At 44.2% G+C, this 1,153,433-nt stretch overlaps 1 protein-coding gene across 9 annotated transcripts; it reads right to left on the reverse strand.

Moving 5' to 3' along the window:
• Nucleotides 1-282,760: 282,760 nt before the first annotated feature.
• EYA4 (EYA transcriptional coactivator and phosphatase 4) lies at nucleotides 282,761-862,010 on the reverse strand. 9 transcript variants are annotated; one of them, XM_075339868.1, is made up of 20 exons: nucleotides 861,403-862,010; nucleotides 746,229-746,323; nucleotides 582,338-582,387; nucleotides 525,349-525,467; nucleotides 521,287-521,355; nucleotides 499,079-499,156; nucleotides 441,246-441,312; nucleotides 428,952-429,094; nucleotides 428,721-428,864; nucleotides 427,094-427,173; nucleotides 424,691-424,871; nucleotides 398,105-398,241; nucleotides 382,475-382,558; nucleotides 350,396-350,485; nucleotides 313,644-313,702; nucleotides 303,296-303,456; nucleotides 302,382-302,496; nucleotides 292,883-293,004; nucleotides 288,308-288,408; nucleotides 282,761-283,702 (listed from the first exon to the last, which is right to left on the reverse strand). In XM_075339868.1, exons 2-20 carry the CDS (start codon nucleotides 746,259-746,261, stop codon nucleotides 283,622-283,624), a joined length of 1,914 nt encoding a protein of 637 aa, XP_075195983.1. In that variant the 5' UTR covers nucleotides 746,262-746,323; nucleotides 861,403-862,010; the 3' UTR covers nucleotides 282,761-283,621. The 9 variants fall into 9 exon arrangements, with proteins under 9 accessions (XP_075195983.1, XP_075195984.1, XP_075195981.1 ...); XM_075339869.1 differs by having other exon boundaries at nucleotides 424,709-424,871; nucleotides 499,079-499,171; XM_075339866.1 differs by having other exon boundaries at nucleotides 499,079-499,171.
• Nucleotides 862,011-1,153,433: the final 291,423 nt, after the last annotated feature.

The following is a 1,153,433-nucleotide window of genomic DNA, read 5'->3' on the forward strand; positions in this document are numbered from 1 at the left end:
AGGATGAAACTTCAACCTTAAAAGAGACATCCAAGACAACCACAGAAGGGTATACAGTACAAAGTATTGACTTAGGGGGTGAATATAAATGCACATATCAATTCTCAGATTCATATTTTTTAAATATTTAGAAATACATGTATCTCCTTTACACCTCACAAATACTTGCCACTAAGATGTTGGTATATCACATAATATCTCAATAAAATATATGTATTGAGAAAGGTTCCGTGAACTGAAACATTACCAGCTACACTATGGGCCAATAAAGGGGGTTTATTTGCTAAAATTTAAGTTCTGAATTCCTTTATTTATATATATATATATATATATATATATATATATATATATATATATATATATATATATATATATATATATATATATATACTGTATATATACTGTATAATATATGTATATACACAGCAGGTGAAAAAAGTATTGATCACATCACCAATTCTCTAAGTAGATACAGTATGTTTTTAAGGATTCAGTCATTTAAAATGTGCAAGAGCAATGCGAGAAAAAAAATCACATTGCACTCACACCAATGTTAAACAATAGTGCAGAACAAATCTGTTAGCTTTTTCCTCTGCAAACTTCTGCATGCGTGGCAAATCGTAGAATGCTGCGTGTGGCTCGGTACCTCAGCAATACAAGTCAATGGGTGTGAGTAAAACAATGTGATACACGGACCACACATGGACAGTAGATAGATAGTTAGAGATAGATAGATGTGCAGCACATATATAATGTACCATCACCCTCCAGATTGTAAGTTTGCACCCTTTAGTGCCTTTTATGTGGCACTAAAGGGTGTTTAATAGGGATGAGCGAACATATTCGCCACTATTCGGTATCTGACGGATAACAGGCTATTAGCACCACTCAGTATCCAGTGAATAAAACAGTATCCGCTTCGGTACTTTCATTTTCATTTCTGACTTCCTGGCACCTGTTTTTCGGCCAATGAACACATCTGATGTTGCTTGCCCTCACAGTAACTCCGCAGCCATCTTTGTTGTGTTGTTACAGTGACTGGCTTGGCCCCACAGCGTCATAGGGGCTATATAAGGCAGCCGCCATTTTGTGAACATGCAGTCGATAGGAGCTGGGGGTGTAGATAGACTGTAGTGTGTGAGGGAGAGCGTTCGTAGATCCAACTAATAAAGGGTAGGTGCGTACGTTGCTTTCTTGCGTGACAAATAAAAAGCAGGGATTTGTTACTCCTTGTGCGTTTCAAAAAGCACCCAAAACACTGTGTTTTGGATGCATTTTGAATGTATTTTGGATGCATTTTTGACAGTGTTGTCCCACTTGGCTCTGCTACATCCCCATAGAACATGGCTGGCTACGAGACAGAGCCGCGCCACCAGAATGAACTCAGATGAACTTCACCCGACTTCATTGTCATCGCGCGGCTCTGTCTGTGTGCAGCAACCTGATTTGCGATCACAGGTGAAGGACTCACCGGTGACCGCAGATCCCGAGTGACTAAAGTGAGCCGCGTGATCAGCGGTGCTGTCACTCAGGTTACCAGCGACCAGCTGGAGACTCCACCTGAGAGCGGTGGCTGCGGGTAACCTGAGTAACGTAATCGCTGATAGCGCGACTCACCTCAGTTGCTTTGTGGAGCTCACAGTGAGCGGCGGTGTTCTACGGCCGCTCCTGTCAGCTTCATGTAGCAAAGCTGGATGCATCGTGGGACCTCGTGTGGATTACGCCGGACCTGGAGGGGTATTTGGGGATTTTAATAAAGTGGTGAAAGAGGGTTTTTTTTTCTTTTATTCCAAATAAAGGATTTTTTGGGTGTATGTGTTTATTTACTTTCACTTACAGGTTAATTAAGGGTGGTGTCTCATAGACGCCTGCCATGATTAACCTAGGACTTAGTGGCAGCTATGGGCTGCCATTAAACTCTTTATTACCCCAATTGCCACCGCAGCAGGGTTTCATTCGGGATGAGCCGGGTAGAGTCCCGGGACTGTCGCATCTAATGGATGCGGCAATTCCGGGACGGCTGCTGGCTAATATTTTTAGGATGGGGGGCTCCCCTTAACGTGGAGCTCCCCATCCTGAGAATACCAGCCTTCAGCCGTGTGGCTTTACCTTGGCTGGTATTAAAAGTATTTTTTTTTAGGTCGCGGCTTGATTTTACATTTTATTAAAGCGATTAGGCACTACAAACTGTTTCTTATCAATTTCCCCTCTTCTACTTTGGTTTGAGAGCTGTTCTGGCGACTACGTAAAAGCCGCCAAGACACCAGAAATGCAGTCACGCACCTTCTACAGGCTGTGCCCATACTGTTTCTGCCTTTTCCCATCCATTTCAGCCTTTTCCTCAGTCACCACAGCTCGCCGTTAGGTCCAATGTGAAATTATTCGGGTTTCCCGGGTTTTCAGCACCGCACCAATAACCAAAATGGATTGAAGATAGGATTAATGTTACTTTACGTTCATGCATAGGTCAACGTGTTTCAGGAGTCTCAGCTCCCTTCATCAGGACGAACAGGCAAAAGAACATCAAATCCTGAAAACCCACCTCTATTACTTTCTGCTATCTGCAGACCAAAGCTGGCAGCTTTACTTTGGCTAGCAATCCAAAACAGAGGTCAACCCACACTGTTATTTTAAATTATTTATTTAAAATTGAATAAATAATTTAAAGCAAAAAAAATGTGGGGTTCTTCCCAAATTGGATCTCTAGCCAAGGTAAATATTCGCAGCAGTTCTCACGCAAAGAATCACAAGAGCCCACAACATCACTGCACATCACAGCTGTGGGCTCTCGCGATACTTTGCGTGAGAACGGCTGAGGGCTGAGGGAAGCTCAGTGACAAAGTCAGTGACTAGTTCAGAAGAGTTCATTGCTGCCAGCAATGAACTGAGCTAACCTCATGATGTCACAGCTTGTCACGCCCGCATGGTTCTGCTGTGTGAGCCACTGTGGTGACCTGGGCTGACCTTATGAGGTCATCTCAGTGCTTCTCACAGCAGTGTGTGAAGCCAGATGTGTCGCCCACCTGTAGCAGTCACCTCAGGGACCCCACTCTACCCTTGGTGATGCCACAGGGGCTCCACTGGGTTACTTCTGGCAACAGGTATGTCGGTTTTATCTATATAGGAGTCGTGACGCCACTCATGGTTTGCGATCAGGGTTATGGGTGACTGCCACTGCAGGTTTAACAAGTGTCTGGGGCTGATGGAGTATGCAGTCTGATGGCCTCCTGTGAGTGAGGATGGCCCCAGGGGCTCGGGTGTGTAGAACAACAGGTTCCAGAATAACTCAGTCTCAGTCCAAAAAGTCTTTCAACTTGTTTCTACTCACTTTTTCTGTTTTTGTGAGGTGACCCAGGCGATGCTGAGACAAACCAGATGGAACCAGGATCTCCTTCAGGCCGATCTGAGGGTAGCCATTAACTCACCTTCCTAGCACTTCTTTGTTCGGATAACCCTCGACTTGGAGCACCGTGGGGTCTATCTAGGGAAGTCGCTACTGCCTTTTCTCCCCTGTTTGGTCCGTTTGCCGGCAGCGTGGACCAGGTGAGATGGCTTCTGGCTCTGTCTCCTTATGGGTCCCCCTGTTGCTGCTGAGGCTCGGACTCTGTGTGGTTGGTGAGGTACTTGTAGTACCCTCACCGGCAGGTTTAGCAGATCATTAAATGGACGTCTACTCTGGGGACCTGTTCCCCGTGTGTGCCTAGTCACCAGCAGTCCCCGTACTCGACTGCCTCTCTTAAGGTGTCTTTCTGACTGACATGCTGGTAACCGTTCTCCCCCGCAAACGGCTACTTCATGTGCAGGGTCTGACTAGCGTGTTCGCGCGACTGCATTCCTTGGCAACCACACACTCTATCAGACTGGCTCGCTCCTCCTCTTTTCTGACAGCCTCTGCAACCTTAGCTTCCAGCCCCTCCTCTACACCCCTTGACAGGAATTGAAGGCTAGTCTCTTTCAGGGGCTACCGAAGGGTCCCATCTAATGGTTTGGGAGACCTGGTTGCTATGTGTCTGTGCGTACACACCTCACTCTGGCCTTTGGAGTCACGTTGAATCACTGTCCCCGAATGGGTGCAGTACTCAGTGGTGCCTGACCAGGTCAGGGGCGCCACATTCCCACTTGGTTATCATCAGCATGTCCTCTAGCTGCAAAGACAAGAAAGTTTAAATACAACTTTTCCCACAGAGGGGAGACATTTACATTTAAAACATACCAAGTACCATTCCACCACCACCCACCACTCACAAGTCCTGGTCCCACCTAGAAACTTCCAGGAGGCAGGTCACCCGTCCCTTTGGTGACCAGATCTGGGCCATGTGTATCCCAGACCTTTCCTCCAATCTTCCTCTACTGAGGAGGGTGGTGTAGAGTAGGCCCCATAAACAGGCGTACCAGCTTCCGTGTGTTGGAGAGCAAGTCCCATAAACAGGCGTGCTCCCTGCCGTTGGACAGCAGGCCCCATAAACAGGCGTGCTCCCTGGTGGTGCAGAGCCAGGCCCCATAAACAGGCATGCTCTGAGGTTGGTACCACTGAGGTAATTTTTTACACTGTGAGAGTTTGTGGCTATAGCCAGTTCAAAGCCTGTGGTCCATTTTTAAAGTGCACGTAACCAGGTGCTAAATAAACAAATACTCAACAGTTTGCGCAAAAGTCCTTGTGGGCACATTTTCCTTAAACGTTGCTTAACTTTAAAACAGGTTAAACATTACTTTTCATAAAGACATTTTTAAACTGACTTCCTTCTTAACTGTACTTTCTCTATACCGTATTGGAAACTGACCTAGGTTGCTGCGGGTTGACCTACGTGGTAGAACGCTGTCACCTCTCTGAGGTTGTGCCCTCCCATCCGGTGTATGTGTCTCAATGTGAATGATGGGTGTACTGGGTGCTGATATCTGTGTACTGTCTTCTGATTCAGCTTCACCTGGCTCTTCTAGGTTCTGAACAGGTTCATCTTGTCCTCTAACTTCTTCTCTGGGTTGAGGGAAGGTGATCACTGGAATTACAACGGCTCCAATGTGTTGAGGCCAACTTGCAGGATAATCTCGAAGCACAGTATGGATCATCTTCTCTCTTGGTTCTTCAACTGGTGAAGAGTTGGGAACTTCCTCAGGGGTTCTTAGCTGTTCAGGGCATCTCTTAAGGTGGTCTCTGGAAACCACAGCTATCATCTTTTCTCCATCTTTGCTGATGAGGCAGGTCTTCACATTGCTAAGTGTTGACGGTAACACGGTGTAGGGTTCTGCTTCCCAGTGGTTGTCGAATTTGTGATTTCTTTGCTTTCGCTTGAGAACCACTTCTCCAGGTGTCAAAGGAGCAGCAGGTGCATTCTGATTGTAGGCTTTTTCTTGTCTATCCCGCTACTGGGTCAAACTTCGCTCCACACACTCTTGCACTCTCTTGTACTGGGCCTGGCGGGTGGAATCCCAATCAGCACCTTGTAGAGGGTCTTCGGGGGTCTCAATTCCCATTTCCAGATCCATTGGCAGTCTTCCAGGTCTGGCCCTCATCAGATATGCCGGTGTGCAGTTCGTGGAATTCATGGGGACGTTGTTATACATGTCCACCAGGTCATGCAGCTTCTCTGGCCGCTGGCACCTTTCTTCTAGTGGTAGAGTTTTCAGGAGGTCGAGAACAATGTGATTCATCTTCTCGCACATACCATTGGCCTGAGGATGGTAAGGTGTGGTACGGATCTTCTTGCAGCCATAAAGGTTACAAAACTCCTTAAATACCTCAGCTTCAAAGGCTGGGCCTTGGTCAATGAGCACTTGGTCTGGGTAGCCATGCGGTCTACAGAAATGGGCTTGGAAAGCTCTGGGTGCAGTCTGGCCTGTCAAGTCTTTGACTGGTACTACCACCAGGAACCTGGAGTAATGATCAACCATGGTGAGGGCATAGGTGTAGCCTTGTCTGCTTGGCGCCAACTTTATATGGTCCAGGGCCACACTAATATCAAGGCTTGTTTGGTTTGGATTGTCTGGAGCAGTGCTCTCTGACTGTGATGGTCTTTTCTTCTGAGATTGCAGGTCTCTACACCACTTCTCCAGGGCATCACTCATGCCCACCCAGTAGAATCTTTATTTAAGGAGTGCCTCCAGTTTCTTCCAACCAAAGTGCCCTCCGCCATTGTGATAGGCTTCCAGCACCATCTGAGCATCCTTCTGTGGCGCAATCACCTGCTACACCTTCTCATGCATCTTTGGGTCAATGATGCTCCTGTAGAGTTTGTCTTGGTGGATAAATAATCGACCCCTCTCTCTCCACAAGTGCTGTGCCTCAGGCGGGGCTTCTGAGTCTAGGGTGGCACCAGGTTGAGTGATCAGCTTCTTCACAAAGTCAACTGCTGGATCATTCTCCTGGGTCTCCTTCCAGTTGTAGTGGGGTAGCGGATTTAAGGTCGCTTTTTGATGGCTGGTCTGTGACTGCTGGCATTGGTTGGCTCCATGGTGTTGGAACGCTGGCAGTTTGATCTCTTCAAGGTCATCTACATCTTCACCCTCGTTGGCTAAGTGGGGCATCCTTGACAGAGCTACCGTATTGCCATTCTTGCGACCGGCTCGAAACTTGACAGTAAAATCATAATTTGCTAGTTGGGCTACTCAACGTTGCTCCATGGCACCCAGTTTAGCAGTATCCAAGTGGCTTAGGGGGTTGTTGTCCATGAAGACGGTGAATTTGGTGGCTGCCAGGTAGTGCTTGAATCGCTCTGTGATAGCCCAGACCATGGCCAGAAACTCTAGCTTGAATGAGGAATAGTTTTCTGGATTTCTTTCAGTAGGCTGGAGTTTCCTGCTGGCGTAAGCGATCACATGTTTCTTGCCCTTCTGCACCTGTGAAAGCACTGCTCCCAGCCCCACATTACTGGCATTGGTGTACAGCACAAAGGGTAGACTGTAATCTGGGTAGGCTAGAATCTCTTCACCCGTCATGGCCCCATTCATTTGTCTGAAGGAGTGTTCTTCTGCTTCTCCCCAGTTGAACGGTGGGCCGGAGGCCTTTCTCTTCTTTGCTTGGCCTACCAGAAGGTCTTGCAAAGGCGCCGCCATCTTCGTATAGCCCTTGATGAACCTCCTGTAGTAGCCCACCAGGCCAAGGAACTGCCATACCTCCTGGCCGGTGGTGGGTGTGGGCCATTTCTGGATCACTGTGACCTTCTCTGGGTCTGGTGCTACTCCTTCCGCACTGACCACATGACCTAGGTATTGGACCTTCGGCTTAAGTAAATGGCACTTTGATGGTTTCAGTTTTGTTCCATAGCGGGATAGTGCTTCAAAGACTTCAGCCAGGTGTTTCAAGTGGTCCTCATAGGTCTTGGAGTACACGATTACATCATCCAGGTAGAGTAAGACGGTCTAAAAATTGAGGTGTCCCAAGCAGCACTCCATCAGCCTCTGGAAGGTCCCGGGGGCGTTGCAAAGTCCAAATGGCATGCTGTTGAACTCACAGAGGCCCATGGGGGTGGTGAAGGCCGTCTTCTACCGATCTTCTTCTGCTACAGATACTTGCCAGTAGCCACTAGTGAGATCTAGGGTAGAAAAGTAGTTAGAAGCTTTTAAGGCAGCGAGGGATTCTTCTATCCATGGCAAAAGGAAGGCATCCTTGTGTGTTATCTGATTTATCCATCTATAGTCTACACACATCCTCATTATGCCATCCTTCTTTTTCACCAGGACCAGGGGAGCTGCCCAAGGGCTGCAACTATCCCTAATGACTCCTGCCTCTTTCAAGTTTTTCAGCATGTCTTTGGCGCTGTGGTAATGGGCCGGTGGAATAGGCCTATGTCTTTCTTTGATGGGAGGATGACTGCCTGTGGGTATGTGATGTTGCACCCCTTTGATCCTACCAAAGTCTAGTGGGTTCTTACTAAAAACCTGCTCGAATTCCTGCACGACCCGGTGAACCCTTTGTTTCTGGTAGGTGGGGGTAGAGTCAGTCCCCACATTGAGTTTTTGGCACCAGTCCTCTAACTGTTTTTGGGAGGTCTCGTTCTCTTTTGAGTCAGCTTGCGTCAGGGGACCTATAGGTTGTATAGTGTTGTTTGGGCAAGTAAACAGCTTTGCAATGGTAGCGTGTCTTGGTAGTCTAGCTTCTACCTCCCCATAGTTCAGCACTCGTACAGGTACCCTTTCCTAGTGTACGTCAACTACCCCTCTGGCTGTCAGGATTGTGGGCCAGTGTTCTGAATGAGTGAGTTCTACTACAGCCTGGTAATCCCGTCCTCTGAGACCTACCGCTGCTCTACACCACATCATCATCTCACTTTGTGGGGGTATGACAATGGGGTTAGCATCTATCACCTGTACATTACCAATTTCACCGCCAATCTAGTTTACCTGTTGCTTCCTCAGGATGACATGGATCTCTTTTTGCAGGGCTCTCCATTGTCCACCCTCAACACCCTCAGCAATCTGGTGAAGCAAAAACAACACTTTCCCTCGGCAATTCTCAATGACATTAGCGCCTAAAATCATTTGAGGATTCATCTCCCTTGCATCATTATCTACAACAATCAGTCCTTGTCTCTTCATTTCCTGCCTTCCCACCTTTATGGTTACCTCTTTGACCCAAATCTGGTCTATAGGTTGTCCATTAGCTGCGTTGATGGTAAGGTCAGGGTCCGGTCATCGGAGATCTTCGTCCTACCGAAACCTGCGATAAAGGACATACGGGAGTGTCGCTACCTGGGAGCCAGTGTCCAATAATGCTAAGGTTGGGATCCCGTCCAGGGTGATGGACAGGACCGGTCGTCCATCCACATACTGATCACGGCAGTCAGCTGGGCCAGGTGTTCCTATTCCTGGGGACTGGCCTTTGGCCCCAGGTTTGATCCGTTTAAAGGACAGGCCCTTGCATAGTGGCCTGCTTCCTGGCAACGGCGGCAGATGGGTTGTCCAGACGAGTCATAGCGATCACTGCTCCTCCCTCGGGATGAGGGATCTCTTCTCCCTCGCATCCAAGGGACGTCCTCTGGGCTGTCAGCTAGCTGGGTCCTATGAGGGGTTTTGGATTCTGGTGGAAGTTGCATTGCTTTCAAGATCCGGGCGACGTCCTTGCTGAGCTGTTGCACCTGGGAGGATAGGGTATCTGTGACTCTGACCGAGGTGAAGGGTCCTTTTGCAGCTACCAGGGCCTGCGAGAAGGATTCTGCTCTGACAGTCGGGGTGCTGGTAGACCAGGCTGGTTGTATGGGGTTCGTGTCAATATGGGATTCAAGTGCTTTCACTGCCCTGTCTTTCAGAATGGCAAAGTCCACATCACTGTGTTCCAGGGACCACAGCCTCATCTGTTTTCTATCCTCAGAGGAGTGCAGGCCCTGCAAGAACTGTTTCCCTCCTGATCACCGACAGGGTCCAAGAGTTTAAGAGCCCGCAGTGCAGCTTGCAGTCTGAGGGCATAGTCTCTTATGCTGTCATGGGGTTTCTGGCGGCAGTTATGGAAACCCAGTCTCAGCTCTGCCTCTGTGCAGTTTTCAAAGGCAGCTGTCAATTTGGCAAAAATGGTTTCTACACAGCCCCAGTCGTCACTGGTCCAGGCCTCAGCCTCTAATTCTGCTGCTCCAGTCAGTTGCCCCAGAACCACTGCGGCCCTCTGCTTGCCGGTCATTGAGTACATGTCCAGCAAGGTGCTGATTTTCTTTTTAAATCCGGTCAGGGTGTCTCCCTTCCCAGCATATTGGGGCAGCCAGGTCGCCCCTGGGACGTACGGTAAGGAGATCGGCATAATCGGGGAGATTTCGGCCGGTGCAGCTGCGACCGCCGCACCGGAGCTAGGCACTGCTGCGCTCACCGCACTGGGGCAAGGCGTTGCTTGGGCTGCGTCGCCCTGGCCGGGGGCATTAGTACTCACGGCATCCATCTTCTCTCCGAGTTCCGCTTCTGGTCACCTCTTCCTCTCTCGGGGTCAGAGAGCTCCAGTGATTCTGGGACAGCCACACCTCTTTATGGGCGGTTACTTTTTCTTCTGCGCAGGCTGCAGCTTCTAAAATTGCGCGCTTTTAACAGCAACAAAATGGCGGTGGTTCAAATTTTCGAATCGGACCGTTGAGGCGCACTGTCACCTGTCTAAACAGGTCTAGTCCTTGATCTAGTTCGTGATGCCAGATGTGTCGCCCACCTGTAGAAGTCGCCTCAGGGACCCCACTCCTCCCTCGGGGACGCCACAGGGGCTCCACTGGGTTACTTCTGGCAACAGGTATGTCGGTTTTATCTATATAGGAGTCATGACGCCACTCACGGTTTGCGATTAGGGTTATGGGTGACCGCCACTGCAGGTTTAACAAGCGTCTGGGGCTGATGGAGTATGCAGTCTGATGGTGTGGCCTCCCGTGAGTGAGGATGGCCCCAGGGGTTTGGGTGTGTAGAACAACAGGTTCGAGAATAACTCAGTCTCAGTCCACAAAGTCTTTAAACTTGTTTTTACTCCCTTTTGCTGTTTTCGTGAGGTGACCCGGGCGATGCTGAGGCAAACCAGATGGAACCAGGAACTCCTTCAGGCCAATCTGAGGGTAGCCATTAACTCACCTTCCTAGCACTTCTTTGTTCGGATAACCCTCGACTTGGAGCACCGTGGGGTCTATCTAGGGAAGTCGCTACTGCCTTTTCTCCCCTGTTTGGTCCGTTTGCCGGCAGCGTGGACCAGGTGAGATGGCTTCTGGCTCTGTCTCCTTATGGGTCCCCCTGTTGCTGCTGAGGCTCGGACTCTGTGCGGTTGGTGAGGTACTTGTAGTACCCTCACCGGCAGGTTTAGCAGATCATTAAATGGACGTCTACTCTGGGGACCTGTTCCCCGTGTGTGCCTAGTCACCAACAGTCCCCATACTTGACTGCCTCTCTTAAGGTGTCTTTCTGACTGACCTGCTGGTAACCGTTCTCCCCCGCTAATGGCTACTTCACGTACAGGGTCTGACTAGCGTGTTCGCGCGACTGCATTCCTTGGCAACCACACACTCATCAGACTGGCTCGCTCCTCCTCTTTTCTGACAGCCTCTGCAACCTTAGCTTTCAGCCCCTCCCCTACACCCCTTGACAGGTATTGAAGGCTAGTCTCTTCCAGAGGCTACCTAAGGGTCCTATCTAATGGTGTGTGAGACCTGGTTGTGTATGTGTATGTGTATATGGGTATGTGTCTGTGCGTACACACCAGATTCTGGCCTTTGGAGTCACCTGGAAGCACTGTCCCAGAATGGGTGCAGTACTCAGTAGTGCCTAACCAGGTCAGGGGCGCCACATTGCAGTGACTGCTCTCCCAGCCAATGGGGAACATTCTGTTCTTCATTAACTGGGACAGTGAGCATGAGATTGTTGTGAGACCCCCTAATTGGTTTACACCAAACCTAGATTAGAGATTTGCTAAGGAAATAAATTGGTGATTGAAGGTGTCTCTTGTCTTTATTTCTTAACTAATTTTCTCTCTTTATGTCTTTCAGGTTTGCCTTTGGGGAACGTTATGGGATGTCGCTATGGATTACGTTTGACATTTTTTAAATTGTAATAAATTGATGAATGCGGGCTGTAGTCAGGGGTTGTTTGTTCAAATAAAATTTGTTTTTCTTTTTTCATCTACTGTATTAATAATAGGGATATCTGACATCCACCCATTACTAATACCAGGGCTTGATTCCTGCTGGAAATTCACAGCTGACATTAAAACCATATATTACTCCATTTGACCACTCCACCAGGGCATCAGATAGAGATGAGTCAAAGCGCCAGGATTGGCGCATGTAATAAATGAGCCACTTCAGAGGCAGCTGCGACCTGCTATTTTTAGGCTTGGAAGGGTCCAATAATGAGAATACCAGATGACAGCTCTCCGCTTTACCTTGGCTGGTGATCTTACTTGGCGGACCCATGTTTTTTGTTTTAAAATGTTCATTCAATTTTAAATACATAATTTAAAGCAACAGCATGGGGTGACCTCTGTTTTGGTTTACCAGAAGCCTACAGGCTGCAGCTGTCTGCTTTACTTTAGCTGGTTACCACAAATAAGCCTAAACACTCTTTAGTGTCACATGAAAGACATGAAAAGGTGCCAGCTTACAATCTGGAAGGGGGTGGGACATTATATATGTGTTGCACATCAATCTATCTATCACTCTATCATCTTTCTATCTCCTCCATTAATTTGTCTAGCTTTGACAGTATGTAAAACTCCATGTTAAAAACGTATGTCACACGGATATCACACAGATGTCATACAGTCATCACACGGATGACACATGGATGACACATGGTCAACGCACAGAGACTAGGTGAGGGGGAAATATGCACTTGCATAGCAATCACATGACATACGGAAAGACACTCGCATGTAACTCGCATCTCACTCCAAGACACTTCAGGAGCAACAATGGAGCTATATTTTACACACAGATGTGACTGAACCCTAAAGGTGCTATTGACATGAATTTCTCACCAGATATCGGTAACAAACCATCTAATTCATACAGGCAACAAAATTAAAGTATAGCTGTCCATATATTTAGTGATGTGTAATAATGAGAGCTGACACAGGGAAAAAGGATTGAACACAGGAACAAAGGTGTACAACGGCATGGAATATCATGACACAAGCTGAAATTTATCAGTAATAAGAAAGTTATCTTGCCATTTACAGGTGCATCTCAATAAATTAGAATATCATCAAAAAGTTAATTTATTTCAGTAATTCAATACAAAAAGGGAAACGCATATATTATATAGAGTCGTTACACACGGAGTGATCTATTTCATGTGTTTATTTCTGTTAATATTGATGATTATGGCTCACAGCCAATGAAAACCCAAAAGTCATTATCTCAGAAAATTAGAATATTATATAAGTCTAACTGTAAAAATTATTTAAAACTCAGAAATGTTTGCCTACTGAAAAGTATGTACAGTAAATACACTCAAGACGTGGTTGGAGCCCCTTTTGAATGAATTACTGCATCAATGCGTGGTATGACATGGAGGCGATCAGCCTGTGGCACTGCTGAGGTGTTATGGGAGCCCAGGTTACTTTGATAACAGACTTCAGCTCATCTGCATTGTTGGGTCTGGTGTCTCTTATCTTCCTCTTGACAATATCCGATAGATTCTCTATGGGGTTTAGGTCAGGCAAATTTGCTGGCCGATCAAGCACAGTAATACTATGATTATTAAACCAGATATTGGTACTTTGGGCAGTGTGGACAGGTGCCAATTTCTGATGGAAAATGAAATTTCCATCTCCAAAAAGCTTGTCTGCAGAGGGAAGCATGAAGTGCTCTAAAATTTCCTGGTAGACGGCTGCGCTGACTTTGGTATTGATAAAACACAGTGGACCTACACCAGCAGATGACATGGGTCCCCAAACCATCACAGATTGTGGAAACTTCACACTAGACGTCAAGAAGCTTGGATTGGGGCCTCTCCACTCTCCCTCAAGACTCAGGGACTTTGATTTCAAAACAAAATGCAACATTTACTTTCATCTTGAAACAACACCTTGGACCATTGAGCAACAGTCCAGTTATTTTTCTCCTTGGCACAGGTAAGACACATCTGGCGTTGTCTATTGGTCATGAGAGACTTGACACAAGGAATGCGACAGTTGTAGCCCATGTCCAGGATACGTCTGTGTGTGGTGGCTCTTGAAGCTATGACTCCAGCAACAGTCCACTCCTTGTGAATCTCCCCCAAATTTTTGAATGGCCTTTTCTTAACCATCCTATCAAGGCTGTGGTTATCTCAGTTGCTTGTCCGCCTTTTTCTACCACACAATTTCCTTCCACTCAACTTTTCATTAATATGCTTGATATATCATTCTGCGAATTGCCAGCTTCTTTAGCAATGACCTTTTGTGGCTTACCTTCCTTGTGGAGTGTGTCAATGACTGCATTCTGGACATCTGTCAAGGCAGCAGTCTCCCCCATAATTGTGTAGCCTACTGAACCAGGCAAAGAGACCATTTTAAAATGCTTAGGAAGCCTTGCAGGTGTTTTGTGGTAATTATTCTCATTTTATGAGATAATGACTTTTAGGTGTCATTGGCTGTAAGCCATAATCATCAACATTAAGGGAAATAAGCACATGAAATAGATCTCTCTGTGTGTAATGACGCTATATAATATATGTGTTTCCCTTTTTGTACTAAATTACAAAAATAAATTAACTTTTTGATGATATTCTAATTTATTGAGATGCACTTGTATGTGAAAAATAATATCAACTGGTTTAACTTATGGCCTATAAAAAGGTGTCTCATTTCCAAGGTGCCACACAAGAAACCTCTTATGATGGATTAAACCAGTAAGCTGTCTCAAGACCTTTGCGACCTTATTGTTGCAAAACATACTGATAACATTAGATACAGAATAATTTCTAAACTAATGAAGATTCCAGTGAGCACTGGCTATAATGCGGAAATGGAAGGAAAATAATTTCACCAAAAGCCAGCCACGACCAGGTGCTTCAAAAGTTCAGACAAATACCAACAAAAAAATCCAGATTTTTATATTCTTATGCATTATTATGCTAACGCCATACAATTCATATTTAAACAAGAGACTAGGAGTAATTTCACATTTAAAATTTTTTTTTATTTATTTTTTTATTATTATGATTAAGTACAAAAAAGGTGAAAAAGTTTTTTTACCAAGCATATACAGAACACGTTAAAAAATGCAGTGTTACAAGATGTTGACACACAAAGATGTGTAGGACGATAGCGCTTGATTAGAAGTATTGGATAATTTTCAATAATGAATAATATATATTATAATTTCATAAGACTCCTTCAAATACAAAAGGTAGAAATTTTAGCCATGAATATACATATCGTTTGTACTATGCTAGATTGTGAATGGGTATCCTGTTAACAGCCTTAGATTGATACATGGATGTACATTTACCACAATGTGTGGGTAATGCTTAAATAGCGTATGCTATCTTATATAGGGATAACCAACTAGCTGAAAAAACGCGATTGCAGCCTGAATGGCCACGTTATGTGGATTACTAAATGGTTGAATAGAAGTTTTTCAATCAACATAAATTGTAACCTCCACAGCTACAGCCGCAGTTTGATCAGTGCAGAGTATCATGCAAAAAAACATCACCGTTCTGCAAACGACCAGAGATTTTTCTTTTAACCTCTGCCACAATCTTAACGCCTTGCACCAAATGACAGTGACTCAGAATAATCAGTCATTTAATTATGTATAAATTTGCATTTGTCGCACTTTGTAGATAGTGTTTTAAATAGCATGTATTTTCCCTATAGAGATAGCTAATTGGCTGATAACAGCGATTGTAGCTTTGAACAGCCAAACTCTGTGGTTTGCAAAATGATTAGAGGTGAGTATGGATCGCCACAGATTATGACCTCCAAAGCTACCACCACATTTACATTGATACAATATGTCATGCAATGAAAATCATCTCCATTCTGCGAGTAGCAGGGAAGTCAATCTGCTATAATCTCATAACCATGTGATCAGCACACTCCTCCACTACTATTACTGCCACTGCAGGCTATTTTAGAGACACAGTGTGCTCAGTGTTTTAAATAGCATGTATTTTCCCTATAGAAATAGCTAATTGGCTGATAACAGCGATTGTAGCTTTGAACAGCCAAACTCCGTGGATTGCGAAAAAATGGTTAGAGGTGAGTTCCAGTCACCACAGATTGTGACCTCCAAAGCTACCACCGCATTTACATCAATACAATATGTCATGCAATGGAAATCATCTCCATTCTGCGAGTAGCAGGGAAGTCAGTGACTCGCCCACCCCAGGGCTAGGGGACACCCGGTGCCGGGCCGGACTAGTCCGGTGGTAGTCAGTGGTGGCTGGGCCCGGCTCCGCGGCCCTGGTGGGTGTCAGTTGAATATGTGGCTGATGAGTTGAAGTTAATGTTCGTGACGCCACCTGTGGTATGCGGCTATTAAGCCGCCGCTGCTATGGGAGAACTCCGGGGTGATGTTATGGCAGCTATGATGTTACGGCTCCCCACAGGTGGAGCGATGCCCCGGGATACAGTTGGTGCCCGTGAAAGTCTATGGTGTTGTGTGGCTAACACGGTGCAGGGCCGACAGGCGAGGAAAGAACCAGGCACAAACAACAGTCTCTTTACCTTCTCCTCTTTTACTCTGGGAACAGTCCAGTCCTGGGAGACCGTTACAGATGGTGATGGGGATCTGGTCGGCCTGGAAGTACTTGGGATGATCTTTCTGGCCAGCTGAGTATGAGGCCTACTCCTGTACTTTGCTTTGTGATGATAGGACCCTGCTTCTCTGAATCCAGCAATGGCCCTCTTTGCTGCTGGGACCGATGGCACGTCCCTTCTTTCTGTAGGTGGCTGCGCAGACCCTCTCTCTGGTGCTTCTCCGCTGGAGTCCACACCGGGCCCTGATGCTGCAGCTGTACCTTGGATGTTTCTGGGCCAGGGGCTTGCAGCTCTCCTGCCCTTCGGACTCGGCTACCAGGGGCGGATTTTATACCCTGGCAACCACAGACTCCGATGTCTGAGTCTCTCTGCTGCCTCTCAGCTATTCCTGCTTCTCTGGGCCAAGCTGCTCCAGCTCTAGGCCCCAGATTCACAGGACAGCTCACTCTGCGTCTGTTCACTTCCACTACTCCCTACAGACTGGCTGCACTTCCTCCCTCTGGTCAGGTAGAGGAAGGCTCCCTGGAATCCCAGGTTCAGAGCTCCCCCTGCTGGCCGGAGGGAGAACTGTGTTGGGTGTTAAACCTGCTGGCCAATGGATCTCCCAATTACCTCCAGGCTCAGCATTAACCCTTTGGGAGGGCAATGCTGCTGTGGCGACCAGGTCCTAGGGCGCCACACTCCCCCTTAGTTAAATTCAGTACTCCCGGACTGTGGAAACAAAACATAACATGTCATACATTTCATCCCAATATGGGAGGCACATTATTTTTAACGTTACAACTTCAGACAGTACTATAAGAGTCCAGTGTGGCTCCCTGCGGGTGTCCATTACACCGCTCCATGGGGGACCCGCCGCGATCAAACCCCCAACGTAGGCTCTGGGCGTGCGTCAGAGCATTGATGACCCCACTCTATGCACGCCGGACGGGTTTTTCTTCAGGGGTGTTGAGCACACTGGTGCTAACTATAAACAATTTAGGTGTTGGCCACCCATAGTCCAGTGGCCCAATTGTCCATTTTCGCAATCACAAAAAAAAAACATTTTGTACACGACATTACAGACTTTTCACATAACTATTTACATTCTAATAAATACTCTTTCTTTATATAGTTGATTCCCTATACCTTAGAGGGGGTTGTCCCCGAGTGCTGCGTTGAGACCTGCGTAGCTCTGGTGTTTGTCCCTGACTACTTAGTGTGTCTCCTATCTCAGCACTACCGGTAGGCCTAACCCCAATAGGTATGCATGATGATTGCCTATGTGGTCTAGGAGTCGCCAAGGGTATGACAGGTTCACCACTGACAGGGGGTTGATCCTCCTGTTCCACTGCTGGCGTGTCACCGTGTGTCGGGGCGGACGGTTCTTTGGGTGGATCCGGAACCTGTTCTGTTTCTGGCTCGACCAACTGTGGGAACGTCAGGACCGGTACCACTACGGCACCATTTATGCGGGTCCAAGTCTTGGGGAATTTGCCGAGGATCGTTTGTATCATCTCTTCCCCTTCTTCTCGAACTTCCTCCACTTCCCTTTGAACTTTGCACCGCTCAGGGCACGTCTTCAGGCGGTCTCTGGATATTGCTTGACAAGTCTTGCCTTCGTCCTTGCTTATGAGGCACACCTTACTGTTGTCAAAGTTGGAGGGGATAATGGTGTAGGGCTCGTTCTCCCACTGATCATCCAATTTATGCGTCCTCCGCTTCTTCTTGAGGACTTGTTCTCCAGGTGCTAAGGGAGTTGCTGGGGCCGTTTGATTGTACTGCTGCTCTTGTCTTGTTCTGGCTTGAGACAGGCTCCTCTCTACGCATTCCTGGACCTTACGGTACTGCTGCTGCCGTTCTGTATCCCAATCCTCTATTTCTTGAACCGCCTCAGGCGACACAGTCCCCATCTCAAAGTCTACAGGCAACCTGCCAGGTCTGGCTCGCATCAGGTAAGCGGGGCTGCAGTTGGTCGAATTTACTGGGATATGGTTGTACAGGTCGACCAGATCTGGCAGCTTCTCTGGCCATTGGTTCCTTTCTTCCAGAGGTAGAGTCTTCAGCATATCAATAACCACATGGTTCATTTTCTCGCACAGTCCATTGGTTTGGGGGTGGTACGGTGTTGTTCTGATTTTCTTACAACCGTACATGTTACAAAACTCTTGGAACACCTCCGCCTCGAACGCAGGGCCTTGATCGGTCAGTACCCTTTCCGGATAACCGTGAGGCCGGCAAAAGGATGCCTGGAACGCTTTAGCTGCTGTTCTGGCTGTCTGGTCCTTCACAGGCACTACTACCAGGAAACGAGAGTAATGGTCCACAATTGTGAGGGCGTACACATAGCCTGACCGGCTTGGTGTTAACTTCACGTGGTCCAGGGCCACCAACTCCAGGGGCTGCTTCGTAACAATTGGCTGTAGGGGAGACCTTTGGCTGGCATCATCCTTCCGCCTCAGGTTACACGGGCCACAGTCTCGGCACCACTTCTCGATCACCTTTCTCATGTGCACCCAATAGAACCGATCACGGAGTAGGGCCTCCAACGTCTTCCACCCAAAGTGGCCTGCGTTATCATGATAAGCTGCTAGGACCATTGGAGCATCCCTCTGCGGAACCACGATCTGCCAGACAAGTTCATTTGTTCGCCAGTTGACGTGTCTCTTGCAGAGCTTGCCTTGGTAGGTGAACAGTCGTCCCCTCTCTTTCCACAACTGCTGGGCTTCTTCTGGAGCATCTGGACCAAGATGAGTCTCAGCTTGTGCTAGCTTTTCTTTGACCAATCGCACCGCCGGGTCACCGTTCTGTGTCTCTTCCCAATTATGGTGGAGTAATGGGTTAACCGGGACCTCGTGTTGGCTCGAGCGCTTCACTCCCACAGCATGCTCACACTGGGAAACGCCCTGATGATGGAAAGCCGGTAACTCTATCTCTTCGAGTTCATCCAGGTCTTCTCCAGATTCGGGTAAGTGAGGCATTCTGGACAGCGCATCAGCATTGTTATTCTTCTTGCCAGCCCGGTACTTGATGGTAAAGTCAAAGTTAGACAGCCGGGCCATCCATCGCTGTTCCAACGCCCCTAACTTGGCTGTTGCCAGGTGTGTCAACGGATTGTTGTCCGTGAAGATGGTGAACTTGGCCGACGCCAGATAGTGTTTGAAGCGTTCAGTCACTGCCCAAACAATAGCGAGGAACTCCAGCTTGAAGGAACTGTAATTTTCTGGATTCCTTTCTGTGGGCCGAAGCTTCCTACTGGCGTACGCTATCACCTTCTCCCTGCCTCCCTGCACCTGGGACAAAACGGCTCCCAGGCCCACGTTGCTGGCGTCTGTATACAGTACAAACGGCTGGCTGTAGTCAGGGTAGGCCAGAACTTCTTCTCCCGTGAGAGCCCCTTTCAGCTGGACAAAGGAGGTTTCTAGTTGGCTGCTCCATTCAAATGGAGGGCTCTGCTTCTTAGCCTGCTTTGGCTGGCCCACCAGGAGATCTTGAAGGGGCGCTGCTATCTTGGTGAAACCATCAATGAACCTTCGGTAGTAGCCCACCAGCCCAAGGAACTGCCGCACCTCCTTTACCGTGGTGGGTCTTGGCCAGTCCTTGATTACGGTGACTTTCTCCGGATCAGGTGCCACACCTTCTGCGCTGACCACATGACCCAGGTACTGTACCTTTGGCTTCAAGAGGTGACATTTGGACGGCTTGATCTTCAGGCCATATTTTGACAAAGACTCGAACACTTCTGCTAAGTGCTTCAGGTGGTCTTCATAAGTCTTGGAGTAGACTATGACGTCATCCAGGTACAACAGCACGGTTTCGAAGTTGTGGTGGCCCAAGCAGCACTCCATCAACCGTTGGAATGTCCCTGGGGCGTTGCAGAGCCCGAATGGCATGCAGTTGAACTCGCAGAGGCCCATCGGCGTCGTGAATGCAGTCTTCTCCTTGTCCGCCTCTGCCACGGGAACCTGCCAATACCCACTGGTGAGATCCAAGGTGGAGAAATAGTTAGCTGACTTTAAGGCTGTTAGTGACTCCTCTATTCTGGGTAGGGGATAAGCATCTTTATGTGTAATGCGGTTAATTTGCCTGTAATCTACACACATTCTCATTGTACCATCCTTTTTCTTTACGAGCACTAGTGGAGCTGCCCAGGGGCTACAACTATCTCTGATAACCCCAGCCTCCTTCATTTCCCGTAACATTTCTTTGGCACGCTGATACTGTGCGGGGGGTACAGGGCGGTATCTCTCTTTAACGGGAGGATGATCACCCGTGGGGATTTGATGTTTAACCCCTTTCACCTGCCCAAAATCTAGGGGGTGTTTGCTGAAGACCCGCTCGTACTCCTGTACCACCCGGTAAACCCCATTCTTTTGGTGTGAGGGGGTGGAGTCGGTGCCCACATGTAAGTTTTGGCACCAGTCTTCCAGCTGCCCCTTGGAGCCCTTGTCTTCCGCCTGGTCGGACGGGATCAAGGGTTCCACTGCTTTGATGGTGTTGTTGCTGACAGTGTACAGTTTTGCTACAGTGGCGTACCGGGGCAATTTGGCTTCCTCCTCCCCACAATTCAGGACACGGATGGGCACTCTCCCCTTGCGGACGTCTGCTACCCCTCTGGCTATCAGGACTCCAGGCCTACTGTCTGAATACACCGGTTCTACCAAGGCATGGTAATCCTGACCCTTGAGGCCTATTGCTGCCCGACACCATATCAACATTTCACTTCTTGGGGGTATTGCAATGGGTAGGGGGTCACTTACCCTCACACTGCCAATTTCTCCTCCGGCCAGCTCCACCTGCTGCCTCCTCATCAGGGCTCTGATCTCCCTCTGTAGGGCACGCTGCTGCCCGGAGCTGGCAGTTTCAGACGCCTGCTGCAACAAAATTATCACTTCGGCAATACAATTTTCTATCACATTTGTACCAATGGTTACCAGCGGGTCAGATTCTTTGCGATTAATATCTACAATTATCATCCCCTGACATGGCAATTCCACCCGCCCCACTTTAATGGTTACTTCTTTATACCCAATTTGAGGTAAGGGCTGACCATTACTGGCCACAATTGTTAAATCATCATCTGGGCCATGGTCAATGTCTGAATCAGCCCAATATCTTTTGTACAGTTTATAGGGGATGGTCGTTACCTGGGACCCAGTATCCAGGAGGGCATTCAAAGGGATCCCATCCAGCACAATAGGAAGGACCGGTCGTCCTCCCACATACTTGCTGCGGCTGGGGGTTGAGCCGGGCTTCCTTACACCTGGGGGTCGGCTCCTGGCCCCAGGCTCGGCCCATTTAAAGGACAGTATCGTGCAATGTGGCCCGCCTGGCTGCAGCGGCGGCAGATCGGTTGTCCCGTTGAATCATACCGGTCTGTGTCTCTGCCTCGGGTCGGCGGAACCCTCCTCTGTCGCATCCATGGGACGTCATCTGGGCTGGAGGCCAACTCGATTTTTGCAGGCGATGGGGTCACTTGTAGGGACTGCACGATCTTGGCAAGGGCAGCTACAGTCTTGGTCAGCTCCTGGAACTGCTGTCTGAGCTCTGCAGTGGGATCCTTATCCAGGGACTGCGCCTCAGCCCCTGCAGTGGCTCGTGTTGCAGGCACCACCCCTGGGTACGTGATAGCAAGAGGCCGGAGGGGCACTGGGTCATTCGGTGTAGATTCTCTCAGTACCCGGATGGCCTGGTCCTTAAACTTTGCAAAGTCCAGAGCAGGGTTCTGCAGGACCATGATACGCAGCTGGGTCCTGTGGGCATCTGACAGGAGCCCCTCTATGAACTGCTCAGTTAGGAGTTTGTGTTCTTCACGTACACTCTCTGGGTCCACTTGTTTAACCGCTTTCAGGGCCTCCTGCAGGTTTAAGGCATAGTCCCTTATGCTGTCTGTGGGCCGCTGCTTGCACCCAAAGAATCTCATCTTTATCTCTGCTGCGGTGCGGGTGTCAAAAGTACTCTTTAGCTTGGCCAGTATCTGGGTTACTGTCCCTTTATCTGTATCAGGCCAGGACTTCACTTCACGCTGGGCTGCGCCGGCTAGCTGTCCCATTAATATGCCCACCTTCTGGCTCTCAGTCAGCGGATACACCCGGAATAAGCTGTGCAGGCTTTCTCTGAAGTCGCTCAAGGTATGGGACTCCCCGGAATACTGCGGCAGCCATTCTGCGCCCGGTATGTACGGCATGGTGATCGGCATTACCGGCGCTACAGCGGGGGATGGGGCGACGGCGACAGGGATCGCTTCGGCGGGCGCTGCGGCGTCTCGGGCTATGGCAGCCACCTGCCCTCCCTCTGCGTCGGACATCTTCCTCCCCCTTAGTGAACCTTACCAGGCTCCGTTCACTTTTCAAATTTCCTTCCGGGTCGCGCGGGGTTAACAGCGCTCTGCTCTGATGGCGCGCTCCCTTCGCGCTCTTTGTCAGGCACGCCCCCCTTCTTCCTGCGCTCAGTGAGGATAATGGCGGCGGCAGTTTTCAAACAGTGAAACACGCAGTAATACAGTCTTTAAAGCGCAATTATTCAGGCGCACAGTACCCGGTGGAACCGGGCACGAAATCCTGTTCGTGACGCCAAAAGTTGACTCGCCCACCCCAGGGCTAGGGGACACCCGGTGCCGGGCCGGACTAGTCCGGTGGTAGTCAGTGGTGGCTGGGCCCGGCTCCGCGGCCCTGGTGGGTGTCAGTTGAATATGTGGCTGATGAGTTGAAGTTAATGTTCGTGACGCCACCTGTGGTATGCGGCTATTAAGCCGCCGCTGCTATGGGAGAACTCCGGGGTGATGTTATGGCAGCTATGATGTTACGGCTCCCCACAGGTGGAGCGATGCCCCGGGATACAGTTGGTGCCCGTGAAAGTCTATGGTGTTGTGTGGCTAACACGGTGCAGGGCCGACAGGCGAGGAAAGAACCAGGCACAAACAACAGTCTCTTTACCTTCTCCTCTTTTACTCTGGGAACAGTCCAGTCCTGGGAGACCGTTACAGATGGTGATGGGGATCCGGTCGGCCTGGAAGTACTTGGGATGATCTTTCTGGCCAGCTGAGTATGAGGCCTACTCCTGTACTTTGCTTTGTGATGATAGGACCCTGCTTCTCTGAATCCAGCAATGGCCCTCTTTGCTGCTGGGACCGATGGCACGTCCCTTCTTTCTGTAGGTGGCTGCGCAGACCCTCTCTCTGGTGCTTCTCCGCTGGAGTCCACACCGGGCCCTGATGCTGCAGCTGTACCTTGGATGTTTCTGGGCCAGGGGCTTGCAGCTCTCCTGCCCTTCGGACTCGGCTACCAGGGGCGGATTTTATACCCTGGCAACCACAGACTCCGATGTCTGAGTCTCTCTGCTGCCTCTCAGCTATTCCTGCTTCTCTGGGCCAAGCTGCTCCAGCTCTAGGCCCCAGATTCACAGGACAGCTCACTCTGCGTCTGTTCACTTCCACTACTCCCTACAGACTGGCTGCACTTCCTCCCTCTGGTCAGGTAGAGGAAGGCTCCCTGGAATCCCAGGTTCAGAGCTCCCCCTGCTGGCCGGAGGGAGAACTGTGTTGGGTGTTAAACCTGCTGGCCAATGGATCTCCCAATTACCTCCAGGCTCAGCATTAACCCTTTGGGAGGGCAATGCTGCTGTGGCGACCAGGTCCTAGGGCGCCACATCAGTCTACTATAACCTCATAGCCATGCGATCAGCACACTGTGATCACTACCATTACTGCCTCTGCAGGCTATTAGTTACAATTTAGAGACACAGTGCACTCATGCCAGTGAATGGCTATAGCAGTGGTTCAAAATAATCAATTAAAGTCATATGGTTGTGCTAGAAACATGGAAACCCATAATTGCATGGTAAATAGTGATATGAATTACCAGATTGAGAAGGAGTCATTCAAGGGCAAATCGTCCTATACCCCTATGTACATTTCACAGTTATAGCTTCCTCAGGGGGCTGTTGGTAATCGGTCTCCCCTCACCCTTTATACTATGTGCTATTGATGGGTGTCACCTGCAATCAATTATCGGCGCGTGCGCACTGGTGTTCACAAACACCGGCCAGGAAGAGCCGCTCGTCTGCGGTACTGGCTGCACGCAGTGGCCGTGTGAGCCAGTGCATGTGTCCATACCTTTAGATAGCAGCGCGACCTAGCCGGAGGGCGAAGAACAGCGGGCACGCGCTCCAGATTACAGGATAAACAATTACATGACATTTTCTCACATTATACCATACCATGATCTTACAATGTACTTATTAAACAAATAATAATACAAAGATATAGCATTAAAGCGCTAAACCATGCGCTAATATATATAAGCCATGTAGCGCAGACATCATCATGCAAGGTGGTTCCATCATGCCATACAAATCCAAGTAGACATCCATCTCATTAGCTTGTATCCCCAAGTACAATAAGGTGATCGATATAGTTGAAGCGGATTGTGCTGTAAACAATACATAAATTAAAAACCGATTAAAAACAGTGCAGGAAGGCAGTGGAGAAACCTATAATAAATTCTCTATAACTATATATAAGAATATTTTTGCAGAACTCAATTTGACATTTTTATCAAATAAATAATGGGGCTGCTGCGCAAGAAACCAATTAAAATCAAATAGTGGTGGGGGCTGCAGGGCTATCACATACTCAGACAACAAGGGTCAGGGCCTAGTTATCTATCACAAGAAGCAAGCAAAGGAATTGGTCTCATTTAATCCCCTGGGTGCTTTTGTTTCCAATAGGGTAATCCATTTGCATTCCTGTTGTAATAGTTTTTGGTTTATATTGCCGCCTCTAATCCCTATCGACACTTGTTCAATCCCCCTAACTATAAAAGTGCTAGGGTCACTATCATGTTTTAATTTGAAGTGTCGCGGGATTGTTTTTAATTCCTCCATATTTGCAATTGATTTTGCGGCGACAATGTCACGTATATGTTCCCTTGTCCTGACTCTTAGCTGCCGTGATGTGAGCCCTATATAAATAAGCCCACAACCGCACGTCGCATAATATATCACCTGAACTGTGGAACAGCTAATGTACTGACGAATTTCAAATTCTTTGTCACCACCAGACGACACGAAGGTTTTGGTTCGACAAATATTGGTACATGCCTTACAACCACCACAGGGATAACATCCCCGAATTGGTGGTCCTGTACCAAAAGGAGCACTAGTAGTCGCCACATAGTGGCTTCTAACCAGTATGTCCTTGAGATTTTTACTTCGCTTATAGGTCATCTGGGGGTAATCTAATATATATTCTTTCAAAATAGGTTCGGTTTGGAGGACTGACCAATGATGTTGCAAGACTCTCTTTACCTCATCACATTGTGAGTTGTATGTCGTGATGAACCTGACCTTATCACTATTTTTGCTGTCTCTGGCGGGGGGCTTCAATAGAGCTTCACGTGAAAGTTTTTTTGCTCTATTGTATCCTTTTTTAATTGATCTATTACTGTACCCTCGTGACTTTAATCTCTCTTTTAATTTGTCAGCTTGCTCTTCAAATTTCTGCGTGGTGGAGCAGATCCGCCTCGTTCTCATAAATTGTCCAACTGGGATGGATTTGATGGTTGCATAATGATGGCTAGACCCTGCGTGCAACAGGGAGTTTACTGCAGTGGGCTTCCTGAACAAATCAGTCTGCAACTGTAGGCTACTGTCAATTTCGATCTTAATGTCCAGGAAGTCCACCACCTCCCTGCTGCACACATAGGTCAGCTTGATGTTATAATCATTCACATTGAGTTGGTCCATGAACTGCCTAAGCCCATCCCCATCGCCTTGCCAAATAAACAATCTAGCATAGTACAAACGATATGTATATTCATGGCTAAAATTTCTACCTTTTGTATTTGAAGGAGTCTTATGAAATTATAATATATATTATTCATTATTGAAAATTATCCAATACTTCTAATCAAGCGCTATCGTCCTACACATCTTTGTGTGTCAACATCTTGTAACACTGCATTTTTTAACGTGTTCTGTATATGTTTGGTAAAAAAAACTTTTTCACCTTTTTTGTACTTAATCATAATAATAAAAAAATAAATAAAAAAAATTTTTAAATGTGAAATTACTCCTAGTCTCTTGTTTAAATATAAAAAGTTCAGACAAAGCAGTGAAAAGAGTTATCAGAAGAGTTGTCCAAGAGCCGAGGAACACTTTGTGGAAAGCTACAGAAAGACTTTCAATCAGCAGGTACAATTGTTTCAAAGAAAACTATAAAAAACACACTTAACCTCCACGGCCTTTATGTATATTCACCACACAAGACTCCTTTTCTGATAATAATAATCAGACATGTAGTTAGACGCTCAGATCCCCAGAAACTGATATTGTTGCTTCCACCAACCTCCGATCACACCTAATGTTTCAAACAACTCAATTTCTGGGGATCTGAGTGTCAAACTACATGTCTGATTATTTTATCATTGCCAATATGTATCTCAATGCCTAATTTTGATACCTTTTGACTTTGTATGTTTGTCTATGGGTGAATTTTAGCAAAATTTAATAAAAAGTTATTTTAATAATTTTGGGGTATATTTGAATAGAAAATTACGTGTTTTACAGACCACACCACTGTGTGTTCTGTGTGACATCATTGTTGCCAGAAAAAATGGACTTGTCTCTGTGTGGAATACATGCACAAGCATGTACGACACATGGATACACATCAAAGAGAAATCACTGATGTCTGCGAAGACCCATTCAATTTAATGGGTCTGTGTATGTCCGTGATTCCGGTATATATATATATATATATATATATATATATATATATATATATATATGTCCATGATTCTGGTACATATGAAAACTGCAACTTATGTGCCAGAATTACTGATGTGTAAAGGAGGCCTGATAGAGGAAAACTATAATTGAAAGCCTGACACCTGTTCTGTGTTTTCCAGATGTTCCTGGTTTTGGCAGACAAATACTGATGAAATAGTGATTAAAAATACTGATATGTGAATGAAGCCTTAAACACTTTCAATATTTAGGCTTTGTTTGGTAATATTAGATTACTGTTGACACTTCTATTTAGTTATGCAATTATATTGTGTGGCAAATGTTATTTTTAGACTATTTTTTAGCCTTTAAAGTAAATTCCCCACTTTAGCTTTCGAAGTTGCTCAGGACCCTATTTTTTTCTTTTATAAAACGTATTACACAATTTAGCAGTCGCAATAAGGCTCAAATTTTACATTTTTAAATAAATTAAATAAATATAGTGTTGAAGAGAGCCATAAGATGAAATACTTAATTAACCTTTTGACAAGGGATTGTAGGAAATATGTCGATTTGCCTTACATAATTCAAGTTTCAGATCATACACATGATATAGATATAAAGATGGCTGCCATCTCCTGTTCTCCACACCTTGCCTGGAATACAAGGAATGTCCAGATGTAAGAAGACCACCATATAAGGAAAAGACCCACTGGCCAAGCTAGAGGACCAACCCACAGATCAGATGACATCATGGATTCCTCCACTGAAGTCAGACCCACCCATCAAGAGCAACAAGAATCTCCCCATTGGCTAGCCCATGAACTGTCCCACTAAATGGGCATATCCAAACTTGTCTACGCTCCTAGCCTATATCAGATGACGCAGGCTCTGTACTGTTCTGTTTAATGCCATCTTTACTGTGATCAAGAAGAGATTTCACATCCGACTGTGTCTGGCTTGAGTTCTTTACGCATGCACTTGATCCACACCAATTAGGCCAAGCAGTAGGCAACTAGTGATCTCTGGTTAAGAGTTCACCCTAATATTAATGGTGCCCAATATGGGCCAATAGACGGAGACACCTAAAATCCTGATGAACTAGCAATTGGAATGGCATGACGTGCTGGACACCCCAGGAAATTGATCACCTCCTAACGAGAGGACGGTAAGTCTGCTAATTTTTCATAATGTGTAGTATTCCCGTTGTCTCGGGGGGGGCACTGATTGCCTGACTGTGTCCGGTTTGTTGGGGTATCTGTTGACGGGCAGACGGGTCTCACGGCTATTGGCCATATTAATCTCGGAAGAACCGTCACATTCAGCTGCCTGCTGCCTGTTGTGTATTTGTGAAGAGGGGAGATTGACTGGTAGTTAAGAGAGCATGTGGGTTTGTGAGTGGTGTCTGGAAAATGTGTAAAGTATATGGTTTGTGGTTGCCTGTGATATGGTTTGTGGTTTTGTTGTAGTGCCCAGCTCAGACATACTGATTGCAGAGCCTTTTGTAGTGCACAGCTCAGACTAAGTTCAGAGCCTTTTGTATTGCCAAGCTCAGACTGAGTGCAGAGCCTTTTTGTAGTGCCCAGCTCAGACATACTGAGTACAGAGCTTTTTTGTAGTGCCAAGCTCAGACTGAGTGCAGAGTCTTTTTGTAGTGGCCAGCTCAAGCATACTGAGTGCAGAGCCTTTTTGTAGTGCCTAGCTCAGACATACTGAGTGCAGAGCCTTTTTGTAGTGCCCAGCTGAGACATACTGAGTGCAGAGCCATATGTAAGTGCCCAGCTTAGCTAGACTGAGTGCCGAGATTTGCTTTATACATAAATCTAACCTTTTTAAAGTGTTTTCCTGGAGTAAATCGGCTGGTATAGACACCTTGTAGCCATGGGTGATACTAGAGCTGTTTTTGTAAATTCAGGGACCACGAGGGAGAGCAAGGACTGGTTTGGAAGTGTATGCTGCAAACCCTAGGTTTTCTTTAGTGTTTCAGTTGTGAGTCATCTCCCCCATATTTTTGTTTGTCTGATGTTCTTATCTTGGTCTGCATAGAGAAAGATTTTTTGTTTGGTGTTGTTTATCTTGAGAGAAAGATGGAGAAATTGATGAAGTTGTGTCTAGTTGTGGTCGGAAAAATCCGGATGAGAGTGTACTTTGTTGGGATGTGGGAACTCTAAGCCGCAATCCTGTGATAAACCATGTGCTATTCCTGGTGGCAGCCAATTTAGGTCAGATTTTAAAATGGTGGATGAAGCACATGGTGGCCGAGACATGAATGGTTTAAACAAAGAAAATGAAGTGAGTCGGGGGATGTGTGAAGAAGATCATCTGCTCTGTAAATGTCTGAACAATAGACTGGAGGGACTACTATATACTTAGACAGAAAAATAAGTTTTTTTATCTATAATTAGACTAAGATCGTGGATATGTGTGTGTGCGTGTGTGTGTGTGTGTGTGTGTATTATATATATATATATATATATATATATATATATATATATATATATATATATATATATATATATATATATGAAAATAGGAGAGAGAGAGTTGGAGCAGATGTGAGGCCAGTTTTACTTTTTCCCTGCCACATGCCAAAATGGTGGATGAAGCACATGGTGCCGAGCCAATGGTTGAGATATAGGCAGAGTTTTCCCTCCCCCCCATGCTGCTACAATCCCAATAAAGAGGAAATCACGTGCTGTGGGGGCGAATTTCTATAGGCATCAGTGAAGCTGACAAAACTACACCCACTGAATAACACATGAAGTATTGGAAAAAAGTTTAAAATACTAAAATATTGAATATTGAATAAATCGGTAGTTGTGCGGGAGGTGGTGTGGAAAATACATCCAGTGTGCATAATGGATTGAGAAGAAGTAGGCAATTGGATGAAAATGAGTATTTGCAGTGTGAGATTTAGGGATCAATACAGTCATATGAAAAAGTTTGGGCACCCTTATTAATGTTAACCTTTTTTCTTTATAACAATTTGGGTTTTTGCAACAGCTATTTCAGTTTCATATATCTAATAACTGATGGACTGAGTAATATTTCTGGATTGAAATGAGGTTTATTGTAGCAACAGAAAATGGGCAATCCGCATTTAAACAAAATTTGACCGGTGCAAAAGTATGGGCACCTCAACATAAAAGTGACATTAATATTTTGTAGATCCTCCTTTTGCAAAAACAACAGCCTCTAGTCGCTTCCTGTAGCTTTTAATGAGTTCCTGGATCCTGGATGAAGGTATATTTGATTATTCCTGTTTACAAAACAATTCCAGTTCAGTTAAGTTTGATGGTCGCCGAGCATGGACAGCACGCTTCAAATCATCCCACAGATGTTCAATGATATTCAGGTCTGGGGACTGGGATGGCCATTTCAGAACATTGTAATTGTTCCTCTGCATGAATGCCTGAGTAGATTTGGAGCGGTGTTTTGGATCATTGTCTTGCTGAAATATCCATGCCCTGTGTAACTTCAACTTCATTACTGATTCTTGCACATTATTGTCAAGAATCTGCTGATACTGAGTTGAATCCATGCAACCCTCAACTGTAACAAGATTCCCAGTGCCGGCATTGGCAACACAGCCCCAAAGCATGATGGAACCTCCACCAAATTTTACTGTGGGTAGCAAGTTCTTTTCTTGGAATGTCGTGTTTTTTTTGCCTCCATGCATAATGCCTTTTTGTATGACCAAACAACTCAATCTTTGTTTCATCAGTCCACAGGACCTTCTTCCAAAATGTAACTGGCTTGTCCAAATGTGCTTTTGCATACCTCAGGCGACTCTGTTTGTGGCGTGCTTGCAGAAACGGCTTCTTTCGCATCACTCTCCCATACAGCTTCTCCTTGTGCAACGTGCGCTGTATTGTTAACCGATGCACATTGACACCATCTGCAGCAAGATGAAGCTGCAGGTCTTTGGAGGTGGTCTATGGATTGTCCTTGATTGTTCTCACCATTCTTCTTCTCTGCCTTTCTGATATTTTTCTTGGCCTGCCACTTCTGGGCTTAACAAGAACTGTACCTGTGTTCTTCCATTTCCTTACTATGTTCCTCACAGTGGAAACTGACAGTTTAAATCTCTGAGACAACTTTTTGTATCCCTCCCCTGAACAGCTATATTGAATAATCTTTGTTTTCAGATCATTTGAGAGTTGTTTTGAGGAGCCCATGATGCGATTCAAATAGGAGAACAACTTGCAAGTGGCCACCTTAAATACCTTTTCTGATGATTGGATACACCTGCCTATGAAGTTCAAAGCTCAGTGAGATTACAAAACCAATTTAGTGCTTTAGTAAGTCAGTAAAAAGTAGTTAGGAGTGTTCAAATCAAGAAATTGATAAGAATGCCCATACTTTGGCACCGGTAAAATTTTGTTTAAATGCGAATTGCACATTTTCTGTTAGTACAATAAACCTCATTTCAATCCAGAAATATTACTCAGTCCATCAGTTATTAGATATATGGAACTGAAATTGCTGTTGCAAAAACCCAAATTGTCATAAAGAAAAAAGGTTAAAACATTAATAGGGGTGCCCAAACTTTTTCATATGACTGTATGTTAAAGTCCATTACAATATTGAAAATTGTAGATTAAAAAAGCATTAAGATAAAAATTCTTAAATAACGTACCTTTGTAGTAAAGGTCATAATAAATAAGGGAATAATACATATTCCAGTTATAAATGGGGTGAATAGATGAGAGTTGCATGTTTTAAAAAATATATCCAAGGGAAGAGATGGACCCCAATTTGTGTCTTGCAGAAAGAACAAACAAACAAACAAAAAAAACCCTGTTTCCTTGGGGAGGAGGAAAATATAGGTCTTCCACTTGAGTTTCAGGTTACAAAGGGGGTTAGTCCTATCTATTGTTTTGTCATCAAAACGCCAAAAGAGCAAAGAGGGGAAAAAAAAGGGTTTCCAAATTTAATTAATTGTAAATTATAGTGGAAAAAGTAATTGAAAATAGTTTATTATACTAATTTAATCAGAAATGAATAAATTAAATTGTGGACATGTTTAGATTTATTAGTAGATACTGAAGCATTTTCTATTGCAAATCAGCATATTATGGTGCTTTTGTTTGGAACATTAATTTTTATTTCATATCTGTTCCCACATGGCCAGTTTATTTGTTCTAGATTCTTTTATCCCTTCAAGTTATAGTACAGTATCACAGAGATGCTGATAATGTCCTCAATTTTGCAAATATGAACGCCTCTATATCCAGAGGTTGTGTTACGTTGTTACTATTATTATTATTGTTGTTATTATTGATGATAATGATGGTAATAATAATAATACTAGTAATAATAATAATAATAATCTTTATTAATAATTAATTTATTAATAATTACAATAATTTGGTTTAAGGTATGTGGATGATTTATGGAATTCTGTGTTTGATATTTAATGTATTGAATCGTCTGCTTTCTTTTTATAGAAAGAAAGATTGTAATGCAGATTTATGTGGTTCAAGCAAAGGTTGAAAAGTCATTGAAATGTTTTTTCATTATAAGATTATACATAACATAATATTTATGGTGTTCCTGGTTAGGTACAATCTACACAATGTGACTGTTATGCCTAAATGCAGAACTCCGGGGCCACACACTTTTTTAATCTAATTATGTTTTGGATAATAGATTTAGAAAAGGGGGAAAGATGATGTGGAAAGTCACACCTATTTTTAAGGTTTTAAATTGTTCATCAATTGAGTTTTTCTATTAAGTTGTCTTTATATTTTTATCTGCAATGGAGGATACAGCAGATATATACAGTATCTCATGATTGCTTTGATGTAACAAGAATTGTCAGGTTTTGAACATTTCTCAGATGAGCCCATTGTTAATGCAGATTTTGAGTTTTTCCGTAGATGGATCCAGATACCAAGATGCTGGTTGATTCTGCACTGGTTATGCTGAGGTTATGCAACATGAGGTAATAAAAATCGAACCACTCGCTCCTCTCCCATCGGAATAGGAGAACAAGATGAAGATTTGCGATTGCTTTGGTTCGTAGAGCAGAGGGGAGTAAGATAGTCAAATGTGGATATAGGCAGCAGATCTTTTCTAGTGGGAGGTGATAAACCTGTAAAGACCAAAGAGTGGGTGTGAGCCGAAGTGGAGGCTCTCCTGTTAGCAAAGGAGCCGGTGACTAATGGAGCTGGAGGAGATGCTCGCACAGGTGCAGACAACAAAGAAGCAGTGAATGGGCCTAGAGTTGAGAGTCCTTTACCAATGCAGACCAGTACCATACCCTTGAAAAAGACTACGAAACGCGTTGGGGTGCGGTGGCTGTTGGTCTGACTAGGCTTCACCATGGGTAAGTAACTATGCTCCTCTTAATAATCGGCATGTTTATCTCCACTTGGATTGTAATACTAAGTCTCACATGCCGGGACTGAGTCTTTATCTTTATTTCCCATGGTGATGGCTCAGACCTGAACAGCCTTTGCTCTGAACCTTTCTTCTATCTGCCTGTCTATACTTATAACTTATAACTTTGGATTACTGCTCAAGTCTTTTTAAAATCTGTTTTTTATACTTAATAAAGTTTATATTGCTATACTTGAACTGTCCCTGTTTGAATTGATTTCTTTTCAAACTTATGATATTGGTCATTTACTCCCTCCTAGTTCTCTCAGTGTTCTAATGGGCCTAGAGTTGAGAGTCCTTTACCAATGCAGACCAGTACCATACCTCGGTGGCACCTGTCACGTCCATGGCAATTGTCACTCCTCGTGTTGCTAAATCCATACAGAAACAAGTGATTCAGCAAGGAACGGAGTGTGTGATGCAGGGAGCCAGCTGACTGAAGAAGGTCTGTGGATAAAGGGCAGTAAGCTTTTTCTGCCATGAGTTCTCTTCTCATTGATGGCTCAGGTAACACGTGTGACAAAAGTGTTGGGCTGGATAAGATATGGGAAGCACCACTGCTTCAGTGCCCAGGTGGCCAGACACATCCAGTCTTTTAAGATGTGTGCTTAATACAAGGTAGAAAAACTGTAAATACCTCGTAAAAACACTCTCCTCATCTGCTCTACTGCTCCGGTGATTGCAGATTAGTCATATACATCTACCATGAGTAGGTTTATATGAGTTTTGTGCGTGTTGTGTGAATTTCTTTTCAGGCTTGCTATGAAACATGTCCAGTATGGAAAACGTTACTGCAGGAAAACTCATTATGCTGGGGGTATGTAAAAATGGAGTTCCTAAAAGTGATAAAAGTGCATATTCTATAGCAGAGGACATTATAGAGATCTTACAGTATCTGGGGATTAGCAGCTATTTTGAACAGGCTAGGAAACTGGCTACACTAAGGGTCCTCACCTGATGAACCCCTGTCTGCCATTGTGAAGAGGGGAGAAACGCGTTGGGTTTCTTTCAAACTAAGTGTCTGACAAATATACATTTATATTAGCCTGAGTATCAATTGGACAGTGGAGGGTCTGTGATTGGACGATATCTTCTCATGACTTTACCTGGCCTTATTATTATATTGATACAGTGGGTACATGTTATACATGTGAGATATTTAATTTCTTTTAGGGTTTGGTCCTTGAATTTGCTGTGTCATATTGACTTAAGCTACCAAACAGGTATTTAAAATACAGAGTTTGAATATTTAATCTTTGAGAATGAATTTGCTATATATAATTGCATATTGACACCTCTTTATCCCCTGTATCTCACGGTTTCTATATTCCCTCACTGACATTAGCAGCACGTATTAGCTTAGCAGTGTAGGGATAGGGAGAGTGAGCCATCGGTGAGTGGGGGCACCAATTCGCCTTATAGGGTGCCGACCTCCGCTGCGAGGTAGGGAGAGTTTAGGGCTATTGCCCCAATCCCTGCCCCCTCCTTTATTGGAATATTTAATTGTGTCTATACTCACATGGGTTTATGTTTTTTGGAATTTTAATGATTATAACATAAAAATGTAACTATCCACAAGATCATGGTGGACGCTGGCAAATCATGTAAAAATGTTTGTTTTCCTTTTCTTAATAATTAGATCTTTATATAAGATACTTTTTGGTTTAGCACCTAGAACGTGATTATATTTCTCATAGATACTTCAGATACAGTGTGATATCCTGACCAGTGATGTACGAGACTTATACAACTGCCTATATAGTGTGTTAAACATGTGTATCCTCAATTCCAGATCCTAAATCAGTGTCAGGACCATGTGGTTTCAAGCCAGGAGACTGGGTGATCCTAAAAAGACAAGTCAGAATGAGCCATGAGTCAGAATCAGATGGACCGATCCAGCTTTTCCCAACCACAGCAACTTCCATGAAGCTTGAGGGAAAACCCATTTGGAGACAACAGCAGAATGAGGGTCAAAACACCATTACCAACAGCATTGTACCAGCAAAATGAGGGTCAAAACACACATAGTGCTGGAATATCTCACATTGAACCCTATGGAGAATTTTTAGATTGGGGATAATACATCAGAGATAACTATGATAAGGGAACAATGGGTACAGGAACATTACACAAATAAGGGCTCATGGTGTGAAAAATATCATCTGACCTGAACCAACCAATTAGTTTAAGGGTTCAAGTGACTTTTTAAGGATAACATACACCTGTAGGTAACTGGTATAGTCTTATTTGTTGGTATTTGAAGCCGTAAAAGTGCTACTCTGTGTTACTGAAGGTAATCGGATCCATGTGTAAAGGCCCAGTCACACACAACGACTTACCAGCGATCCCGAAAACGATGCGACCTGATAGGGATCGCAGGTAAGTCGCTGGGAGGTCACAGGTGAGATGTCACACAGTCAGATCTTACCACTGATGTAGAAACAATACAGGTCGCAGTAGCGACCTGTATAACGATCTCAGCAGTCACTGTGACCCTGTCACACAGTGTCAAACACAGCGATGTGTCCTGCCCAGCAGGACATCGCCTTTGAAGAAAATGGCCTGGACCATTCTGCAATGACTAGACATCTCACAGCAGGGGCCTGATCGCTGGTAGGTGTCACACATAACAAGATCGCTAACGGGATCGCTACTGCGTCACGGAAACCATGACTCAGCTGCGATCTCGCAAGCGATCTCGTTATGTGTGACTGTACCTTAATACCTTAAGGGAAATCTTGTTAAAGGCCTCCTGGTGATAGATTATGGACCTGAGACAAGAAGAGATCCATTAGAGTTGTGATACAATCAGGTAGAAAAGTCTCGGAGACGCGGACAGCACTCAGATGTTGACTGACAATCAGTCTTTCAGAATCAGTAATGCTAAAAGCTGCAGTATAACAGTAAGAAGCTTATTTTTACAATTGCCTTACTCTTTCTAATCGATTAATCTCAAAATCTGGATGAGTTCTTCAGCATTAAATAGTCTGTTCTACGGACTGGGACATTACCTATGCCTCTGTGAACTGTGTGTGCAGGATGTGATCAACTCTCTAATCAACAGTCTGTACCAGTGGGGGCTAAGGCTTAGTATTGCTTGTATAGCAAAATGAAAAAAGTTGCAGTTAAAGCATTAGAGGTGATCTGATGTGTTAGAGGACCACGGTAGGGTCAGAAGGATAATAAAGTATTTAGGGGGGGACTGTTGAGGAGAGCCATAATATGAAATACTTAATTAACCTCTTGACAAGGGATTGTGGGAAATATGTCGATTTGCCTTACATAATTGAGGTTTCAGATCATACACATGACACAGATATAAAGATGGCTGCCATTTCCTGTTCTCCACACCTTGCCTGGATTACAAGGAATGTCCAGATGTAAGAAGACCACCATATAAGGAAAAGACCCACTGGCCAAGCTAGAGGACCAACCCACAGATCAGATGACACCATGGATTCCTCCACTGAAGTCAGACCCACCCATCAACAGCAACACGCATCTCCCCATTGGCTAGCCCATGAACTGTCCAACTAAATGGGCATATCCAAACTTGTGTACGCCAGTAGACTATATCAGAGGACGCATGCTCTGTACTGTTCTGTTCGGTGTCATCTTTACTGTGATCAAGAAGAGATTTCCCATCCGACTGTGTCTGGCGTGAATTCTTTACGCATGCACTTGGTCCACACCAATTAGGCCAGGCAGTAGGCAGCTAGTGATCTTTGGTTAAGAGTTCACCCTAACAATAGTAACCAATTTTATCCTATTGAAATATTCACACCAATGCAAGAGATATTTTGGTTTCTCTGTGACCAAAATAAAATTGCAACGTTTAAAAAGACTTTATTTTCTACAATTGATGAATCACAAGAAAGGAAAAAAGGAAAAACAACTGTCCACATACATTGCATATTTATCTTGTACAGGTTGTAAAAAAAAAATAATAAAAAAAAAATATATATATATATATATATATATATATATATATATATATATATATATATATATATATATATATATTCCTAAACAGCTGTACACCAAGCAGCTGTTAGCTATCTTCATAGAAGTCAACTTCCAGGTCTTGCATACTTATTGCTCCCCACATCTGGTTAGTTCCTTTGCTGTGAATGAATTTTGCCAGTATCGTTGTTAAACATCATCGTCATCACTTAGACATGAGACGAATCTGCAAACACATTCAGGCTTTTATGGTTCCTACAAGTTGCCCACAAAGGGTTTGTTCATTCTGTTTGCTTTTTCCTCTCTGTAATAGTTCAATTCAAGTATCAACAAGATAAGCTTTTAAAAGCAGAATATTCCCAGCTGTTCATCCTTGCACCAGCAGGTCTATGTCAGTGGACAGCAAATGAAAATCAGTGCACCCTCTGCAACAGCCATGTCAGTGCGAGAGCATGTGGTCCCTGTACACAGTAGCAATCAGTCCAGTAGACAGCAATTAGCACCATGTGATTCAAGATGAAGGGCCATATACATAACCTTAATAAAAATGTCAGGGGGAGTAGTGTAACTCCATACGGATTCATTATAGAATTAAGGTAAGTGTGAAATGCCCCAAGTGCTTACATGTCTAGACTATTAACAGGAAAGAACTTTTGTTTTAAGATGCACCATCTATAACAGTTTATCCACCAAATTTACTAAATGTCTTTAAAAACTGTTTTTAAATAAGTTTACTATCCATATACAGTATTGTGAAAATGGTAAGGAGTTGTTAAAAAAGCTGCAAAGTAAGAATGCTTTAAAAAAATGCATGTGTTCATTTTTTTTAATTTACAAAGATGTTTGGAACCAATTCCATACCAAGTTCCTTAAAAAACCATGTGTAAGTGAATTAATGTACATGTTTTGGAGGCAAACAGTGGTCAACACCAAATATTGATTTGATTTAGAAATATTTGGTGTTGATTACTGTTTGCCTTCAAAATGTAACCATGAAATCACTTGCAATTAGTTTTTCAAGGAACTTGGTATGGAAGGTGTTCTAAACATCTTTGAGAACTAACCACAGATCTTCTGTACATACATTATACAATTGTGGAAAGCCTTCATGTTTCTTCATGTAGTTACAGACAGACTCTATGATGTTCAGATTAAAGCTTTTTAGAGGCCAAATCATCCCTTCATGGACTGTTTGCTCTTCTTTACTCTGAATATAGTTCTTAAAGACATTGCCTGTATATTTTCAGTTCTCTTGCACAATAAATTTGGAGTCAATCAATTGGCTCCCTGATGTTAATGCACGATGATTAAAAATGAGCAAGAACTACCATACTTAGGTACTCAGTACCAATAATGAGCAGTTGGATGCTCGGACAGACTCAACTCGTGTAACGAATATAATGGATCTCAATGGTTAACTCAAGCATTTTTCCAGAAGATCTTCTGGAAAAATGCTCTAGTTTCACATTGACTTCCATTATACTCGGTACTCGAGGCAAGTCCGTCTGAGCGTCCGACCTTCTCGTCTCGAGTACCAAGCACCCTAGCATGGTAGTGCTTGCTTATCACTAATAAATATCTGCCTGCATTTATCCGCAATAATAACACCATTGCCATTTTTCTGCACCACAATCCCATATTTTTTATTTAAACAGCGGAGGTTACATGTGCGGAGAGGGCTGGTGGGGAGAGGGAGTGTGCGCTGTAGCAGACGACGGCCGTTTCGCACCTGTCCGGTGCTTCAGCTGAAGCACCGGACAGGTGCGAAACGGCCGTCGTCTGCTACAGCGCACACTCCCTCTCCCCACCAGCCCTCTCCGCACATGTAACCTCCGCTGTTTAAATAAACAGTTTTTCTGCACAGCAATTTAACCGGTGAGTGCTATACTTTTTCTACTTTGCATTGCAAGATTTGTTATCTATTGATATAAGCACCCCGGTGTTTGCTTCCAGCCTCTGAATACAGGACTTTCTTTGTAATGGACAAATAGGCTTGTTGAATACTGAGTAGTGCCCTGGAATTCCTCCCTTTTTCTGAATCCCATATTTTTGTTAGTCATAGTTGAGTCACTTGAACTTGTTTCCGTTTTGAAGGTATATCTTTTTGGTTGCAATTCTTTTATGAAGACCACTTCTGGACAGAATTTTCAGTGCTATTAGATAGAGGTGTTGGATCTTTGATGTTTCTTCAAAAGAACTTGAACGGCACATCTTGAAACCTTAGTCTTCTTTGAAAACGTTTCCCTGGAGTTACTATCCTGATGCACTATAACTGTAATGCGTCTTTCTATGCTCAGTCTTGACATGATGTATGACCTATTACATAAAACAATATTCATACAAAAAGCACATTTTGTCTGCTGCACATGGAGATCACATGAAGTCACTCAGTCCAAACATGTCAGAGAAATTCAAAAGTGTATATTAAAGAGGTCTTCCAGTACCATAACTGATTATTTTTTTCAGAAATCTTGCTATTGTGTGCCTCTTAAACCATCCATTATTTTATTTTAGCAATATTACCTTTTATCATGTTTTAGCAGCAAATCCTTTTTGCTGGATACAGCTCTGAAGGGGGTTCATCGACAACTTCCTCTCATCTGACTTACTTTGTTCTATTACTACAAGATCCATCATGCATTGCAGTGCCCTGTGAGCTGTCAACTATCACACCCTCTGAAAACTCCACCCAAAGTCCTCCCTCTCCTTGCTCCCTGCATTTCAAACTGCTGCATATTAGTACCTCCTAACATGTCTGTTGCAAAAATGCACATGTTGCACGGTCTCTTTTACTCATCCATGTGATATCCATGTGACATTCATGGGAAACTTACTGAAAAAAAGTCATGCCATTGAAATAAAATGTTTCTGTATGTGTTAAAGATGTGCTAGATATATGGATATATGAATAGATCGATAGATAGATTGATAGATAGATTGATAGATAGACAGTTATCAAAAATAGAGAGGACCCCACGCGTTTTTTATAAAAAAAATTTTAAATGATTAATAAAGCGACTTGGGGTTCTCCCTATTTGTTACAACCAGCCAAGATAAAGCTGTTGCTGAGGGTTGTATTATCAGGATGGGAAAACTCATTGTAATTTGGTTCATCTCAGCCAAAAATAGCAGCACTCAGCTGCCTCAGAAGTGGCGTATCCTTTAGATGCACCAACTCTGACACTTTGTCCTGGTCTTCCAGACTGAACTGGTGTTCTGGCAATTGGGTTAATACTTTTGGGGTTAATTTTAGCTGTGAATTGTCAGATGGCATCAGGTTCAGGGGTTATTAAAGAAGAGACATCTATCAGAAACTCCTTTTGCTAACCCAGTCAATGTATATAAAAAAATAAATATTTTATTCTAAAAAAACAGCCTCCTTCCCAACTCAAGCCCTTCTTCACCAATTTATTAAAATAAAGCCATGAAGTTCCAACATAGTCTAATGAATTTGAACTAAATCACAAAAGCGAACCTGAAAGACATAAAAAGAGAGAATTAAAGAAATAGAGACTGGACACAGTCCCTTGTTTACCAATTCATTCTCAAAATAACTCCCTTGCAGCTCCGACATGGTCCACATGGAGTTACCATAATGTTCCCCAAGTCAGTCGCCCACTATATGGAGCTTCATTATGAGAAGGAAGCCCCATAAGCTATAATAGCAGCCACTACCAGGTCTCACACTTCGTTCCACAAGAGCCACCAAGTGTACTGAGCAGTGGTATCCTAAGTTTACTGCGTTGATGTCAAAGGGTTACCGCTAGAGCTGCTCGGACTCGCAAAAAAACGAGACCCGGAATCCAGTGTTCATACAAGTCAATGGGGACCAGAATCCGGAAATTAAAAATGTTGATGGAAGGAATGGGGGGTAGGCGTGCGCGAGGTATACTCACCTAGGCTGTGTCATGGCGGCAAACTCCTTCCGGATCAAGCTATTCCCTTCCGGAGCCGACAAATCAATATTCACTGTTTTGCCCACCCCCCGCCACATGTAATTGGTTGCAGTTAGATGTGCCCCCACCCTGAGTGGCAGCATGTCAGCTGACTGCAACCAATCACAGGTGCCAGGATGGCCGGTGGGCGGGGAAAGCAGTGCAAGTGTCTGCGGGTTAGTATGGTGAGCGTGCAAGTAGACAAAAACACATGCAGACAAATGCTTTCAGAAGAGTGAGCGGCTGTGCCGGTAATACGATGTTAGACTCGCTTGAGTCTGGCATGACATCACCCGGCATGGCCTGCCGCTCTCTGAACATGAGCGTTCATCTGTGACTCCTTGCAAGTGTGACTCTGGCCTTAGAGGAACTGCATGCGGCTATTTTCTTTTTATTTAAATAAATAATTTTTAAAAAAAACGACGTGCGGTCTCCCCTAATTTTGATCCCCAGCCAAGATAAAGCAAGCTGGGGGCTGGTATTCTCAGCCCGCAGCCGCTCGCTATTGCCGCATCCATTAGATGTGGCAATCCCAGTGCTTTACCAGCTCTTCCCGGTGCCCTGATATGGTGGAAATCGGGGTAATAGCAGGAATTAATAACAGTGCACAGCTGCTACTTAACCCTAGGTTTGTGATGGCACAGGCATCTATGAGATACCTGTATCACTAACCTGTAAATGACAGTAAATAAACACAGGCAGAGATAAAAATCCTTTATTTGGAATAAAATATAAGCACAGCCTCCTTCACCACTTTATTAACCCCCCAAAACACCCCTCTATCTCTGGCGAAATCCACACGAGGTCCCACGCCACATCCAGCTCTGCTACATGTCCCAGCTAGCAGCCATAGAGAGCGACTGCCAGCTGTGAGTGTAGCGATGAGCGATGACTGCAGGTAGACGCTGTCACAGGCTGGGGATGCGTCTGCTTGCAACCAATCACAGCGCGGATCCGGACTTTTACAGTCTGGGTACGCTTAGCCCTAGTTACTGCAGTTTACATCAACCGGATAACATAGAAGGTAACGTGAGAGCTGGCTGCTGTGAACTTTGCAAGAGTCTGTTTTTAAAAAGGGTGAGATACAGTGGACTGATATTCATTATATATAGTAGAAATCATCAATCTAATCATCAGATAGGACTACGTGTGAGGGCAAATCGCATGAACATGTGAACAAGAAAGGAGAAAAGGCGATCATAGAAGCCCAGACACACAATAAGATATAATTCATTTTTTATTTTTTATTAGTATAAACAATCTTTAGTGCAGGCAGTGGTAAGGACCAACATAATATGCATGATATTCTTATATGCTCTAGACAAGGTAATGTCACAAATATATTACATTTCATAAACATCATATATATCTGTAATTTAGTATCCATAATTCCAATTACTCTCACTCATAAAAATATATATCGAGGAAAATAGATTATCCACCATACAATATGTGAGCTAAATTGATGTAAATAAGGCCACATGGCTGATAACAATCCTATCAAAGCGGATCTTAGCTAGTTAGATAAATACCGCCAATGTATATATAGAGGTCAAGCAACAATTGTTATATATCAGAAATAATTATATATACCTCTTAAAGTGGTCAGTCCTAATAGTTGTATAGCACCACCGGCTCAAATAAGCCCAACCCTATCACAGTCAGGACTGAATATACCACAAGTTTTTATATATATCACCTCCAATATACACAGTGGTGGTAATCATCACCCACAAAATTACGTAGATTGCAAACTGAATCAGGCTTGCAATCACATATATTGCGGTATAGATACCATCTATCTGTACCTACTAGCTATCACCATTAGATGTCACTGCAGCCATAAAACATATATATATATATATATATGTATCACATTACACTGATCACCTGAGATCATCATCAAGCTGTTAAATTAACCAGGTGGCTAGCCATGTCTCAACATACCCACACCAGAGACAGGCAACAAACAGTGTAACCAGACATAAGGAGCATTAGAAAAGAGACATTACCAGTCAGGAGCATAGACGTCCGACACGTGTTTCGATAGACTCTTCGTCAGGGGGCGTGTCTAAGTTGCCAAACAGGGAGGTTTAAATAGTGCCCACCTCCAATCACCAAAAGGAACCAATTATGACGCACAGGATGCCCCGGTGACTCACCGGCTCCCAGCCAGCGGCCACGTCACGGATCAACCCGCCCAGGCATATATGCCTCAAGCAGAGGAGAGCCGTACAGATACAGCACACTGGGTGAGAGCCGGAACACCTCGGCATCCGTGCGTGCAGGAACCAGGCAAGGATCAAATCCCTATTATATCGGGCAAACATGCAATTATGTTTTTAATAATAAATATAAAGGACAATTGTCCCAATCAACAGTGAAAACATACAAACATATACACATATAGAATAGTCGATTCCATTACAATTAACAAATAGAGCATATTATCAGTGTGAGTGGTCACAAATGTTTAAAGAAACAGACAATAATCATATGCCAGTTTAAACTCACATATTATACCCAAACAATCATTATTGTAGCGATATTATAGTAGACATCATTAATATATTCTTAGCAAGTCGATGAAATTTAAAAATGTGGGGTCTCCCATCATATATATATCCCGATCGGCAGCTGTATAGAAATTCAAAAAATGACTGAAACCTTAGACATCCACATTCTCCAAACAACAAATGATAGGTATTAGACATAAATATATCCATTTCCGTGGCCATCCACACCAATCACTAGTATTTGTCTTCATGGATCAACTATTAGCCTTAAAAACATAAATAGAAAAAGGGCAATTAGACAAAAATTAATTACACCATAAAAACAAATCCAGCATATAAGGCAATTATTTAGATATCTGGTTACACTCTACCCGGTCTACTCAAACCCTAATCCTAAATTACACTACAGGAACGAGGCGAAACTGATGTTCTCTTTGAGGCCAGATGGACACACAGTACCAAGTGTATACATCCATCTGGCCTCAAGCTGGGCAAGGCGCCTGCTGACTTCACCACCTCGTATGCCCAGATATATCTGGTCAATGCCCCTAACCCTAAACAACTTACTATTGCAATCATGATGGTTACGAAAGTGCTTCGGGATTGTTTTAAGACTTGCCACATCAGTCGCATCACGAGCTGCGTCAATACCCAACACATGCTCGCGGACACGTACCTTCAACTGACGTGTAGTAAGACCAATGTAGATCTTTGGGCACGGACAAGTGGCATAGTATATTACTGCTTTAGAATTACATGTAATTCTTTTTTTGATCTGATATGTACACGTGTTCTTAACGTCAGTGAAGGTACTCTCGCGGCACATGTTGGGGCAAGCTACACAATCCCCACATGGAAATGATCCCACTCTTTGATTAGTCTTAGAGGTATTTAAAAAAGTCCTATCAGTCACATTACCCTCATAGTGACTATGGATAAGATGGTCACGTAGGTTCCTAGACCTACGCATGGTAATAGAGAGGTGTGCCGGGACAATTTTCTTTAGGGTTGCATCGGCCTGTAAGATGGGCCAGGCCCTTTCAAGGCATTCCCGTATCGAGGGGATCTGGGAGTTATAGTTCGTAATAAAACGAACCTGGTCAACAGGTGCAGGTTTAGGAGAGGGATACAGAAGTGAACCCCTTGAAGAATATTTAGCTCTATGATAGGCTTTCTTAATGATTCTTCTGCTGTATCCCCTCTCTCTAAACCTCCCCATTAGAGCCGAGGCCTGTTTCTCAAAGTCCTTATCGGAAGAACATATTCTCCGTAATCGGAGGAATTGTCCGATTGGTGCAGACTTAATCATGTATCGTGGATGCGATGATGACGCATGAAGGAGCATGTTTGTTGATTGCAATAGTAAGTTGTTTAGGGTTAGGGGCATTGACCAGATAGATCTGGGCATACGAGGTGGTGAAGTCAGCAGGCGCCTTGCCCAGCTTGAGGCCAGATGAATATATACACTTGGTACTGTGTGTCCATCTGGCCTCAATGAGAACATCAGTTTCGCCTCGTTCCTGTAGTGTAATTTAGGATTAGGGTTTGAGTAGACCGGGTAGAGTGTAACCAGATATCTAAATAATTGCCTTATATGCTGGATTTGTTTTTATGGTGTAATTAATTTTTGTCTAATTGCCCTTTTTCTATTTATGTTTTTAAGGCTAATAGTTGATCCATGAAGACAAATACTAGTGATTGGTGTGGATGGCCACGGAAATGGATATATTTATGTCTAATACCTATCATTTGTTGTTTGGAGAATGTGGATGTCTAAGGTTTCAGTCATTTTTTGAATTTCTATACAGCTGCCGATCGGGATATATATATGATGGGAGACCCCACATTTTTAAATTTCATCGACTTGCTAAGAATATATTAATGATGTCTACTATAATATCGCTACAATAATGATTGTTTGGGTATAATATGTGAGTTTAAACTGGCATATGATTATTGTCTGTTTCTTTAAACATTTGTGACCACTCACACTGATAATATGCTCTATTTGTTAATTGTAATGGAATCGACTATTCTATATGTGTATATGTTTGTATGTTTTCACTGTTGATTGGGACAATTGTCCTTTATATTTATTATTAAAAACATAATTGTATGTTTGCCCGATATAATAGGGATTTGATCCTTGCCTGGTTCCTGCACGCACGGATGCCGAGGTGTTCCGGCTCTCACCCAGTGTGCTGTATCTGTACGGCTCTCCTCTGCTTGAGGCATATATGCCTGGGCGGGTTGATCCGTGACGCGGCCGCTGGCTGGGAGCCGGTGAGTCACCGGGGCATCCTGTGCGTCATAATTGGTTCCTTTTGGTGATTGGAGGTGGGCACTATTTAAACCTCCCTGTTTGGCAACTTAGACACGCCCCCTGACGAAGAGTCTATCGAAACACGTGTCGGACGTCTATGCTCCTGACTGGTAATGTCTCTTTTCTAATGCTCCTTATGTCTGGTTACACTGTTTGTTGCCTGTCTCTGGTGTGGGTATGTTGAGACATGGCTAGCCACCTGGTTAATTTAACAGCTTGATGATGATCTCAGGTGATCAGTGTAATGTGATACACATATATATATATATATGTTTTATGGCTGCAGTGACATCTAATGGTGATAGCTAGTAGGTACAGATAGATGGTATCTATACCGCAATATATGTGATTGCAAGCCTGATTCAGTTTGCAATCTACGTAATTTTGTGGGTGATGATTACCACCACTGTGTATATTGGAGGTGATATATATAAAAACTTGTGGTATATTCAGTCCTGACTGTGATAGGGTTGGGCTTATTTGAGCCGGTGGTGCTATACAACTATTAGGACTGACCACTTTAAGAGGTATATATAATTATTTCTGATATATAACAATTGTTGCTTGACCTCTATATATACATTGGCGGTATTTATCTAACTAGCTAAGATCCGCTTTGATAGGATTGTTATCAGCCATGTGGCCTTATTTACATCAATTTAGCTCACATATTGTATGGTGGATAATCTATTTTCCTCGATATATATTTTTATGAGTGAGAGTAATTGGAATTATGGATACTAAATTACAGATATATATGATGTTTATGAAATGTAATATATTTGTGACATTACCTTGTCTAGAGCATATATGAATATCATGCATATTATGTTGGTCCTTACCACTGCCTGCACTAAAGATTGTTTATACTAATAAAAAATAAAAAATGAATTATATCTTATTGTGTGTCTGGGCTTCTATCATCGCCTTTTCTCCTTTCTTGTTCAAGAGTCTGTTTTTGCAAAATATGGATTTTTTTAAGCCATAAATGATCATTAAAAAGTTAAAAAAATATCCCTTACACTCCCCTCAGCGTTCACCTCTCCAGTCCCTCTATTTTTCACTATCACCAGTTCAGTCCCCATCATATCTAATCTCTGATTTAAGATTGGATATATTATGGTGAGGAGCAAAGGGAACAGAAGAGTGAAGGTGAAAAGAGCATAATGATGTTTTAATTTTTTTATATTTCGGATTTCCTATGCTCTGTGTTCTGGAGAGACCGCAATGGATATCAAAGGGGCATTCAATCTCTCAGGAAAATCCGTACGAACAGGCAAATTCGAATTTTGTCTGATCTGTTCATCGCTAATTAACATCATTGTGCCATTTTAATAAACTCAAACATAAAGTTTATAGTAGACAAGCATAGAATTTATAGACTCTGATATTGTTTTGCCAAGAGTAGTGGAAATCTTTGAGATATGAGAAAAGATACGGAGTTCTCCAGGCATAAAATATTGATGATCTATCATTAAGTCATCAACATCAGATCAGTGGAAACCCAATACCTGGAAACCACACCAACAAGTTGAAACTAGCTTAGGAGGCAGATAGACATAAACTAGTGATGAGCGAATGTATTCGTCCCTATTAGTTATTCTCAGAATAGTATGGTATTCGGGCTATTTGTTATATTGCAAGAAATGGCGTATTTGCCTCTCTTTTTTCGGATTTCCAGCCCAGCCATTCTGGCGCCTGATTTTCAGCTATTAAACATGTTGGGCATCATAACCAATTACAGTAGTGCCGCAGCAATCTTGGTTGTGGCATTACTGTGATTGGCTGGCCACTCAGCGTCATAGGGTCTATAAAAGACCTTTCGGCACCATATTGCACACATTGTGTCCGGAACAGAGATGAGCGAGCCTCTAGAGGCTCGAGTTCGGTTCGGTTCGTCGAACGGAGGCCGCGGTCGAGTTTGGTTCGACGAACCGTTCAACGAACCTCTCAAGCCCCATTGAAAGCAATGGCAAGCAAACACAAACACGTAAAAAAACACATTATAAATGTACACATACAGTTAATAAACATTGCCATAATACTTACAGGTCCCCGCGACGCGTCCTATACTCTGTCTCCCGCCGCTTCTCCTCCTGGTAACCAGCACTGATGATAGGACCTTCTGTGACGTCGAAAAAAGCATGTGACCAGTCACGTATCAATTATCTCATTGGCTACAGACTGGTCACATGGCTAGACGTCATTGCTAGGTACTGTCAGTGCATCTCTCCGGTATGCGGTGCTCATTTGTGCATCCTCGTGTACCGGCGAGATGCTCTGGCACATGGTCGGCTCTCCGTTCTGCTTCCCCATTCCGTTATTCACCGGCTGCCACACCCGGTCAATAACGGAGATCACCATTGCTATAGCATCGCGCCTGTCAGCGGTGATGTCACCGCTTACAGCACGCGGCTGCTGCTCACTCACTGAGTGATATAGACTGCACGGGAAGCAGCAGCGTCTTCCTCTCATGCAGTGCTGTCTGATGTAGCAGAGCTGCATGGGTTGAAGGAGAAAGAAGACCATGGATCGTGGAGGGATGCGAGGGAGTAATGAACATGGAGTCTTCAAGTGTGTCTGTGTATTTATTTCTATTAAAGTATTTTTTCTCTGTGTGTTGTCTTTTTTTTTTTAACCCTTTATTAGAGATTCTTAATGGCCGGGTCAAACTTGCCTCACATTAAGAATCTCTGACTTCATACTAGCTAGGAAAACAAAGCTAGTATTAACTCTAGCGCTTCTATGAAAGAGCCATTTTCTGGGGCGGCTGTGGACTGCAATTCGCAGCAGAGGGGCCCAGAAAGCTCGGGCTAACCTGTGCTGAAGATTCCAATCCCCAGCTGCATAGTTGAACCTGGCTGGACACAAAAAATGGAGCGAAGCTCATGCCGATTCTTTTTTTAATTATTTCCTGAAATTCATGAAATAATTAAAAAAAGGGCTTCCCTATATTTTTGTTCCCAGACGGGTACAAATAGGCAGCTGGGGGTTGGGGGCAGCCGTACCTGCCTGCTGTACCTGGCTAGCATACAAAAATATGGCAAAGCCCTCGTCATTTTTTTGGTGGGCAAAAAACTCCTGCATACAGTCCTGGATGGAGTATGCTGAGCCTTATAGTACTGCAGCTGCTGTCTGCTCGCCTGCATACACTAGTGAATGGAGCATGCTGAGCCTTGTCGTTCTGCAGCTGCTGTCTGCTCTCCTCTATATAGACAGACAGCAGCTGCAGAACTACAAGGCTCAGCATACTCCATCCAAAACTGTATGCAGGAGTTTTTTGCCCCCCCCAAAAAATTACGTGGGCTTCGCCATGTTTTTGTATGCTAGCCAGGTACAGCAGGCAGCTACGGGCTGCCCCCAACCCCCAGCTACCTATTTGTACCAGGCTGGGAACCAAAAATATAGGGCAGCCCTTTTTTTTTTTAATTATTTCATGAATTTCATGAAATAATTAAAAAGAAAATGACGTGGGCTTCGCCCAATTTTTGTGTCCAGCCAGGTACAACTAGGCAGCTGGGGATTGGATTCCGCGGCTCAGGGTGCCCAAGCTTTCTGGGCACCCTTGCTGCGAATTGCAGTCCGCAGCCGCCCCAGAAAATTTTCATAGAAGCGCCATCTTCTGGCGCTGTATAAAACTCCTCCAGCTGCCCTGGTGACGGGTGGCTCGCTGGGTAATAATGGAGTTAGGGCTAGCTGTATATTATCAACTGGCCCTAAGCCCGAAATTCATGGTGTCATGCCAATATTAGACATGGCCACCATGAATTTCTAGTACAGATAAAAAAAACACAACACACAGAAATATTTTTATTAGAAATAAAACACAACACAATTAGTGACTCCATCTTTATTGAAATAAAGAACCCCCCTCCGCAGTAATCCTGGGTCAAGAGTCCCGCGCCGTCCAATCCGGATCCAATATCATCTGATCGGTTTGATGGAAGGCAATGCGATCAGATGATGTGTCAGGTTCAAGGGCCTGAATCACATGACACAGCAGCTGATTGTATGGACGGCTATTATACAATCAGCTGATGCATCAGTGTAAAAAAAACCCCCAAAAACTACACACTTCCGTGCAGACTCCTGTCCGACAGCATCAGCTGATAGTTTAGCCAGCCGTACGGTAAAAAGCCGGCCACACTGCTCGACTTATAGTGTCAGCTGATGAAATCAGGTGACCGCATCAGCTGATCCTCGTCAGGTCTGAGAAAGAAAGAGAGAGAAAGAAGAGAGAGAAAAGATAGAGAGGAGAGAGAGAGAAGAGAGAGAGGAGAAAGAAGAGAGAGGGAGAAAGAGAGAGAGAAGATGGAGAGAGAAAGAGAGAAGAGAGAGGAGAAAAGAGAGAGAGGAGACAAGAGAGAGAAGAGAGAGAGAAGAGAGAGAAGAGAGCGAAGAGGAGAGAAGAGAAAGAGAAGAGAGAGAGGAGAGAGAAGAGAAAGCGAGAGAGAGAGCGAGAGGGAAAAAGCGTAAAAGAGAGACTGAGAAAAAGTGAGAGAGAGGAGAGAGAGAGAGAAAGAGAGAGAGGAGAGGGAGAGAGAGAGAGAAAAAAAGAGAGACAGAGGGAGAGAGAGAGAGAGAGAGGAGAGAGAGGAGAGAGCAATGCAGCCTCATTTCGTGAACTGCTCCGATTTTAGAGGTGTGTGCCGTGGCTCACAGCTGATATCCGGCTCCTCCCCTCAGTGCATAATTAAATTATAATTATAAATACATAATAATTATAATTTAAAATTTAAAATAAATAAATTAAATTCTTTACCAGGATCGGGACTAGAACTCGTGAAGTTATACTTCTTAGGTGATCGCTCTATCCACTAAGCTACTGCCTCTAATGATAAAGATAGGCAGATATGGTAATCTTGAAGTCTGCATTGCTGAAGTCTCTGCTAACCGTGCGATTTACTTCATTGATACGTGGAGCTGATACAGAGCACTCGTGTTCTGTAGCAGAGCTGACAGTGTCGTGTGGATTACATCGGACCTGGAGGGTTCTGTGGGGATTTTAATAAAATGGTGAAACAGGGTGTTTTTTTGTCTTTTATTCCAAATAAAAGATTTTTTGCTGTGTGTGTTTCTTTACTTTCACTTTCAGTTTACTCATGGATGGTATCTCTGGGAGACGCCTGGCATGATTAAACTCATTATTACCCCGATTGCCACCGCACCAGGGCAATTCGGGATGAACTGAATCTAATGGATGCGGCAATTCCGGGCGGCTGCTGGGTGATATTGTTAGGATGGTGGGCTCGCCATAATGTGGCGCTCCCCATCCTGACAATAACAGCCTCCAGCCGTGTGGCTTTATCCTGGCTGGTATCAAATATGGGGGGAACCGCATTTTTTTTATTATTATTATTTATTTATTAATTTTACTGCATGATATAGACCCGCCCGCCGGTAGCTGTGATTGGTTGCAGTGAGACAGCTGTCACTCATCGTATGGGCATGTCTGACTGCAACCAATCATGGGCGCCGGTGTGCGGGGAAAGCACAGAATACCTGATTGAATAATGAAGTGGCAGCCATTTTCTAAAAAGGAAAAGACGCCGCATATTTCTGACAGGCGTGCAGCGAGACGCCCGTGATCGGTGAGTAGGAAAGAGAGAGGGATTGTGGTTGGGACGCAGGACGCATGCAGATAGCAACGTGTGCATATAGCCTTACTGTGAAAAGCCCCGTTTTTGTTGATCGAACTATTCTCGAACCTAACTCAAACTGTCAAGCTTTTAGCAAAAAGCTTGAGCTCGAACACCCCCCAAAATCACTCGAACATGAAATTGGCGAATTTCAAACATCGCTCAACTCTAGTCCGGAACCAGCATTGTATCAGCATAGGAATAGAGCAAGCAGCTGCTAGGAAGAGTGAGGTGTTGCGCCCCGGTACCAGCAGCCGGGCTGCTCGAATCCGGATCTGCAGTATGGCTCGAGGGATTCTAACGGACCCCGGGGTCGTGCGGACACTTAAAAAAAAAAAGGGGACGTATTTGTATGGGATTTGCCGTAAACTGTCTGTGACACCACCCACGGTGTCTGGTGAAACGTGGCACCACCGCTGCTATTGTGGGGCACCCGGGGGATGATGGGATGGCAGCTGGTTGTTAGCCCTTCCATGGGTAGGGATGGATGACCCAGGGCCCAGTGTCTCTTATGCTGAGGATGGTGACTGCAGGGGCCGGCGCGCCTAGTCAGACCGGGGGATGTTAGTTTACTCACGATCAATTTAATCACACAAGTCCAATGATAAGCCAAGGTGCTGGTGGCCGGCCGCCACGGTCGGGTGTATCTGGTCCCACACCCGAGCTGGTGGTCTGTGTCACTTTCCTTAGCACTCTGTGTTTGGTGTCATGGACTTCCCGGTGTGAAACACGGGAGTCCACTCCCGGTCCTTTTTTTGGGAGCCTTGCCCGCTGACGCTGACCCTTGGGATCTACCGGGCCCTGGCGGATGCCCTATCCCCTGCGGTGGGTGGTTGTCTGCTTTAGGGACTTCGGTTGGGACAGGACCTATAATCCTGCCCTCAATTGGTTAATTAGCTAGGCCTTTGGTTCCGGTCCTGGCTTCAGGGTCCAAGTACCCCCTCTGTGCATGGTTTCCGGGTCGGTTCTCCGGTGTCGATACCGGCGGGCTCCAACCCTGCCCCGGTCCACTTTGGATCTGCGGCAGCCGTCTTCCCATCTCCTGATAGACACGGACCACCGTCTGCCACCTAGCCAGCACGCCGGGGCTCCAACCCCGACGCATTTTCTTTCTGTCTCAGAGTTCACTTTCTCCTCCTCAACTACTCCACTCCACTCAAACTACAACTTAGACTACTGCTTTTCCCGCCCCGGGTTCTCCAGACCCCTAGGTGGGCATTCTCCATCCGCCTGGTCCCGCCCATTAGTGTGCCTTTCCTACCCTGGGGGGGTGGGTAGGGTTTCTGGTCGGCTGTGTGTAACCCTGTGTGGGATGGTGTTATGCGGGGGCCTATACTGTGTGACTACCTGGTTTCGCCAGGGCGTCACAGTAGTCCTCTTAATAGCACAGAAAGTGTAGGTCAGTTGCATACAAAGGGACAGATTTCCGAGAACGGACAGTGTTTAAAGGAGTGTGTGTCACTACCTCCATAGTACCGTCCAGAAACTAGAATACAATAGCTCTTTTAAGCATTAATAGCACTGAACTAAGTCACAGGAGGGACGGAAAGGTTGTGGATTAGGTAGGGAATCGGGACCTGTTTCCACAATATGTAGGTGTTCACAGCCTGACTTGTGCTGTTCGTCCACATCAGGTACATTAATATGTTGTAAACAAAAATTGCATGGCTAGTCTATATATACACTGGGGGAAAGATCAGAACAATTTCCCACAGGAAAAGTGCCAACTTCAAGAGACATTATAGACAAGGAGGACAAAGAAGAAAAATGGCACAGAGTATTGCAAAAAAGGTTATACATTTTATTAGAAATATCATTAAAAATATTAATCTCACAAAAGTCACAATATTTGCGATGTAAAATGAGCAAGGATGAAATCACAGGGTCACGGATGGATGAAAACTCACAAATATAGTATTGAACACAATTGTAGTAATACAACCCTAACCGCCACAGGAGAAGAGCCCTGAAATAAAGATGGCACTAGTATTCCACAAATGTTAAAAAATTAGATGGGTTTGCATTTGAACCACTATGTGGTAATCGAAATGGTAAAAAATCCCCTGTAAGTAGATAGGAAAAAGGGTTCCAAAATGGGGAATCCTATGTAGTCGTGTAGAGGTGATAACGGAAAACCCTCTACGGGTGCACCACTGGTAGTCCACCAAACGAAAAGAAATATGGATGGGAATCCAAAAAACATTTTGGATTCCCATCCATATTTAACATTTTTAACATTTTTAACATTTGTGGAATACTAGTGCCATCTTTATTTCAGGGCTCTTCTCCTGTGGTGGTTAGGGTCGTATCACTACAATTGTGTTCAATACTATATTTGTGAGTTTTCATCCATCCATGACCCTGTGATTTCATCCTTGCTCATTTTACATTGCAAATATTGTGACTTTTGTGAGATTAATATTTTTAATGATATTTCTAATAAAATTTATAACCTTTTTTGCAATACTCTGTGCCATTTTTCTTCTTTGTCCTCCTTGTCTATAACATTAATATGTTGCATGTGGTTTTTGCAAATAATTACAAAGCAGTACTCTAGCAACCAGTGCTGCCTGATACAGTAAAGCACCATTTTTGTTTTGACATTATTGTAACACCTGCCTTGATCCACAGACTCAGACGGGCTGTAATGGACAGGCTAGAGGGAAGCAACTCACCAAGCAGGACCCCCAGAACCCTGAAACCCTTTATCCCCTATACAGGGATTTGGAATTACACTGGGCCCTGGAGATCACTACCTGTGGAAGGCTAAAAAACCCCAAAAAAGCTACCTGTGGAAGGCTGCAGTCTGAGAGAGTAGTCGTCAGGCAGGGTCAAACCAGGAATTGTGGAACAGGAACAGAATCGGCAGGCAATTACGTATTCAGAAACAAGCAGAGGTCAAAACCGGATCGGGCAGTGAGGTACAAAAACAGCAGGCAGGTGGGTAGTCAGGAAACAACCGGTAATCAGCACACGAAATCACAGAACAGGATAAAACAGGAGCCAGAATTTTCAGAACTATCTCTGGCATCGACTCCTCTCCCATCATCAGCACTATCCACGGCAGGAACACGGCGTCACCTGTCGATCGGAGTAGAAGTCGATGGAGCGGACTCCGGTGGTGACGTAACAATTATTTAGAGGTTCACAGCCTGACTTGTGGTGTCCGTCCACATCATACACATTGAAACATTGCTAGTGGCGTTTGCAAATAATTACAAAGCAGTACTTTAGCATTTACTGGAGCCTGATACAGTAAAGCACTGTTCCTGTTTACACAATATTTAGGGGTTCACAGCCTGACTTGTGCCATCCGTCCACATCAGCCACATTAATACATTGCTAGTGGCTTTTGCAAATAGTTACAAAGCAGTACTCTAGCATTTACTGCTGCCTGATACAGGAAAGCACCGTTCCTGTTTCCACAATATTAAGGGGTTCACAGCCTGACTTTTACCATCTGTCCACATCAGCCACATTGATATGTTGCTAGTGGCTTTTGCAAATAGTTACAAAGCAGTACTCTATCATTCAGTGCTGCCTGATACGATAAAGCACCATTCCTGTTTCCACAATATTAAGGGATTCACAGCCTCACTTGTGCCGCCCGTCTACATCAGCCACATTAATACGTTGCTAGTGGATTGGCACATAGTTACAAAGCAGTACTCTAGCATTTACTGATACAGTAAAGCACTGTTCCTGTTTCCACAATATTTAGTGGTTCACAGCCTGACTTGTGTCATCCGTCCACATCAACCACATCAATATGTTGCTAGTGGCTTTTGCAAATAGTTACAAAGCAGTACTCTATCATTTTATGCTCCCTGACACAGTAAAGCACCGTTCCTGTGTCCACAATATTTAGAGGTTCACAGCCTGACTTGTGCCGTCAGTCGACATCAGCCACATTGATACGTTGCCATTGACCTTTGCAAATACAAAGCAGGACTCTATCATTTTGAGATTCCTGTTACAAAGTACTCACTTGTACTTTCTCCATAAAATTTTAGAGGTCAAAGCTTGCTTGGCTTGGGCTATCAACATCTGCAAAAATGTCAGCAAAACCCAAAATGACAAAAAAAGGCAGTTGTTAGAGGACAGAGATGTGGACGTAGGCATGGTTTTGTCAGTGGGTGGTGACAAGGCGCTGAGTCTGTGTCAGGTCAGAAGAAGCTTGATGCATCCAATATGTTCCTTACCAAATTTCCCGGTCTGGAATGTAAACATGTGTGGAAGCCAGAAGAGCAGGAGCAGATTCTGTCTTGGATGACAGACAAGGTCTCTTCGCATTTGTCAAGCAGAAACCAATCTTACATGACCACACAGTCTACTGTGGATACACAGAAGGCAGGCCCATTCAGTGCTCAACCTGGTCCTCCTTTCTCCACCCTTCATGAGTCACAGGAGACATGTGACCCCAAGCTTGGCCACTCTGAGGATCTGTTTTTTTCTAATCCTTTGGTTGGCTCTAGCCTCTCACCGTATAGCATTGAAGAGGGATGTGAGGATGTGGCATGCATTGATGCGCAAGTAAGTTAGGACCTATGGCCGGAAGAAAGCCACTTTTAGGAACATGATTTACTGTCCCCAGAGGTGGAGGCTGATAACGATGGGACACAGTTGCCATCAGGTTAGCCTACAATCTCAAGTGGGAAGGAGGATGAGATGTAAGATGAGCTGGTCGATGATGAGTCCACTAATCTGACCTGGACCGTTGACATGCATAGCCAGCACAGCAACACAAAGAAAAATGGATATGTAGCACCAACACAGGCACCAAGGGGTACTGGTTTGCCCAGAATAAAAACTGGGTCAACTGTTCCCAACAGCACCCCCACTGGCCCAAGTCAGGGCAAGGGGGCATTCTGCCGCAGTCTGGAATTTTTTTCTTAAAGTTCTTAGAGAAAAACATTGTAATCTGTTGCATGTGCCATACCAAGTTGAGCAGAGGCCAGGGCAAAGGCAACCTGAGCCCCACCAGTATGCGGAACCACATCGCAGCCAGGCACCTCAGTAGGTAGGCAGAACACCAGTGTACCAAATTTGTGTCTGTGGGTCATACCACTGCCATGTCGCCTGTGCTACATCCGAACCAACCAAGAAGGGGCTAGGCACCACCTATATTAGTAAAACAAAACCATGTGCCATCTACCAAATATACATGACTCTCAAACCAACAATGTACATATAAGGCACCAGGCTTTAATAATGGTCAAAAAAATGTCCAAGGAGAACCTTGATTGTGCAAATACATATCTAGATTTTATTTATAGCAAAGTGGCAAGTGACACATACATAGTTAAAATCACTTAAAATCAGACAAACAATACACTTCAATCATGATTAATAAATACAGATATACACTATGGAATACCACATGAAAATCTCAGTATAAATAGATAATGTAGGTCTCCTCATTGAGTGAATAATAAATGTGTATCCCATACAGTGCCTACAAGTAGTATTCAACCCCCTGCAGATTTAGCAGGTTTGATAAGATGCAAATAAGTTAGAGCCTGCAAACTTCAAACAAGAGCAGGATTTATTAACAGATGCATAAATCTTACAAACCAACAAGTTATGTTGCTCAGTTAAATTTTAATAAATTTTCAACATAAAAGTGTGGGTCAATTATTATTCAACCCCTAGGTTTAATATTTTGTGGAATATTTTGTTTGAAATTAAAGCTAATAATCGTCTTTTATAAGACCTGATCAGGCCAGCACAGGTCTCTGGAGTTATCTTGGCCCACTCCTCCATGCAGATCTTCTCCAAGTTATCTAGGTTCTTTGGGTGTCTCAAGTGGACTTTAATCTTGAGCTTCTTCCACAAGTTTTCAATTGGGTTAAGGTCAGGAGACTGACTAGGCCACTGCAACACCTTGATTTTTTCCCTCTTGAACCAGGCCTTGGTTTTCTTGGCTGTGTGCTTTGGGTCGTTGTCTTGTTGGAAGATGAAATGACGACCCATCTTAAGATCCTTGATGGAGTAGCGGAGGTTCTCGGCCAAAATCTCCAGGTAGGCCATGCTATCCATCTTCCCATAGATGCGGACCAGATAGCCAGGCCCCTTGGCTGAGAAACAGCCCCACAGCATGATGCTGCCATCACCATGCTTGACTGTAGGGATGGTATTCTTGGGGTCGTATGCAGTGCCATCCAGTCTCCAAACGTCACGTGTGTGGTTGGCATCAAAGATCTCGATCTTGGTCTCATCAGACCAGAGAACCTTGAACCAGTCTGTCTCAGAGTCCTCCAAGTGATCATGAGCAAACTGTAGACGAGCCTTGACATGACGCTTTGAAAGTAAAGGTACCTTACGGGCTCGTCTGGAACGGAGACCATTGCGGTGGAGTACGTTACTTATGGTATTGACTGAAACCAATGTCCCCACTGCCATGAGATCTTCCCGGAGCTCCTTCCTTGTTGTCCTTGGGTTAGCCTTGACTCTTCGGACAAGCCTGGCCTTGGCACGGGTGGAAACTTTCAAAGGCTGTCCAGGCCGTGGAAGGCTAACAGTAGTTCAATAAGCCTTCCACTTCTGGATGATACTGCCAACAGTGGATACAGGTAGGCCCAACTCCTTAGAAATGGTTTTGTACCCCTTGCCAGCCTTGTGACCCTCCACGATCCTGTCTCTGATGGCCTTGGAATGCTCCTTTGTCTTTCCCATGTTGACCAAGTATGAGTGCTCTTTCTTATGCCTTCCTTCTTCCTTTTGTAGATATCCTGACCCTTGGTCCACATCTTGTACAGGACTACCGTCTGTGAATTATGAAATTTTGATTCTCCTCCGGCAAGACGTCTATTCTACTCTAAATGGAAAAGCCGGGGAACATCTTGGACTTCCCTCTTTCTTTTGTGGACTTCCTGGCATTTGGTCGCTATTCCACATAAGACTATCGACTGCGGGGCACAAAGTTTAGATTTTCGTCTTTGTCAGACGTTTATCTCATGACATATGGAACATCTGGGGAATTTCTTTGTCTCATTGTTGCCTTCTGCGGACTTTCTGGGCTTCATTTCATATTCCATATAAGACCACCGAGTGTGGATTATGTAATCTGTTTTTCTATTGCGCAAGATGATCCATTCACTCTATACGGAGTACCTGTGGAACTTCTTTGACTCTTAGTGTATATTGGATATTGTAAAATGCCCCTAATTTAATCATATTTCATTTTCAGCTTATGTTTATTTTTATTTTCATTATTTTTTATTTTTTATTTTTTATTTTTATTTTTATTTTTCACTTATTATTATTTTTTATTTATTTTTTATTATTCTTCATTTTTTATTTATATAATTTTTTTTCTTTTTCTTTTATTCTTCATTTATTTATTTTTCTTTATACTTATTTGTATTTATTTTTCCTCATTTATTTATATATTTATCTTTTTTTTTTTTTTATTTTCTTTACCTTACTTTACCTCTTGCACTGAAGTCTGGTTGTCCCTCCGATATATATTTATACTTCTGGTCTCATTACCACACTTATTGCGGGTGCTGTGGTCTCTTGAAATCACATACAGGATTCCCTTTGAGTACTGCTGCTTCTCCGGTTACTCGGGAGATTACGCATGCGCAGTTCCCTGTCGATGATGCGCACCGATCTTTGACTTTCCGCGCATGCGCGGAATTTCCAAGATGGCGGCGCGCATCTTCATGCATTACAGCCGCTGTAATACGCGCTCCCATATGGCCATGATCGGGATTCTCTGCCAGCCTCCACACAGGTGATCTTTATGTACTTTAAATGAATTGGCTTATATACCTTCTTTGTTGTGGGCTACGATGTACACACTTGCCCTGAGGAAGCCGCTGTGCGGCGATACGCGTGGGTTCCCCACGGTATTTTCTGACCCCTGTGTACCACCTTTGGCTTTCCTACTTGCACATGGTATAATTCCTTGCCATTATTTGGCTGCCATATTCCATATAGTTCCTGCCTGTGGATGTATAATTGCTTGCCATTACGTGTTCTAGGAGGTATTATTGGTCCTCTGATATATATATTGGTACTGTTTGTTGCCTATACAACATATCTCTCTCAGGATATGACTGTTTATTATGGCCGTTTGGCACTGCTACTATATGTTTATATATATTTCTTATAGCAGGTTTTTCTGATTGTGAACAAGCCAGTTGGCATCTTGCAATTATGTGAGATATTTCATCAGCCTTTCTACACTTTTGCATAATTCATATTTTATATGTATGACGTCTTTATTATTGCATATTATTGCTCATGCTGTGTATATGACGGTGGTCACAAGGGGTATCAGGCCGTGTTATTTGGTGTGTCACATTTTTTAAGTGTTTTTATTCTTGCTGTCACAATAAAGATTTGCCTTTTATATATATACTATTGTAGGTGTGCTCCCTGTCATATGTAGCTCTTTTCTCCACACATTGTTCAGTCTTTTTCGCTACATGGGTGAGCACCTAACTATTGGTTATTATTAAGGTGGTTCACCTGCCCTGTTTATTCCCCTTGACCAAGTATGAGTGTTGTTCACAAGTTTGGGGAGGGTCTTAATTAGTCAGAAAAGGCTGGAAAAAGAGATAATTAATCCAAACATGTGAAGCTCATTGTTCTTTGTGCCTGAAATACTTCTTAATACTTTAGGGGAACCAAACAGAATTCTTGTGGTTTGAGGGGTTGAATAATAAATGACCCTCTGAATAAACTTTTCACAATTTAAAAAAAGAAAAAAAAAAAGAAATAACATTCTTTTTTGCTGCAGTGCATTTCACACTTCCAGGCTGATCTACAGTCCAAATGTCACAAAGGAAGAGCCCGGACTGCTGACCCGAAGGGGCTTAAGGGAGGGCTACATGACTAGGAGGGATGCCAGGCCATAGGGTTAATAAGGGGTTAATGGAGAAAGTCAGTTTGGGCGCGAAATTTGGGGGTGGTGCTAAGGGGCAGTTAGGATCAGGGGTCAGTTTGATTGGTCAGGGGGTGGTGGCTATAGGGGGTAGTATATAGGGCAGGTCAGAGGGGGGGTGAGTCATTCCTACCTGGACGGTGACTGGAATCGTTGTGGCTGGATCCCGAAGATGGAGGATTTCATGGCACAGATGAAGAGGATGGCGGAGCAGCGTGGACAGCGTTGGATGGACGAGCAGCTCCAGCGATGGTCCGGCGTCGGCGAGGAAGATGGGACCCCCCTGCCTCCGAAGCGGCAGCGAAGAACTCGGCCCCCGGAGCGCCTCAGCCCGGAGATGACGCCGAGGAGCCGGCAGCGGAGACGGAGCCCAAGTGGATGTGCGGCGGTGGATCCGGGAGCCGGAACGTCGCGAGGCCCCGGCCGGAAGTCGGGCCGCGGGCGCCAAGGCAACGGGGCGGTGAGCGACACGGCCGGCCTCCCCTCCTCTTCCGGTTCGCGGCGCACGGCAGTGACGCGCGCGTCGCGGCCGCGTGACCCGGCGCGGTCACCTGACCCGGCGCGGTCACCTGACCCGTCGCGGTCACCTGACCCGGCGCGGTCACGTGGTCCGCTGCGCTCACGTGACCCGGCGTCCCCTGGTGCTCCGGCGGCCTCGCCTGACCGAGCGCGCTCACCTGACCCGCCGCGGTCACGTGGGGCGGCGCGGTCGCGTGGGGCAGCGCGGTCATGTGGGGCGGCGCTGTCACCTGACCGGGCGCTGTCACCTGACCGGTCGCGGTCATGTGACTCCGCGTACTCACCCGTCCCGGCGCGTCCCCGCGATCCGGCAGGCTCGCCTGACCCGGTGCGGTCACCTGACCCGCCGCGGTCACGTGGGCCGGCGCGGTCGCGTGGGTCGGCGGGGTCGCGTGGGCCAGCGGGGTCGTATGAGCCAGCGGGGTCACGGGGGCCAGCTGGGTTGCGCGGGCCAGCGGGATCGCGGGGCGCAGATGAGGCCACAGTGGCGGCGGCAGCAAGGTCCAGGAGCAGAGCGGGGCCCCTGCAGGAGCATGGGGTCCCAGTGTCGGCGGGGGAGTCCGTGCGGAGACGGCCCGGATCAGCGGGGCCCGGCCTGGGATCGCAGCGGAGGGACAACGATGGGACGGCGTCGGGATCAGCCGGAGCACGCGGGGATGCCGGACGGCATGCCCCAGGCGGTGTATATGTGGCGGAGCCAGCGTCTGGATCGTCGCGGAGGATGGATGGTGCTGCGGGCGGACGGGGCCTAAGGTCGAGTCTGCCGGACGGCGGGCTCCCTGGGCCTGGGTCCAGTGAGGACGATGAGGCCACCCTGGAGGAGGACGGCGCGGAGGACGGCACCGGGGACCAGATCGTGGAGGTCGGCGAGGCGGCTGGAGTGCGACGCGGAGGACATGTGACGGCTGTTTCGGGATCTTCTCGGAGTCAGCCTGGTAAGACCACGGTTTCTTCTATTTCTCGTGCATCTGGTTTGGCTATGGATGGTGTGTCTGGTGATATGGATGGCGTGCAGGGCGTGAATGTGGTTGGTGGTACGGGTGGTTTACTTGGTGGCCCGAGTGGTGGGCGGGTCGTGAATGTGGTGACGGGTGACGGCAGTGTGGCATCCGAGTTGTTGAGGTTGGTTAGGGGTTTGTTTGCCCCTGTGGGGGGCCCTAGCTTGGTGTGGCAGGGAGCGACGGGGCAGGAGGTTGCGACTCCTGCGGTTGGAGGGGTTGCTAGTGGCAATGCGGTTGGTGAGCCGGTGGTGGCGGCTCCCGCGGCCCCAGCTGCGGCTCCCGCTGCCCCAGCTGCGGCTCCCGCTGCCGCAGCTGCGGCTGCAGTGGACATTGTTCGATTGGATGACAAGGCGAGAGGGGAAGTGTATGTTTGCTTTGATGGCCCGTTGGGGGCGCATCTGAAGCAGGAGACCAGGGAAAAAATATGGAAGGATGAATATGTTGAAATATTCTCATTGCTTCCGTTGGAAAAGTTTAATCTGGATCGGGTTAAACCGGATGAGAGCAAAAAGGACGAGGAAGAACGGCGGCGTTATCGCCTTATTCCCCGCACTTTTCAGAACTGGTTGCAGGCCTTTGTGATACTGGCCGGTGTGGTGGGGGAAAAGGCTCCGGATAACTGTACGGCGCTTTTTTGTTATCTGGATTCTATCTGTGAGGCGTATAGGACCTATGGGGGGACTGCTTGGCTACGGTATGACGAGCAGTTTCGCCAGAGGAAGGCGGTCAGACCCAGTTTACGGTGGGACCACAAAGAAATTAGTCTATGGATGCGGCTGATGGCTGCGCCGAAGTCGGCATCACAGTCCTTTCCAGGGGGCACCGGCGGGGGATCATTTGGCACCTCGTCGGGGCCCAAAAAGGGCGTTTGCTGGCAGTTTAATGAGAAGGAATGCCGGTTTGGGTCTTCCTGCCGATTCAAGCACGAGTGTTCGGGCTGTGGTGGCGCCCACAGTCACCTTAAGTGCTTCCGGAAGGGAAAAGGAAAGGCCGCTGAGTCTTCGTCAAAAAGGGAGGACCCCGGTGAGGGTAGATCGGATGGCGCCGTTTCTAAGTAGATACCCGGATCGGGGGTCGGCGGAATTGTTGAGTGACGGTTTTAGTTTTGGTTTCAAGATACCGTCAGTGGTTAAGACGGGAGAGATTCGTTTAAAAAATTTACAGTCGACTCGCCTACATGGTGAGATTGTTGCGGATAAGTTACGGAAGGAGGTGGAGCTAGGACGGATGGCGGGGCCTTTTGATGCCCCTCCATTGCCGGACTTGGTTGTGTCCCCGTTGGGGTTGGTCCCGAAAAAGGAACCTAACAAGTTTCGGCTCATCCACCATTTGTCCTATCCTACTGGCCGGTCGGTGAACGATGGTATTGATCCTGAGCTGGTTTCGGTTTCGTATGTCCGTTTTGATAAGGCTGTGGAATGGTTAAGGAAGTTGGGTTGTGGTTCGCTTTTGGCGAAAACGGATATAGAAGCGGCCTTCCGCCTGTTGCCGGTGCACCCGGACAGTTTTCACCTGTTGGGGTGTTGGTGGGAGGACAAGTTTTATGTAGATTGTTGTTTGCCTATGGGCTGTTCAATTTCATGTTCTTATTTTGAGAAGTTTAGTTGTTTCTTGGAATGGGTAATTAAGGAGGAGGCGGGTCTAGATTCAGTGTTGCATTACTTGGACGACTTTTTGTGCATGGGGCCTGCGGGATCCTCGCAGTGTTCCCTTTTGCTTCGGACAGTGGAGCAGGTTGCTCGCCGGTTTGGCGTTCCGTTGGCGCCGGAGAAGACGGAGGGTCCGGTTACGGTTTTGAAATTCCTGGGTATCGAGCTGGATACGGTTGCCATGGAGTGCCGCTTGCCGGAGGACAAGCTGGTGGATTTGAGGCGTTGCGTTCAAGGGGCCATTGAGGCCAAGAAGATTCGTTTACGGGACTTGCAGTCCCTGTTGGGGAAGTTGAATTTTGCGTGTAGAATATTGCCGATGGGGAGAGTTTTTTCCCGTCGCTTGGCTCAAGCCACCACCGGTGTGTTGCACCCTTTGCATTTTGTGCGTTTGAAGGTGGAGCATAAGGCGGACCTGAGAGTGTGGTCCCGTTTTTTGCAGCTGTATAATGGACGGTCATTGTGGCTTCGTGAGGTGGTGTCAAATGAGGAGTTGGTGCTGTATACGGACGTGGCGGGATCCAGTGGTTTTGGCGCATATTTTGGGGGGAGATGGTGTGTCGGCAGGTGGCCTGATTCGTGGCGGGTTTGCGGTCTGACTAGGAATTTGGCCCTGTTGGAACTTTTCCCTATTGTCGTGGCCTTAGAGGTTTGGGGACAGGATTTGAAAGACAGGAAGGTGCGTTTCATGTGTGACAACCTGGGGGTTGTTCAGTGTGTTAACAAGTTGACAGCTGATTCCCCCCCGGTGGTGGATCTCTTGCGTCATTTGGTGCTGAAATGTCTGGAGTTGAACTTGTGGGTCTGCGCTGTACATGTGCCGGGGGTGCTGAATTCTGTGGCTGATGCTTTATCTCGCTTCCAGTGGGACCGCTTTCGAATGCTGGTGCCGGACGCGGAGCAGCAGGAGACCGTATGGCCCATCTGGTTGTGGGACCTGGTTTGCAGCCGGCCTGGGAATTGATCCGACACTCGGTGGCACCCAGTACGTGGCGCAGCTATAATTCAGCGTGGGACCGTTGGCTCGAGTTGGTTGATGAGGTGGGAGGTCATGTATCTGAAGGTGACAGAGTTTATTTAGTTTTGTTCATGTTGGGCAGGGCTAAGGAAGAAGGCCTTTCGTGGTCGGCCGTGGCGGGCAGGTTAGCGGGCATTTCCTTCTTTTTCAAGTTATTGGGCTGGAAGGATGTTACGAAGGATTTCTGGGTGCGCCAGGTGATGAAGGGTTACCGGAGGGCGGGGGCGCGCCGAGACCTTCGGCGCCCGGTATCTTTTGAGCTGCTGGGCAAGCTGTTGTCGGTGTTGCCTCGGGTGTGCTGTTCGGAGTATGAATGCCAGTTGTTCGGGACCGCTTTTGTTTTGGCCTTCTTTGGGGCGTTTAGAATTAGTGAACTGGTGAGCAGAAACACGAGGAGTCACGGAGGTTTGTTGCTGGAGGACGTGGAATGCGGTATGGATGTGGTGCGGTGTTGCTTGAGACGGTCAAAGACGGACCAGCTGGGTAAAGGTCGGATGGTGGAACTATGGGGTGTACCTGGTTTAGCGGAGTGCCCTGTCAGATGGCTGTCGGCGTTTTTAGAAGTGAGGGGAGCTCGCCCGGGGTCCCTTTTGTCCCACCAGGACGGGTCAGCCTTGTCGAGTTACCAATTTGTCTGCATCTTTCGGAGGTGCCTGCAGTGTTGCGGTCTCAACGAGGCTGAGTTCGCGTCGCATTCCTTTCGGATTGGGGCTGCGACTCAGGCGGCTCGTTGGGGTCTGGGCGCGCAGGCTCTCCGTAAGATTGGACGATGGGACTCGGCCAGGTTTAGATCTTACGTCCGGCCGAACTTGTTGTGAGCTATTGGTGGGGAAGGGGGGGGGGTCGGGGGCGGTATTTGTTTGGTAATCATTACCCATTTTCTTCCTCGTGCCCCCCCCCACCCCACCCCCTCTGTGTTGTCACCTTTTGTTTTGTAGGTTTACCGTTGTTGGTGTGGGTGCTCGGCCACTCATACGTGTATTGGGGGGCGTTTCGTGCGGGAATACGACCGGACGGCCGCCAGTTGGGGGTTCCCAGAGAAAAGGCTACTGTGCGATGGATCGGGGTCAGGGGCATGCTGTGGAGTGAGGTGTTGCCTACCTGGCGCCACCATTCGCAGCTGGACAGAGCACCGGACGTGGTAGTACTACACGCGGGTGGGAATGACCTGGGTCTCCGGGCTTCCAGGGACCTGATACAAGACATAAAATGTGACTGCCTGCGGCTCCTGTCTTCCCACCCGGGTCTAGTAATTGTCTGGTCGGATATGGTTGCGCGGCTGACATGGCGGCACGCCAGGTCGGTGGAGGCAGTAAACAGGGCGCGAAGTAAAGTGAATCGGGAGATTGGGCGGTTCATTTCCCGGGTTGGGGGTGTCTCTGTTCGGCACCCGGAGTTGGAAGCGGCGTCCGCCGACTTGTTGCGCCGGGACGGGGTCCATTTAAATTCGGTGGGAAATGATATTTGGGCCTTAGGGCTGATGGAGGGGCTTGAGAAGGCTTTGTTGGTGTGGGAGGACTCGCGCGCACAAGGGGTCATGCGAGCTCGCGGTGGCGGAAAGGAGGGGGGTGTCTGAAGGTGGGGGTTTGCACAGAGGAGAGGACGGAACCCAGTGCCGGAGCGGGTTACCTCTAGCGGTGCAATTGTTTGGTAAACGGGTCCTTGCTGGGTTGAGTCTCAGCGGGACATAGTGGGGGCAACATCTGGCTTGGGCTCTCGAGTCGGTGTGTTGCGGCTGAGGGTCAGGAGACGGGCTGATGTTGCAAAGAACATTTTGGTTAACCTTCAGGTACCCCCCCTTCCTTTTTCGGGTTCTTCAATGAAGAGTTGTATTGTTACATGGCTGATGTTTATGTTATGAATAAATGGGGCTGCTGTGGCCTTTATATTCCAACGTCACACAGTGTTTGTGTTTATTTTAGATAAGAACCCTAAGGGGTAGGGGGTTGTTGGGGAAGGTCAAAGGCCTTCAGTCAGACATTCCGGAGTCAAGGAAGAGCCCGGACTGCTGACCCGAAGGGGCTTAAGGGAGGGCTACATGACTAGGAGGGATGCTAGGCCATAGGGTTAATAAGGGGTTAATGGAGAAAGTCAGTTTGGGCGCGAAATTTGGGGGTGGTGCTAAGGGGCAGTTAGGATCAGGGGTCAGTTTGATTGGTCAGGGGGTGGTGGCTATAGGGGGTAGTATATAGGGCAGGTCAGAGGGGGGGTGGGTCATTCCTACCTGGACGGTGACTGGAATCGTTCCCGCCCGCCCGCCCTAATTGTGGATTCGACATCGATGAAGAAAAGAAGGAAGATCGTATTTGTCGCAGCGGCGGAAAGGAGGGGGGTGTCTGAAGGTGGGGGTTTGCACAGAGGAGAGGACGGAACCCAGTGCCGGAGCGGGTTACCTCTAGCGGTGCAATTGTTTGGTAAACGGGTCCTTGCTGGGTTGAGTCTCAGCGGGACATAGTGGGGGCAAGATCTGGCTTGGGCTCTCGAGTCGGTGTGTTGCGGCTGAGGGTCAGGAGACGGGCTGATGTTGCAAAGAACATTTTGGTTAACCTTCAGGTACCCCCCCCTTCCTTTTTCGGGTTCTTCAATGAAGAGTTGTATTGTTACATGGCTGATGTTTATGTTATGAATAAATGGGGCTGCTGTGGCCTTTATATTCCAACGTCACAGTGTTTGTGTTTATTTTAGATAAGAACCCTAAGGGGTAGGGGGTTGTTGGGGAAGGTCAAAGGCCTTCAGTCAGACATTCCGGAGTCATGCCAAGTTAATTCCGAATGTGTAAACCTGCTAAATCTGCAGGGGGTTGAATACTACTTGTAGGCACTGTATATAGTGTAGTTCAAATAACATAGGGCCCTGTAACCATGGCTATACTACATAGAAATTAAATATCCGTATATGCCTGAGCCTATGAGTGGTTAAAAAAAAAAAAAAAGAATAATTGGCTATCTACCTGAGGACGGAGCTACAAAAGAATAGTTACCAGAGGCCTAATGACAGGATCACGGATGGGGGTGTGAGAACCCAATGAGTTGCACCAGTCATGCTGGCTTCATCAGGAGAATGCCTGTGCTACGTCCTTCACAATCTGCTGTCCAGGAAGAAGGCATTCATGCATCCTGCCCATAAGGTGCAGTTGCACAGACAAAGCAAACATCAACCACATCCACTTCCCTGTCCCAGGGAAGCGTCCAGTTGTCTTTACCTGAGATCTTGGAAAGGAAGCGTAAGTACCCAGCCAGGCACAAAACCTAAACTTGCACATTACCAAATTGCTAGCTATGGAGATTTTGTTGTTTAGGCTTGTGGGAACACAGTGTTTCCATAATCCCTGAGCTGTGGCTCCCCCTCTTGATACAGTGTTCCCAGCTGCCACTATTTTGCCTGTGTTGCTAACCCCGTGTTACACAAGCACGTGTTAAACAATCTCAACCGTGCTCTGACCAACGCCATAACTGGGAAGGTCCACCTAACAGCTGACAGGTGGACAAGTTGTTGTGGGCATGGATGATACATATCTGTCACGGCAAACTGGGTGAATCTGGTGGAGGCTGGGACAAACTCGCAAACTATAACATCACACATCCTACCCATGCCAAGAATAGCAGGCCAAACTTCCACCAGCGTTTCTGCCTCATCATTGTCACATCCTGTCTCCCCTTCTCCTCCTCCTGCTCTTCATCCACTGCTGAATTACCCTCCCAAGCTTGGAGCTGTGCAGCAGTGCATCGGCAAATGGGCAGCACGCTCTACTGAAGCTGATCTGTTTAGATTACAAACCACACACTGCAGCAGAGCTGTGGCAAGGTATAAAAGAGCAGACCGATCAGTGGCTCTCCCTGCTGCACCTCTAACCTGGCCTGGTCGTTTGCGACAATGGGCATAACCTGGTGTAGCTTTAAAAGTCATCATGCTGGTACACGTGTCATGCATGGGTCATGTGCTGAACCTAGTTGTTCAGAAATTTATGAAAACATACTCTGACTTTCCCTACCTACTTGAGAAGGTGCGCCACATTATTACCCATTTCCGCTATTCCGCTATTGCTTTTGCTGGTCTTACAGCTCTGCAAAAGCGCTTCAATTTGCCAAGTCACTGACTCAAGTGCGAACTGCCCACACAGTGGAATTCTACACTCTTAATGTTGGCAAGGATTAATGAGCAGCAGAGGGCAGTAGCTGAATACCAGCTTCAACATGCCTGTCAGACTGAGAGTCATCCATCACACAGAACAACTATTGTATGGGTGTGGATCGCTTACATTTGTGAGGTTCTTGAGAACTTTGAGTACTACACCAAGCTCGTGAGCGATGATCAGGTTATTATCAGCTTAACCATCCCGCTGCTGTGTCTGTTGAAACAATTACTGCATAATCTCAAAGAGGAAGCTTTTAGTGCCCAGTATGTAACTAAGGAGCCAGATTTCCTAATGGGTGATACTACCGAGCCCAGCCAATATTCTGAGGCAACATTGGGTGATGATGAGGATGATGAGGAGGAAGAAGACTTGTTTTTCTGTGCTACCCAAGGGACTCCCAATGCTACACAGTGGACTCACAATCCCAGCTTCATGTCTAACCAGCATGGATGGCCTGGAGAGGAGGAGGTGGAGGAGTAGGAGGAGACAAATCAATGTGAGGGACATAGAACTTTTGCCTGTTTACAGCTTGGCCCACATGGCACAGTTCATGTGTAAGTCTCTGTGGCAAGACCCTTGCGTGATAAGCATTTTATCCAACAACCTATACTGGTTGGCTACCTTTCTGGACCCACGGTACAAGGAGACATTTCCTTTTCTCCTTTTGAAGTCACCAAAGGGTTGAACAATGGAATCCTTAAGAGGGTCATTTTAGATCAGTCGATGAAAACATCACCCTCAGACAATGCTGGTGACAGAGTTACCGGCTCTTAAACACCAAGGATTAATGGGGAGGGACACCAACTCTAAGTCCAACAGAGGTTGGGGGAAAATGTGCGCAAACTGGGCCATTTTCAATAAACCAGGACATCAGAAAGGTCTATCTGTGCCTGTAGCAATGCCAAGGAGAGTGAAGTTGCACAACATGGTCAAGGAGTACTTAAGTGACCATACCTGCATCGTTTCTGACACTTTAGCTCCCTTTAATTATTGGATTATTGGGTGTCCAAGCTGAACACTTGGCCCGTCCCCTCCTTATACGCCTTGCAAGGCTGGCCTGCCAGGCTGCTAATGTCCTGTCAGAGTGTGTTTTCAATTCTGCTAGGGCAATTATCACTGATAGGTGCTCACACCTCGCCACAGAAAATGCAGACAGACTTACTCTGATTAAAATCAACACGAACTGGATTTTTCCACAGTTTGCAATCCCTCTGATAAGAGCAAGCCAAGCTAAATTCCCTCAAAATGTTCATTTTGGCTACTGCTGTTAACGTGTACCCCTTCACATTTAAAGACGTTTATGTCCTGCGTCAACCATGACTCAGCCCATAGGGCTAATTTTTGTAAACACTATGGACATTGTGAAGTGGTGGACAAACCAGGACAGTACTCCTACTCCAACCTAACTACTATTTCTTATTTTGGGCCCTTGTGATGGTGACTCCTTGTGTCAACCATGACTCAGCACATAGGGATAATTTTGTAAACACTATGCACATTGTGCAGTAGACAAATCAGGACAGTGCTCCTACTTCAGCATTACTACTATTTGTCATTGGAAGACCTTGTAATGGTGACTCCCTGGTTCAACCATGACTCAGGCCATAGGGCTAATTTTTTTTAAACAATGCACATCCGTATGACAACCGCATCCGTTCTGTTCTGTATACGGTCCGTTTTAAATCCGTTTACCTTTCGTTTTACAATCCTTGTATTACATCCTGATATTAACACATTTTACCCCATAATTGGTGGTCTTGTATTTTTTTTATGTAGCTACATAGTGGGCCCCAGGACTGATTTTCTCTGGTGGGACCAAGGTACTCCAGTCCAATGCTGGATCTGTTTTAGAGTTATTACCACATATAGTGACCCTGGTTGGAATTGTAAAATTTGGCCTTGTCAGAAAAGTGAAAACAGGCTTTGGCAGTAAAGGGTTAAATACAATACATGGCCTCTGTGTTCACTTTTACCATCAGTGTGTCATCAGTGGTTTTCATGGTTGGAGAAATAAATTACAAAGCTTATCCAATACTTTTTACTGTTAAACACATACAGCAAAATTTTGCTCCCTGCCCCCACTGCTACTTCTTTTTGGAGTGGTGCAGGGACACATTGAGTGCCCGCCTGCTGGCAACATAAGTGATTTGCAGCCTATGACTGAGATAACAAACTTCTCAGTAAGATTAAGTGAGCTTTGTCATCTCAGTCACTGCCTATGCAGAGTGTAATGCGGGGTTCACACATAGCGACGCAGCAATCACGACGGGTGACCTGACCTTATCAGGATCACTGCTGCGTCGTTACATGGTCGCTGGTGAGCTGTCAAACAGGCAGATCTCACCAGCGACCAGTGACCAGCCCCCAGCCAGCAGCGACGGGTGGAAGCGGTGCTGCGCTTGGTAACTAAGGTAAATATCGGGTAACCAAGGGCTTGGTTACCCGATATTTACATTGGTTACCAGCGCACACCGCTTAGCGCTGGCTCCCTGCACACCAGAGTACACATCGGGTTAATAAGCAAAGCCTTGCTTATTTACCCGATGTGTACTCTGGCGTGCAGGGAGCAGGGAGCTTGCAGCACAGGCAGTGTGAGAGCGGCGGACGCTGGTAACAAAGGCAAATATCGGGTAACCAAGGAAAGGGCTTCCCTTGGTTACCCGATGTTTACCTTGGTTACAGCTTACCGCAGGCTGCCAGAAGCTGGCTCCCTGCTCCCTGCTCGCTTCAGTTCGTCGCTCTATCGCTGTCACACACAGCGATGTGTGCTTCACAGTGGGAGCGCAATGAGCAAAAAATGAAGCAGGACATTCAGCAACGAGCGGCGACCTCACAGCAGGGGCCAGCTCGCTGCTGGATGGCACACACAGCGACAGCGACGGGACGTCGCTGCTACGTCACAGAAAATGGTGACATAGCAGCGACGTCGTTGTCGCCGTCGCTGTGTGTGACAGCACCTTAACAGCCAATGACAAACTCATATCAACTGCAGCACTTTGCATTGTCAACACCTGAAATGAGAAATGATGCATGGTTCCCTCCCAAAGCATCTCTTTTCACTTGTAATTATAAATGAGGAGACACAGCTCTACTAAGATAAATGAGCGAAATTTAGAATCCTCCTTCTTAAAAAGATAAAACTGACTGTATAATAAACATTTCATTTTTACATACTTTTTATACTCTAAGTAGGGTTAGGGTTAAGACTAGGTGTAAAGTTATGGATACCACAAGAAAGTTCCAAAAACCCATAGGAATCTATGTTTGACACCTTATGACTCCATGCATAAATTAAGAACAGGAGAACTTTGAGCGCCAGTATCAAACAAAATACATTTTTATTGAGATATCTAGATATACAAAAATGTTGTTAAATTATTATGATTATCCTCAAAATATCATCCTAGTCAGCATAAATGCTTGCCTGAGTGATCCTCAGAAAAAGATATACCGTATATGTATATATATTTTTATATATATATATATATATATATATATATATATATCTATATATATATATATATATATATATATATATATCTATATATATATACATATATATATATATATCTTATTTTTTTATGTTTTTTTAATTACCCCACTGTGTGCTCAGTCTGGACAGCTACAACACCTGTATTTGAAAAATTCCCCATTATACTGTATTATATTATATGAAGCGATTCTAAACTTTTCCATCACTCAGATATGAACATGATAACTTCTGCCTATACTGTATATACAACAATTTGACAAAGAGTAGTCAGTATCCTATGTCTCCATCAAATGAGAAACTTGTATAATAGTACAAGATTCAGATATTAATATTTAAATAGCTTAGTCTACTTAGATTATTCCCACAGTGACTTATCCCATCATAAATTAAATTTTGTGGAAAGAGATCAGCTTTTATATAACAGCCACTAGATGGTGATATGTTCAAATTTACAGTATACATTCAAAGTAAGTACATATATCATTGGCATATCTGTCCTTCCTTCCACACATCACTGCTTTTATTTTTATCAGTTTATATGTTAAATTCAATCACATAGAATTATAATGCAGTAGGAGGTTAATATTTACCCATGGCAAGTAAGGATCACTCAAACAGCTCCCCAACGCGCATTTCGCAGCTCGCTTTCTCAAGGGGCCTTGAGAAGTTTTATCTGCCCAATTTCTAGAGTAAGGTATTCTTCTCTGATGAGTCTAATTTTCAGCTTTGCCCAACATCTGGACATCTAATGTTTAGACAGAGACAAACCCATGGTGAAATTTGGTGGAGAATCGGGGATAATCTTGGGATGCATCAGCAAGGCTGGAATTGGGCAGATTAAACTTTGCGAAGGATGTATGGATAAAGCTGCATACAAGGTTATCCTGGAAAAAGAGTTGCTTCCTTCTGCTCAGGCAATGTTCTCCAACTCTGAGGACTGTTTTTTCCAGTAGGACAATGTGCCATGCCACACAGCTAGGTCAATCAATGTGTGCAATGTGTGCAATGTGTGAATGAAGGACCACCACATCAAAACCCTGTCATGGTCAGCCCAATCTTCAGACCTGAACCCCATTAAAAACCTCTGGAATGTAATCAAGAGGAAGATGGATAGTCACAAACCATGAAACAAAGAAGAACTGCTTACATTTTTGCACCAGGAGTGGCATAAGGTTACCCAAAAGCAGTGTGAGACTGGTGTAAAGCATGAAAGCTGTGATTAAAAATCATGGTTATTCCACAAAATATTGATTTTCTTAACTCTTCCTGAGTTTAAACATTATTAGTATTGTTGTTTCTAAATGATTATGAACTGTTTTTCTTTGCATTATCCGAGGTCTGAAAGCAATGCATTTTTTTGTTATTTTGACCATTTCTCATTTTCAAGAAATAAATACAAAATGTATTGCTTGGAAATTCGGAGACATGTTGTCAGTAGTTTATAGAATAAAAGAACAATTTACATTTTACTCAAAAATATACCTATAAAGAGAAAAATCAGAAAAACCTTTAATTCTGCAGTGGTCTCATAATTTTTGCCAGAGCTGTATGCATATTCTATATACATATAGTACAGACAAAAAGTTTGAACACACCTAATTCAAAGAGTTTTCTTTATTTTCTTGACTCTGAAAATTGTAGATTCAGAGGCATCAAAACTATGAATTAACACATGTGGAATTAAATACTTAACAAAAAAGTGTGAAACAACTGAAAATATGTCTTATATTCTAGGTTCTTTAAAGTAGCCACCTTTTGCTTTGATTACTGCTTTGCACACTTTTGGCATTCTCTTGATGAGCTTCAAAAGGTAGTCACCGGACATGGTCTTTCAACAGTCTTGAAGGAGTTCCTAGAGATGCTTAGCACTTGTTGGCCCTTTTGCCTTCACTCTGCAGTCCAGCTTACCCCAAACCATCTCGATTGGGTTCCGGTCTAGTGACTGTGGAGGCCAGGTCATCTGGCGTAGCACCCCATCACTCTCCTTCTTAGTCAAATAGCCCTTACACAGCCTGGAGGTGTTTTGGGGGTCATTGTCCTGTTGTAAAATAAATGATGGTCCAACTAAATGGAAACCGGATGGAATAGCACACCGCTGCAAGATGCTGTGGTAGCCATGCTGGTTCAGTATGCCTTCAATCTTGAATAAATCCCCAACAGAGTCACCAGGAAAGCACCCCCACACCATCACACCTCCTCCTCCATGCTTCACGGTGGGAACCAGGCATGTAGAGTCCATCCGTTCACCTTTTCTGCGTCGCACAAAGACACAGTGGTTGGATCCTAAGATCTCAAATTTGGACTCATCAAACCAAAGCACAGATTTCCACTGGTCTAATGTCCATTCCTTGGGTTTTTTAGCCCAAACAAGTCTCTTCTGCTTTTTGCCTGTCCTGAGCAGTGGTTTCCTAGCAGCTATTTTACCATGAAGGCCTGCTGCACAAAGTCTGCTCTTAACAGTTGTTCTAGAGATGTGTCTGCTGCTGTAACTCTGTGTGGCATTGACCTGGTCTCTAATATGAGCTGCTGTTAACCTGCGATTTCTGAGGCTGGTGACTCAGATAAACTTATCCTCTGCAGCAGAGATGACTCTTGGTCTTCCTTTCCTGGGCGGTCCTCATGTGAGCCAGTTTCTTTGTAGAATTTGATGGTTTTTGCCACTGCACTTGGGGACACTTTCAAAGTTTTCCCAATTTTTCGGACTGACTGACCTTCATTTCTTAAGGTAATGTTGGCCACTCGTTTTTCTTTACTTAGCTGCTTTTTTCTTGCCATAATACAAATTCTAACAGTCTATTCAGTAGCACTAGTCTGTGTATCCACCAGACTTCTGCACAACACAACTGATGGTCCCAACCCCATTTATAAGGCAAGAAATCCCACTTATTAAACCTGACAGGACACACCTATGAAGTGAAAACCATTTCCGGTGACTACCTCTTGAAGCTCATCAAGAGAATGCCAAGAGTGTGCAAAGCAGTAATCAAAGCAAAAGGTGGCTACTTTGAAGAACCTAGAATATAAGACATATTTTCAATTGTTTCAGGCTTTTTTGTTAAGTATTTCATTCCTCATAGTTTTGATGCCTTCAATGTGAATGTACAATTTTCAGAGTCATGAAAATAAAGAAAACTCTTTGAATGAGAAGGTGTGTCCAAAATTTTGGTCTGTACTGTGTGTGTGTGTGTATATATATATATATGTATATATATATATATATATATATATATATATATATATATATATATATATATATATATATATATATATATATATATATATATATATATATATATATATATATATATAAAATGTGCAATAGGTGTAAAGTAACATCTTTTTCTGTGGATCACTCAGACAAGCATTTTTGCTGACTGGGATCATATTTTGCGGATAATCATATTATTTTAACAACATTTTTGTGTGTCTAGAAATGTAAACAACAATGCATTTGTAATGTTAGGCATGTTGTTATGGGTAGGGTAATAATATAGTTACATACATATACAAATATGTAATACAAAGGTAAACATTTTTAGCAATATATACGGTACCTTTATTTTTAAACATGTATATAAAATGGTCAAAGGTTAAGGGAACGTCAAATACTTGCCTTACCCCAGGCGTTAACAAGACATACTATCACACTGTATTTACCCCGGATTCATATAAAATGCACACGGATCAAAACACAAAATACATAGTTCAGTATCAACACAGTTCCCACAGTTCTCGCTGCTTCCATTTACAGACTGGAGCACTTCAGGTGAAATACAATTACATTGTAAAATAAGGCTTTCGTATTACAGAGAAGTTAATTTAGGTTGTTACCACCATGTTTATACAAGCGCTCTGTTTAGAGTAAAATACAACCGCTATGAAGCAAATACAGGGGTTGTCTTATCTGTGTCTAAAGTGCACAATTTTTCCTGCAAGTCTTCAACCAAGACATTTTTAGGATCTTATTTATTTTACAGATATAACAGGCTGGGAACCAGAAAAAAATAGGTAGAAAAGACCAATAAAAATGAGATTTGTTGAAGAATTCATCTTAATGGCAGTTGTAAATGATCCCGTTAAAAACAAGCTTTGCTTTTGATTGACTGGAACAGTGCCATGACCGTAATCACATCCATTTGGCACAGAGTTTTTAACTAAGATACGTCTTTTGTCCATTACATTCTCAGCCAAAGCACAAAGTGGATTATTGTACTGCATTTGTTTCCAATTAAGCTCATGTTATCTCTATAATAAGAGGTGCTTGGGACAATTAGCCTCCTCTTTTTACTCCTCCGCTATAAAACATGATGCCTACAGAGACAAATATTTCACTTCCTTGGGATTTGTTCACCCTGGGGAAAGATTATCTGGATTGAGCATCTGTAATATCCAATTATTCCTTGGATACAACTGCATTTACTTTGAGTGGTTATTTGACTAGCTGGGGCTTACCAGAATATACCTTACTAGAAATATTAAAAATATATATCCTTATTGAAATCATATTAAAAACCATCTAGAGAAATATATCTAGAAAAGACACAACTGACAAACATATATATATATATATATTTATATATATATATATATATATATATATATATATATATAGATATAGATATATATATATATATATATATATATACCGTATATCTCAAGTGCTCAAAAATAACTAGGTATCAGAAGAGAGCCCATAAATAAAGGCACACATGTATGGGGCCAGCTACCGGTTTCCTGAGGAGGGTAATTGTCCTACCTATCAATGGAGGTTTAGCACCCTAAATTAACAATGTGATGCAAACCATTCCACGGTGGCTGTCCCTTATAACTGACCCTGTTTTCTCTAGTCTATCACGCAATGGAAAAGACTAGTCTACAAAGCACTAGACAGGATCCAGTATATAGAGCACCATATGATCCTATTAAGGAAAAATAAATAATATAATACTTTATAAATGTTATAAAACCCCTCTTTCGTCAACGCGTTTCCACCCACCTAGTTGTTTTTGTTTATCAAGAGACTGGAGTGGGGCATAATCGCCTGTAGAAAAATTAATAATTAACAACCCTTTCCAATTGGTATTAAATCCACCTTGGATCCATGTATCACCATTCCCCTCTGATCATATAGATGGCATTTACCTGCAAAATACCATCCCTCTTCATGGAATAGCTTGGACATCTTACACAGCACTACTGAATCACATGACCAGAAGGGGTGAGTGGAACACAAATGCATTTCATTGACAGGAGGTGTTACAGAGCGTCATAGCTCACTGTCTATTGGATAGATCGCACCGCATCCATCGATGACAGGACGCCCTCATCCACTTTGTCAAAGCAGTTATACAGTGGAAAGCATATGCGGTCCACAACCCAGAAGCTTGGTGTATTCAATGCACAAGACAGAAGTCAGAGTGGTTAGACAGTAGAGCGCAAATGCGTTCCACAGCTTGTATGTGGGATGCGTTCCACAAGCTATGTAGGAGACATAATGGAGTACAGTAATACCCACAGTTCCGTAAACCTGAGCTCTGTCATAAATCAATGCAGAAATAATATACCAATAAAAATCAATAAAAAAGTGATGGCATACATAGTTATGGGTACATTGACAAGAGACACACCATTGAGTAGTTGGTTGGGGATGAAACATGGATAGGGAAATGGGGGGTTTGGAGGGGTATAATATTAGTTTATGTATATCACAGTGATGGAAATTAAATCTTCACATTCAAAAGGGCTGATGCTTACTGGTTTTATTAAATTCTAGTGGGAACATAAGTTAGTGTATAGATAAATAGAGCAAACGTCAAAAATATAAAACAGGAGAGGGAATTATTTGTTATAATTAAGGGGAATGACAGGGTGGAAAAAGAGGACAGTACAATTACTATAAAAACAACCAAAGGTGAGCAGTTCACTCAATAAATCATCCCAAATAGGTTAGATTGTCTGCCCATCTTGACAAAGGCTTAATGAAGACCAGGGTATCCTCCCACCAACCTAGGAGCAAGTTGGCATATGATGGAGCACAGGGGCTCCCCATCGCCGTGCCCCAGAGCTGATGGTAATATTTCTTGTCAAAGAGTAAGAAATTATGGGTTAATATATACTCCATCAACTGGATCACAAATTGATAGTGTTTCTCAATGCCACAGCATTGCTGTATATAAAAGAAATCACAGTCTCCTATGAACCCTGGCCATGGGCTGGTTTTCATAGGAGTACTGTGATTACAGACACAGAAGTTGTCAGCTGACCCCTGAATGTCCGGACAACTTATCGGGCATGTCAATGAGTGGTCAGAACAGCTCGACCTTCCTGCTGGCAAGTGTTAAATGCAAGAGATTGACAGCGGCATTTAACAGGTTAATAGCAGCTGGCAAAGTATCACTCCACCTGTCTCTTTTAGAAGTAGATGAAGGCTGAATGATTTAGCCTTCATTGACAGGGAAAGATGGGGATTCGTGATGCATGCCTACATCAAAGGCAAGGACTTGAATCATGACATGCATAGCAAGTCAATAGCCGTATAGGAGTTAATAAAAATACATTTTTTATTTCATAATTACCTGCATGAGTCTCTGTTTTACCCTAAGACTTTATTATGCCTTGGGTTATGTTTGATAAATATTTGCAGCAAAGTGTCATGTACCTATTGTGATATAGAGGATCTGGTTATATTTTTTTATAACGTAACCCTGCTTTACTCTTCTCCAAAACTTTATCTCTGACTTTTCTGGTGTGTTCTGTGGTTTTCTTGATGTTGTTTGACCCCTAATTTTCTCAAATCTTTAAGGTGTTCACAGAACAGCTGTAGTTATACTGAGAAAAACACACATGTGGACTTGATTTATTAATTAGGTAACTTTTATAAGCAAATGGTGATTCCAGATTTTATTTAGGGGGATCAGACTACAGGGGGCTGAATACAAATGTATCTTACAATTTCATATTTACATTTATGACAAAACAATCACTGATCTCAGGGAGACCAGACAGAGAAAACACTGCCGGCAGCCAGGGAAGGCGCTCAACACAGTGAAATCCTAGGTGCATTGCCCCCTGGGAAGTATGCAAATCAAAAAGATCCGTGGAGCCACTCCTTGGCTAGATCCTTCCCGGAGGGATCTCTGGCTATTTTTCGTGTCGAGATTCCTAACAGAGCCTCCACGGACCTTTTTGATTTGCATATTTACATTTGTGAAATATTTAGAAAACCATGTATCTATACCATTTTTCTTCACAAATACTTGCTACTTTGTGTTGGTATATCACATAAATCCTTAAAAAATACATTTACATTTGTAAGTGCAACTTGAAAAAAATATGAAAAAGTCCATGAATACTTTTTAAAGACACTGTACATCTTAGACTGTGCGAAATACCTGAAGGACACTTGAAAAGTAATTTGCATTTACAATATAAGTTTAAAAACATAATAAACATTATAGTAAACACAATACATATTTAGCCTCAGCAGATGCCTACTGCATGGGATGGCACCGGATATAGCTTTGATCCTGGCACTTTCACCATACAGATGCCACTGTCATTAGTGACTGTAGAAAGTGAAAAGTTGTACAAATAGTGTGATCACCCTGAAGTATAATCATGGGGTACAGTCATTTTGTCAGCACAGAATGATTGATAAATCAAGTACACATGCTTAGAGCCTCATTGTGGGGTGAATCATAATTATAAGTGCACCTTCCCACCTGCTTGTTTTCCCTCTATCTCTGCTCTCACCACCTTCCCTCTTTGATTGACAGCTCTAGTTAATTGAAAGTAGGAGATAGAGGGTAAAATAGTAGGTAAAGATATATAAATTATTTTTATTAAACATAACAAAGCTATTTTCAGAAACACAGTTTTGTAAGATCATTAAAATAGATTTCAGGCAGTATTATACACTCACAGAATCTTATCACACTAAATGCACATAAAAAACCCCGTCCTTCATGAACTCCATGATATTTATGCATTTTATACTCTTCCTGCATCTTGTATGATAAGGAATGTGGCCTTGTTGAAAAAATTAGGGACGGTTTGCTGGAAAACAGTGCATGGTTTACTATGCAACACCATGAGCAAAAAATGTACCAACATTTTGGCACCAATTCTATCATAAAGTAAGCCATCTAATAGATAGTGTAAACTGAGAGCTCTGATGTCCTCTCACTTTTCAAATTCACTCCAAAATGGCTGCTGCAGTCTCCATTTCTGTTTTTATACAGACTATGATAGTATCTCCAATTGGCTGTGCTATACCATGTGATAGCTGCAGGGTATTACGGGGATGGATGTCAACCAAGCAGTGCTCAAGTTTCGCCGAAAGGTGTGTTGGTGTGGGCGTCACATGCTACTAGCTCCTCTTACTTGCAGGTATCTCTCAGCACAATACTATGTGATCTATGATTCCTATCTATCACTTTGTGTACATTGCTTACTCTGTATATCTATCATGATCTATGTTGTATTTTATACTACAGTATAATTGTTTCTTCCTCATTAATTATCCAACACTGATCATATTATACAGTAGGTTCCTATACATCTATTCTAACTGTGACTTTATGTAACATGCAGCAAATTTATAGGAGCACATTACATTTTTCATTGTACTAATACCTATGTGTTGAATATTCTTTGTACCTATATTGCTATATATTTTCTTACTATTACAACATTCATTGTGAGTCCTTTACAACCCATTAGCATGATATGCCATTTTTTTCTTTGCTGTAAGCATACCATATGCTCTTTTTTAGTCTACTTTTTTCAATAAAATATATATATTTACCTAAGGAAATAATTATTTGATCAAGAAGGCACATGTGCAGGCCCATCTGAAGTTTGCCAATGAACATCTGGATGATTCTGAGAGTGATTTGGAAAAGGTGCTGTGGTCAGATGAGACAAAAATTGAGCTCTTAGGCATTAAGTCAACTTGCCATGTTTGGAGGAAGAGAAATGCTGCCTATGACCCAAAGAACACCATCCCCACTGTCAAGAATGGAGGTGGAAACATTATGTTTTGGGGGTGTTTCTCTGCTAAGGGCACAGGACTATTTCACCGCATCAATGGGACAATGGATGTACCATATACCATACCATACCATGTACCGTAAAATCCTGAGTGACAACCTCCTTCCCTCCGCCAGGACATTACAAATGGGTCATGGCTGGGTCCTCCAGAATGGCAATGACCCAAAACATACAGCCAAGGCAACAAATGAGTGGCTCAAAAAAAGCACATTAAGGTCATGGAGTGGCCTAGCCAGTCTCCATACCTTAATCCCATAGAAAGCTTATGGAGTGAGCTGAAGCTCCAAGTTGCCAAGCGTCAGCCTCAAAATCTTAATGTTTTAGAGATGATCTGTAAGAGGATGGACCAAAATTCCTCCTGACATGTGAGTAAACCTCATCATCAACTACAAAAAAAACCTGACTGCTGTGCTTGCCAACAAGGGTTTTGCTGCCAAGCATTAAGTCTTGTCTGCCAGAGGAATGAAATACTTATTTCTCTCTGCAAAATGCAAATAAATTTATATAATTTATGTAATGTGATTTTCTGGATTTTATTTTTATTTTGGATATCTTATCTATCACTGTTAAAATTAACCTACCCATAAAATTATAGGCTGTTCATGTCTTTGTCAGTGGGCAAACTTATAAAATCAACAAGGGATCAAATAATTATTTCCTTTGCTGTATCCTTCACTGTACATCTTCACATGACTCTATGTTGGTGTTTTCAGTGATGCTCAAAATTTTCTGTTCTGTGTAACATAGTGGTAGATGTTTTTCTCAATTCACGCAAAGCAAACCTCAAATTGTCCAAATTTGCCAGGTCTGTTAAAATTCTAAAAATGAAACACATTTGATTTGCATCAAATTGATTCACTAAACTGTATTCTGAACGTCAGCAGACTTTGGGCACTTTACAGTATACATCTAAGGCCGGTTTCAGAGGTACAAGTCACACGCATGTTTGGCGCCCCTGAGGCTTCAGTCGCCACAGAGTATTGCACCCAACATTGGGTGTAATGCTAAACCCGGTTCCTGAGGAGGTCAGTGCTGGTTTCACCACTTACACACTCAAATACACACCAGGTTGCCCTGTTCCCACTGGGAACTGGGCTAGGGTCGGGTAATAAAGGGGTTGCCGAAAGAGTGTCATTTACAGGATGCCTTCAACAGTGGCCCCAGTCCCACTAGCTTAGGACCTGGGAGGGTGGAGGTGCAGCCAGTAGGGGGAGTCAGGAGCCAACACAACATTAAGAGGGATCTCCAGTAGGAGAGCAACGGAGCAGACGTGCCTCACAAGTGGTCCAGTGGGAAGGAGGAGAAAGTTCACACTGTTGCCGTGGGGAGAGTGAACTTGCTCTCCTCAGAACTGATGCCACACAGGGCGGCAGGACCCTAGGGAAGATCATACTTCACGTTGGTTTTCCAGAATCTGCCTGCACGGGAAAAGTTTCAAACTTCCCCGACCACACAGCACCCAACATAACAGTGCCATATAGGATCCGGGGCCTCGCTTCAATCCAGACCCCACATCGGAACTGCGGCACCTGCAGATAGGGACAAGAGTACTTCTCATGAAACCCAGGGTCCCCTCATAGCCTCAAGCAAGGGGATCCACAGACAGGCATTACAAGGAAAAACCCACCAAAAACCAAACCGGACTGATCTCTAAAGGGATTCGGGTTTGACAGAGCCCATCATAGCAAGTGACCAGTATTACCCAGGTGAACGGCATCATACAAAAGTGAGTAAACAACCTAAAACCACAGCTATAGACTCTGACTCTTTATTACTCACACTGCCGCTCCCCACCACCATTGCTACTCCCATCATCATCCTCCCGAGGGCCCGCTCTACCTGTGGAGAGTGATACCATCCCTGGCTGCTACCAACATCTGCCTCGGAGGACAGCGACAGCAGCAGCGGCCCATTCCCTTGCTGCATACCACAGGTGGCATCATGACAAACAAACACCTCACAACTACCCCCACATCTCTTCCCAGCCATCTTCTGTATGCCTCGGGGCAACGGAGGTGGGCTAGGCCGCCCTTGACGATGACAGTCGACGACCCGGCAACAAGTAGGTTTAAATGCACCTGCGCCGTGGGGCGCTACACATGATTATGGTCATACATGTGTCATACATGTGTCATACATGTGTCACACGTGTGTCGCACGTATGTCACACGTGTGACATCCCTGTTTGCATACATGTCACACGTACCGAAGAAAACACGTGTCTTTTACATAAAAAATATTTTCAATATTCACCTGTATCCAGCGCTGTATTCTTTGTCTCTGCTGCCTTCCGCTTCTGACCCCCGATCATTATTTTCATTGATTTTTCACCCCACTGAGGATCTGAAGCTGAAGCATCGTGGGGACAACGCTAGTGACAGCGCCGCGAAGGACAGCATCGCGGGGACAGGTGAGTATTCACAAAGTAAGCAGTGTATGTGCATTGAAGTCCAGGATGTCATTGGAGTTCCCAATGAACTCTGATGACATCCTGATGACACCCCCGCAACACCCGCGCTAAAGCAGGTACCAGGACGGTGACTTCACGGTTCATTAGAGTTCATTGGGAACTCTAATGATTACGCAATGCTGTCCCTGCGATGATCCGGCTTCCAGGTCCGCACCACACACATACACACACACACACACATACACACACACTCTGCTGGATACTCACCTGTCCCCAGCGATGCGGTTCCCGGCACTGAAGTCCCCAGCGCTTCTTCGGTTTCCACCTCCTCAGTGCAGTGAATATTCAGTGAGTATAATGAGCGGGGGTCAGAAGCGGGAGGCAGCAGAGCCGGAAACAGCACCACTGGATACAGGTAAATATAGAAAATCTTTTTATTTAAAAGACCCGTGTTTTCACTGGTATGTGTCACACTGATGTCACACGGATTACATCAGTGTGCGATCCGTGTGACACCTGTGCTGCCAGAGAGAAAACTGACATGTCTGCGTGTGTGCGTGCGGGGCCATGAGGGGGTCACACGGTCACACGGTCCATGTGAAAACACGGCCATGTGAATAACAGAATAGAATAACATGGGTATGTGTGGCATCCGTGTTAAAAACGGATGTCACACGTACCTGAAACACGGACATCTGAAACGAGCCTAAGATAGGCTACAAATGTGGCGTGAACCAATCCTGAACTTATTTATACTCCTTGTGTTCGTTTTTGCTATATTTATATGCTTCATTTCCAGTTATTAGATTTTTTTTCTCAGATTCCCAGAAATCTAATTCTGAAATATGTTTCTCTTGGAGTCTAAGAAATATTTTGAATTAAAATGTTGTAAATTAGGATTTTGTTGAAATATTCTGTAATCAGTTCTATGTTATTTTCTTCTATGTTATTTTTGTTTTCTTGGTGCATAGAGTTTTCTTATTGTACAAAAGTGATTTCAAATAAATTATATGCACTGGTAAGACATCAAAGACTGTCTGTAGAATCTTAATTTCTTCAAGTTCAGTCTCCCTGAACTCCAGAAAGAGTTCAGTTCATCCTCACTAACTTATCATCTCTAACCCTGGTGTTCTACCAACCAAAACAGTCAGATATGAGTAATGGCCATTATCTATGATAGATTGTAAGATGTCTTATAAAATGTTAGGGCAGGCAATAATTACATGTTACAGGAGCAGCGCTGGCTATATTTAAAGCCTCAAAGCCTGTTTAGAAGACATTACACTGTATTGAATTATTCAATATGTTACAGACTGTGACTTGTCGGCTAAAGCTAAGTTCCCACAATGTGTGTTTTTGGTGCGTTTTTGATACTGCAGTTTTCATTTCTTCACCAATTAGCTAAATTATGTCACTTTCATTTTTTTCCCCATTGCATTTTTAGTGTGCTTTTTATACATGCCTTTTTATTGCATTTTTTTCAACTGCAGTTTTTGTTACTTTTTGTAGGCCATTTTTTTCTGTACCAATTAGATACATTTTTCATTGCATCTTTGACTGCATTTTTGCACATATTTTTATTGCATTTTTCAGCTATGGTTTTTTACCTCTTTTGGAATGTCATGTTTTAAATTATAGTAAAAAAATTGTGGATATAAAAAGTTAACAACCTATTTTGAGGTCGATTTTATCCTGTTGCTCTTGTGAAAATTAAACAATAGAGACTAAGAGAACATTTTTGTGGTAAAAACTCATTTTTTTTATTTTCACAGAGCAACATTATAAAACTCACAGAAGTACCTAGGGTTCCAAAGTGCTCAGCACACATCTATATAGTTTCCTTGGGGGTTCTAGTTTCCAAATTAGAGTCACTTGTTTGAGGTTTCCACTGTTTAGGCTCCTCAGGGGGTCTCCAAATATGACATGGCATCCGCTAATGATTTCAGCTAATTTTGTTTTTAAAAATTCAAATGGCGCTCCTTCCCTTCTGAGCCCGGCTGTATGCCCAAACAATTAATTTCCACAAGATATTAGGTATCAGCGTACTGCAGAGAAATTGCACAATAAATTTTATGGTGTGTTTTGTCCTGATAATATTGTGAAAAAAAAAGTTACTGGTTGAAGTAACAGTTTTGTGGTAAAAAGAAAATATATATATTTTCATGGCTCAAGATAATCAACTTCTGTTTGGTGTGCCCCTTTGGGGGTTCAAGGGGCTCATTAAACACCTAGATAAATTCTGTGAGGAGTAAAGTTTCCAAAATGAGGGTCACTTGTGGGGAGCTCCATTGTTTAGGCACCTTAGGGGGTCTCTAAACCTGACATGGCATCCCCTAATGAGTCCAGCTAATTTTGCTTTTTAAAATACTAGCGGTTTGATTTTTTTTTCTAGTTATGCCATTCTCTGATCAGGTGAATTTACTTTATATTTTGATAGATCGGACATTTCTCAAATCAACAATACCATATATGTGTATTTTTTATTTCTTTCCAATTGTTTTAATACTACTGTAGCATACACTCCTCTTCCCCTGGGACAATTGCAAGAGTTATATTTCTCGGTCATTTTGCCACTCATCCAATGGAAAAAACTGAGCTCCCGATTTGAAATATGATTTTTTTCTTTGTAAAGTAGAAAATTTTGATATATTTACAGCACATGGGTTATATAAAAATGTTTTGTCCTGTTACAAAATGGAAGAATCTGTATTTACTTTATGTCCTGTACAACATAAAAGATTTATCTGTGTCTAAAGTAACAGCCCTAAGTAAGATTTAAGCTTATGCCTTCATTACAACGTCTTGCTCATACTTCTACCTGTTTAACAATGTACCAAACTCATTAGGGCAGATTTATGAAATTGTCTTAAAGGGACTCTGTCAGCAGGTTTTTGTTATAAAAGTGCTTGGCTAATTAAAAGAATGAATATTCACCTTCCTCTCCTGTAATCCGACCCACAGCTCTGAGTCCTGCACTGTACCTACACTCTGCCTGCTGCATTACTGGCACTGTCAGCCCGAGAAGTGCATCGCAATCATCAGTGACTCTCCTGAGCTGATTATAACAGCTGCATAGACATACACGCTGTCACTCTCAGCTGGCGAGAGTCGCTGATATTTGTGATCTGATCCCGATCTGATAGTGACAGGGTGTATGTCTATACGGCTGTTGCATTCAGCTCAGGAGAGTTGCTGATGATTGCAATGTGATTCTCGGGCTGGCAGTACTGGTAATACAGCAGAAATGCAGGTGCAGTGTAGGACTTAGAGTGGTGTGCGAGATTACGTGAGAAAGGGGAGAATATTCATTCTCTTATTTAACTAGAGCTTAGAACAACGCAAGAGGACAATAAAATGTATGTATCTTGAAATAGGACTGCACATATCCTATTTCAAGATACTGTTAGTTTGAATCCGCAACTAGGGCTTATTTTTGGACTACTCCAAAAAGGCTGAAAAATCCTGCTAGGGCTTATTTTTTGGGTAGAGCTCATTTTCGAGGAAACTTTGTACTATGCCACTCTCAGATTAAACTGCAAAACAGTTGACAGATTTAATTTAAAGAGAATACTGTTTTTGTTGCCTATAGCAACTAATCATAGCATAGCTTTAATTTTTCAAAAGCTAAATATCAAATAAAAGCTGTATTGTAATTGCTGTTTTTTTGTAGTGAAAACAGTCTTTCTTTTTGATAGTTTCATGAATCTCCTCTATAGTTTTGTTCTACATCTTAAAGGGAACCTGTCGCCAGTTTTTTTGCCCTATCAGCTGCGGTCACCACCACTGGGCTCTTATATACAGCATTCTAACATGCTGTATATAAGAGCCCAGGCCACTGGGTATAACATAAAAAACATTTTAGAATACTTACTTAGAAGGTTGCTCTGGTGCACAATGGTCGAAGGGGTGGCGCCGTTGTCTGGGACCGGCACCTCCCCTTTCTGCCATCTTGCTCTTCCTTATTCTGAAGCCGCTGTGCATGATGCGTCCTATGTCATGCACACGCACCGGCATTGAGGTCCTGTGCAGGCGCACTTTGTTCCACCCCTCCGACCGTTGTGCACCGGAGCGACCTTCTAGGTGTGTATTCTAAAGTGTTTTTTATGTTATACCCAGTGGCCTGGGCTCTCATATACAGCATGTTAGACTGCTGTATATAAGAGCCCACTGGTAGTGGCCGCAGCTTATAGGGCAAAAAACTGGTGACAGGTTCCCTTTAAATATCTTTAAAAATAGTAACTGAAATTTAGACTAGTGACCCCATTTATGTCAATGCAGGCTCTGTACGACTGTGCCATGCCATGAAAGAAGGAGATCGGGTGTGTACAATAAAAAGGATAAGCCCCAGGGATGTTTTTGCCCAGTTCAAGTCAAATAGCCCAGTAGTTCTTGCCCGCCTCCAGCCGGCAGTATCAGCAGTCCCGACCCTGACATCCTTGTTACCAGATGTACTCACCTGACCAAGTAGCAGTAGGTCTAAGACCTTGACCTCTAAAGCCCTGACAGTTGCTCCAGAAACTGCGGGCTCTGCAGCCATGATTTAAGTGGCTCAAGGAGCAACTTCATCCACAGTAATATGAGTGGCCAACCGCCAGGAGACATGGGTGTGAACACGGCCATGATCGTTCAGTGTGTGTAGTTGGATCCATCATGCTTTCCCCCTGTTGTGGTCATTGTAAGAAGGCAGTCAGTTCAGGACTGTTCTGTATCCTGAATAGGGGGAAGTGAGTCAGGAGTTACATTGAAAATATTATTTCAAAGGCAAAATACCAGGAGTTAAAATAAGTTGAGGGCAAGCGAGCTGAATACCGGAGGTCCAGAGATGATTGTTTTATCACCAGTAGATAATCACTGTCCAAGCTTCAGCTCATGTACTTGCTAGACCAACTACACCCCTTTCTCTGATGAGCAGCTTACTGTCAATAGACGATTTACACAGAAAGCAGTGTTGTGGACAAAGTTACCTATCTGAGATCTGCTATATCTAAAAATACTGTTATTATGTCAGAACCATTCTACCCAGTAATCTAAGTGATACATCATTGGATTGAAGGTCTCTTTTCCTACCTTATGCTGCTTCTCAGATGAGGTAACAAAAACCTGCTGACAGATTTCCTTTAAAACTATAATACAATGATTATCCATCATTTCCTTTAACTCTATATTATGCACATAACTGTTTGAAAATATGTCTGATCATTTAACTACTTGAGTGCCTTGATCAATAGTGACTGCAGAAGACAGGTAGTTGTACAGAAGCTGCAAGATTTTGCTTTAGTGTATCGTCATGGGAGCTAGGGGCCTACAAAAGGACCTTGGGCTTGCCAAGGCTATTTCTCTATTAGTCCATGCATTTTACTTTATTATTGACAGGTAACAATTCTGTCTGTGTCTGCCTCCAGATCCTCACTCCTGCTCCACCTTCCCTTCTCCAAATAACTTTATGAGCAGCAACTGCCATTTCTTAACTCAGTAATGGGAAAGACTATATTTACTGAAGACTGATTTCACCTGTAAATTGGGAATATTGAGAAAGAAAGATGATTCACTGATAAGATATATTACAAAGCTTTATGAGGAAAAAAACCAATTATTGATTACTCTTTAAGCAACAAACAAATTGAATTGTATAAAGATTAAACAAAAGTTTAGTTTAAATTTAGTTAGAAAAACAATAGTTTAGCAAAAGCATAAAAAAACTTTATAAAATGCAGTTTTATTTTGGAAAAAGGGTTAAAAAGTGTGCATGGATCATTTTGTAAATTGAACATAATCTAATGCTCTAATTAAAAAAATAGCAATAGTGGATCTACTTTACATGTACATCAAAATACTTCTACTACAACAATATTTTTGTCCTACTAAAACCGAGTCGCCATATTGTATCATTGATAGAAAATGTAAACAGTTTTGGCTTTTAGAATGCAGCAGAGTAATATCTATTTATTTCCTTTGATAACATTGTGCAACAACAGAAAAGCAAATAAAACCTAAACATGTTTAGTATTTCTATAACTGTGAACTATAGAATAAAGGTAACATGTCCCCTATACTGCACAGTATAACAAGTAAATGCTGCTTGCTGCCCATTCCAAAAAAGATTTTGAAAATACTAAATACAGTGCTGATGAAAAATTCAATTGATAAAGCAAAAACAAATCTTCACACAGCTATGTAAATGGAAAAATAAAAATGTTATGGATCTCTTAATGCGTCAATGGAAAAAGAAAATCATGCAACCTATTACAACAGATGAGTGAACCCATGGAAGTTGGGTTTGGCAAGTTCAGCCAGACTTTAGATAAAGTTTGGTTACAAGTGTACAGGATCATAACTAGTAACAGCCCAGGAATATATCATCAGAACCCCCATCACTATATAAATACAGCACCACAATCACCAATAGCACATGAATACAGCACTACAACTACCATCAGTATTTGAACACAAGATAAAACTTAGTACAGCCATCAATTGCAGTGTGTGGTCAGCCCAATATACAACTGTATCACATTAATGCACAAATACTAGTATGTCCTTAACAATAGTAAGAAGATTCTGAGAGTTATTCTTATCAGACGTAATCAGACTGCAAACCACACAGGAATGACAGAATTGATAAGACATAATTAGTATCACAAATAAATGTTTAACTCTAGGTACGCTATTAGTGACATTTTCTCTTATTGACGTAGTCCTTTTCTTTTCTTTTCCATCTTGTTCAGCCACAACTTGTCTGTTACAGCCACTCCATTTTTTTGTAGTATCCTGACAAGGTTCCAATAAATATAACAGAGTGATTATAATACTACTGAATAAAAATATCTGTCCTATAATACGTAGTATAAGACGTAGTGTTAGTTACACCTGTGTCTAGAAGCCTCTGGTAGCTTCTGTAAGTCCTTGTAGAACTATATAAACCAGCCAGAGCAAGCAAGGTGCTGAGCGTGCGAGGTTCTGAAGCAAAGTGTGCAGGGTTTGAAGATAAGTGTGGCATAGTTTAAACACAATTACATAGTTTAACACAAGAACATAGTTTGAATTTATCCTTATACGTTTCCCATTTTTTTTTTTTTCTTGTTTTTCTACTTTAACGTTTATCCCCATTTAATAGGTGCTCCATGGACAATGCTACCAGATGAGTATCTTGTCAGATGTATGCATGCCTTGAGCAGCCGTTCGAGGGTGAATATGTCTGCACTTGATGCAAGCATGTTGAGTATTTGGAAGCCAAGGTAACTGATCTAAATAAGCAGCTTGCAACACTCAGGGGCATTGCAAACCTGGAGAGGAGTTTAGAGCTCACTGAGCTTTCTCTGGCTGGGGCCAGTGATATGGAGGAGGGTGGAGGTGGAGAAGATCAGGACCCAGAGGTAGGTAGTTGGGTAACAGTTAGAAGAAGAGGTAGGGGGAAAAGTGTCAGGGAGCCTAGTCCTGACCTGGCACAACCTAGTAAATATGCCTGTTTGGCTGATATTAAGAATCAAGGGCCAGGACTAGGGTCACTACAGCAGGACATTGCTCCTAGCAACCAGGAAAACAACTGCTGTAGGAAGGAGGGAAATAGGAGTGCAGCAAAGCCCAGACAGATGTTAGTGGTAAGGGACTCTATAATTAGGTGAACAGATAAGGTCATCTGTCGCCGAGACCGTGAATGCCGAACAGTGTGTTGTCTGCCAGGTGCTTGGGTTCGGCATATTGCGGATCGGATAGACAGATTGCTGGGTGGGGATGGGGAAAACCCAGCGGTCATGGTGCACATTGGTACTAATGACAAATTTAGAGGCAGGTGGAAGGTCCTTAAAAATTATTACAGGGAACTAGGAGAGAAGCTGAAGTCCAGGACCTCCAAGGTGGTGTTTTCAGAAATACTACCGGTGCCACGAGCGTCACTAGAAAGACAGCGGGAGCTTAGGGAGATAAATACGTGGCTTAGAAATTGGTGCAGGAAGGAAGGGTTCGGGTTCATGGAGAACTGGGCTGACTTCTCAGTCGGCTACAGGCTCTACGGTAGGGACGGGCTGCACCTCAATGGGGAAGGTGCAGCTGTGCTGGGGGAGAAAATGGTCAGACGGATGGAGGAGCTTTTAAACTAGGATCTTGGGGGAGGAAGGGTAGTGGAGCAAAAAAGGGGATAGATAGAGCAGATAGAGACAGTGAGATGGTAGGGGTCAATGAAGGATTAGGGGGGGATGGGACATGCAAGGAATGTAGAGAGGCTAGGAGTAATAAAGGTGTTAATAGGATTAAATGTCTACTGGCAAATGCAAGAAGTCTTGCAAACAAAATTAATGAATTGGAGACTCTTATGTCAACCATGGATTATGATGTGGTGGGCATTACGGAAACCTGGCTGGATGAAAGCCATGACTGGGTGACAAACATACAGGGCTATAGTACATTTCGGAGGGACAGGAAAGACAAAAAAGGTGGTGGGGTGTGTATATTTATCAAATCTAACCTAAAACCTGTGTTGAATGATGACGTTGGGGGGAACTGCAACAATGTAGAGTCAGTATGGGTAAATGTACATGGGGAGGGGAATAATGGAAAAATGCTAATTGGAGTTTGCTATAAGCCTCCTAACATACCTGAACAAATAGAGGGTGAAATGCTGGAACAAATTGAAAAGGCAGCTAATAATAATAATCAGGTTCTTGTTATGGGGGATTTCAAAAATCCAGACATACAGTGGGACATAGAATCTTCTGGTTGTGCTAAAAGCTGTAAATTCTTATCTACCATTCAAGACCATTTCCTCTCTCAGATGGTAGATGAACAGACGAGGGGAGATAATTTGCTAGATCTGGTCCTGTCAAAAAGACCGGATACAATTTCAGATCTACAGGTCCGGGAGCACTTGGGCACCAGCGATCATAATATGGTAAGCTTCAACGTAATATTCAATAGAACATTTCAAAGGGGAAATGCTAAAACCTGGAATTTTAGGAAAGCTGATTTCAACAAATTAAGGGAAGAGCTTAAATGTGTAGATTGGGACAAAGTCATGGTAACTGGGGATACTGAACATAAATGGGGAAAGTTTAAGGATATACTGCTAGAGTCCTGTAAAAAACCTATACCCTCTGGTAATAAAATGTCCCTGAATAAAAAGAAAGCACTATGAATAAATAAAACTGTACAAAGTATAATAAAACAAAAACAAAGGGCGTTTAAAATCTTAAAGGCTGAGAATACAGAAATAGCATTTCAAAAGTATAACGATATCAATAGGAAATGTAAAAAAAAGAAATCAAACAAGCAAAACTAGCTACTGAAACAAAAATCACCAATGACATTAAAATAAATCCCAAAATCTTTTATAAATACATTAATGCCAAAAGGAAAACAAAGGATAGTATTGGCCCCTTAAAATATAATAACAAGTTAGTTATAGAGGACAAACAAAAGACTGAGATATTAAATAGGCATTTCTCATCTGTGTTCACCAAGGAACTGACTGTACTAGGCATCATTCAACAAGTGAAAAATCAAAGTTCACCACCCAATATAATTAATTTAACACAAGAAGAAGTACGCCTACGTCTGAGTAAATTAAACATTGACAAATCCCCAGGGCCAGATGGCATTCATCCACGAATATTGAAAGAATTGAGCTCTGTAATTGACAGACCGCTGTATCTCATCTTTTTAGACTCACTTGTAACAGGGTTGGTGCCTCAGGATTGGAGGATTGCTGATGTGGTACCGATATTTAAGAAAGGTAAGAGGGTAGATCCAGGCAACTACTGTCCAGTAAGCCTGACATCATAAGTTTTTGAGGGCATTTTAAGGAATGACATGCAAAAATAATATAATAACTGACAGACAGCATGGATTTATGAAAGATAAATCGTGTCTAACCAACCTGTTGGGGTTCTATGAGGGGGTAAGTGCAAACCTAGATATTGGTAATGCAGCTGATGTGATTTATTTGGACTTTGCAAAGGCATTTGATACTGTACCACATAATAGCCTTATAATAAAGCTCCAGAAGCAAGGACTAGGGAAAACTATATGCAACTGGGTAAGAAATTGGCTAAAAGATAGGAAACAAAGAGTTGTCATAAATGGAACATTCTCTAAATGGGCCATAGTCAGCAGTGGGGTGCCGCAGGGATCTGTGCTAGGACCAATTCTTTTTAATCTCTTTATTAATGACCTTGTGGATGGGATTGATAGTAAAGTGTCAGTCTTTGCTGATGACACCAAACTATGTAGGATATTAAAAACTGACCTTGATAGTACAATATTACAAAAAGATCTGGATAAGATGTCAGAATGGGCAGATACTTGGCAAATGAGATTTAATGTTGATAAATGTAAAGTAATGCACCTAGGACGGAGTAATCGTATAACTGCGTATACATTAAATGGAAGTAAACTCGGGACTACAGAACAGGAGAAGGACTTGGGTATTCTCATTACAAATAAGCTGAGCAGCAGCACTCAATGTCAAGCAGCAGCTGCAAAAGCAAACAAGATTCTAGGGTGTATAAAAAGAGAGATCAGATCCCGTGATCCCAACGTATTGTTACCCCTCTATAAATCACTTGTAAGGCCACATCTGGAATATGGGAACCAGTTTTGGGCTCCACATTTTAAAAAGGACATTCAAAAGTTAGTCAGTTCAAAGGCAGGCAACTAGACTACTACAAGGAATGGAAGGCCTCCCATATGATGACAGGTTGAAAAAGTTAGATATGTTTAGCCTAGAAAAAAGACGTCTCAGAGGAGATCTCATTTATATGTATAAATACATGTGTGGTCAATATAAAGGACTGGCACATGACTTATTTCTTCCGAAGACAATACTAAGGACCAGAGGGCATTCACTGGGAGTGAAAGAAAAGCGATTCCGACAGCTAAATAGGAAAGGGTTCTTTACAGTTAGAGCAGTCAGACTGTGGAATGCCCTACCACAAGAGGTAGTAATGGCAGATACTATAACAGCTTTCAAAAAAGGGCTGGATGATTTCCTCAGTACACAAAACATTGTTGGTTATAAATGACTTTGTGACAAAATGTAGAACTGGTGGAGGAAGGTTGAACTAGATGGACCTAGGTCTTTTTTTCAACCTTAGTAACTATGTAACTATGTATAATATGCCCCTGAATAATTGCTGCTCACTGTGCTCCCTGCACAAAATATGACCCTTACACTATCCCTCTTATGTTTTATGGCCACCATACTATTGTTTTTATACTCTTCACCCTGGTCCCTCACACTGTGTGCCCCTATAGTGCCCAATAACTGCACTGTGCCCTCTTCTCACACTTCACTCCTCTGCATTCTATCCCCTCTATAGTGTGGCCTTACACTGTTACTCCATGCTACTCTTTCTGCACTCTTTCCATACTATCCAGTATGTATACAATGCCCCTCACATTTATCTCCACTGTATTGTCCTCTCACACTATTCCCCTCAATACTGTTCCCTCACACTTTTTTCCTCATATTGTCACCTCACACTTGCCCCCAATCTGCTGTCCTTTCATACATTTCTCTCACCTCACTGTCATCCTATAGTATACTGCCCTCTAATGCCACTTAGTCTCTATGCTGTGGCCTCTCACAGTTTCCTCCCCTCATGCTATTTACTAAAAGACTTCTCATCCATACTGTCCTCTTATTATTATGTTGTAAGCTTCATTTTGATACAGTATCTATCTAGTAAACTTGGTTTTGTTCCCATATCTAGTAAGCTTATCTATGTATTAAGCTTGGTTCTGATCCCATATCTTTATAGTCATATTAGTTCTGTTCCCATTTCTATATACATTAAAGAGCAAATAGGTAACAATGTTTTGAACGCTTGGCTTTCAAGCTACATATCTCACCATCCAATACAGCTTTGAATGTCAGACTACCGACTACCTTCATTTTATAGATAATCATCTTAGCTATCTCATAGATAAATATGACTTGCAACTATTTAGCATATGATTAGTTATGCAGATTCTTGACATTTGATTATATTGTTACTGTTTTGCTCCTGACAGTGGAAACATCTTTTCCTTCCTGTATACTACAAATTACAACCTGTTCTCACATTCACTTATAGCTCGATATGTTATTAGGTTGAATCCCAAGCAAAATGTTCCTGGTTTAAATCGAGGTCCAGCCATAAAGATTTCTCAAGAAAATCAGCATCATCCAGTTCATCGATAGCAATCTTTCAGCCAAGGAAATTGCCAAACTGCATCATGTGCCATGACAGTTAGAAAAGTACAAAATGAAGTCCATCCATCCATTCAATAACCAAGAGGTGGACGTCCAGGCAAAATATCAAAGTCAACAAGTCAGCTCATCACATGGTCTATGAGATCTAGCTCAACAAACAAAGTGCAGGTGGCATGTATGTTTCGTATTAGTGAGATCAGAGATGTCCATGCAAGCACTGTGGAATGTTAGCCTGAAAAAAGGTGAAGAAGCCTCGACTTCAATATCATCATAAGAAATGGGGGCTCGAGTTTGCAAGGAAGTATTAAAACGGACAGTAGAAGATTGCAAATGAGTGATTTAAAGCAATGCGATGAAAGTCAATAGACTAGGCTCTGATGGGTACAAATGGTTCTGAAAGAAATGAAGGAAAAAAGGGCTAATGGATCAAGAAATTGAAGGAAGTTTAGTGGAGGAAACCTCATGATGTGAGGTTGTTTCACAGCCAAAGCCATTGGATACTTGACTAAGATCAATGGTGGTCTCAAAGCTGAGCTATATGTGAGTATCACTTCATACAATTGAGTACTATGGCTATGAAAAGGATGACATAGTGTTCACCAACACTGGGAACATGTAGAAAAGATATGAGATCAAATTTTGGTGAAGATGTGCTTGAATCTGATCGAGAGCAAGCCCAGAATTATTCAGACAGTGTTGAATGCCAAAGGTGAATTTACAAAATACTAAAGAAATACAAATTTAAATTTAGATTTTTAGGACCAAAACATTAACAAAAAAATTACATGATAAAAATCTCAATAATTGTGCATATACTAAATAGTTGCAAGTCAAATTTATGAATGAGGTAGCCATGATTGTCTATAAAATGAAGGTAGTCGCACGCTATGTAGGGAATGGTAAGAAGTAGAGCCTGAAAGTCAAACGTTCAAAACATTGTTACCCTTTTGCTTGACAGTGTAGTAAGATTGTTTATTTTCCCATATCTATATAGTATTAGTTCTCTTGTGAAAATGATTCTCTTGGCTTATCACAGCAGAGGCATTACTATTAGAGGATCTCTTGTCAATGAACATTCATCACATCCAGACCAAAAATTAAGTAAAAAACACAATGCAAGACCTACTATTTTGTAGAGTTTGTAGCATGAAGATGATGTTTGATGTACTAAATTTTGCTATAGCGGACTATTAGATTTTTTTTATCTCCGACAGACAACTAAGCATCAGCTTATTATAGCCTATATTAATCGAACTACGCTTCATCACTTACAAGTAATGCAAAAATATAATAATAGAATTTCTTGGTCCTTCTCAATGATCATGCTGTTACTAACAGCTCAACAATGTATCTAAGATTGCACATGCATTTATCATCCTTATATGAAAGCAACATCAGCCAATGTTATTTTTAATGCCCTGTTACTTCATTTTGAACTTGACACATCATATAATAGTGGATGCAGAGCAGAGAAAAGTATTTTTGGTTATTTTTTTTTTATCATTTTGCCTCTCTGTTGCGGAGCATTAGCAATCACATTATTTGGCACCTAATGAGTTAACTTTTGTTTAGTCCAAGTAGGTGTTATCAGATAGCAACTTAAAGCTGACAGTTGAGAGCGGCGGACGCTGGTAACGAAGGTAAATATCGGGTAACCAAGGAAAGGGCTTCTTGGTTACCCGATATTTACATTGGTTACCAGCCTCCGCAGAAGCCGGCTCCTGCTCTCTGCACATTTAGTTGTTGCTCTGTCGCTGTCACACACAGCGATGTGTGCTTCACAGCAGGAGAGGAACAACTAAAAAATGGCCCAGGACATTCAGCAACAACCAACGACCTCACAGCAGGGGCCAGGTTGTTGCTGGATGTCACACACAGCGACATCACTAGCAAGTTGTGCCTCAGCAGCAATGTTGCTAGCGATGTTGCTTAGAGTGACAGTACCTTTATACATGGAGAGGTAGTACAAAAGTGTCCAATAACACCCGCTTTGGCTTAACTAAAGTTAACTCAGTAGGTCCCAAATACTTTGACTGCTAATATTTCTGCAACAAAGAGGTTAAATAAAATAAAAAAAAAAAACCATGGTGCTCTGTAACCACTATTACATTGTGTGTCAAGCTCAACATGAAAAATTTGGTGAAAGATCCTCTTTAAAGCAGTAACCAAATTAATGATGGCCTGCACAACTCTAGGGCCAGTTCTGTGTAATTGCCTCTCTCATTAAAACTTGCCAGCCAAGCCCTGCCCATTATCCCATCAAATAAAACACAGTAATCAATAATATCAAGTAGAGAAAACCAGAGTGCTAAAGGGGGCTTTACACGCTACGATATCGTTAATGTTTTGTCGTCAGGGTCAAGTTGTTAGTGACGCACATCCGGCGTCATTAACGATATCGCAGCGTGTGACACTGACCTGCGACCTTAAGCGGCCTCAAAAATGGTGAAAATCGTTCACCATGGAGAGGTCGTCCCAAACTCAAAAATCGGTAAGGGTTGTTTATCCAGGTGGTTCATCGCTCATACAGCAGCACACATCGCTATGTGTGACACCGCAGGAGCGAGGAACGTCTCCTTACCTGCCGCCGGCCATAATGAGGAAGGAGGAGGTGGGCGGGATGTTACGTCCTGCTCATCTCCGCCCCTCCGCTTTGATTGGCCGGCCGCCTAGTGACGTTGCGGTGACGTCGCTGTGATGCCGACCGTCCCTCCCCCTTTAAGGAGGGATTGTTCGGCAGTCACAGCGACGCCGCCGACCAGGTAAGTATGTGTGACGCTGCCGTAGCGATAATGTTCGCTACGGCAGCGATCACAAACAATCGCATGCGCGACGGGGGCGGGTACTTACACGCTCGCTATCGCTACAAATTGCTAGCGATATCGCTACTGTGTAAAGCCCCCTTTACAGTTCTTCAACTGCTTTCAATTCTTGTCTTTTATCTCTCACTTTGCTCACAAGCCTCTTAGTTTACAAAGCCCGGTGTTTTAAATCTGTTTTTATTTTCTAAATGTACCGTAGATATTTTTCTTTTACTTGTCTGTTTGCACATGGTTTGTGATCTAGTCTATGATACTAATTAGAGGACTAATGTAATTTCCATTTGCCCTAGATCCTCTAAGAATAGATTCAGACATTTATGCCTGGAATAATATTACCAGCTTCTTTTCTAAAAACATAATGTTTAGTTATGTTGTGTTACTTAAAAAATATTAAAGGAATCAAATCATGAAGTCACAGTTGTTTACAGTGATAAACAGTAACTGGAAAGTATCTGAACTTCACATTACATAACACATTGCATTTTAACTGCTGGTTTTTAAATGATAGGACTTTACATAGTTACATAGCTACATAGGCTGAAAAAATGCCTAGGTCCATCTAGTTCAACCTTCCTCCACAAATTATACATTTTAGTCATAAAATCATTTATAACCAACAATGTTATGTCTACTAAGGAATTCATCCATCCCTTTTTCAAAAGCTGTTATAGTATCTGCCATTACTACCTCTTTTGGTAGGGCATTCCATTGTCTGACTGCTCTAACTGTAAAGAACCCTTTCCTATTTAAAGGGAACCAGTCACCAGGTTTTTCCCTTAAGAGCTGCAGTCACCACCAGTGAGCTCTTATATACAGCATTCCAGATTACTGTAAATTAGAGTCCAGGCCACTCTGTATATTATAAAAATCACCTTTATAATTGTCACCTAGGGGATCGTCTGGTCCGATGGGTGCAGCTGCTCTTTGTCCAGCGCCTCCTCCATCGTGTGGGATTGCCATCTGCTTTCCCAGCTCCGTGTGCATGACACAGAGAGTCCTCCATTGTACTCCTGTGCATGCACACTTTGATCTGCCTGGCTGAGGGCAGATTAAAGTACTGTAATGCGCAGGCATGAGAAAAGGTCAATAACCTTCCGCGCACGCACACTACAGTACTGTAAACTGCCCTCATCCAGGCATATCAAAGTGCGCATGCGCAGAAGCACAATGGAGGCCTTTCTGTGAATGACGCAGGATGCGTCATGCACACGGGGCTGGGCAAGAGAATGGCAATCCCACAAGATGGAGGAAGCACCAGAGTGAGAGCAGTGACACCTATTGGATCAGATCATCCCCTAAGTGAGTACTAGAAAGATGTTTTTCACATTCTACAGAGCGTGCTGGGCTCTTATATAATAATAATTATAATAATTTTATTCATTTATATAGCGCTATTAATTACACAGCGCTTTACATACATTGGCATACAGCTTTATGGAATGCTGTATATAAGAGTTTGCTGGTGGTGGCCACAGGATCCCTTTAACAGCTGCAATCGCCTTTCTTCCACTCGCAGTGAGTGCCCCCTGGTCCTTAGTATTGTCTTTGGAAGGAATAAGTCATGTGCCAGTCCTTTATATTGACCACGCATGTATTTATACATAAAAACATATCTCCTAAAGCTAAACAAATCTAACTTTTCCAACCTGTCATCATATGGGAGGCCTTCCATTCCTTGTAGTAGTCTAGTTACCCGCTTTTGAAATGACTCTAACTTCTAAGGGTCCTTTCTACAGGCTTCAGTACAAATTGTGCATGTTTCTAATAACAAAATAATTTAGAAAACTTAGATTGAATGTTTTGAAGATTTAAGTGTGTGTATTTCAGTTTTATTCCCCTCGGCTCGACATTAAAACAATATTATGATCTGACATTTGTCTAATATCTGAGAGTGATATAGAGCATTGTTATTAAGTACTTGTTCAGTGATGTATTTCTTTACCCCATAGGGCTGAGTAAATTAAAAGAGCTATCTTGTTGATACATTTAATATCCTCCTCCGGGATTTCATTTTTAAACTTTTGCTGTTTAGAAAAAAAAGAGTTAACCTTGTAATTTCACGGATTAGCCAACACAGGGTTACTAATGAGAAACGTTAGCTTAGTGATAAAGTTTTTTTCCAAGAATATTTTGATAGGCCCATAACCTTTGGCTGACACCCAATAAGGCTATTAGTTTAACCATGGGATGAACAAGCAAATGTGAAAGAGTCAGCAGTTTGATGTCTGAAACTTATACGTAACCTCTTTGTGAAGAAGATTCCAAACACTGAGAATGGGAGGGAGGAACAAATACGTTTACGACGGGCTAAATTCATTATCGTCCAATGGTTCACAATGGTATTTTAGTGACCTCCAGTTTCCCTAATCCTTTCAGCATAACATACACTCTAGTTACTATGCATCCCATTTAAATGTCATGCTGCCCTCTGTTCTATAAACATGTATCATCCATCACTAAATATTTAGATCTAAATTGTTGGAGTTCAGTTCTGTGCCAGGGAAAGGGGGATTAATTCCTTCAAGGATTTTGCATGATGGATTCCTTCACTGGGGTAAACATCCGAGAAGAGCTCACACTGCAGCCATAAAATATATAAATAAAGTTTAAAGTTTAATTTAGTCAACATTATTTAAAGTAGTTGTCATATTTTATGGTGAACTCTTTGAGTTTATTTTGCATGCCTCGTAATAAACACTCTTCTCCTTCCAGATATGAGGTTAAAGTTAAAGACTGCATGGATGAAAATGGACAAAGACTCTTCTGGGCTCTGAGCTCTAAGGGAAACACTATCTTGTCTTTTTTTTATCATCCTTTATTTTTTTAATGAGCCTAGATATAAGGCAGACACAGGAAAGGGAAGACAATGAGAAACTTCGAAATTACTTCATACCATTGCAGTGTTTTTCTTAATCCAATGAATAAGTCAGACTTTTTTTCCCCTCTGAATCATTATATTTGAATCATAATTTATATTTCTACATTTATATAATATAAGGAGGAATGAAGGTAATGAACGGGTTTTAAAGAACAAATGCTAGCGTAGAGGTTTAGTTTGTAAGGTTTAGTTGAGACCCTGAGATCAGGCCGAGCCTTCTGATCCGAGTACAGTCCGTATTTCACAAATGTGTGAAATCGGCCTAATAATAATAACGGTTGGTCTTTTAGGCAAGACATGGGGAAGAAATCTTTATCACAGGTGCAATGATAAGCAAGCAAATAGGGTTGTTACCTTTGTTCTGTGTAATTGGATAACATTGGCAGTACTATCCTTTGATGGAGAGATCCTCTAAAGGTACCGTCACACTAAGCAACATCGCTAGCAACATCGCTGCTGAGGCACAACTTGCTAGCGATGTTGCTGTGTGTGACATCCAGCAACAACCTGGCCCCTGCTGTGAGGTCGTTGGTTGTTGCTGAATGTCCTGGGCCATTTTTTAGTTGTTGCTCTCCCGCTGTGAAGCACACATCGCTGTGTGTGACAGAGACAAAGCAACAACTAAATGTGCAGGCAGCAGGAGCCGGCTTCTGCGGATGCTGGTAACCACGGTAAACATCGGGTAACCAAGATGCCCTTACCTTGGTTACCCAATGTTTACCTTCGTTACAAGCGTCCGCCGCTCTCAGCTGTCAGTGCCGGCTCCTGCTCCTTGCACACATAGCCAGACTACACATTGGGTAATTAACCCGATGTGTACTGTGGCTAGGAATGCAGGGAGCAGGAGCCAGCACTGACAGCTGAGAGCGGCGGACGCTGGTAACGAAGGTAAATTTCGGGTAACCAAGGGAAGGGCTTCTTGGTTACCAGCTGTTTACCATGGTTACCAGCATCCGCAGAAGCCGGCTCCTGCTGCCTGCACACGTAGCAGAGTACACAATGGGTAATTAACCCGATGTGTACTGTGGCTAGGTGTGCAGCGAGCCAGTGCTAAGCGGTGTGCGCTGGTAACCAAGGTAAATATCGGGTTGGTTACCCGATATTTACCTTAGTTACCAAGCGCAGCATGCTTCCACGTGTAGCGACGCTCCAGCTATCCCTGCCAGGTCAGGTTGCTGGTGGGATCGCTGGAGCGTCGCTTAGTGTGACATCTCACCAGCGACCTCCTAGCAACTTACCAGCTATCCCTATCAGGTTGTATCGTTGTTGGGATTGTTGGCAAGTTCTTTAGTGTGACTGGGCCTTACCTATACAGGAGGCTAAAGACGTTTGACCATCAAACAAATGTGAGGGAAAGAGAGATAGATGGTCCTAGGTCTTTTTTCAAACTATCTATTAATTGGTTGAGGAAGGTTAAACTACATGGACCTAGGTCTTTTTTCAACTTTGTGGAGGAACATTAAACTAGATGGACCTAGGTCTTTTTTAAACCTATGTAACTATTAATTGGTGGAGGAACATTGAACTGGAATTACCTAGGTCTTTTTTCAACATATGTAACTATGTAAGACATGGTGTACAGCCCACTTTGAAAATTGTCAGAAAATCTTTTTAAATTAGTCACTTTTATTGATACAGTTAAATTCATATGTATTAAAAAAGTGCATTGGGTCTTTCATAAACTACAACAATATTTTCTGTATTATGTTAAGAGTCTAGCATCTAAGTCCATTGTCTTTTTTATTTTTATTCTTTTACACCCAAATAATCTATTTAATTCAAAAGATAAAACCATCATTTATTTCTTCGGAATGTTTTTCAGGTTCTCTATTAAACACATCAACATTATTGCAGTGTCTTACCGCTCATGGAAGAGTAGACCCACTACAGGACCTAATAATAAATAAAAAAAATTCAAAAGAAATTGTTTGAATTTGGACTGAAGTATTCTACCTGCATATTTCACTTTACTGCATTACTATAGGACCTAAACGCGCCTAGCTTTGACTGAGTTTTTTAAGCAGTCTATACAGGTAAGAAACATTTTCCAACTTTCTGAAAATAAAGCCTGGTTTAGTATGAAAGCCATTGTAATGTTGCTATCAATGTCCTATTATAACTATGGAAAACATGGGAATCGTTTCTATAAACATTAATAGTTTCCCACATCTTTGTTTAGAGAATAGTCTGAGCATTTCTAAACTCTAAAATCTCATTCATTCCAGAAAGAATGGTCTCACACATGACTTCATAAATCATTGCCCCTGCATTTCTATGTTGTAGCACTTTGGGCCTATGGAATTCACAGGTGACTATTTTCTATGTAAATATGAGTCTTGTAAGGAATGAAGAGTATAAACCTGAAGTGGAGAACACCACTATAGGCACATAAAACATGCAAAGCTTTCACAGGCTATCAGTGTAATCCTTTAGTATTGGACCTAATGCTTAAATGCTTTTTTTCCCTCTAAATATTGCGTGTCTGGGCTAAAGTTTGAAAATACTAACCATTTGTAATATTCTTCCCTTACCATCTATAAATAGCTACTACAGATACTATGAGAGTTCTCAGGCAGGTATTTAAAGGCCGCTTTACACGCTAAGACATCGCTAGCGATGTCGCTAGCAATCGCAACCGCCCCCGTCGTGCGTGCGTCACGGGCAAATCGCTGCCTGTGGCGAACAAAATCGCTAGTACGTGTCACACTAACTTACTTTCCTAACGACGTCGCTGTGGCCGGAGAACAAACTCTTTTTTAAAGGGGAGGTTCATGCGGCATCACAGTGACGTCACACAGCGGGCCACCAATAGAAGCGGAGGGACGGAGAGCAGCCGCATTAACGTCACTCCCACCTCATTGCCGGAGGATGCAGGAACGCTGTTGTTAGTCATTCCCAGGGTGTCACACGTAGTGATGTGTGCTGCCTCAGGAACAACGAACAACCTGTGTCCAGAATGAGGAACGATATTTGGAAAATGAACGACGTGTGTTGTGAATGTCAGTTATGCTGTTGCTGCTGTGGGGCTCCCTCTTGTGGCCAAAAATGGTTTGACAGAGACAAGGTGTTCTTGAGCAATGGGCGTTTCCATTGCTAACTCTCTGCCTATTTAAGCCTTGGTTTCCTGGCTGTCTGGGCTGGTTATCATTTGTTCTGTGCTTTACCAGCCTTTTAATCTTGCTCCAGACCACTTCTATCCCAGATAGGTGCTTGGTTCTTTCTTATGTTGTTTTTGTTCTTTTGTTCTTATCTGGGTTGTCAATTATTGTGGTTATTGTCAGTTTATTTTCATGTAGGAATCTTCCCTCTCTGTTGCTTTGCTGGGAAGCTCCCTGCAGCTATGTTTGGAGTATTGCTCCTATAAGTCGATGTGTTTGTTGCTTCTTGATTTTATAATTGTTCCTGTTTTCTGTTCATTGGTTTGACAAGAGCACCTGATATAGGACGGAGTGCAGATCGTGCGATTTGTGGACCTTTTTGTACTATCAGGTATTTGGGTTTTTGTAGGGTTTTTCTCTGGCCACCATCAGCCCCTTTCCTATCCTTTCCTATTTTGTTAGTGGGGCCTCACCTTTGCTAATCCTATCCTCCATCTGTGTATTGTATTTCCCTATATCAAGGTAGTCTTTGAATGTGGGGGGCTTGCTATACCTTTGGAGGTCTATTTCTGAGGCAGAGAGTTATTCAATCTTCCTTCCTTTAGGATAGTTAGTTCTCCATCTGGGTTCGCGGTGCATAGGATGATAGTTCACCCCTCAGCTACTTCTAGTGTTGATGGTTAGTAAGGGGATGGCAGCCAGATTAGTTGCCAATGCTCTTGTCCCCTTTTTTGCCAATGATACATTGTGATCTTCCATGGTTCCGGATCATAACAGATGTGTCAACAATCAACGATTTGGTGAGTATTTGGGATCGTTAGCGGTGGCTCGTAAGTGTCACGCGCAACGACGTCGCTAACGATGCCGGATGTGTGTCATGAATTTCGTGACCCCAGCGATATCTCATTAGCGATGTCATTGCGTGTAACGGGGCCTTAAGACTCCAATATGGATGATTGATCTCTGAGTTAAGATCTCTGCAAAAAGGTCTAGAAAAGGTGTGTAAAAATCCTCACAGATCGATTCCTGATTAGTTTTCAGAAATATAAGGTTTATCATACTTGTAGTAGTAGATAATCTGATCAAATTCAGTGTGTCAATGCTACCTGCGATGATGACTACCCTCTCTAACTTTACACTGCAAGGTTGACAAGACCAATGACCAACTTGTCCAATTTCTGCCACTGGTCCAGTATACTGACCCAGAGGTTTATGGGGTCAGGACTCAGGATATCTGAGAAAAGCCGTAGTTTAAGCACAACTGAACTCAGTTATTCAGGTGGTTTGCTTTTCTTTGCTAATAAAAATGGCACAACAGCTGATAAAAGTAGTCCATAATGTTAACGGAACTATATTACCTACTGCTGTCAATGCAAATTCTGCTTCTACTGGCAGAGGCAGTAGAGCATTAACTTGTGGACAGACAAGCTGCGTACAAATTTATGCTTGCAGTACACCAATTTTGCCAACTGCTACCATTTGGAAGGAGGAAAAAATAACCCCATTTTGCTTTGCAAGGTGCCAGCAATAAGCTGTGGACACCTTTGAAATGTGCGCACGCTTCCTTTTAAAGGGACAGGAAGTGAGCTTGAACCCCTTTGGCTTGAGGATCACACTACATGTGAGCGGTTAAGTAGGGGCACAGAGGACCACACAAAATGTGGATGACTATGCGGGAGAGCAGAGGACCATACATAACAAGGATGGCCATACAGGAGCATAAATGACCATGAGACACGTGGGTGGAGTAAGCAGAATACCACATAGCATGAGGATGGTCATGTAGGAGAAATCGTTGCTGAGGAGAAGAGAGTGCATGGATACTGGTGCTAGGACATCATAGCACCGGCGTACTTAGTAACAGGGAAGCCGACACTACACCTCCATCCGTTTCTTTCCTCACTAGCTCTAGACTTCCCTGACTCTTCAAGAATTAGCTGTCTCTTTCCCTATCAACTTATCCCTCCTATTGTGGATTAGTCCAAACACTTAACTATTACTTACCTTGTGATCTGGTAACTTCCTATAGAACATTATACATTGTACACTACATATCACATTACCAGCGCTTCATATCACAGGTTACATTACACATTGCACAAGAAGACATTGCAATACATGACATTACATTATAATCCTCATGACAAAATATTTACAAAAGGCGCAAGATATTCTTCACATTACAATACACTACACGATTGGTGCAGGAACGCAATAACAACAGTCCACCTCTCTTAGAGATTTTTTTTTGCAAGGGTCTAAAAGCATAGTTATTCAATTATCAGGACATTGCTGTTTAGTTTGCATTTTCTACTCAAGCTGGTAATGTTGCTTCATGTGCTACTAGAGACCTGTAGTTACTTGTTGATTTGTGCCCGAATGGCAATGGCTTAATTATTACCTGCAGAGCTAGCACACTGCAATCAAAACAAGCAAAGCTTGCAACATTTCTTCACTATTATGACCAGAGCTCTCTGTAGGTTTGGCAGCTATAGAGTCATCTGCTACCAAACAGGGTATGTTCGCACCTAACCATTTTTTGCGGCATCAAAAACACTGCGTTTCTGGCAGCTAAAAACGCACATAAATGCATCTGCAGCAAAAACACATAAAAAACGCATGTGTTTTTACCGCGTTTTGGTGCGTTTTTGGCTGCATTTTGCGGCGTTTTTGTTCACTGCGTTTTTATGCGTTTGTTTCATCAGTGAACAATGCATTAAAGATTGGTGAAGAAAAAAAAAAAGATCTGACGACAATTCTTTCTACAATCTGTTCTCCACTAGTGTATGCAGGAGAGCAGACAGCAGCTGCAGAACTACAAGGTTCAGCATCCTCAATCCAGGACTGTATGCAGGAGTTTTTTGCCCAAAAATGTAGACCGTAAAAAAAATGACGTGGGTTCGCCATATTTTTGTATGCTAGCCAGGTACATCAGACAGGTACTGCTGCCCCCAACCCACAGCTGGCTATTTGTACCTGGCTGGGAACTAAAAATATAGGGAAGCCCTTTTTTTAATTATTTCATGAATTTCATGAAATCATAAAAAAAAAAAAAAATGAAGTGGGCTTCGCCCAATTTTTGTGTCCAGCCAGGTACAACTAGGCAGTTAGGGATTGGAATCCTCAGCGCGGGGTGCCCAAGCTTTCTGGGCATCCCCACTGCGAATTGCAGTCCACAGCCACCCCAGAAAATAGCACTTTCATAGAAGCGCCATCATCTGGCGCTATATCAAACTCTTCCAGTGGCCCTGGTGCTCGCTGGGCAATTATTGGTTAGGGATAGCTGCATATTATCAGCTGGCCCTAAGCCCGAAATTCATGGTGTCTCGCCAATATTAGACATGGCCACCATGAATTTCTAGTAAAGATAAAAAAAATCACAACACACTGAAAAATATTTTTATTAGAAATAAAACACAACACAATTAGTGACTCCATCTTTATTGAACGAAATAACCCCCCTCCGCCATAGTCCTGGGTCAGGGTCTTCCGATTTCCAATCTGGATCCAATATCATCTGATCGGTTTGCTGGCAGGCAAAGCAATCAGATCTATCAGGTTCAAGGACCTGAATCACATGACACATCAGCTGATTGTTTAAAAGCCGTTTATACAATCAGCTGATTCATCAGTAGAAAAAAAAAATACACACTACTGTGCAGATTCCCGTCTGATCACTCCAGGACCCGCCGGTAATCAGCTGATGCGATCACCTGACAGTATGAGCTGATCGCTTAAACTGGCTGGTCGGTAAAAAGCCGGCCTCACCACTGGACTTAAACTGTCAGCTGGTGCCATCAGGTGACCACATCAGCTAATCACTGGCAGGTCCTGGGGCGATCGAACGTGTCCCGGGAGAGGAGCTAGGAGCGGACATGGCGTAGGACGGGAGGTGGAACCACGGGTGGCGGTACCGGGGGGATTCACTCTTCTGTGTTTACCAACACAAGGAACATTGGTTGAGTACAATCCTCTTCCTGTACACGTGACTGTACTACCCACCCCTTGCGTTTATAGCTGCGTTTTTAGTCATAGAAACACAGCTATATTTGCAATTTGAGTTTTTCATTGCGTTTTTGAACATCTCATTGAACTCAATGGGTGAAAAACGCAGTGAAAAAATGCAGGAATAATTGACATGCTGCGTTTTTGTGGGCACCACATAAATTCAGCTAAAAAAAACGCTGTGTGCAGTCAGCAAAAATGAAGACTCATAGACCTTGGTGGTGAAGCAAAGTCATGCAGTTTTCTGAACAAAAACGCACCCAAAAAAAGAGCAAAAATGCCGTAAAAAAAGCGTAGTGCTCACATACCCTTAGGGTATGTTCGCACGTTGCTTTCTGCTGTGACAAATATTCTGCAGCTTTTTGTCTCTGCATGTGCATTTCAAAACGCAGCCGAAAAGGTGCATTTTGAAAGTATTTTGCATGCAGAATTCATGCTGAATTCTTGCATTGTGGACGCTTTCTCTCCCATAGGCCTAAATGACACTTCCGCATAAAAAACGTACATGTCTCACGGGTCAGTGTTCCGTTTTTTTATGGGCGTTTCTCCGGTACGTGTGACATCTGTGTGATGGTGTATGCTTGCCGTGTGTGCGTGTGGGATGTCCGTGTATGCATACGTGTCATGTCCGTGTCGTGTCCGTATGTGCTGATCTGTGTGTGTTGTAGAATGTCGTTGCTACATACCCGCTGACAGCCGACACAGACAGAGACGAGCGATGAGAATGAACTCGGGTGAACCTCACCTGACTTCATTGTCATACCACGGCTTTGTCTGTGTGTGGCATCCTGATTAGTGGACATTCGTGATGGAATCACCGGTGTCTGCTAATCCCCTGAGTAACTGAAGTTAGCGGCGACATTTGCGCTGCCGTCACTCAGGCTACCCGCGGCTAGCTGGAGTCACCCACCCGACACCACAATTCACCTGTGACTTCTTCGCTGATCGCTCAACTCACTTCACTCACTTGGGCGACTCGCTGTCACCGGTGGAGGATCCAGTGGTGGCCGCGAGTAAACTGACTAACGTCATCGGTGATCGCTTCAGTTGCTGCTTGGAGGTGATAGAGAGCGGTCATTGTCTGTGGCCGCTTCTGTCACCATCATGTAGCAGAGCTGAGAGCGTCGTGGGACAGCCATGGATTACGGCGGACCTGGATGGGTATTTTGGTTTTATTAAATTGGTGAACGAGGGTGTTTGTTTGTTTTAATTATTCTAAATAAAGGACTGTTTGAATGTGTGTGTTTATTTAATTTCAATCACAGGTTAAACATGGCAGTTATCTTGGGGAGACGGCTGCCATGATTAACCGAGGACTTAGTGGCTGCTATGGGCTGCTGCCATTAACTCCTTATTACCCCAATTGTCATCGCACCAGGGCAATTTGGGAAGAGGCTTTTCCGGGCGGCTGCTGGCTGATATTGTTAGGGTCGTGGGCTCCTCATAACATGGGGCTCCCCATCCTGAGAATACCAGCCGTCAGCCGTGTGACTTTACCATGGCTGGTATCAAAAATGGGGGGGACCGCACGCCTTTTTTTTAATTATTTATTTATTTTACTGCACATTATAGACAAGTTCATCGGATGCTGTGATTGGTTGCAGTGAGACAGCTGTCACTCAGCGTGGGGGCGTGTCTGAATGCAACCAATCATAGGCGCCGGTGGGCAGGGGAAGCAGGGAATAGTAGATTGAATAATGAGCGGCTGGCATTTTCAAAATAAATAAAGCCGCCGTAGCTTTTGCACAGCTGTTCATCACCGCGCTGGTGATCGGGGATCAGTAAGTATTGGACAGGGGGAGATACAGACCGACCGACAAAGGGATATTGACTGACAAACACAGAAAATAAGGTAAATTGACTGACAACTAAATTAATAATAGATTGACCAACATCGCTAATTAAAAAAACGCACACAGACGGTACGTGTAGCACACGGACATGCTACGTGTGCCGTCCGTGCAGGCATGGACCCATTGACTTTAGCGCGTCCGTGCCTGCGTGATGCCGGTGAAAAATGGACATGTCGACCGTGTGGGAAAACGCACACACGTACAAACGACACGGACACACGTTCCGTGTGTTTTTACGTGTGTGTGCCTGCTACCATAGGGTAGCATTGGTCTACGTGTGTCCGTGCCGCCGGTACTTGCAAAAACGTACCAAACACATACCGGCGGCACGGATGTGTGTCAGAGGCCATAGACAGAGTGGAAAAAGCATCCACAATGCACAAAAGAAGTGACATGCTGCTTTTTTGAACGCATTGATTTTGTAAAAAATTTGGCATCCAAAACACTGCGTTTAAAAAAGCAACGTGTGCATTAATTTTGCTAAATTCTCATAGACTTTGCTGGGGATACAAAACGAATGCATTTACGCTGCTGAAAAAACCTGCTGCGTAAACGCATGAAAAAAACGCAACGTGCATGTGACGGGGGTGTACAACAGAGCAAAGGATGGACGAGGCCGAGGGACGATCCAACAGGTTTATTAACAGGAATGCAAGAACAGCACACGATAAGTCCACGTAAAACAGATTCGGGGGCCCTTCCCGACAATCCTCGGACCGGATTACAAAGCAATTGTCCTTACAGTAGTCCAAAGAGTTCCACACAATCCCACGGGCCGCCACACAGGCCTAGCTCCGTCCGTGTCCACAGCCACACAGGCTGGAGCTCCTGCTCCCTTCAAGTTTCAGCTCACTCTGACTGAATCTCCCAGGTAAGCAGAGTTTACACTAGTTGGACTCTAGGCCCACCTCCCCCTACTCCCAGGGATGGAAGTGCCTCAAGAGGATATAACCTTGCATTTTAGGGGGTGATTACCTACAACAATAGAAATGTACACAGAAGTAGTTCAAATAAGACAATGAACCCAGCTTGAAATAGGAATCTGTACAGCATATACAGTGAGAGGGTAAATTACATCTTCACAATCCCTCCCCCTCCCAACTTGTGTACGTACTAGGGACCTCTACAGGTCACTGGTTAAGTACACACAGGCAGAGCGTTGCTTACATGTGGCTTCATGCAGCCACGAATTGGCATCGTAGCTCTCCCACATCATTGCCCAGGAGAACAGCTGCAGGCAGACCACCCATCACCCCAACCACACATCGCCTGACCCCAAAACCAAAGCTCAGATCCACAGTGGCTGTGGGAATAGTCCTCCATTGTCCACCAGCCAGTTCAATGACAATCCCAGGTCCTCTATGGATTGCCTCAGGCCGAACCACTCGGGGATCAGCCAGTGTGAGGAAAGCACCCGAGTCACAAAATCCAACAAGTCTCTGTCCATCCAGCACAACCTCCTGCAAGTGCTTACCTCGATGAGCAGAAGTCGTCATAACTGCAGGTCGCACCCCGTAAACTCCTGGTGGTGCAACATGGGCTGAGTCACTAGGCCAGTCCTCACATAGCGGTGCCACATCTTCCTCCATGGCGCTGGGCTGTAAATAATTAACAATCCGATTGGGCGCAGGATCAGTCCTCATTTGAACAGCTGGGCAGGAGACTTGCCGATGCCCTGGCTGTCCACATTGATAGCATCTGAGCTGGGTCTCCCTCCATCCAAGGCGTCCTCTTGGGTAAGGGGTAGGGGAACTTGGAGGCCGGCTCCCACCTGAAGGTGCTGTAGGGGTTTGAGGATGATTCCTCCATGGCCTGGCTGGGCATGAGGCCTGCAAATGCCCGGGATGCCTACAAACATAACACCTGCGCTCTGTTACTTCCTCTCCCCGGCGTATTCCAGAAAGTGCAGTAGAAGCAACTGGAGGCACATTAACACGGGTATCAACATGTGGTGGCTTAGAGGAACGGGGAACAATGGGGACAGAATAACTGGGGGCATCCGGTGTTGTGGAGCTGTTAGGCGTCTCTCCATCCTCCAACAGAACCCTCCACTGAGGCTTGATGGTGAGCACCTCATCAGCTAGAGCAGCAGCTTCCTCCACTGTCGCTGGTTTTCTCTCACGCACCCATTCCCGGATCTCAGCGGGGCACTTGAAGTAAAACTGCTCTTTTAGGAGGACCTGGAGGACGGTCTCCAAGGTTAAGGCCTCCTCTGCCTCCAACCAACGATGCCACAGATGTTTGAGTTTGTGGGCATACATCTTGAAGGACACTTCCTCATCACATGCTAGAGTACGGAACTGAGTCCTGTAAGTGTCTGGCGTTACAGCATAATGTTCTAGAATAGTCTGTTTAATATCTGCATACTCACAGTTCCACCGATGGTCCATAGCTCTATAGGCTGCAGCAGCTCCACCCTCTAAGAGCCCAACCAGATGCCGGACGCGCTCCCTTTCTGGGACTTCCATTAATCGACACTGATGCTCAAAGTCCTGGAAGAAGCCCTCAATGTCACCAGCAGCCTCATTAAACTGCTTGAAGTCTTTGCGGGACACTCTGGGAAGTTCCCTCATGATGGGTGCTGGGGTTACAGTCTGTCTGGAACCTCTCGCGGCTTCCACAGCGAGCTGCTTATCCAGCAATGCCATCTCCTCCATCCTGCGCTCCTTCTCTTCAGCTCCACGCATGGCCTCCCTCTTATCTTCTATGGTGGCCTCATCTCCAAGCAGTGCCATCTTTTCCTTGTACCACACAACCCATTGACTTTTTTGGGTATTCACCTCCGGCTCCCGTCTTTGCTCCCCTTGCTGTGGAAATTGTTCCTCGGTGCCATCTTGCAGGCAAGCGTGTTCCAATGCCTCAATTAGTTGCTCCTTAGAGAGTCCTTTGTAGCCGACACCTAATTCACGGGCCTTTGTTTGTAGACTCGCCACAGTCCAGTTCCTGTATCCTGAGGTTCTGGTTTCAGACGTCGATTGGCTGTTGTCCTCCATTTCTTCTGCTCTGATCCCGCCGCTGCCAACCAGTTTGTGACGGGGGTGTACAACAGAGCAAAGGATGGACGAGGCCGAGGGACGATCCAACAGGTTTATTAACAGGAATGCAAGAACAGCACACGATAAGTCCACGTAAAACAGATTCGGGGGCCCTTCCCGACAATCCTCGGACCGGATTACAAAGCAATTGTCCTTACAGTAGTCCAAAGAGTTCCACACAATCCCACGGGCCGCCACACAGGCCTAGCTCCGTCCGTGTCCACAGCCACACAGGCTGGAGCTCCTGCTCCCTTCAAGTTTCAGCTCACTCTGACTGAATCTCTCAGGTAAGCAGAGTTTACACTAGTTGGACTCTAGGCCCACCTCCCCCTACTCCCAGGGATGGAAGTGCCTCAAGAGGATATAACCTTGCATTTTAGGGGGTGATTACCTACAACAATAGAAATGTACACAGAAGTAGTTCAAATAAGACAATGAACCCAGCTTGAAATAGGAATCTGTACAGCATATACAGTGAGAGGGTAAATTACATCTTCACAGTGCACGCATAGCCTTAGGCGGGCTTTGCACGTTGCGACATCGCAAGCCGATGCTGCGATGTCGCACGTGATAGACCCCACCCTCGTCGCAGGTACGATATCTTGTGATAGCTGGCGTAGTGAACATTATCTCTGCGCCAGCTTCACATGCACTTACCTGCCCTGCGACCGTCGCTCTGGCCGGCGACCCGCCTCCTTCCTAAGGGGGCGGGTTGTGCGGCGTCATAGCGACGTCACACGGCAGGCGGCCAATAGCGGCGGAGGGACGGAGATGAGCAGGATGTAAACATCCCGCCCACCTTCTTCCTTCCGCATAGCCCCCGGCAGCAGGTAAGCTGATGTTCCTCGCTCCTGCGGAATTATACACAGCGATGTGTGCAGCCGCAGGAGCGAGGAACTACATCGTACTTATCGCTGCAGCATAATTATGAAATAGTCGAAGCCTGCAACGATGATACGATAACGACGCTTTTGCGCTCGTTAATCGTATCATCTAGCATTTACACACTACGATCTCGAAAGTGACGCCAGAAGTGCGTCACTTTCGATTTGACCCCACCGATATCGCATGTGCGATGTTGCAACGTGAAAAGACACCCTTAGGGTGCGTCGGACTGGGGTGTCTGGGGCCCACCAGAGAAATTGACCCCAGGGGCTCACCCTACAGCGATATACACATACCCGTTAGCCATTTTTCCCGTTATAGTGGAGCATCGATGTGAAGCACAGGTGGCTCTTGCACATCTCCTGTGCACACACAATAACTGATGTACTGTTACAGTAGTTTGCAGTAAGGGGGATTTTTGGTGAAAACAAGTGATTATGCAACCACAGGTTAGTCAGGTGATCACTTATTGAATGAATGGATCAGGGGACGAGTCGGACATCAGCTACAGTGTAATGGGGATAAAAGTTGCACGATCGGGGCAGGTCCCAGCAATCGTCCCTTCCCCACAGAGGAATAAGTTATCACTTATCCTTAGGCCACGTTCATTGACTCGTTCAGTATTTGGTCAGTTTGTTACATCAGTATTTCTAAGTCAAGACTAGGAGTGGGTTAAAATGCAGAGGTCGTTCTATTAGACTTTTCCTCTGATTTTACCACTCCTGATTTTGGCTACAAATACTGAGGTAAAATACTGACCAAATACTCAACATGGGCACATGACCTTAGAATAGGCGATTACTTAGCATATTTGTGCAGTGTAATAGTCACAGGACAAGGAGGGGTTAAACATTCAAGTATTCAATCTCTACTGGAAATAATCTTCCCTTTATTGATAGAGAGAAAGAGTGACCTCCAGACACAACACAATGCACTATACCAAGACCAATAATACCACATACAAGGGAGAAATACTGCCACACCGTGACCAGACCACATATTACCACAACATAGTAACCGAATACAACCACATACAAGAAAGAAATACCGCCACACCATAATCAGAGCACATAATGACTGAATACTACCACATACAAGGGAGAAATACAGCAACACTATGACCAGACCACATAAATGACCAAATAATACCACATATAACAGAGAAATACCACCACACTGTCGCCAGACCACATATTAGCACCACACAGTCCTGAGTAATACTACAATAATGATCATGAATAAAAACCACAATACTAGTAACACTAATATTACCATCAGTGCCATTATACACAAGAGGACATTAATTAGTGACATTACACACAGGAACTGTGTAAACAGTGTATAGTGTGTGTACATGTAGTACCAGTGACGTCTCTAGCTGACATTATTCATCTTCGCTTATCCTCTTCATACGGCACTGACCGCCATCACTTCTTCCTGCCATGACACAACTCTGCAGAAAATAACACACTGTCGCCTATAACTGATCACTCACAGAGTACATTCCTCACTTTCCCCCCCAATTTCTACACCATGGGTGGCACAGCACTGGGTTAGTGGCACACAGTACTGGGGGCATACACGGCAGCAGGAGGCTCACATCAGCAGGAGGTAGGAGGCTCACAGCAGCAGGAGGCTCACACCAGTGGGAGGCAGGAGTCTCACAGCAGCAGGAGGCAGGAGTCTCACAGCAGCGGGAGGCTGGAGGCTCACAGCAGCGGGAGGCAGGAGGCTCACAGCAGCAGGAGGCTCACAGCAGCAGGAGACAGGAGGCTCACAGCAGCGGGAGGCAGGAAGCTAACAGCAGCGGGAGGCAGGAGGCTCACTCCAGGGGGAGGCAGGAGGGTCACTGCAGGGGGAGGCTCACAGCAGGGGGAGGCTCTCTCCAGGGGGAGGCTCTCAGCAGCGGGAGGCTCACAGCAAGGGGGAGGCTAACAGCAAGGAGGAGGTAGGAGGTTCACTGCAGATGGAGGCTCACAGCAAGGGGGGCTCACAGCAAGGGGGAGGCTCACAGCAAGCTGGAGGCAGACGGCTCATAGCAAGGGGAGGCTGATAGTAAGGGGAGGCTCACAGCAAGGGGAGGCAGGAGGCTCACAGCAAGGTGGAGGCTCACAGCAAGGGGGATGCTCAAAGCAAGGGGGAGGTTCACTGCAGGGGGAGGCAGAAGGCTCACTGCAGGGGGAGGATCACTGAAAGGGGGAGGCTCACAGCAAGGGGGAGGCTCACAGCAGGGGGAGGCTCACAGCAGGGGGAGGCAGGAGGCTCACTGCAGGGGGAGGCTCACAGCAGGGGGAAGCTCATAGAGAGAGGCTCACAGCAAGGGAGAGGCTCACAGCAAGGGAGAGGCTCACAGGAAGGGGGCGGCAGGAGGCTCACTGCAGGGGGAGGCTCACAGTAGGGGAGGCTCACAGCAAGGGGGAGGCAGGAGGCTCACTGCATGGGGATGCTCAAAAGAGGGGGAGGCTCACAGCAAGGGGGAGGCTCACAGCAAGAGGAAGGCAGAAGTGCTTACCTGGTGCCTGCGCGTCCTCCTCTTTTTCCGTGCGGCCCCAATGATGACAGATGTTAGTGCAATGCTGAGGAACTCTTCTGCCTCAGTCAAGCCACCGCACTGTTCAAATGTATGCGCGCCTAACAAACGAGTGTACATTTGAATATGAGAGGCTCAGTCTGTATCTCCGGCATGCACTTAATTTTGTTCAGGCCTGAGGACTTCCGCACTGTAAGGACCTGTAGTGAGTCACATGACTGTGATGACTCACCACAGGTCCTGCTACAACCACGGAAACTGCAGAGATCGCACAGATTATTCTGTGCGATCACTGCAGTTTATGGTGTAAAAGCTGGGGGCCCATCAGACCATGGAGGGGGACCAATCTGCCCTCTAAACACCCCTGCCCAGCCCACGGTACCCCGCCCCATATAAAGCATGGGGGCCCACTGGGGACGGGAGGGGGCCCAGGGGCCCACCGGAGGAGTCTCCAGTGCTCCGCTGGGCCAGTATGACGCTGACCTTAGGCTATGTTCACACACTGCATCTTTTACTGTGTTTTTGGTCCATTTTTGAGGTCACAAAAATGCACCTAAATGCATGCATTTCTTTCTCCTTGCAAAGTCTATGAGATTTCTATTTTGCTGTCTACAAAGTGCATCTTTTCTGGCTGCTTCTTGGCTGCGTTTTTGAAGATGCTGCATGTCAATTCTTTTTGCGTTTTTCCAGTGTTTTTGAACCCTTCCAGTCAATAAATATTACTTAAAAAATGCATTGGGTAAAATGCGGCAAAAAAACATGCGTTTTTGCCACGGTTGCGTTTTTTGGGGCCCAAAATGCTGCATCTTTGTGGTTAGAAAAGATACAGTGTGTGAACATAGCCTTAAACAGATCTACCTCTGAAAGGTTTTGATCTTCTAGTCATATGTTGGCTCCAATCTTTTTTTCACAGATACCACCACCTTGTTCCTTTCATCACATTATCCTCTCCTTCTCACCATGACATAGTTACCAGGTTCTGTGCACCACACAAACTTCATCACAACCATCATCTTCATCATCCATATAAGATTTCTCAATCTGTGAAATGTTATTGGCTCCTTGCTGCACCTCATGACTGTCGTGACAGCCTGTGTCCCTAACATTACTACCATGGCTGCTCATGACCATCACCACCACGGTTGACAACGACATTACCATCACAGCTGCCATTTGCACCACCAAAATGACCATGCATTTCAGTCAAGTCTTTTGATCTTCTGCTACATCACTGTAAAAATGCTGACTCAACTCATCAACAGGATCACTATCTTGAGAAATAGCTTCCTCGAGTTCATTCTTGTAATAAAAAAGGCCACTCATTAGAGTTCAGTGAAAACAGACATAATCGCAGGAATAGAAAGGTTGCTCACTGAATATTTAATGTAGATTGGAATGAAGCTCAGGGAAGCTGCAGAGCCGGCTCCCATGGATCAATTGTACTGGCACCTATTAGAATCCTGTACAATTAAAGCCCTGGCCTGGTAACATCAGCAGTGTTATCTGGTCAGCTGATCACACTGGTGACGTCAGTCCTCAGCACCACGAAGGTGTGCACAGAACTGATGGCAAGTGCTCTAATGGAGCTAAAGACACCGAAGATTGATTGTAATTAGGGGATGGAGAATGGGGGGAGGTGGTGTGTATGTGAAGTAAATGTTGGCCATTTGATATCCTAGAATGATGAGCAGGGGGGTGATAAGTGCAGACACAGTATGGGGACCAAATGGAGGGGGAGTATGGGAGCCATAATTTAAATTGCAAGACACAGTATGGAGAGCATAAGGGTGCGGACACTATATGGCATGTGAGAGAGGATGAGTGTGGACACAGTATGAGGAGTGAGGGGGGATGGGTGCGGACACAGTACAAGGCGTGATTGGCGGATGGGTACTGATGAGGTTTTTGATGCTGTGTTTCTGTACTGGGGGCTCTAGCTCTAGTGATGTTTTTCTGTACCTCTGGTGGCTCTCAGTTGATGTATTCCTGTGCTGTTATAAGTCCTGATATTGTACAAATGTATTAGCTCAGAACTTGTAGGATTATATTATACAGGGCTATGTTAATAAAGTATTCTGACATCTACCAATTTAAGGGTTACTATTTTTTTTTAATGTTAGGGGCATTAAAGGGGTTATCCCAAGTTTGTGATGAGTCTGCAGTCACTTTAACTGTCACTCTATGTGTCTGCAGACTTCTGAGTTCTCCCAGGGCGCACACTGCACACTGTCTGTCAGTATTCTTTGATGCTGGTGGTGAGAGTGGGAGGTCACAAAACCACAAGTATTCTATTTACATACATACAGTTACGTGCCAACTAAACATGTGTGTCCTTGATCAATGAAAATTAATTGTGTGAAGCTGGACACACCTAGTCAGAATGTAGCCAGAATTATACAAATCTCATACCTGTGCTCATATGACCATTCACTCTCACCACTGACACTACAGAATCCTAAAAGTGTGCAGTGCACGTGCTGTGAGAATTCAGAAGCCTGCAGTCACCTAAAATGACTGCAGATGTTCATCTCAAACCTGAACAAGTCATTTAATATATAAAGCTGAGTGTATGTATGTGTGTGTGTGTGTGTGTGTGTGTGTGTGTGTGTGTGTGTGTGTGTGTGTGTCCGCTAAAGGAATCCGCACCGTCGCATTTAAAATCATGAAATTTTGCACAGACACCCCATGTGACTCAGGGAACATCATAGACTACGTTTTGACTGGAAAAATTTAACTCCACACTTTACAGTTAGTTACTCTCCAAAAAACCTACCTCCATTAAAGTCAATGGAGCTGGGAGCTACAGTCCATTTATAGCAGGTGTGATTGGTTGCTATAGGAGCAAAATAAATTGTTAGTATAAGAAGCTTATGTGTGAAGTAATAGGATGTCGGTGGGGAGACGGATAGAGAGAGACAGAGACAGACAAACAGAGAGAGACAGAGAGAAGGAGACAGGGAAAGAGACAGAGAGAGAGACAGACAGTAAAAGAGGCAGAAAGAGGAAGACAGACACAGGCAGACACACAGAAAGACAGGGAAAGAGACAGGCAGACAGCAAAAGAGATAAACAGAGACAGACAGGGAAAGAGACAGACAGACAGAGAAAGAGACAGGGAAAGAGACAGACAAGGAAAAAGACGGAAAGAGACAGAGTCAAGGAAAAAGACAAGGAAAGAGACAGAAAGAAACAGAGACAGGGAATAAGACAGAGAGAGGGAAAGAGACAGAGACAGACGGGGAAAGAGACAGATGGGGAAAGAGACAGACAAGGAAAGAGACAGGCGAGGAAAGAGACAGACAGGGAAAGAGACAGACAGGAGACATACACACAGACAGACAGAGAGACAGACAGAGAGACAGACATAGACAGACACACAGAGACAGACACACAGACAGACAGAGACAGACACACAGACACAGACCGACAAGACAGACAGACACAGACAAACGGAGACTGGGAGACAGATAGATAGACAGTTACTATCCCGAGCAATGCCTGGGTAGTACAGCTAGTTTAATTATAAAATTAAGCCCTGTAGCATGACCAATCCTAACAGCGTGTAATATACTCACTTTCAGGATTCAGCTCTGCTCGCTGGTTCCAGCAGTCATCATATGGCCACTCCACTCATATGCGATTTTCATACTTATGGTCATCTGACACTTAACTTTTATTCATGTCACTCGGTTTTTCCCTGAACATTGAGAGAATTAGGAAGAGTAGCTCGTCATCATATGACTCTAAGTATGAAAATCGCATATGAATGATTGGTCATATGATGACTACTCAGACCCTTTTGGGGGAGGGAGTGGAGTGCAGAAGTGGAGTTTTTCCAGATTGGACAATGAGACTGTAGAAGGTTTAAGCGGTGGAGGAGGAGCTGGGGTGGAGCCTGAATGAAGTCTCAAGGGGGCCCGAAAATGTTGCCAGTATGGGGCCATGAAATTCCTGGTGGCAGCCCTGGGCAACATCATATCCATATAGCCCACAATGGCCTCTGCTTCCTACTCAGTCAAATGTTTACTAGAGGCAATTGTGGCCTGTGTCTGATGTAATAGTGTTGCTGCTGTTGCTATTTGTGTCTCCCATATGTTTACTTGTAGATGATGTGACATGAATTTTTTTCTTTTACATTACCAAGTTCATTGCCAGATCCACTCTTCAACCAGAGAAGGAAGACAATAGTAAATAAATTATTACAGACACTTCTTGTTTGTTTGTTTTTTAAAACATCTTTTTTATTCAAATTTTTAAACATAACAAAAAAAGAAAAATTAGACAGTCAGTTCCATGGTCAAATAGTAAACATCAGCATACACGAGATTGATTTGTTCGTCAATGAAACTGTAAACCTTGTAAAGGAAGAAAAAATAAAAGGTAGTATCACAAACAAAGAATAAGAATGTGAGTGTGAGCCCTTCCACAATTATGTTCTTGCTATGGTGTCGACTACCATCTCCATTTGGTACATGCTAAGTGTCTAATGATGGTCCCAAAACCCCCAACGTCCCTCCCAGGTCTTCCAGACAATACCATTCTGTATGGCGGAAAGGGCTAATTATTTTCAGGATTTCCTGAGGACTATAATGAAAACCAATGAATTTTTTCCACAGCGGAAAAACTTTTCCTGCTGACTTTTCTTTACTCCTTTCCGCTTCTATCAGTTCCAGTCCCAATAGATGTTTAATCTGAGATATTATTGCTCCCATTGATGGAGTGTTTGGTTTAAGCCACTCACTAAACAAAGCCCGTAGAGCCACCACTACAAATGTGTGGATGTTTCTAGGAATCTTTACTTTGTCTACCATACTCTGAGATTCTGAGATTCAGATTCGGGGGGGCGTAATTGGTGGAGGAGCAGAGTCTGTGGTGTTTGTGGAAGTTTCGTTCCCCAACATGCTTGAATCTGGTGCCTTACTTGCTTCCAATATGTTGTTACTTCTGTGCACTCCCACACCCCATGCCACAGATTCGTAAAGGGCACACCACACTTAGGACACGCTGTAATCCGGCCAGGGCAGCTATGGGAAGGCGGCATGTTAAAGCCATACAGCGCTGTGTGCATGAGCTTGAAATACGTCTCCCTCCATCTCTCACACAAGATGGATTTTCTCACCCGTTCCCACCCTTGTAATATTGTCTTCGCTACCTCCTCATCTCCTGTCCACCTCTCCCATGTCCTGAACATTTTGCTCTGTTTTAAGTTAACAAATTTGTGCCTCATGGTGCTGTACATTGAGGTGATACTCGCCATTTGGGTGCGCGGGCCTATACTGTCATCTAAGGCATGAGAGACAGATTCCCTCTCCAACTTTCTGAGTCTGGACTGACAAAAAGAATGAAGCTGCAGGACCTGTATGAAATGTTTCCCATGTATCTTGAATTTGTCCATAATTTCTTGTGGAGACATCCACCGTTTTTCCTCCCGGCACATAATGGACCCTGCTGCCTGGAACTGGTCACAGCTCTGATCAATGACCCTCTTAATTTCAGCTCCCTGGGGGAACTCGGGGTGACCAAATATTGGCATATGTTTGGAAACCAGAAAGGGAAGCTGAAAGGCCTTCCTCACTATCTTCCAACATACTATGGTGTCCCTTAGTAAAAAGAAGGATCTCACTATCTGTGGCAGTTTAGCTTGTCTAGTGTGGATAAGAGCGGTCAGATCCTAAGGGGCGGCTAACTGTCGTTCTAGATGGGTGTTTGAGTAGCAACTAGTGTCGTGTAACCAGTCCACTACATGTCTAAATAAAGAGGCGATATTATAAGCACGTATATTTGGAAAATTAACCCCGCCTTGACTTCTCAGTAGCATCAGTTTTTCTAGTGCTATGCTGGGTCTTTTACCTGTCCAAATAAAATGTGTAAAGGCCTTCTTCAGTATATTTATGTCTAAATGTTTTAAAATCAAGGGCAGGGTTTGCAAGGGGTATAGGAGCCTGGCAAAGCTAACCATTTTAACCAAGTGACATCTACCTAAAAGAGATATTGGTAAGTGATGCCACCGTTGTAGTTCCCCCAATATTTTACCAATAAGGGCGGTGTAGTTAAGGGAATAGAGTTGATCTGGTCTCCTCCCTATCTTTATCCCCAAATACGTTATGTATGACTTTGAGATACGTAGGTCCAGACCTACCTTGACCCATTGCTCCTGAGGTATTTTGACTCCTAATTCTAGAAGTTCACTTTTATTGATGTTAATCCTGTACCCTGAATATTCACTGAATTTCTGAATAAAGTCAAAGATCCTCCTCAGCTGCTCTAGTGGTCTTGACAAAAAAAGTATGACGTCATCCACAATCTTAACTTTATCTTTGCTTACTCTGATTCCGTAAAATAGATCTGACTCCTCCATAAATCTAGCAAAGGGTTCCATGGCCAGGTTGAACAGCAATGGTGACATTGGACATCCCTGTCTGGTCCCCTTGTGCAAGTGAAAAGAATCAGAGAGGAATCCTGGTGTGTGTACTCTAGCTGTAGGACTATTGTAGACCCCATTCAAAAATGTTCTAAATTTGCCTTTTAAATTGAATGAGACCAACGTCGCCCCCAGCCACTCCCAACTAACTTAATCAAATGCTTTCTCTGCATCAAGAGTTAGGAGGGCTGGTCTGTCTCCTAAATGCGGCTGTCGTCCTACCTCATCCAGCACTGTCAAGACTTTTCTTATGTTTTTAACTGCAGCTCTTCCCTTAACAAATCCCACCTGAGCTGGCTTCACCAGTTGGGGAAGCACCATTGCTAAGCGGTCAGCCATTATTTTGGATATAATCTTTTGGTCTAAGTCAATAAGTGAAATAGGTCTATAGGAACCAGCCTCCAAGGGGTCTTTGCCATGCTTTGGAATTACTTTGATATACGTCTCCTTGGATCTATCTGGAATATCTCCTGTTGTCAAAATGTTATTGTAGTAAGTAGTCAATACCGGGGAAACCTGTTCCTTGAGTGCTTTGTAAAATTCCCCACTATACCCATCAGGACCGGGTGCCTTTCCATTTTGAAGATGATTTATAGTTTGTTTCACCTCTTCTTCAGTTATGTCTGCATTAATTACATCCTGCTGCTCCTGCGTGAGTTTAATATAAAAAAGCTGTGGAAATAAAAGCGCAGATAGGGTATTACCCCAATATATGTGGGGTGAGGAGGGGGGAGTAAAACTCACCAGATGCAGTTGTGCAAGTCACAACTCCTTTAATCGCGTGTATAACTTTGATCCAGGCTGCAGCCACCCGATGGCAGATAACAGAGAAAAGTAGAGAGGGGTGATAATGCCGCGCCAAATGATCACTTGTAAGATGTCAGATTAACGTGTCTTTATTATTGGCATAGGTCTACGCGTTTCAGGAGCTCTGCTCCCTTCCTCAGGACCGTCAAGCACCAAAGAAACATCAAATCACTTGATGTTTCTTTGGTGCTTGACGGTCCTGAGGAAGGGAGCAGTGCTCCTGAAACGCGTAGACCTATGCCAATAATAAAGACACGTTAATCTGACATTTTACAAGTGATCATTTGGCAAGGCATTATTACCCCTCTCTACTTTTCTCTGTTACCTGCGTGAGTTTAGGGAGAGATAAGCTTTGGAGAAAGGGTCTACCCTCTGTCGTATTTGTGTGTGAGAGTTTGTATAGATCTTAATAAAAGTTTTGTAGAGTTGAATTTATTTTTTTGGGATCAGAGGTTACCTTTCCTTGTGCATCTTTTATTCTGACTATGGGTGATACTTGTAAACGTCCCTTTGCCAATTTCACCAGAAGCTTACCCGCTTTGTTGCCATATCTAAGCAATTCGACCTCTTGCCTAGATCTATACACCTGTTCCCTCCTGTCTATCCACGTCTCAAACTCTTGTTTGGTCAGTTTCCAATGTTCTCTGTTTTGAGTTGAGGCGTTCTGCAGGAACTCTGTGTAGGCATGTCTGAGTTTTGCACTCGATTTAGAATACCCCTCCTTCACTCTTTTCTTAAGGGAAGAGACATACATTAAAATTCTGCCTCTCAGCACCGTCTTTGCCATGTTCCAAAACAGAGCAGTTTCATCTACGTGTTCTCTGTTGTCAGATACAAACTCATCCCACCAGCAGTGCAATTTGTCATTAAATCTCTCGTCCTTTGTCAGGAAGGCTGGAAACCTCCATATAAAATCTGTTCCCCTGACCACCCTGTCCGTCAGTTCCATACCCACTGGGGCATGATCTGATATAACCAAATCAAAAATTTCGACCGACTTCAACCTGTTTAATAGACTCTCAGAGGTCAGGAGGTAGTCAATTCTCGACCAGGACTGGTGGACATGGGAAAAGTGAGTAAATTCTCTAGCATCAGGATGCAGCTAGCGCCAGACATCCCTCAGCCCAGTCTGATTAAGTAGAGAGGTGAGTGCGTTCTCCTCTCTCTGGGGGGTCCTACCCTGACTCCTTCTATCTTCCTCTATCCTATGTACTGTATTAAAGTCACCTCCAGTAATTATCAAGGGAGAATTATCCAGGACAATTTTTCTCTCTATATCTTCAAAAAAGGATTTGTTTGAACTGTTAGGGCCATAAATGTTATATATAGAATAGGTCTCTCCTCCATGGTCTATAATGACCCGTACCCATCTTCCCTGGTCGTCACACTCCTGAGACAATAATTTAAAAACGAAGTTGCGGTGGAATAAAATCACTACCCCTGCATGTCTACCCTGTGCTGCCAATCCCACTACTGTCCCCACCCAGAATCTATTAAGACTGAAAAAATCGTCTTCCCTTAAGTGAGTCTCCTGAAGTAGGACAATGTCTGGGGAGAATCGTTTAAGGTGCCTCAGTATCTTAGACCTTTTGTTCGGAGATCGTAGACCCTTTACATTCCAGGAAATAACAATCATAGGAGACCCTGTAAAGGTGGTTTCACACACAGCGACAACGACAACGACGTCGCTGCTACGTCACCATTTTCTGTGACGTTGCAGCGACGTCCCGTCGCTGTCGCTGTGTGTGACATCCAGCAACGAGCTGGCCCCTGCTGTGAGGTCACCGCTCGTTGCTGAATGTCCAGCTTCATTTTTTGGTCGTCGCTCTCCCGCTGTGACGCACAGATTGCTGTGTGTGACAGCGAGAGAGCGACGAAATGAAGCGAGCAGGGAGCAGGAGCTGGCATCTGGCAGCTGCGGTAAGCTGTAACCAAGGTAAACATCGGGTAACCAAGGTGGTTACCCGATATTTACCTTCGTTACCAGCCTCCGCCGCTCTCACGCTGCCAGCGCCGGCTCCTGCTCTCTGCACATGTAGCTGCAGTACACATCGTGTAATTAACCCGATGTGTACTGTAGCTAGGAGAGCAAGGAGCCAGCGCTAAGCAGTGTGCGCGGCTCCCTGCTCTCTGCACTGTGACATGTAGCTGCAGTACACATCGGGTTAATTAACCCGATGTGTACTGTAGCTAGGAGAGCAAGGAACCAGCGCTCAGTGTGCGCGGCTCCCTGCTCTCTGCACATGTTGCAGCACAGCGACGCGTGTCGTTATGATCGCTGCTTCGGCTGCTGTGTTTGACAGCTAAGCAGCGATCATAACAGCGACTTACAAGGTCGCTGCTACGTCACAGAAAATGGTGACGTAACAGCGACGTCGTTGTCGCTGTCGTTTAGTGTGACCCCAGCTTTAGTTTTGGTTACTACCTGTTATCAGATACTGGTGGAAGGGTTAAACAGCATGCGGAGTCTGTGACTCCTGAAAGAAGAAGGGTGTTAAAAAAAAGAACAAGAAATACACAACAAGGAAAAATATCCTAGGGCAACAATAACTCTAATTTCGAAATGCACTGTGGTGTGTTCCGAACTGCGCACATCACCAGAAGTGCTATGGACTTCACTTTTTCTGAGATTGGGAAAGTGGTTGATTACACAAGCATATTAGAGAAACTCAACCTGCACCACATGAAATGTAGAGAATATCAATCAGGATGACATCCGTATCCCCCAACTATCCCCTCACAATTTGTCTAAACAGACCACTCCACCCCCTCCCCCACCAAACCACAGGACACATCCCCAGATGGAGATAGAGATGATTTGATGATTTGAGATGATTTGATTTGAACAAGCGTCCTCTGGCATGGCAGGCCCCACATGACATGACATAACCCATTCCTGGCCCCTCCCCCACCAACCCCCACGTCCTCTCCTCCCAAAAAAAAAAGTTCATTCATTCATTGTCTTGGTATCATCTCACAAACAGCTCGGATAAGAGTCCAGACCGTTTTAAGGGAAAATGGGTAAGGGTATATACTACATCACCAGTCACAAGTTATCACTGGGTTGCTTCACCTATTACGACCTGTTGACCTCTGGGATTTCGGTGACATTGTTCGGTTGTCACCCTCTCGGTTTCCACTTCTCTCTGCAGTTTTTGCCATTTGCAGTATTTTTTCAATGTCTCTTTCGGCGTCCCTTGCCGAGTTGTAGACAATGTTGACACCTTCTTTTTGGAAACTCCTCAGTAATGCTGGGAACTGAAGTGTGAAGCTTTTCCTAGCTTGATGCAGAGACACACATATTTTGCTGAAAGCTCTTCTTCGCTTGGCCACAGCTGCAGAATAATCCTCGAACAGAAGAAGTTTCATTCCTCTTATGATCAATGGTTGGGTTCTCTTTCTATAGGCCCTTATTATGGTCAAACTTGTCGTTGTAGTCCAAAAATGTCATGATCACTTGGCGTGGTCTTGTCTGATCACCAGATTTTTGGGCATGGGAGCGCAAGTCTGGGCCCACCCTGTGTGCCCTTTCGACTCTACAGCCTCTATTAATTCCCAGAGCCGCCGTGAGATCTCTTTCACATAAGCGTTGAAGTTCGGCTACGGGAACCGCTTCAGATAGCCCCACCATTCTCAGGTTGCTCTGCCTGGACCTATTCTCGAGGTCTTCAACCTTGTCCGCTAGGCGTTTCGTTTCTGCGACTGTTTCCTCTAACTGTGAGGACAGTTGCTTGCTATCTTCTTCCAGGGACGATACTCTCTGTTCCAACTCCTCTATCTGTCCTTTATGTTTGTTTAATTCCCCATGAATGTTTTTAACCCTTTTTGGAGATTCTTAATGGCTGGGTCAAACTTGCCTGACATTAAGAATCTCTGACTTAATACTAGCTAGTAAAACAAAGCTAGTATTAACTCATAATTACCCAGCAAGCCACCCGGCTCCAGGGCTGTTGGAAGAGTTGGATACAGCGCCAGATGATGGAGCTTCTATGAAAGCGCCATTTTCTGGGGCGGCTGCGGACTTCAATTCGCAGCAGAGGGGCCCAGAAAGCTCGGGCTAACCTGTGCTGCGGATTCCAATCCCCAGCTGCCTAGTTGTACCTGGCTGGACACAAAAATGGGGCGAAGCCCACGTCATTTGTTTTTTAATTATTTCATGAAATTTGTGAAATAATTAAAAAAAACGGGCTTCCTTATATTTTTTGTTCCCAGCCGGGTACAAATAGGTAGCTGGGGGTTGGGGGCAGCCGTACCTGCCTGCTGCACCTGGCTAGCATACAAAAATATGGAGAAGCTCAAGTCACTTTTTTGATGAGCAAAAAACTCCTGCATACAGTCCTGGATGGAGTATGCTGAGCCTTGTAGTTCTGCAGCTGGGTAGAGTCCGGAACTGTCGCATCTAATAGATGCAGCTATTCTGGCTGGCTGCTGGGTGATATTGTTAGGCTGGAGGGCTCCCCATACCGTGGCGCTCCCCATCCTGACAATACCAGCCTCCAGCCGTGCGGCTTTACCCTGGCTGGTATCAAATATGGGGAAACCGCATTTTTTTTTTTTATTATTTATTTATTTATTTTACTGCATGCTATAGACCCGCCTGCCGGCGGCTGTGATTGGTTGCAGTGAGACAGCTGTCACTCAGCTTGGGGACGTGTCTGACTGCAACCAATCATAGGCGCGGTGGGCGGGGAAAGCATGGAATAACTAATTGACTAATGAAGTGGCAGCCATTTTCTAAAATGAAAAAGACACCGCAGATTTGTGACAGACGTGGAGCGATGCGCCCGTGATCGGTGAGTAGGAAAGGGAGACGGATTGTGCTGGGGACGCAGGACGCATGCAGATAGCAACATGTGCACATAGCCTTACTGTGAAAATCCACGTTTATGTTGATCGAACCGTTCTCCAGTTTGATCTCGAGCACCCCCCAAAATCACTCGAACATGAAATTGGCGAAGCTCGAACCTCGAACATCGCTCAACTCTACTTGTGATGTTATGTCAGAAGTTACTGGCACAAAATGGCACATTGGGAGCGGATATGTGCCGAAAAGCATGATAACGCCGAAGGATGAGTATAAAACTGGGGGTAGGGTCTTAAATTTAAAGTGCCTTTCCATCATTAAAAAAAGAAAAAAGCTGGTGCGTTAGCTGCTAAAAAAATGCTAGCTTTCTGTTAGTTCTGTTAAAAATGTTGTTCTTTATTAACCTCTTCACGATTGGCTGATTTTGCGCTTTACATTTTTTTTTTCGCCATTCTTCTTCCAAAATTTTTCTGTAAATATAGCCATGTGAGAGCTTGTTTTTTGTGGAATGAGTTGTACTTATAAATTAAACTATTAGTTTTACCATATAGTGTACTGAAAAACAGCAAAAAAACCTTCCAAATGCGGAAAAATTGTTAAATAAATGTGATTGCATGATTGCTTTTGAGATATTTTATTCACTGTGTTCACTATATGGTAAAACTGATGTGTCGGTGTGATGCCTCAGTTTGGTGTGAGTTTGTCGACTCCAAACATGTATAAGTTTACTTTTATCTACAGTGCTGGCCAAAAGTATTGACACCCCTGCAATTCTGTCAGATAATACTCAGTTTCTTCTTGAAAATTATTGCAATCACAAATTCTTTGGTAATATTATCTTCATTTAATTTGTCTTCAATGGAAAAAAAAAATTGTCATAAAGCCAAATTGGATATAATTCCACACCAAGCATAAAAAGGGGGTGGACAAAAGTATTGGCACTGTTTGAAAAATCATGTGATGCTTCTCTAATTTGTGTAGTTAACAGCACCTGTAACTTACCCGTCGCACCTAACAAGTCTTGGCAATAACTAAATCACACTTGCAGCCAGTTGACATGGATTAAAGTTGACTCAACCTCTGTCCTGTGTCCTTGTGTGTACCACATTGAGCATGGAGAAAAGAAAGAAGACCAAAGAACTGTTTGAGGACTTGAGAATCCAAATTGTCAGGAAGCATGAGCAATGTCAAGGCTACAAGTCCATCCCTAAGACCTGAAAGTTCCTGTGTCTACAGTGCGCAGCGTCATCAAGAAGTTTGAAGCCCATGGCACTGTAGCTAACCTCCCTAGATGTGGAAGGAAAAGAAAAATTGATGAGAGATTTCAATGCAAGATTGTGCAGATGGTGGATAAAGAACCTCGACTAATGGCCGCTTTTCACGCTGTGATATCGTTACCGATAGCGTGCGTACCTGCTTCCATCGATTGTGCAACACGGGCAAATTGCTGCCCATGGCGCACAACATCGTTAGTCCCCATCACACGAACTTTCCTGCCTAGCGACGTCACTGTGACCGGCGAACTGCCTCCTTTCTAAGGGGTCAGTTCGTTCGGCGTCACAGCGACGTCAATAAGTGGCCGCCCAATAGAAGTGGAGGGGCAGAGATGAGCGGGACGAACATCCCGCCCACCTCCTTCCTTCATCATTGCAGGCGGGATGCATGTAAGGAGAGGTTCCTCGTTCCTTTGGTGTCACACATAACCATGTGTGCTGCCGCAGGAACGACGAACAACATCGTTACTGCTGCAACAACGATAATCGAGATTAGGTGGGATGTCAACGATTAGCGATTTTGAACGCTTTGATTCAAAATCGTTAATAGGTGTCAGACGCAACGACATCGCTAACGCGGCCGGATGTGCGTCACAAAATCCGTGACCCCAACGAGATCGCTTTAGCAATGTCGTAGCGTGTAAAGCGGCCTTAACATCCAAACAAGTTCAAGCTGCCCTGCAGTCCGAGGGTACAACAGTGTTAACCTGTACTATCCGTCGGCATCTGAATGAAAAGGGACTACATGGTAGGATACCCAGGAAGACCCCACTTCTTACCCCGAGACATGAAAAAGCCAGGCTGGAGTTTGCCAAAACTTACCTGAGAAAGCCTAAAACGTTTTGGAAGAATGTTCTCTGGTCAGATGAGACAAAAGTAGAGCTTTTGGGGAAAAGCCATCAACATAGAGTTTACAGGAATTAAAAAGAGGCATTCAAAGACAAGAACACGGTCCCTACAGTCAAACATGGCGGAGATTCCCTGATGTTTTGGGGTTGCTTTGCTGCCTCTGGAACTGGACTGCTTGACCGTATGCATGGAATTATGAAGTCTGAAGACTACCAACAAATTTTGCTGCATAATGCAGGGCCCAGTGTGAGAAAGCTGGGTCTTCCTCAGAGGTCATGGGTCTACCAGCAGGACAATGATCCAAAACACACTTCAAAAAGCACTAGAAAATGGTTTGATAGAAAGCACTGGAGACTACTAAAGTGGCCAGCAATGAGTCCAGACCTGAATCCCATAGAACACCCATGGAGAGATCTCAAAATGGCAGTTTGGAGAAGGCACCCTTCAAATCTCAGGGACCTGGAGCAGTTTGCCAAAGAAGAATGGTCTAAAATTCCAGCAGAGCATTGTAAGAAACTCATTGATGGTTACCGGAAGCGGTTGTTCGGAGTTATTTTGGCTAAAGGTTGTGCAACCAAGTATTAGGCTAAGGCGGGCTTTGCACACTACGACATCGCAGGTGCGATGTCGGTGGGGTCAAATTGAAAATGACGCACTTCCGGCATCGCATGCGACATCGTAGTGTGTAAAGCCTAGATGATACGATTAACGAGCGCAAAAGTGTCGTAATCGTATCATCGGTGCAGCATCGGCGTAATCCATGATTACGCTGATGCGACAGTCCGATGTTGTTCCTCGTTCCTGCGGCAGCACACACCGCTGTGTGTGAAGCCGCAGGAGCGAGGAACATCTCCTACCGGCGTCACCGCGGCTTCCGTAGGATATGCGGAAGGAAGGAGATGGGCGGGATGTTTACATCCCACTCATCTCCGCCCCTCCGCTCCGATTGGCCGCCTGGCGTGTGACGTCGCTATGACGCCGCACGACCCGCCCCCTTAACAAGGAGGCGGGTCGCCGGCCAGAGCGACGGTCGCAGGACAGGTGAGTCCATGTGAAGCTGCCGTAGCAATAATGTTCGCTACGGCAGCTATCACAAGGAAATCGCTGCTGCGACGGGGGCAGGTACTATGGCGCTCGGCATCACAGCATCGGCCTGCGATGCCGCAGCGTGCAAAGTACCCCTAAGGGTGCCAATACATTTGTCTGGCCCATTTTTGGAGTTTTCTGTGAAATGAACAATGATTTGATTTTTGTTTCATTCTCTTTTGTGTTTTTTCATTGCAAGCAAAATAAATGAAGATAATAATACCAAAGAATTTGTGATTGCAATCATTTTCAAGAAGAAACTGTGTATTATCTGACAGAATTGCAGGGGTGCCAATACTTTTGGCCAGCACTGTAATGGGTTAAAAAAAAATCAAAAGTTTGTCCAAAAAAGTGGCGCACGTTTTGTGCCATTTTCCGCAACCCATAGCGTTCTCATTTTTCGAGATCTGTGGCTCAGTGATGGCTTATTTTTTGAGTCTTGAGCTGACGTTTTTAATGGTACCATATTTGCACAGATGCTACGTTTTGATCGCCTGTCATTGAATTTTGCGCCAAATTTGCCACAACCAAAAACGTAATTTTGGCGTTTGGAATTTTTTTGCCACTACTCCGTTTACCGATTAGATTAATTGGTTTTATATTTTGATAGATCGGGCATTTCTGAACGCAGTGATACCAAATGTGTGTTTATTTTTTATTTTTTTAACCCTTTAGTTTTCTATGGGGCGAAGAGGGGGTGATTTGAACTTTTAGGGTTTGTTTTTTTTTTTTAAATTTTCTAACCTTTTTTAACTTTTTTTTTAATTTTACTAGTCACCCTAGGGGACTAGAAGGATCAGCAGTCTGATTGCTCTTAAATATCTGGTGATCATAGCTACACAGTTGTTAACACCAGATATGCCCATCTCCCGTCTCACCCAGCTCTCGACCGTGTGAAACAGAAAGTGAGTCATCTGAGCTACAGGACTCATCACATGACCCATGACAACCATCGGACCCACGTGTTCACGTCACGTGACGTTTGGTGTTGGGCAATGAGTAAACTTTAACTTTAACGTTTAAAGTTTGTCCAAAAGGTGACAAACAACTCACAACACAAAACAAACACATGGGAAAGTGACAAGGACATATACTCATGCGAAAACAAAAGAGCTGGACAAGGAAAAAGAGGAGGAGACACAGATATAGGCATGGCACACCCTTCTAAAATCATGTAAAACACCACAAGGTGACTCCAAGCGGAGTTCTCCCTTTTTTCCAAAAATTGGGCCACACACACACCCACCCCTTCAGTGGCAGCACTTGTGCCCTAGTTGTACACTTGACAGCTAGATTTGCATCAAGCACATTCAAAAATACGCCATACTTAACCGTCACCAGGATGACACCGGGGTAGGTAGCAAAGTCTTTCCTGATCCCAGCGCTGTGCATCTTGGATCATTTTTAAAAACAATGTAAGCAAGGGTTACTCCAAGCGGAGTCTCCCTTTTTTCCAAAAATTGGGCCCCACACACACCCACCCCTTCAGTGGCAGCACTTGTTCCCCAGTTGTACACTTCACAGCTAGATTTGCATCAAGCACATTCAAAAATACGCCATACTTAACCACTCCCAGGATGACCCTGGGGTAGGTAGATAAAGTCTTTGCTGAACCATGACTTGTTCATCTTGGCTCCTTTTAAAAAACACAGCAAGCAAGGGTTACTCCAAGCGGAGTCTCCTTTTTTTCCAAAAATTGGGCTCCACACACACCCACCCATTCAGTGGCAGCACTTGTGCCCCAGTTGTACACTTCACAGGTAGATTTGCATCAAGCACATTCAAAAATACACCATACTTAACCATCCCCAGGAGGACACCGGGGTAGGTAGCTAAGTCTTTCCTGATCCCAGCTCTGTTTATGTTGGCTCCTTTTAAAAAACAAAGCAAGCAAGGGTTACTCCAAGCGGAGTCTCCTTTTTTTTTCCAAAAATTGGGCCCCACACACACCCACCCCATCAATGGCAGCACTTATGCCCCAGTCGTACACTTCACAGGTAGATTTGCATCAAGTACATTAAAAAATACGCCATACTTAACCGTCCCCAGGATGACACCGGGGTAAGTAGCTAAGTCTTTCCTGATCCCAGCTCTGTTCATCTTGGCTACTTTTAAAAAACACAGCAAGGGTTACTCCAAGAAGAGTCTCACTTTTTTCCAAAAATTGGGCCACACAGACACCCCATTAGTGGCAGCACTTGTGCCCTAGTTGTACACTTCACAGGTAGATTTGCATCAAGCACATTCAAAAATACACCATACTTAACCGTCCCCAGGAGGACACCCGGGTAGGTAGCTAAGTCTTTCCTGATCCCAGCTCTGTTCATCTTGGCTCCTTTTAAAAAACACAGCAACGGTTACTCCAAGAAGAGTCTCCGTTTTTTCCAAAACTTGGGCCCCACACACACCCACCCATTCAGTGGCAGCACTTGTGCCCCAGTTGTACACTTCACAGCTAGATTTGCATCAAGCACATTCAAAAATACGCCATACTTAACCGTTCCCAGGATGACCAAGGGGTAGGTAGATAAAGTCTTTGCTGAACCATGACTTGTTCATCTTGGCTCCTTTTAAAAAACACAGCAAGCAAGGGTTACTCCAAGCGGAGTCTCCCTTTTTTTCCAAAAATTGGGCCACACAGACACCCCATCAGTGGCAGCACTTGTGCCCTAGTTGCAAACAGGATGTTTTGATTTGCATCAAGCACATTCCAAAATTAACAAGCATTTACTCTCCCCAGGATGACACAGGGGTAGTAAATTCCTTGTGGATCCATGACTTGTTCATTTTGACATTCACATTGTCACTGGACAGACGTGTGTGCTTATCTGTCAGCACACACCCAGCAGCACTGAAGACACGTTCAGAGACAACGCTGGCAGCTGGACACGACAAAATCTCCAAGGCGTAAGTTGAGAACTCTGGCCATTTTTCAAGATTTGAAGCCCAAAATGAGCAAGGCTCCATTTGCAAAGACATGGCATCGATGTTCATTTGGAGATACTCCTGTATCATCCTCTCCAGCCGTTGACTATGTGTCAGACTTGTTGTCTCTGGTGGCCTTGCAAAGGAGGGTCTAAAAAAATTATGAAAAGATTCCATAAAATTGCTGTTACCAGCACCAGATACGGTGCTACTGGTACGGGTAGACTGTTGAAGATGACGAGACCGTCCCATGTTTGTCAAGTTACACCTGGGAGATTCAGTCCCTGCACCTGCACGGTTGTTTGGTGGAAAAGCCGAGCTAAGATCGAGTAACAGCTTCTGCTGATACTCCTGCATACGTGCGTCCCTTTCTATGGCTGGAATTATGTCACAAAATTTGGACTTGTACCGGGGATCTAATAGTGTGGCAAGCCAGTAGTCATCATCACTTCTAATTTTGACAATACGAGGGTCATGTTGGAGGTAGTGCAGCAAGAAGGCGCTCATGTGTCTTGCGCAGCCATGCGGACCAAGTCCACGCTGTGTTTGTGGCATAGAGGTGCTAACCGTTCTTTCTTCCTCTGACATCTCCCCCCAACCTCTTTCAAATGAAATTTGACCAAGGTCTCCCTCATCCGCTGAGTCTTCCATGTCCATGGACAGTTCGTCCTCCATTTCTTCATGTTCTCCTGCACCTTCCTCAACATTTCGCCTGCTACCATGCGCCCTTGTTGATCCCTGTCCCCCATGGTCCCATGCCTGCCGCGTTGGTGATGATGAACGTCTGGACCTTGGTGATGTTGTTGTGTCTTGCGCATATGAATCCTCCTGTAGTTCCTCCCCTTCCTGTTGTCCCACCCCCTGACTCCAAATAGTGTTTAACGTGTGCTCCAGCATGTAAATGACTGGAATTGTCATGCTGATAATGGCATTGTCAGCGCTAAACATATTCGTCGCCATGTTGAAACTGTGCAGAAGGGTGCATAGGTCCTTGATCTGAGACCACTCCATCAGGGTGATTTGCCCCACCTCTGCATCTCGTTGGCCCAGGCTATACGTCATGACGTATTGCACCAGGGCTCGGCGGTGCTGCCACAGTCGCTGTAACATGTGGAGAGTCAAATTCCAGCGTGTCGGCACATCGCATTTCAGGCGATGAACCGGCAGGCCGAAAGACTTCTGGAGCGATGCAAGTCGCTCAGCTGCGGCGGTTGAACAGCGGAAGTGAGCAGACAGTTTTCGTGCCCTTTTCAGAAGGCCATCTAGGCCGGGATAGTGTGTTAAAAATTGCTGGACAACAAGGTTCAACACGTGAGCCATACGAGGGACGTGTGTCACCTTGCCCAGGCGAAGGGCCGCACCCAGGTTTGCAGCATTTTCGCACACGGCCTTACCAGGCTGCAGGTTGAGTGGAGACAACCATTTATTAAACTCAGTCTCCAGAACTGCCCACAACTCAGCCGCTGTGTGACTCCTATTTCCAAGACATGTCAAGCTAAAGACCGCCTGATGCCGTTGCGCTCTGCTGCGAGCATAGTAATGAGAATTGCGTGATTCCTTCTGCGCAGTGAGAACGCTGGTGGCCTGACCAGGCAGGCTTGAGGCGGAGGTGGAGGACCCAGATGAGGTGGAGGAGGCAGAAGCAGTGGCGGAACTTGGACAGACAGAGGATTGACACACAAGTCGTGGGGACGGCAAGACTTGTGCAGCAGACCCTTCACCATCTATCACCATAGTTACTCAGTGCCCAGTCAGCGACATGTAACGTCCCTGTCCATGCTTACTGGTCCAAGTATCGGTGGTGAAATGCACCCGTTGACACACAGAGTTTCTCAAGGAAGCGGTGATGTTGTGTGCGACATGCTGGTGTAGCGCGGGCACACCTTTCTTAGAGAAGTAGTGGCGACTGGGCATCTGGTACTGGGGCACAGCGACAGACATAAGGTCTCTAAAATCCTGTGTGTCCACCAGGCAGAAAGTAAAAGTTAAAGTTTACATTCAGCATTCATTACATTCAGCATTCAGCATTTCGGTAGCCAAGAGCTTACAGAGGAATAAAGTCAACCTCTTAGCTTTGTCATGGGTCACAGGAAATGGCCTTTTATTTGTCCACATCTGAGGGACAGAGATCTGGCTGCTGTGTGCAGACTGTGTTGAGTAGGGTGTCCCTGGAAAAATGCAGCTTTGTGAGGAAAGTGCAGGCGTAAACATGATGTTGCCTTCATCCAACATTGGTGCTATCGATGTCTGAGAGAGCTGTACACATGTACTTGTTTCCCCTTCCAAACCAACTGAGGACCTACCAAGCAAACTGCCTGTTGCGGTTACAGTGGTGGAAGTTGTGCGTGGAAAACCAGGTGTGACAGCTGTCCCCACAGTCCTAGAAGATGAAGAGCGCGCGGATGCACTGGAAGGGGCAGGCGGTGGATGGTTCGCTCCGCTAGGCCGCATTGCAGCACGGTGAGCTTCCCACTGGGACATATGATATTTATTCATGTGACGATTCATGGAAGAAGTTGTCAAACTGCTGAGGTTTTGCCCTCTACTAACAGAATCACGACAAATTTTACAGATCACATAATTTGGCCGATCTTTTGCTATGTCAAAAAAGGACCAGGCTAGGCAAGGCTTAGAGGGCATGCGACCTGCTGAGCCCCCCCGACTAGTGCTCAGAGGCAGAGTGGTGGCTGAGGATGCAGTTGTAGACGTGCTACCAGTGCTCCGACTCTGTCCAGGAAGGCGCAAGGTAACTTCGTCGTCGATTGCATCCTCCTCCACCACCTCTGTTGACCTCCTCGAGTGCCTGACTGTGGGTTGACAGTCTGTACTCACTGTAGCTTGGGAGAACACTTCTGATTCCCAGGCTATAGTGTGACTGAACAGCTCTGCAGACTCAGCCATCTCAGTTCCACCATACTGTGCAGGGCGGATGGAGACTTCAGAGCTGGGAGAATGCAAGTGTGATTGGGCTGACAACTCAGAGGACTGGTGTTTTTTGGATGCGATAGTTGAGGTGGCGGAAAGGGCACTTGTTGTACCACTTGAGATCCATTCAAGCATTTTCCTTTTTTGGCCATCATCTACCTTTGTTCCAGTTGTTCGTGTCTGTAAAAAAGGGAGCACATCGGATTGTCCACGGTAAGTAGTAGACATCTTACTTTTGCTGGAAGATGGTCTATCTTCAGCAGATGTTAATGGAGCTTTGCCACCTTCCCCACGGACAAACCCTATTTTTCCTTTTCCAACACGCATCTTCCCCTTTCCACCAGCATCTGTCATTTTGCCACTCATTTTGATTACGACAAGATTGTGCACTTCAAATGTGGTAGTAAAAATTGAGAGGTGGTGTAGATTTCAGCGGTGGTCTAGCTTTATTAACAGCAAAATAAACAACAATAATTATCTCTGACAATGCAACTACGGCCCTTAAACTGGCAGCATAGTTTGCTAGTATAATGGATTAGTAACAATGAGTTTGAGGTACAGGCAGATCGCAGATTGTACATGTCAGATTAGCTGACATGTGTGCGGATCATTCCCCAGCTGCCTGCGGCAGCCGGGTGGGATTAATGCTATGACCGCTGGGACATAGGTTTACTGCCTGCGGTCGTTAAGTGGTTAATTTTCATGCACCTTGAAAAACATCACAAGTGCATGCATTTTGTATGATCCACATCATTCGGTTCTTAGTTGGATATGTACGTGATGCAGTGGTAGTGGGATATGTGAGGGATGCAGTGGTAGTGGGATATGTGAGGGATGCAGTGGTAGTGGGATATGTGAGGGATGCAGTGGTACTCTGATCTGTGAGGGATGCAGTGGTACTGGGATATCTGAGGGATGAAGGGGTAGTGGGATATGTGAGGGATGCAGTGATAGTGGGATATGTGAGGGATGCAGTGGTATTGGGATATGTGAGGGATGCAGTGATAGTGGGATATGTGAGGGATGCAGTGGTAGTGGGATATGTGAGGGATGCAGTGGTAGGGGGATATGTGAGGGATGCAGTGGTAGTGGGATATGTGAGGGATGCAGTGGTAGGGGGATATGTGAGGGATGCAGTGGTAGTGGGATATGTGAGGGATGCAGTGGTACTGGGATATTTGAGAGATACAGTGGTACTGGGATATGTGAGGGATGCAGTGGTACTGGGATATGTGAGGGATGCAGTGGTAGTGGGATATGTGAGCGATGCAGTGGTAGTGGGATATGTGAGGGATGCAGGAAGAGGAAGGGAACCAATGCAGCCATATAATAGAATCCAACAACAAATTTCCCAGGTCAATGATGTCAGCACCAGCATAGTTTACTTGTCAGCGAGACACTGGAGCAGCATTGTAGTCAGGAACCGTATGTAACAAACATTATCCATATGAAGTAACAAGGCAGATGCAAATTATCATACAACATCTCACTTAAAATTTCATGTTCGCTACTTGGTTTAGCAAACACTCCAGCAACCACAAACAATGCAGCATATGCAGCAGATGGATTTTCTATTTAGAGCTATATAGTTTATCTCAACCGCTGTCATTGTTACTAGAGAATAGTAAATAAATATCCATGGAAATGTAAACTTCAAAAGGTACTTTCTGGCAAAATCATCCATTATTTCATCCAGATCTTATGAGAAAAGTAAGATTTGAGCAGTTTTGTTTTTATTGTAAAAGGGGATGCTGGCAGCTTCCACAGTAGTAAAAAACGTTGACTGGTCAGTAAGATTTCTGGCCAGATATCACATGCAATAACTCATGTCACTTCAACTAAATGGTCCAGAAAATTTAAGTAAACATCATAAATGTCTTTTGTTGAACTGAGTTCAGATATTTTGTTTAACTCTTGATGATTAGATGGTAAATCTGGGATCCTCTTGTCTGCATCAATGGTCTATGTTGACATTCTGACCCGTCTACTCAGGAGGAAGAGCAATGTCAACCATGGTATATGTTATGAAAACATCAGATTTATCCAGGGAAGGGTCCCACGATAGAATACCAGTGGTTACATATATAACTTTATAGCAAGCAGGCAAACATTTTATTTCTCATGCATGCTATTAATTTAGGCAGCTTTTTGTGACAGTTGCATATTCATAGTATATGTATTTTTTGTTGTTGTTGAATTAACATCAATACAGTTATATGTATTGTCAATTACATTATCAGTATACAGTTAGGTCCAGAAATATTTGGACAGTGACACAAGTTTTGTTATTTTAGCTGTTTACAAAAACATGTTCAGAAATACAATTATATATATAATATGGGCTGAAAGTGCACACTCCCAGCTGCAATATGAGAGTTTTCACATCCAAATCGGAGAAAGGGTTTAGGAATCATAGCTCTGTAATGCATAGCCTCCTCTTTTTCAAGGGACCAAAAGTAATTGGACAAGGGACTCTAAGGGCTGCAATTAACTCTGAAGGCGTCTCCCTCGTTAACCTGTAATCAATGAAGTAGTTAAAAGGTCTGGGGTTGATTACAGGTGTGTGGTTTTGCATTTGGAAGCTGTTGCTGTGACCAGACAACATGCGGTCTAAGGAACTCTCAATTGAGGTGAAGCAGAACATCCTGAGGCTGAAAAAAAAGAAAAAATCCATCAGAGAGATAGCAGACATGCTTGGAGTAGCAAAATCAACAGTCGGGTACATTCTGAGAAAAAAGGAATTGACTGGTGAGCTTGGGAACTCAAAAAGGCCTGGGCGTCCACGGATGACAACAGTGGTGGATGATCGCCGCATACTTTCTTTGGTGAAGAAGAACCCGTTCACAACATCAACTGAAGTCCAGAACACTCTCAGTGAAGTAGGTGTATCTGTCTCTAAGTCAACAGTAAAGAGAAGACTCCATGAAAGTAAATACAAAGGGTTCACATCTAGATGCAAACCATTCATCAATTCCAAAAATAGACAGGCCAGAGTAACATTTGCTGAAAAACACCTCATGAAGCCAGCTCAGTTCTGGAAAAGTATTCTATGGACAGATGAGACCAAGATCAACCTGTACCAGAATGATGGGAAGAAAAAAGTTTGGAGAAGAAAGGGAACGGCACATGATCCAAGGCACACCACATCCTCTGTAAAACATGGTGGAGGCAACGTGATGGCATGGGCATGCATGGCTTTCAATGGCACTGGGTCACTTGTGTTTATTGATGACATAACAGCAGACAAGAGTAGCCGGATGAATTCTGAAGTGTACCGGGATATACTTTCAGCCCAGATTCAGCCAAATGCCGCAAAGTTGATCGGACGGCGCTTCATAGTACAGATGGACAATGACCCCAAGCATACAGCCAAAGCTACCCAGGAGTTCATGAGTGCAAAAAAGTGGAACATTCTGCAATGGCCAAGTCAATCACCAGATCTTAACCCAATTGAGCATGCATTTCACTTGCTCAAATCCAGACGTAAGACGGAAAGACCCACAAACAAGCAAGACCTGAAGGCTGCGGCTGTAAAGGCCTGGCAAAGCATTAAGAAGGAGGAAACCCAGCGTTTGGTGATGTCCATGGGTTCCAGACTTAAGGCAGTGATTGCCTCCAAAGGATTCGCAACAAAATATTGAAAATAAAAATATTTTGTTTGGGTTTGGTTTATTTGTCCAATTACTTTTGACCTCCTAAAATGTGGAGTGTTTGTAAAGAAATGTGTACAATTCCTACAATTTCTATCAGATATTTTTGTTCAAACCTTCAAATTAAACGTTACAATCTGCACTTGAATTCTGTTGTAGAGGTTTCATTTCAAATCCAATGTGGTGGCATGCAGAGCCCAACTCGCGAAAATTGTGTCACTGTCCAAATATTTCTGGACCTAACTGTATTTTTGGAGTGTGGAGGAATACTCAAAAAAAAACACTGGGAGAACCATGGATTTGTATCAGCAAGGAGGCTTGGACTGGCCCACAGGAGAACAGGAGAATCCTCTGGTGGGCCCCTCTGCAGTAATATCTCGCTTACCCCTCAACATAATCAGTAGTTGGCACAATACACTTGTTTCACTATGTAGAGATAAATGAACCATCTCATTCATTTTACAAACTACAGGCTGGGCGGGCCATAAGTATGGATACTCCCTCATAAAAAAGAGTAAAGTTGGTTGAATTCAAAATGGCGGCTTTGCAGATGGCCGCCAACGGCGTCACCCGGCCTCAAATGTTTTGCCCCTCTGATGTACTAATATGCGAAAAACGGTAAGGTGATATCAGCAACCACTTCCAATTTATCAGGGTGTATCCATACTTACGGCCAACCCAGGGTGTATCCATACTTATGGCCCACCCAGGGTGTATCCATACTTATGGCCCACCCAGGGTGTATCCATACTTATTGCCCACCCTGTACATAGTATATTATTATATAGAAGTATAGGTAAATTTTTAAATTTGTGAATGCAATATTTGCATGTAATTAATCAGTGGGTTCCAAGAGTCAATGTTACTGGTGGGCCCCTACCACCCTAGTCTGACACGCTCAGCATGTAAAAGGGTGCAAATGTGGCACTCCTGATCCGGTCAGGCACCACTGAGTACTGCACCCATGCTGGGACAGTACTTCCAGGTAATCCTAAGGGCCAGAATGAGGTGTGTACGCACAGACACATAGCAACCAGTTCTCTCACACCATTAGATGGGACCCTTGGGCAGTCTCCAGAGGGGTCTGGCCTTCAAATCTTGTCAAGGGGTGAAGCAAAGGTGCTGGGAGCTAGAAAGTGCAGAGGTTGTCAGGATAGGGAGGAGAGCCAGTCTGGTAGTGGTAAGCGGCGGTCGCGCGGCTCATACGCGCGCTCCCACTAGTCAGACCCTGCACGGGGTAGTAGCCATTAGCGGGGAAGAATGGTCACCTGGTAGTAGAGTACGGAGTTCCTGGTGACTAGGCACGTACGGGGTACAGGTCCCTAGAGCAGACTCCAGTTTAACGACCTGCTAAACCTGCCAGTGAGGGGAACTACAGGTACCTCATCAACCTTACAGAGCCCGAGCCTCAGCAGAAACACAGGGACCTATAAGGGGACAGAGCCTGAAGCCATCCCACTTGGTCCACGCTGCCGGCAAACGGGCCGAACACAGGTGAGAAAAGGCAGTTAGCGACTCCCAGGATAGACCCCCATGGTACTTCACGTCAGGGGGTTATCCGAACACAGAGTGCTAGGAAGGCGAGCTAAGAAGTTACCCTCAGACTGGCCCTGAAGGAACCCTGTTCTTACCTGGTTAATCACAGCAATGCCCGGGTCAGCTCACAACAACATCTGAGTGAGTAAAAACCAGTTGAAAGTATTTTGGGCTCAGCCTGTGTTATTCCGGGGCCCACTACCCTGCTCACCCAAGCCCCTGGGGCCTGCCTCACTCACAGGAGGCTACATACCCTGTCTGCAGACCCTATCCGCCCCAGACGCTTGTAAAAACTGCAGCGGCGGTCATCCACATCCCTGACCGCAAACCGTGAGTGGCGTCACAACACATAAAATAAAAACTGACATTACCTGTTTGCCAAACCGAACAAGTCCTGTGGCGTCCCTGAACAGGATCATCACCCCTGGGGCGTCACATCTCTTTTTGGCATCACAAACAGGATCATCACCCCTGGTGCGTCACACAAACACTATATGATATACTTGGTAATTCTGGTGTTTCTCCTGTAAGATTTTATGTAAAGGTAACAAAATTGGGTCATGCTTCATTAGATGCCAACAAGACTACACAGTGCACTATAAAGCTAAGACACAAAACTTTTTATTAGACAATCCTTCTGTGATCTCCTGCCTGTTTTTGCTGTTAAGACTATAAAAAAATGTGTTGGTCCATGTAAATCACTTCAGAGGAAATATAGTATTGTATTTAGGTAATTCAAATACCTTTTTCTTAGTTACTCCCTTGTCTAGCTCATAAAAGTAGGTCAGGAGGAAAGAATCCCCCTATATGTGCTGATAAGCCCTGCCCAGCAATGGGCAGTCCTAGAGGTACTGTGGGAGTGACAAAGGGCCATAGTTGTGGGTAGAGGCGAGCCTCTGCTTCCATGCAGCATCTCTCTTTCGTGCTGTACTCCTGCCACCTCCACAGTGCAACAAGGAACACCACAACCTCACTTCTTTCGGGTTAAGTCAAAGAAAGAGTCCAAAATAACGGTTAACATCTCTTTACTGAAGAAAACACATTATTTCTGTGGAACACATCCACTGTGGGCACATAGCTTTAATGTTACAAGTGTGCCGCCCCCGTGCCAGCAGCCGCCGCTGCTCGGATCCGGACCTCCTATGAGGGTGGCTCAAGGGTCTCCGGACCCGGGGGTCTCGCGGACACACCGAATAAATGGGGGAATGTAGATGTACGGGCTAGGCCGTATTAAGTTCGTGACGCCACCCACCAAGTGTGGTGAGTTGGGACATGACCGCTGCTGTTATGGGGCACCTAGGGGAGATGTAGTGGCAGCTAGATGTTAACCTCTCCGTGGGTAGGGATGGTTGCCCCGGGACCCAGTGTCTTCGTGCAGGGTGTAGCGATGGCAAGGGGATGTTTGATTACTCACAGTCAATGAATCACACGAGTCTCTGGTAAATCAAAGTGCTGGTGGCCGGCGCCGCAGCCGGTTGCATTCGGATCCCCCACCCGAGCTGGTGGTCTCTATCCTTTTCCTCTGCACTGACTTTGTGTAAGGTGAACTTCCTAGTCTGGAACTCAGGAGTCCACTCCCGGCTGGATGTGGCCTGAGGACCCATGCCCGCAGACGCTGGCCCGTGGGATCTATGGCCCTGGTGGTGACCTCCTATCACTATCGGTGGGCTGTTGTCTTCTATGAGGGACTTTGGGTGGGACAGAACCTCTAGTCCTGGCCTCAATCGGTTAATTAACCAGGCCGCTTGTTTCAGGTCCTGGCTTCAGTGTCCGAGTACCCCCCTTTGTGCTCCGGTTTCCGGGTCGGTTCCCCGTGTCGGTACCGGCAAGCTACAACCCTGTTCCGGTCCACCTTGGTTCTGCCGAGCCGTCTTCCCGTCTCCTGCTGACTGAAACCACCCTCTGCCACCTAGCCAAAGGCACCAGGGCTTCTACCCTGGCACCGTTCAACTTGAACCTCCTCTGCTGGAGCTACACCTAGCTCCAGCCCACACTCCTCTCAACTTGAACTCCAAACTTAATCTGACTTAGATTGCTTGTTTTCCCGCCCTGGGCTGTCTAAACCCCTAGGTGGGTGTGCCCAACCACCTGGTCCCACCCACTGGTGTGTCTATCTTTCCCTAAGGGGGGGTGACTAGGGTATCAGGTCGCCTGTGTGTGTGTATCTGTGACTACCTGGTTTTGCCAGGGTGTCACATTCCCCCTTAGTTTAATACAGACCGTCCGCGGGCTGTCCGACCATCAACATTTATTGAACAGGAACTGAAAAAGATGAAAATGGGTAAAACACAATACAAGTATACTAACATATTTACATTAAGCATATTTGGTTTCTTCCCTTACGGGAGGCACTTTTCATAAACGTTGCACATTTAAAACCGGGACGGGACGGACTGGGTCCTTCTCACCTCACCCACCCAAAACAACCTAGCCCTTATGCCACCTCTAAAACACAGGTTGGTACCCCTTGCCCAAGTCCAGGGTAGGTCCGGATGTTGCCCAAACGGGCCGGGTAAAAAGTTCCTTACCCGGCAGTCCTTTTTCAAGGGCCCCATGTCCAGGGGACCCCTGACCCGGAGGCTATTCACCGGTTTTGCTGGTGACAGGGCCTCGGCCGACTCTACCGCAGGCCCGTCTTCCAATCAGCCTCTCCAGAGACTGCGGCAGGTGAGAAGGTTGGTCAAGGATTATTTACAAAACCCAAAAGGTTACGGGTTGGCCTGCAAGATCACGGCCCCTGTCTTTCATTAAAACCTTTTTAACAACCTTCAACGGTTAACAGTCCCAAAGGGGACTTTGCAGGGGAGGTAGCCGGGAACCACTACCTAACATTCTAATCTGGTGAATATCTCGGTCCATCGGCATTCATTCATACACATATTTACTAGTGATGAGCGAGCATGCTTGTAACTACTCGGTACTCGCACGAGTATCGCTGTACTCGGGCTGCTCGGCGGGGACCGAGTAATCTCGCGATACTCGTGCTGTACTCGTGGTCTTCATTTCTTCATGTTGGCGCTCTTTTGAGAGCCAGCCCTCATGCAGGGATTGGCTGGCAGACCACTGCAATGCCACAGCCCTGTTAGTTGTGGAATTGCAGTGATTGGCCGGCCTGCACAGCGTGACCGAGCCTTTATACCGGCCGGCGCGCTGTGCTCTGCTCACAGCTATCCAGACAGTCAGTGCAGGGAGAGTGTCGCTGATTCAGGGAAAGCTTTGCGGCCCTTTATAGCTTTTTCAGTTGCAGGGCTGCAAACAGTGTGACCAAAAGTCCTTCTCAGGACTATTCTAGTTGTATACAGGCAGGCAGGGTATAGCCAGGTCGGAGTACAGTAGCAGAGTCCTTCTCAGGACTATTGTTGCTATATACAGGCAGGGTATAGCCAGGTCTGAATACAGGCTAGTGACCAGAAGAGTCCTTGTCAGGACTATTGTAGCAGTATACAGGCAGGCAGGCAGGCAGGCAGGGTATATAGCCATTCCTAGTGGTGACCGTATACCAGCCTTCATCATATCTGGGGCTGGTGTACACAGTCTAAAACAGTCCAGATAGTGTCAGACTTCTCAGTAATTGTCGCTCCTAAAAACCAGTTAGGTTCTTATTGCGTCCGTGCTTGCATTTAAAAACAGCACGTGTGTGTCTGTCGGTGGCAGCGTACAGGTGCGCGTTTTGCACAAACTATTATATAACGCACAAGTCTAGTGTATAATACACGTCAGTCAGCAGTGTCTGATAGTGTCAGACTTCTCAGTAATTGTCGCTCCTAAAAACCAGTTAGGTTCTTATTGCGTCCGTGCTTGCATTTAAAAACAGCACGTGTGTGGCAGTCGGTGGCAGCGTACAGGTGTGCGTTTTGCACAAACTATTATATAACGCACAAGTCTAGTGTATAATACATGTCAGTCAGCAGTGTCTGATAGTGTCAGACTTCTCAGTAATTGTCGCTCCTAAAAACCAGTTAGGTTCTTATTGCGTCCGTGCTTGCATTTAAAAACAGCACGTGTGTGTCTGTCGGTGGCAGCGTACAGGTGCGCGTTTTGCACAAACTATTATATAACGCACAAGTCTAGTGTATAATACACGTCAGTCAGCAGTGTCTGATAGTGTCAGACTTCTCAGTAATTGTCACTCCTAAAAACCAGTTAGGTTCTTATTGCGTCCGTGCTTGCATTTAAAAACAGCACGTGTGTGGCAGTCGGTGGTAGCGTACAGGTGCGCGTTTTGCACAAACTATTATATAACGCACAAGTCTAGTGTATAATACACATCAGTCAGCAGTGTCTGATAGTGTCAGACTTCTCAGTAATTGTCGCTCCTAAAAACCAGTTAGGTTCTTATTGCGTCCGTGCTTGCATTTAAAAACAGCACGTGTGTGGCAGTCGGTGGCAGCGTACAGGTGCGCGTTTTGCACAAACTATTATATAACGCACAAGTCTAGTGAATAATACACGTCAGTCAGCAGTGTCTGATAGTGTCAGACTTCTCAGTAATTGTCGCTCCTAAAAACCAGTTAGGTTCTTATTGCGTCCGTGCTTGCATTTAAAAACAGCACGTGTGTGGCAGTCGGTGGCAGCGTACAGGTGCGCGTTTTGCACAAACTATTATATAACGCACAAGTCTAGTGTATAATACACGTCAGTCAGCAGTGTCTGATAGTGTCAGACTTCTCAGTAATTGTCGCTCCTAAAAACCAGTTAGGTTCTTATTGCGTCCGTGCTTGCATTTAAAAACAGCACGTGTGTGGCAGTCGGTGGCAGCGTACAGGTGCGCGTTTTGCACAAACTATTATATAACGCACAAGTCTAGTGTATAATACACGTCAGTCAGCAGTGTCTGATAGTGTCAGACTTCTCAGTAATTGTCGCTCCTAAAAACCAGTTAGGTTCTTATTGCGTCCGTGCTTGCATTTAAAAACAGCACGTGTGTGTCTGTCGGTGGCAGCGTACAGGTGCGCGTTTTGCACAAACTATTATATAACGCACAAGTCTAGTGTATAATACACGTCAGTCAGCAGTGTCTGATAGTGTCAGACTTCTCAGTAATTGTCGCTCCTAAAAACCAGTTAGGTTCTTATTGCGTCCGTGCTTGCATTTAAAAACAGCACGTGTGTGGCAGTCGGTGGCAGCGTACAGGTGCGCGTTTTGCACAAACTATTATATAACGCACAAGTCTAGTGTATAATACACATCAGTCAGCAGTGTCTGATAGTGTCAGACTTCTCAGTAATTGTCGCTCCTAAAAACCAGTTAGGTTCTTATTGCGTCCGTGCTTGCATTTAAAAACAGCACGTGTGTGTCTGTCGGTGGCAGCGTACAGGTGCGCGTTTTGCACAAACTATTATATAACGCACAAGTCTAGTGTATAATACACGTCAGTCAGCAGTGTCTGATAGTGTCAGACTTCTCAGTAATTGTCGCTCCTAAAAACCAGTTAGGTTCTTATTGCGTCCGTGCTTGCATTTAAAAACAGCACGTGTGTGTCTGTCGGTGGCAGCGTACAGGTGCGCGTTTTGCACAAACTATTATATAACGCACAAGTCTAGTGTATAATACACGTCAGTCAGCAGTGTCTGATAGTGTCAGACTTCTCAGTAATTGTCGCTCCTAAAAACCAGTTAGGTTCTTATTGCGTCCGTGCTTGCATTTAAAAACAGCACGTGTGTGGCAGTCGGTGGCAGCGTCAGGCTCCATATTGTCCCTGGATAGAGACGTGCATGATGGCCTGTAAACATGAAGTGCCCATTGTAAGGAAGTGGGTCTATTGTAGTATAGCCCTTAGGCAGGGCAGCCAAAAATTTGGAGGCTCCACATTGTCCCTGGATAGAGATGTGCATGAGGGCCTCAAAACATTGTTCCCATTGCAAAGGAGCGGGTCTCCTGTCGTTGTAATGCCCATTCAGAAAGAATGGGCGAAAAAATTTACCACTGGGGGTATACCTGAAAAAACGGCTTAACTATTGTAACGGTCACCATGATGGCGCATGAGGAGAAGGAGGAGCAGTCCAGCGATTAGCCAAAGTCCAGAAGTGTGTTACCATGGGTGAGTGGAGGTACATGGCAAATTCCCGTTACAAACTTTAAATTCCGCTGTCATTTGCTGTTGGTGTGTGTGGTGAAGTCTGGCCAAATCCAACCCTTGTTCATCTTGATCAGAGTCAGCCTGTCAGCATTTACAGTTGACAGGCGGGTGCGTTTATCTGTAATGATTCCACCTGCGGCACTAAAAACACGCTCTGACAAAACGCTAGCGGCAGGGCAGGCCAGGACTTCCAAGGCGTAGAGAGCCAATTCATGCCACGTGTCCAGCTTGGATACACATTAATTGTAAGGCACAGAGGAATGTCGGAGTACAGTTGTTTGATCTGCAAGGTACTCCTTGAGCATCTGGCCAAACTTAGGATTTCTTGTGGCACTACCCCTCACCTCAGGGGCTGTGGTATGTGAGGGGCTGAGAAAACTGTCCCACATCTTAAAGACTGTTCCCCTACCTCTGGCGGATTGGACTTGTGCCCCTCTCGGCTGTACGCCTTGGTTGTCCACTGATTCCTGACCTATGCCGCTAGCGTTTTGTGAGGGGAATGCTTTGCCTACTTCCGTGACTATGGCCTTCTGGAACTGCTGCATTTTGCCTGACCTCTCCGCCTCGGGAATAAGAGACATAAAGTTCTCCTTTTAGCGTGGGTCTAACAGTGTTACCAACCAGTAATGATTGTCGGCCAAGATGTTCTTAACGCGAGGGTCACGAGACAGGCAGCTTACCATAAAGTCAGCCATGTGTGCCAGACTCTTAACAGCCATCACTTCAGTATCCTGACCAACACGATGACTGAACATGCTGTCCTCCTCCTCCTCCTCATCATCTACCCTGTCCTCTGGCCAGCCACGCTGAACCGAGGATATGACTGCATGTCATATCCTCAATTTGGCCAGAGAGTTGCTCCATGTCTTCATCCTCCTCCTCGTCATAGTCCTCCACTGCACGTTGTGATGAGATGAGGCTGGGCTGTGTGTTATCATCACCCACACCCACTACTGTTTCTTGCTCAAACTCATCGCGCTCCGCCTGCAATGCATCATGGTTGTTTTTTGAGCAGAGACCATTTTAGAAGGCAGAGAAGCGGTATGGTGATGCTAATAATGTCGTCATCACCGCTCACCATCTTGGTGGAGTCCTCAAAGTTTTGGCGGATGGTGCATAGGTCGGACATCCATCTCCACTCCTCAGGTGTTATGTGTGGAGTTTGACCCATTTCCCGACGGCTTAGGTGATGCAGGTACTCAACAACTGCCCTCTTCTGCTCACATATCCTGACCAACTTGTGCAGAGTTGAATTCCAACGCGTGGGGACATCACACACCAGTCTGTGTGCCGGAAGATGCAAACGGCGTCTTAAGCCGGCAAGGCCGGCTGAAGCAGTAGGTGACTTTCGAAAATGTGCAGACAGGCGGCAAACTTTTACCAGCAGATCAGACAGCTCTGAGTATGACTTTAGAAACCGCTGAACCACGAGGTTGAGCACATGGGCCACGCATGGAACATGTGTCAGCTGGCCTCGCCTCAAAGCCGCCACCAGGTTCCGGCCATTGTCACACACGACCTTTCCTGGCTTTAGGTTCAGAGTTGTGAGCCAGTGATCTGCCTGCTGTTTCAGAGCTGTCCACACCTCTTCTGCATTGTGGGGTTTGTCACCTATGCAGATTAGCTTCAGCACTGCCTGTTGCCGCTTCGCCGAGGCAGTGCTGCAGTGCTTCTGTGTCGCCCTGGACAAGCCAGGGGCCACAGAGCACAACACTTAAACACCCCACACTCCCTGCAGGCATATCATAGTCAAAACACAAAATCCTTGTTGCCTTCCCCAGGGGCTGTTGTCCACACCAGGGTGTGGAGCCAGGCGGTTGGTCTCCACCCACCGAGGAGGAGGGAAAACACAGGCAGTGAGAGTTAAGCTAAGGAAGTGGAAGGAGGAAAGTAGTAGAGAGGAGAAAAGTGACAGCAAAGAGCCTGAAGTTGGTCCGGGTGTGTGGCCCGGACAGGACAGCAAGGTTGGCAGGATGTGGTGACCGTCTGCAGTGGAGGCCGATTGGAGTCTGCCGTAAGGACCGTGGACGGGTGGTGACCCGGCCGTACCGGACCGGTATACAAAGAGAAGCCAGCACCATTGGCAGAGGACTTTCGGATCCCGGCAAGGCTTGGTGTCGCCGTGAATTTGCCAAATCCGTTAGTGAAGGGGACCTCAGGGTTTCCAAACAGCCAAGTCCAGATAGAAGGCAACCGTACAACCGTGAAGGGGAGACACCGCCACCGCCAAGGGCAACCGTCTCCCAGGGCCAGCGCCTGTGGGCAAAAGGGGCTCCTCCGGCCCATATCCAGGTCGGGGAGCGGGTTACCGTTGGGAAACCATCACTACCAACACTTAACTTAGGTGCAGGGAGAGACAGTCATCACTAACCTGCAGGGAGGAACAACCGCAGCCGTCCGAGTGACCCGTCCATCCAGCCACTTGTTTTACCGTGAACTGTGTCATCATTATTGGGCTGAGTGAGTACCTCCGTGCCGTGCGGCACAGCGCTGCCCCTGCGACCCTGCACCTCATCAGGCCCCGCAACCCGCCTGTCATCCATCTCTACCCCATCACCAGGCCCCGGGACAACCAACCCCCCTACCCACGGAGGGGAGAAATAACAACAAAGCTGCTCCCTGTCACAGGCTCCCGGGATCCCCGTCCAGAGCAGCGGTGGTGTCCACACAATCACCACAACCGTGGGTGGCGTCACGGACAATATCCCCAAAACCCAAACCACCCATTTTCACTCACGGGCGAGTAGCGCCGCTCGAGTCCCCGGGATCCCGCCATCGCTCGAGCCAACGAGCAGCAGCAGCCGTAGAGCAGCGTCAGCCGGACCCGAGCAGTGGGAGAGCGCACTGTCCCCTCCTCCACCCGCGACACTTCCAGCTTGGGACTGGTGTGGAGGGTAAAGTGGATCAGGATGCGCAGGAGGAGGAGGAGGCTGAGGAGCATGACATTCCGGAGCTGTAGAGTGTGTGTGAAACCCTGACTGAGGTAGGGCCTGCAAAACTTGGTGTGTGAAGGACGTGTTCCGTCCCTCGCTCAGACTGGGTCCCAGCTTGCACAATATTAACCCAGTGTGATGTCAACGAGATGTAGCGGCCTTGCCCACATGCACTTGTCCACGTGTCTGTGGTTAGGTGGACTTTGGCTGAAACAGCGTTGTTCAGGGCACGTGTGATGTTTTGTGACACGTGGTTATGCAATGCGGGGACGGCACACCGGGAGAAATAGTGGCGGCTGTGGACCGAGTAACGTGGGACAGCTGCCACCATCAGGTCGCGGAATGCTTCTGTCTCAACCAGCCTAAAAGGCAACATTTCCAGCGCAAGCAGTCGCGAAATGTTAGCATTTAGAACTGTGGCATGTGGGGTGTTGGCAGTGTATTTGCGCCTGCGTTCAAAGGTTTGCTGAATGGATAACTGAACGCTGCGCTGGGACAAGGACGTGCTTGATGATGGTGTTCTTTCTGCGTAGGCAACTGCAGGTGCAGGAGTGGAGGAGGCTTGTTTGCAGGCAGCATGGACAGGGGATTGGCTCGCATGCACAACCAGCGAAGACGTAGCAGTGACATCAGCAAGCACTGCTCCTCGACTCTGTTGTACTTCCCACAAAGTCGGGTGCTTGGCTGACATGTGCCTGATCATGCTGGTGGTGGTCAGGCTGCTAGTTTTGGTACCCCTGCTGATGCTGGCATGGCAGGTGTTGCAAATGGCCTTTTTAGAATCATCTGGAGCCAACTTAAAAAACTGCCAGTGTCAGAGTTCCGGGTTTTCCAGTTTTCTTTTGAAAGAGCTTGCCCTTTGTTAACATGGAGTTTTCTGTTCTGTTGCCCTACTTCCTGTCCATCTGTTTAAAAGCCGCCCCTAAAGCTTAGTCCAGTGCCTGAGTATACTGCTTCCTGTGTGCTCCTGCCCTGCTGCTTTTGGTTCCTGATTGTTATTCGGATCCTCTTGGAAAACAACCGACACCGACTCTGGACTTCATCTGGTATCATCTAGCTGTGCCCGGACTCCGTTTGCCGTCTTTGGTCGGCACTTCTGCCCGGTTCCTTCCGTTTAATACCACTCTGGACTCACATCACGTACATACATTTTTGGACTTACCTATTGCCCTTTTGTGTCCCGGCTGCTGCGCATTTAGGGCTTCTGGGGTGATTGCCAGACAGTTCCTGTATAGGGGTTCGCTCTTGGTGGTCTCCCTGGGGGAGTCCGGTGCGCGGTCCCGGGAATTCCCTTTCGCTCCGTCCCTGGAAGGTATTTCCTGTATTTATGTTCTACTGTGTTTTTGTTCCGTTTATGTACATATTTGCTGGTTGCATATTATAAACGTCTTGCACCAAGAACTCGTCTCTGGTTGTCATTGCCCTAACGCAATCGAAATCCTCAATACATACAATAGTATTACAGCCAGACTCGGGAAGACCTAACATTTGTACAGGCACCTTGTGTCGTGTTGTTCCGGGGAACAGTTGCCTGACGTCTGCCTGGGGCCACCACTCTGCTTCTTACTGCCTGTTGGGATGCTACGCCTCCCTCCCCCTGTGCACTGCTGTCCTCGCTCTGCATATCCTCCTGCCAGGTTGGGTCAGTTACTGGATCATCCACCACGTCGTCTTCCTCTTCCGCACCCTGCTCCTCCTCCTGACTTCCTGACAATTGTGTCTCATCATCGTCCACCCCTTGTTGAGACACGTTGCCAACTTCGTGAGAACGTGGCTGCTCAAATATTTGGGCATCTGTTCATACAATCTCGTCATGGCCCATTTCAACAGGAGCTGGCGAGAGGCCAGAATTTGTGAATGGAAACATGAACGAACAGCTCTTCCGAGTGTCCAAGTGTGGGATCAGTAATGTTCGTGGACGTGTACTCGGCCTGGTGGTAGGAAGGAGGATCAGGTTCTGAAATGTGCGGTGCAGTATCACGGCTACTGACACTTGACCGTGTGGAAGACAGAGTGTTTGTGGTGGTGCCAATCTGACTGGAAGCATTATCCGCTATCCAACTAACAACCTGTTGACACTGGTCTTGGTTCAAGAGCGGTGTACTGCTGCGGTCCCCAAGAATTTGGGACAGGACGTGCGAGCGACTAGATGTGGCCCTTTGTTGTGGCGAAATTAGAGCTTGCACACAACCTCGGTCTCTGCCTGCACCACCATCACGTTCACTTCCTTGTTCGTTGACAACGCCCTTGCGCATTTTGCAATGCTGTGCTGATGTGTATTCACTAGACTTGTGCGTTATATCCAAGTTTTTGCAAAACTCACACAAATGCAGCGGAAAGCTGCCACCAACAGGCACACACGTGCGGTTTTTAAATGCAAGCACGGAGGCACTAAGAACCTAACAGGTCTCTATCCAGGGACAACGTGGAGCCTCCCAATTTTTGGCTGCCCTGCCTAAGGGCTATAATACAATAGACCCACTTCCTTCCAATGGGCACTTCAGGTTTACAGGCCCTCATGCACGTCTCTATTCAGGGACAACGTGGAGCCTCCCAATTTTTGGCTGCCCTGCCTAAGGGCTATACTACAATAGACCCACTTCCTTACAATGGGCACTTCAGGTTTACAGGCCATCATGCATGTCTCTATCCAGGGACAATGTGGAGCCTCCCAATTTTTGGCTGCCCTGCCTAAGGGCTATACTATAATACACCCACTTCCTGACAATGGGCACTTCAGGTCTACAGGCCCTCATGCACGTCTCTATCCAGGGACAACGTGGAGCCTCCCAATTTTTGGCTGCCCTGCCTAAGGGCTATACTACAATAGACCCACTTCCTTACAATGGGCACTTCAGGTTTACAGGCCCTCATGCACGTCTCTATCCAGGGACAACGTGGAGCCTCCCAATTTTTGGCTGCCCTGCCTAAGGGCTATACTACAATAGACCCACTTCCTTCCAATGGGCACTTCAGGTTTACAGGCCCTCATGCACGTCTCTATCCAGGGACAACGTGGAGCCTCCCAATTTTTGGCTGCCCTGCCTAAGGGCTATACTACAATAGACCCACTTCCTTCCAATGGGCACTTCAGGTTTACAGGCCCTCATGCACGTCTCTATCCAGGGACAACGTGGAGCCTCCCAATTTTTGGCTGCCCTGCCTAAGGGCTATACTACAATAGACCCACTTCCTTACAATGGGCACTTCAGGTTTACAGGCCATCATGCACGTCTGTATGCAGGGGCATTGGTGAACCCCACAATTTTGGACTGCCCTGGCAAAGGAAAATACTACAAAGACTCACTTCCTCAAAATGGGCACATTAGACTCAAGAGGCCTTCATGTACGTCTCTTCTCAGGGACATCGGAGTGCCACACAATGTTTTCACGTAAAATCTTTCATGTATTAATCTCAAAAAGTAACATACACCAGCTCTATCTCACTATTGGGTATGTGCCCTTAACATTTCCGCCATGAAAAATCATTTTGGGGTCATTTTGGAAGGTTTTCTGGTGAGTCCGTAAAAATGGCGTAAAACGTGGACAAAATTGTTCACAGCTGTGACTTTTCAGTGATAAATGCTTCAAGGGGTCTTCCCCATGCTGTTGCCATGTCATTTGAGCACTCTTCTGAGACTTTTGTGACATTTTTAGGGTTTCTCCATGCTGCCGGGGGGTCATTTCACAAAAATACTCGGGTCTCCCATAGGATAACATTGGGCTCGTTGCTCGGGCCGAGTACACGAGTATCTTGGGAGGCTCGGCCCGAGCTTCGAGCACCCGAGCTTTTTAGTACTCGCTCATCACTAATATTTACACAACGAACAGGCACCACTCACTAGATTGCGGTCTCCTTGTACCTGAGCGGTGGCTGACCCAAGTTAGGGCGTGTGGACCTTCTGAGCACTCTAGGTTCGCATGGAGCTGGTGGGGGAGAGAAAAGTACAGACCCCTCTTCCCCAACGTCAGGTATGGCTGGCATAGACCTACGGGGGCGGGGTGTAGGTGTGTCCCTGGGTGCTGGTGTTGGTTGCTGATAGGCTCTTCTGGCTCTCTATCTTCCACGGGTTGTGGGAACATGATAACGGGAACAATCACCTATCCATTCTGCATAGGCCAATCAGCCAGAAAATCACCCATTACAGTGTGGATCACCTCTATCTTCTGCTCCACTTTCGGCGCAGGAGGGGAAACCTCTTCCACCATCTTCAGGGGTTCTGGGCACTTCTTCAGGTGATCCCTGGAAACAGTGGCCGTAGTCTTCCCCTGATCACGACTGACAAGGTATGTTTTCTGGTCTCTCCATCCAGTGGGTTGGATAATGTAAGGAGTCCTGTCCCACTGGTCATCTAGCTTGTGCGTCTTTCTCTCCCTCTTCAGGACCACATCTCCAGGTCCAAAGGGGGCAGCCTGGGCTCGTCTGTTAAAGCGCTGCTCTTGCCTCTCTCTGCTCTGGTGCAGGTTCCTTTCTACATATTCCTGGATCTGCCGGTACTGCTTCTGACGTTTAATGTCCCAATCGGCAGCGGGGGAGATGGTTTCAGGTACCTCGATGTCCAAATCTAGATCCACCGGCAATTTCCCAGACCGGGCCCTCATCAGGTACGCAGGCATGCATTTAGTGGAGCTGCAGGGGACATTCTTGTACATGTCCACCAGGTCGGGTAGCTTCTCGGGCCACAAGTTCCTCTCTTCCAGAGGTAGGGTTTTGAGGAGGTTGAGAACCAAGTGATTCATTTTCTCGCACATCCCATTAGTCTGGGCATGGTAGGCCGTGGTCCGAATCTTCTTGCACCCGTAAAAGTTGCAGAACTCTTGAAAAACCTCTGCCTAGAAGGCCGGGCCCCGATCTGTAAGCATTTCTCCGGGTAACCATGTGGCCAGCAGAAGTATGCCTTGAAGGCCCTTGCTGCAGCCCGTTAAATCTTTGACGGGAACCACCACCATGAACCTGGAATAATGGTCTAGGATGGTCAAAGCGTACGTATAGCCGCTCCAACTAGGCGTGGGCTTGACATGGTCCAAGGCGACCAGCTCCAACGGCTGGCGGGTAACAATTGGCTGTAGCGGGGCCTTTTGGCTGGTTTCGTCCCGTCTTCTCAGCGCACAGGGACCACACTCTTGGCACCAGGCCTCTACGGACTCTCTCATCCTGCTCCAGTAGAAGCGCTCCCTCAGCAGCATCTCCAACTTCTTCCAGCCGAGGTGTCCAGCCCCGTCGTGATAAGCTTTCAGAACCATGGGTACGTATGCCTGCGGCACCACAAACTGGCAGATCTTCTCGTGCGTCTTCAGGTCGATTAGTCCCCGGTACAGCTTGCCTTGTTGCAAATATAGGCGATCCCTTTCTTTCCATAGCCGCTGTGCTTCCAAAGGATCAGCAGGCTCCAACCTGGAATCTTGATCTTCCTGCCACCCATGGCGAGGTAGTGGGTCAACGTTTACCTGCTGCTGACCAACATAGGGTCTTCTGTCCCTTGGCTGATGGAACGCGGGTAGCTCTATTTCTTCCAGCCCATCTTCATCCAACCCTCCATCAGGTAGGTGTGGCTTCCGGGACAACGCATCCACATTGGTGTTCTTGAGGCCGGCCCTATACTTGATAGTGAAGTCATAGTTGGCTAGCCAGGCTATCCAGCATTGTTCCAGGCCCCCAACTTTCCTGTGTCCAGGTAGGTCAGAGGTTGTTGTCCATATAGGCTGTGAACTTCGCCGATGCCGGGTAATGCTTAAACCTCTCGGTTATTGCCCAGACAAGTGCCAAGAACTCCAACTTGAAGGAGCTGTGATTTTCAGGATTCCTTTCCGTCGGCCGAAGCTTGCGGCCGGCATAAGCGATTACTCTTTCCTTGCATCTGGGACAGGACAGCACCCAGACCCACATTGATGGCGTCGGTATAGAGGATGACCGGGAGGAAATAGTCGGGGTAGGCCAGAATTTCTTCTCCGGTTAAGGCCGACTTCAAGCCGACTGCTGGAAAGAGTCCTTGTGCTTCTCACCACAGGCAAATGGGGGCCCGGGAGTTCTGCCATTCATAGGTTGTCCCACGAGGAGGTCTTGCATGGGGGTTGCCATCTTGGTGTAACCCTTGATGGAGCGGCGGTAGTAGCCCACCAGGCCCAGGAACTGCCTCACCTCTTTAACTGTGCTAAGCTGCAGCCAACTCTGGATGGCGGTAATCTTCTCGGGGTCCGGGGCCACACCATCGGCACTCACCACGTGCCCGAGATACTGCACTCTGGACTTCAGCAGATAGCACTTAGAGGGCTTCAATTTCATCCCGTATTTGGAGAGGGCTTCAAACACCTCCGCAAGGTGTTCTAAATGGGCCTCATACATCTTGGAGTAGTCGATAATGTCATTCAGGTACAGCAGAACTGTCTTGAAGTTGCGGTGTCCTGGGGCGTTACACAACCCAAGAAGCATGCTATTGAACTCACAGAGACCCATCGGGGTAGCGAATGCAGTCTTCTTCCGCAACCGACACTTGCCAGTAGCCACTAGGTAGATCAAGAGTAGAGAAATAATCAGCAGTCTTTAGCGCAGCCAACGATTCTTTGATGCGAGGAAGGGGGTATGCATTTTATGTGTTATCTGGTTAATCTTCCGGTAATCCACACACATTCTCATAGGTGCCGTCCTTCTTCTTCACCAGGACTAACGGAGCTGCCCAGGGACTACACCTATCACAGATGACTGTTATACCTGGTGGCTCCCCTGTTGCAAGGAATGATGTGGTCTCCAAACCTTGCCTGCCATGAGCCATCCTGCTCAGCAGCACTGAAGGTCTGGGACATTATGCAATATGCAGTGGATGCCTGCTCAGAGAAACAGCAGGAGTGTTGCACCTTGTGGTTCTCCTGTTGCAAGGAATGAAGCGGTCTCCCTTTCCTTGCCTGCCATGAGCCCTCCTGCTCAGCAGCACCAAAGCTCTGGGAGACTACACAATGTGCAGAGTTTAACTGCTCGGGGAAGGAGCAAGACTTCCGTTATCCTTGCACATTGTGAAACCGAGGATCCCGCTTCTATGTCCCAGAGGCAGGAAGATGAGCATGTGCACTACGTGGCATGTTCTGATTCGCCCACTGACGTCACACAGCTTGATGATGAGGCGGCTGGTGATGTGGTGAACCCTGACTGGCCGGTCTGGGACATCGTGGACCCTGATTGGGCCAAAGCTGTCATCTCCACCTCGCGCCCACCCTTGGGTGGAGCTGCGCCTCCTTAAAAGCTCCTCCTGCCAACATGGCGGCGTGCGACCGTCCTCTATTGATGGATGACTGGCAGCATGCTGCTACGCCGCTGTACAGGCATTTTTGTCTGCTTGTGGGCTTTGCCCTTCCTGCTCCGGCAGTACCTTGTTTGCAGGCCGTGTTCCTGCCCTTGCTGCCTCGGCAGTTCCTTGTTTGCAGGCCGTGTTCCTGCCCTAGGTGAGCTCCTCAGTACTCCTTTGGACTCACCTGGTTCTTGAAGCACACGTGCGTGGGCACCGCTGTGCTACCCTCGTGCCACATTTACGTGACTTTCCTCTGGGCACACGTGCGTGGGCACTGCTGTGCTTACTCGTGCAACAAGTACACCGAGCTGTGAGCCCCGTGCCATACAACCCTCATGGGTTAGGGCGGGCCAGTGTACGCAGGTCGTCTGTGACGTAGCAGACGATCGTCAGCAGCAACCCCCTCACTCTTCAATAATCATAGCAGCGGTCCCCTACACCGCACAGTGGACTTTGACCGGCGGAGGCTGTCTCTATACCATCTTGGCACCCTTCCCCGGGTCCCCATCGTAACATTACGGTGGCGCCAAAGGTCTGGCTATGGCTGAAGTGCAGCAGCAGTTGCTGCTTTATGTGCAGCAGTTGGAGTCACGGTTGGCAGCAGTGGAGCAGTCCTCCTCTGATAAGGCTGCTCTGGCGACAGTCGCCACCCAGGCAGCTACTCAGGCTGTGGTATTGGGCGGAAGGTCACCTCGCTTTGTGCTTCCAGAGCGCTTTAACGGGCAAAGCTCCGAGTGCCGTGGTTTTATAAATCAGGTCACCACCTACTTGGAGCTGTCCGCGACTCATTATGCTACTGAGAAGGCGAAGGTAGCCTTCGTCCAGTCCCTGCTCACAGGGAGAGCGCTGAAGTGGTCCACGCCGTTGTGGGAGCATGGAGATCGGGTGGTGAATAACCTTGCAGCTTATCTTGGGGCCATGAGAATGGTGTTCCTTGGGCCTCAAGTCACCCACGACTCCGCTCTGCGACTCCTATGACTTCGGCAAGGGTCCATTTAGGTCGGGAACTTTGCGGTGCACTTCAGGACACTCGCCGCAGAGCTGGACTGGCCGGATAAGGTCCTTGTCCCTGTGTTCTGGGAGGGCCTGGCATGGTTCGTCAAAGACGCACTGGCCACGCGTGAGGTGCCTGTCACCTTAGAGTCCTTGATTCAAGTTGCTTCTCACATCGATATTCACCAGGCGGAGCGGAGGCTTGAGGTGTCTTCGGCACCCACGTCTACCCGGCCTAAAAAGCGTCTGGCCCCTATCTTCCACCGGACAGGTCTCCCAGCCAGCTCTGTAGACGACTCCGTGGAGTCAATGGAGGTGTCCAAAGCGGCCTCCTCTACCACAGGTCCTCGGTCTTCTGTCATCTGCTTTTCCTGTGGGCAGAGGGGACACATAGCTACCCAATGTCCTAAACCATCTGGAAAAGACAGCGTCTACTTTCCATCAGAGGGGGGACTCTCGACGCTGCCTCTACCTCTAGGTTGACCATTAGCGCCCAGTTGCAGTTCGGCACTACTGTCTTCTCTGCCCTGGCTTGCTTGGACTCTGGCGCTGATGGCAATTTCATTTCGACCTCCCTGGCAACTCAGTACTCAGTTCCCTTGGTTCTGTTGCCTAAGCCAATCAGGATCCGGGTAGTTAACGGGTCCCTACTTGTCGATCCCATTACCCAGATCACCATCAGGACACCAAGAGCAGGTGTCCTTCCTGGTGCTTCCAGAGAGGACGGATTAGATCCTACTGGGACTCCCCTGGTTGAGACAGCATGCTCCTATACTCAACTGGGCAACAGGGGAGATCTCGTCCTGGGCAGGGTCTTGTAAGGAGCACCTCGTGACTACCGGACCACCCACTACCATTAGGTCGGTTGGGTCCTCGGGGGAAAGAGGGGGGTTGGATTTACCGGCACCTTATGAGGCCTACAGGGACGTCTTCTCCAAGAGAACCGCAGATACTCTTCGCCCCCACCGGCCATACGACTGCCGAATAGACCTGAAGCCAGGCTCCGAGCCCCCTAGGGGTAGAGTGTATCCACTCTCTGCTCCAGAGACGGAGGCTATGTCCAAATATATCCAGGACAGCCTGGCAAAAGGGTTCATTCGCAAGTCTATCACCGGCCGGTGCGGGGTTCTTTTTCGTGCAGAAAAAGGAAGGGGATCTGCGCCCATGTATCGACTACAGGGGATTAAATGCAATTACAATTAAGAATAAATACCCGTTGCCCCTCATTACGGAGTTGTTTGATCGATTCCGCAGGGCAAAGGTCTTCACGAAGCTGGACCTACGCGGGGCATACAATCTAGTGCGAGTCCGAGAGGGTGATGAGTGGAAGACCGCCTTCAACACCAGGGACGGTCACTATGAGTATCTCATAATGCCCTTCGGACTCTGCAATGCCCCCGCCCTGTTCCAAGACTTCGTGAATGACATTTTTCGGGATTTGTATTTTTCTGTGGTTGCATACCTGGATGACATCCTCATTTTCTCCCCTGATGTTGCCACCCATCGGAGGGATGTCATCCATGTACTCAAGAGGCTTCGCAACCATTCTTTATACGCTAAGCTGAAGAAATGTGTTTTTGAATGTGAATCCTTGCCATTCCTGAGATATATCGTGTCCAGTCAGGGGTTAGCAATGGATCCGGGGAAGTTGGAGACAGTGATGAACCGGTCCTGAGCCCCGCTCGCTGAAGGCGATCCAGCGATTCTCGGGGTTCATTAACTATTATTGCCAGTTCATTCCCAACTTTTCGACAGTGGCAGCACCCATTATTGCCCTTACCTGCAAGGGCGCTAATCCCAAAGCGTGGAGACGGGAGACGGTAGAGGCTTTTCACAATCTCAAAACCCACTTCTCCAGAGCTCCCATCCTTCATCGTCCAGACGTCTCCAAACCCTTTCTCCCTTTCTACTGGAGGTAGACACCTCTTTGGTCGGTGCAGGTGCAGTCCTGTACCAGAAAAGCGAACGAGGAAGGAAGCATCCATGCTTCTTTTTCTCAAAGACCTTCTCTCCGGCTGAGAGGAACTACTCCATAGGGGATAGGGAGTTACTGGCAATGAAATTAGCATTTCAGGAGTGGCGGCATCTCCTGGAGGGTGCAAAGCATCCATTTGAGGTATTTTCCGACCATAAAAACCTCACATACCTCCAGACAGCACAACGCCTGAACCCAAGGCAGGCTCGTTGGTCTCTGTTCTTCTCCCAGTTCCGCTTTATTATCCGCCACGTGGCCGGTGAGAAGAATGTATGGGCCGATGCCTAGTCACGTTGTATGGTCCTGCTGGAGGAAGAAGAGGAGAAGCCTCGTCTTATATTACCTCCGGACAGCTTGAGGATAGTCACCCTCACTTCTCTGGACCAGGTGCCACCTGGCAAGACCCTCGTTCCCCCTGAGCTACGGAACGAGATGCTATCCTGAGCCCATGCCTCCAAGGTCGTGGGTCACTTTGGGGTCAAAAGGACCAGACACCTAGTGGCCAGGCATTATTGGTGGCCAAGATTAGCCCAGGACATACAGGAGTATGTGGGAGCCTGTATGTCGTGTGCACGGAATAAGCTGTCCCAGCAGAGGCCTGCCGGTCTTCTTCACCCACTGCCGGTGCCGGATCGTCCCTGGGAAGTGGTGGGCATGGATTTCCTGGGAGATCTGCCCAAGTCAGCAGGGCACAGGGTCGTGGGGGTCATCACGAATCACTTTTCTAAAATGGTCCACTTGGTGCTTCTCCCACGACTCCCGTCGTCACGTGCCCTCGCCACCTTGTTCATTCGGCATGTATTTAGGCTGCATGGCATGCCTGACAAGGTGGTGAGCGACTGGGGTCCCCAGTTTGCATCTCGCTTCTGGAGAGAACTCTGTAAGCTCTTGCAGATAGAGCTTAACATCTCCTCCGCATACCATCCTGAGACCAATGGACTGGTGGAGAGGACCAATCAGACCCTGGTAACTTACCTCCACCACTTCATCTCCGCGCACCACGACAACTGGGCTAACCTCCTTCCTTGGGCCGAATTTGCCATCAATAATGCGGTCCACGAGTCCTCTGGCCAGACCCCGTTCCTGCTTAACAACGGACAACATTCCAGAATCTCGGTCCCGATGCCCATTACGTCACCCTATCCTAGAGTGGAGGGTTGGGCGACCGAGGCCCGGGAGATCTGGGATAACACCCAGGAGGCCCTTAAGAGGGCTAAAGACCGGATGGTGATGACGGCTGATGAGCACTGCCGCCCTGCACCTTCTTTCACCCCTGGAGATCTAGTGTGGCTGTCCTCTAAGAATATCAACCTACGGGTACAGGCAGCCAAGTTCGCCCCTAGGTACCTGGGGTCGTTTAAAGTCTTGGAGCAGGTAAACCCAGTGGCATACCGACTCCAGCTCCCTCCACGCTGGTCTATAGCCAATACCTTTCATGTGTCCCTTCTGAAACCCGTACGACTTAATAAATTCTCGGGGTCTCTGCCGGCCCAATCCAGCTCCTCGTCCAACTACCCTGAGGTAGTGAAGCCTGTGGAGACAAAAGTCATACGGGGCAGTAGGTACTACCTCGTGGAGTGGTGGTGGCCCGGAGCATAGATCCTGGGAATTGGAGGATCATATCCACACCCCGGGTTTGGTAGCAGCCTTTGAGCACAGGCAGAAGGGGGGCCCTAGACAGGGGGGGTGTAATGTTACACCTCGTGGCTCCCCTGTTGCAAGGATTGATGTAGTCTCCCATTCCTTGCCTGCCATGAGTCCTCCTGCTCAGCAGCTCCGAAGGTCTGGGAGATTGCGCAATATGCAGGGGATGCCTGCTCAGAGAGGCAGCAGGAGTGTTGCACCTTGTGGTTCTCCTGTTGCAAGGAATGAAGTTGTCTCCCATTCCTTGCCTGCCACGAGCCCTCCTGCTCAATAGCACCAAAGCTCTGGGAGACTACACAATGTGCGGAGCTTAACTGCTCAGGGAAGCAGCAAGACGTCCGTTATCCTTGCTCATTGTGAAACCAAGGATCCCGCTTCTATGTCCCAGAGGCAGGAAGATGAGCATGTGCACTACGTGGCATGTTCTGATTCGCCCACTGATGTCACACGGCTTGATGATGAGGTGGCTGGTGATGTGGTGAACCCTGACTGGCCGGGCTGGGACGTCGTGGACCCTGATAGGCTGTCATCTCCGCCTTGCGCCCGCCCTTGGGTGGAGCTGCGCCTCCTTAAAAGCTCCTCCTGCCAATATGGCGGCGTGCGATCGTCCTCTATTGTTGGATGACTGGCAGCGTGCTGCTACGCCGCTGTACAGGCATTTTTGTCTACTTGTGGACTTTGCCCTTGCTGCTCCGGCAGTACCTTGTTTGTAGGCCGTGTTCCTGCCTTTGCTGCCTCGGCAGTTCCTTGTTTGCAGGCCGTGTTCCTGCCCTAGGTGAGCTCATCGGTACTCCTTTGGACTCACCTGGTTCTTGAAGCACACATGCGTGGGCACCGCTGTGCTACCCTCGTGCCACATTTCCGTGACTTTCCTCTGGGCACACGTGCGCGGGCGCCGCTGTGCTTCCTCGTGCAACAAGTACACCGAGCTATGAGCCCCGTGCCATACAACCCTTATGGGTTAGGGCGGGTCAGTGTACGCAGATCGTCTGTGACGTAGCAGACGATCGTCAGCAGTAACCCGCTCACTCTTCAATAACCATAGTAGCGGTCCCCTACACCGCACAGTGGACCTTGACCGGCGGAAGCTGTCTCTATACCATCTTGACATGCTTCCCCGGGTCCCCCTCGTAACAGATGACCCCTGCCTCCTTCATGTTCCTCAACATGTCCTTAGTGCACTAATAATGTGCAGGTGGAATCGGCCTATACCTCTCTTTGATAGGTGGATGTGTGCCAGTGGGAATATGGTGTTGAACCCCCTTGATTCTCCCAAAATCTAACGGGTGTTTACTAAATACTTGCTCATACTCTTGCACTACCCGGTACAACCCCTCTTTATGACGTGTAGGGGTGGATTCGGTGCCTACATGTAGCTCCTGGCACCACTCTTTTAACTGCTCGGGTGGAGTATCACTGCCTGGCTGTGATGCGGTGGTAGTGGATGTTGCTACGTGGATGGCGTCTGCATCTACAGTGAATAATTTAGCAATGGTGGTGTAACGGGGCAGCCTCACCTCTTCCTCCCCGCAGTTCATCACTCTCACGGGCAACCGTCCTTTCTTGACATCAATCACCCCTCTGGCTGCCATTACTGTGGGCCAATGCTCAGACAACAGAGGCTCCACCACTGCCGGGTAATCCTGTCCACGGGGACCCACTGCTACCCTACACAAAATCATCATTTCACTCCGCGGGGGCACCACTAGAGGCACTACATCCATAACTCGTACGCCACCAATCTCTCCACCTGACAGATTCACCTTTTGCTGCTGCAGGAGGGCCAGGATCTCGCTTTGCAGAGCCTTCTGTTGGCCTCCTCCTGCTGTGACAGACAGTTGTTGCAATAGGTACAGCACTTCACCGATGCAATTTTCAATCACATTGGTCCCTAGGACCATTTTTTGGGTTACGGTCACTGGGGTCATTCTGTACCACAATCAGCCCTTGATGTTTCAGCTCCACTCGCCCCACCTTCAAGGACACCTCCTTAAACCCCACCTGGGTCATAGGGAGTCCATTAGCTGCAATGATGATCAAACTGGCATCCGGGGGGGTCAGCTCGCTATCAGACCAATAATGTTTATACAGTATATAGGGTATAGTCGTTACCTGCGAACCGGTGTCAAGAAGGGCGTAGGTCGGGATACCGTCCACAGCAAGAGAGATGATGAGGCGACCACCAACGTATCGATCACGCCAATCAGCTGGGCCTGGAGGATCTATTCCTGAGGATTGGCCCTTGGCCTCGGGGGTGACTCGTTTAAAGGACACCGGCGGCAGTAGTGACCAGTCTTGTTGCACTTGTAGCAGATGGGTGCTCCATACCAGCTGTCGTTGTTCCACCTCTGCTGCATCCACGGGATGTCCTCCCGGCTGTCGGCGAGCTGTAACTTCTCCGCTGGCTTAGTTTTCGATGGCAGTTGTAAAGCGGCGAGAATCCTAGCGACGTCATCACTCAGGAGCTGGACTTGCGATGACAGGTCCTTCGGAGTCCCGGCCGCTGCTGCGGGAGCCAGCAGGGCCAACAAGGGGGCGGCTACCGAAATGGGAGCGGTGTCAGCCGGCCAGGTCAGCGGGTCGGGGGCACTAGCATCGACCAGCTGTAGTGCTTTAATGGCCCGGTCTTTCAGAACCGCAAAGCTCAAGTCCGAGTGTTCTAGAGACCACAGCCGTAGTTGCTTACGGTCTTCAGCGGGCCCCAGCCCCTGCAGGAACTGTTCCACCAGCATTTTGTTGCTCTCAGCCTCATTAATAGGGTCCACCTGCTTTAGTGTGAGTAGGGCCGTCTGCAGTCTCAAGGCATAGTCTCGGATACTGTCCTGTGGGCGCTGACGGCAGTTATAAAAATGCATCCGCAGCTCCGCTTCAGTGCGGGTTTCAAAAGCAACCTGTAGTTTGTAAAAAATGGCGGTTACTGAGACCTGGTTGTCGTCTGCCCAAGTCTCCACCTCCTGCTCAGCGGCGGCGGTCAGCTGCCAGAGTACCACAGATGCACGCTGCTTGCCAGTCATGGCATACAAATTGAGAAAAGTACATATTTTCTTCTTGAACATCTGCAGGGCATCAGGTTTCCCATCATACTGGGGTAGCCAGGCAGCACCAGGCACATAGGGCAAGGAGATCGGCATTACCTGGGTGACCGCCGGAGCCACAGCTCCCCGCGCTTCTGCGACCGGAGCGGGAGCCGACGCATTTCCGTCATCTGCCACATCTGCCATCGGGGTTAGGCGCAGACATCTTCCAGCTTCTCCCCCTTGGTCTTTTACCGGCACTCTCTTTTGCGGCTTGCTAGTTTCGTTTTACGACCTCGGGGTTCACCTTCCGGCCGTGTTCCCATGGAGCGGGGCCTCGGCTTTCGCCCCCTTTTCTTGGGGAAGAAGACGCTGGGCTGCAGTTTTTGCGCCCAAAAATGGCGGCAAAAATGGTGATTTCTGAAACGTTTTCAACGGATCACCGCTGACTGTCCAATTCAAGGTGTACTTCCACCAGGTAAGTGGATGGGTAAGTAGCCTGTTCGTGACGCCAAGTTTTCGGGTGTGCCGCCCCCATGCCAGCAGACGCCGCTGCTCGGATCCAGACTTCATAAGGGGGTGGTTCGAGGGTCTCCGGACCCGGGGGTCTCGCGGACATGCCGAAAAAATGGGGGGACGAAGATGTACGGGCTAGGCCGTATTAAGTTCTTGACGCCACGCACGGTGTGTGGTGAGTTGGGACACCACCGCTGCTGTTATGGAGCACCCAGGGAAGATGTAGTGGCAGCTAGATGTTAACCCCTCGGTGGGTAGGGATGGTTGCCCCGGGACCCAGTGTCTTTGTGCAGGGTGTAGCGATGGCAAGGGGATGTTTGATTACTCACAGTCAATGAATCACACGAGTGTCTAGTAAACCAAGGTGCTGGTGGCCGGCGCCGCAGCCGGTTGCATTCGGATCCACCATCCGGGCTGGTGGTCTCTATCCTTTTCCTCTTCACTGACTTTGTGTAAGGTGGACTTCCTAGTGTGGAACTCAGAAGTCCGCTCCCGACTGTATGTGGCCTGAGGAGCCGCAGACGCTGGCCCGTGGGATCTATGGGCCCTGGCGGTGACCTCCTATCCCTATCGGTGGGTTGTTGTCTTCTGTGAGGGACTTTGGGTAAGACAGAACCTCTAGTCCTGGCCTTAATCGGTTAATTAACTAGGCCTCTTGTTTCCGGTCCTAGCTTCAGTGTCCGAGTACCCCCCTTTGTGCTCCGGCTTCTGGGTCGGTTCCCCGTGTCGGTACCGGCGGGCTACAACCCTGTCCCGGTCCACCTCTGTTCTGCCGAGCCGTCTTCCCGTCTCCTGCTGATGGAGACCACCGTCTGCCACCTAGTCAAAGGCACGAGAACTCCTGCCTTGGCACCGTCAACTTGAACCTCCTCTGCTGGAGCTACACCTAGCTCCAGCCCACACTCCTCTCAACTTGAACTCCAAACTTAATCTGACTTAGATTGCTTGTTTTCCCGCCCTGGGCAGTCTAAACCCTTAGGTGGGCGTGCTCAACCGCCTGGTCCCGCCCACTGGCGTGTCTATCTTTCCCTAAGGGGGGGTGACTAGGGTTTCAGGTCGGCTGTGTGTTTCCTTAGTGAGGGAAGGGTGTGCAGGGGTCTATCTGTGACTACCTGATTTTGCCAGGGCATCACACAGGCATGTTGCGATTTGGTTTATTTAAACTTTTTCCTGCAGACTACACCCTCTTGTAAATCTTCTCCAGCTACTAAAGGATGATGTCTCCTTCCGGGCAACACCACAGTGGCATCAAGTAAATTCATAGAGTTCTTCATGGATGTAACCACGCCCCATATCACAGGGATGTGATACACCACCGGACAGAGTTCCTTCGCCACTGTCTCTGTGCCTACCCGCTCGCCCAGGTCTATGTTACCTCAGGCCTAGACGGGTCCTATTGGAGTCAGTTGCTTCACAAAGGTCCCACTAGAGCCAAGTACCACAACTTTAGAGTCAATCCGTGCCTTCACTGCACCTGGCTACTGAAAAGCTTCTTTTCCCACTTGCTCCAGACCTCATGAGGTGACCCTCAGGGTTTGGCCAAATTACTCTTGGCTTCTTTAACTATACCTCCCTCAGATACAGCTCCTTCACTCTCCACAACAGTGTCTCTATTTGACTACTTCCAACTGTCAAATGTCTGTTGCTGGGCAGATTTAACCTTTAACTCCTTCAGCCCTGTTCTCCATCCCAACCTCAAGCTAAGGGACCAAGGAGCAATGACACCTAATGGTGGCTGAAAACAATGCACCTGAGAGCCCCCACACATAAACAACATTTCTCATGCAAAAATACCCAAAATAACCATGACGTCTTCAGGGGGGTTGCAGGGCACCGGTTACCCTCCTACAGAGGTACAATTATTAAGATATGTAATGAACCTCTCAATTTGGGTGATATAAAATATAGATTATGAAGAGGGGACTCTGAAAAAACTGAACAGTTCAGCTTTATAATCTAACCAATAATTTGGGATACTGCATTTGTTAACATTTTGAGAAAATCCTTGAACAGATGGACTTGATCATTTTAACTATCATTGCAACTTTTTCCAGGCATTGCATAATCAAAATGTATAAGTTGCAAGCTAGTATGAGCAATTTAAGCTTTAGTGGAAAATTCAGATCCCAGGATCAATTGTCCCACAAGATAATTGGCAAGGACATAATTACAGCTATAATTAAAAAAAAGAGATGCCAGAAAAAAATATGCAATCTAGTACATTTATGAGATCTCCTAATAATGTAGATTCTGTAGTGTTCTTGTGTAATTGTGCGGAAAACTGAGAAAAGAAATATTAGGATGTGAACAACGCACATCAGTTATACAGTTAGGTCCATACATATTTGGACACTGACACAAATTTTGTTGTTGTTTTTTTTACCCTTTTACTGAAACATATTCAAATTTTAGTTATATAATGGACATGAACATAAAGTCTTGACTTGTAGCTTTCATTTGAGGGTATCCACATTAAAATTTGATGAAGGGTTTAGGCATTTCGGCTTCTTTCCATGTGCCACCCTAGTTTCAAAGGGCACAAAAGTAATTGGACAATTGTCTCTCAGGCTGTTTCATGGGCAGGTGTAGGCAATTCCTTTATTATTTAATTCTCAATTAAGTACATAGAAGGCCTGGAATTGATGTGAGGCGTAGTTCTTACATTTTGAAGTTTTTGCTGAAATGTAAACATACGGTCAAAGGAGCTCTCCATGCAGATGAAACAAGCCATCCTTCATCTGCAAAAGCAGAAAAAAAACCTGAGAAATTATTACAATATTAGGAGTGGCTAAATTCACAGTTTGGTACATCCTGAGAAAGAAAGAAAGCACTGGTGACCTCAACAATGCAAAAAGATTTGGATGCCCATGAAAGATTACAGTGGTGGATGATCGCAGAATAATTACGATGGTTAATGAAACCGCTTTACAACATTGAAACAAGGGAACAACACTCTCAAGGATGTAGGCGAATCAATATCCAAATCTACCATAACGAGTAGACTGCATGAAAGAAAATACAGAGTGTTCACTGCATAGTGTAACCCACTTATAAGCCTCAAGAATAAGAAGGCTAGAATGGACTTTGCTAAAAAAAATTGTCTTAAAAACTAGCACAGTTCTGGGAGAACATTCGTTGGACAGATAAAACGAAGATCAACATCTACTAGAATGATGAAAAGAAAAAAGTATGGATAAGGTATGGTACAGCTCATGATTCAAAGCATACCAATCATCTGTAAAACATGGTGGAGACAGTGTGATGGCTTGGGTATGTATGGCTGCCTGTGGCACTGAGTCCCTAGTAATTATTGATGATGTGACACAAGACAGAAGCAGCCAGGTGAATTCTGGGGTTTTTAGAGACATACTGTCTGCTCAAATACAGCTAAATACAGCCAAACTGGTCGCCACTTTATAATACAAATAGACAATGACCCAAAACAGAAGGCCAAGGCAATCCAGGAGTTTATTAAAGCAAAGTAGTGAAAAATTCTTCAATGTCCAAGTCAGTCACCTGATCTCAACCCAGTGGAGCATGAATTTCACTTGTTAAAGACTAAACATCAGACAGAAAGGCCCACAAGCAAACAGCAACTGAAAACCGCTGCAGTAAAGGCTTGGCAGAGCATTAAAAAGGAGGAAACACAGCGTCTGGTGATGTCCATAAGATGTCAAGACTTCAGGCAGTCATTGCCAACAAAGGATTTTCAACCAAGTATTAGAAATTAATATTTTATTTCCAAATATTTTATTCATCCAATTACTTTTGGCCCCTGAATTGAAGGGATTGAGTTTAAAAAATGCTTTAGTTCCTCACATCTTTATACAATCATTTTGGTTAACACACTGAATTAAACCTGAAAGTCTGAACTTCAACTTCCTCTGCATTGTTCTGTTCAAAATCCATTGTTGTAATGTACAGAACAAAAATGTGAAAAATGTTGTCTCTGTCCAAATGTATATGGGCCTAACTGTAGCTTCAAATGATGATTTACCTGCTCAATGTAACTCCAGTTGGAATATAGTCATCATGAGTACTGTAAAGTAATGCAAGAGACGGTAGAGTTTGGATTTCTTCACACAAGAGCTGGTCATGGTATTCAAATTAATAAGTCCCTCAAATTAAATGGTTATCCATCCTAACCATAGAAATAGTTACATGCAATTTTCAATTGGTTGGCTTTAAGTCTATTGTTAATATAATATAGGACACTTAGCTTGGCTCAGACAGGCGTAACGTAAGACATCATAATGCTTGTGCCAAGCCTATGACATTTGTGGCCATAGGGTAAACAGTGGAACTTTACTCTCCACAATTCACTTTTTGACAGCTCTCTGCTCCAACATAATATTCTGTAACGATTCCCTGGTCCAGGGCCATTGCTTTGACAGCATTCTGCCAATATCTTCAACGTTATTATAATGCTGTGTAATGGGCAATGTGAATAGTGATGTGTTAGTGATGTTGTATTGTTTTATACTGACAGTAGGGCAAGAAGCAGTTAATGTTGGGACTAGCCCAGAGTGGGATGGGCTAGTCCAAAGGGACAGTGGTGATTTCCTGTAGGAACATCAGATAGAGCCCAGTGTGTCAGAAAGATAGGCCTAAGGTCTAGTTATTCGAAAAGTCCACATGACGTGGTTGTCCCTTGAGCGAGAGAAGACCAAGACAGTGATAGCGAGATCCTGAGTGGAGAGACAGAGATAGAGGGAACAGGTTCTGGAGCAGGGAGGAAGGCCTGACTGAAGAACAGAGTGGCTGATAGGAGACATTCAAAGAGAGGAAGCCTAGCAGAAGTTTACAACTCTCAAAGGAAACAAATGAAATGAAAAATGAAAAATGAATGCCCCAGGCATGAGTTCCCTTAGGATCAGAAAGCTTGAAGCTGAGTTCGGCTATATTGGCAAAACATTCACTTTAAAAAGAGAATAAGATGCGCAACTGCGGAAAGAGGAAATTACTTTCATGGGCTGTACTGTTGTACTAGCTGGATGGTTGGGAAGGAAGTGAAGTTATTGCAGGGGTGGAGCAAGTGTACTTGAAGATGTTAAGACGCTATGTGTGGAGATTCTCTGTATTCACTATTTGCTGTATATAGTTACCATCCAGTGGTTGTGCAGTTAAATTACATTTTTAAAGTCCTGGCCAGCCAAAGTCAATGTACTGCCTCCGTGGTATACGTCCAAACACCCAGCCAGGACACTTTCTTTCATGTAATTTGCCTGGGTGCTAGAAGATAAGATCTTGCCCACAGCTACCGCCCTCGCCATACTACAAGACATTGCCATAAACCTTGAGCGGTCCTTCTGGATCTAGGTCAGTTGGTAGACATCATAAGCAAGGCTGAGAAAATTGTATGAAAATGTATACGTGAATTAATCTTCATTCCTTCTCCAAATCCATGCAAGTCGTACGCCTGGGACATCAGCTTTACAAAGGATTATTTTGCTGCTCAAATAGCCAAATGCATATGTGACGCCCTGGACTAGCCAGGTAGTCACAAACATACCAACACACACACCCCCACCCTAGGCAGATACACCAGCCAAACACAAAACCCTTGTTGCCTCCCTCCAGAGTCTGATGTCCACACCAGGTGGGGCGGAGCCAGGCGGTTGGCCCCACCCACCGAGGAGTTCACAGGCCTGGAGGCTGGAAAAGTGACAGTTTAGTTTTGGAGGAGGAAGTGAGAGGAGTGAACACTTGGGTGTCTGGGTTGGAGCCCAGACACAAACAGCAAGGTTGGCAGACGGTGGTGGCCGTCTGCAGGAGTTAGTGGAACTCCGCTGAGCCGTAAGGACCGGGGTCGGGCGACGGCCCACCGGTACCGGACCGGGGAATGGAGTGAAGATAAGCACACAGGCAGAGCCATCAGACCCCGACCAGGCTTGGAGCCGCCGTCAATAGTCAAATCCGAATGTGACAGGAACCCCAGGGGTTTCCTAACTACCAAGTCCCGATTGAAGGCAACCGTCCACCCAGAAAGGATATACAGCCACCGCCACAGGCTAAATATCCAAGGGCCAGCGCCAGCGGGCAAAACGGGCTCCTACGGCACCTATACGCCGGGGAGCGGACTACCGGTGGGCAACCACAGGAGTCAAGAACTTAATAAAAGGTGCAGGGAAAGGCAGCCACCATCAGCCGTCCAGGGAGAGCACAACAATAACACTGAAGCCGGCTGCTGGACCCGTCCATCCAGCCGTTTGGTTTACCAGAGACTCTGTCATTGTCTATCTGAGTGAGTACACCAGAGCCATCTGGCACCGCGCTGCCCCTGCACCCTGCATCCCAGCCATCCGGCCTCCCCGTTACTACCGCTGGGCCCCGGGATCACCAACCCCCCCTACCCACGGAGGGGACAACATCTCAGCGGCACCCTACCATCTCTCCCGGGATCGCCGTTATCAGCAGCGGATGTGCCATCATCACCACGTCCCGTGGGTGGCGTCACGAACAATCTCCCTAAACAAACTACCCCTTTTCACTAATGGGTGAGGAGCGCTGCTCGAGTCCCCGGGTCCGGTCCACCGTTCGAGCCACCGAGCAGCAGCAGCAGAAACCCCGGACCAGAGCGTGGTTAGCGCGTCCCCTCTGCCCGTGACAACTTGGCATCATGAACAGGATCGAGCCGATCTACTTACCAGTAGAAGTGCGCCTTGTGGTCCCCGCCGGCGGCGTCTAGACGAAAAATTGAAAGCGCCGCCATCTTTGGTGCGAAAATCTCCCGCTCGAGCGTCAGGATGTTCATTCCGTACAGCAGGCCCACGCCCGGAACAGATGCGTGGGTGGAAGCTCGGGTGGCACAGTTAAGCCGCAGGCTGCAGACCCGGCTCCAGCTCCTGGTGCAAGAATGGGAGGCTGGAATGGTGGAAGTGGTGATGACCGTGCAGGCCCGTGAGGCGAAAGCAGAGTCGGAGGAGCGGGTGAGTGACCGGTCGCTGCGGCCGAGCGGCCCGGTCTGCCATCGCTCAGCCCGCTGTATTCCCCGCTGCCCGTATTGGTCGGGACCAACCCACCGGTCGGCCCGCTGCCCCCGAACCCGGCAACAGATGACATCGCTCCCCCCCGTGAAGATCCACCTGCAGGCACTGCCCGCGGATGACAGCTTGCCCGGCCAGCACCGACCCCGCTCCCCTGGAGGGTGCCCGCTCCCCAAAGGGAGCCATCCAGCCCGGAAGCAGCCGCACCCGAAAAGGCCCCGGCAGCCCGCCCGGCCAGTACAGAGGTGGAAGATAGCCCGCCTCAAGCTCGGAAAGTGACGCTGACCGCTCCCAAGCTCCAGGCCTCGGCTGAGGCTGCGGAGGGTTGCCGCTGCAAAGCAGCAAAACAGGCCACAACACAGCGGTGCCCCCCTACCCAGAAGGTGTCGGTCATGGCCCGCATCGAGGGGTACCTGTTGGGCCCAACCCCCACGCTAGAGGAGCCGCCATGTTGGGAGCGGCAGCCAAACCTGATGGGACAAGAGACAGAGGCCCGGGAGAAAGAGAAGGCTGCTATCCTGGCCCGCACTGTCAAGGCAAAGGACACTCTCCGGAAAGCCTCGCCCGAAGCGCGAGGCCCGATCTTTGAAGGTCAAGTCTGGCAGTTCTACCCCCGGCGTGGATGGGGGTTTATTCATGAGCCCCTCCTGGGGGTCGAGGCATTCTTCTCCCGTCGAGACGTGCACAGCCAGCTGCCCCAGGGCTATCCGGAGCGTGACCTCTGTGCGGGTAAGTTGGTCACCTATACCTGCCACCTGGGAGAGAGGGGCTGTTTCGCCCTGGATGTCCAGAGAAGGGTGAGCCATGATGACCTCGAGCAGCCCCAGTCACCTCCTCTGCCGTACAGTCTCAAGGCGGATCCGGAGGAAGTAAGAGGCGACGGTGACTTCCAGTAAAGGCAGCGGTCCTCCGTTGCAACCAAGTTGTCCCTGTTGGGACCCTCAGCAGTTTGAATGAATGAAAAATAATCCAATCGACGTTTCACCTGATTATCTACTGTGATTATCCCGGCCGTTGCCGGCAAGTTGTCCCCGAAGGGACTCTGTGTTCACCACCCACATAAGGAATTGCTCATGGACATGGCCGAAAACTGGCAGGCCACCCACGAACTTGTGGGCCTGCAAATAGTGTTGTGGGCTGGTTTCCGTCCGTGCCGCCTCCGGAGAGGCAGATTGGAGGAAGGGCCCGAAGCAGAGCAGGCTGGGGCCCTGCCACCACCAGGACCGGTGGCCATCCGCCGGGGGTCAGGGGTCCCCCTGGACGTGAGGTCCCCTGAAGTGACAGTCGGGTGCGAGACACAGTACCCGTTCCCGCTCGGGTAACCTGGATCAGGACTGGGGTAAAGGGGTGCTGCCCGTTTCTTAGGGGCAGCATCAAAGATCAGGTTATTTGGGTGGGGGAGCGGATGACCACGAACCCGTCCGTTTGAATAAAGTTGATCAATATTTGAAACGTTAAAGCAATGCACCTCCCGTGAGGGAAGACCTGAATATACATATGTTTTAAATGTTATTATTTTCCAGTTGAGAAAAATAAAACTGGTGATGGACGGGCAGCCCGCGGACGGTCTGCATTTTACCAAGGGGGACTAGCCAAGTAGTCACAAACATACCAACACACACACCCCACCCTAGGCAGATACACCAGCCAAGCACAAAACCCTTGTTGGCTCCCTCCAGAGTCTGATGTCCACACCAGGTGGGGTGGAGCCAGGCGGTTGGCCCCACCCACCGAGGAGTTCACAGGCCTGGAGGCGGGAAAAGTGACAGTTTAGTTTTGGAGGAGGAAGTGAGAGGAGTGAACACTTGGGTGTCTGGGTTGGAGCCCAGACACTAACAGCAAGTTTGGCAGACGGTGGTGGCCGTCTGCAGGAGTTAGTGGAACTCCGCTGAGCCATAAGGACCGGGGTCGGGCGACGGCCCACCGGTACCGGACAGGGGAACGGAGTGAAGCTAAGCACACAGGCAGGGCCATCGGACCCCGACCAGGCTTGGAGCCGCCGTCAGTAGTCAAATCCGAATGTGACAGGAACCCCAGGGGTTTCCTAACAACCAAGTCCCGATTGAAGGCAACCGTCCAGCCAGAGAGGATATACAGCCCCCGCCACAGCCTTTAGATCCAAGGGCCAGCGCCAGCGGGCAAAACGGGCTCCTACGGCACCTATACGCCGGGGAGCGGACTACCAGTGGGCAACCACAGGAGTCAAGAACTTACTAAAAGGTGCAGGGAAAGACAGCCACCATCAGCCGTCCGGGGAGAGCCCAACAACAACACTGCAGCTGGCTGCGGGACCTGTCCATCCAGCCGTTTGGTTTACCAGAGACTCTGTCATTGTCTATCTGAGTGAGTACACAGAGCCATCTGGCACCGCGCTGCCCCTGCACCCTGCACCCCAGCCATCCGGCCTCCCCGTTACTACCACCGGGCCCCGGGATCACCAACCCCCTGTCATGCTCCCCGGGTCCACTGCCTTGCTTCCCGGCTCCCCTGCCTCGCTCCCCGGCTCATCTGCCACGCTCCCCGGCTTCCCTGCCTCGCTTCCCGGCTCCTCTATCAGGCGTCCCCCGCTCCAGCCCCCATCACCTGCGCTCCCCAGGCGGCTCGGTCCCCGCTCCCGGCGCCCGTCGGCAGCTCTGCTCCAGGCCGGCTCCCCTGCCTCCTGTTCACCGCTCCCTGCCCTGTCTTCTGGCACCCGGGCCTCGCGCATGCGCATTAGGGTGCGCGCGCGGTCATTGACCCTTTCTTAAAGGGCCAGTGTCCTCCAACTGGATATTGAAGGATCAGGTACTGGGTATATAGGGGGATCCTTTCCAAGTGGGCGGGGCCTGTTCTTCGTGTTTTCTAAGCTAGGAGTCAGGTCTCCTTGTGTCTGTGATATACTCACCTATCTCTCTCGTAGAGCCACTCCTGCCTCGCCAACCGGTCCTGACGATACCCGAACCCCGAACGGTGACGGCCTGCCATCCCGTCAGCTCCTGCCATCTCCGATCCCTGTGGTGACCCGTCTTCTCGCTCCATTGGTTCCGGACTCTGCCTGACGACATCTCGGCCTCCGAACCTGAGCTCCGTCACCCGGACTACCATCAGAGACCCCGTGGTCCCAGGGACTTCTTTACTCCACTCCTCTAAACGGACTGTCCTGCTTGTGCTCCGGCTACCGGGCACCTTGCCCTCGGTGAGGTGTTCAGCCCAGTGGATCCACCTCCTGGGTCTGCCCGTCCACCTGGCCCTAACACCCCCCCTACCCACGGAGGGGACAACATCTCAGCTGCACCCTACCATCTCTCCCGGGATCCCCGTTATCAGCAGCGGTGGTGCCATCATCACCACGTCCCGTGGGTGGCGTCACGAACAATCTCCCTAAACAAACTACCCCTTTTCACTCACTTCACTCACGGGTGAGGAGCGCTGCTCGAGTCCCCGGGTCCGGTCCACCGCTCGAGCCACCGAGCAGCAGCAGCAGAAGCCCCGGACCCGAGCGTGGCGAGTGCGTCCCCTCCACCCGCGACACATATATTTTTTTATTTATAAGACTGATAAAGGTTACATAACAAATTTATATTACTTGAAAAAATGAAGAAAATATATCATGCCTCATAGTAATATTATTGACCCAGCCTACAGATTAAAGGGGTTACTCAGGATTAGCATGCGATTCCTCACATTAAACATAGCTCACAGGATTCTCTGGTGCCGGTGGCAGGATTGACCAGTCATGTGAATGCAAGTTTGCAAAATGTATACTCCCTGCCACATTCCGACTAGACATGCACAGCCTTCCTTGTATTGATCGAAGCTGTGCATTGCCACATGAGTGCTCGCTCCCAGTAGTGGCACTGGAGAATCCTGACATTGTATGCTGTGCAACTCCTTTAACTAACTTTATGTACACAATTATCCATTAAATCATATTGTCGATATTGGTAAGGTTGTATTGTAAATCAAATTTTCAAGTTGTCCATTGAGTATAAACATTGGCAAGAAATATACACTGTCATTATAACAACCCAAAACAAACACTTTATATACTGCTTCCAACTAAAATCACTTGTTGGTGGTCCATCAGTAGAGACTTTTTCTGATGTCACTTACCCATGAGAAACATCTGGAAATCCGTGTTCACATGGGGAAGCCTAATCACAGGAGCAAGTTTATTTAAACATATTGCGTTGTAATTCTTAGGAAATCACTGCTTCTCCATATGTTATAACTAGTGCTGAAAATAAACTAAATTGTCTGGAGTTAAGGGATGGGAGCTGTGCAAAGCTTTTGTTAATTTGACAAGACAATTTTCCACATTAGAAAGTAAAATGTTTATGTTTGTTTCTTGTAACAAATTTTTCTGTGCTACGCTTTCACATATCGTAATTGCCAACAAGCTCTCAAAATCATCAGTCAATTGCAAAACACCGACTCTGCCTTAGGTTATGTCATACAAATAGACAAATGTACTAAGCTACAAACAAACAACTGGAACAAAATGACTTGCCAGAATTCAGTCTATTGAGGACTGATGGAGAAATTGGTTTCCTTACAGCTATGTATTTAGGTAGCGAAACTACATGTCAACAATTGCATATACTACTGAAGATGGTATATCCACTGCCACCGTGTATATAAGTGACTGCAAAGTCTTAGTAAACGAGGGCTTAAATTAAAATATAACAGTTTGTGGAAGAATTTGCTGGCCCATTCTAAGCCACTAAATATGCTCCTCAAAGTTATTAGGTTCCATATTTGGTGGCAGTCAACATTTTCGAAACCCATGATTGTTTATTCTACAAAAAATCAAACAATGGTCCCAATTAGAGTTGAGTGAGTACTAACTATTTGTACTTGCTATACTCATGAGTACTGTCTAATACTCGCGTATTTGTTCCCAATAGCGTGTGCAATGCAAGTAAATGGGGAAAAACTTGCAAAATAACGAGTAACCCGAATGTCATACTATTCGAATGAGTAGCAAATAGTGCAGCATTCGGGTTACTATTTACCTTGCTTTCCCCATTGACTTGCATTGCACACGCTATTCAGAACGAATACAGGAGTATTAGACAGTACTCTTTATGAGTATAGTAAGTACGAATAGTTAGGTACTTACTCAACTCTAGCGTGAAGAACTATGGTCATGATGAAGTCTTGTAGTCAGATGCTCCTTATTCATTAAGAGATATTTGCCTCTTAATGATGATGGCATATCTGACAAGTGGCATGCATCTCCATCCCCTTCACCAACAATTTTTCTCCAGTTATGAACTGGAGTAAATTCTTTGTCATAGGCTAGACCACAGGCAGTCATGAATTAGACAATATGTGGTGTCATGCCCCTATTCTGTCCCAGAAAAATGGCAAATATCTCTAAAATTGTGCACAATCTTGAGTTGCTCAAAAATGTTCATACTTATCAAATTGCTTGAATCAAGTTTTCTGGTAAAAATAATTTGATAACTTAGTGTCATCACCTTCAGAAATAAGTAGATATGTATCAACTGTGAATCATTAGAAAATGAAAAAACATGAATTCCAACGATTTAAACGTAATAATGGATGGTTTTATTGAGTACTCAACAAAAAATGTTCACACACAATGTAGATATGCTATGTGTTTCAGATCAATTACGATCCTTCTTCATGACATGATGATGTGCAAATAGATTCAAAGCGAATGGAATTCATATCAAATTTTTAGACATGGGCGAACTCAGCGAATTCAGCCAACATGAAATTTTCTTTTGGCAAATCATCTTAAATTGTTACAGCTGTTTTAATCTCAGGCAGATCTGTCTGGAACAGCTCAAACACATATAAGAAAGACATGGATTTCTCTGGAATAAGACATCAGATCACAAGATAACAATGTATAATTTTAATCAGCTTCCTGTGACCTACATGCTCATATAAACGGCTTCGGAGGGTTTACCCTAGTAACAGATTCCCTTTAAAACCGTATTTTTATTCCTCTATGAACCTCTGCATTTGGTTTTTGCTTCATTATCCTGGTTTAGGACTCCTCTCGTTCAAATCAAATCTAGGCTTCTTACACTTAGATGGACATTTTGCTATAAAATAAGGTCAAAGCTTGAATATTGGACCGTATTTTGGGCTCCACATTTTAAATAGGGTATTTGGAAATTAGAGTCTGTTCCAAGATGGGCAATTAGATTGTTACTAGGATGGAAGGCTTCTCTTATGATGAGAAGTTGGAAAGGTTGGGCTTGTCTAGTTTAAAAAAAAGATGCCTCACAGAAGACTTCATTTATATATCTAAATACTTATCACTATTACTCCTTTGTCATCATTACAAAGGAGTGGCTCATTGTGTACTCCTTTCAAAGACTTTATAGAGGAAACCACTATGTGTGAAGGAAAAAAAGAAGGATTTTTGTGTACTCACTGTAAAATCTCTTTCTCTGAGTCTTCATTGGGGGACACAGGACCATGGGTGTATGCTGCTGTGACTAGGAGGCTGACACTAAGTGAACATAAAAAGAGTTAGCTCCTCCCTGGCAGTGTACACCCCGAGCCGGAGGCGGATCTATGCCAGTTTTGTGCAAAAGCAGTAGTAGGAGAGACCTGAACAACCATAACTAAACAATGTAATACACGAGAAAAATGTGTGATGAAAAAAACACCGTGCCTTATGGCACGTATATATATATAATAGCCGGATGGAAACAAAGGTGACCCGCAAACAACATCGGGAAACATCCGGTAAATGAAGACCTCACAATCCAAACAGGGTGGGTGCTGTGTCCCCCAATGAAGACTCAGAGAAAGAGATTTTACGGTGAGTACACAAAAATCCTTCTTTCTCTATCGCTTTCATTGGGGGACACAGGACCATGGGACGTCCAAAAGCAGTCCCTGGGTGGGTACATAAGCCGTCCTACAGAACCAAAACAAACAACAAATTCTGTGGGAAAGCTCTGTACAAATGTTTACTACCTTTTTAGAGGTGTGCGACAACCGTCTGCAACACCTTTCTCCCAAGGCAGGCATCTGCTGATGCCTGAGTGTGGACCTTGTAAAACCTGGTGAAGGTATGAAGACTGGACCACGTTGCGGCTTTGCAGACTTGCTCGGCTGAAGCCTGGTGTCTGATTGCCCAAGACGCCCCAAGTGCCCCGGTGGAATGGGCTCTTACTCCTCTCGGAGGGGACTTGTCCCTGATTCGGTAGCACTCCGAAATGGCTGACCTGATCCATCTGGCAATGGTAGCCTTGGATGCCGGCATGCCCTTCTTGGGACCAGAAGGCAGGACGAACAGGTTGTCTGATTTGCGGAAAGGCGCAGTTCTCGAGATGTAAATCCTGAGCGCTCGTACTAAGTCCAGAGTGTGCAGTGACCTTTCCAAGGAGTGAGTGGGTGCCGGACAAAAAGATGGAAGCACGATATCCTCATTCAGGTGAAAAGGAGACACCACCTTCGGCAGGAACTCCGGAGACGGACGCAGGACAACCTTGTCCTGGTGAAACACAAGAAAAGGTGAACGGCACGAAAGAGCTGCCAGTTCAGATGTTCTCCTGATTGAAGTGACCGCCACCAAAAAGATCACTTTCCAGGATAAGTGTGAGACTGAAGATTCTTTGAGTGGTTCAAATGGAGCCAGTTGGAGGGATCCTAAAACCAGATTGAGATCCCATGGTTCTAGCGGAGCCCGATAGGGCGGATTCAGATGAGCGACACCTTGGATGAACGTCTTGACCTGCGGACGTGATGCTAGATTTCTTTGGAAAAGAACAGACAAAGCCGAAACCTGCCCCTTGATGGTTGCCAGCGAGAGACCCGCTTGCACCCCTGCCTGAAGGAATGCTAGAAGCGTCGGTAGTGACAGAACTAGCGGGGAGAGATTTCCGTTGACCTCGCACCACTGAAAAAAGGCCTTCCAGGTGCGGTAGTAGATTTTCGAAGATGAAGGCTTTCAAGCCCTAATCATAGTCTGAATCACTCCTGGAGCAAATCCTGACTGGGCTAACAGCCAGGATTCAAGAGCCATGCCGTCAAATTGAGAACCCCTGAATTCTGATGGAAGAGTGGACCTTGAGACAGCAAGTCCGGCCGATCCGGAAGCCGCCATGGGGTGTCTGCGACGAGCTGCGCGAGTTCTTCGAACCATGCTCGCCTGGGCCATTCTGGGGCGATGAGAATCACCGGAATGCCCTCTGCCTTGATTTTCTTGAGGACTCTTGGGATCAGTGGCAGAGGCGGAAAGATGAACGGTAGTCTGAAGTGATTCCACGGAAGAATGAGGGCGTCGACTCCTAGCGCCTGCTTGTCGTGGGAGCGATATATGAACTGTGGGACTTGATTGTTGAACCGCGAGGCCATCAGGTCCACATCCGGAGTCCCCCATCTGTGGCAGATCTGTCCGAAAACATCTCTGTTGAGAGACCATTCGCCCGATGCCAGACCCTGTCTGCTGAGATAGTCGGCCACCCAATTTTCCACGCCGGGGATATGTACCGCGGAGATCCTGGAGTTGTGCGACTCTGTCCACTGTATGATCTTCTTCACCTCTCTCATTGCCATGACGCTCCTCGTGCCGACCTGGTGATTGATGTATGCCACCGCCGTGGCATTGTCCGACTGTATTCTGATTGGAGACCCCTGTATAAGGCGCTGAAAAGCTTGCAGGGCTCGAAGTACCGCTCTGATCTCCAAAACGTTGATCGGGAGTCGGCTTTCCCGGGAGGACCACTGTCCGTGAGCCGTGTGATGATGGAACACCGCTCCCCAGCCCAGAAGGCTGGCATCGGTGGTGACTGTCTGCCAGTATACCGGTACGAATGACATTCCTTTGGAGAGATTTAAGCTGTTGGTCCACCAGAGCAGAGAGCGGCGGACTTCCGGGGACAAATTTATCTTGCGATCCAGGGTGAATAGCGACTTGTCCCAATTGTGCAGCAGAGATAGCTGAAGGGGGCGAAGATGAAAGCGGGCGAACGGGACCGCCTCTATTGCTGCCACCATCCGACCTAGGGCCCTCATACCGAATCGTATGGACACCGCTCTGGAGCGGTGGAGGGTATGGACATCCCTCTGGAGGGAGGCAACCTTTTCCTGTGGAAGGGGCACACGTCCTTGGATGGTATCGAACTCCATGCCGAGGAATGTGATCCGGCGGGCCGGGGTCAGAGAGGACTTCTTCCGATTGATGATCCAACCGAGCCGGGACAGAGTATCGATGGTAATCTGGACACTTAGACGGCAGTCGTTGAAAGAGGACCCCTTGATCAGCAAGTCGTCCAGGTATGGAATCACCATAACTCCTCTGGAGTGCAGGATCGACATGGCAGCAGCCATGACTTTCATGAATACTCGGGGCGCAGACGCAAGACCGAAAGGTAGGGCAGTGAACTGATAATGATCGTCTGCCACGGCAAAGCGCAGGAATTTCTGGTGTTGATGTGCAATCGGGATGTGCACATATGCATCCTGTATGTCCAGAGAAGCGAGGAATTCGCCGACCTCCATGGAGGCAATGACCGATCGGAGGGACTCCATGCGAAATTTTCTGGGTCTGACGTACCTGTTGAGGACCTTGAGGTCGAGAAAGGGACGCACACTGCCGTCCTTTTTGGGGACAACGAAGAGGTTTGAGTAGACTCCCCTGAACCGTTCAGAGTCTGGGACCGGCACCACGACCCCTGAGCGGCGAAGAGTTTCGATAGCATGAAGAAAAGGGCGAGCTCGTGCATCTGACTCGGGAGGATGGGAAAGGAAAAACCGACTTGGGGCATTGACGAGAACTCTATCTTGTATCCCGAGACTAGAATTTCTCTGACCCAAGCGTCTGTGATCAAGGGTAGCCAGACGTGTTGGAAAAGAGACAGGCGCCCCCCCACCTGGTCCGCTCTGACGCGCGAAGACCACGAGTCATTTGGAGGAGTATCGCTGAGATCTAGATGCTGGTTTGGCTGGCTGGCGTGATCTAGGACGCCAGGACGGATTTGTTTTGAAGGACGGGTTCTTCCTGTTTCTCTGTGGGGATCTGTTCCTCCTAGGCTGTGTAGTGGAACTGAAGCTACGAAAAGGACGAAAACCTGAGGTCGGCTGGTGGCGCGGAATACGTCTTGGCCTCAGCTGGGGAAGGGAAGTGCTCTTTCCTCCCGTAGCCTCGGTGATGATCTGATCGAGCCTGTCCCCAAACAGTCGGCCTCCTGCAAATGGGAGGGCGGTAAGAGATTTCTTTGAAGCTGCGTCTGCATTCCAGGCTCTGAGCCAGACCGCCCGGCGGATTGCCACCGTGTTGCTGGCCGCTTGTGCTGCGCAGTTGGCAGACGCCAGAGATGCGTTAATGATATACTCACCCGCTAGGACAATCTGCGCCACCATGTTGACGAGCTCGGGATCGTCATCCTGTGAGCGAAGGCCTCTGCGGAGGGTGTCGGCCCATGTCACCATGGCCTTCGCTACCCAGACGTCGGTGAAAGCCGGCGACAGGACAGCGCCTGCTGCCTTGAAAGCCGAACGGGCGAATCTCTCAATGTTTCGGTCCGTGGCGTCACGGAGCGATGTCCCCTGTGGCAGAGATAGAACCGTATGCGAGGACAAGTGGGAGACCGGGGGGTCGACCACCGGTGAGCCTGCCCATTCTTTCCTAAGATCCTCGGGGAAGGGATAGTGTAAGTCAATCGACTTACCGTTGTTGAACGTCTTGTCCGGTTGCTGTCTGTGCTTGCGTAGGATCTCAGCGAATTCTGGATGATCGCAGAAAGACCTGTGGACACGCTTAACACGTTTGAAAGATACCTGTGAGCTCTGGGAGGTGGCAGAGTCCGGCTGGAGCTTCAGCATCTTATTCACTGCGTCGACCAGGCTGTCCACCATACGCCTGACATCAGCTGCCTGGTCCGAGTCCAGCAGTGAGGCTGCATCCGACTCTTCTCCGGAGAGATCGGATGGTCCCGGAGATGAGTGGCGCTCGGGCCTTGGAGGGGAGAGAGACCTCTGGGAGGAATTGGAAGACGAGACCGTGCGGGTTCGCTTCTGCGCTCCAGCAGCCAGGTCAGGGTCAGCACAACTGTCGTCCTGCGGCGGATGGACCTGTGTGGCATGGCTGAGCGTAGGGAGCGACTGCAAAGCTTGCGCGATGGTCAGGGACGCTCTTGACAGAGAATCCACCGACTGGGAGAGAGAAGTCAGCCACTCCGGGGGAGGGAGCGCATTGGGGCCCGATGCGTCCTGTACTGCTGCAGTAGCGGCGTGGACGGGGGCTGCGGATCGGGAGTGCAAGCTGCGCAGAGGGAGGTAGCCTGGCCTTGGGAGAATTTTTCGTTGCAGGACGAGCACGCAAAATGCATTATGAAGGGGGCCTGTTTGGATCGGGACGACTTAGAGTTAGGCATGGCTGCTCAGGGCTCCTACTAGAGACACTAGGGAGGAGACAGGAGAAAATTGGAAGAAAAAAAAAGTACAAAGTGTCGCTGGTCCTAATGAGGAGCAGCACTCACCCTGGCCTGTGTCCTTCCCGGGTCAGCAGGGGCCTCAGAGTAGCTGGGGTAGCCGCAGAGAAAAAATGCTGTTGCTCACCGGCCTGCCTGTGCTGAGGTGAGCCGTTGGTAAGAATAAAACGCGGGCTTTTGCCTCTTTTTTTTTTTTTTTTTACTGCTGGAGGGGGCGTGTGGCCGATGAGGTGGCTGTCTCTGGGCAGAATATGCAAAGGGCGGGCCAGAGGGGGCGCGCGCGCGCGCGCAAACGGGGGGCGGAGTGCTCCGGCCCGAGTTAGGCCCAAAGCCGGGGACTAAATTAATGAGCCGCGGCAACCGGGAGCGCAGCGCTGGGCGTGGTACAGCTCTCACCTGCGTCCACGCGCGTCGCTCGGATCCATATGTCCCCTCCATGATTGCTGCGGCCCCTGGTAAGTGTTGAGGCATCCGGGGGGCCGTGATGGAGACTGCGCAGCGCTCCTGCGCTGCAGTGCCAGAACCTCAGCCTGGGCCCAGGGTATCAGGTGAACGCTGGGGGAGGCCTGGTGACAGAGGTCCCCTTGATGTGAGCGCTCCTGCGCTGTCACAGTCTGACATCCTCAGGGATTCCTCTTCACCTCCACCAGAAACACCCCCTGGGACAGTACCATGGGGGTCGACGGGGAGTGTGTGCCCTTAAAACAAATAATAATCTCTGTCCCCAATCAGCCCCTGGGGTGGTACCATGGGGCCGGAGGGGGATAGGGCCTGGCGTCTCGAGCCCTCAGGCAACCCTGGGGCGAGAGTTCTCTCTGAAGCAGGATCTTTAACCCTGCATAAGAGACAAAAAATGTAGAACGATGAGAATGCTGAGCGGCGCTGTATAGCCGGAAAAAAACGGAAAAAAACGCAATAGCCTAGGCTGAGGTTGGCCCACAGAGATATGGGCCCACTTCAGCCTCCTATGACACTAAGCAAAAAACTGGCATAGATCCGCCTCCGGCTCGGGGTGTACACTGCCAGGGAGGAGCTAACTTTTTATGTTCACTTAGTGTCAGCCTCCTAGTCACAGCAGCATACACCCATGGTCCTGTGTCCCCCAATGAAAGCGATAGAGAAATTAATTCTGCCATCTAAATAGAAAAGAGTTTTTTTACAGTTAGTAGTTAGTGCCCTACTGCAAAAGGTAATAGCAGTTTCTCTAAAAGCATCTAAAAAAGTATGAACTTGCAATGCGGTGCTGGACTCATGCACCCCACCCTTGTAGACCTCAATAGATTTAGAGAATAATGTTCATGTGTTTATGCACATGTGGCCATACGGTGGCTGGCTTTAGGTACTGCTCGTTGGCAAGGTATTGGAAGTTGCCTAGCGATAGGAGAAGCAAGGACACTGGAAGGAGTCAAAACATTCATTAGACGGACAGAGACAGAGCTTTAATAGGAGTTGTTTAAAGTTTGTTTTTTTTTTTTCCCTTTTTTTAGTTTAACGTAAAGGACAGAGAGAACTTCTAGTGTGTAAGCCAGCTAAATAACTAAGGTTTGGAGAGTGGGTGTTTGTAGCAAGGCCCAAAACCAGTAACATGAACTGTAACATAAGTAGAATAGCGGAGTACCCTATCCCACCCTAGTTAATACTAAACCTTAACCCGGTTAGCCTGGGTCACGACTATGTCCAGCTGTACTAGTCCTATAGTGGAGGGCTGGCACTGAGTTGGCTGAACAGATCGGCAGTGAGAAGCAAGTGAGTAAACTTTGTCCAACTGCAGTGCGGGTTGTAAAAACCGTTAATAGGAAAAGTTCCCTAAAGGCTGTACGCAACCATGGCTGGATGGTACTCTATGACTTTACTGAGTGGAACCATGGTGTCAGAAAGTGAAGGAAAGGACAGTGTAACAGCAGTGGTAGTGCCAAGAGCTCAGGAGCAGTTTGCAGTAAAAGTGTGCTCTGAAGTAAAGTGTCTCATTCCTACAATGTTCAAGTGTTCTGCCCACAGTAATGATGTGACTGAAGTAATTTGTGTAATTGTTAGTAACAGACTGTTGAACATGAAAACTAAATCTGTGTCCATTATTTCCCGGCTGGAGTCTCCTGGATCGTAAAAAGACTTAGGTGGAGGTATGGCTTCCACATACAAAGTCCACAAACCCCACCAGAAGCCCCACCAACCACTCCTTTCCCCTTGTTCTTTGAAGAGGACTGGGGCATGGGCCAACAAGACAGAAGGGCCAATTCACAGCAGAAGGTTTGAATCTGGCCTCTTCCCCCTCCTCCTTTACAGATTTTGGCCAAAATATAAATCAATACATCATAATATTTTTCTGCACGTTTTCTATGTGTTTTACAATTTGCAACCAGTTTCATCAATGGAGACCTTGTAAACTGGGAGCCTGCACCTTTATGGTGCACTGATAGAGTGCCGAGCAGCCCGCCTAATCGAATAGTAGGGGTGTATAATAGGCTGTTGGCTAGGCACTGTGCTTCACATGTGTGTGATTTGCACCTTAGTGTAAGCTTCATCTATGTGCAATTGTAATACTGGGCAATCCACATTTCCATGAAATAAGAGGTTGAGAGTAGTCATGGGTGGACCCAGACTGTAAAAGTCTGGATCCGGGCAGTCACAAAAGTATCTGGGTGACGGAACCAGGCTTGGAGTTCTCAGGGAACTCCAGCTATTTATTGAGGTCCAGAAACTCTGGAAATAAAAAAAGGAAAAATAAAAGTAAAGCAAGGGCATTATACTTACAAAATCTCTGGCATGGCTGTAACTGCTTCCAGGTAGCTCTCTCTTCTTCCGGGACCACTCATTTACCTTCATTCATATTCACTGCTTCCCCCATCTACCGGCAGTCCTGGCGTCTGTAATTGGTTGCAGTCAGATGCGCCCCCAGGCTGTGTGACAGCGCCTGCTGCAACCTATCAGAGACCCTGTCTGCACTTCACTATCGTGTTATAAAAATAAATAAATAAATTGTCATAGGGTCTCCCCATATTCTGATACTCAGCACAGATAAAGCATATGGCTACAGGCTGCAGCACCCAGCTGTGCACTTATCTTGGCTGTGTAGAAACACAAGAGGGACTGCATGTGGCTTTTTTTAATTATTTTAATGAATTATTAAAAAAAAGTGTGCTGTTCCCCCTAATTTCGATTCCCAGCCATGATAAAGCCCGACAACTGGGGGCTGGTGTTCTCAGGCTATTGAGACCCATACTTATTGAGCACCCCCAGCCTAAAAATAGCAGCCTGCAGTGACCCAGGATTGTCACATTCGTTAGACATGACAATCCTGCAACATTGCCTGGCTCTTCCTGATTGCCCTGGTGTGGTGGAAATCGGGATATTAAGGTGTTATTAACAGCCCACAGCTGTCACAGCTGTGAAAAGAAATAAACCCAAATGGTGAAAAAATCCATTATTTGAAATAAAATACAGAAAAACCCCACCCTCTTTCATCAATTTATTAACCCCCAAAGCACCCAGGTCTGACATAATCCACACGAGGTCCCAAAACTATTCCAGCTCTGCTACATCTATATGACAAAAATATCAAAAAGTTAAAAAGTTTAAAAAGCTGCACCCCTCAAAGTGCTCAAAACCACATTCAAGATGTTTACTAAACCTTCAGGTGCTTCACAGGAATTAAAGTAATGTGAAAGGGAAAAATGAAAATATTGCTTGAGCCCCAAATTAATATATTCACAAAGGAAACAGAAGAAAAGGGACCATGAAATTTGTTGTGCAAATTCTCCTGAGTATGCCAATATTCCATATGTGGTAGAAAACTACTTTTTGTTGCACTGCAGGGCTTAGAAGGGAAGGAACACCATTTGACTTTTGCAGTGCAAACTTGACTGGACTAGATAGCAGATACCATGTCGCATTTTTAGAGCCCTTGATATGCCAAAACAGTGCAAACTTCCCACAAATGACCACATTCTGGAAATTAGCTCCTCAAGGAATTTATCTAAATGTGTGATGAGCACCTTGAAACACCAAGTGCTTCACAGATTTTTATAAAATTGAGTAGTGGAAATGAAAAAGGATATTTTTGCCACAAAATTGTTGCTTTAGCCCAATATTTTTGATTTCTACAAAGCTAAAAGGATAAGATTAACCATACAAGTTGTTTTGCAATTTGTCGTGAGCACAGGAAAATCCCATATGTGGTACAAAACTTCTGTTCGTGCACACGGTAGTGCTCAGAAAGAAAGGAGCACTATTTGACTTATGGAGTACAAAATTAGCTGGAATAGATAGTGGATACCATATCACATTTGACGAGTCCCTGATCTGCTTAAACTGTGGAAACCACTTTAAAAATGGCCCATGCTTTAATGAATTAATCTAGCAGTATATTGAGCACCTTGACCCTTAGGTACTTTACAAAATTTTCTAATGTTTAACTGTGAAAATTAAAGAAATAATTTTCTCAGAAAAATATAGATTTAGCCCCCAATTTTTCATTTTTACACAGCTAACTGGAGAAAATGGACCACACAATTTGTTGTACAATTTTTCCTGAATACAATGATTCCCCATATGTGGGGGAAACCTGCTGTTCAGGCACATGGCATTGCTCAATAGGGATGGCCTTTTGAATTTTGGAGTGCCATTTTGGCTGCAATAGATTGTAGATGCTGTGTCACATATGAAGAGCCCTTGACATGCCAGAATAACAGAAACCCCTATAAGTGACCCTATTTTGGAAACTATACTTCTGGTAGAATTAATTTATGGGAGCAGTAAGCATTTTTAACCCTCATTCACAAAATTGTATAACATTGGGAGGAATAATTGCAAAAATTATTATAGCTTCCAAAATAACATTACTTTGGCCCCAAGATTTTAATTTTCAAAAGGAGTAATAAAAGAAAACAAATTGTACAATTAATTGTGCAATATCTTCTAGGTACGTCAATATCCTATATGTGTTTGAAAACTACTTTTGGGCAACAGTACAAAGCTCAGAAGGGAAAGCGCTCCATATTGCAGTGCAGATTTTGCTGGAATAGTTTTGAGTGTGCCATGTCAAATTGGTAGAGCCCCTGAGGTACTAGAGCAGCAGAGCCCCATATAAGTAATGCCCTTTTACAAACTACACCTCTGAATGCTCTGAATATATTAATCTAGGGGTGCAGTGAGCAAATAAACATCATAGGTGTGTCACAAAATTTAATACAATTTTGGCAGTGAAGAAAAATTACATTTCTTTCACTAAAATGTTATTTTAGCGCCATGTTTTTAATTTTTAAAATTGCTAGTAACAAAAAACAGACCAGTTCTTGTGCAATTCCTGATGAGTACACCAGGACCCAATTTGTGTTATTAATCTACTTTTTAGGCACAATGCAAAGCTCAGAAGGAAAAGAGTGCCATATTATAGTTAAGATTTTGCTGTTATTGTTTGCAGGTGCCATGTCATATTGGCAACTCCCCTGAGGTGCCAGAACAGCAGAACCCCCCATAAGTGATCTTATTTTACAAAGTTCACCTCTCAATGAATTGATCTACAGTCCCTGACAGAAATTCTGTCGCTTATCCATGTTATGTAAATAAAAGCTTATAACCTGACTTTAAATTCATCCATTGGTTTTATAAATTACTCTTTTGAAAGCTGAAACTCTCCCAAATTTGGTTTAGGTTATGAAAATAAAGTTGCTGCAAAGCTGAAACAATGATCATTTAATGAACACAGAAAGGTCAGATTTTGGCAAGACAAAATTTTTGTCGCCCACAGAATGTATTGTGAAATTCAAACAAGTAATTAACTTGTAATACAAAGATATGTTGCATAACATTGGAGAATGAAGTTGTGGTGCTATTTGAACCATATTTAATATTTTGTGTGACTTCCATGAGCTTGAAGGACTGCATCCATGCGGTTCAACAATGATTCATACAATTTATTAAGGAAGTCATCAGGAATAGCAAATAATTCAGTCTTACATGCCTCCCAGAGTTCATCCAGATTCTTTGGTTTTGTCTTCCAAGCATCCTCTTTCATCCTATCCCAAACATGCTCAATGATGTTCATGTCTGGTGACTAGGCTGGCCAGTTCTTGAGCACTTTGATCTTCTCTGGCAGGAGGAACTTTGTTGTAGAGATGGATGTATGAGATGGAGCACCATCCTGCTGTAGAATTTGACCCCTTTTATGATTGGGAATGTAAGAGGTAGCTAATACTTCTTGATTTTTTAGGCAATTGATATTGCCTTCCACCTTGCAAATGTTTTGCACACCCCCATACTGAATGTAACCCCAGACCATGATCTTTCCACCACCAAACTTAACTGTTTTCTGGATCCATACAGGCTCCAGTAGGTCTCCTGCAGTATTTGCAGCGGCTGTGGTGTAATTCTACTTAAGATTCATCAGAGAAATCCACCTTCTGCCACTTTTCCAGCATCCATCTGTTTAGGAGGCTGTGGGACTTGGAAAATACCACATGGTTTTTATTGCCTTTTATTTAGTGCTGGCTTCTGGGCATTGATTTAACCATGGAGGCCATTTCGAGACAGAGTCCTACAAACTGTTCTAGATGACTTGAGGTGACCAGGCCTTTTGGAGCTCTGCTGCAGTGGAAGAGAGGCTGGCTTTGGGTTTTCTAACCAACAAACTTTTCTTCTGAGCAGTTGTCTTGCGGGGTCTTCTGGACCTGGGCTTTTCAAAAACATCTACAGTCTCTTAAAATCTTTTTTTAGTTCTTTTCCTTGAAGTTGAGACACATTAAAGGTATCAGCGCCAGCCACCTCTGTAGTGGATCTGTTCTCCAGCCTCCTGATAATCAAGACTTTGGTCGCAGGGTGGATTTTTGGCATGTTGTCAGAGGTCAAGTTGCAGTTCAACTGAAGGTCTGTGGTGCTGTGTTTCTTTTTATACACACCCACTAATTAACCGATCATTTAGTGAGCACAGGTGAGGATGTAAACTAGGATTGGGTGCATTATGTGACAAGGTGACAAAACGTTTGTCTTGCCAAAATCTGACCTTTCTGTGTTCATTAAATGATCAATATTTCAGCTTTGCAGAAACTTTATTTTCATAACCTAAACCAAATTTGGGAGGGTTTCAGCTTTCAAAAGAGTAATTTATAAAAAACAATGGATGAATTTAAAGTCAGGTTATATGCTTTTATTTACATAACATGGATAAGCGACAGAACTTCTGTCAGGGACTGTAGGGTTTCAGTGAGTATATTGACATCACAGGTGCTTCACTAAAAAGTAAATATAATTACATTTTTACCACCAAAATTTAGTTTTAGCCCCAGATTTTACATTTCACAAGAGGGAATCTGATAAAAATGCCTGAAAGTTTCTTAGACAATTTCTGTTGAATGTGGCAATGCCTTATGTGTGGTTTTATAATACTATTTGGCCACAAGGCAGGCTTTGGGAGGGAAATAATGCTATTTGACTAATGGAAAACAGTTTTGTAAGAATAGTTTGTAGACTACATTTGCCGCTTTCCTCAAATTAACCCTATTTTAGAAATTACACCCCTCTGGAGATTCATCTACGGATTAAGTGGCTATTTTGACTCCATGGATGATTTCCAGAAATGAGCACAAGTAATTAAGTGGTCTCTACTCACAAGTGTATTGAGAAACATATTGATGCTAACTGCATTTTATGCACATTGTAGGGCTCAAAATTGAGGTGGGAGAAAGAATTGCATTCTTCCAGAGTCTTTGTACTTCCAGTACCATGTAAACCCGCTGTATTTCCATTAACAGATGAAAGAGTGGGGACTTGCTTTATTTTTGTGGAATGAGTTGAAGCTTTTCCTGGGAACATTTTCAATCACATCTATCCTGTGCTCTACACTGAGCACTTTCATGGGGGTTAACAATACATCTAAGTCCCCGAATGATGTTTTTCAGGTGAAACCCATGATGGATCTATTCACTATAATAATGCAGCAGTGTTACTTTAAACCCTGACCTCTGTTTGGCGGTGTCCATCTTTTCAGTGCACAAAACTGGACGACCATGCTTATGGGAATGTTTAAAAAAAATGGACACCACCAGATCATAGACCAAAGAGAGTCCAAAATTACTCCCTCTGGCTCATTATAGTGGATGTTACAAGGGGGGTTTTGTCTAAATCCCATATTGCAAAGATTTACACTTAAAACACAATGTAAGTGCTCAGTGTAGAGCATAGGATGAATGCTCACCATACATTTCTTTGGAGGAACAAAGCACAAATCAACAGCAGGTCAAGAAATGTTTTTTTTTATTTCTTACACCATTCAATTTGCGGTATAAGTGATTAGACGGCTTTATCCTTCTTGATGGTGCAATTTCACCTATACCAGATTTATATCAGGTTGTTATGTTTGGCAATTATCACATACAAAAATAACACTTTAAAAAGTTTTTGAATTGCTAGATTTTGGGAGCTATAATTTTTCTATACTGCTGCTGACAGAGTCATGTGAAGGCTTGTTTTTGTGAGAAGAGTTGAAATTGAATTATTTTTGGGCACATAACATTTTTTGATTGCTTTCTGCTCTGATTTTTGGGAGGCAGAATAAACAAAAAACAGCAGTTCAGGATTTATTTTTTAAGCCTTTCACCCTACAGTAGTAGTGATAAAGTAGATTTCTTCTGCTGCTCAGTACGATTGCAGTAATGCCACATTTATATAATTGTTTTATGTTTTGACACTTTTACACAATAAAATCAGTGAGAGAAGTGAAACCAATGAAAAGGATTAAATGGAGAAACCAAAGCACTGTTCTAAGAATAGTCAAGTGGAGTTTTAAATGTCATGTAACATGATGTCTAATCACTCACCTTTTGGTGGTATATACAAAGCCTGCATGAATCTCTGCAATGAGTCGATATATATTTAACATTTATACTTCAATACATTTTTTTATTCAATAATTTGTTCATTGTGTTTTACATTTTTATCATCACTATTGTACCACCTGAATCTCAAGTGGAAGTGCCCCTCTGGGATATTTTCTACCTACCACAGTAAAAGGAATTTTATAAAAAAAAATTTTTTTGCATCACTCTATTCTGAAAGTTAAAGCTTTTTTTATTTTGCTACTGACTGCACTGTGTGGGGGCTTTGTTTTGTAGAACTTTAAGGATTTATTGATTAGGTGGACTTTTGTGATCTGTAAATTCATCTTTTCATGGGGTATCCCAGGATAATTTGTGAGGTATGTTTCACCATACGCTACCTGCAGTATTTCTGCCCCAAACGATATTTTAGCGAAATACATGTGGAGCGCGGCAAAGCCTAACAGTGGATCCCCAGCTCTTCAGTACGGTCGAGCGGCGTGGGGATGCGCATGCGCGGCGGTCGTGACATGGCATTGCCATGGTCTCCGTGACTGACGGCTCCATGCCATGACCGGAACAAGCGCTGGGTCATTTCCTTCCTATCCACGTTGTATGGCGGCGTCCGCGCCAAAAAAACACGTGTTTTTCTTTGCGCTATTACTTCCTGAGCAACTAGGGATATAAAAAGATCTCTAAACATCATAGCGGTACACCTCCCGAAGAAGCAGTTAGTGAAACGCATCGAGGCGTGGTGGTTGCGGGCACGCTGATACTCCATCTGTCAGGTCTGTATACTTGTATTCTGGTTCTGCCTTCTATGTGATTTCATGGTCTGGATCCATATATGAGTATGTTTGTCCACCAGTGGAGTGGATGGGCTTGTTTTGAGGCTGGATACTGCTACTGTGGTGCCGTTTGGGTAATGCACTTTTGATTCATTACAGTGGCGGTGCCCTTCCTCACAGGCTCATCTTGACTCATACTTAAGTGGCAGAATTCGTCACAAAAAGGAATTCTATAAACTTTAGTTAAAGTGACGAACCTCTGACTTACTAGTTAATAGCATGGATTTCTCCTGAATGCATTCACATTGGTTAAGTATAGGTTTTGCTATACTTTGGCATTTTGTAACTGTACCGTGTGTGGGAATTTCAGGGATACTCTGTTTGGTTGTATGAGGCCCTTTTGCGGTGATCCTTAGACCATGTGGTTAGCAATACAATTGTGTATGGTTATTTCGTTTGACATCTGACCTATACCGATGGTCTCATTGTGTTCGCACCTACCCCTCCCTTGTTAGGAGGGACTCATTTTTGTTTTTCACTGTCCTACTGTGCTAAAGGTAAAATTGTCATTTTTTAAAAATTGTATTAATAAAAATTCTTGTTTTATGACGTTGTGGCATTCTAGTAATTTCTTAAAGAAGTTACTTAGTGGTTTTCTATGGATATGATGCCGTCTAATGGATGTTAAGATTAGAGATGAGCGAACCGGTCGCGGTTCGGCTCGAGGGCGGCTCGCCGAACGGAGCTCCCGTTCGAGCTCGGTTCGTCGAACGTTCGACGAACCGAACTCGAACCAATAGGCTATAATGGGAGGCAATCACAAACACATAAAAATGCATTATAAATGTACACATACAGTAAATAAACATTGCCATAACACTTACCGGTCCCCGCGATCCCTCCTGCACTCTGTCTCCTGCCGCTATTCCATCCGATGATCGTTGAATCCTCCCGGTGACCGGCACTGCCAGCAGAGAAGCAGGACCTATCGTGACGTCAAAATAGCCATGTGACCAGTCACGTGGCTATTATCTCATTGGCTACAGACTGGTCACATGACTATGACGCGTCATGTAGGACCTGCGAGTGCATCTCTCCGGTACACGGTGCACATTTGTGTATCGCCGTGTACCGGCGATATGCTCTAGCACACGGTCGACTCCCCATTCCGTTAGGGACCGGCTGACACAGCCGGTCATTAACGGAGATCACCGTTGCCATAGCAACGCAGTTAGCGGTGACGTCACCGCTAACCGCGGCTCCGGGAGCACCGTTGCTATGGTAACGCGTCTGTCAGCGTTACCGCTGTTACCGCTAGCAGCACTGATAACTCACGGAGTGAAGGCTGCATGCTGCTTCCCGATTGTAGTGAGGATTGTAGTGAGGATGAGGTGCCCCAGCCCATCAAGTGATGGGCTGGGGCACCTCATCCTCACTACAATCCTCACTACAATCCTGAAGTGCAGTTTCTTCAAATTCATTTAAAGGCACTTGGAACGCTGAAATTGCTGCTTATAATTTAAGCCTCTATTAAAAACCTCTTATCAGCGCTGGTCTATTGGGGATTTATTGGGCTGACAGGGGGTAATAAAGATGGAGTCTCTAATGTGTCTGTGTATTTATTTCTATTAAAGTATTTTTTCTTTGTGTGGTGTCTTTTTTTTAACCCTTTATTGGAGATTCTTAATGGCCGGGTCAAACGTGCCTGACATTAAGAATCTCTGGCTTAATACTGGCTAGTAAAACAAAGCCAGTATTAACTCATGATTACCCAACAAGCCACCCGGCTCCAGGGCTGTTGGAAGAGTTGGATACAGCGCCAGATGATGGCGCTTCTATCAGAGCGCCATTTTCTGGGACGGCTGCGGACTGAAATTCGCAGCAGAGGCCAGAAATCTCGGGCTAACCTGTGCTGCGGATTCCAATCCCCAGCTGCCTAGTTGTACCTGGCTGGACACAAAAATGGGGCGAAGCCCACGTCATTTGTTTTTTAATTATTTCATGAAATAAGTGAAATAATTAAAAAAACGGGCTTCCCTATATTTTTGGTTCCCAGCCGGGTACAAATAGGCAACTGGGGGTTGGAGGCAGCCCGTGGCTGCCTGCTGTACCTGGCTAGCATACAAAAATATGGCGAAGCCCACGTATTTTTTTTGGTGGGCAAAAAACTTCTGCATACAGTCCTGGATGGAGTATGCTGAGCCTTGTAGTTCTGCAGCTGCTGTCTGCTCTTCTCCATACAGATACACAGCAGCTGCAGAACTACAAGGCTCAGCATACTCCATCCAGGACTGTATGCAGAAGTATTTTGCCCCCTGAAAAAAATGTGGGCTTCGCCATATTTTTGTATGCTAGCCAGGTACAGCAGGCAGGTACGGCTGCCCCCAACCCCCAGTTGCCTATTTGTACCCGGCTGGGAACCAAAAATAAAGGGAAGCCCTTTTTTTATTATTTCATGAATTTCATGACATAATTAGAAAACAAATGACGTAGGCTTCGCCCCATTTTTGTGTCCAGCCAGGTACAACTAGGCAGCTGGGGATTGGAATCCGCAGCACAGGTTGGCCTGAGCTTTCTGGGCCCCACTGCTGCGAATTGCAGTCTGCAGCCGCCTCAGAAAATGACATTTTCATAAAAGCGCCATCTTCTGGCGCTGTATCCAACTCTTCCAGCACCTGCCTGCTATACCTGGCTAGCATACAAAAATATGGCGAAGCTCACGTCCTTTTATTGTAGTTTTTTGGCAAAAAAAATAAAAATGCTTCCCTGGATTTTCCATTGCCAGAGAAGGTAACACCAAGCAGTGGGGGTTAGCAGCCAGTAGCTGCTTGGATTACCCTTAGCTAGTAATACAAAAAATGCAGCGGGAGCCCATATATATTTTTTTTTAATTATTTATTTAAATAACTAAAAACAAAATGGGCTTCCCTGTATTTTGATTGCTGGACATCACAGTGCTGTAAAAATAAATCTTTAAAAAAAATGACGTAGCGCTCCGCGGTATTTTTGATTCTCAGCGCAGATAAAGCAGACAGCTATGGGTTGCCACCCCCATCTGCCTGCCGTTACCTTGGTTGGCAATCAAAATACAGGGAAGCCCATTAATTTTTTCTATTTAAAAAATAGTTAAAAAAAAAAATGACGTTGGGTCCCCCCATTTTTGATAGCCAGCTAGGGTAAATCAGATGGCTGTAGCCTGAAAACCACAGCTGGCAGCTTTACCAAGGTTGAGGATCCAATGTGGAGGTCCCCCCAGGCTCTTTTTTTATAATTATTTTATAAATATTAATAATTACACAAAAAAAGTAGGGTCCCCCCCAAATTGGATCACCAGCCAAGGTAAAGCGGACATCTGTGGTCTGGTATTCTCAGGGTGGGAAGGTCCATAGTTATTGGGCCTTCACAGCCTAAAAATAGCAGGCCGCAGGCACCCCAGACGTGGCGCATCCACTAGATGCGCCAATCCTGGCGCTTCACCCCAGCTCATCCCGTGCCCTGGTGCAGTGGCAAACGGGGTAATAAATCGGGTTCATACTAGCTGTAAAGTCACCTGAGATCAAGCCCAGCAGTTTGTGATGTCATGGCGTCTATTAGATACCCAACATCATAAACTGTCAGTACTAACAAAAAAAAAAAATCGACAAAGAAATTTATTTGAAAAAACAGTCCCCAAAACATTTCCTCTTTCACCAATTTATTGTAAGACAAAAAATAAAGGGGTCCCACGACGACTCTGGACCGTCTAGAATATGGGGGGGAGACACTCAGGGAACGTATCCCCCATTTTCTAGGAGTGCGGACCCTTCATGTGAGGAGTGTGGGTGCAATGAATCTGCACTCACTCTCCTCGGGTCCACAGCAGCAGAGTCCATGTCGTAATGGTTGCTACCAAAGCTGCAATGCCCTGCTTATGAGGTAAGGGCATGCCTAATCAGGAGAACTACTGTAGAGGAAGCTCTGCTCACTGGTATATAGGTGCTCAGAGGTAATAATAGATAAAATTAGTGAGTAACCTCGGCACTCTAAATCTCCCAGACTAAGTCAGTAAGTCACAACGGATACTAATGCCAAGAAAGAAAAAGAATATACCCACAGAGGGATCACCAAAAACAATTGTAAAGATAGAAAATCTTTATTACAAATAGGAAGACATATGGAACTCCATACTGGGAGTGAACACACAATGAACAATTAAAAACATTTAAAACATACACAAATCCCCTAAGCCAAAGCACATATGGGATAAATACTAGATAGATAAATATTGTACCACACCCTTAACAACCAACAATCTTATGGCTTGCTATATCATATACATAATGATGTTAGTCATGAAAAAATGATATACCTTATATCAGCAACACAATAATCAAGGTTGACAGCACTTATAGGCACAAAAAAAACAAAAAAAAACAAAAAAAAAAACTTCATGGACATGTGAAGGAATTGTATAGCATCTATAATACAAAGGCAATTCCTATGGATCTTTCAGACCATAGGGACATATAGACAGGAACCCTGAATAAGGCTTGGCTGTATTCGATAAGATGTGTAAGCGAGGTTCAGCATACCACTCCTGCACCGAAAATGAAAGTAATAGAGCAAATATGATATATTTGACTAGTACAAAATGCTAAAATAGGACAGAACCCCGCTTAAACAATCATTCCTAAAGGCTAATGCATCTAGTTGGAGCATACACACAGCACATAAGGCATAAGGTAACTAGCACATGCAGAAAATGCACAATGAATACATGCTGTTTGCTGTGTGGGCCGATCAAAAAAAAAAAAATTTGCCAAACAGCCTCTTCAGCCGCCCAGGTATAATAAGGTCCCAACTCACTGTCCTAGTTTACCACAGAGCAAAAGCCAGGTTGCAAGGAAGGGTGGGATGCTTTGGCAAAGTTACCCCACGCGTATCGCCCCCAAACAGGAGGCTTCCTCAGGGGAAGAAAAATAGGGGGCCCTTCCGCCCCCTCTTTTTGTAACCAACGGATAGTAATGCAAAATCATTTTTTATTGGTCCGCATTAAGAAAAAAAAATTTTTCATAAGCATATATGTTTTTGTCCAAAACAAGTTACAAATGACGTTTCGGCCTGAGCCTTCGTCAGATTGGACTTATCTGCATGTAATCCTGAAAAATGACAATAATCAGTATCACATAAGAGTGAGAGAACAATAGCATAAACTCGAACAATGTAGAGGTACAATTGGGATGCAGCAAAAAAATTGCAACACAGCAAGAAATGAAACACATGATACAAATGTCATAATACAGTACAAGGACAATATAGTAATGACAAATATGGGGTCAGAGTAGGCTTAGACAGCTCTGGTACGAAAGAGATGTCAATCATAAAGTAACATGTGCAGCAGGTGTAGAGCTACACTATGCATGGCAGAGCTAATGGGTAGACCGACCATAGAAAAAGAACGGAGAAAAAGTGGAGAAGAAGTGGAGAAAAAGTGGAGAAAAAGTGGAGAAAAAATGGAGAAAAAGTGGAGAAAAAGTGGAGAAAAAGTGGAGAACAAGTGGAGAAAAACTGGAGAAAAAGTGGAGAAAAAATGGAGAAAAAGTGGAGAAAAAGTGGAGAAAAAATGGAGAAAAAGTGGAGAAAAAGTGGAGAAAAAGTGGAGAACAAGTGGAGAACAACTGGAGAAAAAGTGGAGAAAAAAATGGAGAAAAAGTGGAGAAAAAGTGGAGAAAATGTGGAGAAAAAGTGGAGAAAAAAATGGAGAAAAAGTGGAGAAGAAGTGGAGAAGTGGAGAAAAAGTGGAGAAAAAGTGGAGAAAAAGTGGAGAAAAAGTGGAGAAAAAAATGGAGAAAAAGTGGAGAAAAAGTGGAGAAAAAGTGGAGAAAAAATGGAGGAAAAGTGGAGAAGAAGTGGAGAAGAAGTGGAGAAGAAGTGGAGAAAAAATGGAGAAAAAGTGGAGAAAAAGTGGAGAAAAAGTGGAGAAAAAATGGAGAAAAATTGGAGAAAAAGTGGAGAAAAAGTGGAGAAAAAGTGGAGAAAAAATGGAGAAAAAGTGGAGAAGAAGTGGAGAAGAAGTGGAGAAGAAGTGGAGAACAAGTGGAGAAAAAGTGGAGAAAAAATGGAGAAAATGTGGAGAAAAAGTGGAGAACAAGTGGAGAAAAACTGGAGAAAAAGTGGAGAAAAAAATGGAGAAAAAGTGGAGAAAAAGTGGAGAAAAAGTGGAGAAAAAATGGAGAAAAAGTGGAGAAGAAGTGGAGAAGAAGTGGAGAAGTGGAGAAGAAGTGGAGAAGAAGTGGAGAAAAAGTGGAGAAAAAGTGGAGAAAAAGTGGAGAAAAAATGGAGAAAAAGTGGAGAAAAAGTGGAGAAAAAATGGAGAAAAAGTGGAGAAAAAGTGGAGAAAAAGTGGAGAACAAGTGGAGAACAAGTGGAGAAAAACTGGAGAAGAAGTGGAGAAGAAGTGGAGAAGTGTTTGTTCATGCCAGATGGGAGATAAATAATTTTTTACCGGCGCTGTCATTTACTGTAACGTGATCATCGGTGTACGGTGTATACCTGTGATCACGTGAGCGGGGACCGGAAAAACCGTCCTGAATCATGATCTCCAGAGTCTCAGCAAGCCCTGAAACCCTGGAGATTTTCTGACGCCGGGGGGCGTTATTCACTTATTTCTGCCTGCTGTTTATAAACGGCAGATCAGAATAAGGCTACATTAACACGACCAATCCATTTTTGCGGTCTGCAAAAAACAGTCCGTTTTTTTTCACGGGTGCATCCGTGTGGCATCCGTTTCCGTTCCGTAGACGGTCCGTATGTCATCTGTTTGTCATCCGTGTGCCTTCCGTTTTTTTTTGTGTACTGCAAAAAAACTGAAGGAGGGTAAATGCATAAATTTACCCAGGATCCATAGCTTCATCCTACATGAGGCGGTCACATGTTCACTCCAGTGCCATTTTCTACTGCTTTTCACAGCGTAGAGCGCTCTGGTGATTTTCTTGTGCTTGTGCACTTCATATCAGTCTTTTCTGTCATTATAATGGCAGAAAGACACATAATGTCCCACTCTCCTGCATTTTGTAATTTTGCACCCTTTGGTGCCTTTCATGTGGCACTAAGGGGTGCTTAGCTTTGTATTTAGCCAAAAAAATGAAAAAAAAAAAAAATTAAGTAGGGTTCCCCCTAGTTTTGTAGCCAGCTAGGGTAAAGCAGACGGCTGCAGCCTGCAGACCACAGCTGGCAACCTCACCTTGGCTGGTAATCCAAAACTGAGGGCACCCCACGCTGTTATTTTAAATTAAATAAATAATTAAAAAAAAAAACACGTAGGGGTCCCCCCAAAATTGGATCACCAGCCAAGGTAAAGCAGACAGCTGGGGTCTGATATTCTCAGACTAGGGAGGTCCATGGTTATTGGACTCTCCCCAGCCTAAAAATAGCAGGCCGCAGCCGCCCCAGAAGTGGCGCATCTGTGACGCCCTTGGTTTTCAGCAGCAAGATGGCGGCAACTGAATTTTTTTTTTTTTATTCACTTTGGGCTCAACAGTTTTGGAGAAGGCGCACGTCACCCAGGTTAGTGGGTCCAGTCCAATCCTGTTCGTGACGCCAAAAATCAATGTGTGACGCCCTAGCAGCAGTCGGACTGCTCGGCAGACACTTTGATGAAAAACAAAAAGGTTTTTTACGGGGGAGAATATTTGTGACGCCACCTGCGGTGTGCGGTAATAAGGAATACCGCCGCTGCTGTATGGGAGTGCCGGGGCTGATGGTGTTGGGGCAGCCTGGTGGTGATTCCCTCCGCAGGTAGGGGCCCCGGGACTCAGGGTAGGGAATAGGTAGGAACAGCCTATATTGATATAGGGCCGGCAGGGCGCTGGGGAGCCAGGGTACTCACTCAGGTGTGATGACGCATTCAGTGGACACAGACTCTGAGGTAAACAAAGTCTCTTGGTACTGCTGCACTCGGTGACTGCACGTGCGGTGGTCCCTTTCAGTGATTCTGTGGTGGACTGGAGCCTTCCTCCATACACTGTATACTGTGTGTGTCCCTGGCCCCGTTGGCTTGAAACCTTCGGGTCCCGTCCCTCTTTTTAATTGGGACCTGCTCTTAGCAGCTGGCACGTGGGATTTTCTGTGACTGCTCTGTGTGGAAAGTCCTATCCCTCCGCTGTGCTGACGCCGCTAATCTCTGAGCCGTCAAGTACAGGCCACTTTCTGCGACCCAGCCAGGCTCTCCTCAGGGAGCTCTTAATCCCCAGGTCCTCTCTCTTTTTCAGTTACTACCAACTGTCTAACTGACTCCTCCCACCAGCCTGTCTGACTCATAGGTGGGCGGTTCCTTTCCCAGCTGGAACCACGCCCCTGGTGTGCCTGACAAGTGTAGTGTTTGGGTGACTAGGATTTGTGCTGTTAGTACAGAATCACTGTTGCGGACCCCGGAACCAAGGAGGGTGGGCCCTGCACCAAGGATAGAGAATAGTGCAGTTCCCTGTGACACCCTGGACTAGTCCAGGGGCGTCACACATCCATTAGATGCGCCAATCCTGGTGCTTCGCTCCAGCTCATCCCGCGCCCTGGTGCGGTGGCAAACGGGGTAATATATGGGGTTAATACCAGATGTGTAATGTCACCTGGCATCAAGCCCTGGGGTTGGTAAAGTCAGGCGTCTATCAGATACCCGACATTATCAACCCAGTCAGTAATAAAAAAAAATAGACGACAAACACATTTTTATTTGAAAAAACACTCCCCAAAACATACCCTCTTTAACCAATTTATTAGAAAGAAAAACAAATCCAGGTCTGGTGTAATCTAAGGGGTTGCCATGACGATCCACACTGTCCCAGTCAATGAAGAGCAGAATGTTCCCCATTGGCTGGGAGAGCAATGCAGTGACCTGAGCTAACATCAATGGGTCAGCCCAGGTCACTGCAGGGCATGACAAGTGCTGCTGTCAGCAAGGTACATTACCTGCGCTGATCTCCATCACTGCTGACAGCACCTGTCACTGAGTTCAATGACCGCCGCCTTCACAGCCAAGCATCGCGAGAGGCCCGTGACGTCACCGCTAGTGAGTCTCGGGTCGGAAGCGAGAGAAGGTGATGTGACAAGCGGCGGCCATGGAGGACAGTGACAGCGCTGAGGTCGGGATGGCGGGACTTCACCACCGCAGGTAAGCCGAGCGGGACCATGTGTGCAGAGTGCAGTGTGTGTGTGTGTGTGTGTGTGTGTGTGTGTACATGCCGCGGGCAGGAGGGGGCGGAGCGAGCTGAGCGGGGAAGTGTGGGCTTCCTGCACGTAACTAGGATAAACATTGGGTTACTAACCAAAGCGCTTTGCTTGGATACCCGATGTTTATCTTGGTTACCAGCTTGTGGCAGGCTGCCAGCGATGGCTCCTGCACACTGTAGCTGTAAAAAGCCCTGCTTTTTGCTACTAGAACCGTTCTCGAACGTATCTAGAACTATCGAGCTTTTGCAAAAAGCTCGAGTTCTAGTTCGATCTAGAACACCCCCAAAAATCACTCGAGCCTCGAACTGCAGAACCTCGAACCGCGAACCGCGCTCAACTCTAGTTAAGAATTGGTATATGTGGTTTGTTAGCTTTTTTATTTTGTTACTGACTGCACTGTGTGGGGGCTTTGTTTAGAAGAACAAGTTCAGCAATACCATTATTATCTACATTTGAATTTTTGATCGCATTTTATTCCACCTTTTTCGGCAACATGATGAAAAAGCATTGTTTTTTGGCACTTTTTTATTTTTTTACGGTACTCACTGAAGAGGTTATATAGTTTGACTGTTTTATAGATCGGGTCATACTGGTTGCGGTGATACCAAATATGATTACTTTGGGGTTTTTTTCTATTTATTGGCATAACATTTTTTCTTTTTTTGTTCTTTATTTCATGATTTTTAAAAAATATTTTTACAATCTTTTTATACACACCCACTAATTAACCAATCATTTAGTGAGCACAGGTGAGGATATAAATTAGGATTGGGTGCATTATATGACAAGGCGACAAATCTTTTGTCTTGCCAAAGTCTGACCTTTCTGTGTTCATTAAATGATTAATATTTCAGCTTTGCAGCAAATTTATTTTCATAACCTAAACCAAATTTGAGAGGGTTTCAGCTTTCAAAAGAGTAATTTATGAAACTAATGGATGAATTTAAAGTCAGGTTATAAGCTTTTATTTATATTTACATAACATGGATAAGAGGTAGAACTTTTGTCAGGGACTGTATCCTTGGAGTCTTCATTCCTTTCCTTATAGGTATTAAACCTTTGGTGTGCTCCTCAAGTGTGAGAGGCATTAATTTAACAACTGCCTCCTCTGCTGATCTTCCTATGACGGGCATTTTCTGGAGATATGTCCTTTTCCTCCACAAGTCCAACATTCAACTGCACACCACGGAGATTGTTGATGTGACTGATATTGCTGATGTTTAGAGGACGGATACTTGTTATCCATTGTTTCTTTATATCAAATTGTAGCTTTTGCCTTAGCTAGTTTAGCGGACACTTTTCTGACATCATGCAGTTTTCCTTTAATTTCTTGCTGCAACTCACAAACCTGACCTGGCTCTACATTGCATAATTCAGAAGGGGCCACTGCACGGCTCCAAATCACATCGGCCAACACTGCCACTTCTCGCTCCCGAACCCTGGCTTCAGCTCCAATTTTCTAAGAGACTTATGTTGGGGTTGTACTGTAAGCATTCATTTAAAGCCTGTCTCAGATATGACTCCCTTAGACCAGCGATCAATTGTCATCACAATACTTCATCCAACAGCCTTAGCCCTTGGTAATCTTTTTCAGTTTTCTGATATGGTCCTCTAATTTCCTGCAAGGCATTCATGATCAGTCCATGGTCTCTCCTTCTTCTTGTACCCGACGGAGTAACCGAATGTGCAGATTACCCAGATAAGTGGTATTGGCATGCATATCTACTAAAATTCTAATGACTTTGTCCACTATATCACTGTCCTGCGGTTGCTTGAACATAACTGTCTGTTGAATCTTTCCTTCTATGATCAGTAGTATTATTTCTGCCTGTAAGGCAGGGGTTGTGGAATGCATGCATAGCATGCTTTTCAGTCATTCTACACAATCCAACAACAGAAAATTATCCCCTGTAAATTTTGGCAGATCGTTTAACATGGTATGCTTCACTTTGTGGCCTCAGTCACTGTCTGATCCACCATTTATGTGCTAACATGTAAACTCGGGCCAGATAGGCAGCATGCAAAGAAGGCAACTCAGAGTGTCTTCACAAGGTTTTGTATTTATTGTACAATAACAGGGTAAATAGTAAAGGATGGGTGAGTGGAAATCAAGTAATAGTTCATGCAATCACTGTACAATTATAATAAACAAATTCCCTATATGCCATCTAAATCCCAATCCTTTCATCAGGGGAAAAACATCAGCGTTGTCCGACTTGTAGTCACAGGCAGGAAAAATGTAGTAGACTGAAGTTCTAGGTAAATCTTATTTTACTAATGACTTGTTAACTCTGCCCCAGGTATGCCACAAATCTTTATTTAACCAGTAGACTATGATAAATAGTTAGTTTCATCGTACTATATGACAGCGTGAAGCGATGGCCTGTTTCACTCAGAAGTTGTCTTGGGGAAGTTGTCCATCTCTCTGTCGTCGGTCCATGATATTCTACCTTCAGTGTTTGATCGCATTGTCTGTTCTTCTCCTGATGGTGATGTTTGCTGTTTAGTCTTCAGGTGCCTTGATGATGGAATAGGATGTTCAGTTTTTGGGTTACTAAACTATGGAATGGGGTATTGTCATGATTCTGATTCTCCTGGCTTCCAGACCCCCAGCTTATATCCTGACCTCTGCTTTGCCTTCTCCTTTTGTACAGATGAGAATTCCCAGCTCCTGACCTTTGTCTTGCTTGACTATTCCTTCACTAGTGTATCTACCAACATCTAGTGTTCTAACATGTGCGAGGTACTGAAGCAAAGTGCGGGGATTGAAGATAAGTGTGGCATAGTTTAAACACAATCTCATAGTGGTGATAACTGTAATTGTTTAATTTCATTAGGGAATTGTACGTCTGTGTTTGTCTGTGAAAAAGCAAAAAAAGAAAAAAAAGTTTGTCTTGTGATTTAATCAGTAGTATTAGCCACACCTGTTTCTAGAAGCTTCTGGCAGCTTCCGGTAGTCCTTGTAGAACTATATAAACCAGCCAGAGCAAGCGAGGTGCTGAGCGTGCGAGGTACTGAAGCAAAGTGCGGGGATTGAAGATAAGTGTGGCATAGTTTAAACACAATCTCATAGTTTGACACAAGAACATATTTTGACTTTATCCTTATACATTTCCCATTGTTTTATTTATATTATTTTTTTTTCTCTTTGTTTTTCTACTTTACTGTTTATCCCCATTTATTAGGTGCTCCATGGACAATGCTACCAGGTGTGTATCTTGTCAGATGTATGCATGCCTTGAGCAGCCGTTCGAGGGTGAATATGTCTGCACTCGATGCAAGCATATTGCGTATTTGGAAGCCAAGGTAACTGATTTAAATAAGCAGCTTGCAACACTCAGGGGCATTACAAACCTGGAGAGGAGTTTAGAGCTCACTGAGATTTCTCTGGCTGGGCCAGTGATATGGAGGAGGGTGGAGGTGGAGCAGATCAGGACCCAGAGGTAGGTAGCTGGGTAACAGTTAGAAGAACAGGTAGGGGGAAAAGTGTCAGGGAGCCTAGTCCTAACCTGGCACAACCTAGTAAATATGCCTGTTTGGCTGATATTAGGAATGAAGTGCCAGGACTAGGGTCACTACAGCAGGACGTTGCCCCTAGCAACCAGGAAAACAACTGCTGTAGGAATGAGGGAAATAGGAGTGCAGCAAAGCCCAGACAGATGTTGGTGGAAGGGGACTCTATAATTAGGCGGACAGACAGGGTTATCTGTCGCCGAGACCGTGAATGCGGAACAGTGTGTTGTCTGCCGGGTGCTCGGGTTCGGCATATTGCGAATCAGATAGACAGATTGCTGGGTGGGGATGGGGAAAACCCAGAGGTCATGGTGCACATTGGTACTAATGACAAAGTTAGAGGCAGGTGGAAGGTCCTTAAAAGTGATTACAAGGAACTAGGAGAGAAGCTGAAGTCCAGGACCTCCAAGGTGGTGTTTTCAGAAATACTACTGGTGCCACAAGCGTCACTAGAAAGACAGCGGGAGCTTAGGGAGATAAATACCTGGCTTAGAAATTGGTGCAGGAAGGAAGGGTTCGGGTTCATGGAGAACTGGGCCAACTTCTCAGTCGGCTACAGGCTCTACAGTAGGGACGGGCTGCACCTCAATGGGGAGGGTGCAGCTGTGCTGGGGGAGAAAATGGTCAGACGGATGGAGTAGCTTTTAAACTAGGATCTGGGGGGAGGGAGGGTAGTGGAGCAAAAAAGGGGATAGATAAAGCAGATAGAGACAGTGAGATGGTTGGGGTCAATGAAGGATTATGGAGGGATGGGACATGCAAGGAACGTAGGGAGGCTAGGAGAAATAAAGGTGTTAATAGTATTAAATGTCTACTGGCAAATGCAAGAAGTCTCGCAAACAAAATTAATGTATTGGAGACTCTTATGTCATCCATGGATTATGATGTGGTGGAAATTACGGAAACCTGGCTGGATGAAAGCCATGACTGGGTGACAAACATACAGGGTTATACTACATTAAGGAAGGACAGGAAAGACAAAAAAGGTGGTGGGGTGTGTATATTTATCAAATCTAACCTAAAACCTGTGTTCAATGATGACATTGGGGGGAACTGCAACAATGTAGAGTAAGTATGAGTAAATGTACATTGGGAGGGGAATAATGGAAAAATGCTAATTGGAGTATTGCTATAAGCCTCCTAACATACCTGAACAAATAGAGGGTGAAATGCGAGATCAAATTGAAAAGGCAGCTAATAATAATAATCGGGTTCTTATTATGGGGGATTTTAACTATCCAGACATACAGTAGGACATAGAATCTTCTGGTTCTGCTAAAAGCTGTAAGTTCTTATCTACTATTCAAGACAATTTCCTCTCTCAGATGATAGATGAACCGACAAGTGGAGATAATCTGCTAGATCTGGTTCTGTCAAATAGATCGGATACAATTTCAGATCTACAGATCCGGGAGCACTTGGGCACCAGCGATCATAATATGGTAAGCTTCAACGTAATATTCAATAGAATATTTCATAGGGGAAATGCTAAAACCTGGAATTTTAGGAAAGCTGATTTCAACAGATTAAGGGAAGAGCTTAAAGGTGTAGATTGGGACAAAGTCATGATAACTGGGGACACCGAACATAAATGGGGTAAGTTTAAGAATGTACTACTAGAGTCCTGTAAAAAACTTATACCCTCTGGTAATAAAGTGTCCAGGAACAAAAAGAAACCACTATGGATAAATAAGACTGTATAAAGTATAATAAAACAAAAACAAAGGGCGTTTAAAATCTTAAAGGCTGAGAATACAGAAATAGCATTTCAAAAGTATAAAGATATCAATAGGAAATGTAAAAAAAAGAAATCAAACAAGCAAAACTAGCTACTGAAACAAAAATCGCCAATGACATTAATATAAATCCCAAAATCTTTTATAAATACATTAATGCCAAAAGGAAAACAAAGGATAGTATCGACCCCTTAAAATATAATAACATGTTAGTTATAGAGAACAAACAAAAGACTGAGATATTAAATAGGCATTTCTCATCTGTGTTCACAAAGGAACTGACTGTACCAGGGATCATTCAACAAGTGAACAATCAAAGTTCACCACCCGATATAATTAATTTAACACAAGATGAAGTACGCCTACGTCTGAGTAAATTAAACATTGACAAATCCCCAGGGCCAGATGGCATTCATCCACGAATATTGAGGGAATTGAGCTCCGTAATTGACAGACCGCTGTATCTCATCTTTTTAGACTCGCTTGTAACAGGGTTGGTGCCTCAGGATTGGAGGATTGCTGTTGAGGTACCGATATTCAAGAAAGGTAAGAGGGTAGATCCAGGGAACTACCGTCCAGTAAGTCTGACATCAGTAGTATGCAAAGTTTTTGAGGCATTTTAAGGGATGACATGCAAAAATATATTGCAGAAAATAATATAATAACTGACAGACAGCATGGATTCATGAAAGATAAGTCGTGTCTAACCAATCTGTTGGGGTTCTATGAGGGGGTAAGTGCAAACCTGGATATTGGTAATGCAGCTGATGTGATTTATTTGGACTTTGCAAAGGCATTTGATACTGTACCACATAATAGTCTTATACTAAAGCTCCAGAAGCAAGGACTAGGGGAAACTATATGCAACTGGGTAAGGAATTGGCTAAAAGATAGGAAACAAAGAGTAGTCATAAATGGTACATTCTCTAAATGGGCTATAGTCAGCAGTGGGGTACCGCAGGGATCTGTGCTAGGACCGATTCTTTTTAATCTCTTAATTAATGACCTTGTGGATGGGATTGATAGTAAAGTGTCAGTCTTTGCAGATGACACCAATCTATGTAGGATATTAAAAACTTACCTTAATAGTACAATATTACAAAAAGATCTAGATAAGATGTCAAAATGGGCAGATACTTGGCAAATGAGATTTAATGTTGATAAATGTAAAGTAAAGCACCTAGGACAGAGTAATCCTATAACTGCGTATACATTAAATGGAAGTAAACTCGGGACTACAGAACAGGAGAAGGACTTGGGTATTCTCATTACAAATAAGCTGAGCAGCAGCACTCAATGTCAAGCAGCAGCTGCAAAAGCAAACAAGATTCTAGGGTGTATAAAAAGAGAGATTAGATCCCGTGATCCCAACGTATTGTTACCTCTCTATAAATCACTTGTAAGGCCACATCTGGAATATGGGATCCAGTTTTGGGCTCCACATTTTAAAAAGGACATTCAGAAGTTAGAGTCAGTTCAAAGGCAGGCAACTAGACTACTACAAGGAATGGAAGGCCTCCCATATGATGACAGGTGGAAAAAGTTAGATATGTTTAGCTTAGAAAAAAGACGTCTCAGAGGAGATCTCATTTATATGTATAAATACATGTGTGGTCAATATAAAGGACTGGCACATGACTTATTTCTTCCGAAGACAATGGACCAGGGGGGCACTCACTGCGAGTGGAAGAAAAGTGATTCCGACAGCTAAATAGGAAAGGGTTCTTTACAGTTAGAGCAGTCAGACTGTGGAATGCCCTACCACAAGAGTTAGTAATGGCAGATACTATAACAGCTTTTAAAAAAGGGCTGGATGATTTCCTCAGTACACACAACATTGTTGGTTATAAATGACTTAGTGACCAAATGTAGAACTGGTGGAGGAAGGTTGAACTAGATGGACCTAGAGCTTTTTTCAACCTAAGTAACTATGTAACTATGCAACATCTCACTTCTCCTCCACTAGTGTATCTAGCACCACCTAATTCCACTCTCTCTGATACCAGAAGATATCCATATTCTGTGTTCTGTGATATTTGAAAGCTTACATCACTCTCTACCAGTGAACCAGAGCCAAGTGGAACCATATAGTTTGGAGTGTGTTTCATCAAAGGAAGGATTAGCAGGGAATGCCAAGTCAGCTGACAACTGTAGCACATTTGCAAAGTATAAAAGGCAGAAACAGCAACTGGAAGGGGAAGTTGGCACCAATACTACCTGGGGAAATGATGCACACAGCACAAAGCGGGCCCTTGTAGTTTGCAATGGAAGTATCTGGAAGGGTGCTGAGACAAAAGAACCCTAAGTTACACAGCCATCCAAGGAACCTAAAGACTAAATACCTATGATGCTCTAACACTAGGTGATATTAAGATTTTTTTATGGTACAAACAGGGCATGGGGAGACTCAAAGTGTGAGTAAAGGCAGTACCATTTTAAGTGGACACTATTTCTATGTAAAGTCATTTCTATTTCTATGTGAAGCCATTGGAGAAGCCGCTGTAATTATGTGGGGGCATTTTGAATTTGTGAAGAGGCATAATGAGCACACTGTTACTGTGCATGCTGGCATTTTATTACTTTATGGAGGTACAATGTACAGTATTACTTTGTGGTGATACAGTCAGGAGCAGAAGGAAGGTATTATTATGTAGAGGAGCAGAGGGTTATTATTTCTGTAGCTTCATTACTTTAAGTTGCATAGACAACAAGGGGTCACGTTTACTATATAGAGGCACAAATTAGACATGATTACTATGTGTAAGCACAATGATGGTATTGTACTGTAGGGATGTTGAGGTACAGTGGGGACATAATTAATATGTGGATAGCAGCACTGTAACAATGTTAAGCTTTAGAGGATGCACTATTATTGTGTGGATGGCACTATCTTAGTGTGGAGACACAATGAGGCACTATTATTATGTTGAGCCACAGAAGAAGCATTATTAATGTGGATAGATGGAGAACGGGGCATTATTACTGTATAGAGGCACACAGAGATAGTATTCCTGTGTAAAGGCCACTTTACACGCAACAACATCGCTAACGAGATGTCGATGGGGTCAAGGAATTTGTGACGCACATCCGGCCTCGTTAGCGACGTCGTTGCGTGTGAAACGCAGGAACGACCATTAACGATCAAAAATACTCACCATATCGTTGATCGTTGACACGTTGTTCTAATCTCAAATATCATTGCTGCTGCAGGTACGATGTTGTTCGTCGTTCCTGCGGCAGCACACATCACTATGTGTGACACCGCAGGAACGAGGACCATCTCCGTCCCTGCGGCCGCTCGCAATGAGGAAGGAAGGAGGTGGGCGTGATGTTACGGCCGCTCATCTCCGCCCCTCCTCTTCAATTGGGCGGCCGCTTAGTGACGCCGCATGGACCGCCCCCTTAGAAAGGAGGCGGTTTGCCGGCAACAGCGACGTTGGTAGGCAGGTAAGTACATGTGATGGCTGTTAGCGATGTTGTGCGCCACAGGCAGCGATTTGCCCGTGACGCACAAACGACGGGGGCGGGTGTCGCTGTGTGTAAAGTGCCCTTTAGGCATAGAAAAGTGGGACAATGTTATTGTCTAAGCCACTAGGGATTGTTGTAGCATGGAAGTTTGTGTATAGTTGTGGGAAAACTCAGGATGCTGGAAAAGCAATAAGCCAAAGGTGTTTGTGTGTTACAGTCTGCAGAGAAAAGTCATGGATTGAATGGAAGAAATTTTTTATGATCTGGACCAAAGAAAGAAGAAAAGCGAAAGCGATTGATTATAATTAGAGTGGATGTCACCGGAGAGTAAATGGTACTGGCACTGTACTGTACTCAATTATAAGAGCCAGTGTAAAATTAGGACCTTAGTACAGTTGTCTTTAGGGTGCTTTAGACGCTGTGACATCGCTAACGATATATCGTCGGGGTCAGGTCGTTAGTGACGCACATCCAGCGCCGTTAGCGACATCACCGCATGTGACACCAATGAGCGATGATCAACGAGCGCAAAAACGTGAAAAATCGTTGCTCATTGACACGTCGTTCATTTCCTTAATACCGTTGCTGCTGCAGGTACGATATTGTTCGTCGCTCCTGCAGCAGCACACATCGCTATGTGTGACACCGTAGGAACGACAAACATCTCCTTACCTGCGTCCACTGGCAATGAGGAAAGAAGCAGGTGGGCGGATTGTTCCGGCCGCTCATCTCCGCCCCTCCTCTGCTATTGGATGGCTGCGTGTGACGTTGCTGTGATGCTGCACGAATCACCCCCTTAGAAAGGAGGCGGTTCGCCAGCAAGAGCGACATCGCAGGGAAGGTAAGTCCGTGTGACAGGTGTTAGCATTGTTGTGCGCCACGGGCAGCGATTTGCCCGTGACGCACAACCGACGGGCGCGGTTACACTCGCTAGCGATATCGGTACCAATATCGCAGCATGTAAAGTACCCTTTTGTTAATGATCAGTATTATGGTGCAATTTGCTCACTATGGTTGGTAATATATGGTCATGGTTCGACAGTATTAATATTTCTTTACATAGTGGTATTATTGATAAAATTCAACGCAATTTACATGGTTTTGTTCTGTAATAGTATGGTGATAACATACTGCTCAAGCTAGAAATTGCAACACATTATAAGTAGTGATGAGCAAGCTCAAAAGTGATTGAAAGCTCGGCACTCAAATTGAGTAAATCAGAAAGCTTGGGTGCTCGACTTGAGTACTGAGCACAATAGTAGTCAATGGGAGACTTGAGCATATTTTTTTGCCACCACAATCCCCGCAGTAGCAGACATTACCCGGCAGCCTCTGTTATGTCTTCTGCTCCTACATCAATCTCCTTCATCCAGTGTGCAGCGAGCATTGTCCGTAACTTCCATTCTATGTGCACTGTCCAAATGTTCCTCCAGCCTAACTAACTGTGCTGTTAGTTCAGCTTGAGTCCCCATTCCCCTATTTTCTGTAGCAGGGATTCTCTATCAGTGATTTCTGTATCAGTGACACTAACAGCACAATTACTTTAGCTGGGGAGTAACATTTAAACTGCTCTCACGGAACGGAAGTTGCTAGACAATGCCGAATGCACCCACATGATGGAGAATGCAGAAGGTTGGGAAAACTGAACAGGTTTTGCAAGGCGTTATCTGCTTACCTCACCACTCCTTACCTAGGACTATAGTAGGGATTTTTTGGCCTTCAGGTATTCCTGCTTGGCAACAGGTGCGGAGCCTGTATAGGGTCTGGCTAGGAGTGCCAGTTAAAGGTAGGATGTGTCCATCTACCCTCTTACTAGTGCCAGAGTCCATCATTTTTATCATGTTCCTAGTGTTTCCCCTTGTTTGTGGTGTAGTTGTGGGGTATTTTTTGTTGTACGTCAGACATCAGTACGACTGATCGCACCCGCCACTTTAATTGCGTGACGTTATAATCAACCCTTCATTTCTCCTGTGTCACCATGGGTCAGGCTGCAGTGCTCGCACAACAGATGTGGACCATCTCCCAGGAGATTTCGGACAGGCGCTGTCAGATGGGAGGGATATGTTTACCACCTTCAGGAAAGCCTCTATGTAGTACTTCAGGCTCCTATCTCGTTCTTCGGGGAATGAGGAACAGCGAGTAGGGATTGTTGTCTCTTTGTTGCAGGGAGATCCCCAGTCCTGTGCCTTCTCTCTGTCGACTGACTCTCTGTCATTGCGGTCAGTGGACGAGTTTTTTGTGGCTTTGGCCCTTGAATATGATGACTAGAGTTGAGCGCGGTTCTATGTTCGTGGTTCTCCAGTTCGCGGCTCGAGTGATTTTGGGGGCTGTTCTAGATCGAACTAGAACTCGAGCTTCTTTGCAAAAGCTCGATAGTTCTAGATACGTTCGAGAACGGTTCTAGCAGCAAAAAAAACAGCTAATTCCTAGCTGGCTTTCCGCTGTAATAGTGTAAGTCACTCTGTGACTCACACTATTATGAAATTTCAGTGTATAGTGTGCGGGAACAGCGCCTTCAGATCACTGCTGTATGGATAATGGCATTTTCCTCCAGCACGCCATTATCTGCCTTCTGCGTCCTTGGTGTCAGACATCACTGGCGCAGCTCCGTCCTGAGTCATATCGCCGATACTGCTGTATGCGCTCCATACACAGCGCTGGGCAGCTTAGGGAGAGCACTTTCTATCAGTCCTTTTAAGGGCTCGTACTGGCAGGGTCAGAGCCATAGGTGACAGGTCCTGAAAACAGAGTTTAACAGCTACACAAGATGACAGCGTCTGTGTAGCTAAGGTCAGGGATTTCCTCGCTGCATTTCCCCATTAGGAGGAAATAGAAAGGTAGGCTTCCATTCCTCTACCCAGAGCCCCACAACCCTGGCACTGTACCCTCCTGTCCTCTGCACACACCAACTCATTATAACTAAGCCATTATACTAGCAAACACTGAGTGTACCTAGTGTCATCCTAAATGTGGCTATTGGACTTCTGTATAGTCCCAGTAGTGCACAGATATTTGCAGCACCTCTGCCTGCATTGCACACTCAAACTCATTATAACTAAGCCATTATACTAGCAAACACTGAGTGTACCTAGTGGCATCCTAAACGTGGCTATTGGACTTCTGTATAGTCCCAGTAGTGCACAGTTATTTGCAGCACCTCTGCCCGCATTGCACACTCAAACTCATTACAACTAAGCCATTATACTAGCAAATAAGGAATAACGTTTGGAACACCATTCTAAGTCTGAACTGGGTGCAAAAACCTAAAAAGCATCACTATGGGGAGATAAGGTATGCACACCAGTGACGATGTAAGGGGAATACATGAAATAGCAGAAACTGCTGTGTGAATACTGACTTGAAAAATCCAATAGCTATATGTAAGAGTGAAAATGTAAAAAAATGGAATCTGCATTACTGCCATGAACATATGACTCAAGAGAAATTTAGCTACTGAATTGATCAATGCAATAGAGCCCCAACACTACGCCAAAGTATTTCTCTACGTTGGGGTCCCTAGCTTGTGTGTGTCCTCTCATGCAGTTAAAAAACTTACCGTGTATGGGAAGCTGAGACCCAGGCTATTTATGCGTATGATATGGATTGGCAATAGGTGTGGTTGGGGAGGGTTCACAAACGAAAAACTACTAACAAATAAGGAATAACGTTTGGAACACCATTCTAAGTCTGAACTGGGTGCAAAAACCTAAAAAACATCACTATGGGGAGATAAGGTATGCACACCAGTGACTATGTAAGGGGAATGCATGAAATAGCAGAAACTGCTGTGTGAATACTGACTTGAAAAATCCAATAGCTATATGCAAGAGTGAATATGTGAAAAATGGAATCTGCATTACTGCCATGAACATATGAATCAAGAGAAATTTAGCTACTGAATTGATCAATGCAATAGAGCCCCAACACTACGCCAAAGTATTTCTCTACGTTGGGGTCCCTAGCTTGTGTGTGTCCTCTCTTCAGACTTAGAATGGTGTTCCAAACGTTATTCCTTATTTGTTAGTAGTTTTTCGTTTGTGAACCCTCCCCAACCACACCTATTGCCAATCCATATCATACGCATAAATAGCCTGGGTCTCAGCTTCCCATACACGGTAAGTTTTTTAACTGCATGAGAGGACACACACAAGCTAGGGACCCCAACGTAGAGAAATACTTTGGCGTAGTGTTGGGGCTCTATTGCATTGATCAATTCAGTAGCTAAATTTCTCTTGATTCATATGTTCATGGCAGTAATGCAGATTCCATTTTTTCACATTTTCACTCTTACATATAGCTATTGGATTTTTCAAGTCAGTATTCACACAGCAGTTTCTGCTATTTCATGTATTCCCCTTACATAGTCACTGGTGTGCATACCTTATCTCCCCATAATTATACTAGCAAACACTGAGTGTACCTAGTGGCATCCTAAATGTGGCTATTGGACTTCTGTATAGTCCCAGTAGTGCACAGATATTTGCAGCACCTCTGCCTGCATTGCACACTCCAACTCATTATAACTAAGCCATTATACTAGCAAACACTGAGTGAACCTAGTGGCATCCTAAACGTGGCTATTGGACTTCTGTATAGTCCCAGTAGTGCAAAGATATTTGCAGCACGTCTGCCTGCATTGCACACTCCAACTCAATATAACTAAGCCATTATACTAGCAAACACTGAGTGTACCTAGTGTCATCCTAAACGTGGCTATTGGACTTCTGTATTGTCCCACTAGTGCAAAGATATTTGCAGCACGTCTGCCTGCATTGCACACTCCAACTCATTATAACTAACCCATTATATTAGCAAACACTGAGTGAACCTAGTGGCATCCTAAACGTGGCTATTGGACTTCTGTATAGTCCCAGTAGTGCAAAGATATTTGCAGCACGTCTGCCTGCATTGCACACTCCAACTCATTATAACTAAGCCATTATACTAGCAAACACTGAGTGTACCTAGTGTCATCCTAAACGTGGCTATTGGACTTCTGTATTGTCCCACTAGTGCAAAGATATTTGCAGCACGTCTGCCTGCATTGCACACTCCAACTCATTATAACTAAGCCATTATACTAGCAAACACTGAGAGAACCTAGTGGCATCCTAAACGTGGCTATTGGACTTCTGTATTGTCCCACTAGTGCAAAGATATTTGCAGCACGTCTGCCTGCATTGCACACTCAAACTCATTGTTACTAAGCCATTATACTAGCAAACACTGAGTGAACCTAGTGGCATCCTAAACGTGGCTATTGGACTTCTGTATAGTCCCAGTAGTGCACAAATATTTGCAGCACGTCTGCCTGCATTGCACACTCAAACTGATAGTTACTAAGCAATTATACTAGCAAACACTGAGTGAACTTAGTGGCATCCTTAACGTGGCTGTTGGACTTCTGTATTGTCCCACTAGTGCAAAGATATTTGCAGCACGTCTGCCTGCATTGCACACTCAAACTCATTATAACTAAGCCATTATACTAGCAACCACTGAGTGTACCTAGTGTCATCCTAAACGTGGCTATTGGACTTCTGTATTGTCCCACTAGTGCAAAGATATTTGCAGCACGTCTGCCTGCATTGCACACTCAAACTCATTATAACTAAGCCATTATACTAGCAAACACTGAGTGTACCTAGTGGCATCCTCAACTTGGCTATTGGACTTCTGTATAGTCCCAGTAGTGCACAGATATTTGCAGCACGTCTGCCTGCATTGCACACTCAAACTGATAGTTACTAAGCCATTATACTAGCAATTGATGCTGCCAGTTTAAGGGCCGTAGTTGCATTGTCAGGGATATTTATTCTTTATTATTCTGCTGTTAATAAAGCTAGACCACCGCTGCAATCTACACCACCTCTCAATTTTTACTACCACATTTTAAGTGCACAATCTTGTTGCAATCAACATGAGTGGCAAAATGACAGATGCTGGTGCAAAGGGGAAGAGGCGTGCTGGAAAAGGAAAAAAAGGGTTTGTCCGTGGGGAAGGTGGCAAAGCTCCATTATCATCTGCTGAAGATAGACCATCTACCATCAAAAGTAAGATGTCTACTACTTACCGTGGACAATCCGATGTGCTCCCTTTTTTACGGACACGAACAACAGGAACTAAGGTAGATGATGGCCAAAAAAGGAAAATGCTTGAATGGATCTCAAGTGGTCCAACAAGTGTCCTCTCAGCCACTTCAAGTACCGCATCCAAAAAACACCAGTCCTCTGAGTTGTCATCCCAATCAAACTTGCTTTCTCCCAGCTCTGAAGTCTCCATCAGCTTTGCACAGTATGGTGGAACTGAGATGGCTGAGTCTGCAGAGCTGTTCAGTCACACTATAGCCTGGGAATCAGAGGTCTGCTCCCAAGCTACAGTGAGTACAGACCAGGAAATGGTCTGCAGTGATGCCCAGAACCTTTGTGACTCAGATTCAGGCTGTGAGGACCAAGTTTCTGAGCATAATGTTGATCCTTTGTCACAAATTGTGACACCTGTGGTTATAGACAATGAGGAACATACTGATGAAGATGAGACGCAGATACCCGATTGCGATGACAACTTAAATATTCGGTCAGGGCAAGAAGAGGCTTGGTCTGAGGGGGAGGGGAGTGCAAACACAACAATTGATGATGAAGTTTTAGATCCCACCTACTGTCAACCCCCAGTCAGGCACTCGAGGAGGTCAACAGAGGCGGTGGAGGAGGATGCAACCGACGACGAAGTTACCTTGCGCCTTCCTGGACAGAGTCGGAGCACTAGTAGCACGTCTACAACTGCATCCTCAGCCACCACTCTGCCTCTGAGCACTAGTCGGGGGGGCTCAGCAGGTCGCATGCCCTCTAAGCCTTGCCTAGCCTGGTCCTTTTTTGACATAGAAAAAGATCGCCCAAATTATGTGATGTGTAAAATTTGTCGTGATTCTGTTAGTAGAGGTCAAAACCTCAGCAGTTTGACAACTTCTTCCATTAATCGTCACATGAATAAATATCATAGGTCCCGGTGGGAAGCTCACTGTGCTGCAATGCGGCCTAGCGGAGCGAACCATCCATGGCCTGCCCCTTCCAGTGCATCCGCGCGCTCTTCATCTTCTAGGACTGTGGGGACAGCTGTCACACCTGGTTTTCCACGCACAACTTCCACCACTGTAACCGCAACAGGCACTTTGCTTGGTAGGTCGTCAGTTGGTTTGGAAGGGGAAACAAGTAAGTGTGTACAGCTCTCTCAGATATCGATAGCACCAACGTTGGATGAAGGCAACATCATGTCACCGCCTGCACTTTCCTCACAAACCTGCATTTTTCCAGGGACACCCTACTCAACACCGTCTACACACAGCAGCCAGATCTCTGTTCCTCAGATGTGGTCAAATAAAAGGCCATTTCCAGCGACCCATGACAAAGCTAAGAGGTTGACTCTATCCCTCTGTAAGCTCTTGGCTACCGAAATGCTGCCTTTCCGCCTAGTGGACACACAGGATTTTAGAGACCTTATGTCTGTCGCTGTGCCCCAGTACCAGATGCCTAGTCGCCACTACTTCTCTAAGAAAGGTGTGCCCGCGCTACACCAGCAAGTTGCACACAACATCACCGCTTCCTTGAGAAACTCTGTGTGTGAACGGGTGCATTTCACCACCGATACTTGGACCAGTAAGCATGGACAGGGACATTACATGTCGCTGACTGGGCACTGGGTAACTATGGTGATAGATGGTGAAGGGTCTGCTGCACAAGTCTTGCCGTCCCCACGACTTGTGTGTCAATCCTCTGTCTGTCCAAGTTCCGCCACTGCTTCTGCCTCCTCCACCTCATCTGGGTCCTCCACCTCCGCCCCAAGCCTGCCTGGTCAGGCCACCAGCGTTCTCACTGCGCAGAAGGAATAACGCACTCCTCATTACTATGCTGGCAGCAGAGCGCAACGGCATCAGGCGGTCTTTAGCTTGACATGTCTTGGGAATAGGAGTCACACAGCTGAGGAGTTGTGGTCAGCTCTGCGGTCAGAGTTTAATAAATGGTTGTCTCCACTCAACCTACAGCCTGGTAAGGCCGTGTGCGACAATGCTGCAAACCTGGGTGCGGCCCTTCGCCTGGGCAAGGTGACACACGTGCCTTGTATGGCTCACGTGTTGAACCTTGTCGTCCAGCAATTCTTAACACACTATCCCGGCCTAGATGGCCTTCTGACCAGGGCACGAAAACTGTCTGCTCACTTCCGCCGTTCAACCGCCGCAGCTGAGCGACTTGCATCTCTCCAGAAGTCTTTCGGCCTGCCGGTTCATCGCCTGAAATGCGATGTGGCGACACGCTGGAATTTGACTCTCCACATGTTACAGCGACTGTGGCAGCACCGCCGAGCCCTGATGCAATACGTCATGACGTATAGCCTGGGCCAACAAGATGCAGAGGTGGGGCAGATCACCCTGATGGAGTGGTCTCAGATCAAGGACCTATGCACCCTTCTGCACAGTTTCGACATGGCGACGAATATGTTTAGCGCTGACAATGCCATTATCAGCATGACAATTCCAGTCATTTACATGCTGGAGCACACGCTAAACACTATTCGGATTCAGGGGGTGGGACAACAGGAAGGGGAGGAACTACAGGAGGATTCATATGCGCAAGGGACAACAACATCACCAAGGTCCAGACGTTCATCATCACCAACGCAGCAGGCATGGGACCATGGGGGACAGGGATCAACAAGGGCGCATAGTAGCAGGCGAAATGTTGAGGAAGGTGCAGGAGAACATGAAGAAATGGAGGACGAACTGTCCATGGACATGGAAGACTCAGCAGATGAGGGAGACCTTGGTCAAATTTCAGTTGAAAGAGATTGGGGGGAGATGTCAGAGGAAGAAAGATCGGGTAGCACCTCTATGCCACAAACACAGCGTGGACTTGGTCCGCATGGCTGCGCAAGACACATGAGTGCCTTCTTGTTGCACTACCTCCAACATGACCCTCTTATTGTCAAAATTAGAAGTGATGATGACTACTGGATTGCCACACTATTAGATCCCCGGTACAAGTCCAAATTTTGTGACATAATTCCAGCCATAGAAAGGGACGCACGTATGCAGGAGTATCAGCAGAAGCTGTTACTCGATCTTAGCTCGGCTTTTCCACCAAACAACCGTGCAGGTGCAGGGAGTGATTCTCCCAGTTGTAACTTGACAAACATGGGACGGTCTCGTCATCTTCAACAGTCTACCCGTACCGGTAGGACTGTATCTGGTGCTGGTAACAGCAATTTTATGGAATCTTTTCATAATTTTTTTAGACCCTCCTTTGCAAGGCCACCAGAGACAACAAGTCTGACACATAGTCAACGGCTGGAGAGGATGATACAGGAGTATCTCCAAATGAACATCGATGCCATGACTTTGCAAATGGAGCCTTGCTCCTTTTGGGCTTCAAATCTAGAAAAATGGCCAGAGCTCTCCAGTTACGCCTTGGAGATTTTGTCGTGTCCAGCTGCCAGCGTTGTCTCTGAACGTGTCTTCAGTGCTGCTGGGTGTGTGCTGACAGATAAGCGCACGCGTCTGTCCAGTGACAATGTGGACAGACTAACGTTCATCAAAATGAACAAGTCATGGATCCACCAGGAATTTACTACCTCTGTGTCATCCTGGGGAGAGTAAATGCTTGTGAATTTGGAATGTGCTTGATGCAAATCAAAACATCCTGTTTGCAACTAGGGCACAAGTGCTGCCACTGATAAGGTGTCTGTGTGGCCCAATTTTTGGAAAAAAGGGAGACTCCGCTTGGAGTAACCCTTGCTTGCTGTGTTTTTTTTTAAAATGATCCAAGATGAACAGAGCTGGGATCAGGAAAGACTTTGCTACCTACCCTGGTGTCATCCTGGGGACGGTTAAGTATGGCATATTTTTGAATGTGCTTGATGCAAATCTAGCTGTTAAGTGTACAACTAGGGCACAAGTGCTGCCACTGAATGGGTGGGTGTGTGTGGGGCACAATTTTTGGAAAAAAAGGGAGACTCCGCTTGGAGTAACCCTTGCTTGCTATGTTTTTTAAAAATGATCCAAGATGAACAGAGCTGGGATCAGGAAAGACTTTGCTACCTACCCCGGTGTCATCCTGGGGACGGTTAGGAATAGCGTATTTTTGAATGTGCTTGATGCAAATCAAAACATCCTGTTTGCAACTAGGGCACAAGTGCTGCCACTGATAAGGTGTCTGTGTGGCCCAATTTTTTGAAAAAAGGGAGACTCCGCTTGGAGTAACCCTTGCTTGCTGTGTTTTTTAAAAATGATCCAAGATGAACAGAGCTGGGATAAGGAAAGACTTTGCTACCTACCCCGGTGTCATCCTGGGGACGGTTAAGTATGGCGTATTTTTGAATGTGCTTGATGCAAATCTAGCTGTGAAGTGTACAACTAGGGCACAAGTGCTGCCACTGATGGGGTGTCAGTGTGGCCCAATTTTTGGAAAAAAGGGAGACTCCGCTTGGAGTAACCCTTACTTACATTGTTTTTAAAAATGATCCAAGATGAACAGAGCTGGAATAAGGAAAGACTTTGCTACCTACCCCGGTGTCATCCTGGGGACGGTTAAGTATGGCGTATTTTTGAATGTGCTTGATGCAAATCTAGCTGTGAAGTGTAGAACTAGGGCACAAGTGCTGCCACTGAATGGGTGGGTGTGTGTGGGGCACAATTTTTGGAAAAAAAGGGAGACTCCGCTTGGAGTAACCCTTGCTTGCTGTGTTTTTTAAAAATGATCCAAGATGAACAGAGCTGGGATCAGGAAAGACTTTGCTACCTACCCCGGTGTCATCCTGGGGACGGTTAAGTATGGCGTATTTTTGAATGTGCTTGATGCAAATCTAGCTGTGAAGTGTACAACTAGGGCACAAGTGCTGCCACTGAATGGGTGGGTGTGTGTTGGGCACAATTTTTGGAAAAAAAGGGAGACTCCGCTTGGAGTAACCCTTGCTTGCTGTGTTTTTTAAAAATGATCCAAGATGAACAGAGCTGGGATCAGGAAAGACTTTGCTACCTACCCAGGAGTCATCCTGGGGACGGTTAAGTATGGCGTATTTTTGAATGTGCTTGATGCAAATCTAGTTGTGAAGTGTACAACTGGGGCACAAGTTCTGCCACTGAAGGGGTATCTGTGTGGCCCAATTTTTGGAAAAAAGGGAGACTCCGCTTGGAGTCACCTTGCGGTGTTTTACATGATTTTAGAAGGGCATGCCATGCCTATATCTGTGTCTCTTCATTTTTTTCCTCGTAACGCTGTTTTGTTTTCACATGAGAATTTGTCCTTGTCACTTTCCCATGTGTTTGTGTTGTGAGTTGTTTGTCACCTTTTGGACACCTTTTAGGGTGTTTTCTAGGTGTTTTTATGTGTTTGTGATTGCCTGCCATTGTTTCCTATGCAGTTCGAGTTCGGTTCGTCGAACGTTCGACAAACTGAACTCGAACGGGAGCTCCGTTCGGCGAACCGACCTCGAGCCGAACCGCGACCGGTTCGCTCATCTCTAATGATGACCCTCATGGCGTCATGCTCGCGAAGTCTAAACTCCGAAAATTCCAGTAAGATTTGAGGCAAGTGGAGGAGTGTTGTTCAAAGTTCCGGAGGTGGGCCATTGACACCCAGTAGAATGACCCTGTGCTTAGAAGTAACTTCTGTCAGGGATTGCCAGGTAGGTTTAGGGATTCTCTGGTACAATATGCTGCCTCAGAGTTGCTGGAGACCAACATGGCCCTTGATGTCAGAGTGGATGGACGCCTCAGGGAGAAACCCTCTAAGACCCTGTCCCCTGTCTTTCTCCCCAGGGATGAATTCTCACCGGTACAAGCCAACTAACCGATGCAGTTGGGGGGAGCCTCACCTCAGACGGGATTGCTTGCGGTTCATCATGGGTCTGGCTGCTGCTTCTTCTCTGGGGAGAAGGGTCATTACATTGGGGTCTGTTTTGTTTAATCCAAGCTAAGTCCATCTAATAATATGCCACGTCCCCCTGGTCAGTTGGAGGGAAACAACCAGGCTGTGTACATTTCCAATATTTATATGTCCCAGTTCACCATAACAGCAGAAGTGGTTATTGGTGGAAAAACTGAGATGATTTCTGCTGGTGGACAGCGGGGCCGGTACAAATTTAGTGGATTGTTGCTTTGCCCAGACTCGGGGTCGGACTTGTAGTACACTGACAAGATACATTCCCATCCAAGCTATTGACTCAGCCCCTCTCTGCCAGGGAGAGTTCACCCATACTGTGTCCAATATCAACCCGTGAGTGGGCTCTGTGCATAGTGAACGTCTGTCATTGAATGTCTTGGAAGGTTTTCCCACTCCCATCATCTTGAGACTTAACTGGTTGAAAAGGCATATCCTGCTGTGTGACTGGCAGACTGGGGAAGTAGTCAATTGGGGCAGTTTCTGTGAATCCAAGTGCCTGTGTACTACCATTCTGAGTTACTTATTAAAAGCCTGCCACCTTGTTGGATGGAGTGACTCCTCTGTGGCTGGTTCGGTCAGGAGTTTTCCCTCTATTACCAGGTGTGTTTACAGTAATAAACATTCAGGGGCAAACCTGAGTAATAATCACTATGTGTGAGTGTCCACAAAAACACTAGGTGGAATTGTTTGTCTGGGTCTCTAGGCTCAAGGTTTATTGGTCCCTTTAGAGTTACTGATATCCTTAACCCTATGGCCAAACGGTTGGAGCTACCCCAGCACATAACACCCATAACATAATCCACAGGTCTTTGCTCCGGAAATGTGTGGTGCCTCCTATTGGAGACCAGAGGGGTCTGTTCACATTTGAGGTGAACGATATTACCAGTCTTGAGAGTCCTGAGGCCTCACATTAACAGGGGGTACTGTCACGGTTGTCTCCATGTTTTTGGAGACTAGTGACAGCTTTTTGACTGGAGCTCCTCATCTCTATATGGGACTCTGCATTTAAATGTTGTTTTTTTTTTTCATTTTGGCTCTGAAGTAGTTAATGTCAGTTTTTCTGCTAGCAGCTGTCCTGCAGTTAAGGTCAACTGCTACTGCTCTGTAGCCACACCCCCTGTTTAAATAGCTAGGTTTTCCATCAAGACTTGCTGCTTATACAAAGCCATTTGTAAGTTGGCCCGCTTGGTGAAGCAGCTTCTGACGATTCATCCTGAAGTTGGATCTTCTCCATTTCTGGTTGTATTTCCCTGTTTGTCTCACCTACCCTCTTGGTGTATTAGTGCAGCAGTGGGCCTAGTGAGACAAAGCTAGGACTATAGAAGGCATTTTTAGGGCTTCAGATATTTCTGCGTGGTAACAGGTGCAGAGCCTGTATAGGGTCTGGCTAGGAGTGGAGGGTACTGTGCCAGGTAAAGGCAGGAGCTTTCCATGTACCCTCTCACTAGTGCCAGGGCCCACCATTAAAATTGTGTTCCTGGTGTTTCCCCTTGTTTGTAGTGTAGTTGTGGGATGTTTTTTTGTTGTGCATCAGACATTAGTGGGTCTGAATGATCCAACCATGTTAATTGCGTGACATAATCTCATTCATCCCTAATTCTAAGTAGAAATGGGCAGAACTGGCAAATATTTTGGTTCAGCGGGTTCAACTGGATTTTTTTAAAAAATCCGGTTTGGGACCGGACTGGAATCTGAACATCTGCCCAGATGTCAATCCCCATATAAGTCTACGGGAACATGAACATTGTGCTTTAAAATGGTGGTAGAATGGGCAAGGGGGGATAGAGCAGGACCAGTTACCAAGTTTTATTTCATACGAGAGGCTGCTGATAAGTCTTTGGCTTTGTGATCTTTCTATGGTAATGAATGTTACATCACATGAAAGCTTTATGTGTCTAATATATGTTTTCAAAATTTTGTATTTGTTGCTTATGGCAACAGTGTTCTACGCATGTGGGAAAACAAAATGGAGGAGTTTAATGTTAACAGCAACTGAGAGCAGAGGAGTGATAAAAGTCTTGTTTCTGCAAGGAAAGTCCGCAAAGGATATTCATGGTGATATGTCGCAGACATTGGGGGATCAATGCCCTTCATATTCCACAGTTAAGAACCGGGTGCCAAATTTAAAGCACCAATGATGAGGAACATCCAGGACGACCGAGATTGACTGTTGTTTTGGAGATTGTCGATGTTGTGCACAACCTCATACTGGAGAATCAATCATTTCAGCTAAAGCAATAGCAGACATCATGGAGATTTCCCGTGAATGTGTTTGTGTCATTATCCATGAATATTTGGACATGAGGAAGCTATCTGCAAAATGGGTCCCCAATTGTTTGACAACAGATCAGAGAAGCATGTGAGTGAAAACTTCCCAGGTCCATTTGTCAATGTTTCCGGATGGATAAGAACTTCCTGGATCGACTGGTCACTATGGATGAGACCTGGATTTATATGTATGACCCTGAAACCAAGGAGCAGTCAAAAGAATGGAGGCTGAGTGGTTCTCCTCATCCAAAGAAGTTCAGGGTGCAAAAATCCACCACTAAGGTGATGGCATCTGTGTTCTGGGATAAGGAGGGTGTGATGCTAGTGGAATACCTTCAAAAGGGTTCCACCATAAATGCAATGTATTACATTGAACTTTTGGACCAATTGAAGGCAGCTCTAAAGGCCAAAATGCACAGCAAGCTGTCCAAAGGAATCTTGTTTTTGCAAGATAACGCCTCTGTTCACGCTGCACAAGTGACCACGACAAAACTGGCAGAGCTGGGCTTCCAGCTGGTTGACCACCCACTTTATTCACCAGATATAGCTCCCTCTGACTATCATCTGTTTCCAAACCTGAAGAAACACCTCAAGGGTACCAAATTTAACACCATTTCTAATGCCATTACTGCTGCGGATGGCTGGTTTGAGGCACAACCGAAATCCTTCTTTTTGCTAGGCCTATAGAACTTGGAATATCGATGTAAGAAGTGTGTTGACATCAGTGGAGAGTATGTGGAATAAATGTAAAGTTTCATCATCCTATCTCGTTTCTTTCTGGGTAAAGCCAAAGACTTATCAGCAGCCCCTTGTATAAGGCTTTTTTTGGTGTTTGTATTTATTACACACATCTTAGCACACACACACACACACACACACATCTTGGACACACACACATCTTGGCATGCTATTAATGAGGTGATTAATACTTATAGTGCCCTTGGGCATGCCACTAATTAGGATCCAATGCTTACAACTCCTTTTACGATTGCCGGCCAATGATGCCTTAGTGAAGTGCACAACACTCGTTTCACAACATTTTCAAGTTAGATGCAGCATGTGTTTTTTTTAGGTTGCTTTTCCTCAGCTTCAGCTCTGCAGTTTTGCAATGTAGTATATTAATATTATTGTCAGAAAAACATGATCTCCTGAATATATTGTGAATGTTGGCAGGAATTATACTAATCTATATACAAAGGAATAATCCAAATACTAGAAAATTTCAGATATGTTCCTGTGAATGCTTAGTAAAGATTAACTATGGGCAGGGCAATTGCACCCCCTACTGTTTGTATAGTACAGCAGTCTAAGTTCTAAAAATGCTACAAGTGCTGTCTGTTATCCACTGAAAACCACTGATTGTATTCTGTAAACATCTTAAACCACATGAAAAAATAAAAGACTTGTGCTTCGTAAAGTTAACAAGGTTTGTATTATAAAATACCTTGCTTTTAAATCTTCTCAATGTAAATCATTGTAAATACCACTGATCACGATTGCACAGACCATAGTCAGCTCACCTCACAAGACTCAGAAATAATCTATGCTTAAGGTATAGCAAAAAAGAAAATATAAAAAAAAATCCCAAAATGTATTTGTCATGTTCAAAAACCACACAAAGTATGGTAGACAAACACAGATGCATCAGATCGTACGTGTTTTGAACGCTGGTTGTGCTCTTAGTCATAGATAAAAGAAAAATGTGAGACTGTTCTTTAAATACACTTGAGAAGACCAAGACATACACATGGAATCAAAGAAAACAATTAAATGTGCAGATTATGGAAATGCTAAATTCACAATCACAGGTTAATAGAAAAAACATAAAAGAAAAATATAAATAAAGCCGGAACAGGTCTAATCTGCTAAGGGGTATATGCAATTCCAAACTTTCATCCTCTACTAATGTTCATCCTCCTATAATCAATGTGTAACTTTTAGTACACCTTATAATTGCCAATTTTCTAATATAAAAAAAAATAATTGCCAAATATGTTCCTATCCTATTTCAACATTTTGAATAATGGTTATAGTTGTGTTGCAGAGGTAAATTGATTGGAAACTTGATTTCTCCCAGCCGATTTACTGTACATACTTGTGTATAGGCCGACTTTTTCAGCCAAACGTTTTTATACTGAAAAGCCCCCCTAAGCTTATACTTGAGTGAGGGTCACACTTTTTTCCCCCCCAAACTGCGGGGAAAATAGGGATGTGTCTTATAATCTTGATAAAGCTTACCGGGTCGGCGAGGTGGAGTGGGATTACAGAACGTAGGGTCTACGATACTGTGGCTTGTGGGTGTTGCGGCGGTGTCACGGCTAAGGAGGTTGGCGATACTGCGGGCACAGGGGTGTCATGGTTGACTATTGAGCCTGCTGGCGAGCAGTGAGCCCCATTGAGCCTGCTGGTGGGCTGCGCGCTCCATTGAGCCAGCTGGTAGTTGATGTAATAGACTTCAAGAAAATGGCTGTGGAAGCAGCGCGTGCGCAGATTGAGATCTGGCAGATCCGAGATATCAACCTGCACACACTTTCCTTCCACGACTATTTTCTTGAAGTCTATTGCTTCAACTGCCAGCTGGCTCAATGGAGCTCGCAGCCCGTCTGCAGGCTCAATGGCGCCCACCGCGATATCCATGAGTCCGCAGTATTGCCGACCCTCTTGAGCCAAAAAGTATTGCCGACCTTCCGTCCTGTGACCCTCCTAAGCCGTGGATACCCCCATCTTCCGAATACATCGCTGACCCAGCCTCTCGAACCTCTCTACTGCCACTGCCATGCTGCAATGTTGAGCTAAAGTAAAATATATCTTTGTACCATGTTAGCCAGTAGAGATAAAAAATTGTTTAAAAGAACTGAAGTCCCCATTGGTTGATACCTTTTAATGGCTAACTGAAAAGATGGTAATAATAGCTAATATTGCCATCTTTTCAGTTAGCCAACCACAGAGGACTTCAGTTCTTTTAAACAATTTTTGAGCTAAAGTAAGACACATTAGGATTATAAGACGGACCCCTATTTTAACACTAAAATGTATTTTTTCCAATTTTCCTTCTCTAAATTTGGGGTGCATCTTATAATCCTAGGCTTATACTTCAGCCAATAAGTTTTCCCAGGTTTTTGTGGTAAATTAAGGTGCCTCGACTTATATTCAGGTTGGCTTATCACGAGTATTTGCGGTAGTAATAAAACACTTCTGTAACATGGTTATCTATAAAAGGATTTCATAAATGCTATGGTAACAAATGTAGGGTCTATCCATTTGCACAAAAAAGTACAATTGATAGAGAACTCAAATAGGATGAATTTTTTTATGAATTGTGATAGCACTCACATTATCTACTGTATTGAATGTGTTTCATGCCATATTAAATACATTGGCTGCACTAGCAGGAAAATAAAAAAAGATTTCAGAACAAATTTACAACATCAATAATAATAATGTGACATATTCAGGTGTCAATAAACAGTTTATTGAGGCTCATAATTGGAGGATCGATGATGTGATGTTCTTTGGTATAGAGAATATCCTTCCACCTAAATGTGGTGGCAATTTACAGAAAAAACTTTATATGTGGGAGACTTTCTGGATCTTAAGAATCAATATGAAGCAGCCTTATGGAATGAACAGTACAAATGACACCATGTTTATATATTGAAATGCTGATATATTTAATATTGTATATATGCAATTTAGCAGAGTCTATATTTAACAGTTATTATGCGATTTTTCACCTTATCACCATTACCACTATTCTATTGGTATATACCTTTTCATTTGAACTTATATATGTTGCTACTCTGCTCTACATTTCTACCTCAACATGGAATCTAGACATGCTAAGCTTGATCAGTTGTTTGGCAACACTATTAGAACCTCCACTATGAATGAGTATCTCCAGAGTCTTGAGATCCATCTGGAAACATTTCCTTTCAAGAGCTCCATCTATTTCCAGCCTATGTAGAGAAATAGATGATTTCCCGTGGCCTCAGGATTAAGAAAACCCCCACTTTTATCTTCACAGAGGAATTTTTGAATGAGTGGAACAATATTTTAACGACATGATGGTGACCTGATGGGGCTAATAGTGGAGGAGGAAGAGACTCAGTTGGAGTCACTTAAAAAAGTATTGTCTGATATCAATAAGTTATTGGAACCCTTTATGATAATGTCTGATTATGAAAAACTAAATCAAAGACTACAGAATAAAATTACCAAGTTGGAGGACTTGACTTGATCAATGACCAATAAAAAAGAAAGTTTTCAAGAGACTCCAATAATAAAAATTTAACCCAATTCATACTTGGAGAAAAGAGAGATTGAATATTGTTAGGGCCAGATGGACGGGCAGACCCGGGAGGTGGATCCACTGGGCCGAACTCCCCGATGAGGGAAAGGAGTCCGGTAGCCGGAGCACTTTAGGTAGCAGGACAGTCCGTGCACTGGAACACAATGGAGAAGTCCCTGGGACCACGAGGTCACTGATGGTGGTCCGGGTGACGGAGCTCAGGTTCGGAAGCCGTGATGATGTCAGGCGGGGTACGGAACCGTTGAAGCGAGATGACGGGTCACCGCAGGAAACCGAGATGGTACGGACTGTCAGGATGGCAGATGGGCAGCGTTCGGGGTTCGAGATACAGCAGGACCGGATGGCGATGCAGGATCGGCTCTAGAAGACAGAGAGGTAAGTATCTCACAGAACACAAGGAGACCTGACTCCTAGCTTGGGAAAACACGAAGAACAGGCCCCGCTCCCTTGGACATTAACCCCCTTTATACCCTGTACCTGTGTGCATCATTTCCTGTCAGTGGACACTAGCCCTTTAAGAAAGGGTCAGTGACCGCGCGCGCGCCCTAATGCGCATGCGCGCGGCCCGGGTGCCAGAAGCCAGGGCAGGAAGCTGAGAGGAGGACGCAGCAGAGCCGGCCAGGGACTGGGAAGCCGACGGGCGCCGGGAGCGGGGACCAGGAGGCCTGGGAAGCGCGGGGAGCGTGGCAGGTGAGCCGGGGAGCGGAGCAGAGGACCCGGGGAGCGTGACAAATATGCCTAGATCTAACTTGAAACATAATTATGATTTTGGTCCTGGTAAATTATAGCAGAAAAAATTGAACGTAATAAAAGCTAGGATTTAGTTCAATCTACCTACTAGATTGCCTCTATGTATCTCCAGAAGTGTACTTAAAGCGTAACTGTCATTTTAATTTTTATTTAATAATGTAGAGCAAGTGATTTTAAGAAACTTTCAATAGGATTGAGATCAGGGTTTTGTGATGGCCACTCCAAAACATTGACTTTGCTATCCGTAGGCCACTTTGTAACCAGTTTGGCAGTATGCTTTGGGTCATTTGGAAGACCCATTTTTGCACAAGCTTTAAGTTCCTGGCAGATATCTTGAGATCTTGCTTCAGTATTGCCACATAATCATCTTTCCTCGTAATGCCATCTAATTTGTGAAGTGCACCAGTCCCTCCTGCAGCAAAACAACCCCACAACATGATGCTGCTACCTCTAAGTTTCACAGTTGGGACCGAGTTATTAGGCTCAAAGCTTCTCTCATTTTCCGCCAAATGTAGCGATGGTCATTATGGCCAAAAATTTCAATTTTAGTTTTGTCAGATCACAGGACATATCTCCAAAAATTAAGGGCTTTATTTCTGTGTGCGTTTGCAGAGTGGCCTTTTCAGCCCATATTGATACAGTACTCGTTTCACTCTGGATAATGACAAAATCTTACCAGTTTCCGCCAGCATCTTCACAAGTTCTTTTGCTTTTGTTCTTGGGTTGATATTAGAGTTGAGCTCGGTTCGCGGTTCGTGGTTCTCCAGTTCACGGCTCGAGTGATTTTGGGGGCTGTTCTAGATCGAACTAGAACTCGAGATTTTTGCTAAAGCTCGATAGTTCTAGATACGTTCGAGAACGGTTCTAGCAGCAAAAAAAACAGCTAATTCCTAGCTGACTTTCCGCTGTAATAGTGTGAGTCACTCTGTGACTCACACTATTATGACATTTCAGTGTATAGTGTGCGGGAACAGCGCATTCAGATCACTGCTGTATGTATAATGGCGATCGCCATTTTTTTTTTTTCCTTGTCTTCCTTCCCTAAGCGCGCGCGTGTAGTGGGGGGCCAGCATGTCAGCCAATCCCAGACACACACACAGCTATGTGGACTTTTACCCAGAGAAGCAACCGCATGTGTGATAGGATGTCCATGTCACATGTCCCTGCATTATAAAACCGGACATTTTCCTCCAGCACGCCATTATCTGCCTTCTGCGTCCTTGGTGTGAGACATCACTGGCGCAGCTCCTATCGCCGATACTGCTGTGTACGCTCCATACACAGCACTGTACAGCATAGGGATAGCACTTTCTATCAGGCCTTTTAAGGGCTCATACCGGCAGGGTCAGAGCCACAGGTGACAGGTCCGTTAAAACAGAGTTTAACAGCTACACAAGATGACAGCGTCTGTGTAGCTAAGGTCAGGGATCTCCTCGCTGCATTTCCCCATTAGGAGGGAAAGAAAGGCAGGCTTCCTTTCCTCTACCCAGAGACCCACAACCCTGGCACTGTACCCTCCTGCCCTTTGCACACTCAAACTCATTGTTACTAAGCCATTATACTAGCAAACAATGAGCGAACTTAGTGGCATCCTAAACGTGGCTGTTGGACTTCTGTATTGCCCCAGTAGTGCAAAGATATTTGCAGCACGTCTGCCTGCATTGCACACTCAAACTCATTGTTACTAAGCCATTATACTAGCAAACACTGAGCGAACTTAGTGGCATCCTAAATGTGGCTGTTGGACTGCTGTATTGCCCCAGTAGTGCAAAGATATTTGTAGCACGTCTGCCTGCATTGCACACTAAAACTCATTGTTACTAAGCCATTATACTAGCAAACACTGAGTGAACTTAGTGGCATCCTAAACGTGGCTATTGGACTTCTGTATAGTCCCACTAGTGCAAAGATATTTGCAGCACGTCTGCCTGCATTGCACACTCCAACTCATTGTTACTAAGCCATTATACTAGCAAACACTGAGCGAACTTAGTGGCATCCTAAACGTGGCTGTTGGACTGCTGTATTGCCCCAGTAGTGCAAAGATATTTGCAGCACGTCTGCCTACATTGCACACTAAAACTCATTGTTACTAAGCCATTATACTAGCAAACACTGAGTGAACTTAGTGGCATCCTAAACGTGGCTATTGGACTTCTGTATAGTCCACTAGTGCAAAGATATTTGCAGCACGTCTGCCTGCATTGCACACTCCAACTCATTGTTACTAAGCCATTATACTAGCAAACACTGAGCAAACTTAGTGGCATCCTAAACGTGGCTGTTGGACTGCTGTATTGCCCCAGTAGTGCAAAGATATTTGCAGCACGTCTGCCTGCATTGCACACTAAAACTCATTGTTACTAAGCCATTATACTAGCAAACACTGAGTGAACTTAGTGGCATCCTAAACGTAGCTATTGGACTTCTGTATAGTCCGACTAGTGCAAAGATATTTGCAGCACGTCTGCCTGCATTGCGCACTCCAACTCATTGTTACTAAGCCATTATACTAGCAAACACTGAGTGAACTTAGTGGCATCCTAAACGTGGCTATTGGACTTCTGTATAGTCCCACTAGTGCAAAGATATTTGCAGCACGTCTGCCTGCATTGCACACTCCAACTCATTGTTACTAAGCCATTATACTAGCAAACACTGAGTGAACTTAGTGGCATCCTAAACGTGGCTATTGGACTTCTGTTTTGCCTCAGTAGTGCAAAGATATTTGCAGCACGTCTGCTGACATTGAACACTAAAACTTATTGTTACTAAGCCATTATACTAGCAAACACTGAGTGAACTTAGTGGCATCCTAAACGTGGCTATTGGACTTCTGTATAGTCCCACTAGTGCAAAGATATTTGCAGCACCTGTGCCTGCATTGCACACTCAAACTCATTGTTACTAAGCCATTATACTAGCAAACACTGAGTGAACTTAGTGGCATCCTAAACGTGGCTATTGGACTTCTGTATAGTCCCACTAGTGCAAAGATATTTGCAGCACGTCTGCCTGCATTGCACACTCCAACTCATTGTTACTAAGCCATTATACTAGCAAACACTGAGCGAACTTAGTGGCATCCTAAACGTGGCTGTTGGACTGCTGTATTGCCCCAGTAGTGCAAAGATATTTGCAGCACGTCTGCCTACATTGCACACTAAAACTCATTGTTACTAAGCCATTATACTAGCAAACACTGAGTGAACTTAGTGGCATCCTAAACGTGGCTGTTGAACTGCTGTATTGCCCCAGTAGTGCAAAGATATTTGCAGCACCTCTGCCTGCATTGCACACTAAAACTCATTGTTACTAAGCCATTACACTAGCAAACACTGAGTGAACTTAGTGGCATCCTAAACGTGGCTATTGGACTTCTGTATAGTCCCACTAGTGCAAAGATATTTGCAGCACGTCTGCCTGCATTGCACACTCCAACTCATTGTTACTAAGCCATTATACTAGCAAACACTGAGCGAACTTAGTGGCATCCTAAACGTGGCTGTTGGACTGCTGTATTGCCCCAGTAGTGCAAAGATATTTGCAGCACGTCTGCCTACATTGCACACTAAAACTCATTGTTACTAAGCCATTATACTAGCAAACACTGAGTGAACTTAGTGGCATCCTAAACGTGGCTATTGGACTTCTGTATAGTCCCACTAGTGCAAAGATATTTGCAGCACGTCTGCCTGCATTGCACACTCCAACTCATTGTTACTAAGCCATTATACTAGCAAACACTGAGCAAACTTAGTGGCATCCTAAACGTGGCTGTTGGACTGCTGTATTGCCCCAGTAGTGCAAAGATATTTGCAGCACGTCTGCCTGCATTGCACACTAAAACTCATTGTTACTAAGCCATTATACTAGCAAACACTGAGTGAACTTAGTGGCATCCTAAACGTAGCTATTGGATTTCTGTATAGTCCGACTAGTGCAAAGATATTTGCAGCACGTCTGCCTGCAATGCACACTCCAACTCATTGTTACTAAGCCATTATACTAGCAAACACTGAGTGAACTTAGTGGCATCCTAAACGTGGCTATTGGACGTCTGTATAGTCCCACTAGTGCAAAGATATTTGCAGCACGTCTGCCTGCATTGCACACTCCAACTCATTGTTACTAAGCCATTATACTAGCAAACACTGAGTGAACTTAGTGGCATCCTAAACGTGGCTGTTAGACTGCTGTATTGCCCCAGTAGTGCAAAGATATTTGCAGCACGTCTGCCTACATTGCACACTAAAACTCATTGTTACTAAGCCATTATTCTAGCAAACACTGAGTGAACTTAGTGGCATCCTAAACGTGGCTGTTGGACTGCTGTATTGCCCCAGTAGTGCAAAGATATTTGCAGCACGTCTGCCTGCATTGCACACTCCAACTCATTGTTACTAAGCCATTATACTAGCAAACACTGAGCAAACTTAGTGGCATCCTAAACGTGGCTATTGGACTTCTGTATAGTCCTACTAGTGCAACGATATTTGCAGCACGTCTGCCTGCTTTGCTCACTCCAACTCATTGTTACTAATCCATTATACTAGCAAACACTGAGCAAACTTAGTGGCATCCTAAACGTGGCTGTTGGACTGCTGTATTGCCACAGTAGTGCAAAGATATATGCAGCACGTCTGCCTGCATTGCACACTAAAACTCATTGTTACTAAGCCATTACACTAGCAAACACTGAGTGAACTTAGTGGCATCCTAAACGTGGCTATTGGACTTCTGTATAGTCCCACTAGTGCAAAGATATTTGCAGCACGTCTGCCTGCATTGCACACTCCAACTCATTGTTGCTAAGCCATTATACTAGCAAACACTGAGTGAACTTAGTGGCATCCTAAACGTGGCTATTGGACTTCTGTATTGCCCCAGTAGTGCAAAGATATTTGCAGCACATCTGCCTACATTGCACACTAAAACTCATTGTTACTAAACCATTATACTAGCAAACACTGAGTGAACTTAGTGGCATCCTAAACGTGGCTATTGGACTTCTGTATAGTCCCACTAGTGCAAAGATATTTGCAGCACGTTTGCCTGCGTTGCACACTCCAACTCATTGTTACTAAGCCATTATACTAGGAAACACTGAGTGAACTTAGTGGCATCCTAAACGTGGCTATTGGACTTCTGTATAGTCCCACTATTGCAAAGATATTTGCAGCACCTCTGCCTGCATTGCACACTCAAACTCATTGTTACTAAGCCATTATACTAGCAAACACTGAGTGAACTTAGTGGCATCCTAAACGTGGCTATTGGACTTCTGTATAGTCCTACTAGTGCAACGATATTTGCAGCACGTCTGCCTGCTTTGCTCACTCCAACTCATTGTTACTAATCCATTATACTAGCAAACACTGAGCAAACTTAGTGGCATCCTAAACGTGGCTGTTGGACTGCTGTATTGCCACAGTAGTGCAAAGATATATGCAGCACGTCTGCCTGCATGGCACACTAAAACTCATTGTTACTAAGCCATTACACTAGCAAACACTGAGTGAACTTAGTGGCATCCTAAACGTGGCTATTGGACTTCTGTATAGTCCCACTAGTGCAAAGATATTTGCAGCACGTCTGCCTGCATTGCACACTCCAACTCATTGTTGCTAAGCCATTATACTAGCAAACACTGAGTGAACTTAGTGGCATCCTAAACGTGGCTATTGGACTTCTGTATTGCCCCAGTAGTGCAAAGATATTTGCAGCACATCTGCCTACATTGCACACTAAAACTCATTGTTACTAAACCATTATACTAGCAAACACTGAGTGAACTTAGTGGCATCCTAAACGTGGCTATTGGACTTCTGTATAGTCCCACTAGTGCAAAGATATTTGCAGCACGTTTGCCTGCGTTGCACACTCCAACTCATTGTTACTAAGCCATTATACTAGGAAACACTGAGTGAACTTAGTGGCATCCTAAACGTGGCTATTGGACTTCTGTATAGTCCCACTATTGCAAAGATATTTGCAGCACCTCTGCCTGCATTGCACACTCAAACTCATTGTTACTAAGCCATTATACTAGCAAACACTGAGTGAACTTAGTGGCATCCTAAACGTGGCTGTTGGACTGCTGTATTGCCCCAGTAGTGCAAAGATATTTGCAGCATGTCTGCCTACATTGCACACTAAAACTCATTGTTACTAAGCCATTATACTAGCAAACACTGAGTGAACTTAGTGGCATCCTAAACGTGGTTGTTGGACTTCTGCATAGTCCCACTAGTGCATAGATATTTGCAGCACGTCTGCCTGCATTGCACACTCCAACTCATTGTTACTATGCCATTATACTAGCAAACACTGAGTGAACTTAGTGGCATCCTAAACATGGCTATTGGACTGCTGTATAGTCCCTCTAGTGCAAAGATATTTGCAGCACGTCTGCCTGCATTGCACACTCCAACTCATTGTTACTAAGCCATTATACTAGCAAACACTGAGTGAACTTAGTGGCATCCTAAACGTGGCTATTGGACTTCTGTATAGTCCCACTAGTGCAAAGATATTTGCAGCACGTCTGCCTGCATTGCACACTCCAACTCATTGTTACTAAGCCATTATACTAGCAAACACTGAGTGAACTTAGTGGCATCCTAAACGTGGCTATTGGACTTCTGTATGGTCCCACTAGTGCAAAGATATTTGCAGCACGTCTGCCTGCATTGCACACTCCAACTCATTGTTGCTAAGCCATTATACTAGCAAACACTGAGTGAACTTAGTGGCATCATAAACGTGGCTGTTGGACTGCTGTATTGCCCCAGTAGTGCAAAGATATTTGCAGCACATCTGCCTACATTGCACACTAAAACTCATTGTTACTAAGCCATTATACTAGCAAACACTGAGTGAACTTAGTGGCATCCTAAACGTGGCTATTGGACTTCTGTATAGTCCCACTAGTGCAAAGATATTTGCAGCACGTCTGCCTGTGTTGCACACTCCAACTCATTGTTACTAAGCCATTATACTAGCAAACACTGAGTGAACTTAGTGGCATCCTAAACGTGGCTATTGGACTTCTGTATAGTCCCACTATTGCAAAGATATTTGCAGCACCTCTGCCTGCATTGCACACTCAAACTCATTGTTACTAAGCCATTATACTAGCAAACACTGAGTGAACTTAGTGGCATCCTAAACGTGGCTGTTGGACTGCTGTATTGCCCCAGTAGTGCAAAGATATTTGCAGCACGTCTGCCTACATTGCACACTAAAACTCATTGTTACTAAGCCATTATACTAGCAAACACTGAGTGAACTTAGTGGCATCCTAAACGTGGTTATTGGACTTCTGCATAGTCCCACTAGTGCAAAGATATTTGCAGCACGTCTGCCTGCATTGCACACTCCAACTCATTGTTACTAAGCCATTATACTAGCAAACACTGAGTGAACTTAGTGGCATCTTAAACATGGCTATTGGACTTCTGTATAGTCCCACTAGTGCAAAGATATTTGCAGCACCTCTGCCTGCATTGCACAATCAAACTCATTGATACTAAGCCATTATACTAGCAAACACTGAGTGAACTTAGTGGCATCCTAAACGTGGCTATTGGACTTCTGTATAGTCCCACTAGTGCAAAGATATTTGCAGCACGTCTGCCTGCATTGCACACTCCAACTCATTGTTACTAAGCCATTATACTAGCAAACACTGAGTGAACTTAGTGGCATCCTAAACGTGGCTGTTGGAATGCTGTATTGCCCCAGTAGTGCAAAGATATTTGCAGCACGTCTGCCTACATTGCACACTCAAACTCATTGTTACTAAGCCATTATACTAGCAAACACTGAGTGAACTTAGTGGCATCCTAAACGTGGTTATTGGACTTCTGCATAGTCCCACTAGTGCAAAGATATTTGCAGCACGTCTGCCTGCATTGCACACTCCAACTCATTGTTACTAAGCCATTATACTAGCAAACACTGAGTGAACTTAGTGGCATCTTAAACGTGGCTATTGGACTTCTGTATAGTCCCACTAGTGCAAAGATATTTGCAGCACCTCTGCCTGCATTGCACACTCAAACTCATTGATACTAAGCCATTATACTAGCAAACACTGAGTGAACTTAGTGGCATCCTAAACGTGGCTATTGGACTTCTGTATAGTCCCACTAGTGCAAAGATATTTGCAGCACGTCTGCCTGCATTGCACACTCCAACTCATTGTTACTAAGCCATTATACTAGCAAACACTGAGTGAACTTAGTGGCATCCTAAACGTGGCTGTTGGAATGCTGTATTGCCCCAGTAGTGCAAAGATATTTGCAGCACGTCTGCCTACATTGCACACTCAAACTCATTGTTACTAAGCCATTACACTAGCAAACACCGAGTGAACTTAGTGGCATCCTAAACATGGCTATTGGACTTCTGTATAGTCCCTCTAGTGCAAAGATACTTGCAGCACGTCTGCCTGCATTGCACACTCCAACTCATTGTTACTAAGCCATTTTACTAGGAAACACTGAGTGAACTTAGTGGCATCCTAAACGTGGCTATTGGACTTCTGTATAGTCCCACTATTGCAAAGATATTTGCAGCACCTCTGCCCTCATTGCACACTCAAACTCATTGTTACTAAGCCATTATACTAGCAAACACTGAGTGAACTTAGTGGCATCCTAAACGTGGCTGTTGGACTGCTGTATTGCCCCAGTAGTGCAAAGATATTTGCAGCATGTCTGCCTACATTGCACACTAAAACTCATTGTTACTAAGCCATTATACTAGCAAACACTGAGTGAACTTAGTGGCATCCTAAACGTGGTTGTTGGACTTCTGCATAGTCCCACTAGTGCATAGATATTTGCAGCACGTCTGCCTGCATTGCACACTCCAACTCATTGTTACTATGCCATTATACTAGCAAACACTGAGTGAACTTAGTGGCATCCTAAACATGGCTATTGGACTGCTGTATAGTCCCTCTAGTGCAAAGATATTTGCAGCACGTCTGCCTGCATTGCACACTCCAACTCATTGTTACTAAGCCATTATACTAGCAAACACTGAGTGAACTTAGTGGCATCCTAAACGTGGCTATTGGACTTCTGTATAGTCCCACTAGTGCAAAGATATTTGCAGCACGTCTGCCTGCATTGCACACTCCAACTCATTGTTACTAAGCCATTATACTAGCAAACACTGAGTGAACTTAGTGGCATCCTAAACGTGGCTATTGGACTTCTGTATGGTCCCACTAGTGCAAAGATATTTGCAGCACGTCTGCCTGCATTGCACACTCCAACTCATTGTTGCTAAGCCATTATACTAGCAAACACTGAGTGAACTTAGTGGCATCATAAACGTGGCTGTTGGACTGCTGTATTGCCCCAGTAGTGCAAAGATATTTGCAGCACATCTGCCTACATTGCACACTAAAACTCATTGTTACTAAGCCATTATACTAGCAAACACTGAGTGAACTTAGTGGCATCCTAAACGTGGCTATTGGACTTCTGTATAGTCCCACTAGTGCAAAGATATTTGCAGCACGTCTGCCTGTGTTGCACACTCCAACTCATTGTTACTAAGCCATTATACTAGCAAACACTGAGTGAACTTAGTGGCATCCTAAACGTGGCTATTGGACTTCTGTATAGTCCCACTATTGCAAAGATATTTGCAGCACCTCTGCCTGCATTGCACACTCAAACTCATTGTTACTAAGCCATTATACTAGCAAACACTGAGTGAACTTAGTGGCATCCTAAACGTGGCTGTTGGACTGCTGTATTGCCCCAGTAGTGCAAAGATATTTGCAGCACGTCTGCCTACATTGCACACTAAAACTCATTGTTACTAAGCCATTATACTAGCAAACACTGAGTGAACTTAGTGGCATCCTAAACGTGGTTATTGGACTTCTGCATAGTCCCACTAGTGCAAAGATATTTGCAGCACGTCTGCCTGCATTGCACACTCCAACTCATTGTTACTAAGCCATTATACTAGCAAACACTGAGTGAACTTAGTGGCATCTTAAACGTGGCTATTGGACTTCTGTATAGTCCCACTAGTGCAAAGATATTTGCAGCACCTCTGCCTGCATTGCACAATCAAACTCATTGATACTAAGCCATTATACTAGCAAACACTGAGTGAACTTAGTGGCATCCTAAACGTGGCTATTGGACTTCTGTATAGTCCCACTAGTGCAAAGATATTTGCAGCACGTCTGCCTGCATTGCACACTCCAACTCATTGTTACTAAGCCATTATACTAGCAAACACTGAGTGAACTTAGTGGCATCCTAAACGTGGCTGTTGGAATGCTGTATTGCCCCAGTAGTGCAAAGATATTTGCAGCACGTCTGCCTACATTGCACACTCAAACTCATTGTTACTAAGCCATTATACTAGCAAACACTGAGTGAACTTAGTGGCATCCTAAACGTGGTTATTGGACTTCTGCATAGTCCCACTAGTGCAAAGATATTTGCAGCACGTCTGCCTGCATTGCACACTCCAACTCATTGTTACTAAGCCATTATACTAGCAAACACTGAGTGAACTTAGTGGCATCTTAAACGTGGCTATTGGACTTCTGTATAGTCCCACAAGTGCAAAGATATTTGCAGCACCTCTGCCTGCATTGCACACTCAAACTCATTGATACTAAGCCATTATACTAGCAAACACTGAGTGAACTTAGTGGCATCCTAAACGTGGCTATTGGACTTCTGTATAGTCCCACTAGTGCAAAGATATTTGCAGCACGTCTGCCTGCATTGCACACTCCAACTCATTGTTACTAAGCCATTATACTAGCAAACACTGAGTGAACTTAGTGGCATCCTAAACGTGGCTGTTGGAATGCTGTATTGCCCCAGTAGTGCAAAGATATTTGCAGCACGTCTGCCTACATTGCACACTCAAACTCATTGTTACTAAGCCATTACACTAGCAAACACCGAGTGAACTTAGTGGCATCCTAAACATGGCTATTGGACTTCTGTATAGTCCCTCTAGTGCAAAGATACTTGCAGCACGTCTGCCTGCATTGCACACTCCAACTCATTGTTACTAAGCCATTATACTAGCAAACACTGAGTGAACTTAGTGGCATCCTAAACGTGGCTATTGGACTTCTGTATAGTCCCACTAGTGCAAAGATATTTGCAGCACGTCTGCCTGCATTGCACACTCCAACTCATTGTTACTAAGCCATTATACTAGCAAACACTGAGTGAACTTAGTGGCATCCTAAACGTGGCTATTGGACTTCTGTATAGTCCCACTAGTGCAAAGATATTTGCAGCATGTCTGCCTGCATTGCACACTCCAACTCATTGTTACTAAGCCATTATACTAGCAAACACTGAGTGAACTTAGTGGCATCCTAAACGTGGCTATTGGACTTCTGTATTGCCCCAGTAGTGCAAAGATATTTGCAGCACATCTGCCTACATTGCACACTAAAACTCATTGTTACTAAACCATTATACTAGCAAACACTGAGTGAACTTAGTGGCATCCTAAACGTGGCTATTGGACTTCTGTATAGTCCCACTAGTGCAAAGATATTTGCAGCACGTCTGCCTGCGTTGCACACTCCAACTCATTGTTACTAAGCCATTATACTAGGAAACACTGAGTGAACTTAGTGGCATCCTAAACGTGGCTATTGGACTTCTGTATAGTCCCACTATTGCAAAGATATTTGCAGCACCTCTGCCTGCATTGCACACTCAAACTCATTGTTACTAAGCCATTGTACTAGCAAACACTGAGTGAACTTAGTGGCATCCTAAACGTGGCTGTTGGACTGCTGTATTGCCCCAGTAGTGCAAAGATATTTGCAGCATGTCTGCCTACATTGCACACTAAAACTCATTGTTACTAAGCCATTATACTAGCAAACACTGAGTGAACTTAGTGGCATCCTAAACGTGGTTGTTGGACTTCTGCATAGTCCCACAAGTGCAAAGATATTTGCAGCACGTCTGCCTGCATTGCACACTCCAACTCATTGTTACTATGCCATTATACTAGCAAACACTGAGTGAACTTAGTGGCATCCTAAACATGGCTATTGGACTTCTGTATAGTCCCTCTAGTGCAAAGATATTTGCAGCACGTCTGCCTGCATTGCACACTCCAACTCATTGTTACTAAGCCATTATACTAGCAAACACTGAGTGAACTTAGTGGCATCCTAAACGTGGCTATTGGACTTCTGTATAGTCCCACTAGTGCAAAGATATTTGCAGCACGTCTGCCTGCATTGCACACTCCAACTCATTGTTACTAAGCCATTATACTAGCAAACACTGAGTGAACTTAGTGGCATCCTAAACGTGGCTATTGGACTTCTGTATGGTCCCACTAGTGCAAAGATATTTGCAGCACGTCTGCCTGCATTGCACACTCCAACTCATTGTTGCTAAGCCATTATACTAGCAAACACTGAGTGAACTTAGTGGCATCATAAACGTGGCTGTTGGACTGCTGTATTGCCCCAGTAGTGCAAAGATATTTGCAGCACATCTGCCTACATTGCACACTAAAACTCATTGTTACTAAGCCATTATACTAGCAAACACTGAGTGAACTTAGTGGCATCCTAAACGTGGCTATTGGACTTCTGTATAGTCCCACTAGTGCAAAGATATTTGCAGCACGTCTGCCTGTGTTGCACACTCCAACTCATTGTTACTAAGCCATTATACTAGCAAACACTGAGTGAACTTAGTGGCATCCTAAACGTGGCTATTGGACTTCTGTATAGTCCCACTATTGCAAAGATATTTGCAGCACCTCTGCCTGCATTGCACACTCAAACTGATTGTTACTAAGCCATTATACTAGCAAACACTGAGTGAACTTAGTGGCATCCTAAACGTGGCTGTTGGACTGCTGTATTGCCCCAGTAGTGCAAAGATATTTGCAGCACGTCTGCCTACATTGCACACTAAAACTCATTGTTACTAAGCCATTATACTAGCAAACACTGAGTGAACTTAGTGGCATCCTAAACGTGGTTATTGGACTTCTGCATAGTCCCACTAGTGCAAAGATATTTGCAGCACGTCTGCCTGCATTGCACACTCCAACTCATTGTTACTAAGCCATTATACTTGCAAACACTGAGTGAACTTAGTGGCATCTTAAACGTGGCTATTGGACTTCTGTATAGTCCCACTAGTGCAAAGATATTTGCAGCACGTCTGCCTGCATTGCACACTCCAACTCATTGTTACTAAGCCATTATACTAGCAAACACTGAGTGAACTTAGTGGCATCCTAAACGTGGCTGTTGGAATGCTGTATTGCCCCAGTAGTGCAAAGATATTTGCAGCACGTCTGCCTACATTGCACACTCAAACTCATTGTTACTAAGCCATTACACTAGCAAACACTGAGTGAACTTAGTGGCATCCTAAACATGGCTATTGGACTTCTGTATAGTCCCTCTAGTGCAAAGATATTTGCAGCACGTCTGCCTACATTGCACACTCAAACTCATTGTTACTAAGCCATTACACTAGCAAACACCGAGTGAACTTAGTGGCATCCTAAACATGGCTATTGGACTTCTGTATAGTCCCTCTAGTGCAAAGATATTTGCAGCACGTCTGCCTGCATTGCACACTCCAACTCATTGTTACTAAGCCATTATACTAGCAAACACTGAGTGAACTTAGTGGCATCCTAAACGTGGCTATTGGACTTCTGTATAGTCCCACTAGTGCAAAGATATTTGCAGCACGTCTGCCTGCATTGCACACTCCAACTCATTGTTACTAAGCCATTATACTAGCAAACACTGAGTGAACTTAGTGGCATCCTAAACGTGGCTATTGGACTTCTGTATAGTCCCACTAGTGCAAAGATATTTGTAGCACGTCTGCCTGCATTGCACACTCCAACTCATTGTTACTAAGCCATTATACTAGCAAACACTGAGTGAACTTAGTGGCATCCTAAACGTGGCTGTTGGACTGCTGTATTGCCCCAGTAGTGCAAAGATATTTGCAGCACGTCTGCCTACATTGCACACTAAAACTCATTGTTACTAAGCCATTACACTAGCAAACACCGAGTGAACTTAGTGGCATCCTAAACATGGCTGTTGGACTGCTGTATTGCCCCAGTAGTGCAAAGATATTTGCAGCACATCTGCCTACATTGCACACTAAAACTCATTGTTACTAAGCCATTATACTAGCAAACACTGAGTGAACTTAGTGGCATCCTAAACGTGGCTATTGGACTTCTGTATAGTCCCACTAGTGCAAAGATATTTGCAGCACGTCTGCCTGTGTTGCACACTCCAACTCATTGTTACTAAGCCATTATACTAGCAAACACTGAGTGAACTTAGTGGCATCCTAAACGTGGCTATTGGACTTCTGTATAGTCCCACTATTGCAAAGATATTTGCAGCACCTCTGCCTGCATTGCACACTCAAACTGATTGTTACTAAGCCATTATACTAGCAAACACTGAGTGAACTTAGTGGCATCCTAAACGTGGCTGTTGGACTGCTGTATTGCCCCAGTAGTGCAAAGATATTTGCAGCACGTCTGCCTACATTGCACACTAAAACTCATTGTTACTAAGCCATTATACTAGCAAACACTGAGTGAACTTAGTGGCATCCTAAACGTGGTTATTGGACTTCTGCATAGTCCCACTAGTGCAAAGATATTTGCAGCACGTCTGCCTGCATTGCACACTCCAACTCATTGTTACTAAGCCATTATACTTGCAAACACTGAGTGAACTTAGTGGCATCTTAAACGTGGCTATTGGACTTCTGTATAGTCCCACTAGTGCAAAGATATTTGCAGCACGTCTGCCTGCATTGCACACTCCAACTCATTGTTACTAAGCCATTATACTAGCAAACACTGAGTGAACTTAGTGGCATCCTAAACGTGGCTGTTGGAATGCTGTATTGCCCCAGTAGTGCAAAGATATTTGCAGCACGTCTGCCTACATTGCACACTCAAACTCATTGTTACTAAGCCATTACACTAGCAAACACCGAGTGAACTTAGTGGCATCCTAAACATGGCTATTGGACTTCTGTATAGTCCCTCTAGTGCAAAGATATTTGCAGCACGTCTGCCTACATTGCACACTCAAACTCATTGTTACTAAGCCATTACACTAGCAAACACCGAGTGAACTTAGTGGCATCCTAAACATGGCTATTGGACTTCTGTATAGTCCCTCTAGTGCAAAGATATTTGCAGCACGTCTGCCTGCATTGCACACTCCAACTCATTGTTACTAAGCCATTATACTAGCAAACACTGAGTGAACTTAGTGGCATCCTAAACGTGGCTATTGGACTTCTGTATAGTCCCACTAGTGCAAAGATATTTGCAGCACGTCTGCCTGCATTGCACACTCCAACTCATTGTTACTAAGCCATTATACTAGCAAACACTGAGTGAACTTAGTGGCATCCTAAACGTGGCTATTGGACTTCTGTATAGTCCCACTAGTGCAAAGATATTTGTAGCACGTCTGCCTGCATTGCACACTCCAACTCATTGTTACTAAGCCATTATACTAGCAAACACTGAGTGAACTTAGTGGCATCCTAAACGTGGCTGTTGGACTGCTGTATTGCCCCAGTAGTGCAAAGATATTTGCAGCACGTCTGCCTACATTGCACACTAAAACTCATTGTTACTAAGCCATTACACTAGCAAACACCGAGTGAACTTAGTGGCATCCTAAACATGGCTGTTGGACTGCTGTATTGCCCCAGTAGTGCAAAGATATTTGCAGCACGTCTGCCTGCATTGCACACTCCAACTCATTGTTACTAAGCCATTATACTAGCAAACACTGAGTGAACTTAGTGGCATCCTAAACGTGGCTGTTGGACTGCTGTATTGCCCCAGTAGTGCAAAGATATTTGCAGCACGTCTGCCTACATTGCACACTAAAACTCATTGTTACTAAGCCATTACACTAGCAAACACCGAGTGAACTTAGTGGCATCCTAAACATGGCTATTGGACTTCTGTATAGTCCCTCTAGTGCAAAGATATTTGCAGCACGTCTGCCTGCATTGCACACTCCAACTCATTGTTACTAAGCCATTATACTAGCAAATACTGAGTGAACTTAGTGGTATCCTAAACGTGGCTATTGGACTTCTGTATTGCCCCAGTAGTGCAAAGATATTTGCAGCACGTCTGCCTGCATTGCACACTAAAACTCATTGTTACTAAGCCATTATACTAGCAAACACTGAGTGAACTTAGTGGCATCCTAAACGTGGCTATTGGACTTCTGTATGGTCCCACTAGTGCAAAGATATTTGCAGCACGTCTGCCTGCATTGCACACTCCAACTCATTGTTGCTAAGCCATTATACTAGCAAACACTGAGTGAACTTAGTGGCATCATAAACGTGGCTGTTGGACTGCTGTATTGCCCCAGTAGTGCAAAGATATTTGCAGCACATCTGCCTACATTGCACACTAAAACTCATTGTTACTAAGCCATTATACTAGCAAACACTGAGTGAACTTAGTGGCATCCTAAACGTGGCTATTGGACTTCTGTATAGTCCCACTAGTGCAAAGATATTTGCAGCACGTCTGCCTGTGTTGCACACTCCAACTCATTGTTACTAAGCCATTATACTAGCAAACACTGAGTGAACTTAGTGGCATCCTAAACGTGGCTATTGGACTTCTGTATAGTCCCACTATTGCAAAGATATTTGCAGCACCTCTGCCTGCATTGCACACTCAAACTGATTGTTACTAAGCCATTATACTAGCAAACACTGAGTGAACTTAGTGGCATCCTAAACGTGGCTGTTGGACTGCTGTATTGCCCCAGTAGTGCAAAGATATTTGCAGCACGTCTGCCTACATTGCACACTAAAACTCATTGTTACTAAGCCATTATACTAGCAAACACTGAGTGAACTTAGTGGCATCCTAAACGTGGTTATTGGACTTCTGCATAGTCCCACTAGTGCAAAGATATTTGCAGCACGTCTGCCTGCATTGCACACTCCAACTCATTGTTACTAAGCCATTATACTTGCAAACACTGAGTGAACTTAGTGGCATCTTAAACGTGGCTATTGGACTTCTGTATAGTCCCACTAGTGCAAAGATATTTGCAGCACGTCTGCCTGCATTGCACACTCCAACTCATTGTTACTAAGCCATTATACTAGCAAACACTGAGTGAACTTAGTGGCATCCTAAACGTGGCTGTTGGAATGCTGTATTGCCCCAGTAGTGCAAAGATATTTGCAGCACGTCTGCCTACATTGCACACTCAAACTCATTGTTACTAAGCCATTACACTAGCAAACACCGAGTGAACTTAGTGGCATCCTAAACATGGCTATTGGACTTCTGTATAGTCCCTCTAGTGCAAAGATATTTGCAGCACGTCTGCCTACATTGCACACTCAAACTCATTGTTACTAAGCCATTACACTAGCAAACACCGAGTGAACTTAGTGGCATCCTAAACATGGCTATTGGACTTCTGTATAGTCCCTCTAGTGCAAAGATATTTGCAGCACGTCTGCCTGCATTGCACACTCCAACTCATTGTTACTAAGCCATTATACTAGCAAACACTGAGTGAACTTAGTGGCATCCTAAACGTGGCTATTGGACTTCTGTATAGTCCCACTAGTGCAAAGATATTTGCAGCACGTCTGCCTGCATTGCACACTCCAACTCATTGTTACTAAGCCATTATACTAGCAAACACTGAGTGAACTTAGTGGCATCCTAAACGTGGCTATTGGACTTCTGTATAGTCCCACTAGTGCAAAGATATTTGCAGCACGTCTGCCTGCATTGCACACTCCAACTCATTGTTACTAAGCCATTATACTAGCAAACACTGAGTGAACTTAGTGGCATCCTAAACGTGGCTATTGGACTTCTGTATAGTCCCACTAGTGCAAAGATATTTGTAGCACGTCTGCCTGCATTGCACACTCCAACTCATTGTTACTAAGCCATTATACTAGCAAACACTGAGTGAACTTAGTGGCATCCTAAACGTGGCTGTTGGACTGCTGTATTGCCCCAGTAGTGCAAAGATATTTGCAGCACGTCTGCCTACATTGCACACTAAAACTCATTGTTACTAAGCCATTACACTAGCAAACACCGAGTGAACTTAGTGGCATCCTAAACATGGCTGTTGGACTGCTGTATTGCCCCAGTAGTGCAAAGATATTTGCAGCACGTCTGCCTGCATTGCACACTCCAACTCATTGTTACTAAGCCATTATACTAGCAAACACTGAGTGAACTTAGTGGCATCCTAAACGTGGCTGTTGGACTGCTGTATTGCCCCAGTAGTGCAAAGATATTTGCAGCACGTCTGCCTACATTGCACACTAAAACTCATTGTTACTAAGCCATTACACTAGCAAACACCGAGTGAACTTAGTGGCATCCTAAACATGGCTATTGGACTTCTGTATAGTCCCTCTAGTGCAAAGATATTTGCAGCACGTCTGCCTGCATTGCACACTCCAACTCATTGTTACTAAGCCATTATACTAGCAAATACTGAGTGAACTTAGTGGTATCCTAAACGTGGCTATTGGACTTCTGTATTGCCCCAGTAGTGCAAAGATATTTGCAGCACGTCTGCCTGCATTGCACACTAAAACTCATTGTTACTAAGCCATTATACTAGCAATTTATGCTGCCAGTTTAAGGGCCGTAGTTGCATTGTTAGGGATAATTATTCTTTATTATTCCGCTGTTAATAAAGCTAGACCACCGCTGCAATCTACACCACCTCTCAATTTTTACTACGACATTTTAAGTGCACAATCTTGTCGCAATCAACATGCGTGGCAAAATGACAGATGCTGGTGGAAAGGGGAAGAGGCGTGTTGGAAAAGGAAAAAAAAGGGTTTGTCCGTGGGGAAGGTGGCAAAGCTCCATTAACATCTGCTGAAGATAGACCATCTACCAGCAAAAGTAAAATGTCTACTACTTACCATGGACAATCCAATGTGCTCCCTTTTTTACCGACACGAACAAATGGAACAAAGGTAGATGATGGCTAAAAAAGGAAAATGCTTGAATGGATCTCAAGTGGTCCAACAAGTGCCCTCTCAGCCACCTCAACTACCGCATCCAAAAAACACAAGTCCTCTGAGTTGTCATCCAAATCAAACTTGCTTTCTCCCAGCTCTGAAGTCTCCATCAGCCCTGCACAGTATGGTGGAACTGAGATGGCTGAGTCTGCAGAGCTGTTCAGTCACACTATAGCCTGGGAATCAGAGGTCTGCTCCCAAGCTACAGTGAGTACAGACCATGAAATGGTCTGCATTGATGCCCAGAACCTTTGTGACTCTGATTCAGGCCGTAAGGACCAAGTTTCTGAACATAATGTTGACCCTTTGTCACAAACTGTAACACCTGTGGTTATAGACAATGAGGAACATACTGATGACGATGAGACTCAGATACCAGATTGTGATGATAACTTAAATATTCGGTCAGGGCAAGAAGAGGCTCAGTCTTAGGGTGAGGGTAGTGCAAACACAACAATTGATGAGGAAGTTCTAGATCCCACCTACTTTCAACCCACAGTCAGGCACTCGAGGAGGTCAACAGAGGCGGTGGAGGAGGATGCAACCGACGACGAAGTTACCTTGCGCCTTCCTGGACAGAGTCGGAGCACTGGTAGCACGTCTACAACTGCATCATCAGCCACCACTCTGCCTCTGAGCACTAGTCGGGGGGGGCTCAGCAGGTCACATGCCCTCTAAGCCTTGCCTAGCCTGGTCCTTTTTTGACATAGAAAAAGATCGCCCAAATTATGTGATGTGTAAAATTTGTCGTGATTCTGTTAGTAGAGGTCAAAACCTCAGCAGTTTGACAACTTCTTCCATGAATCGTCACATGAATAAATATCATAGGTCCCGGTGGGAAGCTCACTGTGCTGCAATGCGGCCTAGCGGAGCGAACCATCCACGGCCTGCCCCTTCCAGTGCATCCGCGTGCTCTTCATCTTCTAGGACTGTGGGGACAGCTGTCACACCTGGTTTTCCACGCACAACTTCCACCACAGTAACCGCAACAGACAGTTTGCTTGGTAGGTCGTCAGTTGGTTTGGAAGGGGAAACAAGTGCGTGTGTACAGCTCTCTCAGACATCGATAGCACCAACGTTGGATGAAGGCAACATCATGTCTCCAACTGCACTTTCCTCACAAACCTGCATTTTTCCAGGAACACCCTTCTCAACACCGTTTACACACAGCAGCCAGATCTCTGTCCCTCAGATGTGGACAAATAAAAGGCCATTTCCTGCTACCCATGACAAAGCTAAGAGGTTGACTTTATCCCTCTGTAAGCTCTTGGCTACCAAAATGCTGCCTTTCCGCCTGGTGGACACACAGGATTTTAGAGACCTTATGTCTGTCGCTGTGCCCCAGTACCAGATGCCCAGTCGCCACTACTTCTCTAAGAAAGGTGTGCGCGCGCTACACCAGCATGTCGCACACAACATCACCGCTTCCTTGAGAAACTCTGTGAACGGGTGCATTTTACCACCGATACTTGGACCAGTAAGCATGGACAGGGACGTTACATGTCGCTGACTGGGCACTGGGTAACTATGGTGATAGATGGTGAAGGGTCTGCTGCACAAGTCTTGCCGTCCCCACGACTTGTGTGTCAATCCTCTGTCTGTCCAAGTTCCGCCACTGCTTCTGCCTCCTCCACCTCATCTGTGTCCTCCACCTCCGCCCCAAGCCTGCCTGGTCAGGCCACCAGTGTTCTCACTGCGCAGAAGGAATAATGCACCCCTCATTACTATGCTGGCAGCAGAGCGCAATGTCATCAGGCGGTCTTTAGCTTGACATGTATTGGGAATAAGAGTCACACAGTTGAGGAGTTGTGGTCAGCTCTGCGGTCCGAGTTTAATAAATGGTTGTCTCCACTCAACCTGCAGCCTGGTAAAGCCGTGTGCGACAATGCTGCAAACCTGGGTGCGGCCCTTCGCCTGGGCAAGGTGACACACGTACCTTGTATGGCTCACGTGTTGAACCTTGTTGTCCAGCAATTTTTAACACACTATCCCGGCCTAGATGGCCTTCTGACCAGGGCACGAAAACTGTCTGCTGACTTCCGCCATTCAAGCGCCGCAGCTGAGCGACTTGCATCGCTCCAGAAGTCTTTCGGCCTGCCGGTTCATCGCCTGAAATGCGATATGGCGACACGCTGGAATTCGACTCTCCACATGTTACAGCAACTGTGGCAGCACCGCCGAGCCCTGGTGCAATATGTCATGACATATAGCCTGGGCCAACGAGATGTAGAGGTGGGGCAGATCACCCTGATGGAGTGGTCTCAGATCAAGGACCTATGCACCCTTCTGCACAGTTTCAACATGGCGACGAATATGTTTAGCGCTGACAATGCCATTATCAGCATTACGATTCCAGTCATTTACATGCTGGAGCACACGCTAAACACTATTCGGAGTCAGGGGGTGGGACAACAGGAAAGGGAGGAACTAGAGGAGGATTCATATGCGCAAGACATAACAACATCTCCAAGGTCCAGACGTTCATCATCACCAACGCGGCAGGCATGGGACCATGGGGGACAGGGATCAACAAGGGCGCATGGTAGCAGGCGAAATGTTGAGGAAGGTGCAGGAGAACATGAAGAAATGGAGGACGAACTGTCCATGGACATGGAAGACTCAGCGGATGAGGGAGACCTTGGTCAAATTTCAGTTGAAAGAGGTTGGGGGGAGATGTCAGAGGAAGAAAGAACGGTTAGCACCTCTATGCCACAAACACAGCGTGGACTTGGTCCGCATGGCTGCGCAAGACACATGAGTGCTTTCTTGCTGCACTACCTCCAACTTGACCCTCGTATTGTCAAAATTAGAAGTGATGATGACTACTGGCTTGCCACACTATTAGATCCCCGGTACAAGTCCAAATTTTGTGACATAATTCCAGCCATAGAAAGGGACGCACGTATGCAGGAGTATCAGCAGAAGCTGTTACTCGATCTTAGCTCGGCTTTTCCACCAAACAACCGTGCAGGTGCAGGGAGTGAATCTCCCAGTTGTAACTTGCCAAACATGGGACGGTCTTGTCATCTTCAACAGTCTACCCATACCTGTAGGACTGTATCTGGTGCTGGTAACAGCAATTTTATGGACTCTTTTCATAATTTTTTTAGACCCTCCTTTGCAAGGCCAACAGAGACAACAAGTCTAACACATAGTCAACGGCTGGAGAGGATGATACAGGAGTATCTCCAAATGAACATCGATGCCATGACTTTGCAAATGGAGCCTTGCTCATTTTGGGCTTCAAATCTTGAAAAATGGCCAGAGCTCTCCACTTACGCCTTGGAGATTTTGTCGTGTCCAGCTGCCAGCGTTGTCTCTGAACGTGTCTTCAGTGCTGCTGGGTGTGTGCTGACAGATAAGCGCACGCGTCTGTCCAGTGACAATGTGGACAGACTAACGTTCATCAAAATGAACAAGTCATGGATCCACAAGGAATTTACTACCCCTGTGTCATCCTGGGGAGCGTAAATGCTTGTGGATTTGGAATGTGCTTGATGCAAATCAAAACATCCTGTTTGCAACTAGGGCACAAGTGCTGCCACTGATGGGGTGTCTGTGTGGCCCAATTTGTTGAAAAAAGGGAGACTCCACTTGGAGTAACCCTTGCTTGCTGTGTTTTTTAAAAGGAGCCAAGATGAACAAGTCATGGTTCAGCAAAGACTTTGCTACCTACCCCGGTGTCATCCTGGGGACGGTTAAGAATGGTGTATTTTTGAATGTGCTTGATGCAAATCTAGCTGTGAAGTGTACAACTAGGGCACAAGTGCTGCAACTGAATGGGTGGGTGTGTGTGGGGCACAATTTTTGTAAAAAAGGGAGACTCCGCTTGGAGTAACCCTTGCTTACATTGTTTTTTAAAAGCAGCCAAGATGAACAAGTCATGGTTCAGCAAAGACTTTGCTACCTACCCCGGTGTCATCCTGGGGACGGTTAAGAATGGCGTATTTTTGAATGTGCTTGATGCAAATCTAGTTGTGAAGTGTACAACTAGGGCACAACTGCTGCCACTGAATGGGTGGGTGTGTGTGGGGCCCAATTTTTGGAAAAAAGGGAGACTCCGGTTGGAGTCACCTTGCGGTGTTTTACATGATTTTAGAAGGGCGTGCCATGCCTATATCTGTGTCTCGTCCTCTTTTTCCTCGTTACGCTCTTTTGTTTTCGCATGAGAATTTGTTCTTGTCACTTTCCCATGTGTTTGTGTTGTGTTGTGAGTTGTTTGTCACCTTTTGGACACCTTTGAGGGTGTTTTCTAGGTGTTTTTATGTGTTTGTGAATGCCTGCCATTGTTTCCTATGCGGTTCGAGTTCGGTTCGTCGAACGTGCGACGAACCGAACTCGAACGGGACCTCCGTTCGGCGAACCGAACTCGAGCCGAACCACGACCGGTTCGCTCATCTCTAGTTGATATGCACATGTCTGACCAAAGCACGTTCGTCTCTGGTACAGAGAACCCATCTCCTTACGGAGCGTATTATTGCTGGACATTTCCATCTTGTGGGTACATCCATATAATTATTTGTACAAATAAATGAGGCACCTTTAGGTATCTGAAAATTGCGCCCAAGAATGAACCAGACTTGTGGAAGTCCACAATTCTCTTCCTGAGATCTTGGCTGATTTCTTTTAACTTTCCCATGATGCTACAAAAAGAAGCAGTGTGTTTCAGGTGTGCATTAAAATACATCCAGAGGTGTGTCTCTAGTTAACTCAGATGTTCAGAAGTTTCCAAAGACATATCACCATCATACGGGCTGTCCCATATTATTTAAAGTTATAGTACTCTTAGTGTATGTAAATCTTTGACTTTTCCGAAAGTAATAAAAATGCATTAAAACATTCTCTCCCTCATTATTCTGGCCTTTGGCAAATATAAATGAATTTGGTTCCTAATTGACCTAAAATGGGGAAGGTTTATTCTGATATCATGTCAGATGAGAAAACCATGTCGTATATGTGTTTTTTTAGATAGTGTATGTAAACTTCTGGTTTTAATTGTATATTATAAGTACTGATGAGTGAATACTAAATATTTGAATACCTAGGACTATTCCAGTATTTGTCACAAATAACAACCCTAATGCCAGTTAATGTGGAGCCCGAGCATTTTTCTGGCAAATCTTCAAGAAAAATGGCTTTTACACACTTAATATTCAAAGAAAACCACAGCCACACCATGATTTACCAGATGCAAATATAGATAATAAACATTATAATATGTATAAGATCCTGGATGGGGACTGAGGATAAGTCGCAATTAATTACCAAATAAAGAGAACAGTACGACCGAAATCCAAAGTGCAAAAGTGAGATCTTTATTAATAGGGGTAGGTGCGGGGCGGCACAATACAAGTGAGGCCACAGACAACGAACACTGACCATGTGTAAACAATATATCACAAATAATTAATGCATCCATATAAAGATCACATAACTCCAATCCCTTGTACATATGGGAGACCCTTGATTACATACTTCAATTTTGGAAAATTACAATTATCACCAGGGTGGACTATAACATCACAGAGGAGGGGAAGTTTACCCTTATATCCCTCAGGGTACTCATTTGAATCCACAGTATCCCAGATATATGTATTTATTGATAAAGTCACACTGTGTGCATAGCATGTACTGGTATCAATCTGGAGCTGACACAATGGGTATCAAAACTATGCTGAAGGGATATGTAGAGAGATGTCACCAATTTAATTATATCACCAAAAGGAGGAAAAATTTCCCCACATCTCCCAAACGTCAGAATATCCACCTGATACCAGTATATTAATGTTTCACAAGGGAATCCCAAAATGTACAAAGAAATGGTATGATCATTACTGTGTGCACAGTCTGAATAAATATCACTTTGTAACAGCCACAGTGGGCCTCATTAACAGACTGTGATCATGACTAACACAGGTTGTATATGGACATATCACACCAATTAAAAAGGTCTACACCACTATGTACGCTGAAAAAGAGGACATTTCCATGTATCTTAATGGTGTGGGTCCCCACTATTATGACTAGGGTACCTATATGTAAGGGGAACCACACACCGGTCGTGGTGCATATATGGTATAGCACTGTACCTGAAGATTGGTGGTCAGTGGGTGTTGTCCGCCCCCTGCTCGGATCCGGATCCAAGGTGGCTTGAGGGGTCTCGGGACCCGGGGGTCGTGCGGCCACTCAATGAAAGGGGGACTATGTACAGGGGGATTAGAGGCTTGTGCCACCACCCACAGTGCATGGTAAGATGGAGTACCACCACTGCTATTAGTGGGGGAGCCCGGTGGCGGTAGTATGGCAGCAAGGTGTTTAACCCCTCCATGGGTAGAGGGTTTGTGCCCCAGTGATGGTGGTTAAGGGGAGTCGTGGGCTGTATGCCTGGGAGACAGGGAGCAGAGAAACTTACAGTGGTTGTCGTGGTGCTGGATGAGGCTGTGCTGATTTGTGAGGTCAATGAACACACAGGCTGTGATTCAACCAAACGTCCTGCAGTACCGCTGCCGCTGAGGGGGAGCATGTCCAGGTGACCGTTCCCAGTGATGTTACTAGTGTACTTTGGTCTAGTCCGACCCTCCGGGAGCCTCCATTTCCACAGCCCCTTAGTCTCTGAGGCTGCTCTCTCATGCTGTCTGGGAGTTCCAACTCCCCAGCCTGCTCTCCTCCTGAGAGCTGCTTGAGAGCCCACTGCTCTCCTTGCTCCCCTTCTGACGACTCTGCAGTCCACTTCCCACCCAGTCTGCTTGACTCTAAGGGTGGGCGGCCCCTTCTCTGGACCTATCCACTTGTGTGTCTGTGACTGAGATTTGCATGCTGGTCCTAGCACATCACTGGGTGGCACCTGGAACCAAGGCAGAGATGGATGCTGCATGGAAAGGAAAATTGTGCAACACCCTATGACAACCTGATAGGCCAGGGTGTCACACATGACTTGGGGCGGCAGGCGTGGGTGAGGTACTCGTCTTCCCCTGCCCCAGCATGCTACAGAAACATAGGGATTCTGGGGGTTCTGGGGGTGTGTGTAGTGTTGATGTGGTTGAGGTGACCTCCGTGTTCAGCACCTCCATATTCAGCTCCCTTGGACCCCAAGATGAGGAAAACACAGCAGCTTGAGAAAATTTTATTTTACTCACAGCCACGTTTATAAATATATATATATATATATATATATATATATATATATATAGCGATTGGCATGTATTGATCTCATTATTTACTTGGAAGCAATACAGAGGCTCTCTTCCAACAGTTATGCACACTGACATAGTTCTGGCAAAGAAGATTATAGTTGGACAGTATGGAAACAGGAGTGATTCCATATTGTAAGTGACAGGAGAAATGGAGCTCTTGCTACTTACTCCTTACTAGATGTACCAAAGGTCTGGCAGACTCCACCTTCTCTTCAAGGCTGTCCTCAGCATCCAGTACACTATTGCTGCATTACAGCTAGTTTAGTCCCTAAGTATACTCTACTGGCCTGCTTCAGAGAAACTGCTGCCACTGTGGAATCCTGAATGTCTCCTGCTCCCTAGTTCTTCTCACACACACCCACTGTTGTTATCCTTAGTTATGGTGTCCTTCACTTCTACACTGCTCACTCACTGCACCATGACTCAACTTGAACTAGGACCTCCCTACTCTGGTCTCAAACACTCTTCCCCACCAAGGACCAACCCTACAGTTAACCCTGATATACCTGACTAAAAGGAACTGCAGTCTACAGGTAAATTGAACATGTGAAAACCACTAGCAAACACAACAGGTATAAAACATTACAATATTATGATTGCTATCTTCAAGGGGAGTACATCAGTCTATCTACCTCCTTACATGCTTTGGAAAGCTGAAAACTAAGCTTTAATAAATAAGACCCAGTGAAATGAAAAATTATACATTAACTACATAGATTACTGCAGCTTATTGCAATTCCTTTTATATCTGGTAGAATTGTTAATACTTTGAATTTACACAGCTCAAAAAAATGTAATGGGGCCTTGAAGAGTATAAAAGAGTGATTTTATTAATTATAAGTTAGCATCAAAACAATGTATAAGTGCTCCTAATGTTCACCAAAAGGGGATGACATCCCTTTTGTCACGTGATAGTATTTTGAACACGCCCCTATCATGTGACAAAAGGGACGTCATCCCTGGAAGCAGCCCATACAGTCTAGCACTACCCTGAGCACAGTGTGTCTGACCGCTGGTGAGGTTTGCACGCTCACGAGATTATGGGCGGGTACTTGCTGATAACAATCACAGCCCCGCCCATAATCACTTGCCTGCGCACACGTCACCAGCGGTCACACTGCTCAGTCCCGTGAGACTGGCACTGGGCATGCGTGGGGATGGCTGGAGCAGTGGGCGGTGCATCAGCTATGGAAAGGAGCGATGGGGGCTGCATACAGGACCAGGGGGCAGAATAACGGACGGCAGAAAGCCCGCCCCCGTGTCACATTTACACTATCTGAATACAAAAAGGTACCACTTTATAAAGTCTTTATTTTGGTCTCACATGAGGCAAATAATAACAGGGACCTTTCTAGAATGCAGCCCAGGAGCTGCAGAGGGGGAATCTTTTAGGTTTTGGGCAAAATTTCTGCTGACAGGTTCCCTTTAAAGCTGCTGTTAGACCTTACACTGATGCAGTGGGTCATGGACTCCACTTGATGCAGAACAATGTCTGTCCTGAGAAGATGCAAGTTTCTAGACAGTTCATTGATGACAAAGGTATTGAACTCATTGACTAGTCCTCATGATTTCCAAGCCTGAGGCAAATTGAGAACCATTAAGACATTATTTATCAGTGAATTGAACGCAGTATACAGGCACAAGATGCCATACACATTATTGAGTGACAATATAAATGGTCAAAATAGAAATCATGTAACTAGATCTGCCTTTAATTTTAAATGATTTTCAGGATGCTTTAAAACCCACCCCATAATTGGTTAGTGATTTTGGTTTTCATTTGACAATTGATACATTATTTGCATTTTGTTGTGCTCCCATGAGAACCCCAATTGCTATGGCTTCTAGGCTCTTAAATTGACTGCTATTCACTATCCTTGGGACTTCTTACAATTGGTGAAAAATCAGTGTCCCTGGTGCACACAGCAGTTTAAGAGGTTAAAAAACACACCTAAGTGAAAAATTAGCAAAACCTAAAGCTGTAATTCACATCACAAACATTGAGTTGTCACCAAAAGACACATATATCAGACAGACTTGCCAAAAAGGATAGAAAAGTCATCTGTTTTTGCTTGCAATATATACATAAAATGCCACAGATTTTGAAATGTGTAGAGCCAAAGAGACAAAAGGAATAACACAGCTGTATTAGGCTTACGTAGACGCCAAACTCTAAGTTAGTCTTCCAATCCAATGGTGTCCTACCAGTGTGCTGACTGTTCCTTCTCAAACCCATTATATAGGGTACCTACCATTATTCTTATTCTATATCAACTTGAGCTTAGCAAGTCTGCAGTACCTGTACGAGTACAGTCTATCACAATAGTAAGTCTAGGTAGTTTCCTGCCAATCTGCAGTGCCATACAATTTCCTGATAGGCAAAATGAGCAAACACTGTAGTGAGCTATAGGTGATATTGCAGGTAAGGACAACAAAGTATCTTTAAATGCATCTATAATTCAAGTGAGCAAGCTTGTGAGGGTTTTGTCCAAAGTATGGTCTGTCTTAAGTGTTTCACTTAAGATTAAATGTGGAAAAACATAGGCTTAGAAGAAATTTTATTATGATGTAGAAATACATAAATGGACAGTATAGAGATTTTTCTAATGATTTTTTTTACACCTTGACCTGCAACAATAGCAAGGAGGCATTGTCTACATCTAGAGGAAAGAAGGTTTAATCATAACCACCAATGCCGATTCATTACTGTAAGAGCAGGGAGACTAGGGAATGCTGTGCCTCCTGATGTAATGGTTGATTTATGAACATAGCTCATGGGGGGACTGGATGTCTTTCTTAAAAAGTAGAATCATACGGATTGTGTTACTAAATTCAGTGATGGGACATTTAGTCAGTGAACTATTCTGATTGTGATATTTGGAGTTGGGAAGGAGTTTTACCTTTATTAAAGGAAAATTAACTTTTGACTCATGGGGCTTTTGCCTTCCTGTCAACATGATATGATATAGGTTAAATTAGACATCTTCTTTAAAGTCTGTGAAACTTTGAAAATTTAATTTCCAGATGTTTTCCTTACCCTCTGTATAGTACTTGTCCACTATTATTATTACTTGTCTACTATTTGAAAGTCTTCCACTCTGGTATACTAACCTTTGCTTGGTTGTCACCTTTTGATCTTACCACATACTGCATGTTTTGCACGCAGGGACCGCTGCTGCTTCCAAGGGGCCGCTCGGATCCAGGTTCACTGTTACGACTCGAGTGGTGACCGGACCCGGGCTCGCACGGCCGGCCGTCCTCACAACTGTCGAAAAGGGGATGTTTACAGGGAGGTTTGATGTGTCTGTGATGCCTCCCGTGGGTTGCGGTGAAGGATGGTGGCACCGCCACTGCCTGGTGATGGGGTGCCGGGGGCTGATGGAGTGGGGCAGCAAGGTGGGATCCCCTCCACGGGTAGAGGCACGTGTAGTCCCGGGGCCCTGTGTCGGTACACAGGAGTAATGGCTGCTGGAGGTGACGCACCGGGTTGGACCGGGGTCAATGGTGTACTCACAGTTCAGTAATCACAAACAAGTCCAGTGGTAAACCAAGTTGCTAGTGACCGGCTGCCATTGGAGGGTGTACTCGGGTCCCACACCCGGGTGTAGTGAAAAGGTGTCTCTTCCTCCTGCACTCTGTGTTTCTGTCTTCTCTGGGACAACTCCGTTTGGAACGGGGAAGTCCACTTCTGGTACTCTTTATGTTGGGAGCTGTGGCCCGTGAAATCTGACCTGTTGGATTTCTGTAAGTTTTGACGGACACCCTATCCCCCTGTGTTGGGCTTCCGTTTCGCTCTCTGGGCTTCTGGAGAATAAAGCCTGAAACCTCTCCCTCTACTGGTTAATTAACAAGGGGCATGCAACCTTCCTCATCCTAGGGTCCAGGCTACAACCCTGCCCCGGTCCACTTTACGTCTCCCGCAACCGGATCTCCGTCACTTGTGGCCCTGTTCATCGTCTGCCACCTAGCCGGGTAGTCCAAGGGCTCCTACCCCTGACTACCCTTCACTTCAGCTCCAACATCTACTGTCCACTTTAACTGTCAAATCTCTTCAAACCCAAGTCCCAACTGAAAACTAACATGTTCCCGCCCCTGACACCTTAGGACCACTAAGTGGGCGTTCTCATCCACCTAATCCTGCCCACTAGTGTGTCCTTATTATCACGAGGGGGTGGCTAGGTTTTAATGGCTGTGTGTTGTACCTGAATGTGGGTTTTGGTGGTATCAAGGAGGGTGGACTACTTCTGTGACTACCTGGCTATGTCCCGAGTTCCTGTGGGTGTCTAGAATGTCCGGGTAAAAGTCCCTTACCCGCCAATCCACCCCAAGAGTTCCATGGTCCGTAACCCTTGGCCTGGAGGTTAGCCACCATTTTTTTAGTGACTGGGCCTTGGCCAACTCTACCACAGGCCATCCCTCCAACCAACCTCTCCAGAGGCATCGCAGTCCTGGTGGTGGGGTAACAAGAAGGTAGATGGGGGTTATTTACAAGCCCCAAGAAAGTTTTCTGGGTGGCTTCGCCAGTCCTGAAGCCATGGTCCATTTTTAACTTTACACGGGGGAAAACATTAACTGCCTAAGGGTAGCCGGTATCCGCTACCTACTCCTTAAGCGGGCTTTACACGAGACGACTGATTGTACGATGCATCGTCGGGGTCACGGTTTTCGTGACGCACATCCGTCATCATACACGACGTAGTCTCGTGTAACACCTCCTTGCGACGCAGTACCGCTCACAAATCGTGAGTCGTGTACTCGTCACTAGGTTTCATAAAATTATTTAATTAAAATGGCGGCAGTTGTTCATTGTTTCCATGGCATCACACATTGCTCCGTGTGACACCACGGGAACGATGACCAGCAGCTTTACCTGCCTCCCGCAGCACCCGACGGCTTAATGGAAGGAAGGAAGTGGGCGGGATGTTTACATCAGGCTCATCTCCGCCCCTCCACTTTTATTGGCCGGCTGCCGTGTGACGTCGCTGTGACGCCGAACGTCCCTCCCACTCCCGGAAGTGGACGTTCGTCACCCACAGCGAGGTCGTCCGGAAGGTAAGTGCATGTGATGGGGGTTAAACGAGTTTGTGCGCCACGGGCAACTAATTGCCCGTGACGCAAAAATGACAGGGGCGGGTACGATCGATCGTGCTATCGCACAATCGGTCATCTCGTGTAAAGCAGGCTTTGTTCTATCAACGAGGTGAGGGTGAGGGTGGAGGCCGGTACTATCTTTCCCACTACCAGGGTATACTGGTCACCTTCCCAGACGTACCTGTTCCACCCCCCGCACCGGTAACAACATATATTTATTACTTCTGGCCCCGCACTTCTGTTGGGGTGCCCCTTCTTCCGGTGGGTTCGGGCAGCCACATCCGCCTTTTATCTCTCCCGAGTGGCAATTTCTTTGCTGTATTGCTGCCGTTGCTGCTCCCAGCATGGGGCACAGTAACCAGACTCTCTGGGCTGCCCTCGGCACCGGTGACGACCGGCCTCTCACATTGCCGTGGGCTCCAACGATCGGTGGCACTGCTCCTCCTCTCTGCAGGTACATTCCGGCCGCTCCACAGCCGGGATGGGATATTTGGGAGCGGCTGGTGCCGCATCTGGTGTAGACTTCCGGTCGGGTGTCGCCTCCATTGCGGCCGGGTGAACAGCCTGAGCCAACGTCATCACTGTTGCGGCCGGGCAGACTGCCAGAGTCGGAGAAGACGTCCTCGGGGTTGTGGCCTGGTTCCGCTTCCGCCGCTTGGGGTAGCGGGTCGATCGGGGCACTTACCGCGGACACGGGTAATGAGGGAGACTGTTACGGTTGCTGTGGCTCTGGAGACTATGTCCGGATTTCTTGCTACTGCACATGTGCAAGCGCTGGAGACTAAAGGCTACTTTACACACTGCGATATCGGTCCCGATATCGCTAGTGTGGGTACCCGACCCCATCTGTTGCGCGACACGGGCATATCGCTGCTCGTGCCGCACAACATCGCCCAGAGCCGTCACACATACTCACCTGTCCGGCGACGTCGCTGTGACCGGCGAACCGCCTCCTTTCTAAGGGGGCGGTCCGTGCGGCGTCACAGCGACGTCACTGAAACGTCACTGAACCGCCGCCCAATAGCAGCGGAGGGGCGGAGATGAGCGGGACGTAACATCCCGCCCACCTCCTTCCTTCCGCATAGTGGCCGGGAGGCAGGTAGGGAGAGCTTCCTCGCTCCTGCGGCGTCACACGCAGCGATGTGTGCTGCCGCAGGAACGAGGAACAACCTCGTTACTGCTGCAGTAACGATAATTGAGAATGGACCCCCGTGTCGCCGATTAGCGATTTTGCACGGTTTTGCAACGATGCAAAATCGCTTATCGGTGTCACACGCAACGGCATCGCTAATGCGGCCGGATGTGCGTCACAAAATCCCTGACCCCAACGACTCCGCATTAGCGATGTCGCAGCGTGTAAAGCCCGCTTAAGTCCTATCTTGGAGCCATTGCACATGTGCGGGTGACATCATCGCTGACACGAGGTCACATGTCTCTGACACCTTCTAAGCTGATTGGCCACTGGTCATGTGCTTGTGACACGTGGTCACATGTCTCTGACACCTTCTATGCCGATTGGTCGCTGGTCATGTGCTTGTGACGCTTTACTCGGTGATAGGCCAGCGTGACGTCATTGCTGTCATTCTGGCAGCGGATTGACTCTGGTGTCCTCCATCTTGGATGAGGCACAGAGTCTATATAAGACCCTGACACATGCCGCCCGGCGCTCAGTCCTCTTGGTTCATGCATGAGGGTAGACGCCCTCTGCACGTCCCTCTAGGCATCTCTCTGTCTATGTTAGGTGAGCGCTACTGGCAGGGTAGCGTTCTTATACCTTACAGCTTCGGCTGCAGTCTGTATCCTTACGTCTTAGTGGAGCGGACATAGGCAGGTGCCTGAGGCACATGGTCCGGCTGGGCCTTGTGATTCTACTCGTAGGTGGACGTTGCCGCTAGGGTAACGTTCCTTATACTGCGTCTGGCAGTTGTTCGTATCCTCGCACACTAGGGGAGCGAACAGAGGTAGGAGCTTTGTGCGGCTTATGCTGCTGTCCGTCTCTTTTGCACCACTAGAAGAGCGGACCTAGGCAGGTGCCATATCTAGTGGTTCGTGTCCTCGTACACTAGTGGAGCGAACGCAGGTAGGAGCTTTGTGCGGCTTACGCTGCTGTCCGTCTCCTGGCACCACTAGAGGAATGGACCTAGGTAGGTCAACTTCACGCCTTTTCCAGGGAAGAAGATGAAGGTGGTGTTGTTTTTGGCACCAAAGATGGCGGGCAAGATGGCGACGGTTCAAAATTTTGTAACAGTTCATGGTCTACAGTTCGCAAGAAGTCGCACGTGATCCAAATCTACAGATGGGGTAGGAATCGTGTTCGTGACTCCAGGTTCAGGTTGTTGCAGGTGGGAGCCGCTGCTGCTTCCAAGGGGCCACTCGGCTCCAGGTTCGCTGCTACGGCTCAAGTGGTGACCAGACCCGGGCTCGCACGGCCGTCCGTCCTCACAACCATTGGAAAGGGGATATTTACAGGGAGGTTTGATGTGTCTGTGACGCCACCCGTGGGTTGCGGTGAAGGATGGTGGCCCCGCCACTGCCTGGTGTTAGGGTGCCCGGGGCTGATGGACCAGGGCTGCAAGGTGGGTTCCCTCCACGGGTAGGTGGAGATGTAGTCCCGGGGCCCTGTGTCGGTACACGGGAGTAATGGCTGCTGGAAGTAGTGCGCCGGGTTGGTCCGGGGTCAATGGTGTACTCACAGTTCAGTAATCACACACAAGTGCAGTGGTAACCAAGTTGCCAGTGACCGGCTGCCGTTGGAGGGTGTATTTGGGTCCAACACCCAGGTGTAGTGAACAGGTGTCCCTTCTTCCTGCACTCTGTGTTTCTGTCTTCTCTGGGACAACTCCGTATGGAACGGGGAAGTCTACTCCCGGTTCTCTTTATGTTGGGAGCTGTTCCCCGCGAAATCTTACCCGTGGGATTTCTGTTCGTTTTGACGGACACCCTATCCCCCGTGTTGGGCTTCCATTTCGCTCTCTGGGCTTCTGGAGAACAAAGCCTGAAACCTCATCCTCTGTTGGTTAATTAACAAGGGGCATGCAACCGTCCTCATCCTGGGGTCCAGGCACCCCGTCTGTGCATGGCCTCCAGACCGGATTCCCGCTGTCGGCACCGGTGGGCTACAACCCTGCCCCGGTCCACTTTATGTCTCCCGCGACCGGATCTCCATCGCCTGTGGCCCTGTTCACCATCTGCTACCTAGCTGGGTAGTCCAAGGGCTCCTACTACACTTCACTTCAGCTCCAACTTCTACTGTCCACTTCAACTGTCAACTCTCTTCAAACTCAACTCCCAACTCAAGACTAACGTGTTCCTGCCCCTGACACCTCAGGACCCCTAGGTGGGCGTTCTCATCTGCCTGATCCCGCCCACTGGTGTGTCCTTATTATCACGAGGGGGTGGCTAGGCTTTAATGACTGTGTGTTGTACCTGAGTGTGGGTTTTGGTGGTATCAAGAAGGGTGGACTACTTCTTTGACTACCTGGATTCGCCAGGGCGTCACACATGTCTTTACCTGTGACTGTTTTTAGAGCCACCACTAATGCAATGGTTTCAACTGCCCATCATCTGATTCAACAATTTTAAAACTTTTTCTACCTTCTCAATAACTCTACAATTCAAATTTTTGTATCAATTCAATAGATTGGACTGTACTAAGCAATTTTGTTGACTGCATACTTTATAATAACTCATGCCCAAAAGGACCTCAAGCCTTTATAAGTCAGAAATGTCACTGATAATGTCAATCATGTATTATAATAATAATAATAATTATCAATGTAATTTTCAAAGTAAGAAGTGGAACAGGACCTTATATGACAGGAGTTTATAGGAACTGAAGAAGAGGAAAGAGCCTGGTGAATGTTTGTAACACAGAGTATGTGTGTAATATGCATTCTGTGTAAACATGTAGTATGCATGAAACATTCAATAATATGCAGCATGGAGTTTGTGTGTAGTATCCACACATATAAAATACCCGGCACTGCAGATGAGTGTTCATAACTGTAAAGATTTTTGTAATCATCCAACACTAATTCATTGATGATGATGATTGGATGGATCATTGCAACAAAATTCATTGTTCTCAGTAACACATCAGCCTGTGCAAACAGTATTTGCTGCCAACAACATAAAATCTTGGAATTCAATTTTTTGAAATAATTACTGAGCTCTGGATTGGTGCATGGTATACATCTTTCAATATACTGCATTACTTGTATGCAATTCATATGGTATATTGAAATTGATAGGACGCATTAAACACTAAAAATTAAAAATAAAACTTGATCCTTAATATAGATTTGATTTTCAATAAAATCTCTTTCTCTCTAGGGTTTGTAACCTACATATATGTTGATATATAGAGTGATTTGTTGGATTATTATATATTGAATCTATATTATCCATTAAGGGGACTTTGTCCATATTTTTTAACATGTATGTGATTATATATACTTTTTTTGTTCTATGTTGTTTTATGTCACTTTCTATATGTTTCACCCATATGAATTTACCATTGTATACTCCTATTTTGCCGGATCTCTTGCAATTACTATGTGAGGAGTTGCCTTGAGTAAACCTACACATGTGATTATAACTAGTGGAGGAGGGATCCGATAAAAGGGAGCTGGTTACACTTAAAGTCAGAACATGACTAAGACCTGAAGCGTCGAAACGCGTTGTTCTGCAATTTTCTGACATGCATATGGTACCTGCTGGATTTTTACTTTTTGTCATTTAATAAAAAAGGATTTTATACTTCATCCTTGGCGCTGGAAACCTTTTCCTTTATCTTTCAATAATTTTTCTGTTCTATAATGTTTTGATTCTAACCTGCAATTCTCACAGAGAACAGAAGAGGGCAATATATATTCCTATACTTCTATTAAGGATGTACAGGAAAAGAACGTTAATTTATGGAAGTAACTAAATCTATCTTAGTTTTATTATTATTATTATTATTATTATTATTATTATTATTATTATTATTATTAACCTCATAACGACGGCCGTACGACTTAAAGCGGCGGCAAAACAGGGTACTTATTCTGTTCCGCCGCTTTAAAGCGGCGGCCCGAAAAAACCCTGTAGCGCCCCCCAGCGACCGAAAATCTCGGGGGTTTCAGCTACCGGGGGTAGCTGAGACCCCCCAGATTATGAATCGGGGTGTTTTTTTTGGACCCCGACCATGTGATCGCCGGTATACACCGTATACCGACGAACACATGAAAAAAAAAGAAATGGCCGGTAAAACTGATTTCTTTTTCATCTGACATGATCAAACATGTCAGATGAGAAAGAAATCTAACCCCCTAGTGCCCCCAAAGCCCCCGGTACCGGAGAGTCCCCCCACCCCCACCCCTACCCTCACCGGACATCCAAAATGGCGCCGAAGCGCACAGAAAACTGCCGCCGGCGCCGGCTCTGCAGTCATTTCCCTCCGATCTGAAATGATCAAACATTTCAGATCGGAGGGAAATGTCCTCCCCCTGACCCCTCCTCCGGTCCACCGGAGCCCTCTGGTCACCGGAGCCCCCTCCGGTTCTCCAGAGCCACCACCCCCCTCCCCCCTCCGGAGCGTGGAAGATGGCGGCGCACAGCGCGCGGCCGCCTTCATTCTGCTCTTTCTGCCGCATGTGACACGTCACATGCGGCAGAAAGGTGTCCCCAGGTCCCACTAGGTCACCCCCCGTCACCCCCCCCCACCCCCAAGCCCCCGGTTATACGTTACCTGTCTGCCGCTCCGGGCCCGCGATCGCCGCCTCCTTCTTCAATGCTGGCGGCGCATGCGCAGACAGCGGCTGTCAGCTGGATCCCTGCAAGCAGGGATCCTGCTGACGTCGCTGATGCACAGGCTCCACTGTGGACCGGGGGAGGGTGAGTGCAGTGATCTGCAGCCACACTCCTCACATGGAGAGGCTGCTGTTCCAGAAAATGGGGGGTACGTTCTGTGAGCGTGCCCCTCATATTCTGGAATGAGGTTACTGCAGGTCACTCTGCCCTAGGTTGGACCGGGGCAGTGTGAGTGCAGTATTCTCAGATTACTGCACCCACACTGCTCATGGAGAGCTTGCTCTTCCAGAAAATGGGGGATACGTTCCCTGAACGTGCCCCCCATATTCTAGAAGATCCAGAGTCGCCGAGGGACCTCCAAAATGGATTACAGCGACCGGAATTTCTTTATTTTCAATAAATTGGTAAAAGAGGAATGTTTCGGGGAGTGTTTTTTCAAATAAATTTTTTTTTGTCTTTTTTTTTTCTATTACTGACTGGGTTAGTGATGTCGGGTATCTGTTCAGATGCCGTGACATCACTAACCCCAGGGCTTGATGCCAGGTGACATTACAGCTGGTATCAACCCCATATATTACCCCGTCTGCCACCGCACCAGGGCGCGGGATGAGCTGGGGCGAAGCGCCAGGATTGGCGCATCTAATGGATGCGCCACTTCTGGGGCGGCTGCGGCCTGCTATTTTTAGGCTGGGAAGAGTCCAATAACCATGGCTCTTCCCACCCTGAGAATACCAGACCCCAGCTGTCCGCTTCACCTTGGCTGGTGATCTAATTTGGGGGGGACCCCACGTTTTTTTTTTTTAAAAAACGCCTGGGGAGCCCTCCAAATTGATCACCAGCCAAGGTGAAGCTGTCAGCTGTGGTTTGCAGGCTACAGCTGTCTGCTTTACCCTAGCTGGCTATCAAAAATAGGGGGGACCCCACGTCGTTTATTTTAATTATTAATTTTTTGGGGGGCTAAATACAAGGCTAGGCACCCTTTAGTGCCACATGAAAGGCACTAAAGGGCGCCAGCTTAGAATATGCAGGGGAATGGGACGTTATATTTGTTTGACATCTATCCATTCATCCATTGTAGCATTTTACGCTGTGTGCCCACAATCAGGGTTTGCAGCGTTTTGGGCGCAGAGTGTTTTCCCTGCGTCCATATCGCTGCGTTGTGCAGTAGAAGCACAGTGGAAGGATTTTTAGAAATCCCATGCCCACTGTGCTTCTTTTCTCCGCAGCATAAACCGACCTGTGGCGCAGCTTCCCGAGCCTCAGCATGTCAATTTATGCTGCGGAGAGGAGTGTTCTCTGCAGGTAGCATAGAGCTCCACAGCGGCCTGAACCCAAATCGTGGGCTTGGGCAGCTGCGTTCTCCCGTGGACAACACTCACATCTCTGCAGGAGGCTGACACTGTGTACTAGACGCCGTGTCGCTGGATCATGGCCACATAGCCTAACAGTGAGACATTTGTTGCTACAGCAACATTTTTGTGAAGTACCTGTGGATTCAAAATGCTTACTATACTCCTGAATAAAATCCAGTTTCCAAAATGGGGTCACTTGTGGGGGTTTTCTGATGTATAGGTATCCAAGGGGCCCTGCTAATGTGACATGGTGCGCGCAATTTATTTCAACTTTTCCAGAATTCAAATGGTGCTCCCTCCATTCCAAGCCCTCCCATTTATCCAAACAGAGGTTTTTGGCCACATGTGGGGTATCCCTGTGCTCATAAGACATTGGATAACAACCTGTGGGGTCCACGGTTTGTTGTTGTCTCTTGAAAAAGTGAGAAATTTGATGCTAAAGCAACAGTTTTGTGAAAAAAATGAAAATTTTCAATATGGCAACCTAAGCTTATCAAATTCTGTGAAGTACTCGTGGATTCAAACTGCTCACTATACACCTTGATAAAAGCCTTGAGGTGTCTTGTTTCCAGAATGGAGTCACTTTTGGGGGACCGCCACTGTTTAGGCACCTCAGGGGCTCTCCAAATGCAACCTGGCGTCCGCTATTGATTCCAGCCAATTTTGCAGTCAAATGGCACTCCTTCCCTTCCGAGCCCTGCCATGCGCCCAAACAGTTGATTTCCACCACATATAAGATATCACCAAACTCAGGAGAAATTGCATAATAAATGTTATGCTGAATTTTTTCCTTTTACTCTTGTAAAAAAAAAAGCTACCTGGTTGAAATAACAATTTTGTGGTAAAATTTTATTTTTTTTTTTTCATGGCTCAACGTTATAAAATTCTGTGAAGCACCTGAGGGTTCAGGGTACTCACCAAACATCTAGATAAATTCCTTGAGGGGCCTAGTTTCCAAAATGGGGCCACTTGTGCGGGGTTTCTGCTGTTTAGGTACCTTAGGGGACCTCCAAATGCGACATGGTGCCCGCAATCTTTTTCAGCCAAATTTCCTTTCTAAAATTCAAATATTGCTCCTTTCGTTCCAAGCCCTCCCATTTGTCCAAACAAAGGTTTCAGACCACATGTGAGGTATCACCGCGCTCATAAAAAAGTGGTTAACAAACCTTGAGGTCAAATTTTTGGAATTACCTCTTGAAAAAGTGAGAAAATTGATGCTAAAGCAACATTTTTGAGAAAATTATTAAAATTTTCAATATGACAACGTAACGTTAACAAAATCTGTGAAGTACCTGTGGATCTAAAATGCTCACTATACCCCTAGATAGAAGCCTTGAGGGGTCTAGTTTCCAAAATGGTGTCACTTGTGAGGGATTTCTTCTGTTTAGGTACCTTAGCGGACCTGTAAATGCAACATGGTGCCCGCAATCTATTTCAGCCAAATTTGCTTTCCAAAATTCAAATATTGCTCCTTCTGTTCCGAGCCCTCCCATTTGTCCAAACAGAGGTTTCTGACCACATGTGGGGTATCAGCGCGCTCATAAGAAAGTGGGTAACAAGTTTTGAGGTCCATTTTGTTGTGTTATTTCTTCTAAAAGTGAATAAATTTGGGTTAGAGCAACATTTTTAGGTAAAATTTAATTTTTGCTTTTTTTCATTCCACATTGCTTTTGTTCATGTGAAGCACCTGAAGGGTTAATAAACTTCTTGAATGTGGTTTTGAGTACTTTGGGGGGTGCAGTTTTTAGAATGGTGTCACTTTTGGGTATTTTCTGTCATCTAGGCCTATTGAAGTCACTTCAAATGTGATGTGGTCCCTAAAAAACTGGTTTTGTAAATTTTGATGTAAAAATGAGAAATTGCTGATAAACTTTGAACCCCTCTAACTTCCTAACAAAAAAAAATTTTGTTTCCAAAATTGTGCTGATGTAAAGTAGACATGTGGGAAATGTTATTTATTAACTATTTTGTGTCACAGAAATCTCTGGTTTAACGGTATAAAAATTCAAAAGTTGAAAATTGCTAAATTTTCAAAATTTTTGCCAATATTCAATTTTTTTCATAAATAAACACAAAAAATATTGTCCTAAATTTGGTACTAACATGAAGTCCAATATGTGACGAAAAAACAATCTCAGAATCACCGGGATCCGTTGAAGCGTTCCAGAGTTATAACCTCATGAAGTGACACTGGTCAGAATTGCAAAATTTGGTCTGGTCATTAAGGTGAAAATTAGCTCCGTCACTAAAGGGTTAATAATAATAATTGTGTATAACTGCAAATGAATTTATATAACTTTAAATTTGTCTTTCTATCAGTGAAATCATAGAACTAATTTGATTTTTACCCATTTTGTCTAGGTTTATTGTTTTAAAACTACATTAATATATAGCTTGACTTTTTTTTGTAAAGATAAAACTATATGAAGAGGAAAATGTTAAATTAGCATTTTCTGAAAAAAAAAATAATAAAATGAAAATTGCCTACAGTCCCAATTCCAATAAAGTTGAGACTCCATGGAAAATGTAAAAAAAAACAAAAAAAAACAAGAATACAATGATTCAGAAATGAATTGTAGAATATTTTTTTAATAACTGAATGGACTGAGATAAAATGGAAAAATAAATGTTTGATGGTGAGTGAATCAAATTTTTTTTTTTAGGAAAGTTCCACATATACTGTCTTGCAGGTTCAAGAGGAGATAGACCAAGCTAAATGGTCTATCACACAGAGTTCAGAAGAAGACATCTCTGATGGTATGGGGTTCAATTGCTTATGGCAATAGCAGCTTATTCATCTTCAAAGGTAGTATTAATACTGAGCATTATATACAGATTTTAAAACATATCCTCCTATTCTGAGCATGGCTTTGCAGAAGAGTTCAGGTGATGAACTGGTTTCCTGCAGTTCAGACATTTACACAATAGAAAATATGTGGTGCATTATGAAAGGAAAAATCCAGCTAAGGCCCGTTTCACATGTCAGTGAAAAACACTGACGTTCTTCACTGACGTGTAAAACACGCACATGTCCCTCCGTGTTCCGTGATTCACGGCACACGTGGGTTGTCCATGTGCAATCCGTGATCCCGTGATTGCATATGGACATTACTCACCTGTCTTCACTGCTGCTGTCCATGGTGCTGAAGTCCTCGGGTCTGCAGCGTCCACCCACCGCTCTCAGCACCTACTTCCTGGTCATCAGTTCCTGCTTTTATGAATATTCATGAGCCAGGCAGGAGCTGCCGAAAGCAGAGGCCGCACAGCGAATCGCAGGCAAGGTAAGTTGACAATTTTTAATGTTTAATATGTCCGTGATTTTCTTATACGTGTTTCACTGATCACACACGGATCACACCATAGTGTGGTCTGTGGGTCATCAGTGATGCCAGACAAAAACTGACATGTCTCCGTGCAGAATCACGGCCACGCGTGCACGCTGCACGGAGACACATTCAGTGAAAAATCACTGATTTGTGAGCAGACCCATTGATTAGAATGGGTCTGCGTATGTCAGTGATTCTGGTACGTATAAAAAAAAAGCACAAACGTACCAGAATCACTGACGTGTGAAAGGGGCCTAAGAACGAGGACTGTTGAGCTGCAAGAAGCCTACATCAGACAACAATTCAACAGTTTTCCTCTTCCAAAAGTCTGGCAATTGGTCTCTTCACATCTCTGACATTTAATGACTTGTTAAAAGAAGAGGGGACTCTACACAAAGGTAGACATGGACATGTCCCAACTTTTTAAGATGTGTTGCTGCCATCAATTTCTAAGTGAATTTATTGTTTTCAAATTAAATGGAAAAATATCTAACTTTCAACTTCTAATGTTCCATCTTCTGTTGTAAATAAAATATGGCTCTAAGGCCGGCTTTGCACTTTACGACATCGCAGGTGCGATGTCGGTGGGGGTCAAATCGAAAGTGACGCACATCCGGCGTCACTTGCGATGTCGTAGTGTGTAAAACCTTTTTGATACGATGAACGAGCACAAAAGCGTCATTATCGTATCATCGGTGTAGTCTCCGACATTTCCATAATGCCAGTGCAGCAACAGGTACGATGTTGTTCCTCGTTCCTGCGGCAGCACACATCGCTGTGTGTAAAGCCGCAGGAGCGAGGAACATCACCTTACCTGCGTCCCGGTTGCTATGAGAAGGAAGGAGGTTGGCGGGATGTTTACATCCTGCTCATCTTCGCCCCTCCGTTGCTATTGGCCGCCTGCCATGTGACATCGCTGTGACGCCGCACAACCCGCCCCCTTAGAAAGGAGGCGGTTCGCCGGCCAGAGCGACGTCGCAGGACAGGTGAGTGCATGTGAAGCTGGCGTAGCGATAATGTTTGCTACACCAGCAATCACAAGATATTGCAGCTGCGACGGGGGCGGGGACTATCGCGCTCTACATCGCAGCATCGGCTTGCGATGTCGCAGCGTGCAAAGTATCCCTAAGGCCTGTGACACACATCCGTGCCGCCGGCACGTGTTTGTCATTTTTTACACGTACCAGCGGCACGGAGACACGTTAAGCAATGCTACCCTATTGTAGTAGGCGCACACACGTAAAACCACACGGAACGTGTGTCCGTGTGCATTTGTACGTGTGTGCGTTTTTCAAAGCGCTGACATGTCAGTGTTTTCTCCCGCAGCACGGGTGTCACACGGCCCGCACCCGTACCACACGGGTGTAGTGTGGATGCGGTCCCGTGTGACACGCGCCGGAGAAAACACACGTGTCAGTGAAAGAAAAAAAAACATTTACTCACCTTCTCCTGCCCTCCTGTCTCTGCCGCTGCTGCCTCTTGCTGCCGACCGCCGCTCATTATTCTCATTGAATATTCACTTCACTGCCTGACAGCAGCAGCAGCGGGGAGACGGGAGGGCTGGAGACCGAGGATCAGCACCACGGACAGCAGCGCGGACAGCAGGAAGGACCAGGTGAGTATGTTAATTACCGGTTCTACGTGTGCTATCGCGGATAGCACACGTAGAACACACATGTCCCGCACGTACCAGAGACACGTACTTACCTGCACGCAGGGGAAATACGCGTCTCTCGGCACGTGCGTGAATTTCACGTGAGTGTGGCAGAGGCCTAAGAGATAGCCAATCTTACATTCTTTTTTTCTTTACATGTTACACAGCATCTCAACTTTTTTGGAATTGTGGTTGTAGAGTAGAGGTGACATTTCCAAAATCATTGGGCAAATGACCATGGATCGGATGTTTCTAGGGGTCAGTCACCAAACTGCTTTCCCTCCATACTCTGCCACTCTAAGGATATGTGCATGGCCACCAATTGTCAAGATAATTACACAATTGACCAACGAATAATAGATGAGGCCGCACCTGTTTCCTCTCTAGGCTGATTATTGGGGAGCTTACAGTGGGGGTATAGTATATATACAATTGATTCCAACTCATGGAATATACATGTATATATACCTATATACAATAGGGAAAATAAATATTTTATACACTGCCGAGTGTGCAAGTTTTCCTACCTACAAAAAATAGAGAGGTTAGTAATTTTTATCGTAGGTTGACTTCAACTGTGTTAGACAGAATCACCCCAAAAAATCCAGAAAATCACAATGTATGATTTTCAAATAATTCATTTGCATTTTATTCGATACAATAGAAAAACAAAATTTGTTTGTAATTACAGAAATCAGATGTTTCCTGTAGTTCTTGACCAAGTTTGCACGCACTACAGCAGGGATTTTGGTGCACTCCTCCATACGATCTTCTCCAGATCTTTCAGGCTTCGGAGCCATCACTAGGCAAAATTGATTTTCAGCTCCCTCCAAAGATTTTCTATTGGGTTCAGGCCTGGAGACAGGCTAGGCCATTGCAGGACCTTGAAATGCTTCTTATGGAGTCACTCCTTAGTTGCCCTGGCTGTGTGTTTTGGGTCATTGTCATGCTGTATCACTCAGCCATGACCTATCTTCAGTGCTCTTACTAAGAGAATGAGGTTGTAGGACATGTCCCCATCCATCTTCTCTTAAATACGGTGCAGTTGTCCTGTCCTCTTTATACAATAGCATCCCCAAAGTAGGATGTTTCCAACAAATGCTTCACGGTTAGGATGGTTTTCTTGGGGTTGTACTCATCCTTCTTGCTCCAAACATGGTGAGTGAAGTTGATACCAAAAAGTTCTATTTTGGTCTCATCTGACCATATGATCTTCTCCCGTGTCTACTCTGTATCATCCAGATGGTCATTGGTGAACATCAAAAGGGCCTGGACATGTGCTGATGTAAGCAGTGGGATCTTGCGTGTCCTGCAAGACTTTAATCCATGAAGGCTTATTAATAGTAATCTTTGAGATTGAGAGGTCCCAGATTTCTTTAGGTCATTGACCATGTAGTTCTGGGCTGATGCCTGACTTTTCTCAAAATAATCCTTACCCTACGAGGTGGATCTTACATGGCAATCCAAACTGAGTAATATTGACATCTTGTGTTTCTTCCCTTTTCTAATAATTGCAGCAACAGTTGTTGCCTTCTCACCAAGCTACTTGCCTATTGTTCTGTAGTGCATCCTAGCCTTGTGCAGGTCTACAATTTTGTACCTGGTGTCCTTAGACAGCTCTTTGGTCTTGGCCATAGTAGAAAAGTTGGAGTGCGATTGATTGAGAGTGTGGACAAATGTCTTTTATACAGGTAGGGAGATCAAACAGGTGCAATAAATACAGGTAACGAGTGCAGAGTAGGAGGGCTTCTTAAAGAAAAAATAAGAGACCTGTGAGAGCCAGAATTCTTGCTGGTTAGTAGGTGATCAAATACTTATTTCATGCAATAAAATGCAAATTAATAATTTCAAAATCATGCAATGTGATTTTCTGGAATTTTGGGAGGATTCTGTCTTTCATAGTTGAAGTGTACATACGATAAAAATTATAGACCTTTCCATTCTTTATAAGTGGGAAAGCTTGTAAAATCAGCAGTGTATCAAATACAGATTTTCCCCACTGTATATATACACACCATTATGGTCCCTGGCAGCCTTACAAAAATAAAATAAACTACTAGCTGCCACCACCAATCGTTTATACGGGACAATTGGACACCTGTTACAGGTAGCATATTGCTTCGCATATGTGGTTTATAGAGTATAAGTAACAAAGCTATTAATTGTTATATTTTTAAACAAAAAGTAGTTAGTGTTTGCAAAAAATATACAAAAGATGTTACAAAAGGGGGCCAAAACAATACAGTATACAAATACATAAAATAAATAAACCTGTTCATGGAAGTGGCTCAGAACTATGGATGGAAAAACTCCAATGAAATGTGTAACAATCCTACACAGCAATGTACCTTCCTGGCATTGAAAAAGGATCAAAATTTGGCATTTGCTTTTATTAACACAATGGTCATGAAATATAGCTTCAGTCTATGAAAATTATGAGATCTCCCAACTTTCATGATATCTTTTCCTCTGGAGGTCCTAGGCAGAAGATATCTTGGTTATATTTCTTATCTCGATTTTACCTTTCTGTAGATATGAAATTTTATAAATTCTCTATGACAATGCACATGGCATTTGTTTCAGGCTCCAAAATCCACCTGACAAAGTGCTAACTAAATTCTCAAAAGAATGAACATTAAAATTGACTTGCTGTTCATGTTTTCCGTCTTTTGAGCATCTTTAAACTGCTTCATGTTCTTTAAGAAACCATGAAGTACAAATAACTGAGCTTACATGTTTTCAAGCATTTTCTGCTCTGGAGAAACCTTATACTTTGCAATACAAGTCAATGTAAAATTTCAAAAGATAACCAAAGGATGTGCTGATATCTGAAGTTTTAAATGTAGAAAAACAGATAACACAGTGAGCTGCTATGTGAAATAGTCATGGCTACACCACAAAGTTTGTATATTATTCTACATTAGACAGCAGCAGGATTTGATCTGCAAACTGAACAAAGGAAAAGGCCAAGATAGAAACTTGCCACCCTAGCAAATTGGCAAGGGCCAAAGAGAGCATTTACATAAAATCATCTTGCACCTTCATTTAATACAGTTTGTTCAGGAGAAAGAAGTTATTTTCCCTGTGATAACCATCTTTGTGGAGGATGGAGCATAAAGTTTTATTCCCGATTGTGACAATTTCCACGCAAGAAGTGTCTGAATATAAAAAAAAAAATTGCCACATCAGATACAGCCAGAGACAACTGATTAGGCTGCAAGAGTGTGTAAGTTATGAAATCAGAGCTACTGGAGGGCACTTCTACCAAGACACATGTAACTGGGGAAAGGGTCCTTGACCAGCACTCCGGATTAGTGCTGCATTGACTGTGAAGGAGACAAAAAGATTGTGCATGTGTAAAGGAATTGCTGCTGAGGTGTTTGCCAGCAGACTGTTGCAAGTATGAGCAAAGTATCACCAGCATTACCTTATTGGTGTATTTCATGTACCCCAATTGCCTATTTCTATTCCAGCCTGTTACCTCTTAAAGAGAGAATTTGTAATAATCAACCTGGTTTCCTGTCTTTAAAATCTACTTAAACTGTTGTTGGTTTTCATGTGCATTGTGTTAGCTATCACTAACTTTGTCCATTGAAGACCAATGTATCCATACTAAGTAAAGGTATACATCAATTCACACCACTTACAAGGGAAGCTCAATGTAGTTGGATCCATATAGCTCCAATTAGGTTCAACACTTGCATTATATATAAAACCATCTGCAGTTAGCTCCCCCTAGTAATTATAATTATAAACATCTTTGAAAGAATGCTGTGGATGTTTAAGTCATACACCCAAGACAATCCTTTTCTTGACCGATACATGCCCTCAAATAGTGTATGATCATTAACATTTCTTATTCCCAAAACAAATTCCCATCTTCATATGAGATGGCAGTGAATACATTTATCATGTGAGTGCTGCTAAAGGTGATATAAACTTGCAGATGAAAGCACATAAAAACATTTAGAGAAGGGTTTAATACTTCCCTTCTTGACACTTCATGAAACAAAATTTACTGTTCTGTAATGATCTATGATATAAATTATCTGTCTGTGCACTTGGATTCACTTGGAGGATTATCAAAGCTTTTGGATTGTTGTCCTTTTGTTGAAGTTGAATGAGTACTATTATATATTATATGACCAATGCTTTACCAGTTCAAGGCCAGGGGATTTCCTTTGTTAATTTCTAGACATGCTGAGCTTTTTTTGGACCTACAGGTTTGTAAAATATATATATATTTTTTTATTTTAATAATTTTAATGATTTTCTTGTTTTTTTTTTTTTCTTCCAAAATACAATAGAGCTAATTTTATATTTAATTTTATATATTTGTTTTTTCTGATTTTACTGAAAGTTGTTTCATGAACACAACTCTTTGCTTATGGAAGCAAGCGGCTTTTACCATGACAGCCATTAAACTGAATGACATAGTGGTTAGATGAACAATGTCTGACAACACCATAGCCATTCCAACAATGAGGTTCTAATAGGACAAATGCACAGGGGTTGTGTTACAAATCCGCGCCACCGTAACCGCATGCAGCCTGCTGTGGTTCTTGCTACGCCCCAAGCTCACTGTCTAGCAGCCCCAGTGGCAACAGCTTCCCTAACATTTCCCATTCACAAAATGGTGATGATGATGCAACATGTCCGTGATTTATATGCACACAGACATATGTATGTGCCGTGATTGGCTGCAGCAATATTTACAAATGAAGTTAAGAAAAACAAGAGCCACGTGCCTCCGGCTTCTCTCGGTCCAGAGTCCCCGCCTCCTCCACTAATTTTACACATCCCCACATCAAACAGCACCGCAATCCTATACAAAAGCAGAAAATGCTATTTGAAAAGCATTTTTGGAAATGCAGCCAGCCTTTGGGGGCAGAAAACGAAAAAAAACAAACATTACCAACTTTTGGGGAAAGTTTGCTGAGCCTGAACAAACAGGCTAAGGCTTGTACTGAATTTAAAATTGGCGAACCTTTATCAAACAGGTTCACTCATCCCTAGTTTTGCTGAGTGTAAGTAGTAAAAGAGGGGATTATTTTCCACTGCACATAACACATTATAGCCAGTCTTTCATAAGAAAGATGTTCAAATTCTAAAATATATATTTATATAATGGAGTTTAGCTTACAGTTTTTATTTTTTTTCTTCACTATTTTTAGCAAATAAAACTCATTGTGGCGATACAAGGGTAATTGAGTGCTGTCTTCTGCTGGCCTGGCTGTCTTTAGAAAGACTGCACAGACCACGCCTCATCCCACTGAACACCCGTCCTCCTTTCCTGTGGGCAAAACACTACACAGACTACACAGCTTAAAGATATGACACTGCAGTAAGACTTCATTTGGCTCCCAACAGTCAATAGCATATAGTACATTCCCAGCAAGAGCACAAGATGGTACAAGTGAAGGTCTTACCCTTCCGCTGGCCCACCAGGGATTTTCATGATTTTGGGGCACAAAGGCCAACTATCTCAGCCAGCAGCAAGCTGCTTTTGGTGGGCACCAACTGACAGGTGATAGCAGCAAGCTTAGGAAGCTAACCAATGACATCAACAAATGTAGCCTGGTGACCGGAAAAATGACGTTAAAGATGCAGTGTGTGAACATAGCCTAAGTATACTATATGAACTCAGTTGATTTTTTATATGCTCATGTGAACTTGGCCTAACAATTATTACTAATGGGGAAAATCTACACAGTACCTCGTAATCCATCCATACCAGATTTTTTTGGATAGTGGATAGGTCACTTGAAATTTTTGTTCCGATAGATAAAGAATGAAGACACAAAAAATTCATGGTATCTACTCTTTTCCCAAGTTTGCTTGAAATTGTTGGTGTCTCCATGTTGCACTTAAGCTTTAACTATTAAACTATTTAGGGTAAAAGGTGATATTCAGCACGTCCTTCCAGCAAAGTAAAACCACTTTTATTCAATCCATTAAAAACTAAACAGTGGAGACAAATTTAAAACTGATGCGTTTCAAGTGCTTTATGCACTCCTTAATCATAGTGTATGATTCAGAGCGCATGCCGCACTTGAAACTCATTAGTATTAAATTTGCCTCCTCTTTGTAGTTTTTAATGTATTAAATACAAGCTGAGTTTTAGTTTACCGGTTGGAAGTGCTGAATATCACCATTCCCTCTTCATGATTGCTGTACTCCACCAGCTGTTTCATGTGCCTACCTGTCTGCATCATCTCTGGCAGTTCTTGATCTATAAGTAGGTGAGCTCTATTTTTCCTTTTTTTTGCATAAAAAACTATTTAATATCACAAATAGAAATAAAAAGAGGCATTCATATTAGTATTTTTTATTTATTCCTGCAACAAATACCAACTGCCGTCTGCAGCTTTTTTTTCGGTTTCAAAGATCAATTTGGTCATGAATGAAGAAATCATCCCAAATGAAGATTTCATATAACTACCTTTCTCTTAACCAAAATTACATTGTAACACTCAAACACTGTCTTGTCTTTAAGGCACAACACATCATTATCCACATTCTGATTGCCAAACCTATAAAAGAGACAGCATGTTAATTTTTTTTTAGATCTCACCACCCACTGCCCAACCATACCCCCCAACACCCACCCCCCTCAAAAAAAAAAAGAAAAATAGAAACGTTACATCCACTTTCAAAATCAGCTGCTAATAAAATCACAGTAAATTATTATTTGTTTTGTCAATAATTTACACAAAATTACAGGTCTAGACATGATTGTCATCATAAAGATGGAGTGCATTCTATATTCAGATTTTCCGGGTTAGGTAGGTTTATGTCTGATTCACACCTCAGTGCTGAGAATGAGATCCCATTATGAGGAATGTTGAACACCACCTCTTCGGTCGGAAAACACGTGCCTATGTTTATCAAGAGTTCTGCACATCTGCTCTTCACCGCGGCCTTCCATTGACCGATACTGTTAACTGTCCAATGTTAACACAAGTGTCACTCTGCAGCACTCAGCGTCTTCATTTTCCTTCATCTAGCAGTCTGAATTCTTTGTCATCATTGTTGATTTTCCTTTGTTTAAGACAGTCCATGTGTGTAAAAAGCCTGAGGCATTAAACCACACATAAAAATTCAGTGTGTACTTAAAATATATTTATATATATTTATGTACATATTATAAAAGGCCGTCCAAGATGCAAATAGTTACAAATATTCTAGTTCCAGTGCTTGGTGAAGAGCCAGAAGATCTGAATGACTTGATATTCTCCAAAAAGGCATATTGTTCTGAAAGGACAAGAGAGAAAGGTTTAAAATTAAAGATAACATAAAACAAATGATACTATAAATATAAAACACTGTTCTAAGACATAAAATACTAAAGAAACAAAGATTATTTTAAGAACCTTCTAAACCAGTCAAATGACATCAACATTTCCCTGTTGCAATAATAATATATTGTGGTACATAATTAAAGCATTAGCATAGTGACAGAACCCTTATAGATATCTAAGGCACCATATTGAGTATGTGTACAACAGGTTGAATAGACAATTTTTAGAATAGACAACTCAGGGACTCATTAATCATTAAAGGATTTACATAAAAATTCCAGGGTAAAAACATTGATAAGTCACAAAGTTTTGGCATAAATCGTAGTTGAGCTAAAAATGTTGCCATTCTCACGGCAGTTTTGCCCAGCTGTGACAAAGTAGGTAGGGATGCGGTGGAAATGGAGAATGTGACCACAGCTCATCAAATTTATGTTGAGGGGAAGCATATGCTACACCATAAATCTGATTCCAGCGGGGACTAGAGTAAGATTTATAGGGAGCCATACACTGAGGCGCACGCCACTCATCAGCCATTCCTGATCATTAAGAGGTACAGGATCCTTGCACTCCAGGCAATAGAATCACCAATTTTGATGATGAGTTAGATCTAAGATTTCACCAAATATTTTCTTATATTCTAATCCTGCAATATTCAAAGGTTTCTGAATCTATTATGAATATTTTTGTATTTCATTGGTTTGACGTCATAATATGGTGTACATACAATTCTAAGCAATTATACTCCAGGACAAATTTAGCAATCTGACCCAATTCTTAGACTAGAAAGTCATAAAATACACCAGATTTATGACAGTGGTTCATACTGTTCAAACCACAGTTTGTGTCAAAAATTTGCTCCAAGGTTCTTTGCACCTTTTTTCACGAATGTTAAGCTATACCCTATTTTTCAAAGCTCATTATCAGTGAGACAAACTGCCTTATTTTACATGGTGCAGAAATTGTCGAACACATAATAAATATGGTGCATATTATGAAAGACTAATTTTAGCTTATAATTCTAGCACTATAAGCTTGATAAATATTTTCTTATATCACCATCTGAGACCAAATATATACACAATAAAAAACTGAGGGTTTCCCCCATAAAAAAAAATCATGTTGTGTTCTATCTTGGAAGACGCTGGTCATACATAATATTAGATGATAAAAATCTTAAAACTAGGGTAGGAATGGGTGCGTATTCTTCTATAGTTTAGAGCAATGCATGGGTTGTATAAAACAAACTGTTGCGCTTCCTCTACTGGTGAATAAAATAAGCTAGAATTTATGGAAACTATCTGGAAAGATTCTATAGTGAATCATATCTATATCTTAGGAAAAAAACACAATATATTTTGTTTGAAAATTTCAATATTTCTTATATTTTTATACAGATTGTAATACAAAAAAAAAGATTTTTAAAAAAAAACTTAACAGATAAACACGCTTTAAGCAGTGTATCTTTTTGTAATGACGCATTCCTTTTAAGATGTATTACATTAATTTCATAACTACAAAGCCATAAAAAATGTAGATCTGACTATATATATGATAATGCATCTGGTTGATTTTCCAGTAAAATGCATGGCAAAGTTGTTGATAATACCACATAGTAAATATTTCCAAAAAATTTAAATTTACATTTCAAAAATATCTGAATTTATATTTCCCACTAATCTGCAGAAAAAAAATCCAAGGCTGAAACTTGGTTTTGTACTGTAAACATGCCAAAAGATCCTCAAGTGGATTAGCTCCATTGGCGCTGAATCGGGCTGTGTCACAGCTTTCTCTCTCAAAATCCGTGGCAATTTTTTATTCCCTTCACTATTGGTGAAGTTTATTCATGGCTACAATAAGCTCCAACAGAATGTTAAAGCGTGTGAATATTTCTAAAAAAAAATTATCATGATATTTTGCATTTTAACTTTTTCCAATTTTGCAAATTCCAATTTGTCTGAACTCAACCTGATTGTCTGAACTTAACCTGATTTATCACTGAAAGTCAGAGTTAATTAAAAAATATATCTATATTTTGCCCTTTTCTATCTATTTCTTGATGCAACTAATCAATTATCAATACCAGCAAGATTCCATTTTTTTAAGATAGGAGTCAACTGGTTAATGGTTCATAAATATCCTTAAGTACCATCTGATTTGTCATTTTTGCGTTTTTCCTAATTCCCTTCAGACTTTCATAAGCCAATGCTTTTTTCCTTTCTATCGATATAGGCATATGAAGGACTTTTTTTTTTCTTTTTTTACACAAAAAGATATAGTTTTAAAAGACATCATCCAACTTAACATTTAATGTACTAGAAAACAGAAAAAAATCCAATTGTGGTGAAAAAACAAATGCAATTCTGCCAGGATTTTTTGTGTTTTGTTTTTATGGCATTAAATCCATAGTAAAAATGACTGAATGATAATTTTCCAGATCATTATGAATATATCAATGCCAAATTTGCAAAGATGTTTTTTCATTTATGTGGAAAGAAAATTAGAAGTTTACAAACAAAAGATAAAAATTAGTTTGTGTCGAAATTTTTATTTTTCCTTTGATGAAGCTTTTTAAGGCTAGTTTTTTGCATGGCAAGCTGTTGGTTTATCAATGTCAGTTTGACATACACACAATGTTTTGATCAATTTTATTGCATTTTCAAGGGTGGAATGTAAAAAAAAAAATCAAAACATAGTCATGTGGTTTGGATTATTTTTCTCATTACAGTATTTGTCGATCAAGTTAATTAATTTTATATTTTAATAGATCAAATGTTTATAGGCATGGCAATGCTAAATATTTAATTCTTTGAGAGTTGTTTAGTTTTAATCGGGGGAAAAATGGGAAGGGGAATGATTCAAATGTTTAAGAAAAAAAAAAAAAAACATTATGTAGTCCTCTTAGAGGACTTGAACTTGTAAGCGTTCATTCACTTATCCAAGATACTGCAACACCGCAGTCATGTTAATCTATAATGCACAAACTGGAAAGGACGTTCCTAGGATTACTAACAGATCATTGATGGAGACCTTCAACAGGCCTCTAGATGTTATGGAAGCTCATGGGCACACTGGAATTGCGTTTGAGTGGGGGCATTAGGAACTTGTACGCATGAACACAAGCATGTGCTTCATTTGACCCCTTAAAGACTGGGCAACTTTATGTTTTTTCACTTTTTCATTGAAATTCTGAATTTTTTTTTTGGCTTTTTATTTACAGCGTTCATCTTAGCATAGAACTGACTTGGCACTATGAGTCTCAGGGTCAGTACAACAGTACAGTAGATTCAAAATATGTCTATTTTCTTTTTTATTTAAGTGGGGAAAAGAAATCAGAAATGTTCCTGGTTCTTCGTGCCGGTCATATGATTGGCACAGCAGAATGAGATCTCTGCGTGCCTGATCACAGTGGAAGCAGGGACACCGGGGAGAAACGCTGGAGGGGGTAAGTGAAGCTTTTTTATTTTAGAATGAGTAGCAGCATGGGGGCCATATCTAACAAAGGGAGGGGCATATGCCAGCACAGGGTGGCGCAGGGACAAATAATATGCACCGCTTCCCCAGCCCGTCACTGCGGTGCGATTTCAGCACCACAGGAGATAGACAGCGGCTGTGCATATTATATGAGCGGGAGCAGGAGATCAAAGGCTGCAGCCCGCAGCGTTCACCTGCCCCCAGCAGCGCCCCCACCTCCCCTGGACCCTGCAGTGTATATATATTTGGGGGAACAAAAGTGCGTCTTATAAAGCGAAAAATACGGTAATTTAATTTATATTTTGATAGATTGCATTTTTACGATCACAGTGATTCCAAATGTGTGTGTTTTATTATTGTATTACTTCTTAACTTTTTAATGTGGTAAAAGGAGGTGATTTGAACTTTTATATTTTTCATCTTTTTTTCTACTTTGCACTGTCTCTTTGGGGGCTCGAACCTGCAATAGTCTGATCACTTGTTCTATATACAGCATTGCCACAGTATTTCTGCATATAGAAGAAATCACAGTCTCCTATGAACACCAGACACAGCCTAGCCTTTATTATAGTACTAAGATGAAAGACACAAGGGCCATCATATGACTCACACCTGTCATGACAATTCATCAGTATCCCGCAATCCTATCGTGGAAGCACCGATGAGGGGTCAGAACAGCGCTCTCCCTGCTGGCACACGTTAAATGCCACGATCAGATATTGCCAGTGGCATTTAACAAGTTAACAGCCTCGGGAAGAGCGCTGCTCCACCCGCAGCTGTTAGAGGTAGATGGGTGATTAATTTAGCTAAGATGTGCAAATAAAGATGCGGGCCCACATGAAAAGCAGGCAGATGAACCGTGACGGACATAGTACGTGATGGGTCATTAAGGGGTTGATAGCACCATCCTGCAAAACACTATAAAATAATGCATACTTACCTTCTGAACACCAATAGTTATAAGGACAAATCAGATAGTAAATGTCTTAAAGATAAAGAAGCTAAAAATGTAAATTAGCCTATACTATACATGAAAAAAGCACAGATGTGAACACACATTTTCAGGACACTCAGGAACATATTTTACCTTTTTTGCTGCCTGTTCTTCTTCTACACCATCCCCAATTACAACATATACTACTTTTCTGCCAAACCTTTGTATTATGCGTTCAAAGCAACTTTCCTTCCCTGAAAGATAAATAAGAGCAAGTTTCAGTTACCTGATTAGCAGCATGCGCCTCATCTTGGGAATCCCCCACCACAACATAAGTTACATGAGAGCCAAATCTGGACACTATACGCTGAAAACATCTTTCTTTTCCTGAAAAACAATGAAAGGCTTACTTCCTCGTCTAACTGCCCTGTGATCATGTGAAGATTGGTATCTAGTGTACAGGATTCTTAATTGAAGTTTTTGGATCAGAAGTTCAAACATATATTAGATGGAGTATTCCAATTATGTATTCACCTTCTATTGCTTTTTTAAAAAATGGTTAGAACTGGAAGCAAAAAATAGATTTCTAATTGTACTTGATGTTATGTAAACCATTGATAAATAAAGCAATATAGGAATTAAAATTATCACAAAAATGACATATACAAATATATAGTGATAGCCTCTTAAAATTGTTCCAGAATACAAAGTATTTTTCCTAGAAAATTATTCAAATTACACATTTTGCTATACATATGTAAGTAACAGGTGTGGGCAATTTGGAAATCATACCTTAAACGAGATAAAAAGGTTAACTCAATATTTGATTGTGTGTCTGTGTGCACCCCACTAAGAGTAGAGAACAGAAAGAGAAGAAAATTGTCTGAGGACTTGAGAAAAACAAAAAAAACCCAAACATCTCCAGAGATCTTGATGTTCCTTTGTCCACATTGTGCAACATAAATCAAGTAGTTTACAACCTATGGCCCTGTATCTAATCTTCTCTAGATGAGACTGAGAACCCAAAAATCACTGGATATGCAAATGATGAAAATATGGAGCCTAAATTTTTAAATCTACATTTTTTCAGTACCAAGTAAACTGAGATAGGCACACCACACAGAGATAGACATATTTACATGTGTTATTTTGCTATCATTGCACTTAGTATTGGTTGCCTGAGGAATATTCTTTCACAATATTTGCACTTGGGCACAAAAATCATGAAGATCCACTCCTGGCATCTCCTTTTGCATGGCCTGATCAACAACATAACAGATTTGCATGATGGGAAACAAGGCCAGAGACGCAACAGGTAGTTGTACATGTTGCTGACAGGAGCACCAACAACATGCAGCCTTGTGTTGCAATGTTAAAAATGGCTCTTGCGACACTTTGGAGAAATGGTCATACCAGTAATTCTACCAAATCAATGTAGATTCGAGTTGTTATTGTACCTGGGAAAAGAGGTTCAGCTACTGGACATTATGTCACCCTATGCAATAATCCCAGGAGTTGAATTAATGTGACTTTCCCTCTTGAGGAGAGGTATTCATTGAATTGCCCATATGGTCTTCAGGCCCATCTTAAGCTATCATTATGTTCAAGACAATTGCGGGACTCCTGACTAAATAGGATAAACCTCCATTCCAGCCTACATTGATTTCTTTTCTCTGCACTATAATAACCTTTCAGAGCGAATATGTCTATTTTTGATAACCAGCGCAGGTAAAAATGACAACTGTAGACTACAGCCTTCAGCTCCCAGCTATACCTTGACTGATTATCAAAGATAGAGGGGATCCTATTCTGTTTAATTGATTTAAATAAATAATTTTGATAAAATAGTGTGGAACCAAAGTAAAGCAGACATCTGGGGGTGGTACTATCAGGCTGGGAAGGCCTATGGCTATTTAGCCCTTCCCAGCTTAAAAAAGTCAGCTTGCAGCCACCCCAGAAGTGGCACATCCTTTAGATATGCCAATTTGGTACTTTAGCCGCATCTTTCTAATTATCCTGGTGCGGTGGCAATAGGGGTAATATTTTAAGGTGTTAATGTCAGCTATGAATTGGCAGTTGACATCAAGCCCAGGGGTTATTAATGGATAGGCATATATCTGCCACCCCCATTACTAACCCGGTAAATGTACAGTTAAAGAAATAACACAGGAAAAAAAAAGTTATTTGAATAAGCACTCTCCCACGTGCCTTCATTCAACATTACATTGAATAAAAATAACCCTCAATGTTCTGGTGTAATCCAGTTGGGGAATAAAGATTTCACCATACTCCTAAGATGCCTATCAATTACTATGGAACTTCATTTTGAGAACAAGGCTGCATAGGCCACTGTCAGTCAGCGACTGAGTTACTGATGTCACTGCTGGTGAGAAATTCCAGGCTGCCATTGACCAGCACTGACCCATGCAGCCTCGTTCGGAAAACGTTTTCAGAACACAGCTTGATAGGAATCAATGGGTATCTTTTTTCAAATAAACTATTTTCCCTGTGTGTGGATTTTTTAATGCTATAATTACTGGGCTAGTAATGGGGTTGTTTGATAGATGCCTCTCCATTACTAACCCTTGGGCTTGCTACCAGCTGTCAATTCACAGCTAATGCTAACTCCAAAAGTATTACCCAGATTGCAACTGCACCAGGGCAATCGGGAAGAGATGGGGTGACTTGGTGGGATCCTATGTCTTTTTTGTTTGTTGTTATTTTTTTAGTAATTCTCTATTGACATTAGTTTGCTGGGCAACTGCCCCCATTTTGTTTTCTTTTAAATCCCCCTAGCCATTAGTATGACCATTTCACAGTAAAGAACTTCTGGTCCCCATTGACTTATATTGGATTTAGGGTCTGGGTTCAAGTCCAGATTACGAAACAATCTTTTAACTACAGCCTGGCGGAACCCGGCGAACCTGAACATTAACAGGGCTGACTGGCTCGACTCTAGTATAACAGAAGTCACTTATTAACAGTCCAACTCAGCCAGCCATAAACAGAGCATTTCCAGGTGAATGTGGGCTGTTTTTTTTTTCTTGTGCACACATCATCCGGACACTTTGTTTTTACCCCCAAGTGAGAGCCAGTCAGAGACTGTAAGCAGCTATTACTGGGGTGCTGGCTACCATCATTCACTGAAGGAAGACTGCTCTTTCTGTTGGATCATTCACAAGTGACACATTGAATACCTACGATACTCTGCCAAGTACCGATCACCCCGATCGAGCCAATTGAGAAACATCGCACATGAGTCTGGCACACGAGTGCTACAAAATCACATTGCCGACAAATCTGATAAAATATAGATACTAACTCAAAAGTGTCAGAGAAAGTGCTTTGATATGTTATTATGAAGCCCACTCAGGTGCAAGCAATCAGATGATTGCAGCTTCTAGTCTCCTAAAGTGACTAGTAAAAACAATAAAGAGTGACATTTTTCAAAAAAATAAATAAATAAAAAAATCTCTCCCTTTTTGCCCCATTGAAGATAAAATAATAATAAAAATACACATATTTGATATTGCTGCATTCAGAAATGCCCCAGCTATTAGAATATAAAATAAATTATTCGTATTGGTAAAGGCCGTAATGAACACCAGAATTCAGTTTTTTTGGGTTGCAGCAACATTGCAATGAAATGCAATATGAGGCAATCAAAATATCACTTCTACACCAAAAATGGTATAATTAAAAACATCAGCTCATGACACAAAAAAATATACCCTCACAAAGCCTCAGATCCCAAGAAATAAGGATGTTACGGTTCTCGGAAAATGGCTACAAAAGCGCAATTTTGTTTTTTATTTTTAAGAATTTTTTTCACCACTTATATAAGAAAAAACTACACATATTTTGTATCTATTAATGCATACTGAGATGGAGACTCATATTCCCACTTTAGTTTTACCATATAGTTGAGCTGGTAAATAATAAAAAAAAACAAAAACATTGTGCAATTGCACTTTTTGACAATTTCTGGAATTTTCCCTCCTTTCTTTCAATATAATATGGGGCATACTGAATGAGATTATTCAAAAATAGAACTCGTCCCGCAAGAGTAGCTCTTCGAATAAAGGGAGGACAAAACGAAAATGAAAAATGCAAAATTGCTGAATGGTGAATGGGGTTAAAGAGATTCAGAGACTAATGAGTAGAGTCTTGTGATATCTCTAATGAGCTCATCATTAACTTCATTATAACATCTTTAGGAATTGTATAGGGTCAGTAAGCTTAAAGGGAACCTGCCACCGCATTTGACCTATCTAAACTATTAAAATGAGCATACAGGATATAGAATGCTGAAAAAAGACATACCTGTCTGCCTCATATCAGAATCCTTTTTGTGGATAAATCATCTTTTATCACTTCATGTAAATGAGCTCTTCCAGGCTATGGGGCTGATGCTGCCCGGAGGAGAACTCTACTTTCAGAGATTATTTGCAAGAATTCAAATTCAAATTTTGTTCTGTTTTACTTACTTGTCTCACACTGGTAATACCCCTTCTATATAAAATAATCTCTGGAGGTGGAGTTATCTTCCAGGCAGCATTGAAAAATATGTGAATAAAATTGCAATGCCAGAATATATAAAAAAGGATTTTATAAAAGGAGCTTTGCTAGTAATATGCTTCTCTTTGAAATAGTGTGCATATTATCTATTATTTTTGAAAGCCCCATTCTCTGCAGCATTTTTAATGTAAAATAAATAGAAACTCTTACCTATTTTGGTTGCACTATAGATGTTTTCAATTGGAAATACTCCTCCTAGACTATACAGCAAGACTTTGGAAAGTGCTGGAATAAGTTGCGTTGTTGTCACCAAGACATTTACACTATTACTTCTGTGCAGAAAGAAAACAGGAAAAATACAACAAATAAAAACAATTATTGAACAGTCGAACAGTCTGTCTACAGGTTCATTATTGGACACATCATTCATATATCAACAGCATAATAAAAGGTCAGAATCACAGAAAGCTACCAACTAACATGGAAAAATAAGGTTTTTATCAATTTTACCACAAAAGGGGAATCATATAAAAAAATATATAAAAAAAACAATTGCTGGTTTTTGTTAGTTCTGCTTTTGAAATAGTTTAAAGGGAACCTGTCACCAGTTTTTTGACTATTAAACCAAAAGTGTCACCTTCTGCAGCTCCTGTGCTGTATTCTATGAAGGTGCACCTCGTTGCTGACCACCCCTTGCAGACCCCAAAAAGAACTTTATAAAATCCCACCATGTTGTATGCCAATGAGCTGTGTTGGCCAGATGGGCGGGCTCTATTTCGGCTTCTGTCTCTCCTTGTCACCTTGTTCGCTGTCCTATTGTCATGATTGACAAAGATAGTGCCGCCGTCATCATTCCACTCTGCTGTTCATGTCTCGTGCAGACGCAGTTCTCTCTGCATCTATCGTGAAGCTTAAAAACAGTTTACCTCACGCGCGCCGATGATGTATCTGTGCAGCCACGAGATCATGGTCGGCGCTGTGCATGGCAGCAGCGTCATCCTCGTACCCGACCATGATCTCGTGCCTGCGCAGATACATCACCGGCACGCGAGGTAAACTGTTTTTATGCTCCGCGATAGGAGCAGAGAGAACTGCGTCTGCGTGAGACTTGGACAGCAGTGTGGGATGATGATGGCGGTGCTATCCTTGACAATCATGACAGGAGGACGGCGAACAAGGCGACAAGGAGGGACAGGAGCCGAAATAGAGCCCACCCATCTGGCCAACACAGCTCATTAGCATACAACACGTTGGAATTTTATAAAGTTCTTTCTGGGGTTTTCCCAGTGAGGATCAGCACCTTCATAGAATACAGCATAGGAGCTGCAGAAGGTGACACTTTTAATAGTTTAATAGTCAAAAAACTGGTGACAGGTTCCCTTTAATAACAATTGATCAAAAAAATTATGCTTCAAAATGTTACAAAAAAAAAATCTTCATCTTTCCTGCAAAAATAAGCTCAAACAGCTCTGTTCACCAAGAAATAAATAAATTATAGCTTTTAAAACCCCTATTTTTTATAAGAAAAGCATTTTCATTGTGTGATAGTAGCAAAACATAAAACCCAATATAAATCTGGTATTCCAAACATACTGACCCGAAGAATAAGGCCGTCTTATCACTTATACTGCACAAAATATAGCAGCTATAATAAGCAGCTATAAGTCCCCTTACTAGCAGCTAGCTAGACTGGCTTGCAAAGTCTCCATAAGGAGAATAGTGTTCCCCCGTGGTCCCCCCACATAGCTTCTCATGAGCCAGACCAGACACCCCATACTTTGCACTGACGAGGGGCAAGCACCCCGAAACACCGTGTCTGCATATTGGGATTCTGGTCTGGCATAAAAAATCCTAAGTCATATGCAAAGGATTGTTAGAAATCCACTTCTGACTTTTAGGATCGCTACTTCCAATAGGTGGCACTGCACTAGAGTTTGTCTCCATTCCTGGAGAGACAATTAGCATAAAGAGAAAAATGAAAACTATTTTTGTACTCCTGTTTATTAGTTAATTTTGCCTCCCAAAAATCAGAACTCAATCAGAGTGTGTGTAGGGAGGTGAGCAGACCTTGAGAGCTGTGTTCATACTGAAGAAACTCAACCTTTTTCCTGAGTAGGTGGATCGCTGCCGTTGTATCGACTCTTAAGAACTATTTGTTTCCTTTATGCCAGACAGGCTGTGTTCGTTTTTTTTTTTGTTTGTTTTTTTTAGAATTAAAGAAGCAATGGCAGTCAGTTTTAGCAGTTTTAGTAGGTGCACAGATAGGGTCCCAACCCTTCAATATGCAAAAAAAAAAGAATCTGGCATTCAAAATTTGCAGGTGCAAACAGAATTTTTTTTATTCCAAAAAGTGTAACAACAGTATTGACGTGTCAGTCAACTGTAGCCCTTTTTTAAAATAACACACTCATGATGCTTTGGACATAGTATGCGAGGGGTTACACAGATACTGCACTATGCAGAATTGCGATACAATCGCGTGAGGATCAGTGAAGTATCTGTTGTTACACACACTTTTTTGGAATAAACAAAAAAAATTGTTTGCACCTGCAAATTTTGCCAGTCTTTCTTTTGTAGTTTGGTTTTTTTTTGTCATGGTTTATGAAGCCTTAATAAATCAGGGGAAAATGTAAACAAAAAACATTCCTGTGCCTGCGTCGCTAAGCAGTCTATGAGCCTATCTACCGCTATGAGGTTTTTTTTGTGTCCTTCTACATGTTTTTTTTTGCATTTTTGACGCTGCGTTTTTTGTGTTGTTGGTGTGTCATGTTTTAAACAATTCTGCTTTGTTTTCGATACTTTTTGGGTTTTTTCTTTAACAAAACTTTATTGACACACATGTGTGCAGATTATATACATTTTGATGTGTTTCTACAGTGGAAATGCATGTGTGTTTTTTACCTGCAGATTTTTCAGATTTAAGGCAAGTCTATTGGGGAAATTCACACATAAAACGCAGTATACCCTCAAGAGAAATTGATATGTTGTGGATTTTAAACATGCACGACGGGTCGGTTTACTCTGAGTAAAGTGAAAGCACAGTGGGCACGAGATTTATATAAATCCAATCTACTTTGCTGGAACTGTAAGATACTGTGTTTTTGATACAGTATATTCACAGGAACCGGTAAGTTGGAGAAACCAAACAGAAATATTAATCCCAGAAAAGAAATTTACTCCTAATATACATAGTATATTAAAGTACAAAGTTAAAAGATAAACAAATGAAAAAACCCTCCAAGTAACAAAAAAAGGAAGAGAATGCCCACTATCCATAAAAGAGAGGGGTAAGGTGAAGAAACCAGCTGGTTGGAAGTGAACCAGTAGGTGATATATCTGGATAAGGATAATTATATCACAATACTGGTTAACTTATGCTTATGTCTTAATATCCAAGGTAAACACAAGTTTCCACCACCAGATATTCACCCTCAAAGCCATTCAAACAAGTTTATATTACAATAATAGGACATGGGCACTGTTGTCCTAGGTCTGTCAGTCGGTCAGTTCCGGCTATGATATATAGTCATCAATCCAATTGAGTCCAATATCTGAATTATACATCCCAAAGAAATAGAGAGCGAGAACTATCCTTTAGGCCCCCTTCACACGTCCGTGAAAAACACGCACGTGTGTTACGGGCCGTTTTTCGGGTCCGTGTCCCGTTTTTGTGTCCGTTTTTATGGTCCGTGTGGCACCTGTGTGAATTGCGTATGCTAGCCGTGTTTGTGTGCAGAACGTCCGTGTGTGCGTGTGGAATTAACGTGTATGTGTACGTGGAATGTCCGTGTGGAATGTCCGTGTGTGTGATGCACAATGTCGTTTATAAATGTCGGCTGACAGCAGACAGAGTTGCGCGATGAGAATGAACTCGGGTGAACTTCACCCGACTTCATCCTCATACCGCGGCTCTGTCTGTGTCGAGTACTGATTAGCGGTCACCTGTGAAAGATTCACCGGTGACCGCTAATCCCCCGAGTGACTGAAGTTTCCCCCCCTCTCTCATACTCACCGTTCCTCGATCTCCGGCGCAGCGCTGCACGGCATTCACACGGCTGCGGCGGCTTTTACTATTTTGAAAAAGCCGGCCGCTCATTAAACAATCTCCTATTCCCTGCTTTCCCCGCCCACCGGTGCCTATGATTGGTTGCAGTGAAACACGCCCCCACGCTGAGTGACAGGTGTCACACTGCACCCAATCACAGCAGCCGGTGGGCGTGTCTATACTGTGCAGTAAAATAAATAAATAAATAATTAAAAAAAAACGGCATGCGGTCCCCCCCAATTTTAATGCCAGCCAGATAAAGCCATACGGCTGAAGGCTGGTATTCTCAGGATGGGGAGCTCCACGTTATGGGGAGCCCCCCACCCTAACAATATCAGTCAGCAGCCGCCCAGAATTGCCGCATACATTATATGCGACAGTTCTGGGACTGTACCCGGCTCTTCCCGATTTGCCCTGGTGCTTTGGCAAATCGGGGTAATAAGGAGTTATTGGCAGCCCATAGCTGCCAATAAGTCCTAGATTAATCATGTCAGGCGTCTATGAGACACCCTCCATGATTAATCTGTAAATTACAGTAAATAAACACACACACACCCGAAAAAATCCTTTATTAGAAATAAAAACACACACATATACCCTGGTTCACCACTTTAATCAGCCCCGAAAAAGCCCTCCATGTCCGGGGCGTACTCCAGGATGGTCCAGCGTCGCATCCAGCGCTGCTGCATGGAGGTGACAGGAGCTGCAGAAGACACCGCCGCTCCGGTCACCTCCACACAGCAACTGAAGACAGCTGCGCGATCAGCTGAGTTGTCACTGAGGTTACCCGCTGTCACTGGATCCAGTGACAGCGGGTAACCTCAGTGACAGCTCAGCTGATCACACGGCTGTCTTCATTAGCTGCGTGGAGGTGACCGGAGCGGCGGTGTCTGCTGCAGCTCCTGTCACCTCCATGCAGCAGCGCTGGATGCGACGCTGGACCATCCTGGAGTTCGCCGGACATGGAGGGCTTTTTCGGGGCTGATTAAAGTGGTGAACCAGGGTATATGCGTGTGTTTTTATTTCTAATAAAGGATTTTTTCTGGTGTGTGTGTGTTTATTTACTGTAATTTACAGATTAATCATGGAGGGTGTCTCATAGACGCCTGACATGATTAATCTAGGACTTATTGGCAGCTATGGGCTGCCAATAACTCCTTATTACCCCGATTTGCCAAAGCACCAGGGCAAATCGGGAAGAGCCGGGTACAGCCCCAGAACTGTCGCATATAATGTATGCGGCAATTCTGGGCGGCTGCTGACTGATATTGTTAGGGTGGGGGGCTCCCCATAACGTGGAGCTCCCCATCCTGAGAATACCAGCCTTCAGCCGTATGGCTTTATCTGGCTGGCATTAAAATTGGGGGGGACCGCACGCCGTTTTTTTTTAATTATTTATTTATTTATTTTACTGCACAGTATAGACACGCCCACCGGCTGCTGTGATTGGGTGCAGTGTGACACCTGTCACTCAGCGTGGGGGCGTGTCTCAGTGCAACCAATCATAGGCGCCGGTGGGCGGGGAAAGCAGGGAATAGGAGATTGTTTAATGAGCGGCCGGCTTTTTCAAAATAGTAAAAGCCGCCGCAGCCGTGTGAATGCCGTGCAGCGCTGCGCCGGAGATCGGGGAACGGTGAGTATGAGAGAGGGGGGGAAACTGACCGACAGACTGTGAGAGAGGGACAGACAGACAGAGAGACCGACAGAGAGACAGAGAGACTGACCGACGGACTCAGGGAGATTGACCGACATACACAGAAATAGAAAGAATAGCCGACATCACTAGAAATAAAAACACCAAACGGACACGGACTATAGGTAGATGCATACGTGTTTACTAACGTGTGTGCACATACCCATAGACTTTCATTGTGTCCACGTGTGCGTGCTCCGTGCAGATAACGGACATGCATCCGTGCAAAACGCAAACACATACGGATCACGGACACGCACACACGGACATAATGAAATAACGGACGTGTGACCACAATCATAGATTAACATTGGTGCACGTTTGGCCGTGTCTCCGGTATATACGGAAACGGACCAAACACGCACGTGTATCACGGATGTGTGAAGGGGGCCTTATGGATAGTGGACGTTGTCTTCCTTTTTTTGTTACTTGGAGGTTTTTTTTCATATGTTTATCTTTTAACTTTGTACTTTAATAAACTATGTATTTTAGGAGTAAATTTCTTTTCTGTGATTAATTTTTGTGTTTTTGATACAGCGTAAAATACCCACCGCCCAAAATTCACTGTGGTCAAATTTCCTAAATGTGACTTGCTTAACTCAGCATAAAATATTGTTCTGCCTGAAAAACTTTACCAGGTCCTGAGAGCAAGCAACCCAGAGTTCTACAGGAATTAATAAATATAGAGACCAATGCCTAATATTGAAGGATTACATAATCCTTGTACATTGCTATTGTTGGATCCTGAAGAAGGAACACGCTAACTCTGAAACGTATAGAACTATAACAATAAACCTGGGTTTATGAGGGATTGGACCTCACAGACAAATCTTTTAAGCTTTTAAGAGGAGATAAGTTCAAAAATGGACTGGGGTAAAGCCATGGATTTTGTTTGTAAGTTTACCCACTGACAAATACATGAACACTCTATAATTTTAAGGGTACGTTACTTTAGACAGTGAGAGATAGAATATCCAAAACAAAATCCAGAAAATCACATTGTATTAATTATATAAATTTATTTGCATTTTGCAGAGAGAAATAAGTATTTGATCCCCTACCAACCATTAAGAGTTCTGGCTCATACAGACCAGTTAGACTCTCCTAATCAACTCATTACTTTTATTAAAGCCAGCTGTCTTAAATTGTCACCTGTATAAAAGACTCCAGTCCACAGACTCAATTAATCAGTCAGACTCTAACCTCTACAACATGGGCAAGACCAAAGAGCCTTCTAAGGGTATGTGCCCACAATCAGGACTCGCTGCGTTCAAAACGCAGTGAGTCCTAACCAGGGGGGCCACGTGTCTCCTCCCTACAGAGGACGCAGGCAATTCTGCAGCAAACAATTGACATGCTGCGGTCTGGAAAGCCGCTCCGCAGGTCCGTGTTTGTTGCGGAAAAAACAAGCATAGTGGGCACGGGATTTATAGAAATCCCGTTCACTATGCTTGTCCTGTAGAACACAGCAGTTTGGATGCAGCTGAAGCATGCTACGTCCAAACCGCTGCAAATAGTGATCGTGGGCATGCACCCTAAGGATGTCAGGAACAAGATCATACACCTGCACGCTGATCTTTATTGCTGCAATTGTACAACATATAGAATATATGCCTAGAATATTTCTTTATATGTATGTGTTTTGGGGTTTTCACTTCCTGTCTTTAGTGATGAGCTGAGAGCTCTGACATGCTCTCACTATCCTAAATCACTTGTCTGTGACTGATATAATTTTGTATATTGTGAAATATGGTAACAGGCATTTTCTGGGAGATTTGGGTAAATGGATTCTCAAATTGTTGAATTTGATGGCACCTGCGAATTTCATAAAATTCTAAATGAATTTAATTTGCATTTAATTAATTTGCTGATCTTTATTATTTACATATTGTACGTACTGAATGACCTCCCTTCAATATCCCTAATTAGCTATGAAATAAATAAAAATATATAAATCTGGAACTATACTATAATACTTCCAAGATCTAAATTATTATTACACCCATATTTCTGAGCAGTATAATTCTGTGTTGTTAAATATCTAAACTAATTATGCACAACTTCATTTTTCAGCACTAAAATTGCAACAACAAGAAGGAATAGTTGTGGAATTATGAAAATCGTAGAATCAATAGATATATTAATGATTTTCAAATGATGAAAAAAAGAAACATTTTCAAAATATTTTGATTTATTTAGTATTGAGTATTATTGCTATGATATCACACAGAAACTTACATGTACAGAACAATGAGGAAGAAGATTATGTAGCAACACTGAAGGAACATCTCAAGACATCAGCCAAGAACTTAAAGCTTGGGCGGAAATGGGTCTTCCAAAATGAACAATGACCCGAAGCATACTGCCAAACTGGTTACAAAGTGGCTTAAGTCAATGTTTTGGAGTGGCCTTCATAAAGCCCTGATCTAAATCCTGTTGGAAATTTATGGGCAAAGCTGAAAGGGCAGGTGCGAGCAAGTTGACCTACAAACACGGCTTAGCCTTTGTCAGGAGGAATTGGCCCAAATTCCTACCAACTATTGTGAGAAGCTTGTGGAAAGATAGCCAAGACATTTGACCCAAGTCATATAGTTTAAGACCCCTTTCAGATGTCCGTGTTTAAACAGGTACAAGCCACACTCATCGGTATGGTGTTATGTGGGTCATACGTGTGACATCCGTGTTTGCATACATGTGACATCAGTGTGAGACGTATCGGAGAAAACATGCGTCTTTGAATTAAAATGATATTCTACGCTCACCTGTTTCCAGCGCTGCTTTCTTCGGTGCTGTCTTCTGCTTCCAGGTCCACTCATTATGCTCATGCATATTCACTGCACTGCAGACCTGGTAGCAACAGCATCACCGAGGACAGCATCGCTGGAGACAGGTGAATAACGAGTAAGCAGTGTGTGTGCAGTGACGTCCAGGAGATCATTAAAGTATCTAATGAATTTGAATGACCTCCTGATGACACCCCGTGTTACCGCGGGTGTCACGACAGTGACTTCACAGGTTCAGAGTTCATTGGGAACTCCAATTGGAGTTGAAGAGATTTGCCTGAAAACCACATATGCAACATGATAAGGAGGCCTTCATGAGGGAACATAACAATGGTCCTACTTGAGGGTTTAGGGTGTAAATTGGCATTTTGTATAGTAAAATGGCCCCTGTAGTCATTATTCCAGATACACTAATAACTCAGCACTACATTGAAGAGGTTGTAGAAACAGTGGTATGGTCATTTCTTTGAATTGTCCCATAAGGTATATTTCAACATGACAATGCCAAGTCACATGTTGTGCATGCTACTGTGAACAGTCTATATGGTCTAAACCCATTACAATGTCTTACATCATCTCTGGAAAACATTGGTCGGCAATTGTAAAGGGTGCTGCCAGCAGTAGATATTGATTATTTGTAATCAACGTGGCAGTACATCCCTCAGAAAATCTGTTGAGAAAAAATTCTTAATAGCAAGTCAAGGAATGTTAGTATATGTATTTCTGCATGTGACATTTATGCTTGATATTGAATTGAGATGTTTTGAAAATTTTGTTTCATTTTCTCAACATATTATTACTATGTCTATCGATTCTGTGATTTTCATAATCCCATGATTTTTCCTGCTTGAAGTTGCATTTTTAATGTAGAGAAGTGTATGAACCTGACCAGGAACAAACTCCCTCAGTCAGTTCTTCTAAATATTGTAGTCATTGTGTGTATGAAGTGAGCAGTGTACAGTGTGGAATAGCTGTTAAGGTCCACCGGTGACACCTTCTCAGGCCACATTTGGACACAAAGATTATGCGCAGCAGCGGAGTGGAAACACTGCCTACTATTGTATACTTTCACCACATTTGTATCTGCTTTAAATTAGTTTGGCAAAGAAATGAATTACAAAAACAAGTCTAAAGTGACATTGTAACTGTGCATTTAGTGATGAAATATAAGCATACATTTCGACTTACCTTGTGCTAATGAGTGATAGTGATTTAAGTGCATTTGAGAGCCAGGAGTCTGTCAGGACTTCAAGATCTGCTCGCAATTGAAGCCAGGCTTCTCTCTTAGCTGGGCCAAAAAGTCCTTCAGCACAAACAGGCAGGAAATCATAGATTAAATATTGCTTTCATGGAAATGTGAAATGTTTTCTTCCATTAAATAGTCCCCAATTTTTTACAAAATGATATAAAGCCTCTCGTTATAGGAAGGTTACTGATTTATTAGATGTAAAAGTCCATGACTGAATGATACCTTTGTGCAATGGAAACCTGCAGTCAAGGCCATCAGTTGTATGATCAAGAGGAAAACTCTCAATGCAATATTCATTTCATTATTTTAGGAGTTTTGTTCTTAGTAGGATCTGATCAATAATAGAGAGCCTATGTGTCTTTTTTTTATAAAATATATAATAATGTATAGGTCTAGAATTTACCTTCAACACTGTAGCTCTAACCTCGACACATTTTAACATTGTGAGATCATATAACATCATTCTTTACCCAGATTGACACAGGCCAAAATGTCCTTCAAGACCCAGAATGTACCCAGATTTTCCTGGAACTGACATATTCCCTGCTACAACAATATTTTCAGTATCTAAACTGTTAAAAGTCACAATTTTGCATGGACAATCCTAGATTGGTCCACGCCCAAAATTGGGCATTTTGGGAAAATTTCCTTAGGACAGGGCTTAAATTTATGGAATTTTGCATTACAGACGTTAGCAAATATGGCAATGTATGTCTATAGTAGTAGAGTTGTTAAATTGTCTAAGAGGTGAAATATTATAAATTACTAAGTAACAGTAATATATAAGCTTCCACATAAATACTTGCTGATAAAAACAGCTTTGTTGGTATCCTAATAGTAAAATGGAAACTACCTCCTACATTGTTCTTGTAAGTATTGTACAGCTCTTTTACTCGTCTGTATCGGAAAGCCAATTTTCTCATCCAATCCACGCCACCTCTCACGCCAGTTGGCAAGCAGAGCGTTGTACTACTTGCTGCTGCCCGGAAGCCATCAGTGGCAAAACTGTAAGAACTGGAAATGAAAAGGTAATTTAAAATATGTAAAAAGTTAAAAGTAACATTTAGCAAGGAGTTCGAGCACTACAGAGGTATTAATAATTTATTATAGTGATTTAACAGAATGCAGCAGTAGTTTTTAATACTTATATGATGTTATCGTCTAAAAGGAATGAGCGATAGAAACTAGCAGAATGATATCGGCTACTTTTTAAATGCCTGTATTAAGTGGCGGTTAAAGGGAACCCGTCATTTGGAAAAATGCTATTATCCTGCAGATATAGGGTTAAAATGATGGTTAATAGCATTCTAAACCTGCCCAGTGCCTGCATGTTAAACTTTGCTGCTGGGAGGAAATTAACTTTAATCCTCCCGGCAGCATTCCAGTTTCAGTCACGGAGGGCAGTGCCATCCCGTGTTTAATGACTGCTTTATGTATGGAGGAAAGAAGCTGTAACTGTGCCCCTACACTGACTGACAGCTTCCTCTAATGCAGAGCGGCTGTCAGTCAGTGCGAGGGGCATGGCTACAGCTGCTGCTCTCCATGGACAGAGCAATGAATGAACCCACAATGCCGCTGCCCCCTTGACTCAAAAACCAGAATGCTGCAAGGAGGATTAATGTTCATTTCATCTATATAATGTGCAGGCACTGGGAAGGGTTTAATTAGGGATGATCGAATACCTCAAATATTCAGCTTCGCGAATATCCGACGAATAGGTTGCCGCTATGCGAATATTATATGCGCAATGTAAGTCTATGGGAAGCCCGAATAGTTCCGAATAGTTATTATTTGGGTTTCCCATAGACTTACATTGCGCATCGAATATTTGCGAATAGTCGAATGGCGGCAACGTATTCGGCAAATATTCGCGAAGCCGAATATTTGAGGTATTTAATCATCCCTAGTTATAATACTATTAACCTGCAAATTAATGCTATATCTTCAAGTTAACAGCATTTTTCCACATGACACGTTCCCTTTAAGAGGTTGTAATGTACAGTTTGAAAAGCAGCAGAGTGACAAGTGGCCGTCTTCAATAAAATAAAAACATAAGAAAGGCCCTAAAAGTAAGCGTGTAAAAATAGAAATTAGAGAAAAAGATAGAACACGGTCATTTTTTATGTTTCAGTAAAGAAGCATCAAAAACTTGGAATAGACAAAGACGTAAGATTAGAACATGACTAGACATGAGCAAATAAATTTGATTGGTATTGAATTCAACTGGAATTTTACAAAAATCTGCAGTTGCAAAAATAAGGATCTATTGTATTTCACTTACATGCAGATTCTGCAAAAAAGCAGTAGTTGGAACACATTTTTCTGATCTATAGAAGCCATCAAAATGTAAAATGTCCCTCCAGTCCTCACAGTCACCCCTAGAGTCCTCATCACATCTTCAGATTGCTTCGACTTGCATTGAATTCCCCAGGCCTCTCAGGCTGGGACGAGACTTCCAGGCTTGATTAGATCCAGGAGGATTCTGTGCATGTGTCATGACCCAATAACTTTTGATGCACATTTGTGTAGAACCTTCTCGTGCTTCATAAGACCTGCATGTTTGTGACTGTGATGCCCCTGATCTTATCAGGGTTTCACAGGGAACTGCACTCCTTTTCCTTATGGTGCAGAACTCACCCTCCTTGGTTCTGGGATCCTAACAATTGGTATTGTTTCCATCAGCATTCAAATCCTAGCCACACCTCACACCACACCCTGTCAGACACACTAGTGGGTGGATTAACTGGAAAAGGGTCACACGCCTAGGGGTCAGGCAGACTGGTGGTAGGGACATAGTCAGTTGAGTAGTAGCCTTCAGAAAGTGAGGAGCTGGAGGGAGTTGTAGCTCCCTGGGAGACATTGGCTAGGTTGCAGACGGTGACCCGGTCGCAGGGTAATGGAGAAGGGTGCCCAGACTTAGTTTTGGAGAACGGTCGGCACCGGAAAATCTAGTAACTGGATTGGTACCGAGTACGGCAGGGTAATGGACCCTAGATCAGGGAGTAGCTTCACGCAACCTGATAATTAACCTGTGAAAGATAAGCTCTTTATGAACTTTCCCCAAGAGCTCAGAGATCGACGGCACCAACACAACGAGTGGGATAGGGCTTTCCAGCTTATGCGGCCCACTGAAATCCCAAGTGTCAGCCATTGAGACCACAGCTCCTCTATTTAACTATAGGGAGAGGGACCCTGACAGCTTTAGGCCAAGGGGTCACTCAGAAACGTCTAAACACAGTGCATGGAGGCAGGTCCAGAACCATCAGCAATATCAACGGGGACGGATTCCCGGATGAGCTCCCCCGAGTGGCAGCGGCACCCAGAGACTTAGTTTACTCCTGTGTCAGAGGCTGCTTAATGGTCGCACCAACGTCCATATGGCCTGAGTGAGTACGCTGCTCTCCACTGAGTCTGCCTGCCTGGCCTGCACCATGCTTCCCTACACCTTCCACCATCCTCAGTCTCAGGGCCTCCCTACCCATGGAGGGGACATCATCTGGCTGCCCCCACTCCATCTCCCCCGGACACTCCCATCGGCAGTGACAGTACTCCCTTACCACGAACCACGGGTGGCGTCACAAGCACAAATCCCATGTAAATAGTCCCCTTTTATTTTCGAATGGCCGCAAGCCCCCGGGTCCAGAGACCCTCGAGCCACAGCAACCCTGGATCCGAGCAGTCTGATTGCTGCAGGGGCGGTACATGACCAGCATAAGAAGCCCTGGGAATTCAAACTGAATAGTGGTAGCAATCTGATGATGTGTCAAGGACTGGCAGGTGATAATGAAGAGTGGAAAGAAAAAATTAAATTTGTGGAGAGTAACTTCTCCAGGAATCAAATTGCCTGGGAAAATCCATGTGAAAGAGCAAATTCAAATTCTACCTGATGCGCTAATCTCTAAACATGGAAAATAGGTTTGTGAAAACCTTGAGAGTTAATGAGTTAACTGAAGTTTCAGGCATAGCTAGAGAAGTTGACTAGTTAATTGTGATTTTTCAAATGTATTGGGGACATTTAATACCATTATGAAAGAGAAATTTTCGTTTTTTGCGCTTTACTTTTTTTCCTCCTCTTTTTCCAACAGCCATAACTTTTTTATTTTTCAGTCAATATACCATATGAGGGCTTGTTTGTTGTGTGACAAGTTGTGCTTTTGAATGACACCATTCATTCAACCACATAGTGTACTAGAAAATGGGCAAGAAATTGAAAAAGAAAGTACATTTAAATTGCAAAAAAGTATATTTCTACAATTGTTTATTTTTTTATTCCTGTTTTCTTTAAGAAAGAAATAAGAGAATTTAGAGTGCACAGATACCCAATATGAATATATTTTTTTTATTTTTAAGTGGTGAAAAAAAAATCCTAAATTTGTAAAAAAAAAAAAAAAAGTAAGTAAAAATTCCTTGTGTCGCCATTTTACGAGAGCCATAACATTTTTATTTTTCACAGTAAGGGCTGTGTGAGGGCTTATTTTGTTTTACGTCCTGAGCAGTCATTTTTACTGATACCATTTTGGGGTAGATTTGAGGTTTTGATTACCTCTAATTGCAATATTGTGGCAGCCAAAAAAATGAAATTTTGGATAGATTTTTTTTTTCACAGTACACTATTTACCTATCAAATTAATTTAATTTATATTTTGGTAGATCAGACTTATGAACACAGGAATATCAAATACGTATTTTGTTTCTTTAAATGTGGCAAAAGGGGGGTAATTTGAATTTTTGTGTTTTATTTTTTTCATAATTTTAAAAACTTTTGTTTTTTCACTTTTTAACTGTATTAGTCACCTTAGAGGACTTGAAGCTGCGATTGCTGGTGCTATACATAGCAGTGCATCAGCACTGCTACAGGGAAAAATAAGTAATTGATACACTGACAATTTTGTAAGTTTTCCCACCTACAAAGAATGGAGAGGTCTGTAATTTGTATCATAGGTACACTTCAACTGTGACAGAAAGAATAAAAAAAAATCCAGAAAATCATGTAGTACTATTTTTAAATAATTAATTTGCATTTTATTGCATGAAATAAGTATTTGATCACTTACTAAGCAACAAGAAGTCTGGCTCTCACAGACTTGTTATTTTTTCTTTAACCCCTTAACGACCCATGACGTACTGGGTACGTCATGGATCGTGTGCCGGTAAGCCCCGCCCCCTGCCGCCGGCAGGTGGCGGCGATCCGCGCACATATCAGCTGTTATCAACAGCTGACATGTGTGCCTGCTAGCCGCGGGTGGAATCGCTTCCACCCGCGGCCATTAACCCCTTACATTTCGCTGCCAAAATCTGGCAGCGATATGTATATGGGCGCCGCCATGACAGTCACTTACCCCGCTCCCACCGGAAGTCACGTAACATGATCACGTGACTTTCGATGGTTGCCATGGTAGCACAGGGTCATGTAATGACGCCTGTAGCTAACATGACTCACTTCCTCTCAATGCCGGAATACAGCCGGCATTGAAAGTAAAGCAGCAAATCTGCAGTTCTCAGCCCTGTAGCTGAGATCTGCAGATAGTGCAGAGCGATCGGATTGCTGATCGCTATAGCCCCCTAGGGGGACTAGTAAAATTAAAAAAAAAAGTAAAAAAAAAAAGTTTTAGAAAATTAAAAAAAAATAAAAAAAACCTAAAAGTTCAAATCACCCCCCTTTCACCCAATTGAAAATTAAAGGGTTAAAAAAAATAAAAAATATACACATATTTAGTATCGCCGTGTTCAGAAATGCCCGATCTATCAAAATATAAAATCAATGAATCTGATCAGTAAACGGCGTAGCGGTAAAAAAAATTCCAAACGCCAAAATTACATTTTTTGGTCGCCGCAAATTTTGCGCAAAATACAATAACAGGCGATCAAAACGTAGCATCTACGCAAAAACGGTACCGTTAAAAACGTCAGGTCGAGACGCAAAAAATAAGCCATCAATGAGCCTCAGATCTTGAAAAATGAGAACGCTACAGGTTTTGGAAAATGGCGCAAAACGTGCGCCACTTTTTTTGGACAAGCTTGTGAATTTTTTTAACCCCTTAGATACAAGTAACCCTATACATGTTTGGTGTTTACAAACTTGCACTGACCTAAGGCATCACATAGATACCTCAGTTTTACCATATAGTGAACACAGTGAATAAAATATCCCAAAAACTATTGTACGATCACCCTTTTTTTGCAATTTTTCCGCACTTGGAATTTTTTGCCGTTTTCCAGTACACTATATGGTAAAACTTATGGTTTCATTTAAAAGTACAACTCGTCCCGCAAAAAACAAGCCCTCATATGGCAAGATTGATGGAAAAATAAAAAAGTTACACCTCTCGGAAGAAGAGGAGCAAAAAACAAAAGCCCAAAAATGGAAAGTGCCTGGGGGCTGAAGGGGTTAAGCAGCCCTCCAATCTGCACTCATTACCTGTATTAATTGAACCTGTTTGAACTCGTTACCTGTATAAAAGACACCTGTCCACACACTCAATCACTCACACTCCAACCTCTCCATCATAAACAAGACTAAATTGCTGTCTAAGGACACCAGGGACAAAATTGTAGACCTGCACAAGGCTGGGAAAGGCTACAAGACAATAAGCAAGCAATAAGCTAAGTGAGAAGGCAACAACTGTTGGAACAACAATTATTAGAAAATGGAAGAAATAAGACAACTGTTAATCTTACTCGGTCTAGGGCTTCATGCAAAAGCTCGTCTCGTGGGAAAAGGATAATTCTGAGAAAGGTCAGGAATAAGCCCAGAACTACATGGCAGGACCTGGTCAATAACCTGAAGAGATCTGGGACCACCGTTTTAAAGATTACTGTTCTTAACATATTACACTGTCATAGATTAAAATCCTGCAGGGTACGCAAGGCCCCCTGCTAATGCCAGTGCATGTCTAGGTCTGTTTGAAGTTCACCAATGACTATCTTGATGATCCAGAGAAGGCATTAGGGAAGGTCATGTGGTCAGATGAAACCAAAATAATACTTTTTGGTATCAACTCCACTCACTGTTTTTGAAGGAAGAAGACGGATGACTACAACCCCAAGAACATCATCCCAACCATGAAGCATCATACTTTTGTGGTACTTTTCTGCAAAAGGGACAGCTTGCGTGCACAGTAGTAAAAGGAAAATGGATGGGGTCATTTATTGCAAGATTTTGTCTAACAACGTCCATCCCTCAGTAACAGCATTGAAGCAGGGGCATGGCTGGGTCTCCCAGCATGACAATGACCCAAAACACCCAACCAGGGCAACCAAGAAGTGAGTCCATAAGAAACATTTCAGGCTCATGGAGTGGCCTAGCCAGTCTCCAGACCTGAACATGATAGAAACTCCAATGTTGCCCAGTGGCAGCCCCAAAACCTGAAAGATCTGGAGAAAATCTTTATGGAAGAGTGAGTCAATATCCCTGCTGCAGTGTGTGCAAACTTAGTCAAGAACTAGAGGAACTGTCTGACCTCTGTATTTGCAAATAAAGGTTTCTGTACCAAACATTAAGTTCTGTTTTTCTATTGTATCAAATACTTATTTCATGCAATAAAATGAAAATTAATTATTTAAAAATCATAAAATGTAAACATTATAGACTTCTCAATTCATTGTAGGTTGGAAAACTTGCAAATTTGGTAGTGTATTAAATACTTAATTTGCCCATTGTATGTATAGCAGAAATCACAATCTCCTATGAAAGCCACCACGGACTGTCATGACAACATATTAGCTCCCCGCAATCACATTGTGGGCACAACAATATCCATGTGGAATGATGTACCACCTTTTCAGCGCATGTTAAATGCTGCTGTCAGAAATTGAGAGCAGCACTTAACAGGCTAACAGCTATGGGAGGAGTGGAGCTCTGGCTTCGGGTGTTAAAGCCATATGATGGAATATAAAGCAGTCATGTGCAGGAAAGATATAGGCTTGGCATGTGAGCCAGCATCAAAGGCAGGAACACCACATGCTCTGCACATGTGCGTCAACTTGTGAAGGGGTTAATTGTATAATTTACCAATATATAATTATTATATCCTGCATGCTGCTGTTCTCAAAATGTCTGTCAATGGAAGGTCATCTGATCAGAACTGTCCATCAGCCTCCTCTGAAAAAAAAAGACAAACTGCATACAGGAAAGTATTTTGTGCAATTGGAGAAGGTTGATGGACATCTCTGGTTTACTCATAAGCGCATCCATTATCAGGCATTTTGAGAACTGTAGAGCTGTGCAATCTTTGCTGAAAACTGTGTAAACCAGTGTTGGAGAACAACCCATAATACTTAGATATTAGGAAATGACTCAAAATCATGTCCCCAATGTGACAACTCAGCGTTTGGCCAATTATGTGGGGGGGGTGAACTATTCTTAAAAAGACCAGATGTATGGGTCCTATTGTTTGTTAAATCAATATAACCATTGTGTCTTCCCAGATTAATGGAAGCACTATTGTCTGTAGATATTTATTCCCTCAGCCGTTCGGACTATATAGTTCAGAGAAAAATTATGCAGTCAAATTGAATTTGTGACCAATGAGAGGACAGTTATCTCCACGTATTCTGTAAGAGAACAAAATGGTATAAAAGGGCCTTACTTCTGTCACCAGGGTTAGACGCTACATAAACCTACTGAACTTGAGAAGGATCCTATATGCACTTAGCTGAGGAACTCCAGTTCCAGCTGTAAAAATACAGAACTGCTCCACTTCGGATATTCTACAGGATTTCAGCTTGGGATCCATGGCTCCAACTGAAGAATCCCAGAACTGCTTCACTGCTCAACACTGAGCCCACAAATTTTCTTGGAGAACTCAGGTTGCAACTACTCAATAGCCTGGCTACACATTTCGCTGTGCTCGGTCATCTTTCCAAGCTTGCCACCATCTCTTGTCAGTGAATTCCCGCCAAAAGCAGGGTGTTACTGGATTGGGATAGTTGGCCCTGTAAAATGTCATGAAGACTTTATTCCCTGGTGGGCAAGTGGAAGGATGAGACTGTTACTTGTACTATCTTGTGTTCTTGCTGGGAATGTACTATATGTTTTTGCATGTTGGTCAACCAATAAAGTCTTTTCAATGTGTGGTTCACGATTCACTTCCCTTGTGTTGTCTGCAGCATCGGACTGGCTACCGGAGGAATCTCCAGTAATGCCAGGCCTGGATTCAGTTACCTGCGTTGCAGTCCGGAGCTCTCACCTGCAGCCTGGACTGATCTCAGAGTTTGCAGGACTGAGCCACGAGCACCGAGTGATTGATTCCCTGGTGATTGCTGTTCAGTTCATGACAGCTGCGGACATGCCGGGCTGATCTCCGGAGTACAGGTGAGAGCACCGGAGATCACCCTAGCCTGTCTGCAGCTGTCATGAACTCAATCGCAATCGCCGGGGAATCAATCACTCGGTGCTCACGGTTCAGTCTAGGCTGCAGTCTGGAGCTCAGGGGAGAACTCCGAAGTGCAATGCAGGTACCTGAATCCAGGCCTCGCATTACTGGAGATTCCTCCAATAGCCAGTCCGACGCTGGTTGTCTGAGTAGTGTTTTGTCCACGGGAAGGAGTGCAAATGTTCAATGGGTTGAGCACTGGTCCATGCAGTCTTTCTGAAGACAGGCAAGCCAGCAGACGAGACCACTCACTCACCCTTGTATCTCCACACCCAACACATATGTAAAAATGAAGAGAAGATGGACAAACCCTTGAATGAAAAGAACTCTGAGAAGATAGTGTGAAGATCTGATAAAATAGGATTGTTATATTTTATTATTTTATTATAAACAAAGTGTGGAAAACTTTATAGCAAATATATTACTTTATAGCAAATAACTGTCCTGGCACATGTTTATTATTAGCATAGTAAAAAAAGAAAAGTAAACAGTTAAAACTATTTCTCTAGAAGGTTAGGAACCTATGATCACACAAACATTTTCACAGCTCAAGTCCCTAAGGTTTTCACTTGGGAGGGCCAAGGGGAATCAGAGACTTGAATCGTTCATTCACTACAGCAAAATTGCATGTAAATTTCTGCAAAGCAAGTGAAGTAACATGCAGCAAAAGCCACAAAGTGATTGCCATTACAACCTTACAAGTGAATGCATTACACCCTTATATGAAAACTTTCTACAGATGACAAAGGCAAGCACCGATGTGTCACCCAGGGAATGGGGTACTCGGTCCCGGGCAGTTCACTATTTAGGGATGTCACTTTGATGGCCGTTGCCCGGCTCCATGCCCTGGGGCCTTTTTGAAAAGGGGTTATATACATGGGAGATGAAAGTCATTTATGTTACACCACTTGCGGGTTGCGGTTAATAAGATGGAACCGCCACTGCTTAGTGGAATTACCCCTGGGCTGATAGTGATGGCAGCTATGGTGGTAGGCCCTCCGCAGGCAGGGCTGAGCCAGGGGCTTTGTAAGATGGGAGCTTTTGCACTTTATAATGAAGGAGACCACACCGGGGTTTTAATGAACAGTCTCTATTCACTTTAACCTTTGGACAGCTGATTCAGGTCCCTCGAGTGCCAGTTTAATGACTCAGTTGCTCATTCCCCAGCACTCTCACTGTAGTTTGCTCTTGGATATGTAGGTCAGTGAAGTCCATGCAGGCCCCTCCTCTGTGCAGGAATTTGCCAGGCCATGTGAAACTGTCGCCTGACCTAGGGCCCTGTGCCCCGTGCGTGCTTGGTTCCAGTGCTGCTCCCTCGTACCGTCCCTGGAAACTTCACTCCAGAGGTACTTGTTTGCCCCTATTCTGGCAACCTACTCCTATGCCCCCGGGTCAACGTTACACAGACCCAGCTCGAGGCACGTCTGCTTCCTTTACTACATTCTCAGACTAAATTGTCCACTCCCACCAGGCTGTCTAGTCCTCTGGTCTGGCTCCGCCCTCTAGGTGGTCATCCCCCAGTGTATGACTAGTGAATGCCCCTGGTGTGGTGTGGGAACTAGGATTTTGATGTGTGCAGGTGTTACTAACACTGGTGTTCCAGGTCCCAGAGGGTAGGCCCTGCATCCTTGTGGGGATGCAGTACCTAGTATTGCCCTGAGTGACTCAGGGGCGCTACACCATAATTTCCCATAATTTTCATGCAAACGCCTGCTTTGAAAGCTGAAATCTCATGTCCCTTTAGTATCCAATATATAGTAAATAATCTGTGACATTAATCAGTGCACTTTTACAAGATTATCATAGGTAATAACAATACAATGATACCTTAAGTCTTGGCCATTATCATCTGAAGAGACGTCATCAACATGGACCTGATCACATTCCTAATCAGAAAGTGGAGAAAATGAATGGAAAGCATTATGGCACTACCACAACACTACAGATAAATAAATAGATAGAGAGGTTCAACAATAGTTTTTTATTTATGTTCATAAAACAAAAGACAAATATGAATCAAAACAACTATTTATGTGACCACCCTTTGCACTCAAACTACTGTTCAGAGAAGTCTGGCCAGAAGTACACTTTATGGAGGATTTGGGGCCAAAAAACAACCTTCAAAAATAAATCATGGCCAAGTATGCATGACAACATGAGAACCTGGATGCAGAAGAATGGCAGCAGTTGGTCTGGACTGATGACTCCACATTTTAAATATTTGGGAGCAGAGTACAACAATGAAGCATGGTAAAGGTCTCTTGCAAGTCTGGGGTTGCCTTTGAGCAGGATTAATGCTGTCCTCAACACTGAAAATTACAGGCAGATAATACCCATTATTTAATACCATTTGTGCAACCTGTGTAGCTGCAAAGGGTCTCAAGTGGTATAAAAGCCCACCAGCAAAATAGTAATATGCTTCTATAACAGACAAGTGATTATCAAGCACTAAAGTGCTGGAGTGTTTGTTACTCAAATTGAGTGGCTTAGACGTTCAGACCCATTTGATTCGAGTAGCAAGTATAATGGAAGTCTATGGGTAACTCAAGCATTTTTACAGCAAACCCAGCTAGAAGGCAGGGGAAGCTGGAAAAATCTATGGGGAAGATACCTGGATGCAGCTGTGACACCCAGGTTGCTGCTGTAAAGTAAATAATTAAATATATTAAAAAAAGGGTGGGGTTCCCCCCATTTTTTATAACCAGCCAAGGAAAAGCAGACCTGTCTGCTTTACCTGTGCTGGTTATCAAAATAGAGGGGACCCCAGGCCATTTATTTAATATTTATTTATAAAAAAAATATATAATATTTGTTTTAAAAAAAATGACCTGGATTCCCGCTTTTTTTGATAACTAGCCAAGGTAAAGCAGACAGCTGTGGGCTGGTATTATCAGGCAGGGAAGGTCTATGATTATTGGGCCCTTCCAGCTTAATAGCAGCAAACAGCAACCCAAAAATTCTGTCTCTTTGCCCAACTCTTCCAAATTGCCCTGGTACGATAACAATCAGGGTAATCATGGTTGATGTCAGCTGTGTAATGTCAGCTGGCATCAAGCCCAGTAAATATAAAGTAAATTTAAAAAAAAAAAACCACAGGAAAAAATAGATTATTTGAATTAAAACTCCCACACACTTTCCCTCGTTCACCAATTTATTAGAAAAATGTTCCCATGAAGCTGCAACATTATTCACGATCCCGGCTCAACTCTGGCAACTGATTAGTAGCAGTAAAATACAGCTTTTCATAGATGCTGGGTACCTACAACACTCATCAGAGCTGCTGGGTCAGCACTAGACCCAGAATTTATCAAGAGCGTTGACGTCAGTAACTGAAACCACCACGCTTGAGAAGTTTTGGATCATGCATTCACTGTAGTGACTTCAAAAGGTCACTCCTGGTCAGCACCAGACCCAAAATTTCTCAGACGCTGTGACGTCAGTAACTTATTGAAGTTACCATGCATGAGAATTTCTGGGTCTAGCTCTAACTGGGAGTGACCTATGGAGCCTCATTCTCTCAACGAGGCTCCATAGGTTAGAGTACAGAGGTTGAGTGCATTTTTTGAACGGTATCCATTTTTTGCTTACTTGCATATTGTGCACTGGGTACTATATTGGGGAATTGGAGCTTGGTCTCTCCATCCCTGTATGGACTGAGTTATATGGATCAGTTACTAATCCTATGATTTGTTAACTTAGTCCCCCATATTGATATTTTCCTTATTAACCATATGAGTACCTGTTTATATTTATTACAGATGGACTACTGTGTCATGCTGGCCCTGGTCTTACTATGGTCATGAGTAGAGTTGAGCGCGGTTCGCGGTTCTCCAGTTCGCGGTTCGAGTGATTTTGGGAGCTGTTCTAGATCGAACTAGAACTCGAGCTTTTTGCTAAAAGCTCGATAGTTCTAGATACGTTCGAGAACGGTTCTAGCAGGAAAAAGCAGGGCTTTTTACAGCTACAGTGTGCAGGAGCCATCGCTGGCAGCCTGCCAGAAGCTGGTAACCAAGATAAACATCGGGTATCCAAGCAAAGCGCTTTGGTTAGTAACCCGATGTTTATCCTAGTTACGTGCAGGAAGCCCACACTTCCCCGCATAGCTCGCTCCGCCCCCTCCGGCCCGCGGCATGTACACACACACACACACACACACTCTGCACACACACTCTGCACACACACTCTGCACACACACTCTGCACACATGGTCCCGCTCGGCTTACCTGCGGTGATGAAGTCCCGCCATCCCGACCTCAGCGCTGTCACTGTCCTCCATGGCCGCCGCTTGTCACATCACCTTCTCTCGCTTCTGACCCGAGACTGACTAACGGTGACGTCACGGGCCTCTCGCGATACTTGGCTGTGAAGGCGGCGGTCATTGAACTCAGTGACAGGTGCTGTCAGCAGTGCTGGAGATCAGCGCAGGTAATGTACCTCGATGACAGCAGCACTTGTCATCCCCTGCAGTGACCTGGGCTGACCCATTGATGTTAGCTCAGGTCACTGCATTGCTCTCCCAGCCAATGGGGAACATCCTGCTCTTCATTGACTGGGACAGTGTGGATCGTCATGGCAACCCCTTGGATTACACCAGACCTGGATTTGTTTTTCTTTCTAATAAATTGGTTAATGAGGGAATGTTTTGGGGAGTGTTTTTTCAAATAAAAATGTGTTTGTCGTCTATTTTTTTTATTACTGACTGGGTTGGTGATTTCGGGTATCTGATAGACGCCTGACCTCACCAACCCCAGGGCTTGATGCCAGGTGACATTACACATCTGGTATTAACCCCATATATTACCCCGTTTGCCACCGCACCAGGGCGTGGGATGAGCTGGAGCGAAGCACCAGGATTGGCGCATCTAATGGATGCGCCACTTCTGGGGCGGCTGCGGCCTGCTATTTTTAGGCTGGGGAGAGTCCAATAACCATGGACCTCCCTAGTCTAAGAATATCAGACCCCAGCTGTCTGCTTTACCTTGGCTGGTGATCCAATTTTGGGGGGACCCCTACGTGTTTTTTTTTTTAATTATCTATTTAATTTAAAATAACAGCGTGGGGTGCCCTCAGTTTTGGATTACCAGCCAAGGTGAGGTTGCCAGCTGTGGTCTGCTTTACCCCAGCTGGCTACAAAACTAGGGGGAACACTACGTCATTTTTTTTTTTTCATTTTTTTGGCTAAATACAAAGCTAAGCACCCCTTAGTGCCACATGAAAGGCACCAAAGGGTGCAAAATTACAAAATGCAGGAGAGTGGGACATTATGTGTCTTTCTGCCATTATAATGATAGAAAAGACTGATATGAAGTGTACAAGCACAAGAAAATCACCAGAGCGCTCTACGCTGTGAAAAGCAGTACAAAATGGCACTGGAGTGAACATGTGACTGCCTCATGTAGGATGAAGCTATGGATCCTGGGTAAATTTATGCATTTACCCTCCTTCGGTTTTTTTGCAGTACACAAAAAAAACGGAAGGCACACGGATGACAAACAGATGACATACGGACCGTCTACGGAACGGAAACGGATGCCACACGGATGCACCCGTGAAAAAAAACGGACTGTTTTTTTGCAGACCGCAAAAATGGATCGGTCGTGTTAATGTAGCCTTATTCTGATCTGCCGTTTATAAACAGCAGGCAGAAATAAGTGAATAACGCCCCCCAGCGTCAGAAAATCTCTTGGGTTTCAGGGCTAGCTGAGACCCTGGAGATCATGATTCAGGACGGTTTTACCGGTCCCCGCTCACGTGATCACAGGTATACACGGTACACCGATGATCACGTTACAGTAAATGACAGCGCTGGTAAAAAATTATTTATCTCCCATTTGGCATGAACAAACACTTTTTCTCCACTTCTTCTCCACTTCTTCTCCACTTCTTCTCCACTTTTTCTACATTTTTTCTACATTTTTCTCCACTTTTTCTCCACTTTTTCTCCACTTCTACATTTTTTTCCACTTTTTCTCCACTTTTTCTCCACTTTTTCTCCGCTTCTTCTCCGCTTCTTCTCCGCTTCTTCTCCGCTTCTTTTCCGCTTCTTCTCCACTTTTTCTACATTTTTTCTCCACTTTTTCTCCACTTTTTCTCCACTTTTTCTCCACCTTTTCTCCACCTTTTCTCAATTTTTTCTCCACTTTTTCTCCGCTTTTTCTCCGCTTTTTCTCCGCTTCTTCTCCGCTTCTTCTCCGCTTCTTCTCCACTTCTTCTCCATTTTTTCTCCACTTTTTCTCCACTTTTTCTCCACTTTTTCTCCACTTTTTCTCCACATTTTCTCCACTTCTTCTCCACTTCTTCTCCACTTTTTCTCCACCTTTTCTAAATTTTTTCTCCACTTTTTCTCCACTTTTTCTCCATTTTTTCTCCACTTCTTCTCCACTTCTTATCCATTTTTTCTCCACTTTTTCTCCACTTTTTCTAAATTTTTTCTCCACTTTTTCTCCACTTTTTCTCCACTTTTTTCCACTTTTTCTCCACTTCTTCTCCACTTCTTCTCCACTTTTTCTCCACTTTTTCTCCACATTTTCTCCACTTCTTCTCCACTTTTTCTCCACTTTTTCTCCACTTTTTCTCCATTTTTTCTCCACTTTTTCTCTACTTTTTCTCTACTTTTTCTCCACTTTTTCTCCACTTTTTCTCCACTTTTTCTCCACTTTTTCTACATTTTTTTCTCCATTTTTTTCTCCACTTTTTCTCCACTTTTTCTCCATTTTTTCTCCACTTTTTCTCCACTTTTTCTCCACTTTTTCTCCACTTCTTCTCCACTTTTTCTCCACTTTTTTTCCACTTCTTCTCCGTTCTTTTTTTATGGTCGGTCTACCCATTAGCTCTACCATGCATAGTGTAGCTCTACACCTACTGCACATGTTACTTTATGATTGACATCTCTTTCGTACCAGAGCTGTCTAAGCCTACTCTGACCCCATATTTGTCATTACTATATTGTCCTTGTACTGTATTATGACATTTGTATCATGTGTTTCATTTCTTGCTGTGTTGCAATTTTTTTGCTGCATCCCAATTGTACCTCTACATTGTTCGAGTTTATGTTATTGTTCTCTCACTCTTATGTGATACTGATTATTGTCATTTTTCATGATTACATGCAGATAAGTCCAATCTGACGAAGGCTCAGGCCGAAACGTCATTTGTAACTTGTTTTGGACAAAAACATATATGCTTATGAAAAATTTTTTTTTTCTTAATACGGACCAATAAAGAGTGATTTTGCATTACTATCCATTGTGACTTACTGACTTAGTCTGGGAGATTTAGAGTGCCGAGGTTACTCACTAATTTTATCTATTATTACCTCTGAGCACCTATATACCAGTGAGCAGAGCTTCCTCTACAGTAGTTCTCCTGATTAGGCATGCCCTTACCTCATGAGCAGGGCATTGCAGCTTTGGTAGCAACCATTACGACATGGACTCTGCTGCTGTGGACCCGGGGAGAGTGAGTGCAGATTCATTGCACCCACACTCCTCACATGAAGGGTCCGCACTCCTAGAAAATGGGAGATACGTTCCCTGAGTGTCTCCCCCCCATATTCTAGATGGTCCAGAGTCGTCGTGGGACCCCTTTATTTTTTTTCTTACAATAAATTGGTGAAAGAGGAAATGTTTTGGGGACTGTTTTTTCTGTTTTTTTTCAAATAAATTTCTTTTGTCGATTTTTTTTTTTGTTAGTACTGACAGTTTATGATGTTGGGTATCTAATAGACGCCATGACATCACAAACTGCTGGGCTTGATCTCAGGTGACTTTACAGCTAGTATCAACCCGATTTATTACCCCGTTTGCCACTGCACCAGGGCACGGGATGAGCTGGGGTGAAGCGCCAGGATTGGCGCATCTAGTGGATGCGCCACGTCTGGGGTGCCTGCGGCCTGCTATTTTTAGGCTGTGAAGGCCCAATAACTATGGACCTTCCCACCCTGAGAATACCAGACCACAGCTGCCTGCTTTACCTTGGCTGGTGATCCAATTTGGGGGGGACCCTACTTTTATTGTGTAATTATTAATATTTATAAAATAATTATAAAAAAGAGCCTGAGGGGACCTCCACATTAGATCCCCAACCACGGTAAAGCTGCCAGCTGTGGTTTTCAGGCTACAGCCGTCTGCTTTACCCTAGCTGGCTATCAAAAATGGGGGGACCCAACGTCATTTTTTTTTTAACTATTTTTTAAATAGAAAAAATTAATGGGCTTCCCTATATTTTGATTGCAAACCAAGGTAACGGCAGGCAGATGGGGGTGGCAACCCATAGCTGTCTGCTTTATCTGCGCTGAGAATCAAAAATACCGTTGAGCGCTACGTCATTTTTTTAAAGATTTATTTTTACAGCACTGTGATGTCCAGCAATCAAAATACAGGGAAGCCCATTTTGTTTTTAGTTATTTAAATAAATAATTAAAAAAAATATATATGGGCTCCCGCTGCATTTTTTGTATTGCTAGCTAAGGGTAATCCAAGCAGCTACTGGCTGCTAACCCCAACTGCTTGGTGTTACCTTCACTGGCAATGGAAAATCCAGGGAAGCATTTTTTATTTTTTTTGCCAAAAAACTACAAAAAAAGGACGTGAGCTTCGCCATATTTTTGTATGCTAGCCAGGTATAGCAGGCAGGTGCTGGAAGAGTTGGATACAGCGCCAGAAGATGGCGCTTCTATGAAAATGCCATTTTCTGAGGCGGCTGCCGTCTGCAATTCGCAGCAGTGGGGCCCAGAAAGCTCAGGCCAACCTGTGCTGCGGATTTCAATCCCCAGCTGCCTAGTTGTACCTGGCTGGATACAAAAATGGGGCGAAGCCTACGTCATTTGTTTTCTAATTATTTCATGAAATTCATGAAATAATAAAAAAAGGGCTTCCCTTTATTTTTGGTTCCCAGCTGGGTACAAATAGGCAACTGGGGGTTGGGGGCAGCCGTACCTGCCTGCTGTACCTGGCTAGCATACAAAAATATGGCGAAGCCCACATAATTTTTTCAGGGGGCAAAAAACTTCTGCATACAGTCCTGGATGGAGTATGCTGAGCCTTGTAGTTCTGCAGCTGCTGTCTGTCTGTATGGAGAAGAGCAGACAGCAGCTGCAGAACTACAAGGCTCAGCATACTCCATCCAGGACTGTATGCAGAAGGTTTTTGCCCACCAAAAAAATGACGTGGGCTTCGCCATATTTTTGTATGCTAGCCAGGTACAGCAGGCAGCCACGGGCTGCCTCCAACCCCCAGTTGCCTATTTGTACCCGGCTGGGAACCAAAAATATAGGGAAGCCCATTTTTTTTAATTATTTCACTTATTTCATGAAATAATTAAAAAACAAATAACGTGGGCTTCGCCCCATTTTTGTGTCCAGCCAGGTACAACTAGGCAGCTGGGGATTGGAATCCGCAGCACAGGTCAGCCCGAGGTTTCTGGGCGCCTCTGCTGCGAATTTCAGTCCGCAGCCGTCCCAGAAAATGGCGCTCTCATAGAAGTGCCATCATAGTTTTTAAGGTTGAAGGGAGACTCTAAGTCCATCTAGTTCAACCCGTAGCCTAACATGTTGATCCAGAGGAAGGCAAAAAAAACCCCAATGTGGCAAACAAGTTCCAATGGGGAAAAAATTTCCTTCCTGACTCCACATCCGGCAATCAGACTAGTTCCCTGGATCAATACCCTGTCATAAAATCTAATATACATAACTGGTAATATTACATTTTTCAAGAAAGGCATCCATGCTCTGCTTAAATGTTAGTAGTGAATCACTCATTACAACATCATGCGGCAGAGAGTTCCATAGTCTCACTGCTCGTACAGTAAAGAATCCTCGTCTGTGATTATGATTAAACCTTCTTTCCTCAAGACGTAGCGGATGCCCCCGTGTTCCAGTCGCAGGCCTAGGTGTAAAAAGATCTTTGGAAAGGTCTCTGTACTGTCCCCTCATATATTTATACATTGTGATTAGATCCCCCCTAAGCCTTCGTTTTTCCAAACTAAATAACCCCAAGTTTAATAACCTGTCTTCGTATTGCAGCCCACCCATTCCTCTAATAATCTTGGTCGCTCTTCTCTGCACCCTCTCCAGTTCAGCTATGTCCTTCTTATATATCGGTGACCAGAATTGTACACAGTATTCTAAGTGCGGTCGCACTAGTGACTTGTACAGAGGTAGAACTATATTTTTTTCATGAACACTTATACCTCTTTTAATACATCCCATTATTTTATTAGCCCTGGCAGCAGTTGCCTGACACTGGCCACTAAAGTGAAGTTTACCATCCACCCATACACCCAAGTCTTTTTCTGTGTCTGTTTTACCCAGTGTTCTACAATTAAGTACATAATCATAAATGTTATTTCCTCTACCCAAGTGCATGACCTTACATTTATCTACATTAAACTTCAATTGCCACTTCTCAGCCCAATCCTCCAATTTACATAAATCTCCCTGTAATATAAAATTATCCTCCTCTGTATTGATTACCCTGCAGAGTTTAGTATCATCTGCAAATATTGAAATTCTACTCCGCATGCCCCCAACAAGGTAATTTATAAATATGTTGAAAAGAAGCGGGCCCAATACTGACCCCTGTGGTACCCCACTATGAACTGAGACCCAGTGCGAGTAAGTACCATTAATAACCACCCTTTGTTTCCTATCACTGAGCCAGTTTTTAACCCAGTTACACATATTTTCCCCTATCCCCATTATTCTCATTTTATGTACCAACCTTTTGTGTGGCACCGTATCAAAAGCTTTTGAAAAGTCCATATACACAACATCCACTGCATTTCCCTGGTCCAGACTTGAACTTACCTCTTCATAGAAGCTCATCAAATTAGTTTGACAGGATCGATCCCTCATAAACCCATGTTGATACTCTGTCATAAGGTTATTTTTCTTGAGATACTCCAGTATAGCATCTCTCAAGAAACCCTCAAGGATTTTACCAACCATAGAGGTTAAACTTACTGGCCTATAATTTCCCGGCTCAGTTTTTGTCCCCTTTTTGAATATTGGCACCACATTTGCTATGCGCCAGTCCTGCGGTACCGATCCTGTTATTAAGGAATCTGAGAAGATTAAAAAATAATGGTCTATTTATCACAGAACTCAATTCCTGTAGTACTCTGGGGTGTATGCCATCTGGGCCCGGAGATTTGTCAACCTTAGTGATTTCGAGGCGGCGGCATACTTCCTGCTGGGTTAAGCAGGTAATATTCAAGGGTGAATTTATGGTATCACTGGTCATGTCATCTGCCATGGCATTTTCTTGTATAAAAACCGTAGAAAAAAAGTCATTCAGCAGGTTGGCTTTACCCTCATCCCCTTCCACCATTTCACCAAGACTATTTTTAAGGGGGCCAACACTATCGCTTTTCAGTTTTTTACTGTTTATGTAGTTAAAGAATATTTTAGGATTATTTTTACTTTCTCTCGCAATGAGTCTCTCTGTCTCAAACTTAGCTAACTTAATTTGCTTTTTACATATTTTATTTAATTTTCTATAATTATATAATGCCTCATCACTACCTACCCTCTTTAATTCTTTTAAGGCTTTCTGTTTTTCTTTTATTGCTTCCCTTACAGCTCTATTTAGCCATAGGGGTTTCCTCCTATTTCTAGCATGTTTGTTCCCATAGGGTATATTTTCTGCACAAGCCCTATTCAGGATGCTCATAAAAGTCTCCCATTTGTTTTGTGTACTTTTATTACTTAGTACATCATCCCAGTTTATTGCACTAAGATCATCTCTCAACCGTTTAAAATTTGCTTTCCTGAAGTTTAGTGTCCTTGTAGCCCCTCTACTAGACATCTTACTAAAGAATACATGAAAACTTATTATTTTGTGATCACTATTCCCCAAGTAACCCCCAACTTGTATATTTGATATGCGGTCTGGCCTATTGGTTAGTACAAGGTCTAGTAGTGCTCCCCCTCTTGTGGGGTCCTGTACCATTTGTGAAAGGTAATTATCTTTCATTGTTATCAAAAATCTATTTCCTTTGCTGGAACTGCAAATTTCTGTTCCCCAATTTATATCAGGATAGTTAAAGTCCCCCATAATAATTACCTCTCCGAGACTCGCTGCTTTATCAATTTACTTTATGAGGAGATTCTCTACCTCTTCCATAATATTCGGCGTCTTATAACACACCCCTATCAGTATTTTATTATTCATTCTCCCCCCCCTTATCTCCACCCATAGGGACTCTACATTCTCAGTACCCTCACATATGTTGTCACGCAGGATGGGTTTTAAGGATGATTTTACATATAGACACACACCTCCCCCTCGCTTATTTGTACGGTCATTCCTGAATAGGCTATAACCCTGTAAATTAACAGCCCAGTCACAGCTCTCATCCAGCCATGTCTCTGATATCCCCACTAGATCATAATTTTCTTCCAACAATATTAATTCTAATTCCTCCACCTTATTTGTGAGGCTTCGGGCATTAGTGTACATGCACGTTACGTATGACTCTGTACCTGTATTCCTGCTTACTGTATTAACTGTCCTAACCCTTCCCCCCGTACCACCCCCAATTTCATTACTTGTGCCCTGGTCACTATCTGCACCACATTCCCCTTCTATAAAGTGAATACCCTCGCCCCCCATCATCTGGCGCTGTATCCAACTCTTCCAACAGCCGTGGAGCCGGGTGGCTTGTTGGGTAATCATGAGTTAATACTGGCTTTGTTTTACTAGCCAGTATTAAGCCAAAGATTCTTAATGTCAGGCACGTTTGACCCGGCCATTAAGAATCTCCAATAAAGGGTTAAAAAAAAGACACCACACAGAGAAAAAATACTTTAATAGAAATAAATACACAGACACATTAGAGACTCCATCTTTATTACCCCCTGTCAGCCCTCCACGATCCATGGTCTTCTGTCTTTCTCGTTCAACAAATGCAGCTCTGCTCCATCACTGCTGCATGGGGGAAGACGCTGCTTCCCATGGAGCATTCACTCCGTGAAAGCTGCACGAGAAGCAGCGTGCAGCCTTCACTCCGTGAGTGATCAGTGCTGCTAGCGGTAACAGCGGTAACGCTGACAGACGTGTTACCATAGCAACGGTGCTCCCGGAGCCGCTGTTAGCGGTGACGTCACCGCTAACTGCGTTGCTATGGCAACGGTGATCTCCATTAATGACCGGCTGTGTCAGCCGGTCCCTAACGGAACGGGGAGTCGACCATGTGCTAGAGCATGTCGCCGGTACATGGCGATACACAAATGTGCACCATGTACCGGAGAGATGCACTCGCAGGTCCTACATGACGCGTCATAGTCATGTGACCAGTCTGTAGCCAATGAGATAATAGCCACGTGACTGGTCACATGGCTATTTTGACGTCACGATAGGTCCTGCATCTCTGCTGGCAGTGCCGGTCACCGGGAGGATTCACCGATCATCGGATGGAAAAGCGGCAGGCGACAGAGTGCAGGAGGGATCGCGGGGACCGGTAAGTGTTATGGCAATGTTTATTAACTGTATGTGTACATTTATAATGCATTTTTATGTGTTTGTGATTGCCTCCCATTATAGCTTATTGGTTCGAGTTCGGTTTGTCGAACGTTCGACGAACCGAACTCGAACGGGAGCTCCGTTCGGCGAACCGACCTCGAGCCGAACCGCGACCGGTTCGCTCATCTCTAGTCATGAGTTAGATGAGGGTGATGTTGACTTTGTCCGCATTGCACTGTAGCTCCTCTGATTTTTGATATATATAATTGAATTGCTATTTATTTAAATATATATAAAATAAAGTTTGCATTTTTATAAAGAAAAATTCTTTGAACTTTGAATTCTTTGGACCTATTACTTCCAAAAAATGTTCTATTATAGTTATAACTATCATATAAAACCTGATGATGTGTTGTAGCAGGCCAATCACAGCCATGCCAGTAGACAAAATAGTTACGGCATTACCATGATTGGCAGTCAATCCGTGCAAATAGATGCTCAGGGAAGCAGCAAGACTTCCCATGTCTCTGCACATTGTGAAACCGAGGATCCCGCCTTTATGACCCAGAGGCAGGAAGATGAGCATGTGCTCCACGTGACGTCTTCTGATTCGCTCACTGATATCACACGGCCCCATGACGAGGCTGGTGATGTGCTGAATCCTGACTGGCTGGGCCAGGACGTCACGAACCCTGATTGGCTCACGCCCGTCTCGCGCCCGCCCTTGGGTGGAGCTACACCTCCTTAAAAGCTCCCCCTGCCATCATGGCGGTGCGCGACCGTCCTTCTATGTTTGGATGTCTGGCAGCGTGCTGCCACGCCACTGCTCAGGCATTACTGTCTCTTGTGGGCTTGGCCCTTGCTGCTCCGGCAGTACCTCGTTTGCAGGCCGTGTTCCTGCCTTGCTGCTCCGGCAGTACCCCCGTCAACAGGCCGTGTTCCTGTCCCAGGTGAGCTCCTCAAGTCTCCATTGGACTCACCTGGTTATTGAAAGCGCACGTGCGTGGGCACCTCTGTGCTACCCTCGTGCCATATTCTCGTGACTTCCACTGGCACACGTGCGTGGGCACCTCTGTGCTTCCCCGTGCAACAGATACACCGAGCCGTGAGATCTGTGCCATACAACCCTCACGGGTTAGGGCAGATCGGTGTACATAGATCGTCTGTGACATTCCAGACGATCGCTAGCAGCAACCCGCTCACTCTTCACCCACCATAGCGGCGGTCCCTTACACCGCACAGTGGACCTTGACCGGCGGAAGCAGTCCATTTCCCATCTTGGCACGCTTCCCCGGGTCCCCCTCGTAACAGTCGCCGATTAGCGATTTTGCACTGTTTTGCAACGATGCAAAATCGCTTATCGGTGTCACACGCAACGGCATCGCTAATGCGGCCGGATGTGCGTCACAAAATCCGTGACCCCAACGACTCCGCATTAGCGATGTCGCAGCGTGTAAAGCCCGCTTTAGTCCCTAAAGGCCAGGGTTATGAAAGCCTAAGGGTTATTACCTTGTGTCATGTTGGAGCAGGAAAGAACGGGCCATCCAGGCGTGTGTGTTATTCTCAAGGTGATAGTGAGTACCGCACACCATCATACCTCACCAGGCCCCGGGGCACCCATCCCTACCCGCGGAGGGTTAACTCCATCTAGCTGCTGAAGTCCAACTCCCCGGGTGTCTCCCTGAAGCAGCGGTGGTACACACACATTACCACACACCGCGGGTGGCGTCACGGACAATCAGAACTTTATTCAAAATCCAATCCCCATTTTCACTCGTGGGCGAGGAGCGCTGCTCGAGCCCCGAGTTCGGCCCCACTCGAGCCACCAAAGGAGAAGGTACCGGACCCGAGCGTGATCCCCTGAGCAGCCCCCGGGACGGAGGACTGGCCCCCGCCCGCGACACCAAGCACACTGATTCTTGATCGAGTAAGGAGCAGTGCAGAGCACGCTTGTTCAGCGCAATAACAGACGAATTATTGGATGTCATGGGGCCCATATACTGTTCTTATATAGGGTACCTCTTCTTTCTTTGTCTGGTCCTGAGGTGACTGACTGCAAATTTATTCTGCAGCAGGACAAAGATCCAATGCCATTAACCTATTCCTATCCAATAAAATTTCCTGTTCTGTCCATTTAAACCATTGGCTGCCAAAAATAGCACTATGCGCGAAGTCCTGCCTGCTGTGCTTAGAAAAGGGACTTTCCACTCAGTGACCCGCTAGAAGGGACTTAGGGCAGTAAAATGCATATGAATTATTGATGTCCCCTGCCAGGGGACAGAGGAGCATAATGGAAATTTTGGAGTGTCCCCCCGGGGGGACTCCGGATAGGAAAAGGTTACCTGCAGCGTAAAAAAGAACAAGGAGTCCTGGGCATGATGACATGGTCCCCACAAAGCACGGATCTCAACATCATTGAGCGTGTCAGGAATATCTTGAAAAGAAAGAAAGCTTTATGCTAGACTACATCCAAAGAAGATTTCTTGGTAGTTTTCCAAGATATTTGGTACAAACTCCCTGTCAAGTTCCTTCAAAAACTGAGGGAAAGTTTATCTAAAAGAACTGATGTTGTTTTGAAGGCAAATTACGGTCACACCAAATTTGATTTGATTTTGGTTTCTCTTTTGTTCACTACTTTTACATTTTTTTAGTTGATAAAAATAAAAAAAAACCTGCCTGTTTTTTAAATCATTCTTTCATTGCACCATTTTTTTCTACACCTGCTCAAAACTATTGCATTGTTCTTTATATAAATACAAGTGTACAGTGTTGACTTTGTGACTGTATAACAACTGTTGGCCAGAAGATGGCACCAATATCCTCTTTTTATTCATACTCATCGTTCACATTTATTCTAACTGCCCTAAGGTTCTAGGTTTTGCTTTTTTCTCTCTCTTTGTTTTTGAGTGGAGGGGTGTTAATGCATAATTACAGTACTATAATAACGTTATACAAGAGATGTGAAGAACTTTGAATTTCTATTAATATTACTTCATATAATATCTGGTTATTGTCACATAAAGGGCAGACAATTGTCACAACCGAAGGCTTCAAGATTCTTCTTTGAACTACCAGTGCTATATTTTTAATTATCAGGATGTTACAAGTGAACTCATAGTAGCTGCTCAATGGAAATATTTTTTAATATACAAAATAATATAATATTTAGTATATAAAATATCAAAATGATTCATTCTACCAAACAGATAAAACAAAATATTCCACATAACTGCAAAAAATTACTAAAATCCTCCAACAGACAAATTGTTGCAGTCACATAACACTACATCAGTATAGATTTACCATGCTAAGGGCAACAAATAACTATTATTCATCTTTCTTTAGCCTTACAGTCTTCTGATGTAAAAGTAATCTGCCATGCTTGCTTTATTAGAACTAAAGGGATATAATAAGCCAACTAATGCCAAGCTATTTACTACAGAATAGTCCACATCTGTTGCATGAAAAATGTCTTAAATCTGATGTTATGCACAATTTTAAAAGGATAGTAATACAAAAGTAGACGGCATTTCATTAAAGGGAAGCTTTCATCAGAATTTTTTTTTTCTGTTACATGTATTCTTTAATCAATGTTGGCAATGTTTTTTTTTTCATATGTATTGATCTTTAATTAAAATAAAAAGATGCAATTTTTACACTGGCCACTGGGGATTTTTTTGATTAAAAGGGTTGTCCTTAGGAAAGGTCATCAATGTCTGATTGGTAGGGGGGAGACACACAGCATCCTCATCGATCAGAGGTTTCCTTTGCAACAGCCATCCGAAACTACTCAGTTGTGGAGCTGCACAGTCAATGGAATGGTGGCCATGACCAGTGTATTAATTCAAATAGGGGGCTAATATGCAGTACCCAGCTATAGCCACTTGATGAAGCTGTACTCTGCAGCTCTGCAACCAAGCAGTTCTGGACAGCGGCGGCACCAGGAATAGCTGATTGGCGGGGGTGCTGGCTGGGCTGTCTCACCGACACCGATCAGACATTGATGACGTATCCTAAGGATAGGTCATCAATATTAATGTCCCAGATAACCCCTTTAATACTTCCTATCCATTCAGGAAGCATTTGCATTAAGGCTCCATACTATTGGAGGTGAGATTATAATGAAAGGTAACAACAGAAAAAAGTCAAGAAAAGGAACACCGGGCACCAATCAGCTCACCGACAGACCTCCAAGCAAATTCACCTTTCCACTCAAAGTCCGGTACAGCTCACTCAGGCATAGTAATAGCTTTGCTCCGGACACTGGTGCTCCTTCCAAGCATAAGTCCCATCCATAAGAAGCAAATGAAGAGGAGGGCACTCACCGGGCTGCTGTATACAAAAAGTCCGTTTATTTCAGCGTCAGGTAAAAAACAGTGGGGGAGGAGGGGGAAATGCATGGCACAGCAGACTACGGCCGTTTTGTGCTTAACAGGTGCTTGTTAAGCACGAAACGACTGTCGTCTGGTGTGCCGTGCATTTCCTCTCCCCCCCACCCCCGCTGTTTTTTACCTGATGTTGAAATAAACAGACTTCTGCATGCAGCAGCCCGGTGAGCGCCCGCCTCTTCTTTTGCTTATAATGACAGGTAACAAATCTATACACAGCTGATAGCACAGGATCCACCAATCTCAACAGGCAATATTACAACTGACAATGATCTTACTCCCTCCCAGTGGCAAATATGAAAAGTTCTTTTATTTATAAAAAAAAGTTGTCAACATTTAAAAAAAAAAAAAATAATCCACAAAAACATGATTTAAAAAACAGGTCATTTTCTATTGATTGTATCCCTTTAAGGTTCAGACAATATTTTGAAGACAAATAACATTTTTTCAGTTAAAAATTACATACTAGTAATATATAACTTCTACTAAAATACATTTTGAGGGTTTCCATGACTGTTCCCCTAAGAAGCATTTTTAAGTAAGTTCAGCTAAAGTTTTCATAAATCCCATACTAAAGATCCTTCTGATAATAATCAGCTCCCAGTGCACAAGGTATGTGGTCCTGAAGACAATTCAAATATATACTGTATACTTTACATAGCTTTTTATAGCTACTGACTGAGCCCATGTTGCCCATGGATCTTGCTTGATAGTTTTAATCTACATATTAAAGAATTATTATCATGTTCATAAATCATTAAAATTTCAAACTGCTTATAAAAACAACCAAATTTGCTTGTTATTACCATATAAACAATTTGTTCTCAAGAACAGAGGGATTTATAATCTTTACGTTATTTGTTAATTTTATGTTAGGTGTTTTAAGTATATTATGTTTATTGTTATGTTTGTTGCCTAAGGGGCCAAACACTGCTGCAGTTAAAGGGAACCTGTCAGCAGATTTGGTGACTATAAGCTGCGGCCACCACCAGTGGGCTCTTATATACAGCATTCTAACATGCTGTATATAAGAGCCCAGGGCGCCGTGTAGAACATAAAAATCACTTTATAATACTCACCTAACGGTCGCTGTGGTGGAGTATGGTCATATGGGCGTCTCCGGTGGCGGCGCCTCCTCTTTTGGCCATCTTTGTACTCCTTCTGAAGCCTGTGTGCATGAGGCGTCCTACATCATACACACTTGCCAGTCCCGCGCAGGCACACCACAATACCTGTGCAGGACCTCAATGCCGGCAAGTGTAGATGATGTAGGATGCGTCATGCACCCTGGCTTCAGAAGAAGGACGACAATGATGGCTGAAAGAGGAGGCGTCGGCACCGAAGACTGGAGATGCCCATATGACCCAACTCCACCGCAGCGACCATTTAGGTGAGTATTATAAAGTGATTTTTACGCTCTACACAGCAGCCTGGGCTCTTATATACAGCATGTTAGAATGCTGTATAGAAGAGCTCAGTCGTGGTGGTCGCAGCTTATAGGCCCCAAATCTGGTGACAGGTTCCCTTTAAGCAGTGCTGTGCTTACAAGCTCTTTCCTATAAGCACTGCTCTAAAGGTGACCGGGATCTGTAACTATTCATCCTGATCATCTTCAGTGTTCCTGTATTTGTCTGGTGCGACAGAGGCAATCTGCATAATATAGCAGCATCACAAACTTCACAATTTGGTCCGGAGACAAAACAAAGCTGCTGATCTTCAATGTCAATCAAGAAAAAGTTCACAACTGCCAAGCAAGCAGAAAGCCAGGGGAATAGTGCTCTCCTGCCAAAGATGAGACAATCCCTTTAAATTCATAAGCTTGAACTAATTCCAATTCTCACCTCCTTCAAAAAAGGACCAAACATTTAACATAATCCATCTTATGTTCTTAGTTATGTTACACACCTCAATTATATATTTATTTTATAAATCCTTTTCTTATCAGCTTTGGTTAATAATAAAGGTAAACATATTACAGTATAGTGTTAAGGGAGTTTCTGGAATCACAGGTTATTAAAGTCTATCAGAAATGAAGAAACTTCATGATTTCATTGCTGATGAAATTCTTCTCTGTTCCTGAGCTGTCCCAATGTGATAAGTAGAGATGAGCGAACCGGTCGCGGTTCGGCTCGAGGTTGGTTCGCCGAACGGACCTCCCGTTCGAGTTCGGTTCGTCGAACGTTCGACGAACCGAACTCGAACTGCATAGGAAACAATGGCAGGCAATCACAAACACAGAAAAACACCTAGAAAACACCCTCAAAGGTGTCCTAAAGGTGACAAACAACTCAAACACATTGGAAAGTGACAAGGACATATACTCATGCGAAAACAAAACAGCTGGACAAGGAAAAAGAGGAGGACACACAGATATAGGCATGGCACGCCCTTCTAAAATCATGTAAAACACCGCAAGGTGACTCCAAGCGGAGTCTCCCTTTTTTCCAAAAATTGGGCCACACACACACCCACCCCTTCAGTGGTAGCACTTGTGCCCCAGTTGCACACTTCACAGCTACATTTGCATCAAGCACATTGAAAAATACGCCATAATTAACCGTCCCCAGGATGACACCGGGGTAGGTAGCTAAGTCTTTCCTGATCCCAGCTCTGTTCATCTTGGCTTCTTTTAAAAACACATCAAGCAAGGGTTACTCCAAGCGGAGTCTCCCTTTTTTCCAAAAATTGGGCCCCACACACACCCACCCCTTCAGTGGAAGCAGTTGTGCCCTAGTTGTACACTTCACAGCTACATTTGCATCAAGCACATTCAAAAATACGCCATTCTTATCCATCCCCAGGATGACACCGGGGTAGGTAGCAAAGTCTTTGCTGACCCATGACTTGTTCATCTTGGCTTCTTTTAAAAACAATGTAAGCAAGGGTTACTCCAAGCGGAGTCTCCCTTTTTTCCAAAAATTGGGCCCCACACACCCACCCATTCAGTGGCAGCAGTTGTGCCCCAGTTGTACACTTCACAGCTAGATTTGCATGAAGCACATTCAAAAATACGCCATTCTTATCCATCCCCAGGATGACACCGGGGTAGGTAGCAAAGTCTTTGCTGACCCATGACTTGTTCATCTTGGCTTCTTTTAAAAACAATGTAAGCAAGGGTTACTCCAAGCGGAGTCTCCCTTTTTTCCAAAAATTGGGCCCCACACACCCACCCATTCAGTGGCAGCAGTTGTGCCCTAGTTGTACACTTCACAGCTACATTTGCATCAAGCACATTCAAAAATACGCCATTCTTATCCATCCCCAGGATGACACCGGGGTAGGTAGCAAAGTCTTTGCTGACCCATGACTTGTTCATCTTGGCTTCTTTTAAAAACAATGTAAGCAAGGGTTACTCCAAGCGGAGTCTCCCTTTTTTCCAAAAATTGGGCCCCACACACACCCACCCCTTCAGTGGCAGCAGTTGTGCCCTAGTTGTACACTTCACAGCTACATTTGCATCAAGCACATTCAAAAATACGCCATTCTTATCCGTCCCCAGGATGACACCGGGGTAGGTAGCAAAGTCTTTCCTGATCCCAGCTCTGTTCATCTTGGCTTCTTTTAAAAACACATCAAGCAAGGGTTACTCCAAGCGGAGTCTCCCTTTTTTTCCAAAAATTGGGCCCCACACACCCACCCATTCAGTGGCAGCAGTTGTGCCCCAGTTGTACACTTCACAGCTACATTTGCATCAAGCACATTCAAAAATACGCCATTCTTATCCGTCCCCAGGATGACACCGGGGTAGGTAGCAAAGTCTTTCCTGATCCCAGCTCTGTTCATCTTGGCTTCTTTTAAAAACACATCAAGCAAGGGTTACTCCAAGCGGAGTCTCCCTTTTTTTTCCAAAAATTGGGCCCCACACACCCACCCATTCAGTGGCAGCAGTTGTGCCCTAGTTGTACACTTCACAGCTACATTTGCATCAAGCACATTCAAAAATACGCCATTCTTATCCATCCCCAGGATGACACCGGGGTAGGTAGCAAAGTCTTTGCTGACCCATGACTTGTTCATCTTGGCTTCTTTTAAAAACAATGTAAGCAAGGGTTACTCCAAGCGGAGTCTCCCTTTTTTCCAAAAATTGGGCCCCACACACCTACCCATTCAGTGGCAGCAGTTGTGCCCCAGTTGTACACTTCACAGCTAGATTTGCATCAAGCACATTCAAAAATACGTCATTCTTATCCGTCCCCAGGATGACACCGGGGTAGGTAGCAAAGTCTTTCCTGATCCCAGCTCTGTTCATCTTGGCTTCTTTTAAAAACAATGTAAGCAAGGGTTACTCCAAGCGGAGTCTCCCTTTTTTTCAAAAAATTGGGCCCCACACACCCACCCATTCAGTGGCAGCACTTGTGCCCTAGTTGTACACTTCACAGCTAGATTTGCATCAAGCACATTCAAAATCCACAAGCATTTACTCTCCCCAGGATGACACAGGGGTTGTAAATTCCTTCTGGATCCATGACTTGTTCATTTTGATGAACGTCAGTCTGTCCACATTGTCACTGGACAGACGCGTGCGCTTATCTGTCAGCACACACCCAGCAGCACTGAATACACGTTCAGAGACAACGCTGGCAGCTGGACACGACAAAATCTCCAAGGCGTAAGTTGCGAGCTCTGGCCATTTTTCTAGGTTTGAAGCCCAAAAGGAGCAAGGCTCCAGTTGCACAGTCATGGCATCGATGTTCATTTGGAGATACTCCTGTATCATCCTCTCCAGCCGTTGACTATGTGTCAGACTTGTTGTCTCTGGTGGCCTTGCAAAGGAGGGTCTAAAAAAATTATGAAAAGATTCCATAAAATTGCTGTTACCAGCACCAGATACGGTCCTACTGGTACGTGTAGACTGTTGAAGATGACGAGACCGTCCCATGTTTGTCAAGTTACAACTGGGAGATTCACTCCCTGCACCTGCACGGTTGTTTGGTGGAAAAGCAGATCTAAGATCGAGTAACAGCTTCTGCTGATACTCCTGCATACGTGCGTCCCTTTCTATGGCTGGAATTATGTCACAAAATTTGGACTTGTACCGGGGATCTAATAGTGTGGCAAGCCAGTAGTCATCATCACTTCTAATTTTGACAATACGAGGGTCATGTTGGAGGTAGTGCAACAAGAAGGCACTCATGTGTCTTGCGCAGCCATGTGGACCAAGTCCACGCTGTGTTTGTGGCATAGAGGTGCTAACCGTTCTTTCTTCCTCTGACATCTCCCCCCAACCTCTTTCAACTGAAATTTGACCAAGGTCTCCCTCATCTGCTGAGTCTTCCATGTCCATGGACAGTTCGTCCTCCATTTCTTCATGTCCTCCTGCACCTTCCTCAACATCTCGCCTGCTACCATGCGCCCTTGTTGATCCCTGTACCCCATGCTCCCATGCCTGGCGCCTTGGTGATGATGAACGTCTGGACCTTGGTGATGTTGTTGTGTCTTGCGCATATGAATCCTCCTGTAGCTCATCCCCTTCCTGTTGTCCCACCCCCTGACTCCGAATAGTGTTTAGCGTGTGTTCCAGCATGTAAATGACTGGAATCGTCATGCTGATAATGGCATTGTCAGCGCTAAACATATTCGTCGCCATGTCGAAACTGTGCAGAAGGGTGCATAGGTCCTTGATCTGAGACCACTCCATCAGGGTGATCTGCCCCACCCCTGCATCTCGTTGGCCCAGGCTATACGTCATGACGTATTGCACCAGGGCACGGCGGTGCTGCCACAGTCGCTGTAACATGTGGAGAGTTGAATTCCAGCGTGTCGCCACATCGCATTTCAGGCGATGAACCGGCAGGCCGAAAGACTTCTGGAGCGATGCAAGTCGCTCAGCTGCGGCGCTTGAACGGCGAAAGTGAGCAGACAGTTTTCGTGCCCTGTTCAGAAGGCCATCTAGGCCGGGATACTGTGTTAAAAATTGCTGCACGACAAGGTTCAACACGTGAGCCATACAAGGTACGTGTGTCACCTTGCCCAGGCGAAGGGCCGCACCCAGGTTTGCAGCATTGTCGCACACGGCCTTACCAGGCTGCAGGTTGAGTGGAGACAACCATTTATTAAACTCGGACCGCAGAGCTGACCACAACTCCTCAGCTGTGTGACTCTTATTCCCAAGACATGTCAAGCTAAAGACCGCCTGATGCCGTTGCGCTCTGCTGCCAGCATAGTAATGAGGCGTGCGTGATTCCTTCTGCGCAGTGAGAACGCTGGTGGCCTGACCAGGCAGGCTTGGGGCGGAGGTGGAGGACCCAGATGAGGTGGAGGATGCAGAAGCAGTGGCGGAACTTGGACAGACAGAGGATTGACACACAAGTCGTGGGGACGGCAAGACTTGTGCAGCAGACCCTTCACCATCTATCACCATAGTTACCCAGTGCCCAGTCAGCGACATGTAACGTCCCTGTCCATGCTTACTGGTCCAAGTATCGGTGGTGAAATGCACCCGTTCACACACAGAGTTTCTCAAGGAAGCGGTGATGTTGTGTGCGACATGCTGGTGTAGCGCGGGCACACCTTTCTTAGAGAAGTAGTGGCGACTAGGCATCTGGTACTGGGGCACAGCGACAGACATAAGGTCTCTAAAATCCTGTGTGTCCACTAGGCGGAAAGGCAGCATTTCGGTAGCCAACAGCTTACAGAGGGATAGAGTCAACCTCTTAGCTTTGTCATGGGTCGGAGGAAGTGGCCTTTTATTTGACCACATCTGAGGGACAGAGATCTGGCTGCTGTGTGTAGACGGTGTTGAGTAGGGTGTCCCTGGAAAAATGCAGGTTTGTGAGGAAAGTGCAGGCGGAGACATGATGTTGCCTTCATCCAACGTTGGTGCTATCGATGTCTGAGAGAGCTGTACACACTCACTTGTTTCCCCTTCCAAACCAACTGACGACCTTACAAGCAAACTGCCTGTTGCGGTTACAGTGGTGGAAGTTTTGCGTGGAAAAACAGGTGTGACAGCTGTCCCCACAGTCCTAGAAGATGAAGAGCGCGCGGATGCACTGGAAGGGGCGGGCGGTGGATGGTTCGCTCCGCTAGGCCGCATTGCAGCACGGTGAGCTTCCCACCGGGACTTATGATATTTAGTCATGTGACGATTCATGGAAGAAGTTGTCAAACTGCTGAGGTTTTGACCTCTACTAACAGAATCATGACAAATGTTACATATCACATGAGTTGGGCGATCTTTTTCGATGTGAAAAAAGGACCAGGCTAGGCAAGGCTTAGAGGCCATGCGACCTGTTGATCCACCCCGAATAATGCTCATAGGCAGAGTGGTGGCTGAGGATGCAGTTGTAGACGTGCTACCAGTGCTCCGACTCTGTCCAGGAAGGCGCAAGGTAACTTCGTCGTCGGTTGCATCCTCCTCCACCGCCTCTGTTGACCTCCTCGAGTGCCTGACTGGGGGTTGACAGTAGGTGGGATCTAGAACTTTCTCTCACCCTAGGTCTTGCAAAATTTTCCAGATTAAACATTTCTTTACATGCGACAGTACCTTTGTCGTGTATTACATCAAGTGTCCTTGCGGTCTCGGATATGTTGGGGAAACCACCCAGCATATCCGAGACCGCATTAGTAAACACAAGTCCGACATCAGGTGCGGACGTGTGTTGCTACCCATTCCTCATCACTTTGTAACAGCTGGCCATAAGGTTTCCCAGCTTCGATTTCAAGTTATTGACATGGTTGAAATTCATCGCAGAGGCGGCAATAGGGTTGAACGCCTCCGTGACAAGGAGGCCAGATGGATTCATACATTAGGTACCATGGAACCTCATGGACTGAATAGAAAGTACGAAACAGGTTTTTAAGCTTCTTTTTTCTTACTTTAGTCACATTGTTTCCTTGCTCTTAGTCTTTGGTCACTGTTCCTTGAACCAGAAATACAGGCCCCTATGTATGGGATTCTTGTTGTTATGGATAGCTCAGTAACGTATCACCCCCTAGTGAAGTCCTATTTCCATTAATCATAATGCTATGATTTTGACTAATGTTCTCCTTATTTGTAATCTCATGTTCACCTACTCTTATGTACTCGCATAACTCTTTAATATGTCTCCTTGGTTATGTATTATGGATATTGTAAGATTGGCATCATATATGTATATCTAACTATTTATCCTTTTCTTACAGAACTACAACCTCACTTAGATCTGCACAACCTGCTCCCATCGGCCTCCTGCATCCCTCACTGGAACCACTTCCTTATATGGCATAGTGTGCACAGTACCTGCAGTTCCACAGCTGTCCACTACCGCCCAAGAGCGCTCTTACACCTCAGCACACACACATTTCCTCCACTATACTTTCAGTACAATCCTGCAAATGATCAGAGCACATGTGCAGCATGTGTTCCACCGGCCTCCCAATCACTTCGGCCTCCCAATCAGTGACACCACTAGCGTTTTTAAACACCGGCCACAGTATTATCTTCCCACCTCACCGGACGCACAGGGCACGCAAGCGGTCTTCACACACACTGGTAAGTGATCCCTCTTCACTCTTCTTTGCAGCAAGCCTCACTCTGCTAATCCCTTTTCCTCCCCTGTTGTCATTTTGCTCCTGTATAGATTTCCTTACCTGCCTCACCGCTGTATCCCCAAGCCCCATTGGCAACTAAACAAGCCGGATTTCTGAGGTATCCCCTCTGTTTTTCCAGACCCACACTCTTTCACCCTTGACACAGCGCTCTCTTATATCCAATCCTATATCTCCTTCTGCTATATATTCTCAGGCATAGAGCTCCTGTTCCCAGGCACCTGTGGACTCCAATCATTCACTCTTTCTGCCTTGTGCATATGAACTAAGGTAGGGGGTTCCTCCACCCTTTTGTGCCCACTATGACCTTTTATAGATAACAGAAAAGAATACCTTTTTTTTCTCATGTCTTTTCCCTAGTCTTAGACATAGTACCCCGGATCTCATGCAATATGTAACTTGTGGCACTACTACCCTTCGTCGCTACTATGTAGAAATGAACTAAGGTAGGAGGTTCCTTAACAATTTTTGCATTTATCATGACCCTTCCATAGGTGAATCAATGTATAATTAATATACTTTTCTACATAATTTTTCCTTAGAACTAAAACCAAGTTCTTTGATACTTATATTTCCTTGGATAGCCATCTGCCACACAGCAGCCCTGTCTAAAGTTTGTGTATACATCCGGCCACACATGTACGGGTACCAGATCCTTATGTATATTTTTATGATTATACCCAGTTAATGACTGTATTACATTATTAATTTTGGACATCTTTCACTAGATTGGTCAGACGCTCGCATGGAGCGAAGTATTACTTCTGTATCACAGAATAGGTCTATAAGTATAGTCTGAAATATTGACGGGACTCCGCGATTATCCTAGGATTTTATAAATCCATCCACAAATAGGTATTACATATTCACATATGAGTGGTTCTTCCTAGTTCACGTTATCATTCCAGCAGCTCATTCTTCCTTTTTGTTCCTCTTTCATCTTTCATAGACGATTTACGTGTTCTCAGTACTTACCATCCCCACCAGTACTGTAATTTTTCTTCGCCCTTCTGGGAATCCTCACTTGTCCAGGTTAGTCCCAGGACATGACATCACGCATCCCTTTCTCACAGCACCCACCTTGCGACTTCCCAACTTCCCCTTTCCGCGGTGACCCTCTGTTTAAGGTCTTGTATTCACGGATATTGGCTTCTCCCCATCTCCCACGTCACATCACCCTCATACCTTTCTTTTATACGTCACTATGATACAAAAAAATGTTCACCCATATGTGTACTGATCAAATTTTGTTATGTTTGTTTTATTTTGTATATGTGTCTAGTCAGTCTGTCCGACCAGATGAAGGCCGAAATGAAGGCCGAAACGTTGTCATAGGCGGACTTTCTGCATCTGTATCATCTTCTTCAATAAAAATACAAAAGAGATTTTCATTTTTCTTCGTTATTACTATTGGGAAATAAACGGTGTGCCAGGGCTACTTTAACTCTACAAAAAAATTTTTTCCTGAGCACCCGTGAAGGTGACGCTAGGTCCTCTTTGTTCTTGGATCTAGAACGTCATCATCAATTGTTGTGTTTGCACTCCCCTCCCCCTCAGACCGAGCCTCTTCTTGCCCTGACCGAATATTTAAGTTGTCATCCCAATCGGGTATCTGCGTCTCATCTTCATCAGTATGTTCCTCATTGTCTATAACCACAGGTGTTACAGTTTGTGACAAAGGGTCAACATTATGCTCAGAAACTTGGTCCTCACGGCCTGAATCAGAGACACAAAGGTTCTGGGCATCACTGCAGACCATTTCCTGTTCTGTACTCACTGTAGCTTGGGAGCAGACCTCTGATTCCCAGGCTATAGTGTGACTGAACAGCTCTGCAGACTCAGCCATCTCAGTTCCACCATACTGTGCAGGGCTGATGGAGACTTCAGAGCTGGGAGAAATCAAGTGTGATTGGGATGACAACTCAGAGGACTGGTGTTTTTTGGATGCGGTACTTGAAGTGGCTGAGAGGGCACTTGTTGGACCACTTGAGATCCATTCAAGCATTTTCCTTTTTTGCCCATCATCTACCTTTGTTCCTCTTGTTCGTGTCCGTAAAAAAGGGAGCACATCGGATTGTCCACAATAAGTAGTAGACATCTTACTTTTGCTAGTAGATGGTCTATCTGCAGCAGATGATAATGGAGCTTTGCCACCTTCCCCACTGACAAAACCTTTTTTGCCTTTTCCACCACGCCTCTTCCCCTTTCCACCAGCATCTGTCATTTTGCCACTCATGTTGATTGCGACAAGATTGTGGACTGAAAATGTGGTAGTAAAAATTGAGAGGTGGTGAAGATTGCAGTGTTGGTCTAGCTTTATTAACAGCAGAATAATAAAGAATAAATATCCCTGACAATGTAACTTAGTTATAATTAGTTGGAGTGTGCAACGCAGGCAGACGTGCTGCAAATGTCTTGGCACTAGTGGGACTATAGCAAAGTCCAATAGCCACGTATAGGATGCCACTAGGTACACTGAGTGTTTGCTAGTATAATGGCTTAGTTATAATTAGTTGGAGTGTGCAACGCAGGCAGATGCGCTCTGCAAATGTCTTGGCACTAGTGGGACTATAGCAAAGTCCAATAGCCACGTATAGGATGCCACTAGGTACACTGAGTGTGTGCTAGTATAATGGCTTAGTTATAATTAGTTGGAGTGTGCAACGCAGGCAGATGCGTTCTGCAAATGTCTTGGCACTAGTGGGACTATAGCAAAGTCCAATAGCCACGTATAGGATGCCACTAGGTACACTGAGTGTGTGCTAGTATAATGGCTTAGTTATAATTAGTTGGAGTGTGCAACGCAGGCAGATGCGCTCTGCAAATGTCTTGGCACTAGTGGGACTATAGCAAAGTCCAATAGCCACGTATAGGATGCCACTAGGTACACTGAGTGTGTGCTAGTATAATGGCTTAGTTATAATTAGTTGGAGTGTGCAACGCAGGCAGATGCGTTCTGCAAATGTCTTGGCACTAGTGGGACTAAAGCAAAGTCCAATAGCCACGTATAGGATGCCACTAGGTACACTGAGTGTGTGCTAGTATAATGGCTTAGTTATAATTAGTTGGAGTGTGCAACGCAGGCAGATGCGCTCTGCAAATGTCTTGGCACTAGTGGGACTATAGCAAAGTCCAATAGCCACGTATAGGATGCCACTAGGTACACTAAGTGTTTGCTAGTATAATGGCTTAGTTATAATTAGTTGGAGTGTGCAACGCAGGCAGATGCGCTCTGCAAATGTCTTGGCACTAGTGGGACTATAGCAAAGTCCAATAGCCACGTATAGGATGCCACTAGGTACACTGAGTGTGTGCTAGTATAATGGCTTAGTTATAATTAGTTGGAGTGTGCAACGCAGGCAGATGCGTTCTGCAAATGTCTTGGCACTAGTGGGACTATAGCAAAGTCCAATAGCCACGTATAGGATGCCACTAGGTACACTGAGTGTGTGCTAGTATAATGGCTTAGTTATAATTAGTTGGAGTGTGCAACGCAGGCAGATGCGCTCTGCAAATGTCTTGGCACTAGTGGGACTATAGCAAAGTCCAATAGCCACGTATAGGATGCCACTAGGTACACTGAGTGTGTGCTAGTATAATGGCTTAGTTATAATTAGTTGGAGTGTGCAACGCAGGCAGATGCGTTCTGCAAATGTCTTGGCACTAGTGGGACTAAAGCAAAGTCCAATAGCCACGTATAGGATGCCACTAGGTACACTGAGTGTGTGCTAGTATAATGGCTTAGTTATAATTAGTTGGAGTGTGCAACGCAGGCAGATGCGCTCTGCAAATGTCTTGGCACTAGTGGGACTATAGCAAAGTCCAATAGCCACGTATAGGATGCCACTAGGTACACTAAGTGTTTGCTAGTATAATGGCTTAGTTATAATTAGTTGGAGTGTGCAACGCAGGCAGATGCGCTCTGCAAATGTCTTGGCACTAGTGGGACTATAGCAAAGTCCAATAGCCACGTATAGGATGCCACTAGGTACACTGAGTGTGTGCTAGTATAATGGCTTAGTTATAATTAGTTGGAGTGTGCAACGCAGGCAGATGCGCTCTGCAAATGTCTTGGCACTAGTGGGACTATAGCAAAGTCCAATAGCCACGTATAGGATGCCACTAGGTACACTGAGTGTGTGCTAGTATAATGGCTTAGTTATAATTAGTTGGAGTGTGCAACGCAGGCAGATGCGTTCTGCAAATGTCTTGGCACTAGTGGGACTAAAGCAAAGTCCAATAGCCACGTATAGGATGCCACTAGGTACACTAAGTGTTTGCTAGTATAATGGCTTAGTTATAATTAGTTGGAGTGTGCAACGCAGGCAGATGCGTTCTGCAAATGTCTTGGCACTAGTGGGACTAAAGCAAAGTCCAATAGCCACGTATAGGATGCCACTAGGTACACTAAGTGTTTGCTAGTATAATGGCTTAGTTATAATTAGTTGTAGTGTGCAATGCAGGCAGACGTGCTCTGCAAATGTCTTTGCACTAGTGGGACTATAGCAAAGTCCAATAGCCACAGATAGGTTGCCACTAGGTACACTGAGTGTTTGCTAGTATAATGGCTTAGTTATGAGTTGGAGTGTGCAGAGGACAAGAGGGTACAGTGGCAGGATTGTGGTGCTCTGGGTAGAGGAATGGAAGCCTGCCTTTCTATTCCCTCCTAATGGTGAAATGCAGGGAGGAAATCCCTGACCTTGGCTGCACAGACGCTGGCGCTGTTTTCAGGACCTGTCACCTTAACTCTGACCCTGCCGCTTTGAGCCCTTAAAAGGACTGCTAGAATGTGCTCTCCCTAAGCTGTCTAACGCTGTGTATGCAGCGCATACAGCTGTATCGGCTATAGGACTCAGGATGACGGAGCTGCGACAGTGATGTCTGACACCCAAGACGCAGAAGGCAGATAATGGCGTCCGTGAAGAAAATGTCCGGTTTTATAATGCAGGGACATGTGACATGCAGATCCTATCACACATGCCGTTGCTTCTCTGGCTCAAAGTCCACTTAGCTGTGTGTGTGTCTGTGATTGGCTGACATGCTGGCCCGCCCCACAAGACGCGCGCGCTTAGGGAAGGAAGACAAGAAAAAAAAAAAAAAAAATGGCGATCGCCATTATAGAAACAGCAGTGATCTGAAGGCGCTGTTCACGCACACTATACACTGAAATGTGATAATAGTTTGATTCACAGAGTGACTTACACTATTACAGCAGAAACCAAGCTATGATTTAGCTGTTTTTTGGCTGCTAGAACCGTTCTCGAACGTTTCTAGAACTATCGAGCTTTTGCAAAAAGCTCGAGTTCTAGTTCGATCTAGAACATGCCCCAAAATCACTCGAGCCTAGAACTGGAGAACCACGAACCACGAACCGCGCTCAACTCTAGTGATAAGACCTCAGACTCCTTACTTTCCCCTACAGTCCATTCAAGCCACAGAGTACAGGGGCTTTACTGTAGGTGGTTTGAGCAGCTCAGCAGTGTGTTCTGGATGGTAAAGTAATCCGAGGCGTGGCGTGTGATCAAAGTGACCGGGGATGTTCACACAGAGGGAGAGCAACAACACAAGAGTGCTAGATTACATTATAATAATATAATTATTAATTATTATATAATTATAATAATGCTTTATCTCGCTCATTGCTCCTTTTCAGTACACTGAGCATGTGTGGTGCCAATATCACCATTTATAATGTTACTGAATGTAAGAGAGTGTCAGGACAGTACATACTAAATGAAAAAAGGAATGTTCGGAGAAACTGTACATGCATTGGATTATCCATCTTGAGGTTGCATAGGAGTCTACTGATGGTTCTTTTTAGTTGGAGTTTTTAGGCACAGCAGGTAGATACGTAGTGTAGGGACACAAAGGCAGAGCTGACAGAAAGTTTAGGATAATAATAATAATATAAAAAAAATAACAGGATATAACTATAAGGATATAAACAATAGCAAACTACATGGATAGCTTCAAATGGTTGAAGGGGACCTAAAAAAGAAAATGAAGGTGGGGAGGGGTATATATACACAACCAGATCATTTTATTTCTTTGTGCCTGGAATACCCCTTTAATGCAACACTCCAGCATTTTTTAAAAAAGATGTTACCACTGGAGTGAGGCTTTAATCTAAGTTCTGTGAACTTAGTCTTAGGCCAGGGCCACACGCGGCACTAGTGCGATCCTCACATGACACTCGGCTCACGCTGGCAGTACAGCAAAGCCGAGTGTCATGCGAGTATCCCTGCAACTAAGGTCCGACTGTGCGAGCGGACCTCAGCTCCAGGGGACGGGCCGACACTGAGGAGAGGCGGGCCGGCACTGAGGAGGGGAGGGATTTATCTCCCTCTTTTCTCCGTAGCTGGCTATTGCGATTCTCGCTCTGCACGCGCGGTACACCGGTGTACCGTGAGTGCAGTGCGATTTTTCTTTTGCCCCATTCACTTGAATGGGTGCGAGATAAAGAGTCTCGCATTACAATCACAGCATCCTGCGATTGTTTTCTCGGTCCGATTAGGGCTGAGAAAATAATCGCTCATATGCGCTGACACACAGGCTAAAATTGGTCCGAGTGGAATGCAATGTTTTATCGCACTCCACTCACACTGTTTTTCTCGTCGTGTGGCTTAGGCCTTATATCCATCCTCTTCTTGTTCTATCACCACTGCTCCTATCAGTCTCTGGCAGTTTGTGACCTACCACATTCCTCCAGTGTTTTATGGAGTGAGCCGGAGGTTGCTCTTCAATGCAAGTCTATGAAAGCCTTGTTATTGCTTTCATAGACCTGCACTGACAGATTGTGATGTAACTTCTGGCCAGTCAGAAATTACCTACACAATATGATGTCGCTGGACTGGAGTGGTGCTGATAAAAGGTTAAAATGCTGGAGGGTGAGTCTAATAGTAGAAACAGAGACCTTAGATTAATAGCTCAACTCCATCAGTGAAAAAAAAATGCTGAAGTGGAATTTTAACATTTTCATTCACTAATTTCATCCATGTATATGTATACTTAGCTGTCATCTTGACTTCCAGATCCCAACATAGTTTGCAAAAAGGTAACATTATGCTAATGCTTTTTGGGGACATTGTTGTTTAGAGTCCACTAGTTGACTTATTTTGTTGTCATTTACACTGTATTGATCTTACATTGCATTATCTCTATTAACATCAAACAATCAACTCAATGTTAGCTTAAAACTTGCATGCCATCAGCTTTCTGACATAATACATGATGTAAACGCTCCATGCAACACACCACAGAAGCGATCCTGCTAAACTGTGCCTTTGAGTCAGGAAGGGGCTGCAGTAATGTTGTCTCTAGTAAAGTGGGCATAAACAGGTAACAGCAAAAATTGGAATTGAATTTCAGAAAGCATAATTAAAAATAAGTGCTACAACATATTTGTAAAGCATACTTTATGTACAATGTTAAAGGTTGAGTTTGGTTTATCTATATTAGAATAGTTGTAATTTTGTTATTAACATGACATTATTACTAGAGATGAGCGGACCCGAACTTTAAAGTTGAGTGTTCGTAATGAACACAGACTATCCAAAAGAATCAGTGTTCGGGTTTGCAGTTAGAGTGCTTTATGTATGTTAACCACTAGAGTGAGCATCGTGGTTCCAGGGTACGCTCGGTGCTCAGCCCAGTGCGAGGTGCTAGTAGTGTCTAAATGGCTTGTACAGGGGGTAAAAGTAGCATTATCTGATGTAGTGCGTCCAAAAAAAAAGGAAAAAAACCTGCCCTCCCCTGGAAGCACTCTGTTTATGGCTGTCTGTATGTGAGCGGAGAGCTGAACTACCCAATCAGTGACTTCCATTATGGTTCAGGTCAATTTTGGTTTCAGATATGAATATGAGATGTCCAGAATAAAGAGTATGGGAAACTTGCTTTCTTTAGGGATGCTTTAATGTGAAAGGTCATAACAAAACAGATACAGTCCATTCAGTCTGACGTTTCGGCCTTTCAAAAAATTGGCCTTCATCAGGGAAAAATGATCTATATGAATAAGGCAAAATGAGAGATATTCATATCTAGCAAAAAATTGCAAAAGAGGACTGTAGACCTCTAACCACGTTGTAATTGAATATTCTATATGAGAGCGATTGGTCAGGGATCCATTTTGAGGCTTGTGTGTGGAGAGAAACCCAGGCAGAGACTGTTAACTCTAGATTAAGTTGAACCAGTGGAGAGTCATTGAGATGAGTAAGGACCTATAGAGGCATTAATGAAGCATGGTATGTATCCCACTATATGTCAGGATGTAGGGGAGATTTCATGTATATCGTAATTTCAAAGCAGTAAACGTAATTATTGTGAGAGTTCTTTTTGAAGAGAATATCTCACCAACAGACACGTTATAAAGGCATAACATGCATCCTGCTTTGTACCAAGGTATTGGAAGGGTATAGTTCAGAAATGGCGTATGTAATCCAACAGGTATTGTAGAGACAGTGGGGGGTCCTCTTTTTCAAGGAATTATCTCAGAATAGACCTCAGCCGCCAGTAAAGTAGCCTGCTGCGGTTCCTGTTGCGCCCAGGCGCCGGCTGCCATTCTTGGCTGTGCCTCGGGTCATCCAGTTGGCTGTTCCTTCCACCACGTCTAAGTGTGGAGAGGCGGCTAGTGCGCATGCGTGCGCCGATTTACCCCAGCCAGAGTTTAAGCCCGGTGTTTTGCCTAGTGAGCATGCTCAGCCTGATTGTGTTATGTCTGAGACTAAGTCCTCAGTTCAGGCTACTGAGCATGCTCCCACAATTAACCCTAACAGCCTCTTTGCACAGGTACTTGGACTTCGTGCTGTGTCGAAGTGCTGGGATGTGCCTACTGAGCATGCTCAAACTGATAGTCTGCTTTCTGAGCCTGTTGCTCAGGCTACTGGGCATGCTCAGGCACTTAGTGCACCAGAGGCTAGGTCCAGTAAGGACCTCACTGAGCATGTCCATGAGGTGGCAGGCCCTGATAGGGCAGAGGGTGTCAGGTGTCCTGATGACGTGGCAACTCCGGACTGGCTTGCAGAGGCCCGCCCCTATGATCTGGTACCTCAGTATTGGTCGTCAGACGATGACTGGTGAAGTGTTTGGGGCGTGGCTGCCATGAGGTCATCAATGACGTGGCGGTTCCGGATAGGTCGCATGTGACGTCACTGATGACACGGCACTCTGCTATTGGACCTTGGTGGTTCCACCCTGGGTTTGGGGCGGACCCAGGTTATAAAAGGGGCTGGAGACAACATGGAGGTGCGCAGTCTTCACTTTTGCTCAGTCAGAGCACACCTCCATGTTAGAGCCTCAATGCGGCATAAGCCTATGTTGGGAAGCGGTAGGTAGGGTTAGGCGAACGGTGCCTGTCACGCCAAGATTCGTGGCTCGGCACATCAGGGTCAGGCGCCGTGTTTCCTTCCGGCCGTTCCAGTCTTGCTATAGCAGCCCAGTGGCGTTAACTGGGTTGCGGCTGCTGTGCTTCCTGTCCGATTGTGCCCCCTACGCACACGGACAACGCACCTGCTGCGCCACCTGTCCGATTGTGCCCCCTACGCACACGGACAGCGCACCTGCTTTGCCACCTGTCCGATTGTGCCCCCTACGCACACGGACAATGCACCTGCTGCGCCACCTGTCCGATTGTGCCCCCTACGCACACGGACAGTGTACCCCAGGACCCCTGTGGAGTTAACAGGGTGTTCCTTATCCTCCTCGGCTTCCCGGTCACTACTGGTGTACCCATCTGGCCTGACGTGTCCTACACACACATGGCCAGTCGAGAGGTGGCCAGAAACGCTAATTAGAGGACCGCTCGGCCTGACGTGTCCTACACACGTGGCCGACAGGGCGCTTTCGTGGCGGTCTTCCGGTCAACGCTACCTGGTTACCACCCGGCCTGACGTGTTTCCTGCACACGTGGTTGGTGTAGCGCTAGGTGCACCAAAACGCTAATCGGGTTGTCGTCCGGTCTGACGTGTCCCAACACACGTGACCGGTTCCCAGAGTTCCTGGGTTATCTCAGAACCATCCAGCTCTATAGTCTCCGCCTAACCCTCAGGTGCCAGCAGCTCCTTTGTCATCTGGAGCACGGTGGACCCCGACTGGCGATTAGGATATATACCCCCTGGTCCTAATCTGCCGGTCCCCCCGTAACAGTTAGAGTGGAAGTGAGGGTCCACTTTTTCAGAAAATGATCACAAAATAGATCTCAACCATCAGTAAAAGGTTAGGGAGAACAGGGTAATACCAAGTGGAACTTCAGGGAATACAAATACTAGGCTGGAGTGATGGCAAGGCACATGTAAGGGAGCCTTCTGCCAGTTCGTACAGTCTGTACTGGTGAGTGAAAGTCAGGAGGCTTCCTTACATGTGCCTTGCCATCACTCCAGCCAGATCATTCCTTGAAAAAGAGGACCCAACTGTCTCTACAGTACCTGTTGGATTACATACGCCATTTCTGCACTATACCCTTACAATACCTTGGTACAAAGCAGAAGGCATGTTATACCTCTATAACGTGTCCGTTGGTGAGATATTCTTTTGGAATAGGACCATCACTACAATTACAACGTTTACTGCATTAGATATACATGAAATCTCCCTTACATCCTGACATATAGTGGGATACATACACAGGCATCAAAATGGATCCCTGACCAATTGCTATCATACAGAATATTCAATTACATCTTGGTTAGAGGTTTACAGTCCTCTTTTGCAATCTATTGCTAGATATGAATATCTCTCATTTTTCCTTATTCATATAGATAATTTCTCCCTGATGTAGGCCAATTTTTTGAAAGGCCGGTATCTGTTATTAACTTTTTCACATTAAACCATCAGTAAAGATAGCAAGTTTCCTATACTCTTTATTCTGGACATCTCATATTCATATCCGGTGTGCCAAAGGCATATTTTTATTGCTTCGAGACTTCTTACTTTAGAGAACCCATAATCAGGCGGTGGAGCCAGACGTCCCATTTATCTAGTATTTCGGTTCCAGTATAGAACCTTATCTAAAATGCTGTTGAAGCCACGGACCCCGAACTTCCACAGGTTCAGTTATCTCTAAATATTACAGTTTGGACAGATCATGTGCACATATGATGATGCTTCAAAATATATACCTCATTTTCAGTTTATAAGACGCACCAGATTATAACATGCACCCAAACTTAGAGGAAAAAAATGGGTGAAAAAAGAATTCAGTCTCATAATCCACTGGTGTCTTACCAGATGGGGGAGGCAGCAATGATGGAGTGGGGTCACAGGATGCAGGGAAGGTGGTGGAGCGGGGCAGTGGTGGAGCAGGGGGATGCTGCAGGTAGTACAGTATGAGTTCCAGATGCTGTCCCAGAAACTGTCAGCGGTGGTGCTGGGGCATCTGTGTTAGGGCTGCAGCGGCTGGGGCTGTGCTGAGAATACGGGCAGTGAGGGCTTCAAATAAATGGTTCCTGGAGTTGGCGCATACACAGATTGAGCTCTCAGCTCAATGACAAGCCGAGATCTCATCTGCGCAAGCGCCAACTTTGGGCGGCATTTTCCTTAAGTCCGCTGCTAGGAGATCAATGGGCCGGAGGTGGCACGTGCGCAGATGAGATATTGAGCCAAGAGCTTCATTTGTGCACGCGCCGATTCCGTGTGCCATTATTTAAAAACCTAACTGCCCGCGGCCCCAGCCTAGCTGCTGAAGGTCCAACCCAGCTGTCGCAACCCCTGCCCAGTCACCGCAGCCCCTTCACTGCTGCCACAGCTCTTGCACCCTGCCATCCCACCCCACCACCCCCCGGTAAGCTACATTCAGATTATAAGATGCACTCCTCACTTTCCTCCCAAATTTTTGGGATGAAAAATGCGTCTTATAATCTGAAAAATATAACAACTGGGTCTTCATCTTTAACCCTAAAATTGGGATGCTGGCACATTTATCCATTTCTTTCTCTTTTATGACAATTTTCCTGTAATTTTGTAATGCAGCAAAAAAATGCCTGAAGGCTATGAGATCTACTGGCTTCCACAAAGAACACATTCTCAAATGTACCATTAGACACTCGTATGAAATTTTCTGGTTAGTCTTATCAAAGCCTACATACATATAAGAGACTTTGGTAAACACTCTAGTTTTATATCTCCACTCATCAAATGAGAAAGCAACAGCTGTTTGGAGAGCACTCCCAGCCCAAATTTAGTAACACATACACCAAAGATTCTGGCTTACCTCCAAATCATTAAAAAATAAGTGTGCATCGGCGAGGTTGAAAATCATTTCTTCCATCCGCAGTCCAAGAGTCACAGCTGTTGGTGAATCCTTTAAAACATGAAGTATTACAAAGTCTCAATGAGATATGTAACTTGACTAAAATTATTCACATCAGGGATTTGATCACAGTTGTCTTATTCACTTTCTTTTGGATCTCTAAACTTTAGAAGTCGGTAAAGTGCTTTCCAGACTTGTGTCAACACCAGTTTTGGCACAATGTTCTTCCTGCCACTGGCTGCACTTTACATTTTCACTTATGTCTGTTTACTACAATGCCATTGAATATTTACTGCTCAGTACACATCATACAATATTAGTAGCAGGAAGGGTACAGATCTCCTAATAAAAATAAGCTGTGAGTGCCAAAATGAAAAACCTAAATGAAAAAATATACCAGGACAACTTCCAATTAGGTTATACAGGTAGTTAGATGAAAATTCTGACTAAGGTTATCTATGAAAGAAATCTATAAATTATGTAATTTTATATATATATATATATATATATATATATATATATATATACATACAGTATATATGTGTATATATATATATATATATATATATATAGTGGAACCTTGATTTACGAGCATAATTGGTTCCGGGATTGTGCTCTTAAACCAAATTACTCTTATATCAAAGCGAATTTTCCCATAGGAAACAATTGAAACACAGACAATTCGTTCCACAGCCCAAAAATATTTACTGTATGTATACAAATTTATTACAGTAATATAAAATAATGTATTGTATTCATATAATATTATTACAGTACACTAATACAAAATGATGTACAGTATAGTAAAAAACATATAAAACAAATTAAACTGCACTTTAGCTTACAATAAAATTGTTGGTGTGCGGGAGGTACAGTACATGCAATGGGCTATACTAGTTAGCAGAGACAAAGTACAATACTGTATCCACAAATGCAAATTGATAGACATGCTATATAGTATATACTGCACTGTACAATGGTATATTGTGTACAGTATAAAGAACATATGTAGAGAAAGTTACCTCCAGAGCGCGGTGAAAGGAAAGAACCAGACATGTGCACGGTGAGTATTTGCTCTTCTTGCAAAGCATTGCTCTTAAACCAAATTATAAATTTGTTAAAAGCTTTGCTTGTCTTGCAAAACGCTCTCAAACCAAGTTACTCTTAATCCAAGGTTCCGCTGTATATACATACAGTATATATTATGCAATTTTATATATATATACAGTATATATATAAAAAAGCTAAATAAAAAGCAGCCAATATGTCTTCAATTGACCTTTGATGAAGCAACAGCGTTTCTTTCTGATTATTTAATGAAACTAAAAATGGAGAACACCATTAAAACATATTTGACACGTCTCCAGATTCAGAACACTCCCCATTTACCCTTCAAGATTGTTGGACTGAACATGTGAATATTCAATAGAACTTGGTCTAATAGTGTCTGCTAGTGTCTCCCTATCCCTATATACCGTAAATATAGGGCATATGGAATAATGATGGTCTTGTTCATACATTGAGAATGTGCTGCAGATTTTCCATCTGGATTTGAGAATCTGATGGGGGGTTACAGTAGCAGCAAAATATAGGTTGTTTCTAAAATCTCATCCATATTCTGTGGATAATATTTGAGTGGAATTTTATTTGTGATGTAGATTTTTAATGTGCAGGGTGACGTCTAATGTAAATCTGCACTAAAATGTGCATGTCAGATCTTGCTGAAGATCCGTGATAGGATCCGAAACATATTGTTTCTATCATGTATGAACAAACCGTTAAAGAGATGACCCATTAGACCAGGGGTGGGGAACCTTTTTACTGCCGGGGGCCATTTGGAAATTTCTACCAACCTTCGGGGGCCGCACAAAATTATCAATGTGAAAATGACCCTGCTATATTTGGTCAAACAATTAATTAACTCACCCCTACTGTGGCGGTCGGAGCATCTTCTCTTTGGTGCGGCTGTGATGTTTGATGATACTAATCATGTTGCTTCTCACAACTGCTTTTCTAGGTTTATCTCGGTCTGAAGCGCAGTCGACTCTTTGTCATAATAATATTTGGTAAATCACATAGGAGACGCTGTATATACATCACAGGAGATGCTGGAAGCAGATATATCACATAGGAGACTCTGGGACTGCTCTTTATGCATTACAGGAGTCACTGAAGGCACATACATCACTGGAGGGGCTGGGGGCATATACATCACATTGAAAACGCTGGGACTGACATATACACAACAGAAAGGAAACGCTGGGACTGCTGTATATACACATCACAGGAGACACTGGAGGCACATACATCACATGAGGAGCTGGGGACATATATATGTTCCCAGACCCTCGTGTGATGTAAATGCCCACAGCCCCTTCTGTGTTGTATATGTCCCCAGTGTCTCCTATGATATATATGCCCCCAGCATCTCCAATGCGATGTATAAGTCACAAGAGACACTGGCGGCAAACAACACAAGAGGGCTGGGGAGCATACACATAACAGGAGACGCTGGGGGGCATAAACAACGCAAGAGGTGCTGGGGAGCATACACAACACAAGAGGGGCTGGGGACACACACATTACAAGATGGGCTGGGGGCACAAACATCACAAGAGGAGCTGGTGGCAAAGACATCACTGAAGGGGGCACAGACATCACTGGGGGAACACAACACTGGGGGTGATATACAGCATTGGGAGGGCACACAGCACTGCCCCCCAGTAATGTCAGGGCTCTGCATACAGCACCTGCAGAGCCCTGACATTACTGATTACTGGGGAGCCACAAACCTGAGGTGATGCACAGCATGGGGTAAGGGACACAGCACTGCCCCCCAGTAATGTCAGGGCTCTGCACACAGCACCTGCAGAGCCCTGACATTACTGGGGAGCCATAAACCTGAGGTGATACACAGCATGGGGTGAGGGACACAGCACTGATCGTTGCACACAACTCTGGGGGGATGGTACACAAAGTACTGGACGGGGAGCAGAGTGCAGGCACGCGCACACACAGCGCCGGAGACAGTGCAGGCTGGAGGGCAGAGGGGCGGGCACACTGCACGAGAGGACAGAGGGGCGGGCAGATCGCTCCGGAGGCCAGAGGGGCGGGCACACTCCATGAGAGGAAAGAGGGGTGGGCACATCGCTTCGGAGGGCAGAGGGGCGGGCTCACTCCACGAGAGGAAAGAGGGGCGGGCACATCGCTCCGGAGGGCAGAGGGGCGAGCACACTCCATGAGAGGACAGAGGGGCGGGCACATCGCTCCGGAGAGCAGAGAGGCAGGCACACACACAGCACAAGAGGACAAAGGGGCGGGCACATCGCTCCAGAGGGCAGAGGGGCGGGCACACACCGCTGATCACGCTAACACTGGACAGCGGGAGAGCCCATTGGTTTGCTCAAACAGTGCATGTAGTCATTTAAAGGGCTGGCGGCCCCAGCACTGCAGCCCCCAGGAATCTGCCCGGGGGCCACATAAAATGTCATGGTGGGCCGCATGCGGCCCGCGGGCTGGAGGTTCCCCACCCCTGCATTAGACTAATGTTAAGCCTACATTAATGTTAAGATGGATTGATTGTTCATTGTTATTTAGTAAAGTAGTTATTTCATAAAGAATAAATGATGAATACAGTTGCAGTCAAAATTATTCAAGTTGTATTGCAAATTAGAATAACGAACAAAATGTATGAATTATCAGCTGTTTGTAATAAACTAAATCACACAAGAACAATTTAACCCCTTAGTGACCACAAATATGACTTAAAAGTGACCTGCAAGTGAAAAGCATCCCTAGATTGGTGAAAATGCAGCAGCTGTCAGCTGTACACTACAGCAGACACCCTGCTGCATCAGCCATGATTCGTGTTTGCAATGACTATGGCTGTTTAACCGCTTAGATGCTGATCTAAATAGTGACTACGGAATCTAGGTGGTTAACAGAGTGTGAGGGCTCCCTCCTTAGCCAGATCGTCATAGTGAGATCATGATTGTGTTGACCTAATGGTTGCTATCATAAGTAATGGCCAAAAAATGGCCTTAGATTCTGCTGGCTATAGTGACCTGCTCAACATTTAAGTAGTTAAAATAACATTTTTATTTCAAGTCATGGCACTTTGCATGAATTCCTGAAAAGCAGTTGAAGGCTTAATAAACTACCTGACAGCAGTTTTGAATATGTTTATGGGTGCTGTTTTAAAATATTATCACTTTTGTCAGTTTTCCAATATATAGGCTCCCAAAACACACTTCAAAACTGAATAGGTACCTAGAAATATACGTTTTGTAAATTTCTTTGAAAAAAAAATGAAAAATTACTATTACAATTTTCAACCTTCTAACAGCCATATAAAATAAAAGAACATTTTGCAACTGTTGTTTATGTAAAACAGATATAACATAAATGTCATTTATTAACTATTGTGTGTGGTGTGACTATACAGATTAAAGGGAATCATTAAAAGTTTGAAAATTGCAAATTGTTAGGTTTTTTGTCAAAGATGTGATATTCTTATAAAGTAGAGCAAAACAAATCAACATAACATCACCATTATCATAAAATATAATGAATCATGGAAAAACACTCTCAAAGTCACTTGGATCTGTTGAAACATTGCAGTTATTGCCACATAAAGTGACACTGATCAGATTTGAAAAATTTGGTGTGTTCACTAAGGGGTTAAATAGCTCAACACAACTTATATGAAAAATAGTTTCTCCAAATTCAACACAAAATACCACTCTTGATGAGTACCACAATCTTACAAATATTCAATGCCTTCCTGACAAGTATCTTTAGTGCTTAGTAGAGCTCCCTTAACCATAACCAGACACCAGCTTGTATCAATGCTTCTGAGGAACCCTCATGGGCAATGGGCTCCAGTTCACTAGTATTGTTGGATTGGTGTGCTGGAACTGCCTTCTTCAAATCTTGTTAAAGATTTTCTATTGGATTCAAGTAAGTTGAGTTTCATGGTCACTCAAGAATCTTCCAGGGCATCTTTTGAAACCAAGCCTTGATAGCCTACCAGGTATGCTTGGGGTCTTTATATTTTTGATAATCCAATATTGCCCAAGTTTCAACTTTCTCACAGAAGGTGTGATGTTTTCTCTTAAAATTTCCTGATACTTGATTAAATCCATCTTGCCTTCCATATGCTGCAGGTTTAGCACCAGAGGAAGCAAAGCAACCACAGATAAAGATGCGCAGATGAGGCAAATTTTGAACATCAGTATTTAATATATGCCTTACAGTGCAAATGGAAACCTCGGTGCCGGCTGCCACAAATTCTTACTACAATTCTTTTTCAGTGACTTTTGCATTTTTGACCACCTGCCTTCTCAGTATGTGGTATCAGCTGGTGATAGCTTTCGCATCATGCCACTTCCAGTTAGTGTTCTTTTTACTTTGAGCTTGCAAAACATGCATCCAACTGTGTCTCTAGAAGCACTTTGCTCTCTTTTCGGTATCTTTTGCCTCTTTTGTTCAAGGCAATGATGTCTTCTCTTAAATTTTTGAATCAGTCTCTTGATAGCTAAAGAATATTAAGTACTTTAGACCATTGACTCAGAGGAAGCATCCATTTCCTCAGGAACGATACTAGAAGCTGGTATCGAGCTATGCGTCAGGTCACAACGGCCAAAGGATGTTTTACTAAATATTATTGCTGTTTTCCATGAAAGAGTTGAATAATCCTAAAACTGCATTTAATTTTTTTTATGTTGAATTGGAAAAAGCAATTGTTATATTATTTGTGTTGTCCTATTTAAATAGTTTGATTGTTTTATTGCAAAAAGTTTGTAAATTTTGCTAAAATTTCTAATTTGAAAGAGGCTTTGAAATAAACCTGTATTTAATGTATTTTATTTTACTGTATTTGTAGTGTTTGTGTTCCTACGTGTGTACACAAAAGCTGAAATCCAAGTCTCTATTATATGCAAAATCTTAAAACAAGATTAACTAACACATGCGGACAAGAGATCAATGTCACAGGGTGGTGAAAAAACTGTTAAATAGGGAATTGGAATGTACTATATAAACTTAACATATGATACTAGACTTCCAACACATGTGCTGTCTCATCAACTAAAGTTTATTAAATCCCACTCCCCACTGAGAAAAGATTTGTACTCAATCTTGTATTACATCTCTGAATTGTGATGCACTACATAGGAGACAAAGTGATGCTGGAGGCAAGTGCCAATATACGATCCTGTGGTATTAACAGAAGATATGTGCTGCAGGTGTAATTATTCCTTACATACTAAACTAATGGCCCATTTAGATGACTTGTTAGTTTCTTTGGATGTATTATGTTTCCAAATAATATTTTGAAGTCATGAATTCCATTGGCTATTTATCCTGTTGATCAGACAAAATATGATGGTGAAAATTAAATTCTTACTGTCCTTATTGAATTAATGGAATACAGGAGATAGGCATTTAATGTTTGTGGCATTATTGAGCACATATATATGTGGTGTGGCCCAGCTGACAATTTACAACTTTTCCAGATAATGATGTTAAAGCAAAAGTTTAGGAGTGTTGAATTTTAAAAATCAATTGTTTATTCTACTTGGAAACAAGTAGCCATGTCCAGCTGATATATAGTTTTTGGGATAAAAAACTTAGTATAACCTATATTTTTATTATATAACCCCTTCATGGCCTTGGGCGTTCTGGTAGATCATAGGTCATGTACTTCCTTTTGAGTAGAGCTTTTGAGCCTGCATATTTCCCTGCACGTCTGTTGATCTGATCAGCCAATATCTGCCTATAATGTGTCGCCCTGGGCAAGCCAGGGGACACGGGTCACAACACCACCACACCCCACACTCCAGGTAGGCACATCTGCTAACCAGAAATCCTTGTTGCCTTCCTCCAGGAGTCTGTTGATGCACACCAGGGGGTGGGCCAGGCGGTTGGCTCCGCCCACCGAGGAGCTCACAACTCTGGAGGCAGGAAGGTTCAGGCAGTCTAGTCAGGGAGGAGGAAGTGGAAGGAGTGGAGGAGTAGCCCAGACAGGGCAAAAGTAAACAGCAAAGTGGAAAGTGAAGGAAAAGTGGAAAAGGAGGAGAGCAAGAAGCAGTGACAGAGCAGAGAGTGTGCAGAGCCTGAGAGCCCAGCTTTGTGTAGGGCCAGAACAGCAAGGTCAGCGACGGCGGTGACTGTTTGGAGGGGGACCGTTTGGAAGTTCCTGGAAGGACCCCGTTGGCTGTGTGCCCGGTGGTCTGGAGCAGTGTTCCGAAGGACAGTCAGCACCAGGGCAGGGGCCTCTCGGACCCCGGCAAGGCTAGGAGTCGCCAGATTTGCCAAATCCGTCAGTGAAGGGGACGTAGATCCCCCAGCAACCAAGTCCCGATTGACGGCAACAGCCCGACCATTACCGGGGAGACACCGCCACCGCCAGGGCACCAGTTTCCCCAGGGCCAGCGCCTGCGGGCAAAGTGTAGAGCTCCTCCAGCCCAGATTGCAGTCGGGGAGCGGGTAACCGGAGGGAATCCACCGCTACCATCAGACAACACAGGTGCAAGGAAGAGAGACGTCACCGTCACCTACCGGGAGTGCAGGTGCAGCCGTCTGTGGGACCGTCCTACCAGCCGTTGGTTTACCGTACAAACTGTGTCCGTGTCTCAGGCTGAGTGAGTACCACAGTGCCGCAAGGCACAGCGCTGCCCCCGCGTCCCTGCGCCCACCGGGCCCTACACTTTACATCTCTTCACTGGGCCCCGGGATCACCAACCCCTACCCACGGAGGGGCAACACAACACCTGGCTGCTCCGCATCACCATCCCCGGGACCCCCATACTGAGCAGCGGTGGTGCAATCACCACAACCGTGGGTGGCGTCACGAACTATAACAATCCCCACACCCAACAAACACCCCTTTCACTCACGGGCGAGGAGTGTCGCTCGAGACACCCCGGGATCCGGCCCACAGCTCGAGCCACCAGGAGCAGCTGCCGGACCCGAGCAGAAGGGGTGAGCGCGGTGTGCTGACACCCTCCTCCCCGCCCGCGACAACTTGGCGTCACGAACAGGATCTTACCGCTCTGCCGTCTGGTAGAGGTGCGCCTTGTTACCGCCGGAGGTATCCGGCAGAAAAATTTCAGAAGCCGCCATTTTTGGCGCGAAAAGTTCCCGCTCGAGCGTCTTCTCGAGCAGTAGAGGCGCGAAGGCCAAGGCCCCGCCACGAGAGAGGAGGGGCCGTAAAGAGCTAAGGGGGACGCGATGGCGGCTGGCGGCATGTAGTCGCCGCTATAAAAGCAGGGACGCCAGGACCTTGCAAGAAGACCGTTCCTGGAAGCAAACAGTGAAGATACCATGTGGATGCCGTCCCGAAACACCGTGGCCCCCGCACCGGGAACCGCAGCGTGGGTGGAAATCTGGACCGCGCAGCTCCACCTAAGGCTGCAGGTCAAGATGCAGCTCCTCTTGGAGGAGTGGGAGACCGACATGGCGGATGTTATAGCCACCGTGCGGAGACGCGAGGAGGAAGCGGAGGAAGGGAGGGTGAGTGACCCACGTCCCGATGCCCTTGCAGGGCCGGTCATCGCGGCTGTGGGGCCCGGTCCAAGCCCTCTCCCCCCGTTGCCTCCCTCGCCACCCGTCTCGGAGGCCGTGACCCCGCCACTAGGCCCGCTACCACCGCAACCGGTAGCGATACCCAGCCCGTCCGCCCCAGCGGACCGACCTGTAGCCGGAGCCCGTAGCAAATCGGAGGCATTGCCTTGGAAGGCCCCGAAGATTGTGCCAGAGACAGTCCCCGAGCAGCTTCCCGAGCCGGAGCCGATGACCCGCTCCGAGCCGAAGGCCCAACTGCGGAAAGCCCCTGTGCCCATCCCCCACACCTCGGCTGAGGTGGCGCCGGGTTGTTGCTGCAAGGCAGCGCCCAAGGCCATGACACCGCGGGATATGCTACCCACCTTCCTGACAGTGGGTAACGTGCTGGATGTCCCGCGGGGCTCAACCCGTGCGCCGGAGCTAGCAGCAGCGCCATACTGGGACAGGGAGCCGACAAAGCTGGGCCTGGAGATCGCGGAGAGGGAGCGGAGGAAAGCCGAGCTGGTGGCCCGAGCCATACGGGAAAAGGAGAACTTGCGGCAAGCGACCTTCCGTGTCCGGGGCCCGTTCTACGAGGGGCAGGTGAGGCGGTTTGATGTCCGCCGGGGCTACGGATTCATATACGAACCGGGCCTGGAGGCCGAGGTGTTTGTGGCCCGGCGAGACGTGAATGCCCATCTGCCTGAGGAGCATCCTGGCCGCAATCTTATACCGGGGGACATGGTGCGTTACACCCGGCACTGCGGAGAGAGGGGGTGGTTTGCCCTGGATGTAAAGTTGAAAGGCAGCCTGGAGAGCAAGGTGAGCTCTGCATCCCCTCCCTCGGATGAAGCAGCAAAAGGACCGGAGTAGGGCAGCGGATGCCCGTTGCACCGTCCCCGTTGGGACCATCACTGAAGTTGTTTGTTTGTTTGAAAAGTTTAAAAGTTCTGCAAATGATAAGAAAATGATCCTCGAGTTTTTCATCTGATTTGCTTTTGTGATTGAACCGGCAGGAGCCGGCACCGTTGTCCCCGTGGGGACCGTTTAAAATGCATGGGAACTATCCATGGACAAGCCCGTGAACTTGCAGGGCACCATAAACGTTAAGTGGCTTGTAAATATGTTGGTTACCGTTACCGTTTCCGCAATGCCGCCTCTGGAGAGGCAGGTTGGAGGGAGGGCCCTGAGCAGAGCAGGCTAGGGCCCAGCCACCAAAGGAACCGGTGGCTACCCTCTGGAGGGGAAGGACAGATCCCGCTCGGGTAACTTGTGCTGGACTGTGGGTCAAGGGGTGCTGCCTGGGCTTTAGGGGCAGCATCAGGGCCAGGTTGCTTGGGTGGGAGAGAGCGGAAACCGTAGCCGTAAACCGTTGCAACGTTTAAGAAAATGTGCCTCCCGTCTTGGGAAGAGTTTTGATTAAAAATGTATTCATGTTTTGCTTAACCCTGTTATCCCCTTTTTACAGAAAAATAAAACCGGTGTAGGACGGCAGCCCGCGGACGGTCTGCATTTTGCTAAGGGGGAATGTGTCGCCCTGGGCAAGCCAGGGGACACGGGTCACAACACCACCACACCCCACACTCCAGGTAGGCACATCTGCTAACCAGAAATCCTTGTTGCCTTCCTCCAGGAGTCTGTTGATGCACACCAGGGGGTGGGCCAGGCGGTTGGCTCCGCCCACCAAGGAGCTCACAACTCTGGAGGCAGGAAGGTTCAGGCAGTCTAGTCAGGGAGGAGGAAGTGGAAGGAGTGGAGGAGTAGCCCAGACAGGGCAAAAGTAAACAGCAAAGTGGAAAGTGAAGGAAAAGTGGAAAAGGAGGAGAGCAAGAAGTGGTGACAGAGCAGAGAGTGTGCAGAGCCTGAGAGCCCAGCTTTGTGTAGGGCCAGAACAGCAAGGTCAGTGACGGCGGTGACTGTTTGGAGGGGGACCGTTTGGAAGTTCCTGAAAGGACCCCGTTGGCTGTGTGCCCGGTGGTCTGGAGCAGTGTTCCGAAGGACAGTCAGCACCAGGGCAGGGGCCTCTCGGACCCCGGCAAGGCTAGGAGTCGCCAGATTTGCCAAATCCGTCAGTGAAGGGGACGTAGATCCCCCAGCAACCAAGTCCCGATTGACGGCAACAGCCCGACCATTACTGGGGAGACACCGCCACCGCCAGGGCACCAGTTTCCCCAGGGCCAGCGCCTGCGGGCAAAGTGTAGAGCTCCTCCGGCCCAGATTGCAGTCGGGGAGCGGGTAACCAGAGGGAATCCACCGCTACCATCAGACAACACAGGTGCAAGGAAGAGAGACGTCACCGTCACCTACCGGGAGTGCAGGTGCAGCCGTCTGTGGGACCGTCCTACCAGCCGTTGGTTTACCGTACAAACTGTGTCCGTGTCTCAGGCTGAGTGAGTACCACAGTGCCGCAAGGCACAGCGCTGCCCCCGCGTCCCTGCGCCCACCGGGCCCTACACTTTACATCTCTTCACTGGGCCCCGGGATCACCAATCCCTACCCACGGAGGGGCAACACAACACCTGGCTGCTCCGCATCACCATCCCCGGGACCCCCATACTGAGCAGCGGTGGTGCAATCACCACAACCGTGGGTGGCGTCACGAACTATAACAATCCCCACACCCAACAAACACCCCTTTCACTCACGGGCGAGGAGTGTCGCTCGAGACACCCCGGGATCCGGCCCACAGCTCGAGCCACCAGGAGCAGCTGCCGGACCCGAGCAGAAGGGGTGAGCGCGGTGTGCTGACACCCTCCTCCCCGCCCGCGACAATAACACGGGCGTAAAGACAGAATAAATGTGACACATCTATGACAAAAAACAACCCAGGGATGTAGATAGCAATTTATTTCTCTTTGAATTTTGGCAAACAGTTTCTCCTTCTCCAGGAAAATCATATGCCTGATTGCATTTCATTCTGTCATACTGCCCTGGACTCATTGATTTTACTCTAGACCTCACGTCAAAGAGTTATTTGTGACATCCAGCCATACAGCATCTCCACCGAGATCCGTATTGTACCATCAGCTTCTTGTGGATAACACATTTTCACTTCAAGGCAAAAATTAACAATTGTTTTATCTCCATCTAAATTTTTCATTATCTGTACCCACAGGGTTTACTTGCCCATTTATTGATTTGTTCTTTACCATCTTTTTACAAAAACAGCTGACAGATGCTCCTAGCAGCTATCCAGCACAGCCTTGACTCTGCGGTAGGATTTCCATGGTTTTAATTCTGACCGTTTTGGTCATGTTCAAGGCTTTTTACTAATTTTATTCTTACAAATTCGATATATTCATACATTTTTATACTATTCTAATTAGTTTAACCTTTGTCTTTTTTTCCCGTAGCCTTAACATTGCCATCATTCGTTCAATTTCCTTGCTAATAAATAAACCCTTCCTTCTTCTACCTCTTCATGGACATTTATCTACCCTTATGGTAGTGCAGTAGTACTCATTATTGGAATTATAAAAAAGTTATGGCTCTTGGAATAGGGGATGAAAAAATTAAAACGAAAAAATGAAAATCGCTTGGTGATGAAGAAACTCTGCTCTGTTGGAGATTTTCAGTCTTATGGGCTGTTCTATTAATGACAGTTATAGAAAATAGCAGGTAGGACTGCTCACTGGACTTAAACTCTCGGAAAAAACAGAGGTTTAAATGATGAAAATATAAGCGATAATGAACTGCTTCTTCCAAAAATATATATAATCAATCTACTCAGTTCCCCCTGCTCTATAGCATGGTACCTGCAAATTGGACTGCATTTTCATGGTTAAAGGTTTCCTTTAAAAATAGTAATCTTTATTATTCTATGAAATGTATACTATGAAATATTTAAAAAAGTATTTATTCCAAAGTTAAAATGCTTGCAGATTGTGTGTAGACGATAAATCTAGGATTATTTGTCATATATATTCCTGAAAAGATGAAAAGAACATCTGCTCTACAAATTGGTGTTATTAATAGATACTTTCACTTCAAATTATCGTTTGGTTATGAGTCAGATGTTTATCACTACTGGATCTGATGGTTACATTTTACAGCACAGATGAAATCATTACACCACAAATGTGGTTTAATAGAAAAACGAAGGGGAATCCCAGCGATGTCACACAACACCTTGAACATCTAAATGACAATAAAGCACTCTATAAAAAGCATTTCCTGCATTGATACATTAAAATACAAAGGTTTTTGGTCCTTTTTCCAAAACACATTGGCAAAGTTTTAAGAAAATGATAAAGTTCCTGCTTGTAGGTTTGCACAGCCATTATCTAAATCTGAATGATACAACTCATGCAAAGACATCTGCGAAAATCATCATCAATGACAGGTCACATACCAGGGTTAAAATTTGTCACTTCAGAAGATATCTAAAAATAGAAGTGTGGAAGCTTTATGGTGTCATCACAGTCAATGCTCCAGTCTTTGCATTAATATTATATTAGAAATGATGGATATTCATTCTAAAGAAGGCTAGATTTTACGTCGCCAAAGATATATACTGTACCGGGTAATTTTTAGGATGTCTGACATACCCAAGTTTGTATGTATACGACAGCTGGGTTTGTTGAGCAGTAATATAAGTTAAGCCAAAAATGTACCGTGTATTATCTGGAAAAAAAAATTACTCTATATTTGATCACGCAATAGTTCTTTTATTTGTATGCACATTTCAGTATAGATTTATCATTCAGAAGGAGAGGAATACAGAAAATTATTATAATTGAGGGCCCCACTTTTTTTTACTGTTGTCACCATCACCATACTCGGACCAGTATTCTTTTGCACATTTCCACTGGTGCCGATTGGTTGTGTAAAGCGCACTATTGAACTCTAGTGGTGGTGTTTGAGTTGTGATTACTATTATTCAGGATAGACCTCATAGCAGTCATGTATTGCACAAATTACTGTAGGTAAAACAGCACATACTGAATGATTGTGGAAAAACTATGATCAGCCAGAAAGACCCAAACTGTTAGGATGTGGTTTATATCGTTGACTGATGAACATGAATGAGGTGTTCAGTCATTTTTCTCTTTAACTCAAACAGAAAATGAAACACCATGCACCATGAATTTAACCGCAACTGTAGATTAATTTGAGCTTTCCTAAATTCATATAACATGTGCTCAGAATTTCTTACTCTGTCAAACCAAAAACAAGCTCGTTCAATGACATCACCCTTACTCACACCAGATGCTTATTTGAGAAGCCTTTATTCACAAAACTTTCAAATCCACTCCAGAAACTGGGTAAATCAAGTTTTAAGGAAACAGGTTGGATTCTTAAAGGACCACATAACCTGAAATTATTGACAAATAATCACTAAGGTGTGTTGATTTAAGAATTTCCATCATTGTTCGATTGAGCTGCCGAAATAAGTGGAGCTTAACTAGTGCTGTGTGATGTCTTGTTAGAAAAAAAAGAGTTTAGATTCATGATGCTGAATTCAAAACAATCCAATTAATGCCCTATCTTGAGATTGTTCCCATAATCTATTGTAAAGCTACTCAAACAAATACTGTAAAAGGTGCCAAACATTGTTATTAAATACTATGAATGGCTATTGGCAGATTTCTGTCTTCTAAAAATGTTATCTGCCAGGTCGGAGAATTTTGGCCAAAGAGTTAGAAGAATAGTTGGTCAGCCACAAGCAAGACAAGTAAAAAAAGGATGTGTACGCACAGGCTTAAGGGAGCAAATCATCAGGTTTTGGTTGCCTCTGTTTCAAGGTAATTCTTTATTCAATTGTTATTCAACTAAAGCTGGGTTCACACTAAGCGACAGCGACAACGACGTCGCTGTTACGTCACCATTTTCGGTGACGTAACAGCGACCTTGTAAGTCGCTGTTATGATCGCTGCTTAGCTGTCAAACACAGCAGAAGCAGTGAACATAACGTCGCTGTGCTACATGTGCAGAGAGCAGGGAGCCGCGCTTAGCGCTGGCTCCTTGCTCTCCTAGGTACAGTACACATCGGGTTATTTAACCCGATGTGTGCTGCAGCTACATGTCACAGTGCAGAGAGCAGGGAGCCGCGCGCACTGCTTAGCGCTGGCTCCTTGCTCTCCTTGCTACAGTATACATCGGGTTAATTACCCGATGCATACTGCAGCCACATGTCACAGTGCAGGAGCCGGCACTGGCAGCAAGAGCAGAGGCTGGTAACGAAGGTAAATATCGGGTAACCAGGGAAAGGTCTTCCCTTGGTTACCCGATGTTTACGCTGGTTACAGCTTACCGCAGCTGCCAGTGCCGGCTCCTGCTCGCTTCATTTCGTCGCTCTCTCGCTGTCACACACAGCGATGTGTGTGTCACAGCGGGAGAGTGACGACCAAAAAATGAAGCTGGACATTCAGCAACGACCGGCGACCTCACAGCAGGGGCCAGGTCGTTGCTGGATGTCACACACAGCGACAGCGACGGGACGTCGCTGCAACGTCACAGAAAATGGTGACGTAGCAGCGACGTCGTTGTCGTTGTCGCTGTGTGTGACACCAGCTTAAGTTTCAAGTGCGGAGGACTTGGAGCTTTTCATCCTGCTTCCATTTTTCCTGCCCACAGCTGTTTGAAGATACTTGACTGACAGGTCACTTTTGTCTGATTGACTCGTCTTCTCAATCCAAAACTCACAGATGCATTGTCCTAATCTTTTCACGTTGTCAGGACATAATTGCGCATACACAGCCACTGGAAATAATGACACCTGTACGAGATTTCAAATGGGGGAGGCATGTCACTCAAATCAGAGTGATGTGTCAGTTCAGGGAGCTTCACACAGTGGAAAAGCAAAACTTGAAGGTCTCATTTTTAAAAATGTATCCACAAAAAGTGTAATTGTTTAAGAAACAATAAATCACATTCCCTACAACATTACTCCATCTTCACCAGCCTAAACTGTTGACACCTGACAGGATGAGTTCCTTAATTTATGACCATTGCAGTGGCATATAAAAAGGTTTGGGCACCTGTGATTAAAATTACTGTTATTTTCAAAAGTTAAGCAAGTTGAAAATGAAAATGATCTCTAAAAGGCATAAAGGTAAAAAAAAAAAAATTGTATTTAGGGGAAAAAATATTTTAATACTTTACATTTTTAAATTAACAAAAAAGGAAAATGGGCAGATGCAAAAGTTTGGGTTAGTACCTAGTAGCTCCCTCTTTGGCAAGTGTCACAGCTTGTAAGCGCTTTTTTTAGTCAGCCAAGAGTCTTTCAATTTTTGTTTGTGACATTTTCATCCGTACTTCCTTGGAAAGATCTTCCAGTTCTGTAAGATTCCTTGGTCATCTTGCATGCACTGCTCTTTTGAGGTCTAGCCACAGATATTTAATGATGGTCAGATCAGGGGACTGTGAGGTTCAAAAACTCCTTGATGCAAAAACAAACACCATCTGTAAAAATCTGAATTGAAAAGAGGTTGGCTTCTACAAATAAATAATGATCCTAAGCACACATCAAAATCCACATACACTACCTCAAAAGGCACAAGCTGAAGGTTCACAATGTCCCTCACAGTCCCCTGATCTGAACATCAATGAAAATCTGTAGCTAGACTTCAATAGATCAATGAATGCAAGACAACCCAGGAATCTCACAGAACTGGTAAACTTTTCCAAGCAAGAATGGATGAAAATCCCTCAAACAAGAATTGAAGGACTTGGCTGGCTACAAAAAGTATTTACAAGCTGTGTATCACCAAAGGGGGTGCTACTAAATACTAACCATGCAGGGTTCCCAAACTTCTGCATAGTCCCTTTTTCCTTCTTTGTTAAATTAAAAATGTAAAAGATGACAATCATCTTTAACCTTATGCCTTTTAGATATAATTTAATCTTCAACTTGCTTAACTGTTCACAATAACCATAATTTTGACCAGGGGTGACCAAACTTATGCATGCCACTATACAACAAATTCTAACTTATCCATAAGCATGGTTAAACAAAAATCTGGATATATCACCAGGCAATATTCTAAACTTCTCTGTGATACTACGTTGGTATACTTCTTAAATTGTAACATGAGAAAACCAGTTTTTAAATACTGCACCAACAAGCACCCATGACCATGCCTTATGCCAGGTGACACAGATCACTTAATTATGCTATTCTAATGTGAATTTAAATTGAAATTATGCATGACACTGGTCACTTAAATTTTTGGGGCACTCTGGAGTCCCATGCCAATTTTTTAGCTATTGGAAGCTCCAATAGTAAAAAGGACAGGTATCTTGTATAAAGTTGTCATTCAGTACATATATATTTATATATATATATATTCACACACACACACACACACACACATCCATATGCCAGACCCATCCTGGACACATTGCTTGTTTACCCCTTCACCCATGGGCAATTTTCTGGGTTTTTTTTTTTGCACCCCTCTTTCGAGAGCTGTAACACTTTTGTTTTTTCATCCATCTAGCCCAAAGAGAGTTTATTTTTTGTGGAACGAGTTGTACTTTTAAATGAAACCATAAGTAACCATAACATTATGGTCCATACTTTAACAATATGTTCCTTAATATTTACAGAGCCTGATTCATAGGAAATTAAATATGTAATACCAATTTCTCATAAAAACATTTTATCCAGAAAATACTATAGCACCTCAGGGAACAAAGTAATAACCTGTAATTCCCAATAAAAAATCTTGTTGTTACGGAGGAGCCAATTGATTATAAAAATAACACAGGTCTGCGACTAAAAAGCTGTTTGATTATTGTCATCTAATTTCCATGTATTTTGGTGTGCTGAAAATGAAAAAAATATTGAAAAAAATCCTGGACATCAGAATTTGCCACAAAATGCAAAATTCTCTTCAAATTTAGTAAATTTTTCATAATTTTTTTTCTTTTTTTTTTCAGGGTTTTGAAAGTCAAAATTACTATTAATTAATTCACATCAATGCATTGAAGATATATAATGCCAAAAAATATAACTTTCAAAGAAAAGAACTTTCAGAGTGAGCTAATGAAGCCAGCATCAACATTTTGCAAGCTGAATGAGCGGGTTGACATGCCTGGGCTGGTTTCAATTGTTTTATCTTTGTTCTCGCCTGTTCACACTTTTTAATCTCAGTTCGTGTTAGCTCTTCATATTCAACCGTGTTTCCCAAAATTAGCATTATGGCTCAGCGGAAGTATATTAATTCGCCTGACAGTTTCTCTTACATTTGTGGTGAATATACAGTGTCGAAACAACAGCTGAATATTACAGACTTTGTGAAAAAAGTATACTTCGCATATTTCAGACTAAAGCTTGGAGATCAAGATAAAGCTTGGGCGCCTCATAAAAAGTGCAAACGGTGTGTTGAGGAGGACCTCCGAAATTGGTTCAAGGGTAAGAAAAAAGCTTTCCGTTATGGGATTCCTATGGTATGGCGAGAGCAAAAGAACCATAGTGACAATTGTTACTTTTGTTCATGCGATATGAAAGGGTATAATTCAAAATGGAAGCATTCCATTACATACCCCAATATTCACTCAGCAATTCATCCCATCCCCCATGGCACAGATATACCAGTACCCAAGGCCCCTGCTACTTTGGAAGAGATAACTATGTCCGATGAAGGTGGATACCTGAACCAGATAAATCAAGTTCTGACTTTGAAGAAAATACAAGACCAAAATTCTTTTCCCAGTAGGAGATGAATGATTTGGTAAGAGACTTAAATATTCCCAAAGATTCCGCTGAGTTACTCGTCCCAAGGCTCAAAAGCAAGAATTTATTGTTGTCAGGATTGTCTTTTTCATGGTTCAGACAGCGTGAAGACGAGTTCGTTCCTTACTTTGCCCAGGAAGATTGGTTTATTGCATCGATGTCGAAGATTTGATGGGTCAATTCAAAATCCAATATGATTCAGCGCAATGGCGTCTTTTTATAGATTCTTCAAAAAGAAGTCTCAAAGCAGTTTTACTCCACAACGGCGGTTTTTATGCTTCCATCCCTGTAGGTCATTCCATACACCTCAAGGTAACCCTCAAGAACTTGGAATTGGTTCTTCGTAAACTTAAATATGAAGACCACGATTGGCAAGTGTGCGGGGATTTGAAAGTCTTGTGCATGCTGCTCAGGCAACAAGCTGGGTATACCAAATACCCTTATTTTCTGTATCTATGGGATAGTCGAGACCGACAAAATCACTGGACCAAGAAGAAGTGGCAGCCGAGGGTGCTCACAGTTGGTGAAAAAATGTCCTCCGAGAAACTTTGGTTCCTCCCCATAAAGTTCTTCTACCACCTCTCCACATCAAATTGAGATTGATGAAGCAATTCGTAATATCACTTCCAAAAGATAGAGAATGCTTCAAATACTTGGTCGCTAAGTTTCCAGGCCTCTTGGAGGCAAAATTGAAGGAAAGTGTGTTCGTCGGACCAGACATTAGAAGGCATATAGCTGATCAAGAGTTTATCAATACCATGACACATCCTCAAAAAGAAGGGTGGATTGCATTTAAAGAGGTCGTAGAGAAATTTTTAGGCAATAACAAAGACCCTGACTACAAACAAATCGTCAGACGAATGGTGAAAGCATTTCAAGCTTTAGGTTGCCTGATGAGTTTGAAAGTGCATTTCCTCCATTCCCATATTGACAACTTTCCTGAAAATTTGGGTGCTGTGAGTGAAGAGCAAGGTGAACAATTCCACCAGGACATTAAAGAGATGGAAAGAAGATACCAGGGAAGATGGAGCATTACAATGATGGCAGACTACTGTTGGACGCTTCAGAGAGACATTGCAGATGCTACTCACAAGCGTAAATGTACCAAGAGAAGCCTCACAGGGAAGAAGAATCGATTTTAGTGTGTGTTAGTGAGCTCAATGCAGTTAAAAAAAATGATTTTCATGAAACATTTGTAATAAAAAAATAATTTTATGAGTATTTTCATTTATTTTGAGGTATTGTCTTATTTAACATAGTTACTTAAATTGTCAGAAAACATGATGTCCTATGACAAAGCGGAGGTCATTTTCGGATTCAGCGCACTCACAAACATAAAGATTACGTGGAATAACCAAAACAGCTGTCGAAATTTTTTTTTTTGCAGACCCGCAGGAAATCAATCATTGCCCACGTCCGTCGGGCAGGTGTTAAAGCTACTAAGGACAGGAGGACAAATTACAGCAACTCAGGAAACCACAACGGAAACAAAGGAGATGTTTTAAGGCACACTTCTACGTGTAGCGTGTCCCTGTTAACCTCACAGGGCACTAGTAATGGTCACGTGTGTACGAACACGTCAAGACCAAATGAAACGCAAGAGAGAATGGTCACGTGTGTAAGAACACGACAAACCAAAAGGTAACCCAGTTAGAGTCACTGGGAAACCTGGAACATAACCACTGAGCCAGTCACGTGCGTACAGGGGCACGTCAGACCGTGAAGGCCACCCAGTTAGTGTCACTGGGTACCCAGAGCTGGCACACACACATACACACAAGTTTGCCACTGACACTGCAGACTGGGCGTGTGCGTAGGGGGCACGTCTTGTCCCGAAGGACCCTAAACCCTCACCGTGCCAAGACACAGCTTGTACCCAGATATGAATACCTGGTATCGGCGCCTGCCCTAAGTTCAGAATCACTCCAACATACAAACACAAGTCTGCCACAATCACTGCAGATTACAATGGTGCTGGAACCCACTCACTCTGACAGCCAGGAATACAGCTGATGCTTTCAGCATCTATAATGATGCTCGCATGCTGATGGGCGGAGCTACAGACCTTTTATAACTGCCACCCTGGCCCAGGCCGCATTGCATGTGGTAATGGCGTCAGCTGTAGCCATACAGGAGCTGCCACGTCATTGCTGACATCATGATGACCAATCAGCGGCTACCACTTCATCGCTGATGTCACTGATGACCAATCAGTGATTGCCTTGTCATCCATGACATCACGCACATGCTCAGCATGGTTGCATGAGCACATAGGCTCAGGATTGTACAAAACTCTAGCCACCTGATGCTTCAAGTGACAGCCAGGTGGCGCTGCAGAGTTAACCAACCCCAATGTGGGAATCAATGACTGGATCAGACCGGTTTGAGGCATAACCGAACCTTGAACCGTAACACAGAAATGAAATGTTATTAGCATATTTATCATGTAAACGTGATTCTGTTAATAACATTGCTCTAAATAAATGATTATTACTAGTAATTTTTATTAATCTCTTTCCTCCAGTCATGTATGTTTTGTCTCCAAAATCCTGTTGACTAAGAAACTCATACAGTAATATTGTAACATTACGGTATATATTATCTTTATTATATTATTTAGATATACTGAATATGCAAAAGAAAATGTTGAATATGCAATCGGTGTAACTAATAGGAAGACTGCTTAATAAGCAGTTAAAAACTGCAGATGTCAGAATTTTATGGCTATTTAAGCTACGTGAAAAATTACTGCAGCATTCAGTCATTCAAGAGGCTTACAAGTCGCAGCAAATTTAACTCCTTTAACCCCTTAGTGACGGAGCTAATTTTCACCTTAATGACCAGACCAAATTTTGCAATTCTGACCAGTGTCACTTCATGAGGTTATAACTCTGGAACGCTTCAACGGATCCCGGTGATTCTGAGATTGTTTTTTCGTCACATATTGGACTTCATGTTAGTACCAAATTTAGGACAATATTTTTTGCGTTTATTGAAGAAAAAAATTGAATATTGGCAAAAATTTTGAAAATTTAGCAATTTTCAACTTTTGAATTTTTATACCGTTAAACCAGAGATTTCTGTGACACAAAATAGTTAATAAATAACATTTCCCACATGTCTACTTTACATCAGCACAATTTTGGAAACAAAATTTTTTTTTGTTAGGAAGTTAGAGGGGTTCAAAGTTTATCAGCGATTTCTCATTTTTACATCAAAATTTACAAAACCATTTTTTTAGGGACCACATCACATTTGAAGTGACTTCAATAGGCCTAGATGACAGAAAATACCCAAAAGTGACACCATTCTAAAAACTGCACCCCCCAAAGTACTCAAAACCACATTCAAGAAGTTTATTAACCCTTCAGGTGCTTCACATGAACAAAAGCAATGTAGAATGAAAAAAAGCAAAAATTAAATTTTACCTAAAAATGTTGCTCTAACCCAAATTTATTCACTTTTAGAAGAACTAACACAACAAAATGGACCCCAAAACTTGTTCCCCACTTTCTTATGAGCGCGCCGATACCCCACATGTGGTCAGAAACCTCTGTTTGGACAAATGGGAGGGCTCGGAACAGAAGGAGCAATATTTGAATTTTGGAAAGCAAATTTGGCTGAAATAGATTGCGGGCACCATGTTGCATTTACAGGTCCGCTAAGGTACCTAAACAGAAGAAACCCCTCACAAGTGATACCATTTTGGAAACTAGACCCCTCAAGGCTTCTATCTAGGGGTATAGTGAGCATTTTAGATCCACAGGTACTTCACAGATTTTGTTAACGTTACGTTGTCATATTGAAAATTTTAATAATTTTCTCAAAAATGTTGCTTTAGCATCAATTTTCTCACTTTTTCCAGAGGTAATTCCAAAAATTTGACCTCAAGGTTTGTTAACCACTTTTTTATGAGCGCGGTGATACCTCACATGTGGTCTGAAACCTTTGTTTGGACAAATGGGAAGGCTTGGAACGAAAGGAGCAATATTTGAATTTTGGAAAGGAAATTTGGCTGAAAAAGATTGCGGGCACCATGTCACATTTGGAGGACCCCTAAGGTACCTAAACAGCAGAAACCCCACACAAGTGACCCCATTTTGGAAACTAGGCCCCTCAAGGAATTTATCTAGATGTTTGGTGAGTACCCTGAACCCCCAGGTGCTTCACAGAATTTTATAACGTTGAGCCATGAAAAAAAAAAAAAAAAAATTTACCACAAAATTGTTATTTCAACCAGGTAGCTTTTTTTTTTACAAGAGTAAAAGGAAAAAATTCAGCATAACATTTATTGTGCAATTTCTCCTGAGTTTGGCGATACCTTATATGTGGTGGAAATCAACTGTTTGGGCGCATGGCAGGGCTCGGAAGGGAAGGAGTGCCATTTGACTGCAAAATTGGCTGGAATCAATAGCGGACGCCAGGTTGCATTTGGAGAGCCCCTGAGGTGCCTAAACAGTGGAGGTCCCCCACAAGTGACTCCATTCTGGAAACAAGACACCTCAAGGCTTTTATCTAGGTGTATAGTGAGCAGTATGAATCCACGAATACTTCACAGAATTTGATAAGCTTAGGTTGCCATATTGAAAATTTTCATTGTTTTCACAAAAATGTTGCTTCAGCATCAAATTTCTCACTTTTTCAAGAGACAACAACAAACCATGGACCCCACAGGTTGTTATCCAATGTCTTATGAGCACAGGGATACCCCACATGTGGCCAAAAACCTCTGTTTGGATAAATGGGAGGGCTTGGAATGGAAGCAGCACCATTTGAATTCTGGAAAAGTTGAAATAAATTGCGGGCACCATGTCACATTTGCAGGGCCCCTTGGGTACCTATACATTAGAAACCCCCACAAGTGACCCCATTTTGGAAACTGGATTTTATTCAGGAGTATAATAAGCATTTTGAATCCACAGGTACTTCACAAAAATGTTGCTGTAGCAACCAATGTCTCACTTTTAGGCTATGTGGCCATGAGCCAGCGACACGGCGTCTAGTACACAGTGTCAGCCTCCTGCAGAGATGTGAGTGTTGTCCACGGGAGAACGCAGCTGCCCATGCCCACGATTTGGGTTCAGGCCGCTGTGGAGCTCTATGCTACCTGCAGAGAACACTCATCTCCGCAGCATAAATTGACATGCTGAGGCTCGGGAAGCTGCGCCACAGGTCAGTTTATGTGGCGGAGAAAAGAAGCACATTGGGCAAGCACATTGGGCATGGGATTTCTAAAAATCCTTCCGCTGTGCTTCTACTGCACAATGCAGCGTTATGGACGCAGGGAAAACACTCTGCGCCCAAAACGCTGCAAATCCCGATTGTGGGCGCACAGCCTAAAATGCTACAATGGATGAATGGATACATGTCAAACATATATAACGTCCCACCCCCTGCATATTCTAAGCTGGCGCCCTTTAGTGCCTTTCATGTGGCACTAAAGGGTGCCTAGCCTTGTATTTAGCCCCCCAAAAAAATAATAATTAAAATAAACGACGTGGGGTCCCCCCCATTTTTGATAGCCAGCTAGGGTAAAGCAGACAGCTGTAGCCTGCAAACCACAGCTGACAGCTTCACCTTGTCTGGTGATCAATTTGGAGGGCTCCCCAGGCGTTTTTTTTAAAAAAAAAAAAACGTGGGGTCCCCCCCAAATTAGATCACCAGCCAAGGTGAAGCGGACAGCTGGGGTCTGGTATTCTCAGGGTGGGAAGAGCCATGGTTATTGGACTCTTCCCAGCCTAAAAATAGCAGGCCGCAGCCGCCCCAGAAGTGGCGCATCCATTAGATGCGCCAATCCTGGCGCTTCGCCCCAGCTCATCCCGCGCCCTGGTGCGGTGGCAGACGGGGTAATATATGGGGTTGATACCAGCTGTAATGTCACCTGGCATCAAGCCCTGGGGTTAGTGATGTCACGGCATCTGAACAGATACCCGACATCACTAACCCAGTCAAGTAATAGACAAAAAAAAAAAGACAAAAAAAAATTTATTTGAAAAAAAAACTCCCCGAAACATTCCTCTTTCCCCAATTTATTGAAAATAAAGAAATTACGGTCGCTGTAATCCGCTGTAATCCGTGAGGTCCCACGCCGACTCTGGATCTTCTAGAATATGGGGGGCACGTTCAGGGAACGTATCCCCCATTTTCTGGAAGAGCAAGCTCTCCATGAGCAGTGTGGGTGCAGTAATCTGAGAATACTGCACTCACACTGCCCCGGTCCAACTTAGGGCAGAGTGACCTGCAGTAACCTCATTCCAGAATATGAGGGGCACGCTCACAGAACGTACCCCCCATTTTCTGGAACAGCAGTCTCTCCATGTGAGGACCACACTCCTCACATGGAGAGACTGCTGATTACTGCACTCACTCTCCCCCGGTCCACAGTGGAGCAGCCTGTGCATCAGCGACGTCAGCGTCCCTGCAAGACTGACGTCGCTGATGCACAGGCTGCTCCACTGTGGACCGGGGGAGGAATCCAGCTGACAGCCGCTGTCTGCGCATGCGCCGTCAGCATTCAAGAAGGAGGCGGCGTGATCGCGGGACGGATCACCAGACAGGTAACGTATGACCGGGGGCTCGGGGGCTGGGGGGGGGTGATGGGGGGTGACCTAGTGGGACCTGGGGGAACCTGGGGACACCTTTCTGCCGCATGTGACGTGTCACATGCGGCAGAAAGAGCAGAATGAATGCGGGGGAGGGGGGTGGCTCTGGAGACCCGGAGGGGGCTCCGGTGACCAGAGGGCTCCGGTGGACCGGAGGAGGGGTCAGGGGGAGGACATTTCCCTCCGATCTGAAATGTTTGATCATTTCAGATCGGAGGGAAATGAATGCAGAGCCGGCGGCGGCAGTTTTCAGCGCGCGTCGGCGCCATCTTGCACGCTCCGGAGGGGGGCTCTGAGGAACCGGAGGGGGCTCCAGGGACCAAAGAGCTCCGGTGTACCGGAGGAGAGGTCAGGAGGGGGACATTTCCCTCCGATCTGAAATGTTTGATCATTTCAGATCGGAGGGAAATGAATGCAGAGGCGGCGGCGGCGGGAGTTTTCAGCGCGCGTCGGCGCCATCTTGGATTTTCCAGAGGGGGGGGGGGGGTGGATGGATTTCTCCGGTACCGGGGGCTTTGGGGGCACTAAGGGCTCACATTTATTTCTCATCTGACATGTTTGATCACGTCAGATGAGAAATAAATAAATTTTACCAGCCATTTTTTTTTTTTTATGTTGTCGCCGGTATACGGTGTATACCGGCGATCGCATTAACGGGGTGCATACAAAACACCCCGATTCATAATCTGGGGGGTCTAAGCTACCCCCGGTAGCTGAAACCCCCGAGATTTTTCGTCACTGGGGGGCGCTACAGGGTTTTTCCGGCCTGATGTCTCAAGACGTCGGAACAGAATAAGTACCCTGTTTTTCCGACGTCTTGAGATGTTAGGCCGTCGCTATGGGGTTAAAAAGGTTTTTGTTTCACCAAGAAATCAGGACCATGAACACAGATATTAAGGCAGATGGAACAGAAACATGATGGTACAATACTGATGGTATTTGCAGCATGACAACCCTGATCATAACAATTCCAGAGCATCCAAAAAGAGAACATTTCTCCCTAACAAGTAAAATATACAAAACTATTTCTTTCTTGATTAAGTGACAGGCTAGTTTTTTGCATGAAACAAATATATTATGTGCTATTTCTTCTTGAGAATTTCTCTTTACCCCTGTAAAAGGTATCAACCACTGAGGACTCTCTGTTCTTTTAAACCATTTTTTTTATCTCTACTAGCTAACATGGTACAAAGATATATTTTACTTGTATCTTTACCCCTGATATTTAGACTGCAAAACGTTTAATCAGACATTTCTCATTTCTTAAAAAATATGATGTAGTGAATATTTTTTTTACTTCATATCTGAAATTAGCTCCTTTCATTTGGGTAAAATCATCAAAAAATACTTAGGTCAGTAAAAAAACATTGACCAGTGTAATTTATCTTGAAATTGCTTTAAAATTACGGATTGACCAATAAAAGAAGACGCACATTCTCTGCTTTGTGAATATGCTATGTTCTCTATATGATGAAAAGCTCATATTTACTTTTACTTGAACACAATGGAGAGTGCCCAAGTTGGAATTAAAGAGTTAAAAATAATATACACAGACACACCAAGCAAAAACAGCAGGTGTCTAACACTGCAGGCCTCCTAGAAGAGTGTCTCTGGAGTTCTGATGGCCATCATTCCAGCTACATACCACAGTCACTCTGCCAAGAGCTGTGCTTCCAGGCATTCCATCATAGCATACATGTCAGTGGATAAAGTGTCATTTGTAGGGTTCATCAAAAACTGGCAAGGGTTTTCTAACTGGATGACTAGGATGCTGAAATAAAAGTAAAGCGGATTACAACATTTGATTAAATATCCAACCCTATATTCATATTCTAGCTAGTGCTATTAAATAGAGTAGGGCCTTCTTCAAACAGTGATTTTTTCTAGCATATTAAAATTAGCGATGAGCGAGTAGTACCATGCTCGGGTGCTCGGATGGGTGCAACTCGTGTACCGAGTATAATATAATTCTCTATTAATTGGTCTCCGCCTAACTAGACTCTCTCCTCTACAGTCCATCCTTAATGCTGCAGCCAGGGTCACCTACCTAGCTACCCGCTACTTGGATGCTTCCTCCCTTTACCAGTCATTGCAATGGCTGCCCATATATCACAGGATCCAATTCAAACTGCTTGTTCTCACCCACAAAGCTCTTCACAGTGCGGCACCCCCCTACATCTCCACCCTCCTCTTTGTCTATCACCCAACCCGTTCTCTCCGGTCTGCAAATGACTTTCGACTAACATCCACACTAATCCGAACCTTCCACTCCCGGATCCAAGACTTCTCCCGAGCTGCAACAATCCTCTGGAACGCTCTACCCCAAGAAGCTAGGACAAATCACAACTTACTCAGCTTCAGATGCTCCCTAAAAACGCATCTTTTTAGGATAGCCTACCACATTCCCTAGCCGAATTGAATTCACATAGTCCCTCCATAACTTCTCAGAACATAACTCCACGTCAAACTCCACTCAGCTGTCATAATCCAATAAAGTGCTGTTGTGCAGCAGGTGAGTATTCTTCAATTGACATTGTATTTTACCCCTAGTACTGTTGCATCTATCTATAACTGGAATCACTGGTGTAACTAGAGTTTGATGGGCCTTGGTGCAAAGTTTGGACCTGGGCACCCCCCTCCACATACACTGACACTTGGAGTACAGGATAATAACACTGACACTTGGCTCTTTCCCACAGCACTCAGGTTTCTCATGATCTGAAATCCCTCTATCAGCATGCAGCTTTCCTATGTTCTGATATCCATCTTGTCCTTGGCACCCAGCTTTCTCATGCTCTGCTATACATCTTTACCTCAGCACCCAGCTTTCCCATATCAGAGCATGGGAAAGCTGGGTGCTGAGAGAAGATGTATATCAGAGCATGGGAAAGCTGGGTGCTGAGGGAAAGAGCCTTTCCCCCTCAGCACAAAACATTCCCATCCCATGCTTGTATTTTTGTCCCTCCTCGTATATAGTTCTCCAAATACTATAATGGTCCCCACATAGCCTTCCATATAAAGTAGCCCTCATAGCCCTCCAATTATTATAATGAATTATAATTCACCCCATAGTTCTCCATATATTATAATTCAGCCCATAGTTCTCCATATATTATACTGCACCACATAGTTCTCCATGTTTTATAATGCACCCCTACAGTCCATGTATAAGGTAGCCTCCATAGTCCTCCATATATCAAAATGTAGCCCCCATAGTCCTATATGTATTATAATGCAGCCCCAAAAACCTTCATATTGTATTATGCAGCCCCATACTGTTCCATGTCCAATGCACCCCTATATTTCATGTATAAGGTGTCCTTCATTTTATATTATGCAGCCCCATACCCCTCCATGGATAATGCACACCTATAGTCCATGTATTAGGTGTCCTTCATGTTGTATATTGCATCCCCATAGACCTCCATGTATAATGCAGCCCCATAGACCTCCATGCATGTATAATGCACCACTACAGTCCATGTATAAGGTGTCCTTCATGTTTATTATGCAGCTCCAAAGACCTCCATGTATAATGCAGCCCCCCAGGCCTCCATGTATCATGCAGCCAGCCCCCCAGGCCTCCATGTATCATGCACCTAGCCCCCCTAGGCCTCCATGTATCATGCAACCAGCCCACCCCAGGCCTCCATGTATCATGCAGCCAGCCGCCCCAGGCATCCATGTATCATGCAGCCAGCTCCACCAGGCCTCCATGTATCATTCAGCCAGCCCCCCCAAGGCCTTCGTGTATCATGCAGCCAGCCCCCCCCAATGCCTCCATGTATCATGCAGCAAGCTCCCCAGGCCTCCATGTATCATGCAGCCAGCCCCCCCAGGCCTCCATGTACCATGCAGCCATCCCCCATGTATCATGCAGCCCCCCAGGCCTCTGGCCACCATGTACTCACCGATATATAAAAATAAAAAAAAATAAAAAACAAGTACTCACCTCTCTTTTCTTTCCACCACTGCTCTGTCCTCACCTCTCCTTATTTCACCACTGCTTCACCATCACCCTCACCTCTGTCCTTGTTCCCCCGCTGCTCTGGTCAGCATCCTCCTGTCCTATGCCCTGTGCTCTTAGCACAGCAGTCGCACAGGAGCGGCGCCGGCCACTCGCTGAAATATCATTGCAGTGTGTGATGACAGGGGAGGGAAGCCCAGTGCCACTGCCGCTGACACCAGCAGCAGCACTGGGTCATACATCGGCCGTGTGGTCTGCGACAGAACAGCGCAGCTCCTCTCTCACAGACAGGAGCTGGCTGCTGATCTGCCAGGGGGCCCCTAACCTCCCAGGCCCGGTTGCAATGGTGAGCCCTGCGACCGCGGTAGTTACACCCCTGAATCGAATAACTGAATATATCCCTCGGGCAAATGTTGTTGCAGTAAAGTACAAAAATGTATCTAGCAACCTTAAAGTGTAGAACAAGGAGATAAAGTAAAAAAAAAAATGGAAATGAGATGTCCAAAATCTATTCCAGTGGTGGACTGTCTGGTTGCTGCATTTAAAAAGCTGGATTTGGAATCTAGCCTGATTCACTTGGTACTATCAGTCCAAGCCATTTACACTAGAAGCAGCCCACTCATGCTACTCAGTATGTTTTCTGTAAATCCAAAGCATTTATTCTGAAAAATAGAAGGCAGCTCTGTCGGAATACCACGGCATTGAATAATTGACTAAGATTCTATTTCATTTTTGGGTTTGTTGTTACTATGGCCACTAAGAGATTACGCTGCCTTTATGCAGTGGTTTTGTTCTGCTACACAAAGCTGCGGGATGTAACGCAGTATGAGGTTGCAGAGTTTTTGCCACAGCAAGGGACGCTTGTAAAAAAAACCTCCTGTTTTTGGCTAGATTGAGCTAATAGATTGCACCGCCTATACACTGTTTTGTACCGATACACAAAGCTGCGTGATGCAGCGCTGTATTTGATTTACAATGAACTGCACTTATCACTGTCCCTCACTCCTACAGCATACACTCTCTATTCTAATGAAGGCAAAATGACACTGCACTCCGGAATCTGACCTTTACACAGGCCGAGTCACAAGGTGCACTGGCCAATCACAGTCATGCCAATACTTGGCTTGGCTGCAATGGGTTCAAAAGCACCACAGCCTAAAAGCTTCCTGATATGCTACTCTGCAAGCTTTCAATAAGCTTTATTCTGGTGACAAACCTGAACAGGAACCAGACATATAGCCAAAAGTCTGTGTTCAGTGTACAGATACCAAACTTTACAGTTCTTGTTCGCTCATTCCTACCAACAGTATTTTTTCAAAAATCATAGTACTCGTTGGTTTTGGCTATCAAAAGTCCCTATAATTCTCGAAATCTCTGTTGCATTCGTATCTCGCTTGGGGGGTTAAACGATGATGTATATTTTGGTGAGCTGCAAATATATATGCATTCTTCAGAACTTAAAAAGGATAGGTATGGTTTTGAAAGCTCTCTTTTAGAGATCTTGTATGTTTATGGAAATAGGGAACAGTTTCTCCTAATCGTCAGATATTGTTCTGTAAGTATGCCCTTTTAAGGGATCTGGGATGATGACTCTCCCAGTATAGGAGACTGTTTGGAGGATGTGGGTTTTCTGTGGGTTTTGGTCTCTATTTGTCCCCAGTCATCCCTCCCAATCACTAAGTCTAAAACTGGTAGTTCATTTTTTGGAGCTTGATAGTATTGGTATTGGGTTTCTCTACAAACTCACCAAATGAAACTTCTGTTCCTGTCCATATGATGACAATATCAAAAACTATGAACCATCCCCAGAAAGCAATAGATCAACTCCAAGGTGTCCTCTTACTAGCCCAGGAAGAAAATTGTCATAAGATGGGGCACAGGGTCTCCCCATCGCCGTGCCCCTTAGTTGGTGGTAGTACCTACTATTAAAAATTAAATAATTATGAGTAAGTACAAATTCAAGTAGACTCAGTACCAATTGGTTGTTATGATGGTATTGTAGACCCTGGTGATAAGGTAGTGTTCAATCACCCATAGGCATAGACTCATGTGGAATGGAGCTATAAAGGGCCTCCACGTCAATTGAGGCAAAGAATGCATCTTTATCAACTGTTATACAATCAAGTTTCATTAATAGGTCACTGGTGTCTTTAACTTAGGAAGATAATGAGGTAATATATAGACTTAGGGTACCTTCACACTTAGCGATGCAGCAGCGATCCGACCAGCGATCTGACCTGGTCAGGATCGCTGCTGCATCGCTACATGGTCGCTGGTGAGCTGTCAAACAGGCAGATCTCACCAGCGACCAGTGAACAGCCCCCAGCCAGCAGCGACGTGCAAGCGACGCTGCGCTTGCACGGAGCCGCCGTCTGGAAGCTGCGGAGACTGGTAACTAAGGTAAACATCGGGTATGGTTACCCGATGTTTACATTAGTTACCAGTGTGAGCAGGGAGCAGGGAGCCGCGCACACTGAGCGCTGGCTCCTTGCTCTCCTAGCTACAGTACACATCGGGTTAATTAACCCGATGTGTAATGCAGCTACATGTGCAGAGAGCAGGGAGCCGCGCACACTGCTTAGCGCTGGCTCCTTGCTCTCCTAGCGCTGTACACATCGGGTTAATTAACCCGATGTGTACAGCAGCTACATGTGCAGAGAGCCGGAGCCGGCAGCACAGGCAGCGTGAGAGCTGCAGAGGCTGGTAACTAAGGTAAATATCGGGTAACCACCTTGGTTACCCGATGTTTATCTTGGATACAGCTTACCTCAGCTGTCAGACGCCGGCTCCTGCTCCCTGCTCGCTTCATTTGTCGCTCTCTTGCTGTCACACACAGCGATCTGTGTGTCACAGCAGGAGAGCGGCTTTGAAGAAAACGAACCAGGGCTGTGTGTAACGAGCAGCGATCTCGCAGCAGGGGCCAGATCGCTGCTCATTGTCACACACAGCGAGATCGCTAATGAGGTCACTGCTGCGTCACAAAAAGCGTGACTCAGCAGCGATCTCGGCAGTGAGCTCGCTGTGTGTGAAGCACCCCTTAGAATGGTAATAATAAAGAAGCTATCTCAGCCAAACTGTATTTAGATTTCATATTACCTTATTCACAAGCACTCTTGCAAAAGATTAAGACTATTAAACTAAAAACAACCTTTTTTAGGTTTCAAAAATTTGCATTAAATTTACTAACATTTTGTGTGAAATATGAATGGGTGAAACATAAAATATTTTATTAATAAAAAATGTCTTACCTTTCCATACTTTTGTGCAAATGTCCCAGTAAGCAACGAATGGAAAATTATTATTGTTTCATCCAGATCCCAAACGAAGACTCTCTAGAAATAAACATACATAATACAGGTATATTAGTTGCTAGAAGCTCTTGTGCACACATAACAAATTTCATACAGATATAGCCAAGTTTTAGATAACAATATTGCACCACCTTAACTTGTCACAGAAGGTTCTCTCATCTAAGAGGATTAGGGTACTTTAACATTGCACAAGCCATTGAGTGAAGTAAGCTTAGGTGTTACATTACATTTTTTTGCACTGTGTTATCCAACTGCTTTGCTGTTTGAGTTAAGGCAGAATTGCCCAAATCGGTAAGTGCTATTAAAGAAGTAATCAAAAGATAAAGTAATTTTCATCCTAAATACCTATTTAGTGCCATAATCTAAACTATTTTCTAATATACTTAAAATAAAAATTCCTTATCCTTCCCTAATTACACTAACTGCTATTCTATTTGATTCCCTACTTCCTTTTTGATGACACTTTGTTTGAGAATCCCCAGTGCATGCTGGGATAATCAAACAAAGGTGGTCACTGCTGCAGCCCTTGCCTCCTCTCTGAAACGAAGTATCATCAGTGACACTTATTTCATGGCATAAGCTAGTCCGTACGTTCTATGCCGACACTTGAATCAGGGGCTCGGCTAGTCCACAACTTTAGTAAGCTCTCATTAGCTCAGATCTGCAGTAGCAAGCAGGCAACAGACTGGTGTCAGAATACTCAGAGTGCAGAAACTGGCACCAACCCTCAAGTGACATCAATGCTCTCTGCTATGTATTCTGACACTGCCCTGTTGCCAGCTCAGCTCATTACTGTTACTCTAATCTGAAAACAGAGAGTGCACTATCATTGTGCACAGTGAACACAATGAAGGGATAGCCAAGCCCCTGAAACAAGCATCACTGATGAAATTTAATTTCAGGAATGGGACAGCATGCACTGGGAATATCAAACAAAGTCTCTTAAGAAGAAGTATGGGAAAAAATAAAATTGTAGTTAATGTAGTTAGGGAATGGTAAGGAATTTTTATTGCAAGTATATTAAAAAATATAACAGACAGAAATTCCAGAGCACACACAGTGTTAAGCATAAAATGCAATTTAGTGAGAATGTACTTTTAGTATTCTTCCTCAGGGGGCATGTCAATACAAAAACGGGGCAGAATATAGCGCTTCTGCATTTCTGGTACACTCTGCCTGGCATGCGTCCAGAAATAGGAAGCAGGCAGTTCCTCATCTGGGGAGGATGGCGTGGGATCATCAAAGTTGTGGTTACCTTCCCCCATTGGGGTCTTTACTAGCCGAGTAGTATATGCTCTTGATTGGTTGTAGCCAGTGACACACGGCACTTCTCTATAGCACCTTGGGTAATCACAGTATATAAGGGGTTCCCTTTTTGTATTGACGTGCCCCCTGAGGAAGAAAACAAAACGTATGTTGGGGTCCAAGGACTTCTGTCACACTTGTCAGAACATGTTTCCTGCATCTACCAGGTAATTACCAATCTACTGCATGTATGTATAGTAACTGTGCAAGGAATGAGCACTGGCGTCTACCTTGCTAATAGATATTTATTAGTGTGCACTTGCATTATATTTTCTGTATTACTATATAAGTTATGGAATTTTCCTTTGCCCACTAAATTGCATTTTATGTTTAACACTGTGCGAGCTGTGGAATTCCTGGTTGTGATAGTTTATTTGGTGAGGTATACTAGTGCGGGCTATTTTTGTGGTTAATTATATTAGAAAATAGGTTGCATTATAGCACTAAATAAATAGGGATTTAGAATGAAAAATACTTTGGCCTTTGACCACCCTTTTAATATCAATTAAATAAAGATTGAATTCAACTTGTGTCATATGACAGAAAGATCTTAAATGTTAGTGAAGTTGAAACTCAAGTCCAAATTATTACAACAGTTAACAGTTTTAATCAACGATAATGTAAATGTCATATCTTTCCCGTATGTAACTCTTGTCTATAATAGTAAAGATGAGCAGACTGAATAAACTAGAACGAATAAACGAGTAAAAATTTCTGAAATTCCCAGGTCCTGGCAAACTGAAATAATTTGCCATTCAATTTACGACAATCATAAAAAATAATGACTTATGACCATTGCACAAGCTAATATGACTATAAAAGATGAGGACAGGGTACGTAGAGGCCAATTTAATGATTTTAAAGCATATAGGAGCAGAGGGTACAGCTCATCGGTACAGATAGTTATACAATAGCCTAAATCAGAGTGTGTAATTCTACAGCTGTGCTGAAATCACTAAGAACAGAAGTGGTAGTTTCAGTGTGTGAATAATACAAAGATTCAAGTGATAGGGAAGTGCTGCACCTTCATAGTCATTCAGGGTGACCGTGAATTGATTGATCTATGATATACTGCAGAGCCCCACTGTAATATAATATTTTTTTTATTCTATGATTGATTGCTGTCAGGAATAGAATCAAATTAATAATCTTGTTTATATTATTAACAAACTGCAATAAAGGAGGACATTTTAATACCCTTTGTTTTAATAGTGCTAATAAAGAAAAAAAACTGAAAACAAGGCTCACTGAGAAAATGAGCTTCCAAGCTTGTGAGAAGGACAAACCTTAAGCTATATTTTTTGCATTTCTTTTGCCTTTTTATTTTTTTTTCTGAAAAAATAAATGTGTCGCCCTGGGCAAGCCAGGGGACACAGGTCACACACCACCACACCCTACATCCCAGGTAGGAACATCTAAGCTAACCAAAAATCCTTGTTGCCCTAATCCAGAGACTGATGATTCACACCAGGGGGTGGGCCAGGCGGTTGGCTCCGCCCACCGAGGAGTTCACATCTCTGGAGGCGGGAGAAACCAGGCAGATTAGCCCAGGCAGGGCTCAAGTGCAGTCAGCTCAGGGGGAGCCTGAGTGAGGAGCTAAGTGGAGGAGTAAACAAGTAGAAGTGAAGAAAAGTAGTAAAGGAGGAAAGCAAGAGTGGTGACAGAGAGAAAGCCTGAAGTAGTCCAGCTGTGTGCAGGACAGGTCAGCAAGGTCAGCAACGGCGGTGACTGTCTGGAGGGGGACCGTTTGGAAGTTCCTGGAAGGACCCCGTAGGCTGTGTGCCCGGCGGTCTGGAGCAGTGTTCCGAAGGACAGTCAGCACCAGGGCAGGGGCCTCTCGGACCCCGGCAAGGCTTGGAGTCGCCATAATTTGCCGAATCCGTCAGTGAAGGGGACGTAGATCCCCCAACAACCAAGTCCCGATTGAAGGCAACAGCCCAGCCAGTGTAGAAGAGACACCGCCACCGCCAAGGCACCAGTTTCTTAGGGCCAGCGCCTGCGGGCAAAGAGTAGAGCTCCCCCGGTCCAGCTTGAAGCCGGGGAGCGGGTTACCGGTGGGGACCCATCGCAACCAACAAGTACATCAAGGTGCTAGGAAAAGGGACATCACCGTCACCTACTGGGAGAGCAAGTGCAGCCGTCCGTGGGACCGTCTTACCAGCCGTTTGGTTTACCGTAAAAACTGTGTCAACGTCTCAGGCTGAGTGAGTACCACAGTGCCGCAAGGCACAGCGCTGCCCCCGCGTCCCTGCGCCCACCAGGCCCAGCACCTCCCAAACCATCACCTGGCCCCAGGATCACCAACCCCTGCCCACGGAGGGGCAACACAACACCTGGCTGCTCCGCATCACCATCCTCGGGACCCCCGTATTGAGCAGCGGTGGTGAAATCACCACAACCGTGGGTGGCGTCACGGACAATAACCAATTCCCACACCCAACAAACCCCTTTCACTCACGGGCGAGGAGCGCCGCTCGAGAACCCCCGGGATCCGGCCTACAGCTCGAGCCACCACTGAGCAGCGGCCGCCGGACCCGAGCAGAAGGGGGTGAGCGTAGTGTGCTGACACCCTCCTCCCCGCCCGCGACAATAAACATGAAAAAATCTTCACATTTAAGAAATGTAAAATGCAACTGTATATACATATATCATCCTTTACTAAAAAGAATGTGACAAGAAAAGCTTGAAAGGTTCATGTCCTAAAAGCAAGCACCTGCAACAGACTGCTATACTTGGGTGTGGTGTATAGTTCTTATATTGGACAATTTGTACTAGAAATAAATAGTCTAATATAGGAATCACTGACTCCAGGATAATATTTCATACTTTTGTTGTAAGTTCTTCTCCGGGAAGGAATCTACTTGTAGCTACTGTGTTTCTCTGAAAATAGCACGGGGTATTATATTATTTTATGTTTTGAAAGATTAATTAGGCTTTATTTTCAGGGGATGTCTTTTTTTTCTCCTAAAGAGCAATCCACATTTATTCTTGAACAACAAAAAAAATAAATAAATAAAAATCAACATTTATTCAAATATCGGCAAAACATTCTGGAACATCAACATATCTCTCCAAACTGTGTGTGTACCACATGTCTATCTATCTATCTCTCTCTAGCTCTCATATATCCTTCTATTTATCTATTAGAGGGTAGAGCGATATTTATCCTCTATTTCTTATCTGTCCATCTATTTACTATCTATCTATCTTTTCTATCCACACACACACTGTATATACATGCCAGCCTGACTCCACATCAGCTTTAAGGTGGTGTCACACACAGCGACGACGACAACGACATCGCTGCTAAGTCGCCATTTTCTGTGATGTAGCAACGACCTCAACAGCGGCGTCACTGTGTGTGACACATAACAACGATCAGACCCCTGCTGCGAAATCGCTGCTCGCTCTTGAATATTCCAGGTCATTTTTTGATCACTGCTATCCCGCTGCGCCATGGTGATAAGCTCAGCATCCTTTTGTTTGACACCGCAGCAGCGACGGTCGCGATGACGCTGAAGGCGGTGACGTAGGAATGAAGGCAGGACAAGGGCGTGTTTTTGCGGTGCATTTTGCAACGCCAATACGACTCTGATTGGTGGTTACAACAGCGTTCCAATTGGGTACCTTGCCGAAGGCGTTACAGTGATTTAATTCTTTAATTTCCATTCTTTATTCCACGTAGTAGATTCTCTGTCTGGTGTCGCCAGTGTGTCATTCTTTGTGGATCTGAATGAAATGAAATAGAATGAATGAAAGCACTACTGCGTCTATCTTTGTTTGGCGTGGTCACCCAATCAGGCGCCGCTGTAGTGATCACCAATCGAAATAGAGGGGCGTGAAAAGAGCCAACGCAAAACATGTCTAGGGGTAAACACCATGCTTCTATCAAGGTCTGAGTCGTCGCATAGCGACGCGTGTGACACCGCACAACAACCATCGAGGTCGCTATGATCGCTGCTCCGTCGCTGCTTAAAATTACATGTTTGACAGCTTACTAGCGATCATCTAAGGTCGCTGTTACGTCACAGGAAATGGTGACATAACAGCGACGTCGTTGTCATTGTCATTGTGTGTAAACCCAGCTTTAGACTCCTGCAATTAAAGACCTTTGATCACTTGATATGGTGTTACAAAGTTCCTTAAGCAGTCTTATCATCAGTATATAAACACTGGGGCCCCTAGGAGAGCGAGGTCCCGTTAAATTGTCCAGTTTGCTCTCCCTTCTCCCTAATGCCAGTCCTGAATACCAGACTCTCTCCTGTTTAGTTATTTTAGGCTCCTGCAAGAGACCTTTGGTCACATGACTGTAAAGTCATGAAAGGTCCTTAAACAAGCTAAACTTTGGAATACAAAGGTTGGGGTCCCTAAGAGAGAGTGGGGTCCAGAGAAATTGTGCTGATTTACTCACCCTAGCACTAGCCCTGACTGCAAGTAGGGTTTAATTTTGTAAAAAGCTGTTTTTGGTTGTCATTATGATTTAAAAATAGAAAACACAGTAGTTTGACAATAAATGGCTTCACCCAAACACTAACCATGAGTGGAAAAAAAGATTGTGTGTTATTTATATTCTCTGAAAAAAAGCCAAGAAAGCAAAAAATCTGCTGGTGTATGTAAACGTTTGAGCGCAACTGCATATGCATAGTATATCACAAAAGTGAATACATCTCTCCCATTTTTGGAAATATTTTGTCTTTTCATTAGACAACACTATAGATATGACTCTTTGATACAATGTAAAGTAATCAGTGTCCAGTTTGTATAACAGTGTAAATTTGGTGTGACCTCTAAATAACTAAACACACAGCCATTAATGTATAAATGCAACAAAAGTGAGTACATCCCTATGTTAAAATGGACAAATTGTGCCCAATTAGCAATTTTCCTTCCCTATGTCATGTGACTCCCCTGTATCATGTGACTCCCCTGTATCATGTGACCTTAGTGTTACAAGGTTTAAGGTGTGAATGAGGAGCAGATGTGTTAAATTTGGTGATATCAATCACACACCCTCTCATACTGTTCCACTGGAAGTTCAATATGGCAACTGAACTCTGAGAATCTGAAAAAAAAAAAATAATTCTTGCTCTACGTAAAGATGGTCTATACTGTCAGAAGATTGTCAGCACCCTGAAACTGACCTGAAGCACAGTAGCCAAGCCCATATAGCAGTTTAACCCTTTCACCCCAGGCGATGATCCGTTTTTTTCGTGGTTTTTTTTTGCTCTCCTTCTTCCAAGGATATCTTGCCAAATGAGAGCTTGTTTTTTGCAGGACAAGCTGTACTTTTAAATGAAACCATGAGTTTTACCATATAGTGTACTGGAAAAAGGCAGAAAAACTCCAAGTGTAGAAACATTGCAAAAAAAAGTGTGGTTGCATGATTGTTTTGGGGGTATTTTATTCACACTGTTCACTATATGGTAAAACTGATGTGTGGGTGTGATGCCTCAGGTCGGTATGAGTTTGCAGACACTAAACATGTATAGGTTTACTTTTACCTAGGGGGTTAAAAAAAAATTCAGAAGCTTGTCCCAAAAAACTGGTGCACTTCTTGCACCATTTTCTGTGACCCGTACTGTTCTAATTTTTCTGGAAGAGGGCTCAGTGATGGCTTGTTTTCTGCGTCTCGAGCTGATGTTTTTAATGGTACCATTTTTACACAGATGCTACATTTTGATCGCCTCTCATTGCATTTTGCACAAAATTTGCAATAACTAAAAAACATAAATTTGACACTTGGAATTTTTTTGCTGCTACGCCATTTACCGATCAGATTAATTAATTTTATATTTTCATAGATCAGGCATTTCTTAACGTGACAATACCAAATGTGTGTATATTTTTTATTTTTTTAACTATTTAATTTTCAATGGGACGAATGAAGGGGGTGATTTGAACTTTTAGGTTTTTTATTTTTTTTTTTTTTCTTTAAAAAATGAAAACTTTTTTTTACATTTTTTTATTTATTTTACTAGTCCCCCAAGGGGACTATAAAGATCAGCAGTCTGATCACTTGTTCATTTCTGCTGATCATAGGTGCACAGCTCTGATCATGAGAAATGCTGCTCTCCTGTTAACACCAGCACTCTGCAGGCTGTAAAAAGAACTATGTCATGATAGCATCAGGAGTCATCATATGACCCTGTGCTGCCATGGCAACCATCGGCTCCACGTTATGGAGCCATGGGGCTTCATTTCGCATTGGGGAAAAGTGCATTTCCCACTGCAGCTATTTACATTGTGCTGTCACATTTTCACAGCACGATCTAAGGGTTTATCAGGCACGGGTGGATTGTGGATCCACCTGTGCCTGTTAGCCACACATGTCTTCTGTTAAAATCAGCAGACATATGTGGGACTCACAGCCGGCTCACCTCAGCAGCCAGCGTAGATTACACTGACATGATCTAGGATGTACCCAGTACATCCAATGTCGGTAAGAGGTTAACAAGACCGGCTCCATTTAGAACTGTCAGTGTTCAGACCATATACTGTTACTTCTCCTTGCACATCTTCACAGACCATACACTGCACACTGCATCAAATTGGTCTGCATTGCTGTCATCACAGAAGTAAGCCTCTTCAAAAATGGAACACAAAAAAACAAACAGTTTACAGATGGCAAGCAGACTAAGTACACTGATTACTGAAGCCATGTTTTGTGGTCTCATAAGACCAAGACAAACTTATTTGGTTTAGATGGTGTTAAGTGTGCGTGGCCACAACCAGATAAGGAGTACAAATAAAAATGTGTCCTGCCTACAGTCAAGCATGCTGGTGGAAGAGTCAGGATTTGAAGCTGCATGAGTGTTGCAGGCTGTGGGGAGCTACAATTCATTGAGGTATCAATGAATGCCAATATGTACTGTGATATAATGAGGCCGAGCATGAGCCCCTCTCTTAGGAAGTTGGGCCACAGTGTAATATTCCAACTAAATAACTGCCCAAAAGACACCTCCAAGATGACCATTGCCTTGCTTAAGAAACTGAGGGTAAAGGTGCTGGATTGGCCAAGTATGTCTCCAGACCTAAAACCTTATTGAGCATCTGTGGGACTACCTCAAATAGAAGGTGGATGATGAACGCAAGGTCACTAACAAACCAGTTCAATAGGATCTTATCTGACATATATATATATATATATACAGTTAGGTCCAGAAATATTTGGACAGTGACACAATTTTCATGAGTTGGGCTCTGCATGCCACCACATTGGATTTGAAATGAAACCTCTACAACAGAATTCAAGTGCAGATTGTAACGTTTAATTTGAAGGTTTGAATAAAAATATCTGATAGAAATTGTAGGAATTGTACACATTTCTTTACAAACACTCCACATTTTAGGAGGTCAAAAGTAATTGGACAAATAAACCAACCCCCCAAGAAAAGTTTTTATTTTCAATATTTTGTTGTGAATCCTTTGGAGGCAATCACTGCCTTAAGTCTGGAACCCATGGACATCACCAAACGCTGGGTTTCCTCCTTCTTAATGCTTTGCCAGGCCTTTACAGCCGCAGCCTTCAGGTCTTGCTTGTTTGTGGGTCTTTCCATCTTAAGTCTGGATTTGAGCAAGTGAAATGCATGCTCAATTGGGTTAAGATCTGGTGATTGACTTGGCCATTGCAGAATGTTTCACTTTTTTGCACTCATGAACTCCTGGGTAGCTTTGGCTGTATGCTTGGGGTCATTGTCCATCTGTACTATGAAGCGCCATCCGATCAACTTTGCGGCATTTGGCTGAATCTGGGCTGAAAGTATATACCAGTACACTCCAGAATTCATCCGGCTACTCTTGTCTGCTGTTATGTCATCAATAAACACAAGTGACCCAGTGCCATTGAAAGCCATGCATGCCCATGCCATCACGTTGCCTCCACCATGTTTTACAGAGGATGTGGTGTGCCTTGGATCATGTGCCATTTTCTTTCTTCTCCAAACTTTTTTCTTCCCATCATTCTGGTACAGGTTGATCTTGGTCTCATCTGTCCATAGAATACTTTTCCAGAACTGAGCTGGCTTCATGAGGTGTTTTTCAGCAAATTTAACTCTGGCCTGTCTATTTTTGGAATTGATGAATGGTTTGCATCTAGATGTGAACCCTTTGTATTTACTTTCATGGAGTCTTCTCTTTACTGTTGACTTAGAGACAGATACACCTACTTCACTGAGAGTGTTCTGGACTTCAGTTGATGTTGTGAATGGGTTCTTCTTCACCAAAGAAAGTATGCGGCGATCATCCACCACTGTTGTCATCCGTGGACGCCCAGGCCTTTTTGAGTTCCCAAGCTCACCAGTCAATTCCTTTTTTCTCAGAATGTACCCAACTGTTGATTTTGCTACTCCAAGCATGTCTGCTATCTCTCTGATGGATTTTTTCTTTTTTTTCAGCCTCAGGATGTTCTGCTTCACCTCAATTGAGAGTTCCTTAGACCGCATGTTGTCTGGTCACAGCAACAGCTTCCAAATGCAAAACCACACACCTGTAATCAACCCCAGACCTTTTAACTACTTTATTGATTACAGGTTAACGAGGGAGACGCCTTCAGAGTTAATTGCAGCCCTTAGAGTCCCTTGTCCAATTACTTTTGGTGCCTTGAAAAAGAGGAGGCTATGCATTAGAGAGCTATGATTCCTAAACCCTTTCTCCGATTTGGATGTGAAACCTCTCATATTGCAGCTGGGAGTGTGCACTTTAAGCCCATATTATATATATAATTGTATTTCTGAACATGTTTTTGTAAACAGCTAAATAACAAAACTTGTGTCACTGTCCAAATATTTCTGGACCTAACTGTATGTATATATATATATGGTGCAGAGTTTTTGGTCACCTTGTTAGGTTGTGTCACACACAAAAAGAACAAGAGCCTGTAATCAGCTGCAGCACGAACCACAAGCCTGAAGGCTAAGATTGATGCCAGGGAACCAGAAAAACGGTATGGTTGTCACTATATGGATTTGGAATAAAGAGACTATTTTTACATCAAATGATGAGTGCTGCTTCCTTCTTACTTTTCGAACAGAGTCATTATGTTATTAATTACTTCCAGCCATTGCTAGAGCAGATAAAGTTTGATAGTTGGGGTACAGTTTCTCAGGTTCACACTAATTTTGATAAACTATCTTTAGCATAGGTAATCAATATGTTAGTCCTGGACAACCACTTTAAAACTTGATGAGCTTTTGGATCATTGGTGAGCAAATCCAAATCCTGTGTTAGGTGTTTTCCATCAATAAATTTATCAAATACCTAGAAATATGGACATCAGAAATGTGAACTGGGATTTTGTTGAATTGTCTCAAGAAGTACAGTTCCTGTAACTTGAGGAAGAAGCAAAAGTTACACAATGATGAAGAACAGATTTGATTTCATCCCTATCATGGCAGCAAATATATAATGAAAAATTCTAGTTGGTCCATCAAATTCATAAAAGATCATTTTTTGTAAATATATTACAATAATAAATCAATGTAATTATATGCTAATTTTTCAATTTATGTGTCTGCACAAAAAAGATATTTAGTTGTTAATCTCTTTTATAGGAGGGTTAGAGATTAGAGTTGGTCTTCATTTTTGGCCCCTCACCAATTGTGATTGAAAGCTGACAGCTGCAATGTAAGAGGTTGGATGGACCCATAAAATATTGATGGCAATTTATTTTCCCTGTGCAAGTGAAACTTGCCGATTTCAGGAAATAGACCCCTAGAAATCAGTTGACCGTTGTAGCGATCGTGGTTGGAGTAATGATTGTCTTTTATCAAACCACTTTACTTTGTATATTTAGGTCCCAAAGTCCTGTCATATATACATACTAATACGGTGGAAATGTACGGACCAAAGTTAAGATCTACTCTACTGTAGTGAATTAATTGTCTAAGAATGCAGCGGCTTTAGCATACAGACCACATTAAGTTCCACTACTATTTTAGGGCAGCAAGCGTTAAAAATAGTGTTTGCTTTAGCACATAACCGCCTCAAGTGTTCCTCTTCGACCACTTTAAATGCTCTGATGTGTGACATTTGTTGGCTGAATAAAACATGGCAACTGGTCAGAATTTTCTTTTTAAGAATCAAGTCTCTATAATTCTTACTCTTATAGTCTATATGAATAAAGAACGTTGGGATGAGTAGGTGCACACTTTAAATGAATGTATCTTCAATGTGGCTAAGATACACACACATCATAGATATCATGTAACATGTCAGGATACACATGTCATAGATAATTAGGTTGCTAGTACATTGTCCACTTTTGATGTTATACATTACTATAATGTAATGTAAAATGTCAAGTGAATTTGTAACGATATTGGCAGGTTTTCTGTAAGTTGGCTAATATGTGGACTGTTCCCTCAATGCCTGTTCTGTTTATTTAGGCACATTATGCCTCTTGGCAACTATTTCCTTCCATGTGTATTATCAATAAGAACATGCAGCTGTACGGGATATGGGACTGAGCTCCTGTTGCCATTCGGTTCGCTCTCTCTTGTATTTGTGGACAACTACACTTGAGTTGATATTTCAATAACTAAATGAGCTTTTAAGGCCATCAAGAAAGTTTCCAGAGATAAAATAGAATTTCTATTTACTTACCAATATTAAACAGTGTCTGTTGCATGTAACAAGCTCATTGATGGTTACCAAACCACTATTTTTGCTTAGTCTATTTGTCTGCCTTCCGCTACATTGATATTTGACCAAGGAGTACAGATGACGGCAGTAAAAGTATCAGCACTAGAGCATTGTGCTTATCAGAACACTCTCCTGCAGTAGCTTAACCCCAGAGCTAGTGAGATACAGCTGCTGACCCTTTCACTGCCAACATCTGTACTCCAAGTGAGTATGTTCTAATATCAATGCAGTTAAAAGTAGGTAAATAGATCGAAGAAAAGTTGAAGTTTTGAAGTCTCCTGGATGCATTTTTTAAAGGCACGAATACAAATTCAACATAATAGTTTACAAGGTTTTTTAACTTTCCACGCTGGCCAAAAGGAAGAAAAAAATATATATATTATAATAATAAATATATTATATATACAAATATATATATATATATATATATATATATATATATACATAATATTTGGTTTCTCTTTTTAGGGCTACATGAGAGGTCTCAGTACTTTACTGCGATGACCTACTTGAGGAATAGGTTTGTTCTATCCCATACCCATTCAACCTGTGGATATTATAATTTAGCATAAAATATGTAGGAGAGCGGATTTACCTAGAAATATAGTAGGCATCTTTTTAGAAGGTTCTCTGTAAAATTATGCTGCAGAACCTATGCTATTTGGAGTACCGCCGCTCATCAAGCAAAGCTAACAAGCTTCTGCCTACACAAACAGCATAAGCGTGTTAGGCTGATGGTGTAGTTTGCCAGTTGTCAATGTAGACACTGCTACATCAGTATTTCCTAAGATATCTAATACAAGGCCAAAAATATCCAACTTCTATTGACATAGGACCTTATTACACAAAAGTTGTAGTATTTTTCATCTAACACTACAAATGTGCTAACTGTAGGTGCACATTTGCATACATATGGGTTAAACGTGCGATTGAATTAGTTTTTGAGTCTTCAACAAGCTTTAAAAGAACTGTAAAATGAGCTTCATAACTAATAAGTAGGGATGGGCAGACCCGGACTGTAAAAGTCCGGATCTGTGCGGATTCAAAAGTATCCGAGTGTCAAGTCCAGAGTTCTTAGGGAACTCTGGGTAATGATCTACGTCTGGCAGGCACAATATACTTAGAGTTTCCGGAGCAGATTTAACTGCTTCCGGGGCCGCTCATTCTACTTCCAAGGCCGCTCATTAGCTTCATACATATTTACTGCTTCCCCACCCACCATCAGTCCTGGCGGCTATGACTGGTTGCTGTCAGACGCGCCCCTAGCCTGCTTGCTGCGCACACATGCAGTGTGTGTCCCTATCGTGGTGTAAAAATAAATTTTAAAAATACATTTTAAATATTCCCTTATATTATGTTACCCAGCACAGACAAAGCATACGCCTACAAGGTGCAGACCCAAGCCATGTGTTCATCTTGGCTGTGTAATAAGAGGAAACGTGTGTCATTTTTAAAAATTATTTAAATATATAAATTTTGAAAAAGTGTGGATCCTCCCCCAATTTTGATACCCAAACATGATAAAGCCCAACAGCTGGGAGCTGGTATTCTCAGGCTGGGGAACCACCAACTGTGACCACAAACCACCTGAGGGACGTCACCACTCATTGCACGGCTCATTTTTTGCCTGAAGCTCACAGTGGGCAATCGTGTTCTATGGTCCCGTGCTGTCAATTCACATGTAGCAGAGCTGGAATCATCGTGGGACCTCATGTGGATTACTTCGGACTTGGGTGTTTTGGGGGCTAATAAAGGGGTGAAAGGATGTTTTTTCTTATTTTATTTTTTGTTTTTTTATTTACTAATCTAGGGCTTAGTGGCAGCTGTGAGTTGTCATTAACCCTTTATTACCCTGACTGCCACCACACCAAGTCAATCGAGATAAACCAGGTGAAGTTCTGAGATTGTTGCATCCAATGGATTTGACAATCCTTGGCGGCTGCATGCTGCTCTTTTTAGGCTGAGGGGCCCAATAAGCATGGACCTCCCCAGTCTGAGAATACCAGCTCCCAGCTGTTGGCTTTACCGTAGCTGGGTATCAAAATTAAGGGAGGCACCGCACATCATTTTTAAAATGATTTAGTTAAATAATTAATTTTAAAAAGTCGCATGCAGTTATTCTTATTTTTATATACAGCCAGGATATCCACACAGCTGAGGCTGCAACCTGTAGCTGTATGCTTTATCTGCTCTGGGTATCATGGGGGAATGCCAATTCTAATTCCAATGCCAACCCTATGCCAATTTAATTTATTTATTTTTACAGCAATAGAGATGCACACACAGTGCCTCCGATTGGTTGCAGTCAGATATGCTATCACACAGGGTGGGACCATGTCTGACTGCAAAGAATCAGAGATGCAGGGACTGCTGGGTGGCAGGCAAAGCAGTTAATATGTATAAAGGATAATGAGTGACCCCAGAAGTAACGTTAGAGCGGCGTGGAGACTCGGTAAGTATAACGCGCCTACTCCACTCCCTCTATGACTTCTACCACCGTGTTAAAGAGCCAGGTTCTGGCCCCATAAACTTATATGGGGATCAGCAGCCGGCCAGATATCTGGGATTAATTCCAGGTCTGAAACAGATTTTTTTTATATATATACCAGGTTGGACCCGCAGATCCTTGATATCGTTGAATCCCCCCATCACTACCATTAAGACAAAGATAAGAAATAAAGAGGAGAGAAAAAAAGGAAAAGTTGAGGTATTAGGAATTCAGCGTGAGCAGATTAAAAGAAAAGTATGAAATTATATTCATAAAGATGCTCATAAGTTTTTGAGTAATACAAAATTAATCTTACCACCCTGAAGAGGGTTCTCCAGGCACATGCAATAGTCTACTAGACAGCAAAAATGTAAATGATAAAATTCTAAACTGAAAAGGTGTAAGTTGGTCTGCTTTAAAAATGAAATAGGACTTCTTATTTAAAAAATAATAATAATACCATATAGAACAGAATCAGACCAAGTATGGGCACATCCAAAAGGGGTAGTTGACTACCAAGTGGCTTAAATACCATGAGATAGTTTTACCTCTGCAAGCGTGTGCCTTGTCCCAGAATCACAATCCTATAGTTTACCGCTAGAATTGTGCTTATTTGTGAGCTCATTCATTCGATGCCTCAATGTAGTGTAAGATGACAGAGTAGAAAGGGTGCTTTATACACACACTAAATGGAATATTTTATAAGAAGCACTGCACACTTCTACGTCTACTAAATCAACCATTGCCTTTGAAATGAAATCCTACATTCAATAATGAAACACAGGACAGTTATTTTGGCATGTTAGAACTGCTCAAAACCCCTAATACCAAACTACTCAAATGCACGTGTAAATCCATATTCAATAGTCTCTGGGACAGTAGCCAGCTCAGAATCTTCATAGCTAAAAGTAAACTTGGAATTTTCTAAATGTTGGCAACAACGGTCTATAAAAATAAATATCTACAACTAAAAAATAACCTATTCCTTATTCTTCAGCCAGACGGCAAATACCCTGACTACAGTCTTAAAGACCTGACCAGGGATAGTTGTTTGACAGCAATGCTTATACACCTCAGCTAAAACAGCAACTTCATAAGCAATAGAAATTTCAGAGAATTCATAAATACGTTCTTACTTCCAAATCGCTGTCAGGTGGAGGTGACGGATTATTTTTTCTTCCTCTTCCCCGAGACTTTGACCCAGCACTTCTACACGTCCTGTCATCAAGATCTTTGATAGGCGTTGAGGGACTCTGTACTGTGTCAAAATCCCCTAAAAATAAGGGGGGAAACACATATTAGTAAAAAAGTGATACTATAATTCCCCATCTTTTTTATACACAAGCTAATACGTGTGATAAAGTAATAAGCTTCTTTTTCAGAACTTTAATATTGGTGACCAAACCTTAGGATAGGTTAACAATATAAGATTGATGGGGGTCCAGCTCTCTCATATACACACACTATACCATTTTGTCATTGCATCTACGGTATTTTACTTAAATATTGTCGAAAACATGCTTAAGATTGTAGTGAACAATGGTGCAATTATCACAAAAAAGTACTGTGTCATGCACAGATAAAGAGCGTTAAGAAAATCAGTTATTGTTGTTAAGAATGTAAAATGTTGACCTTGAATAGACCCAAAAATTAGATGTATGATTTACTTTGTCAGGTTAAATTGAGTAGCTCTTATGGTGCAGTAGTTTAGAACTTTTGATCTTGGACTGCAGATACGATGTTAGGTAGCATCAGGATTCTAAAGATGAAAGTTAGAGAATCCAACCCAAAAAGAAAAATCTACACTGGAGATCAAAATTATAGAACAACCCACAATTTCCTAAATGTTAAGGTCATTGTGTAGTCATATGTGATTATATCCTTACATGAGTAAGTTAGCAGTATTTCAAGCTTATTTCATAAATTGAATTTATTGTAAAGCACATAATAAAAATGTAAATGAGATCATTTAAAGAACACTGATCAAAATAACAGAACACTTTCAGATACCTGGAAGTTTTTGGCGTTAATCTGGCACCTGGTGCTAATTTCCTTAATTATCATCTGACAATCCTTAATTAACTGAGAGTCTAACTTTCCAGTTTGCACTCACTTTGCAAAAAATGGTGTGCCATTCCAAAGTGACTGAAACCCTCCGGCAGCAGGTTGTCCAGATGAAGGCCAAAGGGGTGACCCTATCAGCTCTAACAAAAGAAGTTGGTCATTTTAAGTCTGGGATTTTGAGAATATTGCCTCTTTACAACATCACAAACTCTTTCAAGCCCCCCAAGAAGGCTAGTCACCCTTAAAAGACAAATGCAAGAGAGCTCAGGATAATGCAGAGAATCTCCATGACTGGAATTGCTCACCAGTCAGCACTGAATAGGATAAGTATCTGTCTTGTCATATAGTATCACAATGTTTTAGAGCATTTGGACTGAAAGCCAACTCTGCAGCAACCAAACCTCTCATTAGCAGAAGGACTCAAAAGTAGCATATTGTGTGGACAGAGGAGAAGTCTTCCACAGTTCATTTTAGTTATAAAAGCAAGTTTAATTTATTTGGGTCTGATGGGAAACATTATGTTTGTCAAAAAAATGGGCTAAGGCTGAATCCAAAGTGTGTTAAGAAGTTAGTGAAAGGTTGTGGAGGAAGTGTCATGGTTTGGGGAATGTTTTCTGCAGCAGGAGTTGGACCTCTCATACAGCTGCATGGCAGAGTGAATGCAAGTGTGGATCAGAACCTTCTTCATCAACACATGGTTCCTTACTGGCATTCATCACCCAATCAGCCAGCAATTTTCATGTAGGACAATGCCCCCTGTCACACAGGAAAACAGGTAAAGCAGTTCCTTGAAACAGAAAACATTGAAACAATGAAATGGCAGCCCAGAGTCCTGATCTAAACCCAATAAAACACCTCTGAAAAATTTTAGGTGACAAAGAAACCCACAAGAGTCAAAGAACTGTGGAAGAGACTGAAAGAAGTGTAGACCAAAATCACACCAGAGCAGTGTGAGAGACTAGTGATGTCCTGTGGCCACAGATGTGCTGAAGTCATTCAAAGCAAAGGCCTGTACACTGCCTACTGATTGGTGACTGTTGTTATTTAGTTATAATCTTTCTTTGTGCTGCAGTCATTGTTGCTTATGATGATATGCTAGTTTGGTTTCTATATCACATTCTGTGTTTTTTTTTACTACAACCCTCTCTATCAGCATTTACCCAAAGCAAGTGTATCCTGTTTTTTCTTAATGAGGGTAATCTTTTCAAAGTCCCTATATTAAATACTGTATATACAGTATATATATGTATATATACAGTATATACATATATATATATATATATATATATATATATATATATATATATATATATATACACACACCACACATATACACACATACATATACACACACACTTTGTTCGCCCTCTAGTAGTTCTAACACATTTTAACATCATTGTAAAATGTAAGATACCAACAGGCCAATGAAATTGTATAGGGACACGTCCATCTTGAACATTTAGAGTATATTGATAGGCTTTGACATAAATGTATAGCATGTGTGTGTTTCACGATTTGTCTCGGAATCAAGGTCATGACGCATGCTATTGTCAGTGTAGAGATGATCTGAAATCCGATTCCTTTGTATGGGAATTCTTACCACCCCTTAAATGAAAGTAGTGTGTAACAGGACTCTGTTTCTCAAGCAGGTACCAGACCAATTGTGGGATCCATATCTGTTATGTATTTATAGCATAGCCTGTAGATATATCTTAAATGTACGAGATGAGAATATCCTTTTAAGTGGATTACCAGATATAGTTAATAAAGATGAGCGAGCACTACCATGCTCGGTTCTCCATACAAAAAATGAGGAGTGAACAGTACTATAGTAAGATACTCGAGTGCTCGTTACTCGAGTGGAGCAGGTCAGATATTGAGATGGGCTTAACTTGAGTAACGAGTATAATGGAAGTCAATGATTGGGCAATTTGGCTCTTCGCCCACATACAGTCAGCCATAGACACATAACAGATGTGTGAAACTAGTCTTAGTCAAAGAATACATGCAAGTCTAGGCTTCTACATGTTACCAAACACCGCACCAGTGATATAACATAATGATGCATCTCTACCTACTGGAAATATGAAATACCTATATAAACAAAATATTAAAATGTATACTTTTCTAGTTTTATTGTTTCTTATGTTCACTGCACAAAACTATAGTTAAAGAGGTGATAGTACATTGTGTGTATTGAGTTGTTGTGCTTACATCATTACAGTTAATGCCCGGCATAGTTGGGTGCATATGGCTGCTTGGAATATAGCCCATAACACTATGTTTCTATGTGCTAATCAAAATATGCCAGACACTACACCCAACAAAATGTACATTTACTATATGCTAGGAATAATTTACTAGATCACGTTGTTTATACATGTTTTCTCCCATAATAAAATGCAGTTTCATCCTGTTCTGCAGTGCAATAGGGTTTTACAATTGCACGGTGCGCTTTAAATGTGCCTCGGTGACTCGGTACCAAACACTGCACAGCTTCCTACTTAAAAACAAACATGACGTTGTTACATGCAAATCCCAGTTTCACTTTTTAAATGGCATGTGGGAAAAATTAGAAAATCCTTTCTCATATATAAATAGAAAGGAACCAGGAGCAGTGAATTCATATGTATATTTAATGGGGTTTTGTTTGGGGAGTACATACCGATAGACTTGAGAAATTTACAATAACCTTTGTGTTTTTCTGAATGGCAGAATCCCTTATTTCTGCATTCCCCAGCTGTCCATAAATCCATTTCCTCTCCTATAATCAAGACTCCAAGATTTTTTACAATCCCTTTGACCACTTCTGGCATCATTTTTTTTTATAGTTTTCAAACATATACTGATCACACTTTACCACATCTGCTTCTTGGGCTGTTGGAATAAAAGCAAATCATTACAAGCCAAAAGGGCACTATAGAAGAGGCAGCTGTTCTGTACCATTTCTGTAGTGACACTGTCTAACAGTATTGCGGGCACTGGTTATAGCAGAATCTAACCAGAAAAGTCAGGGCAAGTGTTGTACTCAAGTAGAAAACATAAACTAGAATATTATGTATTGATATACCTAGCAAAAGATATATTTTTGTAAGGGAGGTTTACTTCAATCCTTTAAAATTGGCAGTATATATTAAATGTAAAGAAAAAAATCTAATCAAACTATATAAATAAAAATAAAAAATAATATAAAAAATATATATAAATAAAATAATCAAGTAAAATAATCTCAGTATGTATTGGGAGTGGGCACCAAAAGCAACAAAACTTCTACTATATAAATATATTTTTTATTGACTGGAAACATATATAATAAAACATAAAAAGTCATAAAATCATATACAAGAAGACATGAGAATTACATCAGATATGAGGCAACACTAAAAAGTCAATCAACTGTAAATGATATAGTGATAAACATAGGGAATCACTATATATACTGTATATAGTATATATATGTCGCGGGCGGGGGCGCAGAACACGGCAGGGGGCTACTCGAGACGCTCGGATCCGGGATCGTGGCTGTGGCTCGAGTGCAGCAGCCCGTCGCCCACAACTCAATAAGGGGTTATTTACAGGGGAGAGTTTGTCAGTGACATCACCCGTGGATTGCGGTGATAGTTGATGACACCGCCGCTGCCTAGGTATGGGGTGCCTGGGGCTGATGGAGCAGGCAGCAGGATGGAATCCCCTCTACGGGTAGTGGAGGTGTTGTCCCGGGGCCCAGGTGTAGGTGGAGTGCTGGAACGTAGTCTGCAGGGCTGGACTTGATGATACTGGTGTATTCACTGTTTTTGAATAAATCACACAGAGTCCAGATAGTAAACCAAGATACCGGTAGCCTCCGGAGGGGTGTGCTCGGGTCCCGCACACCGGTGAACAGAACAAAGGGCCTTCCTCCTGCACTCTAGTTTGGTGTCTCGTGTGTTGACTAGTCCGCATGAAATGGGAAAAGTCCACTCCCGGTGTCTTTTCCGTGGAAGCTGTTTCCCGCGAGCTCTGACCCTTGGGATTTTTGCAGGCACTTGCAGACACCCTATTCCCCGCGTTGGGCTTTTGTCTCGCTCTATCTGGGCTGCTGGTGGGACAATTCTTTGAATCTTGTCCCCTGCTGGCTAATTGACACGGTGCTTGCAGCTGTCCTCGCTCTAGGGTCCAGGTACCCCAACTGTGCATGGCCTTCGGACCAGATTCCTGCTGTCGGTACCGGCGGGCTACAACCCTGCCCTGGTCCACTTAAGGTCTCCCACGACCGGATCTACATCGCCTGTGGCCCTGCTCTGACATCTGCCACCTAGTCAGCTCATGTAGTCCGGTAGTCCGGAAGCTACAACCCCCGACTACCACGTCACTCCTCTCACTTCCACTTTCTCCTCTCAACTGAACACTGTTTTTCTCTTGTTCCCTCCCCTTGACACCTCAGGACCCCTAGATGGGCGTCACCCTCTGTCTGGCCCCGCCCACTGGTGTGTCCCTATTGTACTGGAGGGGTGACTAGGCTTTTGTGGCTGGTATTTGCACCTGTGTGTGTGTGGTTGTGTTAGAGGACCAAGGAGGAGGGAAGCCTGCACCTGGAAGATGGATGCAGTCATCTGTGACACCCTGAGTTTATCAGGGCGTCACATATATATATATATATACATATATATATATATATATATATATATATATATATATATATATATATATATATATATATACACATTAGTAATACATCTCAAGCACAAGAAATAATGAAAGACCTAAATAAAGTGAATAAAATATAGAACAAAAGAAAACCAACATAGCTGGACCTACCAAAGAGAAGTGCCCCCACTCCAAAAGTTCATCCATGTTTGTGATGTATAGCTATGGGCATCACTATTTTTTTACTAGTTGTAGTTGTACCATTGGCTCTTTTTCTTTTGTCCTATAATTGATTTAACTTATTTAGGTCTTTCATTATTTCTTATGCTTGAGATGTATTATTGCACTATTATTATTATTATTATTATTATTATTTTAATACTAAATATATACAGTACTTTGTTGGTTTCATTACTTTACATACAGTATGTCATGATTACCTATTTTACGTTTATCACAATATCATTTACAGTTGATCTGCGTTTTAGTGTGGCCTCACATCTGATGTCATTCTCATGTCTTCTTGTGTAGCTCCCCATTGTTTTTATGACTTTTTATATTTTATGTTATACAATGCCATTCAATAAAAATATATTTATATATAATAGTGGTCATATATTATTTTCTACATTTCAATATTAAGATTGACAAAAAAGCTGCTAAAACTATACAGATAAAGGTTTGCACACATCTCCAATGTTAGAAAACTTGGATGTCCACCACTTCTCAGTGCGGATATTATGATTAGCTGAGTATCAGGCGAGGTTCATATAGTGTTTAATACTAAGTTCAGGGTTTCTGTCGGGGTTTACATCTGAATTCCAGACACATATAAATTGCTGTCACTGTGATACAGGACTCCTTATCCCTATCAGGACCAGATCCATAAACCTGTATACTCCCCTAGGGCTTCCCTCCTTCCAAGAGGGTACAACATCACTTCCAGTACCACACTTCTTTGCATTGACTAGTGGGAACTGCGAGTTCTGATAGGACCGCAGCAAGCATTCTTACCTCAGCCATCATCTATTGGATTTTTTCAGTCCTTTTGAATATATCATTGTCTGAAAAAGTATTTACCATGTATTTCCTTACCAGCAAGCTTCCCCTTCCCTTTTCCTTCTGAATACTCCCCATGACATGTTTTCCTGAAAGGCTGATGTCATCAGCCGAAATGTTGGATGTATTAACATGTCTCACACAATTTTTTTCTTGAATTACTTTATAAAGCATAAATGAAAAGGAAATGTTTTTCTTGTTATTCCCTTTTTTTCTGAGTGCCGAAGCATTACTTTTCTTATAGTGACATAAAAAATTTATATCATCACACTGCGCCCTATCGTGCATAATTTTCAGCTCTATACGCATATTGGAGGTGGGCAGCATGATGTGTTAAACGCTATATGAACCCAGCCTTACAGTTTTCATTTATACCTGTGTTGGGGATGAATTAACTCTTGTTCTAGTCCTTTTGATGGTGAAATGGTTTTCTGTATGGTCTTATAGTAGCTGGCCTTCAACAGATGTACTCTTTATAAACACTAATGTGAACTTGTAAATTATTGATTTCTGGGAATAAAAAAAGATTGATTCTTGAAGAAAATTAAAAAAACCTAAATTTAGCTGCAGGACATTCAAATTAGATAAGTGATTAAAAGCTATCATAAGAGATAGCCTACTGATTTCCGTGTGAAAAGATGACCATCTAACATGTATTAAGGCCTCATGCCTTCCTGACATAGGATAGAAAATAAAAATTGAGAAGTTGGAATTCAATCACTCGATTATATTGTTCTCCTGCTAGAAAAGCTAATATTAAAGGCTAATGTAGGATTTTGTGGATTGGTGCCATGCTAGCTATCTACAACTAAATGTAACGAAATCTAAAACGTTGGTGGGAACTATACCAGAAAAAAGATGGAATCTTTACCTGTCACTATTGCTGGTTAGGAAGTCCAGCAGGTTTAGTTATAAATATTTGGTGGTCCACTTGGACAGCAAACTAGACTGGAGGTGCCATATAGAGAGGGTTTATAAAAAGGGGATAAACAAACTATACTTTCTATGGAAACTAAGATCATTTAATGTGTATTGCAAAATTTTAGCAATGTCCTACCAGTCCATAGAGGCAAGTTCCATTTTTTTCACAATCATATGCTGGGGAAATAGAGTGAGGGTGTCTGATAAGGTCAATAAACTTATCAATCGTCAAGCTCAGCAATGGGCCACCATCTTGACACTTTTGAAGAGGTAGAAGAAAAAAGTAATTTCAAGGAATTTCCACAGATTGTTTGTGAGCTAGGATGCAGGACCTTTGTCCCCTTGTAGGACGATATCCCCTGATGAGTCTGGAACGACGAAACGCGTCGGGATGCTATCAGGGAGAGCACAGGGGTTCCAGAATAGCTAGCTGTGGTCTGCCCATGTTAGGGCGGAAGTTTGGGGTTGACAGTATATGGTCATCTCCAAGTGAGAAATAGGGTCAGCGACGCCATGGCAATGTCAAGACCTATAGGAGGGAGAGACTGATTCACCCTGCATACCACCCATTCGGTGAGATTATTCCATTTTGTATATATCAATTATACTACTACTATACTTGGGTGCATTTGACATATTGACTGCTGTCAACAGTGTATGATTTATGTATATTGTGTTTTTCTATTTTGTTGTGTATCTAGATAGGATCACTGTCCTTTTCGCACTTGGAAACACTTTTTTTTGTTATGTTTGTTTGTTTTGATTGTTATACTAGTGGTATTTCTTAGCTGATACTATTATGTGGTGTGAAACTCATGGCTGACATGTTATTTTAGGGGCCGGAGATGCTTTTTGGTTACTTCGACCTAATATTATAGGTTTTTTATTAACTTTGATATTAAAGGTTATGTTTTAGCCTCTTATTTGCTTTAAGTTATCCAATCAATAAGTGGCATTGTGAGTTAATTGTGCTGTCTCACAAGGAAGTAATAGAGAAGTAGAGAAAAGTACAGAAAAGTAGTAGAGAAAAATAACTCAAAAGCCATGTATATACCCATTATATGAGCGGTTCATGAGACTGGAGTAGATTTAGCAACTGTCCAATCCTACTAAGATGTAAGACGGAAAGATACAGGAACTAGTTTGTGCCAACTGTAATGGAAATGTATAACATTTATCTAGGTGTGAAACCCTCAAAGTGAATGTTATTTTCTTGGTTTACCAAATGTGTATGACCTGTCATAATAATAGTAATGTTTGACATCCTTCTGTTATGTTATAATTATGTATTTCACGTTCATGTTCTGCGTATGTGATACTACAATTTCCCTTTGGATCAATAAAGTGTATCATATCGTATTGTATCTTATCGTATCTCAGGTGTTTTGCAGCGGTTTCCTATCCACTCCTCTATAAAAACACATTAACACCCTACCTAGCTGAGTGCTCATCTTTGTGGAATAGACAGAGGCTATAGTTATGAAAGCTGCATGGTCATGTTTAGGATTCACCGTCCATAGAGTAGTGAAAAAGTGGCAAAACCACAGGGTTTTACCTAATAATTAGTAGCCAGTTTTATAAAGAGCCAGTTAAAAAGTGTTTTCGCATTTCATAGAAATTGCACAAGGTTGTAATGAGGAATAAGTATAGTTTAACTTCTAATAATATGACTTTAAAATGGTTAATCTCAAGCTCTTTAATTTGTAAAGTTACAAAGAGCCTGTGATAATGCCCTCTACTATCAAGAATATAGAGATTTTGAACTATTTTTGTCTGTTTTTTTAGGTAGGTAGCACAGTGCTTTCAAGCTTTTTACTAAAAAGAGCTTGTAAGTGCTTCTCTAAACTTGGCCAGATTGCTGGCTCTTAGCCATCTGTAGCGCAATTGTTGTCCTCTGCAGCCTCAGAGAGCGCACAGTTTGGACCTGTACCAACACCACCACTAACAAACAGAGCCGGAAGGCAGGGGGCTGGTGCTCTCCTGTAATCCAATGATGAAAGAACCACTTTAGGCAGCTTAAATTTATATATAAAACAGATACTCAGATTCATAGGTCATCCACTAATATTCCTGCCAGTTCCTGATTTTTATTGCATTTGCAACGTTACTTTAGCATACCATAGATAACAATTTCCAGTAGAGTATTTAATGTCAAAACTGATTTTATATACCGTACATTGGATGATATACACACATTCAAATGCATTTTATTTGGGAGATGTTTGCGTGTTGCTAATATAAATTTGTGATGTAACTGTATATCAATGTCCAGTCTTCATAACACTAATGTTCTTGTGGTTTTGCCCAGCCACTTTGTAAGGGAACCTCAACTGTTGTGCCCTTCACTTCACTATTTCTTTCTTCAGAACCAACTTTATTTCATTAAGCTAATCTCTAATTCAGAATGAGCAGCTGTCCCGCTGAACGTAAGGTATGCATCTATTTTAGAATTGCAGAAGTCAGCACTGCCTGGTTTTTGAACAACTGGACTTTTAGCTGTCTGGATTTCCTAATACTGATTTGCATTAACCTTTTGTAAGCATGAATGTGTGAGATATTTCCTTAAATATCACTGTTTTCAATCATTTCCTGCAATAATAAATATATTGTTTAAATTAAAATTTGAAGACCTTTAGAATTTTGCAAAGCATCAAAATTTATATGTAAAAAAAACCCTCTACAAATAAGAGCAATTTTTAGTAACCTAAAAAATGCTCATTTTTGAACTGGAGATTATACATATTAAAAGATATGTTGAAATGCTTCTGTCCATACAGTATAGAGAGTATGTGTATATATGTATAAATACTGTTACGGGGGGCTGTCTGATAATAACCGAAAGGAGTATCAGACAGTCAGGGTCCACCGTGCAAAGACTTTGCTGCAGACTATGGCAGAGTGCAATACCTCTGTTAACTCACAGAAGGATATAATAAATAAGTAAATATAATAAGTAAGTAAAGCAATTCCTCCCTTACTTGGAGGGTGTGTGGAATGATCACTGTTAATAATCACAGAGACAAAGGCAATGTGTGCGAAATGGCACCTACCTAGGTCCGCTCTTCTAGTGGTGCAAAAGAGACGAACAGCAGCATAAGCCGCACAAAGCTCCTACCTGCGTTCGCTCCACTAGTGTGCGAGGACACGAACCACTAGATATGGCACCTGCCTAGGTCCGCTCTTCTAGTGGTGCAAAAGAGACGAACAGCAGCGTAAGCCGCACAAAGCTCCTACCTCTGTTCGCTCCCCTAGTGTGCGAGGATACGAACAACTGCCAGACGCAGTATAAGGAACATTACCCTAGCGGCAACGTCCACCTACGAGTAGAATCACAAGGCCCAGCCAGACCATGTGCCTCAGGCACCTGCCTATGTCCGCTCCCCTAAGAGGTAAGGATACGGACAGCAGCCGAAGCTGTAAGGTATAAGAACGCTACCCTGCCGGTAGCGCTCACCTAGCATAGACAGAGGAATGCCTAGAGGAACGCGCACAGAGCGTCTACTCATATGCATGAACCAAGAGGACTGAGCACCATGCGGCGTGTGTCAGGGTCTTATATAGACTCTGTGCCTCATCCAAGATGGAGGACACCAGAGCCAATCCGCTGCCAGAACGACAGGAGTGACGTCATGCTGGCCTATCACCGAGCAAGACGTCACAAGCACATGACCAGCGACCAATCGGCATAGAAAGTGTCAGAGACATGTGACCTCGTGTCAGCGATGATGTCACCCGCACATGTGCAATGGCTCCAAGATTGGACTTAGTCTCCGGCGCTCGCACATGTGCAGTAGCAAGAAATCTGGACTTAGTCTCCAGCGCTCGCACATGTGCAGTAGCAAGAAATCTGGACTTAGTCTCCAGCGCTCGCACATGTGCAGTAGCAAGAAATCTGGACTTAGTCTCCAGCGCTCGCACATGTGCAGTAGCAAGAAATCTGGACTTAGTCTCCAGCGCTCGCACATGTGCAGTAGCAAGAAATCTGGACATAGTCTCCAGTGCTCGCAGCAACCGTAACAGTACCTCCCCCTCAAGGGCCCCCCTCCCGGCGACGCAGGTAATCGGCAACTAAGTCGGGAGCATGGACAGCCTCCTCAGGCTCCCAAGAGCGATGTTCCGGGCCATAGCCCTCCCAATCTATCAAGAAGAACCTGCGCCCTCTAACCATCTTAGAACCAACTATGGCTCGGACCTCATAGCTAGAGCGAGAGGAATCAGAGGCAGGAGAGTGCACTTCACGAGCGTGAGGTAAAATAGCCGGCTTTAGCAGTGAGACATGGAATTTGTCATGAATCCTAAGATGGACAGGTAACTTCAATTGATAGACTACAGGATTTACCTGTCGAAGAACCTCATAAGGACCCAGGAAGCGAGGAGCAAATTTGACAGAGCTCACTCTAAGTCTCACGTGTTTTGCAGAGAGCCACACAAAGTCCCCTGGAGAAAAGACAGGAGCCGGGCGACGAAACCGATCGGACACCGTCTTCATACGGTCCTTAGCTGCTTGGATCGACTCTTGAGTCCGATCCCAAACCTCTCTGGCATTAGTTGCCCAGTCGGCCACAAGAGGAGGAGGTGCAGCAGTGGGAAACGGTACCGGTACCCTAGGGTGTTGCCCATTATTGAGTACGAACGGTGTCTGCCCAGTGGCCTCAGCCAGCGAATTGTTAAGGGCAAATTCTGCCCAGGGTAGGAGGGAGGACCAGTTATCGTGGTTCTCAGCAACAAAGTGTCGAAGGTATATAATCATAGATTGATTGGTACGTTCAACCAAACCATTAGTCTCCGGATGGTATGCCGAAGAGAGATTCAACTCAATTTGCAGAAGGCTACAAAGATCTCGCCAGAAACGGGAAGTAAATTGCGGGCCGCTATCACAAATGATACGATCTGGCATCCCGTGAAGCCTAAAGACATGCTTGAGGAATAGTTTGGCTAGTACCCTGGAAGATGGGATTCTCGATAACGGTACGAGATGAACCATCCGGGAGAAATGGTCCGTAATGACCCACACAAATCTATGTCCCTGTGAACATGGAAGATCACCCACAAAGTCCATGCCTACCACCTCCCATGGTCTATCTGGCACTGGTAAAGGATGCAAGAGCCCAGCCGGTCTCTGCCGTAATGGACGGTTGCGAGCACACGAGTAGCAGGAACCGACATATCTCTTGACGTGGATGGCTAAGTGTGGCCACCAATACCACCTCTCCAGTAACTCTCGTGTCCGCCTAATACCAAAATGCCCACCCACCTTTGAGGTGTGGGCCCATGACAGTATATCATTCTGTCGATCAGGCGGAACAAAGGTCTTGCCCGGTGGGATTTGGTCTAACGTCACAGGGGAGAGCGTATGAAAAACCCTGGAGGGAAGGATAAGACGAGGTTCGTCAATCTCTTCCTGGGTAGAAAGCATAGAGCGAGACAGGGCGTCTGCCTTGTTATTCTTACTCCCAGACAGATAGTTGATGGAGAAGTGAAAGCGGGAGAAAAACAAGGACCAGCGGGCTTGGCGAGGATTCAGACGCTGAGCGGTTTGTAAGTACGTCAGATTCTTATGGTCTGTATAGACCTGGAAAGGATGTTTCGCTCCTTCCAGCAAGTGACGCCACTCCTCCAAGGCTAATCTCAAGGCGAGCAGTTCCCTATCCCCAATGGTATAGTTTCTCTCTGCCGGTGAAAAGGTTTTAGCAAAGAAGAAACACGGCCTTTTTCTACCTGCACCGTTCTTTTGATACAAGACCGCACCAGCACCCACTGAAGAGGCATCAACCTCTAAGAGGAAGGGCTTATTCTCATCGGGTCTTTGAAGAACGGGAGCAGTTGAAAAGTGTCTTTTTACTGCCTCAAAAGCCTGAGATGTCTCAGTAGACCAGGCTTTGGGATTAGCACCTTTCTTAGTCAAGGCCACCAAAGGGGCCACCAAAGTAGAAAAATGGGGTATGAACTGCCTGTAATAATTTATGAATCCTAAGAAGCGTTGCACCGCCTTCAAGGAATGAGGTTCGGACCATTGCAGGACAGCAGAGAGCTTCGCAGGATCCATAGCCAGACCCTCTTGTGAGATAATGTAACCCAAAAAAGGCAATGAGGACTGCTCGAATACACATTTCTCGAGTTTAGCAAACAATGAGTGCTCCCTTAAACGGGAAAGGACACGAACGACATCCTGACGATGAGTCTCCAGATCAGGAGAAAAAATCAGGATGTCGTCTAGATACACCACTACTGAGGATAACAGTAAATTCCTGAACACATCGTTTACGAAGTCCTGAAATACTGCGGGTGCATTACATAACCCAAAAGGCATGACGAGGTATTCATAGTGACCGTCTCGGGTGTTAAAAGCGGTCTTCCATTCGTCACCCTTTCGAATTCGTACCAAGTTATATGCACCCCGCAGATCCAACTTCGTAAAAACTTGAGCTCCTCTCAGTCTTTCAAAGAGCTCCAAAATTAAAGGTAATGGGTATTTGTTATTTATTGTGATTGCGTTGAGACCCCTGTAATCTATGCAGGGACGCAAATCACCCTCTTTCTTCCGAACAAAGAAAAACCCAGCTCCCGCGGGAGAGACAGACTTACGAATGAACCCCTTCTCTAAACTCTCTCTTATATAGGTCGACATGGCCTCCGACTCAGGTATCGACAGGGGGTAAACCCTGCCTTTAGGTGGAACCGAACCTGGGATAAGGTCTATGGCACAGTCATACGGCCTATGGGGTGGAAGAACCTCAGCACCCTGCTTGGAGAACACGTCAGCGAAATCCAAATAGGGTGTAGGTATGGGAAAGAGATCAGTTGATGCAACCGCAACGACCTTAGGTGGTAAGGGAAGACATCGGGACTGACATTTCGAACCCCAACTAATAATGCTGTCAGACTCCCAGTCAATGTGAGGAGCATGAGTCCGAAGCCATGGAAGACCCAGAAGGACGTCGTCTATACCCTCAGGCAAAACAAGAAAAGAAATCTCCTCTATGTGACCCTGAGACAGGGAAAGGCGCAAGGGAACTGTCCTCAATGTAATGGAGTCAGACAACATAGTTCCATTAACAACACGGACAGGAATAGGCGCCTCTAACATGATAGAGGGAATATTGTGTCCCTTTACAAATCCTGAGGACACAAAAATCCCGTCAGCTCCGGAATCCACAAAAGCCATAATAGGACATGTATTCTCAGATAACGAGAGCTGACCTGGGATACAACACTTAGAGGGTGCAGAAGACGTCTCTAGTAACCCCCCTCTAATGGTTACTAGGCCAGGGAGTTTCCCTGACGACTAGGACACTTGTTGGCATAGTGCCCAGCCTGACGACATACGTAACATATAGGAGGACCAGACTTGCGTAGTCTGGAGAACGTATGACCTAACTCCATAGGAGTGGGAGATGTTTCAGATGCTGAGGAAGATGGTAGTGGACCCTCAACAACTGGAATAGCCCGATGCTTAGGGCGTGAGGAAGAGACCTCGAGTCTACGTTCCTTATGGCGTACATCGATCCTCGTTGCTACTGTGATCAAGTCCTCCAGAGAAGCAGGGACCTCACGAGTAGCAAGGGCATCCTTGACATAGCCTGCCAACCCTCTCCAGAAGATAGGAATCAACACCTTCTCTGGCCAATCTAGTTCTGCCACCAGAGTTCTAAAAGCAATGGCATAAGAACTAGTGGATAACGAACCCTGAGATAGATCTAACAGTCTCAGGGCCGCATCATGGGTAACCTGCGGACCCATGAATACCGCCTTAAGAGCATCAAGAAAGTCTTGATGTCTCAGAGTAACCACATCAGAGCGCTCCCATAGGGGAGTCGCCCATTCTAAGGCTTTGTCCTGAAGTAAGGAGATGATAAAGCCTACTCTGGACCTCTCCGTAGAGAAGCGAGAAGAGTTGACCTCTAGGTGTATCTGACACTGACTAATGAAACCACGACATGATCTAGCATCGCCAGAATATCTGTTTGGCAGAGCAAGTCGAGGATCATGTGCAGATGTCACCATGGTCTGAGGTTTATCCTTTATACTCTTGAGCCGTGACTCAAGTACTTGTATGTAACGGTGTAACTGCTGATATTCTGCCATAACTGCCAGACCCTTGGCTCAGTCCTAATGTTACGGGGGGCTGTCTGATAATAACCGAAAGGAGTATCAGACAGTCAGGGTCCACCGTGCAAAGACTTTGCTGCAGACTATGGCAGAGTGCAATACCTCTGTTAACTCACAGAAGGATATAATAAATAAGTAAATATAATAAGTAAGTAAAGCAATTCCTCCCTTACTTGGAGGGTGTGTGGAATGATCACTGTTAATAATCAAAGAGACAAAGGCAATGTGTGCGAAATGGCACCTACCTAGGTCCGCTCTTCTAGTGGTGCAAAAGAGACGAACAGCAGCATAAGCCGCACAAAGCTCCTACCTGCGTTCGCTCCACTAGTGTGCGAGGACACGAACCACTAGATATGGCACCTGCCTAGGTCCGCTCTTCTAGTGGTGCAAAAGAGACGAACAGCAGTGTAAGCCGCACAAAGCTCCTACCTCTGTTCGCTCCCCTAGTGTGCGAGGATACGAACAACTGCCAGACGCAGTATAAGGAACGTTACCCTAGCGGCAACGTCCACCTACGAGTAGAATCACAAGGCCCAGCCAGACCATGTGCCTCAGGCACCTGCCTATGTCCGCTCCCCTAAGAGGTAAGGATACGGACAGCAGCCGAAGCTGTAAGGTATAAGAACGCTACCCTGCCGGTAGCGCTCACCTAGCATAGACAGAGGAATGCCTAGAGGAACGCGCACAGAGCGTCTACTCATATGCATGAACCAAGAGGACTGAGCACCATGCGGCGTGTGTCAGGGTCTTATATAAACTCTGTGCCTCATCCAAGATGGAGGACACCAGAGCCAATCCGCTGCCAGAACGACAGGAGTGACGTCATGCTGGCCTATCACCGAGCAAGACGTCACAAGCACATGACCAGCGACCAATCGGCATAGAAAGTGTCAGAGACATGTGACCTCGTGTCAGCGATGATGTCACCCGCACATGTGCAATGGCTCCAAGATTGGACTTAGTCTCCGGCGCTCGCACATGTGCAGTAGCAAGAAATCTGGACTAAAGCTGGTGTCACACTAAACGACAGCGACAACGACGTCGCTGTTACGTCACCATTTTCGGTGACGTAACAGCGACCTTGTAAGTCGCTGTTATGATCGCTGCTTAGCTGTCAAACACAGCAGAAGCAGCGATCATAAGGTCGCTGTGCTACATGTTCAGAGAGCAGGGAGCCGCGCTTAGCGCTGGCTCCTTGCTCTCCTGCAGCACACATCGGGTTAATTAACCCGATGTGTGCTGCAGCTACATGTCACAGTTCAGAGAGCAGGGAGCCGCGCACACTGCTTAGCGCTGGCTCCTTGCTCTCCTTGCTACAGTATGCATCGGGTTAATTACCCGATGCATACTGCAGCCACATGTCACAGTGCAGGAGCCGGCACTGGCAGCAAGAGCGGAGGCTGGTAACCAGCGTAAACATCGGGTAACCAGGGAAAGGTCTTCCCTTGGTTACCCGATGTTTACGCTGGTTACAGCTTACCGCAGCTGCCAGTGCCGGCTCCTGATCGCTTCATTTCGTCGCTCTCTCGCTGTCACACACAGCGATGTGTGTGTCACAGCGGGAGAGTGACGACCAAAAAATGAAGCTGGACATTCAGCAACGACCGGCGACCTCACAGCAGGGGCCAGGTCGTTGCTGGATGTCACACACAGCGACAGCGACGGGACGTCGCTGCAACGTCACAGAAAATGGTGACGTAGCAGCGACGTCGTTGTCGTCGTCGTTATGTGTGACACCAGCTTTAGTCTCCAGCGCTCGCACATGTGCAGTAGCAAGAAATCTGGACTTAGTCTCCAGCGCTCGCACATGTGCAGTAGCAAGAAATCTGGACTTAGTCTCCAGCGCTCGCACATGTGCAGTAGCAAGAAATCTGGACATAGTCTCCAGTGCTCGCAGCAACCGTAACAAATACACATTTAATGTATTAAAAGGTATAGACAGAAGTATTGGAACAAAACTTTTGATATTAGAATCCAGTTTTTTCTTTCAGTCCCATTGCCAAAAGAGGATAACGTCATAGCCATGCAGTCTACCTTTCCAGTTCTTTTCCACACTTATAAAGAATGGGTCTTTTAAATGAACTCCCTGAATACAAGCATGGCCGAGTAATAGGATGTCAGCATGGTAATATCAGTTTGTGAAATTTCTTCCTTCCTAAATATTCTACTATTAACCATAAGTGATATTATTTAAAGGTGGACGTGTCTGGCAACCATATAGAATTATCCATAAAGTGGCAGACCATGTACAGGGCAGGCATAGCAAATGTTGAGGCACGTAGTGCAAAAACGTTGTCAATCCTCTTCTGTCTCAATACGTCCACAGTACCAAATTGCCTCTGACATTTACATCAGCACAAGAAGTTTGAGATCATCAAATGATAGGAGAACCTTAGCTCCTTGACTGCATGATGCAAACATTTTGTGGAGGAGGGATAATTCTAAGGGCTATTTACAAGAGATTGACTTAAGGCCCCGTTACATGGAACAACATCGCTAACGAGATATCGCTGGGGTCACGGAATTCGTGACGCACAACCGGCGACGTTAGAGACGTTGTTGCATGTGACACCTACGAGCAACCGCTAATGATCCGAAAAACGGCAAAAAATCATTGATTGTTGACACGTCGTTCCTTTCCCAAATAGCGTTACTCATTTTGTATGCAGGTTGTTCGTCGTTCCTGAGGCAGCACACATTGCTACGTTTGACACCCCGGGAACGATGAACAACAGCGCTCCTTTGTCCTCCAGCAACAAGGTGGGAGTGACGTTGATGCGGCTACTCTCCGCCCCTCCACTTCTATTGGTGGCCCGCTGTGTAACGTCGCTGTGACGCCGCACAAACCTCCCCCTTAAAAAAAGAGTTTGTTCCCCGGCCACAGCGACGTCGTTAGGAAGGTATGTGCGTGTGACGCGTACTAGAGATATTGTTTGCCACTGGCAGCGATTTGCCCGTGACGCACGCACGACGGGGGCGGGTGCGATCGCTAGCAACATCGCTAGCTATGTCGCAGCATGTAAAGCGGCCTTAAGGACCCATAGTAACAGTTAAAGAAAAGTCTTAATTTCACTATACCGTGACCTTAACCCTATTGTACACCTCTGGGATCAAGTAGAATTGTGAGCTAGGTCCATTCGTTCAACATCAGTGTCTCACCTCACAAATGCTCTTTTGAATGTGGTGAAAATTTCCACAGACACACTTGTTGAAGGCCTTACCATAAGAGTTGATGCTGTTTTAACTGTATAGGGAAGACTAACTACATATTAATGCCTATACATTTAGAAAGGGATATAATAAAAACTCCTGTAGATGCAATGTGTAGATGTCCCAATACTTTTGTCCATATATTGTGTATATAGTTTGGTATAATTGTAGACTAAACCTATACTTTTACTGATGTGACATTGAGTTCTATTAAACCTGTAGTCTCAGTCCACACTTATACGTTGTGTAAGGGTGTATTCCCTTCTATTAGCAGTCAGGTCAAAAAGAAAATGCAAATATATGCTGTGATCTAGTTCTGTACAACCCATGACAGTGCATAATATATACTGCCATGTGCCAGGCAGAGAGCAGAGGCAGAGCACTGCATTGGTTTATTCAGTACAGCTCTGAGGGGGTCTTCAGATTTCTAGCCCTGAAGACATCAACACTCCTTATATACAGTAATGTGTAGTGTGATGATAAGAATGTAGAAATTTAAAGATAATAGTAGGACTGTTATGTAGGATGCTGTTTAGATAGGATCTGCCTAGCAACCGCTAGGGACAGAGAGCGTTAAGAGGAGGAGCCAGTCATTATGGAGAGGACTGACTCCATCCTAGAATGTTAGATAGGGTCTGACTGAACTTTAGTTTGGACATTTATGTTGTGTTATAACTAAAAGGCTGCAGTTAGTATGTGTATGTAACTCCGAAACAGTAGAACAAATGTGGGGTAGTGTGAAAACCTCCAAAAAAATGCAACTTCAGAAGGGAGTTTTGAACTAAAGAAACTGTTTGAGAACAGTTGGCCTCCATGTCTGTCTTCATTGCGGGATCCTGAGGCGGATTCACCTGAGACATCAACGACATGTAGCCGCTTTAAAAATATGTGATCTGCACCACAGAAACCCCTGTACCCAATATATTGCTGAGTGCATGGGTTTAAAGCACAATGTGACCAATCGTAGAAATATATACAACCAATGAGAGAACACAACCAATACAAAAGTCAAAGTATATACTACATATTTTATTGAAGTTAATACAAGACAAAAAGCATCCAAAACCTTGGGCAGTGGGACTGTTGTAGAGGGGAAGGGGGGGCAAACAAATGAATTGATGCACCTTCTAGATCACTGATTTGCAATGTTTGAAGTGTGTGCCCAGGGAAAGTACTTAAATTGAACCTGAGTTCCCCGTGATAAGTTGTTACCCTGTACAGGTAAAAGGACTTCCATGTGTAAGCCCCTGTGGACTATGGGATCTTGTTGGTCAAAAGGCCCTGTTGAACTGAACTCTTTGTTCTGGTGTCCCAACCCAGTAGGATAGTGGTCATGTTAACCTACTACAAAGAAAATGGACTTTGAATCCGGAGCAGCAAAATATTAATGTTGAATGTTTGCTTTGCATGTTTTGTGTTGTGTCTTGCAGGTGGTATTATGTTGGGGATGACCATGGTTAAAGAGGGGAGGAATTTGAGGGGGTGTTCGAATTTCAACCCCTGAATATAACAATACTGTTTATCTAGTGTGTATAAGAATGTAGAAATGTAGATAGAAGAGTAGGACTATTATGTAGGAATGCATGTATAAGGATAGAAATGTTATGTAGGATGCTGTTTAGATAGCATCTTCCTTGCTACAGAGTGACTACAGAGGCAAAGAGCATTACGTGTTGGACTAGCCCAAAAGGGGAGGAGTCAGTCACTAGGATAGGACTTACTCCATCTTAGATTGTTAGATAGGTTTTGACTAGAGTTTAGCTCGGATGTGCACCTCATGTTTTACCTAAAAGGCTGCATTTGGTAGACGTATGTAACTCCGAAGAGGTAGAATGATTGTGGAGTAGTGTGAAGTCCTTTTAAAGATAGCAACTTCAGATGGGAGAAAAAAAAGGGCTAGGAACAAACGAATGGCTTGAATATTAGAGATTGAGCTAGAGGACGCACTGCAGACAAGGCCTCTGACTCACCCTGGTAGGAGTAAGCAACAACTCACGAGCAGCAGTGATCCACCTTTTGGTTCAGAATTTTTGGTAGCAACTGCGAGAGAAGAGCTCTTTCCTGAAGCTGTGGCGACCCCCTAACCGCCCTCTTTTCTGAATAGGATAGGGCTTCTAGAGGAAGTGTCTGAGGAGCTAGGACACAGTTTATCTGAGGGCCTGGGTTTCGATCTCCGCCACAGTAAGTGGACCCCTTGGAGATCATCCAGAGAAAGGGAAATCAATGGAAGGTTCTCAATGTTAATGGAAAATATCCAGAAAAGAAAATACCATGTCATATCAAATTCAAATAGAACATGATTTTTATTACATCTCATCTCAGTAGTCTGTGTATATGGGCCAACGTTTCAGTTGTAAGACCTAGCTCATGGCTGGCAGAGTAGGAAACAGGAACGTGCTGGAGATATCCGTTACTCTGCTTGCCGTGAACAAGGTCATACAACCAAAAGGTTGGCCCATATACACAGACTACTGAGATAAGATGAAATAAAAATCATGTTACATTTGAATTTGATGTATCATGGTACTTTCTTTTCTAGCTATTAGGGGGTTGGCACCTAGGAACAGCCTTGAGCAGGCCACCATGTGCCCATCATGCCCCTTAGTACTGGACTGAACAGACAGATGTCAGAGGGCTGGCAGCTAGGAGCCACCTGGAGAGAGCCCCAACCCACCACTCCGCCTGCTGTCTGCAACAACACGGAGCTTCACACTGGTGTGTCAGCTATCATCCCAGACAGAAGTGGTGAGGGGTGAGGAGCAGCTACTGTCATACTTTTTTACAAGAAAATAGATCTGTATTGGGCATCTAATCTTTACAGTGTATGAGGGCAGGGACACTGCAAACATTGTTTTATCTCTCCTGAATACACCTTTATTAAGATCACTACAAATAGCTCTGCACCAGTCATTGCCACTCCACTATAGAGCACCAGTGTGCTTGATTAATCTCAGCACCATTCAAATAGTGTTCCTCAGTGTCACATTTCTCAGAATCAGTGTGGGGGGGGGGGGTCGCAGGAGTTGGAACAATATCCTATATCTATTGATAGGGGATAACTTACAAACTTTAGAATACCCCTGCAAGAAGTGCACCAAATGTTCACCTTCGAATTCCTCATAAAAGTGTCAGCCACTGTGACCCCAACAATGTCAGTCATATAATGTTACCTTAGCAGACTTAGCCACATTGTCCATTCAAAAAGTACATGCCCAGGTGTCTCCAGGAAAAGTACCCATTACAATATCCTCATAAGAGTGCCAAACAAAGTATCTTTAGCTGTAGCAGCTACAGTGTCTACAAAAAATCTTTTGTAAAAGTATTCAAAGCAGTACACCACAACGGTCTTTTCAAAAGAGACTTTATTATTATGTTATCACTTAACAGTTCCATCATGTTGCTCCATTTGCTATCATGTAAAATGACTGAACTACTATAATACTGGATACTGGTTTACTGTGGAGGGGTGAAGGTAAGTTGAAAGATAAGAACTACCTTCTTCAAATCTGACTACTTAGCTATCCACACATTATAGTAGTTCAGGGCCAATTTAGATGATGTATTCTCTTTAAAGGGGTTGTCTGGTCAAGAATTAAAGAGTTAAAAGTCTGCAGTCATTCTGTGTGTTAGGGTACCTTCACACTTAGCGATGAAGCAGCGATCCGACCAGCGATCTGACCTGGTCAGGATCGCTGCTGCATCGCTACATGGTCGCTGGTGAGCTGTCAAACAGGCAGATCTCACCAGCGACCAGTGAACAGCCCCCAGCCAGCAGCGACGTGCAAGCGACGCTGCGCTTGCACGGAGCCGCCGTCTGGAAGCTGCGGAGACTGGTAACTAAGGTAAACATCGGGTATGGTTACCCGATGTTTACATTAGTTACCAGTGTGAGCAGGGAGCAGGGAGCCGCGCACACTGAGCGCTGGCTCCTTGCTCTCCTAGCTACAGTACACATCGGGTTAATTAACCCGATGTGTAATGCAGCTACATGTGCAGAGAGCAGGGAGCCGCGCACACTGCTTAGCGCTGGCTCCTTGCTCTCCTAGCTGCTGTACACATCGTGTTAATTAACCCGATGTGTACAGCAGCTACATGTTCAGAGAGCCGGAGCCGGCAGCACAGGCAGCGTGAGAGCTGCAGAGGCTGGTAACTAAGGTAAATATCGGGTAACCACCTTGGTTACCCGATGTTTATCTTGGATACAGCTTACCTCAGCTGTCAGACGCCGGCTCCTGCTCCCTGCTTGCTTCATTTGTCGCTCTCTTGCTGTCACACACAGCGATCTGTGTGTCACAGCAGGAGAGCGGCTTTGAAGAAAACGAACCAGGGCTGTGTGTAACGAGCAGCGATCTCGCAGCAGGGGCCAGATCGCTGCTCAGTGTCACACACAGCGAGATCGCTAATGAGGTCACTGCTGCGTCACAAAAAGCGTGACTCAGCAGCGATCTAGGCAGCGATCTCGCTGTGTGTGAAGCACCCCTAACTCTGTGAGACTGTAGACTTGTGAATCCCCCGAGCAAACACACTGTCTCTCAGAGGATTTGTCTGTGTTTGCACCTGGAATGGCGGTTAAGTATGCAATATACATACTCTTGGTCGTAACCCAACTAGTAGGCATGGCCTCGCTCAATCCTTGCGTAAGGCAAGTGTATTGAGCGAGGCCTCATCCATTAGTCATTTTCTGTTATCATACTCCTAAAGAAGGAGATTTTGTCTCCAAAACGCATTGAAGATAAGATCACCATCAAGGACAATTTGTGTGTTCCGATATTTCTTTATGTCAGCGCGGTGTTTATTTCCTACTTTGTGACCACTTCATATGGGGACTGCAGCAGCTGTTATCAAGCCTCCATAGTAGTTGTGAGCAAATCTGATTAATCCCTTCCTTATTCATCATCATCTGGGATAAGACACCATCTGCACCTTTTGTCATTCCAGTTATTTTGCTCTAATAGGTGGCACCAGAGTTCAAGTCCTCTTCCTCTCTGAAGAGGCAATAAGCATATTAAATTTCACAGAGGAACATGCAAGGCGTTTAAGTCTCCTCATACCTGCATGCCAGATCTGGCATGTCACTCTCCACGAGGAGAAACCTTACCCCGTAGATCCCATTCTAGACCAGACTATCCCTTTAAAGAGCACCTTTGACTAGTTTAAGCATGTTAATTTGGCCACATTATGTAATAGTCAAAAGCAACAGGGATGCACGGCACATAATCATAAAGGGGTGCTGAATGCTGGTGGCCAAAATATAAACAAACAAGAACAAAAAACAGCAAATTTGAAGCACTCCACAAGCATATGTGGATATATCCACACAACTTTACTGATTGTACAAAAAAATGGACTAAAAACAATTAAAAACAACAATGGGAAAACCCCATGCAACAGAACACACCCCACCAAATGAATATATAGCTATGATAAAGTGCTCAATTGGTACTCCTGCTGGAGAAAATGCACATAAAAACCAATAGAGTAATTACTAATGTTAGTATAATATACATGGTGTCAGTCAAATTAGAAAACATCTATAATGCATATGCCCTAACTAGAATATTCACACAAAAATAAACCACTAGAGGCCATAGAAATGACAGAAAACATATACTTCAAGTAGAAATAGCAACAATTCAGGGCATATGGGATCGAGTAATAGGGACCCCAGATCCAGGTGTGATGCAAAGTAATCCAAAGGGGAGACCAGATAGAGCTCAGCCATAAAAGGAGGACTGAAACAGCCTGTTAAAAAACGTTGAATGGTGGTGGGGAGGGCAAAGCACCCTACTACGTGTGTCCTTGCCGAATGGCAGCTTCTTCAGAGTTTACATCAGGTAATAGTGGATGCAAAGCTGAATAAAAAAAATTTAATTTTACAAGTTCTCCAGTGACTGAAAACTATTGTAGACTGGAAAATACGAGAGTGTCAAAAATAATCTTCACTATGGCTGTAGCATATATTTTAATCATCTTCCAGAAAAGACAAATATATCATATTTCAACTCAATCTCCATGCTTTTCAATATATTTTTGAAAACTGTGCAAAAACTTAAATATTTTTTCTTAAAAAAATATTTCAGTCTCAGCTATGAGCCACCAATACACTGCTGTACTCTCCTCTTCATCAAACGTGAATCTTCATACTTATTGGGCTTATTTCAGGGGACCGACCAGGTGATAATCTATTGCGGCAAGATCAGGACTACAGGGTGGATACCGCTCAATATTATCAGTAATGGGTGATCATCCGGTTCTTTCTTCATAGCTGACGTGTAGGATTTTCCTTGAACTTCTCTATCCATTCATAAGCACTTTTTTTGTGACGACAAAGCACTCTCTCCATACTGTTTACAAAATCTTCGATAAATGTTGGTCCCAGACAAACCCTCAGGCCACAAAAATGAAAATCACTGTACGCTGCTCTTCTTTTGTGCAAATCACAAGTGGGAATGTTGGTGTCTCGGAACAAAATCACAAATTAAATGAAGTAACATGTCCAAACCTACATAGCATTGACTGGAGGGAATGTGACCTCAGTTGGAAAGTGTTGATAAGACAGTGCAGGTGAAAGAAGCTTTAATATAGGTGCAGTGTGGAAAATGTTTTACTTATCCTTGTAAATACTGTATGTTTCTTCTATTCTCTTGACTTGTGTTTCCTTCTCCACTTTTTATTTATCCTCTTCATCCACAGGCCCAATTTTATATGGGAAATGTATTGGGTTATGATAATAGCTAAAACTAGTAACCCACTAACTGCTTTTTTGAATATCAAAATAATGGTTAATTGGACATGTGGGTTATCCAGATCGCGGACATGTTTGGCTTACGGCTAAACCAGATAATAAAGGTTAGGGGATTGTGTGCTCTTCCCCCTGAGTAGATGGTGTGGACTTTCCCAGAGGAAAGTAGTTTCAATTAGCAATGGCTGACACCATGGTCCTTCTTCTGTTTGTTTCCACCAGTGGCTGATACACAGACAAGCTGAAACACTAAACTATGCTCTCATAAAGCCATGGTTGAGGCTGGGGAAATTTAGTCATCAGTAGAGATTTGACAAAAGTTAGGACAGGCAGCAAAGAAGTCACTGAGGTCAGGAAACCAAGCTATTCGAAAACCATAGGAAGCAACAGCAAAGACACCCGTAGAAAACTAGGAACTCAAAAAACATATTGTTCAGGCCCATAAAGATGTGGAAAAGGACTCTATAAATTCTGAGACACTTGTTCTTTGGCAAGAGTTAGATCAATTTGGAATATCATTCTCATTGACCCTTTTAGAAGTCAGGACTTAATATTGGTACATGACCATACAAGCATTCAATTGTGCAGCAAGAAGAAAGCGACAACCAGGGACAAAATACCCAGAGAGGTGAGTTACCGTACAATGACAGAGAAAATCTGACTGTGATGATATGGTTAAATGTACGGTACATTTTGCATCTAAGAACAGTGTGGCCGGCCACTGGCACTTAGGCACTGATGATTAATGCTATTTCAGTGTTAAATAATATATATATGGCTAGGTATTTCATTTTCATTAATAAGTAATAAGTTGCTCAGCCCAACCTTTTCACATTGAACAGGGCTACGGATGTAGATAAAAAGTTTACATAATCATCAGAGACAAAATATATCCTCTAAAATTGTCAAAATTGCACCTTAATATATACACATAGTATATAATACATATAAATCTCTCAGCCAGTTTAGAGGGATTCTGTCGACAATTTACCTGTATGAAGTTCTGTACCTGGTTGGGTAGTCAGGCCAGAAAGCGAATCCTGTAACTGATACGTTGATGATGATGAGGTGCCGTCCACCGTGTTATTTGGGGTCATGTAGGCTGAATATGTTGATGCTGAGTAATACTGTGCATATTGGTTTTGGCCGAAAGCTGTGTAAGAGGGATAATCCTAGAACAGTAGGAACAATTTATTAAGTGAAGTAGTAAAATAATTATTTGAGATCTGGCAGGAGGACGGATTAATTAGCACTTAACACTGGGTTGAAGCCGGTATCCTGTTACTTCAGGTACATTTAACATTGAATTAGCACATAACCAAAGAAAATCGCTTACAAAATACTTGGTATTAAGATCTTAGCCACATTCAGTGCTTTACTATAGTCTATCATTACAGAGCATTCCTGAAAGCCTTTTCCACAGGTGGCTATGAGGTATTATAAAAAGGCATATTCTTTGCCTTTTCATACATACATTTTTCCCCAGATGTATATCTTGGATCATATTACCAACTGGAGAAATGCGTGTTGAAAGCAAATCTCTCAAATCGGAAATATCATGCAAATTAATGGCATAATTGCTAAACTATTTTTTATATAATACAATACATACAATAATATATAATACAATACAATAATATATAATACAATATAATATTCTCATCACTAAGATTCAATATAAATGACACTGATGAAGGTTATAAGCAGAATTACATATACAGGTAAATTTAGGAAGCAAGGTGTAATCCGGCTGAGGGTCACCCTCAAATCCAGAGATTGGCAGATAGTTATTTGGAGATTGCTTCTGTCACGTTAACCTTAAAACTATACATCAAGTTATTTTCTTCCATGACATCCATTCCAATCATTGTTTCTTTGGCAATATTGCCTAAGAATAAAAGGAAGTCAACATATCTTCATTCCATGAGTGCTTTTAATATTACAGAGGCATTCTGAACATCAAATTTGTTTCTTTCAGACTTGCCATTACATACTTGGGAATGATTGATGATTTGAAGTACAAATCCCCAAATTACATTGCAGAAGTGAATCAATTACAAGGAAACCTATAAACATATTGTATATGGAACAGCCAGCCCAGTTCCAATTATTGTATAGTGATGGATTTACAATAAAACCCTGATCTTATCAAATTTTAACTCTTTGTTTGACATCTGTCCAACCAAAATTCAAGTGTCTGGTTCCAATTGCATGCAAATGGCCATATAGATCAAACATATGTTTAAAGAGTGTACTTAGCATAAAGTGAAGAGATGTCCATTAAGGCACCTTTATACACTGCAACATCGCTACCGATATTGCTGTAACGTCACCGGTATTGTGACGTAATAGCGTCCTCCCCAGCGACATTGCAGTGTGTTTCACGCATCAGCGACCTGGCCCTCGCTGTGAGGTCGCTGAGCGCTACAAATCTTTCAGGACCATTTTTTGGTCCTTTGTTTCCCACTGCGCAGCATGCATCAGTGTGTTTAACATTGTTCCAACGACAAAGCTATAGCGTTCCCTACCAGCGAGGTCATTCTGCAGGTCCGGGATCGCTGGAAAGTCTCTAAATGCTGCTGTGTCGTTGGCCAGATCTGCCTGTTTAACAGCTCACCAGCGACTGTTTAGAGACTTTCCAGCGATCCCGGCCAGGTCGGGATCACTGGTGGGATCGCTAGAAAGTCTCCATGTGTGAAGGGGTCTTTTAGTGTAGTTGAATATGTTATTCAACAATGTAGTCGAATATGTTATTCAACAATGGTGCCTATAGAGTACCTAAATGGGATATGAATTGGGATTATTTTATAAGGGGAATGCAAAAAAAGTTACAAATACTGGTGACCATGATTAGAAAATCATGTCGGTTATTGACTTGATGGGAAAAAAGAGACACAATATTATTGGAGAGTTTATTTCAAAAGGAGTCTTTAATAATGCTCTAAACTAGCCCCCATCACATAATTCAAATTGCAGTCTTTTCTAGTCATGCCAGATGGGATGCATTCTGAAGAAACACAGCTCGAGACTTAACAATTCTAACTCAGTGAGGTGGTGGCGCAGGGCTATCACAGGAGAAGAAATAAATCTTGCTTACTGACTGCTCTTGGAGAACTGAGGCTGGAAAAAAAAATTTTGTGTTCAGTCAACAAGGAGAAGCATAAATGAATCATATCTCATAGTCTTTCACCTCGTTGTGTCTCAGCTTTTCTTTCAGTTGAGACACAAGTCCCCAGCATTATTTCCTCAGACTGCAACTTGCCCTGACATGTGACTAGAATGGGCTACAATTCATTTTATAACGTTCTTGAAAAATCCCTTTAATAAGATGGGAATGTGACACATAAATTCTATTAGGTGTGTTCATTTTATACATCAAAATCACTTTTCTTACCTGCTGAGGATTACTAAAATTTGTTGAATTGGTTACTGAGTTATTTGCATAAATACTTGATGATGGGGTAAAACTTGAACCTGTAAAAAAAATGAGGTCACTATTTATTATTGAATAGAATAAAATAAGTATTTAATATAATGCATTACTTCCCATAAGAGAAAAATAAAAAGATCCATCTTAAACTTAAAAATGGATGTTTAACATGTACAACCTTTTTTAATAAAGCAAAACTGAGCAGCTCACTGTCATCCCCTGTCAATGGTCACATCTCTTTGTGACCTATTGTTTATATGGGTAGATGAACTCCGAAATACTTCTATGATGAAGAAATGCATGACAACTGATAACACTTTTCTCCATTCAGTGGAATGTGTAGTTTATGTAAAATAACCCCACACATTTTTAAACTGTCAACAGAAGAAGGTTACAACACAAAGTTGTAGGAAAAGTTGATCCAGAATTGGCAATTTATGTGAAATACAAGTATTTATGAAAATATTAAAATAATATTATTAATGATTTAAAGGGGCATTCCTATCTCCAAGATCATATCCCAATATGTAGAAGGTATTATAATAATAATAATAATAACAAAAACAATAAATACCTCCAAATGGAAATGTAATATAGTTCTCCTGATATACAGTAGCCATGTCCCTTATCTCATGTGCAGAGCACTGAAGTTTAGGTATCCATGGTTACGACCACGAGCAGCAAACTGTCACTGCATGAGCGGATGTAACCATGGATACCTAAGCTGCAATGCTCTGCACATGAGCTAAGAGACATGGAGAACTATACTACTGTCATAGTCCTGACCTGCGGTGTGGTTCTGGCATTGTGGTGTTCTGTGAATCCTCCTGTGTTCCCAGTGTCTGTCTGTGCGCCGAGGGGGGCATTTCTGGTGCCCTTCTGGTGTCATGGGCTGGCTTCTTTCAGTCACTGGGTAACTCTCGGGTTGGTGGGAGGGGTCTGCAATCATGCTCTGCATTCTGGGTATTTCTGGGCTTCTTTAGGGATCGGTGTAATCTGGAACGACACCAGTCGTCTTTTCTGGTGTACTGCAGTAAGTGCCTGTCTCCTGGTTTGTGTTGCTTATTGATCTTGGTGCTCGACCCAGAACTGACCCCTGACTTCCCTCTGCCTTATCCCCCTGACACTGCATTACAATCTGGCTTCTGACCTCCTGCTTCCTCCTGACTACGGCATTTTCTAACCCCTGTGTCTTACGTGCTCCTCTGGTTACCTACCCCATGGCCTGTTTACTGACTCCGTTCTTGTCTTATCCCTTTGTACAATTACGGACCTCGGCTTGTCTGACTTCCCTGCTGCTCTTGTAGCACACACGTGTTCACAGCGTTACTTAGTTGTAACTCCATCCTGCACACTTGAGTTTAGCATTTCATCTTTCCCTGAGAGTGTTGTGACAGCTATATTTCTAATTGGAGGTATTTGTTAATATTATTAATATACCTACTACATATTGGGATAGGATCTTGGAGATGAGAATACTACTTAAAAAAAACAACATTAGAAGCTGTGCCTTCCAATTTTATACAGCCATCTAAACCATATATATCTATTTATGATCTAACTATTATATTTTAAGAGATTCATTCTATACCTGGCATTTGGTAGGAATAAGGTGTTTGGCCTGGTTGAGGTGTAGAAAATCCGGGACTGTAACTTAGGCAACCACTCTGCAATGGAGATTGTGTTTGAGGGAGACCACCTTCGGTCTTGATACCTGGAAGCATTACTCCTAGATCTGCACCAGACGAATACAAACATTTCTTGATAGCAGTTATGTAATGGAGGAAGAACACTCAAAATAGAAGACCTAAGACATACGTACCGTATGTTGGTAAACTGTAAGGCTGTCCGGTTTGTGAGTACGCTGTGTAAACTGTAGGTTGTTGCATTCCGGAGTATTGCGTCTGACCAGCATAGGCTGACATCGTCTGAGCGGCTGGTGTTGAGAGAATATGTGGATAGGGTCTACAATGAAAAAAAAAACAAAAATGAATTTAGCTTTACTATATAGCATATATGTTATTTGTTCATTGAATTGTTTCCCTCATCGTAAATTTATACCATTCCATCACAGAAGGCTGCGCTATCTTTCTGTGTTCAACATAGCAAATTGAATTGAATAGATGAAATAATAAACATATACAAGTGTATATGCAGAAAAAAGCAAACTGGGGCTTGCAAGTAGAGGTGATGCTTCATCAACAGTGTAAGATCTAACCTACCAGAGTGGTGTACCACTGAAGGGGGCTTTACACGGTAGCGATATCGCTAGCAATTTGTAGCGATAGCGAGCGTGTAAGTACCCGCCCCCGTCGCGCATGCGATTGTTTGTGATTGCTGCCGTAGCGAACATTATCGCTACGGCAGCATCACACATACTTACTTGGTGGGCGTCGTCGCTGTGACTGCCGAACAATCCCTCCTTCAAGGGGGAGGGACGTTTGGCATCACAGCGACGTCACCGCAACGTCACTAAGCAGCCGGCCAATCAAAGCGGAGGGGCGGAAATGAGCAGGACGTAACATCCTGCCCACCTCCTTCCTTCCGCATTGTGGCCGGCGGCAGGTAAGGAGACGTTCCTCGCTCCTGCGGTGTCACACATAGCGATGTGTGCTGCCGCATGAGCGATGAACCACCTGGATAAACAACCCTTACCGATTTTTGAGTTTGGGATGACCTCTCCTTGGTGAACGATTTTCACCATTTTTGAGGTCGCTTAAGGTCGTTGGTCAGTGTCACACGTTGCAATATCGTTAATGACGCCGGATGTGCGTCACTAACAACTTGACCCTGACGATAAAACATTAACGATATCGTAGCGTGTAAAGCACCCTTGAGAGGACATTAGTAAATACCAGTATAAATGGAGATAATGTAACACTTTGATTAACACTTAAAAAAAGGACGTGGGAGCAAAAACCCATTTCAAATCAAAATAAATGCAAACCATCATAGTATCAAAAAGAATACAATATTTTATTTACAGTGAAAATAATACACGATTAACCATTCTTTAATTCTGGCCAGTGTCACTTTATGTGGGAATAACTGCAATGTTTCAACATATCCCAGTATTTTGAGATTGTTTTTTGGGACATAATATTTTATCATGATGGTAAATTTAGGCTATTTTGTTTTGCATTACTTTATAAAAATATCAGAAATTTTACATAACATTTTAAAAATTAGCAATTTTCAAACTTTGAATAATTATTACCCCTTTATTGCAGACAGTCATACAAACACAAAATAGTTAATAAATAACATTTTGCTCATGTCTCCTTTACCCCAGTATGATCTGTAAAATGTGCTTTTATTTTGGATGGAGAAGCTTTAAAATTTTAGCAGTAATTTTTCATTTTTTTCAAGGAAATTTACAAAAGTTAATGTTTCGAGACCTATTAAGTTTTCAAGTGTCTTTGGAGGACCTATATATTGGAAACCCCCAAATGTGATATTTGAAAACAGTGCCCATCAACATGTTCAAAACTGCTGTTAGGTAGTTTATTAACCCTTCAGTTGCTTTTCAGGGATAAATGCAAAGTGACATGACCAGAAAGAACAGTGTTATTTTTATCATCTATGGCCCTGTGCGCACGCTGTGAATTTACTGCGGATTTTGCTGCAGATTTGCTGCGGAATTGCTGCAGAAAATGTGTCTTACATTGCTGCAGTCATTCCCCAGCAAATCCTATGGGTTTTAAAAAATGCTGTGCGCACACTGCTTTTTATTATACCTGCGGATTTACCCGTGGATTTTCCGCTGCGGAATTAATGAGCATGTCACTTCTTTTCTTCAGGTACCTGTGTGTTTTTGCCATAGATAATGGTAAAATCCGCAGGAACCAACTTGCGGTAAATCCGTGGCAAATCCGCAAAAAAATGCATGAAAACGCAACAAACCGTGGCAAAACCGCATGCGGATTTCGTTGCGGTTTTGGTGCGTTTTTTTACTGCGGGTACGGGATTCTTTAAGAGGGTCTGGATTTTCTTAAGAAAAAGGCCCTTTCTAGTGCGCACATGGCCTAAATGTGCTAACTTCTGAACAGGTCACTATAGCCGGCAGACTCTAAAGTCCGTTATTTGGCTGTGAATTGGCATGGCAACCATCAGGACCTCACAATCATGATCTCAGCATGCCGATGGGGTTAAAGAGGAAGCCTCTGTTAACCATCTAGATTCCATAGTCACTATTGTCAGCAGCATCTAAGGGGTTAAATGGCCATGGTCGGTGCCAACATTGATTGCCCCTGATGCAGCAGAGAGTCTGCTATAGTGGACTGCTGACAGCTGCTGCATTTTTACCCATGGGGGGGTTATTATTCACTTATATCTCAGGTCACTTTTAAGTCATATTGGTGGTAACTAATGGTTAAAAAGCTGCAAAGTTTAAAATGTGGATTGCACACTAAAATGGAGTCATACAGCAGTAGAGGACACAGAGCACAATAACAAGAAACAAATGCTAAGTATATGGTATATATGGTGTATGATACATGATGTGTTAAATATGGTATTTATCATTCGTTACATTATTCACAATTGTTTCATGTTCTTGCGCACTATATGTCTTTTGCTGTTTGACCTCTCTTTGGATTGTAGCCCAAGTTTTAAACTTTGTATTTTTTTAAACATTTCTTTTTGGAAGTAAAGTATCATTTATCTTTTATATAGTACAATCTGATGGCTGACTGATTTTTGTGTGATACTTTTTTTAGCTACATCTTTCTTCATTTATCTAAACACGTTTCTGTTGGTGGTATAACCAATTTCAGTAGTGGAATATAGAGCATAAAAGTCCCCCTAATCATGCTATGTATTGCTTTGAATGCCTCTGATATAGTTATTTGCACCACCAATGAAAACATGTAGGAGGAATAAAAAAAATGATGTAACAAGATCTAAAGTCTGACTAGGGTATAACTGGGTAAGAATTTATATTCCTTTAGGCTGAAGTCACATTAGCGTATGGCATTGGATATGAGAGCATCGGATGCAACATGCTAATGACCCTCAGCTTCCACATTGCTTGAAGTGTCATGCAACTGTGGTCCGATCTTGGGATTGGATCACAACTGCAGAGGAGAGAGAGGGAGTGATCTCTCCATCTCCTCTACTGTCAGCCTGTGTGTATATCGGACTGCACTTGGAAGTCATCAGAGTGCAGTCCAATGCGTCACTCGCACCAATAGACATATGAGTGCAAGTGATAGGAGACTTGCAGACAATCGCAGCATGCTGCAATTTTTTTCCTCACTTTCTCGCATTGCACTCATGCGAGTCATACGCCAGTGTGACTCTAGCCTTTTAGGCCGCTTTACACGCTGCGACATCGCTAAAGCAATGTCGGTGGGGGTCACGGAATTGGTGACGCACATCCAGAAGCTTTAGCAATGTCTTGCGTGTGGCACCTATGTTTGATTGAAAATCGTCGCAAACACGTGACAAATTGCTAATCGTTGACATGCTCCCCTAATCCCAATTATCGTAGCTACTGCACGTACGATGTTGTTCGTCGTTTCTGCGGCAACACACATCGCTATGTGTGACACCGCAGGAGCGACGAACATCTCCTTACCTGCATCCACCGGCAATGAGGAAGGAAGGAGGTGGGCGGGATGTTACGTCCAGCTCATCTCCGCCCCTCTGCTTTGATTGGGCGGCTGCGGTTCACCGGTCACAGCGACGTCGCTAGGCAGGTAAGTAGTGTGACGGGTCCACGTGATTTTGTGCACCACGGGCAGCGATTTGCCCGTAACGCACAAACGATGGAGACGGGTACGCACGCTAGCAATATTGGTAACGATATTGTAGCATGTAAAGTGGCCTTTAGTCATATTGCCGAACCTGCAGAATATTCTTGCATTTATCTATGAATCCACCTATGAATGATAATTTTTGGAGAAATCTGATCGACTGAGTGAACTTATATTTGACTATTTATTTTTTTTTTGCTACTATTGGCATTATGCATAGTTGGATGTGGCAGGGTAAGATTCAGTACATATGCAATGTTAATGTTTTGTGATTGCCTTTCAAGTAGGATGCTTTTCTGCATATTCAGTAAAAGTACATTTTTGTGCCTGAGTTTGCTGTTTGTTTGTTGATACCTATCTTTCCTGCATTTTGCTCCTTGAAATGCTATGTATTTTCTTATCATTGTTAAATAATTAGGTTTACAGATTATATACTTAAGCTGGGTTCACACTAAACGACAGCGACAACGACGTCGCTGTTACGTCACCATTTTCGGTGACGTAACAGCGACCTTGTAAGTCGCTGTTATGATCGCTGCTTAGCTGTCAAACACAGTAGAAGCAGCGATCATAACGTCGCTGTGTTACATGTTCAGAGAGCAGGGAGCCGCGCTTAGCGCTGGCTCCTTGCTCTCCTAGGTACAGTACACATCGGGTTAATTAACCCGATGTGTGCTGCAGCTACATGTCACAGTGCAGAGAGCAGGGAGCCGCGCGCACTGCTTAGCGCTGGCTCCTTGCTCTCTTTGCTACAGTATACATCGGGTTAATTACCCGATGCATACTGCAGCCACATGTCACAGTGCAGGAGCCGGCACTGGCAGCAAGAGCGGAGGCTGGTAACCAGCGTAAACATCGGGTAACCAGGGAAAGGACTTCCCTTGGTTACCCGATGTTTACGCTGGTTACAGCTTACCGCAGCTGCCAGTGCCGGCTCCTGCTCGCTTCATTTCGTCGCTCTCTCGCTGTCACACACAGCGATGTGTGTGTCACAGCGGGAGAGTGACGACGAAAAAATGAAGCTGGACATTCAGCAACGACCGGCGACCTCACAGCAGGGGCCAGGTCGTTGCTGGATGTCACACACAGCGACAGCGACGGGACGTCGCTGCAACGTCACAGAAAATGGTGACGTAGCAGCGACGTCGTTGTCGTTGTCGCTGTGTGTGACACCAGCTTTATGCCTTAAAAAATCAAGCTTTGTTAAAATCCAATTAATATTAATTACCCTAATGTTATTTGCAAAAGATAAAAATTGACTAAATGTTAGTGTGACATCTTAACAAGATTGAGAGATGGGCTATTATACCTTCATTGTTGCATGTGTCCCATGAGGAACCCTTAAGGCCCCTTTACACATTGAGACTTTCAGCGATCCCACCAGAGATTCCAACCTGGCCGGGATCGCTACAAAGTCTCTGGTGAGCTGTCAAACAGTCAAACCTGGCCAACGACGCAACAGCGATCCGGACCTGCAGAGCGACTTAGCTAGTCAAACACTGGAAACGAGTGATGTGTCACAATATCTGTCAATCACAATTCTCTGTCAGTCGGTCTCTCCCTCTCGGTCTCTATTCTCTCTCTGTCAGTCCGTCACTATCTCTGTCCCTCTCTCACAGTCTGTCGGTCATTTTTCCCTCCTCTCTCATACTCACCGTTCCCCCGATCCCCGGCGCTGCGCTGCACGGCATTCACACTGCTGCGGCGGCTTTTCCTCTTTTGAAAAAGCCGGCCGCTCATTAAACAATTTCGTATTCCCTACTTTCCCCGCCCACAGGCGCCTATGATTGGTTGCAGTGAGACACGCCCCCACGCTGAGTGACAGGTGTCTCACTGCACCCAATCACAGCAGCCGGTGGGCGTGTCTATACTGTGCAGTGAAATAAATAATTAAAAAAAACGGCGTGCGGTCCCCCCCAATTTTAATGCCAGCCAGATAAAGCCATACGGCTGAAGGCTGGTATTCTCAGGATGGGGAGCTCCACGTTATGGGGAGCCCCCCAGCCTAACAATATCAGTCAGCAGCCGCCCAGAATGGCCGCATACATTAGATGCGGCTGTTCTGGGACAGTACCCGGCTCTTCCCGATTTGCCCTGGTGCGTTGGCAAATCGGGGTAATAAGGAGTTATTGGCAGCCCATAGCTGCCAATAAGTCCTAGATTAATCATGTTAGGCGTCTCCCCGAGATACCTTCCATGATTAATCTGTAAATTACAGTAAATAAACACACACAACTGAAAAAATAATTTATTAGAAATAAAAAACACAAACACATTCCCTCATGACCAATTTAATCAGCCCCAAAAAGCCCTCCTTTTCCGGCGTAATCCATGGACCTCCAGCGTCGCTTCCAGCTGTGCTGCATGCAGGTGACAGGAGCAGCAGAATACACCGCCGCTCCGGTCACCTCCAGGCAGCTAATGAAGACAGCCGCGCGATCAGCTGAGCCATCACTGAGGTTACCCGCTGTCACTGGATCCAGCGGTGGATGCAGCGGTGGCCGCGGGTAACCTCAGTGACAGCTCAACTGATCGCGCTACTCACCGCCGCTCCGGTCAGCTCCAGGCAGCAACTGAGGTGAGTAGCGCGATCAGCTGAGCTGTCACTGAGGTTACCCGCGGCTACCGCTGCATCCACCGCTGGATTGGGGGGGACCGCACGCCGTTTTTTTTTAATTATTTAATTATTTATTTCACTGCACAGTATAGACACGCCCACCGGCTGCTGTGATTGGGTGCAGTGAGACACCTGTCACTCAGCGTGGGGGCGTATCTCACTGCAACCAATCATAGGCGCCTGTGGGCGGGGAAAGTAGGGAATACGAAATTTTTTAATGAGCGGCCGGCTTTTTCAAAAGCGGAAAAGCCGCCGCAGCAGTGTGAACGCCGTGCAGCGCCGCGCCGGGGATCGGTGAGTATGAGAGAGGAGGGGAAAATGACCGACAGACTGTGAGAGAGGGACAGAGATAGTGATGGACCGACAGAGAGAGAATAGAGACCGAGAGGGAGAGACCGACTGACAGAGAATAGTGATTGACAGATATTGTGACACATCACTCGTTTCCAGTGTTTTAAGTCCCCTTTACACACTGAGACTTTGCTGCATAGCGGGAAACAAAGGACCAAAGAATGGTCCTGAACGATTTGTAGCGATCAGCAACTTCACAGCAGGGGCCAGGTCGCTGATGTGTTTCACACACTGCAATGTCGCTGGGGAGGTCGCTATTACGTCACAAAACCGGTGACGTTACAGCGATGTCGTTTGCGATGTTGCAGTGTGTAAAGCCACCTTTAGGCACAAATGAATATGAGAAACACGTCAGAACGATGACCCCTGACCCTACATGCCCACCATGTCACCTCAAATCTCTTGTCACACATCATTACAACTTTATTTCATTGACTCTGTGTACTTAGTCCTATCCTAATAAGGGAAAGAGTAGGGAGCAATAGCGCCATCTTGCTATCAATTGGGTGCAAAACTTTGCGGCTAGGATGAGTACGGTTTAGTTAATAGGGCCCGATTTAGGGCTGAGTAGAATTCTGTTCCCTAATCCCCTGATGAGTATATCAATATATTCCAGGATTCCTCAATACCATTACGTGTCACAACTACATTTAGTCAGTTTTTACCTTTTGCACATATCATTGGAATAATTAATTTTAATTTGATATCAATAAAGCTTGATATTTAAGGAGGTAACTATATAATTTGTGAACCTTGATACATACCCTTCTATACAAATACTGCATTATACATAAAGGGATCTTCTGGAACTGGGCAAAATTTGAGATAAATAAAATGGTCTAAAATAAAACAAGGAGGCCAAGTACTATAATTGTGGGGTAAACAGCATATAAACTTTGAATTCAGGATAACAGTGACCAATTAAGGGGACCATAGCAGCAGCACTGAATAATAAGTGTTCTATATGTGAGTACTGGGTCTTTTAATATTTTATCCCATCGCCTCGTACCACCTTGGGAAAACTTGTCCAATCCTGCAAAAACCTTCTATGCGACCCAAGCCTTAAAGGTCTCCGTTCTGCTAAATTCACTTCTAGCAGTGGTAGCAAATTCTGTACCAAAATCAACATATGTTATTCCAGCTTTAAAAGACTAGTAAAAAAAAATTGGCGAATGTGCTATAGTGTGTTCCAAGAACATGACATGTATGAAATCCCACAGGCTGTACGAAAGTGTTTGTATAAAGGGGTAAAGCACATCCTCATTAATGATGAGCGAGCATGCTCGCCAGTATGCGATACTCATTCGAGCATCGGGGTGCTCGGGTATGCTCGGTACTTGGCCGAGTATCACATATGCTCAGATGTGTCATTTGTAAATGATTTGGCACAAAAAGCTAGCTCCCATCAGTGTATGATTGGAGCCGGCACTCCAGTGAGAGCCGTTTGTCTCTAAATGGCACTCCCTTGGTGTAAAAACAATAAGTTTAACCCTTTCACGACCAGGAACGAACCAAGATTTTTACCATATAGTATACTGGAAAATGGCAAAAAAAATTCCAAATGCGGAAAAATTGCAAAAAAGTGCGATTGCCCTATTGTTTTTGAGATATTTTATTCACAGTGTTCAATATATAAAAAAACTGATGTGTTCGTGTGATGCCTCAGATCAGTGCGAGTTCATAGACACCAAACATAATTAGGTTTACTTTTATCTAAGGGGTTAAAATAAATCAAAAGTTTGTCCAAAAAAAGTGGCGTACGTTTTGCGCCATTTTCTACGACCCGTAGTATTCTCATTTTTTGGAATCTGTGCCTTAGTGAATGCTTATTTTTTGCGTCTCGAGCTGACATTTTTAACGTTGCATTTTTGTGCGGATGCTACGTTTTGATCACTCGTTATTTTGCGCAAAATTTGTGGTGACCAAAACTGTCATTTTGGCATTTGTAACTTTTTTGCTGCTATGCCGTTTACCAATCAGATTCATTAATTTTATATTTTCATAGATTGGGCATTTTTGAATGCTGCGATACCAAATGTGTGTGTATTTTTTTTTTTTTTAGTTTTTAACCCTTTAATTTGCAATTGGGTGAAAGGGGGGTCATTTGAACTTTTAGGTTTTTTTAATTTTTTTAAACTTTTTGTTTTACTTTTTTATTTTACTATGTCCTCTAGGGAGCTATAAGGATCAGCAATCTGATCGCTCATTCATTTCTCCTGATCAGAGCACCATCGCTCAGACCGGGAGGCATGGTCATCTCCTGTAACAGCCAGTACTCTGCTGTTTGTTTACAGGAGCTTGGTCATGTAAGCACAGGAGTCATCACATTACCCTGTGCAACCATGACAACCACCGGAAGTCACATGATCACGTCACGTGACTTCCGGTATCAGGCGGTGAGTAAATTTTCAGCACGATCACGGTTATAATGACGCTGTCACTTATTGACAGCTCCATTTAAGGGGTTAAAAGACATGGGCAGAATGTGGATCCACTCATGCTGAGCAGGCACACATGTCAGCTGTAGAAATCAGCTGAGATGTACGCCGGCAGAGATTAACACTATGACCGCTAGGACGTAATTTTACCGCCCCCGCGGTCATTAGGGGGTTAAAGGGCTATATTCTCAAGTTATTAAATTGCTTTAATAAATGAGACAGCATCGAATTGAGCAACTTTGCAGTTGAGTTACTTTTTCTATCTGCTGTCATTCTCCTGCAACAAAAACTTTTATCTTTCATAGTCTACAACTAGTTTTCATGGAACTTTGCCACCTGTGCAGAGCTTGACCAAGAGTGCATGTTAGTGACATTCTAGAAGAGGCGTTAACTATTAACATACCAGTCAGTTCTCTTCAGCAGCAATTGAAAGTGAATCTGTCAGCAGATTACATAGCAAAAAACCTGCTGACAGATTCACTTTAAGGCCAGAGTCACACTTGCGAGTGCCTCGCGTGTAACTCTCGTGAGTCTCTCATTGACTCACCCGGCACGGACTCGCACTCTCCTGACAGGAGCGGGTCGGTTGCATGTATGTCTATGCAGCTGAGATGCTCCTGTCTGAAGAGTGTGTGTCCACGCCGAGTGATTCAATGAGAGACTCACGCGAGTTACACGCGAGGCACTCGTAAGTGTGACTCTGGCCTAAGAGTGAAAAAATTAAAACGTTTGAGCAGTTATAAGAAGGATTTCATTCTTATAATAAAACAAAGGTTTCAAATAACTAAATATTTCCCCAAAACCCAGAAATATGAGAGGTTGACCCATTTTAATTTTCTGGTCTTAGTCGTAGCATACACTATATACAAAACCTTTTTTTCCTGCCTTAGGGTGGCTTTGCACGTTGCGACATCGCAAGCCGATGCTGCGATGTCGCACGCAATAGTCCCCGCCCCCGTCGCAGGTACGATATCGTGTGATAGCTGGCGTAGCGAACATTATCGCTACGCCAGCTTCACATGCACTCACCTGCCCTGCGACCGTCGCTCTGGCCGGCGACCCGTCTCCTTCCTAAGGGGGCGGGCCGTGTGGCGTCATAGCGACATCACACGGCAGGCGGCCAATAGCGGCGGAGGGGCGGAGATGAGCAGGATGTAAACATCCCGCCCACCTCCTTCCTTCCGCATATCCTACGGAAGCCGCGGTGATGCCGTTAGGAGATGTTCCTCGCTCCTGCGGCTTCACACACAGCGATGTGTGCTGCCGCAGGAGCGAGGAACAACATCGGACCGTCGCGTCAGTGTAATTATGGATTACGCCGACGCTGCACCGATGATACGATTACGACGATTTTGCGCTCGTTAATCGTATCATCTAGGCTTTACACACTACGATGTCGCATGCGATGCCGGATGTGCGTCACTTTCAATTTGACCCCACCGACATCGCACCTGTGATGTCGTAGTGTGCAAAGCCCGCCTTAGTCAACGGGCTTGCGGGATATCCTGTACTATACACGGTGATGGGGTAATACAACTGGAGAGCTACCCTCTCTTTTTTTCTCCTAATAATAACATCTTTGGGCTGCACACAACATACAAGGTTGCTAAAACAAGCATCAAGTCTAAAAATGGAAATAGTCCTGCAATTTATTCATGTTAGCAGAGCACATCCCACAAGCTCATCAATAATTAAGCTCTGTAACACAATGCTGATTTCTATAACACTGCATCAGCACATTATCAAAAAGTCAAGTGATTCAAAACAAAAATTCTCTACTATATATTACTTATTTCTTAGCATGTTAACACTAGAAAACCACAATGTAGGCTTTGTATTATAAATATAGCCACTTCTGCTACCACCTCTATGTGAAATTGTTGCAGGTTCAGTGTGTCCCTATAAAAGTCTATGAGAGCCTTATGACTTTGCATAGCTAAGTATGTATGTATGTATGAAAAAAGAATGATAACATAACAAGATGCATAGATGCAAGTTAAATAAAGGAAAATACAGTGGAACCTTGGATTACGAGCATAATTGGTTCTGGGACTGTGCTCTTAAACCAAGTTACTCTTATATCAAAGCAAATTTTCCCATAGGAAATAATTAAAACACAGACAATTCGCTCCACAACCCAAAAATATATCATGTGTTTATACAAACTTATTACAGTAATATAAAATAATGTGCTGTATTCATACAAAATTATTACAGTACACTAATGCAAAATACTGTACAGTAAAATCATAAAACAAATTAAAATGTACGTTAGCTACAATAGAATTATTGGTGTGTGGGAGGTACAGTATAAGCAATGAGCTGTACTGGTTAGCAGAAAGAAAGTTCAATACTGTATCCATAAATGCAAATTGATAGACATGCTATATATTATATACTGTACTGTACAATGGTATACTGTATACAGTATAGAGTACAATATGTACAGAAAGTTACCTCCAGAGCGGGTCAGAGCGTGGTGAAAGGACAGAACCGGAAGTGTACACGGTGAGTATTTGCTGCTCTTGCAAAGCATTGCTCTTAAACCAAGTTACAAATTTGTAAAAAGCTTTGCTTGTCTTGCAAAACGCTCTGAAACCAAGTTACTCTTAATCCAAGGTTCCACTGTATATATTTTACAAATCATGTAAAACAACCTCTATGACTAGCATACGGCTGGCAGTTTTAGGGTCTATGGTTAGGGATGACATGGTTGCATTATGGAGCATGAAATTCTTTGCAGCTGTGTAACCTTACCACAATCTTATCATGCTGAGTTTTCACACTACACAGGTTTTTAGAGATGAAGCATAACTTTTCATGTAATGCTACTTTAACTCTTTACATACTGATGAAAATGGGGGGGAAGGATTAAACACGCATATATAAACTGTCCTGCTGCTTAACACAACTGTATACAGTTCTCCCCATAAGTTAAAGAACTTGTCACTTACTTAGAGGGATAAAGCTGAGGCGAGTACTGGTGTGCTGATCTTGGACTGTAGCCACTGCTTGTTATTACTGTAAAACAGAAAATACGCTTACAAAACTTAGTACCATAAATAACCTGAATTCACGCTCCAACAGCTTTAGCATGGATCATAAATGATGACAAAATGAGTTATTTGTGTGTAAAATAGGACTACAAAGTGTGGAAGTATCTGGTACGGAACTAAATCTATATGTTGGCAACAGCAATTATTTGGGGGCCTGTTGTGCCGGAGAATGCTTTAAGCCCTGAGAACTAAAAATAAGCACATTGCCGATAGGTAATGCCTCGCTGTCCACATGCATTTGTTAGAAAAGTATACAGCTCAATAAAATGAACAGTTAATTTAAAGGAATCTTCTAGAATTCACCATCCCACTCTGTTTAGCTGGTTAGTACATAGCGAGCATCCATTTCTTATCAATACTAACGGTCTATCATGCCAGGCTGGTACTGGGGCTCAGCATCATTGACTTGCCGCAGTTCATCAACTTCTCGACATGGCATCCTAAATCTTTATCTTATGTGGACTAACTCCAAACTTAGTGCAGACTTTTTTTCCTTTCGCTTAACCATCTGTTTCTATCAAGACAGATGCATGCCAAATATACATCCAGCATAATGGTGAACCCATCCCATCATAGGAAATCCATAGAGAAAACATACAGAGTAATGCTAGGCCAAGTGCTCAGGTTTCCCTTTCAAAATGATTAATGGAGGACACTTTTAAGTGTAACAAACATGTATTAAATCTGATTACAATCATCTGGGCTTCAAGAGAAAATAAATCTTAATTATCATCGAATATGCAAATAAACTAAGGACAGATTGTTAGCCGCACCTGATGTGTGGAGAATAGGACATTCACTTCTAGGTCTTTTTCTAAACTTCTTTATGGGAAACCCTAGTATACTACTGTACATATTTTCCACACAAAAGATCTTCCATGTATCTGGTAGTTGTGAATTTACACTTAGGGTATGTGCCCACGATCAGGACCTGCTGCATCCTGAATGCGGTGGATCCTGACCTGCGGGGCCGTGAGTCTCCTCCTCTGGAGAATGCAGCTACTCATGCCCACAATTCGGGCTCGGGCATTTCTTGTCTCTCTCTTCTGTTCTCCCTACGGAGGACGCAAGCGAATCCGCAGCAAACAATTGACATGCTGCTGCTCGGAAAGCCGCACCACAGATCGCTGCAGGAAAAACAAGCACAGGGGGCACGGGATTTCTAGAAATCCATCCACTATGCTTGTACTGTACAATGCAGCGTTTTGGACACAGCTGAAACATACTGCATCCAAAACACTGTGAACACTGATTGTGGGCACGCACCCTTAGGCTATGTGATCATGAGCTTTAGTAGTGGGTTTCCGCAAAAAGACGTCTGACAATTGTACAAAAATGTTTGAAAGACTCTTCCAATTCAATTCATAAACCACTTTTTTTGCTCAGTGTTCTGTACGTTTTCTGCTCAGGCCACATGCACACGATGAGTATATGTGGAGGGATTTTTACCTCAGTACTTAAAAAGAGAATCTGTTAGCAGATATATGCTATGTAATCTGAGGACAGCATGCTGTAGGGGTTAAAAAAAATCACTGTACAAATATACCTTTCTTATCAGGCTGTGTGCTGTTGTCTACTTAGGGGTGCTTCACACATAGCGACAGCGACAACGACGTCGCTGTTACGTCACCATTTTGTGTGACGTAACAGCGACCTGGTAAGTCGCTGTTATGATCGCTGCTTAGCTGTCAAACACAGCGACGCAGCAGCGATCATAACATCGCTACATGTGCAGAGAGCAGGGAGCCGCACACACTGCTTAGCGCTGGCTCCTTGCTCTCCTAGCTACAGTACACATCGGGTTAATTAACCCGATGTGTACTGCAGCTACATGTGCAGAGAGCCGGAGCCGGCAGCACAGGCAGCGTGAGAGCTGCGGAGGCTGGTAACTAAGGTAAATATCGGGTAACCACCTTGGTTACCCGATGTTTACCCTGGTTACAGCTTACCGCAGCTGCCAGATGCCGGCTCCTGCTCCCTGCTCGCTTCATTTCGTCGCTCTCTTGCTGTCACACACAGCGATCTGTGTGTCACAGCGGGAGAGCGCCTTTGAAGAAAACGAACCAGGGCTGTGTGTAACGAGCAGCGATCTCGCAGCAGGGGCCAGATCGCTGCTCAGTGTCACACACAGCGAGATCGCTAATGAGGTCACTGTTGCGTCAACAAAAACCATGACGTAGCAGCGATTTCGGTAGAGATCTCGCTATGTGTGAAACACCCCTAAAACTAAAGGCCTTATTACCTAGTGATCATTGCTTGACTACAATGTCACGTGCACGGCAGTCCGGTATGCCCCCTCCTCTGATAGTCCGGTATGCCCCCTCCTCTGATTGACACCTCACAGTCAACGTACAATATATATTGAGAGTTTGGTGTGGACATGACAGCTCTCTCAGATCTACTACAAGGCTAAATATAAAAACTCTGATTGTGTCAGAACGGCTGCATCCAGTAATCTAAGTATAGATCATTGGATTCAGAGTGTCTTTGCATACATTATAATGCTCTCAGATGAGGTAACAAAAACCTGCTGACAGATTCTCTTTTAGCCAAAATCAGGAGTGGAATGATCAGAGGAATAGTATAGTAGAAATGTGTGCCACTGCTGCATTTTTTGTACCCACTTCTAGTTTTGGCTTACAAATACTAAAAGTTAAAAAAACGCACTAAATACTCAAATGTTCAAAGCAACGTCAGAAAATAAAAATAACTCCTCTGAAACTCCACAAGGTCAGGGGTAACGATTGAGGTTGCAGAGGTTGCAACCATCTGCGCAGATGGAGGGGCATGCAGACCTCAGCACCTACATCAGCTACATGTGCTCCCATAATCACACATCCATCTAAAATGCATTGTTGCACAGAGACCCGTCATATGCTTGTGCAGGCTGAATAGAGGCAGACAGCTGACGTTGATGTGCCCGTGACTGGGGGCGCATGGCAGAGACATTAGGCATTGCCAGGGTCGGCCCCATGTTTTTCTGGGCCCTGGGAAAAAGTGTCTCAGTGGGCCAAGACAGTAGACACAAACATACACAGATACATACACATACAAGCATACGTGCATATACATATTTAAAGACAAAAACATAAAAATACATATAAATAGACATAAATCTATGCACAGTCATATAGACTGACATACATTATATGTATGTGTATATCTATATATACACATCATATATATGTAAGGGGTGGGTAGACCCCTCATCAGGAAGTCTAGTTAACCCGGAAACGTTATTAATAAAAATGTTTTATATTGTATTCCTGTATGCTGTTGTCAGGGTACCCTCTAGTGGCCGGGTGGGACGGCTGGCACCACAGTAGGGAGGAGGAGCCGGCAGTTTAGGAGGCAGGAAAGTGTGTGAGGGAGTGAGTTGTCTCTGGGACAGGAAAGAAGAAGGAACAGCCAGGGGCAGAGTGTGGCAGCTGAAGTACAGGGGAGCCGGAGAAGACAGGAGCGGGCGGAACCTCGTAGGGTGAAGCAGTCCGGTGTGGGTCCGGGCTGTGGGTAGCCAGAAGTGGGAGCCGGGCAAAGTGAAGTAGTCAGGCACGTCGCCCACTTGAGGGAACGCTATAGTAGACTCCCCCTCAGCTGAAGGAAGCGCCATAGCATTGTGCTTTATTACTGCCAAGTGTGAAGAACTGTGAAGAATAAAAGATGTTTGTTGTTTGCATTGACCCACGCCTGAAGAGTATTTGTGCGCCGGACAACACCTGCACCACCACACTCTGCCCCACAAAGGCACCTCCTGTCCCCCCAGTGACGGCGACGCCAGGGGTAAGCCTGTCAGCAAGGGCCACGACTACAAGGCCGGAGGCACCCCCTGGCACCCCGTTACAATTGGCGTAGTCGGCAGGATCCGGATCATATGCGAGGGGACCCGCTCCAAGAAGATGGAGACCAAGTGGTGCCAAGGGCCCCTGATTCGGACTCTCAGCGAAGATTTACAGTCCCATGGTGGGAAGAAGAAACAGTGCCTGAGGTGAAGGACCGGGCACAAGATGGCGGCAAGGTGGCCGGCGTCTGTGAAGAAACAGAAAGCGCGCGAAGTATTGGCGCCAAAAGAAGAGCCTGGGGCTGGCCGGTGCCGAAAAAGAAGTTCGGAGTACTCCGCCCAAAGAGGGGAGGTGCCGGTCCCAGGGCACGAACAGAGACATGTACAGTGGGCGGCGTTGTAAGAAGAAAGAAGTGCCGTCGCGGAGGGGTCGAGCTGTGGTGCGAGGCTAAGGGTGGAGTATCCTCAAGAGCGGGAAAAGTGAGCCCGCCTCCACTTCCTCTAGTCTTGCCACTGACCCAGACGCCATTACTGAGTACTAGTGTTGCCGAGAACATGGAGAAATTGGACGAGAGCCGTCTGAAGCAGGTGGTGTCTGCGGAGGGATTCCCTACCTACTTGCCGGCTGTACCCGGAGGACCGGGGCAAGCCAGTAGGGTGACGTGGCTCACAACATGGGACGCGGAGACCGGTGCGACCACAACCGAGGTCCGGGCGACCTACGCCGCCCAGTTGCCGTCGGGGAGCCGGATGTTGGGAGCCCCATATCCCTGCCCAGAGAGACCCCCGCCAGCTGCGGTGGGGTCTGGAGCACCTAGCCAAACTCCGGCAGAAACCTACGCCCCGAAACTAGAGAGAGACGACTGGGGTTTCTATTGGGACCCGGTGCTGCCGTCTCCCCTACTAACCCGAAGATCCCCGTCACCCGAGCCGGACCCAGTGCAAGAGCGGCTGCTCGTTGAAACCGTCGCCCGGGAGATCATGGCGGGTCCCCACGGCGAAGAGCTTGAGCGTCAGTATACCACTGGAGTGGTCGTCAAGTTTAACCAGAGAGAAGGGTACGGCTTCATCCGGGATGGCGAAACCGGCGACGACTACTTTTATAATCGCGTCAACGTGGATACGGGCCTCCCGCAGCGGTTGCATACCCTATACCCGGGAGAAAAAGTACGATTCCTGAGAGAAGTGGGCTGCCGGGGCTTGTTTGCGGTGGGGGTGCACCGTACGCCTACTGAGCAGGAGGCTGCCCAATGGCAGCAGGAGGTAGAGTGGGAAGAACACCAGGCCCGGCGACAAGCGCAACAAAGACCGGTGCTGGCTGAAGCCTCCCGACCCCGACATACCGTAGCCGTAGCTCCGGCAGTCATGCCCGTGCAAAGTACCGACCCGGAGAAGAGAACCTCGCCGGTACTGGCGATTAACCAGAACATTATTACTCACCCGACGATTGTTATGGGCAGTCCGCCACCGTCCCGCGCAGCGACCCCCTCACCTCCGTCAGAGCCTGAGGAGCCCAAGCCAGGGGCTGCAGCAGCGGAGCAACTCACCAGTCAGGAGCCTTTCCGGCGGCTGCGCCGACTACCCGGGCAGTCCATTTCGGAATACATCCAGGCGCAGAGGGCTGAGTGGCAACGGGCCTTCCACCCGGAGTGAGTATCGAGACCGGAGGAGGGCGGGACTGTTCTGTTTGAAGCCGGCGTGTTTAAGCCGGAGAAAGTTTGTTGTTTGAGTTGCATATTCCGGAGTGAGCCTGTTTGCTGGACTGAGCCAGGGGCTCCTTCGTGTTATTGAGAAGAAAGCTTCCGTGTTCCTGCGGTGACCGACAAAGACCGACAAAGACCGGGAGCGCTGCCAAGCCTCCGGGCACATCAAAGACCAGGAGTGCTGCTAAGCCTCCGGGCACACCAAAGACCGGGAGCGCTGCTAAGCCTCCGGGCGTGGACAGGTTCGCAAGTTGATTGAACATGTTTTATGGGGTTTTAACAGTTGTAATTTTAGATTGGAGCCTGGCCGGGAGGCTCAGGTTAAAGAGGGGAGGAGTGTAAGGGGTGGGTAGACCCCTCACCAGGAAGTCTAGTTAACCCGGAAACGTTATTAATAAAAATGTTTTATATTGTATTCATGTATGCTGTTGTCAGGGTACCCTCTAGTGGCCGGGTGGGACGGCTGTCACCACAGTAGGGAGGAGGAGCCGGCAGTTTAGGAGGCAGGAAAGTGTGTGAGGGAGTGAGTTGTCTCTGGGACAGGAAAGAAGAAGGAACAGCCAGGGGCAGAGTGTGGCAGCTGAAGTACAGGGGAGCCGGAGAAGACAGGAGCGGGCGGAACCTCGTAGGGTGAAGCAGTCCGGTGTGGGTCCGGGCTGTGGGTAGCCAGAAGTGGGAGCCGGGCGAAGTGAAGTAGTCAGGCACGTCGCTCACTTGAGGGAACGCTATAGTAGACTCCCCCTCAGCTGAAGGAAGCACCATAGCATTGTGCTTTATTACTGCCAAGTGTGAAGAACTGTGAAGAATAAAAGATGTTTGTTGTTTGCATTGACCCACGCCTGAAGAGTATTTGTGCGCCGGACAACACCTGCACCACCACACTCTGCCCCACAAAGGCACCTCCTGTCCCCCCAGTGATGGCGACGCCAGGGGTAAGCCTGTCAGCAAGGGCCACAACTACAAGGCCGGAGGCACCCCTGGCACCCCGTTACATATACAGACACAGACACATTAGAGATATTTTAAATATGGGGAAGCTGATAGCAGCCTCACTCACCTCCCCTACTTGATGCCCATCCATCTCCTCCCAGGTATGTGGCTGTGTCATGCGTATTGGTGGCCATGACTAACAGACATGTGCACAGTGCACACTGACACTGCTGTATATGTCACGGGTGGGGGCCAGTCCTCTGTCTCGGGGGCTGCTCGGGGGATCACGCTCGGGTCTGGTACCTTCTCCTTGGTGGCTCGAGTGGAGCCAGACCCGGGGCTCGAGCAGCGCTCCTCGCCCACGAGTGAAAATGGGGATTGGATTTTGGATAAAGTTCTGATTGTCCGTGACGCCACCCACGGGTTGTGGTGAAGGTGGACACCACCGCTGCGGTTATGGGGGTACCTGGGGGCCGATGGTGATGCAGCGAGATGTTAACCCCTCCATGGGTAGGGATGGTGGCCCCGGGACCCGTTGGGCTTTGTAATGCAGGGAGATGGGGGGCCGTCTGAGAGCTGCATGCCCGGTTGGACCAGGGGATGTTGTTACTCACAGTTCGCTTTGCAAGGAAACTCACACACACAGAGTCAGGAATTAATCAGAAATTGCCAGTGTCCGTAGCCTTTGGTACGGAGGGTGTTCGGATCCCACACCCGTTACAGCAGGGCCCTTTCTCTCTCTGTCCACTACTATAGGAAGCCTCAACTCCTCGGCTTGGAATGGGGAGTCCACTCCCCAGCAACGATCCGGAGCCTGATTACTATGCCGTCGGGCCACTACCCTGCCCCGGCCACCTTGGCTCCTTCCCACCGCTCTACTCCTTCCAGCAATCCTGGAGCTCGCTTCCACACTCCATAGCAGCCGGGAGCTTTCACACTCCTGTCTGCTCTGCTGCCTCTCCTCTCACACTCTGCACCAGCCCCTCCCCTGCTGCTCAGTTTAGCTCCTACACTGGGGGGAGGGGTGTGTCTGTAGAACTGTACCAGTGTGGGATCAAATTACCAAGGAGGATTAGATGTATCTGTGACTCCCTGGTTTTGCCAGGGTGTCACATTCCCCCTTGGTTAAACACAGCCCGTCCGTGGGCTGTCCAGGCACCGACATTTATTGTAACGGGAAAAAGAAAAAGTGTACACATTACAACTATACATCTTCCCACATCGGGAGGTACGTTTCCTTAAACCTTTAATTACCCTGCCACACCCCACACCTGCTGTGCAGATGGCCTCCTTCGGGAACTTGAGGACGTTCAACAGGGGTGACAGTCCATAAAACAGTCAACTTTCAACTTGCGGGTAGCCGTCCATGTTCCGCTACCACTGCTGCCGCCACTTCCAGTACGGGGTACGGGTTCTGTACTCTGCCTCCTGCTCAGGAGCCAGGCCCACTCGGATGCCCTCGGCGCCGGCTACAACCGGCCTCGCTAACTACCGAGGGCCCCATCGCTCATTGGCCTACTCCTCCTCTCTGCAGGTGCACTCCGGCTGCTCCGCAGTCGGGACGGGGTACCTGGGAGCGGCCGGTGCCGCATCTGGGGCAGACTTCCAATTGGGTGTCGCCTCTGCTATGGCCTGGCGGACTGCCGGGGCCGACGTCATTACCGTTGCGGCCGGGCGGACTTCCGGAGACGGGTGCAGACTCCTGGCATCCCTGCTCTTTATTCCCGTGGTCACATTGGGCACAATCTTCACCCGCCCCCCCTGGTCTTTCTGCAGCACTTCTCTCTCTGGGGGCGGGGCTTCACTTTCGCGCATTCACTGCTCGGGGAAGACGACTCGAGCGGGAAGCTTTTGCGCCCAAGATGGCGGATTTTCAGATTTTTCAGCGGGACGCCGCTGACGGGGACTTCAAGACGCACTTCCACTGGTAAGTGGACGGTTCTATTCTGTTTGTGACGCCAAGTTGTCGCAGGCGGAGGGGTCGGGAACGCCGCTCACCTGAGGAATCGCTGGCGCTCGGGTCCGGTGCTCCTGCTCTTCAGTGGCTCGAGCACAGGGCCGGACCCGGGGGCTCGAGCAGCGCCTCCTCGCCCACAAGTGAAAGGGGAGGGAAGGTTGGTTGGTGATGGGATGTCGGTTGTGATGGCACCCACGGGTTGTGGTGATGGTGGGCACCACCGCTGCTGGTGACGGGGGATCCCGGGAGCGATGGCGGAGAGCAGAAAAGGTGTTGACCCCTCCATGGGTAGGGGATGTTGGTCCCGGGGCCCCGGTTGGAGAGGAGTGAGGAGGGGTAGGTGCAGGTGCTGATGCGGGGAGGCAGCGTGGACATGGGGGCAGCGTTATGGTGCAGCGCGGTGCCGGATGGCACTGGTGTACTCACTCCGGTAGACAAGAACAGAGTCTCTGGTAAACCAAACGTCTGGATGGACGGGGCCTGCAGCCGCCTGCGGTGTCTTCACTCTCCCCGGATGGGTTGACGGTGGCTGTCTTTCCCTGCACCTATGTGTAAGTGTTTGACTCCTATGGATCCCCACGGGTAGTCCGCTCCCCGGCTTGTACGTGTCGGGAGAGCCCGTTTTGCCTGCAGATGCTGGCTCTTGGATCTCTGACCGTTGGCAGTGGCTCTTATCCGGATGGGTTGGGCTGTTGCCTTCTGACAGGACTTGGTTGGGAATGAACCCCTGAGGTCGAGACCGCAATCAGAGAATTCGACCTTTACGGCGGCTTCCGAGCCTAGTATGGGTCTGACTACTCTGCCTTGGTGCTTGGCTTCAATCCGCTCCCCGGTTCGGTACCGGTGGGCCACCGCCCGATCCCGGTCGTACAGTTCCGCAGACTTCCACTAACTCCTGCAGATGGCCACCACCGTCTGCTGACCTTGCTGATTGTGCCTGGGCTCCGACCCAGACACACACAGACTTTCTCCTCTCATTTCACTGACCACCACTAAACTGAACTTGACTGACTACTTTTCCCACCTCCAGGCCTGTGAACTCCTCGGTGGGTGGGGCCAACCGCCTGGCTCCGCCCCACCTGGTGTGGACATCAGACCCTGGAGGGAGGCAACAAGGGTTTTGTTTGACTGGTGTTCCTGACCAGGGGAGGCGGTGTGTGTATGTGATGTTATTCTGTGACCCCTGGGGTCCAGGGCGTCACAAATATACATTACAGGGAGAGACTAGATGTGAGAAGGGCACCACCCTTTGGGATCTACTGGCATTCAACAACGTCATAGACAAACAAAGAAAGCCACAATAGGGATCACCAGAAGAAATGGTTTTTTTTAGGAAATTGAAAAAACTATATTATATTATAAGTGTACAAAATATTGTCTCAAGGGACAATTGAACACAGAGCACAAGGGGGTGCCACTAGGGGGTGTTGCTTCATCAGGGGAAGTGCACTGGCCAGCCAATGAAAAATAAGGTTCAATACCAATAATGAAATAGTCTTTTCCAAATGTGGCATGTTTGATACTAATTCACCACTGATTTAAATATATGTATTGAATACCATGCTACAAAACAGTGGACTTTAGTTGTACCAACGTTTTGATGAATTTTCAGACCTGATACAGGCTTTACAGTGACCAATACAGGATAATGCATGTTAAAAGAGGATATTGAATGTAAAATCCTCAGTGGCGCCTTATCTATTATATATGAGAAAACTGCTATTTGACACATATTGGTGTTGATATTCATGTTGGGGTTAGCGTGTTCAGTAACCATAACCTATGTGGGCACTTGTTTTAAATGTTTTTTAATGTTTCAATGTGTGTTTCCCTTTGTACATTAATCCTTGAGCTCTGTGTTCAATTGTCCCTTGAGACATTATTTTGTACACTTATGATATAATAAAGTTTTTTCAGTTTCCTAAAAAAAAAAACATTACAGGAGATGCTGGGGATATACAGCATTAGGGAGACATACAGCTCTGGATGAGGACACCCAGCTCTTGAGGGGGTATACAGCACTAGGATGGAGGGGATATACAGCACTGGGGAGGTATAGAGCCCTAGAGTGAGGGGGACAAACCTCTGAGGGGTATACAGCACTGGGGTGGGGGGGCATATAGCTCTGCTGAGGGTATAGAGCACTGGAGAGGTGGATACAGCTCTGGGGGTATACAGCACTGGGGTTGGGACATACAGCTCTGGGGGTGTATACCGCACTGTGGTGGGGGGGAGATACAGCTCTAGAGCGGGTATAGTGCACTGGTGTGGTGATACATATAGCTCTGGGGGTATAGAGCACTGGAGTGGGGGGACAAAGCTCTGGGGAGTATACAGCATTGTGGTGGGGGAGATACTGGGGTGGGGGACATACAGCTCTTGGGGCTATACCGCACTGGGGTGGGGGGTACATACAGCTCTAGAGGTATACAGAACTGGGGTGGGGGGGACACACAGCTCTGGGGGTATACAGCATTGAGGTGGGGGGATATATAGCGCTAGAGGGGGTATAGGGCACTGGGGTGGGGGGGGTCATACAGCTCTGGTGGTATAGAGCACTGGAGTGGGGAGACAAACAGCTTTGGGGGGTATACAGCACTTGGGTGGGAGGAGATACAGCTCTTGTGGTATACAGCACTGTTCTGGGGGACATACAGTTGTGGGGTGTACACAGCACTGGGGACAAACAGTTCTGGGGGGTATACAGCACTGTGGTGGGGGCAGACAGTTCTGGGGGTATACAGCACTGTGGTGGGGGGCAGACAGTTCTGGGGGTATAAAGCACCGTGGTGGCGGGCAGACAGTTTTGGGATGATATACAGCACTATGGTGCTCGGAAGACAGTTCTGGAGGGTATACAGCACTGGGGGTCAAGGGACAGACAGTTCGTTCTGGCAGGGTATACAGCATTGGGGGTCAGGGGACAGAGTTTTGGAGGGTATACAGCACTGTAGCCAGAGGATAGACAGTTCTGGAGGGTGTACAGCATAGGGGGTCAGGTGACACACAGGTCTGGAAGGTATACAGCACTGGGGTTAGGGGACAGACAGTTCTGTGAGGGTATACAGCACTGAGTTCAGGTGACACACAGGTCTGGAAGGGATACAGCACTGGGGTCAGGGGACAGAGTTATGGGAGGGTATACAGCACTAGGGGTCAGGGGACAGAAAGTTATTGGAGGGTATACAGCACTGGGGTCAGGTAACACACAGGTCTGGAGGGTATACAGCACTGGGCTCAGGGGACATACAGCTTGGCGGGATGTTGGTGCTGCGGCTCCTCTCTTCATGGTAGATGCAAGGGTACATGCTAGAGTGCATGGGCTCCTTCCAGGTACCTTCCCTTCATCTGTGGGATGGGAGTTCAGCACACGGAGCACTAGCTGCACCCACAGAGGAACACAATGCTCAGCAGTGACATGCTGTGTGCAGGAAAGTGTGACTGCCGCCCAAGCACTGTGGTCCCTGGAACTTGGCCCAGGGGCCGCAAGATACATAACCGTCCCTGCCAAGGGCAAGAGGCCCCCCTGAAAGTCAAGGGTGCCGGCACTTGCCCTGGTGTTCCGGGTGCCGACACAGGCCTTGGGCATTGCCATAGGAAGTATGCCAATGTCAGCTGCCAGCCACTGCACTTACTACAGAGGAAGATGCTGCTCAATGTGGGAGCCAAGGAAAGTGAGTAGAATGTTTTTTGTTTTTTTAATGCGTTATAGACGGAACTGGGACTATATATGTTAGAAAGGGTTCCATAATAAGGACATATATATATATACACACACCAGGATATGGACATGTATACCAGGATGGGGGACATATATACCAATATGGTCCTAGGATAAGGTCATACAGTATATACCTGGATGGGGAACATATATACCAGGATTGGGACATATATACCCCGATGGGGGACATATATACTAGGATTGGGAACATACCAGGATGAGGGTCATATTTACAAGGATAGGCAACTGGGGAAGTATGTATCATAGAAAGGGCCCAGTATGGGGAACATTACTACATTATAAAGGGTGGGGGGCAACTCATATGTCCTTTCACTATTTAGCATGCTACAAGGGCCTATACATCTTACCAACATGTGGGAGGGGGCCAAAGTCCAAATTTTGCACTGGAGCTTATCGGACTCTAATTAAGCCACTGCCCAAGGGCATCTACCAACAAAGTTTTTAAAATGCTATCACACCTGCTGAGGTTTTTCTAGGCAAAGCCTAGCCTGCTGGGTAATTTAAACATTTACATTTTTATTTTTTTTCTACTTTGTATTATATTTAATAGTCTCCTTAGGGGACTTAAACCTTCAATAGTTTGTTGACATGTTCTTTATACAGCAGTGCCACTGCAATGTTGTATATAGAAGAAATCATCAACTCTTATGAATGCCGACCATGGGCTGGTTTTCATAGGACTACTGAGATGACAGACACAGTAGTCATCAGCTGACCCTTGGAGATCATGACAACTCATCAGTGTCCTGCGATATCATCTTGGGTATAGTGATGAGTACTCAGAACAGAGCGCTGTTCACTAGAGTCCCCTGCTAGCATATTTTAAATGCCGCTGTCACAGATTGAATGTAGCATATACCAGGTGAACAGCCATGGGCAGAACGCCTCTCCACCTGCGGCTGTTAGTGGTACATGTCCAGTGTTGGACTGAATTGCCAAGAGCCCAGCAGTAACACTGACTCTGGGGCCCATTGTTCAGCTGCATGCAAATATTACATTAGCCTCATTCACACATTTATCTGTACTTCTATGTAATAATGCACTGGGTAGTTTGTTGAGTGAATGAGGAGAAGCTGCTTTTTTCTGTACATAGTAAATAATGTAGTAAGGCCAAATATTGTTCATATTTGAGGATACGTGGCTTTCTCCTGAACAGAGGCCCACCGGGGGATTCTCTTGTTTCCCTGTGGGCTAGTCTGAGCCTGCACATGACGGCTGATTAAATTAGCCAACATGTCGAGGGAAAGATGCGAATTCAGCAGGGAGAGGTCATAAGTCATTAAAGGGTTAAGCTCATCCTCTATATCAGGGGCAGACATACCATTATTGCAACGTCTGCAGCTGCACAGGGGTCAAGGGGTAAAGTTGCAGACTGCTACCACCAAAGCATTCTGCATTATGATAAACTATTGGACTACATAGGGACCATATATTGTTCTTGCATAGTGGACCTTTTTCTGTCTGTGTCGCTTCTGCTATGTATGAAACATGAGTTTGGGTTGCCAACCCCCTATTTTGTCTTTTCTTCTGGATTACTTCAAATGTTGCCCAAATGTTAATAGACAAATGTGTAAATTAGTGCAAACTAATATTTACTGTCTCCAGTTTCACATCATCTAGACACATCAATTTTTGCGTAAACTATGAGTTGTGTTACGAGGGGGACCCGGGGAAGCGTGCCAAGATGGGAAATGGACAGCTTCCACCGGTCAAGGTCCACTGTGCGGTGTAAGGGACCGCTGCTATGGTCAGGAAAGAGTGAGCGGGTTGCTGCTAGTGATCGTCTGGAACGTCACAGACGATCTATGTACACCGGTCCGCCCTAACCCGTGAGGGTTGTATGGCTCGGGGCTTCTCGTACGGTGTACCTGTTGCACGGGGACGCACAGAGGTGCCTACACACGTGTGCCAGCGGGAGTCACAGGAATATGGCACGGGGGTAGCACAGAGGTGCCCACGCACGTGTGCTTCAGAAACCAAGTGAGTCCGACAGAGACTCGAGGAGCTCACCTGGGACAGGAACACAGTCTGCTAAACGGGATACTGCCGGAGCAGCAAGGCAGGGGTAAGACCTGCAAACTAGGTGCTGCCTGAGCAGCAAGGGCAAAGCCCACAAAAGACAATAATGCCTAAGCAGTGGCGTGGCAGCACGCTGCCAGACATCCAAACATAGAAGGACGGTCGCGCGCCGCCATGATGGCAGGGGAAGCTTTTAAGGAGGTGTAGCTCCACCCAAGGGCGGGCGCGAGACGGGCGTGACCCAATCAGGATTCGTGACGTCCTGGCCCAGCCAGTCAGGATTCAGCACATCACCAGCCTCGTCATCGGGCCGTGTGATATCAGTGAGCGAATCAGAAGACGTCACGTGGAGCACATGCTCATCTTCCTGCCTCTGGGTCATAAAGGCGGGATCCCCGGTTTCACAATGTGCAGAGACATGGGAAGTCTTGCTGCTTCCCTGAGCATCTATTCTTTGCACACTGCGCAACCTCCCAGAGCGTCCGTGATGCTGAGCAGGAGAGCTCGTGGCAGGCAAGGGATGGGAGACCGCTCCATTCCTTGCAAGGGGAGAACCGCTAGGTGTCACCCTTCTGCTGTGTCTCTGAGAAGGCAACTCCTGCAGTCTCCCAGACCTTTGGCGCTGCTGAGCAGGAGGACTCGTGGCAGACAAGGAATGGGGGACCACCTCATTCCTTGCAATAAGAGAGCCACAACGTGTAACAGAGTTGCATCATGTTGCCAGAGCCATGGGTAGCATAAATGAAGAACAGGTTCCCTCATTGCTGATATCCCTGTTTTACTCCCCATCCCTGCCAGTATTCCCATCTCTTCCTCTAAATCTAGTAAACTACAGGCTACCTGATCTTATATGATAGTCTACTTTCAACAAGAATATCAGAGAATCTTAACGGCATGCATCTCATATGTCTAAAATGACTGCAGACTTTTGTTCTAAGCCTGGACAACCACTTTAAGTCTGTTGCCTGTCATATTGGGATAATGCAGGGGAAAGAAAGTGGTGTAAGAATATCACATCACTGCACTGCCTGCCTAGACTAAAGGGTGCTTTACACGCTGCGACCTCGCTAGCGATCTCGTTAGCGATGTGACACGCCAGATCACAGATAAGATTTGCCGAGATCGCACATAGATATTTTTTTTTTCTTTTTTTTTTTTTTTTAGCGGCGGTCACATGTGCGATCTCACCAAATCGTATGAACGATCTGGCATGTTACATTATTAATGAGATTGCTATCGAGGTCGCAGCATGGGAAGCACCCTTAACACTGCAATGACGAGTACATCATTGCTCCTTAAGGGTGTGGAATGAGTTTCAGTTAATTTTTCTCCTTTAGATTTCCAGGTTATTGGAGGATTCAAATAAAGAGGCCTTCTACTTCTGTGATTTTAGAATGATGTGGCATAATTAATCGTAGTTGGATCCCTTTAGTGTTTATTCAACCACTGTTTGGCATTACATTGATTTGAAAGTAGAAGAAGTAGAACGGATATTTCTATAAAGTATCCCAGGTGCCATTTTTCAACAAACTAACATCAGACCACATGTTGTTCATGTTACAATGAGCCATCTCCATAGTCTAAATATGCCAACATGGCCTGCAATGTTTGTGTACTTGGCTCTCATCACACACATCTAAGGTCTCATTGGTTGCCAAGTGAAAAGGGTGTTTCCAGCAGGGGATCTTGATTATTTGCATTCCCAAGTGCATTCAGTGTGGCAGAATATTCCTCAAATAACAACTAATATACTGAATGATAGATGACAAAGCATATAAATGTTTCCAAGTTCAATTGATGCCTAATGACATCTCAGATATGCTTGATAGAAGAGAAGTAGAGATGCTGCAGGCTATAGTAGCACATTTAGGCCATGCAGGATGCTCACAGTAGCATGTGTAATAAATGGCCTGTATTATTTATCTGAAAAATGACTCCTAGGACACTTTGAAGAATTGGCCTTACTACTAGTTCAACAACTAAAGCAATGTGATGCTGAATTGCTATTCTATCTAGATTGAATATGAAATTGTTCGAGTTACTGCACATTACACTACTCTACACCATATTCCCATGAGTAAGACCAGTGTGACATTCCCTTGTGAAGGTATCATCATGGCATTTAGCACATAGTTTCCAGACAAATCATATGACTACCATTGTGTCCAAGACAAAAGTGGGATCTCATCACTGAAGACATCCATTTCAGCCTCCATTGAGGTCTTTCTCTACAGCATAATAGCCATTGAGAGGGTGGTATAAGACAAATGGCATATATGTATCTGGATTTTTAGCTTGTGGCACAATGTCAAAGAAATCACTTCCAATGGTCTATTTGACATCATTAATCAGACATGTGGTGTCCAAATTCACTTGCAGTACAGAATAGATCCATCATGGAACCCCTTCTCCAAACTGTTCCAAAAGCCATTTTTCAACATGATAATGTAAAGCTGCATTTTGCCTTTGCTACTTTGAGCAGCCTGCAAGGCCTAAAAATGCTACGATATCCTGCAATCTCTTTGAACAGGCCTCCTTATGAGGACATTTACAAATGATGCAGGATAAATCCTCTTTCAAAGGAAATCAATCATTCCCCCCAAGCTGAAACTATCCAGCCATTCACACAGTGGTGACACAACCGGTTTAAAAATGTTAGTGGTACCCTAGATTCTAATAAATTTGTTGTATAGAAAAACAGTTTTATTAGATATGAAAATGAGGGATCTTTGATGGACCCTTGACGTTATCAAGGGTTTCATGTGCCTTATCTGCCCCCTCAATTTCAATATTATATCCCTTCCCTCATTGTGATTGGCAATGCTTGTTTGGGAGCACTGCTGATCAAACTCCAGCCCTTCACATCGCAACATGATATTTAATGAAAACATTATTAAATGCTTTAAAAGATGTAGAAATATTGAAAAATATTTTGCTCACTGGAAGCCCTCTTTATGGCAATATATGGCATGTATGGAACAATTGGTAAAACTAGGGTATAATTATTTTTTCATTCCTTTATTGTTATGTAATATTGTGCTATATATTTGAGGTTAGTATAAAACAATATGTTAATGAACAGGAAAACAAACTTATATTGTATTATTAAAAGATAATGAGCCATATACGGTATTTAGAATTATTTGAACTAAAAGATGATTATTTTGGTTTCAGAAATACTATACTAACTAATGGTATAATTCCATGTTTCTAAAATAGTTCAATGTCCCCCACCTGTTTTATTTTTTTTTTCTATTTTTATAGTTGGTTACTAAAATTCATTAGTTGTTCTACTTTATTAAACATAAAACATCATTATAACTGTAGTTCACAACAGTTTTCAATGACTTCATAATACCTATAGAACTTGTTCATCTGTTTTATCATGTAATTAGGTGTTTAATAGTGATGAGCGAGTATGCTTGTTACTACTCGGTACTCGCACGAGTATCACTGTACTCGGGCTACTCGGCGGGGACCGAGTAATCTCGCGATACTCGTGCTGTACTCGTGGTCTTCATCCATGCATGTTGGCGCTCTTTTGAGAGCCAGCCCTCATGCAGGGATTGGCTGGCAGACCACTGCAATGCCACAGCCCTGTTAGTTGTGGCATTTCAGTGGTTGGCCAGCCCGCACAGCGTGACCGAGCCTTTATACCGGCGGGCGCGCTGTGCTCTGCTCACAGCCATCCAGACAGTCAGTGCAGGGAGAGGGTCGCTGCTTCAGGGAAAGGTTTGCGGCCCTTTATAGTTAGTTCCGGAGCAGGGCTGCAAACAGTGTGACCAGAAGTCCTTCTCAGGACTATTCTAGTTGTATACAGGCAGGCAGGGTATAGCCAGGTCGGAGTACAGTAGCAGAGTCCTTCTCAGGACTATTGTTGCTATATACAGGCAGGGTATAGCCAGGTCGGAATACAGGCTAGTGACCAGAAGAGTCCTTGTCAGGACTATTGTAGCAGTATACAGGCAGGCAGGCAGGCAGGCAGGGTATATAGCCATTCCTAGTGGTGACCGTATACCAGCCTTCATCATATCTGGGGCTGGTGTATACAGTCTAAAACAGTCCAGATAGTGTCAGACTTCTCAGTAATTTTTTCTCCTAAAAACCTGTTAGGTTCTTAGTGCGTCCGTGCTTGCATTTAAAAACCGCACGTGTGTGCCTGTCGGTGGCAGCGTACAGGTGCACGTTTTGCACAAACTATTATATAACGCACAAGTCTAGTGAATAATACACGTCAGTCAGCAGTGTCTGATAGTGTCAGACTTCTCAGTAATTTTTTCTCCTAAAAACCTGTTAGGTTCTTAGTGCGTCCGTGCTTGCATTTAAAAACCGCACGTGTGTGCCTGTCGGTGGCAGCGTACAGGTGCACTTGTGTGCGTTTTTCACAAACTATTATATAACGCACAAGTCTAGTGTATAATACAAGTCAGTCAGCAGTGGCTGATAGTGTCAGACTTCTCAGTAATTTTTTCTCCTAAAAACCTGTTAGGTTCTTAGTGCGTCCGTGCTTGCATTTAAAAAACGCACGTGTGTGCCTGTCGGTGGCAGCGTACAGGTGCACATGTGTGCGTTTTTCACAAACTATTATCTAACGCACAAGTCTAGTGTATAATACACGTCAGTCAGCAGTGGCTGATAGTGTCAGACTTCTCAGTAATTTTTTCTCCTAAAAACCTGTTAGGTTCTTAGTGCGTCCGTGCTTGCATTTAAAAACCGCACGTGTGTGCCTGTCGGTGGCAGCGTACAGGCTCCATATTGTCCCTGGATAGAGATGTGCATGAGGGCCTCAAAACATTGTTCCCATTGCAAAGGAGCGGGTCTCCTGTCGTTGTAATGCCCATTCTGAAAGAATGGGCGAAAAAATTTACCACTGGGGGTATACCTGAAACAACGGCCTAACTATTGTAACGGTCATCATGATGGCGCATGAGGAGAAGGAGGAGCAGTCCAGTGATTAGCCAAAGTCCAGAAGTGTGTACCCATGGGTGAGTGGAGGTACATGGCAAAATCCCGTTACAAACTTTAAATTCCGCTCTCATTTGCTGGTGGTGTGGTGAAGTCTGGCCCAATCCAACCCTTGTTCATCTTAATCAGAGTCAGCCTGTCAGCATTTACAGTTGACAGGCAGGTGCATTTATCTGTAATGATTCCACCTGCGGCACTAAAAACACGCTCTGACAAAACGCTAGCGGCAGGGCAGGCCAGGACTTCCAAGGCGTAGAGAGCCAATTCATGCCACGTGTCCAGCTTGGATACCCATTAATTGTAAGGCACAGAGGAATGTCGGAGTACAGTTGTTTGATCTGCAAGGTACTCCTTGAGCATCTGGGCAAACTTAGGATTTCTTGTGGCACTACCCCGCACCTCAGGGGCTGTGGTATGTGAGGGGCTGAGAAAACTGTCCCACATCTTAAAGACTGTTCCCCTACCTCTGGCGGATTGGACTTGTGCCCCTCTCGGCTGTACGCCTTGGTTGTCCACTGATCCCTGACCTATGCCGCTAGCGTTTTGTGAGGGGAATGCTTTGCCTACTTCCGTGACTATGGCCTTCTGGAACTGCTGCATTTTGCCTGACCTCTCCGCCTCGGGAATAAGAGACATAAAGTTCTACTTTTAGCGTGGGTCTAACAGTGTTACCAACCAGTAATGATTGTCGGCCAAGATGTTCTTAATGCGAGGGTCACGAGACAGGCAGCTTACCATAAAGTCAGCCATGTGTGCCAGACTCTTAACAGCCATCACTTCAGTATCCTGACCAACACGATGACTGAACATGCTGTCCTCCTCCTCCTCCTCCTCCTCCTCATCATCTACCCTGTCCTCTGGCCAGCCACGCTGAACCGAGGATATGACTGCATGTCATATCCTCAATTTGGCCAGAGAGTTGCTCCATGTCTTCATCCTCCTCCTCGTCATAGTCCTCCACTGCACGTTGTGATGAGACGAGGCTGGGCTGTGTGTTATCACCCACACCCACTACTGTTTCTTGCTCAAACTCATCGCGCTCCGCCTGCAATGCATCATGGTTGTTTTTTGAGCAGAGACCATTTTAGAAGGCAGAGAAGCGGTATGGTGACGCTAATAATGTCGTCATCACCGCTCACCATCTTGGTGGAGTCCTCAAAGTTTTGGCGGATGGTACATAGGTCGGACATCCATCTCCACTCCTCAGGTGTTATGTGTGGAGTTTGACCCATTTTCCGACGGCTTAGGTGATGCAGGTACTCAACAACTGCCCTCTTCTGCTCACATATCCTGACCAACATGTGCAGAGTTGAATTCCAACGCGTGGGGACATCACACACCAGTCTGTGAGCCGGAAGATGCAAATGGCGCTGAAAGCCGGCAAGGCCAGCTGAAGCAGTAGGTGACTTTCGAAAATGTGCAGACAGGCGGCGAACGTTTACCAGCAGATCAGACAGCTCTGGGTATGACTTTAGAAACCGCTGAACCACGAAATTGAGCACATGGGCCACGCATGGAACATGTGTCAGCTGGCCTCGCCGCAAAGCCGCGGCTTTCCTGGTTTTAGGTTCAGAGGTGTGAGCCAGTGATCTGCCTGCTGTTTCAGAGCTGTCCACACCTCTTCTGCATTGTGGGGTTTGTCACCTATGCAGATTAGCTTCAGCACTGCCTGTTGCCGCTTCGCCGAGGCAGTGCTGCAGTGCTTCTGTGTCGCCCTGGACAAGCCAGGGGCCACAGAGCACAACACTTACACACCCCACAACTCCCTGCAGGCATATCATAGTCAAAACACAAAATCCTTGTTGCCTTCCCCAGGGGCTGTTGTCCACACCAGGGGGTGGAGCCAGGCGGTTGGTCTCCACCCACCAAGGAGGAGGGAAAACACAGGCAGTGAGAGTTAAGCTAAGGAAGTGGAAGGAGGAAAGTAGTAGAGAGGAGAAAAGTGACAGCAAAGAGCCTGAAGTTGGTCCGGGTGTGTGGCCCGGACAGGACAGCAAGGTTGGCAGGATGTGGTGACCGTCTGCAGTGGAGGCCGATTGGAGTCTGCCGTAAGGACCGTGGACGGGTGGTGACCCGGCCGTACCGAACCGGTATACAAAGAGAAGCCAGCACCATTGGCAGGGGCCTTTCGGATCCCGGCAAGGCTTGGTGTCGCCGTGAATTTTTCCAAATCCGTTAGTGAAGGGGACCTCAGGGTTTCCAAACAGCCAAGTCACGATAGAAGGCAACCGTCCAACCGTGAAGGGGAGACACCGCCACCGCCAAGGGCAACCGTCTCCCAGGGCCAGCACCTGTGGGCAAAAGGGGCTCCTCCGGCCCATATCCAGGTCGGGGAGCGGGTTACCGGTGGGAAACCATCACTACCAACACTGAACTTAGGTGCAGGGAGAGACAGTCATCACTAACCTGCAGGGAGGAACAACCGCAGCCGTCCGAGGGACCCGTCCATCCAGCCACTTGTTTTACCGTGAACTGTGTCATCATCATTGGGCTGAGTGAGTACCTCCGTGCCGTGCGGCACAGCGCTGCCCCTGCGACTCTGCACCTCATCAGGCCCCGCAACCCGCCTGTCATCCATCTCTACCCCATCACCGGGCCCCGGGACAACCAACCCCCCTACCCATGGAGGGGAGAAATAACAACAAAGCTGCTCCCTGTCACAGGCTCCCGGGATCCCCGTCCAGAGCAGCGGTGGTGTCCACACAATCATCACAACCGTGGGTGGCATCACGGACAATATCCCCAAAACCCAAACGACCCCTTTTCACTCACGGGCGATGAGCGCCGCTCGAGTCCCCGGGATCCGGCCATCGCTCCAGCCACCGAGCAGCAGCAGCCGTAGAGCAGCGGCAGCCGGACCCGAGCAGTGGGAGAGCGCAGCGTCCCATCCTCCGCCCGCGACACTTCCAGCTTGGGACTGGTGTGGAGGGTAAAGTGGATGAGGATGCGCAGGAGGAGGAGGAGGCTGAGGAGCATGATATTCCGGAGCTGTAGAGTGTGGGTGACACCCTGACTGAGGTAGGGCCTGCAAAACTTGGTGTGTGAAGGACGTGTTCCGTCCCTCGCTCAGACTGGGTCCCAGCTTCCACAATATTAACCCAGTGTGATGTCAACGAGATGTAGCGGCCTTGCCCACATGCACTTGTCCACGTGTCTGTGGTTAGGTGGACTTTGGCTGAAACAGCGTTGTTCAGGGCACGTGTGATGTTTTGTGACACGTGGTTATGCAATGCGGGGACGGCACACCGGGAGAAATAGTGGCGGCTGGGGACCGAGTAACGTGGGACAGCTGCCACCATCAGGTCGCGGAATGCTTCTGTCTCAACCAGCCTAAAAGGCAACATTTCCAGCGCAAGCAGTCGCGAAATGTTAGCATTTAGAAGTGTGGCATGTGGGGCGTTGGCAGTGTATTTGCGCCTGCGTTCAAAGGTTTGCTGAATGGATAACTGAACGCTGCGCTGGGACAAGGACGTGCTTGATGATGGTGTTATTTCTGCGTGGGCAACTGCAGGTGCAGGGCCGGAGGAGGCTTGTTCGCGGGCAGCATGGACAGGGGATTGGCTCGCATGCACAACAAGCGAAGACGTAGCAGTGACATCAGCAAGCACTGCTCCTTGACTCTGTTGTACATCCCAGAAAGTCGGGTGCTTGGCTGACATGTGCCTTATCATGCTGGTGGTGGTCAGGCTGCTAGTTTTGGTACCCCTGCTGATGCTGGCATGGCAGGTGTTGCAAATGGCCTTTTTAGAATCATCTGGAGCTAACTTAAAAAACTGCCAGACTCGGGAAGACCTAACATTTGTGCAGGCACCTTGTGTCGTGTTGTTCCGGGGAACAGTTGCCTGACGGCTGCCTGGGGCCACCACCCTGCTTCTTACTGCCTGTTGGGATGCTACGCCTCCCTCCCCCTGTGCACTGCTGTCCTCGCTCTGCATATCCTCCTGCCAGGTTGGGTCAGTTACTGGATCATCCACCACGTTGTCTTCCTCTTCCGCACCCTGCTCCTCCTGACTTCCTGACATTTGTGTCTCATCATCGTCCACCCCTTGTTGAGACACGTTGCCAACTTCGTGAGAACGTGGCTGCTCAAATATTTGGGCATCTGTACATACAATCTCGTCATGGCCCACTTCAACAGGAGCTGGCGAGAGGCCAGAATGTGTGAATGGAAACGTGAACGAACAGCTCTTCCGAGTGTCCAAGTGTGGGATCAGTAATGTCCGTGGACGTGTACTCGGCCTGGTGGTAGGAAGGAGGATCAGGTTCTGAAATGTGCGGTGCAGTATCACGGCTACTGACACTTGACCGTGTGGAAGACAGAGTGTTTGTGGTGGTGCCAATCTGACTGGAAGCATTATCCGCTATCCAACTAACAACCTGTTGACACTGGTCTTGGTTCAAGAGCGATGTACTGCTGCGGTCACCAAGAATTTGGGACAGGACGTGCGAGCGAGTAGATGTGGCCCTTTGTTGTGGCGAAATTAGAGCTTGCACACGACCTCGGTCTCTGCCTGCACCACCATCACGTCCACTTCCTTGTTCGTTGACAACGCCCTTGCGCATTTTGCAATGCTGTGCTGATGTGTATTCACTAGACTTGTGCGTTATATCCAAGTTTTTGCAAAACGCACACAAGTGCAGCGGAAAGCTGCCACCAACAGGCACACACGTGCGGTTTTTAAATGCAAGCACGGAGGCACTAAGAACCTAACAGGTCTCTATCCAGGGACAACGTGGAGCCTCCCAATTTTTGGCTGCCCTGCCTAAGGGCTATACTACAATAGACCCACTTCTTTACAATGGGCACTTCAGGTTTACAGACCATCATGCACGTCTCTATCCAGGGACAACGTGGAGCCTCCCAATTTTTGGCTGCCCTGCCAAAGGGCTATACTACAATAGACCCACTTCCTTACAATGGGCACTTCAGGTTTACAGGCCCTCATGCACGTCTCTATCCAGGGACAACGTGGAGCCTCCCAATTTTTGGCTGCCCTGCCTAAGGGCTATACTACAATAGACCCACTTCCTTACAATGGGCACTTCAGGTTTACAGGCCCTCATGCACGTCTCTATCCAGGGACAATGTGGAGCCTCCCAATTTTTGGCTGCCCTGCCTAAGGGCTATACTACAATAGACCCACTTCCTTACAATGGGCACTTCAGGTTTACAGGCCATCATGCACGTCTCTATCCAGGGACAACGTGGAGCCTCCCAATTTTTGGCTGCCCTGCCAAAGGGCTATACTACAATAGACCCACTTCCTTACAATGGGCACTTCAGGTTTACAGGCCCTCATGCACGTCTCTATCCAGGGACAACGTGGAGCCTCCCAATTTTTGGCTGCCCTGCCTAAGGGCTATACTACAATAGACCCACTTCCTTACAATGGGCACTTCAGGTTTACAGGCCATCATGCACGTCTCTATCCAGGGACAACGTGGAGCCTCCCAATTTTTGGCTGCCCTGCCTAAAGGCTATACTACAATAGACCCACTTCCTTACAATGGGCACTTCAGGTTTACAGGCCATCATGCACGTCTCTATCCAGGGACAACGTGGAGCCTCCCAATTTTTGGCTGCCCTGCCAAAGGGCTATACTACAATAGACCCACTTACTTACAATAGGCACTTCAGGTTTACAGTCCCTCATGCACGTCTGTATGCAGGGGCATTGGTGAACCTCACAATTTTGGACTGCCCTGGCAAAGGAAAATACTACAAAGACTCACTTCCTCAAAATGGGCACATTAGACTCAGAGGCCTTTATGTACGTCTCTTCTCAGGGACATCGGAGTGCCACACAATGTTTTACGTAAAATCTTTCATGTATTATTCTCAAAAAGTAACATACATTAGCTCTATCTCACTATTGGGTATGTGCCCTTAACATTTCCGCCATGAAAATTCATTTTGGTGTCATTTTGGAAGGTTTTCTGGTGAGTCTGTAAAAATGGCGTAAAATGCGGACAAAATTGTTCACAGCTGTGACTTTTGAGTGATAAATGCTTTAAGGGGTCTTCCCCATGCTGTTGCCATGTCATTTGAGCACTCTTCTGAGACTTTTGTGCCATTTTTAGGGTTTCTACATGCTGCCGGGGGTCATTTCACAAAAATACTCGGGTCTCCCATAGGATAACATTGGGCTCGGTGCTTGGGCCGAGTACACGAGTATCTTGGGATGCTCGGCCCGAGCCTCGAGCACCCGAGCTTTTTAGTACTCGCTCATCACTAGTGTTTAAGTCTAAATTTTCTCTTAATCTTGCCTTTTTTGTCTACATTTAACAATTCACTCATAATTGTAATCAAATTAATAGAAAATTAATCCTTTTAATAACATACTTTCTATTTGAAATTTTTCAAAAGTTCTGTCCTTCAAGGGAAATCCATGTTCTCTTGGGTGAGCTAGTTCTAGGAGGTCATCTTCCTAGAAAACATTACTTCTTGTATTACTGTTTAACAGTATGTAGTTTTTCTTCATCTTTCTTTTTACCAGAATGTTACAGTATCTACCAATCTGTATGATGTACTGTGCATATATTGACAGTTGTATACATTCACCAGACAGCCACATTAATAAAAAAACTATGATATACAGAATAAGTTATGGAAGAATCTCCATTGGTTTTTGTTCATTACTGCCTCGATCATAAAGATGCAGTCATAAATATTGAAATATATCACCTACATATGAAAACACTTGAATATTTATATTCTAACATATATGTATATATAGATACATACACACATACATACACACACACACACATACACATTGTATATACAAAAGCTTCAAGATGCCTCTTGTATGGAAAAGCTGGCAGCATGCATTAATCGGGTGTGATTGTAACAAATTCTTCCGCACAAACACTGTTCAAATCCTGAAGGTTCTGTGTGTTTGGGATCGATATCTTGCTGAAATGTCCACTCTCATTTCATCTTCATTATCCTGGTAGATGTTTTTCAAGACATGTTTTAGTACATTTGTCTGATCATTCTTCCTTAAATTGTATGAAGTTTACCAGTCCTGTATGCTGAAAATCAACAGCCACAAAAGGATGTTCCCACTTCCAAACTTCAATGTTGGTATGCTGTTTTTTGCGGTGATACCCAGTAATTTTTGGACTCCATACATGGTGTGTATGATGGCATCCAGATTCAATTTTGGCCTCGTCTAACCATATTATATTTCCCAAGAAGTTCACAAGCTTGTCTAAATGTTGTTGAGCAAACTTTAAACACTCTTCACCATGTTTTTTGTTCAGCAGTGAAGTCTTGCTTGGAGAGCAAGAATACAGACCATGGAGGTTGATTGCATTACTTATTCTTTTCTTTAAAATAATTGTACGTTCTGATTCCAAGTCTTTGTGTAGCTCTCCATTGGTGGACCTTGGCTCTTGGACAACTCTAATGATTCTTTTCACTCCACTGCATGAAATCTTGTAAGGAACACCTGGCCATGGCCCGTTTATGGCAAAATTATGTTTTTTCCATTTCTAGATTATGGCCCGAACAGTTTTCCTTAGAATCTTCAGTAGTTTAGAAAGTCTTCTGTAACCAATGCCATCAGTATGTTTTGCACCAATAAGGTTGTAAAGTTCTTGAGACAGCTCACTGGTTTTCTCACTATGAGATGTTTCTTCTGTGGCATCTTGATAATGAGACAGCTTTTTATAGGCTATCGGCTGAAGCAGCTAATATTAATTTTCACTATGTAGCAGAATTGCTTTCTAATTACTGATAGAGTTCACCTGGTGTCATGACTTTCCATGCTGTTGTGCACCTCTGTTTCTTCATGTGTTTAATACTTTTTCCCTCTATCATTGCACATTACTTATTATTGCACTGCAAATTTGGGAGTGCTGTCAATCTTTATGTCTAAATAGCTCCTTATTACACATAACTTAATTTCTGGTTTGATTTATTTGCCTGTGTGGATTTGAATGGTTGTTACGACATTTGGTGAGAAATTCATGTCGATACTCAATAGCCCATACATTTACTTAGAAAATTGATGACTTGTTTAATACTTATTATATCCACTGTTTAGGGTGTGTCATGGGTGACAGCCATGTGTTTTCTGGCCATAGAAGGTCACAGCCTTTGGCTGCGCAGAATGCTCCCTGACTTTCCATTGTTCCTGCTGACAGTATTTATTTGTATAGTTAGCTTTCCTGGTGGATTCATCTCTACCCCTTTTTGACCCAGCAGGAACTTGCCTTCCCCCTGCCGCTGATCATCAGTATTCCCTAGGTGTTTATGTAACCTTCCTTCCTTGGACTAGTGCTATTTTCAGTTTAATAAAGCCGAGGTTGGAAGCAGGTGGCTTGTACTCCTCTGTGGTATCGTTGCTGAAAACTTTGCAGAACTTCTACCTGTGTCATCTGTACATAAGTAGTTCATGCATTTTATCTTTGTATGTCCTACTTGTGTCGTCTATAATGTTTAGTGGGGTTTACGCAGAGCTCATCCCATAAGTTTCCTATGGATACCCAGGGTCAGGTATCTGGCTCAGTGCATAGGTGCGGAACCTAGCTAAGGTGGTGAGGGACCCCAGGGACCAGCAGTAGACTTAGTCAGGGGTCACCAACTTTCTTTTCCATACACACAGGGTTTCCTTTCTCTTTCGCCATTTCTTTGGTACTTCCCCGTACCTCGCGTGACACCCCCAGTATACGTATATATGTGCCACCCCTGTGCCAGCAGCCAGGCTGCTCGGATCCGGATCCGCGGTGACTCGAGGGATCTCCGGAGCCGGGCATCGTGCGGCCACTCAAGGGAAGGGAGTATTTACAGGGGATTGTGTTAAAGTTCGTGACGCCACCCGTGGTGTGTGGTGATGTGGAGTGCCACCGCTGCAGTTGGGAGTGGAGTACCCGGGTGCAATGGAATGGGGTAGCCAGGTGTTAGAACCCTCCACGGGTAGGGGGAAAGCCCCAGGACTCGATGATGGTGTTTGGGGAGTGTGAGGGGAGCTAGTTCGGGTCCCGTCCCCAATGGTGCTGCCTGGTGATCTGTGACCTGCCTCCTGGCACTAAGTTTACTTCTCTGTTGGTCCCAGTAGTATGGAACTAGTCGAGTCCCACTCCCCACTATGGCTAAGTGTGAGAACTTGCTCTCAGGGTTCATGCTTGGGATTTTCTGGACCGTTTTGGTGGAAAGTCCTATCCCCCTCATTGTGCTAGTACCCCAATTTTGGAGCGGATGGAGAGCGGATCTTGAAGGTTCTGTTCTCGTCGGGTAAATTGTCAGGTTGCCTGAAGCTACTCTCTGACCTAGGGTCCACGTACCCCGTCGTGCCCTGGTCCCAGCCCGGTGATGGTGCAAGGTCGCCGGCTGTCCTCCTCGACAGTTCCGTGCCCCTTGCCACAATCCCCTGCGACCGGGGATCCAGCTCCTCTAAACAAAGATCACTGTCTGCCACCTAGATAACTTCCTAGGAGCCCAGATCCTGACCTCCTCTCACTTCCACTTCCAAAACTCAACTCTTGACTCACTCTCCTGACCTCCCCTTACCAACCCCCAAAGTGGGTGACCCTATTCCACTCAGGCCGTCCACTGGTGTGTCTGGTGGGTGTGGTGCAGAGTGTACCTAGGATTTTAATTAGCGGATGTGGGCAACACCATGTAGTTGGGGACCCATAACCAAGAAGGATGTGCATATTGCACGGGATGGCAGATTGTACAAAACCCTGTGACGATCTGATAGTCCAGGGGCGTCACATACACAGTTAGATCCAGAAATACTTGTACAGCAACCAAATCTTTGCTATTTAACAATTGGGGTGCTGCATACCATTATTTTTTTATTTAAAAGGAAATAACTGGGTACAGTTAAAGTGTTGACTTTCAGGCTTAGACCTCTTTCACACGTCCGTGAAAAACCACGCACATTTTTCACGGACGTGTCAAAGGTACGTTTTGCCCTCCGTGAGCCGTGTTTATGGCTCACATGTGTTCTCCGTGTGTTATCCATGATAACACACGGAGAACGGAAACTTTCTACTCACCTCTCTCTGGCCTTGCTCTCCGTGGTGCTGATCTTCGGTCTCCAGTCCTGCCGACTCCCCACTGCTGCTGCTTCCGGCCGTAGTGAAGTGAATATGCAATGAGCATAATGAGCGGCGGTCGGAAGCAAGTGACAGCTGCGGCAGAGACTGCAGGGCTGGAGAAGGTGAGTAAAGATTTTTTATTTCTCGCAGATACATGTATTTTCTCCGATGCGTGTCACACGGAACACATCTGTGTGGTCTGTTTGTGTTCCATGTGACACCCGTGATGCCGGAGAAAACGTGGACATGTCTACGTGTGGAGCACACGGGCACAGATATGCTCCACAAGTGCACACGGTCCATGGCAGAATACGCACGTGAACGCAGACCCATTGGTTTTAATGGGTCTACGTGTGCCCGTGTCTCCGGTGCGTGAGAAAACTGACCAAACACGTACCGGAGGCACGGACGTGTGAAAGAGGCCTTAATTAAAGTGGTTGAACAAAAAAATTGTAAAAAAATATTTATAAATTAAAGACATTTTTCTACTAAGCCTCATCATTTCAGGGGCTCAGAAGTAACTGGACAAATTCACTTTACCGTAAATATAAAGTTAATTTTAATACTTTGCAGAAAATCCTTTGGAGGCAATGACTGCCTGATGTCTGGAAGCAACAAATGTCACCAAAAGCTAAGTTTACTCCTTTTGTGATGCTTTGCCTAGCTTTTACTGCACCTGACTTCAGTTGTTGCTTGTTTGTTGGTCATTCTACCATAATTTTTGTCTTAAGCATATAAAATGCAATTGAGATCTGGTGATTGACTTTGCTGTTGCATAAGTTTCCATTTCTTTAGAAAAATCCTGTGTTGCTTTCGCAGTATGTTTTGGGTAATTGTCCATCTGTACTGTGAATTGCCATCCATTCGATGTTACTGCATTTGGTTGAATCCTAGCAGAAATTATAGCCCTGTTCACTACAGAATTTATGCAGCTGTTTCTGTCACATTACCAATAATCAATAGTGACCCATTGCCATTGTAAGCCATCCATGCCCAATATCATCCCACTACCTCTACCATGTTTTATAGAAGATGTGGTATGCTTTGGATCATGAGCCATTAGTGATGAGCGAGTGTATTACTTTTCACAGAGTAGTACGGTATTCGGGCTATTCATTATATAGCAAGTAATTGTGTATTCGCCTTGCTATATTTGGATGTCCCGCCCAGCCATTTTGGCGCCTGGTTTTCAGCTTCTTAACCAATCACAGTAATACCGTAGCCATCTTGGCTGCGGCATTACTGTGACTGGCGGCTGCTGCCATTTTAAGCACAGTACATTGCCAACGTCTTTCTCCAAGCTCTTCATACTCACCGATCATTGGCGCAGCTGTCACACTGCTCCTGCTGCCTCTCATTCTTCTTTCCTTCCCGTTCACTAGCCTCATTACATTTTCACTGCTTCCCTGCTCACCGGCGTTTGTGATTGGTTGACTTGCCCCCACGCTGAGTGACAGCTCTCTGATTGCAACCAATCACAGCTGCCGGTGGGTGGGTCTATATTGTACAGTAAAAAAAAAAATAAAAACGGTATGCGGTCTCCCCCAATTTTGATACCCAGCCAAGATAAAGCCTCACAGCTGAGGGCTGGTATTCTCAGGCTGGGGAGACCCACGTTTTTGTGAACCCCCCAGCCGAAATGTATTATCCAGCAGTTGCCCAGAATTGCTGCATCCATTAGATGTGGCAATCTCGGAACTTTACCTCGCTCATCCCAAATGCCCTGGTGTGGGGTAATAAGGAATTAATGGCAGCCCATAGCAGCGACTAAGTCCTAGATTAATCATGGCAGGCGTCTCTGAGACACCTTTCATCATTAATCTGTAAGTGAAAGGAAATACCGAAAGAATCCTTTATTTGGAATAAAATACAAAAAACACCCTTTTTCACCACTTTATTAACCCCAAAACAATCAAGTCCGAGGTAATTCATACAAGGTCCGACGATGGTTCTGACTCTGCTACATCAGAGCCTGGAGAGACCGCAAACATGTCCGATCTATCCAGACTCCAGGAAACACTGATAACAAGGACTCGGCTGGCAGCAGTGATGCACTCAGTTCATCGGCGGTCATACCTGGGTTGCCACGGTATGACCTCTGATGACCTGAAGCACTCTGACCTAAAGTTCCGGACCCTGTCCTGCTCCCTGCCAGTACTTTAACAGTGGCAGTGCCAGCATGGAGGTGCGGGCTGCCCCGCACTCCCCGGACGGCATTGTCAATGTTAAAGTGTGGGACCTGTTCCGCTCCCCACCAGCACTTCAACACTGACAATGCCATCCAGGGGGAGTGGGGATCACAGCCTGCCATCTGCTGTGAGCTGGATGCGTCTCAGCAATTCCTCATAGCAGGTCACACAGCTCTACCACGGGGAACTACCAAGGTCAGTACATGCTGCGGCGAGCGGTGATCACAGCCCGCCATCTGCTGTGAGCTGGGTGTGTCTCGGCAGCTCCTCCTGGCAGAGCACACAGCTCTGATAAGAGGAGCTGCTGAGGACCGAGGTCAGCACATGCTGTGGTGAGCAGTGATCACACCTGCTATCTGCTGTGATCCTGGTGTGTGTCGGCAGCTCCTCCTGGCAGAGCTCTGAAAGGAGGAGCTACCGAGGTCAGTATATGCTGCGGCAAGTGGTGATCACAGCTTGCCATCTGTTGTGAGCCAGGTGGGTCTCACATCAGACGAGAACTGAGGTCAGTACATGCTGCGGCGAGTGATAACGCAGTCCCCGCAGTACAGCGTGTGTCGCGGCAGTGACGTCACGTGTTCCCCAGTATTCATTCTGAGTGACGTGCCAGCAGATTGCGCAGCTCACTTCATTTGCTGTGTGTAGCTCAGAGAGGGCAATCTTGTTCTATGGCACTTTCTGTGAACATCAGATGTAGCAGTGCTGGAAGCATCGTGACTGGGACCACGTGGGGATTACATCAGACCTGAAGGTCTGTATGGGGGGGTTAATAAAGTGGTGAAAGAGGGGGATTTTTTGTATTTTATTCCAAATAAAGGATTCTTTCAGTGTTTGTGTTTATTTTCTTTCACTTACAGATTAATGATAAGAGGTGTCTCAGAGATGCCTGCCATGATTAATCTAGGACTTAGTGGCTGCTATGGGCTGCCATTAACTCCTTATTACCACAATTACCACTGCATCAGGGTAATCGGCATGAGCGAGGTAAAGCTTCGGGATTGTCACATCTAATGGATGCGGCAATTCCGGGCAGCTGCTGGCTGATATTTTTATGCTGGGGAACTACCAAAAATGTGGGTCTCCCCTGACTGAAAATATCAGCCCTCCGCTGTGAGGCTTTATCTTGGCAGGGTATTAAAATTGGGGGGTGCACACGCCGTTTTTTTAAATTATTATTTTTTTTTACGTTACAATATAGACCCGCCCACCGGGATTGGTTGCAGTCAGACAGGGTCACTCAGCTTGGGGGCGGGTCCGACTGCTACCAATCACAGGGAGAAGCAGTGAATATGTAATGAGGCCAATGAGTGGGTGCAGTGAATATGTGATGAGGCTAATGAGCGGGTAGGGAAAAAGAATGCGAGGCAGCGGGAGAAGTATGACAGCCGCGCTGCGCCATGATCGGTGAGTATGAACCTGAGAGAGAGACAGAGACACAGAGAGAGAGAAAGACAGTGAGAGAGAGAAAATAAGTGGCATAATACTGTGACATCCTCATTCCCAGAAACTATATGAGAGTCAGAAATGCATGCAGGTATATTCTCCAGGCTCTCCCCATTCACTTTCATCACTTTTCCATCCATTTCAGCTTTTTCCTCATGCCTCCAGACCTCTGTGTTGGGTCCAGCAGAAAATTACTCGCATTTCCCATTGACTTGCATTGTACTCGCTATTCGTAACGTATATTACATAAATGTTACAAAGTACTCGTTACGAGTTAGTGATTTACGAATATTATGGCACTCACTCTTCTCTATGAGCCATTCAAAGCCTTCTCCATACTTTTTCACATCATTCTAGTACAGGTTGAGCTTAGTTTCAACTGTCCAAAGAATCAAAGAATATTTTTCCAGAACTGAGCTGCTTTCTTTAAATTTTTTTTTTTTGCCAAAGTCTAATCTGGGCTTTCCATTTTTAAGACTGATTATTGGGTTTCATCTAGTGGTGCACCCTCTGTACTTGCTCTCATGAAGTACTCTGTATTGCAGAGATACATACTGAAACACCTAGGTCCTGGAGAGTGTTCTTCACTAGGGAGGATATTGTGAAGGAGTTTTAATTTACCCTGGAAAAGGATTCAGCCATCATCCACTACTGTTGTCTTTGATGGACATACAGGCCTTTTTAAAGTTCCCAAACTCATTTCTGCACTTTTTTTTGCAAAATATAACAAACTGTTCATTTGGCCTCTGCTAAATGTTCCACTATCTCCCTAAATAAGTTTTTTTTCAGCCTAATAATAATCTTTTTCTCTTCCATTGAAAGCCCCTTTGGATCGGCTCTTGTGGCTTACAAAAACAGCTTCCAGATGCAAATGCCACAACTGGAATCAGCCCCAGACCTTTTTTGGATTAAAGATGAAACTTGCCACGCAGCCCATTAAAGAGCTGTTAATATAGTTTTCTAATTACTTTTAGTCCTTTAAAAAAGAGGCAGCTATATATAGAGCAGTATTTAAAGCAGTATTTCCTAAAACTTATTTTAAATTAGGATGTGAATAACCTCAAAAAAAGATAAGAGTCTCCATTTTATGCCCATATTAATCACAAAACTGTTTTCTGAATATGTTTTGGCAAACCGCTAAAATGCCAAAATTTGTGTCATTGTCCAAATATTTCTGCACCATACAGTATATTTCAGTAATACGTGTAAATTTACTTCTTTAACCCCTTCACTCCCGGCCGATTTTCCATTTTTCTTTTTTTATTCTTTTTTTTTTTTATCCCCTTCTTCCGAGAGCCATAGCATTTTTAATTTTCCATCAGTCTTGCTGTATAAGGGCTTTTTTTTGCGGGATAAGTTGTACTTTTAAAAGAAACCATAAGTTTTACCATATAGTGTACGGTAAAACTGCAAAAAAAAAATCAAGTGCGTAATAATTGCAAAAAAAGTGTAATTGCATGATTGTTTTTGGGATATTTTATTCAGCATGTTCCTTATATGGTGAAACTGATGTGTCAGTATGATTCCTTAGGTCAGTATGAGTTTGTTGATACCAAACATGTATAGGTTTACTTTTACCTAAGGGGTTAAACAAAATTCAGAAGTTTGTTAAAAAAAGTGGCGCACTTTTTGCGCCATTTTCTGTGACATGTAGCGTTCCCATTTTTTGGGATCTATGGCTCAGAGATAGCTTATTTTTGTGTCTCAAGCTGATATTTTTAATGGTATTATTTTTGTGCAGATGCTATGTTTTGTTCGCCTGTTATTGTATTTTGCGCACAATTTGCAGCGACCAAAAAACTTAATTTTGGCATTTGTAATTTTTTTGCTGCTATACCGTTTACCAATAAGGTTAATTGATTTTATATTTTGATAGATTGGGCATTTCTGAACGCAGAAATACCAAATGGGTGTATAGCTTTTTTATTTTTTTTAACCCTTTAATCTTCAATAGGGCAAATGGGGGGTGATTTAAACGTTTAGGTTTTTTTATTTTTTTAAGTTTTCAAAACTATTTTGTATCTATTTTTTTTTACTAGTCCCCGTAGGGGACTATAAGGATCAGCAGACTGATCGCTCATTCATTTCTGTTGATCACAGCTACACAGCTGTGATCACCAGAAATACCTCTTATCAGCACTCGGCCAGGTGAAACAGGAAGTGACTCATGATAGCTACAGGAGTTATCATATGACTCTGTGCTACCATGACAACCATCGGCTCACATTGATCATGTCACAGTGCCACTGATGGGGCCGGGTAAGTAAAGATTTACTGCAGCAAGGATTTAAATTGCGATGTCACATTTTGACATCGCAATTTAAGGGGTTAATAGGCACGGGTGGATCGTGGATCCACTCGTGCCTGCAAGGCACATGTCAGCTGTTCAAATCAGTTGACATGCGCGCGGGTCCACAGCAGCTGTCCGCAGTCGCCGCCAGTGATTACACCTATATAGGCTAGGACATACCTTTACGGCCTGTGGGGTAAAATTAAGGTAGTAATGAACAAAAAGCCAATGCAAATTTTCATAACATATTCTTTATTTCATAGATTCTTCATTAACAGGATTGTCCAGAAAAAATAAATTATCACCTATCCACAGTAGAGGTGATAATGTCTTGATTGCCAGAGACTCATATTCAACAACACTTTTATCCTAATTAAAATGGAGACATAGTGAGTAGTGATGAGCGATCAAGCTTGGCACTACTCATTACTGGATTGAATATCAGAGTGACTGGGTACTTGCAGAGCTCGACCAAGTATCGAGGGTGGTCTGATATTTCGTCCAGGTAACTATGACCACCCAAAAGGATAGCCATTCATAGTCTCTGAATGGCTGTCCTGGGGAATAAAACAACGTTCTCTGACATAGTATGACAACAAAAAAAAGTCTTCCCACCAGTAATACTCTGTTTATGGCTGGCTGTATGTGGGTGGAGACCCGACCAAGCCAATCATTGACTTTCCATAGTACTTTATACTTGCGTCGAGCATCTGATCGGCTTGAATTGAGGAATGAGCATTCGATCATTTTAGTGCTCACCCAGTAGAGATTGGTGAGCACTAAAATGCTCCAGAGCTTGGTCCTCGAGTCGAGCAGGTCAGATTCTCTGAAAGTGCTCAACTTGAGTAACGGGTATAATGGAAGTCAATGATTGGGCAGTCCGGCTCTTTGCCCATATACAGCCAGCCATATGGAGAGCATTTCTGGGAGAAGGGAGGGTGGAGTTTTTTCATTTGACACACTACTTCAAAAACATTGCTGTAACCCAAGTGAGAGCCCTTCATAGACTACAAATGGCTCTCCCTAGGATTTCTGCTATCACCATGTAGTGAAGCAAGTCTGTGTGTTGTGGTCATTGATTTACAGATGAAACATCTGGGCCCCATGATACTCGGATGAGCTCTGCAAGTACACAAGCACCCTGATGCTCGATCAAGTTATGAGCAGTGGCGAGCATACTCGCTCATCACTAGTAGTGTAGTAGTGAGTAACGATGGGAGAGCGAGAGCATTGGTGTGCTCGGGTACGCTCAGGGCTTGGTTGAGTATTGCGAGTACTTGAATGTGTCGTTCATGAAACATTGAACACAAAGTGCATGCTTGCTTCATTGAATGATGTGAGATGGAACCCCAGTGAGAGCCAATTGCAATGTCTGAATGGCTTTCACTGGGGGTAAAAACAACACTTAAGGATGTAGTGTGTAAAAAAAAACAAAAAAAAAAAACATCCCCTCCCTACACTGCAAATAATCTGGTTATGGCTGGATGTCTGTGGACATAAAGCTGAACTGCCCAATCATTCAATCCCATAATACTTGTTACTCAAATTGAGCCCATCTGAGTATCTGACCTGCTAAACTCGAGTAAAGAGCACTTAAACATCATAGTGTTCACTCACCATTACAAATACTTAGCATAGAGCATTGTACTGCTCATTCATCACTAGTAGTGCGCATGTTTGACTGCCATTCCATTTATTCCATATGGGCCTGCCGAGTGTTAAGCTTGTTTTTTTTTTCTTGGCAGCCCCATATAGAATGGAAATAGAGATGAATGAGTATCCGACCTACCACTTCATTTTGTAACAGATATAAAAGTGCCCCAACGTAGATAACAATTTCCCATTCTGTTGATCAATACAAGTCAGACCCCCACAGATTAGTCTGTCATCACTAATGGTAAGTGAACAGTACGATGCTCGAGTGTTTTTTACTTGAGTTGAGCAGGTGAGACACTTGGACTGGTTCACCTCGAGTAATGAGTATAAATGAATGATTGGACAGTTCGGCTCTCCTCCCACATATGCTGGGATGCCAGCTCCCATCATTCAGTGAATCTAGCCTGCGCTTTGTGTAGTATCATTCATGAATGACACATCCAAGGACCCAAGCACCCTGATGCTCGATTGAGTATCAAGCAATGGCAAGCAAGCTCGCTCATCAATAGTCATCACCCAACAATAAGTAATAACTAGATATGAGCCGACGAGTTAAAACTTGTCGACTTCACCAAATTTTTCCAAAAGAACTGCAATATTGCAAAGCCTTTAATTTCTTGGAAAATATGTGTACAACACTCTACAGTTTTCTAAATGTGTATTCAACCCATTTTGATCTTTGTAATGCAAACAATATATTTCATATCCAAGTGACCTCAACCTACCTTTTTAAGAGTAAAATGGATTGTAACCAACAGCCTATTTAACCACACACCACAGTTTTAGACTTTTTAGGCTGCTTAACACTAGAAGTCCCAGAAATTTCGAGCTCCCCCCTGAAGTCCCAAAAGAAGGTTAAATGACCCTTCGTCCAAGCTGAATAAAACTAACTAGAAACTAAATGGCTAAACTCAATGGAAAACAACAACCTCCTGTGGTGCGACAGTAATGGCCTTAATTACAGAACAAAAGACGGTGATTATAGGATGTTCGCTAAAATCCTTCAGGTCATTCGACCCGTCTCTGGGTTCCTAAGGTGGAAATGTTAAATGACCCCTCTCTGGGACTTCTAGTGTTAAATGCAAGTGCAAGTATTTTTACAAAAGTGATGCAAATGGAAGAAGTTGCATTTTTTTTCACAAGGCAAGTGCAAATATTTTTCCTATTGTTGAGTTTTTAGAGCTTTCAGATTTTGTTCTTTGGCAAATGAAGTAGCAAAAGCTTTATCATAAGTCATTAAAAATCAGCTTATTTAGACAATGTATTTGTAATATTATGAACCGAAAGAAGTAATGGCTACTCAACTAGGACTAAAAAATATATCCCTTTTTAGAATCTGCAACAGGTTTTCTATTTACAAAATGATTAAGTAATTACAAAGGCTTTTTATATCAAGCCATCCAAAAGCTTATTTTTTTCTTTTAGGGAGCAGGAACAGGCTAGCTGTTTTCAAAGTGAAGAAGTAAAGGCTTGCTATATAAATCATCTGGTCCCTAATGTCAAATATACTGTAGCTGTTACTGTTGATAAAACACAAGCTACTTGTTGTAGCTCTAACGCTGGCACAGGTGGGGGGAGTATTGGGTTTGTGGGTATCGCGGAGGAGTTTGCTGGTCAGTTGTGTGGGCGGAAGTCATCCGCTCAGAAAAAGCTTCAGAGAAAAGGTGTTTTGCTTTTATAACAAAAATCTAAAAGCATGACTATCCAACAGTCATCAATTTTCTTGACAACATTCCAGCACACTGCTTGCCATGTTGCTCAGCAGGGCCAAGGGGCTCGATGGTTCCTTCTCCTCTCCAGAATACGATGGTTGGTTCTCATGGCAAGAATTTTTAGCATCATCATTTCCTCTCAATTATCCTCATCCCTTGCCTATGCCAAGTCTATGTCCTCTCCATATCTTCATGCTGCAACAAATAACGCATGGAATACCAGCAGGTTGCACATCGAAAACCATGTGTACTTTGACAGACTGGTTTGCTTTTGCCAAGCCAGGAAGATATGCCCATGATGGTTTTTTTTCTATTACTTTACGACATCCATTGCCTGTGCCATGTTTTGGTATGAAATACATTTTGGACATAAGTATGTTTAATTTGTACCCAAAACTTTACCAACGCAAAAATAAAGTTAAACCAGAAATGCTATGCAGAGTTCATGTCTCAGACAAAAAGGATAATTCAACAACAGCCTATCCCTAATATAAGTATAGCATGTACTGTATAAGTCTCCAATTTGAGAATTTATACTTGTGTGGCAAAATAGACACGCACAGTCAAATGTCTAGAGATTTACTGCAATCATTTTTTTGCACATTTTGAATTAAAGCAGATGAAATGCCCCTGGCCAAAAAGACCATGTAAAATAAATGCCAGGAGATGGGAACACCAAAAAAATCCTGCTACAGACCCCAGTATGGTTGCATGGCATATAATTGCCAAACTGAAATATTAAAATAGGTATAGGTATGCAAAAACAAAAAAAGTAAATAACTGTTAATTAGTGATGAGCGAGCATGCTTGTCACTACTCGGTACTCGCACGAGTATCGCTGTACTCGGGCTGCTCGGCGGGGACCGAGTAATCTCGCGATACTCGTGCTGTACTCGTGGTCTTCATTTCTGCATGTTGGCGCTCTTTTGAGAGCCAGCCCTCATGCAGGGATTGGCTGGCAGACCACTGCAATGCCACAGCCCTGTTAGTTGTGGAATTGCAGTGATTGGCCGGCCTGCACAGCGTGACCGAGCCTTTATATCGGCCGGCGCGCTGTGCTCTGCTCACAGCTATTCAGACAGTCAGTGTAGGGAGAGTGTCGCTGATTCAGGGAAAGCTTTGCGGCCCTTTATAGCTTTTTCAGTTGCAGGGCTGCAAACAGTGTGACCAAAAGTCCTTCTCAGGACTATTCTAGTTGTATACAGGCAGGCAGGGTATAGCCAGGTCGGAGTACAGTAGCAGAGTCCTTCTCAGGACTACTGTTGCTATATACAGGCAGGGTATAGCCAGGTCTGAATACAGGCTAGTGACCAAAAGAGTCCTTGTCAGGACTATTGTACCAGTATACAGGCAGGCAGGCAGGGTAGTGGTGACCGTATACCAGCCTTCATCATATCTGGGGCTGGTGTACACAGTGTAAAACAGTCCAGATAGTGTCTGACTTGTCTGTAATTGTCGCTCCCCAAAAAAACCTGTTAGGTTATTATTGCGTCCGTGCTTGGTTTTTAAAACCGCACGTGTGTGCCTGTTGGTGGCAGCGTACAGGTGCACTTGTGTGCAATTTCCACACACTTTGATATAACGCACAAGTAGTGAATATACACGTCAGCAGTGCACAGCATTGCAAAATGCACAAGGGCATTGGCAAGGAACAAGGAAGTGGACGTGATGGTGGTGCAGGCAGAGGCCGAGGTCGTGGGCAAGCTCTAATTTCGCCACAACAAAGGGCCACATCTAGTCGCTCGCACGTCCTGTCCCAAATTCTTGGGGACCGCAGCAGTACACCGCTCTTGAACCAAGACCAGTGTCAACAGGTTGTTAGTTGGATAGCAGATAATGCTTCCAGTCAGATTGGCACCACCACAAACACTCTGTCTTCCACACGGTCAAGTGTCAGTAGCCGTGATACTGCACCGCACATTTCTGAACCTGATCCTCCTTCCTACCACCAGGCTGAGTACACGTCCTCCTCGGACATTAATGATCCCACACTTGGACACTCGGAAGAGCTGTTCACGTTTCCATTCACACATTCTGGCCTCTCGCCAGCTCATATTGAAGTGGGTCATGAGGAGATCGTCTGTACAGATGGCCAAATATTTGAGCAGCCACGTTCTCACGAAGTTGGCAACGTGTCTCAACAAGTGGTGGACGATGATGAGACACAATTGTCAGCAAGTCAGGAGGAGGAGCAGGGTGCGGAAGAGGAAGACGACGTGGTGGATGATCCAGTAACTGACCCAACCTGGCAGGAGGATATGCAGAGCGAGGACAGCAGTGCACAGGGGGAGGGAGGCGTAGCATCACAACAGGCAGTAAGAAGCAGGGTGGTGGCCCCAGGCAGAAGTCAGGCAACCGTTCCCCGGAACAACACGACGACACAAGGTGCCTGTACAAATGTTAGGTCTTCCCGAGTCTGGCAGTTTTTTAAGTTGGATCCAGATGATTCAAAAAAGGCCATTTGCAACACCTGCCGTGCCAGCATCAGCAGGGGTACCAAAACTAGCAGCCTGACCACCACCAGCATGATCAGGCACATGTCAGCCAAGCACCCGACTTTGTGGGAAGTACAACAGAGTCGAGGAGCAGTGCTTGCTGATGTCACTGCTACGTCTTCGCTGGTTGTGCATGCGAGCCAATCCTCTGTCCATGCTGCCTGCGAACAAGCCTCCTCCACTCCTGCACCTGCAGTTGCCTACGCAGAAAGAACACCATCATCAAGCACGTCCTTGTCCCAGCGCAGCGTTCAGTTATCCATTCAGCAAACCTTTGAACGCAGGCGCAAATACACTGCCAACACCCCACATGCCACAGTTCTAAATGCTAACATTTCGCGACTGCTTGCGCTGGAAATGTTGCCTTTTAGGCTGGTGGAGACTGAAGCATTCCGTGACCTGATGGCGGCAGCTGTCCCACGTTACTCGGTCCCCAGCCGCCACTATTTCTCCCGGTGTGCCGTCCCCGCGTTGCATAACCACGTGTCACAAAACATCACACGTGCCCTGAACAACGCTGTTTCACCCAAGGTCCACCTAACCACAGACACGTGGACAAGTGCTTGTGGGCAAGGCCGCTACATCTCGTTGACGGCACACTGGGTTAATATTGTGGAAGCTGGGACCCAGTCTGAGCGAGGGACGGAACACGTCCTTCCCACACCAAGGTTTGCAGGCCCTACCTCAGTCAGTGTTTCACCCACACTCTACAGCTCCGGAATGTCATGCTCTTCAGCCTCCTCCTCCTCCTGCGCATCCTCATCCACTGTGCCCTCCACACCAGTCACAAGCTGGAAGTACTGCAGCACTGCCTCGGCGAAGCGGCAACAGGCTGTGCTGAAGCTAATCTGCATAGGTGACAAACCCCACAATGCAGAAGAGCTGTGGACAGCTCTGAAACAGCAGGCAGATCACTGGCTCACACCTCTGAACCTAAAGCCAGGAAAGGTCGTGTGTGACAATGGCCGGAACCTGGTGGCGGCTTTGAGGCGAGGCCAGCTGACACATGTTCCATGCGTGGCCCATGTGCTCAACCTCGTGGTTCAGCGGTTTATAAAGTCATACCCAGAGCTGTCTGATCTACTGGTAAAAGTTCGCCGCCTGTCTGCACATTTTCGAAAGTCACCTACTGCTTCAGCCGGCCTTGCCGGCTTTCAGCGCCGTTTGCATCTTCCGGCTCACAGACTGGTGTGTGATGTCCCCACGCGTTGGAATTCAACTCTGCACATGTTGGTCAGGATATGTGAGCAGAAGAGGGCAGTTGTTGAGTACCTGCATCACCTAAGCCGTCGGGAAATGGGTCAAACTCCACACATAACACCTGAGGAGTGGAGATGGATGTCAGACCTATGTACCATCCTCCAAAACTTTGAGGACTCCACCAAGATGGTGAGTGGTGATGACGCCATTATTAGCGTCACCATACCGCTACTCTGCCTTCTAAAACGGTCTCTGCTGAAAAACAAACATGATGCATTGCAGGCGGAGCGCGATGAGTTGCAGCAAGAAACAGTAGTGGGTGTGGGTGATAACACACAGCCCAGCCTCGTCTCATCACAACGTGCAGTGGAGGACTATGACGAGGAGGAGGATGAAGACATGGAGCAACTCTCCGGCCAAATTGAGGATATGACATGCACACCAGTCATATCCTCGGTTCAGCGTGGCTGGCCAGAGGACAGGGTAGATGAGGAGGAGGAGGAGGAGGAGGAGGACAGCATGTTCAGTCATCTTGTTGGTCAGGCTACTGAAGTCCTGGCTGTTAAGAGTCTGGCGCACATGGCTGACTTTATGGTAAGCTGCCTGTCTCGTGACCCTCGCGTTAAGAACATCTTGGCCGACAATCATTACTGGTTGGTAACACTGTTAGACCCACGCTACAAGGAGAACTTTTTGTCTCTTATTCCCGTGGAGGAGAGGTCAACCAAAATGCAGCAGTTTCGGAAGGCCATACTCACGGAAGTAGGCAAAGCATTCCCCTCACAAAACGCTAGCGGCATAGGTCATGAATCAGTGGACAACCGAGGCGTACAGCCGAGAGAGGCACAAGTCCAATCCGCCAGAGGTAGGGGAACAGTCTTTAAGATGTGGGACAGTTTTCTCAGCCCCTCACGTACCACAGCCCCTGAGGTGCGGGGTAGTGCCACAAGAAATCCTAAGTTTGCCCAGATGCTGAAGGAGTACCTTGCAGATCAAACAACTGTACTCCGACATTCCTCTGTGCCTTACAATTAATGGGTATCCAAGCTGGACACGTGGCATGAATTGGCTCTCTACGCCTTGGAAGTCCTGGCCTGCCCTGCCGCTAGCGTTTTGTCAGAGCGTGTTTTTAGTGCCGCAGGTGGAATCATTACAGATAAACGCACCCGCCTGTCAACTGAAAATGCTGACAGGCTGACTCTGATCAAGATGAACAAGGGTTGGATTGGGCCAGACTTCACCACACCACCAGCAAATGAGAGCGGAATTTAAAGTTTGCCATGTACCTCCACTCACCCATGGGTACACACTTCTGGACTTTGGATAATCGCTGGACTCCTCCTCCTTCTCCTCATGCGCCACCATGATGATGACCGTTACAAATTGCAATACTTAGGCCTTTGTTTCAGGTATACCCCCAGTGGTAAATTTTTTCGCCCATTCTTTGCAGAATGGACATTACAACGACAGGAGACCCGCTCCTTTGCAATGGGAACAATGTTTTGAGGCCCTCATGCACGTCTCTACCCAGGGACAACGTGGAGCCTCCCAATTTTTGGCTGCCCTGCCTAAGGGCTATACTATAATACACCCACTTCCTTAAAATGGACACTTAATGTTTTGAGGCCCTCATGCACGTCTCTACCCAGGGACAACGTGGAGCCTCCCAATTTTTGGCTGCCCTGCCTAAGGGCTATACTATAATACACCCACTTCCTTAAAATGGACACTTAATGTTTTGAGGCCCTCATGCACGTCTCTACCCAGGGACAACGTGGAGCCTCCCAATTTTTGGCTGCCCTGCCTAAGGGCTATACTATAATACACCCACTTCCTTAAAATGGACACTTAATGTTTTGAGGCCCTCATGCACGTCTCTACCCAGGGACAATGTGGAGCCTCCCAATTTTTGGCTGCCCTGGCAAAGGGCTATACTGAAATAGACCCACTTCCTTACAATGGGCACTTCAGGTTTACAGGCCATCATGCACGTCTCTACCCAGGGACAACGTGGAGCCTCCCAATTTTTGGCTGCCCTGCCTAAGGGCTATACTATAATACACCCACTTCCTTAAAATGGACACTTAATGTTTTGAGGCCCTCATGCACGTCTCTACCCAGGGACAATGTGGAGCCTCCCAATTTTTGGCTGCCCTGGCAAAGGGCTATACTGAAATAGACCCACTTCCTTACAATGGGCACTTCAGGTTTAAAGGCCCTCATGCACGTCTCTACCCAGGGACAACGTGGAGCCTCCCAATTTTTGGCTGCCCTGCCTAAGGGCTATACTACAATAGACCCACTTCCTTCCAATGGGCACTTCAGGTTTACAGGCCCTCATGCACGTCTGTATGCAGGGGCATTGGTGAACCTCACAATTTTGGACTGCCCTGGCAAAGGAAAATACTACAAAGACTCACTTCCTCAAAATGGGCACATTAGACTCAAGAGGCCTTCATGTACGTCTCTTCTTAGGGACATCGGAGTGCCACACAATGTTTTCACGTAAAATCTTTCATGTATTAATCTCAAAAAGTAACATACACCAGCTCTATCTCACTATTGGGTATGTGCCCTTAACATTTCCGCCATGAAAAATCATTTTGGGGTCATTTTGGAAGGTTTTCTGGTGAGTCCGTAAAAATGGCGTAAAACGCGGACAAAATTGTTCACAGCTGTGACTTTTCAGTGATAAATGCTTCAAGGGGTCTTCCCCATGCTGTTGCCATGTCATTTGAGCACTCTTCTGAGACTTTTGTGACATTTTTAGGGTTTCTCCATGCTGCCGGGGGGTCATTTCACAAAAATACTCGGTTCTCCCATAGGATAACATTGGGCTCGTTGCTCGGCCCGAGTACACGAGTATCTTGGGATGCTCGGCCCGAGCTTCGAGCACCCGAGCTTTTTAGTACTCGCTCATCACTACTGTTAATCTTTTCTTTTTAACTTTTTTGGGAGGAAGGGATAGATATTTTTTGTTCTAATTTTCCACCTCAAAAATGTTCACCTTTATTTTAACCCCTTCACGACCGGCCGATTTTGCGCTTTCAGTTTTTTTTTCGCCATTCTTCTTTCAAGAGATGTAACTTTTTTATTTTTCAGTCAATATGGTCATGTCATGTGTGGGCTCTTGTTTTGCAGAAAGAGCTGTACTTTTAAATGAAACCGTGAATTTTACCATATAGTGCACTGAAAAATGGCAAAAACAATCCAAATACGGAAAAAAAAGTGCGATTGCACAATTGTTTTTGAGATATTTTATTCAGTGTTTACTATATGGTAAAACTGATGTCGGTGTGATGTCTCCGGTCGGTGCGAGTTCGTTGACACCAAACATGAATAGGTTTACTTTTATCTAGCGGGTAAAAAAAAAATCAGAAAAATATCAGAAGGTTGTCTACCCTGTGCTACCATTACAACCACTGGATCTACGTGATCACGTCACGTGACTTCGGGTGGAGGCCTGTGAGTAAAGTTATAGTGCAATCGCTATTAGAATAGCGCTATCAATATATGACAGCGCTATTATAATAGCGATCGTGCTATAACTTAAGGGGTTAAAAGGCACGGGCGGATGGAGATTCCAGCTGGATAAATCTCAATACTAACACTGAGATTAAAGGCCGCTTTACATGCTACGACATTGCTAAAGCGATGTCGTTGGGGTCACAGAATTTGTGATGCACATCCGGCCGAGTTAGCGATGTCATTGCGTGTGACACTTATGAGTGATTTTGAATTGTCGCAAAAACGTTCAAAATCACTAATCGGTGACATCCCCCCTATTCCCATGTATCGTTGCTGCTGCAGGTATGATGTTGATCATCGTTCTTGCGGCAGCACACATCGCTATGTGTGACACTGCAGGAACGAGGAACCTCACCTTACCTGCAGCTGCCGGCAATGCAGAAGGAAGCAGGTGGGCAGTATGTTACGTTCCGCTCATCTCCGCCCCTCAGCTTCTATTGGCCGGCCGCTTAGAGACGTCGCTGTGACGCCAAATGAACCGCCACATTAGAAAGGAGGCGATTCGCTGGTCACAGCGACATCACTAGACACGTAAGTAGTGTGACGGGTCCGCACGATTTTGTGTGCCACGGGCAGCAATTTGCCCGTGACGCACAACCGATGGGGACGGGAACGCACGCTAACGATATCGGTAACGATATCGCAGCGTGTAAAGCGGCCTTAACACTATGACCGCTGTGACGTAATTTTACTGTCCGCGGTTGTTAAGGGGTTAAAAGCTAGTTCAGTTTGTAAGGACAAGCATGCAAAATTATTTGTACCGCATCAACAGCAAACAGTATTGTTGTGGCACCTACGAATGTTAAATGTGTCTAGTGAAATAGTTGTAAAACCTTAACCTTGTTTTGTATATTTTATAATTGTATTCTCCTGGGTGCCGAACATTCAGTACAGTGGCAGAGTATCTTCATAATGCTATTGACCTGCAGATTACCTCTACACTTGTAGGTTAAACTGATATGTTCCCTTTAAAAGGTTGATATACAATTGCTATATATGTTAGATTTTAGATTCTTGCCAGCTTCAGGATTAGGAAAACAGTTGATTGTCTCACTCAATCATTGAGAGTGTCCTCTGAATATAAGAGTTGTTTGGGCAAAATTAAAATTTTACTACTGGTTTTATAAATTATTAAACAACAAAAGAAACTATGCTCACCGACCAACACTTCCATAGCAGGCCGCTACATGTTGTCCGCTTACATCGGCAAAAAGTAGTCACCATTCAAAGTGGCAGCAGTACATGCGATTGGCTGCTGAGGTCTGGTGTCTTCGGCTGTACAAAGGAGCAGCCTGCAATGGATATTGGTAAGTGCCAGTAGATGAGTATAGGTTTGTTTGCTGCTTTCTTAATTTACCAAACCAGTGGTAAAGAAGGGAATTTTGTTACTTACCGTAAATTCCTTTTCTTCTAGCTCTTATTGGGAGACCCAGACGATTGGGGTATAGCTACTGCCCTCTGGAGGCCACACAAAGCACTACATTAAAAGTGCAAGGCCCCTCCCCCTCTGGCTATACCCCCCCGTGGTATCACGGGTTCTCCAGTTTTAGTGCCAAAGCAAGAAGGAGGAAGCCAATAACTGGTTTAAACAAATTAACTCCGAATAACATCGGAGAACTGAAAAACCGTTCAACATGAACAACATGTGTACCCGCAAACAACAAAAAAACATCCCGAAGGACAACAGGGCGGGTGCTGGGTCTCCCAATAAGAGCTAGAAGAAAAGGAATTTACGGTAAGTAACAAAATTCCCTTCTTCTTCAGCGCTCTATTGGGAGACCCAGACGATTGGGACGTCCAAAAGCTGTCCCTGGGTGGGTAAATAAATACCTCATGTTAGAGCTGCAAAACAGCCCTCCCCTACGGGGGTGTCACTGCCGCCTGCAGGACTCTTCTACCTAAGCTGGCATCCGCCGAAGCATAGGTATGCACCTGATAATGCTTGGTGAAAGTGTGCAGACTGGACCAGGTAGCTGCCTGGCACACCTGTTGAGCCGAAGCCTGGTGGCGTAATGCCCAGGACGCACCCACGGCTCTGGTGGAGTGGGCTTTTAGCCCTGAAGGAACCGGAAGCCCCGCAGAACGGTAGGCCTCTAGAATTGGTTCTTTGATCCATCGAGCCAGGGTGGCTTTAGAAGCCTGCAACCCCTTGCGCGGACCAGCGACAAGGACGAAAAGTGCATCGGCACGGCGTATGGGCGCCGTGCGGGAAATGTAGATTCTGAGTGCTCTCACCAGATCTAGCAAACGTAAGGCCTTTTCATACCGGTGAACCGGATGAGGGCAAAAAGAAGGCAAGGAAATATCCTGATTAAGATGAAAAGAGGATACGACCTTAGGAAGAAACTCCGGAATGGGGCGCAGCACAACCTTGTCCTGGTGGAACACCAGGAAGGGAGCCTTAGATGACAGAGCTGCCAGCTCAGACACTCGCCGAAGCGATGTGATCGCAACAAGAAACGCCACTTTCTGCGACAGCCGCGAAAAGGAAACTTCCTTCAGAGGCTCGAAGGGCGGCTTCTGGAGAGCAACTAGTACCCTGTTCAGATCCCATGGATCTAACGGTCGCTTGTACGGGGGCACAATATGACAGACCCCCTGCAGGAACGTGCGCACCTTAGGAAGACGTGCTAGACGCTTCTGAAAAAACACGGATAGTGCCGAAACTTGCCCTTTAAGGGAGCTGAGCGACAAGCCCTTTTCTAACCCCGATTGCAGAAAGGAAAGAAACTTGGGCAATGCAAATGGCCAGGGAGACACTCCCTGAGCAGAGCACCAGGACAAGAAAATCTTCCACGTTCTGTGGTAGATCTTAGCCGAATTCGACTTTCTAGCTTGTCTCATTGTGGCAACGACTTCCTGAGATAATCCAGCAGATGCTAGGATCCAGGACTCAATGGCCACACAGTCAGGTTCAGGGCCGCAGAATTCTGATGGAAAAACGGCCCTTGGGACAGTAAGTCTGGTCGGTCTGGCAGTGACCACGGTCGACCGATCGTGAGATGCCACAGATCCGGATACCACGACCTCCTCGGCCAGTCTGGAGCGACGAGTATGATCTGATCTTGCGTAGCACTCTGGGCAAGAGCGCCAGAGGCGGAAACACGTATGGGAGCTGAAACTGCGACCAATCTTGAACCAAGGCGTCTGCCGCCAGAGCTCTTTGATCGCGCGACCTCGCCATGAATGCCGGGACCTTGTTGTTGTGCCGAGACGCCATTAGATCGACGTCCGGCACTCCCCAGCGGCGACAGATTTCCTGAAACACGTCCGGGTGAAGGGACCATTCCCCTGCGTCCATGCCCTGGCGACTGAGGAAGTCTGCTTCCCAGTTTTCTACGCCTGGAATGTGAACCGCGGATATGGTGGATGCTCTGTCCTCCACCCACATTAGAATGCGCCGGACTTCTTGGAAGGCTTGCCGACTGCGCGTCCCTTCTTGGTGGTTGATGTATGCCACCGCTGTGGAGTTGTCCGATTGGATTCGGATCTGCTTTCCTTCCAGCCACTGTTGGAAGGCCAGTAGAGCAAGATACACTGCTCTGATCTCCAGAACATTGATCTGAAGGGTGGACTCCTGCGGAGTCCACGTCCCCTGAGCCCTGTGGTGGAGAAATACTGCTCCCCACCCTGACAGACTCGCATCTGTCGTGACTACTGCCCAGGATGGGGGCAGGAAGGATCTTCCCTGAGACAATGAGGTGGGAAGGAGCCACCATTGTAGAGAGTCTTTGGCCGTCTGGGAAAGCGAGACTTTCCTGTCCAGGGACGTTGACTTCCCGTCCCATTGGCGGAGAATGTCCCATTGAAGTGGGCGCAGATGAAACTGCGCAAAGGGAACTGCTTCCATGGCTGCCACCATCTTCCCTAGGAAATGCATGAGGCGCCGCAAGGGATGCAACTGGCCCTGCAGAAGAGATTGCACCCCTGTCTGTAGTGACCGCTGCTTGTCCAGCGGAAGCTTCACTATCGCTGCTAGAGTATGAAACTCCATGCCAAGATACGTTAGTGACTGAGTCGGTGATAGGATCGACTTTGGAAAGTTGATGATCCATCCGAAAGACTGTAGAGTCTCCAGCGTAGCATTCAGGCTGTGCTGACATGCCTCCTGAGAGGGAGCTTTGACCAATAAGTCGTCTAGGTAAGGGATCACCGAGTGTCCCTGAGAGTGCAAAACTGCTACCACCGCCGCCATGACCTTGGTGAAGACCCGTGGGGCTGTCGCCAGACCAAATGGAAGAGCTACGAACTGAAAATGGTCGTCTCCTATCACAAAACGTAGAAAACGTTGATGTTCTGTAGCAATTGGCACGTGGAGATAAGCATCTTTGATGTCTATTGAGGCAAGGAAGTCTCCTCTGGACATTGAGGCAATGACAGAGCGGAGGGTGTCCATCCGGAACCTCCTGGCGTGCACATGTTTGTTGAGCCGTTTTAGGTCCAGAACAGGACGGAACGAGCCGTCCTTTTTTGGAACCACAAAGAGATTGGAGTAAAATCCTTGCCCTTGTTCCTGAGGAGGGACTGGGATAATCACTCCTTCCGCTCTTAGGGAGCCCACCGCCTGCAGCAGAGCATCTGCTCGGTCTGGACGTGGGGAGGTTCTGTAGAACCGAGCTGGAGGACGAGAATTGAACTCGATTCTGTACCCGCGAGACAAAATGTCCGTCACCCACCGGTCTTTGACCTGTGACATCCAAATGCCGGAAAAGCGGGAGAGCCTGCCCCCGACCGGCGATGCGGAGGGGGGGGGCTGGAAGTCATGAGGTAGCCGCTTTGGAAGCGGTACCTCCATTTGCTTTCTTGGGGCGTGTGTGAGTCCGCCACGAATCTGAGTTTCTTTGCGTCCTCTGAGTCCCTTTGGACGAGGTAAACGGTGTCTTGCCCGAACCTCGAAAGGACTGAAACCTCTGCTGCCACTTTTTCTGCTGAGGTTTGGATGTTCTGGGTTGTGGTAAAGAGGAGTCTTTACCCTTGGACTGCTTAATGATGTCAGCCAATGGCTCGCCAAACAGTCTATCTCTAGACAAAGGCAAACTGGTTAAACATTTTTTGGAACCAGCATCTGCTTTCCAGTCCTTTAACCACAAGGCTCTGCGCAAAACTACCGAATTGGCGGACGCCATTGAGGTGCGACTGGTAGATTCTAGGACCGCATTGATAGCGTAAGACGCAAACGCCGACATCTGCGTGGTAAGGTGCGCCACTTGCGGCACTGCTGGATGCATGATAGCATCCACTTTTGCTAAGCCAGCTGAAATAGCCTGGAGTGCCCATACGGCTGCGAATGCCGGAGCAAACGACGCGCCGATAGCTTCATAGACAGATTTTAACCAAAGGTCCATCTGTCTGTCATTGGCATCTTTAAGTGAAGCGCCATCCTCCACTGCAACTATGGATCTAGCTGCAAGTTTGGAAATCGGGGGGTCTACCTTTGGACACTGTGTCCAGCGCTTGACCACCTCAGGGGGGAAAGGGAAACGCGTATCTTTAGATCGTTTAGAGAAACGCCTTTCTGGGTGAGCGTCGTGCTTCTGGATTGATTCTCTGAAGTCAGAGTGATCTAACAAAGCACTCAATTTACGCTTGGGATAAAGGAAACGAAACTTTTCCTGCTCCGCAGCCGCCTCTTCTGCTGAAGGGGCTGGGGGAGAAATATCCAACAGCCTATTGATGGCTGAGATAAGGTCGTTTACCATGGCATCCCCATCCGGGGTATCCAGGTTGAGAGGGGTTCCAGGAGTGGATTCCTGATCACTCTCATCCGACACATCACAGGGAGACTGATTGCGCTGAGACCCTGAGCAGTGTGAAGACGTCGAGGGTCTTTCCCAGCGAGCTCGCTTAGGGTGGCTGGGGCCATCATCTGAGTCATAATCCTCGGCCTGTGAAGCCGGGGACCCCCCTGTGGGCTGGATACATTCCAAGTAAGGGGGACCTGAGGACAGAGGCCTCTCCGTGCCCAGAGACTGAGCCCCATGCATAGATTGCAAGGTTTCAAGGATTTTTGCCATAGATACAGACATATTATCTGCAAAAACTGCAAAGTCCGTCCCTGTCACCGGGGCAGAACTTACAAGCGTCTCAGCCTGGGTCACTACCTCTCCTGACTCCGGCTGGCGAAGCAGCACCGGGTCGGAGCATTGCACACAATGGGGGTCATCGGAGCCTACTGGTAGATTAGCCCCACATGCAGCACACGCAGTATACACAGCCCTTTTTGCCTTGGCCGCCTTGCGTTTTGAGGATGACATGTTGCTGCTTCCACAGAGCGATCTGGGATATGCAGCCAGAAGCGCACCTCACAGTGCAAGAAATACAATATCTATATATATGTACCCAGTACACTGACACACAGTGAGGCACTAGAGGGACCAGCACAGAAAAATCGCTTACCGCCCGCTTAAAAAGCGGGTGTGTGGTCGCCAGATAGCCCCTAGTCCAGGTCTCCCAGAGCCTTGCGTCCTTCCTCCAGCCAGGCATGCATGTAATGGCTGCCGGCGTCTCTAGAGAGGAAGGGGGGCGGGCCCTGGGCGTTCCTGGCCAAGAGCGGGAAGCCTGCTTCCCTCTGTGCCAAGTGAGAGGGCTGGAGCATGTAAATCAGGCTCCAGCCCTCGTCGCTGCTAACGAACAGCGTCTCTCCCCTACCCTGAATGACAGGGTGGGGGCGGGAACGAAACGGAGCTGCCGGCGTCCTAGGCCCAAAAAGCCGGGGACTAAATTTATAACCGCCGCCGCCGTAAAAGCGCGGACGGCGGATCCCCGGCGCACCACAAGTCACAGCAGCGCCGCCCGGTCCAGAGGGGGTCGGCGCTGCGTTCCCAAACACAAACAATCCCCCAGTAATCTGTAGGGACACCAACTCCACGTTGCGGTCCCCGGCGCACTACAACACCCAGCCAGCCCGGAGTGTGTCTGTGCCTGCCGGGGACACAGAGTACCTGTATGATGCAGGGCCTGTCCCTGATCGTACTCCTGCTCCGTCTCCATCAGGTTCTAATGGGTCTGTGGATGGAGCCCGGCATCAGAGCTGAGAGGCCGGCAGGATCCCACTTCCACAGAGCCCTACCAGGGGATGTGGAAGGAAAACAGCATGTCAGGCTCCAGCCCTGTACCAGCAATAGGTACCTCAACCTTACAACACCATCCAGGGGTGAGAAGGGAGCATGCTGGGAACACTATATGTGTCCTCTTTTCTTCCATCCGAAACAGTCAGCAGCTACTGCTGACTAAAATCTGTGGAGCTATGCATGGAATGTCTGACCTCCTTCGCACACAAAGCTAAAACTGGAGAACCCGTGATACCACGGGGGGGTATAGCCAGAGGGGGAGGGGCCTTGCACTTTTAATGTAGTGCTTTGTGTGGCCTCCAGAGGGCAGTAGCTATACCCCAATCGTCTGGGTCTCCCAATAGAGCGCTGAAGAAATTAGAATTTTGCCTGGACAACTTCTTTAATTTTACATATATAGATAGCTGTGAGTCACAGACTAGGACCATCTTCTATCTGAGACCAATGAGCATCTTCAGATCACCTCCACTCGTGCTGAAATTGTCAGACCTCTCACACTGGGCCGGGACTTCCAGCGTTGATTAAGGAGCTGTTACAGCATTGCCATGACTTGGGTTCCTGGGTCTCTTGCGAAATTATGAAGTTGCGAGAGCCCCGTGTCCAATAAGTGCTGGCTTCTGTCTCCTCACCTTCAGACAAACAAGGTAATCAGCAGGAAGTGAGCGCTGCAGCTGCCAATCACTTTCTATTGATTGCTTCTCTGTGATTCTTTAACATTACAAGTTAAGGCCGATTTACACGCAGCAACATCGCTAACAAGATATCACTGGGGTCATGGAATACGTGAACCACATCCGGCCTCGTTAGCGACGTCGTTGACACCTACGAGCGACCGCTAACGATCAAAAATACTCACCTAATTGTTGATTCCTGACGCAGCACACATCGCTACGCGTGACACTCCGGGAACGACGAACAACAGCGTTCCTGTGTCCTCCGGCAATGAGGTGGGCGTGTCGTTAATGTGGCTGGTCTCCGCCCCTCTGCTTCTATTGGCGGGCCGCTGTGTGACATCGCTTTGACGCCGCACGAACCTCCCCCTTAAAAAAGAGGTTGTTCGCCGCCCACAGCGACGTCTCTAGGAAGGTATGTATGTGTGATGCGTACTGGCGATATTGTTCACCACGGGCAGTGATTTGCTGGTGACGCACAATCGATAGGGGTGGATGCTTTCACTAGCGACATCGCTAGTGATATCGCTGCGTGTAAAGCAGCCTTTAGATTTAAGCTATGAACCACAATATTAAATTAAAAACATACTCAGTTCCTTTTTATTAAGCATACTTGCTCATACAATAACACAGACATACTTCAAATGTACAAAATGTCCAGAGATACAAGGACTTGGGGGTGGGCTAGTGGTTTTACTTTTAGTGACATTTTGGACTTAATTCATCATTAGGTATTGTTGAGGCAGCATACTTGAGTCAGAGGCACCTGATTCATTAAGAGGTGAATGAATCAGGTGTGTCTGATTATTGGTGTTTGCCTCTCCACATATCTTACTGGAGTAAGGTTTCTGGCATAAGGTACAACACAATTCTTCATGACTTAGCCAAGCAATGGCATCACGACCCAGTCCTGCCCAACTCCAGCTCAAGGTCTGCTTACTTTGGGAAGATCTAGGCAAAATGGAAATGTAAAAAATGGCTATGTAAAAAAACACCACTTCAGTGAATTATGTGAGTCGGCACTCCAGTGAGAGCCACTTGAGGTCTTTGAATGGCTCTCACTGAGGGTAAAAACAATGTTTTCGGATGTACCATGCCTCCCCAAAAAATACCCCTCCTATATCCCCCAGAAATGCTCTGTTTATGGCGGGCTGTATGTGGACGAAGAGTCGAACTGGTCAATCATTGGCTTCCATTATACTCATTACTCAGTTGAGCACTTTCAGAGCACTTAACCTGCCTGACTAGAGTAAGGGCAGCTTTGCACGTTGCAACATCGCACGTGCGATGTCGGTGGGGTCAAATCGAAAGTGACGCACATCCGGCGTCTCTTTCGACATCGTTGTGTGTAAATTCTAGATGATACGATAAACGAGCGTAAAAGTGTCGTTATCGTATCATCGTTGCAAGCTCCGACTTTTCCATAATTTTGCTGCAGCGATGGTACGATGCTGTTCCTCATTCCTGCGGCAGCACACATCGCTGTGTGTTACGCCGCAGGAGCGAGGAACTTCACCTTACTTGCCGCCGGCGGCTCTATGGAAGGAAGGAGGTGGGCGGGATGTTTACATCCTGCTCATCTCCGCCCCTCCGCCGCTATTGGCCGCCTGCCGTGTGACGTCGCTATAACGCCGCACTACCCGCCCCCTTAGGAAGGAGGCGGGTCGCCAGCCAGAGCGACGGTCGCAGGGCAGGTGAGTGCATGTGAAGCTGGCATTGCGATAATTTTCACTACGCCAGCTATCACAAGATATCGTACCTGCAACGAGGGCGGGGACTATCGCGTGCGACATCGCAGCATCGGCTTGCGATGTCGCAACGTGCAAAGCCCGCCTAAGTCGATTATTTCAGTGCTCGCCAGCGTCGGATTGGCTACCAGAGGAATCTCCAGTAATGCCAGGCCTGGATTCATTTACCTGCATTGCACTCCGGAGCTCTCACCTGAGCTCCGGCATGCAGCTGAGACTGTACCGCGAGCGCTGAGTGATTGATTCCCCGGCGATTGTAGTTCAGTTCATGACATCTGCAGACAGGCTGGGGTGATTTCCGGTGCTCTCACCTGAACTCCGGATCAGCCCAGCCTCTCTGCAGCTGTCATGAACTGAACCACAATCGCCGGGGAATCAATCACTCAGCGCTCACGGTGAGAGCTCCGGAGTGCGATGCAGGTACCTGAATCTAGGCCTGGCATTACTGGAGATTTCTCCGGTAGCCAGTCCGACGCTGGTGCTCGCCCATCTCTAATAATTATAACTTGCTGATATACAGTGCCTACAAGTAGTATTCAACCCCCTGCAGATTTAGCAGGTTTACACATTCGGAATTAACTTGGCATTGTGACATTTGGACTGTAGACCAGCCTGGAAGTGTGAAATGCACTGCAGCAAAAAAGAATGTTATTTCTTTTTTTATTTTTATTTTAAATTGTGAAAAGTTTATTCAGAGGGTCATTTATTATTCAACCCCTCAAACCACCAAAATTCTGTTTGGTTCCCCTAAAGTATTAAGAAGTATTTCAGGCACAAAGAACAATGAGCTTCACATGTTTGGATTAATTTTCTCTTTTTCCAGCCTTTTCTGACTAATTAAGACCCTCCCCAAACTTGTGAACAGCACTCATACTTGGTCAACATGGGAAAGACAAAGGAGCATTCCAAGACCATCAGAGACAAGATTGTGGAGGGTCACAAGGCTGGCAAGGGGTATAAAACCCTTTCCAAGGAGTTGGGCCTACCTGTCTCCACTGTTGGGAGCATCATCCGGAAGTGGAAGGCTTATGGAACTACTGTTAGCCTTCCACGGCCTGGACAGCCTTTGAACGTTTCCACCCGTGCCGAGGCCAGGCTTGTCCGAAGAGTCAAGGCTAACCCAAGGACAACAAGGAAGGAGCTCCGGGAAGATCTCATGGCAGTGGGGACTTTGGTTTCAGTCAATACCATAAGTAACGTACTCCACCGCAATGGTCTCCGTTCCAGATGAGCCCGTAAGGTACCTTTACTTTCAAAGCGTCATGTCAAGGCTCGTCTACAGTTTGCTCATGATCACTTGGAGGACTCTGAGACAGACTGGTTCAAGGTTCTCTGGTCTGATGAGACCAAGATCGAGATCTTTGGTGCCAACCACACACGTGACGTTTGGAGACTGGATGGCACTGCATACGACCCCAAGAATACCATCCCTACAGTCAAGCATGGTGGTGGCAGCATCATGCTGTGGGGCTGTTTCTCAGCCAAGGGGCCTGGCCATCTGGTCCGCATCCATGGGAAGATGGATAGCACGGCCTACCTGGAGATTTTGGCCAAGAACCTCCGCTCCTCCATCAAGGATCTTAAGATGGGTCGTCATTTCATCGTCCAACAAGACAACGACCCAAAGCACACAGCCAAGAAAACCAAGGCCTGGTTCAAGAGGGAAAAAATCAAGGTCTTGCAGTGGCCTAGTCAGTCTCCTGACCTTAACCCAATTGAAAACTTGTGGAAGGAGTTCAAGATTAAAGTCCACATGAGGCACCCAAAGAACCTAGATAACTTGGAGAAGATCTGCATGGAGGAGTGGGCCAAGATAACTCCAGAGACCTGTGCCGGCCTGATCAGGTCTTATAAAAGACGATTATTAGCTGTAATTGCAAACAAGGGTTATTCCACAAAGTATTAAACCTAGGGGTTGAATAATAATTGACCAACACTTTTATGTTGAAAATGTATTAAAATTTAACTGAGCAACATAAGTTGTTGGTTTGTAAGTTTTATGCATCTGTTAAATCCTGCTCTTGTTTGAAGTTTGCAGGCTCTAACTTATTTGCATCTTATCAAACCTGCTAAATCTGCAGGGGGTTGAATACTACTTGTAGGCACTGTAGGTTCCATGGATACCTCCACATTTAATTGGAATTTTATTTTAATTACGGATTATGCATTTCCACATAACAGATCCGGTTTGGCATGCTCCCAATCCAACATACATAGAATCATGTTTCCAGCTGTAAGATTGTAATATTGAATTCATATTCACCAAAAGCATCAGAATAAAATGTAGATATTAGTGATAGATCAAAATCTGCAGGAGCCACAGACCTAAAAACTTTCATATGCTTTTCATATGCTAAATCTCAATTTCCCTGCAATGTCTTAACTGTTAAAGAAAATGTATGCTTGATAACTAATTGCAGGCATTTACCGGCGTGACATTTTGGACCTATTCCATTTTGAAACTTTCACAAAACTTAACAAGGCTGTTGCCAGACTTGAAATTTCAGAGGATGTGTGTATTAGTCTGGATTACACATTTTCTGCTTCTTTAGTGTGTGCAATATGTCATCAGATTGCTTTACCTGACCCAGTAAAAGTGTCAAGCGATCCATCTCCAGTTGTTGTGGTAGTCTCATTGCTGTTCATTGGCTCTGTTTTGACTGCAAGAAGAGACACTACATAGAAGAATAAGCAGAGATAAGTTTCTTATTCTAAGTTTTCAAGTGAGGTCTCATGCCCAATTTTAACTAAAAACAGCCCAAACTCAATTATCATGCAGTACAAAGATTAGGAAATTGAGTGAAAATAGAAAGTAATAAAGACAGCTAAAATTAGACATACCATAAGAAATACTTTATATTGGAAACTTGGAGACTTAAACAGTGAGTAAGGCATAGCAAATGGAGACCCCTGAGATCAAAGACAGGGGCGTGTAAAAAAACATCCAATTTTCATCAAGAAAAAATGGATGATTTTTTATCTATACTGTCATCTATATGGGACGTTAATGCAATCCGTATAGCATTAGTTTATATAAATTAACAAGTATTACCCGGTGTTGCCCGGAATAGTAAGTAACTATTCTTAACTATAACAAAATAAAATGTGTTAACAAAACATTATTTTGCACATAAAAGTCGCAAATTAAATAGGCATCACCACGAAAATCATATCACCTCACACATAAGGTGTCCTATAATAACCATGTCCTTCATTGCCTACAGCAAGCAATCAGAGCTCCTTGACCGCTAACAAAATAGAAGCAGAGATGTGACTGGTTGCTATGGGCGACCTGATAAATATCCAGGGTAGCTGTCAAAAGAGCCAATATATAACCCAAACATCCAAACAGTTTCTGTGTGTGTGTGTGTGTGTGTGTGTGTGTGTGTCTCTTTCTGTGTGTGTGTATGTGTCTTTTGGTATGTCTCTTGCAGTATACAGTCATATGAAAAAGTTTGGGCACCCCTATTAATGTTAACCTTTTTTCTTTATAACAATTTGGGTTTTTTGCAACAGCTATTTCAGTTTCATATATCTAATAACTGATGGACTGAGTAATATTTCTGGATTGAAATGAGGTTTATTGTACTAACAGAAAATGTGCAATCCGCATTTAAACAAAATTTGACCGGTGCAAAAGTATGGGCACCCTTATCAATTTCTTGATTTGAACACTCCTAACTACTTTTTACTGACTTACTAAAGCACTAAATTGTTTTTGTAACCTCATTGAGCTTTGAACTTCATAGGCAGGTGAATCCAATCATGAGAAAAGGTATTTAAGGTGGCCACCTGCAAGTTGTTCTCCTATTTGAAGCTCCTATGAAGAGTGGCATCATCGGCTCCTCAAAACAACTCTCAAATGATCTGAAAACAAAGATTATTCAACATAGTTGTTAAGAGGAAGGATATAAAAAGTTGTCTCAGAGATTTAAACTGTCAGTTTCCACTGTGAGGAACATAGTAAGGAAATGGAAGAACACAGGTACAGTTCTTGTTAAGCCCAGAAGTGGCAGGCCAAGAAAAATATCAGAAAGGCTGAGAAGAAAAATGGTGAGAACAGTCAAGAACAATCCACAGACCTCCTCCAAAGACCTGCAGCATCATCTTGCTGCAGATGGTGTCAATGTGCATCGGTCAACAATACAGCGCACATTGCACAAGGAAAAGCTGTATGGGAGAGTGATGCGAAAGAAGCCGTTTCTGCAAGCACGCCACAAACAGAGTTGCCTGAGGTGTGCAAAAGCACATTTGGACAAGCGAGTTACATTTTGGAAGAAGGTCCTGTGGACTGATGAAACAAAGATTGAGTTGTTTGGTCATACAAAAAGGCGTTATGCATGGAGGCAAAAAAACACGGCATTCCAAGAAAAGCACTTGCTACCCACAGTAAAATTTGGTGGAGGTTCCATCATGCTTTGGGGCTGTGTGGCCAATGCTGGCACCGGGAATCTTGTTAAATTTTAGGGTCACATGGATTCAACTCACTATCAGCAGATTCTTGACAATAATGTGCAAGAATCAGTGACGAAGTTGAAGTTACGCAGGGGATAGATATTTCAGCAAGACAATGATCCAAAACACGGCTCCAAATCTACTCAGGCATTCATGCAGAGGAACAATTACAATGTTCTGGAATGGCCATCTCAGTCCCCAGACCTGAATATCATTGAAAATCTGTGGGATGATTTGAAGCGTGCTGTCCATGCTCGGCGACCATCAAACTTAACTGAACTGGAATTGTTTTGTAAACAGGAATGGTCAAATATACCTTCATCCTGGATCCAGGAACTCATTAAAAGCTACAGGAAGCAACTAGAGGCTGTTATTTTTGCACAAGGAGGATCTACAAAATATTAATGTCACTTTTATGTTGAGGTGCCCATACTTTTGCACCGGTCAAATTTTGCTTAACTACGGATTGCACATTTTCTGTTAGTACAATAAACTTCATTTCAATCCAGAAATATTACTCAGTCCATCAGTTATTAGATATATGAAACTGAAATAGCTGTTGTAAAAACCCAAATTGTTATAAAGAAAAAAGGTTAACATTAATAGGGGTGCCCAAACTTTTTCATATGACTGTATGTGTCTATTTTTGTATGTGTATGGGTCTCTTTCTGTGTGTGTGTGTGTGTGTGTGTGTGTCTCTTTATGTGTGTTTGTCTTTATGTGTATGTGGCTCCCTCTGTGTCTCTCTTTCTCTGTCCAAAATACGAGTCTATAATAACAGACCCATTCCCAGCTCCATTGACATTAATGTAAGCAGGTTGGCGAATAACTAAAGAGCGGAGTTTAATTTCCCCCTCAAAGCATAGTCTATGACGTTCCCTTAGTCAAATGAGGCGTCTCTGCAAAATGTTTGTGATTGTAAATGCGACGGTGCTATATATAGAGTGGAACCTTGGATTACGAGTATAATTCGCTACGGGATTGTGCTCTTAAACAAGTTACTCTTATATCAAAGCAAATTTTCCCATTGGAAATAATTGTAATTCAGACAATTCATTCCACAACTCAAAAATATTTACTATCTTTATACAAACTTATTACAGTGATACAAAATAATGTACTGTATTCCTATAAAATCATTGCAGTACACTAATACAAGATACTGTACAGCAAAAAATATAAAATAAATTAACCTGCACTTTAGCTTACATTAGAATTTTTGGTGTGCGAGAGGTACAATACAAGCAATGTGCTGTACTGGTTAGCAGAAAGAAAGTACAATACTGTATCCACAAATGCTAATTGATAGACATGCTATATAGTATATACTGTATTGTACAATGGTATACTGTATACAATATAAGCACATATGTACAGAAAGTTACCTCCAGAGCGGGTCAGAGCATGGTGAAAGGACAGAAACAGAAGTGTACACGATGAGTATTTGCTCTTCTTGTAAAGCAATGCTCTTAAACCAAGTTACAAGGTTGTAAAAAGCTTTACTTGTCTTGCAAAATGCTCTCAAACCAAGTTACTCTTAATCCAAGGTTCCACTGTATTAGATTTCCTACATTAATAATGGCAATGTATCTGAAAAGGTAGCATGCTATACAAATTAATCTGTATGGGATCCAATATTTTGCCCACCTATAGATTTACACAGGCTATTGTCATCCAAAATACAGATGACTAGTGCATGCAGCTATTTTTGTCACGATAACATACGGACAGTTGAAAAAAAATGGTCATCTTAACAGCCTAATTGAATAACATTGGGTGTCAATTTTTTCCTACGCACAGCACTTGGACCGCAAATACAGCTGTGAATGCAGCTTAAAAGCTGTATGTACTAGTTCTGTTTTTTTCCTATTTTATACTACACATAAATACTGACTGTGTCCACATGGCCTAATGCCATGTACTCGCATGCAAAGACTTGCATGCATTTTTTTCCCCAACATTTTTTTTTGCCAGGTATCCACACCAATATGCACAGAAGCAATCAACTGTGATTACGGCACTTTTTCATGCATTTTTTTTTTTTTTGATAGATTTTTTTTGTGCAGATTTGACAGATGATGTGTTTTTTGTTTTCACTTTGTGCAAAAATATAGGTATTCTACAATAAAAATGCTAAATTCTTTCACACGCTTTATTACTTAGCAACACATCTAGATTCAATTGGGATTTTAATATCTGGAAATACAATAGCTCCTGCGCTAGAACTCCAGTTTTTGTTTTTTTTTGCAAAAATAAAAACTTATTCACCAGCAATATTGTCTTTGTGTAATGTGTTTCATACCAGCTCAATTTTAACCATATATTTTCAACTTTCATTATGAACAGCTTTGTCATGTGATCATAATACAAGTAACTCCGGCACTCAGAAGAGATTATATTGTGATTATTTTTTATTCAAAAAAGTTTTTAAAAAATAATCACTATATAATTTCTTCTGAGTGCCGGAGTTACTTGTATTATAGTTCGGATTTTTTCTCCAGAGCACCCACCTAACGGTGTGCTTAGCCATACCTCATCTTGTCATGCGATCATGACACAGTAAGTAAATATCTGACTTCTTATGTATTAAGATAGGAGATTACTATCTGTAAGATTACTGGTGGCATCTCACAAATAACTCACCTTCAAACTCAGCTCTCCTTGTTGTCACGTATGACTCACATGACAAAGATGATGACATTTTTCTTTATATTACGTGTAGCAATTCCAAACAATGATTACAAGCAGTTATAAATTCCCCCTGATTTATACTGCCTGTCTTTACCAATTGTGTATATAGTATGTACAATGTCATGTATATCCTATGTGACACAGTTTCAGATTTTTTCATCCTGACTCCTGCTTATAAGAGCTGACAGGTAAAAACCTATCACAAGCAGGAGGCAGAGGAGAAAGGCTGAATCTGCATTCCATAGGATATTCTGGGACTCTGCAGTGGGTGCAGGGTGCAGCAGTTCCGTGTTACTGAATGCCCCCTCTACCCTTAGATCGGTCTCAGAGTAAAACAAGGGAAGTATGATCAGCCAAGAATCATTCTGGGAAATGTGGCTTGCATTAGGTAAACCATATAAAAAGGAAAAAAAGGAATCAAAATGGCAGACAATTTGGAAATACAACATGAATTGAAACAGGTGTACACAAAGCATATACAGTTAGGTCCAGAAATATTTTGACAATGACAAGTTTTGGCATTTTAGGTGATTACAAAAACATATTCAAGATACAGTTTTATAATAAATATAAGCTTAAAGTGCAGACTCTCAGCTTTGATTTGAGGGTGCTCATATTCTAATTGGAGTAATAGTTTAGGAATTACAGGACTTTAATAAGTAGCTGCCTCTTTTTCAAGGGCCCAAAAGTAATATCTCAAAAGCTCTTTAATGGACTGCATGAACTATTCCCTCATTATGCCATCAATAACAGCAGCATGTAAAATGTCTGGAGCTGATTCCAGGTGTGGCATTTGTATTTGGAAGCTCATACTGTGAACCCACAATATGCAGTCAAAGGAGCTTTCAATGGAAGAAAAACAGACCATCATTAGGCTGAAAAAAGAAGACATCCATCAGAGAGATAGCAAAAATGTTAAGAGTGGCTAAATCAACAGTTTAGTATATTCTGCCAAAAAAACCACCCTGGAACATAAAAAGGCCTTGATGTCCACAGAAGACAATAATGTTGGATGATTGCAAAATCCTTTCTATAGTGAACAGAAGCTGCTTCAGAACATCCACCCAAGTGAAGAACACTCTCCAGAAAGTAGATGTTTCAGTATCTAAGTCTACCATAAAATGAGGACTTCATAAGAGCAAAGATATAGGGTTCACCACAAGGTGTACACTATTACTCAGCCTTAAAAATAGAAAGGTTAGATTGGACTTTGCAAAAAAAAACATCAAAAGAATAACAGCCTTGTTCTGGAAAAGCATTCATTGGACAGATCAAACTAAGATCAACCCGCACCAGAATCATGGAAAGAAGAAATTCTGGAAAAGCTCTGAAAAGCTCATAATCCAAAGCATATCACAGTCTCTGTAAAACATGGTGGAGGTAGAGTAATGGCCAGGCATGCATGGCTTCCAATAGCCCTCGGTCACTATGGTTTATTAATGACTGCTGCAGCTGGATGAATTCTGTAGTGTACAAGGGCTAAACCTTCTACACAGATTAAAGCAAATTCAGCAAGATTGATTGGACAGTAATTCATAGTATAGGTGGGCAATGACCCCAAAAATACTGTGAAAGCAACACAGGAGTTTTTAAGGTACAAACCTGGAATGATCTGCAATGGCCAATCTCCAGATTTTAAACCAATCAAGTAGCAGTTTACATGCTTGAGACAAAACTTAAGACAGAAAGACCCAGAAACAAGCAACAACTGAAATCAGCTGCTGTAAAGGCCGGCAAAGCTTCAAAAAGAAGGAAACCCAGCATTTAGTGGCATCCATGGCTTCCACACTTCAGGCAGTCATTGGCAGCAAAGCATTCTTTACAAGTATTAAAAAGGAACATTTTCATTAACGGCACACAAATGGTTATAATTCCTATAAATTTAACATGATATGTTTCTTCAACCTCTTTAATTAAACCTGAAAATCAACACTTCAATTGCATCACAATTGTTTCATTTTAAATAAATACTGGCAGGCAGAACAAAATAAAAAATGTAGTCACTGTCCAAATTTCTGGACCTAACTGTACAAGGGCCTCCACATTATGCTTTAGAAGTTGCCTATTTTGCACTTATACAGGCAAAAAAAAATGTTTTTTGAGTGCTACTTTAATCACTTACCCACATATGACATGCAGTTAGATTATATACCAGCTCCCTGATTTTACCGTGAGCTTGTAGTCCAAGCCTGCATTTTTCTAGCAGATAATGGCTATGATATTCAGCCATCATCTGCCTCTTATAGCCGCAGGAGCTCCACCCATGGCTATTAACCTGCTAAATGGATAATCTGTGATAGCATTTACAGCATGTCAGCAAGGGAACGCACCATTCTAACCACCCATCTGCTAAAGGCAGTAATCCTGAGATAGCAGCCAGTGGCTGCCATTCATAGGAGACTATTATATTCGCTATATACAGCAACACTATGGTATTACTGTATATAGTGCAAGCGATCGGATGATCACAGGTTCAATTCCCCTAAGGAGACTAACAAATACAATATAAAAATATGAAAAAGTAAAAAAATATATATTATATTAAAGTATTAAAGTACTAGAAGAAGCAGCTGGAGGATCTGCAATGATCTGTTGAGGTATGAACAACTTAGAGGCTGGGTGAGCATGATTTGTTATATTTAACCTATTCTTGGCCAATCCATTTATTATTCTTTGGTGTTGGAAGATCTCAGAGCTTAATAAAGCAGAATATTAATAATAAATAGGGGAACTTTCTATTCACAGCAAATAAATTTGACGCACATAGAATTTCCCGGCTGAATTTGAGCGAATCTGTTGAAATCACATTTTCGCAGATCCGCTCATCTCTGGTTGTGTGTATAGGCTCACTTCCACAGGGCTATGTTACTTCACTTTACAAAGTAACATTCATTGGACCTTATATTCTCATCTTCACCCAGTAAACCTAATTATGTGGCACATTAGATTAGGTGGTTGATAGTGTTGACCCTCTACAGAAGCCATACTTATTTTTATTTAATGGACAAGATACAATTATGGCAGTGTATATTACCTCGTTTTGAAATACAACCTTGTGAAGTGTTTTACACCTAATTCATTTGACAGGTGCCAAACACAAACTGCACATATTTTTGCAGGACATAAATACTTAACTTTGTGCCAGGACAGAATGATTTATCTTTAGTAGTTACAACATGATAAAGGAGAAAGGAGAAATGAGCAGATGCTAAGAGCATCCCTGGAGCCTTTTATATACTTTGATTTCATCCAGTGTCAGATAGTGTAGATTACAGTAGCATTCAGCAATAAGCATTCCATAAGCCTCCAGAACTGACGGTAAACACTGGCTGACCTTCTCAATGGTAACCTGATTAGTTTCCTGATCTCTGACCACATCCAAAAAAATAATATCACTGACCGATAAAAGAAAAAAGTTGGATATTGCCTTCATTTTGTTTGATATCTGAGAGTCTTAGCAGTATAAATTAGTTTTCTCCAAAAATGAAAAACATCTTAAAAGTGAACGTCAGGTCCAATATGCACCCGGAACCAGGAGCAGCACTGGGTGCACATTTCAGTTCCCTGCCTAACTGTTCTAGTATCTAATAGCATACATAAAGAGATCTTTAGAAAAAGTGTTTCTAAAGATCCTTTATGATATGCTAATGAGCTAGCCCCAAGGCCATTATTTCTCCGACTAGTCTGCCCTCTTAGACTGTTAGCACTCCCACGTGCGTCGTCAGCAGTGACGCACGTACCTGCTTCCATTGTCACCACCTCAGATGCTGAGTTTAGGCTCAGTGTACATAATCAGAAGTCCCTGCACTTCCAGTCATGCGCACTATGAAGCCAGGTGTACGTGTCCCAGTTTCAGAGAGGTCTAGGGTGCATGACCCCAATATTCAATGATATAAAGGTGACTTGATATATAACTAGTAATCCTAAAAAAATGTCAATTGGACAAATGAAGCAGTATTACCCAATTTGCATAAATCAAGGGCTCGTCGTACATATACATGCATACAACAATCCCATTTAACAGAGCAAGAATAGTTGCTAAATAATTTAAAGTACTTTTTCTTCTTACCACAAGCCAAAGTACCAGTACTCCGATATTAATCAATGCGAAGATAATCTAAATCAGACCTCAATTTCTAATGATGATGAATATATTGGAGCATATGCATCATAAACTGCAAAGTGTTTTGCTGAATGGACAGAGGCACATTTAAGCCCTTCATAGTCTCAAAACATCAGGTATTTCTGTCTCCCAATCTTCTTTCATTCAAATCCAACTAATGTGCTGCATGGCTTACTCAAAGAAATGTGTTCCACCAAGCATCACATGCAGAAATTATAAGGCATGCAATCTCCTTTTTAATATCGTGAAACTTGGCTCTCTTCTTGTTATTCAGCAGAATATTTCAAGACTTCCTCTCTATGGCTATTATTATTATTATTATTTACTTCCACCTATCTCTAGAGTTAGAATGTATTGTGTCTATGTCACTGGCGCGTGACTCGCATGAGTGCAATGTAGGAAAATCTCGCATTGCACTTCACTCTACTTAAGGCATTGCTGCAGCTCAGATCTGCAAGTTTTTTTTCAGCCCAAATCGGACTGAGGGAAAAAGAAAAAAAAATGGTTGCATACTGCGATTGTCTGTGAGTCTCTCATCATTCGCACCCGTACAAGTCTATGAGCACGAGCAAAACATCAGACTGCACTCGAATGTAATCCAAGTGCAGTGCAATATATGCGCAGGCTGACAATGGAGGAGGTGGGGGGATTAATCTCTCTCTCTGACCCGCAGCTATGATCCAATCGCAGGATCGGATCACAGTTGCATGACTCTCGGCTCACACTCACAGTAGAGCCTGAGCCGAAGGTCATTAGCATATCGCATCCGATGCTCTCGCATTAGATGCCATACACTAATGTGACGCTAGCGTTTATAGGAAATCTGTCAGCAGGTTTTTGTTATCTCATCTGAAAGCAACATGATGTAGGCAAAGTGATCCTGAATCTAACATTGTATAACATAGATTACTAGATGCAGCTATTCTGTCACAATCAAAGAATTGAGCTTTAAGCATTTAAGATAGCCCAGGGAGCTGTCCCTGCCCACACCATAAGCTGGGTTTACACACTGCAACATCGCAAACGACATCGCTGTAACGTCACCGGTTTTGTGACGTTACAGCGACCTCCGCAGCGACATTGCAGTGTGTGAAACCTATCAGCGACCTGGCCCCTGCTGTGAAGTTGTGATCGCTACAAATCATTGAGGACCATTCCTAGGTCCTTTGTTTCCCGCTGTGCAGCATGCATCGCTAGCAAGTTTCAGTGTGTAAAGGGGACTTTACAGCAACTCCGCAGCTCTGTCTGTGTAGCGTCCTGATTAGCGGTCACCGGTGAAGGATTCACCGGTGACCGCAAATCCCCCGAGTGACTGAAGTGTCCCCCCCTCTCTCATACTCACCGATCCCCGATCACCGGCGCTGCACGGCGTTCACTCTGCTCCAGCGGCTTTTCCTTTTTTGAAAAAGCTGGCCGCTCATTAAACAATCTCGTATTCCCTGCTTTTCCCCGCCCACCGGCAAATATGATTGGTTGCAGTGAGACACGCCCACACGCTGAGTGACAGCTGTGTCACTGCACCCAATCACAGCAGCCGGTGGGCGTGTCTATACTGTGCAGTAAAATAAATAAATAAATAATTAAAAAATCCGGCATGAGGTCCCCCCCAATTTTAATACCAGCCAGATAAAGCCATACGGCTAAAGGCTGGTATTCTCAGGATGGGGAGCTCCACGTTATGGGGAGCCCCCCAGCCTAACAATATCAGCCAGCAGCCGCCCAGAATTGCCGCATACATTAGATGCGACAGTTCTGGGACTGTACCCGGCTCTTTCCGATTTGCCCTGGTGCGTTGGCAAATCGGGGTAATAAGGAGTTATTGGCAGCCCATAGCTGCCAATAAGTCCTAGATTAATCATGTCAGGCGTCTCCCCGAGATACCTTCCATGATTAATCTGTAAATTACAGTTAAAAAACACACACACCCGAAAAAATCCTTTATTAGAAATAAAAAACACTAACAAATTCCCTCATTACCAATTTATTACCCACAACAAAGCCCTCCTTGTCCGGCGTAATCCACGGTCCTCCAACATCGCATCCAGCTCTGCTGCATGCAGGTGACAGGAGCAGCAGAAGACACAGCCGCTCCTGTCGCCTGCACGCAGCTAATGAAGAGAGCCGTGTGATCGGCTGAGCTGTCACTGAGGTTACCTGGATCCAGCGGTGGCCGCGGGTAACCTCAGTGACAGCTCAGCTGATCGCGCTACTCACCTCCGCTCCGGTCAGCTCCACGCAGCAAATGAGGTTAGTAGCGCGATCAGCTGAGCTGTCACTGAGGTTACCCGCGGCCACCGCTGCATCCACCGCTGGATCCAGGTAACCTCAGTGACAGCTCAGCCGATCACACGGCTCTCTTCATTAGCTGCGTGCAGGTGACAGGAGCGGCTGTGTTTTCTGCTGCTCCTGTCACCTGCATGCAGCAGAGCTGGAAGTGACGCTGGAGGACCGTGGATTACGCCGGACAAGGAGGGCTTTGTTGTGGGTAATAAATTGGTAATGAGGGAATGTGTTTGTGTTTTTTATTTCTAATAAAGGATTTTTCGGGTGTGTGTTTTTTAACTGTAATTTACAGATTAATCATGGAAGGTATCTCGGGGTGACGCCTGACATGATTAATCTTGGACTTATTGGCAGCTATGGGCTGCCAATAACTCCTTATTACCCTGATTTGCCAACGCACCAGGGCAAATCGGGAAGAGCCGGGTACAGTCCCAGATCTGTCGCATCTAATGAATGCGGCAATTCTGGGCGTCTGCTGGCTGATATTGTTAGGCTGTGGGGCTCCCCATAACGTGGGGCTCCCCATCCTGAGAATACCAGCCTTCAGCCGTATGGCTTTATCTGGCTGATATTAAAATAGGGGGGACCGCACGCCGGATTTTTTAATTATTTATTTATTTACACGGCACACAGAGCCGCGCGGCATTAAATGAAGTCGGGTGAAGTTCACCTGCTGTCCCCAACGACCAGCTAGTCGCTATGCAGGTCCGGATCGCTGTTAGGTCGTTGGCCAGGTCTGCCTGTTTGACAGCTCACCAGAGACTTTGTAGCGATCCCGGCTAGGTTGAGATCGCAGGTTGGATCGCTAGAAAGTCTCAGTGTGTAAACCCAGCAATACTCTCTATAGAGTTTGTGTATTGATTGTGGAGTCAATCACAGCGTGGGGTGTGTTGGTAATGTTAATCACAGGGTAATAAAGCCATTAGTTCACATAAACAATAGCTAATACACATATACAGAAGAAAAGCACATTAACTCTTATAGCATGCAGTTTACATAGCAAAAAACCTGCTGACAGATTCCCTTTAATCAACACTGTGTGTGGATGGGAGCCTGGGGGAGGGGATGGGTAGAAAACCGGTGAGCGCTCTCTGCTGCATATAGAGGAGATACAGCATCTTTCCCAAAGGAAAGATCTCAAAAAGACCTCAAAATATTCAACAGTTCTAGTGCCTTCATCTTTCTCAGGGCCCCAAACTATAGCACATTATTTCTTCATAATCTGTTTTTAAAGTCATTAGATTTTTTTCTGCACTGCAGCACCCCAATTAGTTTACTTAAGGATGTCTTTTTGCATTGGTGCCATCTTATTTTCTATAGCATATATTTCTATATGACTTTCTGTCGTTGATATGCATTTAGATTCCTGTTGCAGACTGTTTATAATCATCCCCATTGACCCTTTCATATTGTCAACTTGTTTACAAATAGATTAAAGTGTTATTACATTTAGTAATTACCAGTAACACAACCGTTCAGACAAAGTGTCATCATATATCTGTGATATGATGAGTGAAACTGGGTGCAATGACTGCACCCACACCCTTCAATATGTAACTCCTACATACAGTAGCATGTAAAAGTTTGGGAATCCCTAGTGAAAAGTACTGTTAATGTGAACAGTTAAGCTAGTTGAGGATGAAATGATCTCTAAAAGGAATAAAATTAAAGATGTCAATTCCTTTGTATCTTTGGCACAAAAAATATTTTCATCTTTTCACTTTTACATTTTAAAATGAACAAAAAAGAAAAATGAGCCAATTCAAAGGTTTGGGCAACCTGCAAGTTTAGTACCTCCTTTGTAAGTATCACAGCGTATAAACGCTTTATGCAGGTATTCAGGAGTCTTTCAATTCTTCTTTGAGGGATTTTCATCCATACTTCCAGTTCTGTGAGATTCCTGGGTTGTCTTGCATGCACTGCTCTTTTTAGATCTAACCACAGATTTTCAATGATGTTCAGATCAGGGGTCTATGAGGGCCATTGTAAAACCTTTAGCTTGCACCTTTTGAGGTAGTCTATTATGGATTTTGACTATGATCATTGTGGCTAGAGATGAGTGCACTCGTGGAAGTTTGGGTTCTGCTGGTCCAGCTGAATTTTTTTTAAAGTTCAGCTTTGGATCCAGACTTGACCTAAACTTCATTTGAAGTCACTGATTGGTAGTTCGGGTCTCCGCCCTCATGCAGTCAGCCATAAAAAGAATATTTCGGGGGGAAGGGCGGGTGGCGTTGCTTTTTTTTATTTTGGTGCACACTACATGCGATCATGCTGTTGTTACCCCCAGTGTGATCCATTCAAATACTGCAAGAGGATCTCACTGGCCCGAGCACAGTGCTTATCTGACCACAGCAATGCTCACGTGAGGGGCTTGCATTCGTAATCAACTGAACTTTGTTTTCTTTGAAAAGTCTAAGTTCATAGCGAACACTAAACTTCAAGTTTGCTCATCTCTAATTGTGGCCACTGGACTTTTTTCCAAAATGCATCAGGCTTGTTTAGTTGTTTTTGTGCATACTTCTGATGCTGAATTTTATGGTGAGGACACAGGAGAGGTTTTCTTTTGATGACTCTTCCATGAAGACCATATTTGTGCAGGTGTCTCTTAACAGTAGAACAAGTACGACAACTTAAGAGTCTGCTAAATCTTCCCAAATGTTTTTTGCAGTCACACAGGGGTTCTGAATTGCCACAGTAGCAATCCTACGAGCAGCTCTCAAAGAAATTTTGCTTGGTCTTCCAGACCTTATCTTAACCTCCACTGCAAATGATAATGCAAAATTAATATTCACGTCTTCCATGCCCATAATTCCATGCCCATAATAAAGATGGTAATATATCTTTTCAGTTATCCATTAAAAGGTATCAACCAATGAGGACTCTCAGTTCTTTTAAACTTTTTTTGCATATTGGAACAACATACAAAAAAAAATAAATAAAAATTGGCAAATTGGACACAATTTCACACAAATCTCCCAAAATAGCCTGGACCAAAATATTGTCAACCTAAACTTATTTGGTTGCACACCCTTTGGAATAAAAAACTGCAATCAATCACTTCCTATGACCATCAACAAGCTTGTTACATCTCTCAACTGGAATTTTGGACCACTCTTTTGCAAACTGCTTCAAGTCTCTCATATTTGAAGGGCACTTTCTCCCAACAGCAAATTTAAGATCTCTCCACAAGTGTTTAGTGAGATTTAGATCCGGACTCATTGCTGGCCACTTCAAGAAGCTCCCAAAAATGCACGGAAATAAAGAGCTGGATAGTTTTGACGTATGTTTGAGGTCATTGTCCCGGAAAACTCATGACCTAGGATGCAAATTAAGCTTTCTGACACCAAATCCTTGTGACCTAAATCCTTTGGTAATCTAGTCACACAGTCAAGGCACCCACTGCCAAAGGCTGTAAAACAACCACCAAACACCTATGAACCTCCACTATATTTGACTATAGGTACTGTATCCTTTTCTTTGTAGGCTTCAAATTTACAATTAACCTCAACCCCTATTAAAAATATACGTTTTATTAATAATTGGTTAAAATTCCAAGGACACACTAACACAAAAATACCAGAAGCAGGTAACCCCTATATGGGAGTCGGTAAAGTATATATATATCTCGTGGAAGGGGGGGGAGGACAAACCCTAGTAACCCTCAGGGGACTAGATGTCCCTACCTGTCAACGGAGGGTATGACGCCTTAAGTTTCCGGGCGCCCCCGTTCCTCGACGGCTTTCCCTCTTTCTCCTTACCCTAAAACCAGGGACAGTGCTCAAATGAAGGTAAATAGGGGGAAGTAAGATTGCCGCTCCCAAAATTTAAGTGGGGTTTGGTACACCAATATGTATTCAAGGCCTGATTACTGGCAATATGATATACAACCATAGGAGGTGATATTTAAGAAAACAAAAAACCTGCAAACATTAGCCCATGTAATAATCCCTTATACTAAAAACATTCCAAAAGGGAACTATCATGGTCCCTCCACAATTAGACCAAGACCATGAGGGTTACTAGGGTTTGTCCCCCCCCCCTTCCACGAGATATATATATACTTTACCGACTCCCATATAGGGGTTACCTGCTTCTGGTATTTTTGTGTTTGTGTGTCCTTGGAATTTTAACCAATTATTAATAAAACGTATATTTTTAATAGGGGTTGAGGTTAATTGTAAATTGGTCATATTATACTCTACCTGGAGTTCTCATTTTTCTATTGTAAGTCCCCTTTGTAGGCTTCAGTCAGTTTTAAACAGTAGAATGAAGTGCATTACCAAAAAGCTTTATCTTGGTCTCATGTGCCCACAAGATGCTTTCCCAGAAGGAATTTTGCTTCTTTATGTACATTTTTGCAAACTGCAATTTACTTTTTTTATGTCTCTGCATCAGCAGTGAGATACTCCTCGTTCTCCTGCCATAGTGTTTCATTTCATTTCAATGTCAATGGATAGTTTGTGCCGGACACTGATGCACCCTGTGCCTGCAGGACAGCTTGAATTTCTTTAGAACTTAATTGGGGATGCTTATCCACCATTCATACTATCTGGTGTTGCAAACTTTCATATTTTTTTCTCTACTATCCATGTCCAGGGAGATTAGCTAGAGTAACATGAGTTCTAAACTTCTCACGCACTATAAACAAAAAAGAAACATCAAGATCTTTGGAGATGGACTTGTATCTTTGAGGTTGTTGATATTTTGTCTCTCAAGTCCTCAGGCAGTTCCCTTCTCCTCTGTCTGTTCTCCATGCTTAGTGTGGGACATACAGACACATAATGCAAAACTGAGTCAACTTCTCCCCTTTTTCATCTTGTTTCAGGTGTGATTTTCATATTGCTCACATCTGTTACTTGCCACAGTTTGAAGAGCAACAGAAGCTTGACACAAAGTTGTTTACCCACAATTTTTAAATAGTGTCAACAATTTTTCAGGCCCTTTTTGGGAGGTTTGTGGGAAATTATGTCCAATTTGCTTTTTCACAGTTTTTTTGCGTAGTTCCAATACACAAAAAGATGAAAACCTGTGTAATTGCAATATTTTTCTGGGAGAAATACTTCATTTTCTGGAACAATTTCAAGGATGACTGTACATTTTCTTTTGCTACTGGATGTTTGTTGTTCTATTGTATTATTCTCTTAGAATTTTCAGATGTGAGTATTCTTATATCCAAAATTGACCCTAGACATTTTTAGTACTTTAAGAAAAACATTTTAAAATTCTATTATGGGAGAATCTGTTATTTAGATCTCCATCACAGAGATACAATGACTTCTACCTACAGTAAATAGCTGCCCCTTGAGATATCTATATAAAATCCATATTAGGATAATGTTTGTAATGTATATCATCCTTGGGAATATTTCATGGAGATAAATTAAATAGTTTAAAATGCTTAAGTGAACAAAGACACATTAAATATTAATTGCTCTTACTTAGACTAATTTATCAGAAAAAAAAACAGTATCGCATTACGCGCTTCTTCTCATATCAAATAACAACACCTTGGTCTGTGGTTTTACTTTTTCTTGATGTAAATTACATTATTTAGAAGACATAACTTAGGTCTAAAATACGACAATTTGATGGGCATGTTATATATTTACCCAACAAAAGTTCTGCTACTCATTTGGGCCTTGTAAGGGGAACCAGTCAGCACATTTTTACATATAGGTGTAGTGCGATGGTTTTTGTAGACTCTTGTCCCCAAATTCAAAAGATACCTTTCTGTAGAGATTTAATATACCGGACATGACAAATTTTATGGTTACATATAAATCAGGCTGGGAGTGTACTAGGGGTGGGTAAATCACTTGGAACTTTTCTTCCAAGAACATTAAAATACTCATGAATGCCACTCCAGCCAGATTGACATATAACTACTACTATTAGATTTCTAATGACTGTCACAACGGAACTCTGCAAAAAGAAAGTATGACCTATACCGCCATACCACTCCTCTTCTCTTTGAAGTTTATTTATTAACATATGGAGAGCAGATTCGGGTAGAAAGACTATACCATGGCTGATAAACAGTATCTTACACCCTCACATCTTTGTAAAAATGTTATTATATCTCTTCATGAGACAACACTGAAGCTATGGCACTGATACAATGTAATGTGATCAGTGTACAGCTTGTATAATTGTGTAAATTTGGTGTGCCCGCTTCATAACTCAACACTGCCATTAATGTCAAAACTGCTGGCAATGAGAGCGAGTACACCCCTAACTGAAGATGCCCAAATTGTGCCTATAGTGTCAATATTTTGTGTGGCCACCATTATTTTCAAGCATTGCCTTAGCTCTCCTGGCCATGGAGTTAACTAGAGCCTCACAGGAACCACTGGAATCCTCTTCCACTCCTCCATGATGACATCATGGAGCTGGTCTGGTAGGTGTTAGAGACCTTGGCTCCTCCATCTTCCAAGTGAGGATACCCGACAAATGCTCATTAGGGTTTAGGGCTGGAGACATGCTTGGCCAGTTCAGCATCTTTTCTCTAGGCTTCTTTAGTAAGGCACTGGTCATATTAGAGGTTTGTTTGGGGTTGCTAAGTGGTAACACTGCCCTGCAGCCTAGTTTCAAAAGTGAGGGGATCGTGCTATGTTTCAATATGTTAAAGTATATGTTAACATTCATTGTTCCCTCAATGAACTGTAGCTCCCCATAGCCGGCAACATTGCCTCAAATTAAGACATTTCCACCACCATACTTGACTGTAGACAAAACAGTTGATTTTGTACATCTCAACCGGTTGCTGCACACACACTATATACCATCTGAAACAAATAAGTTTATCTTGATCTTATCAGACCACAGGAAATGGCTGCAGTAATCTATGTCCTTAGTCTGCTTGTCTTCAGAAAACTTTTTGCAGAATTTTTTTTCATCGTCTTAGAAGAAACTTTCTCTTGGGAAGACAGCCATGCAGATCAATTTGATGCAGTGTGCAGTGTATGGTTTGAGCACTGACAAGCTGACCTCCCCTATCCCTTTAACCTCTGCAGAAATTCTGGCAGCACTCATACAATATGTCTATTTTAAAAGGTCAAACCTGGATATCATGCTAAGTACAGTGCCTACAAGTAGTATTCAACCCCCTGCAGATTTAGCAGGTTTGATAAGATGCAAATAAGTTAGAGCCTGCAAACTTCAAACAAGAGCAGGATTTATTAACAGATGCATAAATCTTACAAACCAATAAGTTATGTTGCTCAGTTAAATTTTAATAAATTTTCAACATAAAAGTGTGGGTCAATTATTAACTGACTAGGCCACTGCAACACCTTGATTTTTTCCCTCTTGAACCAGGCCTTGGTTTTCTTGGCTGTGTGCTTTGGGTCGTTGTCTTGTTGGAAGATGAAATGACGACCCATCTTAAGATCCTTGATGGAGGAGCGGAGGTTCTTGGCCAAAATCTCCAGGTAGGCCGTGCTATTCATCTTCCCATGGATGCGGACCAGATGGCCAGGCCCCTTGGCTGAGAAACAGCCCCACAGCATGATGCTGCCACCACCATGCTTGACTGTAGGGATGGTATTCTTGGGGTCGTATGCAGTGCCATCCAGTCTCCAAATGTCTCGTGTGTGGTTGGCACCAAAGATCTCGATCTTGGTCTCATCAAACCAGAGAACCTTGACCAGTCTGTCTCAGAGTCCTCCAAGTGATCATGAGCAAACTGTAGACGAGCCTTGACATGACGCTTTGAAAGTAAAGGTACCTTACGGGCTCGTCTGGAACGGAGACCATTGCGGTGGAGTACGTTACTTATGGTATTGACTGAAACCAATGTCCCCACTGACATGAGATCTTCCCGGAGCTCCTTCCTTGTTGTCCTTGGGTTAGCCTTGACTCTTTGGACAAGCCTGGCCTTGGCACGGGTGGAAACTTTCAAAGGCTGTCCAGGCCGTGGAAGGCTAACAGTAGTTCCATAAGCCTTCCACTTCCGGATGATGCTCCCAACAGTGGAGACAGGTAGGCCCAACTCCTTGGAAAGGGTTTTGTACCCCTTGCCAGCCTTGTGACCCTCCACGACCTTGTCTCTGATGGCCTTGGAATGCTCCTTTGTCTTTCCCATGTTGACCAAGTATGAGTGTTGTTCACAAGTTTGGGGAGGGTCTTAATTAGTCAGAAAAGGCTGGAAAAAGAGATAATTAATCCAAACATGTGAAGCTCATTGTTCTTTGTGCCTGAAATACTTCTTAATACTTTAGGGGAACCAAACAGAATTCTTGTGGTTTGAGGGGTTGAATAATAAATGACCCTCTGAATAAACTTTTCACAATTTAAAAAAAGAAAAAAAAAAGAAATAACATTCTTTTTTGCTGCAGTGCATTTCACACTTCCAGGCTGATCTACAGTCCAAATGTCACAATGCCAAGTTAATTCCGAATGTGTAAACCTGCTAAATCTGCAGGGGGTTGAATACTACTTGTAGGCACTGTATGTGCACTCAGCTTCTCTGGTTGACCATGGCAAAGCCTGTTCTGAGTTGAACCTGTCTTGGTAAACCGCTGTATGGTCTTGGCCACCGTTCTGCAGCTCAGTTTCAGGGTGTTGCATACTTTAGGCTAAGTCATCTTCTGTACAGCAACAATTCTTTTTTTCAGCTCAGAGATTTTTTGCCATCAAGGTACCATATTGAACTTCCAGTGAACAATATGAGAAAGTGTGTGAGCGATAACGCCAAATTTATTCATATCAGAGACCTTTTAGCACTAATGAGTCATATGATAAAAGGGATGGAAAATGGCCAATTGGGCACAAATTGGCTATTTTCACTTAGGGGTGCACGCACGTTTGTTGGCAGCGGTTTAGAGATTAATAGCTATGTGGAGTTATATAACGGATGCACCAAATTTACCTTGTTAAACAAGCTGTACACTGACTACTTTACAATTTTTTAACGTGGCATACATGCAGTGTTATCACATGAAAAGATATAATAAAATATTTACAAATATGTGGAGAGGTGTACTCACGTTTGTGAGATATAGTATAGATCAAGGTTATAAAGTGAATACACCTGCAACATTAAGTCTGTCTTGGTTGTAAAACCATATTTGGCCAGGAATTCACATTTTATTTTGCATATTTCTAAGATCTGTCATTACATTAAGATAAATTAATGTCTGACCTCTAATTGTTTAAAAGAACTGAAGTCCTCAGTAGTTGATACCTTTTAATGGCTATCTGAAAAGATGGTAATAATTGCAAGCTTTCCAGACTACTCAGGTCTCTTTATCAGGCTCAGTATGACACAAAATCTGAAGAGTCACATGTTTATACACAATAGGACATAGTTTCTGCTCCATTCTATATCCTGTTGTGTATATGTACGTGACTCTTCAGATTTTGTGTTATACCATGCCTGATGAAGAGACCTGAGTGAGTAGTCTCGAAAGCTTGCAATTATTACCATCTTTTCAGTTAGCCATTAAAAAAGTATCAACCACTGATACTCTCAGTTCTTTTAAACAATTGTTTTTGTCTCTACTGGTTAACACGGTACACAGATTTATTTTATCTGTTTGACCTCTGGAACCCCTCCCAATCTCGAGAAAGACAAGTAGAATAAGATTTATGGCTCCCTTGAAAATATGAGTGCTCAAGAAGGGTTCCAACCTGTCAATAGATGAAAAGAGAACTTTATCAGTGTCTGATGAAGAACAAAATATAGGAATTGAAAATGTATGTACAATAAAGTCCTTATATTAATTTTAGTGTGTCAAGTTCTCTTTTTATAAATCTCTCTCGAGAAGCATCTATTGATTCAGCAATATGTCACTTTAAGAGTAATCTGAAAACAAAGACTTGAAGTGGTTGTCTACCTTTGGGCAAATGTAGGTATTGGGAGCTAATTTTTTTTAACAATTGGGTTTATCCTAAAAATTTCACTCTGTAAATTAGACTTTTTACTGTGGTCAGTGGTCATAAAGTATCAGAGAGGAGCTAAAAAAAGGCAAGTTTCAAATTCCCTGTTAGACCACCATAGTAGGCTGACTGATGGATTCTCAGCTAATTTTGCCACCAAATAAACAGATTCTGTATAAGGAAAACTATGCAAAATTTTTAATGAAAGCAAATAGCAAACCAACTATTTTTTAACTTGAATTTTATGCATTTAAGTAAAATAAAAAAAATGTTCCCAAGGGTGGAGAACATACTGATGAAGTCAACAGTAAAGCGGGCTTTAAATGCAACGACATCGCCAACGAGATGTCGTTAGGGTCACGGAATTTGTGGCGCACATCGTTAGCGACATCGTTCCGTGTGAAACACACGAACGACCATTAACAATTAAAAATACTCACCATATCATTGATCGTTGTCCAGTCGTCAAAATCCCTATTATCGTTGCTGTTGCAGGCCGCAGGTTGTTCGTCGTTCCTGCGGCAGCACACATCGCTATGTGTGACACCGCAGGAACAAGGAACATCACCGTACCTGCGGCCACTCGCAATAAGGAAGGAAGGAGGTGGGCGCGATGTTTGGCCCGCTCATCTCCGCCCCTCCGTTTCAATTGGGCGGTTGCTTAGTGACGCCGCTGTGACGCCGAATGAACCGCCCGCTTAGAAAGGAGGCGGTTCTCCGGCAACAGCAACATCGCTAAGCAGGTAAGTACGTGTGATGGGTGTAAGCAATGTTGTGCGCCACGGGCAGCAATTTGCCCGTGACGTACAACCGACGGGGGCGGGTGCTTTCACCAGCGACATCGCTAGCGATGTCGCTGTGTGTAAAACCCACTTAACAATGACAGATATACATGTCTGTAGCTGTAGAGTGCAGACATTTTCCAGAACTCACAGCACAAGGGCAACAGTCTTAACAATTTCCCCAATCGGCAGGGAAACTGCATCTTAATTCAAGGAAATTGGCTGCAACATTATATGGTTGGTGAGTTCACCTATAGTCAAATTATACACATAAAAAGATATTGTGTAAATAAAATGTATTTGTTATCACCCCCATTACAAGTAGAATCCCTTCTACATGAGATACGACTCATCATCATAATTGATGTTCTTGCAAAAGAACACAACAAGAATGCAAAAAAACCTTGAAAATTAAAATTTGCATGTACAATACAGTCAATTTTTAAATCATGTAAGAAAGTCGGAAGTTGAGATTATAGATGTAGCCACTGCAAACCACACAAGATTCTAGTTGGAAACCAACACCTTAGCCAGAAAGCCTCTCAAACACCATGCATAATACCAATATAGTGCCTACTTGTTGCAGAAGAGGGTGTGCTACAACTGAGCAGCCAGTCAGCAGTATTTAGGACAGTCATACTCTCCCCTGAGAATTGGAATTTAATAATAGTTTTATTAGTTAATTTAATATTACATCCATTTTCTCCCACCATTAACGCTAATGTTTTGCATTGGTATGTAGAAATAAAATGCTACTTTTCTTATCATTACTTTTAGCATATTTAGTATAAAAAATATCATACATTAAGATACATACAGAATAAACAAGAAAATGTAAATGACGATTGAGAAAAATGTTTGCCAAAGACCTAAAAAAAGCTATTCCTCGTGGACACTATGGTTAAGTTTCTCCTTGAGGAAAGCACATAGGGATTCTTATTGGCAAGGAAGTTGTTGGGAAAAAAAAATCTATGCAAATGGGCTCTTCATAGTAAAAAAACTATAGTGCTACATATTGAAGGTAGCAATCTTAGAAGTCAACATTGACCCTTTAAAAAGCTTTGCCACATGTTTTACGATATTCAGTAATGCCAAATCAGGAATAGACTTGCAGACAGCTGTTTTGAGGTTCATGCAGCTTGTCAGTGAAAAGTATAGGAGCTGTTTCAGAATTCATGTCAATGGACTCTTATCTGGCTAACTATCCTCCTTCTTTTCACTGTTAAGGGGCAAGATCCCAGAAACATATGTCTTCAAAATTAATGTAATTTTGTATAAGAATCTGGTTTGGCTTTTAGTCTAAAGGTTGTGTTACACACTATGAGATCGCTAAAGCGATCTCGTTGGGGTCACGGAATTTATGACGCACATCCGGCCGCTTTAGCGATGTCATTGCGTGTGACACCTATTAGCTATTTTGAATAGTTGCAAAAACATTCAAAATCGCTAATCAGTGACATGCCCCCCTCTTCCCAATTATCGTTGCTGCTGCAGTAACGATGTTTTTCCTCATTTCTGCGGCAGCACACATCGCTATGTGTGACACCGGAGGAAAGAGGAAAATCTCCTTACCTGCGTCCACCAGAAAAGGAGGCAGGAAGGAGGTGCACGGGATGTTCGTCCTGCTCATCTCCGCCCCTCCGCTTTGATTGGGCGGCCGCTTAGTGACGTCGCTGTGACGTCGCGGTGACACCGAACGCACCTCCGCCTTGAAGGAGGGATTGTTTGTCAGTCACAGCGACGTCGCAGAGCAAGTATGTGCATGTGACATTGCCGTAGCGATAATGTTCGCTACGCCAGCGATCACCACATATCGTTACAACAACGGGGGCGGGTGCTATCGCGCTCGGCATTGCTAGCAATTGCTAGCGATGTCGTAGCATGTAAAGCACCCTTAAGTCATGGGGCAGGGTTTTTTAAAGGCTGGTCTTTATTTCTCAAACATTTCGTATTAAGGGAGGGCAGTAATTCACCATACAAAGGAGATGGTCTTTTGGGTTCATCAAAAGTGTCAAGTTTGGTTAACATTAAAGGGAACCTGTCACCAGTTTTGGGGTCTATAAGCTGCGGCCACCACCACTGGGCTCTTATATACTGCATTCTAAGATGCTGTATATAAAAGCCCAGGCCGCTGTTTAAAATGTAAAAATCACTTTATAAACGGTCGCTGCGGTGGAGTTGGGATATATGGGTGTCTTCGTTCTCTGGTGCCTCCTCCTTCAGCCATCTTTGTCATTCTTCTGAAGCCTGTATGCATGACGCGTCCTGCGTCATACACACTCCCGGTGCAGCGCAGGCGCACTACAATAATTTGATCTTCCCTGTTCAGGGCAGATCAAAGTGCGCCTGTGCAGGACCTCAATGCCGGCCCGTGTGCATGACGTAAGATGCGTCATGCACCCCGGCTCCAGAAGAAGGATGACAAAGATAGCCGAAGAGTAGGCGCCGCCATCGGAGAACGAAGACGCCAATATGACCCAACTCCACCGCAGCGGCCATTTAGGTAAGTGATTTTTACGTTCTATACAGTGGCCTGGGCTCTTATATACAGCATATTAGAATACTGTATATAAGAGCCCAGTGAGGGTGGCTGCAGCTCATATGCCCCAAAACTGGTGAAAGGTTCCCTTTAATCTAATGAGAATGAGTGAATGACCACCTTAAGGAACAGTAAATTATAGGTGAATAGAGAAACAACTATAGCCATATAAAATAGCTGCATAGAAGTGTGGACATTTTTATATTTAATTAGGATGGCTAGAGAGACACATGCAGTTCAAGGATATTTCTAATTTTGGTTGCCACTATGACTGCATAGCATATAGTCAACCCATTAGAAGAGATCATTTGTAAATTGGTTTTGGAAAAGTAATTTTACAATGTTGATTTCTAACCCTACTGTTAGAAAGAGAAAAAAGCATTATATAAGAAGCGTATAGGGGAGAACACCACAAATGTTACGTGAGCAGTACAATGCTCAGTACTCGCACTGATGAGTGACCAATACGATGTTTGAGTGTGCTTTACTTGAGTCTAGCAGGTCAGAAGCTCAGACGGGCTCAACTTGAGTAACAAGTATTATGGAAGTCAATGATTGGTCTGTTTGGCTCTCTGCCCACGTACAGCCATAAACAGAGTAATTCCAAGGTATGGAGTGGTTTTTTTTTGGATCACTCTACGTCCAAAAACATTGTTTTTACCCCCGGTGAGAGCCATTCAGAGACTGCAAGCAGTTCTCACTATGGTGCTTGCTCATATCATTCACTGAAGCAAGCCAGCAATTTGTCTTTAGTCATTCACAAATGACACTTTCAGTCACCTGCATTTCTCAGCCAAGCATCCAAATGCTCGAGCACCCAGCACGCTTGCTCATCTTTAAAAACCACAGCATTCGTAGATTAATTTCAAGCAGAATAGGTGAAGTTTAAAAACCCCCATCCAGCTTGAAATGATCCTTGTAGTACTGTGTAGTCTTTTGGCTACAGAAGGGATTTACTCTGCACTCCCATCCTACAGATTGCTGTATAAAATCATTCTGATATTTTTATTCAAGGAGCTGCTAATTTTCTGGTCAAACTAATTCCTCACATGGAGGAGATATACAGTATGTATTGCATAGAAAAATGATAGTTTTGCTTTTTAAGGTCTATCATGTCAACAAACACTATCAACATGCTTATATGAGGTTAATACGATAGCGCTCTAAAGCTTCCCAGTTACTGTAATGACAACCTGGATACTGGAAGGAAAACATTTTATTCCTCCCAGCAGCCTCTTGCTTTCAGTCATAGAGGTGTGGCCTCAGTCCCCAATCAGTGCACAGTGAGCCGTAGTTGTAAGCACGCCCTAACATGGATAGCTAAATCTGCACTGATGCAATGCAAAGCCAGCTTTCAAAGCCAGTGTGCAGTTACACTGAGCAGTGATAAACTGCTCCAGCCACGCCTCTATGACTGAAAGTTGCAGGCTGCTTGGAGGAATAAAGTTAATATCCTCCCAGCAGCTGGGATGTCAGTGATGCAGCCACACAGATTTATAGTGCTATTAACATGAAAGTTAACCCCATATCTGCAGGTTAATAGTGTTGACATGACAGTTTCCCTTTAAAATCGTTATCTATGATGGATTTTTTTTTTTTACTTTACTTTGTAACTTGATAATCTTAGGCCACTTTTTTGTGCTAAATAAATTCTGCACTGATTTTGCTGTACTGGTGCTGCTACACTTCTTAAACTACTGTGTGTCCCTAGGGTGGAGAGAGACAGCTTGTTTAAAGTAATACAGTTTAAATAATTCATTGATGTCATAGGCATCAATAGGACGGTGCACTCACAGAGCTTGGGTTTGGAGGTGTGGGCAAGATAACGAGGTCTCAGGTGAGCCTTATTTCTGAAAAATCTGCTTTGTTCCCATTTCCATGCATGAGTGACCTAAACTACAGGTCACCTTTACTATATAAAATCAAACGAACGACAGTACCTTTTGTAACATTCTCCATTATTAAAATATATCAGTCCACTTAGTATGGTATACTACTAATACATTTTACAGTACAGAGGAAAAGTCAGAAAATATAAAGATTAAAAGGTAATGCAAATGTAGCAAGTAATTTTTCATTAAATGAAATCACTGAACTTACCTTCGGTACCATTAGTTGTGATGCTGCTGCTGATATTTGACTTATCCAGCTTGGAGGCTGATGCATCGCCACTTCCAACACGATTATGCGGACTTGCTAGGTCCTGCATCTCCATGGACCTAATGGAAAAATGTATAACTAGCTATGAGTATATATTTATTTGTGACATACTGTACAAGTAATAGCACTGTAAATCATTTCATTCAATAAGTAAAATATATACGAATTTCAAAGAAATACAGGAAAATATCTCCAAAACAAGAAATATTCATCTTGCAGAAACCCAGCAGGGGTTAAATATTCTTTAGAGCCATGCTCCAGGCAAAAGGTATGTAAAATAGCTCTACACAAGGGGGAGAAAAATTGTTTTTCGAGTGCACCCTATCGGTCACTAGCCTGTAAGTCAAAACCTAGCCCTATATGTGGAGCTGGAGAAGTAGATTTCTTTTTTTTGGAGATCTATATAGCAATGTAAATATTTGGCCATCACTATTCACTCCAAGCTCTGTTCTCAGAAAATCAAAAAGTTAAAAGGAGTCTGTCAGCACAAAATGGCAGTATGAACTAAGCACCAAGTCTGTTAGGGGATATAGCTGTGAAAAAAAAAATCCCACCTTTTTGGCCATATTCACATATTGAGTGTTTGGCCAGTTTTTTACATTAGTATTTTTAAGTTAAAACAAGGATTGGAACAATTAGAGGGAAAGTATAATAGAAACACAGCCACCACTTCTGTATTATTACCCACTCCTAGTTTTGGCTTACAAATACTGAAGGAAAAAACCTCACCAAGTACTGAATAATGTGAATGTAGCCTTAGTATGTTAGTCTCTTCCTTTGTCTTTCAGAAATTGAATTGACACTACTGGCTTACATAGAATAAGCACTGTGTGCAGAGAAAGCTCAGGCAAGCCAGCGCAATCATTCACCAGAGAGGGAGGCGGGGAATGCAGAAACAATGTAAATAATGGTGCACTTGGTCTATTGGACACGCTTTGGATATGTGCCGCCCCAGCAGGGGATCGAACCGCTCGGATCCATGTGCAGTGTCCATTCGTGGCTCAAGGGTCTCCGGACCCCTGGGCTTAGGGGCCACACTCTAAAGTACAAGGGGATATTTACAGGGTGATGATAGTTCATAATGCCACCCGTGGTGTGCGGTAATTGGGAGTACCACCGCTGCCACTGTTGGGAGTACTCTGGGTGATGGATTGGGGCAGCAAGGTGTTATTACCCTCCAAGGGTAGGGGTGGGCCCCGGGACTCTGGGAGGTTATACTGGGTGCCGTGATGGGGAGATCACTCATGTACTCACTCAGCCAGTAAGCAGACACTAACAACCAGGTAAACCAAGTCTCTAGGTGCCGCTGCCTCTCTCGGGGAGCTCTCCTGGGTCCCATCCCCTGCAGTGCTGCCTGATGATCAGTGACCTTCCTCTTGGCACAAATTTGAGATTTACTGAAGTGGCCCGGTAGTTTGGAACTTGCCGGGCCCCACTCCCCACTGTGGCTAAGTGTGGGAGCCTGCTCTCAGGGCTCACGCTTGGGATCTTGTGGGCTGTGTATATGGAAGGCCCTATCCCCCTTGTTGCGCTAGTGCTCGATTCTAAAGGCACTGCTCTCCACAGGTTAATTGCCGGGTTGCCTGAAGCTTCTCCCTGACCTAGGGTCCGTGTACTCCTCTGTGCCTTTGGTCTCAGACCGGTGATATAACCAGGTTGCTCACCATCCTCTTGACAGGTCCCAGGCACTTAGCCTCAATTCCCTGTGACTGAGGGTTCGACTCCTCTAGGTCCAGTCACTGCCTGCAACCTAGACAGCTACTTTTTCGGAGCCACCGCTCCCTGCTTCCTCCACTTCACTCCTTCACTCCACTTCACTTCTCTTCACTTCACTTCATTGACACTCTCCTGACCCTCCCTTCCTGACCCCTAGGTGAGCGACCCTATTCCGCTCAAGTCGCCCACTGGTGTGTCTGGTGCGTGTGGTGCAGGGTGTTCATAGGATTTGATTTGCTGTTGGATGCAACACTGCATGATAGGGACCCAGAACCATGAGGGACATGGATACTGCACTCAGAGAAAAGAGCGTGCAATACCCTGTGACGACCTGATAGTCCAGGGGCGTCACAGATACACTTGGCACACATATTAGCATATGTTATTAAGCTATAGTTTCTGCAAAGCAGAAACCGAGATTACTAAACATGCGATTTTTTTTTATTTTATTTTATTAGGAGTTGCATATTCTACAAGGTTTTATGATTTATTTTTTACTGTCAGTTGGGCCTAAGAACTCCCTTTAAAACACACTAAATACTGGTACAACTCCTATTAGCTTAGTAGATTGTATTAAGGTTAATTTATTTCAATTCATTTAGGTAGTCTTTTTTCAGAGCACACAACTTGGGGGACACTTGACAGTTTATGTAATTCAGGTTCCACTACTCATCCTTCCAAAGCTTCAGAAGTGCAAGGGAGTAAAATTTGTATCACAAGCTCATAAGACATATGGTTACTGTGTCCAGATCACCACATGACAAGGAAGATATGTTTTGTTGTTAATTAGCAAGAAAGGGTACCAAGCTGCCAAACAAATCTATTTAGGAACTGCATTGCAAAATCGATTGATTAGGAAATCCAATGGGATGCCTAATGATTAATTATAGTAAGTAACTCCATATATTATTGGTTTCTCTCTTTTTATATACACTTTCTGAATTAGTAGAAAAGTTCTGCATTTTGTCAGGAGTACAATTAAACATATTTAATTCTTATTGAAGCAACTGTATGATCCTCACTGAAAATCAGTAGCATAAAGTATAGTATCCTGTAATCCATCAAAATGTTCCCCACTGCTTTCCCTGGCCCAAAATGTGTGCATGGTTTAGCTCTGATACTAAAACTAGCACATACTTTAAATGTCTGCAATTTTTCTACCAAAAAAAAGCTTAACAGACCATATCCACATAAAAATCATATTTCTGTAGATTCCGACAAATTATTTTTCCCTAACCATTTATCATCAAGGATTCATCATTTTAATGTTAAGATTAGAGATGAGCGATCTTTTGTTCATTTCGGCAGGTACAGTCGAACCTTTAAAAAGTTTAGTTTGTGACCCCTGACTTGATCCAAACCTCAATGGAAGTCTGTAGTTGGGCAGTTTGTGCTGCCAGTAATAAGCAGAATACTTCTGGGGGAGGTGGGCTTTTCAAATTTTTTTTTTTTTGTGTGTGTACACACTACATCTGATCACACTGTTTTTACCCCCAGTGCGAGCCATTCAAACACTGCAAGCAGTTTGTACAGGGCTGAGCATCAATCATACCCAAGCACAGCGCTGCTCGCTTGAGTGGTTTGCACTTATAACTCAGTCAAACTGTGAACCTGAACTTTATTTATTTGATAGTCTGTTTCCGATCATTGAACCTCAGGTTCGCTCATCTGTAGTCAAGATAAGATTTTTAGGTTCAAGTAACATTTCAGGTGATACTGATGTAATCCATTGCCTATAAAATAATGTTTTATTCTACCAGACAAATTCATGAATCAGACCCATGTGAATGTATGTTAGTATACGTACATAACTAAGGATGAGCGAACATGAATGGTAAAGCTCGAGGTTCATACCGGACATTGGGTGTAAAGGGCTCAAACTTTTTTTTTTTAAAAAAAAAAAAAAAGCCTGTGTCCCAGCTGAGGGTTCAGGTGATGTTTGTTTGTTAATAAAGTTTGTTGAAAGGCTACAGTGCAGCCAATCAACAAGCTTTAGAACATAGGGATGATGCCTCTACACAGTTAAGAACGATAAAGAAAAAAAAAAAGGCGGGTTACCGCCTATTTTTGATAACAAGCGCAAGTAAAGCAGACAACTCAGCTGTCTGTTTTACCTTGGCTGGTTATCAAAAATAGAGAGCATTCCATTCCTGCAGCTGCCCCAGAAGTGGCACATTTATTACACTGGAAAACACAAAAAAATCATCAGCAAAGGTAATATGTCTGTTTTATGGAGTTTGATGTGCTGATTCAAAAAAATATGCTTAGTTTTGCTCTATCACATAAAGTTTCTGATATAGAAGTATTTTTGTTATTACGTTATTTCTGCATTTTCAATGTATTCTGGGCCCCTCATATGATATGTTCAAGTTGTTCAGATGGTCTTCATGACTGGCTGAATATGAGGAAAGTGGCTATGCCATTTGCTGTTCCCATGATTTGGAGAGAAACCAAAAATCATAGTGATGACTGCTACTTTTGTTTTGTCAAACTGAAGGGCCTTTCCACAAAGAACAAACATAAGATTAATTACCCTAAACTTGAATCTGCAATTAGGCCAATTCTACATGATGGTACCTTGCCAGTTCCTGTACCACCATTGTCTGGATTGGATGAAAATGAATTAGAATATGAAGACAATGGAGCTTAAGCTACTGGTGAAGACATGGAGACCTCAAGTCAAGGTATGTACCTGATGGAGCAGCTGAGCAGCCAGAACGCTTCACTCAACATTAATTAAATTATCAAAGACCTTTCATTGTCAAAAGATAGAGCTGAACTTCTTGCATATAGGTTGAAACAGAAGAATCTTTTTCATGATGATGTTAAAGTGTGTTATTACCTAAACAGAAGTAACACTTTAACACCATTTTTCACAGTTGATGGACCAATGGTGTACTGTAACAATGTGAATGGCCTCTTTGAAGAACTGAATCAAGAGTATTTTGTTGCAGATTGGTGATTGTTTTATTGACTCATCCCAGAGAAGTTTGAAAGCAGTGTTGCTTCACAATGGAAATATGAAACCATTAATCCCTATTGCTCACTCATGTTATCTAAAGGAAAGTTATGAAAATCTTTCAGTTGTTTTGGATGCGATACAATATAAGCATAATCAATGGAATATCTGCGGATATTTACAAGTGATCGGTCTGCTAATGGGAATACAAGGAGGTTTCACAAAATATTGCTGCTTCTTGTGTTTACGGGAGAGTAGAAATACAGTAGAGCATTATGTTCATCGTGCTTGGGAACAGAGAAACATCTATGCTCCAGGTAAAAACTATGTTCAGCATAATCCTTTAGTTGGTCCAACAAAAATCTTTCTTCCTCCACTACATATAAAGTTGGAATTGATTAAAAACTTTGTGAAAGCCATGACTAAGAAAAAAAAATCTCAAGGGTTCCAGTACATTTCACAGAAATTCTCCAGCATTTCCCCAGAAAAACTGAAGGAAGAGGTATTTGTTGGTCCTCAGATCAGAGAGCTTATGAGAGATGATGTGTCTGAAGGAACTCTAAATGATAAGAAATTGAGATCTTAGAAAAGCTTCAAGTGGATCAGTGAAAACTTCTTAGGAAAAAATAAATCTCCAGAATATGTTGAAGGTGTTGAGGAACTGCTAAATACATACCAGTGTCTTGGATGTCGCATGTCTCTGAAAATTCACTTTTTGCATTCACATTTAGATTTCTTCCCTCAAAATCTTGGGGATGTAAGCGATGAACAAGGCGAGCGGTTTCACCAGAACATTAAAGTAATGGAACACCAAAACCAGGGTTTTTGGTATGACTCAATAATGGCAGATTACTGTTAGATATATAGGGATATAGGGACAACCCTGAAAAATTGTATCAACGACAGTCTAATGTCAACTACTTTTAATTTCTGCTCATATTTTGGTTTCTATTTTGCATGTGAAATTATTTTGCCTGTTTTGTAAAGTGAAGCATTTTTTTCTGATATGTAGATTACTGTTTTCTTAATATCGCCAGTATATTTCCTATACCTTATAATAATGATGCTGCTCCATGGAAACTATACGTGCTACAGAAAAAGTATATACATCTTTTAAATCAGGACAAAAAGATGATTCAGAAATGTACAGTCACCTGCGATGATTACAAAAAATATTTTTTTGCAGACCTCTGTTATTTGTGCCAATAATGGCAATTTACCCATTTCTTCCTAATTGCCTTGGTACTATGGCAATTATAGTAATACTGTTGGGGTTGATGTCAGCTGGTCATGAAAAATAGCAGGCACCACACCATTTTTAAATAAATTATTCCACATGCAAGTTTGTTTGCGTGACAATTGCTCCAATTTTGCTACCCCAAGCACTTCATATGACCATTTTACAGCACAGAAGTTGAGGTCTCCATTGAGTTATATGGCGTTTGGAGTCTGGGGACAAAATCGGCTCAATTCTGGGTCCTGAACCATATTTTTAACTAAAGTCCGGCCAAAGCCGGCAAACCCGAACTTCCATGGGTTCGCTCATCCCCATACACAGCCAATCACTGAATTGCACCTAAAAAATTGAATCATCAGTAGGGAAAATAAGAGCAGTGTATTCAGACTGCAAGGACAAAATGAGAAAGTTGAATTTGTTTTTTGTTTCTTTTTAAAAATTAATACAGTTAAAGTAATATATCAACATTTTTGTAACACCAGCATCCCCACACTGCTTACTCTCCTCCGTGCAGGGACGCCGACTAATTTGCCACTGCGACCAGCCTGTTCTGAGTGCCTGGCTTCTCTGTGGTCCTCCATGTGGGTCGACTATGCTTCCTCCTCCCGGGGCCTGTGCATGCTGCACAATTGCTCTGGAAGTGCTTGTGTACAGCTTTCCTTCTCTTTAAGGGCATGTGCCTCATTTCCTAAAAGTGCCTCCTAGCCTATTGCTAAGAGGTACTGGGTACTTAAGGCACTCTCCGACTAGGGTAGATGCCTGGCCAACATGGTTAGTTAATGGTTCTGTTCCCTAGCTAGTTGTCACATCTCCTTGTCTACTAGTACCCCATTTCAGTGTGCACATTTCTTTTCCTTGTCTATGTGCCCCAGCCATACCTCTGATATCATCCTGCTCCTGTTGTGTGGGCTGCCTCAGCCATCTCAGCTGTACCAGCTGCATTAATGACTCTGTGTGTACTATCTGCTTCAGCCATCTCAATGGTTTGCTCAGGCCATGGACGACGCTGACTCTGGCTCTCCACCACTGCTTGAATTATATCATTAGATGTCGCAGATGTGGGAACAGAAAAATCAAATTCTGACCCACATATGGTCAGTGAATATCTGCTTGAATACTCCAACTGCTGCTTTGCCTGTATCCGAGTCTTGCCTGTCTGTCCCACTTTGCTTTCACAGTGACCCCAAGTAATGCCAAGGTTTCATCAACTGGTCCACCCTGTACATTGAACTATTGGCCCACCAGTTTTCTTCAGACCGGTCCAAAGGGGTATTCCTGATAATGCACTTCATTGGAGAGGCTTTTGCTTGGGTCAAGCCCCTGTGGGAGACAAATGACCCAATTACCGCTGACATTATGGAATTTCAGCAGGCCTTCTGGAAAATTTTTGATCAGCGGATGATGTCATGTCCACTGCATCGTCTCTTCAGTGATTATGCCAAGGAGTACAGACTGTGTGTCAATATGCATTTCAATTCCGCACTCTCTTGCTCTCTCTCTCTCTGTCTTCGGAACTAGGATGGAATAATCAGACTCTGGTGTCTATCTTTTTGGGAAGGTTTATCCGGGAGAATCAAGGACGAACTGGCCGGTCGAGATATTCCCGCTATGCTGAATGTTGTCATGTCCTTCGCCATATGGGTCAATCGCAGGTTGCAGGAACAATCTAAGCAAGTCTCTTGTGAAAGGAAACTGGCGTGCTTGGCTCCAGTCTTCCAGAGACAGGTTCTCAGGCTTCAGCTCCGGTTCCTGAACACATGTAGGTGGATGATATCAAGATGTGTGATCAATGACAAGAACATCACTGAGCCTTGGGGTTGTGGGGTTGTGCTTTTACTGTGGAGGAGCAGAGTACTTCATCCAGACCTGTCCTTTGAGACCAGAACACTCTTGCCTTGGCTCAGTAGAGGTAAGGGGTCTTCCTCAATGAAAGCAGGTACTCTTCTTCCTTGACCTTATCTTTAAAATGGACACGTCTCATTTTTTTCTGGTTGCAGGGAAATGTATAAATCTAGTTTCCAGACCCCCCACTTCTGTGTTTTAGACAGCCCCCCGTATCTAAGAAGCATCATTTTCAGGAGCTCTCTGTCCTCTCCTACAACATTTCCCTGCAACCAGAAAAAAAATAAGAACTGTTCATTTACTGTATATTGACAATAGATAAGATAAAAGATTCTCAGCTCACATCAGGACTTCAAGATCCCAGGTACCTTCAGCTGCACCACAACTAATGTGATTTACCTAATTATATGTACCAAATGACCAACTGGGGGTCTGTATGTAGGGGAGACAGGACAACAGCTCAGAACAAGGAGGATTTCTAATCGCCACACAATTAGAGAAAAAAGGATAGATCTACCTGTCGTCAAATATTTTTGTAACTCAGACCACAGCATCATGGACATGAAATTGCTGGTATTGAAAGAAAACTTCAAATCCCAGAGAGACAGGAGTGTCTGGGAATACAAACTTATGATGACCTTTGACACATTCAGAGCAGGAATGAATGTGTCACGTGGATTTATGTCTTTTTGCATCAATTAGGAAATGTGCTCGAGGATCTGGGGGCATCACAACTCTGGACCAGACCCCAATCAGAGGACAATAAAACTTTAACACTCCTTATCTATGGACTGCTGTAGTATTTACTGCAACAACTGTTTGTCCCCTTCCCATACTGATAGTTCTAATTCACATAACTGGTCTTATTTACTGCTCCATTCTATGTCCTGTTGTGTTTAAATATGTGACTTCAGATTTTGTGTTATACTGAACCTGATGAAGAGACCTGAGTAGTCTCGAAAGCTTGCTATTTATTACCACCTTTTTAGTTAGCCATTAAAAGGTATCAACCACTGAGGACTCTCAACTCAGTAGTCAACATTATTTCTAATCATAATATTTTAGGAATCATGTTGTAGATAATGCAGCAAGAAGGTGCTCATGTGTTGGGTACTTTCGTGAGGTCCAAGTCCATGGTGTGTGGTGGTGCGGCAAAACTCAAGCTTCCTTACTACGATCCCTTCCACCAACCATGGAGAAGAGAGAAGGTATCGATATCTTCTACATCCCCTTACTGTTGTGTGCCCATCACCTCTTCCTCTTCAATTTGTTTCTCAGCTACTGAACTTCCACAAACAGTTTGTCTGGTACCATAAGATATTGGTATCCCTTCCGCATGCTCTTCTGCTTCCTACTTTTCCTCTGAGACCACCACCTCCTGAAGCAGACTATTGAAAGTGTACTCCAGCATGTAGATGACCGAAATAGTGCTGTTGAATATTGCACCACTAACCATCTTTGTAACTATTTTGAAACTCTACAGAAGGGTGCAGAAATCCTTAATCTGTTCCCACTCTGCAAGTGTGATGTGTCCCACAACCGTACTACATTGGCCCAGGTTATGCATCATGACATACTGCATCAGGGCTCGTCGCTGATGCCACAGTCGCTGCAGCATGTGCAGAGTGCATTATGAAGCAGTGCATCCAGGCCAGGTTAGTGACCCACAAAAGGCTGTACAACCAGGTTGAGGATGTGAGCCATGCAAGGAACGTGTGTGAATTTGCTCCAGCATAGAGCCGCTACCAGGTTTGCACAGTTATCGCATACAGCCGTCCCTGACTCCAGGTTCAGTGGAGACAGCCATTTCTCAAATTCGGCCTGGATGGCTGTCCACAAATCTGCAGATGTGTGGCTGCATTCTCCAAAGAATTTGAATTTTAATGCTGCCTTATTGTGATGAGCCCTAGCAGTGTTGTATGGAGATGAGGGGATTTTTTCTCTCTGCACTGTTGACACTAGTGAGAGGGAAGATGGACACTTACTCCACTTACCTGCCACTGTACCCTGCACTATACAGGTGTCATCTCTGAGGACTGTACTGTGTGTGGAGTTCAGGTGGAGTAAGAGGAGAAGCTACTTGATGCAGCACTTACCATCCACTGTTGCACATACTCTTTCTGGCCTTTATCTACAAGACATACCACTGTGCACCAGCCAAAGAAAAGGAATGGAGTATCCCATCGAGTAACAGAAGTTGTCTTTAGATAGGATGAGCTGCTGGTTGTTCAGTAGAGCTTTCAGGAACATTTAACCCACGCCACGTACACTACAACTATTCCCCTTTCCACTATGACCTCAGGATTTCCTACCCATGTTTGATGTATGCTTTCCCTCTTTTAACCAACTGTTTCATAACCCTAGTCCCACACCTGTCAGTCACCTGTCTAAATTACCAATTACTATTTAGATAATGAAATAGCATTGTTGAGCTGGACCACTCATTTGGAACTATTTAAAGGCTGAAATAGTAATTTTTAGAAGGACCACACAATTAGTAATCAGTAGATGATGAAATAGCAATTTGTGCCACACAACGATACCTACACTGCACGCCGCTGCAATTCTCTACTATGTACTATTGCCTGCCTAACTACCTAAAATTAGGTAAGCTGTCTAGCAGTAGCAGCACCGTTCCAAACGCAAAATGGCGCCGACACCGCATGTCTGCTTTTTATATGCAGGGACATGCCACTTAGGCAGAAAATAACACAAGTCATTGTGTCTGATGTTTGTGGATGTTTTCTGTGCTGTGATTGTGTGGATGTCGCGGTAGCGAAAGTTAAAAAAAAAAATGTCCGCTGCTTCTCTAACCTCACCTCACCCCCTCCCCTCAAACACACCCTGCGTATCATACAGCACCACTATCCTCGCCAAAGTAATAATAAGGTAGAAGAAAAGCATTAGTGTAACCACAAACAGTTACCGAACAAAACCAATCTTTGCCGATTTTTGAGAAAAATGCTTCTGAATCCAAGCCTGACCCAAAAAAAGCCAAGGCTCATGCCAAATTTGAAATTGGCCAACCTTTTGCAAACAAGTTTGCTCATCTCTATTAGAGAGTGTTACAGTAATGAGTGTCAACAGTGAAACATGGTGGAGGTTGCTTAAAAGTCTGTAGCTGCATTTCAGCAAAAACAATTAAAAGTGTAAAAAAAAACAAAAACAAAAAAACACTACATCAACCACCTTGAAAATAACTGACAGAAGCTGTATGCACAGCCTGATATTTGAAACAGTAATTAACCAACAGGTGCTACATAATGCAGTGGTCCAAAGAGCAGTATAATTAGAGAAAAAGACACTGCATAACTATGTGCATACTATATACCATATAAAATAAAGTTTATTAACTACAAAAAAAAACCACTTCAAACCACACCAAAATTGTCATACATAGAGGAACAGCTATAGACTATGATAAGTCCGCTGGTATAACAAAATACTCACTTCAGCAGACAGTAAAGGGGGCTTTACATGCAGCAATATCGCTAGCGATATCACTAGCGAGCGGACCCGCCCCCGTCGTTTCTGCGTCATGGGCAAATCGATGCCCGTGGCGCACAACATCGCTAACACCCGTCACACATACTTACCTGCCTAACGACGTCGCTGTGGCCGGCGAACCGCCTCCTTTCTAAGGGGGCAGTTTGTGCGGCGTTACAGCAGCGTCACTAAGTGGCCGCCCAATAGAAGCGGAGGGGCAGAGTTGAGCAGCCATAATATCCCGCCCACCTACTTTCTTCCTCATTGCCGGCGTCACCAGGTACGGTGATGTTCCTCATTCCTGCAGTGTCACACATAGCGATGTGTGCTGCCGCAGGAACGATGAACAACCTGCATCCTGCAACAGCAACGATAATTGGGATTAGAACGACATGTCAACGATCAACGATTAGGTGAGTAATTTTGATCGTTAACGGTCGTTCCTGCGTTTCACACGAAACGACTTCGCTAATGAGGCCGGATGTGCATCATGAATTCCGTGACCCCAATGACATCTTGTTAGCAATGTTGTTGCGTGTAAAGCCCGCTTAAGACCTGTTAACATATATATATATATATATATATATACACACCATATTTTTCGCTTTATAAGACGCACTTTTGTTCCCCCAAATTTTGGGGGAAAGTAGAGGGTGCATCTTATAATCCAAATATAGGGAGGGGTGTATATATATATATATAATATATTCACTACAGAGTCCAGGGGAGGTGGGGGGCAGCTCTGGAGCAGTGCAGGGGGCTTGTGAAAGCTGTGGGCGGCAGCGTTTGATCACCTGCTCCCGCTCATATAATATGCACTGCCGCTGTCCATCACCGTGGTGCTGAAACCGCACCGCGGCGATGGGCTGGGGGAGCGGCGCATATTATATGTGCTTGTGCTCCCCTTTGATGTCACATGTCTCCCCTGTGTTAGATATTGCCCCCATGCTGCTGCACATAGTAAAATAAAACACTCTTTACTCACCTCCTCCAGCGCTGATCTCCCGGTGTCTCTGCTGCCACTGTCTGTGATCAGGCACGCAGAGATGATATCACTCTGCTGTGCCGATCACATGACCGGCAGCAAGAACTAGGAAGTGGAGGCCGGAGTTCACAAGCCTGGAGGAAGACACAAGGAGGGACAGCGCTGAGAAGGTAAGGAAAGAGTGTTTTATTTTACTATGGGCAGCAGTCTGGGGGCGATATCTAACACAGCAATAGTGGGCCGTGTGCCAGCTACAGGGGACCGTGTGCCAGCCACAGTGGGCCGTGTGCCAGCCATAGGGGACATGTGGCATCACTGGGGGATGTGTGCCAGCACAAGGGGGCTATATTCAATATAAGGTGGCCATATCCAGATTAAGGGGGCTAATTTTAGTATGGGGGGCTATGAGGGACATATACCCTATATGATTTGTTAGACGGACACTGGCATTATAAGACGGACCCCATTTATTAAAATATTCTCTATTTCTTCACCAAATTTGGGGGTGCGTCTTATAATCAGGTGCGTCTTATAAAGCGAAAAATACGGTATATATATGTATACATATAAAGTAGCAAACACATTGTGCTATACTAGCTAGTATTTGTGCAGTAACAAAAAGAGCTTAGATCGGCCAGGGTTGAAGAGATGTATGCATACACAGAATAAAGAGTTACAATTAAGAGAATCAGGAGTATAATGCAAACAAAACAACAAAAATGTATTGCTAGAAAAAAATTCTCATTGAATATATAAGAATAAAAACATCAATGGTAAAAATAAATAAATAAAATTTAATTGCAACAGTAGATGAAAAAAATGGAGTAGTATGTAAATTTTTTGCATTGAGGCCTGTACTGCACCTCATGTAGAGGTGTGGGACCCTATTCCCTGGTAAGGAGAAGGTCACAGACTATTGAATGCACACACATTCCTGATTTAGCTACATTCCATCAGGCCATGGTGAGGGTGAGTTTCTCCTTTGGGAGAGCACAGTTCCAGAACTAGTCTGGAGGTGGGGTTAGTTAGGGGGTGAAGACTAAGAACAGTGGAAGCAGAGAAAAGGAGAATTGGAAGAGAGCAATCCTGAAGGCTGGAGCTGATGGAGTTTGTCCAAGGGACCAGAGAGGAGAAGGAAGAAAGGAAGAGTCTTAGAGCCACGGGAAGTGAGAAATCCAGCCGTGGGCTCGCATCCACAGCCGTTGTACTGTTGTAGAGAGAACAACCAGGATCAGTTAGCAAACCGGAGGCTACGGCAACTTCAAGTGCTAAAGCCACATCCACATACATCCATTGAAAAGGTGACCACAGAGGGCCAAGGGATAGGACAAATAAGCCACCCATAATAGGGTCCGCATACACCGGCTCAGGGCTCTGTGTGTGAGGGTGCAGGGCAGGAGGGCGAAGCCAGTGCAGAAAGACAACCAGGAGAGTGATACAAAAAGGAACATTGGTCTTAGGCCTCCGAACTACCCGGGATCGGCTGGATCCCATTACAGCAGGACTCGGCACTCGAAGGGCAGCCTCTGACCGATTGTAACAGTTTAAGAACTGGTGACTGCATCCCACTGTGCTGTCCAGTTATTGCCTGCACCTTCGGTCCTGCACCCCAATGTTAATGCCTCCATCCTACACGATCCCCTGCCCTGAGGTTAAGCTCTACCCGTGGAGAGCTGAACCACCTCTGCTGCATCACCATGGACCCCAGGCGAACTGAATGGCAGCGATGGCCCATATCTTGCCGCACACCACGGATGGGGTCATGACTCATCCCATGTAAATATCCCCCCACATCATTTAAACGACACCGACAGGGTCACAGAATTGGGCCCTGCCGCCGTGACATCCTCCCAGAACAGAACCGGCCTGGTTCCGAGTGCCAAAAGGCCCTGGTGGATCGTGTCAGATATCCCAGGTATTATATAGAGGACCCCAACCTACAATTCACGTGTTCATTTGTTGCTTCTTTAGTGGGGGGGAGAAAGTGTCCATAATGCATAGGAATTCTAGGGGAAGTTTACAGTGGTTGCACTGATGTAATAATGCTGGGCAGGTGTGGACCACGTTATCTGTTGCATGGATGCCGAGATCCTGAGTCTACACCCTGGCAATCTAGGTGCATCCATTAGGATGAACCGTAAATCACATGAAATTGTACACAGACCTCCATGAAGGTCTGCAAGATTTGACTTGAATAATCCTATTAGTTATAATGCATATGCATGCCTGTCTGCCATATTTGTTGGGTAAAATTGATTCACACTCGGCCCTATCCAGCTCTATACGTTATATCTTGGGTGCCTGAACCGCTGAGTGCATGCGTACGCTCGCGCTCTCCTGGCCACTCACTTCAGCATCTAAGGGGTGTCTGATCATACTTAGGTGTCATGGACACGCGTCCCTGCTCTCGCACAAGTGTTGGATGCCTATATTGCCAGGGCCCCAGCTCAGGACTACGGCGACCATACGCACATGCGACGGACGACACGGTCCACACCTGCCCAGCATTATATAGCTATAATTGCTATTGACTACCTGTACCCAATTAGTTCATTAAATAGAATTAATTCCTATTTCTGGCATTCTGTGTGGCGTCGCCCTGACCTATATACCACAGCAGTAATGGTTATTTAACCCTTGCCCTTTGATTGCACTGTAATTTTACGAGCCTTAATGCAATAAATTTACATAGTACTGCATTTTTTATCTACAATTAAATGTGAAAAGCTTGTGTAGTTCTCAGGTTTCTCTGTTTTTTTACCATTGCTGGTGTTTTTATTGCCATTAACATCTACTTCACTGTGAATTATTTTGTATTAAGTTTTCGTTGTTTTGCACTGTACTTCTGTTTCCTCTTAATTTGATCTATTATGATGGCGTGGTTACACTACTGGTTGCACACAGTTCATTCCAATACGTTGTGTTTATACAAATCAAATTGATATAATGATTGACAGAATAAATAGTTCATATACCAACCGGCTTAGTAGAGTAATCCCAGATAATGAAACGTGTACAAAAATGTCACGTACAGAAAGAAATGTAGAGTCCCCTAAGTTATCACATGATAAGGTATCCCATGAGAAAGTGTAATCAGCACAATTTAGTATGTCCTAGGATGGCATGAGCCCTACGCATATTTCTGTTAAGAACAGCTTCAACGGGCAGTGGATAGTCCTTTGAAAATATAACAATGAAAAAAAATACACATATTTGGTATCGATGCGTTTAGAAATACCCGATCTATGAAAACATAAAATAAATTAATTTAATCAGTAAAGGGTGTAACAAAAAACACACAAAAAAATATTGTTTTTTTGCCACCACATCATTGCCATAAAATGCATCGCGTCTATCCAAAAATGGTATAATTAGAAATAATTAGAAACATCAGCTCAGTATGTCAAACATAAGCCATCACTGAGCCTCAGATCATGGAAAATGGGAACCTTTCTGATCTCAGAATATTGTGACCAAATCACAAGTCATTTTTTGACAAATATCTGGGTTTTTTTTACACGGAGAATATAAGGTGAGTATAAAATGAGTATAAGGTGAGTATCTGTGCCCTAATTAACCACCACATACAGAGCACGTGGATACTGCAAACAGTAAGGCTATGTGCCCACGTTGCGTCGAGGTAGTTGCAGTTCAAAAAGCATCCTCTGGCAGAAAGGACAATGCTTTTGGCTTTAAAAATGCATGTAAAAAGTAAAGAAAGTAGCCTATGCGCACCTTGCTGTTTTCATGAGTTTTTAGTGCTTTTCCGGTGCTTTTAGAAACGCTGCAGTTTTGTATTTAATTGAATGGATGGGAAACGCTGCCAAAATGGCAAAAACAATTGACATGTTGCTTCTTTAAACACAGAGTTTTTGCCCAAAAATATGCAAATTTCACGCAGCATTTAGAACAGCATTGTGTGCACAAGAAATCCCTATTTCTTATAGACCTTGCTGGAAAATCAAAACGCATGCATTTTGGCATTAAAAAGGTGCAGTTGAAAACGCTGCTGAAAAGCATGAAAAAACGCAACGTGGGCACACAGCCTTACAAACACTCCTGCAAAGTGTCATACAAGGAAAAATATATGAGTAACTGTTCAGATGGCTGTCCTGCTGGTGTCAGACACAAATCAAATGAATTAACAAACAGTAGAGCACCTTAGAGAGGTGTATCAAAGTATGTGTTTACTTTGATACACCTCTCTAAGGGGCTCCACTGTTTGTTAATTCATTTGTTTTGTGTCTGACCCCAGCAGGACAGCCATCTGAACAGTAGTTTTACTCATATTTTTCTTATTTTTTTTTTTACACTACTTAAATAAAAAAAACAAAACTATACATGTTTGGTATCTACGAACTTTTACAGACCTGGTGAATCATACTGTTAGGCCAGTTTTACCATATATTTAACATGGTAAATAAAAAACAAAAAGAAACATCGTGGAATTGCACTTTTTTTTGCAATTTTACCGCACTTAGATTTTTTTCACATTTTTGAGTACAATATGTGGCAGAATTAATGACGCCAATCAAGACTACAACCTGCCCTGAAAAAAACAAGCTTTTATATGGCTACATTGATGGAAAAATAAAACATTATGGCTCTTGGCAGAAAGGGAGGAAAAAAAGAAAAGTGAAAAATCGCTCAGTGGTGAAGGGGTTAAAGGGCTGGTATGAAGGCAAAAGTAAATTAATGTTAAATCCCTGTCACACAGTGTTTTGCTCTAATCTCACTGAGTGTCACAGCGGCATTAGATGCTGTTCAGCCCACAGACTCTGACACTCCTCAGTGTACATAGTTGCACAGGAAAGCTCAGGTGTCTACCAGTTGTGTGCTCATTACTGATTGGATTAGTAGGAGTTAATTTCTGCTAGTCTGCTGGTTACCTTTTGGATCACGTGTTGTGTGAGACTTATCACAAGTACTTCCCGCCTTTTTAAGATGGAGAAAATTGTCTGCCTATGCCGACTATAGCTTTCTGCTAAGCCGGTCACTGTTCTGTTGGTTTCCAGTCTGTTGAGTTACTGCATGTTGCTTGGTGTCCTGTGAATTACCTCCTGTCATCTGGTTATTTCCTCCCTGCTTTAGTTTTCCTCCTTATCACTTGTGTCTGATTACTCTATGTGAGTATGCTGTGTGATAGAGTTTTGGTCTCCCCTGTTGTATCCCAGCATGCTCTTGGATTCTAAAACAAATTATCATCAGACTGAATATAGAAAGATAAATAGAAAAGTGTTAGGAACTGTAGGGAATTGTTAATACACATATATTAGAAAATAGCTTGAAATATAGTATGAAATCGATAGGGATTTAAAATGTAATTTACTTTTGCCTTTGAGCCACCCTTTCAATGGATTCCCTAACCCCTTCACGACCGGCCGATTTTTCGCTTTGCGTTTTTTTTTTCGCCATTCTTGTTCTGAGAGACGTAACTTTTTATTTTTCAGTCAATATGGTCATGTGAGGGTTCATTTTTTGCAGAACGAGCTGTACTTTTAAATGAAACCATAAGTTTTACCATATAGTGTACTGGAAAACGGCAAAAAAATTCCAAATGCAGAAAAATTGCAAAAAAAGTGCGATAGCACTATTGTTTTTGAGATATTTTATTCACTGTGTTCACTGTATGGTAAAACTGATGTATGGATGTGATGCCTCAGATCAGTGTGAGTTCGTAGACACCAAACATGTATAGATTTACTTTTATATAAGGGGTTAAAAAAAATTCGGAAGTTTGTCTGACAAAAGTGGCGCACGTTTTACGCCAAATTCCGTGACCTGTAGTGTTCTCATTACGAGCGGCCAATCCATGTGGAGCGGCCAATGAGACGCTTGTCGCGGTAAGGACAGAATTTTGGAGCAAGACAGACAGACAGACAGAATAAGGCAATTATATATATAGATATACTGTATATATATATATATATATATATATATATATATATATATATATAATTGCCTTATTCTGTCTGTCTGTCTGTCTGTCTGTCTGTCATGCTCCGAAATTGTGTCCTTACGGTGACACAAAGCTGATTGGCCGCTGGGCTCGCCATGGCCCCGCACCCCCACACGGATTGGCCTCTCGCCCCGGCTCTCTGCAGGCCCCGCCCCCCTCACGCAATGCACGCTCGCTCTGGCCCAACTGACACGGAGCCCCGATTCCCAGGTGAGTACACACACACACATCAGATCACACTCACTCTCACACTCACACACACCTCACACATCACAACATGCTGGGATATCTCTTGCTTCTACACCGGCTCCGTCAGGATCCCAGCAGCGCCACACATAACCTTGCGATGCTGGGATCTTCACGGAGGCCGTGAAAGGTGGTAACCATTATACACATCGGGTAACTAAGGTCCCTTAGTTACCCGATGTGTATCATAGTTACCAGTGTACACCGGCTCACACTCACTCTCATACACACCTCACACACACATCACATCGCATCCACACATCAAGGTCCTGCAGCGGCGGAAAATACAGACACATAACAGCACACACATAACAGCACACACATAACAGCACACACATACACACACACAAATCAGATCACACTCACTCACACACACACATCACATCGCATCCACATACTCACAACATCCTGGGATATCGCTTGCTTCTCGGCGGCGATACTGTGCTGTTGTGATCTTCCAGGACCTGCCGGAGGATCACATGGCCAGAAGCATGTGATATCCCCGGATGTTGTGAGTATAAGCGCGTATGTGCGATATCGTCAGTGTCTGTGTGTGTGAGTGTATGCGATCAGGTGTGTGTGAGTGGATGCGATCGGGTGTGTGTGAGTGGATGCGATCGGGTGTGTGTGAGTGGATGCGATCGGGTGTGTGTGAGTGGATGCGATCGGGTGTGTGAGTGTCGGCAGAGGAGCACGGCGTGCTGGAGGAGGCTGGGAGCAGAGAGGCTGATCATGGGGAAGGCTGGGAGGAGAGAGGCTGATGCTGGGGGAGGCTGGGAGGGGAAGGCTGGGACGAGGGAGGCTGATGCTGGTGGAGGCTGATGCTTGGGGAGGCTGATGCTGGGGGAGGCTGGAAGGAGAGAGGCTAATGCTGGTGGAGGCTGATGCTTGGGGAGGCTGATGCTGGGGGAGACTGGGAGGGGAAGGCTGATGCTGAGGGAGGCTGGGAGGAAGGAGGCTGGGAGGAGAGAGGCTGATCCTGGGGAAGGCTGGGAACGGGAGGCTGATGCTGAGGGAGGCTGGAAGGAGAGAGGCTGATGCTGGGGGAGGCTGGAAGGAGAGAGGCTGATGCTGGTGGAGGCTGATGCTTGGGGAGGCTGATGCTGGGGGAGACTGGGAGCGGAAGGCTGATGCTGAGGGAGGCTGGGAGAGGGAGGCTGGGAGAAAGGAGGCTGGGAGGAGAGAGGCTGATCCTGGGGAAGGCTGGGAAGGGGAGGCTGATGCTGGGGGAGGCTGGAAGGAGAGAGGCTGGAAGGAGAGAGGCTGATGCTGGTGGAGGCTGATGCATGGGGAGGCTGATGCTGGGGGAGACTGGGAGCAGAAGGCTGATGCTGAGGGAGGCTGGGAGGAAGGAGGCTGGGAGGAAGGAGGCTGGGAGGAGAGAGGCTGATCCTGGGGAAGGCTGGGAAGGGGAGGCTGATGCTGAGGGAAGCTGGAAGGAGAGAGGCTGATGCTGGGGGAGGCTGGAAGGAGAGAGGCTGAGGCTGGGAGGAGAGAGGCTGATGCTGGGGAAGGCTGATGCTGAGGGAGGCTGGGAGGGGAAAGCTGATGCTGGGGAAGGCTGGGAGGACGGAGGCTGGGAGGAGAGAGGCTGATCCTGGGGAAGGCTGGGAGAGGGAGGCTGATGCTGGAGGAGGCTGGAAGGAGAGAGGCTGATGCTGGCGGAGGCTGATGCTGGGGAGGCTGGGAGAGGGAGGCTGATGCTGAGGGAGGCTGGGAGAGGTAGGCTGAGAGAATAGAGGCTGATGCACACACACACACACACACACACACGCGCGCGCACTGCACAACACACCACACACACACACACTGGGAACCACAAACAACTGCCCTACACAGACACCCACACACACAGACAACGCTGCACACACACAACACCCAACACACAAACACCGCGGCACACACAAATATACGCACATACCGCACAACACACACATTGCACAAAACATACCTCCCCCAAAACACACCACACACACACAAACCGCGCAACACACACAACGCTACAGACACACAGCGCTCCACAAACAACGCAACACACGCAACACACATACAACACCGCTCTCACCCCCCGTCACACCCAGACAACACCCAGAACATGTACAGCGCCTACACAAACACTTGGTAACTACAGACAACAACATCTCTCTCATATATATATATATATATATATATATATATATATATATATATAACAAAAATCATACATGAACTACACAATACGTAAATTCTAGAATACCCGATGCGTAGAATCGGGCCACCTTCTAGTATATATATAATTTTTGTTTACGCTGTTCATCATCATGCTTAAAAGTGTAATGCTGCTTTATTCTTCTGGTCAGTACGATAACACATTTATGTAGTTTTTTTTAATTGTTTTGCCACTTTTACACAATAAGAGCTATGTTATAGGTAGAGATGAGCGAACCGGTCCCGGTTCGGCTCGAGGTCGGCTCGCCGAACGGGGGTCTCGTTCGAGTTCGGTTCGTCGAACGTTCGACGAACCGAACTCGAACGTATAGGCTATAATGGGAGGCAATCACAAACACATAAAAATGCATTATAAATGTACACAAACAGTTAATAAACATTGCCATAACACTTACCGGTCCTCGCAATCCCTTCTGCACTCTGTCTCCTGCCGCTATTCCATCCGATGATCGCTGAATCCTCCCGGTGACCTGCACTGCCAGCAGAGATGCAGGACCTATCGTGACGTCAAAATAGCCATGTGACCAGTCACGTGGCTATTATCTCATTGGCTACAGACTGGTCACATGACTATGACACGTCATGTAGGACCTGCGAGTGCATCTCTCCGGTACACGGTGCACATATGTGTATCACCGTGTACCGGCGACATGCACTAGCACACGGTCGACTCCCCGTTCCGTTAGGGACCGGCTGACACAGCCGGTCATTAACGGAGATCACCGTTGCCATAGCAACACAGTTAGCGGTGACGTCACCGCTAACCGCGGCTCTGAGAGCACCGTTGCTATGGTAACGCGTCTGTCAGCGTTACCGCTAGCAGCCAGCACTGATCACTCACGCTGCTTCCCGATTGTAGTGATGATTGTAGTGAGAATGAGGTTCCCCAGCCCCAAGTGATGAGCTGGTGAATCTCATCCTTCCTCACTACAATCGTCACTACTACTACACTAGAAAGAAAGAAGACAGAAGAGCAGGATCGTGGAGGGCTGACAGGGGGTAATAAAAATGGAGTCTCTAATGTGTCTGTGTATTTATTTCTATTAAAGTATTTTTTCTCTGTGTGGTGTTTTTTTTAACCCTTTATTGGAGATTCTTAATGGCCGGGTCAAACGTGCCTGACATTACGAATCTCTGGCTTAATACTGGCTAGTAAAACAAAGCCAGTATTAACTCATGATTACCCAACAAGCCACCCGGCTCCAGGGCTGTTGGAAGAGTTGGATACAGCGCCAGATGATGGCGCTTCTATGAGAGCACCATTTTCTGGGACGGCTGCGGACTGAAATCTGCAGCAGAGGCGCCCACAAACCTCGGGCTAACCTGTGCTGCGGATTCCAATCCCCAGCTGCCTAGTTGTACCCGGCTGGACACAAAAATGGGGCGAAGCCCACGTCATTTGTTTTTTAATTATTTCATGAAATAAGTGAAATAATTAAAAAAAAACGGGCTTCCCTATATTTTTGGTTCCCAGCCGGGTACAAATAGGCAACTGGGGGTTGGAGGCAGCCCGTGGCTGCCAGCTGTACCTGGCTAGCATACAAAAATATGGCGAAGCCCACGTCATTTTTTTGGTGGGCAAAAAAATTCTGCATACAGTCCTGGATGGAGTATGCTGAGCCTTGTAGTTCTGCAGCTGCTGTCTGCTCTTCTCCATACAGACACACAGCAGCTGCAGAACTACAAGGCTCAGCATACTCCATCCAGGACTGTATGCAGAAGTTTTTTGCCCCCTGAAAAAATTATGTGGGCTTCGCCATATTTTTGTATGCTAGCCAGGTACAGCAGGCAGGTACGGCTGCCCCCAACCCCCAGTTGCCTATTTGTACCCGGCTGGGAACCAAAAATAAAGGGAAGCCCTTTTTTTATTATTTCATGAATTTCATGAAATAATTAGAAAACAAATGACGTAGGCTTCGCCCCATTTTTGTGTCCAGCCAGGTACAACTAGGCAGCTGGGGATTGGAATCCGCACCACAGGTTGGCCTGAGCTTTCTGGGCACCACTGCTGCGAATTGCAGTCTGCAGCCGCCTCAGAAAATGGCATTTTCATAGAAGCGCCATCTTCTGGCGCTGTATCCAACTCTTCCAGCACCTGCCTGCTATACCTGGCTAGCATACAAAAATATGGCGAAACTCACGTCCTTTTTTTGTAGTTTTTTGGCAAAAAAAATAAAAAATGCTTCCCTGGATTTTCCATTGCCAGTGAAGGTAACACCAAGCAGTGGGGGTTAGCAGCCAGTAGCTGCTTGGATTACCCTTAGCTAGCAATACAAAAAATGCAGCGGGAGCCCATATTTATTTTTTTTAATTAGTTATATAAATAACTAAAAATAAAATGGGCTTCCCTGTATTTTGATTGCTGGACATCACAGTGCTGTAAAAATAAATCTTTAAAAAAATAACGTAGCGCTCCGCGGTATTTTTGATTCTCAGCGCAGATAAAGCAGACAGCTATATGTTGCCACCCCCATCTGCCTGCCGTTACCTTGGTTGGCAATCAAAATACAGGGAAGCCCATTAATTTTTTCTATTTAAAAAATAGTTACAAAAAAAAAATGACGTTGGGTCCCCACATTTTTGATAGCCAGCTAGGGTAAAGCAGACGGCTGTAGCCTGAAAACCACAGCTGGCAGCTTTACCGTGGTTGGGGATCCAATGTGGAGGTCCCCTCAGGCTCTTTTTTATAATTATTTTATAAATATTAATAATTACACAAAAAAAGTAGGGTCCCCTCAAAATTGGATCACCAGCCAAGGTAAAGCGGACAGCTGTGGTCTGGTATTCTCAGGGTGGGAAGGTCCATAGTTATTGGGCCTTCACAGCCTAAAAATAGCAGGCCGCAGGCACCCCAGACGTGGCGCATCCACTAGATGCGCCAATCCTGGCGCTTCACCCAAGCTCATCCCGTGCCCTGGTGCAGTGGCAAACGGGGTAATAAATCGGGTTGATACTAGCTATAAAGTCACCTGAGATCAAGCCCAGCAGTTTGTGATGTCATGGCGTCTATTAGATACCCAACATCATAAACTGTCAGTACTAACAAAAACAAAAAATCGACAAAAGAAATTTATTTGAAAAAACAGTCCCCAAAACATTTCCTCTTTCACCAATTTATTGTAAGAAAAAAAATAAAGGGGTCCCACGACGACTCTGGACCGTCTAGAATATGGGGGGGAGACACTCAGGGAACGTATCCCCCATTTTCTAGGAGTGCGGACCCTTCATGTGAGGAGTGTGGGTGCAATGAATCTGCACTCACTCTCCCCGGGTCCACAGCAGCAGAGTCCATGTCGTAATGGTTGCTACCAAAGCTGCAATGCCCTGCTCATGAGGTAAGGGCATGCCCAATCAGGAGAACTACTGTAGAGGAAGCTCTGCTCACTGGTATATAGGTGCTCAGAGGTAATAATAGATAAAATTAGTGAGTAACCTCGGCACTCTAAACCTCCCAGACTAAGTCAGTAAGTCACAATGGATAGTAATGCAAAATCACTCTTTATTGGTCCGTATTAAAAAATTTTTTTTTTTCATAAGCATATATGTTTTTGTCCAAAACAAGTTACAAATGACGTTTCGGCCTGAGCCTTCGTCAGATTGGACTTATCTGCATGTAATCATGAAAAATGACAATAATCAGTATCACATAAGAGAGAGAGAACAATAACATAAACTCGAACAATGTAGAGGTACAATTGGGATGCCGCAAAAAAATTGCAACACAGCAAGAAATGAAACACATGATACAAATGTCATAATACAGTACAAGGACAATATAGTAATGACAAATATGGGGTCAGAGTAGGCTTAGACAGCTCTGGTACGAAAGAGATGTCAATCATAAAGTAACATGTGCAGTAGGTGTAGAGCTACAGTATGCATGGCAGAGCTAATGGGTAGACCGACCATAGAAAAAGAACGGAGAAAAAGTGGAGAAAAAGTGGAGAAAAAAATGGAGAAAAAGTGGAGAAAAAAATGGAGAAAAAGTGGAGAAAAAGTGGAGAAAAAAATGGAGAAAAAGTGGAGAAAAAGTGGAGAAAAAGTGGAGAAAAAAATGGAGAAAAAGTGGAGAAAAAGTGGAGAAAAAGTGGAGAAAAAATGGAGAAAAAGTGGAGAAAAAGTGGAGAAAAAGTGGAGAAAAAGTGGAGAATAAGTGGAGAAAAAAAATGGAGAAAAAGTGGAGAAAAAGTGGAGAATAAGTGGAGAAAAAAAATGGAGAAAAAGTGGAGAATAAGTGGAGAATAAGTGGAGAAAAAGTGGAGAAAAAGTGGAGAATAAGTGGAGAAAAAGTGGAGAAAAAGTGGAGAAAAAGTGGAGAAAAAGTGGAGAAAAAAATGGAGAAAAAATGGAGAAAAAAATGGAGAAAAAGTGGAGAAAAAGTGGAGAAAAAGTGGAGAAAAAGTGGAGAATAAGTGGAGAAAAAAATGGAGAAAAAGTGGAGAATAAGTGGAGAAAAAGTGGAGAAAAAGTGGAGAAAAAGTGGAGAAAAAGTGGAGAAAAAATGGAGAAAAAGTGGAGAAAAAAATGGAGAAAAAGTGGAGAAAAAGTGGAGAAAAAGTGGAGAAAAAGTGGAGAAGAAGTGGAGAAAAAAAATGGAGAAAAAGTGGAGAAAAAAATGGAGAAAAAGTGGAGAAAAAAGTGGAGAAAAAGTGGAGAAAAAGTGGAGAAAAAGTGGAGAGTAAATGGAGAAAAAGTGGAGAAAAAGTGGAGAAAAAGTGGAGAAAAAGTGGAGAAAAAGTGGAGAAAAAGTGGAGAAAAAGTGGAGAAAAAATGGAGAAAAAGTGGAGAAAAAAATGGAGAAAAAGTGGAGAAAAAGTGGAGAAAAAGTGGAGAAAAAGTGGAGAAAAAGTGGAGAAGAAGTGGAGAAAAAAAATGGAGAAAAAGTGGAGAAAAAAATGGAGAAAAAGTGGAGAAAAAAGTGGAGAAAAAGTGGAGAAAAAGTGGAGAAAAAGTGGAGAGTAAATGGAGAAAAAGTGGAGAAAAAGTGGAGAAAAAGTGGAGAAAAAGTGGAGAAAAAGTGGAGAAAAAAATGTAGAAAAAGTGGAGAAAAAATGGAGAAAAAGTGGAGAAAAAATGGAGAAAAAGTGGAGCACCCTTTGGTGCCTTTCATGTGGCACTAAGGGGTGCTTAGCTTTGTATTTAGCCAAAAAAATGAAAAAAAAAAATGACGTAGGGTTCCCCCTATTTTTGTAGCCAGCTAGGGTAAAGCAGACGGCTGCAGCCTGCAGACCACAGCTGGCAACCTCACCTTGGCTGGTAATCCAAAACTGAGGGCACCCCACGCTGTTATTTTAAATTAAATAAATAATTAAAAAAAAAAAACACGTAGGGGTCCCCCAAAATTGGATCACCAGCCAAGGTAAAGCAGACAGCTGGGGCCTGATATTCTCAGACTAGGGATGTCCATGGTTATTGGACTCTCCCCAGCCTAAAAATAGCAGGCCGCAGCCGCCCCAGAAGTGGCGCATCCATTAGATGCGCCAATCCTGGTGCTTCGCCCCAGCTCATCCCGCGCCCTGGTGCGGTGGCAAACGGGGTAATATATGGGGTTAATACCAGATGTGTAATGTCACCTGGCATCAAGCCCTGGGGTTGGTGAGGTCAGGCGTCTATCAGATACCCGACATCACCAACCCAGTCAGTAATAAAAAAAAATAGACGACAACCACATTTTTATTTGAAAAAACACTCCCCAAAACATTCCCTCTTTAACCAATTTATTAGAATGAAAAACAAATCCAGGTCTGCTGTAATCCAAGGGGTTGCCATGACGATCCACACTGTCCCAGTCAATGAAGAGCAGGATGTTCCCCTTTGGCTGGGAGAGCAGTGCAGTGACCTGAGCTAACATCAATGGGTCAGCCCAGGTCACTGCAGGGGATGACAAGTGCTGCTGTCAGCGAGGTACATTACCTGCGCTGATCTCCAGCACTGCCGACAGCCCCTGTCACTGAGTTCAATGACCGGCGCCTTCACAGCCAAATATCGCGAGGCCCGTGACGTCACCGCTAGTCAGTCTCGGGTCGGAAGCGAGAGGTGATGTGACAAGCGGCGGCCATGGAGGACAGTGACAGCGCTGAGGTCGGGATGGTGGCACTTCATCACCGCAGGTAAGCCGAGCGGGGGGGGGGGATGTGTGTGTGTGTGTGTATGTATGTGTGTACATGCCGCGGGCAGGAGGGGGTGGAGTGAGCTGAGCGGGGAAGTGTGGGCTTCCTGCACGTAACTAAGATAAACATCGGGTTACTAACCAAAGCGCTTTGCTTGGATACCCGATGTTTATCTTGGTTACCAGCTTGTGGCAGGCTGCCAGCGATGGCTCCTGCACACTGTAGCTGTAAAAAGCCCTGCTTTTTGCTGCTAGAACCGTTCTCGAATGTATCTAGAACTATCGAGCTTTTGCAAAAAGCTTGAGTTCTAGTTCGATCTCGAACAGCCCCCAAAATCACTCGAGCTTAGAACTGGAGAACCTCGAACCGCGCTCAACTCTAGTTATAGGAAAACAGTTTTTGAGTTGCTGTATTCTAAGAGCTATAATTTTTGGCAGCTGTATGAATGAAAGACAGTTTTTGCTACTTTTTTGTTTTTTTACGGTGTTCCCTGAAGGGGTTAACTAGTGTAATATTGTTACGAATGCGGCAATACCAAATATGTGTACTTTTTTGTTTATTTGTTTCACACAAATTTAACTATTTATTGAAACATTTTTTTTTTGTTCTTTTTTTTCTGTTTTTTTTTATATTTTTACTTTTTTTTAACTTTTCCACTTAGTCTCTTTATGGGAAATTACCAAATATAAATCTGATTGCAGCTCCAATGTTCTGCAGTGCTCGATCTCTGCAAAACATCACAGCTGTCAGGGCTGTACATTGAAAGCCTGAAGTGATCATGTTGCAGAAACGATCACACAGAGTGTTTCCATAGTCAGGTGACCAGGAGGTCATCATGAAGACCTCGGGTCACTAGGACAACGATTGGTCTTTCGCAATTACATCGCAGGGGTTCCAATCAGAGGGGAGAAGGAGCATGAACCCTCTCCCAATCCCCTAAGTGCCACGATCAGTATCGATCGCGGCATTTTATAGATTAAACAGCCAGGGATTGGGCAGGCATCATCCCTGGCTGTAAGAGGCGGGACTCGGCTGCTGAGTAAGAAGAGTCCCAGGTGGCAATCATGGGTGCACAGTGTCCTTGACATTTCTCTTTTGTTCATTCACTTTAAAATTGATAAAAATAAATTATTAATATTTTTACTTTTGAAATCATTTTTACTTTGCAGCATTTTTGCCCATACCTGCTTAAACCTTTTGTGCAGTACTGGATAAAACATCATATGCGATTTTGTTGTAAAATGACAAATACTACTATTATGGTTACCAAAGATTGATATAAAACTAACTTTGAAAGCAATGTTAAAGCGATTCTCAAGCCAGGGAAAAAGTTGTTTTAAGTGAGGTTTTCTTAAAAATAAAATAAATGTGTTTGTGTAGCAATAAAGCAATCAGACTTTAGTTATGAACCCCTTAGCATTCAGTTTTTTTGGTCATTTACTTTGGCCATGTGGTATTATTTTCTGGCTATTGAAATAAACATCTGACCAGATCTACAAGAATTCTCTGTATGTAGCAACTCCTTTAAATCTACCGTTCATGGTATTATTATTATTATTATTATTTATTATTATTATAGCACCATTAATTCTATGGCGCTTTACAAGTGAAAAAGGGTATACATAAAAACTAGTACAACAATCATTAACAGTACAAAACAGACTGGTATAGGAGGAGAGAGGACCCTGCCCGCGAGGGCTCACAGTCTACAGGGAATGAGCAAGGGTACAATAGGTGAGGATAGAGCTGGTTGTGCAGTGGTGTACTGGACTGAGGGTTATTGTAGGTTGTAGGCTTGTCGGAAGAAGTGGGACTTCAGGTTCCTCTTGAAGCTTTTTATGACAGGAGAGAGTCTGATATGCTGGGGTAGAGCATTCCAGAGTATGGGGGAGGCACGGGAGAAATCTTGTATGCTATTGTGGTACTCTTCATTTTACAATTAAATTGTACCATGTTTATGCAAATTTCACTTGAAATATTTAATATGAAGTATGTTATCAATGCCAATTTTGACCAAAGTTAGACTCATTTGATCAAAGAGAAGGATACCCATTGTCTTCTTTACTCTCTTCTATAGGTATTTTGGTTTTGAAGAAACATATTTGGTGATATTAATCTCGCTGCCTGAGATAGATTGTAGTAATGACTAAGCACTAAAATGCTTGAGTGCTCAGTGCTCAAATCGGGCAGGTCGGACGCTCGGACTGGCTTGACTTGAGTAACGAGTATAATGGAAGTCAATGGGAAACTCAAGCATTTTTACGCAACCCCCTAACTGGAGAGTCAGTGATGAGATATCTCTCTTTCCCTCCTGTTAGGGGCTTCCTTAAAAATGAGAGTGAGAATGAGCTGACCGGGAAATTGAGCATATCAAGCACCTGCCCTAAAATTGATCGAGTATCGAGTATCTCAAACAGTCTGATACTCCATCGAATACCGAGCATTGCCAAGTACTAGTAGTTTGCTTTGTTCATGAGTGTGACAACTAAGGCAATTCATTTATTTCTCTGTAGTATTGCATTACTAAATCCTAAGAGTACATAATACGATAACAGGCTAAAGTGGATATAGATAACGGATCTACCTAAGAATAAACAAATGCATGTTTTAGTCATAGGAATGAGAAAAATAAAGGTCTGTTATATTATTGTTAAGGTACTTTGCAAAGGGTATGTGAAAATGCTAAATTTCACAGACACTCCATTAAATGCCTAATTTTATCACTTCACAGCTCTGGATTTGAATAGAAGGCCACATGTGTTTGCTTTCAAAGCAATCTTTTAGACTACTCTGGAAAGGAAGGCTATGCATATAGGACCTTCTAAAGCAATGAAAGATTTTATTTTACCTTTTTAAAATGGCATGTTTTCCTAAAATGAGTGAGGAGCAAAACATAAAGCACCTAGGAGAACAAGGCAGTACAGACAGCCCATCTGCAATTCAACCACATGAAAGACCCATGGGCACATTCAAAACCATTAACAGAAGTGCCAGGAAAATCTGCCAAAGAGCCAGATGCTGCTAAGCATTGAGCGATATCTTCCACAGGTTGTCATCTGAATCCTCTAATTACTAGTCAAAGGGAGAAAGTAAGAAGAATCAGATGATTCATGTACATGGGAATTGTACAGACACATCACCAAGGATGAAGCCAGCAATTGGTGGTTTCAGCACTCAAAATATGGCACTATTATTGCCCAGAGGTTAACCACTACTGACCATGAAGAGCAGGTTTCAGATGGGACAATCAATGATAGACTTTCACAATGAAAACTTTATATCCCAGTCATATCCAGTGTGTTGTAAAAATACAACTCAAACCATATTCTGACAGTCACATTCTTCTTGTTTTTGCCAGTAGTTGAAGAAAGCAAGTTAGTGACGTTCGTTATAAAATTCAGAGTACGGTAAAACCTCTTTAAGATGATCACTCAAAATTGCATTAAAAAGAGTTTTTTGTATGAGCTTTTTTTCTTTAGAATGTACAGTATGCAGTAAAAGAATATGGTCTGGATACAGAGGTAGTCATCTCAATATGGTGGTCAATTGGAGAGGTTTATTTGTCGTTCAAGATGAAGAACCAAATATTGTGATTTGATAGTGACATGAAGATACATTTTAGGAAATTAGGTTGACAACATTTTAGATCATTAGATCTTCATGTTGTAGTTTATTAAGCACAAAACAAAAGATGTAATTTTGGGCCATGGTGTAAAATATGTAATGTGGCACACCATCATGGATCCATTTTTTTACATTGCAGAAAAGCATCTAGGCTCTCTTACTTGAAAGGACCTGACTGCAGCTTCTTACCTTGCCACTGCCAATGTTAAGCCCCTGCATGAGACATTGGAGATTAATGTGGGGAAAAAAATATTTATATACTAACAAATTGGGGAGATCTGTCAATTATGTCTGATACTGGAACATAATAATTAGACCCCTACATCATTGATCAATGGTTCTTTTAAAAAGACACATTGGATATACTGTATATATGTGTGTTATCTTTCATACAGGTGGCTGGGATTGCCAAACAGTTTCCTGAGGCAATGGCCAGGATGGGAAAAAGTTGGATTCTAATAATATAATACTTAGAGTGTGTGCCGACCCCGTGCCAGCAGCCGGGCTGCTGCTCAGATTGGAATCCACGGTGGCTTGAGGGGTCTCCGGACCCAGGGGTCGCGCGGCCACTCCATGAAGGGGGACTATGTACAGTGGGGTTAGAAGTTCGTGACGCCACCCACGGTACGTGGTAAGATAAGGTACCACCGCTGCTGTTATTGACACCCAGTAGCGGTGGTAAGGCAGCAGGATGTTTAACCCCTCCGTGGGTAGGGGATTTTCGCCCCGGGAGCCCGGTGATGGTGGTGAAGGGGTGCCGTTGGGGAGGAAAGGGTTTCTGTGTACTCACTCAGTCCAAGAATACTGACACCGACAGCTTGTAAACCAGAAATCTGAACACCGCTGCAGCAGAGGGAGAGCACGCATAGATCCGTGCCCTTGGTGTTGCTTGTTAGCCTGTGACCTTTTCTGTGGCACCTTCTTCACCATTTGGACCCTGTAGTGTGGAACTAGTCGGGTCCCGCTCACCCGTATGGCTAACGGAGTGAGCTTGGTCTCACAGTTCACGCTCGGGATTTTCTGGACTGTGTTTGGGAAATTCCTATCCCATCGGTGCACTAGTACCCCGATCTTGGAGCGGGTGAGGGATGAATCCTGAAGACTTCACCCCCGTTGGGTAAATTACCTGGCTGCGCGAAGCTACTTCCCGGCCTAAGGTCCTCGCACCCCATCGTGCCCTGGCCCCTGCCCGGAGATGGCTCAAGGCCATCGGCTACCCTCCTCTGCAGATACGTGCCCCTTGACACAATCCCCGCGACCGGGGTTCCAGCTCCTACCAGGCCCAGACCAACGTCTGCCACCTGGGATTCTACTAGGAGCCCAGCTCCTCACCCTTCACTCTCCACTTCACAACCCCTTCTCCCTTTTTCATTTTTTTGACACCTCTCACCTCCCCTCACCAACCCCCCAAGTGGGTGGACCTTTTCCTTTCAGGCCTCCCAATGGTGTGTCTGGTGGATGTGGTGCAAAGTGTTCCCAGGATTTTGACTGGCTTGGCTCTAAGCAACACCAAAAGACAGGGATCCATAACCAAGGAGGATGCGGATACTGTGCATAAGGGCAGATTGCGCAATACCCTGTGACAACCTGATAGGCCAGGGCGTCACAAATGCGTCAACCAATAATGATCACCGCATGACAAATAGGGGTAGATTTTTTTAGAGAAGACAGGTAAAGGGGGTTTTAAGTAATAGCCTTAAGCTGGGTTCACACATAGCGACAGCGACAACGACGTCACTGTTACGTCACCATTTTCTGTGACGCAACAGCAACCTAGTAAGCCGCTGTTATGATCGCTGCTTAGCTGTCAAACACAGCAGATGCAGCAGTGATCATAACGACACGCGTCGCTGTGGAAGCCATGCTGCACTTGGTAACTAACGTAAATATAGGGTAACCATTACCCGATATTTACCTTGGTTACCAGCGCACACACTTAGCGCTGGCTCCCTACTCTCCTAGCCAGGGTACACATTGGGTTAATTACCCGATGTGTACTCCTGCTCCGGCTACGTGTGCAGGGAGCCGGCGCTAAGTGGTGTGCTCTCACGCTGCCAGTGCTGGCTCCCTGCTCACGTAGCTGGAGTACACATCGGGTAATTAACCCGACGTGTACTCCAGCTACATGTGCAGGCAGCAGGGAGCCGGCACTGGCAGCATGAGAGCGGCGGTGCTAGTAACTAATGTAAATATCGGGTAACCAAGGAAAGGGCTTCTTGGTTACCCGATGTTTACTTTGGTTACAGCTTACCGCAGGCTGCCAGACGCCGGCTCCTGCTCCCTGCTCGCTTCAGTTCGTCGCTCTCTCGCTGTCACACACAGCAATGTGTGCTTCACAGCGGGGGAGCGACGAACAAAAAATGAAGCAGGACATTCAGCAACGAGCGGCGACCTCACAGCAGGGGCCAGCTCGTTGCTGGATGTCACACACAGTGACAACGGGACGTCGCTGCTACGTCACAGAAAATGGTGACGTAGAAGCGACGTCGTTGTCGCCGTCGCTGTGTGTGACGGTACCTTAAGACTTAAAAAGGCTTCCTATTGTCTGCCTGTAAGATATACGGTTAGGCCTCATTCGGACATTATATTCTGTGGTGCTATTCACATATCCATGTTTGTATACGGACCGTGTGTCCATGCGAAACACACTGAGTCATTTCTGTTTTTTTTCTGACCGCACGGATAACAAGGGCCAAAACCAGTCTATGAATCCATAAAAAACATCTACAGCACATGTATAGCATCAATGTGCTGCACTTGTTTAACATTGCAAAGGATAGGAGAAGGATTGTTATTTATCTATTTATTGGGCTATCTGTGAAAAACACTAATGACACACTGATGGTGAAAATGGACGCATTCATGACGCACTGATAAAAACGGACACACTGATGACACAAACGTACTCACTGAAGACACACTGATGATAAAAAATTTACACACTGATGATACAAAGGGACACACTGATGATAAAAACGGGCACACTCTTGACACCCTGATGACACAAACTGACAAATGGATAACAAACTGATGATAAAAATGGACATACTGATGACATACTGACGCAAAATAGTAATATACATAAGTACAATTTTTTTCCACATACATATTTAAGTATGGATGTGCGAATGATGCCTCACGGCATAGCAGAAAAATTCCTGGCAGTAATGCATTGGAATATAGAATTATTCATTACACTGTAAACACATTACATTTAAAATAAAATTTAAAATCCCAAGAATTTTTGCATTAAGTTTATATTAAATAATTTGATACAAAAATGCAAAAAAAACCCTAAAAACCAAAAACTAATCAGTTTTTCATAAAACATACATTTGTTAGAAATCACTTTATTTGTTGCAATCTATATGTTAAATAAAAAAGTATTCAGAGAACTACAGAGAAAATATAAGCACAAAAACTCAGAAACGTAAATTATCTACATTTTGCCTAAAAAATATAATTTAGTTACCTACACCTAAAATAGCAATATAATATACACACAATTGAAACTCTATCACATTAAAGATTTTTAAACAGGAATTCCATTTATCGGGATATTTTGACTCCCCATTAAAAGCAACTCGCATTTCTAAAACTGTAGATCTAAGTGTTGACATATATGTGTGTCAGCTAATGGCCAATCATTCTTAGGATACCTTTAACTTTCACTTTGACTATAGAAGGGAGCAAAATGAAATCTCAGACAGCTCACACAACCTGTCTCTGCTATAATGCTAGTAATCCTGGTGGATCAATGGTTAGCTCTGTTGCTTTACACTGCTTGGATGCAGGGTTCAAATTCCCCCCAAGGACAATATCTACAAGGTGTTATTATGTTCTCCCCGTGCTTGTGTGAGTTTCTTATGGGTGCTCTGGTTTAGGTTGTACAAATTAATGGTGCTAAGCAAGTAATATAAATAAATCCAGTTAGAATTGAGGCAAGTAGGATATAAATTTAAATAACAAAACCTGAATGAAGACCTTAGTACCAATCAAATACACAGATTACCGTTACTTTTCAAGAGTCCTTATACATGGACTGTTGGATTATTCCTTCTGACTTTCTGTAAAGCTGGAGAAGTATAGTCTAGGCTATATAACGTCCATACTGCCATAAATAGTGCACATAGATGAAAGCAGTTGTTACTGTGTGCTGCCCCGGCGCAGACCAGGGTGCTCGCATCCGGGGTGGTCGTGGCTCGAGGGATCCCGACGCGGGCTCAGCAACCACTCCGATCCTTGAAAGGGGATTATTTACAGGGGAGAAGTTTGTGACGCCACCTGCAGGTTGCGGTAATGGGAGTACCGCCGCTGCTGGAAGGAGTACCGGGGCAGATGGTGTGGACCCAGCCTCTGGGTTTTTTGGTGGGATATTTGGGAGCGCAGGGTGCAGGGGAACCAGGGTTCTCACTGTGGGTAGTTGTGGTGCTGGATGAGGATTATAAAGCAGACACTCACATTGAAGATAAACCAAAGTCTCTGTGCATCACAATCACTATGGGGAGCCCATCCAGGTGTCCGCTCCCACCAGTGTCACTTGGTAATCCGGAACCCACCTCCATGCACAATTTAGTTGTCTGTTGTGGCCCCTTGGCTTGAAGCTGGTGGGACTGTCGCGGGCGGAGGGGCCGCGCTCGCTACGCTCGGGTCCGCGGCTGCTGCTGCTCGGTGGCTCGAGCGGTGGGCCGGTCCCGGGGACTCGAGCAGCACTCCTCAGCGATGAGTGAAAAGGGTGTGGTTTGTTTTGGGAGATAGTTTGTGACGCCACCCATGGGTCGTGGTGATAAAGGGCACCACCGCTGCTGGTGACGGGGATCCCGGGAGCGATGGTAGGAAGCAGCTAGGATGTTGTCCCCTCCGTGGGTAGAAGTTGGTGATCCCGGGGCCCGGTAGCGGTACGGGGAGGCAGGGTAGCTGGGGTGCAGGGTTGCAGGGGCAGCGCAGCGCGGTGCCGGATGGCACTGTGGTACTCACTCAGGCACAAATTCACAGAGTCTCTAGTAAACCAAACGGCTGTATGGACGGGTCCCGCAACTGGCTGCAGTGTCTTTGCTCTCCCCAGACAGGTTGATGGTGGCTGTCTTTCCCTGCACCTGTGTAGAATGTATTGACTCCGATGGTTTCCCAACGGTAGTCCGCTCCCCGGCGTGTATGTACCGAAGGAGCCCGTTTTGGCCGCAGGCGCTGGCCCTTGGATCTCTAGCCTATGGCGGTGGCTGTTTATCCTTACGGTGTGGACTGTTGCCTTCTGTCGGGTCTTGGGTATTAGGAAACCCCTGGGGTTCCGGTCACTCTCGGATTTGACCATTGTCGGCGGCTCCTAGCCTAGTCGGGGTCCGATGGCCCTGCCTTTGTGCTTGATGCAAATCTGCTTCCTGGCTCGGTACCGGCGGGTCACCGCCTGTCCCCGGTCCTACAGTTTTGCTGACTTGCACCACCTCCTGCAGATGGCCACCACCGTCTGCCGACCTTGCTGACAGTGCCTGGGCTCCTACCCAGACACTAGCAGTTTCTCCACTCCAAACTCAACTCCTCACTCCACTTCCACTGAACTCCAAAACTGAACTAACTAAAAAACTGTCTGCTTTTTCCCGCCTCCAGGCCTGTGAACTCCTTGGTGGGTGGGGCCAACCACCTGGCTCCACCCCACCTGGTGTGGACATCAGACCCTGGAGGGAAGCAACAAGGATTTTGTTTGACTGATGTAGACTATCCAGGGGAGGGGGTGTGTGTGATGTTATGTCTGTGACTACCTGGCTAGTCCAGGGCATCAGAGGACCACGTTCACTATGTCTAGTCTAGCTGTGCTCTTGATGGCTGGCACTTGGGATTTCAGTGGGCTGCTTTACTGGAAAACCCTATTCCCCGCGGTGTGCTGTCGCCTTCAATCTCTGAGCTCTTAGGGAAGTTCATAAAGATACTCTCCCTCCCAGGTTAATTATCAGAACGTTGAATCAGCTCCTGACCTAGGGTCCTGTATCCCGTCGTGCCAACAGTCTTCCTAGACTATGTCCATCGCACCCTCTTCCAATGTCACTGCCACCGGTCCCCGACCCCTCTGGTCTCGGACCACTGTCTGCGACCCAACTTTGATTTAGCTCCCTGGGAGCTCACTCTCCCCAGCTCCTCACTCCTTGAGGGCTCTCACTACTGTCCTCTCTTCCTCTAGACTGACTGCACTCACTTCCCTCCCACCAGTCTGCCTGATAATGCGGGTAACCCTATTCCAGCTTGACCAACCCACTGGTGTGTCTGCAGGTCATGATGTGAGGTGTTGATTGGGATTTGTGGTGCTGCTGGTAGTGACACAAGTTTCTTAGGAACCTGGAATCATGAGGGGTAGCCTCTGCACCCTGGGTGACAGGATGCAGTTCTCTGTGGCACCCTGATATACTCAGGGGTGCCACAACTGCTTTCAAATAGTTTACATAATTCAATCAATATATCACCTGTTCAAAAAATGCTGCTACAAATTGGTGACGAGTTCTGTTTAAATCAGGGTTCTCCAGCCTATTGCTCATAAGCCACATGTATCTTTGGAACTGCTGCTGAGTAGCTTGTAGCAATCCGCCAACTAGAAGCATCAGTGCTCAGCTTCGCCATCACTAGGCATATTCAAGGCCTATGCGCCAAATCCTGAACTTCTAGAGCTGTGTTTAAGTAAATTTTAAAGAAAGTTTATTTTAGTGTACAAAAGCTTCTCTGTGCATGTGCAAAGACTGCTGGCCCGCATAGATCATGTTCCCAAATAGTATTATCCCCCTCTCTGCTTCTAATTCAAGTCTGAACAGAAGAGCATATTCACGCAAAGGGCAGGATCAAACAAAGATGCACCATGGCCACCACCAGTTACATCTAAGCTGTGGAATCTTACTGACCTTCTTCCAGAGCACGCGGTGAGTCCTAACTGCTGTCTGTCAGATTAATCAGGGCATAAATGACAGATTTGACTCAACAGTTTTTTTTATTGTGATTCTGTGCATGCTGGTTGGTGTAGAATCAGGTTTCTCAGCCCCACACAGCACCGATGACCAGTGAGCCTGAAACTTCAGGCACAATCTCTAAATTATTGTTTGTAATCTCTAACAGGGCTTCCATCTGTCATTAATGCTTTTATGAATCCCGGCTTAGGCCATGTGCACACTAGAAAGTGACTTTTTCTCAAGGAAAATCTGGACTCTCTTAAAGAATCCTGCACCTGCGGTAAAAAACTGCACCAAAACCGCAATGAAATACACATGCGGATTTGCCGCGTTTTTTCCGCAGGTTGGACCCTGTGCATTTTTACCATTTTCTATGGCAAAACCCACAGGTACCTGCGGAAAAGAAGTGACATGCACATTAATTCCGCAGCAAAAAATCCACCGGTAAATCCGCAGGTATAAAAAACGCAGTGTGTGCACAGCATTTTTTTATACCCATAGGTTTTGCTGGGGATTGACTGCAGAAATGTTAGACACATTTTCTGCAGCAAATCTGCGGCAAATTTGTGGTAAAATCTGTGGTAAATCCGCAGCGTGCGCACATAGCCTTAGACTAGTCTGACTCTATCCCCCTTCAGTGAAGCATATATTCTGTACCTGTAATAAATGCCTATATAATACAGTAATGTGCAGTTTATACCACAGGCATCACTAGCTACCTACTCCATGGCTCCTGAGTATGTCTAATGCACCGAATTTATTTAAGTTGCGCTTTTTGGAAAATTAGGCTGAGGTTACAAGGAGAGTTTGGCCAAGACACCATGTAGCCCCAGCCTATGTCAAGGGTCATGCGAGAGTATAGAATCCAAAGCGAGAGCATCGGATGCGATATGCTGATGAGACCCGGGTCAAACTCTGCTGCGGGCGTGAGCTGAATGTCACATGTGAGATCAGATCACAGGTGTGGACAAGTAGTAGAGATTAATTTCTCCATTGAATGTCTCTGTGTATATTGAATTGTACTTGGTAGTCTTGCAAGTGCAGTTCGATGTTTCTCACACACACCCATAGACTTGTATGTGTGCGTTTGGTCACCCCTTGGCTGGGCCCTTCCCGGAGGCATATCTGGCTGGTTTCTGTGTTGAGACTCCTAACAGAGGCTCCACGGACCTTTTTGATTTGCAAATTTCCCAGGGGGCAATGTACCTAGGATTTCACTGTCTTGAGCGCCCTCGCTGGCTGCCGGCAGTGTTTTCTCTGGCTGGTCTCCCCGAGATCAGTGATTGTTTTGTTTTGTTGGTCTACTAGGCATTGCTCCCACCCAGCAAGAATCCTACTCCACACTGATGAGGGGCAATACCCCGAAACAGCTGTCTGTGGATGGTACCTGGCCTTGGTATTTCCCTTGTCATATCTTTAAACTTGTCAAAAAGTTGGATATTGACTAAAAGGGCCACTTGTTATGGTGGTCTCCTAAAAAGAGTCACCCCTTGGCTGGGCCCTTCCCGGAGGGATATCTGGCTGGTTTCTGTGTTGGGACTCCTAACAGAGGCTCTACGGACCTTTTTGATTTGCATATTTCCCAGGGGGCAATGTACCTAGGATTTCACTGTCTTGAGCGGTCTCGCTGGCTGCCGGCAGTGTTTTCTCTGGCTGGTCTCCCCGAGATCAGTGATTGTTTTGTTTTGTTGGTCTACTAGGCATTGCTCCCACCCGGCCAGAATCCTGCTCCACACTGATGAGGGGCAATACCCCGAAACAGCTGTCTGTGGATGAATACCTGGCCTTGGTATTTCCCTTGTCATGTCTTTAAACTTGTCAAAAAGTTGGATATTGACTAAAAGGGCCACTTAATATGGTGGTTATGGTGGTCTCCTAAAAAGAGTCACCCCTTGGCTGGGCCCTTCCCGGAGGCATATCTGGCTGGTTTCTGTGTTGAGACTCCTAACAGAGGCTCCACGGACCTTTTTGATTTGCATATTTCCCAGGGGGCAATGTACCTAGGATTTCACTGTCTTGAGCGCCCTCGCTGGCTGCCGGCAGTGTTTTCTCTGGCTGGTCTTCCCGGGTTCAGTGATTGTTTTGTTTTGTTGGTCTACTAGGCATTGCTCCCACCCGGCCAGAATCCTGCTCCACACTGATGAGGGGCAATACCCCGAAACAGCTGTCTGTGGATGGATACCTGGCCTTGGTATTTCCCTTGTCATATCTTTAAACTGGTCAAAAAGTTGGATATTGACTAAAAGGGCCACTTAATATGGTGCTTATGGTGGTCTCCTAAAAAGAGTCACCCCTTGGCTGGGCCCTTCCCGGAGGGATATCTGGCTGGTTTCTGTGTTGAGACTCCTAACAGAGGCTCCACGGACCTTTTTGGTTTGTTTAGTATCAGGAGGGGAGAGGCACTGGTGTTATGCTGGCCTGTGTGCAACTTTGGCAGGTATCTGTAGTTGTGACATGGTACTGCTTGCCTTTCCGATATGGAAAAGAGCAGACCCAAAATAACTCTTTTATTATCATACATCCATCATTAGTTGCAATATTAGTTCTACGTATCATTTCTTCATATAGCATGTGTCTTGTGACGATCTCTCAGAGATAATTGATGCTCTCAAGGTTAAAAAGGTTGTGGACCACTGCTTTAAAGAGCTGTAATATAACTGCCATATACAGCAGTTTCATTATAATAATGCAAAGTTTGACAGTGGATTAGTTTGTTCTTAAACTAATCCATTAAGGTTATAAATTAGGAATATTCCCTACAGCAGTATGGTTTTTTTTTATTTGCTCACTTTTTAGGAAATTTAAGTCTTACAGTCCAGTCACACTAAGCAACTTACCAGCGATCCCAACAACGATAGGGATCGCTGGTAAGTTGCTAGGAGGTTGCTGGTGAGATGTCACACTGCGACGCTCCAGCGATCCCACCAGCAACCTGACCTGGCAGGGATCGCTGGAGCGTCGCTACACAAGTTGCTGGTGAGCTCACCAGCAACCAGTGACCAGCCCCCAGCGCCGCGTGGAAGATGCTGCGCTTGGTAACTAAGGTAAATATCGGGTAACCAACCCGATATTTACCTTGCTTACCAGCGCACACAGCTACACGTGCAGGGAGCAGCGCACACTGAGCGCTGGCTTCCTGCTCTCCTAGTTACAGCACACATCGGGTTAATTACCCGATGTGTGCTGCAGCTAAATGTGCACAGAGCAGGGAGCAGCGCACAATGCTTAGCGCTGGCTCCTTGCTCTCCTAGTTACAGCACACATCGGGTTAATTAACCCGGTGTGTGCTGCAGCTAAATGTGCACAGAGCAGGGAGCAGCGCACAATGCTTAGCGCTGGCTCCTTGCTCTCCTAGTTACAGCACACATCGGGTTAATTAACCCGATGTGTGCTGCAGCTAAATGTGCACAGAGCAGGGAGCAGCGCACAATGCTTAGCGCTGGCTCCTTGCTCTCCTAGTTACAGCACACATCGGGTTAATTAACCCGATGTGTGCTGCAGCTAAATGTGCACACAGCAGGAGCCGGCACTGACAGTGAGAGTGGCGGAGGCTGGTAACAAAGGTAAATATCGGGTAACCAAGGACAGGGCTTCTTGGTTACCCGATGTTTACATTGGTTACCAGCCTCCACAGAAGCCGGCTCCTGCTGCCTGCACATTTAGTTGTTGCTGTCTCGCTGTCACACACAGCGATCTGTGCTGCACAGCGGGACAGCAACAACTAAAAAATGGCCCAGGACATTCAGCAACAACCAGCGACCTCACAGCAGGGGCCAGGTTGTTGCTGGATGTCACACACAGCAACATTGCTAGCAACGTCACAAAAGTTGTTCGTTAGCAGCGATGTTGCTAGCGATGTTGCTTAGTGTGACGGGGCCTTCAGACGCATACCAAATTATACCACACTCGGGTTCTTTTGCCCTTCATCAGACTCCATTCAGAGTGCATTTGGTTTATGTGTCAGGATTTTTCCTAGGGCATGTGACAAATTAGTTCACACAGTGTGATGTATGGATAGCAGGAACCATTGAAACATTAATTACTGCAGTTGGCTTTAAGGTGCCTAACTGTACTTATGGTATCAATTTGTACTAAAAACCTAAACCTATAACAGGTAACTGACCTTATAAATCTTCTGCAGTTTAATTACGGGACTGTAAAAACAAAATGTGCAATGGATCACTCTGCTACCGTAGTTGTAAGCATAGACCACACATGTATAGGATGATAGTTTTTTCAAACAATTTATATACAGTATGTCTGTGGCAATAAATAATATCTTCTTACGGTGCCCATCCACAGCCATAGAGAACTTTTTGATGGGGCTGGCTAACTTTCCTTCATACATGGGCACTATAAAGTCTCCCACACAGATGATGCTGGAGGAAAGCAAGGTCAGTATATTGAAGTTTAATGTCTGATTCTTTAGTTCTAAGCTGCTGGCAGAGGGCTTTCGCAGCAGCTTACTAATATGTCTCCATTGACAATACATGCCCACTTGGCTAAAGAAGGGAATAGCTAGTGAAAATTGTTGATGGTTTAGGCACTTTCAGAAACCCAGTTATGTGTACAACCCAAAATGATGCAGTCTATTTAAAATACAAGGGGTTAGGAATCCAATAAAGATGGAGTCTATCTTGTATTTTATCCTGGAAAATATACCTAGTACTGATTGCAAAGTAGTGAGCGATAGAAGGCATTAGAAAACCAACATGTTAGGTTAATAGCATTATCAAGGTGTCTGGCCACTGTAAAGAGAGTGCATCACCCAAGAGAAAAATAACTTTATTTCTCCTGGAAGCTGACGGCTTTCAGTCATAGCTATTACTCTCACCATTCACAAAACTGACAGCAAAGGCTGGAAGCAAACCCTGGTACTGAATGGCAGCTGGTTCGGTAGTGCATCAGCACACAGCTGGCTGTCAGTCAGTGTCGGGACTTGCTTCCAGCCACTGCTGTCAGTTTGCTGTCAGTTCTGTGAGCTCTAATTGCTCTGGGCAAGCCTGTGTGACTGAAAGCCAGTGGCTCTAAGGAAAAATAAAGTTATTTTTCTCTTGACTGCCATACTTTTAGCACTGCAGCTGGACATCAAAATAATGCTATTAATCTATAGATTAAACCCATATCTACAGGTTAATAGCGTTATCAGATCTGATAGATTTACTTTAATTAACACAATTATTATTGGAAAGAGGAGAAAAGTTATTACATTATATAAATAATCATATAAACAGTATAATATTATTCTCTGGGCCCAAATAGAAGTGCAATGTTTAACTAAATAATATTTCATTTTATTTAAGTATTAAATCTGAATGAATATAAAGTGACTTCCTGACCCTGCAAAATCAATATGCGGTATTATGTCTACATAGCACTGCTACACAATGCCTAGTTATCTACCACTTTACAGTCCGCAAATGGCTTGAACCGGCCCACGGGTGAACAAGTGAATTTTCCGGTGGGTCCCTGTGCAGGAGTGGGCCACCCAACCCTTACATAATCAGTGTTTGGCACAGTACACTTATTGTAACATGTACAGATAAAGGACAGCATCTTATCAATAATTTAACAAACTAACCAGTCTATCAGTATATAAAAAATATAGACAAAATTGTGAATAACTGTCAGGTAATTCCGGCTAGGTCTCCAGAATGAAGGTTACTGGTGGGCCATTGGCATCCTTGTATGACACTGGTCCTCAATTATCATACTTTACAGAATGAAAATAGGAGCAGCACACAATGCCTATGTACAATAAAAAGCAAGGACGACAACAGCACTCATGTATCACTGAAAAGCTGGGATGCAATATTTCCATCCCATTGGGGTCTCTGTTGACAAACAATTCCTGATGGTGAAGGATTAATTGAAACTGCAGTTTTCTCTGTTTTTTTGGCTGAATTTCATTGATACTGGACCCCGTAGTTGAGTTCACCTGATATCTTTATGTAACTACTAGTCTTGGGCTGCACTGCTAAGCTGTTATATAGGTACAGTAATTACTACCACAACATTCTCAGATAAGGCTAGGTTCACATTAATTCAGTGATCCTCTGAATCACTAATTCAGGTTCACATTAATACAGTAATCTTCGCAATCACCAATTCGGGTTTACATTAATATAGTGATCCTCTCAATCACCAATTCGGGTTCACATCAATACAGTGATCCTCACAATCACCAATTCGGTTTCACATTAATACATTGATCCTCCCAATCACCAATTCTGATTCACATCAATACAGTGATCCTCACAATCACCAATTCGGGTTCACATCAATACAGTGATCCTCACAATCACAAATTCGGGTTCACATTAATACAGTGATCCTCACAATCACCAATTCGGGTTAACATCAATGCAGTGATACTCTCAATCACTAATTCAGGTTCACATCAATACAGTGATCCTTGTAATTACCAATTTGGGTTCACATTAATACAGTGATCCCTGTAATCACTAATTTGGGGTATCCGTTAGAATATCTGAAAAACTGTATTCTAATAGGAACTCTGGGAAAACCATAATGGAGATATTCACCTTAATGATGCCAAAAGTCACCGAGGTCACTCTTTTGTGTCTGCTGGGGGTCTGTAAAGATTCTTGTGAGAGTCTAGTTTTTCAGCAATTCCAATGGAAACCCCAACAAAGTGCTATCCTAAGAATAATGTAATAATTTGAACCTAGTTTAATACCAAAGAACTGTTCCATATATTAAATAATCTAAAAATTGAGTTATATATAATATCAACAGAAAATATAATATAATATTGATTCATAATGATTACATGTTTCAAACTACAGGCTAGTTGATATGCTCAAAGTGCAGAACCCAAAGCCATCCTGAAAAGAAAGACTAGAATGTTGCTTTTTAAGATGTCCCTCAGAGAGAAAACCAAGGAACATTGTAGCTACTGTCACTGACATTTTTTTGGGAATTCCTCTATGAAAGTTATTTTCTTTCATTCAGCTCTAAATTTGGCTAATGGACTACAGAATTTTCTACTGTTCTGCGTAAGTATAATATACCAAATCCAATATAACGTTCACATATGTTCTACCTTTTTCCTCAGCTACGTGCAATGCATATTGAGAAAATAAATTAAATACAGTAATGTATGCTAAAAATTTTATAAGGATGGATGGTTTGCTCTTCTTGTCAATTCTATCACATTTAATGTACCTAGTGTGTACAATAAACCCAAGATCTGAGTCAACACATTCTATGCACTTAAAAAGCGTGGCAATTGTTGAGGGTAATAACTACACGGACCACTAGAGTGCGCTTCCACACTGCAATATTTAACTATTTTTAAGCCTGAGAACGGAATGCCAAATATACACAGAACAAGAATCATTGTTATATTGATAGTTTTTTTTATTCTCTATACCCAATATTTTTATTCATCAAAATGTTATGTTTTTAAAAATATACATATTTAGGTCCATACCACTATTGCTAGGTAAAATGTTATCAACAAGCCATTAGCGGAGTGGAAACCACCAAACAACTCTCCATGTTGTAGCTTTGCTTTCTGGATGACTCTGAGTGTGATGTACAGAATGATATTGGGTTTTACTGCAATCAAGTTAGAATTTTCAGGTTCTAATGGAAGTAAGCCTTACACATAAGATAGCAGACAGGAAAATTGTTTCCTAAATCCTTCATAAATGCATTCGGCAGAGCAAATGCCCCATAAACATAGCTGGCTGAGTAGTATACAAATTATTTTCAAAGGAAAAAGTGAGAAAAGATGCTGATAACGGGTTATCTTACGGCAGAACATTGGATCATAAAGCTGAACGCCAAAATACAAACACTTGTTTCCCCTGATATAGAAGACAGTCAAGAAGCAGGAATATGACGCTAATCTAAGAGACACCACATACTTCAGACTACCAATAGCCAAAAACACCAATATCGGCAAGCTTGGCCATAATTCTAATATGCATAGCTTCCTCCTCACGCTCCCCTGAAAGTCCATAGTTAGGAAAATAAGGGTTTCCAGTTACGGACTATTGTTTTGTTTTTGGTGAGATATGCCTCCTCCAGAGATGTCTTGGAGAGAACAGAGGAGAACTCGGTGTAACAAATACTTATAAGTATGGAGGAGTTGGGAGAAATAACTGAAGGCTAAAAAATCCATCATTTGGCCAACAGGTATTTATTGTAAATCGGGCTCCTTGTATGTAACAACCCCTTTAGAATGAAGAGACAATTTAGTCTCAATAGCTCTAGATCTACATATATATCTGGCATATAATCATAGACGTAATATGAAATAATCTGTTGTTATGGTACAAGATATAGACTAGTTTATCCAGGGCTGAAGTTTCCATTTAGATTCCATTTAGATAACTGCTGGACACTTGGGTTTAACTACTCAAATATCCACTTATGTAAGAAAGCTACATCCATTGGCCTGCACCCAAATATCAGCAGATTAGGTTTTGGTCCATTGAAATATCACTTTCAGCATTCCAGTCTATTTCTCTCTGCCTCCCTTCCTCTGACGCTCGCTTTCTCTTTTTTCTCTTTTTCTCTAACCGAGATATTATACATATATTTATTGCATTATTTTAATCATTTTTTAAATAAATTGGATTCACAGAGCTATAGTGCAACATGTACAGGTTAAAACTGAGCTCAGCTCTGTTGCGTTGCAGCACTGGGGCCCTAGGGTCAAATTCCGCAAAGGATAAATATCTACAAGGAGTTTGTATAGGTTTCCTCCCAAACACATACTGATAGAGAATTTAAATTGTGGGTTCCAATGGAAACAGTGATGATGTCTTTAAAGTGCTGGAGAAATCAACAGCGCTTCATAAGCGAATAAAAAATATAAGCTAAATCCCACTGACTAAGGTCGCATTCAGTTCTCTGTTTTCACGGTCATGTTCTATCTTTGTTTTCCACAACTAGACCACATATTCATTATAATCTATGGAGCTGTTCACGTGTATGTGGTTTTTATATCCACCAAAAACATGTTTTATGAGCATCTGGACCACAGAGGCCAGCTGCTAACAATTAAAGTGAATCTGTCACCAGATTTTTGCTACTTCATCTGAGAGCAGCATAATATAGAGACAGAGACCCTGATTCCAGCGATGTGTCACTTATTGAGCTGTTTGCTGTCATTTTAATACAATCAATGTTTTCTCTGCTGCAGATCTAGAAGTTATACAGAGCTCTGGAATATGTTGGACTACCTGGCAACAGGCCAAGTAGTTCTCTAATGATAATCAACTGATGATTAATCAGTGATTTTATCAAAACCACACTAAGCAGCCCAGTATGTGACAACGCTGGAATCAGGATCTCTGCCCCTACGTTATGCTGCTCTCAGATTAGGAGGCTAAAACCTGCTGACAGATTCCTTTTAATGTTGTGCTCTGCTGTGCCGCCTCCACGCCCGCAGCAGCTGGGCTGCTCGGATCCGGACCCGCTGTGTGGCTCAAGGGATCCTCCGGACCCGGGGGTCACGTGGACACGCCAAATGAAAAGGGGGACGTAGTTGTACGGCCTTGGCCGTATTCGGTTCGCGACGCCACCCACGGTGTGTGGTGAAGTGGGACACCATCGCTGCAGTTGTGGGATACCCGGGGGCGATATAGTGGCAGCCGGGTGTGAACCCCTCCGTGGGTAGGGATGGTTGCCCCGGAGCCCAGTGTCTCTGTGCATGGTAAGGCGATGGAAGGGGCTTTCGAGTCCAGATGGACCAGAGGATGTTTGGTTAATCACAATTAAATGAATCACCCAAGTCTTTTGGTAAACCAAGGTGCTGGTGGCCGGCCGCCATGGCCAGTTGTACTCTGGTCCCCCACCCGGGCTGGTGGTTGCCGTCTTTTCCTCTGCACTGGTTGTGGTTATGTGTTTAGACTTCCCGGTATAGAACATGAGAGTCCGCTCCTGGCTTTTTGTGTGCCTGAGGAGCCGTGCCCGCTGACGCTGACCCGTGGGATCTATAGGCCCTGGCAGTTGCCCTATCCCTCTTTGTGGGTGGTTGTCTGCTTTTGGAACTTTCGTTGGGACAGGACCTATAATCCTGCCCTCAATCGGTTGATTAGCTATGGCATTGGTTCCGGTCCTGGCTTCAGAGTCCGAGTACCCCCTCTGTGCACGGTTTCCAGTCGGGTCTCAGGTGTCGGTACCGGCAGGCTCCAACCCTGTCCCATTTCTCCTCGGATCTGCCAAGCCGTCTTCCCATCTCCTGCTGACGGAGACCACCGTCTGCCACCTAGCCAAGGTACCAGGGCTCCGACCCTGGCACCGTCCAACTTAAACTTCTCCTCCGCTGGAGCTACATCTAGCTCCAGCCTCCACTCCTCTCAACTTGAACTACAACTTAATCTGTTTGTTTTCCCGCCCCGGGCTTTCTAGACCCCTAGGTGGGTGTGCGATAACCGCCTGATCCCGCCCACTGGTGTGCCTGTCTTGCCCTGAGGGGGGTGACTAGGGTTTCAGGTCAACTGTGTGTAACCTAAGTGAGGGAACATGTTATGTGGGGGCCTATTGTGTGACTACCTGGTTTTGCCAGGGTGTCACACTGCCACTTAGGAACTCTGAGCATATAATTAAATAGGGCTCCACTTTTAAACCACAAAAGCATTGGAGAAACTACAATTTATTTTACCCCTTCACCCCCAGCTTGTTTTCACCTTCTTGACCAGGCCAAATTGTAATATACTGATCAATGTCACTTTATGGGTCGATTTCTCTGGAACGCTTCAACGGATTCCAGTGAATTTGAGATTGTGCTTTTTTCAAGACATGTTGTACTTAACTGTAGTGGCAAATTTAGGACAATATTTTTTTTTATTTATTTGTAAAACTACTGAAAATCTATCCAAAATCTTAAAAATTTAGCAATTTTGAATTTTTATGTCCTTAAACTAGAGAGTTATATCAAAAAAAGTAATTACGGCAATAAATAACATTTCCCATATGTCTACGTTTCATCACCATCATTTTTTTTAAGATTTTTTTGCTAGGCTGCTAGAAGGGTGAAAAGTCAGCAATTTCTTACTTTTACAACAAAATTTTGATGACCACATCACATTTGAAGGGACTTTGAGGGGCCTATACGACAGTAAATAGCCAAACATGACACCATTTTAAAAACTGCACCTCTCAGTGTTTGAAACCACATTTATAAAGTTTATTAACCCTTTAGGTGATTCATAGGTATTAAAACAGTATGGAAGAAAAAAAATGAAAATGTGAAAATGTTACTTTTTCCCCTCAAAATAGTTGCTGTACCACATATTTTGCATTTTCACAAGGGTAACAGGAGAAAACAGACTAAAAAATGTGAAGTGCAATTTCTCCTGAGTACGCTAATACACCGATACTCTATATGTGGTGGAAACTACTGTTTGGCAGGGCTCGGAAGGGAAGGAGCACCATTTGACTATTAGAATGCAAAATTAGCTGAAATTGATAGCGGACACCATGTCTCTTTTGCAGAACCCTTGATGTGCCTCAACAGTGTGAAAAACCCCCAAATGACCACATTTGGGGAACTGGGTGTCTCAAGAAATTTAACCAGATGTGTGGTGACCACCTGTACAGAATTTTAGAATATTGAGATGTGAAATAAAAAAATAAATCATATTTTCCCCACAAAAAAATGTGATTTTAGCCTCATTTTTTATATTCACCAGGGTAACAAGAGAAATTGAACCATAAAATTTGTCGTGCAATTTCTCATGAGTATGCTGATACCCCAAATATGGAGGAAAAGTACTGTTTGGGTGCACAGCAGATCCCGGAAGGGAAGGAACGCCAATTTACTTTTCAAACACAAAATCACCTTGAATCAATAATGGATGCCATGTTATGTTTGCAGAGCCCCTGATATGCCTAAAAACAGAATTCCCTCACAAGTGACCCTATTTTGTAATCTAGACCACTCAAGGAATTTAACTAGAGCTGTGGTGAACACTTTGCTTCTCCAGGTGCTTACCAGAATTTTACAACATTGAGCCATGAAAATAAATTAAAAAAAAACATTCTCACAAAGCTGTTGCTTTAGCCCCTATTTTTTACTTTCTCAAGGATATCAGGAGAAAATGGACCCCATAATCTTGTGCTCAATTTTTTGTGAGTATGCCAATAGCAGAAATGTGGTGGAAAACTTTTTGGGCGCACTGTTGAGCTCCAAAAAGAAGGAGTGAAGTTTTGGATTTGCAGAGCCCTGAGGTGCCAAAGAGTAAAAAATTCTCCACAAGTGATCCCATATTGGAATTGATTTAGGGTTTTCCTTGTATAGAAATTTTACAAAATGGTGGCATATGTGAGTTGATTAGAGTAAATCCGGTTCTGATATGTGAGCTGTGTAGAGTACATCAGGTTTGCATTTGTGCATTCTGTACAATACATGAGGGTGGTATATGTTAGTTGTGTAGAATACATGAGAGCGGCATATTTTGGAGTTTTGGAGCGGACTCTGGGTTGGCATATGTGAGTTGTGTATAGTGCTTCAGGCTTGCATATACAGTATAAGTTGTGTAGGGCATATCAGGTTTGCATATGTGAGTTGTGCAGTGTACAGCAAGTCAGACAATAAATTACAGTAAGTCAGAAATAAATTTAGTAGTCCATGGAGTAGTAGACTTTGAAACAATATTTTATACATAGGCCAAGTTTTTCGGGTGAGGTGACGTTTTGCCAAATGGTGTCCTTTCTTATTCCCCTTCTGTAGCACACTTGCCACTTTTTTTGTGATCATCCTTTCTTTACAGTTTGAGGGACCTCCCCTGGAAAATGTTGCCCTGCTGTTATACGGGCACCTTCCGTTCCAAATGTACTGGGGCCTGCTCCTTCCTGATGTCCAAATATTATGGCCTTGATCACTACCTCTTGCAACTGAAGGAACATGCAGGTCTGGCCTGCACATCGTGAAAGCGCATAAGTATTTTACAATGCCATCTGTATGATGTGCACGGTGACCTTTTTGTACCACACCTTAGCAATCAACTTCCCCCATGTTCTTATTTTACCTCAGGGCACAGTCTGGTTTGTGGACCTGTGTAGTGGTACCTTGTACAGCAGAAGTGTTGCCATCATCATGTATTGAGGTTCATAGGAGGTCACTAACAATAGACACTGCCTCATTTTCTGTACTGGGGCATCTACATGGGTGTTTGTTATCACTGAAGAAAGAAGAGGGGGGAGGGAAAATAGAGGAAGGTAGGATCATCTTCCTCATTCAATGTCAGAGGCAAGGAAGGTGTGTGTATGTGTGTGTTTACCGTACTTTTACTAGAATAGAAGAAAGAGAAAAAAAAATACTGAAGAATCTAGAAAGAAAAAGATAAAAATAAAATAAAAAGGAGAATATAAAAATTTGGTAAAATAAAAAACAGACGAAAATAAAAATAAAACAATTACTGAGCGACTGCAACGAAATTACGCTAACTGTAATTCTATGTAGTAGAAAAAAAATGAACGATAAATAGAAGATTTTTCCACTACAATTCTGAAACTACAATTACTAAAATGAAGTCAGAAACAAATTTACTGCACGCCCGCAACTACCTGACACTAATTCTGACTATATTCAGTAAAAAAAACCCGTAGTAGAAGCATATTACTACAATATATTTGTACTGTACCTAATCTAGCCCAATAAACTAATCTCATTTTTTTATTTGATTTTTTGTTATACTTGTTAAGAAAAAAAAGATTAACTGGCTGTGTGATGTGTGTCACTGAGCAGCATTCAAAGGCTGCAGGAGCCATGCATAGACGTGGTGCAAAAGGGAGAAAAAAAATGGACAAAATTAAAAGAAAAAAAAAAAAAAGAGTCCTGGCCAAAAGCGAGCACGGATGCCAATGAGTGATGGGCATCGCTAATCAGTGTCTCAGCGGTTGCAGGACGCACACACCAATGTGGTGGAAAAGGGTGAAAAAATGTACAGAAAAAAAAAGTCCTGGCCAAAAGCAAGCACGGATGCCAATGAGTGATGGATGACACTGATCTGTGTCTCAGCGGTGTATGTGATGAAAAAGAGGTGAATAAAATGTACAGAAAAGAAAGTCCTGGCCAAAAGTAAGAATGGACGCTGATCAGTGATGTGCACTCGGCAGCTGCAAGACGCACACATAGGTGGTGTAAAATAAAAAAAACTGCCGAAATTGAGTGATCAGGTACTGATTAGCACTCAGTAGCAGAAGGGAAGGTGGTGAAAAAGGGGGAGAGAGGGATTACGGTTGACTGAAGAAAAGCAGGGGACAGGAACAGGAAAGAAAAATCTTCTTTCTTCAATCAGCATCAGCACAAGAAGTGATGTCACAGGTTAAAACACCACAAGGCCTAGTAGATCCAACAGCAGAATGGCACAGTGACTACTCTGTACACATCTTTTAGCTAGAATGAGGCTGAGCAGAGTGGTCATTGGAAGATCAGAACGCATCTCTGCTGACTGATTGGCGAGATCGGGCATCATCATCCAATCACTCCAAATAATGCTGGGGCTGGAGATGCAGGAGTTGCCAGGCTCCAGCCTATGATTGGTGCTGTTAAAATACCTATCATAGCTGGACTTTAATGCTTCAGACAATTTCATTTGAAATCGCTGTTATTGGCTATTCAGAATTGACCAATGACCGGATCATAGTTGTGGGCTGTGAAGTTTTGAAACCACCCATGGCGATGAATTCTGGTATCCTGATGTGAGAAGTGGCAGGCACCTTCATGAGATACCCATACATCATAGGTCGGGAAACCCTTCCCAATAATGACTTATGGGTGCATCATAGGTTGTGTAGAGGTTAATGTTAATCCTATAGGCAGCAATTCTGATAATACTTTAGAATTTCTACTATCTTTACAATTCACATTTGACTTTACCAGAAATATCTCATTGACACCACCTTGAAAAACTGATCTTTAAAAAATAATGTTTAAAATTAGAGAAGCTGTTCAAAGCAGATTACAGCTCTCAGTGTGAAAGGCCTTTTAAAAAATAAAAGCATAAATCTTATTTTCTCCCATAGAAAATGTTACTTCTTTCTTCCCCCAAGTTTGATATGGTCTTCCTTAGTGTGTTAAAGAGGTTGCCCCTTGCTTTTACATTGATGGCCTATCCTTAGGATAGGTCATCAATGACTGATCGGCCAAGGTCCGACACCCCGCACCCCCACCGAATAGCTGTTGTTGGTGCCAGCGGTGGCAGCAGGCAGCTGGAAATGCTCAGTTCCGGAGGTGCTCACACTTCTGATAGTGGTCGCAGCCGGGTACTGCACATCCACCTCATATTCAGATCAGGAGGAGGTGGTTGTGCAGTGCCTGACCGCAGCCACTTTCAGAACTTGGAGCAGCTCCAGAACTGAGCACTTCCGGCTACCTGCTGCCGCCGGCGGAATAGATTGTTGTGTGTTGTCCTTCATGTCATGTTTTACATGTTTTTAAACAATATCTTGTCGTGCGTTTTGAATAAAGGTTTTTTTTTATATTTATACTATAACAGGTGTGCCCCTGTCTTTTTGTGCAGTGCTTTTCCTCTCCTGGCGGAATAGATTACAACTGATCTGCAGAGGTGCGGGCTGTCTGACCCCGGCCAATCAGACTTTGATGACCTATCCTAAGAATAGGCCATCAATGAAAAAGAAGCGGACAACCCCTTTAAAGAGGACATGTCACCAGGTCATAAGTGATCTTTTTTTATTTAGTGTTAATATTATTCATCTTTACCAAGTGGGAGGGACTCACAGGGTAATAATGCAGAGAAGTTTAAATTCACGTACTGTAAATAAACTAGTATACGATCATACACCCACTGTGAAATTGTCTACATAACATAGAATGAAAAACAACAAAAAAAACAAACAACAAATAAAAATATTGATAGAATATCAGAGCGAAACCCTAGAAATTGTGCCTGTAATACTTATATCATTTGATTAGCAATAACATAGCATGTTGTGAATGTGAATATGATCCCTATATATGACTAGAGGTTAGTGAAAATTTATTATTATTTCTATATATTTTTCATTTTTTGTTATGAAGACATCATTGGAGGCGGTATATGTTATATATGTATTTTTTACCGGATAGCATTGACCCAATGTTACACTATGGAGCAGTGCAGATTTGCAATTTGTTTTTAATGCCGATGTGGCATTTTAGTCGTGATGAAAAGTCCTCTACATAAATATAGTCATTACAATATTGTAATACATTTATAATGATCACGATGTTCCCCCCCCCTATTTTCATGATATCACTCTTTCAGGATGAATGTACATTTTTGAAGTGTTTACAATCAATTACCCACCAGAAAGCAGACAATGTAGATATCTGAGGTCACACACAGTGCAATATATTGTTTCATTTTACTGTTAATACTATAGATATGACTTTTTCCCGAGAAGAGATGATACCTAATACTCCTGCTGACACAGGCTATTCTTTTCCCAAGGTCTCTATCATGGGTGTAGAGTGAGACTAAGAGATTTATTAGCATTTGTGAGGAAAGTGCTATAAGTAGCACATTTTCATAGATCTAGTTTTTCATCACATTCACTTATGTTGTGACTTATAGGCCAAATTTACAAGACCGTATTTTCAGTCTGAGTGCGGTTTGTAAAAAACGGACATCACTCGATCCAATGTTCTTCAATTGAGTTGTACAGATTTTTTTTTGCATGCACTGAATCTACATATCAAAACATTTGTAGTATGCACTACTTTCTTTTTTTACTATTTCATATTTTGTTTTTTTTGTTTTTTTTTAACTTGTGTGTGCTGGTAGTTTTTATTTTAACATATGAATATCTTTAAACTTATTGGGTATGTGTTTTTTGGCACCTAAACAGCTATTTATTTCCTTTTTGTAAACCGTCCCCCAAGAAGATCTTCTGGAACAAAAAATAAAAATGCTTACTGTTATTTTATCATAGACGATGAAGATGGAAAGGCCTTACCAAAGGATCTGGCACCCATTTCCCATTTCATGGACTGAAACTGCTACATACAGCTTGGTGAGCTTCCCCTTTGTTCTTTTGGAAGATGGAAAGGGTTAAACCACTGCTGCCCAACAAAGAGATATGAAAGATCAGATTCCTTCAATGCGATATATTAATCCTATGGGTTTCAGAGTCATCCGATTCATTCCTCAGGGACAAATCCTTGTGCTATATATCCCTGAAGAAGGAGTTGGATGACTCTGAAATGAATAGAATTAATACATCATGTCTCTTCATTGGGCAGTGGATGTTTAACCCTTTCAATCTTCATCGTCTTTGTCCTACTTCAAGGGACTGCAGCATCCTCTGTATGATGTTTTTGTAGGTGTGTCTCACACAACTACCTCAGGTGAGCAGCACCAATTAATTGTCCATATTTTACTAAAGATAATAGCCCCCTCTTGCGCTCTTCATGTTTTTCAGCTTTTTCAACTTGTTATTTATCATAGCATTTTAGTATTATGGAGACAGTTTCTCATATTACAGACAAATGGGATAGAAGGATGATTAGAGGTTAGTCCATGCTGCTGGTCAATATTGATGCTGTGCGCTATTCAAAAAATTATTCAATGCGTTTCGAAGCTGCCTCGCTTCTTCATCAGGAAAAAGAAAAAAAACAAACATTAAAGATAAATTAGAATTCATACTTCATCTGATTGGTTTATGAGGTTCACAAGCTTTTATCGTACAAGCAGAAACATTTTCATTGTGACAAACGCAAAGTTTTACAGATAAACAATACCTGTAGCTTGTATGTTACGCTAATAATTTTTAAATATAAACTATAGAACTCCACCGATCACCACAAGATGACGCTTTTGTCCCCTGTTTGCATGTAGTACTGTACAGATGTTTAATTTCCACTTAATTCATTCTCAATAGGACTTTTTGAGAACACTTAGCACTGTACTCGTCTTTCTAAGGTAGCCCCATGGAGAATTAAGTTTACTGGAAGATAACTTTACCAAACTTAAATTTCTGTGTTTAGACTACACCAGTGATGCCACAACTGCAAAGCACATAATCGCTGCAGCCAATCACTTAGCTGAGCAGCTCAGTGACTGGCAACTGAACTCATAGACTGACTGCACCGGTGATGTCCTTGTAATTGTGATGTCACTGCTGCAGCTAAAATACAAAGACCTTGATCATTCACTGAGAGCTGGCGCTGGAGCTCAGGATCGTGATTTCATTCTGTATTTGTTGTTTTACAGCTATAAAGCTGTTTTGGGCATAGCTATTATAAAAGTGGAAAACCCCTTCCATTCTAGAATAATTATAGGTGATAATTATTATACAGGTGATAATTCTGAGTTCCACCTCCAGAGACCTTCACTGATCACATGAATAGAAGAGGTTTTGATTCTCCACTGGTTCCAAACCATGACCACAAGTAGTACCGACACTTAATCATTATCTGATGTTTATAGTTACTTAGAAAATGCCTTTAGGTATACGCTCAAACGAGTGTATGACTGAGACAAGTGCAATGCGAGAAAATCTGGTATTGCACTCGGACCACTGTTATTCAATGCGGGAAAGCAGTTGGTCAGCTTTTCTCCTCATCTAGATTCTAAATGAGCAAAAAGTCACAGGATGCTGTAATTGTCAGTGAGAGACGTGTCACTCGCACCCACACAAGTCTATGGGTGTGAGAGAAACATTGGACTGCACTCGAATGACATCTGACTGCAGTGCAATAATCACATCAGCTGACAATGGATGAGATGGAGAGATTAACCCCACCCTCTCCTCTACAGCTGTGATCTGATTACAGGATCGGATCACAGTTGCATGACACTCAGCCCACGGTGGCAGCACAGCGGGAGCCGAGGGTCGTTAGCATATCGCATCCGAACCTCTTGCATCGGATGCTATACAATCATGTGAATCCAGCCTAAATCTCCTTATTACTTTGAATCTTGAGTAGTGACTTAAATCTTTTCATACACATCAATGCAAGGTTCAGACAAAACTCTTTCTAAAATTAATGTTTTAAAATGATAAAATCATTATCTATAGGATTGGCAACAGATAAAGAATCACTGGATACTCTACACAGTCTAGAAGCTGTCGCTACACCACAAATAAACCAGGGAGAATACATCATAATTTCTCTAACATTTTCACCATTTATTTTCCAAACATGCAAAAAATGTATTGTTTTAAATAAAAAAGTTCTACAAACTACAACCCATACATTCATAGCTATAACATGTAGTTGACTAGTTGACTAGGTGTTTCCATGTTTCCAGCATCACCTAAGAATTAAAAAGCACTATTAATTTTGGATAACTCGCCTATTTCAGCTGGGAGTTAGAGAATAACCATTCCTTCTGATGTGTAACAGGTGACAAGTTGGCAATATCGTTCCTGCAAAGTGTTTCTGCTTTTATCTCCTCCCGTCTTTTCCACTCCACTCTCGTATTAATTGTAAAAGCCATTAACACCATTAGCATGCCTGGTGTGAGTTACATTTCAAAGCATGTGTGCCTAGCCCATATGCCATACGCCCAGGTCTTTTCTGCCTCTGTTTTCTTTCATGCTCATGGTCCTTGGATATGATTTTCTCGTGAAAGCACACCACCTCCTTACAAATCACTTTTGTATGCAATTTGCTGATCATGAAGTATTTTAAAGGCAGTTACCTGGAATTCTGAGGCTCAGGAACATCTGATTCTGTGCACGATTTCTTAATCTGCAAAAGTGAAAAGGCTTATTATATTATACAGTACTATATTACATATGCGTCCAATAATAATACAAAATAAATAATATGCTATGAATATATCAGAGGAGTTTTGCCATCCAAAACATAGTATACTCATATTTTTTTATATTGTCAGTCAAGTATAATAGATTTCCTATGTGTGCATGACCAGCTCTCCTCTGGAAATAGGATCCTCTTTCCCAGAATTAATGAAAGTCGCAGTCATCAGTCCCCCATTATTTAATAACCTGACACTAGGCTACAAAGCTTTGTGGTGGGAGAATCCCTTTATGCTAAAGTTTGAAAAAGTTTTAAAGTAGTTTTGTATTTTTTAATTAAAGAGAGCCTGTTGTGTATAGAAAAAAACACTAATTACGTGCAGAGACGGGTTAATCTGCAAGTTAATAGCAATGTAAAATTGCCCAGCTGCTGGACTAAAAGTGCAGCTACCAGGCTACCAGGAGGATATTAACTTAATTCCTCCCGGCAGATCCAGCTCAGTACATTGTGAGCAGCACGCCTTGGCACTGACTTACAGCCAACTTAGAACTGATACAAGGCAGAACCATCAGTCATCATTGGTGCAAACAATAATCTGAATCACTATTGTGTTAATGCTTTTTGCATAGCGATATGATAATAGGGATGAACGTTATTAATCTTTACAATAAAGTAGCTTTAAAAAACCTAAATCCCAGTTTTTTAAAAAAAACCTGCACTCTTTTGTAGGCTTTTTGTATAACTTCAATGGTTCAGTGGGGGTTGAAATATGAATAAACTCTAACCTTTAATAACAACACTGTTAAAATTGAGTACCCAAGTGACATACAAACATAACATGTGTGAACAGGTACCATGGTGGCATGTGAAAAGTGAACCAATATCAAAGTCAAATCCTATCCCATTGCCCACCCATCACACCAAAGCTGCATTAATCTATTCAAACATACAGCAAAGTGCAGATAAAGGACATATATGGGGTGACTGGAATGAAAATAAAGGAACGGTCTCAGCATTTGATGTCCTCAGACCAAATTCAATGATTAGGTTAATCATGCAGGACAGGAAGTGACATCATCCTATTCACTGGTCAGCTGACTGCTGGGATCCATGATTGGTTACAGCTATCAGGTAACCAAAAAAAAGGTGCCATCACTTCCTGTTTTGTAAAATCTGCCTGTAAACAAGCAAACAGGGTCTGAGTCATTGACTAGTCCTTGTTTTACTATTTTATACATCCTCTATCTTTTCTAAAATTATTTTGTAAGTTGGTAAACCTGTTTAATTTCAAGTGACTGTACATATGATCGGGGTTTATGTACATGAAGGCTTCTTAAAGGGAAACTGTCAGGTAAAAAATAGTATCTGATCTGCAACCAGGATTTTATAGAGCAGGAGGAACCTGGTGATAGTACAGTATGTACAGTGCCTGGCAAAAGTATTTGGCTCCCTTGAATTTTTCAATCTTTTCCCACATTTCATGCTTCAAACATAAACATAAAAATTTTAATGTTATAGTGAAGAATCAACAAGTGGGACACAATTGTGAAGTTGAACGAAATTTATTGCTTATTTTAAACTTTTTTAAAAAATAAATAACTGAAAAGTGGGGCGCGCAATATTATTCGTCCCCTTTACTTTCAGTGCAGCAAACTCATTCCAGAAGTTCATTGAGGATTTCTGAGTGATCCAATGTTGTCCTAAATGACTGACGATGATAAATATAAGTCACCTGTGTGTAATCAAGTCTCTGTATAAATGCACCTGATCTGTCATAGTCTAGATTAAGACTAAGGAACACAACAGGCAGGTCCATGATACTGTTGTGGAAAAGTTTAAAGCTAGATTTGGTTACAAAAAGATTTCCAAAACTTAAACATCCCAAAGAGCACTGTGCAAGCGATCATATTGAAATGGAAGGAGTATCATACCACTGCAAATGTACCAAGACCCGGCCGTCCATCCAAACTTTCATCTCAAACAAGGAGAAGACTGATCAGAGATGCAGCCAAGATGCCCATGATCACACTGGGGGAACTGCAGAGATCTACAGCTGAGGTGGGAGAGTCTGTGCATAGGATAATATTCAGTCGTACACTGCACAAATCTGGCCTTTATGGAAGAGTGTCAAGAAGAAAGCCATTTCTCAAAAATATCCATAAAAAGTGTTTTTTAAAGTTTGCCACAAGCCACCTGGGAGATACACCAAACATGTGGAAGAAGATGTTCTGGTCAGATGAAACCAAAATTGAACTATTTGGGCACAATGCCAAATGATATGTTTGGCGTAAAAGCAACACAGCTCATTACCCTGAACACACCATCCCCATTGTCAAACATGGTAGTGCAGTATCATGGTTTGGGCCTGCTTTTCTTCAGCAGGGACAGGGAAGATGGTTAAAATTGATGGGAAGATGGATGGAGCCAAATACAGGACCATTCTTGAAGAAAACCTTTTGGAGTCTGAAAAAGCCCTAAGACTGGGACGGAGATTTGTCTTCCAAAAAGACAATGATCCCAAACAAAAAGCAAAATCTACAATGGAATGGTTCACAAATAAACGTAGCCAGGTGTTAGAATGGCCAAGTCAAAGTCCAGACCTGAATCCAATCAAGAATGTGTGGAAAGAGCTGAAAACTGCTGTTCACAAACGCTCTCCATCCAACCTCACTCAGCTCCAGCTATTTGTGAAGGAAGAATGGGCAAGAATTTCAGTCTCTCGATGTAATAAATTGAATAGTTTATCTGGATGTGTACAAAATGGAAGACAAGTGCATTACTGACCTAAGCGCAGTAAATGGTAAAAAGACTTGGATATAAATGAGTTCAATGATCCCTTTTTTGAAGGTATAATTCACCTTGAAAGAAGCTGTATTGAGCCATGACAACTAGTTTCTCTTGGCTTGCTGCAATCCCTAGACACTATGAGAGTATGGTAGTTTACTATCAGAGAATCCTCCCTTGGATTTACATAGGCACCACAAATCAGAACCATAAAAAAAATCCAGGTTGTGTGTGATTGCGCTTCCGTAGGTGATCCTTTTTAAAAAAAAATTATTAATTACCACATAATTCAATACAACGCGTTTCGACTGGCAAGCCTTCTTCAGGCATAATATAAGCAATAACATAAAAAGCAATATAATATCCCCTTAAATAGAAAGGTTCTTTTTATGGAAAAAAAAACCTTTCATAGATTGATCTAGTATTATTTTTCTACATTTATATAAGTCATTGGAATAAATAATTTTCTACAATTTAATTTTAAAACTATTGCTTCCTCATTCTCTGTTTTCAGCTTAAATACAGGGTGTGTTTATCAATTATCCTAGTCTTTCACCACACCCTTCAGTTAATTTTTTTAAAAAAGAACCTTTCTATTTAAGGGGATATTATATTTCTTTTTATATTATTACTTAGATTATACCTGAAGAAGGCTTGCCAGCCGAAACGCGTTGTATGTTTATTATGGGGACATTAATAATTTTTAAAAAGGATCACCCCGTTCTGGCCTCCTACAGAAGTGCAATCACACACAGCCTGGATTTTTTATGGTCCTGATTTGTAGCCGCTCGATGTTCAAAACTGATAGAGACATACAGTGTTTTGCAAATTAACTGGGACAAAGCATTTTTTAAGTAAAAAGGTAAGTTGGTTACCAGTCAGTGATTCAAACCAGATTTAACTGCTTTGAACAAGTGTGAGTGTAAAGCGGGCTTCACACGCTGCGACATCGCTAGTATTTGCTGGCGATGTCGAGCGCGATAGCACCTGCCCCCGTCGTACATCCGATTTGTGGTGATCGCTGCTGTAGCGAACATTATCGCTACGGCAGCGTCACACGCACATACCTGCTCTGCGACGTCACAGCGACGTCACACGGCAGGCGTCCAATAGAAGCGGAGGGGCAGAGATGAGCGGGACGTAACATCCCGCCCACCCCCTTCCTTCCACATTGCCGGTGGAGGCAGGTAAGGAGATGTTCGTCGCTCCTGCGGTGTCACACACAGCGATGTGTTCTGCCGCATGAACGAGGAACAACATCACTAATAAGCAGAAAACGATTTTTTGTTTCAGGACGACCTCTCCACGGCAAACGATTTTGACCGCTTTTGCGATCGTTTAAGGTCGCTCACAAGTGTCACACACTGCGATCTCGTTAATGAAGCTGGATGTGCATCACAAACACCATGACCTCGACGATAATTCATTAACGATATCATAGCGTGTAAAGCCCGCTTACAACCTTGAGTAGCAAAATGTAGTTTGACTGGTTTTAGTCAAAAAATAACAGCTAGCTGCCCCCTCAGCTTCAGTTGAGAGCTTGTTTTTGTGACGAGTGGTTTCGTATAGTTTTTCTCTCAGTGTGATTCGTGCCTGTAAAAATGGATGTTACTCCACGGAAGAGGTCTAGAATTATTACTCTTAATGAACATACAAGTCTGACTGTAAGAGAAATCGCTTCCACTGTTTGTATTGGAACATCTACCGTTTCAAGAATAATTCACAGACACAATGAAACTGGATTGTTTTCTCCAAAACAAAAGGGAAATGTGGAAGAAAAAGAAAAACAACACCAAGAACTTATAAAACACTTATCAGAAATAGTAAAATTAATGCAAGAAAAACAAGTAAAGACCTCCAAAGAGACTTGTTCGCTGCAGGTATTGATATTAGCGATTCGACTGTACGGCGCAGGCTTCTGTAAATTGGTCGGAGGGCAACAAAGCCAGTAGAGAAACAACTTCTGACATTTCCAATGAAGGCAAAATGACTCGCATGGGCAAAAGAATATAAATCTTGGACAACTAGCCAGTGGAAAAAGGTAATTTTCAGTGATGAAACCCATTTTTTTGTTCAAGGGTACAGAGCAAGTGTTGTTATAAGAAGCAGAAATGAACCATTGCGAGCAGATCATATTCAACAAACTGTAAAACACCCTCAAAAACAGATGTTTTGGGGGTTTTTTGCAGCTGATGGTACATGGAGTTTATTTCCTGTTGATGGTAAGATGAATTCATCCAAATACATAGACATTTTAAAACGTTTTATTGTGCCATTCATGCGTAAATTTGAAGGGACATTCCAACAAGATTTGACTCCATGCCACAATTCCAAGTTTGAAAAAATTCCTGGAAGATAACAAAGTAAAAATGCTGGACTGGCCTGGCAATTCACCAGACTTAAATCCTATAGAAAATTTGTGGAGCATTGTGAAGAGACGTCTTGGCAAAATGGAATGTACAACCAAAGATAGACAGTACCATAGAAGTGTGGTTCCATGATGAAGAATTGAAGAATTTATGCAACAACTTGGTAGAATCAATGCCAAAATGCATTGAAAATCTCATATCTCCCAAAGGAGGACATATTTCTTACTAAAATTGGTATGTAACAGTGCATTATAACATTTTATTATTAAATATTCAAAAATATGTGTTATTTGCTTTGTTCCAATTAATTTGCACAGCACTGTACCTCAAGCGACTTGCAACTGTAATCACAGCAAAAGGTGGTGCTACAAAGTATTAACTTAAAGGAGACGAATAATTTTGCACACCCCACTTTTCAGTTATTTTTTTAAAAAAAGTTTAAAATAAGCAATATATTTTATTCAACTTCACTATTGTGTCCCACTTGTTGTTGCTTCTTCACCATAAAATTAAAATTTTTATCTTTGTTTGAAGCCTGATATGTGGGAAAAGGTTGAAAAATTCAAAGGGGCCGAATACTTTCGCAAGGCTCTGTATATGAGTCAAGTAGGTGGTCCTATTCATTGACTGACAATGTTCTCTGTATGAATGTGCAGCAAAAAAAATTAGCCAATGACAGAGTAGGACCGCCCACTGGACTCAAATGTATAAAAAAAACCTAGAAAACTAAATAACTTAAATAAAAGTTTAGAGTAGCTAGAATGAATCCCTTTCAGTGCTTCAGGAGAATGAATGGGATCTTAGAGCAAGGTTTTTTTTTACTCCAAAGGTTTATTGTTACATCCAATTAGAGAAAACGGACAAAAACGGACAACACGTTTCGGCTAACAAAAGCCTTCATCATGTATACCTGAGATCCTCTTCATCCTCCGGACACGCCAGAAGGGATTCATTCTATCTACTCTATTACCCATGTGTGAGCGCCCTCACACGACCCACATTGTTTCCCGTAGATTCGTGCTGCATACTGGAGGATTACCAAAAGAGTTGATCCACTACACGGATCATACAAGCGAAAACAGAAGAAATCTGTACGGTGAGGGTAAAATCTGTTTGACCACTGTAATCTGTATTCACATATATCTACACTTAGATTTGGCGCCCTGTTGTCTTCCTCTTTTTCTTTTTATTTCTGTAAAATAAAAGTTAGTCATTCTGAATCTTTTCCAACAAATATATTATTCTGATTAGCTTCTCCTGACTTTACTGTTCTGTCCACATAATGGACTACATGCACAATGTTTCGAATTCGCCATAATCTATTTATACTACAACTTCAGAAACTGAATAAGACAATGCTTGGGCCTGATTAATTAGACCAAGATAATGACTGGGTCTCCCAATCTATAATAGAAATTCATGCCCAGATTAATAATTTTTAATTTTCAGGTTTTTTTGGCTCCTGAACCCAGTAGAACATTAAAATTAAGTACAAAATGAGTTAATAATATTTGCAATATGGAGAGGAACAATAGAAAAACAGCCTATGATTCCATAAACAAAATCTGCCTCCTCACCTGTTCTTCACCACCAACAACAAAAGGTGATTTTACTGGTGAGGCCAGACTCACAGTTTGAAAAGCATATACTGTATAATGATATACATCATTAGATAAAACGCAAGTCTAATTAACATAATATAAATTAATAATAGATTGGTACAAAGGGAGAAAGAACCCTAAGGATATCTAAGGCAATGAGGCAGTGTATCAAGGAAGGGTACTGTAAGTGAGGCTAGAAGCTACCCACATGTTAGTGTAGTGGAATCAGAGTTATTATGGGTTCAAAGGTTTTTGATAAATTGATCATTTGACCAGAGTATGGGGGGGTGCATGGGAGAAGTCTTAAAGACACTTGTGTGACTTAAAAGTATGTGCATTGGTGGTAGTGTGCGATAAAGGGCATGTACAAGTATTATTGTTAACTGGGGCTTGAATGAGTAGATTCTGGAAAGGTCAGTGGTAAGAGTTTAGATGTCTGGATTTAAAGTTAGGACATAATCAAAAGGTTGTCCTAAGGTAGAAGACTAGTGAGAATGGGAAAGAATTGATGCAGGGGCATACTACTAAAAAATGGCAGCTCAAGTGTCCGTTATCGGGTCCTTGATCCAAGTTAGATTTTCAAAAAAATGTATTGGTGGAACAGGGAGTCCCTATTCAGCTTTTGTTTCTGACTCTCAAGACGCAACAAATGATTTTACAAAATATGCTTGCTTTGTGCACTCTCAGTTCACTTGCTGCACAGAACAAGGCTAGGTGAGTAATATTATTTTTTAGGAAACTGGGGCCATCATACTGTGTGAGGGGGACATGATAGTGTGTATGTGTAAGTCTGTGGGGGCTATGATACTGTGTGTGGGGGTGACTGTGAGGGCAATGATACTATATGTGGGAGACTGTTAGAAGCCATCATACTGAGCGTGGGAGGTTGAGGTGGCCATCATAACCCATGAGGGTCTGTTTAGCCATCATATCTTTTATGGACTATTACACTGTGTATAGGGTTGTGGGTGCATCATGAAGAGGTTGAGCTCTGTCAACAAGCAGACCTCGTGGCGCACATCATAAAATCATGACATTATGACGTACGTTGCAACATTACCACAACCAGTGTCCTCCGAGGCCTTTGTGTTGGCTGGAAGTCTCAGCTTAGAGTGATGACACTGGAGATGCACTGCACAATAGCAGAATGAATAGGCACAGATGATTGAATAATGGCAGTGAGTAGTGTGGGAAGCCAGACAGGTGATGATTAAAAATATTTAGCCTTTTTTGGCTCTCTACGGTACAGATTACCGTCATTTTAGTAAATTCACTTGTCGATAATTAGAAAGCAATCCTTATTCTTGAGAATACACATTCTTGTAAAATTTTAACAGTATTAAATTTCACCTAATTAAATTTGTCCATCTGTGACGCCCTGGCCTATCAGGTCGTCACAGGGTATTGTGCAATCTGCCCTTCTACTTGATATCCACCGCCTCCTTGGTAACAGGTTCCTGACCTTTGGTGTTGCTAAGAACAAGCTAATCAAAACCCTAGGAACACTCCGCACCACACCCACTAGAAACACCATTGGACAGCCTGAAAGAAATAGAGTTAGCCACTTGGGGGTTGGTTATGGGGAGGTCAGGAGTGTCAGTAGACGGAGAGTAAAGCGTTGGAGGGGAAAGTGAGAGGAGGTAAGGAGCTGGGCTTCTCGGTTACTAGGTGGCAGACGTTGGTCTGGGCCTGGTAGGAGCTGGACCCCGGTCGCAGGGGATCGTGACAAGGGGCACTGACTGTTGAGGAGGACAGCCGGTGGCCTTGTGCCATCACCAGGCAGGGGCCAGGGCACGATGGGGTAGGTGGACCCTAGACCAGGAAGTAACTTCTGGAATCCTGATAATTCACCCAACGAGGACAGAGCCTTCAAGATCCGTTCTCCACCCACTCCAAAATCGGGGTACTAGGGCAACGAGGGGGATAAGACTTTCCCACTGCATAGTCCAGAAAATCCCCAGCGTGAACCCTGAGAGCAAGCTCACTTCGTTAGCCATACAGGTGAGCGGGACCCGTTTAGCTTTAAGTTAAAAGTGCCAACTACAGTAAAGAGATGCCAAGGTCAAGGTCAAAGGCTAACAAGCAACACCAACGAGCACGGGATCCAGGCATGCTCCCTCCCTGCTGCAGTGGCATCAAGAACTTTGGTTTACCATGGTTGTCAGCGTCATAGTTATTGGACTGAGTGAGTATGCAATTAACCCTTACCGGCCCGATGGCACCTCCCCGACACCTTCACCGAGTCTCGGGGCATTCTCCCTACCCGTGGAGGGGTTAAACACCTGGCTGCCCACACCATCGCGACCGGGTACTCCCAATCACGGCGGTGGTACTCCATCTTACCACGCACCACGGGTGGCGTCACGAACTGTCCATACCATCCCCTGTACATAGCCCCCCGTTGTTGAGTGACTGCTCGACCCCCCAGGTCCGGAGACCCCTCGAGCCACCGCGGATCCGGATCTGAGCAGCCCGGCTGCTGACGCGGGGGCGGCACACATCTCTAGTCATTAACGTAACAGCCATGGCATTTTTTCAATTTTCCCAGGTGAAGAGTAAATGTTCTAACCTTGACGGTACTTGCAAGTTGAGTTTGGGGCATGTAAATGGGGGCCACCATCTTTATCAAGGTATGAGGAGATTAAGGAAGGACCAAGTCTGTAATACCAAGGGAAGAGTGAGTTTCTACAAGGAGTTATCAACTGTTTCAAAGGCAGACGACAGCTCTATAAAAAGATGCACCGAATAATGTACGTTGAGTAGATGAGCGAACCCAAGATTTGGTGTTCAATGTTCGTACCAAACACAGACTTTACAAAAAAAAAAAAATAGAGTTTGGGATCTTTATTTATGTGAATCATCCATACGAGCATTGTTGAACTTTGGTACACTTGGTGCTCAGCACAGTGCAAGCTGCTTGCAGTGTTTAAGCAGCTCGCACTGGGGATAACAGAGTGATCTGATGTAGTGTGCACCAAAAAAACAAAACAATAATAATAATAGACAATCTGCGTCCACCCTCCCCTGGAAGAATTTTGTTGATCTCTGGCTGCATGTGTGCAGAGACTCGAACTGCAAAATTAGTGACTTCCATTAGGGTTCAGGTCAAGTCTGGGTCTCAAACCCAACTTTAGATAAAGTCTGGATGAAAACACAGAAATCAAACTTCCTCGGGTTCGCACATCTCTACTAATGAGTTCAGGCGCCACAAAAGTCGAAAAGTGAATTAGATGAGAAGTGGAGAGGACACTGCAAGGTGGATATGTTATAGTCCTGGAAATGGGAGCAAAACACATTTTTTTTTTCTAAAAGGATTTTCACCATTGTAATCATCCAGAGGAAACAAAATAAACGAAATTTCTAAATTTACAATGGCAGGATACACCCAGATTTACATTTTTTTAATTTACTTATTATTCCTGAGGAGATGAGAATACAAAATTTTAGATGATAGACAATGTATAGGAATAAAGCTTTACTTGCATGAAAAAAATTGTTATATCCGTAAAACGTCATCAGGGCTGGCTAAAAAAAATACCCTTGCCATAATGTGATTAAAGGTAAAAGATTTATGAATCTAGATACTATCAGGCTAATTCATCAAGGTATTTACACCAAAAATCTGGTGTAAAGACTTTAATATGTCACTATATTGCGCATATAAGCACTTTCAACAAAAATATTCTGAATTTTGCCATTTCTATGCCAGTCCAGCGGGTTACACCAATATGGGAGTGACTTGGGAGGGATGGCATGTAGTCACAGCCACCTGTCAATTTCATCATGTTATACCACTAAAGTGGTGTAATTTACTCCAGAAATGCCATTTCTGGCAGCGGCGCATGCATAAAATTAGATGTTCTGGATTCATTGAGTAGAGATGGCTGCTTAATAAATCAGGTCAGTGTTCTGCAACCAAAAAAATTGTTTGCCATAAGTAAGTGCACTTTAAATTGTCTTCATTACGATAATGATGGAATAATAGCTAAGATTGTGATAATGCTTGCAGTTTTTCACTAATATATCTTTAACACATTTCGTCTTGAATATTTTATAGAATTTTCAGTGCTAAGATATCACAATGAAAATCTCACTTAGCACTTTACTCATTAGGCACAAATATGTAATTTTGAAAGCAAGCATAAAAAAAAATCCCCCACCAAAAAACGCATAAAAAATATAATCAGATTTGTGGCTAAAAGTCTGATTACTTACAGCAAATAAAGGACAGCAGTTATAACCTGCCCAGGCCAAGGAACTAATGCACTAGCAGGATGCACAAGACCCCCAATAAAGTGGAGGCATCACTGGTACAAGCAAATCCCTCACACACTTCCAATCGATGGAGGGGGCGATTGCTGGATGATAAAATTGCACAGATGGCTTATATAGGACCCCTTTCACACATGTAGGTGCACAGTATCCGGCTAGCAGCCTATTAGTTATGCCCATACTATTCGAATAGGCGGGCTGCCCAGTACTATCTAAGTGCACCATACAGGGACGGGAACTCTAATATACAAGGCCTATGTGACGCCTCTGGACTAGTCAGGGCATCACAGGGTACTACACTTTCTGCTCTTTAGTACAGGGCTCAACTCCCCATGGTTCTGGGTTCCCAACCTATTGTACTGACTCCATCAGTGTCCAAATCCCAACCACACCTCACACCACACACTGTCAGGCACACCAGTGGGCTGCCTAGCTGGAATAGGGCCGCCCACCTAGGGGTCAGGGAGACTGGTGGAAGGGAAGTAGAGAGTGTAATGTTAGTCCTCGAGAAGTGAGTAGCTGAGGGAGTAGTGGCTCCCTGTAAGTTACAGGTTGGGTCACAGATGGTGGTCTGGGCCCGGAGTAGTCGGAGACCCAGTCGCAAGGTATTGAGGCTGGGTGCCTAGACCCGGTCTTGGAGGATGGTCAGCAGCTCGAGCCTAATAACCGGTCCGGTAACAAAAGCTTGGCTGGGTACAGGACCCTAGGTTGGGGAGTAGCTTCAGACAACCCAGCAATTAACCTGTGGAGGATAGTGACTTTATGGACTGCCCCCAAGAAGCTCAGAGATCAGGGGCACTAGCGCAGCGAGGGGAATAGGGCTTTCCAAGCAAAGCAGCCCACTGAAATTCCAAGCGTGAGCCCTTGAGAGCGCAACTCAACTACCAACAAGTAGAGAGCAAGACCCAGACAGCTTTAAGCCAACAGGCCAACAGAACACTTCTAATTTGTGCTCTTTCACTGTCTGTCACTGTCTGACTCTTTCACCGTTTGTCTCTGTCTGTCTCTTTCCCCGTCTGTCTCTATCTCTGTGTCTCTTTCCCTGTCTGTCTCTGTCTGTCTCTCTGTCTGTCTCTTTCTGTCTCTCTCTGTCTGTCTCTCTCTATCCATCTCCCCACCGACATCTTATTACCTCACATATACAGTTAGGTCCAGAAATATTTGGACAGTGACACAATTTTCGCCAGTTGGGCTCTGCATGCCACCACATTGGATTTGAAATGAAACCTCTACAACAGAATTCAAGTGCAGATTGTAACGTTTAATTTGAAGGTTTGAACAAAAATATCTGATAGAAATTGTAGGAATTGTACACATTTCTTTACAAACACTCCACATTTTAGGAGGTCAAAAGTAATTGGACAAATAAACCAAACCCAAACAAAATATTTTTATTTTCAATATTTTGTTGCGAATCCTTTGGAGGCAATCACTGCCTTAAGTCTGGAACCCATGGACATCACCAAACGCTGGGTTTCCTCCTTCTTAATGCTTTGCCAGGCCTTTACAGCCGCAGCCTTCAGGTCTTGCTTGTTGTGGGTCTTTCCGTCTTAAGTCTGGATTTGAGCAAGTGAAATGCATGCTCAATTGGGTTAAGATCTAGTGATTGACTTGGCCATTGCAGAATGTTCCACTTTTTTGCACTCATGAACTCCTGGGTAGCTTTGGCTGTATGCTTGGGGTCATTGTCCATCTGTACTATGAAGCGCCGTCCGATCAACTTTGCGGCATTTGGCTGAATCTGGGCTGAAAGTATATCCCGGTACACTTCAGAATTCATCCGGCTACTCTTGTCTGCTGTCATGTCATCAATAAACACAAGTGACCCAGTGCCATTGAAAGCCATGCATGCCCATGCCATCACGTTGCCTCCACCATGTTTTACAGAGGATGTGGTGTGCCTTGGATCATGTGCCGTTCCCTTTCTTCTCCAAACTTTTTTCTTCCCTTCATTCTGGTACAGGTTGATCTTTGTCTCATCTGTCCATAGAATACTTTTCCAGAACTGAGCTGGCTTCATGAGGTGTTTTTCAGCAAATTTAACTCTGGCCTGTCTATTTTTGGAATTGATGAATGGTTTGCATCTAGATGTGAACCCTTTGTATTTACTTTCATGGAGTCTTCTCTTTACTGTTGACTTAGAGACAGATACACCTACTTCACTGAGAGTGTTCTGGACTTCAGTTGATGTTGTGAACGGGTTCTTCTTCACCAAAGAAAGTATGCGGCGATCATCCACCACTGTTGTCATCCGTGGACGCCCAGGCCTTTTTGAGTTCCCAAGCTCACCAGTCAATTCCTTTTTTCTCAGAATGTACCCGACTGTTGATTTTGCTACTCCAAGCATGTCTGCTATCTCTCTGATGGATTTTTTCTTTTTTTTCAGCCTCAGGATGTTCTGCTTCACCTCAATTGAGAGTTCCTTAGACCGCATGTTGTCTGGTCACAGCAACAGCTTCCAAATGCAAAACCACACACCTGTAATCAACCCCAGACCTTTTAACTACTTCATTGATTACAGGTTAACGAGGGAGATGCCTTCAGAGTTAATTGCAGCCCTTAGAGTCCCTTGTCCAATTACTTTTGGTCCCTTGAAAAAGAGGAGGCTATGCATTACAGAGCTATGATTCCTAAACCCTTTCTCCGATTTGGATGTGAAAACTCTCATATTGCAGCTGGGAGTGTGCACTTTCAGCCCATATTATATATAGAATTGTATTTCTGAACATGTTTTTGTAAACAGCTAAAATAACAAAACTTGTGTCACTGTCCAAATATTTCTGGCCCTGACTGTAAGCTTCTTATACTATGAATGTATTTTGTTCCTTTAGCAACCAATCACAGCTCCTACTAATAACCTGTAGTTCCAGGCTCCATTTATTTTAATGGAGCCATGTTTTTTGAAGAGTAACTGTAAAGCACGGGGTTACATTTTCCTGTCAAAACATAGTCTACGACGTTCCCTGGGTCACATGAGGTGTCTGTGCAAAATTTCGTGATTGTAAATGCGACGGTGCGGATGCACTTTTCGTTTCACTTTTTCCCCATTATGTAGATAGGGGCAAAATTGATTGGTAAATTGGAACGCGCTGGGTTAAAATTTCGCCTCACAACATAGCCTATGATGCTCTCAGGGTCCAGATGTGTGAGTGTGCAAAATTTTGTGGCTGTAGCTGCAACGGTGCAGATGCCAATCCCAGACATACATACACACATTGAGCTTTATATATTAGATCAGTGTAGGGACCCGCAAGTATGAGGACCCCTGACGTTGGTTGTGGGCAACCGTGTTCTGGCCATGAATGAATAATTTAACAGTCCGGCGCATCTGTTGAATGTCCCTCATTGCCAATTGGTGTGGCTCAAGGGTGTGGCTAGGGGCATGGTGAAAACTTGCCATGCTGCGCGTGCTTCATAGCTTATCTCTTTTTGTTCTTCAGAAGTTGGGAGGTATGCATTATGTATATTATATATATATATATACATATATATATATATATATATATATATATATATATATACACATACACATTATATATAGACATACATACACATACATACACACATATATTATAGTATATGCATATATTGTTGGTGGATCTCAAATCTGAGTATATGACAGTTGAAGTTGTGATTTGGGGCAGACAATATACACTCTAGTTGCCTTCACCAAGTCTAAGATGGCTGCTTCTGAACCACAACAAACATGATTACATTTTACAAAAATAGAAATACGATTTGATAAAGGTGTAATGACCTTTTAAGATGACAAGATATCATTGTTATTTTTAGTAATGATGGATTTCAGCTATGGTTTACTTTTAGATTCCCTGTGATTTGTGGAAATATCAGTGATATGAGGAATGGTAGAGATGTGTATAACCAATAAACTTAAAGCGCCACCAGTTGGGTACAAGGCTATCGATGTACAGTTAATGCTCTCTACAGTGAAGCTGTCATAGGGTCTTCAGTGTTTGAATAATTAACTGCTCTAAAGGTCAGGCATCGAGTTTCCTTTTGATTACTTTTGATTGCTTCCTTTGATCCTGTAGGTTAATTTTCTATTGATTTACATCACAAATTGAATATACAGTATGTCTTTGGTGCTTGGAGTATCATAATGTTTCATTATTGGAACCATTTCCAATTATATAATACTTCCCAAGCGTCACTGCTGGAAAGGCTTCTTTCAGCCATAGAAGTGTTCTGATAATATCTTGTATTTCATTTGTCTCCAAGGCAGTCGCTCCAGGAGACAAAAGCGGTTTTAGAATGATTGACTTTCATAAATGATAACATTTAAAATAGCAAATTTTGTAATTGCTGAACAGAAATGTACAATATAAAGAAAACAACAATTAGTAGTTTTGGGCATAAACTGAACTTCAGAAGCAAATTGGGCATTATTCTTCCCTTTTTCCACTTAGATTGTGAGCATGACATAACATGATAATAGCAACTTGAGCATTGATTTTAGGAAACTGTGTCCTTTGTGTAAGAAGGAGTGACTATGGAAGTGACTAACATTGGAAGGGTAAGAGAAAGACGTACCACAGGTAAGTAGCCTCCCGGGCTTAAAAAACGGTGACATTAACCAAGCTAGTGCTCCATTATATCTGTAATATGGTAGATAATTATTACAGCTTCCCATTACAGAATTTGGAAGGTGGCAGCGTGTGGAGAACAAATGATTAAAGGATCTGTCTGGTCTAAATTCATAAGCCAGAAGTCACTATGTGTCTGCAGACTTGTGAATCCTCACATTGTATGCACTGTGTGCTGAGGGGATTCTCCAGTATCAGGGTCGGGAACGGCAGTTACGAGGTCATGAGTATGCAATATGCGGTGTCCCTCTAGTCGGAATGTGACCGGTAGTCTGAATATTTCAAACTCCCAGAAATATGACTTCCACTCCTGGTTCTGAAAACGGCAAATCCTCACAGTGCGCAGTGAGTGCGATGTGAGGATTCACATGACTGCAGTCACATACAGTGACACATAGAGCGACTGCATACATGAATTTAGACCAGACAACCTCTTTAAGCTTGAAGAGAAAGGCTTCACAAATACTTTATATGAGGATACAAGGACTGACTTTATTTTTTGGTAGAGATACACTTTTAGTGCATTAAAGGTAAACGAGACAGCAATGGTAAGGATCTGCTATGAAATCCATTTTTTTATGACCAAAGGGATTTGATAAAGAGAAGGAAGGGTTATTGGCTGCACTGAAAACCTATTTATAACACAAGCTAGTTACATTTTAGCTATACTTAATATTGTGTTCATCGTGAGTGTATTGGTACTAAGGGATTAAGTGAAGTAGTATGCTTTTATACAAATGACCTGCAGGTTCATGACACACTTCAAGCAGTGTTAAGAGTACTGGTGTCTGGTTCTGGCAATTTATAGGACTGATTATTTGATCACCAGAATGAAAAACAGAATAAAAATTAAGGCTTCAGTCACATTAGCGTATGGCATCCTATGCGAGAGCAATGGATGTGATATGCTAATGACCCCCGGCTCAGACTCTGCAGCGAGCGTGAGCCGAATGTCATGCGACTGTGACCGGATCTTGCGATCGGATCACAGCTGCGAAGCTGAGGGCGGCCGCTGCGGAGGAGGAGAGGGAGGGGTCAATCCCCCATCTCCTCCATTGTCAGCCTGTGCATATATCACACTGCACTGGGATAACATCCGAGTACAGGCCGATGTATCTCTCACACCCATTCACTCGAATGGCTGCGAGTGACACGGCTCTTGCAGAAAATCGCAGTATGCTGCTACTTTTCTCGCATTCAGAATCTGTATGTGAGAAAAGCTGACCAACTGCTCTCCCTCATTGACTAACATTGGTCAGAGTGCAATGCAAAATTTTCTCGCATTGCACTCGTCCGTTTTTCACGCTCGTGTGAGCGTACCCTTAAGTGACTTTCAGGACACACACTTCGGTCTATGAATTGTAATGTGGAAGACATAGAAAAGGAAAGAAATTAGCCTGACACTGAAAAACCATGCATCTGAAATATATTTTCAATATGGATTCTCTCTTAAAAAAAAGTTCAGATCAGCACTGAACTTTGCAGACCAGTCACTTCAGGAAATTGTGGGCATGACTGGCTCATGGACTGTGTTTGTCCGCATATCATGGGTTGACCACTTGATTTTTTTTATTTTTTTTCAGTACAGTTTATCAAAAAATCACAGGCATACAATATTTTTTATGGAAATATTGAAAAATCATAATTAATCATTGTTTACAAGTAATGTCTGCAGTGCATAATTCTGATCAGAGGATATCAGCTGTATTCACTGTAAACTGGAACAGGATAATTGCAATCAAAATAATTTGTATAGGTTTCTTCATACAAAATTAATGGACGTTTCAAATAATTTTTACAGACAGGGCAAAAAGTGTTTTATTTCTACTGACGGTCTAGACAGTTGGCAACTCTGCCGCATAGCGGATGGATGCAGGAACTGTGTACTATTTGTATCCACTAGTTTAGGTTGTAAATTGGAGCAGACTAATGTATATTATCATATTCCAAATGGATCTAAGGTCTGTGTGGATATTAACTCATGTGCACTAGCATACAGGACAACATTGGTCCATTTGCGGCCCATTTCTTACATGGACAGTACACAGACAAAAATGTGATCAGTTGAACATACCCTTAACCCCTTCAGCCCCCGGGCACTTTCCGTTTTTGCGTTTTTGTTTTTTGCTCCCCTTCTTCCGAGAGCCGTAACTTTTTTATTTTTCCATCAATCTTGCCATGTAAGGGCTTGTTTTTTGCGGGATGAGTTGTTCTTTTAAATGAAACCATAAGTTTTACCATATAGTGTACTGGAAAACGGCAAAAAAAATTCCAAGTGCGAAAAAATTGCAAAAAAAGTGTGATCGTACAATAGTTTTTGGGATATTTTATTCACTGTGTTCACTATATGGTAAAACTGATGTATGTATATGATTCCTCAGATCAGTCCAAGTTTGTAGACACCAAACATGTATAGGTTTACTTGTGTCTAAGGGGTTAAAAAAATTCACAAGCTTGTCCAAAAAAATGGCGCACGTTTTGCGTCATTTTCCAAAACCCGTAGCATTCTCGTTTTTCAGGATCTGAGGCACAGTGATGGCTTATTTTTTGCATCTCGACCTGACGTTTTTAACCGTACCATTTTTGCACAGATGCTTCGTTTCGATCGCCTGTTATTGCATTTTGCACAAAATTTGTGGCGACCAAAAAACGTAATTTTGGCATTTGGAGTTTTTTTTGCCGCTACGCCATTTACTGATCAGATTAATTGATTTTATATTTTGATATATCGGGCATTTCTGAACGCGGCGATACCAAATATGTGTATATTTTTTATTTTTTTAACCCTTTAATTTTCAATGGAGGGAAAGGGGGGTGATTTGAACTTTTAGGTTTTTTTATTTTTTTTTAATTTTTAAAACTTTTTTCTTTACTTTTTTTTTTCTTTTAATAGCCCCCCTAGGGGGCTATAGCGATCAGCAATCCGATCGCTCTGCACTATCTGCAGATCACAGCTACAGAGCTGAGAACTGCAGATTTGGTGCTTTACTTTCAATGCCGGCTGTATTCCGGCATTGAGAGGAAGTGAGTCATGTTAGCAACAGGCGTCATCACATGACCCTGTGCTACCATGGCAACCACCGAAAGTCACGTGATAATGTCACGTGACTTCCGGTGGGGGCCAGGTAAGTGACTGTCATGGCGGCGCGCATATACATATCGCTGCCAGATTTTGGTAGCGATATGTAAGGGGTTAATGGCCGCGGGTGGAAGCGATTCCACCCATGGCTAGCAGGCACACATGTCAGCTGTTGAAAACAGCTGATATGTGCGCGGATCGCCGCCGCCTGCCCACAGCAGGGGGCGAGGCTTAACGGCACACGATCCATGACGTACCCAGTACGTCATGGGTCGTTAAGGGGTTAAAACAGTACCAAAGTAGTTATTTTTTTTCTATTTCCTCCAATTAGGCATCAAAAATATGTAACTTATATGATTATTAACATATTAACCCATTGTTGTCTTGCCATTTCCAGTGCTGCTATGGTTCTTTCCTGTATTGTGTAACCACTGCTTTCCCTTGTCAGCTCATACTGAAGACTGGTTGATCCTTTCCTAATGTGAGCAAGTGTGAGCCTTGCTCTGAGTCTCATAGACTTAGGGTACACTTCCGATGCGAGAGCCCTCTGCTGTGAGCGTGAGCCGAGGGTCATGAGACTGTGATGTGATCTTGTGATCATATCACAGGTGCAGAGAAGAGGAAGGGAGCACTTTCTCCATCTCCTCTGCTGTGTTTCTCTGCGTACATCACACTGCAGTCGGATGACATGTTGGTGCAATGCGATGTTTCACATACTCCCATAGACTTGGTGGGTGTTTGAGCTGAGACTCGCTGCCAAACGCAGCATGCTGCAATTCATTTCTTAGGCTAATATGGAATGAGAAATCATTTGCAGATGGTCACTGCGCCATAATTTTACACTAGTGCGAGTGCAGTCTGATGTTTTTTCGGATTGCACTCGTCCGTGCAAAACACAAGTGGATCTAAGGCCTTACAATAAGAACGTGCCTTTTCGTCTACATGGAAAGTGCTGCAGTCATGTGATACAGAAAAGGACCAAAGTAATATTCAAAATGACACAAGACAGTGATGGGTAAGTATTTTAAAGCAGACACTGTTCACACATTAATGATGGTTAATGTAGGGGGCAACAAAAAACTGGTGCTTTAATCTATAAAAGAATAAAATCTGTAAAATTATGATTTAATATTTTTACCTTAAACAATACTCAGAATGGTATTTTTGGAGCCTATCATTAACATGAAATGAGAACCACCTTTTTATATTTATTTAAACTATCCAGACTTGGAAGAAAATACACTCAGTCAGACCAGACTTTTTTTTTTATAGAAGCTGGGCAGGCAAAACATACAAGAAATTGTTTATTGGAGAAATATACAAAAGTAACACGTTTTTTTTTAAAAAAAAACATGGCACATTTGTCTTCCAGGGTTTGCTTTTAACCTCTTTGATCTTCTGCTTTTCATTTGTGTGTACGATGAGAATTGGTCAGGTCTCAATTGAAATCAAAACAAAATTTTGCATCCATCTCCAGATTTTGTCTTCTCATTCATCAGTTACGGTGCAGAGCACAGATTCAGACCAATTCTAAAATCCTGACAATTTCTGATATCCCTATTTTATTTAACAACAGGTTTCTTATCTACATTTTGTCCTTGTATTACTATTAGGTCTAGCATGATATCAGTAATCTAATTCTTGGCTTCTTAATTTTTTTCTTTTGAGGCATTCCCAGTCAGAACATAAAGATGCCAGTACATCACCAATGGTCACGTTTAGTGAATAACAAGAGTGCTCAGCACTGCTCTTTACTCAATCGAGCATTGGGGTGCTCGAGTACCCGTGGAGCTCGGCTGAGTATCGCGGATGCTCGGATGTGTTATCCGTGAACCAATGTCCACAATGCACAGGCTTCCCTCACTGCATGATGTGTGCACACACCCTAGGGAGAGCCATTTGGTGTCTCTGAATGGCTCTCCCTGGGGATAAAACAACATTCTCAGACATAGTGTGACAAAATAAACCCTCCCCCCGCCGGAATCGCTCTTTCTATGGCTGGCTGTATGTGGGCAGAGACCTGAGCAATCATTGTCTTTCCATAATGCTTCTTATTAGCGTCAAACTCGTCCAAGCATCTGACCGACTCAAATAAAAAAACAAACATTTAGGCATTTTAGCGCTCGCCCATCACTAGTCATATTCCATGCCAAATATTATTAGAATTGCCTTAATTTGTTCTAATTTATCTCCAGAATCAATAAAAAATATTGAAGCCAAGCCAAAAATTGGTGCAACCACAGAGAAGGACATCTATCAAAACTGCTTCTAGAACTGCACCTCAATGACCAAGCCTGCCTCATAGTTGAAGGAACATTTATCTAATGCATATGACAACAGTAGAAGTTTAAAAATGGCCATCAGATATGTCACCAACTGGTTGTAAATGTCTATATCTCCAAAAGTTGGATAGAGTTAAAAAAATGAGAAAATATAGTTAAAATTAAAAAATAACCTTATCACAACTGCTGATTGTTTCATATATTCTAGGTTACAATATGTAGGAAGATATTCAAAATTAAAAGATTTTCATTTACTCGTTTTGACAAATAAACATGAACGGTTAATGGAGGACAAAAGGGAGAGGACAGTCATATTGTCAACTTTAGAGAACATTTTTTCATGAACATTGTAATACTCAGTGTTGAGGTTTAATTAGGATTAGTGTCAAAATTCAAGAAATGTGTTTATCTCTTAATTACACACATTCAGTAAAAGATTAGAATCTAAAAAACACAGTAATGCCTTTATCAAAAGACCACAACTGTCAATTTTAATTTACCAAGAAATGAAATAATACATTTATATAGTATGATAATGTTATGGGATTTCACATGGCCGCCCAGATAATCCAAATATACCCTATTAAACCAATAAAGAAAACAATGTGTAAATTTTCTGCCGTATAGACTACTTTTGATAATCCAGCCAGCACCTCTGAGATCCTTTCGATACCAAATTAAATGAGTAGCTAGATCGATGTGTTTCAAGTGAACAAGACACCAAATCCAAGTCCTTTATGTTTCCCTTTACATGTCAGGATACTGACACAAAACCCAGATTAACTATAGTCTGATCAACACACTTTACAGACTTCTTAAGCCCTAATAACAGTGCTCATCACAACTGTCACACTTCAAAGAGTATATACCCCACAGGCGCACATGAGATGTCAGTCACTAGAAAACTAGCCTGCATCAAATGCCGGGTTGTGTCAGATCCAGGCATGAGTACTACTTCTATCATAGACTCCATTATTCGTAAATATAATATTACTATCTTTTTATATCCAGCAGTTAAGAAACTCAATGTGTAGATGTTCTGCTGCATTAAGGCAAAAATAAAGGCATTCACATAGAAAATAGGCGTGTGGAAGAAAACTAACACCATGTAATGTAATATTAGTTTTGCATTGTATAGCAAAGTATTTTATTGAGACATTTTGATTTACTACTAGCCATAGATCTTATCTTTCACAGCTAGCCACACTGACTCCTGGTATTTATAGAACTTTCTTAACCCTTTTTTTTAGAACTATAAATGAAGAAGTAGGTTGTCTTCACTGCGCCTGAAAAGCCTCAAAACGTTTCCTTAGTTAAAGGAACAATACAAGTACTAAAAGAGATTAAATTTAGTAATAAAATTCAATAATAAAAATAATCTGAGTTTTAGGTTAATAATTAATTATATAATACATTCTTCATTTAGTTTTAACAATTATGTAATAGAGACAGGGTTCCGCAAACTAGTTCCCTGTGATATTATATTAATTTACCTTTTATATAATATCGATTATTCCCGACTAATCTTATGAATTACAGTGCAATCATTAACCCTTGCAATTTGACACAATGCAGATTGGTACAACTAGTGATTTTTTTCATGGTACCAGACAGGGGTTAAAAATTAAATACAGTTTTGCATTAATGGTTTTATTTTTTAATATAAGGACCACATACATTAATTTCCAATAAAACGGAAAATCAAACAAAGTGATATATGAAAATTCTGTCTGAATTAAATATTACACAGAAAATGGGATTTAGGCTATGTGCCCACGCTACAGGATTTACCGCGGATTTACCGCGGATTTTGCCGCGGATTTACCGCGGATTTGCCGAAAATCTGCAGCAGCAGCACTTCCAAGCCATTTCAATGGCATTTTGGAAATGCTGTGCCCATGCTGCGGATTTTTCCGCTGCGGATTTGCCGCGGATTTTGATCCGGAAAAATCTGCAGCATGTCAATTGTTTGGTGCAGATTTGGTGCGGATTTTTGGCTTTGAATGGGGAAAAAAAAAAAAAAATCCGCATCAAAATCCGCGGCAAATCCGCGGTAAATCCGCGGCAAATCCGCGGGTGCGGATTTGCCGCGAAAGTCGCGGATTTTCAGGCAAAAAAATCCGCAGGGACATTCTAGCGTGGGCACATAGCCTTAATGTATCAGCTGGTAGACAGTTGCTCTCAGCATATGCACTGACTTTGTATCTGGATACACATAATGATCTCCACTTAGTGAGATACTGTAAACTGATAAGACTGGCTCACTACAGGTAACTGCTAGAGCACAAACCATAGAAAACAAGCATGTAACAAAATCTAACTGTTCGCTGCTCGTAAGGCGCGAGAAACAAAACCTGGGTGTCATAACTTAAAAAGTTTTTCTACATAAATTACTCTATAATATAGAGTTTTGCATCCTACAAGCTGCAGTATTGACTTCTAGGCAGAACGGGGAAGCTTTAAACATACATCTGGGGTATAGTAAATCAAGTTTAGCTCAGATCCAAATGATATCAATATATACTACATTAACTATTGCCTGAGCTGCCTGAATTAGGGTTTTTTTTGCATTAAACATTTGTATCATATATCAAACTTTGTATAGTATTATTAAAGTATGCCAAATAAGTTGTATCTTGTATTCCAAAAGTGAACAATCAAATACAGTCAGGAAATATATAACTTATGGTTTTCAAAGTTGAGGATAATATTATATACCAACATAATTAAAAACAAAACGAGATTACCATGAGTATAACTAGGAACTTATATTAATATTGACTTAAAAGCAGTAGTAAAATGTTTATATAATGCAATACGTCTTCATAGTACTTTTTTGGCATTCTCCATAAAAGAAACAGAAACTTGCAGTAGTGAATTTGTTAGATGCAGCAGACTTCACTTTCTCATCAGTAGCATTGAAGAGATGCTTTTGCTGGAACCCAAAACTTTATAAATCAGAAATTGTGATTTCTAAAAAGTTTTGGCTAAAGGCAAATGCATCTCTTCAATGCTACTATTTATTTCTTTTATTCACTTATATAGCGCTATTAATTCCACAACGCTTCACAGACAATGAGATAGTTGTGAATGACCATGAACTGTTTAATTACAAAATTGCTCTAATAAGTAAGGATTTAGCTCTGTTACATATTTATACCACCTCTAAAAACTCTAAAAAAAAAATAATTTAGAAGATATTATAAAGACCAGCAATCAAGTAATAACACATTTATTAAATGTGCAATGATAAACTCACCGCTTAAAATTTCAAACGATTGAAATGAAACCAAAAACTTGTCATCAGGAAATGATTCTCTCCAGTATTCCATTTACGAAGAACACAATCCCAGTAAACGGTGGTAGTAATGGAGCAGGTAGTGAATTTCTGTATCACAGGATCCTGTGTTAGCTGTCAGGATTATCTAGAATTGAGCAGCACTGAAACATGTCCTCCCTTGGGCTGTCACTCTGCTGCCAGCTCCCTGCAGTTATTGAAGTTAACTAAAGAGGTGATCTAGATAGTAAACAAGTCCTGTGCAAACCAATGGCTTTCCGCACCCTTCTGTTTATAGTAAGATGACTTGTGCGCAGAGGTCACTACCGTCAGCAGCTCCTGCATTGCTGTGGGTATCTAGTGTGCTGCATTACCCTAAGGCTCTTTTTATCAAGCCACCTTCCCGAGACTCTGCTCACCGGCTGTCACAGTGACGCATCTGTTCCTTATTGTTCAAGATTACTCTAAAATGTGAATGAGCTCTATGAGTAAAGGCCCACTGAGTGTAGTAATTGGAAATGTAGCGAGTAAGTACAGGAAACTGTGTTATATAGATCTGCTCAGTTTTTGGACTTGTGTATGTTTACTATGTTATATTGTGTATGTTTACTATGTTACATTCTTACGCACTTTTGAAATACTTGGAAAAATAAAGAATTTTTTGTTATCTGTAGTATTCGCAGACGTAATAGCAAAGGTTATGTAAAATAATTTCTACTTTCATAAATAGCATAGCAAACAAATTTCAGCCTGTAATGAATCTTATAAGAACATTATGGAAACTTAGGCGGTTTTACTTCGTTTTTGCTTTTTTTTTTTCAGCAGAAAAGAAGCTGCGTTTTACTGTACCAGTAAAAGCTATGACATTTCAGAAATCTCATACATGTTTTTATTTTTCCTGCCAGAATTGGAGTACTGCAAAGTTTTTCCAGTTCTGAAGCATCTTAATTCTTTCAGCCTATTTGCAACATTTTTTCACCCTTCCTGTAAAAATGATGCAAAAATTCAGTATTTTTTGCCACATTTTTGGTGAATATACCTCATTTTATTAAATATGCACTGTAGGCATATCCCATATGTGAACCACAGCAAAAAAAACAACAAAAAAAAGAAAAATAATATAAAAAAAGCTGCAAAACCTGCATTTTGATTTTGAATGCAGTGTTTTTACTACACACAGAGCACGTTTTGGTACAGAAAATGACATTGGAAAAACACTGCATGTGAACGTAGCCTAATTGTTGTAAAAAATATATTAGTAAGTAACACAAAAGCTGAAAACAACACTTTTTCAACAAGAGTAAACAAAATATACATAATGTTCGTATTATAATAGTTAAAAATAATATAGAAAATGTAAATATTGTAGGACGTAATACTAAACATATGTCATTCTTTTCACAATTTGTATAAACTTTCTATCACTATACCTAATCAGAACAATACAATCTCTCCTTCTTACAAATTTCACCAATCATATGAAATATGGTCGTCTGTAAGTAGAAACCAGATAGCTGTTATATCTTTAGGTTTTGCTGTTGGAGGAAAAGGAGACTGAGAACTCAAAGAGCATAGGAGGCCCAGAGCTGATACAGAAGCCACCCAGGAAGACTTCTTAATCCACTTCCTGAGACATTGCAATAGACGTCTCAGCCTTTTTCAGGATTTTCCAGCATACATTCCCATAAAATGTTTTTTTGCCAATATATTTGCGTACTGAGTGGCATCCACCATCATACTGATGACTTTGTGACCATATGCAGCTACAATTACTGTTGGTTACAGGTATCATGACTCATCAAGACAGGTGTATAAAGCTCCAAGCTAGAAAATGTTACACCTTTATATAATGTGACCTAGTAATAGAGGACAGTCATACTCTAGGGTTAAATAAAGAAGGCTTTCAGGAGAGTTCTCAATCAATTTGGCAGCAGAGACAATATCCATTTTCATACTCATCATGATGGGAACTACAATGGAGCTGTAATTCAATCAGCATAACACATGACTAACTTCACTTGCCAGCAACTGGATAACATACATTTCATTTTCAGGCTTTGTTGCTGTAATGACAATTATTAGGTTGGGCTGTCTTAAAAACGTAACTTCTTAAATGTTTTATATCACATATGAAATCATAAAATAAAGTTTATTTGTTTTATTTTGAAACCAAGTTGCAGAGAAATCTGTCTCAATGCCTCAACTTTATTTTGCATTGGTCTTCAATAATACGCCATGGAATGTGCCAGTAATTCTACTAATCTTTATCTACCCCATGAGTATGTGTTTAGTATCTTGTTAGCAGTAGACCTGTCACAACATGACAAAATGGAAACCCAATAGTTAACCATGACTGGTTGGACAGATGCCTAAAAGTGTCCTTAAATACCACGATCATGAAAGAACATACGACTAATCACGATATACAATAGAAATGATTAGCTGATCATAACATGAAGTAGTACATAGTTAGTCAACTGTATGCAGAATATAAAAATAGGTTTCCAAAAATATCTCCAAAAGACTGATGTTGAAAGTTTCTGAACATGTTTTATAAACAGCCATCATATTACATGGCATGAAATTGCTCTTCATCAATATTGGGTGTTCGTATATTCCCAAACGGGAAATCTCTAATTTCCCCCTCAATCATCCCATCATTTGTAGAACAGGTCACCTCATATAAGGCAGAGGACCACATAGGGTGCCCTAAGGCTCCATGTCAAAGTACAACTGCAACAACTGCATCCCAACATCATATATACACTCATGGCTGAAAGTATTGGCAACCTTGAAATTGTTCCAGAAAATGAAGTATTTCTAACAGAAAAATATTACAGTTACAAATGTTTTATTATACACGTTTATTTCATTTGTATGTATTGGCGCAACACAAAAAAAATTCATACAAATCCGCCAAAATAGGCCTGAAAAAATTGTTGGCTCCTTTACAAAATTGTGAGTAAACCATTTTGTTTTCAAGAATGTGATGTTCGTTCAAACTCATCTGTGGCAAGTAAGAGGTGTGAGCAATATGAAAATCACAACTGAAACTGGATAAAAAGGGGATAAGTCGACTCAATCTTTGCCTTGTATATCCGTGTGCACTAAACTAAACATGGAGAACAGAAAGAGAAAAAGAGAACTTTCTGAGGACCTTAAAACCAAATTATTGAAAAATATCAACATCAATCTCAAAGTTAGAAGTCCATCTCCAGAGATATTGATGTTCCATTGTCCATGGTGTACAGCATAATCAAGACATTTACAGCCCATGGCACTGTAGCTAATCTCCCTGGATGTGGATGGTAGAAATATTTTTATGAAAGGTTGTAACACAGGATAGCAGCCCCAATCAAGTTTCAAAAGAATGCAAGCTATCCTGCAGGCTCAGGGTGCATCAATGTAAGCGTGAACTATCTGTCCACATTTGAATGAAATAAACACTATGGCAGGACAATAAGGAAGACCCCACTGCTGACAGACACAAAAAGCTAGAGTGAAGTTTGGCAAAATGTACATGAGTAAGTTAAAATCCTTCTGGGAAAGAGTCTTCTGGACAATAGAAACCAAGATAGATTTATTTTGGTAAAGCACATCATTTCACTGTTTACTGAACATGGAATGAGGACTATAAAGAAAATAATACAGTACATACAGTCAAAAATGGTGGAGGCTCAAAGAGGTTTAGGGATTGTTTGCAGCCTTTGGTACTAGTTGCCTTGACTGTGTGCAAGACATCATGAAATCTGAAGATTGCCAAATAATTTTGGGTCGCACTGTAGTGTCCCGTGTCAGAAAGCTGGGTTTGCGTCCTACATCATGGGTCTTCCAGCAGAAAAATGATCTAGAACCTAGAAATGGATGGAAACAAAGAGCTGGAAAGCTGGCCAGCAATGAGTCCAGATCTAGATCCCATTGAATACCTGTGAAGAGATCTTAAAATTGTTGTTGGAAGGCACCCTTCAAATATGAGAGACTTGAAGCAATCGATTGATTGCAGTAATTTACTCTAAAAGGTGTGCAATCAAATATTAAGTTGAGGGCATCAACAATTTCTTCTGACCCATTCTTGGAGTTGTATATGAAATTATGTCCAATTTCTTTTTTTTATGGGGTGGCTTTTTTTTTGCTATTCGTTATGTTTTCTTGCCCATGAATATTATATTATTATTATGTGTGTGTATGTGTATATTTATATATATATACTAGAAGGTGGCCCGATTCTACACATCGGGTATTCTAGAATTTACGTATTGTGTGTATATTTATATATATATATATATATATATATATATATACATACATATAAAATATATATACATATAAAATATATATATATATATATATATAACATATATATATATATATATATATATAAATATACACATACACATGCATATATATATATATACACACACACCCACACACTCACACACACAGACACATAAATATGTAATAATAGCAAGCTCTAAGGTTGTTATGTTAGAATGAAAGAATGAATAGTACCAGAGAAATGTTCCCACTATCTGTCATAATATATTGAATCCTAACTTTATTTTCTGCGAAACAAACTTGTAGAAGAACAAATTATAGAAACAGATGCCATTGTATCAGCTCAATTTAGTGGCAATTTTTAGCCCATCACTGGATGCAATCGACACCCTCAGAGGTTTCACATACACATAATGCAGCCAAGCCTTCCATGCCTGATCATGCTATTGTTGTACTAAACATGTACTGATGACTTTGGTCCCAAGGTGGCGCTCTTTCCCTAGATGACTCCAGACAGCTTCACCAGCCCAGAAATAGTCTGAGTGAAAGTTACACCTGCAACACATTTGCGGTGGCACCAGTTTTTGTCACCACTACAATGTTGAAATGACAGATAGGCGTCTGACTTGGTTTAAAACTCATAAAACATGATTGATGAACTCTGTGAGTAAGCTGTGGCAGTGCAGATTAAAAAGTGACTGCCATCCTCTGACAAGACTACTTTCCCTCAACTTTATTCTTAGCCCCATCTCCCAGAACTGTGGGAGTCATTAATAAATATTTATGTTCTGGCATCCTATTCTTGGGGGCTTTAAAATCTTTAATGACAGCTAGTGCAGATTAATAGAGGGGTTAAAATTAGATGCAATATATGTAAAGAGATACTGTGCATAACAGGCTAACATTATCTCCAAATTGGATTCCTATTGTCCTTCACTGTGCAAATTTTGATGAAGATGCATCATTTGTTCAGTCTGTAGGGAGAAGGATAAAGTGATACAGCAAGAGGCTTCCAAGAAAAGAATGTGCTTTATACATTATATGATGCGAGTACTAGCTGCTTAACCCTATTTGCATGATACCAAACATTTCCCATATAAAATACATTTGGTGTATAATACTTTGTATATTACATGACACACTGGAGGAAGAAGAAATAATAATATAACACAATTAGACATATGTATAAAAGCTACAAATGGCATTTGACAAGAATTAAGTTCACAAAATGTAAAGTAGTGGCCAATAAAATCAAAACCCTCTACAGTATATAACTTTTCTAACCTAGAAATGTTGTAGGTTTACTACCTTTTTAATACACTTTGACAGCAAACTTCCAAGTACAAGGATAACAAATTTCTAACTACAAGGAAAGCTTCAAAAATAGTGACCAGATGCTTTCTTCGGTGGCATACCTTGAAGCTCGTGGGACCCAATGCAAAATCTCCAAAAGAGGCCCCCAATAATTGCAAGTCTTTAATAGTAATGGTCTTTTCATATGGGCCAAAGGGATATTTTGGTGCCCATAGGCTACAGGGTCCAATATGATTGCAAACCTTACAGCTATTATAGTTACGCCCCTGTATATCACCATAAGCTATGTTCAGCTCTCGTTTTCTATTCCTACAAACACCCTTCTTTAAAAAGGCCCATGTTTATCAAATTCATCCTGTCCTACATTTTTAATCTAGAGAAAATCATACACAATGAAACAAATATCACTAAGGCCTGTTTCAGACGTCAGTGATTCTGGTATGTATGTGCTAGTTTTTATATGTACCAGAATCATGCAGACCCATTATAATCAATGGATCTGCACACACATCAGTGATTTTTCACTGACCGTGTCACGTGTGTCCGTGATTGCCGAACGGAGACATGTCCATTTTTTTCTGACATCAATGATGTCCCACAGACCACACTAAGGTGTGATCCGTGAAAAATGTACCAGAAAAACATGGATATTGAAAATAAAAAACATTTTTAACTCATCTGTTCCAGAGACGCTCTGTTCTAGCTTGCTCTCTGCAGCTTCCTGCCCAGCTCACTACTGTCATGCATATTCATTATGCACGACACAGCCGACCTGGAAGTAGATGCAGAGGTCAGACAGCGGTGGCCGGATGCTGCACCGTGGGACTCTTCAGCACCACGGACAGCAGGAGCGGAGACACGTGAGTTTATGACCATGTGCAATCACGGATGATGGATCACGTATCACGGATTGCACATGGACAACCCACGTGTGCCGTGAATCACAGCAAATGGAGGGACATATGCGTGTTTAACACATCAGTGAAAAATGTCAGATTTTTCACTGACGTGTGAAACAGGCCTAATCAGGAGGAAAAAGTTCCTTCCTGAGTGCAATGATTTCAGAATAAATGCTTGGATAGAAAACCTATGAACAGCATCTATATACGCATACTAAAATGTTTGACTTTTCTTACTAAAACCTACTTAGAATAGGTATTTCATAAAAATGTGCCCCATTTTATCCTTTGTAATGTGTAGTCTTTTCAGTTTGCTTTCGAAAGAATTCTATATAGTAGTATGTGTTTTACATTCCTAAAATGTCAATGTGCAGTGGTTTTTGAGTTCACAGAATGACACAGGAGCCTCACAAGAATTATTTCTATATATTTAAAATCAAAGACAATACTAGTTTTAAAAGATATAGGAATATTAAATATTCAGTGCTCAGCCTAACTGAGTTCACCCCCTTTGAAAAAGTAAAATTTGAATCTATAACTAGCGGAACACAAGAACAATTGCCAAAATTGTGTCAAGACAGTATCAATGAACATTTTTTAAACCCATAACATAAAATTTTAATAATATAACTTTCTTTACAAAATATTCAGTTTTACTCACATTAGTTAATGCAAAAATGAATACACCCCACATCACAAACAGCTACATCTACTATTTTATTTTATATGATCTGGTTTTAAGGACAGCACCAAGTTTTCTAGGCAGGGAATGAATAAGTTGCCAATATATTGTAAAATCTTTTTCTATTCTACAAAAATTACCTGTGTTTGGACCTGCATATATACAGCTGCATCTCAGTAAATTAGAATATCATCAATAAGTTAATTTATTTCAGTAATTCAAAAAGGAAAACGTTTTTATTATATAGAGTCATTACAAACCGAGTGATCTATTTCAAGCATTTATTTCTGTTACTGTTGATGATTATGGCTTACAGCCAATGAAAACCCAAAAGTCATTATTTCAGAAAATTAGAATATTTACCACAAAACATCTGCAAAGGCTTCTTAAAGGGAACCTGTCAGCAGAAATTTCATAATAAACCTAAAAGATTCCCCCTCTGCAGCTCCTGTGCTGCATTCTAGCAAGGTTCCTGTTGCTATTATGCCCCCTTTGAAAGCTAAATAAATAGTTTATAAAGTCTTACTTTTTGTATGCAAATATTTTTTCTGTACACGGGGGTGGTCTCTCTTGCGTCCGTTAGTCGCCCTCCTGCCGCTTTACGCCGTCCCCATTGCTCATTTCCATACTGAGACCGCCGCCCAGTGCTCCTGAGGTCTCGCGCATGCGCCATGCCACTCTCGCGGTACTGTGCACTGTTCACAGTGTGACCGCTGGTGATGTGATTGCGCAGGCGTGAGATTATGGGCGGCGCTTTGATTGTCATTAGCAAGTATCTGCCCATAATCTCGTGCCCACACTTTCCCCTCTCTGCTTCCACCGTTCTGCGCAAGCGCTGGCCAGATTAACCCACGTCATCTCTAACGCATGTTTCCCTGGAGCAGGAAATAGATGGGAGGAGCAGAGCACACCACCGATCAACAGGGTTCATCTGGCCAGCGCTTGCGCAGAACGGTGGAGGCAGAGGGGAAAGCGCGTGCACGAGATTATGGGCGGTATTTGCTGATGACATAATCTCACGCCTGCGCAATCACGTCACCAGCGGTCACACTGTGCACAGTGCCGTGAGTGTGGCACGGCGCATGCGTGAGACCTCGGGAGCACTGGGCGGTGTCCTCAGTATGGAAATGAGCGATGGGGGACGGCGTAAAGTGGCAGGAGGGCGACTAACGGATGCAAGAGAGCCCGCCCCTGTGTACAGAAAAAAATATTTGCATACAAAAAGTAAGACTTTATAAATTATTTATTTAGTTCTCAAAGGGGGCAGAATAGCAACAGGAACCTTTCTAGAATGCAGCACAGGAGCTGCAGAGGGGGAATCTTTTAGGTTTATTACGGAATTTCTGCTGACAGGTTCCCTTTAAGTGTTTAAAATGGTCCCTTAGTCTGGTTCAGTAGGCTACACAATCATGTGGAAGACTGCTGACTTTACAGACATCCAAAACTCAGTCACTGACACTCCACAGTCAATGATTGCCTTTTTCTATTGAATTACTGAAATAAATTAACTTTCTGATGATATTCTAATTTATTTAGATGCATCTGTAGGTGTTTCAGTTGGGTTCAGAACAGGAGACATACTTGGCCAATGAATTACTTTCACCCTGCTCTTCCTAAATTAAATAGATGTATTTTGGATCTGTGACATGATGGAAACTGCACGTCTACCAAAGGCACAGAGTGATGGTAGCATCTTTTCATTCCATAGAGAGCAGTACATCTGTAGATTCAAGAAACTATCAATGAAATGTAGTGCCCCGATATAAGCAGCACTCATGTTGTCCCACATTAGTACACTGCCACTACCATGTTTCACTGTAGGCACCATGAATTTTTCTAAATTAAGTTTTCTGAATCCATGGTGACTACATGGAATATGGTGGTGATTCACAGAATAGGACATAAATGCAAAAGAAATTAAAACAAAAACCAGAAAATGCCATTACTAGCCAACAAGGGTAAAACAGCAAATGCACTAGAAGGATGCACAGGCCCCCTGGCGGGAACAACAAAGGTTCACAATACCGATGACACAACTGCTCCGTTACATAGGTTTAAAAAATGACCTAGGTCTAGCTAGTTCAACCTTCCTCCACCAATTATACATTCTGTTATTCAATAATTTATAACCAACAATGTTCTGTGTACTGAGAAATCATCAAGTGCTTTTTTAAGCTGTTATAGGGTCTGTCATTACTAACTGTTGAAGTAGGGCACTCCAAAATCTGACTGCTATAACTGTAAAGAAACCTTTCCTTCCATTCACAGTGAGTGCCCCTTGGTCCTGATTATTGTCTTTGGAAGGAATAAGTCATGTATCAGTCCTTTGTGTTGACCACATACTCTCAGCCTACTATTTAATGGAGGGGGTGATTCCTGGTATTAAACATGCACACAAATGATGTTTGCATAGAGCACCGGTCACACAGGTACTTGTGATGTATGGTGTCTGACTTACAGCCTATTGAGGATGCCCATACTATTAGATCGGATGGGCTGCTGTGCCGCCCCGGCACTGACCGGGGTGCTCGGATCCGGGGTGGTCGTGGCTTGAGGGGTCCGGACCTGGGCTCGTTGGCTAACACTCCAATCCTTGGAAAGGGGATATTTACAGGGGAGAAGTTTGTGACGCCACCTGCGGATCGCGGTAATGGGAGTACCGCCACTGCTTGAAGGAGTACCAGGGCAGATGGTATGGAACAGCAAGGTGTCAGTCCCTCCGCAGGTAGGGAAGGCCCCGGCCTCTGGGGCTTTTGGTGTGGGATGTTTGGGAGCGCAGGGTGCAGGGGGAACAGGTTACTCACTGTGGGTAGTCGTGATGCAGGATGAGGGTTATAAAGCAGACACACTGATGATAAACCAAAGGCTCTGTGCATCACAGCCTCTACAAGGGAGCCTGTCCAGGTGTCCGCTCCCACTGGTGTCCCTTGATAGCCCGGACTCTGCCTCCGTGCACAATTTTAGTTGTCTGTTGTGGCCCCTTAGCATAAAGCTGTTGGGGCCCCGCTACCTGTGTTTAGGGCAGCTGTGCTCTTGATAGCTGACACTTGGGATTTCAATTGGGCTGTTTTTTATGGAGAACCCTATCCCCCATGGTGTGCTGATGCCTTCAATCTCTGAGCTCTTAAGGCCACTTTACACACAGAGATAAATCTGCGGCAGATCTGTGGTTGGAGTGAAATTGTGGACAATCAGTGCCAGGTTTTTGGCTGTGTACAAATGGAACAATATGTCCATGATTTCACTGCAACCACAGATCTGCCAAAGATTTATCTGTGTGTGTAAAGTGGCCCTTAGGGAAGTTCAGGAAGATACTCTCCCTCCCAGGTTAATTATCAGGATGGATAAACCTGCTTCTGACCTAGGGTCCTGTACCTCGCCGTCCTCGATACTGGTCAGTTCTTTTGGGGTTCTGATGCCGACAGTCCTCCTAGACCAGTGATGGCGAACCTATGGCACACGTGCCACCAGGGGCACGCTGAGCCCATTCTGCTGGCACGCGTGCTGTCGCCCAATTTTGCAGCTTTGATCTGCTAGTGCAGTGGCGCCGGCAGATCAAATCTGTGTTGGAGTGGAGGAGACATTTCTCCTCTGCTCTGACACTCCTCCTCTCCCAGGCTGCAGGTGTGTTGCCTAGGAGACGGAGGAGCGGCGCCGGCGTCGTCTGCTGGCTGCGTGGGAACTGAGGACCCAGCAGCGTGCAGCGGGGGAGCGTGTGCAGGTAAGTTGTGTGTTGCTTTATTTTTTTTTATAACTAGTGTGCGGCTGTGCCAAGGTGGGGATGGGGGGGGGCAGCGCCAGCATGGGGTGGGTGGAATGCACATGGCAGCATGGGGTGGGGGGGAACGCACTTGGCAGCGTGGGGTGGCGGTGGGGGAATGCACATGCCAGCTTGGGGTGGGGGAGGTGGAACTGTTACATGTCGTGGCTCTCTTGTTGCAAGGAATGAGGTGGTCCCCCATTCCTTGTCTGCCACGAGCCCTACTGCTCAGCAGCGCCAAAGGTCTGGGAGACTGTGCAGTCTGCTGGAGTTGCCTCCTCAGAGACACAGCAGAAGGGTGACACCTAGTGGTTCTCCCCTTGCAGGGAATGGAGCGGTCTCCCATCCCTTGCCTGCCACGAGCTCTCCTGCTCAGCATCACAGAGGCTCTGGGAGGTTGCGCAGTGTGCAAGGAATAGATGCTCAGGGAAGCAGCAAGACTTCCCATGTCTCTGCACATTGTGAAACCGAGGATCCCGCCTTTATGACCCAGAGGCAGGAAGATGAGCATGTGCTCCACGTGACGTCTTCTGATTCGCTCACTGATATCACACGGCCCCATGACGAGGCTGGTGATGTGCTGAATCCTGACTGGCTGGGCCAGGACGTCACGAACCCTGATTGGGTCACGCCCGTCTCGCGCCCGCCCTTGGGTGGAGCTACACCTCCTTAAAAGCTCCCCCTGCCATCATGGCGGCGCGCGACCGTCCTTCTATGTTTGGATGTCTGGCAGCGTGCTGCCACGCCACTGTACAGACGTCATTGTATTTTGCAGGTCTCGCCCCTGCCTTGCTGCTCCGGCAGTATTCCGTTTAACAGGTTGTGTTCCTGTCCCAGGTGAGATCCTTGAATCTCTGTCGGACTCACCTGGTTTCTGAAGCACACGTGCGTGGGCACCTCTGTGCTACCCTCGTGCCATATTCCTGTGACTCCCGCTGGCACACGTGCGTAGGCACCTCTGTGCGTCCCCGTGCAACAGGTACACCGAGTTGTGAGCCCCGTGCCATACAACCCTCACGGGTTAGGGCGGACAGGTGTACGCAGATCGTCTGTGACATTCCAGACGATCGCTAGCAGCAACCCGCTCACTCTTCTCCCACCATAGCAGCGGTCCCTTACACCGCACAGTGGACCTTGACCGGCGGAAGCTGTCCATATACCATCTTGGCACGCTTCCCCGGGTCCCCCTCGTAACAGGGAACGCACATGCCAGCATGGGGTGGGGGGAACGCACATGCCAGCATGGGGTGGGGGAACGCACTTGGCAGCATGGGGTGGCGGTGGGGGAACGCACATGCCAGCTTGGGGTGGGGGAGGGGGAACGCACATGCCAGCATGGGGTGGGGACATGCATGCCAGGATGGGGGGGAAACATGCTTGCCAGCATGGGGGGGGGACATGCATGCCAGGATGGGGAACAATGCATGCCAGGGTGGGGAACAATGCATGCCAGGATGGAGGAAACACACATGCCAGGATGGAGGAAACATGCATGCCAGGATGGAGGAAACATGCATGTCAGGATGGAGGAAACATACATGCCAGGATGGAGGAAACATGCATGCCAGGATGGAGGAAACATGCATGCCAGGATGGAGGAAACATGCATGCCAGGATGGAGGAAACATGCATGCCAGGATGGAGGAAACATGCATGCCATGATGGAGGAAACATGCATGCCAGGATGGAGGAAACATGCATGCCAGGATGGAGGAAACATGCATGGCAGGATGGAGGAAACATACATGCCATGATGGAGGAAACATGCATGCCAGGATGGAGGAAACATGCATGCCAGGATGGAGGAAACATGCCACGATAGGGTACATTTACCAGGAAGGGGTACATTTACCTGGATGGGGGTAAATTAACCAGGATTGGGAACATTTACCAGGATGGAGGACATTTACCAGGAATGGGGTACATGCCGGGATGGGGGAACATTTACAAGGATGGGCAATATGTCAGGATTGGGTACATTTACCAGCATGGGGGAACATGCCAGAATGGGTAACATTTACCAGGATTGAGGACATTTACCAGGATGGGGCCGTGATAGGGACAAATATACCAGAATGTAGGAAATATATATCAGGATGGGTGACATGTTTACCAGGAAGTGGCCGAGGAAGGGGACAGAACTACACAATGATGGGGAGGGGAGCCACTTGTACGTCTTTATGGGATTTCAAGATGTTCAGACTTTGAAATGTAGATGTGGATTACAGGGTGACACCTGATTGCATTCCAGGCTAAAATCTCTGTCTAATATTCTGCAATTTTTTCCAGAAAGATCAATCCAACTGCTGTGTCTGGAAAGGGCAGGGGCTCAGCTTCAATGTGTGGTAAGCATGCATGAGCGTGATGCCCCCTGCTGAAGAGAAGAGAAGACTGCAAAGGTAAGGCTACAATCAACTATTTACATAATAGGATTGGTTTGCACTTTGGAAAAAAAATTGGGTTTTGGGCTACAGTTTGGGCACTCGGCCTGTAAAAGGTTCGCCATGACTGTCCTAGACTATGTTCTTCGCACCCTTTCCAATGTCACTGCCACTGGTCCCCGACTCCGATGGTCCCGGGCCACCATCTGCGACCCAACCCGAGTCTCGCTCCCTGTGAGCTACTACTCACAGCTCCTCACTCTTTGAGGGTTCATACTGTTCTCTTCTCAGTCCCTCCCATCAGTCTGCCTGACCCCTAGGTGAGTGGCCCTACTCCAGCTTGAGCATCCCACTGGTGTGTCTGACAGCTTTGATGTGAGATGTGGTTGGGATTTTCAGTGCTGATTGTGTGACACCGGTTATTGGGAACCTGGAACCATGAGGGTTGGGTCCTGCACCCTAAGGGACAGGATTCAGTTCCTTGTAGCACCCTGATATTGTCAGGGGCGCTACACTGCCAGCACTATAAGTGCATCCCACAGGACAGAGACCCCAGAACTTATATAGGGCTGGGCAGCCCGCCTAATCTAATAGTATGGTCATCATCAATAGGCTGTAAGCCGGACACTGTGCATCGCACATACCTGTGTGACTGGCTGCCTATTCAAACACCCTCTGTGTGCATATTTAATACCAGCAACCACCCCCTCCATGAAATGGTAGACTTAGAGTGGTTAATTCATCAGTATTCTGCATTTGTGTTGCCCCTGCGTTTATCATAGGGGGCTGGCTGCATCCTGCTAGTGCATTTGCTGTTTGACCCATGTTGTCTAATGTCTGGTGAGTTTTTTATTTTTACTTCTCTTGAAACATGGTGGTGGCTGGGTTCTTATCTGGGGCTTCAAAAGTGCTGGTGGTGGCAGGGAGTTACCATATTTTTCATTTTATAAGACGCACCGCAGATTTAGAGATAAAAAAGGTAAAAAAAAAAGTATGGGGTCCGTTTTATAATCCAGTGGTGTCTTACCGAAGGGGGTGGCAGCGGTGGTGGAGCGATGGTCACAGAAATCAGGGGCAGTGCTGGAGTACGACGATGCTGCGAGCGGTGCAGAGGGGGATCCAGATGCTCACTGCGGGCACTGTTCTGTGCTGGGGCAGACGGTGCTGTTCTATGCTGGGTCAGCTGGTGCTGCTCTGTGCTGGTGCTCGCTGCGGGTGGTGAGGGACGGGCCATTCTGAAGATGTCGGCAGTGCGGGCTTCATAGAAATGGCAGCAGGAGTCGGCACGTGAGCAAATGAAAGCTTTAACCGAGAGCTCAATTTGCGCACATGCTGACTCTGTGTGCCATTATTTGAAGCCCTTACCACCGACATCTTCAGAATGGCCCGTGCCTTGCTCACGACGCACAGAGCCTCGCTGCCCACTACACAGAGCCTCGCTGCCTATCGCACAGAGCGTCGATGCCCATCGCACAGAGCAGCACCGCAGAGAGCAGAGTCTGCATCACAGTGCACAGCATTGCACTGCCTCCTGTGACCCCTCCCAACCACACCCTGGTAAGCTACATTTGGATTTTAAGATGCACCCCTCATTTAATCCCAAATTTTTGAGAGGAAAAGTGTGCGTTATAATCCAAAAAATACAGTACATTTCATTGATGGTATCATCAATTCAAAGATGTACCAGGTGTGATGCTGCCATCACTCTGTACCCTTGGTAGATGTCACGCTCCCCGGTCCCCGTGCTGCGCTCCCCGGTCCTCGTGCTGCACTCCCCGGTCCCCGTGCTGCGCTCCCTGGTCCCCGTGCTATGCTCCCCGGTTCCTGACGGCGCGCTCCGCTCACCACGCCCGCTCCCGGTTCTCCTGCTCCTTCTCCCTCGCCAGGATCCTCCAGGCGTTCCCGCTCCAGGCGTCCCTCTGCATCACAGGACACCCTGCCCGGCACTCCTGCTTCCTCAGCGCTGCTTCCTTCCCTGGTATCTGGCACTCAGGCCTCGCGCATGCGCGTTAGGGCGCACGCGCGGTCATTCACCCTTTCTTAAAGGGCCAGCACCCAGAAACAGGATATTGGCTTCCAGGTACAGGGTATAAGAGGATTCTTATTCCAGGTGGGCGGGGCCTGTTCTACGTGTTTGTTAGACTAGGAGTTCAGGTCCCCGTATTGCTTTGCTCTGTATTAACCCTGTCCTGTCTCGTAGAGCCTGTCCTGCCACGCCAGCCGCTCCGAACCACGTCCATTACAGTACCCAGACAGTGACTTCGGCGGATGTTCCACCACCCCTGCAGCTCCGCCAGTCTCCAGTCCCTGGCTCCGTTGGGTGACCCGTCCCATCGCTCAGCAGGTTCCGGATCCCGCCTGACCCTTCAACCCGGCCTCGGACCCTGAGCCTCGTCACCCGGACTACCGTCCAGAACTCTGTGTGTTCAGCAACATCCACCTTTCCAGCTCCCCTACGGACTGTCTGGCTACCAATAGTGCTTCGGCTGCCGTGCATCAAGACCCTCTGGCGGGGTGACCGGCCTGGCTGCCTCCTCAAGGGAAACCGGTGTACGGTCCAGAGTTTCCACCACCCGGACGTAACAGTAGACATGCACTTTCCAACATGGCAATGATCCAAAACACACATCTGTTACATTTCTAAAGAACAACATGGTGAAAGTGGTCAAGTATGTCTCCAGATCTGAACTCAATTGAAACACCTAGGAGGAATTCTGAAGATATATGTTGACCATCAATCTTCAACCAAGCTCTAAAAAAGGTTGTTCTTCTAGAAGGGAAAAAGATGTTGCAGTTTATTGCCAACTTGTTCATTCCATGCCCAGAATTGAAGCGGTCCTTAAAAATCATACTAGATACTAGATCTAGTTGTTTTTCATATGGGGTGTATTGATTTTTGCATCAACTAATTTGTGTAAAATTGAAGATTTTTAGTATGAAACTTATATTATTAACCTGAATTGCCTGTTATGGGTTAAAAAAAACTGTTTTAGGAAACGCTATTGAATTATTCCTTTATATTTAATATACTGAATTAAATCCCTTTTTCCTCATTGTACTTTTTTATGCTAAGCACTATAACTATTAAATGTGGCCTCATTCAGATATAGATTTTTCATGTACATTTTCACAGATTACAAACCCATTATAATTTACTGTATGTTGCTTCTCATATAGTCACTGACGATCCACAAAAAAAAGCATTATTCCCTATTCCAATACAGAAATAACACACAATATTTAATGAATTTGCAATTGAGAGAGATCCAAGCATGTGCCTATTAATTGAGAATAGAACTATTTTTGTGAGTGTACATTTCTTCCCACAATCAACTGATACTGAAAACTACTTCAAAAGAAACAATTGTATTGTATACCTGCTTTTAGCTAGAAGGAGGATGTCACTGGGGATGGGAAAGGAGTGAAATGCAATGACACTAGCCACTGCAGCAGCTCATCTGATAACTATTGACTGGAGGAGAATGGCTCCTATTGTGTTATGAATAAATGCATTGTTCCATGAGAAGCTGAGTAAAACACCTAGAGCCACCCAAACTCTGTACAGTTCATTGTGTCTGTAACACAGAGCTAGAAAAATTGGTATGGGAGATGGAAAATGATCATTCTCTAACCAGTACAAAATGTAGCAATTCACATCTGTAATGTACACTTATATGTACAGTATGTATATACCAGACAATGCACACATATATCTGGTTTACAAGTATATCTAGAGATTGGTGAAATGTTTTTAGTGGGAAAATGTCACAAACTAAAGCCTGGACAGTGAGAAATAAAACCTGGTTCAGGGTACTGTACACTTGAAGACTGGTACATAAGGATAAAGGATACTGACCTCGCAGGCTTTGCATATCTACAAGTTATGGCTTAAAGTGATAGTATGTCAGGGGGTAGAAATAACTCAGTGTGATTCTAAACACTATGAGCAGTATGAATAGAAGGGTAGTCAGACAAGCCGGGATCAGAAGCCAGGAGGTAACTTATAAGGTTCAGGCAGCAGACAAAGGCATGGTCAGGAAGAGGTCTGAGGTCAGAAGCCAGGAGGTATCATATAAGGTTCAGGGAGCAGAAACGTGGTCAGGAAGAGGTCTGAGGTTAGAAGCTGGAAGATAATGTATAAAGTTCAGGGAGCAGAGACGTCATCAGGAAGAGGTCTGAGGCTAAAAGCCGGAAGGTAATGTATATGGTTCAGGGAGCAGACAGAGACATGATCAGGAAGAGGTCCGAGGTCAGAAGCCAAGATCAGAACACTTACACCAGATATGAGCCAAGAGCACACTGAGCAAACAAGGAGTATGACTGGTGAAGTTCAGACAGAGCAAGCCCAATAAAGAAACAGAGAAATTACCAGGAAAGAGGCGCATCTGTGAAGGCACCTCCCAAAACCAACGTGGACTCTAGTGCTGAAAGACAATCTGTCAGCAAGTGCGCAAGACACATATCAGAGCATTTTCAAATGCAAAATGCTCCACACAGCGAACCCGTGACACTCAAGTTGTATTAGGGTTATTGAAGGTTGCAAGTCAATCTGAAGAGATTTTCATGATGTGTTTGAAGACTTCAAATAGTTAATGACAATCTGACATGCTGTACTAGTGCATTCCATACAATAAAGGACAAAGGTTTGGCTTTTACCTTAAGTCATGTGGGGAAGCTCGATAAAGAGTCTATATTGACTTTTAGAATGGCTTTTTCCAGTGGGTGGGACTAGAGTACAAGTCCTTTTCCTTTCTGAAGAGGCAATTTGTATACTATAGATGATGCACCACAAATAGTGGAGATGATTGTATAAGGACAGAGATTACATATATGGAACATATCGGAGGGTAGAGTTAAAAAATAGTTAGAAAGGTCAAGTTAATGACAGTCTTGTATCTCACTGTTAATATTTGTAACTAAATTTTCTGGGTAATGGAGAGCCAGGGGTGGGAATGGCAGATGGGAGAGACAGAAAAGTAGAACTAGTGAGGAGATAGGCAGATTAATTGGGCAGCAGAATTATGGATGGTTGGAGGAGTGCAAGAGGGCTGCATATGAGGCCAAAAAAAAAGAGTATTGCTAAATTCTAGGTACTAGGTGATAGGGGTGAGGATAGCAGTTTTTTCAAGGTACAAAAGTCAGAGCCTTAAGTGATGTCTACAGAAAGACTGTACAAAGAAGTGGTGTGTGCGTGTAAGATACTAAATGTTTTGTTAATGGGGTATTAGGAGATCCAGAAAAAGGCCAAGTCTGTGATGCTAAAGGAAGAGAAAGACTTTGTAGTAATAGTAATTGTGACGCCCTGGCAAAACCTGGTAGTCACAGATAGGCCTCCGCATAACACCTTCCCTCACTTAGGAAACACACAGCCGACCTGAAACCCTAGTCACCCCCCTTAGGGAAAGGTAGACACACCAGTGGGTGGGGCCAGGTGGTTGGACACGCCCACCAAGGGGTCTAGACAGCCCGGGGCGGGAAAAAAAGCAGTCTAAGTTAGATTACGTTTGGAGTTCAAGATGAGAGGAGTGTGGGCTGGAGCTAGGTGTAGCTCCAGCAGAGGAAGTTCAAGTTGAACGGTGCCAGGGTAGAAGCCCTGGTGCCTTTGACTAGGTGGCATACGGTGGTCTGCGTCAGCAGAAGACGGGAAGACGGCTCGGTGGAACCGAGGTGGACCGGGACAGGGTTGTAGCCCGCCGGTACCGACACGGGGAACCAACCCGGACACCGGAGCACAAAGGGGGGTATTCGGACCCTGAAGCCAGGACCAGAACCCAGCGGCCTGGTTAATTAACCGATTGAGGACAGGACTATAGGTCCCGTCACACCCAAAGTCCCTCATAGAAGACAACAGCCCACCGATAGGGATAGGAGGCCACTGCCAGGGCCCATAGTTCCCACGGGCCAGCGTCTGCGGGCACGGCTCCTTAGGCCACATCCAGCCGGGAGTGGACTCCTGAGTTTCAGACTAGTAAGTCAACCTTACATAAAGTCATTGCAGAGGAAAAGGATAGAGACAACCAGCCCGGGTGGGGGATCCGAATGCAACCGGCCGTGGTGCCGGCTACCAGCACCTTGGTTTACCAAAGACTCTTTTGATTCATTGACAGGTGAGTAATCAAAGATCCCCTTTGCCATCGCTATACCCTGAACAAAGACACTGGGTCCCGGGGCAACCATCCCTACCCACGGAGGGGTTAACATCCAGCTGCCACAACATCTCTCCCGGGTGCCCCTAACAGCAGCGGTGGTGTCCTACCTCACCACACACCATGGGTGGCGTCACGAACTTAATACGGCCTAGCCCGTACATCTACGTCCCTTTTTTTATTCGGTGTGTTTGCGAGATCCCCGAATCCGGAGACCCTCGAGCCACCCCCCTAGAAGGTACGGATCCGAGCAGCAGCGGCTGCTGGCATGGGGGCGACACAGTAATCCCATTCACAGAGTCATTAATAAACAGATTAATAAGAATCGGTCCTAGCACAGATCCCTGCGACACCCCACTTCTGACTATAGTCCAATTAGAGAATGTACATTTATGATGACTTTTATTTCCTATCCTTTAGCCAACTCCTTTCCCATCTGCTTATAGCCTCTCTTAGTCTCTGCTGCTGGAGCTTAATTATAAATCCGTTATGTGGTACAGTATCAAATGCCTTTGCAAAGTCCAAATAAATCACATCAGCTACATTACCAATATCCAGATTTGCTCTTACTTCCTCAAAGAAACCCAACATGTTGGTTATTATTATTAGACATGATTTATCTTTCATGAGTCCATGCTGGCTATCAATTATTATATTATTCTCTCTAATATATTGCTACATGTCATCTATTAAAATGCCCTCAAAAACCTTGCACACCAATGATTTTAAACTTAGTGGATGGTAGTCACCTGGATCTACTCTCTCACCTTACTTAAATTTTGGTACTACGTCAGCCATTCTCCCATCCTGAGGTACCAACCCTATTACAAGAGAGTCTAAGAAGATAAGATGCAGTGGTCTGTCAATTGCTGAGCTCAATTCACACAATATCCCTGGATGAATGCCATCTGGTCAAAACGATTTTTCAAGGTTTCATTTACTCAGATGCAGGTGTACTTCTTCTTGGTGTTAAATTAATTATATCGGGGGAGGGGGATTTTGATTTTTGCCTTGTTGAATGATGCCTGGAACAGTCTGTTCCTTGATGAACAACGATGAAGAGTGCCTGTTTAATATCTCAGTCTTTTCTTTGTTCACTATAATTATTGTATTGTAATCTGTTATGCAGCTGATACCATTCTTTTTTTCCTGGGAAATTTATTTTAATGTCTTTGGCAATTTTATTTTCAATAACTAATTGATTTCTTTTTTATATTTCCTACTGATGAATTTTTATTCCTGAAGTGCTATTTCTGTATTTTCAGCCTCAAAGATTTTGAATGCTCTGTGTTTTTGTTTTATTTTACAGTGGAACATCAATTTACGAGTAACTTGGTGTGCGAGTATTTCAGCGCTGTGACCCGCTCTTGCAGTCCGAACAAACACGCACAAACACACAAAAACATGCACAAACACACACAAACATGCACGCACTCACATATTATGCTCACCTTACCTTCCGTTCCATCACCGGTCTCCCGGTTCTTGTAGTTTGCCGGTACAGGATGTGTATCGGGTAATCATCGCGATGATGGAGGTACTACTGCTGTCAGCTGCTTCTCAAATGCAGCGCACTGACCAATCAGAGGCAAGCGACTCCTGCCTTTGACGTCAGCGCTCTGGCAGCGGAAGCTCCGGCATCGGTCGCAATGGTTAGCTACAAGAACCGAGAGGCTGGCGAGGGAACGGAAGGTAAGGTGAGCATAATATGTGTGTGTTTGTGTGTGTTTTTGCATGTGTGGAATGGCACAATAGGGGACCAGGATGGGACATTGAACAAGTTGTGGAATGAATTGTCTGAGCTTGCATTATTTCCTATGGGAAATTTTGCTCTTCTAGATGAGTAACTTGGTTTACAAGCACACTCCTAGAATGGATTGTTCTCGTAAACCAGGGTTCCACTGTACTTTGCACTGTCTCATTTATTCATAGTGGTTTCTTTTATTCCTGGACATTTTATTACCAGAGGGTATAAGTTATTTACATGACTCTAGCAGTATAGCTTTAAACTTATCCCATTTATATTCGGCATCCCTAGTTACCATGACAGTCATCAGACACCAGACACGTTAACCTTAGCATTTGTAATTGTATATAGTGCCTCTATAGCATTTTTAATAGGTTCTGCAAATTCAAAATTTAAGTGCACTGCATATATCCCTAGTGGACCTTATAAAATTTTTATTTTCATCATCTAGGAATAAAATTTTACTGAAAGATTTAGAAAACAATGCTATGATAATATTGTCAATAATCCATCCAAGTCCATGCTTTGATAACCAGCAGCAAATTCCTACTGTCTGGCGAGTCTAGAGAAGACAGGATTTTATTTAACCCCTATAGGATGCCGCTAATTTCTGGGGGGGAGATTTCAATTATTTTGTTTTTTCTTCCATAGATTGATAACTTTTTTTTTATCTATCTGCTCATGTCAATGTATGAGGGCTTTTGGTTTGTGGGGCGAATTATACTTTTGAATGATACCACTCACATTACCACATACTGGAAAACAAGTGTTGTGAAATTGTGAAAAAACAACCTGCACATTTTTTCATTGCTCTTTTGAAACTTTTAGGGAATGCATTTTGTGATAAAAAAAATGACCTCTCAATATGATTATTATGATACCAAACTTGTCCAGTTGTTTTTGTTTTAGTGGTGTTGAAAAAAATCTGAACTTTTTTCCGAAGTGTTTTTTTTTTCTTTTGTTGACATTTTCCAAACACCTGTAACTTTTTCAATATTTTGGTTGATGGAGTGATTTTAAATTATTTATTTTCAGGTTCCTATCAACTCATACATTTTTTTTACTCAAAGAGAGGCATTACAATAGACAGGAAAGAGACGAGAAGGAATTGACCGCACTCCAACCGCTGTGTAGGAATTCTCATTTAATCATCAGTGCAGGTAAAAGCCTGGACAGAGCCGGTGAGCAGGCTCCTGCAAGAGGACGACAGCCATTTCGCCTATCAATCAGGCTTCCACGGGTCCATTGGTGGTCCATTTGATCTCATTAACTGGCTTTCAACGCGCAGAGTCACTCCCTCCCCATAGCTTGCGCTTTTATCGCTCTGCAACTTTTCGATTCCTAGATTCAAAAAAGTCTCCTTCGACACGTCCTAGCGGCGGTGAGAAGACTCATACCTAGATTCTGCAAACAGACACAGACGACTTCTAGATTGGATTCACAGAATTGAATGACATGTTTAGATGGAGGAACTGATCGGACAGACCACGGACACATCAGTGAGAGTCCTAGATCTATGGACCCCATGGATCTTATTCAGGGATTCGCCTGATAGAGACTCATGACTAGCCGAGGGGGACTAAGATGAGCAGGAACTGGTCCATCCCTGTTTGGGGGGGGCCCGCGCAGGCTGGATGACGCATTTTTTTCCCTCGAACTTCCCTTGGGCTATGTGCCGACGGGGAAAGTGTCCTGCGGATATATCCGCACGACATTCCGCAGGTGCTCCCAGGAAACAGCACCACAACTTTTGTCTGTTTCCATGCTGCGGAATGTCATGCGGATATGCTGCGGGCATTCTGCATTGAGGATACAGTGCCATGGCTCAATGCAGAACAAGTGCTGCCGTGATCGGGGAAGTTTATACTTACCTCCATCATGCAGCACCTCGCCGGGTCCCTTTCAGGCAGAGTCTGGTTTCACTGTGCTGGAGGTGGGCGGGCCTGAACTAGCTCTGGCTGTCACATGACCGGAGCTCGTGCAGGACCCGCCCACCTCTTCCTTCCTGTACCTGGCTGGATCCACCGCGCTGCTGTACACCGGACGGAGAAAGTGACTTGAGTCTCTATCAAGGCAGGTAAGTATATGGGACCCTGCGGAGAAATCCGCTACTATAATTGACATGCTGCAGATTTTTCCGCACGGAAATCCGCACGATTTCCGCTGCGGAAAAATCCGTAGCGTGGGCACAGCATTTCCCAAATGCCATAGAAATGGCTGGGGAGTAGCTGTGCTGCAGATTTTCGGAAAATCCGCGGCTTTTCCGCGAGAAATCCGCAGCAAAATCCGCGCATTTTCCGCAGCGTGGGCACATAGCCTCATGTTTGTTCCCACTTGCTAAATCTGTGATCCTTCTTGTTCCTTCCTCTAAAGTCCTTGTTTAATTTTCCCCTTCCTACTCCTTTTCTTACTCAGATCTTACTAGCCTACTTACCATCTTAAAACCTCCTGAGCTTCCACGGAGGAGATGTTTATTTTATGCTAACTGTTGGGATATAAATTAGACTTATCTTTTTGTAATTACATGCCTTCTCAATGTGATTACTCCATATACTGAAAAATTGCTTTGCAATGTTGATGTTACTTTTTGTGTAAAATAATAATAAAACTTAATTTGAACTAAAAAAATGTATTTTATTGGGATTTAAAGTGATATACCAAGAAAAAAGTAGCAAACTTTTGTAAAGTGTAAATTATACACTGAAAATAATACATGGTTTTTAAAATATTTAAAAAATATAAATCTGAAAATTGGGAATTGCATTTGGATTAACCTCTTCACGACACATGACGTACTGGGTACGTCATGGATCGTGTGAGATTAATCCCTGCCTCTTGCCTTGGGCAGTCAGCAGTGATCCCTACACATGTCAGATGATTTGTACAGCTGACATATGCGGCTATCAGGCATGAGTGGATCCGCTCTCCACTCGTGCCTGTTAACCCCTTGCATCTTGCTGTCAAAATGTGACAATGAGATGAAACAGCACACCACTGTAAGCATTCACTTACCCGATGCCATCGGAAGTCACGTGATGTAATCACGTGGATCAGATGGTTGTTATGGTAGAACAGAGTCATGTGATGACTCCTGTAGCTAACATGAGTCCCTTCCTCTTACACCCAGTAGAGGGCCGTGTGTGAGAGCAGAGCTGCTTTTCTGCAGATCTCAGCTGTGTAGTTGTGATCTGGAGAAATGGAAGAGAGATCAGACTGCTGATCCTTATAGTCCTCTAGGGTGTACTAGTAAAATAAAATAAAAAAGTAAAAAAAAAGTTTTAAAAAATGTTAAAAATAAAAAACCCTAAAAGTTCAAATCACCTTCCATTTGACCCATTGAAAATTAAAGGGTTAAAAAAAATAAAAAACATACACATATTTGGTATCACCGCGTTCAGAAATGCCCGACCTATCAAAATATAAAATCAATTAATCTGATTGGTACACGGCCTAGTGGAAAAAAAATTCCAAATGCCAAAATTACGTTTTTTGGTCCTCCACCTAAGCTAACATCCAAAGCAAGGGGAGCACTAATTAGTGAAGTAGCCAAGAGGCCCAATGGTCACTGTAAAAGAGCTGCAGAGATCCATTGCTGAGGTGAGAAAATATGTCCACAGGACAAATATTAGTCATATACTCCACAAATCTGGCTTTTATGGAAGTGTGGCAAGAAGAAAGACATTTTTTAAATCAAGCCATAATCTGTTTAAAGTTTACAAAAAGCCATGTTGGTGACACAGCTATCATGTGGAAAAAGTGTTCTGGCTAGATGATATCAAAGTAGAATTTTTGAGGCTAAATACAAAATGCTGACGGAAACCTAACACTGCTCATCATCCTGAACACGCCATCCCCCCTGTCAATAATGGTGATGACAGCATCATACTGTGGGGATGCTTTTTGTCAGCTGGGACAAGGAAGCTGGTCGGAGTTGATGGGAAGATGGATGCAGCTAAATACAGGGCAATCCTGTATGCAAACTGGTAAGAAGCTACAAAAGACTTGGGACTGGGACATAATTTCACCTTGCAGTAGGACAATGACCCTAAACATACTGCCAAAGCTACAATGGAATGGTTTACATCAAAGTACATCCATGTGTGTGAATGACACCATAACAATCCAGACAAAAATCCCATTGAAAATTTGTGACAAGAATAGAAAATTGCTGTTCACAGACGCTCTCCATCCAATACCACTGAGCTAGAGCTGTTTGGTAAAGAATGGGCAAAAATTTCAGCCTTTAGAAGTGCAAAGCTGGTAGAGGTACACCAGAAGGCTAGCAGCAGGAATTGCAGTGAAAAGTAGTTCTGCTAAGAATTGACTCAGGGGTCTGATTATAAATACTTGTCACAATTTTCACATTTTTATTTTTAAAATATGTAGAAAACCATGGATTATTTCCTTTATACTTCACAAATACTTGCTACTTTGTTTTGCTATATCACATAAAATCTCAATAAAAACATTTACATTTGTTGGTATAATGTGAAAAAGTGTGAAAAAGTTCATAGAGTTATATACATACACACACATACACATACATACATACAGATACACTCAATGATCGGCAGTGACCTATGGAGCCTCATTCTGAGAATGTTCTGATAGGGAATCAATGGGCATAGGACATTACTCCATTGGATTATGTCAGAACTTCCAGAATTTCTTTTTAATTTATAAATTGGTGAATGAGGGCATGTGGGGAGTGTTTATTCAAATTTTTCCCCTGTGTTTGTGTTTTTTTTATCTCTATACTTACCATGTTAGTAATGGTGGTGTCAGATAGACACATAGTTTTTATAACCAGCCAAGGTAAAGCTGACATCTGAGGGTTACAGCCCGCAATTGTCTGCTTTATCTCTATTGGTTATAAAAAATAGGTGGGAGTCCACATAATTTTTAAAAAAATGATTCTCCATCATATTTGTTTACAGGGCAATTGCCCTGATTTTTCCTCCATCTGCAGCCCCCTAGTCCTTAATATCACAATTTTATAGCCATATTGCAGCGCAGATGTTTGAGCCTCCTTTGACTTATATAGGGTTCGGGATCAAGTTTGGGTCAAGTCTGGGTTCCCAACCAAACTTTTAAATAAAGTCCAGCAAAACCCGAATTTCCACGGGCCTGCTCATCTCTAGTATTGACTCTTGATTTTCAAAAATTCTGCAACTTATCCAACCTGGATATCTGGGAGTAGTTCCTGACATAGGACATATATGTATGTCCTAGGGCAATCGCCACTTGGGACTTAGCTTTTACGATAGCTCAGCTCCGGCTATCACAGCCGGGGATGTTGCCCCCGCCATCACTGGCTATTTAAACCCCTAAATGCTAAGATCGATTATGGCACTTAGTAGATTGGGAAAGGGATCGCGCTCCCTCTCCATTCTGATCTGTGCCCCCAAGGTTTAATGGCCTGATTGTCGCCATGGTGATCCGAGGCCATCATGATGACCTCTGGGTCACCTGACTACGGAAAACCTCAGGGATCGTGCCAACTTCATGATCACTAAAGTTTCTGAGTGCAGCTCTTGCAACTGCACTGTACTGCAATGATCGATCATTTCAGTACAGTGCAGCTGTGATCTGAGTAGTGAATGTTAGTGTCCCATAGGTACGGGGCCACTTGCACATAGCTTCCAATGTTAGAGCATCAGAAGTGATATGCTAATGATCCTCTGCTACGAGTGTCAGCCGAGGTTCATGTGACTGTGATGTGATCTTGTGATTGTATCACAGCTGTGGAGAACAGGGAGCATTATCTTCCCATCTACTCCCTGGCCTGTCTCTGCGTACATTGCACTGCAGTCGGATAACATGCAAGTGCAGTGCGATGCTTCACACACTCCCATAGACTTGTATGGGTGCGTGAGCCAAGAATGTCTGTCAAACGCAGCATGCAGCAATTCATTCCGCATGCTGCTTTGGCATGAGAAATCAATTGCAGATGGACACTGTCCCATAGTTTTGCACTGGTGCGAGTGCAATCCAATGTTTTATCAGAATGCACTCATCTATGCAAAACGCAAGCGGAACTGTACCTATATTGGGAACCAAGTAAAGTTAAAAAAAAGAGTAAAAAGTAAAAAACACCCCCCCCCAGAAAACGGCAAAAATAGTTAAAAAAAAATCAAATACTTATATTTGTGTAAACCACCCCCCAAAAACCCCCACAAAAGTACACATATTTTGTATCACCATGTCCGTAAGAACCCAATCTATAAAGCTGTCACACTAGTTAACCCATACATTGAACATTGTAAAAGAATTAAAAAACGTAGCTTCTCATTATACTGTCTTCTCATTATACAGCTGACAAAAAGAGCGCATAAAAATACCCTCAAAAAGTCATATGTAAATAAAAAATTGAACATTTGAAACATCATTTTTTCACACAAAAAATAAAGCCGCTATACAGCTCCATCAGCGGGGAAGAAAAAAAAACAAAAAAAACAAACAAGAGCATTATAGGTCTCAGAACACAGCAATATGAAAACAGTTTTTTCCCTAGAAAATAAGTTTAATGGTGTAAAAGCGGCAAAACATAAATAAAACCTACAAAAATGGTATCGCTGTAATCATACTGACTCGAAGAAAAAGCTGTCATTACTTTTATGACATGGTAAATGGTGCTATAGAAATAAAACACAATTCTTAAATTATTGTTTCTTCTTAATTCTGCCTCACAAAAAGTGGAATTAATAGAGATTGAAAATTAGTATATGGTCAAAAATGGTACCAATTAAAACACCAACTCATCCCACAAAAAAAACCCCTCACATGACTGTAGGCAGAAAAAAAAATATATACATTATAGCCTTCAAAATGCAGTGATGCAAAAAACCTTTATTTTCTAAAAAGGCATTTAGTGTGACAGTAGCCAAACAAAAAACAAAAGATATTAACCTGGTATCACTGTAATCGTATAGGCTGGAGAAATAAAGCTGCCTAATCACTTATCTTGCACAGTAAATGGCGTAAAAAATAAATAAGGCCAGTTCTTTAACTGCTGTTGAATTGCTTATTCTGTCTCTTAAAGATCACAGTATGGCATGGCTCATTTTTATCTTGCGCTCTATGCTGAGTGCTTACACCAGGGATTATATGTAAATCTCTGAAAAACATGATTCAGACAAAATATCCAATGGGAAATTCACTTTAATGAGGCAGGAGGAGTCACTTTGATCTCCCGTCTGGGCTGTGATGTGGCAGTGTCCAACTTTTTACGGGTCTTTTTAGGCGTGCACAATGCGGTCATCAACAGATTTGTTCACCTTTAAAAATGTGGACACAGCTGAACAAAGGCCAAAATCGAGTCCGGAGTATCTCGACTGCCTTATTAGTGAATGGATTCGTGGGGGGTTTCGCCTAAATCACGTATTTCAGAGATGTAGATGGAAACCTCAATCAATGTAAGTGCTCAGCATAGAGCACAGAATATATGTGAATAATTGGCACTACAATGTACTGGGCATGACAAGGACTTTCTTGCAATTGAGTTTGCAACATTCACTGTGTTTGACTCCATGGGTGTTTTTACAGAGATTAAATCATCACTACACCTGTAGATTAATTCTTAAGGCTGCTTTACACGCAGCGACATCGCTAGCAATGTCGCTGGTGAAAGCACCCGCCACCGTCGGTTGGGCGTCACGGGCAAATTGCTGCCCGTGGCGCACAACAGCGCTAGGACCCATCACACGGACTTACCTGCCTAGCGACAGCTCTGTGGCCGGCGAACCATCTCCTTTCTAAGGGGGCGGTTCGTGCGGCATCACAGCGACATCACACGGCAGCCGTCCAATAGAAGCGGAGGGGCGGAGAGCAGCCGAAAGAAAGTGACACCCACCTCGTTGCCGGAGGACGCAGGTAAGGTGTTGTTCGTCATTCCTGGGGTGTCACACGTAGCGATGTGTGCTGCCTCAGGATTGACGAACAACCTGCATCCAGCACTATCAACGATATTTGGGATTAGAACGACGTCTCAACGATCAATGATAAGGTGAGTATTTTTGATCGTTAGCGGTCGTTCGTACGTTTCATACGCAATGACATCGCTAACAAGGCCGGATGTGCGTCACGAATTCCATGACCCCAACGACATCTCATTAGCGATGTCGTTGCATGTAAAGCCCCCTTTAGCGGGGTGTAATTTCCTAAATGTGGTCACTTGAGGAGATTTCTTCTGTTCTAGCACTTAAGGGCTCTGTATGTAGCAGTAGCCCCCCATTATGTCCACGTTCCTTTTTCTATGGTTTCATCTTTCCAGCTACATGATAGCCTGATGAAATATCTCTCTTTGCTCTTCGCTAAAAACACCAAGGTTTTTAGGAAAGTAGAAATGGGAATGTAAAAATGTAACCTAAAATTGATCAGATAACTGAAGCTTTTCAGCATGCTTTCCACTATGGACTTATTAAAGTTAGGATCTTTCTTGTTACCGAGAAATTTGTTTTCAACTTTTTTAAAAGAAAAATAAGATCTTATCTCAACAGCTTTCATTTTTGTTTGGAACACATTATCCTTCATGAGTTTCTGAATATCCAGACCCACAAAAATGCCTCTAAATTTTGCTTCCAAAAGTCTATGAAACTTGATACATACATATTAGAAGTCTCTCCTTCTTTTGGTGAACCTTCACAAACTACTTCATGAATCCAAGCTTAACCCTTTCATGTCTGCAATTTTCTGCTTTTGCGCTTTTATTTTTTCCTTGCCTTCTCCTAAAAAAGGCATAGTTTTTTAATTGTCCATCAATATAGCCTTTTATGGCTTTTTTTTTGCGTGGGACGAGTACATTTTAATGACATTATTCATTTTGCCATACAGTATACTGTAAAATGTTAAACAAGATTCCAAATGCAGTGAGATCGCAAAAAAAATGTACAATGCCGGGGTTTTTAATTTACATATTTTCTATATGATAAAACTGACCAAGCAATATGATTCTCCAGGTGAGTACGAGTACGCAGAAACCAAACATGTATAGTTTGTCATTTAATTGGTGAAAAAAAAATTCAGATGTTTGGAAAAAAATAAAGTCGCCTATGTTGACATTTTTCAAGACCCATAAACATTTTCATTTTTGGGATCTGGGGCTCTGTGGGGCCTTATTTTTTCTCCCCTGAGCTGACATATTTTACAGATACTATTTTTGGACAGATGCAATGTTTTGATCACCTTTTATTGCATTTTATTGTAATGATGCATGCAGTGGGCAAAAAAACCACAAGTCTGTTTTGAATTTTTTTTTGTTACGCTGTTTACCAATCAGAATAATTTATTTTATATTGGACATTTCTAAACACTGCAGTACTAAATATATGTATTTTTTATTTCTTTTTAATTGTTTTATTTTCAGTTGGCCAAAAGAGGGGTGACAAACCTTTGTGGGGCGTTTTTGCATGTTTTTCTATAAAACTTTTTTTTAAACTTTTTATTGTTTTGCTAGTCCTTTTAAGGGACTTGAATATGCCATCATTTGATCACTTTTGCTATAATGAGCACTGTATGAGCATTGCTGTGTATAACTGGAATCACGATATCCTATAAATGCCGACTCATATCCTGCATTCAAAAGAAGAGCGACCTTACAGACAAAAGGGCCATCAGCTGATTCCTGACTGTGATAAAAATCCTTCAGCACCCTGAGATCACGTCATAGAGCAGTCATGGCGAACGTTTTAGAGGCCGAGTGCCCAAACTGTAGCCCTAAACCCAATTTTTTTTCCGAAGTGCCAACCAATCCTATTATGTAAATAATTGATTTTAATTTTACCTTTGCAGTCTTCTCTTCAGCAGGGGGCATCAAGCTCATGCATGCTTACCACACATTGAAGCTGAGCCCTTTCCATACACAGCAGTTGGATTGATCTTTCTGGAAAAAATTGCAGCATATTAGACAGAGATTTTAGCATGGAATGCAATCAGATTTCACCCTGTAATCCACATCTACATTTCAAAGTCTGAACATTTTGAAATCCCATAAAGACGTACGAGTTGCTCCCCTCCCCTTTCATTGTTTAGTTCTGTCCCCCTACCTGGCCACTTCTTGGTAAACATGTCCCCCATCCTGATATATATTTCCTACATTCTGGTATATTTGTCCCCATCATAGCCCCATCCTGGTAAATATACCTCATCCTGGTAAATGTCCTCCATTCTGGTAAATGTACCTTATTCTGGCATGTTCCCCCATGCTGGTAAATGTACCTCATCCTGACATATTGCCCATCCTTGTAAATGTTCCCCCATCCCGGCATGTACCCCATTCCTGGTAAATGTTCCCAAACCTGGTTAATTTACCCCCATCCAGGTAAATGTACCCCCATCCAGGTAAATGTCCCCCTTCCTAGCATGTACCCCTTCCTGGTAAATGTTCCCCTTCCTGATAAATGTATCCATCGTGGCATGTTTCCTCCATCCTGGCATGCATGTTTCCCCCATCCTGGCATGTATGTTTTCCCCATCCTGGCATGCATGTTTCCTCCATCCTGGCATGCATGTTTTCCCCATCCTGCCATGCATGTTTTCCCCATCCTGCCATGCATGTTTTCCCCATCCTGCCATGCATGTTTTCCCCATCCTGCCATGCATGTTTTCCCCATCCTGGCATGCATGTTTTCCCCATCCTGGCATGCATGTTTCCTCCATCCTGGCATGCATTGTTCCCTATCCTGGTATGTATGTTTTCCCCATCCTGGCATGTATGTTTCCTCCATCCTGGCATGCATGTTTTCCCCATCCTGGCATGTATGTTTTCCCCATCCTGGCATGCATGTTTCCTCCATCCTGGCATAGGTTTCCTCCATCTTGGCATGCATGTTTTCCCCATCCTGCCATGCATGTTTCCTCCATCTTGGCATGCATGTTTCCTCCATCTTGGCATGTATGTTTCCCCCATCCTGGTATGTATGTTTTCCCCATCCTGGCATGCATGTTTTCCCCATCTTGGCATGCATGTTTTCCCCATCCTGGCATGCATGTTTTCCCCATCCTGGCATGCATGTTTCCTCCATCCTGGCATATGATTCCTCCATCTTGGTATGTATTTTTTCCCCATCCAGGCATGCATGTTTCCCCATCCTGGCATGCATGTCATCCCCCCTATGCTGGCATGTGTTTTCTCCCTCCCCCACCCCATGCTGGCATGTGTGTCTCCTCCGCTCCAACACAGCTTTGATCAGCCGGCGCGACTGCACCAGCAGATCAAAGCGGCAGGATTAGGCGACAGCACGCGTGCCAGCAGAATGGGCTCTGCGTGCCCCTGGTGGCACGCGTGCCATAGGTTCGCCATCACTGTCATAGAGTGTCTATGGAAATGGGGAAGTGTGTGCTCCCCGCTGGCGTGTGTTAAATCTCACTGTCAGAGACTAACAGTGGGATTTAACTGGTCAAAAGCAATGGGTGGATCTCTGATCCACCTGCCGCTGTCAGCGGCACACATTGGCTGATCAGATCTTGCAGGGAAAAATGCAGACTCTGCCTAAAGGCCCCTTTACACACTGAGACTTTCAGCGATCCCACCAGCGATCCCAACCTGATAGGGATCGCTGGTAAGTTGCTAGGAGGTTGCTGGTGAGAGGTCACACAGTCATACGCTCCAGCGATCTCACCAGCAACCTGACCTGGCAGGGATCGCAGGAGCATCGCTACACGGGTTGCTGGTGAGCTGTCACCAGCAACCAGTGACCAGCCCCCAGCCAGCAGCGATGCACTGAAGCGATGCTGCGCTTGGTAACTAAGGTAAATATCGGGTAACCAACCCGATATTTACCTTGGTTACCAGCGCACGCAGCTACACGTGCAGAGAGCAGGGAGCAGCGCACACTGCTTAGCGCGGGCTCCCTGCTCTCCTAGCTACAGTACACATCGGGTTAATTACCCGATGTGTGCTGCAGCTACATGTGCACAGAGCAGGAGCCGCACACACTGCTTAGCGCTGGCTCCCTGCTCTCCTAGCTACAGTACACATCGAGTTAATTACCCGATGTGTGCTGTAGCTACACGTGCAGAGAGCAGGGAGCAGCGCACACTGCTTAGCGCTGGCATCCCTGCTCTCCTAGTTACAGCACACGTGCAAGGAGCAGGAGCCGGCACTGACAGTGAGAGCGGCGGAGGCTGGTAACGAAGGTAAATATCGGGTAACCAAGGACAGGGCTTCTTGGTTACCCGATGTTTACCGTGGTTACCAGTGTCCGCAGAAGCCGGCTCCTGCTGCCTGCACATTTAAGTCCCCTTTACACACTGAGACTTTCTAGCGATCATGCTGCACAGCGGGAAACAAAGGACCAAAGAATGGGCAGGGACACAACCTATGACATACCAATATGTCATAGGTCATGAAGGGTTTAATGTTCAGTAGTGGTAGGAGAACTTTAGTGGGATCAACTAAACGTTCCACCACTATGTTCTTGAGTTAAAGTTGCAAAGATGTTTTCCGTTGTTCCATTCACACAAAAAGCATGGGTTTTTTGTGCATCATTCTTGCTGCTCGAGGAGCAAAGAGAAAGCTTTCTTGAGAATAAAGTCTAAATTCTCAAAGCTTTCCTTCAAGTACACAGAATGCCTTAAAGGCACTGATGCATACTTGCTGCCATTGTGCAGTAGCACAGCTTTCAAACTTTTTGGGATGAATCAATAAAAGAGTCTCGACTCACTCACATGTACCTAATGTTACATTTTTCCATCAGCCCAAATAAAATATATCTTTGTTCTGTGTTAGCCAGTAGAGATAATAAAACAAGTGGTTGATACCTTTTAATGGCTAACTGAAAAGATGGTAATATAGCAAGCTTTCAAGACTACTCAGGTCTCTTTATCAGGCTCAGTATAACACAAAATCTGAAGAGTCATATATTATACACAACAAGACATAGAATGGGGCAGTATATAAGACACGTTATGTAAAGAAGAACAATCTTTGAAAACCAACAAAGAAATCATCATTAAACCTGCAGACAAGGGGGTGCAATAGTCATGATGAACAATCAGACTACATGAAGGAATCACACAGACAACTGATGGACACACACTACTATACAAAATTGGAGTCTGACCCTACACAGGACTACTACAAGGAACTAAACAAGTTAGTCTCTTGTCTGCCTGACACATCCTTCAGAGCTGATGAACTGATACCGGTAAGTCCAAGAATAGGCACATTTTACATGTTTCCCAAAATTCACAAATCTGGAAATCCAGGAAGACCCATCATTTCATGTGTGGGCACCCTCACTGAACAAGTCTCTGGATGGGTAGAAGGTATTCTTAACTCCCTGGTATGGGATACAACCAACTACAACCAGGACACAATTGACCTATTGAAAAAACTATCAGCAATAGGTCCTCTACCAGAGGGCACCATCTTTGCCACCATGGATGTGGAATCTTTGTACTCGAATATTCCACACCAGGATGGATTAAATGGTTGCAAAGTCTTCCTGGAAAATGCAGGAATTGATGCGGTTTTTGTGGTGAAGCTTAAAAAATTAATCCTCACTAATCATTAGCGAGTTTCGAAATACTCAGATTCACGATACTCGTAATGAGTATTGTCTAATACTTGCATATGCATTCCGAATAGTGTGTTCAATGTAAGTCAATAGGGAATACTCACAATGTAATGAGTAACCCGAATTCTGCACTGTTAGTGCGAGTAGAGAATAGTATGGCATTCGGGTTACTCATTACATTGCGAGTATTCCCCATTGACTTCCATTGCACACACTATTCGGAATGCATACATGAGTATTAGACAGTACTCATTATGAGTATCGCGAATCCGAGTATTTTGAAACTCACTTATCATTAATCCTTACCCATAATTATGTTGCATTTTTATAATAACACATGTCTACAGAAGACTGGAACATCAATGGGAAGCAAAATGGCACCACAATATGCAAATATTTTCATGGACAAGGTTCAAAGTGACTTTTTTATCCTCTTGTCCTATCAGTCCTCTGGCCTACTACCGTTACATCAATGATATTTAATTCACCTGGACAGAGTATGAGCAGCAGCTGAAGACATTTCATGAACTCTTTAATTAGCTTCATCCCACCATCAACATAACACTCCTGCACTGAAATCAACTTTTTGGACACCGTCATCAAACTACGAAACAATGAAATAGAGACATCCCTGTATCAGAAGCCAATTTACCATCCAACATACCTGAAATGGGAGAGGTTTCATTCAAAACACATAAAAACTCTATTGTGTACAGTCAGTCCATCAGGTACAATCGGATATGTTCAAACACTACAGATAGAGACAGTCACCTTAAGGGCCACATAAAGGCCTTTTTGAATCAAGGCTACCATCCAAGAACAATTGAAAACCAGATTACAAGAGCCACCAGAACATCAAGAAACCATCTCCTACATTATAAAACTAAATAAGAAAACAATCGGGTGTGGCGACACGGGGGTCAGTGGGTGCTCTCGTCCACAGACCCGGCCGCCTTTAGAAACACAGCATGGCCCAGGGCTCATCCCAACTGAACACCCAACCTCCTTAATCATGGGCAGAACACTACTCAGACAACACAGGATGAGGGAATCACAATATTAAGACTTTATTGGATCCCCAAACAATTAATGGCATATGGTACATAACCAGCAAAACCACAGAATGTAACTGGCAACAGTTTCTCACCATTCCGCTGGCTCACCAGGGATTAGAATGTCCGTGCCTCAGAGCTTCCAGGGCTACTTACTCCAAACCAGCAGCACCCTGCTTTCGGCTGGTATCCACCGAGAATGGAATAACGCCAGATTTAGGAAGCTGGCTGAGGACCGCAAAGCCTGTAGTCAAGTGACCGGATTGTCCGAAGCTGAATTTCTTCCTTAGGTAGTCCTTGATATCTCATCCGAATCCTTGCATTCGATGCTGAAGTCCATGTAGTATTATAATCCAGGTTTGGTGATGGCTTGCCAAACGGATCCGCAGATCCTAGATTGGTATAATGTAGCAAGAGTCTACCCTGGCAATGGACAGTCCTCTTTCTTATACCCCTGAGCTCTCCATTCAGACCATTGGGGTCTTCACGATTGGTGGATAAGACTGGGCTCTTATTGGCTAGATTTCAAACAGTATACAAAATATCCCTAGTAGTAATGGTCTCTGAGATGAGGGAGAGACAGCTAAGTTACATCGTATCTACAATACCCATAGTAATACAATGGGAGGTTCGCATAATTGATTTGTCTGGGTATCTGATCTTCACTGGCCAAGGCAATTACATGAGTCAACAAGCACTTTAACACTAGACACCTAAAGATGGCTTTACACACTGCAACATCGCAAACGACATCGCTGTAACCGGTTTTGTGACGTTACAGCGACCTCCCCAGCGACATTGCAGTGTGTGAAACACATCAGCGACCTGGCCCCTGCTGTGAAGTTGTGATCGCTACAAATCGTTCAGGACCATTCTTTGGTCCTTTGTTTCCCGCTGTGCAGCATGATCGCTAGAAAGTCTCAGTGTGTAAAGGGGACTTTACAGCAACTTCGCGGCTCTGTTTGTGTAGCGTCATAATTAGCGGTCACCTGTGAAGGATTCACCGGTGACCGCTAATCCCCCGAGTGACTGAAGTGTCCCCCCCTCTCTCACCGATCCCCGATCACCGGCGCTGCACGGCATTCACACTGCTCCAGCGGCTTTTCCTTTTTTGAAAAAGCCGGCCGCTCATTAAACAATCTCATATTCCCTGCTTTTCCCCGCCCACCGGCAAATATGATTGGTTGCAGTGACACACGCCCACACGCTGAGTGACAGCTGTGTCACTGCACCCAATCACAGCAGCCGGTGGGCGTGTCTATACTGTGCAGTAAAATAAATAAATAAATAATTAAAAAATCCGGCGTGCGGTCCCCCCCTATTTTAATTCCAGCCAGATAAAGCCATACGGCTGCAGGCTGGTATTCTCAGGATGGGGAGCTCCACGTTATGGGGAGCCCCCCAGCCTAACAATATCAGTCAGCAGCCGCCCAGAATTGCCGCATACATTAGATGCGACAGTTCTGGGACTGTACCCGGCTCTTCCCGATTTGCCCTGGTGCGTTGGCAAATCGGGGTAATAAGGAGTTATTGGCAGCCCATAGCTGCCAATAAGTCCTAGATTAATCATGTCAGGCGTCTCCCCGAGATTCCTTCCATGATTAATCTGTAAATTACAGTTAAAAAACACACACCCGAAAAATCCTTTATTAGAAATAAAAAACACTAACAAATTCCCTCATTACCAATTTATTACCCACAACAAAGCCCTCCTTGTCCGGCGTAATCCACCGACCTCCAGCGTCGCATCTGGCTCTGCTACATGCAGGTGACAGGAGCTGCAGAATACACAGCCGCTCCTGTCACCTCCACGCAGCTAATGAAGAGAGCCTTGTGATCGGCTGAGCTGTCACTGAAGTTACCTGGATCCAGCGGTGGATGCAGCGGTGGCCGCGGGTAACCTCAGTGACAGTTCAGCTGATCGCGCTACTCACCGCCGCTCCTGTCAGCTCCACAATGAGGTGAGTAGTGTGATCAGCTGAGCTGTCACTGAGGTTAATCGCGGCCACCGCTGGATCCAGTGGCGGCCACCGGGTAACCTCAGTGACAGCTCAGCTGATCACGTTACTCACCTCATTTGCTGGTGATTTCCCCCCCTCTCGCATACTCCCCGATCCCCAATCACCGGAGCTGCACGGCGTTCACACTGCTCCGGCGGCTTTTCCTTTTTTGAAAAAGCCGGTCGCTCATTAAACAATCTCGTATTCCCTGCTTTCCCCGCCCACCGGCAAATGTGATTGGTTGCAGTGAGACACGCCCACACACTGAGTGACAGCTGTGTCACTGCACCCAATCACAGCAGCCGATGGGCGTGTCTATACTGTGCAGTAAAATAAATAAATAAATAATTAAAAAATCCGGCGTGCGGTCCCCCCTATTTTAATTAGCATATTTTGGGTGACTTCCATGAGCTTGAAGGACTGCATCCATGCGGTTCAACAATGATTCATACAATTTATTGATGAACAACAGGAATAGCAAAGAATGCAGTCTTACATGCCTCACAGAGTTCATCTGGATTCTTTGGTTTTGTTTTCCAAGCTTCCTTTTTCTTCCTACCCCAAACATGCTCAATGATGTTCATGTGTGGTGACTGGGCTGGCCTGTCCTTGAGCACCTTGATCTTCTTTGCCAGGAGGAACTTTGTTGTAGAGATAGATGTATGAGATGGAGCACCATCCTGCTGCAGAATTTGACCCCTTTTAGGATTGGGAATGTAAGAGGTAGCTAATAATTCTTGATATTTTAGGCTATTGATATTGCCTTCCACCTTGCAAATGTTTGCACACCCCCATACTGAATGTAACCCCAGACCATGATCTTTCCACCACCAAGTTTAACTGTTTACTGTGTGTATTTTGGATTTATAAGGGCTCCAGTAGGTCTCCTGCAGTATTTGCAGCGGAAGTGGTGTAATTCAACTGAAGATTCATCAGAGAAATCCACTTTCTGCCACTTTTCCAGCATCCATCTGTTTAGCAGGCTGTGGGACTTGGCAAATGCCACACAGTTTTTTAATTGCCTTTTGTTTAGTGCTAGCTTCTGGGCACTGATTCGACCATGGAGGCAATTTTGAAACAGAATCCTACAAATTGTTCTAGTTGACACAGGGACTTGAGGTGACCAGGCCTGTTTGAGCTCTGCTGCAGTGGAAGAGGGGCTGGCTTTGAATTTTCTAACCAACAAATGTTCCTCCTGAGCAGATGTCTTACGGGGTCTGCCGGACCTCGGCTTGTAGAAAACATCTCCAGTCTGTTCAAATCTTTTTTTAATTGTTTGTACTTGACGCTGAGACACATTAAAGGTGCCAGCCACCTCTGCAGTGGATCTCATCTTCAGCCTCTTGATAATAAAGGCTTTGGTCACAGGGTGGATTTTTGGAATGTTGTCAGAAGTCAAGTTGCAGTACAAGTAAAGGTCTGGTGTGCTGAGTTTCTTTTTATACACACCCACTAATTAACCAATCATTTAGTGAGCACAGGTGAGGATGTAAACTAGGATTGGGTGCATTATATGACAAGGCGACAAAACTTTTGTCTTTCCAAAATCTGACCTTTGTGTGTTCATTAAATGATCAATATTTCAGCTTTGCAGCAACTTTATTTTCATAACCTAAACCAAATTTGGGAGGGTTTCAGCTTTCAAAAGAGTAATTTATAAAACCAATGGATGAATTTAAAGTCAGGTTGTAAGCTTTTATTTACATAACATGGATAAGCGACAGAACTTCTGTCAGGGAGTTTACATTGCTGAGGTAAAATGATGGAAAGATATGCTATAATTGGAGCTCATAGACACCACCACACTCTTTGGAAGCTGGGTTAAGAAAATCTTCTCTGCCCATAGCACTAATTTGCAGCACAGCGTCCATTAATTTCTAACCAATTTAATTGGTTAGACCACCAAAATCACCAAAAACACCAAAATCATACTCCAAATGTCACACAAAGGGGTCAGCGTATGGTGCAAGAAAAAAGAAAAAAAACTGTGTAGTCACCCTTTGTGAAAGACGGGTTCTGTGTGTTTTGGCTTAGGTACACATTGCACATACAGTAAGCACATGTTTACCATTATCCTAGCAAAAATTGGACATGTAGTGTCCAGTAGTGTAGAGGACACCAAAAATAAGAAGAGATAATTTGAAAAGTATTATTAGACCCAGGATGTTCTGAATCAAGGAATTTCTAATACTCAGAGATGGAACTGAAAAGGAATACACAATTTTTGGGTTGAAGTATTTTCTGGGACTAGATTTGAGATCTATGGATCTCTTCAGCCAGATCTAAAGAAACAGAGGATGCAACTGTAATTTCAGCAAGAACAGGAGCTTGCTCAAAGCCCTCACATTGAGGACAGAAACTTTGGGAAAGCATATCAGGGCGGGTATTATGTTTTAAATTGCCTGTCTGCATGTAACGGCAAAATGAAATTTAGACAAGAACAAACCCCATCTAGATTACCTACGGATGAGTCTCTTGGCTGATTCTAAATAAGTCAGAATTTTATGGTTTGTGATGACAGTGATCTTGTGTTTAGCACTTTCTATGATACTGTGACATTCCTTGAAGTCGCAATTGATTGCCAACAATTCCCAATTACAGATATCAGTTTCTCTTGGCAAATGAAAATTTTAATGAAAAGTAGATGCACAGATTGAGTTGAGTCTGTGAACCTTGTGATAACACCGCCCCAAGTCCAACTTCGGTGGCATCCCACTCTACAACAAAAAATGACTAAGACAAGATGCACTAATTCAGGATTTTATATAAAAAGTATTCCTTCAAATAAATGAAAGCATGGTTTGCTTTAGTGTAAGGAGGCTCTTTCAGTGGTTGCATGGCACCTTTAAAATAGCTACTACGAAAAGGATTGGCGCAAGTTACTCATTTTCCCAGAGCCCTGGGGTTGCCCTGACCTTCACAATTTAACATCTATACATGGATCTGTACTTACATAGGGCTACTTGGATAAAGACCAGAGTTGGCTGCTGTACAATGGAGTAAGCTGGCAAGAAGGAAAATTAGGTAGCCAGGTCAAAACCAAGAGGACAACAAAGTTACAAAATCATCAGGCCGGAGAAACATCAATAAACAAGCTGAGGTCAAAACTGGAAAGCAGAAAAACTACTTCATGAGCGGAAACCACAGACCTAAACCAATTTAGCACAAAGCTATATCTAGGAGCTTTATGTCACGCTGTACAAAGAGCAAGTAAGACTTTTTGATAAGAAAATGTGTATCAAACACACACATAGGAGTACTTTTTCCATAAAATCTAACAATCTTTATTGAAATTCAGAAAAACATACATATATAGATTAAAATACAATTGTTCATCAATATACAAGGTATATAAAGGTATAAGGAGGACTTCTACCAGCAATCACCCCCCACATCAGTAAACGTATGGGCCCTAATCAGTAAATGCAGCCCAAATCTGCATAATCTATAATAGCAGCAGTAATAGAGCAAAACTATAACCAGAATAGGAATGCAGGTTCAGAGACCATGTATAGTGTTTCCTGAAACCAGAATGAGGCTGAAGGGAGTTAACCCCTACATGACCAGGCCGGGTCTGTGAAACTTTGGAGTGGAGAATACCGGTCCTTGATCATGACACTTACAGCAGTAAGTTGGAAGCTTTGGTAGGGTGTGGTGTTTTCCTATAGGCTGTAGCAGTGAGTTGCTAACTTGAGCTGGATAGCACATAAACCCATACTTTGAGACTGGACAGAACTGCAGGTCACAACCACCCCAACAGTCCTAAGCTTCTGGTTCGAACATCTCTTCTATCACCAGCACTGCCCACTGAGTGAATACGGTGACACCTGATGACAGAAGTGAACCTCGCAAGAACAGCTTCTGGTGGACGTGTAACAGTTAGATTTACAGACATTTGCCTACTTCTTAGATAGACAATTGTTTAGCATTCTTGGGGATATTATTTTTATTAAATGCTGCAGTAGTAGTTTGCAAAACCTTGAAATCACTGCATAGCTTTTAGAGATATGAGCTTCCCTTCTCCTTAATCATTTGGACATTTGAGGGGTCCAGTTGGAAACCTTGGGAGACCAAGATATTAACCAGGAATTGTACTTGCTGAGCCAAGAAAATACATTTTTCAAGTCTATCAAATAAAGAATTCTGTATGAAGTATGGAGCATTTGTGTCAAATGTGTGATTCATAATGAAGTGAAAAACCAAGATGTTATCTAGACAGAGAACCAAAAATGAATCACTTATATTTCTGAATAGGTTAGCAAAACTGAAAATATGTTTAACTCAGCCCAAAAGGGTGTGCCTAGCGCTCACTTGGAAAGTGGGAAAATCTCTTGTTTTATACTGCCTGCTATATAATCTTTCATGGTCTCATTTTCTGGACCCAAATGGTTATGTAGTATATTTTACCCTTGGTATGATGGGACATTGGTACCAGTAATGACTTAATATTAAACAGTATGTGGGGGTAATTTTTCAGATTCAGACACAGAAAATACATCAACAAAATTTCTAAAAATTTCCGGAAAACCATAGGGTGAAACTTTTGACAATTTTACAGATAATGACATACATTGTTCTGACACTCAGGGCTTAAGCGTACAATTTCCCTTTGGTGCCATGCATTAAATGGGTTATGTTTATATATCCAAGGCATGTCTGAGACCAGTGCCACAGAACAAGACATGACATGGACTCAAAAGGTTACCAATAAGAAAAGACACCTGCTTTGCAATATACTTCATCACACCCTAAATCGGAGGAGTATTGACTATAGCAGTAGCTTTCAAAAGGAAAAATATATATTTTTTTATGCATTAAATATTTTTATGTTTTTACAAAACATGAAAAATCAAGATAATGTACGACAATAATAATTGTCATATAATAAGTTACATATCTATGACATCTGAATTTCTACTCCTAAATGCTCTCCAACTTTATAAATTGAATCAAATTGATTTGAGGAAATGATATTCCCCTAAAAATCTCATTGGAAAGATCCTAGACAATGAGCCCCAGTGGCAAATGAATCTAAAGTAATACTTATAACTAGAGTTGAGCGCGGTTCGCGGTTCAAGGTTCTCCAGTTCGCGGCTCGAGTGATTTTGGGGGCTGTTCTAGATCGAACTAGAACTCGAGCTTTTTGCAAAAGCTCGATAGTTATAGATACGTTCGAGAACGGTTCTAGCAGCAAAAAACCCAGCTAATTCCTAGCTGGCTTTCCGCTGTAATAGTGTAAGTCACTCTGTGACTCACACTATTATGTTATTTCAGTGTATAGTGTGCGGGAACAGCGCATTCAGATCACTGCTGTTTGGATAATGGCCATTTTTTTTTTTTCCCTTGTCTTCCTTCCCTAAGCGTGTTCGTGTAGTGGGGGGGGCCAGCATGTCAGCCAATCCCAGACACACACACAGCTAAGTGGACTTTTAGCCAGAGAAGCAACGGCATGTGTGATAGGATGTCCATGTCACATGTCCTTGCATTAAAAAAACGAGTATCTGCCCATCCGGACGCCATTATCTCGTCTGCGTCCTTGGTGTCAGACATCACTGGCGCAGCTCCGTCCTGAGTCCTATCGCCGATACTGCTGTATGCGCTCCATACACAGCGCTGGACAGCTTAGAGATAGCACTTTCTATCAGTCCTTTTAAGGGCTCATACCGGCAGGGTCAGAGCCATAGGTGACAGGTCCTGAAAACAGAGTTTAACAGCTACACAAGATGACAGCGTCTGTGTAGCTAAGGTCAGTGATTTCCTCGCTGCATTTCCCCATTAGGAGGGTTAGCAAGGCAGGCTTCCTTTCCTCTACCCAGAGACCCACAACCCTGGCACTGTACCCTCCTGCCCTTTGCACACTCAACCTCATTGTTACTAACCCATTATACTAGCAAACACTGAGTGAACTTAGTGGCATCCTAAACGTGGCTATTGGACTTCTGTAGAGTCCCACTAGTGCAAAGATATTTGCAGCACGTCTGCCTGCATTGCACACTCCAACTCATTGTAGCTAAGCCATTATACAAGCAAACACTGAGTGTACCTAGTGGCATCCTAAACGTGGCTATTGGACTTCTGTATAGTCCCACTAGTGCAAAGATATTTGCAGCACGTCTGCCTGCATTGCACACTCAAACTCATTGTAGCTAAGCCATTATACTAGCAAACACTGAGTGTACCTAGTGGCATCCTAAACGTGGCTATTGGACTTCTGTATAGTCCCACTAGTGCAAAGATATTTGCAGCACATCTGCCTGCATTGCACACTCAAACTCATTATAACTAACCCATTATACTAGCAAACACTGAGTGAACTTAGTGGCATCCTAAACGTGGCTATTGGACTTCTGTATAGTCCCACTAGTGCAAAGATATTTGCAGCACGTCTGCCTGCATTGCACACTCAAACGCATTGTAGCTAAGCCATTATACTAGCAAACACTGAGTGTAACTAGTGGCATCCTAAACGTGGCTATTGGAAATCTGTATAGTCCCAGTAGTGCACAGATATTTACAGCACATCTGCCTGCATTGCACACTCCAACTCATTGTTACTAAGCCATTATACTAGCAAACACTGAGTGTACCTAGTGGCATCCTAAACGTGGCTATTGGACTTCTGTATAGTCCCACTAGTGCACAGATATTTGCAGCACGTCTGCCTGCATTGCACACTCAAACTCATTATAACTAAGCCATTATACTAGCAAACACTGAGTGTACCTAGTGGCATCCTAAACTTGGCTATTGGAAATCTGTATAGTCCCAGTAGTGCACAGATATTTGCAGCACATCTGCCTGCATTGCACACTCCAACTCATTGTTACTAAGCCATTATACTAGCAAACACTGAGTGTACCTAGTGGCATCCTAAACGTGGCTATTGGACTTCTGTATAGTCCCACTAGTGCAAAGATATTTGCAGCACGTCTGCCTGCATTGCACACTCAAACTCATTATAACTAAGCCATTATACTAGCAAACACTGAGTGTACCTAGTGGCATCCTAAACGTGGCTATTGGACTTCTGTATAGTCCCACTAGTGCAAAGATATTTGCAGCACGTCTGCCTGCATTGCTCACTCAAACTCATTGTAGCTAAGCCATTATACTAGCAAACACTGAGTGAACTTAGTGGCATCCTAAACGTGGCTATTGGACTTCTGTATAGTCCCACTAGTGCAAAGATATTTGCAGCACGTCTGCCTGCATTGCACACTCAAACTCATTGTAGCTAAGCCATTATACTAGCAAACACTGAGTGTACCTAGTGGCATCCTAAACGTGGCTATTGGACTTCTGTATAGTCCCACTAGTGCAAAGATATTTGCAGCACGTCTGCCTGCATTGCACACTCAAACTCATTATAACTAAGCCATTATGCTAGCAAACACTGAGTGTACCTAGTGGCATCTTAAACGTGGCTATTGGACTTCTGTATAGTCCCAGTAGTGCACAGACATTTTCAGCACGTCTGCCTGCATTGCACACTCAAACTCATTGTTACTAAGCCATTATACTAGCAAACACTGAGTGAACTTAGTGGCATCCTAAACGTGGCTGTTGGACTTCTGTATTGTCCCACTAGTGCAAAGATATTTGCAGCACGTCTGCCTGCATTGCACACTCAAACTCATTGTAGCTAAGCCATTATACTAGCAAACACTGCTGCCAGTTTAAGGGCCGTAGTTGCATTGTCAGTGATAATTATTGTTGTTTATTCTGCTGTTAATAAAGATAGACCACCGCTGCAATCTACACCACCTCTCAATTTTTACTACCACATTTTAAGTGCACAATCTTGTCGCAATCAAAATGAGTGGCAAAATGACAGATGCTGATGGAAAGGGTAAGAGTGGAAAAGGAAAAAAAGGGTTTGTCCGTGGGGAAGGTGGCAAAGCTCCATTAACATCTGCTGAAGATAGACCATCTTCCAGCAAAAGTAAGATGTCTACTACTTACCGTGGACAATCCGATGTGCTCCCTTTTTTACAGACACGGACAACTGGAACAAAGGTAGATGATGGCCAAAAAAGGAAAATGCTTCAATGGATCTCAAGTGGTCCAACAAGTGCCCTCTCCGCCACCTCAACTACCGCATCCAAAAAACACCAGTCATCTGAGTTGTCATTTCAATCAAACTTGCTTTCTCCCAGCCCTGAAGTCTCCATCCGCCCTGCACAGTATGGTGGAACTGAGATGGCTGAGTCTGCAGAGCTGTTCAGTCACACTATAGCCTGGGAATCAGAGGTCTGCTTCCAAACTACAGTGAGTACAGAACAGGAAATGGTCTGCAGTGATGCCCAGAACCTTTGTGACTCTGATTCAGGCCGTGAGGACCAAGTTTCTTAGCATAATGTTGACCCTTTTTCACCAACTGTAACACCTGTTGTTATAGACAATGAGGAACATACTGATGACGATGAGACGCAGATACCAGATTGGGTGACAACTTAAATATTCGGTCAGGGCAAGAAGAGGCTCGGTCTGAGGGGGGGGGGAGTGCAAACACAACAATTGATGAGGAAGTTCTAGATCCCACCTACTGTCAACCCACAGTCAGGCACTCGAGGAGGTCAACAGAGGTGGTGGAGGAGGATGCAACTGATGACGAAGTTACCTTGCGCCTTCCTGGACAGAGTCGGAGTACTAGTAGCACGTCTACAACTGCATCCTCAGCCACCACTCTGCCTCTGAGCACTAGTCGGGGTGAATCAACAGGTCGCATGCCCTCTAAGCCTTGCCTAGCCTGGTCCTTTTTTGACATAGCAAAAGATCGCACAAATTATGTGATCTGTAAAATTTGTCATGGTTCTCTTTGTAGAGGTCAAAACCTCAGCAGTTTGACAACTTCTTCCATGAATCGTCACATGAATAAATATCATATGTCCCGGTGGGAAGCTCACCGTGCTGCAATGCGGCCTAGCGGAGCGAACCATCCACCGCCGGCCCCTTCCAGTGCATCCGCGTGCTCTTCATCTTCTAGGACTGTGGGGACAGCTGTCACACCTGGTTTTCCACGCACAACTTCCACCACTGTAACCGCAACAGGCAGTTTGCTTGGTAGGTCGTCATTTGGTTTGGAAGGGGAAACAAGTGCGTGTGTACAGCTCCCTCAGACATCGATAGCACCAACGTTGAATGAAGGCGACATCATGTCTCCGCCTGCACTTTCCTCACAAAGCTGCATTTTTCCAGGGACACCCTACTCAACACCATCTACACACAGCAGCCAGATCTCTGTCCCTCAGATGTGGACAAATAAAAAGCCATTTCCTGCGACCCATGACAAAGCTAAGAGGTTGACTTTATCCCTCTGTAAGCTCTTGGCTACCGAAATGCTGCCTTTCCGCCTGGTGGACACACAGGATTTTAGACACCTTATGTCTGTCGCTGTGCCCCAGTACCAGATGCCCAGTCGCTACTACTTCTCTAAGAAAGGTGTGCCCGCGCTACACCAGCATGTCGCACACAACATCACCGCTTCCTTGAGAAACTCTGTGTGTCAACGGGTGCATTTCACCACCAATACTTGGACCAGTAAGCATGGACAGGGACGTTACATGTCGCTGACTGGGCACTGGGTAACTATGGTGATAGATGGTGAAGGGTCTGCTGCACAAGTCTTGCCGTCCCCACGACTTGTGTGTCAATCCTCTGTCTGTCCAAGTTCCGCCACTGCTTCTGCCTCCTCCACCTCATCTGTGTCCTCCACTTCCGCCCCAAGCCTGCCTGGTCAGGCCACCAGCGTTCTCACTGCGCAGAAGGAATCACGCACCCCTCATTACTATGCTGGCAGCAGAGCGCAACGGCATCAGGTGGTCTTTAGCTTGACATGTCTTGGGAATAGGAGTCACACAGCTGAGGAGTTGTGGTCAGCTCTGCGGTCCGACTTTAATAAATGGTTGTCTCCACTCAACCTGCAGCCTGGTAAGGCCGTGTGCGACAATGCTGCAAACCTGGGTGCGGCCCTCCGCCTGGGCAAGGTGACACACGTGACTTGTATGGCTCACGTGTTGAACCTTGTTGTCCAGCAATTCTTAACACACTATCCCGTTCTAGATGGCCTTCTGACCAGGGCACGAAAACTGTCTGCTCACTTCCGCCGTTCAACCGCCGCAGCTGAGCGACTTGCATCGCTCCAGAAGTCTTTCGGCCTGCCGGTTCATCGCCTGAAATGCGATGTGCCGACACGCTGGAATTCGACTCTCCACATGTTACAGCGACTGTGGCAGCACCGTCGAGCCCTGGTGCAATACGTCATGACGTATAGTCTGGGCCAACGAGATGCAGAGGTGGGGCAGATCACCCTGATGGAGTGGTCTCAGAACAAGGACCTATGCACCCTTCTGCAGAGTTTCGACATGGCGACGAATATGTTTAGCGCTGACAATGCCATTATCAGCATGACAATTCCAGTCATTTACATGCTGTAGCACACGCTAAACACTATTCGGAGTCAGGGGGTGGGACAACAGGAAAGGGAGGAACTACAGGAGGATTCATATGTGCAAGACACAACAACATCACCAAGGTCCAGACGTTCATCATCACCAAGGCGGCAGGCATGGGACCATGGGGGACAAGGATCAACAAGAGCGCATGGTAGCAGGCGAGATGTTGAGGAAGGTGCAGGAGAACATGAAGAAATGGAGGACGAACTGTCCATGGACATGGAAGACTCAGCGGATGAGGGAGACCTTGGTCAAATTTCAATTGAAAGAGGTTGGGGGGAGATGTCAGAGGAAGAAAGAACGGTTAGCACCTCTATGCCACAAACACAGCGTGGACTTGGTCCACATGGCCGCGCAAGACACATGAGCGCCTTCTTGCTGCACTACCTCCAACATGACCCTCGTATTGTCAAAATTAGAAGTGATGATGACTACTGGCTTGCCACACTATTGGATCCCCGGTACAAGTCCAAATTTTGTGACATAATTCCAGTCATAGAAAGTGACGCACGTGTGCAGGAGTATCAGCAGAAGCTGTTACTCGATCTTAGCTCGGCTTTTCCACCAAACAACCGTGCAGGTGCAGGGAGTGAATCTCCCAGTTGTAACTTGACAAACATGGGACGGTCTCGTCATCTTCAACAGTCTACCCGTACCAGTAGCACCGTATCTGGTGCTGGTAACAGCAATTTTATGGAATCTTTTCATAATTTTTTTAGACCGTCCTTTGCAAGGCCACCAGAGACAACAAGTCTGACACATAGTCAACGGCTGGAGAGGATGATACAGGAGTATCTCCAAATGAACATCGATGCCATGACTTTGCAACTGGAGCCTTGCTCATTTTGGGCTTCATGGCCAGAGCTCTCAACTTACGCCTTTGAGATTTTGTCATGTCCAGCTGCCAGCGTTGTCTCTGAACGTGTCTTCAGTGCTGCTGGGTGTGTGCTGACAGATAAGCGCACGCGTCTGTCCAGTGACAATGTGGACAGACTGACGTTCATCAAAAGGAACAAGTCATGGAGCCACAAGGAATTTACTACCCCCGTGTCATCCTGGGGAGAGTAAATGCTTGTGGATTTGGAAAGTGCTTGATGCAAATCAAAACATCTTGTTTGCAACTAGGGCACAAGTGCTGCCACTGAATGGGTGGGTGTGTGTGGGGCCCAATTTTTTGGAAAAAAGGGAGACTCCGCTTGGAGTAACCCTTGCTTACATTGTTTTTAAAAGAAGCCAAGATGAACAGAGCTGGGATCAGGAAAGACTTTGCTACCTACCCCGGTGTCATCCTGGGAACGGTTAAGTATGGCGTATTTTTGAATGTGCTTGATGCAAATCTAGCTGTGAAGTGTACAACTGGGGCACAACTGCTGCCACTGAATGGGTGGGTGTGTGTGGGGCCCAATTTTTGGAAAAAAAAGGGAGACTCCGCTTGGAGTAACCCTTGATTGCTGTGTTTTTTTAAAATGATCCAAGATAAACAGAGCTGGGATCCGGAAAGACTTTGCTACCTACCCCGGTGTCATCCTGGGGACGGTTAAGAATAGTGTATTTTTGAATGTGCTTGATGCAAATCTAGCTGTTAAGTGTACAACTATGGCACAAGTGCTGCCACTGAATGGGTGGGTGTGTGTGGGGCACAATTTTTGGAAAAAAGGGAGACTCCGCTTGGAGTAACCCTTGCTTGCTGTGTTTTTTAAAAATGATCCAAGATGAACAAGTCATGGTTCAGTAAAGACTTTGCTACCTACCCCGGAGTCATCCTGGGGACGGTTAAGAATGGCGTATTTTTGAATGTGCTTGATGCAAATCTAGCTGTGAAGTGTACAACTAGGGCACAAGTGCTGCCACTGAATGGGTGGGTGTGTGTGGGGCACAATTTTTGGAAAAAAGGGAGACTCCGCTTGGAGTAACCCTTGCTTGCTGTGTTTTTTAAAAATGATCCAAGATGAACAGAGCTGGGATCAGTAAAGACTTTGCTACCTACCCCGGAGTCATCCTGGGGATGGTTAAGAATGGCGTATTTTTGAATGTGCTTGATGCAAATCTAGCTGTGAAGTGTACAACTAGGGCACAAGTGCTGCCACTGAATGGGTGGGTGTGTGTGGGGCCCAATTTTTTGGAAAAAAAGGGAGACTCCGCTTGGAGTAACCCTTGCTTACATTGTTTTTAAAAGAAGCCAAGATGAACAGAGCTGGGATCAGGAAAGACTTTGCTACCTACCCCGGTGTCATCCTGGGGACGGTTAAGAATAGTGTATTTTTGAATGTGCTTGATGCAAATCTAGCTGTTAAGTGTACAACTAGGGCACAAGTGCTGCCACTGAATGGGTGGGTGTGTGTGGGGCACAATTTTTGGAAAAAAGGGAGACTCCGCTTGGAGTAACCCTTGCTTGCTGTGTTTTTTAAAAATGATCCAAGATGAACAAGTCATGGTTCAGTAAAGACTTTGCTACCTACCCCGGAGTCATCCTGGGGACGGTTAAGAATGGCGTATTTTTGAATGTGCTTGATGCAAATCTAGCTGTGAAGTGTACAACTGGGGCACAACTGCTGCCACTGAATGGGTGGGTGTGTGTGGGGCCCAATTTTTGGAAAAAAAGGGAGACTCCGCTTGGAATAACCCTTGCTTGCTGTGTTTTTAAAAGAAACCAAGATGAACAGAGCTGGGATCAGGAAAGACTTTGCTATCTACCCCGGTATCATCCTGGGGACGGTTAAGTATGGCGTATTTTTGAATGTGCTTAATGAAAATCTAGCTGGGAAGTGTACAACTGGGGCACAACTGCTGCCACTGAATGGGTGGGTGTGTGTGGGGCCCAATTTTTGGAAAAAAAGGGAGACTCCGCTTGGAGTAACCCTTGCTTTCATTGTTTTTAAAAGAAGCCAAGATGAACAGAGCTGGGATCAGGAAAGACTTTGCTACCTACCCCGGTGTCATCCTGGGGACGGTTAAGAATAGCGTATTTTTGAATGTGCTTGATGCAAATCTAGCTGTGAAGTGTACAACTGGGGCACAACTGCTGCCACTGAATGGGTGGGTGTGTGTGGGGCCCAATTTTTGGAAAAAAGGGAGACTCCGCTTGGAGTAACCCTTGATTGCTGTGTTTTTTTAAAATGATCCAAGATGAACAGAGCTGGGATCAGGAAAGACTTTGCTACCTACCCCGGTGTCATCCTGGGGACGGTTAAGAATAGCGTATTTTTGAATGTGCTTGATGCAAATCTAGCTGTGAAGTGTACAACTGGGGCACAACTGCTGCCACTGAATGGGTGGGTGTGTGTGGGGCCCAATTTTTGGAAAAAAAAGGGAGACTCCGCTTGGAGTAACCCTTGATTGCTGTGTTTTTTTAAAATGATCCAAGATGAACAGAGCTGGGATCAGGAAAGACTTTGCTACCTACCCCGGTGTCATCCTGGGGACGGTTAAGAATAGTGTATTTTTGAATGTGCTTGATGCAAATCTAGCTGTTAAGTGTACAACTAGGGCACAAGTGCTGCCACTGAATGGGTGGGTGTGTGTGGGGCACAATTTTTGGAAAATAGGGAGACTCCGCTTGGAGTAACCCTTGCTTGCTGTGTTTTTTAAAAATGATCCAAGATGAACAAGTCATGGTTCAGTAAAGACTTTGCTACCTACCCCGGAGTCATCCTGGGGACGGTTAAGAATGGCGTATTTTTGAATGTGCTTGATGCAAATCTAGCTGTGAAGTGTACAACTGGGGCACAACTGCTGCCACTGAATGGGTGGGTGTGTGTGGGGCCCAATTTTTGGAAAAAAAGGGAGACTCCGCTTGGAGTAACCCTTGCTTACATTGTTTTTAAAAGAAGCCAAGATGAACAGAGCTGGGATCAGCAAAGACTTTGCTACCTACCCTGGTGTCATCCTGGGGACGGTTAAGTATGGCGTATTTTTGAATGTGCTTGATGCAAATCTAGCTGTGAAGTGTACAACTAGGGCACAAGTGCTGCCACTGAATGGGTGGGTGTGTGTGGGGCCCAATTTTTGGAAAAAAAGGGAGACTCCGCTTGGAGTAACCCTTGATTGCTGTGTTTTTTTAAAATGATCCAAGATGAACAGAGCTGGGATCAGGAAAGACTTTGCTACCTACCCCGGTGTCATCCTGGGGACGGTTAAGAATAGCGTATTTTTGAATGTGCTTGATGCAAATCTAGCTGTGAAGTGTACAACTGGGGCACAACTGCTGCCACTGAATGGGTGGGTGTGTGTGGGGCCCAATTTTTGGAAAAAAAGGGAGACTCCGCTTGGAGTGACCCTTGCTTACATTGTTTTTAAAAGAAGCCAAGATGAACAGAGCTGGGATCAGGAAAGACTTTGCTACCTACCCCGGTGTCATCCTGGGGACGGTTAAGTATGGCTTATTTTTGAATGTGCTTGATGCAAATCTAGCTGTGAAGTGTACAACTAGGGCACAAGTGCTGCCACTGAATGGGTGGGTGTGTGTGGGGCCCAATTTTTGGAAAAAAAAGGGAGACTCCGCTTGGAGTAACCCTTGATTGCTGTGTTTTTTTAAAATGATCCAAGATGAACAGAGCTTGGATCAGGAAAGACTTTGCTACCTACCCCGGTGTCATCCTGGGGACGGTTAAGTATGGCGTATTTTTGAATGTGCTTGATGCAAATCTAGCTGTGAAGTGTACAACTGGGGCACAAGTGCTGCCACTGAATGGGTGAGTGTGTGTGGGGCCCAATTTTTGGAAAAAAGGGAGACTCCGCTTGGAGTAACCCTTGCTTACATTGTTTTTAAAAGAAGCCAAGATGAACAGAGCTGGGATCAGGAAAGACTTTGCTACCTACCCCGGTGTCATCCTGGGGACAGTTAAGAATAGCGTATTTTTGAATGTGCTTGATGCAAATCTAGCTGTGAAGTGTACAACTAGGGCACAAGTGCTGCCACTGAATGGGTGGGTGTGTGTGGGGCCCAACTTTTGGAAAAAAGGGAGACTCCGCTTGGAGTCACCTTGCGGTGTTTTACATGATTTTAGAAGGGCGTGCCATGCCTATATCTGTGTGTCCTCCTCTTTTTCCTTGTCCTGCTCTTTTATTTTCGCATGAGTATATGTCCTTGTCACTTTCCCATGTGTTTGTGTTGTGTTGTGAGTTGTTTGTCACCTTTTGGACACCTTTGAGGGTGTTTTCTAGGTGTTTTTATGTGTTTGTGATTGCCTGCCATTGTTTCCTATGCGGTTCGAGTTCGGTTCGTCGAACGTTCGACGAACCGAATTCGAACAAGACCTCCGTTCGGCGAGCCGACCTCGAGCCGAACCGGGACCGGTTCGCTCATCTCTACTTATAACCCATCTATAGAGTATGTTAGAGATAGAAGAAAGGAGTTTGAATAAGAGTGAATGAGAGAAGGATGAGGAGTCAGGAATGAAGTAATTAATAGAGAAAATAAAAAAGGGAGGGCAATCTTTTCCATTATTTTCTCAACAGCAGGAAATTGTGAGAATGTGTTTTCATTCCAATAAAACCATACTTTATTCCAAAGAGAGGGCTTTATTTGTTAAAGGATATTTGTCGCTCCATATCAATTAGATTTCTCAAGTCAACCAATTGGCTATTTTCTGCTTCTGTCCTATTATCCACTGCAGGGAGCTGATAACACCTGCTGGCCAGCACAAACCTTTACTGCCAGACTGATGGCACTATAAGGCAGGCTTTGCACGTTGCGACATCGCAAGCCGATGCTGCGATGTCGTACGCGATAGTCCCTGCCCCCGTCGCAGGTACGATATCGTGTGATAGCTGGCGTAGCAAAAATTATTGCTACGCCAGCTTCACATGCACTCACCTGCCCTGCGACCGTCGCTCTGGCCGGCGATCCGCCTCCTTCCTAAGGGGGCGGGTCGTGCAGCGTCACAGCTATGTCACACGGCAGACGGCCAATAGCGGCGGAGGGGCGGAGATGAGCAGGATGTAAACATCCCGCCCAACTCCGTCCTTCCGCATAGCCGCCGGCGGCAGGTAAGGAGATGTTCCTCGCTCCTGCGGCTTCACACACAGCGATGTGTGCTGCCGCAGGAACGAGGAACAACATCGTACCTGTCGCGGCACCGGCATTATGGAAATGTTGGTGAATGTGTGGCGCCCCTGACCTGGTCAGGCACCACTGAGTACTGCACCCATGCTGGGGACAGTACAAAACAGGTAATCCAGAAGGCTGACCGAGGTGTGACTACACAGGCGCATAGTGATCAGGTCTCACACATGTACCTTTGGGAGGACCCCTGGGGATCCCAGGAGGGGGCGAGGCCTCCATCTCCACTCAAGGGGTGTGGTAGAGAGCCTGGTTGCTAGGTGACGTAGGCGGGAACAGGAGTGAGGAGTGAGCCGAGAGGAGTTGGGTAGTGAAGTTCAGGGAGAGCAGAAGCCGACCCTGGAGCTCGACACAATTCTGACAACGTACGCGCAGTGGCTACCGACGGGGGAGAACGGTCACCTGGTAGTGCTGCCCGAAATCCACCCACGGCTAAAGAGAGAGCAACGGAGTGGGGAGTAAGGAGACTGTCAGGGAGTTACCAGGCCCAACCGGGTAACAGGTCCCAGTGCAGGGATAGATTCACCTGTCCTTTGCCAAACCTGCATGAGGGGGCACTTTACACCCCCAAGACAACACCACAGAGTCCGCAGCCACGTAGCAAAGTGAGGGCCCATAGCTCACAGGAGGCAAGCAGCCGGAGTGACCTGGTCCAGGCTACAAGCAAACGGGCCAAAAGGAAGGGGAGAGAGGCACCAGCAACTTCCCTGGGCGACCCCAGCAGGGCTTCAAGCAGGGGTTACCCCAAAACACAAAGGGCTAAGGAAGGCGAGTCGGTAGCCACCCTCATCAGTCAGCCTGAAGGACACCTGGTTCCAGCCTGGTTCATCCCAGCTACGCCCGGGTTACTCACCCTGCCACCCTCAGTGAGTAAAACCCTTGAAAGACATTCTGCTTGTGCGTGTGAGTCATTCTGCGACTTGTAGTTCCACACATCTACACGGGGCCCTGGGGCATGCCTCACTCTCAGGAGGCTATTACAACTGACTGCACCCACCATCGGCCCCAGGCACCCCTAACCTGCAGTGGCGGTCTCCACTGACCGCAATTCTGAGAGTGGCGTCACGACAATCAAAATAGAGGATTTCCTACCTGTGACAAGATCCAGCCGCGTGGAGTCCCTGAAGGTAATGCACAGCTGCACCGACACCGCACCTCGGGGCCCCACATCCTGGCGTCACGAACAGGATAAGGACTAGACCTGTTCAGACAGGTGACCATGTGCCTGGGCGGTCCGCTTGAAAAATTGGAAGCGCCGCCATATTGCCACCATGAAAAGCTCGCTGAAAAACAACAGCAGCCCTCGCTGGGAGTAGTTACCGCTCACGAAGAGGTGTGGCTACCCAGAGATCCCCTGCAGGGTCCTGGTCTCGCAAGTGATGAGAGCGGAGGCGTTCAGGGACGTCGGGAAGGAAAGGGAGCCAGAAGCCTGCTGCTGGAAAAGGCAGAGCAGAGACTGATAAGCCTGCTGTTGGGAGAAGAGTTCAAGGCAGTGAAGGAACTGGCACTGAGGCTGCAAGGAAGAGTCGGAGGCCTGCTGCTGAGAAAAGATCTGCAGAGCAGCGACGACGTGGTGAAGATGGCGTCTGAAGATAGGAGCCCAGAGCCGGGTTCCGCTGCCTGGTGGTCCTGGGAGCTTGCCCAGTTCAGTAACCGACTGGAAGCGAGGATCGTGCAGCAGATCCGAGAGGGACGTGCGGAGCTGCAGGAGATGGCTGCGGCGGTTCAGGCCTACGAGAGGGGAACCGCACGACTGGTGCCAGACCGAGCGGCGACGACTCAGGCCCCGATGATGCTATCGATGGGTGAGTCCTGTGTTGCCCCTGCCAGCGCGAGTGCCCCGACCCCTGCTGCCATGCCTGCGGTCCCTAGAGAGATGCCCGGCGCGGCGGCGCTGACCCAGGCCGCCGCCAAGTCAGGTGCGGTCCCCCAAGCCCAGACCGCTGCAGCGACGCCCAGCCCGGCCCGCCAAGAACCGGCCACAACAGCGACGGTGATTCAGGCCACCGCCCTGCCAGTCGCGGCCCGCCAAGGCAAGACTGTACAATTATCTACCCCGGCCTGCAAGGCCAGAGCAGACATCACTCCCCAGCCCAAGGAAGTCCCTGCTGGGAAGTCCATGCTGGGGGAGGACCCCGAATACTGGAAGCTGAAGGCTGATCTAGAGGCCCACTTCCCAAAGGAGATGGTGGACCGGTATCCGCTTCCCCCGCACACCTACAGGAAGACTCCTGCAACATCCACACCAAAGAGTCCACCGCCCTGGCCTGCTGATGAACATCCATCCCTAGCGCTGCCACAAGAGGAGTGCTCAGAAGAACTAAGGGGGAGGGAAGGCCAGAAAGCTGAGAAGCTGACCCCAGAGCCGTCAGCAGCGGATGCAGCACCAGTCCAAGAGCTAGAGATGCTGCCGTACTCCCGCTGGGATGAAGAGGGCCCGACATCCTCCGCTGAAGAAGATCTGTCCAAATACATCACCTGGGAGCCTGCAAGCGGTGAGGTGGCAGTCAGGCAGGACCCAGCCCGCAGGACACGGCGCCGCAGTAGGACAAGGGATCCACCTGCACAGCAGTCTCCCGAGGAGAAGGACGAGGTCACGGCCAGAGACTTAGAGGAAAAGCGGTCCTTGAGAAGAGCCAAATCCCAGGTCAGAGGCCCACTTTGTCGAGGAGTTGTAGAAGACTTCAGTCTAAGGTCTGGATATGGCTTTATAGTAGCACCTGGTGTAAAGGAGGGCATTTTTGTGAACAGAAGGGATGTAAGAGCACATTTACCTAGAGGACATCCAGGAAGAAACCTACAGATAGGAGACCCGGTAGAATTCACCAAACACCAAGGAGAACGCGGATGGTACGCACTAGATGTCACACCATGCCCCAGAAATCCCTACAGAAACCCTGCTGTCTCAACACTACAAGATAAAGAAGGAGAAAAAGAAACAGATACAGAAGAAGAGGAAAGAAAAGATAAAGAACCCATTGATGAGACCACTACAGATGATGACAGAGATGGAGAAAGCAACAGGTGCCACAGCCCTACAGGCCCAAGCCCTGGTGAGGAGGAATCTGTGTAAAGCAAGTAAAGTACAGAAGTTACAAGTTTTGACAAGTTTTGCAACGTTTACAAGTTCAAGAAATGTGCCCACATGAACTAATGTGAGAAACCTCTTTTTGCACTTTAACCCATGAACCTTAAGGCTATGAACTGGCTATAGCCACAAACTCTCGCAGTGTAAATAGTTACCCCAGAGGTACCACCACCAGAGCCAGCCTGTTTAGGGGCCTGGCTCGCCTGCAACCAGGGAGCATGCCTGTTTATGGGGCCTGGCTCTCCACCACAAAGAGGGTACCTGGTCGGCACCAACTGTGGAGGCCGCCTCTGCATCCTGCTGAGAAGAGGCTGAAGGCGCGGCTCCACCAGGCCAGGTATACCCTGAAACCACCAGACCATGAAAGCCGCCTCCACATCCTGCCAGAAGTGGCTGAAGGCGCGGCCAACGGGAGAGGAAGATTGGAGGAAAGGTCTGGGGAAGCAGATGGCCCAGACCTGGTTACCAAAAGAAACCGGTGACCTGCCTCCTGAGAGGGTTTTGGGTGGGTTAACGGACTTGTGGGTGGAGGGTGGTGATGTATGGTACCTGGTGGTTTTAAAATGTTTTACAATGTTTTAATGTTTTATGCATTTTAAAATGTTGTCTTGCAGCCCGAGGACGTGCTGGTGATAACTAAGGGGGAATGTGGCGCCCCTGACCTGGTCAGGCACCACTGAGTACTGCACCCATGCTGGGGACAGTACAAAACAGGTAATCCAGAAGGCTGACCGAGGTGTGACTACACAGGCGCATAGTGATCAGGTCTCACACATGTACCTTTGGGAGGACCCCTGGGGATCCCAGGAGGGGGCGAGGCCTCCATCTCCACTCAAGGGGTGTGGTAGAGAGCCTGGTTGCTAGGTGACGTAGGCGGGAACAGGAGTGAGGAGTGAGCCGAGAGGATTTGGGTAGTGAAGTTCAGGGAGAGCAGAAGCCGACCCTGGAGCTCGACACAATTCTGACAACGTACGCACAGTGGCTACCGACGGGGGAGAACGGTCACCTGGTAGTGCTGCCCGAAATCCACCCACGGCTAAAGAGAGAGCAACGGAGTGGGGAGTAAGGAGACTGTCAGGGAGTTACCAGGCCCAACCGGGTAACAGGTCCCAGTGCAGGGATAGATTCACCTGTCCTTTGCCAAACCTGCATGAGGGGGCACTTTACACCCCCAAGACAACACCACAGAGTCCGCAGCCACGTAGCAAAGTGAGGGCCCATAGCTCACAGGAGGCAAGCAGCCGGAGTGACCTGGTCCAGGCTACAAGCAAACGGGCCAAAAGGAAGGGGAGAGAGGCACCAGCAACTTCCCTGGGCGACCCCAGCAGGGCTTCAAGCAGGGGTTACCCCAAAACACAAAGGGCTAAGAAGGCGAGTCGGTAGCCACCCTCATCAGTCAGCCTGAAGGACACCTGGTTCCAGCCTGGTTCATCCCAGCTACGCCCGGGTTACTCACCCTGCCACCCTCAGTGAGTAAAACCCTTGAAAGACATTCTGCTTGTGCGTGTGAGTCATTCTGCGACTTGTAGTTCCACACATCTACACGGGGCCCTGGGGCATGCCTCACTCTCAGGAGGCTATTACAACTGACTGCACCCACCATCGGCCCCAGGCACCCCTAACCTGCAGTGGCGGTCTCCACTGACCGCAATTCTGAGAGTGGCGTCACGACAATCAAAATAGAGGATTTCCTACCTGTGACAAGATCCAGCCGCGTGGAGTCCCTGAAGGTAATGCACAGCTGCACCGACACCGCACCTCGGGGCCCCACAAATGCAACGATGATACGATAACGACGTTTTTTCGCTCGTTCATCGTATCATCTAGCATTTACACACTACGACATCGCAAGTGAGGCCGGATGTGCGTCACTTTCGATTTGACCCCACCGACATCGCACCTGCGATGTCGTAGTGTGCAAAGCCACCCTAAGTCCCAGCCACAGATAAACTTTTGGCCAGACAGAGCCTGTGCCACCCAAAGCTTTTGGTCAAGATGTAGAATGAATACCATAATGCCTGGCGACAGGAGCAAACATCACAGGTCCAGATGGAGACGTGACACCTGGCATGTCAGTGCATGGCTCAGATAGCCCGTACGTTGACCTGTACTCTCTGTAAAGCTTCACTTCTCCCATAGTGGCGCTACATGAAAATGAGCACTTGCTTTTAGTACAGATCATTGCTGGTCATATTTTTCTGCAGCAGGACACTATGGGCTAAATTTATCATATGGAGTTTTTCCTAACAAAAAACACTTGTCCAGAGGTGACCACTTTTTTAATATTAGATGAAAGAAGTGCTCATTGTTGAACTGTAAATACAAAGTAATATTTCAGTTTACATTCCTGGTTTTTATGGCATATTCAGCTCTATTCAAGCATTACATACTATCTTCCTTGTCATCTAAGTGTATCATCCCTTTGTATACATGTAATGTTTTTATATGAAATACAGAATAACCCAATGGAAAAATTTTAAAATATTTTTTTTTTCAATTTTTTAATAAATACATTCTACAGGAGTAAGAGGAGCATGTCACAGTTAACAAAGGTAACGTTGATAAAACAAGCGACTAATCCCTCAAAAAAGTATGCAAAAATAGCGAAAAGTTATGAACGAGTGAAGTGTCATTTGTCTTATTCTAAGCATGCTTACCAAAAGATCTAAATGCAATTTGTCATCTTTTACCATGCTTCCCCAAAAATAAGTCGGACCCCGAAAATAAGCCCTAGCAGGAGTTTTCAGCATGGCTTAAATATAAGCCCTACCCCGAAAATAAGCCCTAGGTTCAATAATGATGTGTTCATACAGCTAAAAATGTTAAAGAATACTGCAGGACACTAGCAAGCATACACCCCCAAAAGAAAGAAGAGTGAAGAGTAAAGACCCCGCAATCCTACTCAAGAGACAGCAACCGGGAGCAGTGGAACGCATCAAGGATCTGCAACGGAATGCACAACCACACACATCAGATCACACACACAATCACAAATCAGATTGCACACACACACACACACATACACACACACTCACCACATCCAGCGATGTCAATTGCTTTTAGCAGGTATAAGGACCTGCGACGCTGTGCAATGGAGCGTCAGGACCTGAAGGTGGAACGCATGGAGGACTCAATTTAATAATCAAGTGCAAAGTCAGTTAAAAAGATACCAAAGATACTACAGAGTGGCTTAGTGAATGTACCACTTAGATGTATACTCTAGCAAACAAAATTAGACAAAAATAATTAGCGTATGCACAAGAAATATCAATTTACACACCAATAAAATGGATTATCTGGGTCTTTTTTTATTACAATGTGTCTAAGCACTCAGAGGCAGTTATATGCTAACTACCTGCTTGCTGTACCCAGTATTGATAACTGCTAGCACAGATCTGTCACAGGCCACTCCAGCCAGCAATTCAGCAGCTTCAACTGAAGTCATATTCACAGAGCAGTGGCTTCTTTTCTGCTTAATTGACTACAAACACCATGCTGATTGGCAGCTGACTCCCCGCTCCTAAATGCGGGAAGCCAGTTGTTAATCAACATGACAACTACAGTCACATGTCCATAGATGAAGCAAACTGGAAGAATAGCTGCTCTTTTGACATGGAGCAGTTAAATCACTAACAGGAGCTGTCAGTGACTGTTCTGATATGGCACCAGGTACCGCAGGTAACTGGTTGCTTCTGTGAGCAACTACCTGACTGTTAGATTTTAGGCACATAGTATAAAAAACTATTCTGGATAAACATTTTAAGGACCTTATCTTTGGGTATTCCAGTGGGGCGGAATACTTTGAGCACCCCTGCAGCTTTCAATTCTGTTACGTTTAGGAATAGACAAAAACTCATTGTGAATACTTTTGAAACAGCAGATTCTACTATAAAACACTTTATAAACATTTACTTATTTATTCTCAATGTCTGCTTTTACTTTATATGTATACTAGCTGTAGTACCCGGGCGTTTCCCAGGATAGTAACTGTCTCTCTGTCTCTCTCCCAGTCTCTTTCTGTGTGTCTCTGTCTGTCTGTCTCTCTGTCTGTGTCTTTCTTTGTCTGTCTGTGTCTATGTCTCTGTCTGTCTGTTTCTATCGCGCTGTCTGTATTTGTATCAGTCTATCTGTCTATACTGTATCTCTGTGTCTGTCTGTCTCTCTATCTCTGTGTTTGCCTCTATATGTGTGTCTGTCTGTGTCTCTCTTTACCCGTCTGTCTCTTGACCCATCTGTCTCTTTCCAGGTCTGTCTCTTTCCCGGTCTGTCTTTTTCCCCGTCTGTCTCTTTTCAGGTCTGTCTCTTTCCCCGTCTGTCTTTTTTCCAGTCTCTTTCCCAGTCTGTCTCTTCCCCAGTCTGTCTCTTTCCCAGTCTGTCTCTTTGCCCGTGTGTCTCTTTCCAGAGCTGTCTCTTTCCAGGGCTGTCTCTTTCCAGGGCTGTTTCTTTCCCGGTCTGTCTCTTTCCTGGTCTTTCTCTTTCCCAGTCTGTCTCTTTCCAGGTCTGTCTCCTTCCAGGTCTGTCTTTTTACCTGTCTGTCTCTATCCCCCTCTTTCTCTTTCCCCGTCTGTCTCTTTCCCCATCTCTCTCTTTCCAGGTCTGTCTCTTTCCAGGTCTGTCTCTTTCCAGGGCTGTCTCTTTACAGGGCTGTCTCTTTGCCTGTCTGTCTCTTTCCAGGGCTGTCTCTTTGCCCGTCTATCTCTTTGCCTTTCTTTCTCATGGCCCATCTGCCTCCTTGCCCATCTGTCTCTTTGCCTGTCTGTCTCTATGCCCATCTGTCTCTTTCCAGGGCTGTCTCTTTCCAGGGCTGTCTCTTTCCAGAGCTGTCTCTTTCCTCGGCTGTCTCTTTGCCCATCTGTCTCTTCGCCCGTCTGTCTCTGTCTGTCTTTTTCCATGTCTGTCTCTGTCTGTCTCTCTCTGTCTGTCTCTTTCTGTCTCTCTCTTTCCGTCTCCTCACCAACATCATATTACTTCACACATAAGCTTCTTATACTAACAGTTTATTTTGTTCCTATAGCAACCACTGTCAGTTGCTATTAATAGCCTATAGCTCCCACCTTCATTCAGTTTAATGGAAGCAGTATTTTGGAGATTAACTGTAAAGCACGGGGTTAAATATTCCCATCAAAACATAGTCTATGACGTTCTCTGGGTCACATGAAGCGTCTGTGCAAAATTTCGTGATTGTAAATGCGACAGTGTGGATTCCTTTAGCGGACATACACACATACATACACTGAGCTTTATATATTAGATTGCTATCAGGGCTGCCACTAGGAATTTTAGGGACCCATACTAGCAAAATTTTGGGGCCACCTTGAGACTCTGCCCAGGCTCCATCCCAGCTCCGCCTCCACCACGCAAACCTTCCACAGCCTCTTGGAAAAATGTGTGTGTATATATATATATATATATATACACACACACACACACACACACACACACACATACACAGTAAAAATTGTTAGCACCATTGAACTTGCTCCACAAAATGAAGTATTTCCCTCACAAAATTATTAATACATCTGCTACACCGCCCCTCTCCATAATATCTCTCCCACACTGCCTTATATATAGTATCCCTCACACACTGCCTTTCTGTATAATGTCCCCCACACTATGCCCCTGTGTATAATATCCTCAAACACACTGCTCCTCTGTATAATAGCTCTCTTACACTCACTGCTCCTCTGTATTATATTCACCCCACACTGCTCCTCTGTACTGAGCTAAGATATGATATCAGAACAAAGATTACTACAGAGATACAAGATCAGAACCAAGATTACTACAGAGATACAAGAGCAGAACTGAGATTACTACAGAGATACAAGAGCAGAACTGAGCTTACTACAGAGATATGAGATTAGAACTGAGCTTACTACAGAGATACAAGATCAGAACTGAGCTTACTACAAAGATACAAGATCAGAACTGAGCTTACTACAGAGATACAGGAGCAGAACTGAGTTTACTACAGAGATATGGGAGCAGAAGCGAGCTTACTACAGAAATATGGAAGCAGAAGCGAGCTTACTACAGAGATATGGGAGCAGAACTGAGCTTACTACAGAAATATGGGAGCAGAACTGAGCTTACTACAGAGATATGGGAGTAGAACCGAACTTACTACAGAGATACAGGAGCAGAACCGAGCTTATTACAGAGATATGGGAGCAGAACTGAGCTTACTACAGAAATATGGGAGCAGAACTGAGCTTACTACAGAGATAAGGGAGCAGAACTGAGCTTACTACATAGATGCAAGATCAGAACTGAGCTTACTACAGAGATAAGGGAGCAGAACCGAGCTTACTATAGAAATTTGGCAGCAGAACTGAGCTTACTACAGCGATATGGGAGCAGAACAGAGCTTACTAAAGAGATATGAGAAAGCAACCGAGCTTACTACAGAGATGCCGCTCGTACCCATTTTAATCTACAGTATGGTGCTGCCCACAAATCTCTGTTTTTCCGGCAGAACTAATGACAACAGTTGATACAAGTCTATGGATCCGTGAAAAACACAAACAGCACATGGATGGCAGCAGCGTGCAGTCCGTGTGCTGCACGTGTTTAACATTGCAAAGGATAAGAGAAACTTTGCAATTTCCTTTTCTATATAGTCATAGCATGGCACACAGTTTTTTTAATGTACATACTGTACACATGAATGGGTGATAAAAATAATGACACAGTCAAAACGGAGCATACCACACATATGTGTTTATATTTGGATGTGTAAAGGGGCCTAACATCCATCAGCACCCCAATATATACAGAGCAACACACATTACACAGGGCAATATGTCCCCAGTATACAGTGCAACACACAGTACACAAGGCAATATGTCCCCAGTATACAGCGCAACACACAGTACACAGGGTAATAGGCCCCAGTATACAGCACAGCACACAGTACACAGGGCAATATGTTCCCAGTATACAGGGCAACACAAAGTACACAGGGTAATATGCCCCTAACCCTTAACAGTAGAGATTGCAGCACATTTTCACACAGGGTAAAGTGTAGCAGATCTCAGCCCTTCATAATTAACATAGCAGTAAACACCCAGGCCCATATAATATACACAGCTCATAATCCCTCAGCTTCTTATAATATACACAGCTCAACCCCCCCAGGTTCTTATAATATACACAGCTCAACCCCCCCAGCTTATTATAATATACACAGCCCTCCAGACCCTAATAGTATACCAAGGTACAGACCCTCTATTAGTCTTCCATCCAGCCCAACACAATGCACAGTATAGCAGACCCGGACCTCTATCACGAGCTGTCACCAAACAGCCATCTTACCAGCCTCTGACTAGCCAGGAGCTCCACGTCGAGGAGAAAAGCCATGAATCACAGCACAGGAGGTAGAGGGGGCGGAGCCTGCACTGAGCTCCGCAGGTCCTCTCTAGAGAGCAGAGAAGATGCTGGGATCCTCTTCACACAGATGATCTGCCAGGACCTGACCACACACAGTTTGTTGCGTAGCCATGTCTGCACAGCCAAACTGGAATATTTAAAGGCACGGACGATTTATAGGACCATATAACCTATATGGTAGAAAGCCATTTTGATGCGTGTACAATATTTTCTTGAATACATTTTTCCCAAAGTATATTTCTGTTTGCGCAGATAGATTACTAGTACTTGTATTAGTTTTTTCTTATTGTTAAGGTAAAAAAAGGGTTCAATACAGTCCTAGGAGACTTTTGAGTGTTGTACACCTACTTTCTGGGCAGTGACTTTGCATTATGATTTGCACCAAATTTATTGTCTGCTACTTGAACTGTTTTAAGAAAAGACAAGCAAACAAATTTGAATTTCAAATGATCCATTCCTCTCTAGCTCATGGTCCATGTTGAAATATTTCTTCTGTCCTGCAGCTGAAACTATGCCATTGCTATAGTCAACTCCAAAGATGGCGAATCTCATAAAAAAGTGGCATTGCTATATAATTACTGAAGCTAACAGAATATAAAACTCATCTCTGACAGCTAGTCCTATATACAGTAAAGTCAACGTACAGTACATTGCTCCTATCTTGCTAAACTGAACTGCTGCTGCAGCGCACTGTGAAGCCATTCCGTACAAAAAAAGACAAAGCCCTCATTTATTATGTATAATGTCTTGTGCCCATGTCAGCTCCTAATTAATAATTAAAATTAATCTCATTATGAGAGATTTCATTACAGGATAATTTAATTAAATGATGCACTGGCTTCCAGATGCCATCTTTTAAATAATGCTGATGATGACACAGGGATTTGAAGGGTTTTTAACCCAGACTGTTGAAGGTGCATTATTTAGCAGATTCTTTAAAATTCTCAACAAGGACAGCAATTGTTTGGTGAGGTCAGTCACTACGATAAATGACACTACAGCTGCAAAGTACAGGAGCTTAGCTTAACTAGATTATATGATGATAATATTGCCATAATATATATAATGTTGAGCACCCTGATATGATAAAATCTTTAAGTTGTCTGGGAATGTTCTAAATCGTTCTAAGAGCAACATATGTAATACAAATATAAAACAATTAGGGATGATTGAATACCACAAATATTCGGCTTCGTGAATATTTGCCGAATAGGTCGCCGCTATTCGAATATTCGATGTGCAATGTAAGTCTATGGGAAACCCGAATAACAACTATTCGGGCTTCCTATAGACTTACATTGCGCATCGAATATCCGCATAGCAGCGACCTATTCGTCGGATATTCGCGAAGCCGAATTTTGTGGTATTCGATCATCCCTAAAAACAATCATTACCTTCTCAATCTTACAGTGCTTCAATAATTCAGCAGAATTACATTACCTATAGTGTAGTCATCATCTGACCACTGCAGCCAATCACTAACTTTGGGGGGTTATGTTCTTTTCATGAGATCATCACCTTTGAGGTCACCGATTGGCTGCAGCTTCACTTCTGCTGTATGACATCACAGTTGCAAATTGGCATAGACCATTGTAGCTGAGGTGTTTAACCAATGAGGAATCAAGCAAATGATTTAAAGAGTAATGTTAATTTTACTATTTTAATCATTTGATGCCCTTAGCCCAATTTTGGAAAATATTGGACACCATCCTCTTACCTTTGCTAATGGATGAGTTGTAGAAAAGCCTGCAAAACCAATTTACATATGGAAATTTTTCAAACTTAGCAATTAGAAATGCATGGATTTTACACCTTTCCTACTCTATCAATATAAATCCTGGTGTATACACTACTGTGCAAAGACATTGAGAATAATCTGAGAATACATCTGAGAATAAGGCTGTAAACAGTGGTGTGCCTGCAGACCACATGGCTGCTATGGGCCAGTGAGTCGGGGGGACCGGTGCCAGGGACAACACTTGGCTTCAGGAGCCCAGCATCAAAGTTTCAACTGCATCATTATGGCGGATGCTGATATAGTTGAAAGAAATTACAAAAGAGGGAGTGCGCTGCTGTCCACTACCTCCTTCATCATTCTTCCACTGCATCTAAAACCTGACAACTCAGCTCAGGGGACGCAATGATGTCACTTCATTTTGCCCACTGTGCAGAACAGTGAAAACAGATAACAGTGAAAGCTCCCTACCGAGACCGGAGTAGTGGGAGACAGAGGAGAGCTGAGAATTTTTAATTTTTGTTAAATCAGTGAGTACACGGTAGCCATATGATTACAAGGATGACTATGAGCTGTGCATTATACTACACTGGAGATCAAAATTAGAGAACAATGTATGATCACTTGCTTTTTTCAAAAATAATGTACTCTACATTGATGAACATTTGAAGTTTTTTTTGTAATGGGTACACCATGCCACTACAACAGTGTTTTACAAAAGATCCAAAGTTTATCAACATAAAACCTTTATTTTGCCCAAAACGTGTTGATCATAATTAGAGAACAGCAATGACTGTAACACAGAGAAAGATTATAAGTAAATTTTCTGAAGGGAACAAGTCACCAATCAGTAGAAAGTGTATGTGCATTTGCTTTGAATTACTTCAGCACATTTGAGGCCACAGGACTAGAGATAAGCGATGTTCGATTCGAACCGTTCGCCAATTTCAAATTCGAGTGATTTTGGGCGGTGTTCGAGTCGTTCGACGAACTCGAACAATTTGTTTCAAGTTCGGCAGTTCGAGTTACCGTCCGATAACGGTTTGATCACCAAAAGCGGGGCTTTTCACAGTAAGGCAATGTGCACAGGATGCGTATCTGCATGCGTCCTGCATCCCCAGCACAATCACTCTCTCTTTCCTTCTCACCGATCACGGGCACAGCGCTGCACGGCTGTCACAAAGCTCCGGTGGCTTTTCCTCTTTTGAAAATGGCTGCCGCTCATTATTCAATCTGGTATTCCCTGCTTTCCCCGCCCACCGGCGCCCATGATTGGTTGCAGTCAGACATGCCCCCACGATGAGTGACAGCTGTCTCACTGCAACCAATCACAGCCGCCGGTGGGCGGGTCTATATTGTGCAGTAAAATAAATAAATAAATAATAAAAAAAAACTGCCGTTACCCCCAATTTTGATACCAGCCAAGATAAAGCCCCACGGCTGGAGGCTGGCATTGTCAGGATGGGGAGCCCACCACCCTTACAATATCAGCCATCAGCTGCCGGAATTGCCGCATCCATTGGATGCGACAGTCCCGGGACTCTAACCGGCTCATCCCAAATTGCCCTGGTGCGGTGGCAATCGAGGTAATAAGGGGTTAATCATGGCAGGCGTCTCCCCGAGATACCTTCCATGATTAACCTGTAAGTGAAAGTAAATAAACACACACAACGAAAAATCCTTTATTTGGAATAAAAGACAAAAAAACACCGTCTTTCACCATTTTATTAAAATCCCTAAATACCCCTCCAGGTCCCACGTAATCCACAGAGGTCCCACGATGCTATCAGCTTTGCTACATAAAGCTGACAGGAGTGCTGTAGCACACGAGCGCTCTGTGTCAGATCCATACGCAACTGAAGTGAGCCGCGCTGTCAGCGGGGACGTCACTGAGGTAATGCCTGAGTATGCGGTGATGATTGGGGCGATAGTGCCGGTGTTTGTGCGGTGATGATGCGTGCAGTAGTGCCTGTCTGTGTGCGGTGATGAGTGCGGTAGTGCCGGTGTTTGCCCTCCCATCCATCCATCCATCCCTCCATCCCTCCCTCCATCCAGTCATCCCTCCCTCCATCCCTCCCACCATCTCTCCATCCATTCATCCCTCCCTTCATCCCTCCCTCCATCTACCCATCTATCCCTCTATCCCTCCATCCATCCTTCTATCCATCCATCCATCCCTCTATCCATCCATCCATCCATCCCTCCATCCATCCCTCTATCCCTCCATCCATCCCTCTATCTATCCATCCATTCATCCCTCCATCCATCCATCCCTCCATCCATTCATCCATCCGTCCATTCCTCCATCCCTCCCTCCCTCCCTCCCTCCATCCATCCATCCCTCCATCTCTCCCTCCATCCATTCATCCCTCCCTTCATCCCTCCCTCCATCCATCCATCCCGCCATCCATCCCTCCATCCATCCCTCCATCCCTCCCTCCATCTCTCCATCTATTCATCCCTCCCATCATCCCTCCCTCCATCCCTCCATCCATCCCTCTATCCCTCCATCCATCCCTCTATCCATCCATCCATCCATCCCTGCATCCATTCATCCCTCCATCCATTCCTCCATCCATTCATCCATCCATTCATCCCTCCATCTCTCCATCCATCCCTCTCTCCATCCATCCATCTATCCATCCATCCATCCATCCCTCCATCCATCTTTGAAGCTGAATAATCTACTTCTGGATTCTCTACTGCAATACAGAGGTCAAGATTACCAAATCTTCCTATGCTTTTCATTACAGACAATGGCTCAATGGGTAGAGCTACTGCCTAAGGAGAATTAGTTCACTAGTTTGCGGCCATCCCGGTAAAGAATTTAATTTATTTATCATTTTAAATTATAATTATTAATTTTTTATAATTATAATTTAATTTAATTATGCACTGAGGGGAAGAGCCGGATATCAGCTGTGATCCGCAGGACACACCTCTAAAATCGGAGCAGTTCATGGAATGAGGTTGCATTGCTCTCTCCTCTCTCTCTTCTCTAGCCTCTCTCTCTCCTCTCTCTTCTCTCTCTTCTCTCTTTCTCTATCTCTCTCTTCTCTCTTTTTTTCTCTCTTTTCTCTCTCTCCTCTCTCTCTTCTCTCTCCCTTCTCTCCTTTTCTCTCTCTCCTCTCTTCTCTCTCTCTCTTCTCTCTCTCTCTCTCCCTCTCTCTCTTCTCTTTTCTCTCTCTTTTCTCTCTCTATTTTCTCTCTTTACTCTCTCTTTTCTCTCTTTCAGACCTAGCGATGATCAGCTGATGCGGTCACCTGACGGCATCAGCTGACACTACATGTCGAGCGGTGAGGCCGGCCTTTTACCGCCCAGCCGGCTAAACTATCAGCTGCGGCTGTCGGACAGGAGTCTGCACAGAAATGTGTAGTTTTTTTTTTATTTGCACTGATGCATCAGCTGATTGTATAAAAGCTGTTTATACAATCAGCTGCTGTGTCAGGTGATTCAGGCCCTTGAACCTGACACATCATCTGATCGCTTTGCCTTCCAGCAAACCGATCAGATGATATTGGATCAGGATTGGACGGCGCGGGACCCTTGACCCAGGATTACTGCGGAGGGGGATCTCTATTTCAATAAAGATGGAGTCACTAATTGTGTTGTGTTTTATTTCTAATAAAAATATTTTTCTGTGTGTTGTGTTTTTTTTAATCTGTACTACAAATTCATGGTGGCCATGTCTAATATTGGCGTGACACCATGAATTTCGGGCTTAGAGCCAGTTGATAATATACAGCTAGCCCTAACCCTATTATTACCCAGCGAGCCACCTCTCACCAGGGCAGCTGGAAGAGTTGGATACAGCGCCAGAAGATGGGGCTTCTATGAAAGCGCCATTTTCTGGGGCGGCATCGGACTGCTATTCGCAGCAGGGGTGCCCAGAAAGCTTGGGCACCCTGCGCTGTGGATTCAAATCCCCAGCTGCCTAGTTGTACCTGGCTGGACACAAAAATTGGGCGAAACCCACGTAATTTTTTTTTAATTATTTCATGAAATTCGTGAAATAATTAAAAAATAAAGGACTTCCCTATATTTTTGGTTCCCAGACGGGTACAAATAAGCAGCTGGGGGTTGGGGGCAGCCCGTAGCTGCCTGCTGTACCTGGCTAGCACACAAAAACATGGCGAAGCCCACATAATTTTTGGGGGGGACAAAAAAATCCTGCATACAGTCCTGGATGGAGCATGCTGAGCCTTATAGTTCAGCAGCTGCTGTCTGCTGTCTGTCTGTATGGAGAAGAGCAGACAGCAGCTGCAGAACTACAAGGCTCAGCATCCTCCATCCAGGACTATATGCTGGAGGGAGAGGCAGGGGGAGCAGAACTGCAAGGCTCAGCATATTTCATCCACTAGTGTATGCAGGAGAGCAGACAGCAGCTGCAGAACTACAAGGCTCAGCATACTCCATCCTGGACTGTATTCAGGAGTTTTTTGCCCACCAAAAAAATGATGTGGGCTTCGCCATATTTTTGTATGCTAGCCAGGTACAGCAGGCAGGTACGGCTGCCCCCAACTCCCAGCTGCCTATTTGTACTCGGCTGGGAACTAAAAATATAGGGAAGCCCTTTTTTTGATTATTTCATGAATTTCATGAAATAATTAAAACAAAAAAACAACGACATGGGCTTCGCCCCATTTTTGTGTCCAGCCAGGTACAACTAGGCAGCTGGGGATTGGAATCCGCAGCACAGGTTTGCCCGAGCTTTCTGGGCCCCTCTGCTGCAGCCGCCCCAGAAAATAGCGCTTTCATAGAAGCGCCATCATCTGGCGCTGTGTCCAGCTCTTCCAGCTGCCCTGGTGACGGGTGGCTTGCTGGGTAATAATGGGTTAATACTAGTTTTTTTTACTAGCTAGTATTAAGCCAGAGATTCTTAATGTCAGGCAAGTTTGACCCGGCCATTAAGAATCTCCAATAAAGGGTTAAAAAAAAGACACCACACAGAGCAAAAATACTTTAATAGAAATAACTAAACAGACACACTTAGAGACTCCATGTTTATTACTCCCTCTCACCCCTCCACGATTCTGGTCTTCTGTCTTCTTTCTCCTTCAACCCATGCAGCTCTGCTACATCAGACAGCACTGCTTGGGAGGAAGACGCTGCTGCTCCCGTGCAGTCTAATCACTCAGTGAGTGAGCAGAGGCTGCGGGTTGTAATAGTAACCGTTGAAATAGTAATCTGACAGGTGGGTTACGTGATTCCCGGTGCCGCTATTCACTGGCTGTGGCATCCAGTCCTTGCATGTGGGCTGACTCTCTAAAGAGTGCCAACATGCAGGGATGGGGAGTCGACCATGTGCCCAAGCACCTCACCGGTACACGGAAATGCTCAAACGAGCACCGTGTACTGGAGAGATGCAGTGATAGGACCTAGCATGACGTCTAGCCATGTGACCAGTCTGTAGCCAATAAGATAATAGACAAGTGACTGGTCACATGCTATGACGACGTCACGGAAGGTCCTATCATCAGTGCTGGTTACCGGGAGGGAGCAGCGATGATCGGAAGGAAAAGCGGTGGGAGACAGAGTGCAGGACGCGTCGTGGGGACCTGTAAGTATAATGGCAATATTTATTAACTGAGATTAGCTGGGATCTGCAGAAAAGCAGCTCTTCTATTACAAATGGCAGACTGCCGGGTGTAAAAGGAAGTGACTCATGATAGCTACAGGAGTCATCACATGACCCTGTGCTGCCATGGCAACTATCGGTTCTATGTGATCACATCACGTGACTTCTGATGGAGCCAGGTAAGTGAGTGCTTACCGCGGCCCGCTATTACATTGTGCTGTGACATTTTCACAGCACGCTGTAAGGGGTTAACAGGCACGAGTGGTTAGTGAATCCACTCGTGCTTGATAGCTGCACATGTCAGCTGTTCAAATCAGCTGACATGTGCAGCGATCACTACCGGCTGCCAGCGGCAGCAGGCAGGCATTAACCTGACATGATCCATGATGTACCCAGTATGTCATGTGTCGTGAAGAGGTTAAGACATTTTTTTTATTCAACTTTTTATTTTGAAAAAGGTTTTTTAAACATATTTTACAACAGAAAAGAAAAAAAGAACAAACGGACATGCAATTACATGAATAAATGTACCATTTCGGTTAAGACATTTTTAAACAAAAAATTTGCATTTTGTTTGTACATTTTCCACAGACAGATTTGTAACACTTAACGTAAAAATCACTGGTCTTATTTCCTTTGCAGAGACCAGTTTGGCTCTTCTTCCATTTCCTAGATGTCCTTCCTGCTGCAGCTTTTTCTACTTGACACTGTCTTTTCTCTTGCTCTTTGCCTCCCTTCAGTTCATTATACAGTTGAATGAACTTCTGTATTTTCATCTTTTTGTTCCATACCTGTGTATAGTTAACCCAGGATTGATTGCCAACAAATTCAAGATGTTGTAAATGACATGCATTGGCCATCTCTTGCATGCAGCCTTTGTGGTGTATTTTCATGTCATTTGGTCGACCATGTCCCTACTTTGTGAAGTTATAGAAGGTTACAGTTCCTACTTTCTTTTTTCCTTCTTTGCTCCTTGCTATATCAGAATGCAATGTACTAAGAAGAATGATATTCTTCTTTTTCTTCCCATAGTACACAGTCTGCATTTCCAGTTGGTTGAAGGATGGTGGTGTGGAGACACAAAGGTCAGTGGAGCTCTCGTTTGCTGGTCTGGCTGTCTTCAGTAAGACCACACGGACTAAGGCTCATCCAACTGAACACCCACACTCTTTTCCCGTGAAAAGAAAACTACTCAGACAGCAAAGAGTGAGGGAATCACACATTGGTAAGACTTCATTGGCTCACCAACAGGCAAAAACATATTGTACATTCCCGTCAAGAACACAAGATGATACCAGTGACAGAGTCTCACCCCTCCTTTGGTCCACGGGGATTATAATCTTCATGACTTTGGGGCTTTCAAGGCCCACTATCGAAGCCAGGAGCACCCTGCTTTTGGTGGGCACCCACTAAGAGGAGATAATGGCAAGCTTAGGAAGCTGACCTAGCACAGCAAGATATGTTGTTAAACAACTGAATTGTCTCAACCTGGATTCTTCAAGCAAATGCATGCGCTCATCGTTGAGCATTGAAACAGATCTGTGAACCTCCAGCTGGAACTGTGGATCCTAAGATCAAGTCCTGTAGAATCTAAATGAATAGGGTGATTGGAGCAAGGCTTTTTTTTATACCCCTCAGTTTGTATTTGAGGATATTGTGTCTTGCAGGATTGGTGGGAGATGGCCATTCTCTCATTGGTCACTAGTTCAATCCAACTGCATAATTTTCCTCTAAATTATGTAGTCAAAAGGGCTGAGTCAATCTACATTAAACAGATACTTGGGCTCGGTCAGGCTGACATGAAGCAATGGCTAACTTCTCTTGATTTACGAAACAAAGGAATAATATATCTGGCCTACAGAAGTTGTCTGTTTTCATGTTCCTTCCTTATGTTAGACATGCTTCCAGGAGGCGAATAACAATGTACTCTACTAGAGGCTGCTTGTTCAAATATGCATCATCTTTCCTGAGGTATAGGAAGGCATTGCATACATACCTTGTTTCTACATCTACAGTGATCCAGAATTTGAACCCATCTTGTAGACTGTGAGCCCTCGCGGGCAGGGACCTCTCTCCTGTACCAATCTGTGCCTTGTATCGTTTATGATTATTGTACCTGTCCCTATTATGTATACCACTTTCACATGTAAAGCGCCATGGAATTGATGGCGCTATAATAATAAATAATAATAATAATATTTGTCTGGCTTGTTTACCATATATTGAGTATATTTGCATCTTATTTTGCTTGGGTGTAATTTTTCATCAATGGGTATGATTTCACCTTGGTGGTAACAATGAAGGCAGTTTTTTCACAAATGTTTTCCAAATTTCAGAGACAGGTGCAAACTTGTCAGTTGACAGGTTAATTTCTCATTAAAATGGAGGAATCTTAAAAGCTCCCAAAATCTTAGCATTTGACTCTGCATGTCTTTTCATGAGGCAAAGCATTGATTCATCAGAATGCACTAATAACAGAATCATACATAGTAGGACTTTCTCAAGCGTTAAAAGGACATTCACAGCAAATCTCCTTCCAGACAATGATGAGTTGGCATCTATGATCTCCCATTTAATTCCATCTTTTGCAACCATCTGCACAGATGAGGCATTTGACAACCTTCTCAGATGGTTAAGGCAAGGATTGTGGTAGATCAGGATTTACATTGCTAGTGTAATGAGGTCTTCATTAAAACGGTGCATGCGTGTTCCTCGATCTCCGACTCCATTTTATTGAAGACACTGTGGAGAAGACTATGAGTGGCATCAGCGCTTGCACAGATTTATTTAATTTTCTTCATCTACACTTGCACCAAGAAGGAATTTACATGTAAATTCTCCTTCTGAGTTTCACTTTTCTCTTTCATCTTAGACTAGTGTAACAGAATTATTTGTTTCTTGTACTATAATTATTTTTTCCTGTTTATGCATATAATAAGTAATGGTTCAATGTATTTTTTCAGAGGGGTATGTCAACATTAGAGTTGAGCGCGGTTCGCGGTTCGAGGTTCTCCAGTTCGCGGCTCGAGTGATTTTGGGGGCTGTTCTAGATCGAACTAGAACTCGAGCTTTTTGCTAAAGCTCGATAGTTCTAGATACGTTCGAGAACGGTTCTAGCAGCAAAAATACAAGCTAATTACTAGCTGGCTTTCCGCTGTAATAGTGTGAATCACTCTTTGACTCACACTATTATGAAATTTCAGTGTATAGTGTGCGGGAACAGTGCATTCAGATCACTGCTGCATGGATAATGGCGATCGCCATTTTTTTTTTTTTTCCTAGTCTTCCTTCCCTAAGCGCGCGCGTGTAGTGGGTCGGCCCAGCATGTCAGCCAATCCCAGACACACACACAGCTAAGTGGACTTTTAGCCAGAGAAGCAACGGCATGTGTGATAGGATGTCCATGTCACATGTCCCTGCATTATAAAAACGGACATTTTCCTCCTGCACGCCATTATCTGCCTTCTGCGTCCTTGGTGTCAGTCACCGCTGGCGCAGCTCCTATCTCCGATACTGCTGTGTATGCTCTATACACAGCGCTGTACAGAATAGGGATAGAAGTTTCTATCAGTCCTTTTAAGGGCTAATACCGGCAGGGTCAGAGCCATAGGTGACAGTCAGGGCCGTGAAAACAGAGTTTAACAGCTACACAAGATGACAGCATCTGTGTAGCTAAGGTCAGGGATTTCCTCGCTGCATTACCCCATTAGGAGGGATAGAAAGGCAGGCTTCCTTTCCTCTACCCAGACCCACAACCCTGCCACTGTACCCTCCTGCCCTTTGCAAACTCAAGCTCATTGTTACTAAGCCATTATACTAGCAAACACTGAGTGAACTTAGTGGCATCCTAAACGTGGCTGTTGGACTTCTGTATTGTCCCACTAGTGCAAAGATATTTGCAGCACGTCTGCCTGCATTGCACACTCAAACTCATTGTTACTAAGCCAATATACTAGCAAACACTGAGTGAACTTAGTGGCATCCTAAAAGTGGCTGTTGGACTTCTGTATTGTCCCACTAGTGCAAAGATATTTGCAGCACGTCTGCCTGCACTGCACACTCAAACTCATTGTTACTAAGCCATTATACTAGCAAACACTGAGTGAACTTAGTGGCATCCTAAAAGTGGCTGTTGGACTTCTGTATTGTCCCACTAGTGCAAAGATATTTGCAGCACGTCTGTATTGAACATCCAAGCTCATTGTTACAAAGCTATTATACTAGCAATTTATGCTGCCAGTTTAAGGGTCGTAGTTGCATTGTCAAGGATAATTATTATTTATTCTGCTGTTAATAAAGCTAGACCATCGCTGCAATCTACACCACCTCTCAATTTTTACTACCACATTTTAAGTGCACAATCTTGTCGCAATCAACATGAGTGGCAAAATGACAGATGCTGGTGGAAAGGGGAAGAGGCGTGTTGGAAAAGGAAAAAAAGGGTTTGTCCGTGGGGAAGGTGGCAAAGCTCCATTAACATCTGCTGAAGATAGACCATCGTCCAGCAAAAGTAAGATGTCTACTACTTACCGTGGACAATCCGATGTGCTCCCTTTTTTACTAACACGAACAACTGGAACAAAGGTAGATGATGGCCAAAAAAGGAAAATGCTTGAATGGATCTCAAGTGGTCCAACAAGTGCCCTCTCCGCCACCTCAACCACCGCATCCAAAAAACACCAGTCCTCTGAGTTGTCATCCCAATCAAACTTGCTTTCTCCCAGCTCTGAAGTCTTCATCCGCCCTGCACAGTAAGGTGGAACTGAGATGGGTGAGTCTGCAGAGCTGTTCAGTCACACTATAGCCTGGAAATCAGTGGTCTGCTCCCAAGCTACAGTGAGTACAGACCAGGAAATGGTCTGCAGTGATGCCCAGAACCTTTGTGACTCTGATTCAGGCCGTGAGGACCAAGTTTCTGAGCATAATGTTGACCCTTTTTCACAAACTGTAACACCTGTTGTTATAGACAATGAGGAACATACTGATGACGATGAGACGCAGATACCAGATTGGAATGACAACTTAAATATTCGGTCAGGGCAAGAAGAGGCTCGGTCTGAGGGTGAGGGGAGTGCAAACACATTAATTGATGAGGAATTTCTAGATCTCACCTACTGTCAACCCACAGTCAGGCACTCGAGGAGGTCAACAGAGGTGGTGGAGGAGGATGCAACCGACGACGAAGTTACCTTGCGCCTTCCTGGACAGAGTCGGAGCACTGGTAGCACGTCTACAAATGCATCCTCAGCCACCACTCTGCCTCTGAGCACTAGTCGGGGGGGCTCAGCAGGTCGCATACCCTCTAAGCCTTGCCTATCCTGGTCCTTTCTTGACATAGCAAAAGATCGCCAAAATTATGTGATCTGTAAAATTTGTCATGATTCTGTTAGTAGAGGGCAAAACCTCAGCAGTTTGACAACTTCTTCCATGAATCGTCACATGAATAAATATCATATGTCCCAGTGGGAAGCTCACCGTGCTGCAATGCGGCCTAGCGGAGCGAACCATCCACCGCCTGCCCCTTCCAGTGCATCCGCGTGCTCTTCATCTTCTAGGACTGTGGGGACAGCTGTCACACCTGGGTTTCCACGCACAACTTCCACCACTGTAATCGCAACAGGCAGTTTGCTTGGTAGGTCGTCAGTTGGTTTGGAAGGGGAAACAAGTGCGTGTGTACAGCTCTCTCAGACATCGCTGGATGAAGGCGACATCATGTCTATGCCTGCACTTTCCTCACAAACCTGCATTTTTCCAGGGACACCCCACTCAACACCGTCTACACACAGCAGCCAGATCTCTGTCCCTCAGATTTGGACAAATAAAAGGCCATTTCCTGCGACCCATGACAAAGCTAAGAGGTTGACTTTATCCCTCTGTAAGCTCTTGGCTACCGAAATGCTGCCTTTCCGCCTGGTGGACACACAGGATTTTAGAGACCTTATGTCTGTCGCTGTGCCCCAGTACCAGATGCCCAGTCGCCACTACTTCTCTAAGAAAGGTGTGCCCGCGCTACACCAGCATGTCGCACACAACATCACCGCTTCCTTGAGAAACTCTGTGTGTCAACGGGTGCATTTCACCACCAATACTGTGGGGCCTAATTTTTGGAAAAAAAAGGAGACTCCGCTTGGAGTAACCCTTGCTTACATTGTTTTTAAAAATGATCCAAGATGAACAGAGCTGGGATCAGGAAATACTTTGCTACCTACCCCAGTGTCATCCTGGGGACGGTTAAGTATGGCATATTTTTGAATGTGCTTGATGCAAATCTAGCTGTGAAGTGCACAACTAGGGCACAAGTGCTGCCACTGAAGGGGTTAGTGTCTGTGTGGCCCAATTTTTGGAAAAAAGGGAGACTCCGCTTGGCGTAACCCTTGCTTGCTGTGTTTTTTAAAAGGAGCCAAGATGAACAAGTCATGGTTCAGCCAAGACTTTGCTACCTACCCCGGTTTCATCCTGGGGACGGTTATGTATGCCTTATTTTTGAATGTGCTTGATGCAAATCTAGCTGTGAAGTGTACAACTAGAGCACAAGTGCTGCCACTGAAGGGGTTAGTGTCTGTGTGGCCCAACTTTTGGAAAAAAGGGAGACTCCGCTTGGAGTAACCCTTGCTTGCTGTGTTTTTAAAAATGATCCAATATGAACAGAGCTGGGATCAGGAAAGACTTTGCTACCTACCCCGGGGTCATCCTGGGGACGGTTAAGTATGGCGTATTTTTGAATGTTCTTGATGCAAATCTAGCTGTGAAGTGTACAACTGGGGCACAAGTGCTGCCACTTAATGGGTGGGTGTGTGTGGGGCCCAATTTTTGGAAAAAAAGGGAGACTCCGCTTGGAGTAACCCTTGCTTACATTGTTTTTAAAAATGATCCAAGATGAACAGAGCTGGAATCAGGAAAGACTTTGCTTCCTACCCCGGTGTCATCCTGGGGACGGTTAAGTATGGCGTATTTTTGAATGTGCTTGATGCAAATCTAACTGTGAAGTGTACAACTAGGGCACAAGTGCTGCCACTGAAGGGGTTAGTGTCTGTGTGGACCAATTTTTGGAAAAAAGGGAGACTCCGCTTGGAGTAACCGTTGCTTACATTGTTTTTAAAAATGATCCAAGATGAACAGAGCTGGGATCAGGAAAGACTTTGCTACCTACCTCGGGGTCATCCTGGGGATGGTTAAGTATGGCGTATTTTTGAATGTGCTTGATGCAAATCTAGCTGTGAAGTGTACAACTGGGGCACAAGTGCTGCCACTGAAGTGGTGGGTGTGTGTGTGGCCCAATTTTTGGAAAAAAGGGAGACTCCGCTTGAAGTCACCTTGCTGTGTTTTACATGATTTTAGAAGGGCGTGCCATGCCTATATCTGTGTCTCCTCCTCTTTTTCCTTGTCCAGCTCTTTTGTTTTCGCATGAGTATATGTCCTTGTCACTTTCCCATGTGTTTGTGTTGTGAGTTGTTTGTCACCTTTTGGACACCTTTGAGGGTGTTTTCTAGGTGTTTTTCTGTGTTTGTGATTGCCTGCCATTGTTTCCTATGCGGTTCGAGTTCGGTTCGTCGAACGTTCGCCGAACCGAACTCGAACGAGACCTCCGTTCGGTGAACCGAACTCGAGCCGAACCGGGACCGGTTCGCTCATCTCTAGTCAACAAACAGTTAACATGGGTGTTGCATGCTTGTTTTTGCCCCACCCCCCACTTCCCTTTTTAATGATTGGCAAGAAGTCTAATGTTTATGGACCATGTAGAAGGCGCATACACGCCGAAACGCGTAATCCAGGGGGATTACTATCCTTATCCGTACCACCACTTTTGCCCCACATGTGGATCTATTTTTAATGGAATTTACAAATAAAATTTGTTTTGAAAGAATTTTATAATGATATTTTTCTTTCATGGAATCTGTCCGTTGGAGTTTTTATGGAAAGATATCTATATATTGGTCTTCGTGGCTGGCTCCTGGCCTGTTTCCTTTGTGGACGTTATCCCTGGATCTCACAAGGATTACACACATCGCGGAGTAACGTTAAGCTGGCTGAAGAATTTTTGCATTTTATATACTAGTGTAATGAGTTCTTCATTAAAACGGCGCATGCGTGTTCCGCGATCTCCAACTCCATTTTATTCAAGACACTGTGGAGAAAACTATGAGTGGTATCAGCGTTTGCACAGATTTATTTATTTTTCTTCATCTACACATGCAACAAGAAGGAATTTACACAGAGAATCTGACCCACAAAAGCCGCACTGCTGCATACGTAAATCAAACAAAACACCAATTTCTGTGTTTTTATTAACGTTTTCTTTCTGCAATCAAAGATCCAATCTGAAAACTGAAGGTATGATTTTTAGTCACCATGCTAGTGCCAGTATGGTACTGCTTTACTTTACGTAGGAAAATCCTGGCTGTTGGTTCCCTTTAACTGTGATGATTTTTACTCTTCTTTTGACTACCCCAAATGATTCATAAGGTGGGATTTGCTCTTTTCCATCAAGGTGGGAAGAACACCCTGAGGATTAATTAACTTAATTGATGTGGTCAATAGAAATAAATAACCGGCTCTTCTTTTACGTCTGGATGCGGAAAAGGCATTTGACAGCCTTAACTGGTCCTTTACGGTTAAGTATTTTCGGTGTATCGAACTTATTCCCTGAAGCTGTAAAAGGTCCTCAATAAGTCTGAATCAGCCTCTATAAAACTTCCATATCATAATTACCCAAGCTTTCTCTCAAAAGAAACAAGACAGAAGAGCCCCTTATCACTATTATCTGATATGTGCATTGAACCACTGGCGGCAGTCAGTCAAAATGCTGTCATTTCGAGGAGATGGAGGGTAGAAGTTACCGAAAAATGTTAAAAATGTTTCTATTATCAGTTGATGTCCTGTTAACCCTTAATAAACCTCATGTTACATTGCTAATCTAAAAGAAGCCCTCAAAAAATATGGGATTTTGTTGAGGTATAAAGCGGGCTTGACACGCAACGACATTGCTAACGAGATGTCGTTGGGGTCACGGAATTCGTGACGCACATCCGGCCTCGTTATCGACGTTGTTGTATGTGAAACGCATGAACGACCGTTAACGATCAAAAGTACTCACCTAATCGTTGATCGTTGACACGTCTTTCTAATCCCAATTATCATTGCTGTTGCAGGACGCAGGTTGTTCGTCGTTCCTGCAGCAGCACACATTGCTATGTGTGACACCGCAGAAATGAAGAACATCACCGTACCTGCGGCCGCCAGCAATGAGGAAGGAAAGAGGTGTGGGCGGGATCTTCCGCCCGCTCATCTCCGCCCCTCCGATTCTATTGGGCGGCTGCTAAGTCACGCCACTGTGACGCGGAACGAACCTCCCCCTTAAAGGAGAGATTGTTCGGCGGCCACAGCGACGTCGGTGAAGAGGTAATTGTGTGTGGTGCTGCCGTAGCGATATTGTTCGCTATGGCAGCGAACACCCCATGAAACGCCACCAACGTGGGTGGGTGCTATCGCTCGCGACATCGCTAGCGATGTCACAGCGTGTAAAGCCCGCTAAAGAATAATACTTCAAAACAGGAAACTTCCTTTGAATACTTCACCAGAGGTATTGGACTACTGTAATTCAGCACCCTGGGGTATGCTACCCCAGTGGTCTGCAGGATGCTAAGGCTTTCTGGAACGCCCTTTGCTGACAACCCACACCTCACACACAGGTAGGGGCACATTCCCTGAGAACTGGGCGCAGCATGTAGAGGGTTAACAGTGGGCAGATGTGAGAACCAATCCCTTAGCTGGTAGCCTGGGGAAGGGGCGTGGCTTGTGGGAAGCGACAGGGATTGCTAGGCAGAGTAGGCAAAGAGGAAAAATGACAGTTGAAGGAGTGACAGTTGAAAGGAGTCAGTGAGTGAGAAAGGTGTAAGTATTGGGAGGAGACCCCAAAGGGCGACTAGGAGGTAGTAGCCTGAGGGTAGACAGAAGATCAGAGGTACTACGCACGACTGGGTACTGGACCCCAGAGTAGACGACAGCTCCAGGCGGTCTGCTGATCCAGCCATGTGTGGTGACTTCCAGGGTACCACACCACCCATAGGCTCAGGGACACAGCCTCATATATAGGACCGGGAGAGGGCACCGAGAAGTAGCCAACCCCACAAGGCACCGCGAGGCCTGTCATACTGGTCCCAGAAAAACAAAGGAGCGGAGCACCGCAGGTCACCAACAGCTTCAGGCAAGGAAACCATCAGCTCTGCATGTGCACAGAGGGCTCAACTGGGTCTCAAGTCAGCACCGGGACAAAGGAAAGTCGGTTGACAAGCCGTTCCAAACTGCACTTGCAACATCCAGTGAGTAAATACCGGTTAATCTGCAAGAACTGTGTCATGTCTATTACTGGCGCACTACAAGGCGCAGCACACCTATATGGGACTTAAGCCCCTACTGGCGGAGGATGCAAACACACTTGCTGCTATACCATCTGTCCCTAAAACCACAGCAGCCGCAACCCGCCAGTGGCGTCACGAGTGACATACAAAATAACCCTATTACCGAGCAACCCCCAGGTCACGGAACCGGGCACGGCCACCTGTGACGGTGAATCCCGATATCCACCGCCCGTAACCAAGTATCCCATGGACCTGGGGCATGGAAGCGCTCTACAGAATCTCAAAACAAACTATAAGTTGTGATGGAAGCTGAAGCTACTAACAATTGTTGTGTTATCTTAAACTTCTTATTGTACCTTGTACTTGAGATATTTTATACTCATCTTTAGAAATCTAAGAAATATGTTTGCTAAATGGGAGATTCATTCATTCATTCATTCATTCAATCTTACTATTAGGTCATATAGCAACTGTGAAAATGTCTGTCCTCCCCAGGCCAACTTACTTCTTTGAGACTTTCCCTGTAAAGACTCACATAGAAGAACTTAAATCACTCAAAGCAAGTATAATGCAATTCTTATGGAATGATAAGAGCCATAGGATCTCTAATCAAATACTTACAACCACAATCACAAAGAGGTCTCTTGCTTCCAGACATCATTAAATATTATTGGGGCATGTGTCGCGGGCGGAGGGGCAGCGCTCGCTGCGCTCGGGTCCGCAGCTGCTGCTGCTGCTCGGTTGCTTGAGCGGTGGGCCGGACCCGGGGATTCGAGCAGCGCTCCTCGTCCACAAGTGAAAAGGGGGTGGTTTGTTATGGGAGATAGTTCGTGACGCCACCCACGGGTCGTGGTGATAATGGGCACCACCGCTGCTGGTGACAGGGATCCCGGGAGCGATGAAAGGGAGCAGCTAGGATGTTGTCCCCTCCGTGGGTAGGGGTTGGTGATCCTGGGGCCCGGTTGTGGAACAGGGAGGCTGGATGGCTTGGGTGCAGGGTTGCAGGGGCAGCGCGGCGCGGTGCCGGATGGCACTGTTGTACTCACTCAGGCACAAATTCACAGAGTCTCTGGTAAACCAAACGGCTGGATGGACGTCTTTTTGCTCTCCCCGGACAGGTTGATGGTGGCTGTCTTTCCCTGCACCTGTGTATAATGTGTTGACTCCAATGGTTTCCCAACGGTAGTCCGCTCCCCGGCGTATAGGTACCGAAGGAGCCCGTTTTGCCCACAGGCGCTGGCTCTTGGATCTCTAGCCTATGGCGGTGGCTGTGTATCCTCACGGTGTGGACTGTTGCCTTCTGTCGGGTCTTGGGTGTTAGGAAACCCCTGGGGTTCCGGTCACTCTCGGATTTGACCATTGTCGGCGGCTCCAAGCCTAGTCGGGGTCCGATGGCCCTGCCTTTGTGCTTAACTTCACTCCACTCCCCGGTTCAGTACCAGCGGGCCACCGCCCGACCCCAGTCCTACGGTTCCGTAGAGGTCCACTAACTCCTGCAGACGGCCACCACCATCTGCCGACCTTGCTGACAGTGCCTGGGCTCCGACCCAGACACTAGCAGTTACTCACTCCACTTCTCCACTTTACTTCCACTGAACTCCAAAACTGCACTCAACTGACTGCTTTTCCCGCCTCCAGGCCTGTCAACTCCTCGGTGGGTGGGGCCAACCGCCTGGCTCCGCCCCACCTGGTGTGGACATCAGACCCTGGAAGGAGACAGCAAGGGTTTTGTTTGACTGGTGTTAACTATCCAGGGGAAGGGTGTGTGTGGTGTTATGTCTGTGACTTCCTGGCTAGTCCAGGGCATCACACATGCATCTAAGAAGGATCCCATGCTGGGCTTCCCTGTAAGTATATAACAAATGGACGTAGATTGGGAAGTTGTGGTTGGCTTGTATCCATTCAAAATTCAGTGTTGCATTGTCAGCTCTGTTCACTAGAAATATCTGGCACTCTTGTGCAAGTAAGTTTGAGTTGATGTCTCCAAACTCACCAATGACATCATTCATTTATCAACCCATGATTCCAAATAGCTTGGAATCTTCTATGGTTCATCCATGTATTTATGCGGGCTATTTAGATATACTGACTTGGTGGATGGAGACTCTTTGGTAATTCAACCTTTTGATTATATTAAATCTAAATTTTCCATTACCAACTGAATTCTATCATTATATACAGATTAAACATCTAGCGTTATCACTGTTCGGTTCCACAGGAGTCTCCCAACCAGTGGAGTTTGAGAGAATGTGTAGGAGTGGTCCTTCTACTAAAGTTTTGATCTCTGATATTTACAGAATTTTGGGTGCCTCATTGGGGTTGCCTCAGGGCAAGTAATCATATTAAGTAGGAGTCTCTTTTGGGGAGGGAATTGCCTCTGAAGACCTGGCACATAATCTGTAATAGGGCAATGAAAACATTAATTTGCACATTGTATAAAGAGATTCAATGCACAATATTAATGTTCTGGTATGATACTCCAGATCTCTTTCACAAACTTAATCCTTTGTTTCCGGATGTATGCTGGCAATGTGGAGCATCGTCGGGTACGTTTCACTCTAATGATGACGGGACCCGTGGATGTTCGGGTTCGCCAAGTTTGGCCGTACTTTAGTTATCCCCTTCACCCCAAGGTGATTTTCCGTTTGTTGCTCTCCTTATTCCGAGAACCATAACCTTTTTATTTTACGTCAATCTTGCCATATGAGACCTTATGTTTGGTGAGACGAGTTGTACTTTTGAATGAAACAATTTATTTTACCATATAATGTACTGGAAAACTGGAAAAAAAATCCAAGTGTGGTGAAATTGCAAAAAAGTGCAATTGCACAATTGTATTTTTTATTTTTTTATTCACTATGTTCAACATATGGTAAAACTGATGTGTCAGTATGATGCCTCACATCGGTATGAGTTCGTAGATCCCAAATGGGTACTTTTACTTTTAGCCTCGCCACGGCCATTTAAATCGAGCTATCACATTTTGACAGCGTGATCTAAGTGGCAAGCAGGCACAGGTGGATCGAGGCTCCACCCGCGCCTGTTAGCCCCACATGTCTGTTGTTCAAATTAACAGACATGTGCAGGGATCACCGCCAGCTCACCGGAGCAGCTGGCGGTGATTACCGCAATACAACTAGGGACGTACAGTTGCGTCCTTGGTTGTAAAGTGGTAAAACGTTTATTTCGGCTCTCCAACTTGACCCCCAGACCCTGAGCCCCATACAAGTCAATGGAAACCCCAACTGATGTGCTTTAGAAGGAAGCAAAATGGGGAAAATGTTCTGCAATATGGGATAGATAAATGAATTGAAAAAAACCCCAAAAAACCCAACAAAACAAGAAAAATGATGTTGGCTCCCACCTATTTTTGATGACTAGCACAGGTAAAACAGACAACTGCATTCTGCAACCCTCAGCTGTCAGCTCTACCTTGCAGTTGGCTGGTTTTTAAAAAGAGAGAGGATCCCGCCAGCTGGGGGATGGTATTATCAGGGTGTCAAGGGCCATTATTGTTTCACAGTATAAAAATAGCAGCCCGCAGCCATCCTATAAGTGTCTCATCCATTAGTTGCGTCAACTCTGGCACTTTACCTGGCTTTTCCTGTTTGCTGTGATTCATTGGCACTTGGGGTAATAGATGTGGGGTTGATGTCAGCTCTGAATTGACACAGTAAGTAAGGGATAGCCGTCTATCAGACATCCCAATCACTAACCCAACAAGTATAAAGTTATAAAAGACATAGACATATGGTGAAAAGTTTTGTGTTTTTTTAATAAAAACTCCCCCACATGCCCTTGTTTACCAATTTATTTCTTCAAAGTAAATCCTTGAAGTACTGATGTAATCCAATAGTGAATAAAGACTCCCCCACACTTATTACGTCAAAATAAATCCTTGAAATTCCAATAGAATTCAATAGAGTAATGTCCCATGATGCATATGAATTTCTATAAAGCATCCCTCTCAGAGGTTTCTCAGAACAATGCTCCATAGGGCACTGACAGTCAGTAATAGGTAAGGAATTTAATTACCCTCAGTAACATTACTGCTTATGAGAAGTTCCAGGCTGCTACTGAAAGGCAGTGACCTGTGGAGCGTTGTTTTGAGAAACTTTTAAGAAGAAAGCCCCATAGGATTCAATGGACGTTGTGGGACATTACTCTTTGGATTATATCGGAATTTCCAGGATTTATTTTAAAGTAATAAACTGGTGAACAAGGGCATGTGGGGGAATCTTTATTCAAATGAACTTTTTTCCCCTGTGTCTGTGTCTTTTTTAACTATACTTTCCGGGTTAGTAATGATAATAGACGTCTATCCATTACTAACCCATGGGCTTGATGTCAGCTGTCTTTTCACAGCTGACATCAACCCCTAAAGTATTACTCCAATTGTGACCTTACCAGAACAATTCAGTTCAGCAAAGACTTTGCTACCTACTCCGGTGTCATCCTGGGGACAGTTAAGGCTGGCGTATTTTGGAATGTGCTTGATGCAAATCTACCTGTCAAGCTTGCAACTGGGGCACAAGTGCTGCCACTGAAGGGTGTCTGTATGGCCCAATTTTGGGAAAAAAGGCAGACTCTGCTTGGAGTCTCCTTGCTGTGTTTTACATGACTTTAGAAGGGCATGCCATGCCTATATCTGTGTCGCCTCCTCTTTTTCCTCATCCAGCTGTTTAGTTTTCGCATGAGTATTTGTCCTTGTCACTTTCCCATGTGTTTGTGTTGTCTTGTGAGTTGTTTGTCACCTTTTGGACACCTTTGAGGGTGTTTTCCAGGTGTTTTTAGGTGTTTGTGATTGCCTGCCATTGTTTTCAATGGGGTTCGAGAGGTTTGTCGAATGGTTCGTCGAACGGGGCACCGTTCAATGAACCGAACCAAACTCGAACTCTAGGGGGGTGGCTCATCTCTAGTCAAAATCACTTTAAATGATGATAACTGTGTACTGACTATTATTTAACATGAATATAAATGTGATTGGATAATTCTGAACACAACCACATCCCCAATTATAAGAGGGTGTTCATACTTCTCCAAACACATTATTTTACTTTTGTTTGTTTTTTTTCCAAGCTCAAAATGATTTTAGTTTGTTTCTTAATGGATTTGCACAGATTCTGGGTGAGATTAAAGGTGGGGACAGTTCTGAAATTATTCTTATTGGTATGATTTTCATTTTATGATATAAACATTGCATTTTAACAAGGGTGTGTAGACTTTTATAATGTAAATGTACATTATATCATGAAAGAAAACCAGCAGGATAAAGTCATCAATTGCAAATAAAACTTGAAAATATTATTATTATTTATTATTATAGCGCCATTTATTCCATGGCGCTTTACAAGTGAAAGAGGGTATACGTACAACAATCATTAACAGTACAAAACAGACTGGTATAGGAGAGAGGACCCTGCCGACGAGGGCTCACAGTCTATAGGGAATGGGTGATGGTACAATAGGTGAGGACAGAGCTGGTTGCGCAGTGGTGTACTAGACTGAGGGTTATTGTAGGTTGTAGGCTTATTGGAAGAGATGGGTCTTGAGGATCCTCTTGAAGCTTTCCACGGTAGGGGAGAGTCTGATATGCTGAGGTAGAGTGTTCTGGAGTATGGGGGAGGCACGGGAGAATTATTGTACGCAATTGTGGGAAGTGGAGATAAGAGAGGAGTAGAGAAGGAGATCTTGTGAGGATTTGAGGTTGCGTGAAGGTAGGTACCGGAAGATTAGGTCACAGACGTAAGGAGGAGACAGGTTGTGGATGGCTTTGTATGTCATGGTTAATATAACACTTCATGGCCTTACATTATTATATTAGACAACGCTGAAAAGATATTTCAATGGAATTGCAGAATTAAATTATTGTCAGGTAAGGTACAATATTTCTTGGATGTCCACTGAAAAGCAGACAATGGCAACTGCACTTGGACAGTTACGCTGCGGGTGTTGTGCATAGTCAGAAATGTATATCCTATTTCACCTGAAAGGACATGGACCACAATTACCACTAAGACTAAAACATGGGCTATCAGATGTCGAGGTGAAACAAAGAAGTTTGAATCATCGCTGAACTTAACAATTCCCAGCACCACAAAATGACAGGATGCAAGTTTGTAAAGAAGAAACTTTACATTGAATAAGTCATGAACTTTACATTCACACTCTATGGCTGCTGGTTATATAACTATAGATAATGTATAGTGATCAATACATAGTAATATGATAAATGCGTCACATGCAGATCTAGCGTTTAGGTTTTAATATATGCTTTCAATAGAAATACAAGTATATTTTGAAATTTAAGTTCAAAATTTCAAAGGAATTGATTACAAATTAAGTATTAATTGACCTTTCCTTAGGTTATGTAACAAGGAGAATTTTGCAGGTATTGACAACTGTTATGGTGGCATAAGGATCTGTGGAAATTACAATTTCTGGCACTCTGCCTGCTAACTTTTCTGACATCTGAGACCAGCGCAGTGAGATGCAGGCTTCGACCCACAGGCATAGGTAGGTTAGTAAAAGCTAATCCCTACTGGACTGCTTGTTAGTCTCTTTGATCACATGCTGTTTGGGAGCCAGTCACATTCTCTCCTCTCCTATATATACACTGGCTGGACTATTCCATTAATGCCAGCTATAGTTTACCTATACTGGTCTAATGAGGTGCTATGATACAGACTTACTGGTTGTTGTTGTGCATTATTGCTCTGAGCAGTTGTGGTATTAACCCTTCTTATCTTTTTGTTACAATCTTCTTGCTCTTGCTTTTCTCCATAGTCTCTTACTTTTTGTTCCTATGAGTTTGCAGTATGTCTCAGTTTGTGAGTTTTGGTTTTAGCCTGTCTTAATCTGTGTTGTCATCACATTACTGCCCTTTCCTTCCCGGGGGAGGGGTAACAGGTTAGATTTGGTCAGGAGAATAGCCAGGCACAGGATTCTCGTATTTCCACCATTAGGGGTAACCCTGAAGTTAGGGATAGCCTAGAGTTCCCTAGCATGAGCAATAGCATAGGAGCCCCCTTTCCCGTGCTATCCTGCAGTCACATCATGACAAGTTAGTGGGTCACTAATATCAGGACAGTATAAGACCACCCCCCCTCCCATTGCAAACAGCTGTTAGCAGATCCTATGGAAGCCTGAAATAGCATACAGAGACAAAGCTCTATTGACTATGCAGGGGGGTTTTATGGGTACTGCAGTTCCGGCGATGGGCAGTAGCACTTGAAAACAATAACTATATTGTATAAGATCCAAAATCAAGAAAAATATCTCAGCACTCACTTGTTGCAGTAAGTTAAAGGCTTTATTACCGATTAATCACCTGGATTATTCCGCCCTTCCAAGGTTTTCATCAGCTCAATCGAGTGCCAAGCAGTGCTAAGCATGCTCGCCCATCACTATTGGACAGGTCACCAATTTGACATAAAGTGACATAAGATTGACATACATTTCTCCCTAAATATCAGTAATAACCCATCCAATCCACACAGGCAAAGAAATCAAACTATAGCTGTCCATAAAGCTGTCCATTTAGTAATATGTAGAAAGAGAAACAGCACAGAAAAACTGTTGAGCAGGCTTAGTGACATTTCTTTACTACTTTGTATAAAATCCTCAAGATGCCTCCTGAATGGTTAAACTAGTCATATGCATTACTCATTTGTGATTTTGGCCCATTATTCTACACACTCTTCATATCCTTAATTTTCCATTGGCTCCTTCTATGAACTCAGTTTAAGTTCCTTACATACATTTTCTGTTGGATTCAGGTCAGGTCATTGCTTGGGCCATTCAAGTAGCTTTATTATATTTCACTGAAAACAAATGAGTCTCCTTGGCTGTGTGTTTCAGATCACTGACTTGCTGAAATGTCCACCTTCATTTCATCTTCATCATCCAGGCAGATAGGAGCAGATTTTAATCAAAAATGTTTAGGTACATTTTTCAATTAAGCCTTCCCTCAACAATATGAAGTTTGCCAGTGTCATGTGCTGAAACACAGCCCCATATCATGATGTTCCCACCTCAAAACTTCACTGTTGGTATGATTTTATGGGGGTAATATGGCCTCCAAACATGGTGTTTATTATGGCATCCCAAAGATTTCAATTTTGGTCTCATCTGACCAGACTATGTTCTCCCAGTATTTCACAGACTTCTACTAAATATTGTTGGGAAAACTTTAAACATGCTTGCACATGATTTTTTTTTCAGCAATGGTGATTATGCATACAGATCATGCATGCTGAGTGCCTTACTTATTATTTGCTTTAAAACAAATGTACAGGTCATTCTGTAGCAGCTCTACACAGGTGGTTCTTGGCTCTTGGACAGCTCTTCTGAATCTTTTCACTCCTGTTTGAAAATTCGTGGGGATCACCTGATCGTGGCTGATTTATGGTGAAATTATGTTTTTTCCACTTCCAAATTTTGACCCAAACAGTGCTCACTAGAACCCTTAGTAATTTATAATTTTTTCTGTAGCCAATGCAACCAGCATGTTTTGCAAGAATAAGTTCTGCAGACAGCTTACTGGTTTTACTCATCATGAGATGCTTCTTGTGGTGGCATCTTGGTAAAGTAATATAATTTTAAAGGTAGTCAGTTGAACCAGCCAATATTATTTTTCACAACGTGGCAGTATTACTTTCTAATTATTGATAGATTTCAGCTTGTGTCATGACTCTTATTACTCATAACTTAATTTATAGATATCTATGGTTATATTTATTTGCCTGTGTGGATTAGATGGGTTGTTACCAACATGTCATGAGAAATTTATGTCAATAGCATCTTTAGAAATATATTTACTTGGAAAATTGGTGACGTGTTCAATACTTACTTCACTCGCTGTATGTACAGTCCCTGACAAAAGTTCTGTCGCTTTGTCATATAATGCACCCAATCCTAGTTTACATCCTCACCTGTGCTCACTAAATGATCGGTTAATTAGTGGGTGTGTATAAAAAGAAACCCAGCACCCCATACCTTCAGTTGAACTGCAACTTGACCTCTGACAACATGCCAAAAATCCACCCTGCGACCAAAGCTTTAATTATTAAGAGGCTAAAGACCAGATCCACTGCAGAGGTGGCTGGCACATTTAATGTGTCTCAGCGACAAGTACAAAGAATTAAAAACAGATTTGAAGAGACTGGAGATGTTTTTGACAAGCCCAGGTCCGTCAGATCCCGCAAGACAATTGCTCAGAAGGAACATTTGTTGGTTATAAAATCCAAAGCCAGCCCCTCTTCCACTGCAGCAAAGCTCCAACAGGCCTGGTCACCTCAAGTTCCTGTGTCAACTAGAACGATACAGGAAAAGTGGCAGAAAGTGGATTTTTCTGATGAATCTTCAGTTGAATTACACCACAGCCGCCACAAATACTGCAGGAGACCTATTGGAGCCCGTATGGATCCAGAAAACAGTTAGGTTTGGTGGTGGAAAGATCATGGTCTGGGGTTACATTCAGTATGGAGGTGTGCGAAACATTTGCAAGGTGGAAGGCAATATCAATAGCCTAAAATATTAAGAAGTATTAGCTACCTCTTACATTCCCAAACATAAAAGGGTTAAATTCTGCAGCAGAATGGTGCTCCATCTCATACATCCATCTCAACAACAAAGTTCCTCCTGGCAAAGAAGATCAAGGTGCTCAAGGACTGGCCAGCCTAGTCATCAGACATGTTTGGGGTAGGATGAAAGAGGAAGATTGGAAGACAAAACCAAAGAATCTAGATGAACTCTGGAGGCATGTAAGACTGCATTATTTGCTATTCCTGATGACTTCATCAAAAAATTGCATGAATCATTGTTGAACCGCATGGATGCAGTTCTTCAACCTCATGGAAGTGACACAAAGTATTAAATATGGCTCTAATAGCACCACAACTTCATTCACCAATGTTATGCAACATATCTTTGTATTAGAAGTTAATTACTTGTTTGAATTTCACATTACTTTCTGTGGGCAACAAAACTTTTGTCTTGCCAAAATCTGATCTTTCTGTGTTCATTAAATGATCAATATTTCAGCTTTACAGCAACTTTATTTTCATAACCTAAATCAAATTTGGGAGGATTTCAGCTTTCAAAACAGTAATTTATAAAACCAATGGATGAATTTAAAGTCAGGTTATAAGCTTTTATTTACATAACATGGATAAGCGACATAACTTTTGTCAGGGACTGTAGCTGATAGTGAAACCCTAAAGTCTATGTTAGTGGTCTTTGCCAGTCCAGTCCAATATTTCTTATGATTATAAAGTGAATGAGAGCATTCAAAACTACAACTCATCCTGCAAAAAAAAAAATCTATAATACTGCTTTGTCAACTGAAAAATAAAAAAATTATGGGTCTTTGAAGAAGGGGTTGAAACACCTTAAGTGTAAAAATAAAACATTCCTGGGATATTAAGGCGGGCTTTGCACGTTGCGACATCGCAAGCCGATTCTGCGATGTCGCACGCGATAGTCCTCGCCCCCGTCGCAGCAGCGATATCTTGTGATTCCTGGCGTAGCGAACATTATCTATATTATATATTTGCCAGCTTCACATGCACTCACCTGTCCTGCGACGTCACTCTGGCCGGCGTCCCGCCTCCTTCCTAAGGGGGCGGGTTGTACAACGTCAGAGCGATGTCACACAGCAGGCAGCCAATCAAAGCGGAGGGGCGGAGATGAGCAGGATGTAAACATCCCGCCCACCTTCTTCCTTCCGTATAGACGGCGGCGGCAGGTAAGGTGATGTTCCTCGCTCATGCGGCTTCATACACAGCGATGTGTGCTGCTGCAGGAACGAGGAACAACATCGTACCTGTCGCAGCAGCGTAATTTTGAAAAAGTCGGAGCCTACACCGATAATATGATAACGACGCTTTTGCGCTCGTTAATCGTATCATCTAGGATTTACACACTACGATGTCGAAAGTGACGCCGGATGTGCGTCACTTTCGATTTGACCCCACCGACATCGCACGTGCGATCTTGCAACGTGCAAAGCCGCCCTAAGGATTTAATCCAGGACAACCAATTTAAAATATTGGTGGTCAATGTTACTGCTTAAAAATTTAAGATATCTTTTTGTAAATTTTAGAACTTCATAGAACCAATGCTTACACTATCTAGACTTGCTGCAGCAATATTTATAATGTCCTATTTATTATTATTATTAGTAGTAGTATTATTGGATATTTTGCAGCCTGACAAACAATTTGCATTATTGCACGTACTGCACAAATTGAATAAGAAAAGCTCAGGCAAGTGATATACTACTAATTTGTAGTGTTGACAAAGGCATTTCCTAACAGCTTGAGGTGTCTCCAACAATTCCCATGAATGATGTCACCTATGTGAGAAAGTAAGAATAAAGGTCCAGTCACACTAAACAACATCGCTAGCAACATCGCTAGCAACATCGCTGCTAACGAACAACTTTTGTGACATAACAGCGATGTTGCTAGTGATGTCGCTGTGTGTGACATCCAGCAACAACCCGGCCCCTGCTGTGAGGTTGTTGGTTGTTGCTGAATGTCCTGGGCCATTTTTTAGTTTTTGCTCTCCCGCTGTGAAGCACACATCGCTGTGTGTGACAGCGACAGAGCAACAACTAAATGTGCAGGCAGCAGGAGATGGATTCTGCGGACTCTGGTAACCACGGTAAACATCGGGTAACCAAGAAGCCCTTACCTTGGTTACCCGATATTTACCTTCGTTACCAGCATCCACCGCTCTCACGCTGTCAGTGCCGGCTCCTGCTCTGTGCACATGTAGCTGCAGTACACATCGGGTAATTAACCCCATGTGTACTGTAGCTAGGAGAGCAGGGAGCCAGCGCTAAGCAGTGTGCGCGGCTCCCTGCTCTCTGCACATGTAGCTGCAGTACACATTGGGTAATTAACCCCATGTGTACTGTAGCTAGGAGAGCAGGGAGCCAGCGCACACTGCTTAGCGCTGGCTCCCTGCTCTCCTAGCTACAGTACACATGGGGTTAATTACCCGATGTGTACTGCAGCTACATGTGTGCGCTGGTAACCAAGGTAAATATCGGGTTGGTTACCCGATATTTACCTTAGCTACCAAGCGCAGCATCGCTTCCATGCGGTGCTGCTGGCTGGGGGCTGGTCACTGGTTGCTGGTGAGCTCACCAGCAACTCGTGTAGCCACGCTCCAGTGATCCCTGCCAGGTCAGGTTGCTGGTGGGATCACTGGAGCGTCGCAGTGTGACATCTCACCAGCAACCTCCTAGCAACTTACCAGCGATCCCTATCAGGTTGGATCGTTGTTGGGATCACTGGTAAGTTGTTTAGTGTGACTGGGCCTTAAGACTGGTTGGCTTCTCAGGTGTTGGTAATTTTTTCTCATTGTTCCCAAAAACTGTCCTAGCTCCTGTAAACATGCCTATTCATGAGAAAATCAGGGAAGAGTTTTTAAACAAAAATTAGCCTTATAGAAAACTTCTTGTGAAATACTTTTTGCAGAAGATTGCACAAGGCACAGAAGACTGACATGATCTCAGATGCAACCGCGTGGGATTTTCTATGCCCTACAGCTATCATATCACTAGAGTTGAGCGAGTACCTAGCTATTCGTACGCGCTATACTCATAACGAGTACTGTATAATACTCGTGTATTCATTCCGAATAGTGTGTGCAATGCAAGTCAACGGGGAAAAACTTGCAATTTAACGAGTAACCTGAATGCTGTACTAGTCATGCGAGTAGAAATCGTGCAGCATTCGGGATACTCGTTACTTTGCGAGTTTTTCCCCATTGACTTACATTGCATATGCTATTCAGAACGAATACACAAGTATTAGATAGTACTCATGAGTATAGTGAGTACAAATAGCTAGGTACTCGCTCAACTCTACATATCACATCATATTATATAGTGTTGCCAATTTTGAGGAACTATCAATGCTTGTGTACAGGGCCATAAGTGGTCAAGCCCACCACTGGAAAGTCAGTGTCACACTATATCTAGCCCCCAAAACAATCACAAACATTCGCTGGTGACTGGCTCATGCAGCTTTTATCTATCCCCACTTTTTCAAGATGGCTGGACCGTCATTGTAAATAAGCACTTGTACCTTGTCTACCCCACCTTACGAGCAGGGGTGTCATTTTTGCTTTACTTATTGTATTTTCTTTAATAGTTACTAATGAATGATTGTTTGAATATGAACCCCTGATTGTAAAGCACTGTTGAATATGTTGGTGCTGGAGAAATAAAGATTATTATAATTATTAATTATTATTATTAATAATAATAATAATATATTTTTAAGGCAAATCTGCCTTATAGCTACCCTGAAAATCCACTAAATAAATGCTTAAAGGAATGAAAATATGTATTTCAAAGTAAAAACAACTTGCTGTTCATATGTTGCATCTCTTGAGCTTCTTTTAATGGCTTCACGCTTCCAAAAACACAAAGCATTAAAAAGAAGTGACGTGAACATTCTTCAGGTGACTTCTAAAGCCGCTCTCTAGTTTATAAAGTACAGTTTGAATAAAAAAAAATGGGTAAAAGATTTTGAAAATAAGATGACTGAAAATAAGATGCTTCAGGATAAAAAAATGAAAAACTTGTGGGTTTAACAGACATTATGTGCACAACCCTCTAATTGCCCATACTTTAGTTGACCAAATCCTCCAATATCAACAAATTTAGGGAAGAATCTAAGGCTATATTCACATGTCCAGTGAGCATCTGTTAGAACAGATCCAGCAACAATCCTTCACCAAAATTTGTGCATAATTCTTTTGTCTATTTTTAAAAAACTGATCTCAGCTAGATTTTTTTTTTTTTTAAACAATGGAGCCTATGGAAAATGGATCCGTTAATTAGTCATCCCTTTTTCTATCATTTGTATAGTATCAATTTTTTTTGCTTACTTGATCAGTTTCAAATGAAAAATAATGGATAGCTATTTAACGGATCTGCTTTCTATACACTTCAATGTTAAAAAAAATGGATCCAGCAGATATATTATACTTTTTTTAATGGACAAAAAGGTTGTGTCTGCACAACTTTTTTCCCAATGTATTGCTGCTGGATCTGTTTTAATGGATGAATATTGGCATGTGGACATAGCCTAAGTCAGGAACAAGAGACTTCCTGTTTTTCTGTAGAGCAGACAAAAACAATTTACTGGGTAGAAGGGCAAAATGAGCACTTCTAGGTACACAATGCTATATGCTATGATGATTGCAATATATTAAGAGGATCAAAAAATTGATGAAAGTGCTTTTTTGAAGACTAAGTGTTGTCCAAGTTTGCAAAGGACATCACGCTAATAAATTAACCATTACTACATCACAAAAAACAACTACAGTACAGTAATAATCATCATTACATGACTTATCACCTGAATCACCAACAATACAGAAACACATCACCAGAAGCACCATCAGAACATACATAAATTACAAGAACTGACATCAGTATATGACTATAACTCTAGGATCACTATCAATACATGACTACATCACCAGAACCACCATCAGTACACAATACCTGACTACACTACCAGTACCATCAATAGGACATGACTACAGCACCATGCCAATTATCAGCATATGTCCACATTACCAGAACCATCATTAGCACATGGCTACAGCATAAAAATCATCTTCAGTACATAACTATATTACCAGAACTACTATTAATACATGAATACAGCACCAGAACTATCATGATTATATGAATACATGCCCAAGCACTGTACCACAATCAATAGAATTGTCTAGTCAGCCAACAGCTTATACAATTGTATTTCATGAAATTGCTACTTTCAGTATGTCCTTTACAATGGAAAGGAGATTGTAGGAGTTGTTGCTATCAGTCATCAGAATGCGGAGCATACAGGTCCCTTAGAACTGATTAGAGGCTACAGTAGTACTATTAAAACTTTAAAGAGTAACTTAAGTTTTGTAGAATATCTTACATGATTTAGGTCCATTAATTCTGAGAAGATTGCCATACGCCCGGGACCTGAAAGCTCCACCCTTTGCTCCAAAGATCTCTTAGATATGCACAGCTAAGGAGACAGGGCTTTGACTTTTAAATGATTTTGCTTTGCTCCTAATTGTACTCTCTTCTTTCTTTTGAGCTGCAAGACTTTTTAGACAAACCTTACTTAACCCCTTCACAACATTTAACGCACCTATACATCATAGTCGGATAGGGGTTTCCGAGCAATGACATATAGGTATGTAATGATTAGAGATGTGTAAATTTGTTCAGAAAAGGTTCACTAATCTCAAATTCGGCATAAACCTTGGCTTGTTCAGGTCGGGATCGGATTCATGAACACTTTTCTCAAAAATTGGCAAAGTTCATGTTTACACTATTGCAGAAATCATCCACTTCTGGCCCCATCACAGCTATGTAAAACATTGGCATGACTGGCCAGGGAAATCACTGTACAAAAAATAAATACAAAATAAAGAAAAACTGTTAAAGCAGGACATGCTTACCAGTTTCCGTACGGCTGCAGCATTACTTCCGAGTCCACTCCTAACCCGCATACATATTTACTGCTTCCAGTCCCCGCATCTGTGATTAGTTGCAGTTAGACCGTGAACCCACCCTATGTGACAGCGTATGTGATTGGTTGGAAGCAAATACATGCTTTCTGGGTCCCCTAATGGAGTGTAAAAAAATTAAAAAAATTCTCTTAAGGTTCCCCATGTATTGATACCCAACCCAGTTAAAACAGATGGCTACAGGCTGCAGCCCCCAGACATGTGCCTATCTTAGCTGTGTATCTAAATAAGAGACCCTATGCGACTTTTTTTTAATTATTTCAATAAATGAAACAATCGGCCTGTGGTCCCCTCTAATTTTGATACCAAGCCATGATGAAGTCAACAGCTGGAGACTGGGATTCTTAGGCTGGAGAGGCCCATGGTTATTGGTTCCCCCAGTCTAAAAATAGCATCCTACAGCTACCCAGAATTGTTGCATCAATTACATGTGACAATCATAGCACTTTACTTGACTCATCTCGATTGCTCTGATGTGGTGGCAATCAGGGTACTATAAGGGGTTAATGACAGCTCACTGCTGCCACTAAGCCCTAGATTAGCAATGGGAGACATCTATGAGACCAATTACTAATCCTGTAAGTGAAAAAAAAAAAAAAAAAAAACCACAGACACTGAAATAATCCATTATTTGAAAAAAAATATAAGCAAAACCCAAAACACCCTTTTTCTCCAATTTATTAACCCCAAACACCCAGTTACGACATCATCCACACAATGATCTGCTACATACTGAAGCCACAGTGTGTGGGCACAGAACATGACTGCATGTTGTGGCTTAAGGCAAAGACTAACTGAGCCACAGCTGTGAGCGTTGTGATAACACGCTCCGGGATCGCCTTTGCTGGGTTCAAAGGGCACGTATTCACCTCAGGCAGACAGCCGAATTCAAGGTGTAACTGACGCTTGGTCAGGTTTATTGCAGTGAAGCATAAACAAAAAGAAAAAAAAACACCAACAAAATAAATCCTTGCCTGTCCGGCACTAACTATACACGGTGTTATCCTAACTACCAACTGGAGGGCTTCTCCCTTCCAGCTAAACCTTACAAACATCAGGCACTGCTCCTCACAAGTGTCTCCTACACAGACAGGCTTACTGTGTTCCCAGATGGAGACCCTCCCCCAACTTCCCAGATTCCTTTTACCTCCGTCCTTCACCTCCCATTAATCCATTAGTAGCCAGGTGATCCTGGCCAGGCTAAGTCACATAGGACCGATACCGGGGTGAGATATACCTGCCCTCATCCACTAATCCCACATGAGTCTCACATATCCCCCCCCTCTGCTCAGACCACCTCGGCTGAGCAACGGCACCCACAAAACAGTGCACACGAGACAGGGCATCAGCATTCCCCATCCGCACCCCCGGGCGGTGCTCCACTGTAAAACGGTAGGCCTGAAGTGCAAGGAACCACCGGGTCACTCGGCCATTCCGTTCCCTATTCAAGTGCATCCACTTGAGAGGGGCATGGTCAGTGATCAGCCGGAACTTCCTTCCAATCAAGTAATATTTAAGGGACTCTAGAGCCCACTTAATGGCTAAGCATTCTTTTTCCACTATGGCATAGTTGCGTTCATGCTTATTAAGTTTCCGACTAAGATAAAGGACCGGATGTTCCTCTCCGTCCTTCAGTTGTGACAATACAGCCCCGATACCGGCATCAGAAGCGTCCGTTTGGACCACGAACTCGCTGCGGAAGTCAGGAGTCATTAGCACAGGTTGAGAGCAAAGAGCTAGTTTTAAGTTATGGAAGGCTTCTTCGGCTGCCGTGGTCCATTTGATCATGACAGAGTCTTTCCCTTTGGTAAGGTCCGTCAGGGGAACAGCGGTAGCCGCAAAATTGGGAATGAACCGTCGGTAGTAGCCGGCTATTCCCAAAAACGCTCTCACCTGCTTCTTGTTGACTGGTTGCGGCCATTTCTGAATGGCTTGTATCTTGTCAATCTGGGGTTTAACAATTCCCCTCCCAATTACGTATCCCAAATACCGGGCTTCTTCCAGCCCGATATGACATTTCTTGGGGTTTGCTGTTAGACCCGCCTCCCGCAGGTCCTCAATCACAGCCTCTAGTTTCTGGAGGTGCGTCTCCCAGTCCAGGCTGTATATGACTATGTCATCCAAATACGCAGAAGCATAGTGCCTATGGGGCCTCAGGACTCGGTCCATCAACCTTTGAAAGGTTGCCGGTGCCCCGTGTAGTCCAAACGGCATATACACATACTGGTATAAACCTTCCGGTGTAGAAAACGCGGTTTTCTCTTTAGCGGCCTCTGTTAGCGGGATCTGCCAATAGCCCTTCGTTAAGTCTAGGGTCGTGATATACCGGGCTTTTCCGAGAAAAACTCGTGATTGTTGATTACAAACTGCTTGACGTCGGTCTTTTGCCGCTCCGACAGAGTCTCCGCCGTCCCGACATCCGGTATGGTCTGCTTGCAGACCGGAAGGGCCAGACCTGCTGACAGAGCTGGACGGTCCTTCCAGGGTTTTATCAGATTCACGTGATAAATCTGTTCAGGCTTCCTTTTACCAGCCTGGTACACTTTGTAGTTTACCTCACCCACCCGTTCCTTAATTTCAAAGGGGCCTTGCCACTTTGCCAGAAATTTGCTTTCTGCCGTGGGGACCAGGATCAACACCCTATCTCCGGGTGCAAAAGTACGGATCTTGGCCCCCCTATCATAAATCCTTTTCTGTGCTCCTTGAGCCTGTATCATATGCTCTTTAACGATGGGCATCACCGCCGCAATACGGTCCTGCATTTGGGTTACATGGTCTATTACGCTTTTGAACGGGGTGACCTGTCCCTCCCAGGTTTCTTTAGCGACATCTAACAGTCCACGGGGACGTCGGGCGTACAGAAGCTCGAAAGGAGAGAACCCGGTGGAAGACTGGGGCACCTCCCGGATGGCAAAAAGCAAATACGGGAGTAAGTAGTCCCAGTTCTTCCCGTCCTTGTCTATCGCCTTACGGAGCATCTGTTTCAAAGTTTTGTTAAACCGTTCGACCAGTCCGTCCGTTTGAGGGTGATACACGGAGGTGCGTAACTGTGCTATTTGTAACAGCCTGCAGAGTTCTTTCATTACTTTAGACATAAAGGGGGTTCCTTGGTCTGTGAGTATTTGTTTTGGGACACCAACCCGACTAAACACATGGACCAGCTCCTTGGCAATGGTCTTGGTGGCCGTGTTACGCAAAGGGATGGCCTCGGGGTAATGAGTGGCATAATCCAAGATGACAAGGATGTGCTGGTGTCCTCGTGCAGACTTGGGGAGGGGTCCAACTAAATCCATCCCAATTCTCTCAAATGGGATCTCGATGATAGGCAGAGGTACTAAGGGGCTACAGAAACGGGGCCTAGGCGCAGACATTTGGCAGTCGGGACAAGACTCGCAATAGGTGCGAATATCGTGATGCATGCCGGGCCAAACAAAACAGTGTAATATCCTTTCGGTAGTTTTCTGGACCCCCAGGTGTCCCCCCATCATGTGTCCGTGTGCCAGGTCCAGCACTCTCCGCCTGTAGGCTCTCGGCACAACCAATCGTTGTACTGTGTCATCCCCCTTCTTCTCTATCTGATAGAGAAAGTCATTCTCCAGGGCCATGTAGGGGTAAGCCAGCCTAGTACCTGCATCCACCTGCACCCCGTTTATCATTTTAACATTTTTTATAGCCTGAGTAAGGGTAGGATCTCTCATTTGCTCACTTTGGAAGTCATCTTTCTGGACTTCCAAATTCAGCCAAGAGGAAGGGGGACAGCCACCCGTGTCCGCCTCTGCCCCGGGTTCATCGGAATCACCCGCCAGAACTGAAAAGGGGAACTGGGGGTTGTTTTCAGCGGATTCCTCCTCTGAACCCTCTTGTGGGGCATCCTCTAGTGGCTCCGGGCCCACACAAGGTGTGGGAGAAGGATCATCCGTGCGGCTACCCTGGGGTACTAATTGGTTCTCCCACAACTGCCAGAAGTGGGGAAAATCCCTGCCCAAAATGATATCATGCAATAGTGCTGGTACTAGTCCCACCTTATGATGCACAGACCCATAGGGCGTAGTAATGCAGGAGACCGTTGTGAGGTACGAGCAGGTGTCTCCATGCACACATGTCACAGAAAATTTATCTGACGGTCCCATCGGGACTGTTACCAGACTGGCCTTTACCAGAGTCACCACACTCCCCGAGTCCAACAGCGCAACAACAGTATTGCCATCAATGGACACTTCACACAGGTGTTTTTTCATATCGCCTTGACATGCAGCAACACACACTACCCGTGCAACCATAGCCCTGCGTTTTTCAAAGTCCGTGACATCACACTGCATCGGTTCTGCAGTTACTGGACAGTTTGCAGCAATGTGGCCCAACTCCTGGCAGCGGAAACACCTCACGGGCCCCTTGCTGAGACCATAGTTTGGCACCTTAGCCCTCACAGGGCCAGCAGTCCTGTTTTCCTCCTCCACTGCCTTAGGATATTTTCCTCCTCCCCATGACCCTGGAACAGTCTTACCAGATCCTCGTCGAGAAGGGGAAGAGCGAGGATGTGTAGCATCGTCCATAAGTCCTTCTGCCAAGGAATAACCCTCCACTAGATCCACTAGCTGATCCGCTGTCGTGGGGTTTCCATGGCTTACCCACCTCTTCAGAGATGGCGGTAGAGCTCTTAGGTATTTATCCAGAACGATTCTTTGTACCATCTCTGGCGCCGTCAAAACCTCGGGCTGTAGCCATTTCTTGGTCAAGTGAATGAGGTCAAACATCTGTGACCGCGGTGGTTTATCGGGCTGATAAGTCCATTGATGAACTCTCTGTGCTCGCACGGCCGTCGTCACTCCCAGCCGGGCAAGGATCTCGGCTTTTAGTTTATCAAAGTCATGCGCTGCTTCAGGCTCAAGATCAAAGTAGGCTTTTTGGGCCTCACCTGCCAGAAACGGTGCAAGCAAGTCGGCCCATCGCTCCTTTGGCCACTTTTCCCGCTCCGCCGTCCGTTCAAACGTGGTCAGGTAAGCTTCCACATCGTCCTCTGTGGTTAATTTCTGCCAGCACCGACTCACATGAATCACCCTCTGGTCAGCCTCCGCATTATTCTCCGGTACGGTCGCCAGACGCTGCGCCACCTGCTGCAAAAGTTGGCGGTCTTTAACCGTCGATTCCACCAGTTCCTTCAACTGTGCCGACATCAAGCGATTAGCCTCCTGCTGCACAGCTGCGGATTGTACCAGCGCTTTCACCACGTCATCCATTATGATGCGCTGTAACGTGCTGCCCGCATTCTCCACCACAATGTGATAACACGCTCCGGGATCGCCTTTGCTGGGTTCAAAGGGCACGTATTCACCTCAGGCAGACAGCCGAATTCAAGGTGTAACTGACGCTTGGTCAGGTTTATTGCAGTGAAGCATAAACAAAAAGAAAAAAAAACACCAACAAAATAAATCCTTGCCTGTCCGGCACTAACTATACACGGTGTTATCCTAACTACCAACTGGAGGGCTTCTCCCTTCCAGCTAAACCTTACAAACATCAGGCACTGCTCCTCACAAGTGTCTCCTACACAGACAGGCTTACTGTGTTCCCAGATGGAGACCCTCCCCCAACTTCCCAGATTCCTTTTACCTCCGTCCTTCACCTCCCATTAATCCATTAGTAGCCAGGTGATCCTGGCCAGGCTAAGTCACATAGGACCGATACCGGGGTGAGATATACCTGCCCTCATCCACTAATCCCACATGAGTCTCACAGCGTTTACATCACTCAGTTTATTTGCAGTCACAGTTGTAGGCCTATAGCCATCTGCTACGGCATTTTTTTATTCATATTTATTTTTACACTCCATTGGGGGACCCAGACAGCATGTGCGATTCCAACCAATCATAGATGCTGTCACAAAGGTTGGGGGCATACTCTGACTGCAGCTAGAGATGCCAGAACTGCTGGTGGGCAGAGAAAACAATAAATATGTAAGAGAGTTAAAGAGCGGACCGGGAAGCAATGCAACAGCTGCGCGAGAGACTCAGAAAGTATAATTGTCCTGCTTTATTCCTTATTTTCTTTGTTATACAGCACTGCTAGCGCATAACACCACCACCAAGGTGTTTGCCGAAAACCAGGGAAGTCAGAAAATATGAACTTTGACTGGTTTGCTCATCTCTAATCATGAAGATCATGAAGGGTACAGAAGCTGTGCCCGCTGGTAGCTCAGTTTACGTTTCAGTCGAGACACAGCTGTCACAGTCAGAAGCATTGCCTGCACTGCCCGGGCTGCTTAACCCCTAAATATTGACATCAACAGTTAAGAAGTTGGGAAAGGGAATGTTCTCCCTCTCTTGTCCATTCACCTCGACGTCATATTGAAGGCCCGATTGTTGTGATGGCAAACCGAGGTCACAATAACGACCTCTGGGTCGGCCAGCTACGGCAAGCCTGTTAGACAATGCCTGAAGCATGGTCTGAGAGGCTTCTGTCAGTAAAACTGAGAAAAAGAAGCGCAAATAGGGTCTTAGCAGATATAAATTTTCAATATGTACAATATTGCACTCACCTAATAGGGTTGTGAAAGTCACAACGCCTATAAAGGGTTGTAAAGAAATGGTGGCTGCCACAGCCCCATGAGGGTTAATAGACGATGCTGGAGAGGAAAAGTGGGGTTAACCCCTTCAGCCCCCAGCCTGTTTTCACCTTAAAGACCCGGCCATTTTTTGCAATTTTGACCAGTGTCACTTTGACAGGTTATAACTCTGGAACACTTCAACGGATCCTGGCGATTCTGAGATTGTTTTTTCGTGACATATTGTACTTAATGTCAGTGGTAAATTTAGGCCGATATGTTTTGCGTTTATTTGTGAAAATTTCGGAAATTTGGCGAAAATTTTGAAAATTTTGCAATTTTCAAAATTTGAAATTTTATGCCCATAAATCTGAGAGATATGTCACACAAAAAAGTTACTAAATAACATTTCCCACATGTCTACTTTACACCAGCGCAATTTTTGAAAAAAAAAAAATTCCGTTAGGAAGTTAGAAGGGTTCAAAGTTCATCACCAATTTCTCATTTTTCCAACAAAATTTACAAAAAGAAATTTTTTAGGTACCACATCACATTTGGAGTGATTTGAGAAACCTAGGCGACAGAAAATACCCAAAAGTGACCCAATTCTAAAATCTGCACCCCTCACTCTGCTCAAAACCACATCCAAGAAGTTTATTAACTTTTTAGGAGCTTCACAGCAACCAAAGCAATGTAGACGAAAAAATGAAAATTTTACTTTTTTAACACAAAAATGTTACTTTAGCCATAAAAATTAGTATTTTCACAAGGGTATCAGGAAAAATGCATCATAAAATGTATCGGGTGGATCTAGTTTAACTCCTCACTGTCTGACACACTCGGACATTGGGGTGTTTTTCTATGGTTATTATAACATCTCCTTATATACAGTTACCTTGCTGATACCCTTATTCAGTTTTTTCCCAATGTGTACTACCCGATTTTTTATGGTTCCTGGTATTTTCCTGACATTAACCTGATTGTCTTTATATATACATTTTTATGAAACAAACTTTTTTCCTCTTATGCCTGTAATTGTATACTAATAAAATTTCATTGGATTATTTGCAAGAGGTTGTTATACTGTGCATTATTTTTGATTAATCGATATCCTCACTAGTAGAAACCCCTGCTCTCTCTTGTTTTCCTATAAAATGTATCGTGCATTTTCTCCTGAGTACGCAGATACCCCATATGTGGTGGTAATCAAATGTTTGGGCACACAGCAGGACTCGGAAGGCAAGAAGCGCCATTTGAATTTTTGAGTGCAAAATTAGCTGCACTCATTAGCGGACACCATGTCGGGTTTGAAGACTCCCTGAGGTGCCTAAACAATGGAGCTCCCCCACAAATGACCCCATTTTGGAAACTAGAGCCCTCAAATATTTTTTCTAGATGTTTGATGTGCACTTTGAACCCCTGGGGGCTTCACAGAAGTTTATAACGTTGAGCCGTGAAAAGAAAAAAACATTTTTTTACCACAAAACTGTTGCTTCAACCAGGTAGCTTTTTTTATCACAAGGGTATCAGGAAAAAATGCACCATAAAATGTATTGTGCATTTTCTCCTGAGTACGCAGATCCCCCATATGTGGTGGAAATCAAATGTTTGGGCACACAGCAGGACTCGGAAGGCAAGGAGCGCCATTTGAATTTTTGAGTGCAAAATTAGCTGCACTCATTAGCGGACGCCATGTCGGGTTTGAAGACTCCCCGAGGTGCCTAAACAATGGAGCTCCCCCATAAGTGACCCCATTTTGGAAACTAGAGCCCTCAAATATTTTTTCTAGATGTTTGATGTGCACTTTGAACCCCTGGGGGCTTCACAGAAGTTTATAACGTTGAGCCGTGAAAAGAAAAAAAAAATTTTTTACCACAAAGCTGTTGCTTCAACCAGGTAGCTTTTTTTTATCACAAGGGTATCAGGAAAAAATGCACCATAAAATGTATTGTGCATTTTCTCCTGAGTACGCAGATACCCCATATGTGGTGGAAATCAAATGTTTGGGCACACAGCAGGACTCGGAAGGCAAGGAGCGCCATTTGAATTTTTGAGTGCAAAATTAGCTGCACTCATTAGCGGACGCCATGTCGGGTTTGAAGACTCCCCGAGGTGCCTAAACAATGGAGCTCCCCCATAAGTGACCCCATTTTGGAAACTAGAGCCCTCAAATATTTTTTCTAGATGTTTGATGTGCACTTTGAACCCCTGGGGGCTTCACAGAAGTTTATAACGTTGAGCCGTGAAAAGAAAAAAAAACTTTTTTACCACAAAACTGTTGCTTCAACCAGGTAGCTTTTTTTATCACAAGGGTATCAGGAAAAAATGCACCATAAAATGTATTGTGCATTTTCTCCTGAGTACGCAGATACCCCATATGTGGTGGAAATCAAATGTTTGGGTGCACGGCAGGACTCGGAAGGCAAAGAGCGCCATTTCACAGCAAAATTGGTTGGAATTATTAGCGGACGCCATGTTGCGTTTGGAGACCCCCCTGAAGTGCCTAATCAATGGAGCTCCCCCACAATTGACCCCATTTTGGAAACTAGACCCCTCATGGAGTTTATCTAGCTGTTTAGGGAGCACTTTGAACCCCTGGAGGCTTCACAAACGTTTGTAATGTTCAGCCGTGAAAATATTTTATTCTTTTTTTTACCACAAAATTGTTTTTCAAACAGGTAGCTTTTTTTTCCACAAGGGTATCAGGAAAAAATGCACCATAAAATGTATTGTGCAATTTCTCCTGAGTACGACGATACCTCATATGTGGTGGAAATCAATTGTTTGGGCATACGGCGGGGCTCAGAAAGAAGGAGCGCCATTTCACAGTAAAATTGATTGGAATTATTAGCAGACGCCATGTTTCATTTGGAGACCCCCTGAGGTGCCTAAACAATGGAGCTCCCCCACATGTGATCCCATTTTGGAAACTAGACCCCCCCAAACAAAAAAAATTAGTTTGGCGAAATAAAAAATACAGACATCAGTAGAAAAAAAAAAAAAAATGAGCGCCTGCCAAGACCAGTGCCAAACGTGAGAGCAATGCACGAGTCTCGCATCGCATCATCCACTGCAGTCTGGAAGCGAGCAACTGCGCTGGAAAATGCGATGCGAGAGGGCGGGGCGGCAGATGAGAAAGGGCGCAGTGGATGGAAGATGGGAAAGGGCGCAGCGGGTGGAGGAGCGGCAGAGGATGGGAAAGGGCGCAGCGGATTGATGATGGGAAATGGCGCAGCGGATGGATGGGAAATGGCGCAGCGGATGGAGGAGCGGCAGAGGATGGGGGGGAGGTGAGATGGGGATACCTACCTTACAGGATGGATCTAGGCAGCAGGATCACAGCAGACAGAAGTGGCAGCAGATGAAGGAGGCAACAGATCGAGGAGGGTGAGAGTGGGCAGTAGATGGAAAATGGGAGAGAGCAGGCAGCAGATCGGGGAGGGGGGCAGAGTCTGATGGGAGAGAGAGATGGCACATGGAGGAGGGGGGGCCCCGGGGGGAGGGTGGCTTGCAGCACATGTAGGGGGAGGGTGGCTTGCAGCACATATAGGGGGAGGGTGGCTGGCTTGCAGCACATGTGGGGGGAGGGTGGCTGGCTTGCAGCACATGTGGGGGGAGGGTGGCTTGCAGCACATGTGCTGCAAGCCAGCCACCCTCCCCCCACATGTGCTGCAAGCCAGCCACCCTCCCCCCACATGTGCTGCAAGCCAGCCACCCTCCCCCCACATGTGCTGCAAGCCAGCCACCCTCCCCCCACATGTGCTGCAAGCCACCCTCCCCCCACATGTGCTGCAAGCCACCCTCCCCCCACGTGGGGGGAGGGTGGCTTGCAGCACATGGAGGGATAGGAGGTGTGGTGATGGAGAAGGGGCAGCCAATGAAGGAGGCGGCGGCCGCCGATCGGGAACAGTGGAGGCCGATTCGGGGGCAGCAGCGGCTGAAAAAGGTGGGTGCGACAGCGGCGGGGACAGTGGCGAGCATGGCGGCGGGGACAGCGGTGGATCAGGAGCGGCGGTGGGGACAGCGGTGGAGCGGGAGCATGGCGCCGGGGACAGCGGTGGATCGGGAGCGGCGGCGGGGACAGCGGTGGATCGGGAGCGGCGGCGGGGACAGCGGTGGAGCGGGAGCAGCGGCGGGGCGATCGGAGACAGCGGCGGGGACAGCGGTGGAGCAGGAGCATGGCGGGGCGATCGGAGACAGCGGCGGGGACAGCGGTGGAGCGGGAGCATGGCGCCGGGGCGATCGGAGACAGCGGCGGGGACAGCGGTGGAGCGGGAGCATGGCGGGGCGATCGGAGACAGCGGCGGGGACAGCGGTGGAGTGGGAGCATGGCGCCGGGGCGATCGGAGACAGCGGCAGGGACAGCGGTGGAGCGGGAGCATGGCGCCGGGGCGATCGGAGAAAGTGGCGGGGACAGCGGTGGAGCGGGAGCATGGCGGGGCGATCGGAGACAGCGGCGGGGACAGCGGTGGAGCGGGAGCATGGCGCCGGGGACAGCGGTGGATCAGGAGCGTGGCGCCGGGGACAGCGGTGGATCGGGAGCAGCGGCGGGGCGATCGGAGACAGCGGCGGGAACAGCGGTGGATCGGGAGCAGCGGCGGGGCGATCGGGGACAGGGGCGGGCGGCGGGGACAGGGGCGGGCGGCGGGGACAGCAACTTACCGCTCTCCTCGGCTTCCAGGGACGGTCACAGGCCGCAGATCCACATTAATTGGAGAGAGCGGTCACAAGACCGGTCTCTCCAATCAGAGCTGGGGGCGGGTGAAGCATCGATCACCCAGCTCCAGCCAATGGCCAGTGCTACAGCAGCACTGATCAGGGCTGGATTTCAATGTTCAAGCCATTTTCAATGGCTGGAACATTACAGTGGCTGTAATTGGCTGAGCGGCGTTCGTCAGCTAATCACAGCCTCTGTAGGTTCGGGGAGGAGGCACCACCCCTCCTGAGGTCAGGCAGAGGTCCCCTCCTTCCCGAATCTACCGTTTAAGTAAACAAATTTCACTCCCCGGGGCTCCGGGACCGCGATTTCGCCATGACGTACTGAGTACGTCATGGGTCGTTTAGCACCATGTCACCATGACGTACTCAGTACGTCAAAGGTCGTTAAGGGGTTAATGCTGTGCTGCCACTGAATGAAAAGATTGCTGTTTATTATTAATTTTCTTTATTTCATAGGTCTACACATTTCACTGCTTAAGTCCCTTTCTTCAGGACCAAAAGGAGGAATCAACAATATATGAATATACAGAGATTGACAGTCATATATAGTTGTGATGGAAGAGAAAGACCGCCTACTAAAAGTTCAAAAAAATCATCGGGCAAGTATGACACACTAATTTAACCATTCAGAATTACAAATTTTTGCTGCATAATAAACTGTTCAATAATAAGCTTTTTGGAAACAATTAAATAAATATAATAAATTGAGTAATTTTGAAAAAAGAAAAAAAAAGAAAAAATTTAATACATAAATAAAAGAAACAAACTAAATAACAGGTTTAGGACCCTGGTGTTCCATATGAATGTGGGGTATACCTGAATCTTAATGATCTAAGCCACACTAGACTAAAGGGATTTGGGCATGAATTGTGTATATTTGATAATATGGACTATATAATTTCTTTATATACATATAAAGAAACTATACCTGAAACAACATGATCTATAAAATTAAAGGGAACCAATCACCAGGATTTTTGTATATAACCTAAAGCCAGAAATAATTTGTCTACGTATATAAACACATTATTCCAAAGCCATTGTGTCTTTTGGACTAGATTTATTGATAATATTTTTTTTTAGAAAAAAAACCATATTCATTGATTAGAATTGTTTCCTTTTTTTCAAATGTTTTTTCAGTTGCACATGATTTCTGGAGATTCATATAAACAGAGATATTTGACCAGAAGCCACAGGTAATTGATAATAGTTAAATGCCTTGAGAATAATTCTGTAAAATCACTTAAATATAAATATGTTAGTGTCACGTTTCATTGAAATTCTCATATGCGAATAAGTGCATATTTTATGAGTGATCTACATATCTCATAAGATAAGTGACCAAATGTTGCAATAAGATCATATTGACTTTTGCTTAACAAAGAAATAAATATATTTTTTTAATAGACACAAAAAATTAACATTGATTTTGATTATAACATGATTTAACCTCTTCACAACCATGGGCGGATATATCCGTCATGGAGCGTGTCCCGTTAAGCCGGTCGGCACACATATCAGCTGACATGTGTGCCTGCATGTTGCGAGTAGAATCATTTCCACTCGCAACATTTAATCCCTTAAATCTCGCTGCCAAAGTCTGGCAGCAAGATCTATATGCACGCGGCCATGTTTTTTACTTACCGCCGCCCCCACTGGAAGTCACGTGCGTGATCATGATCACGTGACTATCAGTGGTTGCCATCGTAGCACAGGGACATGTGATGACGCCTGTAGCTATGAAGTTTCATTTTAGTTTTCCCTCGGCCGCGAGCAGAGAGAAACAGAAAGTGACTGAATCTGCTGTTTACAGCCGTATAGCTGTGATCAGCAGATAGATAAGAGCGATCGGATTGCTGATGGCTATAGCCCTCTAGGGGGACTAGTAAAATAAAAAAAAGTAAAAAAAAAAGTTTTAAAAAATGAAGAAAAAAACAAAAAACCTGAAAGTTCAAATCACCCCCCTTTCCACCTATTGAAAATTAAAGGGTTAAAAAATAAATAAATATACACATATTTGGTATCGCCGCGTTCAGAAATTCCCGATCTATCAAAATATAAAATCAATTAATCTGATTGGTAAATGGCGTAGTGGCAAAGAAATTCCAAACGCCAAAATTACGTTTTTTGGTCGCCGCAAGTTTTACGCAAAATGCAATAACAGGCGATCAAAACGTAGCATCTGCGTAAAAATGGTACCATTAGAAACAACAGCTCGAGATGCAAAAAATAAGCCATAATTGAGCCATAGATCCCAAAAAAAAGAGAACGCTACGTGTTTCGGAAAATGGTGCAAAACGTGCGCCACTTTTATTGGACAAGCTTGTGAATTTTTTTTAACCCCTTAGATACAAGTAAACCTATACATGTTTGGTGTCTACAAACTCGCACCAACCTCAGGCATCATACCCACACATCAGTTTTACCATATAGTGAACACCGTGAATAAAACATCCCAAAAACTATTGTGCCATCACACTTTTTTTGCAGTTTCTCCACACTTGGAATTTTTTGCTATTTTCCAGTATACCATATGGTAAAACTTATGATTTCATTTAAAAGTATAACTTGTCCCGCAAAAAACAAGCCCTCATATGGCAAGATTGACGGAAAAATAAAAAAGTTACGGCTCTCGGAAGAAGGGGAGCAAAAAACAAAAACGCAAAAACGGAAAGTGCCCCGGGGCTGAAGGGGTTAAAAGGCAGAATGGTTTAATATAATTGCATTTATTAGTCTATAACATAGTTCATTTAAATGGGTTATATTTTCAACTTTGCATGATACCTAAATGGTTAATTAAAATCATGGTTCAATTGAACTTAACCAATATAATACGCAAATTTTTAGGGTGGCTGCATGTTTATGAAATGGAATCCATTTAAACTGTGATTATTTCAGTTTGTATTATACTTATATTTGCATGTCTTGTTAAAAAATAATTGTTTTTTCTTTTTCCAGACAGCAAACCTTTTGTTGATCCGAATATTGGTATAATTTTTAGACAGCTTGTTAATAACAAATGCATTGATTCTTCTCTTTCCAAACAGCAAGCCAACAGTTGATCTCAAAAATGATCATTGTTCGAAGGCTTGCAAAAAAGAATCTGTGGCACCTTGTGCCTAGTTGCCACAAATAATAACTACATGTATATTTCCATCTGTAAAACATGTATTGTTAGGCTTAGTGAGAATTTGGCTATCTCTGCTGCTCACTAGAAAACACACATTTGCATAAACTCCTTTACTGGGGTTATTCTCTTGAGCTAAAACCAATGTTTGAGAGAGAGCCCTAAAAGGAGAAAGGGGAGGAGCTAAGTTCTGAGGTAAATATTGGTTTGAGTTAGTCGGTATGTGAGGTAAAGTGAGGGTCGTACTGAGGAGATGTCCTGTCCTGAGGTGATTTCAAAACGGTCTGGAGGGCCAGCTACACTTGTCAGGGTATCAGTACCTAGGTCACCGGTGCCTTCAAGGACGATGACAAAACTGAGAGACTGCAGCCTTTTTACAAGGGGCAGTGAATTTCCTGAGGGCACAGTAGCACGTGTGAGTCTGGAAGCGTCTAGAAGAAATAGAGTCTTCCTTCAGGATTCCAGTCACCTGCTCGCCAGACGGGATAATCAGTCCAGATTGTTCTTGTCTTGGGAATCCCAGGATAAAAAGATACCTACTCCCAGGTAGGAAAATAGTGGCAGATGAAGAGTACATCATCACTAAACAGCAGAGAAGCCAACTCTCATCAGGGCAGGAAGTTCCCCCATCGTTGTATGCTGTGTTATCATCCTGCAGAGCTTCAGTAAAAGGTAAAAGCTGAATTATTTGCTGCTGCACCATTCCTACCTCAACACATCCACCAGGAACCAGCCCTAGTTGGGGAGGCAAGAGGACAACCCTCTGGAACTGCGCATCACCACCTAACTCCTGGGGCCCACCAGCAGTGCCCAGCCATACCACAACCAAACATCCCAACTGGCATCACAAACTCTTTATTTTATTTTCTTTCTCCCCTTTTTAAATATTATTTTTACTCCCCATTACAAAAGCCTGTCAGTCGCGCCCGGTACAGCCACCTCGCCGCTTAGAGCCACCACCGTGACATCAGAGGTCTACTATGGCGGCACAGATCTTTTTAACAAGTCTCAAGTTTATTGCTAATCTCCAAACAGGGATTATTTTTGAACTACAGTTTACCAAAAGCCATGGCTTCCACTCTGTGCACTACTTGTGTATAAAAACCATCTGGCATCTGCCCCCATAAAGGATTGTTTAATATTTTTTACAGTTTAAAAAGTCAGTCTGTGCAGTGAGTTATTAAACAAGCTGTTTGTTACCATTGTTTATCAAACTTTTATGCATAGCCATATATGTTGAGGTTGTACTTGGATATTATTAATGGCTCAATGCAGTCCAATGATACTGTGGCGCCCTGGACAAGCCAGGGGCCACAGAGCACAACACCAACACACCCCACACTCCCAGCAGGCACACCAAAGTCAGACACAAAACCCTTGTTGCCTTCCTCCAGGGGCTGATGATCACACCAGGGGGTGGGCCAGGCGGTTGGTCCCGCCCACCGAGGAGTTCACAGTCCTAGAGGCGGGAAAACCAGGCAGATTGAGTTTGGTAGTGAAATTGAGCAGAAGGAAGTTGTAGTTGAGCAGCCTGAAGTTGTTCCGGGTGTGTGGCCCGGACAGATCAGCAAGGTTGGCAGACGGTGGTGACCGTCTGCAGGAGTGGCCTATCCGAGTTACCGTAAGGACCGTGGACGGGCGGTGGCCCGGCGGTACCGGACCGGTACACAAAGAGAAGCCAGCACCATCTGGCAGGGGCTTTTCGGACCCCGGCAAGGCTAGGAGTCGCCGTGAATTTGCTGAATCCGTTAGTGAAAGGGACCTCCTGGGTTTCCAAACAGTCAAGTCCCGACAGAAGGCAACAGTCCAACCAACAGAGGGAGACACCGCCACCGTCAAGGCAACCGTTTCTCAGGGCCAGCGCCTGCGGGCAAAGAGGGGCTCCTCCAGCCCATATCCAAGCTGGGGAGCGGGTTACCGGTGGGAACCCATCGGAACCATCAACCGTACTTGGGTGCAGGGAAAGGCAGTCACCATCAACCTGCCGGGAGAAACAACACCGCAGCCGTCTGTGGGACCCATCCATCCAGCCGAGTGTTTTACCGAGAACTGTGTCTTCATCATTGGGCTGAGTGAGTACCACTGTGCCGTGCGGCACAGCGCTGCCCCTGCGACCCTTCACCTCGCCAGGCCCCGTAACCCGCCTGCCATCCATCCCTACCCCATCATCGGGCCCCGGGACAACCAACCCCCTACTTACGGAGGGGAGAAATAACAACCAAGCTGCTCCCTGTCACCGCTCCCGGGATCCCCGTCCAGAGCAGCGGGGGTGTCACCATTATCACCACAACCGTGGGTGGCGTCACGGACAATAAATCCCCACAATCAAATCCCCTTTTCACTCACGGGTGAGGAACGCCGCTCGAGTCCCTGGGATCCGGCCCACCGCTCAAGCAACCACCGAGCAGCAGCACCAGCGGCCGGACCCGAGCAGTGGGAGAGCACAGCGTCCCCTCCTCCGCCCGCGACAATACCTCACAGTGTTAAGGCCTCTTTCACATGCCCATGGAAAATACACAGGCTTTTCACAGACGTGTTGAAGGTGCATATTGCCATCCATGTGCTGTGATTTTGGCACTCATGTGTTTTCCGTTTGCTATCCGTGATAACACATGGAGATCAGGAAATTTTTACTCACCTGTCAGCAGTACTGCTGTCCATGATGCTGATGTCTCCGGAGCTGCAGTCAAGCTTGCTTTCGGGTCTGCGGTGCAGTGAATATCTATAAGTATAATGAGCGGGCCCTGAAGCAAGTGACAGCAGCACTGAACACAGCATTCCTGGAGACATGTGAATATAGAAATTCATTTTATTTCAAAGACACGTGTTTTCTCCAGTATATGTCACACGGATAACACCACTGTGTGGTCCATGTGACTTCAGTGCTGCTGGAGAAATAAGGACTGCAGAACACATACGGACACACGGTCTTTATAAAAACCCTGATGTGTGCGCAGACCCATTGTCATGACTATGCTCTGCTGGCCAGCCTCTCCTGCAGAGCCAGTTTCTAGCATTTGCTCTGCGGGACAGTCTCCTGCAGAGCTGGCTTACCCTTTTTGGTCCCCTCCTGGTTTTCAGCCTCTTTGTGACCTTGGAGGAGGGGTCCTCCGAACCTTGATTTGGACTTCCCTCCACCTTATTGTGGAGCCGACCCTGCTGCTGCGCTGCCATTGATATTTTTGGTTTCGGCAAGTACTTGGCTCTGATCTGCTTGTGTCTTCCCTGATCCTGTCCCACTACCGCTCTCCTCCTGCAGCTCTCCCAACTTCCTCCCTCTGCCCGTGTCTGCATTCCCTGACCTCCCCGTGACCCCCTCCATTTCATCCCCTTATTCTGTTCTGCTCTTACCAGTGTTCTGTCCTTTTCCCTCCATTTACCTCCTTCTGTATTACCCACCTTCTCCTCTCATTTCCATCCCGGTTTACTTAGTTCATCCCTACCTACTGACTGCCTCCCTTTTGTGTACCGACTTCGGCTTCTGCTTTGTCTCTCTCTCGGTTTTCCCTTTTTGTCCTGACGTTACCTCTCTGTGCATCGACCTCGGCCTGTTTGATTACTTTCTCCTAGGTTCTGCACCACCTAGGGTTTTCTTCTATTAGTTCCTGTCTGGTTGTGCTTGGGCGACACCTGGTGGTTTAGCCCCAAACTGAATGAGGTTTAGCATCACACTCATTGATTTTATTGGGTCTGCATATGTCCATGATTCCGGTACGTATGAAAATGGCGTCATACATACCAAAATCCCTGACATGTGAAGGGGGCCTTACACATGGTTTTATGAGCAAGTGGAGTATTGGAAGCTTTGTAGTATCGCAGTTCAAAAAGAGAATCCATTTGTTGAGAAGAACCACTTTTTTAGGGCTCCGCCACACATCCGTGAAAACCACGTCCGTGTAAAACGGGCCGTTTTTCGGGTCCGTTTTCCGTTTTTTAGGTCCGTTTTTATGGTATGTGTGGCCTGCGTTTGTATCCCGTATGCTAGCCGTATGTGCATGTGGAATTTCCGTGTGTGCGTGAGTGAAAAAACTGACATGTGTGTGTGTTGTCCGTGTGAAATGTACGTGTGTGATGCAAAATGTCGTTACTACATGTCGGAAGACAGAGTAGCGGGATGAGAATGAACTCGGGTGAACTTCACCCGACTTCATTCTCATGCCGCGGCTCTGTCTTTGTGCCGTGTACTGATTCACCAGTGACCGCTAATCCCCCGAGTGACTGAAGTGTCCCCCCCCTCTCTCATACTCACCGTTCCCCGATCACCGGCGCTGCACGGCATTCACACTGCTCCGGCGGCTTTTACTATTTTGAAAAAGCCGGCCGCCCATTAATCAATCTCGTATTCCCTGCTTTCCCCGCCCACCGGCGCCTGTGATTGGTTGCAGTCACACACGCCCACCACGCTGAGTGACAGCTGTCTCACTGCACCCAATCAGAGCAGCCGGTGGGCGTGTCTATACTGTGCAGTGAAATAAATAATTAATCATAATCATGTGAGTGGCTGCTTTTGATCCAATGGAGCAGACTCACCAATAATTATGCCTTAAAACAATGCCATGAATAGAGAATAAAATATAAATATTATCCAAGAGCAAATTCTTCCAATGATCTTCAAGCAATTTGGTGATGAACAATGCTTTTTCCAGCATAGTGGAGCACTATGTCACAAGGCAAAAATGATAACTAAGTGGCTGACTGAAAAAAAACATTGAATTTTTGGATCCATGCTCAGGAAAATCCCAAGTTCTATATCCCATTGAGAACATGTGGTCAATCCTCAATAAGTGAGTGGACAAGCAACGGTGAAATTATGATAAACTCCAAGCATTATTCAGTAATGAGTTGTCATCAGTCAGAATTCAGTCCAGAATGTTCTATCCAGCATGCCAGTTGTAGAAGTATTGATTAATATGGCTCAGCATTGCTAATACTGCTTTGCAGAAACTTGATGTATATGTAAATAGAAATATAAAAATTTATGGAATGCTTATAATTGTTCCTCACTAACCATAGAAACATCTGACTAAAAGATCTAAATGTACTGAAGTTGCAAGCTTTGTGAAAACGAAAATTTCTGTAATTCCAGCTCTGCTGCATGGAGGTGACAGGAGCAGCAGAATACACCGCCGCTCCTGTCAGCTCCACGCAGCTAATGAGATGAGTAGCGCGATCAGCTGCTGTCAGTCAGGTAACTCGCGGCCACCGCTGGATCCAGCGGTGGCCGCGGGTAACCTCAGTGACAGCAGCTGATCGCGCTACTCATCTCATTAGCTGCGTGGAGCTGACAGGAGCGGCGGTGTATTCTGCTGCTCCTGTCACCTCCATGCAGCAGAGCTGGAAGCGACGCTGGAGTCCGTGGATTACGCCGGACATGGAGGGTTTGTCGGGGTTAATAAATTGGTAATGAGGGAATTTGTTTGTGTTTTTTATTTCTAATAAAGGATTTTTCGGGTGTGTGTGTTTTTTTACTGTCACTTACAGATTAATCATGGAAGGAATCTCGGGGAGACGCCTGACATGATTAATCTAGGACTTATTGGCAGCTATGGGCTGCCAATAACTCCTTATTACCCCGATTTGCCAACGCACCAGGGCAAATCGGGAAGTGCCGGGTACAGCCCCAGAAATGTCGCATATAATGTATGCGGCAATTCTGGGCGGCTGCTGACTGATATTGTTAGGGTGGGGGGCTCCCCATAACGTGGAGCTCCCCATCCAGAGAATACCAGCCTGCAGCCGTATGGCTATATCTGGCTGGTATTAAAATTGGGGGGGACCACACGCCGTTTTTTTTTAATTATTTTTAACTGCATGAGAGGACACACACAAGCTAGGGACCCCAACGTAGAGAAATACTTTGGCGCAGTGTTGGGGCTCTATTGCATTGATCAATTCAGTAGCTAAATTTCTCTTTATTCATATATTCATGGCAGTAATGCAGGTTGCATTTTTCACATTTCATCCTTACATATAGCTATTGAATTTTTCATGTCAGTATTCACACAGCAGTTTCTGCTATTCCATGTATTCCCCTTACATAGTCACTGGTGTGCATACCTTATCTCCCCATAGTGATGTTTTTTTTTTTTAGGTTTTTGCACCCAGTTCAGACATAGAATGGTGTTCCAAACGTTATTTCTTATTTGTTAGTTGTTTTTCGTTTGGGAACCCTCCCCACACACACCTATTGCCAATCCACATCGTATATATAGCCTGGGTCTCAGCTTCCCATACACGGTAAGTTTTTTAACTGCATGAGAGGACACACACAAGCTAGGGACCCCAACGTAGAGAAATACTTTGGCGTAGTGTTGGGGCTCTATTGCATTGATCAATTCAGTAGCTAAATGTCTCTTTATTCATATATTCATGGCAGTAATGCAGGTTGCATTTTTCACATTTCATCCTTACATATAGCTATTGAATTTTTCATGTCAGTATTCACACAGCAGTTTCTGCTATTCCATGTATTCCCCTTACATAGTCACTGGTGTGCATACCTTATCTCCCCATAGTGATGTTTTTTTTTTTTTTTTTTAGTTTTTTTTTTAGGTTTTTGCACCCAGTTCAGACATAGAATGGAGTTCCAAACGTTATTTCTTATTTATACTCAAGGCACAATCCGAGAGTCACAATCCCAGAAAAGCACATAGTAGTAAAAAGGAGCAAGCAAAGACGTAGTTGGATAATGGTCCGGGGTCCAAGACAGATATGCACGACAGGAATAGGGACCGGGCAGAGGGAAGTCCAATAACAGTCCAGGGTCAGAATACCAAGATCAGAATACTAGCAGACTCACAAACTATGGCAACACAGAAGAGCCAGAGAATACAACTGGAAGAGTTCTGGGGAGCATGCTCAGTAAAGAAGCCTGAGCAATTACCCAGAAGATGGAACAGCTGAGTAACCAGCACCTCCCAGAACCAACCTGGACTCCAGTACAGTGACCAAGATGCTAGTTCATAACAAGGACAGCAACGAAGAGTATCTCCAAGGGCAAGTCAGTAAGTGCCACAGAGCAACTGCAAAGGCAAGATGCTCTGCAAAAGGAATGGACACACTGCCAGATCTATAAGTGCCACAGAGCATCTTTAAAGGCAAGATGCTCTGCACAAGGAATGGAAACACTGTCAGATCTGTAAGTGCCGCAGAGCATCTCCAGGCCTGTTAGATGCTCTGCACAGAGAATCATGACAAAATTACAGAATGTTTGGGAGTTGATACAAAGGGTGCTGAGAAAAGTATTGAAAGACCACAAGAGATTTACCCAGAATGAAAAAGAAACTGCTGAGCAGTGTGCCAGCAGGCTTTAAAAAGTATCGCAAGTGAAGTATTTTGTTACTGCAAATAAATTTCCACTTCTTTTCAACCATTTTCCTATTGTTAGATTGTCTGTGACAATGACGCTTGCTTGTTGCCTCTTGAGCAGAGACATGCTGACAATGGCAGCAGGCCAATCAAATGCATTTTGCCCATGAGTCGGGACCATTTTCATGGAGTAGAGTACCAGATATTTTACACAGCAAATGTCCATTCGTAACGTCTGCACCTTAAGATTGCTCTGATTGCACCACTTTAATCTTTAAATTCTCTAGTGCATAGAGATGAGTGAACCTGAACTGTAAAGTTTGCGGCTCATACCAAGCAGGGACGTTTTAAAAATCTAATTTCAGTGTTTGGGTACTTTACATATACTAACCACTTAAGGCCACTTTACATGCTACGACATCGCTAAAGCGATGTCGTTGGGGTCACGGAATTTGTGACGCACATCCGACCACGTTAGCGATGTCGTTGCGTGTGACACCTATGAGCAATTTTGAATCGTCGCAAAAACGTGCAAAATCGCTAATCGCTGACATGCCCCCCTATTCCCAATTATCGTGGCTGCTGCAGGTATGATGTTGTTCGTCGTTCCTGCGGCAGCACACATCGCTATGTGTGACACTGCAGGAATGAGGACCCTCACCTTACCTGCGGTCGCGTGCAATGAGGAAGGAAGGAGGTGGGCGGGATGTTCGTCCGCTCATCTCCGCCCCTCTGCTTTGATTTGGTGGTCGCTTAGTGACGTTGCTGTGACGCCGAACGAGCCGCCCCCTTAGAAAGGAGGCGGTTCGCCGGTCACAGCGACTTTGCTAGGCAGATAAGTAGTGTGATGGATCTGCTGATTTTGTGCGCCCCGGACAGCGATTTTCCCATGAAGCACAAACGATGGGGGCGGGTACACACACTAGCAATCTCGCTAGCGAGATCGCAGCATGTAAAGCGGCATTTAATCGAGCACCGGGATGCTCAGGTAAACTTGGTGATCAGCCAATTTAGATCCGCTTGCAGTCTATGAATGGCTCTCACTGGGGGAAAAAATAACATTATTTGATATAGTCTGTTTAAAAAAAGACCTGCAGTCCCCCGGAAATTGATTTCCAATGGGGTTCCATCTTCAGCATGAAGTTCAAGTCAAGTCCGGGTCCTGAACTGAACTTTATCTTACTGAGCCCAATGAACCTAAACTTCCATGGGTCTGTTCATCTCTAGTAGTGAACAGCAACCATGCTATCTAAGTGATTAATCAGGAAGGGAAGCCCTTTGACACCCTACTTAGGTGACCATGACACTATCACGGTACCTTGATCGGTTGTTTAATCACAGTTAAGTGCCCATGAGAGAAACCCAATTAGAACTTGGACGTCTATGTAAGTCCCTGCTTCTGGTAGAATCTACAACCATTAAGGTTTCCCTGGCTTTTGTGAGTAAAGCTTTTATTGAGCTGTCTTATGTGTACATCTGCATCCTTTCCATCATTCCTGAGTGGCGAAGCAACTCTACCAACAATAGCGATTGTATCCTACATACTTAGAGAGGAACACTATCACCATGCAATCTCTTACATGTGTGACATCTGGGACCTTTGCCCAACTGCAATATAAGCTTTATGTAACATTTTTAATCAAGATGCTGCTCAAAGTTGGATATTTGATATTACTTTTGAACCCACTACCCAGAGTTACCTTAAAACCTTAAAGAGCCTTGATCCATTACCATTCAATCTGGTTAATAGACATCACTGATTAGATACAATTTTAATAAATTCATATTTTTTCATTTTATTGTAAATTTATCAGTTACACAAATGAAAATAGAAAAAAGATCCAGAGTGTGTTATTTGCAGATTTAAATCAAAATCTTGTAAAACAACAGTACAATTTCTCTTACAAAAATAGTCACTATAATATTAACAGCGTCAGAGTAGAATGTCTCAGATCAGAATTGTTTGATCAGGAATGTTATAATTTTTCTTAAATCCTCTCCTTTGTAATTTTGCCTCTCTACCACTCAAAGCAAAATTCCATCATAGGAGATATATTAATTCGTTCTCCATGGGCTATAGTGTTCCGTATGTATTACTGATGTAGTGTTACCTACCATGATGCATGTGAACACACAGAAACGTCTGACAACTAAAATTGATACCTAATGTGACACATGTTCATTTACTTTCGCCATAATAGGGATCCAGTTACAGTTTTTTGCATTATAATATAATTTTGTGACATTATATGCTTAACATGTTTTTTGTTAGCTTGAAAAATTCTACATCAGTACAGTATATACGTAAAATTGTAAATTTTAGACAATATAGGCCTTTACTGTACACTTACAAAAGAAAAGAAAAAACAATTGAATCTAGCTTCCACATTCCATATCGTCTGACAACAGACAGGGCTGTTTTTACATTAGTGTATTGAGTTAAATTTTTCTGTTCCATCATAGGAATAGAAAACCAGTACTCCTACATAAGACTGATCTGTCTGATCTGGTTTCAATTAGCACTAGTAAACTGCTGTGTTTTCCCAAAAAATAAGACACTGTCTTATACTTTTTTTGCCCCTAAAAAAGCACTAGGACTTATTTTTGGAGTAGGTCCTATGTAGCATCCCTGAGGTACCAGGTGCCACAAATGTAACCCATGGAAACCCAAACCCCGGAATATCCGTGCCAGAGTAAACACACCAGCACCTTCAGGCAACACACACAACCCCAACACCAACCTGGGAGACTGCCTAATAAAAGGTAAAAGGAGAGTGGACTGATTGGATAGTACCACCCAGCCTGTAGGGAGAGACCCAGTGAGGGGGAGGGGCCAGTGGTCAGTTGGAAAAGTCGGGAGGAAGTGGTGGGCAGTCTGTTAGGGAGCGTTGAAGGAAGCAGTCTCTGTCAAGAGAGTCTGTCAGGAGAGTCTGAGGACAGAGTCTGTAAAAGTCAGTCAGTGAATGAGGTGAAGAAGGAAGTAAAGGAGAGGAGGAGAGGAGTAGTAGTCAGAAGGAGTAGAAAGTGAAAAGACAGAAAAAGACCTGTAGTGAGAATGGAGTGCTGTGAAAAGGAGAGAGGACCGTGAGGTGAGGAATCGGGAACTCCAGGATCTGTGGGCTTCCTGTGGAAGAACAAGACTCCAGGAACCGCAGCGTGTCTGTGGGAGGACAGAACCGAGCTCACAGATCTCAGCACAAGGCAGGGTGCAGATCCCTAGGACAGTGAGACCCTCTATGGACAATGTCAATTCTGCCAGGTGAAGGAATCTCCAGGGTTCTTCACCACCAAAAGAGTCTGAAGCATCAGCAGCAAAGAGGGGTACAGGGACTGAACCCCTAAAATAGTCGAGACTGACTGCAATAGGACCAAGACAGAAACAAAGAGGTTCCAAAGTACTGTAGCTCTAGGCTACAGGAGCCCATCAACAACAAGTGTGCACGGAGGACAGCCAACCCAGATCATAGCTGGCACAGAGAACAAGGGGAGCGGATACACCTGGGACCGGCACCCGCGGTTTCAGGTACCACCACAGAAAAGTAAACAAGGCAAGTTAAACTACAATACTGGTGTGGACTGTTTCCTTGACGGCGTGCACTCACATAGACTATTTCCCCACTACAACCCCCATCATCCACTGCTGGGGCCTGTCCCTGCTTGTGGAGGGCTCTAACCATCTAGGCTGCATCACTCCATCAGCCCCAGCAGAAACCTGCAGCGGCGGCCTCAAATAACCTGGCCGCATACTGCAAGTGGCGTAGTCGACAAAAACTCTTTTATTTTTATTTTCTTTTATTTAAAACACCTTTTATTATTTACTCCAAAAGACCCCGCCAGAGTCACGGAACCAGACCCACCATGGCTGACGTCCCAAGACTAGTCCGGCCCGGTTCTGAGCCCCCCGGCCCTAGGCGGGTGCGTCACCTATTCTTGGAGAAACATGGTTGGGGGTAAGTTTACCCCCCCAAAAAGCAGACTATCCTCTTTCCAGGAGACTCATACTTACTAGATCCCGGACGTCTGCGTGGCTTCCAGGTTTCCCTTGTGATTTCCGGTGGGTCCTCTCAGCAGGTATCCTGCACGCCGTCCTCCCCTGCTTCTGGCTGACACACTCACATACATCAGATCGTGCACACACACTCATACACATGCACACACACTCATAAACATACGCGCACACACTCACACACACACACACAATCACCATTCAAATCATACACACACAATCACCGATCAAATTGCACACACATACTCAATAGTCAGTCACCAAATCCGGAGGTACAGAATGCCTCCAGCCGCAGGGAAAGATGGGAGGGAGTTATGCATTGCAGGTTCTGTAAGCATTCCATCCTCAGCCACAAGTCCTTGCGTTCCACCACACTGCGTCTCAGGATTCTGCCAGCCAGAAGAAATCGGTATCGCTGGATGTGGTGAGCATGTGTGTGCAATCTGATGTGTGCGGGTGTGAGATCTGATGTGTGCAGGTGTGCGTTCCACTGCAGTGCCTCCCTCTCAGCATCTGGTGAAAATGATTGCGGGATGTCCACTGTCTATAATGAAGTGTCCTGCAGTAACTTTTTTAGCTGCATGGACACTTCATTATTGAACTGTGATTAGGGTTTATTTTCAGGGTAGGGCTTATATTTGAGCCTTGTTTCGAAAATGCTGAAAATCCCTGCCAGAAATTATTTTTCAGGGAAGGGCTTATTTTTTGAAAAACACGGTATAGCATTTACATCATGTTGCACTTTTTCTTCCTGAAAAACAGGGGAAAACTAGCAAAGTTGGAATTGAATAGAGGCTTCAACACAAAGCTTAACCCAGCCTAATTGGCATTTTTTCGTAGAGAAAGTGATCTCTGTTACAGATAATCCCTTTTCAGTCCAGCCAGATCTCTAAGGACAATTTTTCCCACTATTAGGCATATAAGATAAAACTTACCAACTTGTACTAGTAAAAGTTAATTCCTGATTATTTATTTCTACTGACAAACACAAAGTTAAAAACAGTGCTTCCATGAATAAAATCCATGTGGCAAAAATTACAACCAGTCTGCCCAAGGTTTCGCCTTCTCAGCCTCCTTTAAAGCCTGTGTAACCAGCAGTAACAGTCACCTATTCCTGGAGCAGCAGATAGGAGTGGTCTGTATGTTCCTTATCTCATGTGCGAATGCTATAAAAATGCCAGAATTGTTAAATTGTTATTTTTGTTTAATGTTTAGAATTTACTCCATATGATACCAATAAAAGCTACAGATTGCATCTAAAAATAAACCTACACATTATATTTTACATAAAACGATGCCATTAAAAATTACAACTTGTCCCACAAAAAACAAGTCCTCTTAAAGCTAAAGTTGTGCCCCTAACGAAGCATGCTGCCCTTCTATACAAGCAATTAGCTTTTTCCTCTGATGCCAGCAGCCCCGGTGTTTTTTCATTGTTGGACCCTCCTAATCTTCTTGCATGGGATCAGAGAACACTAACACTAGGAGAACACCAGGAACACGTTGCAGGAATTCCACAAGTTCAGGCATCTTTTTTTAGAAAAATGCACAGGAAGAGGTGTTGGGCCAGACATAAACACCCCCAGAAGGGACGATTGGATTCATACTCGCTCTCAGAGACAGTGGCACACCTACTTCGGGCTCAGTGACAGTGTGAACAAGGCTCGGGAAGAGCCGACTTGTCTTCTTTGTCACCTTATTTGTTTATGTTTTTCCATACTTTGTATGGAGTTTTGAAATCAATTGATCACGTAATAAAGAAAATTGCATTAGCTCTCCTTGTTGTGAGAAGTGCCGTATGTTGAACTGTTACTATTAGCGGCAGTTTTCCCCTTTTTCTTTTGAAGTATTTGTATCACGATAACGGGAGGACCTCTGAAAACACTACACTACATACTGTAGAGCTGACATACCCGATCTATTCTGGACTCTACAGTATGATATGTAGTACTGTTTATATACCTACTTTGGATCTTTATGGGTTTCTCCTGTTATCTATAAAAGAGGCATCCTCCCATTCTGGTGGTTTGACACATTGCTTTCACCTACCCTCCACTTGTTTCATCTCATCTACACAGATAGGCGTAGTGTCAATTGTGATTTCCCTTTTCTTCATCTTTGTACACACATTATATTCACATTATAGTGGACGCATTGTATTATATAGCGCATGGATTCTTGCTTTTTTTTATTTATGATTTTGCCTCACAAAGGCAATGAGTGTGTTTATGCACACTCTTTTGGCACTCATATAGGAGAGTGAAATCACTTGTGCACAGTATTCATTTAATTATAGGAAACTATTTCCATTTATACTAAGGTGCCCCATTATCAGTTCGTAAAAGATGGCACATGAAAATTGTTTGCATAAAGCAATCTAGTCTTGTTGGGAATTCTTTGCAAGCACTAAATATATTTTTGCACTACTGATGTCACATTGGGCAAAGAGGTCTCATTTCATATAATCCCTAATTTATGGAAAAGCCATATTTCGAGATTCAACTGACTCATGACCATACATCTCGATTACCTTTCTGCTTAAATGCTTTTATTTTGTACATGAATTTTATTTTCATTACAGTCTATACTGAATAAGCATTATAACATACAATGTTCAGTTTTACCCTTCCTGTCCTGCACTTTGATGGATCAGTTGTAATAAGTTTAAAGTCAGAAGAACATTGTGGTTACCATCACTTCGTTAAACGTGTACTGTTACGGGTGAAGTATACCTTTAGCCAAAATTGAAAATTTGACTGTGCTCCTAATTCTTTATGTGACGGAATTCTGTCCAGATTTTCTTTTATAATGTCGTTTATTTGTTCCAGAGAAAGTCCTTGCTTTCAGTTATAGACTTATGATTAGTTTCTGTTGGCTTTATTAGAGTGATCCGAAAGGAAATGGCAACTAGTAACTGTCAGGCTGCTACACCTATCACTCTTACTATCTGGCATAATCTCCTGATTCCTCAAGGCCAACATTTTTTATGCCGGCCTTGAGGACTGAGTGGAGAGCTAGGTGTTTGATTCATTATTTGATAAATGTCTCTTAATGAATCAGGCAAGGTGTGAAGTGTTTTGTACCTCAGGAGACTGGAGTAAGATTTATGGCATAATTTACGCTCCCATTCGCCATGAATTTGACACCCGTCCCGACTCAGCTTCACCCACTTTCTTGGAGAGAAAAACTGCTCAAAATTGTTGTTACTTTTTAAAGCTTCTGAAACCTATTTGCAGATGTAAAAGCTGTCTTGAATCAGAATCTAGAAAACCAACAAGAAAAAACTCCTAAAAGGTACTTTATTCTAATCAATTATTAAAAGCTATGAGTATAAAAACAGTGCTTATACATAATCATTACAATAATACGTTTTAAGTGGGTGTGGAAGAGAGTGGTAGATCCGATTAGTGGGGATAGTGCTGTTTGTTTTACTATTCTCAGGGTAGGGGCAACAATAGTAGTTGTACTTCTTGCTCCAATACACTTGAATAAGGAGATTGGGGGATGAAATATCTATCCCTCCCTTTCACCTACCTACCTAGATCTCAGACCAAAAAAAAAACCATAGTGTCGACTATCATATACTGGCAGTATATGATAGTCGACACTATGGGACATGCAGAACTTTGAAAGCAGCCATCATTACGCATCGAATGAGTAACCCTATTATGGGCGGCTGATTCCACACTGTCTTCTTGACCGTCAGTTATAAAGTTATAAGAGATCTACCTCGGATCATTCCCCTGATGAACCCCTAGAAAAATATAGGGGGGAAATGCGTCGGGATAGAGTACTGGATGATCTCGGCAGATAAGTTATTCCCTGCTGGGATTTACATCCATATATATCAGCAGGAAACTGCAAGAGGGGTCAGCCTTCTTTTTGCTCCCAGTTCACATATGGGAGCCAGTGGGAGGTGAGTGCACAGCTCCTCTCACTGTGTGCTGGTGCTGTGTGGTGGCTGCTGTTGTGGTGGTGTGGTGTCGGTGGGGCGGCGCGACCTGGAGCCTTGGGGGCTTTGCCTTGCAGCATGGGTGCTGTGAGGCGCCAGGTCGCCCGCCCTGCTGGCGCTTTGTCGCTACGGCGGTGGTCGGTGCACGGTGCCACACAAAAAGGTCAGGTTAGGGACCCACTCAAGAGGTTTGCCGTGACGTGGCAGTGGGCTTAATACAATCTGATCAGAATGGTAACAAAAGAACCTCATGTTCTATTTAATATTTTGCCTAGCGGCTTTTAGATCAATGTATTTTTGGGATGTGCGATCCATGTCTTTTTCTTCATAGTGTGTTATACAACATTCTATCCCCCTCTTTTTTTTTTTTTTTTTTGCTTGGATCTGCACTCTCCCCATTTGGCACAGGTGATTTTAATCAGCAGGAAACTGCAAGAGGGGTCAGCCTTCTTTTTGCTCCCAGTTCACATATGGGAGCCAGTGGGAGGTGAGTGCACAGCTCCTCTCACTGTGTGCTGGTGCTGTGTGGTGGCTGCTGTTGTGGTGGTGTGGTGTCGGTGGGGCGGCGCGACCTGGAGCCTTGGGGGCTTTGCCTTGCAGCATGGGTGCTGTGAGGCGCCAGGTCGCCCGCCCTGCTGGCGCTTTGTCGCTACGGCGGTGGTCGGTGCACGGTGCCACACAAAAAGGTCAGGTTAGGGACCCACTCAAGAGGTTTGCCGTGACGTGGCAGTGGGCTTAATACAATCTGATCAGAATGGTAACAAAAGAACCTCATGTTCTATTTAATATTTTGCCTAGCGGCTTTTAGATCAATGTATTTTTGGGATGTGCGATCCATGTCTTTTTCTTCATAGTGTGACATCCATATATATATATAACAAAAAAAAAGGTTTTTTTTTGGTCTGAGATCTATATAATATCTATGAGTGGCTATAATATACCTATATATGCCTGAATTACTCTTTGTGACTATTTGCACGACTATCCTTTCTGGTGGTGGGTCTCCCGTGCGTAACTGGTTAGTTGCAGGGAGATATTAGGGAGAGACGACGTGGAGCGGGGGGTACCCAATAATTTATGGTGCACCTCCGCTGGTAGGTAGGTGAAAGGGAGGGATAGATATTTCATCCCCCAATCTCCTTATTCAAGTGTATTGGAGCAAGAAGTACAACTACTATTGTTGCCCCTACCCTGAGAATAGTAAAACAAACAGCACTATCCCCACTAATCGGATCTACCACTCTCTTCCACACCCACTTAAAACGTATTATTGTAATGATTATGTATAAGCACTGTTTTTATACTCATAGCTTTTAATAATTGATTAGAATAAAGTACCTTTTAGGAGTTTTTTCTTGTTGGTTTTCTACATATTGACTCCTATCACTATATATTTCCTTGGTTATAAAATAATTGAATCAGAATCTATATCTGTAAGATAAGGAGGTCCGGTAAATGAAATATAGGTAAGATTCTTCTGAAACTTTGTCTTTTTCTTCTATTGGAGGTATACATCAGGAGTTGAGATAAGTGAACCTTTGTTTTGTTTTTCGAAACGAACACCAACTTAAAAAAACGGGGCTCGGGTTCGGAGTTCGAATGTTTTATATGCAAACTTAAGTTGCATGAGCAATGCTGTGCTCGGGTACACTTTGTGCTCAGCCCAGTGTGAGCTGCTTGCGGTGTTTCAATGACTCGCACTGGGGGTAACAACAGCATGATCAGATGTAATGTGCAACAACAAAAGAAAAAGTTTGAAAAAGCCCACCCATCCTCCCCGGAAGTGATTTGTGTATGGCTGGTTGTATGTGAGACTCAAACTGCCAATCACTGTTTCAGAACCTACTCAGGCAAAGTTCGGAAAAGTGAAAGGTCAGTTTGTCTGCTGCCAGTGACCCAAAATTTCAAAGGTTCACTCATCTCTAATCAGGAGGAGGTCAGAACACATACCATCAATGGAAGTCTACCAAATATCCAGTAAATGGCATGCTATTTAATTGTAAAGGAAATATGCGCTTGATTTCTTTAGTTTAAGCACATGCATGGGGAATGGCTATGTAAATATGTATCCATCCAGGCTCTTCTGTCTTTTTGTGAATCCAAAACACCTTATACATATATTTGGAGTATTCATGTGCCAATTATGGGCTCATTAGATGGTGAGACATCCCATGATCATATGTTATTTCCAGGGGAAGCAATAACAGTAATGTGTTATTTTGGAATGCTCAGTAAAATTATTATTATTATTATTATTATTATTATGTTAAATCTGCCATCTCTTTAGCAAATTATTTATTATTCTGCGAAGAAGCTTTAAAAGTTTTGCTCCATTTTAATGGGATTTTTTATGTAAGTCATTATAATTGCACATTTGTGTTTTTCATCTGCAGCACAGAGGCAGAGCCACAGGAAGCTTCGAGATACACGTGTGCATCATAAAGTGCTATACTGCCACATTAAACAAAAATTGAAAACAGTGACCGGTTATATGAAGCGTCCAATGTTCATCACAGTCAGTTACTTAAAGCCTCTCGGCAATCCATCTGGGATACATAAAAAGGTACTAATTATGTTCCATTAATTTGTGGCAGGGTGCACAAGTGTTAAGCATCATTTGGATCCTACACTTAACCCTTTTCCCAAATGAACCAAAACATTTTATAACAGTGACTTATTATTGCATTAAATGAATATGAAACCGCCACTTATCCACTCCATTCAGATGTGTGGCTTATTCTGCGCTGTATTGTAAAACTCGCTTCCAACATCTGGCGTACTGAAAGTGGAAAGCTGAATGGGGGACAAATTCCTGTTCCAGCGAGTATATCTGAGGAACTTGGGAGACGGCAGGAAAGGAAGGAAACAGACCTTGGGAAATAAATAATTAAACAATAAAAGGAAAACCTTAGGGGCTAATTAAATATAAGGAATAATCAAATTGGATATGGAAATATAGACATAGCTGACAATGTATGAGTAAACGTATGTTGATAAATAGTCTTTTCTAATTACACGTTTGCTCTCATAACTAAAGTCTAGATTTTCTGGGCTGTAAGCCAAATCTGTCGCAGTCTAGACATGGAGGTCTGCTTCCCAGCTATTCCTTCCGATATACAACCTTCTAGAAATGACATGCAATATACCTAAGCTATACACTTACAAAGACATGGGTATTTATCATCATTAAACATGAAAAAAATAAGGCAGATTAGCTAGCACTGCTAGCACACCCTCCAGAGATGCTTTTAAGCAAACATACATAGCGGATTACTAGATATAGTGGTGCTAAACTTAAAGGGAACCTGTCAGTCCTGTATGCACCCAAACCAAGAGAGATTCTGGGTACATATTGCTAATCCCTGCCTAACAGTCCCATTCAATAGTAGCATAGATAAAAGGATCTTTAGAAAAAAGTATTTCCAAAGATCCTTTATGATATGCTAATGAGGCCAGGGACTAGTGGCAAGGGCATTAGTTCCCTTGATAATCAGCCCTTTTAGTATGTGTTTCAATAATTTGTATTAAACTCTAGGTAAAGCAAAGAATAGAACAACATTCATGAGAATTTTTGAAGAAAAATTATGCTAATACATATAGCATAACATTTGAACTAAGCACAAAGATTAACAATACCTTTGAGTGGGGAGGAAAGATGGGGGGGAAAAATGAAGGAAAAGGTATTTTATTTGGGGAAACAAGGGGATAGGGAAGGAGATGTGGGAAGGAGAAAGGATAGGGCAGAACAATTACCTATTAATTACAGTGCATACGTTTCTCAAATAAGTGAGCATAGGTGAGAGAAACCATGCCTCTGATGCTGTGCATTCATTAGCATGCTAGCACACTCACAGGGGCGTGCTACCATGATAAGGGGTCCAATTAGCAGGGGAGCTAACGCCCATGCGACTAGTCGCTGGCCTCATTAGCATATCATAAAGAATCTTTAGAAATACTTTTTCCAAATATACCTTTATGTATTCTACTATAGGCTGGGACTGCTAGGCAGGAATTAGCAGTATGCACCCAGAACCGCTCTTGGTTCTGGGTGCATACAGGACCTGATAGGTTTCCTTTAAGATAAAGCAAAGCAATATTTGAGCAAAAATAGTATGAAAAAAACTGCTAAAAGTGGCACTCACCACTATTACTATGTGGGAAAAAGACAGCACTTAAATGTGGTCGTATCTTGCGGAGAGGAGACAAAAAAAAGTGATGAGGAAGTGACAGATGTGTTGCATAATCTACACTTTTTCTAGCTCAGAAGAAGTAGAAAAAGCATAGTTTACCCAAAACAGATGTCACGTACCTCTTTTTGTCTCCTCTACTCATGATCATCATATGACCACAATAAAGTGCTGTTTTTTAATGTACCAGTGGTGAGTGCCGCTTTCATCATTTTTTACATGCTGTTTTTGCTCAAATGTATCATTGTTAACATTAAGCCAGCAGCCATATTTCTCTGTATGACAATTTCCTACTACAAAATGCTCTGTATTTCCATTTAAAATAATTCATATATTTTTGCCTCTTTTAGAGGCTATGTGATCATTCCAATACAATCAACGATTGGCCACTACAGATGAGGGAATCTTTTGAAATTCAAATTTGTCAGCTGTGCTAAATTTTCTCCAAAAAAATCTATGTAAATCTCAATACTGGAAGTCCTCTAATTGTCTAGAAAAGGCATGTGTAACACTCTGATGTCTTCTAGTAATATATTGAACCCCTTTTGAGTTCAATAACTTGAAAATTAAGATAAAGGGCTATTAAAATGCCTTCCTTGTTGCTATATTTCAAGAGTAAAAAAATGGTGTTATTATCACTCACTTCACAGTCACACAGAGTGACTCTGCAGGTCCAGCACCTTCCTATCACTTAAGTCTTTATATTATTAGTCACAGACAGATCACCACTCCCATTTTCAATATTTTTCAGCATTGCAGTTGTACATCAGAATTAGGTCTATATATTTCCTATCTGTAATTATTATTTTTTATGTGTAGGTAGTGAAACTCTAATATGGTCACTGCTTTCCTTGCAAAAACCTTTTATATTCTTTTTGATAGTCTCCTCTGATTGGTACGCAAGACCATGTGATGTGATAGCTGCAAGGCTTTATGGAGAAGCTACTGCGGCCATGCCTGAATTAATTGAGGCCGCTTTCTTATTAGCAATGTGTAAAATAGTTTTGAGTATTTTATAATTTTTTTTGCCCTGCTCATCCCTATTTACTTCAATGAAGTGGTGCTGCAGTTTTTGCACAACTGATACTACATAAACGCTGATGCCCCTCTGCCCCAGAATTCATACAGGTCTCAAAGGTTGTATCCCCGATAATATTAAATTGATTTTGTTAGATATTAGACGATAAAAAGGTCAAGTTTAAATACATACAAATGTATTAAAAATCCTAACATTTCCTGATGTTAAAGAAAAATTCTGGAATGGTTGAACTGGCTGTTGGATCATGTAATCTGCATATTCTGGTAAACACTTAACATCCAAAAGCAACAGTCTGATAATTTGTTCAAGGAAAGAATTGTCTTCTTACATCAATATTAGACCTTTATCTCTGCTTCCACAGCAACAAAGGAAAATCTAGATTTTACTGAACCTTGCACATCTATGAGAATCATTAACAAAGATGATTTGGAATCCATATATTTGTGTGGGATTCCATATAATATTTTATCAATTTCTTTAACCTAATGCATGAATGCATGACAAAATCGTTTAGCCCACTTTTTGCTATGGGGAATGATTATGGGGCATATATACATAATTAAAATTGAAAAGAACAATGAACTTCCAGCAATAACTTAGAATGGACCTCTAAGCCACCAGTGTTTCCCTGGTGTTAATCGTCGTAGACAGTAACACACACAACACCAGTGCTCACTTGGCCAATCTGAAAGTTCACTTTAGCCTAAACACCGTTATTACAGACATGGCCTTCCTTTGCTTCCTTCCTCTCAATGTGGGGTACTATCTCCTAACCTGTTCCCCTCCGCTATCTTAAATCTCATCCTTAATCTCGGGGGTATATATTTCCATCCCCTGGGCCCTGACTCTACTGACCTTCATCTAATTATGGGTCCCAGCAGCTCTGTAGCCGGATCACTTTCTAAGTCCACTGAGGTGAGCCATAGATTCCGCACCTCTTGAGGTTACATCAGGTTTCCCTGACTGACCCTAGCACGAGGCCACATCTTCTATCTCAGTCCAACCACTAGGTGGCCCCTTTGGTAACAGTCCCACTCTAGTGTATCTGAAACCTGCACTTAGCTCGTAGCATAACACATTAACATATGCAATCAGTGCTTAATATAACACACAGAGTACATAATATAACCGGTGTACAGCAAACCCACCTTCTTCAATGGCATAACTATTACGGGATGGAAATCCTTTAATTTAATTTTTTTTTAGATTCGTGGATGTCTGATTTGGCTAATATGAAAAAACGTTCTGGAGAAGAATTGATTTGCATAGCTTTTTTCCATGTTGCATTTTCTGTGAATACTGTAACTCACATACACTACTTAAATTTCCTCAAGGAAAGCCCGCACTTAGGTTCTCATTGAGGAAAAACAAAATGAAAAATCAAAAAAAGTCACATTGTCTTAATTATTTTGGTGACTACAAATAAAATTAATAATAAAAAATGAATATCAAGTTATTTTAACTTTCAAGCTACATTCAGCATAATCGCTCTTGTAGTAGGGGTTAAATTGTAATTTCAATGCTACCAGTAAAGTGGGTTAAAAGCTTTTGAATTATTCAATGAAGGAGAAAATAATCCCTCTTCGGATGATGTATACGTCTTTATAAACTAAACCAAATATTTTAGTGCCATCTGTTTAGCCCATTGTTTCATGCTTTCTTAACACCATAACAAACAAAAAACACAGCTCTCAGTACAAGAGATTCACAGGATGAAATTACACCAGGAAACTACAACAACCTGTCAAGCCATCATGGGCTGAAAGTAGGGATTTACCAAATCTTAATCTTGTATTATAATAGGACAAAACTTAAAGGGGCGATGTTTGGGTAATTGAAATCCAAATGATATACAGAACATACAATCTACAGAAATTGCTCCTGGTTAATCCCAAGAAAATAAACCCTAGAAAAAAAAGATGCAACTCAAACAATAATATAGTGTATTAGTTTATAGTAAAGGCACAGGTTACATTGGCAAATGAGTATTCGTAATTTTTTTCACAATCATGCTGCTAAAAAAATACATTTATTATGCAAAACAAAAGGAATTGGCCATGGTATAAGTTGGTATACAGTATACCACAAAAGTAAGTACACATTTTTGTAAATATTTTATTATATCTTTTAATGGGACACCACTGAAGGTATAAAACTTTGATACAATGTAAAGTTATCAATGTCCAGCTTGTATAACAGTGTAAATTTGGTGTACTCTCTAAATAACTGAACACACAGTCTTTAATGTCTAAACCACTGGCAAGAAATGTGAGTACACCCTTAAGAGAAAATGGCCAAATTGTGCCCAAAGTGTCAACACCTTGTGTGGCCACCTTAACTTTCTTGGTCACGGAGTTCACTAGAACTTCACAGGCGCCTCTGGAATTCTTTTACACTCCTCCATGATGACATCACAGAGCTGGTAAAAGTTAGAGAACTTGCACCTTCCTTTTGAATATGCCCCACAGATGCGCAATGGGGTTTAAATCTGGAGACATGCTTGACCAGTCCACCAACTTTACCCTAGATTTCTTTGGCAAGGCAGTGGTTGTCTTGCAGCTGTGTTTGAGGTTGTTATCATGTTGGAAAATTGCCCTGTGGACCAGTTTTTGAAGAGAAGGGATTATGCTCTTCTTCAGTATTCACAGTACATATTGGCATTTATAGTTCCCCCAATGATCTGAAGCTCCCCACAGTTGGTAGTACAAATGCAGACCCAAACCATGACATTCTCAGTATCTTTCAAAGATCAATCCACGGAAGAGGGGGAGGGGAGGAAAAATCCAGCACCGAAGTAAAAAAATTCCTATTTATTCCAAGAATTAAAACATGGATACATGTGCAGTTATGCCTTACGCGTGAATAAGGAGCTTTTTTTGTCTCTTCGAAACGCGTAAGGCATTACTGCACATGTATCCATGTTTTAATTGTTGGAATAAATAGGAATTTTGTTACTTCGGTGCTGGATTTTTTACTCCCCTCCCCCTCTTCCTTGGATTGAATTTGCACCGTGAATGCCAAACCATTGGATCCGAGCATTGGACTAGGAGCTGCTGAGCAACACATTGAGTCGTGAGCTGAACAATTATTTTATTATCTTTCAAAGATACCCTTATCTTTGCACTCCTCACCTGGTTACTGCCACACATGCCGACATCATCTGAACCAAATAAGTTTATCTTGGTCTCACCAGACCACAGGACATGGCTCCAGTAATCCATGTCCTTTGTCTGCTTGTCTTCATCAAACTATTTTTGGGCTTTCTTGTGCATCATTTTTAGAAGAGGTTTCCTTCTGGGATGACACCCATGTAGACCAATTTGATTCAATATACGGCATATGATCTGAGCACTAACAGGCTGACACCCCCCCCCCCCCCACCCCTTTAACATCTGCAGCAATGCTGGCAGCACTCATATGTCTATTTTAAAAAGACAAACTCTGATTATGATGCTGAGAACGTGCACTCACATTCTTTGGTCAACCATGGCGAGGTCTGTTCTGAGTGGAACCTGTCTTGTTAAACCACTCTGTTGTCTTGGCCACCATGCTTCAGCTCAGTTTCAGGGTGTTGGCAATCTTTTTCTAGCCTAGGCCATCGTTATGTAGAGCAACAATTCTTCTTTGCCCTGAGATGCCATGTTGAATTTACAGTGACCAGTATGAGAGAGTGTGTGAGCGATAACACCAAATTTGACACACCTGCTCTCCATTAACACCTGAGACTTTGGAAAACTAATTAGTCACAACATAGGTGAGGGAAAATGACTAATTGGACACAAACTTGCCATTTTCACTTAGGGGTGTACTCACTTTTTTGTCAGCGGTTTTGGCATTAATGGCTTTGTATCGAGTTATTTAGAGTGCACATCAAATTTACACTGTTATACAAGCTGTACACTGGCCAAATTATATTGATATATATATATATATCAGTGTCAGATCTTCAGTGTTGTCCCATGAAAAGTTATGATAAAATCTTTACAAAAATGTAAGGGATGTACTCAATTTTTTTATGCACTGTACATGCAACATATAGAAGCATGTTCACACTGTGGGCATTTAACACACAGAAACAAAATGACCATATACCCTGCTATTAAAAATCAAGTAAAAAGTTCTAGTAGATATTAATAGAGTACATAGTAGACACTTTTATCGATAAAAAATAGCTTGCACTAAGTACCCCATGGTATTGATAGTACTATTACTTTTTACTTACATCATACAGCAGGGTATAAGCTCATTTTGTTCATATCTTTCGTTCTGTTATCATGTTACTAGTAAAACTGGAATCACATAGTATAGCAGCAACAAAACTGCATATCAGTTGTGATAATAGTTGTAATCAGCCTAGAAGATGATCATCCTATTAGAGCTTCCAGAAACCACCTGAGAGAACCTTATGTGACATATTTTATACAGTTTTGTAGAAGAAAAATGGAAATTAATTTCCAAAATGCAGCAGATACATTGTTCTTATAATGTTTGGAAACTAGTAAAACCTAAAAATTCATGGGCTATATTTTGCACTTTGCATGTTCCATTAGCACTAAGGAACTCAAGGCCTTGAGAATTTGGAGTTTGGGAGTCCATGTAATAAGACGCTTTCTGCGGGAAAATATTAATGTCTTTGCTATGGCTGGAACCAAGACAAGATGCCCAATAAAATAATATTTGGCAAACCAGCTCTTTCATATGCTGCTACTTAATACTAGATATATTCTTCTGTGATTTTTTTTTATGAAGGAGGCTGGAAAAAGACCAAAACAGGAATGGTTTAATGAATTTATATACAAAAAATATTTTAATATGTTTTCCTACTAGTTATTTAGGTACCTGATGCCACAAATTAATTTAGATATTTGTTGAAAAATATTTCTTAAAGGGAACGTGTCAGGTGCGATATGCACACAGAGCCACAAGCAGTTCTGCGAATCCCTGCCGAACTGTCCCTGTATACACTAGCATAGATAGATCTCTAGAAAAATAATTCTAAAGATCCTTTATGATATGCTAATGAGCACAGGGATTAGTCGCAATGGCGTTAGTTCCTGTAAATTCCAAGTGAAAAGGAGTAAATTTCAGCCTACCATAGCCATGTGATCCAAACCACCTAGGGTGAACGAATGAAGAAAAGGGGTGGTCCACCCCTGCAGAAGTCAGTCTAAATAAGAGTAAGTGGTAATCCAGCTCCCATAGTCCAGTCTTCAGTGAAAATTAAGACATCCATTATTCACAAAACATGTTAAACAGTTCTGAATTTAAACATGTATGTTTTTAACATGTTTTGTGAATAAAGGATGTCTTAATTTTCACTGAAAACTGGACTACGGGTGCTGGATTACCACTTACCGTTAGTTCCTGTGCTAATTCCACTCTCTTAACATGCTAGCACGCCCACAGGGACGTGCTAACATGCTATTCAATACCCACTGCCCAGCGTCATCATTAACAGTGATGTGCGTACTTGGGTCCATTGCACCACCTCAGAGTGCTGGGCATAGGGTCAGAGCGCATGATTAGAGGTCCCCAGCACTTCCAGTCATGAACACTTCACCAGTTTAAAGCCGGGACGCGTACACCCGGCTTCATAGTGCACATGACTGGAAGTGCTGGGGATCATGGGCACTGACCCGAAATCCAGCATCCATCGGATGCGATGGCAACAGAGGTTAGCATAACCATGCCTCTGATGCTGCGCGTTCATTAGCTTGTTAGTACACCTACATGGGCATGCTTACATGCGAAGGGGGCTGACTAGCCAAGGGAGCCAACACCCCTGTGACCAGTCCATGGTATCATTAGCATATAATGAAGAATGTTTACAAATACTTTTTCTAAAGATCTCTTTATGTATGGTGCTAGATGCTGGGACAGTTAGGCAGGTATTAGTAATATGCACCCAGAACTGTTTGTGGTTCTGGGTGCATGTTGCACCTGACAGGTTTCCTTTTATTAACTTAATTTCTATGGAGAATATATTTCAGATGCTCATCTTTGGATATTTTATAAATACAGTGCAAATTTAAAGAAGAACATAGCATTGGCGTATTTTGTGCTCTACATGAGCCGTGCCCCTCTATGTCCAGTACTGAGGACTAGGGCTCCAGCTGTACATGCGACTCCCGGATCAGCGTTCAGGTCAGAAGGAAGGGAAAGTTCCAATATTCCAAGGATAAGAAGAAACTGACCGCAAAGCAGCTGGTATACCGGTAATCTTTATTCCAAATTCAAAGGTGCAGGATACAATCGGGCGGGAGGAGACCTGGATGCGGCCCCTCGCTGCGGACACAATGCGAGGGGCCGCATCCAGGTCTCCTCCCGCCCGATTGTATCCTGCACCTTTGAATTTGGAATAAAGATTACCGGTATACCAGCTGCTTTGCGGTCAGTTTCTTCTTATCCTTGAAGTAAGTGAATAAAACATTACTGGTGCTTTTACGGCTCTCATAATATTATAGCATTACTGGATCTCTAGAAAAATGAAAGATTCAATATATTATAGTGGTATAAATTACTAAACATTTTCAATCGAATGCATAAATAATAGTGCCTAAAAATTATTCAATATGGATTCCAAAAAATAAGCACAAAGAGAAATAAAATTTGGGGCTGATGTCAAGAATTACCAATGAACAGCACTGAAACATGTAGTAGCATTTGTCGATCGGTACTTACAGATTGCTCATTCAAGTCTTGAGCGTCGTCCATTAAGGTTTCTCTATAAGGTCCAAATTTTTAAGTGATCTCACCTTGTAAACAAAATGTAATTCCTGCAATAGAAGAGGACAAAGAATTAATTTTACCCAGTGTTTGTTTTATGAATGGCGCAGCATAAATTCACAGGGAGACCAAAGATAAGTATCTGGTATGTTTTCATCATTTAGAAAGCAGCCAAGCTTCCTTGTCATTGAAGGAATTAAACATTAAGGCCCCAATTTATCAAAGCAATTTCACCAAAATTTGCCATACACCACAGCTTGTCTAAATCTTTTTTTTTCAGAAAAAAATAAAACAAACAGATAGATCTTCATCTCTGATATGGCACATTTCCATTGAGAATATGTACATTACTTTGACGACTTATTACTTCACCATAAAACACTTTGAATAACAGGACATAAAAGCAGTGGTCATTTATAGCAGAACAGTCAACATTCAGCATGCAAGTAATAAAAGTAAAGGATTAAAGGTTAGACAATTATGATGACCAACTTATATTTATTATTATTATTAATAATATTGTTAATAATTTTATTATTATTATAATTATTAAGCATGATACTTAAGAGGACATTGGTACACATTGCACATGATATTCCTTATAGTTATTGCATAGAGATGAGAAAATCAATTTAAGGTAAATGCAATTCATTTTGATTTTCCCCAAAGATGTGGCTCACCTGAATTTGATTTTTTTTTTTGTTATTTGCTTCAGGACAATTGAGCACATTAGGGGTCAGTAACTATTTTGTTGGACTATTGTAGGTCGGTTTGTATTTTCCCTCTAAATTGAGCCAATCTGTTCAAATAAAGTTACAGGATACTCTGTTGTTAAGTCCTGTTATATACTGTAAATCATATTTTTCAACCCAAAAGCTTAATTTTAACATGTGATATGGTAGTAAAAAATTCTATTATTTGTGTGTATATTAGAGAGGAGTGAATGTTTTGAAAGTCAAATTCAAGAATTTTACTTGTCAAAAGCCAGTAAAAAAGTATTTTTGGAACGATTTCATGTTTGTGGATAGTGAAGATGGTGATATTCAGTATAATTATACAACACACTGGACAAGCGCTGGAGATGTATGTCGGTATCCAGGAGGATAAAATTTGATGGCCCAGCCAAGGAGATGTCTGACAGAATAGGCCAGCAACTGCAGCAGCAGAAAAGTATAGTAATTAGGGATAAACGATTACCTCAAATATTCGGCTTCACGAATATTTTCCGAATAAGTCGCCGCTATTCGACTATTCGCGAATATTTGATGCGCAATGTACGTTTAAGGGAAACCTGAGTAACAACTATTCGGAACTATTCGGGCTTCCCATAGACTTAAATTGAGCATCGAATATTCGGATAGCGGCGACCTATTCATCGGATATTCGCGAAGCCTAATATTTGAGGTATTCGATCATCCCTAATAGTAATTTAGAATAAAGCATGTAGCAAGGATTTTGTGGCCAGCCTGGCTGTGCAGTGGCACTGCAGAAGCTACATGGAAGAAAAATGAGACGGGGCTGTTAAAAAGATGTCTGGCAGTGTAATGTCAGCATCTATTACCCGTTCAGCAACAGTACAGTATTACACTATAAAGCACAGTATGCCGTCAGGATCTGTATGACCTGGCTTTGCAGTGGCAATAGCAGTGACAAAAGCCACATGGTACAAAAATATGGTAGATCAGGCAAAGGAATGTCCTGCAGTTTAGATCCAACATCGTCAACCATGTCCACAGCAGTGCATTATAGATAATATGATGGAAAGGGAGCAAAGGGCTAGCTCAGTGCGGACCATCAGAACTGACGGCAGCAGAACAGTGAACATAGCAGACTATGTAAAGCCAATGTAAGCATATTACAAACTGTGCTAGTTCTTACCATTGGTAATATTTACTGAGCCTGAAGTCCAAGAGAATGGGGCACAAGGTATCTGATGGAGAAAGCACACAGTCCATGTATGACAGAGCCTGGCTATTCAGGCATTGCCAGTCTGTTTGCTAATGTGCATTAAGTTGGTGCTGTGGAACATAAAACATCTTTCTTTCATCTTTCTGCCTTGGTTGTTTGTTGTAGCTTGGTTATTTGATGGAGCTCCTAGCAGATGCAGGAGAGCATTCACCCTGCAGATAGCAGAGAGGTTTGTCCTGGTCAGACATTCGGTCAGCAGGCATCTGCTCTGAGTTCCTCTGAACAAAAATAAGCCAATTTGGAATAAAAAAAATTCCCCAATTTTGCTTTTATAGTGGGTATCTAAAAGCAAAGATCTTTAATAGAAATCCCACAAGCACTTCAGCATACAGCTTGCCATTCTCACCTGCACTACCAAGGACATTGTTGGTTCACGCTCACGTGCCCACTGTGTGGGAGAGACACCTTGGCCAACATTGTCATTATGGTTATTCATTAGACCTGGCTGTCAGTCAGTACTGGGGGTGCGGTTACAGCCATTGCTCACGATACACAGAGCGGTGAGTGAACTCATGCCAGCACACCTCTATGACTGGAGGCCGAATGCTGCCGGGAGGAATAAAATTAATTTCCTCTTGGCAGTGAGGCTCTAAGCATGGACACTGGGCAGGTTCAAAATGCTATTAACCTGGAAATTAATACCATATGTGCAGGTTAATAGTGTTTTTGACCAAACAAGTTCCCTTTCATTTAATAATTTCTGCTTGCAAAGTTACAACAATTTTGCCCTTTATGCCATGAGCAAGGGTGCTATCCTATGGAGGGTGTCAACAGGAGAAGATGTGTAAGAGAGTGAACTATGACAATACAGGGCGAGCATTAGGACCCTGCAGAGTCTGCCTGTCTGTCTGAGCGATAAACAGGAAGTAGTTGTGGAGATCCAGGAAATAGAGAGAGGGAGGGTGGTGTCCATGGCAACGGGTTTTGTCAACAGAGCAGTTGAAGCAATATGGGCCTTAAAAGAGTTGGTTGTAAGCCCCGGTTGGTGACCAAGAGACTTGTTGGTGAACAGAGCCAGTGACAGCATCTGAGGAGAGTGAAGGGAAACAGAAATTGCGAAGACAATACCACATCACTGTGTGATAAGCGATCCAGTTGTGCGGACCTGGGTCCAACTGAAAGGGCGTCTGAGGAGAAGCTGAGGAGATGTTTCCCTCCCTGACAGAGCAAGTGATTGATGTCCAGTAAGGCCGTGAGTGACTGCGACAAGAGAGACGGCATCCGGTGTCATCCCCTTTGGAAGGATTCTGACAAGCCCTGGAGAGGAGTGATCCCCAGACTGCGTCCTGAGGCTACAGAATTAAAGTGCTTGACAGGTGACTCTGGCATTGGCTGATAGCTGCCAAACTTTGTTTTCTTTTTCTTTTTTGCAATAAGTGCTTATTTTTGGCGCCAGAGTTTTATTTTTATTTTTATTTTTCTGGACTTGCTGCAGCGCACGTGGAAACACACCGGTGTAAAGTTACATTGGAGGTTAATGGTACCATAGGTTGTGAGATACCCGGGTATCCCTGTGATAAGTGTATAGTCATCATTAATTTAGTGTATTGTATTATTATCTGTGATAAGTTATACTCAGTGCGCCATCTCAGAGGTTCCATCAGACCACTCTCACCTAATTTACATCGTCTTTCCAGTTTGATAAGTTTAACGTGTAGGTAAATTTGTTCCGGGTCCCAAATGTGATTTACATATACTGGGATCTCTGAGATCGGTGCATTGATTTTCGGCTAGCGCTTAGTGTGTGAAATTATTAATGGTAATGTTTTTAAGGGGATTTTGAGCTTATTATATTCTACATTTCACCGTAATTTGATCCCCATTTCAGTAAAATACTGTTGTTCATTTCTGCCTCAGTCTCGGTCTGTGACTCACTGGATCTTAATAGGACCTCTGGTCATTACATTTTGGCGTAGTCGGCAGGATCCAGTGATTGTCATGGACAGAGGTGGCGAGGGAAGAAATGATCCCACCGCATCAGCAGCCCCGCTGCTGGGTGCGGATCTTTTGGCAGCCGCGGCGAATGGAGGAGGGCATGTACCGGTAGGAGCTTTACTCCAGCACATGCCGAAATACGACGGGCGTAACATGGCGTTGCAGGATTGGGCGGAGAGGGTCCAGAGTATTCTGCGGATGTGTAATCTGACTCCCGCATTACGAGCAGAACTGGCATTGAATGCACTAGAAGGCGACGCTAGGCGGACGGTGATGGTACGACCTGAGGCTGAGAGAAGTACGTTAGAGAAAATTTTGGTACTGTTAGAAGGGAGTTCTGGGGGCCGGGCCCGTGTGACCCAGCTTCGATCATTTTTCTTTAACCGCCCTCAAAAGGAAAGTGAGTCTCTGATGCAGTACTCTAATACGCTACAGGAAACATTGAATGAAGTGCAGCGACTAGACCCAGGGGCCCTGGGAGCGTTCCGGGAGGTAGACCACTTGCTCCGGGACCAATTCATCACAGGGTTAGCTAACAGACTCCTTCGAGATAAACTGTATGAGGTGGCCCGGGCTACCCCAGAAATATCTTTCTGGCAGATTTACCAGGCCGCGGTGGAAAGGGAGGCAGAGTCCACTCTGGTAGTTCAAGGAGCTGTGGACAGTACACGGCTGGAGGGAGGCGGAATGCAATTGTCAGGAGCGGAAGGACTGGTAGATGTTGTACAAGCTCTGCGTGCTGAGTTGAAGGAGCTAAAGCTGGAAGTGTCTAAAATCAGAGCTGGATCGTCCCCTACTCCCCTGGAGAGGCCACCAGCTACACCCTCTGGGATGGTGATTTCACCGACAGCCAGACCGCCCTCTTTGAATGACTCAAGCCCCCGTCCACGGGGAGCAGTCACCTGCTGGAGGTGCGGCCGCCGGGGACACATCTCACGATACTGCCGGATGTCCACAGTCCCTGAGACTCCTCCGCCGACGTTAAAACTCCCAGCTGCTGCCTTGAGGGGGCAATTCGCAGCAGCCCCCCCCTCACAAAGCCCCCAACGGAATGAGCAAGATTTGTTTGCATGGAGTCCAGTTTTAGAAGCAGAATTTGAAGGACGGAAGATGAATTGCTTGGTTGATACGGGATCTGAATGTACCATTATGCCTCTAAAAGTTTTCGAGAAATACTTCAGTCAACTAGTGGTTCCCGAAGATGGTCGAATGATAAGACTTACTGCCGCTAACAATGGCCAGCTGACGGTGAAAGGGATCGTGTGGATGAGACTGAAAATGTTTGGTCAAGAGCTGGGTCAGAAAGGGGTAGTGCTGGTGGACCACCCCCCTAGAAGAGGGATGGAAGTGACACTGGGAATGAACATTCTGCGAGATCTAAATCATCAGATGTATGCCCGTGAGGGAAACCGTTACTGGACTCGTGCTACAGGTCACCGACCGACACAGAGAATGTTACACCGCCTAGTGTTGAACTGTGATCTGCTGAAAAGTGCAGTCCCTGGGGGCCGGGTGGGCCTTGTCCGAGTGCCATCACGGACCACGATTTCACTGGTGCCCCAACAGGAGGAACTTTTGATGTTGCCAGTGGGGGCGGCGCAGAGGCTGAATGGACTTGAGGTATTACTTGAGCCAGCCCCAGAGAAGTCCTCTTGTGCCAAGGTGCATGTGGCCCGGTCTCTGACGATTGTGAAGAATGGACGGGTGCCAGTCAGATGCATTAACGTGTTGGAGGAGGCTATTACCATTCCTGCTGGGACCATCCTGGCTGAACTGTTCGTGCCAGAGGGGAAGATGCCTGACAAAGCGGTGTTTGAATTGCGGCCAGACCCACAGTCATCCTGGACATATGCGGTCGAAGTAGCAGGGGCTGAATCTCCTACCGAAGAATGGAATGGTCGTGTGATCATGGATCAAATGGGAGTAGATCGGGAGGAACTGACTTCCGTGCAACTAGAGCAGTTGGAGAGGGTCGTGTGGGAACATGAAGAGACCTTCTCGCGACATGAAGAAGACTTTGGGTGCTCACCGACGATTGAGCATGAGATCCCCACGGGGGACACCCCTCCCATTAGAGAACGTTATCGTCAGATTCCCCCGACACTTTATCAAGAGGTGAAGGGCATGGTCGCCAGTATGCTCGACAATCAAATAATACGAGAGAGCCAAAGTCCCTGGGCTGCCCCCGTTGTCCTTGTGCGAAAGAAGGATGGGACCCTCCGATTTTGTGTGGATTATCGGAAATTAAACGCGCACACTGTGCGAGACGCATACCCGTTGCCTCGGATTGAGGAGTCCCTGTCTGCATTAGGACGGGCCAAATACTTTTCAACGTTGGACCTGGCGAGTGGATATTGGCAGGTACCAATGGCTGAGAAAGATCGGGCAAAGACAGCATTTGTTCTGCCAATGGGGCTCTATGAATTCAACCGGATGCCGTTCGGACTCAGTAATGCCCCGGGGACCTTTCAACGCCTTATGGAACACTGTTTAGGCGACCTGAATTTTGAATCGGTATTGATATATCTAGATGACATCGTGGTGTTCGGAACGTCATTTGAAGACCATCTTGAGAAGTTGCGCCAAGTGCTCCAACGTCTCAGTTGCCATGGCTTAAAGATAAAACCAAAGAAATGTCAACTGTTCAAGAGTCGCATAGAGTATCTAGGCCATGTGGTGACTCCCGATGGGGTGTTACCCTCAGTCAGTAAGATCTTAGCAGTACAGGGGTGGGCACCTCCTCAGACTCTACGGGAGGTGCGGGCTTTCTTGGGATTGGCAGGGTACTATCGACGATTTGTGCCCAGGTTTTCACAAGTAGTGGGTCCCCTGAATGAACTTTTAAGAGGGTCGGCGCTGGGTCCTCGCAACCGCCCTATCCAATGGGGGCCTCAGCAGCAAAAGGCATTTGACGAGGTGAAAGCCGCCCTAACAAGTGCCCCTTTGTTGGCATATGCCAGGTTTGATACCCCTTTCCTGTTGTACACTGACGGTAGTCTTCACGGGTTGGGGGCGGTACTGGCCCAAATTCAGGATGGCCGGGAGCGGGTCATTGCCTATGGCAGCAGGTCTTTAAGGGACACTGAGCGCAATCCGGCTAATTATAGTTCGTTTCGCCTAGAGCTGTTAGCCCTTGTGTGGGCAATGACGGAGCGCTTTGCTGAGTATCTAACGGGAGCTAAGGTGTTGGTCATGACCGATAATAACCCTCTTGCTCACTTAGAGAATGCGAAACTGGGAGCGTTGGAGCAGCGATGGGTCGCTCGCCTTGCTAAGTTTAATTATCAGATTAAGTTTCGCTCGGGGCGAGAAAACGGTAATGCGGATGCATTGTCAAGGGTACCCCTTGGATTTAGGGGAGAAAGCATTGATGACCAGCTCGAGGACACAGAGACCCCTGACTTGGGGCAGGTACCTATCTTCCGCAGTGTGGTACATTCAAGTGGGGTGGCATCAGGGATGCCGTGTGTCCTGGGAAAAACGCCATCAGATTGGGCAAAAGATCAGAACGAGTGTCCAGACATCTCGCGAGTGCGCACCTGGGTACAAAATGGGATTTGGCCGAGTGCAGAGGACAAGGCCCAACTATCCGCAGAAGGAATTAAACTATTGCGACAGTGGGATAAGTTGTGTGTGGAACAGGATCTTTTGTATCGTAAGGTGTATCTGCCATCTGAGATGCAACACCGGTACCAACTGGTAATCCCTGTAGGGATGGGTCCGGTGGTTGCCCGCGAGGCACATGAGAAGGGAGCCCACTTTGGTAGTGAAAAGACACTCCAGTGGTTACAGCGAATCCTCTATTGCCCTGACTTGGGAGGGATGGTAGCGGAGGCATGTCGGCAATGTCGGGTCTGTGGGCTCAGTAAGAGTCCTGAGCAGCGGGCCCCTACTCAAACCATTAAAACATCTGCCCCCTTGGAATTGCTCATGATTGATTATGTCCTGATAGGATACTCGACGTCTGGGTGCTCTTATTGCTTGGTAATGACAGACCACTTCACTAAATATGCTGTGGCAGTGCCGACAAGAGATCAGACAGCGGAGTCGGCGGCTAAGGCTGTGTGTCGTCATTTTCTCCAAGTGTTTGGGTGTCCGCAAAGGATACACTCAGACCAGGGGGCATGTTTCCAGGGGACACTAATGGAAGAGCTGCGCCGGCTGTATGGCATAGCACATTCAAGAACGACACCTTACCATCCCCAAGGAAATGGGGCCTGTGAACGTTTTAATCGTACCTTGATACAGATGATGAGAACATTAGAGGAAGGGCAGCAGGGCCACTGGCCTGAGTACCTCCCTGAACTAATGTGGGCCTACAACAATCGATTGCACAGCACTACGGGCTATTCGCCACACATGTTGATGTTTGGGAGACCCGGGAGGGATATTGAAGATTTGAACATGCCAGATCCCTCCTCTGATTCCCCTCGGACTGCATCTGAGTGGGTTCGGGAACACCAGCGGCGACTGAGAGTGGTGCATCAGGTGGTGGGTAATAGACTCAATCAGGTGTCTCATAGGGACACGAGGCCTGTGCAGACGGAACCTTTCTCCCCAGGGGATAGAGTGTTGGTAAGGGTCAAACGACCGACAGGGAAACTGGCCGATCGATGGGAGGCGACCCCATACCTGATAAAGAGACGAGTGAACCCTGAGATTCCAGTCTATGAGGTCGAGCCTGTGGGGACAGGGGGGCTCACTCGTAATCTTCACCGTAACATGCTACAACAGTGCTGGTTTGAGGACGTGGCTCCCGTTTCTACGGAACCAGAGGCTGTGTCCCAAGGGTCAGGTACCCCTGATGTTTTTGAGTTTGATGAGCCCTCCTCTGCGCCTGTTTATCTGCCCCCTGTGAATAATCTGCACCTGTGTGGAAAGAGTGTTGAGCCGGTGGTATGTCCTTCCGAGGGTGAGGGCTTAAGTCAGCCACCTGACATGAATAATGGGTCACAGGGTGTCGCACTTCACGAGGAGGCAGCGTCACGCCTTTCCTCTGATGACACTTCTGAAGGGACTCCTGCCCCTTCGGGGACAGAATCCGTTGGGAAGGACCTTCGGAGAACCACTCGACCTATGGCAGGAATACCCCCTCAGCGCTACGCACAGGATGATTTTGAGTGGGGAGGTATGTCGAGGACGCCAACCTCTAGTGGGGTGGCATGTAAGAGAGTGAACTATAACAATACAGGGCGAGCATTAGGACCCTGCAGAGTCTGCCTGTCTGTCTGAGCGATAAACAGGAAGTAGTTGTGGAGATCCAGGAAATAGAGAGAGGGAGGGTGGTGTCCATGGCAACGGGTTTTGTCAACAGAGCAGTTGAAGCAATATGGACCTTAAAAAAGTTGGTTGTAAGCCCCGGTTGGTGACCAAGAGACTTGTTGGTGAACAGAGCCAGTGACAGCATCTGAGGAGAGTGAAGGGAAACAGAAATTGCGAAGACAATACCACATCACTGTGTGATAAGCGATCCAGTTGTGCGGACCTGGGTCCAACTGAAAGGGCGTCTGAGGAGAAGCTGAGGAGATGTTTCCCTCCCTGACAGAGCAAGTGATTGATGTCCAGTAAGGCCGTGAGTGACTGCGACAAGAGAGACGGCGTCCGGTGTCATCCCCTTTGGAAGGATTCTGACAAGCCCTGGAGAGGAGTGATCCCCAGACTGCGTCCTGAGGCTACAGAATTAAAGTGCTTGACAGGTGACTCTGGCATTGTGTGTCACCCTGGGCAAGCCAGGGGACACAGGTCACAACACCACCACACCCCACACTCCAGGTAGGCACATCACAGCTACCACAAATCCTTGTTGCCTTCCTCCAGGAGTCTGATGATGCACACCAGGGTGTGGGCCAGGCGGTTGGCTCCGCCCACCGAGGAGCTCACAACTCTGGAGGCAGGAAGAAACCAGGCAGTCTAGTCAGGGAGGAGGAAGTGGAAGGAGTGGAGGAGTAGTCTAGACAGGGCTAAAGTAAACAACTAAGTGAAAGTGAAGGAAGGAAAGTAGAAAAGGAGGAAAAGCAAGTAAAGTGACAGAAGAGAAAGACAGCCTGAAGGGTCCAGCTTTGTGAGGGCCAGAACAGCAAGGTCAGCAACGGCGGTGACTGTCTGGAGGGGGACCGTTTGGAAGTTCCTGGAAGGACCCCGTTGGCTGTGTGCCCGGTGGTCTGGAGCAGTGTTCCGAAGGACAGTCAGCACCAGGGCAGGGGCCTCTCGGACCCCGGCAAGGCTAGGAGTCGCCAGATTTGCCAAATCCGTCAGTGATGGGGACGCAGATCCCCCAACAACCAAGTCCCGATTGAAGGCAACAGCCCAACCCGTATTGGAGAGACACCGCCACCGCCATGGCACCAGTTTCTCAGGGCCAGCGCCTGCGGGCAAAGTGTAGAGCTCCTCCGGCCCAGATTGCAGTCGGGGAGCGGGTAACCGGAGGGAATCCACCGCTACCATCAGTCAACACAGGTGCAAGGAAGAGGGACATCACCGTCACCTACCGGGAGTGCAGGTGCAGCCGTCTGTGGGACCGTCCTACCAGCCGTTGGTTTACCGTACAAACTGTGTCCGTGTGTCAGGCTGAGTGAGTACCATAGTGCCGCAAGGCACAGCGCTGCCCCCGCGTCCCTGCGCCCTCCAGGCCCTACACTTTACATCTCATCACCGGGCCCCGGGATCACCAGCCCCTACCCACGGAGGGGCAACACAACACCTGGCTGCTCCGCATCACCATCCCCGGGACCCCCATACTGAGCAGCGGTGGTGCAATCACCACAACCGTGGGTGGCGTCACGAACTATAACAATCCCCACACCCAACAAACACCCCCTTTCACTCACGGGCGAGGAGTGTCGCTCGAGAAACCCTGGGATCCGGCCCACAGCTCGAGCCACCACTGAGTAGCTGCCGGACCCGAGCAGAAGGGGTGAGCGCGGTGTGCTGACACCCTCCTCCCCGCCCGCGACAACTGGCTGATAGCTGCCAAACTTTGTTTTCTTTTTCTTTTTTGCAATAAGTGCTTATTTTTGGCGCCAGAGTTTTATTTTTATTTTTATTTTTCTGGACTTGCTGCAGCGCACGTGGAAACACACCGGTGTAAAGTTACATTGGAGGTTAATGGTACCATAGGTTGTGAGATACCCGGGTATCCCTGTGATAAGTGTATAGTCATCATTAATTTAGTGTATTGTATTATTATCTGTGATAAGTTATACTCAGTGCGCCATCTCAGAGGTTCCATCAGACCACTCTCACCTAATTTACATCGTCTTTGCAGTTTGATAAGTTTAACGTGTAGGTAAATTTGTTCCGGGTCCCAAATGTGATTTACATATACTGGGATCTCTGAGATCGGTGCATTGATTTTCGGCTAGCGCTTAGTGTGTGAAATTATTAATGGTAATGTTTTTAAGGGGATTTTGAGCTTATTATATTCTACATTTCACCGTAATTTGATCCCCATTTCAGTAAAATACTGTTGTTCATTTCTGCCTCAGTCTCGGTCTGTGACTCACTGGATCTTAATAGGACCTCTGGTCATTACAGATGCATGCTTTAAAAAAGTTAATTTTACGAAAAGTGATTAAGAGGTTCAAATGTAGCAAAAATTGAATTATGAAACATGGTAATTTTTGTTTTGGAAACATCTTTGCATTTTATGCCCAGACCCATGGAGGGAATCATGAATGGATAAGAAAGTCGGGTTTAACACTGCGCTAAAACCATGAAGCCAAACGATGTGATGAATTCTTTGCTATATTTTCTTTATTTAGGCCAAGTCTACATGTTTCAAAGGCATGTCCGCCTTCTTCATCAGGACAAAGGAAAAAACAGCATGATAAGACTCTATGTGCGCTTTTCTCTCCACAGCATTTTGATTTTTGCTTCAGACCCATGGAGGGGCACAACCATGCACAAGTTCCTAATAGGGAAAATCACCGCAGATGTAGACACAAAATAAAATGATAAAAAATTGAAAAAGTGTTTTGGGGAAAAAAAACATTGCATTTTGTGCCCACACAAGGGGACAACTTGAGCCTTATGGGGAAATTGCTCCCAACCCCCCAAAAAAAAACAGTTAAAAATTTAAAAACAAATAAGAATTTTGTTATAGAATATTGCATGACTGGAACACCAAGAATTTTTGACTGCTAAATTACAACAATTTTGCCCTCTATGCCATGCATTGGACAGGGTTCCAATCCTGTGCAGGGTTTACCAAGAAAAGTCAGAGCAGTAGATGTATCCCAAAATCTTGTCATGATAAAGTAGTTTTACCATATGAATATTTCCACGTTTTCATATTACACCGACAAACTGAAATGTATTTTATTGGGATTTTATGTGCTTATACCAACACTAAGTAGCACATATTTGTAAGTGTAAAGGAAATGATACATGGTTTTCTATATTTTTTAAAATAAAAATCTGAAAATTGGAAATTATGCTGGGGTAACCATCATACCACATAGAAGGTTCTTTTGACCATCATTCTACATTGATGTCTGTTGTGATCATCATGTTACATGGGTGGCTGTGGTTACCATCACACTTGCATTGGAGGTTGTTCTGACTATAATATTACATGGGGAGCTGTGGTGACCAACCTACTGCATGTGGGAGTTGTGGTGACCACCATTCTGCATTGGGGGCTGTGATGACAATCAAACTACATGGGAGATGTGGTGACATTATACTGTAGAGGGTGCTGTGGGGAACTACATAAAGTATAGTGGACTGTGGAGGACAATGTATATAGGGAGTTTTGAAGCCATCATGTTGTATAAGGGGCTCTGGAGACCATGATACTCTATGGGGGGCTGAGGTGACTATCATAAAGTAGGCATGTGTGATGATAATCATACCGCATCAGGGCCTGTGGCAGACATCATACTACATGGTTGGCTTTGGGGACTGTTGTGAATGTCATCCGAGTGGGTGCTGTCTTGGAGCTCCCTCTGGTGGCCAGGAATGGTAATGTATAATCTGGTAAGTGTAATCTGTGACTAAAACAGATGTTGGTGTTGATTGGGAATCCAGGAGGTCCTGTTGCTGACCAGCCTGGTGTATATAGGAGAGCAGTTTTTGCTTAGCTGCTGCCGGTGATAAATGTTTTCTTCTGCCTCTGAAGATGGCTTGGAGTTTGTCCTTCAGTTTCCTCAATTTATCCTGTGCCAGACTTCACTCCAGAAAAGTCTGCAGATTTTCTTTCCTTAATTGCTGGTTTTGCACCTACGGGTGTTTGTGGGGTGTTTTTTTTCTCCATTTTATTCTGTGTCTGTTTTCTTGTATGTGAGGATCTGGCTCTCTGCTATTTTGGGAGGGCAGTTACTTCAGCAAGAAAGGGAGTTTCTGTACTGATTTGGATTATTTGCACTTTAGAAATGTATTTGCTCTGTGATTTTGTTTCTTCCCAATATATCTGCAGTTCTGTTTAAAGTGTCTTGCACAAGAGTACCTGATATAGCGGGGGAAGATTGTGTGGCCTTAGGGCCTTTTTTCTATCAGGAGTTTGGTATTTTTTGCAGGGATTTTGCTGTCTGCAATCAGTTATCTTTCCTGTCCTGTTGTATCTAGTAAGTCGAGCCTCACCTTTGCTAATCTATATTTTCTATCTGTGTATTGTGTTTTCTTACATTACCATTTGTTGGGGGCTTGCTATTCCTTTAGGGACTGCTCAGAGGCATGTTAGGATTCCTCATTTCTATCTTTAAGGTGTAGCAAGTTTCTCCGGCAGTGACGAGGTGTCTAGGTGTCTTAGGAACATCACACTGCTATTTCTAGTGTTGTACGATAGATAGGGGATTGCGGTCAGCTTAGTTTCCAACTACTCTTGTGGTTTTTGTTTTTTCCTGATTAATGGGATTGTTTGTGATCATACATGGTTAGCAGTTCATAACAGGGGACAATAATGTGTCTAGTGAGTTATGCAGGCCTCATAGTGTATATGGGGCTGTTGTGACTGTCAGACTCTATGAAAGTCTCTGAGGGCATCATACTGTATAGTGGGCTGTGGAGACAATATTGTCTATAGAGAGTTGTGCAGCCATCATAGTTTATTGGGGGCTCTTGTTATCACAATGTATGGGTGCTGTAGGGGACATCATACTTTGTGGGGAACTGAGGAGACCATCATACTGTATGTTGGGCTATGGTGACAATTGTACTTTATGTGGGTCTGTGGGATACAATCATACTGTATAGGGGCTGTAGAGGCCATTACACTATGTAAAGTCTATGGGGGCCATTATACTGTCTAGGTGAAGAATGTGAGGACAGCATACTGTGTGGGGTCATAATACTCTGGGGGAATTTTTTGTGATCATATTCTATGAGTGTCATGGAAGCGGTATCATAATAGTTCAGAACATTAAGGGGTTTGAGAGGGTCAAAATAATGTGTAATACATGTTCTTATACCTGTCCAGGGGGCATTATTACTATAAGTATAGGGGAATAATTATTGGGGCGTAGAGATAAAAATTGGCAATGTTATTGTGTGGGGCACAGCAGGAGGGTACTACTACTTTAAAGGGTACAGGAAGAGCATTGTTATTGCCTGGGGCACTGGGTATATCACTATGTAGTTTGTGTAGAGGTGGAAGAATGTGAGGATTGTACTGGAGAAGCAGTAAGCTAAAGATGTCTCTGGGTTACATTTTGCAGATATGATTTATGGATGGAAGAAAAGGTCAAGGTGGTTTGAGCCCAATGGAAAAGAGTAGAGACAATGAATTACTTCAGTCAGCGAGACTGTCACTGGTAAGACCTTTTATAGTATACAAATATATGGTCTGTAAAGCGCTGGTGTGGAACTGATGTTACCATTATATGGTCTCTGTAAGGTTGTAATATCAGCCCTTGAACAGGTTAAAGGGAACCTATCCTGTCCAGTAATACTATAAACCTTCAGGTTTATTCTGAAGGTTAATATCATTGTGAAGGTTTCTTGGCCACTGTACTGAAAGTGAGATAATAAAATGCAATTAAAATCACCACTCTCAGCATTGACAGTCACTGCTCTCAGCACGCTCTACTAGTGATTAACAGCTGGCTCAGGAGTGCACCAAGTTATCAAAATTAATGGACTTGACAGGCTCTCTCAGGGGCATACATAGAAACCATGGGGCACCGTAGCAAAAGTCTGAATGCAAACCCTCCCAAAAAAAAAAAGGTAAATAATCAACAGATATTCTGAAATCCAGGCATACATGTGATAGAGGACAAACATTGTCAAAGAAAAAAATTTCCCTGATATAGAAATTCCATAATACATCGTGGCATGTGCCATAATACACATTGCTATGTGCCATGATACATGTTGCCATGTGCCCTTATAAATCATGCCATAATACATTGTGCCATAATACGCATAATAGGAGGACAAAGGAGATTGGGCAACAACGTGCACATAAAAAGTTCAATTTTATTAGATAAAATCATGTGAAAAACAACTAGTACAAAAGACATATAGTGAGACAAGTCATACCAGGATGAGGAACAATAGGAAAAAGTGGTACAAATTAGGTGGGCAAGTCAATGCCACACAGCCTGCCCATATACTATACAGGAGTAAGAATGTAGAAGGGCGTCACATTCCACGGATATCTGGCGTGGTGATATAGCAATAGAGTGACAGCCTAATGGAGAAAAACTGTAGCAGGCATAAAGTGGCGTGCTAAATATTTAGAGTCTTAAGTATAAAAGACTAATATAATTATATTGTCTCCATATAGGCACATCATAACAACAATGGCACCACGTCACAGGGGCACTCAGGCAAGGACAAAAAGGGGAAATGATATCCCAGCATAAGTATGCACTGATGGATATGTCCCAGCATGAGTGGCCCGGCTGTCAGAACAACACAGGGAGCGTGAACAATACCTGAAGTGTAGCAGGGCAGGCTGTGGGGGCAGAGAGCCTCCTTGACAGCTGTTTCGCCTATGGCTTTATCGAAAGGAGGTGTAGATACTACATGTTGCACCATTTTTATTTAGGAACCAACAGGTGTGTGTGATCAAACTGACTGCGACGTGTGTACTGCGCGTGCGCCGGCGCCGGAGTACGGAGGGCGGCAGGGAACAAGGAGCCCGCTGTGTAAGGCGCACGCGCGGGACCACAGGACGCGTTGCTATGGTACCCGGGCGCGCGCACCAGCCAGGCTCGCTCCCCACCGTCGCCCGCAGTCAGCGCGCCGAGGGACGCGCAACACCACAGCCAGGTGATCACAGAAGACGTACGCTGGCGGTCGGACACTGTGTAAGTATACAATACATTAGATGAAACCAGAATTGCATATATTAAGACCACCAGTGACACAATAAAATCAATATCAAATAGCAAGATAATCTTGTCCAAAAGATTTGTACCACTTTTTCCTATTGTTCCTCATCCTGGTATGACTTGTCTCACTATATGTCTTTTGTACTAGTTGTTTTTCACATGATTTTATCTAATAAAATTGAACTTTTTATGTGCACGTTGTTGCCCAATCTCCTTTGTCCTATTATGCATGCTAATTGGAGTAGGCTCTTGCCCTAGGGGGGTCCCCATTTATGACCTCCATGGTGTTATAAGTATGATGGCGAAATTGTTATACCTAATTTGTCTCTCTGTGTTTTTCACAGCCCTTAAGCCAATTAAAATGAATTTCCGCTCACGCGACCAAGCGTGGCGCACTCAAGTGGACAAAGTCTTCCAGGAATGTGGGACCACAAGTTTTAATGTTACTAGTGACCCGATTAATACGCAAAATCAATCCTTACAACTTTCCATGCAGAGATACAGGGAGTTGTATAGGAGGAGGATCCGCCTATGGTGGAACCGTGCCTTTTTAACAAAATATACGGAGAATTCCTGGGTACCCCGGGGACTCCGGATACAGGTATTCCCCTCCTTCCCCATGGTTGAGGATACATTTAAGAATGAGTGGGAGAGCAATTTGCAATCATGCTCCCTTAAATGCATGGACCTCCTGTCCAAACACAACAGTACGGCATTGGAGGCTCTTGAATCTGAATTGGAGGTTCTGGAAAGGACCATTCAGAGTTTGTGCCTGGCTGATGCCTTTGACAAATTCAACCAAGAAATTGCTGGTGATGCCCAAAAGTGGGAAAAAGAAGTTTGTGACTTAAAATCAAAAAAGTTCCAACGTGATGCCCAGGACTACTCCTCGGGGACAGCCTATAGGTGGAGCCATCGGTTTAACCGAGGTCGAAAATTCTCAAGACAAGGGCCCCCCTCTCGTTCTCGTTCAACTTCACTCTTCTCAGAGTCATCCCTGGAGGAGGCACCATCGGGCTCATCTGACAGGACACGCAACCTTGCAAATCTAATTGGTGCCATGACCCGAAGTCGCCAAAAGACATCTGACGTTTCTTCCAAACCACTCGGGGGAAGCAACAATAAGGGTATATTGCAGGTAATCAATTTGTCAACACATGTCCTGTCTCACGATGAGCTTGATGTGCTCTCCAGGGGGCTTAATTTTTGTCCTACCAATTCTTTTGATCTTTTTTTAGCGTTAAAGGACACGAATTTATTTGCCCGGAAATTACTTCTCAAAAAGTTATATTCACGGGGACAGCTGCAGAGTGACTTGGACGAGACCGAGAGGGGCGCCCTTCAGGATCTACAGGATCTACTTGAGGAACAAAACCCCAACTCAGGTGGGTCTCCTGATTTTTTACGGCCCAGATCCACGCGCTTCCCCCCCATGTCTCTTTGCCCGGCCATAGACATTTTCCTCAGATTGGTGACCGCGGACCTCAAGAAAATCTCTACAAAACGTAGGTATGATAATTTGACTCATCGGCAGAGGTCGGCGGTCACCTCTCTACAGAGTTATGATGACATTGTTATCAAGGGGGCAGACAAGGGGGGGAACATAGTGGTCTGGCCAGTTGATAAATATGAAAGAGAGGCATATAGGCAATTGAGGGATAAGACAACTTACGAACGTTTGAGTCATAATCCCACCACTTCTTTTTCCCTTCTTTTAAAGAAAATTTTGACACAGGCTCACCAAAAAGGTATCATTGACAAGAAGATGCTCCAGGGTTTGCTCACTAGCTGTCCACGTGTCCCTACATTTTATTTGTTACCCAAAATCCATAAAGATGCCCTCAACCCCCCGGGACGTCCGATTGTGTCCGGCATAGGAGGGTTATGCGAACCAATTTGTAAATTTGTTGATTTTTATTTAAAACCTTTAGTTGAAAACTTACCCTCCTATGTCAAGGACACCACGGACGTCCTGAGGCGCCTTGATGGCATCTTTATGGATTCGGATATGCTCATGGTTTGCGCCGACGTGGAGTCGCTCTATACCTGCATCGGACATGCGGACGGTCTGGAGGCGGTCCGCTTCTACCTCTCAACCTCCGGTCTCGATGGCGCCATGGCTGCCCTGGTTCTAGAGCTGCTCGACTTTGCCCTGACACATAATTTTTTTGTTTTTAAAGATCTTTTTTATCTGCAGCGGCGCGGCACTGCGATGGGGGCTTCCTGCGCGCCCACCTTCGCCAACCTCTTTCTGGGTTTCTGGGAGAGGTTGGTGTTTGGGGATGGTGGCGCTGTGGGGGGCTCCCATGTGCAGTGCTGGCTCCGCTACATTGATGATATTTTTATTGTTTGGCAGGGCACTGTCGGGCAGCTCAGCCAGTTCATGGATGACCTCAATTCCAATTCTCTTAACATCAAATTGACATATAGATCCAGTAAAACACAGCTGGATTTTTTGGATATCAATATTTATGTGAATGCGTTGGGGGGCATTCAAACCGACGTCTTCCGTAAGGACACGTCGGTGAATGCCCTCCTGCACGCATCCTCGGGTCATACCATGTCAACCATACGCGCCATCCCGACCGGACAGTTTTTGAGGATGAAGCGGATTTGCTCCACTTCTTCCACCTTTGAAACCCAGTCGTCCGATCTCCGGTGCAGGTTTAGAGCGAGGGGGTATAGCAATAGATGTATTAAAAAAGGCTATTTGCGTGCAAAAAATACCCCCAGAGAACATCTTCTCCAATACAAACAACGTCGGCCAACCATGAGCAGTGAGATCCGGTTTATCGGGACATTTAATCATGAATGGGACACGATGAGGGGAATCCTTGAGAGGCACTGGCCGGTGTTGTTCACCGAGCCTACTTTGGCCGGTGTGCTTCCTAGGAGACCCCTCATGACGGCTAGACGGGCGAAGAACCTGGGGGATCTTCTCGTCAGGAGCCATAATATTCCCCCCAGACAAAATCCTTTTGGGTCCAGGGGTCCTCTCCGTGGCTGCTTTCCATGCGGCCATTGTGCCGCATGTGGTAATATCATCAGGGCACCTACGTTCTCCTCTTCGGATGGTAAGAAGGTGTTTTCCATCAAGGATCACATCACATGTGGCACCACACATGTGGTTTATTATGCCACATGCTCGTGCTCCCTGATCTATGTCGGACTCACCTCTCGTGAGTTCCGCATTAGGGTCAGGGAGCACGTGAGAGACATCCTTGCGGCGGCCTCAGTGGAAGACGTTACTCTGCTGAAAACATTGCCCCGCCACTTTAGAGCTGTTCATAATTGCAGCCCGAAATCTCTACAGTTTAGGGGCATTGATGTCATTCATGGGGGTGTTCGGGGCGGCAATCTACGCAAGATCCTCGCTCAGCGGGAGTCGAGGTGGATTGTCTCTCTGAACACCCTCGTGCCCTTTGGTTTAAATGAAGTGGTGAGCTATGCTCCATTTTTGTGACGTTTCCCTTGCTTCAATCCCTGTATTTCTTAATTGATTGCCTGTGAAGTGGAGTTTTTAATACTCCACTGTCTTAGGATATTATTTTCGGGTCATTTGTGCCTCACAGTATTTGTGTGGCACATGCTATATGGAATAAGTGGTGTTATGTGGGCTCCCCTATTTTAATGTGTTGTTTTTATCTGTTATTTACTTTTTTTGTTTTATGTCTGTTTTTCTCTTTTTAGGTCCCTTTCACGTCCCCTCCTTTTGGACAAGATTATCTTGCTATTTGATATTGATTTTATTGTGTCACTGGTGGTCTTAATATATGCAATTCTGGTTTCATCTAATGTATTGTATACTTACACAGTGTCCGACCGCCAGCGTACGTCTTCTGTGATCACCTGGCTGTGGTGTTGCGCGTCCCTCGGCGCGCTGACTGCGGGCGACGGTGGGGAGCGAGCCTGGCTGGTGCGCGCGCCCGGGTACCATAGCGACGCGTCCTGTGGTCCCGCGCGTGCGCCTTACACAGCGGGCTCCTTGTTCCCTGCCGCCCTCCGTACTCCGGCGCCGGCGCACGCGCAGTACACACGTCGCAGTCAGTTTGATCACACACACCTGTTGGTTCCTAAATAAAAATGGTGCAACATGTAGTATCTACACCTCCTTTCGATAAAGCCATAGGCGAAACAGCTGTCAAGGAGGCTCTCTGCCCCCACAGCCTGCCCTGCTACACTTCAGGTATTGTTCACGCTCCCTGTGTTGTTCTGACAGCCGGGCCACTCATGCTGGGACATATCCATCAGTGCATACTTATGCTGGGATATCATTTCCCCTTTTTGTCCTTGCCTGAGTGCCCCTGTGACGTGGTGCCATTGTTGTTATGATGTGCCTATATGGAGACAATATAATTATATTAGTCTTTTATACTTAAGACTCTAAATATTTAGCACGCCACTTTATGCCTGCTACAGTTTTTCTCCATTAGGCTGTCACTCTATTGCTATATCACCACGCCAGATATCCGTGGAATGTGACGCCCTTCTACATTCTTACTCCTGTATAGTATATGGGCAGGCTGTGTGGCATTGACTTGCCCACCTAATTTGTACCACTTTTTCCTATTGTTCCTCATCCTGGTATGACTTGTCTCACTATATGTCTTTTGTACTAGTTGTTTTTCACATGATTTTATCTAATAAAATTGAACTTTTTATGTGCACGTTGTTGCCCAATCTCCTTTGTCCTCCTATTATGCATGCTAATTGGAGTAGGCTCTTGCCCTAGGGGGGTCCCCATTTATGACCTCCATGGTGTTATAAGTATGATGGCGAAATTGTTATACCTAATTGTGCCATAATAGATCATGTCATGTATCATTACATATCATGTCATGTGCCATAATACAACGTACCATAACACATCGTAACAAATCGTATCACATCGTATCATGTGTCGTAATACATCCTGCCATAAAACATTTTGCCATGTGCCATAATACATCAAGTCATAAAACATCAAGCCATAATACATCATGCCATATTACATTGTGCCATAATAGATCATTTAATATGTCATTATGCATCATGCCATGTGCCACAACATTGTGCAATAAGCATTGTGCCATATTACATGGTGACATGTTCCATAATACATGGTGCCATTATACATCAAGCCATAACACATCATGCCATGTGCCATAATACATTTTGCCAGGTGCCATAATACATGGTGACATGTGCCATAATACAGTGCCTACAAGTAGTATTCAACCCCCTGCAGATTTAGCAGGTTTACACATTCGGAATTAACTTGGCATTGTGACATTTGGACTGTAGATCAGCCTGGAAGTGGAAAATGCACTGCAGCAAAAAAGAATGCTATTTCTATTTTTATTTTTTTTTTAAATTGTGAAAAGTTTATTCAGAGGGTCATTTATTATTCAACCCCTCAAACCACAAGAATTCTGTTTGGTTCCCCTAAAGTATTAAGAAGTATTTCAGGCACAAAGAACAATGAGCTTCACATGTTTGGATTAATTATCTCTTTTTCCAGCCTTTTCTGACTAATTAAGACCCTCCCCAAACTTGTGAACAGCACTCATACTTGGTCAACATGGGAAAGACAAAGGAGCATTCCAAGGCCATCAGAGACAAGATCGTGGAGGGTCACAAGGCTGGCAAGGGGTTCAAAACCCTTTCCAAGGAGTTGGGCCTACCTGTCTCCACTGTTGGGAGTATCATCCGGAAGTGGAAGGCTTATGGAACTACTGTTAGCCTTCCACGGCCTGGACAGCCTTTGAAAGTTTCCACCCGTGCCGAGGCCAGGCTTGTCCGAAGAGTCAAGGCTAACCCAAGGACAACAAGGAAGGAGCTCCGGGAAGATCTCATGGCAGTGGGGACATTGGTTTCAGTCAATACCATAAGTAACGTACTCCACCGCAATGGTCTCCGTTCCAGACAAGCCCGTAAGGTACCTTTACTTTCAAAGCGTCATGTCAAGGCTCGTCTACAGTTTGCTCATGATCACTTGGAGGACTCTGAGACAGACTGGTTCAAGGTTCTCGGGTCTGATGAGACCAAGATCGAGATCTTTGGTGCCAACCACACACGTGACGTTTAGAGACTGGATGGCACTGCATACGACCCCAAGAATACCATCCCTACAGTCAAGCATGGTGGTGGCAGCATCATGCTGTGGGGCTGTTTCTCAGCCAAGGGGCCTGGCCATCTGGTCCGCATCCATGGGAAGATGGATAGCACAGCCTACCTGGAGATTTTGTCCAAGAACCCCCGCTCCTCCATCAAGGATCTTAAGATGGGTCGTCATTTCATCTTCCAACAAGACAACAACCTAAAGCACACAGCCAAGAAAACCAAGGCCTGGTTCAAGAGGGAAAAAATCAAGGTGTTGCAGTGGCCTAGTCAGTCTCCTGACCTTAACCCAATTGAAAACTTGTGGAAGGAGCTCAAGATTAAAGTCCACATGAGACACCCAAAGAACCTAGATAACTTGAAGAAGATGTGCATGGAGGAGTGGGCCAAAATAACTCCAGAGACCTGTGCCGGCCTGATCAGGTCTTGTAAAAGACGATTATTAGCTGTAATTGCAAACAAGGGTTATTCAACAAAATATTAAACCTAGGGGTTGAATAATAATTGACCCACACTTTTACGTTGAAAATTTATTAAAATTTAACTGAGCAACATAACTTGTTGGTTTGTAAGATTTATGCATCTGTTAATAAATCCTACTCTTGTTTGAAGTTTGCAGGCTCTAACTTATTTGCATCTTATCAAACCTGCTAAATCTGCAGGGGGTTGAATACTACTTGTAGGCACTGTACATCATTCCATGTGCTATTATACATCAAGCCATATTACATGGTGCCATAATACATAATGTCATAATACATCAAACCATAAAACAATGTGCCATCATACATCATGCCATGTGCCATTATAGATCATGCCATAATACATCATGATATAAAACATTTTTTCATGTGCCATAATACATGGTGCAGCTTACCATGCCTCCCAGACAAGGTACATAGTTGGCTGGCCATTATCATTACTATGATTTATTTATAAAGGGAACCTGTTACATACACAGTAATATAACTAGAGTATAATGGGCACCAAGGGAAAAGTTTGGGCCTGGGACCCTTGGAAGCTTGGTTTAGCGGGTTCAGCCGAACTTTATCTAACATTCAGTTTGGAACCTGGATTTGACCTGAATCCCAATGAAAGTCAATAATTGGGCAGTTCAGGTTTTTGCCCACATGCAGCCAGTCAAAAGCAAACAGAGTTCCAGGGAAGGGTTGGTAGGTTTTTTCCATTTTTTTGTTTGGTGCAAACTACATCTGATCCTGCTGTTGTTTCACGCAGTGCAAGCCATTGAAACACTGCCTGCGTTGCATACTGGACTGAGCACTGAGCATACCCAAACACAGTGATGCTCACGCAAGTTGTTTGCATACGTAACACACCCAAACTCCAAACCCAAACTCAGTTTTTTTGTAAAGTCTGTGTTTGGTATGAACACCGAATGCCGAACTTCATGTTCACCCATCCTGTACTAATGTCCCCCATCCTGGGCCACTTACTGGTAAATATGTGTCACATCCTGGTAAATATGTTCCCCATCCTGGTAAATTTGTCCCTATCTTGGTATATATGGCCCCATCCTGATACATATGGCCCTCATCCTGGACCTATTCTGGAATATATAGCCCATTCTGGTACATATGGCCCTCATCCTGAGCCCATCTTGGTATATATGGTGCTATCCTGGCATATATGGAGCACATCATGGCCCCATCCTGGTAGATATAGCCCTCATCATGGGTCCAGCATGGTATATATGGCCCCATCCTGGTATATATGCCTCCATCCAGGTGTATCTGGCTCTATTTTGGGTCCATCCTGGTATATATTGCCCCATCCTGATGTATATGGCCTCATCCTGGTCCTCTTCTGGTATATATGACCCCATTCTTGTACATATGGCCCTCATTATGGGCCCATCCTTGTATATGTGGCCCCATCCTGGTATATATGGCCCCATCCTTGCCCTATTCTGGCATATGTGGCCCCATGCTTGTACATATGGCATCATCATAAGCCCATCCTGGTATATATGGTTCCATACTGGTAAATATGGCCCTATCCTGATGTATAGGGCCCCATCCTGGTATCATACTAGTAAACATAGCCCCATTCTTATACATATGGTCATCATCATGGGCCCATCCTAGTATTTATGGCCCCATCCTGGTATATATGGACCCATCATGGGCCAATCCTGGTATATATTGCCCCATCCTCTCTGTATACATGGCCCCATCCTGGTGTACATGGCCAAATCATGGGCCCATCCTGGTATATTTGGCCCCATCCTGGCAAAAAAAGGCTGCATCCTGGTGTATATGGCTCCATTTTTGGCCCATCCTGTTATATAGTGCCTCATTGTGGTACATATGCCCTTCCTCATGGGACCATCCTGGTACAGTTGTGCTCAAAAGTTTACATACCCCAGCAGATTTTTTGCTTTCTTGGCCTTTTTTTCAGAGAATATAAATAACACAAAAACTTTTTTCCCCTCATGGTTTGTGTTTGGGTGAAGCCATTATTGTCAATCTACTGTGTTTTCTCTTTTTAAATCATAATGACAACCAAAAACATCCAAATGACCCTGATCAAAAGTTTACATAACCTGGTGATTTTGGCTGATAACATGTACAGAAGTTGACACAAATAAGGTTTGCATGACTAATAAAGGTAACATCCTCACCCTAGACCTGTTTGCTTGTAATCAGTGTGTGTGCATAAAAGATGAGTGAGTTTATGGGATCCAGACACACTTTTGCATCTTTCATCCAGCCACTGAGATTTCTGGGTTTTGAGTCATAGGGAAAGCAAAAGAATTGTCAGTGGATCTATGGGAAAAGATAGTTGAACTGTGCAGTATAAAAAACAGTAAAGGGATACAAAAAGATATCGGAGGAATTGATAATGCCAGTCAGCAGTGTTCAAACTGTGATTAACAAATGGAAAATCAGGGGCTCTGTAAAATCCAAATCACAATCAGGTAGACCAACAAACATTTCGGCCACAACTGCCAGGAGAAATGTTCAGGATGCAAAGAAAAACCCACAAATAACATTAGCTGAAATACAGGACTCACTGAAAACTAGCAGTGTGGCTATTTCAAGACGCATAATAAGGAGACACTTGAAGAAACATGGTCTGCATGGTCGAGTCACCAGAAGAAAGCCATTACTGTGCAAATGCCACAAAGTATCTCACCTATCATACACAAAACAGCACAGAGACAAGCCTTCAAACTTCTGGAACAAGGCAATTTGATGTGATGAGACCAAAATCAAACATTTTGGCCACAATCATAAACGTTATATTTGGAGATTTGTCAATATGGCTTGTGATGAAAGGAACACCATTCTCACTGTAAAGCTTTGAGGTGGATCACTGATGATGTGGGGATGTGTGTGCTACAAAGGCACAGGAATCTTGGTCAAAGTTGAAGGAAAGATGAATGCAGCATGTTATCAGCAAATTCTGGAGGCAATTTTGCACTCATAAACCCGGAAGCTGCGCATGGGATGTACTTGGATGTTCCAACATGACAGAGATCCAAAACACAAGGCCAAGTCGACCTGTCATTGGCTACAGCAAAACAAAGAACAGATTCTGGAGTGACCATCTCAGTCTCCTGACTTCAATATCATTGAGCCACTCTAGGGAGAACTCAAGTGCCACACACTTACTTCATGCAAGAAAGCTCAGGAATATACAGGAACTTGAGGCTTTTTGCCCAGATTAATGGGAAGCTTTACCATCTGAGACAAGAAAGAGCCTCATCCACAACTAACACAAAAGACTTCAAGCTGTCACTGATGTTAGAGGAGTATTAAAAACTGGGGTAGGTGAACTTATGATCAGGGTCATTTGAATGTTTTTGGTTGTCATTATGATTTAAAAAGAGAACACACTGTAGTTTGACAATCAATGTCTCCACTCAGCCACTAACCATGAGTGGAAAAAAAGTTTTTGTGTTATCATTCATAATCTGTGAAAAAAGGCCAAGAAAGCAAAAAATCTGCTGGGGTATGTAAACTTTTGAGCACAATTGTATATATGGGCCCATCCTGGTGTGCATATAGCCATATCATGCCACACACAGTAAAAAAATATAAACTATTCACCTTCCTTCCTCTCCACCAGTGTGCGGTGTCCGCCTCTCATGTCGGCAACTGATTTCAGTGTGTGAGCAACGGGCAGCGCATGATGTCACTGCCATGCATGCCACTTACACCAGCATCAGGTGCTGGCATATTTGCTGCTCCCCATGCCTAGGATTATTGGCATGGGGACTCAGAAGCAGTGAATATTAATTATTTTGAACAGCGGGCACACGTGATTGCCCAGCTGCTGTAGTAAGCCAGCAGCTGGGTGATCATGTGTGCTGCTTTAAAAGAGAATGAATATTCACTGCTCCTCATAATCCCACCTACCTCTTGGCACTAAGTTCAGTGCAGGGAGGTGGGCACCATTATGGGCATGGAGAGCAGTGCTTATTAATTTTCTTAAACAGGGAGCACATTTGCATTGCAGAAACCTGACAGGTCTCGTGCAGCTATGCATTTCAACTGGATGCAAGCACTCAGACAGACATTCAGCTGAAACAGGTTCCCCCACAGTTCACAGACCCCATAGAAGTCACATGGCCTGCCACCATTGGCGGTACGTCACTGGGTTCTTTTAATGATCAATATAATTGTATCATCACTACATAACTAGAATACATAACATAATATTCCGTGAGTATGTGTCGTAATGATTTTAATAAGAAATAAAGAAATATTTTTTCCAATTAGATTTTGAAAACTTTTCGATGGAAAAAAAACTGACATGTCATTTCTTTGATGCAGATTCCTGAAGAAAACTGAAAGGGAATCTTAGCCGTCTATATGGGTATGTAGGTAATTGAAAGGTTAATAAAATCATACATTGATATAGTAGAGACCAAGTTAAAGTGTAATTACTTGTATCTGGTTGCTGTGATGCCATTTTCCTCAAGATGAATTGAAAGTGCATGACGTTGTCCTCACACAAGACCTTAATTTTACACAAAATGCTTGTGAATAAAGGTATCATCATTAAATTAAAGGAATCTGACTGTTATTTATTGATCACAACATAGAAAGTAATTAATTGTTTACAATGCCATAACTTAATAGTAGCAAAACGTCTTGCTTTAATTACTGCACCCCACTGATGGGGCATTGAAGTCACTAGGGTAGTCAAGACATCTTGAGGAATCTTGCTCCATTCCATTTTGCAAATTTGCAAACAATTCATTTTTATTTCTATGGGTATGAACTCATCACCCTAACTCATCCGAAAGGTGCGCTATAGGGTGTAAATGAAGTGATTGGCTTGCCAATATTTGGCATGGCTGTAATAGCTCCGGAATTGCCCACAGCCTAAAAGCTTGTTGATTGGCTGTGTTGCTGTCTTTCAACAAGCGTCATTTGGCTGGCCAACCCGAACAGCAACAGGGATATCACGTTTAAAGTCCATGTTCGAGTCTGAGAACCGAACACCCGGTGATCGGTATGAACCCCGAACTTTACAGTTTGGGTTTCCTCATCCTTTTATTTGACAAACCAAGTAGAGTTGGAGAATTTCAATGACTACTTTAAGCCAATCCACATTTATGCAGATTCCTTAAAACAATGGAGTCCAGTTCCAAGTCGATAACAAAGTCTTTAATACTGGAGCGCAGGAATCTCACTTTTCTAAAGAACTACACTGTTTCCTTAGAAACCAGGGAAGACCTGCTATTGGTGCAAATTGTGTCACCACGCATGGGTACAAAGCATAAAAGAACCCACTTCCACCTCCAAGGCAACAAGCAACTTATGTCACAGACAGATAAAGGGATGCATTATGGATGCAAAATGGCCATACACAGTTCTTGCATAGGGGCCTTCTTATGTCTGTTTCCTTCCATGCGTGCATGTGTGCCCAGGGGTCATGGGTAGGAAAACAGACTCCAGGTTCCTTTGTCCTTCATAGTATGGCCAATCACCAATATGGACTCTCTACAATGCAGTAACCTGGAGTGTTTGGGCTCAAACAACAAATCTCCAAAAGGTTCCTCAAATATCACGGGGCTTTAGTAGCATTAGTCTTTTGATATGGGCCAAAGGAATCTTTTGCCCTCCCTAACTAGGCCACAGATGCAACTGTAACTCCTCCTCCCATTCTAGTTACGCCGACTACCTCTGTTTGACCAGAATAGTATACATCATAACTGAAATAATTGCCTATTTTTGCCTGTTATGTAAATATAATGTGTCTCATGCTGCATTTTATTAGCATACGTTTTGGCATACTTCTTCGATTTGGTCAGACACCAACATGCTGTACATATTATGCAATGTATAATAGTATGTTTAAACAGGGCCACTGAAGTGTTCTTTTATACCTTGCTTAGCAAACTTTAATTTTTCCTATAAGTACATTCCACTTATAAATCTTAAATTTGTTCCTTCCCTTGGAAGCAATTTGTATAATAAAAACATTCTACTCTTTGGAAAGTTCATTTTTAAGTGGGCCTCCAAAGATGTTTTTATAAGAGCGATCCATTAAAACAACAAGCGATGCTATTAGAGTTTTACAATAATTCATAGTGTTATAATAATTGAGCAATGCAGTGCACCTTTGTGCAGGGAAATATTCCTCACTGGAAATTAAGTAAACTTTCCGGAATTTTTTTCCCAATAATTCACCACAGTTTCTTGTAAATTTCTGTATTATATTTCTTAACGTTTTTGTGTTTCTTAAAAGCATAGCTCATATATACATTTTAAGGGCCATATCAATCTCACATCTGTCTTTTTATATAGGTAGACTTATCAACACCTTATTAAGTCAGTGGCTTAAAAAATGAATATTACATAGAATAGTTCTATGCATTACATGCCTTTAGCCAGATGCACAGTGGAATTCAAAGTGTCCTTTACATATATCTAAATGCATGACTTCTGGATATTAGATGGATCTTAATTTACTAGCACATGACTAAAACTACAAAGCACAATTGTAAAATGCACAATACATTATTTTTTTGCTATCAAAAGGCCACAGTTTTTATATAAAATCACAGGAGTATAGTAAGAGAAAGGAGAAATGCTAGTCAAGTATATTCTGAGATTCATGGATACCGTGAGATCCTTGCATTGCCTGCCATACAGCATTCGTCAGGCAGGAATCCAGGGGCAGTACTCTCTGACTTACCACTGTCATGCCTCGGGTTTTGGAATTGATCTGACAACCTTGTGCTGTGTGGTCATTTTCCTTCCCTGCTGAGCCATAGCCTGGTCAGTCCCAGTACAAATACTGATGGTCACCGGCTCCACAAAAGAGGTAGTGGAGCTCCTAGAAGCAAGATGGCCCTGTGATGGCCAGCTGAATATTAGTCAGACAAACAGAATTTGTTAGCGCTACCATGTTAATGTGGACCACACTATATTGATTCCAACAGAGTTGCTTTAGTACACCCTGAACAGGCACCACCAGACATAAAAGAGGGGTGTAGGGTGTCCAAAAGAGTTAATAATGTACAAGAGCAATAACAATAGTCAGTGCATCTTTATCTGAGTAGTACTAGCGGTATCAGCATTGATAGTGTAGTATATTGATATGCCCATTCAATTGTGGAGTAGTTTTCAAATCAAAGGTTTGACATATAGACTCAGTAAAATAGGTAGATAAATAATTGTTGATTACTCTAATGGTGACAGTAAAGGTACCGTCACAATAAACAACTTACCAGCGATCCCAACAATGATACAACCTGATAGGGATCGCTGGTAAGTTGCTAGGAGGTTGCTTACACTTATAACATTGTAGTTAATGTACATAGTGGGAGCTCATATATAGAATCAACATGGTCAGCCCATCCACTTCCATTAGTGAGGGCTTTGGAATAGCCTGTCAATGCCATGACCTGATTAGTTAGTTACTCCTAGACCATCCTGGAGTTGCACAGTCTGCTTCATGGATGTGCTAGTATCGGTGGTACACAGGGCTGTACAGAGCCCTCCGGCCAGTGGCATCCCTGACTACCAGGAAAAGGCTGATTGCAAATTCTTCTTTTGTCATACTCTGTTGAGTGGATATCTATGGAGTTCTACCAAGTCCAAAATCCAACGCGTTTAGAAAGGCCTCCTGTCCTACATCAGGATAGAATAAGCAGGCATGCAGTTGCTATATAACGCTTCCAGCGTCAATGCGCAGTTGACATTGCATTCCTTGCAATAAGTAGACACTATTTGGCTTAAGTGTACGTGAGAGGTTTAACAATATTAAAAAGTAAATTAGTGAAAGTGATCCCTATTCATCAATAAAGTTCATCAGATAAAAAAATATTGTTTATTTAGATACTAATAAAAGCATCCTTAGATGCAATATTCCAGTGAATAGATAAATTAATTAATTATAAAAATAATAAAATTACGCACTGACCATTATTATTGCATTTGCATTTTCTCCACTCTTTTGGACACCCCACACCCCTGTTTTCTGTCTGCTGGTGTCTGATCAGTGTGTACTACAGTGACTCTGTTGGAATCTATATATTGCGGCCCATATTAGGAAGCATGGTAGCTCCAACAAATTCTGTCTAACTATTCAGTTGAACATCACACAAAGCCACTTTGCTACCACCAGCTCAACTAGCTATCTTGTAACGCCAGTGACCATTTTTATATCTTTCAGATTTACTGTAGCAGTGTGTTTCACCATTTCCAGCTCAGATATAATTGTTCCCCTGTGGAATGATAGGAGGGACCGCTATAACTGGGTCAAAAAAATCCTACTCTGGCATCATATCTCCGGGTCTTCTAGAAGAAAGGAGAAGCACACCAGAAGTATATGGCAATTTAATATAGAGGGGTGCTGGAAGGTGCAACAAGTAAGAACTGTTTCAAAGGGAGAAAAAGATGTTACATATGGATCAAGCACAACCCAGTAGTGAATGGATAATAGAAAACCTTTATTGAACATCATTAAAAACAATTAAAATACAAAGCTGCAGACCCAATGACCCATGATCCCAAATAATATCATGATATGTTCAAAATAGAAGCAACAATGATTAGTGATAAATCACAGAAGTGTCAAACCCAAATGTGAGAAGCCAATAAACAAGCAAATGTACATCCCTGTAGCAAAATGACAATATAATAGCAGTTCAAATAACAGAGAAATGGCTATGCCAGTCAATAGTAAGTACAACAATAATATAGTAGTGCAATAATAAGGTCAGAGCAAATGGTAGGGGTTGGGGAATGAGAATGACAGAAGGCTCCCCAATATCCAGCAAAACCTGAAGGAGAAAGAATTATCAGCCAGATGCTCTGCATGGAGATAAATGAAGCCCAAGGGACGCCTGAACCAGTGTGAAACAATGGTTAGGAAGGAGACTGATAGAGCACCAATACAAAAGAACAGGGCGGCCGGGGGAGAGGAGCTCCTGTGACAGAAAACCGAGGTGGGTGGGAAGGCATGCAGCAGAGCCCCATGCGTATCGCCGCTGCTGCGGCTTCATCAGGGAAAGTTTTATTCCCCTGTGGAGTGATAGGAGGGTCCGCTATAACTTGGTAAAAAAAAATTCTACTCTGACATCATATCTCCGGGTCTTCTGACATTCCATAGAGAGCGCACACACTAAAGGGGGCTTTACACGCTACGACATCGCTAATGCGAACTTGTTGGGGTCACGGAATTGGTGATGCACATCCGGCCGCATTAGCGATGCCGTTGCGTGTGACACCTATGAGCAATTTTGCATCGTTGCAAAAACGTGCAAAATCGCTCATCGTTGACATGGGGGTCCATTTTCAAAAATCGTTATTGCAGCAGTAACGAGGTTGTTCCTCGTTCCTGTGGCAGCACACATCGCTCCGTGTGACGCCGCAGGAATGAGGAATCTCTCCTTACCTGCCTCCCGGCCGCTATGCGGAAGGAAAGAGGTGGGCGGGATGTTACGTCCCGCTCATCTCCGCCCCTCCGCTTCTATTGGGCGGCGGTTCAGTGACGCAGCTGTGACGTTGCTGTGACGCTGAACAAACCGCCCCCCTTAGAAAGGAGGCGGTTCGCCGGTCACAGCGACGTCGCCGGGCAGGTAAGTATGTGTGATGGGTCTGGGCGATGTTGTGCGGCACGGGCAACGATTTGCCCGTGTTGCACAACAGATTAGGGCGGGTACACACACTAGCGCGCTACCGATATCGAAGCGTGTAAAGCGGCCTTTAGTGTGTCCCTGTTATCAAAGTCACATTGTTCCTGCCACTTAGCGTGTCCCTGCCCTTAGTGTGCATGGTACCTATGTGACATTAGAAGGCCTGGAGCATGCACACATGGCAAATTAATCTGGTGCTGTACACCAAGATTCAGTGCACTTGCCTAGGCTTCGTAAAGGAACTGCACTTTACAGATGAGATTGCTGTGATGTTGGGTCAGTCACAGCAATCAATCACAATGGGAGAGTGACTAAGTAAAAATAAGGTTTCTGACTGAACTTGAGTGACCATGACTGAACCAAGCAAAACCATTAAACTAAGCATATAACATCTTTTTAGAAGATAAACACATAGATTTTTTTTGTTAAAGAAACATGTTAGGGATGCACGTCGCATCATTTAAAACACATTGGGGTAGTTTAATATTGAAAAACAACATTATAGGTTCACTTTCATTTCCATAATATTTTGGAAGTAAAGGATCTTTCCATGAAAAATTGCTCACAGACTTAATAACCAAGAAAAGGATATTATAAATAAAAAAAATGAATACATTTGAAAGAAATAATGTATCTTATAACATATTAAAATAATATTTTCCATGTTTCTCTTCCAGACAGGACACCAGACAACATTTTGTTATATTGGATGATTATAATGCTTCTCCTGAGGTCACTTCTATGGTCTTTTCTACCTGTGACCATTCTAACTCTACACAATAATCTCTACTTAGATTCCACAGCTGCACTGTCCTAAATGAAAAGGTTTCCTTGAAACGCACGTCGAGGTGTTTGGGGGTTCTTTTGACCTTGTGACTGTGTGAGTATTGCACTGATTTATTTATATACAGAGAGACTGGGCCTCCTTTTGTGAGTAGCCAATTTTTGTTTGATTTCGGTGCATTTGATATGTAGTGTAGGTACTAGGTGACGGGATGTCACCGCTGCCACCGTTGCCATAGTAACCTAACAAGTGGGTTACTATAGCAACGATCTCCAATCACCTGATTACCGGTTCCTGCAGGAGCCACAGGAGTTAACCCCCTGTTTACCAGCGCCTCTATTCACCGGCTCATGCAGTCACCAGTGAATATCGGCGCCGGGAATCTGGTGATCAAAGATCACCGTTGATATAGTAACCCACTCGTTTGGTTACTTTGTTAACGATGACAGCGGTGATGTCACTGGTTACCAACCCACAGTCTCTGCTCACTTATTAAATGATTAGAAAGCATGGGGAGCAGAAGCATTCTTCCTCCCCCTGTGCTTTCTGATATAGCAGAGCTGCATCAGTTGAAGAAGAAAGAAGACAGAAGACCAGGATCGTGGAGGAGTGTGTTGTGAACGTCGTCTGTGTGGGTGCTGTTCTGGTGGCCAGGAATGGTAGTGGAGCTAAATCTGAGCCATTGACTCAGACAGGTGTCAGTATTAAGTGGGAATTGGGGAAGTCCTATTGCAGACAAGTCTGGTCTATATAGCAGAGCACTTTATGCCCGGCTGACGCCGGTTATAATTTTATATTCCCTGTCTCTGTTCCTGGCCTGGAGATTTGTCCTTCCCTGTATCCCTGAGCAAGATCTCTGCAGATAAGTTTCAGTTTTTGCCTTGCTTTCTGGTTTACACCTTAGGGTGTTGTTTTTCCTTGTTTTGCTGTGTATCTGTTTTCTTGCAGGTGAAGTTTTGTTACTATTGTGTTGTGAGCATGGGGGTTTCCCCTGTGCTGGCTTTCCTGCAGGAAAAGGGATTTTTATCGATGTCTGATTTGATTATCTGCTTTTCTGTATTTTGTGTTCTTTTGGTATTTTGTTCTCCCATTATTTACAGCATTACCTGATATAGTGGGGGTGAGGTCATATGATCTCAAGGGCCTTTTTTACAATCAGGAGTTTGGTATTTTTCTGTAGGGATTTTACAGTGACAACAATCAGTTCCTTTCCTTGGCTTTGTATCAAGTTAGTTGGGCCTTGCCTTTGCGAATTCTAATGTTCTTATCTGAGTAATGTGTTTTTCTATATCACCGTAATTTTTATATGTGGGGGGCTACCTACTCCTTTGGGGAAGGCTCTGAGGGAAAGTAAATTTCCTCATTTCATTCTGTGAGGCGTAGCTAGTTTCTAAGGCTGTGACGTGGCTTCTAGGATTTTAGGAACGATCAACGGCTACTTCTAGTGTGCTGATAGTCAAAGGATTGAGGTCAGCCCAGGTTCCAACTACTCCTGTTTCTTGGTGTTTTTTTCACCTATGGGAGTTTTTTGTAATCTTCCACGGTTACCGGATCATAGCAGGGGTGAGAGAGAGTAATAAAGATGGAGTTATTAAGCTTTGTCTGTGTATTTTTTTTTAATAAAGCATTTTTTCTCTGTGTGGTGTCTTTTGTAACTTTTTATTGGAGATATTGGAGATTTTTAATGGCCGGGTCAAATTTGGCATGGCATTAAGAATCTCGGGCTTAATACCAGCTGGTAAAAAAAAAAGCTGGTATTAACCCCTTATTACCCAGCGTGCTACTTAGCACCAGGGCTGCTGGTAGAGTTGGTAACAGCACCAAAAGATGGCGCTTTTATGAAAGCACCATTTTCTGGGGCAGCTGTGGACTTCAATTTGCAGCAGGGGGGCAGAAAGCTTGGGCCACCCTGCGTTTTGGATTCCAGTCCCCAGCTGCCTAGTTTGCCACAAAACTTTAAGAAAGGGCTTTCCTGGATTCTTACATTGCCAGTGAAGGTAACATCAAGCAGTGGGGGTTAAGTAGCTGCTTGGGTTACTCTTAGCTAGCAATAGAAAATACAGCGGGAGCCCACAGATTTTTTTTTACCCCTATCCCTAGGGTTAACATAAGGTTAAAAAAAAAATCAACATGGGCTTCAAAATATTTTTGTATGCAAGCCAGGTACAGCAGGCAGGTACGGGCTGCCCCCAACCTCCAGCTGCCTATTTGTACTCAACTGGGAACCAAAAATATAGGGAAGCCCTTTTTTTTTATTATTTCATGAATTTCATGAAATAATTAAAAAAAAACCCGACGAGGTCTTCACCCAATTTTTGTGTCCAGCCAGGTACAACTAGGCAGCTGGGGACTGGAATCCACAGTACTGTACAGGGTGGCCCAAGCTTTCTGCCCCCCCCACTGCGAATTGCCACCCCAGAAAATGGCGCTTTCATAGAAGCACCAGAAGATGTATTGAACTCTCTCAGTGGCCCTGGTGCTGGATGGCTTGCTGGGTAATAATGGGGTTAGGGCCAGCTGTGTAATATGAGCTGGCACTAAGCCTGAAATTCATGGTATCACACCAATATTAGACATGGCCACCATGTGTTTATAGTAAAGATAAAAATAAAACACAACACAGAGAAAAATATTGTTATTAGAAATAAAACACAACACAATTAGTGACTCCATCTTTATTGAACTAAAGAACCACCGTAGCCCTGGGTCGAGGGTACCATGATGTCCAATCCGGATCCAATATCATTTGATCGGTTTGAGGAAAGGCAAACTGATCAGATGATGTGTCAGGTTCAAGGACCTGAATCAGATGACACATCAGCTGATTGTTTAAAAGCCATTTAAACAATCAGCTGATGCATCAGTAGAAAAAAAAACTATACTCACCTCTCTGCAGACTCCTGGGACACGTCTGATCACCTCCAGGACCCGCCGGTAAGCAGCTGATGCTGTCACCTGACAGTATCATCTGATTGTTTAGAATGGCTTTTATGAATGATCAGCTTATTCATCATCTGATTGTTTCAAAGCCGGCCAGCTTTTTACTGCTAGACTTAAACGATCAGAAGATGCTGTCAGCTGATCGTTTAAACCGGCTGAGCGGTAAAAAGCCGGCTTTAGAGTGGACTTAAACGATCAGTTGATGCTGTCAGGTGACAGCATCAGCTGATTACCGAGAGGTCCTGGAGCTGATCGGATGTGTCCCGGGAGTCTGCAGAGAGGTGAGTATGCTATTTCTTTTTCTACTGTTCACTTTTGATTTTGCTTAGCAGTGAATGTACAGGCAGTGAGAAGTTGCCACACATATGCTACTAAGCGAAAGTGCATGTGTCGCGGGCGGGGAGGACGCCGCCGCTACGCGCTTGCTAACACTCGGGTCCGGCGCTGCTGCGGCTGCTGCTGCTCGGTGGCTCGAGCGGTGGACCGGATCTGGGGACTCGAGCGGCGCCTCTCGCCTGTGAGTGAAAAGGGTGGTTGGTTTGGGGGATTTAGTCCGTGACGCCACCCACGGGTCGTGGTGAAGATGGTCACCACTGCTGCTGGTGACGGGGATCCCGGGAGCGATGGTAGGGAGCAGCTGGGATGTTGTTTTCCCCCTCCGTGGGTAGGGGTCGTTGGTCCCGGGGCCCGGTGATGTGACGGGGAGGCAGGGTTGGTGAGGTGCAGGGTTGTAGGGACAGTGTGGCACGGTGCCGGATGGCACGGGTGTACTCACTCAGTAAGAGATGCACAAAGTCTTCGGTAAACCAAACGGCTGGATGGACGGGTCCCTCAGCCGGCTGCAGTGTCTCTCTCCCCGGATAGGTGATGGCGGCTGTCTTTCCCTGCACCTTGATGTACTTGTTTGACTACTATGGATCCCAAATGGTAGTCCGCTCCCCGGCGTATGGATGCCGGAGGAGCCCGTTTGCCCGCAGGCGCTGGCCCTTGGGTCTCTAGCCTTAGGCGGTAGCTGTATACCCTCACGGTGTGGGCGGTTGCCTTCTATCGGGCCTTTGGCTGTTAGGAAACCTCTGGGGTTCCGGTCACACTCGGATTTGACTATTGTCAGCGGCTCCAAGCCTGGTCGGGGTCCGATGGCCCTGCCTGTGTGTGCTGGCTTCACTTCACTCCCCGGTCGGTACCGGCGGGTCAACACCCGACCCCGGTCCTACGGTTCCGCGTTGCTTCACCACCCCTGCAGATGGCCACCACCGTCTGCCAACCTTGCTGTCAGTGCCTGGGCCACAAACCCAGACACCAAAGTGTTTACTCCTCACTCTTCAAACTCCAAACTCGTTCTCTCACTTTTCCCGCCTCCAGGCCTGTGAACTCCTCGATGGGTGGGGCCAACCACTTGGCTCCGCCCCACCTGGTGTGGACATCAGACCCTGGAGGGAGGCAACAAGGGTTTTGTTTGGCTAATGTTACTGTCTAGTGGGGGTGGGGGTGTTTGAGTGTTACCTGTGATTGCCTGGCTAGTCCAGGGCGCCACACATGTCACAAGGGAGGATCAACACAGGATTCTTCCACCCCCTAATACTCAGACAACATTGCTTACAGCAGTGACCTGGGAGTCAGAAATGCTTACAGGGGTCTTCCCCATGCTGCTCCCATATCATTTGAGCACTGTTCGTATGCATTTGTGACATTTTTAAGCTTTCTGCAGACCGCCGGGGGTGCCGCCGGAAAAATGTTTGGGTTTCCCATAGGTTAACATTGAGCTTGGTGCTCGGGTCGAGCACCCGAGCATTTCAATATGCTGGATCCAAGCATCGAACACTCGAGCATTTTACTGCTTGCTCATCCCTATTAATAAACACTCTCTTTGACATTACACTGGGGCTAGATATGATAGTACGTCCATCGTAAACTGAGCCATTTCTTTCTACTTGTCCTGTTTGTTAACTTAGAACTCCATGGGATTTGGGCTTGCGGTATCTGCTTGAGAAATGTCACAGACTAGGTATGACTAAATGCTACGAGTCTCAGAAAATGGCACCAAAAGCGCAATTCATTTTTTGGACAAACTTCAGAATTTTTTATACCCCTTAAATAAAAGTAAAGGTACGCATGTTTGATATCTACAAACTCGTAATGACCTGAGGCCTCATACTGATACATTAGTTTTACCATATAGTGAACACAGTGAATATATATATATATGTATATTATATATATATATATATATATATATATATATATATATATATCCCAAAAACAATTGTGCAATTGCATTTTTTTTGCAGTTTTACTGCGCTTGGATTTTTTTCCATTTTCCAATACACTATATGGTAAAACTAATGCTTTAATTCAAAAGTACAACTGGTCCCACAAAAAATATGCACTTACATAGCAATATTTAGGGAAAAATAAAAAAGTTACGTCTGTCGAAAGAAGGGGAGCTAAAAACAGAAATGAAAAATAGAGAATTGCCCGGGAGTGAAGGGGTTAAGCGATTGAGAAAAATTTAGATTGAATCATTTAAAAAACAATTTTTCCTTTTCTCACCAACTTTTCGTTGTGCAATAGCTACACTGAGTAGGGAACACAGATTTTCATGCTAGTATGTCAGATTTATCACCCCCAAACTTTCTCAACAATTTTGGGAAAAAAATGATGATTTAATTAAAAAAAAAAAGTAAAATAAAAACTCACTTATGAAATTTAAAGAAATTTGGTAGAATAGTTTTCAATAATTTTGCACCTTCTCTCAATTCTGATCAGGGTTCAACTGGGAAAATTCAACCCAGACAGGTTCATTTCACACAAAATTAGAAAGAAAATGAGCTTATTGTATCAAAAAAATGGGGCACGAAATACAATAAATTTGGGATAAAAAATGTTGAATTTTGAGCCCAAATCTGGTATGGTTGTCTTTTTGGTACAATAAATAATGCCTGCTAGGAATCTTTCATTAAGTCTGAGCACTTGCAATTCTTTCACAAAGGGCAGTATAATCTCGGTGGTCTGGCATCATTTGTGGTGATCTTGAATATATGGGGTTACAATTTCCATGTAATTGAATAACTGAACGCATTGTAACAGGGTTACTGGTCCTATAGTCGATGGGAGGTATGTGTCGCAGAGATGGTTATCCTCTGTAATGTAAGCCCAGGAGTAAGCTCCAGTACATGTAGTGCTGGGAGAATATTAGGAGAATATTAGGGCCGGGTTTTACGAGCAGCCGGAGAGATGGGTGGGTCTGGCTGCTCACATACCTCCACTTCTGGGTCTGCTTGTGGATATAAAAGGAGACCAGGAGTCTCATAGGGTGTCTGTGTTTGGGGATTGCTGGACTCTAACAGAGAGGAGCTCGATGTGAAAGTGGACTGTTTATGCCGATCGGGCTTGCCCGCAGTGACGCGAACTTATTGGGGTTTTTTTTTTTGTTGTTTTATACCTTTGTGGCCAAAAAGGCTTGCTTTATGTTTCTGCTGAAGCAGGTTATGAGACTTTTAAAATAAACCTGCTGGACCTTTCTAATGAAACCGTTCCTGTCCTTACCTCAACACGCAGCCAAGTGAGTAGCACTGTTACAGCATGTTTCTTGGCCCCACAAAATGAGAACTGATGATGCAATGCTGTTGGAGAAGGAAGTATATGGAAAGCAGTAGCTGAGGATGATGATGGGGCTGATCATAGTGACAAAACACAATTTGTGGGTGCAGTCTGTTTACTATAAAGATGATCACATGGAGACGAAAGAGGACAGTTCGAGCCTTGCTCATCTTTCTGGTGATGTTGTTTCATGTGCTGACAAAGTATTATAGTTCCTATTTGATGTGCGCCAGGATATATCAAGCTTATTTTCCAGCAGCATAGTCCGCAGAATGCAATATACTGGCCCTCCAGCAAAGTGGAAAAGAATTCCCACACATGAGAAGTCTGCACCTACAACTCACCATCATGGTGACTAGACCCTTCAGGCAGTATAGTGCTTCCTCCACAAGCTTGTGTGGCATTACTTGCTGCGAGCTGACCTCAGGAAAGGCTGATTTAGACCCAGATGATGTTCTTAATGCACATTGCCTGTGCTGTGTATTGATGTCTGCAACCTCATTCTCTGAGGACCAAAACTCCTTGATACACCTGTCTGGTTCCCAGGTTTTGTGTCTAATGATTGCCGCTGGAGATAGTAGTGTAGTCAGCTGAAGTGCATGCACTTGACCACAAGGGGGACCCGGGCATACAGTGGGAGGTACTTGACTAAGTGTGCAGACGCAAGGTGCCACTCCCAGGTCAGTGACCAGGATTGCTGAGGCAGGACCCTGAGGATGGACACAAATGTAGACAGGCAGAGTCTCTAGTGTACACTAGGCAGATAACACAGCCAGGACAGACATGTACAGTCACTAGTATAGACAGGAACCACCAGGAAAGCTGAAGCAGCAAGCACAGCCAGGACGGAGAGGCATAGTCCTTAGTATAAACAGGGACCACTGGGATGGCTGAGGCAGATAGTATGGCATGATTGACAGGTATAGTAACCAATATAGACAGGAACAACTGGGATAGCTCAGGCAGATAGCACAGTCACGACAGACAGGCATGGTCACTAATGTAGACAGGGACCATCGGGATTGTTTGCAGGCACATAGCACTGCCAGGACAAGCAGGCACCAGGGGACCAGCAGGGCAGGGATACAGGAATATACACTGATTCAGGAACAGACAATGGATAAGGGGACTTGACAACTAGCTGGCTAGGAAACAAACCACTGCCCTCATCATCTCCCACTACTGCAGCCTCCTGCTCTCTGGCCTCCCTTCCAACACTCTTGCACCCCTCCAATCTATCCTAAACTCTGCGGCCCACTTAATCCACCTCTCCCCCCCCCTGCTATTCCCCAGCCTTGCCACTCTGCCAATCCCTTCATTCGCTTCCCATCGCCCAACGACTCCAGTTCAAAACATTAACCATGACATACAAAGCCATGCACAACCTGTTTCCTCCCTACATCTGTGACCTAGTCTCCCGGTACCTACCTTTACGCAACCTCAGATCCTCACAAGATCTCCTTCTCTACTCCTCTCTTATCTCCTCTTCCCACAATCGCGTACAAGATTTCTCCCGTGCATCCCCCATACTCTGGAACGCTCTACCTCAGCATATCAAACTCTCCCCTACCGTGGATAGCTTCAAGAGGAACCTCAAGACCCACCTTTTCCAACAAGCCTACAACCTACAATAGCCCGCAGTCCAGTACACCACTGCGCAACCAGCTCTGTCCTCACCTATTGTGCCATCACCCATTCCCTGTACACTGTGAGCCCTCGCAGGCTGGGTCCTCTCTCCTCCTATACCAGTCTGTTTTGTACTGTTAATGATTGTTGTACGTATACCCTCTTTCACTTGTAAAGCGCCATGGAATAAATGGCGCTTAATAATAAATAATAATAATAATAAAGTACCCAGTGCCTCTCAGAGATAGGCTGAGCGACACTTCCAGGAACCTTTAAGAGAAGGGCAACAGTGCACACGCATGGCCAGGAGCATTCCCAGAGGACCTGTACGACATTCACATGCCCCAGGAGGGGGAAGCAGAAAACGCCCAATGGAGGACCATTGGGAAGCTAGGCAGTGTGGTGCAGGCCAGCCACGGCAGTGAGTGAGTCGGCATCCTGCAGGGGGAAGGCGAGCACTGCAGGCATGCCGACGCAACATTTTGCCACAGAATCATCATATTCATTGATATCCATAATTTGGCTAACAAGTGCCACTGTGTGTGAAATGGAAGACGTTTTCCATGTGTAGCATGTTCCCCTTGGGTACTATGGGTTATGTATTTGGGGCACATTAGTCAGGTGTCATAGATGGATTGGAAGTTTTGCTCTGCACAACATTAACCATTATGTTGGCGGAGAAGGGGTACTGAGCAGAATGCTGATCTCAGCTTATAGTGCCACTGCCAGAGGCTACATCAATTTACTGTAATTGAGGTGTCCGATAGGAAATATACTCCATTATGCCCTCTGTTTCCTTTTGCTAATGAGCTTGCCAGAATTTGAAATGGAGGACAAATGTGAATTGAGTTTGATAGTACTACTGCCATGATAATTGCTGCCAGCACTACCGATGGTATTAGAGCTGCTGCCAGCAGTAACCACTAACCACATTTTTATCTGTGATATTACTTTTTTGCCAATTCCATCACCCATGCCATATTTGGGTTTAGCATATATCTTAAACAAAAAAGTATTACATTTACCATGTTTCTAAATTTTTTTTAACAACGTAATCAACTTTTGGTTTTGATTCTCCTCAACAGTACGATAACAGTGATAACAAACATGTCTATTTTTTTACTATTTTAGTGGTGAAAAAGGAAAAGTTTGACAAAACAAATTTGGAGGGTTGTGTTGCCATTTTCCATGACCTGTAACGTTTTTATTTTTCCGTTGATGAGCTGTGTGATGGATTATTTTTTGCAGGGCAAGATGACATTTTTATTGATACCATTTTGGGACAGATATGATGTTTTGATTGCTGTTTACAGCATTTTAGTGATATTGTTGTGACTAAAAAAAACATATATTTGCCGTTCTTGAAAGTTTTTTGTTTACTGATCTGGTAAATGGTTTGAATTTTTTAATAGATCGGACTTTTCTCAAAGTGGTGATACCACATGTATGTATTTTTTTTATTAACTATTAACTTTATTTTTAATGGGGCAAAAAAGGAACGTTTTTACTGTTTATTGTTTTTAATAGTTCCCTTAGGGGACTTAAAGCTGCGATCATCTGATCGCTTGTGCTATATACAGCAATGACATAGCATTGCAGCATATAATGAAAATCACAGTCTCCTTTGAAGCCTTGCCATAGACTGAGTTCAAGGGTACACTGCTATAACAAGGTCTTCAGCAGACCCCCTGCTGTCATAATAACCTTTTGGCGACTTGCGATCAGGTCACAAGTGTGCCAATGGGAGCTTAAAATGATGCATACCCATCCAGCATGAGGTAAATCCCGTTGTCAGAGTTTGACAACATTATTTAGCAGATTAACAACCATACACCAGCTTCCAACTTGCACCCCAAATCTACAGGTTAATATAATTTTTCCATGTTATAGGTTCTCTTTAAAAAATATTAACTATACATGTGGAGTCATAGTGCTGCAGAATAAGTTTAGAGGCAATTAGATACTTTTTAATGGTTCTGTATTGAGTACATTAATAATCTAGAAAAACAACCCCAACATTTCAAAGAACCTCCATCATGCTTTCCTGTTGCCTATTGAAATTCATTATTGAAATGGATCAAGCTCTTCAAAGAACAAACTGCCTTTAGATACAGCCAAATATTTCACATTTTTACTAATCAGTTCAGAGCACCTACTGACATTTTTCTGCAGCCTCGTTCCTATGTTTCGTGTATACTTTTGTCACTTGGTCTTGTTTCTATCTCAAAGGAATAGTTTTCAGCTGCCATTATTGCATTACGAATACTGGCTAGAGACGAGCAAATAAATTGCAGCTGGATTAATATCTTATGTTTTACAAACATCCTCTTTTAATACAATTTAGATATTTTTTGTAACTTACTTCTGTGCAAATTCCTCAAAATGGCATCTGTTGGCTGCAATATTTTGAACCATAAAGGAATAATTCTTGGGGGATTCAGTAAAGCAAGCTAACAATGGAAAAAATTTGAGAGGGCCAGGGAAATCAGAGGTGAGGATCAAATGATGCAGTGAGGACCAGACAGGTGATTGTAATGCGTGGAGAGGCTAGAGAGATCAGCAGTAAGGTTTTTTAATATTTTTTGTCATATTATATTTTATTCTGTGGCCTGTAGGACATTACATTTATGGGAGAATCCATCTGTTCATTGTTACTTCTGGCCATACAATGTACTTTTCCAAACAGTGCATGAGTGTAGCTGGGTTAGTTCTGAGCTGAAAGCATTGCTGCACATTTTCTGATTTCAAAGGGAGGTAACCATGATGTGTCTTTCATCTTTTGAGTGGAGTTTCCTTGGGAAGGCATTTGATTAGCCCCAAATTTATTCTGCAACAGGACAAGGCCCCCAAACATACAGACAATGTCGTTATGATCAATCTTTAAAGTAAAGAACAAGAAGTTCTAAACGTAATCATATGGCCTCCAACAGAGTCCTGGTCTCAGCAATATTGGGTGTGGGATTACTAATGATGAGCGAGCAGTACAATGCTCGTAGCTCATTACTTGTAATGATAAGTGAACACTACAATGCTAAAGTGCTTATTACTTGAGTCAACCTGCTCAGATGCATGGACAGGCTCAACTTGAGTAACGAGTATAATGGAAGTCAATGACTGACTAGTTTGGCTCTCCACCAACGTACAGCCAGCCATAAAAAATAGAGCATTTCCAAGGGAAGGGAGGGTTGGGGTTTTTTTGGGACACACTATACCTGAAAACAATGTTTTTACCCCCAGTGAGAGTCATTCATAGACTGCAAGTGGCCCTCACAGGGATGCCTTCTCTCATCATTCAGTTAAGCGAGCCTGTAATCTGTGTTTGCTGTCTTATGAATGTCACATCTCAGCACCCGCGATACTCGGCTAAGCACCCCGATGCTTGATTGAGTGCCAAGCAGTCTTGAGTACGCTCGCCCATCGTTAAAGATTACATAAACAGACAGAAGGATTTGCACAACCCTGAATCCACCAAAGCTATGTGGTTGCTTTTCCAAGTTTTTTTTTATAACAAAGCCTTTTCTGAGTTGCTTCAAAAACTGTGTGTAAGTTTACCTGAAAAAAGGGAAGTCAATGAGTGGTCATACCAAATGATGAATAGATTTAGCCAAAACTGTAGAAAATACACGGACCGCACATCTAAAAATCTTAAAACTCCCCTTCCACATGTTCTCAAACTGTGAGTTGACAGCAATAGGCAGAACCCTTCTTGCAGTCACCTGCTTATTCAAAACATTTGGAATTTGAAATTTCAAGGTTTTTTTTTACATCTATTTAACTTGGTTTTGTTGTTGTGAAGCCCCGGAAAAGCAAGGACGAAACGGCGTTGGGGTGGAGGGACCGTTCACCCAGACCCAGGCTTTTGTTTGTTACCATTAGGTAATTAATTGTATATATCTAACCTTGGGCTATATTTATACTATTGTTTACAACAGGGTAGTGGATTTTTTCCTGGCTATAATGCACTTTACACTTTCTTTGGCAGCTTACTGAGTGTATTTAGTTTGCAGTGACTGTATGGTGATTTTACCAGCAGCACTTTTCGAATTTATTCTATTTATTTTAGCCAGGTTGATACATTGTGTATTATTTATTCTAGTGTATTTTATAGATCCCTCCCTAGATGTGAATTATAATATATCTGGGTATTTATTGGTGTCCCTCTCAGGAAAATTCTGTTTTTTAATGTTTAACATAAAATTATAATAAATAAATATTTTAGCATGAACCACTTGCTTGTTTCCTTATTGGGGGACAATTGTCTGTGTTGATCTAAAATACAACTTGCCGAATAATTCTGCACACATTGTAAGAACCTCATGTTCACTTTTATACATTTTTGCTTAATGGCATTAGATCAACGTATGATTTTTGGATGTGAGGCCCATGTCTTTTTTCTACAGTCCTGGCATATTGAACAGATTTAGTTTTCTCTTTTGTTCATTCGCTTTACATTTTGTTAGATTACAAAAATGCACTGTTAATACTTCTAGTTTTTAATGCATTCTTTCTTTGCTGCATTTTTTCCAAATCTGCTTAAAACATTTGCACAGTACTGTGTGTAAATATATATTTTTAGTTAGAAGCCTATTTTCCCCCAATAAAAAAAAATCCAATTTACCAAATGAAAAATCAATTCATTCTATATGAGTAAATAATTATATTGTATTTAATGTTGTGTATTATCTAATAAGTACCAATTTTGTGGTTCTGTTTTCTTGTGCTTTAATTTAAATCTCCTTCTTAGAAAACTGTGCATTTCTCTTCTCTTACTTTATAACTATCACTAAAATAACTTGACCTTGAGCAACTAAATTTGTGACTCAAGTATCAAAAATACAATATCGCTGTGATCTTGGAAGCTGCAGCTAAGCAAAACTGTATAGTCTGCACATAATTCAATCAATATATGAAATATTAAATGGAGTGTGTCAGCAGATTTCTTACTGAACGAATAACAGTGTTTGTAGAATAAAAGGAAAATTCCCATAAAAAGTTAAGTTAAAAAATGTTAGTCTTAAAGCAACAATAAAGCATTGTTTCAGCGCTTGAGTGGCACTTTAAAAATAAGCCCCCTGCCCCTGTCTTGTACGTACCTTTTCCCAATGGCACTCCAGTCTCATGGTGCCACCTTGTGACTACAACTTCTGATTGCCGGAAGTCGTAATTTATGTCCCAAGCACTCAATACAAGTCTATGAAAGCCACAATGCGGCTAGAACGAGGCTCTCATAGTTATCTATTAAAAAGTGACTTAAATAAAACACTGGTAGCATAATAGTCATCCCCTAAAGGTTTGTATTGACTAACAAAGTGTAAAGCTCACTGCCAGTGTTGTAGTTAAGTGGGAGTGGACCCGCTGGACTACAGGGGAACCAGGCTTTTCCTTTAGTGGGAGGGGCTTAACAAGGCACCTGTCATGAGGTGGATGCCAGATACCACTCTCAGGGCAGTGACCAGGACTGTGGCAACTGACCCCCAGGATAGAGGATAGACTCAGGTATATGCACAGGTGCAGGCAGGTACAGGCGGGTTGACTGAGGCAGACAGGCAGGCGGGTATGGAGAAGTATGGCAGGGAAAGATAGGTATGGAAGACGAACACAGATAACAGTGACAGGACAGAAGCATGCGACCGGACAATTAGCTTGCAGACTGGTAGCCAAACTAACTATGGATGTTGAGCAGGCACCTCCCCAAATGGGAAGGTGCATTAAATACATAGTGTCTCTCAGCCATGGGTGGAAAGGCATTTCCAGCAAATGGTGCATTGACCCTTTCAGAGAAGGTCTGCTGTGCATGTGCGCATCCTAAGCGCAGTCTTGGAAAGTCTGTATGGCAGGAGACGCTGGTGCTACAGTACCCCCCTTATGCTCCCTCTTCACCAGGCCTGAAGGAGGTCTCTTCTCCAGCAACTTGTCTTCAGAGATGGTGGTTGAAGACATGGCCAGTGGAAAGGGAAGACTGGATGCCTCCTGCTGCATGATGGCTTCTTCCTGGACCATGAAAGGAAGATGGCAACGGCCTTCAGGGTAGACATCACTAGGTCTTCAGGAACCAGACATCTTCTGTGGCAATTCTGACCCCAAGAAAGCACCTCTACGGATTACCAGTCCATTGCAGGCTCATGAACAAAAAACTATAGTCAGCTCACCCCTCTTCACTCTCAGACTCCAACCGATGCAGGGAACGCCCAGGCCCGGGCGGAAAGACAACTTCAAGAAAGGCAGAGAGGCACAAGTGGTTTACACGCTTAAAACTTGTGCCTCTGTGCTTACTGGACTACATTCTGTTTTTACTCGTCTAAATAAAAGCAAGTTTTAATATACTGCTCTCCTTGATGCTGGATATCTGCCTTTCTTGACATTGCAGGCTCATGGTTACAGAGCCAAGGCGGACCCGGGACAAATGAGCAGGACTAGTTTGTAAGCATTGGGAAAGATATTTTCTCCATATGCGAAGCTCCTACTTGAAGTTTCACCATCATTTTTCCAACAATTATTATATTGAGGAACCAAATCACAATTGAACGGACTTTGAGAGGCCTATGTGATAAAAAATACCCAAACATGATACCATTTTAAAAACTGCATCCCCTCAAACTCCTCAAAACCACATTCAACAAATTTAGAAACCCTTCAGGTGCTTCAAAACAACTAACGCAATGTAGAAAGAAAAAATTAAATTTTAATTTTTCCCACAAAAATGTTGCTTTAATCCAAATTTTTTAATTTTCAGAAAGATAATGAGAAAAAGTGGACCACAAAATTTGTTGTGCAATTTCTCCCGAGTACACCAATAACCCATATGTTGTGGAGAACTACTGTTTGGGCACATGGTAGTGCTTGGAAGGGAAGGAGTGCCATTTGACTTTTGGAGCACTAAAGTGACTAGAATAGATAGCAGACACCATATCACATATACAGAGCCACTGTTGTGCCTAAATAGTGAAAAAAAAACTCAAGTCACCCCATTTTGGAAACTACACCCCTCAAGGAATTTCGCTAGAAGTGTGATCAGCACCTTGAACCCACAGTTGCTTCACAGATTTTATAATGTTGAGCAGGAAAAATGAAAAAAATACATTTTTATCTCAAAAATGTTGCTTCAACCCAATTTTTTTTCATATTCACAAGGGTAACAGAAGAAAGGGAACCTCAAAATTGGTTGTTCTTCTCCTGAGTACAACAATAACCAATGTGTGATGGAAAACTACTATTTGGGCATATTTCAGATCTTTAGCACCATTTGAATTTTAGAATGCAAAATTGTCTGGAAAAGATATTGGACACATGTCATATTTTCAGAGCTTCTGATGTGTCTAAACAGTAGAAATCCCCACAATTGACCTCATATTGGAAACCCCTCAAGGAATTTACCTAGATGTGTGGTGAGCACCAGGTGTTTTACAGAACTTTTTAACGCTGTGATGAGAAAATGAAACATCATATATTTCCCACAAAAATGTTGTTTTAACTCAAAAGTTTTTATTTTCACAAGGTTGGCAAAAGAAAATGGCACCATACAACTACAGTTTGGGTGCACGGTAGGGCTTGAAATCGAAGAAGCTCTATTTTTGCTGGAATAGATTGTGGATGCCATGTCACATTTGAAGATCCCCTGAAATGCCAAAACAGCAGAAATGCCCCACAAGTGAACCCATTATGGAAACTACACCTCGGAATGAATACATCTAGGGGTGTAGTGTGCAACTTTAACTTTCAGCTGTATCATGGAATCATATAATATTGATCAGTAAAAGTAAAACATTATAATTTTTTCCGCTAAAATGATGCTTTGGCCCTAAAGTTTGAACTTTCAGAAAGGGTAATAGGAGAAAATGGACAATACAATTTGCTAAACTATTTCTTCTGAGTTAGTCAATACCTAATATGTGGTCAAAACTTCTTTTGTGGCACAGCTAGCTCAAAGCTGAAGGGAAGAAGTGGCGTATTAGAATTCAGATTTAGTTGGAATTGTTTGGAAGTGCCATGTCACATTGGCAGAGCCTCTGACATGCTATAAAAGCAAACCCCCATAAATGACCCTATTTTACAAACTGCACCCTTAATTAATTAATCTAGGGATGCAGTGAACATATTGATGCCACAGGTGTGTCGCAAAATGTTATACTATTGGGTGGTGAAGAAAAAATAATAATATTTTGCCACTAAAATTAAGTTTTATAACCCAAGATTTCCAATTTTCACATGGGAAATGGGTAAAAAAGGCAACATAATGTGTTACACAATTGCTCCTGAATGTGGCAATACCCCACATGTGACTGTACACTATTGTTTGGCTGCACTGCAGAGCTTAGGAGGAAAGGAGCGCCATTTGAGTTTTGGAGAACAGATTTTGTTAGAATAGCTTGAGGTCTCCATGTGCAGAGCCCCTAAGTGGTAGATTAACAGAAACCCTCTCAAGTAACCACATTTTGGAAATAAAACCTGGCTAGGAATTCATCTAAGGGCGTAGTGATGATTTTGTTTCTGGAAAACACCCAGGTATTGTAATACAGTAAATGTTGCAGAAATAAAAATTGAAAATAAGCACGTCTATTGCCCAGTATGTTATAGTGCCCGCACATTGTGCCCAGCTCGTGCTTCTGGTGGCACATGTCTCATACATTAGGTGACGCTTCTCACTACAACAATGGCGAACATGTGAACAATAACTGTGCTGTAGGCCCCCTTCACACGTCCGTGACAATCACGCACGTGTTTCACGGACGTGTCAAAGGTGCGTTTTCCCCTCCGTGTGCCGTGTTTATGGCACTACGTGTGTTCTCCGTGTGTTATACGTAATAACACACGGAGAACGGAAAGCCCCGCCTTACCCGATTCTTCCGGAGCTATCTGTGGTACTGACTGACAGTGTCCGGCACAGGCCACGCCCCGCTGATGCTGCTTCCAGCCCCCAGTGAAGAAGATGCGTTGTTCAAATTCACTGGGGGACGGATGCAGGTGACAGCCGCGGCAGACACTGAAGGACTCGTGGGGGGGAGTATGTGTTTTATTTTTTAAATGACACGTGTGTTTCTCCGGCGTGTGTCACGTGGACCCGCATCCACACTACATCCGTGTGGTACGTGTGCGGGCCCGTGCTGCCGGAGAAACACAGACAAGCATCCGTGTGGAGCACACGGGCTCACGTGTGCTCCACACGGAGGCATGGGCCAATGGCTGCACACGTCCGTGCACATAAACCCATTGATTTTAATGGGTTTACGTGTGCCCGTGTCTCCGGTACATGCGGGCACGGACCTAGCACGTACCAGAGATACGGACGTGTGAAGGGGGCCTTAGGCTTATTATGATGCTCAGGAGGAAGTGGGGAAATTTTATTTGGGAAAGAAGATTTTGCTGGATTTCTTTTTTAGGGGGAGAAACCATAGCACTTTAACAGAGCCTTTTTGCTACCAGTAACATGGAAGACCCATACATTTCCATTAATAGATGACAGACCTTAGCGGAGACTTGTGCTTTTGTGGGTTGAGTTGAATACTATTCGGTGTCAATTTGGGTACAGAACATTTTGGATAAACTCACATTTACATTCCTGTGCTCTACACCATGTGCAGAATTGTTAGGCAAGTTGCATTTTTGAGGATTTTTTTTTATTATTGATCAACAACTATGTTCTCAATCAACTCAAAAGACTCATAAATATCATAGCTTAATATATTTGAAAGTTGGAGTGTTTTTTTTTTAGATTTGGCTATCACATAAAGACACATAAAAATATTGACAGAAATGGAGTTCAAAGTGACCCCCTCTGTGTCATTTCAGGAAATTTTACATTGGGAATGTCGTCTGAATCATGATTTTCAGCGATTTACACATAATCACCAGTGTATGCTAATGCGCAGGATAAATGTGAGCTGTGCCTTACTATGATCTTTTGGAGGCAGGATAAACAAATCAACAGCAGTTGAAGAGCTAGCTTTATTTCTTAATTTATTTTTTACACCATTCATCTTGCACTATTAGGTGGCTTTATTCCTCAGGTCAGTATGATTACAGTGCTACTTTTTTTTTTTTTTTTTACAAAATAAAGCTTTTTGTATCACTGAATTTTGAAGACTATCACTTCTTTATTTTTCTGCCAAGAGTCATATGAGGGCTTTTTTTGCAGGATGAGTTGGTGTTATTATTGGTACCATTTTGGGACACAATATTTTTTGATCGTTTTGTGTTTGTGAGGCAGGATCAAGAAGGAATACCAATTCAGAAATTGTTTTGTTTATTTTTTATTTTTTTTTTTATGCCATTCACCATGTCATAAAAGTGATGACTACATTATTCTTCGGTGACTATGATTACAGTGATTTATATTGTTTTTTATGTTTATCTGCATTTTCACCATAAAAACAATATTATAGAAAACTTTTTTCTGCATTGCTGTATTCTGAGAGCAATAGTTTTCAAAATGTTGTGTTCTATTCCACTTTATGAGCTGTATGATGAAAAGATAGTTTTTGCTATGTTTTTTACTTTTTTTACAGTGTTCACTGATGGGATTAACTAGTGTGACAATTTTATAGATCGGGTTGTTTCCTAAGTTGGTGATAAAAAAAAAGCGTGTACTTTTTTTGTATATTCTTGTTTTTACATAAATATGCATATTTATTGATTTAATCTTTTTTTAATTTATTGTTCTTTATTTTCTGATTTTGTTTTCTGTTTGTACAATTTTTATAACTTTTTTACTTTTTTACTTAGTCTCTAAATGGGTCATTAACTTTTATTAGGCTAATCACTGGTATAATGCATGACAATGCATCTGCATTGCAACACATTATATCTGTCAGTGAGATACTGATAGAAGCCTTTTAGACCATGCTCCTGGCATGGTCTAACAGGCTTGTTATAGCTGGCTAACCTGGAGGTCATAATCACGATCTTGGGTTGCCATAGCAACGATCGGGCCCAGTGATCATGACACGAATGTCCTGATTGGGTGGGAGAAGGAGCCCATACCTTACCGACCATGACATAAACTTAGATCAAATAATAAGACCGGGTTAAAGTTATGTTTTTTCACATGACTTTTCAGAATAGGCTATTAAGTGTATCTATATGTAAAATAATTTTTCTGATCACTATATGACTTGCACCCTGCATTTCTTACCAGATTCACTTTTTGCAGTCCTCTAAAATGAACAATTTTCTCTGAGCTAGTGATTGAATACTAGCTGCTATGATGTCCTATATACACCGTAGAGTCCAGAGAAGTTCCTGTTTTTCTGTCTCTCTGGCACATGTTCAGAAGCAACTACAGCATGTAGGACAATAAACAGTTGCATGGAGAATATTATGCAGCAGTACTAAGAAAAATAGCTTTGAATACAATATTGGGGTGAAATACACCACTTATTAGAAATAAACATCACAATCTCTTTGCCTTTCTCTAAAGGCTGCATTACATGCAGCGACATCGCTAGCGATGTCGTTCATGAAAGCACCTGCCCCCGTCGTTTGTGCGTCACGGGCAAATCGCTGCCCGTGGCGCACGATATCGCTAACATACGTCACACGAACTTACCTTTCTAGTGACGTCGCTGTGGGCGGCGAACAACCTCTTAGTTAAGGGGGAGGTTTGTGCGTCATCACAGCGACGTCACACAGCAGCCAACCAATAGAAGCGGAAGGGCGGAGAGCAGCCGCATTAACAACATGCCCACCTCGTTGCCGGAGGACGCAGGTAAGCTGTTGTTCGTCATTCCCAGTGTGTCAAACGTAGCGATGTGTGCTGCCTCAGGAACGACAAACAACCTATGTCCACAACGACCAATGAGATTTTGAAAATAAACGACGTGTCAACGATCAACGATTAGGTGAGTATTTTTGATCGTTAACATTCGCTCATAGCTGTTACACGCAATGACGTTGCTAACGATGCCGGATGTGCGTCACGAAATCCGTGACCCCGACGACATATCGTTAGATATGTCATTGCGTGTAAAGCCCCCTTTAGTCTGCTCCTCCCTTCTCAACCCCATCATTGTTAACAGATTTTATCATCAAGTTGAGATCTTATCCCTTAGTGAGCCAGTAGTTCATCTTTTCTTGAGTAAGGCTATGTGTGCATGCTGCAGAAAATTTGTTAAAAAAAACAAACTGCACCATGCGGCAAAAAAACGCAACTTGTACCAGAATACAACAAATAAACTCATGCATTTTTTCCACTTTCTTTGCCGTGTTTTTTTAGTAAAATCAATTGTTGGAAGGGCTAAAAAATGCAGGGCAAAAACTCACAAAGAATTGACATGCTGCAGTGTCCTGTGCGCCAAAAACTACTCAAAAAAATGCAACGCACGCACAGCATTTCTGAATTCCCATATACTTTACTGGGAGAAGGAAAGACATGCAGTTTCGGGCAATAAACTGCGCCATAAAAACAAAACAAAAATGTGAAAAACACCGCAGTAAGTGTACACAGCCTAAGATAGATCTGATATGTATTTCGTAAATGCGCAGTTAAAGTGGCATTGGAGTAGAAAAAATAAATTTCTCTGTTAAGATGTAGTGTCTTTTTTTTTCTAGTACTATTGATTCATGCAAAGTTTGTTGAAATAGCAACTATTTCAACTGTTAAAACTTACTAAATTAGAATATTTAGATATAAACACCACTTTTTGTTATTTTACTCTGTACAGCTAAATGCAATGAAAGAAAAAATGGAAAGCATAAGGATAATAATAATAATAATAAAGGTTACAAGGTTAAAATTGTTTGAAAAGTAAGATGTGATTTTAATATACTTTTAATCACTGAACTCTATAAAAATATAAAACAATTTCCATAATGTACAGTTTTTTTTCACAAACAATTATTCCAAAGGCGTCCAAAAGAATAGAATTTCTTACAATTCCAAAAGAAATTAATTCAAAACTTTTCTCAAGACAGTGCTCTAGTGTATTGCAGTGATGTTCCTGGGCTGATGGAAAAATGCATCATTGAGTACAATGTAAGGCCCTCTTCAGCCGCACGTGTCTCTGGTACGTGCTAGGTCCGTGCCCGCATGTACCGGAGACACGGGCACATGTAAACCCATTAAAATCAATGGGTTTATGTGCACGCACGTGTGCAGCCATTGGCTCGTGCCTCCGTGTGGAGTAGACGTGAGCCCATGTGCTCCACATGGATGCATGTCCGTTTTTCTCCGGCAGCACGGGTGTCACATGGACCGCACACGTACCACACGGATATAGTGTGGATGCGGTCCCGTGGGACACGCGCCAGAGAAAACTCAAGTGTCAGAGAAAAAAAATAAAAAATCTTTACTCACCTTCTCTAGGCTTCCTGTCTCTGCCACTGCTGTCACTTGCTGCCGACCGCCGCTCATTATGCTCATTTAATATTCACTTCACTGCGGCGGAAGCGGCAGCATCGGGGAGTCTGCAGGGCTGGAGACCGAAGTTCAGCACCACGGACAGCGACGCCAGGGACAGGTGAGTTGAACACGGCACAAGGAGGAGAAAACGCACCTTTGACATGTCCGTGAAACACGTGCGTGATTTTCACGGACGTGTGAAGGGGGCCCAAGTGAGTGGAGACTCTTTATTGATTCAGCTACAAAAAGTCTGAAAGCTGGTCTGTTGCACAATTGCTTCAGTGCCTGCAGGACATTCTGTGCACTTGAAGAAAAGATCTGAAAATTTAGACTTCATTTTCAAAAAACTTAACTACGCAGATCAAAGATAGTCAATATGTGGTAATCTGAGATTTCTCTTATGCTCCTTGGGCAGCAAGGTGGATACACAAAGTACTTGTGCTTTTTGTGTGGATGAGACAGCCAGGAAAGGACTCATCACTGGAACCAAAAAAAAAAAATTGGTCAATGAGAACAGCTTTGCAACCTGGATGCAAGAATGTAGTTGTGGAAAGTTTAGTTGATTCTATTGAAGTTCTCCTGCCACTGCTCTTATATTAAGCTTTTACTGATGAAGCATTTTGTGAAAGTTCTACAAAAAGAAGGAAAGACCTGTGTTTCAAGTTTCATCGACTGAAGCATTACTTCAAGAGAAAACTCTTGAAGGACAATGTGTTCGAAACAAAAATGAAAACTGTTGAGATAAGGGCTTGGGTTTCTTTTAAAGCAGTTGTCAAGAAATACCTAGGTAACAACTCAGATCCATAATTTAAGTGCATTGTGGAGAACATGCTGAATTGTTCGGTTGTCTGATGAATTTAGGCCCTGTGCGCACTTGCCGTTTTTTGCCATGGATTTCCTGCAGTTTTGCTGCATGTTATGTTCATAACATCTCTGCAGTGATTCACCAGCAAAACTTATGGGAAAAAAAAAAGCTGTGCGCACTATGCGGATTTTGACAGCTGCATGTTTTGCTGCGGGAATCCCGCAGCAAAAACAATTACATGTCACTTCTTTTCCACACGTCGCTGTAGCATTTCACTCCATTGACTGCAATGTAATCGTGAAATCCCGTAGGGAATAACGCAGGCAGCAAATTCTGTGCAGTTCATTGCGTTTTCCTGCGTTATTCCCTGTGGTATTTTGCGGTTTTGGAACATAATGTTCATCGCTGCCCTGCGGTTTGCAGGGAAGTGATGTCATTATGACAGGAAGAGGATGCGGAGCAGAGAATAAACACACAGATCAGACACAGACATAGAATACACACATATCACACTCACACAGACATGTAGAATACACATACAAATTAAACGGACATATAGAAATAAAAAAACCCGTGGGCTCCGCCGTACTTTTACCTTCCAGCCGAGGTAAACACACAGCGGCGGCTCGGTATTCTCAGGCTGAGGAGGGCGGGGAGCAGGGTTAATGCCCCCCTCCCGCAGCCGAGAATGTCAGCCGCAGCTGCCCTGGGACTGTCACATGCATTATGCGGCAGTACCGGAGTGTCCCCGGCTCTTCCTGTTGCCGTGATGCGGTGGCAATCAGGGTAATATAACGAGTTAATGGCAGCGCATCGCCGCCACTAAGTCATGTGACAGCTGACATGATCAACCCGTAAGTAAAGTGATAAAAACACTCACACTGAAAAATCCTTTATTTTAAATAAAACACAAAAAAAGCCTCCTCTTTCATCCCTTTATTAACCTCTCCCAAACACACAGCTCCGGCATAATCCACGTCCTGCGATGCTTGCATCCAGCCGCGACTGACACAGCGCTGAATGCAGCCTCGCAACAAGACAGCAGAGGTAACCACTGGGCATTTCCCACGGCCGGTAATGTGAACAACACATTACCGCTTGGGAGAAATGCAGCGTGTGCTCACAGGGACTCTATCTATTCTTCTATCTATTTATCTATCTATCTATTCCTCTATTTATTTATTTATTTATCTATCCATCCCACTATCTATCCCTCTATCTATCTATCTATCTATTTATCTATCTACTATCTATCTCAGAAGGAAATGACTTCTTTTTTTTTTTTCAATGTGTTTTATTGCATTGAATGCATTAAAACACATGTACCAACCCGCACACGGCAATACCGTAAACAATACCGCGGTAAAACCGCCGAAAACCGTGGCAAACCACATGCGGTTTTCAAGTGCGGTTTGCCACTGTTTTTTACCGCGGGTGCGGTAACCTTTCAGACCCTGCGGAATTTTCTTAAGAAAATTCCGTTTTCCAGTGCGCACAGGGCCTTAAAGTTACATTTTTTATGTTCCCATTTGGACTTCTTTCCTAAAAACTTTGGTGTTGTTAGAAAGAAAAAAGATTTCATCAGGACAATGATAACAAAGAAGATGGAACGTGAACATGATGTTGGGGCTGCTATTGGATGTTTCTCAAAGAAGATCTACAGGCTTTCTATAAGGCCCCTTCACACGTCCGTTAAAAAATACGCACGTGTGTTACGTCCGCATTTTGGGTCCATTTTCCATTTTTGTGTCCTTTTTTTGTGTCCGTGTGCCATCTGTGTGAATGCTGTATGCTAGCCGTGTGTGCGTGTTGGTTGTCCGTTTATGCGTGAGAGAAATAACTGACTTGTATATGTGTTGTCCGTGTGAAATTATGCGTGTTTGTGATGCACAATGTCGTAGATACATATCCGCTGACAGCGCGTAGAGAATGAACTGGGGTGAACTTCACCCGACTTCATTGTCATACCGCGGCTCTGTCTGTGTTGCAACCTGATTAGCGGTCACCCGAGAAGGACTCACCGGTGACCGCTAATCACCAGAGTGACTGAATGGAGTACCCCTCTCGCATACTCACCGTTCCCCGATCACCTGCGCGACACTGCACGGCTGTTCTCTAAACCCTGGCAGCTTTTCCTCTTTTCCTCTGATCGCGCTACTCACCTCATTTGCTGCGTGGAGCTGACAGGAGCGGCGGTGTCTTCTGCAGCTCCTGTCACCTTCATGCAACAGAGCTGGATGCGACGCTGGAGGTCCGTGGATTACGCCGGACATGGAGGGCTTTGTTGGGGTTAATAAATTTGTGACGAGGGAATTTGTTAGTGTTTTTTATTTGTAATAAAGGATTTTTCGGGTGTGTCAGTTTTTAACTGTAACCTACAGATTAATCATGGAAGGTATCTCGGGGAGACGCCTGACATGATTAATGTAGGATTTAGTGGCAGCTATGGGCTGCCATTAACTCCTTATTACCCCAATTGCCAACGCACCAGGGCCAATCGGGAAGTGCCGGGTAGAGTCCCAGAACAGTCGCATCTAATAGATGCGGCCATTCTGGGCGGCTGCTGGCTGATATTGTTAGGCTAGGGGGCTCCCCATAACGTGGAGCTCCCCATCCTGAGAATATCAGCCTTCAGCCGTGTGACTTTACCCTGGCTGGTATCAAAATGGGGGGGGGGACCGCACGTCGTTTTTTTTCAATTATTTATTTATCTTTTTAACTGCACAGTATAGTCCCGCCCCCTGGCGGCTGTGATTGGTTGCACTGAGACAGCTGTCAATCAGCGTGGGGGCATGTCTAACTGCAACCAATCATAGGTGCCGGTGGGCGGGGAAAGCAGAGAATACGAGATTGTTTAATGAGCGGCCGGCTTTTTCAAAAGAGGAAAATCCACCGGAGTTTAGAGAACAGCCGTGCAGCGCCGCACCGGTGATCGGGGATCGGTAAGTATGAGAGAGGGGGGAGACTGACCAACAGACAGCGAGAGAGGGACAGACAAGACAGAGAGAGACCGACAGACAGACAGAGAGACCGACCGACGGACTGAGGGAGATTGACCGACATAGACAGGAAAAGAAAGAATGACCGACATCGCTAGAAAAAAAGCACAAAACTTACAAGGAGCATACAGAGATGCATCCGTGTCACGTATTGTGCACACATAACCATTGACTTTCATGGTGTCCGCGTGTGCGTGTTCCGTGCAGAAAACGGACATGCTTCCATGCAAAACGGAAACACATACGGATCACGGACATTATGAAATAACGCACGTGTGCCCTCAAACATAGTATAACATTGGTGCACGTTTGGCCGTGTCTCCGGTACATACGGAAATGGACCAAACACGCATGTGTTTAACCGACGTATGAAGGGGGCCTAAGAGAAAGGGTATCGAGAGAAGCTTTGACGAGAAAGGAGAAGGTGAAAGAATTCATTTCAAAAAAAGGTGCAGAATGAATGGTCAATAAATTTATATATGCAATTTTATGTACATTTTGGGCTACAATAAAGTGTTTTCTTATTCATCTCGCTTCTATGTACTATCACATGTTTTGTGTAACATCTAGCTAGCGAGATCGCTGAAACGTCACAGGTTTTATGATATATCAGCGACCTCGCTAGCGATATTGCTGTCTGTGACAAGTAGCAGCGAGCGGGCCCCTGCTGCGAGGTCACTGATTGTGACAAAACAATCAGGACCATTTTTTGCTCGCTGGTCTCCCGCTGTGCAAAACGCATCGGCGTGTTTGACTGTGGGAGATCAACGAGCGCCGGTTCTGAGTGTGCAGGGAGCCATTGTTACATGGGTCGCTGGTGGCTGATGGCTGGTCGCTGTGGAGATCTGTGTGATTCACAGCTCAACAGCGACCATGTAGCGATGTACCAGCGATCCCTGCCAGGTCGGATCGCTGGTGGGATCGCTGGTATGTCGCTATGTGTAACAGGACCCTTATACACAACTCAGTTACATTAGAAAATGCTTACACATTAGTACAGTATATCAACAATAGTGAAATTATTTAAGTTATAGCAATGAAGCCAATACTTTTACCCACAAGAACTGATTCCTGCAAAATATGTACCAGATCCCTGAACTTCAGTAGAACCTTTAATTTATACTAATCGCCTACTGATGAGAAGTTGCCACTTTTTCTTATACTTAATTTACAAGGTAGAAACTGTAGACTGTCCCTGACAGCTTACAACTTCATCAACATAGTGTTTTGTAAAGAAAAAAGCAAAGATTTACAATCATTTAGTTAAAGGTTTTTACTACCTCATCTGCGAGCAGGATGATCTAGGCAAAGAATGTCTACAGCCAACTATGTATCACCTAGTTTACTGGGTGTAGAGGTTCTGACTAATGATGGCCGAGCATGTCCTGCAATGCTCTGTACTGGATCAAGCATTGCGATGCTCAGGTACTTGCAGTGCTCGGTCAAGTATCGCCGGTGCTCTAATCTTCCCTGATGAAGCCAGCAGACGTAATCCGTGCGAAACGCGCGTAGGAAGGCTCCTTTCACTGGTGTGGGACGCTCTGGTGATCACCCTTTTGACTATGTGTAAGTTATGGGATTTTTAGGGTCTTTTTCTTATGACTAGTCTGGTCTCTGGTGGCCTCTGCCCTGTCTAACGGACTTATGCCGATTTGGCTATACATTTTCATGTGCCCTGTCAGGACAGAGGCGCCATATTTGTTAACCAGCCATTTTTGATTTTTTTCCTATGACCAGTCTGGTCTTTGGAACCTCTGCTCTGTCTAAAGGACTTATGCCGATTTGGCTATACATATTCATGTACCCTGTCAGGACAGAGGCGCCATATTTGTTAGCCAGCTATTTATGACTACTCATGATCCTTTGTCCCTGCTAGTAACTATTCCCTTATTTGGGGTGTTTATCACCTTTGCTCCCCCACTTATATGTGGTAATTCACCTTGTCCTCTATTAGCACCATATATGTATATCTCCTATAATGATTGAAACCAATTTTTTAAAAAAAGAAATTTATACAATAAAGCTTTTTGATATTTTATACGAACAGCCTTTGTAAGCTTCAGTTCTTTCTTCCTTCTTCATGTGCCTTATGGAGTGGCGTTGATTCTGACGCGAGATGTGCCTTGGTTCAATGTTCTTGTGTTTCATCAACATAGTGTTTTGTAAAGAAAAAAGCAAAGATTTACAATCATTTAGTTAAAGGTTTTTACTACCTCATCTGCGAGCAGGATGATCTAGGCAAAGAATGTCTACATCCAACTATGTATCACCTAGTTTACTGGGTGTAGAGGTTCTGACTAATGATTAGAGATGAGCGAACCGGTCGCGGTTCGGCTCGAGGTTGGTTCGCCGAACGGACCTCCCGTTCGAGTTCGGTTCGTCGAACGTTCGACGAACCGAACTCGAACTGCATAGGAAACAATGGCAGGCAATCACAAACACAGAAAAACACCTAGAAAACACCCTCAAAGGTGTCCAAAAGGTCACAAACAACTCACAACACATGGGAAAGTGACAAGGACATATACTCATGCGAAAACAAAAGAGCTGGACAAGGAAAAAGAGGAGGACACACAGATATATGAGTATATGCAAGGAAACATGCCATTATTGTGCAACTTGAGCCCTGCTCATTCTTGGCTTCCAATCTTGATAAATTGCCTGAGCTCGCCACGTACGTCTTGGGGATCTTGTCGTGTCCTGCAGCCAGCGTTCTCTCGGAACCTGTCTTCAGTGCTGCTGTGGGTCTGCTGGCAGATAAGCACACGTGTCTGTCCACTGACAATGTGGACATGGCTCTCAGAGGACTTTTCTTCCCCGGGGTCAGCCAGGGGACGGGAAAGGCACGCGTATTTTTGAGAGTGCTTCATGCAAAGCATCTTTTTCTTTTTCAAAAGGGGGCTCAACCGATGCCAGTCAAGTGGGGTGTGTGTGGCCCAGTGAGTGGCAACGAGGGAGACTGTGGTTGGAGTCCCCTCGCTGTGTTTCTAAAAGAACCAAGATGAACAAGTCATGGCTCTCAGAGGACTTTTCTTCCCCGGGGTCAGCCAGGGGACGGGAAAGGCACGTGTATTTTTGAGAGTGCTTCATGCAAAGCATCTTTTTCTTTTTCAAAAGGGGGCTCAACCGATGCCAGTCAAGTGGGGTGTGTGTGGCCCAGTGAGTGGCAACGAGGGAGACTGTGGTTGGAGTCCCCTCGCTGTGTTTCTAAAAGAACCAAGATGAACAAGTCATGGCTCTCAGAGGACTTTTCTTCCCCGGGGTCAGCCAGGGGACGGGAAAGGCACGCGTATTTTTGAGAGTGCTTCATGCAAAGCATCTTTTTCTTTTTCAAAAGGGGGCTCAACCGATGCCAGTCAAGTGGGGTGTGTGTGGCCCAGTGAGTGGCAACGAGGGAGACTGTGGTTGGAGTCCCCTCGCTGTGTTTCTAAAAGAACCAAGATGAACAAGTCATGGCTCTCAGAGGACTTTTCTTCCCCGGGGTCAGCCAGGGGACGGGAAAGGCACGCGTATTTTTGAGAGTGCTTCATGCAAAGCATCTTTTTCTTTTTCAAAAGGGGGCTCAACCGATGCCAGTCAAGTGGGGTGTGTGTGGCCCAGTGAGTGGCAACGAGGGAGACTGTGGTTGGAGTCCCCTCGCTGTGTTTCTAAAAGAACCAAGATGAACAAGTCATGGCTCTCAGAGGACTTTTCTTCCCCGGGGTCAGCCAGGGGACGGGAAAGGCACGCGTATTTTTGAGAGTGCTTCATGCAAAGCATCTTTTTCTTTTTCAAAAGGGGGCTCAACCGATGCCAGTCAAGTGGGGTGTGTGTGGCCCAGTGAGTGGCAACGAGGGAGACTGTGGTTGGAGTCCCCTCGCTGTGTTTCTAAAAGAACCAAGATGAACAAGTCATGGCTCTCAGAGGACTTTTCTTCCTCGGGGTCAGCCAGGGGACGGGAAAGGCACGCGTATTTTTGAGAGTGCTTCATGCAAAGCATCTTTTTCTTTTTCAAAAGGGGGCTCAACCGATGCCAGTCAAGTGGGGTGTGTGTGGCCCAGTGAGTGGCAACGAGGGAGACTGTGGTTGGAGTCCCCTCGCTGTGTTTCTAAAAGAACCAAGATGAACAAGTCATGGCTCTCAGAGGACTTTTCTTCCTCGGGGTCAGCCAGGGGACAGGAAAGGCACGCGTATTTTTGAGAGTGCTTCATGCAAAGCATCTTTTTCTTTTTCAAAAGGGGGCTCAACCGATGCCAGTCAAGTGGGGTGTGTGTGGCCCAGTGAGTGGCAACGAGGGAGACTGTGGTTGGAGTCCCCTCGCTGTGTTTCTAAAAGAACCAAGATGAACAAGTCATGGCTCTCAGAGGACTTTTCTTCCCCGGGGTCAGCCAGGGGACGGGAAAGGCACGCGTATTTTTGAGAGTGCTTCATGCAAAGCATCTTTTTCTTTTTCAAAAGGGGGCTCAACCGATGCCAGTCAAGTGGGGTGTGTGTGGCCCAGTGAGTGGCAACGAGGGAGACTGTGGTTGGAGTCCCCTCGCTGTGTTTCTAAAAGAACCAAGATGAACAAGTCATGGCTCTCAGAGGACTTTTCTTCCCCGGGGTCAGCCAGGGGACGGGAAAGGCACGCGTATTTTTGAGAGTGCTTCATGCAAAGCATCTTTTTCTTTTTCAAAAGGGGGCTCAACCGATGCCAGTCAAGTGGGGTGTGTGTGGCCCAGTGAGTGGCAACGAGGGAGACTGTGGTTGGAGTCCCCTCGCTGTGTTTCTAAAAGAACCAAGATGAACAAGTCATGGCTCTCAGAGGACTTTTCTTCCCCGGGGTCAGCCAGGGGACGGGAAAGGCACGCGTATTTTTGAGAGTGCTTCATGCAAAGCATCTTTTTCTTTTTCAAAAGGGGGCTCAACCGATGCCAGTCAAGTGGGGTGTGTGTGGCCCAGTGAGTGGCAACGAGGGAGACTGTGGTTGGAGTCCCCTCGCTGTGTTTCTAAAAGAACCAAGATGAACAAGTCATGGCTCTCAGAGGACTTTTCTTCCCCGGGGTCAGCCAGGGGACGGGAAAGGCACGCGTATTTTTGAGAGTGCTTCATGCAAAGCATCTTTTTATTTTTCAAAAGGGGGCTCAACCGATGCCAGTCAAGTGGGGTGTGTGTGGCCCAGTGAGTGGCAACGAGGGAGACTGTGGTTGGAGTCCCCTCGCTGTGTTTCTAAAAGAACCAAGATGAACAAGTCATGGCTCTCAGAGGACTTTTCTTCCCCGGGGTCAGCCAGGGGACGGGAAAGGCACGCGTATTTTTGAGAGTGCTTCATGCAAAGCATCTTTTTCTTTTTCAAAAGGGGGCTCAACCGATGCCAGTCAAGTGGGGTGTGTGTGGCCCAGTGAGTGGCAACGAGGGAGACTGTGGTTGGAGTCCCCTCGCTGTGTTTCTAAAAGAACCAAGATGAACAAGTCATGGCTCTCAGAGGACTTTTCTTCCCCGGGGTCAGCCAGGGGACGGGAAAGGCACGCGTATTTTTGAGAGTGCTTCATGCAAAGCATCTTTTTCTTTTTCAAAAGGGGGCTCAACCGATGCCAGTCAAGTGGGGTGTGTGTGGCCCAGTGAGTGGCAACGAGGGAGACTGTGGTTGGAGTCCCCTCGCTGTGTTATACATGCTTTTAGAAGGGCATGACATGGCTTGGAGGTTGACTTTCATAAAATGCAAACTGTTGGCTACCAAAATGCTGCCTTTCCAACAACTGTGGTTATAGGCAATGAGGAACATACTGATGAAGATGAGACGCAGATACCCGATTGGGATGACAACTTAAATATTCGGTCAGGGCAAGAAGAAACTCGGTCTGAGGGGGAGGGGAGTGCAAACACAACAATTGATGATGAAGTTCTAGATCCCACCTACTGTCAACCCACAGTCAGACACTCGAGGAGGTCAATAGAGGCGGTGGAGGAGGATGCAACCGACGTCGAAGTAACCTGGCGCCTTCCTGGACACAGTCGGAGCACTGGTAGCACGTCTACAACTGCATCCTCAGCCACCACTCTGCCTCTGAGCATTATTCGGGGTGGATCAACAGGTCGCATGGCCTCTAAGCCTTGCCTAGCCTGGTCCTTTTTTGACATAAAAAAAGATCGGCCAAATTATGTGATCTGTAACATTTGCCATGGTTATCTTAGTAGAGGTCAAAACCTCAGCAGTTTGACAACTTCTTCCATGAATCGTCACATGAATAAATATCATATGGCCTGGTGGGAAGCTCACCGTGCTGCAATGCGGCCTAGTGGAGCCAACCATCCACCGCCTGCCCCTTCCAGGGCATCCGCGCGCTCGTCATCTTCTAGGACTGTGGGGACAGCTGTCACACCTGTTTTTCCACCCACAACTTCCACCACTGTAACCGCAACAGGCAGTTTGCTTGGTAGGTCGTCAGTTGGTTTGGAAGGGGAAACAAGTGAGTGTGTACAGCTCTCTCAGACATTGATAGCACCAACTTTGGATGAAGGCAACATCATGTCTCCGCCTGCACTTTCCTCCCAAAGCTGCATTTTTCCAGGGACACCCTACTCAACACCGTCTACACACAGCAGCCAGATCTCTGTCCCTCAGATGTGGTCAAATAAAAGGCCACTTCCTTCGACCCATGACAAAGCGAAGAGGTTGACTCTATCCCTCTGTAAGCTGTTGGCTACAGAAATGCTGCCTTTCCGCCTAGTGGACACACAGGATTTTAGAGACCTTATATCTGTCGCTGTGCCCCAGTACCAGATGCCTAGTCGCCACTACTTCTCTAAGAAAGGTGTGCCCGCGCTACACCAGCATGTCGCACACAATATCACCGCTTCCTTGAGAAACTCTGTGTGTGAACGGGTGAATTTCAGCACCGATACTTGGACCAGTAAGCATGGACAGGGACGCTACATGTCGCTGACTGGGCACTGGGTAACTATGGTGATAGATGGTGAAGGGTCTGCTGCACAAGTCTTGCCGTCCCCACGACTTGTGTGTCAATCCTCTGTCTGTCCAAGTTCCGCCACTGCTTCTGCATCCTCCACCTCATCTGGGTCCTCCACCTCCGCCCCAAGCCTGCCTGGTCAGGCCACCAGCGTTCTCACTGCGCAGAAGGAATCACGCACCCCTCATTACTATGCTGGCAGCAGAGCGCAACGGCATCAGGCGGTCTTTAGCTTGACATGTCTTGGGAATAAGAGTCACACAGCTGAGGAGTTGTGGTCAGCTCTGCGGTCCGAGTTTAATAAATGGTTGTCTCCACTCAACCTGCAGCCTGGTAAGGCCGTGTGCGACAATGCTGCAAACCTGGGTGCGGCCCTTCGCCTGGGCAAGGTGACACACGTGCCTTGTATGGCTCACGTGTTGAACCTTGTTGTCCAGCAATTTTTAACACACTATCCCGGCCTAGATGGCCTTCTGACCAGGGCACGGAAACTGTCTGCAGTGCTCACTTCCGCCGTTCAAGCGCCGCAGCTGAGCGACTTGCATCGCTCCAGAAGTCTTTCGGCCTGCCGGTTCATCGCCTGAAATGCGATGTGGCGACACGCTGGAATTCAACTCTCCACATGTTACAGCGACTGTGGCAGCACCGCAGAGCCCTGGTGCAATACGTCATGACGTATAGCCTGGGCCAACGAGATGCAGAGGTGGGGCAGATCACCCTGATGGAGTGATCTCAGATCACGGACCTATGCACCCTTCTGCACAGTTTCGACATGGCGACGAATATGTTTAGCGCTGACAATGCCATTATCAGCATGACGATTACAGTCATTTACATGCTGGAGCACACGCTAAACACTATTCGGAGTCAGGGGGTGGGACAACAGGAAGGGGAGGAACTACAGGAGGATTCATATGCGCAAGACACAACAACATCACCAAGGTCCAGACGTTCATCATCACCAACGCGGCAGACATGGGACCATGGGGGACAGGGATCAACAAGGGCGCATGGTAGCAGGCGAGATGTTGAGGAAGGTGCAGGAGGACATGAAGATATGGAGGACGAACTGTCCATGGACATGGAAGACTCAGCTGATGAGGGGGACCTTGGTCAAATTTAAGTTGAAAGAGGTTGGGGGGAGATGACAGAGGAAGAAAGAACGGTTAGCACCTCTATGCCACAAACACAGCGTGGACTTGGTCCGCATGGCTGCGCAAGACACATGAGTGCCTTCTTGTTGCACTACCTCCAACATGACCCTCGTATTGTCAAAATTAGAAGTGATGATGACTACTGGCTTGCCACACTATTAGATCCCCGGGACAAGTCCAAATTTTGTGACATAATTCCACCCATAGAAAGGGACGCACGTATGCAGGAGTATTAGCAGAAGCTGTTACTCGATCTTAGCTCGGCTTTTCCACCAAACAACCGTGCAGGTGAAGGGAGTGATTCTCCCAGTTGTAACTTGACAAACATGGGACGGCCTCGTCATCTTCAACAGTCTACCCGTACCAGTAGGACCGTATCTGGTGCTGGTAACAGCAATTTTATGGAATCTTTTCATAATTTTTTTAGACCCTCCTTTGCAAGGCCACCAGAGACATCAAGTGTGTCACATAGTCAACGGATGGAGAGGATGATACAGGAGTATCTCCAAATGAACATCGATGCAATGACTTTGCAAATGGAGCCTTGCTCCTTTTGTGCTTCAAATCTAGAAAAATGTCAAGAGCTCTCCAGTTACGCCTTGAAGATTTTGTCGTGTCCAGCTGCCAGCGTTGTCTCTGAACGTGTCTTCAGTGCTGCTGGGTGTGTGCTGACAGATAAGCGCACGCGTCTGTCCAGTGACAATGTGGACAGACTGACGTTCATCAAAATGAACAAGTCATGGATCCAGAAGGAATTTACTACCCCTGTGTCATCCTGGGGAGAGTAAATGCTTGTGGATTTGGAATGTGCTTGATGCAAATCAAAACATCCTGTTTGCAACTAGGGCACAAGTCCTGCCACTGATGGGGTGTCTGTGTGCCCAATTTGGGGAAAAAAGGTAGACTCCGCTTGGAGTAACCCTTGCTTGCTGTGTTTTTTAAAAATGATACAAGATGAACAGATCTGAAGGCAAGATGAAGGCAACATCATGTCTCCGCCTGCACTTTTCTCACAAACCTGCATTTTTCCAGGGACACCCTACTCAACACCGTCTACAGACAGCAGCCAGATCTCTGTCCCTCAGATGTGGTCAAATAAAAGGCCACTTACTGCGACCCATGACAAAGCTAAGTGGTTGACTCTATCCCTCTGTAAGCTGTTGGCTACCGAAATGCTGCCTTTACGCGTAGTGGACACACAGGATTTTACAGACCTTATGTCTGTCGCTGTGCCCCAGTACCAGATGCCCAATCACCACTGCTTCTCCAAGAAAAGCATGCCCGCGCTACACCAGCATGTCGCACACAACATCACCACTTCCTTGAGAAAATCTGTGTGCGACAGGGTGCATTTCAACACAGATACTTGGACCAGTAAGCATAGACAGGGTCATTACATGTCACTGACTGGGCACTGGCAAACTATGGTGAGAGATGGAGAAGGGTCTGCTGTACAAGTCTTGCCGTCCCCACGAGTTGTTTCAATCCTTGTTCTGTATGTAGAAGTTAATACACTGCTTCTGCCTCTTCAACCTCGTGTGGGTCCTCTACCTTGGCGCAAACCCTGTGTGGTCAGGCCACCCTTCCTTGCAACTGCGCACAAGGACTACCACACACCTCCTTACTATGCTGGCAGCAGAGCTCAATGCCATCAGGCGGTCAAAGTTTTACTTTGAAATGTATGGGAAATGTGAGTCACACCGCTATTACAGAGAATAGTAGTCAGGCAGGGTCAAAACATTAATTGAGGAACAGGAACAGAATGGGACGGCCAGGAAAGAATCAGAAAACAAGCAGAGGTGAAATGCGTATCGGCCAACAAGGTACATAAACAGCAAGCAGGAAAAGTAGTCAGGTAACAAGCACACAAAATCATAAAACTGAACTGGGGGTAAAATTAACCAGAGGTTCATAGCTATGTCTGGCAGTGGTCTGCAGACAGGATGGGCATAAAAAAGGGTGTGGTGTCTTCCCATTGGTTGTAGCTGAATGATGGTATTTCATCTGTGAGATACCCACCAGCTACATTCAGCCAGAGATTCTGCATCTGTCAAGGTAATGCAGCCCAGTGGGTGAGCATAACCTGCGTCCACCTGCGCCGCTGGCATCGACTACTCTCCCATCATCAGCACTATTCATGAAAGGAACACGTTGTCACCTGGCGACCGGAGTACAAATTGACGGAGCGGACTCCGTTGGTGACTTAACAGCCGTGTGCGGCAATGATGCAAACCTGGCTGCGGGCCATCCTCAGGGCAATGTGACACACGTGCCTTTTAGGGCTCACGTGTTGAACCGAATTCGCCAGCAATTTTTAAAACACCATCACGGCCTACATGGCCTTGTGCAGTGGGCACGCTCGCTATGTGCTCACTTCCATCGTGCGCACACAGCAGCTCAACAACTTTCATCAATCCGGAAGTCTTAGGGTCTGGCAGTTAAACGCCGTAAATGCGATGTTTCGACACGCAGGAATTGGAATCTGCACATGTTGCAGCGTTTGTGGCAGCACCGCCGAACCCTGCTGCAATACGTTATGACATATAGCCTGGGATAACTTGATCCAGAGGTGGTGCAGATCACGCTGCTGGAGTGGTGTCAGATCAAGGACCTATGCACCCTGCTACACAGTTTTGAAATGTCGACGAAGATGTTTAGCACTGGCAATGTCATTCTCAGCGTGACAATTCTGGTCATCTACATGATGGAGCACACTGTAATTATTATTCGGAGTCAGGTGTTGGGACAAGAGGAAGGGGAGGAAGTACAGGAGGAGTCATATGCGGAAGGGATAACAAGATCTACGAGGTCCAGATGGTCAGCGGCACCTATGCGGCAGTCATGGTGAGGGAGAGGGATTAACAAGGGCGCATAGTATCAGCAAAAAGTGTTGATGAAAGTGCAGGAGCCCATGAAGAAATGGAGGACGAACTGGCGATGGGCATGGAAGACTCAGCAGATGAGTGAGAGCTTGCTCACATTTCGGTTGTGCGAGGTTGGGGGGAGAGGGCAGAGGAAGGATGCACGATTCTCACCTCTCTGCCACCAACACACCAAGGACTTGGTCCTCCTGGATGCACAAGACACATGAGCGCCTTCTTGCTGCACTACCTACATGACCCTCGGATTGTATGAATTTGAACTAATCCTGAATACTGGGTTGCCACACTGTTAGATCCCCGGTACAAGACAAAATTTGGCGAACTAATTCCTGCCATAGAAATAGACGCACGTATACAGGAGTATCTGCAGAATGTGGTACGCAATCTTAGATCTACTTGTCCACTAAACACCAGTGCTGCACAGAGTGAATCTCAACGCTTTGTCATGGATAGGAGGAAATGGTCTTTTACTTGTCCACATCGGAGGGACCGAGGGATGGCTGCTGTGCTGAGATGGCGTTGAGTACGGTGTCCCTGCACAGTTGCACTTTTGGTCATATCCCAAAATGAGTTGAAAAAGGACAGATGCTGTTGGAAAGGGGAACAGGTGTGTTGGAAAGGGGAAAAAAGTTTTGGTCCGTGGATTTGGTGGTTAAGCAACTGTAACATTTGCTGAAGAAACAACATCTGTTACAGTGGGACTAGCAGATTTGGATAAAGTGGTATATAATCTGTGACCGCTATATAACGAAAATTAATAAGAAAAGAAAGAGAAAGGTATATATCCCCATCAGCAGTCAGTGTCCACCGTGCTCCCAGTTGGAAAAGGAGAGGTTGGCAACTTGAAGGTTTGGTGGAGGATACAGAGCTGTGTTGCTATGAAACTAATAGTAGCCTGAACCGAGTTAGACGCCATTCGGATCTGGAGACTGTGAGCCCTGTTAGCGTCACAGGGTCCACATGCCCACCCAGCCCAGGAACTCCCTGTTAACAACACAGGGGCCATTGAGTACGCTGACCGTGTGCGTAGGGGCCACACCTGTGGACAGCAGGCGCATCAGCAGCAGCAGGCCTGTTAATGCCACTGGGCTGCACAAGCAGGACTGTTAGGACAGGAGCTGGTCTTAACCGTTCTGCGTTACCAACTGTGGTGGTGGCCTGCATCCACCACCCGATCCCTGCCTACCTCTGGCCTAAAGCCGCAATGGGTTCAACACATGGAGGTGTGCTCTTTCGGAGCATAATAGAAGACTGCGCACCTCCTTGTTGGCTCCAGCCCCTTTTATAACCTGGGTCCGCCCCAAACCAGGGTGAACCACAATGCACCTCCTGGAGACAAAAGTAGAGTGACACGTCATGAGTGGCATAACTAGCGTCCTATTTGGAAACGCAACTTCAATGATGACCTCATGGCTGCCATGACCCAAACACCTCACCAGTCATCGTCTGAGCATCAATAATGCGGTGACAAGTCATAGGTGTGGGCCTCTGCAAGCCATTTGGGAGGACACCTGATGCCCTGTGGTCTATATGGGACCCCCACATCAGGGCCAGGGCCAAAGAGTTCATTACCGGACCTAGTCTCTGATGCAGGAAGTGCCTGAGCATGCTCAGTAGCATGAAATACAGTCTCTGAAAAAAGACTATCAGCTTTAGCATGGTGTCTATGCCCAAAACAGGACTTATACCCGGCACGGAATGCAAGCACCTGTGCAAAGAGGCTTTTCACACTTAGTGTGGGAGCATGCGCTGTATCCCGAAATGAAAACTTAGCGTCAGGAATGGCACAGTCAGGCTGAGCATACTCACTAGGCGAAACACTGTAATTATGCTGCAGCTGGGGTACATCGGCACACGCATGCGCACTAGCTGCCTCTCCACACTTAGACGTGGAGGGGAAATTGATCTTGGAGATGCTGTCTATGAACAGAAGGAAAAGCTAAAGGAAGCCTGACTTTCTATCCCTCCGAATTATGAAATGCAGCAATGAATTCCATGAGTTTGCTATAACATTAGCGTAGCAAAATGTGCATGAGGGTGTGATGTAGAGGTGCTAGAAATAGCTTGTCACCAGTGGGGCACTAATGGAATACAACAGCCAGTTCTATGATGCCACAAAAGGGCAGTATTTTGTGCTATCATTATAGCTTATTAAAAACAGAGCACGAGGTTGTCATGCAGAGGTGCTGCACATAGATTTGCAGTAGTGTGAATTGACAAAAGTACAATAGCCACATTTAGGATACAACTAGGTACAGTGAGTGTTTGCTAGTATAATGGCTGAGTTTAAAAAAGTTTGAGTGTGCAATGCAGGCAGATGTCCTGCAAATAACGTTCCAATACTGTGAATTGACAAAAGTACAATAGCCACGTTTAGGATACAACTAGGTACAGTGAGTGTTTGCTAGTATAATGGCTGAGTTTAAAAAAGTTTGAGTGTGCAATGCAGGCAGACGTGCTGCAAATAACGTTCCAATACTGTGAATTGACAAAAGTACAATAGCCACGTTTAGGATACAACTAGGTACAGTGAGTGTTTGCTAGTATAATGGCTGAGTTTAAAAAAGTTTGAGTGTGCAATGCAGGCAGACGTCCTGCAAATAACGTTCCAATACTGTGAATTGACAAAAGTACAATAGCCACGTTTAGGATACAACTAGGTACAGTGAGTGTTTGCTAGTATAATGGCTGAGTTTAAAAAAGTTTGAGTGTGCAAGGCAGGCAGATGTCCTGCAAATAACGTTCCAATACTGTGAATTGACAAAAGTACAATAGCCACGTTTACGATACAACTAGGTACAGTGAGTGTTTGCTAGTATAATGGCTGAGTTTAAAAAAGTTTGAGTGTGCAATGCAGGCAGACGTGCTGCAAATAACGTTCCAATACTGTGAATTGACAAAAGTACAATAGCCACGTTTAGGATACAACTAGGTACAGTGAGTGTTTGCTAGTATAATGGCTGAGTTTAAAAAAGTTTGAGTGTGCAAGGCAGGCAGATGTCCTGCAAATAACGTTCCAATACTGTGAATTGACAAAAGTACAATAGCCACGTTTAGGATACAACTAGGTACAGTGAGTGTTTGCTAGTATAATGGCTGAGTTTAAAAAAGTTTGAGTGTGCAAGGCAGGCAGATGTCCTGCAAATAACGTTCCAATACTGTGAATTGACAAAAGTACAATAGCCACGTTTACGATACAACTAGGTACAGTGAGTGTTTGCTAGTATAATGGCTGAGTTTAAAAAAGTTTGAGTGTGCAATGCAGGCAGACGTGCTGCAAATAACGTTCCAATACTGTGAATTGACAAAAGTACAATAGCCACGTTTAGGATACAACTAGGTACAGTGAGTGTTTGCTAGTATAATGGCTGAGTTTAAAAAAGTTTGAGTGTGCAAGGCAGGCAGATGTCCTGCAAATAACGTTCCAATACTGTGAATTGACAAAAGTACAATAGCCACGTTTAGGATACAACTAGGTACAGTGAGTGTTTGCTAGTATAATGGCTGAGTTTAAAAAAGTTAGAGTGTGCAATGCAGGCAGATGTCATGCAAATAACGTTCCAATACTGTGAATTGACAAAAGTCCAATAGCCACGTATAGGATGCCACTAGGTACACTGAGTGTTTGCTAGTATAATGGCTTCGTTATAATTAGTTGGAGTGTGCAACGCAGGCAGATGCGCTCTGCAAATGTCTTGGCACTAGTGGGACTATAGCAAAGTCCAATAGCCACGTTTAGGATGCCACTAGGTACACTGAGTGTTTGCTAGTAAAATTGCTTAGTTTAAAAAACTTGGAGTGTGCAATGCAGGCAGATGTGCTCTGCTAATGTCTTTGCACTAGTGGGACTATAGCAAAGTCCAATAGCCACGTTTAGGATGCCACTAGGTACACTGAGTGTTTGCTAGTAAAATTGATTAGTTTAAAAAAGTTGTAGTGTGCAATGCAGGCAGACGTGCTCTGCAAATGTCTTTGCACTAGTGGGACTATAGCAAAGTCCAATAGCCACGTATAGGATGCCACTAGGTACACTGAGTGTTTGCTAGTAAAATTGCTTAGTTTAAAAAAGTTGTAGTGTGCAATGCAGGCAGACGTGCTCTGCAAATGTCTTTGCACTAGTGGGACTATAGCAAAGTCCAATAGCCACGTATAGGATGCCACTAGGTACACTGAGTGTTTGCTAGTAAAATTGCTTAGTTTAAAAAACTTGGAGTGTGCAATGCAGGCAGATGTGCTCTGCTAATGTCTTTGCACTAGTGGGACTATAGCAAAGTCCAATAGCCACGTTTAGGATGCCACTAGGTACACTGAGTGTTTGCTAGTAAAATTGATTAGTTTAAAAAAGTTGTAGTGTGCAATGCAGGCAGACGTGCTCTGCAAATGTCTTTGCACTAGTGGGACTATAGCAAAGTCCAATAGCCACGTATAGGATGCCACTAGGTACACTGAGTGTTTGCTAGTAAAATTGCTTAGTTTAAAAAACTTGGAGTGTGCAATGCAGGCAGATGTGCTCTGCTAATGTCTTTGCACTAGTGGGACTATAGCAAAGTCCAATAGCCACGTATAGGATGCCACTAGGTACACTGAGTGTTTGCTAGTATAATGGCTTCGTTATAATTAGTTGGAGTGTGCAACGCAGGCAGATGCGCTCTGCAAATGTCTTGGCACTAGTGGGACTATAGCAAAGTCCAATAGCCACGTATAGGATGCCACTAGGTACACTGAGTGTTTGCTAGTAAAATTGATTAGTTTAAAAAAGTTGTAGTGTGCAATGCAGGCAGACGTGCTCTGCAAATGTCTTTGCACTAGTGGGACTATAGCAAAGTCCAATAGCCACGTATAGGATGCCACTAGGTACACTGAGTGTTTGCTAGTAAAATTGCTTAGTTTAAAAAAGTTGTAGTGTGCAATGCAGGCAGACGTGCTCTGCAAATGTCTTTGCACTAGTGGGACTATAGCAAAGTCCAATAGCCACGTATAGGATGCCACTAGGTACACTGAGTGTTTGCTAGTAAAATTGCTTAGTTTAAAAAACTTGGAGTGTGCAATGCAGGCAGATGTGCTCTGCTAATGTCTTTGCACTAGTGGGACTATAGCAAAGTCCAATAGCCACGTTTAGGATGCCACTAGGTACACTGAGTGTTTGCTAGTAAAATTGCTTAGTTTAAAAAACTTGGAGTGTGCAATGCAGGCAGATGTGCTCTGCTAATGTCTTTGCACTAGTGGGACTATAGCAAAGTCCAATAGCCACGTTTAGGATGCCACTAGGTACACTGAGTGTTTGCTAGTAAAATTGATTAGTTTAAAAAAGTTGTAGTGTGCAATGCAGGCAGACGTGCTCTGCAAATGTCTTTGCACTAGTGGGACTATAGCAAAGTCCAATAGCCACGTATAGGATGCCACTAGGTACACTGAGTGTTTGCTAGTAAAATTGCTTAGTTTAAAAAAGTTGTAGTGTGCAATGCAGGCAGACGTGCTCTGCAAATGTCTTTGCACTAGTGGGACTATAGCAAAGTCCAATAGCCACGTATAGGATGCCACTAGGTACACTGAGTGTTTGCTAGTAAAATTGCTTAGTTTAAAAAACTTGGAGTGTGCAATGCAGGCAGATGTGCTCTGCTAATGTCTTTGCACTAGTGGGACTATAGCAAAGTCCAATAGCCACGTTTAGGATGCCACTAGGTACACTGAGTGTTTGCTAGTAAAATTGATTAGTTTAAAAAAGTTGTAGTGTGCAATGCAGGCAGACGTGCTCTGCAAATGTCTTTGCACTAGTGGGACTATAGCAAAGTCCAATAGCCACGTATAGGATGCCACTAGGTACACTGAGTGTTTGCTAGTAAAATTGCTTAGTTTAAAAAACTTGGAGTGTGCAATGCAGGCAGATGTGCTCTGCTAATGTCTTTGCACTAGTGGGACTATAGCAAAGTCCAATAGCCACGTATAGGATGCCACTAGGTACACTGAGTGTTTGCTAGTATAATGGCTTCGTTATAATTAGTTGGAGTGTGCAACGCAGGCAGATGCGCTCTGCAAATGTCTTGGCACTAGTGGGACTATAGCAAAGTCCAATAGCCACGTATAGGATGCCACTAGGTACACTGAGTGTTTGCTAGTAAAATTGCTTAGTTTAAAAAAGTTGTAGTGTGCAATGCAGGCAGACGTGCTCTGCAAATGTCTTTGCACTAGTGGGACTATAGCAAAGTCCAATAGCCACGTATAGGATGCCACTAGGTACACTGAGTGTTTGCTAGTAAAATTGCTTAGTTTAAAAAAGTTGTAGTGTGCAATGCAGGCAGACGTGCTCTGCAAATGTCTTTGCACTAGTGGGACTATAGCAAAGTCCAATAGCCACGTATAGGATGCCACTAGGTACACTGAGTGTTTGCTAGTAAAATTGCTTAGTTTAAAAAACTTGGAGTGTGCAATGCAGGCAGACGTGCTCTGCTAATGTCTTTGCACTAGTGGGACTATAGCAAAGTCCAATAGCCACGTATAGGATGCCACTAGGTACACTGAGTGTTTGCTAGTATAATGGCTTCGTTATAATTAGTTGGAGTGTGCAACGCAGGCAGATGCGCTCTGCAAATGTCTTGGCACTAGTGGGACTATAGCAAAGTCCAATAGCCACGTATAGGATGCCACTAGGTACACTGAGTGTTTGCTAGTAAAATTGCTTAGTTTAAAAAAGTTGTAGTGTGCAATGCAGGCAGACGTGCTCTGCAAATGTCTTTGCACTAGTGGGACTATAGCAAAGTCCAATAGCCACGTATAGGATGCCACTAGGTACACTGAGTGTTTGCTAGTAAAATTGCTTAGTTTAAAAAACTTGGAGTGTGCAATGCAGGCAGATGTGCTCTGCTAATGTCTTTGCACTAGTGGGACTATAGCAAAGTCCAATAGCCACGTATAGGATGCCACTAGGTACACTGAGTGTTTGCTAGTAAAATTGCTTAGTTTAAAAAAGTTGTAGTGTGCAATGCAGGCAGACGTGCTCTGCAAATGTCTTTGCACTAGTGGGACTATAGCAAAGTCCAATAGCCACGTATAGGATGCCACTAGGTACACTGAGTGTTTGCTAGTAAAATTGCTTAGTTTAAAAAACTTGGAGTGTGCAATGCAGGCAGATGTGCTCTGCTAATGTCTTTGCACTAGTGGGACTATAGCAAAGTCCAATAGCCACGTTTAGGATGCCACTAGGTACACTGAGTGTTTGCTAGTAAAATTGATTAGTTTAAAAAAGTTGTAGTGTGCAATGCAGGCAGACGTGCTCTGCAAATGTCTTTGCACTAGTGGGACTATAGCAAAGTCCAATAGCCACGTATAGGATGCCACTAGGTACACTGAGTGTTTGCTAGTAAAATTGCTTAGTTTAAAAAAGTTGTAGTGTGCAATGCAGGCAGACGTGCTCTGCAAATGTCTTTGCACTAGTGGGACTATAGCAAAGTCCAATAGCCACGTATAGGATGCCACTAGGTACACTGAGTGTTTGCTAGTATAATGGCTTCGTTATAATTAGTTGGAGTGTGCAACGCAGGCAGATGCGCTCTGCAAATGTCTTGGCACTAGTGGGACTATAGCAAAGTCCAATAGCCACGTATAGGATGCCACTAGGTACACTGAGTGTTTGCTAGTAAAATTGCTTAGTTTAAAAAAGTTGTAGTGTGCAATGCAGGCAGACGTGCTCTGCAAATGTCTTTGCACTAGTGGGACTATAGCAAAGTCCAATAGCCACGTATAGGATGCCACTAGGTACACTGAGTGTTTGCTAGTAAAATTGCTTAGTTTAAAAAAGTTGTAGTGTGCAATGCAGGCAGACGTGCTCTGCAAATGTCTTTGCACTAGTGGGACTATAGCAAAGTCCAATAGCCACGTATAGGATGCCACTAGGTACACTGAGTGTTTGCTAGTATAATGGCTTAGTTATAATTAGTTGTAGTGTGCAATGCAGGCAGACGTGCTCTGCAAATGTCTTTGCACTAGTGGGACTATAGCAAAGTCCAATAGCCACGTATAGGATGCCACTAGGTACACTGAGTGTTTGCTAGTAAAATTGCTTAGTTTAAAAAAGTTGTAGTGTGCAATGCAGGCAGACGTGCTCTGCAAATGTCTTTGCACTAGTGGGACTATAGCAAAGTCCAATAGCCACGTATAGGATGCCACTAGGTACACTGAGTGTTTGCTAGTAAAATTGCTTAGTTTAAAAAACTTGGAGTGTGCAATGCAGGCAGATGTGCTCTGCTAATGTCTTTGCACTAGTGGGACTATAGCAAAGTCCAATAGCCACGTATAGGATGCCACTAGGTACACTGAGTGTTTGCTAGTATAATGGCTTCGTTATAATTAGTTGGAGTGTGCAACGCAGGCAGATGCGCTCTGCAAATGTCTTGGCACTAGTGGGACTATAGCAAAGTCCAATAGCCACGTATAGGATGCCACTAGGTACACTGAGTGTTTGCTAGTAAAATTGCTTAGTTTAAAAAAGTTGTAGTGTGCAATGCAGGCAGACGTGCTCTGCAAATGTCTTTGCACTAGTGGGACTATAGCAAAGTCCAATAGCCACGTATAGGATGCCACTAGGTACACTGAGTGTTTGCTAGTAAAATTGCTTAGTTTAAAAAAGTTGTAGTGTGCAATGCAGGCAGACGTGCTCTGCAAATGTCTTTGCACTAGTGGGACTATAGCAAAGTCCAATAGCCACGTATAGGATGCCACTAGGTACACTGAGTGTTTGCTAGTATAATGGCTTAGTTATAATTAGTTGTAGTGCGCAATGCAGGCAGACGTGCTCTGCAAATGTCTTTGCACTAGTGGGACTATAGCAAAGTCCAATAGCCACGTATAGGATGCCACTAGGTACACTGAGTGTTTGCTAGTAAAATTGCTTAGTTTAAAAAAGTTGTAGTGTGCAATGCAGGCAGACGTGCTCTGCAAATGTCTTTGCACTAGTGGGACTATAGCAAAGTCCAATAGCCACGTATAGGATGCCACTAGGTACACTGAGTGTTTGCTAGTAAAATTGCTTAGTTTAAAAAAGTTGTAGTGTGCAATGCAGGCAGATGTGCTCTGCTAATGTCTTTGCACTAGTGGGACTATAGCAAAGTCCAATAGCCACGTATAGGATGCCACTAGGTACACTGAGTGTTTGCTAGTATAATGGCTTCGTTATAATTAGTTGGAGTGTGCAACGCAGGCAGATGCGCTCTGCAAATGTCTTGGCACTAGTGGGACTATAGCAAAGTCCAATAGCCACGTTTAGGATGCCACTAGGTACACTGAGTGTTTGCTAGTATAATGGCTTACTTAGAATGAGTTGGAGTGTGCAGAGGACAAGAGGGTACAGTGGCAGGATTGTGGTGCTCTGGGTAGAGGAATGGAAGCCTGCCTTTCTATTCCCTCCTAATGGTGAAATGCAGGGAGGAAATCCCTGACCTTGGCTACACAGACGCTGTTGCTGTTTGCAGGACCTGTCACTTATGGCTCTCTGACCCTGCCGCTTTGAGCCCTTAAAAGGACTGCTAGAATGTGCTCTCCCTAAGCTGTCTAACGCTGTGTATGCAGCGCATACAGCTGTATCGGCTATAGGACTCAGGAGGACGGAGCTGCGACACTGATGTCTGACACCAAAGACGCAGAAGGCAGATAATGGCGTTCGTGAAGAAAATGTCCGGTTTTATAATGCAGGGACATGTGACATGCAGATCCTATCACACATGCCGTTGCTTCTCTGGCTCAAAGTCCACTTAGGTGTGTGTGTGTCTGTGATTGGCTGACATGCTGGCCCGCCCCACAAGACGCGCGCGCTTAGGGAAGGAAGACAAGAAAAAAAAAAAAAAATGGCGATCGCCATTATAGAAACAGCAGTGATCTGAAGGCGCTGTTCACGCACACTATACACTGAAATGTGATAATAGTTTGATTCACAGAGTGACTTACACTATTACAGCAGAAACCAAGCTAGGATTTAGCTGTTTTTTGGCTGCTAGAACCGTTCTCGAACGTTTCTAGAACTATCGAGCTTTTGCAAAAAGCTCGAGTTCTAGTTCGATCTAGAACATGCCCCAAAATCACTCGAGCCGCGAACTGGAGAACCACGAACCACGAACCGCGCTCAACTCTACTAATGATGGCCGAGCATGTCCTGCAATGCTCTGTACTGGATCAAGCATTGCGATGCTCAGGTACTTGCAGTGCTCGGTCAAGTATCGCCGGTGCTCTAATGTGTCGTTCATGAAGCATCAAATACAAAGCACCGGCTCCCTTTACTGAATGTTGCGAGCTGGTATCCTAGTGAGAGCCACTTGAAGCTTCTGAATGGCTCTTACAGGAGGTAAAAACAATTTTTTTGGTTGTAGCCTGTCCAAAACGAACCCCCGCCCTCCCTTCCCTAGAATTGTTCTGTTTGCAGCTATATGTGGGCGCAGAGCCAAACTGTCCAATCTTGACTTCCATTATTACTTGAGCCGAGCCTGGCCGTGCATATCACCAACTTGACTAAAGTAACAAGCACTTGAGCATTGTAGTGTTCACTCATTATTTGAATACCAAGTAGTGCTAGCCCCTCACCGTTCTGAAAAAATCTGAGTTTTTAGATTTAACAATGTAGCAGAGCTGAAAAAGCTGTCCCTGCCCACACCAAGCTCTTTATGTATAATGTGTCTAGATGGTAAGGTGCTAATCACAGCAGGGAGTCTGAACAAACAAGTTGACTTCTAGCTGACTCAGTCCAGCAATGAACTGTAACAAACATTGCAGGTAAACAATAGCACACAGTGTGATGAGAGATGCTCGAATATGTGTGTTAACCATTACAGTATGCTGCCTTAATATTCCATAACAAAAACCTGTTGAAAGATTTTATTTAACCTGTTTGTGACATTGGACATACTGAGTACATCATGATAAGTCATGCCTTAATGGTCAATGTAAGTCATAGTGATCACGGGGCTCAGGCACTGTACCCCCACAATCACCAACAGGTCTTTGGCTTATGTTAAAGCCAAGACCTGTCTGTCACTGCCAGGATCAGTTCCTACACCACTCCGGGCAGTTTTACTCCCTAAATGCTGATATCAATAGTGTTTGCAGCAGTTAGGAGGCAAAGAGGGGACCACACTCCTCTTGTAAATGAGCAAGATCCCCCTGACATGATCACAGGGTCCCCGGTACCTGCCATGGTAATGCTGGGTATTCATCATGATAACCCCTGGGTCACACACCTATGGAAAGCATCACACACCATGCCAGATGCATGGTGTGAGGGGCAAACTGTCAGTGATTCGAGTGCAGTACTGACATATAATCCATTGCATACTGAGCAAATTATTTTAAAAAAAATCTGAAATAAGGAACAAAAAATGAAAAAATATTCCAATAAATATGTAAATTTACGTAAAAAAAATAACTAGAAAAGTACACAAATTTGGTATCACTATATTCATAAAAAAAATCTATAAAACTGTGATACTAGTTAACCCCTTCAATGAACATGGTAAAAAGTATAAAATAAAAACTAGCAAAATATATGTCTTTTCATCATGCAGCTGGCAAAAAAGGGGAATAAAACGTGATCAAAATGTCATATATAACTTAACATGGTACAGCTGAAAAGGGCATCATATCCCGCAAAAAAGAAGCCAACATACATCTCCATCAGAGAGAAAAAAAAAGTATGATCATCAACACTTTTGTTTACTTTTGAAACAACGGACACCACTGAACAGAGACCAAAAGAGTACAGATTAACTCTGCTGCCTCATTAGTAAATGTATCTGTCAGGGGTTTCACCCGAATCACATATTTTGGAGATTTAAATGGAAACCCTGATGTAAGTGCTCAATCTAGAGCACAGGATAAATATGGACTGATTCAAAATGTTCTGTACCCAAATTTCCACCAAATGGCATTCAACTCAACCCACAAAAACACTCAGGTTTGTCACCTGTTAATGAAAATAAAGAGGTATTCCATGTTACTGGTACACAAATGCTCTGTACAACACTATGGCTCCTGAGGAAAGCCTGCTAAATATACTTGGTGCAGATTTCCAGGAGCATGAGTTAGGCACAATGTACGGGCACTACAATGTACTAGACATGACAAGGACTCTTTTGCAATTCTTAATTTTGCAACATTCCCTGCTTAAGATGCCAAGGGTGATTTCCAGACACTAAATCATCCCTATAGCCATATATGAATTTCCAAGGTGGCGTAATTTCCAAAATTTGGTCATTTAGACCACTCACTTTGGTCAAGTAGATTTCTGTTGTGTTGGTACTTAGGAGCTTTACCAATGGAGTCTGCAAACTATTTAGGAAAATCTGTGCTCCAAAAATCAAATGACGCTCCTTCCCTCCCGAGCCCTGCTGTGCGACCCAACAGTATTGTACAGTCACATGTGGGGTATTTCCACATTGAGAAGAAATTGTGTAACACATTATGTTGCCTTTTTACCTATTTCACTTGTGAAAATTAGAAATCTGGGGGTTAAAACTGCATTTTAGTGGTAAAAATATAATCACTTTTGTTTCACCACCTAATAGTATAACATTTTGTGACACACCTGTGGTGTCAATATGCTCACTGCACCCGTAGATGAATTTATAGAGGGTGCAGTTTTAAAAATAGGGTCATTTGTGGGGGTTTCTGCTGTTCCAGAACCTCAAGAGTTCTGTCAACGTGACTGGACTCCTGCAAACCATTCCAACTGAATATGCACACAAATATAGCGCTCCTTCCCTTCTTCACCTTGCACTGTGCCTCAAAAGGGATAAAGTAACAATTTTGTGGGGAAAAGTAAAAATTTTTTCCTTCCCCATTGCTTTTGTTCCTTTGAAGCACTTAAAGGGGCACTTAAAGGGTAAGGCTACTTTCACACTTGCGTTGGACGGCTTCCGTTGCTATCCGCAGCCTTGAGGAATTATGGTAACCGTTGCAGGAAACCGTCTGATTCCTCATAGACTTCTATTAGCTACGGATAGCAACGGATGGCCTTGCATTGTGTCCGCCCCGCGGCGCATCAGTTCTTTTGATGCTGACCGTCAGTGACCGTTGGGCAGATGGAACGCTGCATGTAGCGTTTTTCTGCACTTGGCGGAGTGTAAAAAAAACGCAACCTGCAGGAATCCGTTGGCGTTCGTTGTTTTTATAATGGACGCCTATGGTGGCGGATTCCGTTAGAATCCGTCATTTGACGGATTCCGTTAACGTATCCGTCTTTACACAACTGCGCATGCCCAGATGTGTAAAGTCAAGGAAAAAAACCTATAACGGATTTCGTTATTTTGTACGATCCGTAGCATCCGTTGTGCCACTATATGCAACGCATCCGTTGCATGCGTCACACAACATAATGCTACGGATGCCGTTCAATGCAAGTGTGAAAGTAGCCTCAATAAACTTCTTTAATGTGATATTGAGCAGTTGGAGGGATACTATCTTAGGCCTGTGCCACACTCACGTGCCTCCGGTACGTGTTTGGCAGTTTTTTCACGTACCGGCGGCACGTACACATGTGGACATATGATTTCATAACTGTTTGGATACACGTAAGTATTTTGGAATGGAACATGTGTCCATTCCGTACTTACGTGTGTTCGTGTGTTTCGCACGCTAACATGTCCACGTATTCTCCGGCGGCAGCAAGGGTGTCACACGGCCCGCACCCGTACCACATGGATGTAGTGTGGATGCGGTCCCTTGTGACACGTGCCGGAGAAACACGTGTCATTATTTTAAAATTAAAAAAACACATACTCACCTCCACCAGCCCCGCAGAATCTTCCGCTCCAAACAGTTGCTACCGGCCACCGCTCATTATGAGCGTGTTATGGAGGTGGGCATGATGTCACGGGCACTAATCTCTGTCCCTCCACTCGGCCGGAAGCAGCATCAGCTGGGAGTGGGCGTGGCTGGAGCCGAAGATCAGAACCCTGGACAGCAGCGAGGACCACGTGAGTATGTAAATAGCGGATAGCATATGGAGAACACACGTGGACCGTACATACCAGAGACACGTACTTACCTCACGCAACACGCAACACGCAAGGAAAATACATGTCTCGTAGCATGTGCGTGATTTTCACGTGAGTGTGGCAGAGGCCTTAGAATGACATCACTTTTGGGTATTTTTTGCAAACTAGGCTTCTCTAAGTCACTAGGAAATGCTGATCTACTGTAAATTAGGCATGTGGGAAATTTAATTTATTAATTAGTCTTTGTGATATAACTCTGGCTTATGAGCATAAAAACTCAATGTTTGAAAATTGCGGAATTTTCAAAATTTTCACTACTTTTCAAATATTTTCACAAATAAACGCTAAATATATCATCCTAATTTTATCACTATCATGAAATACAATATGTCATGAAGAAACAATTTCAAAATCACTGAAATCCGTTGAAGTGTTCCAGAGTTCTAACCTGTCAAAGTGATACTGGTCAGAATTGCAAAAAAAAATGGCCCGGTCATGAAAGTGAAAACCAGGCTTATGGGTAAAGGGGTTAAGAGAGTATGAAAACATTTACCAAGCAATAATGATCAGCTGTTTAATCTATAAAAGTTTATACTTTGCTAAAGTTACATGGAGAAAATTTAGCCTTTGAATCCCTGTCAGAGGCCTATTACCCAACCAAATCAATTCTCCTGCTTTCCTCAACTGAAGGGCAAACAAGCCAAAACACATCTGCAAATTAAGTTTGTTTGGCTTCTTATCCTAAATCATATGGCTAGGACCTTAAAAGGGTCCATTTTGTTTGACTTTTAGGATTACTGCTTCCAATAGGTGGCATTAGAGTTCCCATCCTCTTTCTCTCTGAGCAGGGTATTGACATAAAAACAGTTTACTGTAACCATTTTCCAATTTTATTTTACTACAGATACCATGAAGGCCCAATTAACCTTCTAGCCAGCAAAATGAATCCTGTGATAATAAAGATAATTCTTGAGGAGACTGTATTCCTTTAATTGGACAGAAATGCTAGAACTGGACAATTTGCAATTTGCAACCAATGCAACTAAATATATAGGGCCTGTTGTATTAAAGGTTTTACACCAAATTCTGGTGTACAAAGCTCTGAAAACTTGCATAATTTTTGGTGCTACTTAAAGCTTTATTAACATTTTGTGATTTTTGGCATTGTCATACCATTTTCAGCAGCTGCGATAAAATGGGCAGAGCTGGAGTCACATGGGGCATGGAGACTGCACCATTCCCATCGACGGCCCCGTGTCGTGATTGTAGGGTGCTGATGATGTGCCATGACAGCTGGGGATCAGTTGAGGACTTCTGTCAGCCATTCCCATCGACGGCCCTGTGTCGTGATTGTAGGGTGCTGATGATGTGCCATGACAGCTGGAGATCAGCGGAGGACTTATGTCAACCATTCCTATTGACGGCCCCGTGTCGTGATTGTAGGGTGCTGATGATGTGCCATGACAGTTGTGGATCAGCTGAGGACTGAATTTCTGGGCAAAATCAAATTACCCCATTATATTACCCTGATTGTCACCGCACCAGGGCAATCAACATGAACTGGGTAAAGCCCGGAATTGTCCCATCTAATGGATGAGACAATACTGCGCAACTGCAGGCTGGTATTTTTAGGCTGCGGCTTCCAATATCCATAGCGCCTCCCATCTTGATATTACCAGCTCCCACCTTTCTGTTGTACTATGGCTGGATATTCAAAATTGGTAGGACCCTATGTCTTTTTTTTCCCCTCTATTATGATATTCAACCACGGTAAAGCTCACAGGCAAGGGCTGAAGTCGGCTGTTGTAATTTTACCTGTGCTGAATATCAAAACAAGGTAAGAACCTATGTAATTTTTTAAAATTATTTATTTATTTATTTTTACACTAGCATACAGCAAACTGACTGCAACAAATCAAATCACAGACTCGGGCACAAGGTGGGGGGCGTGTATACTAGTATTCCACCAATCAGAACCTGCTCTACACAGAGGGTGGATGAAGGAAGCAGGGACTATTTCTGAAGTTTAATTTGTGGGCTCACATCGATAAAGCTTGCTGATTGGCTGCTCTACAACCTTTCAACAAGTTTTATTCAGGTGACAAACCCAAACAAGAACTGCACATAAAACTAAAAGTCTGTGCTCGGGCCCAGGACAACTGGTCTTCGGCATGGACCCTCAACTTTATAGTTCGGATTCGCTCATTCCTAATCATTAGTAATCAGATGATGCGGTGAAGTCCGGAGAGGTGGCAGTAGAGGGTAGACCAGAGAGCTGAGGGTTAAGGTAAGTATATGAGGTTTTTGAATTACTTTTATCTTCTATCACGCTCTGGGGACTGGAGAAACCCCAGAGCATAATAACGTACCATTCTATGGGCAGATGATAGCTGGGTATAAGGACCTCATGTACATTAAGCATTATGTCCCTGAAGAGTCGTTTAAGACGAAACGTGTTGGGACGCAGATAGGGTCAACATAGGGGTCCAGCATTATACATGTAGCTGTGGACCGTCCTTGTTAGGACGGGAGCTTGGGGTATTAGACAGATCTTTTATTTTCTCCAGGAAGATTTTAGTGACAGATAAACTTGGAGGAAGTCTCTGGACCCAGTATCCTGGTGGAAGAATCTGTATACACTGACCTAAGATGATGTAGTGAGATCATTCCTAGTCGTTGTATTGTACTATATACCCTCCCATGTGTCTGACCGCTGTCAGCACCTGTGAAAAATGTATATATTTATTGTTTTAGGTCTATTATGTTGTTTTTGCTGTGTTTTTCTACCTAGGACCACTGTTCAGTGCTTGACAGCAAATTTAATTACATTGTTTTCTGTTTTTTTTGTGCTTTTTCTTGTGTTTTTTTGTATGACCATTTGTGGCTGTTGCAGAGGCCCCTATCTATGGGACCCGCAACACACATCCGTTTAATTTGTACGTGTGCGGTACGTATTTGCACGTACCGGAGACACGTACACACGGAGACCCATGTTATTCAATGGTAGATGGCACTATTCCCTTTATTAGCTGAGTGGAGCTGACAGGAGTGGCGGTGTCTTCTGCAGCTCCGGTCACCTTCATGCAGCACAGCTGGAAGCGACGCTGGACCATCCTGGATTACGCCGGACATGGAGGGCTTTTTCGGGCTTATAAAATTGGTGAACAAGGCAATTTGTTAGTGTTTTTTTTTCTAATAAAGGATTGTTCGGGTGTGTGTGTTTATTTACTGTAATTTACAGATTACTCATGGAAGGTAGCTCGGGGAGACGCCTGACATGATTAATTTAGGACTTATTGGCATTTATGGGCTACCAAAAACTCCTTATTACCCCGATTTGCCAACGCACCAGTGCAAATCGGGAAGAGCCGGGTACAGTCCCAGAACTGTCGCATATAATGTAAGCGGCTGCTGACTGATATTGTTAGGCTGGGGGGCTCCCCATAACGTGGGGCTCCTCATCCTGAGAATACCAGCCTTCAGCTGTATGGCTTAATCTGGCTGGTATTAAAATTGGGGGGACCGCACGCCGTTTTTTTAAATTATTTATTTATTTATTTTATCGCACAGTATAGACACGCCCACCGGCTGCTGTGATTGGGTGCAGTGAGACACATGTCACTCAGCGGTGGGGCGTGTCTGACTGCAACCAATCACAGGCGTCTGTGGGTGGGGAAAGCAGGGAATACGAGATTGATTAATGAGCGGCATATTCAAAGTAATTGTTGCCGCGTATTCTCTGCACAGCTGTTCCTCGCCGCGCTGGTGATCGGGGAGCGGTAAGTATGAGAGAGGGCTGCTCACTTCAGTCACTCGGGGGATTAGCGGTCACTGGTGAATCCTTCACAGGTTACCGCTAATCAGTACGCAGCACACAGACAGAGCCGCGGCATGACAATGAAGTTGGGTGAAGTTCACCCGAGTTCATTCTCATCGCGCAAGTCTGTCTGCTGTCAGCCGACATGTAGCAACGACATTGTGCAACACACAAACGGACATTCCATACGGACATTCCACGTACACATACACGGGCATTTTACACACAAACACGGACATTTTACACGTACACACGGCTCGCATACGCTCCAAAAAAAACGGAACACGGACCTGAAAAACGGACCGTGTCACACGGACGTTTTTTATGCGGAAGTGTGTTTTAGGCCTGGGACAGCATAGTGCCATGAGTGATCTGTAAGGCATTATTGATATATGTCGGTCCAACTAACCAGTTTGGGAGCCCTGACAGCTTATTGAGCTTTTGTCAGTCAAAGAGATGAAAGTTTTTTCTTTTCTTTTTTAAAATATTTATACTTAATAAAGGTTTACATTTTATGATGCTTTATAGGATACGTTTCCGGAAAAATCTGCGTCATCAAACTAATTCAAATTTCTATTTATCTCTATTCAGATATTTACTTATGAATAATTGCCTCTTCCATTTCAGCCCTGATAACACAGAACTTAAAGAGCTCGAGGATCTGGATACAGCAGTCGCATTTACTGCAGGTTATACGAAAGAGAGATTAAATGAGATAAATGTATAATCAGACATATACATATTTCCATAAGCAGTTCATACACAGTAAAGTTGAGCCGTTGATCTGCTTCTTCAATTTGTACCTTCTGGCCAATGTAATATTAGTGCATATTATGTCATTTTAATTAATTGGTTGCATATTTTTATACTGAATGCTTTCACTGTCTTTTTAAGTGACCCGAGCTGAGTATCCTCTCCTATGAAATGCTAGCATTTGATTTGATGGCTATTGAATTTTACTTACATTTTCCACTGACATCTTAAAAGCATAATTAAAAGCCAACCTTTTATTGAGATTTCTTTTGAAGATGAAAACGTACATTAACCCACTGCTGATTCTTGTCTAATACTATGCAATGGGTCATATGTAATACATTTACATCGCACGCAGACAATTTGATCAGCTTTCTGGTCTAGCGCACATATAAAACACCTTTGTATGATGTGTACATATATCAACAGGTTTAGGAAAAATATCCCATCAAGTGAAACTACATTTGGCACCATTTGACTCCTAGGCCTGTATTTAATATGGTGTGAAGTAGTATGGTTCTCAAATAATGCATTAGTGGTTTCCCATCACAGAACTAGGCTAGAAGAGAAACATTCCAGCTGACATTTGTGTGTGTCTCTGTGGCAGTAATTTATAGGATGGTTGCTATATTTATTAGACTAAAATTATATTGGAAGAATAAATAACCAGAATTTGAGCAAAATATAGAAAACACACAGGTTGTGTTGTCCGTGGACAATACATTTCCTGTACTGAAATGCCACATTAACGTCATCCATATTATCTATAAACATTACTATTCACATTTAGTTTTTTAAGGATAGCATAAGTAACAGGTCAACATTAATAAAGATTGCTTATGCATTTATTCTTTATTTATTCAAATCTCCATATTTTTGCCAATTATAGTCATAAAGTACAGTAGGTCTGAAAAAAACAATCTTTCACTATGGTAACATTAAGCATCCGAGGGACTAACATATTGCATCATTCTTACAAGATGTGTTGGCCATTTGCACTAGTCAATAGATTTCATTTTGAGAAATTCCAATACCGAGTTAAAGATTAATCGCTTACAATATACAAAGGTGAAAATATCTGGGCATAACAATATACAATTGGTGGTAGTTATGAAGGCTTATGGAAACATACTACTTCATTAATAAATATTCCAATTTACAAACATTACAAATATTAAATATTGTTTAATAATGTTTAATAATCAAGACTAGAGATGAGTGGATCCATGGAAGTTGGGGTCTTGGGGCTTCGGCCAAATGTTTTATAAAGTTCTGTTTTGGACCCTGATTTAATCTGAACTTCATTGGAAGTCACTGATTGTCAGTTGGGCTCTTTGCCCACATGCAGCCAGCCATAAATAGATCACTTCTGGAGCAGGTGGGCGTGATTTTTTCCATTTGTTATGGTGCACACTACATCCGATCACGCTGTTGTTACCCCCACTGCGAGCCGTTCAAATACTGTAAGCAGCTTGCACTGGGCTAAGCTTCAAGCGTACCTGAGCACAGTGCTGCTTGCTTGAGTGGTTTGCACACGTAAATCACCAAAACTCTGAACCCAAATTCTGTTTTTTGGACAAGTCTGTGTTGGGTATAAGCTCCGAACACCAAACATCGGGTTCGCTCATCTCTAATTAAGACAGTTGTTTCTAGTTGTTTAAAATCCAATTTTAAGAAACCATACTAGAGTTGTAGGACCTTGATACATTCTTTTCCATTAGAGCATAAATAATTCTTGCAGACATTATTTTCAGATACTGTAAAGGGTGCTTTACACGCTGGGACATCGCTAAAGATTGCTAGCGATCTCGCGAGCGATAGCACCCGCCCCCGTCGTTGGTGCGATATGTGGTGATCGGTGCCGTAGCGAACATTATCACTATGGCAGTGTCACATTCACATACCTGTTCTGCGACGTCACTGTTGCTTCCGAACAATCCCTCCTTCAAGGGGGAGGTGCGTTTGGTGTCACAGCAATGTCCCAAAACGGCCGTCCAATAGAAGAGGAGGGGAGGAGATGAGCGGCCGGAACATGCCGCCCACCTCCTTCCTTCCTCATTGCCGGTGGACGCAGGTAAGGAGATGTTCGTCGTTCCTGCGGTGTCACACATAGCAATGTGTGATGCCGCAGGAACGACAAACAAGCAGCGGCCTGCACCACCAAGATATTATGAAAAGGAGAGACGATCAATGATTTTTGTCGTTTTTGCGATCGTTGATCGTTGCTCCTAGCTGTCACACACTGTGATGTTGCTAACGACGCCGGATGTGCGTCACAAATACCGTGACCGCGACGATATATCGTTAGCAATGTCGCAGCGTGTAAAGCACCCTTAACTCTTAAAGTATTGATGTGTCCACACAAACTTTACTGTAAAAAAAATCTCAAACATGAGGGGTGTAAAGTTGTTTTTTGTTTATATTTTTCATATACCTCCTCTTGCTTCCTCTTTCAGACTTTACATTAGCAAAGTCTAATGCATTTTTTTGATGTACTGTATATTTTAGTTTGCCCAAATCAAACACAATTATTGTTTACTAACCTGTATGAATAAGTCTATAAGATTAATATAAACATGTAAATATTAATGTTGAACGAGTGAGCTCGCCACTGCTCGATATTCGATTGAGTTTTAGGGTGCTTAGGTACACTCGGTGCTCAGCCGAGTTCCGCAGGTGCTTGGATGTGCCGTTCCTGAAACATCAAGCACAGGCTAGCCTCACTGAATGATGTGAGCTGGGATCCTAATGAGAGCCACTTGCAGGCTCTGAATTGCTCTCAATGGGGGTAAATCCAATGTTTTTAGATGTTGTGTGCCCCCCCTACCTCTGTGTATGACTGGCTGTATTTGAGTGGAAAGCTGTACTGACCAATCATTGACTTCCATTATACTCGTTACACAAGTTGAGCCTGTCCAAGCTTCTGATCTGCTTGACTCGAGTAAAGAGCACTTGAGCATCATAGAGCTCACTCATCATTATGAGTACTGAGCACTGAGCATTGTACTTATCACTTATCACTAATAAATATGTTAAAATATTTAGCACATAAACTGAGCTCAGTGCTGACCCTACTACATTCCAGATGCCCTAGAGAGAGCTTGACGTCATTTTCACATATCTAAGTTTGGTGGCATGCATCCATCCATTTAAGATTCTGACACCTGAATCTGACAGATGGAAGCACATGACCAGTACCAAAAACCGATGTCAAAACTATAGAAAGACTGTTAAAATTATAGAAGTAAAACATTTAAGCATAGTGCATTCACGTATGTTTATATGCACATGAGCTGTTGGGACATTCTCTAAACACAACCTTGTGTTTTAACGTAATAACTGCAGATTGGGATTACTTTTATGTAGGGGAATATAATGAGTCTTAAAAATTAGTGATGAGCAAACACAAACATGCTCAGGTGCTCGGAACTCATTAACAACAGTTGGACACGGAGTTGGGTGCAACTCAAGCACCAGAGTATAATGGAAATCAATTGGGGACTCTAGCATTTTTTCTGGAAATCTTCCGGAAAAATGATAGCATCCCCCATTGACTTCCATTAAATTTGGATTCTTGAGTCATGGCCATCCAACTGCTTTTAACGAGTCCCGAAAAGCCAAACATGGTAGTTTTAGCTCATTACGATCAATAATGAGTAGTGATGAATGAGCACTACCGTGGATGGATGCGACTCGAGTACTCAAATATAATGGAACTCAACGGGAGAATCAAGCAGTTTTTCCGAAGATTTCCAAGAAAAATAGAAAAAAGCTTGATTCGCCCTTTGCCTTCCTTTATACCAGGGTATTAAAGTTATGCTAATCAGAGCATCAACTGCTCTTTACAAGTACAGAGCATGGTAGTGGTTGCTCATCACTAATAATGTGTTAATAAAAATGTAGCTTTTTTTTTTTTAAAGGGAACCTTAAAAGATCCTCAAACTGCCACCACTATTGTAAAGAACTGTAGTATTAGTAAAATTATGAAACTTAGCACAAGTTCTGCTGCAACACATTCAGATATCAGTGGATTGTTCTGCCATTAATACTATCACTGTATTAAAAGATAAAAATAAAAGGGAATTTGAACAAGCACACAGCTCAGGACAGTTAGCACTATGATTAGGAGAATTGGTGCTGGAGAATCAATGCTATGGACTGGTGGTTTTGAAAGCTTCTCAGGAGCTGAGAGAGTCGTGGAGGTAGTTGATCAGCTAACTGCTATAAAGAAATCAATGGGCAACAATATAGCTGACTGGTAAAAGACAGTCATTATACAGAGCATTTCCCGAGGAGGCAGGGCGATTTTTTTGTTTTGTTTCTTTTCTTGACACACTACTTCCAAAAATGTTCTTTTTATCACCCTGGAGAGCCATTCAGACACTACAAATGGCACAAGCTGGGGTGCCAGCTCCAATAATTCAGTAAAAAGAGCTGGATCTTTGATTTCTTGTTTCATGGAAGACACAACTGAGAACCTGTCATACTCAGTGAGAGCCATTTCTAGATTCTGAATGGCTCTCCAAGGGGGTAAAGCAATGTCTTCAAATGTAGTGTGTTAAATGATAAAACTCCACCGTCCCTCCTTCCCAGCCTTCAATGCTCTCATTGGGGCTGATTGTATGTGGGTGGAGAGCTGATCTTCCCAATCATTGATTTCCATTATACTAGTTTGTGTTGTTGAGCACTTTCAGAATGTCTGACACAAGGACTGAGTACTTAAGCATTTTAGTGCTCACCCATTTCTAATAATTAGCCAAGACCAGTCCACCAAATCCCACCATGGACAACATATCCTAGGAGTTTGTATGTTCTTCATGTATTTGAGTGGGTTTCCTCTGGGTATTCCAGTTTTCCCCCACACCTCAAAGACATACTGATAGGGAAATTTAGACTGTGAGCTTCAGTTGGGACAGTGATAACAATCTCTTTAAAGGGCTGCGGAATATGTTGGTGCTATATAAGAAATGCATAATAATTAAATTTTCACAGTCACAGCTTCAGTGCAGAAGGTTGTGCACCTTTTTTTGAACCCATTATCTACAACAAAAATGGAGACATGTCTAATTTTGATTTGATTTGTGTATCAAACTCACCAATTTAAATGAATGGGTGAGTTTTTAATTGTTTAGTAAGAGACTCATAAAAAAATGTCCATCTTCTTTTTTTATCTTCCAAGAAAGACTGATAACTCAATAATGAATACAACTGACAAATGAATATATGATCTAGCACACTGATAAAAATTGGTCTCTTTTTCATTTATAGGAAAAAAATGGCCATCCAATTGATTATGTTATCCAAACAAATTAAAACTTTTGCAGTGCAGATGGGATATAGAAAAAAAACAACAAATTCAGCATGAGACATACTGCTTTATGGTCTGATCAAACATTGAAAGCATTGATTTCACCATTCCAGTGACTGCAGGACTATTGCAACATCACCCCTTCCTGCCTCTGAGTAGAACACTGGATTCAAGTGAGTGCTGGTACGGGAGTGTGACCGAGACTAACATTGTTATATATGTTGTCCCCTGGAAAAAAATAATTTTGCCTGAACAAACCCTTTAAATCTGATTGTTAGAAAACTAGGTTCACAATTCTTAATGAATTGTCATTATTTCGAAAACTAACAGCCTCTAACAGAAAGAGATCCTGAATAACTGTCACACCAAGCATGACTGGATTTTGAAAGTGAGTGGGCCCCTGTGCATACTCTCAAGCTAGGAAGGGACCCTAAGCTGACCCTCAACCCAGAATTACGCTTAATGGTAGTGACGTCTGCCTCCAGACTCTCCCTATCCTCTGTCTTAGCCCTGATGGTAAAGTCCCCTCTACACACCTCCCAAAAAGACAGACAGGAACGGAGATCCCCAAAACCCCCATCAACGAAAACCACAGATGGGCATAAAAACAACACTCAGGCACCAAATAAAAAACCAGCAGGGGAAACAAACGAAGGTGAACAGGAACCAAGAAAGGTAAGGAGAAAGTAACAACACCAGGGATAAATACTACACAACCAAACACCTGACTACTGAAGCAGAAAGGAATGCGTCCGATCACCTCCAGGCCAAGCTCCAGAAAGATTCTGAATAACCAGCACCCCCTGCTAGAGGCAGAGAGTTTTTATCCAGCCCGGAAGTGGACATTAGCAGGAACAGCTGAGCAACCTAGCAGAGTCTGCTGCTTCAACAGAAACCGACAGTATCCCCTCTTGTGTCTAAAGAAATGAAACCCATTTAATGTGTGTGGTCTAGGATGGTATGAGAGGAAGCCCAACTGAGTCTGTCACAAAACTCAGCAAGAGAAGACGGTGACAATAACAAACCTTCCATTTACGTTGTCCATATACAGTAGTCTAATACTGTAGATCCCACAAACAAGATTTATTTCTGAATTGATGCTACTGTAAATGCATTTTTTTAATGGTATAAAAATTAATATGATTGGAATTAAATTCTTCTTTAATATTACAAAAGTCTGCCTCTACCAAAATGCAATATTTTTGTAATTCACTTCTGCTCGGAATCAGCAAAATTGTGGCTGTTGGCCACCAATTTTCTAAACCATAAAAAAAATCAAAATGTTTTTTAACAAATTCTCATTTCTCAGGCTGCTCCTCATTATCTGTCCGGTCCTTGCTGCATCTTCTGATTGCTTCTGGTTGCACTGAAATCCCTGGCCTCCCATGTTGGGTTTGGACTACCAGCATTGATGAAGGCCCAAGAGGGTCCTTCGCAAGCTCACAAAAGGTCACGGTATCATGACATCATGGTGTTCACAGTTACCTTGTGTGTCCATTTACAGAAATCTCCCTGGCTATATCAAATGCAGAAATCTCTTCACAGTGTGACAGGCTCAGGGGATTTAGTGTGAGCAGCCACAATTTTAATATGCAGCGAAGACCGGATGGGTGACGGTGAGAAGCGGAGGAGCCAGAGAGATGAGTGATGAGTGATGAGGTGAGTATAAGGATTGCTTCTATTTTTTACAAGTTATGTTTATTATGCTCTGGGGTCTGTAGAGACCCAGACCATAATAAGGAACATGAAATTTGCAAGAAAAATGTCTCCACTAATCAAATTTCCCTGGAAATAAAATGACAAACATGAGAATTAGAATCTTGCCTAACCTGCTCATTTCGCCACAAAAAATATTCAATCATATGATTTTTTTGTATTATTATGTCATTATGTAAATGAATGTAAAACCTTGTCGCTTTCATGGTTTGACATTGTTACCGTGTTTTTCCAAACATAAGACCTCCCCTAATCCCCTAAAAATAAGCCCTAGCAGGGATTTTCAGCATTTTAAGAGCAAGGCTTAAATATAAGCCCTCCCCCGAAAATAAGCCCTAGTCGCAGATCAATAATGAAGTGTCCATGCAGCTAAAAAACATACAGATATTACAGGACACTTCATTATAGACAGCGGGCACCCACAATCACACTCCCCAGATGCCGAACAGAAGACCTGCAGTGATCGCACACTCGCACACATCAGATCTCACACACACACACATACACAAAAACACAATCAGATCTCACACACAATCGGATCTCACACACATACACCAGATCTCACACACAAACATTCGATCTCACACACAAACATCGGATCGCATACACAATCAGATCGCACACATATTCAGATCGCACATACAAACATCGGATCACACACATCGGATAGCATACATACTCACCACGTCAAGCGACACCCATCTCTTCTCGCCAGCAGAATCCTGAGAGGCTGTGCGATGGAGCGCAAGGACCTGCAGAACAGGACCTGCGGCCGGACACATGACTTCCTCCCATCATTCCCTGCGGCTGGTTGCGCTGGTTGTGATGTGATGTGTGCGCGTGTGTGTGATCTGCTGTGTGTGTGTGTGTGTACAATCGGCTGTGTGTGTGTGCGATCGGCTGTGTGTGTGTGTGATCAGCTATGTGTGTAATCTGCTGTGTGTGTCTGCGATCTGCTGTGTCTATGTGTGTGTGTGTTTTTGTCAGCGTGTCAGCCAGCTGCAGGGGAGGACGGCGTTCAGCACCCACTGGAGATCACAGGAGTACCTGGGAGCCACGCAGACATCCGGGTCTGGTGAGTATGAGTCTCCTGGGAAGTGGGGAGTCTGCTTTTTTGGGGGCTAAACTTACCCCCAACCGTGTTTCTCCAAGAATAAGACCTCCTCCAAAAATAAGCCCTAGTGCTTTTTTTGGGGGGCAAAAAAAATATAAGACAGTGTTTTATTTTTGGAAAAACACGTCATTATTATTATTATTATTATTATTATTATTATTAATGATATGGACATGATAAAAAATAGAGGAATTTTACTGAAAATAGCTTTAATCTACTCTGCTTACTTTAATCACAGGAAAAATACTTCAATGTAAAATAAAGTATTTCACGTTTATCCTAAATTTGAAAAGGCTTCTACAAATGTGTTTTCCTACCTCACCACAAGGTGCACAGATAACATGGCCTATATGTAGTAATAAGGAAAGATGGAAAACATCCAGCTCCAATGATCTAATAAAATTCCATTTAGGCTTTATTATATGTTTCATAAAAAAAATAGAACAGACACGGATACAAAAAGCAATATGTTTGAAATCCCTACTGATAATCTAAAGACAAACTGATAGGGACTATAGATTGTGAGCATCAATGGGGACAGTGTTGCTGATGTATGTAAAGCGCTATGGAATTAATAGCGCTATACTGTATAAGCGAATAAATATTATCATTATTATTATTATTATAGCCTTCTAAGTAGCCAATGAAATAATAATAATAATAATAATAATAATAATAATTCAGTGATCAGAAACGCGTTGTCTTTGGTTCCTGTGTTTTATTGTTTGTAAAATATATAATAAAGCCAGAATGGTATTTTATTGCATGGTGGGAGCTGGCTGTTGTTATTTTTTTTTCTTGCACTTGAGCCAAATTTATAACGTAATATAAATATATGTGAGAAAGGGAATGCAATTGTCTCATTGCAAAATAAGAAAACACTAGTATTCTAAATAGCACATGGTAACTTTCACTAATGAAGTTTCATTGGGGTCCAGGAGCTTTATGTCTCTGCCCACAGAAATTAGATCCGTCAGTACAAATTTACATGTTTTTAATAATATAATGTTGCTAAAGAAAGCTTATAATGTTGCTAAAGAAAGCTAACCCTATTATTTATAACTGTATTTTTATATTTCTTTATGTCATGTTGTTCTCTACAAAAAAAGCAGCATAGCATCTCTACTCCCTTGTGCTTTGGGTGAACTTTGTGCATTAAAACTAAATGAGAAAGAAGGCTAATGAGAGAGAAACTAACCTGTGCTAACAATTAATTCTTCTTTCTTATCTTTCCCAGTGGTGCCCCAATGCCCTTAGTAAAGTCAGCAAATAACTGTAATGATATCGCATTGCAGCCATATAGGAGGTTTGGGTTGATGCCACAAAGTGTGCACCCATAAGCCTGTCTATCTACTATATATATATATATATATATATATATATATATATATATATATATATATATATATATGTGACGCCCCTGGACTAGTCCAGGGTGTCACAGGGAACTGCACTATTCTCTATCCTTGGTGCAGGGCCCACCCTCCTTGGTTCCGGGGTCCGCAACAGTGATTCTGTACTAACAGCACAAATCCTAGTCACCCAAACACTACACTTGTCAGGCACACCAGGGGCGTGGTTCCAGCTGGGAAAGGAACCGCCCACCTATGAGTCAGACAGGCTGGTGGGAGGAGTCAGTTAGACAGTTGGTAGTAACTGAAAAAGAGAGAGGACCTGGGGATTAAGAGCTCCCTGAGGAGAGCCTGGCTGGGTCGCACACAGTGGCCTGTACTTGACGGCTCAGAGATTAGCGGCGTCAGCACAGCGGAGGGATAGGACTTCCCACACAGAGCAGTCACAGAAAATCCCACGTGCCAGCTGCTAAGAGCAGGTCCCAATTAAAAAGAGGGACGGGACCCGAAGGTTTCAAGCCAACGGGGCCAGGGACACACACAGTATACAGTGTATGGAGGAAGGCTCCAGTCCACCACAGAATCACTGAAAGGGACCACCGCACGTGCAGTCACCGAGTGCAGCAGTACCAAGAGACTTTGTTTACCTCAGAGTCTGTGTCCACTGAATGCGTCATCACACCTGAGTGAGTACCCTGGCTCCCCAGCGCCCTGCCGGCCCTATATCAATATAGGCTGTTCCTACCTATTCCCTACCCTGAGTCCCGGGGCCCCTACCTGCGGAGGGAATCACCACCAGGCTGCCCCAACACCATCAGCCCCGGCACTCCCATACAGCAGCGGCGGTATTCCTTATTACCGCACACCGCAGGTGGCGTCACAAATATTCTCCCCCGTAAAAAAAAACCTTTTTGTTTTTCATCAAAGTGTCTGCCGAGCAGTCCGACTGCTGCTAGGGCGTCACACATTGATTTTTGGCGTCACGAACAGGATTGGACTGGACCCACTAACCTGGGTGACGTGCGCCTTCTCCAAAACTGTTGAGCCCAAAGTGAATAAAAAAAAAAAAATTCAGTTGCCGCCATCTTGCTGCTGAAAACCAAGGGGGCATAGAAAGATGTCGGCGCTGGGTGAAGCGAGCGCAGCGGCAGTTCCCCCTCAAGATCAAGGTGACATGGACGCACGAGCGACCGCGCAGATAATGCCAATGACTTTACCGTATGTGCCAGGCGCTACCTGGCTACCACAATATGATGGTTCCCCTGACACTCTGCAAGGATTCAAAAGAAAAATCCGCACACTTCTGGATATGTTTGGGATGAATGACCGGCAGCAAGCGTCTGTACTACTCGGCCAGTTATCAGGCGCCGCAGAGATGGAGGCGGAGACCTGGACAGATCAGGACCGGGCCTCAGTAACTGCCATTTTTGAACGTCTGCGACTTTCCTTTGAAAACCGCACTGAGGCAGAACTCCGGATAAAGTTTTACAACTGCAAGCAGCGCCCACAAGAAAGCATTAGAGACTATGCTCTGAGGCTGCAATCAGCGCTACGGACTCTCAAACTAACCATTCCCATCAGTGAAGCTGAAGGAAACAAGGTGCTTGTTGAACAGTTTCTGCAAGGCCTGGGGTCAGTGGAGGACCGCAAGCAGCTACGGCTGTGGACTCTGGAATATCCTGCAATGGACTTTGCTGTTTTAAAAGACCGAGCCATCAAGGCTTTGCAAACCCCAGAGCCAACTGATTCTCCTGCTACGTCCTGGCAAGCCGGCACTTCTCCTCTACATGTGCCACCTCCTGTTAGAGCACTGCCAGAGCCAAAGACCCCAGCAGCGCCTGCAGGCGATACCAGTGATTTGTCTTTACAGGTGCAGCAGCTGAGCAGTGATGTTGCAAGGATCCTAGAGGCAATGCAGCTCAAGCCCAAGACCAAGCCGGCGGAGAAGATCCAGCTTGCTAACTGCCCAGATGACGTCCCTTGGATGAGAGGGAGGACCTCGACATACAGAGGAAGGAACCGTGACCGGTATGAAAACCTTGTTTGTTATAGGTGCAACAAGACTGGTCACTACGCCCGTTATTGTCCTTTAAACGGGCCACCCCTGGGGCCAAGGGCCACTCCCCAGGACTAAATCAACAAGGCCCAGCAGACTGGCGGGAGCGGTATGTTGGAGGAAGGACCATCGTTTCCATCACCTTGGATGGGATTCCGACTTCAGCACTTCTTGATACCGGCTCCCAGGTAACAACTATACCCCAAGTACTGTATACCAAATTCTGGTCAACTGAGGAACTCGCCCCACCGGACAATGACCTCACCATTTATGCTGTAAATGGTTTACCAGTAACACAACTCGGGTTCAAGGAGGTAACCATCAAGGTGGGCAGGGTGGAGTTAGCACGCCAAGGACTCATAGTAGTGCAGAATGACCCTAGTGACCGGAACCCTAAGATGATTTTGGGGACTAATGTTATTGAGAATTGTATGGGGGAAGTATTGTTTCTTCTCCAACAGCTCTCTGAAACTGCAGGAACGGGACGCCAGAGGGTCCTGCAAAGAGAGATTCGAGACCTCCAGCAGAGGCAACAGGTAAATTTGTCTGGTGGGGAAATTGGCGGTGTACGGGTAATGGATGCAGCTCCTGTGGTAGTGCCCCCACGGAGTGAGATGATGATATGGTGCAGGGCAGCTGTAGGCTCCCGTGGACAGAATTACCAGGCAGTGGTAGAGGCCCTGCCTTCAGAGCACTGGTCTACAGTACTGACAGCCAGAGGGGTAGTCGATGTCCGTAAGGGGAGAGTGCCCGTGCGAGTGTTGAATTGCGGGGAGGAAGAGGTTAGACTGCCCAGGTATGCTACCATAGCCAAATTGTACACTGTGAGTGAGAATTTCATCCAGACAGTAAAGTCCTCAGCCACACCAGATCAGTCAGCCACAGACAGTTCCCAGATTCAGCAAGAACAGTGGTGTCAAGAGTTACATGTAGGTACTGACTCCACTCCACTACATCAAAAACAAGGGGTCTACAGGGTGGTTCAGGAGTATGAGCAAGTGTTTAGTAAACACCCATTAGACTTTGGGAGGGTGAAAGGGGTTCAGCATCATATACCCACAGGCATTCATCCACCTATAAAGGAAAGGTATAGGCCCATACCACCTGCTCACTACCAGTGTGCCAAAGACATGCTGAGAAGTATGAAGGAGGCTGGGGTCATCCGTGATAGTTGCAGCCCCTGGGCAGCCCCGCTAGTCCTAGTGAAGAAGAAAGACGGCACTATGAGGATGTGCGTGGACTATAGGAGAATTAACAACATCACACATAAGGATGCCTATCCACTGCCCAGAATTGAAGAGTCCTTGACTGCATTAAGATCTGCAAATTACTTCTCTACCCTTGACCTCACTAGTGGTTATTGGCAAGTGTCCGTTGCTGAGGAGGATCGCGAGAAGACCGCCTTTGCCACCCCGATGGGATTATGTGAATTTAACAGCATGCCATTCGGGCTGTGCAATGCACCTGGTACGTTTCAACGACTCATGGAGAGCTGTTTAGGCCATTGCAACTTCGAGACTGTCCTGCTGTACCTGGACGACGTAATTGTATATTCCAAGACCTATGAGGAGCATCTGGGACATCTGGCAGAAGTATTTGAAGCCCTTTCCAGGTACGGGATGAAACTAAAACCCTCCAAATGTCACCTGCTGAAGCCCAAAGTCCAATACCTGGGGCATGTGGTAAGTGCCGAAGGTGTGGCTCCGGACCCTGAGAAAATCACAGCTATCCAGAACTGGCCCAGGCCTCAGAACATCAAAGAGGTGCGCCAATTCCTGGGATTGATGGGGTACTACCGGAGGTTCGTGAAAGGCTATACCAAGATGGCATCCCCCTTACAAGATCTCCTAGTCGGACAAAGAAAGCACGGCAAGACTTCTGGCTCTCCATTCACATGGGGTGAGGAGCAGGAGAAGTCCTTCAAGTGGATGAAGTCAGCTTTGACAGGAGATGAGATTCTGGCATATCCTGACTATAACCTCCCATTTGTGCTGTACACTGATGCCAGCAACGTGGGGCTGGGAGCTGTTCTATCCCAGGTACAGGATGGCAAGGAAAAGGTGATTGCATACGCCAGCAGGAAACTCCGTCCAACAGAAAGAAATCCTGAGAACTATAGTTCTTTCAAGCTGGAGTTCTTAGCACTTGTTTGGGCAGTGACAGAGAAGTTTAAGCATTACCTGGCTTCTGCAAAATTCACCGTATATACAGACAATAACCCATTGACACACCTGGACACGGCGAAGCTTGGAGCTTTGGAGCAGCGGTGGGTAGCACGACTGGCAAATTACGATTTCACTATAAAGTACAGGGCTGGTCGCAAGAACGCTAACGCTGATGCGTTGTCCAGGATGCCCCAGTTGTGTGATGATGGGAGGCATGAAGATGACCTGGAGGAGATTGAGATACCTGCTTTCCATCGCCCTACTGATAGAGTGAAACCCCGATATTATAGTGATCAGCAAGAGGCGACCTTCAACCCATTGCCCCACCATGGTTGGCAAGAAGCCCAAGATAATGACCCTGCAATCAGATTGATAAAGGCATTGATATCCGAGGCTGATTCACACCTTGAACCAGATGCTCCAGAAGAAGCTAAGAAATTGTGGAAAGAAAGAAGTCGTCTGTGTTTCCATGGAGGCAAGTTGTGCAGAAGTCTCATTAATCCAAAAACGCATGAGAGAATATGCCAGATAGTAATACCCACAGCATATGCACCAGTGGTGTTGGAGGCCTATCATGATAGAGCTGGGCACTTTGGTTGGAAGAAGTTGGAAATGTTGCTGAGAAGTCGCTTTTATTGGACTGGGATGAGAGATACCATAGAAGCTTGGTGCAGGAACTGTGGTCCATGTACATTAAGGAGAAAAGATAGCACCAGTCAGCGAGCGCCATTGCAACCAATAGTAACTACCCAGCCTCTAGAACTCGTTGCCTTAGACCACGTCAAGCTCACACCAAGCAGGAATGGGTACACCTATGCACTCACCATAGTAGATCACTATTCAAGATTCCTGGTGGTGGTACCTGTCAAAGATCTAACTGCCAGCACTGCGGCGAAGGCTTTCCAGGCACATTTCTGCAGACCCCACGGTTACCCAGATCACGTCCTAACAGATCAAGGTCCCGCTTTTGAAGCAGAAATCTTCCAGGAATTTTGTAAATTGTATGGGTGTAAGAAGATACGCACTGCCCCCTACCACGCACAAACAAATGGGATGTGTGAGAAGATGAACTATGTAGTCATCAACCTGCTGAAAACTCTACCCCTTGAGGAGCGGAACGAGTGGCCTGAAAAATTGCCAGATCTTGTGGACATGTACAATAGTATTCCTGTGAGTTCCACTAAATGCACACCCGCTTATCTCATGAGGGCTAGACCTGGGAGACTGCCAGTGGATCTGGAGATGGAAGTTGAGATGCCTGAAGTTTATTCCCCAAATGCAGATTGGGATACCAAGCGTAGAGCTCAATACAGGCAAATTCAAGAGTATGTCGAGGAGAATCTGGACCAAAGTAGGGAAAAGCAAGAAAGAAGCTTTAACAAGCAAGCCCAAGCCCCTCCATTTTCACCAGGAGAAGTGGTCTTAAAAAGAAAAAGAAAGATGCATAAACTGGACGACCAGTGGGAAAGAGAGCCATATGTGGTCCAGCCTTCCAATTTCAACAACCAGAAGACCTGTCTTGTCAGCAAGGACCAAGGAAGAACCACAGCTGTAATTTCCCGTGACCACTTGAAAAAGTGCCCTGAACCCCTGAACATCCAGAAGGAAGAACAGCCCCAACTTCAAGTGACTGAGAAAAAGAAGAGAGTGATCCACACCATCCTAGGTGACTTCCCGGAAGATTGGCCTATGTACAATGGAGCAGTGATTGTGCCTGTACTCACATTCCCGCAACCCGCGGAAGAACCAGAACCAAGGAGGCCTGAAATCATTGCACCTAGAGAAGTACCCATACCAGCACCACGAACACGTAGATTACCACCTACAACACCTAGCACCAGTAGTGGGGAACAGGTAGTAGCAAACACCACAGTACAAGGGTTAGAGGGAAGCCAGGAGCTGAGAAGGTCCACCCGTGTGAACTTTGGTCAGCCCCCACATAGGTTCAGAGATGAGGAATGGTAGCGGAACCCGGCTACTCTACCCTAATGTAAATAGTCTAAATATAGAGTAAATTTAAAAATGTTTAGTATTTTCCATGCTTTTAATTCTACTATTTTCCATGCTAAAGATAGTCATGTAAGACATGTTGATATAGAGTGTTGATAAGAAGAATGTTGATTTTATTTTAATTACCTGGATTCATGACCTGATTGACGACCAATGATAAGTTTTATTGAAAATGGACCTTTGGCTACAGGACTGGTGGTAGCCAGCACGAACTCGTGCTATTGTAAATGGTTATTTCCCATTCATAGCCACGGACTGCATCCCCACCTACAGGAGAAGACACAGGTGGAGGAGAGACCTGGGAGACATATGGCCCAGGTCTGGCCACCAACAGGAGCGGTGGCTTGCCTCCTTTTGGAACTTTGGGGGTGGGATGAAGGATTGGGAAAGCGAAACGTTGGGTTCAAGTGCCTCCCCTGCGTGGGATGGATAGATATGTTTTTCTTATTAAAATGTTCACTTTTTGCAGATAAAAATAAACACTCTGGGTGCACTGTAGCTCGGGGACGAGCTACGTTTAACCAAGGGGGAATGTGACGCCCCTGGACTAGTCCAGGGTGTCACAGGGAACTGCACTATTCTCTATCCTTGGTGCAGGGCCCACCCTCCTTGGTTCCGGGGTCCGCAACAGTGATTCTGTACTAACAGCACAAATCCTAGTCACCCAAACACTACACTTGTCAGGCACACCAGGGGCGTGGTTCCAGCTGGGAAAGGAACCGCCCACCTATGAGTCAGACAGGCTGGTGGGAGGAGTCAGTTAGACAGTTGGTAGTAACTGAAAAAGAGAGAGGACCTGGGGATTAAGAGCTCCCTGAGGAGAGCCTGGCTGGGTCGCACACAGTGGCCTGTACTTGACGGCTCAGAGATTAGCGGCGTCAGCACAGCGGAGGGATAGGACTTCCCACACAGAGCAGTCACAGAAAATCCCACGTGCCAGCTGCTAAGAGCAGGTCCCAATTAAAAAGAGGGACGGGACCCGAAGGTTTCAAGCCAACGGGGCCAGGGACACACACAGTATACAGTGTATGGAGGAAGGCTCCAGTCCACCACAGAATCACTGAAAGGGACCACCGCACGTGCAGTCACCGAGTGCAGCAGTACCAAGAGACTTTGTTTACCTCAGAGTCTGTGTCCACTGAATGCGTCATCACACCTGAGTGAGTACCCTGGCTCCCCAGCGCCCTGCCGGCCCTATATCAATATAGGCTGTTCCTACCTATTCCCTACCCTGAGTCCCGGGGCCCCTACCTGCGGAGGGAATCACCACCAGGCTGCCCCAACACCATCAGCCCCGGCACTCCCATACAGCAGCGGCGGTATTCCTTATTACCGCACACCGCAGGTGGCGTCACAAATATTCTCCCCCGTAAAAAAAACCTTTTTGTTTTTCATCAAAGTGTCTGCCGAGCAGTCCGACTGCTGCTAGGGCGTCACATATATATATATATATATATATATATATATATATATATATATATACAGAGAGAGAGAGAGAGAGAGAGAAGATCTATCTGTGTGATAGGTTTGCACATTAAATGCCTTGGTCGTCTCCTTGTTTTGGAGCCTAGTGGCAGTTTGCGGACTAGAGCCCCATATCTCTATCTGGGGATATTTAAATGTTTCATTTCCTTTGGTACTGAAGTAGTTAAATGTCAGTTTTTTTGTTTGCCGCTCTCCTGCAGTTGAGGTTAGCTGCACCTGCTTTGTAGACACATCTTCTTGTGCTTAAATAGCCAGTTCTTCCAGCAAGCTTTACTGACTATACAAAGCCATTTGTTGAAAGCTGCCTTGGTGGAAGGATGCTACTGTGGATCTTCCAGGAGTCACATCTAATCCATTTTTGGTTCTTTATCCCCTGTTTTTCTTCCCTACCCTCTTGTTTCTTTAGTGCAGTGGTGGGTATAGTGAGCCTCATCCACCTCTCACTAGTCAGGGCCTCTAAAGGGCTTCTCAGGTACTCAGTGTGCTGCTCGGCGACAGTTGTGGAGACTGTATAGGGGTTGGCTAGGAGAGTAGGGACAGCTCAGGTGAGGTTAGTAGATGTTCATCTACCCTCTCACTAGTCACAGGGCCCACCGTTGTTATTGTGTCCCCATTTTTCCCCCCTTGTCTGTGGTGACTTTTAGGTGTGCTTTTTGTTGTGCATCTGACCTTGGTTGGTTGGAACGTGTTTGCCACACTCGTGTGACAGTAAATTCCAGATGACTCTTTTAATAAATATCTTAAACATCTCAATAGGAGTGACAAACCTGGAAGGTGAAACTAGTCAGGCATCACCTGTGATTTTGAAACAAGAATTACAAGAATTAGTATAGTGAGTACAATAAATAAGTAGGGGAATAATTGTTTTAATCAGAAGCCACACAATGTGTATTTCATATCCCTCTGCGCCTGTGGTTCTCCTGATATTAGTGTAGATCGAGTACAAGATTAGAAGACTGTATCTTAGTAGGTCCTTCACTATGTAAGAAAGTTGGGCAGCTGAAGAATTCCGTAGTTAGCCTTATTCAAATTGCCTCTCCAGGAAAGGAGACAAACTCTAGCGCCACCTATTGGAAATAGCAATCCTAAAAGTCAAAATTGGCCTTTTCATATGACCTAGGATATTTGCCAGATAAGAATCCCAATTTGCAGACACATTGTTTCAGGGTGATTGCCCTTCGTCAGTGCAAAGTGTGGGTATCTGATATGGCTGTATGAGAAGCTATGTGGGGACCACGGGGGAAGACTATTCTCCTTATGGAGACCTGACAAACCAGTCTGGCTGTGAGTGGTAAGGGGACTTATAGCTGCAATGCCCCTCTGGGAATTATTCAAATTGTCTCTCCAGGAAAGGAGACAAAATCTAGCGCCACCTATTGGAAGTAGCTAGTCTTAGTAATGCCTCATTCAAAAGTTAATGGTGGTTTCATCAGTGCTTTGTATGATGGTTTCATCAATCTTTGGTCAGTGTCAGTGTTTCATTAGTGATTTTAAGTTTTTCAATTATGGATGTATAGATAAATTACAAATCTTCTCCCATCCATTGCAATGTTAATCTCGGACAGCACAGGGTCTGTACACTGATGCCACCTCTGTGCTATCTGAGCTATTTACTGACCCATAGACTTGTACTGGTACTTTTCATCTGTGATGCTGATATAAAAATGGATATCTCTCTGTGACACGATCCCCAAAAAACAGCCCCTTAGATCATAATGGGTAAAAACCACAAATAGAACACTTATGTAAAAAACAGATGTCTGGATTAGGACTTAGGGGTACTTTGCACACTACGACATCGCAAGCCGTTTGTAGGGATGCCAAGCAAGATAGTCCCCGCCCCGCCACTCATGTTATATCTTGTGATAGCTGCTGTAGCGAACATTATCGCTATGGCATCTTCACATGCACTTACCTGCCCTGCGACGTTGCTCTGGCCGGAGAACCGCCTCCTTCCTAAGGGGACGGGTCGTGCGGCATCACAGCGACGTTACACGGCAGGCGGCCAATAGAAGTAGAGGGGCGGAGATGAGTGGGACTTAAACATCCCGCCCACCTCCTTCCTTCCTCATTGCAGCCGGGACACAGGTAAGGAGATGTTCCTCGCTCCTGTGGCTTCATACACAGTGATGTGTGCTGCCACAGGAACGAGGAACAACATCGCACCTGTCCCTGCAGCGACATTATGGAAATGTCTGATACTACACCGATCATACAATTTCAACACTTTTGCGCTCGTTAATCGTAGTAAAATTGATTCACATACTCCGATGTCGACAACGACGCCGGATGTGCGTCACTTTCAATTTGACACCACCGACATTGCAGCTGCAATGTCGTAATGTGCAAAGTTCCCCTAAGAGAGAGTATGTGCTGCCTGTGAGAGATGAAGAAGGAAGCAAGACTTGAACATAGTAAAGGCCCCCATTCAAAGCAAACAGGAGCGGTGATACGTTAACGTGGAAAGGACACTCTTTATTGTGGGTGTTTAATTGAATGATGCTTAAAGTGATATTTGCAGTATGGTGTGGACTATCTTACTTGGGGTGGACACAATCAATGCTGATATGTAAGCAATAATGTTTTGGGGAAAAGTTTGTAGATGCTTCCTTTTATCTTACAAGTGATTTTATTACGTTTCTTACTTTATAATGTATTCTCCTGCAGAATACTGCAGTGAAACATAAGAATGACAATTGAAAATATAGGAACATATTAAGGATACAGTATAATGTGCTCATGGTTAACACAGAAGCCATAATTGTCACTGAAATATATAATCGTCATGTTCTAAAGCAATCTTTTTGTTTGACAGGATACTGTGACAAGATCAATATGTTGGTCATAATATTTGCATATTCATGAATAGAGAGAGCAAATTGATTTGAATGGAATTTAATTCTCATTGAATCTTAGAAAAAATTGAAGTCTCCAGAAAAATGATTTTGTTTTTTCAATTTTCTACATGTGAATTCAGCAAGACGGTGCCAGCTGTGACCACCATTTTGATGAACCATAGAAGGTTGAAAAAAGGTCTTCATTTTGCCTTCCTCTAACACCCGCATCCTTATCAACTTGTTTTACTGAAAGTCGAATCTTCTGGTACTTTAAAGGCCTCTGATATCACTGAAGGCCCAGTATCTCTCAGGTAACGCACATAGTAATATAATGATGTTACAACATGGCCCAAAGTAACATCAGAGGACAAGTCCCTCTAGAATACCCAGCATAGAGTAAATATGACCAAAGAGAACGTTTGAGATGAAAAGAAGAGGAGTAAAAACTAGATGACCAACTCAATGGGGAGTTGGACACGTGAGTCATGAGGTGGGTATTTATTTTTTATATCCTCTTTTCATTACGGTCCGGAGTCAGGAGTCTGGAGAGACCTCAAAGCATGATAAGAACATTCAATTTGCAGTGAATGCAAATTTAATTTTTCATTAATATCCTTGTTATTTAAGCAATTTGAACTTTGGCTGATTGATAAGGCCCAAAAAAAAATAAAGTCCAGTTTAACATAACTTTGTATGATGAAAGCCAAGAAATGGAAAATTGGTGTAGATCCCAAAGAGCAGAAAAAAGGTAGAATGCAACATGGAAGACATTGCAAAGACCTAATTAAATCATAATAGTAAGGCAAGTCCAGCTCACTGCAATCTACCCAGGATACTCGGAGCACAGAATAATCTTTGCCAGGATGTGAGACTCCAATGGAAAGGTGAAGGATAATCCAGCTTCGCGAGTAAAACAATTTCTTTATTGTAGACATATTAAAAGTAAAAAATCAGTCAATATCTCTGGCACTCTCAACGCGTTTCTGGCTTAATGATTAATGGGGCTCACACAGCAGAGACGCATTAAGATTATGATGGTTTTTGACTTATTTTAACATTTGTTGTCATTTCTGGACTTTTATTATATCTACAATATAGAAATTGTTTTACTCGCGAAGCTGAATTATCCTTCACAATCTATCTAAGTAAATCATACATTTTTCATGTTCTTATGAGTAGTGATGAGTGTGTGTATTCAAATCGAGGAGGTCAGATGTTCTGATGGGCTCAACTTGAGTAATGAGCATAATGGAAGTCAATGGGAAACTAAAGCATTGAAATGGAGGTCCCAAATAGGAGGGTCGGGGACCAGATCTCTCTCTCTTGTTCCCGGCCCTCCTGTTAGGCACGTTTGGAAAATTGAAAGAGAAAAGAATAGGCCAGGAAGGAAATCGAGCATATGTAGCACCTACACTCTACTCGATTAAGTAACAAGCATCTTGAGCACCCTAATATTCAATTGAATATTGAGCAGTGTCGGGCATGCTCGCTCATCATTACATATGAGGAAAGGCTGGAAAACAAGTTTTGCTATGAAGCCCTATGGTTATTCTTTGCATCCCTGGACATAAATTTTCCAAAATCAAAAGCACATTTGATAATATGGATAGGTAAAGATTGTCTAATAGGCAAGGTAGTCCTGTTACGGTCATTGAATGTCTAAATCAGTGTCTACAGCTGTATCACTGACTGAATTTGCTCCACTATAAAGCCATAGCCCAAACACTGTATAAAACTACAAACCACAAAAGCAACAAAAATCTAATTTATAACAAATATACTTTTGTAATTTTAGAATAAGGACCTAGCATCTGAAACGCGTCCTCTGTGTTGCAATATGGATCATTACTTAATGCTGTAATGTTTTTAATGGATATAAATAAAGTGGATTTTTATATCATTTTACGGATTTGGATACTGTATACCCCTTTTCCTTGGATATCTTGTAAATTGACAGTAACCTGGCATTAAAGCTGTGCATAGACATGCATGGATGCCACATTCCTAATGCTCACGGGCAATATTCATTTCAGAAAAAAAAATATAAATATAAATCTCCATGTGATACAGCAAAATGGGAATTTTCTCAGACAGTAACACCCAACCCAAATGTATCCTATAAATTTCAACTTTTAAAGTTAAAATAAATATACATTTTGTGAATCAAACATTTTTTGACAAATCTAGAGAAAGTAATTATGTTTCAAGCACATTATACACCAATATCATTTATTTCATGTGACAGAATTCTTCTACAAAATTGCCACTGCAAGAATATGCAATGTAATCTAATCCCATTACTTTATACTTTAGACTGTATTTACATTAATTTTGGCTGTAATTAATGCCAACATGTTACATCATTGAAAATTTAAATGGAAAGGGACAGGGCACAAAAGCCACTTCATCCATTACATGATACAGTCACAGGTCATCTTTTTGCCCCATGTAAATAATCTGTATGATAATCTTTACTCCGCTTACATAGCGTACACTTGGGTATATAGTAGCTCACACAATTCTGTCACACTCCATTATCACAAGTGTGTATAGCTACCTTAGCTCGGCTGTATATCGAAGCAAATAACAGCTTTTCTTATTTTATTTTTCCCGTAATTCATGTACAAAATCAAAGTTAAAAGAGAATGACAGATGCTTGGCAATGATCATGTACATGTATATATATATATATATATATATGTATATATTTTTTTTTTTCATATATTCATCAACTTTATAACCGTGCGTAAATGTTACAATTTTATACAATTATTAATGTCGAAATATTTGCTAAAATTACTTTTATTTTGTGGGGTTTTGGGTTATAAGACCACTTTTTTACAATTGTGTTCATGTCATTGAAGACATTCTTCACATTTGCTTGTCCTCTACTGTACATTTCAGTCTATTAATATTTCTTTATGATACTAAAAGGTTTAATTAACAACACATACATATCAGGTAGTTGTCACGTATAAATAAATATAAAAGGTTGAAATAATCTATCACTTTTTTCAACCCAACCAAACTATACATGATCTGCCGCATAGCCAGCAAAAAGAAGTCATTCCTAAATAGACTTCTGTGTCTGTAAAAGCAAATTAACGTTAAAAAGTGGATTTTCAGAAAAGTATATGCCAATCAAAATAAAGAGCTGTCCACAAATAGTATCAGAGTATGTTCACCTACATTAATAATGTTTATTTTTCATAAGCTCCTTTCCTCTGCACTTCAACAGTAGTAAAGTATTTTACTTCATCGGCAAAACCATGCCCCGAAATCTCTGGGGCAACAGAGCCATGCCAATGCTGAAAGGTTTCAAATATCAAACTATGCTATTCTGTCAGGGTCTCTGCGATCAATTAGCACATTTCAATGACATGAAAGGTTACAGTCAGGCTCATTTATATCACATCCCTTGTGACAAAATGTGGTTTCACGAGAGCAGCAAACCCCTGAGAACCTGCACAGCACAGAGAATTGTCTCTAACAAACTTCCAAAATGTTAATCTTGTTTTAGTTTATTTTAGACTTTTTCAAATTTAGAAACCATAACATGAGAAGTGCAGGAACCTCAACCAAGTGCCCTTTAAAGCTTTCATTGATGGGCGAGAATAATTATTTAGTCTAAGAGCCTGTTCATCTGCGTTCTCTTAAAGCTACAGGATTTTGTTTCCTCGAGAATGGTAAAATTGAGAAAAAGTATTACATGTAAAATGTAAAACTAGGAAGCACTGTAAATCGCTGTAGCTGGACCTTATCCAGTTCCAATGGTACCCTATGGAGATATGTAACTGCAAATAACAATAGAGGCAAAACTAAAGAAAAAACTAATAAGACAGTACATATATATATATATATATATATATATATATATATATATATGTATCTATATATATATATGTATATATATATATATATATATATATATATATATATATATATATACTATCTAAAAAGGTGACGCCAAAGTACAAAATCCTTGTTTAGGTGTTCCATTTATTGTTTTGAGCAGTGTGTATATATATATATATATATATATATATATATATATATATATACAAAGTAACTATCAATGAAAAAATAATGATTTGGAAATGTTTAGGCCTTTTGATAAAGTAACTAGAGTTGCCTAAACATTAACGACTATGGGAGTCATTAAAAGTAAAGTAATAAAGACAATAGAAATCATACAAGTGTCAATACGTTGGTCAAATATCTAGAATTGTACGATTTATTGTACTAGCGTTGATATTTGGTATCAATCTGTATTGACTAATTAATACCAAATATCAACGCTAGTACAATAAATCAGATTTTCTAACTAACTAGGGGTATACTGTAAGATTCGAGCAGAAGCGGTTAAAGCAGTGACATCAAAATTCCGATAAATTCACTTAAAAGTACATTGCCAGCAAACAACATGTTTTAGGGTAGACATGAAATGGCCTTACAAAAACAATTATAGAAGCAGCTAGAACCTCACATATTCTTCTTCATTGGGAAAGCCTCCCTGTTTAGTTCTTCATGTTGCAATCTGAAATATTTACAACCAGACAGTGCCTAATTTTAGTTTTTAAGTGCTTTACCAGTTCTATGAAATACGATCAGCAGCTGCAACATAAAAGTATGCTGAATGCATCACAGCTATTCAGGCATCATGCAGAATGAGACAATCTCTCTCTGACGACCAGGCCATTCTGATCCTTAACATGAACCTTGAACATTTACTGACACTTGCACTTTATAGCTCATTATCAAACTGTTGTTTACCCTATATATTTTGCATATTTAGTTGCCAGAATGTGCATAAAATTATTGTTGCTATTATTATTATTTTTATGCAAATATTCATAGAAAACATGGTGATGGTAGAGAAATATCAGCCTATTTCAGCCTGTATTACTTATAACATGTATTGTGGATCTACGGACAATACTATAAACAACTGTAAAATAAGTGTGATAACAATACACTTCTACAAAATGGAAAAGACTACAAAGTTTATATACCTCGAGATAGTAAACTAAAACAGTACAGTATATTATTTATATGGAGTAACGCCAAACAATTATTATATTGAAGATAATTAAGGACAACACCATTGTTTAGGATAATAAATTGTTTTGTGTAAAAAAACCCACAAAAATACCTAATTTCACACATACACAAGTATATATTTATAAATGCACACCAAGCTCTCCAAATTAACAGAAGCTTAAGGAATTCTATTCACCCATGTAACTAGTATCTTACACAGAATTTTTTTATTTATTTATACTCGCCAATTAATTACAGACAGCATCTAAAGTACCCCTATGTAACTGTCTATTATTATTTCCTACTCCATTCTTACTTCAGGTCATATTTTTGTATGTAGTGTGTGAATATCATTGATATTCAGTTTTATTTACCGCACAATATTGTAAATTCATGATCTTTTATAAATGTTTTGATTTATATTTATTGTATTATTAATAATAATATTTACAGTTATTGTTAATAATTTTTTATAGTTGTTGTTATATGGGTTGTAACTAGATATGGAAAGCGCATCTACTCCAAACTATTCTGGATGGCATATTTTAAAAAGGAGGGAAATAATGTATCCATAAAATGTCCAAAATTTGATAATAAAGTGTTTATCTTATAGGTGAAAGTACAATGATGTGAACAAGAAGAAGTGTTAAGTATTTAGGGCCAATGTGTGAAATTCAAGCTAAAGCATTTTTCCTAGGGTATCAGGTTTTCGAAGTGCTGAGAAAGACGGCCAGATCGGCAAACATATGGCCAAGAGCCCATTTGGTTTGAAAACAGAGAATCTTGTTGCCTTCACACTGATCAAATGCAAACACATACACACGCAGGCTCCACGTGGAACTGTGTTCATACCAAAACACAAGACCCAAGAGCAATGCATGGTGTCTCTATCAAAGAAGAGGAAGCCTCAGGCATATGGGGAAGAATACATAAGAATACATAAGAAAACAGTAGAAAAAAAATAATAAATATTTACATAACATTATATATATATATATATATATATATATATATATATAAATATAAATATATATATATATATATATATATATATATATATATAATTTATTAACATAGCGTCACTTATTCCATGGCACTTTACATGTGAAAGGAGCATACATAATGAAAACAAATACAAATACAAACATACATGCTTATATACTGTATGTGTGTCTGTATATATATATATATATATATATATATATATATATGCATTTTTTTAAAGTGGCGTGTACTTCTATTAGCAACATTGTATATAATTTCATATATATATATATATATATATATATATATATGTATATATATATATGTATATATAAAAAATATTTATTACCATAGCGTCATTTAGTCCATAGTTCTTCACATGGGAAAAGATCATACACAATGAAAACATGTGCAAATACAAACACACATGTTTATGTATATATACAATATATACACAGAATAAATGCATTTTTTTAAAGTGACATGTACACTGTATATATATATATATATATATATATTAATAATAGTTGACAGAAGTGCATGTTAATATATGAAACACACATATATCATAATTTTCATTCCACTACTTTTTAAAATAAGAAAAAACTTACCACAAATATAATGTAATGAAAGGATTATAATATTTTTTAGTTTAAAGTCTGAATTCTAAATACTGCATATATGGAACTCTTATTTTAATATAAACATTGGAACATTCATCCCATAAGGTATAAGTACCCATACAATTTAATTAACCATAGTTATATAATTGACTACAGCTTCCTTTTATTAAGCTGCGTAAAGTGGTAATAAAGTAGAGCAGTACAGTGAGAAACGCAATGCTGTGATTTAAAAAGAAAAAAAAGCACAGGAGGCAGAGATGACCCCAAACAAATAGGACACCTCCCCCTAAAACTTTTCCTTCTTGACATTAGGAGGCTCCTTCCCAGACTTCTGTCACTGATTGATCCCTTAACCCACACACCACCCATAACTGGTGATCTGATAGCAACTACCACATTTTCTGGTGTTCTTTTGCTGGAAGAGAACTAGGGTGGGATAGAATAACTCACCTTCTGTTACAATCCTGCTACCTTATCCTTGCTCCTCCTGACAGTTACTGGAGGTGGCTCCTTGAAGTTCAAGTCCCCACTCCTGAGAGTGACTGTCCCCTACACAACAGTTTCAGATCACATAAGCAATCAGAAGAGCAGCAGCTCCAGTATTACTCCAGCAGTGTTCGCTTCGAGAAGATCACAGAACATAAAGTTATCAGGAGGAAAGAGAACTCAGAACTCAAGTGTCTGGGCAATTAGAACCCCACATGAAATGCTGCTCACAACAGAGGTGCTTCTGCTGGTGTTGAAGGCTCTGAGCTCATGTTGGTCTTCAGAGAAGATAGCTGCCGGTTGTCATTGGCTCCTTTGCTGTGTGTAGCATGTGTTTAAGTAGAGTAGATCCTTCTGGTCAGCTTTACACTGGTGTTTTTTCTTCCCACACAGAGTCTGAGAGAAGCACACAGAGTACAAGTCCTCAGGAATTCTCTCGCCCTCCTTCCCCCTTTCTGCTTCTTTTTCTACTGATAGTCTCTCACATTACCAGCCTTTGACAGTGCACAGTTCTCTACCCTGCTCTTTACACTGCTATATGTTCTTGTGTGCTCACATCTGCAGCCGTGTGATACAAATAAGTCATTTTATCTACATACGTTATTGTAGAACATTTACCTTTCTTTCCTCTCCACTAGATGCCAGTGCATAAATGGAAATAAATTCAGTCTGACGTGTGTTATACTATACTATTCCAGAAAGAAATCTCACTGCACAATGATGAGGATGAAGTTTTAACAATTGTATAAAACAGCTGAAAATTAATTGCTTGTAAGGACACCTAGAACTGTTGACAGCTAAATGTGGACTTCCTCGAAACTTAGATTAAGTGTTCGTATAACTTAACACACACAGACTTCACAACTAGAAAAAATAATTGTTGAGAACATTGAATGTGCAATTTTATTAATTGGTTAATTAAGTAATAAGTATACATGTTCAATATGGAATAAAAAATCAGTTAAATTATTTATCTGATGAATATATAATAATAGCAAATAGCAAGGCCTCTAATAAAATAGAATATAGTTTATTTAGCTGGTAATACTACTTTATAAATACTAGACTGACCAGTGTGACTGAACTTGTAACCAACCTGCTAAGACTGATATGCTTGTAGGTCTGAGACTAGATATCACTAATTAATGTCACTACGGAAGCCAATGGGGACATCATCAAGGTTGTAGTTACATTGGAGATTCACCCACCATAATGGCCACATGGAAGTAATGGTCTTATTGGAGAATCACTAACCTTAAGTACCATGTAGTCATTTGAAAGTAGTGTTTACGTTTGCAGAACTGGAATTTGTCTAAAGCTCTTCCAGTTGTCAAAGTCGTCTTTAGTTCTTTTCTTATTAAGATGGAATATTTTTAATCAGTATACTCATCATAGAACAAATTACTTTAGAGAAAAAAGTTTTGGGTGGTTGGTTGGGTATTTATCAAAAGCTGTAAAATGCAGTTTCTTGTTCTTGAACATCTATTGCATTTGTATAATTTGCTGTGGAGCTATTAAAAATGTTGACCTCTCTTATTCCATATTTTAGACATGTTTTTATCAATTCATTCTTTGGATATATTTCTCATATCAATTGTCACGATTTCTCTGCTCTCTATTTAGGGTGTGTTCGTCTGTCAATTGGGTGAGTGACAGCTCAGTCATCCAACCTGGAGCTACGGCATGCTTATTTGTCAGCGTTTTAAGTGATAGCTCAGCCGTCCAATCTCATACAGGAAGGTGCTGGGTTTTCCAGGTGTTCCATTTCCTGCACTTGCCCAGCTATTTAGCTGAGCAGTTCTTTCAGAGAACACTGTGAGTCTTAGGGGCACTTTGCACACTACGACATCGCAGGTGCGATGTCGGTGGGGTCAAATCAAAAGTGACGCATATCTGGCCTCGCTGTCGATATCGTAGTGTGTAAAGCCTTTTTGATACGATTAACGAGCGCAAAAGCGTCGTAATCGTATCATCGGTGTAGCATCGGTCATTTCCATGATTTGGAAATGACCGATGTTACGATGTTGTTCGTCATTCCAGCGGCAGCACACATCGCTGTATGTGAAGCCACAGGAGCGAGGAACATCTCCTACCTGCGTCCTGCGGCTCACGCCAGCTATGCGGAAGGAAGGAGGTGGGCGGGATTTTTATGTCCCGCTCATCTCCGCCCCTCCGCTTCTATTGGCCGCCTGCTGTTTGACGTCGCTATGACGCCGCACGACCCGCCCCCTTAATAAGGAGGCAGGTCACCGACCACAGCGATGTCACAGGGCAGGTGAGTGCATGTGAAGCTGGCGTAGCGATAATGTTCGCTACGCCAGCTATAACCCTGATATCGCAGCTGCGACGGGGGCGGGGACTATCGTGCACGGCATCGCAGCATCGGCTTGCGATGTTGTAGTGTGCAAAGGGCCCCTTAGTCTTCTGCTCAGTTGTGATAGTTGACCTTTTGAATCTGTGCACTGGGAATTGATCTTTTAGTGACTGACCTTTGTCTTTGTTTAACCATCCGATTGCCTTGTCCATCTGTACTGATCCTATACCCTCCTGGTATTCTGACTCCAAACAGTGATCTGACTATGCCGCTTTCTATCCCCTTAATCTTGACGTGCTCTTTTGGTACTTGACTAACCCACCTCTCGACTTGTCCGTGTAGTGACTAAACTCACATGAATCATCCACAAGTACTAATGCACTGTACTATGGCTTCTACAATTCTATGACTAGCTAGCTTAGATGATATAGTCATCATCATCGAAATTGTACATACTTTGTTGAGGCCACTACTACATCCTCACTGCAACTCCAACTTGAAATGGCTACCTTTGGAATAACCATGGATTGCAGTCATCAGTAAAGCAAGTGAAGATGAGACATATCTTAAATTTAATGTCACTGTAAATATACATTTTAAAAACCCAGACATACAGCCAAGCAATCTATTAGTCACTAAATCCATTAGTCACTTAGTGGCTCTTGAATGCTGTTGCTCTATAACACAATTATGTCCATATGGTACCTTATATAATTAGTATTTAAAGTTACTGCAGTCAGAATAGAAAATACATACAAGTCGTAACCAGAGTTACTTAATGGAGCAATGGCTACTACCACAGCACACTACTTAAAAGCATTAAAACAGTCATTAACTTTTCTTAGCATTGGATGTGCACATTTATTATAATTAACATGTACTTTAGTGCATTATTGGTCCATCTATTTAACCATAAGTATGTCTATCGAGTTGTGTGTCAAATGTTGACTTAGTGAGCTTTCAAATAGTGCAGAGGAATTATTTGTAAGTGTATAAATATGTACAATCAAAGTGGCATTTTTTTCAATATGAAAACAAATTCTAAACAAATTAATATATCAATTTTGTTTTATCCATCCATTGTTTTAAAAGGGATCTCCAGGGATAATTTTCTATGATTTTTGTCAATATATTCAAAGGTAAGTGCTAGGATTTTAGATCAAATTTTTTCTTCTAAAGATGCATGTAATCCAACATTCTTTCAATGATGATTAAAGGGAATCTGTCAGGTGCAATATGCACCCAGAACCACGAGCAGTTCTGGGTGCATATTACTAATCCCTGCCTAACCGTCCCAGACAATAATAGCTTACATAAAGAGATCTTTAGGAAAAGTATTTCTAAAGGTCCTTTATTATATGTTAATGAGCGCAGGGACTAGTCGCAAGGGCGTTAGTTCCTGCTCTCATTATGCCCTTGTTAGCATATTAGCTCATCCACAATGCTAACATGCTATTCAGTGCCCATTGCCCAGCATCACTGGTGGTGATGCACACACCTGTGTCCGTTGTCACCACCTTTCAGACGTCGGGCTTAGTGTCAGTGCACATGATCAAAAGTTACCGTACTTCCGCTCATGCGCACTATGAAGCCGGGTATACGCGTCCCGGCTTCAGAAAGGTCTAGTGCACATGACCAGAATTGCAGTGACTTCTGATCATGCCCACTGAGTCTAAAGGCCGCTTTACACACTGCAATATCAGTACCGATATCGCTAGTGTGCGTACCCGCCCCCATCGGTTGTGCGACACGGGCAAATCGCTGCCCGTGGCGCACAATATCGCTAGGAACACTCACACTACTTACCTGCCTAACGATGTTGCTGTGACCGGCAACCCGCCTCCTTTCTAAGGGGGCGGTTCATTCGGCGTCACAGCGACATCACAAATCGGGCACCCAATCAAAACGGAGGGGCGGAGATGAGCGGGCTGAACATCCCGCCCACCTCCTTCCTTCCTCATTGCTGGCGGGACGCAGGTAAGGAAAGGTTCCTCATTCCTGCAGTGTCACACATAGCGATGTGTGATGCCGCAGGAACGATGAACAACATTGTTACTGCAGCAGCAACGATAATTGAGATTAGAGGGGATGTCACCAATTAGCGATTTTGAATGTTTTTGCAACGATTCAAAATCGCTAATAGGTGTCACATGCAATGACATCGCTAACGCGGCCGGATGTGCGTCACAAAATCTGTGACCCCAACGACATCGCTTTAGCAATGTCGTAGCATGTAAAGCCACCTTTAGTCTGGCATATGAGAGGTGGTGACAATGGGCATAGGTACGTGCATCAGTACCCATGACCCTGGGAAATGGTCATTAAATAGCGTGTTAGCACACCCCCTTTGTAAATTTTTTTTTGTTTTATTTCTAATAAAAAAAAAATTCTATGCATTGTGGGTTTTTTTACTGTTTACTAGAAATTCATGGTGGCCATGTCTAATTTGATGTGACACCATGAATTTCGGGCTTAGTATCAGCTGAGAGTACAAAACTGGTATTAACCCCTTTATTGCCCAGCGTGCCACCACCATCAGGGACGCTGGATGAGTCGGGTAAAGCGCCTGGAAATGGCGCTAAAAAACATGCGCCATTTCCAAGGGGGACTGCGTTTTTAGCATGACAGGCCCAAAACGCTTGGGCCTTACCACGCTGAGAATCCCAGCCTCAAGCTGCCTGGCTTTACCTGACTTGCGATCAAAATATGCCTGGAGCTCATGCATTTTTTTTATTATTATTTTAAATAATTGAAAAAAAAGTAATGGGCTTCCTGTTGTGTGATTGCCACCAAGGTGTGTTTTTATGAAACGTGAAGCTGGATCATTCCTTTGTTCACCTGGGCCTCAGACGCTGAACAGCAGCGGGATCTCGTGTTCAACACTGCTAGGAGTGCGGATGTGTTGGGGTGAGCTGGATTTTTGTTTCTTTGCACTTACTGTATCACATGGCTAAGAAAGTCCTGGAAGTCAGTGGTGGTTACCCGGGGGCACAGCAATGATCGGACGTGGAAGCAGAAGCAGCTGGGAGACAGAGTCTGCAGGTCACGTCATGGAACCTGTAAGTGTAATGACAATGTTTATTATTAATTATATTCTTAATTTTACAGCACTTCCCACCCCATCACATAACTTTAAAGTCCAAGTTCGGTGTTCGGACGCAAGTTCGTGTTATTTCAGAACCCGTAGGGGAGATAACTAAAGGGCATATAAACAGGACAGCTTGCATAACAACTGCTGCTTTCTGTGAGGCAAAACATTTCCCTGTCTGTTTATAAACATGTTTTACCTCACAGAAACCAGCAGCTATGATTCAATGCTGTCCTGTCAGTATACTCATTTGTTTCCTCTCCTGCTCAGGAGATGTGGTGTATGCCAACCTTGTCAGACACAGCCATTACACAGTACATAGCAGAGACACAGATATAAGATTATCTCATAGTTACATAGGTTGAAAAAAGACCTAGGTCCTATATTCTCAATATTAACTAAAATCACATATCAAATATATGAGCTGGGGGTCACTTGGGTAATAGTGATCACAAAATAATATATTCTCATGTATCCGTTAATAAGATGTATGGTAGAGGGGCTACAAGGGCCCTACATTTCAGGAAGGTAAATTTCCAACATATAAGAGATGCACTTAGTGTCATAACATGGGACAATATCCTGTGAAATAAAAGTACAAAAAGCAAATGGGACACATTCCTAAGCATTCTGAATTGGACCTGTGCACACTATATATCCTATGGGAATAAACAAGCTAGAAATAGGAGGAAACCGCTAGGGCCAAGTAGAGCTGTAAAGGACCAATAACTTACTAAAAGAAAGCATTTAGAAGATTAAAGCAAGAGAGTAGTGAGGAGGCATTAAATACTTATAGAAAATTAAACAAATTCTGTAAAAATGATCCAAAATTATTCTTCAACTACATAAGCATTAAGAAACTCAAAATAATAGTGTTGGCCCCCTCAAAACTAATCTGGATGGAATGGTGGAAGAAGATGAAGGAAAGGCCAATCTGCTAATCGCCTTTTTCTCTACAATATTTGTACAAGAAAATCCCATGACAGATGACATGATCACGGAAACCTTAAATTCCACATTAAATGTCACCGGCTTAATCCAGCAGGAAGTATGGCGTTGCCTCAAAATCACTAAAGTAGATAAATCCCCAGGCTCGGATACTATATACCACCGAGTATTGCAGGAATTAAGTACAGTGAAAGAGCGACCATTCTTTGAATCTTCACAGACTACATAATAACAGGAATTGTACCACAAGAGGGACACAGCAAATGTAATGCCATTATTCAAAAGGGGATAAAATCTAAACCTGGAAATTATTGGCCAGTAAGTTTAGCCTCTACTGTGGGTAAAATCCTTGAGGGTTTCCTGAAAGAAACCATCTTGCAGTATCTCAAGAAGAATAACTTCATGATCAAGTATCAAAATGGGCTTATGAGAGATCAGTCCAGTCAAACTAATCTGATCAGATTCTATGAGGAGGTAACTTCCGCACTAGATATGGAAATTACAGTGAATGTTGTCTATATGGATTTTTCAAAAGCATTTTATACAGTCCCACACAAAAGGTTGATACATAACATGAGATTAATGGGAATAGGGGAAAATATGTGTAACTGGTTTAGGAACTGGCTCAGTAATAGGAAACAAATTGGTTTATTAATTGAACACTCTTGGACTTGGTCACAGTTAACAATGGAGTACCACAGGGATCAGTATTGGGCCTTCTTCCTTTTAACAAATGTGTTAATGACCTTGTAGGGGGCATTGAGAGGAGACTGTTAATATCTGTGGATGATACAAAACTCTAAAAAGTAATCAATACAGAGGATGATAATTTAATATTGCAGAAGGATTTGTGTAAGCTTGTGGCTTGGGCTGAGAAATGGCAATTTAAATTTAATGTACTTGGCAAAGAAAATAAAATGTGTTATTATGTACTCAATTATAAAACACTGGGTAAAACTGTCACTGAAATAGACTTGGGTGTATGAGTGGATGGAAAACTCAACTTTACTGACCAGTGTCGGGAAACTGCTGTCAAGGCTAATAAAATAATGGGATGCATCCAAAGAGGCATAGATACCCATTAGAAGAGCATAGTTTTACCCTTATACAACTCACTGATGTGACCACACCAAGAATACTGTGTACAATTTTGATCTCCAGTGTATAAGGACAAAGCTGAACTAGAATGGGTACAGCGAAGAGCAACCAAGGTTATTAAAGGAATAGGTGGAATGTAGTACCAAGACAGGTTATTAAACTTGGGACTATTCAGATTTGAAGAAGAAAGGCTTAGGAATGATCTTATAACAATATACAAATATATGAGGGAACAGAACAGAGCTCTCTCTAATAATCGTTTTACACCTAGGCATGCAGCGGGGACAATGGGTCAAGAAGGTTTAATCACAAATGCAGATTCTTTACTGTGAGAGCAGTGAGACTATGGAACTCTCTGCCACATAATGATGTAATGGTTTATTCATTATTAAGATATGCCTAGATTCCTTTTTAATAAAATATAATAGTAGTAGATGCTAGAGAGACAAAAAAGGCTCAATATAGGGTTTTATTCAGGTAGAAATTTCTAGAACATAGAAGGAATTGATCGCCAGGGGTAGTTGTGCAAGTCATAAGTACTATCAAAGGTATATAGCTGTGCGATGGCTGCTGCAGACCCTGTGTAAACTCAAACTGGATAAAGCAGGAGAAGAACGGGTTAAATCCCCACTGCCATGTATAGTAAAAAAGGATCCAGGAACAATAAGTCTCGTGATTTTATTGTTCTACATGTTTTGAAGTCTTGCTCCTTCTTCAGGGAAACCACCGAACGTCATCAATGACATATGTGATTTATTCCTGAAGAAGGAACTTTCCTGCTCCGAAACACATAGAATAAAAATCAATTTTTATGTTCAATGAATCTTTGAACTTTTGTTCCTGGATGGCAGTGCGGAGGTAACCCTCTCATTTCTATAAGTGATGTTCATCTACTATAGGGACTGCTGCAGCTGGTATTTCTCCATCTATGTTCATATAGTAGTAGTGACCTTCACAACTACTTCAGGTGAGCGACATTTGCCCTAACCTTATTTTACCCCCCCTCAGGTAAGACCCTATGTGCACCTTTTGTCTTTCCAGGTCTCACAATCCAGTATCCCGAGTTACCATGACATGACCTCAATTTACATGATTAAGCTCTTCCCTTAATTTATTGAAATTACCTTTCATAAAGTTCCAGGTTTTTGCATTCCTCTTTAGAAATGTTCTATTGAATATTACATTGAAATTTACCATGTTATGATCACTGATGCCCAAATGCTTCTGGACCAATAGATCTGAAATTGTATCTGGTCTATTTGGCAGGACCGGATCCAGCAAATTATCTCCCTTGGTTAAAGTCACATGGTGACTGTTAACATAGCGGGGACAGGGCCTCGTATACTGTCGCTCATGCTAGGAGATGCTAGGCTATCCCTAATCTCAGAGTTATTCCTGATGGTGGAGTTGCCTGAGTCTCAGTCCTGGCTATGCTCCTGACCAGTACTACTCTAACACCCCCTCCCCCTCCCACCAGGTAAGGATGTTGAAGGACTATAATGGAAAACAGATAAAGACATACAAGAGAAAGTCTAAACTCTGACTCACTGCACACACAGATGAATAGACAGTAAGAGACTCAGGATTAAAGCAAGAGCAGGAAGGTAACAATAAAAAGCAAGCAAGGGTTAACTCCACAATCACACTCAGCAATAAGTATAACAACCATCAGATAGTCTGAATAACAACACTTCATCAGACCAGCTAAAATAAACTATAGCTGGCATAGGTGGAAGAATATAGGCAGCATATTTAGGAGGGAACCAGATATGATTGGCTTCCCTATCACATGTGAGACTTACAAGCAGACTAGCAGAATCTAACTCTTGCTAGCCTGCCTATGAATTACCACTTTGCAGGTTGACACCCGAGTCTGCTGCTTTGATGACAGACATGGAGAAGTAATCAGGCAGAATGTCAAAATCTGTAGTCTGAACCGAATCCGCCGCCACCATGATAGTCGGCGAAATTTGTAAAAATCTCTGTGAGACAGTTGGGTCATCTACCAACTGAGCAAGGTAATTGTCTTAAATTGTAGCTAAGAACTTGCAGCTTTAAGCACAACCAGACAATTCTATGTCCTTTTAAATGCCTGAATAGTTAAAATCCTTCTATTAGGACTAGAGTTGAGCGAACCTTAGGCTCGAGGTTCTAGGTTCGGGTTGGGAAACCAAGATACAAAAAAACAAGGTTTGGGTTCAAGGTTCGAGAGAGTGATGAATACGAACCACTCAAGCGAGCTTGGGTATGAGTGATGCACAGTCCTGTGTGAGCTGTGTGCAGTGTTTGACTGGCTCACATTTGGGGTAACATCAGCGTTATCAGATGTAGTGTACACACACAATCCCCCCAAAAATGGCCCATAAGCAAAACACTTCTGGGGCAGAGTGGGCGGGGTTTATAATTTTTTTTGGGCTGTGTTTGTATGTGTACACTACATCTAATCATGCTGATTTTACACCAAATGTGAGAAGATTAAACACTGCACACGGCTCACACATTGCTGAACATCACTCATACCTAAGCACAGAGCTGCTCACTTGAGTTGTTCGTACTCATTACTCGCTTTAACTCAAACTTGTTTTTTGTAGCTCAGTTTCTGAACCCAAACTTCAAACCTTGAGCCTAAGAGGTACTTTGCACGCTGCGACATCGCTACTGCGATATTGTCGGGGTCAAATCGAAAGTGACGCACATCCGGCGCCAGTAACGACATTTCAACATTTAAAGTGTAGATGCGCTGATAAACGATCGCAAAAGCATCGTAAATCGGTGATCTGTGTAGCGTCGGACATTTTCATAATGTCGCGCCAATAGGAAATACCATGTTGTTCCTCGTTCCTGAGGCACCACACATCACTGTGTGTGAAGCCACAGGAGCGAGGAACATCTCCTTACCTTCCTCCACCGGCTATACGGAAGAAAGGAGGTGGGCGGGATGTTTACGTCCCGCTCATCTCCACCCCTTTGCTTCTATTAGCCGCCTGCCGTGTGACGTCGCTGTGACGCAGCACGACCCGCCCCCTTAGGAAGAAGGCGGGTCGCCGGCCAGAGCGACGTCGCAGGGCAGGTAAGTGCGTGTGAAGCTGCCGTAGAGATAATGTTCGCTATGGCAGCTATCACAAGATATCGCATGTGCGACGGGGGCAGGTACTATCGCGCTTGGCATCGCAAGAATCGGCTAGCGATGTCGCAGCGTGCAAAGTACCCCTAAGGTTCACTCATCTCTAGTCCTAATAGAAGGGTTTTAACTATCCATGCATTTAAAATGACATAGAATTGTCTGGTTGTGCTTAAAGCCGCAAGTTCTCTCTTCAATTTAAGACAATTACCTTGATCATCTCTAATTAGGACCTTATTATTATTCTCTGCCTTTTTAATTTGTTGCAGCATTTCTCCCTCTATCTGTTCAGGTATGTTAGGAGGCTTATAGCAAACTCTAATTAGTATTTTTCCATTATTGCCCTGCCCATGTACAATTACCCAGCTGCCCAAAATATCATCATTGAGCACATGTCGTTATGCCCTGTGCACACTAGAAAAAGGATTTTTCTCTTGAGAGCGCGCGTTTTTGATGTGTTTTTAATGCATTTTTCCACAGGTTGGTCCCTGCATTTTTTTACCATTATCTATGGCAAAAAAAGCAGGTACCTGCAGAAAAGAAGTGACATGCACATTCTTTTTCTCAAGAAATTCTGCAGAAAGAATGTTCTTGAGAAAAAAAATGCAGCTATTTGTTTTTCCATAGGCTTTGGTTGAGAATGCAGAAAGGTTACAAACATTTTCTCAAGAAATTTCAGCAGCAAAAACAAAATAATAAAAAAAGGGGGTAAAAACGCAGTGTGCGCACAGGGGCTTAAGTTACAAAGTTTAACAAAAGTACACACCCCTCCACCTATTTTGTCTTTCTCAGCACAGGAACATTTTTTTAAACATATCCAATTATGGAAGTTCTTATTATTCAAAAGATGTTTTGATTAAAATGTGTTTTGCTGGTTGGAGAAACCCTTTAAGCTATGTGCACACATAGCGGTTTTTTTTTACGCTGCATTTTTGTACGTTTTTGGCCGCTAAAAATGCACAAAAATGCATGAAAACACATCCGTGCCAAAAACGCGCAAAAATGCACCGGTAAAACTGCATTTTTACTGTGTTTTGGTGCGTTTTTGGCTGTGTTTTGCTGCATTTTTGAACTCTGCGTTTTTCTGCATTTTTCCAATGCATTGCATGGGGGGAAAACGCAGAAAAACGCAAGAAAGAATTGACATGTTGTTTTTTTAAGCTCAAAAAAGCAGCTTAAAAAAAAGTTGTGTGCGGACAGCAAAAATGAAAACTTATAGACTTTGCTGGGGAAGCAAAATCATGCAGCTTTGAACCCAAAAATGCCCCAAAACGCACCCGAAAAACGCGCAAAAATGCCACGAAAAATGCACTGTGCGCACATAGCCTTAATGTATACTATTTCTAACTTTTTGTCTCTGCTGAGGCAGTCAACATTCTGGCTGGAAATTGCCTGCAAAGCTGTTTTTGTACAAGCCAATTAGAAACTACTTCTGATGTAATATGTAGGGATCTTTGAATATACAGTATCTAGGCACAGGAGCAATATATTGTCACATCAATGTATTGTTTATTAGTATATTATTAATAACAAAAAAATGAATATAAAGCTTGATCCTTTATATTGAACAAAACAGAGAAAAAAGACGCAACATATATTTATTTTTTAAAAACAAGAAAATTCTCACATTTTCAGTGTCTTCAAAAAGATAAACCATCCATACAATAAAATATCTAGAATTAATGAGGGAAAAATGGGTTAACAAAATTACACTTAATACAAAATAATCTATATGGTACAAAATTCCAGATGAGGCTTTGCGCTGAAAAAAGCCAAGGTCCTTAGGGGATTATTCATCCGTATAGGTAAATTGCTCATTCTTCTTTACTAATAAATAAACTTGATTGCGTTTCAAGGTAATTTGCTTGTATTTGTAATCTATATTATCTGCTAGAATCAATGAAAATTACACATTTTATTATGGAGCAATTTACCAAGACGTGACCTTATACTGAGTATTCCAAGATATTTTAGAATACTTTGTTTAATAGAGTATGTTTGGAGTTTTCTCAGATAGGGTTTGCTTTATGCCTAAGTGTTTGGGAAATAATTTATATTGGCTATATGTACTTAACTTTATTATATATGAATACCCCTCCAAAACAGTGAACTGTTACCTCACATATGTGAATAGTAGATCATGGGAACAAAAACAACATAAAGTTAGGAATTTGCATTAAAGCTATCCCCTCTTAAATTTAGTATATATAGTTTTTACGGAGATGGTTGTGGTTAGTACATTGTTCAGATCTGCAGTAAAATAAAGAAAATGTAATATTTTAATTTAATTTTTAGCGAACAAGGCCATTATTCATTTATTAAATAGTGCGGTTATCTTATAAATTAAATGTAGGGGAAAAACTACTATTAAATAAATGTGGGTTTTAAATTGTATTATATTCAGCAATAATGTAAAAGATATAGATATTCTTAGAACTAATATAAAAATATCTGTACCAGGCTGCGCTGGTACATTTGTTATTTGGTATGGATCTTCTATGCAGAAAGCTTGCACTTTTTTACAGTACCAGAGAAGTGCATCAGTTTTCACTCAGACTATTTAAAGGGAATCTGTCAGCAGGTTTTTGCTATCTCACATGAGAGCAGCATGATGTAGGCAAAGAATCCCTGAGTTCAATGATGTATCACTTAGATTAGTGGCTGCAGCCATTCTGACACAGTGAAAGCTTTTAGATTTAGCATGTAGCAGAGCTGGCAGAGCTTCCCCTGTCCACACTAGGCTTTAAATGTATATTTCCATGGACAGAAGCTGCTAATCACAGAGAGGGGGCGGAGTCAGACTATAGCTCATGGTCTGCTGAGACCCACTAAGAATAAAGGTAACAGGCATAAGCTAACATTGCAGGTAAACAAAAAAAGACTGTGAGATAAAAGATGTAGGGCTGAAGTCTCTGTTTTAACGCTTGAAGCATGCTTTCTTTAGGTTACATTGCAGAAATCTGTTGACAGATTCCCTTTTAGGTTTACAGAAAGCAGCACTTTTGTTTTTTGTTTTACATGATCACACTCTCAGAGTAAAACTTTTTTATACCATTTCATACAATTTATGTAAAGGTTATTTTTCAAATGTATGTAATATTTGTCAAACATATAAATATGTTTTAAGTAAGAACACAAAGCATCTCTTTTGTTAAATTTAGACACATTTTTTCTAAGCTACCTACTTGTTTTACATTAAAAATCATAATATACAATACATAATTATTTTATTATAGTTATATTGAAGAGATCAAATGATGGCAGACTCAGGTTTCAAGGTAGAACAAAAAAGTGGGAAAAAGTTAAATAATATGCAGAAATAATATAAGTTCATAAAAACCTCTCCCACATACAAAATGCTTTATGCAAGTTATTAGAGATGAGCGATGTTCGAGTCGAACGGTTCACCAATTTCATTATTCGAGTGATTTTGGGGGTTATTCGAGTCGTTCCACGAACTCGAACGATTTGCTAAAAGTTCGGCAGTTCGAGTTACGTTTGAGAACTGTTCGATCACCAAAAGCGTGGCTTTTCACAGTAAGTATGTGCGCACGTTGCGTATCTTCATGCGTCCTTCATCCCCAGCACAATCCCTCTCCCTTTCCTACTCACCGATCATGGGCGCGGCGCTGCACGGCTGTCACAAATCTACGGCGGCTTTTCCTCTTTTGAAAATGCCTGCCGCTTCATTATTCAATTAGTTATTCCGTGCTTTCCCCGCCCACCAGCGCCTATGATTTGTTGCAGTCAAACACGCCCCCACGATGAGTGACAGCTGTCTCACTGCAACCAATCACAGATGCTGGTGAGCGGTTCTATATAGTGCAGTAAAATAAATAAATAATTACAAAAAAAATAAAATGCGGTTCCCCCAATTTTGATACCAGCCAAGATAAAGCCACATGGCTGGAGGCTGGTATTGTCAGGATGGAGAGCCCACCACCCTAACAATATCAGCCAGCAGCCGCCCGGAATTTCCGCATCCATTAGATGCATCAATCCCGGGACTCTACCCAGCTCATCCTGAATTGCCATGGTGCGGTAGCAATCGGGGTAATAAACGGGGTTAATCATGACAAGCGTCTCCCCGAGACACCTTCCATGATTAACCTGTAAGTGAAAGAAAAGAAACACACACAGCGAAAAATCCTTTATTTGGAATAAAAGACAAAAAAAACCTCATTTACCTCTTTATTAATCCCCAAACAACAATCCAGGTCCGAAGTAATCCACACGAAACTTTCAGCTCTGCTACATGAAGATGCGTCCTCTCCACGCAGCAGCTGAAGTGAGCCGCGCTGTCACTGGTGACTTCACTCTGCAATGCAGAGGTCAAAATAACCAAATCTACCTATGTTTCTCATTAGAGCCAATGGCTCAATGGTTAGAGCTACTGCCTAAAGCCAGCTTTACACATTGCAATTTTGCATACGATATCGTATGCGATTTGCAATGCCCCCATCGTATGTGTGGCATGTTCAATTTGTTGTGCCGCACAAACGATTAACCCCCGTCACACATACTTACCCGTCCATACGACCTCGATGTGGGCGGCGAACTTCCACTTCCTGGAGTGGGAGGGACGTTCAGCGTCACATCGACGTCACGCGGCAGCCGGCCAATAGAAGCGGAGGGGCGGAGATGAGCAGGACGTAAATATCCCGCCCACCTCCTTCCTTCCACATTGTCGGCAGGAGCGGCGGATGGAGGTAAGCTGTCGTTCAATGTTCCTGGGGTGTCACACACTGCGATGTGTGCTGCCTCGGGAACATTGCACAACCGCACGTTCAATCTTTGAGGAATGAACGACGTGCATGCGATGAACGGATTTTCGTTGCACAGAGGTTTTACATGCTACAATCATACTTACGGTGCCGGATGTGCGTCACTTATGACGTGACCCTGCTGACACATCATAAGATTTATTGTAGCATGTAAAGCGGCCTTAAGAAGCATTAGTGCACGAGTTCAAGTCCCGGCCGCCCTGGTAAAGAATTTAATTTATTAGTAATTTTAAATTTTAATTATTATTTATTTATAATTATAATTTAATTTATTTTAATTATGCACTGAGGGGAGAAGCCAGACATCAGCTGTGAGCCGCGGGCCACACCTCTAAAATCGGAGCATTTCACGGAATGAGGCTGCATTGCTCTCTCCTCTCTCTCTCTCCTCTCTCTTCTCTCTTGTTCTCTCTCTCTCCTTCTCTCTCTCTTGTTCTCTCTCTCTTTCTCTCTCTTTCTCTCTCTTTCATTCTCTTTCTCTCTCTCCTCTCCTCTTCTCTATTTTTCTCTCCTCTTCTCTCCTCTTCTCTCTCTCTTCTCTCTCTCTCTCCCTCTCTTCTCTTTTCTCTCTCTTTTCTCTCTCCCTCTCTCTCTTTTCTTTTCTCTCTCTTGTTCTCTCTCTCTCTCTTTCTCTCCCTCTTTCTCTCTCTTTCTCTCCCTTTCTCTCTCTCTTTTTCTCTCTCTCTCTCTCTCTCCTCTCTCTTCTCTCTCTCTCTCTCCCTCTCTCTTCTCTCTCATCTCTCTTATCTCTTCTCTCCTTTTCTCTCTCTCTTCTCTCCTCTTCTCTCTCTCTTCTCTCTCTCTCCCTCTCTCTTCTCTCTCTTCTCTCCTCTTCTCTCCTCTTCTCTCTCTCTCTTCTCCCCTTTTCTCTCTGTCTTTTCTCTCTCCCTCTCTCTTTTCTCTTCTCTTTTCTCTCTCTTTTCTCTCTCTTTTCTCTCGTCAGACCTGGCGATGATCAGCTGATGAGGTCACCTGACGGAATCACCTGACACTAAAAGTCGAGTGGTGAGGCCGGCTTTTTATCGGCCAGCCGGCTAAACTATCAGTGGATGCTGTCGGACAGGAGTCTGCACAGAAGTGAGTAGTTTGTTGTTTTTTTTTGCAATGATGCATCAGCTGATTGTTTAAAAGCCGTTTATACAATCAGCTGCTGTGTCATGTGATTCAGGCCCTTGAACCTGACACATCATCTGATCGCTTTGCCTTCCAGCAAACCGATCAGATGATATTAAATCCAGATTGGATGGCGCGGGACCCTTGACCCAGGATTACTGCGAAGGGGGGTTCTTTATTTCAATAAAGATGAAGTCACTAATTGTGTTGTGTTATAGTTCTAATAAAAATATTTTTCTGTGTGTTGTGTTTTTTTTTTTTTATCTGTACTAGAAAATCATAGTGGCCATGTCTAATATTGGTGTGACACCATGAATTTCGGGCTTAGGGCCAGTTGATAACATACAGCTAGCCCTAAGCTCATTATTACCCAGCGAGCCACCAGGGCAGCTGGAAGAGTTAGATACAGCGCCAGAAGATGGCGCGTCTATGAAAGCGCCATTTTCTGGGGCGGCTGCGGACTGCAATTCACAGCAGGGGTGCCCAGAAAGCTTGGGAACCTTGCGCTGCAGATTCCAATTCCCAGCTGCCTAGTTGTACCTGGCGGGATGCAAAAATTGGGCGAAGCCCACGTCAGTTTTTTAAAAAATTATTTCATGAAATTCATGAAATAATTAAAAAAAAAAAAAGGGCTTCCCTATATTTTTGGTTCCCAGCCAGGTACAAATAGGCAGCTGGGGGTTGGGGGCAGCCCGTAGCTGGCTGCAGTACCTGGCTAGCATACAAAAACATGGCGAAGCCCACGTAATTTTTTTGGGGGGGGGCAAAAAACTCCTGCATACAGTCCTTGATGGACACAAGTAAAAAAAGAAAAAATACAGCTCATCGCATGATATTATGCTGGTAAATTCATGTTGTAGAGAAGGTCAGACGGTGCATGGAATAAGGGAGGCTCAAACATGATGCAGCAAAAAGAAAAAAATATCCAGCAGCAACGTCTTCATAGGGAAAATTCCATTTTATTGAAAACTAATTAAAAAACATAGTGCAGCAAGTTATAAACACGTGGTTGACGCGTTTCAGAAGTTAGACTTCCTTAATTATAACCATTGTTGTTATGGTTATGATTACGGAAGTCTAACTTCTAAAACACGTCAACTGCGTGTTTATAACTTGCTGCACAATGTTTTTTAATGTGTTTTCAATAAAATGGAATTTTAAGAAAAATATTTTCCCTTTGAAGACATTGCTGCTGGATATTTTTTTCTTTTTCCTGCAGTCCTGGATGGAGTATGCTGAGCCTTGAAGTTCTGCAGCTGCTGTCTGTCTGTATGGAGGAGAGCAGACAGCAGCTGCAGAACTACAAGGCTCAGCATGCTCAATTCACTAGTGTATGCAGGAGAGCAGACAGCAGCTGCAGAACTACAAGGCTCAGCATACTCTATCCAGGACTGTATGCTGAAGTTTTTTCCCCCCCAAAAAAATGTTGTGGGCTTTGCCATATTTTTGTATGCTAGCCAGGTACAGCAGGCAGGATCAGCTGCCCCCAACCCCCAGCTGCCTATTGGTACCCGGCTGGGAACTAAAAAAATAGGGAAGCCATTTTTTTAATTATTCCATGAATTTCATGAAATAATTAAAAAAAAAAATCGACATGGGCTTCGCCCCATTTTTGTGTCCTGCCAGGTACAACTAAGCAGCTGGGGATTGGAATCCGCAGCACAGGTTGGCCCGAACTTTCTGGGCCCCTTTGCTGCGAATTGCAATCCGCAGCCGCCCCAGAAAATTGCGCTTTCATAGAAGCTCCATCATCTGGCGCTGTATCCAACTCTTCCAGCAGCCCTGAAGCCGGGTGGCTTGCTGGGTAATAATGGGCTAATATTAGCTTTGTTTTACTAGCTAGTATTAAGCCAGAGATTCTTAATGTCAGGCAAGTTTGACCCGGCCATTAAGAATCTCCAATAAAGGGTTAAAGAAAAGACACTACACCGAGAAAAAATACTGTAATAGAAATAAATACACAGACACACTTAGAGACTCCATGTTTATTACTCCCTGTCACCCCTCCACGATCCTGGTCTTCTGTCTTCTTTCTCCTTCAACCCATGCAGCTCTGCTACATCAGACAGCACTACATGGGAGGAGGACGCTGCTGCTCCCCATGCAGTCTAATCACTTAGTGAGAGTGAGCAGAGGCTGCAGGCTGTAAGCGTTGACGTCACCGCTGGCAGGCTTTTACTATAGCAATGGTGCTTTGATCACGTGATTCCCGGTGCCGCAATTCACCGGCTGTGGCAGCCAGTCCTTGCATGTGGGCTGACTCTGTAAAGAGCGTCCACATGCAGGAACAGGGAAGCCGACCATGTGCCAGAGCATCTCACCGGTACATGGAGATGCACAAATGAGCACCGCGTACCGGACAGATGCACTGACAGGACCTAGCATGACGTCTAGCCATGTGACCAGTCTGTAGCCAATGAGATAATACACACATGACTGGTCACATGCTATTTTGACGTCACGGAAGGTCCTATCATCAGTGCTAGTTACCGGGAGGACCGAGAAATTATTGGAAGGAAAAGCGGCGGGAGACAGAGTGCAGGACGCGTCGCGAGGACCTGTAAGTGTAATGGCAATGTTTAATAATTATTAACTGTATGTGTACATGTATAATGTGTTTTTATGCATTTGTGCATGCTTGCCATTGTGTTCAATGGAGTTCAAATTGGTTCGTTGAACGTTCGTCGAACCTTCGACGAACTTGTCCTCAGTTCGATAAACCGAACTCGAACTTGAACTCTAGGGGGTGGCTCATCTCTACTTGTTATACTAGAAAAAATGAAAACATTTAAATAAATATTGAGTGAATCATTATGATAGAATGCTATTCATCCTAAATGGTATACTTTGATGGAAACATTTTAAAATGGTTTAACCCAGTGATGTAATAGCAAAAGCTATTTTCTTAAAGGAAAGCTGTCACCAGGTTTTTCCCATATAAACTGCGGCCAACACCAGTGAGCCCTTATTTACAGTATTCTGGATTATTGTATACAAGTCCCCAAGCCACTCTGTATAACATAAAAAAGACCTTATATTATACTCATTTGTGGATGGTCTAGTCCGACGGACGTCGCTGGTCTTTATCCAGCGCCTCTGCTCTTCTTGCTTTGTATGGATGACGCGTCCTACGTCATTCACACAGTATACTAAATTGCACTCTTGTGCACTTCTCTCTGCCATGCTAAGGGCAGATCAAAATATTGTATTGCGCATGTGCGGGCAATCTTTTGACCTTTCCCTGCTCCTGTACAAGACAGTATTTTGCTCTGCTTTTGGCAGGGCAAAGAAAAGTGCGCCTGCACAAGAGTGCAATAAAGGACTGTAGTGCTCACCACTGCAGATGGTAAAACAGTGATCAGGAGTGGAGCCACTGGACCATAGAGGAATGTGCCACTCCAAGAGCAGTTACAGGACTGTTGCAGCTGACCCCCAGAGCAGTGACAGATATGAGCACAAATGGGCAGAGTCTCTAGTGCAGCAAGGACCACCGGGAAGTCTGGCCAGGAAGTACAGACAGAGTCACTAGTAAAGCTGGGACCACCAGGGTAGCTGAGGCAGATTCCACGGCCGGTGTGGATGGACAAAGTCACTAGTAAAGCTGGGACCACTGGGGTAGCTGAGGTAGATGGCACGGTTAAGAAGGAAGGACACTGGGGTACATATGGGACCAGGAGACAGGCAAGGACAATGCACACTCTAACGGTAAGCACAGAGGACAAGGAGACCTGACAACTAGCTGGCTAGTTAACAAACAACTAACAATCTGCAAAGCTGTAGCCAGACTCGTAGGTCTTCTTTCAAAGGCAACTTCCTTGAATTGTTCCAGGAACCTGTGATCGACCCATGTGTCTAAGGAGATAAGATCTTCCAGTGTAACAGGAATGTCACAACTGGAGAGTTTGTCCTTGATTCTCCCAGATAAACCTTCAGAAAAGGTGAACACCTTTGCATAATTATTCAATCCTAGTTCAGAAGAGAGAGTGCGGAATAGAATCGCATTTTGACCTGCAGTCTGGATTCCTTAATGCAACTGCAGAAGAGAAGACATAGCAGATATGACGCAGCCTGGCTCATCAAAAACATTTTCAGAAGACCTGCAGAAATTGTAGAATGTCAGCGGTAATTGGATCATTTCTTTCCCACAAGGGATTGACCAAAGCGAGAGTATATATATGACTGCTGCCTTATGTATTCTTACATCACACGCACCCATACCTCCCAATCATCACAGATTCAGCGGGACTGTCCCAATTTGAGGGCCCTCTCCCGCAGTCCCACTGTTCTTGTCCTGGCTCCTTCCCTCAGCGCAGTGACTAAATTAACTCAGTGCAGTGCATAAATTAAACTCTCATCTGCTCTGATTTTCCAGTCATGGCTAGAACTCATGAGTTTGTGAGCTTTTGTCTATAGGAAGCTGCGCTACCATTGAGACACTCTGCCTATACCATAAGAGTGGAGATTTTGGTAATCTTGACCTGTATTGCAGGCAGAGAAGCCAGAAGCAGATTATTCAGCTACATAGAGGTATAGATAGACAACACTGTACCTCTATGTAGGTGAAGGGAAAAGTCAGATTCTTTTGTTCCTATAAATCTACTGTTTAACCCCTTCAGCCCCGGGGTACTTTCCGTTTTTGCGTATTTGTTTTTTGCTCCCTTTCTTCCAAGAGCTATAACTTTTTTATTTTTCCATCAATCTTGCCATATGAGGGCTTGTTTTTTGCGGGAGAAGTTGTACTTTTAAATGAATCCATAAGTTTTACCATATGGTGTACAGGAAAAAAACAAAAAAATTCCAAATGCGGAAAAATTGCAAAAAAAAAGTGTGATGGCACAATAGTTTTTGGGATGTTTTATTCACGGTGTTCACTATATGGTAAAACTGATGTGTGGGTATGATGCCTGAGGTCGGTGCGAGTTTGTAGACACCAAGCATGTATAGGTTTACTTGTATCTAAGGGGTTAAAAAAATTCACAAGTTTGTCCAATAAAAGTGGCGCACGCTTTGCGCCATTTTCCGAAACACGTAGCATTATTATTTTTTGGGATCTATGACTCAATGATGGCTTATTTTTTGCGTCTCGAGCTGACGTTTCTAATGGTACCATTTTTGCGCAGATGCTACGTTTTGATCGCCTGTTATTGCATTTTGCGTAAAACTTGCGGCGACCAAAAAACGTAATTTTGGCGTTTGGAATTTTTTTGCCACTACGCCGTTTACCAATCAGATTAATTGATTTTATATTTTGATAGATCGGGCATTTCTGAACGCGTCGATACCAAATATGTGTATATTTATTTATTTTTTTAACCCTTTAATTTTCAATGGGGGGTAAGGGGGGTAATTTGAACTTTTAGGTTTTTTGTTTTTTTATTTTTTAAAACTTTTTTTTTTCTTTTTTTTTTATTTTACTAGTCACCCTAGGGGGCTATAGCAATCAGCAATCCGATCGCTATTATCTATCTGCTGATCACAGCTATACAGCTGTAAACCGCAGATACAGTCACTTTCTTTTTCCCTCTGCTCTCGGCCGAGGGAAAACGAAAGTGAAACTTCGTAGCTGCAGGCGTCATCACATCACCCTGTGCTATGATGGCAACCACCGATAGTCACGTGATCACGCACGTGACTTCTGGTGGGGGCGGTGGTAAGTAAAAAACATGGCCGCGCGCATTTAGATCTTGCTTCCAGACTTTGGCAGCAAGATTTAAGGGGTTAATGGCCGCAGGTGGAAGCGATTTCACCCACGGCTAGCAGGCACACATGTCAGCTGTTGAAAACAGCTGATATGTGTGCCGAACGCCGCCGCCTGCCCGCGGCAGGGGGCAGGGCTTAACGGGACACGCTCCATGACGGATATATCTGTCCATGGTCGTGAAGGGGTTAAAGAAATGAGAAAAAATAAGAGAACAATATATATATATTTTTTTTTTCACCCCCTCTCAAATAATCAATCCAGCAACTTTCAAACATGTTCCAACAGCCCTACAATGTTGAACTACAGCATCAGGTGAAGTTAAAAGGATGATGTTATATTGTTGAAGTTGCAGTGCCTCCCCTGACTTCACAGATAAATTGCACTGGATATAGAAATGCTACTCTATACAATGCATCTCTGTGTCCTGTATTCTTGAGGGAGAGTACAAGATTTTCTTTGTTCTAATAAAAATAATAAAAATAATAAAAAAATAGAATAATGTAATTTTTATTGCACTTTTTTTTAAAAAGTAATAAATATCACAACTCAACAAATAACATGGACATATCTGGTGTTCCTGTAATCGTAATGACCCAAACAACACAGCGATTAGAATATTTATGGGGATGGGTAAATGGTGTAAAAACATGGCACAATTGATTATTTTTCTCTCTTAAAATCCATTAAAAATGTACAGCTGAGGTTGTGTTCACATGTAGCGTTAATGCTGCGTTTATTTCTGAAGTGCAGTAACAATCTTCTCTGATTTTTGGATGTTTGCTGTGTTTTTAAGCATTTTCCCAGATATTTGCTACATGTTTGTTGCAGATGTGAATCCGCGTTTTAATGCATTTTAATACTACAGAAAAGCTTTCATTCTGCCTTTAAAAATACAACGGCATTTTTTTGCTTATGTTTTTTTCACACTCCACAAAGAAGCCTATCGAGAAAAAAACCCACCAAAACCGCACAGTTTAGCAGCTTTTTTAGGCGCACCGAGGGCGGAGATTTCATGACGTCTCATCCACTTTGCTTGCAGATTTAGTCCGTGTTCAGATGTAGCAAAAATGCTGGGTTTTTCTGCTGCATTTTTTTTGCACATAAATTTTGCTGTGTTTAATTGTCCAAGCAAAGTGGTTGTGATTCCATGAAAAGACGCCGCTGGAATCTGCTGTTTTGGTGCTTTTCTTATTCTCTAGAGGTTTCAATGTGGAGCTTAAAAAAATGGATGGAAAAAACTGCAGCCACTTTTATAAGTGCAAAATCCAAGCTTTTCTGTAACATAAAACACTAAAAATGCAGATTCACATCTGCACTAAAAACACATGAAATAATGGAGAAAAGTCATAAAAAATGCAGAAAAAATTGAATAATCAGAGAAGATCTGTTATCCTGCAAAAAAAAAATCACATTTCTGCAATGTGTAAACAAATCCTTGCAGACACAAAATAGCAGCATGTCATATAGTGAAGTTTATATAAATTTGAGAATGTTCTGGTTATTCTGACTATGAATGAAAGAACAGTCCGGGGCATCTGCTGAATGTTCCTCACTGCCAAATGGGTGTGGCTGGGAATATGGTCAAAATCTTTCTTTTCTTTAAAAGTTGGGAGGTATGCATGGACAGTACGCACTGAGGATTCTCCAGTGTCACAGCTGGGATTCGCGGTCACATGTGCAATGTGAGAATACCCATAACTGCACACATGTCTCTTTTGACTAGAGATGAGCCACCCCATAGAGTTTGAGTTCGGTTCAACGAACCGTTCGACTAACCTCTCGAACCCCATTGAAAACAATGGGAGGCAATCACAAACACCTAAAAACACCTGGAAAATACCCTCAAAGGTGTCCAAAACGTGACAAACATCTCACAAGACAACACAAACACATGGGAAAGTGACAAGGCCATATACTCATGTGAAAACAAAACAGCTGGAAGAGGAGAAAGAGGAGGAGACACAGATATATGAGTATATGCAAGGGAACATCGATGCCATTACTGTGCAACTTGAGCTTTGCTCATTTTAGGCTTCCAATCTGGATAAATTGCCTGAGCTTGCCACGTACGCTTTGGGGATCTTGTCGTGTCCTGCAGCCAGCGTTCTCTCGGAACGTGTCTTCAGTGCTGCTGGGGGTCTGCTGAAAGATAATCACACGCGTCTGTCCACTGACAATGTGGACATGGATCACACAGGACTTTTCTACCCTTGTGTCATCCAGGGGAGGCGAAAGGCACGTGTATTTTTGAGAGTGCTTCATGCAAAGGATCTTTTTCATTTTGAAAATGGGGGTCAACTGATGCCAGTCAAGTGGGGTGTGTGTGGCCCAATTAGTGGAAATGAGGGAGACTGTGGTTGGAGTCCCCTCGCTGTGTTTAAAAGAACCAAGATGAACAAGTCATGTCTTACAGAGGACTTTTCTTCCCCTAGGTCATCCAGGGGAGGCGAAAGGCACGTGTATTTTTTAGAGTGCTTCATACAAAGCATCTTTTTCATTTTGTAGTAAAGAAAAAATCCCTTTCGGCACTTCCGGAGGATAAATGGGATATCAGTGCAAGTTTGCAAAAACTTCAAGAGCAAGGGTTTATTAATAGGTTCAATAAAAAACGGACAATTACGGACAACGCGTTTCAGCTAACAAAAGCCTTCATCAGGTATAGTCTACATTGCTGGTATTAAGAAAATCTAATTTATAGACTGATCTGTCTATGTGTATGATGTAGACGGGTATGAGGAACATGGGTGTGTACTTCCAATTAGATTATCACTCAACCTCAAGAGGTAAATGGTGGTTCTTGTGCTGAAATCCTTATATGGATCATGTGTAGGGGCAAGCAAATATTGCTGCTATGCATGAATGATACAAATTATGAATGAAAAAGAATAAAAATTCTAATTATTAATAAAGAAAATTTTGGTGTTAAAAATATGCGGTGATATAAAACACATAAATTATTATCCCATTTATCCTCCGTTGTCCGTTTTTTATTGAACCTATTAATAAACCCTTGTTCTTGAAGTTTTTGCAAACTTGCACTGATATCCCATTTATCCTCCGTAAGCGCCGAAAGGGATTTTTTCTTTACTCAGTTACCCACGTGGGAGCACCTGTTCAGGACTCTCATTGTTTTTCCCGAGGATTCGTGCTGCATACTGGAGGATTAAGAAGAGAGTTGATCCACTACACGGATCATACTAGCGAAAACTAAAGAAATCTGTACGGTGAGTGTAAAATTCGTACAATCATTGCAATCTGTGTTTACATACATCTACACTTAAGGCTGCTTTACACCAGACAATCTATCGTGCGATAGATCGTCGGGGTCACGGTTTTTGTGATGCACATCCGGCATCGCTGGCGATGCTGGTCTGTGTGACACCTCCTAGCGACGCAGTATCGCTCACAAATCGTGAGTCGTGTACTGTGAAGCGACCGGTGGTAGGGCCGCGGGTGTGTGTGTATGCTCTATTCCAACAAAATCCCCATACTCAGATTTTACCGGTAGTAACATTTCTTTACTAGCAAACATATTTATAATACAATCAACCGAACTATCTGCAAACATGTGTATAGTGGAGTCCCTGGATTTTCACTCCTTCTGGGTACGCAGCAAGAAGAAAGGAAAAACAACAACAAAAAAATGGCGGCAACTTTCCCTAACTTTCCTTACAATCACGTACCAGTCTATCCCGGAAGAAGATGCCGCTCCCGCGTCGCAGGCCTGGAGTCTCACGATGATGGGTCCCGGTGCAGCGCTGAAGGGATGCAGCTCCTCGGTCTTTTCCTTTGATCTTCCCCCGCTGGTAACGGATTCTAGTCAGTCTTTTAGTCCCGGGGCACGCCGAGCAGAAGAAGGGAGATCACAGCCCCTGCACTCACACTCTGGTTGCAATGCTCTGCAGTCCGGTTAGATCCTTGGTGAAAACAAAGTCCTGCAGACCGGGAATGGCAGAAACCACTTCCACAGGGTGATTTCTCCAAGACTCCGGTGGCAAAAGAGCCCTCTGTTCAGGGAGACCACACGCAGCTCTCCTCTGGCTGAGCTTTGGAGCTGAACAACCTTCCCGCACTTTTTTTTCTTCCTGGTTTTCACACACAAGCTGCAGTAGGGGATTTCCCAGCTCTGTGTTTGTGATTGCACAGTCTGACACTGCCCCCTTGTGGGCAATTGCTGAAACAGTATTCAAATCCATTTCTACATTAATGATGCAGTCTGAATTGTTGATCCCATTACATACCCCCCCACTTAAAGGTTGGCAGTCCCTGTCAACTACCGTCGGTTCCCAGGCAGCGATGACTGCAGATGTCACAGGGGTTGGTTGAGAAGTGGGCCATACATACTGGTCCCTGTAAGACCGCCCGGGCGGGATCCCAGCAGTGGTGCGGTCAGTGCGTCTCAAGGGTCGGTTGTTCCCCTCCCTGTCACTGTCTTTACGCCCCACTTCAGTCAGCACTCCGGGGGAAGAACTGGGTTGTGTAGGTGGGTCACCGATCTTAGAGTCAATGTGATCACTATGCTGGGAAACGTCCGTGACGTCAGTCGTGTTGGTAGCGTCACCCCCTCCGGGTACTGTGGTAGGAGAGTCAGGCTGGGATCGGCAGGGACGCAACATATTTCGGTGCACAGTGCGGATGCTGCGACTGTCTTCACCCCGCACTCGGTATACATGCCCGTTGGGGTAGGGGCGTTCGATTACCCGGTAGACCTCAGTCTCCCACTTGGCTCGAAGTTTCCCTTGGGGCTTCTTGATACGGAGCAGGACTAGCTGTCCCAACTTCAAGGGCTGCTCTTGCACGGGGAGTGGGTCAGCATGTATCTGGCCCCGGATTTGTTGGCTCACCAGCCAGTGTACAGTCTCCATCTTCTGTCGGTGAGCATTTAGCCAGGAGGGGTAGTTATGGCAGACATCATCTCCAGGGCGGAATAGGTTCAGGTCATGGACCCCTTTTCCGGGGCGGCCAAAGAGAAGGGTGTGTGGGGTGTAGCCAGTCACAGAGTGGACCTGGTTGTTGTAGGCCCATACTAGATCAGGAAGGAATTGGGGCCATTGGTCTTTCTTATCATCGGCCAAGGTGCGGATCAGCTGGAGTAGGGTCCGGTTGAAGCGTTCACATGCACCGTTCCCTTGTGGGTGGTAAGGAGTGGTCCTCGACTTCTGGATCCCATACATCCGATGCAGCTCTTCGATGACTCGGCCTTCGAAACAAGCCCCCTGGTCGGAGTGCAACCTCTCCGGGCACCCGTAGACGTGGATGAACTGTCGACAGATGGCCCGAGCAGCCGATTCAGCCGTCTGGTCTTTGGTAGCAACAGCGACAGCGAATTTTGTGAAGTGATCCACCATGACTAGACAGTACTGATAGCCACTGCTCGCCGTCCCAATCAGCAGATAGTCCACCATCAACAGCTCAAGGGGCCTGGATGTTTTAATTGTCTGAACAGGTGCACGCTGCTCAGGGGACTTGTGTAGTTCGCAGGTGCGACAGGTCTGGCAGACGTCTTCAACCAGCTTGCGGAGCCCCGGACAATAGATGGACTGTTGAATCCACCGAAAGGTCTTGTCTATTCCGAAGTGTCCATTCCTTTTGTGGGCTTGGGCCACCATCTCACGGGCCAATTGATCAGGCACCACAACTTGTGTGCATTCCTCCAGCATGTGCGACAAGAGAACCTTCCGGTATAGCACTCCTTCTCTCAGAATCAGCCGGTCCCACTGACTGAGCAGGGTCAAGGTCCCGGTAGACAGTCGTGCCCGTATATCGGCGGGAGGCTTCTGCTGCCGCTTCACCCATTGTTTGAGTAGAGCCCATTCAGGGTTCTGGTCCTGGATCCTGCACCACTCCTGGGGTGGCAAGGCGACTCCCACTGGAGTTCCAGCTTCGCCCACAACGAACTGGCGGTAATCCACCATCTGTTGGGCGAGCTTTGCAAAGTCAGGCGTCTCGTCCCCTTCTAATTCTTCATCCCGGTCTCGGTTGAGAAAGGGGTATGACACTCTAGACAGGCTGTCCGCATTTTGATTCTCAGCTCCAGCCCTATATTTGATCTTGTAATTGAACTTGGAGAGCCGAGCCATCCAACGCTGCTCCATGACTCCGAGCTTCGCATTTTCTAAGTGGGCCAATGGGTTGTTATCGGTCAGGACTAGTACTTCGGTCCCCGTGAGGTACCCTGCAAATTTCTCCGCCATAGCCCACGTTAGGGCCAACAGCTCCAGCCGGAACGAGCTATAATTGGTGGGGTTCTTCTCGCCCTCATGTAGGGACCGACTGGCATAGGCTATGACCCGTTCCTTGCCTTCTTGTACTTGTGAGAGTACTGCCCCTAGACCCTGTAGACTGGCATCGGTGTGTAGTTGAAAGGGCAGGTTGTAGTCCGCATATGCCAGGATGGGGGGAGACGTTAAGACACCCTTTAGGGCTTGGAAGGACTCTTCCTGGCTGGGTCCCCAGCTGATGGGTCGTCCTCTGGGGCTGTTGGTGGTCCCTCGAAGCAGGTCATGCAAGGGTGCAGCAAGTCGGGCGAAGTTTTTGACGAACCGGCGGTAGTAGCCGGCCAACCCCAGGAAAGCCCTGACCTCCTTGACGTTTGTGGGCTGCGGCCAATCCCGTACGGCGGCTATCTTCTCTGAAGATGGCTGGACACCTTCGGCTGAGATCCGGTGGCCCAGGTAATTGATCTCGGGCTGCAGAAGACGGCACTTGCTGGGTTTCAACTTCAGGCCATGTTCTCTCAACCTACTGAACACACGGCCCAGCTGCTGCAGGTGTTCTTCAAATGTGGCCGAATAGACTACAATGTCGTCCAGGTAGATGAGGGTGAAGTCGAAGTTGAAGTCTCCCAAGCAGCGCTCCATCAGCCGCTGGAAAGTCCCCGGCGCGTTGTTCAGACCAAAGGGCATCCTGTCGAACTCGTACAGGTCCATGGGTAAGATGAAAGCAGTCTTCTCTCTATCTTTCTCATGCATAGGTACCTGCCAATATCCGCTGGCCAGATCCAACGAAGAGAAGTATTTGGCTTTCTTCAGGGCTGTCAGGGATTCTTCGATCCTTGGCAAAGGGTACGAGTCCCGGATGGTGCAAGCATTCAAACGGCGGTAGTCCACACAGAATCTCAGGGATCCGTCCTTCTTCTTGACTAACACTACCGGTGCCGCCCAGGGGCTCTGGCTTTCTCGTACCACTCCCGCGTGTAACATGGAATTCAGGAGATTTTTCACTTCTTGGTATTGCTGGGGAGGAATTTGGCGGTACCTTTCACGGATAGGAGCAGTGTCACCGGTGGGGATTTCGTGCTTGATACTGGTGGTGCACCCAAAGTCGGTATCATGCCGGGCAAAGGACGCCTGATGCTCTTGAAGTAGCTCTTCCACCTGGGACACCTCCCGTTTGGAGTATTGGGATACGTCCAACTGACACTTCTCTCGTAGTTCTCGCCCCGCGTTGGTGTCACCCGCGACAGCGGCCATGGCAGAGACCGTCACTGTCCAATCTCCCTCTGTAGACGGTACAAACTGGAGGGGGCTCTTAGGGTTCACCTCTTCGGTTAGAGCGTAGACTCGGGCGAGCTGTGTCCCGGCTTCTAGGTCAACGCTCACGTTAGCCGTGTTGCCCAGCCTGACAGGAATTCTTCCCTTTCTCACTACTGCTAGAGTTCGAGCGACTAGTGGATTCAGCTTCCCTTCCTTCGGGGAGCGCGGCTCAATCAGCACCTCCACGCCTTCAAGCTGTCTCATGGTGCTAAGGGGTAGTGAGATAACTGTCTCTTTCCCAGCTGGTAAGGTGATCCTAGTATGGCGGGGTACGGTGACCGTGGCCAGCGGCAGTTGTTCTTCTGTCATTCGCTGGAGGTTGCAGCTCCGGACCACTTGCTGAAAGGCACGGCGGGTGGCCCTATGTGCGGTCACTTCTTGCCAGTACTTGGGCCCCTTCTTGGTATACAACACCAGATTCAGGTCTTTCAAGATGTTCATCCCAATAATCATGGGCGTTTCTGATCCAAAGCCTTCCCTGACCACGATTATCCCTCTCTTCCCGAGATCTTGGCCACAGATTTCGGTGTTCATCCAGGCAACTCCCGTCACCGGAATGGGTAGATTATTGGCTGCTTTGATCTTGATGGCGGTATCAGGGTCATAGGCAACCCGCGGCTTTAGACATTCTTCGTAGAACTGCTCGGAGATGGTGGATACCTGAGACCCAGTATCCATTAACCCTTGTACGGCGATCCCTTCCAGTAATACTTCCAGAGTGGGGCTATTTGATGCAAGTTTGTTCCGTGGCTGGCTCTGTTTTCCTACACCCCTCTCTTTGGCATCCCCTGCCGAGTGAGCCTCTTTGGCAGGGGCGTCTAGTTTAAAGGCGGCCACTGTTGTGGGACATGACTTGCTGGTTCTGGTAGATCGGACTGTGGAGGAGCTTGAAAGTTCTGGGGGCAACGGTTGGCTCTATGGCGGGGATCACCGCATGTCCAGCATCTTCCCATCGGCCGGCTGGGTTGTTGTCTCGCTTGCCGGCCCGCCTGTTGGTCTAAGGTGAGCTGTAACACCTGTTTCTGCAACTCTGCCACCATCTGTTTCAGTTCTTCCGTGTTGCTGTTCGGAGTCCCGATACCAGATATGGACCTGCAAGCCGCGGTATATGTCTGTGTCTCCACGACAGGTCCCCTTGAACGTTCTATAGCTTCTTGTTTGGCCTCAGCGAACGTAAAGGCCGGATTTATCCGGAGTAGATCTTGCAATGAGTGGTTAAGGTACGGGTCTCTCAATCCGGTCACGAACTGATCTCTCAACACCAGGTCACGGGTACCCGTACTAGCTATCTGTTCTTCGTTTCTACCGACTTGTTCTAGTAGCACTTGAAGGGCATTGGCATATTGAGGAATGTCCTCCGACTCGAGTTGAGTACGCCGGAAGAACATATAGCGCAATGTTCCCGCATATGTGGTCGGCCCATAGGTGTTCTCCAGCACCCGCACCAAGTCATCCAACGTACGCTGGCCCCTAACCGTCTCCAGCCTGACTGTCGTCCACGCTTCCCCTTCTAATGTTAGCATGGCCATTTCTGCTAAGGTCTTAGGATCAGTGTTATACATTTCCCCCACTATCTTAAGTTGTTCAGTCCATTCAGTTACAGGATAGTTCCGTCCGTCAAACTTCCTCACCTGATTGACAATAGACGGCGGGGGAGCTGTCCGGTTATAAGTTACTACCGGGGGATGATTTTGTTGGTCACACATCCTGCCGACTACGCCACATGAAGCGACCGGTGGTAGGGCCGCGGGTGTGTGTGTATGCTCTATTCCAACAAAATCCCCATACTCAGATTTTACCGGTAGTAGCATTTCTTTACTAGCAAACATATTTATAATACAATCAACCGAACTATCTGCAAACATGTGTATAGTGGAGTCCCTGGATTTTCACTTCCGGGTACGCAGCAAGAAGAAAGGAAAAACAACAACAAAAAAATGGCGGCAACTTTCCCTAACTTTCCCTACAATCACGTACCAGTCTATCCCGGAAGAAGATGCCGCTCCCACGTCGCAGGCCTGGAGTCTCACGATGATGGGTCCCGGTGCAGCGCTGAAGGGATGCAGCTCCTCGGTCTTTTCCTTTGATCTTCCCCCGCTGGTAACGGATTCTAGTCAGTCTTTTAGTCCCGGGGCACGCCGAGCAGAAGAAGGGAGATCACAGCCCCTGCACTCACACTCTGGTTGCAATGCTCTGCAGTCCGGTTAGATCCTTGGTGAAAACAAAGTCCTGCAGACCGGGAATGGCAGAAACCACTTCCACAGGGTGATTTCTCCAAGACTCCGGTGGCAAAAGAGCCCTCTGTTCAGGGAGACCACACGCAGCTCTCCTCTGGCTGAGCTTTGGAGCTGAACAACCTTCCCGCACTTTTTTTTCTTCCTGGTTTTCACACACAAGCTGCAGTAGGGGATTTCCCAGCTCTGTGTTTGGGATTGCACAGTCTGACACTGCCCCCTTGTGGGCAATTGCTGAAACAGTATTCAAATCCATTTCTACATTAATGATGCAGTCTGAATTGTTGATCCCATTACAACTGCTCGCTAGGTTCCATAATATCGTTTAATTTAGTTGTTCATCGTTTCCGGGGTAGCACACGCCGCTCCGTGTGACACCCCGGGAACGATGAACAGCAGCTCACCTGCGTCACGCTACCGCCGGCTATGTGAAGGAAGGAGGTGGGCGGGATGTTTACGTCCCACTCATCTCCGCCCCTCCGCTTCCATTGGCCGGCGGCCGTGTGACGTCGCTGTGACGCCGAACGTCCCTCCCACTCCAGGAAGTGGACGTTCGCCGCCCACAGCGAGGTCGCATGGGAGGTAAGTACGTGTGATGCAGCAATTTGCCCGTGACGCAAAAAGGACGGGGGCGGGTACGATCGATTGTGAAATTGCACAATCGGTCGTACCGTGTAAAGCCCCCTTTAGATTTGGCGCCCCGTTGTCCTCTTCTTTTTTTTCTTTCCTTTATTCTGTGATCTTTTTCATTTTGAAAATGTGGGTCAACTGATGCCAGTCAAGTGGGGTGTGTGTGGCCCAATGTGTGGAAATGAGGGAGACTGTGGTTGGAGTCCCCTCGCTGTGTTTAAAAGAACCAAGATGAACAAGTCATGCCTCACAGAGGACTTTTCTTCTCCTGGGTCATCCAGCACGTGTATTTTTGAGAGTGCTTCATGCGAAGCATCTTTTTCATTTTGAAAATGGGGGTCAACCGATGCCAGTCAAGTGGGGTGTGTGTGGCCCAATTAGTGGAAACGAGGGGGACTGTGGTTGGAGTCCCCTCGCTGTGTTTTACATGATTTTCGAAGGGCATGACATGCCTAAGAGGTTGAGTTTCAGCATCTGTAACTTGTTGGCTACAGAAAAGCTGCCTTTACACCCTTTTGAGACCGAGGATTTTCGAGACCTTATGCCCATCGCAGTGCCCCAAGAGCAGATGCCCAGTCGCCACTCCTTCTCCAAGAAAGGTGTGCCCACGCTACCACAGCAGGTCGCACACAACATCACCGCTTCCTTGAGAAACTCTGTGTGTGACAGGGTGCATTTCACCACAGATACTTGGACCAGTAAGCATGGACCGGGGAGTTACATGTCGCTGACTAGGCACTGGGTAACTATGGTGAGAGATGGAGAAGGGTCTGCTGTACAAGTCTTGCCCTCCCCACGAGTTGTGTGTCAATCCTTCCTCTGTATGTAGAGGTTCCTTCACTGCTTCTGCCTCCTCAACCTCGTGTGGGTCCTCCACCTCGGCCCAAACCCTGTGTGGTCACGCCACCCGCGTTGTAACTGCGCACAAGAAATCCGACACACCTCATTACTATGCTGACAGCAGAGCTCAACAGCATGAGCTGGTCGACTCTTTTCTTTGAAATGTCTGTGAATTGTGAGTCACACCGCTGAGGAGTTGTGGACGGTAAGCTCTGGAGAGTGAGACCGAGTTTCATCAATGGTTGTCTCCACTCAACCAGCAGCCAGGGAAGGCCGGGTGCGACAATGATGCAAACCTGGGTGCGGCCCTTCGCCGTGACAATGTGACACACGTGCCTTGTGTGGCTCACGTGTTGAAAATGGTTGTCCAGCAATTTTTAAAGCACTATCCTGGCCTACATGGCCTTTTGCAGAGAACACGTTGTCACCTGGCGACCGGAGTAAAAATTGATGGAGCGGACTTCGGTGGTGACTTCACAGCCGTGTGCGGCAATGATGCAAACCTGGCTGCGGGCCTTCCTCAGGGCAATGTGACACACGTGCCTTGTATGGCTCACGTGTTGAATCTGATTCTCCAGCAATTTTTAAACCGCCATCTCGGCCTACATGGCCTTGTGCAGCGGGCACGCTCGCTATGTGCTCACTTCCATCGTTTGCACCCAGCAGCTCAACAACTTTCATTGCTCCAGAAGTCTTTTGGTTTGGCGGTTCAGCACCTGAAATGCGATGTGCCGACATGCAGGAATTTGAATCCGCACATGTTACAGCGACTGTGGCAGCACCTCCGAGCTCTGCTGAAATACGTTATGACGTATACCCTGGGCTAACTTAATCCAGAGGAGGTGCAGATCACGCTGCTGGAGTGGTGTCAGATCAAGGACCTATGCACCCTTCTACACAGTTTACAAATGTCGATGAAGATGTTTAGCACTGGCAATGCCATTCTCAGCGTGACAATTCTGGTCATCTACATTATGGAGCATACTGTAAGCATTATTCGGACTCAGGTGTTGGGACAAGAGGAAGGGGAGGAAGTACAGGAGGAGTCATATGCGGAAGGGATAACAAGATCTCCAAGGTCCAGACTGTCAGCGGCACCTAGGCGGCAGTCATGGGACGGTGGGGGAGAGGGATTATCAAGGGCGCATAGTATTAGCAAAACTGTTGAGCAAGTTGCAGGAGCCCATGAAAAAATCGAGGACGAACTGGCGATGGGCATGGAAGACTCAGCAGATGAGAGAGAGCTTGCTCACATTTCGGTTGTTGCGAGGTTGGGGGGAGAGGGCAGAGGAAGGAGGCATGATTCTCACCTCTCCGCCACCAACACACCAAGGACTTGGTCCTCCTGGATGCAAAAGACACATGAGCGCCTTCTTGCTGCACTACCTACAACATGACCCTCGGATTGTACGAATTCAAAGTAATACTGACTACTGGGTTGCCACACTGTTAGATCCCCGGTACAAGACAAAATTTGGCAAAAAAATTCCTGCCATAGAAAAGAACGCACATATGCAGGAGTATCAGCAGAAGGTGGTACGCAATCTTAGATCTGCTTTTCCACTAAACACTTGTGCTGCACAGAGTGAATCTCAACGCTTTGTCATGGATAGGAGGAAAAGGTCTTTTACTTTTCCACATCTGAGGGACCGGGGGCTAACTGCTGTACTGAGGTGGCGTTGAGTACGGTGTCCCTGCAGAGTTGCACTTTTGGTCATATACAAAATGAGTTGAAAAAGGACAGATGCTGCTGGAAAGGGGAACAGGTGTGTTGGAAAGGGGAAAAGAGTTTGTGTCCGTGGGTTTGGTGGTTAAGCAACAGTAACGTTTGCTGAAGAAACAACATCTGTTATGGTGGGACTGGCAGATTTGGATAAGGTGGTATATACTATGTTACCGCTATATAAAAAAATTAATAAGAAAAGACATCTCCAGTCGGTGTCCACCGTGCTCCCAGATGGAAAAGGAGAGGTTGGCAACTGGAAGGTTAGGTGGAGGATACAGAGCTGGATGGCTCTGAAAATAATAGTAGACTGAACTGAGTTAGATGACACTTGGATGTGGAGACTGGGAGCCCTGTTAATGTCACAGGGTCTACACGCCCACCCAGCCCAGGAACTCCGTGTTAACAACACAGGGGCCATTGGGTGTGCTGTCCGTGTGCATAAGGGCCACACCTGTGGACAGCAGGCGCATCAGCAGCAGCAGGCCTGTTAATGCCACTGGGCTGCACTAGCAGGGCTGGTAGGACAGGAGCTGGTCTTAACCGTTCTACGTTACCAACTGTGGTGGCGGCCTGCATCGACGCCCTATCCCTGCCTACCTCTGGCCTAAAGCCGCAATGGGTTCAACACATGGAGGTGTACTCTTTCGGAGCATAATAGAAGACTGCACACCTCCTTGTTGGCTCCAGTCCCTTTTATAACCTGGGTCCGCCCCAAACCAGGGTGGACCACAATGCACCTCCTGGAGATAAAAGCAGAGTGACACATCATGAGTGGCATAACTAGCGTCCTATTCGGAACCGCCCCTTCAGTGATGACCTCATGGCAGCCACGACCCAAACACCTCACCAGTCATTGTCTGACCAACAATAATGAGATGACAAGTCATAGGGGCGGGCCTCTACAAACCTGTTGGGAGTGGCCTGGCCACATCGTCAGGACACCTGATGCCCTGTGGTCTATATAGGCCCCCACATCAGGGGCAGGGCCAAAGAGTTCAATAACGGACCTAGCCTCTGATGCAGTAAGTGCCTTGGCATGCTCAGTTGCATGAAATACAGTCTCCGAAAAAAGACTATCAGCTTCAGCATGCTGTCTAGGCACAACACAGGACTTAGACCCGGCACAGAGTGCAAGTACCTGTGCAAAGAGGCTTTTCACACTAAGTGTGGGAGCATGCGCTGTAGCCCGAAATGAAGACTTAGCCTCAGAAATAGCAAGTCAGGCTGAGCATACTCAGTAGGCGAAACACTGGAGTTAGGCTGTGGCTGGGGTAAATCGGCACACGCATGCACACTAGCCGCCTCTCCGCACTTAGATGTGGAGGAGAAAGCAGCCAGCTGGACAACCCGAGGCACAGCCCTAAATAGCAGCTGACGCCTGGGCGCAACTGGAACCGCAGCAGGTTGCTTGCATTTACGGCGGCACCGATTCGTAACAACAAATAATAGCCAAACTAACAGGTGTACTTCTTCCCGTGAATAATCTGATATTAACCTTTTTTCACGGACACGACCATCGCTAACAAATGTAGATGAGGCACCAAAACAGCAGCTGCTTCAATTGATCTCAAGTGCTCCATAAAGTTGCCTCTCCTCCACCTCAAGTTCAATATCACAAATACTCCATTCCACTGTGGTGTCAACCCAATCGCACTTGCTTCCTAACAGCTCTAAAGTTTCCACCAGCCCTGCTGAGTATGGGGTAACAGAGATGGTTGAGTCTGCAGAGCTGTTCAGTCACACTATAGCCTGGGAATCAGAAGTCTGCTCCAAAGCTGCAGTGAGTATAGACAAAGAAGTTATTATTATTATTATTATTTATTTATAGAGCACCATTGATTCCATGGTGCTGTACATGAGAAGGGGGATACATATAGAATACATATACAAGTAACAATAGATAGACTGGTACAGAGGGAAGAGGGCCCAGCCCTTGCAGGATTACATTGTAAAGTATTTTGGGGAGGAGACAGTAGGTGTGGTGTAGGTTGGGCGGCAGCTACGAACGGTAGTGGTGTCATTGAAGGTTATAGTCATTTCTGAACAGATGATTTTTCAGGCTCCGTTTGAAGCTTGCGGGTGTAGCAGATAATCTGACGTGTTGAGGCAGCGAGTTCCAGGAGACAGGGGAAATGATCTGCACAGATGGCCAGAAGCTTTGTGAGTCGGATCCAGGCCCCGATGAAGAAGGTGCTGAGCATAATGTACACACTCATTTCCAAACCGTACATCATCCTGGTGGAGACAATGGGGAACATGATGAGGAGACTCAGATACCTGATTGTAACGACAACCTTGCTATTCGGTCAGGGCAGGAAGAGGTTGTCACGGAGGACTCAAGACGAGGGGAATGAAAACACACAGGGTGATGATGAGGTTGGAGACCCCACTTACTGTCAAACCAAAGTCAGCCAGTCGATGACGTCAGCAGAGGAGGTGGAGGAGGATGCTACTGACGACGAGTTTACGTTCAGTCTTCCTGGACAGAGACAAAGTACTGGAAGCACGTCAACAACTGAATCCTCGGCCACAACTCTGCCTCTGAGCATAAGTCATGTTGGCTATGCAGGTCGCATGGGCTGTAAGCCTTGCCTAGCCTGGGACTTTTTGGACATCGCAAAGGATCACCCAAGTCATGTAATCTGTAAGATTTGTCATCAATCTCTAAGTAGAAGGCAAAAACTCACAGCTTTGGGTACTTCCTCCATGAAGTGTCACATGGATATGAATTGATAGCCTGAGGGTGTATTGCTCAGCTTTAGCCACTGTCAATGCAACATGCTTATTTGCCATTCATTGCATGCATTGTTGCAGACTACACACAAGGGGCTGCTGTTTTTTTGGATCTGCCTTTGTCTGTTTGGTCACTATAGGAATAGTAAATTGGTCTTCGGGTGTGGACTTGGAGATGCTATCTATGAACAGAAGGAAAAGCTAAAGGTGTGTGTTACAGCAAGAAGCCACCGCGGAAACACTTAGTTCAATTGTGAGGGGAGTCGTGTTGGAGTTTGGTGAGGAGTACCGTAACACCAGTGAGCAGCATCGTGTGCCACAGACCAACATTCTTCCGGTGCTGTCTATACGGTTTACCGTGAGAGGAGCATAAAGTCGGTAATTCTGGCAACTGCACCTCACATTACCCGAGTATTTGAGGCTGTGCCAGAGACTAATGCATGCACGCAACACTTTGTTTTATTAGCAAAACACATATCTGTTCTGTGTAGGCCCACTATACAGACATAAGACTTGCTGCCTCTGCACTGTCAAATTGTCACGTACAGTTTAAATCATAGAGGGACAGCAACACATGTTTGCATTGACTAAACACAAAAGGAGGAAGGGCACCAACCCGTGGGATCTCCAGGTATACAAAAAGCTACGCCAATTGAAAAAAGAAAGAAAGGTATACCAGACACGGGATCACCACAAATTTATGTTACATAGAAATGTTATTTTTATTGTACAAAAAACACACATGTCTCCCAACCAGGAGTGTGGAACACACAAGGATTTGATTAAAAACACTTAAAAACGCCCATGGCATAATAAACCGAGACACATTAGGGAACATTAATATCCATATGTAAATATACAATACAAATAGCTTCTCCTTATGCACAATAGATACACCTATACATTAGAGATGATACATTGGCCTTGTACTATTGATATATATTAGGTAACACAGTCAGTTCTATTTCATCACAAACAAAATAAGACCACCCTCTGTGATCCGTATAGGGTCCTTAAGGAATTACCTAATATCCTAGTTTCATGCTGTAGAGAGATCCAGTATCAGTCACAGGGTCTTGCACAGCATAACAAACTATGTAGGTCTGACTGTGTCAGCACTGATACCAGACAACTAGCGATCTATTTCTACCTGGACAGGTCAAAATGCTAGACCTGCACTAAGCATTAGTATAACCTTGTCTGTGTTTACTGCCCATAAAGTTAAAGCACAACCAGCAGTGTGTCACGCTGTATTAGAGCACCCAGAAAACATGAGGAAATTGCTATACTTTCAATGACCCAGTGTGAGAACGTGGAGTTCCACACAATCTGCTAGTTGTCACTCAGGACAGACCAGAGCCTTGTGCTAGTACAAAGTATTAAGCCAAACCAGTCTATACTCACTATCTGTGACACATCATTAGGATGGAAAAAAAAACCCATATCAGTATAGGTGGCATAAGGAGAAGGGTTCCCCAATGGAATGACCCATGGTCTGTCCTGAGTGACAACTAGCAGATTGTGTGGGACTCCACGTTCTCACACTGGGTCATTGAAAGTATAGCAATTTCCTCATGTTTTCTGGGTGCTCTAATACAGCGTGACACACTGCTGGTTGTGCTTTAACTTTATGGGCAGTAAACACAGACAAGGTTATACTAATGCTTAGTGCAGGTCTAGCATTTTGACCTGTCCAGGTAGAAATAGATCGCTAGTTGTCTGGTATCAGTGCTGACACAGTCAGACCTACATAGTTTGTTATGCTGTGCAAGACCCTGTGACTGATACTGGGTCTCTCTACAGCATGAAACTAGGATATTAGGTAATTCCTTAAGGACCCTATTCGGATCACAGAGGGTGGTCTTATTTTGTTTGTGATGAAATAGAACTGACTGTGTTACCTAATATATATCAATAGTACAAGGCCAATGTATCATCTCTAATGTATAGGTGTATCTATTGTGCATAAGGAGAAGCTATTTGTATTGTATATTTACATATGGATATTAATGTTCCCTAATGTGTCTCGGTTTATTATGCCATGGGCGTTTTTAAGTGTTTTTAATCAAATCCTTGTGTGTTCCACACTCCTGGTTGGGAGACGTGTGTTTTTTGTACAATAAAAATAACATTTCTATGTAACATAAATTTGTGGTGATCCCGTGTCTGGTATACCTTTCTTTCTTTTTTCAATTGACATGTTTGCATTGACTGTTGCTTTTCAAGATTTCCATGACTGTGTTGCAGAGCTGTGTGGTTTGCATTCACACAGTTATCATCTGCCTTATCTCTGAGGCTAAAGGCCCCGTCACACTAAGCAACATCGCTAGCAACATCGCTGCTAACGAACAACTTTTGTGATGTTGCTAGCGATGTTGCTGTGTGTGACATCCAGCAATCCAGCCATCCAGGATGGCTAGATGTGACATCCAGCCATTTTTTAGTTGTTGCTGTCCCGCTGTGAAGCACAGATCGCTGTGTGTGACAGCGACAGAGCAACAACTAAATGTGCAGGCAGCAGGAGCCGGCTTCTGCGGAGGCTGGTAACCAATGTAAACATCGGGTAACCAAGAAGCCCTGTCCTTGGTTACCCGATATTTACCTTTGTTACCAGCCTCCTCCACTCTCACTGTCGGTGCCGGCTCCTGCTCTGTGCACATGTAGCTGCAGCACACATCGGGTTAATTAACCCGATGTGTGCTGTAACTAGGAGAGCAAGGAGCCAGCGCTAAGCATTGTGCGCTGCTCCCTGCTCTGTGCACATTTAGCTGCAGCACACATCGGGTTAATTAACCCGATGTGTGCTGTAACTAGGAGAGCAAGGAGCCAGCGCTAAGCATTGTGCGCTGCTTCCTGCTCTGTGCACATTTAGCTGCAGCACACATCGGGTAATTAACCCAATGTGTGCTGTAACTAGGAGAGCAAGGAGCCAGCGCTAAGCATTGTGCGCTGCTCCCTGCTCTGTGCACATTTAGCTGCAGCACACATCGGGTAATTAACCCGATGTGTGCTGTAACTAGGAGAGCAAGGAGCCAGCGCTCAGTGTGCGCTGCTCCCTGCTCTCTGCACATGTAGCTCCGTGCGTTGGTAACCAAGGTAAATATCGGGTTGGTTACCCGATATTTACCTTAGTTACCAAGCGCAGCATCTTCCACGCTGCGCTGGGGGCTTGTCACTGGTTGCTGGTGAGCTCACCAGCAACTTGTGTAGCGACGCTCCAGCGATCCCTGCCAGGTCAGGTTGCTGGTGGGATCGCTGGAGCGTCGCAGTGTGACATCTCACCAGCAACCTCCTAGCAACTTACCAGCGATCCCTATCGTTGTTGAGATCGCTGGTAAGTTGCTTAGTGTGACTGGACCTTTAAGCTAACAAGGGTATTCAGGGGGGTAATGTGTTTTGTCTATGTTTAGGTAGATAACTTGGAAGCTCTTGTGATGCACTACTGATAAGTCGTGTTCGCACACACACACACACACACACACACAAAAACACAATTACTGCTGCTATGCAGAGGGATTAGCAGGTAGTAGGCAACTGAATACATTGTTCTATTATTTCAATTTTATGCATGGTTCTTATTGTTTGTTTTGGGAAATTTAAACAATCATGTATCAACCCAACTGCCTAGAGTCCTTTTCCTGTTGCATGGTTTTGCTGAATACTGGGGAGCCCACCCTGTACAGGACTTAAAATGAAGCATAAGTCGCAATGGGAATTTCACTGTGCTACAATGCGGCCTAGCTGTTCTGTGCAACCACCACATGCCCCATCAAGTGCATTTGCATGCTCTTCATCCTCTGTGACTGTGGGGACAGCAGTCACACATGCTTTTTCATGCTCAACTTCCACCCCTTTACCCGTTAGCGGGAGTGTGATTGGCAGGTCGTCACTTGTTTTGGAAGTGGAAACAGATGGTATTGTTGAGCTGTCAGACATCGAGAGAACCACCATTGGATGAAGGCAACATTATATCCACGCCTGCACCTTCGTCACAGATTGGCTGGACTACCTGCAGTTAATAATTGTGTTTCAGAAATGGAAAGGAGTGTAGAATGCACATGTGATGTACCTTTGCTTGGCAGCAAAGAAACACTAACTTAGTATTCCAGATAATTTTAGGAAGGCAGAAAAAGTGTCAGCTCTTTGGGAAAATTAAATAGCGTGGCAAAAGTGGGCAGGTGGGTACAGTGGCCGTGTTCTGTGGGTACCAGGACAGTAAAGGAAGCCTCACTTTCTATCCCTCCTAATGATGAAATGCAGCAAGGAATTCCCTGAGTTTGCTATAAAAATAGGGTTACAAAATGTGCATGAGGGTTGAATGCAGAGGTGGTGGGACTTGCTTGGCCCAAGTGGAACACTAAATTAGTAAAGCAGACACTTTGTGGATGCCACTAAGTTTCAGCACTTTTTGCTATAAAAATAGCGTAGCAAAATGTGCATGAGGGTTGAATGCAGAGGTGGTGGGACTTGCTTGGCACAAGTGGGACACTAAATTAGTATAGCAGACACTTTGTGGATGCCACTAATTTTCAGCACTGTTTGCTATACAAATAGCAAAGCAAAATGTGCATGAGGGTTGAATGCAGAGGTGGTGGGACTTGCTTGGCACCAGTGGGACAACAATGGAGTATAGCAGCCACTTTTTGGATGCCACTAAGTTTCAGCACTATTTACTATAAAAATAGCATGGCAAAATTGGGCTGGTGGGTACAGTGGCCGGGTTCTCTGGGTCAGTGGGCAGGAAAAGAAGCCTCACTTTCTATCTCTCCTAATGGTGAAATGCAGCAAGGAATTCCGTGAGCTTAGGTACACAGACGCTGCTATCTGAATCTGTTTACAGCGTTTCCATGGACCTGCCTGTCACCTATGGCTCTGAGCCCGAGGAAATCAGCCCTGAAAAGGGCTGAAATAAACTTCTGTCCCTAATCTGCAGAGCGCTGTGTGTATAGTGTACACAGCCGGAGCGGCGACGGGAGCTGCGTGAGCGGTGACTGTCACCTACACGCAGAATGCAGATAATGGCACCGTGAGGGAAAATGGTCGTATTTATAATGCAAGGACATGTGATATTCACAGCCTATGACACATGCCCTTGCTTGTCTGGCAAAAAAGTCCACTTAGCTGTGTGTGTGCCTGTGATTGGCTGACATGCTGGCCCGCCCCACTGCACGTGCGCTTAGGTGGAAAAAAAAAATATCGATTGCCATTATCCCAGCAGCACTGATCTAAATGCGCCCCCCACACACTATACGCTGAAATTTGATAATAGTGTGAATCACAGAGTGACTCACACTATTACAGTGAAAAGCCAGCTAGTAACTAGCTAGGCTTTTTGCTGATCGAACCGTTCTCGAACGCAACTCGAGCTGTCGAGCTTTTAGCAAAAAGCTTGCATTAGAGTTCGATCTTGAGCACCCCCAAAATCATTTGAACATGAAATTGGCGAACCTCGAACATCACTCAACTCTACTTTTGACCAGCTTTTTATTCTCTTTACAGCTGTAACTAATTTTATATTTTGATAAATTGGACTTTTATGTATGCATCAATAACACATTTGTGTATTTCTTTAAAATCATTAATTTTAATTGGCAAAATGAGGCATGATTTAAAATTTTGAGTGCTTACAACAATATGTCCTCGAGCTTTGTGCTGAAAATACCAGAAAATACCACTTTTGGAGAATGACAGTGCCAGGTTAACAGCTAAGAGTGACTGTAAGGATATGCTCACATGAGAGTATGACTCGGACTAGTGCAATGCGATAAAATCTCGCATTGCCCTTGGACCAATTTTATTCACTGAGACAGAGCAGATGGTCAGCTTTTCTTCTCATTCAGAATCTGAGAGATGTGTCACTCACACCCATGCAAGTCTATGGGTGTGAGTGAAACATCAAACTACACTAAGATGACATCCAAGTGCAGTGTGATAATTGCGTCAGCTGACAATGGATGAGATGCGGAGATTAATCCTGTCCTCTCCTCCTCAGCTGTGATCTGATCGCAGGATCGGATCACAGTTGCATGACACTCAGCTCACGCTGGCAGCACAGTGGGAACCTAGAATCATTAGCATGTCGCATCCAATACACTTGCATCGGATGCCATATGATCTTGTGAATTCAGCCTTAGAAGCAGTAACTCAGTAACACAGCCCCGTAAGGCTCCTAATGCCACTCCATTTATTTGCTTCCGATGAGCACCATGCACATGTTTGACTTGTTGAGGGATTAATTGGCCACCAAAACGGTCTATAGACAGCCTCAAACTAGGACACCACATACAGAAGGAAGAAATCAGGTCTTTTCTTAAAGGTCTCCCTGCTTTCTTTGTTGTTATTTACACAGTCCTGAAAAGGGTGTGCTGGGCACCAAGTGGAGAAAGTCCTCTCCATTCATTAGATTCTGACAAGCACCTTACACGCACCTTACATGTATTTCACTTGTTATTCTAAACAGGGGACATATCATTGGCACAATTTATACATTCGCACAGGGGCCTAAAAGATAAACGGGCTTATTTCCACCTCCAAAGTAGGCCGAATTGTGCATTATGATGAACTATTGGACTTTAAAGGACCCATACATTATTCTTGCACATCAGTCCTTTTCTGTTGTTTGCTAGAGGGTTAGAAGACCACCAAAATGGTCATTACACAGCCTCTAAATAGAACACCACATATTGTAGAAAAGGCAGGGATGATGCCTTTTCTTCCCTGCTTTCTTCAATGAATTTACATACTTCTCAAATGAGTGTTGTACATAAAATGGATAAAACAGTTGTGCATTTAATGCCATTAATTTCAGCAATTATATGACCTGTAGGAGATTGAAGCTAAAAAAAAAGACATAATTTTGTAATTAAAACTACGGTCAAAGTTCTCATTTGTGGTGTTAAACATATTTTTTGACTCTTATTTTACAGTATTTTTGGAGGGATATTTTATGTTCAACTAAATAAGAAAATTATAGCAATTTTAGATTTGGCAGGAAGTAATATTTTCTTGATGATTTAATTTTCAGTAATTTCCATGTAGTTATGTCATACTTTGAAAAAATAGCCGAAACAGGTTCTGGGTTATAAAGCATAGGTTTATTCCCAACAACAAAAAGAATATTACATACAGAGAAACTAGAAATTCTGTGTTCAGAATATAGAAAACTACACAGTAAATAGGTATTTAAATGTACTAATGATAGAACCAATTTACTTAGGTTTGGCAGATAAATGAATGCTTCTTGCAATACATGATTGCATATTGAAAAAATGTAGGATTTGATGGAACAGGAATAATAGACTGACATTGCTGTTCATGATCTTGGCTGGGGCTTTCAGTTCCATTGGATGAAAGTTAAACAATATAGTATACAATGACTTTCTAGCGGATAATAGTGTTTCCAACTTTGGTGCAACAGTATGAGTAAGGTGAGACCTATAAAATTTGAAGGCACCTAACTAACCTTTTTTTAGGCCTGAACATAGGCTAGTTATAATCCCATGGAATATGTTCATGAGCCAAGCCATATTTCTATATATGAGCAGATCTATCCACAGTGGATTGAGTTTAAGTCGAATTTCAGAGAGAGTATCAGAGTGTGAGCCTCCCCATATTGTCCTGCAACTATGACATCTTAAGGAAAATCATACCACACCACAAATGAGACCATACCACAAATCTCAATATAAGAAAATGCCCTCATTATCTACCTCCTTGACCACTGCCACATGCATTGTGTGTGCGGCAAACCATCAGTGCTGTGAAATTTATATAAAAAAAGTACACATATTTGGTATTGATTAACAATCTGATGTATAAAAGTGATACACTAGTTAACCCCTTCAGTGAATGTGGTAAAAAAAAAATAAAAAGTAGCAAAAACTATGTCTTTTTTTCATACAGCTGACAAAAATGTGGAATAAAAAGAGATGAAAAAGTCATATATCCATGTAAATGGTACCGCTGAAAACGTAATATTTTCCCGCAAAAAAAGACCCACTGTACAGCTCCACAAGCAGAAAAATAAAAAAAATATACAGCTCTCAGAATAAAGCAACACAAAAAATGTGTTTCTATAAAATTATTTTTATGGTGTAAAAGCAGCAAAACATAAAAAATACTGGTATTGCTGTATTCGTACTAACCCGAAAAATAAAACTGTCTTATCACTTTTACGGCACGGTGAATGGTGTATAAACAAACAAAATAAAACTATTCCTGAACTGCTGTTTTTTCATGTTTCTGCCACTTAAAAAGTGGAATAAAAAGCAATCAAATAATATTATGCGGCCCAAAATGGTACCAATAAAAACTCCATATCTTCCTGCAAAGAACAAGTTCTCACATGACTCTGTTGGCAGAAAAATTAAAAAACTATAGCCTTCAAAATTTGGTGATGCAAAACACCTTTATTTTCTTAACAGGCGTTTTTTAGCATGATAGTAGCCAAACCTAAAAAAAAACAATTAAACCTGGTATCACTGTAATCCTATTGACTGGAGGAGTAAAACCGTCACTGCATGGTGTAGGGTGTAAAAAATAAATAAATAAACCCTGCTGTTAATTTATTTATTCTGTAGTACGGCGCAGATCATATTTATAATGCTCTCTACGTTGAGTGCTTACATCGAAGATTACATGTGAGAAACGTGAATCAGACAAAATTCCAAGTAGAAAATTCATTGTATGAGGCAAAGGAAGTTACTTTGAACTCCTGTTTGGCCTCTGGTCTGGCGATGTCCATCTTTTTACTTGTCTTTTTTGACGTGCATAAAAGTGCGATGATCAACAGGTTTGTTCACCTTTGAAAAGACAGACACCACTGAATAGAGGCCAAACAGTCCAGAGTAACTCTACTATCTCAGTATGGTGAATGGGTCTGTCGGGAGTTTCGCCTGAATCACGTATTTCTGAGATGTAGATGGAAAGCCTGATGTAACTGATCAGCATAAATCACAGGGCAAATCTGATCCAAAGTGTTCTGTAAACAAATTGCCACCAAATAGCATTCAACTCAACCCACAAAAACACAAGTAAGTCCACACTCAAGTCTGTTATCTGTTAACAGAAATATAGGGGGCTTCTACATTACTGGTAACGATACTTCTGGAAAAATCGCTATTGCTACCCTCCTCAAAAAATAAATCAAGCAAACTCTTTGCTCCCAAATCAAAATGCCCCCTACCTTCTGAACACCACAATGTGCCTAACCCAGATTTTGCAATTTTTTTATTCTGCAATATTCATTGCATTTGACACCATAAGTGCTTTCCAGAGACTAAATGGTCACTATACCAATAGGTGAATTCCCAGAGTGGTGTAATTTGCAAAATTTGGTCACTTGAGGGGGTTTCTGTTGTTCTGGCACATACATGCTCCAAAATTGGAGTCTGAAAACTATTGTAGGAAAATCTGTGCTCCAAAAATCAAATGGTGCTCTTTCCCTCCCAAGTCCTGTGGTGCGACCAAACAGTACTGTACATGTGGGGTTATAACTACTTTCAGGAAAAATTGTAAAACACAATAAGGTGCTGTCTTTACCTATTCCCATTGTGAAAATTGGAAATCTGGGGTTAAAGTAACATTTTAGGGGTACAAATGTAATTTTTTTTTAATGTCCAATATTATAAAATTTTGTGACACACTTACAGTGTCAATTTGCTCACTGCACCAATTGGATGAATTAATTGAGGGGTGCAGTTTGTAAAATGGGCACCTCAGAGGCTCTTCCAATGTGGCATGACACCTACAAACCATTCCAACTAAATCTGAACACAAATATGATGTGGCTTCCTCTTTTCACTTTGCACTACATCTCAAAATTAGTTCTTGACCACATATGGGATATTAGGGTGCTCAGGAGAAATTCCACAAAAATTGTAGGGTCCATTTTGTCCTGTTACCCTAGTAAAAAGGAAAAAATTGAGGTGAAATCAACATTTTTTGTGGCTAAAAATGTATTTTTTCATTTTCATGGCTCAACTTTATCAAACAACATCTAGGTAAATTCCTTAAGGGTACTAGTTTCCAAAATGGGGTTGTGGTGCCCCTGAGTGTCAGATGCCACAGGGTACTACATCTAACCCCGGATTCATGGAAGACCAGTGCTGGTAAACTAACACAACACACACACAAACCACACCCTTTTCCCCAGACTGGGTGACAGGCTAGAGATAGACTTGACTGGTGGTCACCTATTGACTGGGACGCATCCAATCCACTAGTGAGAAACCTGTGTCAGTGAAGTGGGTGGACGACGGACATCTTGTCAGAATGACAGAAAGTGAAAAGGCAGAAGGTCAGTCAGAAGTTGACGTGATGACAGGAAAGTGTAAAGTGACTACTGAATAAAAAGGGAGTACAGTTGCTGGGAGTGTACGTATGAGTACTCAGGACTGAGTACCGGCGGGGGACAGGGCCCTAGCTCAGGAAGACGCTTCAGGCTCACCTGATAATCACCTACCAAGTGAGGGGACCATCAAGGACCTTACCGACATTAGTGCCCAGGGCACAGCAGCAGATAGGGAACCTGGGAACAAGGACAGTGCTCCGATCCAGGAGTGGTTCAAGCTGCCTGCCTTCTGGACCAGGAAAGAGACAACAGGAGGAGGACCCCAAAAATTCTCCAAGCCATGGGGACCCACGCACTACTGCAGGGTGAATGGAAGTAAATCTCACTACACCGGCACTAGAACAAAGACCAGCACAAACTGGGTAGCAGCAACTCCAAAGCAGTGAGTAAAGCACCAGTTAAACCACAGCCCCTGTGTTGTCTGAATTCTTCCTACACATCTGCACCAATATACTACAACCACCATCATCCTCCCCTGGGGCCTAGCTCTACTTGCGGAGAGCCATTACATCTAAGCTGCCCAATACTAACAGCCCCAGCAGTGAGAGACTTTGCAGCGGCGGCTTTCCCACATAGCCGCATACCGCAAGTGGCGTCACGAAAAACATTTTATGTATTTCCTTGTACAAAACCCCTTTTAAGCAAGCCCCAGGGTCACAGAACCAGGCAACGGCCACCTAGTGAACTTTCCCCGTAATATACAGCCCGGGAACGAGTACTCCAAAGCCCTGCGGCACGTCAGAGACACTTATGGGGGAGCTACACTGCTAAGGCACCTTAGGGGCTCTGTCAATATGACATGGCACCCACAAACCAATCCAGCTAAATAAGAACACAAATATGGCGTTCCTTCGCTTCTTCACTTTGCCTCAAAAGTCGTTTTTAATTACATTTGCAGCATTTTCTTAGTCAGTAGAAATTTCACAACAAACTGTATGGTCCATTTTGTCCTGTTACCCTTGTGAAAAGGAAAAATCTGGGTTTAAAGCAGCATTTTGTCATTAAAAATCTATTTTTTCATTTTCACGGCTCAACATTATTAAATTGTCTGCCGCACCTGGAGGCTCATAGTGCTCACCAAACATATAGATAAAATTCCTTCAGGGGTCTAGTTTCCAAAATGGGGTCACTTGTGGGGGAGCTCTACTGTTTAGGCACTTGGAGTCCGCTTAGGATTCTAGTGAATTTTGTATTAAAAAATTTTCTCCTCTTACCCTTGTGAAAATGAAAGATTTAAAGAAAAATTTTTGTAGTAAAAATGTATTTTATAATTTTCACAGATCAACGTTATAAAATATGGGGTATCAGTGTATTCTTGAGAAATTTCACAAAAAAAAATTTGGTGCATTTTCACATGCTATCCTTCTGAAAATTCAAAATTTGGAGATAAAGAAATATTTTTGTGGGAAAAAGTAAAAATTTTTTTTTTTTTCCTTCCACATTGCTTTAATTCATGTGAAGCATCTAAAGTTCTAAACTTTTTGGATGTGGTTTAAGCAGTGTGAGGGGTAAAGTTTTTAGAATGGTGTAAATTTTGGGTATTTTCAGACACCTATGCTACTAAAAGTCACTTCAAATCTAATGTGGTCCCTAAAAAATTGTTTTGTACATTTTGTTGAAAAAATTAGACATTCTAACTTCCTAACAAAAAAAAAAAAAAAGTGTGCTGATGTAAAGTAGATATGTGGGAATTGTTATTTTTTTAACTATTTTGATTTTGTGTGACACAACTCTCGGATTTAATGGCATAAAAAATAAAGGTTTGAAAATTGAAACATTTTCAACATTTACACAAAATGTCTGATATTTTCACAAATATCATCTTAAATTTACCACTATAGTGAAGTATAATATGTCACTAAAAATATCTCTATCTCAGAATCACTTTGATCTGTTGAACCTTCCCAGAGTTATAACCTGTCAAAGTGACAATGGTCATAATTGAAAAATATGTCCTGGTCAGGAAGGTGAAAATTGCTGTGTTGGTCTGTGTGCTGTTGTGTACCAGTCCTACTGGTGATTGTATTGCTTTGAGCTTGGAGTTGTTGTGAGTTGTCCTGTTGTTTCTTCCCTGCTCTTATTTTCCTCCTAAGCTCTTTTTGTTTTATATCTTTGTGGGTGCATGTTGAGACACAGTGTTTTGGTTTCCCCTATTTGTCTATTTCTTTTGGCTTTATCAATCCTGCCCCAGGGGTTATAGGGAGGGGGTATAATATTAGTGCTTATCAGAAGAAGGTCCAGGAAGGCGGCTCAGACATCCTCACCTTCAGAGGTAACTCTGAGATCAGGGATAGCTAGGGTCCCCTAGCCTTGTGCCAGTCTAGGAGCCCCTGTTCCCAGCAGCCTCTGCAATCACCATGACAGGTTATGAATGAGTTAATATTGCAGGAAGAAAATTAGGATTTGGTGGGGATAATGGAGATATGGCTGAACAAGAGCTATGATTGGGCTTGTAATTTAAAGGAATGACATACAGATAAGCAAGGGGGAGGGGCTTGTTAATATGTAAAACCATCCCTGATACCAATCCTTTGTGTTAACATACCGTATATAAGGCAAATGAAAATGAGTTTCTATGGGTAGAAATAAAGGGAGCGAGAAATAAGTATATGATAATCCTATTACATTCAATGTAATTATTAAAAGATTTTTCTACTGTCCCTTAATATATTTATTCTAAGGGAAAGTAGAAAAATCTTTTTAATGACCTAAGCCTGTAATGGTGATAAGGCAGTATCCTCTTGTTTAAATGAACGTTTAGCAGAAAGTTTAAACATAATTACAGACGGAAATTCTTTACTGTGTCATAAATGCTAGCATAATAATACTGAGATAAGGCCTGTAGTTAATGATCATTCTAAATCGGAAATTATCATGACCTGACAAATTAGTTGCTGCAGTTAGAAAATATCTTACACATGTGCTTGTTAATTTAATGCTATCTAATAACAAACTGGTTGGACCAACCTAAACAATGAGTTTAAGGGGTACTTTGCACGCTGTGACATCGCTAGCCGATGATAGTGATGCCGAGCGCGATAGTACCCACCCCCGTTGCACATGCGATATTTTGTGATAGCTGCCGTAGCAAACATTATCGCTACGGCAGCTTCACACGCACTTACCTGGTCGGCGACGTCGCTGTGACTGCCGAAGAATCCCTCCTTCAAGGAGGCGGTGCGTTTGGCGTCACCGCGACGTCACCGCGACGTCACTAATCGGCCGGTCAATAGAAGCGGAGGGGTGGAGATGAGCGAGATGTAAACATCCCGCCCACCTTCTCCCTTCCGCATTGCCAGTGGACGGCGGGCGCAGTTAAGGAGATGTTTGTCGCTCCTGCGGCTTTACACACAGCGATGTGTGGAGCTGCAGGAACGACAAACAACATCGTACCTGCGGACGCACCGACATTATGAAAATGACCAACGTGACACAGGTCACCGATTTTTGACTGTTTCACGCTCGTTCATCTTCTCTCCTACGCTTTACACGTTGCAATGTCGTTACCGCCGCCAGATGTACGTCACTTTTGACTTGACCCCGACGATATCCCAGTAGTGATGTCTCAACGTGCAAAGTACCCCTAAGAGTCTAAATGGTTTGATCTATTCCAATTTGGCAATACAATTGTTTATTAATATTGGATATATGTTGTCTAGGAAATCTGCAAAGCTTTAGGACAGCAGAGGTGCAGTATAGACAGACAGTTTTGTTATCGCAATAAGAAAACTGCTCTCAGCCACTTGTATAATGTAACAGAAAGATATGAATATCTGTACTGTTTGGTCCTACTCAAGTCAAATGTTTTATTACATCTTTCAAATAAGTAGAGTTGGACTTATTTATTAGTGTTGAAATATTTGTACTCTAAATTTAGAAAATTCCTTATTTTCCAGAATTCAGATTTTTTTTTCAATTAACTTTGCCTGAGTTCAGCTGGAAACAGTTAGTTGAAGGCTAAAAGAAAGATGTGGTGGTCGGTGCCTCTTCTGACCTCCGCCACTAACTTAATATGCATCTCACCATACTATGTCTGGGATCTCTCTGCACATTGTAAGGTCATGGCAACATTATGACATCACGAAATCTACAACGACCTTACAATGAACACTGTGGACTAGGACCCAATGCAATAAGGCCCAGTATGTACCTGTGATTGCTACTGGAATGTCACAACTAGCATAAAGCTGCCCAGAGTTTCAGTACACAGTGGTAAAAAGATATTCTGAGTAGAGAGGAGTGATCCTGAGGTTCGGTTTTTGAACCGAACACCAACTTAAAAAAATAGGGCTCGGGTTCAGAGTTCGAATGCTTTATGTGCAACCTTAACTCGTACGACCAACGCTGTGCTCAGGTGTGATGAGGAGACAAGAATGGCACAGGGACCCCTAAGCTGACCCTAAGACTGGGGACCCTGTGCTGTGCCTAGTTTTGAACATAGACTTGAAGGTGGTCAGGGTCAAGCTTTCAATGTGGCCTTGTCTCCTATCCTGGCCCTGATAACTCTGTCCCCACCACACAGGGGACTAATCCGGACAAAAATCCCAAAAAAACCATGAACACAGAATGACAGACGGGGGTAAACAAAAACTCACACAGACCAAAACCTGCACTAGGGAAATCAAAGGTGCTTGGTTAAGGGTAAGGGTAACAAGAAAAAGGGGGTAATAGGAGTGGCTTACTACAATCACAGCAGATAGAAACAGACACAAATAACAGCAGAAGTTAGCAACAGACTCATCCTCTCTGCTCCTGGACAAGGCTCCAACTGATTTGAATATGCAGCAACCTCTGCAGGAGACAGAGGGATTAAATACAGGCCAGAAATGAGCAACTGCTGGCAGCTGAGTAAGTCTGCTGCAGCACCAAAGAGGTTAACCCTAAAATGCCTAAAGGAAAACAGTACCATTTAAATGTGGATGGTCTAGATGGTAAAAGAGAACTCTGATCTTGAGCCTGTCTATACATGTGACATCACGTATGCTTGGTGCTTAGCCCTCTTCTAGCTGCTTGAAGTGTTTTAATGGCTCGCACTGGGGGTAAAAACAGGATGATCACATGTGTGCAACCCCAAACAAAGATTTGAAAATGCCTTCCTACCCTCCCCCAGAAGTGATCTGCTTCTGGCTGGCTGCATGTAGGAGTGCCAATTAGTGTTTCTGAACCTTCTCGGGCAAGGTTCGGACACGTGGAGGTTCGGCTGATTTGCTACCAGCGAACCGAACCTACAAAAGTTCACTCATCTTTAATTCTGAGGACTGTATGAACAACAATGAGCAGCAGTTTAATGGTGGGATGAGTACTGTTTTTTTTTCCCTATATATTCTATTTAATATGTACTGGAGTCACTCCGCACTGCAGAGCAATATAAAAGGACATTCAATTGGCAGAGGAGAAATTTGCTAAAAAAAAAAAACTTTTGCTAAAATCTGCATATTGATCATTTGAATCGTGAAAGATCCCTTGATCAAAAATTATAAGATACAGTCATATGAAAAAGTTTGGGCACCCCTATTAATGTTAACCATTTTTCTTTATAACTATTTGGGTTTTTGCAACAGCTATATCAGTTTCATATATCTAATAACTGATGGACTGAGTAATATTTCTGTATTGAAATGAGGTTTATTGTACTAACAGAAAATGTGCAATCCGTATTTAATCAAAATTTGACCGGTGCAAAAGTATGGGCACCCTTATCAATTTCTTGATTTGAACACTCCTACTTTTTACTGACTTACTAAAGCACTAAATTGGTTTTGTAACCCCATTGAGCTTTGAACTTCATAGCCAGGTGTATCCAATCATGAGAAAAGGTAGTTAAGGTGGCCACTTGCAAGTTGTTCTCCTATTTGAATCTCCTATGAAGAGTGGCATCATGGGCTCCTCAAAACAACTCTGAAATTATCTGAAAACAAAGATTATTCAACATAGTTGTTCAGGGGAAGGATACAAAAAGTTGTCTCAGAGATTTAAACTGTCAGTTTCCACTGTGAGGAACATAGTAAGGAAATGGAAGAACGCAGGTACAGTTCTTGTTAAGCCCAGAAGTGGCAGGCCAAGAAAAATATCAGAAAGGCAGGGAAGAAGAATGGTGAGAACAGTCAAGGACAATCCACAGACCACCTCCAAAGACCTGCAGCATCATCTTGCTGCAGATAGTGTCAATGTGCATCGGTCAACAATACAGCGCACATTGCACAAGGAGAAGCTGTATGGGAGAGTGATGCGAAAGAAGCCATTTCTACAAGCACGCCACAAACAGAGTCGCCTGAGGTATGCAAAAGCACATTTGGACAAGCCAGTTACATTTTGGAAGAAAGCCCTGTGGACTGATGAAACAAAGATTGAGTTGTTTGGTCATACAAAAAGGCATTATGCATGGAGGCAAAAAAACACGGAATTCCAAGAAAAGCACTTGCTACCCACAGTAAGATTTGGTGGAAGTTCCATCATGCTTTGGGGCTGTGTGGCCAATGCCGGCACCGGGAATCTTGTTAAGGTTGAGGGTCGCATGGATTCAACTCAGTATCAGCAGATTCTTGAAAATAATGTGCAAGAATCAGTGACGAAGTTGAAGTTGCGCAGGGGATGGATATTTCAGCAAGACAATGATCCAAAACACCGCTCCAAATCTACTCAGGCATTCATGCAGAGAAACAATTACAATGTTCTGGAATGGCCATCCCAGTCCCCAGACCTGAATATCATTGAAAATCTGTGGGATGATTTGAAGCGTGCTGTTCATGCTCGGCGACCATCAAACTTAACTGAACTGGAATTGTTTTGTAATCAGGAATGGTCAAATATACCTTCATCCAGGATCCAGGAGCTCATTAAAAGCTACAGGAAACGAGTAGAGGCTGTTGTTTTTGCAAAAGGAGGATCTACAAAATATTAATGTCACTTTTATGTTGAGGTGCCCATACTTTTGCACCGGTCAAATTTTGTTTAAATGCGGATTGCACACTTTCTGTTAGTACAATAAACCTCATTTCAATCCAGAAATATTACTCAGTCCATCAGTTATTACATATATGAAACTGAAATAGCTGTTGCAAAAAGCCAAATTGTTATAAAGAAAAAAAGGTTAATATTAATAGGGGTGCCCAAACTTTTTCATATGACTGTATTTATAAGTATTCCATCATCATTATAGATAAAATTGACTGGCAATTAGGTCATATAAATGTATTTGTTTTTTTTATCAGCTAACTACACTGGTTATTAAAGAGGCTGTAAGAAGAAGATTTCTGTTTTTTTTTTTTTCCAGATTTCTTAACTTGGTCAGGCAAGGACATGTAGATATGCTTGGCACTGCTCGGTACTTGATTGAGCATTACTGTGCTCAAGATGCTCGATACTAGATCAAGTATTCTGCTGCTGACACCATGGTTGAGTCCCCACCCCACATGTTTCCTAGCTTTTTATCAGCCAGTAAGGCTAAGATCGCACTTTGCATTTCCACCTGCTTTTCAGCTGCTTTTCAGGTCCGTTTTGAACTGCAGCGTTTTCATGCCAAAAGGCATGCGTTTTGATTTTCCAGCAAAGTCTATGGAAAATGGGGATTTCTAGTCCAGACTTTGCGTTTCCAAACGCAGCGTTTAATTTGCATATTTTGTCGCAAAAACCATGCGTTCAAAGAAGCAGCATGTCAATTGTTTTTGCCAATTTGGCTGCGTTCTATACCCATTGAAATCAATGAGTTGTAGAAAATCGCTGCCAAAATGTGAAGCAGTGCGCTTGCTTTGCATTATTATTGCGATCCACATGTTTTTTTTTAACATAACAAAGGCAGGTCTTTCGTCTTTCTCTCTCTGTCGGTCGGCCTGTCGGTCGGTCTCTCTCTCTCTATGTCTCTATCTCTCTCTCTGTCCATGTCTGTCTCTCCCTCCCACCCCCTCTCTCATACTGACCGATCCACGATCACCGGCGCGGTGCTGCATGGCGTTTTCACTGTGGCGGCTTCTCTTTTGAAAATGCCGGCCGCTCATTAATTCATCACGTATTCCCTGCTTTCCCCGCCCACTGGCGCCTATGATTGGTTGCAGTCAGACACGCCGCCATGCTGAGTGACAGCTGTCTCACTGCAACCAATCACAGCCGCTGGTGGGCGTGTCTATATCGAGCAGTAAAAAAAAAAATAAATAAATGAAAAAAATGACGTGCGGTCCCCCCCATTTGGATACCAGCCAGGGAAAGCCACACGGCTGAAGGCTGGTATTCTCAGGATGGGAAGCTCCATGTTATGGGGAGCTCCCCAGCCTAACAATATCAGCCAGCAGCCGCCCGGAATTGCCGCATGCATTAGATGCGACAGTCCCGGGACTTTACCGGCTCATCCCGAATTGCCCTGGTGCGGTGGCAAATAGGGTAATAAGGAGTTAATGGCAGCAGCCCATAGCTGCCACTAAGTCCTAGGTTAATCATGGCAGGCGTCTCCCCGAGATACCTTCCATGATGAGCATGTTAGTTAAAGTAAATAAACACACACATCCAAAAAAACAATTATTTGTAATGAAAGACAAAAAAACACCCTTTCACTACTTTATTAACCCCTCAAAAACACTTCCAGGTCCGACGTAATCCATGCAAGGTTCCCCGACGTTCCCAGTAGAACACCGCCGCTCCTGTGAGCTTCATGCAGGAACTGAAGTGAGCTGTGCTGTCACTTTGGTTACTCGCGGCCACCGCTCTCCGGTGGAGGACTGCAGCTGTGGCCGCGAGTAACCTGAGTGAAAGCACAGCTGATCGCACGGCTCACTGCAGTCACTCAGGGGATTTGCGATCACAGGTGATTCCTTCACGTGTGACCGCAAATCAAGCCACGGCACACGCACAGAGCCACGAGATGACAATGAAGTCGAGTGAAGTTCATCCGAGTTCATTCTGATCGCGTGGCACTGTCCGCAGCCAGCCATGACAGTGACAGTGCGGTCCAACTCGGCTCTGCTGCAAGTCTATGGGGATGCTGCAGAGCCGAGTGGGTGCGTTCTGTGAAAAATGTGCATTCTGGATGCTTTTCCCACTCTGTCTATGGCAGAGAAAGTATCTAGAACGCATGAATTCTCACCAGGAATGTCCGCACTTTGCGTTCTGCAGAATGCGTCTCAGAACGCAGCTTTTTCGGCTGCGTTCTGAGACGCACACGCAGTGACTTACACACTGCAGAATTCAACTGCAAAGTGTGGTCTTAGCCTAAACATGCAGGGACTGCCTGCCAGTGATTGGACGACCGCAAAACGTCATTGGGTCTATATAAGACCCAGAAACGCCATGCTTGCCACACTCTACCCAAAAATAGTGTAGGATCTAGGGAGACATTCTGCTGGAGAAGGGACAGTGTGTTATAGCGTGACATACTAGTGGACACAGGCAGAAAAGTGCCCCTGTGCAAAAACAATATATGGGCCCTTTGCAGTCCAATAATGCAAAAAAATGCACAAATCCACCTGCTTTGGAGGTAGAAATGAGCCCTGCAACCCTTTGGGCCCCCTTGCATCTCACAGGCTGCACCAATGATATGTTCTTCCCTGGAGTGGCAGTATTTGCTGGTACAACAGTAAACCAACAGTCCTTTTCAGGGCTTATTGAAAGCTTTTCTATCCTCCAATAATACCATTCATATTCTGCTTTTAGTGTAGCGCAAGCTTCTGGACTAGTGGTAGTGTATTAGAGGCGTGTAGGCAGGGATTCTAACCTAACAAATCTAATTGCTGAATGCTGATGCCTAAAAAATGTCACTTATTCTCTAATAGTACAGCTCTTAGCTGCATTTAGTGTAAGGAAAGCTGGTGGAGTAAGGGTCGTGAATTAGAAGCATGTAGGCAGTGATTCTAGCCATACAGACCATGCTGTTGATCCTTCAAAAAATTAAATTTATTCTCTACTGACACCGCTCTTAGCTGCATTCAGTGTAGGGCAAGCTTCTGGAGTAGGGATAGTGTATTAGAGGTATGTACGCACAGTTTATAGCCTTACAGACCGTGCTACTGATACATCAAAAATTTAATCTATTCACTAATAATACCACTAGGGATGAGTGAACCCACACTATAAAGTTTGGTGCCCGGACCAGACACCTTGTATTCAGTGCCAGTTCCTACTTGGATTTGTCATCCAAATAAAACTTGTTGAATGGTTGTAGAGCATCGAATCAGCAAGCTTTCAGACTTTGGGCACTTCCAGAGCCATCACAGCCATGGTAAATATAGGACTGGCTTTGATTGGTAAGGAAAATCATTGTAAAAAAAATATCGGCTACAAATGGAAGTTAAATGGTAGTAAGAACAGCATAGTTATACATACGAAGTATTTCCCAGAGGATCAGACTGCTGTTAGACTGTCAGACTCTCATCAAGGCTCACTAGTTAAAATTCATTAATATTCACTACTTCCTCTGCCCACCCTCTGTGCCAGTGTCTGTGATTGGTTGTAGACTGCTATACACGCCCCTCACCCTTTGCCCGTATCTGTGATTGGTTTCATTCAGTTTGCTGTATAGTGGTATAAAAATAAAGAAATACATAATTTTTAAAAAAATTACATAGGCTTCCACCACATTTTTATAGCCAGTGTGGGTAAAACAATAGCTGCAGCCCCTACCTGTGAGCTTTACTGTGGCTGGATATCAACATAGAGGGTGGAAAAAAGACAGTGTCTTCCCAGTTTTGTTATCCAGCTACAGTAAAGCAGACAGGTAGGGGCAGGTATTATTAGGACAGGCAGGGCCATGGTTATTGGCCCCCAGTCTAAAAATACCAGCCTACAGCTGCCCAGAATTGTCACATCCATTAGATGGGCATAGGTCATGGTATCACCCAAAGAGAATGGCTGTTGACTATGCATTTGCCTCAGCATTGTTTAATGAATCGTTGAAGTGTTGAAGCAAGCCATAACTCTAACAGACTAATTAAGGTCTAAAACCTTGGTAAAAGTTATCTGAGCACACAAATCTACAAGTGTGCCCAAACTTCCGCATCAGCCCATTTGCCTTTTTTGTAATTTTTCAAATGTAAAACATGAAAATATATTTTTTTTTTGCCTTAAATTCAAAGGAAATGTGCCATTATTAACTTTATGCCTTTTAGAGATATTTCATGTTAAACTTGCTTAACTGTTCACAATAACAGTTATTTTGACTAGGGGTGCCCAAACCTTTAAATACCAATGTATTCCTGACAATTTTGCACTACAAAAGTAAAATGATGAGCTAAAAAGGTGTTTGTTTTGTTCCAAGCTGGCCGTGTGCCCAAACAGTAGTTATCCACCACATATAGGTTATTCCTGTATTCAGGAGAAATTCAAGGTTCTCACACAGCTCTAGATAATTCTTTCAAAGGGTATAGTTTCCAAAAAGGTAACATTTTCATTTTTTCACTCTACATTGCTTCAATTCTTGTGAAGCATGTAAAGGCTTAATAAACTGATTGAATGTGGTTTTGAGTACTTTCAGGGGTACAGTTTTTAAAATGCTGTAACTTTTGGGAATTTATACATTTAGGCTCCTCAAAGTCACTTTAAAATGTAATGTGATCCCTAAAAAAAATTAGTTTTTAACTTTTGTTGGAAAAATGAAAACTTGCAGTTAAACTTAACCCTTCTAACTTCATAACAGAAGAAAATATGTATTAAAAATGATGCTGATGTTAAGTAGACATGTGGATTATGTTATTTATTAACAATTATGTGTGATATAACTATCTAGTTTAAGGGTATGAAAGTTCAAAGTTTAAAAATGTTAATATTTTCACTTTTTTTTGGCAAATTTATTATTTTTTCCATAAATAAATGCAAATCATATAAACCAAACGGTATGTGAAGAACAAGATGTCCTAAAAAAAATGTCAAAATCACTTGGAAATGTTAAAAATTCCAGAGTTTACTACCACATAAAGTAACTGGTCAGAATTGTAAAACTTGGCCTTGTCAGGAAGGTGAACTCGCTCTCGTGTGAAAGGTTTAATTGAAAAGTAAAATTTAAATTTAATTTTGTTCTAAAGTTATAGTGGGTATAATAACACTTTTTGAAAGATTTTCATTTTATTACACTAATGTAATAAGAACTATTATATTGTTCTGAAGAATTTCTGATATATATTTACATATAAATATATTGAAATTAATATGATCCAACTGGTGTAGGACATTTTTAGTGTCCTTTTGTTTTTTCAATTTATTCTAAGTAGTTATGTTTGTCTTGTTATGTGCTCCAATTTTATTTGTTTGTCAAAACTAGTTTTGTTTACAAAGATTCAATATTTGATACTTTTACTCTTACTTTTTAAAGGTATTTCTTAAACTATTCAACTAATGTTTGATCGGTGGGCATCCCAGATCAACAACTGTCCAAACAAGAGGGCCATGACTGTTATCTGGTGCCTGTCATATGAAGTACAGTTATGTCATATGTAGGTCCCAAACTTTGATATAGGTTAGTATGCTTAAATAACGCCACGTTTCTTGGCAGATGCTGGCTTAGTTATTCAGCCATCATCTCCTTCTAATAGTCACTGCCACTGGTGCAGCTGGGCTCCACCTGCAGCTCTTAACATGGTTAAATGTCGCTGTTATTCTCTGAAAGCAACATTTAATATAGGCTGGCAGGGGGGCACGCCATTTTAAGTGCACATCGACGAGCTTGGGAAGTGATCATGGGGTACCAATGGGTTGTCATAACAGGCAGACATCTGTTAAAGAACCCCATGCTTCTCAATATAGTTCTCCTGTGAAATCTAGCATTTAGCTGTTCATAAGATGATTTCAATTGCTGACATGTGTGCCTCACAGGCACGTGTGGATCAGCGATCAACTTGCGCCTGTTAAACCCTTAAATCGTGATGTCAAAATGTGACATCGCGATTTAAATCTCCACCGCGGTAAACTTCACTTATCTGGCCCCATTAGCGGCATTGTGATGGGATCACAGTGATCCGATGGTTGCTATGGTAGCACAGAGTCATGGGATGACTTCTATAGCTATCATTACTCCCTTCCTGTTTCACCGGGCCGATTGCTGCCAATAACAAGAGATGAGTATTTCTGGTGTTCAGAGCTGTGTAGCTGAGATCAATAGAAATGCACAAGCATTCAGACTGCTATCCTTATAGTCCCCTAGGGGTACTAGTAAATAAAAAGAAGTAAAAAAATTTTTTTTTTTAAAAATCAAAAAAACTTAAAAGTTCAACTAACTCCCCCCTTTGCCCCATTGAACATTAAAGGGTTAAAGAAAATAAAAAAATATGCATACATTTGGTATCACCACGTTCAGAAAGGCCCAAACTATCAAAATATAAAATTAATTAATCTGATCTATAAACGGCATAGCTGCAAAAAAATTCCAAACGCCAAAAATTAAGTTGTTTAGTCGCCACAAATTTTGCACAAAATGAAATAACAGGTGATCAAAACATAGCATCTGCGCAAAAAAATTACCATTAAAAATGTCAGCCTGAGATGCAAAAAATAAGCTATCACTAAGCAATCGATCCTGAAAAATGAGAACGCTACAGGTTGCGGAAAATGGCACAAAAAGTGCAACATTTTTTTTGGACCAACTTCTGAGTATTTTTAACCCCTTACATAAAAGTAAACCTGTACATGTTTGGTACCTACAAATGCATACCAACCTGATGAATCATACCGACATATTAGTTTTACCATATAGTGAACACGGTGAATAAAATACCCACAAAACAATCATGCAAATGCAGGTTTTTTGGCAATTTTTCCGTACTTGGAATATTTTAGCAGTTTTCTAGTACACTATATGGTAAAACTGATGATTTAATTTAAAAGAACAATTTGTCCTGCAAAAAACAAGCCCTAATATGGCAAGATTGACACCAAAATAAACAAGTTACGGCTCTCAAAATAAAGAGAGCAAAAAAAAACAAAAATGGAAAATCGGCCATACGTAAGACGCTGGGTGAGAAGGAGACAACTGTTGGTGCAATAGTATGAAAATGGAAGAAATACAAAATGGCTGTCAATTGACATTGATCTGGGGTGCCATGCAAAATCTCCCCTTGTGGGGTATCCAGGATCATGAGAAAGGTGAGAGATCAGCCTAAAACTATACGACGAGAACTTATTAATGATCTCTAGGCAGCTGGGACCACTGTCACCAAGAAAACTATTGGTAACACATTACGCCATAATGAATTAAAATCCTGCAGTGCTCGCAAAGTCTCACTGCTCAGGAAGGCCCATGTGCAGGCCCGCCTAAGGTTTGCTAATGAACACCTGGATAATTATGAGAGTGATTGGGAGATGGTGCTGTGGTCAGAAGAGACAAAAATTGAGCTTTTTGGCATTAACTTAACTCACCATGTTTGGAGGAAAAGAAATGCTGCCTATGACCCAAAGAACGCTACCCCTACTGTCAAGCTTGGATGTGGAAACATTACATTTTGGGGGTGTTTCTCTGCTAAGGGCACAGGACTACTTCACTGCATCAATGGGACAATGGATGGAGCCATGTACCATAAAATCCTGAGTGACAACTTCTTTTCCTCAGCCAGGACATTAAAAATGAATTGTGGCTGGGTCTTCCAGCATGACAATGATCTAAAACATACAGGCAAATGTAGCACCCCTGCGGTACCAGGTGCCACAAATATAACCCGTAGAAACCCAAATCCCGGAATATTCGTGCCGGCCAGTACACCAGCATCTTCAGGCCACATACACAACCCCAACACCAGACTGGGAGACTGCCTAGCAACAGGTAAAAGGGAAAGGCACTAATTGGATAGTCGCCACCCAATCTGTAAGGAGAGACCCAGTGAGAGGGAGGGGCCAGTGGTCAGTTGGGAAGTTGGCGAGAGGAAGTAGTTAGTGAAGATAGGAAGTTGTGAGGAGAGGAGGGAAGGAGTAGAAAGTGAAAAGTACAGAAAAGACCTGAAGCAACAGCGGAGTGCTGTAAGAGGAGTGAGGGACTGTGGAGTACAGAACCAGGACTCCAGGCAACGTGGGTTACCTGTGGAAATGTAAGACTCCAGGAACCGCGGGACGCCTGTGGAAGTCTGGAGCCAAGGCTCACAGGACTCAGCACAAGACTGGTTTAGTAATGGAAACTGGAGAAGACAAATATTAGTGATTATATTAACCCCTTCACGACCCTTGACGGATATATCCGTCATGGAGCGTGTGCCGTTAAGCCCCGCCCCCTGCTGTGGGCAGGTTGCGGCGATCCGCGCACATATCAGCTGTTATCAACAGCTGACATGTGTGCCTACATGTTACAAGTGGAATCGCATTCCACCCGTAACATTAACCCCTTACATCTCGCTGCCAAAGTCTGGCAGCGAGATGTGTATGTGCGCAGCCATGATTTTCACTTACCGCCGCCCCCACCGGAAGTCACGTGCATGATCATGGGACTTTTGATGGTTGCCATGGTAGCACAGGGTCATGTGATGACGCCTGTAGCTATGACGAGTCACTTTCATTTTCACTCGGCCCGGAGCCGAATGAATCAGGAAGTGACCATATCTGCTGTTTACAGCTGTATAGCTGTCATCAGCAGATAGATCAGAGCGATCAAATTGCTGATCACTATAGCCCCCTAGGGGGACTAGTAAAATAAAAAAAAAGTTTTAAAAAATAAAATAAAAAAAAACCTAAAAGTTCAAATCATCCCCCTTTCACCCCATTGAAAATTAAAGGGTTAAAAAAAAATAAATATACACATATTTGGTATCGCAGCGTTCAGAAATGCCCGATCTATCAAAATATAAAATTAATCAATCTGATTGGTAAACGGCGTAGTGGCAAAAAAATTCCAAACGCCAAAATTACATTTTTTGGTCGCCGCAAGTTTTACGCAAAATGCAATAACAGGCGATCAAAATGTAGCATCTGCGCAAAAATGGTACCATTAAAAATGTCAGCTCGAGATGCAAAAAATAAGCCATCACTGAGCCAAAAATCCCAAAAAATGAGAACGCTACGGGTTTCGGAAAACGTAGCCACATTTATTGGACATGCTTGTGAATTTTTTTTAATCCCTTAGATACAAGTAAACCTATACATTTTTGGTGTCTACAAACTCGCACCAACGTCAGGCATCACACCCATACATTAGTTTTACCATATAGTGAACACGGTGAATAAAACATCCCAAATACTATTGTGCGATCACACTTTTTTTGCAGTTTTTTCCACACTTGGAATTTTTTTTCTGTTTTCCAGCACACTATATGGTAAAACTTATGGTTTCATTTAAAAGTACAACTCGTCCCACAAAAACAATCCCTCATATGGAAAGATTGACGGAAAAATAAAAAAGTTATGGCTCTTGGAAGAAGGAGAGCAAACAACAAAAACGCAAAAACGGAAAGTGCCCGGGGGCTGAAGGGGTTAAAACACACAACATTACAGGTTTGGTAAAAGAACATTTCATGAGAGAGCTTCTGTAAGATGAGTCAACCAAAAAATTGAGTGAAGGAAATAATCAAAAGTCAGAACATACAGGCAACAGCTAATCTCTTGTGGTAACAAAACATTAAGCATGTTGAAATATAATGTGCTTGTTCCTTCTTTCCTTTGACATCTGCAATCAGGCGATGGTTGAGAAACCACCATGCACAAGAGAGTATTGCCTGATCCTACTGTTGGGTTGTTAACTTTATTTATTACCCAATTGAAAATCTTGCTAGATTTCTTTCTAATATGGTTAAGAAAATTTTCCAGAAATAAACACTGATAACTTATTTTAACCCCTTCCCACTGAGGCCAATTTCCGTTTTTTCATTTTTTTCCCTCCCCTGCTTCCTAGAGCCTTAACTTTTTTTTATTTTTCAATTTACACAGCCATATAAGGGCTTGCATTTTGTGGGATAAGTTGTACATTTGAATGACACCATTCATTTTAACTTGTGATGCACTGGAAAGCAGGAAATATATTCCAAGTGCGATGAAATTGAAAAAAAAGCGCAATATCACAATTGTTTTATGGGACTTTATTTACCATGTTCACTATAGGATTATCCAGGTCAAAAAACTCAGATTCCAAACATGTATAGTTTTTAATGAAAGTGGTGAAAATAAAATTGAAAATTTGTAAAAAAAAAATTACTTATGTCGCCATTTTCTAAGACCTGTATTGTTTTCAATATTCGGGATATGGGGCTGTGTGAGTTATTGCAATGTTGCGGTGACCAAAAAAACGTAATTCTGGCATTTCGATTTTTTTTATCATTACATAGTTTTATATTTTGATAAACTGGACTTCTACGATTGCAGTAATACCATATCTGTTTATTTTATTTTTTTAAAAATTGCTTTATTTTTATTGGGACAAGAGTGGACCGATTTGAACTTTTGTTTTATTAAATTTATTTCATATTTTCAAATATTTTTTTTTTACTGTTTATTGTACTTGTGAATCTCCTTAGGAAATTTGAAATGGAGATAATCTGATTGTTTGTACAATACATAGCAGTGCATCAGCGGATCACCGGCAGCTTCCTGCAGCAGCCGCAGGTGATTACACTATAACTGCTTAGGACGTACTGTTACGACCTGCGGTCGTTAAGGGGTTAATTGAGTCTGTGGAGGAGTCTTTTATACAGTTGACAATTTAAGACAGCTGTCATTAATGCAGGTAACTGGTTGATTAGGAGCGTCTAAGCGGTTTATAGGAGCCTAAACTCTTAATGGTTGGTAGGGAATCAAATATTTATTTTTCTCTGCAAAATGCAAATAAATGTATATAAGTTATACAATTCTATCTCTCACTGTTAAAATATACCCTACCCTTAAAATTATAGACTGTTCACTTCTTTGTCCGGGGTCAAACTTATAAAATCAGCAAGGGATCAAATAATTATTTCCCCCACTGAACATATTAAAAACAATTTCCAGCTCATCCATAGACATCTGTCTGATCCGGTGAGACAGAATTGCCGTCATGTGAGCCAGAACAAGACCGGAACCATGGTGAAAAACAGAGAAGACTGCAATCTGTGCTTATATTAACACTAAGGGGTACTTTGCACGCTGCAACATCGCAAGCCGATGCTGCGATGCCGAGCGCGATAGTCCCCGCCCCTGTCGCAGCTGCGATATCCTTGTGATAGCTGCCGTAGCGAACATTATCGCTACGGCAGCTTCACATGGACTCACCTGTCCTGGGACGTCGCTCTGGCCGGCGACCCGCCTCCTTATTAAGGGGGCGGGTCAAACGGCGTCACTGCGATGTCACACGGCAGGCGGCCAATAGGAGCGAAGGGGCGGAGATGAGCGGGATGTAAACATCCCGCCCACCTTCTCCCTTCTGCATATCCTACAGAAGCCACGGTGACGCCGGTAGGAGATGTTCCTCGCTCCTGCGGCTTCACACACAGCGATGTGTGCTGCCGCAGGAGCGAGGAACAACATCGGACCATCGCGTTAGCGTAATTATGGATTACACCGACGCTACACCGATGATATGATTACGACGCTTTTGCGCTCATTAATCGTATCATCTAGGCTTTACACACTACGATGTCGCCTGCGATGCAGGATGTGCGTCACTTTCAATTTGACCCCACCGACATCGCACTTGCGATGTCGTAGTGTGCAAAGTACCCCTAAGATTGCATTTCATACATCTTTTTACAAGTTTAGGGACTAAAACATTTCATGCAACTATAAGTGTATGGCTAAATTAAGACCTTAAATCAATATCAAGACTTGTTGCAAATGACCTTAGAAAATAGTCAAATTGCACATTGTCCATAATCTTTTTGACTTTTCACTCTAAAAAGTGTTTAATAATTTCAAAATATAATTTCCTCATAAACAATATGTGCTATCTATGTGTCATAATATTGTAATATTGTAATTATAGTAGCAATGCATTATTGTGCAAGACAATAGGAATAAACTTAAATATGTGAGCCTACCATAATTAGTGTGTATGACAACCTCTATAAGAGGTATCTTAAACAGTGAACACAATTACATAAAGTATACATCATAACTAGCCAGATATTAAAGAAGTTGTCATTAGTAGAGGGTGAAGCTGGACTGTAAAAGTCCGGAAAAATAAAGGAAAAATAAAGAAAAAAATAAAGCAAACGGGCTGTACTTACCGAGGCTCCAGCGTGACTGTAACTGCTTCATTCATTTCTAGGGCCACTCATTACCTTCATTACATATGCACTACTTTCCCTGCCCATCAGTGCCTTTGATTGGTTGCAGTCATACGGACCCTCATGCTGAGTGACAGTGTGCCTGACACTTCCAATCACAGACCCTGTCTGTGGGTCTATATCGTACAGTAAAAATAAATAAATAAAAAAAGGTATAAGGCCCCCATAATATGATACCCAGTAAAGGGAGGCAACTATGACCCCCCCATTACTAATCTGTAAGTGAAAGTGAATAAACACAAACACTGAAAAAAATCCTTTATTTGGAATATAATACAAAAAACCTCACATTCATTCACTACTTTATTATCCCCCAAAACAACCCTGCATGACCAACGTAATCCAAACGAGGTCAGGTGGGGTCACCGAGTTCAATGAAATACCCTGAGGTCAGGTTAGCTGTGGTCACAAGTGGAGGGCTGTAGGAACCTCCAGCTGTGCTTGTAACTTACCTGAGTGACGTCACTCCTGATTCCTGTTGCTTAGTCTCTGCCTGAAGTCCACAGCGGGTGGTCATGTTCTGATTTTAGCTGTAGAAGAGCTGGAATCATTGTGGGACCTCATGTGAATTACATCGGACCTGCACAGATGTTTTGGGAGTTAATAAAGTGGTGGAAGAGGGTGTTTTTTGTATTTTATTGCAAATAAAGATTTTTTTCGATGTTTGTTTTTTTTTACTTTTAATAACAGATTAGTAATGGGGGGGTGTCATAGATGCCTCCCGTTACTAATCTAGTGCTTAGTAGCAGGAGTGAGTTGCGATTATCCCCTTACTTTCCCAATTGCATCTCACCAGGGCAATTAGAAAGAGTCGGGTAAAGTGCTGAAATTGTCACATCTAATTGATACGACAATTCTGGGTGGCTGTAGTCTGCTATTTTTAGGCTGGGGGACCCAATAGCCATGGGTCTCACCAGTCTGAGACTAGCAAGTCCCAGCTGTCAGGCTTTATCATGGCTGGGTATCAAAATAATTTAAAAAAAGCTGCATGTGGTTACTCTTATTTTGATAGACAGCCCAGAAAATCTACTATTCAAGACAATTTCCTCTCTCAGATGGTAGATGAACCGACCAGGGGAGATAATCTGCTAGATCTGGTCCTGTCAAATAGACTGGATACAATTTCAGATCTACAGGTCCGGGAGCACTTGGGCACCAGCGATCATAATATGGTAAGCTTCAAAGTAATATTCAATAGAACATTTCAAAGGGGAAATGCTAAAACCTGGAATTTAGGAAAGCGGATTTCAACATATTAAGGGAAGAACTTAAATGTGTAGATTGGGACAAAGTCATGGTAACTGGGGATACTGAACATAAATGGGGTAAGTTTAAGGATATGCTGCTAGAGTCCTGTAAAAAACTTATACCCTCTGGTCATAAAATGTCCAGGCATAAAAAGAAACCGCTATGGATAAATAAGACTGTACAAAGTATAATAAAACAAAAACAAAGGGCGTTTAAAATCTTAAAGGCTAAGAATACAGAAATAGCATTTCAGAAGTATAAAGATATTAATAGGAAATGTAAAAAAGAAATCAAACAAGCAAAACTAGCTACTGAAACAAAAATTGCCAATGACATTAATATAAATCCCAATATCTTTTATAAATACATTAATGCCAAAAGGAAAACAAAGGATAGTATCGGCCCCTTAAAATATAATAACAAGTTAGTTATAGAGGACAAACATAAGACTGAGATATTAAATAGGCATTTCTCATCTGTGTTCACCAAGGAACTGACTGTACCAGGGATCATTCGACAAGAGAAAAATCAAAGTTCACCACCCGATATAATTAATTTAACACAAGAGGAAAAGATGAAGTACGCCTGCGTCTGAGTAAATTAAACATTGAAAAATCTCCAGGGCCAGCTGTATATACATTAAATGGAAGTAAACACGGGACTACAGAACAGGAGAAGGACTTGGGTATTCTTATTACAAATAAGCTGAGCAGCAGCACTCAATGTCAGGCAGCAGCTGCTAAAGCAAACAAGATGCTAGGGTGTATAAAAAGAGAGATTAGATCCCGTGATCCCAACGTATTGTTACCCCTCTATACATCACTTGTAAGGCCACATCTGGAATATGGGATCCAATTTTGGGCTCCACATTTTAAAAAGGACATTCAGAAGTTAGAGTCAGTTCAAAGGCGGGCAACAAGACTACTACAAGGAATGGAAGGCCTCCCATATGATGACAGGTTGAAAAAGTTAGATATGTTTAGCTTAGAAAAAAGTAGCAGAAAGACTGTGGAAAGGAAGCGCACATAGGGTTTTATCCAATATAAAATGAGTGCAGGGAATAAAACAGGTACTCAACTGCTGAAGTTGTGACAGGCACAACTCCTTACAAGCACAAAATAAATCAATGCAGAGGTGGTCAGCCACAGTCCCGATGATGCAGTAAAAGTATAAACGGTTTAAAAGAAATCGGGTTAAATGCTGCGCTAAAAACCACAGATCCAAGGGATATTGTGAATTCCTTTTCTTTATTTTCACAGGTCAACGCGTTTCAAAGGCATCTCCGCCTTCTTCATCAGGACAAAACACAGAAAAGGAACAGCATTTAACCCGATTTCTTTTAAACCATTTCTACTTTTAGCTTAGAAAAAAGACGTCTCAGAGGACAACTCATTTATATGTATAAATACATGTGTGGTCAATATAAAGGACTGGCACATGACTTATTTCTTCCAAAGACAATGCTAAGGACCAGGGGGCACTGACTCCGAGTGGAAGAAAAGCGATTCCGGCAGCTAAATAGGAAAGGGTTCTTTACAGTTAGAGCAGTCAGACTGTGGAATGCCCTACCACAAGAGGTAGTAATGGCAGATACTATAACAGCTTTTAAAAAAGGGCTGGATGATTTCCTTAGTACACACAACATTGTTGGTTATAAATGACTTAAGGCTACTTTACACGCTGCGATATCGGTCCCGATATCGCTAGTGTGGGTACCCGCCCCCATCTGTTGTGCGACACGGGCAAATCGCTGCCCGTGCCGCACAACATCGCGCAGACCCGTCACACATACTTACCTGCCCGGTGACGTCACTGTGACCGGCGAACCACCTCCTTTCTAAGGGTGCGGTCCGTGCGGCGTCACAGCGACGTCACTGAGCAGCCGCCCAATAGAAGCGGAGGGGCGGAGATGAGTCCTTCCGCATAGCGGCCGGGAGGCAGGTAAGGGGAGGTTCCTCGTTCCTGCGGCGTCATACATAGCGATGTGTGCTGCCGCAGGAGCGACGAACTACATCGTTACTGCTGCAGTAACGATAATCGAGAATGGACCCCCATGTCACCGATGAGCGATTTTGCACGTTTTTGCAATGATGCAAAATCGCTCATCGGTGTCACATGCAGCAACATCGCTAATGCGGCCGGATGTGCGTCACAAATTCCGTGACCCCAACGACTCCGCATTAGCGATGTCGCAGCGCGTAAAGCCCCCTTTAGTGACAAAATGTAGAACTGGTGGAGGAAGGTTGAACTACATGGACCTAGGTCTTTTTTTCAACCTAAATAACTATGTAACTATGTAAAAAAAGCGCAGAGCTGGAGGTTGTAGCATGCCGTCTTATGCTTTATCTGTGCTGGGTATCATTATATGGGATGATTGTGCACCAAATTTTTTTATTTATTTATTTTTATACCACAATAGATATGCATAGCATCTGTGATTGGAAGCAGTCAGCTGACACGCTGACACCCAGGGTGGGGGCATATGTGACTGTATCCAATCACAGATACCAGTGGGTGGGTAAAGCAGTGCATATGCAATGAAAGTAATCAGTGACCTTGGAAGGGAATGAGCAGCCAGGAAGCAGTTACAGCTGTTCCAGAGCCTCAGTAAGAAAAGCCCGCTTGCTCCTATTTGCCTATCTCTTCTACCACCATTTTTAATATTCAAATTCTGGTCACCATAGACTTAAATGGGGACTGACGATCTATTCTGGGCTGGAACCGGATTTTTTAAAAAACCTGGTTAGTTCTGCTGATCCTGGTTATCTATGAGTCTGCCCATCACTAATTGTCACATATCAAAAATCTCTGTTTAAAGCACCACTCCAGCACTTTTTTTTATTTCATTCCTGCAGTGGTGCTTCAATTCTAAGCCGTTAATGAAAGCGACCACTGATCTTCAAGTCCATCAATATAAAACAATTCACTGGCTTAAGTGAACTACAAGGTTCAAAGTTAACTTTTATTTAACTTCATTAAATTTTGTGCAAAACTTATTTACTATGTTTCTGAAGCCTATCTGAGTCCCACAGAATAGCCTCAAAAATAGAGGGCTCAGATGCTAATTATGATACCTATTATCAGGATCAACCACTATAAAATATAGTAATTTCTTCTAAAATACCTCAGTATTTAAGGGGAACCTGTCACCACATTTGGGGCCTCTAAGCTGCGGCCACTACCAGTGGGCTCTTATATACAGCACTCTGACATATTGTATATAAGAGCCCAGGACACTGTGTAGAACGTAAAAAACACTTTATAATACCTAAACGGTCGGTACAGAGCAGATGGGTTGGATGGGCATCTCCGTTCTCCGGTACTGGTGCCTCCTCTTTCTGCCATCTTTGTCCTCCGTCTTCTGAAGCCTGGGTGCATGATGCGTCCTACGTCATCCACACAAGCGGACACTGGGGTCCTGCGCAGGACAGATTAAAGTATTGAACCTCAATGCCAGCTATTGTGGATGACATCGGATGCGTCATCCACACTAGCTTCAGAAGAAGGAGGACAAAGATAGCCGAAAGAGGAGGCGCCGCACCCGGAGAACAGAAACACTCATCTGACTCATCTGCTGTTTAGTTAAGTATGATAAAGTGATTTTTACATTCTACACAGCAGCCTGGGCTCTTATATACAGGATGTTAGAATGCTGTATATAAGACCCACTGGTGGTGGCTGCAGCTTACAGGCCCCTAATCTGGTGACAGGTTCCCTTTAATATTGGTTTCACTTCACCACTGCAGTATATTCACTCATCCACCCCATCAGTTCATTATATACACACATCTCACACCTCTCTCCTTTTAAAGTTACTTGTGCCTTGCATCTACATTAACTGTACATAATTTATTATTGTTCACTTTGGTCCATGAATTACTTTTAGCCAGCTGTAATGCTATTGCTGTACTGTCAAAGTATCTCTACTTATAAGCCATGCATCATTTTCTTGAATTTTCTAGCCTATTGTATGGGCTTGGAGAGACCTAGTAGTCAAGTGTATCCTGCCTATTTATCTCCTACCTCGTTAATATAGTTTACTAGAAATAGGCCCGATGCTATTGCATCAGGAGTGTGGTGAAATGAACATCTGCCTATGCTTAATGGTGCTGACAGGAGCAGTGGTGAGTGGGGCCAGGGGCATACAGATTTGGTGGGGGGCTGTAGGCATACAGATCTGGTGAGGGGGGCTGTGTTCACACAGTTCTGGTGAGGAGGGCTGGAGGCATATAGATCTGGTGATGGGGGGCTGAAGGCATAGAAATTTGGTGGGGGGGCTGAGGGCATACAGATCTGGTTATGGAGGGGCTGGGGGCATACAGATCTGGTGGGGGGGGGGGGGGCTGGAGGCATACAGATCTTGTGGGGGGGCTGGGGGCATACAGATCTAGTGAGTAGGGGCTGGAGTATACAGTTCTGGTGATGGGGGCTGGAGGGGTACAGTTCTGGTGGAAGGTGGGCTGGGGGCATACAGATGTGGTGCGGGGGCTGGGGGCATACAGATCTGGTGGGGGGCTGGGGGCATACAAATCTGGTGAGGGGGGGCTGTAGGCATACAGATCTGGTGAGTGGGGATGGGGCATACAGTTCTGGTGGGAGGTGGGCTGGGGGCATACATTCTGGTGGAAAGTGGGCTGGGGGCATACAGATCTGGTGGGGGGGCAGGAAGCATACAGTTCTGGTGGGAGGTGGGCTTGGGACATTCAGATCTAGTGGGGTGGGCTGGAGGCATACAGATCTGGTGGGGGGGCTGGCTGGAGGCATACAGTTCTGGTGGGAGGTGGGCTGGGGACATACAGATCTGGTGGAAGGTGGGCTGGGAGCATTCAGATCTGGTGGGGGGCTAGAGGCATTCAGTTCTGGTGAGATGAGCTGGGGGCATACATATCTGGTGGGGGGGCATACAGTTCTGGTGAAGTGGGATGGAGGCATACAGATCTGGTGGGGGGCTGGGGGCATATAGATCTGGTGGGGGGGGCTGGGGGCATACAGATCTGGTGGGGGGCTGCGGGCATACAGATCTGGTGGGGGGCTGGAGGCATACAAATCTGGTGAGGGGGGATGGGGGCATACAGATCTGGTGAGGGGGGATGGGGGCATACAGTTCTGGTGGGAGGTGGGCTGGGGGCATACAATTCTGGTGGGAAGTGGGCTGGGGGCATACAGATCTGGTGGGAGGTGAGCTGGGGGCATACAGATCTAGTGGGGGGCTGGAGGCATACAGTTCTGGTGGGAGGTGAGCTGGGGACATACAGATCTGGTGGGAGGTGGGATGGGAGCATACAGATCTGAAGGGGTGGGCTGAAGGTGTGGCGCCCCTGACCTGGTCAGGCACCACTGAGTACTGCACCCATGCTGGGGACAGTACAATACAGGTAATCCAGAAGGCTGACCGAGGTGTGACTACACAGGCGCATAGTGATCAGGTCTCACACATGTACCTTTGAGAGGACCCCTGGGGATCCCAGGAGGGGGAAAAGCCTTCACCTCCACTGGAATAGTGGAGGGGGCCAAAAGCCTCCATCTCCAATCGAGGGGTGTGGTAAGAGAGCCTGGTTGCTAGGTGGCGTAGGCAGGCACAAGAGGGAGAAGGAGAAAAACAGTCTGAAGCAGAGTGGGGAGGAGTGAGGAGCATGGAAGAGGAGCTCTGACAGGAGCAGCAGTGCAGGTCCCTCAAGTGAGCCGGTTCGGTGTGCAGTTCAGGGGAGAGCAGGAGCAGACCCCTGGGGCTGTTGCAGTCTGACAGCGTCCGCGCAGTGGCTACCGACGGGGGGAGAACGGTCACCTAGTAGTGCTACCCGAAATCCATCTTCAGCTAGAGAGAGAGCAACGGAGTGGGAAGTAAGGAGACTGCTAGAGAGTACCAGGCCCAAACGGGCGGCAGATCCCGATGCGGGGATAGATCCACCTTTCCTTGCTAAACCTGCCGGTGTGGGGCCCTCAAAGCCCACGCCACAACACCACAAAAGCCGCAGCCACGTAGCCACAGTTAGGGCCCATAGTTCACAGGAGGCAAGCAGCTGGAGTGATCTGGTCCAGGCGACAAGCAAACGGCAACTGAAGGGGAGAGAGGCTTCAGCAACTTCCCTGGGTGACCCCCATAGGGACTAAAAGTCGGGGTTACCCCAAACCACCAAGGGCTAAGGAAGGCGAGTCGGTAGTCACCCTCATCAGCCAGCCTGAAGGATACCTGGTTCCAGCCTGGTTCATCCCAGTTACGCCCGGGTTACTCACTCTGCCACCTTCTGTGAGTAAAACCCCTGAAAGACATTCTGCTTGTGTGGAGTTATTCTGCGCCTTGTGGTTCTACACACCTACACAGGGCCCTGGGGCTTGCCTCACTCTCAGGAGGCTATTCCAACCGACTGCACCCACCATCAGCCCCAGGCATCCCTTAATCTGCAGTGGCGGTCCCCACTGACCGCAATTCTGAGAGTGGCGTCACGACAAATAGAAGATTTCCTACCGGTGACAGGATCCAGCTGCGTGGAGTCCCTGAAGGTAATGCACCGACACAGCGTTTGCGGGGCTTCACATCTGGTGTCACGAACAGGATAAGGACTAGACCTGTTCAGACAGGTGACCATGTGCCTGGGCGGTCCGCTTGAAAAATTGGAAGCGCCGCCATATTGCCACCATGAAAAGCGCGCTGAAAAACAACAGCAGCCCGCGCTGGAAGAAGTTACCGCCCACGAAGAGGTGTGGCTACCCAGAGATCCCCTGCAGAGTTCTGACCTCGCAAGTGATGAGAGCGGAGGCATTCAGAGACGGCGGGACAGAAAGGAAGCCACAAGTCTGCTGTTGGAGGAAAGAGACGCAGAGGAAATGGCGTCTGAACACAGAGACCCAGAGCCAGGCTCCGCTGCCTGGTGGTGTCGGGAGCTTGCCGAGTTCTGCGATCAACTGGAAGCCAGGATCAGAAGGCAGATCAGAGATGGACGTATGGAGTTCCTGGGGATGACCGCGGCGGTTCAGGCCTATGAAGGGAGAGCCGCGCGCCGAGTGCCAGACCGAGCGGCGACGACTCAGACCCCGATGATGCTACCGATGGGTGAGTCCAGTGTTGCCCCTGCCAGCACGAGTGCCCCGACCCCTGCTGCCACGCCCGCAGTCCCTGAAGAGGCGCCCGCCGCGGCGACGCCGAACCAGGCCGCAGCCACGCCAGGTGCGGCCCGCCCAGCCCAGGCCGCCGCAGCGATGCCCTGCTCGGCCTACCAAGACCCGGTCCCTGCAGTAACGCCCAGTCCGGCCCGCAAAGAACCGGCTGCCACCGCGACCCTCATCCGCGCCGCAGGTGTGACGCTGACCCAGGCCGCCGCCATGCTAGGCCCGGCCCGCCGAGACCCCACCGCAGCAGCAACGCTTGTCCGCGCCGCAAGTGAGGTGCTGAACCAGGCCGCAGCCACGTCCGGTGCGGCCCGCCAAGTCCAGATCGCTGCAGCGACGCCCAGCCCAGCCTGCACAGATCCCATCGCAGCTGCGACGCCAATCCAGGCCGCGACAGCGACGCCGATCCAGGCCGCCGCAGCGATGCCCTGCCCGGCCCGCCAAGAACCGGCCACAGTAGCGATGCCCGCTAATGCGCCAGCTGCAACAGCGACGCTGATCCAGGCCGCCGCCATGCCAGGCGCGGCCCGCCAAGACAAAATTGTATCACCATTTACCCCGGCCTGCCAGGCCAGAGCAGACACCGCTCCCCAGTCCAAGGAGGTCCCTGCTAGGAAGTCTACGCTGGGGGAGGACCCCGAATACTGGAAGCTGAAGGCTGACCTAGAGGCTCAATTCCCACAAGAGTTGGTGGACCAGTATCTGCTTCCTCCGCACACCCCCAAGAGGATTCCGGCAACCCCTGCAGCAACCACGCCAAAGAGTCCTCCGCCTGGGCCCGCTGAAGAACGCCCATCCCCAGCACTGCCACAACAGGAGTGCTCAGTAGAACTAAGGGGGAGGGGAGGCCAGGAGGCTGAGAAGCTGACCCCGGAGCCACCAGCAGTGGATCCATGCCCAGAGCCAGAGATGTTGCCATACTCCCGCTGGGATGAAGAAGACCCGATACCGTCTGCTGAGGAAGATCTGCCCAAAAGCCTCACCTGGGAGTTTGTAAGCTGTACTCTGCAGAATCCAGCCCGCAAGACACGGCGTCGTAGCAGAACACAGTTTTCCCCTGCACCACAGTCTCCAGAGAAGAAAGATGAAATAACGGCCAGAGACTTGAAGGAGAAACGGTTCCTGAGAAGGTCCAACGCCCAGGTCAGAGGACCCCTTTGTCGAGGAGTAGTAGAAGATTTCAGCCTAAAATCAGGATACGGCTTCATAGTAGCACCTGGTATGAAAGAAGGCATCTTTGTTAACAGAAGAGACGTTAGAGCTCATTTGCCCAGAGGACATCCTGGAAGGAACCTAAGAATGGGAGATTCAGTGCAATTTACAATGCATCAAGGAGAAAGAGGCTGGTATGCACTCGATGTGACACCATGTCCTAAAGAAAAAGCAACAGACACAGAAGAAGAAAGGAAAGACAGAGATAGAGAAAGAACAGATAAAGAACCCACTGATGAGACTACCACAGACGAAGAAAGAGGTCAAGGAAGCAACAGGTGCCGCAGCCCTACAGGCCCAAGCCCTGGTGAGGAGGAATCCATGTAAATAACATAAGAAATACAGCAAGTTACCAGTTTGAAAAGTTTTGCAACGTTGAATGTTTAAGTATGGGCCCACATAAACTGATGTGAGAAATGAACCTTAAGGCTATGAACTGGCTATAGCCACAAACTCTCGCAGTGTAAATAGTTACACCAGAGGGTACCACCACCAGAGCCAGCCTGTTTAGGGGCCTGGCTCGTCTGCAACCAGGGAGCACGTCCGTTTATGGGGCCTTGGCTCACCTGCAACCAGAGAGCATGCCTGTTTATGGGGCCTGGCTCTCCACCACAAAGAGGGTACCTGGTCAGCACCAACTGTGGAGGCCGCCTCTACATCCTGCCAGAAGAGGCTGAAGGCGCGGATCCACCAGGCCAGGTATACCCTGAACCCACCAGCCCATGAAAGCCGCCTCTACATCCTGCCAGAAGTGGCTGAAGGCGCGGCCAACGGGAGAGGCAGATTGGAGGAAAGGTCTGGGGAAGCGGATGGCCCAGATCTGGTTACCAAAAGGACCGGTGACCTGCCTCCTGAGAGGGTTTTGGGTGGGTTAACGGACTTGTGGGTGGAGGGTGGTGATGTATGGTACCTGGTGATCTTAAAATGTTTTACCATGTTTTAACGTTTTATGCATGCATTTTAAAATGTTGTCTTGCAGCCCGAGGACGTGCTGGTGATAACTAAGGGGGAATGTGGCGCCCCTGACCTGGTCAGGCACCACTGAGTACTGCACCCATGCTGGGGACAGTACAATACAGGTAATCCAGAAGGCTGACCGAGGTGTGACTACACAGGCGCATAGTGATCAGGTCTCACACATGTACCTTTGAGAGGACCCCTGGGGATCCCAGGAGGGGGAAAAGCCTTCACCTCCACTGGAATAGTGGAGGGGGCCAAAAGCCTCCATCTCCAATCGAGGGGTGTGGTAAGAGAGCCTGGTTGCTAGGTGGCGTAGGCAGGCACAAGAGGGAGAAGGAGAAAAACAGTCTGAAGCAGAGTGGGGAGGAGTGAGGAGCATGGAAGAGGAGCTCTGACAGGAGCAGCAGTGCAGGTCCCTCAAGTGAGCCGGTTCGGTGTGCAGTTCAGGGGAGAGCAGGAGCAGACCCCTGGGGCTGTTGCAGTCTGACAGCGTCCGCGCAGTGGCTACCGACGGGGGAGAACGGTCACCTAGTAGTGCTACCCGAAATCCATCTTCAGCTAGAGAGAGAGCAACGGAGTGGGAAGTAAGGAGACTGCTAGAGAGTACCAGGCCCAAACGGGTGGCAGATCCCGATGCGGGGATAGATCCACCTTTCCTTGCTAAACCTGCCGGTGTGGGGCCCTCAAAGCCCACGCCACAACACCACAAAAGCCGCAGCCACGTAGCCACAGTTAGGGCCCATAGTTCACAGGAGGCAAGCAGCTGGAGTGATCTGGTCCAGGCGACAAGCAAACGGCAACTGAAGGGGAGAGAGGCTTCAGCAACTTCCCTGGGTGACCCCCATAGGGACTAAAAGTCGGGGTTACCCCAAACCACCAAGGGCTAAGGAAGGCGAGTCGGTAGTCACCCTCATCAGCCAGCCTGAAGGATACCTGGTTCCAGCCTGGTTCATCCCAGTTACGCCCGGGTTACTCACTCTGCCACCTTCTGTGAGTAAAACCCCTGAAAGACATTCTGCTTGTGTGGAGTTATTCTGCGCCTTGTGGTTCTACACACCTACACAGGGCCCTGGGGCTTGCCTCACTCTCAGGAGGCTATTCCAACCGACTGCACCCACCATCAGCCCCAGGCATCCCTTAATCTGCAGTGGCGGTCCCCACTGACCGCAATTCTGAGAGTGGCGTCACGACAAATAGAAGATTTCCTACCGGTGACAGGATCCAGCTGCGTGGAGTCCCTGAAGGTTATGCACCGACACAGCGTTTGCGGGGCTTCACAAAGGCATACAGATCTGGTGGGGGACTGGAGGCATACAGATCTGGTGAGGGGGCTGGGGGCATACAGATCTTTGGGGGGGACTTGGGGCATACAGATCTGGGGGGCCTGGTGGCATACAGATCTTGTTGGGAGGGCTGGAGGCACCAAATTCTGGTGGGGGGCTGGAGGCATACAGTTCTGGTGAGATGGGCTGGGGGCATACAGATCTGGTGGGGGGGCATACAGATCTGGTGGGGGGCATACAGTTCTGGTGAAGGGGGATGGAGGCATACAGATCTGGTGGGGGGCTGGGGGCATACAGATCTGGTGGGGGGCTTGGGGCATACAGAACTGGTGGGGGGCTGGAGGCATAACAAATTGGTGGGGGGCTGGAGGCATATAATTCTGGTGGGGGGGCTAGGAGCATATAGTTTTGGTGAGGGGGCTATGGGTATACAGATCTTATGAGGGGGCTGTGGGCATACAGATCTAGTGGGGGGGGGCTTGGTGCATACAGATCTGGTGGGCGACTAGGTGCATAAAGATCTGGTAGGGGGGCTGGGGGCATACAGATCTGGTGGGGGAGCTGGAGGAACACAGTTCTGGTGGGGAGCTGGAGGCATACAGTTCTGGTGAGATGGGCTGGGGGCATATAGATCTGGTGGGGGGCATACAGTTCTGATGAGGGGGGCTGGAGGCATACAGATCTTGTGGGGGGGCTGGGGGCATATAGAACTGCTGGGGGGGGGGCTGGAGGCATATAATTTTGGTGGGGGGGCTAGGAGCATACAGTTCTGGTGAGGGGGGCTAGGGGCATACAGATCTGATGAGGGGGGCTGGGGGCATACAGATCTGGTGGGTGGGGATGTGGGCATACAGATCTAGTGCGTGGGATGGGTTCATACAGATCTGGTGGGGGGGCTGGGGACATACAGATCTGGTGGTAGGTCTGGGGGCATACAGATCTGGTAGGGGGGCTGGGGCATACAGATCTGGTGGGGGGGCTGGAGGAACCCAGTTCTGGTGGGGGGCTGGAGGCATACAGTTCTGGTGAGGGGGGGCTAGAGGCATACAGATCTGATGAGGGAGGCTAGGGGCATATAAATCTGGTGGGTGTTGCTGGAGGCATACAGATCTGGTGGGGGGCTGGAAGCATACAGATCTGGTGGGGGGCTAGGGGCTATCAGATCTGGTTGGGGGCTAGGGGCATACAGATCTTGTGGGGGGTCTGGAGGCATACAGATCTGGCGGGGGCCAGGAGCATACAGATCTGGTGGGGGGGTGAGGGTATACAGATCTGGTGGGGGGCTGGAGGCATACAGATCTGGTGGGGGGCTGGGGGCATACAGATCTGATGTGGGGGGCTGGGGGCATACAGATCTGGTGAGGGGGCTGGGGGCATACAGATCTGGTGGGGGCAGCTGGGGGCATACAGATCTGGTGCGGGAGCTGGGGGCATACAGATCTGGTGGGGGGCTGTGGGCATACAAATCTGGTGAGGGGGGGCTGTAGGCATACAGATCTGGTGAGTGGGGATGGGGGCATACAGTTCTGGTGGGAGGTGGGCTGGGGGCATACAATTCTGGTGGAAAGTGGGCTGGGGGCATACAGATCTGGTGGGGGGGCAGGAAGCATACAGTTCTGGTGGGAGGTGGGCTGGGGACATTCAGATCTAGTGGGGTGGGCTGGAGGCATACAGATCTGGTGGGGGGGCTGGCTGGAGGCATACAGTTCTGGTGGGAGGTGGGCTGGGGACATACAGATCTGGTGGAAGGTGGGCTGGGAGCATTCAGATCTGGTGGGGGGCTAGAAGCATACAGATCTGGTGGGGGGCTAGGGGCTATCAGATCTGGTTGGGGGCTAGGGGCATACAGATCTTGTGGGGGGTCTGGAGGCATACAGATCTGGCGGGGGCCAGGAGCATACAGATCTGGTGGGGGTGTGAGGGTATACAGATCTGGTGGGGGGCTGGAGGCATACAGATCTGGTGGGGGGCTGGGGGCATACAGATCTGATGTGGGGGGCTGGGGGCATACAGATCTGGTGAGGGGGCTGGGGGCATACAGATCTGGTGGGGGCAGCTGGGGGCATACAGATCTGGTGCGGGAGCTGGGGGCATACAGATCTGGTGGGGGGCTGTGGGCATACAAATCTGGTGAGGGGGGGCTGTAGGCATACAGATCTGGTGAGTGGGGATGGGGGCATACAGTTCTGGTGGGAGGTGGGCTGGGGGCATACAATTCTGGTGGAAAGTGGGCTGGGGGCATACAGATCTGGTGGGGGGGCAAGAAGCATACAGTTCTGGTGGGAGATGGGCTTGGGACATTCAGATCTAGTGGGGTGGGCTGGAGGCATACAGATCTGGTGGGGGGGCTGGCTGGAGGCATACAGTTCTGGTGGGAGGTGGGCTGGGGACATACAGATCTGGTGGAAGGTGGGCTGGGAGCATTCAGATCTGGTGGGGGGCTAGAGGCATACAGTTCTGGTGAGATGAGCTGGGGCATACAGATCTGGTGGGGGGGCATACAGTTCTGGTGAAGGGGGATGGAGGCATACAGATCTGGTGGGGGGCTTGGGGCATATAGATCTGGTGGGGGGACTGGGGGCATACAGATCTGGTGGGGGGCTGCAGGCATACAAATCTGGTGAGGGGGCTGGAGGCATACAGATCTGGTGAGTGGGGTTAGGGCATACAGTTCTGGTGGGAGGTGGGCTGGGGGCATACAATTCTAATGGGAAGTGGGCTGGGGGCATACAGATCTGGTGGGAGGTGAGCTGGGGGCATACAGATCTAGTGGGGGGCTGGAGGCATACAGTTCTGGTGGGAGGTGGGCTGGGGACATACAGATCTGGTGGGAGGTGGGATGGGGACATACAGATCTGGTGGGGTGGGCTGAAGGCATACAGATCTGGTAGGGGACTGGAGGCATACAGATCTGGTGAGGGGGCTGGGGGCATACAGATCTTTGAGGGGGACATGGGGCATACAGATCTGGGGGGCCTGGTGGCATACAGATCTTGTTGGGAGGGATGGAGGCACCCAGTTCTGGTGGGGGGCTGGAGGCATACAGTTCTGGTGAGATGGGCTGGGGGCATACAGATCTGATGGGGGGGCATACAGATCTGGTGGGGGGGCATACAGTTCTGGTGAAGGGGAATGGAGGCATACAGATCTGGTGGGGGGCTGGGGGCATGCAGATCTGGTGGGGGGGCTGGGGGCATACAGATCTGGTGGGGGGCTTGGGGCATACAGAACTGGTGGGGGGGCTGGAGGCATACCAAATTGGTGGGGGGCTGGAGGCATATAATTCTGGTGGGGGGGCTAGGAGCATATAGTTCTGGTGAGGGGGCTGGGGGCATACAGATCTTTGGGGAAGGACTTGGAGCATACAGATCTGGGGGGCCTGGGGGCATACAGATCTTGTTGGGAGGGCTGGAGGCACCCAGTTCTGGTGGGGGGCTGGAGGCATACAGTTCTGGTGAGATGGGTTGAGGGCATACAGATCTGGTGGGGGGGCATACAGTTCTGGTAATGGGGGATGGAGGCATACAGATCTGGTGGGGGGCTGGGGGCATACAGATCTGGTGGGGGTGCTGGGGGCATACAGATCTGGTGGGGGTCTAGGGGCATACAGAACTGGTGGGGGGGCTGGAGGCATAACAAATTGGTGGGGGGCTGGAGGCATATAATTCTGGTGGGGGGGGCTAGGAGCATATAGTTTTGGTGAGGGGGGCTATGGGTATACAGATCTTATGAGGGGGCTGGGGGCATACAGATCTGGTTCTGGTGGGTGGGGCTGTGGGCATACAGATCTAGTGGGGGGGGCTTGGTGCATACAGATCTGGTGGGCGACTAGGTGCATAAAGATCTGGTAGGGGGGCTGGGGGCATACAGATCTGGTGGGGGGGCTAGAGGAACACAGTTCTGGTGGGGAGCTGGAGGCATACAGTTCTGGTGAGATGGGCTGGGGGCATATAGATCTGGTGGGGGGCATACAGTTCTGATGAGGGGGGCTGGAGGCATACAGATCTTGTGGGGGGGCTGGGGGCATATAGAACTGCTGGGGGGGCTGGAGGCATATAATTTTGGTGGGGGGGCTAGGAGCATACAGTTCTGGTGAGGGGGGCTAGGGGCATACAGATCTGATGAGGGGGGCTGGGGGCATACAGATCTGGTGGGTGGGGATGTGGGCATACAGATCTAGTGCGTGGGCTGGGTGCATACAGATCTGGTGGGGGGCCTGGGGACATACAGATCTGGTGGTGGGTCTGGGGGCATACAGATCTGGTAGGGGGGCTGGGGCATACAGATCTGGTGGGGGGGCTGGAGGAACCCAGTTCTGGTGGGGGGCTGGAGGCATACAGTTCTGGTGAGGGGGGGCTAGAGGCATACAGATCTGATGAGGGAGGCTAGGGGCATATAAATCTGGTGGGTGTTGCTGGAGGCATACAGATCTGGTGGGGGGGCTGGAAGCATACAGATCTGGTGGGGGGCTAGGGGCTATCAGATCTGGTTGGGGGCTAGGGGCATACAGATCTTGTGGGGGGTCTGGAGGCATACAGATCTGGCGGGGGCCAGGAGCATACAGATCTGGTGGGGGGGTGAGGGTATACAGATCTGGTGGAGGGCTGGGGGCATACAGATCTGGTGAGGGGGCTGGGGGCATACAGATCTGGTGGGGGCAGCTGGGGGCATACAGATCTGGTAGAGGGGGGGCTGATGTCCCCTGCAGTAATGAGCGCATTGTTTAGTAATGTGCTCCTGCTGGCTACCTTCTGTCCCTTATTATGCCATGTCTCACCTATCCTCCGTGCTCGCAGTGCCTTCAGCTGCAGCACACAGACCCCGTGATAGCGTCCGGTGTACGGAGTGGCTGCTGCAGGATGTTGTTATGGCTTTACTGCAGTTGACTACTTTATGGCGCCACAAAGCATTCAACTGCAGTAAAGCGCTGACAGCAGAAGTGGCGACCCCGGACAGGTGAGTATACAGCAGTGTGTGTGTCTGTGTTCAGTGTATACATGCATATGCGCTATATGTGTATATGTGCTCGGTGTTTGTGTTTGGTTGGTGAAGACCTGGAAGTTGGAGCGTCGTTCAAACTCCGCAACCGACAATGGCGCGGTGCATGCCGGAATAGTTGGACATCCACAACTACTGATTATGTATGTAGATGCCTCTACATGTTTTGTCTCATTTATAGCACTGAGATGCATCAGGAGGCTAACTTGGATGCCCCACTACTTTCTCGTGGCACAGGTATGCCTCGGTATGTTTGCATTGTCAGCTGCTTTCCAGCAGTTTAACCTGGTATGGCAGAATATCAAGCAGTGCTCCCCCATCTCATCAACATTCAGTCATAGTGTATATAGAAAGTTGTCCTTTGAAAAGCACCATTTTGAATTAAACGTAATAATGTTTCTTACAATTTATTTTTTATTTTAAAAGAAATGTATAACACAAAATGTAATAAAAATATAAAACTAAAAAAGTAGGTAAAAATCTATCCAGCTAAATATAAACTGTATTTCTAGCTGTCAACTCACAGTGTCTGTGTTGTGCATTTCTTCATGTGTCTCGTTACCCCTTTAGGATATGAGCTAATACCACAACAGTCCCACAGTAGTTTTCACTCTCAATGGATTCTTTTACTTGTCAAGTAGAGCAACGATGGCTTTAAACCAAGTTCCCAAAGGTGAAAGTACAACTGCAGCTATTCAATGTATCATTTCCTTTCTGAGAGATCATTTCCTCTTGGCACCAAGACCTTTGCTTTTGTCTTTCAACAAAAATGTTATTTAATCTCTGTGCATGGTCAAACATAATGGATCATGAGATTTAATAATTTTTCTTCATTGTTTTTTTTCTAAAGTAACTTATTTGCTTCCATTAAAACGTAGCCCTAGCTATTCATTTCAAGCAATATTTATAATGCCACTCTGCAAATAAAAATACCAAACTTAATTACTAGAATATTATATTTACAATAATTGGGAAAACTAAAAAATAATAATTTCAGAATAAAGTTACGGTAATTCTGGGTTAGATTTATATAGAGTAATAAACAGACAGTATATGTGGGTTTGTGGAATATTCTAATAATAGTGAAGGTGTGTTTGCGATTTAACAGAAAATGCACACTTTTATTAAACCACTAAGTCACCTTCCACAGCATATCCATAATGGTATCAACAATAGAGAATATCAAGCATTGCGGACTTTGACCGTCAATTGACTGCACAAATTGCTTAGCCCACCAAGGTAGTTTCTTTCATGCTTATTTAAAAATATTGAGGACCTAGGTTCATGAGATTTCGTATTTATTGCTATTCCACTTTAGTGTTAACTTCTCAGAGTGGGAACTAATAGACATGTGTCGGGGTGGACGCCACTAAGCCGTGGTAGCTCATCATCACTTTCATTTATTAGAATAAGTGTATTCATTACCGTGTTTTGGTCCATGCACTGCAATATGTCTTCATTTGGTATTTTATCATGGATAAAGCTACATATATAAAATTTGCTTTTTGAAAGCTATACCTACATGTACAGTGCCTACAAATAGTATTCAACCCCCTGCAGATTTAGCAGGTTTGATAAGATGCAAATATGTTAGAGCCTGCAAACTTCAAACAAGAGCAGGATTTATTAACAGATGCATAAATCTTACAAACCAACAAGTTATGTTGCTCAGTTAAATTTTATTACATTTTCAACATTAAAGTGTGGGTCAATTATTATTCAACCCATAGGTTTAATATTTTGTGGAATAACCCTTGTTTGCAAGCGAATAATCGTCTTTTATAAGACCTGATCAGGCCGGCACAGGCCTCTGGAGTTATCTTGGCCCACTCCTCCATGCAGATCTTCTCCAAGTTATCTAGGTTCTTTGGGTGTCTCATGTGGACTTTAATCTTGAGCTCCTTCCACAAGTTTTCAATTGGGTTAAGGTCAGGAGACTGACAAGGCCACTGCAACACCTTGATTTTTTCCCTCTTGAACCAGGCCTTGGTTTTCTTGGCTGTGTGCTTTGGGTCGTTGTCTTGTTGGAAGATGAAATGACAACCCATCTTAAGATCCTTGATGGAGGAGCGGAGGTTCTTGGCCAAAATCTCCAGGTAGGCCGTGCTATCCATCTTCCCATGGATGCGGACCAGATGGCCAGGCCCCTTGGCTGAGAAACAGCCCCACAGCATGATGCTGCCACCACCATGCTTGACTGTAGGGATGGTATTCTTGGGTCGTATGCAGTGCCATCCAGTCTCCAAACGTCACGTGTGTGGTTGGCACCAAAGATCTCGATCTTGGTCTCATCAGACCAGAGAACATTGAACCAGTCTGTCTCAGAGTCCTCCAAGTGATCATGAGCAAACTGTAGACGAGCCTTGACATGACGCTTTGAAAGTAAAGGTACCTTACGGGCTCGTCTGGAACGGAGACCATTGTGGTGGAGTACGTTACTTATGGTATTGACTGAAACCAATGTCCCCACTGCCATGAGATCTTCCCGGAGCTCCTTCCTTGTTGTCCTTGGGTTAGCCTTGACTCTTCGGACAAGCCTGGCCTCGGCACGGGTGGAAACTTTCAAAGGCTGTCCAGGCCGTGGAAGGCTAACAGTAGTTCCATAAGCCTTCCACTTCCGGATGATGCTCCTAACAGTGGAGACAGGTAGGCCCAACTCCTTGGAAAGCCTTGTGACCCTCCACGATCTTGTCTCTGATGGCCTTGGAATGCTCCTTTGTTTTTCCCATGTTGACCAAGTATGAGTGCTGTTCACAAGTTTGGGGAGGATCTTAATTAGTCAGAAAAGGCTGGAAAAAGAGATAATTAATCCAAACATGTGAAGCTCATTGTTCTTTGTTCCTGAAATACTTCTTAATACTTTATGGGAACCAAACAGAATTCTGGTGGTTTGAGGAGTTGAATAATAAATGACCCTCTGAATAAACTTTTCACAATTTAAAAAAAAAAAAAAAAAGAAATAACATTCTTTTTTGCTGCAGTGCATTTCACACTTCCAGGCTGATCTACAGTCCAAATGTCACAATGCCAAGTTAATTCCGAATGTGTAAACCTGCTAAATCTGCAGGGGGTTGAATACTACTTGTAGGCACTGTATAACTATGGTAACATACACCTACTATTATTATATTCTTAGAGTATTTGCTCACCACACATATACACAGTATTAGATTTTATACCGCTTAATGTGCTCCCCTTATTCTGTATTTGTGTATGTTTGGTTACTTCTTGATACCTTATAAACTTATTTTTCTATTTTTAATTACACTTTTTGATCAGTTGTTCTGTTACAAATCGGCGCTGCAATTGCCGCAATTGGTTCCTGTTATGCTCATGTACTGGCCTCCGTTTTTGGCCATGCCTCGGGTCGTCCAACTGGCTGCTCATTCCTCCGTGCCTAAGGGTGGATAGGCGGCTAGTGCGTATGCGTGTGCCGATTTACCCAAGTCTGAGCCTAAGTCCAGTGTTTCGCCTACTGAGCATGCTCAGCTTATTAACCCCATTCTTGAGGTGAAGTTGTCAGTTAAGGCTACTGAGCATGCTCACACACTTAGTGCAAAAAGCCTCTTTCCCAGGAGCTTGGCCTTCGTGCCGTGTCTAAGTCCTATGTTTTTCCAACTGAACATGCTCAGCCTGTTAGTTCCATTCCTGAGGCTGTCTTCAGTTCAGGCTACTGAGCATGCTCACACACTTTGTGCAGTATCTGAGCCTATGACTTGGCACCCCACCATTGGTCTTCTGACGATGACTGGTAAGGTGTTTGGGGAGGTGATGTGGTTGTGTCATCAGTGAAGTGGCGGTTCCATATAGGCCATTGGTGATGTTACTGATGATGTGGCACTCCGCCATTGGTCCCTGTGGGCGCTATCTTGGATTGGCACTGTGTTTGGGGCTGACCTTAGTTGTTAAAAGGTCCTGGAGAGTGCACCCCGGTGCACAATCATCACATTTCAGCTCTGAGAGTCTTATCAGAGCAGTGAAGACACATCGCAGCTTTAGAGCCATTGTTACATTGGAAGCGGTAGGCACGGTTAAGCGTCCAGTGCCTATCATGCCAAGATCATGTGGTGAGGCATGGTAGTGCTAGTCATCCCGCTTTCCCTGCTTCATTCCAGTTCCTTCACAACAGCTCAGTGGTTTTAACTGGGCTGCACCTGTTGTCCCGATGTGCCCCCTATGTACAACAGTTCTCCCTGTGCTGTGAACAGGAAAGGTCCTAGTTTCAGTGTTTGGACCCTGTGGTGTTAAAAGGGTTCACAATTGTCCTGATCCGAGTGACCTTTAACTCGGGTCATGCTTTATTTCATTACCAAGCCACCTAGCTCTTTCTTATCCGTCTGACCTTCGGGTTTCCAGCAGCAGTTTACATCACTGTAAGGTGGACCCTGACTGGCAATTGGGATATTTGCTACCTTCATCCTAATCCGCCAGTTCACTGTAAGATGTTCTCCCTTTAAAAAAAAAACAAAAAAAAAACCTGTAGTGTGTAGAGTGATTTTTTTTTATGTATAGTGTCATCTACTATTATGTATAGTGCTGTCCCTTATTATTTACTGTCTTTTCTTCTTATAAAGTAGCTGCTGTTGGAGAAACACATGATTAAATAAGTCCCATATAAAATGCATTAAATGAGTATTGAACACATCACCAATTTTCTAAGTAAAAATATTTCTAAAGGTGCTATTGACATGAGTTTCTCACCAGAATTCAATAACAACCCATTCCATCCACACAGAGAAAGAAATCAAACCATAGATGTCCATAAATTTAGTGATGGGTAATAATGTGAAATGACTCAGGAAAAAGTATTGAACACACTTCATTATCCTGATAGATGGCAGTAGATTTTTATCATGAATGTCTTGATACAGTTGTCCAATCATTCTCCCTCCAATAAAATGTTTGCCAGTAGCGTATACTGAAAAATAGCCTCAGACCATGATGTTCCCACTAGAGATGAGCAAACTTGTTTGGAAAAGGTTGGCCAATTTAAAATTTGGTACAAGCTTTGTCGCGTTTAGCTCGGGATCGGATTTCCAAACACTTGTCGATAGTCGGCAATGTTCAATTTTGTTTGGTAACTGTTCACAGCTTTTCTAATACCATGCTAATTCTTTGGTTCTATGAGTGTGGGAACGTGTTTTATGAGGGAAGGGGATGAGGAGAGGTCAAAGGAGCAGTGGAAATTTTTTTTTCTTCTTAACTTTATGTGTGTATGTTCCAGCAGCCAATCAGGGCGCAGAAAGCATCTACAATGTTCAGACACAAGGGCTTGTGTTATTGGCTGCCACATAAAAAGCACACATGTGGCAACGGCGCCATTTTTTGATTTCTAATGCTTAGAGACGGTGCTACTGCCACTCCTGCTAGATAGTTAGCTTAGCTAAGGGGGTTTAATCATAGGTAGTTGAGATAGTTAGTATGGAGGGCGATAGAATAGGGAAGTGCAGAGACATGCAGTGTAGGGAACGTTGTGGGCCACAAATCGGAATTTCATTATCTAGTGAATGCTAATTGTGTGCTCTATTTCAAACTTGCTATATCCTCATATAACTGGTAGTCATTCTGTGCTCCAATTAAAAATAGCTTTTCCTCATCTAAATAGTGGCCATTCTTTGGTTGAGCTAAAAAAATGCTATTTCATTATCTAAACAGTGAAAATCAGTGCTCCAGTTAAAAATTGCTATTTCCTCACCTAAATATTGTTCATTCTGTAGTTGAGCTCAGAACTGCTATTTCATTATCTAAATAGTGGAAAATCAGTGCTCCAGCTAAAATATTGTCCATTCTATGGTTGAGCTCAGAATTGCTATCTCATTATCGAAATAGTGGAAAATCAGTGCTCCAGTCAAAAATTGCTATTTCCTCAACTAAATAGTGGCCTTTCTGTGGCTGAGCTCAAAGTTGCTATTTTATTATCTAAATAGTGGAAAATCAGTCCTTCAGCTAAAAATTGCTATTTCCCCATCTAAAAAGTGGCCATTCTATGGTCGAGCTAAAAATTACTATGTCATTACCATTCTGTGGTCAAGCTCAAAATTGCTATTTCATTATATAAATAGTGGCCATTCTGTGGTCGAGCTAAAAAATTGCAACTTCATTTAAATAGTGCAAAATCAGTGCTCCAGCTAAAATTTGCTATTTCCTCATCTAAATAGCAGCAATTCTGTGGTGGAGCTAAAAATTGCTATTTCATGATCTAAATAGTGGCCATTCTGTGGTCGAGTATAAAATTGCTATTTTATTATTTACATAGCGGAAAATCAGTGCTCCAGTTAAAAATTGCTATATCATCATATAAATAGTGGTCATTCTGTGCTCCAACTAAAAATGCCTATTTCCTCATTTAAATAGGGGCTATTCCTTGGTTGAACTAAAAAATGCTGTTTCATTATCTAAATAGTGGAAAATCAGTGCTCCAGTTAAAAATTGCACCTAAGTATAGTCTATTCTATGCTTGCTATTTCATTATCTAAATAGTGGAAAATCAGTGTTCCAGCCAAAAATTGCTATTTCCTCAACTAAATAGTGGTAATTCTGTAACTGAGCTCAAAATTGCTATTTTATTATCTAAATAGTGGAAAACCAGTCCTCCAGAAAAATTGCTATTCCTCATCTATATAGTGTCCATTCTGTGGTGGAGCTAAAAATTGCTATTTCATTATTTACATAGTAGATAATGAGTGCTCCAGCTAAAAATTGCTATATCATCATATAAATAGTGGTCATTCTGTGCTCCAACTAAAAATGCCTATTTCCTCATTTAAATAGGGGTTATTCTTTGGTTGAGCTAAAAAATGCTATTTCATTATCTAAATAGTGGAAAATCAGTGCTCCAGTTAAAAATTACACCTAAGTATAGTCTATTGTATGGTTGCTATTTCATTATCTAAATAGTGGAAAATCAGTGTTCCAGCCAAAAATTGGTATTTCCTCAGCTAAATAGTGGTAATTCTATGGCTGAGCTCAAAATTGCTATTTTATTATCTAAATAGTGGAAAACCAGTCCTTCGGTAAAAATTGCTATTTCCTCATCTATATAGTGTCCATTCTGTGGTGGAGCTAAAAATTGCTATTTCATCATCTAAATAGTGGATATTCTGTCGTTAAGCTAAAAAAATTGTAATTTCATCTAAATAGTATAAAAATCAGTGCTCCAGCTAAAAATTGCTATTCCCTTATCTAAATATTGGCCATTCTGTGGTCAAGCTAAAAACTGCCATTTCATTAACTAAATAGTGCAAAATCAGTGCGCCAGCAAAAATTTGCTTTTTCCTAATCAAAATAGCGGCAATTCTGGGCTGGAGCAAAAAAATGCTATTTCACTATCTAATTAGTGGCCATTCCGTGGTCGAGCTCAAAATTTCTATTTCATTATTTAAATAGAGGGATGATCAAAAGAAATCGGGTTAAATGCTGCGCTAAAAACCATAATCCAAAGATATATTGTGAAATCCTTTTCTTTATTTTCACAGGTCAACGTGTTTCAAAGGCATCTCCTCCTTCTTCATCAGGACAAAAGTCAGAAAAGAACAGCATAGTATGGGGGCTGCATCGGGGCTGCAGCTGACCACTTTTGTATTCATTTACCATTTTCCGTGCTGACAAAGAGTTGTGCCTGTCACACCTGAAGCAGGTGAGTACCTGTATTATTCCCTGCATCTATCTCTATCGGTTAAAACCCTATGTGCGCTTTCTTTCCACAGTTTTTGCTATTATTTAAATAGTGGAAAACCATTGCTCCAGCTAAAAATTGCTATTTCCTCACCTAAATAGTAGCCATTCTGTGATCGAGCTAAAAATTGCTATTTCAATATCTAAATAGTGGACATTCTGTGGTTGAGAATAAAATTGCTATTTCATTATCTACATAGTGGAAAATTAGTGCTCCAGCTAAAAATTGCTATTTCCTCACCAAAATAGTGGCCATTCTGTGGTTGAGATCAAAATTGCTATTTCATTATCTAAATTGTGGCAAATTGTCATTTAATCACTTAAATAGTGATTGTTAATTTAGTGATAGGTGACAGATGGGGGTACGACTAGGGTTATAAAACAGACGGTTAAAAGAGGGAAGGGGTATATCAACATGAGTGGGAAATCCCGAGGTCGTGGTGGAAGGGGGAATTAGCATGGTGTTTGAGGTGAAGGTGGGGGTAGGTGCTAAAGTTCATGAAATCTTTACTGAACAAACACCGGCTTGTCCGACCCAAAGACAATTGACAAATTGACTACTCCACTCTCTTTCTTTGGCAACCACACAGCTGTATGACTTTTAGATGAGGGCCAGAAAGTGCATGTGCTACAGTGAACAGAGTACAGTCCTCAGAGGTGGTACCTCAATTGCCCTTGTTTCCCCCGTGTCACAACTCTCCAACCACCCAACTGACTGTCAGGAATGACAGATGAGTGAGTCTGCAGAGCTTTTCACACATTCTATTTCATGGGCATCAGAGGTATGCGCAAAAGATGCCCAGACTCAAGAGGAGGAAAGCATCTGCACCGATGGCCAAAATTGTTGTCATTTGGGTCCGAGCAGAATCCAGACCCTCGTCACCAGACGTTAAGCATCAGGAGTAGAGGTGATGATGATAAGACTTAAATACCTGAGGCACATGTATACTGCACGGGGGTGTAAGGGCAGGAGGAGTAAGAGGGTGACTGTCAGGGTGATGAGTGGTACAACAGATAGGATGATGATGAGATTGGAGATCCCACTTGGTGTGAACTCAGAGGCACGCTGCTGAGTAGCTCAGCAGAGTATGTGCAGGAAGAGGAGTAAGACACGGAGGTTATGTTGCTGATTCTTGCACAAACACGTAGTGATGCAACCACAACAAGCACTGCACGACAAATCTGGCTGTGGCCAGCAGCAGCCGCAGGTCTGCAGTTCGCAGGGGTGAAAAGGTTTGCCTAGTCTGGGCCTTTTTGAGACTGCAAAGGATCCCACAACTTTTGCTATCTGCCAACTTTGTAAACAACGACTAAGTAAAGGAAATAATTTGACTACCACATGCATGAACCGACACATACTCTACCAACATACATCACAAGGGCAAGCTTACTGCACTAAAACAAGACCTTGTGGGCCTCCCCAACCACTGGCCACCATATCAACCTCGTCTGCTGCTTTTTCCTCCTCCGTCACCCTTGAAAGTGTTCTCACACAGGTCTCTGGCTGCAGAACCTCCAATTGTTTACCCAGTACAGTCAGAGTGAGTGACAGCCTGTCCGCTAATACGGAAGTGGACCTGCCTGTTGTTTTTGACCGATGTCAGACACCGAGCACACCACATCTTTTTCAATCCACCACAACATCTCCGCCTACCCCTCCCTCACTCTCAATTCACCATTTTGTCATGTATACCCTACTCCATCCTCTCTCAGCACAGCAATCAGCCCTCAGTCTTGCAGTTGTGGTCATATAAAAGATTATGTCCTCCTACACATGCCAAAGCTAAGAGCTTGAACTTTGTATCTAAACTGCTGGCCATGGAAATGCTGCCTTTATGCCTGGTAGATAAAGATAGTTTTTGAAACTTGATGGCCGTTGCAGTCCGCCAGTACTAGTTGTCCAGTCGCCATTACTTCTCTAATAAAGCTGTGCCTGTGCCACACCAGCATGTTGCAGCCATCACCTGTTCTTTGAAAAACTCTGTCTGACAGGATGTATTTCACAACTGACACCTGGACAAGCAAGCATGGCCAGGGATGCTTCATGTCATTGGCTGGGCATTGGGTGACTCTGGTGGCTGCATGGGCAAGCGAGCAAGGAGCGGCTCCTAAAGGCTTGGAGTCCCCAAGCCTTGTGGGATAAACTTCTGTATCTATCATTTTCTCCACTGCTTCTGTGGTGTCCCTGAGGGTCCAGTCACCAAAGAGGTACTGCACCTCAGAGGTGTGATATCCCATTCCCTGGTAAGGAGGAGTACACAGACCACAGCACACACACTCTTAGTATAGCTACACCACTTCAGGCATGGTTAGGGTGAGATTGCTCCTTAGGGAGAGCACAGTCCCGGAGCCAGCCTGGCGGGTGGGGATAGTTAGTTGGTGGACACTTAGAACGGAGAGGAGAACAAAGTAGGAAGTGGAGGGAGAGGTACTGAGGACTAGAGCCAGAGGAGATTGTCCTACGACAAAGAGGACGAATGGAAGAAGGGGTCATAGAGCTACGGGAAGTGAGAGATCCACCCGTTGGTTCGCATCCACATCCGACGCACTGGTGTGGAGGGACTTGGCCGCAAAGGGGCCAGCCCTTAGACTAGTGGAGAACAACCAAGCTCAGCTAGCAAAACCGGAGGTTGAAGTAACTTCATGTGCTGAAGCCACACGCAAATCTGCTTAAAAGGTGACCACAGAGGGCTAGGGGATTAGGCTAAAGAGCCTCCCAAACAGGGTCCGCAGACACCGGCTCAGGGTACTGTGTGTGAGACGCAGAGCAGGAGGACAAAGCCAGCGTAGGAAGATAACCAGGAAAGGAACACAAAAAGGTGCACTGGTCTTTTGCCTCCGAATTACCTAGGGATTGGCTGGATCCCGTCACCACAGCACTCAGCACTCCAAGGGCAGCATTTGACCGTTCGCACATGATAATCTAGAACTGAAAACTGTGAGTAAAGAACTAATGACTGCATCCCGCGGTGTCCTAGACTTATTGCCTGAGCTACCAGCCTCGCGCTGATAAAAACTTCCTCGCCTAACCACTGCCTACGGTTACCCTGGGGTCCCAGTAGTATTTCAGCCTACCGGTTAACCAGTTGATATGTGACGTGCCACATTCCTCTCTAAACATCTGGCAGAGACTGTGGCTGCAGCGAGGAGCCCTGTTGCAGTATGTCATGACACATAGCCTGGGCCAGTGCAATGCAGTCTTGGGGCAAATCATGCTTGTGGAGTGGGCACAGATAAAGTAACTCTGCACCCTTCTGCAGAGTTTCAAAAAGGCTACTAAGATGGTTAACACTGACAATTCCGTCATCAGCATCACTCTCCTGGTCATCAACATGCTGGAGCTAGCCTTGAATAGTCTGCCCCATGAGGTGATGGTCCCAGAGGAAGCAGGGAATGATGCGGAATGGAGACCAATATCTGTAAGGTCCAGTCTGTCGTCGTACAAGTGGGTGTCATGGGAGGATGGAGTACAGAAGTTGAGGGGGGCTTATGGTACTAAGAAGTTGAGGGGGGCTTATGGTACCAGACAAACTATAACTGAAGGTGCAGGAACCAATGTAGGAGGATGAAGAGGAGAGGTGATGGACATGTAAGTCAAGAGATGAAGAAGATATTGATCCCATCTCTGTTTTCCGTGGTTGGTGGGAAGAGATGGAGAAAGCAAGTTGGAGTGTTACACCGCCACCAACACACCATGGACTTAAGGGTGCTTTACACGCTGCGACATTGCTAGCGATAGCTAGCGATGTCGTGCGCGATAGCATCCGCCCACGTTGTTGTTTCGTCATGGGAGTGATCGCTGGCGTAGCAAACAATATCGCTACGGCAGCGTCACAGGCACATACCTGCTTAGCGACGTTGCTGGAGACACCGAACAATCTCTCCTTTAAGGGGGCGATTTGTTTGGTGTCACAGTGGTGTCACAAAGCGGCCGTCCAATAGCAAAGAAGGGGCGGAGATGAGTGGCCGAAACATGCCGCCCACCTACTTCCTTCCTCATTGCCGGTGAACGCAGGTAAGGAGATGTTCGTCATTCCTGCAGTGTCACACATAGTGATGTGTGATGCCGCAGGAACGACGAACAACCAGCGGCATGAACCACCAACGATATTATGAAAAGGAGCGACGTGTCAACTATTTTTGACGTTTTTCCGATCGTTGATCGTCGCTCCTTTTAGTTACACACAACGATATCGCTAACGGCGCCGGATGTGCGTCACGAACACTGTGACCCCGATGATATATCACTAGCGATATCGTTGTGTGTAAAAAGTACCCTTTAGACCTCATGGAAGTGTCTGACGCATGATCACCTTCCTACTGTACTAACCTTAACATGATTCCTGAATTGTTAGAATGAGAAATAGTGCTGACTACTGGGTTTCCACTCTGTTAGATCCTTGGTATAAGAGTAAATTTTGACACATGCTTCCTGACCTGGAAAGGAATGTGTGCTTGCTGGACTAGCAAAACCAACTTGAATAAAATCTAAAGAGTGGTTTTCCCCAACACAGCAATGAGGTACAAAGTGTTCATCTCTGTTCTACACTTCCAACCTCGGTAATGACGAGTTGTCATCTCAAAGACATTACCAGCAGCAGTTTACATTGCAGAAGCAATTTCTGTGACATTTGGCACACAATTTTTATACCATCCTGTGTACCAGAAGAACAGAGTGCAAGTCTGACACATAGTGAACGAGTGGAGAGTATGGTGCTGGAGTATCTAGAGCTCAATATAAATGCCATCAGGGAAGAGTTGGACCCTTTTGCATTTTGGTATTCAAAAAATTGAAGAGTTGCCTGAGCTTGCCAGTCATGTCTTGGAAGTATTGTCATGCCCGGTAGCCAGCATTCTGCCAGAACATGTCTTCAGCGCTGCTGGCGTTGTCCTCACTAGAGATAAATGATCCTGATTGGCAAAGATCGGAAAATGTTAAAATCATACGATCTTTGGCCGGATCGGGATCTGTCATCCGAGCATTTACCGCAAAAGTCGGTGATCTTGCTAAGAATCAGTAAATGATCAGATGGCAAAAACTATCCTGTCCCTGCCCCTCACAGTCATATCAAGTATTGACATGGCTGTGATTGGCCACTGTAAAAAAGGAAGTAAAAGGGTTAAAGCAGTACAAATTTACCGTGTCCCTGTGGCTACAGCACTTCTTCCAGGTCCGACAATTATCACTAATGCATATTCACTGCTTTCCTCTTCCACCGGCATCTCTGATTGGCTGGCGTTGGATCATGCCCCCTTCCTCTGAGACAGCATCTGTGATTGGTTGCCCTCTCACTGTCTGTGTCCCTTATACTGGTGATAAATAAATAAAAAAATAAATAAAACAATTGGTGTGCGGTACCCCCTGTATTGATAGCAGCTCCAATAAAGCCCACGTATGTACAGCCTGCAGTCCACAGCTGTGTGCTTATCCTGGCTGTTTATTAAAACAAGAGAAACCGCATGTGGCTTTTTTAATTATTTTTATTTAAATAAATAATTTTAAAAAATTGAGGCCTCTGCCACCCTCACGTGCCTCCGGTACGTGTTTGCCAGTTTTTTCACGTACCGGAGGCACATACACATGTGGACATATGATTTCATAATTCTTTGGACACACGGAAGTATTTTGGAACGGAACGTGTGTCCATTCCGTACTTCCGTGTGTCCGTGTGTTTCGCACGCTGACATGTCCACGTATTCTCCGGCAGCACGGTTGTCACACGGCCCGCACCCGTACCACACGGATGTAGTGTGGATGCGGTCCCGTGTGACACGCGCCGGAGAAAGACGTGTCATTATTTTAAAATAAAAAAACACATACCTCCACAAGCGCTGCAGAATCTTCCGCTCTAAACAGTTGCTCCCAGCCGCCGCTCGTTATGAGCGTGTTAAGGAGGTGGGCGTGATGTCACGGGCTCTAATCTCCGCCCCTCTGCTCGGCCGGAAGCAGCATCAGTGGGGAGTGGGCAGGGCAGGAGCCGAAGATCAGAACCCTGGACAGTAGCGAGGACCACGTGAGTATGTAAATTACCGGTTCTCCGTGTGTTATCGCGGATAGCACACGGAGAACACACGTGGTCCACACGTACCAGAGACACGTACTTACCACACACAACACTCAGAAAAAATACGTGTCTCGCGGCACGTGCGTGATTTCCACATGAGTGTGGCAGAGGCCTGATGTGCAGTCCTCCTAATTTTGATACTTAGCCATGATGAAGCCCAACAGCTGGGTAATGGTATTCTCAGGCTGGGGAGACCCATGCTTATTGGGAGCCTTGGCCTAAAAATATCAACTTGCAGCCGCCCAGGATTGTTGCATCCATTAGATGCGACAATCCCAGAACTTTACCAGGCTCTTCCTGATTGCCCTGGTGCAGTGGCAATCGGGATAATAAGGCGTTAATAACCATTCACAGCTACCATTAAGCCCTGAGTTAGTGATAGGGAGGGTCTATGAGACTAAATACTACTAATCCTATAAGTAAAAAGAAATAAACACAAACACACAAAAAAGTTGTTTATTTAAAAAAAAAAAAAATTAAAAAAACACCCACATTCACCAATTTATTAATCCCTGAAACACCCAAGTCTGACGTATCCCATACTACAAGGTCCAATGACTCTTCCAGCTCTGCTAAATCAAAATTGACAGCGAGCGCCATAGAACAAGACTGCCCACTGTGAGTTTCAGGTTGAGACTGAGTAAAGGTCCAGTCACACTAAGCAACTTACCAGCGATCCCAACAACGATAGGGATCGCTGGTAAGTTGCTAGGAGGTTGCTGGTGAGATGTCACACTGCGACGCTCCAGCGATCCCACCAGCAACCTGACCTGGCAGGGATCGCTGGAGCGTCGCTACACGAGTTGCTGGTGAGCTGTCACCAGCAACCAGTGACCAGCCCCCAGCGCCGCGTGGAAGATGCTGCGCTTGGTAACTAAGGTAAATATCGGGTAACCAACCCGATATTTACCTTGGTTACCAGTGCACGCAGCTACATGTGCAGAGAGCAGGGAGCAGCGCACACTGAGCGCTGGCTCCCTGCTCTCCTAGTTACAGCACACATCGGGTTAATTACCCGATGTGTGCTGCAGCTAAATGTGCACAGAGCAGGGAGCAGCGCACAATGCTTAGCGCTGGCTCCCTGCTCTCCTTGCTACAGCACACATCGGGTTAATTAACCCGATGTGTCCTGCAGCTACATGTGCACAGAGCAGGAGCAGGCACTGACAGTGAGAGCGGCGGAGGCTGGTAACAAAGGTAAATATCGGGTAACCAAGGACAGGGCTTCTTGGTTACCCGATGTTTACATTGGTTACCAGCCTCCGCAGAAGCCGGCTCCTGCTGCCTGCACATTTAGTTGTTGCTGTCTCGCTGTCACACACAGCGATCTGTGCTTCACAGCGGGACAGCAACAACTAAAAAATGGCCCAGGACATTCAGCAACAACCAACGACCTCACAGCAGGGGCCAGGTTATTGCTGGATGTCACACACAGCAACATCGCTAGCAACGTCACAACAGTTGTTCATTAGCAGCGATGTTGCTAGCGATGTTGCTTAGTGTGACGGGGCCTTAAGCTGTGGGATCAGCAGTGATCTCACTCAGGTTGTTTGCGATCACAGCTGGAGCCACCTGTGAATGCAGGTAACTTGAATTCAGGGGACTTTAATCAACTCTCACTGAGTTCACAGACCTGCATCTACTGGCAGAAAACTGTGTTTTTGCCAAGAGAAGCAGATTTGGTGCTAACATTTTTACACCATATTCCTGCACCCAAGTTATGCCATCTTGGAAACAAAGCGGTATTGATGCAATTTTTTGCAAAGAGGTGAAGATTGGGTGCAGGAATATAGTGTAAAAATATCAGCACGAAATCTGCATCTCTTTGCAAAAAAATGCACAAAAATGGTTTGCAGTTATCTGAAATCAAGTGCTGAAATCAAGTGCAGCAGGGCACAAGGGAAGCGCTGGATAAAGCTTTGGGACTGTCAGATCTAATTGATGCGACAATTCTGGGTGGCTGCAGGATGCTATTTTTAGGCTAGGGCTCCAAATAAATATGGGTCTCCCTGGCCTGAGAATACCAGCCCCAAGCTGTTGGGCTTTATCAAGGCTGGGTGTCAAAATTGGGGGAACTGTACATCATTTTTTTTAATTATTTATTTAACAAAGTTAAAAACAAAAAACAAAAACGCTGCATGCGGTACTTCTTGTTTTTTTATATGGCCAAGTGTAAGACAAGTGCATAGCTCGGGGCTGCAGCGTATGGCTGTGGGCTTTATCTTTGCTGGTATCAATACAGGGGGCACCGCACACCAATTGTTTTTCAACCAATCACAGCCACTGTATCAGACGGTGGAGGTGGTGGAAGGGGAAATCAGTAAATATGCATTAGTGATAATTGCCTAACCCAGATGTAGTACTGCAGCCGCGGGAGCAGGCTAAGTTTGCACTGCTTTAACCCTTTTTAATTTTCTTTCTTTCACAGCCCCCTTACACTAGTTTACAACATATCACTTTTTCCTCCCATTTAATTTAACAGGTTCGGCTAGGATCGACGATCGGATCGGCTAGGATCGTCAATCCTCTCATGATCTCTAGCAAGATTGCTCATCTCTTGTCCTGAAATATAAGTGCATCCAGCTGTCCCTGAAAAGTGTAGACCGCCTTAAGCCTGCTTTACATGTTACGATTCTGCATACGATATCGTATGCGATCATAACCGCCCCCATCGTATGTGCGGCACGTGCAATTTTTTTGAATGTGCCGCACAAACGATTAACCCTCGTCACACGTACTTACCCGTCCATACGACCTCGCTGTAGGCGGCGAACGTCCACTTCCTGGAGTGGGAGGGATGTTCGGCGTCACAGCGACATCACGTGGCAGCCGGCCAATATAAGCGGAGGGGTGGAGATGAACGGGACGTAAACATCCCACCCACCTCATTCCTTCCGCATTGCTGGCCAGGTGGTGCAGGAGGCAGGTAAGATCTGTTCATCATTCCCGGGGGTGTCACACACTGCAATGTGCGCTACCCCGGGTACGATGAACAATCTGACGTTCAATTCTAGAGAAATGAACGATGTGTATGTGATGAATGTTTTACCGTTCAATCGCAATCGCACGTAGCTGTCACACACTGCAATGTACCTTACGATGCCTGATGTGTGTCACTTACAACATGACACCGCCGACACATTGTAAGATACATTGCAGCATGTAAAGCGGGCTTTACTTTCATCAATATAAAGAAGGCATGGATCTCTAATCAATTTTTTACCCCAGTAGCAGACTGTGCGGACCAGGAGTGAAGTTTTCATTGTGCAGCATTGATCTTGCGTTATTGTAGTCTGTGACATCTTTGTTGTGGCTTCTGTGGCTGCTGTTGCTACTGCTGCTAATGGTATTAACAAGTGCCTTGGTGGCACAACAATCAAACAGTGTGTCCACTGCTTTGACATTTACAACTTGCCTTTTTTGTGTATGAAGCACCTAATATTGCTCCTAATCCTCCTACTTTTTCTTCCACTTGAGTGATGACGACTAGCCCTGTCTAGTGCATCGACAATGCCGTACAAAGACATTATTGGTACTGTTTGGCAATTGATGCCACTGTCCTGCTCTCTGCCTTTAATTTCTGGAAATATGGAGACTTTAAGATGGATCTCCAAGTTGTATTTTGTCTGTGTCGCAGGCGGGGGACAGACCACAACAGGGGTGGCCGCTCGAGGCGCTTAGATCCAGGTGGTTGCTGTGGCTCGAGTGGCAGCCAGATCCGGGGCTCGCACAGCCATCCGTCACCCACGAGTGAACAGGGGTTATTTACAGGGGAGTCTTTGTCAGTGACGCCATCCGTGGGTTTCGGTGAGGGATGGTGACACCGCCACTGCCTTGTAGGGGTGCTCCCGGGGTTGATGGAGTGGGGCAGCAAGGTGGGATCCCCACCACGGGTAGTGGAAGTGTAGTCCCGGGGCCCAGGGAATGGTGAGGGATTGCAGGGAGCAGGAAACTCACAGTTCGGTTGTCGTGGTACTGGATGAGCTAGTGCTGATTTGGATGGTCAGTAAACACACAGAGTTCGTATTGTAAACCAAGTTGCCAGTGACCGGTAGCCTCCGGCGGTTGTATTCAGGTCCCATACCCAGATATACAGCCAGGGGCCCTTTCTTCCTCACTTTGTCTGTCTCTTGTCTGGACTGCAAATCAAAAAAATTGGGCTGCACTCTGACAAGTGGGTGGTAGTGCAAGTGAAAAATGGGTCCAATCCAAGATAATAAATAAATTCACTGCACTCATAGATTGTGATGCAAAAAGTTTTCCAAAGTTATTGAGGCGACTGTGAAGTCATTCCGACGTTTCGACCCCGCCTGGGTCTTAGTCAAGAGTCGCTTCAAGATGGGTGCCTGGGATATGGAAATTTGAGTGGGTTAATAGCGTTTGGTAGAGAATACCTTGAGGATAAAGGTCCTGGGTTTAGCCAGCGCAGCAGCGCTGTGGCTGGTGATATGGTGTATGCTGGACAAGATCCTGTGTCATATATAACCCATGCATCACTTCAGTGCTAAGACACTATGGGTACTGTAGGCCAATTGATGCCACTATCCTGCTGTCTGCCTCTAATTTTTGGAAATGTGATGACTGAAAGATGGGTCTCCAAGTTGTATCTCACTCATCCATCCACCCATCTCTTGATTTGAAAGTTGTAAATGCAGAGCCAGACACTGTATCGTGTATGGGCCATGCTTGACTGCAGCGATAAGACACTATGGGTACTGTGGGGCAATTCATGCCACTGTTCTGCTGTGTGCCTCTAATTTTAAGAAATATGGACATTCCAAAATGGGTCTCCAAGTTGTATCTTGTCTGTAATGGCAGAGTTCTTACAGCAACAAGCCTACTCCTGTCACTCATCCACCTCTTGATTTGAAAGCTTTAAATGCTGGGCCAGACACTGTGTCATTTATGGCCCATGCTTACTGTAGTGTTAACTCACTATGGGTACTGTGGGCCAATTGATGCCACTGTCCTACTGTCTGCCTCTAATTTTGGAAACATGGAGACTCCAAAATGGGTTTCCAAGTTGTCTGTTGTCTGTAGTGGCAGGTCTCTCAGAGCAAGAGGCCTACTTCTGTCACTCATCCATCCACCCACCTCTGGATTTGAAAGCTGTAAATGCAGGGCCAGACTCTGTGTCATGTATGACCCATGCCTAACTGCAGTGTTAATACATTATGGGTACTGTGGGTTAATTGATACCACTGTTCTGTTTATTGCCTTTAATTATTGGAAATGTGGAGACTTCAAGATGGGTCTCCAAGTTGTGTCTTGACTGTAGTGGCAGGGTTCTTAGAGCAATAGGTCTACACTTGTCACTCATCCATCCACCCACCTTTTGATTTGGAAGCTGTAAATGCTGGGCCAGATCCTGTGTCATGAATGGCCCATGCTTGACTGCAGCGTTAAGACACTATGGGTACTGTGGGGTAATTGATGCCACTGTCCTGCTATCTGCCTCTACTTTTTGGAAATGTGAAGGCTGCAACCTTGATATCCAAGATGTATCTTGTCTGTAGTGGCAGGGTTCTCAGAGTAACAGGCCTACACTTGCCATCCATCCATCCAACAAGTTTTTTAGTTATGGATTCAATTTTGGTACAGACCTAGTTAATAAAAATACAATAATAAATCTTGCAGAGAAAGCGATAATGTGTGATGTACTCCTGTCCACTGAAAGATTCATTACAGCCTGATGTTATGACACCACTAAATCTACTGTGATTTCCTCTGCTAGAAAATGTTCTTAAGCAGAAACAAGAACTGTCGCAATTTGATTGACAGGATCATCAAAATAAATTGAAACTTCAAGCTGTGTCACAGCCTAAAATAGAAAGAACTGCTGCTGATCCAAAAACCACTCGCAGCACGTCCAAGCGAGAATTTGGCAGAGAACATATGCTGCATAAAAAAAGAACACAAGCCTAGGAGCCATGTAAGCAAGTAAACTCATTGTGTAAACACCAGCCCGGAACACATCAAATGTCTTCAGATTGGCAAATACTAGTCTATTATTTATCTTTATTAGCGTTTATAAAGCACGCTGGTTGATGTCAGCTGTTTTATATAAAAAAAAAGGAAAAAGGACGTAACTGCCCCTGCCAAGGCAGAACCTATGATTCTTATACAGAGGGGGCGAGTAAATGCCAATCAGCTTAGCAGTATTTAAAGACACGTAAGGAACTTTGCCTGGAAGCTGTGCTGACGATGTAAAACAAGAAGATATTTCCAGAAGTGTCTGTCAAACAAAGTACAAAAATAATCAGAGTTCATCAGTCCGATCAGTCAGACTTCTGGCGTCCAAGTTACTGTAGATCCTGGTATAGTTTCACAGTCACATACACATTTTTGCCATATATTTGATACTATTATTACAGACTGAGCAGTGCCATCCAATGCCACATTGTGAATATTTTAGTGATACGGAGGGCACAAAAAAAAGAAAAAACAACCACAATAGATGCTATAAACTGGACTAATAAAAAAAGGCTTATGGATTAGCATATTTTTCAGACTATAGGATGTATTCTCCTACTATATGCAAAGCAAAGGAAAATGGCTAGCATTCCAGACATCCTTTAAAATTGTACTTAATTTGTTTCTCCTGAAAAGCTTAAAAATCTGGCTTCTTACGAAAGACACATTTTGAGCTTCAATGCTGACCATATTACATAGGTCTATTACCTTAAAGAGGTTGTCCAGCCTTAAACTACAAGTCTGCAGTCACTTTATGTGACTGTAGACTTGTGAATCCTCACGTTGCACACACTGTGCGTGTGAAGATTCTCCACTGCTGGTGCATAAAGTGGCAGACACATGACAGTATGTATTTGATTCGCTGACTAGACTGTATCTGGCCTTGCTTAATGCAAGTGAATTAGCTTAATGCAAGGGTATTAAGTAAAGCTGGCTAAAGTCTAATCAGAATGTGGTCGTAAAGTATGAAAATCGCATGAATGCGTGCTGGCACCGGAATAGGAAAAGATTTATTTATTTAATAAAAAGTGTACTCTGTCAGGATTTTAAATACTATAAACGTAGGTTAAGGAAAGGGTTAAACAACACTGAGCTTACCTCAAAGGTAGAATCCAGTCCAAAAATTTGTTAAAAATAGAGATTTTATTCGTCTACGCATTTTGGAGATTAGACTTCTTCTTCAGTGCAAAAAACCAACTCATTAACCTTATATATACATATGCACTGCTTCCCCTGCCCACCGGCGTCTGTGATTGGTTGCAGTCAGACAGCAGCCCCACCCTGTGCGACAGCATGTCTGACTGCTTTCAATCACAGGTCCTATATTGGTGTAAAAATAAATAAACATAAAAATTGGCGTAGGATCCCCCATATTATGATACCCAGCACAGATAAAGCATACGGCTACAGGCTACAGCCCCCAGCTGTGTGCTTATCTTGGCTGTGTATCAAGATAAGAGGGACCGCATGTGGCTTTTTTAAATTATTTAAGTAAATAATTTTTAAAAATGGCGTGCGGTCCCCACAAATTTTGATACCTAGCCATGATAAATCCGACAGCTGGGGAATTGTATTCACAGGCTTGTGAGACCCATAGTTATTGGGCCCACCCAGCCTAATAATAGCAGCCTGCAAACTCCAAGGATTGTCACATCCATTAGATGCGACAATCCTGGAAATTTACCCAGCTCTTCCCGATTGCTGTGGTGTATTGGCAATTGAGGTAATAAGGAGTTAATGACAGCTGACAGATGTCATTAATCCATTGATTGAAGGGCTTGAAAAGCAGGAAAAAATACCACAACAGTTGAGGCTTTTTCTGCACCAAATCTGCCAGAAAAAGCAATGTGCACACAGCAATTCAGAAATCTCATAGATTTTGCTGGTTTTAGGATAGGCATGCAGATTTTGGTGCAGATTTCTTAAAAAAAAAAACATATAGAAAAGACATAAAAAAGCAGTGTGCACAGGTCCTAAAGGGGGCCTTACACGCAACGATATAGCTAGAGATATCGCTTGCGAGCGTACCCGCCCCCGTCGGTTGTGCGTCACGGGAAAATCGCTGCCCGTTGCGCACATCGTTAGGAGCCGTCACAGGAGACTTACCTGCCTAGCGACGTTGCTGTGGCCGGCAAACCGCCTCCATTCTAAGGGGCGGTTCGTGCGGCGTCACAGCGGCGTCACTAAGTGGCCGCCCAATAGAAGCGGAGGGGAGGAGATGAGCGGCCGAAACATCCCGCCCACCTCCATCCTTCCGCATGGCTGGCGGCCGCAGGTAAGCTGTTGTTTGTCATTCTCGGGGTGTCACACGTAGCGATGTGTGCTGCCTCGGGAACGACGAACAACCTGCATTCTCAACAACCAACGATTTTTTGAAAAAGAACGCCGTGTCAACGATGGACGATAAGGTGAGTATTTTCCATCGTTAACACTCGCTCGGAGCTGTTGCACACAACAACGTTGCTAACGGACGCTCTCAGGAGGCCAATTCATTCAATAGGACTGTTCAGACAATGGTATTTTTTTTTTAGTAGACTGAATGTGTTATGACATGACTGTGGGATAGCTAAGGACATGGGGCTCCTATACTCCTATACTGTCCCTCATGCTAGGGAATGCTAGACTATACTTGACCTCCAGATTACCCCTGATGGTGGAGATGCCAGAGTCCCATGCCTTGCTTTACTCATAAGTAAAGCTAATCTGTTGACAGGGATAACAAAAACTCAGTTACACTGCACAATCTCAGGAATAAACAGTAAGAAACTAAAGAGAAAAGCCAGTGAATTAAGGCAGCAATAAAAGGGTTAAAACGACAAGGATAGAACAATAATATAAACATCAGTAAGTCTGGATAAATTCACATCTCTAGGCCAGTATAGTCAAGTTGTAACTGGCACTAATGCAAGAGTCCAGCCAGCAATATATAGGAAGGTAGTGAACATGACTGAGTCTCCCATAGCATATAATTAAGGCACCTTTTCAGATGTCCGTGTTTCAGGTACTTGTGACATCCGTTTTTAACACGGATGCCATGCGTACCAATGTTATCCTATGGTATTACTCACATGTCCATGTTTTTACATGGACTGTATGGCCCCACATGGACACATATCCATTTTTTCTCTGGCAGCACGGGTGTCACATGGATCGAACACTAATGTGATCCGTGTGACATCAGTGTGACACTTACCGGAGAAAACACGTGACTTTGAAATAAAAGGATTTCTTATACTCACCTGTCTCCAGCGCTGCTGTCTTTGGCCTGCTGTCACTTGCTTCTGACCCCCTGCTCATTGCATATTCACTGCACCATGGACCTGGAAGCAGCAGCATCGCTGGAGACTTCAGCATCAGAGACAGCATTGCTGGGGGACAGGTGAGTATCCAGCAGTGTGAGTGCAGTCATTGGAGTGACCTCCTGACAACACCCCCATAACACCCGTGCTACCTTGGGTGTAGTGACAGTGACTTCACGGGTTCATCAGCATTCATTGGGAACTCTGATGTAGAAATGATATCAGTGCTGCGCTCACACACACACTACTGAGGGCGTCCCTGCAGTGACCTGGACTGACCTTATGAGGTCCAGGTCACGGAAGGAAGTTCACATAGCAGTGTGCGTGTGCCTGCAGGGGCTGCTCTCACAATCAATGGGAAACGTTCTATTCTCCATTGACTATGCTAGCGGTATGGGATCGATGTGGGCCCCCTAATTATATTATGGCAGACCAGGATTAGAGCTTTGACTGTGAAATAAATTGGAAAAGAGGGTGTCTCTTGTCTTTATTTATTGAATAATATTCTCTTTTTATGACTTTTCAGTTTCACTTTTGGGAACATCGTGGGACCCCACAATATATTAAGGTTGACCTTTTGTATTTTAGACGCCACCCATTTCTAATACCAGAGCTGGAGCTGGCATCAACCCCACAACCCCATATTTCCCCATTTTCCACCACACTAGGGCAATGGGAAGAGGTGGATCCAGCACCAGAATTGATACATCTAATGGATGCACCACTTCTGCGGTGGCTGCTATTTTTAGACTGGAAAGGGCCAAATAACCATGGCTGTTCCCACCCTAATAATATCAGTCACCAGGTGTCTGCTGTACCTTGTCTGGTTTTAGTAAAATGAAGAGGACTAGTGTTGAGCCACCCCCCTAGTGTTCGAGTTCGGTTCAGTTCATCGAACGGCAGGTTAGTTTGGCGAACGTTCGACGAACACCTTCGAACCCCATTGAAAACAATGGCAGGCAAACACAAACAAACACATTATACATATACACATACAGTTAATAAACATTGCCATTATACTTACAGGTCCCCGCGACGCGTCCTGCAGACTCTGTCTCCCACCGCTTTTCCTTCCGATCATCGCTGCGCCCTCCCGGTAACCAGAACTGATGATAGGACCTTCTGTGACGTCGCCATAGCATGTGACCAATCACGTGTCTATTATCTCATTGGCTACAGACTGGTCAAATGGCTAGACGTCATGCTAGGTCCTCTCAGTGCATCCCTCTGGTACGCAGGGCTCGTTTTAGCATCTCTGTGTACCAGCGAGATGCTTGGGCACATGCTTAGCTCCCCATTCATGCATGTCGGCACTCTTTACAGAGTCAGCCCACATGCAAGGACTGGATGCCACAGCTGGTGAATAGCGGCACAGTAGCAGCGGTGATGTCACCGCTTACAACCCGCAGCCTCTGCTCACTCACTGAGTGATTAAACTACACAGGGAGCAGCAGCGTCTTCCTCCCATGCAGCGCTGTCTGATGTAGCAGAGCTGCATGGGTTGAAGGAGAAAAAAAGACAGAAGACCAGGATTGTGGAGGGGTGAGAGGGAGTAATAAACATGGAGTCTCTAAGTGTGTCTGTATAATTATTTTTATTAAAGTATTTTTTCTCTGTGTGGTGTCTTTTTTTTAACCCTTTATTGGAGATTCTTAATGACCAGGTCAAACTTTCCTGACATTAAAATCATTAGAATGTCTGGCTTAATACTAGCTAGTAAATAAAGCTAGTATTAACCCATTATTACCCAGCGAGCCACCCGTCACCAGGGCAGCTGTAAGGCGGGCTTTGCACGTTGCGACATTGCACGTGCGATGTCGGTGGGGTCAAATCGAAATTGACGCACATCCGGCGTCGCAGTCGATATCACAACGTGCAAATCCTTTTTGATACGATGAACGAGCGCAAAGGCGTCGTTATCGTATCATCGCTGCAGCCTCCGACATTTCCATAATGCCGGTGCTGCGACAGGTGCGATGTTGTTCCTCGCTCCTGCGGCAGCACACATCGGTGTGTATGAAGCCGCAGGAGCGAGGAACTTCACCTTACCTGCCGCCGGCTGCAATGAGAAGGACGGAGGTGGGCGGGATGTTTACATCCTGCTCATCTCCGCCCCTCCGCTTCAATTGGCCGCCTGCCGTGTGACGTCACTGTGACGCCGCACGACCCGCCCCCTAAGGAAGGAGGCGGGTCGCCGGCCAGAGGGACGTCGCACGGCAGGTATGTGCGTGTAAAGCTGCCGTAGCGATAATAATCGCTATGGCAACTTTCACTATATATCGAACGTGCGACGGGGGCGGGACTATCGCTGCAGCATCGGTAACACATTGTTACTGATGTCGCAGCGTGCAAAGCCCGCCTAAGAGTTCGATACAGCGTCAGATGATGGCGCTTCTATGAAAGTGCCATTTTCTGGGGCGGCTGTGGACTGGAATTCGCAGCAGAGGGGCCCAGAAAGCTCAGGCCAACCTGTGCTGCGGATTCCAATTCCCAGCTGCCTAGTTGTACCTGGCCGGACACAAAAATGGGGCGAAGCCCATGTCGTTTTTTTATAATAATGCAGTTAGAGCTAGCTGTATATCATCAAATGGCCCTAAACCCAAAATTCATGTTGTCACGCCAATATTAGACATGGTCACCATGAATTTCTAGTACAGATAAAAAAAACACAGCACACAGAAAAATAATTTTATTAGAAATAAAACACAACACAGTTAGTAACTCCCTCTTTATTGAAATAAAGAACCCCCCTCCTCAGTAATCCTGGGTCAAGGGTCCCGCGCCATCCAATCCGGATCCAATATCATCTGATCGGTTTGCTAGAAGGCAAAGCGATCAGTTGATGTGTCAGGTTCAAGGGCCTTAATCCCATGACACAGCAGCTGATTGTGTAAACGGCTTTTAAACAATCAGCTGATACATCAGTGCAAAAAAAAGAAAACAAACTACACACTTCTGTGCAGACTCCTGTTCGACAGCAGCAGCTGATAGTTTAGCTGGCTGGGCGGTAAAAAGCCGGCCTCATCGCTCGACTTATAGTGTCAGCTGATTCCGTCAGGTGACTGCATCAGCTGATCATCGCCAGGTCTGTGATAGAGAAAAAAGAGAGAAAAGAGAGAGAAAAGAGAGAGAAAAGAGAAGAGAGGGAGGGAGAGAGAGAGCAGAGAGGAGAGAGAGAAGAGGAGAGAAGAGAGGGAGAGAAGAGAGAGAGGAGAGAGAGAGAAGAGAGAGAGAGAAAAGAGAGAGAGAGTGGAGAGAGAGAGAGAGGAGAGAGAAGAGGAGAGAAGAGGCGAGAAGAGAGAGAGGAGAAAGAGAGAGAAGAGAAAGAGAGAAGAGAGAGAGAAGAGAGAGAGGAGAGAGAAAAGAGAGAGGAGAGAGCAATGCAGCCTCATTCCGCGAACTGCTCCGATTTTAGAGGTGTGTCCCGTGGCTCACAGCTGATGTCCGGCTCCTCCCCTCAGTGCATAATTAAATTAAATTATAATTATAAATAAATAATAATTATAATTTAAAATAAATGAAATTCTTTGCCAGGACAACCGGGACTCTAACTCGTGAATTAATTCTCCGTAGGCAGAAGCTCTACCCATTGAGCCACTGCCTCTAATGAAAAGCATAGGAAGATTTGGTAATCTTGACCTCTGTATTGCAAGAGAGAATCCAGAAGGGGATTGTTCAGCTACAAAGAGGAGAGAGAGAGAAAAAGAGAGAGACAGAGAGAGAAATAGAGAGAAAAAGAGTGAGAGAGAAGAGAAAGAGAGAGAGAAAGAGAGAGAAAGAGGAAAAAAGGGAGAAAAAGAGAGAGAGAGAAAAAGAGAGATTCGAACCGTTCGCCAATTTCAAATTCGAGCGATTTTGGCCGGTGTTCGAGTCGTTCGACGAACTCGAACGATTTGCTTCAAGTTCGATAGTTCGAGTTACCGTTCAATAACGGTTCGATCACCAAAAGTGTGGCTTTTCACAGTAAGGCTATGTGCGCATGTTGTGTATTTGCATGCGTCCTGCATCCCCAACACAATCCCTCTCTCTTTCCTATTCACCGATCACGGGCGCGGCGCTGCACAGCTGTCAAAGCTCCGGCGGCTTTTCCTCTTTTGAAAATGGCTGCCGCTCATTATTCAATCTGGTATTCCCTGCTTTCCCTGCCCACCGGTGCCCATGATTGGTTGCAGTCAGACACGCCCCCACGCTGAGTGACAGCTGTCTCACTGTAACCAATCACAGCCGCCGGCGGGCGGGTCTATATCGTGAAGTAAAATAAATAAATAAATAATTTAAAAAAAAAAAAAAACCTGCGGGCCCCCCCAATTTCGATATCAGCCAAGATAAAGCCACATGGCTGGAGGCTGGTATTGTCAGGATGGAAAGCGCCAAGTTATGTGGAGCCCACCACTCTAACAATATCAGCCAGCAGCCACCCGGAATTGCCGCATCCAGTAGATGCAACAGTCCAAGGACTCTACCCGGCTCATCCCGAATTGCCCTGGTGCGGTGGCAATCGGGGTAATAAGGTTAGGTTAATCATGACAGGCGTCTCCCCAAGATACCTTCCATGATTAACCTGTAAGTGAAAGTAAATAAACACACAAAACGAAAAATCCTTTATTTGGAATAAAGACAAAAAAAACCCCTCATTTACCTCTTTATTAATCCTCAAAAAACAATCCAGGTCTGAAGTAATCCACACGACACATTCAGCTCTGCTACATGAAGCTGACAGAGAACACCGTATAACACGAGCACTCTGTATCAGCTCCACGCAGCAACTGAAGTGAGTCATGCTGCGTGTGATATCTCTCTCTGCAATATAGAGGTCAAAATTACCAAATCTTCCAATGCTTTTCATTACAGGTGGTGGCTCAATGGGTAGAGCTGCCGCCTAAAGAGAATTACTTCATGAGTTCGAGTCCTGGCTGTACCAGTAAAGAATTTTATTTATTTATAATTTTACATTAGAATTATTATTTATTTATAATTATAATTTAATTTAATTATGCACTGAGGGGAGGAGCCAGACATCAGCTGTGAGCCGCGGGACACACCTCTAAAATCGGAGCAGTTCACGGAATGAGGCTGCATTGCTGTCTCCTCTCTCTTTTCTCTCTCTCTTCTCTCTCTCTGCTCTCTCTCTTCTCTCTCTCCTCTCTCTCTCCTCTCTCTCTCTTCTCTCTCTCTTCTCTCTCCTTCTTCTCTCTCCCCCCCTTTCTCTCTTCTCTCTCTCTTTTTCTATCTTTCTCTCTTTTTCTCTCTTTTTCTCTCTCTCTCTTTTTCTCTCTTTTTCCCTCTTTCTCTCATTCTTTCTCTTTCTCTTTCTTTCTCTTTCTCTCACTTTCTCTTTCTCTCACTTTCTCTCTCTTTTTCTTTCTTTTTCTCTCTTTCTCTCTCTTTCTTTCGCTTTCAATCTTTCTCTCTTTCTTTCTCTTTCTCTCTCTTTTTCTCTCTTTCTCTCTCACTCGCTCCTCTTTGTAGCTGAATAATCCACTTCTGAATTCTCTACTGCAATACAGAGGTCAAGATTTCCAAATCTTCCCATGCTTTTCATTACAGGAAGTAGGTGAATGGGTGGAGCTGCTGCCTAAAGAGAATTACTTCACGAGTTTGAGTCCCGGCTGTCCCGGTGAAAAATGTAATTCATTTATTATTTTAAATTATAATTATTATTTATTTATAATTATAATTTAGTTTAATTATGCACTGAAAGGAGGAGCCGGACATCAGCTGTGAGCCGCGGGACACACCTCTAAAATAAGAGCACTTCACCGAATGAGGCTGCATTGCTCTCTCCTCTCTATTTTCTCTCTCCTCTCATTTTCTCTCTCTCTCTCTTCTCTCCTCTCTTCTATCCTCTTTTCTCTTTCTTCTCTCTCCTCTCTCTCTTTTCTCTCTCCTCCTCTCTCTTCCCTCTCCTCTCTCTCTTCTATCTCTCTCACCTCTCTCTCTCCACTCTCTTTTTCTCTCTTCTCTCCTCTTCTCTCTGTCTTCTCTGTCCTCTCTCTCTTCTCTTTCTTTTTTTTCTCTCTCTCTCTCCCTCTCTCTCTTCTCTCTCTTCTCTCTCTCTCAGACCTGGCGATGATCAGCTGATGCGTCTCCTGACGGAATCAGCTGACACTATAAGTCGAGCGGTGAGGCCAGCTTTTTCCCGCCCGGCCGGCTAAACTATCAGCTGCTGCTGTCGGAAACAAGTCTGCACAGAAGTGTGTATTTTGTTTTGGTTTTTTTTATTTTTGCACTGATGCATCAGCTGATTGTATAAAAGCCGTTTATACAATCTGCTGCTGTGTCATGTGATTCAGGCTCTTGAACCTGATACATCATCTGATTGCTTTGCCTTCCAGCAAACCGATCAGATGATATTGGATCCGGATTGGATGGCGTGGGACCTTTGACCCAGGATTACTGCGGAGGGGGGTTCTTTAGTTCAATAAAGATGGAGTCACTAATTGTGTTGTGTTTTATTTCTAATAAAAATATTTTTCTGTGTGTTGTGTTTTTTTTATCTGTACTAGAAATTCATGGTGACCATGTCTAATATTAGCGTGACAACATGGATTTCGGGCTTAGGGCCAGTTGATAATATACAGCAAGCCCTTACCCCATTATTACCCAGCAAGCCACCCATCTCCAGGGCAGCTGGAAGAGTTGGATACAGCGCCAGAAGATGGCGCTTCTATGAAAGCGCCTTTTTCTGGGGCGGCTGCAGACTGCAATTCGCAGCAGGGGTGCCCAGAAAGCACCCTGTGCTGCGGATTTCAATCCCCAGCTGCCTAGTTGTATCTGGCTGGACACAAAAATTGGGCGAAGCACAAGTATTTTTTTTTTTTTTTTAATTATATCATGAAATTCGTGAAATAATTAAAAAAAAAGGGGGCTTCCCTATATTTTTGGTTCCCAGCCGGGTACATATAGGCAGCTGGGGTTTTGGGGCAGTCCATAGCTGCTTGCTGTACCTGGCTAGCATACAAAAATATGGCGAAGCCCACATAATTTTTTGGTGGGCAAAAATCTCCTGCATACAGTCCTGGATGGACTATGCTGAGCCTTGTAGTTCTGCATCTGCGGTCTGCTGTCTGTCTGTATGGAGGAGAGGAGACAGCAGCTGCAGAACTACAAGGTTCAGCATACTTTATCCAGGACTGTATTCAGGAGTTTTTTGCCCACCAAAAAAATGACGTGGGCTTCACCATATTTTTGTATGCTAGCCAGGTACCGCACGCAGGTACAGCTGCCCCCAACCCCCAGCTGCCTATTTGTACCCAGCTGGGAACTAAAAATATGGGAAGTCCTTTTTTTAATTATTTCATGAATTTCATGAAATAATTAAAAAAAAAAACGACATGGGCTTCGCCCCATTTTTGTTTCCTGCCGGGTACAACTAGGCAGCTGGGGATTGGAATCCGCAGCACAAGTTGGCCCGAGCTTTCTGGGCTCCTCTGCTGAAAATTACTGTCCACTGCTGCCCCAGAAAATGGCACTTTCATTGAAACGCTATCATCTGGCACTATACCCAACTCTTCCAGCTGCCCTGGTGACGGGTGGCTTGCTGGGTAATAACGGGTTAATACTAGCTTTGTTTTACTAGCTAGTATTAAGCCAGAGATTCTTAATATCAGGCAAGTTTGACCCGGTCATTAGGAATCTCCAATAAAGGGTTAAAAAAAAGACACCACACAGAGAAAAAATACTTTAATAGAAATAAATACACAGACACACTTAGAGACTGCATGTTTATTACTCCCTCTTACCCCTCCACGATCCTGCTCTTCTGTCTTCTTTCTCCTTCAACCCATGCAGCTCTGCTACATCAGACAGCACTGCATGGGAGGAAGACGCTGCTGCTCCCGTGCAGTCTAATCACTCAGTGAGTGAGCAGAGGCTGCGGGTTGTAAGCGGTTGAAATAGTAATGTGACAGGCGGGTTACTATTACAACGGTGATCTCCGAACACATTATTCCCGGTGCCGCTATTCACCGGCTGTGGCATCCAGTCCTTGCATGTGGGCTGACTCTGTAAAGAGCACCGACATGCAGGAATGGGGAGCCAAGCATGTGCCCAAGCATCCCGCCGGTACACGGAGATGCTCAAACGAGCACCGCATACCCGAGAGATGCACTGACAGGACCTAGCATGACGTCTAGCCATGTGACCAGTCTGTAGTCAATGAGATAATAGATACGTGACTGGTCATGCTATGACGACGGCATGGAAGGTCCTATCATCAGTGTTTGTTACCGGGGGGGCGCAGCGATGATCGTAAGGAAAAGCGGCGGGAGACAGAGTGCAGGACGCGTCGCGAGGACCTGTAGGTATAATGGCAATGTTTATTAACTGTATGTGTATATGTATAATGTGTTTGTACATGTTTGTGTTTGCCTGCCATTGTTTTCAATGGGGTTAGAAGGTGTTCGTCGAACTTTCGCCGAACACACACTACCGTTCAACAAACCAAACTCGAACACTAGGGGGGTGGCTCAACACTAGTGGCTTGTACCTGTTTAAACATGGACGTCTGAAAGGGGCCTAACATGCAGCCCAGCAGAGATTCACTCTTGCTTGCCTGTCTCTGAACTACAACTCTGTGAGTCGATGCCCGAGTCACCCTGCACAGTTCACAGACATTGGAGAAATTAGCAGGCAGAGTACAGGAATCTGTAGTTTTCCCAGATCTTGACAAAGCTGTGACAGTTTGCGACGCTTGTGAAAATCTCCTTGTGACAAAACGTCTGCATGAAAAAGATTGAAGCAGGCACTAGACACTTCTGTATTCCAGTTGAGACTCACCTTTTTAAGTCTATGGGTGCACCAAAAAATTGGATCCCATACAAATCAGTCATATGGCATCCGATTTTCATGGATACATTGTGATTCTTAACATAAATACATCTTTTTGGTTATGTAAATTTTATTCACTGGTCATATATAAAAGCAAATGCCATATGGAATGCATTTGGATGACAATACTGATGTAAAATGTTATTTTTTTTCTGGATGAAAATCAGATTAATTTTTATATTGTAATGTTAATTAAGACTAATAGTGAAATTAATGTTAATTGTTTTTAACTTGTAAATAGCAAAATGGGTTAAGGAGGCGTACCAAAATAAAAAATTATAATAATGACTCCTAAAACTTAACTTGTACTAAAGTGAAAGCTTAAAAGTGACTAGTAGTCACTAGAAATGAGAGACCAGTAAAATGCTCGGGTGCTCGATGCTTAGATCGAGCACTTTGAAATGCTCTTTTGCTCGACCCGAGCACCGAGCCCAATGTTAGCCTATGGGCTACCTGAGCATTTTTCCGTCAGCACCCCCGGCGGTCTGGAAAAAGCTCAAAAATGTCACAAATGTAGAACAACAGTGCTCAAATAACATGGAAGCAGCATGGGGAAGACCCCTGTAAGCATTTCTGACTCCCATGTCACTGCTGTGAGCAATGTTCTCTTTGTATTATGGAGAGGAAGAATCCTGTGTCCCTCCTCCCGTATGACATGTGTGACATGCACTATCGCTTAGTAGTGTATGTACGGCAGCTTCTCTCTGCCTGTACATTCGCTGCTAAGCAAAACCAAAAGTTAACAGTAGAAAAAAAACTAAAATAATATTACATTCACCTCTCTGCAGACTCCCGGGCCACGTCTGATCGCTGCAGGAGCTGCCGTTGATCAGCTGATGTGGTCACCTGACAGCATCAGCTGATCGTATAAGTCCAGCAGGGCTGCTCCTACAGCAATCAGACGTGAGTCTGTACAGAGGAGTGTAGTTTTTTTTTCCTACTGATGCATCAGCTGATTGTATAGAAGCTGTTTATACAATCAGCTGATGTGTCACGTGATTCAGGTCCTTAAACCTGATACATATGATTGCTTTGCCTTCCAGTAAACCGATCAGATGATATTGGGTTCGGATTGGACATTGTGGGACACTGGACCCAGGACTACGGCGGAGGAGGATTCTTTAGTTCAATAAAGATGGAGTCACTAATTGTGTTGTGTTTTATTTCTAATAAAAATATTTTTCTCTGTGTTGTGTTTTTTTTAATCTTTACCAGAAATTCATGATGGCCATGCCTAATATTGGCATGACACCATGAATTTCGGGCTTAGGGTCATTTCATAATCCACAGCTGGCCCTAACCCCATTATTACCCAGCGAGCCACCCGGCACCAGGGCCACTGAAAGAGTTGGATACAGCGCCAGAAGATGTCGCTTCTATGAACGCGCCATTTTCAGGGTGGCTGCGGACTGCAATTCGCAGCAGGGGGGCCCATAAAGTTTGGGCCAACTTGAGCTGCGGATTCCAATCTCTAGCTGCTTAGTTGTACCTGGCTGGACACAAAAATTGGGCGAAGCTCACATCGATTTTTTTAAATTATTTCATGAAATTCATGAAATAATTAAAAAAAAGGCTTGCCTATATTTTTGGTTCCCAGCTGGGTACAAAGAGGCAGCTGGGGGTTGGGGGCAGACCGTAACTGCCTGCTGTACCTGGCTGGCATACAAAAATATTGCAAAGCCCATGTCGATTTTTTTTTCTTGTTTTAAATCATTAAAAAATAAAAGAAAAAACCCAAACACATAACCCTAATCCAAGGGTTAGGGGTAAGCAAAAAAAATGCAAGGGCTACCGCTGCATTTTCTATTGCTGGCTAAGGGTAACCCAAGCAGCTACTGGCTGTTAACCCCCACTGCTTGGTGTTATCTTCACTGGCAATGGCAAATCTAGGGAAGCCCTTTTTTTAAGTTTTTTTTCAAAAAACTAAAAAAAATTAAAAAAATTATGTGGGCTTTGCCATATTTTTGTATGCTATCCAGGTACAGCAGACAGGAACGGGCTGCCCCCAACCTTCAGCTGCCTATTTGTACCCAACTGGGAACCAAAAATATAGGGAAACCTTTTTTTTAATTATTTCATGAATTTCACAATAATCCTGGTTTTTCCCTTTTGGGGGGCGGTTCCCCTCGTGGGATAACATGAGGATACTTTGAGACTGTTGATAATTTGTTTCTAAAAACTGTCTCGGGGACTTGTTTGTATTTGTGCCTCACATGGTTGCTGAGCCCGTTTGATGCTTGTGACCCAGCGGGCATGTGTCATTTTTTATGTTCACGTTTTTATGTGACTACTAATCACTACTAATCACTTTTAAGCTTTCACTTTAGTAAAAGTTACGTTTTAGGAGTCATTATTATAATCTTTTATTTTGGTACGTCTCCTTGACCCATTTTGCTATTTCCAAGATATTGTTGTGGGTTTATGCATTGTTAAAATCACAAGGTATCCAGCTTATTGTTATAATTGTTTTTAACCCATGATACGTATGGTTACAGTACAATAAAAAATGTGTTTGTTTAAGCTATAACCTGGGCCGGCTCCAGGTTTTTTGTGGGCCCTGGGCGAAAGAGTCTTAGTGGGCCCCATCCACACATAGGCTGTGTGCGCACGTTGCGTCGTGTCCCTGCAGAAATTTCTGCAGGGATTTGACAGCACATGTGCACTTCAAATCACTGCAGAAATACTGCATAATGGATGCAGTGTTTCTGCAGAAAAAAAGCCAATTTCATGCGCTCTTTTATGCGATCTTCATAGATCGTGCAGGGGACGCAGGACACGTGCATTTACGCTGCAGTGCAATACGCAGCGTAAAAGCATGAAATTCGGCAACGTGCGCATGAGCCCTTAGACATGCACAGATACACACACACATACAGGCATACGTACACATACTTATTTAAAGAGAAATTCACAAAAACACATAAATAGACATAAATCTATACACAGTCATATACACTGACATACATAGATACGCATTATGCACACACACATTATTTTTATATATTTATACTGTATATATATTTCTAATATAGGGAAGCCGGCAACAGCCTCATTCACCTCCCCGCTTGTCTAAAGCCTGCTTTACACGATATCGTATGCGATTTGCAACGCCCCTATCGTATGTGCGGCATGTTCAATTTGTTGAACGTGCCACACAAACGATTAACCCCCGTCACACGTACTTACCTTCCATACGACCTCGATGTGGGCGGCGAACGTCCACTTCCTGGAGTGGGAGGGATGTTCGGCGTCACATCGACGTCACATGGCAGCCGGCCAATAGAAGCGGAGGGGCGGAGCTGAGCGGGACATAAACATCCCGCCCACCTCCTTCCTTCCGCATTGTGGGCCGGGAGGTGCAGGACGCTGGTAAGATCTGTTCATCGTTCCCGGGGTGTCACACACTGCGATGTGTACTACCCCGGGTACAATGAACAATCTGACGTGCAATTCTAGAGACAGGTACGATGTGTATGTGATGAACGTTTTACCATTCAATCGCAATCGCACGTACCTGTCACACACTGCAATGTACCTTACGATGCCGGATGTGCGTCACTTGCGACGTGACCCTGCCAACACATTGTAAGATTGTAAGATACATTGCAGCATGTAAAGTGGGCTTAACAGACATGGCCGCACATAGAGCACACTAACACTGGTGTATATACATCACAAGAGAGGCTAGGGACAAACACATTACTGGCGGGAATACATATTATTGAGGAAAGGGGTATACAGCAATGGGGGTCATACAGCTCTAGAGGAGGGCAGTAACTCTGAGGTGGGGAGACAAACATCTCTGAGGTGGGGGGTGACATGCAGCTCTGGGGGTGTACAGCGCTGGGGTGGGAGGGACATACAGCTCTGGGGGTATACAGCTCTGGGGTGCGGGGGACATACAGCTCTGAGGGGGTATACAGCACCTGGGTGGAGGAGACATACAACTCTGGGGGTAAAGTAGTATGCAGCCCCCATATTCCTCCATATAGTGTTATGAAGCCCCCATAGTCCTCCATATAGTATTATGTAGCCCCATATGCACTCTGCAGCCCCCATATGGCACTATGCAGCCCCCAAATAACATTAAGCAGCCCTCATATAGCACAATGCAGACCCATATAGCATTAGGCACCTTTATGTAGTCTACAGCACGCATATAGCACAATGCAGACCCAGATAGCTTTAGGCACCCTCATGTAGTATACAGCCCCTGTATAGCACAATTCAGACACATATAGCATTAGGCACCATCGTGTAGTATACAGCCTGTATTTAGGACAGCCTGTATATAGCACAGTGTATATAGCACAGTGCAGAGCTAGATAGCAGTAGGCACCCTCATGTAGTATACAGCTTGTATATAGCACAGCCTATATATAGCACAGTGCAGAGCCAGATAGCAGTAGGTACCCTCATACAGTAGATAGCCTGTATATAGTAGAGCCTGTATACAGCACAGTGCAGAGCCAGATAGCAGTAGGCACCCTCCCTCATGTAGTATGCAGCTTGTATATAGCACAGCAATGTATACAGCACAGTCCAGAGCCAGATCGCAGTAGGCACCCTCCCTCATGTAGTATACACCTTGTATATAGCACAGCAATATATACAGCACAATGCAGAGCCAGATAGCAGTAGGCACCCTCATGTAGTATACAGTGATTAACTCACTTTTCCTCATTCTCCCGCTGCTCCAGTCTCCTCGGCGCGTCCACTGCTGTCGCTCGCTCTGACCTCACTGCAGGCACACAGTGTTGACATCACCGTGCTCCGTTGCAGAGCTGTCAGAGTACCGACAGTCACAGCGAGAAGAATGATAAGAGAGGCAGTGCCCCGCTCCGTCTCTCATCATTGCTCTCAATTGTATCGGCACCTGCGATGCCGATACAATTGAAAGCGCGAGGGGTGGAGGGGGATGGTGACAGCGTGGCCACTGGGCCCCCCTGAGTAGCGGTGCGCCACTCCTGCCACCGTGAGTTGGCCCCCCCGGTAGCTCAGGCCCCGGCATTTCACCGGGTTTGCCGGGTGCTGATGCCGGCCCTGGCTATAACGTGTAGTTTCATTCTTCCTTGTTCCCAACATTTGCTTGTTGTCTGTGACGGTTGCTTCTGGATGGATATTACTTACCTCTCTATAACTTCACACATACCCTTACTAAGGCCTAAGCCACATGGCATGAAAATTGGACCGAGTGGAATGCGATAAAACATTGCATTCCACTCGGACCAATATTAACCTATGTCCCAGCACCCATGAGTGATTATTTTCTCTGCCCCAATCGGAGCGAGAAAACAATCGCAGCATGCTGCAATTGTAATTCGAGACTCTTTCTCTCGCACCCATTCAAGTCTATGGGGCGAGAGAAAGATCGCACTGCACTCACGGTACACCGGTGTACCGCGAGTGCAGGGCGAGAATGGCAATAGCCAGCTACGAAGGAGAGAGGAAGATAAGCCCCTCCCTCCCCTCCTCCGTGCCAGCCCTCCCCTCCTTAGTGCCGGCCCGCCCTTCCTCAGAGCCCGTCCCCCGCAGCTGAGGTCCGATCGCATGATCGGACCTCAGTCGCAGTGACACTCTCATGACACTTGGATCCCGCTGTGCTGTCAGCGTGAGCCGAGTGTCATGCGAGGATCGCATTATTCCCTGTGTGGCTCCGGCCTGACCCTAAGCCTTGATCCTTACATACAGGCATTGGGCTGCTACTTCTCAGAATAGAGACCACTCAAACCTCAGGTAACAGGGAATGCTGTGGCCTATAGTTACGCAGCTAATTGCAAATGTGTGCCCCAAAAAACAATACATCACAGAACTCAGTTGTGTTGTGCTTGTAAAAAGTGAAGTCAAAAGGGAAGGGTAAACGCCATGTGAAAGACAGTGATCAAGAGATGGGGCTTGTGGGCTTCATCCAGCTCTTTGATTGTCTGGTTCTCTTTCACGGACCGTCAGCAGGATGTAAATTTAATTCTGCATCAGTGCTGTAGGGCTTCTAGAGCGCATTGGGCATCAGACCAGAAAAGACACAGGTTAGGTGCACACACTACATTGCATGGTGCCAAGCCAGCTGAAGAGGCTCCATACAGTGGGTACCCCTGTCTGCCATTGTTATAGCTGCTGAGCATATAATAGTTCATCCACGCTAGAGAATTCATACCAAAGTGAACAAAATACCATGTAAGCAACCATTTAATCGTGTTAATAGGGCCGGAAATTTTTTCACCTCGCTCAAATTGTTATTGTGGAAACGCATGAGGTTCATTCTATTTTAGAATCACACTTTGGCCCGGTTGAAAATATATTTGGGCCACATGCACATGTATTCTGTGGATCAATGCATATGAAAAGAATATTAGACTTATATTACTTGTCCTGGAGTCCCAAAGAATACCAATTGGAATCTAAACAAACATAAAATACATAATCATGATGTCTAAACTCACCTTGAAGGGGTTGTTCATTACTTGACAATGTCTTTCAACTCCTTCATAACATATGAAATTGATGCTGGCTTGCAGATGAAGGCTGTAATTCAGATATTGTTTTTTAGCTTTTTTTTTTCATTCACTCTTTGGTGAAAGTGATAACACTGCGTTATTTCTCAGGTCAGTACAATTACAACGATCCTACATTTTTAAGAGTTTTTTATATTTTGTCTCCTTCACATAATACAAACCATTTTATGGGAAAAAAAATAATTTTGCATCTCTATATACTGACAACGCTTTGTTTTTTCCGCTGACAGAGCTGTACAGGGGCTTGTTTTTTGCTGGTACAAGATGAACTTTTCAGGGGTAACATATTTATTTATATTTGACTTTTAATCTCCTTAAGGCTATGTGTGCACGCTGCGGATTTTACCGCGGATTTTACAGCGGATTTGCCGCGGATTTGCTGCAGAAAATGTGTCTAACATTTCTGCAGTCATTCTCCAGCAAAACCTATGGGTATAAAAAAATGCTGTGCACACACTGCATTTATTTATACCTGCGGATTTACCAGCGGATTTTCTGCTGAGGAATTAATGTGCTTGTCACTTCTTTTCTGCAGTTTTTGCCATCGAAAATGGTAAACATCCGCAGGAACCAACCTGCGGCAAATACGCGGCAGTTCCGTGGCAAATCCGCACCAAACCACGGCAAAACCACATGCGGATTTCATTGCGGTTTTGGTGCGGATTTTTAACGCATGTGCAGGATTCTTTAAGAGGGTCGGATTTTCTTTGAGAAAAAATAAATTTCTAGTGCGCACATGGAGTTACTCCACTTTTTTTCCAGCGGTGTGATGAAAAAGCCTAATTTTTGCCAGGTTTTTCTTTCTTTTTTTTTTTTTTGGTGTTCACTGAAGGGATTAAATTGTGTGACAGATTTCTAGATCGGGTCATTCCGGATGCAGCGATACCAAATCTGTACACTTTTCTTTGTTTATGATTTTTAAAAAAACATAGGTGTTTATTGGAATAATAATTTTTCATCTTTCACTGTTTATTTTGTGGGTTTTTAAAAAAATATTTTTACTTTTTTACTTATTGCCCCAATGAGACATTAACGTTTATTAATTTGATCACTGGTATAATGCATTACCATGCACAAGCATGTCAATGCATTACACCTGTCAGTGTAACACTGAAAGAACACCTGTTAGATCATGCTTCTGCAATGGTAACAGTCGTGTTCACGTTGCGGAGGTCTCAATCAGGTGGGAGAAGTAGCTAATTTCCTCTTCCAGTCTCCTAAATGCTGTGATCGCTATTAATCGCTGCATTTAGGGGGTTACATAGCCAAGGGCAGAGAAATCGTAAGCTAGGCTATTACTTAGGTTTCTTTCACTTGTCCATGTTTAAACACGTACAAGTCACATGCACCGGTATGGTCATACATGTGACATACATGTGCCATAAACCGAAAGACTCAAATTACCCATAAAACAATTTTATTACATATATGCCACAAACAAGGTACACACGTTAAAAAATTGATGAGAAGAAAGGTGAGAATCAATACATTCTACTCCTCACCCTTCCTGTCATACAGGGGTCGGCGTCCTAAAGTTTACTGACGCCCCTGTTCCTCGTCGGCTTGAGCCCTAAGTAATCCCTCCACTCACACTAAAAGAACACCGTGTGCCCTAATTCAGCATGTAGCACATATGTGGACCGCGTCCTTAGATCTTTTGTTACCTCATTACCTTCGTATATTAGGGATACCCTGGATCTGTTAACCAAACTGGAAGGGATTACACTTGATGATGATATGATTCTTACGTCTATTGACGTTGAATCTTTATACACTAGTATTCCACACTCCGCCGGATTATCTGCAGTAGAGTATTTCCTGAAAACACGAGGGAACCAGTTTGAGGCCCATAATAAGTTCATATTGGAGCTTTTGGAATTTATTCTCACTAGGAACATCTTTCTTTTTGGATCCAAATTCTACCACCAGCTCAGGGGCACAGCAATGGGGAGCCCTTGTGCCCCCACGTATGCCAACTTGCTCCTGGGCTGGTGGGAGAATACGATAGTATTTGGTGATGAGGTGACTGAGTGGTCCCCCCGGATAGTTTTCTGGGGGAGATACATCGACGATGTATTTATTATCTGGTCTGGAAGTGCTCAGTCTTTTGAAGACTTTGTAAGACGACTTAATATTAACAATCTGGGGTTGAAATTTACATGTGAAGTTGGTATTGACAGAATATCCTTTTTGGACATCTTTATCAAAAAGGGGGCAGATGGCCTGCTGGATACCACACTTTTTAGGAAGCCAAGCGCCACCAATAGTTTTTTGAGATGGGAAAGCCATCATCCCTTGAGTTTAAGAAAAGGGATCCCAAAGGGACAATTTTTGCGTGTACGCAGAAACTGTTCGAATGAGGAGGAATTTAATAGACAAGCATTACAACTCGGTAAGCGGTTCTCTGATCGGGGATACCCGAAAAAAACTATTGATGTAGCTTTCTCCCAAGCAGCCCGGACCGATAGACATAGTCTACTAAATGTGACCAAAAAGAAGGAGGCAGAAAATAAGACTCGCCTCATTGCAACATATGACGATCAGCACTCTCAAGTAATGAGGATCCTAAGGAATCACTGGGGTATCCTCAGACAAGATAAAGAACTAGAAGATACTATTCATTCTTTTCCTTCGGTTACATTTAGAAGGGGCTGTAACATCCGGGACCGTTTGGTTAAAAGCCACTATGTTCCTCCAGACATGGGTGGGACTAGTTGGCTGACACAAAGGGAGCATGGTACTTTTAAGTGCCGCTCCTGCAAATTTTGCAACTATATTGATCCATCTAAAGAGTTTAAAAGTATGTCAACTGGCAGGGTGTATAGGAATCGTACCTTTGCGAACTGCCGTACCCAGGGGGTCGTATACCTCTTCACCTGCAGCTGCCCGAAAAATTATGTGGGCAAAACAAAACGACAACTGCGAGTTAGAATAGGAGAGCACCTGGGGGATATTCGTAACAAAAGGGATACGCCAATAGCTAGGCACATGAATGAGGAGCATGGTGGCAGATATGATGATGTGAGGTTTAAATCTATTGAATCTGTCCCAGAACCGGAGAGGAAAGGGGACTGGGACAAGATTTTGTTACAAAGAGAGGCTAGGTGGATTTTTTGGCTGGAGTCCGTGCATCCGAGTGGCTTGAATGAACACATTAGCTATACTTGCTTCATTTAATTTGATAAAAGTAATTCCTACCATATCTTAATATACTTGGCCTGTAGTAGGCCTGGATTGAAATTACTGTCCACCAAAATTTGTTGACAAGTGGACATTATTACTGATGGTGACAAAATGTGACATAATCAGGTTGCCAGTGGTAAACTGGGACTATTTTTAATTGTTGCTTCTAGGTGTAGAACACTGTTGTTTTCTTTTTTGGTCTATGATTGTGTGATATGGACATGGCTTATTGAGCTATAATCTTCTGGAATGCCTTATAAAATTCTGTGACTATACTATCATTATATTTGACTGAGATTGTATATCTGGTCAATATGATATTTTTTTCGCGCACTTATACCTGGTTTATATACTTCTCTCCCATTGGTGGGATCGCATGCCCCCTGAAGATTGGTAATAAGTTGGATGGTGCCCTAACTTAGCATTTAGCATCTTTGCAGTGGTTTCTAGCACACGCGTAGAATGTGTTGACTGCGCACGCGCAACTGATTTTAGCCCCCGTTCTGTGTTATCGCTTTGGGTTACGTTTATGGTTATGCGCATGCGCGACTTGCGCATGCGCAGTGACTAGGAACGTTCGGCTATGCGGTACTATTCCTATTAGCCATGTGTCCGGGTGAAATGCTTTTGTGATTGCGCTCCCCGGAAATGACGTCGGGGGAGTAGCTGAATAGCTGCCGCGGTGGTGCGAAATAGGACCGCCTTGAGTTATGTTTGAGGTTATGCGCATGCGCGATTTGCGCATGCGCAATGACTAGGAACGTTTAGCTATGTGGTACCATACCTATCAGCCGTATATCCGGGTGAATCCTTTTTTGGTTGCGCTCCCCGGAAGTGACGTTGGGGGGGTCGTTGAATGGCTGCATTTTTGGCGCGAAACAGGACATTTAAAAGCCGACCGGGGCAGCTAGGATTTAAGCTGACACCCGCACTGGATACATACCGTTACCCAGGTGATACCAACTGACCAGGTATTTGCAAGAAAAAGTTTTTCAACTTGCTATTCTGTTGTGTTGAATCTTATACTGTTAATGCTTAATGTGGGAGATCTGAGCCAGGTTATACCTCTCCCTCTAGGTATTGCGGAGGTGTTGTGCTCCTTCCAGGATCAGGATTTTCCTGAGGTATGTGTGGCACCTTTGATGGGGCATAAGGTTATTCTTTTTCTGTACTGATGGCCTTTGAGATAGGGTGGTGGTATTTTTTCATTATTATACCATACATACAAGTGGATATATTTGTATTTGTTTAAAGGGATGTTTTTCCTATGGACATAAGCATCATTATATATGCAAGTGAGCCTGCATTGCGGGATGTGTCCTCAGATGTGAAGACGTCCACCTTGATATATTTTTTGGAGGAGGTTTCGTCACTAACTGTGAAAATTCTTTGGCATTGATCCATTGTTACTGGTCAGTACTGTTTGTGCCTTCAGTCCGGATTCTTCTTTGGTGTCCCTTATACCATACATACATGTGGATATATATGTGCTTTGTCTTTAAGGGATATTTGTCCTACGGACAAAAGTATCATCACACATCTTGTGAACCTGCATTGCGGGATATATCCTTAGGTGTGAATATTTCCACCCTGATTTGGACCAGGTACTGGGTTTGGAGGTATATTATCTTTGCCCCCCTTTGAATAGACATGGAACTATGTTATATGTCTCGTGTTGAACATTCTTTGCAGGCTGCACATATGACTGTGCCTGGACTTTTGGATTGCCTTCAGATACAGTAAGGGATATATATATACCTTGGTCCGACTTTAAACAGGTAGATACATCTATTTAAACATGCCTGGCTGGATATATCCTGTGGACCTGCCTCTGTGTATTTATAGATATATATATTGTCTGTATTGTTTGCATCATTAGATATTCCATTCTGGTCGTATTCCTGGAGGAGGTTTCTTCACTAACTGTGGAAATTCCTTTGGTATTGATCCACTACTACTGGTCAGTATTGATTGTGCTTTTTGTCCATGTTTTCTTCTAGGTGACTATGGACCTTGTGAGTTGGTAACAGTGTTCTATCTTATTTTAATTTTGTTTTTGTTCTAGGCTGTAGCTGTGCTAAAAATGTCAAGGATCTATGCTGCCATACCCCTGATGAGCCCTACTTGACTTAAAGGGCGAAACGCGTAGGGTACATCCTGGACAAATGCAACAAGAGTTTTATGATCCTTTGTTTATTCCTCTTGACAAATAGTCGACTGAGCCAGAGCTTCCCCTATACATAGATTGATGACATCCATTGACAGAGTACTTTGACTGAATTAGGATGTCACATACTGTCTATACGGGTTCTTGGGTGTTTCACCTTACCCACTTTTGAATTAGGGCACACGGTGTTCTTTTAGTGTGAGTGGAGGGATTACTTAGGGCTCAAGCCGACGAGGAACAGGGGCGTCAGTAAACTTTAGGACGCCGACCCCTGTATGACAGGAAGGGTGAGGAGTAGAATGTATTGATTCTCACCTTTCTTCTCATCAATTTTTTAACGTGTGTACCTTGTTTGTGGCATATATGTAATAAAATTGTTTTATGGGTAATTTGAGTCTTTCGGTTTTTGGTTTAATATAATTACCTTGATATCGAATTCGGTGTTTGGTTAAAGTCTTCTGGTATGGCTGGATTTTTATCGGGGCCTATTAATGATCAGTCTTGGCTTGACGATGCACGTGAAGCCTTCTCCGAACTATCCACAGATGAGTGTAGTAATCATCAACCCTCTCTTAAAACCAGATTTGAACAACTGTATGTAGCCTACAAAAACAATATTAAGTCCTGGTGGGAGGTTCAATCCTTAGAGAATTATATTAAGCAGAGGGTAGTCCCCAGGGGTCTACGTATACAGATCACCCCGGCCAGTAGGTGTAGATCACCTGAACTCCTAAAGAAGTGGGAAGAGGAATCTATTGCCTCCTCAGTCCGTTTTATGACCATACTTCGGGACGAGGAAAAGGTTACTCTAGAAAAAACGTCAGGGAAGCTACAGGAACTAATTGATGAGACATTGAAGTCGAAAAATGAGACTGATTTCAAAACAAGGGAGTTATCACTCAAGACCGCTGTGGAAAAATTTAGAACCACAATTAAGGATAGAAAGCATAAAAGGTTCATAAGAGACCTAGCGGACTTTCGTGATAAGCAGGCGTATGCGTTCCTGAATAAGGCACCTGTTGATATATCATCCACTGACGGTGAGACCTCTGATACAGAGGGGAGGAGCAACAACTTTCCTAAACAGAGAGAATACTATAAGAAAAAATGGAGGGGTCAGGGCAACTGGAGAAGGGGGAGGTACCAAGGATATCAAAATCAAGGGTACAGAACCCATGTGGAGACAGATACCCCAAAATCCGCAGCATCATCATCATCGGCCTCATCTACCTCTTCCTCTTTTTTAGAACAAACGAATATGAATACATACAATCTGAGAAGTGGGGGAGAGCATCGAGTAAAAGAGAGAACAACAACACAATAGATCATGACATGCAAATTATCAATTTATCTAAATACCAGCTATCTGAGATTGAGGAGAAGGTATTAAGAACTGGCCTGTCTTTTGTCCCTACGACAAAGTTTGATGCCTTTAGTTGGGTTAAAGACGTGAATTTATTTGTTAGGAAGTTAAAATGGAGGAAGTATTTTTCTATATCTGACAAGAGGAGATGTTCTGAACTTGGGGTCACACCTGATATGTTGGAAGATCTGGACATATTAGTGGAGCTGGAAAATGAGGGGACTAGGACTCAAGGTGAAGGTCCTTTCACGGACTTGAGAAATAAAAGTAAAAAATCCCCCCCTATTGGAGATTATGCGGCCATTGATATTTTCTGTAAAATGGTGACGGACAAGATTAGGAATATCTATCCTAAGAGAAATGCTTCCTTACCAAACCTGACTGAACTTGAGAGAAAAGCTTTACAGTCCCTTGAATCTAATAAATCGGTGATAATTAAACCCTCCGACAAAGGAGGAAACGTGGTACTTATGGACCACGATACATACACAGGAATGTGTGAGGTCCTGATAAAGGATAGATCTAGTTATGAATATTTAAGGGACAACCCAACCGGTGTCTATCAAAAACAACTGAAAGAAATTTTGTCTAGGGCCAAGGACAACAAAATTATATCCTCAACCGAATTTGAATTCCTCTATCCCAGATTCCCAAAGATTGCAACGTTCTATGCTCTACCTAAAGTCCACAAGGGGACGAACCCGATTAAGGGGAGACCAATTGTGTCGGGTATCGACTCCCTTACCCAGAAATGTAGCACATATGTGGACCGCGTCCTTAGATCTTTTGTTACCTCATTACCTTCGTATATTAGGGATACCCTGGATCTGTTAACCAAACTGGAAGGGATTACACTTGATGATGATATGATTCTTACGTCTATTGACGTTGAATCTTTATACACTAGTATTCCACACTCCGCCGGATTATCTGCAGTAGAGTATTTCCTGAAAACACGAGGGAACCAGTTTGAGGCCCATAATAAGTTCATATTGGAGCTTTTGGAATTTATTCTCACTAGGAACATCTTTCTTTTTGGATCCAAATTCTACCACCAGCTCAGGGGCACAGCAATGGGGAGCCCTTGTGCCCCCACGTATGCCAACTTGCTCCTGGGCTGGTGGGAGAATACGATAGTATTTGGTGATGAGGTGACTGAGTGGTCCCCCCGGATAGTTTTCTGGGGGAGATACATCGACGATGTATTTATTATCTGGTCTGGAAGTGCTCAGTCTTTTGAAGACTTTGTAAGACGACTTAATATTAACAATCTGGGGTTGAAATTTACATGTGAAGTTGGTATTGACAGAATATCCTTTTTGGACATCTTTATCAAAAAGGGGGCAGATGGCCTGCTGGATACCACACTTTTTAGGAAGCCAAGCGCCACCAATAGTTTTTTGAGATGGGAAAGCCATCATCCCTTGAGTTTAAGAAAAGGGATCCCAAAGGGACAATTTTTGCGTGTACGCAGAAACTGTTCGAATGAGGAGGAATTTAATAGACAAGCATTACAACTCGGTAAGCGGTTCTCTGATCGGGGATACCCGAAAAAAACTATTGATGTAGCTTTCTCCCAAGCAGCCCGGACCGATAGACATAGTCTACTAAATGTGACCAAAAAGAAGGAGGCAGAAAATAAGACTCGCCTCATTGCAACATATGACGATCAGCACTCTCAAGTAATGAGGATCCTAAGGAATCACTGGGGTATCCTCAGACAAGATAAAGAACTAGAAGATACTATTCATTCTTTTCCTTCGGTTACATTTAGAAGGGGCTGTAACATCCGGGACCGTTTGGTTAAAAGCCACTATGTTCCTCCAGACATGGGTGGGACTAGTTGGCTGACACAAAGGGAGCATGGTACTTTTAAGTGCCGCTCCTGCAAATTTTGCAACTATATTGATCCACCTAAAGAGTTTAAAAGTGTGTCAACTAGCAGGGTGTATAGGAATCGTACCTTTGCGAACTGCCGTACCCAGGGGGTCGTATACCTCTTCACCTGCAGCTGCCCGAAAAATTATGTGGGCAAAACAAAACGACAACTGCGAGTTAGAATAGGAGAGCACCTGGGGGATATTCGTAACAAAAGGGATACGCCAATAGCTAGGCACATGAATGAGGAGCATGGTGGCAGATATGATGATGTGAGGTTTAAATCTATTGAATCTGTCCCAGAACCGGAGAGGAAAGGGGACTGGGACAAGATTTTGTTACAAAGAGAGGCTAGGTGGATTTTTTGGCTGGAGTCCGTGCATCCGAGTGGCTTGAATGAACACATTAGCTATACTTGCTTCATTTAATTTGATAAAAGTAATTCCTACCATATCTTAATATACTTGGCCTGTAGTAGGCCTGGATTGAAATTACTGTCCACCAAAATTTGTTGACAAGTGGACATTATTACTGATGGTGACAAAATGTGACATAATCAGGTTGCCAGTGGTAAACTGGGACTATTTTTAATTGTTGCTTCTAGGTGTAGAACACTGTTGTTTTCTTTTTTGGTCTATGATTGTGTGATATGGACATGGCTTATTGAGCTATAATCTTCTGGAATGCCTTATAAAATTCTGTGACTATACTATCATTATATTTGACTGAGATTGTATATCTGGTCAATATGATATTTTTTTCGCGCACTTATACCTGGTTTATATACTTCTCTCCCATTGGTGGGATCGCATGCCCCCTGAAGATTGGTAATAAGTTGGATGGTGCCCTAACTTAGCATTTAGCATCTTTGCAGTGGTTTCTAGCACACGCGTAGAATGTGTTGACTGCGCACGCGCAACTGATTTTAGCCCCCGTTCTGTGTTATCGCTTTGGGTTACGTTTATGGTTATGCGCATGCGCGACTTGCGCATGCGCAGTGACTAGGAACGTTCGGCTATGCGGTACTATTCCTATTAGCCATGTGTCCGGGTGAAATGCTTTTGTGATTGCGCTCCCCGGAAATGACGTCGGGGGAGTAGCTGAATAGCTGCCGCGGTGGTGCGAAATAGGACCGCCTTGAGTTATGTTTGAGGTTATGCGCATGCGCGATTTGCGCATGCGCAATGACTAGGAACGTTTAGCTATGTGGTACCATACCTATCAGCCGTATATCCGGGTGAATCCTTTTTTGGTTGCGCTCCCCGGAAGTGACGTTGGGGGGGGTCGTTGAATGGCTGCATTTTTGGCGCGAAACAGGACATTTAAAAGCCGACCGGGGCAGCTAGGATTTAAGCTGACACCCGCACTGGATACATACCGTTACCCAGGTGATACCAACTGACCAGGTATTTGCAAGAAAAAGTTTTTCAACTTGCTATTCTGTTGTGTTGAATCTTATACTGTTAATGCTTAATGTGGGAGATCTGAGCCAGGTTATACCTCTCCCTCTAGGTATTGCGGAGGTGTTGTGCTCCTTCCAGGATCAGGATTTTCCTGAGGTATGTGTGGCACCTTTGATGGGGCATAAGGTTATTCTTTTTCTGTACTGATGGCCTTTGAGATAGGGTGGTGGTATTTTTTCATTATTATACCATACATACAAGTGGATATATTTGTATTTGTTTAAAGGGATGTTTTTCCTATGGACATAAGCATCATTATATATGCAAGTGAGCCTGCATTGCGGGATGTGTCCTCAGATGTGAAGACGTCCACCTTGATATATTTTTTGGAGGAGGTTTCGTCACTAACTGTGAAAATTCTTTGGCATTGATCCATTGTTACTGGTCAGTACTGTTTGTGCCTTCAGTCCGGATTCTTCTTTGGTGTCCCTTATACCATACATACATGTGGATATATATGTGCTTTGTCTTTAAGGGATATTTGTCCTACGGACAAAAGTATCATCACACATCTTGTGAACCTGCATTGCGGGATATATCCTTAGGTGTGAATATTTCCACCCTGATTTGGACCAGGTACTGGGTTTGGAGGTATATTATCTTTGCCCCCCTTTGAATAGACATGGAACTATGTTATGTGTCTCGTGTTGAACATTCTTTGCAGGCTGCACATATGACTGTGCCTGGACTTTTGGATTGCCTTCAGATACAGTAAGGGATATATATATACCTTGGTCCGACTTTAAACAGGTAGATACATCTATTTAAACATGCCTGGCTGGATATATCCTGTGGACCTGCCTCTGTGTATTTATAGATATATATATTGTCTGTATTGTTTGCATCATTAGATATTCCATTCTGGTCGTATTCCTGGAGGAGGTTTCTTCACTAACTGTGGAAATTCCTTTGGTATTGATCCACTACTACTGGTCAGTATTGATTGTGCTTTTTGTCCATGTTTTCTTCTAGGTGACTATGGACCTTGTGAGTTGGTAACAGTGTTCTATCTTATTTTAATTTTGTTTTTGTTCTAGGCTGTAGCTGTGCTAAAAATGTCAAGGATCTATGCTGCCATACCCCTGATGAGCCCTACTTGACTTAAAGGGCGAAACGCGTAGGGTACATCCTGGACAAATGCAACAAGAGTTTTATGATCCTTATGATTCCTCTTGACAAATAGTCGACTGAGCCAGAGCTTCCCCTATACATAGATTGATGACATCCATTGACAGAGTACTTTGACTGAATTAGGATGTCACATACTGTCTATACGGGTTCTTGGGTGTTTCACCTTACCCACTTTTGAATTAGGGCACACGGTGTTCTTTTAGTGTGAGTGGAGGGATTACTTAGGGCTCAAGCCGACGAGGAACAGGGGCGTCAGTAAACTTTAGGACGCCGACCCCTGTATGACAGGAAGGGTGAGGAGTAGAATGTATTGATTCTCACCTTTCTTCTCATCAATTTTTTAACGTGTGTACCTTGTTTGTGGCATATATGTAATAAAATTGTTTTATGGGTAATTTGAGTCTTTCGGTTTTTGGTTTAATATAATTACCTTGATATCGAATTCGGTGTTTGGTGACATCCATGTGCCATACATGTGCCATTCGTGTGCCATCAATATTTGCATATGTGTAACATCTATGTGACTGATACTGGTAAAAAACGCATAATACTGAAATGAATGTTTTTGAATGTGTAAAAGATGGGGAAAGCCAGAAAAATTATAGATAGATATAGAAAAATAGATAAAACAGATAAACTAGATAGATAGATAGATAGATAAAATAAAGATATATAAAGAAAATAAGAACATATAAAATAGAAAGAAAAAAAGAGACAGAATAGCTCAATAGTTAGTTTAGCAAGCAGTTTTGCAGCATTTTCATTTTTTTATTTAAAAAAATGACTTAAGGTCCCCCCAATTTTCATATCTTGCACAAGAACAGCAGCAGCTGTGGGCTGCAATCCTCAGCTCTCGTCTGTACCTTGACTGGTTGTTAAAAATAGAGGGGATCCCACTCTTATTTTTTAAAAAAAATATTTAAAAATGGACGTGCGGTCCCCTCCATTTTCCTAAACAACCTAAAGTACAGCAGACAACTGTTGGCTGATATTATTGGGGTGGGAAGGCAATGGTTACTTGGCCCATTCCAGCCTAATAATAGCAGCTTGCAGCCACTCCAGAAGTGGCGCATCCATTAGATGTACATGGCTTTTCCCATTGCCCTGGTGTGGTGGAAAACTGAGTAATATTTGTGGGGTTGATGCCAGCTCCAATATGCCGCCATGACACTATGTGCACTATTACTAGGCAATTTAGCTACATTGCACAAAATGTATTTTTTTTTAACTTAAAACATTCTTTTTTATAAATACACACTTATTGCATCAACTGGAATTACATGTAAAAATCATTGCACACTGATGAGTTTGTACAGCCATCTCTCTTTTGTCACTAGCTAAACTTAAGAGTAGGCCAAAGAAGTAAAAAATTACAATAATCCAATCATTCTTATAGCTATACAAATTGTACCATGACATCATAGTTCCATAGGAGCAAAAAAAAAAAGACTTGCGTATATCAAGTTCATCCTTTCTTAATCAATAGTCATAGTGTCTGCCATTACTACCTGTTGTGATTGGCCATTTCACAGTTTGACTGCTCTAACTATAAAGAACCCTTTCCTGTTTAGTTGGCAGAATCGCCCTTCATTCAAGTGTAATTCATTTTTTTGGTACTTTGCTGTGTGTCTGCATAAATCTTAAAGTAAGCTTTTACCAATAGAGTAAACTAGTTTGAGGATTTATAAATATGGACAAGATGTAGCAAAGAATAACATGCGTTTTTCATCTCTTCAAGAATGACAATGCCATGACTCTTTATATGTACTAGGCAAAACATTAAAATGTACAGAGGCAGTATGATGCATCAGCCCATCTGGCACTTAGAAGAATGAATACAATTTTACACCTAATCCAGATGTACATGTAAGACCTGTTTAAAAACATGCTGTATGTAACATCTGTGCATCTGCATTTGAAGCCATATGTAATAATAAAAAATGTAAGTAACAGAAACAAAAGGGTGATTGCGATAGAAAAGTTAGAGTAACAGAAAACTGCTGCAATCCTTGCTGTTTATTGCATTGTAAATTAATATCTTATTATTTAATCTACTGAAAATGCTCCAATACTTTACACTACTGTGCAACTGCTCTCTGACCTTATAGCTATATACAGCATGAGTTCATTGGAAGACAAACCAAAAAAATAGGCTTGAACACTTCCTGACATAAGAGTAATATATGTGCAAATTCATACTGTGGCCATAAACAGAAAACACCCAATAATACAAAAAAATGTAATTAATATCGGGTACATAGTGTACACTATTTTGATCAAAAGAAAGTAAAAGCCATCGTGCTGTAACAAGATGTACTAAATCAGAATGGTCCATAAACCCATGTACTTCTCTTCTCTACATGCCAGCAGACCTCAATAGACGGGGGCAGAGCAGAACCCAGGCCTGACTGCTTAGACACCTGTCCATGGAATGCTGCAGTATATAAGTGCAATGAAAACCCAAAAAGGGGAAACCAGGCCTCTGCATGTACAAAAACTGGAAGTTCAATTTTCAAAAACCACTAAGTTCTAATATATATAGAACTCAGTATACATACTGTGTATATACAGTACAGACCAAATGTTTGGACACATCTCCTCATTCACAGAGGTTTCGTTATTTTCAGGATTCTGAAAATTGTAGATTCACATTGAAGGCATCAAAACTATGAAGTAACACATGTGGAATAAAATACTTAAAAAAGTGTGAAACAACTGAAAATATGTCTTATATTCTAGGTTCTTCAAAGTAGCCACCTTTTGCTTTCATTACTACTCTGCAAACTCTTGGCATTCTCTTGATGAGCTTCAAGAGGTAGTCAGCAGAAATGGTTTTCCAACACTCTTGAAGGAGTTCCCAGAGTTGTTGGCCCTTTTGCCTTCACTCTGCGGTCCAGCTCACGCCAAACCATTTCGATTGCGCTCAGGTCTGGTGACTGTGGAGACCAGGTCATCTGGCGTAGCACCCCATCACTCTCCTTCTTGGTCAAATAGCCCTTACACAGCCTGGAGGTGTGTTTGGAGTCATTGTCCTGTTGAAAAATAAATGATGGTCCAACTAAACGCAAACCGGATGGAATAGCACGCAGCTGCAAGATGCTGTGGTAGGCATGCTGGTTCTGTATGCCCTCAATTTTGAATAAATCCCCAACAGTGTCACCAGCAAAGCACCCCCACACCATCACACCTCCTCCTCCATGCTTCACCGTGGGAACCAGCCATGTAGAGTCCATCCATTAACCTTTTCTACAAAGACACGGTGGTTGGATCTAAAGATCTCCAATTTGGACTCATCAGACCAAAGCACAGCTTTCCACTGGTCTAATGTCCATTCCTTGTGTTCTTTAGCCCAAACAAGTCTCTACTGCTTGTTGCCTGTCCTGTCTGTGAGATGTCTTGCAGAGGGATTCAGCAGTCTTGAAATTGCCAAACTTTTGAAGCGTGATCACCGAACAATCAAGTGTTTAATGGCGAATAGCCAACAGGGTCGCAAGAAGCGTGTTGGGCAAAAAAGGCGCAAAATAACTGCCCATGAATTGAGGAAAATCAAGCGTTTAGCTGTCAAGATGCCATTTGCCACCAGTTTGGCCATATTTCAGAGCTGCAATGTTTCTGGAGTATAAAAATGCACAAGGTATGCAATACTCAGGGATATGGCCAAGGTAAGGAAGGCTGAAAAACGACCACCTTTGAACAAGAGACATAAAATAAAACATCAAGACTGGGTCAAGAAATATCTTAAGACTGATTTTTCAAAGGTTTTATGGACTGATGAAATGAGAGTGACTCTTGAAGGGCCAGATGGATGGGCCAGAGGCTGGATCAGTAAAGAGCAGAGAGCTCCACTCCGACTCAGACGCCAGCAAGGTAGAGGTTGGGTATTGGTATGGGCTGGTATAATCAAAGATGAACTTGTGGGATCTTTTCGGGTTGAGGATGGAGTGAAACTCAACTCCCAAACCTACTGCCAGTTTCTGGAAGACAACTTCTTCAAGCAGTGGTACAGGAAGAAGTCGGTATTGTTCAAGAAAAACATGATTTTCATGCAGGACAATGCTCCATCACATGCATCCAACTACTCGACAACGTGGCTGGCCCGTAAAGGTCTAAAAGATGAAAAAATAATGACATGGCCCCCTTGCTCACGGTGTGGCCCAATAAACATGGGCTTCTCCAGCCTGAGAATACCAGCCCCCAGCTGTTGGGCTTTATCATGACTGGGTATCAAAATTGGGGGGGTGGGGCAGTACGCTGCTTTTGTAAAATTATTTATTTAAACAATTTTTTAAAAAATCCACTTATTTTGATACACAGTCAAGAAAAGCACATGGCTGGGGGCTGCAGCCTGTAGCTATATGCCTTATCATGGCTGGGTATTATGGGGAGTCTATGCCAAATATTTTATTTATTTATTTTTTATACCACGATACTGACCCGCAGACAGCACCTATGATTTATTGTAGTCAGATGCTGTCACACAGGTTTGGGAGCACGCCTGACTGCAGCCAATCACAGATGCCAGAATGGCCGATGGGTGAGGAAAGCAGTGCATATGCATAAGCAATAATTAGCAGCCCAGGAAGTCTACAGCTGCGCTGGATCCTCGGTAAGTATGAAGTTCTTGCTTCATTGTTATTTTCTTTATTTTTACTTTATTTTTTTAATTTTCCCAGTGCTGGATCTGTATCAACATGCAGAATCCTGGTCCCGGGTTTGACACCCGAGTACCTTTGAAACCGCTCAAATCTGGAGTTTTACAGTCCAGGTCCTCCCATCACTAATTATAACTAAATTCTCTGAAGGCAACAACAACCAAAATTTATTAGGAAGTGTATAGGTCTTTACTTTGAATGACTTCAGCTCATCTGCGGCCACAGAACATCACTAGTCTCTCACACTGCTCTGGTGTGATTTTAGTCCACTCTTCTTCCAGTCTCTTCCACAGTTCTTTAACTGTTGTGGATTTCTTGGCCATAACTTTGTCACCAAATATTTTCTATTGGGTTTAGATCAGGGCTCGGCTGGCCATGTCATTATTTAAATGTTTTCTGTTTCAAGAAACTGCTTTACCCATTTTGCTGTGTGACACGGGGCATTGTCTTGCATAAAAATTGCTGGTTGATTGAGTGATGAACCCTAGTACGGAACCATGTGTTGTTGAAGAAAGTTCTGATACACAGTTGCATTCACTCTGCCATGTAGCTGTATGATAGTTCCAACACCTGCTGCAGAAAACATACCCCAAACCATGACACTTCCTCCACAACCTTTCACTGACTTCTTAACACTAGAAGTCCCAGAAATTTCGAGCTCCCTCCTGAAGTCCCGAAAGAGGGTCAAATGACACTATACAATAAACTGAATAGAACTAACTAGAAACTAAATGGCTAAACTCAATGGAAAACAACAACCTCCTGCGGTGCGACAGTAATGGCCTTAATTACAGAACAAAAGACGGTGATTATAGGATGTTAGATAAAATCCTTCAGGTCATTGGACCTGTCTCTGGGTTCCAAAGGTAGAAATGTTAAATGACCCCTCTCTGGAACGTCTAGTATTAACACACTTTGGGTTCTGTCTTTCCCCAGTTGGTTGATGAATATAATGTTTCCTATAAATCCAAATAAATTAAACTTGCTTTCATCATTAAAATAAATTGTGGACCACTTCTCTGTACACACAACATGGTCCTCACCAAAGGTGAGTCTATCTTTTTGATTCATTCTCTTAATGAGAGGTTTGGTCACTGCACAGTGGGCTTTCAGTCCAATGCTCTTAAATCTTGTGACAATGTATGATGAGACAGATACTTACCCTGTTCAGTGCTGAACTGCTGAGCAATTCCAGCTGCAGTAATGAAACGATTTCCCATGGAGATTCTCTACATTATCCTGTCCTCTCTTGTATTTGTCTTTCAAGGGCGACCAGCCTACTTGGGGGACTTGAAAGAGTTTGTGATGCTGTAAAGATTCAATATTCTTGAAATCACAGACTTGGAAAGACCAACTTTTCTTACTATGGCTGATAGGGTCATCCATTTAGCCTTCATCTGGACAACCTGTTGTCAGAGGGTTTCAGTTACTTTGGAACAGCAGAAAATTTTGCAATGTCAGTGCAAACTGGACAGTTAAGCTGTCAGTTACATAGGATTTTACAGATAATTAAGGAAATTAGCACCAGGTACCAGATCTGAGTTTGGTGACTACGTTTTGTCAACCTAGGGTATTTATACAAAAATTGTTAGATAAACATAATATATTAACCCCTTCACGACCGGCCGATTTTTCGCTTTCCGTTTATTTTTTTTTGCCATTCTTTTTCTGAGAGACGTAACTTTTTTATTTTTCAGTCAATATGGTCATGTGAGGGCTCATTTTTTGCGGAACGAGCTGTACTTTTAAATGAAACCATCAGTTTTACCATATAGTGTACTAGAAAACGGCAAAAAAATTCAAAATGCTGAAAAATTGCAAAAAAGTGCACTATGGTTTTTGAGATATTTTATTCACTGTGTTCACTATATGGTAAAACTAATGTGTGTTGTGATGCCTCAGGTCAGTGCGAGTTCATAGACACCAAACATGTATAGGTTTACTTTTATATAAGGGGTTAAAAAAATCGGAAGTTTGTCCGAAAAAAGTGGCGCACGTTTTACGCCATATTCCGTGACCCGTAGCGTTCTCATTTTTCGGGATCTATGGCTCAATGCTGGCTTATTTTTTGCATCTCGAGCTGACAATTTTAACGGTACCATTTTTGCGCAGATGCTACGTTTTGATCGCCTCTTATTGCATTTTGCGCAAAAGTTGTGGCGACAAAAAAACATCATTTTGGAGTTTGGAATTTTTTTGCCGCTACGCCGTATACTGATCAGATTAATTGATTTTATATTTTGATAGATCGGGCGTTTCTGAACGCGGCGATACCAAATGTGTGTATATTTTTTATTTTTTTAACCCTTTAATTTTCAATGGAGCAAATGGGGGGTGATTTGAACTTTTAGGTCTTTTTGTTTTTTTTTAATTTTTTAAAACTTTTTTTTTACTTTTTTTTTTATTTTACTAGTCCCCCTAGGGGGCTATTGCGATCAGCATTCCGATCGCTCTGCAGTATCTGCTGATCCCAACTACAAGGCTGTAAACAGCAGATACGCTGTCTTTCTCTTTTGCTGTGCTGCTGGCACAGCGAAAGTGAAACCAAGTCAGGTGTAGTACAGGAGTCATCACATGACCCTGTGCTACCATGACAACTATTGGGAGTCACGTGATCGCGTCACGTGACTTCTGGTATCGGGCGGTAAGGAAATGTTTACCGCGATCGCGCTTATAATGGCGCTGTCACGTATTGACAGCGCCATATAAGGGGTTAATCGGCACGAGCAGATAACGATTCTGCTCGTGCCTAGCAGGCACACATCTCAGCTGTGAAAATCAGCTGAGATGTGAGCCGATCGCGACATGCTGCCGCCGGAGGACCGCGGGCAGTAACATTATGTCATTTAGGACGTAATTTTACTGCCCGCGGTCGTTAAGGGGTTAAAGGGTGACCCTGTACTATCTAAACATCTACCCCAAAGACCTGTTATCATCTGTAGGAAAAATAAAAACTTGGGAAATATGGTCGCACCAAGTGACACTGAAAAAATTTATACCTAGGGCTGCGAACCCTAACATGTGGGGATTTATCCGTGTTTGGCATCAAAGTGCCTGTGTTGTCAGAATATCCCAAGGGCGTGAAGTCCTTCACTTCAAGGACCACAGGGAACATTTTTATGATAAAAATAGAGTAAATTGTCAAACCTCCTATGTTGTGTATCTATTGGAGTGCACATGCAGCTTCCAGTATGTCAGTCGCACTGTGCAAGAGATGCATTCAAGATTGAATAAGCATAGACACACCATAAAAACAGGATACCAGTTGCACAGTCTTTCAAGACACTTTAATGCTGTACACCGGAGAGATCCAAGTAAATTGAGTTTAAACATTAATGATCATATAAATAACAAAGATCCAGATCCGATAACAAGACTGATCAAGAAAGAAAGCTTCTGGATTTTTGAGCTTGGCACTCTGACTCCTGAAGGGCATAACCTCGCTTTGGATAATGTTGCTAAACGGTGAAGATTTAGTATCCCTGGAGAAGTATGGGAAGATAGATAGGTTAAAATAGTTTAGTTATGAAGGAATATGATAGATTTTGATGTCCCGGAATGGATTTTTTTTATGCTCACTGAAATAAGATTCTAATATATTCTAATATATTATAAGATTGCTGTATACTGTACTGTGTATACTTAGTTGTTTTTACCTTCTCCAGCAAATTTTTTATTATTTTTTATACATTTTTATATGTTTTTATCTTTTTGATATATATTTTTTATATATACATATTTTTATATACTCTTGAATACATGTTTTGTGCAGTATAATGCTGTATTAATGTTTTTATGTACACAATTGTTTAAAGCCTGTCCATTATATATAGTATGGTACAGTTTATATAGGGTTAATTGCTTTTTAATTGGAATAGCTATTGGTCTAATTAGGATTTGCCTATATATGTCATGTCATGTTTTTATGGTCTCATTATACACCTGAGGAAGACAACATATTGGTTGTCGAAACGCGTTGTGGCTATAAAGAGACCATTAATAAAAAGGTTTGATTTTAAAATCTTTGAAATACTCCTTCTTGCCTTCATTATCGCTACACTAGACCAATTCTTTTGTTTTCCTGTATACATTCCCTTTTGTGGGAAGTTCGTCAGGAGCTGCTCTGAGGGAAGGAGTATGTAGAGCCTAATAGTATTGGTGTTGCTGGAGACCGGGCGTAACAGCACGAAGATGGCAGGACCTGGGATGTCAAAGGGCTGCTGAGTGTGATCATGTGACCTGGACCGAGGACACTGCACCACTGCAGTCACAGCGTTTAGTGAGAGTACGACTGGAACCTCTTCTTTGAAAAATCGGTTTTAGCTGGGGTTGTACGGGGGCGCACAACTCCTTTAGGTGAGCAGAAGATTGTTTATTTTGCATGAATCATTACATGGGTGCTTCTCATCACTCTCCACTTGTTCTTTTTCCTTTCACAGGGTCACCCTTTTGGCCTTCATCTGGACAACTTGTTGTCGGGGGGTTTCAGTTACTTTGGAACAGCAGAACATTTTTTGCAAAGTTAGTGCAAAATAAGCTTAAAATACTGCGAGTTTACTCATGTTAGGATATAATCACATAGGACTACACAATGACCTTAACATTTAGGAAATTGTTTGGTGTTCTCCAATTTTGATCTCCACTGTATATTATTATTATTATACATTTGTCAATGCATTTGAAGGAACGCACCCACATTTTACAACACTAGTGCAACTCCACTTACTTTTTTAATTTATACATTTACACACTGAACAAAAATATAAATGCAACACTTTTTTGGTTCTCCCATTTTTCATGAACTAAACTCAAAGATCTAAGACTTTTTCAATGTACAAAATACCCTTTTCTCTCTCCAAAATTATTCACAAATTTATTTAAATCTATGTTAGTGAGCACTTCTCCTTTGCTGAGATAATCCATCCACCTCACAGGTTTGGTATATCAGGATGTTGATTAAATAATATGATTATTGCACAGGTGTGTCTTAAGGGCCATTTACACACTGCGACTTCACTAACAATATATCGTCGGGGTCACGGTGTTTGTGACGCACATCCGGCGTAGTTAGCGATGTCGTTGCATGTAACACTTATGAGCGACCTTAATCGCAAAAGAGGTAAAAAACGTTGGTCTGTGACACGTCATTCATTTACCAAAAATCGTTGTCTGGTCAGTAGCGAGGTTGTTTGTCGTTCCTGTGGCAGCACACATCACTATGTATGACACCGTAGCAACGAGGAACAACTTCGTACCTGCAGACGCCCGCAATGAGGAAGGCAGGAGGTGGGCGGGATGTTCATCCCGCTCATCTCCGCCCCTCCACTTCTATTGGACGGCTGCCATGTGATGTCGCTGTGATGCCGCATGAACCGCCCCCTTAGAAAGGAGGCGGTTCGCAGGCCACAACGACATCGCAGGGAAGGTAAGTCCATGCGATGGGTGTAAGCGATGTTGTGCGCCACGGGCAGCGATTTGCCCGCGACGCACAACCGACGGGGGTGGGTACGCTCGCTAGTGAGATCGCAGCATGTAAAGCCCCCTTTAGTCTGGCCATAATTAAAATCCACTCTAAATTGGGAAGTTTTGTCACACAGAACAATGTCAAAGATGTCGCAAGTTGTTAGGAAGCATACAAATGACATGCTGACTGCAGGTATGTCCACCAGAGCTGGTTCCCGTGAACTAAATGTTCAATTCTGTACCAATGCCATCTCCAAAGGTGTTTCAGAAAAATTGGCAGTACAGTCAACCCGCCTTATATCCGCAGACCATGAGTAACAAAATGAGCCTGGGACCTCAATATCTTCAACTCCAAGATCGTCTGAGCCCAGCCACCTGAACCATTGCTGCAACAATTGATTTCCCTAACAAAAGAATTTCTGCACAAACTGTCAGAAACCATTTCAGGGAACCTCATTTTCATGCTCATTGTCCTCCTCGGGGACTCCACCTGACTGCAGTTTCTCATTGTAACCAAATTGAGTAGGAAAATTCTCACATTCTATGCATCTCGCACATTGGAGAGGTGTTCTCTTCACTGATAAATGCCATTTTTTTCTGTACAGGGCAGATGGCAGACTGCATGTATACCATCGTTTGGGTGAGTGGTTTTATGAAGTCAACCTTGTGAATCGAGCGGCCCATGGTGGTGATGAAGTTATGGTATGGGGCAGCGTATGTTATGGACAACAAACATAGGTGCATTATATTGATGCCATTTTGAATGAACACAGATATTGTGACAATATCCTGAGATTCATAGTTGTGCCTCTCTTCCACAACCATCAACTCATGTTGCAGCATGATAATACGCGACCCAATGTTGTACACAATATCTGGAAGCTGAAAACATTGCAGTTTTTGCATGCCCAGCATACTCACTGGACATGTCACCCATTGAGCATATTGAGATGCTCTGGATCGACATACATATATGGATTTGTGTTCAAGTTCATTCCCACTTTGAACAGACATTGACAAGGAGTGGACAAAAATTCCACAGGCCACAATCAACAACCAGATTAACTCTATACAAATCAGATGTGTTGCACTGTGTGAGGCAAATGCTGGTTACACCAGATACTGACTGGTTTTGTGACTTACCTGGACCTCCCAAATACTGTAAAACTGCACCTTTTAGAGTGGCCTTTTATTGTGGCCAGTCTAAGCCACACATGTGCTATAATCATGCTGTCTAATCAGCATATTGCTATGCCACACCTGTGAGATGGAGGAATGATATTGGCAAAGGAGAAGAGCTCACTAATACACATTCAGTTAAGTTCAGCTCAACAAAAATGGGAGAAAAAACAAAAGTGTTGTGTTTATATTTTTGTTCAGTTCTCATACAGAGGGCTTCAAAAAATGTATACACACTTTGAATTATCATATAAAATGAATTCTCCATTCTACAAGGTTAAATTTACATTTACATTTCACTTATTTTTCAAATTGGACTTTAAGCTTTCCATTTCCAGAAATTTAACCTTGTAGAATGGGAAAAACATTTTTTGTGATAGTTCAAAGTGTGTCTACATTTTTTTGAAGCCCTCTCTATGTCTATATGTACCAGTAGGTGTATATATATTATACTGTAAGTATGGAAGGAACTCCAGGCAGCACTCCCAGTCATATAAGTTGGTGTTCGTTGTCCCGGGATGCTGGCTCCAAATAAATAAATGAAGGACTGGCACTCCAAGATATTGACAAAGGAATAAAGGAAATTTAACAAAGCAAGTTACTTAGAATGCTGGTCCTTCATTTATTTATTTGGCTCATATTGAATCGAGAATCCTGATGCGCGATTGAGTGGTTAGCATATGTACAGCACCCAAACTCTGAACCTGGACATTGAGTTTTTAAAAGTCTGTGTTCGTTACAAACTTCGAACTTTACAGTTTAGGTTTGCTCATGCGAATCCGAGGTTCAGTGTTCAATGTTACTACCAAACACAGACTTAAAAAAAATACAGAGTTTGAGTTTGGAGTTCAAGTGCTTTACGTATGCAAACCACTCACGTGAGCATCACTGTATGCTCGGTGCTCAGCCCAGTGAGAGCTGCTTGCAGTGTTTGAATGTCTCACACTGGGGATAACAACAGCGTGATCACATGTAGTGTGCACCAAACAAAACAAAAAGGAAAAACCCACCCATCCATTCTCAAAAGTGATCTGTTTATGTCTGGCTGCATATGTGCAAAGGCCCGAACTGCAGAATCAGGGACTTCCATTCAAGTTCAGGTCAAGTCCAGATCCCAAACCAAACTTTATCTGAAGTCTGGCTGAATCCACCAAACTAAACTTCCATGGGTCCACTCATCTCTAGTCATCTAAAGTCATGGGCTCCACAAGTAGTGTGTTCTGTTTGTGAAGAACTACGACAGTCGTCTAGAGAGAAGAAAAGGAACTTTTGTTTGGCGTAAAAAAAGGATAAAAGCACAGCTCACTGGAGAAAATTGAGGGTGGTGGTGCACAGACAACCTGCTTCGGCTGGCAGGTGAAGAACAAAATTAGAAAATGAAAAAATCCAGCACGTGCAAATAAAATGTAAAAATTTATAGAAGCATAATTAAAAAGCCTATAATAAAAATTGGTAGGGCGGGTACAGAGCAAAGAAACGTCAACGCGTTTCAAGTGAAAAAAGCCTAACAGTTTTTGTTATGGGCTTTTTAATTATGCTTCAATACATTTTTACATTTTTTTTGCTGGTGCTGGATTTTTTCATCTTCTAATTTTGTTTGGCGTGCCTACTCTTTGTAAATGCAAGTTGGAGGGATTCAACCTTAAATTTAAGCAGTAAATTATATACTTGGACCTTCAGCATATTTTGTGGGTATTTGGAAATTTATGAAGTTTCTGTTCGAAACAAAAATGAATGTTGTTGAGAAAAGGGCTTGGGATTTTTTTTAAAGAAGTTGAGAAGAAATTTTTAGGTAACAGCAAATATCCAAAATCTAAGTCCATCATGGAGAACATGCTGAAACAATTCAAAGCCTTGGGTTGCGTGATGAATTTGAAGCGACATTTTTCACACTTTCATTTTTACTACTTTCCTGAAAACTTTTGTGCTGTTAGTGAAGAGCAAGTTGAAATGTTTCATCAGGATTTCAGGGAGATGGAACGATGATAGCAAAGTAGATGAAACATGAACATATTGATCCACAGGCCCTCTATAAAAGAAAAAGTACCAAGAGAATCTATGAAGAGGAAAGGAAAAGGCACAAGAATGAACTTCCAATAAAATTGTACATTGAATGTTCAATATATGTGTGTATATATATATATATATATATATATATATATATATATATATATATATATAAATTTTGTATACCTATGCTATTGGTCACACACTCCACACCACACTCCGCACCATTTAGGGCCTTTCATGTGGCACAAAAGGGTATTTTTTGCCTAGATTTATTTATTAAATAGATAAATTTTAACAAAATAATGTGGGGTTCCCCCTATTTTAGATTACTAGCCATGGTAAAGCAGACGGCTGAGGTAAAAATAGCAGCCAGCAGTCACTTAGGAATTGTTTCATCATGTTAGATGCACCATTTCTGGCGCTTCGCCCCAGCTATTCCCGATTTTCCTGGTGCAATGGCAATTAGTGTAATAGGTTAATGGGTTTGATGTTAGTGGTCTAATGTTAGCTGGTGTCAAGCCTAGATTATTAATGGATAGTTATTAATGAGTTGAAGCTTTATTTTATATTGAATTTTCATCGTGTTTTACTCAATTTTTTGTGGAACATATTGACAAAAACATTAATTTTAACTTGGCTTTTTATTTTTCCATATTTCATTGGACAGGATAAATAGCATATTCATTTTATAGTTTGATTACAGACAGACTTGGCTACACTAAACATGTATCGTTTATTTATATTGTATTCCTTTTTAAAAATCCAATTTAACAAAACAGCATGCTCATTTTATCGATTGAGTTGTTATGTATGAACTTAAAAGGAAGAAGCCGGTGAACCGCCAAAGATAATGAATATAGTGGACACCCATGCATTTCTTCCTTGTCCCCGTTATGTATGAACATGACAATACTAAATATATATAATTATTTTATATTTTATGACTTTTTTGCAAGAAAATGTTATGTTTCCATAGATTTTATGTTATTTTGTGTCACCATATTCTAACATTTGTAGCTACCGTATTTTTCGCTTTATAAGACGCACCTGATTATAAGACGCACCCCCAAATTTGATGAAGGAAAGGAGAATTTTTTTTTAATAAATGGGGTCCGTCTTATAATGCCAGTGTCCGTTTAACAAATCATATAGGGTATATGTCCCTCATAGCCCCCTTAATCTGGATATGGCCCCCTTTTATTGAATATAGCCACCTTGGGCTGGCACACATCCCCCGGTGGTGCCACATGTCCCCTATTGTTGGCACACATCCTCTATGGCTGGCACACAGCCCCTGTGGCTAGCACACGGCCCCTGGGGCTGGCACACAGCCCCCTGTGACTGGCACACGGCCCCCTGTGGCTGGCACACAGCCCCTATTGCTGCCCATGGCCCCCTGTGGCTGGCACACGGCCCCTATTGCTGCCCATGGCCCCCTGTGGCTTGCACACAGTCCCTATTGCTGTCCATGGCCCCCTGTGGCTGGCACACAGCCCCTATTGCTGCCCATGGCCCCTGGTGGCTGGCACACGGCCCCTATTGTTGCCCATGGCCTCCTGTGGCTGGCACACAGTCCCTATTGCTGTCCATGGCCTCCTGTGGCTGGCACATGGCCCCTATTTCTTCCCATGGCCCCCTGTGGCTTGCACACGGCCTCTATTGCTGCCCATGGCCCCCTGTGGATGGCACACATCACCCTGTGTTTGATATGACCCCCAGGCTGCTGCTTTTAGTAAAATAAACTCTTTCCTTACCTTCTCCAGCACTGTCCTCCCTCGTGTCTCCCTCCATGCGGTTGAGCTCCTCCTGCACTTCCTGGTTCTCGGTGCTGGTCATGTGATCGGCACAGCAGAGTGACATCTCTGTGTGCATGATCACAGCCGCAGCAGGAGTCCAGGGAGACACTCTGAAAGAGGTAAGTAAAGAGTTTTTTATTTTACTATGGCAGCAGCATGGGGGCCATATCTAACACAGGAGGGCATGTGCGATCAAAGGGGAGCACAGGCACATATAATATGCGCTGCCCCAGCCCTTCAGCATGGTGCGGTTTCAGCACCACGGTGATGGACAGTGGCAGTGCATATTATATGAGCGGGAGATCTCCTGCTGCAGCCTTCACCAGCTCACCAGCCTCTACCAGCCTCCCTCAGCCTTCAGCACCGCTCCAGAGCTGCCCCCACCTCCCCTGGACCCTGCAGTATATAATCCGTATATTCGGATTATAAGACGCACTTTCCCAAAAAATTTGGAGAAACAAAAGTGCATCTTATAAAGCAAAAAATACGGTATTTTATTTTATGGAGCTTTCAAAAGGATTATTTTTATGCAAGATAAGTTATAGTTTTTATTAGTGTCATTGGGAAATTGTATTTGCTATTTTCATTAGTATTTATATGCTTAGAAGCAAGTTGTACAGAAATCAAATTAATCTGTGAGTTTATTTTTTTTTAAAGAGAACACCAGCTCAGATGATCAAACAATAACGTTATGGTTCACGATTGTAGGATTTTGGGGTACATGAGGCTTTCTGGCTTTTTTATTTATTCTTTTTTTACTCTGTTCACAGGGTTAAACAGCATAATAATAATAATAATAATAATAATAATAATAATAATAATAATAATAATAATAAAAATCTTTATTTCTATAGCGCCAACATATTCTGCAGCGCTTTACAATTCAGGAGGCTCATATACATATCATATACATAAACATATACAAACCAAGTAAGAATTATAGAAGATACAATATTTAAAGGGAAAAAAGGCAACCCTGCTCGTGAGAGCTTACAATCTACAATGAGATGGAGGGAGGGGCAAGGTACAAGTGCTTATTTACAATAACAATCCAGCCATCTCAAGGAAATGGGGGATAGATGATGGCTTCCTGGACCAATAGGCCAGAGCCTTGAGATGCATTTGGGTGCCATGGAGTTTGACGTGGGGTTATGTTCTGAGAAGTTGTAGAGGGATTAGGTGAAATTAATTTGGCTAGGGAGTGTGAAAGGCCGCCCTGAAAAGATCCTTTTGATATTTGTGGCTGTTATGATTCGTAATTTGCAAACAAAACTATAGCAAATATGTATTGTTGATTTAAATTGTATTACTTTTTTAGAATAAACCCTTAAATTATATACTTTTTATGTTTTAATATTGTAAGAGATTTAACGTTTTTATTTTTTCACCCATACTGAATACTGTAAAAGAAATAAATAAAAATAAAGCAAAACAAAGCCAGAATTTCTATGTTTTTGTCACCTTGACTTAAAATAATTGAACAAATTGATCAAATTTTGACAACATAATATTTTTACAAAAAAAGCAGCTGTGAGGGCTTTTTTTGTAAGAATATTATGTTGTCAAAATTTGATCAATTTGTTCAATTATTTTAAGACAAGGTGACAAAAACAGAAATTCTGGCTTTGTTTTTGTTTATTTATTTCTTTTACAGTATTCACCGGTTGAATTGTATGACATTCTAGTTTAGGCTACCTTCCCTAAGTATAAGATAAATATGAGCTTGTACACATGTAACAGTTGTGCGGCGTTTCCTCCTTGTATTTTTGTGTGCAGAACAATGCAGCGTTTTACCGTAGCAGAAAAGTAGATGAGATTTTCAAAATCTCATTCAAACAGTGCATTGTTTTGCCTTGCTTTTTTTGAGCTTACGTGTTTTTTTGTTTTCTTTTTTTAAACCACATTTTTAATCCATTTGTTTTTACCCATTCAAGTGAAGTAAAAATTTGCTCAATAAAACGTAATGTAATCACTTTGTGAACATACCCTATTTGCTGAATTTTTGATGTTGCAGATTATCTACAGAATTTCTGCACCAATTAGCTAAAGTAGATTACTTGCCTTTTGTCATTGCATTTTTCATTACGTTTTTAACATGTTTTCATATTGTTTTTAACAATATGGTCTTTGTCTCTTTTTGATATGTCCTCTTAAATTAATTGGCTTAGTTTTTAATACTTCCTGGTATTTAGCCTTGACAAAACTATTGATATAGTCATGTGTGAATTACATGTGTTTTAAATGCTTTCTGACTGTGGAATTGCACTAAAAAAAGACGTGTTGTTTTGTTGCTAATTTTCCTCATCTAATGAAAATCCAAGTGGAAAATCCACACATAAAACCAAGCAAATTTGTAAAAGAAGCTAAAATGTTACGGATTTCAAAAATGCACCACAGGTCAGATTTTGCAGAATAAAGGGCGCTTTACATGCTACAATAAATCTTACGATGTGTCAGCGGAGTCACGTTGTAAGTGACGCACATCCGGCATCGTAAGTATAATTGTAGCATGTAAAACCTCCGTGCAATTGCGACTGAACGAAAATCCGTTCATCGCATGTACGTCGTTCATTTCTCAAAGACTGAATGTGCGGTTGTGCAATGTTCCCGAGGCAGCACACATTGCAGTGTGTGACACCCCGGGAACATTGAACAACAGCTTACCTCCGTCCGCGGCTCCCGCCGACAATGCGGAAGGAAGGAGGTAGGCGTGATGTTTACGTCCCGCTCATCTCCGCCCCTCTGCTTCTATTGGCCGGCTGCCGCGTGATGTTGCTGTGACGCCGAACGTCCCTCCCACTCCAGGAAGTGGATGTTCGCTGCCCACAGCGAGGTCGTATGGACGGGTAAGTACGTTTGACAGCTTTTAATAGATTGTGCAGCACGGTCAAAAAATTGAACGTGCCGCACATACGATGGGGAGGGGTCACATCGCATACGATATCGTATGCGAAATTGAAAGGTGTAAAGCAGGCTTAACAAGAAAATACAAAGTACAATGGGCATGAGATTTCTAAGAAAATTTCCAGTAACCATGTTACCTGTCCCTGCTTGCTATGGAGTCCAGGATTGAGCCTCGCCATGGCCAGCACAATCGAAAAATGAAGTAGGAATCCAGCTTAAACATACAAGCCTTCTTTATTTGATAAAATTATAGTAATTACTCTGCTAACATTGAGCGCATGGTTAGCGTGAGCAATGCGTTTTAAGTGCATTTAGCATTTAGTTTGAGCTGAATTTTAACTTCACTTTTAGGTAGCCTAAAGCTGCATTTTTTGTTTAGCATTAAAAACTCACCAACAAAAACTCATAGTGAGAACTAAACCAGGCTTTTCCTGAAATTAAGGCCAAGGGCACACGTCGAGTATTTATTGAGTTTTTGAACTCATTATTTGCAAGACAAAACCAGAAGTGGGTAAAAAATGCAGAATTGGGGGCGTGGCCTGGTAATGGCACAGGAAGGACATGTGTGTTGAGAGCTCCGCTCACCTACATGAACAAACAGCCCAACCACTTTGTTTAAACAGGAGATAATAGACCTAACCTTCCTGGTGGAATCAGGGGAGAAGTCACCCACTATCTGGAACAGGAAGGGATGTGAGCACTCTCTCAGAGACTGGGCCTCCCTGGGATGCTGCAACACACCGCACTATGTTCCCTTGGGGCCTAGGCACTGACATTGTACTGCTATGACCTCTTCCAGGACAGACGGGGGGGTCTAAATTTCACCACCCACTCTGCGACTGTGAGTATCTGTCAGCTTGCACCCTCCAGAGGCCCCAAACATCTGCTAGAGCGGCCTGATCAAGACGCTGCGCCACACCAAGCCACAGTCTTGGTGGGGCTTTGGGGCTGACTGCTTCCACATGCTTTAAAATCTTAAAGGCTGAGAATACAGAAATAGCATTTCAGAAGTATAAAGATATCAATAGGAAATGTAAAAAAGAAATCAAACAAGCAAAACTAGCTACTGAAACAAAAATCGCCAATGACATTAATATAAATCCCAAAATCTTTTATAAATACATTAAGGCCAAAAGGAAAACAAAGGATAGTATCGGCCCCTTAAAATATAATAACATATTAGTTATAGAGGACAAACAAAAGACTGAGATATTAAATAGGCATTTCTCATCTGTGTTCACCAAGGAACTGACTGTACCAGGGATCATTCAACAAGTGTAAAATCAAAGTTCACCACCTGATATAATTAGTTTAACACAAGATGAAGTACGCCTAAGTTGGAGTAAATTAAACATTGACAAATCCCCAGGGTCAGATGGCATTCATTCATGAATATTGAGGGAATTGAGCTCCGTAATCGACAGACCGCTGTATCTCATTTTTTTAGACTCACTTGTAACAGGGTTGGTGCCTCAGGATTGGAGGATTGCTGATGTGGTACCAATATTTAAGAAAGGGGAGAGGGTTGATCCAGGCAACTACCGTCCAGTAAGCCTGACATCAGTAGTATGCAAAGTTTTTGAGGGCATTTTAAGGGATGACATTCAAAAATATATTGCAGTAAATAATATGATAACTGACAAACAGCATGGATTCATGAAAGATAAGTCGTGTCTAACCAATCTGTTGGGGTTCTATGAGGGGCTAAGTGCAAACCTGGATATTGGTAATGCAGCTGATGTGATTTATTTGGACTTTGCAAAGGCATTTGATACTGTACCAAATAATAGCCTTATACTAAAGCTCCAGAAGCAAGGACTAGGGTAAACTATATGCAACTGGGTAAGGAATTGGCTAAAAGATAGGAAACAAAGAGTAGTCATAAATGGTACATTCTCTAAATGGGCTAAAGTCAGCAGTGGGGTGCCGCAGGGATCTGTGCTAGGACCGATTCTTTTTAATCTCTTTATTAATTACCTTGTGGATGGGATTGATAGTAAAGTGTCAGTCTTTGTTGATGACACCAAACTATGTAGGTTATTAAAAACTGACCTTGATAGTACAATATTGCAAAAAGATCTGGATAAGATGTCAGAATGGGCAGATAGTTGGCAAATGAGATTTAATGTTGATAAATGTAAAGTACTGCACTTAAGGCCTAAAACACACGTCCTTGATAACCACGCACGTATAATACGGGCCGTTTATCATGTCCGTTATCCGTTTTTGGTCCGTAAATAACGCACGTGTGGTGGCTGTGTGTCCGGCGTATGGTAACCACGTGTGCGTGTGGAATGGCCGTGCGTGCGTGTGAAACTTAACTGACGTGTGTGTGTGTTGTCCGTGTGAAATGTCCGTGTGTGATGTTAAATGTCATTGATACATGCCGGCTGACAGCAGACAGAGTCGCGCGCTGAGAATGAACTCGGGTGAACTTCACCCGACTTCGTCCTCATACCGCGGCTCTGTCTGTGTCGCGTCCTGATTAGCGGTCACCCGTAAAGGACTCACCGGTGACCGCTAATCACCAGAGTGACTGAATGGAGTACCCCTCTCGCATACTCACCGTTCCCCAATCACCGGCGCGGCGCTGCACGGCTGTTCTCTAAACTCCGGTGGCTTTTCCTCTTTTGAAAAAGCCGGCCGCTCATTAATCAATCTCGTATTCCCTGCTTTCCCCGCCCACCGGCAAATATGATTGGTTGCAGTGAGACATGCCCACACGCTGAGTGACAGCTGTGTCACTGCACCCAATCACAGCAGCCGGTGGGCATGTCTATACTTTGCAGTAAAATAAATAAATAAAAAATTTAAAAAACCAGCGTGCGGTCTTCCCCTATTTTAATACCAGCCAGATAAAGCCATACGGCTGAAGGCTGGTATTCTCAGGATGGGGAGCTCCATGTTATGGGGAACCCCCAGCCTAACAATATCAGTCAGCAGCCGCCCAGAATGGCCGCATACATTAGATGCGACTGTTCTGGGACGGTACCCGGCTCTTCCCGATTTGCCCTGGTGCATTGGCAAATCAGGGTAATAAGGAGTTAATGGCAGCCCATAGCTGCCACTAAATCCTAGATTAATCATGTCAGGCGTCTCCCCGAGATACCTTCCATGATTAATCTGTAAGTTACGGTAAATAAACACACACACACCTGAAAAATCCTTTATTAGAAATAAAAAACACAAACACATTTCCTGGTTCACCAATTTAATCAGCCCAAAAAAGCCCTCCATGTCCGGCGTAATCCAGGATGGTCCAGCGTCGCTACCAGCTCTGCTGCATGAAGGTGACAGGAGCAGCAGAAGACACATCCGCTCCTGTCAGCTCCACGCAGCAACTGAGGTGAGTAGCGCGATCAGCTGTGCTGTCACTGAGGATACTCGCGGCCACTGCTGGATCCAGTGACAGCGGGTAACCTCAGTGACAGCTCAGCTGATCACGCGGCTCTCTTCATTTGCTGCGTGGAGGTGACAGGAGCAGCAGTGTCTTCTGCTGCTCCGGTTACCTTCATGCAGCAGAGCTGGTAGCGACGCTGGACCATCCTGTATTACGCCGGACATGGAGGGCTTTTTTGGGCTGATTAAATTGGTGAACCAGGAAATGTGTTTGTGTTTTTTATTTCTAAAAGGGGATTTTTCAGGTGTGTATGTTTATTTACCGAAACTTACAGATTAATCATGGAAGGTATCTCGGGGAGACACCTGACATGATTAATCTAGGATTTAGTGGCAGCTATGGGCTGCCATTAACTCCTTATTACCCCGATTTGCCAATGCACCAGGGCAAATTGGGAAGAGCCGGGTAATGTCCCAGAACAGTCGCATCTAATGTATGTGGCCATTCTGGGCGGCTGCTGACTGATATTGTTAGGCTGGGGGGGCGCCCCATAATGTGGAGCTCCCCATCCTGAGAATACCAGCCTTCAGCCGTATGGGTATATCTGGCTGGTATTAAAATTGGGGGGACCGCACGCCGTTTTTTTAAATTATTTATTTATTTATTTCAATACTCCATAGTGACACGCCCACCAGCTGCTGTGATTGGGTGCAGTGAGACACCTGTCACTCAGCGTGGGGGCGTGACTCACTGCAACCAATTATAGGCGCCGGTGGGCGGGGAAAGCAGGGAATACGAGATTGTTTAATGAGCGGCCGGCTTTTTCAAATTAGAAAAAGCCGCCGGAGCTGTGTGAACGCCGTGCAGCGCCGCGCCGGGGATCGGGGATCGGTGAGTATGAGAGAGGGGGGGAAACTTCAGTCACTCGGGGGATTAGCGGTCACCGGTGAATCCTTCACAGGTGACCGCTAATCACTACATGGCACACAGACAGAGCCGCGGCATGACAATGAAGTCGGGTGAAGTTCATCCGAGTTCATTCTCATCCCGCTACTCTGTCTTCCGACATGTAGTAACGACATTTTGCATCACACACGGACATTTTTCACGGACAATATAACCACACATCCGTGCAAGGAACGTTTTATTTGGACTCCCATAGGCTAACATTATGTCCGTGTGTGCGTGCTCCTTCCCAAAAACGAACATGCTTCCGTGCCAAACGGAGCAAAAAACGTGGGACGCACACGAACACACGGAAGATCAAATAACACGCACGTGTGCCTTTAAACATAAAAAAACATATGTGCACGTTTGGTCGTATCTCCGGTATGTACGGAAACGGACCAAACACGCACGTTTTCAATGGATGTGTGTTTCAGGCCTAAGACGGAGTAATCTTATAGCTGTGTATACATTAAATGGAAGTATACTCGGGACTACAGAACAGGAGAAGGACTTGGGTATTCTCATTACAAATAAGCTGAGCAGCAGCACTCAATGTCAAGCAGCAGCTGCTAAAGCAAACAAGATTTTAGGGTGTATAGAAAAAGAGATTAGATCCCGTGATCCCAACGTATTGTTGCCCCTCTATAAATCACTTGTAAGGCCACATCTGGAATATGGGATCCAGTTTTGGGCTCTACATTTTAAAAAGGACATTCAAAAGTTAGAGTCAGTTCAAAGGCGGGCAACTAGACTATTACAAGGAATGGAAGGCCTCCCATATGATGACAGGCTGAAAAAGTTAGATATGTTTAGCTTAGAAAAAAGACGTCTCAGAGGAGATCTCAGTTATATGTATAAATACATGTGTGGTCAATATAAAGGACTGGCGCATGACTTATTTTTTCCAAAGACAGTACTAAGGACCAGGGGGCATATACTGCGAGTGAAAGAAAAGCGATTCCGACAGCTAAATAGGAAAGGGTTCTTTACAGTTAGAGCAGTCAGACTGTGGAATGCCCTACCACAAGAGGTAGTAATGGCCGATACTATAACAGCTTTTAAAAAAGGGTTGGATGATTTCCTCAGTACACAAAACATAGTTGGTTATAAATGACTAAGTGACCAAATGTAGAACTGGTGGAGGAAGGTTGAACTAGATGGACCTAGGCCTTTTTCAACCTAAGTAACTATGTAACTATGTAAAATGGCCAACTAGAGGCAACATGTGATCTACCTGCTTTGGAAGTCGCGGCCTGACCAGGAGCCCCCTGTAACACATGTTTCGATTAGGCCACTTGCACACGTTGAAAATTTGGGGAGTTTTTTACCTCACTATTTGTAAGGATGGGGTATTGATACAGAAGTGTTGCTCGTATTTCTATTATACTTTTCACCTAATTGTTCCATTTCTGCTTTTGGCTTACAAATACTAAATAAAAATAAAAATCTCACCACATACTGAATGTGTGTACGTGGCCTAGGGTACCTCTCTATATCCATGTAATTCATGCGGTTAATGACTTGTGTATGATTATAATAAAATCACAGTCCAGAAATCTTTAACTTCTTTCTGTCCATAATATTATCATTAGATGCCTTTATTCTCATCTCTTGAATGAAACCAATGTGTACTCCTCAAAATATGTTTGCTTATGGGGTACATGTTCATTCATTTTTGCTTAAAATAAATTCAAAAGAAAAAAGTGGAAACTCACCACGCTGTATGTAGCAGTTTCAGTCCGTGAAATGGGAAATGGGTGCCAGATCCTCTGGTAAGGCGCCGACCAGAAGGGTAGAAATTAAGGTATGAAGGAACGGCATCTTCCAAGCAAGGAGCAATAAGTAACATCAAAAATCTTTATTCAAACTATTTTAAAAACACTAAAAAAACTGCAGCATGTTAACATTTGATGCATTTCTGGCGCACAAAATGATGCCCTTAGCCATAGGGCGTCTAAGGGCGTCTTTTTGTGCGCCAGAAACGCGTCAGGTGTTAACATGCTGCAGTTTTTTTTAGTGTTTTTAAAATGCTTTGAATAAAGATTTTTGATTTTACTCATTGCACCTTGGAAGGTGCCGTTCCTTCACTCGTTCAATGCTAAAAAAAATTCACTCCAACATACAGTACTTCCATACGCTATCACAAATATAATGGTTTTTTTTTTACAAAATAACCTAAACTGAAATGTAAGTAATATTGTGCATGTGTAATTTTTACGCTAAAAATGTTTTGAAATGTGATGTAATAACTTGTAAGGGTCTTAGGCTCACACAGATGTTTCTTGTTGAGCGATGGTCATGCTGCCATATCGCAGCTCTATTCGATATGACATATACCGACAAGTTTGACTGTTGGGATTGCTTTGCTAGACACCAAAATACTATTAATCATTACAATACAAAGGGGACTGGCATACGATTGATCTACCTTTGTGCAGCAACAGCAATGGAAAGAGCCCCTTTATGTAATGCGCTAAAATGTATTTTTTATATTGTGCTAGGTTACCTGTTGCATCATTATTGCCTGTTAAAAATAAATCTTAGCAGCTGGAAATGGCGTTTTTAGGCACTTCTGATTGCATGCCAAGTGAATGAATGAATTTGAGCCAGACCTCAAAAGTTCTAGTCTAATGTTAGCTGAAGCACATCAGGCCTAGATTTGCCAGAGCCTCATATTATCTAATTAGAAGTGTGTCTTCAATAACATCTAAGCTGAGTTGTCTTGAAGGAAATGATATATATTGTATAGATTCCTGCAATCTGAAAAGGTTAAGCTGTTGTTACGGAGAGTTTACCAGTTATTGATATTTCTTCAAAAAAACAGTCACGGATAACACATGCAGACATTTGCTTTCTAATTGCTACAGCAGGCTACCACTGTGAAGAACAAAGGGAATATTTAGCACATCGTAAATTCTTTTGGAGTCCTGCAGAGAGGCTTGAGTTCAGATTACACATTTAAAACCAGCATTTGAGAGTAATTTCAAGTTAACTTTCAAAAAGTGGATGGGGAGTTGTTGAATTCTTTTTTCTCCATTCCTACTTTTTAAGGTACTAACATTATCGTTCCATCTATTTCACACAGTCTAGTATTGGAACATTTGGCTGCTGTAGGAAGTATTCCTCTAACTATATGAGTACATATTTTTGAAATCCCTTATTTAATAGTTTCCGAAATTATATAGGCTATGTTGTTTATATGTGGATTTTGCAGTATTGTCTAATTAAAGAACCAATACATTTGTTGTTTCAGATTACTTTCAGAATAAACTTATTTCTGGTCATTAATTGACTTTCTATCCAGTATTTTTCACTTGTTTCCCCTTTGCAGGTTGTCTCTTATTTCAGTTGTCTCTAGGCTACTGGGTGGAGACTAGCTACAACTTTTTCTTCCCTTCACAGAGGATTGAGGAATTCTGCATCACCTGCCTAGAGGAGATTATATATTTGTACTGAGCGTTGTTGCTTTGAATCCAGCTCTGGGGTGAGGTAAAAAGTTACTAGTCAAACTCCATACTACTAAATACTTACTAGTCAAGAAAGCAGCAACAAAGTTTTGAGAAAGTCTGGATCACCCTCATTTTGCTCCATATTTCATACAGCTGTAATATGATGTTTATTAATTCCATTAAAACTCCAAAAAATCAGTGTATGAAAAAACACATGACGGATAAAACAAGTAGAAACAACGCAATTCGGACACTGCTATCCTTAAGTAATGGTCATGACTGAGGACAGTAGTATCCGAAACGCATAGTTTCTACCTGTTTATCCGCCATGTGTTTTTACATACTTTGATTTATTTGGAGTTTTAATGGAATTAATAAAAGTCTTTGGTTTTACCTTGATATTTTCCTGTGGACGTTGATGGCGGACTCGCCCCCTCTTTATTTCTTAATTGCCTCCATTGAGCCAGGATCTTGCTTCCAGGAAAGCTATGGTGAGTGGGATTACTATTTGTTTTTTCTAGCTGTAATATGATTCCTCAGTCAGCTGGTATCATCATAGTATCATAGTATCATAGTTTTTAAGGTTGAAGGGAGACTCTAAGTCCATCTAGTTCAACCCGTAGCCTAACATGTTGATCCAGAGGAAGGCAAAAAAAACCCCAATGTGGCAGACAAGTTCCAATGGGGAAAAAATTTCCTTCCTGACTCCACATCCGGCAATCAGACTATTTCCCTGGATCAATACCCTGTCATAAAATCTAATATACATAACTGGTAATATTAAATTTTTCAAGAAAGGCGTCCAGGCTCTGCTTAAATGTTAGTAGTGAATCACTCATTACAACATCATGCGGCAGAGAGTTCCATAGTCTCACTGCTCGTACAGTAAAGAATCCTCATCTGTGATTATGATTAAACCTTCTTTCCTCAAGACGTAGCGGATGCCCCCGTGTTCCAGTCGCAGGCCTAGGTGTAAAAAGATCTTTGGAAAGGTCTCTGTACTGTCCCCTCATATATTTATACATTGTGATTAGATCCCCCCTAAGCCTTCGTTTTTCCAAACTAAATAACCCCAAGTTTAATAACATGTCTTGGTATTGCAGCCCACCCATTCCTCTTATAATCTTGGTCGCTCTTGTCTGCACCCTCTCCAGTTCAGCTATGTCCTTCTTATATATCGGTGACCAGAATTGTACACAGTATTCTAAGTGCGGTCACACTAGTGACTTGTACAGAGGTAGAACTATATTTTTTTCATGAACACTTATACCTCTTTTAATACATCCCATTATTTTATTAGCCCTGGCAGCAGTTGCCTGACACTGTCCACTAAAGTGAAGTTTACCATCCACCCACACACCCAAGTCTTTTTCTGTGTCTGTTTTACCCAGTGTTCTACAATTAAGTACATAATCATAAATGTTATTTCCTCTACCCAAGTGCATGACCTTACATTTATCTACATTAAACTTCAATTGCCACTTCTCAGCCCAATCCTCCAATTTACATAAATCTCCCTGTAATATAAAATTATCCTCCTCTGTATTGATTACCCTGCAGAGTTTAGTATCATCTGCAAATATTGAAATTCTACTCCGCATGCCCCCAACAAGGTCATTTATAAATATGTTGAAAAGAAGCGGGCCCAATACTGACCCCTATGGTACCCCACTATGAACTGAGACCCAGTCCGAGTACGTACCATTAATAACCACCCTTTGTTTCCTATCACTGAGCCAGTTTTTAACCCAGTTACACATATTTTCCCTTATCCCCATTATTCTCATTTTATGTACCAACCTTTTGTGTGGCACCGTATCAAAAGCTTTTGAAAAGTCCATATACACAACATCCACTGCATTTCCCTGGTCCAGGCTTGAACTTACCTCTTCATAGAAGCTGATCAAATTAGTTTCACAGGATCGATCCCTCATAAACCCATGTTGATACTCTGTCATAAGGTTATTTTTCTTGAGATACTCCAGTATAGCATCTCTCAAGAACCCCTCAAGGATTTTACCAACCGTAGAGGTTAAACTTACCAGCCTATAATTTCCCGGCTCAGTTTTTGTCCCCTTTTTGAATATTGGCACCACATTTGCTATGCGCCAGTCCTGCAGTACCGACCCTGTTATTAAGGAATCTGAGAAGATTAAAAATAATGGTCTATCTATCACAGAACTCAATTCCTGTAGTACTCTGGGGTGTATGCCATCCGGGCCCGAAGATTTGTCAACCTTTGTGATTTCGAGGCGGCGGCGTACTTCCTGCTGGGTTAAGCAGGTAATATTCAAGGGTGAATTTATGGTATCACTGGTCATGTCATCTGCCATGGCATTTTCTTGTATAAAAACCGTAGAAAAAAAGTCATTCAGCAGGTTAGCTTTACCCTCATCCCCTTCCACCATTTCACCAAGACTATTTTTAAGGGGGCCAACACTATCGCTTTTCAGTTTTTTACTGTTAATGTAGTTAAAGAATATTTTAGGATTATTTTTACTTTCTCTCGCAATGAGTCTCTCTGTCTCAAACTTAGCTAACTTAATTTTCTTTTTACATATTTTATTTAATTTTCTATAATTATATAATGCCTCATCACTACCTACCCTCTTTAAGTCTTTTAAGGCTTTCTGTTTTTCTTTTATTGCTACCCTTACAGCTCTATTTAGCCATAGGGGTTTCCTCCTATTTCTAGCATGTTTGTTCCCATAGGGTATATTTTCTGCACAAGCCCTATTCAGGATGCCCATAAAAGTCTCCCATTTGCTTTGTGTACTTTTATTACTTAGTACATCATCCCAGTTTATTGCACTAAGATCATCTCTCAACCGTTTAAAATTTGCTTTCCTGAAGTTTAGTGTCCTTGTAGCCCCTCTACTAGACATCTTACTAAAGAATACATGAAAACTTATTATTTTGTGATCACTATTCCCCAAGTAACCCCCAACTGGTATATTTGATATGCGGTCTGGCCTATTGGTTAGTACAAGGTCTAGTAGTGCTCCCCCTCTTGTGGGGTCCTGTACCATTTGTGAAAGGTAATTATCTTTCATTGTTATCAAAAATCTATTTCCTTTGCTGGAACTGCAAGTTTCTGTTCCCCAATGTATATCAGGATAGTTAAAGTCCCCCATAATAATTACCTCTCCGAGACTTGCTGCTTTATCAATTTGCTTTATGAGGAGATTCTCTACCTCTTCCATAATATTCGGCGTATAGGTGGTAGTCCACCTTGTTTTGACTGAGATGCATTGTAGCAGTTTTCGAGGGTTTTAATTGTAATGGACATGTGGCAGCACTGTATGTATATGAGAGTTATGCCACCTTACTGTACTGCAGAGTGGCTGGCATCTCTGTGAGGGAATATGTCAAACATGGGAGTGTTCATGGTAAACTGTGGTGATCCCTTTTTATGATGTAGCAGGGGTGTGTCCCTTTGGATAGTAAAGCAGAGGCCTCTTTCCTTATGATGTGTTGTAGCTTACACTTTATTGGTAATTGGGGATCAGGATTCAAATTTTAACCCCTCCCTAACCTATGAAATACTGGTACATCATAGGTCGTGTATGTGCCTTTGATGCGGGCTCACAAGCCCAGCCTGCATCTTTCCCTGCTCAAGTTTGCTGATTTGATCAGCTGACATGTGCTCTAATAGCCTGGCTCAGAAATCCCACCGCTGCTGTTAACCAGTTATATCCCACTGTCAATCTCTGACAGCAGATTTAACATGTGCCAGAGGGGAGTGCTTCATTCCCCACTACAATTGGCAGCCCCCATGACATGATTGGGGGGTGCTGATGAGTTATCACGACAGCCACGGTTCAGCTAATCACCCCTGAGTCTGTCATGACAAAGTTCCTGTGAACACAGACTGAGAGCCAGGGTTCATAAGAATAGTGGATAAAATTTCGGTCTGGTTGAGCGCTAATGAATGGGCTGACAGGCTAATATGATGATTTGCTTTATTATTATTAGTAATAAAAAAGCTCCTGTTTGTTATATACAACGCGTTTCAGCAAAATATCTGTTGCTTTCCTCAGGTTACCAGATATTTTGCTGAAACGCGTTGTATATAACAAACAGGAGCTTTTTTATTTCTAATAATAATAAAGCAAATCATCATATTAGCCTGTCAGCCCATTCATTAGCGCTCAACCAGACCGAAATTTTATCCACTATATGCTTACTCCCGACAAGGGAATTCGGTTAGAGCTGCTGAGTGGAACAGGACCTGCCAGATCTAACGTGAATCCTTTAGCTGAAGGACGGTGGATCGCACAGGTGCTTCAGGATCCAAGGTGCCGGTGAATCCTAGGAGCCAGCAGCGATACCAAACCCGGAATTATTCAGCACAGCAACGGAATATCAGCGGTGATAAAAGAAACCCCATACCCCGGAGGATCTATCTATCTATCTACCACCGGGGTTGTGCGAGGGCGCACAACCTCTTCAGGTGAGCAAACCCATAACTATACTAAATATAATTTCAGCCCACGGGTGCTTCTCATATGCGCTACTCTATATTTTTCAGTAAGGGTTCATAAGAAGTCATCATATTTGCTATACACAGCAGTGCTCTATACAGCACAAATGATCGGATGATCGTAGCTTCAAGTTCCCTAAGGCGGTAAGAAAAATAAAATAAAAAGTGAGAAAAAGTTTTAAAAATATGAAAAAATAAAAATAAAACACAAAAGTTCAAATCACCCCATGTTTTGGCCAAATTGAAAATAAAACATTAAAGAAAAATACACAGAAATGTCCAATCTATCAAAATTTCAAATAAATTATTCCTATTGGTAAAAATTATGAAAAAAAATAAAACTGTCAGGATTAAGTTTTTTTAGCCGACGTAACATTGCAATAAAATGCAATAAGAAACTATCAAAATATTGCATCTACCCAAAAATGGTATCAGTAAAAACGTCACCTTAGGGCGCCAAAATTAAGCCATCACACACCACAGATCCTAAAAATGTTAAGGGATTTTAAGGGAAAATGATGCGAAAAGCAATTTTTTTTTACCAATTTAATAAAATAAAAACTATACCTGTTTGGTTTCTACATACTCGTATTGACCTGGAGAATCATACTGCATGGTTAGTTTTACCATATAGTGAACATGGTAATTAAAAAAAAAAAAAAAAATTGTGGAATGGCAATTCTTTTTAAATTTCACTGCACTTGGAATTTTTTCCTCTTTTCTAGTACACTATAAGGTGAATTTAATGGTTTCATTAAAAACTACAACTCATGCTTCAGAAAACAAGCCTTATCATGGCTATGTTGATGGAAAATAAAAAAAGTTATGGCTGTTGTAAAAAGGGAGTAAAAAACGAAAACAAAAATAATGAAAAATCGCCGAGTGGTGAAGAAGTTAATAGCAGGTTCCTTATTTTCATTAGGAGAAACCACGCCCCCTTTCAGACCCCACCTTTTTTTTCTAATCATACACACATACACAATATCATGTGCCTCCCTCATCTATAAAACAAAAGTAATGGAAACAAAAACTAAATGCACATTTTCCTGCATGTATTGTAAATAATATTCCATGCTGTCCTATATACCACCATAAATAACATAGTAATGCCTCTTTGAATACCAATAATATCTTGGCATTATACAAGTTTTCACAAGATTGCAGAAACTACACAGATTACACTGTACAGTAAGGTCAGACTCCAAACCTTCCTGCTGCTATCCAAATAGAAAATGTAATTCTTCTAACATAAAACAGATGTAAAAACTTAAAACTTGTCAGACAGCACAATATTTTACCAATGTTGCAATGTAGCATGTCATCTGTCAGCAAGTTATTGATTCCTACAATATACAGGATCAGAATCAGTAATAATACATGAACACAGCACCAGAAACAATAACAATAAAGGAATAGGGCATCGGAAAACCCATAAGTACATGAATTGACACCAGAACAAACATCAGTATATGCATATAACCACAGAACCACCCTCAGTACATATGTTCAGCACCACAAGGTCCATCAGTACATGATTGCCGCACGAGAAACAATATAAGGATATGAATACAGCACCATGGCCATCATCAGTACATGAATGAGCAACATGACCATTAACAGTATATAAACACAGCATAACGCTTAGTGCAGTTATCAAATTCAATGTCAAGTTAAGCTTCCCGATATACACTTGTCTCAAATGAATCAAGAACTCTCAGGATAATCTGAGCAAAGCTAAGGACATGCTGCTGTTACTATCCATGTTTAGACTGCAGACTATAAAGGGAACCACAGTACTGATTAGTTGCAATTTGTATCACAAAATTATATGCATCAATGTATCTTACAGATTACCTGTTCTCTCATTGTAATTTTTCTCCTTCTTTACTTTTCCATTTAATCCAGATACTATGATGATTTTTTCACATCCATAACTCATTCCTGAAGACTGACTTGTCTCTTTTCTGGCCATCTGCAGCAAATCCCGAAACAGTGCCCTTAAAAATGTCACTATAATTAGGGATGAGAGATCCTAATTTTAAGTTTGGGGTCCGTACCGGACATCTGATTTCTGGGGCTTGAACTCAAACATGGACTTTTCATGGAAGTCCATGTCCAAGTTCAGATGCTGTTCAGATGCTGACTAAAGCTTGCTGAAAGGCTGCAGCCAATCAACGAGCTTTCAGAATGTGGAAGGTACCTGAATATTGTGCTAGGAATAAAAGAAATAAAATAACAGGGTGTGGGTGTTCCCCCTGTTTTTTATAACCAGCCAAAGTAAAGCAGCCAATAGCTTGCTGCAGCCCTCAGCTGTCTGCTTTTCCTTGACTGGTTATTAAAAATAGAAGAGATCCCATTCCATTTTTTAAATTAACTATAAAAAAATAATTTTAAAAAAATGGCATAGGGTTCCCCCTAATTTTGATAACCAGCCACAGTGAAGCAGACAACTAGGGACTAAAATTATCAGGCTGGAAAGGTGAAGGCCTCTGGTTATTTGGCCCTTCCCAGACTAAAAAATAGCAACTCACAGCCGCCCCAGAAGTGCCGTATCGATTGGATGCAGCAATTCTGGCTCTTTGCCTGACTCTTCCCAATTGCCCTGGAGCAGTGGCAATCTACATATTTTTTGAGGTGTTGATGTCAGCTATAATTTTTGGGGTGTTGATGTCAGCTATGAATTAACACCTGCATCTATCATTATTAATCCGGTAAGTTAAAAAAAAAAAACACACTGGAAAAAATAGTTTATCTGAATAAAGACTACCCCATACCCTTGTTCGTCAATTTATTAATAAAAAAACATCCTCAAAGTTCCAAAGCAATCCAATGATGTAATATCTGGGAACCAGGCAAACATGATTGTGTGAAATTCTGTACCTGCTGTTGACTGTGAGTGACCTATGGCTCCTTGTTTTGAGAACGTTCTCAGAAAGAGGCTCCATAGGTCACTTGCGGTCAGCAGCAGATAAGGAATTTCTCATGCAAGTGAGAATTTCCATGCCGCTGACCAGGATTGACCTATTGTGCTTCATTCTCATAACAAGGCTCCATAGGATTTGTTGGGCGTCATGGGACATTCCACAATGGATTACGTCGGAACTTTGAGGATTTTGTTTTAATTAATAAATGGTGAATGAGTGAGTGTGGGAGTTTTTAAACTGTATGGATACCGGGTTAGTAATGGGGGAGTCTGATAGATGCCTATCCATTACTAACCTGTAGGCTTGATGCCAGCTGTAAATTCACAGCTGATATCAACCCCAAAAATATTACCTCGATTGCTACTGCACCAGCAGGTCAATTGGCAAGAGCCAGGTAAAGCACCAGTATTGGCCCATCTAATGAACACAAAACTTCTGGGGTGGCTGCAGGCTCCAATTTTTAGGTTTGGGATGAAAAACTAACCATGAGCTTTCCCAGCTTGATAATACCAGCCCCAAGCACTCTGCTTTACCTTGGCTGGTTATCAAAAATAGGGCGAACCTCATGTCATTTATTTATTTATTCCCTATCCACATTTGTTTGCAGGGCAATTGTCTTGCTCTTACACTCATTTTGCTTCCTTTTGAGCCCCCTAGCTTGGTTTCGGTTGTGGGGTCAAGTTTGGGTCAATTCTGGGTCCCGAAATTAACTTTTAACTAATGTCCACCTAAACTCGGACATCCACGTGTCTGATCATCCCTAATTATAATGCTTCATGAATAAAAATGAAAATATCTGCCCATGCTTTTCCATAGAAAAAATTATTTCCCCTCACTGCAGAAAAAATGACCCACACACTGTCCCTCTTATTATATGTTGCCTCTACACTGTAATCTCTCATCAACTGTGTCTGACACATCACCTTCTCCTGTGAATTGGGAGCGCCACATAGTCCTCGCTTCTTAACTATGACTGCTATATAGCCCACCCATATGAATTATGGTGTCTACACTGCCCCCTTTTATGTGTGTCCTCAAAGGTGTCCCTGTTCTTTGCTGCTCCCCAAGCTATCTCCTCTCCACTCTATCCCACCCTTGCAGTTCTCTGTCTGCCCCTACCTCTGTCCCCTGATCGCACTAATCTTCCCTCTCCCCACACATAAAATTAAATACCAGTTGAAATTTAACTATCCTCTGCTCCAATAAGGAGCACTCACCTCTTTTTCTGTCCTTACTGCCTCTGCAGTCTAAGCCCCTGCAGCATTGCTCCAGCAAACGTTATGCCACTACATCACTTGAGGTGATGCATTACATTAGGATAGAAAGATGATTAGCAACACAGGCCGCACATATCTTCATAACTGAATCCTGTAAAAGGTAACTGGATCAGATCCTATGACTCTCCCTGGGCGAACAAGCTAAATCTCAACTCTGTATCACTCATCTCATATAAATATAGCCTCATTCTGTAGGACGTCACTCCTCTATAAACAATATTATCCTGCAGTACATCACTCTTTTGAGCATTGTGTCCGCAATGAATATTAAAGAGAACTGAATTTCAATATCCGGTTTGGCCAAACTGGGGAGAATAGGCTTAATATTACCTCTGTTTGTATGATATAGCTGTCTTTGTTAACAAGACTCCAAAAGGACTAGAAAGGCATGAGCAATAATTTGCTGCTTTTGTCTTTTTCTTGTCAGATGGGTAGGTATGTGTACTTGCAAAACAAAACTATAAAAGATAACATATGCAAACACACACTTTTCAAAAACCTGCTTTATATATCTTTCAAAGGTCCCTCCATTCCATGATGGATGGTTCCCTAGTTCCTCATTATTAGTTATCCAATCCATTTTAATCTTTTTTTATTATTATTATTATTGCGCAATTTATTTCATGGCACTTTACAAGTGAAAAAGGGTATACATAAAAACATGTACAATAATCATGAACATTACAAAAACAGACTGGTACTGGAGGAGAGAGCTCCCTGCCCACAAGTGCCCACAGTCTACAGGGAATGGGTGAGGGTACAATGATCTTTAAAACAAAACAAAAAAAAAAACATTGCAAAAGAAATAAAAATAAGTTTTTACCAACTGTCTTCTACTTTACAGATATTTTTTATTAACAAATTATTACAATATTTTTAAAATAGGATTATTTATTTGTGGAGTTATTTTGAATTCAGTGATCATTAGCCATTCTTATCTGAATGTTGGCATCAAGCAAGTTACAGAATGTGAACTATTGCTTGGCTTGACAGTTTGTCACATGGCATATGAACTCCTTAAGCGTAATTATGGACAACTGCTAATTATAGTAATCTAAGCCTGTTGTACCTTAAATTTGAATTGGTCTAATCGGTTTCATTTTTGGTAAATTTACAAATAGTCTTTATCACTATAAGTTTCATACCATAGAAAAATTAATATACAAAAATTTGGTTTTATTTATTCACAACTTGAAACAAATTGTAAAAGGGAAACTACAAACTGAGGGTATGTGCGCACGTTGCTTTTTACCTGCTTTTTACCTGCTTTTTTGCTGCTTTTTCTTCTGCGCTGTTTAATGCCAAAATGGATGTGTTCTTCTATTCAAGCAAAGTCTATGGGAATTTGGGTTTCTTGTTCACACTATGTTGCTCAAAATGCTGCCTTTTTGAGGCAGAACTTTGGTCAAAAACTCAGCTTTGCAGTGCAAAACCCAAATGGCAAAAACAATTGACATGTTGCTTCTTTGAAAAGCTGAGTTTTTGACCAAAGTTCTGCCTCAAAAAGGCAGCATTTTGAGCAACATAGTGTGAACAAGAAACCCAAATTCCCATAGACTTTGCTTGAAAAGCAGAACACATCCATTTTGGCATTAAATAGCGCAGAAGAAAAAGCAGCAAAAAAGCAGGTAAAAAGCAGGTAAAAAGCAACGTGCGCACATACCCTAAAGGTAGATCTATTTGTAGTACTAGAAAAAAAGGGGTCCTGATCAGACATAAAAACGTGTCCACCATTATTACACAAATGTGCAAAAATGTATATTTACTACCATAATATGTTTCTAATTAGTACACATTATAAAAATTATGATTGTATACTGCCCATTTAATTATAACATATAGTATCTATAATAAGGACATTCAGATTTGTCGTAGCTTTTGGTTGGAATTTCTATTACAGCAAGTTTATTGTTCATGAACACAGATGAGTGGACCCATGGATGTTCAGGTTTGCAGTGTTCGATTAGTCTTTAATTAAAAGTTTGGTTCAAGATTTGACCCAAACTTGACCCTGAACTAAATATAAATCAATGGGCACCAGAACCTTGGTACTGTAAAATGCATGGAAAATGGTTTAGTAAGGGTTAGTGGGCTGCGAAATGAAGTAAAATGGGCATAAAGGGTACTTTACATGCTGCGATATCGTTACCGATATCGCTAGTGAGCGTACCCACGCCCGTCGGTTGCGCGTCATGGGCAAATCGCTGCCCGTGGCGCACAACATTGCTAGGAACAGTCACACGGACTTACCTTCCCTGCGACATCGCTCTGGCCGGCGATTCGCCTCCTTTCTAAGAGGGCGGTATGTGCGGCGTCACAGCAACATCACACGGCAGCCGTCCAATAGAAGCGGAGGGGCGGAGATGAGCGGCTGGAACATGCCGCCCACCTCCTTCCTTCCGCATTGTCGGTGGACGCAGGTAAGGAGATGTTCGTCGCTGCCGCAGGAACGACGAACAACATCGCTACTGACCAGACAACGATTTTTGGTTATTAAACGACCTCTCCAAGACAAACGATTTTTGACTCTTTTGCAATCGTTTAAGGTCGTTCCAGCCTGCCACATGCTGTGATGTCGCTAATGACGCCAGATATGCGTCACAAACACCGTGACTCCGACAATATATCGTTAGCGATGTCGCAGCGTGTAAATGGCCCTTAAGAGCAGGATAATTGCCTGGCAAACAAATAAAGATAGGGAATAAATAAAAAAAAATGATGTGGGATTTCCCCTATTGTTCATAACTAGCGCAGTAAAGCAAACAGCTGTGTGCTGCAGCCCTCAGCTGTCTGCTTTACCATGGCTGGTTATCAAAAATACAGGGGGCCTCCAAGCCAATTTTTAAAATAATTTATTTAAACATTTTTTTAAAAAATGTCATGGGGTTCCCCTCTATTTTTGGTAACCAGCCAAGGTAAAGCAGACAGCTAGGGGCTGGTATTATCTGGCTGGGAAGGTCCATTGTTATTTGGTCCTTTCCAGCCAAATTATTGCAACCCACAGCTGCCCCAGAAGTCCATTAGATGCTCCAATTCTAGCACTTTACCTGGCTCTTCCTGATTGACCTGTTGCAGTGGCAGGCGGAGTAATACTTTTACGGTTGATGACAGCTGTAAATTGACTGGTGGCATCAAGGCATCAAGCCAAGTGGTTAGTAATGGAGAGGCCTCTATGAAACCCCCCATTGCTAATCCGGTAAGTGTACAGTTAAAATACTCACACAGGGGTAAAAAAAATATTTGAATAAAGACTCAACCCATACTTCCTTATCCACCAATTTATTAATTTAAAAAAATCCTCAAAATTCCAATGTAATCCAATGGTGAATAAAAACAACTCCATATGCCCTTGTTCACCAATTTATTGATTAAAAAGAAATCCTTAAAGTTCTGATGTAATCAAATGGTGTAATGTACCATGACATCCATTGAATCCTATGGAACCTCGTTCTCAGAACATTCTGAGAGCAACGTTCCTTAGATCATTCATGGTCCAAGATTTCTATTTAATTAACCCCTTCACAACCTTGGATACACCTATATATCCAACTTGGGAAGGTGTTCCCGACTTTGGAATTATAGCTACGCCTTGGTAATTTTGGGGCACAGGAGCTGTGCATGGCACTATCACAGACGTGGATGCGGCTTTCCCGACAGCTGAGTGACATATCTTACAACAAGGGATGGTCCCTGTGCCATTTCTGATAGTTAAACCCCCTAATTGCTGGTATCGATATTGATCACAACACTTAGGAAATTGTGAGAGAGATCGCGCTCCTCTCCCCTTCGATCCGTGCCCCTACGATATAATCGTAAGGGCCTAATTGTCGCTATGGTGACCCAAGGTCGTCTTGAGCTTGGGTCACCATAGCGACAGTTAGGCCCTTCCGGGTAAGCAGACTATGGGGAACCTCAGAGATCATGCCTGCAGCATGACCACTGGAGCTTCTGACAGTGCAGCTCTGACAGCTGCACTGTATTTCAATGATCAAGCATTGCAATACAGTGCAGCTGTGATCAGAGCAGCAAAAGATAATGTTCCATATAGGGATTAAGTAAAAAGTTTAAAAATATGAACATGTAAAAATATGTTTTTTAAAAATCAGAAAATGAAGAACAAAAAAATAATAAAAAAAATATTTCAATAGTTATATTTGTGTAAAAAAATAAACAAAATAATTTCAAATATATGGCATTGCTGCATCAGTAACAACCCGATCTATAAAACTGTCACTCTAGTTAACCCCTTCAGTGAACACAGTAAGAAATAAAAAATAGCAAAAACTATGTCTTTTCGTCATACAGCTGACAAAAAAGTGGAATAAATCATGGTCAATAAGTCATATGCATAAAAAAAAGTTACCTCTGAAAATATCATCTTGTCTCGCAAAAAACAAAACATGATACAGCATCATCAGAGAAAAAATAAAAATCTATAGCTCTGAGAATGCAATGCAATAACTATTTTTTTTCAATAAAATATTTTTCTGATATAGTTGTAGTGCATTTTTTCTGACCATGCACTCCAGCCTATAGCCAGGGTGTGTCCACCATCTTATTTAGCCATAGGGGCTTTTGAGTTTAGGTTCCCAATATAATGAGATCATCTTGTCGAGCCTCACATGGATTCTTCAATACAGAAGCTAAGAATCTCTCTTTACAAATATTTCTAAAGCAGTTATGCACTGTCTATGTCCTTTGACTCATATTCAAATTAGCTATGTATTTATTCCCTTTTTCTAGTACAGGAGTAATGCAATGCCAAAGTATATTATTGAGTGCCACTGAATATGCTTTTGTGGATATAAGAATAGAGGAGAAAAAAAGGTGCAGGTTCCCCCCTCATTTTTTTATCCAGCCACAGTAAAGCAGACAGGTGGGGGCTGGTATCATCAGGATGGGAGGAGCCATGGATATTGCCCCCCAGGCCTAAAATTACCAGCCCGCAGCTGCCCAGAAAAGGCAAATCACATTAGATGCGCCTACCCTGCCAATTTACCTTGCTCATCCCAATTGCCTGGTGTGCTGAAAATGGGGGTAATATAAGGGGTTAATGACAGCTGTGACTTGTCAACAAATGATAGCTGCCATCAAGTCCTAGTTTAGTAATGTGAGGCATTTATGAGACACCCCATTAATCCTGTAAGTGAAAAGAAATAAAACACAAACACCGAAAAAATCCTTTATTTGAAATGAAATACACACACCCTGTTTCATCCCTTTATTAACCCTCAAAACATTCCTATCTGCCTTACCGTTGCTGGATATGAAAAATGGGGGGGACCCTATATCTTTTTTTTTTCTGCCTCTATTTTGCCACAGTAAAGCTCATAGGTGGGGTATGCAGTCAGCAGCTGTTGTTTTACCCGCGATGGCTAGCCAAATATGACGGGAATCTACAGCATTTTTTTAACATTATTTGTTTATTTCTTTTTACACTGCTATGCAGCAAACTGATTGCATCCAATCACAGACATAGACACAGGCTGGGGGGGGGGCATTTATAGTGGCCTGCAACCAATCACAAACACTGGCACAGATGGTGGGCTGGGGAAGCAGTGATGAACTTTAATTAGTGGGCCCAGAAAAGAGTCTGACTGCAGTGTGATCCTCCAAAAAACACTGGGAAACATGACAACTATAACTATCCTGCTCTTACTATCATTTAACTTTCATTTGTAGCCCCTTAGCACTTACTACGACCAATTTACATCCCCATTGGCTTGTATGGAGTTTGTTTTTAGGGGTCAAATTCAGAATCAAGTTCACTTGCCAAACCTGACTGTTCATTTAGTTTGTGCTGATTCGGCAAACCCGAATATCCACAAGTCCACTCAATCACTATTAGGAACAAGTGAGCCTAAACTGGCCCAGAGGCTAGGGGAACCCTGGCTGACCCTGATCCCAAGGATACATCTGAAGGTAACGATGTTAGAGGCCACTTCCTGACCCTAGCTTCTGAGCAACCCTAGTCTAGTGCCCCCCTCCATTCAGGAGAAGGTCGGAATAGGAGTGATTACTCCCACAAAAATAAACAGATTGGGGAAAAAGTAAAACTCAAACTGACAGCAATCACTCACAGAGGTATAGACAATACGTGATCAGGAGAAAATTGAAGGAACGGAGGAAATATTCAGACAAGAGCATTTCCACAACACACCAAAAAGCACACAGAAGTACACCAGCAACTGGATATGAAATCAAAAGGATCAGGATCACATAAAGCTATCACTGGCATGAGAAACCAGGCTCCACCATCTTAAAAAGGGCGGATGCGACTGTGATAGGCCTCTTGCAACATGTGACTCAAGCAGTACTCTAAAGGCTTGCAGTAACTAACTTCTGAAAGCCTGATTACTGACAAGACCATAGCTGGTTGACGCCTGAACCTGTCTGTGCAACTCAAAAGCAGCATCGTATGGAGTGTCTGACACTGCTGTGTGAACAGCATCGGAATTAATCTTGACACTTGGAGAGTTTTGAGCGAGACACTGTGAGAGAGTACACCTCCCTCTAGAAGGGGCGTCTGAACCCTCAAGACCAGGTATCTCTGGATGACAGTGATGGAATGCCCTAACCAGACACTCTGCATGGATGCCAGTAGCAGACATCCCTCAGGACCATCACACTTCCAATGAACCAGGTACTGTAGAGATTAACAAATGAGCCGAGAATCAACAATTCTCAATTACTTGAATTCCATAGAACCTTCAGCCAAGACCGCAGGTGGAGGAATGGGAAGAGGAGCTCCAAACCCATACATTTCTTTAACAGAAACTTGTGGAAGACATTGTAGATCTTATACGATGATGGTAAGGCCAGACAGAAAGCCAATGGGTTAATGATAGCCGTAATTCTGAATGGAATGATGAAAAGATCTGCTCTATCCTTCAAGCCACACATCCAAGCCCTCTTCAACTCATGCCGATTACAACTCAAAAATATCTCCCGGATCCGTGCTTTCCTTAACCAAGAATCTTCAAAAACATTAGTGCATGCCCTCATCATCTCCCGCCTCGACTACTGCAACCTCCTGCTCTCTGGCCTCCCTTCCAACACTCTTGCACCCCTCCAATCTATCCTAAACTCTGCAGCCCGCTTAATCCACCTCTCCCCTCGCTACTCCCCAGCCTCGCCACTCTGCCAATCCCTTCACTGGCTTCCCATCGCCCAACGACTCCAGTTCAAAACATTAACCATGACATACAAAGCCATGCACAACCTGTCTCCTCCCTACATCTGTGACCTAGTCTCCCAGTACCTACCTGCACGCAACCTTAGATCCTCACAAGATCTCCTTCTCTGCTCCTCTCTTATTTCCTCTTCCCACAATCGTGTACAAGATTTCTCCCGTGCATCCCCCATACTCTGGAACGCTCTACCTCAGCACATCAGACTCTCCACTACCATGGAAAGCTTCAAGAGGAACCTCAAGACCCACCTCTTCCAACAAGCCTACAACCTACAATAGCCCTCAGCCCAGTAGACCACTGCGCAACCAGCTCTGTCCTCACCTATTGTACCATCACCCATTCCCTGTAGACTGTGAGCCCTCGCGGGCAGGGTCCTCTCTCCTCCTATACCAGTCTGTCTTGTACTGTTAATGATTGTTGTACGTATACCCTCTTTCACTTGTAAAGCGCCATGGAATAAATGGCGCTATAATAATAAATAATAATAATAATAATAACGAGGACCTAACTTAAATAAGGTTACTTTAAGAGTACTATTTTTTGTGGATAGCCACACCAGCTCACCCAAACACAGGTCTGGACCCGGCACACATCCACAGTCCGTTACATGCTTATAACTAGAGCCCATGCTAAGCAAGTGCTGCTGAACCTTTCTCCATGTAAATAAAAAATGCAGAGTCCAATTGGTCCTTCTTGGGTATCCAGGAAGAGTGCCCTTTCAGAAAAGTACAGAACTGGGGATGGTGACAAAAACAAACAAAAACAAAAGAAAGGGTACACACCAGAGGACTCATGGCAGCAATTATTGATAGCAAATTCAGCCAGATGGAAGAAAGAGGACCACTCCTCCTGATTATCTGAAAGAAAACAGAGCAAATACTGGTCCAAGTTCTGGTTCATGCGCTCTATTTGCCCATTAGACTGCAGATGGAACGCCGATGAGTGGGACAATTTAAGACCTATGCGAGAGCAGAATGCCCTCCAAAAATTGGCAATAAATTGAGCACCCCTATCAAATACAATGTTGGTCAGGAACCCATGGAGTCTGGCAATTTTATGAATAAATACCTGCGCTAACGTCTTAGTATTGATTTTTTTTACACAGAATCTACCTTAATCTACCATTGAGTAAAGATGTTAGAGTGATAACATTTGTCATTTTGGAAAACCTATCAACCACAACAAAAATAACAGTATTACCAGCAGAGGGAGGAACAACTGTAATAAAATCCATGGAAATATCCATTCAGGGTGGGCTGGGTACACTCAATGATAGCAAGCAACCTGACGGACGAGACTGTGATGCTTTAGAACATACACAGGTGCCACAGGCCAACAAGTGGGTCACCACATCACTGCGGATTTTGGGCCACCAGAAACAATGTAATAAAAGATCCAGGGTTACAGTCACCCCAGGGGGACCAGCTAGGATCGAATCATGATGTTCCTAAAACACCTTAAGGTGAAAATTCAGAGGGACAAATGACTTGTTAGCTGGGATCTCTGATGGTGTCTTATACTGAGCTTCTCAAATCTCAGATTCTACTTCTGTACTGAGCACGGACACTACCACTCCCTTTTGCAGTATGGGCATTAATCCATTGTGACCATCAGCTAAGCTCACTGTTATATCTTATCTCTTATCTCTCAGGGCCTGACAAATTATACAAATTATACAATCTGCACTTGAGCAATTTGGCCCCTGGCGTCAACCTTTTGTTTCCGTCATGAGGTCTGTGCAGCGGTAGCTCCTGGCAGCCTTTTTCAAAGAAAAGATAAGAAAACTCAGAAAAAGGCTGAAGGATACTCATGGCTATCAAAAATATTTTAATTTACTTAATATTCACATGTTTGCAGGGCAATTGCCCTTTTTTTGCTTTCTTTTGCAGCCCCCTAGCTCTTAATACAACTATCTTACAGCACTCAAGTTCAGGTCTCCTTTGACTTATATGGGGTTCATGGTCCAGAGTAAAGTTCAGGTTCCGAACCTGGGCTTCCACTGGTTGACCCATCCCTAGTCATCATTCATACCCACTTCCAACTAACAGCATCTCTAAAATTTTATCTAAATAACTCACAAAACTAGTCTGGTAACTCACCATATGCAACTTTAAGTAGAATAAAACAATGTTTTATAAAGGTTCTATTTCAGCATTTGAGGAGTTAACAATAACCTTGGTTACCAAGAAATTAAAGTCTACTTCCTAGGAAATAAAATCTGTTCTTTAAATGCTTTTTCAATAAAAGGACCTATTGTTTCTGTGGTTTTTAACAAGTTATTTACATATCTGAATGGTCTGAAAAGACAGATGTATTTTGTGTAACTCTCTATGTAAGGTTTTTTTTTAATTTCCTTTATAAATTACTTTTCCATATTCTTATGTTGTTATATAAAAAATGACCCATCAACCATCATGACCTGTTCGGCATGAATAATATGGCACACACATTACATCAAGAACACAAAGAAACTGCCTGCCACTAGTCATTCAGTTGTAGGTGATTCAGAGCTTACCGGGACTGGTAGATGAATTTAGGCATTGGATAACATGACAATCAAAACTCACAAAAACTGATATAACAATGATTTGCGCACACAGGAAAATCATTTACTTTGCAATTTAGTCTTATTTATCGTAGAGTAAAACTGTGTGTATACTTTTTATTCAAAAGCATTTTATAAAATTGCATCTCCATTCAGTGCTTCATAATGACTAAGGTTGGGCACACCCAAAACATGTAGGCTCTGCTTATGACTAGTGATAGGTGAACCCCCCCGATGTTCGGGATTGGGAGCTTCGCCCAAACTTTATGTAAAGTCTGTGTTTGGGGTCGGAGATAGTGCGAACTTGTGTCCGAAGCCCGAGCTTGAACTTTACAGTTGTGGTCCTGGAGACTCTGCAGCCGTTTCTGGTTCCGGGTCCGATCATTAACTTATGGCAGTAATCACTGCACTACTCATCAATCATCACTCAGCTACACTCCCTCATTCATCACTCATCACTCAGCAGTCTTCAGCAGTCGTATTCGCGGTGACATCAGGGTTCACTCGAGTCCATGGTTTAGCCATGGACTCGATTGAACTTTGACTATCACTGTCAGTGTCAGCCTGCTTTTTGCTCTGTAGAGACGCTTCTCTCTACAGAGTGATGAAGCTGACATTCCTCTCCCTGTGGACTACATCAGACTAAGGATTTTTTCTATAATAAAGATGGAGTCTCTAAATATTTTTCTTGTTTTATTTCTAATAAAAAAATGTTTCTATGTGTTGTGTGTTTTTTAACTGTTTACTAGAAATTCATGGCGGCTATCTCTAATTTGGCAAGACACCATTTTGGGCTTAGTACCAGCTGAGAATAAAAAGCTGCTCTTAACCCCTTTATTACTCAGCATGCCACCGCCATCAGGGCCGCTGAACGAGCCAGGTAAAGCACCTGGAAATGGCACTAAGAAACAATGCGCCATTTCCAGGGGTGGCTGCAAGCTGCGGTTTTCAGTGTGGGGGCCCACAACGCTTGCTCCTTACCACGCTGAGAATCCCAACCCCCAGCTGCCTGGTTTTACCTGGCTGACAATTAAAATATGGCGGGAGCCCACACATTTTTTTTTTAATTTTTTTTTAAATAATTTAAAAAAAAAAATTAATGGTCTTCCCTTTATTTTGATTGCCAGTCAAGGTAAACTTAGGCAGATAGGGTTGACAGCCCGTAGCCATCTACTTTTTCTGTGCTGAGAATCAAAAATACCACAGAGCTCATGTAATTTTTTAAATTATTTATTTTTACATTACTATATGTGTGAGGGACCCAACAGCCAATCACAGACTCTGTCACATGGAATGGGCATCCATGATTGGCTGTTGGAGTAACCTCGAATATGCCCATACATTCTAGATGCTAGAATGTATAGGCTGGTTTCAGGTTACTCCAGCATCCAATCACAGATTCGCACTCTGTGATAGCATCTGTGATTGTCTGTAAAATAAAACAACAACACAGAAAAAAAAATATTTTATTAGAAGTAAAACAGAAGACATTTAGAACTCCATTTTTATTACCCAAAAAAACTCTCCGATGTAGTCCAAAGGCGGGCAGTCGGCAATACTGCGGGCTCTGAGGTGTCACGGTGGCGGGTGCCATTGATCTGCTGGCGGGCTCGGAGGAGGGGGTGTCAAAGCTCAAGAGGGTCAGTGCGCAGCAACAGAGGGTCAGTGGTACTGCGGGCTCCATTGAATCGCTGGCGGGTGACGCGTTTAACTTCAAGAAAATGGCTGCGGAGGCGGCACATGCGCAGAATGGCCTCCACGGCAATTTTCTTGAAGTCCATCGCATCAACCGCCGGTGATTCCAAGCAGCCCACATTCCGCCGGCAGATTAATGGTGCCTGCCATTACGACCCCGCAATATTGCCGACCCTTTGCTGCCGCATACTGATCCTCTTGAGCAGCTACACTCCCTCTTCCAAGCCCGCCAGCAAATCATTTGCGTTTGCTGCCGGGACTCCCCACAAGCCCGCAGTATCACCAACCCTCCGCTGCCTTACACTGACCATCCTGAGCTGCTCCACTGCAGTGACACCCCTTCCAAGCCCTCCGTATCAAAAAAACAATTCTTTATTTTTATATAGCGCTAACATATTTCGCAGCGCTTTACATACATCAGGAACACTGTCCCCATTAGGGTTCAAAATCTAGAGTCCCTATCTGTATGTCTTTGAAGTGTGGGAGGACACCAGAGTACCCGGAGGAAACCCACGCAAACATGTGGAGAACCTACAAACTCCTTACAGAGAGTGTCCTTGGTGGGATTCCAACCGAGGACCCCAGCGCTGCAAGACTGCAGTGATAACCACTGAGCCACCATGCCACTGTATCACTGACTCTTTGCCACCACTACTGCTCCAGTAAGCCATATGTGGTTTGTAACATCCACCCCCACTTTTCACCCAGTTTGGGGGGGGGGAAAGTGCATCTTGCAAAGCAGAAAATACGATAAATGAGTTTTATGAAATCTCAAGTGCACGCTTCCTAAAATACAAAAAAATGCACATATTTTACAAAGCATTTTTCCTGATAACACTCTGGTTTTGGTGCAGAAAAATCGATCACAAATACTAAGCATGAGCACACACCCCCAACTTTAGATCTTCCCATACATGAGCTACTAGACTAGACTAGTTAGCCGTACCCCCTTTTTTTTCTTCTGATCTCCTCTCTGTTATGTCCTTCCATATTGTTTTGCTTTACTGTCAGAACACCCACTTTATTTGACAACTTGCAGTTAATTGCTGACCTCAGCGATGATGCCTATAAGTACAGCACAAAGCTGTTGAGGACTTGCAATATATATAGTAGACCACTGTAAGCATTTACTGACCTCAGCAGTTTTATGCCTTTTACATATATTGCTGAGGTCAATAATTTCCAAGTAAATTAAGACAGGTAGAGCACGAAAAAGAGGCACTGAAGTGATAGGACATTTGAGAGGTGACTAATATTGCGTGAGGTCTTTTTATTTTACATTTTAAACATTTTTAAAGGGACACTCTCAACACATATAATTGTTCGAAATATGCACAGTCGGACTGCGCTTCCTTGGTTTGGCATAAATTTCTATTTTGTAAATTGATGTACTATGCACTAATACAAAATCCTCAGCAATGAAGAAAACACCGGTATTATAAATGGGGTCTTCCTTAACCTGTCGCCAGCTTTTTCTACCTTATCTGAAAGCAGCATAATATAAGGATAGTAAGGGGTGCTTCACACATAGCGAGATCGCTACCGAAATCGCTGCTACGGCACGGTTTTGGTGACGCAACAGTGACCTCATTAGCGATCTCGCTGTGTGTGACACTGAGCAGCGATCTGGCCCCTGCTGCGAGATCGCTGCTCGTTACACACAGCCCTGGTTCGTTTTCTTCAAAGAAGCTCTCCCGCTGTGAAGCACAGATCGCTGTGTGTGACAGCGAGAGAGCGACGAAAGGAAGCGAGCAGAGAGCAGGAGCCGGCATCTGGCAGCTGCGGTAAGCTGTAACCAGGGTAAACATCGGGTAACCAAGGTGGTTACCCGATATTTACCTTAGTTACCAGCCTCCGCAGCTCTCACGCTGCCTGTGCTGCCGGCTCCAGCTCTCTGCACATGTAGCTGCAGTACACATCGGGTTAATTAACCCGATGTGTACTGTAGCTAGGAGAGCAAGGAGCCAGCGCTAAGCATTGTGCGCGGCTCCCTGCTCTCGCGGTTATGATCGCTGCTTCGGCTGCTGTGTTTGACAGCTAAGCAGCGATCATAACAGCGACTTACAAGGTCGCTGTTACGTCACAGAAAATGGTGACGTAACAGCGACCTCGTTGTCGCTGTCGCTTAGTGTGAACCAGCCCTTACTCTGATTCCATTGATGTGCCACATACTAGGCTGCTTAGTTTAGTTTAGATAAAGTCATTGTTTTATCAGCAGGAGATTTTCACTTGAGGACTGGTAAACCTGATGACATGTAGTTGAACCACGCATCCACTACTGATTGGCAGCTTTCTGCCTATGCATACTATAGACAGAAAGCTGCCAATCAGTGGTGTGGACCGGGTTATATAGGGCTCAGCATTCAGAAAACTGGTGGTTTTGAAGCGGGTAAAACATTTTAATCAAAACTGAAGCATCCAGTAAATTAAGTGATACACCACTGGAATCAGGGGCTCTGCCACTATATTATACAGCTTGTAAATAGGGTAAGAAAAACATGGGGACATATTAACTGGGCCCTTTAGCTATTAAATGCCATTTAATTGCAGTCATCTTCTATTGCAGAAGAAATTTTAGGCCCTTCTAGGTACCAGGGCCTTGTTCCTACCACCACCAACTATACTACCCTACAGCTATGACGTTTTTGTTTGCGATTCCTTGCTACTCAATTAAGAGGTATTTTATTTTATTGAACAGAGAAAATCTGGTTGCCATTAAAATTAAGGAATAAAAAAATAAAAAAGAAATAATATGGAATGCTCAATACGGAATTTGCAAAACCAAAAAGGAAAAGTCATGGAATTATGAAACTCACAGGATTGATAGACATGCTAACGATATGTAAATGTTTAAAAAATGGAAGCAAAACTTTAAAAACATCTCAATTTATTCAGTTTCAAGTATGACTGCCACACAGGAAAAAAATGCACTTACACGACTTAGCATGCTACCTTTGAAATGATTAATGGTTGTCCGAGGAATATTCTGCCCGGCTGACAGAACTTGGGCATGCAATTCATCTAGATAAACTGTTGGCAGCTCACTTTGCAATTGCCAAGTAATGATGATGACTAGAGCTGAACGGACCTGTTCAAATTCGGTTCTGCGGGTTGAGCCGGACTTTAGATACAGTTCAGTTTGGGACCTGAACTTGAGCTGAACTCCAATGGAAGTTACTTAGTGGCAGTTCTGGTCTACACCCACATGGAGCCAGCCATAAGCAGAACACTTCCAGGAGCAAGTGGGGTTTTTCCATTTTTTTCTTGGTACACACTACATCCAATCACGCTGTTGTTACCCCCAGTGTGAGCCGTTAAAACACTACAAACAGCTTGCACTGGGCTGAGCACCAAGCATACCTGAGCACAGTGATGCTCGCTCAAGTGGTCAGCATATGTAAAGCACCCAAACTGTAAACTTGAACACTGTTTTCTGGTAAAGTGCATGTTCGGTAGGAACACCGAACTATACTTTTCAGGTTCACTCATATCTAAGACCTAGATGTTCTTGATGGGGGAGGAATCAAAAAAATGAAGCAGACCACTTATAGTCAGCTTACAGTAGAACAAGCAGTATGCAGCTTGGCATTTAAAAAAAAAAACAAAAACAAAAAAAAACCAGCTCCTGGAACACTTTGTAGGAACAGTCTGACCACTAGTTCTAACACCAAATCAATGTATCGCCGAGCTGATATTGTACCTGGAATGAAGACTAGAGAGGTCTAACTACAGTGCATTTTGCTACACCATAACATAATCTCGGGAGTGTGAGGTTTCTTCTTAGGCTATGTCCGCACGTTGCTTTTTACCTGCTTTTTTGCTGCTTTTTCAACTGCAGCGTTTAATGCCAAAATAGTTGTGTTCTGCTTTTCAAGCAAAGTCTATGGGAATTTGGGTTTCTTGTCCGCACTATGCAGCTCAAACTGCAGCCTTTTTGTGGCAGAAATTTGGTCAAAAACTCAGCTTTGCAGTGCAAAACCCAAATGGCAAAAACAACTGACATGTGAATTGTTTTTGCCATTTGGGTTTTGCACTGCAAAGCTGAGTTTTTGACCAAAGTTCTGCAACAAAAAGGCTGCAGTTTGAACTGCATAGTGCGGACAAGAAACCCAAATTCCCATAGACTTTGCTTGAAAAGCAGAACACAACCATTTTGGCATTAAACGCTGCAGTTGAAAAAGCAGCAAAAAAGCAGGTAAAAAGCAGGTAAAAAGCAACGTGCGGACATAGCCTTAAAGGGAACCTGTCACCGCTTTTTTGGCGTATAAGCTGCGGCCACCACCACCAGGCTCTTATATACAGCATTCTAACATGCAGTATATAAGAGCCCAGGCAGGGAGTATAACAAAAAAAAACACTTTATAATACATACCTAATGGTCGCACGGTGGGCCTTATGGGCGTCTCCGTTGACCGGTGCTGGCACCTCCTCTTTCGGTCATCTTTGTTCTCCTTCTTCCCTAGCCACTGTTCATGATGGGTCCGAGCAGGGCAGATCAAAGTATTGTAGTGCACCAGCGCAGGACCGGCGAGTGTGTATAACGGAGCAGCGCCTATTAGGCCCACCGCGCAACCGTTAGGTAAGTGTTATAAAGTGTTTTTTATGTTATACTTCCAGCCCTGACTCTAATATACAGCATGTTAGAATGCTGTATATAAGAGCCCGGTGGTGGTGGCCTCAGCCTATAGGCCAAAAAAGTGGTGACAGGTTCCCTTTAAAGGTTAATTTGTGGCATTGACTATGTGAACTCATCAGATTTGAAGAATGTCACATAGTGATTTATTCTGTACTGTAAGTGAAATCGGACATCACATATCAAGCCTGAGGTGTCAAGTAAAGTCTACGCAAGCCATCAGAAGACATTTGCATGATATTGAGCCAGATGTCCAGCTACAGGTATTCCACTGACCTTACACCAGAGCTCTCAAACATTATGAAGGTGTAAGGCTACTTTCACACATCCGGTTTGAGCCGTGCGGCTCAATCCGGCTGTGAAACCTATGTAACGGATGCGGCGAAAACACCGCATCCTTTGCATAAGTTTTTACATGCGGCCGGTCCGTTTTTTTCCGGTTGCGGCACGCTACTGAGCATGCGCAGTGGAAAAAACCGCATGCGGCGCGATGCGTTTTTTTTTGCCGGAGCAAAAAACATTGCAGGGAACGTTCTATCCGGCCGCCGCATCGGCTAAATCTGCCGCATGCGGCAAAAACCGGACCGAACGCAAGCCCCTGCAGCACAATACGGCACTAATGTAAGTCTATGCAAAAAAAAACGCAACCGGCGTTACAAAAGCCGGTTGCGGTTTTTCTGCAGAACGCCGTATTGTGCCGCAGAGCAAAAATCCGGATGTGTGAAAGTAGCCTTAACCAAGTCAGCAATAGAAGTTGGAATAAAGGTCTTTCCTTTTCACCAATAAGTCCCACTTTTGTCTTGGACGCAATGATAGACAGAGATTGGTCTTGAACCCATGTGGGCAACACCATGAAGAGGCACTGTACTCCATGGGAGGAGTCATTTATCAATACGACAATGTCAGTCTGCATGTTGCTCGTTCTACTGTGGTGCCCCAAAAGGTGTTGTGTCGGTGCATTACCTTCAGGGACTCCACGTGGGATGGTCTGGTCACAGTTAGGGAACCTTCTCTTTAGGATTTTCGTGACGCCACTCTTGGTATTGCGGTCAGGGTGACCGCCACTGCAGATTAAGGGGTGCCTGGGGTTGATGGCGGGTGCAGTCAGTTGTAGTGGCCTCCCGAGAGTGAGGCAAGCCCCAGGGCCCTGTGTGTGTGGAACTACAAGGCGCAGAATGACTCAAACACAGTCCAGGCAGTCTTTCAGGGTTTTTACTCACAGTTAATGGCAGGGTGAGTAACCCGAGCGCAGCTGGGATTAACCAGGCTGGAAGCAGGTATCCTTCCGACTGGTTGATGAGGATGACTACCAACTCGCCTTCCTAGCCCTGTGTGTTTTGGGGTGACCCCTACTTGAAGCCCTGCTGGGGTCGTCCAGGGAAGTTGCTGATGCCTCTCTCCCCTTCTTTTGGCCCGTTTGCTTGTAGCCTGGACCAGGTCACTCCGGCTGCTTGCCTCCTGTGAACTATGGGCCCTCTCTTTGCTACGTGGCTGCGGACTCTGTGGTGTTGTGGCGTGGGCCTGAAGTGCCCCCACCAGCAGGTTTGGCAGAGAAAATTGAATAAATCACTGCACTGGGACCTGTTACCCTTTCAGGCCTGGTACCTCCCTGGCAGTCCCTTTACTCTGCCACTCCTTTGCTCTCTCTAGCCTTGGGTGGATTTCGGGTGGCACTACCAGGTGACCGATATCCGCCGTTGGTAGTCACTGCGCGTACGTTGTCTGACTAGTGGCAGCCTCAGGTCTCCTCTTTGCGTCTGCTCTCCCTGAGCACCACTTCAGACTCAGCTCCCTCCTTCCTCCTCTGTCTGCCTACGCAACCTAGCAACCAGGCTCTCTACCACACCCCTTGAGTGGACATGGAGGCCCCAGGGGTCCCTATCAAAGGTAGATGTGTGAGACCTGAATACTATGCGCCTGTGTAGTCACACCTCGGTCAGCCTTCTGGATTACCTGTATTGTACTGCCCCCAGCATGGGTGCAGTACTCAGCGGTGCCTGACCAGGTCAGGGGCACCACACTACTGTAAGCAGCCTGTGTGGCCTAAAACTGCTACAATGGCCCGCAGCTCTCCAGACTTGTTTCTTTCAAGGACACCTGGGACGTCATTGATTAGCAATTACACAGGGAGCTGGCAGCAGTGGATCTTGATGATTTACGTGCTCAAGTGTTTTCAGCGTGGAAGGACATTCCTAACACAACCATTAATAACATCAATAGTAGAGTAGCATGACAAGGTGTGTAAGTGCTTGTATTTCTGCATGTGACTCCCAAACACTATACTGAATAAATTGAAACATTTTAAAATTTGCTTTCCATTTTTTCATTATTTGCATATTACCATCATGTTTATGAATCCTGTGATTTTAATAATACTACAACTTTCTTTTTTTAGTGTTGTGGAGTATATATTTTATATAGTTAATAGATGCCATGTTTTTAGCTCTTTCTTCCCAGTTCTCCCTGTCTCCTGTAAAGTTCTGTATGTGATCATCTCCATGTCTCTGGAGTTCAACATATTATCAATTTATATTGTAGTTTATATGATTAAGACTCTGCGGATTCAGTTTACTCATTTAAAAAGCCCCTTGGGGTAAGAAAAGATTATTTTATGTTTAGAAACAATCTCATAAAAATGGATTGGCACTTCTGATTGCTTGCACAGATGTTGTCCTTTCCACAAACATTTCCCTCTGCTGATTTGTGGATCTCCGAAGAGGTTTCCAGAAAATCAATAATTAAAGTATAAAATGCCTAAATCTCAAGTGTTTCAGACATTGAAAAGTGGCAAAATAAATACAGCCATGAAAAAGTAAGTACACCCTCGTTGAATCCTATGGTTTTACTAACTTGACATAAAAAAATACATGTGGTGATCAAAATATCTTAAAATTAGGTAAATACAAATGAACATTAAAATACACCTCTAATTATTTATTTAATAAAAAATACTCAAAAATACAGAAGAAGTGTGGAAAAGTATTTCCTCACTACTTAGGAAATAAGTGGATAAGTAGCTGCCAAGTGCTGCTGTCATGGTCGTCTCACTGGTTTTTGGAGTCTATTGACAGCTTCCGGACTGCAGCCTCTCATATGCATTAGGTTATCCACATTTAAATGTGGTTTAATTTCCTTTAGTTCCTAAATGGTTAATGTCAGTTTTTCTGATGGCAGCTTCTCCAATAGTCTCTAGCCCAGTGCTTCAGCTGCAATTATTTTGTAGTCATGCCCATCAAATTTAAATAGAGGTGTTACCCAGCAATCCCTGCTGTTGATACAAATCCATTTGCATACTGGCCCCCTTGGTAAAAAGAGCATAGTTGAAGCGTTCCAGAAGCCGGACTTTATCATTTTGTGTTGCAGTATTTCCTCTACTTATTTCCCTTCCTTTGTATATCTGTATGCTAGTGGCGAGTCTAGTGAACTCATCGATTACTCACTAGACAGGGTGAGTTTAGGGCCAGCTGAGGGCCCAAGGTATCCTGTTCGCCGAGAGGTTGAACGAACCTATATCGGGATGCTAGAGAGCTCAGGAGTCAGCTTGAGGTGAGTTCAGGAGGTGCCCCCTCTCCCTAGTGGCAGAAACCTCCATTGAATTGTGTCCCCAGTGTTCCCCACTGTTTGTGTTTTTGTTTTGGTGTTTTTTTGTTGTGCACCAGACTCTTTTTTGGTCTGAATGCGCTCATCATGCCTGTTGCATGACAGCTGCTAATCAAATGCCCTTGATTAACTGTTCAATATTAAATATGACCACCTTTATAAAAGCAGAAACTTTGGCAATTTGCTGGTCTGGAGTATCTAGACATGTATTAACACAATGCCAAGGAGGAAATACATCAGCAATGAACTTTTTAATTTCTGTCGTATCCATTTTTTAACATCTACAGAGAACGGATCAGTCAATGGATTGCCATTTATCTACCATTTGAAATGGATCCTGTAAGAAAAAAATGGATCTGTTACAAATGCAAGAAAAACAGATGACTAAATTGTACTCCGTTAATGTATGCATTCTCCTTAGGGGTGCTTCACACACAGCGAGATCGCTGCTGAGTCATCGTTTTTGTGTGACACTGAGCAGCGATCTGGCCCCTGCTGTGAGATCGCTGCTCGTTACACACAGCCCTGGTTCATTTTTTTATTATTGCTCTCCCGCTGTGACGCACAGATCGCTGTGTGTGACAGCGAGAGAGCGACGAAATGAAGCGATCAGGGAGCAGGAGCCGGCATCTGGCAGCTGCGGTAAGCTGTAACCAGGGTAAACATCGGGTAACCAAGGTGGTTACCCGATATTTACCTTCGTTACCAGCCTCCGCCGCTCTCACGGTGCCAGTGCCGACTCCCTGCTCTCTGCACATGTAGCTGCAGTACACATTGGGTTAATTAACCCGATGTGTACTGTAGCTAGGAGTGCAGGAAGCCAGCGCTAAGCAGTGTGCGCGGCTCCCTGCTCTCTGCACATGTAGGGACGTTATGATCGCTGCTGCGTCGCTGTTTTTGACAGCTAAGCAGCGATCATAACAGCAACATACAAGGTCGCTGTTGCATCACAGAAAATGGTGACGTAACAGCGACGTCGTTGTCGCTGTCGCTATGTGTGAACCCAGCCTTAGACTCCAATATTAAAAAAAAAGGATTCGGCAGATATCAGTTATTTAACAATGGACAAAAAAGTTGTGTTTGCACAACTTTTTTCCGAACAGATCTCTGCAGGATCTGTTCTCATGGATGATTACAGGATTTGTGAATTGAGCCTTATACTGCATACAGATTATTATGATAAATGGCAACATTAAGGCTCTGTGCGCACTAGGCCGTTTTGCCCGTGGATTTACCCGCGGATTTGCTGCAGAAATTTCTTGACAAATGTCTGCAATCTTTGTGCAGACATTTCCCAGCAAATCCTATGAGAAAAAAAAATAGCTGTGCGCACTGTGCGGATTTTTCTCAAGAAATTTCCTTGAGAAAATTTTCTCGAGAAACTTTCTTGAGAAAATGAGCATGTCCATTATTTTCCGCAGGTACCTGCGGTATACCCCCAGAATTTCACTCCATTCACTGTAATGTAATCGCGAAATTCCGGGGGTATACCGCAGGTAGCAAATGATGTGCGGTATACCCCCGGTATAGCCGCGATTTACCTGTGGTAATGCTCATCGCTGCCTGCGGTTTTGCAGGAAGCAATGTCATTATGCCAGGAAGAGGAAGCGGAGCAGAGTAAACACAGACGTCACACTCCCTGGACGCCGCACAGAAGCACTTCCGTGCGACCTCCAGGTGCCCGTGCAGTCTGTGTCCTGCTCCGGCCTCGCGGCTGCCTGCACTGCAGGGTGTCAGTGTCTGCCCGCAGTGTCAGCAGCTTGTCACGCTGCAGCGCAGGCAGACACTGACACAGGCAGACACTGACACTGCACTGCAGGGTGTCAGTGTCTGCCCGCAGTGTCAGCAGCCTGTCACGCGGCAGCGCAGGCAGACACTGACACCCTGCAGTGCTGGGAGCCGCGGGGATGACGATCGCTGCTATCAGGAGGTGAGATCATTACCTGCTGTGACGATCTCCTGCCTCCTGACGTCAGCGCTGTCACTGCTGTCTATGCCCGTCTCGCGAGCGGCCCGAGACTGTCACTAGCGGTGACGTCACGGGCTCTCGCGATACTTCTGACAACGCGGCGGGCATAGAAGTCAGTGACAGCGCTGACGTCAGCAGTACAGGAGATGATCACAGAAGGTAATGATCTCATCTATGCTCCTGATGGCAGCGCTCGGCATCCCCTGCAGTGACCTGGGCTGACCTATTGATGTTAGCTCAGGTCACTGCATTGCTCTCCCAGCCAATGGGGAACATTCTGTTCTTCATTGACTGGGACAGCGACTATGGTATGGATCGCCGTGCCCCCCCCCCCCTTATTGGATTACGCCGGACGTGGAATTGATTGTTCTTTTCAATAAATTGGTTAAAGAGGGAATGTTTTGGGGAGTGTTTTTTCAAATAAAACTTTTTTGTTGTCTATTTTTTATTTCTTACTGACTGGGTTGGTGATGTCGGGTATCTGATAGACGCCTGACCTCACAAACCCCAGGGCTTGATGCCAGGTGACATTACACATCTGGCATCAACCCCATATATTACCTCATTTGCCAACGCACCAGGGCGCGGGATGAGCTGGGGCGAAGCGCCAGGATTGGCACGTCTAATGGATGCGCCACTTCTGGGGCGGCTGCGGCCTGCTATTTTTAGGCTGGGGAGTGTCCAATAACAGTGGACCTCCGTAGTCTGAGAATACCAGACCACAGCTGTCCGCTTTACCTTGGCTGGTGATCCAATTTGGGGGGACCCCACGTTTTTTGTTTTAAATTATTTATTTAATGTAAAATAACAGCGTGGGGTGCCCTCTATTTTGGATTACCAGCCAAGGTGAAGCTGTCAGCTGTGGTTTGCAGGCTGCAGCCGTCTGCTTTACTCTAGCTGGCTACAAAAGATGGGGGGACCTCACGTCGTTTTTTTTTTAATTATTTATTTATTTTATGGCTAAATACAAGGCTAAGCACCCTTTAGGCTATGTGCGCACGTTGCGTAAATACATGCAGTTACAAAGCGTAACTGCATGCGTCCTGCGTCCCCTGCACAGTCTATGGAGATTGTGCAGGGGCCGTGCGCACGTGGCGTTTTAGAGCGCAGTGCTTCGGCTTCTGCCGAAGCGCTGCATTCTAAGAAGTGACATGTCACTTCTTCCGTGCGCTTTGCCGGCAGCTCCTGCTCTGTCTATGGCAGGAGCTGCAGGCAGAGCGCATGGAATCGGCTTTTTTTTTTTCACTACGGACATTTCTGCAGCGATTTAAAGCGCACATGTGCTCTTCAGATCGCTGCAGAAATTTCTGCAGTGACTGTACGCAACGTGCGCACATAGCCTTAGTGCCACATGAAAGTCACTAAAGGGTGCCAGCTTAGAAAATGCAGGGAGGTGGGACATTCTATAGGTCTTTCTCATCTATCTATCTATCTATGGTCCGTTTCACACGTCAGTGAAAAACACTGACGTTTTTCACTGGCGTGTAAAACATGCACATGTCCCTGCATGTGCCGTGAATTACGGCCCACGTGGGTTGTCTAAGTGCAATCCGGGCTCCGTTCTCCGTGGCCCGTGATTGCACTTAGAAATCAACTCACCTGTGCCCGCTCCCCGCTCTCCATGGTGCTGATCGCTCCCGCGGTGCAGCATCCGGCCAGCGCTGACCCCCGCAGTAGCTGCTTCCGGGTCGGCTGTGTCGTGCATCATGAATATGCGCGACAGTAATGAGCCGGCTCAGAAGCAGCAGGGAGGACGGGCTGCAGAGGACATCGCAGGAGCCGGGTGAGTAAAAATGTTTTTTTATTTTAAAAGCACGTTTTTTCTGGCACGTGTTTCACGGACCACGACATCAGTGATGCCAGAAAAAAATGGACATGTCTCCGTGCGGCAATCACGCACACGCGGGTACGCCGCACGGAGACACGTGCAGTGAAAAATCACTGATGTGTGAGCAGACCCATTCATTATAATGGGTCTGCGTATGTCAGGGATTCTGGTACGTTTAAAAAAAAGCACAAACGTACCAGAATCACTGACGTGTGAAACAGGCCTATCTATCTATTCATCTATCCATCTTTCACTCTATCCATTATCTGTCTATCGATTATCTATATTATTTATTGCAAAACCGCAGGGAGCAACCTGCGGTAAATCCGCGGTAAATCCGCGGCAAATCCGCATGCATTTTTCCCGCGGATTTTTCCGCAGGTGCGGAAATCTTCAACTCCCAGAAGATTCTCAAGAAATTTTCTTGAGAAAAATCACTTTTCTAGTGCGCACATAGCCTTACAGTATGGAATCAGGTAAAAAATTTTGTTAGATTTTTTTTCAACACATCGATCAATTCTGATCTTATTTTCAATAGGTTTGACGCACCCCAGGGCTTTGGGGTACTCGGTCCCGGGCCTTGTATTTCTGAGACGTATCACGGGTGGCCGTTGCCCAGTTCCATGACCCTGGGGTTCACTTACAAAGGGGATTTTGTACAAGGGAAAAATAAAAATAAAGTTTTTTTCATGACGCCCACTTGCGGTATGCGGCCATATGGGGAATGCCACCTCTGCAAAGTCTCTCACTGCTGTGGCTGGTGGTATTACACAGCTAAGATGTTATGGCTCTCCGCAAGTAGAACTAGGCCCCAGGGGAGGATGATGATGGTTGTAGTATATTGATGCAAGGGTGTAGGAAGAATTCCGACAACACAGGAACTGAGGTTTAACTTGTGCTTTACTCACTGGTTTGGAATTGCTGCAACCCAGCTTGTGCTGGTCTCTACCAATCTGGTATTCCTTTGGTCCCAGTGCTGTGTAGTTGCCTGGTGAGCTTTACTTCCATGCACCCGTCTGTAATTGGTGGGTCCCCGTGTCCTGGAGCTTTTTGAGGGGTCCCCTCCTGTTGTCTCCGTCCTGGCCCGTATTGCAGGCAGCTTGAACCTCTTTTGGTTGGACCTCTGTCCTAGGTTCCCTCTTTGCTGCTGTGCCCCAGACACTAATGTAGGTGAGGTCCTTGATGGTCCCCTCACTGGGCAGATTGTTATCAGGTGAGCCTGAAGCATCTTCCTGAACTAGGGCTCGGTAGCCCGCCAGTGCTCAGTCCAGTGAGTACCCACACCATACTTTCCCTGGCAACCATACTCCCTTTTACTCAATTAGTCACTTTACACTTTCCGTCTGTATGCTGACTAGAGTTGAGCGCGGTTCGTGGTTCGTGGTTCTCCAGTTCGCGGCTCGAGTGATTTTGGGGGCATGTTCTAGATCGAACTAGAACTCGAGCTTTTTGCAAAAGCTCGGTAGTTCTAGAAACGTTCGAGAACGGTTCTAGCAGCCAAAAAACAGCTAAATCATAGCTTGGTTTCTGCTGTAATAGTGTAAGTCACTCTGTGAATCAAACTATTATCACATTTCAGTGTATAGGGTGCGTGAACAGCGCCTTCAGATCACTGCTGTTTCTATAATGGCGATCGCCATTTTTTTTTTTTTTTTTTTCTTGTCTTCCTTCCCTAAGCGCGCGCGTCTTGTGGGGCGGGCCAGCATGTCAGCCAATCCCAGACACACACACAGCTAAGTGGACTTTGAGCCAGAGAAGCAACGGCATGTGTGATAGGATCTGCATGTCACATGTCCCTGCATTATAAAACCGGACATTTTCTTCACGGACGCCATTATCTGCCTTCTGCGTCTTTGGTGTCAGACATCACTGTCGCAGCTCCGTCTTCCTGAGTCCTATAGCCGATACAGCTGTATGCGCTGCATACACAGCGTTAGACAGCTTAGGGGAGAGCACTTTATAGCAGTCCTTTTAAGGGCTCCAACCGGCAGGGTCAGAGAGCCATAGGTGACAGGTCCTGCAAACAGCAACAGCGTCTGTGTAGCCCAGGTCAGGGATTTCCTACCTGCATTTCACCATTAGGAGGGAATAGAAAGGCAGTCTTCCATTCCTCTACCCAGAGCACCACAATCCTGCCACTGTACCCTCTTGTCCTCTGCACACTCCAACTGATAACTAAGCCATTATACTAGCAAACACTCAGTGTACCTAGTGGCATCCTATACGTGGCTATTGGACTTTGCTATAGTCCCACTAGTGCAAAGACATTTGCAGAGCGCGTCTGCCTGCATTGCACACTACAACTCATTCTAACCAAGCCATTATACTAGGCAAACACTCAGTGTACCTAGTGGCATCCTATACGTGGCTATTGGACTTTGCTATAGTCCCACTAGTGCAAAGACATTTGCAGAGCGCGTCTGCCTGCGTTGCACACTACAACCTCATTCTAACCAAGCCATTATACTAGCAAACACTCAGTGTACCTAGTGGCATCCTATACGTGGCTATTGGACTTTGCTATAGTCCCCACTAGTGCAAAGACATTTGCAGAGCGCGTCTGCCTGCGTTGCACACTACAACTCATTATAACCAAGCCATTATACTAGCAAACACTCAGTGTACCCTAGTGGCATCCTATAACGTGGCTATTGGACTTTGCTATAGTCCCACTAGTGCAAAGACATTTGCAGAGCGCGTCTGCCTGCGTTGCACACTACAACTCATTCTAACCAAGCCATTATACTAGCAAACACTCAGTGTACCTAGTGGCATCCTATACGTGGCTATTGGACTTTGCTATAGTCCCACTAGTGCAAAGACATTTGCAGAGCGCGTCTGCCTGCGTTGCACACTACAACTCATTCTAACCAAGCCATTATACTAGCAAACACTCAGTGTACCTAGTGGCATCCTATACGTGGCTATTGGACTTTGCTATAGTCCCACTAGTGCAAAGACATTTGCAGAGCGCGTCTGCCTGCGTTGCACACTTACAACTCATTCTAACCAAGCCATTATACTAGCAAACACTCAGTGTACCTAGTGCATCCTATACGTGGCTATTGGACTTTGCTATAGTCCCACTAGTGCAAAGACATTTGCAGAGCACGTCTGCCTGCGTTGCACACTACAACTCATTCTAACCAAGCCATTATACTAGCAAACACTCAGTGTACCTAGTGGCATCCTATACGTGGCTATTGGACTTTGCTATAGTCCCACTAGTGCAAAGACATTTGCAGAGCGCGTCTGCCTGCGTTGCACACTACAACTCATTCTAACCAAGCCATTATACTAGCAAACACTCAGTGTACCTAGTGGCATCCTATACGTGGCTATTGGACTTTGCTATAGTCCCACTAGTGCAAAGACATTTGCAGAGCGCGTCTGCCTGCGTTGCACACTACAACTCATTCTAACCAAGCCATTATACTAGCAAACACTCAGTGTACCTAGTGGCATCCTATACGTGGCTATTGGACTTTGCTATAGTCCCACTAGTGCAAAGACATTTGCAGAGCGCGTCTGCCTGCGTTGCACACTACAACTCATTCTAACCAAGCCATTATACTAGCAAACACTCAGTGTACCTAGTGGCATCCTATACGTGGCTATTGGACTTTTGCTATAGTCCCACTAGTGCAAAGACATTTGCAGAGCGGCGTCTGCCTGCGTTGCACACTACAACTCATTCTAACCAAGCCATTATACTAGCAAACACTCAGTGTACCTAGTGGCATCCTATACGTGGCTATTGGACTTTGCTATAGTCCCACTAGTGCAAAGACATTTGCAGAGCGCGTCTGCCTGCGTTGCACACTACAACTCATTCTAACCAAGCCATTATACTAGCAAACACTCAGTGTACCTAGTGGCATCCTATACGTGGCTATTGGACTTTGCTATAGTCCCACTAGTGCAAAGACATTTGCAGAGCGCGTCTGCCTGCGTTGCACACTACAACTCATTCTAACCAAGCCATTATACTAGCAAACACTCAGTGTACCTAGTGGCATCCTATACGTGGCTATTGGACTTTGCTATAGTCCCACTAGTGCAAAGACATTTGCAGAGCGCGTCTGCCTGCGTTGCACACTACAACTCTCATTCTAACCAAGCCATTATACTAGCAAACACTCAGTGTACCTAGTGGCATCCTATACGTGGCTATTGGACTTTGCTATAGTCCCCACTAGTGCAAAGACATTTGCAGAGCACGTCTGCCTGCGTTGCACACTACAACTCATTCTAACCAAGCCATTATACTAGCAAACACTCAGTGTACCTAGTGGCATCCTATACGTGGCTATTGGGACTTTGCTATAGTCCCACTAGTGCAAAGACATTTGCAGAGCGCGTCTGCCTGCGTTGCACACTACAACTCATTCTAACCAAGCCATTATACTAGCAAACACTCAGTGTACCTAGTGGCATCCTATACGTGGCTATTGGACTTTGCTATAGTCCCACTAGTGCAAAGACATTTGCAGAGCGCGTCTGCCTGCGTTGCACACTACAACTCATTCTAACCAAGCCATTATACTAGCAAACACTCAGTGTACCTAGTGGCATCCTATACGTGGCTATTGGACTTTGCTATAGTCCCACTAGTGCAAAGACATTTGCAGAGGCGCGTCTGCCTGCGTTGCACACTACAACTCATTCTAACCAAGCCATTATACTAGCAAACACTCAGTGTACCTAGTGGCATCCTATACGTGGCTATTGGACTTTGCTATAGTCCCACTAGTGCAAAGACATTTGCAGAGCGCGTCTGCCTGCGTTGCACACTACAACTCATTCTAACCAAGCCATTATACTAGCAAACACTCAGTGTACCTAGTGGCATCCTATACGTGGCTATTGGACTTTGCTATAGTCCCACTAGTGCAAAGACATTTGCAGAGCGCGTCTGCCTGCGTTGCACACTACAACTCATTCTAACCAAGCCATTATACTAGCAAACACTCAGTGTACCTAGTGGCATCCTATACGTGGCTATTGGACTTTGCTATAGTCCCACTAGTGCAAAGACATTTGCAGAGCGCGTCTGCCTGCGTTGCACACTACAACTCATTCTAACCAAGCCATTATACTAGCAAACACTCAGTGTACCTAGTGGCATCCTATACGTGGCTATTGGACTTTGCTATAGTCCCCACTAGTGCAAAGACATTTGCAGAGCGCGTCTGCCTGCGTTGCACACTACAACTCATTCTAACCAAGCCATTATACTAGCAAAACACTCAGTGTACCTAGTGGCATCCTATACGTGGCTATTGGACTTTGCTATAGTCCCACTAGTGCAAAGACATTTGCAGAGCGCGTCTGCCTGCGTTGCACACTACAACTCATTCTAACCAAGCCATTATAGTAGCAAACACTCAGTGTACCTAGTGGCATCCTATACGTGGCTATTGGACTTTGCTATAGTCCCACTAGTGCAAAGACATTTGCAGAGCGCGTCTGCCTGCGTTGCACACTACAACTCATTCTAACCAAGCCATTATAGTAGCAAACACTCAGTGTACCTAGTGGCATCCTATACGTGGCTATTGGACTTTGCTATAGTCCCACTAGTGCAAAGACATTTGCAGAGCGCGTCTGCCTGCGTTGCACACTACAACTCATTCTAACCAAGCCATTATACTAGCAAACACTCAGTGTACCTAGTGGCATCCTATACGTGGCTATTGGACTTTGCTATAGTCCCACTAGTGCAAAGACATTTGCAGAGCGCGTCTGCCTGCGTTGCACACTACAACTCATTCTAACCAAGCCATTATAGTAGCAAACACTCAGTGTACCTAGTGGCATCCTATACGTGGCTATTGGACTTTGCTATAGTCCCACTAGTGCAAAGACATTTGCAGAGCGCGTCTGCCTGCGTTGCACACTACAACTCATTCTAACCAAGCCATTATACTAGCAAACACTCAGTGTACCTAGTGGCATCCTATACGTGGCTATTGGACTTTGCTATAGTCCCACTAGTGCAAAGACATTTGCAGAGCGCGTCTGCCTGCGTTGCACACTACAACTCATTCTAACCAAGCCATTATACTAGCAAAACACTCAGTGTACCTAGTGGCATCCTATACGTGGCTATTGGACTTTGCTATAGTCCCACTAGTGCAAAGACATTTGCAGAGCGCGTCTGCCTGCGTTGCACACTACAACTCATTCTAACCAAGCCATTATACTAGCAAACACTCAGTGTACCTAGTGGCATCCTATACGTGGCTATTGGACTTTGCTATAGTCCCACTAGTGCAAAGACATTTGCAGAGCGCGTCTGCCTGCGTTGCACACTACAACTCATTCTAACCAAGCCATTATACTAGCAAACACTCAGTGTACCTAGTGGCATCCTATACGTGGCTATTGGACTTTGCTATAGTTATAGTCCCACTAGTGCAAAGACATTTGCAGAGCGCGTCTGCCTGCGTTGCACACTACAACTCATTCTAACCAAGCCATTATACTAGCAAACACTCAGTGTACCTAGTGGCATCCTATACGTGGCTATTGGACTTTGCTATAGTCCCACTAGTGCAAAGACATTTGCAGAGCGCGTCTGCCTGCGTTGCACACTACAACTCATTCTAACCAAGCCATTATACTAGCAAACACTCAGTGTACCTAGTGGCATCCTATACGTGGCTATTGGACTTTGCTATAGTCCCACTAGTGCAAAGACATTTGCAGAGCGCGTCTGCCTGCGTTGCACACTACAACTCATTCTAACCAAGCCATTATACTAGCAAACACTCAGTGTACCTAGTGGCATCCTATACGTGGCTATTGGACTTTGCTATAGTCCCACTAGTGCAAAGACATTTGCAGAGCGCGTCTGCCTGCGTTGCACACTACAACTCATTCTAACCAAGCCATTATAGCTAGCAAACACTCAGTGTACCTAGTGGCATCCTATACGTGGCTATTGGACTTTGCTATAGTCCCACTAGTGCAAAGACATTTGCAGAGCGCGTCTGCCTGCGTTGCACACTACAACTCATTCTAACCAAGCCATTATACTAGCAAACACTCAGTGTACCTAGTGGCATCCTATACGTGGCTATTGGACTTTGCTATAGTCCCACTAGTGCAAAGACATTTGCAGAGCGCGTCTGCCTGCGTTGCACACTACAACTCATTCTAACCAAGCCATTATACTAGCAAACACTCAGTGTACCTAGTGGCATCCTATACGTGGCTATTGGACTTTGCTATAGTCCCACTAGTGCAAAGACATTTGCAGAGCGCGTCTGCCTGCGTTGCACACTACAACTCATTCTAACCAAGCCATTATACTAGCAAACACTCAGTGTACCTAGTGGCATCCTATACGTGGCTATTGGACTTTGCTATAGTCCCACTAGTGCAAAGACATTTGCAGAGCGCGTCTGCCTGCGTTGCACACTACAACTCATTCTAACCAAGCCATTATACTAGCAAACACTCAGTGTACCTAGTGGCATCCTATACGTGGCTATTGGACTTTGCTATAGTCCCACTAGTGCAAAGACATTTGCAGAGCGCGTCTGCCTGCGTTGCACACTACAACTCATTCTAACCAAGCCATTATACTAGCAAACACTCAGTGTACCTAGTGGCATCCTATACGTGGCTATTGGACTTTGCTATAGTCCCACTAGTGCAAAGACATTTGCAGAGCGCGTCTGCCTGCGTTGCACACTACAACTCATTCTAACCAAGCCATTATACTAGCAAACACTCAGTGTACCTAGTGGCATCCTATACGTGGCTATTGGACTTTGCTATAGTCCCACTAGTGCAAAGACATTTGCAGAGCGCGTCTGCCTGCGTTGCACACTACAACTCATTCTAACCAAGCCATTATACTAGCAAACACTCAGTGTACCTAGTGGCATCCTATACGTGGCTATTGGACTTTGCTATAGTCCCACTAGTGCAAAGACATTTGCAGAGCGCGTCTGCCTGCGTTGCACACTACAACTCATTCTAACCAAGCCATTATACTAGCAAACACTCAGTGTACCTAGTGGCATCCTATACGTGGCTATTGGACTTTGCTATAGTCCCACTAGTGCAAAGACATTTGCAGAGCGCGTCTGCCTGCGTTGCACACTACAACTCATTCTAACCAAGCCATTATACTAGCAAACACTCAGTGTACCTAGTGGCATCCTATACGTGGCTATTGGACTTTGCTATAGTCCCACTAGTGCAAAGACATTTGCAGAGCGCGTCTGCCCTGCGTTGCACACTACAACTCATTCTAACCAAGCCATTATACTAGCAAACACTCAGTGTACCTAGTGGCATCCTATACGTGGCTATTGGACTTTGCTATAGTCCCACTAGTGCAAAGACATTTGCAGAGCGCGTCTGCCTGCGTTGCACACTACAACTCATTCTAACCAAGCCATTATACTAGCAAACACTCAGTGTACCTAGTGGCATCCTATACGTGGCTATTGGACTTTGCTATAGTCCCACTAGTGCAAAGACATTTGCAGAGCGCGTCTGCCTGCGTTGCACACTACAACTCATTCTAACCAAGCCATTATACTAGCAAACACTCAGTGTACCTAGTGGCATCCTATACGTGGCTATTGGACTTTGCTATAGTCCCACTAGTGCAAAGACATTTGCAGAGCGCGTCTGCCTGCGTTGCACACTACAACTCATTCTAACCAAGCCATTATACTAGCAAACACTCAGTGTACCTAGTGGCATCCTATACGTGGCTATTGGACTTTGCTATAGTCCCACTAGTGCAAAGACATTTGCAGAGCGCGTCTGCCTGCGTTGCACACTACAACTCATTCTAACCAAGCCATTATACTAGCAAACACTCAGTGTACCTAGTGGCATCCTATACGTGGCTATTGGACTTTGCTATAGTCCCACTAGTGCAAAGACATTTGCAGAGCGCGTCTGCCTGCGTTGCACACTACAACTCATTCTAACCAAGCCATTATACGTAGCAAACACTCAGTGTACCTAGTGGCATCCTATACGTGGCTATTGGACTTTGCTATAGTCCCCACTAGTGCAAAGACATTTGCAGAGCGCGTCTGCCTGCGTTGCACACTACAACTCATTCTAACCAAGCCATTATACTAGCAAACACTCAGTGTACCTAGTGGCATCCTATACGTGGCTATTGGACTTTGCTATAGTCCCACTAGTGCAAAGACATTTGCAGAGCGCGTCTGCCTGCGTTGCACACTACAACTCATTCTAACCAAGCCATTAATAGTAGCAAACACTCAGTGTACCTAGTGGCATCCTATACGTGGCTATTGGACTTTGCTATAGTCCCACTAGTGCAAAGACATTTGCAGAGCGCGTCTGCCTGCGTTGCACACTACAACTCATTCTAACCAAGCCATTATACTAGCAAACACTCAGTGTACCTAGTGGCATCCTATACGTGGCTATTGGACTTTGCTATAGTCCCACTAGTGCAAAGACATTTGCAGAGCGCGTCTGCCTGCGTTGCACACTACAACTCATTCTAACCAAGCCATTATACTAGCAAACACTCAGTGTACCTAGTGGCATCCTATACGTGGCTATTGGACTTTGCTATAGTCCCACTAGTGCAAAGACATTTGCAGAGCGCGTCTGCCTGCGTTGCACACTACAACTCATTCTAACCAAGCCATTATACTAGCAAACACTCAGTGTACCTAGTGGCATCCTATACGTGGCTATTGGACCTTTGCTATAGTCCCACTAGTGCAAAGACATTTGCAGAGCGCGTCTGCCTGCGTTGCACACTACAACTCATTCTAACCAAGCCATTATACTAGCAAACACTCAGTGTACCTAGTGGCATCCTATACGTGGCTATTGGACTTTGCTATAGTCCCACTAGTGGCAAAGACATTTGCAGAGCGCGTCTGCCTGCGTTGCACACTACAACTCATTCTAACCAAGCCATTATAGCTAGCAAACACTCAGTGTACCTAGTGGCATCCTATACGTGGCTATTGGACTTTGCTATAGTCCCACTAGTGCAAAGACATTTGCAGAGCGCGTCTGCCTGCGTTGCACACTACAACTCATTCTAACCAAGCCATTATACTAGCAAACACTCAGTGTACCTAGTGGCATCCTATACGTGGCTATTGGACTTTGCTATAGTCCCACTAGTGCAAAGACATTTGCAGAGCGCGTCTGCCTGCGTTGCACACTACAACTCATTCTAACCAAGCCATATATACTAGCAAACACTCAGTGTACCTAGTGGCATCCTATACGTGGCTATTGGACTTTGCTATAGTCCCACTAGTGCAAAGACATTTGCAGAGCGCGTCTGCCTGCGTTGCACACTACAACTCATTCTAACCAAGCCATTATACTAGCAAACACTCAGTGTACCTAGTGGCATCCTATACGTGGCTATTGGACTTTGCTATAGTCCCACTAGTGCAAAGACATTTGCAGAGCGCGTCTGCTTGCGTTGCACACTACAACTCATTCTAACCAAGCCATTATACTAGCAAACACTCAGTGTACCTAGTGGCATCCTATACGTGGCTATTGGACTTTGCTATAGTCCCACTAGTGCAAAGACATTTGCAGAGCGCGTCTGCCTGCGTTGCACACTACAACTCATTCTAACCAAGCCATTATACTAGCAAACACTCAGTGTACCTAGTGGCATCCTATACGTGGCTATTGGACTTTGCTATAGTCCCACTAGTGCAAAGACATTTGCAGAGCGCGTCTGCCTGCGTTGCACACTACAACTCATTCTAACCAAGCCATTATACTAGCAAACACTCAGTGTACCTAGTGGCATCCTATACGTGGCTATTGGACTTTGCTATAGTCCCACTAGTGCAAAGACATTTGCAGAGCGCGTCTGCCTGCGTTGCACACTACAACTCATTCTAACCAAGCCATTATACTAGCAAACACTCAGTGTACCTAGTGGCATCCTATACGTGGCTATTGGACTTTGCTATAGTCCCACTAGTGCAAAGACATTTGCAGAGCGCGTCTGCCTGCGTTGCACACTACAACTCATTCTAACCAAGCCATTATACTAGCAAACACTCAGTGTACCTAGTGGCATCCTATACGTGGCTATTGGACTTTGCTATAGTCCCACTAGTGCAAAGACATTTGCAGAGCGCGTCTGCCTGCCGTTGCACACTACAACTCATTCTAACCAAGCCATTATACTAGCAAACACTCAGTGTACCTAGTGGCATCCTATACGTGGCTATTGGACTTTGCTATAGTCCCACTAGTGCAAAGACATTTGCAGAGCGCGTCTGCCTGCGTTGCACACTACAACTCATTCTAACCAAGCCATTATACTAGCAAACACTCAGTGTACCTAGTGGCATCCTATACGTGGCTATTGGACTTTGCTATAGTCCCACTAGTGCAAAGACATTTGCAGAGCGCGTCTGCCTGCGTTGCACACTACAACTCATTCTAACCAAGCCATTATACTAGCAAACACTCAGTGTACCTAGTGGCATCCTATACGTGGCTATTGGACTTTGCTATAGTCCCACTAGTGCAAAGACATTTGCAGAGCGCTGTCTGCCTGCGTTGCACACTACAACTCATTCTAACCAAGCCATTATACTAGCAAACACTCAGTGTACCTAGTGGCATCCTATACGTGGCTATTGGACTTTGCTATAGTCCCACTAGTGCAAAGACATTTGCAGAGCGCGTCTGCCTGCGTTGCACACTACAACTCATTCTAACCAAGCCATTATACTAGCAAACACCTCAGTGTACCTAGTGGCATCCTATACGTGGCTATTGGACTTTGCTATAGTCCCACTAGTGCAAAGACATTTGCAGAGCGCGTCTGCCTGCGTTGCACACTACAACTCATTCTAACCAAGCCATTATAGCTAGCAAACACTCAGTGTACCTAGTGGCATCCTATACGTGGCTATTGGACTTTGCTATAGTCCCACTAGTGCAAAGACATTTGCAGAGCGCGTCTGCCCTGCGTTGCACACTACAACTCATTCTAACCAAGCCATTATAGTAGCAAACACTCAGTGTACCTAGTGGCATCCTATACGTGGCTATTGGACTTTGCTATAGTCCCACTAGTGCAAAGACATTTGCAGAGCGCGTCTTGCCTGCGTTGCACACTACAACTCATTCTAACCAAGCCATTATACTAGCAAACACTCAGTGTACCTAGTGGCATCCTATACGTGGCTATTGGACTTTGCTATAGTCCCACTAGTGCAAAGACATTTGCAGAGCGCGTCTGCCTGCGTTGCACACTACAACTCATTCTAACCAAGCCATTATACTAGCAAACACTCAGTGTACCTAGTGGCATCCTATACGTGGCTATTGGACTTTGCTATAGTCCCACTAGTGCAAAGACATTTGCAGGCACGTCTGCCTGCGTTGCACACTCCAACTAATTATAACTAAGTTGCATTGTCAGGGATATTTATTCTTTATTATTCTGCTGTTAATAAAGCTAGACCACCACTGCAATCTTCACCACCTCTCAATTTTTACTACCACATTTTCAGTCCACAACCTTGTCGCAATCAACATGAGTGGCAAAATGACAGATGCTGGTGGAAAGGGGAAGAGGCGTGGTGGAAAAGGCAAAAAAGGTTTTGTCCGTGGGGGAAGGTGGCAAAGCTCCATTATCATCTGCTGAAGATAGACCATCTACCAGCAAAAGTAAGATGTCTACTACTTACCGTGGACAATCCGATGTGCTCCCTTTTTTTACGGACACGAACAACAGGAAGAAAGGTAGATGATGGGCAAAAAAGGGAAAATGCTTGAATGGATCTCAAGTGGTCCAACAAGTGCCCTCTCAGCCACTTCAAGTACCGCATCCAAAAAACACCAGTCCTCTGAGTTGTCATCCCAATCACACTTGATTTCTCCCAGCTCTGAAGTCTCCATCAGCCCCTGCACAGTATGGTGGAACTGAGATGGCTGAGTCTGCAGAGCTGTTCAGTCACACTATAGCCTGGGAATCAGAGGTCTGCTCCCAAGCTACAGTGAGTACAGAACAGGGAAATGGTCTGCAGTGATGCCCAGAACCTTTGTGACTCAGATTCAGGCCGTGAGGACCAAGTTTCTGAGCATAATGTTGACCCTTTGTCACAAACTGTAACACCTGTGGTTATAGACAATGAGGAACATACTGATGAAGATGAGACGCAGATACCCGATTGGGATGACAACTTAAATATTCCGTCAGGGCAAGAAGAGGCTCGGTCTGAGGGGGAGGGGAGTGCAAACACAACAATTGATGATGACGTTCTAGATCCCACCTACTGTCAACCCCCAGTCAGGCACTCGAGGAGGTCAACAGAGGCGGTGGAGGAGGATGCAACCGACGACGAAGTTACCTTGCGCCTTCCTGGACAGAGTCGGAGCACTGGTAGCACCGTCTACAACTGCATCCTCAGCCACCACTCTGCCTATGAGCATTATTCGGGGTGGGATCAACAGGTCGCATGGCCTCTAAGCCTTGCCTAGCCTGGTCCTTTTTTCACATCGAAAAAGATCGCCCAACTCATGTGATATGTAACATTTGTCATGATTCTCTTAGTAGAGGTCAAAAGCTCAGCAGTTTGACAACTTCTTCCATGAATCGTCACATGAATAAATATCATAAGTCCCGGTGGGAAGCTCACCGTGCTGCAATGCGGCCTAGCGGAGCGAACCATCCACCGCCCGCCCCTTCCACTGCATCCGCGCGCTCTTCATCTTCTAGGACTGTGGGGACAGCTGCCACACCTGTTTTTCCACGCAAAACTTCCACCACTGTAACCGCAACAGGCAGTTTGCTTGTAAGGTCGTCAGTTGGTTTGGAAGGGGAAACAAGTGAGTGTGTACAGCTCTCTCAGACATCGATAGCACCAACGTTGGATGAAGGCAACATCATGTCTCCGCCTGCACTTTCCTCACAAACCTGCATTTTTCCAGGGACACCCTACTCAACACCGTCTACACACAGCAGCCAGATCTCTGTCCCTCAGATGTGGTCAAATAAAAGGCCACTTCCTCCGACCCATGACAAAGCTAAGAGGTTGACTCTATCCCTCTGTAAGCTGTTGGCTACCGAAATGCTGCCTTTCCGCCTAGTGGACACACAGGATTTTAGAGACCTTATGTCTGTCGCTGTGCCCCAGTACCAGATGCCTAGTCGCCACTACTTCTCTAAGAAAGGTGTGCCCGCGCTACACCAGCATGTCGCACACAACATCACCGCTTCCTTGAGAAACTCTGTGTGTGAACGGGTGCATTTCACCACCGATACTTGGACCAGTAAGCATGGACAGGGACGTTACATGTCGCTGACTGGGCACTGGGTAACTATGGTGATAGATGGTGAAGGGTCTGCTGCACAAGTCTTGCCGTCCCCACGACTTGTGTGTCAATCCTCTGTCTGTCCAAGTTCCGCCACTGCTTCTGCATCCTCCACCTCATCTGGGTCCTCCACCTCCGCCCCAAGCCTGCCTGGTCAGGCCACCAGCGTTCTCACTGCGCAGAAGGAATCACGCACCCCTCATTACTATGCTGGCAGCAGAGCGCAACGGCATCAGGCGGTCTTTAGCTTGACATGTCTTGGTAATAAGAGTCACACAGCTGAGGAGTTGTGGTCAGCTCTGCGGTCCGAGTTTAATAAATGGTTGTCTCCACTCAACCTGCAGCCTGGTAAGGCCGTGTGCGACAATGCTGCAAACCTGGGTGCGGCACTTCGCCTGGGCAAGGTGACACACGTACCTTGTATGGCTCACGTGTTGAACCTTGTCGTGCAGCAATTTTTAACACACTATCCCGGCCTAGATGGCCTTCTGAACAGGGCACGAAAACTGTCAGCTCACTTCCGCCGTTCAAGCGCCGCAGCAGAGCGACTTGCATCGCTCCAGAAGTCTTTCGGCCTGCCGGTTCATCGCCTGAAATGCGATGTGGCGACACGCTGGAATTCAACTCTCCACATGTTACAGCGACTGTGGCAGCACCGCAGAGCCCTGGTGCAATACGTCATGACGTATAGCCTGGGCCAACGAGATGCAGAGGTGGGGCAGATCACCCTGATGGAGTGGTCTCAGATCAAGGACCTATGCACCCTTCTGCACAGTTTCGACATGGCGACGAATATGTTTAGCGCTGACAATGCCATTATCAGCATGACGATTCCAGTCATTTACATGCTGGAGCACACGCTAAACACTATTCGGAGTCAGGGGGTGGGACAACATGAAGGGGAGGAACTACAGGAGGATTCATATGCGCAAGGGACAACAACATCACCAAGGTCCAGACGTTCATCATCACCAACGCAGCAGGCATGGGACCATGGGGGACAGGGATCGACAAGGGCGCATAGTAGCAGGCGAAATGTTGAGCAAGGTGCAGGAGAACATGAAGAAATGGAGGACGAACTGTCCATGGACATGGAAGACTCAGCGGATGAGGGAGACCTTGGTCAAATTTCAGTTGAAAGAGGTTGGGGTCAGATGTCAGAGGAAGAAAGAACGGGTAGCACCTCTATGCCACAAACACAGCATGGACTTGGTCCGCATGGCTGCGCAAGACACATGAGTGCCTTTTTGTTGCACTACCTCCAACATGACAGTCGTATTGTCAAAATTAGAAGTGATGATGACTACTGGATTGCCACACTATTAGATCCCCGGTACAAGTCCAAATTTTGTGACATAATTCCAGCCATAGAAAGGGACGCACGTATGCAGGAGTATCAGCAGAAGCTGTTACTAGATCTTAGCTCGGCTTTTCCACCAAACAACCGTGCAGGTGCAGGGAGTGAATCTCCCAGTTGTAACTTGACAAACATGGGACGGTCTCGTCATCTTCAACAGTCTACCCGTACCAGTAGGACCTTTTCTGGTGCCGGTAACAGCAATTTTATGGAATCTTTTCATAATTTTTTTAGACCCTCTTTTGCAAGGCCACCAGAGACAACAAGTCTGACACATAGTCAACGGCTGGAGAGGATGATACAGGAGTATCTCCAAATGAACATCGATGCCATGACTGTGCAACTGGAGCCTTGCTCCTTTTGGGCTTCAAACCTACAAAAATGGCCAGAGCTCGCAACTTACGCCTTGGAGATTTTGTCGTGTCCAGCTGCCAGCGTTGTCTCTGAACGTGTATTCAGTGCTGCTGGGTGTGTGCTGACAGATAAGCGCACGCGTCTGTCCAGTGACAATGTGGACAGACTGACGTTCATCAAAATGAACAAGTCATGGATCCAGAAGGAATTTACTACCCCTGTGTCATCCTGGGGAGAGTAAATGCTTGTGGATTTGGAATGTGCTTGATGCAAATCAAAACATCCTGTTTGCAACTAGGGCCCAAGTGCTGCCACTGATGGGGTGGGTGTCTGTGTGGCCCAATTTTTGGAAAAAAGGGAGACTCCGCTTGGAGTAACCCTTGCTTGCTGTGTTTTTAAAAGAAGCCAAGATGAACAGAGCTGGGATCAGGAAAGACTTTGCTACCTACCCCGGTGTCATCCTGTGGACGGCTAAGAATAGCGTATTTTTGAATGTGCTTGATGCAAATCAAAACATCCTGTTTGCAACTAGGGCCCAAGTGCTGCCACTGATGGGGTGGGTGTCTGTGTGGCCCAATTTTTGGAAAAAAGGGAGACTCCGCTTGGAGTAACCCTTGCTTGCTGTGTTTTTAAAAGAAGCCAAGATGAACAGAGCTGGGATCAGGAAAGACTTTGCTACCTACCCCGGTGTCATCCTGGGGACGGCTAAGAATAGCGTATTTTTGAATGTGCTTGATGCAAATCAAAACATCCTGTTTGCAACTAGGGCCCAAGTGCTGCCACTGATGGGGTGGGTGTCTGTGTGGCCCAATTTTTGGAAAAAAGGGAGACTCCGCTTGGAGTAACCCTTGCTTGCTGTGTTTTTAAAAGAAGCCAAGATGAACAGAGCTGGGATCAGGAAAGACTTTGCTACCTACCCCGGTGTCATCCTGTGGACGGCTAAGAATAGCGTATTTTTGAATGTGCTTGATGCAAATCAAAACATCCTGTTTGCAACTAGGGCCCAAGTGCTGCCACTGATGGGGTGGGTGTCTGTGTGGCCCAATTTTTGGAAAAAAGGGAGACTCCGCTTGGAGTAACCCTTGCTTACATTGTTTTTAAAAGAAGCCAAGATGAACAAGTCATGGGTCAGCAAAGACTTTGCTACCTACCCCGGTGTCATCCTGGGGACGGCTAAGAATAGCGTATTTTTGAATGTGCTTGATGCAAATCAAAACATCCTGTTTGCAACTAGGGCCCAAGTGCTGCCACTGATGGGGTGGGTGTCTGTGTGGCCCAATTTTTGGAAAAAAGGGAGACTCCGCTTGGAGTAACCCTTGCTTGCTGTGTTTTTAAAAGAAGCCAAGATGAACAGAGCTGGGATCAGGAAAGACTTTGCTACCTACCCCGGTGTCATCCTGTGGACGGCTAAGAATAGCGTATTTTTGAATGTGCTTGATGCAAATCAAAACATCCTGTTTGCAACTAGGGCCCAAGTGCTGCCACTGATGGGGTGGGTGTCTGTGTGGCCCAATTTTTGGAAAAAAGGGAGACTCCGCTTGGAGTAACCCTTGCTTACATTGTTTTTAAAAGAAGCCAAGATGAACAAGTCATGGGTCAGCAAAGACTTTGCTACCTACCCCGGTGTCATCCTGGGGACGGCTAAGAATAGCGTATTTTTGAATGTGCTTGATGCAAATCAAAACATCCTGTTTGCAACTAGGGCCCAAGTGCTGCCACTGATGGGGTGGGTGTCTGTGTGGCCCAATTTTTGGAAAAAAGGGAGACTCCGCTTGGAGTAACCCTTGCTTACATTGTTTTTAAAAGAAGCCAAGATGAACAAGTCATGGGTCAGCAAAGACTTTGCTACCTACCCCGGTGTCATCCTGGGGACGGCTAAGAATAGCGTATTTTTGAATGTGCTTGATGCAAATCAAAACATCCTGTTTGCAACTAGGGCCCAAGTGCTGCCACTGATGGGGTGGGTGTCTGTGTGGCCCAATTTTTGGAAAAAAGGGAGACTCCGCTTGGAGTAACCCTTGCTTGCTGTGTTTTTAAAAGAAGCCAAGATGAACAGAGCTGGGATCAGGAAAGACTTTGCTACCTACCCCGGTGTCATCCTGTGGACGGCTAAGAATAGCGTATTTTTGAATGTGCTTGATGCAAATCAAAACATCCTGTTTGCAACTAGGGCCCAAGTGCTGCCACTGATGGGGTGGGTGTCTGTGTGGCCCAATTTTTGGAAAAAAGGGAGACTCCGCTTGGAGTAACCCTTGCTTGCTGTGTTTTTAAAAGAAGCCAAGATGAACAGAGCTGGGATCAGGAAAGACTTTGCTACCTACCCCGGTGTCATCCTGGGGACGGTTAAGAATAGCGTATTTTTGAATGTGCTTGATGCAAATCTAGCTGTGAAGTGTACAACTGGGGCCCAAGTGCTGCCACTGAAGGGGTGGGTGTGTGTGGGGCCCAATTTTTGGAAAAAAGGGAGACTCCGCTTGGAGTAACCCTTGCTTGCTGTGTTTTTAAAAGAAGCCAAGATGAACAGAGCTGGGATCAGGAAAGACTTTGCTACCTACCCCGGTGTCATCCTGGGGACGGATAAGAATGGCGTATTTTTGAATGTGCTTGATGCAAATCTAGCTGTGAAGTGTACAACTGGGGCACAACTGCTGCCACTGAAGGGGTGGGTGTGTGGGGCCCAATTTTTGGAAAAAAGGGAGACTCCGCTTGGAGTCACCTTGCGGTGTTTTACATGACTTTAGAAGGGCGTGCCATGCCTATATCTGTGTGTCCTCCTCTTTTTCCTTGTCCAGCTGTTTTGTTTTCGCATGAGTACATGTCCTTGTCACTTTCCCATGTGTTTGTGTTGTGTTGTGAGTTGTTTGTCACCTTTTGGACACCTTTGAGGGTGTTTTCTAGGTGTTTTACTGTGTTTGTGATTGCCTGCCATTGTTTCCTATGGGCTCGAGTTCGGTTCGTCGAACGTTCGACGAGCCGAACTCGAGCCAGACCCCCCGTTCGGCGAACCGCCTCGAGCCGAACCGGGACCGGTTCGCTCATCTCTAATGCTGACTTCTGACTTGACGTCTTCCTGACTTCACGTCTAACCGACTTCTCGGCTAACTGATTTCTGTCTGACAAGATGTCCATCTCCCATCACTCCACTGACTAGCCTCTCCTCCTCCCAGGTTTCTGACTAGCTGATTGGATGAGTCCCAACCAATAGGTGGCCATCCATCAGTCCCATTTCTAGCTTGTCACCCAGTCTGGGGAAAAGGGAGTGGATTGCGTCTGTGTTGTGGTGTTTACCGGCACTGATCTTCCATCAATCCGGGGTTAGATGTAGTACCCTGTGGCACCTGACACTCAGGGGCGCCACAGGTTCATTGTTCAAGTGGCTTATCCTAATAAATACAAAGATAGAATAAATTGTTAAGCTAATGTAAAAACATCACAACACAGTCCAGCACATATTAAGTATACCCAAACCCATGTAAAATAGGTAATATATACTTCTCAGAAATTAGACAATGGCATTATTTATTTTTTATAATTGTTCCTTATGTCTTTTGCCCACAGTATGTATCATATCTAAACATCGCCTGGTGAAACACAGGGTGATCAGTGGAAATGTAACTCTTTCGAGGCTAGCCTAACTAAGTTGACACAAATGTTGAATATACCAGATTTATATGTACTGTATCAAAATGCTTAGATAGCTGTACCAAACCACCAAACCAATTTCCAATAAAAAGAATTTTAAAAGGAAATTGCACCGAGTCTCTGATTTATATTACAGCCAGAGCAAATCAGTAATTCTTCATATGCTGAGGATTTAAGACAATAGTCCTACGAGAGAACGAAATCTGTACATTGAAATAACGGTTAGTTATTGACTGCTGCAGTTCGAAGGATGCTAATAAGCCTGAATGCATTTGTAAAGTCTATTTATAACTATAGCTTATGGCCAATTATCCCTATTCACTTGGTTACTGAAAGAGGTGTCACAGACGATCTGGATTTTACCCAAGTCATAAAGCCGTCATCACATTTGTTTTACGAAAAATGTGGGTACACGAAGTTATAAGACCTAGTAGTAAGTACATCAATACTTCTGGGGCACTATGAATAAAGGTATTAATCCTTTCCAATAACCTAGTGCTTTCCAAACAGGTTTATCCAGAACAATACTATATCACTACTGACAATAGGCGTGGGGAAGCAGTCAGAGCATTTACTGTAAAGATAACAGTCATGGGGGCCCATGTGCTCTCCTACTAAATATAGATAACTGTAATAAAAGAATGCAAAAGTGAAGGGAACAGTAAGAAAATCAGAGAAATTAAAGAATGGGGCAAAAGACACAAGAGACAGCAAGAAGAAAATACTCATATTTTTTTTAGATATTGTACTGATTTTCTAATGCAGGTAATCATGGTAGATATGGGCCTCATTAAAAGTTGACGTCATAGTTACTTATCACATGCAATCAATATGTCACGTTAGGTACAGGGAAGTACCAAGTGAATGGCAAAAAGGAAGGGAAGAAAAACCTTGTGTTTAGGGAAAGGGGAGATGGTGACCCCTGACCAAGCCTACTGCTTTGCCCTGGGTTCCCTCTTTGCTTTGTCCTGGGTTCCACACCTATGCATTGAGCTGGATACCTGGCCCTCGGCTGACCCTGATCTGGGCCCTAGGTGGGGAGCGGATGGGATGAGCTCTTTGTCAACCTCACTAGGAGCTATAGGACACACAGGGTTAACAAACAAAGGAAAATAACAAAGAACTTATCTCAAAGTAGATACAGGGAGAAGGTCTGCAAAATACAATGAAGTACTGCAGATGGTTGCAAGCTGACTGCTTGCGCTCAGGATTAGAGTTGAGCGCGGTTCGTGGTTCGTGGTTCTCCAGTTCGCGGGTCAAGTGATTTTGGGGGGTGTTCTAGATCGAACTAGAACTCGAGCTTTTTGCTAAAAGTTTGTTAGCTCGAGTTACGTTCGAGAACGGTTCTATCAGCCAAAAGCCAAGCTAATTACTAGTTGGCTATTCGCTGTAATAGTGTAAGTCACTCTGTGACTCACACTATTATGAAATTTCAGCATATAGTGTGCGGGGACTGCGTGTTCAGATCACTGCTGCTGGTATAATGGCGATTGCCATTTTTTTTTTCTTTTCTTCCTTCCCTAAGCGCGCGTGTAGTGGGGCGGGCCAGAATGTCAGCCAATCCCAAACACACACACAGCTAAGTGGACTTTTTGCCAGACAAGTAAGGGCATGTGTCATAGGATGTCCTTGTCACATGTCCCTGCATTATAAAAACGGGTATGTGCCAGTCTGGACGCCATTATCTGCCTTTTGCGTCTGTGTGTCAGTCACCGCTGACGCCGCTCCTGTCGCCGGTCCTGCTGTGTATGCTCTACACACAGCGCTATACAGAATAGGGATAGAAGTTTCTTTCAGCCCTTTTAAGGGCTAATTACAGCTGGCTCAGAGCCATAGGAGACAGTCAGGTCCGTGAAAACAGTTTTTAACAGCTACAGATAACAGCGTCTGTGTAGCTAAGGTCAGGGACTTCCTTGCTGCATTTCACCATTAGGAAGGATAGAAAGTGAGGCTTCCTTTCCTCTTCACTGACCCACAACCCTGCCACTGTACCCTCCTGCCCCTTTTAGCAAAGCCATTTTAATTGAAGAGTGCTGCCAGTTAGTACCATCCAAAGAGTGGCTGCTGTCCTCCATTATTGTGGCACTTGTGCCAAGCAAGTCCCACCACCTCTGCATTCTCCCCTCCTGCACATTTTTGCAAAGCCATTTTAATTGAAAAGAGTGCTGCCAGTTAGTGGCATCCAAAAAGTGGCTATTGGACTTCATTAGTGTCCCACTGGTGCCAAGCAATTTACAGCACCTCTGCTTTGCACCCTCAAGCTCATTGTTACTAAGCCATTATAATATCAAACACCGAGGAAACTTAGTGGCATCCAAAAAGTGGCTGTTGGATTTCATTAGTGTCCCACTGGTGCCAAGCTATTTCCAGTCCCTCTGCATTGCACCCTCAAGCTCATTGTTACTAAGCCATTAAAATAGGAAACACCAAGGAAACTTAGTGTATCCTAAAAGTGGCTATTGGACTTCATTAGTGTCCCACTGGTGCCAAGCTATTTACAGCACCTCTGCATTGCACCCTCAAGCTCATTGTTACTAAGCCATTATAATAGCAAACACTGAGGAAACTTATGCACCTTTGCATTGTACCGTCAAACTCATTTTTACTGAGGTATTAGAATAGCAAACTATGCTGCCAGTTTAAGGGCCATAGTTGCATTGTCAGGGATAGTTATTGTTGTTTATTCTGCTGTCAATAAGGGTAGACCACCGCTGCAATCTACACCACCTCTCAATTTTTACTACCACATTTTAAGTGCACAATCTTGTCGCAATCAAAATGAGTGGCAAAATGACAGATGCTGGTGGAAAGGGGAACAGGCGTGTTGGAAAAGGAAAAAAAGTGTTTGTCCATGGGGAAGGTGGCAAAGCTCCATTAACATCTGCTGAAGATAGGCCATCTTCCAGCAAAAGTAAGATGTCTACTACTTACCGTGGAAAATCCGATGTACTCCCTTTTTTACGGACACAAACAACTGGAACAAAGATAGATGATGGCCAAAAAAAGAAAATGCTTGAATGGATCTCAAGTGGTCCAACAAGTGCCCTCTCCGCCACCTCAACTACCACATCCAAAAAACATCAGTCCTCTGAGTTGACATCCCAATCACACTTGCTTTCTCCCAGCTCTCAAGTCTCCATCCGCCCTGCACAGTATGGTGGAACAGAGATGGCTGAGTCTGCAGAGCTGTTCAGTCACACTATAACCTGGGAATCAGAGGTCTGCTTCCAAGCTACAGTGAGTACAGAACAGGAAATGGTCTGCACTGATGCCCAGAACCTTTGTGACTCAGATTCAGGCCATGAGGACCAAGTTTCTTAGCATAATGTTGACCCTTATTCACAAACTGTAACACCTGTTGTTATAGACAATGAGGAACATACTGATGAGACGCAGATACCAAATTGGGATGACAACTTAAATATTCGGTCAGGGCAGGAAGAGGCTCGGTCTGAGGGTGAGGGGAATGCAAACAACAGTTGATGAGGAAGTTCTAAATCCCACCTACTGTCAACCCACAGTCAGGCACTCGAGGAGGTCAACAGAGGCGGTGGAGGAGGATGCAACTGACGACGAAGTTACATTGCACCTTCCTGGACAGAGGAGGAGTAATGGTAGCATGTCTACAACTGCATCCTCAGCCACCACTCTGCCTCTGAGCAGTAGTCGGGGTGGCTCAGCAGGTCGCATGCCCTCTAAGCCTTGCCTAGCCTGGTCCTTTTTTGACCTTGCAAAGGATCGCGCAAATCATGTGATCTGTAAAATTTGTCGGGAATCTGTTAGTAGAGGCAAAAACCTCAGCAGTTTGACAACTTCTTCCATGAATTGTCACATGAATGAATATCATATTCCCCAGTGGGAAGCTCACCGTGCTGCAATGCGGCCTAGCGGAGCGGACCATCCACCGCCTGCCCCTTCCAGTGCATCCGCGCGCTCTTCCTCTTCTAGGACTGTGGGGACAGCTGTCACACCTGGTTTTCCACGCACAACTTCCACCACTGTAACTGCAACAGGCAGTTTGCTTGGTAGGTCGTCAGTTGGTTTGGAAGGGGAAACAAGTGCGTGTGTACAGCTCTCTCAGACATCGATAGCACCAACGTTGGATGAAGGCGACATCATGTCTACGCCTGCACTTTACTTACAAACCTGCATTTTTCCAGGAACACCCTACTCACCACCGTCTACACACAGCAGCCAGATCTCTGTCCCTCAGATGTGGACAAATAAAAGGCCATTTCCTGCGACCCATGACAAAGCTAAGAGGTTGACTTTATCCCTCTGTAAGCTCTTGGCTACGGAAATGCTGCCTTTCCGCCTGGTGGACACACAGGATTTTACAGACCTTATGTCTGTCGCTGTGCCCCAGTACTAGATGCCCAGTCGCCACTACTTCTCTAAGAAAGTGTGCCTGCGCTACACCAGCATATCGCACACAACATCACCGCTTCCTTGAGAAACTCTGTGTGTGAACGGGTGCATTTCACCACAGATACTTGGACCAGTAAGCATGGACAGGGACGTTACATGTCACTGACTGGGCACTGGGTAACTATGATGATAGATGGTGAAGGGTTTGCTGCACAAGTCTTGCCGTCCCCACGACTTGTGTGTCAATCCTCTGTCTGTCCAAGATACTCCACTGCTTCTGCCTCCTCCACCTCGTCTGGGTCCTCCACCTCCGCCCCAAGCCTGCCTGGTCAAGCCACCAGCGTTGTCACTGCGCAGAAGGAATCACGCACCCCTCATTACTATGCTGGCAGCAGAGCGCAACGGCATCAGGCGGTCTTTATCTTGAAATGTCTTGGAAATAAGAGTCACACTGCGGCTGAGTTGTGGGCAGCTCTGGAGACTGAGTTTGGTAAATGTTTGTCTCCACTCAACCTGCAGCCTGGTAAGGCCATGTGCGACAATGCTGCAAACCTGGGTGTGGCCCTTCGTCTGGGCAAGGTGACACACGTGCCTTGTATGGCTCACGTGTTGAACCTTGTTGTCCAGCAATTTTTAACACACTATCCCGGCCTAGATGGCCTTGTGAACAGGGCACGAAAACTGTCTGCTCACTTCCGCCGTTCAACCGCCGCAGCTGAGTGACTTGCATCGCTCCAGAAGTCTTTCGGCCTGCCGGTTCATCGCCTGAAATGCGATGTGCCAACACGCTGGAATTCGACTCTCCACATATTACAGCGACTGTGGCAGCACCGCCGAGCACTGGTGCAATACGTCATGACGTATAACCTGGGCCAACGAGATGCAGAGGTGGGGCAGATCACCCTGATGGAGTGGTCTCAGATCAAGGACCTATGCACCCTTCTGCACAGTTTCGACATGGCGACAAATATGTTTAGCGCTGACAATGCCATTATCAGCATGACAATTCCAGGCATTTACATGCTGGAGCACACGCTAAACACTATTCGGAGTCAGGGGATGGAACAACAGGAAGGGGAGGAACTACAGGAGGATTCATATGCGCAAGAGACAACAACATCACCAAGGTCCAGACGTTCATCATCACCAAGGCGGCACACATGGGACCATGGGTGACAGGAATCAACAAGGGCACATGGTAGCAGGCGAAATGTTGAGGAAGATGCAGGAGAACATGAAGAAATGGAGGACAAACTGTCCATGGACATGGAAGACTCAGCGGATGAGGGAGACCTTGGTCAAATTTCAGTTGAAAGAGGTTGGGGGGAGATGTCAGAGGAAGAAAGAACGATTAGCACCTCTATGCCACAAACACAGCGTGGACTTGGCCCGCATGGCTGCGCAAGACACATGAGTGCCTTCTTGCTGCACTACCTCCAACATGACCCTCGTATTGTCAAAATTAGAAGTGATGATGACTACTGGATTGCCACACTATTAGATCCCCGGTACAAGTCCAAATTTTGTGACATAATTTTAACCATAGAAAGGGACGCACGTATGCAGGAGTATCAGCAAAAGTTGTTACTCGATCTTAACTCGGCTTTTCCACCAAACACCCGTGGCACACGGAGTGAATCTCCCAGTTGTAACTTGACAAACATGGGATGGTCTCGTCATCTTCAACAGTCTAACCGTACCAGCAGCACCGTATCTGGTGCTGGTAACAGCAATTTTATGGTATCTTTTCATAATTTTTTTAGACCATCCTTTGCAAGGCCACCAGAGACAACAAGTCTGACACATAGTCAATGGCTGGAGAGGATGATACAGGAGTATCTCCAAATGAACATCGATGCCATGACTTTGCAAATGTAGCCTTGCTCATTTTGGGCTTCAAATCTTGAAAAATGGCCAGAGGTCTCCACTTACGCCTTGGAGATCTTGTCGTGTCCAGCTGCCAGTGTTGTCTCTGAATGTGTCTTCAGTGCTGCTGGGTGTGTACTGACAGATAAGCGCACGCGTCTGTCCAGTGACAATGTGGACAGATTAACATTCATCAAAATGAACAAGTCATGGATCCACAAGGAATTTACTACCCCTGTGTCATCCTGGGGAGAGTAAATGCTTGTGTATTTTGAATGTGCTTGATGCAAATCTAGCTGTGAAGTGTACAACTGGGGCACAAGTGCTGCCACTGAAGGGGTGGGTGTCTGTGTGGCCCAATTTTTGGAAAAAAGGGAGACTCCACTTGGAGTAACCCTTTCTTACAGTGTTTCTAAAAATGATCTAAGATGAACAGATCTGGGATCAGGTAAGACTTTGCTACCTACCCCGGTGTCATACTGGGGACGGTTAAAGATGGCGTATTTTTGAATGTGCTTGATGCAAATCTACATGTGAAGTGTACAACTGGGGCACAAGTGCTGCCACTGAAGGGGTAGGTGTCTGTGTGGCCCAATTTTTGGAAAAAAAGGGAGACTCTGCTTGGAGTAACCCTTGCTGTGTTTTTTAAAAGGAGCCAAGATGAACAAGTCATGGTTCAGCAAAGACTTTGCTACCTACACCGATGTCATCCTGGGGACGGTTAAGGATGGCGTATTTTTGAATGTGCTTGATGCAAATCTACCTGTGAAGTGTACAACTGGGGCACAAGTACTGCCACTGATGGGGTGTCTGTGTGGCCCAATTTTTGGAAAAAGGGAGACTCCACTTGGAGTAACCCTTGCTTACAGTGTTTCTAAAAATGATCTAAGATGAACAGATCTGGGATCAGGAAAGACTTTGCTACCTACCCCGGTGTCATCCTGGGGACGGTTAAAGATGGCGTATTTTTGAATGTGCTTGATGCAAATCTACATGTGAAGTGTACAACTGGGGCACAAGTGCTGCCACTGAAGGGGTAGGTGTCTGTGTGGCCCAATTTTTGGAAAAAAAGGGAGACTCTGCTTGGAGTAACCCTTGCTGTGTTTTTTAAAAGGAGCCAAGATGAACAAGTCATGGTTCAGCAAAGACTTTGCTACCTACACCGATGTCATCCTGGGGACGGTTAAGGATGGCGTATTTTTGAATGTGCTTGATGCAAATCTACCTGTGAAGTGTACAACTGGGGCACAAGTACTGCCACTGATGGGGTGTCTGTGTGGCCCAATTTTTGGAAAAAGGGAGACTCCACTTGGAGTAAGCCTTGCTTACAGTGTTTCTAAAAATGATCTAAGATGAACAGATCTGGGATCTGGAAAGACTTTGCTACCTACCCCGGTGTCATCCTGGGGACGGTTAAGGATGGCGTATTTTTGAATGTGCTTGATGCAAATCTACCTGTGAAGTGTACAACTGGGGCACTAGTGCTGCCACTGAAGGGGTAGGTGTCTGTGTGGCCCAATTTTTGGAAAAAAAGGGAGACTCTGCTTGGAGTAACCCTTGCTGTGTTTTTTAAAAGGAGCCAAGATGAACAAGTCATGGTTCAGCAAAGACTTTGCTACCTACACCGATGTCATCCTGGGGACGGTTAAGGATGGCATATTTTTGAATGTGCTTGATGCAAATCTAGCTGTGAAGTGTACAACTGGGGCACAACTGCTGCCACTAAAGGGGTGGGTGTCTGTGTGGCCCAATTTTTGGAAAAAAGGGAGACTCCACTTGGAGTAACCCTTGCTTACAGTGTTTCTAAAAATGATCTAAGATGAACAGATCTGGGATCAGCAAAGACTTTGCTACCTACACCGATGTCATCCTGGGGACGGTTAAGGATGGCATATTTTTGAATGTGCTTGATGCAAATCTACCTGTGAAGTGTACAACTGGGGCACAAGTACTGCCACTGATGGGGTGTCTGTGTGGCCCAATTTTTGGAAAAAGGGAGACTCCACTTGGAGTAAGCCTTGCTTACAGTGTTTCTAAAAATGATCTAAGATGAACAGATCTGGGATCAGGAAAGACTTTGCTACCTACCCCGGTGTCATCCTGGGGACGGTTAAGGATGGCGTATTTTTGAATGTGCTTGATGCAAATCTACATGTGAAGTGTACAACTGGGGCACAAGTGCTGCCACTGAAGGGGTAGGTGTCTGTGTGGCCCAATTTTTGGAAAAAAAGGGAGACTCTGCTTGGAGTAACCCTTGCTGTGTTTTTTAAAAGGAGCCAAGATGAACAAGTCATGGTTCAGCAAAGACTTTGCTACCTACACCGATGTCATCCTGGGGACGGTTAAGGATGGCGTATTTTTGAATGTGCTTGATGCAAATCTACCTGTGAAGTGTACAACTGGGGCACAAGTACTGCCACTGATGGGGTGTCTGTGTGGCCCAATTTTTGGAAAAAGGGAGACTCCACTTGGAGTAAGCCTTGCTTACAGTGTTTCTAAAAATGATCTAAGATGAACAGATCTGGGATCTGGAAAGACTTTGCTACCTACCCCGGTGTCATCCTGGGGACGGTTAAGGATGGCGTATTTTTGAATGTGCTTGATGCAAATCTACCTGTGAAGTGTACAACTGGGGCACTAGTGCTGCCACTGAAGGGGTAGGTGTCTGTGTGGCCCAATTTTTGGAAAAAAAGGGAGACTCTGCTTGGAGTAACCCTTGCTGTGTTTTTTAAAAGGAGCCAAGATGAACAAGTCATGGTTCAGCAAAGACTTTGCTACCTACACCGATGTCATCCTGGGGACGGTTAAGGATGGCATATTTTTGAATGTGCTTGATGCAAATCTAGCTGTGAAGTGTACAACTGGGGCACAACTGCTGCCACTAAAGGGGTGGGTGTCTGTGTGGCCCAATTTTTGGAAAAAAGGGAGACTCCACTTGGAGTAACCCTTGCTTACAGTGTTTCTAAAAATGATCTAAGATGAACAGATCTGGGATCAGCAAAGACTTTGCTACCTACACCGATGTCATCCTGGGGACGGTTAAGGATGGCATATTTTTGAATGTGCTTGATGCAAATCTACCTGTGAAGTGTACAACTGGGGCACAAGTACTGCCACTGATGGGGTGTCTGTGTGGCCCAATTTTTGGAAAAAGGGAGACTCCACTTGGAGTAAGCCTTGCTTACAGTGTTTCTAAAAATGATCTAAGATGAACAGATCTGGGATCAGGAAAGACTTTGCTACCTACCCCGGTGTCATCCTGGGGACGGTTAAGGATGGCGTATTTTTGAATGTGCTTGATGCAAATCTACCTGTGAAGTGTACAACTGGGGCACAAGTACTGCCACTGATGGGGTGTCTGTGTGGCCCAATTTTTGGAAAAAAAGGGAGACTCTGCTCGGAGTAACCCTTGCTTACAGTGTTTCTAAAAATGATCCAAGATGAACAGATCTGGGATCAGGAAAGACTTTGCTACCTACCCCAGGGTCATCCTGGGGACGGTTAAGCATGGCGCATTTTTGAATGTGCTTAATGCAAATCTACCTGTGGAGTGTACAACTGGGGCACAAGTGCTGCCACTGAAGGGGCGGGTGTCTGTGTGGCCCAATTTTTGGAAAAAAGGGAGACTCCACTTTGAATCACCTTGGTGTGTTTTACATGATTTTAGAAGGGCATGCCATGCCTATATCTGTGTCTCCTCCTCTTTTTCCTCGTCCAGCTGTTTAGTTTTCGCATGAGTATTTGTCTTTGTCACTTTCCCATGTGTTTGTGTTGTCTTGTGAGTTGTTTGTCACCTTTTGGACACCTTTGAGTTTGTTTTCTAGGTGTTTTTATGTTTTTTTTATTGCCTCCCATTGTTTCCTATGGGTTCGAGTGGTTCGCCGAACCAAACTCGAACCCGACTTCGGTTCGGCGAACCGAGCTCGAGCCGAACCGCGACCGGTTCGCTCATCTCTACTCAGGATCTGTAGGAAGTTAGGGCTATCACCATCATCAAAGCTATAATATAATAGTAAGTGTAAATAAAGCCACCAGGCAAGTGCTGATGATAAGCAGCTGAAAGGCTCAGGAACTCTGCAGGGTCCTAAAGGGAAAGTGATGAATAGCAAGCAGAGTTAATAGAAGCTCAGGGAGCAGATTGCACAGCCAAATACTGTGAACTTCTAAAGCCAGACTGCACAGGACTCTCTGTCACCCGTCACACACCTGTGATACAATACAGTGAAAGCGCTGTTGGAAATTATCACATAATACTAAATAAATAACAACTTGGTGGGCATAGCTAAGTTTCCATTGCTGAATTTTTAGTTAATTTACAATTTAATAAATAATTTGAAATTTAACATTTACATTTCCTTGAAACACAAACAAAAAGAATACTGTAGAACTCTGTTAGCACTAAGATATATGCAAGCATAGAATATATGAAATTTAAACTGAATTACTGCTATATGGAACAGATTTAGAATATTGAATTGATCCAGTACTAGTTAAAAGTTTCCTGGGCCTGATAGGAGGACCGCACAGAAAGAACATGAGGCAATTAATTAATTTCCATGTATGTTCTTTCCTTCAATGTTATCATGTTTTTTCCTCTCTTTCACTTTGATTGCAAAAATGCTCCAGCTTACAAACAACAGTTATGTAACTTTAAACAGCTATTTCCAATTAAGCAAATTATCATCTATCCTACTTTCAGCATATAACTTGTGTGATCTCTGGGAACTTAACTGATCCCAAGTATTTGTCTCCGAAATGCCTTAGTAGAATGAAGGAGCTCTTTATTTGGCTATTTCCAGAAGATACATAGACAATAAGAGGACAGGTGTAGTGCATGTGTGGCCACCACTCCAATCTGATGGGTAATGATGGATGTGCATGCTTGGCACTGCTTGGTACTCGATTGAGCATCATGGTGCCTGAGTACCCAAACTGCTCCAATTGTAAGTGCTCGGATGTGTCTTTTGTAATACATCAAACACAAAGCACCGGCTTCCTTCACTGAATAATGCAAGCCACTACCCCGGAGAGAGCCACTTGCAGTCTCTGAGTGGCTGTTCCTGGTGATAAACACAAAGTATTCAGATGTAGTGCACCCCCCCAAAAAAAATGCAATGTTGCTGCGACAAAATAAACGTAATTCTGGCAGTTTATTATTATTATTATTATTATTATTATTATTGCTTTATTTTCAATGGGGCAAAAGGAGAGTGATTTGAATTAAGTTTTCTGTTTTTTTATAACTTTTTTGCTTTTTTTATTGATTTTATTAGTTCCCTTAGCGGATTGATTCCTGCACTATCCAATCGCTTCTGCTTTTTCAGAGCCATGCTTCAGCATCCTTCTGATCAGCAGAAATCCTGTCCTCTTTTGAATGCCGCGTTGTGCCAGCATTCACAGAAAGCGAGTCAGGACAGCTAAGGGGGTCATCAGCTGTTATGACAACCCATTGGCGCCCCGTGATTGCATCACTGGCCTGCCGATGGAGGTGAGGAACAGCGTAATTCCCACTGGAGATAAAATAGATCACACTGTCAGGGTTTGACAGTGCTATATAAAGGGTGGGTGAATGAGAAATCCAACCACTCCTGTTAGCTGCACATGCCTGCTGATCAGATCAGCAGGTGTGCGGGTAATAAGGCGGGCTTGTTGTGAGAGTTCGCATTAAAGTGGTATACCTTCAGTTGTTACCTTCAGTAGCAGACTGCTCTTAAGGCCCTGTCACACACAGAGATAAATCTGCGGCAGATCTGTGGCAGATCTGTGGTTGCAGTGAAATTGTGGACAATCAGTGCCAGGTTTGTGGCTGTGTACAAACGGAACAATATGGCCATGATTTCACTGAAACCACAGATCTGCCAAAGATTTATCTCTGTGTGTGACGGGGCCTTTAGACTGTAAATTCACATGTGATAAGCCGGAAGGAGTTAATATATTTTCTAGTACATCATATTTACACTGATACAACTATTTTTTTAAATCCTGAGTTATAAGCAAATGCTTTGTATTTCCCACAATGCAAATTTAGCAAAATGATCATTTTCTTGACTCCTACAGGGCCAAAAAAAGGTTAAAACATAACAAATACTCACCTAATTGCTTACCTATTTGGCCACCCCGCTACTTACTGTTCACATGCGGTCTTTAGCGCCTCTTTTAAATTGCAGGTGTTTTGTGGTCATTATTCTAATTTTCTGAGATAATGACTTTTGGGTTTTCATTGGCTGTAAGCCATAATCATCAACATTAACAGAGATAAACACTTGAGATAGATCACTCTGTGTGTAATGACTCTATATAATATATGTGTTTCCCTTTTTGTACTGAATTACTGAAATAAATTACCTTTTAGCTGATATTCTAATTTATTGAGATGCACCTGTAGTTACATAGTGTAGTTAAATAATATATTGGCAAAAAAACAAATGTTCATCAAGTTCAACCGAGGTATGGGAAAGAATATGATGCTGTTCGTTCTAGGAGACATAGCAAGTAATTTCACCATTAACGTGGACCATAAAAGGAAACCACTATAGGGTCATGTGAATAGGACCTTACGATATAACAATAGATTAAAGTCTATATAAACAACTATGATAAAATTACTAACATATAGTAAAAATACTGATAGTTTTCATGATATATTAGAATATATACATTTTGATGACAGGAAACCACATTTTAATTGTTTGGTGTCAGAAAGTGCTATATTTCTCCATATCACTGGAACACAAGCATGTATTTCATACAAAGTGCAATAGTTTTTATGCCATGACACAAGTATATTTCATGCTGAAGCAAAGGCTCTAAAATTAATTTAAAACTTCCATATATTATGTATTACTATATTTATATAGTGATGAGTGCATTCTAAAATATTCTGGTTCATATTATTTGTCTCGAATATTTCGTACTATTCGTGCATTCGTCAAGAATAAGGAATCTAATGCAAGTCAATGGGAAACTTGAATATTTGTCTGGCGCACCCTCCCAGGTAGGGCTGTAAAATGCTAAAATGGATGTTAAAGTGTTGAAATTGAATAGGAACAGCATGGTGAAGATGTCCAGATGCATTTCTGTAACACAGTGCGCTTCTGGGATCAATGTTGTCAAAGTATTACGCCCCTTTGACGTGCGGTCCCCTCACCTATATGTGATAACAAGCACAAATTAAGTAGACAGCTGCAAACTGCAGCCCCCAATTGTGTGTTTTTTCTTGCGTAGTTATCAAAAATAGAGGCTCCCCCACAACATTTTTTTTAATTATATAAATAAAGAATTAAAAAACAACTTCGGCTCCTGAACCATTTTTGTTAGTCAGCACAGATAAAGCAGACAGCTGGGTTCACTAGTGGTCACTTTTGGTACTGCTGCCCTCAGTGTGTCCCTGGAGCTGCAGTGATCACTTGTATTTTCCATCAATGCAGTTTCTGGATTAACAGAGTCAGCATCATCGTGAGACATCGTGTGGATTACGTCAGACCTGTGGGGGTTTGGTGCGTTTTTTATTGTTTAAAATATAGGATTTTTGTGTGGTTTTGTATTTTTTTTTACTTACAGGGTGGGTAATGGGGTTTTCACAGACACCTATCCTTTACCAACTAATGTCCTTGATGGCAGCTGTGATTTTTGACAAATCACAGCTCGCAACAACCCCATATATTCCCCCGATTGCCACCACATCAAGGCAATCAGGATGAACCCAGGTAAAGCGCAATAATTGGCGAATATAATGGATGCGCCAATTGTGAGGTGCCTGTGTGGCGCTCCTGAGGCTACTGTCACCACAGAGGTACTGCACCTCAGCCAGAGGTGTGGTGCCCCATCCTGGGTAATAAAGAGGCCATCTACTGGTTCACGTACCAAAAACATGCAGACACCCAATGGTTAGCTCACACATTAGATCAGGGCTGTGGCAGGTCCCATTAATGCTCATCGACCAGTAATCTTGTTATGGCACTCAAGCCCTGTGCACTGTCGGGAAGGGAGTGGAGCCTGGCAGGAGGGGAGATGCAGGAGGAAGGCTGTTAGTTCCAGTTAGTTCCAGTTAGTTCCAGTTAGTTCGAGTTGGTTCCAGTCAGAGTTAGGAAAAAGACAGTTGATGGTGATAGTGACAGAGAGGGTTAGAGAGTTGTAAGGAGAACAGTGAGACATGAAGACCCTGGGATCCTGCTCGACCCAGGTGACTCTGAAGGGGGAATCCCAGAGACTTAGAGGAAGTGCACCAGACTCCCCTATGGTATTGTTCCAAAAGCAACATCTCACAGTGGAGGGATTTGGTCACAAACGGTGTCCTGGTACCTAGACTAGGAAGAGACTTCAGGACTTCCTAGTAATAGTCCAGGGTGGTTGTGCACACCATTGGGCCACAAGCAGCATACAAATCCGCTGGAAGGGGGTCAGAGAGGATCAAGGAGCCAAGCAGGCTGAATTCCCTTTGAATGTCACCGGCCCCTGGCTCAGGGCACTGTATGTGGAGGTGCAGGAAAGGCAGGTGAGAGTCAACGCAATCGAGACGACCCGGAAAAGCAAATGAAGAGTGTACCAGTACTGGCCTTGGACTTACTCGGGATCAGTGGAGGCCCATCACCGAGGATCCCAGCAATACTGTGGGTGGACTAATCTGGCTGTCAACCTGGAACCGGTACAGTGAGTAAAAGATTGTTGTTGCAAAGCCCTGGTATCGTCTCCATTCCTCCTGCGTCACAACCTACCATCATAGACTTTTCATATTTCAAACGGTTGCCCCGGGGTCCCGCTCCACCTGTGGGGAGCAAGAACACCTGAGTTGCGTCATCACCACCTGCAGCGGGGAACATGCTGCACAGCAGTGGCCCACATTGCTGCAAAACCAGAGGTTGCGTCACAAACTTTATTTTATTGTAAATATAACTCCCATCTTCATCCCCTTTATTAGAAAAGACACCATCAGGGTCACGGAGCCGGGCCCCGCCACCACTGACATCTCCGGACTAGCTCGGCCCGTTTCCGAGTATCGCCTAAGGCCCTGGGGCTGGGCGTGTCAACTTCAGACTGCTATGTTGAAGCTGGGGAGGGCCCAATAACCATGGACCTTCCCAGCCTGAGAATACTAGCCCCCACCTGTATGCTTTATCTACACTGGCTATCACAAATAGGTGGGGGACGTATGTCATTTTTTTTTCACTGTGCCTGTCAATCACAGTAATGCCTGTAGCAAAGATGGCTATGGCATTGCTGTGATTGGTTGCCAATCCCCGCATGTTTAGTGTCTAAAAATCAGGCACAAAACATGTTGGGAGGGGTCTTTAAATTCACGAGGTGAGGACCAAAAAATTTGACAAATAACAGATATCTCAAATACCTTAATATTCATGCAAGTAACAAATATTGTGCCGAATAAATCTGCTCATCACTAATAATTACATCTTTATAATATTTTTTATTTATATAGTAATAATAATAATAATAATAATAGTATTTTATTTATATAGCGCCAACATATTCCGCAGCGTTTTACAATTCAGGGGGGACATGTACAGACAATATGAGACAATACAAATAACAAAATTCAGATACCAAGAGGAATGTGGGCCCTGCTCGTAAGCTTACAGTCTATTAGGAAATAGGGGAGGCACAAAAGGTGAATGGGGGGAGAAAAGCTTGTCATATTTTGTAGACGTGTACTATTTTGATGCAGCATATACATACTAGGGATACTGTCTTCACTATAAACTTGCTCACTGTACCACCCACTGACAATGTGCCAGCATAGAGAACACATGTTATATATTTGCATGTCATATATTTCGAACATCTAGGAGCGCCCAGTAAATTTACTTCAGCTGTTCTCAACACATGAGGAGATCTGCTATAGAATTCTGCAGGCGCAAACTATGAGAAACAGTCAAGTGCAAGTGCCCTGACAGATGTTATAAGGACCTTGGTGTTAAGTGCCTTTTTCAGGATATTAAACCAACATTACAACAAGCGAAAAAATGAATTGTCGCTGACATTATGTTGGCTTATTCGGAGACCCTTTCTGTTTCATTTTGCAGTCTGGGAATCATTTCATTCCATAGATCAATATTCTCCACTGTGCTGGAATTTAAATAATGATTTCCAATAAAACCTTTTTCAGACTTATCTGGCTAGAGGACAGAGACAGACCACAAAACATAATGCACTTAAAGACTTTTTTAAGACCTGAATAATGGAGGAGAGATCTGGAGATAAGACACAGAAAAAGCATTTTGGATGTGGCCAATCTGTTTAGCTAATGGCTGTAAACTGACACCCCTAATGAAATAAAAATGTCTATGTGCAAGTGCGCATATTGCTGCCAATGTTGGGCTGGCTGTGTAATGGGTGTTAGAAGAGACACTGACAATTTTATGTTACGTGTTATGGAAAACCTCTTGATATGGGTATATACAGTATATACTATACAACATAAAATAGATAAAAATGATAATATAAGAATAAATAGATGTATGCAGGGTTTCCTTCACCTTGGGTATATGGTCTGTGCTAGAAGTAAACTAATTGTGTGGCGTTCCTGCTTCCCTATAAAATGTAAAGTAATGTCCCATACTATGTATGTCGTAGTCATATATACACTGTACATATTATTTCTATATCATACACATGAATAACCCATCTCTATTCTGCACAATATATATATATCTCAATATACCACACTCATACCAGTGTACTGTAAGTATAAATAATATTGCCATACAGTAGACCAAAAATGACTGGTGTGCAAAAATATGATCGTCAATCTACAAGATAGGTAATAACTTACCAACCACAGGGAAGGTGAGTCCAACCACAGGGATACACTAATCTATCAATTGATGCAGGTTCCAGAAGTAGCCCATGCACCAATCAGCAACCTAGCACCTATCATCAGGATAGGTGATAACTTGTTTTCGCTGGATAACCCCTTAAATGATCAAACATAATGTCATAAAACATTTTCCTGGGCTACACAGGTCTTCAAAGGTAAAATTGCTTGAAAAGTAAGGCGGGCTTTGCACACTACGACATCGCAGGTGCGATGTCGGTGGGGGTCAAATTGAAAAGTGATGCACATCCGGCATCGAATGCGACGTCGTAGTGTGTAAAGCTTAGATGATACGATTAACGAGTGCAAAATCGTCGTAATCGTATCATCGGTGCAGCGTCGGCGTAATCCATAATTACGCTGACACGACGGTCCGATGTTGTTCCTCGCTCCTGCGGCAGCACACATTGCTGTGTGTGAAGTCGCAGGAGCGAGGAACATCTCCTACCAGCGTCACCGCGTCTCCGCGGCTTCCGTAGGATATGCGGAAGGAAGGAGGTGGGCGGGATGTTTACATCCTGCTCATCTCCGCCTCTCTGCCGCTATTGGCCGCCTGCCGTGTGACGTCGCTATGACGCTGCATGACCCGCCCCCTTAGGAAGGAGGCGGGTCACCGGCCAGAGCGACGGTCGCAGGGCAGGTGAGTGCATGTGATAATTTTCGCTACGCCAGCTATCACACGATATCGTACCTGCGACGGGGGCGGGGACTATCGCGTGCGACATCGCAGCATCAGCTTGCAATGTCGCAACGTGCAAAGCCGCCCTAAGAACGTGATATTTATATACTTTCAGTCCCTGAAACCCAGCAAAAATATCAGAAACATTCCATCACGTACAGTTTTTATTACAAACACTGATTCCATAGGCTTTATCTTGCAGCATACTTTGGACCCTTTGCATGATCTTTGGTGGATGATTTTGGTGTCATTAGAACCTTTGCAACCTGAACTCAAGAACATAGTTGTGGAAAGATTAGGTGATCCCAAAAAACTTCTCCTCCCACCTTTTAGGGGTCCGGATATACGGAATCTCATGAAGCAGAATAAGTTTGAAATAAAAATGAAAGCTGTTGAGAAAAGAGCTTTGGAGTCTTTAAAAGAAGTCGTGAAGAAATTTCTACGTAAGAACAAAGATCCAAAATTTAAGTTCATTGAGGAGAACATGCTGAAATGTTTCAAAGCCTTGGGTTGTCTGATGATGAATTTGAAGCTTCATTTTTAGATTCCTATTTGGACTACGTTCCTGAAAAGGAGAAAGTTTTCATTAGGATATCAAGGAGATGGTGCCTAGGTAGATGGAACGTGAATATGATGGAGGATGACTGCTGAATGCTTCACAGAGAAGATCCACAGGCCTTCTATAAGAGAAAAGGTATCAAGAGAAGGTTTGAAGAGAAAAGGAAAAGGCACAAGAATTAATTTCCAATAAAATTGCAAAATAAATATTCAATACATTTTTAGATATAATATTGTGCACCTTTTTTTGCTGCAATAAAGATTTTTTTAGTTCGTCTCACTTGTACATTGTGTTTCACATGCATTTTGAGCAAAATCCATACGTAATGGTTAAAAATAGAAATATTTTTTAACTCCTTCACCCTAGGGCGATTTATTTTTGTTTTTAATTTTAGTTTTTCCTCTCTTTCTTCCAAGAGCCATAACTTTTTATTTTTCCATCAATATAGACATATGAGAACTTGAATTTTGTGGAATCAGTTGTACTTTTTAATGACATCATTCATTCTGACCCATATTGTACTGGAAAAAAAAGGAAAAAAATTCCAAGTGCGGTGAAATTGCAAAAAAAAGTGCAATTCCACAATAGTTTTTTGGGTTTTTTATTTACCATGTTCACTATATGGTAAATCTCACCAGGAAGTATGATTCCCCAGGTCAGTACGGGTTTGTAGATACCAAACATGTATAGGTTTACTTTTATCTAAGTGGTGAAAAAAAATTCAGAAGTTTGAAAAAAAAGAAATGCGCTGTTGGCGCCATTTTTGAGCCCCTTAGAGTTCTCTGGGGCTGTGTAATAGCTTATTTTTGGGGTAAATGCAATGTTTTGATTGCTTGTTATTGAATTTCAATGCAATGTTGCAGTGACCAAACAACTGTAAATCTGGTGTTTTCATTTTTTTTTCTTGCTACGCCTTTTACCGATCAGATTAATTGATTCTATGTTTTGATAGATCGGGTAATTCTGAAAGCGGCGATATCAAATATGTTGTTTTTTTATTACATTTTTTTTAGTTTACAAGTCCCCTTAGGGGGTTTGAAACCTGCAATGTCCGATTGCTCCATTGAGTCAACATTATAACCCAAAAAATTCCATTAATTTAAAATTGTGGCTTTATGGACTGTTGTTATCAAATATGTAGCCAAACTGGGCAATTTTTTTTTTGTTTTTTATGTTACGCTTTTTTATGTTAATGCATTTTAGAATTTCCATTCCTGCAAGTGCTATAAAAAAAATTTTAATCGATATTACTATACAAGACAATATATATACATATACATATATATATATATATATATATATTTATTTATTTATTTAGACTATATAAGACAGCTTGTAGGTTTCAATGAAACTATTTCCTCATAATGTGCTGAAAAATAGGAAACAAAGTCCAAATAATAATAATAATAAATTAATAAATATATCACCAACATATTCCGCAGTTGTAATTCCTGAATTGTAATTGTAATTGTAAGAATTGTAATTTGTAAATCCAAATGTGATTAAATGGTGAAAAAAGGCAATTCTGCCATAGTTTTTTTTTGTGGAGACGGGGATGTTTTTCCAGTGTTAACTACTGTATATGGTAAAAATGACATGTAAATACAATTATTCAGATCAGCACGAATAGTGATAGCAAATTAGTAGGGATGAGCAAATTAATGCAATACAAATTAAATTTGTGTTGAACTGTAGGAATTTCGATGGTACCGGCAAATTTCAATAGTTTGTATTTCAATTCTTGGAAATCTACAAAACTGCCTTTCTCTATTTTACTCAATACAGAAGATTGCATCACCCAGGGAAGGCACACGCACACATAAGCTTGGCCATTACAGGTGGGCTTCCCAATGATTCGTTCCAGCTATCGCAATGTATAGCACAGCCATCATAGAAAATGAAATATCACATCGTATAACAAAATCTAACATAGCCTGAATAAAAGCCGAAGCAGGGAATAAAGAGCAACAACCATTTTGAGGTCAATCTGTTTAGTGAGAGGTAATAGTGATAAAAAAAGACAAAAAACTCTAAAAGGGAATCTGTCACCAAGTTTTTGCTACTTCATTTGAAAGTAGCATAATATAGGTGTGATAGGGTGAGGGTGTATTGATGACTGCTATTCACTGTGAATGCAAGATGCTTATTTGCCATTCATTGTGATATGTAATAGACTAAGAGTGTATTAATGACCTTTATTCACTGTGAATGCAAAATGCTTATTTACTGTCCATTGTATGCATTGTTGCTGACTGGCCACAAAAGGCCGCTGTTTTGCATCTGCCTTTGACTGTTTGGTCACTATAGCAACAGCTAACTGTTTTCGGCTGTGGACCGAGAGACCGGAGGAGGTGCTGGATGTGAGCTAAAGGGAAAACGAAAGGTGTGCATAACAGAAAGAAGCCGCTGCAGAAATACTTAGGTGGATTGTGAGAAGACTCGTGTTAGAGTTTGGTGAGGAGGACCGTGACGCGTGTGAGCAGCATCCTATGCCGGAGATCACCATTCTTCAGTTGCTGGCTATACTGGTCACCGTGAGAGTATCTACAAGTCTCCATTTATAACAGCTGGACACCACAGTACCCGGGTAGAGTAGGCTGGGCCCAGGACTGCGTGCACGCAACACTTTGTTTTGGTACCAAAACACATATCTGTTCTGCTTAGGCCGACTATATACACAGTGGGACTTGCTGGCTCTGCTGTGTCAGTTTGCCTTTTACAGTTAAATCCTTAAAGGGACAGCGCCACCTGTTTGCATTGACTGTTGCTTTAGAAGATTTCCAGGACTGTGTTGCTAGCTGTGTGGTTTGCCTTTCCACTTTTGCCATCTGCCTTATCTGTGAGGCTTCAGCAATCAAGAGTATTCAGGGGGGTTAGAGGGTTTTGTTTATGTTTAGGTAGATAAGTTGTAAGCTCTTATGCTGCACCACTGGTAGGGCGTGTTCACACACACGCAATTACTCCTGCTACCCAGAGGGATTACCAGGTATTAGGCGACTGTTTAGACAACCACTTGGTTAGGCAAAGGTTGGTGAGCAGGGGTATAAATCTCCATTACGGGTGGCGCAGCATAGGGGTGTAGGCTTTTGGCCTTGTGAATATATTGTTCTGTTCTTTTTGTTTTCTGCATGTTTTTTTTTTGCTTTGGTAAAGTAAAACAATCATTTATCAACCAACTGCCTAGAGTCCTTTTCCTGGTGCGTGGTTTTGCTGTATACTGGGGAGCCCACCCTGTACATGACTTACATAGGCAAAGAGATTCTGAAACTAACTATGTTTAACTTAGATTACAGGGTGCAGCTCTTATGACTTTCTCAGAATTCAGTGTAGCAGAGCTGAGAGCTGTCCCCACCCACACTAGGCTCTCAATAGAGATTGTGCATTGACTGTGAGGTGTCAATCACAGCAGGGGTCTGCTCTGCAAATACCACAGGAGTCACAATGTTAATCACAGAGTAATAAACTCTTTAGTATGGCTAAACAATAGCTCTCACACAGATAAGAGAAGTATACTTTTTTCTTTTTTAACCCTTGCAGCAAGGTATCCTCAGCTTACAGTGCAAAATCCTGGTGACAGATTCCTTTTAATAAACTATACAGATAGTGTGTGTGTGTGACAAAACAGGACTAAAGAAGGTTTACCATTAATTTATCCATAGGTAAGGCCACTTTGACATTTCTAAGGCTGTATTTGTGTTAGACCGGGTACACATATCCGACTTTTCGCCGGTTTGATGGATGCGGCGCATGCCAGTACAGTGTATACAGTACACTGGCAGCACAACAAGTGCCAGTCACATGCTGTCATGTGACCGGGGCATGTGACCCGGAAGTTGCGCCGCTGCCACTGTACTGTATCATACTGTACTGGCATGCGCCACATCCGTCAAACCCGCAAAAAGCCGGATATGTGTACCCGGCCTTTAAGAGCTGGAAAGGGCTTGCATACAGTCCTAGAAGAACTCCAAGCCTTATATACATCTTTTCATTGTAATTGGAGCACCTAGGACTCTCAAAAAATGTATTCTCCACAAATTGAATTTTTCTCTTGAACTAGCTGAAACTGATGAATTTGAATTTCCAAATATTGTATCATCTCTACAAACTAGTATATTTGTCTAATTATTTTAGTGGCTAAAAAAACCACAGAACTTAGCAAAGAAAAATGTTTTTTGTTGTCAATTTTGAAACTTATAACTTATTTCTCTGTTAATGGCTCCTTTGTGAGAGATGGATTTACTGAGAAACATCAATTCTGGGGTTTTAATATATTTCTTCGTATGGAATTTATGGCAAGGGTAATTTCTTTTACTTTTGGACTTTTAATTACGTGGCAAAACCAGATATGTTTTTTTCCCACTTTACTGGGAAGAGAGGGGTGATGTGATTTTATTTATATTTTTTCTTATTTAAAAAAAGTTGATTTAATATAACTAACTTAAGGCTGCTTTACACCAGACAATCTATCGTGCGATAGATCGTCGGGGTCACGGTTTTTGTGACGCACATCCGGCATCGCTGGCGATGCCGGCCTGTGTGACACCTCCTAGCGACGCAGTATCGCTCACAAATCATGAGTCGTGTACTGCTCGCTAGGTTCCATAATATCGTTTAATTTAGTTGTTCATCGTTTCCGGGGTAGCACACGTCGCTCCGTGTGACACCCCGGGAACGATGAACAGCAGCTAACCTGCGTCACGCGGCCGCCGCCGGCTATGTGAAGGAAGGAGGTGGGCGGGATGTTTACGTCCCGCTCATCTCCGCCCCTCTGCTTCCATTGGCCGGCGGCGTGTGACGTCGCTGTGATGCCGAACGTCCCTCCCACTCCAGGAAGTGGACGTTCGCCGCCCACAGCGAGGTCGCACGAGAGGTAAGTATGTGTGACGGGGGTTACTGACTTTGTGCGACACGGGCAGCGATTTGCCCATGACGCAAAAAGGACGGGGGCGGATGCGATCGATTGTGAAATCGCACAATCGGTCGTACCATGTAAAGCAGCCTTTAGTATACTTGAACCTATAACCCTTTGATCACTTGTTCTTGAAACTGCTATTCTATAGCATTGTGGCATATAGTGTAAATGATGGGTAGACTTCACAGTACTAAGATTGCTGTATTAAAATGCCTCTATCAGTGATTGACAGCAACATCTAAATGATTAAACAGCATAGATCAGATCAATCTCCAATCTGACGCATGTGTTATGTGCTCCACTCTTGAGCATGCTGCACACATAGGGACCTCAAAGCGAATGTACAAAAGCATCCATTTGCACCAATGCATATCGTACTGTGTATTTGATGATGTATTTGAGGGTATATGAAAGGGTCAATATCTTTTGAACATTCGATGTCTACAGATCAGCAATTTAACTTGAGATAAATACATTTTGATTTGCCAGAACCCGAGTTTTTTGTGATACAATTCAGTCTATTGATATTGTGTTTGGTTCTTAGAGCTCAGGAGTTAAACAGAAAAAAAGTAATTCCATCTGTCCTGGCTCCCTGAGCAATCCCCTGCTGGCTCGCTTCTTATGGCTCCAGCCTTCTCTTTAATTTTCACTTTTCAGCACCTCTGCCTGTGACTAAGCCTCAAGTGATATCATAACATTGTGTGACAATGGTCGTCGTGATGTTGCATGGGGTCCAGTAAGCATAAGAGGTGGTGAGGAGTAAAGACTAAAGGTACCTTCACACATAACGACTTACCTGCGATCCCAAAAACGATGCGACCTGATAGGGATCGCAGGTAAGTCGCTGGGAGATCGCAGGTGAGATGTCACACAGTCAGATCTCACCAGCGATGCAGAACAATACAGATCGCAGTAGCGACCTGTATAACGATCTCAGCAGTCACTGTGATCCTGTTACACAGTGTCAAACACAGCGATGTGTCCTGCCCAGCAGGACATCGCCTTTGAAGAAAATGACCTGGACCATTCTGCAACGACTAGCGATCTCACAGCAGGGGCCTGATCACTGGTAGGTGTCACACATAACGAGATCGCTAATGGGATCGCAACTGCGTCACCAAAACGGTGACTCATCTGCGATCTCGCTAGCGATCTCGTTATGTGTGACAGTACCTTAAGGATGGAGCTGAAAATTGGAGCTTGCGGGAAGAAACAATGCAACAAAGGACCCAGTGTAGAATAATGGTGCAAGAACATGTCAGGGTCAGGTGTGCATATTTTTTTATTTTTTAACCCCTTCATTTATGCTCTAAAGCAGAGGTGTCCCACTTTTTGGCATCTCCAGTCCACATTGGAAAAAGAACAGTTTTCTTCGGCCACAAATTAAATACACAAACCCTATTGAAAGCTGATGAGCAAAAAAGGGTCCATGCATACTTTTTCTGATGTCTGACAGTAAAGCTAGGCAAAAAAAAATCCTTACATAATAATCCTAATTATGCAGCAGCCTATTCAAAGAGTCTTTCAACATCGTCCTCATTGAACAACTTATCCGAAATTAGTATTTATTTGTCTATAGGCTTGCACATATAAAATATAAACACATCAATACTGAGGTATTGGTAGGATACACTGAGACTGCTGTATATACATCACATAAGATGCAGTGGGACTGCTCTATATACATCACTTAGGGTACATATGACTGCAGTATATATCACATAAGATACATGAGAATGCCATGTTCACATCACATAGAAGACATGAGACTGCCATGTAGACATCTCATAGGAGAAATGAGACTGCTGTATACATATCACAAAGGACACATGAGACTGCCTATATCCATCACATAGGGGGCATAAAACAGCTGTATACACATCACACAGGAGACATGAGAATGCCATGTACATATCACATAGGGGTCACAAGTCTGCAATATACAGAACATATATTGTCATGAGATTATCATATACACATCACATAGGAGACATGAGAATGCCATGTACGCATTGCATAGATAAAGGAGGCATGAGATTGCTGTAAATACATCACATATGAGACCTTGGTACTCTGATATACAGTGCCTACAAGTAGTATTCAACCCCCTGCACGTTTAGCAGGTTTGATAAGATGCAAATAAGTTAGAGCCTGCAAACTTCAAACAAGAGCAGGATTTATTAACAGATGCATAAATCTTACAAACCAACAAGTTATGTTGCTCAGTTAAATTTTAATAAATTTTCAACATAAAAGTGTGGGTCAATTATTATTCAACCCTTAGGTTTAATATTTTGTGGAATAACCCTTGTTTGCAATTACAGCTAATAATCGTCTTTTATAAGACCTGATCAGGCCGGCACAGGTCTCTGGAGTTATCTTGGCCCACTCCTCCATGCAGATCTTCTCCAAGTTATCTAGGTTCTTTGGGTGTCTCATGTGGACTTTAATCTTGAGCTCCTTCCACAAGTTTTCAATTGGGTTAAGGTCAGAAGATTGACTAGGCCACTGCAACACCTTGATTTTTTCCCTCTTGAACCAGGCCTTGGTTTTCTTGGCTGTGTGCTTTGGGTCGTTGTCTTGTTGGAAGATGAAATGACGACCCACCTTAAAATCCTTGATGGAGGAGCGGAGGTTCTTGGCCAAAATCTCCAGGTAGGCCGTGCTATCCATCTTCCCATGGATGCGGACCAGATGGCCAGGCCCCTTGGCTGAGAAACAGCCCCACAGCATGATGCTGCCACCACCATGCTTGACTGTAGGGATGGTATTCTTGGGGTCGTATGCAGTGCCATCCCGTCTCCAAACGTCACGTGTGTGGTTGGCACCAAAGATCTCGATCTTGGTCTCATCAGACCAGAGAACCTTGAACCAGTCTGTCTCAGAGTCCTCCAAGGGATCATGAGCAAACTGTAGATGAGCCTTGACATGACGCTTTGAAAGTAAAGGTACCTTACGGGCTCGTCTGGAACGGAGACCATTGCGGTGGAGTACGTTACTTATGGTATTGACTGAAACCAATGTCCCCACTGCCATGAGATCTTCCCGGAGCTCCTTCCTTGTTGTCCTTGGGTTAGCCTTGACTCTTTGGACAAGCCTGGCCTCGGCACGGGTGGAAACTTTCAAAGGCTGTCCAGGCCGTGGAAGGCTAACAGTAGTTCCATAAGCCTTCCACTTCCGGATGATGCTCCCAACAGTGGAGACAGGTAGGCCCAACTCCTTGGAAAGGGTTTTGTACCCCTTGCCAGCCTTGTGACCCTCCACGATCTTGTCTCTGATGGCCTTGGAATACTCCTTTGTCTTTCCCATGTTGACCAAGTATGAGTGCTGTTCACAAGTTTGGGGAGGGTCTTAATTAGTCAGAAAAGGCTGGAAAAAGAGATAATTAATCCAAACATGTGAAGCTCATTGTTCTTTGTGCCTGAAATACTTCTTAATACTTTAGGGGAACCAAACAGAATTCTGGTGGTTTGAGGGGTTGAATAATAAATGACCCTCTGAATAAACTTTTCACAATTTAAAAAGAAAAAAAAGAAATAATATTCTTTTTTGCTGCAGTGCATTTCACACTTCCAGGCTGATCTACAGTCCAAATGTCACAATGCCAAGTTAATTCCGAATGTGTAAACCTGCTAAATCTGCAGGGGGTTGAATACTACTTGTAGGCACTGTATATACTAACCGAGACTGAACATGAAAAGCTTTAGTGCTACAGTGCTGTAACTGTAGGAGCGGGTCAGGAAGACAGAGCACCCTAACCCTGCACACAAAGAATGTCCTGACAGGACTGTGGCCAGTGTCAGACTTAACCCAGTCTTCTTTGCACAACACTGTTAAGTACAGACATCTGTGTGTGCATGCACAATACTCATAAATAATAAAGGACTGCTAGTTATTATGTTTGGTTATGTTTGGAAATCTGTCTTGGGCTATAGTAACAGCCATTCTGAGCTGCAGGCAGGTTGGAATGCCTTGATCTGCAGTATGGAGATACCTCAGAATATAATAATTAGCTTTAACTAGCAATTCATTTTGAGTTAAATAAACTCAACACAAATCAAGTGTCTCTGAATTCAACTGAATCAGCCAATATATATGTCTCTTTGTGGGAATCATTTGTATATTAAAAGTATATCATTACAGGAAGTAAGGACCTTACTAAATGGGTCAATTTACATATATTTTTGTATTCATCACTACAAACCAATAATACGTCATGTATGTGTTTGTGGTAGCATATTCCATTTGTCTTAAGTTAGTTCTCATTTTTTGTCTTAAGTTAGTATATACACAACCAACAGCAACTAATTTAATATTTTCGAGGTAATCAATATTGTTCACATCATAACAGCCCATTCACATTGATTATTATTTCCCTTGTACGTGGGACCTCTGCGATACCTGGAAGCCAGTTCCGATAATACAGCCACTTGACACACATACACAAATTCGATCTCCCCATGGTAGCACTACCATGGTAGTTAAGATGCAGAGTGCGTTCCAATAGCTGGAACTCGAAAGGGGCACTGTTTCCAGTCTTGCAGCAGCTCTCGCATCGTTTTTGAGAACGTAGGTGGCGGCAGCATATCATCACACGCGTGACGCCGAGTCCTAATCACATTAACCACTATAAAACAATCCACTTTGTAACACAGCATGCACACGTCCCCTAAAGAAAAGGTGAAATGCGCGTTGGGATTTGGACATACAGGCTCCATCAGTGCATTGCACAGGTTAATATGATACTATTACATGTGAATTATTAATAATCGTACCTATTAGATGGCTATTAGTGTTGTACCAGAGAGGTTAACAATTCCCCAATTGATAATACATACAAACAACACCTGGGTCTTGGCTACAGATAAGCACTGACATCCCAACATATTCATCTAGCTGTAATTACTTGCATACAGACTTGGGATACAATAAGCTGTAACAAATTGAGACCCAATTTTTTTTTACATATAGAATAGTCATTTAAGGTGATATTACTCACTTAGAATTCAGTTCTTATAGGCTGTTGATTGTAAGTGCCCAATTGCAGAGTATTGCTACCTACCATTATTATTGTGGCCCTTGGACTGTCCTTGTGGTGTCAGGTTGACCCCAGCTTGAAAAATTGATTATGCAAATTTTTTTAAGATATTGTTAAGAAAAATGTTGTAGTATTCTTGGATACGAGCATCTCATTTACTCCTTTGGGAAAGTGGCTAATGTATGTACAGTATATGGTGTGGTCCCCATGTTATGAAGGTTAGCATATACGGACAAAGGATGCAATATTTCACTTACAAACCTAGTAAAACTGTCACCTCTATAAGGTCTTTCACATAGTTATCTGTACAAAATACTGCCAGATACAACAGGCAATATACAGAATACGTAGACCTATTGAAATATCTTTATAACTGTGATACCAGATAGAAATGTATCAAGAATACTGTATATACTGAAATACTATTTTGATAACAAATAGAAAAGATTCTTAGAAAATTACACCCAAAATGTTTTCCAATTGACCAAACTATTGAGTGAAAATCACCTGTATGAATAAGGCATCTCCAACAAGGACACGTTTCATTTCATTTTACTCACATTGGATATGTGCATTATACGAGGGGCTGCTGATAAGTCTTTCGCTTTGTGATTTTTTTGTTTCTATAAATGTTACATCACATTAAAGCCTTATGTGTCTAATATATGTTTTCAAAATTTTCTGTTTGTTGCTTATGCCAACAGTGTTCTACGCAAGCGGGAAAACAAAATGTTGGCATCTAATGCGATATTCACAGCAACTGAGAGCAAAGGAGTGATAAAATTCTTGTTTCTGCTAAGAAAGTCAGCTATGGATATTCATGGTGATATGTCGCAGACATTGGGGGATCAATGCACCTCATATTCCACAGTTAAGAACTGGGTTGCTAATTTTAAAATGGGCCACTTCAGCAGCAATTATGAGGCAGGTCCTGGATAACCAAGAGTGGTTGTTGTTCCGGAGATCATCGATGCTGTGTACAACCTCATACTGGAAAATCAACGAATTTCAGCTAAAGCAATAGCAGACATCATGGGGATTTCCAGTGAATGTTTTTGTGTCATTATCCATGAACATTTGGACATGAGGAAGCTATCTGCAAAGTGGGTCCCCAAATGTTTGACAACAGATCAGAGAAGCATGCAAGTGAAAACTTCCCGGTCCATTTATCATCATTTCCGGACTGATAAGAAATTCCTGGATCGACTGGTCACTATGGATGAGACCTGGATTTACTTGTATGACCTTGAAAACAAGGAGCAGTCAAAAGAGTGGAGGCACAGTGGTTCTCCTCACCCAAAGAAGTTCAGGGTGCAAAAATCAGCCACTAAGGTGATGGCATCTGTGTTCTGGAATAAGGAGGGCGTGCTGCTAGTGGACTACCATCAAAAGGGTTCCACTATAAATGAAAGGTATTACATTGAACTTTTGGACCAGCAAGATGTCTAAACGAATTTTGCTCCTGCAAGACAACGCCTCCGCTCACACTGCACAAGCGACCATGGCAAAACTGGCAGAGCACAGCTTCCAGCTAGTTGACCATTCCCTTTATTCACCAGATCTAGCTCCCTCCAACTATCATCTGTTTCCAAAGCTGAAGAAACACCTCAAGGGTACCAAATGTCACACCATTTCAGATGCCATGGCTGCTACGGATGCCTGGTTTAATGCACAACCAAAATCCTTTTTTTCTAGGCTTACAGAACTTGGAATACCGATGTAAGAAGTGTGTTAACATCAGTGGAGAGTATGTGGAATAAATGTAAAGTTTCATCAACCTATCTCGTTGCTTTCTGGGTAAAGACACAGACTTATCAGTAGCCCCTCGTAGCTAAGTGAATTTTATCCACTAGCAATTGGTTTTCTATTTGTTAACCACACTTCTATATTCTCCGCCGTAGATCCCAGGAAAACGTTTCTGGTTTATTACATTTGCCAAAGGTAAAGATGAGCATCCAAAAGTAATATATGAAAAAAAAGTGTGGTATGCCTATAATACCAGAATTCTAGCTGAAACCAGCCATAAAACCAGGCATAAAATGACAAACCATGTACTACAGCCTCAGGAGGTCAAGAAACTTTCATGTTTTTCTGGGTATTTTAATGGAGACCACTTGAGTGACAGTAAGCATATCCTTTAATTGGTATACTAGTTATAGTTAGGAGCCTATGTGGGAATAATTTATCATCTGGTTATGGTGCCACGCTTGTCTATAACAACCACAGCTATTATTTTGGGTTGTTATGATTTTTTTCCTCTCCAAAATCCCATATGTTCATTATTCGTATAAATATAAGAAAGTCAGTGGGAGAGCCCTGTGCATAATAAATGATTGCGCATATATATATATATACAGTATGTACATGTGTATTCTTGAATAGGGTTTGTTATTCTGATTTATCCTGACTTGTCTGACTTTCTTTGTGCCGTTAGACAGCAGACAGGAAAGCCTTGTCCAAGTGCGCTGCGACTGAAGTGCTGTGGTTAAAATGGTTTTTCCCTGGATCTCCCTCACAGCCAACAGTTGTCTGATTTCAATCAGTGGCGGCTCTCACCACATGTCCAGACATCAATCTTCTCCAGACCGTGGGTGAGAGTGTCACAGCATGGTGTATGTTCCAGGGAAAAAATAGACTCCCCTGCCACTTTCCCTCCTCATCCAATAGTAAATGTTTCGTTTCATTTGCTATTTGCTCAGAGGAAATCACATTTTGAACCTTTCGCATTTTCCAGAGCTCATCATCTGTAGCTATTAGGAGCACAACACACATTTTAACATTCTTTAAAGCTGAGCCGTAGATCTTAATACTCACATCAACTTTACACCATGCAACGTAAAACATTTTCCTGCCCTCACATAAATAAAAAATGCAAATAGAGAAATGCGCAATTGTAATCTGTGCACTTCCATTTGCGTTTAATATACATTTTTACTATATTCTTACTATGAGATCTTAGTGAATCTTTAACGTTGCCGAATTTTTGCAACATTTCTGCACCTATTCTGTAAATTAGGTTACTTGCATTTTTTACATGCATTTTTGTATCTGTTAGGGCTCATGCGCACGTTGCGGTTTTTTTGTGTTTCTGCAGCGTTTTAAGCTGCAGCGTCACATTGTCAAAATGTATGCATTCTGCTTCCCCAGCAAAGTCTATGAAAATCATGCAAAATCCGTGCGCACGATGCTTTTTTAAACGCAGCATTTTGATTGTCAAAAATTTGACAAAATCTCTCCGTTTAAAAAAGCAACAAGTAAATTTTTTTGTCCGTTTTGGCTGCGTTCTACACCATTTGAAATCAAGGAGTTGTAGAAAAATGCTGCCAAAATGTTAAGCAGTGAGTTTGCACTGCATTTTTGTTGCGATCCGCATGTTTATTTGACATAACAAACGCAGGTCTTTCGGTCTCTCTCTCTGTCGGTCGGTCTGTCGGTCGGTCTCTCTCTCTCTCTGTCGGTCGGTCGGTCTCTCTCTCTCTGTCGATGTCGGTCTCTCCCTCCCACCCCCTCTCTCATACTCACTGATCCCTGATTACCCACACGGCTGTGTGGCTGCACGGCGTTCACACTGTCGCGGCTTCTCTTTTGAAAATGCTGGCCGCTCATTATTCCATCTCGTATTCCCTGCTTCTCCCGCCCACTGGTGCCTATGATTGGTTGCAGTCAGACACACCCCCACGCTGAGGGACAGCTGTCTCACAGCAACCAATCACAGCTGCTGGTGGGCTTGTCTATATCGTGAAGTAAAAATAAATAAATAATTAAAAAAAAACGTGAGGTCCCCTCAATTTTGCTACCAGCCAGGTTAAAGTCACACAACTGAAGGCTGGTATTCTCAGGATGTGGAGCTCCACGTTATGGGGAGCCCCCAAGCCTAACAATATCAGCCAGCAGCCGCCCAGAATTGCTGCATCCATTAGATGCGACAGTCCCGGGACTCTACCAGGCTCATCCCGAATTGCCCTGGTGCAGTGGCAATCGGGGTAATAAGGAGTTAATGGCAACATCCCATAGCTGCCACTAAGTCCTAGGTTAATCATGGCAGGTGTCTTCCCGAGATACCTACCATGATTAACCTGTAAGTTAAAGGAAATAAACACGCACATCCAAAAAATCCTTTATTTGGAGTAAAAGACAAAAAAAATAACCTCTTTCACCACTTTATTAATCCCCAAATACCTCTCCATGTCCGACGTAATCCACATGAGGTCCCATGACGCTTTCAGCTCTGCTACATTAAGCTGACAGCGAGCGGCCACACACCACGACCGCTCTCTGTCAGCTCCACGCAGCAACTGAAGTGAGCCACGCTATCAGCGATGGCGTCACTCAGGTTACTCGCGGCCACTGCTGTCAGGTGTAGGACTCCAGCTGTGGCCGCGGACCACCTAAGTGATGACACCGCTGATCACGCTGCTCACTTCAGTCACTGTGTTACTCGCCGTGTGTGCTGACCCTAAAGCTCATCATACCCACTAGAGAAATTGATATTTTGCAGATTTGCAACATGCACCACAAAGCAGTTTATGCTGAATAAAAGAAGCAACACAGTGTGCAGGAGATTTCAATAAATCACATCCATTTTGCTAGAACTGTAAAGCTAGGGTCACACGTAGCGATGCAGGAGCGATCACGACTGACGACCTACCTTATGAGGATCGCTGCTGCATCGTTACATGGTCGCTGGTGAGCTGTCAAACAGGCAGATTTCACCAGCGACCAGTGACCAGCCCCCAGCCAGCAGCGACGCATGGAAGCGATGCTGCGCTTGGTAACTAAGGTAAATATCGGGTAACCAAGCAAAATGCTTCGCTTGCTACCCGATATTTACCTTGGTTACCAGCGCACACCGCTTAGCGCTGGCTCCCTGCTATCCTACCCAGAGTACACATCGGGTTAATAAGCAAGCCTTTGCTTATTTACCCGATGTGTACTCTGGCTACACGTGCAGGGAGCTGGCACTGGCAGCCTGAGAGCGGCGGACGCTGGTAACCAAGGTAAATATCGGGTAACCAGCGAAGCACTTCGCTTGGTTACCCAATGTTTACCTTGGTTACAGCTTACCGCAGGCTGCCAGACGTCGGCTCCCTGCTCCCTGCTCGCTTCAGTTCGTCGCTCTCTCGCTGTCACACACAGCGATGTGTGCTTCACAGCGGGAGAGCAACGTCCAAAAAATGAAGCAGGACATTCAGCAACGACCGACGACGTCACAGCAGGGGCCAGGTCGTTGCTGGATGTCACACACAGCGATGGGACGTCGCTGCTACGTCACAGAAAATGGTGACTTAGCAGCGACGTCGTTGTCGCCGTCGCTGTGTGTGACACCACCTTAAGACTATGTTCACATAGGGTTTTTTTTGCTTCCTTTATTTATTTTATTTTTTTTGCCTTGATTTTATGCAAATCCATGCAAATAAAACTCTGCCTTCACAGTCCCAGCAAGTCTATGAGATTCCAGAAATCTCATGCAGGCACACACAAAACACCTGTGTTTTTTTTTCCTAAGTGTTTTGTCAACCATCTTGGTTTTTCCTCTGTTTTTAAAAATATGAGAATGTCAATTCCTTTCTCTGTATTTCGCCGATTTTGCTGCGATTTTTCATCCATACAAATCAATGGGGAAGTACAAAACCGTGGCAAAATCGAGGCAAAAAACATTGGCAAAACTGCTGGAAATTGCAACAAAACCACAGGTTATTTCCTGGAAGAATATGAGGTTTTGCAGCAGAAACAAACCTTAGCAAAAGTGCCATGTGTGAACATAGCCTTAGACGTTGTGGTTTTGATACAGCGAAGTTACTCAGCATCAAAAACTCACCAAAACTCATCAAGGACACACTGGATAGATATAGTGCTCAGAATTAATGAGTACACCTGCTTGAAAAGTAACATTTTAATAACTATCTCACTGAACACAAGAACAATTACCAAGATTTTAACAAGACTGTTTTCAATAAAACATTTTTTAACCAATAACATGAAGTTAAGATTAATAATGATGGGCGAGCATGCTCGGCACTAGATTGTGTATTGAGATGCTCGGGTATAGTTGATGCTCAGCCGAGTATCACAGGTGCACAAATGTGTCAGTCGTGATATATTGAATGCAAGGCGCATATTTGCTTCACTGAATGACGGGAGCAGGCATCCCAGTGGGAGCTACTTGCAGTCTCTAAATGGCTCTCACTGGGGGTAAAAACAACATTTTTGGATATAGTGTGTCCAAAAAAACCCCACCATTCCTCCCATCCTTGTTGGCATGTGGGCAGAGAGTTAAATTGGCCAGTCATTGACTTCCACTATACTTGTTACTCAACTCGAGTAACAAACACTTGAGCGTTGTACTGTTCACTCATCATTTGTCTTCTCTTGAGTGTGCAATATCTCTAGTAACACATATTTATCGACATTTTCGGCAGAGGTCTCATAAAACCAAGACTCTATGGGAGGGGTTTATTGTACTGACATTACCTCTGGAGGCCTCACCTGAGCCCATGCAGCTTGGTGGGACATCCCATGAAAGGAAAAGCTTCACTAATGCTAAAAGGGTAGGAGTTTGTTTTTTTCAGTAGCAAAAAGCGACACCTCGTGAGTACTAACCCCTCCATGCCCAAAGAAACAGGACAGTAAGAAAATGTTTAAACCCAGGTCGCTTCAAGGATTCCAACCTTGGTATAGATATTTTCTCCACTATGGTGTCTCAACATTTATTACCCACAAGGGTTAAAGTTAGGGGCCAAGATGTCCCAATTGCAGTTTTTCTGGATAGTGGTTCTGAAGCAAAGATTATTTGCTTGTTCTTCTACGTTAGAGGTGAAAGAGTTATCTAATCTGGTATGGATTATTGCATTGATTCATCACCTTTTTCTCAGCTGGGTTTGTTGAATGTGTACATGGGCTGAAACTCCGAATAGGGGTACTCCATTCAGAGCTCTTACTTGTTATGTGCTTTATGGCCTCCCTGCAATAATTATATTAGGGTTTTTCTGATTTGCATTATGCAACCCCACTGTTGACTGGAAAACCCAAAACATAATTAAATTGAGCACATATTGTAAAGAACACTTTATGTTGGTGGTTACCTCTAGACTTCCAGTTCCTCTTTTGGATTTTTGTGGTCTTTTCTGAGAAGGGTTGTAACGAGGTGCCACTGCATAGACGTTGTGACTGCACCATAAGGTTGATTCCAGGGGAATAATTGCCCAAATGCAGACTGTATAACTTGTTAGGGTCTCAGAAATTAGCTCTTAAGCTGTAAATAACAAAGAGTTTGGTTAAAGGGCACATCAGGTCATCCTCATCTCCAATGGCTGCTGGTGTCTTCTTTGTTATATAGAAGGATGATGGACTAGGGCCGTGCCAGGACTTTTGTGAGCTCAACCAGATAATGGTTCATGATCCGTATCCCCTTTCACTCATCCTGACTAGAGATGAGCAAACCCAATATTCGGTGTTTGGTGTTCATACCAAACACACACTTTATAAAAAAAAACTGAGTTTGGGTGCTCTATATATGAAAACCACTTCCAGTGTAAACCAATGGCTGTGCTTGGTACGCTCGGTTGTCAGCCCAGTGCAAGCCGCTTTCAGTGTTTGAATTGCTCACACTGGAGGTAAAAACAGCATGATTGGATGCAATGTGCACCAAACAAAATAAATGGGAAAACCCTACCCACTTGCCCCCAGAACTGATCTGTTTATGGCTAACTGCATGTGGGCAGAGACCCAAACTGCCCAATTACTGACTTTTATTCAGGTTCAGGTCAAGTTTGCATCCCAAACAGAGCTTTATCTAAAGTCCGGCTGAACCCACAAAACATAACTTAAAAAATCTGGTAATGCTATTATTTCTAACCAACGTGCCTGCAGTATGCAGGCATTTTGTTGATGATGTGGTTTCTCATCTCTTAGGGAAATTTGTAATTATTTATATTGGTGACATTGTCAAATAGTCATGGGATTTTGGGTCACACTTGGAAAATGTCACACAAGTATTGCAAATTTTCAGTGTGAATATATTGTATGCTAAGTTAAAAACACGTGTCTCCGCCATTTAAGAAGGTCAGTTACATTATTTCATCTGCAGGTTTTTAGATGGATCCCAATAAAAGACAGGCTATATTGAAATAGGTTCTTTCCGAGAACCTCAAAGCCCTGCAACCTTTTTGTTAGGTTTTGTGAATTGTTACAGGAAGTTTATTAAGAATTTCTCTGCTATAGAAAGACTGCTTAAAAACATGAGTATCAAAAAAGTCTGTGGAGCCTCTGTTAGGAGTCTCGACATAGAAACTAGCAGATATCCCTCCGGGAAGGACCTAGCCAAGGAGAGGCTCTTTTTCGGAGACCACCACAACCTCCATTTTAAGTGGCCCTTTTAGTCAATATCCAACTTTTTAACAAGTTTAAAGATATGACAAGGGAAATACCAAGGCCAGGCATCCATACACAGACTGCTGTTTCAGGGTATTGCCCCTCATCAGTGTGGAGTAGGATTCTGGCCAGGTGGGAGCAATGCCTAGTAGACCAACAAGACAAAACAATCACTGATCTCGGGGAGACCAGCCAGAGAAAATACTGCCGGCAGCCAATGAGGGCGCTCAAAACAGTGAAATCCTAGGTGAATTGCCCCTGGGAAAAATGCAAATCAAAAAAGTCTGTTGAGCCTCTATTAGGAGTCTCAACACAGAAACTAGCCAGATATCCCTCCGTGAAGGACCTTGTCAAGGAGTGGCTCTTTTTAGGAGACCAGCCAGAGAAAACACTGCCGGCTAGTTTCTGTGTTGAGACTCCTCACAGAGGCTCTACAGACTATTTTGATTTGCATATTTCCCAGGGGGCAATGCACCTAGGATTTCACTGTTTTGAGCGCCCTCATTGGCTGCCGGCAGTGTTTTCTCTGGCTGATCTCCCCGAGATCAGTGATTGTTTTGTCTTGTTGGTCTACTAGGCATTGCTCCCACCTGGCCAGAATCCTACTCCACACTGATGAGGGGCAATACCCCAAAACAGCAGTCTGTGTATGGATACTGTCACGCTCCCGGTGTCCCATCAGCCCTCCTTACCCACTGAGCCGGTTCCTGCATCGCACCACCGCTCCATACCCACTGATCCAGTCGTACCTGCATTGCATCACCGCTCTGTACCCACTGATCCAGTCGCACCTGCATCGCACCACCGCTCCGTACCCACTGATCCGGCCTCACCGTCATTGCACTGCTCCTTACCCACTGATCCACTCCACGTGTCCACCGGTCATGGCCGCCGCTCCCGCTCGTGCTCTCCTGTGTCCTGCTCCTGGTCTCATGAGTCTGACTCTGAGTATTAGCCTCATGCATCTGTATAGGACCAGGCCGCGCCCACTCTCCCGGTTTTATGGACCCAGCACACCTGAAGCAGGAGGTGACATACGGCTGTGCTGGATATATAAGACTGGCCTTTCCATAGGGGCGTTGCCTGATCAACGTGTCTAGAAGCTTTGTCTTTTGTGCTAGGTGCTCAGGCCCCCTGGTGCTGTGTCCTGTAGACTTCTTGTCTTTGCTCCCTGGTACCTGTGCCTGTTTTCCTTACCGTCCTGAAGAACTTTGTGACTCTGCTGACCTGGTTATACCTGTCCCGGCCACGCCAGTGCTCCGGCTGCCGTGTACCCTGCCCCCCGGTGGGATACTCGGTCCAGTGGATCCACCTCCTGGGCCCATCAGTCCTCCCGGTCCTGACAGATTGATCAGGCCATGGATCCCGCTGGAGCACAAACATCTGAGCTGGCCGAACTACGCCAGGAACTGGTGCAACAGCGTGACACCTTACACCGGATGCTGAAATTCCTGGCGTCCATGGACCACCGGTTATATACGCTGCAGACCGCTGCCTCGTCTGAGTCCACGCAGCAACCAGTCTCCGGCTCCGAACCAGTTTCCGCCACGGCCTCGCAACTTCGCCTCGCTGCTCCGCCTCGCTATGCAGGGGATCCCAAGTCCTGCCGCGGCTTCTTGAACCAGTGCTCCCTGCATTTCAAGTTGCTTCCTCATTTGTTTGTCTCAGACCAGGCTAAAGTGGCGTTCCTGATGTCGCACTTGGAAGGCGAAGCTCTAGCCTGGATTAACCCCCTGTGGGAGAATGAGGATCCAATGACCACTAACATCCTGGAATTCCTGCACGCTTTCCGAAGTACATTCGATGAACCCGGACGTACCACCACAGTGACCTCTTCGCTCCTCCGGCTACGCCAAGGGACCCTGACCGTCGGCCAATACGCCATCCAGTTCCGCACGCTCGCCTCTGAGCTGGGCTGGAACAATGAGGCCTTGACGGCGGCCTTTTGGGAAGGACTCTCTGGCCGCGTCAAAGACGAGCTTGCTGGCCGTGACGTTCCACGCACCTTGGACGCTTTAATATCCTTAGCCACCCGGATTGACCTCCGTTTCCAGGAGCGAACCAAAGAGGTATTCCGGGAGAAGCTACCACCCCGTCACGCCTTGTCCCCGCAGAGGCCTACCGCTCCTTTGCCCCTGCCTTCCTGTGACATGTTTCCGGAACCCATGCAAATTGACCGACTGAACCAAGCCAAGCAACGCCGTGCAGAACGGCTCGCCCTGGGCCTGTGCTTCTATTGTGGAGACGGGTCACACATGCTTCGGACATGCCCTGAGAAACCTGGTAGACCCCAGACCCAAGGGATGGTGGGAACCGCTACCCTTGGCACCGGAATCCCCTCCGTTCCACTTACACAGACTGTCCAGGTGACGACGAAGAAGACCAGGTTCACAGCAGAGGCCCACATCGATTCTGGGGCGGCGGGTAATTTCATACGCCAGTCTGCAGTGGATCGATACCAAGTACCTGTGATCCCGCTTGCCAAGCCCCTCTGGTTCGCCTCCGTGGACGGCAAACTGCTATACGAACCTGTCCGATATACCACTGAACCAGTAAGACTCCAGGTTGGCACTTTGCATACTGAGACCATCACCTTCTTTGTGATCCCGAGGATGGCTCCTGAGCTCCTGTTGGGTCTGCCCTGGCTTCAACTTCATGACCCTGCCATTAGTTGGCACTCTGGCGCTATTAACCGCTGGGGGTCCTCGTGTCATGACCACTGCCTACAGCCCGTTCCTCGGCCCCTGTCACCCGAGCCTGCTATGCCGCAGGAAGAAGAAGAGGCGACGACTCGGTCCAGCGGTGTACCACAGCTCCTGGCACTTGTGCCTGTGGTGCCACCGGACCCAGAAGCAGAGTCGACGCAGTCCAGCGTCGTTCCACCATCCCTGGCACTTGAGACTTTGATGCCCCCTGCTACTGAGGATGACACACTTTCCTGTACCCGGTCCGAGACGCCCGAACTGGTCGCCCACGACTCCAGTCCTGCTTCTGACTGTCTTCCCTTATCCGTTGCCTCCGTTGCCGCTGACTTGGGTTCTCCGATACGGGACATAGTGGCCATGAAAACGGTCCGGGGTAGGCAGTCCTTCCTGGTCGATTGGGTGGATTGCGGCCCCGAGGCCCGGTCCTGGTTGTCCCGGAAGTACGTTGCTGCCCCTCTTCGGCGCGCCTACATGTCCCGGCCGCGGGGAGGGGGGCTTCAAGGGGGGGGTACTGTCACGCTCCCGGTGTCCCAGCAGCCCTCCTTACCCACTGAGCCGGTTCCTGCATCGCACCACCGCTCCATACCCACTGATCCAGTCGTACCTGCATTGCACCACCGCTCTGTACCCACTGATCCAGTCGCACCTGCATCGCACCACCGCTCCGTACCCACTGATCCGGCCTCACCGTCATTGCACTGCTCCTTACCCACTGATCCACTCCACGTGTCCACCGGTCATGGCCGCCGCTCCCGCTCGTGCTCTCCTGTGTCCTGCTCCTGGTCTCATGAGTCTGACTCTGAGTATTAGCCTCATGCATCTGTATAGGACCAGGCCGCGCCCACTCTCCCGGTTTTATGGACCCAGCACACCTGAAGCAGGAGGTGACATACGGCTGTGCTGGATATATAAGACTGGCCTTTCCATAGGGGCGTTGCCTGATCAACGTGTCTAGAAGCTTTGTCTTTTGTGCTAGGTGCTCAGGCCCCCTGGTGCTGTGTCCTGTAGACTTCTTGTCTTTGCTCCCTGGTACCTGTGCCTGTTTTCCTTACCGTCCTGAAGAACTTTGTGACTCTGCTGACCTGGTTATACCTGTCCCGGCCACGCCAGTGCTCCGGCTGCCGTGTACCCTGCCCCCCGGTGGGATACTCGGTCCAGTGGATCCACCTCCTGGGCCCATCAGTCCTCCCGGTCCTGACAGATACCTGGCCTTGGTATTTCCCTTGTCATATCTTTAAACTTGTTAAAAAGTTGGATATTGACTAAAAGGGCCACTTAAAATGGTGGTTGTGGTGGTCTCCGAAAAAGAGCCTCTCCTTGGCTAGGTCCTTCCCGGAGGGATATCTGGCTAGTTTCTGTGTCAAGACTCCTAACAGAGGCTCCACAGACTTTTCTGATTTGCATATTTCCCAGGGGGCAATGCACCTAGGATTTCACTGTTTTGAGCGCCCTCGTTGGCTGACGGCAGTGTTTTCTCTGGCTGGTCTCCCCGAGATCAGTCTTAAAAACATGACTAAGAAGGATATGGACCTCTCTAAATGGACTCAGGGTACTTTATATGTTTTTGACTGTCTTAAGAATTTCTTTTCATTGCCAACTATGTTGATACAGCCTGATGTATGTTAACCTTTTACATTGATGGTTGATGCGGTCAGAAGTGGGGGTGGGAGCTGTATTGTCTCAAGGTCCGTCCATGCATCTTCTTTTCTTAGAAATTATCTTTGGCTGAATGTAAGTACGATATTGGTAAGAGGGAAATTACTGGTGATAACGTTAGAGTTTAATGAATGGCAACACTTTTTGGAGGGAGCTACTCATCCTATTACAGTAATTAACGACCATAAAAAATCTTCTTTACCTTGAGTCAGCTAAAGGTCTTACACTGAGACAAGCTCGATGGTCTATATTTTTAAATAGGTTTAATTTTTCTTGTTACTTAGCACGGTAGTTCGAAAAACATAAAAGCCAATGCTTTTAGCAGGAGTTTTCCAGAGGGAACCCTATGAGGAACCTGTCCCCATTCTTCAGAAGGAAGTGGTGGTGCTGGTATAGCACCCAGGGGGCAGGGAGAAAACAGGCACGGGGCCTCGTACTTGAGTTACTCGTCACCGGGCCGATGTGGTGGTCTGGGATGTTGCGGTGGCCTGCCCGGCTTCATGCCCCGAGGTGTACACCAATAAGGAAGGAAAATGATGGGGGTTGCTGTTGCGGTCCTCCGGGGCGGATGGTAATAGCAGCCAAAGATGGTATTGATTCCTACAGGCGGAGCAGGCCCTGGGGTGGGTGAAGAGTGGAGTAGTGATGGAGATGGCCTTTGGCACCGAGGCGCAGGGTGACGGCACCGGTAATAAAAATTCGAGTCAGATGCTGCGGTTCCAGGTGTGTTTACTCACTCTCTTTGCTGCTTGCCCGGGTAGTACTGGTCACTTGCTGTGATGGGCCCCGTCAAACCCAGATTCCTTCGGAGGTCAGTCCGGTGTGATGTTCAGTGGGCCCTTCCTCCTTGCGCCATGTGTGTCGGATCCCCGTGGCTTAAAGCTACTTGGGGACCCCGGTCCGTCTTGAGTAGTACTCTTGTCCTTATTTACAGGTGTCGCAGTTCCACAATGGGGCCTGGTTCTGTCAAAGGCCCCGGATCCTATATGGCACTGTGCTTTTGGGCTCTGTGTGTCCAGGGAAGCTTGCAACCTTCCCTTCCCAGCAGATTCTGAAAAACCAACTTGAAGTGTGATCTTCCCTAGGGTCCTGCACCCTGCATGGCGCCAATTCCGAGGGAGTGATTAAGCTCTCACCTCGGCAACTGCAAGAACAACTCCTCCATCCCACCGGAGCACCGGTAAGACATGTCTGCTCCTTTCTTCTCCTGCTGGAGAACTCCTAACTGTTGTGTTGGCTCCTGACTCCCCCTGGTGGCTGCTCCTCCCCCAGGTCCCTGTCACTTGTGGGTGGTGCCCCCCATGTTTGAAGGCTACCTTAAGACCCTACCTTAGCCCGGTCCCCATTGGGGAGGGCAATCTAGTCATGTATTTGAGTGTGTAAGTGGTGAAACCGGTACCGACCTCCTCCGAATCAGGGTTAAGCACTACACCTTAAATCAGGTGCAGTACTCTGTAGCGAATTAAGTCTCAGGGGTGCCACATTGGCACTCAGTACTGATGTGGAGTCTGAGATTGCTAAGGCAGTGGCTCAAGGTGATGCACCATTTGGGGTTCTGGTGAACAAGTTGTTTCCCAAAATCTTCATCTTATAGTTCTGGGGGAGCATAATTATTCTTTCGAGCCTGGTCACATTGGGTTAAAGGTATTTTGGATCTAATGTTGCATTGCTTTTGGTGGCCCAGAATTTGGAGAGATGGGGTGTCCTATGTGTCTGCATGTGCTACCTGTGCACACTCAAAGGCATCTCACTCTGCAGGTAACATGCTCATTTTGGTGGTGGTGGATACGTTTTCCACCACCACACATTTTATCGCCTTACCATCGTTACCTAATGCCAAGACTTTAGCCCAGGTGTTTATTCGTGAGATTGTCAAACTCCACGGAGTCCCCTCTAATATTGTTTCTGATAGAAGAACTCCGTTTATTGCTAACTTTTGGAGAGCTTTCTGCTCTCAGTTATGCATGAAACTATCTCATTCGTTGGTGTTCCACCCTTAAGGCCGCTTTACACACAACGATCTCGCTAGCGATCTTGTTAGCGATTTGACACGCCCAGATCATTGCTACGATTTGCCGAGATCGCTCAGAGCTCGTTTTGTAGCGGTCATACGTACCCATCTCACAAACGACGCTACATCGTTCAGCGATATATTGTTTGACCAAGGCAGTCGTGTGGATACCGTCACACAGCATTCCTCCCAACGATTCCGGCAACGACAGAGATGTATAATTGTCCATAGCATACACCTTGGCATGTGATTGCCTCTCCCTCTACACGCCCCAACTTCCATACTGTCAGAATCTCCTACGATTTGTGTCCACCTTATCAACCATGCCTGCCAAATCAGAACGCAGTTGGTACCACCAATCAGAGCGGAGGAGGCGTGGAGCATTGCTCGTAATGACACGCCCGCGTCGCTGATGATGGACGCACTACCGATGTTGTTCGTCGTTGGCAGGGTGTCAAACTTAGCAATATGTCTTCTGCGTTCGAAACGACGAACAATATTTTGAAAATGAACGACGTGTCAATGATCAACGATTTTCGCTATTTTTACGATTGTTCGGAGTTGCTCGTAGGTGTCACATGCAATGACGTCGCTAACGACGACGGAAGTGCGCCACGAAAACTGTGACCTCGACGACATATCGTCAGATAAATTGTAGCGTCTAACGGGGCCTTTAGGGGTACTTTGTACGCTGTGACATCGCAGGCCGATGCTGCGATGCCGAGCGCGATAGTACCCGCCCCCGTCGCAGCAGCGATATCCTTGTGATAGCTGCCGTAGCGAACATTATCGCTACCGCAGCTTCACATGGACTCACCTGTCCTGCGACCGTCGCTCTGGCCGGCGACCCGCCTCCTTATTAAGGGGGTGGGTCGTGCGGCGTCATAGAGACGTCACACGCCAGGCGGCCAATCGGAGCGGAGGGGCGGAGATGAGTGGGATGTAAACATCCCGCCCATCTCCTTCCTTCCGCATATCCTACGGAATCTGCAGTGACGCCGGTAGGAGATGTTCCTCGCTCCTGCGGCTTCACACCCAGCGATGTGTGCTGCCGCAGGAACGAGGAACAACATAGGACCATCACGTCAGCGTAATCATGGATTACGCCAACGCTGCACCGATGATACGATTACGACGCTTTTGCGCTCGTTAATCGTATCATTGAGCCTTTACACACTACGATGTCGCATGCGATGCCGGAAGTGCGTCATTTTCAATTTTACCCCACCGACATCGCACCTGCGATGTCGTAGTGTGCAAAGCGGGCCTTAGTTTAATGGGCAGACAGTACACGAGAATCAGAATTTGGAGCATTATTTGCGTTATTTTGTTTCTGATAATCAGGAAGAGTGATCCTTGTTCCTTCCTCTCAACAAATTTGCCATTAATAAATGCCTCCATGAATCTTCTAATATGTCTCAATTTTTTGTGTCTATGGACATCATCCTAAGTGATTTTTTTGATTTATGTTTTTTGGATTCTGTCTGTCACAGTTGAAGTGCACCTATGATAAAAATTTTAGAACTCTCAATTCTTTGTAGGTGGGAAAACTTGCAAAATCGGCAGGGTATCAAGTACTTATTTTCCCAAATGTATATGTGTGTATATATATATATATACTGTATATGTGAATATATACAGTATATATATATATATATATATATATATATACTGTATATGTGAATATATACAGTGTATATATATATATATATACATATACAGTCAGGGCCAGAAATATTTGGACAGTGACACAAGTTTTGTTATTTTAGCTGTTTACAAAAACATGTTCAGAAATACAATTATATATATAATATGGGCTGAAAGTGCACACTCCCAGCTGCAATATGAGAGTTTTCACATCCAAATCGGAGAAAGGGTTTAGGAATCATAGCTCTGTAATGCATAGCCTCCTCTTTTTCAAGGGACCAAAAGTAATTGGACAAGGGACTCTAAGGGCTGCAATTGACTCTGAAGGCATCTCCCTCGTTAACCTGTAATCAATGAAGTAGTTAAAAGGTCTGGGGTTGATTACAGGTGTGTGGTTTTGCATTTGGAAGCTGTTGCTGTAACCAGACAACATGCGGTCTAAGGAACTCTCAATTGAGGTGAAGCAGAACATCCTGAGGCTGAAAAAAAAGAAAAAATCCATCAGAGAGATAGCAGACATGCTTGGAGTAGCAAAATCAACAGTCGGGTACATTCTGAGAAAAAAGGAATTGACTGGTGAGCTTGGGAGCTCAAAAAGGCCTGGGCGTCCACGGATGACAACAGTGGTGGATGATCGCCGCATACTTTCTTTGGTGAAGAAGAACCCGTTCACAACATCAACTGAAGTCCAGAACACTCTCAGTGAAGTAGGTGTATCTGTCTCTAAGTCAACAGTAAAGAGAAGACTCCATGAAAGTAAGTACAAAGGGTTCACATCTAGATGCAAACCATTCATCAATTCCAAAAATAGACAGGCCAGAGTTAAATTTGCTGAAAAACACCTCATGAAGCCAGCTCAGTTCTGGAAAAGTATTCTATGGACAGATGAGACCAAGATCAACCTGTACCAGAATGATGGGAAGAAAAAAGTTTGGAGAAGAAAGGGAACGGAACATGATCCAAGGCACACCACATCCTCTGTAAAACATGGTGGAGGCAACGTGATGGCATGGGCATGCATGGCTTTCAATGGCACTGTGTCACTTGTGTTTATTGATGACATAACAGCAGACAAGAGTAGCCGGATGAATTCTGAAGTGTACAGGATATACTTTCAGCCCAGATTCAGCCAAATGCCGCAAAATTGATCGGACGGCGCTTCATAGTACAGATGGACAATGACCCCAAGCATACAGCCAAAGCTACCCAGGAGTTCATGAGTGCAAAAAAGTGGAACATTCTGCAATGGCCAAGTCAATCACCAGATCTTAACCCAATTGAGCATGAATTTCACTTGCTCAAATCCAAACTTAAGACGGAAAGACCCACAAACAAGCAAGACCTGAAGGCTGCGGCTGTAAAGGCCTGGCAAAGCATTAAGAAGGAGGAAACCCAGCGTTTGGTGATGTCCATGGGTTCCAGACTTAAGGCAGTGATTGCCTCCAAAGGATTCGCAACAAAATATTGAAAATAAAAATATTTTGTTTGGGTTTGGTTTATTTGTCCAATTACTTTTGACCTCCTAAAATGTGGAGTGTTTGTAAAGAAATGTGTACAATTCCTACAATTTCTATCAGATATTTTTGTTCAAACCTTCAAATTAAACGTTACAATCTGCACTTGAATTCTGTTGTAGAAGTTTCATTTCAAATCCAATGTGGTGGCATGCAGAGCCCAACTCGCGAAAATTGTGTCACTGTCCAAATATTTCTGGACCTAACTGTATATTTATCTACTGTATATTACAAGTATTAAACATGCTAAATATAGATGTGAGTACTAATAATGTGTGTTGAATGCTTTATAGCTATTATATAGGTAGTTTATAGGTATTAATAGAAGACATCATTGAAGAAGTGACTTCTTGCACGGATTATATCTCTCCTCTGCCAGCTCAGAGAGCAATTCAAACTTTGTTGATTATGTAGCTAGTGGCCTTAAAAAACAGTTTAAGGCCCCCTTCACACATCCGTGAAAATCACGTACGTTTTTCACGGACGTTTTAAAGGTGCGTATTGTCCTCTGTGGGCCGTATTTATGGCACACGTGTGTTCTCCGTGTGTTATCCATGATAACACACGGAGGACAGGAACTTTCTGCTCACCTGTCCCTCACGTTGCTGTCCGTGGTGCTGATCTACGGTCTCCAGTCCTGCCGACTCCCCGCTGCTGCTGCTTCCGGCCGCAGTGTAGTGAATATGCAATGAGCATAATGAGCAGGGGTCGGAAGCAAGTGACAGTAGCGGCAGAGACAGCAGTGCTGGAGAAGGTGAGTATAGAAATTCTTTTTTTTCACATACACCTGTGTTTTCACATCCGTGTGGTCCGTGTGCGGTCCATCTGACACCCGTGATGCCGGAGAAAAACGGACATGTCTATGTGTGGAGCACACGGGCACATCTATGCTCCACATGGACACACGGTCCATGGCAAAACAAGCATGTGAGCGCAGACCCATTGATTTTAATGGGTCTACGTGTGCCCATGTCTCTAGCACATGAGGAAACGGACCAAACACGTACCGGAGACATGGACATGTGAAGGGGGCCTAATGGACAATCTTTTTTTATTTTTTTTACCCTGTACAGATACAAATAAAAAATGTAAGTTTAATTGTTTTTTTTTTTTCTAAATAGACTATTTTTTTTTGGTAAGGTAAACTGTGTTTGACAAGACACTGAAGCTAATAAATCAGGTTTTTGAACAATGCCTGAAACTGTTTTAGTAATTCAAGCACCATAAATGTCCCACAGACGTTTCGGGGGATACATAACATATATACATAGTGGTATTGTTATGGGTTATATCCCAAGGCTTGGGTAAAGCTATGATGTTACATTTGCTCTTTTGTGTCTTTCAGATAAAAAACACACAATGCATTTCAGAATTGAAAGTTCATGCTACATGTCTTATTTTGATCCACTTTCTCCAACTCAGAAGTATTTGGTAATTTTCACACACTTGAACCTTGATGAAGAAATAAATAGGCATTTTGTTACCAAACCTTCTAAAACTTTCTAGCTAAATCAGTTATTTATATAAAAGGGAATCTTTTTAATTCTTTGTTGTCATATTTCGAACGAAAATCTTCAACACAGAAATAACTGGACTCAAAATTGCTGCGTGCTGTGTTTACTGTAACCACACTGCAGGGCAGGTCAGTGAGGCTGCACTGAATGCACCCTGATTGCCGAGCCCGGTATGTAAGAGGTTAAAATCCCACTCCCATGCCCGAACCCTGCCCCCTTTATGGTGTCCAATCCCACTATTCTCCTCACTATTGGATCCCCTATATAATCCCCCTTACTTCCTGGATTCGGCCTCTCCTCATCCTGAGACCCGGACGCTGTTGTGCTGCTGGCAACCCGGACACAGTTTGCTGCTGGTGAGAGATGGCCGACACTTTGGCTGCTGCCATAAGGGACAGAATCGGGAGGGATGGTGATGCCTGGCTTAACGCTTTCTTAGATAAGCCGCGTTCCGTCCCTCCTGAGGCTCAGGCGGTGATCCCCGGCGGCAGGCGGTCCGCTCGGCGTACCTGTCCACCGGAGCGCCTGAGTCCCACACCGATAATGTCGCGCGGCGTGCGCACTTCTCGTGCTCGCGCCTCACGACTAGCCTCCCAAACCCCCTCTCGGTTCCCGACCGCGGTGGCTACACGCCAGTACTGTCCCTCTGGCAGCGTGGACCTGCAGTCGGTAGCTGTAACATCACGGGGCGTGCGCACTTCTCGTGCGCGCGCCTCGCGACTGGTACCGCACACTTTCACCCAGCTCCCGGCCGCAGCGGCTGTGAGCCAGGACTGTACCCCTGGCCGCATGTGTCTGTGGTCGGGAGCTGCTAACCCCCATGTACCACCAACTCATGTGGATCCCTCCCAGCTCCTCACCCCCTTCCAGCTCCCCACCGCTGCGGCTGTGAGCCGGGACTGTCCCCCCGGCCGCATGTATCTGCGGTCGGGAGCTGTTAACCCCCATGTACCACCAACTCATGCAGATCCTCCCCCCCTCACCTCTCCCAGCTCCTCACTCCCTCCCAGCTACTGGCTGTGGCTGCTGCACGCAGACATTCTCTTCCTGTCAGTGCTGAGCCGCGGCCGGTATTAGCTAACCCCTGCCTCCCCGAACTGCTATTAAAGCAACCATCACCGTCACTAACAATAACAGGGGGACACCATGACTGTGGCTCCTCGTTCATAGGAGGATCTGCAGGCATGGTGCACCCCCTATCCCCCCACCCCCCTCTCAGTTTATTCAGCAAGATGCCCCCCCTGGGTGCTGGGGCAGTAATGAGCCCTTCTGGCCCCTTTGCTCAGTTGCAGCCCCTCATCATGCCACCTTTGGTGCAGGGGGCTGCAGGTGAGCACCCTGCAGTATCTGCCCCTCCCCCACCTGCACGAGCCTCATCTGCTCGATTATTAACCCCTCCTGCCCCTTGTCCACCTGCCCCAGCTCATCAAGCTCCTGATATTCTTGCTTTAGCCCAGGTGGTTGCTGGACCCCCGGCCCGCGGTCGTAGCTACCGTGGGCGCGGTATCCGCTCTGCCTTGCTCTCCTCGGCGTCACCCCTTCGCAGCCCTGGCCTACGCAGATGCTCTGCAGGTGTACACCCTGCAGTGTCTGCCCCTCCTCCACCTGCACAAGCCCCATTTGCTCCTGTTTCCCCACAAGCGGTTGCTGGATCCTCGGCCCACGGTCGTAGCCGCTGTGGGCGCGGTAACCGCTCCGCCTTGTTCTCCTCGGCATCAACCTCTCGCAGCCTTGACCGCAGACGCTCTGCTGGATCACATGGCAGACATAGCCACCATTCCTCCCGTCGTTCCAGATCCTCTCGAAGGAGCCGCCATTCCCGTTCATCGAGGTGGCGTTCTCCTTCCACTTCACCGTATTCCTCAAATGGCTCAGTTGTGCCCCATGGGCATCATCGCCGTAGTTACCGACCTCCTCAGAGGGAGACGGTTGTTGATCCTCTTCAGGAGCCTGCTGTCGCTCCCCTTCCGGATGTTCGTGAGTACCAATACTTGGGGGCGTTGGGGGATAGTGCGGGCATGGCAGCGACTATTCAGACACTGTTAGCTAATTTACAGGCGGGTGGGGGAATAATACTAGTTAACTCTTCTTTAGCTGGTCCACCTCCTTCACAGTCTGTCCCCCCGCCTCGTGCTGACATTCATAGAGATGCTTTCTTTTGTGGCATTGCCCCTTTGGGATCCCATTTGGATGCGGAGACTGTCCAAAAAATATGGGCGAATGACTATGTTGATATATGGTCTTTAGTTACGACCGATCAACATACAATTGACAAGGAAAGAAGCTCATCTGATCGTCCTTTCGAGAGGAGGCCAAAAGTGGCTAAGTCCATTAACAACTGGCTTCAGGCATTTTTTGTTATGGGATGTGTCATGGGACAGAAGCACCCTGAGCGCTGTTCTGAGATGTTTATATATCTCGACACCATTTATAATTCATACAAGTCACATGGGGGATCAGCTTGGTGGCGTTACGACGAGGATTTTCGGCGTCGTTTGGCCCTTCAACCCCAGTTGGGTTGGGGCGTGAAAGCCACGGACACGTGGCTGCGTTTAATGCTGGCCCAGATGGCTTATGACCCTCTTTACCCTGGCACCTCTGCCGCCTCCGGCTCAGTGGCCATTCGTAGACCTGGCGCGTGTTGGTTATTTAATGAAGGTCACTGCCGCTTCTTTGGCCTGTGTAAATTCAGGCATGAGTGCTCCACTTGTGGCGGAGCGCATGCAGCAACTCAGTGCCTTAGTTCGTCTGCAAAATTGCCAGCGAAACTATCAAATACGCTGGATAAGGACGCCAGTGGGCGTTCTCTAGATGGGACCGTGGCTCGTCCGGTACCCTAATAAAGAGGCTGATCCTCAGCTGTGTTTTGGCTTTATTTTGGTTACCCTTTTTAGGGATTGCAATTGATTCCAAAGCTAGGGTTTTTTCGCCTCCCACCTGACAAAGCTTGCTTTCATGTCCCATGGGTTTTTGGATTTGTCCATAGCGTCACATGGTGGCAATTGCTTGTGCGTGTAATTTTGTTTGTTCAATTTGAATGGGTTCTTTTTGGCGTTTTCCTTTGGCTTTCCCTTTTTGGCGCTTGTCGAGCGGGCGAGTAGTTGTTTTGCATAGACATTTCCGGTGGGGTTTTTTTTTCGGGCGGTTTACGTGTTGGGTTTGTAAGTCCAAGAACGGATCCATCTGGTAGGTATTCTTTGGTTAACGACTACATGCGCTGCTCAGCTCCAGTGTTTCCTCCTACCTCTAGAGGATAGTCCCCAGCTGTCAAAAGTTCCAGTTCTTGTTCCTTTTACGTTAGTGCCTTTGTTTACTCGGCCTAACCCCTTCGGTTTTTGATACACATTCTTTTAGGATGGGTGCTGCCACCAAGGCTACACGGGCTGCTTTACCAATCCTGATGTTTAGCACGTCGGTAGTGGCGTTCTTCTTGTTTTGTGCATTATGGTAGCCTTCATTTATTGCTTCACTAATGGACGGTGCTGTATCGCCCAAGTTTTTCGTATTCAGTGATGAGCTCTGTTCCTGTTCCAAGAGGTCCGACATGGTAAAACTCCATCAGGGACAGGCAGCTATTTTATTTGCTTTCAAGATGGCATTCAGCAAGAGGGCATTCAGCAGGCACTCTTTCTTATGGGTGGAGGTGGGAGCGCAGTCTAGCGACTTTTGCTCCTCCGTGGCGGTCAGTGGTTGAAAATGGTGGCTGTTAAGCGAAGGCTGATTGCGCCGGGAGTCCGGCCTGGCATTACGCCTCGTTTGAAATGGTATATCCGGTTGGATAATTACAATGGTTATTTTAAGCTGTGACCGACCCCAACCCAACAAAAGATGAGAGTTTATATAAATATTTGATTATCTCTCCAATAAAGTTGATTTGGTTTACTACAATTGTGTGTTTTGTTCGGGCATGGGACATTGGTTAAGTGGTGGGGTCTCAGCAGTCTGCAGGGCAGGTCAGTGAGGCTGCACTGAATGCACCCTGACTGCCGAGCCCGGTATGTAAGAGGTTAAAATCCCACTCCCATGCCCGAACCCTGCCCCCTTTATGGTGTCCAATCCCACTATTCTCCTCATTATTGGATCCCCTATATAATCCCCCTTACTTCCTGGATTCGGCCTCTCCTCATCCTGAGACCCGGACGCTGCTGTGCTGCTGGCAACCCGGACACAGTTTGCTGCTTTCCCACCCTCCCTCCCCTTTATTGTATGTTATATTGTTTTAAGTCACAGCAGTCAGTGGTTGAAAATGGTGGCTGTTAAGCGAAGGCTGATTGCGCCGGGAGTCCGGCCTGGCATTACGCCTCGTTTGAAATGGTATATCCGGTTGGATAATTACAATGGTTATTTTAAGCTGTGACCGACCCCAACCCAACAAAAGATGAGAGTTTGTATAAATATTTGATTATCTCTCCAATAAAGTTGATTTGGTTTACTACAATTGTGTGTTTTGTTCGGGCATGGGACATTGGTTCAGTGGTGGGGTCTCGGCAGTCTTTCTTAAACTGTAAAATCTTTAAAGTATAATTTGCTATAGAATTGGGTACTTTGGGGATGCATGGATTTGAAGGGATCTGTTGGGATTGTTGTGCTGTGAATTTTTATCCTTTCCAAAACCTTTTCTTATTAAAATGGTTAGATATTTTTGCTGCAACAGGAAAACAAAAAACAAATTGAATTTGTACAATACTGAGCACCTGGACTTCTGCTGCTTGATCATGCTACTGTAGTATGAGTAATTTATATTAAGGTGGCTTCCCCACTCAGCATGGGATGTATGAAACTTTCTTGCTCCAGATTAAATCACAGAGACTCTGTCACGGTCGTCTCACTGTTTTTGGAGACTAGTGGCAGCTTGAGGTTGGCCCAGGGCTCTGCATTTATTTGTCATTTTGTTTCCTTTGGCACTGAAGTAGTTAATGTCAGTTTTTCTGCTTGCAGCTCTGCTGCAGTTGAAGTCAACTGCATCTGCTTTGTAGCCACACCGCCTTGTGTTTAAATAGCCAGGTCTCCCAGCAAGCTTTGCTGAATATACAAACTATTTGTAGGAAAGCTGTCTTGGTGGAAGGAAGTTGCTATGGATTGTCCTGAATATGTATCCTCTCCATTTTTGGTTCTTTATTCCTTGTTTGTCTCTACTACCCTTTTGTATCTTTAGCGCAGCGGTGGGTTTAGTGAACCTCACCTGCCTCTCACTAGTCAGATCATCTATAGGGATTTCTTAGGGACCCAAGGTGCTGCTCAGTGATAGTTGCGAAGACTGTATTGGGGCAGCTCAGGTGAGGTTAGGAGGTTTCCATTTACCCTCTCACTAGTGCCAGGGCCCACCATTGTTATTGTGTCCCCGGTGTTCCCCCCCTTATCTGTGGTGTTTTTAGGTGTGTTTTTTTTGTTGTGCGTCAGACCTCGGTTGGTTCTGAACGTGCTTGCCACGCTCGTTGCATGACACTCTGTAAGTAGGAATGCACACTGAGACAGTCATGTATCAAAACAGCTTCCTCTTTGTTTAAAAAAAGTACCTTAATTACATTGTGACTCAGTTATACAGGCATTTTTTGTACATACATTTTAGCATCCTTATTGGCTCAGCTAATCTTTTCCATAGTGCTGGCATTAAAGGGAACCTGTCTACAGATTTGGGGACTATAAGCTGCTGCCACCACCAGTATGCTCTTATATACAGCATTCTAGCATACTATATATAAGACCCCAGGCTTCTGTGTATAACATAAAAAACACTTTTATAATACTCACCTAGGGGGCGGTGTGGTACGATGGGTGTTCCTGCTCTCTAGTCTGGCACCTCCTGTCTGCGGCGATCTCCATCCTTTTTCTATCCCACACACTGTGGATGACGTGATCTATGTCTTCTACACCAGCTGGCATTGCGATCCTGCGCAGGCGCATTGTGATCTGCAATACTGAGGGCAGATCAAAGTACTGTAATGCACAGAGGCAAGGAAAGGTTAAAGACTGCCCACGCATGTGTGGCGCCCATGGGCTTCAGGCGCCACAGGGTATTACACAACTTTTCAGGGGTAATATCTATCCCAGGTCTGGAGGGGGTTAACCTGCCGGTGCCTTCACAAAACACACACACACAACAGCAGGTACTTACTCACAGTGGGTAGGACTAGGGCAGACAGGGTAGCCAGCCATCACGAAGCATGGGACTTCCCCAGTCGCTAGGACAACCACTGGAGGTGGGTACCACATGGGATAGAAGTAGCCGCAACCATCACACTTTAGACAGAACCTTCCTGGACACAGCTTGAGATAACACCTAGCACTGACAACTTGAGTTAGTGTTCCTCGCTCTTCGTGGGCCTGTGGCTTGGAGCAGGAGACTTGTCCTGGGTTCTGGTAGCAACCAAGGGACACTTCACTAACAGACTTTCACGGGCACTGACGGTGACCACCGACGGATCCAGGATAGGCTGGTGCCCATCGTGGCAGAGGATGGTTCTCTGGGGCAGCGCCTGAAAAACCTGTGAGTAATAAGACTTGGAACCGCAGCCCCTGTCTCTGCCTCTCCTTTACCGGCACTGTCGCCCAGCGCTGCGGCGCCAATGGGGACTACTGCCACCCCTGTCATCCTTGCCGGGGTAATCCTGCTCCGCCTGTGGGGAGCGACACAATTTCGGCTGCACCTAACACCTGCCCCAGTGAAAGACCCTGCAGCGGCGGCCCCATCCCTGGCCATGTACGACAGGTGGCGTCACGATCCTAATAGGCTTTCCCAACCTCCGACTACTACCTCAATTCTCCCTACCACCCTCCAATTTTGCTTCCTGTATGCTTCGGGGTACAGGAGCTGGGCCAGGCCACCCCGTGACAACGCAGAAGATGTGCACCCCAGCCCGGCAACGAGTAGGGTAAAACACTTGCTCCATGGGGCGCTACACATGTGCACTACAATACGTTGATCTGCCCTGAGGAGGGCAGATCACAATGCAGCTGTGCAGGTTCCAATGCCGGCAGGTGTAGAAGATGTAGATTGAATTTTCCACATTGGGCAGGTTAGAAAGAGGACAGAGATCGCAGCAGAGAGGAGGCGCCAAACCGGAGAGAAGCGACACCCATCAGATTGGACCACCATGTAGGTGAGTATTATAAAGTGCTTTTTATGTCATACACAGTGTCCTGGGGTCTTATATACAACACAACATATTAGAATGTTGTATATAAGAGCTCATTGGTGGTGGCCACAGCTTATAGTCACCAAATCTGGTGACAGGTATACAGTATATATATATATATATATATAGATATGTATATATATATAAAAAAGAAAGCCTGCGGAAACACCATCACATGTTTCTCAATGCTGGCAGGAAACTAGCCAGGTCTTTCACCGGGAAGGAACAACCACGGGAAGGGCAGTCTCCAGTCAAGGAGACCACCTATGCCAAACATGGTATCCATCCACAGACAGCTGTTTCGGGGTATTTGCCCCTCATCAGTGTGGAGTAGGAAACTGGCTAGTGGAAGCAATGCCTAGTAGAAGACTACATAAGCAAGGATGGTTGACCTTAGGGAGATCAACATCCAACACTGCGGAGACACCATCACGTGTTTCTCAATGCAGTGATTCTAGAGCAAGGCTAGTTTCCTGCCAGCGTTGAGAAACATGTGATGGTGTCTCCGCAGGCTTTCTTGTTTTGAATATTTCCCAGGGGGCATTGCTCTAGAATCACTGCATTGAGAAACACGTGATGGTGTCTCCGCAGTGTTGGATGTTGATCTCCCTAAGGTCAACCATCCTTGCTTATGTAGTCTTCCACTAGGCATTGCTCCCACTAGCCAGTGTCCTACTCCACACTGATGAGGGGCAAATACCCTGAAACAGCTGTCTGTGGATGGATACGTTTGGCATAGGTGGTCTCCTTGACTGGAGACTGCCCTTCCCGTGGTTGTTCCTTCCCGGTGAAAGAGATAGTTTCCTGCCAGCATTAAGAAACATGTGATGGTGTCTCTGCAGGCTTTCTTGTTTTGAATACTTCCAGGGGGCATTGCTCTAGAATCACTGCGTTGAGAAACACGTGATGGTGTCTCCGCGGTGTTGGATGTTGATCTCCCTAAGGTCAACGATCCTTGCTTTTATATATATATATATATATATATATATATATATATATATATATATATATATATATATATATCTATATATCTCTATATATATATAGATATATATACATATACACAGTACAGACCAAAAGTTTGGACACACATTTTCATTCAAAGAGTTTTCTTTATTTTCAGAACTCTGAAAATTGTAGATTCGCATTGAAGGCATCAAAACTATGAATTAAAACTTAAAACATGTGGAATGAAATACTTAAAAAAGTGTGACAAATTGCCCGTAACGCACAAACGATGGGGGCGGGTGCGATCGCACATGTGAACGCATGATAAATCGTACCATGTAAAGCGGCCTTTACTGTAGTTATAATTTTTATTCAGTAAATTAATAGAACATATAAAAAAGGCTACTTTAGTATATCTTTCCTGAGAAATGTGTTTGTTTTTCCACCTGAAATGGTCTTTCACTCTAAAACAGGGGTGGGGAACCTGCAGCCCGCGAGCCATTGGCGGCCCACCATGACTTTTTTTGCGGCCCCTGGGCACATTCCTGGGGACTGCAGTGCTTGGGCAGCAGCCGTGGTCTTGTCGGCTGCTGCCCTTTTAAATCACAATGTGTGATGTGATGTGAGGATGCATACTATCAGATCCTCAGCATGCAGGTCTGTGTCAGCATCCAGAGTACATACATTGTGGGTGGGGTAAGCACGAGGTGTGCTGCCATAGCACGAAGAAGAGCAGCAACAGGTTTATCGGCCTCCCTGCTGTACATGCCTGTGGTGCTCTCCAACCTCCACCCAGTGCTGGGAGCCCTCCACCCCCTCCTGTGTTGTATATGTGAGCCCTCCACATCCTCCTGTGATGTATATGTGAGCCCTCCACTCTCTCCTGTGATGTATATTTGATCCCTCCACCCAGTGCTGTGAGCCCTCCACTCAGTGCTGTGAGCCCTCCACTCAGTGCTGTGAGCCATCCACTCAGTGCTGTGAGCTCCCCATCCAGTGCTGTGAGCTCTCCATCCAGTGCTGTGAGCCCTCCATCCAGTGCTGTGAGCCCTCCATCCAGTGCTGTGAGCCGTCCATCCAGTGCTGTGAACCGTCCACTCAGTACTGTGAGCCGTCCACTCAGTGCTGTGAGCTCCCCATCCAGTGCTGTGAGCTCTCCATCCAGTGCTGTGAGCCCTCCATCCAGTGCTGTGAACCCTTCCCCCCCTCCTGTGATGTATATGTGAACACTCCACTCAGTGCTGTGAGCTCTCCATCCAGTGCTGTTAGCTCTCCATCCAGTTCTGTGAGCTCTGCATCCAGTGCTGTGAACCCTTCCCCCCTCCTGTGATGTATATGTGAGCCCTCCACTCAGTGCTGTGAGCTCTCCATCCAGTGCTGTTAGCTCTCCATCCAGTGCTGTGAGCTCTCCATCAAGTGCTGTGAGTTCTCCACCCAGTGCTGTGAGCCCCCTACAGAGTGCTGTGAGCCCTCCACTCAGTGCTGTGAGCCCCACACCCAGTACTGTGAGCCCCCCACCCAGTGCTGTGAGCCCTTTCCTTCTCCTGTGATGTATATGTGAGTCCTTCACCCCCGCCTGTGATGTATATGTGAGCCCCTTCACCCCCTCCTGTGATGTATATGTGAAGTCTCCACCCCTCCTGTGATGTATATGTGAGGTCTCCACCCCTCATGTGATGTATATGTGAGCCCTCCATGCCTCCTGTGATGTATATGTGAGCCCCCCACCCCCTACTGTTATACATATATAAGAGCCCTGCAGCACCTCCTGTGATGTATATGATTTACCAATCTGTTGACTACGCTCCAGACTGAGACAAACCTGGAAAAGCAGTTGTGAGAAGCAACATGATCAATATCACCTAACAATACAGCCGCACCAAAGAGAAGCAGCTCCAACCACCACAGTAGGGGTGAGTTAATTGTTAAACCAAACATTAAGGTCATTTTCATGCTGATAATTTTTGTGGCCCCTTAAGGTTGGTAGAAATTTCCAAATTACCCCTGGCCAAAAAAAGGTTCCCCACCCCTGCTCTAAACTAACGGGTAAACGCTGTAAAATCTAAATTCAGTGAAGACAGATTTTCCCATTAATGAAACGGGAGATAACAATTCATGCTTTTGAAATTCTATAGAGGAAAAAGATGGAGTCAGCCATAGACATTCTGCTAGAAGTCCTCCTGAATTCACAGTTGCAATTCTCCATTGAATCTTATAAGCACCAAATGTCATCTTCATATTCAGTAATGGGAATGTTTTTATTCACTGAAGACAGAGTTTATGAAGAAATCGAACATTTTGAGAAAGATGATTACAGGAGGAGAAAGAAGCCGATTTCTCCACTGCAATAAAGTATATTACAGAAGGTCTTATCTTTATGTGTATTATTATTTTATGGAAAAAAATAAAATAAATGAAGACAATGGATACTCTTTAAGTTTGTTAAAAGATTTTCTTTTATTCAGAGTATATTTTATTCTAAACAAAAAAAATTGCTTTTGGCCAGTGATTCGTCAGCATAGTCATGTGTTAAAAAAAAAATAATCACAGCAGCTCCCTCACCCCCCCAAAGCAAAAAAGAGTTATAAGGAATTAGGTAGCTGCTAAATTTGAAGTGTCAGTAGCTTTGAAATGCAAGAAAAACATTTTTGTTATCTTACCACATTTTCTAATGATTTAAAACGTTTATGTAAAAAAAATATTCCTGTTTAATTCTATTATCTTTAAAAACCCTTTTAAGTTAATAAAGGCTACACTTTCAAGAACTGAGAAGCCCAACCTGGTCTTTCATATCATTTTAATTTTATAGAAAAAAAACATGGTATCATAAAATCTCTTTATTCTGCGGCTACCAATGACTTTGGTTGCGACCCAGGTCCCGTGACCAAAGATTTATTAATTTTCCTGCTACATCGCAGTATAATGCAGGTGAATGGGGTCATAGTGCTGACGGAAATGCACTGTGAAAGTGGCAAGCAAGATGAAAAAATCCAGCTGGTTCCCAATTTTTGGAATTGTAGCAACATGCAGTTGTGCAAGGTCATTCAACTACTTTAGAACAGCGATATAGAGCAATCGGTTGTCACTTAACCAGTGTGGCAACCAGGATCATGTAGCCCCAGTCTTAAAGATTTGTGAAGAACAGCTCAAACTATGAAGAAATATTTTTATGGGACTGAAAAAACCTTTTATTTAAGCATTAAAGAGTTATGTCTGCAAAAAACAAGTTGACCCTTTCAATAACTTGCTGAATGATGGGAGCCTGACCATTAGGACCAGGGGTGGACACTTAGGGGTACTTTACACGTTGCGACATCGCTAGCATCGGCTAGCGATGCCGAGCGTGATAGTACCCGCCCCTGTCGCACATGCGATATGTGGTGATTGCTGCCGTAGAGAACATTATCGCTATGGCAGCTTCACATGCACATACCTGCTCGGCGACGTCGCGGTGACTGCCGAACTATCCCTCCTTCAAGGGGGAGGTGCGTTCAACGTCACCGTGATGTCACTAATCGGCCGGCCAATAGAAGCAGAGGGGCGGAGATGAGCGGAACATAACATCCTGGCCACCTTCTCCTTTCCGCATTGCCGTCGGGATGCAGGTAAGAAGATGTTTGCCGCTCCTGCGGGTTTAGACACAGCGATGTGTGCTGCCGCAGGAGCGACAAACAACATCGTACCTGCGGTCGACCCGACATTATGGAAATGACCGACGCTACACAGATCACCGATTTTTTACGCTTTTGCGATCGTTTATCGGTGCATCTAGGATTTACACGTTGCAATGTTGTTACCGGCACCGGATGTACGCCACTAACGACGTGACCTCGATGATATTTTGGAAGCGATGTCGCAACATGTAAAGCCTTACTAATTGTGAAGGCCCCAGTGCCGGACTTGTGTCAGGACACCCTTCCTCAGGCTCCAGTCTGTGGATTAAAGCTAAAGGTTCACTCACACTAGAGTATAGCTATTGTATAACTCAGAGAAGTACTATCCTATATTTCATCACATATCATTTGCTCCAACTTTTTTCTTCCTTCCTCACAATTCCCTCTCAGCTCCTTCTGCACAGCCTGCAAAGGGAAGGGGCGAGGTGCTTTGTGCGGCCGGCTGACTCCTATTGTGCAGATTGAGTTGAGAGGAGTGTGAAGGCTAGTTGGCAGTAGAGTTTGTCTACTTCCTCCTTGAAGAGACAATTTGCATATTTCCCAGAGAACAACACCCTATAAAACTGATACTTTATTAATCACAGTTAAAAGTCAAATTGTTAAAAAACTATGTAGTATAAAAACGACCGTAGTTATAATACAGACCATTGTCAGGTGAAGTAAGTGCAGAAGGCAAACAGCTAGTGAGTGGATAGCGGGGTATCAATTAATGTAAGCTGACATCTCAAATGTAATAATGTTAATAGTAGCAATAACATAGGAGGGGGTGCTAGCAAGGGAATAGCTGTAGCCTCCCTCTCTCCTACCTACCAACGGAGATGCACCATACTTTTTTGAGTGCTCCTCCATTACACGTCGGCTGCCCCTATACTATCCCTATAAACTACAATTCGTCACCAAAAGTATAAATAGCGGTGCAAACACAGTCTCAAGTCAAATTATGAGATATTCAGAAATAGTTTCCATAAATCTAATAATGGTAACAACTTACTCATAAAGCAGACCCACAGCGGAATAAACCACTGAGGCCTCTATAGATAGTTGGAAATGAGAAAAAAAGGAAACTACACAAAAGCATCAATATGCTATAGGCCAAAGATAACTAAGGTCCCAGTAAGGGATAACTTATTTGCTAGGATCTTCCAGAGAAAAGTACGTCACGTTTCCCCCTTTGTTTCTCGGGGTTCATCAGGGGACATTCAATGAACTGATAGTAGGTCCATAAACAACAAGGCTATCTTACACCATGCTTTGTGCCCAAAAGGACAGTATCAATAGCCCAATGAGCAGTCCCTAGGTTGAGACTGCATGCCTGTAATGCTGCTATGCTTCACTCTTCAAGTGACTAGTGGGAGGTGTAAACCTCTATTTGTGAGGCGCCCCGTCACTGCAGTGACAGTTTGTCCACTTCCTCTTAGAAGTGAAAATTGGCTTCTCTTCAAGGACAGGGCTCCTTCCTCCCTTCCACATACAGCCTGTACAGAAGGAGCAGAGAAGGAATAACATGACTGTTGGGTTTAGCGTGAATGACTCTCGCTGCAGGTTTGTGTGTCACCTGCATCATAGAGCCAGTGGCAGCAGCAACACTTGATGAGAGAATGGAGGGGTCATTCAGGTCATTCAGTGTCTTTTGCAGAGTGCAGCAAAACAGCAATTCCTCTCTGTTGCTATGACATAGGTACTGCCCTCTCCCACTCCTCTAAGTGTTGTTGCTGCCACTGGCTCTATGATAGACAAGAAGTTGTACCAGTTGTTCGGGTCACTCTTCCTTTCGGGGACCTAGTGCAGCTGCACTGGCTACACTGGCAGTATGTCCCCCCTTGATTAGTATCAGGAGTGATATCAAGATCAATGCTTTTGAACCACATGGTTGGAGCTCTGCAGCCCTGTCTTTAATGGATCAGAGGTGCACATGCTTAACCTCTGCATCTTTCATTGTCTATATGGGACTGACAGAAATAGACAAATGCTCTCCTGAGCCTTCTTTTTCTGCAGTCCAATAGACAACGTATTAAACACTGGCCAAGCATGCACAGCTCCACTCCATTCAAACAGGCTGCAGAGTCCCAATCTTGGGGTTCTAGAGTCCATATCTTTTGATCACTGTAAAGGCCCCGTTACACGCAGCGATATTGCTAGCGATATCGCTAGCAAGCGTACCCGCCCCCATCGTTTGTGCGTCACGGGCAAATCGATGCCCGTGGCGCACAATATCATTAGGAGCCATCACATGGACTTACCTGCCGAGCGACGTCACTGTTGGCGGCAAACCGCCTCCTTTCTAAGGGGGCGGTTCGTGCGGCGTCACAGCGGAGTCACTAAGCGGCCACCCAATAGAAGCGGAGAAGCGGAGAGGAGCGGGCCGAACATCCCTCCCACCTCCTTCCTTCCGCATTGTCGGTGGCCGCAGGTAAGCTGTAGTTCGTCATTCCCGAGGTGTCACACATAGCGATGTGTGCTGCCTCAGGAACGACGAACAACCTGCATCCTCAACAATCAACGATTTTTTGAAAAGGAACGACGTGTCAGCGATGAACGATTAGGTGAGTATTTTCCATTGTTAACAATCGCTCGTTGGTGTCACACGCAACGACGTCGCTAACGATGCCGGATGTGCGTCACGGAATCCGTGACCCCGGCGATAGATCGTTTGATATGTCATTGCGTGTAACGGGACCTTTAGTCTCAACCCTCAGACCCGAAGTGATCATCAATTTAACCCATATCTTATGCATAGAGGATAATGTTTTGGTTATGTTTTGTTTAATAACCTTTAAGATGTAACACATTCTATGTTACATCTTACATGGTAATCCATAGTGGATAATTAATAACAGATTAGACACCTCAGCAGCATAATATACAAAACAATGAATGGACACTGTTAAACCTAAAGCTGATGGGGTACAGCAACTGAAAACTAAATCACGGGTTGCTTTCAGCAGGAAAGTCTCATGGGACCTGTCATCTCAGGTTGGTTGAATGAATATGACAATTAAGTTATTGTATTATTTTCTGAAATATGAATTTCCAGAGGTCTTCCTAATACACTGCCCAATGAGAAGATGTATCAACGATTTCTGCCATTTTTTATGTTGTTTCTTGTGGTTTAGTTACTTTTTTTATTCTAACATCACTGTGGCTTTTCCAGATGGTTTAGACAAATCCAGGAAATGCAGCTTTTTAAAAAAACAAATTCACTAAATTTGGCGGATTTTTACTCTAGTCCACCTGGGATTATTATATATGCCAGCGCATTTTTACATCATTTTGTGAAAGTTCTGACTTTTCTCACTAAAAAGTCCCTAAAAACAGTTAAAGGTAGGACAAAATATATTTAGGGGCTTTGCGCAAAATTAATAAATCACACGCCTAAAGCCCGCTTTACACGCTACAATAAATCTTACGATGTGTCGGCGGGGTCACATCGTAACTGATGCACATCCGGCATTGTAAGTATGATTGTAGCGTGTAAAACCTCCATGCAATTGCGATTGAACGAAAATCCGTTCAGCACATGCACGTCGTTCATTCCTCAAAAAATGAACGTGAGGTTGTGCAATGTTCCCGAGGCAGCACACATCGCAGTGTGTGACACCCCGGGAACATTGAACAACAGCTTACCTCCATCCGCGGCTCCCGCCGACAATGCGAAAGGAAGGAGGTGGGCGGGATGTTTATGTCCCGCTCATCTCCGCCCCTCTGCTTCTATTGGCCGGCTGCCGTGTGACGTCGATGTGACGCCGAACATCCCTCCCACTCCAGGAAGTGGACGTTCGCCGCCCACATCGAGGTCGTATGGACGGGTAAGTACGTGTAACGGGGGTGAATCGTCTGTGCGGCACGTTCAACAAATTGAACGTGCCGCACATACGATGGGGGCATTGCAAATCGCATACGATATTGTATGCAAAATTGCAACGTGTAAAGCAGGCTTTACTTATATGAATCTGGAAGAAAAAAAATAGCAAAAAACAGAAGTTAAAAAAGAAAAGGGACTTAAAAATATGAATGATGAATTGGACCTATTATTATTTATTATTATTATTATTGCGCCATTTATTCCATGGCGCTTTACTTGTAAAAGGGGTACAGATAATAAGGACAAGTTCAATAATGATAAACAATACAAGGCACAGAATAGTACAGGAGGATAGAGGTCCCTGCCCGTGACTCCGCGAGGGCTCACAGTCTACCTATAGCTCATATATATTGGCAACTTAACTATCAGAGACATATTTAGTTTACATTTTTATGGCATTCACTATAGTCCTATGTCTCTGTCTTTATAGATTGTATTAAATCCATTTATAAACTCCATGACTCTATCTGGAGTGTGGTAAAAAGAAAACACCAGGAGCAAAAGTGGATGCTTAATATTGTATGTTATTAATTTGATCTTCAAGACAAGTATGGTACCACAAATTTGGATGCCATCCAAGGTGTTCAGTAGAAGAAAATAAGACACTGCTGTCAGTGGTTTTACGCAGCCACTTTTTTTTTTTAGAAAAGGAAAATTTGTTACAAATGACTTCTTCAGCATATGTTATTAATTTTACGGGGTTGGCTAGTTGCCAGTCAGGCTTCAGTACCAGTCTGATTACTTTAGGTTGAAATGAGAAGGACTCCTGAGGTCATTAACGAAGACGGACATAAACATTTTTAACTTAACTGTTTTGGCGAAGCCAGCCACCCTGAGCACTTTCTTTCTGTACAACTGCCAATTCCTCATTTATTATTAGGAGCCTTTTAGCCAAAGGTGGAGCTCTGTGCATAAAGCAAATATGAAAAGGTTCTCTTAAATAAACTGGTGTGTAACTTATTTTTGGAGTCAAATCAAAATAAATTTGCTTGTTTACTTTTTATTCTTTTGCAAATAGTTTCATTACACATCCAAGTACCCGCATAGTTACTGAGACATCAATGAGAATGTATCTTGTTCTTGGATTTCTGTTTAACAGGAATTTAAAGATATACTACTAATAATATCATCAAAACAGCATTCATAAGGCAATACTTAAGTATAGGGACTAGATGCATAACATGTGCAATGTACAGTATATTCCCATATTATAACCCATCGTAACATATTGCATCACCAACAAAATAACATAAAAGGAGAAAAAGACAACACATCGAAACGCGTAGTCCCATGTTATACTGTGTGGTCATTTACATCTGCTGTTCACGAGAGACATATATTTTTTAAGGTTGTTACCAATAAATTGGATTTTAATTTATCCTGAGGAACTGCGCTGGATTTTTCTTTCTTATGTGTAACAACAAAGTAAAGACACAGTGCTACCATAGTGTAAAAATAGCATTATTATTGAGAATCATTAAAACAACAGTGCATGTAATTATATATAGGTTCTAAAATGGATCATCATATATGAAGCCATGAGGCAATATTAACCTAACACTCTATCCCGCTGGTGGGTGTGGACCAACTGCGCCACGGTGCAGGGCTTACCTTGGAGGGGCGTGACTAAGTGACTACCTGGTCTTCACTAGAGCCACTGATGGCTTCTCCTGCAGAAAGCCACCAGGGGACAGTGCAGTCCCCAGTTCTGCAGCAGCAGACCCCAGGCTTCAGGAATGCAGGTTCCGGCTCAAGGTACCAGACAGGACTACAGGTACAGACTAGATGGCTGGTACAGGCTAGATATCTGGTATAGGCAATACAGCTGGTATAGTCAAGATGGCAGGTACAGGCTGGACGATAGGAACAGGCTGGATGGCAGGTACAGGCTGGTTCGCAGGCATTGGTACACCAGACAGGTACAGTAACACAGACAGGAAACAAGATGGGAACAGTTACAGGAAAATGATCAGGTGTAGGATTCTTACTGAAAGGGTTCAGGTTCACGAAACAACTGACTAGAAGGGATCTATTACTCGGGCACATCCCAAAAGGGGAAGGTGGTTAAAATATGCTGAGATTATCAGGGATAAGCTGGGGAAGACTTAGATGTTGATGTACTTTATCAGTTAACAAAATAGTAGGTGGATTAATAGTAGAGAAATCTAAATCAAAGCAATATTTTGTGTGACCATTCTGCTTTCAAAACAGCTTAATTTCTTTTAGGTATACTAGTATAAAGTCATGTAATTCTAGTACTATGGACGTATGAGAAACCAATTATTCCAAACATGTATTAATGATCATCATTTTTATATACAGGTTGAAACACAGACTTTAACTGAAACAGAAACAACTGTGTTAGAGGCTTAAAACTGTGTGAGAAACAGACAAATTCTGCTACAAAGGTGAGGTTGTGGAGGACAGTTTCAGGTCACAGGAAAAACACCATATCAAGACTGAACACAGCAACAATACATAAGATAGTTATACTGCATCAGCAAGGTTTCTCCAAGGCAAATATTTAAAACCACACTTATAAAGATAAGTTGCTCTTGCTCAAGCTCTTTTAAGGAAGTATCAAGAAACTAGTAACTTTGAGCACCACAACACAGTGGTTGCCCAGGTTAATTCAGCACAGCATATGCTTTCTTGCCTTCAAATTTGAAAGATGTCCAACTGTACCATCAGCTTCAGGGCTGGCATCAACCAATTGTTTCAGCTATATCTATCTACTGCTCTGAGAAGTCTAGTCAGAAGTGGTCTTCATGAAAGAAGAGCCAAAAACCCATACCTTTAATATGGTAACAATGCCAAGCGATTCAATGAAAACGTAGAAGCTGTGGTGCAGAATAAAAATTGAAGATGTTGTGAATTGAGGAGCAACATTTTGAAATATTTGGCTGTAATAGAAGGCAGTTTGTTCACCGAAGGGCTGTTGTAGTATAGCTACCTTATTTATTGTTGCTGTACTCAACTTTTGCTATGGTGTATGACGTGTGACATGGAAGTGTCTTCCACAACCTAACCTTTGTAGCGGAGATTGGATTTTACTCACACAGCCTCGTGCTCAGTTACTTCTGTTTCCGTCAATAATCGTGTTTCAACCTACATATTTCAAATGATAATCATCGTCACCTTTGATGTAATTGATTATTCCTATACCTGACTATAGTTCTACAAAACCCCAGAGTTCAAGCAAGTATACATAAAAGAATTGATGCAATATTGAAGGCAAGGGTGGTTGTATACTTGGAAACATTCTAACTTTGCCGCAACATTTCTTGCACACCTGCCTAAGAATTTTATATACTACTGTATATACATTGTCATGTTAAGAAAGTTAAAAGCCATTTCATTTAACCACTTCTACAATGAAAAATCCTACAAAGAAGAAAAGTTAGCCAATCGTAATAAACATTAAACAAGTGATTTCAAATTATATTATACTGTATCTCAATAAAACTGTGATTATATTATATATACTATCATAAAAAAGTTATAAAAATAAACAAATATAAAAGTAGAAAAAAGTAGAAAGGAAAAAGAGGGCCAGGGGGCATACTGTATGGAACATAGTGCATGTCATACAGAAATGTTAGAGAATTACATCAGTTACATAAGGAAACACTGTTATGGGCTCAACTAGTGAGGTGCATTTGCTAAGATCTAGCTCAGGGCGAGCAGCTGGATGGAGCTATGATCAGCGGAGATGGTACAATGATCAGGTGAGCAAGATATAAACAGGCACATGGGAAGACAAATATGTGGTCAGCACCATGGAACAGTAGGAATGGGTAGGCTAGCTGACAGTTTATTGGAAAGCTGAGTTTGTAAAAAGTACCTAGGAATAGCTGAGCTGAATCAGCAGTCAGTCAAAAACTTGGAAATAACAAAGCAGTGTGTGTGGACTGCACTGGGAACAACAGAGCTAAGTTGGCAGGTAGGCACTTTTGAGTGGAAGAGCTGAATGTGCAGATATCATTCAGGAACAAAGGGGTGTTAGTCAAGTGGTAGGGTAAGAATTAGATGCTGCGGTGCCGAGTAGCAGCAGAGGTGAGTAGGTGAAGTGTGCATCTCCAGAAATGTATCTAGAAGTAGCATGCATTCTAAATTCAATACTCAGGTGATGAGCAGCCAACCCAGTGGGTCCTAAGATACCCATCTGGATGATGTCTGGAGTGCACACTGGGTTATCATAGGATGCAAAATTGCATACATGGGTGGAGAGGGATGGTCCCGGCAATGGAGAGACCCGTGGATCATTAGAGCCAGGGCAGGTTATCAATAATGAGCATTGTCTAAATACATAAAGCACAGAGTATAGAACGAACAAAGTACTAAACAAGAAAATGATCACTGCATATATCGATAGATATGAAGTACTAACCCAGTAGAGAATCTGCACTATGATGCATGTTTCACTTTTACTTCTTCCAAGGGGACAATGACCTTTTCTATTTTGGTGTAGAAACCTTTGTTCCCCTATTAATAGTAAATTTCCCATTTTTAAAAATCCAACTTTCTCTGACCCAGAAACTAGTTTATAATGTTAGTCGAAAGATGTCTTCAGAAATCCATATTTTCCATTCATGATTTCCTTTTTATACATCTGTTCAAAATTTTTAATAAAAAGCTCAAAATATTTGAGGCTGCATATGTGCTAATCACACTTAAAGGGTATATCTGGGACTTTTTTTTTTTAAATATGCCTAAGCACCAACAGGAAGGTAGTTTCTTGGCGCCATTCACTACTGGCACAGAACAGTCACAGACCGCTTCTGTTGGTGATACAAGGATTTTGTGAACATAAAGGAAACTTCTTTTCTACTTTACTCTGTTGATGAAGAAGAAATGCAGACGTCATGCTGATTAATAGTCAATTCCCCGTTGCCTAGCTAGGGAAGCTGGTCGGCAATCAACATGACAATGGCAATGAGACTTGTCTACAGAGCAAAGAGAAGGAGATGCCACCATTATATTGATGCAAAGTCAGTGGACGCTGCAGAATCTCCAATCGCGGTGGTCTGGGACTGCTTCGTATCAGCTAAGATTGGCACCAGGCACAACAGGCAGGAAGATGGCAACTACCTGTCTATTAGTGCTTAGGCACAGTTTTTTGTAAAGACCTCAATATATCCTTTACCTCTGATTTCGTTATTGGCCATTGAATTAATTGATATGTCTCTTACTAGTGACCTTATCTATTGATCTTATTTATTAGAATAAACTGCCTATTTTTGCTATGTGAATAAATAGAGAACAACCTTTATGGTTTTTTGGTCCCTCTTTGGGCTGACTGTGTACCTCATCTTAAAGTCCTGACCATCTTATAGCTCATTTCTAGCTGAAATTTCAGTAAGTTTTTTTGGGCCATAGTTAGCCATGTCCCCCCTGTAAACTCCATCCAAATTTGTCAAAGAGCGTTTAGCTTAAATTGGATTGTAACTATTGGCTATATAGTCAATAACTAATTACTTCCACCAACAAGTTATATAACCCTGCGTGACTAACCACTCCACCTAAGGTTAAAGGGGTATGACCTTTTACATTATGACCATTGGGGCTTTGACCTCAGGGAACCTGCTGATCAAGAGAACAAAGAGATAGAGACATTTCTCTTAATGTAATCTAAGCTTTTAACTAGAGCACAATCATTAATTTAAGTTTCTGTGACAGCTATTTATCAGTGGGTATATATATATATATATATATATATATATATATATATATACATACTAGGTTAGGACCGTGAGGAAGGCGGACAAGGCCACCGAAACGCGTAGTCCCATTTGCAATTTTTCCTGGTAACCAACTGTTGTTCCTGAGCCTTGTGGGTCATTTTTTTTACAGAATTTCAAATGAAGAAGTTTTACTCCAGCACCTGTGTCTACCAAGTCTTTGCTGGAATTTCTCTATTAACCTCCTTATATATATATCTATATATATATCTATCTATATATATATATATATATATATATATATATATATATATATCTATATATATATATAATTGCCTTATTCTGTCTGTCTGTCTGTCTGTCTGTCTGTCTGTCTGTCATGCTCCGAAATTGTGTCCTTACGGGGACACAAAGCTGATTGGCCGCTGGGCTCGCCATGGCCCCGCCCCCCCACACGGATTGGCCTCTCGCCCCGGCTCTCTGCAGGCCCCGCCCCCCTCACGCAATGCACGCTCGCTGTGGCCCAACTGACACGGGGCTCCGATTCCCAGGTGAGTACACACACATCAGATCACACTCACTCTCACACACACCTCACACATCACATCCACACATCACATCCACACATCACATCCACACATCACATCCACACATCACATCCACACATCACAACATGCTGGGATATCGCTTGCTTCTACACCGGCTCCGTCAGGATCCCGGCAGCGCCACACATAACCTTGCGATGCTGGGATCTTAACGGAGGCCGTGAAAGCTGGTAACCATTATACACATCGGGTAACTAAGGTCCCTTAGTTACCCGATGTGTATCATAGTTACCAGTGTACACCGGCTCACACTCACTCTCACACACACATCACATCGCATCCACACATCAAGGTCCTGCAGCTGCGGAACATACATAACATAACAGCACACACACATAACAGCACACACACACACACACACAAATCAGATCACACTCACACACACCTCACACATCACATCGCATCCAAATACTCACAACATCCTGGGATATCGCTTGCTTCTCGGCGGCGATACTGTGCTGTGAGCTTCCAGGACCTGACGGAGGATCACATGGCCAGAAGCATGTGATATCCCCGGATGTTGTGAGTATCAGCGCGTATGTGCAATATCGTCAGTGTCTGTGTGTGTGAGTGGATGCGATCGGGTGTGTGTGAGTGGATGCGATCGGGTGTGTGTGAGTGGATGCGATCGGTTGTGTGTGTGAGTGGATGCGATCGGTTGTGTGTGTGAGTGGATGCGATCGGTTGTGTGGGTGAGTGGATGCGATCGGTTGTGTGGGTGAGTGGATGCGATCGGTTGTGTGGGTGAGTGGATGCGATCGGTTGTGTGGGTGAGAATCGGCAGAGGAGCACGGCGTGCTGGAGGAGGCTGGGAGCAGAGAGGCTGATCTTAGGGAAGGCTGGGAGGGGGAGGCTGATGCTGAGGGAGGCTGGAAGGAGAGAGGCTGAGCAAACGTGCTCCATCCGCCATACTGCGCACTCCCCATCGTGCTGCATCCCCCATGCTGCGCACTCCCAAACGTGGTCCATCCGCCATGCTGCGCACTCCCAAACGTGGTCCATCCGCCATGCTGCGCACTCCCAAACGTGCTCCATCCGCCATACTGCGCACTCCCAAACGTGCTCCATCCGCCATACTGCGCACTCCCCATCGTGCACCATCCGGCATGCTGCGCACTCCCAAGCGGATGGAGCATGATGGGGGGTGCGCAGCATGGCGGATGGAGCACGTTTGGGAGTGCGCAGCATGGCGGATGGAGCACGTTTGGGAGTGCGCAGCATGACGGATGGAGCACGTTTGGGAGTGCGCAGCATGACGGATGGAGCACGTTTGGGAGTGCGCAGCATGCCGGATGGTGCACGATGGGGAGTGCGCAGTATGGCGGATGGAGCACGTTTGGGAGTGCGCAGTATGGCGGATGGAGCACGTTTGGGAGTGCGCAGTATGGCGGATGGAGCACGTTTGGGAGTGCGCAGCATGGCGGATGGAGCACGTTTGGGAGTGCGCAGCATGGCGGATGGACCACGTTTGGGAGTGCGCAGCATGGCGGATGGAGCACGTTTGGGAGTGCGCAGCATGGCGGATGGAGCACGTTTGGGAGTGCGCAGCATGGCGGATGGAGCACGTTTGGGAGTGCGCAGCATGGCGGATGGAGAACGTTTGGGAGTGCGCAGCATGCCGGATGGTGCACGATGGGGAGTGCGCAGTATGGCGGATGGAGCACGATGGGGAGTGCGCAGCATGGCGGATGGAGCACGTTTGGGAGTGCGCAGCATGGCGGATGGAGCACGTTTGGGAGTGCGCAGCATGGCGGATGGACCACGTTTGGGAGTGCGCAGCATGGCGGATGGACCATGTTTCGGAGTGCGCAGCATGGCGGATGGAGCACGTTTGGGAGTGCGCAGCATGGCGGGTGGAGCACGTTTGGGAGTGCGCAGCATGGCGGATGGAGCATAATAGGGGGTGCGCAGCATGGCGGATGGAGCACGTTTGGGAGTGCGCAGCATGGCGGATGGAGCACGTTTGGGAGTGTGCAGCATGGCGGATAGAGCACGATGGGGAGTGCGCAGCATGGCGGATGGAGCACGTTTGGGAGTGCGCAGCATAGGGGATGCAGCACGATGGGGAGTGCGCAGTATGGCGGATGGAGCACGTTTGGGAGTGCGCAGCATGGCGGATGGACCACGTTTGGGAGTGCGCAGCATGGCGGATGGAGCACGTTTGGGAGTGCGCAGCATGGGGGATGCAGCACGATGGGGGGTGCGCAGCATGGGGGATGGAGCACGATGGGAGGTGCACACCTCCCCCCAACACACACACACGCGCACTGCACAACACACACACACTAGGAATCACAAACAACGCCCTACACAGACACCCACACACACAGACAACGCTGCACACACAAATATACGCACATACTGCACAACACACACATTGCTCAAAACATACCTCCCCCCAAAACACACCACACACACACAAACCGCACAACACACACACACACACAACGCTACAGACACACAGCGCTCCACAAACAACGCAACACACGCAACACACATACAACACCGCTCTCACCCCCCGCGACACTCAGAACATGTACAGCGCCCTACACAAACACTTGGTAACTACACACAACAACATCTATATATATATATATATATATATATATATATCTATATATATAATTGCCTTATTCTGTCTGTCTGTCTGTCTGTCTGTCTGTCTGTCTGTCATGCTCCGAAATTGTGTCCTTACGGGGACACAAAGCTGATTGGCCGCTGGGCTCGCCATGGCCCCGCCCCCCCACACGGATTTGCCTCTCGCCCCGGCTCTCTGCAGGCCCCGCCCCCCTCACGCAATGCACGCTCGCTGTGGCCCAACTGACACGGGGCTCCGATTCCCAGGTGAGTACACACACATCAGATCACACTCACTCTCACACACACCTCACACATCACATCCACACATCACATCCACACATCACATCCACACATCACATCCACACATCACATCCACACATCACAACATGCTGGGATATCGCTTGCTTCTACACCGGCTCCGTCAGGATCCCGGCAGCGCCACACATAACCTTGCGATGCTGGGATCTTAACGGAGGCCGTGAAAGCTGGTAACCATTATACACATCGGGTAACTAAGGTCCCTTAGTTACCCGATGTGTATCATAGTTACCAGTGTACACCGGCTCACACTCACTCTCACACACACATCACATCGCATCCACACATCAAGGTCCTGCAGCTGCGGAACATACATAACATAACAGCACACACACATAACAGCACACACACACACACACACACAAATCAGATCACACTCACACACACCTCACACATCACATCGCATCCAAATACTCACAACATCCTGGGATATCGCTTGCTTCTCGGCGGCGATACTGTGCTGTGAGCTTCCAGGACCTGACGGAGGATCACATGGCCAGAAGCATGTGATATCCCCGGATGTTGTGAGTATCAGCGCGTATGTGCAATATCGTCAGTGTCTGTGTGTGTGAGTGGATGCGATCGGGTGTGTGTGAGTGGATGCGATCGGGTGTGTGTGAGTGGATGCGATCGGTTGTGTGTGTGAGTGGATGCGATCGGTTGTGTGTGTGAGTGGATGCGATCGGTTGTGTGGGTGAGTGGATGCGATCGGTTGTGTGGGTGAGTGGATGCGATCGGTTGTGTGGGTGAGTGGATGCGATCGGTTGTGTGGGTGAGTGTCGGCAGAGGAGCACGGCGTGCTGGAGGAGGCTGGGAGCAGAGAGGCTGATCTTAGGGAAGGCTGGGAGGGGGAGGCTGATGCTGAGGGAGGCTGGAAGGAGAGAGGCTGAGCAAACGTGCTCCATCCGCCATACTGCGCACTCCCCATCGTGCTGCATCCCCCATGCTGCGCACTCCCAAACGTGGTCCATCCGCCATGCTGCGCACTCCCAAACGTGGTCCATCCGCCATGCTGCGCACTCCCAAACGTGCTCCATCCGCCATACTGCGCACTCCCAAACGTGCTCCATCCGCCATACTGCGCACTCCCCATCGTGCACCATCCGGCATGCTGCGCACTCCCAAGCGGATGGAGCATGATGGGGGGTGCGCAGCATGGCGGATGGAGCACGTTTGGGAGTGCGCAGCATGGCGGATGGAGCACGTTTGGGAGTGCGCAGCATGATGGATGGAGCACGTTTGGGAGTGCGCAGCATGACGGATGGAGCACGTTTGGGAGTGCGCAGCATGCCGGATGGTGCACGATGGGGAGTGCGCAGTATGGCGGATGGAGCACGTTTGGGAGTGCGCAGTATGGCGGATGGAGCACGTTTGGGAGTGCGCAGTATGGCGGATGGAGCACGTTTGGGAGTGCGCAGCATGGCGGATGGAGCACGTTTGGGAGTGCGCAGCATGGCGGATGGACCACGTTTGGGAGTGCGCAGCATGGCGGATGGAGCACGTTTGGGAGTGCGCAGCATGGCGGATGGAGCACGTTTGGGAGTGCGCAGCATGGCGGATGGAGCACGTTTGGGAGTGCGCAGCATGGCGGATGGAGCACGTTTGGGAGTGCGCAGCATGCCGGATGGTGCATGATGGGGAGTGCGCAGTATGGCGGATGGAGCACGATGGGGAGTGCGCAGCATGGCGGATGGAGCACGTTTGGGAGTGCGCAGCATGGCGGATGGAGCACGTTTGGGAGTGCGCAGCATGGCGGATGGACCACGTTTGGGAGTGCGCAGCATGGCGGATGGACCACGTTTCGGAGTGCGCAGCATGGCGGATGGAGCACGTTTGGGAGTGCGCAGCATGGCGGGTGGAGCACGTTTGGGAGTGCGCAGCATGGCGGATGGAGCATAATAGGGGGTGCGCAGCATGGCGGATGGAGCACGTTTGGGAGTGCGCAGCATGGCGGATGGAGCACGTTTGGGAGTGTGCAGCATGGCGGATAGAGCACGATGGGGAGTGCGCAGCATGGCGGATGGAGCACGTTTGGGAGTGCGCAGCATAGGGGATGCAGCACGATGGGGAGTGCGCAGTATGGCGGATGGAGCACGTTTGGGAGTGCGCAGCATGGCGGATGGACCACGTTTGGGAGTGCGCAGCATGGCGGATGGAGCACGTTTGGGAGTGCGCAGCATGGGGGATGCAGCACGATGGGGGGTGCGCAGCATGGGGGATGGAGCACGATGGGAGGTGCACACCTCCCCCCAACACACACACACGCGCACTGCACAACACACACACACTAGGAATCACAAACAACGCCCTACACAGACACCCACACACACAGACAACGCTGCACACACAAATATACGCACATACTGCACAACACACACATTGCTCAAAACATACCTCCCCCCAAAACACACCACACACACACAAACCGCACAACACACACACACACACAATGCTACAGACACACAGCGCTCCACAAACAACGCAACACACGCAACACACATACAACACCGCTCTCACCCCCCGCGACACTCAGAACATGTACAGCGCCCTACACAAACACTTGGTAACTACACACAACAACATCTATATATATATATATATATATATATATATATATATATATATATATATAACAAAAATCATACATGAACTACACAATACGTAAATTCTAGAATACCCGATGCGTAGAATCGGGCCACCTTCTAGTATATATATATATAACAAAAATCATACATGAACTACACAATACGTAAATTCTAGAATACCCGATGCGTAGAATCGGGCCACCTTCTAGTATATATATATATATACAGTTAGGTCCAGAAATATTTGGACAGTGACACAATTTTCGCGAGTTGGGCTCTGCATGCCACCACATTTGATTTGAAATGAAACCTCTACAACAGAATTCAAGTGCAGATTGTAACGTTTAATTTGAAGGTTTGAACAAATATATCTGATAGAAATTGTAGGAATTGTACACATTTCTTTACAAACACTCCACATTTTAGGAGGTCAAAAGTAATTGGACAAATAAACCAAACCCAAACAAAATATTTTTATTTTCAATATTTTGTTGCGAATCCTTTGGAGGCAATCACTGCCTTAAGTCTGGAACCCATGGACATCACCAAACGCCGGGTTTCCTCCTTCTTAATGCTTTGCCAGGCCTTTACAGCCGCAGCCTTCAGGTCTTGCTTGTTTGTGGGTCTTTCCGTCTTAAGTCTGGATTTGAGCAAGTGAAATGCATGCTCAATTGGGTTAAGATCTGGTGATTGACTTGGCCATTGCAGAATGTTCCACTTTTTTGCACTCATGAACTCCTGGGTAGCTTTGGCTGTATGCTTAGGGTCATTTTCCATCTGTGTACTATGAAGCGCCGTCCGATCAACTTTGCGGCATTTGGCTGAATCTGGGCTGAGATATATCCCGGTACACTTCAGAATTCATCCGGCTACTCTTGTCTGCTGTTATGTCATCAATAAACACAAGTGACCCAGTGCCATTGAAAGCCATGCATGCCCATGCCATCACGTTGCCTCCACCATGTTTTACAGAGGATGTGGTGTGCCTTGGATCATGGGCCGTTCCCTTTCTTCTCCAAACTTTTTTCTTCCCACCATTCTGGTACAGGTTGATCTTGGTCTCATCTGTCCATAGAATACTTTTCCAGAACTGAGCTGGCTTCATGAGGTGTTTTTCAGCAAATTTAACTCTGGCCTGTCTATTTTTGGAATTGATGAATGGTTTGCATCTAGATGTGAACCCTTTGTATTTACTTTCATGGAGTCTTCTCTTTACTGTTGACTTAGAGACAGATACACCTACTTCACTGAGAGTGTTCTGGACTTCAGTTGATGTTGTGAACGGGTTCTTCTTCACCAAAGAAAGTATGCGGCAATCATCCACCACTGTTGTCATCCGTGGACGCCCAAGCCTTTTTGAGTTCCCAAGCTCACCAGTCAATTCCTTTTTTCTCAGAATGTACCCGACTGTTGATTTTGCTACTCCAAGCATGTCTGCTATCTCTCTGATGGATTTTTTCTTTTTTTTCAGCCTCAGGATGTTCTGCTTCACCTCAATTGAGAGTTCCTTAGACCGCATGTTGTCTGGTCACAGCAACAGCTTCCAAATGCAAAACCACACATCTGTAATCAACCCCAGACCTTTTAACTACTTCATTGATTACAGGTTAACGAGGGAGACGCCTTCAGAGTTAATTGCAGCCCTTAGAGTCCCTTGTCCAATTACTTTTGGTCCCTTGAAAAAGAGGAGGCTATGCATTACACAGCTATGATTCCTAAACCCTTTCTCCGATTTGGATGTGAAAACTCTCATATTGCAGCTGGGAGTGTGCACTTTCAGGCCATATTATATATATAATTGTATTTCTGAACATGTTTTTGTAAACAGCTAAAATAACAAAACTTGTGTCACTGTCCAAATATTTCTGGACCTAACTGTATATATATATATATATATATATATATATATTTATTATTTATTTTTATATATATACATATATATATATATATATATATATATATATATATATATATATATATATATATATATATATATATATATATTTAGTAATGATCCAAGACTTTAGTATCAGAACAATTTTAATTTGGTCTTTACATTTTGACTTGCACATGATACTAGAAATCCGGGTAGCAAATACATGAAGTGTAGATCTGAAGCCGCTTTCACTATCTGGCTGCGGACAAGCTAGTCAGTTCATGATAAACTTGGCTATGAATTTAAGACAATGGTCTTTTACATTTAATTCTTGCTTCTCCTTGTGAGTTTGACAGTTGAAACAATTGAGAAAGTGAAATTGCCCAATTCTTTCACAAAAATAGTTTCCAGCAATGATATATGCTTTGGTCTAGCCATGACAGTACATGTATTCTGTTTCTTCGCAAACTCTAGTTTAATCCAGCAAAATAAAGCTGCCAAATCCAATTAGAAGGTAAGGTATCATGTTGCTGCATCTACAGATTTCTATCACCATTTCTTATTTATTGAAACCATCAGATTCTGAATTCCTTTTTTAGCCATTTCTCTGTTCGTTAATGATTTGAAATAAGCAGATATTCAAAGTCTAATCCTGCAAAATAGCAGCTAATATTTTTCCAATTTTCTTTCGGTGCAATAGCACATGTAGGTGAAGACTGAGATAATCTATAGCAGGCGTTCTTGCCCTCGACTAGTGCTAACAGTCCATTTATTACTGCAGCAGATGCTCTTGTATTCTCGGCCAGCTGGAACCCTTTAAGTAAAATCTAGATGGCAGCCTGGTCTGTAGGCTGGAAATATGCAGTCTGGCACAAAGAGAATATTCTTATTTAAGCTTCTCCCAATAATACCCCTGTTTTGCCAGTCTTCCTTCATCTCCTCTGTCCATTAAATAAGGACATCAAACACTAAATCCTATTCAGAATGGCATGCTGTGATTCATTTATTAATTTAACACAAAGCAATCTTCAATTTTATTCATTTCCGTAGGTATTACTGTAATGCAGTAGTTAAATTCACATCACAGCTGCCTTTAGGAGCACAAAAACATGATATTCTCTGTCTCAAGATACTTCATTCTCATTTTCATATGCCTATGCATGCTGGTGGTTCACGCCAATAAACCCTCTGTTGGCAGCACACATTATAAGTAATTTCGACACATAGAAAAACATTTATAATTAGATTTTGTGTGAATTAATAGATATTTTGAATGTTTTGTTTCAGTTGGGACATATCAGAGAAGGATATCCCCTACTAAAAACCAGAATGAGGTATGTTGCACAACTTTATGGACTTTGTTGATCCAAGCTTGTACTCCGGTGTTCTGGTCTATAAATCTTTCAAAAGTCTGCTAATTTGGCTTGATTGGCGGCTGCCATACAATTATGTGACTTTCATCATTGTCACACCATTTTCACCCAGATCCGACAAAGTAAGTGGGGCTGGGACAAGATGGGTAGGTGCTACGCAACAAAACTTACTCCAGTAGGGTCTAGAGAAGGATTTCCTCCAAGATGCACACAGAAGTGCATGCAAATTGTCCGGTGTTCACGCCTCTTCATTATTTAGGAGCATTTAATTCCAGCCCATTTCCTTATGAAGACTGGTTTTAACAGCACCCTATATTTTTACTGACCAGTAACTGGCCTACCTATAGAATAGAACAATTGTAAAATGGCTAGCTGATAAAGGGGTTTTACCACCCAAAAAATCATTTTAATCAATAGATACTATAATAATATTAATTTATACAATTGGATGTGTTTAAAAAAAATATTCCTGTTCTGAGATAATCTTATATATGTGTCCCTGGTATGTACTGTGTAATGGACGTTTCTGACTGTACAGGGACATGGTTTGATCATGTCACAGCTACTGGGCAGGGGAGGAAGCTAAAGAGAGAATACAGATATCACAGCATTGGATCACAGCTGAATCTTTTTTTAAGGTAAAACATTTCACTGCCTATTTTTAAAAAACAATTTTAGGCCCCCTTCACACGTCCGTGAAAATACACACACGTGTGTTACGGGCTGTTTTTCGGGTCCATGTCCCATTTTTGTGTCCGTTTTTAATGTTCGTGTGGCATCTGTGTGAACTGCGTATGCTAGCCGTGTGTGCGTGTGTAATGTCTGTGTGTGTGGGTTGTCCGTGTGAAATGTCCGTGTGTGAGGTAACATGTCGTTGATACATACCCGCTGACAGCAGAGTCGTGCGCTGAGAATGCACTCGGGTGAACTTGACCCGACTTCATTGTCATCCCGCGGCTCTGTCTGTGTCGCGTACTGATTAGCGGTCACCCGTGAAGGACTCACCGGCGACCGCTAATCCCCTGAGTGACTGAATTGAGCAGCGCGATTAGCGCTGCCGTCACTCAGGTTACCTGTGGCTAGCTGGATCCTCCACTCGTGACCGCAACTCACCTGTGACTTCATCACTGTCACTCGTGCGACTTGCTGACACAGTTGGAGGATCCAGCGGTGGCCGCGAGTAACCTCAGTGACAGCTCAGCTGATCGCGCGGCTCACCTCAGTTGCTGCGTGGAGCTGACAGGAGCGGCGGTGTTCTTCTGCAGCTCCTGTCACCTTCATGTAGCAGAGCTGTAAGCGACGAGGGACCTCCGTGGATTACGCCGGACCTGGAGGGTTTTTGGGGCTTAATAAATTGGTGAACGTGGGTTTTTTGTAGTGTTTATTATTGCAAATAAAGGATTTTTTCACTGTGTGTTTATTTACTGTAACTTACAATTAATCATTGGGGGTGTCTCATAGATGCCTGCCATGATTAATCTTGGACTTAGTGGCAGCTACAGGCTGCCAATAACTCCTTATTACCCCGATTGCCAATGCACCAGGGCAAATCGGGAAGAGCCGGGTAGAGTCCCAGAACTATCGCATCTAATGGGTGCGGCAATTCTGGGCGGCTGCTGGCTGATATTGTTAGGCTGGGGGGGCTCCCCATAACGTGGTGCTCCCCATCCTGAGAATACCAGCCTTCAGCCGTGTGGCTTTACCCTGGCTGTTATCAAAATGGGGGGGGACCGCACGTTGTTTTTTTTTAATTATTTATTTATTTTTTTGTCTGCACAGTATAGACCCGCCCTCCAGCTGCTGTGATTGGTTGCAGTGAGACAGCTGTCACTCAGCGTGGGGGCGTGTCTCACTGCAACTTATCATAGGCGCCGGTGGGCGGGGAAAGCAAGGAATACGAGATTGATTAATGAGCGGCCGGCTTTTTCAAAATAGTAATAGCCGCCGGCATTTATTTTACAGCTGTGCAGCACCGCGTCGGTGATCGGGGAACGGTAAGTATGAGAGAGGGGGAGACTGACCGACAGACTGTGAGAGAGGGTCAGACAGAGAGAGAGACCGACTGACGGACTGAGGGAGATTGACCGACATACACAGAAATAGAAAGAATGACTGACATCGCTAGAAAAAAACACCAAACGGACACGGACCATAGGGAGATGCATACGTGTTTACTAACGTGTGCGCGCATACCCATAGACTTTCATTGGGTCCATGTGTGCGTGCTCCGTGCAAAAAATGGACATGCTTCCATTCAACATGGAAACACATACGGATCACAGACACGCACACACAGACATTATGAAATAACGCATGTGTGACCTCAAACATAGATTAACATTGATGCATGTTTGTCCGTATCTCCGGTATATACGGAAACGGAACAAACACGCACATGTTTCACGGACGTGT

This window comes from Anomaloglossus baeobatrachus, chromosome 3, assembly GCF_048569485.1.
Source record: "Anomaloglossus baeobatrachus isolate aAnoBae1 chromosome 3, aAnoBae1.hap1, whole genome shotgun sequence".
Classification (NCBI taxonomy): Eukaryota; Metazoa; Chordata; class Amphibia; order Anura; family Aromobatidae; genus Anomaloglossus; species Anomaloglossus baeobatrachus.

Excerpts from the sequence above, each read along its gene's own strand:
- EYA4 (XM_075339866.1), bottom strand. The coding sequence starts at position 746,261 with ATGGACGACGCTCAAGACTTGAATGAGCAATCT. Across the intron at positions 427,174-428,720 it reads TTATTCCTACCAAATGCCAG|GTTCAAGTTTTACCCCATCA; the intron begins GTATAGAATGAA and ends TTTTTTTTACAG. Across the intron at positions 288,409-292,882 it reads CTATAGTGCAACCAAAATAG|GGAAGGAAAGTTGCTTTGAA; the intron begins GTAAGAGTTTCT and ends TTTATCTTTCAG.